This window comes from Camelus ferus, chromosome 14 (genome assembly GCF_009834535.1).
Source record: "Camelus ferus isolate YT-003-E chromosome 14, BCGSAC_Cfer_1.0, whole genome shotgun sequence".
Lineage (NCBI taxonomy): Eukaryota > Metazoa > Chordata > Mammalia > Artiodactyla > Camelidae > Camelus > Camelus ferus.
This window is the reverse complement of record NC_045709.1, coordinates 52,169,450-53,123,153: the sequence shown is the minus strand read 5'-3', so window position 1 is coordinate 53,123,153 and position 953,704 is coordinate 52,169,450. Positions and strand designations below refer to the sequence as shown.

The following is a 953,704-nucleotide window of genomic DNA, read 5'->3' as shown; positions in this document are numbered from 1 at the left end:
CGAGGTTAGTTGGTGAGAGGACATTGGGATTCATCTGATCCAACTGCCATTTCCCACCAGGAGGAGGCTCAGAGTGCAAGTGGTTTATAAGGCCAACAGCCAGCCAGAGGCATAATCAGGACTTAACCTTTTGTCTCCTTCCCCTTGCTTCATCACTTCTCTTTGATAAATAAAGTGATTGCCCCAGATACAGAGACAAACTTAATCTTTTTCTTTCCTGATTCACCTTGGTTCCTTATAAAATGAAGATGTCATGCCAATGAAAATATTTCCAATTTCCACTTCTAACTCTTATGGAAATTGATGTTGAGAGTGAGATCAAAATGTGAGGCACTTTAAGCTACTTAGCAGAAATTTGCCATATTAGGTATACTTTTATCCCTCTTAACGGGGACACTGGGGATTGAACCCAGGACCTTGTGCACGCCAAGCATGTGCTCTACCACTGAGATCTACCCTCTTCCCCATGTTAAGTGTATTTTTGAGGTAAAAAAAAAAAAAAGACAATCATGGAGGAAGGCCAAAGGGTAAATATTTACCACTCCTCCTTTTTTCAGTCACATCATGCTGATAAATTTAAATTTGTATGATGATGAATAAAAAAAATTGCTCTGATGGAACCAAGTAACAAAGGCTTGTTATCATTCCCATCACCACAGTTTGAAAGGCGTGGCAGGAGAAAGGGAACAGAGAATCTCAGATGAGACACAATACTGATATTTGGCACTCTTAGATGATTTTCCACCCAAAGATACGAAATCCCTTTACCCACACTAATTATGTCTCCCCCCACAGGTCCAGCCCTCGGCACAGACGGGAAGTTGGCAGAGGTTGACTTTGTCACCTCTGACCTTTTCTTTTCTGATGTTGCTCTCATGGTTCCTCAAAGGTGATGTGAGGACCTTGCAGTAGTATGCACGCCGTTGATTGTTAAGGAGGCAGATTCCTCAGGGCCCAGCTGGTCTGCAGAATCAGAGTAACTGGGAGTGAAGCCCAGGAATCTGCATTTTAAACTGCACCTCATTGTCCCACCATAATCTTCCCTATACTAAGCTTTGAAAACCACTGAGCTAATATGCATTCCAATCTCCCAGGGGTTTATGTTCCTCTGCCTGTCAAACCCACCCTTCTGAAGTGTAGATGACAGTTGGGATTTCATATGAATATTCATCAATGAACATTTGTTCTCTTCTCTCTTTGTTTTAAGACAGAGAAAGAATGGTCTCCTTGTGGAATATTGGGCATTTAGAATTGAGTGAGGAAGACAATTTCAAATATATTAAATCTTTAAAATATTAATTTAATTTTTAATATTTAATTAAAATTTTTTTATTTTGCAAAGAAATTTGTATTGCTAAGGAGGCTAGGTCAGGCTTGGCATTTGAAATCTGAGTCTTGGGTTTAAATCCTGATTCCATTACTTATGAATTTGGTGATTTCACCAATTTACTTGACTGTTCTCAGATTCACTTTCCTCCTTTATATAACAGAGACAGTAATGTATAAATTGAGATATTCTGAGAACTAAATGAGGTAACTGTGTTTAGAGAGTTGTATATGACAATGCCTAAGACACATTAGATGTCTCCAACATATTTAATGCCAATGTACTGAGGGCCTTATATTAATTTGTTGCAGTGGGCAGGTAAAGTGGTGGATGAAACTGACAAGGTTTCCATCTAACAAAGAGCTTAAGTCAAACAGAGAACAAAGAACTGTAAATTGTTTCAAGAGGAGGTAAGTGTTGAAACAACATTCATTCATTTGACAAGTATTGATTGAGTTTCTACTGCATGTAGATACTGTTCTGAGTTAGATGTGGTTATCCAGTGATAAATATGACAGATAGGTTTCCTCATGGAGCCTACGTGTTGGGAATAGGGGACAGAAAACAAATGAGTAGAAAAATAATCAAATGAATGACACCAAATCACTGAGATAGCATGGAGAAGCATTGAGAAGTGCTGCAAAGGGAATAAAGCCCGATGATATTAGGGAGCTATATTCATTTTCTAGGGCTGCTGTATCAAAATACCCAACCTGGGAGGCTTAACAACAACAAAAGTGCATTCTCTTACAGTTCTAGAGGAGAGATCTAAAAATCAAAATGTTGGCAGGGTTGGTTCCTTCTGGAGTCTCTGAGGGAGTACCCATTTCATGCTTCTTTTCTAGTTTCTGATGGTTGTTGGCAACCCTTGGCATTCCTTGGCTTGTAGGAAGATTACTACAATTCCTGCCTCCATCTTCCCGTTGTCTTTACTCTGTGTTGCTGTGTTTTCTCTTCTTATAAGGAAAAATACTTGCCTTTGGATTTACCACCAACCCTAACTCCAGGATGATTTCACCTTGAGATCCTTAATTATACCTGCAAAGAACTTTTCCCCAAATAATGTCACCTTCACAGTTTGCAGGGCTTAGGACTTGGACATATTTGGGGGGAGGGAGTGTATGTTCATGATTCATCCCACTATAAGAGTGATGGGTAGGGAGTAGGTAGGCTACTTTATGTGGTTGGAGAAGGTCTTTTTGAGGAGGAGAAACTGAGCTGAGACTTGGATCATGAAAAGGAGCCAGCCATTCAAAGAGTTTCAGTAAGAGGGAGTAGCATGTGTGAAGGCCCTGTGGTAGAAATGAAATTAGTAGGCTCAAGGAAAGGAAAGAAGACTACTGTGGATAGAGCAATCAGAGAAAGAGGGAGAAAAGTAAACATGTAGATGATGTCAAAGAGGTAGTGGAGGCTGGCAGCAGATCATGCAGGGTCTGGTAATCAATAATTTTGTGCTTATATTTTATTATTATTGCAGTAGGAAGGAACAGGAGATGCTCTATTGGAGATGTTGGGAGTTGGTAAGGATTTAATGGTAGAGGGTTAAATATGCAACTCTGGAGTTCAGGGGGAAATCTGGACTAGGTATATTTTGTTAGTCATCAACATGTAACTGGTGTTTTAAGACGTAGGTTAGGATGTGGTCACCTAGAGAAAGAATGACAGCAGAGGACAGAGTTTGGGGTCATTCCAATATTTGGAGTCCAGGAAGACAATCAAGCAAAAGAGACTGAAAAGGCATGGATGAGAGGAAAACCCGAATCATGTATTGTCATGGAAGCCAATAGAAGACAATGTTTGAGTGTGGAACTAGTCAAGTCTGTTGAATGCTGGAGAGAGGTTGAGCAAAATGACAAAGACACTAGGCGAAATGTACATCAGTGGTATCTTGGGAAAAAAATGGCTTCTGTGGAGTGACAGAGTTGAAAATTCAGCTGAAGTGAAATGAAGAGTGAATGGAACATGGGGTGGTGGGGGCAGGAGTTTAGGCAACTCTTTTAAGATTTTTGTTATGAACAGGTGAACATAGAATTTACTGTCCAAGCTAGGACTCTTTTGAGAGTGAAAAGGCATGCTAGGAATAAATAAAATTATGTAATTAAAAAATCAGGTTATTAAAGCATGATTTATAGACAGTAAAATTCACCCTTTACAGTGAGTGAGTATAATAATTTGATCGGTAAAATCATGTAATTTTGAAATAGTTATTTGTTAACAAATTGATTTTAGCAAGTCTGGTGGCTCTGTAAAAGTTTTTGACAATAGCCATCAAAAATCAAACTAAAATTTTCTCTAAAAGTAAAATATTGATTATATATGTAGTAAAGAAAAAAGTTTTAATTCTCACTATGTTGACTTTTCTGAACAGGAAAAACAATATAAGCAAAATAATTTTTCTTGGCATATGTTCACACGTTTGAAAGGGGTTCTTTGTTATATCTCTCCCCATTATTTTTCTAAAGAATGTATTTTTTCTAATGTGGCATTATGTGGAATTTTTTCCATAAAATTACCTGCAATCTTCTTTAGTGTTGCTTTTTATGACTTAAAGTTTGAAAATGTGACACTTTATTTACTCTTTCTTGTAAAACACAATATTTTAAATGAAGAATATCCTCTCTGTACTGGTGCTGGGATACATGGTAAGCTCAGAGCAAATTCTGTTAATTGAGGACATTCTCAATTCTGTCTCTTTTTTTTAAAAAAAATTTTTGTTGGGGGTGGGAGATAGACTGTTTAAGTATTTGAGCTAACATTTTTTTTTTTTATACACTTACTGTCTTTTCCCCTTCATTCAAATCATCTTCCTTTGAAAATATTTTTGTAAGGCAAAACTCACTAATATGCTCATCTCCATTTACGTCATTTTTGATTATTGTACAAATTTTGATGCTATAAAATCACAGACCTTCTCAATTTCTTTTCTCTTCTGTAAAAAATAAGAATTTTTTCAATAACAAAAGGAACTCTATCAAAATGTGCTCCTACAAATTAAGATATTCTAAAACACAATTATAGAATTTCAGAATCAGATCTTGTATAGTGAGCTCTTAATCATATTCAGTTCCTTTGTGCTTTTGTAGGGATCAATTTCAATACCCTCATATTTGTAACCTTCATTTCCAATCATTGCGATTTGTGAAAAGCCACAAGATTTGAAAGTTTTTTGGTGCTCCATGTATTGACTGGTTTGATTAAAGACTTCAAGCTGATTCTAAACAAAATACAACCAAAATTTAGAGAACTTGTTTACAGAAAGCACGTTAAACCATTGTAGGACATTTTGGTTGACTTACAAAGAAATAGTTCACAAAGACACTTCTAAACTCCAGCTGATGTCAGGCAGTAAAGAGAGAAAGAATTTACTGCTCTGCTGAAATAATTTTTGTATTCAGTTATATAGTAATCCAGCTACTTTTTGTAAATATAAACATATTTTTTTTCTATTGTGATCAGTGCATTATCACAACCTTTTTTATGGAGTTGGGCACTCTGAGAGCACCAGACCAATTCCTAGGGCATATCTGCTCCACAGTGTTTTCACACAGTTGAAATACTGTGTTTAATCATGATGCTGTGCTCCACCAACCCTCACTTCTGTATGATCACCACACAGACGTAAAAATTATCTTTAATATTGAACTTTAAGTGGATTTACAGTATTTCCAATAATGCCAACTGTTTCAACACTTACAGAAACTAAAAACTTTATTACCATTCATGAAATGAATTAAATAATTGAACCATTATTGGAATTAACTTAATTGATTTTTTATTTAGAATATCTAATATTACTGATATAAAACAGGCATAATTTTAATGTTTGCAAAGTTCTTCTGCTAATGAAATCAACATATTAATAGTTGTCACTTCACTTTTTGCACATATAAAAATCTTGGAATAAAACTGGGGAAAATTAAATTTACAAGAACAGTCATTGGGTCTAAATGAAAAGTCATGCCTTGTAGACTAGTATGCACATGGATCTTCTTCTGTAGCTACACATGTATTTCATCTTTGGGCATAGTTCTTTTAAACTTGCTATTAAGTTTTGCACTAGATATTGGTGTTTTTTCAACATGTGTATCTTCTGATTTTGGCCCCCATGGTGAATGTGATTGTCAACAAACATTCTGTGCAATTAACATTCTGTGTTAATGTCAACAAACTTTCTTCTCTGTTTTTTGAGAAATGGAAATTCAGAACTTAATTTTGAACATGGATTTTCATTTTTTTGAGTTCATTTCTACCAAAAGATTTTATTGAAAATATAAAAGCTTTATCAAACAAATAAACAATAAATTAACTAATTAATTAAAATAATTTAAAGCACAAAAGTAGTTTATTTGCTTTAAGGTAGGACTGCTCAACTTCTATTCTTTTATGTATTTCTCTTATATATAACTTACTATTCCTCAAATCTTCACTGACAGTATCATTTGTGCCTTGTATGTTTCTTTGTTTATGACATGGACCACAGGTCAGCAGGCTGATGTGCCTCACCTAGGTCCAGAAGGGACAAATAAGTTGTACCCAGCTGCTTGTGTCTAGCAAAAGGCATGTTGTCCCTGAAAGCAAACATGTAGTTACATGGTATCACAAAAGGGTCAGGGAAAAAGAGATGAGTTACTACTGCAGTATTTCAGATGTAACACTAGTTACAGTGAGAACTCTGCTCACTGAGCACATTACTCACACACTGTGAGCTGGGACCAAGACAGATGCTGGGGGTACAAAGCAAGAGGTCTATCACAACCATCTCAACCTATTTCAAAGTAGCTATTAGTTATATACCTCATTTTTTAAAAAGAAAAATTCCAGGAGAAGTGTTGAATCAGTTGGTGTACCAGGGCAACAGGGGTAAACCAGGTCTGTCTTGGGGAAATTGGTACATATGGTCACCTTAGCTATAATAAGAAACAGGGTAATGGAACTGTAGCAGGAGGGAGGTATAAGGTCAAAATAATGTGTTTGTTGATGGTTTTTAAGATGGAAGCGACTAGGGAATGCCTGGAATGTTGCAGCATTTGGGGTAAAAGACATCTAATGAAGACTTAGAACTTTTCTGGAAGAGACGTTCCTTGGACGAGTTTTGACAAGCCTAGTAGTTACTTGAGGAAGGTCTGAGTATGCGTCATCACAGTGGAGGGACCCGCACAATAAAAACGTGTTAAAGGAAGTGAAACTCCAAGGATAGAAGCAAATGTCTTGGGAGGATGTGTGTGGAGGAGCAGAGAAAAGGATCAAGGAAAGACTCCTGAGAAATGAGGAGGCGGGGAGGAAAAAAAAAAAAAAAAAGAATCATCTAAGCAGAATGAGAAAGGTCAAGGCTAGAAGAGCATTAACAACACAAAAAGCTTTACAAAAAATCTTTTATTTGGAGACTGCAAAGGATATTCGCTTCTCGTTCTTTTCATTCTTTTCCTCCCTTCTCTCTTCTAACTCCTCTTCGTTTTTGTTTTCATCTTCAGCTTCAGCTTCGTCTTCTTCTTTAACCTTTCCACAAAAGACTGGAGGGACATGAAGGGAGAATATTGCCCTGGTTGCAGAGGTTGACCTGATCATCTGGAAAGGAGCAACTCGTGAACCCACAGATCTTTTCAACTGTCTTAATGTTCCCATGCTTTGCTTTATCACCATATTTACAATGGATCTTTCTTCTAAAGACTTCAAAGGCTTGAAACTCATATTATCATAGGGTTATGACTCAAATGCATGCAAATTTAAATTTTAAAAGAGAATGATTAATTTAGGGGAGGGTTTGTTCACTTGGTGCTGACTTGCTGCTTTTTCCTGTGGTGAGCATGGGTTTTCTGAATCAGCTAGTGTGTCCCTCTACAGTAGATGGGTGACCCAGCACCACTCTTTGCTGAGTCAGAAGGTGCTGTGTAGGCTCACGTTTCCTTTGGACTGAGTGACTACATGAAACTCTGTCACGCTTACTTTTTATTCATGCAATGTGCCAGGTAAAAAAGCAGAAGCAAAGGTTAATTTCCAGGAAATGCCAGTAGGTCTACTCACTCAGAGGAAATGGTTTGTGATAAAGAATCATCTGGAGCTAAAGGCTTTTATTCTCCTGTTTCATGTTTAAATATTGCCTATATGGAAAAAAGCCAGTGATATTTTGAGTGTGTGTGCACTATTTTTTAAGTCGAGGTGATTCTAATATGATCAGCAGAAATCATGAATGACTAATTTGGGTTCTGCTTGTTACAAAAACATCTGTGTGATTTCTTTTTCTGATAAGTACGTTTGATTGTGGGTATTCCAGAAGATTCTGCTTTATACATTTTAATTCCCTCAGTAGATATTTATTTAGTGCTGTTGGTGTGCAAAGCTCTGCACTAGATGCTGGGGAGGGAAGTTATTGGAAGAAAAGAGGAACAAGACATCAAGATGACTGTAACAGAGGCTCAGCCCTCAAAGCACTGGAGGAGGAAGCATCACACACATACATTGCAAGGGTGGAAAGTGCCTAGTCTCTTATGTGGGCAAATGTGATAAGAAATCTCCAGTTTCCAAACTGGGACCCTAACTTTGAAATTGTGGCTGCTGGTAGCTCTGGTCTTAGCAATATCTTTTCAGATCTTTTGATTCCAAACGTCCATGCAAACATCACTCTTCATTAATCCACCCATGCTGGACTGAAACGATCCAAGTTAACTGGAACTAAGAGAAAATATGAAGAAGAGAGGGAAACCATCTCTCAACAGCTTGAGGCTATTTTATTTTTTAGGATTAGTGCTAACTTAATGTGCTTTCTATTCTGAATGTTATCTCCCTAACCTTCTTGTCCCTGTTTGCCCCTACCCATCATAAAACTTCTAGGTAGCTCTTTAAAAATAATCATTAATAGAGGGAGACATAATGAAAGAGTAGTGTTAAAGAATTTTCACCATGAAGGAAAAAGGAGGGAGGAAGAATTTTTCTAGGGGAATGCTAAATACATTTTCAAAGAATCTTAGTATCAGGAGGAAGCTGGGAGATTGAGTTGAATATTCTTCCAATAGAAAAGTCCCTCTTTCTAGTCCTTGATAGTTGCTTAAGAGGCTTCATGTGCTTCAAATGGCTTCTGGATGACTTCTTTTGAGAGTCAAAGATTAGTCAGGTGGTCTCAGTTGCAAGAGACAGAAAGCTGATTCAGTGTAACTTAAATAAGAATAGGAATCTATTGCTCTGTGTATGTGGGTAGACATAGATGAACCCAGGAATTTATAGATTTATATTAATTATCTTGTCTCCTCTTCTCTCTGTGTGGGTTCAGTATCAAGCATTCTCTTCTCAGGTTGTGGCAATGATAGCTACCAGCAGCGATAGACTTACATCATCCTTTCGACTAGGGATTGTAGTGAAAAGTCCAAACCTCTTTCTTAAAAGAACATGGAGGATAAAAAAAAAAAAAAAAGAAAAGAAAAGAAAAGAAAAGAGGACCCAGAGCCAGCTGGGGTCACAAGTCCACTCCTGAACCAGGGGGATGGATGTGCTGGCCAGTCCCTGACACTGAGGGGTGTGGTCAGTCCCACTTGAACTGTATGGACTTAAGAAGGTACAAGGTTATTTCCCAAGAACTGTTAGGTGTCTAAGCATGTATATGTTTACTACATGCCTCTAATACAACAGGTTCAAAACAGAGCTCTTTACCTCTTTCTTAAACCAGCTCGTCCATCTCTGTTTTCTTCTCAGAGAATGGTTGTGTCATCTCCAGCCTAGTTGGCCAAACTTGGGAACACCCTAGACTCTCCCTTTTCTTTAACCTCCACAACTAATCACAAGTCTTTTTGGTGGGACTTTAATATTTCTCAAATCTGCCCACTTCTATGCAATCTGATTGTACAATCTTTGTTCATCTCTGGATTTCTGTAAGCCTTGTAATGGGTCTCCCTGTCTTCAGTCTGAAGAGGTGTTCTGCAATCTAAACACATTTCTCACTGGGAAACAGAGCAATCCTTTCAAATAAAGTTTCTGATCATTTTACAGCCCAGTTTAAATTACTTCAATAGCTTTTCATTGCCCTCAGGATAAAGTGAAAAACTCTGCATGATTGAAAAGGTCCTTCACAACTTGACCATTCTATATACCAGTGCCACAGAATAAAATTTTATTTTAATTGTCGATTTTGCGTAGTAGCAATTAAAAACCTTTTTTTTAAAGCGATGGATTTATCATGAAGCTGAATACAAAATTTTAATAATTTTAAGGTCAGATAATTAGGGTGGATCTGCAGCACTCACTGATTGAGATCTGCCTCTCCTTTCTTTCTGGGCACTTGGATGAATTACCCTTTTTAAACCCTAAAGATGAACATCTAGTTCTGGCTAATGATTTGTAAGCAGATCATTTAATTGCTGGTGTGACGCCTTCTAGAGTCCTCTTTCCTTTGGACCAAGTGATTTGCAATATTTCTCATAGTGACTTCTTTAACAGCTTGGATCTTGAAAGGAAAATGACACTAAACAGATTCCTCAGTCAGCTTGTGATGAATATGAAGTGGGAGTGAGAAAAAACCTTTTCTGTTTCAGGCAAATATTGGGGATGTTTGTTACAGCAACATAATCTAGCCTATCCTGTCTGAGACAATAGATCTGTCCTCTTCAATGCTGTGGAGTTAGTTCTCTCTATTCTGCTTTTAGGAGTTCAGGTGCAGTTTGAGAAATACTGCTTTATGGCATTTAGCTTAGAGTCATTGTATACTAGTTGCTCAAATAATGTTTCTAGAAGAGAATTCATGCTATTTTGAATAGTTTAAATGTGATCTTTTCTGAAGCTAGAAGGATATGTGTGTGTGTGTGTGTGTATATATATATACATATATATAGCTTTTCTATAATGATCATAGGGAATTAATTATGACAATGATGTGTGACACATTTTATTTCTATTTATTCCTTCACAATATGGCAAGTACTATTTTGGGGAAACATATAATCATACTTCCAGCACATATCCTAATACTATTTAGTAGTCATATTCCACAGGCTTTTTCCAAGTTTATTTTATAAATACCTGAGGAATTTTTAACATATTTAAATGTGTTTCTTTCCCCATGATAGAAATGTGATGCTTCCATCTCTCTGAGAAACATACAAAAATGGCTACCAGTAGACTTGAGTATTACACACGTATAATACAATGTCTATATTTGAAGTTAATCTTTTCCTGAACAGATTTAAGAGAGATTTAAGTGAATGCTTATAAATTTGAGTCAGTGTTGGCCAGCAGTAAAAAAAAACAAGTAAGGAATGAGCAGATTTCAACATGACAATTCTTTATTGCTATAAAATTACTTTATGCCTAACCCACCCTAAAGATCATTGCAGTAAAACTATTGTACTTACAAAGAAGTAAAAGCATTTACACTGAACAACATCAAATCCTGCCATTAACAATGCTGAGATAGGCTATAACATTTCCTGGGGCTGGTCAAATTCCCTTTTGATCTGAGTGGAGATTCTCTCCTTGTTTAGGTTTGCAAATGTTTGGTCTCTGAAAGTTAAATATCCTCTGCTGATTTTGCTTGCTGGTTATTGTTTCATTCATTCATGGGGCACAAATTCGAGTTCTTAAAGACAAATCTTTCCACATCTCTAAGTATGACAAGAATTTCTAACCTGGGATAAAGTGTAAACTCTGTTAAGATATTTGTGTATTTTTTATGCTGTTTAAATAGTCACTTTTTATACATGCTTTTTGAAACAGTGGTACTGTTATAAAGATAATTTTGTATGAAGAATCAACTTTAACCTTTAAATTCAATCATTATGTACAACTGTGATTATAGATCTGTTTGGTTTTGAGTACTAGCATTTGTTTCATTTCATGACTGGAAATTTGACTCAGGAAAAAGTGTCCATTTTAATTTATTTGCAATGTTAATTGAATAGATTCAACTGCTGCTTTCTCCGAGAAGTGTTGTCTATTTTATTACCACCATACACTGCTTAAGCAGGTCAGTTTCTATGCATAGGCTCTCTTTTTCTTCTCTCTTTTCTTCCACGTGTATACACGTCTAATCCAAGTAGCAGAAATGGAAATGATTTGAACCTAGTTGTACTAGTAACAAATTATGTATGTATTATTGAGAAATGTTCATTCTGATGTCTTTTCAGGAACTTTTCAGATTTTGTCAAATGTTTAAATTCTCTATTTTTTGTGGTATAGTAAACCTCCTTTACGATAACTGTCATATCTTTTATCAAAATTACCCCCTAAAGGCCAGCATTACATGTTTTCAACTCCTCCATTTCACAGACACTAATATAAAAATTTCAAACATTTAATAAATATGTTTTTATTAAATAGATTAGACTATTTCACCTTATTCTCATAAAGCTCATGTATGTAATACCTAAGTGAATAATTTAAACATTAAACCATATGTTTATTCTATTTCAATAAAGCTGGGGGAAAATAAAATTAAACCTATATTATCATAATTTCCACAAGATCTGTATTTCCATTGATATTTGTCATCATTATTATAAAGAACCCACAGCACCATTTGTAGTGTCTAGAATTTAATCAAGTTTTTCTTTTGCAGAAAAGTGCATGAGGGTGAGTGGAAGGTGTTCACCTTGGGTTCAGGCAGTAAGAGGTTGCAATGTCTGTAGAGGACTTAAAAACAACCCAAAGCCAGCTGAATGTCAGTCTGCTTTCACTCCAACCACACATCAGCATTTCTAAACAATGTCAGTGATCAGTGACTCTTCCTCATTGGGGTATACTGCTTCAAAGCCTTCCTCACATTCAATTCTTAGGACTACAATTTTTCTCCCAACTAAATTCCTCCTTATTTTACAGTGGTCAAGTATTTCAAAATACTAACATCGTATACAAAGAAGTTTGCAGACTCAAGAGTGATCTTCAGTTTCCAAGAGTTAAGTCATCTCAAGAGACAGACAACTTTCGTCTTCATTTAATAACGACAAAGAACTTCGATTTGCTCTAGTTTGGGCTCAAAAAGCTGAAGACTGTTTGGGGGAGGCCTTTAGACAGGTAACTCAGCTCTCAAAATTTTTAAAGACTTTTCAGCATCTTCCCCAATCCCTGCCTTGATCACCTCTTCTCTCGCTGCCTTACTATAAATGTGGGCAACTCTACTTGGCAATTAAAGATAAACCAAGGTAGCTGACTAGAATTGGGAATCTGTCCACCAAGAACAATGCTTGAGTAATTAAGATATCAATACATCATTTTTATAGTTTTCATAATATGTTTGCCTAGGACATCCCCACAAATTATACACAGCATGTGGTTTTACTTCATTGAAAACATTAAGCAAACAATCATAATAATGCCCGTTTTCTCTCACAACTGTTCGATCTTTTATTATACCTTTTAACATTCTAACAACTATGTATGAGAACTTAAAGCAATGCAGGACAAGGTGATTGGAATACATTTACTCTGTATCTTTTTTTTTTTTTCAGAAAGGCAGTGTTTTATGGTAAAAAAAAATGATTGATTCTAAATCCACCATTAATTGTGGTGGTAGCTTTCAGTCATTTAATTAACCCCTTAGAACCTACATTTCTTGGTCTAAAAAGGGAGAATGATGGTAGCTAGTGTAATCCTCCTATGGGGCTGATGTGAAGAGTACGTGAAACGACTTTGAAAACTGTTAAGCATAGTTATGTCTTAGGGGCCGGCAGACAACACAAAAGTGTGAATCAAGCTTCAGTGCAATAATAAGAGCAATGGGGGATATAGTTGAGCTGGAGAGTGGCCCGTGACCAAAGCCATTCAAATGTGCTTATTTATTTTGTAAAATGTACCAGTCAAGCAAAGCAGTCCGAGTGTAACTAGCTGTGACTCTAATTCAAAAGGTTAATACAGATGTAAGGGTCATATTGATAGGGATGTACATTATGCCCATGTTCTCAAATAAAAGAAGAAGAAATTAGTCATTGAATATACTTATCTAACAGCAGAAGGGATTTAGATTAAGTATTAGGGAAAGCTTTTCAAATATTTCAAAATGATCTTATCTACATATCAGCTTGGAATTCATATATGGTCATAGAGTCCCCACATGTCTGTGTTGGCAGAAAGCCCTGTATCTTCATCTAAAGTCCTCTCCTGTCCCTCTCCTTAACTGTCTTAAGACCCCTGAGAGGGACTCTAGGTGGCCGTGGGTAAGAGAGGGTGAACAGGAGCTGCTGTCCTTGGTTTTGGCTGCTGTCCCATGTTACTGGTGACGGTTAGTCTAGTTAACAATCCATGAGATTATCACAGTTCTGGCCTCACACAAGTGTGTAAAAATAAGCAGCTCACAGACTCAAAATCAATCCTTCCAGGCAAAACAACGTACCTACCATCCCAATCCTTAAGGGTGGCCAATGACCATAGCAGAAGCTCAAGGTATCAGAATGAAGAAGAAAATCTTGGTTTTATTTATGGGCTAATCAATTTATGATAGTTTTCTGGAATTATAACCTAAAACTTAAAGCCAGTTGAGAGAAATTTCCTAAAAGGAGGTTGACTTTGGCCAATACATTTACCAGATCCTGGGGAAAGGCTGCTCTGCCCACTGGCTCCTCTGTCAGTGAGGGATGTTTGGGGCACTTTTCCTGTAAAATGTAGGGTTGCCTCCTCAGCTCCCACATTTGTTTCAGCCTCACAGTCTCCCTCAGCAGATTCCTGAACTGGAGTTGGGGCTGACGTTTCTGAAGTTTCCATTCCTGTTTTTGTTTTGTTTTGCTTTCAGAATTTCCAGCCATTGCACCAAAATGTTGAGATTTTTACGGGGCCCCACCTAAGTTCTGAACTGACTGGGAAATAAGACAACAGAGGGCAGGGAGACCACCAAAATTACCTTTATTACTGATAAAGTCTAAATCGGAGAACATAACTGTATTAGTTTTGTAAGGCTGCTGAAAGAAAGAAACACAAAGTGGGTGGCTTAAAATAACAGAAATTACTTGGCCCACATTTCTTAAGGCTGGAAGTCTGAAATCAAACTGTCAGCAGTGCCACCTGTCAAATCTGTACAGGAGAATCCTTCCTTGTCTATTCTGGTTTCTCGTGTTTACCATCAATCTTCAGCATTCCTTGGCTTGTCGATGCATTACTCCAGTCTCGGCCTCCACTGACACGTGGCTGTCACATTGCCTTCCCTGTGTCTTGACTCTTCTTACACAGATACCAGTTGTACTGGACTTGGGACCACTCTAATGATCTCAACCTGATTACATCTGTGAAGGTCATATTTCCAAGTAAGGTCATATTCACAGGTACTGAGGGTTAGGGCTTCAAAATATCTTTGGGGGCTACACAATTTAACCCGTAATAACAACTTAAGGTGAGAACCAAATGAACCAGCTACTAAACCTCAGAAATGCGCAGATGAGGCAAAACTCTCCATATCAGCTAAAACTGGGATGGAGAGCAGAGAGGAGCACTTACTCCCTGGGGTCATATATATATTATTGAATAAAAATAAGACATCCAAATCACAGTAAGGAAGCATGAAAAGCATTTACAAACAAGATTTTAAAAAATCAAACACATTTATTTTATCAGTAAATAAAAATGACCTAAAGACTCCATTGGGTGTCTAAGGCACTCAGTTAACTGAAGTACAAAATAACGATGGTCAAAGTTTACTAACAAACATAAGTAAAAAGAAAATAGGGGTAATATTTTATACAGCAAAGTCATTGATAAGATTAAATTTATATTGCTGACTAACAAAGGAGAAAGATATATGGAAAGAAATTTTACAAATGAGAGGAAAAATTGACAGAAGCACTAATTTAATTTCACAATTTCTCCAGGACCTCCTTCTTGCTCCCTACTCCCAAGTAAGGGTGTAGACAATCTGAATAATGTGCAGAAGGAGGATGAATTGATAATTATATAGTAAATAAAATAAACTATAATTCTTCTCAGGTGTTCATGGAGTATTTCCAAAAGTTGGTCATATATTTGTTTTCATATGCATACACAAAAAATCCGTGAAAAATGACCCACATTCTCTGACTGCAAGATAAGAAAACAGGAAGAAATAGTACAATTTAAAACAAAACTAAATCCTTTCCAAATATTTTAAAATTAGGAAATACTTCTCAAATCACTACTTAACTCAAATTACTATGGTCTGAGTTTAAAAAAATGAAATTAATCCATTCAAAAAAAATGAATGATGCCAAATTCCTACTCTGAAGCAAACCCATAGTCCTACATGACAAAAATGGAGGAAATTGATTAATTAAATATTCAGCTTAAGTGAGAGAGAAAGAACTATGAACAAAAACTAAAATAAATAAAATCCAAATAGTCTAAAGAAGATTGTTATTGTAACACTGAAAATAGAGCCATGAAAATAATTCCAGGCAAACATGTCTAGTTACTAAATATAATTATGAATCTAGAGCTGAGACCGTGGGATTGACAAGCAATTTTATTTACTATTCCTCTTTATTCACTACTATTTTGTATAATTCTGTTGTTTGAATTCTGAGGGTATACTCACCAAGTAAGAAGATAGATTCTGAGCAACTGAAAGAAGAATAACTAATTTGAGAAAGGGCAAATGAAAAAATAAGTAAAGTAGTAACTATGGGAAGGCCAATGCAAATTCTGGATAAGAGAATATTTAAGGCCTTATCTGTGTTAAAAAAGTATTTGCAAATGACAAACCCTGCACATAGAGAAAAAGATAGTTTAACATAAGAGCACCAAAATATACTAAAAAAAAAATTATTAACAGACCAAAAGGGAGAAGTTGACAGCAACACAATAATTGTTGGGAACATTAATACCCTAATCACATCAATAGATAAATCATTCAGACAGAAAATCAACAAGGAAACAGCAGCCTTAAATGAAGCATTAGATGAGATGGATTTATAGATTTCTACAGAACATTCCATTCCAATGCAGCATGGTATACATTCTTCTCAAGGGCACAAGGAACTTTCTAAGGATAGACTATATGTTGACACACAAAACAAGTCTCAATGAATTTAAGAATCATACCAAGCATCTCTCCCAATCACAATGGTATGGAACTAGAAATCAGCTACTAGAAGAAAGGTAGAAAAAGATCACAGATATGTGGAGACTGAACAACATGGTACTCAACATCTATTGGGTCAATGAAGAAATCAAAGATTACCTGAAGACAAGTGAAAATGAAAATATGGAATATCAAAAATAGTACTAAGAGGGAAGTTTATAGTAATACAGGCTTACCTCAAGAAACAAGAAAAATCTGAAATAAACAATCTAACTTTACACCTAAAGGAACTAGACAAAGAAGAACATATGAAGTCCAAGTCAGCAGAAGAAAGAAAACAATAAAGATCAGAATGGAAATAGATGAAATAGAGACTAAAAAGGCAATAGAAAATATCAATGAAACTAAGAGCTGGTTCTTTGAAAAGATAAACACAATAGACAAACCTTTATCTAGACTCACTAAGAAAAGAGTAGATAAAGCTCTGATAAATAAAATTAGAAACAAAAGCAGAGACATAATAATGGGTACCACAGAAATACAGAGGCTTTTAAGAGACCATTATGAACAGCTACATGCCAACAAACTGGACAATCTAGAAGAAACGGACAAATTCTTAGAATTAAACAGCCTTCCAAGGCTGAATCATGAAGAAATAGAAAATCTGAACAGACTGATCACTAGTACAAGGATTGAAATAGTTATTTAAAATCTCCCCCAAAACAAAAATCCAGGACCAGATAGTTTCACAGGTGAATTCTACCAAATATTTAGGGAAGAGTTAACACCGAGCCTTCTCAAAACTATTTCAAAAAACTGAACAGGAGAGAATACTTCCTAACTCATTTTATGAGGTTAACATCACCCCGAAACCAAAACCAGACACAGACAATTCACAAAAAGAAAATTACATACCAGTATCTCCAACGAACATAAATGCAAACATCCTCAACAAAATATTAACAAACCAAATACAAAAATACATTAAAAGACTCACATATCATGATCAAGTGGGATTTATTACAAGGATGCAAGAATGAATCAACATTCGCAAATCAGTCAACATGACACATCACATTAACAAAATGAAGGCTAACAAAACTGTATGATCACCTCAATAGTTGCAGAAAAAGCATTTGATGAGTTTCAACAACCATTTAGATAAAAACTCTCAATAAAGTGGATATAGGAGGGATGCACCTCAACATAATAAAGACCATATATGATAAACTCACAGCCAACAACTCAATGGTGAAAAGCTGAAAACTGTCCTTTCAAAATCAGGAATAAGACAAGGATGCCCACTCTCGTTACTCTTTTAATTGAAGAATAGTCAATTTACAACACTGTGTTAATTTCTAGTGTGCAGCATAGTGGTTCAGATATATATATATATATATATATATATATATATATATATATATATATATATATATATATATATATATATATATATTCCTTTCCATATTCTTTTTCATTATAGGTTATTACAAGATATTGAATACAGTTCCCTGTGCTGTACAGTAGGACCTTGTTGTTATTTGTTTTATATATAGTAGTTAGTATCCATAGATCCCAAATTCTCAATTTATCCCTCCCCACCCCCTTTCTCCCAGGTAACCATAAGTTTGTTTTCTATGTCTGTGAGTCTGTTTCTGTTTTGTAAATAAGTTCATTTGTGTCTTTTTTTTAGATTTTACATGTAAGTGATATATGGTGGTTCTTCTTTCCCTTTCTGGCTTACTTCACTTAGTACAACAATCTCCAGATAAATCCATATTGCGGCAAATGGCATTATTTTATTATTTTTTAAATGGCTGAGTAGTATTCCATTGTGTGTGTGTGTGCATGTATATGTACATGTATGTATGTATGTGTGTATGTGTATATGTATATATGCATATATATATATCACAACTTTTTTATCCATTCATCTGCTAATGGACATTTAGGTTGCTTCAGTGTCATGGCTATTATAAACACTGCTGCTGTGAACACTGGAGTGCATGTATATTTACAAATTAGAGTTTCCTCTGGATACATGCCCAGGAGTGGGATTTCTGGATCATTGAGTAAGTCTGTTTCCAGCTTTTTAAGGAATCTCCATACTCTTTTCCATAATGGCTGCACACTCTCATCACTCATTCAATGTATTAGAAGTCTTAGCTGGAGCAATTAGGAAATAAGAAGAAATAAAAGTCATCAAAATTGGAAAGGAAGAAGTAAAACTGTCACTATTTGTGGATGACATAATTTTATGTATAGAAAACCCTAAAGATGCCACCAAAAAACTTAGAAATAATGAACAAATACAGTAAAGTTGCAGAGTATAAAATCAACATAAAAATGTGTTGCATTTCTGAACACTAACAATGAACTAGCAGAAAGAGAAATTAAGAAAACAATCTTATTTACAACTGCAACAAAAAGAATGAAATAACCTAGGAATAAACTTAACCAAAGAGTTTAAACTTGTACACTGAAAACTATAAAACATTGTTGAAAGAACTTGAAAAAGACACAAACAAATGGAAAGGTATTCTGTGCTCATGGGTTGAAGAATTAACATTGCTAAAATGTCCATATTACTTAAAGAAACCTACAGATTCAATGCAATCCCTATCAAAATCCCAAGGATATTTTTCACAGAAATAAAACCAAAAATTCTAAAATTTATGTAGATAAAGACCCTGAACAGCCAAAGCAATCTTGAGAAAAAAAGAATAAACCAGGAAATATCACACACCCTGATTTCAAACTATTGCAAAGCCTTAGTAATTGAAACAGCGTGGTATTGGCAGAAAAACAGATATATAAATCAATGCAACAGAATTGAGAGCTCAGAAATAAACCCACACACATATGAATAATTAATTTACAACAAAGGAGCAAAGAACATATAATGGAGAAAGGATAGTCTCTTCAGAAAATGGTGTTGGGAAAACTGGATGGCCATATGCAAAAATATAAAACTAGACCATGAGGTATCATTGATGAGTAAATTTGTATATATTTAAAATGTACACCATGATGATTTGATATAAGTATACATTGAGAAATACTTAATAAAATTAAATTAATTAACACCTCCATCACCTCACTTTGTTAATTACCTTTTTTGTATGTTGTAAGAATGCTGAAGATGTACTCTCTTAGCAAATTTCAAGGATGTAATATGGTATTTTTAGTTATAATTATTATATTGATTAGATTAGCAACTTTAAAATATGCAGTGCAGTCTTGTTAACTATAGTCACTATGCTGTACATTAGACCCTCAGAACTTATTCGTCTTATAACTGAAAATTTAAATCCTTTAATTAACATTTTCGCACTTCTCCCAACCCCAAACTCATGACATCCACCATCATTCTATTCTCTGTTTTTGTCAGTGCAACTTTTTTGTTTTTATCATTCCATGCATAAGTGATACCATACCATATTTGTCTTTCTCTGCTTGGTTTATTTCACTTAGCATAATGCCCTCCAGGTTCATCCATGTTGTTACAAACAGCAGGATTTCTTTCTTTTTTATAGCTAAGTAATATTATTTTGTATCTATCTACATTTCTTTATCCACTCATTCATCAATGACATTTAGGTTGTTTCCATGTCTTGGCTATTGTGAATAGTGCTGCAGTGAACATGGGAGTGTAGACAGCTCTTCAAGATACTGATTTTGGTTCCTTCAGCTATATACCCGGAAGTGGACTTGCTTTATTATATGAAAGTTCTGTTTTTAATTTTTTGAGGGGTCTCCATGTTGTTTTCCATAGTGGTCTCACCAATTTATATTCCCACCAAGAGTGCACAAGTGTTCTCTCTACGTCCTCACTAACATTTGTTATCTTTTGTCGTTTTGGTAATGGCCATTCTAACAGATGCGAGGTGATATCTCATTGTGGTTTTGATTTGCATTTTATGATGAGAAATGATTTTCAACACCTTGAAAAGGTGTGCTTTAAATATTGAAAATATACTTCATTGGAATTCTAAAGTTAAAAAGACTGAAAAAACTTGAAGACAAGGGCAATGATCATTTTTAATGTTTATATTATTAGTGATTAGCACTCTGAATTTGTGCTAATAATGAATTATTGAATGAAGTTCTTGTCAGTATATATTTAACCATTTATTTTTCAAACAAAGGAATAAACTAACAAACAAAAAAGTATGGAGAAAAACCAAGTTACATTATAGAACTGGGAAGTGCTTGCATGACTGGGCAGGGGCATTAGTGATCTTTCTGGGATGAAATTTTCCATATCTTGATCTGGCTGGTGGTTACTGAGTATATATACATAAGTAAAAAATTTTAAGCTGCCTACTAAAAGTTTATACATTTTATTATAACCAAATCTAAAACCAAACTAATAAGTAAAACTGAGTGTTTGAAAAAAAATTGATTCTTTGGAATGTCTGACCAACTTTTGCTCCTTGTTTCTTTTCTCCTGTTACACAAAGAAACTTAAATTTAATTCTGTTTTGGTGTGGAATAGATATAGTACCTATGTGAAATTTGTTAGTATATTGTCTATTTTTGAATAGCCCATAAATGTTACCACTCGCAGTTTTAATGGTAGGTGAAGGATAAATATTCAAAGCCATGCTCACTTTCCCAACTTTACAAATTATTCCCTGAAATACACTTTGTGTTGAAAATAGAAAATTCATCTAATTAATTTTCTAGACAGTTTAAAAAGTTATACTTCTGTAATTCCCTTAATATTAGCTATCTTCTTGAGTCATTTGTGAACAAAGTATAAAGACCACAAACTATGGCTAGTCAAGTGATTTTGAACAGAGAGATACTTTTTTTTTTTCTCGAGGAATAGCTACTTTAGTCTCTTTCTTAAGTGTGGGTATACCTAAACTTAAATCCATTTGCCCAAAGAGATATAACAGATTCACAGTTTATTTACAGATAGCCCAGATTTTCCACCTATTTCTGGCATGTGAGGTCCAGATATCATTCAGTGGCTTTAGTGTAATCTCAGAAGCATTTTTCCCATGGTCAAGTTGGGTTTCGAAGTTCACATTTATCAAGTCTTGGAAATTGACAAGTGTTTTGGCTGCGGGATGTGTGTAACTGTCTGTGCCCCTGACTCAGCCCTTTGGTATGGTGTTTTCATTTGAACACAGGGGCCCAATTGAGTTGTACCAGCATGAAATGTCTACTGAGGTGGTTTTTTGACTATGCACCAGATCCTGCTGAAAGGTAAATTTCTTAATTTTTGAATGGATATTGTTGAGTAGGGCTCTGGGACAGGAATGGTACAAAATAATTTCTTAGAAATTAAATAACAAAGACATCTTTGAATATTTAATCAAATCTTTCCATATTTAGATCTCAGTTATTTAATAAGTATAAAAAGAAACTCTACAAGGTTATTACTTCAGACTGTAAACAAAAGTTTTGCCAGGACAGTTAAACACGTATGAATTCAATTGTGGCATGAATGTGCTACTTTGTGAGTGCAAAAGCATTTTCCTTCCAAGATATTTAACGCAGTTCATGTCTTAGGTGGTCACCCCTTAATGTTTCACTTACTCTGTCTTGCTCAAAACGCATCTACACTTTATTTCTTGCAACATGAATCCATTTGAATACCCTTACTTGCTAGTTTTTGAATTCTCCAAATACATGAACATTAATTCATCATTTTTGCTCTACAGATCCAATAGTAGGCCCAGATTATCTATCAAAACAGAAAGGATTCAAGGGGGGAGGATATAGCTCAGTGGTAGAGTGCATTTTTAGCATGCAGGATGTCCTGGGTTCAATCCCCAATACCTCAATCAAAGTAAATAAATAAATAAACCTAATTACCGCCCCCCCAATAAAAACCTAAACAAAAACAAACAAACAAAAAGACTTTATAAAAAAACCAGAAAGTATTCAAACTGTATCTTTCAAAGATACGAATGAAGATATTTTTACATGGGGAAAGTTGTTGGAATAGACCTCCAAGACTCCTTCAAACTCTTAAGATTTTAGGCCTGGGCACTCTTTAGGTGAAAATAGAAAATCAGTAATGGCAGGACCCTTTCCTGAGTATCTTCTAAACATTTCACTTCTATCATCCCTAATCCTCAAAACATGGCATTAAGATTGATACCATTATCCCTGTTTTACAAGTGAGGACACCGAGACTCAGAGAGGTTAATTTAACCAGTGAATGTTTTATCTGAAATGCAAAACCAGTTCAGTCCAATTCCAGAATTTATACTCTTTTCATTGTATTTACACTGGGTGTTGGAAGGATTCTGGGAAACCATGGTGGTGTGGAAGAACATATTGTTCCATTATGTTGTTTTTCACTTTTACAACATGGTTTATCACATGGTTAAAGCAAAAAGCAAGAACATCCTGTGTCTAAGGACGCCCTCTCTTCTCACCCAGAGGCGGCTCCCATGTGTCTCCTTTTGGCTTGTGATCCAGTGAGATTCCTGTTTGTCAGGATGGTGTTAGTCCATTTTGTGGAGTTATCTGCTTTCTGAGAAGCTGCAAGGTGAGGAAATTCCCAATGTACAATGAAATGTCTGCATGTGAGTGAGTTCCAAGGGTCCAAAGGGACCACAGTAGAGGAATCCAGGAAGCAGCATTTTGTACCTTCTCTCATGGGCGCAACCCACGTCCTCTTTGTCAACATATATCCAAATGTTTTGTTGGCCCTGTGTGTGTCTTAGTTGGGGTTGCCCTGTTTTCTCCCTCACAAGTGGGAGCAGTTGGGCTCAATAGATAACTGATCAGCACAGCGACCTTTTTTTTTTTTTTAATTGACGTGTTACAATGTAATTGTCAGTTTACAATGTAAGTGAAGACCATACTGGGCTTGAAGGCACCACAATTCCAAGGTTCTAATTCTCTCTTTCCTGACGGCAAATTAGATAACGCAGGGTTTAAACCCCTCCAACCCAAACAATCAACAAACAAGCAAACAAACAAAAACCCCAGAGACCATGGAAACAATCTACGATATCTTCGCAAAGAAAAAGATACTCATCTTTGAACAGTATGGAAAGAACACTCACAGCCTTTTGAGTCAGTTAAACCAGCCTCCACTTGAATCGATCCTTTCCATTTATCGTTTTATAATCTCAGGCAAGTCATTTAACTTCTCTGAATCTTTGTTCTTTGTTAAGTGGGGATAATAATTGTAATTTTATAAGGTTGTTGTGAGGTACAGTGAGGTCCATAAGTAAAGCACCTAACACAAGGTGTGGCTGTAAACCATCTGTGAATGCTGGCTGCTTCTTCTCTCCCTCCCTCATGGGACCACCGGTTTTTTTAGGGGAAAAAAAAAACGTTTAGAAGGTAAAAGGACTGTTTCTTCCCATTCATTTAGGGGCCTCCAATAGCCTTTGACTTTTAATAATTTTAAATTGTTTATTTTGTATGAGCTTTTAAAAAGAGTTTAGATGGCAATCTGTTGAACACAACAAAAGGATAATCTAGGCTCCACAACAAGTGTAGTGGAAAAAGAACGGAATGGAAAAACAATGTGAATGAGAAAGAGAAAAGGACAATGCTGTATACGTTATTGACAAACAGGAACACTTTCTACGCACACACTCCAGGCACCTCATTATTTTGTAAACTGTGTATTCTTCTCAAGTATGGGCTGTTTAAGTTAATAACGTGATCCAGTCATCCTGCCATGTTTTATTTATGTTTTCTTCAACAGTGACATGAATAGCCAAAATAATGCCCTGCTTATTCTGTGAACTAGAAGAGGAAAGGGAAATGTGAGTGTGTGTGTGTGTGTGTGTGTGTGTGTGTGTGTGTGTGTGTGTGTGTGTTTGTGTGAATTCTCCCCATGATTTAAGAGTCAGGGTGATTTTCACCAATCTAATCACAGGTTGTTTTTTTTTTAATTTTTTTTTAAATTGAAGTATGTAAGTGTACAATGTTGTGTCAATTTCTGGTATACAGCATAATGTTTCAGTCATACTATATGTACATATATTCATTTTCATATTATTTTTCATTATAGGTTACTACAGGCTATTGAATCTAGTTCCCTGTGTTATGCAGTAGAAATTTGCTTATCTATTTTATATATAGTGGTTAGTATCTGCAAATCTCACACTCCCTATTTATCCCCTCCCATCCCCTCTCCCCACTGGTAACCATAAGTTTCTTTTCTTTTCTTTTTTAACTTTATTCTCTCACAGATTTATTTTGCCTAGGAACTGTCACCACTGAGATATCCAAACCATAAGTTTGTTTTCTATGTCTGTGAGTCTGTTCCTGTTTTGTAAATAAGTTCATTTGTGTCTTTTTTTTTTTTTTTTAGATTCCATGTATAAGTGATATCACAGGTTTATTTTTAAAATCTCTTAATAATATTCAGAAACAAAGCCTGACACTAAGGACAGCAAATGGTAAAAACTCCGTGACCCTCTCTGTTGAAGACCAACCCTGTTCCTTGCCTGCTTCAGTCTGATTACCTCTGGGGAATGTGCTGTTCCTTGGAACGAATCAGCCCTGCACAAAGTAAGAGAGGTTGAAAAGTTTAGGACGTGGAAAATATGTGGAATTTGCTCTTGAATAATGATTTGTATTTTCCTTTTGCAATAAATATGACCAATGACCCAGATAGAAGGATGGCAATTACTTAATGAATCAAGCTTCAGAAATGTACAAACACTTCATAATAAAAATGGAAGCAATAATAGTAGGAAGCCAAGTTAAGTAAACAAGGATAATGCCCCTTGTATCGGTAGATGTACATTTACAAATTCCAAAGCTATGACTGTGAAAGGGATTATTCTAATGATACCAGTGTTCTTGGTTTCCACTGCTCTTTGAATTGGTTCTTCTGAATTTGTGAACAAGTAAGTCTCTGTGCTGACTTTCCTCACCCATTTGGGAGTCAGTTGACTGGGACGATGTGCCACATTGTAGGACTGTGATTTAGCCATCTCCATGGCTCTGACAATCATTTACCTCTATGAAAGGAGCTTTTGCCCTAGCAGACTCAGGTCTCGCAAAGTAAATCATTTCCAAATCTGTTACAAAAAAAAATCTCTTTTTTGCTCAGTTATGTATTTAAAATCTATCTGCTGTCCCTGTGAAGCTGCCCTTGACTACTGAGCATTCCCTTAATACGTAGAGTTGGGTATGTTTCCAAACTTTAGAGAAGAGGAGAAGAAATTGCTTGTATAAGGGGCTGGGGCAGGGGAGAGGGGTGACAGAGCTGTGTTTGTACAAATTCTGACCAGTGAAGAGCTGTATCTTCATGGAGTCCAACATAAATATTTTTACCTTTTAACAAAAGAGTTGGCCACTATTTACTTCAAGGTGTATGGTGCCACCAGTTTTGGTAACTTTGGGAAAGTCACAGCCTTTCTTATAAAACAAGGGACTGAATTAGATGATATGTAAGAGACATTGTGAGAGCAAAAACATTTTCAAGGTCAAGAACGTCTTTTAAAAAAAAAAACAGAGATCAATGGTAGCTTCAGTGGTGTTACCTTCCTTCCTAGTCTCTGAGTAAACTGTGGTCGGTTGGAGATTAACCTGAGTTATTTGATGGCTGTATCTACAGTTGTCGCTTTTCTCCTTGCCAACGTTTCCCAAACATTAGCACACAGAGGAATCACCTGAGAGGCTGTTAAAAAGGCAGTTGTAACTCCAGAGGCTGGTTCAGTGGGTTGAGGACAGGACCCAGGAATTTGCTCTTTTAAAGACATTCCAGGAGATACTGGTGCAGGAATCACTCAAAGTTATGGTATTCTCAAGGGAGAGATGAAATTGTCCTGGGAATTATCAGGGGTTAGGCAGCTAGTGGGGATAGAGGAGTGTCTTTAATAGCCTGTTTCTGCTTAGGGAAGCTCTGGTACTGATGTTGCCAGTGGGGAAATGTAAAGTATTCCTCACGTGGGTTGAGGATGAATCTCTGCCAAAAGCTACTGGTGCATTTCAACTAAAAGCAACAAATAAATAAAAGATCTACTGAGAAGATACTACTTGAGAAGAAAACAGTTCTAGCAGCCAAGCAGTTAGTAGAAAGTAAGGGAATTAATTGAAGAAACCTGAGGATAGGAGAGAATTTTTATCAAATTTCTAAAATGTGCCCGATGGTTTACAGACATTGCCTCCTTTAATCCTTACACTTTTGGGCAAGGAATTAGTTCTATTTTGCAAATTAAGAACCCAAGGCTGATAGACCCAGTAATTCTCAACCTAACTGCACTTGAGAATCACTTGGGGCTGGAGGAGGTGGAGTAATCTTTGAAAAATTACCTATGCCTAGTCTGCACGGCCGGAGATTCCGATGTCATTGACTGGGCATTGATACCTTTATAAGTGCCCTGGACATGCGAATGTTCAGCCAGGGGTCAGCATCGCTGATATTAGCCAAGTTTCACAGGATTGAAATGATTCCCAAATGAGCACTTACAACGTACCTCCGTTGATGTATTCTGGGAACAATTCTCTGTTCAAGCCTGAACGTCCGAGGTGAAATTATTGCGGGGAGATCTGACTTTGTTAAAATTGTACTTAGGTCACAGAAACAAAATCTTAGAGGGAACCTTTGCAGAATGTAACACATTATTTGGTTATTACTGTGATCCTGAGAAGTCATGATTAGTGTTAGGATCCTCCTTAAGGATGAGGAAACTGGGATGTGTGTTGTTTGAAAATTTCTTGTACTCTCAGAGACAAAAAGAAATAATTAGAATTAAACTCAGGATATCAGAGTCTTTGGAGTATACCAATTTCTCTGGAGTATACCACTTTTCTTACCTTAGAAGTTATCTTGGCTGGTCTTCATCTGCTAATTAACTACAGTTTTACTGTCTCAGAGAGTTGAGAATTATCTATTTCCACAGACTTTCTGAAAAAAAAAAAAAAGAAATCTTCAATATATTTATTGAGCCCATTGAAAGGTCATTTAACCTCCAGAAAATCTTAGCTTCCATGATTGTTAAATAGAAGCAGTGATGTCATATTTATATTTAGAGATGCCCTGGTGATAAATAAATATATTTTACCCGCTTTTAGAAAAAAGATTGTTTTGCAAAAGGAGGAAAACATATGTCTTTCCCTCCATGTAGAACACCAATATTAATATTAAAGTAATACCTTAATAATAATTTTAAAATAAGTAATAATTGGCCAAACAATTTTTCAATACTTTATTTAAAAATTAGGACTCTGCAGTAATTAACATCAGCATTCATTTATGTAGTATTATACAATTGTCTTTCATAAGTTTCTAGTGTCTCCTTAATGCATTTAATCTTATTGTAATTGCATCAGTTTAGGGCAAGGGTTAGTAAAGTTTTCAGGTAGGAGACAGGTGAGAGGAAGGCATTCCAGAGAGGGAACAATAAACTCAAGCAGTGGAAATAGGAGAGTGTGACTGGAAGGTCAAGTGTAGATGGATCATGAAGCTAGAGAGGTAAGAGGGGAAGTTCAAAAGGATCATCGTATGCCAGAGAAAGAATGTGGAACTTTTCCTTCTATATCTGTACTGCCCAATACAGTAGCCAGTAGCCACGTGCGGCTGTTGAGCACTGGAAATATGGTTAGGCCAACTTCAAATGCTGTAAGTATAAAATCCAAGTGAATTGTCAAGAGTCTAAAAAAAAAAAAGTAAAATCTCAAATTCACAATTTTTATATCATGATATGTTGTTATTTTTATTATACTATTATATCCTGAAAAACAGTATTTTGGATACCTTAAATTCTATACAACATATATTTAAAATTAATTTCCCTTGCTCCTTTTTTACTTTTAAAAAGAACAGGGCTACTTGAAACTTTAAAATTACATGCGTGGCTTGCATTCTATCTCTATTGGCCAGGGCTGCCCCAAATCAGTGTCAGCAAACTCTCACCTCTAGGCCAGCACCCCAATTTTGTGAGGTCAGTGAGCTAAGAAAGGTTTTTACGTTTCGAAAAAATTGCTTTGGAAGAAGAAGGAGGAGGAGGGAAGGAGAGACAAAAACTGCATGTGGCTTAGAAGCCTCAAATATTCCCTCTTTGGCTCTTTACAAAAAAAGTGTGCTGGCCTCAGTTCTAGGTTCCAGGCCCTGCATTGGCATCACCCAGAAGCTTGTTAGAAATGTAGCACCTCAAGCTCTACCCTAAACTTCCCAGATCTGAATCTGCATTTTAATAAGCTCCCCAGGTGACTCATACAGATGTTAAAATGTAAAAGGTACAAGTGTAGATACTAAAAAATCATCGAAAGTTACTGAAAGAAGAGAGTGAAGGGTTTATTCTCCTCCGTAAAACCCCTTTCTTTTACACTTAGAGTAAGTCAGATTATCTAAGTACTTTGTAATATTTTTGTGGAGAGGATGGGTTATTACTTGAATTGTAAAATATGAATCTTAAAAAACATTTTCTGGATTGATACTAAAAAATCAGGGTCATGGGTTTTGATCTAACTCAGTGACCCCCCACCCCCACCCAATTTCTTTTGGCTATGAACCACAGTAAGCAATATTTTTTACTTTGAGATCTAGTACACACATAGATATATTTAACTGAAATCAAAGTTTCACAGAACAGTATTTATCTTTATTAGAGACATGCTGCCATCTATTCTGTTCTTCTCCTCTCCTCTCCTCTTCTCTTCTCTCATTTCAATCCATTCTGTTCCATTCAGTGCTAATTCTAGGCACGATGAATACCTGTTACTGAACTAGCCTTCACATTGTGAAAAACTGTAAAATTGGGTATAATGTAGGAGACAACTGTTTTCAGGCAGTCAACTCTTAGGGAAGAAAACTTTTGAGATGTACCTCACAATGGCCCATTCTGCTTGGGGCTGATTGCCCAGGTGTGTTACTGAGAGCTGGAGTCTGAGCCGCGCCTGGTGATTCCATTGAGCTGAGGAGACAGCGATCAGAGTGTGGAAGAGCAGCAATGGCTGGAACCTCGGAGTCAGGACAACAGAAATGAGGGAGTGAGGGGGCCCCAGGAGTCCCTGCTGGGCTCACCCAGGAGTCTATGGCTGAAGTCTGGGCTATTCATCACGTGCAGGATAAGACCACCTGAAAATTACTAGAGAACGGTTGCTGTAGTGCTGAGAGCGACATGGACTAGGGTTAAGCACGCTGAGGGAAGAGGGTCTGGAGAGGTCTCAGCCCTGCCAGAGGGGAGAGATCACAGTTCTTGGAACACAGAAAAGACACACCTAGAGTAAGACCAACACTGGACCTGCTCTCACAAAGCCAACCCCCAAAGCTCCAGGGAAGACAAAGTTTGTAGGACACTGGTCTTATTAGCCTTGGTGATAAATTGCACCCTAATTTGACAAGCACAACCTTGACAGAATACAGCTGGAACTGACTAAATCAGCTATTGTACCAGAGGCGGAAAGAGGACATCAAAGTGTATATTCCATTGCTGCTGCAGTGTTTTCATAAGGCAAGGACATTATGTGTGTTTACCACATATCACTCATTCATTTGTTACTTTGTTCATTAAGTAATTTCTGAAGAGCTAGTATTGAGGTGGCACCAGGCATACGAAGATTTAAGACGATAATTCCAACTTCCGTAATGCACACAGCCAGTGGGAGAGAGAATGTTTATCTATGAAGCTATTCCAGTTGGTAAGTACTTGGACACTTTGTAATTTCCTTATATTTCTAAACAGTATTTTCAGAGTCATATTTTTTCTTAGTGTTATACATACAATAATGTGATTTTTCGCCCTTCATAATTTTAACAGTTTTACTAAGATGATAATTTAAAGAAATAGAAAATCTGTTCTACTGCTCAAATTTTATTATTTATCTATTTATTTAGTTTATGGATTTATTATTTTGATAGTATCCTAAAATAATTATGTGAGTTAGTTTCCAAAATGTCCTTGTTAAATTTTTAATTCAACATGACTATATATTAACGTACATTTGAGATTCAATTGGGATATAATTCTAACATTTATCAAAACACAGAAGTTAAGACAGTTTATGTTATTGCTATTTTTTTGATGTTGGAAATTTTTTAACAAGATTTTTTTCCATAGTGACTCAGTGTAAGGATTTACCTCGAATTCCATACAAGGATGATAATTTCCCAAAGTACGAAAGTAACTCAAAAATCAGAGATTCTTAATGGATGAGCTGCTCCTGTGACGTATACCTGCAGACTGCATGGTAAGGAAGTCCAGGTTCATTATTATTAATTGCTAAAGCTCTGCTGTACACAAAGTGTGTTGGGAGTTGTGGTCCATGGAAAAACAGCAAACACAAGCTCTGCTCTCTGATTTCTCATTATAGGATGCATGTAAAATAGACAAACATTTCTGCTGTAAGAAGAATTGGGAAACAAGTCTGAGACTTTATATCTTTCAGGCAGGCTCAGTCTAATCTTATGATCATTTGTCTTAATGTGCCTGAACTATGTGAGAGTCTATAAGCCAACTTTTGTAAGAAGGCAGAGTGTAAAACTAAGATATATGTTATATATATCCAGTTTGCTGAAAAATAATCTAAATAAAGTTCTCTTCTGTGGCTTCCTTGAATTCTTTCACATTATTATTACTTTTCTCTACACTGTGTTCTTAATATTGGTTGGAAAGATAACTTAGGATAAAATGCCAACAAGAAAGATGATTATTATTTTGAAAATTCAGCGGGGTTGGTTTCTGCTTATCTCTGTCTCGGTATATAGTGGATCTGCTTGCCACAAATGGCCATGGTTATGGAAATAACAAGATGTCCTCAGGTCCCACTACTTTGGTGCAAAAAATTCAAAGGGAATACAAAGCACCTAAATGATGACTCCCAATCCCTTTTATGGCTTTCATACTCCTGAAAAGGCTATGGATGTGTAGCATGTAAGAGAGAAGCTGATTTTACTTTGTTGAAATAATTCAAACATCTGTTCTTTCCTTTGAATAGATTTTGATTTATGTGCCTGTACAAACTTGATATCTATAGAACTGACTAGCAATGTAATATTTTGAAATCTTATTCTCTCCTTGCTTTAGGGAGCTCCAGAATCTAGGAAGTGACTAATGATATAGCATGAGATAGATTAACTCAATTCTTTCATCATCAATTTTTGTTTGTGACTACATGGTAACAACCATAAAAATAGAGACTAAGTAGAGACGAAGTGTTCATTGCTTGGAGCATTTCTACTTTCCTGTTGTATAGCAGTAAGACGCAGCTATGTTCCATACTTTAAAGAACGCGTCTGGCATGAGCATCTCGATGATTCAGCAATTTAACGTTATGCCCTAAAAGCAAAAAGAAGAAATGCAGAATATTCAGATTCTGACTTGGTATGGTGTGGATGGATGGGCTCTCCAACCAAGGAAACTGATACTTTAAACTCAATCGATCATCTTAATAAAGAACTATATAATACTGGAAGAACGTGGTTTGGCCCCGTCAGTTCTGTTTCATCTTGACAGTTTAAGTCTTAAAAGAGAAATTCTCCATTCTTTCCTCTTGCCTGCTCTCCCTTATACTCTTTCCCCTGGAAAAGGATATTGTTTATTTCCCCTCATGTTGATGACTCCAATAACCTGAATTGAAGATTTGCAGAATTTCATTCCCATTTTAGATTTATTTCTCACATTATTTTCCAAATCTAATGGTCTGTAATATCTAAAAGGAGCAGTGCTTACAAGTCATTGTTCCTTTTTCTTCCAAGTATCCACTGTTTTCTCCCGTTCTTTCTCCAATTTATCATTCTTTCCCCCATTGTTTGCTTTCTCATTCTGAGGAGACGCATACGAACTTTCTTTAGTCAGGGTATAATTTGAGTCTGATTTCATAAGCCGATTACTGTGGGACTAGATGACAGAAGAACCTCTCAAAAGAGCACACTTAATACAGGAAGTGAGGTTAATGATTCAGTAGGCGAAACTTACTTCTGACTCACATACCACTTAATAAAGTGCTGTATCACAATGGAGATTTAGTAAATGTTTGTTGACTGATTACCATACCACTGATAAATCCTGAGTATAAGGAAAATGTCATGTGGAAATCATCTATTTCAGTTCTAAAGATTAGGAAATAGAAGCAGCAAGAAATCAAATGACATGTTTGATATAATATGTGTAGGAGTTTGTAGTAGAAACATTTCTATTATTGGCTCCATTTTTGTCCCTGCATGTTTTCTCTTCACCTCTTTCTCATCTTTTATTAAAAATGTACATTATGTCACTATATATACTTATTTTTGAAAACCTGCTTAGGTAGTTTTTGGAAGAAGGCAGCACACATAAGAGGAGGTACCAAGACTTTAGATTCAGAAATGTGCCTTGGCTGTCTCATCAAATTGAGTATAGCACAAATTGGAGGCCAGGTTTCATGTAATTGATTAGAAACTACGTGGTAGTCTGTAACAACCAGTTCAGTCTGTCAAAGACACAGAATCAAATCTGCTCTTGGGCAGGGCTTTTCAATTATACTGGCAGCCTCGGAGAATTAGTCCATTCTTGAACACATAATCTCTGAATCACCTTGTTTGGTTTAGCAGTGGATCTTAAATTTTCAGAAGGTCCAGGACATTATGACAATGCACATACATAAATACCCACAATATTTTACATATAATTTCAGCAAGTTTATGAACCTCTGAATCTATTTGCTGAGTTTCTATGGCACCATGACCTTTAGAATAAAAATCTCTTGTTTAGAGAATCAGTGTGTGTATCTACTCGTTTGTTCGTGTGTACCTACTCGTTTGTTCATTTACCAGTTTTTTGGGGGGCAGAGAGGGGTGCCAAGTGGTCTAATTTTTAAATATGGTTTATGAAATCTTAGTGAAAAAAAGATTTCATTTCAAACTAGAGAGTAAGTTTTAAAAATTTTGTGACTGTCATTGCACTGATTTAATTTTCATACTAGAATTAGAGATTTTTTAAAGCTCATATTGGATGTGATTCTTAAAATTAGCCTCCTACTATCAAAGAGTCATCTACAAAAATAAGAATTAGAGCAATCTTTAAGGGGAGAAATGATCTATATCAGGAGTCAGCAAAGTAAGGCTGAAGGGCCAAAGCATTCCTGCCACCTGTTTTTATAAGTAAAATTTGTTATTGCCTATGGCTGCTTTTGCTCTCTAAGAGCAGAGCCCCTGAAAAGCTGCAACAGAGACTGTAAAAGTGGCAATGCCTAAAATGTTTATCATCTAGCCCTTTACAAAAAAGTTTACCTACACCTGTTCTGTTTCATTCTAATTAAACATTTCTCAGCCTCAGTGCTACTGACATTTGGGGCTGGAAACTCTTTCTTGTCTTGTGCGGGTCTATCATCTTTTGCATTGTGGGATGTTTAGTAGCATCCCTGTCCTCTTCTACCTGCTAGATGCCAAGAGATCTCTCCCCACCTCCCACAGTGATGACAGCCAAAAAGGCCTCCAGATGCTCCGGACGTCCTGGTTGAGAACCAGTATTACAACCAACAGAGTCTTTCTTCTTGGCTGGAGGGGAGAGGAGTCCATACCTACTCCGTGATGTCAGGTTCTTTTTCATTAGGAAGCTTTCCACTACAGCATTCTTTTTTTTTTTTTTTCTTCCTTCCAAAGAAGAGAATCCCTGCTGCTGTGTTACTAGTTCACCCCTCTAATTTCAGTTTTTAGGAGGCAGAATAGTACTGATCCCTACCTCTTGACTAAAAATATCTTCAAAAACCTTGCACTTGTTAAGAAGTCATCCCTTCCTTAATTATTAAGTGCTACCATCACTTCCAGCCCCAAAAAGTGTAATAATTTTGATTTTCTACCATAGAAAAAGTAGCAGTTGTGTAAATGCAAGATACTATCACTGTTACTGGTTTCATTATTACTTTCTCCTCTGACTTAGCTTGAGGTCAGTGTGCAGTACTAGCTCCATTAAGAAATTTAGTGAACGAGAAAGATTTGTAGAAGAATTCCAATCAGAGCACCACTCTGACAATGTGGCTCTGCTTCCCTTTTCAAACTCTTCAATTAGCTGCTTCTATTTCTCTTTGAGTTTTGCCTTAACAATATAATCAGAAGTATTTTTCTTTCACATCTTATCTTTATTTATTTAATGGCAAAGTCATATATATATATACACACACATATATATGAAATCCTGAATATTTCTTCCATCTTTTAAAACAAAACAGTGGCTTAAAAGAGAAACTAACTTCTTTAAGGATTTTCTCTTAAAAGCTGACATCTAAAAATAAAATTCTGCATTTATTTTTAGGTAGGTAAACAGGATTATAATTTTAGCCATCTAAATATTGTTGAACCCAATGATATGTGTACTTTTTGATCTAGGTAGATATTATCTTTTAATATTTCTCTTGAATAGCTATGGGTGAATTGGTTTTGTGAAAAATCTTGTAGACATCAGGTAAGAAATATTTATTTCCTCCACAGAGTCTAATCTAAGGTAGATGACATTTACACAAAGAAAATGAAGCTATTTCATCACTTCAGAATGAACTGACATGATGTATCACTGCAAATATATTTTTTTAAAAAACCCTCCACACAGATTACGAAGAAAATGTAATTTAGTGGTCAGGACTAAATTAATAATTCAGAGGAGTGAGAAGTGAGTTAAAAATAAATTCATCAACTCCTATACTATCATGATCTGTAGTTATCCTTTCTGACTTTCACCTGATGAGGTAAATATGACCCAGTGTTCTGGAGGTTTGCTCCATACATGCGACGACTGTGACATTGCCATGGATCCGAGCAAAATATTGTTTCTTTGGCACAGCTCGTGTTGTCATTACTATTATGCAATGTTAATTTCCATACAGTTTAAATTATGAAACCATCGGAGTTTGGTCAAGTTACTATAAAACAACCCAACAGATTGTTTGCCTTTGTATTAAAACTTCTTGTCAGGGGAGATACGTTCCTTTCTTATTTGGATATAAGAAAGAACGTTTAAAGTTTCAGGAAAACAAACAGTAACATAACATTTTCTCCAACACTGATGCCAAGGTGATCAAAATTCTTCATGTCATACAGGTTGGAAACATGTAATGTTTTCTTTATTTTGTCTTTAGTAATACAAGGTGGTCTCTTTTTTGTCTTTTGTTCAACAAGCAAATTTCCAAAGCCGGAAACTATTACCCTTTCATACTTAGGTTGATAGTTACGCTGACCTTTTTATACAAAGAGTAAAAAAAACAATCAATCCAAACCCACAAAACCAGTGTTTTTATTTTGTAGAAAAACAAACCTTTTTTCTTTTTTTTTTTCACAAAAGGGTCAGGGGAAAAAAAAAAAAAGAAAGAAACCATAGCAAACAAAATGTTTTGTGATTCACAATTGCATGCTATTCACAGTGGTGGTGGTTATTATCCAATTATATGCGGTTTCTCCTGTATCATCTTGTCTGTGTATTTTATGGGTGTCATTTTGTTTATTTTTGCTTTGATTATTTTAGAATTAGTACAACATATAGTATGTCTGAGTGCATCAGTTAATTTCAGGCCCGATCTTGTAAATGTCCACACCCATTTTGCATAAAAGCTTCCACAGATCAGAAGAAATCACGTGTTGATGACTTGCAAGCATATGGTTGCTTAAAGAAAGTTCTAACATTCCTGTTTATTATTTCCCTCCAGTTGCTTCATTTATATTCACTCATTCATGTAATCAAAAAATATGTGGATCCTCCAAATCTGCCTGAGGTGGTGGTTTCACATCATCTCATTTCATTCTTAGTTCAATTCTGTGGTGACTGTGTATTATTCCCATTTTATAGATTAGGAAACCAAGGCTCTGGGGATATGGATTTATCCAAGGATTACATAGCTAGTAAGTATGGTTCTATGCTCTGATCATTTTCTACAAAATATGTTTGCTTATTAATTCAGGTGGCTGTATTTGTACATTTATGTGACGAAATAAAATAGTTTAATAAATGAATTATAGTGTTCTTTAACTGAATCACTGTGAGGGAAAACTCTAGGTGAAATCATTTGTTGTCTTAGAGTAAGAGCATACATTTCTTAACTCTTAGGCGTATACTCAAGACACTGTAACACTTGCCTGAAACTGGAATAGTTAATTAATAAAAAAAATTGTTTTTTTCTATGCATCATTGTTGTAGCTTTGACTGATCTTCTGGGAGGATGTTTCAGCCTGGTCTCCAGCATTGAACTTCACTGGCTTCCTGCCCGCATCCTTTCTCCACACAACAAATGAAGAGATTAGCTCTGTATGTGGCATCTTACTTAATTTTAGATAAATTTTTTTTTTTCCTAGAGGACGTATGGAGGATTGAACCCAAGACCTCATGCATGCTAAGCACATGCTCTACCACAGAGCTATACCCGAACCCCTGCATTTCTTTAAATTTTTAAAAGCCATTTTATTTCTTTTATTGTGGTAAAATAGACCTAAAATAAAATTTACCATTTTAACCATTTTTAAGTGTGCAACCCAGTGGCATCAAGTACATTCACAGTGCAGGGAACCCCTCACCACCATCCAGTTCCAGAACTTTTTCATCATCTAGAACAGAAACTCCATACCCAGTCAGCAATAACTCCTCATTCTCTCCTCCCTGCAATATCTGGTCACCTCTCTTCTATTTTTCTAGCTTTGTGAATTTGACAATTCTAGTTACCTCAGATAAGTGCAATCATACAACATCTGTCCTTTGTGTCTGGCTTGTTTTACTTAGCATATGTTTTTAAGATTCATCCATGTTGTGGCATGTATCAGAATTCCATTACTTTTTAAAGCAGAATAAAATATCATTACATATAGATACCATATTTTGTTCATTCATTCATCTACTGATGGATATTTGGGCTATTTGCACTTTTTGGCTTTCATAACAATGCTGTTATGAATATTGGTTGTACAAGTACCTATTTGAGTCCCTGCTTTCATTTCTTTTGGGTATATACCCAGAAGTGGGATTGCTGGATCATTCTATCTTTAACTTTTTGAGGAATCACCAAAATGTTCCTACACCTGGGGCACCATTTATATTTCCACCAGCAGTGGACAAAGTTTCTAGTTTCTCTGCATCCTTGCTAGCACTTATTATTTTCTGTGCTTTTTTTTTTTTTTAAATAGTAGCCATTCTAATGAGTGTCTTTTTAAGTTTTTAATATAACATTTTCCATGGATTATAATCAAAGTGTACCCATATATTTTTAGACCAATTTTTAAAAATAATGCAATCTTTTAATTTGCATCTTTTGTTTCTGAATATAGTACTAAGGGCTTGTTGTCAGGAGAATTTTCTGAGTGGGGAGAAGTACATGTTTTGGTGTGTCAAGCCTGTCTAATATGACTCTTACTCAAATACAACCCTGAGGCCCCTGAAATTAATTTACATAGTTTATGACAATTTCATCTTTGTTTGGGTATTAGGCATAAACTCTGCACACCGTTTGAACACATTCTGGGAAACAAAAATAGCAGTATATTTTTGCAGTGTAAAATTCTGGGGTGAATCAAAGATATACAAATTGTTAACTTTTTCAGATGAATCAAATCTTCCCATTCTTCTGCTTAAAATACAAACCAGAAGGGAAGGAGGAGCAGTAGAACGCATGCTTAGAATGCACGAGGTCCTGGGTTCAATCCCCAGTACCTCCAATAAACAAACAAACAAATAAACCTAATTACCTCCTCCCTGCAAAAAACACAGCAAACAAAAAAATTGAAAAAAAAAATACAAACCAGATATAGAAGATTCTGAAAACAGTTAGCAACAGCCTTTATAGGTATGTAAAAACATAATGCAAAGAATGCCATCCAGCTTCACCTGGGGGCAGGCATGAAATCAGATAAACACTGGAGGAAGTGCTATTCTGCCTCCCCCTCTCCCAGACCTTCCTCCCATGAAATTTGTAAATAAGAAAAAGAAAACAAGTCTTTTCGAAAAATGGCCCCCCAAAACCAAACCCAATAATGATTTCTTTCTCATTACATCTAGATTTTAGGAAATTATGCTAAGAAAAATGTTCTGGGGCCTAACTACGTTGTTTCCATTGTACTATATATATACATATTTTGAGAAAATAGAATTTTTAGCGAAAAATGTTTCTGGCCTTTTACTCATCTAACTTGCACTGAAAAACATTTCTTAAAAGCATCAAAAAGTTGGAGTGAAAATACATTCTTGTTTGACTTACCTGCAAGAAGATATTAGAAGCTAAGACTTGGAGTTGGCTTGAGTTCTTAAGTGGATGGTCACATGTTAACAGGTGTTGGGCCAAGGTTGTTTGTATTAGAGAATTTATAATCTATTTATGACTCATAGAGGTTTTGAAATTTCTGAAATACTCTTTTCTCCACCTTAGCAAGAAATCTACAATAGAAACAGAACTTTAAGTTGTAAGATATATATTATTTGCTTTCTCCAATAATTGGAATTTAAATATCAAGTTATCTAGGCATTGTATATGCATATCAAGTAAGTCTAGTAGGATTTTATCATAATCACAGCTAACCCAGGGTCTGGTATATGGTAATAGTATATGTGGGAGTGAGAAACTTCTTAATTTAGGCCTAGAAATTTAGGGAGGAAAACCAGTATTTTTCAGGCTGTAATGAAAGTATAGGGCAATACCTGGGAAACTTCTGGGATTGGGGAGTGATTCTTCAGAGCCTGGGTAGAAGCTGGGGAGAGGCAGTAATAGGAGCTACTTGTGCGGTCAGGATCGGAGTTGACAGCTTCAGCAAGACTTTTCCCACATCTGTTTTTTTCTGACCCATCTCCCCTACCCAGAAATCCTCCAGTCTGATGCATAGGCTCCTCTGCGTGGCTCCTCTGTCATACTGTCCTCTTCCCTAGTCCATCACGGTACTCAGCCTATTGTCCTGCAGAGGAGAATCCTGGGAGGGCAAAGATAATGACTTGGAGTAGTGATGTCTCTCTTCCAGAACACCCATGACACGGCTTCTCAACCACCACTGCTCAGTGGCTAAAGTGGTTAATTTTGGGTAGATATGCTAAAATCCATCTTAGAATAGACCAGCCATTCTGCACCTGAGATATCAAAGATTGTGCCTGGCCATAGGCATTTCAGCACAGACCCTGAACCCAATGTGCTTACTGATTTCCTTTGGTTGGTGTAAAATATTTTTATAAAGCACATCTTGAAAGTGATGGAAGATGGCCAAGTGGAAATTTAGGGAGCCGTGGGTGAGAAGGTGTATTTTTCAAATTGCCATTTAGGGATTTACTCTGGTAATAGGATCTATTGATAGATAGAAGATCTGATTCTTGAGAATCTCTGAAAACCTCCAGGCATTTTGAGTTTTCTTCCTCTATGTGTATATATTTTATATATTTATATGTATGTTTATATTTATAATCACTCTTCACTCCCTTCTTTTGATTTCTTACTTCCTGCAGGGTCCAGACTGGGCTGGAGACAGTTTGGTCTTTAGGAGGAATTCCCCACCACAGCACGACCCCACCCTCCACCACCTCCCACACAAAGTCTTGGGGCTGGTCCTTATGGAGAGGTGTGTGTAGTGGTGATAAAGGTGGGGAAAAAGATGTTCCAGCACTAAGATTTTATCTCTAGTGTAGGAAAGAAGGAATTCTTGAATTACTGTTGCCTCTACAGCTTGTTAGATTTATTATCTCCACTTCATCATATACATTTTGCTCTTGTTGAAATTTATTTTGGAATTCTTTGCAATTCTGTACTATATCTATCAAGGTTTTTAGATGAAATGCATTTTATGTCTCATATTCTTGTATCCATGTGACTATCTCAGTGACCCTGGCCCAGGAGGCAGCTTCAGCTGAAGGATGCTGAATTGGGAAGAGCAAGTGTCAAATAACAGCCTCCCCCTCAAATGATCATCCTCCAAACTTGGTTATACTAAGAATTTTACCTCATTATAATAAAAAGTCTTTAGAGAAAAAATATCTTACTGCTTGAATAGATAGTCCCCTTTCTGGTCACCTGACTCCATACAAATTGAGGTTTCTGCTTATTAATTTTTTATGAATGTTAAATGTTTGCCAAGATCAGTGTATTCAAATTTATAAAATACGTTCATTCAGTGAAAATCTCTGTGTAAACCCATTGTCTTTTTCCTTCAATTTTCAATATTTAAAGTTTATTAGAGTTTTGATAAAAGACTTAATCATGTATTTTTCTAAATGAATAATGTATTTTTAATCTAATAAAAAGTTAGCCGAGCAAATTTACAATACTTTCATAGGACAAATACAATTTAAACAGTAACCTATTTTTTCCAGCAAAGAATAGATGTAAACTGAGCTCTAATTTTAACTATTTCCATTAGAATAGAATCATATTAATTATAATTCATTTTAGCTGAAAAGTGTAGCTGTCAACCCAGAAAAAAACAAACAAAAAACAGAAAAATTAACTGAAAGAATGAAAATAAATCTCACTCATTATCTCTATATCTCGGGCTCCATTTCCATCTGTATGACTATAGTGGAATAATGACCATTATTCTAATCTTACCCTGGTCCCTTTGGGGTGGGCTAGGAGAAAAATTAACAGTGTAAATTTTTGGTAATGTAGCAAGGTCCTACTTCAAGGAGTTCTAGGTCTGGGTCTGTAAACTGGCCTCTTAAGTCTGGGAAATATTTGAGAAACCATCACTTTATTTTTATGATTCAGATTAGACCTGGAAATTCATCTGACCTGGACATGTACAATTTAGACCATCTTGATTGCTGCTTTAACGCTACCATCCATTATGGCAATGTGCCTATCTTGCCTCTGGAGGTTGCAAGCTGCCACTTGGCCCCTGCCTCATGGGGATCCAAATATTCCCACTGTGCTTAGGTTTTCCAATTCAGTTACTGCTGTCTCCTAAGGCCTGGCCTACAGATAAGAGTGATCTTGGAGCTCTTCAAGGATGCTGGGGCTCCCCTCAGAAATTTATTTCTCACAGTTGTGATGAAAAGTACATTTTCTAGACTCTCCCATTATGTGAGAGTAGGCTTTATTAATAACACATCCACTCTAACATTCCAACCTCCCCAAACCTCTGAACCTCTTCTTCTACATTAAACCAAGGCAGATGTGGTGTTTCTAAATTGCTCACTGTGGGCCCCTTTTTGGTCTATGTTTTGGCCAACAAACCAAAGTGTTAGAACCCTTCCTGACCCCCTGGGCTGAACCATTGAATGTAGAATCTAAACTTATGGGTCCATAGCAATATATTTTGGCCCTATCCAACTGTGTGTTCCTCCCACCATTGTCCCACACCCTCAGTATCCATTCCATAACATGGTCCTCAGATTTCTGTCTATATAAATTAGAAAACTCAATTAGTTCTTTTGGAGCATGGCACACCTCACCTTTAGGAATCCACTGTGTCTTGAATCCAGATATAGGTCTAGAAGCAAAGAGGAGTGTTGAGGGGGGTTCTGAGGCGAATCAGAATTGTCTTTTTTTTTAATAACTTTATTATTTATTGAAGTGCAGTTGGTTTACAATGTTAGTTTCAGCTGTACAGCAAAGTGATTCAGTTATGCATATACATACATACATTTTTTTTCAGATTCTTTTCCATTATATGTTATTACAGAAATCAAATATAGTTCCCTGTGCTATACACAGGTCCTTGTTGTTTATCTATTTTATATTCAGTAGTGTGTATCTGCTAATCCTAAATTCCTAAATAGCAACTGCCTCAGGGGAGTTGATTAGTTTCCTCAGGCAATGCAAGGTTAACTCCCTCAGACTCCATCCCTTAGGTGAAAAGGCTGCTACCATTGAGGATAGAAAATAGTAACACCAACTGGGGGTGGGGAGGCTGCTTCCACTGGCAGAGAAGACTCATCAGAGTTGAGGGGTTCAATGGCTCCAGTTTCATCAGAGTCTAACCACACATTTCCATTCCAACTCTCAAGATCCCATTCTTTCCCAGTCAATACCCTTACTTTAGCAGTAGATACCTTGTAAGGATGGGAGTGCAACTTGTGATTCAGCCAGTCACAGGATAAGATTCTGTGTGTGATATGTCAGCAACCTTCACCCTGTGGCTACAGGAGATAAAGCTCTCTGTAGGGCACTAGAGGACACTTTGAAGTCCTTTACGCAGTCCTTGAGCTGGGAATTCAAATCCCAAAGCTCATCCTTTTCTGTCCCCACTTTGTCCAGTGACAGTAGGAGCAACCAGGCAATCTCATTTAGTTTTCCCAAAATATTTGAAAGTATCAAATACATTCACCCAGCTCCTTGCTTCTTATAAGTGATTGATGAAGAGTATTCAGTGGAGATACTTTGCCTGTATTGCCAGATCAGTCTCCCTGGACTATCGGTTCTCCCTTTACCACTAGAAGTAATTTTCATCTTTAATTCTAATCAGATTAGAGAGTCAATTCCAGAAACTCTAGAAACAATTCAGAGAATTCATCTTTCTGTTCTTCTAGGACTGCTCTTGGTACCAAAATCTGTCCTAGTCTGGGTTTTTCCAAAACCATGTGTGTATGTGTGGTTGTGTGTGTGTAGAGAGAGATTATAAGTTATGGAATCAAGCAATTACAGAGGTTGAGATGCCTCAAGATCTGCAGCTGGCAAGCTGGAGACCCAGGAGAGCCAACGGTAGAGTTCTGGTCTGAATCTGAGGGTCTGACCAGGACAGCCAAAGATGTAAGTTCCAGTCTGAGTTTCAGTCCAGAGACAGGAGAAGACAGTTTGAAAACTGTCAGGTAGAGAGAGATTCTTTCGTATTTGTGAGATAATATTTTTGTTCTATTCAGACCTTCAACCAATAGAGTGAGGGCCACCCACATTAGGGAAGGCAATCTATTTTACTCAGTCTCCTGATTCAAATGTTCATCTCATCCAAAAACACCCTCAGAGACACACCTAGAAGAACATTTGATCAAATATCTGGCAACCTGTGGCCCAGTCAGGTTGACACTGAAAAGTTTGGAATTAGCAGACATAAATGACTATATACAAAACAGATAAACAACAAGGTCCTACTGTATAGCGCAGGGAACTATATTCAATAGCCTGGAATAACCTATAATGAAAAAGAATATATATACACACACACACACATATATATATACACATGTAAATGAATCACTATGCTGCACACCAGAAAATAATGCAACATTATAAATCAACTATTCTTCAGTTTTAAAAAAAATGAACCATCACAGATGGTAAAAGCTAACGTCACGGTTAGACCGAGAGACGGAAGCTGCCAGCTGAAGCTGGCAGAGCTCAAAGATGAAAAGTACTGGGTTCTCAGTACTCAGGAGCAGCCAGGACAGCCCCGGGGGCTTCCATGAAGACTCTTATGTGAGGAAACGAAACCGGCAGCTTGTTTAAGCCATTCCTATTTTGGTTTTTGTTACAGCCTTTAAGCTAATATCACAATTATATTGTGCTTTTTTGGTTCTTAAATATAAGGGCTTTATTTGAAGGAATTCAGAGTGAAGAAAAGATATTAAATTCTTTTGGAAATGTGGTTTTTTTTTTGTTTTTTTTTTTGTATCTGTGACAGTATGAGGGCTGAGGATGTGGATAAAAAAAGAGATTTGTGGGGGAAAAGGCCTGTGAAAAAGGTCTTTATGGCCTTTGAGACAGTCTATAAGGGGCTATTTTACCAAATATAAAACAGAATGTGTTGTAGGGGCAAAATTCTGTCTGTAATTTCTAGATCTTTGTTTGTTAAACTGCTGAAAAGGTAGCTATAGGGGCCCCATGTTATGGTCCTTGAGCCAACTCTGGCTCTGCCTGGGAGTTGAAATATTAGTCCTGAGTAATCTTACCCAACAGTGTTGAGGTTTACATGTGTGTTTACTTTTTATTAGGCATGTACTGATCTGACTTGTTCAAGTTTTATTGGCATTTATAACCATGAGAAGATCACTGATTCATGACAGCAGAATTTTTGATGATTCATTTAATTCATTAATCAAAATGATTATTTCAGCAATAATTACATTAGAGAATCAGTAACTCACTTATCTTATTTAAAGATATCTGAATTACTTGATATCAAACCACTGTAACATTTATATTTATTAAAATATAATTCCCATAAAAGAGAATGCACACATCTTGGGTGTTCCAGTGAGTTCTGACAATTGTGTAAACCCACGGAACCTTTGTCTATGTCACAGACAATGGACTGGAACCAAGCAAGACGAGAGACATATTAAAGGCCTTTGCTTAAACAGGATGGTAGGGCTTATGAAAAGGGATCTGAATTAAGGATATTTCAGAGGTAACTGCATCAGGTTTTGGTAAATGGGTATCAGTGGTGAGGAAGAGAAATAACTCAAAGGTATCTCCAAGATTTCTTATTGAAACAACTGGCCCCATGGTAGTACTATTTCTTGAGATTGTAAGTACTCAGAAGGCTGAATGTGAATAGGGTGAATAGGGATGTGTTTGTGTGTGTGTGTGTGTTTTGGAGAGAAGCAGAGATGGAAACATTGACAATTTTTGACATACAGATTTTTTTTGGTACTAGCGGACATTCAAATGATGATGTCCACAAGGCACATGTCTGGAGCTCATGAGAGACATGTGTTTTTGACTGGAGATATACATTTGCTCATTGTCAGCAAATAAGTGGTTATTGAAAGATAGCAGTGGGTAAAACTGCTTACAAAGATGTAGTTCTTGAAGATAATTAGTATATTGTTTCCTAAAGTGAGTGCCATGGTAGACTAGTTCTGTTAGATACTTTGAATAAAATGACTCTGTGGTCAAATAAGTCTAGAAAATGCACCCAGTAGTACCCCTGTCTTGAAAATGCACAAGACACACTATTGGCTTAAGGACCAGGAAGTTCAGCAGTACCAACATATGTTTCGCTTTTCATAATGCTGTGTTTCCCGTACACCGCCCCTCAATTGTCACACAATAGGAAAAAGAAACCAGATCCTACCAGTCTTCTGTCTTGTGATTTCACTTTGTGGATGGTCCACATCCAACCAACTTTGCCCTAGAAACTGGAGTTCACTTCCCAATAATAGTCAGATGCAACAAGTCTTTATGCCTAGAGTTGCAATACAATTAAGTTTTTTTGTTTGTTTTTGTTTGCTGAGTGCTTAACATTGTATTTAGAACAAATTCTAGGTGCCTTAACCTACATAGACACCCTATTTTCTAAACTTGGTTTAAAATTTGATGTTGGTGCTATTGTTTGAATACAAAGATAACTACGATTTTGCTTCACTATAGTATCACAGAGGAATACAGGAAATCATTTAAATATGTTTTTGAATGTAGTTAATATCTTTTTTTCTTTCCTTTTTACCTAATGTATCTATGGCTTTGAAAAGGCTATGGCAGCAGAGTGGTTGTTAAGTCTTTCCAATGGGACAGTGAAGCCAGGCTATGGAGATTTGCAGTGCCTATGCAATCAGACAGAATCATTTTATAATTTAACAAGGGAAAGGGCATCCAGATATGATATTTTAAAATAAAATAAACTGGAATGAATACTCTTATCCACTCCATGGGTCCATCTAGTACCTTTATGCTGCTCACCTGCAAGGTCATCAGGTTTTCTCAGCTAAACATTGGGCCTATATTCCAAAATTCCTTACTGGGCTACTCTATATAGATGTCCATAGGCACCTCAAGCCTGATTTATCCAAAATAGGACTTATCTTATTTTCACTGAAAGGAGATATGGGTAAACTACAACAATTTGTATTAAAGCTACTTTTCCCCTTGAGTTCCTATGTTGTTTCATGCCATTCATTGATTTGTTCCTTCAGCAAAGATTAACTGTGTGTGAAGAGTCAGTCATTGCTTTACACCCTGGAGCAGAACAATGAAAGAGACAAACCAGGACATTTCTCCAAAGAACTCATCTTTGGATAATATTTTTCTCAGATCAGAAAGTCAGTCAAATATCATGCCACCTTGACACTTTCCACTCTTATTTTGTTTTATTTTATTTTATTTTATTTTATTTGTATTGAAATACTGTCAGTTACAATGTGTCAATTTCTGGTGTACGGCACAATGTCCCGGTCATACATGTACATACATATATTCGATTTCACTCTTGTTTCAGATTCAGTTGGTCAGCAATTCAGCTAGTCTGAAATTCCTTTGTGCCTCTGGATTCCACTCCACCAACTATAGACAGGTTGTCTTGAGTCAGATCATTATCTTTAACCTGAGCTGTTGCAGTGCTGGTTCCTCTGCCTTTATTTTCTCCTTTCTCCTGCCTCCACCTTTCTGCTAGAGTTATCTTTCCCAAACACAGATCTAATCAAGCACTTCTTTAAAATCTTTAATGATCTGCTACAGGAGACACCTAATCTTTGAATAGATTAGAAATCCTAATCTGATTTCACATACTTTCCAATCTTCTCTCTCATTTTTTTATTGAGATATAATTGACACACAGCCCTGTTTAAGTTTAAGGTGTAATGATTTGCCTTACACATATCATGAAATAGTTACCACAATAAGATTAGTGAACAGCCATCATTTATATATCTCATGTATCTACAGAATTAAAGAAACAGAAAAAAGATATTTTTTCCTTGTGATGAGAACTCTTAGAATTTAATTTTTTTAGGATTTACTTTCTTAACAATCTTCATGTATAGTGTAAAGCAATGTTAATTATATTAATCATGTTGTACATGACATCACTAGTACTTGTTTATCTTATAATTGGAAGTTTGTACCTTTTGGCTACCTTCATCCTATTCTCCCTTCCTCTCAAACCTCTATCTCTAGTAACCATAAATCTGATCTCTTTTTCTATTAGTTTGTTTGTTTGTTTCCAAAGTGTAATTGACCTACAACACTATGTTAGTTCCTGGTACACAGCAAAGTGATTCAATATTTCTATATATTTCAAGATAATAAGTCTAGTTCCCCTTTAGCTCACAGAGAAAAAATGTGGCAATGAATATATATATGTTCATGTATAAATGAAAAATTGTGCTCTACACTGGAATTTGACACAACATTGTAAAATGATTATAAATCAATAAAAAATGTCAAAAAAAGTCTAGTTACCCTTTGTCACCATGGAAAGAATTACATAATCATTGACTATATTCCCCACACTATACATTCCATACCTGTGATGTTTATTTTGTAACTGAAAGTTTGTACATCTTCATCTCCCTCACTTATTTCTCTCCTTCCACTACCCGCCTCCCCTCTGGTAACCACCTGTTTGTTCTCGGAATCTATGATTCTGTTTCTCTTTACTTACGTTTGTTTTGTTTTTAGATTCCACATATAAGTGAAATTACACAGTGTTTGTCTTTCTCTGTCTGACTTATTTTACTTAGCATACTATCCTCTAGGTCTATCCATGCTGTCGCAAGTGGCAAGATTTCATTCTTTTTATGGCTGAGTTATGTTTCATTGTACATGTGCACCACATCTTCTTTATTTATCCAGCTACTGATGAACAGTTCAGCTGCTTCCATGTCTTGGCTATTGTAAGCAATGCTGCAACGAACATAGGGGTGCACATATCTCTTCAAATGAATGTTTTCATTTCCTTTGGCCATATACCCAGGAGTGGGATTGCTGGATCATTTCGTAGTTCTACTTTTAATTTTTTGAGGAACCTCCATACTGTTTTCCATAGTGGCTGCACCAATTTACATTCCCACAGATCACACGTACTTTCTTAGTCTCGTCTCCCACTTGTTTCTACACTCCTTACACAGCTTCTCTCAGATACAATATGGGCTTGTTTTTCTCGGTCCCTATGTTAAGCTCCAATTCTCCATGTCCTTGCTTAGAATCTCTTTCATTTCCTTCATTTTCATTAAACATGCTCATAAAATTCCAACTTCTACGTATAGAAGAAATAACTTTCCCCACTGTTACTATACCTCTATTATGGCACTAATCACGCTATAAAAACTAAATGCATAGGTTTACCTCCTTTCCACCATAGATTGTGAGCTTCTCAAGGAGAAGTTGACAAACTTTCCGTAGAGGGCTTTGCAAGCCAAATGGTATCAGTGTCAACTATTCAATTCAGTCATCTTAGTGTGAAAGCATTCATAGGTAAAAATATAAAAACATGAGTGTAGTTGTGTTTCTATAAAACTTTATTTATGAGTAGAAATTTGAATTTCATATAATTTTCACATATCACAAAATATTTTTTTTCTAATTTTTTTCCCCAACCATAAAAAAATGTAAAAACTATCCCCAGTTCATGGACTATGCAGAAGTAAGCTTGGTCCATGGGCCTTAGTGTGCTAACCCTATTCTAAATAGTAAGGATATTTTGCATTTCTTTTCATGAACAAAATACCCGGCACTGGATGAATGTTTGCTAAAATGAATTCTATGGAGACAAGTGGTTTTCACTTTATGTTATCTTCCACCAGAAACTGCAGTGGTGTGATTGAGTAAAATTTTTTAAATTAACTAAAAATTAACTAGAATACGAGTTTTGAATTTCAGTCTTTGTTTAAAAAATCTTTCTGATGTGTGTTACTCCAATTTTCTGCCCTAGTAAGTACAGTTTAGTGAACATATTTAATGATTGTCTTACAGTGCCCCCAGGTCATGATTAAAGATAAAAGAGTTCTCATTGTGCAGCCAAGTAAATGTAGATATAGAAGGTATAGCTAATTGAACCTGGAATGCATATAGCCTGGGATTTACTCTAGAAATTGCCTTTTTGATGCAGAAGTTAAATCTCTGCTATGTACTTGTTTTATAGTGATCTCTTTGTTTTTTCTATAAAATGAGACACAAGAACTAAGCTAAAACAAAACTAGTTACTGAAATGTTCTTAGTAGTTTGTTTCTGATATTACTGGGGGAACTCTGAACATTGGTGTCACTGATTTCTTCTGTCTTTCTTCTTACTCCTTCACAGGAGAGAGTTAAAAGTGCAATGGTGGTTAAAGGAGAAATAGTAAAATCAAGCAAGTTTGTAACATTGACCTAAGGGTGAAAAAAAAATCACAGGTATCTACAGCATAAATACCTGGTTTTAATGGTGCAAATAAAATTCTCCTTTAAGTTAGAGTGCAGAAATGGAAACTTAAAACAGTGTACTAGAACAGTCTAGGAGTCCCTCCAGGGGAGGGGGGGCAGATGCCCAGAGCTTCGTGTTTTTTTCCACCCAAAGTTCACCTGAGCACTTTTCTTCTACTCATGGCAGAGCCTCTATCTCAGTTTTCAGCATTGTGCACTCATTTGGATCAGAAGGACTTGAGTCCCTGTCTCTTTCTATAAATTCTTAAATATATGTTAATATTAATATTTAATCCATAAAATCACCCTGAGATTTTATATCATAACACTGGATAGTGTCTCATATATGGAGCACTCAGTAGGCATGTGGCCCCTCCACCTGGCCACTTAACCATCTAATGTAGAACCAGAAATATAAAACTGGTTTTTACTTCTCACCACTTTATTGCCTATTAAGAATAAGGACCTCAAGAGAGGGTCTTGCTCAACCACTGCATTCTGCCAGAAGAGGCGTCATCTCTAGATTTACAAATACAACTAAGATGTAAAAAAGAATTAACTTGTCCAAGGTCAATCACAGCTTCCATTCTAGATGTCAATACATAAGTGCCATTTTTGAGAGGGTTGTCATTGGGAGAGGTTGATTTGGCTCATAAATCCTGAGGACATAAAAGCAGTGAGAAGAGATTTCAGACAAGGGCCAGTCTGAGCTCTGGCAGCCCTTCTCCACTCAAGACAGGATTATCGACACCAAGATGATCCCCCAGGGAGTCATGTTGGACCGGACTGGCAAAATGTAGCTTTTATCCTAAGAGCCACTGTTTGGAATCTCATAAGAACTCAATCTTTTGGGTTAAGCAGCACCTTTAACTTTTTTCTTCTTTTTTCTCTTCATTCAAGAATCACAATTGAGCATTAGTGATGTACTAATGCAGTGCAAGGGACGGGAACAAAAGCAAATAAAACTGTGTCAACTATTAAGATGTTCATAGTTTAGTGAAGGAGACAGAGAAAAATAATGACAATAATAGCTAATATTTTCCATGTGCCAGACACTGCAAAAAATTTACAGGCATTGTCTCGTATCAGACCTAAAAACTAAAAGCTATTTAAAATCCCATTTTCCATATACAAACTGAATCCTAAAGGGTAGACAATATTTTAAGGAAACTGGCCTAGATGAAGGCCATAGAATTAAGATAGGGAGAAAAGGATAAAGAATCGATCAAGATGGCTTCCTGATCCCTTACTGGTTGCTATTTAATATCATTTGCAAGTTTCTCCTTTTCTCACCAACTGTCTAGTGTTGGAACGTCCCAGGGCTCAGTCCTTATTCTTCATTTGTCTAGCCTTACGTTCTCTCTTAGTGAACTAATTTAATGCTATGGTTATAAAAACCACCCATATGCTGACAATTCCAAAATTAATTTCTCTAGCCCAACCTCTTTCTCATACTCCAAACTTATATCCCCAACTGCCGACATGAATCCTCCACCTGTGTACCTGGTAGACACCTCAAACTTAACATGTCCACAGCTGAGCTTGTCTTCCCCTAAACCTGCTCCATCTACCCTGGTTGATAACTCTATCCTTCTGGTTGTTCAGAAAAAAAAAATCTTGGAGTCATTCTTGACTCCTCTCATTCTTTTATTCCCTACATTTCAATCTGTCAAGAAATGTCACTGAAGATTAACATCACCAGTTAATAAGACACGTTGACATCACGTAGATTCTGATATGATACATAGAGAAAGAAACACATCCTGTCTATGATATTTTTGCCAAAAATGCAATCCAATTCACTGGAAAATATCTGACAAACCTATGCTGTGGGACTTTCTACAAAATAACTGATTGTTATTCATCAAAAATGTCAAGGTCATGAAACACAAGGAAATACTGAAGAACTGTGTGTCACAGATTGGAGGACACTAAAGAGACACAACTACTAAATGCAGCATGGGACTCTGGCACAGAAGAAGGACATTGGAAGAAAACTGGAGAAAGTTGATTAAACTTTATAATTTAGTTAATGGTATTGTATCATGGTTAATTTCCCGGTTTTAAACATTACACAGCAGTTAAATAAGTTGTAAACATTAGGGAAACCTGAGTGATGGTTATCTGGGGAGTCTTTTTTTTTTTTTTTGTAACATTTCTGTAAGTCTAAAAATTATTTCAAAACAAACAAATAAAAAAAAGATAATAAAAGGAAAAAGAAATCTTTTTGGACCTTCCTTCAGAATTTATCTACAATCTGGTCACTTAGCATGGCTGTTGAATCCACTTTGATAGAGGGGTGGGTGTAGCTCAAGTGGTAGAGTGCATGCTTAGCATACGCAAAGTCCTGGGTTCAATCACACAGTACCTCCTCTAAAAATAAGTAAGTAAAGCTAATTATCTCCCCACCAAAGAAAATTAAAATCAAAATTAAAATAAAAACTAAAAAAACCCAACAAACCACTCTCATTCCCAATATTATTATCTCTCACTTGGATTATTGTAATAACCTCTTAACTGGTCTTTTTGCTTCTACACTTGCTTCCTCAAAGTCAGTTTCCAATGCTGTAGGCCAGAAAAATTCTCTTAAAAATTAAAAAAAAAAAAAACAAGCTATGATTTTTCCCTATTGGACTTTGGTAAAAGCCAAAGTTCTGATATTGGTGGACAGGACCTCCTACCATCTGGCACTCAGTTTCCCCTCTGGTCTCCTCTTGCACCACCCTCCCCCCCTTTTGCCTGCTCCAGCCACACTGACCTCATAGCTGATCCCTAGGAATTCTCATTGGAGAACCTGGCACTGGCTGTTTCCTTCCCGAGGAACACTCTTCCTCCAGATGCCATTATGTTAAGGCCCCCATGCTTGTATGTCATGTCTCAGTGAGTTTACCTGCCCTGTCTGTTAAAAATTTCACTCCCCTCCCAACTTCCCACTGCTCATCTGCACTCTCACTCCCAATCCTCTTCATTCTATTCTACTTAAAAATGTTTTTCCATTGCCCTTCTCATTATCTAAGAGACTGTTTATTTATTTTCATCATCGTCATCATCATCATCACCATTGCTATTAATGGTCCAGGCTCCCAAAACGTGAATATAAACTCTAGCAAGGAAGGGATCTTTTCCTATTATGCTGGCTGATATATCCTAAGAGCCTAGAAAAATTCCTGGCACAGAATAGGCGGGCCATACATACCTGTTGATCAATAGTCTAAAAGGTGGAATAGAGAGGAATGGAAAATGACTTTGGTGGTAAAGGAAAGAGCTGGGTGTAGGGCAACTCCCTGTGTATTGATTTGCATTTTGGGAAGGAAGACTGCTCCACTAGACAATGCAGAAAGACAAATTTATAAGAAATCTGTTGACTATTCCTGTGAAAATGTCCCACAAACTGTTTAATGACTAGCTCTGTGACTCAGGGTAAAGATCTGGGGAGAGAGAAATTTGGAAACCTTCTCTTGTAACTGTAGGCATGAGAAGAACGAGAACAGGCAAGTCTCCTGCTGTTTAGAGTACATTTGTTATGTCCACATCCTCACTGGGAGAAGCCTGTGTGGCATGGAACTCCAAAAGGCTGGGGGCAGGAGGGGATGGAGTTGCTCACAAATGTGACCGAGTGCCCAGATGTGACATATTTTACCTACTTCACAATTTGACGTAAGGCTGAACCATTTATGGTTGAGTAAGGGGAAAGACTGGGGAATGCAGACAGCAGCTCCTTGTCATTTAAACTCAAGCAGAACCTGATCAATAGGCACATGAAAAAATGCTCAATATCACTAATTATCAGAGAAATGCAAATCAAAACTACAATGAGGTAGCACCTCACACCAGTCAGAATGGCCATCATTCAAAAGTCTACAAATGGCAAATGCTGGAGAAGCTGTGGAGAAATGGAACCCTCCCACACTGCTGGTGGGAATGCAGTTTCATGCAGCCACTGTGGAAAACAGTATGGAGATTCCTCAAAAGACTAGGAATAGACTTACCATAGGACCCAGGAATCCCGCTCCTGGGCACATATCCAGAAGGAACCTTACTTCAAAAACATAGCTGTACCCCAATGTTCATAGCAGCACTATTTACAATAGCCAAGACATGGAAACAACCTCAATGTCCATCGACAGATGACTGGATAAAGAAGATGTGGTATATTTATACAATGGAATACTATTCAGCCATAAAAATGACAATATAACACCATTTGCAGCAACATGGACGTCCCTGGAGAATGTCATTGTAAGTGAAGTAAGCCAGAAAGAGAAAGAAAAATACCATATGAGATCACTCATATGCAGAATCGAAAAAAACTGAACATAAATATAAAACAGAAACAGACTCATAGACATAGAATACAAACTTGTGGTTGCTAAGGGGGTTGAGGGGGTGGGATTTCAAAATTTGTAGATACTGACAGGCATGTGTAGAATAGATAAACAAGATTATACTGTATAGCATAGGGAAATATATACAAGATCTTGTGGTAGCTCACAGCGAAAAAAAATGTGACAATGAATATATGTATGTTCAAGTGTAACTGAAAAATTGTGCTCTACACTGGAATTTGACACAACAATGTAAAATGACTATTACTCAATGAAAAAAATGTTAAAAAATAATAAAATAAAGTCAAGCAGAACAAAAGGGTGATGGGGAAGAGCCCCTCATGCCCTTCCCCAAATGAATCAAATTGGTCTTCCCATAGATGCAATTTTTCTATTGTAACCAGGCTGGAGTTGGGGCAGGGTCAGGGGACAGAAAAGGGGTGTGGAGGGAGGATCACAGCCTAGCTCTTAATTTTCTAAACTCTCACAGCCAAAGGAACACTCTGTGGTGTTTCTCTCATGCCTTTCAGGCTATCACCTTGTCCTTTCTTTGGAGCGTAATTTTGTCATTAAAGCTTTCACTTGGCAAGAATCCGATTCATCAAGGAAGATAGAACTCTGTGTTTGCATGCTTCAAGGCAGAGTTAAAGTCTACTTTGGCAAGCCTCACAAGGAAAGAGAGAAAAGAAAATAAGAGCCATAAATCATCCGGAGGCCAGAATGCAGGATTAAAGATACTCGATACATTTCAGAAAGGACTTCTGCTTGCCTATGCTTACCAAACGACCCTTTCTTCTCCTATTGGCCTTTAGATACTCCCTTCATGTGAGCTACAAGTGACATAGGACTTGGGAGGCTGCTTTGGGGAAAGAGGAAACTCCATGGAGACTGACGTAAGGCTGGCCATCCATCCATAATTCTTCCAAGTGCTCATACCTAGGCCATGTCCACTTTGAGAATTTCACATCCGTGTTCATGTGATAGCTTCAGAAATAATCAGCCCTTGTAACTCAACCCCTGTTGGTAAAAAGAGGAGGATGGCACGATTCCCATCTTGTAACTCACCTGCTCCCCTTCACATGACTAATTTAAGTTGCGTATTCACAAAGTCTGGGTAAGAATCAGATTTTAAGGGAGCACAGGCTTCATGAAATTGGGTAACTTTTAAAAACCTAGGCTTTCAAGTGTGTGTTCTGTACCTTGAACTTTAGTGAACTTTTCTTCCTTTTTAGATAGGCTAAGAACAGTGCTACGCCTCATCATGAGTCACCTAGATAATTATTGCCTGTTGATTTTGTAATAAAATGCTACTGATCAAATCTATCATGTCACCCTTTACATGAGGAAGAAAAACAGTTTACATGCACCAAATTACACCTGAAGACCACAGAGAAAAATATCTGTTCTAATTTGTTTTTAAATCTAATGATACTCTCTGTCAAGAAATACAGTAAGGAAATTTCAGATAGTACAACGAACTTTACTTCTCACATGTGGAAGGCTGCCTTAACTTATTTCTGATTAGCAGTGTCTGCTTGGAAATGAGGTAATTTGAAAAAGGAATTAGCACTTTGGAGTCTCCTATAACCTATCCTGTAATACCTTGAATTTAGTTAAAGGCTTTCTTTAAAGGACTGCTTGTCAGTTTATTGTATTTGATTAGAATAAATTTACTCAGATAGAAGAAAGAAGGAAACTAGCATTTATTTAGCTGGGTTTGCCTACTGTTTCCAGTGTAATGACGCACGGGTTCAATGACTTAGTGTACTGTGTATGAATAAATAAGTAATTAGCCAATGGCAAAGTATTCTCCTTGATTTCAGGGACAAGGGGAGCTTCTCAAGTGCATTAGCTTACTGTTCCTTGGAGTTGAGGTGATATTAATAGAAGAAAGAACTTACAGACCTTCCACAGGTGGATTCTAGCCCTGGAAGAGTGCCCTCACGTCTTCCTGTGTGCTGTGGAGAACTAATCCTTGTCTAGTTGGGCATAAAAGGTCAAGGGTTGTACTTCATGTTATCTTTCTGGAACACTCAACTCGTGTGCCGATCCAGGCGCCATGGGCCATGTCCAGAGATTACTTACCCAATGGCTTCCCAGTGGAAGTCTCTCTCCCTCTAAATTGCAACTGATCACCTGGAAGTTTGATTTCAGAGTGATGTTGTGGAACATTTGCCTTAGTTTTGAGATGTTTATAGCCATAACTATTTCATATCTTTTTTTTTTAAATACAGTTTATGTGGTCAAAACAGCCTAGATCAGAAACATGTAGCAACCAGATAATCTTCACAGCCCAAGAGTAGAACTCCTGGAGTTTAGTCACCCGCTTTACTTGTACAAACCACAAAGACAAGAGCTAATCCCATTGCACAGCTGTGGCTCAGTTCATCCATGAGGGGTTTTGAGAAGCCAACCTTGGTTTCAGATACGTCTAACTAAGCCCTGTCAATCTGGAGCTGGGGAGAATGAGATGTAGTTGATGGCATTTGCTGTGGATCTATTCAGTAATCAATCAGCAGACTCCTGTTTTGAAGGTGCATTTGGTTACTTCAGGTCAAAGAGATTTGCATGTGAAATTTTTGCATCTGGAAATATAAATTGCATGCTTAGTAACTGCATGTGTGGTGAAGGAAGTTCTATTAAGGCCCTGGGGAAGAGTGGACTTACAGGCCATCACACATGCTCGCACAACAGAGAAGCAAGCACGGGGGGACTAGTTGAAAGGAATTACTATCTGAGTTTGGAGAAGGTGGGTACTCAGATTCAGAGCAATCCTTTTTAGCTTGGTACCAGGAGTCAGAGCTAAATGAGCAGAAGCAGAAATCTAGTGCTTTTATTTTTTATATAAAACACTCAAGTTTTGTGGGGCAGATTAAGCCTGAGAAATTGAAGCACGGTTGGGATAGTTCTATCTAGGAAACTGGCCAGATGAAAGATGAGTGATTGAGGTGGTTTCGGTCTAAACCATGGTGAATGCTCAGCGCCCTGGGCATCCTTTTTGGCAAAGCTCGGCTTGGCAGAGTTGTTACACCCTTCTCAGGAGAGAAGCTTGGGGCTGCAAGATTAAGGACACTGTAGGTCAAAGGTCAACTGTGTTAATGTATTTATTTGGGAAAGTGTACAAAAACCCTTATTAACCTTGGCTTTTGAAGACTGAGTTGTCAGTCCCTCACTTTCATGATCACCTTTTCATCTAAAAATGTTTTCCAGCAGTCCAGTATCAAAACAGCATCTCTGTCCCTCAGGTAGAAACACGTCGAACTGCACGGTTACCTGTAAAACTCTGTACACTGGCAGCTTCGTGGCTTAGTTACTATCATGTGAGCTCTTCTTTTGTTCCTATAAATTTACTTACTATTTCTGGAGAGAAAGTAATTTATTTTTTTTAATGGGGTGGAGGGAACATTCTCTATTATTAAAATAAAAAAAAAAATCCTCTTTAGAAATTAAGCTTTCAGCTCTCTAATCTTTTAACGGGATTGTGTGTACCACTTGAAAAAAAAAGCGCTGGGTGTCTTTTACTCTTAGGGGGGTTAGCAACAAACCATTATTGTTTGCAGACTGATTCTTCTGTGAGTAAGGAAGCTGCCTTAATGACACCTTATGCAATAACAGTCCATGATATAGTACTTACCTGGATGGAGCAACAACTGTTCTCTAAGCCAAGAAGAAGGAGGGAAAAAAAGTCAGTATCTTGTGCGTGAGAAGCTTGTAGATACCCTGAGGTGACTTCATATAATTCTAAAATAGCAGGTAGCTTCTTGCATAGCTAATCGAGGCATCAGCGCCCGGAGCAAGTGGAGGTGGCTGACAGTGTACTTTGGTTTCAGATGCATTCAGCTCTTTTTGAGTGATATGAGCTTAATTCATATTCTAGTTTCTCTACTCAACGTTTATGTGTTCTGATTTGGCAAAGAGCCTCCCCCAGAACCTGACAGCTCTGGGCTTTGATAAAGCTGCTGATCTTAACGTCTTCCTCGTATTTGTTCATTATATGCAGTGAGAAAGTTAGTGCAGCTGAATAAAGGGAAAGGTTGTGTCTGTTTTTTTTAAGCAGTTGAGTTATACTCCCACCTTCCACGTCCGTTCACTGCTTAGCAAAGGACACACAGGTGGCTCACCTGAAAAACGTGAAATACACACTGGAGTTTCAGCGGAAAGAGCTTACAGAGAAAGGAGTCATCCTGACTTTGCAAAGTGGGTTGGTCGCTTCTAGAAAGAGCAGTCCCTTCGTCAGAGTGAAGGTCACCGAGTGACATGCTTTGATCATTTTATTTGCCAGTGTCTTACGGTTTTCCTCCAAAAGTCTAACATCAGCAGATGGCTTCAGATAGTCATTATGTCCATCCAGGATCTGGGCTGCCTTTATTTTTTTTTGAGGAGGGGTGCAGGGGTAATTAGGTTGATTGATTGATTGATTTTTCAGTGGAGATACCAAGGATTGAACCCAAGACCTCGTGCGTGCTAAGCACACGTTCTACCACTGAGCTATATCCTCCATGCTGGGCTACCTTTCTGAGTCTACAAATCTCTCCAGTTTAGATTACAGACGAAACAGTTTCTCGCAGGAACCACTGCCTGCTTGCAAGGCAATCCCTGGCATGTAGCAGATCCGCCTTACAAAATGAAGGGCTCTGCATTTATTACTTCGATGCTCAGGAAGCTACAAGTGGAAACTCCACATGCAAAGAGCCCATAATTTTACTCTAATAGATATTTAACAGCTTAAATGAAATAACAAGGAATACATTCACCCAGGCGCCATTCAGGAGGATTTGGTGGGTATTTTACATTCCACTCTTTGAAAGGGGAAAAAAACTAATTTTTCAGACTTTGCTGAGATAGATGCATATTTTGGTATGCAAAGCGATAATACATAACATACCTTTAAAGTTGAACAAAGGTCTGTTTGGCCAAAGGGATTTACTGCTATCAGTCTAATGCAGATCAGTCAATCAAGTTGAATTTTTCTCTCAAATCAGTTCATTAGCGCTCACCCAGGCAGCCACTTGCTCTTTGCCTTGTTTGTTCACATGCTGCTGGATTTTCCTGAGCACAGTATCAACAAATGTGAGTGCCATAACTTGCTGCTCGATGCATGTTTCCCCTTAATCCCCAAACCCCAGCTCTCAGGGATGGTTTGTGGTCCCCGTGTTTTTTCTTTCTAGCCCCCAAAACTCTGTGGGTCTATCCTTCCCCCTTTCCAGGCTCATCCTCCTCCAAGGCACCATCCTGAATTTTCTTTTGATTCCTCTCTGGCACATCCATTCGGTAGATGATTTCTGTCATTACCCAGCTGTACTATGGGAGTAATAATGAGGTTTTTCTCTTAAATAGGCACATGCAACTAGCGTTACTTGATGTGCTTCTTAGCTAGTTTGTGCTCAGTGAGTGTCCTCTGATTTTCCTGCCTCTCTACCTCACCTTTCTACAATCAGCAAAGTTGTCTTCCTCCTCCCTGGAACCAATCAAGGTCCTGCCTTCCTCAGGAATCCCAGGTCATTGCTGGTCCCAATGATTCAAGTTCGCCTGCACTCAAAGCCATCCCCGCCATCCCTACTTCACATCCAAGGCTCCTTCTCTGCCCCCTTCCTTCCCAGCCCCATGGGCACTGGTGCCGCCTAGACCACTCCCCACCTCTGTGCCTTTGCTCTTGCCCCACCTGGAAGGTCACTTTCTTTCTTGGTCACTTGTTAAACTCCTACTAATCCCTCAAGGCCCTGTTCAGGTTCCACCTCCCCCAGGGAACTTTTCTATCTAAATATGTTTTGAAGCCTTCCCTGGTCATCTAGTTAGAATTGATTGCTCTTTTGGCCACAGTCTCATAGCACTTTGCTTGTATCTCTAGTTAGACTTGCCCAATTCTGTTTTGTAATTACATCAGTTGCTTATATCTGTCTTCTGCAGGGGATTGTAAACAACTTTAGGGCAGGAATTTAAAAAATCTCTGTATCTACGTAGTGCTTTGCTCATACTGTATGATCACTAAATGTTTTAGAATTGAATTAAAATTAGGTATTGCCTGGCTGGCCTTGAAATATCTGTAAGTGGGCTGGAGCCGCTGACCTGGGCATATTTATTACAGAACTTAGTAGGTAAGTGTGGCTCTGGTGATGTGAGAGTACAGTTAAGTGAAAGGCACAGGACACTCCAATCTCTTTGTCAGCAACACGAGGAGTCCTCACTGGTCCCAGCCCGCTTTTGGGACAGCAGATGGGAGGTAAGCTGGTGGACAAGAGTCAACTTTCACTTGGGCTCACGATGGAGAGTTTAGGGGACCGGGTTTCCTCATCTACTAAAAGGGTGGGGAGAGGGAGAGCCACTTCAGCTTGGTGCACTGTCCCAAAATGTGGCTCCTGGTGACTTGGTGGTGAGATCCGTACAGGAAGAGATGAAATTCATCCCTGGATTACAAGAGGTTGACATTCCATAGAAAGCCTGATCCAGCATCAGGAAGGACACTCTGTCATCAGATAAAAAATTTCCTCAGCCCTGCAGACGTGAAAGGTGCCCAGAGTGTCTGTGCTGAGAACGCACCTTGTCCATGGAGACCTCTTCTCTGCTTCTTTCCTGATGGCAGTGTTGCAGCTGGGATGCGTCTGCCTGGCTCAGCACTGTGGTGCTCAACTCTCTGCAGCCAGGTTTTAGGCAAAGAAATGCACTGCAAATTGATGTGTGCAACTTCTCACTTATTTCCTGGGGAGAATTCTGCCACTTAATCTCCAATTTGCCCTCTCTTCCTACTGGGGGGGATGGAAACCATTCAACTGATGATGGAAGCCATTTGTTGAAGATGAAGCATTGCATCAGCCTGGTTCAGGGAAGCCCACATGAAGGCAAGCCTCCAGCTAAGACTGGACACTTTTAGCCACAGAGTTGCATTTCTTGTAGTAGCAATCAGTTCCATAATACAGGGTTTTTACTTTCCATCTATGTAAAGCTATCAACAAACATCTGAACACTCTGTAAGGGACTTAAAACAAGAATGAATGATTCTTATTCTTTGTCTTTAAATTTATCATCAGATTGGACAGATGGTAACAAAATTGCCTGTCCAGGTATGTGATCGCATGGACCACAGAAAATACACCCTAGAGGTTGTGGGAGGAAAGAGAAATTCCTCCAGGCTGTAGTGAGCTAGAAAGTCTCATGAAGGAGGTGAGACTTGAGAAATTTCTCGAGGAGAGATCAGATTTGGAAAGTTGGAGAGGTGTAAGGAATGTGTTCCGATGGGCAAGCACAGTGCGTGTCTTGAGACTGGGGGAGCTGATGGGGAACCCACTAGTTGGGCAGGGGAAGCCATTTGCTGGTGTCAGGGGGTAGCAGCAGCTACCTTTGGAAAAGTCCTTGGGGTGTGATTGGGAAAAGCTGTGAATGCCAGATGGCCTTGGGAATTCATTTCTTCCCTGCAGCCAGTGGGGAGCTGTCTAAGGCAACCCCTTGGCACACTGGTGTTCGCACGTAGTAACCCAAGCCACTTTTGTTTATTCACAGATCTGTTGTCCTGATACCTTGTAGGAAGCTGTGAGAAATCTGGTTCGGTCTTCCAAGTACAGTTTTTCGACAAATAGCTAGTGTGTGTACCGAGGGCTGAAGGCCATTCCACAGGACAAACTGCAGAAGAAGAAAGACATGAGTGGTTGCGTCACTGGCTCAACCCTTTCCTTTTAACCCCACCTTGAAAACAAACTTCCTCTCATCTTCCTCGTGGCCCATTTTCCACACTGGTGACTTCTCACTGCACCTGTCTTTGAGTAATTACTTCTTTAAAAAAATGCAAGTAAACTTTGCTTGTTTAATCTCATTCTTCTTACCTCACTCGCTGGCATTGTATTGATTTCCCTATCCAAGAAGTCGTGTTCAGACTCAGCACCTCTGCAGTTAACCTTGTTTGTTTTTATTTATCAGCCACCTAGCAACCCAGTCGTTAAGGGAGCCCTCCTTAACAATGGGTGTCCTACACGCATTTCTACAGTATTGTGTAGATTTTTCCAGCTACCCATGAACGTTTCCTTTTGAACTGGTGGCAATTACCTCAAAACTTAAGGAAGTCAGGCTCCTGGAAAATTTACTTCTAGGTGTTTTTTCCCTTGTCTTATCACCAGGGAGTTAGATTTCTGTGGTCTTGAGAGGTGCAAAAGTTTAGACGAAGAAGAGTTTGATTGCAGCTGGCAAAATTTGAGTCACCGCTTCAACTTGGGCGGGCTAACGGTAACTTCAGCGTGTTCCCAGAACATGTGAGGGTGGAAGGCCAAGATGCTGGAACAGTAACCTGTGACCCTTTGTCCAAGAACGACCTTTTCTCAAATTATTGAATCAGATGTGGGAGAAGACGGTGTGAAAATAAGAAGTCCTCTCAGATGTTTGAATCGTGCAAGACATTATTCCTGCCAACGTGATGGAAAATGTCATATAATTCATTCTGATATTGTGGAAAGTCAGGAACGGAGACTCCTTTGGGGTCGCAGAAAAAAAATGATCACCTTGTAAATTTGGTCCATGTCAGTAGCTTCTTAAGTTATGAAATATTCTGTGGCTTTGATTTTAACAGAAATGTAGTCAACAGTCTGGTACTTTCATTTCATTTTTATTATATTCTGGCAAGTGATGTTTAAACAGGTCATGATAATTAACTACTACTGCCTCTGTTTCCCTTCTTAAGAGGGTAGGACTATAGGTTAGGGAAGGGAGCCCATTTTGGTGCTAGCATCACTAGGAAGCTTGCTGAAATCTGGATTTGGAGTGAACAGCCTGATCATGGATTTATCTCCATCCACATATGGCTTTGTTTTCTACTTTCCTACACCTCCTGGCAGTTGCTGTTTCTTCCTTTGGTTTCTATGTTTTAATCCCCCAACTATACGTTTCTTAGTTTCTATATACCATTGTTTATGTTTTTAAAATTTGTGGTTGGGGTTGGAGGAAGAATGGGGAGTGACTGTCAATGAGTCTGGGATTTCTTCGTGTAAAGATAAAAATGTTCTAAAATTGATTAGGGTGATGGCTCTGTGACTGAATACACACAAAATTGATGAACTGTATATTTTAAATATGTGAATTTCTTGAGCTCCTTTGTGAGCCAGATTCTGCTTAGGGATCAGCAGTAAATAAAATCGTTAAGTTTCCTGTCCCAAGGGATTGACATTAGTGATAAAAATAAATACTAACTAGTTTAAAAATTATTTTGCATAGTAATAAATGCTCAGAAGAATATTTAAAGAGGAAAATACTGTAGGGAGCTTAGTTTTCTTTAAGGTGGAGTCTTCAGCAGGGGTCTCTCTGAGAAGGTAACGTTTCAGGTGAACCTGAATGATGGGGAGAATCCCAGACATGTGAAGATTTGAGGCAAACGCCCTCCAGGCAAAGGAAGCATGTAGCATACAATTCCAGCGTGGCTGGAACATAGCCGGGGTCACACCATGCAGGTTCCGTAGGGCTCGGTAAAGCCCTTGATTTTTGTTGTAATTGCAATAAGCCGTCATTGGAAGGTCTTAATAGAGGTGTGCTGTAGGTACATTTCTATTTTCAAAAGACTTCAGAGACCAGTCAAGTCTGCTGCCGTGTTCTAGGTGGGAGACGATGTTTATTTCTAGTATGGTGAAAGTCGTGGAGATGTAGGAAGCGGCTGGTTTTGGAGGTATAGCCCATTGTGTGTGTGTTTAACCTTTTCCCAGCATGCGGTGTATACAACAGACAATTTGCAGAAGGAATGACCGTTTGGAGAGAGCTATTTGGGGAAGATATCTAAGCGACAACAAAAGGCCAATGATACATTGACTGCTGGTGCCATGAAATACTGACCTTTGAATTTACTGGCAGTTGCTGAGTTCATGAAGGATGCTACTGTGGATTGTAGTGCAAACTTGTAATATCAGTAGCGCTCGTACAAGGGGAATTTCTTTGTATTTCACTGTGCGTCACAATGCAACACTCAGAGAGAGGATTCCTCTGAGATTAAAGATACTGCACATTGGGGAATCAGGAGTGGTATTAATTTTAAGGTAAACTTTTATCTGTACCTTGATATCTTCCGACCATTGCCTCTACTTGTCCTGGCAATATCTGTTGCGTTATAAACACCTTTAAAAAAAAAATCAAAACTTAGAATGTAGAGTATCATTATAAGAATGTTCATTACAACAGAACAGAAATGGAAACCATGAGGTGTGGAATCTGTTTCCTACACGATCCCTCTCATCATTCAAGATACCAGGAGGCCATGGGAATTGCTGAGGATCAGTTTCCAGATTTCGATTTCTGGTTTGCTAGAAAGTAACTGCTTCACAATAAGTCTATGCTTCTTTTCTGGGAAGCAGCTGGCCTGGAGGGGAAAGAACGTGTCCTTCGAATATTAGTTTATATCCTGGTTCTGTCACTCACTGACTGCAAGAGCTGGGGCAAAACGCTTCACTTCTGGGCTTGGCGTGCTGAGCTGCGATGTGGCGGCAGTAATCCACTGCTTTAAAAAAAAAATAACTACTTTCAAGTCTTCTTTATCTGGGAGATCACTTCTCCAAAGTAACTCAAGGTATGGTCCTCTTTACTTCTTTCCCCTTTTCTTTCCTAAGGAAGTCATTGTCATGTATAATTTTATTGCTGATCAATATTGCAAAATGTTGCAATATTGCAGGAACACAGAGGGAGCAGTAAAGGCTCCCCATGGTGGTAAATTTCATGCCAGAGTCCTGGTTTCCCTGTAGGACATGCAGGGATAGTTGAAGGAGCCAAGAATTAAGTGAGCTGAGGGCTTTCTGTGATTATGCCAGAATCTCAGCCAGTGGTAAGGATATACAACCCGGGAGAAGTAAAAGTAAAAGCTGGTTATGTTATAAATACATTTGGATAAAAGCTACTGAGGATGGAAAAGGACTGACCCTCCATTCAGATGCAAGTGTTTGACTTGGTTATACTTTATTTCCTCTCCAAACTGGCACTTTATTTCCAGCCCTCAAATAAAGAAGCAACCATTTGATTTTGTAATGTAAAAACTATTATTGCCCTTAGGAAAAGGATTACTGAACTTTCTGTACCTAGTGTTTATGCCTTTAATAAGCACAGTGTTTCCAAGAGAATTGAATGCCTTTTTGTGCTGTGATGTTTTTCTACCACTGGATCTGAGTTTTGTACCTTAATGTCTGGGAAACTTGTTTTTATAAATTCACAGAAACCTGACAAACAGTAGGAATTTGTTCTCTGTCCTGTAGAGATGGGCAAATCCCTAAAGAGCTTTTTGATTTCATGCTAACCACTTTGCTGGGAGCCAGGCGCCCTTCTTTGCTAAAAAGAAGATTTATAGAGGGGAATAAGATTCATGGGAAATCTCAGACTCAGATAACTGCAGCTTCAGCAAGCAGCACCACGTTTTGGAATTTCATCCACCTACACGTGAAAACCCTTACATGCTTTAAGCTCTTTCTTTTTCTCTTTCTTTTTTGTTGATGGAGGCACTGGAGAGTGAACCCAGAACCTCATGCATGCTAAGGACACACTCTACCACTGAGCTATATCCTCCCCCACCTACACACTCTAATGTTTGATTGAGCTTTACAGTTTGTATCTACTATGGCATTTCTGGTCCAGCTGTGGTGTTATACAGGGCAATGGCATAAAAAGACCTGAACATTAAAAGCCAAAGCATGAAGAGGAGGAATTTAAGTGGGGACAGGTGAGACTAGAGAGAAAAAACAAGAGGCAGACAGCAAAGTGCTTTGTTTGCCAACCTCAAGGGTTTACACTTTATTCTTAGGAAACTTTGAGAAGATAAGGGGAAACCATGGGAGACTTGTAAGTCAGGAACTGAGATTTCCAGATATATATATGTTTTCTGGTTTTTTTTTTTTTTGTGGGGGGGCAGTAATTCATTTATTTATTTAATGGAGGCACTGAGGATTGAACCCAGGACCTCATGCATGCTAAGCATGTACTCTGACCACTCAGCTCTACCCTCCCCCCTCCCCAGTTATATATTTTAGAAAGATCTCTCTTGGGGTCCTGTGGTGGTTTGATTTGAAGGGTGAAACCTGGAGCCAGGGAGAACAGGTGGATAGTTGTGGAGAAATTCAAGTGAAGAAAGAGGAAGTCTTGAAGTAAGGCCATGATGGTGGGGATAGAGAAAATGGGACAGTTTTGGGTGAATGAATGAATGAGGCAACAATAGTAATGAAATAATGGCAACTGGAATATATGATTACTCACTCTTTTGAGGTAATTCACTCTTTCAGTTAGATAATTTTTTTAACCAAGCAATAGATTCAACTGTGTTGAAAGCAACATTTTGAGAGCTGGTGTTAGAAAGATGGTGGAGTAGGAGACACTAGATTTCATCCTACCACAAAAATCCAACAATGAGGCAGCTATCCAGAAATGAAAATAGCCCTGGGAGGGTCCTAGAGGGTCAAACTAAGAACTTACCAGCAACACAGTGGTGTGAAAAACAGAGAATGACTGCACAGAAGTGATCACTGGGGGAGCTTAGCTGAGCTATCTGGAGATGGTGGAAAACAATGGAGGGGTAATCAGTATCCGTCACACAGCAGGCACCATCTTGGACCCAGTGGCCTGCTCTGCAGAGCATCCTGGCAGCCTTTGCCACTGAGGACCTCAGCAACCCCCACAACAACCAGACTTTCCACTGCTTTCCCAGAGGAGAACTCAATATTGTTTGTTGGCAGGGACCTCAGTGAGCTGCTCCTCAAAGCACACCAGTAGCTTTTGCCATTGAAGTAACCAACAACCATCTCCCTTGCAGTTTCCCCAGAGAGAGAGAGATATTGTTAGGGGTCCTTCAGAAGGAGCTGCTGTCTTGCCATCCTGGGACCAGGGCTGCTTTTCAAAACTCACGCCCTTTGTCTCAGAGTCTGGCTCTTTGGTTGGTCTTTGTGAGCAGGCACTCCAGACCATGGCTCCAAGGCTGCTCTGCATTGGTCCATGCCTGCTGCTCCAGTTAGCCAGCACCCTAGACTCTTTCCACGAGTGCTTGTGCTCCAAACTACAGCCCTATGGTTGCTTCCTGGGTACCCACGCATTCCACACCAGTACCACCACCACTGTGGTGAGCTGAACCCAACACCAAGAAAGATCCTCTTAGCTATGACAGAGGAGAGAAAAGAAGAGAGAAATAAATCAGATGATCTCCAGCAACCTTCATGATCAAAGACCCCAACAGCCCTCACCACTGCTGCAGGTACCCACAGTCCTGGTTGTTGAGGACCCTGCAATTGCCGACAACACTAGCATCAGCTGATGGATCTGCACAGAGACTACACCACTGAGCCTTCCCCAGATCAGAAGCTGCCACAACCCACCCAGCCTACAGGTGAAAGTCTTTACCACCAAAGTCAACCCATAAAGTTGGAAAGAGGTAACTGCTCCAACAAATGTGCAGACATCAACACAAGGCTACAAGAAACATGAAAAAACAATGAAACGAGACATTATCAAAGTAACACAGTGACTCTTCAGTAACTGACTTCAAAGAAGTAGAATCTACAAATTGCTGGACAAAATTCAAAATAATTGTTTGAAGGAAGGTCAACAAGCTACAAAAGAACAGATATTTGACACCAAAAGCAAAGGCAAAAAAGCAAAAGTTACACAAGGAGACTACATCAAACTAAACAGATCCTGCACAGAAAAGCAAACCATCAAAAAAAAAAAAAAAAGAAAAAGCAATCTATGAAATGTGAGAAAATATTTGCAAATCATATGCAATAAAGGGTTAATATCCAAAACATGAACACGTGTGCAATTCAATATCAAGAAAACAAACAATCTGCTTTAAAAAAAAATGGGTAGAACAAATAACCCAATTACTAAATGAGCCAAGGACCTGAACAGACATTTTTCCACAGAGAATATATGAGTGGCCAACAGGTACATGAAGAGGTGCTCAACATCACTAATCATCAGGGAATTGCAAACTCAAAACTTCAACAGGATTATCACCTCACACTTGCTAGATAGATAGACATAGATATAGATGATTAGATATAGATATAGATGAATATTATTGTCCTAAAAAAGAAGGAAATCCTGTCATTTATCTTGACAGGTTTAGATCTTGAAGGCATTAGCTTAAATGAATACATGAGACAGAGAAAGGCAAGTACTATATGATCTCACTTACATGTAGAATCTGAAAAATAAACAAAATGGAACATATTCATAGAAAAAGAGATCAGATTTGTAGTTACCAGAGGCGAGGGGTGAGGGGTGAAGGAATTAAATGAAGGTAGTAGTAAAAGGGTATAAACTTTCAGTTATAAGATAAATAAGTGCTGGGGATGTAATGTACAACATGATGACCAAAGTTAATACTGCTGTATGGTATATTTAAAAGCTAAGAGAGTAAATCTAAGAGTCTCATCACAAGAATAAAAAGAACATTTTTTTCTTCTCCTTTTTTCTTTTCTTTTCTCTCTCTCTTTTTTTTTTTTTGGTAGTATCTACATGATGATGGATGTTAAGCAAACTTATTTTGGTAATCATCTCACAATATGAATAAAGCAAGTCATTATACTGTACACCTTAAACTTCTACAGTAGTGTATTTCAATTATTAACTCCAAAAAAGGGAAAAATCCCAGTAAAGTACTCAGGAATAAATTTAACCAAAGAAGTGAAATATCTGTACACTGAGAACTATAAGGTTTGATAAAAGAAATTGAAGAAGACTCAAATAAATGGAAAAGTATCCCTTGTTTGTGGATAAGAAGTATTAATAGTATTAAAATGTCCATACTATTCAATGTCATCTAGTTTCAATGTAATCTTATCAAAATTCCAATAGCATATTTCACAGAAATAGAAAACAATCTTAAAATTCATCTGGAGACACAAAAGACACTAAAAGACAAGAAGACTTTAATAGTCAAAGCAATTCTGAGAAAGAACAAAGCTGGAAATATCACACTTCCTGTTTTCAAACTATGCTACAAAGCTATAGTAATCAAAACAATATGGCCTTGGCATAAAAAACAGACACTAAAACCAATGGAATAGAATAGAGAGCCCAGAAATAAGCCCATGTGTATATGGTCAACTAACATTTGACTAGGGAGCCAAGAATAGTCAATGGGGAAAAGACAGTCTTTAATAAACTGAACTGGGAAAACTGGATATCTACATGCAAAAAATGAAACTCAACCTTACCTCACATCACTCACAGAAATTAACTGGAAATTGATTAAAGACTTATATGTAAGGCATGAAAAGTGAACCTCCTGGAAGAAAACAGAAAAGAGCTCCATGATATTGGTCTTGCTGACTTTTTCTTTATGACACCAAAAACAGGCAACAAAAGTAAGAATAAACTAGTGGGATTACATTAAACTGAAACACATCTGCACAACAAAGAACAAAGTAAACAAAGTGAAAAGCCAACATACAGAATGGGAGAAAATATTTGCAAACCATACATCAGGTAAAGGGTTAATACCTAAAATATGTGAGGAACTCATATAGTGCAATAGTGAAAAACCAAATAATTGGATTTAAAAATTCATAGAGGACCTAAACAGACACTTTTCCAAAAAAGACATACAGAATGGCCAACAGGTACATGAAAATATATTCAACATCAGTAATCATCTTGTAAATGCAAATCAAAACCACAATGTCACCAAACACCCATTAGAATGGCTATTATAAAAAATACAGGAGAGATATGTTGGTGAAGATAAGCAGAAAAAGGAACCCTTGTGCACTGTTGGTTGAAATGTAAATTGCAGCTACTATGGAAAACAGTGCAAAGTTTCCTTAACAAATGAAAAATAGAACTATGATATGAACTAGCATATGGGTATATACACGGAAGAAATGAAATCACTATCTTGAAGAGATATCTGTACCTCCATGTTCAGTGCAGCATTAATTACTGTAGCCAAGACATGGAAACAAACTATGTGTTCACTGATGGATGAATGGATAAAGAAAATGTTGTATACTATGGAATACTTCTCAGCCATAGAAAAGAAGGAAGTCCTGCAATTTGGGAATTCCTGACACCGTGGATGAACCTGGAAGACATTATGCTAAATGAAATAAGCCAGACATAGAAAGACAAATACTACATGGTATCACTTATAGGTGGAATCTAAGGAGAAAAATAAGTTGAAGACATAGTAACAGAAATTAGAAGAGTGATTACAATGGCTGAGGGGTGGGGGCAATGGAAAGATGTTGGTACAGTTTTTCAGTTAACTCCTGAAGATCTAATTACAGCATGGTGACTATAGTTAATAATATTGTATTGTATATTTGAAATTTGCTAAGAAAGTAGATCTTTAGCATTCTTACCACTCAAATAAAGGTACCTCTGTGAGGTGATGGATGTGTTAATTAACTTGAATAAGATAATCATTTCTCATGTATATGTATATCAGATCACCATGCTGTTTTTATACTTCAAATAAATACAATTATATTTGTCACCATGTTGTATACTTTAAATACAATAAATACCAATGTAGCTGGAAAGGAACAAAACATTTTCATGTAATGTTTATCAGGGATGTTCAATTTGGTTGTGGAGACAGTCCTAGACAGAGAAGCTTTCCACTCACCTTCAAAACACTGCTTTATCATTGTTCAGAACTGCTTTTTAGGAAATGTTTCTACTGAAATACCAAATTTTATTAAAACCAACCAAAGGAAAATGAAGAGAGATAACATATTGTATATTTATTTTACTTCTGGTCTTTGATTCTATGACTATCTATGATGATTTCTTTTAGCCTCAGTAAATTTTTTATGCTTGTGACAGAGTTCATCTCATTGGTTACTTTCACACTGGGAAACAAAGGAGATTTAAATTGAAAGATATAATAACAGTGTAGCACATTTTAAAAATTATAAAATGTATAGGATATTAAAGCAGATCTGGTATGCTTGGTGTGGAATGACTTATTAGTGGGATGTTCTCAAACTTGCGTCCTCTTTAGGAAATTCTTACTGTCCTAATTGACATCTTCTTGAGCCATTGGATCACAAATGCAGGAGACATGATCTATGAAAAATATAGGTTGTTGGAAGAAATGGGAAAATGTTGGTCAAAGGGTACAAAGTTTCAGTTGTTTGGGATGAGTAAATTCTGGAGAGCTAATGTGCAGCATGGCAGCTATAGTTAATAATACCATAACATGGACTCAAAATTTCCCAAGAGAGTTGATCATAAGTGGTCTCAGCAGACACACAGAAGAAGCAACCATGTGAGGTGATGGATATGTTAATTAGCTTGATTGTGGTAATCACTTCACAATTTACATATATCAAAGCATCACGTTGTACACCTTAAATATATACAATTTTTACTTATCTAATATACCTCAATAAAGCTAGAAAAAATTAAAAAGTACAAACATTATCAAAGGCTAGACTACTTAAAATAAATGCCTATTGTGATGCAGAAATTCCTGTGAATAAACCACAAAAATAGCAATATATTTTAAAGGGGAAAAAAAGAACATATATTGCTATACATACAGTAGGCATTAAATAAAATATCATCACCTATGCAATAAGCATGCGCTATAAGCAAATTATTGAGTTGGGGCTGTTGAGGTTGAGAGGTGGGTCCAAAAACATATAAGAAATTTGCCTTCCTTACATTGTAGTTGATGAGACAACATGTATCAATGTACATTATTTGATTGACTAGAGTTAATAGCATTACAATACAATATTATAAGACACACCAACAGGCAATATATAACTGAGAACCAAGTGAATGATGGTGACAGGAAAAGAAAGTTATGTGGGCTCAGTGGTCTAGAGTGGGTCCCATTAGAGTTTGGGTAGATGGAAAAGAAGAATAAGAATAAGAATAAGAATAAGAATAAGAATAAGAATAAGAATAAGAATGAGAAGGAGAACGAGAAGGAGAAGGAGAAGGAGAAGGAAGAAGAGAATACAGAGATAGGGACATGCCAGTTATGTTTTTGTAGAAAGAGAAAGATGGAAAACTGCAGTCTGGGAAGTAGGTTCGTGTCCAAGCTTAAATGTATCCTAGGTATTAAGGGACACTTTTGAGTCTTGGGTTTGAATCCTAGAAGTTACCTACTCACTATCTTTGGGGGAACAGGAAAACATCTTTTTAAAAATTTATTTATTTATTTATTTTTAGAGGAGGGTACTGGAGATTGAACCCAGGATGTATACTAAGCATGCACTTTACCACTTGAGCTATACCCTCCCCCATGAAAGCATCTTTCTAATCCTCCATTTCTTCATCTATAAAATATGGCTAATGATAATTATTCCTTACAGGTACGTGTGTGTGCATGTGCGTGTCCGTGTGTGTGTATTAACTGACATAATGTATAGATAAAATGCTTAGTACAATGCTATTCAGCAAGTGGCAAATTAAGGAATGTGAACTATATGTGTCCCTAGGTAACCAGGTATGGTTTTTGAAGGGGAAAATTCACAATGAAAAACTGCCATAACAAAGTATGTTAGGATAATAATGTGAAAAATGGACTGGGGAGGGGTATGACATTATAGGCAAGGACAGTGCTTAGGAAGCTATCGCATTAAATCTAGCATGAGTAATTAAAGGCCCAAATTATACTGGTGGTAATAGGGATAAAAACAGTAACAGTGGGGGGGGGTTTAGATTGAAGAGATTTTGGGCAGAAGAAAAATAAGACTTTGTGACTGATTGAATATGGGTAAGGGAGTAAAGGCAAGAGGAAATCTACACAGGTAATTCTGAATTTTTGTGATCCTCTGATTTAGGTAATGGTGATCCTATTAAGAGAGAAGTGTGAGGGGCCAGCCAGATTTCAGAGGGGTAAGGTGAGCTTTTGTTTTAGATGTATTGTTTTGCCATTAGGATGTGAAATGAAATTGCTGAGGTACAGTTAAAGAAGCTCAGTGGTCAGAGGTTATGCCTGGGAGAGCCTCATACTTAGAGAAGTAGTAAAAAAAAAAAATAAAAAAACAAAAAAGAGGAGGCTGCAAAAAAGGCAAGTAAAGAGCTAGCAGGGGGAGAAGGAGAAACCAAAAGGTGGAGTAAAAATAGACTACAGAGAGGGGCACTTGCAGTCTGGGGTGCTGGGTCTAATCTGTAGAAAGACACTACAAAGTCACCTAAGGAATGTGCCAAGCCCACTGAATTTATCAATAAGGAGGCCATTGTTAACCTTGGAACAGACTGTGTCAGAAGTGTGGTGGGTTGGAGAGAGACCACGGTGAGGCAAGACGGCAGCAGGAGGGGTTGAAGACAACAGGTAAGAAGTTTGACAATCAAAAGAAACGAATTGTAGCAGCAGGCGGGCAGTTTTCAAGATGCCTTTTGTAAGGCAGAGAAGACAGAACAATTCAGTGGGGATACCTAGCCATGCTGCAGAGTCAGGGATTAAAAGAAAAAAAAGTTCCTAGGGCAGGAAGATCATAAAATGGCAAGAAGGCAAGGAGCTGGGATATCTCTACTTCTTAGATAAGAAGGGAGGGGGAAGTGATAGATATAAAAACAGGTGTTTTGAACTGGGACTTACATTGGCCTTGGAAAAATGAAATTTGAAAATGAAATTTGAAACTGTCTCTAAATTGGGAACTGAGAAAACAGGAACCAATAAAATGAAAATGAGGGAAAATCTTCCAAGAAAAAAATCATGGTAATTCAGCCATCTTTAGAGTAGTAACAGAATAGTAAATGTCATGACCAATATCATTGGCTGAGCAAAGTTTGGACAACTAACGACTAATATGTCGTAATTCATAGAGACCTCATCATAAAATTTCTAAGTCAGGACAGGGGAGGGGTAATAGCTCAGTGGTAGAGTACATGCTTAGAATGTGTGAAGTCCTGGGTTCAATCCCCAGTAACTCCCTTAAATTTTTTTTCTAAATATACTAACAAGGGAATGGCAAATTCAAGGTCAAGTGGTACTAGGAAACAAGGTTGTTTTCAGCTATGGCTGTGCTACACTGAGAAGGCAGGAAAACTGGCATTGCTTGTGCAACTGGAACTATAAGAAACTAAGAAGAAACGAAACACAGTTGGCTACAACAGCTTAGGATGTTTTCACGTCAGTCAACAACCAGTGGGATTGCCCAGAAGGAATATTGAAACAAACAGTGGAAGGGATCCAGAGAAAAATAAACTTTTATTTTCAAGCCACCCAATTAGAAACTGACATGACAGCATATAAACAGGTAATATGTCAGCATTGTATCACCAAACATCCTACATTGACAACCCAACCAGCTGAACAAAATGTTACAGAATGGGCCAGGCCATCATGAAGGGGAAACTGCTCTTAAGCCAAAATAAATGCAATCACATGTGACATTTCAATATGATGAGGCTTCAAAAGAAGAGCAGACGCAATAACCCTTACTAATAATGAATGAGAGGAGAGAAATACCCTGGGATGAAGAAAGACAAATAAAAGAGAAGCAGAATCTAGATCAATCAAGTTTAAGAGTGTGGACTGCATTTCCGGAAACCTGTCATCTAATCAGTCTTTGTGCCTGAAGGTCCAAATCTGTAACTGGTTGTAGGATATATTTCCTCTGCCTTCAAAGGCCGTGGCTCCCTATGCAGCAGTTTTCCCATTTCTAAGGGAAAGAGCTGAGATGACGATGATGAAAACCACTGCTAGTTTTGAAATTCTATGACATTTGATGTTCAGGCACATAGTTTCATGCAAGAAATCACACAATGTTGGCTCTCAGAAAGAACCTTGCCTTAGTAACTGGAAAAATCAGAAACCTTGGATTCTAGACTCAGCTCTGTGTGACTTATAACAAGTCACTTGACTTCTCTGTTATCAAGTTCCTTATGTAAAATGACAAAGAGAAGCTAAGTGCTCACTAAGGTCTTTAATATGCCTTTAAAAATCCATGTTTTATTGATGTGAGCAGGAGGATGGCGGAGTAGAAAGACCCTGAGCTCACCATTTCTCACAAGCTCAACAAAATTACAAATATCTGCAGAACCACCATCTATGAAAAAGACTGAAACCTACTAGAAAAGATCTTTTAGAACTAAAGACATAAAGAAGGAACCACAACAAGACAGAAAAATTGGAAGTCCTTCAGGGACCCAGAGGAAGATACAACCACAGATGGAGACTTAGTCCTTAAATCCTTGGCGCATGTTGGACTGTGAAATGAATGAGATGTAGGCTTTTGTGCTAAGTGACTGAGACTCAGTGATTAGGGTTATTTTTCATACCTAATGAAGCAATGAACAAGAAAAAAAGTATGTTTCTATGATTGGAGCCGACTGACTATTGACTGCCTAATAATCAGGTTGTCTTTGTCCAATGACATTAGGTACAGAAACAACAACTGTGTGGTGGGGGACAGAGTCCTTCCACAAAGTAAAGACTTCTTTTGGGGAGATGCTTTAACACCAAAGCACACAGATGATATTAAAGCCATAGGACTGAATAAGGTGAGTTAGGGAGGGGAGGGTAGATGGTGGGGAAGCCTGAGGATTAACTCTGACTTCTTGACCTCCAAGATGGTGAGCACCTAACAAAGGAGCCTGACAGCAGCCTGTGAGGTTGCAGGAGAACCAAGAGAAAGTGGATTCTGGGAGGCCAAGGAAAGAAGACGTGTTCCCGAGGAGGCAGTGATCAATGTTGTCGAATACTGTTAATCAAAGGAATATGGGGGCTGAGACCTGACCATTGGATTTGACAGTGTGTCATTAGTGATGTTGCTAAGAGCAGCTTCACAGAGTGGAGGTGTAACCGAGCAGGGCCCTGTGAGGCCTTCCCGGGGGCAGACCCCTGCCCCGTATCCTCTGCTGTAGCTCCTCTCTGAAGCACCCAGATAATAATATCTCATGTATATTTCCTGAGTTTTTCAGATATTAAACATCACCACCAAAGGGAAGAAAATAACTACTTGATGATGGAGAGCACGTGGCCCCCAGACCTTCTGGTGCCTAGGGATTGACAATGTTGACCACCCTGTTGCCTCAACATCAGCCAATTCTCAATGAATTCTGTGATCGACTCCCGATCAATTAGAGAATTGTGCACAGATAATCATGTACCCCGCGACTCCTCTCTCCCACCTGGCCTTTAAATATGCTTTGCTGAAACCCCTCAGGGATTTCAGGGTTTTCTTGGGCATGGACCACCCTGTCCTCCTTGCTCGGCCCTGCAATGAATCTTTCTCTGCTCCAAACTCTGACGTTTCCGTTTTTTTGACCTCAGGGTGCGTCAGGCACGGGAACTTGCCTTCGGTAGCAGTGGGGATGAAGGCCTGACTAGAGTAAGTTCAAGATTGATGGTAGAGCAGAAAATAGAGCTAGGAAATCCAGAAATCCTTTCAATGAGTTTTGCAGGCAGTAAAAGAAAGCAACAACTGAAGAGAGATAGAGTCAAGAAGTTTTTGTTTTGTTGCTCAGTGGGGATGAAAATGATGCAGAAGAGCAGAAAAAACTGAAGATGCAGGAAACCTCAAAGCAATGTGATTTCAGAGGACAGTAAATGCCATGAAGAAACCACACAGGATGTGGGATCCAGAGAAACATTGGGATCTTCCTTTATAGTGGCTAAAGAAGGCCTTTCTGAGATGTTCAAGTTGAGATATGGATTTTTCTCAGTGGAGCGTGGGGCGGAGGGAGAGATTAGCAGAGGAAATAGGGAGTTCAGAAGACTCAGTTCAGCTTGGACCATTGGGGGGTGTAAGAAAGGAGGCCAGTGTGTCTGAAGAAAAGTGACATCAGAGATAAAGGAAAACTGAAGAGTAGGTAGGACCTGACCCTGTCCTTGTCTGTAGACCATGACAAATTTAGATTTTATGGCAAGTGCCAAAGGGAAGTCCCTGGAGAATTTTCATCTGGAGAATGTTTTCATATAATCATCAATAACATATTAATATCAACTTTATCATCTTGCATTCTTAAATCACTCTTTATGGTTTTTAAATGTCAAATTGCATCCATAGGGGCTCACAGAGTTCAAATCCTTTGCTTAAGATCTTAAGGCACCCAGTTCAGTGCAGACTAAGGATTCAAACCCAGTCCTACCATTTGCAAAGCCAGTGATTTTTTTCCCACCACTCCACAGCCTGCCCTTCTCACCCCTTGTCCATGCTCCTCAGACTTGAATCTGTCCCTATCACTATTGCCACCCCCAACAGACTCTCTGATTCTTGAACACATCAGGGTTGGACCCAAGCATTTCTCATGCTGTACCTCCTCAACATCAAGTCAAATGACCCACCTCCTGCTCAGCTTCTCCATTACTTCCCATGAGAACTCTTCTATGTGGTGTCTGTTGCCCTTCACGTGATGTGATTATAATAACTTGTTTGAAGCCAAGGGCCTTGTCTTATACTTTGGATTAATCTTACTATGCACAGAACAGGGAATAACATACTCCTTGGATAAATGAAGCAATGTGTTTCAAAAGTCAAAAGTTGTTTTCATTTGGAGCTGTAGAGTTTCTCCCTGATGTACCCTGACAAGGGTCAGTGAAATAATGACAGTGGACAATATTTCAGAATTTCTGGTGAAAGTAGGTTGGAATCACTGGAAGACATTGTATTCCAGTGTCAGAAGCAATGCTCTATAAGACCCTGGGAATGCTTATATTTACCCAAAAGATAAGCTTTTCAAATTGGGGGGGGGGTAATTAGGTTTATTTATTTATTTATTTTTTTAAAAACAGAGGTACTAGGGATTGAACCCAGGACCTCGTGCATGCTAAGCACATGCTCTACCACTGAGCTACACCCTCCCCCTAAGCTTTTCAAATTTGATATATTAATTGTTTGAGAAACCAGAGACTTGCCTTCTAATAATTGAAGAGATCTTATTTTTAACGGCAAACTGTTATCGGTAAGTGAAAAAGGTCAATGTTTCAAGCAGAATGGATTGAGAATTATGTCAGATATGTAGGGCTAGGTTACTGGAGACTGATACATTTGATTAAAATCAGTAAGACTTGTGATTGAAACATATAAATTTTATTTTTAAAACCTCTAATATAGTTCTTCACTTGAATCTATTACATTTTCAGGTTAATTTGCCAGACATTTGATCATTAGTTTAGGGCATAATTCAATGAGCAAAATAACCTTCTTTGGAATAGAGAAAGGACTTCCAAATTAAAGACAATATTTCAATCAACATATAGTTCATTTTTTAGATTTCTGTTTCAAATCATCTGTTTATGATTTGTTTTGGAATATGAAAAGCATTTACTACAAAATAAAATGTAATGCTAAATACCAGCTTGAGGTCTTCACTTGGCATAGGGCTGATATTCGTGGAATTACAATCTATGTGGCTCAAGAACAATATAGGATTGACCTGGAAGGCTGAAAACGTCCCATTGGCTCAAGGGGCCCCAACCCATTAAGATGCTCCCAAATAGGAGAGCTGAGAAGTTTAGGTCGCTACCATCTCCACCATAGAAATGGGCCAAAATAAATGAAACGTCCCAAATCTTTTATTTCTTTCCAATCAGCTGCAGCCCCCCAAAAAACAGTATTATTATGATGATTTTATTCACTGCAGAAAAGTTTAAGTTGAAGATTTAGTGTAAGATATGACCATCTATACCAAATCATTCAATTTCTACTCAGAGACTATTGAAAACGTACTTCAGTATGGGCAATAAACTGCGTGCAACACAAGATTCACCGGCAGTGTAATTTGTATCAACTTCTGTCAGAATAAAATCTTTCCTTTTGAGTTTAAAGGCCTGTCATCAAAAGGCAAAAGGCAAAAACTCACCCTAAAACTGAAATTGCTTTCCTTGCTAAGAGGGAAGAATCATGGGCAGTTATAACCCTTAATCTACAGAGATTGTAAAACTAAGGAACTACTTTTACTGGAAGTCGAATTGTTAGGTCATATTTTTATACCACTAAATCCTAGCAATATAAAAAATTATCTGTCAGGAAGTCTACACATGATTCAACAGCAAGTTGGGGCTTGGAAGCCAAAAGAATTGCATAGTACCCACCTGTATCAGCTTAGCTATGATTATGTAGATAAAATTATGTGTATCTTTTTCATTCAGTAACCATTTATTCAATTCAGCAGATAGTAACAGATAATCTGCCACGTACAGAGCACTGTGTTAGGCACCACCAGAGAGGTGCAGATATGTAACATGTGGTCCCTGTTCTCAAAGAGTTTATAGTCTGGTGGGAGAGATGGATTAGTACACACCTCAGTCTAGTGTAGATCTGGCTGTGACAGGTGCTATATGAAATGAGTTTAAAGAAAGTGCTATTTATTTTGCTAGGAGGCTGAAGAAAGGCTTCACAGAGGTGAATAGTGAATAGATTGTCTCAAAGCAGAGAGGAGATAAAGGGCTTTCTGAGTAAAGGAGTAACATGAAGGAGAGGATTTAGATTTGGCTGGCAGATTGAGTCCTTTAAAACATTTTTTTATTGAAGTATAGTTGATTTACAATATTGCATTAGTTCCTGGTGTACAGCAGCAAAGTGATTCTATTATATTCTTTTTCATGTTCTTTTTCACCATAGGCTGCTATAAGTCATTGAATGTAGTTCCCTGTGTTATACAGTAGGTCCCTGTTGTTTATCTATTTTGTATACAGTAGTTAGTATCTACTAATCCTAAACTCCTAATTTATCTCCCATCCCTTTTCCTTTGGTAACCATGTTTGTTTTCTATGTCTGTGAGTCTGTTTCTTTTCTGTAAATACATCTGTCTGTGTCATTTTTCTAGATTCCACATATACATGATATCATATAATATTTGTCTTTCTTTGTCTGACTTATTTCATTTAGTATGATAATCTCTAGGTCCATCCATGTTACTGCAAATGGCATTAATTCTCTTTTTTATGGCTGAGTAGTATTCCATTGTGTATATATACCACAACTTCTTTATCCAATCATCTGTGAATGGATATTTAAGTTGCTTCCTTGTTTTGGCTATTGTATATATTGCTGCTGTGAACATTGGGGCACATGTATCTAGAGTCTTGATAGAAAATGGTTAGAGATAAATCCATGTGGTGATGGGTTGGATTCTATAGCTCCTGAAGCTGAGGCTAGTCTGAAATCCAGAGAAGCCTTGATGGTATTGGAACAAGAGCATTGATAATGGGTCTTATGAATCTGCTTTGATCACGCTTTCTTGTGTGTGTGTGTGTGTGTGTCTGTGTGTGTGTGTGTGTGTGTGTGTGTAAATTTTGTCCTGGGACTTCCAGCTCATCCTTCAAAAATCAGTGCCAATAAACACGTTCAGGTGAATTCTTCCTCCACATCTCTGATGCATATGGTCCTCCCTCTTTGGTGCCTCTGTAGCATTTGGATCAAACCGAGCTTGGAGTTCTTACAGGCTGCGTCCATATGAGCAGCAGGTTGGGAGGAGGACTTCATTTGTGATCCACTGTTTGCAAGGGTAGTTTTAGGTGAAGGTGGGCAATAGGCAGCTGGAATCCCCATCTGTAGCTTAGGAAGAACATAGGGTTTAAGGTAAAGATCTGGGAAGAATTTGCATAGAAATAGCCATAGAATTAGATAAAATTTAAGGAAAAAATTATGACTCAGTTTGGTACATGTTGAGTTTCAGAAGTCTATAATATGTTCATAGTTTATTTTTTAAATTCTGTACTAGTTATAGACTTACGTCTTTTCTGAACTTACAATCTAGACATGTACGATCAAAAATAAAGTATGACATTTAGTTATAGGTTCAAAGTTTTCATTGGGGAACTTTTAAATCTGATAGTAGAAAGTATTATTAATATAAAATAAACATTTTCTAAATAATTCTAGGTGTCAATATTTTAATAAGATAATTGAATGCCTAATCAGGGCACACACTGCTTACTGAGCTGTAGGTTACAATTTATTAGCAGAAGAATTCTGCTTATGTGAAAATCAACAATTAGCTTTCAAACATAAGTCAATCCATGACTGAATAAATCCTGTTTTAAGGATAAACTCATGTGTGTATTGAAAGTAGTCATTGTTCCTCCACCCAATGCCAAATCACTAAATCAGCTCAGCAAAAGGGAAAATCTGTAAAATGATGCTCTGGAAGACATAATTGATGAGTTTATGGGAAAAAATGTGAAGCTTCAGAACTTACTTAAAGTTACAATTTCAAGGAAAAATATCGTATTTATTTTGCTGCCAACAATATTGGGGAAACTGTACAGAAAGACTTTTTCTGAAGGAAAAAAGAAGTTATGTCTTTGCTTTGTCATTTGCTATTCCAAGTGTTGATAGGTTTGGAATTAGGATGTCTTTTTCCCAGGTTGGAATCTACATCAGAGGAGAGAGGAGGAAAGTTTTGGAGGTAAAGGGATACACAAAGCAAATCCTCTGAAAGCTGAAAGGAGGATGAGAGAGAATAAAGAAAGCAATTTGAGAATAAAAAACTCTTGACAAAGTTCAAGAAGGTGGGAATAGCACCAGGAACGGAGGGAGCGAGGGGCACGCAGGAAGAGAGGTTGTAAACGGATGAGCACAGAGGCAGAAGGTTATTTAGGAAAGAAAAGTGACCACAAGCTGGTGCTAGGGAGAAAGCAGGCAACAACATGGAAGGCAGACATTATTTAGTGCCAATCCATGTTTGTGGCATGCATTAATCTTCTGGGACGATGATGAAGATGGAAAAAAAAAAAAACCCACAACAAATTAAAAGCACAGAGATAAGCAGAATTTGATTTATGGGACTGTTAGAGAGCTCTATATAGTTTTAAAAATGATAGCTCAATATTCAAGTTCTTGTCATAACATATAATGGAAAAGAATCTGAAAAGAAAAAATATATATGTATGCATATGTATAACTGAATCACTTTGCTGTAGACCTGAAACTAACATTGTATATCAACTACACTTCAATAAAAAATTAATAAAAAAGACATAATAGGTTAAAAAATAAAAGATAGACCAGGAAGAAGATTGGAGAGGCTTAAAGGAAGAGAAGGAATTGGATCAAGAGAAGAAAGGAATTAATCTGAAACAGAGAGATGGGGTTGACTGGTGGGTATGTTTGGAGATCAGAGACTCCGTTTGACTGAAGACCATCAAGCAACCTCAGAGGAAACAGAAGGAGCCTTAAAACAGAAGACCAGAAAGGGTGCTTCAAATAAGAGCACAGAATTTAAAATAAAGAGCAAATTTAGTAAAAATAAGGCAGCGGAACATGCCTCAGCACTGACTCTCAAAATTTTGCACTGTGCACACATGATTGAGAATATTCATGTGTTCCACGCTCTCAAGGGAGTACACAGCTTCTGACAAATTAACTGTAATTTCACCTAACTCCCACCCACTCAAGAAAGTCCATCAAGGTGCAAGTGAGAAAGAGTGACATTGAATCTCCTCTCATTTCTACAAATGACTCTCAAGTGTGAGCCAGAAAACAAGAGAACGGGCAGGTCCTGAGCCATGGGCTGAGGGTTATCAGGGAAATGGACAGAGGGGCTTTTGTGTCACAACCATTTCAGGTTAAGAGAAAGGGGGTGCCCTGTGGACCTTGGGATCCTGAAAACCCCGGATAAAGAAATTGTTTGAATATTTATTTTTTATTGGAGATACTAGGGATTGAACCCAGCACCTCATTCATGATAAGCATGTGCTCTACCACGGAGCTATACCCTCCCAGCCAAGTTGTTAGATTAAATGAGTCTTGAGAAGTAAACAAAACAACACAAGTGTTAAAGGGAAAAACTTTGGGTGATGGGTAAAAAGTGAGGAGGACTGAGAGGAAGGAGAAAATACGAATGTTAATGTGAGCGGACAGAGAATCTGGGCCAGGGTCCTTAGAGCAGAGGTGGGACTGCCGTCCTGGTCTTAGCAGACTTCACTGTTGGGCAGAGAGCAAGCGTTGCCTGCAGATCTGGGTTCAGGCTGAGTGATGAGGCCAAGCTGCACGGCAGCCCTTTATAAGGCAGCCTTCTTGTTCTTCTGGTGATAACAGACTAGGGGGCCAGATACCTCAGCTCTTTTCCCTTCTGTCCCCTTCCTTCAGTTTATGAAATCTTCCTGGGCAAACGTGTGTTTTTAAATCTTTAAGTACCACTCACTCAAAGGGGATTTTCCACCAGGACTTACAAAAAACACAGATTACACTGTAAAAATGCTTTTCAGTCAATAAAAGCCCTGTTTTACTGAGCAAATTTCTTTATGATGTTTAACTTTGGTTCAGGTCCCGATTCCGAGAAGTGAAATTTGGTGGCGTGAGAAGGAAAAACAACGTGGAAAGCAGAAAACCCCAAGATAGCCATTTAAAACCCCACAATCAGACCTTGTTTATGTGATACGGACTCAGAGCTTTCTCTTAAAAAATGCACGCGATTAAGAAAATACTTTGAGAACCTAATAATAGGTCCCTGAAACCTGAGAGCCACCTCTCATCTTTCTAACTCTTGGGAAAGCAGTTAATAAGAACTTATGTTTTTTAATACACTGATTCTTAGCAACAAAGTAGTTCTTTAATTAGTACAAAACTTGAATAATGCATTGCCTATGATGGAACGCGGTACATAACATTTGGTAACTTGTACCGGCAGATTCGTTTACATATGTCACCGCCGTACCTGTAATTTAGTTTAATGCCAGGTCAGTGCGCCAAGTGCATGTGTGTGTCTGTGTTTTTAAAGCTTTCCCCAACAGTTGTTTCACGAGGCTTCACAATAGTAACTAAGCAGTGTTTACATTAGGAAATGCAGTGACAGTCAGGCAGCCACAATGCTCTTCACTCACACCCAGGCACTGAGTGGCTAACTTTGGGGGGAATTATTTAATATTATCTTTAAAAAATAAGAAATACTGACTGAAGGTGTAGTTAATTCGTTGTGTATCACTTTGCCAAGAGGTGTGCTGTCTTTTAAGTGAGTTAAATCAAAATAAAAACATTGGACTTGAAATAAACACAGGAGACCCAATCACATGATGCGGAATTCACAGAAAAGACCAAAAGCAGATGATTTGAAGGATCTTTTTTGGTTTTCGGGTTTTTTTTCTAATTTCTCCCATCATGAGAGACAGGTTTCTAATCCAGGGAGTCATTTCTTGGCTGAGAAATCAAGTTTTTCCCACGTGACCAACTTGCCCCAAAGGAGGATGTCCAAAAAAGAATGCGTGCCAGGCCCTTTCTACATCAATCTCCATCAAAGCCATCTTGTCTCTGCAGGTGCTGTAGCCAGAAACATGGAATGAAAAAGGACTCCCCCCAAAATGAGGTGACCTCAACTCACAACTATGTAAAACTACTCCTCTCTCTCCTGATGAACTGTCAGTAGGAAGTGTGTCGTTTATTCCCTCACTCCACACCGGATTTAAATGGGCAGATAGCAGCCGGATTTTAAAAGTTTCTCGTCCTGACTTAAGTCCCCAAGATTTAGAGTATTTTGTTGGTCTGAATGTCTAACCAGTGCAAACCTTAGCCGTCCATATTAAAGCGGAGAATTCCTCTCTTTGGTATTCACAAGCATAACATACATAATCCTTTATCGCTGGCAAAGCTATTAGCTTTTTGGCCTTTGGCTGGTCGATGTATGCATTATCTATAGTTATTGCATGCAAGTGTTCTCAACTGACTTGCAAACCCTTTGATCAAACCAGCTAAACTTGATTTTCCAGATGATTCAAGAGACAAGGCACACATCTCTCAGCTTTACAAGTCCTGGCAAGCAATCAAGACCCCATGCTCCCCGACTCCCTTCATCGGAATCAAAGGTAAACAGGGAACCAACCAGTCCTCATTTAAATATGTAGCAGCAAGATCTTGCCTCGACATTCACAGTTGTAGCAGCAGAAGGAAAAACAACCGTCGAAGTAAGAGAAAGGTTTCCTTGGCATGGATGCCAAACTAAATAATGACACCCAAAGCAAAAACACGCTGCGCTGAAACTCGACTTCAGTCGAGTCAGCCTACTTAAAACAAAGCTTTTTTTGTGATTTCAACAGTGAACATTGTACTTTGCTCTGGCAGCCATTTGTGTTTTGAATGATCCGATTATGCATAAATCCCCGGCCAGCAGGCCTTTCAGCACCTCCACCCCGTGAGTGATTTGAAAACACGACTGAAACTTTCTATGCACCGTGCCCACCCCTTTCTTCCTCTTAACCTCTTAAAACACACACTTCGCGAGTGACAGTGTTTTGACAAACATTGTCATTGTGTGTGTTCCCTCCTGCTGTTTTATGACTGTGGAAATATCTTGCGAAGATCAAGGTCTCTACTTTCTATTTTCTAGAACCTCGGGATCGTCATCAGCCCGTCATCCACTTCTTGCTTGGTCGAGGCCACCATCCTGATGACTTCACTTCAGCAGAATTGCTTGAAGTTGCCGTCCGTGTCTGCCTTTGAAATGTGTGCAGTTCGTAGTAGAGAGGCAACAAACACAAAGCAAAGTGTTTTTCTTTTTTTCAGTTTGATCCTTTGTGTTTTCGTAGTTGAAGCAGTGATGTCAAGGTCTTGATGTGAACAGTGACCTGGATGCTTGGTTGGTGAGTGGCTGACTGGACTAGCAAGGTGGAAATGGTACACGTTTGAGACCATATGGTGGCTTGGAAGGGGTTAAAGAAGCAGAGGAACACTCTGCTGGGCCCCACTTTTCTTTGGAGGAATTCAGAACTAGCAAGGCTGGCACCGTCTGCAGAGAAAGTGCCCTTTTAGAGGCAACAGTTCTTGGTACTTCCTGAATTCAGTCCCAGAGCAATTCTCAGTTGACTTTTTATTTTTCCTTCTAAAATTAGAGAGCTGTCCTTATCATTTTGGCTAAATTCCTAAATGTGCCATCACATTCTGTGTCTCAGGATGCTTTCCTTACCTCTCTCTACAGCATCACCTGTGAGCTCCCTGTTCGCTCTTATTTGGCACAGCAGAGCAAGTTGGTTGAGGGCTGCCTCTCCCACTGGGACCAGGTAGGTGTGAGTGACAAGTATGGTGAAGCCAGAAATGACACTTTCTACCAGGGCAGGCACTCCTAGGGGGTGGCAGAAATTGGGAGGCAAATTCTCCACAGTTAGTCTCAATGCCCCATTATAGCCATAGACTGATTTCTTCAAGCCAGCTCTGGTGCAGGGTGAGTCCACAAACCATCATGGGACTTCCCTGAAAAGTCAGTCTTGCTAAGACAAACCTTTAAGAAAAAATAGATACCTATATTTAGAGATAGAAAATTCTAGTGGATCTCAGTAGCTGTTGACATTTGTTACTCTTATGTGTGTATGTGTGTGTGTGTATAAAACTGTATTTTCCTATTTTTTCCCTACCCCTCTGACAACTTGTTCTCAGTCTCCTTTGCTTTTATTCTCATTCTAGATATTTCAGCGAGATAATGTTATCTACCAGTGGAGTTTCAATTGCCTACTATAGAGGGAGGAGTCCCAAATCAAAATCTCGAGGCAAAACTACTCATCAGGGCTTCAGAGTCATGTATCCAACTAATTACTAGACAGCTGCTTTGGGATGTCCCCCATATACCTCAACCTCAGCCTGTCCCAGACTGTCATCAGGTACACAGCCCCTTTCGCCCTGTGACTTGTGATCTGCATCTCAGTAAATAGCATCATCTTTACCACATTTGTTTAAGCCATAAACCTGAGAGTCTTCTGATTCTTCCCCTTTGCTGACTTCCCACTGAATCAAACAGAATCAAACCAGGTCTCTTTGATTCTACCTCTCCCAAATCTCTCAGATCTACTGATCTCGCTCCATCTTTTCAGGCACTTGTAACACGTGCTCTGCATCGTCTGCTGCCTGGATTATTAGCTGGACTCCTTGCCCTCAACCTTGGAGACTGACCTTTCTAATCTATAACTCAGACCTGCCATTCTGCTGCCTTAAATGCATCAATGGCTCTCCCTTGCTCTTAGGATAAAAACTAAGCCTTTTAACATAGTTTCCAAGGTCTGTTCCTTCTTGGGATCTGTACACCCTATGGCCTTATCTTTTTACCCTTTACCTCTTGAATGGCACCCTTCAGATACTCTCTTTTACTTCTTGATACTCCTTCGTGCTGTTTGTTGCTTTTTGCCGGTTGTGTCTGCTCCTCCTTGTATGTGGATAATGCTACTCAGCCTTCAAGTCTTGTCTAGACGTGGCTGTTTAGAAATCCTTCTCTAATGTTTCAGCTCTGGCTTTAGCCTCTCCTGCTGCCTCTGTACACTCCTGCCCATCACACATCATAACAGTCCCTGTGTTCATGTAGGATTGTCTCATTAGGAGTTTCTATTTTTCACTCTTCCTCCACTGGAAGGGCAGTGACTTGTCAAATGTCCAATATGTAGTAGGCAGCTAATAAATATTTTAGGAAAAAAAAAGAACAAATGAATACAGCAAAACAGGGTCCACCATTCTAGCAGAGCCTGTCCTCCTGGGTGAGACAAATAATATGTCTCCTTCATTACTGAATTCGGGACAGGTAGGATCGTATTTAATTGAACAGAGGGAGGAGGGTAAGGAAATGTTAGGGCTTGCAGGATTCTTAAAGATCATCTTCTTTTATAGATGGAATAACAAAGACCCAGAGAAAGTAACTTACTTCATTATCTTGTAGGATGACTCTTGTAACTCCCACCCCAGCATCCTCTTTTCTCAGGCTTTGTAATTTTTGCTACTTTGATATGTATGAAATAGTAGCCAATTTTTTGGCTTGTTTGTTGGTTTGTTTAAATGTGCATGTCCCTGCCTGCTACTGAGTTAAACATATTTCTAATATTTATTGACCAAGTGGGCTTTCTTTTTATTCAGTTACTTATTTATATCTTTCTTCATTTTTTATTGGATCTTTTTTTCTTACACATTTTTAGGGATTCTTTTTATAGTCTTCATACGAATTTTTAGTCATTTATATGATTTGCAAATATCCAGTAAAATTGAAAATACATATCTTTGACCCAGTAATCCTATACTTAGGCATATATCCTTGAAAGAAACTCTCACACATGGCCAAGAAAACATTCAAAAGGATTCTCTTCCTGTGGTGTTGTTTGGAAAGGCACAAAATTGAAAATAAATATACGTTGAGAAGAAAAAGAGAATGAATCATTAAATTAGGATATATTCACATAATGGAAATAGAAGCTTAAGTGAACTGATTTTGCATGTTAGCAACATAGCTGATGTCAGAAAATATGTTGACCAAAAAAAAAAGCAAATAACAAATCAATGCACACAGTACTCCATATATGTAACTGTGATAATCCCACAGAACAATTCTAAATAATATTTACAAGCACATACATATAAGGTAAAAGTGAAAGACACAATGCAGACACAATTCTAGGGAAGAAAACAGAATAAAAGTAGGGTTTTCAACTGGGTCTGCGACTTTTTTCTTCTTTCAAAGAGATATGTGGAAAATATAGGTGTGTTGATTCTGAGTTGTGGGTAAATGGATGTCTGTTATACTGTTCTCTGCACTGTTTTTGTAGGTTTGTGTAGGTTTGTGTAGATTTGAATGATTTCCCAATTAAAGAAAAAAAAGTGACAAGGTATGTTAGAACCTTCTTTCAAACAGCAGGGACAGATTATGCACATTTTTGAGGCCTGGAAAAACAGGATGCGTTTGAGGAACTTATAAAAGAAGGGAAGGGTTCTAGTGATGGGGACAGATTCTAGTGAAAGGCAGATTATGAGATGCTTTGCTAGCTGGCCTCAAGTTGGGTAGAGTCATGGCCCTAGGAGCATTATCGCTCCTGGAAGGAGAAGCACATCAGTGAGAATACTGCTATTTGATTAAACCTTTTCAACCTTGCTTATATAAATAGATTACAGGAGCAGAAAAGGAACCCAAAGACCATCTGGGTCACATCCTTCATTTCAGTCACAGAACAATGAGGCCCAGAAAAGTTAACGTGTAAAGAAAAGAGAAGGCATTTCATTGAAGGATATTGGGGTACAACAGAGCCAACTGTTTAATTTATTTACACTGGCTGACTTCTTAAGGGATCTAACAATTAACTGTATGTTGCAGACAGTAGGTTTTTGAGAGAATGGGCAGAGGATAGATAAATTTTGATTAGGAGGTGTGGATAATGTTTTGACTAGTGGGACCTAACAAGGTAGGCTTTTGAGTGTCAAACAGGTGACACCAAGTGGGCATTGCCTGTGACATTGGGTGTTTAGAATGAAGAGACATAGAACATTGTAGGGGGACATTGGAGTTAAACTGCCTCACAGTTGTGCCCGAATGGGTCCTGCTTGCTGCCTGCTGAGTATCATTCTGGATTCCTCTAGGCTTTTATGACTCCAGTGAAGACTATCTCATTAGGTAGCCCAAAGCCAAGAGATAATGGTGAGTGCCTTCTGTGAAGATCTACAGAAGGTGGCCTACAGGGTCTGAGCACTGCGATTTTTCTCAGGAACTCTCTTCTGATATGGGCAGGTTGTGAGACCTGGGAAGCCTCAGGGATGTCTATCTACCAGTGAGCTCACTGTCAGGTCCAACCCCAGGGAAAGATAATGGAAGCAGCATGAGCCACTTTGTCCAAATTAGCTCATCCATCAGCTCTCCCACCATAATTGACCTCACATTCTCCCAGTTAGAGATACTGATCTATGGACACCTGAGGGGCTTGATATCTTCTTTGGTATGAACGTAAGTGGTTGATCAGAGAAGATGTCCTTCTGCAGATATCTCCAGGAGCTTTTCCCACCACATATCAATACTATGACCTATACGATGATGAATCACATTAGCTAATTGCCTTTTAAAAGGTCTAGGGAGCTCTGTCCTAAAGGGGTGAGATGCAAGACTGGCAGGTCTCAGCGTGCTGATGAGAGGCTAGACCAAATAAAAAACATCAGAGCCTTAAATTTCTCTTGGCCCGCTCTTACTCAGACATCTTCAGATTACTTTACACATTCTCAGAACTCTGCATTTTTCCTTTGCAGCACGTATCAATATTTTAATTAAATACTTATTTGAGTGCTTTGTGTTTAATGTTTGTCTTTCGAGATAGACTATAGACTCCATGAGTACAGGGACTACATCTTTCCTATTGTTTGCAAAATACAATGTGTACTTTGTAGTTTACAGTGGACATTCAACTCATGCTTGTTGAATGTATAAGTGATTGAGTGAGGGAATGAATAAGTAAATGAGTGTAAGAAAAATAAAAGTGAAGAATGAATGAATCAATGCATGGTGTCGGTAGAACAGCAGAAATATTAATGAGAAGGATAGACCTCTTTAGGCCACTATGGGTGGGGCTCTGTCCTTCAATCAATCAACTCGAGGTGAGGCAAGGAGGAATAAATGTTTTAGGGGAAGGAAGGAAAAATCCCTGGGTAAGGGAGGGTGCCAAGAACTTGTTTCTGAGAATAAAGGAAATCAATTGTCTCTGGAAGTATTCCAAAGTCCAATTTGACCTATTTCTTAATTTTTCTTGGGTTGGCCACATCAGAATGCTCTGAATGATTACTGCAATGTCACCCCATAGCCTCAAAAGACAATGATATCTCCAGGAGGACCATGAAGGTGTCTCTTTAAATATAGTTAGTCATTATGGAGTTTGTAAGTTTTGGGCCTCAGTAATCCTCAAAATCTTTACACAATGCTTTGTTGTAACTGGCATTGTCTTTTATGACTTAATTGAACTACTTGTTCATGAGGTGACTCAGGGCATAAAGGCATTGCATAAATATGAAATATTATTACCATACCATAACCATTCAATTCCAGATGACTTACCTTAAAGAACAGTGTATTCACTTCCACTTTCCCATGACATTTAAATCTTGGTTTATGAGATTCCCAGAAGAGGAAGCACAAAACAATCCAGAAGAACAGAGAATTCAGTTGTCTTAGGCAATTTAGCTGCCCTCCCTGTTTACCTTATATCTACATTTGTCAAAAATATCAAACTCTTATATGATGTAAAATATTTTATCTTTGATTCCAGGTTGAGGAATAGAGGTACAGAGTTCATGGTGATCATCACCGATCTTTACTTCAAAAACTGATGCTTCAATTCTTCTTCTGGTTCAGAATAAACTAAGAACTCCATGTTAATATTGCTCCATTTGAACATGTTACATGTACTCACAGGCTAAAGGAGCAGTTATAATCAAGTTTGGTTTTGCTGTACTATTTCTGTAATAAGAGCACACCATTAGTATTTTCAAAAATGCAACCTCCTTGGCCTCCTTTTGTTGAAATTGAATGTGTACATACAATATGAAAGTGTTCCCTTCTTTTTTTGGAATAGAAAATAATTTAATTTTTTTAATGAATAGACTTTATTTTTAAAAGCAGTTTTAAGTTTCCAGAAAAAATGAGCAAAAAGTACAGAGAGTTTCCATTACTCCCTCTTTCTTCACCCCCCCAGTTTCCCCTATTGTTAACATTTTGCATTAGCATGGTACATTTTTACAATTGATGAACCAATATTGATATATCATTCTTAACTAAAGCGCATAGTTTATATTAGGTTTCACTCTTTGTGTTATCCTATTCTATGGGTTTTGACAAATGCTAATGCCAAGTATCCAACCATTGCAGTAACACTGGGAACAGTTTTACTCCCCTAAAAACTCTTGTGCATTACCTATTCACCCCTCATTCCTTCCCTTAAACCCCTCAGTAATTGAACTTTATGAAAAGTAGAATCATACTCTTCTAGCAGCAACATAGAATTGTGCCAGAAACATGACAAAAATGAAAGGGACATGTACAAAACTTAGTTCTCATGCTAGTATGATTATTATTTTCATCTTTGTATTACTCCAAGCTCTGCTTTTGAACAATACATTGAGAAGTATGAATTTAATGAATTTCTCAGAAGGCTTATCAATTAATTCTTTTCATCTATTTTTGACTGTAGTGTTGGATATCCCTCAATGCCCCTCAAAAAGGAAAATGTCTGGAATAAGAATAGAAATGTTCTTCCTTCCTTCCCTCCCCCTTTCAATGAAGGTGAGTGGTGCTAACTTGACAACTGTGGTTCCTTTGGAGTGCAAATTACCTCTCATCCCCAAGTTGCCAAAATAATCACCTACCCCCATCAGGAACACCCTTTTCAGCATCTGCAAGACATCATAGAGAGCTTTTATTGAACACCTACATGGGCACGGTGCTGTCAGGATTGACTTGCAAGAAGGAACTATTTGACAGTCATTCTTCATACGAGCAGGAATTTCTCAGCTCCGTAGCAACTGGACTCCCTAAAGAATAGCTTGCCTAATTCATATGAACATTACCTTCTTTAGCCTTCATAGAATCCTCTCGACCATGGTCCTAATTGTTTCTCTTCTTAGTTCAAAAAGAAAACCTGTTGAATCCATTGCCATGGCTGCTCCTCTAATTAATAGAAAGACTGTGCTGAGTTTAAAAACAACTAACTCTTTTCATGTCTGAGTTACTTTTAGTAACTATTATAAATTATTACCCTCCTCCACATCAGAGGTGTCTTATGACTAAAGAACAGACAGCCCTCATGACGCTCTTTAACAATGGCTCTTATGTTTCTTTTGGTAAACTCATAATGTTAATTACACTCTGCAACCGATGGAGCACCTTCCATCAAGGACCTCAATGCACCTTACAAATGTCATGAGTCATCAAAGCCCTTCTATAATGGAGGTAAGCATCCATGGCCACAATTTTACAGTTAAAGAAGCACAGAGAAGATAAGTGTTTTTGTTTCTTAAAGTAGAATATGTTTTAGTCAAAAGATCTAGTCATCACTTACAAAGGCAGAGAAACTCAATTAATATTTATTGAATGAAACTTAATGAATATAAACAAATGAAATGGCTCATCAACATGATCTGGTGATCCTGGCAATGAACACCTGGACCATATTAATTACTTTAGTGAGTGGCAGATGAATAGATCAGAAATTATCTACTGCTTGCTAATTAATCAATGTATCAATTAATCAGTGTAGAAATCTTTTCTAGTCAACTAGCATAATGATATAGCAAATCTAGAAAATGGAAATTGCCATTTTTGTAACATGATACAGAAATACTGAAATTTAGAGCCAGAAGATTCCAGAGATTATTTTGTCAACCACATTCATATTTCAGGTGGGAAAATGGAGGTCCAGAAAGGTTAATAAGTGGCTTGCATGAAATCACCCAGCTTTTAAAGCCTTACTTTAATTTCTTTATACTTCCCCGTTTTAGAAAGGGTTTAATTTGGTTCAGTCGCTCAGCCAGTTAGTGGCATCACTAACCATAATCCAGGCTCCTGACCTGAATTGATCCATCCCCTCACTAAATTCCACTTTAAAAAACTTCCACGAGTATTTTTCTGCACCCCAACTATCATAAAACCATAGGCTGTGAAAGTCCTAAGGAGACTGCTTTTGCTGATCTTCCTGATTTAATTTGTAAGGAATCCAATTTTTCAGGAAGTTTAAGGGAACCATTCAAGATCCCACAACTAGTTACTGGCAGACATTGGCCTAGAGTCCCCATCACCTCTCCTTTCACTGCTTTGGAATCTGGAATTTTAATCTATTAATCTGGATTCCAGTATCCAAAACCACCAACGTAATTTTGTGTTGATTTTTCTGAAATCATCTTTTACTAAAGACAAATGAAAAATAAACAAGCTAATAGTAAGAATTTTAAAATGAAAATTCAAAAATGTCCAGGGCAAGTCATTGGGTCAGTAGTAATTGATCCCACCCACTTAACAGACACAACTCATGTTTCTCCTAAAAAAAGATTCTGCTCATTCATTTGATATCTTCTAAATAGTTATTTAGGGAGCATAATGATATAGCAAATCTAGCAAATGGAAATGGCCGTGTGAGTTCAGATAATTATGACTATTATTTCTCATAAGGACACTGAGTGCTGAGTTTTCTGAAATTGCTGGGTTTTCAGAAGTGCTGAATTTTCAGAAACTGAACTATCTCCATTAAGGTTTCACCATTGTGTATTTTTATTTATGATACAAATTGGCAACCGCAGGTATATGTATGTAACCCTCAGTGAGCAAGAACATCTAACTAAAACAAGACATTGATTCTTTTTTTTTAATAGACAATTTTTTTTTCAGAGCAGTTTCAGGTTTACAGCAGAATTGAGGAGAAAATACAGAGTTCCCACATAGCCCTCCCCACCCACACATATATACTCCCCTACCCCCAACATCCCTCATCAGTGTGGCATATTTGGTACTATCGATGAACCAGCATGGACACATTATTATCAATCAAATTCCGTAGTTTTCATTAGAATTCACTCTTGATGTTGTACATTCTGTGGGCTTTAACAAATCACATGTAGCCACCACTATAGTATCATACAGAATAATTTCATTGCCCTAAAAATCCCTTGTGCTCCATCCATTCATCCCTCCCACCCTCCCTCTCTCTCCCCAAAACCCTGGAAACCATGATCTTTTCATTGTTCTGTAGCTGTGCCTTTTCCAGAATGTCATTTGGTTGGAATTGTACAGTTTGTAGTCTTTTCAGTCTGACTTCTCTCATTTAGTAATATGGACAAGACATCGATTCTTAACCATCACTTATAGTTAAGAGTTTCTAGCATTAAAAAAAAAAAAGAGTTTCTAGCATTTTTATGTGTTTTAAGTTTGTATCATCCCATTCTACAACCATAATTTTTTAATTAAACAGGATTACCAAATAAAACAAGAATGCTTGAGAGAGTTTTGAAGTTGTATTTTTTTCCTCATATTTTACAGAGCCTTCCTTCCTGTAGCAGTTGGCACACAAATATACACATTGGATCATCTAGTCTACCTTTTTTAAAAAGAAAAAAATTCTAAAATGAAAGCTGTCATAGCAAATAAATCTTGCAGCATTATAACCTTTTCCATTTGTGTGGTGTTTTTAACTAAAGCTGATAGTGATTGTGGGCATTTCTTCAGAGATCACTGTGAGCTGATGAAACAGACTGTTCCCATTAATGAGACGGAAAAGGTGAGGACGCGGGGGTGGGGACAGGGTGACGAGGGGAGTGATTAAAGACTTTCCTTGAGTCTTCCGTTAATCAAGTGATCCTGCTATGTCCTCGGTTTTAATGGTAGACATTGCAGTCGTAGGGAGGTGGTTTTGGGCCCTGATTCTGATTCTGAGATTACTCACCTCTAGATTCACTTGCTGCTTTTACATCGAGTGTCCTTGACACACGTAAGCTCATCATGTGAAAATGATTCCCTGCTATTATTTGTACAGAAAATTAACCATAGAGCTCTACATTACTCTGTTTATCTCTCTGTGGTACTAGGGTCTTTGAAAGGTTGTAAGTGGAATTTGTACTGTGAGTTGAATATTAACAAGATAAGGAGAAGAAACAAGTTTCTTCTTTCCTTTGGAGCCCCAAACTGGCCGTGTGAGCAGGAATATCAGCTCAAATGGGCAGGCTTAGCTGTCCCACCTCTACACCCAGTTCTGCACTAAATACCTCAAGACAACTTAAAGAGATCACTTGAAGACAGTCTAGATTTTCTGAGAAAAACCAGCGTCCTCTGCTTTAGTTAAATACTTTGTCTTATTAGGAGAATTCTGTAATTTTAACATGCTGCTCTTCCTTTAACTTTCTTTTTGAAGTACAGTCCTTTCTTGGTATCCAGAGGAGATTGGTTCCAGGAGCCCCTACGGATACCAAAATCCGCGGATGCTTAAGTTCCTTGTATAAAAAGGTGTGGCCCAGTCGACCCTCCATATCGCCAGGTTCTGCATCTGTAGACACAAAAGCAGATTACATAGTAGCATTACCAACGACATTTAGCACAAGAAGCAAAGCATTTCAAACTCCTTAAAGAAAAACATTAATATTCTATTTTATTCCTGTATTTTGTAAGTACAAAGACTTATTTCTATAGATTTTTCCTCTGGCGGGCTCTTACCTTCCTTTCCTTGTCTAGGGTCTGAACTTCAATGTAACACAGGCAAGGAATCTACAGAAAAATATTCTAGGTGTGTATGTAAATGGCGATTAGGAAGAGAACATTGAGACAGAAACTTCGAGACAGTGAAAATGTTTCTTCGTTCTTCCCTAGAATTGATTGATAAGTAAACCCAGAGGCACAGTTTTAATTGGTGGTCATCACACTTCATGGTCTTACATCTTCCATCATCTGATAATACCAAAGCGTTTAATAGCTGTTGAAATGGAACCCTCATGACATCTTTTCAAGTTAGATAGATGACTTGAATTACTAGCTTCATTTGTTAGAGAAAGAAGTAGGAATGTTAGTGTGTATTACCTGAAGCCCCAAACATTGGAAGCCTATCTAGTTACTAAAAGCATAACTTCAAGTTCTTGCCCTAAGAATTTGAATCCCAGTCATTTTAACAAACAGGAGTTCTCAGCTATGTTCCATGCACTAAGCTGGCTGAAATTGTAGCGTAGTTGGGAAAAGAGAATTAGAGGTAAATCAAGGTTGGTTTTCAAGCCACTGATTTCTGCTTTTAAAATTGTGACTGTTTAGAATTATGTACTTTTCAATATATTGTTTTCTGTAGTTGGAAAAAAAAGTGTAGAGAGCAATGTGATGCCCAATAAAAAACTCAGATTATCGGATGGAATGAATCCCTAGTAACTAAGTTATTTCAGAATAAAATGCATATATACTTCTATACATGATAGAAATTTAAAAATTTACTTGCCAAAGCTCCTGAAGATTACTCTAAGTGCCATCCTCTCGATGACCATAACTGAATCTTTCTCGTATGCAAAGCATGGTCCCAGGTGCTGAGGGGGTCCGGAAATAAGAATCCAAGGGGCTTTCTCTGAGTAGTGTTCACCACCAGGTGCTAACAACGGAATACGTGCTTCCGTAGAGTCGTGACCTCTGTTTTACCAATAACCAGAGTCCAACATCATTTTTCTACATTATCTGATCAAATAGTTTTATACAGACTCCCACTTTCAGTAGAATCTGTAGAACTTTCCCACTGACTATTTTCAGTATATCTCTTTAGCATCCTTGTGATCGAAGCAAAGCAGTTTTACTATCCCCACTTTACAGACAACAAACTGAAGTTAAGAAGTTAATTGTTTTAGGTCAAGGAAAGTCTCCTGACTGCCCCCATTCATTTTCTTTCTGCTGACCTTCCCTTCCTGATGGACAATTTCAGATTCCTAACAAAAAGTTGAAAGGCACTTGATGATTTTTTTTTCAGTAAAACTTTCTCTAATTAAGATATTTCATTATAGTACCATGACAAAAAAAAGAAGGAAAAAAATTACACCTCATCCTGCTCACCCAGTTTCTCTTTCTAGATAATCTTTTATGCTCATGTAAAGTTTTAAAAATAAGATTGCGTCACATACACAAGTGGTTTGTGTTCAATAAACACTGAATGATTGTTGTACTAACTGCATGAAGGATTTTACCTCTTCACTGTAGCATGTATTCTCTGCCTCCCTCATTTATTTGTTACGTTTCTTGTTTTCTGAATTAAGTTTTAATTGTTTGGGGGGCAAAAATCCATATCTGATTCACTTTATTTTATTTTGTTTTTTAAATTAGAAAAAAAAAATTTTAATGGAGGTCCCTGGGGATTAAACCCAGGACCTCAAGCCTGTTAAGCACACCTAAGCACATGCTAAACACGCATGTTCTACCACTGAGCTAACCCTCCACCCCCCCACATTTATTTTTAATCTTCTCAAGCACTTAGCACTGTACGCTGAACAGAATATGTGCTCAATAAACATCGGTTGTATGAATGAGAAATTATTTCCACTGGGGAATATAAAATACAAACACATTGGTGACAGTAGATTCTCTGCTTACTGAGCTCCTGATGACTGGGCTGGGTCTCCTCCATTCCAGTAGCATAGCTGGTAACTGAAAGCCTCACTTACAGTTTCAGGTCTCGTATTTCTGGTGTCTCCCCAGGAGCTGCCCGGTTCCATATCGGTACTTCATAAATATTTGTGGGATGAAGAGGAGAAAGGGGGGGAAAGCAGCCTACACAAATGCTTAACATTTGTGGCCTGCCCTCTAAGGGCAAGCAACTACTCTAAATGCTCTACCTGGATCATGTTGTTTACTGCTGTCAACCATTCAATGAGGTGGATCCAATCAGTATCCCCATTTAACAAAATCAAAGCACAGAGAGGGTAAGTGATTTGTCCAAGCTCACACAGCTGATAAGTAGTAGAAATAGGATTCAAACTTAGTGTTCTTTATCACTGAGTCATACTGCCTCTTGGTATTGCTACATAGAATTTCAATATAGTACAGAAGGAAAGAAGGAAAGAAGGACACGAGGGTTACCAGCAAAGCATCAGTAACAGTCAACACATTATCCTGGTTAAAGCACTAGAGAAAGATCCCAAAATCCTATATCCTGACAATAAATTTTCCAGGCTCATTTAACTTCATCTAATGTCACTGGACTCACTATTCTAATCTGCTAAATGGGTATAATTATTCTAGCCCTGCCTTACTCATAGTCATCATAAATTTATATGAACACAATGTGAATTAAATGAGGTATAAAGTGCTATGACTTTCAGCTGAATATTTTGATAGCTCTTACATACACAGCACAGTATGTCTTATGCTCAACAAATCTTCCTCACATAAGAAATATAGTTAACTTTTCTACTGAATAGAGGCACCAAAATGAGCATTAGTAGACTCTGTACAGATTCTTTACAAATGCAGTTTGATAAAATATGGAAATGTTTACTATTATTACAGGTTTTGTAAAGTTTTTATAATGGAGCATGGATGGGTCTCAGTTTAGTACTTGATCCATCTGGTGTCACCCAAGGACCTCACAACATGACGGAGGGGAGGGGATTGAGGAGGGGGTGGAAATATAATCAGAGGAAAGAGCTCCACCTACTGATCTGAGCTGCCACTTCCCACCACACCCTTGGAGCTAATACATAATACTAATCACCACTACCATCACGGCGCACACTCAAACACGCAAACCTTATCGTTTATTGAGTATTTATTACTTGCCAGGCAACTGGGAGTCATTTTCATTAAGTCTGTTGCCGACCCTAGCAGTAGTAAACCACGGACCCTGAATCCAGGACACCTGGGCTCAGAGCCTGAACCAGCAATTTTCTAGGTGTGTGGCTTTGGGCAACATACTCAGTCTCCCTGGGTCTCCACTTCCCCATCTGTCAAACAGAGTTTGGAAGAGTTTCTACCTCAGTGGGTTGTTAGGGGGATTAAATAAGTCAGGGTTTGGTAAAGAACTTACAAAAATGTTTGGCGAGATAGATTTTTAAAAGGAAAAGGATGGATGAGGAGGCAGAAGTTTACACACATTTGTCGCAGACCTCTCCCAGAGGCAGAGTCAGGAGTTGCACACAGACTGTCTGAACCCCGACACCCGTGCGCTGAAGCACAAAGTTGTACAGCATCTTAATATGTGACTGTATGATGGGGACACCTTAAACAGCTAAGGACGGGTTTGTGTTCTTATTGACTGATGATGATTTGCTGTTTGAATGAAATCGAGTTTAGCCTTTTCCATCATGTCTTTTCCATTCTTAATCATTCCCCAATTCCTTAGCTTCATCTAGTTTTTGCTATAAGAATTTTCATGAAAAAGAGCAATAATTCCCCCAAAGGACAATGATCATGAAGCGCTTGTCTTTTTCTTTTCCTTGTCATTTTGAGGGCCATTCCCACGCATCTCCTTGCTGTTGCTTGCAAATTTCTCATTTCAAGGTTCTGTCTGAACCCGATTGTTGAAATCACTGTTCATATCACTGAATCCTACAGCAGTAATGATAATCTGTTCACTGTGTTGAAGCTACTCCTAAGAATGTTCATGGAGATTATAAAGAAGAGATTTGGAGCAGGGGAGAGTATAGTTCAGTGGCAGAGTGCAGTTCAGTGGTAGAGTGCTTAGCATGCATGAAGTCCTGGGTTCAATCCCCAGTACCTCCATTTAAATAAATAAATAAAAACCTAATCACCCCCCCAAAAAAAAGCTTGAAAAAAAAAGAGATTTGGTGTTTATTATATAATTGAATTAGCACCAACTGTTGAAGCAATGACTTCAGACTCACTGGAAGAGTTTGGAATTGAAGTTGAAGGGTAGGATACTGTACTTTGGGTTACTTTGGGTTGACTGAGGATTTCTAATTGAGAACGGTCAATAGGTAAAGGTAAAAGGAACTATTAGAGAAAAATTCTGAGTATCAGTAACCCCAAACTGAAGATGAATAAGAGACACAGTCAAAGGAAGGCCAGTAGCTTACAGTTTCTATTCCTCCCTAAAGCAACGTATTTGAAGATACGGTCACAATTTAATGATAGGTGAGATGGGATAAAATATTTACTTGGGGAAAACAATTGGCGATTTATGACACCACTTTAAGTATGGTTGATATCTCTCTATATTTTATACAGGATTTACAAAATTTGTCAAGCACCCAGGGGGAAACAAATAAAGTTAAAATCTTGGGAAATAGAAGAGATGAAGAAAAATTAAAGGATTGTAGGGAATTTAATCTAGGGGACAAAAGCAATTAGGGATAACTTAAGTGTTTTCAAATCTATGGAATGTTATTTATTAAAGAACCAAGTATTTGTTCTCTCTTTCAATAGAGATCAGAAATAGAAACGGACTTAAGTTGCCACAAGAAAGCTTATGTTTACACTCAAGAAAGAACATCTTGATTAGACTCTAGAACTTACTAGGGAGGGAAATTGTGGGCCTTTGCTTCAGAAAATCTTTAAGAATTGAAGAGGTAAGCCCTGAGTAATCTGATGTGGTGTTGGGTTGAAGCAGAGGCTTACCTGGAATTTCTTTAGGTCTTGTCTTGTACTTAAATGTCACGATTGCATAAATAAGAATTCATCTGCAAAGCAAGAAGAGAAGCAGACAAAACAATCAGGCATGGCGCATTTAGCAATGCAGCTGCTATTCCTGAGCGAAGATTTTGGAAATCCGTTTTGGAGCAGGGTTACAATGTCACAGCCAAAACCTCACGAATGGCCTCGGAGGGTCCTGGTCAGGCACTCATTTTTTAGCCTTACTGATCAGTCAATTCGAATAGCAAAGGGCATATTCACCACATTCCACTCGTGTATGTGTGTAAAAAATGTATGTTATAATAAATACAATATTTTAAATAAATTTGTCTGCAATGGACACAATTTAGTCAGCCTCTTTTGGGCAGTTTTCTGATGGTAGATCTCAGATTGAAATTAAAAGCTGTTGTTAGTATCTGGGGATGATGGTGAGAGTTTCCTCAAAATTTTAGAAATAAGGTAGCCCTTGTTCTATTTTACTTTGTTTTGTTTTGTTTTATTTTATTTTATTTTATTTTATTTTATTTTATTTTACTTTATTTTATTTTATTTTATTTTGTTAGTTAACTTTTGTTAACGCTAAAATTGGGCAATTCTTACACAGTGGATATGATAGCCATCTATGTATATGTGGAACGGGGATTCTGGGACTCTTCTATCAAGGGAAACTGAGGAATATCAGAAGGAGAACTAGACTGTGATTGTAACTTTCTAACTCAGAATACAGAAACGTAAAAAACTTGCCTCCAATCCCGTCTTGGAGAAAGTCTCTGTGAAGAGAACAAGACTCATCAGCTATAGAAGTTTAGAAAAGGCCAAGTCACAGAAGCCAAAATTATCAGGGGAGACTCGGCAAGATTCTCCTCTCTTGGCTGAGGGTCTCCTGCCATTGAAGCTTCGCTGAGTCCTCTTGTTCTGATCCATGCCCACCAGCAACCTTCAGAGGCTGCAGCTTCCCACGTCACGGGACTATGGGAGAAAGTGTATTGATCTGCCGACTCAATCATTCCAATTTTCCCAACAGTTAAATCTTTCATTGTAAATGACTTCTAGAACAGCCCGTGTGAACTGAATTAAGGTAAACCTACTCAGAAGAGATGGCTGGGCTGTTGGCATGCTGATATTAGTGCTCTGAATCTATGGGTTTCCTAGCCTGGTACACCCACTAACTTAAATGCAAATACATAGGGGTTTCAGCAATTTCTCTCTCTCTCTCTTATTACTTGCCTTCCTCAAGCTGAGACAAAAATATGATTAAGAAATATTTTCATCCAAGGACTATTCTTCTCCAGCTCATACAGATGAGAGCTCCCTCTCTAGTCCTAGAGGGTGGAAGTGAGGAGACTGAGTCAAGATTTGGGGGAGGGGGTTCTGAGAGGCTCTTGGGCTGTCTTGCAAGTAGGCTCCTTCTTGTGCCAGAACCGTGGTGTGATCTATGACTCACGAGTTCAGGGGGCACATTTATCAGACGCTTTGTACCTCAATCATTTTGAAATAAAACAGCCCTAGGAGTTACGTGGACATATATTAGCAGTTTCCGGCATGCTTTCCAGTGATTCAGTAGAACAGCCTTGTCTAGATGACTGGGAACGTCTGTTGCCATACATCATAAAACTGTATAGACATTCATGTGTCGGTTTCAGACAGTGATGGATTTCCTGACTCTTGCACTAGGACTCTGGTGAGCCTCACTACCACTCTACCTCCAGCCATGTCCTTATCAGATTTCATAAGCTAAACAGGCCTTGGCTGAGGAGGTTTGCCAATGGCAGTGGTCCAAGAAAAACCAGGTGCTACAGGAAATGAAATTGGTGATTCAGTCAGGTGCATTCTTCTTTATGATTCAGGCTGATCCACTAACTAATCATTGTGAGTGGGCACTCCGCTCTCAGGGGTGCATGTGAATAAGACGTAAAGGTCTTAATCACTTTTCCTGACTGACAGGCTTTCATAGAGGTCACTCTATTCAGTGCCTTCAGAATTTCAAAATGGAGTGATTGATTCTATTGTGGTAATGAAAGTTACTGCTAACACAATTTCAGGTATGCTATATACCCGACATCCTATCTTTGCTCAATATTGAAAATGTAGAGTATGTTATTAAGTAGTCAGGGCATCTTGCTTCTGAGCTAGTTTTACATTTGACAGTGAGTGTATTTATTCTTGTTTTTTTTTTTTTAACTTGAAGTATAGTTGGTTTACAATGTTGTGTTAATTTCTGGTGTACAGTGTAGTGATTTGGTTACACAAACACACACATATATATACACACACATATATATATTTATATTTCCTTTCATGTTCTTTTTTCATTATAGGCTATTACAAGGTATTGAATATAGTTCCCTGTGCAAAACAGTATTTTTCTGAGTTTGTTAAATCTTAAAACTTCAAAGCAATATATATATATGTATGTATATGTAAGATAACTTGTTTATTTCATTTATTTGTTTATGCTCTCTCTTTAGGATTCAAAAAGAACTGCTAAATAGAAGCACATAAATTAATAAATAGGACAACTGAGACAAGGAGAAAGTATGGCTAGGAAAGTAAGGCAGGGCAAGTGTGAAGACACAGATAGATATTCAAGAATCTATAGCACTTACTAAAGTTTACTATGAAATACAGTGATAACCAAAGTGTTTTTGCCGAACTCAGAGAAGAAAGCCAGCATAATGATTAAGCTCTAGCTTTCTGCTACAAGACAGATATGGGTTTGCATCTCGGCTCCACCATTTACTAGCTCTGTCATTTTGCGCACATTACTTGATGTCTGTCCTGTGAAATGGAGATAAGAATAGCATTCACCTCAAAGAATTATGAATGAGTACCAGAGAAGACGACCCATGTGAAATCATTTACATGATGCCTGGCACATAGTAAGGTTTATCACATGGTAACTATTTTTATGATAATTATTATTATTGAATTCCCACAAATTTATGATTGACTAGAAGAGATCCCAGTTGCTTTTTTTTTTTTCTTAAGAGCTTTACTGATATCCAGTAGCCTCTTAAAAATATGTATTCTTTTGAAAACTAGAGGAGGCATGAGTCCAATGGGCCTTGAAGCATATGACATCCTTTGTGTCCATTTTCTTCCCAAACAAAGAGCAGGACCCCCGAATGACACCCCTGACAGGACTTCGGGGCTGTAACTAAGTTCCTGCTTTACTTCAGACCTGCCTTGTCCTCATCACTTTCAACTTTTCAAGGGCTATACCCAAGCCTCCTAAAGGTTCTGATGATCAATACAGACATCTATTTACAATACATTAGTTAATTTCATAAACAATGTAAGTTTGTAGGGTTGTCATTTTCTGGCTCATCTTCACTCTGAGATCTACTTTTCTTGGCTCCCCTCTCATTGCCCATGGCCTGGAGAGAATGGAGTCTTCCCAGGGCTTTGGCAAAGACCTTGTATAGCCTGCAGTGATCCTCACCTAATCCCTCGGTCTGTTCTTATTGGGGAGCTGTCCCTGGTTCACTGCCACAGGCACAGCCACCTACGTACTTAGCGTGAAACTTTGATCCTGAAATGCAAGCGTCATCCTAATGAAGCTGGAGCTGCCTTGGGCAAGATTATGGCTCACTATACATCTGGGGAAATAAAAAAATCTGCTTAGGGAAGTACAACCAAGGAGGTCAGAGGCTGGTTGTGGGAAAGGAGGGAGGGGACCCCACTGTCCTTTCTAAAAATATTTCATGGCACTTGGGAAAAAAATAATAAAGTCTAGTGCTAAGTACTATTTATTTCTTCAGGACACCTACTATAAGGAAAATAAATTTCCTTCAAAAGCATCTTTTCAGGCACCCGATATTTTCCTTTCAACACTTCTTCTTACAATGTAGAAATTAAAGTTTACATATAATTCAGGTAAATTCAAAACCAGGAGAACTTTTTGTCTGAAAATAGGTCCGCCCTATTTGGGGTGACAGGCTGAGTGTTCACATTCTAGAAATGAGCTTGACAAGCACTCCTTTGCATTTTCCCAGCATCTTCTGTGAACCTTTTTCCCTAACAGATATTCAATTAAGCAGAGTAGTTGAATTGCTAAAACAACATTTCTGCACTGCCTTTATTTGTCCTAGAAAATTCTTACCTGAGTAAATTCAGATCTTACATTTCAAATTTTTCTATGGGCTCTGAGCTTGTCCTCGTCTCAAATGACTAATTTGGATTACTTCTGGTGGGCTCTGGAGTCGGTGGGGGTGAAGGTTGAAATCCCAGCTCAAGCACTAACTAGTTGTGTAACTTAAAAGCTTAAATCCTAAAGTTAGATTCTAAATTTTCTCTTCTGTAAACTGAGTATTAATAACACAGTTGTGAAGGAATAGACATCAATTGTTTAGTGCACTGCCCAGCACACACAATTTATGTAAACGACTACTGTCATTAGTTATCATTATTTCAATGTTCAATGTCTACATCAAACGTGGTTAATGCAAAGGATATAAGTGCATAATTTACAAAAGAGAAATTCAAAGGGCATATCAGCCAATGAAGAAATGTTCAAATTCACTAAACATCAGACAAATGCAAGTGAAGCACTGATAGATAACTTTGACTGTAGAATCAGAAAGACTTGAAAATGATAAACTTCTATTTGGGCAAAAGTACAGTCAAACAGGCAGGTTCTTGCAGACCTAAGAGTGAGGCTGTAATTTGGCATAACCTTTTGGGAATGTAACTTAATATGTATCAAGGGTTTGAAAAGTTTTCACACTCTTTGACCTTATCATTGGGCATGTCACTTTTGGAGATAGTGAGATTGACAAAGATTTTTATTAAAGCTTTACATATAATAAATGATAAATGTGAAAATAATGTGTGAAAATGGATGAATGAATATGCCATTCTACCAATGAAGTTTAAAAATAATATTCTGGTACACCAGAAACTAACACAACATTGTAAGTCGGCTATACTTCAATTAAAGAAAAATTTTAAAATTAATATTCTCAAAGAACACTGAAAGTTAGAAAAAGTACCCTCATGATATTACAAAACTGAACAGCTATATGATCTCATCTCATTGACATATATATTATTACATGTGTCAGAGATGTCGTTTAGATGTCTCCACATGGTTTTTAATAGATATCTCAAACTTGACTTGTCTATATCCAAATATCTTTACTCTCAGATACAAATCCCTATATCTGTTCCTCCTCTAGTCTTTGTCATCTTAAAGAAGGGAAATTCCAACCTTGTAGTTATTCAGGTCAAATATCTGGGATCTTTCCTCAACTTCTTTTTCTTTTTCTCTCACACCCACAACCAATCCAACAGTAAATCCAGTTACTTCTCCTTTCAAGCTGTCTGGAACCTGACCACTTTCTACCATCACCAGCTTCTTCCCTGTTGGATCATTGCTGAGGTCTTCCTCTCTCTCTCTCTTTTTTTATTTCAGAGATATTTATTTATTTATTAATATAGTTTTATTGAAGTATAGTCAGTTTACAATGTGTCAATTTCTGGCGTACAGCACAATGCTTCAGTCATACATGAGTATACATATATTCGTTTTCATATTCTTTTTCACCATAAGTTACTACAAGATATTGAATATAGTTCCCTGTGCTATACAGTATAAACTTGTTGTTTATCTATTTTATATATAGTAGTTAGTATTTGCAAATCTTGAACTCCCAATTTATCCCTTCCCACTCCCTTTTCCAGCAGTAACTTAAGTTTGTCTTCTATGTCTGTTTCTGTTCTGTAAATAAATCAGTGTCTTTTTTTTTTTTCAGATTCCACATATAAGTGATAATACATGGTATTTTTTTTTTCTCTTTCTGGATTACTTCATTTAGAATGACAATCTCCAGGTCCATCCATGTGGCTGCAAATGGCATTATTTCATTCCTTTTCATGGCTGAGTAGTATTTCATTGTGTAAATATACCACAACTTCTTTATCCAGTCATCTGTTGATGGACATTTAGGTTGTTTCCATGTCTTGGCTACTGTAAATAGTGCTTCTATGAACGTTGGAGTGTGTGTATCTTTTTGAATTAGAGTTCCTTCCAGATATATGCCCAGGAGTAGGACTGCTAGATCATAGAGTAAGTCTATTTTTACTTTTTAGAGCAATCTCCATACTGTTTTCCATAATGGCTGCACCAAACTATACTCCCACCAGCAGTGCAGGAGGGTTCCTGTTGAGGTCTCTTAACTGGGGTCCTTGACCAGCCCTTCCTCCCTCTGCTCTTTTCTCAACACAACAGCCAGAGTGAGCCTTCAGAATATGTCCAGTCCTGTCACTCCTCCACCTAAAACCTCCAAAATAAAAGCCAGATCTATGTATTGGCCTGTGAAGAGGCCTTCCTGATTGGTGTTTCTGCTCTCTCTCTGAATTCATTCTCTACCATTCTTCTCCAACTTTTGGTTTCAGACACACTAGCTCCTTGTGTTCTTAATATCCACCAAATAACCTCCCCTTCCACCTACTCTTACCTCCACCTGGAATCTTCTGTGTGGCTGGTGATATCACTTCTGTTAGGACTGTGCCTAAGTGCCATCTCCCCACGTGACCACTTGTGTTAAAAGACACACCAATCTCACCCCAATACTTCCTCTCCCTACCTCCTTAGACAACCTTTTCAAACAGCACTTACCCCCAAATGCTTGATTTATACTTTCCTTGTTCATAGTCTCCCTCCCCAATAGAATGACAGCCCTCTGAGAGATGGCAACTTTTTGTTTTTGCTCACTATTGGGTCTCCATTATTTAGAACATTGCATGGCTTATTTGTTGAATAAATAAACAAAGACAAATGAATGATTTATCTCTAGATGAATCTGATGCTTTTCATTTTCTTGTTTATACACTTCTGTACTTAAATTTTCAAAAACAAGGGTTTTTTTTTCTCCTTACTATCAGAAAAATCCCACTATAAATGTGATTTAAAAAAATTTAACCAGGTAGCTGCTGGTATTAAAGGGCTAACTGAGTGCATGAGTCCTCCAGTCTAGCTGTACTTTGTCTTGGATCACTCACTATGAAATCCAAATCAGTTTATTAAAGGATGAAGTTCTTTGCCTTTCCTTAAGTCTCATTTCCTGTTTTTATCATATTTTCTGCCCTTTCTAAATCTGAGTCACTATTAGGCTGGTGAGTTAACCCCTTGCCCATCCTTTCAACTTATTATTACTGTTACCATACTTCAATTATTTTGCTGTTTGTAACCTTTACATTTCTACCTTCCCCTTCCACTTTTTCAAATACAACAAATCCTCCTTTGAGGTCGGTGTGGCACATTGGAAGAACACTGACAACTATGCGGTGGCCCAGGTTCTGGACCTGGCTGAGTCATTTTATAGACACTATAGTTTTCATCTAAAGGAAAACTGTCATTAGCAGATATTATTTCTCCATATGCCAGTGAGGAAACTGAGGCTCTGGAAGCTTCAGATCTCACTAGAGAGCACACAGCTAAGAAGTGGCAGAGAGCATTATCGGACTCTGAAACCCACACTCTTTCCGCTTTTCCTAACACTCTGTGGTTGCCACTAGTTCTGAAACTTGTGAATTTACTTCTACATTCATACACTCCCTCCTTTCATAAAGGATTCAAGGAAGATGACACTACTGTCACTGTTACTAAGCCCCAGCCTTTGCCTCCATGCTGTCTAAACCCAAGATGTTGGGGTGAGGGGGACGGAAGGGACTAGAGGTGGATTGTGGGAGAAAGCTTATCCTGTCATCACAACCCATCCTCTGGCTTCAACTGCCAGGAGTACGAACTTGCAACGGAGCGTGGGAGGTCTCCACCAGGGGCAGTGTTGGTGGAGTGATTCCAGGCTTAGCTCGATGAACTTAGTTTCATAACCACTGTACTAATAGGTGGTCTTTGATCTAGAGTTTTCGTTAGTAATTTGGTGATTATTTTCTTTGCAAAATTTTCTTTTGCTTTTCTGGGGAAAATGTTAAGTATATTCTTATTCAGTCTTTCTTTGTGGAGAAAATCTCTGTTAGTTTTTAAGAAGGGAAGGGGATGCTAACTAACATCCTTGGAGTAACAGTAAATGTATTATCTTGTTCAATCTTCATAAATCCCTGTGACATAGGCCCCATCTTTTTTTTTTTTTTTATAGCAGATTAAGAAATTCGGGAGGAGGAAGGTTAAGAAATTGACATAGCAGGGTCCTAATGCAATTCTAAGGGGCTATAAAGTCCATTTTCTCCCTATCATTCTACTTTTATATATGCAAATATTAAGATATGTTGGACCAGGGTTCTGACACCTAGGGCCTTTTTGAAAAAGAAGGATACATAGGACAGTTTTAGAATTTGAGAGTGCTGAGGGCAATGGCAAGCTTCGATCAAGTGGAGAAATGCAGCCTGGCTTCCAGAGCATTGCAGGAGGTCTGAGCATTGGCACACTGTTGGTGCTTTTATCTGTAACTTTGTGATTTGAAATATGTCTCTACTTGTTCATTTGTAACATCAAGATGTTGATATTCCTCACCAAAATGAACATTACCAAGCTGCTTTGATGTATAAACATCCATGTACGAGAGTTTAAATATTGACTTGTCTGGGGCCAACATCAGGGCTTAACAAAGTGGCTTTCTCAGCCCCTTTTCTGATTTTGATCGATATAATTCTATTGCTAAACTTACACTGAGTCTGTATCTTATTAATGATATATCACTTATCTAGAATGCGATCTTCCAAGAGTTGCTTGCTCTTGGGCAGATCTGAGTTCATCTTTGATGGTATTTAAGGGTCTGTGGAAGTAAACTGGTTCCACCAGTGTCGGGAAGGCGTGAGTCATCTCAGCTCTCAGTCTCTCTGACTCTGAATGAAGAAGGGCAATGTTCACATAGAAACCGTATAATTTGTCATGTCAGGAACAGACTGATCTTGTTCTAATGCTCTTGTAGGAATCCAGATACCCTTATATAAAGAGAAGTTTTCAGAAATTAATAACATGAAGTTCAGCCTCAAGGAATGTGACTAATACATTGGAGATGAGTGATTCAAAAACAAGAAGGGGGAAATAACTTGTAGGTTTAGTGCTTAAGCAGCTTTGAATTACTTGAGACTTCTTTAAAAAATCGTAAGAACTCGTGTTTTTTATGTTTAAAACATAGGAAAATTTCTTTATTTCGTAGAGTTACAGGAAAATCAACCATTGGACAGACAAAGATTAAGAAACAAAATTTCGTCCCTGAAGGATAATGTCTTAAGTATTGTTAGCTCATAAAAACGGACAAATACTTGTAGTTATTCGCCTATTGACCTTAATGCAGGTTCTTAATCCCATGATAATTTCCCAAGATAATTTTCTAATGTCCACATTTCCCTGAGTGCTTTGTGCCACTCCAAGGCCTGTGTGTGTGTGATTAGGTCTGCAGGCTTGTAGGCACAAGTGTACATTCAAGTGCCTGCAAAGGTAACAGCCAGCTGTTCAGGGATGTCAGATGTGCTGAACGTTGGAAATAGGCAATGTTCTGTTGGACAATCTTAGCTGAATTGCAAAGTGCGTATTGGCAAAGTGGGCTTTAACACTCACAAACATAGTTTTGGAGATGGAAGAGACACATAATTAGCTAGTCAAATCCCTTATTATACGGAGGCGAGAACTGAGGGTTTTCTTGTAGCATCTACCTTTCCTTTTATAATTATACACTCAAGAGATTGTTTACCCCACCACACCGTGGGGCCCACAGAACTTTCTGCTTTGTTCTCAGCCCTTATCACCTGGTACACAGTTCCTACTAAATACCTGTTAAATGACTGAATAGATGAATGAATGAGTGAGTAAATAAGTGATAGCATGAGATTGTGCACGCGCACACCAGGGGGAGAAACCCAGGTGTTTCTTATTTTCCTTTCTATTTTATAGTCCCCGTGAGTTGTCTTTTTTGATGAGTTAATCAATTCCTTTTAATCCTCATTCCTGGAAACGCCACGTATCCTTAGCTAAACTAGGCCCCTCTCTTCCCCTATTTTCACCTCTTTCCCAAAGCCTTGCTGAGTAACTAGACAAAAAAGCGACTTCTTCCTCAACTCCACTTTGCTGGAACATGCAGCAACACGAGAGTCACTCCTCACTTCTAAGACACAATAGAGCTTTTCGTTGCTTGTATTTGCTACAAATATTTACCACCCTGAACTCCGACTTACTTAATATTAACACCGTTGTCTAGGTAGCCTTAGACCTTTGATATATCTATACTAGTCTCAGTATTTGTTTAAGATCTCAAATTACTTAAGGTTCTAAATTCGGTAAATATGGGATCCATTCCAATTCCGGGTCCCAACAAAGTTGAAAACACTAAGTCTTTTCCTCCTGGAATGCTAGAAGTTGTACTCCAGAATGTCTGTCTGTCCATCCATCTATCTGCTTATCCTCAGATCCATCTTATGGAGCAGAAGATGTTATCCCACTTCTTTTCCAGATGAGGAAGATGATAATCCAAGAAGTGGAGTGACTTTGGGGAAGGATTGGATCCAGGATTCAAACTGAGATGGGTCTGATTCTTCAGCTCAAGTTCTCCCCATGACGTTATGTACTTCCTTCTTCTCACTTTGTAATCCTGGAGGCCACTTAAAGGCATTGGGACCATGAGGGACTCACCACTGTGTGCCTGCTTACCAGCGCAGACAGCTGTGACTCCATTACCCCTTGCATGCCTGTAGATCATGGGAAGGCACAGAGAACATGAGAGAACAAGGATGCAGACAGCTGTTCTTATGCCCCATCCTCTGACCAGTTTAGAACATCACGAAATGGGGAGTGAAGAGATATGACTCTTCTTATTCTCAGAACCAAGGCCCATTAATCTCCCCTCCATATCTGTAGGAACACTTTATTTTTTCTTACTTGAGTTTTGAAAACCAAGTTTAATGGTATGGTCAGGACAATTGGTCAGTTATCTCTTAAAAGACATTTGAAAGGGGATGAGGAGGAACAAATAGGGAGTTCGAAATTTGTAGATTCTAACTACTGTATATAAAATAGATAAATAATAAGATCCTACTGTATAGAACAGGGAACTATATTCAGTACCTTGTAATGGCCTATAACAGAAAAGAATATGAAAAGGAATATATATATATATATATATATATATATATGTATAAATGTATCACTATGCATACACCAGAAATTAACACAACATTGTAAATCAACTATACTTCAGTTTAAAAAGACATTTCCATATTCTTGAGCATTGCTGCTGCTGTAACAATATTCTCACACGTCATCTTTTCACAGCAGTCATCTACTTAGTCTCCATCAGAATATTAGCTTTATTTTGAATTAGCAGACATGCAGTGAGTGTCTACTTTGTGGGATTTACTCTGAAAGTTGCCAGGAGGATATAAACATGCATACTGACACCTCTGTTCCATCCCATTCCAGTGGAGGATAAAGACGTGTTAACTCTTGCAAGCTAAACCAAGGCCAACACTATAAATTCACTTATTCGTCCATTCCATCAATGAACATGTATTAAATTCTACTGTATGGAAGACATAAAATATTGGAATAAAAGTCAGATTGATGAATAACTGTAAGGATGTGCAGTGAGAAGATTTTAAAGAGATAGAAAGTACAGAGAGGAGAACATAGAGGGCTTCTTGGAGGATGTGACGTTTGCACTGAATCTGATGACTTGGGAAGGGAATGCCTCTTAAATAGAAAAGCCTGTACAAATGTAAGGAGATGGGACGAGGTTATAGAAGGGGAATGGTGAGTAGGCCATTTTGAATGGAAGAAATTTGAAGAAAAGAAGTGAGGAATAAGGCTAGAGGGGAGGTAAACTCCTCCTGGAAGACAGGAACCATGTCTGAGAAGATTGCTCCATTAAAAGCTCAGTATATACGTGGAGTGATGCTAAAACTTCACAAGTCACAAAAGTGTTGCCAGAAAATATATTTGTTGAGGACTTGATGGTGATGGTGACGGTGATTGAGGCAATAATGATTGTGGGGATTTTGTATTCAGGGTGATGGAAGAGGAAGAGGATACTCAGTGTGAAAGGCAGCTTATTGGAAAGGGAATGGAAATCCACATTTTTTCTACACCACATTATTGATGAATAACTCATTCTTCTTAAGGAATGCAGCATCAAAGACAGTATTAGGGGAGATATAGGGGAGATCATGGAATTGATAATGCAATAGAGTTAACAGTCAGCTAACCTAATTAAACAAGGCAATGAATCTAATAAGAGTGATCGGGCCTCTTTCAAACAACAAGAAAGATCCACTTAAAGACAAGTAAAACTGGTAACAAGGAAGCAATGTAAGATATATAATTAACCTGCAGAACTTAGTATCATAGAATAGAATTTATGAATAGTATTAATTTAAGTGAAACTTAAGACTTAAAAAGCATTTGGCACTTACATGAATAAGCAATGTTATTAGTACCAAATATCCCCAGGGGTAAGTAGCATGATCATTTGTTAATTTCACTTAAGATGCTGAAATACATATTCTATTGCTTGCGTTATGAAGTTCAATGAATAAGAGAATCTTATATAGCTTTGAGTTAATTAGGAGCCACATTTATTTCTGGTATAACATCACTGAAATCAGAAGTAGAATCGACATAACAATTAATCTATGTTTTTGCTGCCAGGATTGTTGTTCTTTTTCTCAAACTTCCCATTAATATTATTTTTTGTTGGCTTTCAGTGTTCCTATGATGGCTTTTATTATTGCCCTAGGGTCATTTTTTCTTTCAAATAAAGTTGTTTTCTCTAGCAACTTTTCTTTACTCACAGACCTCCTCTTTCTTTTTCTATCCATCAACTAAATCTCACTTCCAGATGCACATTCTTCAGAAAACACACAAAAGTCCTTACTCAAGTCTGATGCATATTTATACCCTCCTTCTAATAGCTGTAATCCCATATTTCAGAGTCCTTTTTTCCTGAACCCACTTCTTGCATTTATTCATTAGTTTGAAAAACATTTTTGGAATGTCTATTTAACACACTGACAGGCAGTTTGGAATGATGGAGACAGGATGGCTTTGGAGTCTGTCTATCTGATGGATCTAGGTTGGGATCTTGGCCATGGTAGGTAACAGCCTGGTGACCTTGGACAAGTTGATTCAGCCTTCATTTGTGAAAGGGGATGGATATGCCTAGCAAGGTTCTCACGAGGATTCGAGACAACATCTCACAGTACCTGGCATACAGTGGGCACTCAAGAAGGGGTAGCCATTTGAGCCATTTTCCTTACTCTGCTGCAAATGCACTGGGCTACTTTAGTTCTGCACTACTGTGTCCTAGGTGAGAATTCAGAACAAAGTGTCTTTGAGTTCTTTTTCATTTTTGCTGCTTATTCTTGCATTCTATATATTTTACTTCTGGAATCTCATTTCATGCCTAACTAGATTCAATCTCCTCAATTCCTCCCAGTGCGCCTGCCTATTTTCCAGAATGTAATGTCCTTGCATCAGCTAATGAGGCTACATAGAAGGCTATCCCTTCATCCTCAGAGAGTTCACCTTGATGTAGACAACATTTCCTTGTCCTTTCTTCCAGATTTACAGGCTATCATAATAATAGGGAAGCAGGGACTTTATTCTACAAAATAATTTTGTTTCTGATTTACAGGAAAGAAATGATTTCATAAGGATCTTTCTTCTTATGTAAAAATGCTAACAGGCATAAATGGTATTTCTGGATCAGCAGAGAGAATTTTCATCTGTTTGCTTTGTTGCTGGCTGCAAAACAGTTCAATAGTATAAAGCTGCAACAAAACATAAAAGATACCTGCTTGTTTTCTTGTTGCTAGTTTATATCTTTAATGCTTGGCTTGGTTGTTTTAGCTTTGGGTTGTTTTTAGAAATCTCTCAAATAGATATTGCACCCAAACTTGAAAATGGAAAGAAAGGAGAGAAACATCCCCAGAACAAAAATGAGGAATAGAGAAAGAGAGAGAATGGAACAAGATGTAACTTGTCAGGAGGCTAAGAATCAATGAGTCCATAAGTTTTACTGAGAAGTCAGTTGGCAAAGCCCAGAACTATGCTAAGTTTGGCATCCAATGCCTGGTGTCAGGCGTTGAGTCCATAAACATCTGTTAACTAACTGATGGCAGCTACTGGCCCTCTCAAGTTCTCTATATAAGAGAGACTCTTTTCTCCTGTTCCCTTTATTCTCATCTCTTAAGGCAAGAACTTCTCATCTCTCTGGAAGGTAGGCACATACTGTCTACTCCTGTTACTCCTGTGCAACTCACACATGGCTCAAGGCCCAGTGCCCACGACCTAAGGGCAGGTTGGCAGCCCACCTGGGTTTTGGGGCCTGATGGGCGCACCCTGCTTGCAAATTTGGACATGCTGCTTCACAGTTCTCCCCATGAGGAATGCTAAGTCTCGATTTCTAGGAAATTTGAAAGAAATCTTCCCTTGACTAAAAAGCCAAATCCAGGCTTGCAACTAACATATAAGATAGTTGAATTCCAATGGATATCAGACTCACAGGGCATAAGGGGATGAGATGTGTTTAATGTGTTTAATGATCCTCTTTACAAAGTGTCAACCTTCAGACCTCTTTATCCTGTGGTGAAGTCACTGGGAAACCTTGAGAACCCAAGGGCTAATTTGTATCAACAACAACATCAACCCTTGGTGAGATCAAGGCTTTGGGCTCAGCAGAGATGGGAGGTGTAGGTACTTATTAAAACATACTGTTTATCTTAGATGTAAATTTTCAATTTCATTAGGCTACTTATTGAACATAATTTAAACATACATGTAGTTTAAAGTACAGTGTAGCTGTATGAGGCTTGTTGAGATACACGGCAGCTCAGTGCCCCTCTACCCTAGACCATTTCCTCAGTAGAAAAGACTTTTCAACTCACATAACTGGTTATTTTGGTATTTACCTCCACATGGCTAAAGAACCTGCTTATTTCACTACTTCTTGATTTTGAACTTATAGACATGACCTATGTATTTAGACTTTAATTTTTTAGCTTCTCACTTTGGAAAATAAGGACTTAGTCTCTTTCACACCCCATCATCCACTACAGAAGCAACCTCCTGTCCCCCATTCTCCTAATAAGGTTATAGCCTAACATTGGTTCATTCACTTCTCAGGGTTGTATTATTGTGGTTGTGAAAACATTGGCAGTGAAATTATATAGTATAATGTAATTGCTATTCCTTTTCTGCACTACTTTTTGGTTTTTACAGAATTAATAATTGCCATTAATTCAAGCCCAAACTTGTGCCTTTAGAGCATTGATTATTTTATTGGTTTCACTCTTGAAAGGTGTCTCCCCAGAATATGACTGACCTTTCTAGTATGGACAGGCATCCCAAATTTCTGGTGCTGCATTGTCATCTTGGGCTTTCTCTTCACTGTAATCCTGAGGATTTCCTTCTGTCACTCTTGTGTTGGATCCCTTCCTTCCTGGACATGAGGCCTTCTTTGTTCTTTTCATGGAGGACATCTTCTTGTAGCTTCCTGCCTAAAACAATCAATCTGGAGGAATCAGACTTTGTTTTCCCCAGATATGAGTTTCTAGTCATACAGCTCTCTGCAAAGTTTATACAAATGGGTTACTTTTTAAGATTTAGGATTTTCCAAGTACTTTTATATTACTACTGAGTTATACTCCCCTAAATAGAAACATCCATGAGAACTTTACCTGAATTTGGCCTATCATCATGCTTAAAAACTCACATTTAATAACACATAAAATCTAGTGCATATGCATGTGTATATGTATTATACATACACATGCAATATACACATAGACATAAACACACCTGACCTTTAAAAATCCAAATGACTGACTGACCCTATAGTATATTATCTTCCTGTGAAAAATGATCTCAAATTTAGTGTCTTTAAACAATACAATTTTATTATCTTATAGTTCTGGGGGTCAAATATTTGATATGGCTCTCAACGGACTAAAATCAAGGTGAAGGTATGGCTGCATTCCTTTCAGAAAGTCCTAGGGGAGGATCCGCCTTTTGCCTTTCTCAGCTTCTGGAAGCTACTCACTTTCTTTGGCTCAAGGTCCCTTTTGATCTTCAAAGCCAGCAATGGCCAATCAAGTCTTTCTCATGATGGTCTCTCCCTGGATTTGACTCTTTGCCTTCCATCTTCCACATTTAAGGACCCCTGTGATTACACTGGATAGACCCAGACAATCCAGGATGGTCTCATTTTTTTAAAGTCACCCCTGATTAGCAACTTTAACTCGATATGCAAGTTTCCTTCCCTCTTGTCATATCATATAGCACAGTCATGGTTGTGGGGATTAGGACATAGGCATTTTTGGGAGGCCAGTTCTCAGCCACAACATGCAGGAACTCTTCCTTCCCCTGAGACGTGCTCAGTTTTGGAATAAATGTGACAATCTTTAACTTTATGCACTGAAAATACCAATTTAACAGTTTAGGACAGAAAGAGAACAAGAATTCATCCAATCCACACTTCAGGGGCAATAAAATTGTCAAACAGGCAGCTGGGGCTCTGCATTTGTCCTGTTTGTCAGCTTCTTTGGCTTTGATAAACAGAGATACATTTCTGTCATTATAATTTAAATAAAGAAAACATTATTTTAAATCACTTGGTCCTAAAAAAATCTCAATATAAGTGGTTCAGTCAGTTATATAAAAATAGAAGCTTTTACATTATTCATGCTATTTCAAGTGGTTTTGCTTACAGGTTTATTTCATACAATTGATTTAAAACAAAGTCATTAGTGTAATTATCCTAGTGCTAAAAAGAATTCTAACTGCAGTATACACTACACAATTAAAATGACCACATACACACAACCATCTACCTTCCTATTGTTAGGGGTCTAAATGTCAGAATCAAATAAAGAGATGTGTTGTAAAAATATTAACACACTAATCATCATAGATTATTGCGTCAAGAGATATGCTGAAAGTTAAAATAGCAGGCATTTTCCAGGAAAATGAATATATAACATTCTGAAGGGCCATTTCTTTCATTGGTCCTTCTAATAGGCTCATGGTTTCATTTCTTTTGTTTTGCTCAAGTCAGTAATGCAAATGTTAAGCTCCCTTTCTCTATTACTGCCCCTTAAAAGTAAGTTGATACTTTGCAGCTTTTAAATGGACCTAAATGGTTTTTAGGCATTTTCATTTCTGTTTTTTACTAGCTAGGGAAACCCTAAGGGTGGGGAGCCATGCCGTCTCTGTAACTCCTCACAGCTCCTGTTCAGTCCATTATGGGTTTAGTAAGATTTTTGTTATTCACTTGGGAATCCAAGAGTTGGTCAGTAGTTGTAGAAAAGAACAGGAAATAAATATTGTTTACATGGGAAAAATGGAACAGTTCTAAACTAGGTACTTAAAGTACATTTTCAAAGCCTATTTTTATGTCGAGACTCAGTATAGTACACTAAGGGTTCTATGAAATATCTTTATACAGGGCCGTTTTATGTAAAATTAGTAATGTTGTCTCTTTGACCCCAAAGGTTAAAGAATCCATTAAAATAAGAGTTGAGCTTGGGACCATTCATTTTCTCCCACTATGCGAATTTCAAAATGCTTTGGGTACCTGATTTAGAGACAGCCAATGTAGTATGGTTTTCTGAGCTATAAATTAATGGGCAACTCGGAAAACACATGCGGGCCATCTTCCATCCCAAACTTGGTGGAGCAAATTGCAATGGATGACTCATTTCTCGTGGATCCGGCATGTTAAATCAATGAGCATGTTTGCTTGAATCTTGTCTCCTAATGAGCTGAAACAGATAGAACATTTCTCATGCATCCAGATGGGATTATTTTGGAAAGTAAACTAATGCACATGCCCACACAAAATTCCTCTGCTATCTCTGGCCTGATTCTGTTAGCTGCTCACCAAGATGATTTACCAGCAATCCTTAATATTACTGGCTTCATAGAAATTCTTCCAGAAGACAAATTTTTCTATTTTGCTTTGCTCAATTTAATAATACCATGTACAATATTTTCTAGATATTGCGAGTTTGTGTGTCTACTCATGAATGTGGAAAGATTTAAGTTTTATTCCAGTAGGTGGAATTCAATTAATATGGTTATTTGACTCAATTACTTATGTCAATAATTGCTAACACTTAAAATTATTTGGCTAAGTTTATTGTCCTTAATATGCAAAACTCACAAGTCACTAAGAAAAAATATAAACACTCTAAAAGAAAAGAGTAATTTGCTTTGGTTAGATAAATTGGAATAACTTCCAGAAGGCAATTTTTCAACATGTATCAAAAGCCTTAAAAAATATACTTCTGTGCCACCCACAATTACGCCTCTGAGATTATATCCTAAGGAATTAATTAATAATGGCCACTTATCAGATTTTATAAGAAATTTCATTGCAATGTTATTTATTAAAAACAAACAGACAAATGTGAAAAACTTGAAATAAATTGAATGTCCCAAAATAGGGAATTGGTTCATGTTAGCTCAAGGCCTCTAAAAGCCAGAGGCCAAGATAAAAGTAGTGACCCAAGAGATTTATTAGCGTAAATGCCAGTGAGGGAAAATGGAGAGGGAGGGCCATCAGACCAAAATGCAGGTCTCATCCTTGTGAAAGAGAAAGGGAAGGAAGGCAGTCTGGGTCGGTCTTAGTAGTTCAGTTGAACAGTTTTGACAAGGTTGATAGAGAGTCCACAAGCCAACGTTGCTTATCAAGGAAGTCCTGTGTTTCTCAGCAATGCCTGTGGGAAATGTGAACTTTGCTAAGATTCAGTGGTGTATTCAGAGAGTAGCAGCTGAAGCCATCAATCAATTACACTCCATGCAACAGGAGATTTGGGAGGAGCATTTTCATGGCCACCATGGTGTTAAATAAGTTTTGGCACCACCGCACATGGATTTAATCACTAAAGTGAAGCAGGTGATTAATTGTTGACAGGGAAACATGCTTATCATTTATTTTTATCTAGAACTTTAAGTGTAAATTTATAACTAAAATACTAATCTACTTTAAATTTTAATTAACTCGATGTTCTTTATCATGTATGAACAGTAATCACAGATCACTTTTATACCTTTCACAATTTGGGGAAAGAAGACATCTGAGCTATGAAAACACACAACAGAATGGTCACTGGAAAGACAACTCAGTTATTCACGTCTACCATCATTTTGGCTTTCCTAACCTGGGATGCTAAGTCATAATCACAACAGAGAGAAAGAAACTTACACAATTCAATATAGGTCATAGGTCAGTCATACATGAATATTAGATTCAGGAAACTATTCTAGTTAAAGTATTAAGATTGTAACAGAGGCTACTGGTTTAAAATATTTAAAAAGAAGATTTATTTTATTTTCTGGGAAAAAAATGATGTATGTGTAGCGGGTACAACGCTGAGCAGAGAAACAGACCTTGTCGATGGCTTGCCCCATAGGGAGGTGAGGAAAATATAGGATGTCATGAGTAATACCAGTTTACATTAGGATGAGTTTGGAGCCTTATTTCCCTGACCAAGGCCATGTGTGCAAGAGAGATCAGCCCCTCAATGGTAAGGAGATGAGGTGGAGACTAGGAAAACCCTCCCACTGAGGTGGATGTTATTCATGCCCACTGTTTTCCATGTTCCCACACATCCACCTGTGAAGTGCATCGTTCAGTGATGATTAATAATTGCTGTGATGATGACCTTTGTATACACGCCAATTTGCAATTAGCTCCTTCAGATTGAAAAATGGAATTTTAGAGCTGGAAGCAACCTTAGATGACACCATTCCCATAGTGGTCTAAGAACAAGAGTCCCATAGTCAAATATGTTTACATACTGTTAAATATGATCTGCCCCCCACCCCCAATTTATGACAGTAATTCATATATTAAAAGAAGTGAGTGATCCTGTCATAAAACACCATGTAACTTTCATACTGCATTTCTAAAATACAAATAAAGGCAGAAATCTTTCTTCACATAATACCTACTAACCCGGTGCACTCACGAAACACAGTGTGGGAAGCCAGAATCTTATCTTTTCATTTTGATGTGAGAACTTTGAGGCTGAAAAGGGTTAACTCACCTGTCCAAGGTCACACAGATGGGGACTGGGAGACCTGGTCCTGAGACAAGGCTGGCCGACTCAGCAGTGATCCGAACTCTTATCTACAGCCCACACTTTCTACTATTAAATTTGATACGGCCATTGGACCATCTATTTTAGATAATGGTAGTTAAACTAAGTAGACCTTTGGGAACTTGAACAAAAACATCCCAAACAGCTACTTCAAGAAGTATCCAAATGATTTTGACATATACTGAGAGGACAAGTGGAAAATAAGATTTATTATCTTTTTCCTTCCTCTTTGCTGCCATTCTTGGGCTGGTTTTAGATTATTGGGCTCAAGAGCCAGCTTCCTTGAAGAGGTGCTTCTGCGTAGCCACTTATTAATTGCTTCTGAAATGATTTTGAGTTACGTTTCTTTGATTGAATTCCATCGTGGAATGCTGCAGAGTGTGCTGCTTTTTCCTTTGATGCTTTTAGAGTTACTGTGGAGGAATCCATTTGGCCAAGTGGAAAAGCAGAATAAAAAGCAACCATCTTTGCAAATGTGTGCTTTGGGGGTGATTGTAGATGCCTCATCTCCTACAGGAGACTGAGCAGCTGTACCCTCAGGTGGCCCCTTCCCCTGCCTTGAAGGCTGAACTGATTTCCCAGAAGATAAGAAATAGACTGATGGAAGGGTGTGCGGGCTTGGGGTGGGGGGTGGGTCAAACCATAGGCTAACTGGCTCTCCTGGTTGTTGATATTTTTGTTAAAGTTTCCAGTGATCTTGATGTCTTATGTTGAGTAAGAGATCCAAGAATGTAGCCAGGTCGCTGGATTGAAACCAACTCTACAAATTCTGAAGCTCCGCTGGGTTTGCACCAAGAAACACAGGTGGTCTCACTGAGCCCCTTCAATCTTAGCCCAGCCCAAGAAGAGCAGCAAATACCTGGGTGTGTTTATTATTCTCTAACAAATATTTTCCCATTTATTTCATTTTTAAAACAACCAAAGACAAAGCTTATTCAGCTGTAAAAATGAATTTATGTCTTGATGCGGTTGACTTTTCTTTTGTATTTTTCTCAAAGGGAAAAGAGAAAGTGCTCGGGAAACGGCAGTTATTTACACAAGGACATCAATTAGGGAGTCCTTAAAAGAAAGTGTAACCTGACATTTTTTGCTGTTGTTGTTGGAGGTAGGGGGTAGGTAGGGGTCTCCCTGCTTACTCAATTATTTCTGGACTGTTCCACAAAGACCCTCTGAGTGTTTGTTTCCACAGAGATCTCAACAAACACTAGAGACTCCTCAAGTGGAGTGAATTCCCTGAGTGAAGTCGCTGTCCTCTGCCAAGAATCAGAGGTCATCCCAGTGGAGTGCCGTCTTCATGTTCAGCCGCTACGGAGTGTCTGGAACAGAGTGAGAACAAAAATTACCCTCGTTCAGTGCCCCCTGACTCTTTCGGGAAGAATCCCAACAAAACTGCCACTGGGAATTCAGAAAGCACATTGGGAGACTGGGAGAGGGCCAGGCTAAACAGAAGAGAATGGCCATTTAGAGACAATAAGATAAAGGAAATAAATGACTCAAAGAAGCATTTTAAGCCAATATTTACATCCATATTGCCATATTTACAGCTTAAACACTATGCCCTGAACATGCAGGAAGTAAGTTTTTATGAGTCTCTTAATGAATGTTAAGTCAATAATATCCCAAACAATGGGCCCCAGTGAACTTGCGTATGAAGGCCATGCAGTGAGTTATTCAAATGGAGTCAGAGTCCGTCGAACTCTGTAATGCACGTTTTTAGAAAGAAATTTTCAAATGAGCCATTTTTAATATGCTAGGAAGTCTTTTATACATGTTTATGATGAAAAGAAACCATGTTACAGAATTAGAACCCACGCATGACTCCAAACTGGAAACATGTATAGAGCAGATCTTACTGTCAACAGAAGCATTGGTCAAAGAGCAGGTGCCTCCAACACCATCGACATGAGAGAATAATTACACATGCAGACAAAACTAATTACAGGGCTAATTAGCAAACTAATACACGCAACTGTAACGGCCATGGCAGCTGGGCATCTGAGCAGATGGAGTGGATTTTATCAGTTGGTTGGAGCCATGTAATCAGTAACTGCTTTTTTGTTTTGTTTTGTTTTGTTTCGATTTAGTTTGGTTTTTTGGTGACATCTGACCCATACTGGCTGATTGGCAGGTCTAGATGAATGATAAATAAGACAGAAGTACTCTGCTATCATAAAACACAAGCCCAGTAAAAATACCACTGATCTCTTTGATCTTACTGGGATGCTCAGACAAGCACTTTTGAAATTTTATTTATTTTGAGGGTGGCCCATTGTCCAGTGTCCTCTGGTTGCATTTACAAGTGTAATAGGAAATGACAATCCTGCCAGTCAGTCTTAAAATGTCAAAGACCACGTAAAACAAACCTCATTCAGAGACATCCCCAACTTGGGCAGATCATGCCAGATAACCAGCATTACAGAGTAGAATTCACATTTTGAAGAAGATTCAGTCTTAGAAATTCTGACTTTCTTAAAAAAAAAATCCTTCTGATCAAAAGAAAGTTTTCTAATTGGTGGCTTACATACAAATTAGTAACAAGGTATTGCATCTACTGAGAGTCCAATAGAGCGTCACATCCAGTTTCCTAGCTGGAAAGACTCAAACCTCATGATCACACAATGTAAAGAGAAAGTTGTTGGTGGAGCTGCTAGTCCTTTCTTAAAAGGAAATAATGGAATCATTCAGGCAGATGTTACCATCGAGTTGTAGAGGTAAAACCACAGGAGATAAACATAGGGTCAAATTCTGGCTATCAGGAGCATAGGGCTTTGCAGGCTACAGATGTCCAAATCCCCCTCTCTAAGCCTCAGTTTACTCACTGGCAGAGCTGACATAGTAGCTGTCTCCTGGGGTTGTGGTAACAATTTAATATTTGTATATATGAAATTATGTAGCACATTGCCTGGCAACTTCTATTAATTGAAACTGGAAAAACTGGTTCTTACTATCAGAGATTTCTACTGATAGAAACACATGCACCCATGAAAGCAAGTGAGAGAAAGAAGCAATTCATAACGATCATCTTTATATTATTATGAAAATTGTTTTGACCTCACGGACCCCTGAAAGAGTCTCGGCTCCCCCCTCCCAGAGTTTCCCAGACCAACACTTGGATACCACTAGACTAGGCAGAGAATTTGAACCCCTTAGCCAGGGAGATTCCCTAATAGCAGTAGTAAGAAGGAGAAAGAAGAAAAAGGAAATTGAGTCGAGTCCTTCTCTGTTGAGTATTTTTACCAAAATCTCCAGGCAAAATTCTGTCAAGGTGGGCAGATGCCAAATAAGAGATGGTTGCAAAGGAAAAACAAATTGCAAACAAATTGCAAAACCAAACAAGAGATGGTTCCCAGGAAGATTAAATCAGTTGGCAGATGAGAACAGGTATCCCCCGACCTTAGGCTCCAGCTCCCCCCTTTTTTTCTTTTTAGTTTTCTCTGTCACGTTCTTAAATCCAATGCTTCTTTAAAGTCGATGCCTGTGAATATTATTAATTTACTGCTGGACTTGTGATTCTAAACACTGTAGGTGCCAGAAGTTGAATGGGAGGCAAGCTCTGGCTGGAGATGAATGAGCTGGCCAAGGTCATCTGTAGGAGGACTCGCGTGAGCAGTGCTGACGGCGGATGCTGGAGCCCAGGGGTGGGTCTCTGAGGGATAAGAGGATCGGAGGAACCCAGGCCAGGACTACACAGCAGAGTAAAGGGAAGCAGAGGTCTTTCATGTGAGTGACACACCAGAAAGAGCAGGTTAGAAGGCCTCATTCTGGGACAACAAATCTCCATTATCGGGATAAAGGTAAGCATGGATCCAACATTGTGTCGTGGCAACCAGGGCACTGTGTTTCAAGTAGGTAGAAACTTAGTTCCTCCTGATAAGAGCTGCGAATAATCTACTCATGCAGGCCTATTCTAAATGAAGTGAAAATGATTCCATGATGGAGATTCTGTGAGAATTTCACTCCAAAAGGTTTTAGGAAAATATGTGCATAAAACACCTACATTTCAATTATGAGAATTTGGAAGAAAAGTGATTTTTTTTTCAATCTCAACTATTTTAATAGGTCACAGAATGAAAACCAATGGGAAAAAACTTGGCCTGGTATGTAATTCACAGCTTCACAAATTAAAATAATCATCATAGTTTTTAATTTTTTAACATTTTTTATTGATTTATAATCATTTTACAATGTTGTGTCAAATTCCAGTGTAGAGCACAATTTTTCAGTTATACATGAACATATATATATTCATTCTCATATTTTTTCTCTGTGAGCTACCGTAAGATCTTGTATATATTTCCCTGTGCTATACAGTAGAATCTTGTTTATCTATTCTACAATTTTGAAAAAATATGGAACGCTTCACGAATTTGCGTGTCATCCTTGCACAGGGGCCATGCTAATCTTCTCTGTATCATTCCAATTTTAGTGTATGTGCTGCCAAAGCGAGCACAGTTTTTAATTTTTTAAGTACAGTTTGTACTCAATATGGTAAATCCAAATGATGTAAAAAAAGACAAACTATTGTTATCATATTATCATTCTAAGAAAAGGGTAAATTGACAACCAATAACAATAAAGTATATGAAGATACACTTATATACTCCGTTTTCATTTAAAACTATAACCATAATGTCACTTGCTCACAAATTCACTCTTCTAGTGACTTGTAGGAAGTTTTATTTCGTGGTGACCACAAAATACTAAAGTATTATTAAAGCATTCTGGGTTTTGTATGTTTTTTTTCTCTTTTACATACAGATAATAGTTGCTCCACTCCTGTTGTTCTTTAAGAGATAGTATTTTCCAAACATATGGTTTGTTGACTCTAGTTCTACAAGATGCTTGTAGGTGCTTCTCAAAACAAGTTTTATTGTCAAAGAAGTTTGGAAAACCATGAGTTCAACCAAGAAGAAGTTTCTTCATAATAGTACTTTCATGAGCCTTTGTAATGAGTTCATTAAGAAATTTCAAGAAGGTCATCCTGAAGGAAATGCTTCCAAACTTACTTGATTTGAAATACTTGACTTCATGGTGGATCTCTTAACATCTCCTACAAGTAGTACACTGCGTGAAGAGTTCAAGAAATGCTGTTTTGCACTAACGGACCCAGTGACTGGATTTGGACGTAATGTCTTCACAGGTCTATCGGACTGTAAAATTCTGAAGGAACCTCCTTCAGGATTAAGGAAAATCAAAGTGTAACATAAACATGGCAGACCCGTCACTTTAATATTCTGTTGCTTTTCAAATGAGTGTTGGCAAGAGAGTTTAAGTTAGAATAACCAATGCAGGAGAAAGTCCTGGTAGGAGTTATATTCATCCTGATCTCCCACTGCCAAGGTGAAAAAGAGCAGGTAAGAGGGAGACTTTGCCAGACACAGTTTTCAAGGAGAAACACACTGAATCCTTTTAATGCCTTCATTTTCTGTCAGGACTCAATTCTTCTCCTTTAATGACTCAGAAGTTTCATTACTGGGTGTTCTTGGCTTTCTGCATATGTCCAAAGACTAAATCAGCGACCTACTCAAAACCTGTTTCTATTTTAAATGGGCTTAACTAGAAAATAACATATATTAACTCCAAAAGGCACTACAGACAGGGGTCAGGGGAGAGGGAATTGGATGGAGGTAGTCAAAAGGTACAAACTTCCAGTTATAAGTCAGAGGTACTAGAGATGTGATGTACAACAGGATAAGTTTAACACTGCTGTGTGTTAGATATGAAAGTTGTTAAGAGAGTAAATCTTAATGGTTCTCATCACAAGGAAAAAACATTTTTTCTATTTCTTTAATTTTCGATCTATGAGATGATGGAAGTTCACTAAACTTATTGTGGTCATCACTTCATGATGTCGTAAGTCCAATCATTATGCTGTACCCCTTAAACTGATTCAGTGCTGTATGTCAATTACATCTCAATAAAACTGAAAGAAAAAAACAAAAACCAAACCAAACCAAACCACAACAATACTATAGAGAGTTTATAATTTAGTTAAATCATTGTATGTCTTTATAGAATTGCCAACCATCACACAACCCCAGTGCTTTCTGAATCTCTTCAACTACTCTGGAAGGGCCTTACTTCCTGACAGCTGTATGAGTCCATTTGGTCTAAAGTAAAAGATTCCAAGGGGTGTGGGAGAGGGGGGAAGGCTAAAGTCTGAATCGAATTAGTTCAGAAAGTTGCCTGCACAAATGAGTTAATTTCTTCTTTTGACAGTGATGTTACTTGGTTTTCTTTGTTTATATATTCCTACATCCTTGTGGGTACAATGTGTGCTTTGTTACACTGTGTCTGGCCAGTGGCTTGTATCCCTTTACGAAGGCAGAAATTGTATCCTGTACGTAATGTACCTGAGGGTGAAGAGTTGCTGGAGTCTCCTTTTGGACAGCATTCTAGCTGGCATGGCCATGGGATTTTCTCACTCTGTCTCTCCAGCTCTCCTCTGTTTAATGACAGCCTTATGTTTTATTTGTTTCCTGTGATCGAACGTGTTTATCTGAGGGCTGTTCTAGAATACATAAAAGTCATTTGCAGGTAATTATTGACCCTGGTTTTACATAGCACCTGGTGGTAAAAAGATAAATGCAGAAGCACCCGGGAATATGAAAAACTCTGACTGAAGGACCCAAGAACTTTGTCATTTTACCCCACCCTCCGTGAGTCAGTGAAATGGATTGAAATATACACCAGAAACCAGCAATTCAATTTGATGAAACTCGTCCTCAAGAGAAAAGTGTCACTACATGTTGGCAGTATATAAAATGTGATGAGCTGCCCTAATCCATTGGAACCAACATGTCCTTAATAATAGCAACATTCTTGGTAAATTAAATAGCTATTAATTTTTTTTAAACCTGTCAGGATATGCTTATGCAGTGAGGCACATGCAATCACAGGCATTTCCATTGTGTCAGATATGTAGAAAAATAGAACCCATTTGGGAATTTGTAAAATAGTGCCTGGCATCTGGGAGTCTAAAGGCATGGACCGTACATGAGCTAAAACTCTGGAGCGGCTTTCCATGTCTGAAAGAACTGAGTCCTTGGATGGTGATACACGTCTCAAGGTCATTGTGCGTTAGACCCCCAATCAAGCATCCAGCAAGGGTTCAGTGAGCACCTCTGCTGTTGTAGGCATCATATCGAGGTGCTTCTTACCCATTTTCACTTCTCTACTGTTTGTTTAACCCTCTCTATTCAGCAGCAAGATACTCTGGGTTCCTTATCTTTTTTTTTTTTTCTCTCATGTGAGGGGGTTCCTTGCCTCCAAGGAGATGAACTTCTCTGGTCTTTGTGCCTTCAAGGCTGCCCTTGCAGAGGACACTTCTCCTACAGATAAAAAAGAATGGGTTATGTTAGTGGCTGAGCTGAAAAGGAATGTATTCCTAGCATGGTGCTAAGTTACTTTTTTTTTCTTCTTATAACCACCATGGACTTCAAGAGAAATTCCCTAGAATTATGTTAGTGCACATTAACAATTCTTTTGAAAGGTTATTTAATGACCTGATGATTAGAACAGATAGAGATTGCAATATGAAGTCACCCAAGACAGACTTAAAATAGTGTGATAATACAGAGAAAATTTATGCCATGTCTTACAGATAAACCGCTGCAAAAGTCATCTTAAAGTAAGGCTTTATCTTTGATTTATCTGCTTATAACCTTGGTAATGAAGTGTCTGGATCAGACAGGATATGGCAAAGTGAGAAGCCAGGGGTGTAATCAGGGGACTTATTACCAGCAGATCTCACTTAATGGAATGTCACCAAGGTACTGCTGAAAATTACAAATTTGAAGTTTGAGACACCTGTGGTTGCTGTTTTGTTCATAATATTTGAAGCAATGACAGCAAATGAAGGATGAAAATCATAGCAGCTGTATATGTAGGCCCTGCATAAGGGCACCCGGTGGGGAAGGTAGTTGTGGGGGGCAGGAATCCAGCTGGTGCCATGCACCCAGACGTGAAGCTATATCTGCCCAGAAGGCTGCCTTTTTCTTACCTGCACGAAGGTGCGGCATGGGGTGGCTTTGGCATTAGCACACCATCCCGTGTCTTCCCCAAGCAGATATATGAAAGTTCTGTCAGACCAGTGGAAAAGGAGTCAGGCCTGACATGGCTAGGGTTTGAGAAGGGCTGCCCTACTGCTATTCTGGGGGACTAATTTTAGCCAGGGTTTTATTTTTTTCCCCAGCAAGCTGGACACACTCCAGTGATTCCAAGTCACTAGGCAAATCTGGAGGTTGAAGAAAGTGGTTGCCTCACCCACCTCCCTCTCCTGGAGAATTGTCAAGAACCAAGATTTCCCTGGAGCCAGAATCATTGCTGAGCAGAGTCCAGCCCTGCTGAGAAGCTGCGGAGGACATTTCCCCCGAAGGCCATGTCTCCTGCTTCCTGCTACCTGAATCACAGTTGTAGTTAAAAAGTCTGGCCCAATAAGATTAGAAAAATAAAGAGCCCCGCTTCAGAGCGTCTCTGTATGCAGTGTGAACATAACAGCTAGTAAGAAATTCTAGGTTTCCAACACGCCACTTCCGTGAAATCACACTGAGTCTCATTGACTTTGTGCAATGTTCCACATCTTAGTGCAATCGTCTTTTGTACGAGTGTAAGATGAGAGTGTAACAGCTCAAGACTTACCATGCTACTCTGCTCTGTATCTCCTAGCTCAAAAGGCACACACACACACACACACACACACACACACACACACACACACAAACACACCCCGCAACCACTATCAGTACCAGTGAAATTAAATGAGAGTAGCTCTCAGGAAGTAGATAAAGAGGCATACAATAGAGACTTTTTTTTTAGAGTAAATGAGGCCAGGCAAATGGATTTTAAAATTCTGTTTCTATGACTGCACTACATTTATAAGCTGAAGGCATCGATAGTTGACATTGCTCATGGAATATCAAGGGAAAATTCTGCAAAGGAAGTATCTCTTCTCTTATTACCCAAATGTAAATTATATGTGCTCTTGAAGTATGCCCTTTATTTAATTTTAATGCATTTTAAATTTTAATATGGATTGCTCTACATGAATCACCCTTTTTGTTTTCAACACCATTAGCACACAAAAATTGAGGCAGGGTTTCTATTTTCTGGCAATTCAAAGTATTTTATGAGGTGTAGCACATAATATTGTGTCTTCCACAGAGGAAGGACTCGGTATCTGTTGAAGCAATTTCAATGTGATATGTTAGCTACAATCTACCATGAGTAGGTAATAACTTCCTATATTTCCAGCTTAAAATAATTTTTCTATTGTCATTCAGTTTAAAAAACAAAACCCTTGTGTTCTCAGTAAAATCAAGGCATGGTCCTATTAAAATAAATTGTCATCTCCCTCAAAGACTTATGCAGTCAGAGAGATTCAAAGTCAATTGTTCTAAGCCAAATTATTTTCTTATCCTATAAAGACACTCTATAAGGTCTGAATTCTTTTCCATTTGGATAAATCCAGTGACTGAAGAACCTGTATTTGATGCATGGATTATTTAAGTTAGTGGACTAGGTAGAGTAGGAGACAAACATTACATTTCAAAGTATAAAACAAACCAAAAAAAAAAAAAATGCTTGGCTCATGTTTTGATTTACTTTTGACTTCGTAAAGGAAAAAAGACAAGTATATAAACAATCAAGATACAAGTTAGAATGTGAAAAATGTCAGACAAGAGCCCCGCCCCCACCCAATTGGGACAGAAGTTGAGAAAGCAAGGCTGGGGCAGGATGGAAGGCATCATGGGAAAAGTGGAGAATACAGCAGGAGCAAAGGCACAGTGGTAGGAGGGCTTACGGCAGTTGGGAGACCACAGCATGGTCTCATTTGATTAGATGAAGACACATAAAAAGGAGACGTTGGAAGATCAGGCTGAAGGATAGGTTGGAACTAGGTTAAGGAAGGTTTGAATCTTGGGTATAGGCAGAGACACCCTGTTAAATGTTGAATAACCAGATACGGGGTGGAGGGAAGGATTGTTGGATTTGTGCTATTTACTATCTTCACATGAGGCCATTGCATATGGAATTAGGAAGGGATGGTGGCAGTCAGAGCTGAGCTGTGACAAGCTGGCTCCAACACACCAGTGGCTACGTGTTAGTTGAATCTAAGAGAAGGGAAAACTTGCAAAGGAAGACTATGGAAAACAACAAACAAACACAAAAAGACCAAGACAGAACCCATAGATTGCCTGCATTTAAGGATAGTGAGGGCAATTTGGGGCCAGAGGAGGTGAGAGGAGCTAGAAGTTAGGAAAACAGGAGATCCAGATAAACAAGGCTCATAGAAGCCAAAGGAGGAGAAAGAATACCAAGAATGAAAAAAATCACTGCTGATTTTGGCAATTCAAAGAAATCCGGGGATTTTAAGAGAACAGCTTTAAAAAATCGGTAGTGCTTGAAGTCAGAATAAAAGGGATTAAGAACTGAGTCAGTGGTCTGTGGATTTATATTTATTAGCAAACACCATTGGGTCATATTCAAGCAATTCCATTATCTGAAGGGAAAACTGTATAAGGAATTAAAAGCAACATACAAATTAGTCCAAAAGAGCAAAGTTAAAAACTTCACAACCAAGATTTTGGCAAACTCTCACAACTCAGCTGGTTTGAGATGCTTCAGTGACTTTCACATTCTCCTCCATTTCTTGAATTTGTCCATTCAGAGAAAGCCTCTTGAAGGCTTATCCATGAGCAATTAGGTGTGATGTATGAGGATTCTTTTTTTTTTTTTTTTTTTTGGTCTAATCTCACACTGAAAAGAATTTTCAAAATGACTAAATCTGGAAAGTCCATTTAACTCTTACAAGACCCTTCGGCACTGCCCACAGATAACCTCCCTCGCTTTCTCCTGTTGCCCTCCCCTTTACCTACTCATCTGTCTTTTTAAAAGCCAAGAGCACAGGAACCTCAGCCTTCTACAAGAATTCTCCAAATCTAGCTTTGGGCCACAGAGTCATTCAAAGACATCAGATCCTTCTCAGGCCCTGTACCTAGAGGGTTCATAGGTTTATTTTACAAACTAAGACATTTTGGAGAGTGAAAGAGTATGTATTAGTAATTGCATTAAAAGGATATACTTACCTGAACTTTATGCCATGAGAATGCTTGCCAGGTAAAATACAGGACATCTAGTTAAATTTGAATTTTATATAGACAATGGATGATTTTTCAGTATAAGCAATTTTCAAAAATTTCACACACATGATTGTGTATCATCCTATAATAACATTTCTTCCCTTACTCCTATCTGGCCCATCCCCCATTCCCTCTCCCTACTGGTAACCACTGGTTTGTTCTCTATATCAGCACATCTGCTTCTTTTTGGTTTTATTCACTAGTTTGTTGTACTTTCTAGATTCTACATATAAGTGAAATCATACAGTATTTGTCTTTCTCTGTCTGATTTAGTTCACTTAGCATAACGCCCTCCAAGTCTAACCATGTTGCAGCCAGTGGCAGAATTTCATTCTCTTTTATGGCTGAGTAGTATTTCCTTGTATGTGTGTGTGTATGTATATGTGTGTGTGTGTGTATACACATACCATGTCTTCTTTATCCATTCATCTGCTGGTGGACACTTAGGTTAAAGAAGAATTTTCTCTTACATGTAAAAAAATAAACAGGCAGAAGTGAACATGCTTAAAACTTGGAATTTTGATGAAACCTTCTGAGCGATAATTGCATTTATAGTGGCTCAGTTATAAGATGCATGAGAGTAAGGATCATATCCAACTTGCCCACCCAGTGCTTTGTATGGTGCCCAACACTTAGAAATCACTTACTAATATGTTGAATAAATGTCCTGTGGGCACACATAGGATATATATTTACCCTGAAGTGGCATTAGAATTAAATGAAGGACACAGTTCAAGAGCAATTATCATTTCTGTTTGAGTAATGAGATCAAATGGCAAAGATCCACCATAAGATTACCATAGATTATATTATGCAATATGCATGTATGTATATTATAGAATCTGTATATATGCATATTATGTAGTGTTGTGCATGTTCCCTTCTTCTTCAGCTGGTGAATATATATGATCCGAATTGCAGTAAATTTCCACATCTCAATGCTCTGTGCTCACCTCCTGATAATCAATAGATCCTGACTTTTCCACAGGTTCCCTTCCCTAAATCTCTCTCAGAAGTCTTAAGAGTGCTGTGTATAAGTCAAGTCTCCTGCACCGCCTTGTTGGTGTCAGACACGTCTTTTGCCCTCAAAGTCCCAGGATGGGGACACATGTGGGAAACTCCAATGCTGGAGGTTGTGGCTGTCACTCCACATCTTTCTCACTGTCACTTTACTGCTTTTGGACATGGTGTCACTGCTGCCTCTCTCCTCTGGACTAATAACTCTCACACTGAGACCAGACTTTTGATGACTGGCTCCCACAGCAGAGTGGCTTAGGTTCCAGTGGCTTAATTCTTTGTTACATCACTCAGGAGCTCCAGGGATGAGAGGCACCAGGTCAGTGGTGGCCGCACACAATCCTAGACTCTCTGGCATAGGGTATGGGAGTCAATAATGTTCTGTCTACTTCCAGGGTCCCATTTTTTCCTGCCTGGAGGGGAAGGGGCATTGCTTTACACACATCAGTCTAACCCTGACCCCAAATACTGTCAGGATATTTCCCAGGGGATCTTGGGCCCCATGCAAATCCAAATCCTTAGACTTCTGCTTCTGTGGTTCTATATAATATGTGACAATTACAAGGCCTATCTGCCCAGTACACACAAGGGACATCTATTTGTCTAATGTTGCAGAGGCAGTGAGACGGGTCCTCAGCCGGCATTGGAGAAGGATGAGCAAAAATCTGTGTTAAATGTTTAACTTCTGAAAACTTCTTTTTTGTATCAGCTATTCTGCCCTTGATTTGTACTATGTAATTTTTCCTTAATTTTTTACTATGTAACTTTTTCTATTTTCAGACCTTTTCACAAAAGAACCATCCCAGGTGAGAGACCAAGGGGTTTCTTGTTCTCCAATCCAGCCAAATCAGGGATTTACTCAGGAATCAATGCAAATGCAGGCATTTTGTCTTCTGACAAATGAAATATGATTTACAGGCTCTTCAAAAACCCTAAACTATTTTTTTGGTCAACTAATCTTTGACAAAGGAGGCAAGAATAGACAATGGAATAAAGACAGGCTCTTCAGCAAATGGTGTTGGGAAAACTGGACAGCAGCATGTAAAGCAATGAAGCTAGAACACTTCCTTACACCGTACACAAAAATAAACTCAAAACGGATCAAAGACTTAAACATAAGACAGGATACAATAAACATTCTAGAAGAAAATATAGGCAAAACATTATCTGACATACATCTCAAAAATGTTCTCCTAGAACAGTCTACTCAAGCAATAGAAATAAAAGCAAGAATAAACAAATGGGACCTAATGAAACTTACAAGCTTCTGCACAGCAAAGGAAACCATAAGTAAAACAAAAAGACAACCTACGGAGTGGGAGAAAATTTTTGCAGATGAAACCGACAAAGTCTTGATCTCCAGAATATATAAGCAGCTCATATGACTTAATAAGAAACAACCAAACAACCCAGTCTAAAAATGGGCAAAAGACCTAAACAAGTAATTCTCCAAGGAAGATATAGAAATGATCAATAGGCACATGAAAAAATGCTCAACATTACTAATTATCAAAGAAATGCAAATCAAAACTACAATGAGGTATCACCTCACACCAGTCAGAATGGCCATCATTCAAAAATCCACAAATGACAAATGCTGGAGAGGCTGTGGAGAAAGGGGAGCCCTCCTACACTGCTGGTGGGAATGCAGTTTGGGGCATCCAATGTGGAAAACAGTATGGAGATTCCTCAAAAGACTAGGAATAGACTTACCATAGGACCCAGGAATCCCACTCCTGGGCATATATCCAGAAGGAACCCTACTTCAGGATGACACCTGCACCCCAATGTTCATAGCAGCACTATTTACAATAGCCAAGACATGGAAACAACCTCAATGTCCATCGACAGATGACTGGATAAAGAAGAAGTGGTATATTTATACAATGGAATACTACTCAGCCATAAAACCCGACAACATAACGCCATTTCCAGCAACATGGATGCTCCTGGAGAATGTCATTCTAAGTGAAGTAAGCCAGAAAGAGAAAGAAAAATACCATATGAGATCGCTCATATGTGGAATCTAAAAAAAAAAAAAAAACAAAAAAACACAAACAAAGCATAAATACAAAACAGAAATAGACTCATAGACATAGAATACAAACCTGTGGTTGCCAAGGGGGCGGAGGGTGGGAAGGGATAGATGGGATTTCAAAATTGTAGAATAGATAAACAAGATTATATTGTATAGCACAGGGAAACATATACAAGATCTTACGGTAGCTCACAGAGAAAAAAATGTGACAATGAATATATATATGTTCATGTATAACTGAAAGATTGTGCTCTACACTGGAATTTGATACAACATTGTAAAATGATTATAAATCAATAAAAATGTTTAAAAAATATAAACTATTTTAATGAATTATTTCTTATTTATACAACTTATTTAAAAATTTATCGTGAACATTTCATGGCTAATCAACACCAACTCAAAATGGCACCAAAATAACCCTTTTCTGCTATAATTACATAATACTCAGTTTTATGTTGTATATTTTTAGATTTTCTTGGCTCAATATATTAATGACACATATATAGGTATATAATATATATGTTTTCCTTTTTCTAAATATGGACTAAACTGAATGATTGTAATAATGTTATTAAATGCTCACCCATAATGCCAATGTTAAACAGTGATTTTCATGATACACTATGTGTATGTTTTCTGGTGAGAGAACTGTATCTAAGAAGAGATAGAGCATGGTTGCTTGTTTCTGAATGATGCTTGAAGACACAACAGATTCTTTTTCAAGACTGGATCATGAATTTCAAGTGTACCATGAGTTGAAAGCGATACCTTTGTCTTAGTGGGAAGCTTATTTTCATTTTGTAAAAGAAAAAAAGGTTTTGGCATTCTCAAGTTTTAAGGTAGCCAGACATGGTGGAAATAACACTGGTTTGGAGCCAGTAGTCCTGGGTAATCATCTCCAGCAATGACAAACTGTGAACTTGGGCACGTGACTGATCACTCTGAATTTCAATTTGCTCCTTTGTAAACTGAAAGGTTACAAGGACTAAAAGAGCTAAGGCAGGACTCACGGCCCTAAGAAAGAGAACATGTGCTTTTGACTAAATAACCAACTTTTCCTCAAATTTGTCTAATAGTGTTTATTTCCTGTAAGTATTACTCCACCCTTCCTCATTGGCTGTCAATTGTCCTATCCTCTTGTTATGCCTTCTCAGATCAGCCCGTAAACTATGTGGGGCCAGCTCAAGAACACAACTGGAAACCCGTACGCCATATGTTAAAGTATTTATGAGCTGTACATCAAGCTAACACACTGCTAAATTAAATAGATGTTGTCTTCCAACTGGATAAATCTACATTCACAATGGCCCTGAAGGCTAGTTTGACATTAGAATTCTCAGACTCTTTGGGTCATGTGTTGGGTTGAGGAAAGCTTGCCCCAGCCTTGGCCCTTGGTCTCTCAGCTTTTCCCTTTGACTCCCAGCTTCCACCCACACCAGGAGGATTCTCATTCATATTTGTATGGGTCCATCAGCTCACCCCCCACCAAGCTGCTTCCACACTCGCCAGTCACTTCTTGACCACAAGTTGGACCTACTGATGTGTGCACCAGAGGATGGATTCACTCTGTCCTCAGGAGGATAGACCAGCTGAGGGGACACAAAGGCCCTGGGGACAGGTTCAGGGCCATGAGGGCAGCCAATTCTGGGATCCCAAGTACCTAGAGCATGGTCTAGATGTGGAGGTGGGCACGGGACAGCCTCCTGGGGGGATACATACCCTAGTTCCATGAACTTGTCATTCTATGGGAAAGGGGACAGGAGAGAGCCAAGGCAGGCTCCTCAAAAGCACAGAGCCCAGGATGGAGGTCTTCTATTCAGATCTAAAGGCAGCAATTTTCCAGCTCTTATTTAAATACTTAGATACTGTATTTTCAAAAAATGAGCTCTAAGGAGTCATGTACTGTGACTCTCCAAGACTTCTAACCATGGAACACTGCATGAGTGTGTGAGTGTGTGTGTGTCTCTCTGTGTATGTGAGTGTGCCTGTGCATGTGTCTGTGCGTGTGTACACCTGTGTGTGGACCACCTCCGTAGAACAGGGTTTGGCAAAAGCTGTTCTAATCTTTAATGTCATATACTAGTTATTTCTTTTCTTTCAACTACCTCTTATATGTAGAGGATTCTGTCTTCACCTGCTTTTATTTTCTTGTTCTCTACTCTTGCTACATAGATGACTTTTTTCCATGTCTAAGATTTTCATTATTAGCGATGTTCCAAAGATTCTCAACTCTCCATCTCTCATCTCTCTCCTGAGCTCCAAACTCCTGACCTAATATCTCCACCTGGATACACAAATTCCACATGTCAAAAACCCATCCCATCATCTCCCTCTAGTCCTATCTATCCCAACCTACTCCTCTAGTGACTTCCTTCTCTCTGTAAATGTTTCACCCTCTGACATTGTTTCCCAGCTGCCCTGGCCAGAATCCCAGAGGCATCTTTAATTCTTTTCCTGATCTCACCTCCTCTCCAATTTATCTCCACATTTTGTTGATTTTGTCTCCTTGGTATTTCTCCGGACTCTCAGATATACGCATTTTCAAGGTTTGTAATCATTTCTTGCCTAGATTCTTGCAATTTCTCATTTCCCTAGTCTTTCTTTTACATTTTCAATGAGAGTATTCCTTTTTAAATGCTAGGTAGTTATAAAAACCAAGGAAGATTTTTATGTATTGATATGGAAAGACCTCCAAGATGTATTATTAAATTAAAAAAAAAGTTAAGTGAAGATCTGAGCATAGATCTTAATTTTAATGTAAGAAAGGAGGAAATAAGAATATATATTTATATTGATTTGTGTTTGCAAGCAACTGATCAAAGTGGCTATCTGTCTCATAGGAGCATTTGGGATGAATATTTCCAGATAGGGATGGATATGAGATAATTCATTGTATACCTTGTTGATAGCTTTGAATTTTGAAAATGTGAGCATACTAAATTCAAAAATTAAAATTAAAAAATTTATCAAAAATTTAAAATATATTTAAAACTATATTTTATAGTATTACATAATTATTACATGATAAAATATAAAATAAATAAGAGTGGAAAAATTAAAGAATGAAAAACTAAGAACATTATGTCAGAGCATGCCATTTCTTTACTTAAAATATTTCTTGGGTCCACTATTACCTTCAGTACCAAGTGAAAACCAGTTAAAGTGGCATCCAGATCCTTCTAGGACATGGACTTTGCCCACTTCCACAGCCACATTTCTCTCTGCACCCTAACACAGCCCCATTCTCTGGCCTATTGAACGATCTGATCATTCATGTCACATATCAGTCTTCCATGCCCATATGTTTCCACTACTTGGAATCCCATCCCACCCAACTCAGTCTGCCTGTTCAATCCAACTCAACCTTCAAGACGTGGTTCAAACACCTCCTTTGCTCCCCCTATGTTTAATCAAGTGACCCCCTTTTCACCTTCTTTATCACTCTAGGCCTTTCTTATTACACTCCCCTGTTTGCACTATATTGTCTTAAATGACTCTTGGTCTAGGTTATGCATATATTAAAGATGAAGACTATCTTATATTCACCTCTCTATCTGAGACACACAGCATAGGGCCTGACTTAGTGCTTGTTAAATTAATCTCAACGTGGAAAATGAATGAAAAATACGTGAGTAAGCGAATGAATGGAGAAGGATATTTATAATGCATTCATCTCTCCTGTAGGACCCTGCTGTGGACCAGATCAAGCACAGGAAGGAAGGATATTATTTTGCATCTGACTGTTCAGTGCACCTGACTTAAGAGTCTTGATTTAGGTTCTGCTTCTACCTTTGATTCATGTTAGTGCCAATTCCTCATACCTAAATGAGAACTATCCTTTGAAAAGTAGTCCCAACTGTTTTCTACCCTGACCTGAATAGTTTTGCTTTATATTTTCATTTCGTTTCAGCTTTCTGAGAAAGGGTCAATTTTTGTAACAATCTTTCCAAGTTTTCCCTGAAATAATTTTTGTTGAGGGAGATTACAAAACTCACATCTCAGTGCTAGGGTTCATCCTTGGAATAGGAAGACAGAATAAAGACAAAAAAATGTGAAGTTTTTTTTTATTTCCTTCATGAATAATACTCATGTGTAATGATCAAACAGAGCATTTCATACTCTACATAAAACTACCAAAAAGAAAAGGGCAGCTCATCATTCTGGGAATTGAGATTTAAATACTTCCATAGGTCATAGAACAAGTATCCTTCTAAAATTAGGAATTTCTTTTTTAAGTCTTGAGAATGTATTTTAATCACTTTTGGGATGAACTTCCTCGGAAAGACATGATTTCTCCAGATAATTCCCCAAAACTTAATTTTGATTAGCCAAATCTAATGAAAAAGAGATGAATAACTGATCATTCAGGCCAGATTCTAAGTAATTTGAATTCACAAGGAGTGGCGAGTTATTCTGGAACTCTGAGCAATGTCAGGCCCGCTCATCTGCTTCCCAAGCACCAAATCCTTGATACGGAGCTGCCCCAAGGGCTCTGTGGTGATGGTTGCTGCTCAAGTCTTGTGGTGGAAAAAGCCCCAGGGACTAAGCCCCAGGCCTCTGGCTTCCTTTTATAAGGATCTTGTTTCACTGGATACAGTTTTCTACTTTGATGTACTCTATTTATCTGGGCTCTGGGCCCATCAATACTGCAAGTTCATAAAGATTTTAATATTAAAGGGGGTTCTGTTCAGCCAACTCCACTGAGAAAATTATTCTCTTCAACCCAACTACTTGAATTCCATTGCTTGTTTTTTGCCTTTTAGGTAAAGTCTCATGCTTTGCCTCCCATTGTTTTGGGGCCAGGTGAATAAATTTGATTAAATCACAGTTTCAGAAACATTTAAAACTAAATTAGAGGACACGCACTCCGAAAGATGTCTTAGTATTAGGGTTTACAACTTGAGACTGAAGCAACCCAAAATCAAATAACTTGCCAAAGCCACTAAATAAATCTTTGTCAGTGTTACACTTTAGAAGGTTGGACATTTCTGTGCCCATTAATGTTGTGTTTAAGCTCAAACACATTTCTCTCTCTTTCTCCACACACACACAAGCACGCACACACCTCTACATTATATTGTATACAAGAAGAATATATTTTGTTATCTAGTATGAGCTGAGCTAAAAATACTAACTTTATGTTCTTAAATGTCAGAGTCCTCAGGGACATGAAACTCACAGTCTTAGTATTTAAATCTTTTTCTCAAGGGTAATTTTAATATCGATGTTGGTGTCCATGAAAGGCATCAGAAAAACAGATACAATGCCCCATTTCTTCTATTTATGCACAGAATAGCTATTAGGCTCTTGCTACCACTTACCTTTCTGGTAAAATCTAGAGCTTTTGGGGCATTTCGGTACCCTCTGTTTGGGGGATTATCTGTGTTTCCATAAAGGTGCATGTTTGGGTGGGGGGCTTTGGACTAAGAAATTAGTGCATTTTCAGTAGGATTTCTAACTAGCTCCTCCCTGGGCACAGAAGCCATGATGACTGGACAGATGACAAGCCTGTTTGTTGCATAACCTTTACCCTTTGCCAAGGAGCAACGCACCTCACTCTCTCATCCCAAATCCCTGGGCTGGTGCTGGGGTGTACCTGTCTGTGTGATTTGGTTATAGGTCCCTTCTCTGTATTTCAGCACAGTTGGATTGCAATCAGTGATTTATTAAGAATTCATCCAGTAGCTCATTATAAACCTCATCTGTAATACTGTCGTGGGCTATCACTTGAGTGGATCGATCTCGTAAGAAAACATTTATTCGGTCCTCTCTGGCAACATCTGTCAAGTTCAGGCTCCCTGTCCTTGGGTGTGATATTGCTGCTCCAGGCCAAGATAACATGGATTGGAAGAGGTGTAAATCTGACAGCCAGGACTCAAGGAAAGAAGGGAAATGAACATGCATAATAGGTTTGTTTTGAGGGAAGATAGGAATAGTCATAATGAGCCCCCAAAAGGACATCTACTTAGAAGCATATTTGAAATCTGGCATGTAAGGAGAGGTCTAGAGTTAAATATAAATTTGTTGCATTATCCAAGTGTCGATTTGTGAGGCAGTTTTAAGAACTAAATGAAAAACTTTTCATAAAACAGTGATTAGAATATAGAATCATTAATTTTCCCTTTGCATTCCATTGAATTATTTAGTTCCCCTGCTGTGGTTCGGCAGTGTTGATACCTAAATACAGAATATACATCCATTCAAACACAATAAAAGGGCATTATTGATGCCTTAGCCTAGAAATTTGCTAGTTTTATTAATACCCCAAACCTTTCTTTTCAAACTTGTACTATGTAGTGAGATTGCACTCCAAATAAAATTGCATGGAAGAGGTGTAAGATATTTAAAAGGACATGATACTGCTTCACATGACATGAAAAGCTTTGACTTACAACTGAGGACAAGAAACAATGGGGGAATTTTTTTGGCAGCAAAAAATCAAGTAATGAAGAAATCTATAGTAACCTTCCCTCAGTGGTTGCCACCATGGGCATTGGTCAACCCAAGCCCTAAGCATTCCCCTAGAATGAAGAGCAGGATTGACAGCGCTCTTTATAAGTGGAAACCTTGCAGAGAAGAGAGTCAACTTGGAATTATGAGCACCGACCAGCTTTTTGATGGGCAGCCAAAAGCCATCTTGTTGGAAATGCCCACATCTTTCCCAAACCATTTGGCTTACCTCCTGACATAATTGTATCTGAAAGAGAAATATTTAAATGGGCTGGAGGGAGGGTAATGGGAGGATTTCAATTACCAAGGTGCATACTGGATTACTTTAAATGGCATAGATGGGCCTTAAGGCAAACTCGCAATCAGGCCCAGTGGAGTTTTCCGACGCAATAAACACCCAGCCTCTCTGAAGGGAAGGTAACACCATGTGCTCTTAGGTAATGTAAAAGAAAGGTTACAAGTCAAAATGCAATTTGAGAGAAATCCATCAGGAAGTACAAATCATAATTTCAAACGTGGAATAAGGCCAAAATGATTGTGCACGCTGCAATAATGGTCAAGGGGATTTGGGTGAGTTTGAAATAATATAAATGATTTTAAAAATTCATGTCAGTATACCCTGAGAAATACGTGGAGGCACCAATAAATGGCGGTTCCAAAGTTTTAGAGCAAAATGTAATATCTCGAATATCCAGCCAATAAAAAAAAAAAAAAATCAGTCCCTTTGCCTTTAAACACTTAAATAAAATAGACTAGAGCTTAGCGCTAAATTCCTGTTTTACAGTTCTGCTCTCACATCGCCGGCTGTGTGTGAGCACAGCCTCCTTATTGGGTGCGGAGGGGTTTGGGTGGTTCCCTGGCCAGTCACAGAGCCAACTGGAGCTGCCTAGCCATGCGGTTCTCTTTCATTGACTTACTGTTGTCCTGTTCTTTACTTTTCTGGCCTCTTTGCTTTCTTCTCACACAGATTCTCTCCTAGAACACCTCCTAAATTTGTCTTCCTCCTCCTCTTCCCACCTAAAACCCTCCCTCAGTCCTTTTCCTCTATGGAAGCATCACATTCATTTCTGCCCCGCTGCCAAAGCCCAAGGGACTAGGTGAGCATCTTCCAAACTCTTCCTTATTTCCTCTTTCAAGTCACACCTTGTGTTCTACCTACTAAGCTCCTTGACTTCTTAGTCAAGTCAGTCAGGTACCACATGTGCATTTTATATATGATTTTCTGAAAAGGGGTGTTAATAAACAAGACCACTCTAAAACAGCCTCCACATGGAAAGAACAAGAATTAAAATAATGTGATGGTACAGAAATGGGCCTCTGTGTTGATGGCACTGTAAAAGAGGGCAGAAAGGGACTCTAATGAATTTTGAAATGTCACATAGCTAACATTTACTGATCGCTTACCATGTGCTGGGTACAGAATTGACTGGTTTCATTGCCCCAGTTAACTGATGAGGACACCATTAGGGATGAAGGAGCTGAAAATTGAAGTGACTCTCCCAAGACCAGCTAGAGCTGCAGCTAATGTTAAATCCAGGCCATTGGGCTCCAGAGCCATATCTTAACCTTTACACTCTACTGCCTCTGAAAAATGAAGTTGAATAAAGCAGTTGGGAAAGTAATCATTAACTCAGAAGTATTTGGGGTATAATTAGCTTCATGGTATTTTATACCATAAGTCAAAAGGCACCAAGGAAAGTGTTACTTTTTTTTTAAGCTATGGAAAAACACCAGAAACCACAATATAAAATTTATTTCAACTCTGGAGGAATGACAATTTTCTAACTAGTGAACAACACAAAATATTACAGAGGCAAAGTCACACATTTGTCCACCACTTATTACATATGATAGTATTGACTTTTAAGCTTCATAATAATTAAAAACAATAAAACTTTAGAGACCAACAGAAGAAGAAAAAGTTTTTGATAAAATATTAACAGATTGACAGAATTCATGCCTCCAATGTATAAAAAATTTTTGAAGGGGGGAGGTAATTAGGTTTATTTATTTATTTATTTATCTATTTATTTATTTTTTTTAATGGAGGTACTGGGGATTGAACTCAGGACCTCCTGCACGGTAAGCATGCGCTCTACCACTGAGCTATACCCTTCCCCCTTAATGAACCTTAATATTTATCAAAATACAAAGATCCAAATAGCTAAATTGGCAAAGATGGTTTGCACAAGAGAAGATACAAATAATAGTGAATAAATTCATACTAGCCAGGCCACATAACACAGTATTAAAAAAATATTTATTTAAATTCATTTTATTGTAAAAAGGGTATAGAAAAATTAAATATGCTACAAAGTCCAATTAAAATGATGAAGAGATTTGAAGCAATTTCAAATGAGGAATGGTGAGTGGTGAGGCTATTGGAGAAAGAAGAGTTGGGGGCCTTGGAAAGTGGCAGGAGATGATGCCCAGATCACAGGGACTGCCAGACCTTGAACTTTGAAAAAGGATCAGAAATTAGAATGCAGCTTGAAATTTTCTTAAAAGTCACTGAATCTGTATATCTGTCCTCAGTCCTATATCCTTGACACATTAGCAGTGTGTGGTATTTCATTCTGCCCACTCACTTCTCCCTTGGTTTACATGACACACACTAACCTGGCTCCTTTTTCAAATACTGGGCCCTTACCTGCATCCTTAGTTTTCTCCTGGTTTACAATATCTTATATTTTAGAGAAAATCTTCTAGAATAAATTCTTTGAAGGTACTGCAAAATTCCTTTCTCGTACCAGAAGAGATAAGCATATTTTCCCAGTCTGACATATGAAGGCAGTAACATTCCAATACTTCCAATTTAGTAAATATTTACTATCTATGGGGTATTATGCACTGGAAACGCTGCAGTGGGTGAGCTTGATAAAGACTTTGCACTTATGAACTGACATTCTAGTGGGGAGGATACAGACAATAAACTGGTTAACACATAAATATATGAGATAATTACAGCCAGTGGAAAAAACTCTGAAAAAAAATTAAACAAATTGATAAAGTAGAATATTCTAAGGGAGCAGTACTCTGGGTTAGGAAAGTCAGGAAGATCTCTCCGAAGTGCTATGGAGCCAAGACCTAGTTGAATAACAGAAAGAAGCAAGTTTGGAGGACAAAGTCCTTAAACAACACAAAGGTCAGAGTGGCTGGAGTGTAGTAACTGAACGGAGAGGGACAAGTGATGGGGTAGAAAGACATGTAGGACCAGATCACCGGGGCCTTGAACATCATGATGATATGTTTGGATTTTACCCTTAATGTGATAAAAATCCACTGGAGAATTTTAGACGCAAGTCATTATTTTGGTTAGCGATGTTATGGAAGAATGGTTGACCACATGTAGTTTTCTCCTTTTATTCCAAAGACTTTGCTGAAATAATAGTAAAGGATGAAAAAAGGAATAAATCTTTAAGAACAATGATAAAAGGAGAGGAGACAGCCGGAGCTAAAGCAGGACCACATATTTTTGGAAAATGGAAACAGATGGACAGAAGAATGGTAACTGACTTAGATAGAAGCAGGTAATTATAACCTAAAGTATGTGCAGGGAATACCAAAGAGGAGTGAGTCAATTCTTGCTGCCCAGGACCTAAAGTCATGAGGTACTAGGGAGAGCAGGGTAGGGCAAAGGTCTGGAAATAGATGGACTGGGTAAAAGTTTGTATTGGAAGCTGTTAGTCTCCAGATGCCCCTGCCCAACACTGCATCAAGATGATGTCCTCCATGGCGAAAAAAAAAAAAGGAGCATGTATTCTATGGAGAATTTGAACTTGAGTGGCAAAAGCATCAGGGGCGCATGGCAGAGTGAAGGACATGTGTGTGCAGCTTGAGGATGAAAATAGGAGATTAATCTAAAGCCTGTAAACTGAGTAGGGTAATTCCCGTCCTCTTTTATATGCCTGTTGTGTGAATGTTGGTCTATACTCCACAGGTAAGAAACTCAGGAAATTTTGCTCAGAAGAAACTGAAAAGTACTAGAGAACATATCTTCACATAATTTCCTGACTATGAAACTTATAGTGAAGTTCACCACTTGACCATCCTGGTTATGGATGAATTCTGGTTTTCAAACACTATGAAATATTAACAAGAAGATAATAAGACATTTGAGGAAAAACCTCCAATTTATCTCTCCAATAAAAAAAGGGAGATAAAAGCTAACAGAAAAGAAAGTCCTGGAAGAAACAGAGGTAAATCAAAGAACAGTATATTTTTTAAAGTCTTTAATATCATTAGGAAGATAAGATATGTATCTGAGATCAAACTATAACAAAGGAACAAAGACAAAAATTTAGACAAAATGAAAAATACAAGAAAAAAATTGGAAAATAAAGTTGACGAAATCTTCAGAAACTTAGAATCAAAAGCAAAATGATGGAAAAAAAAAAGAAAAGACAAAACTTGGGGGAATCACGGTATCTAACATTTAACTCAGAGTATTTTAGAGGCTAAGGAAAGATAGGAGAAGATATGATGAAAGAAATAACACAAGATCATTTCCTCCAATTTGAGGGTATAAATCCTTAGATTGAAAAAGTTAACAAAATTCCCAGAAGAATGAATGAAAAAGAATGAAGATTTCAAGACACACCATCATGACATATAAGAGCACCATGGTAGAGAGGCTTCTAGAAGTTTCTGGAGAAAAAAAAGCAGGTCACAAAGGAACAACAATTAACATAACATTCAACTTTTTAATACTAACAATGCCACTGACAAAAGGCAATGGAGAAATGCTTACAAAAATACCAAAGTAAAGTATTTTCTATCTAGAATCTTATACCAGCCAAATTATCATCAAGTTTGAGTATAAAATAAAATTGTTTTCAGATATATGAGTCATGCAGAGTTTTGAAAAAACTACACCCTCAAATAAAACACAAAATATATGTAAAAGGAAACTACTCTAGCTCTAGAATTAAAATATATATAAACAAATAAAATAATGAAAACTCTGACAAGTTGTTTAATAAGAAAATACTAAATAAAAATAGTAATAGGAATATTACCAAAGGAAATGGGGAATGGAGAGCTGGGTCTTCACCAACCATGAAAAGAAGTCAATAGATAGTATCCAAACAAGAAATAGCAATGATCTGCAAATGGAAAAGAATATGAAAGGAATATATGTATGTACATGTATGACTGAAACATTACGCTGTACACCAGAAATTGACACAACACTGTAAACTGACTATACGTCAATTTTAAAAGAAAAAAGGGGAAAAAAAAGAAATAGCATTTATATTATTTCAAATGTGGAAGCAAACACCAGAAGAAACAAGAAAATAAAGTATAAGAAGGGATAAGCTAAGAACTACTGATTTTCTCTGAAGTTTTTAAATACTATCACATATTTTAAGATTATGTGTATATATTACTTTGACCAAAAATAAACAGAACTTAAGGCAAAAGTTTCTTGCAGTGAGGTAGAGACTACATTGTATTAAGGCAAGACTGGAAACAGGCAGCTATTTCCATGGTCCAGGTGAGAGATGACAGTGGCTTGGATCAAAGTGTTCGTGGTGGAGAGAGAAGTGAACAGATTTAGAGTGTGTAATGGAACTGATTTAATTTACTGAAGTGTTGGTTGTGGAGCATGAGAAGAGAATCATCAAGGATGATGTCTAAGTTGGTACCTGGTGGTACCACTTGTTAAAGTAAATGAGCCTAAAGAAAAACTCTGTTAGCAAAAGCATCAATCAAGATTTCTTGACTGATGATGCCCAATATTGCTAATTATTAGAGAAATGCAGATCAAAACCACAAAGAGGTATCACCTCACACCAGTCAGAACAGCCATCATCAAAAACTCTACAAAAAATAAACGCTGGAAAGCGTTCCTGCACTATTGGTGGAAATGTAAATTGGTGCATGCACTATGGAAGACAGTATGGAGGTTCTTTAATAAACTGATTAAATAAAGTAAATAAGTAAAGTTAATAAATAAAAGTTTGGTTTTTTTAAAGAGGAAGTGGACAGCCTCTCAGATGGCAAATAAGATGAAGACAAAGAAAAATCACTGCTTTTGGAAACATGAGGAAACATGAGATTCATTATTGACTTGAGAAGGTCATTTTCTTTTATTTGAAGACAGTTAAAGATAGAATTTGGGGTGAGGAAGTGAAGACAGTCACTATAGAAAGATCTTGTGAGATTATTTACTGGGAAGGCGATCAGAAGATGCAGTGGTGGCTAGTGGGAGACATGGGATCAGAGGAGCACTTTTAAAAGATGGAGGACAATGGTGTTGGACAGATCATCTTGTGGATGTTAAGTGAAGTCCTAAGTGAGCAAAAATCCTCAATAAAAGAGTAAGTGGCCAAAGGTAGGTTAGTAATAAAAATAGGGAGAAAAAGTAGATGAGTGGTCTGATGGCATGAAGGAGTGGGGGCTTTTGATGAAAGAAGGCTAAGAAATGACTTAAAAATAGCAATATACCCTAACTCTAGGATCTGGTGTACAGAGATGCATGAGGACAAAACAGCTTTGTCCTGAGAAGGCTGCGGAGGGAGTTGTGACCTGTGGACAGACCCCTCACTTGTACTGGTCCTTCCCAAGTCAGCTATGGGTATTTTGTATTTGCTATTTTTACACAAATTGTCCCAGGTAATTTGTATTTTATTATATTATTTCTTTCCTTTCTTTAAAAGGGCTCCCCAAATTGTAGACATTTTAGGATTCAAAACCACATGGATTCACTCTTGTTTGGAGGGATAGGTGGGACAGCAGATAGTTTCAGTTAGTTTAAGAGAGTCAAGAGCGCTTAAAGGTTGACAAAACAGGGGAATTTGCCAATGATGCATTGTGAGATTCAGAGTCTACCAGAAGGACAGAGAGAATCAACATCCCAGAGGACTTACAGAGACAAAGTGGAACACAGATCATCAAGCCTTCTCCTGGAATATCTTCATGGAAGTTCCATATTAAAGTAAGGCATGCCATCTTATGAAATTTTCCCTTGGGTATAGTACTTCCCTTGGTCTACTGGTTGAACACCTTGAGACAAAAAGATAAAAATAAGCCACTGATTGCTTAATGTCTTTGTGGAGGCAAAGCAGGACGGAAAAGATCTTAATTTAAAGGGGGAAAGCAATAAATTAATCTACAGTAAAATTAATATTTTAATGCATCAAATGACACCTTTAGAAGAGTAAAAAAAATCAAAGCACAAATTGGAAGAAGACATTACTTGGAATATTATAGTACTGACCAAGGACTTGGATGGAGAATTATAAAAAGCCACAAAATTGTATGATTTTTGTTAAAGTTCATTCCAGGCTTTGCCTTATGTACAAGTTTTGTGTTATTACTATGTTTCTGCTTTATTTTACAAAAATGAGATCCTACTATATATGTTGGTTTATACCTTTTCACTCCTACTAGTTTATTACAACTAATAGATCTTAGAACCTGAAGGCACAAATAAAATCATTTAGTCAACCCATTTTTTTCAAAACTGAGATATAATTGACATATGACATTATGTTAGTTTCAGGTGTACAACATGGTATGTCTGTATTGCAAAATGATCACCACAATAAGTCTAGTTAACATCTGTCACCAAGCATAATTGCAAGTTTTATTTTTTCTTGTGATTAGAACTTTTAAGATCTATTCTCTTAGCAGATGTCAAATGTACCACACAGTCTTGTTTACTAAAGTCACCATGTTGTACATTACATCCCCAGGACATATTTATCTTGTAACTGGATGTTTGTACCTTTCGACCACCTTTACCCATCTCACCCTCCCCTACCTCTGGCTACCATCAGTCTATTCTTCATTTCTTATAGGGTCCTGGGGCAGTTAAGGGTCTTGCTTAGGGTTGCCTAACTGGGGGAGCCCTGTGTCCTGACCCTCCAGTTCTCTGCTCTTCTTCACGACAGAGCATGTCTTCCAGAGGGCCTTGCATTTATTTTTTGCTCTCACCCTAGGTTGTATCCAAATGGATGCCTGCCTCTTTTTAAAAAATATTTGTGAAAGAAGGTTTCTTAATTTCTTTCACTAGCTCATCTTTTTGGGGGTGTCCAGATTCCTGTAGGGATGAAATTTTGATGAATTATACTATCTCTTTATCCCCAGGATAAAAAAGAAAAACTCTTCAGGAGTAAAAAGCAAGAGAAACATTCACTGCTAAGAAAGGTTCAGGTTGCAAACTTCTCTTGCTTATTTATTGAGGTTAAAAGTTAAACTGGATTAGGACAATCATATTTTTCTGACACATTGACTTGCTTCTTTTGAAAACATATTTAGCTTTTTTTTCATGAATCATTTCAGTACAAGAGCCAGGAGTTACGTTCTTATGCTGAGTAGAAACACTGAAAGTCCCTTTGTGAGGGATTTAGCTAAGTACATGTATTCATTTGGCTCATTTTCCCTGCTCTGGGCTAAATTTTGAGTCAAAATTTGTGCTTGGAGCAGGAAAGGAGGCATTTAGGCTCATTTTTGTGATTTTCCATAGATAAAATTAGCACCAAATTTATGGGCCTGATAACATTGTTCTGAGCTGTGGCCAGGAAGTTTTTCTCATTATTGTCACCATTTCCTTCTCTCCCCATTCCCTCCAATTACTCTTTCTTCTGGTTCCCAAGATGTGGCTCACTTTGTGCTGGTGAGTAAGAAGAAACAGGGCTAAGTGTCAAATCAAGAGGTGCCAATCTTCAGAATAACAACAATGTGGTATTCAGAAATCTCCTTCCCAAATGGAGTGCCCTGCCCAACAAAGCTGCTTTTTGTCATAACCTATGTGACCTTTCATTTCATGTGACCCTTCTTTTTTGTAGAAGTCACAACCTCCATCTGTAGAAATTTCCATTATCATTGTCTGAAAGTTTCAGGTATGAAGCACACTTCCCATTTAGATTTTCCATAGAATATAAATATGACTCTTCAGGACAGAGAATTAAATTTCACGCCCATCTAATTGAAAAATGGCCAGAAATTACTTACCATGACATTTCCCCCTCCATAATAGGGAAGTAGGGGGAAGTGCTTTATTGTTTTTATTATTACTATAAATAATTTAGGAAATACAGACACATATATAGGAGAAAATAAAATTCTATATAATCCTACCACTGAAAGATGATTGCTGATATAATTTTGATGTATATTTTTCTTTTAAAAATTCTTTTAAAAAATTTAAAAAATGAGATTGTACCATAAACATTCTTTTTGTAACTAGCTTTTTAAAATTAAATATACATTGGCCTTTTTGTATGTCAATAAATATAAATTTACATCCTTAATGAATGAATAATATTCCATCTATAAATATACCATATTTATTTAACTAATTCAGTATTGATAACGATTGACTCTTTTCTATTTTCTGCCAAAGTGTGAATTCCAGTGACAAGTGTCTTTATATATAATACCCTGTGCTTTTCTCCAAACAATTCCTAAGAAATAATCCTGAGAAGAAGAATTCCACATCAAATGATTTGGGCATCACTAAGACCTTTAAGGCATATTATCGTATTTCTGTCTAGAAAGGTTTTGCTGATTTACATGCTCACCAACAGTGTACAAAAGTGACTTGTTTCCTTCATCTTCATCATTTAGAGACATTTTTACTCTAAAAATCCTCTCAGTCTACTAGGAGAAAGCCTTCTATTCCATTGTTACTTGACTTGAATTTCTTTGATTATCAACAAGTTTGAATATCTTTTCTTATTTGCTTTTTGAATGTCTTATAAATTTGCTTTTCAAATCTTTGCCCATTTTCCTGTGGGAAGCAATTTTTTATTTTTTGATTTGTGAGAACTCATGTATTAAGTGTAGCAAGCTTTTGTCCATCACATATTTTACACATTCTGTCTCTAGAGTTTGTTGATGGTGGGTTTGGTTTTACAGAAGATTTCATTCTTATGTTCATAATAACCCCGGCCTTTAGGTGTCATTTCACAAAGTTCTTCTAGACTAATGTTTGAAAAATAGAGAAAGAAATACACACTAGCCTCTTTATACACAGCAATGGAAAATATAAATAGATTAATGACAGAAGGGCCTCTGGATTATTAGAGGACTTCAGGATGAATATTTTTTAAGCATAGAATTTATAGAAATTTTTACTCATGGAGACTTACTTATGGCAAGTTGATGAAAGACCAAAAAATACCCCAAATCGGTAATTCACAATTATTTTGTGATGATAATTTCCTAGAACTCATTAGACTTAATCTACATTCTGGTATTTGGCCTTGACAACTATCTGTTCTTTTTATCTGTCTTTATTTCATGCCAAGATATCCATTTTTTTTTCCTGTTGAGTAATAAGTTCAGTGGAGGTAAGGCTAAGTAAATAAATAATATTGAAAAGCACAATGTTTATACCTCTATTTAAAGTGACCCAGTGACATCATAATAAAAATTAATATATTCACACTTCATAAGCTCATGTTCAAATTAACTTAGTTACTGTTTCCATAACTTAAGTTATAAAAAGTAATAGATTTGAATTTTCTCACAAAAATGTTTCTAGAATTAATTCAGAAATCTCAGCTTTTATTGGGCAAAGCATAATCCCAGTTTCTCTCTCCTTCTTGGAAATAATATAAATTTAATAGATACACTGGAAAGGAGACATGACAGGAGGGAAAAGGAAGAGCAGTCTAGACACTGGATATTTTCCATGTCACATTAACCTTTAATTCTATGCAACGAATTCACCTCCAGGGTATAGGACTTGGGGATTCAAAATGCTCAAAATGAGCTAAGTTTTAAACTTTAATAGCATTTTAGAAAAATAATTGCGTAGTATTTAGATTTTTAAAAATCACTTTGCAGCCAAGTAAAATAAATATCTCTCCTATTTCTTATCAGTTTGGGAAGGAGCTTCCAAAACGTCCAGGGAATGGCATGAACACACTTGACCTCCAAGTTCTCTGTGTTGCTCTGGTCACCAAAGACCTGGTGCAGGTTTCCATTTGCTTTGGTCCTCTCATTCCCGTAAATCTTTCTTTTTTGCTTTCTCTCTTTTGCAGTGTTATGACTCAATAATAAAATGTTAACTGGAACAATTTCCTGTGAAAACATTTCACACTCTAGGTGCCAATTTGTATAATTTACTCAGGTTGTAGGTAAAATATTCAGTACCTTTTATGGCATGGCCTCTAACCTGAGTTCTCAGGAAAATTCAAGTATAAAAATGCTTTACTTGGAATGATTGTACTTACTGTCCAAACTAGGATACTTTTAAGAGTGAAAGATTGTAGAGACTGTTACTAATGAGGCCAGAGTAACAGGAATAAACTGGAACTGTCCTGGGCAAACCAGGTCAAAGGACCAGCTTATTAGAGAAACATTATAAATATCACATGAGAATATAGTCATAACTGAATATAAAATCTTCTTGAGATTGCTTATTTAGATACACTTCTAAGAGCTCTGATATCTTAAAAAAGGAAAAGATGTATTCCATAGCAATCTCTAATCTGACTACCTTTCATTGGATTTAAGGCTTCCTTGTCCTCATTCCCAATAAGCAGAGTTTCTTTCTCTTTTCTTTTCTTCCTTCCTTCCTTCCTCCTTTCTTCCTTCCTCCTTTCTTCCTTCCTCCTTTCTTTCTTCCTTCTTTCCTTCCTTCCTTCCTTCCTTCCTTCCTTCCTTCCTTCCTTCCTTCCTTCCTTCCTTCCTTCCTTCCTTCCCTCCTTCTTGAGGATGGGGAATGGCAATCTAAAAGAAAGAAAGAAAGAAAGAAATATAGAAGAATTATAGGAGGATGCCTCCATCTGTAAAGACTTTTTTAAGTCGGTGTTTACGGTGGGTTTTTTTAGTCTGTTTGCTTGTTTTTGATGATTGTAGATGTTTATAAGCCTCTAGATAGGGACTGACTGGGCTAACACATGGTTCATATATAGTAAACATAAAAAAATAGAAATAGCTATTGGACAGCATACCTGCATATGAGTAAGCAGATAATAATCATAGTTAGTCATGCTACATATATTTTCTTTAATCCTTATAAAAACCCTGTAAGGTACTATTAACCCCATTTTACAGATGAAGAAAATGAGGTTTACTAGCTTGCTTAAGGTCACAATTTGGGATGAAACAGAACCACTTTCTGAATCCAAACTCCATGATCTCATTCTGCATGTTGTCGCTCTCTTTAAAAAGACCAGGAGACTGCCCTTGTCTTCTCTCCATCATCATCTCAAATTTCTCCGGGGTGTTTAAAGACCTACAATTACATAACATTATATATCTTTTCTAGCAAAAATAAATGTTATTTATGCCATTTATGGACTGTGTCTCCTAGACTACCTGTTACCCCCGCTTTGCCAACGTGTTGAACCAAATGGAATTATAAAAGCCTTCCACAACGGATAGTTGTGTGCTAGTGATGGGAGAGATATTATTTACTCATTCAGCTGCAAGAGTTTTAGTGTTAAAATGGACTACAAAACAATAATGTTTTCCTAAAACAGATTACAGCCCAGCCCGTTTAATCTCCCCCAATGGCAATCTGCTGTGATAGCCAGTCTATGCCACTTCTTATGTAGGTAGTATGTCTCTTGTATCCACAGTCACAGCACCCCATCTCCTTGAGCCCTACTTAAATAACAAGTAATAACAGGCCCTTGATTACCATGAAACTGTTCATAGGAACATAGTCTGATGCTGGATGAACACTGATGAGCATCACCACTCATTGATCATACATGGCACGGATACCCTCCTTAGCTAAGAAGGCTTGCCTCGCTGTGTTTGTAACCAGGAAGAAGGCTAAACCAGAGTCTCCTGAAGGAGGTGAGGTCCAGGAACACTGGGACCACTGGTCCTGAAAATTCAATCAATTATTATGCCCATTTCCATCGAGACTGACTTACAGTACACCTGCTAATAATATATTTTAGAGTCACTCTAGATGAAAGGGTATGTATTCCTGTTTGGGTACATTTGCAATCCAAATTCCTGAAGATAAAAGACTGTTAGCCTCTTTGCCAATTTCTTTATACTATCCCACGAAAGTTAGCACGCTGGATTGAAGCATCTATTAGAACAGCTTCTGTATGTATTTCTCTTCTTACTCATCCTTCTTCTCTGCCTAGGAACAGATCAACATTCTCCTGATTCTATGAAACAAAACCACCTCCCCCACCAACACAAAAAATGTTTATTTATCACTGTATATAAAAATAGATAAAAAACAAATTTCTTCTGTGTAGCACAGGGAACTATATTCAAAAATCTTGTATTAACCTTTAATGAAAAATAATATTAAAATGAATATATGTATATATATATGCATGACTGGGACATTATGCTGTACACCAGAAATTGACATATTGTAACTGACTAAACTTCAATTAAAAAAAAGAAACCCTCATATTTACTTAACAATGCCTCTCACTCAAATTCTTGCCCTATCTCTAGATTTTTTATTGTTTTGTCATACTTTTTAAAACTTTATTTAAAAGCATTTTTATGATTTATTTTTTAAATATTTGAAATAACCCCAGCCTTTCAGAAAATTGGCAAATATAATATAAAGTAGTTTTTCTCCCGGAACTACTTGAGAGTAAGTTGTGATGTCCCATCACCTCTAAATATTTATGATTTGGGAAAAAAAATCTCAATGATGTTTCTTTTCTGGATTGTCATGAGATACCACACACTGCCTGCCATCATCTTCTGTTCACCACCTTCTCCATGAAGTTAATTTTTCTTTAACTCTCATCAGGCTGGCCACTATTGCTGCCTTCCACAGGAAAGACTCCTGGGAAGAGATCCTTTTCAGACCCCTTACTATGCACAGTCTGATGTTCTCATTTTCTATTTTTGTCCTCCTTGGTTGCTTTGTAGCACCTGACCACATGTTTTACCTCTCTGTACCTCTGAAATTCTGTTCTGATAATTGATTTAAGAGTTCAGGAGGTATCCTGTGAGAATATTCCATGTGTAGACATATTTTTAATGTATCTGTGGGAGAGGATGAGCTCCGCGTCCTTCTATTCCATCATCTTGAAGCCCCTCCCCTGATTCCATTCATTTGTTTATTCATTTATTCAACAAATATTTATTGTTGAGCACCTGTTACAATCCAGGCACTATGTTAGGCATTTTGTTTCTGATATTGAATATGACAGACTGAATAATTTTCCTAAACCACAAATTGGATCATGTCACTATAAGCTCGGATACTTATAATGCCTCCTTCGAAATTAAGAACAAACTTTCTAGACCTTGATTCAACATCCTCCTATAATAATATCTGAGCCTCCCTTTCCAGCCGTGCTCTCCATTGCTGCCATACCTGACATCAGTGGTTTCTAAAGAGAGGGTCAAAGACTCCCACAGATGATTTTGACCATGGATCCAGGGATCTGCGTAAGCCTCAATATTAGACTGAATAAATAATGTGCCTATCCATCCAATCTCTATAATGTTCAACATGTGTATAGATGCCGTGGCAAATTTATTCCAAAGTGAATTTGGAATAACATGTCTTTAAGTATTATTTTCTCTGAAAGAGTACTAAAAGTAAAATAATTATCATGTTGAGTGGGGGGAGCAGCCTTTTTTTTATGTTCACAGGTAGACTTCAGTTTCCAAAAGTCTTAATTCCAGTCCACTGGGACAGTTTTTTCCCCTCACTATCCTGCCTTCAAGCCTTCACTGTCTTGTGGCTTACTTTCTTCCTTAAAAATCTTACCTAATGTTCCATTTTTATTTCAAAAGTCCCCCACTGTAAGGTGTCTTTTCCTATTGTAATCTTTCCTAGCTATCATTTCTTACAGCTGTCCTGGTCCTGTGTGTAAGGCACTATGTGTTACTTGTCTTTGTGAGCCTGAAACACTTAACATGGTGCTGGCACATCACCTGAGCAAAAAAACTTGTCAGATGGATATAAAGATCATTTCATAAATAATCAGCACCATAAATTTATAACGTAAGACTTCTGCACTAGAGTCAGTAGAAATAAGGTGATATATTTCCAGTATTGTTTGCTGTATTGAAAAAATCTTGCATGAATCCAACATTATGCTACCTTTGAGCTTTGGGAACTCTAGAATTCATCCTGCGTTTAAACCATTTTTAGCCCTTAAATCAAATGCACAAGAAGCTAAATAAGCTCATGTTTATTTTACATGCACAGAAAATGTTCTCTTACAGATGATTAATATAACTATTGATCTCCAAACAGTATTGCCTGATTAATGTATTTCTATGATGGACCAGCTTATGAATCGTGAGGCAGGGCTCAGACTTGTTACTGTGTTTTGATCAAAATCTTACTCTCATTATCTACTCTACAACTTTGATAGACTTTTAAGTTTTTATTGGAGACAAAGATCCTATCTCTTTCATCTCTGTATTCCCTACTCCTTCACATATAGTGTGTGTTCAAAGTTATCTAGTAAGTGAATACATTCGTGGAGCAGCCATAGGAGACGTTCTGTGCAGACCCAGATGTTTTGTGCAGTTAAGCAAAACAGGTCCTGCATGAAAATGACTTACTATAATGGCCCAATAGATAAGATAGGCCTTCATGTATATTTATATAAGAGAAATATATTTAATTCTATTATTATGCTTTTTTCTCCCATTTTATCAGAATTCTGTGATACATCTTGTCTCACTCTATTCCCAGGAATTATGACAAGTTTTGATCAAAGAAAGATATGTACCTTCCTTGCATAACCAGCATTCAACTTACCTAGTACTTGTAGATTTGTTACAGTTAGACAAGTGTACATGTGAGAGCAGGAAGCTATAAAGCAATCCTTGGAGACTTTCCAGAATTTTAGAATATAATTTCGGCTTACATACATCAATCAAGGGAAACTGGTAGTGGAAAGTTCAGAAATCATCTTTTCCCTTGACCTCTATCTGTGATTTTCATATATTAGTGGATGGGTTCTTATCAGTGAAGATTCAGGATATCATGTCTCTGCCAATTTAGAGACTAGTAATTGTATTTTAACTGGAAGTTATCTCAAAATTAGAAGTGATGCTGCCACAGAAAGAAAAATCTCTTCTTGTCATAGTGCTAATAGTACTGAGAAAAAAATCCTGAGTCCCAAATAAGAAAGACTTTTCTAAGGAAGGGTGTAGAAAGGCAAGGACTGATGTTCTTTACGCAGTTGTGACCCTGATTCAAAGCTGCTTGGTGAAACTCACTGAAATTATCACCCCTCCCACAGCAGAGCTAGGGACAGGATTTGGGAACTCCCAAAAGAGAGAAATGGGGCCACTGTCCAAATAACAGTCATATAAACTTGGAAACTAACACCTCATGGCAGTAGGATTAGGAAATATTCCTTAAGTTCAATTGATTCTATCAAGCTATTTTTAAAAATGTTTTTTAAAACCTCCATATAGTCTTACTGGGGTGCGGTACTCATTTCCTCCTTCCTTTATCTTGGCAGAACATCCCCGTAATTGGTTTCCCACAAGGAAATGCCAAATCCTAACATCAGACAGTTATACGGAGAGCAAATAAAAATCATTCCACGTTTTCCTTTGCAGATTAATCATTATTACCATTACCCATCATATTTGTAAAAAGGTACTCAATTGCTTAATACACTTTTAATCACTTGAATATATATTTTTAAAGATCTTAGCTTTCGTCAAAATCCAGCCAAAGGAGAGATTAAAGCTTGATGGTAAATGAAATAACCAACTGGACACACTTAAAAGGTCGCTAGGCCTTATCAGAAGTGAGGATGTTTCAAGACAGAGCTCTCTTCCTGCAGCTCCTCAAATCCAAGTATGGGCTGGGAGGCACAGGAAGGCGAGGCGGTCACAAGGTGTTCCTGGCCTGGAATCTAGAGGGTCCATTTCAGGGTTAATCATAAGAGGAGAGAGAAAGATGTCCAGAGAAGAAGGTGATCTTCCGAGACTTCAGGATTTACAATCAGGCTGAACACCTCCTCTCACACTGAGCATCAAACAAGGAGCATGTACCGTTCTCAGCCATAGATGTGAGCCATAATCAGGCTGAATTTGCCATTGTCTGTCTTCCAGGTCTTCAAATCTCTGTAAAATTGTTAGCCATCATTTAACTCTAGTCCTAGGATGTTGCTTGAATTTTTGTATTACTTTAAAAAAAAAGGATCAGTATGGAGAGTCCTTAAAAATCTAAAAATAGACTTGCTCTATGATCCAGTAATCGCACTCCTGGGCATGTATCCAGAGGAAACTCTAATTCGAAAAGATACATGCACCTCAGTGTTCAGAGTAGCACTATATACAATAGCCAAAACGTGGAAACAACCTAAATGTCCATCGACAGATGACTGGATAAAGAAATTGTGGTATATATATATAATGGGATAATACTCAATCATAAAAAAGAATGAAATAATGCTATTTGCAGCAACATGGATGGGCCTGGAGATTATCATACTAAGTGAAGTAAGCCATAAAGAGAAAGAAAAATACCATGTGATAGCACTTATATGTGAAACCTAAAAAAATGACAGAAATGAACTTACTTACAAAACAGAAATTGACTCACAGACATAGAAAATAAACTTACGGTTATCAGGGGGGAAAGGGGAGGGAACAGGGATAAATTGAGAGTTTGAGATTTGCAGATACTAACTACTGTATGTAAAATAGATAAACAAGGTCCTACTGTATAGCACAGGGAAATATATTCAGTAACTTGTAATAGCCTGTAATGAAAAAAATATCAAAAGGAATATATGTATATGTATAACTGAATCACTATGCTGTACACCAGAAATTAACCCAACATTGTACATGGGCTATACTTCAAATTTAGAAAAAAAAAAAAGCAAGAACTCATTTTTTTTTTTAACTTCTAATGTATTTTTTTTTCTTTTCTTTTTTTCCCCTCCTTTTTCAGTTTTATTAGGTAGAAAGGGACTCATTCTTTTTTCGGTTTCATCCTGAGTTGCACTCCACATCAGATCAGCTAGAATTTAATGACACCATCTCGGGTTTTCTAGTTACGTTCACAGCAAGATGAACCAAGTAAAACGTTCAGACTTGCACTTTCAGCAATATCAGTGCTCTCTCTCCACACTGGAAAAAACAGAAATACCTTCTACCAAAATGTTGCTTTCTCTTTCCTTCTCATTCTGCCTTAAAAAACACACTCTGAATACCCACACCATTTCTTCTTATTATTACTATTATCATTATGTAAGAAATAAATTGTACTCAATCACTAAGGAGATCCAGTGTTATGCTAAAGTGGTAGAATGAGTTTCTTTAGATTTTATCCTACGTTATCAAAGACCCCAAACCTGAAAGCATCAAGTTTGACAATAGTGATCTCAAAGAGTTAGCAAGTTTAAACAGATTCATCTAAGAGTCAGGGGTATTATTTATGACAAATCATCATTTATGCAAATCCAAGTAAATGTCATCTACTAACCTGTGTCAAAACAAGGTGTTCAGATTTTACTTGATTCTTTAAGCAAAGCACATTAAACTTAAATAATGCCTCCCAGGGCTGAAACATCTGTTTTCTTAAGCAGCATGTCCTCCGTGAGAAATTCCAAGTAAGTAAATAGGACGTGAGGCCATTTTATAATTTGTGCCAAGGTAAAACCAGAAAGTACCTCCTAAGTTAAGCCAATCGAAAACAGAAATATGTGACAGGTTTTTCCACTAGCAACTCTACGTTGTTAATTCAGGTAATCCCTATTTATCTAAAACCATTTGATTTAATCTGGTCTTAGAAAATGTATGTGACTGAGTTGATGCCAAAACCAATTTCATGATGTGCTCTACTCTTAATACTGGAAAAAATTTAAACAGAAAATATACTTTAAACATAGCATTATTTTTGTTTTTGGCTTATATGTTTATAGAATGTTATAGAAAAATAATATGGACTCAGAAAAGTCTAAATTTTAAGATCAGCATGTTTCATACCTAATATAATGTTGCATTGCTTTTATTTTTTTGCACTTTATTTTTTATTTATTTTATTTTCAAAAAAACTCTTTATTGAGATACAATTGACATACAAAAAGCTACACATATTTAATATATGCAATTTAATGAGTTTGGCTATAAGACTATATTGTGAAACCATCACCATGATCAAAGTTGTAAACTTATCCATCACCTATAAAAGTTCCCTCCCACTTTATTTACTTATTTATAATATGTGTGTGGGGGGGGGTAAGAGCACTTCACATGAAATGTATCTTCTCAGCAAAGTTTTAAATGTACAATACAGTGTTGTTAACTGTAGTCTCTTTGTTGTACAGCAGAGCTCTAGGACCTCTTCATCTTGGATAACTGAAGCTATGTACCCTTTGACCCACACTTCTCCATCTCCTGCTCCCTCTAGTCCCTGGAAACCAAAATCCTACTCTCTGGTTCTATGAATTTGACTATTTTAGATTATTTATAAAAGTGAGATCATTGTTCTTTTCTTTCTGTTACTAGCTTATTTTACTTAGCATAATGTCCTCCAGCTTCATCCATGTTGTTGAAAATATCAGGATATCCTTCTTGTTAAAGGTTGAATAATATTCCATTGTATATATATATATTACATTTTAAAATTTGAGATAATTTTTTTTCAATGATGAGAATTTTTAATGGTACAAACATATTGGAAAGATTAATTTAACCCTATAAATACTGCATCAACAAGATATCCTGTGCCCAGGATTTTACTTAAGGGAAAAGAAGGTCCACAGAAATGACCATAAATGTTCATAGTGGCAAAAATTGAGACAGTTGACATATAACATTATATTAGTATCAAGTGTACAGTGTAATGATTCAATATTTGTATATATTGTAAAATAATCACCACAATAAATCTAGTTAGCATTCATCACCATACATTGTTATAAATTTTTTTCTTGTGATGAAAACTTGTAAGAGTTACTCTCTTAGCAACTTTCACACATACATTACAGTATTATTAGCTATAGTCCTAATCTTTCTGTCAGAGCAGTTGTCACACTGAATATATTTCATCACTTGGAGACTCTTCCAAGTCCTCTTCCAGATGGTCATTTCTGGATGTCTATTATTCTGTGTACGTCTTGTAACATCTAACACGGTGCCTGGCATAGATGCTCACTAAAATTTTTCAGTAAACTAATGAATGAACTAATTCATGCCTTAATTAATGAAAGGCCTGGAATTGAGCCATTTTAAGATCCAATGAATAGCAAAATGGAAAACTTCAGTAGCACTATGTAGAGGTATGCATTTCCTAGATGGGAAGCTTCCTTGCTAATTATGACTCTTTCAGAAGGCCAGAGAGAAAGCAAAGTAGTAACCTATCCATCAAAACAGTAATTTTATTTGATCATCAGATTGATTCATTCGATTTAATTTTATTTTTTAAGAAAACATAACTGGTTAGAACAAGAAAGTTGCTTTTACCCATCACAATTCCAAATGCTTGATATCAGTGTTCATGTTCTGAGATGCTTTGGTAATGGTTTGTTTTTGTTGGTACAGAAAATGTGCTCTTGTATCAAAACCATAAAAGGCTGTGCGTGATGGAATCTTCAGTATCTAAAGGTACTTAAAATAAATATTTCTACCCTCAGGTTTAGCAATTTTCATAACAGATGTCTTCTATCAGAGAAAGTAGCAGATATTCTTTCCTTTAACTTGGCAGGCGCATTTGTATTTTCTATACTCCCTATTTTCTAGTAGAGAAGGGCTTTTGTTTTGTTTTGCTTCATTTTTCATGGTTTTGAGTTATATTCTAAGACACAGAGGTAGTATGATACACTGGTGAAGGATATGGACTTTCTGGGCAGGCAGCACCGAGTTCTGATCCCAGGTCACATAGTAACAGTGACTACCAATTGTGGACAGCTTACTAGATGACTAGCTTCAGGATAATTTTCTTTACATGAATGATTTCACTCAATTTTCACAATTTAGAAGATATTATTAAGAATATATTTTATGTGAGGAAACTGATGGTTAGAGCATTAAGTGGAATTTCCAAGTACACTCAGCTGGTAAATGAAAAGACAGCATTTGAATCCAGGTCTATTTAATTCCAGAATCCATATTTTAAACATTATAGTCTTAAATGTCTACTGTGACCTTGATCAACTTCCTACACATTTCTGCATCCTGTTAGGTTATTGTGGGGGGTTAGATAAATTAGCATTTGTAAAACACTCAGGACGGTGCCTGGACAAAGTTAAGTTCTCAATAAATTATAACCTAAAAATATTTATAGCTTTTGCTTTTAACAGCCAGTTATCTGTTAGACAAGTAGAAAAGAAGGAAAAATAATCATTTATATTGATACATAAACTTGTATTTCATGTATTTTCATTCCTTTCTATAATTCTAAATTTTTGTCTGATATTACTTCTCTTCAATCTGAAGAACTTTAGCTTTTCTCGTGGAATGGACTTGCTGGCAACAAATTATCTCCACTTTTGCTTTTCCAAAATTTTATTTTTTTAGCTTTATTGAGGTATAGTTGACAAATAAAACTGTAAGATATTTAAATTGTATATTGTGATAATTTGAGCATATACACTGTGAAAGGGTTCCCATCATCTAGTTAACATAGCCATCACTTGACATGCTGATCGTGTGTGTGTGTGTGTGTGTGTGTGTGTGTGTGTATGTGTGAGACCAAGTTCTACTCTCATAGCAAATTTCAAATATATAATATAATGTAATCAACTATAGTCATCATGTTTTACATTACATCCTCAGACATTACTCATTTTGTAACCTGGCAGGACCCTGTGGAGGCTTCCAGGGTCAGACCCCTCCCCCATACCCTCTGTTGTAGCTCCTCTCTGAAGCACCCAGATAATAGTATCTCATGTATATTTCCTGAGTTTTTCAGATGCTAAAAACCACCACTATAGGGAAGAAATTAACTACTTGATGGTAGAGAGCACGTGGCCCCCAGACATTCTGGCACCTAGGGATTGACAGTGTGACCGCCCTGTTACCTCAACATCAACCAATCAGAGAATTGTGCACGAGCTGATTACATTCCCTGTGGCCCTCCTCCCTTACCTGGCCTTTCAATATGCTTTGCTGAAACCCTTTGGGGAGTTTGGGTTTTTCTTGGGCATGAGCCACACTGTCGTCCTTGCTTGGCCCTGCAATGAAACTTTCTCTGCTCCAGCCTCTGACATTTCGGTGTGCTTGGCCTCATGGTGTATCAGGTGTACAAACTTGCCTTCGGTAACAATCTCATAGCTGAATGTACCCTTTTACCAACCTCTCTCTACTTCTGCCACACTCCTGGCCCTGGAAATTACTTCTCTATTCTGTTTCTAAGAGTTCGACTATTTTTTAAATTCCACATATAATTGATACCATGCAGTATTTATCTTCCTCTGTCTGGATTATTTCACTTAGCAGAATACCCTCTAGTTTCATTCATGTTGTCAAAAATGACAGGCTTTCCTTTTTTCACGTCTGAATAACATTCCATTATATCTATATCTCACATCTCACATCTTCTTTATCCATCCATCCACTGATGAACACTTAGGTTGACAGTGCTGACCACACCGTGGCACATATTTAGTACATTATTAATCCCTAGGCTTATAGAAAATAATCAGTTGTGTATATTAATGTCTTCCTTTTTCATTACAGTTTGTTTCATAAGGCTGAAGATATTTGTTTCTCTTATTGATCAAGTAATCTGTGTTTCAGTTTTAATAATTACTATTCACCTCTCTTCAAGTTTACTGATCCTTTATTCTGCATTTTTCAATCTGCTGTTAATCCCAACAATGCTTTTTAAACTCCGGATGTTATATTTTTTCATTCTAAGTGTATCATTTCTTTTTCAGAGTTTCCACATCTCTTCCAAAACTATCTGTCTATCTCTTCATCCATATCCTTGAAGATCCTTTAATATATTTATCACAGTTATTTTAAAGCTCTGACTAGCAATTTCAGCAACAGAATAATCTGTGGGTCCGGTTCTATTGATACTATTCTTGACTCCAGGTCACATTTTCCTGTGTTTAATAATTTTTAATAATTAATAATTATTTAATTTTAATGCACATTTAATAATTTAAAAGTTTATGTTGGGCATTATGCATGATGATACGTTATGGAGATTTTGTATTTTGCAGTGTCCTCTGAAAAGTATTGAGGGTCTTTTTTTAGAACACAGTTAAATTGCCAGTAGATCACCGTAATTCTGTTGATACTTGGTTTTAATTTTGAGCTTTGTTGGAGTGGATCTATTTCAGTTTTAATCTTGGTTCTGAGATATGATTCTTACTCCTAAGGTGTGGCCCTTCTGGGGTTTTAATAGAAAGTTCAAGCTGTTCACCAAATCCTGTTAACTTGGTAGGACCTTGAATGTCAAGTTCTGTCCCCTCAGAACTGGGTGGATGTTAAAATCTCTGCTCTGTTCTCTCAGCCTTCTTGCATTTGATTCCCACTGGAAATGCTGTCCTCTTGCTTCTCATTTGTGTAGTTCAGGCATTAGCTAAGAATCTGAAGGAATTTGTGGGCATATTTAAGATGGCTATTTCATTTGTTGAATTTCTTCCCTCAATTTTCAGCTGCTCTGGCAGTCCTGAACTCTGACTTTTGGCTTCTCAGCACAGAAGGACTTCTATTTTCTGATTGAGTTCTAGACCCAGTATGCCACTCGAACTGGGGATTTCCTTAAGAAGAAAATCCAGAGGGGAGATGCCAAGATGGTGGAGTAGAGAGACTCAGAGCTCACCCTGTCCCACAAATCCACCAAGAATTACATCTACAGGCCCACTGAATCTCACAGAACACCTGCTGAACTCTGACAGAGTGTCTCTTGCTTCGAAATACAGGAAGATTCCTCACAGAATCTGATAAATGACAAGTTCATACTGTATAGCACAGGGAACGATATTCAATATCTTGTAGTAACCTATGATGAAAAAGAATATAAAAATGAATATATGTATGTATATGTATGAATGAAGCATTATGCTGTACACCAGAAGTTGACACAACATTGTAAACTGACTACTTCAATAAAATATATATATATACCCCCCCAAAAAAGCCAGAAAAATATATATCTGATCCAGTTTGTTACCCTTGTTTCAAGGATCATATCACCTCCATTTTCTGCCTGCTTTGGGTTGTTCTTTAGTACCTCAAGCAGTTTTATTTTTCAGTTTGTACGGAACTTATAATTGCCAGTGGCAGGAGGACTGTTTTGACATATGCTATTCTCCCATTACCAAAAGCCAGAAGCATACATGTTTAATAAATTACATTATAACTATTAATCATCTCTTTATTTATTATTTTAATTTTTTTAATGGAGGTACTGGGGATTGAACCCAGGACCTTGTGCATGCTAAGCATGCACTCTACCACTGAGCTCTACCCTCCTCCCAGTCCTCTTTTTTTTTTTATCAATGGATGCTGTCAATGTTTTGACAAAGGGTTTTTTTGGCGTAGGACTACATCCGGCCACGGAGAGTGCTTTCTAATTATAAGCATCATCGTTAGAGAAATGGCTTAGCGCTTATTAGGAGGAAAACAAAAGAGTGGGAGGCAGCAACAGAAGAGTTTTCACAGCCCAAGCTGAGCCCTACAGCAGTGTGAACTCCTGGTAACCTGCTGTCCCTCGCACTGTGTCCACTGCAGCTGTCGGTGAAGTCCATCTTATAGCCAGATGTTGCTTCTGAAAAAGTCGTGGTAAAGTTCATAAACTCGAGCAAAGACTTTCAGTTCTGACCTGGTGTGACTGATATACTAATCATTTGGCAGAAAGAGAGATCAAAGAAAAGTAAAAGACTGATGAAATTTAGAAATGACGATATCCTACCTTGGAATGAACAAAACTCATTGACTGCAGACTATGTTCGTATGCTCCTACTCTGGAAGGGTAGAGAAAACTGTGTTACACAATGTGCTCACATAAAATGTGCAGCCCACCACCTACTCATGGCATTCTGTCTACTGTTTTAGGCTACTGTTGCCTTTCAGTGAGCTATGGAAATTCATGCTGCCTCGCAAAACTACAGCCAGAAAAAGAAAAAAAATCAACACATATTTATCTAATGCCTATCATGGAAAACCTCTGCAGAGTACCTAAAACATTGACTTTGTTCTAAACATTACAAATGCACTCAACACTTTGTGAAATATGACTAAGCAGATAAAAGTTTAAGGAGCATTACAACTTGAACTAGAACTTGAAAAGCAAGAGGAGCAACACATAGGAGAGGGGAATAGTATCCAGATAGGGGTATAAACATAACCAAAATCTGGGAAATCAAACAGCATAAGACAAGAGAGAAGGCCAGTTTAATCAGGGACGTGGATACATGGGAAGACATGATTGAATTCACAAGGTGGGGTCAGATAAGGGTAGAGAGTGTCCCAGGTTAGGGGGAGGAGTTTGATCCTGCTAATAGCACATTTTTCAAAGTCTAGAAAATAGTAAATGTAAAATATTATTCTTAAAGAGAATATAGGTAATGGGAAATATGTATTTGTTATTATAAATATATTATTTGTAATCATAATATTACACATTCAATTTTACTTGGTATTATTTCTGGAGTTTTTTTCAATACAGAAGAGAACACACAGAATAGTTAAGCAGCAGAGAAAAAAAGAGACATTCTATCCTTAATGATTCTATACTTAATTCTATACTTAACTCTAAATTACTATGATAATATTGGAGATAGTACTGGAGATATGATGAAATATGAAGGGAAAGGCCTTGTGCTCAGCATCATTTCTTGCATTTACTCTTTTTAGGAGCATATTTCCACTCTGGTGTAGCCAGATACATTGTATGCAGCCCACACTACAGGTGACATGAAAGGGACATCTATTTCGTGTACTGGATTGCACAAAGTCACCTTCTGTGAATTCATTTATTGCCAATCATTTATTGTTTAATAAATATTAATCGAGCATCTACAACATGCAGGCATTATTCTAGGCACCAGGCAAAGCACATGACGAGCTTCTTCCTCCATGAAACCCATGTTTTAGGGCTTGCTACTCAATGTGCTCCCTCTGCCTCCCAGAGGCCACAGGCTTGCTGCCTAGCCTGGTTCCTGCAGATTGATACCCAATCCAGCCTCCTCCAGTTTGAAACCCCACCTTCTCTAACTTCTCTCCTTTTGTCTTTCTTTCTTAGATTTGTATAATATTGAAGAACTTCTAGAGTAAGACCTAAGTTTTCAGAGGTCCTCCTTTTACATCCTTGCTTTCCTGAAGAACAATTCCAAGTTGATCTCAGCCTCCTAAGTTGGACCCAAGCCCAAGACCTTGTTAAGTGCTGGGAAAAAAAATCACTGGAAATTAACCTACTTTATTTTGAACAAACCAGTGAAGAACAGATTCTATTTTCAGACATAGTAAGGATTTTCTATGACATAGTGTAATGCCCCACATACTTTTCTCTCATTCCACAAACTTAGTGCTTCCTCTTTCATGTTATCTCTCTTGTTGAAATAAAGCAACAACTAGAGCTCCATGTTGCGATTTTATTATTTTATTACTCTTTCACAGGAGAAATAAATAATGATGAAATGAATCCTTCATGTTCTCTGAATTAAGTTATTTCTTGAGGCTGAATTTTTTTATGTAGATAATACTGTACAACACCAGTTCAAGATAGATCCCAAAATGACAGAACTTTGATCTTCTTGGATTCTGGTATATTAGTGCCCTACATCTGTGGAGTCAAGAGAAGCTATGAGTCAGTAGAGTCCAGTGCTGAAAGCAGAGAAAGTGACTCATGCTTTATGAACCCTGTTCTTTGCTGGCTTGATTTTTAGAAATCAGTTTTATCTTGGGCTGACTGTACTGATATCCACAATGTCAAACGTATCAATACTTGCTTATGGGCTTCCAGGCATAGTGAGAAAATGAATACATGTAGTGTTCATCGACAGGACATAATTTTTGTGATTTTTCTATTACTAGCAAGGTTATTATGCAGATGTGAAAGATAGATAAGAGTTTTACAGGTAAACAAAAGCTAAGAGTTCAGCATCACAAAACCAGCTTTACAGGAAATGTTAAAGAGACTCCTAAAAGAAGAAAAGGACCACAGTACATAAGTAGTTGCTTTTCTCTGGCTGCTTTTAAGATTCTATCTTGCCCTTCATTTTTGTCATTTTATTTGTAAAGCGTCTTGGAGTAGACCTCTCTGAGTTTATCTTGTTTGGGATGCTTTGTGCTTCCTGGATCTAGTTGTCTGTTTCCTTTCCCAGGTTAGGGAAGTTTTCATTTATCATGTCTACAAATAAATTCTCTGCCTCTTTCTCTCTCCTTCTGGGGTCTCCATAATGCAAATATTAGTATGCTTGACATTATCTCAGAGGTCTTCTAAATTATTCTCCTTTTTAAAAACTCTTTTTCCTTTTTCTGTTCTGCTTGGGTAATTTCCAACCACTTTGTCTTCCAGCTCACTGATCTGTTTCTCTGTGCCATCTAATCTACTGTTGATTCCTTCTAGTGTATTTTTTATTTCATTTATTGTATTATTTAGCTCTGTTTAGTTCTTCTTTATATTTTTTAACTTTTTGTTAAACTTCTCACTGTGTTCATCCATTCTTCTTCTGAGTTCATTGAATATCTTTATAATCGTTACCTTGAGCTCTTTATTAGATAGATTCCCTACCTCCATTTCACTTAGTTCTTCTTAGGATTTTTTCTTATTCCTTTGTTTGGAACATATCCCTCTATCTCCTCATTTTGCCTAATTCTCTGTGTTTATTTCTATGAATTAGCTAGCTCAGTTGTGTTTCCCAGTCTTGAAGAAGTGGCCTTGTACAGGAGACATCACATGGGGTTCAACAGTACATTCCCCTATTCTCCAATTTCAGATTTCAGGCTACCTCAATCCTGTTTTACTGGCTTGACTAGGCTGTAGTACATGCCATCTTGAAATGGGGATAATAATAATAATAATGATGATGATAATAATAATAATAATAATAATCCATTAGAGCAGCCTAATTTCTAAAATATTTCATAACTATCATAAGTTTGAATCCAGTGAAATTAAGGAGGAGTTAGATATATAAGTATAATGGACATATATTGGGTTATCTGACCTTCCTTCCCTGGTACTCGACTTCATCCACTCAGTCACAAGAGCAGCAGGTTTCTGACAGTCATCATTACACATTGTGAGAATGTACAATAGACTTCAGTTTTATTGGTCCAGGGGTAGGCACCTGAAATCAACTAAGCCTAACAAACTCCCTTTCTTGATAATTTTGAATGGAGTGTAAGAGAATCCAACCTCAATCTAGGCTTGTGAAAGAAGATGTCAACATTTGAGTCATGTTTTCTGCCACATAGGTAGGGGAGCAGAAAAACATTGTTTGGAAAGACAGAAGAAGTGAAAGAGAAGCAGAAAGATGGGAATAAAACTTCAGTGGGGAGTTGAGGGCCTTGGAGAGACCTCCAATGACTGTCCACTTTCTGGCATACTGTGAATGCTGATAATATTTTTTCCCAGTATTCATATAATAAATCCTTTTTTTCACTTTAGCTATGTAAGCTTGATTTATATGATTTGAACCTGAAATTCCTAACTAATACAAGAAGAAAAGTTAATTCTAAAACAAAATTTCAAATACATTTAAAGAAGTTCATTAGCTATGTCCATTTTTCTTATTCATTTCATGTACATTCCCTTTGTCTAATTAACTTGGGAATTTCATGTCCTAGACTTGCAGAGTCCTTCTTGCCTTAACATGTCCTTCCTTCTGCTTGTAATGCCTCCCCCATTCTACCTAATCATTAAAATCTGGGTCAGACCTGAGGTATTCCAGGAAGTCATCACAATCTAACACAACTTATTCTGGTTTCTTTTTAATTCCATTTCTAGCCATCTCTCCACAGTCTGGAGACCACAGTATATTATTTTGCATGTGTTTCAATGTTGTCTTAAAATTATTCTTAAATTGCTTTTTGTGCTATTTTTTTCTCTGAAGCAACAAATTATTTCACAAAAGAGATAAAATATTTTACTATTTAACTTTAAAGAACTCCAGTACTATGACTTGTATACCACAGGTGCCCAAAAGGATAGGAGAACTGTATCACATCCTAAATTAGTCATCAAAATCTCAATTTTATACTACTGGAAGCAAATATTTGAAAACTATTGACTTAAAGACATTAAGATAGTGATGACATTTGGAAAGGCCAAAATGTTAATCTTCTAAAGCTTATCTATGGTGTATTACTTCACTCATAGATTTCCATTTCTAAAAGAGAAGCAGTGCAGAGTTCTAATGCAAATTCTTTTATGCATAATATATTCGAATGACTAACCACAGCGGTCCTTGCCTCTAAGTGAAGCAAAGCAAAGTGCAGCTCTCCTAAGAGTCTAGTGTCTTGGATTAGTTTTCCCAGGTCTAACCCATCAATAGATGCAGTCAGTGATAAACTCTGTAGAAAGAGCACACATCAAAACTATGAAGAGAATGAGACATCACGAGCTCTGTAAAAGTGTTTGAAAGAAAGCGTAGGGAAAATTTTTTAGATTCTAATCATCCCCTACTGATGAGACTATTCTTTAATTTTTGTCCTAAGACATTTAAAAACTTCATCAGCAATTAGGGAATAATGTAACCTACCTATTAGAATTTTTATCTTAATCTTTTCAGAGGATCAAGAAAAGCTATCATATAAGGCTGAAATACAGGAATTTTCTCTGATGAGTCGGTTTTTGTATTGTCACATGCCCTGAAGCTACTGGGATGAGAACATTTTTGCAAATCTAAAATAAATAATTGGAGTAGGTCTGTTACTCCCAGAAAAACACAGCTTGTTTACATGAATACCTCTTCTACTTGATTCCTTTGACCTGAGAACTTGACTGAAACTCAGAAAAGCTGCCAAGTTCCAAGGCTGGGAACAGACCCAGGCCAGCATGATTTTTGTTCTCTTCCTCTAACTACCTGGAAACATTATCTCAAGTAGATAGGTATTAAAAAGTTACCATTCCATTTCTACCAATCAGTATTTGTGAACTACCACAAATTTTGAGCCTGCCTATCCACTAAGAATAGCAAGTTATTCTGCTTTAATCATCTCTTAGGTGTGAACAGATTTAACGTAAGTGATTTTTTAAATTCTTATTTTTTATTGAAATGTAGCTGACTTACAGTGTCAGTTTCAGGTGTACAGCAAAATGATTCAGTTTTATATATATGTATTATATATATATTCAGTTTTATATATATATATTCAGTTTCTTTTCCATTATGGCTCATTACAAGAAACTGAATACAGTTCCCCATGCTATACAGTAGGTCTTGTTGTTTACTTATTTTATATACAGTAATGTGTATCTGTTAATCCCAAACTCCTAATCTATCCCTTCCCCCATCTTTTCCCCCTGGTAACCACAGTAATATAACTGATTTTCTTGCTTTTTCTTCCTATGTCTCCATCTCTGCCTCCTCAAATCTAATACTCCTTGGCTTTTTAGCCTGTGTTTACCTTTGCCCCAACATATTTTGCTTTGTCAAATCTGCTTCTGCTTCAGCCAGAGTCCACTAGGTTTCCCCCTGTGGTGGCCCTGACTGGATGTCATCTCTTGTCTTCTCTCAGGTCAAAAGACCTTCAGAAGACTTGTCTGGTTAGGAAAAGCCAGCAGGGAGCAGGCAAGGGTGTCACCTAAGGAAGGACAGATGAAGACAGTGGAGGAGCAGTGCTGGGCACTGGTTCTTCTCCGGCAGGGTTACATCTCCTCCTTTGTTGCTGCCACACTGAGACCCTCAAGGCCTCTCTTCTTTTGCAGAGTCTGCTCCAGTAACGGCCACTGTATCCACTGGTGTATCACCTGTTCCTTCTTCTAGTCTTACTTCACTATGTTTGATTTCACAATCAGCAAAGTAGACACACTGGCTGTCTGACTCAGAGGGTCCTGGACTACTTTTAAAAACAGCAATTCATTACTCGTCCCACATTACAGACCTCTTCACTAACTGGACATCCATCAGAAGCCTTCCTGGGTTCTTACCTGATCAACCATAAATTAAGATTTCTCCAGGCAAGGTTTCTTGTGAGGAATCATGGAGATTTTGAGCAAAGCCCTTCCACTGCAGTCTAGCCACTCTTAGGCAATATATAGACAAATTTCTCAAAGATCTTTGCCCTTTCAAGAATAAAGAATAAAGAACAATGCCACTAAATACTCACTACTCAATTCCTTTCTCCTTTCCTCTTGGACTCTCTTTATCTTCACCTTTCTCATGAAGAAGTCCTGAAAATTTAGACATTTCTTGTGATGTACTTTTGACTTATGGTCACAGTAAGATCTGAACGTGTAAACATCAGCTCTTAAAATAACCTAAATAAGCAAAATGTAACTTTGGCTACATAAGCATCTCTTTTCTTTTTCTTCTTTGATATCTTAGATTGACCCACTTCACAACATCATTTCAGTTGAATTATTTTTCCCTCCTTGGTTTTATCGTTCCCATATTTGGTGAATGATTTGCAATTTTTTAGTATATGTTAGATTTCAAATTTTTTTAAAAATAAAATGATCTAATTTGCTCTTTTGAGAAAGTTTTGAGCTATCATGCCTGTAATAATATTTTTCCCATGTGGGTCATTGCACACTTTATAATAGGAAGAAATAACTTTCAGTTGGAGGGAGCCTTTGGAATGAAAGTTTGAGTCTTTTAGAAGTTCAGATAACCCCAAATTTTGGATGCAAACAAAATACAGAGACTTGAAAATGTTTGTGGCTCATAATAGAAATGTGCCCTTTCATCCAAAGAACTTTTCAGCATTTAAAAAATGCTGGTGAGAGCAACAAAATGGTACAGCCACTTTGGAAGACAGCTTGGCAGTTTCTTACAAAATTAAACATACTCTTATACCATCCAGCCATTGTCCTTGGTATCTACCCGAATGAATTGAAATCTTATGTACATACAAAAACCCACAAACAAACGTTGATAGCAGGTCTGTTCCTTATTGCCCAAATTTGGAAGCAACTAAGATGTCCTCTCATCTTTAGGATGACAGGAAAATTGAGCAAAAAGTACAGAGAGACCTCATTTATTCCCCATCCCATCTCTGCTTCCCAAAGTTCCTCCTACTACTGACAACTTGTGTTACTATGGTATATTTGTTACAATTGATAAGCCGATCTGGATATGTTATTCTTAACTAAAGTGCATAGTTTACATACACTTTATAGGGGACTTTATACACACACAGTCTGTGGTGTATTATTCAGCAGTAAAAAGAAATCAGTTATCCAGCCACAAGAACACATGGAGGAAACTTAAATGCATGTTACTAAGTGTAAGAAGCTAATCTGAAAAGGCTAAATACTGCCTGATTCAACTATATGAAATTCTGGAAGAGACTATAAGGCAACAGTTAGGAGTTTGCTAGGAATTCAGTGAAAGGGAAGGAGGGATGAAAAGATGGAGCACAGAGGAGTTTTAGGAAAGTGAAGTTATTGTTAAATACACCACAACGGCAGATACATGTCATCATATATTTGTCCAAACTCATAGAAGAATGAACCCTAATGTAAACTATGGGGAATAAATGCTCCCTCTCTTGACTTTCTGCTCAATTTTCCTGTAAACCTGAAACTGCTTTTAAAAAAAAAGAAATTCTATTAATTAATTTATAATTTTTCAAATTCGATGAATTTAAAACAAAACAGAACAAAAATGAGCTTGCTTCTTCTGGACTACGACAGGGGAAGGGCATCTTAAGGGCTTTCAAGGACACTTTTGGTAACTTCATGGCCGTTGAAGAAGAGAATGATGGGCAAAACAAACAGGAACCAGTAAGTGCACCTCAGGTGCCAGGCTCTTTGCTAGGTGCTTTCCAGGCAGTACCTTGTGGAGCCCTGCAAAGTAGGTGTTATATGAGGCCTAGAGGCTTAGAGAGATTAAGTAATTTGCCCAAGGCCACCATGACAGGAAATGGCAGAGACAAATTTCAAATCCAGGTCTTTCTGTCTGAAGGAATAAAGAAGGCAGGTCCCCTTTCCACTCCTAAGGGTCAGGACAGGGGTACAACGAAGGACTAAGAAGTGCTTTTCATGGTCCTGCAAAAAGCCCACCCTGCTCATAATTCTGTGGGCTCCAGAATCCGGCACTGCAACAAGGCCCATGACTGCCCTGCCCCCACCCCCATCCCAAGGGCCCCCTGCTGGGCAGAGTGCATTTAGGATTTGAGGTTCCTCCTTGAGGAAGCTGAGAGCGCCTGAGTCAGAGGGAAAACACAGTCGGGGAATACTTCTGTGGAAGGCCTGGGTAGGTGATCTGGCATTAATATTATATAATACAGAAAACGCTTGCAACATCCTTTATGATCCTCTCAGGATATTTTTATTACATTTACCGGTAACAGCCCTTGAAAGGTAACGCCTGCAGTTCCCAATTTACCCAAGTAACTGCCATATTCTTTTCCTTACTTCTGCTCTCAAGTTAAAAAAAAAAAAAAAGTTGTAGGGCTTACATATTACCTTTGCTAATTTTGAAAGAGAAGGAAGATCTTGCCAAATCAAAAGCTCCAACAGCTCACTTTAAAAGCACTTGAGAACCAGAGAAAGTTTTATGTGATTACATTAACAGCAGTGACAAATGCATGTAAAACACTTAACCACGGTCTGTGATGCAAAGAAAACCCATTTAGGTGTCATTCATCTTTTTCACATTAGTACAATAAGTACTCTCCACTTTGGCGTCCTCTTAGACAATACTTGAATTAGAATGCTGCATTTTTCCAGAAGCCAGCATCCTAACGTCTCTTTCTGGTGCCCTGTTAGAGAAATGGTTAAAACTCTGAAGCCCAAAATGAAAAACCAAATCTCTTTTTCCCTTCAGTTCCATCTCTCTAAAGAAAAAAAAAAAAAAAAAAAAAAAAAAGGTTGGAAACACTTTCTCTTTGAAGAGACATAATTTTTATTTACCAATTGGTTGTTTCTGGGACTTTTCCTCCAAAGGAAATCAAACTATGCAAAAAAAACTCTAACTCCCTGATTCCAAACTCAGAATCATGAATGGAGGAGACAGAAGGGATAGAAAAGAAATTAATGATGGGATGTGGAGAAATGAGGTTGGGGGAGGGAGGAGACAAAGGAAGAATAGACAGAAGAATGAGAAATGGTTGTTCTTTTTTTTAGAAGTTTTTTTTTTTTTAACTTAATGTTTTTTTTGGAGGGGGATTAGGTTTATTTATGTATTTATTTTTAATGGAGGTACTGGGGATTGAACCCACCACCTCATGCATGCTAAGCACACACTCTACCACTGAGCTATATACCCTACCTGCCCCTGAGAAATGGTTGTTCTGAAGCATGTTTCCTACTTCCCCTGAATCCAGCTTCCTACAGTCATGGACTTGTGCAGCATTAAAACTTCAAGAAACCTTAGCAATTGTCACCTGATTGACCATTCCTTCTCCACCACAAAACATACTCAAGTTTTACAGGTGAGAGAAGCTGTATGATGCATCAAAAATTAATTTTTTTTAATTGACAGTCAGGAGACCTATATCTAACTAACCATGACCTTGGCAGCTCACTTGACTCCTCTAAGCTTCCTTTTCCACACTAGAAATAGTCAAAGTTGGGCTTGAAAATTCCATTGTTCTTTTCAATATCTGGCTTATCTGAAAACCAGTCCTGGAGAAGTCACTTGTGCAGAGTCACACAGCTAGTTAGAGGCTGAGCCAGGCTAGATCTAAGGTCTCCGGAGGAATCATTAAGGTTTTTATAGCTTCCTTTGGGTGGAGCGGTTTGTGAGGATGTTTATTCTGTGGGCTAATGCAGGCGCCCATCTTTCTGAGCTGTCTTGTGTTTCTCCAGACCTTTTTACAATTTCATCCTGTTTTCAAATTTTCTTTGGTGGATCAAGTCAGCCTGCACATGATACCCCAGCACTAGCAGCCTGGCTCATTTTTACTGTGAAAGTGAGAAGCATGGAAAGAGCAATCTGTTTCCTAATGGGAGCAGTGAGGCAGAGGCTCACTAGAGCAAAAGGAGGAAATCAGGCAGGTAAGAGCTTCGAAAGCAGAGGGAGAGAATCAGACCCTCTGTTTCCCCAGGCGGACCTCACCCCATCCCCCGGCCTGCACAGGGGGACTCTGGGGCTCAGTGGACAGAAGGTCCAATGTTGGCTGTCTCTCCTCTCTGCCCTCCAAACACACATTTAAAGATGCCCAAAGGGATTTCTTGCAAACTTGAGTTTCTGATGTGGAAGGAAATGTTTCCAGATAAAAAAAAAAAAAAAAAAAAAAAAAAAAAAAAAAATCACAACAAGCTCCAACATCACACAAAAGAAAATACTTAAGCTTGAAACTTTGAAGAAATATTAAATAAGAGATAGAATTTTGGTTATGCCAGATATGAATGGCAGTACTATAGGAAAGAACCTCATAAAACATATCAAGCCCAGGTGAAAATAAAGCAAGCAAAAATAGAGTATCACTTGAAGGATAGCAGGCCCATAAACTCAGCTCCAAAATTAAAGCCAACACACACACACCATCTTGTACAACTGAGCCTGAAAAGGGGGAAATTAGCGATAAACCAAAAACCTTTTAAAAGTAACATAGTGAAGTAGAAAAAAAAAAAGTCAGAATAAGTACTATCTGGGAAGAAACAGCAACAAAATATGTGATTTTCCTTTTTAAAGATTCTGGACTGCAGAGAGCATCTGAGACAGTGGATGAGTCAGTATGGGTGGGTAGATTCAGCGTGTTTGACAAATAAGTTTTGCTTCTCACCAGGACATTTGGATACTACATAAATAGAAGCCTTCTTTTCATCTCCAGAAGCATAAGGAAGTGCTTTCTCAGAGTGAATATTTTCCTCAAATCACTTGGAAAAGAGAAAGAACATTTATTTCCATGTTTCTCATATCTAGCAAACTCTATTGACCTGAGGTTGAACTTGAAAACACAGTTCCAGGGCAGCCTCTCCACAAATTCCAAACTTGCCTTTCTTTACCATCGGTCCGTGGTCTTAGAAACATCGTCTCCTGCAGTACCTCCCACATTTAAGAATGCCCTTTTTGTTCCGTGGAGGGTGGGGTAGAATCCCCGCTGGTGTAAGTGCCAGTGTGAAGATGGGCTTATGCCACTAGAACGTTGGGCCAGCCCTGCAACAGTCCTCAGGTGAAAGCAGAGGGTTCCGTGCCGGCTGATCAGCCTGGGGTCCTGAGCGTTGAGTAAGACGGTTGCCTTAGCAGCTACTTGTTAAATCAAGATGTGCTCTGTCCTTGGCTGAGACTATAGCTCCTACTTTCTGGGATCCGGAGAGGACGGAGAACCCTTCTGGCACTCACGTGAGGTCCCAGGGCAGTGCGCACCGAGCGGAACCGGGCTGCTGGGTTTCGGAAAGCCATCCGTTTCCGCCCTGGGTGGAAAGCAGCAGCAGCTCCCAGGCTGCCGTGTCGCTAAGCTCTGGTTGCGAAGCCCCAAAAAAGTGTGTGTGCAGGAGGCCGGTTACCTTTCCGGAAGGTGATACCCTGCTCTCCAGTTGCTACCTGCTTCTTCCCAGCAGCATTCGGAGCCCTTCGAAATTTAAAATTCAAATATGCCATTCACATCTGGTGTTATTAGACTTGTTAATTTCAAAGGGGGGAGGGAGGGAAGATGAATATATACATGCCTTAGAGACTGAACGGACTTGTCCCCAGGAAACAGATCAGGTGCTTGCGTGTTTCGACGTATTTGTTCCTCCGCCGCTATTCTGAGTTCCTCTTTCTTCGTCTCTGACCCACAGATGGATCTAGAATACAGATCGGTATCCTTAGAAGGAAACTGAATAATGAAAGGTCATTCAATATACCGTCATTCTTTTATGTAACCTCCAAAGGAAAAGCACTCAGGACTAACAATGCTGTATGGCTCAACTTCGTAAAAGCAGAATTGTCATTGTAATCTTGGAATGGAGTGTCTTGCTTTCTACTCACCTTAGGCCCTGATGCGAATTTTTGTTTTGTTTTTGCTGTTTATAGGAAGTTCACTTTATTTTTTTAATTCTTTTTTTTTTTTTAATTGAAGAGTAGTTGATTTACAGTGTTAGTTTCAGGTATACTGTAAAGCGATTGGTGTTCATTCTTAAATGGTTGCCTTTATGTTTATTTGCCAGAGTATATAATAGGGTGAACATTCTAAGGCATTTTATTTCTTCAAAGAGCTGATGTTTAAGAAATCTCAAATATTTTTACTTATCTTAATTGCCAATATATATGTAATTGGCAAATATAATAGATTTATTGCCAATGTGTGTATAAATATATATTTGATTACCATATATATATATATATACATTTCTCTCTACAACACTAACTGTTTTCATAAAATTTAGATTTTCTCTGTTTTCTTTTAGATCAAATCTTAAATATAAGATATGATAGCATTTAATTGTTATTTACCTATTAAATATAGAGATTTCATGAATGTTGAATATTCCATGGGTTTTGGGATAAAACATGGAAATTCCATGGATTTTGTATGGCAGCCCTTTCTTGTCTGCCTGTAGAAATGTTGGGAAAAGGCTGGGACTTACACATGCATATTTCTCCTATTGGGGAATGTCTGGTTGAATAGCAAGGCAGGATTTCTCCACTTTTGGCCTGGGAGCATAAACTGAACCATGGGGAAGCCAGGATTTGAGCTGCCCTAACCAATCTAGATACCTTAACTCTGGGTTGGACCACGTACAGTAGAAATGTTCAATTTTACAACATTAGCCGTTGGTCCCTTCTAGAGGGCTTCCAAATAGTTTTCACATGATGCTACTCATAGAAAATAGGAATGTTTCTATCAAAAGCTCAAGAGTATTTGGAACATAGTTGGGGATCCTGTATGCTACAAGTGACTTACACAAGGACTCGGGCCACCTCTGACCCTGCCTGGCTGCCCAAGGACTAAGCATTCTTATATCTTGCAGCATACCAGTTGGAATCCAAACCCTAATTCAGCAACCCTGGCAAGGCAGTTTGCCAAGTAGGCAAGATTTGTCTTTTCTCCTATCTTGCTCAAGTTTATTCAATACTACAAGTATTGAACGAACTTCTAAAAGACACTGTCACTGGGCTTTTAAATGTCTGTCATATAATGATCAGAGCTGTTCAATGTATGAATGTGATAGTTACATATGTGGAATTATGCTTATCTTAAAAATATGTCAAAGAGAAAAATGGATTATTTTGCTTTTTTTTTTTAATGAAGGTGCTGGGGATTGAACCCAGGACCTCGGGCATGCTAAGCATGCACTCTACCACTGAGCTATACCCCAACCCCCATTTTGCTTCTTTACCTCCAATTACTTCATATTTTGGCTGTTCTGCATATCTCATTCAGGCTTACCACCAATCAAAAATCACCCCTTTGTTGGCCCCAGTTAAAACTTCCATTCTCCAATAATTAAAGTAACTCGGGTTAAAATGAGAATAAAGTTTAACTCCATCCATTTAAAAGAGTTTGTGACCATAAATCAATCTTTAATGATTGGAACACAGAGTGAAACAGCAGGCATTCTTAATTTTTCCTCACAAACTCTCCGGGACTCTCTTCCCTTATTTATTTTATTTCTCAGGGAGTAGAATATAGAAAACAGTTTTCCTGTGCCAGAGAATCTCATGAACTCTCCTCCCCTTCCACCCTGGAATCCATCCCTTTCTTCCCTGGTTCAGGAAGAAAAGAGTCACCAATTTATGAGAGTATGTACTGGCACAGGTAGCTGAAATCGCAAAACGCAAAGTCTGAATTGGATGAGAGGTGTTTCTTTTATGCCTCATCAGATCGTCTTCAGAAGATTACTTTGAGGCTAAAAACATCAGAATGTCTGAAAGCTCAGCTCCGTGCTCAAAAATGGAGACAGTGATCACAATGTCGTGGAGACAAGGCAGGTTGCCTCCCGCTCACAGCTGCTGCTGACTGCTGGATGGTGGCCTGGTGGGATGGTGAGGGCCGTTGTGCAGGCTTATAGGAAAGAATGGGACTCAGAATCTGAAAGAGGATCTTAAATCCTGATTTGGCCCCTTCCCAGAAGGGTGGTTTTGTTTTGATTACTGAAGATCTCTGAGTTGCCTCTGTTTCCTCATCTGAAAAAAGGGCTATGAACCCCAGCTCAAAGAGGCTGATGTGCCAGGGAAAGGAGATGTGATAGTTGCTGAGCACAGAGCATCCCATCTCTAAGGACTAGTCTGAAATTAAATGGCTGATGCTAAAAGTCATTTCTCTAAGACATTTCTTAGGCCTCCACCCTGTTGCTTGGTGTTGGATTTTGACGTAGAGGAGTTGGAGGTAACTGTTTCTTTCCACCCCAGTCTTAGGGGTAAGGAAGAGATAAAGTAGGACTTGTCTCTACATTCAGTCTGGCCCCATATTTGTAATATCAAACCAAGCATCCCCAGGAAGCCAGAAATCCCTGCAGAGCGGGTTCCACCATCCTGGACACCTGCTGTCTCAGAAGCAAAGCCTGGGAGGTTAAGAGCTCAGGCATGTCTCTTGTTCCCTCTTGTCAGGACCCAATCTCCATCCCTGCTCTGCATTAGAATTTCACATGGAACTTTAAAAAAATGCTGATAACAAAGCTCTCCCCCCAGAGATTGTGACTTAACTGGTCTGGATTAGGGCCTGAGCAATGGTAATTTTTTTAACTGCCTCAAGTTGTCCTAACCTACAGCCAGAGCTGAGAACTACTGTTCTGGTTATTGCAGATCTAAGTGACCTGGGGACATTCAAGGTCAATGTTGTAGCAGGAGGAGTCTCAGGATACTGGAGAAGCACTGCTGCCCACCCCATCCCTTTCTCAAATGCATCAATCATGGCAGCAAGGGCAAGAGAGAAGGAAGTGGGGTAAAGTTAGCTCCACCAGGAGCACGTCTGAGGCGGAATAAGCGGCACTTTATTGTCAATTTTCTGAGTAGCTATTGAACAGCAGAACACTGCAGGTTCCTTACAACATAACTCCAGAAGCCTCATTTAAGCTGATATCATTATAAACTTTTAAATCTCCTGCCTGCATTTAGTTCCTTTATTTCTGAATTAAGCAGTACTTAAAATGTAATGACTGACTTGAATTGCTCGTTCTCTAATGGGGGTTTCAGAGCTGTGCTCTTAAACCACTGCACGTGGAGAATACTTGGATCAAGTCAGAAAGAGCAACGTGAAAGCATTTAGATTATGGCAACAGAACCAAGCAGTCTTGATTTCCAGTCCTCTCTATCAATTAAACCACATAATAAAACTCAGAGAGGGCTGCTTGTCTCCTTGAAATAGTGAGATGTATGTGTCCTCCCTCTCTCCCTCTCGCTCTCTGATTTTTACCGGCGTGGATCTCTGCCTAGCTGAAATGATCACATCGTTTTCCTGCCTTATCTGATGAAACTCTTTCTCACCCAGTGAAATCCAATTTCTACCTTCATTTTTGTTTATTCGCACCCCCAGTAAACTGAGGATTCGTTCGCTAGACACCATGGCTCCCCTCTTCTCCTGCCTAGAGAACAAAGCCTCAAAATGAGTAAACAGTAATCTTAAGTATTTTAAGGCAATAGAAACAATATTTACTCTGTCCTTGTTAGAGAATCAGGAGCTACCTTAAGGACGATATAAAAACTAAAATTTAATGCAAAAATAAAGATTTCTGATTTGGATATCTGCACAAGGAGGGGGTCTGTGTAGTTACCTGATCCCAAATCAAGGGCAAAGGGCTTCTCTGTCCTTATTCTACCCCCACTCCATCCCAAAGGGATGTTAATATCAATCGTCAGGGAGAAAATCTGTAACTCATGGAGTTCTGATGTAACCAGGATGGATTTAATGAACTTCAGTCAGTTTGGCCAGGAGAGCATGAAGATAGTTGTGAAAATAAGCTTCTCCTAAATCAGAGCCTGTCTCTAATCCAAATGACAGTAGGGCTAAAGGAAAGAAATTTTCTACATCTAACTTGCAGATGGCGGCTGTCATAGGTGCCTCGGGTGACATTCCCATAGAGAAGAGCTTGTAATTAATTACCGGTTCACTCTGCCTAGTGGATTCCTTCGTTCCACAAATATATATTGAGTGCTAGGCACTTATTAGACACAGCACAATGAGTTTATTGGAGGTGTAATAACATCTCGTTAGGCAGGCGTGGTGACTCTCTTAAGTAGATCAGCTGGACCTGCTTGGCTCAGTGTACCCTGAATTTAAAAATGATCTCAGAGTCTACGGTCTGATGGCAGCCTGACAGGTTATCTACAGATTTCTTGGAAAATCATCCATTTAGTTCCCCTTTCAACCTTGTTTAGTTTTATGGAGTTGAGTGCCACAAAATTAAAATTCTTTACATTTTCTTTCTATGTAGAGTTACTTCACTGAAAAGGGTTCCCTTGGTTTTGTGCTCTCTTCTGATATTATATTTGCTAGAGGCTTACCAATATGTTGGAGTATTTAGCGATTTAAAAATTAACTGTATATACAGATTATTGTTACCTATAAATATATAAATCATATATTATTAAGTAAAAAAATGAGCAGAACAATATGTTTATTGTAATGGGGAGTGTCAGGGGACCAGAGGAGGAAGTCAGTTTTTAGTCCCACCTCTGTACCATTTACAGTTTTTACTATGATTGACTTTAATAATAATAATAAGTAACTATTTTAAATGAGTGAGAGACTCCAGACCAATACTGGACAGGTTTTGTTTGGTGCGCTGGGGTCCATTATCGGTCCAGTGGTGTCAGCCCTGTGTGCTTAGGCTTCAGTTCTCCTGAATTTGATTGTGCTTTTGATAACTGGCCGTGTGTCATCGGGGTAGATTGCCAGAACACTTAGGGGAAGTCACTTGATCAAGCTGTCCTTGGCACAATGGCCATTCTGAAAATAGACGTACGCCAGTGAAATGAGTTATACCTAAAACTGCTTCCAAACAATCAGTTAACTGAGTGCATGTTGTGTTTGAAAAACATTTATTAAAATGTGGAGCTGTTTCATGCTCAAGTGAAAATCCCTGCCTACGTAACAGTATTTCGTTTTGAAACGTCTCCCTCTGATCTGGAGTGTCCTGGGCTGGCTCTCCCTTGCCCTCATCCATTTAGGGGTTTCCAAGCACTCTGGGGACATGCCAAGGCAGCAGAGAGTCCTGTGTCTGGAAGTAAAAGAAAAGAACACATAGACAAGTTTGCTAACACAAATACACACACAGACGAATCTGGGGTAAAATATTTTCGCAAGCAAATGTGACAAAAAGTGTGTTATCCTTTTATTATAAGGTAAGTTTTATAAGTTCATTCAACACAAATGAAGATAAATGGAGGAAAACTATAAACCAACAGTGCTCAAATGAGGAAATATGATTCATTCATTCATTAACTTAATGCAATTTTGGTTGAGTCCTCAGGACAGAAGCCTCACATGTTTGTCATGAGGTCCCTAGTGAAATTAATCAGAATACAAAACCACAAGAAGAGGACCTCACCTCCTACCGTTTGGGAACCTCTAGCAATATTCCCGGTTTTGCAACCACAGAGAGCATCACTGTGACTTCAGACAAATGGACTTGTTATGAGCACTGCTGGTAACTCCCCACAGCAGAGAAGTGTTGCATACTGAGCTAACTTTGTAGTTTTCAGAGAGCTAGAGCCACTGTCACTGCCAACAACCTGAAACACCAAGTGGTACCGAACACCATTTCTCAGCCTCTGGGCCTCAGTTCCAGCATGCATGACTTCCATCACACCTCAAATTCCTACTACCCACGCCCTGCACCTCCCCTTCTGCTGGCTAGTTCCTATTCAGTAATTTAGGACAGAGATTAAGGACATAATACAGGACATAAGAGGAAGGTAGAAGCAATCAGGGCAGAGCGAGGAGATACATTCATGAACTAGTTCAGAGATTATCTGGATAGAAGCTGGCAATGCATTGGATGGGGGCGGTGGGTGAGAAAAGGTGAGGAGTCATGGATGGCGCTTTTGGTGTGGACACCTGAGGGATTGGAGTGCCAGTCACTGAAATGGGAAAATTACAGGAGGAAGAGTGTGAGGAGATGAATTCAGTTCTGAACATGCTTAGTTTGAGGGATCCCGGAGGAACCAAAACAGAGATGTTGTCAATAGTTTGGTTACATTCACCTGGAGTTAAGCGGAGAGATCTGGGCTGGAGATACATACTTAGTTGTCATCAGCATAAAGATGGGAATCAAGCCATCCGTGGGTGTGGACGAGATTGCCTAAGGTTTGTTTGTAGTGTGAGCTAAGTGGGTCCAGGCTAGAGTACTGGGTAACCCAAATTATTGAGAGATAGGAAAAGGAGGAAGAGCTAATAAAGCAGCGAGGGTGGCAGAAGGAAAACTGGGAGGATGCCTTTCTTCACACTGTTCCCTTTCCCTAGAGTGACCTCCCACTCTCCTTTGCGTGGTAAAATTCAGCTAATCCTTCAAGGCATCTCAGATGTCTCTTTGATGAAGCAAAACTTTCTTGATTCACTCTTCATTCCCTCCAGTGCCATAACAACTGCTCTCTTTTCTCTGCCTCTGTGGCACTTCAAACAAAGCAAAATTGTGACAGAGCCACCAAAGACACCTCCCACCCCACCGTTTTCTGAGCTAATACAGAGTAAGAAGATGACAGGTGATTTTGATTTATCTTTGTTTCCTAGGACAAAGCAGCACATACGAATTGGTCAGTAAGTGTTGAATTAACTTTATGTGTCTGGCATTGAAAAGTTCCTCATTCTGACAGAGATGTCGGCCCAGTGGGACCCATTATCCAGAAAAAAAAATGTAAGTTTTTAAGAACTCTTGCTTTATAATGAAATCTATTTCTAGTACAACATTGCAAGCTAGTTTGTTATTATTCATGCCACCCCTACTTCCCAAAAGGATTTGAGGTAGCTTGCAAAGAGTCACATGAATAATTACATCTTTAAAAACAGCATGAAGGCATCTCACAATGGAAAAAGATGATAACGTTACCTGATAAGTCAGACCAAGGAAAGCTGCTGCAATTGAGATGAAGATACAGTTTTGCACTCCTTTGCGGACAGGGCAATATGTTCTCTTTGTTTGAAGAGTCTGAGGATTTTTGTGGGACTCTGTGTGGGTGGAGGACAACACAAAGGCACATTACTCAGACCAGCTAAAAATTCTGCTGGGCTTAATTATATCCTTAAACTATTTATTTGCAATGTTGTATATAATATGCTAATGAGTGGCCTGTGAATTAGCATGACAAAAAAATAACTCAGTTGCAGAAAAAACTCAACAGGCCTTCTGTCCGGCAGAATTGAGGATTCTTTTTTAAGGTAGAAATGTTTTAAGCTATGTCATAGTTGTACTTTTGGAATATGTTGCTTGGGACAAATGACAAAAGACTGCTGCAACTTTAGTAACCCTTAAATGTTTTCTATTTATTAAAACAAAATACTATGGGAATATATTGTTAAAGGATGGCATACTTTTTTGCATAAGATTAGGTGGACAGCGTAGCAAGACATTGTTTGGGGAACATAGGGACTTGAAATGTTTTTGCAGTAGCTCTACAAATCTTCTGGTCAGAGATTGGGAACCACCATCTTGGTTAGTGGTTTTCCAAGCTATTATTGTAATTAGCTTGTTTGTTTAGTTGTAGTTGGCTGTTGAGGCCTTTGTTCAAAGAACTCATATTCTGGAGATCAACAAATTCCAGCTCTAGTTAAGACTGGAATTGGAGTCTACCTGATTGGAGTCCAGAAAGAAACTTATCAAAAAACCTATTATCATCCCACCAAAATTATACTAAAGGGAAAATATTAAACAGCACCAATTTTTCTGCAGGATTGTGAGTAGGCTGGCATTTCATGTTAGTTTCAGCCTATTCCTTTAAATATTCCCTAACTTTAAAATAGGCACTGTCTTTATTTTTACATCGCCAAAATTGCAAATGTCTCCTGAGAACTTTCCAGAAGTTCTAGAAGATTCTTTGGATGACATATCAGTCAAACATATGGACTTTGAGAAGAAAATGATACTCAGTAATTATTTTATAAAATCAGATGGAATTCAGATTTTTTCAAACTTCTACTGAAAGAAAGGGAACTTTGAGGTAAATTCTGTCTCTAAGTTTCTAAGTTCCACCTGCTGCTACTGCATCAGAAAATACACACTGTAATTTTCTTCTGTGACAGAACTTCCCTCTTAATATTTCTAGAATTTAAAAGAGATGATTTTGAGTCATAATTAATTCAGATCATCTTCATTTATTTTTCCTCCCAGTGGCATCATAGATTCTTTTTATTTTTTTAATTGATATAGTGTTGACATACAATATTAGTCTCTCTTGCATAGAATGGTGGTTTGACATTTATATACACTACAAATTTAGATCACCTCTATTTCTTAATGTTGGTAGAAGGCAGAGAGTTCAAGAATCTCTCTTGGTGTGTTTGAAACACACATACACACCCTCAAATCACATCTAACATCCACACATGAAAAGAATAAGATTATTCTTCTTTCACAAACCAGAACTTCCGTATCAGCCCTCAGTATCATTGTGGGACGTCTCCTATCTCGTGGATGTGACAAATCATCATTTTTGTCATATTCTGCCAGTCAGAAGGCCTGTCGAGTTTTTTCTGCAAGTGAGTTATTGTTTTTTGGTCATACTAATTCACAGGCCACTCAGCATATTACATATAACACTGCAAATAGTTTAAGTTTTGTGATTTGACATAGATCCTGGATCCTGAGTATTTGTTACTGACTCAAGCTCCTTGAGGGCAGAGACAGTTTTCTAACTGAGCCTTGTATTTCTGACAGCATTTAGTATAGTCTGAGTTTGCAAATTTTAATTCAATTAAATGTAGATCCCTATCTGAGTATGGAAAAGGATAGGTGCCTTCTTGGTTTCCTTTCCAGCCTTCCAACCCGATCCTCCCCCCTTCATCCTCAGCCCCAGCTCAACCGCCAATCATCATGAACTTCCTCTAGTACCCAGCATGCCTCTTCCCCAACTTGCCTTTGGCCTTTTGCAAATGCTATTCTCTTCTCTTGGAATATCCTTCCCCATCTTTGCTTGCCTAAGTCATACTCATTTTTTAGGTCTATGTTTTTGTGTTTCTTCTCTGGAAATTCTTTACTGCTCTTCAATTCTGATTAAGTATCCTTCAAAATGTGTTTCCCTAACATACTATGGCATCACAGCCCTCGTCAAACTATTGTAATAGAAATGTTCCCACTGGATTGTCAACATGAGGAGAGCAGGCAGGGCATGTTATTTTATTTACCTGCATATCCTCAGGACCTTAGCACAAGAACTGAGACTTAGTAGGTGCTCAATAAATACTTGGATGAATAAGCAAAGGAATGAGTAAGTGCAGTGACCAGGAATCCTCTCTCAAGAATTTTCTTCCAACTTTTCTTCAGAAATTATGGCTTCATTGTTGGCACAGTGGCATTGTTTTACCGTGTTTATTTAAAAAAAAACTGCTAAAATTGCTCATAAAGCTGGAAGTGTCATAAGGATCAGATCTCGCAGCTTTGTTCACATCATTCTGTTCTGTGTAGGTAACGATGGAACTCAGATTCCTTGCCTTCAGCTGAAGATGCCAACCTGGCCTTCCTCCTGTGGCTCCTACTTTGTCAGCTGGCATGCCACTGGATGTGGGGGTGTAGTCTCTTTATTTTCATTCATTCAACAAGTGTCGATTAAGGGTCTTGGAAAAAAGAACCCATGGACTTGGCAGCCACTTAAGAACCAGAATTCCACTGAAGCATGTCATCATCTCAGCCGTTATGAGCCAACAAGTGCCAGGCAGAGACTAGGAAAAGGGAAAACCCTTACAAACCATTTTGAGAGTGCTCTTTAAGTTATAAATATGTATTGGAAGACTCCTTTGATCGAGTCTCAATATGCACCTTTCCTCATAGTAAGGAATCATCCCCACGCTCTCTTAAAAAACAGATTAAAGCACACTTAGAGCCATCTGGAAGAAGATGCTGCTGATTAGGGTTCAGTCTCTTTAGAGAACAGCTTACACGAAATTACACTGAATAGAGTTTCAGAATCAAGCTGCTTTTCCCTTTTCCTTTTACCAGCATGTACTTTACAGAATGCAGAGTGATCTCTCTTAAGACATCTTTCTCTTTTATTTCCCAGTCTCTTTCTGACAGAAATTCCTTTCTTTGCAGAGAAATAAGGCTTTTCTTTCATTGCCTCTATTCCCTTGATGACATGAAGTATTCAATCACAACCAATTTACAGATAATGTTGTGCTCATTTCTTGTGTGTGTTTGTCAGCTTCATCACCTGTGCCAGATTGTCAAATGCATGCCCTAGATAACGTGGATACCTTAGTCAACAAGTTTCATCGTGCTTCTAAATGGAAATGTTCTGGAAATTTTCTTCTCGGCTCTTTTTTTCTTGCCTGGACCTTTTTGGTTGACTCTGAGTTGGATGTTCTTTGCCAGACCAATGCCTCTAATTCCCTAGGTCATTATAGGTAGCAGCTGGAAAAGACAAAAAAGGCGAGGACAAAGCTGACCTTCCATCAGCAGGTCAGAAAAGTGTCTGGAGGGTCTTCACGCAGCAAATCTCCACCCACTGATAGCATCAGTGGGAGTCAGCTGAGCTGATCTCTTCAGGTGGGTCCTGCTTTTCCCTACAAAGGAAAGGAAAAAGCCAAATGATGTGAAATGCTTTGGAGAGTTTAGCAGTCCAATTTTTCAGTACTATTTGGGTATAGCAGCTTGATAAATTTTACTTGCAAGTGCAGGCTGGGAATAATTTCAGTTTTGGTATGCAGAGGTCCAGGTAGAGGGGAAGAGTTTAGTGCTAGCTTTGCTGATCTCATCAATATTAGTGGCCTAAACTACTTTGCTAAAAATAAAGCAAAAGATAAGAGGTGAGGTAGCTCCAGACTATGGATTCCTGATCTCCAGATCTCTATCCATATATTTATGCAACCAGACTCTTGTTTCCTCTCCTAGTCAGTAGCAGGAGCTGTGTGAGTGGGCTTGATACCTCACCCTCCATAAGTTGACAACCGGAACAAAAGAGTAGGCCTATTTCTAGATTGTGGCACCTCTCAGTTCTATGACCAGCTAATAAGCTATGGTTGAGATAAGAATTAGAGGCAAATTTATTGGGTCCCATGGTCTCCGTGCGGGACATGTGACCACAGGTGGTGCTTGGTTTAATACTCTGCTGTTGCCTTCTTGCAATTCTTTCCTTTGGTGGGGGAGAGGAAGCAATTAGGTTCACTTATTTATTTGTCATTATTTTTTAATGGAGGTACTGGGGATTGAACCCAGGACCTTGTGCATGCTAAGCCCACACTCTACCACTGAGTTATACCCTCCCTGCTTGAAATTCTTAATAATTTTTGAAGAAGGGGGCCTCACATTTTCACTTTGCACTGGGCCCACAGAATTATATAGCAAGTGCTGTCTTCAAGACATATTGTTGAGACACAGAAGAGCAGTACAGAAAAGTGTGTGCAGCATGTGTGGAAAACAGTTCTTTCTACCTGTGCTTTAGACCATTCCCACTGCCCTCTCACCTCCACCCCAGCCCCAACCCCCAACCCCACCCCCACCCCCTTCTTTATGTATTGAGAGGCAATTTTGAGGGGTAGTTAAGAGTAAAGACTGCAGCTATCTTGCCTGGGTTTGAAACTTACCATAGGAGATTTACTTTACTTTTTGCTGCCTCAGTGTCCTCATCTGTAAAATGGGGTAAAAACAGTGCCCATCCCATAGAGTCGCTGCCAAGAGTGAGTTAGTTGATGATGGAAAGTCCTTACTGCGTAGCCTGGCCCTTAGTGATGCTAGATTATCTATTATGTTATTATGTTAGATTATGTTATTATTCAGCAGTTAGATTGTCTCTGGAAGGCGATACAAACCTACCTCATTTTATTGCACTTTGCTTCATTGAGCTTTGCAAATATTGTTTTTTCCAAATTGAAGGTTTGTGCCAACCCTGCACTGAACCAGTCTGTCATGCCCCCACCTTTTTTTTTCCAGGACCATTTGCTCATTTCTTGTCTGTTGGTCACATTTTGGTAATTCTCACAATATTTCAAACTTCTTCATTATTATTATGCTATTTGTTGTGGTGATCTGTGATCAGTCAACTTTGGTGCTATTGTTGTCATTGTTTTGAGGCATCATGAACCGTGCGCATATAAGATAGCAAGTTTAACTGATAAATGTGTGTGTTCTGACTGCTCTACTTGGCATCTGTTCTCCATCTCTTCCCCTCTCCCAGGGCCTCCCTATTCCCTGAGACACAACACTATTGAAATTAGGCCAATTAATAACCCTGCAATGGCCTCTCAAGTGTTCAAGTGAAAGGAAGTGTCACGTGTCTCTCACTTTAAATCAAAAGCTAGAAATGATTAAGCTTAATGAGGAAGGCATGTCAAAAGCTGAGACAAGCTGAAAGCCTCTCGTGCCAGTTAGCCAAGTTTTAGATGTAAAGGAAAAGTTCCTGAAGGAAATTAAAAGTGTTACTCCAGTGAGCACACGAATGATAAGAAAGCAAAACAGACTCACCGCTGATAGGGAGAAAGTTTTAGTGGTCTGGATATAAGATCAAACCAGCCACAGCATTCCCTTAAACCAAAGCCTAGTCTAGAAGAAGATCCCAACTCTCTTCAGTTCTGTGAAGGCTGAGAGAGGCGGGTGAGGAAGCTGCAGAAGAAAAGTTTGCAGCTCGCAGAAGTTGGCTCATGAGGTTTAAGAAAGAAGCCATCTCCATAACATAAACTGCAAAGTGAAGCAGCAAGTTACCCAGACAATCCAGCTGAGATAATTAATGAAAGTGGCTCCACTAAACAACACATTCTCAATGTAGATGGAACAGCTTTATATTGGAAAAGACACCATCTGGGATGTTCACGTCTAGAAAGAAGTCAATGCCTGGCTTCAAAGCTTCAGAGGACAGGTTGACTCTCTTGTTAGGGGCTAATGAGGCTGGTGACTTACAGTTGAAGTCAGTGCTTAGGTACCATTCTGAAAATCCTAGGGCCCTTAAGAATTATGCAAAATCTACCTTGCCTGTGCTCTATAAATGGAACAACAAAACCTGGATAAAAACAGAGAGAAGGATACCAAATAAATATTAAGACCAAACCCAATCAGGGCAGTTTCCAAATATAGTGACAACATTTATATCAAATAGAAAAGCTTACTATCAAATACAAAAATACACAATGTTAAACTTAAAAGTTTGGTGCAGATAGAATAATCTTTTACTGCAAAAACAAAAAGAAAAAGAAAAAAAAAAAACCTAGATGACAACACAGCTGTTTACAATATGATTTACTATTTTAAGCCCACTATGGAGACCTACTTCACAAAAAAATGATTCCTTTCAAAATTTAACTGCTTATTGCCAATGTAACCAGTCACCCAAGAGCTCTCATGGAAATATATGAGATTAATGTTTTCATACCTGCTAATACAATATCCACTCTGAAGCCTGTGGGTTAAAAATTCAGTTTGATTTTCAGGTCTTATTATTTAAGAAACACATTTTTGTAAGGCTGTATCTGCCATAGATAGTGATTCTTCTGATGGAATTGGGCAAAATGAACTGACAGTGTTCAGGAAAGGATTCACCATTCTAAATGCCATTAAGAACATTAACGATTCAAGGGAAAAGGTCAAAATACCAACATTAATAGAAGTTTGGAAGAAGTTGATCCCAACCCTCATGGATGACTTTGAGGGGCTCAGGACTTCTGTGGAGGAAGTGATTGGGTAAGTGGTGGAAATAGCAAGAGAACTAGATTTAGAAGTGGAGCCTGAAGATGTGACTGAATTTCTGCAATTTCATGAGAAAACTTTAGTGGATGAGGAGAAACTTCTTATCTAAAAGTGAAAAAAGTGGTTTATTGAAATAGAATCTACTCCTGATGAAAATGCTGTGTAGATTTTTGAAATGAAAACAAAGGATTTAGAATATGACATAAACTTAGTTGATAAAGTGGGGGCAAGATTCGAAAGGATTGTCTGCAATTCTGAAAGAAGGCCTATATGGGTAAAATGCTATCAAACAACACTGCATGCAGCAGAGAAATACTCAAGACAAGAAGAGTCAATCAATGAAGCAAACTTCATTGTTGTTTTATTTTAAGAAATTGCCACGGCCTCCTCAACCTTCAGCAACCACCACCCTGATCTGTCAGCAGCCATCAACATCAAGGTGAGAGCCTCCACCAGCAAAAAGGCCGTGACTCTCTGAAGGCTCAGATAATGGTTGGCATTTTTTAGCAATAAAGTATTTTTTAATTAATGTATATACATCATTTTTAAGACAGTGCTATTGCACACTTAATAGGTTACAGTATATATATAAACATAACTTTTATATTCACTGGGAAACCAAAACATTTGTGTGACTTACTTTATAGTGATAGTCACTTTATTGTGGTGGTCTGGAAGTGAACCCACAATATCTCTGTGGTGTGCCTACATAATAAGCTAATAAAGGTGGTTCCCTCTAGGGAAAGGGACTAGGGAACAGGAGTAGGAGCAGAAGTGGATTTTGTAAGATTCAAACTTATGCAATTTTAGGGGCCCCTTTAAGAAAAGCAATACAAATTATAAATAAAAATATGACAAACATTTATTTAGAAAGGAGACATTTTAATGCTGAAAAATCCTATAAAGTTCAGAAAAAAATAAGATATTTTTAATTGACTAACCTCTAAAACACTTTCCCCCATATTTTGGCTACATAATCTTTGCCTCATCATGAAATAATTTTTAAATTTCTATGAGACAAGGAAGATATTTCTATTTCTTATAGAAATAAAAAGTTTTTTTCAGTCTATATATTTTTAATCAGGGTTATTGAAGTATAGTTAATATGCCATAAAATTTATCATTGTGAGTGCACAGTTCAGTGATTTTTAGTAAATTTATATAGTTGTACAATGTTTTTAAAATTTCTGCCAGTCCAGAAAGTTCTCTCTTGCCTCCTTTGCACTTACTTCATTAAATTCATTCTTTATTGTTTGTTTTCAATACTGTTGTGAATGCAATTGTTTTCTTTATTTTATTTTCTGATTGTATGGTGCTAGTAATTTATACAGTTGATTTTCTGTTTGTTTATTGATCTTGTATCCTGCAACCTTGCTAAACTTACTTATTACAATGTTTTTAAAAAATATATATTTATGATTTTCTACATATAGGATTGTATTGTCTGCCAATAAACAATTTTACCTTCTTTTCTTCCAGTTTGCATGTCTTTAAATTTTAATTTCTGCATTATTGCACTAATTAGAAGCTCCTGTATAATGCTGGGTAGAAGTTTTGAGAGTGGACATTCTTACTTGTTCCTTGCCTTCGGGAGAAAGCACTCAATCTTCTACCACTAAGTATGATATTAGCGGCATGTTTTCTTGTTTTATTTTAAGTTCTATTAACAGATTGCAAAAATTCCCTTCTATTCTTTGCTTGTTAAGAACTTTTATCATAATGGGTGTTGGATCTTGTCAAGTGTTTTTACTGCATCAGTTGAGATCCTGTAAGTTTGTCTTTTCTTCTAGTCATATCATATATTATATTGATCAATTTTCTGGTGTTAAACCAACCTTGGATTCCTGGGTAAAAGTGCATAATCCTTGTTTATACATTGCTGGATTTGGTTTATTAATATTTTGTTGAAGATTTTTGCTTCTTTTTTCATGAGAGACATTGGCTATAGTTTCCATTTCATGTAGTGTTTTGTCTGGCTTTGACATTAGGATAATACTGACCTCATTCACTGAGTTACTAAGTGGTCCCTACTCTATTTCCCAAGTGAACTTGAGCAGGACTGGTATTATTTCTCTTTTTTTGGTTTTTAATTTCTTTCTTAAATATTTTGAAAAAATTCACCAGTGGTGCCTTATGGTCTTGGACTTTACTTTGAAGAAAGATGTTTAGTTACTAATTCAATTTCTCAATTTCTTATAGGTCTAGTCATATATTCTATTTTAGGGAGGGATGTATAAATCATGTGACTTACAAATAGTTTGTACTCACCGATTTCAGAACTGCTATATTTTTGTGATTTGCAAATTGAGGAATTCTAATAAATTCTATTTTGTACAATTCCTATCAAAAAGGGGGAAAAACTCTGGAGCAGGTATTGTATATACTGAATGTTTGAGTATATTCTTGACAAGAGACAACTTCTGTTTTGCCTAGACATAAGTGAGAACAGAAGCTTTTGTTTATAAGTTTACTTTTCTGCAGTGTGTAAGATTTTACTACAGACTAGCTTCTGGAGCTATGTCATACATGACTAGTTTCACTTCCACTATGCATGTACCTCCAATACTGGGTGCTGGGTACTCAGATGCACCCTCATAAAATATGAGCTCTGGTCTAGATACTGTCCTGTCATGATACCACAAAGGCTAGATAAATGGTCAGTAGGATTATTCATTGAAGTCAATTCAACATTGAAACTGCTAGTAATAATGTGACTATACACAGAAGTGATTACAAACCACATAAAAATATCCCACTAAATCCAAACTGAAAGTATCCCCAATTCAATTTTCTTTTAGCTGGAACTCTAAAATGCCTGTAGCCACTTCAATGCCAACAGAAAGAAAGCATGACAGAATGGGCCTGGGAAGAAACAATTTTCTACACCAATTATGATTAAATTATCTAACTTTTGCAAATATTATAAAAATTTTGGCTGTGTGAACATATTGTATTGCCAGGTCCTTCTTAGAGTCTTGGAAGGGGTCCGGTGCAAATAAGGGGCTCTGAAGCTCATTGTAAGTTTCAGGATGAATGGTAAACAAACCTTTGGATAAAAAGGACTGACTTCAAAAAGTAGGGGTTTCTGAGACTTCCTCTTAGCATCTTACAAGTTGTGTAACTAATCTATTGAATAAAACTTCTGAGTTTTAATTTTCTCATGCAAAATAAAATTAGCAACAGTAATTGTTGACGTTATTAACCACTTCCTGCATACTCTGCACTTAATGTGCATTATCTCAATTCTCACAACCTTTTGAAATAGGCTTTATTAAAATCCCCATTTTACAATTAAGGAAACTGGGTCACTTTCCTGAAACTTACTAATGATGACCTCATATCATTGCTCTGTGCAGGTAGTGTGAAAATAAATAATAAATGCCTTGTACACTCTGCAGCATTACACCAGTGCCATCAGAGAGAGCCCTTATAAGTGTGAGAAATTCATCAGCTCACCTGTAAGTCAGGGGGACCATTAAATAGCCAATCAGACCGAGAGCAAAGACAGGCTCTGGAGTGTCTCCAGACTACCATTACTACTCATCAGGATACAAGTCCAGCAGGTGGAATAATTGTACCCAGTACAATGCAATGGTTTTCAAACTTTACTCAACATAAGAATCATGAAGAGGGAATTGTACTTCTTGAAACAAAGATTCCTGTGATTTATCTTTAGATATTTTGATTCAATTGGCCCAGGATTTGGCTTCAGAATCTGCATTTTTTTATTAAGTATTCTGAGTGATTTTGATGTGGGTGTTCTTGGGTTACAAGATTAAGCACAGAGGAACTGGCTCTTAGAGGAAGAGCTTACTTGGTGTTATTTTTTTCTTTGTATCTTACTTCAAAAAGAGAATAAAGAAAAATTTGTTTACCACTTCCTTGCTGATGCATCTAGGACTTTGATCCCTCTGGGGAGATGATCTTGTATTGTTATATGTTGTTTGTATTTTCCTGGGAGTGAGATTTATGTTTTCTTGAGGGCAGGTTTTGATAGGAAGAGAGTGTGAGGACACCAGTCCACAGCAATTGGTGAGATCTTTCCAAGGAAAGAAAGAGCATACACCTGGGAGGACAAGGTTGCCAATGTCTTCATTTTACCTACACAGAGTAATGCCAGGCAGGGCCCGAAAGTAACTGGCTACTTTGTGGGACAGCTATGGGCAGACCACAGCAGAAATTCCACCAGCATCCAATCCAGCTAAAGGAATAGGAGGATCTGAAATTTAGGACCAATTATTAAAAGTGAAGCCTAAAAAACAGGCTGAACATCACCATCAGATGGGGGCTATATGTCACATTTCACCAAATTAGGGATATTGATGTTTTCTGTCAAATTTGTTCACAGATATGACTGCTACCAGGTATCACTGAAGCCCCTTGTCCTTTGAGATATAAATAAAATTCAATTGGAATATATTCCAGGTGAATTTAGTGAACTGGGAGCCTTCTTCCTAGCACAGAGGTCAGCAAAATTTTCCTATAAAGGGTCAGGTAGTAAATATTTTCTGCTTTGTAGGCCTGTCAATCTCTGTCACAATTACTCAACTCTACCACTGAAGCAGCCATAGACACAATGTAAGCAAGTGAGCATGGTTGTGTTCCAATAAAGCTTTGTTTATAGAAACAGGTGGCATCCAGGTTTGGCCCAAGGGCATAGTTTGCAGACACATGTAGAGGGTGGAAATGGCTTACTGCTTACCCCACCTCTAGTTCTGAGTTCCTGCTTCTGCTAAACTGGCTCAGTTGATTGGTCATTTTGTCATCCTGTGCATCTCTCCTTACTCCACAATTTGTAAAGCTAGAAATGGAGCTCAAGCAGCCTGTGTGGAAGCTTATAACACTGAGATAAATCCAGCGCCCGTGTCTAACCATGAGACATGTTTCTTGTTGGTAACTTGCTTGGCGTGCTTCAAACTGTTAAATAATTCTCAGCAGATTCACTGATTTTGACATGGAAAACAGATTGTACCATCTCATTCATCCTGGAGGAAGCAAGAATGGAACTGATGGCTTCTCAGCAAAGTCTTGGGGTAAGAGGAGACACCCAGGGCTCCATATATTACTCCGTGAACTTGTCAAGCTCGTGCAGCATATTGAGCTGGTCCGCTATCAGAATGTCTCCTCTGACTGAAAAAAGCATGGTGTGCCCCATGACAGTTGGAATTCAAGAAATGTCACATTTCCCCATTTTGCTCAATCATGTTAAAAACAACTTGAGCTTTTCATTCTTCTCATGATTTCTGAGAAGTCCAGACTCAGTGATTTTCAGTGCTCATTTCCCTTACCTTGAACTATAGAAGAACCCCAAGATTTGTGCAGGAGATTGGAGGACAGAACCTTTGCTCAAGGTCTGTGTGCTTCTGGCTGCTAGAGCCCATGTTTTAGCAGTGTGCTCCAATATGGGCAGCGGTCAGGCAGTCTCAAATTTCCCCCCCATGGGTGACTTGAGGACCTTGACCAAAGCTCCCAAGATCACTGGACTTAGTTCCCAGTTCTTCCAGTTGCAAGGGGCTGCATTTTAATGGGCTCTGATCCATGTCACTTGTGCAAACTAATCCTCTTACCCTCCACAGTAGCAAAAATCAAAACTTGGTGGCCTCCCTTATCAAATTTTAAACCTCCAAGTCTCTGAACACCTTTCTTAATTCCTTTTGATTCTTCCTGAAGAGTTTATAGTAGTAGGAAATAATAAAATTTGATTCCTCAGTGGAGTATTTTACTACATACATTTTTAAACAAATCACTCTGTTGTAAAGATTGTGCTTACTCTAGCCCACCAGTGCGTCTCAAAGTATGGGCTTCAGACGAGAAATATCAGCATATCCTGGGAAATTGCTAGGTATGCAAATTCTCAAGCCCTACCCCAAATCTACTGAAATAGAGTCCTGGGAGCCCAGTAATCTGCATTTCAACAAGCCCTCCAGGTGATTCAGATGCAGGTTAAGTTTGAGAAGCACTGTTCTAGAATAGTTATACTGTGAAAGTGATAATCTACTAGAGGAAAATTGGTCATTTAGAACTAACAGTAATCCTCAGATTAGTCCTTAGTCCTCCATCCCTTTCTTTCCATACTCTCTTGGAAAAGCATATTCTCTCAGACTTTTAATTGATGCCCTCTTGTGGCTATGAGAATTCCCATGTGTTTAACCATATCTCTGACCTGTTATTTTCTTCCTGGCTTTTTATTTCTGTTTCATTCCAGGAAAGCTCAATTATGATGTCCTGATATAATTGGAAGCTATATTCTTCATGTTGGCATCCCACACAAATTTTTCTTCCCTCTTTTCCCCTTAATCATCAATGACCCTGTGGCAGGACTGGACCTAGTGAGGGTAAGATGAATGAGTCACTGACCTCAGGTGTAAAATTTAGAGGGGTGCCCTAGAAATAAACTCACGTACTTATGGTCAAGTAATCTATGGCAAAGGAGGCAAGAATATACAATGGGGAAAAGACAGTCTTTCAATATGTGGAGTTAGGAAAACTGGACAGCTACAGGAAAATCAATGAAGTTAGAACACTCCCTCACACCATATGCAAAAATAAACAAAAAATAAACTCATGAATTAAAGACCCAAATATAAGACTGGAAACCTTAAAAGCTCCTAGGGAAAACATAGGCAGAACACTATTTGACATAAGTCATAGCAATATTTTTTTTTGGCTCTGTCTCCTAAAGCAAAGGAAATAAAAGCAAAAATTAACAAATTGGACTTTTTTGTAAAAGATTTTGCACGGCAAAGGAAACCACTGACAAAACAAAAAGACAACCTATTGAATGGGAGAAAATATTTGCAATTTTGCATATTTGATGACTGACAAGGGGTTAATATCCAACTTATATATAAGTAGCTCTTACAACTCACTATCAGAAAAACAAACAATCTGACTGAAAAATGAGCAGAAGATCTGAATAGCCATTTTTCCGAGTGGACATGCAGATGGCCAATAGGCACATAAGAAGATGATCAACATCACTAGTCATCAGGAAAATGCAGATCAAGGTCACAATGAGATATCACCTCACACCTGTCAGAATGCCTATCATCAAAAAGAACGCTAATAACAAGTATTGGAGACGCTGTGGAGAAAAGGAAACACTTGTACACTGTTGGTGGGAGTATAAATTGGTGCAGCCACTGTGGAGAACAGTATGGAAATTTCTCAAAAAACTAAAAATAGAACTACCATATGACCCAGCAGTTCCACTCCTGGGTTTATATCTGAAAAAAATAAAAACACTAATTTGAAAAGAAACATGCACCCCAATGTTTATAGCAGCATTATTTATAATTGTCAAGATATGGAAGTAACCTAAGTGTCCATCAACAGATGAATGGACAAAGAAGATGTGAGAGATACACACACACACACACACACACACACACACACACAATGGAATACTACTCAGCCATAAAAAAGAATAAAATTTTGCCATTTGCTACAACATTGGTGGACTTGTATGGTATTATGCTAAGTGAAATAAGTCAGAGAAAGACAAATACTGTTTGATATCACTTATATGTAGAATCTAAAAAAACGCAACAAGCTAGCTAATATAACAAAAAAGAAACAAACTCACAGATACAGAGAACAAACTAGTGATTACCAGTGGGGAGGGGAGAGGGTCAATACAGGTGTAGGGGAGTAGGAGGTACAAACTATTATGTATAAAATAAACTATAAGGATACATTGTACAGCACAGGGAATACAGCCAATATTTTATAACTAAAAATGGAGTATAAACTTTAAAAACTGTGAATCACTGTATTGTATACCTATAACTTCATCAACTATACTTCAATTAAAAAATTCAAGGAGGCACCAAAAATCTCAATAATCAAGATAAATATTTTAAAGAAAATATTTTTCAACATTAAAATTAATGCAAGAACAGCCATGATGAACAAAATATAAAAATTTTAAAATATAGGCATTAGGACCTTTTCATATCAAGCCATATTAGCTTGAAGCAAAAGGACTATATCAGTAATATTGATCCTGTCTTTATTTAAAATTTTGATATTTTTGTTCATTATAGATGTTTTTGCATAAATTTTTTATTTTAAAAAGTATTGCAATAAAGTATCATCTCTGTTGGTTACTGGGTTTTTTTGGTGCCCACTTTAATTTTGTGCCTCACTTGCCTCCTGAAACCTCTGAAGGCTGAGTGTCAAGGTTTCTCTCATGTAATATCCACATACAAATGCAGTTCTTTGAGAAAGCTGCCCCTTGGTTTTCTCTGTTCTCAGAGCTCTGCTGACTGCAGGAGGAACCTGTAGGCAGGAAAGAAAGCTGATTGTATGCAGTGATTAGAGAGGCACTGAAAAGTTGTCAAACTCATCCTCTCCTTTTGTTCTGGTTATTATGTCATAGTTGATATTTTGGTCCCAGAGGAAGTGAAACACATTTTGGTTCCAGATCCCAAAGGGGATACAGAGAAAAGTCTTGGGTCCCCTAGGTCTCCGTTATATTGGTTTAACAAGTGATGAGGCTTCTGGAGAGAAAGTTCCCAGGGAAGAGGAGTGTTGAAATGGAAAAGAGGAGGCTGGAGGAGGAGAAAAATCACCACTTTCCCAGGGCTGATGGCTATCAGCTTGCCACCTCTTTAACAACTGTGCACTCCATGTATACTAAACAATCTTCTACTTGCTCACAGACTGCTTTGTAATTAGTGTCTAGATGAATCAGATGGGTCTATTTATCTTCTCCAACTAGATTGCACTTTTTGATTTTAGGGATCATGTTTTTTCTCTCTCTCTCTCTTTTTTTTTTTTTTTTTTTTTTTGTATTTTTCTCCTTAAAGATGAACAAAGTAGCCATTCCAGAAGCATCATCTCTGCTACATTTGACTTCATTCATTCTTTTCTTTATTCAGTTCACAGTACACTTGAGATCAAATAGAACTGAGGTGATGTCACTGAATGAAGCAACTCAGCATAAGAAAAATTAAAAGCCTAGTTACCTTTGGTGTCTACTAATTGTGACAGTTCCACGGAGATAATCTCAACTTTTCAGGAGCTTCTAAAGCATGGAGGTAGGTGCCTCTAATGCAGACACATAAAAATAGTACATTGTAAAATAACTTAGAACATTTAGATCAATGTGTCAAAGTAAATTGACAGTAAAATCACATTCTTAAGGAAGAGCGTTTCTTTCATGTTTCCAAACCAAATGCTGCACATACCCTCAGCCAACCAAACTCAAGGGTCTTTGAAGATGAAGGCATTCTGAGCACAAATTCACCTTTCATGCAAAAATTCCAAAACCCAGCCCATAAACATGTCCTTCATAAATCACCAAATATTCTCTTCAGTTGTAATACTATAGGAATTAAATTGTCGAGTGTCTTCTTTTAAAACAATTGATTCAGTATCTTTTCAAGTCCTCAGATCTCTAAAATTTGAACCGCAGTAAGTAAACTTAGACCTTCCTTTGTGTTTAGAAGTTTACAACATAGAATTTCAAGCTCTGACCTGTTGAGAAACTTACTTTAGTAGAGTGCTATTTCATTACTATGATAACTTAGCAAGATCGAGTATTAAGAGGGATTTTCCCTAGCACTTCCAGGAGAATTTGCCATTTATGACTTGAAATCACTGTCTTACATTTTAAAAAATGGGAGATTATCTTTAGAGGAATCATTTATTTTTATACTCTTTTATATTCCAGAATGAATCTACAAGTGTATTGAAGAGAGCAGGTATCTTTTGGAACATTTCTGCACTGGTGAAATGTTGTTCCGGGGCTTTGTGACACCAAGACCGTGAATATGCCAATCCACTCTGCTTGGCCCAGGGTCTGCAACAGACAAGGAGGAAACTGCGTCAACCATGTGACAGCTTAATTTGTTTTGAGCTGATGAATGGCCATGTGAGATGCCAACAACTGATGGAAGAAAGCAATTCCCATGTCATTGTGAGTCCTAGAGGTTCACCTCGAAAGTCATGTGTACAAACATCTTCTAGAGGATAATGTCCTATTGCTCAGTTCCTTGGGACGTGGGGCACAGAGTCCTCACTGCTGTGAAGCATAGGCTTACAGACAAAGGACACGATGTCTATTTCTATGCATTATATTTACAAAAGCCTCAGCAGAGTGGTACTGGCATACCCAGCACAAGGAAGGGCTCATGGTGGTATTACACACCTAGTTTTCAAGTCTATGAAGCCCACGATCTGATGGAAGGAAGGTTCCTTCCAATTGCAGTACTGCCATCCTGGGGAATCTCTGAGTCACCCTAGGAAGAAGACAGATTCTTCAGACCCACCTTGCACAGGACTATGTAGAAGCAAGTCACAAGGCAACTTCGAGTGGTATGGAGTTCAAAGGAACTTTGTGCTTTAAAAGTTTTAAAACAATATCCAGGCATTATCGCAACAGAAACAGGAGAGAAAAATTAATGTGTGTGTGTTTGCTCAGTTCTTAGTTTATTCCTTTGAAAATCATCCTTCCAGGGTTTGCCAGCTCTTATGATATCGGCTGTGGGTGAGTCAACTCCCTTTCAGTTGGATGTAATTTGCAGCCACATTATCCTGTCTAATAGGAGCAAAAAGCAGCCAGAGAGACTTCCCGAGGAGCAGCTGGCACATGCAAATGTGAGGCTGCTCATTTTAATTTTGGTTGTCATGACATTTCCTCCATTACCTCATTGACCTGAATCACACTTCCTTATGCTGCTTTCAGCTTTACTGTACTGGAAGTTATGGACTTGTTTTCATATTTGGATAGCCCCAAGACAAGCCATGAGCAGGGCTGGAGATTATGGTCCTCACAAATGTTGGACACATGCAGAAAATGTCATTTGAATTTGGAACGTACCAAGAATATATTTGGACAAGGCTGCCAGTCAAACACTCACTGGACTTATTTCATTGTCAAAGAGCCATCCCTAGATGATATCTTCAATTTTCAAATCAAGAAAGATATGCTCGCAAGAGATAAATGTGGACGTGCACAGTATATGTGGCTATGAGAAGTAATAAAATATACAGATATTCGTCTGAAACCTACTGGACAGCCTGGACACAAATTTACATATGTTTTATCGAGCAATCAACCCTCATTTCTCCAGGTAGTTGCTTAAGAAACACTGTTCTTCATCTTCACTGCAGCTGGCATAGAAGGATTGGCAATAGCTCTCAGTTGTGTTGCAAAACATAGAGCAGAAACAGATTGGTCAAAATCTTTGCAATCACTGTAACTTGTCCTTAGGAAGACATTCAGTACGTATTCTTGCTCTTTTTTGATGATAAATATCAAAGATTTTCATATGCATTAGACAAATACATTAACCAGTCACTCACACATAAATACGAGAAACAAATGAAAATATAAGATTTGCTTCATTGCAAGAGATATGGCATGGTGTTCAGTAATAAAGAGAGACATAATCAGCCCTGATTGATAAACACATGGCCAAATAGTCATGTATAATTAGCCTTTTGGGGAAGCACTATGGCAAAAAAAATGAAATCAATGATTAGAATAATAATTATCATCTTATATTATGAATGCATATGAAAAAAAATTTAATTTCTTTCCTTATTAGTTGTTTTCCACTGTGTCTGGCTAATGAATGGAGTTTACTAAGCTAGTTACTGGTAGAAATGTCAACAAATACAAATGGAACCTCTGTTCATTTTCTTTATGCCTCACACATAAAAAAAATTCAGGCTGGTCTTTCCCAGAAGTGCAGAGGGTTCATTGTGTCTGAGATCAGATGGTCAGGTGTGCAGCCTTTGTGAATAGGCCTGTTCTGCTAATATTTACCAAAGACCACAAGTTCCTGTAGCTGGAAGATCCAGGAGTTAGCCTATTGTTTGAGCAAACTGAAGCTTTCTTTGGAAAATCTTGGCAATGGGAAGTGCATTTGTGTATTTATTTATAAAAACTGTCATACATTTTTCTCTCTGAAGAGAAATAATTCTTTAATTTCCTATTGAACTTGTTCAGTTGACAGGAAAAAAAAGTTTTATGCAGGAGTCTTATGTATAAAACATGAAACAGGAACAAACTACTAGTTCTCTATAGAAATCTTCTGAAAGAAAGATCTTTTTTGGTTTGAGTCATTTACATTGAAAACACAAAGATGGTCTTATTGAAAGCAGTGCTGTATGAAGCGGATGGCTGAAATAATTTTCATGTTTCATCTCTTTTGAGGCCAGATATTACAGTAGTAAATTGAAATAGGCACATGGTGATAATTTTAGGAATGGGTTTGCAAACCCAATTATGACAACATTTTTTCATAGCATCTCCTAGCATGATATTTTTCAAATATCAGAAAATATGAGATGACTCATCATAGAGATACACAACCTGCATTATCTGCATGACTCTTAGTAGCTCCCATGCAGCTACAAGTGGTACCAGCTTGCACTGCTCACCGCACAACAAGCCAATAAATTAAGAGACAAGTTGTTGGCACAGGGAATAGTGACTTTATTCAGAAAGCCAGCAGACCAAGAAGATGGTGGACTAATATCCCAAAGTACCATCTTACCTTGGTTAAAATTCAGGCTTCTTTTATACTTAAAGGGGAAGGGGTATGGTTGGTTGTTACAAACTTCTTAGTCCAGGAATCCTTTGTTCTTGCAGCTGTCCAGGTAGGTCTGGTTACACTGTTCCTGTAAACCTCTAAAAAGACAAGTGTTATTCTCTGTGCTGCAACTTTTTATCTCTGTATGAATGGAAAAGTGTTATACCTGTAAACGTCAGAACCTTGAGAATGGGCTGTCCTGTATATTTCAGGCTACAGGCAACACTGTTTTACCAAAGGTGCAGAGCCAGCACGACTAAGTACAGGCAACAGAGCACAAGGTTAGAGCTAAAGGAACAGATTCAGTACAGAGTCAAGTTTGTCCTCTGTTGCACCCATGTATATAACTTGCGAGACTGTCTTGGTACTTCAGCAGTGCCTTAAGGTACAGCCTCGTTCATAAGGAGATGCCATCTGAGGAGGAACCTGGCTTATCTATCCTCAATCTAGATCCTAGAAGGCTACCAAACCCCTTTATTTTTCCAGACTCTCCTGAACTTGCCTCACTGGCTGCAGCCTGGTCTCTGGTTTCTACAAATGCTCCTTTAAAGTTTTGGAACTGGATCAGGTCGGAAAGCCCAAGGTAACACCAGCAGGTCCTCTTAGCCTGACATATATTTAAGAAATTCTGAATACTGTTTACTTCTCTTGCCCCCTGTCCCCATAGTCATTTGGGGCCAGAAGAGGAACTCACTATTTTTGACCCAGGCTAAAAACACATTTTGACAGTGATCTGGAGACCTACAAATAAACATATAGCCTCTAAAGTGGACCTAAGATTTCTGAGCAGGTCTTGGCTAGCTTAAGCAGCAGTACAAGAACTCTCTGGAAACAAAAAAAAAAAAAAAAAAAAAAAACAGAACAAACATACAATACTTTGCCATCTAATTAGCTGTCCAATGGCTGATAGGGAATTTCCATGTCTTCCTCCTCTCCCTCGCACTAAACTGGTCTGGTATTAGTTTAACCATATTAGGCAAAGACATATGTGCTGTAGCCTATCTGTATAAATATATTCTTTCTGCCTGAGTAATGAAATGTTTTTATTGCACTTCTTCCATTGCTAAGCGCTGAGTGAGGTGCTGTGGGTTATACGAAGAGGAAGAAGATTCAATCCTGAGTTTCAGGTTTACAATTCAGTTGATAAAACCAAATTAATGGAAGTCAAAAAAGTGATAGATTGCTAAATTATCTGGTCCTGAATTGAGCATGATGGAAGTTCACAGAATAATGAAAAGACGTGTGAGAGTTAAGTTGCGGAGGAGGGTTTAATGAGTAACACTGAAGCTGTTTTTGGAAAGATGGTCTCGACAGGCAGAGCGGTGGAAAGACAACCTTCCAGAAAAAGACAACGGTATTTTAGCAAATGCCCCCAAATGGAATGAGCATCACAAAATTGGAGAATAGGGAGGAGACCTATTTCACTTTTATTCCATATTTATAAACACAAAAGACAAGTCAAAAATTTTCCCAGACATAATTGTCTGTCTTAATCATGTAATTTTTCTTGCAATGTAATAAGTTATTCTGGTTATAAAACCATCATCTGAGAGAGGAAGAATATTTTCCTCAGCTTTTCTGGAATGTAAGTTTAGTTGGTTTTGTTTTTTTGTTTGTTTGTTTGTTTTCTTTTTTCCCTTAAGGCCAGGAACATGGTGTGTGAAATACAACAAACTTTATTCTTAATGTAGAGTAAGATTTGGGGGGTATAATCTTAACAGAACCCAATACTTGGTAATTTATTGCATCAAGTTTTAAATTTCACAATGAAAAAGAAAATGGTTCTTATTAATTATGTCAAAATAAACTACCTTTTAAAATAATTGTGAAGTAGTTCAAATGTAGGGTATCCCATGGCGTCCTCCATACATGCACTATGTTGATATGTTAGCATGTCCTAGGTTTAGTAAAGCTATGGCTACCTTCCTATGGCCAGAAGCCAGTTCTTTTGTATAAGAACAGTGTCCAAAAAAGTAAAAAAGTCTGGCTTCCCCATGTCTTTTTCACGACAGCAGAAGTCATATGAATTGTCACTAAGGATATTACAGTGTCATAGAGTTTTAGAGTTTGAAGGCATCATGGAGGCCATTTGCCAACCCTTCCAAATCACAGTGAAGAAAATTAAGCTGCATTAGAAGTTGCATCTCATCTCTGCTTTGCTGTAGACTCTGACCATACTGGACTCTCTTCTGAACACGCCCTTATCTGTAGACACCCTGCAGCCTGTGTCTGAACACTTGGGGTGCTTCTGAGTCCTGCCAAAGTGTGGCGGGACTCCTAGGATGGGGAGCCTTCTCTGTGCCTAATGACCCTGGGTAGAGACTGGAGACCATGGCACGCCCAGGTGGTCAACAAGAGAGAGCAGCTTTACGTAAATGCATGAGTGACAGTGACTATGGTGAGTGTGAGATCAGAGGAAGGCCTGCTCTACTCTCTTTCCATGTGAAATGTAGTCCTGTGACTAAATGTTTTTAAAGATCTTAATAAATACAGATGTGGAGGAAGACTATTGTTTAAAAGTTGCAGGCTATGTTCTACCTTTACAGATAAAGGGTCAAATCTATCTAGCAAACTGGGAGAAACACCATAATGGGCAATTTTTGTTATGTTACAGATAAAGCAAAACTTTATCCTAGTTCTTAAAGGGAAACTTGATATAGTGAAATCAATTAGATTTTGATGTTCCAATCTGAGAAGTTCTCTGTCTAATGTGAATCTGGTTAATATATGTTTTAGCAGTTGCTACCTAAGGGCCAATGTTTGGTTTTATTCTGTGCTGAATTAGACTCCACTGGCATATTTATTATTGAGTGACCTTTAAGAGTGATTTCTTGTCTGAGGATTCCTCCCTGCTCCCACTCCCCAAGGAAGGTTGGAGCCATTTCAGCAAGGAATGGCTTCAAATAAGGAAATACCTTATCCTGGAGATGTCCAGAAATTCACAGGGCTTGGTGTTAATGCAACCCAGAGTGAAAGATAGATAGCTATTGAAGACTGAATAAGCCAGATTTGGAAAAAGATATTAAAATTGGATCACCATATATGGGACAGGTTGAGTCCATAGGACCAGACCACACTTCTGCAAGTGGAAGTGGAGGTTTCCCCTGTAAGCAGTAGGTGATATGTTGCCCATCACCTCTTGGAAGGGGCTGATCTTGAGGCCTCAAGTAAGAACTTGGGATTGTAGACTTTAGACTTTTAGGTTTGGGGGAGGAACTGGGGCCTTTTCTCTCTCTGAAACCTCATGGGATTCAGGTAAAGCGAACATGCTAGGAGCATCCCTGTTGAAGGGTGGCTGGCTGTCCTTCTCCAGATGTCAGCAGACTGGGAGGAAGGAGGAAAATTATCACTTAGGGACTCCCTGAAGAACACCGTCCTGGCCTTAAGACTGAGGGCTCTGAGCACATCCATGCATAACTTGTAATTTTTTCTGTATGTGGACAGACCCTTCCATTTTCCATAAACTTTCACTGAAGTCTTATTGGAAGTTACCCACCTGGTCTCTTCTTTGATAGAAAGAAAGAGCAGTTGTCCCCTTTCAGAAAGAGCTCAAAGACACTGTGAAGCTGACTAACTCATGGTAAACAAGTAGGTCGGACTCAAGCTATCATTTTCAAAACTTTAAAAGGAAATGTGACCTTATTTTATATTCATATGTATCAGAGGCTTGAGCATTGAATTACGTATCTATTTGTGTCATAAGTACAAGAGACTGCTTCCTTCTTCTTTCCTGGTGTTCGTGGTAAATCATCATGCATCAGATCATTCTCCAGAGTCTTTTGAATGGTTTCTTTAGCTAAGTAAGAGTAAAATAAATCCTGGGTAGTCTTTCCCTGAGTGAAGAGTATGATGAGAATCCTTTGTGTCCTGACCAAGACTGTCTCCTCACACCTTTCATCGCCATAGTTGGTCACTAGAGAGAAGGCTGATAAATTGCAGAAGGAAACCAGGGACTTCCGAGATAAAGAGACCCCAGCACTCTGCATGTCTTGGAATGGACTGGGATGGGTAGACCAAAGTTTGCACATCAAGATTCTTCAAAGAAAAGAGTACAGAAACAATGGGGTTTAGGGTGCTATTACCCTTGGCATATGCCAGAGGGAGGCTGTTCTAGAAAAAAAATATATATATGGCTGAGATTGGCAAGCCCTTAAGATCCAGCTGTGCTGGCATATTATTGTACTTTTAGAACAAGACTGAGCATTTGAACATGGGATGCTTTTTGGTTTAGGTATAAGGTGTCATTGTAGGATGGGCATGCTTTCATGGCATAGTGCACAGTTGATTTTGAACACTGACATGTAGTGGTAGCAAAAAGCAGAACAGTAATGGAGAATCAAATTCTTTCTCTTGTGGTCTAAGCAAGGCTTGAGCTTCTTAAACTTAAACTTAAAAGGGGTCTGAATGTGTGTGGGAAGGGAAGGCTTTCCAGGGGAAGTCTCAAGAGTGAGATGCTAGACTTCCCACTAACAAGTCATGTGTATGCTCATTGGAAAAAATAAAAGAATATGACTGCTTTGTACCCCTGTGCTAATGAATCAAGACATGCTTGTTACATTTGTAAAATTAAAGAGAAATCACAATAGTACATTGTGTAGGGTAATCCCAAATTGCAATATATAATGTGATTTCTCCCTCATGGTTATTCATTTAAATGTGAGGTCCAGGGAAACTTAGATTAGCAAAACCCTAGAAACCTCAAAGAAGATTTAGCCTCTTCTGGGAGGTCTATAAGAATAAGTCACAGCACAGAAATTCCCTTAGATGGATCGCTACAAACCAATTCCTAAATCTTCCTTTAACTGATTTCAGTGGCAGTCTGAAAAAACTTATGAACGCTGGGCAATCTGTCAACCTGTGGCTTTTCATTATATATTTGATGCAATGTTTTATTTTGTAGCATTCACATACATCTTCATAATTGACAGAGCCCTTTCACATATGTTATTTGTGCCTCATGGCCATACTAACGGGTACATAGAGTAGTGACTGCTAATTCCACTTAATACATGCAAACACTGGGGCCCAAAGAGATTAAATGATATAACCATAAATGAGTGCGGGGAGTTTAAATTTAAAGAATCAATGCTTACTAATTGCAAAGGGAAAAATAGCATCTTTAGTGTGAAGACATATGGCAGACACCACTTAAACCAAGAGATCAAGGTTAACATCGCCCATAATGAGATGTATTGATACCATGTGCCTCCTGATATTATGCACTGAGAAGGAGATGACGTCACTTCTGTAGGATTGCTGCCAAGAATACTAACCTGATTCATGAGAAAATATCAGGCACACTCAAATTGAGGGCCATTCTATCAGATTGACCAGTGCTATTCAAAAATGTCAAGATCATAGAAGACCAAGAAAGACTGAGAGCTATTCCAGATTATAGGAGACTAAGAAACTAGGACAACTATAATGCAGTTTGAGAACCTGGATCTTGGATCTGGAAAAGAACCTGAGTGGGACAATTGGTGGAGGGGTATAAAGGAATTTTGTGTACTGTTTTGGCCACTTTTTTTTTTTTTAAGTCTGAAATTATTTCAGAATCAAAAGTAGAGTAAATAAATAAATAGATCTTCTCCTATTTTTATCAAACAGCCAAACTGATTTTTATCATCAGTGAAAGTTTATGTAAACTTCAAAACTCAGCTGGTAATCTAAATAAATGGACTATTATTTTATTTTATTTTTTTACTATTCAAACCCATGGATGGTGTTCTACTGTAGAATTCTGGAAAGATATAGAGCATGGCGGTAAAAACCACAGGACTTGCATTTGGATAGACAAATCCCAGCCCTGCCAATTTTTATGTATGTGAACCTCAGTTTCCCCATCTGAAAAATGGGCATAAATAATGGTATCAAAGAATTGTGGGATTAAATGAGTCACTATATGCTAAGTCCTTACTATAGTGCTAGGTATAGGCTCCCACTTCTGAACTATGATTGATTTTGAATAAAAGAGTGAGAAACAATTGCTTCCTGGGCCAGTCAGCGCTTTGTGTCAGAATGGCTCCTTTGGTTGACATTTCACCACCGTAAATGGACATACTACTCAAAAGCTGTTTAAAGCATGCTCATTACTGAAAAAAAAAAAAAAAGGAGGCAGAGAAGGATGTCATTTACACAAGCTCCCTGGGGATATTTTGAAAATGATAAGGGAATTGCTAAAAGCTTGCCATGGAAAAGATCTCAGTTGTCACCACTGCATCAGTAGTCGGTCGGATACTGTCCCTGGAAGAGAGAGTGGAAAGTTTCAGCGCCTGTGATGGAGAGGGGGGAATAAACCACGGGGCTGCTCTGGGAGTCCAGCAAAACCTGCCCGAGTGGGCGGACAAGGCTTTAAACAACTTGGAAAGGCTCTTCAAAGAACAATTAAAAACAACCTCCCACGGTGGGAGGTGAATCTGGCTGGGAAACTCCTGCTTTCTTTCCCCAGGGTAGAATTCCCAGGCTTCTGGGTCCTGGTGGAGTGCCCTTGGCAGTGGACACTGAAGTATGTTCCCTTTTCACTTTCCTGGGGCTCAGAGTGATGGTTTTGAGTACACAGGGTGAAGAACATCTGGCTCTCCTGAAGCTGAAAGAGATTTGCAGTCAGCAGGTGGGGGTTGGAGGTTTATGAAAATAGTGGGGTGAAGTTCATTTTGTGGACAACTCTTGGCCATGGGTGTTATTTATTTCAAATCTTATACTGCTGGGCTCCTGCGGGCTTATTACAGATCAGTTCATAAACAAACACACACTAAGTTGTGTCCTGGGGATAAATGATGAGCTTTTGTGACTTTGGGGTTGTGTGTTAGAGGTAAGGGGAGAGCCACTGCTAAGGACTCGGTGTAACAAGTTGAAATTCCAAGCTACACCCCTATTTATAGGGTAAAAGACTGCAGAGAAGTCCAGGAACTATACACAGTTTTAAGGCACTGAATTCATGTCTTCAGCATTTCTAAAAAGAATCACTGTGGACTAGGGCAATAAATAATCCCCCAGAACATCCAGCTTTCCTTAAGAATGTATGAAAAGATGTAATAAATTACTTTAGAGACCTGACATGTTCTATAAAAGAACTTTAATATGCATTTAATAGGAATTTAATTTAATACATATTTCTAATAGTAATGACCCAAATCATCATTCATTCAATCATCTCACAAATATCTATTGAGTGCCTGCTATATGTCAGAAATATGTATCAGCCAGGAATCTAACTAATTTTTTATCAATATTTGATGACTTGATAGTTTCCCCTTCACAAAAAATATCTTCTACATTTTGATGTAATGAGTGTCGAGAGATATCCTTTCTAACCCAAAGTAGATCCCCGTGTGCAGTTCTGTGTGCACACACTGTTATGTTTGTGTGTTTAAAGTGGTAGAAACTCTTTGGATGTTTAAAGTGGTAGAAACTCTTTGGCTCAAAGGATGAGTAATCATAAGAGGGTTATGTCCCGCAGTCCTGTCTGAGCAGAGCCGTAAAAGGGAGGCTGTACATTCCCAAATTATACATGTAACAGAAAGATGTTTATTTCTCACTGTGAGGTCCATCTCAATGAGATCTCTGGAAGAAAAGCCATCATCAAAGAAGAAGAATCATAGTGATTCCAGGAGATCATTTAGCCTGCAAGTCCAGAGTGTCTTTTTGCAGCACAAAATGTAACGGGTAGGCAAGGATATAATTGAAAGAGAAGAATGAGGGGAAAATTATACTGAAGAGGGAGAGAATCAGACAGAAGAAGACAGAGATGAAAAATGAGAGAAAACAGGAAAGTAGACACCCATGGATGGACAGAGAGCCCCCCACCTCCCCAAAAGTGATACAATAGTGCTTGTAGCATAAGCTGCCTTCCCTGCTTCCATCTCTCACCCTCAAGAAAGGTACCTGCCCAGACAGAATGGTCAGAAGCTCTAAATAGGACACAACCCCAAGATTTGATGTCAAGGTCAGGGAACAATCACTCTCTGAAACTGACTCTAGATGAACAACCATAGTCATTGGATCACTTTGTTGTCTGTAGAAGTTGACCCAGAGTGGGAAATGGTTTGCAACTGAGGTGTTGGGATCAGCCTGTCTCTCAGTTCAACCAATGGAACTCCTCATTATATTGTGACATGTGCAGCATGAGATAGTAGTGATTTTGGCAACTGATTAAACAGTCATTGGACAGTTAAGAATTTGTTAGTGTTGATTTAGCCCAGTCCATGGGAAAGAGGCACTCTATCTGACAAAAACACTTATTCCAACCACTGCAAGGGTGAATTTGGTGCTTAGGACAAGGATTCGTCCTCTCTTTTTCTCTCTCCACATCTTGTAGACCATCTGTATTCAGTTTATTCTTGCCATTACAAATTTCTGGGCTTAACATCATTGAAGTGTTCTCTGACAACCTTCTCCCTTCCCCCTTCTAGCTTAATGCAAATGTTTATTGCTTTCACCACCTTCATTAATTTTCTTGAGTATCTAATACTACTGTTTCTGAAACAGTCTCATCCTTTGTTTTCTAGAACACCTCTCTCTGTTTCTCCCCTTCCCTCCCTGACTTTCCCATTTCCTATAGTGGATTTCATTACCCAGCCTTCCCCTTCTGTGTGACTGTTTGCTAGAGCTCTGTCCTGGGCTCTCTTCCCCCAGCACATTTTCTTTCAGAAACTCATTCTCTCCTCCATGTAACCCACTATGTGCTCAGCATGCTCGAGTGCAGACCTCTGGACTGGCTCTTCTCCATCGCTGCAGACCAAAGTAAGTAAAACTCGATGTGTCTGAAAATAAACCCCTATTTATCCTCCTCCTGTCTTTCTTAGCTTGGTGAATAGTATGTCCACCACCAAGTAACCTGGGGCCAAACTCGGGTTTCTTAGACTCACCTCCTTATCATTTCCCAAGTCTGTCTTCTCTCCACTCCGGCCTCACTCCTGTGCTTCAGTTCAGACCCTTATCATTTTATTTTGGAGAATTTTAGTACTTTTCCCAACTGATTTTTCTGCTTCTGTTCTTGCATACTGCTCATTGATTATCCACATTTCAGCCAAAGTGACTGCATTAAAATTCAAATCTAACGAAAATTACTTCTCTGATTTAACAACTGCTTGTGGCTTCTTATTGCTTAATGGCTCTCGACTTCTCTTAATGTGATGTATAAGGCCTGATACAGCCCACCCTCTGCCTGACTTCCAGCCTCTCTTCTTCCCTCTGCCACAGGCTGTGGTCCAGCCGTAGCCCAGCAAAAAGGTCATGAACTGAGCAGCTGGAGCAGAAGATCCCCTACAGGCTTTTAATATGCCTAAAAAGATAGTCTTAAATGGCTAATAGTAATTTGGCATGATATTTCCTTTGCCTCCATCATCATCCACTCTGATTTATAAATTTCGCTGAGTTTTGTCATTACTGGATGTTCTTTCCATAGGCTCCAAACTTGTCTATACTGACTGTCGAGGGCCCATGTGTTGATCTTACACCATATCTGATATTTGCTCCCACTGAGCAAAGAAGCCTTCTTCATGTTCTAACAAAAAATGGAAACATTTAGCATCACATTGCCAGGAGCTGAGGAACTCTAGCAATAGCATATGTCATTAATTGCAGGCTTTGATAATCCAAGAAGTATGGAAAATTCCCACCTCCTACTCTTTTGCAAGGTTCACAACTCTGCCAAGTTTTGTAGCTCATCAGGATATTTACAAGCTAAATGTTGAGCTGTGGAAAAAGAAATCTTCACATCTTTTGTTAGAAGCTCTGCAAAGAGCATTCAAATCAGGCAGCGTGGTGAGGGAGGTGGAACACTGGATTCCATTTCCAGCTTTTCCAGGAACAAGGGGTGTGATCCTGGACAAACTTCTAAACCTTCTAGGACTCAGTTTCCTCATTTGTTAAACAAGAGCCCTGGCTGATCTCTAAAATTCTTCCCAGCACTAAAACAAAAAAAAACAAAACAAAACAAAACAAATACTTTGCTGATTTTCCTGCGAATTCCTGCCCAACCAGCTGACGATAGAATGTTTCCTTTGTGGGGAGGAGAAATATACATAGATTTTTGTATTTTTCAAAATTTAGCAGTCCTTCTTTAGGGCCTGCAGCTCTTCATTGCCTACAAATAATGTCTGTTTTTAAATAGTTATTGAAAACGTGAGGGCACTTTTTTTTTCCTCACTAACTGACCCTGTGGATAACACCCTCTTGCAAATACCGACAGCAGTGTACAGCCTGAAGGGAATTTCTTCTGCTTGCTTAAAAAGGAAAATCAGTTTAGTCTGGGGAAGAAATATCCTAGAGCTCGTACTACCCTGCATTTAACTTGGAAAGGTGAATATTTACAAACTTATAACCAGGTTACTGGCTGACCCTGATAAGCATGAGAAGTGAAAGGAGGGAGGTTTTTCTATAGAAGTTGTTACTGTGTCATTTTAACATCCCCAATTCTTCTCCACTTCTCCTAGAAGAATACAGGGTTCACCTCTTTCCTTTTCAGAAATGTAATAGATGTATAATGATTGAACTAAAACCAAACAGAAACCACAGCCAGCATTTCAGACTTACCAAAACTGGAAATCATGACATGCTCTGGGTGACTATGTTTTCTGTCACCCAGAAATACAATCACAATACAATTTAATTATAAACTACTAATAAATATATTTCTGAAAAAAAACTCGTACATTTAGAAGTTACTACATGATACATAAATAAATATGGGGAATTGTAATGTAATTTACACAATACTTAGATGAGAAATATTTTAAAACTACATATAAGATTTGTGGGAAGAAACCAAAGCAGTAATGAAAGGAAATTATATGAGAATGAAAGTTAATGAGTTAAATGGCCAACTCAAGAAGTTAGAAAAAAAAAAAAAACACAACTGGGTAAAACTCAAAGGAAAAAAGAAAGAGAAGAAACAAAAAGAGCCGAAATTACTTAAAATACATTTAATGCCTTAGAGAAAAAGAACCAAATTAATAGCTTATTCTTTGAAAGACTATATAAAGTAGACAGATCTTTGGTGAAACTTCTCAAGAAAAAGGAGAAAGGAAATAATAAACAATGTTGGAGGTAAAAAAAAAAATGAAGCATATCTGCAGATGCAGGCCTAAGAGAAATAATAAGAAAATACTATCAATAATTTTGTGCTAATAACTACATATCTGAATGAATGGGCAATTTCTTAGAAGAAACCATAACTTACCAAAACTGACTCAAGAAAAAAAATAATACACCTGAATAGAACATCCCTCAACACACACACACACACACACACGCACCAAGCACTGTCCAGACCATTTTACTAATTCTACCAAATATTCGTGCATCAGATTATCCTAGTCACATCCAACTGTTCCAGTGGGCACTATAGGAGCGAAACCTCCTCCATACTTTGTATGGGCTCATGTAGAACTTGAGCCTTTAATCAGAAAGGATAATATGAAAAAGAAAAATTATATATTCATCTCCATTGTCCTAAGAAATGTAAACTTGCTTTTAACTAGAATATGCCAAAATTCAGAAATGCATTTATTTAAATACATTTCACTACATTAACAGATTGAAAGGATAAAAATTATATGATCTTAATACATGCAGAAAAATATGGATAAAATTTAGCAACCTGATTTTATGAATACTCTTACCAAATTAGGGATAAGATAAAGAGTGTCTTTCAAAACCCCTGTAACGAGCGTCAGATAATTTAGGAAAAATTTAAAGCGTTTGTTTCAAATATGGAGCAAGAAAATGATGCCCGCTATCACTATTTAAACTGGAAGTCTCATCCAGTACAATAAGACCAAGGAGAGAGAGAGTTTACAAAGAAGAGTAAGTCTAGCCTTATTTAGAGATGATATGATGGTCAACATAGAGACTGCAAAAGAATGTGCAGAGAATCAGAGAGGAAAAGAGAGTCCAGAGAGGTTGTGGGCTAAATGATCGTTATTCAAAAAGCAATCATTTGACTTTATATTATCCACAAACAGAAAACCGAATTTAAAAATGCAATATTGACTATAACAACACAAATACAAGATACCTGGGAATAAATCTAGTGATGGTGTATAAGACCTTGTTAGAAATAATTATAGAATGACTGAAAGATATTAAAGAAGCGCTAACTACGTGGAGAGACATACTGTCAGAGGCAGAAAGAATCAAGACTAAAAATGATGCTACTTCTCTCATTATGCAAAGCACGGCCTGTCACCTGATTCATTACATTACAAACAGCTAGTGTGCCAAACACTTACTTTGTTCTAGTTTATGTTTATATTTAGTATTAGTAAAAAGCCAAATTAAGTTGTGTCAGTTTTCAAGTAGGTACTGAAAAACTGAGGGCACTTTTTATTCCTCAGCAGCTGACCCCACTGGGAACACCATTTTATGAAAGTTCTGTGTATGATATATGGCCCGAAGATAACACGCAACAAACACTCTTTTGGCGAAATTTTCAGTGGGAGGTTTTTTTATTAGACAGGGAAGAGTCTTGGTGGCCAGTCGGATTATAAAGTTCCCTTTGTTTCTGCTCGCCCTCCCACGCGGATCTGCTGAGTCCTCTCTCCACCCCTGCTCTTATAAGAAGAGGCAGAGGCACATGTTGCGGGATAGTCACGGAAGCTGAAGATTACCCACTCCTCTCCATGGGTCTGGCTTTCTGCCTGGTGAGGAGCACAGGAGCTTCTAGCCAGGCATGGCCCACTTCAACCTCAACCCCACAAGTCTAGAGAACCCAGTCCCAACCCTTCTGCTTCCCAAATGAAGCCATGAGTCAAGGCTAAGATGGCAGCAGGGTTTCCTGGGCAGCCGGTGGAAGCTAGCTTTTCTGCTTGGCTCACAGGCAGAGCTGAGAGGCAGTCCTCTTGCTCAGGACCAAGACTTGTCCCTTTCTTAACAGGCCTGTGACTAGTGCTGTCCATGAGCTGCGACAGCAACAGATATCTGATCTCAGAATCAAACCCTGGGGGAGAGTGTTGTGAGCCTTTCATTCTGTCTCTCTCGAAGTGTCTGTCTTCTACTGTTTAACGTCTCCCCTTTCTCTTTTTCCTCTTGCTCCAGCCCTTTTTCCCCTCTCATTCTCATCTGTACATATCTTTCCTGTCATTTTCACTCTATTTCATTATTCTCTACTTTGCTTCCCCCTTACTTCTCTCTCCTTCTCATCCCCATTTTCCATCCCCTACTGCCTCTCCCTACCCCATATTCTTCAGTTTCTGTGCCTGTGCCTCCACCCATCTCCCGAGGTTCTCTTCCTCCTCAATCCCATTCCTGAGCCCTCCTAGCATACACTCTTTTAAGACTTTTCTACTTATCATCTCATGACAATACAGAGGCCACCATTCTGACAAGAAGTTCTAGCCAAGCTCCCAACACAGCAGAGGGACATTAGTAGAACAACCTCACCCAGATGAGGGTCTGTGCTCCACGAACGTCCAAACTTCCTTCTCTCTTGGCAAACGTATCTCTTTATTTTCTTTTTTGTGTAGGCTGATAATGTTTCCAATAACACTCCAGAGATTAATATTGTGAATTATCCCAATGCAGTTTTTAGAGCTGTGTTTTTTATTATTTTATAGTTAAATATTGGCTTAGTTAGGAATCCAGGAACTCTCACCAGACCTCTACCCTTAAAGTTTTTTTAATCAACAAAGCAATTACACAAATAACTGGATCCTCGTGTGTGCTTATTTTCATTGTAATTTTTTTTTAATCTGTGTCCCAAGAAGTTAAAGACCAATGATTAGCCTGTATTTCAGAGGGAAACAATGTCCTGGCTGATCGATTTAGAGAGTCATTTCATTTTGTATCCTCAGTAGTACCTAACACAGTTCTTGGTGTCTAAGAGAATCTCAGAAAATGCTGTTAAAACAAATACTGGTTTCCATTCAATCCATCCTCCTGGGAATCCTAAATACATAACAGACAGGGTCTCATATGACTATGTATTTCCACTCCTGCAACAAATAACAAAATTTGCACTTAAAAGATTAGCATGACTGAATTATTTCTTGGCATTTGAATAGTCATGTACAATCAATCGCAAGTCACTTGGTAGTTTTTACAACTGGCTAATCATCATAACTCTGTGGAAAAGAAATTTTTGCAAATCTACTGATGGACAATCCAAGGAGGAAAAATTCACATAGATCCTCACTTGGGACAGTTTTCTCCCTAGTTTAAAAAAAATACTAAAGACATAAAGGAAAATGATCAATTGATAGATCATATTACACAAACCTAGCTTTTTGAAGAAAGAATATGAACAAATAGTAGGAAAAGGGAAAAAAAATATTGAGTCAATGCCAAGTAATCTCAAGAAGCCTCTGGAGTTTCCCAGTTAACCTGACCCTCAGCTTTCTCTGTTTCCCTCTGGATAACGAAAGACATAGTGACTTAACAGCAAAGCCCAGTGCTGGATTGCCCAGTAGACACTCTTAGCACATGCTGGGAGAACCAGCAAAGCAGAACAACTATTTTTTTTAATGATATTTCAAAAAGAATTTCAAAATAGACACCCCAAGAATCAGAATTTTTTCTTTCTTTTTTTTAAAGCTTTTTTTCTTAGAAGTTTAGGGATTTTTTTTTTTAATTCTTAGTTATATAGAGCTGGAGATGGGGGAGCTGGAGTGAGTGACGTTGTAGGGCCTTGAAAAGGCCAATCCAAGCAGTAAAGCTTGGTTATTGATTCCCGTCTAAAGTTTTTACTAAAGTTTTTGTGCTTTGAGCAGACAATCTTACACCTGAGCAAAAATGGAAAGGCCAAGTATCCATAAAGAGAGTGATCAAAACTGCCAGAAATAGTGATCGGACCCATATTGAATACTACATGCAATTATTATAGCACTATTAACAATATTAAGCAGAGAGAGTGTAAGAGGGTTGGTGAACTCCAAAACCAATCCTGCTCACAGTTATGCCCAGGACCATTGCTAGCACTTAGCTCTCTCCTCCCCAACCCACCATTATGAGGTTGAAACAAGATTTGTTAGCTAGACTGATTCTGGGTTTCTCACTAGGATGGTTGGGAAGAGGACAGCCATATAAATCCCTAAAGAACAATGGGCTTAGGGGTCAGGCTGATCTCATTCTGAGTTCTGGCTCTTTTACTTACTATAAGCTAGCTCTGTAATCCTGGGCAAATTTCCTAAAGTCCCCAGACTTTATAGAGACAGTCATACTACCTCACAGAATTGTTGGGAAGATTAAAGACAGAAAACACGTAAAGACCTAGAAAATATGTGAAAGCTGACCTAGTACAGTGAATAGGTGTTCAATAAATGGTGCCTGTCACCACACAGTAATCACAGCTCGGTCACCTAGACAAGTCATTCATTTATTCATTCAACCATTATTTACTGTGCATGTACTATAGACCAAGCACAGCATACAGGTGCTGAAATGAGCGGTAGACTCTTCCTGATGTCAGGGAAAAGGTGTTAAGGAAACTGGAATTGAGGAAAAGGCATGTGATATAACAGAAGTTGCTTTCAGCCTCTTGACAGAGAGGGTAAGATATCCCTGCTACTGCAGGGCAAATAGCAAAAAATCAGAGAGTCAGTAAAGTTGATGAGCTCAACTCTGGGTATTGTTAAAACAGGTATTTCCATTTTATGCATGATTTCCTCATTTTAAACTCAGACTCTCATGGGTGAGTTAGCTCCAGTCATTCAAATGCTAACACTAAGTCCCTACCAAGGTTGCTTGGAGCTCAGCTCCAAACTAAACTGACTAATAAGGAAGAGAAAGTGAAGTAATTCCTGCCCCTTCCCTTTGGCAGAGAAAAGCCTACCAGAATTTTTCCCTCCCTCCTCTGTCTTTGGAGTGGATAGCTCGACTTCAAAGAGGACAATCTAGTTGAAGTCAAGAAATATATATCCACCCCTAATACAACCGGAAATTTGATCTGTTAGAATTTCTTTAAGGTTTACAGCCCAGTGACACAAGAAACTATAGACCGTCAGCCATTACAACCTGAGTGTGAATTTATTCCACTACTTTCTCCATAATTTCCTTAGCCAACAGCAAGGGAATGAGAGTTTTGCCAAAATGACAGCCTTTATTTCCTGTAAGGAACCTGAGAGCTCTGGATACCTTGGTACAATAAACAAAACAATAGCCCCCAAAGATCGTCCTTAACCTCAGAACCTGTGAATATGTGAACTTACATGATAAAAGTGACTTTGCAGATGTGCTTAAGTTAAAGCTCTTGAGATGGGCAGAGGAGCCTGGATTATGCAGGTGAGCCCCATCTAGTTACGTGAGTCCTTAAAAACATGGAGGACCTTTCTCAGCTGTGATCAGAGAGAAAAACACCTGACGACAGAAGCAGGGTCAGAGAGACACTGCGTTCTCAGCCTTGAAGGAGGAAGGGGGCCATGAGCCAAGGAATATCTGGGTCCTTTAGAACCTGGAAAAGGCAGACACGGATTCACGCCTAGCACTTCTGGAAGGGATGTAGCTATTATGAAACCTCGCTTTTACCTTGGTGAGACCCGTATTAGAATTTTGTTCTACAGAACTGTAAAGTCATAAACTTGTGTTAAGTCAATACACTTGTTGTAATTTGTTACAGCCGCTGGAGAAAATTAAGGCACTGGGAACAAGGAAGTGAGGACTCCAGTCAGAGAGGGAGGATGAAGAGGGTTCAAGATGGAGCAGTCGGAAGGCGGTTTGAATCAATCCCTTTCCTCCGCCCAGAGAGTACACAGAATGAGCACCACATGGCTGACTATGGACAAAAACGAAGCTAGGCCTTGAAATACAGTAAGTCATGTGCACGTGTTTGCTTACTTTAAGAGAATTTAGAGCTCCATTCTGGGGCACTTTTTCTCTAAAATCTCTCTCTTTATTGCATATCACTGTTGCTGTTTATTACCTTCTCTCTTTTTGCTTTTTAGGGGGGTCATTAGGTTTATTTATTTTTGATGGAGGTACTGGGGATTGAACCAGGACCTTGTGCATGCTAGGCAGGCGCTCTACCACTGAGCTACACCCTCCCCGCACTGTTGCTGTTTATGACCTTCCTAGAGCTCCTCATGGGGTATCACCATTTTGTTTCTTTTCTGGATTACTTAGTTTAATACTTTATTTCACATTAGAATACAAGCTCCCTTTTTCCATATTAGACAGCAAGTTTTCAGAACAAAAGGACTGTGTGCATAAATTCATTGTTGTGTCTGCGTTGCTCATTCACTGCAGAACGAATGGAGACATTTCCATCTGTCCTCAGAACCCATCACCCCCACTCCCGCCCCCCAGGCCTCTACTGTTCTCTAAGCCCAACAGTTTACCATGGAATTTTAAGGAAGATAGGCATGAACAAAGAAGGAAGTTTGTCCTTCAGTATTTCATGGTCAAGGAATTGATTTATTTACAGCAGCTAAATCATTTATTAAAGTTCATTTTGTTTTGTTCTTTTGGGTTAACCTCCGTTTTCAGATATGTGAACCATTGAGTATTAACTTTTAATATGATCACAGAACAATTCTGAGAATCAAAACACTAAAATAGTCACCATACAAGAGCAAGAAAATATCTGGTTTCATTCAGTGAATCAACATGACATTCAAAGTCCTTGAAAATTACAAGGAAATTGATCTTAAGGGGAGCCAAAGGCTAGTAGACTGGACCAGCCAAAGGTCATATATAAAAAGACTAGGTGGAGCTAGAAAAAAAGCTACGACTCATGATTTTCACTTTAGAAGTTCTGGGTTTGTTTTTTTTTTTTCTTGTTTTCCTTGAGCACCATCTTTCCCCAACAGGCCCATCTGAAAATGGGTGGGACCCAGATAAATCCTGGTTGTTTTTTCTTCCCCCACAACACGTCTCTCCCACTTCTCGAAAAAATTTGTTCATACCAATGAAATCAGGTGAAAAAATTTATGAGCCTCTGTTCTTAAAAGCATGAATCAGACAGAGTAGAGAGGTGGGCAGGCATCCTTCCTTCATCTGCTACCTTCCTCATCCAAGGTAGGGCGAGGGCTATAAAGCTCTGCATAACATTGCCCAAGAGGCCCATGTTTGGCCCTTTAAATGATGGCCAAGACAGTCAAACTCATCCACAGGAAATAAGGTTATTGCTTTTCCCTTCATCTCTTCTCATTTCCTCCCTGTCTTCTTGTTAGTGTCTCATGTTTGCCCTCAGACTGTAGTTCTGGTACCTCCTCTAATTCAGCTCTTGGCCTTTCTCTTTTCTAACATTTAGAAAACTGATTCTGGCCTCACTGCACTACTCCACCTCTTGCTTCCCAGACGGGAGTTGATATTCATCACTGGCTTCCTAGCCAAGAACCAGCCTGCTCCAAGTTTCAGTCTCATTAACTTAGCATGTGACAGGCTTTCTGTGCTAGGGACATCTCTCTATTTTATTATTTTCCGCCTCCTCTGATAATCAATGGGTGAGGTACTCATGATAGAATTCTCTTTTCTGTCCTTTAAAAAAAATGTTTTCCCCTTAGAAACATCAAGTAGAATGGTGGTTATCAGGGGTTAGCAGGAAGCAGAAAGGGAGAGTTGTTGTTTACTGGATAAAGAGTTTCAGATTTGCAAGAAGATAAAGTTTTGGAGATATGCTTCACAACAATATGAATATACTTAGAACTATGGTACTGTGGACTTCTAAATGGTTAAGATGGTAAAATTTATGTTATGTGTGTTTTTTATCACATTTTTTAAGAAAAGAAATTAAAAAAATTTTTTTTTCCTTTTGAGCTCTGCTCTTTCTGCTTTTCAGTGTTGAATTAGGTTCCAGATTTAATCAAATGACTATTCACCTGAAGTCTTTTAGAAACAGAATTTGCCAAATGGACCTATCTTTGATATTTCCCAAATCATTATTTCTTACTCTAAACTGAGCACTAGATAATTTGCTAAGCAGTGGTAGAAATTCAAACATGAATTGCACATAAGCCACCACTGCCTGAAGTTTATACACCCAAACAATGATGATAGAAGAGCTGCCATTTATTATTATGGTTACTCTGTACCAGAAACTAGACTATGCCTTTTACATACATTATCTCTTTTATTTTTTAACAACCTAATGAAATAGTTGATTTTTCTCTGATTCTGTAGTCTTCAAAAGGAGTTGATATGTGTCCACCCAGAAAGTGAAAACAGAATGAAGAACTGTTGAAAATGGAATTAATGTTTATCAATGTCTGCGTGCCAAGCAGAGTTCTGAAGAAACTTACACATGTTTTATCTCCATTTTACAGATAAGGAAATTGAGGATCAGCCAGGTTAAGAGACTTGCCAAAGCCCATTTAGCTAATAAGACAAACAGGCGGATTTGAAGCCAGTGTCTCATTGATCTCCAAAGCTGCCTGAATCTTACCACCACACTATGACCTTCCTATAAAGTGACAGTACAAGTTGGAAAGTGGTTAAGTGCACTAGGAGCATACATGGAATAAGCAGGAAACCAGAGATTTACCTTTAGCTGGAGTTGGTGAGATGAAAGAGTAACCTAAGAAGGAGGAACGACATATTTAAAGGAGCAAAACGGAGACATACAGGGTTTACATGTAGCAAACAAGCAGTAGAGTTGGCAAGACTCTTCCAGCCAAGATGTTGAGCTATAGATAAGACCAGGAAGCCACACAAAGGCTTGGGCCTCCAGGACCTGGATGTCCATCTAAGGGGTTTGGACTTCAGAATTTATGTGATGGAGAATCATTAAGATTTTTAAAGCAGAAATTATTTTTTTTAAATACAACATACAAACTTTATTTACAAAAATAACAGGTAAAGTCAAACAGGCATTTATATAGCAGAGAACCATTAAGATTTGTCAAGATTTTTCTTGCAGGGCCAAGAGCTATGTTTTTTAAGTTCATTTAGCAAAAGTGTATGGGATGAACTGGGGTAGGGTTAGGGGAATGGAAAAAAGAAAACTAGCTAAAACTTTTCTCTTCTTAATTCTATCTCTTTTTAGGTTAACATTGGCCTTGACACTGAAAACATGTCCTCAACATGTTGAAATCAAGTTTTCAATAGCGTATTTGTCTGAAACTACTTGTTTTTAAATGAATTAAACATGATTTTTAACCTTTTCCCTTAAAAGTCTGTAGGTTTAAAACATAATTTGAAGTTCATTTTCCAGGGAGGAATCCAATTTGGCTTTTGTTGTTCCTGGTCGGCCATTATATGATTTTTTTTTTTTATTGCAAGCCTTTAGAATGGCTCACAGATGTTGCTTCTAAAATAGATCCTCCTGGAACTATTTGGTTTGAGAGAATCTTTGTTGCCATGGATTAAATTAATAGGAGACCTCATGTTGAAAATTCAAGGCTGTACTCAAATATAGGAAATAGTAATATCTCAAATTTATAGAAAATAGTCATGGGAACAAGTGACATTTGGAATGCTAACCCATAGGTCCACATCATTGTACTGACAGTTGAGTTATGCTATATTCAAATTAAAGACCATCTTTCCCAAGGAGAGAGAGAGAGAGATTAACCAGGTTAATGTTTTTGTAAATTCGGAAATTCAATATTCCTTCTTGGTCAGTTGTGCTGAAGAAATAGGACAGTTAAAAGAATAGCGATGGCTTAAATTATACATATGGACACGATGAAATTTAAGACCATTCACCATAAAAAGAACTTAACAAAATATGATCAAATTTTTTTTTTTATTTTTTAAGTTTAATTTTTTTTATTGAAGTACCATCAGTTACAATGTGTCAATTTCTGGTGTACAGCACAATGTCCTAGTCATGCATATACATACATATATTTGTTTACATATAATATGATCAAATTTAAATATCAACTAAACATCAGCTGAGTCCTGCACAAACTGTCTTTGCACATAGTCAGCACCTAAAATGTATTCCTTGGTCTTCTCTTTCACTCTCCCCCTCAGTGAACTCAGCCATTGCCACTAAGCTTGAGTCCTTGTTGCCACCCACAGATGAGGGATGTGCATGTCTACATCTCCAGTTCTCACCTATCTCTCAAGATCCACATCTGTAACCTTCTATTATGCATCTCCCCATCAGGCACCTGACACTCAAGATATCCAAACCAAATTTATCGTTTTATCCATAATCCTGTTGCTCCTACTATGCCCAAAGTCAGACCTCTACATCAGCATTTTCCAAATGGTGTTCCAGAAACACTAATCCCCCAAAAGCTTAAATTAAAAAAGAGATTTATGGTCAACTTAAGTTTGGGAAAGTTTGCATGTTATATTACACTTTCTTGGAAATTCACAATGAAAATTAAAGGTGCTTATGTTTCCTGAAGTACAAAAAAAAAGTGTTATTTTGTTTATCTTAGTATTTCATTTGATGTTGGACCCCTTTTGTATACAGCTATTAACATTCTAAAAAAAACTAGTGTTTAAGAAAGATACCTTATTGTGCGGTACACCAGAAATTGACACATTGTAACTGACTGTACTTTAATTAATTAATTAATTAAAAAGATACCTTGTAAATAGCTACTGTCAATCATTTTGACTCCTCCTATCCCTTACCCTGTGCATAAAATTCATCACCTCCTTCTGTAATTACACCTAAGAGTATATCTAAAGCCGGACTGCCTGAATTTATTTCCTGACTTCATCATTTACCAGTTGTGAGATGTGCGGGCAAGTTCCTTCATCTGTCTTTGCTCAGTTACAGTGCCTGCAACATAATAACTGCTCAATAAAAGTTCACCTTTATCACTATTATTGTCATCTCTAAAACGGCTCTTAAATGTTTGCTGTTTCTTATTGCCTTTGATACTTTAATGGTTTAGATACTCATCATTTCTTTCCTGGATAATTAATAATAATAATAATAATAATAATAATAATAATAATAATAATAATAATAATAAAAAATAAGAATTTACATTTAGTTTGGTTCTTTATAAATGTACTTGACATTTTCATGTACATACCCAGCTAACCTAATACTTTATTTACTCTGTTCACAAACTTTTTACTTTGCAGTTCATTCACCACACTGACGTATAATTCTTTTTAAAACACAAATCTGATTCCATTCCTATGCTCAAGAACATTTAATGACCCTCCATTACCTAAGTAAAAAAGGGAAGTAACAGCTCCTTTTCATGGTGGACACACCCCTGACTTCACATTCCCCATCACAGAGTCTTTTGATCTAGCCACATACACCACTCCATGAGTTTAGAAGACAGAATGGGCTTTCAGACCCCTTGGTTTGGCTAGTGCTGTTTTTTGTTTTGCCTCGAATACCCTTTCTTCCTTTTTCCACTTATTAGAGATGTTATTCATTCTTTGAAGTCCACCTCAAATTTTACCTACTCCATGAAATATTTCTCATGTCTACCCAGTTAACATTCCTTCTCTTCTGACTTTTTTAATCTAAATAAACTTTAATTTTAGAATAGTTTCTAATATTCCTTCTTAATTCTACATTTTTTCCAAGAAAATATAACTTATACAGTATTATGTTCCATCTCGTACAATTAATTGCACAGAGACTATCTTCTCCATTAAATTGTGAGCTCAGTGAGAGGTGACGCCTGATTCATTCTTTTGTACTTTGCAAATCAAACACAATGCCTTGCATGTAGTAGGTATTCATATGAATATTTATTGACTAAATTTGCCTACACAGAGTGTCTTACTACTCACTAATGTACACTGCACCTTAGACAAATATTACACTTAAAAGAGTCAATTGGTTGGTAGTTCTTTCCTTGCCAGAAGTTTCAGCTCTTTGCAAAAGAATTCACAATGGGCTTCCTTTAATAGGGAAATGAGCCAATATCTTTAAATGAAAACACAATCACATGGAACTTTCATAAAACACGCCTACAACACACACCTGTATCCACCAACTATCCCAGGATTCTGACTTCTTGGGATAATACCATGTTTTTGTTGGGATCCTCTTGGAATAAATATAAAGGCCAATTAAAATATTAGCCCTATAATAATATCATATCTTCATTTTTCCAATGGAGACTTCCTGGTTGGCTCTCAGAGAGGTGATCTAATCTATAGTCTCACTCCCTAATCTAAGTTCACTTTCAGGTCAGATGTCCCCAGCTTGTTTCTGATTCAATGATCTCATCTCCTTCAAGGGAGCTACTCTTCCTTTAAAGGGTGCTATTGGAAAATCACACTGGAGACTTACCTACTCCAGAGACAAATTTTCCAGCTCTGAAGTACACTATCTCCCCTGTCCATTGTTCTCAGCACCTCCTTCCCCTCCTGTTGACTGGTCTTGGAAATACTGGCTCGAAGTAGGAGGAGTAACTCTTTAATAAATCTTCCATTTTCCTGCAAATGCATTTAATTAATGTTTCCCAAGGAAATTTTAATGCATATTTTCAAATCTTTTCTTACCCTGTGACTGCCACAGGACTCGCATGTCAGGTTTAAGTTGGAGATGTTTTTGTGGCTTGAAGAAGTTTGGGCCACTGCTGTGCATCACATTCTCTTTGTTCATCCTAATATTTACTGATACAGACCAATTATTCACAAGCTAACGCTCTGGACCTCTTAGCTATAGCTGCTTCCCATGACTTGGATATTTTGACTCCATTTTGCTGGTTAATGATCAACTATTATCTATCCCTGCTACACCTCTGCCAAGAGCTTTTTTCCAGATATTACTTTATAGTTATTATCTAATCTTTCTAAAACCATGGAGGAAGTTTTCTCATCTAACAGAGGGTAAATGATTAAGGAGAAGACAGTTAAAGAACCTGCTCAAGGTGACATGGTAATTCAGCGATGGAGTAATACTGAGTGTTCCCAGTGTTCATTTTCTAATCGTTTGTTTTCCATAGTTCAACCTGCAAACCTCCTCATATCATCTGAGTTCAGGTTTGTTTACAGTTGGCTTACATTCCTTAAAAATCGATAAATGGCTCATTGAAATGAGAAGATGTATACGGATGTATGGGATATAGTTTAAAGTGCTCTGTGGAGAGTTATATGCTGATTCTATTACTGTTACTGTTGTTCACCAACGTGGCAGGTCTGCCCATATTTTTTAAATAATTGCTTGATTACAGAAGCAGTTACAACTATAGGCTCATAAGTACAAAAAGCTATTAATACTTTCCCTGGTAATTGTATAAATTTCCAAAATAATTTTGAAGGCTACATTTTACTTTTTTTAAATTAAAAACTTATAAATATTTATTTCTAGAATATGCTTGTATTCACTTCCGTGGTACACTCCACCTTGCAGTAACATTACAATTTTTTATTGAGGAACAACTAGATGGAAGAAGTAAAAAAATGCCCACTTTTGGGGTTATTTTCACATTTCTGAAAGATATTAGTTATAGCAACACTTTGTGTATAAGTTGTAAACACATAATTAGTAACTGCTAAGTGTTTTTGCTTTTTTTTAAACAAATATAATTTTATCAGATTCAACATGCTCCTCCTTTTTAAAAGAAGTTTAAAGGGCCTAGAATCACCTTGCATTTTACAGTTCAATTCCATCTCACTCTACAAGTTTTTATGAAGTTTGAACACTGGGCTAGATACTGGAGTGTAAGTCCCACCGCAGAATGTAAGCTCCATAAACAAAAGGAGTTGGTTGTTCCTGGTGGACCCCTAGCATCTAAAAAAGTGCCTGGAATATAGTGAGTGTTCAATAAATGTTTGTTGTATAAGTAAGTAATGCTCTCGGGGGGAGGGGGGAGCGAGGGATGCAAAGTTGAATAAGATGGCTACTCTGTCTTCTAGGATATCTCGGGAGCATTTGGATGTGGTTCTACTATGGCTATTCAAGAGCAAACCAGTTTTTTAAATAACTATTCTATTCTACATTTTTTTTTCAAACCAACAACATTTTGGTGGGTGCAGTTATAAACAATGCATATGATTTTATTTCAGTTTTAAGACAAAAACCTACATGATGAAGGAAGGAAAATTTTAAGTCTTTTTAGATGCATTTCCATACCTTGTAAATCTTGTTGTTACAGAGTTTTCCATTCATCATGGCAGGCCACCCAGTATAAGCACTGAGTTTTAAGTATTAGATTTGTAAAAACAAAAAAACCTCACAGTGAGAAAATGGGCTTGAAAGTCAGCCACTGCCAAGAACGATAGGAGTTTTCTGAATTATCTCAGCTCCTCCTACATACTACAACAATAGCTAGGCCTGGCTGACCTGATTACAGTGTATGTGGTGATCCTTGCCCATCAATAACTCTGTTCCCTTCTTTGTCCTGGGTCCACAGAGAGGCTACATTCTGAGGTTTTCCTGCTGTCACATGACCGTGTGACCAATGGGATATAAATTAAAGTGCTATGTGCCACTTCCAGGCCACATTAAAATTTTTTTCATGTGTGCTCCTTCCTTCTTCCAGATATCTGGGATCAAGAGAATTCCCAAGATGACCTTGGAAGCTACCTGGAAGGACTTCCAGACTGAGTCCCAGAATGACTGCATGGAGTGTATGGTAGCTTATTTTCCAAGATGGCCACCATCAATTCCTTCCCTACCGATTTGTATGTGCCATCCTCCATCAGGAGATAGAGTCTATTCCTCCACTCCTTTGAAATCGAAGCTAACCTTATTGACTTAATTGTTCAGCAGAACGAAGGGTCATTCTGTAACTGCCATCGAGACTTCTTGGATCCTAGCCACCATATTGTTAGGAAGCCTAAGGAGCCCTGTAAAGGGGCCCCTAAAAACAAGTTTCAATTTGCCAACCATATGTGTGAATTTTCCTGGAAGTCTGTCCTGCAGCCTTAGTTGAGCTGCCCCAGCTGATACCATGTAGAATAGAGAGGAACTGCTCAGCAGAGCCTTTCCCAAATTCTAAATCCACAATAATGTAATATAATAAATACAAGTGTTATTTTAAGCTGTTAAATTTTGAGATAACTTATTATGTATCAATAGAAAACTGAAACCCTATCTTATCTCCACCTCAGCTCCACTCTGGAATGTATATGCATTAGAAATGAGCTTTTAATTTTTTTCCATCTTTGTTGAGGAGTAATTAACAAATAAAAATTATGTTATTTAGCATGCACAACATGATGATTTAATATACATATACATTGTAAAATGATTACCACAATCAAGTTAATTAACATATCCATCACCTCATATTGTTACCTTGTGTGTTTGTGTGTGTATGTGTGTGTGTGAGAGAGAACATTTAAGATTTCCTCTCTTGGCAAATTTCAACTATAGAGTTAATTAATTACAATCATCATCTTGTACATTAGACCGCCAGAACTAATCTCATAACTGGAAGTTTGTACCCTTTGACCAACATCTCCCCATCTCTCCACTCCTACCCCAAGCCCTTGGCAACCACCATTTAACTATTTGATTCTATAAGCTTGACTTTTTTAGACTCCACATATAAGTGATATCATACAGTGTTTATCTTTCTGTGCTTATTTCACTTAGCATGATGTCCTCTAGGTTCACTCATGTTGTTACAAATGGCAGGATTTCCCTCTTTTTATGACTGAGTAATATTCCATTGCATATGCATGTCACAGTTTATTCATCTGTTTGTCCACAGACACTTAGATTGGTTCCATATCTTGGCTATTATAAATAATGCTGAAATGAATACAGAAGTGCAGATATATCTTTGAGAAACTGATTTTATTTTCTTTGGATATATACTCAGAAGTGGGATTGCTGGATCATATGGTAGTACTATTTTTAATTTTTTGAGGAACCTCCATCCTGTTTTCCATAATGGCTGTACCAATTTACATTCCCACCAAGAGTGCACAAGGGTTTCCTTTACTCCATATCCTCACCAACTTGTTATCTCTTTTCTTTTTGGTAATAGCCATCCTAACAGGTGTGAGGTGATAGCTCATTGTGATTTTGATTTGCATTTCCCTGATGATTAATGATGTTAAACACCTTTTCATATGCCAATTTGTCATTTGTATACCTTCTTGCAAAAAAAAAAAAATGTTTTTCAGGCCTTTTGCCCATTTTTCAATTGGGTTATCTGATTTTGTTTGTTTGTTTTTGGCTATTGAGTTGTATAAGTTCCTTATTTATTTTGGATATTACCCCTTTTTATGCCAGTACCATACTGGTTTGATTGCTGTAGCTTTGTTAGACAGTGTGAAATCAGAAAGCATCATGCCTCTAGCTTTGTTATTCTTTCTCAAGATTACATAAGCTATTCAAGGTCTTTTCTAGCTTCTATTATTTTGAGCCTACCTGTTTAGGTTTAATTGTCATTATAGAAGGGAGAAGTATACCTTTCTCTTCAAGGACAAATATTATGAGAAAAGTAGAGACAGCAAGAAAAACGGAGTGAGAGTCAAACTGTCCTGATTCCCCCTTACTTGATGGGAGTTCCAGAGGTAAGGAAAAGCACTTAAAATACACTGAGGAAAACACTCAGGGAAGAAGGGCTTCTGCCAAGCATTCCACTTTGGATTCTTAGAGGAAATCCTCTTGGAGGCTATATTTGCAACCTTGGAGCACAACAGAGTCTGATGTGCAGGAAAAGAGCTTGCACACACACGTTAGCCTCTTGTCACAAGTGGAATATACAGAACCCAAAAATTCCCATGTGCCCTCAGAGTGGGGTTGAGTGGGGTGCAGTTATCTGAAGAGTTGAGATGGAGAACTATGGTTGGAGTTGCCCTGGGTAGGAAACTGGATAGGGAGAGGGTAACGAAATGGTCCCAAAGGCAAGAGTTAGAGAGTTGACAAGGACAAACATACCACAGAGGAGGTGAGGGGAGCCAGTTTGCGGTCAAGCCTTATCAAACTAAGAGAGCAGCCCACAAGTTATACCAGCATCAGACCTCAATATCAGACACCCCCAGACTATGTAGGGACACAGGGACTGTACCAGTTAGGCAACATCTGCCTTCAGTCCAGACACAACCTGGAGCAACTGAGAACTCGATCTCCCCTTGGCTACCAGGAGGTCACTCGAATCTACTTCCCTGTGTGTCCAAGCCACCAAGGAGAGTTCAGAAAAGAGAGTCTATGCATTTTATCTGGATGAGACTGAGAATTTTTTCTAGCAAGATTGTTTAAATTATTGAGGCAGAAAACACTTACTGAATTGGTCTGTAATATCGTATCACTACTAGCATTGTAGAGACTTTTGAAGGAAATCAGATCAGTTACAGGAAAAAGTAAAGAGAGCACATTTTATCTACACATGGAAGAGTAGTTTGAGTATATTTGTGACCCCACTGGATATTTGTCATCATTTATATTTTCAAGATAAACAAACCAAGTCATCAAAGCCAGAATTTTATCTATCACACAGCAGACACGAAACCTCTTTTTAAAGCTCAGCTCAGCTCAGTGCTTTCTCTGCGGCTGCCTGTCCTTATAGTCTACATTTACTACCTTGCTTGTACCTTAGACCCCAGATGTAAACCTTGGACTGAATTTTGGGATATGGTTAGAGAAAGAAAGAGTAAATGGTGTTTTCTGAGGGATTTACAATGCATGTGCACACACTCACAAACACACACACTTACATAACTTGGACGGTAAATATCTTCAGTGTATTTACACACACACACATAGGCAAACATAGCAGGGTACATGTGTGCATGTGTACATAGTTGTGTCATAGCACGTAAAGAATTTATTTTGCATACCTATCCCGTGGAACTATGGATACCTGGTGATTTTCTTAGTCTTTGAGTACTTGTTGTTCCTGTGCCTTATGGAAGAATGTCTGAAGAGGAATGTAGCTTGTTTGCCAAATACTCTAGTCACCTGAGGTCCACCACTTTAGGAGGAAGTGAAGGGTTCTCCATTGCCCTGCCCTTAGAGGGATATCTTTGGGGAGTATAAAAACTCACCCAAGTCAAAAGAGAGTTAGGGAATCTGTGACCTGCCTCTGGAAATCATAAATGACTATTAAATAGCTGTTAAAAGTGTGATATCTTGCAGCACCATGTAGATTTGCTTCTCTGAGTAACTTTACATGACTGTGGACAGTCTTTATAAGAATGATATGGCCCACGTGGGCTCAATGGAGTAAGGATGGCTCTTTTCACATGGAGGTGGAATTCTTACCAGGGTTCCAGCAGCTCTTGGCCATATGAAGAAGTGAGAAACAGTGGCAACCTACAGAAGATTGGCTAAAGGAAAGTGCTTTTCTCAACCATTATTCAAAGGAGCCCACACAGAGGGGAGAAGCTGCCATTGGAGCTATAAGTGGGAGCCAATGAGAGTGAGTAAGGAGAATCACAGAAAGGGGGTCATCAGAGAGGACTTCCTCCTTGTAACTCTCTCTCAGGATGAGCTTTACCTAGGAGAGAAGGAAGTCAATACACATGTCCTACCCATCATCATGTAGGGGTAAAAAGTGAATTTTCTCACAAGAAAAATGGTAGAGTTGGGACCTCAGAATCTCCAAGTCAGAGTTTATGTCAACGCAGAGACTCTGCCCACAGCTTTCTGCCTTGAGGGTGGACTCAGGGAAAGAGGTGCTACATAAAGATAAGGTGGTGAGTGATAAGTGGCTGCTCTTGTAACCTTATATTAAAATCAATGGAACTTCAGTTAACAGTCCTTTTCTTCTCCATTAGAGAACAAAATGGAAAACTGTTAAGTCTGAAGGGCTTATTTTGAACATTGTGGGCACCCATGAAAGAATTTTTTTTACAATATCAAAGCCAAAGAGCAGCAGTCTCCCCAATTTTTAAGAAGCCACAAAAGTTACAGAAAAAAAAAAAAAAGATCGACATAGAGGAGTGTTCAGTTATTCTGCTGGGTCTTACTTGATTTCTTAGGTTTAAACAGGTATGAAATTCACCTACTAGAAGTACTCTGTGCCTCTGATCTTTGTTTTTAGGTATAAGCACACCTCTTCAATTACATTGAATCTCTATTCTCTAATTTAGCCATTTTGCTATTTTTGACCAACACACATTTTAAATGTTAAGTTAGTCATGCCCCCCAGACTCATTTTTCAGATACATATTTTTCAAATGTTAATTTTAACTGTCTAAGAAGCTGACACATTCAGGCTAAGTACAGCTGTACTTTCCCTACTTTAGAGGCAATCTAACCACTTGATTAATCTCCCACAATCTTTTTTAATTTAATATCTTTTGACCCAAGAGATTCATTTTATAATGACAACTTGATTTAAGAAGAAATCTAGGAACAAGAGCAATGCCCCTTTTGGTGTACCTGGATTGCAGAGTAAGCAAAGAATCAGTATCAGAACTGGAAGATTCCTTTACTTCTATTTCAGAAGCTCTTTAGTAAAATAAACCCCTCTACTTATTTTTATGAAAAAGTAAACTGGAAACAGCAGCTCTTTGGATTATGTTGCTTGGATTTGCTGGCTGGTTGGAGTCTATGATTCTGTTGGCTCATAAGCTCAAGAGACAGCAACCTACATAGTCTACTGTCTAAGGCAAATATTCTCTAGTAAGATCCTTTTTTTAAAAAGGAAGAAAATTCAACTATGTTTCATGCAAGTTCCCTTTTACCTTTCCCTCTGGGTCAATGAGTTTCGTGTAGAAGTGCACTTGATTCAATCAAACGACTCCTATTGATTTTTTTACTTCTCAATATTCAGGGGGAAAACTGAGAGTATTACTCACCTATTCTGATTACATGTGGTAACAAGAATATAAGATATGGTTGTAAGAGAAAAAGTGACAGATTTTAGAGCTAAGTAGACAGAAAGGCACTTTTAGGATCCATTGGAAACAGAAAGAGACATCTGGCCCAGATGGTTAAGTAGATGACAAAATGGAGAAAATATTAAGACAAATGGGGAAAGGATTTAAGTTTCCCTTCATTCTGGCAAATTTAGACACTTCAGTATTTGATGAAAAGTCAACTTACATAGGCCAGAGCCACCGTGCAGTCCATGTCTTCCTGAAAGACAGGAAATGAAGATATCACAGATCTCAATCGGCAGGGAAGGGAAAAGGGCTACACCAGTGAAGAGAAGACAACTGACAGACAGGGAGTGTGGAGAAGATCTCTGGCCACTTTTAGGACTTAGTGTACTCTCCTACACTGTTGGTGGGAATGTAGTTTGGTGCAGCCATTATAGATAACAGTATGGAGATTCCTTACAAAACTAAAAATAGACTTACCATATGATCCTGGGCATATATCCAGAGGGAATTCTAATTTGAAAAGATACATGCACCCCAATGTTCATAGCAGCACTATTTACAATAGCCAAGACATGGAAACAACCTAAATATCCATTCACAGTTGACTGGATAAAGAAGTTGTGGTATATTTATACAATGGAATACTACTCAGCCATAAAAAGAATAAAATAATGCCATTTGCAGCAACATGAATGGACCTGGAGTCATCATGCTAAGTGAAGTAAGCTAGAATGAGAAAGAAAAATATCATATGATATCACTTATATGTGGAATCTAAGGGGAAAAAAAAAAGACAGAAATGAACTCATTTACAAAATAAAAACAGACTCAGAGACATAGAAAACAAACTTATGATTACCAGGGGAGAAAGGAGGTGGGAAGGGATAAATTGAGAGTGCAGATTTGTGGATACTGACTACTATATATAAAATAGATAAACAACAAGTTTCTACTGTACAGTACAGGGAACTATTATTCAATATCTTGTAGTAACCTATAGTGAAAAAGAATATGAAAAGGAACATATGTATGTATATGTATAATTGAAACATTATGCTGTACATCAGAAATTGATGCAACTTTGTAAACTGATTATACTTCAATAAAAATTAAGTTTTAAAAAGAATAACTATAAATCTGGCCATTATAAAAGTTAAAAAAAAAAGACAGTGGATGCAGTTTGGTCTTGAGAAACTGGCAGACTGAACACAAAATTAAATAAACCCTAAAGTCATGTACTTGTTTGAGAAAATTAATGAAACATCTTTGAGAGTGGTGAATACATATTGCAGAATGAGATTTTTCAGGACTCTTCCGTATCTATATGTAACCTACTCCTTTAATGAGTACATGTGCATCAAAAAGAGATAAATAACTGAGATAGTCAACAAAGCATAATTTAAAATAAATTCATTTCTTTGTTCAAAAAATTTTATTAATTTCTTACTACTTACACATTCTAAGCACTTGGGACTCAGAAAAATCTGTTCCTTTATGTAACTTATATTCTTATGGGAAAGATAGACAATAATGAAAATGCCTGACACATTCAAGTAAAAGTTTGGAGCAGAATAGATGAGAGAAAATGTAGAACTGAGGTCAAAAAAGTAACCGGGAATTCTATTATGAAAAATCTTGTAGGTCACATGTAGCAATTATTTACTTGTACGTTAAGAAGCTACCTTCAAACCTAGTGACTTAAAACAACAGTAGTAATTTACTTTGCTTACAAAACTGTAATTTAGGCAAGGATTTGTGGAAACGGCTAATCTTTGTTCTACGTGGCATCAAATGGAGCAGCTCAAAAGGGGTGGGGTCTTCAAGCATCCACTTAAATGGTGGTTTAGTCACATGCCTGGAAAGTTGGTGCTGGCTGTACTCTGGGAGCTCAGCAGAACTATGGGCCACGTGGACAATTTCTTCACTTCGTGATCTCTCTACAGGTGTCTTGGGCTTCCTCACAGAATATGGCTGGGATCCAAGTGTGAGCCTGCTAAGAGAACAAGGAGGAAACTCATGGTATGTATGTGACCCAGACTTGGAAGTCACAGAGCATCCCTTCTGATGCACACTGGGTCAAGTCAGCCTTAAAGTTCTAAGCGGAGTTAATGGGGAAGGACACAGACTCCGTTTCTTGATGGGGCGATGACAAGGCTTTACAGAAGCATGTGGCACAGAAGAGGTTGTGTGGCCATATTTAGAAAATACAATTTGTCACACCACAATAATGGCTTTGGAATTTACTCTGAGTGAAATAGGTGGCCTTGTAGTGTTCTGAGCAGATGAGTGACTTGAGTTTTCAATATATCATTCAGTCTTCTCTGTTGGAATCAGACTGTGATGGGCAATGACTGAAATAAGACCAACCGAAAAGAGGCTATTGCCCTAACAGGGTGAGGCGTGAAGGTGGCTTGGATCAGAGTTGTAGCAGTGGAGATGGTGAGAAGTGGGAAGACTTTGACTGTATTTTGAAGGTAGATCCAACAAGAGTTGCTCAGAGATAAGTAGCGGGGTGTGTGATAAAGAGAAGAGTCAAGAATGACTCCAAAGAGGACATCCACTTCCTGCCACAGATGACTACACAGAAGCTCTCCCCTCAAAGAACAGTTAAGAAGTTGAATAAAGTACAAAATACCCAAAAACATCTGTGCAAAGCCAGCACACAGCTTGCAATGCAGCCAGGACTTAAGGATCTCAGATTCCAAAGGGAAGGGAAAGGTATGAAGGTGAGCCCAACATTTATGCTACTCTTTCCTTTGAGTCATTTGCTGGTTTATAACTGGAGCATGTCTGAGAACTGAAAAGCTAAGCAGAAATATGAGGCTAGGTGGCAAGTAGGCTGAACAGAGTTGTCAGTAATCTCAAAGGGTTAGAGAGACAAAAATTGGAGTTTGAGGCTCTGACACCAGCCAAGAGTAAAGGGAACATAATCTCAGGCAGCAGAATAGTGCAAAAGGTGTTTGTTTGTTTGTTTGTTTGTTTCAAAGTGTGCTGAACATTTAGTACTGCTTTCCCTTTTAGAAAGAAGCCTTTCAAAAGGCTTAGAAGCTGAGCAGCACCATTCAATAATGGAGTTAACATTTCCAAAATTTTATTTGTCTTTATGTTTTTAAAGGAGGTGCTAGGGATTGAACCCAGGACCTTGTGCATGCTAAAAAGTTGCAAGTGCTCTACCACTGAACTATTACCCTCCCCTAAAATGTCTAAAACTGACAAGAACTCTCAAGCTACTGATTCAAGAAGCACTATCAGTTCAAACAGAAAACTGAGTCACAACACACAATACTTGCTTTTGGTGAAATTCAAAAAGCAAGAAAATATTGTAGAGGTACCCAGAGGAAAAGGAAACATTAACTCTAAGGAAGCAGGGGAGGGTCAGTCCCCAGTACCTTCATTACAAAATATAGAAATAAACCTAAAAAAGAAAGAGTGCTGAATTTCATCAAAGGTATTCTTAACATTTATTACAATAAATGTATTTTTGTCTCTATTGTCCTATGCAGTAAATTATATTAGTAGATTTCCTAATGTTAACTATCACTGCATTCCTAAAATGAATATCATTTTTTATGCCCTCATAGATTTTCTAATTTTTATTTGTGATTTTGTATCCTATAATCTTATTTCTGCTTTCAGTCTTTTGTCAGGTTCTGCTAGCCATACATAGTGACTGAACTACCGTGTCCATAGTTTTATGTGCACTATAATAGCTTCATTAACATCAAAGTAATTTATGCTAGAAAGGTTTTCCAGAAATTTGTCATATGACCTACAGGGAAGTGCAGAAAAAGGAGCAATTCTTTGACAACTTTGTTAATTTCTTTTGTGTTATTTTTTCCTTTGTTGTTTTGATTTCTCCATTTCCACTTTTAAATTTATGTATTTCCTGAAATAACTGACTATTTCATCAAGTTTTTCAAATAGATTAGCAAAGAATTGTGAATAGTGTTCTTTTATAATTTTTAATTTCTTATGAATCTATTGTTATATCATCTTTCTTACAATGCTGTATATTTGTGAGTGTTTCTATGTTTTTCTTGATTAAAATAGCCAGATTTTATGTATACTTTTCACTAATCGTATTACTTACAAATCCTGTTTATTTCTAACTTAATATTTTTTGCTTTTATATTTATGAACTCCTTTTCCTCCTTTCTTTGGATTTATTTTATTGCTACATTTCTAGCTTGGGTTGAAATTTTAATTTATTTAATTTTATTCTTCCTTGTTTATCACATAAAATATTTAAATTTCTGAAAAATATATCTTGGCTGTGCCTTATAAGCATTCATCTTCTTTACAGAAGTTTATACACAGACAAGAACAACTTCAAATGTCAGTTTTTGAGAAATGTACTTAAAAGCCCATGTAAGTGGTTGTGGATATGTAAGGAAGTATGACTCATTTGAAGAGTACTGTGAAATTTCAATTAGTTATAACCAGCTAACTGGAACCATCCAATTGGATTTGTATCTTGTTTTCTGCTTTTAAAGGCAAATTGTATGAGGGAAAAAAACCTCACAAAAGATGTAGATTAAAATTTTAAAAATTCTTCAGGGGGATTACTTGCTTCAGTGCATGACTGATTCCAAATTCCCATACTTTTTTTCAGTTCTTTATAATAATCAGTCATGTTCAGAAGGATATCCTGAGGCATTGCAACTTATCATCAGAGGTTACATTATTGTACCATAGTGGTCTTAGGAAATGTCACAAGTACATTTTCATAAGGATTCGAGTAATATTTACAAGGATTTTGATAAAAAGAACTTTATTTTTTGTTTATTTTTTAAATAAATTTTTGATTATTTCCAAAATAACTCATTCTCTGAACATTGAAATGAAACATGATTTTATCGTCATTATTACATACCAATCACAATAAAAATGCATTTACTTACTGAGCACTTACTATGTGCCAGTTAACATTTTACAACTTTTGGTGTATTATCTTGTTTAGTCTTCATAACAACATAAGGAGAAAAGCTGAATTGAGGAAATTGAAAAATAAAGCAGTTAAGTCATGCAGCCAGTTAGTGGCAAAGCCAGGACTGAAACTCAAAATATTTGCCCCTCGAGTACATGTTCTTAATTCTTTTCTACCCTACCTACCAATGAAAAAAGCGAGGCCACAAAATCATAAGAGAAATTCCCTGTGTGACTTTACCCTTGGCTGGGATGAGATGGGACAACATGACTCAGAAATATGGCAGCAAAACTGTTTTCAGAGCTACTTCACTACCCTGGGTGGCAGAGTGCCCCTCCCACCCCCAGTGCAGAGACACAATTCCTTAAAGAAGGTCTGTGACACTTTTCCTGCCACCCCAAGGAGGAATTATGTCTGTGATAGCATGAATACCTAGGCTATTTCTGGATTGTCTTTCAAGTCATGTACACGTTTTCCCATTCAGAGGAATCTGATTTAAAGGAGCCTTTGCCTCAGTCTGTTGCCACACCCAAACAAAGTATGTGGTTTTATTTGTCTGTGGCATTCAGTGTTGGAAACCAGGTGCAATGTCCCTAGCAGATCACAATGTGCTCTCAACACAGGCCACCCTCAAAGGATGCTTTCTTTCACATCCATATGTTCTTTCCAGCTTGGCATGGGATAAGAACTTGGGTTTGCTTCTGGAGCATCCTTTGTTTTTAAAAGGCTAATATCCATTTCCTCATTTTCCTTGGCAAAAAAAAAAAAAAAAAACCCAAACAAAAAACCAGCATTAATAGTAATAACACCTGGCACTAACAATGAGAACCCAGAGAAAGATTAAAAGTGGCAATTAATTAAGCTACTCTACTAGTTAGCTGCATTCAAAGGGACACTCCGAAACTCCAGTTAAAAGCACCAATCCGTACAGAATCTCAATTTTTCCATTTTCATGTACTTATCATGATTTTACCATATTTTAATAAAAATTAGACTAAAGGTGATGATCTTATTATGATTCTTATCCCAGATGACCTGTTAAGCTTTTGCCATGGCACAAGACTTTCATTTCTGGGACCAAATGTGTGTCACTTCTATCATGCTTTCTACCTTTCTGGCCAAATGTTTCTAAGTTTCTCTTAGTTCTTGTACTTGCATAGTCACGTAATGTCTTCTTTAAGAAGGAAAAATAAAGGACCTTGAATAAAACAAACAGTTGATATTGATCTAAGCTGGCTGCAAAGGAAGGTAATTAAAGGGCGGATTATTATTTCTCTGATGCAATTTTTAATCACCCCCCCACAATAAATTCTCTACCCTGATTATCCTGCTACATTTAGAGATTTGGGCCATTGTGTTCCAGGTTTCAGGCAGTGTAGTTTAATTCAATGACTTCATGAAGGTGATCAAGGCAGGTTTATTTGGTTCTTGTTTCAGTAAGCACTGTTTTAGTCATCAGCTGTTTTGTTTTGTTTTGTTTTAAAGACTCTGGACAAATAACTTCAATAAGAGAGCTTACAGAAATGCAGCTGTGTCAGCAAGAAATGAATTTCTCTTAACTGTCAGCTTAATTATGTCTCGACTTTCTACTGAAGTTCAAGTGAGTAGGGACAAAGTCTCCAAATTTAAGCCATACCTTTCATAACTTTCCTACATTCTGTGTAGTAAGATAAAATGGAGTAGTTTTAAGTTCTTGTTGAAAGGAAATTAATTTTGTCCCAGTATGACAGATATGTATAGTCCTCATTTAAGAAAAATAGAATAAAAATAAGTAGAAATTGTTTTCATTGCATGAGTTTTCTATGTATTGCCTTCTCCTCTAAATATTGAGCTACTCATAATTGTGGAATAACACTGCTAGATATCGTAATACAGCATTTTGTATTTAGTATGGTTTCACCTGTCATTCCTTCACATGAAAATCTTTTCTTCCTATTTTTATCATTAAACTATTTCATCCTAGTCTAAGTACGGAATATATCTATCAGGTTCTGGGACTTACTGTTCTTTGAATATGTTTTGCCTCCCCAATTGGGTTATAATCCCCTTGGATAAAGGGAGACATATCTTTCTTTCCTTGTATCTTTATCATCTAGCTCAGACCCTAAACCACAGATAAGCAAGAGATGTTTGTTGGTTATGATTGGGAATTTGCTTAATGACAATTATAAAAAAGAAGAGTGAGAAAATATTAATGTAATACATGTAAAATAGTATTAGAACAAAGAGACCAATACCTGTGGAACAAGTATGATATACCAGGCACTCTATACACATTAGGAGGTAGTTATATATTAACTCCACTTTTCAGTGTGGAAATAGAGACTCAGTGAGGTGAGGTCAGGAACTTGATCAGAGTCAAGCAGTATGAGAGCTGCTGAGCCAGGTCTTAGGTATGGCTGACTCCAAAGCACGGCCTCTTCCCATGGCGCCATGTTGCTTTTTATGAAAACGTTAAAACACAACCTCGCCACCAAACCAGATCTTACACTTGGTCTGCAAGAACTGAAAGGTATTTCTTGCTGCCAAGGATGGTGATTTCTTTTCCTCTTCCACTGAAGTTTAGAGGAGAAAGCAATATGTCACCATACTAGGCCAAGTTAGGTGTACAGTATAGACTGGTAAAGGATAGTTTTTTAAAACTGAGAGAAAAGAAACTTCTGATCCCCAAACCAGAGAATTTATTTGGGGCAATGACTCAGTGGGGAGAGGAAATTCCCAGCAGAGAAACTGTGGCTTTCTGAGGAAGAAAGGGTAATAGTGTAGGGAGGAACTCATTATTTTGCTATTTGGGTAAAAAAAACAAAAAGGAGGGGAGAGGAGAAAGGACATATATGAATGCACACAGAATACAATAAGAAATATTGGTTGCTCCCAACACTGGAAACCCTTTAAGATGCCCTAGTCACAGAAAGGAATCAACGTTCCTATTAGAGTGTAGAGTAATTTGCTAGGGCTGCCATGGCAAAGTGCCGTAGACTGGGTGATAGGTCAATAACAAGAGTTTATTTTCTCACCATTCTAGAGACTAGAAATCCAAGATCAAGGCATGAGCATGGTTGGTTTCTTCTGAGACCCCGCTCTTTGGCTTATGGATGTCTGTCTTCTCCACGTTTTTATATGGTCCTGCCTCTATCCTTGTCTCTGTTCACATTTCCTCTTCTTCTAAGGATACCAGTCGTATTGAATGAGGGTCCACCTTAATTACCTCATTTTAACTTACTACCTCTTTAAGATCCTATCTCCAGATATAGTCACATTTTAAGGCACTGGGGTCAGGGGGTGTTTAGAACTTCAACAAATGAATCTGGGGGGATACAATTCAGCCCATAACAGATTAAGTCAGGTTTCTTTTCATCTTTAATGACAATACAGCTGAAAAGAAGATTAAATACCACTGATTCTTAACCATGATGGAGGAGTGATATGTTAGAAACAACTGGGGGCATTTTTCCAAAGTATTCTCTATCCCCATCACCCACGTGGAGATTTTGATTATTCAGTTTTCTCCCTCTGCCCCAGTGGACAGCTACGATTATGCATTTTAAAAAGCTGACATTTATTGGATACTTGCTATCTATCAGACACTGTTAAATGCTTTATGTAAATTGTTTTATCTAAGCCTCATGAAAACTCTATGAGAAAACCCTATGAGATATTAATATTATTTTCATTTTATAGATAAGAAATCTGAAACACAGAGAGGTTAAGTAACTAGCACAAGGTATCAAAGCTAGTAACTCAAAGAGCCAGGATTCAAACCAATAATAGCTGGATTCAGATCCCCTGCTTGTAACCACCACACCTTTCATCATAGTGTATCTGAATTTTAGCAAAGCGTTTCTCATGAACACAATGATATAATGAAAACTGATTTATAAAATGTTTATAGTAGGTCCATAACTTTTAAATGATTTTTTCCCCTAAAAAACTAGCTAGTGGATTGAGTACAACATGGAAACATGGTCCCCAACTTCAGGCCACAGGGCTCTCTTTCCTTGGTCCTGCTCTGGTCTATAGACTTACAGAAGAACATAAGATTGTCAAATTAACAAATGAGATCAAACTGGGAAGGATGGGAAGTATTTGTATTTTTAAATTAGGATCTGTATTTCAGCTCTACATGGGAAACAACTGTGAGGTAATCCACAAAGTTGGTCATTTTTTTTGAGGGCTGAGTTCAGTGGAATGGGGATCACTTAGCCTGGGTGTTGGCAGAGGCATTACAAGAGAGGCCTCTTGATCTCTCGATGTTACCTTTGAGTCCTCCTGGTAGAAAGGTCATGAAGAGCATGAAGACATGAAATCAGGAGAAAGAGATATAAAGAAATGACTTAGTGAGCCTCAATGTAGGCATAGAGGGTTAAGGCCCACTTAGCATCACACTCATGAACCAAAGATCTTAATTCTAAGACTTCAGAAGCTTTGAAATTTTCCCATTTTTAAATCTCGTTTATTTCTTTGTCATGAGCAGAAAGATTCCCAAACCCTTGAAATCATAAAGGGCCTATGTGGTAAATTTGAAAAGAAAAGGTGAAGGAGAGCTGAGGATACACTTTCCTGCTCCTCAATCTCTGGGGCAAGGATGATGGGAAAATCCCAGGAAACAGAGTAACTGGTGACAGAGATCAAGTGTAGAGGGTGGGCCTACATGCAAGAAAGGAAGGTCTGTAAATTCTCCAGGGCTGGGAAGGGGCCCCAGGACATAAAAACAGAAAATCCTGAGGGAGCCTCTAATAATTGGAGTTATTCAGTAAATGGCCAGGAGCATTTTTAAGGTGATGAGTTTCCTTTGGAGTATAGGTAGAGTCATAGAGGGGATTTTTGCTGAACATAAGGAGTCGTTGTAGATTCTATCCTGAATCTGTTGATCCTATGATCTATAATTCTATTATTACTGAGACATGGAAATTAAATATAGGCAAGTTAATTATTTCAAATAGTTCCAAGCCCAGAGGATATGCCTAAAATTATACATTAATAAGTCTCCTGTATATTTGCATAACTCATTACAATAAAGTGTTTTTACAGACTTTACATCCAATATCTATATTACATCTTTTAATTATTCACTAGGCAAATCACTCTAATCCAGTTTCCAGCTACTCTACTGAATTGTTTTCAATAAGTGACCTCCTGTTTTCTCTATAAAATCAATGTTTTTTTTTCTTCCTTATTTCACTAGACTCAAACTCTTCCAATCCTGCCATCTATAATGGCACACGGTTCCAATTTTGTTCCTCTCTCTCTAACCATTCCCTCTTGATCCCCTAATGCTATTGCAGGCTCTTTTGATGACATCTGAAAAAGTTGGGGCTCCTTGGCGTTTTGTCCTGACTTCTGTTTACTTCTCAAGTTCCCAGTTCTCCTTGAACAATCACATCCAAACACATGGCCTCAACCCACGACTAGTTACCAATGTTTCCCAAATATCTCCAGCCGAGTCACTCTTCCTGACCTGCACACCAGTTTTTCCTACTGTATACTGAACATCTTCACTAGCACATCCCACAGGATTTTCAGATCTGGCATGTCTCAGATGGAATGAGTCATCCAGCCTCCTAATTTCCTCCTTGCTCCTCTCAGTGTTTCCAGGGTTGTTGGATTACAGCATTGTTTCCCAATTTCCAATTTCCAAGCCATTAACGAGATTATTTTGGATCTTTCCCTATTTCACACTCATAATCAGTCACCAAGTGCTGTTGTTTCCTCATTATCTCTTGAACCTGTTCCCTTTTGTCAACCCCCACCTCTTTGCTGTTGCCATAACACCGCTATTGACCATCTTTTGCTGGACAACTGGAATTACCTCCTGCAGCAGACTGAGTTCATCAGTTCCCACCTCCGCATCACAGCCTAAGAGATCTTCCAAAACCATAAAACTTTGGGTGCCACTGCTTTGCCACAACTGCTTGCCACTGCCTTCAGGATTCACACACTCTTCACCTCAGCATAAAGGACATCTGGCACATTTCTACATCTGTACCTGGCCACCCATCCCTCCTTCCCAGACACCACATGTGCAAGTCACATTATGCTCTGGATAGTTCCCGATCACATCATCCTCTATCACGCCTCTGTACTCATGTTATCCTCTCGGTCTTGACATTTTTTCTCGTTCTCTCTTCTACCCAACTCAGACATCACTTCCCTTCCAACATCTTCCCTAGTTTCTTCCCCATGAAAAATAAAGACTCTCTTCAGTGCTCCTGTGGCACCCTGTACAAAACTCTATATCTGTACTTATTCTGTATTTTAACAGCCCACCTGTGTATCTGTCTCCTTCAGGATGTAAGCTCCTTAAGTAGATGCCACGCATCAATTCTCTTTGTGCCCCAGCAGTGAAAACAGGGCCTGGCTTATAGTGAACTGCAGATATCCATTACATGAACAATGTGTGTTTCGTATAGAAAAAAATAGTTAGTCAAAATTTTAAAATCATGAAGAGAAATTTATAAAAATTGATTGATTTCCATAGCAGAGCAATTTGAGCATCAGTGTAATTCATGCAGACAGTTACGCCTAGATCTCCTGGGATTTGGGACCCCCGAAAGTCCTCACACTGCTCTTGCCCTCTGATCCTGCTGGGACTCCAGGAGGAAAGGAACAAATGAGGCTTTGAGGGGCTCCCTGGTCTCTAATGATCAATGCCCTTGACTGACCTCCTAGATGCCTCAACCTCCACCCTCTAACGCTTTCACAGGAGATAATGAAGAGGATAAAATAAGGCACGAGTTTTAAAATGAGATGGGAAGGACACTTGGGAGAGTCTCAAAAGAAGCAAACAGGCAGCAAAAGTTTATCTCTCTGGAGAAGCAAGGGAGCATCACAGCCCATGGCTTCCAAATGCGAGGGGAGCTTGAAACATCATAGTTGACAAAACCAAGTTGGATCCCACAATCCACCAGAAGAGACACGCTGCATGTCAACTGGCGAGGCAAGAAATTCAGAGGCAAAAGTGACTCATCTCACCTAACAGTGGGTAGTTTGTGACCTTAAAGAAAACTGCTCAGCAGGTCACCCCAGGCAGGCTGAATGCCTGTAGGAGGCAGCAACAGTGAGTTTACGCTGAGGTTGTCAGTGGCATGGTCGCTGTCAACTTTCTGTGGACAAGTAGTGTCCTAAGTCATGGCCTGTGGGCCAAAGCCAACCCATGACCAATTTTTGAACAGTCTCTGAGCTAAAATAATTTTTATGTTTTATAAATAGAGTAAAAAATAACCCATGAAGAATATGCATCAGAGAGCCCATGGCTGCAAAGCCTAAAACATTCACTATCTGATCCTTTACACAAAAACGTTCCTAAGTCTTATATCCCATTCACATCCAGAATAGTTTATGGAACCGCATGCACTGAGATCCGGTTTTTGAAAATTATGCTCTTTTTATATTATTATGGCCAACTCAGATTTCTCCACTTTGAAGGTTGAAAAGTAGACTTTACCTTGCCTCTGTGGACCACTGTTTGCAATCACCTCTAGGTTTAGCAGGGGGAAAAGCACAACACAGGAAGGGAAGGGACTGGGTTTCCAGCAATGACGTCAGGACCCGTCTTGGGTCTTAGGCAGCTCACTTAACACTGCTGCGTTCTAATTTCCTAATCTGCAAAATGGGGCTAACGCCTGCTCTACTGCCCTCACAGGTGTGAGGATACAGTGAGATAATAGATGTGGGATGCTTTGCAGAGTTGAAAGGGAGATTCAAATCAAGGTGTTATTGTAGACGATGACATCATCAACTCTTAATTATGGCTACTTCAGGGGAAGATGAAAGGTGGATAAATTTAAGTCGTTAGTTATTAGTGGAACTTTCTACTCATTTAGTCTTTTATCTCTTTCCTCATTAAATCTTTAATACAACTAACAGGTGTCAGGACTGATTGAGTTGAAAGGGTTTTTTGTCCCTTACTTTAATAAGTTCTTGTATTTGTTGATTGTGTATTATGTGCTTAGCACTTTTGGGAGGAGGGGAAATGAGTCATCAATGGCCAAAGGCATCATTAAAATTAGACAAGAAAGGAAGTAAGAAACCTAGAAAATTAAATAACAAAACAAAGCAAAACAAACAAAAAACACTTTTACTATCAAAACCTATCTCTTTAAAGCTGGTTAGAATTGTTTCCATTCAGGACCTAACTCAAGGTCAACCTGCCCAGCAGTGCTATGAACTCCAGTACAGTCTGACTTACTTTCTTCTGTCTCAGGGACAATGCCATTTTCACCAGGCCCCATTCCTTTTTCCTTATCCTGAACACAGAGAAAGACTGCGTTTTTCAATGTCTCAGGAAATTAGGTTGGGACCTGTGCCTAGTTCTGGCCAAGAAGCTTAAGTATAAGTCACATGAGTCAGTTTCAGGCCAAAAAATGAAAAAGCAGTGTGAGTTTCCCAAGTATTCTCTCTTTGCCTGCTCTGGAAAGCTCATGGAAGCGCCATGTCAAGATGGCAGAACCAGAGAATGGAAACCACCTCCATCTCTGAGCCATTCTTGGAAGGGGCCTGTCCTGGCGAGATGGAAGCCTCTCCTTTGTATGGAGAAGAAATATATATATATATATATATATATACACACACACACACACAGATATATTTTGCATTAAGCCACTGAGATTTCAAGATTTGTTTGTTCATGCATACTTACCTCGCCTATTCTAAGACATTTTCCCTCCAAGCTCAGTACATAGTCAATTTATTCTTCATTGAAATACACAATTCTATATTTTAAACAACTTTTATTATTAATAAGACTCTGCATGCTCCTACATGGTTTTTGCTGCTAATGGAATATGAAACAACAAGAAGAAATTAACTAAAGGATGTATCAACATGGAAGATCATAAAAATAAAATAATGAACAAAATAAGTATAAAATGGAATGAGATCTATCACTCAACTCCATTTATTTCTATTTAAAAACTCCATTGGTATAAATTTAACAACACTGCATTTTCAAGAACACATATTTATCTCAATAAAGAAGGAATGTGGAATGGGAGGATGTATATGAAAAAGAACTAAATATTGCTACCAATAGGAATGGAAGAGGAAAGGAAAGAGAAGAAAGGAGGAAAACAAAAGCAAATGGTGAAATTTAAAAATAACATCAAACTTGAACTGGGTTGAATAGTGCCCTTCCAAGCTCATGTCTTTCCCAGAACCTCAATATGTGAGTTTATTTGGAAATATGATCATTGCTGATGTAATTAACCAAGATGAGGTCACCCTGAAGCACGGTGGGCCCTTAATTCAATACAACTGATGTGTTTATAAGAAAAGAGGGACACAGAGAGACACAGAGGGAAGGCAATGTGAAGACATGCACAGAGATTGGAACAATGCCTCTACAGACAAGAAATGCCAAGGATTGTCCAGTCACCGCCAGAAGCCAAGAAGAGGTAGGAGGGTCTGGACCTAGACCCTTCAGAGAGAACATGGTCCTGCTGACAAACTTGAGTTTAGATTCCTGGCCTCCAGAGATGTGGGACAATTTATTTCTGTTTTTTCTTTTTGATTTATAATAATTTTACAATGTTGTGTCAAATTCTAGTGTAGAACACAATTTTTCAATTATACATGAACATATATATATTCATTGTCACATTTTTTTCTCTGTGAGCTACAATAAGATATTCTATATATTTCCCTGTGCTATACAGTATAATCTTGTTTATCTATTCTACAATTTTGAAATCCCAGTCTATCCCTTCCCACCCCCTGCCCCCTTGGCAACCACAAGTTTGTATTCTATGTCTATGAGTGTTTCTGTTTTGTATTTATGTTTTGCTTGTTTGCTTGTTTTTTATTTTAGATTCTACATATGAGCGATCTCATATGGTATTTTTCTTTCTCTTTCTGGCTTGCTTCACTTAGAATGACATTCTCCAGGAGCATCCACGTTGCTGGAAATGGCGTTATGTTGTCAGTTTTTATGGCTGAGTAGTATTCCATTGTATAAATATGCCACATCTTCTTTATCCAATCGTCTGTTGATGGACAATTAGGCTGTTTCCATGTCTTAGCTATTGTAAATAGTGCTGCTATGAACATTGGGGTGCAGGTGTCTTTTTGGAGTAGGTTTCCTTCTGGATATATGCCCAGGAGCAAGATTCCTGGGTCATATGGTAAGTCTATTCCTGGTCTTTTGAGGAATCTCCATACTGTTTTCCACAGTGGCTGCACCAAACTACATTCCCACCAGCAGTGTAGGAAGGTTCCCCTTTCTCCACAGCCTCTCCAGCATTTGTCATTTGTGGATTTTTGAATGATGGCCATTCTGACTGGTGTGAGGTGATACCTCATTGTAGTTTTGATTTGCATTTCTCTGATAATTAGTGATATTGAGCAGTTTTTCATGTGCCTATTGATCATTTGTATGTCTTCCTTGGAGAATTACTTGTTTAGGTCTTCTGCCCAATTTTGGATTCGGTTGTTTGTTTTTTTCTTATTAAGTCATATGAGCTGCTTATATATTCTGGAGATCAAGCCTTTGTCAGTTTCATTTGCAAAAATTTTTTCCCATTTCTTAGGTTGTCTTTTTGTTTCCTTTGCTGTGCAGAAGCTTGTAAGTTTCATTAGGTCCCATTTGTTTATTCTTGCTTTTATTTCTATTGCTTGAGTAGACTGTTCTAGGAGAACATTTTTGAGATGTATGTCAGATAATGTTTTGCCTGTATTTTCTTCTGGGAGGTTTATTGTATCTTGTCTTATGTTTAAGTCTTTGATTCATTTTGAGTTGATTTTTGTGTATGGTGTAAGGGAGTGTTCTAGCTTCACTGTTTTACATGCTGCTGTCCAGTTTTCCCAACACCATTTGCTGAAGAGACTGTCTTTATTCCATTGTATATTCTTGCCCCCTTTGTCGAACATTTGTTGACCAAAAGTTTGTGGGTTCATTTCTGGGCTCTCTATTCTGTTCCATTGGTCCATATGTCTGTTTTTGTACCAATACCATGCAGTCTTGATGACTGTAGCTCTATAGTATTGTCTGAAGTCTGGGAGAGTTATTCCTCCAGCCTCTTTCTTTTTCTTCAGTAATGCTTTGGCAATTCTAGGTCTTTGGTGGTTTCATATAAATTTTATTATGATTTGTTCTAGATCTGTGAAATATGTCCTGAGTAATTTGATAGGGATTGCATTAAATCTGTAGATTTCCTTGGGCAGTGTGACCATTTTAACAATATTGATTCTTCCAATCCAAGAGCATGGACTATCTTTCCATTTTTTAAAGTCTTCTTTAATTTCCTTCATCAATGGTTTATAGTTTTCTGTGTATAATTCTTTCACCTCCTTGATTAGATTTATTCCTAGGTATTACTTTGGGTGCTATTTTAAAGGGGATTGTTTCTTTATTTTCTTTTTCTGTTAATTCATCGTTAGTGTAAAGAAATGCAACTGATTTTTGAACATTAATCTTGTAACCTGCTACCTTGCTGAATTCTTCGATCAGCTCCAGTAGCTTTTGTGTGGACCTTTTAGGGTTTTCTATATATAGTAACATGTCATCGGCATATAGTGACACTTTTACCTCTTCTTTTCCAATTTGGATCCCTTTTATTTATCTCTCTTGCCTGATTGCTGTGGCTAGGACTTCCAAGACTCTCTTGTTTTAATCTACCAAATTTGTAATGCTTAGTTATGGCAGCTCTAGCAAGCTAATACAAAAACAAAATAAGGTCCTGCCTAGACCCATGACAATGGCCACGAGCTGATGGATAAGCACCAGAATTACTAGACTAAATAAAGGCTGCCATAGAATTCATTTTTATTCTGGAATTAGGGGACAATATTAACAGCCACATGAGAAGACAACATCATGCTATCTAAGAATTGTACTGCATAGAATTGTGCTTTGCCAGGGCTGTGGTTTGATTTCTGCTATCTCCATGGTTGTGTAAGAATAGCTGTCATGGACGGAGGCTCTTGGGGAATGAGTAGAAAAAAAATGTTTATAGACAAGTTTGTGTCAATCATTTCAACAAGAGGTTCTTAGGTACCCAACAATGAGCTTTATTCCTGAGAATGACTATTTTAAATTCTGATGAGGAGTGAAAACACTGGAATTGATCCCAAATCTCAGTTATCTGTGGTGCTTAGAGAAAGGTAAGTGAGCATCTCCAGTTATCCCCTGAAATCTGACTTGCTCCTCAGAAGGGTGGACAACAATTCCCCCAGAACTGATGCTCTAAGCATCTCTTCTCCTTTAAAGTTAGTAATATTTCAACTTGGGAAGCAGAGGGAGCTGTTTCATGGCTGAGGACCTGTACTTAATACAGCAGGCGCTCTCTGCCCTGCTGACAACCCCTTCCATCACCTTTCAGATGCAGGACTTAGTCAGCATTATCAGACAGTCTCAAGACATATTCTCCAAAATGCTTGTTCTCAGTTTACTTGTTACTTTTCTCAGGTTGACTGAGGGATAGTTGACAAATAAAGTGTAAGATATTTAAGGTGTACATCACAATGATTTGACACACATATAGATTATGAAAGGATTCCCCCCAGTCAAATTAATGAATACATCCATCACCCCACATATTTATCCTTTTCCTTTGATGAGAATACTTAAGTTCAACCCTCTTGGCAAATTTCAATCATACAATACAGTGTTATCAACTCTAGTCACCATGTTATACACTGGATCTTCAGATCTTATTCATCTGATAACTGAAAGTTTGAACCCTTTTACAAACCTCTCCCTATTTCCCTGACACAATGGTTCTCAATTTAGACTCATAAGATTCACTGGGTGAACATTTTTTTCTTATGTTTAGCTTTTGTTCCCTCAGGCTCATGTTATCTCCACCCCTTCCTCCCCACACCAAAACCATCCCTCTCCCCCAGAGATCTTTATTCAGGGCTGAATCGGGTCTAAACTGGGGCCAAAAAAAAGCTGCTTTTTTTTTTAAACAAAAATAAATACCTCAGGTGATTCTAAGGTTGGTTCTCTGACAATACTTTGAGAAACAGTTTTCTAGATTGTCCAGCTTTATTTTTTTATTTTAACATTTTTTATTGATTTATAATCATTTTACAATGTTGTGTCAAATTCCAGTGTAGAGCACAATTTTTCAATTATACATGAACATATATATATTCATTGTCACATTCCTTTCTCTGTGAGCTACCATAAGATCTTGTATATATTTCCCTGTGCTATACAGTATAATCTTGTTTATCTATTCTACAATTTTGAAATCCCAGTCTATCTCAGCTTTAATATGCCAACGATTCACCTGGAATCTTGCTAAAGTGCAAATTCTGATCCTCTGTAGGTCTAGGATGGGATTTGATTTCTGGCATTTCTAATAGGTTCCCAAGTGATGTGAACCCAGCTGGTTCACAGACAACACTTGAGGTGGGAATCTTATTTTTGTTTTGGAGTATAGTTGACTTACAATGTTGTGTTAGTTTCTGGTGTACAGCATAGTGGTTCAGTTATCCATGTATATATATATATATTCCTTTTTATATTCTTTTTCACCACAGGCCACTACAAGTCATTGGAACAGTTCCCTATACTATACAGTAGAACCTGTTGTTTATCTATTTTGTAAACAGTAGTTTGTATCTGCCAATCCCAAACTCCTAATTTATCCCTCTCCCTCCCTTTTCCCTTTGGTAACCATAAGTTTGTTTTCTATATCTATGAGTCTGTTTCTGTTTTGTAAATAAGTTCATTTGTGTCATTTTTTTTTAGATTCCACATATAAATGATATCATACAATATTTTTCTTTGACTTAGTTAGTATGATAATGTCTAGGTCCGTGTATGTTGCTGCAAATGGCATCATTTCATTCTTTTTATGGCTGAGTAGTATTCCACGTTATATATTTACCACATCTTCTTTATCCAGTCATCTGTAATTGGACATTTAGGCTGTTTCCATGTCTTGGCTATTGTAAATAGTGCTGCTGTGAACATTAGGGTGCATGTATTTTTCAAATTTGAGTTTTCTCCAGATACATGCTCAGGATCTGGATCATGTGGTAAGTCTATTTTTAGTTTTTTATGGATTCTCCATACTGTTTTCCACAGTGGCTGTACCAAACTACATTCTGAGGTGGGAACTTTTTAAAATCAGGTGCCTCAGTAGCGTCTCAGATGAACTCTGAATTTCTGGGAGCAGCCCCTGGTGTGACTACTTGTCTGAAGCTTCCAGATGATCCCAATACACAATTGGATACTAAGCTCCAATGCTGGGAGCCATTCGCAGATGGCAATGGTAGCTTCTAACTCATAGACTTTCTCCAGACACAGGTTAACAGTCATTGGTATTTCAAAAGAAGAGATGACTGATTTCCAAGGAGTGAAATATAAGAAAAATAAAGCCTTGGCATAACCAAAATATTTTTTATTTAACACAACCATTATTTACACTTGTTTTACTGCCTCAGAAAATGCTGGTATGACTCTCAACAATATTATTTCCAGCTAATTAAAAACTGACAGTTGTGGGTAGACCTTCTTATGTTTTTATCAACTGAGAGAGTTCATTGTACTACTTTTCTTCTTTGTGTCTGGATTTGAGCCTGATTTCTGAACCTCATATTGTAGAAGTCATATTTTACTGGTTAAGCTGCAGGATAGTGGATCTCAGCCCTCCGTATACCCCTGGGGGTTAACAATGATGAGAATGTGAAGGACACTGTGGCAATCACATGCTCAGTGCAACTATCCTCCAGTTTCCCCCAATTTCCTCCAAGTGCGTATTCATCTATGTCAGGAACTGCCTTTGGCAGCAAATATTCTGATAATTCTGCCTAAACCTGGAATCCTGGTTTCTTGTTTTCCCTTCCTTTTTGTGACCTTTTCCTCTCACCAAATTATCGATTAACAAAGAAACCATTCCTGTCATTAAATTCTGATTTCTGTATCCACCCGCTTCTGGGGCAGCTTCAGAGGGGCTTCTCCCAGGACGTTTGCTTACAGGAGCTAAACTTTTCTTCAGTTCCTGTTCGTTAAAGGGAATGATGTGTGTGGAAAGTACCTTGCATTACACTCATCCCTCTTACTGTCGACAGTAGCAGTCAATAAAGAGAAGCCTTCTTCTCAGGTGACCAGGAGTAGTATTTGGCTGGATAATCCAAACAGTTGTCTAAAACAAGGAATCGTTTTAAAATGATGTAAAGCATCAAAATGTTATATTTCAACCTAGAATATTTGTAGGCAAAACCGCTGACAATGAGCTAGAGTGCACTGGCACAGCTGTATAATTGTCTACTTTTGAGATTCCTCTCTGATATGACAGGCATTTGTTCTGATTGGTCAGTGTCAAAACCATACCAGTTATTAAAATATTTGGATATAATCCCTCCATATTCATCAATCTTTTGACATCAGATCAAAGTCATTTCTCTGAGTATAGGTCTTCTGATAGGAATTCTGATTCTTTTTTTCCCCATCAACCACACCCATAACACATCATACTAAATTTCCAGTTGCAGTTTCTTTTATGTACAGTGAGAATTAAAAATCACTTAAAATGCAGAGTGCAGATGTCTACAATCTTCAGATTCCCCTATTTTTTGGACTATCTCACCGATGCCTCATTTAACAGCAATTTTTAAATCTCACCATAGTGAGTTTTGATAAAGCATTCCATCTAGCTTTCATAGAATCAACAAGTTTCTTTTATACTCATTTTTATATTCTTTGGGTTTACATAATATCTCATTAAATTATGCAATTACAGGAGTAAGCACAACTGTGACAAAATGTTTAGGAACAAACACAATTGATTCTGGTCAACATAATTCAACTGGCTGGAGTGGAAGTTAGCAAGCATGCTAGAATTTAGCCCACTAGTTCAGTTTACCAGGGACATTGACGTTAGGTAGAAATACATGAAAATACTGGTGTCCCAGTACTTCTCGACCTGCCAAACCAGCAATTCGATATGATTCAACCAGTACATTTGATAGAGTCAGGAAAGCTGATCTGTGAGTTAAGTGCCTGTCAACTAAGGCAGCTCCTATTATAATATTAAAAGAACAGAGATGCCTTTCAACACTGTGCTTCCTCTTTTTAAATTTTTGGATTGTACTTAATAATGGTGCTTATCCTTCTGCCAAACATTTCACAAACACTTTCCTGTGACCTCAAAAGGAAAGTTCTCTCCCTTAAAAATGCTATTGTTAAATAAGTTTGGTTAACACCATATACTATATACCCATCTAGGAGATTCATAACGCTCGTATTAAAGGTTCTGAGAAGTCCCGCAGCAAGGCCTTTGTTTAACTTTGTTTACCGTAGGGGTTCACAAATTTATTCAACAAAAGTAGGCCGTTTCATGTAACATCTAATCCTGAACAGCTAATGTTTAATGAAACAAACACACTTTAGTAAACACGACCCAACCAGTGTTAAAGAAAAGTATTATTCTGATTTTGCAGTAGATTAAACAAATACCACCTTAATATCTATTTGAAACGGCACGATTTGTGCAGGTGTCCCAAAGCAGCACACAAATTTCACTTAGTGGTAATGTTCTCCCTTGTACAAATAGAGAAACAAAGGTATAAAGAAGCATTAGGTTGGTTGCCAGAATCCACACAAGATTGAGACAAACTGGAACCAAAACTCACATGCCTGAACAATGATTTCTAAGCTGTGTTTACAAACAGAACCAAATTGCAAATTGTATCCACTCACTGTTTCTAACTGGAGTAACTATTTAAGTAAAGTTCTGCCCTGGCAGTGGTGTTTTCACTTAATGAATTTTAACTGGACACACTTCTAAAAATCAAACTATATTAATTTTTAGTCCTTTTTTTCCACACATTTACCTCTTTAGGGATAGTCAACAGCTAGTCTCTTTTGTCCACAGGGTTTAGGACTCCACCTCTCACTCAGACATATGTCTTATTGAGCAGTAGATAATATTTCTTCATGTTATTTTAACATTAAATCAATGAAAAGGAAGAACTAAGGTAAAAAAAAAAAAAAAAAAAAGTATGTTCCTTGAACCAGAAATAGAAGACAAGGCTTTGGAGCTCAGGGGAAAGAGTGTCATTGACCTATATATTTGATTGCTGGTGACTTCCATCAATAATTGAGATCAGAGTCACTATAAAATCTCCAACAGCTTCAGACATTCAAGGATATACTGTCTTAGCTCAGAAGCTCATTGGAAAAACAAGCCATGAATCTATGGCTCTTTGTTGGCAAGATGCCGATTTTGAGAGAATGATTCGCCGTCATTTCTAAGGTTAAATAGATTTATGCGTTCTGAAGCTTGTCAGAATAATAGGTGTTTCCCAGCATTTTGGCATTGCATGCTACGTGACAGGGGAATCACTTTTAGAGCATACCTGCCCTGCCCCTCTGCCAGGGTGGGAGGTGGGGGACCGGTGATGGGGGACTTCAGAACTAGATTTATAGGCAGCTTTGCTCCGTATACGTTATCTTTGAGTACTCTCCCACACCACAGGGCCCCATCGCCTCTGTCACAAACAATATCTGTTATTTCAGAACGCTGCATTGCTTTACCTCAAGGCCGAGCGAGAGTTGTCAAATAGAGATGAAGAGCCTTTTGGCAAAAAAAGTGCTCTTAAAATGTTTACCTTCTCATACCTAATGGTTTTAGATCATATCTTATTAGCCTAGGAGACCATTATATAAAGTACAATTAAGATCTCCTTGACATTTTCTAGGAGTTCCAATTCAGCTTTGCTAATGGCTATAACTTCATTGCTTTTTTTTTCTTTTTTAATTTAATGCCATACCGTGTTGGAAATGCAGTTTACAATAATGTGAACTACCCAGGGTGCACTTGGCCGTAATTACACGGAATGTCAACAGCCTCTCAAGCTGGGTCCTGTGTTGATTGCTGCTTGTGACATTCTCATTTGGTCAACTTGTTGGAATTACACCTCTACCTGCAGGCCCCTTCCCTTCCAAGACTTCAAAAAGTGTTCTCCAAACTGGCAGTTTGATCTCATCCATTGAATCTAACATTCCCCAGATTATGGAAAGAAATTAGAGCCAGGTCTAAGAACAGGATAATTGTTCCCATGGCTCGTATTCCTCCCCACCCCCCATGTTGTCAGTGACTTTTGTGCAGGAAACATGTACTGAGCATCTATTCATCTATTCAGCCCTGTTTTAGGCACTAAGGGCACACAATTGAATAAGATTCTCTCCTGCTGCCACTCTTCTGTGTCGAGTTCAGACATATCTTTAGATTCACACGAGAATTTCTTCACAGAAAAGAAATCCCACGGGAGTTAAAGCTTGAGCCATAGATTTCCATGTGTACCCCCTTTCCTTTTTCCCTTGACATGTTTTCCTCTGTGGACCCATGCTCTCCAGACCTCTGGTTATCAATAAGCTTTCCGTGGTTCACAAGTTGGTGAAAAAAGAGCTAAAATGTATGTAGTTCCCATGCTGCCCTGCGCTTTTATAACCTCTTTGACATCCCGATTCCTTTAATGCCCTCCAGTAAATCTATAGGGCAGATGTTTTTATTTCCATTTCACAGACAAGGAAATTGAGGCACAGAGAGATTTATTTTTTAAGGTTCACAGAGCTTGTGAGCAGAGAATCTGAAATTTGAACCTTGATTATTTGCCATCCAAGAGCCTGATGCCGTTCTCCCATTAGGAGGGAAGTCCTGATAAAGGATCATTACGGTAGATTAAATGCAGTCCCCAGAAGCTACTTAACGCGTGTCATAAATGCAGGATGGCTGAGAATGAAGAGGGTCAGGACAGAAATGGAACAAAGACTTTGCTCTTAGTCATCCCTGCTTTGGTGAGTCGCTATCAGCTTCTTTGTAAAGAGGGATAGAGATTAAAACAAGAAGAGCCCTACAGGTGATTGCCTTAAATATGTCAACACTTAGGGTAACTGCTTAGCATGCCGTATAGTTGACCCTGTGTGAGAAGTTCATTCAGTCGAATTACCCACTTTTGTTCTATCTTCAAAGTCCTGAAATAAAGGAACTTCTCCCAAGATTATTAAAATAGAAACCTGAACAGGTAAAGTGCATACCATTTAATTGCTGCCAGGTTCTGGGGAGGGAAGTGGGCAGACTAGGAAAGCCACACCTCTCACAGAATCTGATGGAAACATTCGGGTATAGGAATATTCCATCTTACATGCAAGACTTATTATTTTGGTACTAAATTAAAAATAGGAAGCCGGGAGTGAATCTGAATTATATTACTCTCCTAGTAGACTAAGGAGAGGCTGCACCTTTGGAAATGCCTGCCAGGAGTCTTACCTGAGACATTCATCATTTTTCAGCCCATTCTGAATCTGGAAAGAAGAAATGAATAGGCAGATAGGTTAACTGCTCAGATTAACACGAGATCTCAGAAGGTGCTAAATTACATGCCGGGAAGTGTTGTTAAACCATCGATCAAAGAGATTCCCTGCTTGTTACCCAAGAAGCACCTTCATTCTCAAGGCCAGAATCACTGGGGTTAGACTTTCTCTTTACAGTATCGATCATATTTTTTACTTGCTTGACTGGTTAAAGAACAGGTTTGGTCCTGTCCCTAGATTTCCTCAGGGTTAAAATGTGAAAGAATTGTATAACACTTGCACTTACTTGAATGGGCTCCTATTTAATTCTCAATGTCTTTTAATAAAACTTATTATAGCTATTAATGTTCTTTAAAAGCTCTTTGATTACTTTTTTCTCTGACTACAAATTTATTTGAGTCTGGCTAAAATAAGTTCCAATGATACTTAATAATTCTCTTGGCCACTAAGTTAGATTTTTTTTTTCTTTTTGGTCATGCTTTAAGTATTATTATGCTGCAAGTTATTGATTATAGAACTTATGTACATTTTTATAATTGTGTTGGTTAAAAACTTAATAATGTTTTCTCAGTATATTTGAAAGAGACAAAGATATATAAAAAGATAATATATGCCTTAAAAGTCCCTTTTTTGCCATGTTTATATTAAAAAGGTTTTTTACTATGTTTTATTATACTTAATTACAGCTGGCTGAACCATGTATGCTGAACACTGAGTTTTCAAAGTTTTAGTGCAACCTCTGAAACTTTCTATAATATATATTATTATAATGCTATTAATTATATTATTAATATAATGTGGATATAGTTATAATATTGAAAATAATGAAAATGTTGAGTCTTATTACAGATGAAACAGAAAAAGCAAAGTACTGCCTTAAAGTATTCATTCAGTTGAGATAAATTAACTGAGACTATAAAGTTGTTGCCTTTTATTCTTGAGTAAATGTTAGAGTATATAGGACAAGCATAAAGTAATAAGAAAATATAATATCATAGCATCACTGAGATGTGCTCTATATATAATAGCATTCATGATGAGACGATGACAATAAAAAGGTACGTTTCTCAAAGAAACAGATCTAGAATTGTATGCCAAAATTTATACATCTGTTTTGCTTGTCAAAATTTGCTGACCTATAAAATTAAGATCTGTGCATTTTACTACACATTATTTCTCAAAAAATTATACTTTATACATGGTTTAGAAACTTATGAAGTAGTGGGTAGAATTACACTGGTGAGCATTTCAGCAAAATTTTTGAATTTTATTAAAAAATAATATACAATAAAATTGTTTTATGCAGTTGTATGAATCTTAACACATGAATAGATTCATGTAATCATGATCACAATCAGGATACAGAATAGTTCTATCACCCCTATCCCCAAAACTCTTTCATATTACCCATTTATTGTCACAGTTTCCCCACATCCTTAACCCTTGTCAATCACTGATCTAGTTTTGTCTTTCAGAGCACGTCATATAAGTGGAACCATACAGTGTGTAATCTTCTGAGACTTGCTTCTTTCACTCAGCATCATGCCTTTGAGATTCCATAACTCTACAAAGCAGGACCCTCCAGGGCCTTCATGGGACAGATCCCTCCTCTGTTCTTCTGCTGTAGCTTCTCTCTGAGGTACCCAGATAATTCTATCTCACACAGATTTCCTGAGTGTCTCAGATGCTACAAACCACCACTAAATGGAAGAAATTAACTACTTGATGATCATGAGCATGTAGCCCTTAGGCCTTCTAGCACCTAAGGATTGATCACCATCGGCCAGTAAGAGAATTGTGCCCAGCCGGTCACATACCCTGGGATGCCCCTCCCTCATCTAGTCTTTAAAAATGCTTAGCTGAAACTCTCCTGTGGGTTCGAGGTTTTTTTGTTTGTTTGTTTGTTTTTAGGCATGAGCCACTTGTCTCCTTGCTCCGTCCGACAGTAAAGTTTTCTCTGCTCCAAACTCCAACATTTCAGCTTGCTAGACCTCACTGAGTGTCAGGCACACTCGGTAACAATTCATCCAACTTGTTCCTTGTTTCTATAGTTCATTTCTTTTGCATTGCCATGTAGTATTCCATTGTGAGGATGTAAATACTTTATCTGTTGACGCCACTGAAGGACATTTGGGCTGTTTACCATTTGGGGCAATTATGAATTCAATAGCATAAATAGTTGTGAGCAGTTTTTTGTGTGACTGTAAGATTTGAAATGCCTATGGGTGGGATTGCTAGGTCATATGTATATTTAACTTTATAAGAGATTGCAAACTATTTTTCAACATGGCTGTTCCCTTTTCGTATTTCCACCAGTTCCAGTTGCTCTGCGTCCTTGCCAGTGCTTGCTATTGTCAGTATTTTTTTCTTAATTGCAGCCATTCTAATAGATAAGTAGTAGTAACTCATTGTCTTTTAATTTGTGTTTCCCTAATGGTAATGATACCGAACATTATCAAGGATTGTGAAGAGTTTGAGATGTTATGATTTTTGCAAGCTAGCCTGTCAGAGCTTCATGAATGCAGACAAAAGGCATGAGATTCCTGGGTCAGAGATAAAGGAGCCTATTTTGGTAAGGGCTGAAAACTTTTGGCTCTAAGTTTCAATTACAGCACTATGAGAATCTTTAAAATTAGAAGTATTTGCTTGTTATAAATGTTTCCAACTGGGACTCCTTCCTGGACTCCTTCCAAGTTGTTTAGGGTAGGTGGTCCCAGTGGGAAACAGACAATCCAAAGGTTCTGCTAGATGAATACTGGACCAACAGTATCTGCCTGGGTGGGAGAGTCCCTCTTCTAGGGTTTGTGGTAGCAATCAGTACAGATAACTCTGAATCACCAGGGAGGTTTCACCTGTGTTTAGTCAATTGTTCCTCTCTTTTGCCACGTGAGAGCCATTATTTCCTTCTCTCATGCTCTGGGTCCCTGCAGAGGTATCCTTTGATGCTACTAACTCCGACCACATCAGTTATGTTGTCGATGCCCTTAGAATGATCCCTCACCAGTGCCCACTGATCTTGCCCACCCTACAACTGTCTACAGTATCTGTCCTGAAGCTATTCATGTCCAGAACACCAATTTCTCTGTATGACTGGCTTTATCTTCCAGAGCCCATCTTTCAACGTCTTTCATCATCACCAATGCTGCTGGACCAGGGTTGCCACTTTGCACTCTTAACATTCCAAGCAAATTTTAGTAAATTCCTTCCCACTTGTTTTGTTTCGTTTGATTTCATGTCCTTTTATTGCCACACCATGCCTTATGGTCAAGTATTCTTTCAGAGCTAGTCAAATATCTCAGTGGCAGGCATGGGTGGTTCTCATAATTTCTTCTCCAACATCAGCCCCATGTCCCTGAGTTGTTTTCTATTATTTTGAACGAGTCTTTTCATAGGATTCCTCTTAGTCCCTCACTCAGCCTTAAAGGGCTCATCTCTGTTATCCTGCAAACTTGTCCAGATTTGCTGAGTCCTAAGTGAATACAGCATCACTGGCTATATATACATATATAGCCAAGGTTAGTTACATTTTACATTTCTTTTAGGAAGTCAGTAACATCCTTAATAGACTTGTTTCCTGTATCTTTTTAATAATATAAGCAAATATTTATTTCATACCTCCTATAAACAGGCACTGTCCTAAGTCCTCAAAGGCATCATCTCATTTAATATTCTTCATCCCCAGGTGGGAGGTGCTTTTGTTGTCCCCAATTTATTGATGAAGAAACTGATGCCCCAAAAGGTTAAAGACCTCCAGATCACAGACAAGAGTGACAGAGCTGCGTTTCCAACTTCAGCTGTCTGCCTCCCAAGCCTGCAGAGCAAAGCCCCACCCTCTCTCAGACCACTAGAAGGATCTGATTTATAGCTACACAGGAAGGCTGTAAGGAGATCCTTGAGACTGATTTAGTTTTATTTTAAATATTGTTTTAAAATTGGCATCATTGTGCCTAATTACACTTTTCTAGGCTCAGCTTAGTCATTCTCACATTGTTTCTCAACTTATGTTCTTATGCAGAACAAAACTTTGTTAAAGAAAATACTGCATAAGGAAGTTCGTATGGTAAAATTATATAAGATGTGATCTTTCCAGAGTTTTATTTCCAATCTGCCCCCATTTTTGTTTAAATATGCTAGAAAATGCTGTCTTGGCAGGAATGAACTTGCTCTTTAAAAAAAAAAAAATCAGAGGCAAATCCGGACAAATAGGAAAGCATTATTTCTCTTTAGACTACTAGTAGAAACGTCAGGTCAACCAGGAATGCCTCGCTCTGGGGCTCTGTGGGGGAAATTGTGCATCGTGGATCTTGGAGGGGACTGTTGCCCCCTTTTAAGCTGAGCCAGGACGTGGGAAGTTCCACTACCGAGGTCTGCAGATCTTCTGTCTTGCTGTTTGGCAATCTGTGTGTGTTAATCATTCACTTCAAGGATTTCTTAAAGAGTATTTATTCCCAAAATAGAGATGTGGAAGTCAGCCTTTACCACTGGCAATAATTCCATCTCCTGTAACTTTCCCATAGGAGTAAATCTGATCAATGTCACTGTTGTTGAAATTATATGAGTGAACCAACTATAGAGTGGAATTTCCCCCCAGCACCCTCCCTCTTGTTTTCGTGTACTTTGTAACCTGAGGAGAAGTTTCCATGAGGAAGCAAAGTCTGTGTTGAGGTTACTGAGTGATATATGGAAGATCTCAAACACAGAAGCTGCCTTTAGACTTTAAATAAGAATAAAACTCTGTTGTGCCCATGGTTGACCTGTGTAAGTAGAATGCTAAATGTTTTCCTTTGCAGAGGCATTGGCAAGGCTCATTTCCTCACGTGAGGGATCTTACAAGATGCCCACTGTTCTCCATTCTAACGTCCCCATGGTGATAGGACTACCTGAATAACACTGCCCATGAGGGATTTTCATCCCTTGGCAATGACGCTCATTCATGATTGTGTGAGCAGCACTCTTTGCTTCACTTAGGAAAAGGTTTCCTACTACATTGATGCCTGCCTATATCTCAGCTAAATATAAACATAAAATGGAGAAATGAGTTAATTAACTATCTAATTATTCTGGTTAATATTTAGATTATTTGAAGCAAAAGTGAGTTTTTATTTTTTTCTAGAGGATTTCCTCAAAGCCATGTAACTTTCCATATGTAGTTATGCCAGAGACTAAAGATGTTGAAGTTTTCCCCCCTCATTTCTTATTTTTTCTCTTTCCCATTTCAATTTTATTATGGAAATGAGTATAATCACATGAAAATTTCTGGGCCACACCATTTATTTATTTTTTAAGTGATGCTTACTTTAATTTATTTCAAATGGCGGTCCTGGGGATTGAACTCAGGACCTCGTGCATGCTAAGCATGTTCTCTACCACTGAGCTGTACCCTCCCCCTGAACCACATCATTTAATAGAATTGAATCAAGAAGAAAAATATTTCACTTGGAAGCATGTGACACTTGACAGATGATGTCTACGTTTATTTACTTTCTAAGAGAAGGACTTGAAACCTAAGTTGAGATCTAATTTTGAGGGTCTTGCTCTGGGTACTGGTGCTTCACCTCTGAAGTCAACATGGTTCCAAAGCGAGGAGAGATTTATGATCATCAGCACAGTCCACTTCCACAGAAATCAGGAACAGCTCCTGGATCACCACATCCATCACATTTCCCTCCTCCTTATGTATGAGGTGACATTGCATAGAGGGGACTCAGGAGAGCTCCAGTGTGGGATGTTGGATCCCTTGTTTATCTGGAATAGGTCCTGTGTCCTGGGTTCCATCCTCCACACAGAAGAATAAAATTTGGCTAAATAAATAGATAAAGGCTAAAACCTCCATCCAAAGAAAAAATCATTAATTATTTGTTAATTCAATTTGTTAGATTTTTGCCTTTTGGCATTTTTGTTCTCAGATGAGCAGTTATGTCATTAGATGGAGTCTATTGTTCTCACTGGGAGGTCTCCGTTCTGTGGACACAGGACGTATTGTACTAGCTAATAGTGATGATGCCCAGGGTGCCTGGCCCCAGTGCCCATGCTTTACCTGTAATCACGCATCTCCTCCATACAAACACCCCCCAAAGTCAAAGTAAGTTCCATTATCCTCATTTATAGCAGAGGAGTTTGAATCGCAGAGTAGTGTGGTGAGTACTCATTAAATTTGGTCAGTGGGGAAACTGGAACAGAAGGGAAATGGAAGTAACATGCATCAAGTTCCTGGTGTATGGTAGGCATATTACACTCACTGAAACTAAATGAATACCTTGAGGAAGGAATTTCAACCCTTTTTTAGCAGGAAGACTGAAGTTCAGAGAAATCGAATCATTTTCTGAATATCCTTAGCTGGAAGATGAAAGTAATGAGATAAATCCAGGACTCTTTAGGATCTGCCTATTCAAGACAAACAAGGGATCCAGTGAGCAGCTCCCCAATGCCCTGTGTACAATTTTACTTATACATAAGGAGGAGGAAAAAGTCCCTGGGGTGATGGAGGTAGAGATGCAGGCGTTGTTCCTGACTTCTATGGAAGTAGACTTCATTCATGATCATAAATTTCTCCTCTGCTTGGAACCAAGTTGTTTGTAGAGATAAAACTTAGATGGAATTTGTATTTGTTCCTAGGACTTCTGTAACAACATACTATCAACTGAGGTGGAGTGCTGAAACAACAGAAACTTACTGCTCACAGTTCTGGAGGCTGGAAGTCCACAATCAAGGTGTCTGCAGGGCTGGTTCCTTCTGAGGCTGCGGAGGAAACATCTCATCAGGGCCTCGCCCCTTGGCTTGCAGATTGTCTGTCTTCTCTCCATGTCTCTTCAAATTGCCTTTCCTCTATGCATGTCTCCCTCTGTGTCCAAAATGCCCCTTTTCATAAGGACATAAGTCACACTGGTTTAGGGTCCACCCTAATAACCTCATTTTAACTTGACTACCTCTGTAAAGACTCTTTCTCTGAATAAAGTCACATTCTGAGATACTGGGAGTTGACACCAACATATCTTTTTTTTTTTTTTTTTTTTTTTCTGGAGAAGAAACATAATTCAACCTGTAACAGAAGTTAATCTCAGAGACACAGGAAATAAGATACAGTTGGCCTGTCGTGGGGCCTAGGATGGTGTGTCTCACTTAGCATTTAATCCTGATACTCAGGTTTGGCCGAGAACTAACCACTGACTAAAAAAGGGAAAATAAGAGAAACACAGAGAGTGCCTGGCTCCAGGCACCAGAACAATACTGAACACCAGCCCCGGATGAGGGGTGCATGAGACGCCAGGAAGGAAAAGGACGTCTTGCTCGGCTTTCCTCCCCTCATGCTTCCACCCCCATTGCCACAGTGGTTGGCATACTTCCACACCCTGAAGCAGTGCTGGGGTGGGCTTCTGTAAAGGGGGGCTTCTGCTGCTGAAGCGGGAAGATCTGAATTAGTTTTGCTCCTGTACGTTCTTCAGATCCCACCTGTAACCACCGATTTCCACACTGCTGTGTTTATCTTTGGAAAAGCGATAAGCTGCGTGCCCACCTCCCTTGGAATCTTTGCCTCTCCACTTTGCCTCATTGGCCTGTGCGATCAACATAATTTTGATCTTCATCTGATCTATTGATGAGGCAGAATCCATCAGTATAGAGATTTTCAGGTGCAGGTTTATCTGAAAATATTTTCGATGGTCAAGGACTGTGTTCTCTGTAATAAGACTCTGAAGGTTTACAAGAAAAAGATAAGAAATATCTCTGAGGCCAAATTGGCGGTAAATATCATGTTATCTCTGTTGATAACACATTGGTGGCTTATTATAGGGTGTGTGCTATAATGGTGACTGGGTGAGTGAGGAACTGAGAGAAAACTGGAAAATGCCTAAAATGAGTGAAAGGTTATTTTTTTTTTTAGCATACATGCGTGCCCACATGTGCATGAGAGAGAGCAGGAGACTGAGGTAAGAGGAACCCTTCACAAGTATTTTTGACACACCCATGGCCTGCTCCTAGAATGCACAAAGGTATAATTAAGTCAACAAAATCTCCTGAGAGTCTTCAACCCAGGAAAATCTTTGTATTTTTACTCCAGGACCTGAGGAGCCATAGTTAGTTGTTAAAGATCGAGGAATTTCCTCTGAGCGGGGAACTCAGCTGTGGATTCGTAAATCCCCCAAAGTCTGACTTCCCTTTCTTACCCAACAGTCACTTTCTCAGATGTGGTGTCCTATCTGGAGAGCCATCTCCCCCTGGTGATGGACGGAAAGAATAACCTTATCTTTCCTACAAGATTCACTCGTGACTCTGATTGGTGAGGTTTGACCCTCGTATGTTCCAGTGGAAAAGCATGTCATAGCACAACCCAATAACTTCAACATTCACATGAGAGACACACACTAAGTCACAATCTCAGCGTCCTTTTTTATTCATTCTTCATGTTGTGGCTGGTATGAGTTGTGCCCCTCAGGTCTCGTTTTTTGAACCTTGGGATATAAGGCCTGCTAAATGCCTTAGGAGAGAGAAAAATATGCTCAGATCTGGATGGGAAGGGCTCATTGACCAGGTGCTGAAACCCACAGGACTCAATCAACCAGGTGTTAGAATCTGTTATTGCTGTCATTCTCCCATCTCCTGACCATCCACAGCTCTCGGTGATGACCAGACAATGGAGCCCAATTAACTCCTGTTTCCTAAGATCCAGCCCCAACTCTTCTCTCTTCAGGCCTTCCCACTTTTACTTTTATTTTATTGAAGAATAGTTGGTTTACAATGTTGTGCTAATTTCTGGTGTACAGCATAGTGATTCAGTTACACACATATATATTCCTCTTCCTGTTCTTTTTATTCCTAGGCCATTACACGGTATTGAATATAGTTCCCTGTGCTATACAGTAGAAACTTGTTGTTTATCTATTTTATTATAGTAGTTAATATCTACAAATCTCAAACTCCCAATTTATCCGTCCACCACTCACATTAACCATGTTTGTTTTCTATGTCTGTGAGTCTGTTTGTTTAATAAATAAGCTCATTTGTGTCATTTTTAAATATTCCACATATAAGTGATATCATATAATTTTCTTTCTCTTTCTGGCTTACTTCATTTGGTATGACAATTTCCAGGTCCATCCATGTTGCTGTAAATGACATTATTTTATTCTTTTCATGGGTGAGTAGTAGTTCATTGTGTGTGTGTGTGTGTGCGCACGTGTGCGTGTGTGTGTGTGTGCATGGTGTATGTGTATATGTGTATATACCACAACTTCTTTATTCAATCATCTGTTAATGGACATTTAGGTTGCTTCTCTGTCTTAGGCCTTTCTACTTTAAAAGCCATTCATTTTCATGTATAAGTTTTCAGAATTGCATGAGAGAATGCAAGATGCAGGTTTTATTCTTTCATTTGTTTTAGTGTGATTTTAAATTAAGTATTTATCTTTTTTTATACAATGCATATCAACACATATTTCTCCTCCCTGGAAAATGGTTCCTATAACTGTACAGGATTTTTATGGCTTTCTAATAATTTAATTATCCTCTGTCTTTAAATGTTTGAAAACACTATTGGAGTATGAATTGATTCTGAAAAGGGTACGTTGTCTCAACTTTTTTATCAACGGGGTAAAAGTATTTTGCTCTATTTACCCAATTCTCCAAATTTCAAAAGCTTTTTTTAATCTAATCTAATTGACTCCAGACTCTCTGATAAGGCATAAGGGTATGAGAAAACCATGAAATAGATGGGGAAAAAGTAAGGTAATAAGAAATAATGACATATAACTGGTAATACGCTAAATTGTGGTTCATGGGGGGTTTTATGATGTGTTTCTATGTCTATATGTTTATCCATCTTGTCTCCTTATACACATTTTGGGGAGGTTAGGGACTGTGATTTATTATGCATTAAAGAAACGATCCCATTGTTGGTGCAAAGAATGCACATGCATTTTCTTGTGTATATTTTATCCAGCCAATAGAAAAGAACTTGGTTTTGAAGGGAATGATATTATTTACAAAGAAACCATATATTAGATTTTCCTAAAGGGTATTTTTGATAACAAGCACCACTCCAGGTCTGGGCACACAGCCCTGAAGATGCATAAAAAGAAAGTCAGCCTTGGCATAAGTTATGATGAGCTGTAAATATTGAACAAAAGCAAAACTTCCAAGTAGTAACTGTTCAACGATATACAAAATGCAGGAAAAGCTTTGCTAACTCCCCAGAAAAAAAAAAGTAAGGATTTAGGAACAGAAATAATGTACTCTTTTGAATCAAACTTCTATAGAGATGGGGTATGGAAAATTCAGAATATTTATACAACAAAGGCACAGATTTCTTCATATTTTGGGTCAAACGACGCTCTTTATTATAGCCAGGGAATCTTGTCACTTGAAGGATAAACTCAAGGGTTAAAGAAATTGTAACAACTTCAGATTTTTAGTAATTGTGAAACCTAATAAAGTCTAAATCAATGCCAGATGAAAAGTGAGAATAAATCAACATTTGTATCTGTTTATATTGTGGTGGCACTCCACACTATGAGGACATCCAAAAAATAGCAGCGTTAGGACCTGAAGGTTGCAGATGTTGGTGTGATACCCATCTCCCTTTTTCTCTGTACAGTGTTCCTAAATTGGGTAACAACCATGTGGCTCAGTGAACTATGGAAATACTATGGAACTATGGAAAGCCTGGTATTGCTTGCTTTTTAGCATTGTCTTTAATGGTACATAGCAGCAAAGCACTTCGACGCCATATGAAGCTATAAGAGAGAAATTTGGAGCAAGACAAAGAAGAAAAGATCTGTGTCCAGGAACTCCAGCACCAGAAAAGCTTGAAACTGTTTATAAAATAAATAAGTCATGGTTTGTTTGTTTGTTTGTTTTTTAATTGAGTCTGAACTCTGCTTGTGAACACTTCTTGGAGTAGTCCATTAAGACTGTGGAGGTTCCAGGGAAGACCACCAGCAAACTCCAGTGTCAATGCCCAATGCTTGCTGTCCCTAGCAGGTCCTCAGTAACGAGATCCCGCCCTACATGAAGCTGTGTGTGTATACATCTGTAATTGAGCTTCCAAGTCTGAGCTCACACCCACTAAAAATCAGAAGTGTGTCAGATGCCAAAGGCAGAAGACTTGTGTTTGAAATTTGGCCTGTACACAAGGAAACCATGGACCACAGTGACCAGATATTCAAGAAGATATTGACAAACCAACTGTAGTGATTGTTTTAATGATTCTGGAGTTTTTAAAAAATTAATTCCTACCTAAGTGCACTAAGAACTCCCTTCAGGTGGCACTCTTCATTTATAAGCCACAGGAGACCCCAAGAAGAGTAAGAAGTTGGAAGGGAAATGGTGTGTTTCTTGAGGAATGTAGTATGCAGGGAGGAGAAGGCATCCACTTGCTACACACAGCATTAATTAGGACTTCATTAAAATACTCTGTTCACTTTAAGGTCTCAAGAATGAGATGTAACTTGGAAGACTATGTAGTCAATTTAAAAAAAAAAAAGAAAATCTGAGTTAATAAAAACTTGCTTTATAGCTCTCATCTACCATGGAAGCCTGAAGAAGAACAGTGGATATAAATTATTTTGATGTTACTCTGTTCACTGAAGGATAATTAAGTCAATGTGGTTTTAAAAATAATGCAAAAAAAGGAAAGGGTAAGCCTTAGAATATACTTGATTAATAGTTGTGAAATTTTGGGCTTTTAATTAAGAATCTTATTGTTTGGAGGCTATTTAAGAAACAGCTACTCAGCCAACTTTATGGATGGTTTTTATATACTTGTAATTTAAGGGAGGTTGTGGATAAGATGACCTCTTGAGTTATTTCCAACCCATATGACAAGTGAGGTTTAAATTTATAACAAAACACTGTAGGAAATATAAACATATGCAAATGTTCAGCTGGCCCTAGTAACCTCATTAATATAAAGCAAAATTTTGCCATAATATTGCTGATTTATTTTAATAGGACCACTCCTGGAAGATGCATTACTGAAGAAGGTTAAAATGGACCACTTTGCATGCACAATTTAGTCTATGGTCAAGGGAAAAATCCAACCACAGTCAGTCTCAACTGATTTGGATGTTGATGTTAATATTTGAGTGGGTATGCTGTGAATGTGTATTTGAAAATAAGAAGGTTTGCCAAAAGAATGAGAGGATGACTGAACATCCTTTGGATTTTAATAACAACATGGAGACTGAAAAAATTCTGAACTGCCATAGTGTCTTCTTCTCAAGACTCATCTACTTGGGCCAAATGTTACAACGTCATTCATTCATTCATTTATCCATTCAATAAGCATTTATTGATGCTTACTGTGAACCCAGCATTATTTGCAGTCCTGGGGCTTCAATGGTGAACAAACCAGGCAAAAATCCCTATGTTGGACTTGTGGCTCAAATGGGAGCTTAAATACTTGTGAGAGAAGATAGCCAATAGATAAGTAAACTGGTAACATTATTTGAGTGTTTCATGGATTCAATGGAGGAAATCAACAAGGTGATTTGATAGAGAGCAATTGGGTGAGGCTGAGGGAGGTGGAGCTAGATAGTGTGGCCACAGATGGTCTGGACTAGAAACCAGGAAGCCTGGATTTTCACCCAACTTCTGCCACCAGCCCACTGATTGGCCTAAGATAAAAGACAACTGTGGATTGAGCAGTTTGGTTAGACTAATTTCAGAAGCTGTTTAACAGACTATGGTAGACAGACTAGCCCCCTCAAAAATTCCACCCCTCCCCCATCTTTAGGGCCTTCTGGAACCTGTGATTATATTGAGTTACATGGCAAAAGGGACTTTACAGATGTGATTAAGGTTAAGGACTTTAAGAGGGGACATTATCCTAGATTACCAGGGTGGACACAATCTGATCCCATGAGTCCTTAGAAGTACAGAATAACTCCTTCTGGTTACAGAAGAGGAAAGCAGAAGAGAAATATAGCAGAGAGATGCCACAAAAAGGGCCGCTGGAGAGATTTAAAGAGTGAGGAAGTCCACCTGCTCCTGCTGGAGGGGTCCTCATGGAGAGCAGGAGAAGAGATTCAGGGAGCCTCGAGGAGTCAAGACCAGACCCCGGCTGACAGCCAGCAAGGAAATAGGGGCCTTCGTGCTCCAGCCTCAAGGAGCTGAATTTAACCCACAACCTGAAGGAGCCTCAAAGCAGATTCATCCTCGAATCTTTCAGAAGGTAATGGAATCCAGTCTTACAAGACTCTAAGCAGGGGACCCTCTGGGATGCACTTTGAGATAATAATGGGCGTCGTTTTAAGCTGCTAAATGTGTGGTCATTTGTTGTGACAATAAGAAACCAACACACAGCCACTGAGCCAAAACATGGGAGAAATCCTCCCTGTCTTCCACCCCTCACACTCTCCCAGCCCCATCTCCGAACAATCAGTAATTACTCTGTTTTACCTCCCAAATATGTATTGATCCATCTTCTCATCTTCACAAAATTCAGCATCATCTCTCAGCTGAACTGTTCCCAAACTGGCCCCTCTGCCTCTGTCTTATTTTCTCTTGACCCTCAGTCTGTCTTCCATATTGCAGCCAAGAATTTACTTTAAAAACTGTGACCATGACATTTCTTTTCACAAAATCTATCAATATTTCTACTAAGCCAGCAGATTCAAGTTCAGGCTCCTTGGAAGGCAAAGACATCCGTGGCATGGCTCTTCCTTACTCCCTCCAGCCTCTTACCCCTACTCTTTGCCTTAGTCTTTAAGCTCTCATTGACAGAGAAGTGTGATTTCCCTTCGGTATCACCCTGAGACCCCAGGACACAGGGTATCTGTTCTGAGACCTCTGGCCTTTAGGGGGCTGGTTCTGATGCTCCCTGCTCCTCCTCACAGCTGAGCTGTCCATGTGACTAAGGGGAGGAACTCCCTTGGAGTTGGTTCTTCTTCCTTGGGGACCATGCTACTGATGTCTGGTGTCCGAAATTCCCTGGACAAATAGCCCAAAGCCTTTCCAGCACCTACATGGGTCTCTCCCTTGAGTTTATGCTTTGAAGACAAGAGCATGACTTTGGGCAGGTCTGAGGTGGGCTGACCAAAGGGCAAATGCAGCATTATTGCTAAAGAAAGGGAGGTTGGCAATGGAGCCAGGAATGAGAAACAAAGGAAGGGTGGACCATGGGCTAAGTTCTGGCTCTCTTCTTGGTATCATATTTCTAGCTTGGAATTCCAATATTCCAATTTACAACCCAGCCTTCTAGGATGTTATGAAGGTATAGTTTCAAGGCAGAAGGATGAAACTCATTTTATGTAGCAGTGTGTTTGCTTGATTTGTAACTTCTAAATAATTAGATGTAAGGTATGCAGCCACCATTTGCCCTCTTGCCCTGATCCCAGCAAATGTCAAGGGTGTTTTTTTTCTCCCCACACACCACATCCTCAAGTTGTTTCCTCCTGTGTTCCAGGCTCTTCTTACTGCCTGGAAAGACCTGCCTACCATTCTTCACCTGGCTGACTTGCACACACGGTTCAGGATTCAGGTCAGTGGTTGCCTCCTCCAGGAAACCTCCTGGAATGACTCTCCAGTGCCCCTTCCCAGTCACTGTGGGCAAATGTAAAGTTATTAATTAAGCCTCTCCTACACTGTAAGATGAAGAACACAGTCTACATTTTATTCATTTTGTTGTCTCACTGCCATGGTGTCTGGCACATTGCTTTAATTAAAGTTTATAGAACCGAAAAGTGAAAGCAAATGGCTCATTCATAATAGATCCAACAAGCATTTATTAAGGAAAAAATAGCACAAAAGGAAGAAGAAAATGGGGGGGAGGGGGAGGCACATGCAAATTCCTTGTTCCGAGCCACATAATTGTAATATCTGACATTTTTTGAACACTATTTGCCAGAAATGCCACTAAATATTTTACGTTTAATTCTTGCAACTCTACAAGTTAGGAACAATCAATATCTTCATTTTATAAATGAAGAAACTAAGGCAGAGAGAGGTTTGCTTAAAGACCCAAAGCCAGTAGGTGATGGAGCCAGGAGGGGCTTGGAAGCCTGAGCTATGAGCTTCAGAGCGGCTGTTTCTTGACCCCACCCACCCACACACCCAATAGAGCTGGACCCACACTGCCTTTTTGAAAAAGATGAGAAACCACTGGTAACCCTCAAGGGCACCTGTAAATGTCAGCTGAAAGTTAATTGCACGCACTTCAGGAATAAACATGGGAACAGCTGAAATGTGTAAATAACAATAACACTGCAAAGTCAGGACAGTTTAGATGAAATAGGAAAATGATAATGTACTCTGCTCAGAGGGAGCTGGGGGCGTTTCCCAAAGGAAGCTGGGAGGTCTTGTCAAGAGGCCCTCATTGCAGCAGTTTCTGGAAGCTTCCTCAGACAGGATGTAAGAAGGGAATATATGGGGGCTGAGTTGGTGCTCAAATCCAAAATGAAATACCAACACAAGTTTTACATTAAAATGTTTTAAGACATAAATTATTCTTCACAAGAGTTTTTCATTTAAAAGAGGAGTTGCCACGTTTTCTAAAATGTTATTTAAGGCCATTTTACATGTCAACTAATTGAATTAAATTATTTTCTAAGTTGAAATCAGAAAAGCAACTCTTTTGCCATTTGGGGAAATCTACACTTATGCCAAATAAGCAGTAATATTTATAGCAGGTGAAAAATTCACCCACAAGCTCTTTTGTTACAGGAAATTTCTCTCTTTTGTTGTAACTGAACTTAATGTTAATTTCTATGTCCCATTTGGTCAAATGGTTGGAAATTGGATCTCAGTCTATAGGGTGTGGTCTCCTGCCCCGAACTTCATCTACCCTTTGCTTCCCCAGGATTAGGCCTGAATTTAGGGTGACTTACAGGGCGTTGAGGCATGGGAAGGACCAGAGTTGGGGACATACATCAGCATTTGTGAGGCATCTTGGTCTCAATCTTGTCTCCAGTCACCAACTACCCTTGTAGGTCACTGCTGCGTCCCTCTTCATTCACAACCTCAGACCACTCTGGCTCTCCCACTCCCGTGGCATGTCCATCCCTCTTGGGTGCATAGGATCATTCTACCAGGTTCTATGACCAGGAGTAGGATGGAGAAGTCAGTGAGGCTGTCTAGGGCTGGTCTGCCCAACACTGCTTCTGCACCCCAGCCATGAAACCCAGAGCTTCTGGAAACTCGCTCCCCCTCCAATGGTGAGGACTCAGATCCTCTTTGCTCTTGAACCTTCCAACTGCATCCAGGGTTTCCATGGTGCCCTCTTTCCCTAGGCATTTGGCTAAAGAAAAGCAGGTCACATGGCCCCTCCCCAGAAACCAACCGCATCTAACCTCTTGGCATCTGCCTTTTGAATGTCTCCTTCCTCATCCCAAATAATCTTTATCCAGCCTGGGGCAGGGAATCTTGCTCCTCACATCATTATGCGCTGTTCCAAATCTTTTGTCTCATTCCAGGAGCTAGGCTTATGAAACACCAAAACCAGGAATAGACTTTTTTTGATGGTAATTTCTTCTCCCCATGGACTCTGGATACAAGAAATTTCCAACTTCCCTAGGCTAAAGGAACACCCATAGCATGGGGAAGGGGGCAGGAATGTCATAAAACTTACAAAACATTATGCTCCTTCCATAGGTCAGAGAAAAGCACCAGACAGGAAATCAGGAGGTTAGGAGGTCGCCCGTGTGATCACAGGAGCATCATTTCCTCCCTGAGACTTGCCTTCCTCATCTGTGTGATGAGAGGTAAGAGAAGACAATTCCCCATATTCTCTTTTGACTCTAGAAATGCTACTTTAACTGATTCTTTTTTTTTTTTTTTTTAAGTTTTTATCCAGTTCCGTGCCTGTACTCATGGTGAGTAACAAAGGGCACCATGATTTCCACACCACTCCCACCCATTTGCAGCTTGGAGAAGTAGGATCCCTTGTAACCAGGTTTAGGATTATTTAATTGAGGCTAATATTTAATTTCCATAGCTAAAAAATTTGCATAATGGATTTGTCTGCTGTAACTTTAAAGTTAAACTCTCTAAAATTTGCAGACTTAAAATATATGGAAGCTCACCTCTCTTTTTTAATGCATCCTAGTTAGTAGTGTTACCCAACAAAAGTTGGTGTGCCCGACACACAATAAGGCCAAACAAACCGAAAAGTCAGAGTTTGGAGCAGAGAAAGATTTATTGCAGGGCCAAGCAAGGAAGACAGGTGGTTCATGCTCGAAAAACCCAGTAGTTTTGGGGGAAATGTTTTTATAGGCAAAATTTGGGGTGAGGACAGCAGGGCATGTGAGTTTCTTCTGATTGGCTGATGGTGAGGTAACAGGGTGGTGATCTAGGAACCTTGTGCTTAGCCTGAAGTCACCATCCTCCACCTGGGTGGGAGGCCTTAGTTCCTGCAGAAGATCAAAGACATTGTTACCTATATTCCTTCAGGAGGAACCAGGACCCTGCCCCAAGGCTGTGCTGCTGTTTCTTGACTATTCTTCCCTTGCCTCTCCATCCCCTCCCTTCCCTGATTAGCAACTGTTTGACTCTGCCCTTAGGAACTCAGGGAAGGTCAAGGAGGTGGAATGAAGCCTATGCCTTACTAACAAGAAATAGGGGACACAGAAAGGACTTGTACCAGGGAGTCCCCACAGGGTCCTGCTGTTTCAGTAGCAATATTTCTTATTTACTTTCTATGAACTTTTTCATTTCTTTATTATTAGAACTGGGAGAAAAATTGACAAGGTCAATGAGTCCCTCCCTGACTGAGAGGTGTTTTATAAAAGAATGAGGATTATATTTTTATGAGCATTTGAAAAGTGACTTGTTTTTAGAAGTTGTGGACTGTTTTAAATAAAATTTCCAATTTTAAAAATAGATGACTTAAAATGACTTAGAGTAACCCATCTGGCACGGTCAGATGACAATGTATTCCAAACTTCAGAGACAAAAACTCCCACCAAGCATATAATGAAAGAATAATGGCTGGCTACTAGGCCACCAAGAGAAGCAGGGATGAAGTTGTATTATGAATACCACACCATGCTTCAGATCAGAGCAGCAGGAGATCTCTTTAGTTGCCAGCTAGCTTGTTAGTATTTCACTCCGATAGCATAGCTGGTATGTGACATACACTGTAAATGCCATAAAACACCAACACCGTGTTTTTAGTTTTCAGACCGTATGAAAGGAAAATTCAAGTAAAATCTAATTTTAGCTTTGATGCCAATTCCTCCTGTGACGTGGAGGAAGTCCTTCACCTCCATCTGCATTAAGAGTTTAAGAAAGTGATTTCTAAGAGCAATGCCAGTCTTAAAATGATTTGATTCTGTACTTTTTCCCTAGCTCTAAAATAGGAAGCATAATATTTGTATAGAGTTGTATGTCGCAGAGTTGACAGGAGAATTCGTTTTTGTTTTTTGGTTTTTTTACTCGGTCGTGAATGTAATTTTGCTGAGCTGACCCAACTCTACGTTCAGACAGAGTGAAGCACCTTCCCAGGAGATGGGTCACGGGATGCCTGATGTTGAGGTCAGATTTTTCCTTGGAAACTATCTTGGGACCTTTTCTCATGCAAGAGTGAAATCGTTTAGTGTTGTCCACATAAACTCCCGTGAGTGCCAAAAACTATGATGATTTTCAGTTGGGCAGAGTTGATACTTATCAGTCATTTCTGGAAATACTTAGAAAATGGTATCCATTGTTTCTTGAGATTTAGTTTCTCCCTCATCAACCTCAAAAGAACCTAGAAAATGGAGGAAAGGAGTTAAGTTGCGGTGGGAGGTAGGAAAGGAGGGGAAGGGAGAATATGTAAGAGGAGAAGGAACGGAGTCCGATGTTGCTTCCTCAGTCCTTCACCGCTGCTGGAGGAAGTGGAACCTGGGATAATCAGGAGTGGGGTGGGGGTCTGAGCCCTGCCTGGTCGGAGTTTCGTGGCAGAGAGAGTGACCCAGAGGTGTGAGCAGCTGACCCAGTACTGGTGCGTGGGCCTGGGGAGACCTTGTCTCCTCTACTGGCTGGAAGAAGTCTGAGGCTAAATGACCCCTGCGTCCACCATGATTGATGCTGAAGAAGAGGCAAAGAGGGCAGCACATGTACCACGCTCAGAGGCAGCAGCTGATGGCGTTCCCAGGGAGAAGTGTGCTTGTGGCACTGGTTGCCACGGGCTTCCTCTGAGAGCTCTCCTCTGGGACTTGCCTTTTCAACACCCTCCAGGGTGGTCTCCTCCAGGGGCCCGCCCATGGCAGGGAAAGTGTAGAGAACTACCATTGACTGACAGCCTACCATGCAAGGCATGTGGCTACTCACTTCACAGATCTGAGTCCAGTTGAGTCTCCCCAGGTTATCTATGGGTCGGTGGCTTTATATCCTCGTTTTTACTTATGAGGACATTGAGGTTCAGAGATGTTAATTAACTTGTCTAAGGTCACCAGCTGGTACGAAATACAGCCATTCAGCTTTCTCTGTTTTTATTTTTTCTATCAGGTGTTGTCTCTTAAAATGGTGAGAGGGAGAAAAGAGGATGGGAAGTACAAAATATTATTTTTAGGAAACTTCCTCAAGCTAAATAGGAAACCCTTGAGTAAGATTAGACCTCTCCAGTTATTTGGTTATTGCTCCTTTTTTTTTTTTTAAAGTCTATTATGTCTGATATAAGTATTGCTACTCTAGCTTTCTTTTGGTTTCTATTTGCATAGAATACTTTTTCCATCCCCTCACTTTCAGTCTGTATGTGTCTCAACTCTGAAGTGGCTCTTTTGTAAACAGCACGTATATGGGTCTTGTTTTGTATCCATTCAGCCAGTCTATGTTTTTTGGTTGGAGCACTTGATTTGTTTTCATTTAAGGTAAATTATTAATACGTATGTTCTTACTGCCATTTTGTTAATTGTTTTGAATTTGTATTTGCAGGTCTTTCCCCCCCCCCCCCTTTCTTCCTTTTTTCCCCTTTCTTCCTTTGTTCCCTTCTCATGTGATTTGATGACTATCTTTAGTGTTATGTATGGATTCCTCTTTCTTTATTTGAGTGTGTCTCTATTATAAATATTTGGTTTGTGGTTACCATGAAGTTTTGGTATAGAAGTCTCTCTCTATATATACATGATTGTTTTAAGTTGCTGATCTCTTAATTTCAAATGCATTTTAAATATCCTACATTCATACTCTCCTCCCCTCACCATTACTGGTTTTGATATCATATTTTACAGTGAATTGTTTTGTGTGTCATTTAATTGCTTATTGTGGATACAGATGATTTTTACTACTTTTGTCTTTTAACGTCCCTATTAATTTGTGCATGGCTGATTTCCTACCTTTACTGTCTGTTTGCCTTCACTGGTGAGCGTTTCCATTTCATACATTTCTTGCAGCTAGTTGTGGCCTTTTCTGTTCCACCTAGAGACATGTTCCTTTAGCGTTTGTTGTAAAGCTGTTTTGGTGGTGATGAATTCTTTTAGCTTTTGCTTATCTATAAAACTTTTTTGATTTCTCTGTCTGAATGAGAGTCTTGCCAGGTAGAGTATATTCTTGGTTGTAGGTTTTTTCCTTTCATCACTTTAAATATATCATGCCACGCCCTTCTGACCTGTAGAGTTTCTGCTGAAAAATCAGCTGATAATCTTATGAGAGTTCCCTTGTATGTTATTCAGCTGATAACCTTATGGGAGTTCCCTTGTATGTTATTTGTTGTTTTGCTCTTGTTGCTTTTAATATTTTCTCTTTATCTTTAATTTTTGCCAACTTGATTACTATGTGCCTTGGTGTGCTCCTCTTTGGGTTAATCCTGTATGGCACTCTCTGTGCTTCCTGGACTTGGGTGACTGTTTCCTTTCTGAAGTTAGGGAAGTTTTCAGCTGTTATGTCTTCAAGTATTTTTTAGGTCCTTTTTCTCTCTTCTCCCTATGGGACTCCTATGATGCAAACATTAGTGTACTTCATGTTGTCCCAGAGGTCTCTTAAACTATATCCACATTTCTTTTCATTTTTTTTTTTCCTTTTTATGTTCTGTGGGAGTGATTTCCATTCCAGTGTCTTTTAGCTCACTGATTCATTCTTCTGCTTCATTTAGTCTACTCTTGGTTCCTTCTTTTTTATTATTCATTTTGGTTATTGCATTCTTCAACTCTGGTTGTCCTTTGTATCTTCTAACTCTTGGTTAAAAAATTCTAACTTCTCACTCTCTGCATCTATTCTCCTCCCAAGTTCTCTAATCATCTTCACAATCATTACTCTGAACTCTTTCTGGGGTAGATTGCCTATCTAGCTCCTCATCACTTATTTCTTCTTCTGGTAGTTTATCTTGTGTCTTTGCCTGAAGCATATTCCTCTGCTGCCTCATTTTGTCTAAATTTTTATTTGTATTTTTATGTAGATTAGTTACATTTCTCAACTTTGGAGAGGTGGCCCCCTGTAGGAGATGTCCTCTGTGTCCCAGAAGTACAGTCCCCTCTCATCACTGAAGGGCCAGGGTCTTCCTGGTCCCAGGGTAAGAGTCTGGCCTGTATTTGTGAGCTCTTTACACAGGATGTGGGATTACTGTTTTCTTACTTCTGGTGTCTGCCTTGGTGGATGGAGTTGGGTGCTGGCCCTTTAGTGGGCCAAGCCATATCTAGGGGCACGTCTAGAGGCAGCTGTGGGCTCCAGAAGTCTTTATACAGCCCACCTGCTGCTAAGCGGGGCTGTGCTCCCACCCTGTTTGTTTTTGGCCTGAGGCATCCCAGCAGTTTAAGCATAAAGGCTGTTGGGTGGGGCCAGGTCTTGGTGCTAATGACCCAAGCAAGATGTCAGCCTCCAGGAAAGTTCATGGAGATGAATACTCCCCGAATGTCTGCCACCAGCTTTATTTATGTCCCCAGGATGAGCCACAGCTTCCTCCTCACCTCCCCAAGAAACATTCCAAAATCAGCAGGCATGTCTGGCCCAGGTTCCTATGAAATCACTATCTCTGCCCTTGGTCCCAGTGCACATAAGGGTCTATGTGCGTTCTGTAAGAGAGTAAGTCTGTTTCCCCTGGGCTGGTGGGGCTTCCTGTGGTTAATCTGTGCTGGCCTTAAAGCCAAAAGCTCTGGGGGCTCCTCCCCCCAATGCCAGACCCCCAGGCTAGGGAACCTGACATGGGGCTCAAAACTCTCACTCCTGTAGTAATAAAATTATTCTCCAGCTTATGGGTCACCCGCCCTGGGGGTATGGGACCTGAGTATACTGCAAGTGTGCCCCTCCTACCATCCCACTGTGGTTTTTCTCTTTATGTCTCCAGTTAAAGGTTGTTTCAGTAAGTTCCAGTCTTTTTCATCAATGGCCTTTCAGCAGTCAGTTCTGGTTTTGTCGTGTTTATGAGAGGAGGCGAGCTCAGGATCCTACTTACTACTCCACATCTTGAAAAGATCTCCTCTGTCCCAGCACATATTTTGGGAGCTCTGCACAGGGAAGGGCAGTGCTTCCCTGGACTTGGAGGGGTGGGGGCTCCTGTACTCACTCCACGTCAGCAGCACCCAGACCTGCAGCTTTGTCAGAGGTTCTCGTGGGGAGCAGGAGGTCTCTGGGTACTGAACCCTAGGGGGACACTTTTCTTGCATGGATTTTTCCACCAGTTTGCCACATGTGGCCAGACATGTCTGAAATCAATAACGTATACCGCATAGGTTCAGACTGGAACACACCTGCACACACAGACACAGACACTTCATATATAAGTGGTCCAAGATTGGTGGAAAGCTTTAAGGAAAATCAAGGTTGTATACACTGTAAGGTAGTAATGAGTGTACTTTCTCATCATATAATTGTATGTATTTGTTATTAACACTGAGGGAGTTGCCAAGATTTAGGAGGATGAGGAACTTCTTTTAGGATAGGACAAATAAAATAACAAAAAAAATGTTCAAAGGATACATACTTTTGCCCCTCTTATAGGTATTTTTTTCTACAGGAGGCATGAAGCGCATTGTTTCCATGAAAATGGGATACTCATATCCTCTGGATACCGTTATTAAGTGTTACGGACAAGATGTTCTGGAATACCCAAATACCCAGTTGGCCCAGCCAGCCTTGGCTGCAGGTGCCCTGATATTAATGGAACAATGGCAAACAAAGCAATAAAAGGTAGAGTATTTGTCACTGATGTGCTGAGTCTTGGGTTCTGAACTCCAACTCTGACTTCTAATGAGCTGGACAGGACCACATGGGAGCCTCCTTTTTTCTTAAACTAATAAAACATAAACATTATTTAAGTAAAAGAAGTCAGACACAAAAGGCCACATATGTATGATTCCATTTATATGAAATGCCCAGAATAGGCAAGTCCATTGGAAGATAAAGTAGACTGGTGATTACCAGGGTCTGAAGGAGGAGAAGTTGGGAGGTGACTGCTAGTGGGCAAGAGGTTTCTTTCTTTTTTTTTTAATTTTTAAATTTTATTTTGGGGGTGAGGTAATTAGATTTATTTATTTATTTATATTAATGGAGGTACTGGGGATTGAACCCAGGACCTCGTGCATGCTAAGCACACACTCTACCCCTGAGCCATAGCCTCCCTCAAAGAGGTTTCTTATTGGGGTGATGGAAATGTTCTGGAATTAGATAGTGATGATGGCTCTTCAGCAGAGTAAATATACTAAAAACCACTGCATTGTACACTTTAAAAATGTGCATCTTATGTTATGTGAATTATATCTGACTAAAACTTAAAAAATAAAGTCTGGGTTTAAAGGAGGCCACAAAGGTGACACCCATTCCAAAGCCAAAACTCAGCTCTACCCCTATAATGGAAGGAAAGGTTAGAATCACATCCTTCTGCCAGTGACAGGGAAAACTGAAATCAGAAAGAAAATAAACAGCAACAACAAAAAGAAAGAAGAATTAAAAAAAAAAGAGTACGTTTACTTCTAGTGCTCTCAAACATGTTGGTCTGAGCCATGCAGGAGCAGAAGTCTGGCTACCAAACTGGACTAAGAGAAAACATGAAAGGAGAGAGAGCCAGAACCAAAGTGAGATCACACATCCTGCATCTTCCCGGGAGTGAGCAGCCTGGTCCTTAGCAGAAAGAAACAGAAGGTGGCTGTGTGGATGTGTTCAGCAAGACCTGTCCCTTAGAAGGTATGTGCCACTCCGTGCCTTGGGAGCAGACAGACCCAAATCAAAATTGCTCCTCCTTGGGGGAGGACTGGAGGAAGAAGAGGAAAGATCACTTTCTTTCCCGAGAGTCAAAACACATGTTGCTAACTGCAGGTGAAATAAATCAAGACCACCTACAGTAAAAATGAAAGGTAAAGAAATTAGGACAAAAATAACACTCACCTCGACATTTCCTGTTAATCCTTTAATCCTTCTTTGTCCTCGAGCAGCTGCCACACCCCTTCCATAAAGCCATGCCTCTACCTGCTGTGTTGGCAAGTGCACTCTGTTCTAATCTCGTCCCCTCCCTCACCCACTATTCCTTCCCCTCCAAGGCCCCTGGTTAGCCCTTGTATTAATCCATGGTCACTCCCCTCCCACCATAACCATGCCCCGTTCACTCAGCCTAGTGGTGCCCCTCTTGACCATCACATCCCTTCCCTAGTCTCTGTCACACCCCTGCAGCCAGCACCATCCCCTTCTCTCTGCCACCCTACACCTCATCAATGCCACATCCCTGCTAGCTGCCATGGCCATGCATATATGGTAGGGGTGCTCCATCTCAGGTCAGCCCCTACTATAAAGGGCCACACCTCGAGTTTCTCAGAAACCCTGTAGGGAACAGGGCCTCCAGGTCTCCTGAGAAACCCACTCAGGCCAAACAGCATAGGTCCAGAGGCATTTGTAGAGTGAGTTGAGGCTTGTGGACCGTGGACCCATGATCCTTGCCTAAAAAATGACTTTCTTCAGGTTTCTCCCGGCTCCAAATACCACCACTTGATCAGCGACTTCTTCAGTCAGTGAGGACAATGGTGGATGGGTTGTGGACTGTGTCTTATCCACGGATTTTTTCATATCCATAAAAACTGTGCCTTCCAGCTAGGTTTCATGTCCCCTAACCCAACCTGTGGCCTGTGTTCCTTTCAGCTCTGTAGTGGACCTTAAATGCTAGGCAGATGCAAGGGGTAAGCACACTCTACTCCCTGAGACTCCTCCAGACTAGGCACCTAGTCTGTTGCTGTCAAAGGCCTGTCAAGACAATGCCACACTTGAAACTGATCCTCCAGTTACAGCTGAGCTCTGAGATTACTCAGCTATCTTCACTCCTTCCATTTTCAACTCTGGTTTTACAAGAAAACTGTGAAGAGCTTTCTTCCCAGCTCAGATATATCTGGACGATACTTAGAAATAACCAAGAAAGTGAAAGACTTTGTTGTCATTCAGAAGGTGAAAACTGTATAGGTGAACCTTACAGATGAAAACTGTGAAGCATTGATGAAAGAAACTTAAAAAGACACAAAAATGTAAAGCTATCCCATATTCATGGGTTGGAAGGATGATTACATTTAAAATGTTCATGATCCCCAAATGCTCTACAGATTGCATGCAATTCCTATCAAATACTTAATGGCATTTTTTTTTTTTACAGAAATAGAAAAAAAAATTCCAAAATTCATATGGAACCACAGAAAACCCTAAATAGCAAAGCAATTTTGAGCAAAAGGAACAAAGCTGGAGACATCACACTTCCTGATTTCAAAATATATTACAAAGCTACTGGTAATCAAAACAATGGTATTGGTATAAAAACAGACATATAGACCAGTGGACCAGAATAGAGAGCCTGGGAATGAACCCACTTATAATGGTTAATTTATCTTTGGCAAAAATGCCAAGAATACAATAAAGAATAGTCTCTTTGATAATAGGTGTTGGAAAAACAAGATGTTCACATGCAAAAGAGTAAAATTGGATCCTTATAGCATACAAAAAATTAACTTGGAATGGATTGAAGACATAAATGTAAGACTTAAGTGTGAAATTCCTAGAAGAAAACAGGGGAAAAGTTTTTGACATCGGCTTTGGCAATAATTCTTGAATATGACACCATATGCACAGGCAACAAAAGCAAAAATAGACAAATAGGATTACATTAAACTGGAGCGCTTCTGCACAGCAAAGAACACAATCAACAAACTGAAAAGACAACCTACAGGATGGGAGAAATATTTGCAAACCATATATATGCTAAGGGGTTAATAGCCAAAAATATAAGGAATTCCTACTAGTCAATAGGAAAAAAACCAAAGTAAGCCAATTAAAAAATGGGCCAAGGCCCTCAAAAGACATACAAATGGCCAACAAGTATATGAAAAGGTGCTTGATATCACTAATCATTAGGAAAATGAAAATCAAAACCACAATGAGATATTACTTCAACATCTGTTAGGATGACTATTATTTTAAAAAAAGAGATAAGAAATGTTGGTGAAGATGTGGAGAAAAGGGAACCCTTGTACACTATTGGTGGGAATGTAAACTGGTACAAACACTATGGAAAGCAGTATGAAAATTCCTCAAAAAATTAAAAATTGAATTACTGTATGACCCAGCAATCCCAAGTCTAGGTACATATCCAAAGGGACTGAAGTCAGGATCTCAAAGAGATATCTGCATTTTCATGTTCACTGCATTAACCATAATAACCAAGACATGGAAGCAATATAAATATCTGTCTATTGATGAGTGGATATTTACATACAATGTAATATTATTCAGCCTTTAAAAAGAAGGAAACTTTGCCATCTGTGACAACATGGATGAACCTGGAAGAAATTATGGTGAGTAAAGTAAGCCAGACACAGAAGAACAAATACTACATGATCCCACACACTTGAGGAATCTAAAATGGTCAAACTCATAGAAGCAGAAAGTAAAATGTTTGTTACTTGGGACAGGAGGGAGAGGGAAATGAGGAGGTATAGGTCAGAGGATACAGGTTTTCAGTTGTGCAAAATTAATAAATCCTAGAGATTTACTCCATAGCATAGTGACTGTAGTTAAAAATATTGTATACTTTAAAATTTTGCTGAGAGTAGATACTATGTTAAGTGTTATTAGACAGATGGATAGATAGATAGATAGTTAGATAGATAGATAGATAGATAGGGTGGGAGGAAACATTTGGAGATAATGGATATGTTCATGGCGGTGAACACTGTGGTGATGGGTTCATGACTGCATACTTCTCTCCAAAGTGATCAAGCCATATACATGAAATATGTTCAGCTTTTCATATGTCAGTCATAGCTCAATAAAATGGTTTAAAGAAAAACAAAAAACTTCACCAAGGATCCAGAATAACTGTCATTGAGAAGGGTATCTTCTCAAAATTCTATAGTAACATAAGTTTGACTCTTGCCCCTAAACTCCTTCTCTCATTTCTTTTCCTTTGGTTTCATGAGAGACATGGAACACAAAAGTGAGTAGGATGAGAAAACTGTTGCTTTGGATATGATGAATGGAAGTATTATTACGTTTAACATTGTACTCCTGGAATGTTTTGCTTTTTAGAAAAAATATTATTAAACAGCTAACAAAGAAGCCAAAAGGCAAAATATGAACTTGACTCATGTTTAATCATATAATATCTACATACAATTCAAGTTTTTAATGGCATTACAACCTCACTCCCTGATATTCTGTGTACCCTCAACTTCAAAACACAATACTCTCATGCTTTCTTTGGGTTTCAGAAACCATGACTCTACTGCATTTTAGGACTATACCTTTTTCTTTTTTGCTCTCTTATATGAGTCATATAGCCAAAAGAGTTTATAGTCTTATATAAATGGCCAATAGGCACATGAAAAAATGCTCAGTATTGCTAATTATCAGAGAAATGCAAATCAAAACCATAATGAGGTATCACCTCACACTGGTCAGAATGGCCATCATTAAAAAGTCCATGAACGATAAATGCTGGAGAGGCTGTGGAGAAAAGGGAAGCCTCCTACACTGCTGGTGAAAGTGTAGTTTGGTGCAGCCATTATGGAAAATAGTATGGAGATTCCTCAAAAAACTAAAAATAGACTTACCATATGATCCAGCAGTCCCACTCCTGGCATATATCTGGAGGAAACTCTAATTCGAAAAGATACATGCACCCCAATGTTCATAGAAGCACTATTTACAATAGCCAAGACATGGAAGCAACCTAAATGTCCATCAACAGATGACTGGATAAAAAAGTTGTATATTTATACAATGGAATACTACTCAGCAATAGAAAAGAATAAAATAATGCCATTTGCAGCAACATGGATGGACCTAGAGATCATCATTCTAAGTGAAGTAAGCCAGAAAGAGAAAAATACCATATGATGTCACTCATATATGGAATCTGAAAAAAAGACAAAAAGAGGACACTAATGAACTCATATACAAAAGAGAAACAGACTTGCAGATATAGTAAACAATCTTATGGTTACTGGGGAAAAGATGGTAGAAAGGGATAATTTTGGGAGTTTGAGATTTGCAAATGTTAGCCACCATATACAAAAATAGATTTAAAAAATTTTGTAATAGCACAGGGACCTATAATCAATATCTTGTAATAACCTTTAATGAAAAAGAATATGAAAATGAATATATGTACACATATGCATGACTGGGACATTGTGCTGTACACCAGAAATTGAACCATTGTAACTGACTATATACTTCAATTAAAAACACACAAGACACACAAACACAGACACACACTGGATATTGCTGGGCATAGAAGTACCCAGTGTAAAAAGTAAGAATTCAGATTTACACAAATGTAAGGCAATAAAACCTGCTTGTGGAGTTGGCATAATAAATGCCATGTTTCTTGCAAGAAAAAAAAAAAAGAGTAGACCTATAGGTATATATTTATTTAAATATTAGTACAAACTTTTTTTTTTAAATTGAAAATTAAGAAGGGTATGGTCAGGGGTTGACAGGTAGAAAAGGATTTGGTAATCACAGATCTCCTTGACCCAATTAATGGGAATATTTTGGGGTAGGAAACATAGGAAGCCATTTCTCTAGTACTTATAGTGTACAGTCCTTTACACAATAAATTCTCAATCAGTCTTCACTGAATATGAAGAAGAGAAAGGAGGAGAAGGGGAGAGGAGGGGAAAGAGGTGAAGATGGAGGATAAAAAGAAGTGTTTCTTTGATGAAGAAACACGTTGTGAGGTCTGTCACAAGTGTAGCTAAAGTTCCAAATATTGAAAGCAAATTGTTTTTAAAAAATAAATCAGAGAGGATTCAAGAGGATCATTATTGTAATGTTGCTTCCAATCATTTGCTTTGTTAAGCCTGGAGACGAGTGGGAACTGAATTGGATACAACCTTGGGAGAGTATGATTAAGGTGAGCTTCCTCCATCACGTGCATGAGGGCAGAACAAGGCTGAGAATTCTGTCTTAGATTATCTTCTCTATCATTTCTCTCACTCAGGCATTTGACAGGACTATGCAGATGACAACTGGAAGTTACAGTCTCTAAAAAGTACTTCATATAGAGGCTAGATCCACATGCTCTGGAAACTAGATCAAAAAAGTTAATATTCTACCTTCAAGCCCAGAAGCTAGATTAGCACTTACTTAGCATACAAGTTATCTATTGAAACCCTCCAAACTCAGTGGCTTAAAACAACACAATTTTTCTTTTCTTTTTTTTTTTTAACTTCAGTGTTGGAGAGTCGAGTCTGGGAATGGCTTAGCTGGGTCCTTGCTCAGGGTCTCCTCAGGCTGAATGAAATCAAGGTGTCAGTCAGGTCTCTGTTCTTACCTGAGGCTCAGGGTCCTCTTCTAAGCTCACTGGTTATTACTGGCAGATTTCAGTTCCTTGTGGCTCTAGGACTGATGCATCCAGCAACTAGAGCCGTCCACAGTTCCCCACCACGTGGCTCTCTCCATATCATGCCAGTTTGCTCTTCCAGACCAACAAGAGAATCTCTCTGATTTCTTTTAAGGGTTCACCTGGCAAAGCCAAGCCCAGTATAATCTCCTTAATTTAAAGTCAACTGATTAGGGAGTTTAATTTTATCTACAAAATTCCTTCACACCAGTACCTAGATAATTGTTTGGCTGAACAACTGGAATAATACGTGCATACTTAGAGTCAGGAGTCTTGGGGGCTATCTTCAAATTCTGCTTTCAACACTTGAAATGGAAAACATTTCCCTATTTAAATATATATTATAACTAGTGTTGCTGCTGAGATGCTTAAAGATCCAAGAATTGCCTTCCACAATTTTCATTTTAGGGAAAAAATTACCTTCACAGAACTAGTGCAAAGAATAGTGGCCTCTTTTGGCTACTTAGATATACTTCAAATTGAAGGAATTAAAAAAAAAAAAGATTTTCTGTGACAATTAAGCTGTGGGAAATTATGTGGGAAAATAAGACTAGTTAGTTGCAAGAAATGTAGCTCTTGAAAGAGACTCCACAAGAAGAGGTCAAGGTACCACTAATTAAGAAAAGATTGTGTTGAATAGCCAGTCACCTGGATTAAATTAAGTCCATTTCCTTGGATACAAGGCGCCTGGACTCTGACAACCAGTCCGTTCTAGAATCCCTCTGTGTCTTTTTAGTAACCCACAGAAAATTTGGTATTCAATACTTTGAGTCCATAAATCCATTAAAAAAAATAGGAATGCACATTACTTTCTGGGAGGTCTGCTTGTTCTAATGAATAAAGAATAAAATAATTATCTCACACAATGCTGCAGGTGTAGAATGTAAGAGCAACTTCAATAACTGTATGTGCAACTGATAATAGGTCTCCAGTGAAAGAACTTTTTTAGATCTCCATTTTCTCATAGTTTCTTTCCTTGTAAAAAAGCTAATGCCAAAATTAGTTCAACTGCTCTTTTTGGGAGCCTTCAAAAACTGCAGTCACATTATTGGTTCTTTTGTTTAATACATTCTATCCATATGCTGCTGGCTGGCTTATTCAGAGAGCTCAAACCTTTGTGTATGCCTTAGGGGAAAGATGTGTGGCCTCAGTTTTGAATCAGGAAGTGCAGATTCTCAACTTTACTCTGCCTCTGACTTATGTTCAATTGATTTGGTTCAATTTTTAAATGCCAAATAAAGTGGCAAATATCAATAGTGTTCCAAAAATAAATTTATTTTTGCCTGTAAATAATTGTGAAGTCCTTGTATTAGGAACTAGGAAGTCTAGTTGAACAGCATTATTCAAAGATACATCTGTGTCTGATGTTATGAGCCACATGCAGAAATAAATTTCTCTGTAAATGACTATCCTGTCCATAGTTTACAAAATGCTAACTGCTCAAGTAAAAAAAGAGAAAACCAAACCAAGTCAAAAACAAACAAAAAACAAACAAACAAAAACAAACCCACTTTGGTTTTGGACTTGAAAAAAATTAGGAACAGAAGTTAATTCTAAAAATAAATTTAATTCTAAAAGAAATCCGCTTTTATTGGATTAACCAAGAAGTAAATTGAAAAACAATGAAAATTATTTAAAATACTTTTTAGTTCTAGAAATACAGTTACAAAATGCCTTACACCTCCTCTCCACCCTGCAGCAGATGATTTACCTTACTTCATTGAGAAAATAGACCATCCGAGACACAATCCCTTCAAACTCACTTCCTAAACCTTCACTGCACACTTACCTGCAGGTGCTTCATGTATGGCAGTTGGAAGAAGAATGGATGGATGAGTGCAGATCCCTATTCTTGACCCCTTTACTTTTGTCAAATAGAAGAGATCCTCTCCTCTTGCTTAACAAAGCCTTCTGAACCCAGTCCCTGACATCTGCTTTGACTCCATCCTCCAAAACAGTTGTGGATCCTCCCTCATCAGAGACCTGCCTGGCTGCATCAGTCAATCCTTCTCTTGTATACCTTCCATCTTTCCTGGCTCTTTCTGTTACCAAGTCCAAGCTTGTACTGTTCCCTGTACGACAGACCAATAAGTCAAGAGATGAGGTGTTGGAGCAAAAAATAGTGACTTTATTTGGAAAGCCAACAGACCAAGAAGACAGTAGACTAGTGTCCCAAAGAACCATCTTACCTGAGATAGAATTCAGGCTTCTTTTACTAAAAGGAGAGGGAGTGTGGCTGGTTGTTGCGAACTTCTTGGTGCAGGTATTTTTTTGTTCTTGCCACTGTCCACGTAGGTCTGGTCATTATGTTCCTGTACACCTGCAACAAGAGGTGTTATTCTCTGTTCTGCAACTTTTTATCTCCAGATGAATGGAAAAGTGTTATACTTCTAAAGGTCAGAGCCTTGAGAATGGGCTATCATGTATATTTCCAGCTATAAACAACATTCTTTTACAAAAGGTGCAGAGCCAGGATGACTAAGCATAGGAAACAGAGCACAGGGGTTAGAGCTAAAGGAATAGGTCCCACGTGGAGCCAGTTCTGTTCTTTGTTACAATTCCATCTTTCCATTAACAAGTAAACATGCTTTAGCTTCTTTTTCCTCTTGATGTGTGTGTCTCTGTACACACAGATACTCATTATTACATTTACAAACACATATGTCACAATTTATTTAGACATTCCCTTGTTGATAGCCATTTAGTTTATTACCAAATTTTTGCTTTTATAAACATGTCTCTGACTCCTTGCACACCAGTTTGACCATTTCTCTGGGGCAATGTTCCTGAAGGATCCTATACCATATCTATTAAGACAAAATCTCCAAGATTGCTTTTTAAAAGCTTGGTAGGTAATTCTAAAGAGCAGCTTTTGGTTAAGAACTGTAGCTCTAGAATGAGAAGCAGAAAATCTGGGTAAGAAGTTATGCACACTTTACACTTTATCGCCTACCACACAGTTACTCTCCCATGTAATTGTACCTATTTTCTATCCTATTATTATGGCAAGATTTTTTTTGTTTGCTTCCTACCATGAGGTATTGTCAGACTTCTTCATTTTTCCCAATCCAAGTGTGAAACTGTGTTTCAAATTATTTTTGTTTTCATTTACCCCAATTACTAGCAAGTTGGATCATCCTTTCTTGTGTATTTTTCCATCCTGGTTCATTCTTTTGTAAATTACTTGTTCATATTTCTTGTCTATTTTTCTGTTGGTGTTTTGTCTTTTTCTTATTGATTTATAGGTGAGGCTCAAAATACAATCTATGTAATAATGTTTTTTCTGTATGTACAAAGCATCTTCTCCAAGTATGTTACTAGTCTTTTACATTTGTGGGTTCTTCAGTGATACTGCCTCAGTTCAGTTTCCAGCTCTCTAGCTTCTGTTATCCATTTTTATAACTAGAATTGACTATTCTTAGACTTTTCCTCTTTCATATGGATTTCACCGTCCTTTTTTTATTCATAGCACTTTCTTCAGAATTAAAGTCCAGAAAGGAGTGTTATATATTCTAATCCTGGCTGACAAGGGCATGGATCTTTTCAGCTTTGGAAGTGGAAGATGGGCTCTATTCCTCACCAGGACTTTTGAAATCAGGAGCTCCCCAAACAGCAAGGGGAGTTCAGATTCTGGGCAGCCAAAAGGGTGAAAAAATGCACTGTAGCTTCTGAAATCTTACTAATAGGCAGTAGCACACTGGTAAATGTTTAACTGGCATTTCAGGAGGAAGAAGCATTGATCTGTAGCATTTGTCAATTCCAGGGATGAAAGTATCCCACTGTATCAAATTTCAAGCTGTCAGTGTGATACTTCTTAACACAGAGTTGGGAAGCAATGAACTCAATTCTCTCTCAAGAGCTGACATGTGCTGGTTCCTGGACACCACTGCAGTAAGTACTGATCGTTGTAAGTGTGATTTCTCCTTTACAATAACAAGGAAAAAGTTCCATGATCCTCTTTAGTTACAGTCACAGCTGTTCGTCATGGAAACACTGTCTACATCTACTAACTCCACCGCCTCAAATCATTCATTCCTCATCTCTACTCAAGTCCATCCCCTCCAATATATCTTATCTAGTTAGGCTGTGGCAGCTCAATTCCCTGAACACTTTCCCTTACTTTTGGAGTATTCTCTACCATGAATTTTTGTGTCCACTGTGAACATTAGCGTCTGCACCACACCACATTCTTCTCTGGTCTCTCTGATTCTCAAACTTATCTTCATCAGTCTCATTTATAAACAACCTTTTTTTTTGTCCTCCCCTTGAATGCCAGGATTCCTCCATGGCTCTATCTTGGCCTCTTCTCATACGCTACACCACCATCTATAAAATAGAGACTCCTGATTCTATATTTTCAGCCCTGTCCTTTCTGTTGAGGTCCAGACCTACACAAGTAGTTCAAATGCCTTTGGACAATTTTATCAGGACGTCTGCTTGGCACTTCAAATGATATGCTTAAAACTTAACCTTTCAACTTCCACCCATCTTACTCCTTGCCCCACCCTCCTCCCTCTTCCACCATCCGAAGCCAAAACCTTCTCCTCCTTATATGTTCCTTGTCAAAACCAGAAACATATGAGTGATATTCAAATCCTCTCTTTCTCTAACTCACATCAAATGATCATCTAGTCTCATAGATTCTTCCACTTGCAATACCATGGCCTAAGATGAACCGCCATTAACTCTTGATGAATGCATTAACTTCCTCATTGGCTTTCTTGCACTGGTACAAGTTATCTCTCCCAAAACTTAGTGTTCTTGTTCAAAGGTACATCTGAAATTGCAACCTTTCTACTTAAAATCTTTCAATGATTCCTGAAAGTCCTCAGAAAAAAATATACTTTAAGACGACACTTATGGTCTGTGTGAATAATAGTGACTGACCCCTCAATATCCATCCCCAAGTCTACCCTCCTACTAGGCAGCAAAGTAGTTTTAGGAAATGACATGTGCTTTGGAGGCAGATCCTACTTAGTCTAGCCAATCATGATGGTCCCATCCCCCTCACAAATAATTGATTTTGGAACCTAGGGCTGAGATAAGTGATGCTGGACATTCTACTGGTGACATTTATTGATGAAGCTGTGGATATGGTGACTAAGTTGATCCAATCTAAGGCTGAAGTGAGGAAGTTTTATTCCACAAATAGGAGACATTTCTCTCGTCTCAATATGTTGAGGTAGACAAAAAAAAAAAAAAAAAAAAAAGAATTTTACTCTTGGCTGCTATCTTAATAGGCTGACACTGATGTTGTGGAAGGCAAAGCAAAATGATGGAAGAAATGAACCAACTATGAATGTGCCATGACTTATTTCTTTTAAGCTGATTTGAAATCATCCTAAACACTATAAGGCTCTTCATGACCTAGTCCCTAGTTACCTTCCCAGCCTCACCTCTTCTGTATTCTTACACTCAGAAAGTGTCATCTGAGGACCAGTAGCATTGGTATAACCAGAACTTCAATGGAAGCAATCTAAATGTCCATCAACAGATAACTGGCAAAAGAAGTTGTGTTATTTGTATATATAAGTTATACACACACACAGAGACACACACACACAATGGAATACTACTCAGCCATAAAAAAGAATGAAATAATGCCATTTGTAGCAACATGGATGGACTGGAGATCATCATACTAAGTCAAGTAAGCCAGAAAGAGAAAAAAAAATACCATATGATATCACTTATATGTGGAATCTAAAAACAAACAAATAAAAAATGGACACAAATGAACTTACTTACAAAACAGAGACAAATCACAAAGAAAACAAACTTATGGTTACTGAGAGGTCAGGAGTGGTAGGGAGGGATCAATTGAGAGTTTGGGATTTGCAGATATTAACTACTATATATAAAATAGATAAACAACAAGGTCCTACTGTATAGCACAGGGAACTATATTCAATACCTTGTAATGGCCTATAATGAAAAAAATATGAAAAGGAATATATACATATATATGTATAACTGAATCACCATGCTGTACACCGGAAATTAACATCATATTATAAATTGACTATACTTCAATAACAACAACAACAACAACAAAAGAAATATAGAACTTCAGGTCTTACCCTAGACCTACTGAGTCAGAATCTGCACTTTAATAAGATCCCTAGGTGACCACATGCACATTAGCGTTCGAGAAGAACCACTCTTGACCAGTGGTTATTAGAGCGTGGCTCCTAAACCAGCACCATCAGGATCAATATCCCCTGGGAATCTATCAGCAATACTAATGCTCAGGCCACTGGACCTACTGAATCAGAAACTCTGGGGTTGGTATTCCCAGCAACCTGTGCTTTAATGGCTCTGTCGCTTCTCCTCCAATACCATGCACAGGATTTGTATTTTTAGATTATGCTGATACCATCTGTCTCTAGACCATTCTTTGAGAATTACTGGTCTATACTACTGTTTCCTAAACTTGATTGCACATTGAAATTACTTCACAACTTACTGATGTCTCCATGACGGAATTCCCGGAGAATTCTGACATACAGAGTACAACCTGGGCTTTGGGGAGTTTTCAAAGCTCCCCAGGTAACTCTAATTTCCAGCAAAATTGAGACCACGGATCTACACTCTAATCATACTGAACTACTTCTGCTGTTTCTCACACAAACCACAAAACTTTCCACCTCTTTTTCTGAACCAAATCACTTGCTCCCCCTGCCCTTTCCATTCTTTACCTAACTGACTCAGGTAATGCCTTTTGCAGCTCAGTGTAGGTACCATTTGTTGTCAGAATGGCCAAATTTGGATAAAGTGCCCCGGCCATATACTTATGTGGCAGCCAGAGCAATTCTCACACTGCATTCCACTTCGTCTCTTCCAACCTGTCTTCCTCATGGAATTAACAGTCTTTTTGAGTGGGGCAAAGTCCACCACACTGTTTCAGTCCCCTGTCTAAAGAGACCTCACACAAAAATGGGTGCTCAAAAAATATTTGTTGAATAATACACATGAAGGCAGAAATTGTGTCTTCTGCTTCCTTGGTGATGGTCATGGCTCCTCAAAAATAATTACTGAATTTTTTATAATTACTTCTTAAAAGAACTCTTTCAATTTAAAAGCCTCAAAATAAAACTGGAAAATGCTATAGATGTAGGAAAATTAGGGGGAAATAAAACTGGGGAAACTTGGTTAACACATTGATTTACTGCTGAATGAGGACCTTCCCCCCCCCCCCCACTGGGGCTGGGTGGGGATGTGGATTCTGACAAAGACTGGATTACCATGATGACCATATATAACATCGATGTGATTAAGAGCAGGGTTGGGGGTAGAACATTCCAGCTTGGCTACTTAATCATCGTGTGTCTCTGGGCAGCTGCTTGACTTCTTTAAGCCTTATGGTCCTTACTTCCAAGAGGGGTAGTGTTTGCCTCACAGGGATGTAGAAGGCTTAAATGAGACATTTTTAAGGCATGCAGCATAATACCTGGGACATAATAAGTCTTCCGTGAGTGGGAGCAAAGAGGTAAGAGGGTATTTCTAAATTCCATTTAGACTTGTGGGTAGAGTTGGGTGCCATCTTTGCTGACCAAATTATTTTTAAAATATAAGCTTGGATTCCTCAGACTCTGCATTTTATATTTAACTCCTAATTATCCGGGGGCAAAAACAGAAAGACACTGCTTCTATACCTACTCCGTCCCTGCCATCCTCGCCCACCCATGCTCTTATTATGGTCTTATTATGCTCTTATTCATTTCACTGCTTTCTCCAGAACAGCAGCTGCATCACGAAATAATGAAAACTCCCAAAAGATGGCCAGAAGGAACAGAGGGATGGGAGGGTTCATTTGTGGATGATTGGCCCACAAGCAACAGATTATCGATTCTAATTGAAAGTCCCAGAGATGCAGACCTCCACAGCAGATGCAGGCGAAAAGGAATCACACCATTTCCCCAGAGGTGGAATAAAGGTATAGCTCACAGCTATAAAATACAGCCTTCTGGGTGCTGAATGCTGAACCAGGGCACATGAAGACAAGAAATGTGTATTTATAGGTATCAATAAAGTGAAAGCATATAGCTGGATGGACAGACTTGGGCTAGTCAAGGACAGCTCATTCCTGCAAATACCTTGTTACTCATTGAACGTAAATGATCTACTTCTGCATTTTATCATGTGTACACAGTGATATTTTGCAATGGCTGCTTCCAGGTTTATGTGTATTTTTAATCTGGGAAAGTCCAGGGCTTATTCACTCTTATGGTGAATAAAAGGTCACTGGTAAAAATCAGGAACAAATCTACAACGAGAGGGCTGGCAGGTTTGGCAAGTGTGTATATACCAACTTATTTCAATATTTTCTTAAAAATTCATTGTCTCGAAACAAGATGTGGCTTCTCCTATTGCAAAAGAAAAAAAAAATCAGACATTTCCATTAGGTAAGCAACAACAGCAATAAAAACAGTACCCCAAGTGGTGCCCCTTGCTTTCAATGGAGCCCCAGAGAGGTCCCTTTGTGTGGATGTGGTGGGTAAAGGGAGGAAGTGGAGTGAGTGGAACATAAGCAGAACCCCAAACTTTGGATATCATATTTCATTTAAACGATCTAGCATCCCATGAAGTTGTTACGAGGCATTATCCTCATCTTACAAATAAAAAGCCTGGAGATAGCAAGCCTGGTTTATCTGCCTAAGACTCAAACAGCTAATAAGCAACAAGGTTGGCCACCAAGCCTGGGCTGAACAGCCTAGTCCAATCCTGAGCTTTCCTCAATAATATGATTTTTTTGTTTGTCTGTTTCTTCACACACATACAAAAGATGTTGGGGGCATGTGTGTGTTTCCTTGAGTCGTTACATAACTCAACACCTGTAATAGAAGAGCTCATTAGCATAGAGTGGTTTAAACATGAGCTTGAATTCTAGGGCTGTCCCCTGGTCATATGACCTTGGACAAATTTGTTAAACTTTGTGAACATCAGCTGCCTTAGCTGCAAAATGCAATACTACTAGGAGCAAGATTGTTGAGCAGATAAAAATAACAATCATGCAAAATCCTAACTAAGCACAGTGCTGGGCATGCGATAAATGTCCCACCAACAGTAACTGCTGTTTGTAAGTACATTTTGTGCTCAAGGCTTTCAGTAAGGTGCTTATAGTGGGCACAAAGTTGAAAGAGACCATTGTCTTCAAGGAAATTTTACAGAAAACAGAGGAAACATGCCTTTTTTTTTTTTTTCAATATACAGAGAACAGACATTTAGGGGTATTGGATTTTGAATGCTGAATAAATGTGTGTTTGACATACCCAAAAACATTTTCTCCAGCTCTACAGCATGAACATTTATCCCACTGAATTTCAGCCTATTAATATTGTCACACTGAACATTCTGTTCAAGGATGGAAAAAAATTATGCTTCCCAAATGACAGACACAGTGTGGTTTAGGAAGCTAAAAAGGACGCTGAGTGAATTTATTCATAAGTTCACAAATGTGACTTTACTTTTCATATGTAAGAATATATATATATGCCATATAGATATGTAACCTGGAATCTGTTTTGTGATGCAACATTTCTAATGCAAATATTCCTGGCAAGGCAGTAGCAAATTAAAAAAAAATAGATTTTATTAATCCTTCTGCTGCCTTGACCATTTCTCAGCCATTCCCCTGAGGGACATTCATTTCTCCTAGAAAAAAGAACAGAAGTTTACAGGAAAGAAAAAAAAAAAAGACTCCACAATTTTCCTAACCTATCCTTTTGCATTTCTAGTCTTCCATTTGTTCTTTTGTTTTTTAAAAAAAATGGCACGTGATAGCACTTTGCAATCAAAGAGCAGCCTAAGTAGTGAAAATCATCAAAATAGGCTTGATTTGCCCAGAACGCTCAAATAAGAGATACACCTTCAGTGAAGTAATTTGTAGAAAACTGTTTTTCTAAACATTTTCCATCTGCGTAGTAGATGGAATAATCCACCTGGGTGCTAGTGTGCATGGACTCTAGTGCCTGAAAGTGTTTTTTTTGTTTGTTTGTTTGTTTTTTTGACAAATCCTACTCAACAGGGAATACGCAGGCAAGTGACATGTCCTTTACTTCTTACACAGAATTTCCCTGAACAAAACCATAAACCAGGAAAAGACGATTTTCCAGGGCTCTTGTCTCTCCTTTGCAAACTTTCACACCCTTCTCTCTTTACCCCTTACCACTTCTGTAACTCCCAACCACCACAAGCAACCATGACCGCCATGAAAAGAACACAATCACAGGAGGGCAATGTTTGTATGAACTTCATTCTTCCTCTTAATCTAAACCTCCCTTCCAAATACATCAACAGACTCGTTCATACTAAGGTGTGACTGTTGATAAGGCTACCACTTTTGCTCTTCCAGGCTTATTTAGTAAGTGATAAGAAGCCTTAGGCAAATAAATGAAGTCTAATGGGTAATTTCAAACACCAAGTGCACAAATAAAGAGTATATTTACTGAGGAGGTGGGCTAGAAGGGGTATTTTTAGCTGACCAGAAAGTAAAGTAGCTACTAGTCTGTATGCCTAAGTAGTTGTGATCTCTTTTGTTTCAACATCTAAAGCCCACACTCACCAAATAAAATAGTACCTTTATTTTGGACCTACAAATTGTCATTCTAAGAGAAGTAAGCCAGAAAGAGAAAGAGAAATACCATATGATAGCACTCATATGTGCAATCTAAAAAGAAAAAAGAAAAAAAAGACACTAATGAACTTGTCTACAAAACAGAAACAGACTCGCAGATGTAGTAAACAATCTTATAGTTACTGGGGGAAAAGGGGTAGGAAGGGATAAATTTGGGAGTTTGAAATTTGCAATTGTTAGCAACTATATATAAAAATAGATTTTTAATAAGTTTCTTCTGTATAGCATAGGGAACTATATTCAATGTCTTGTAATAACCTTTAATGAAAAAGAACATGAAAACGAATATGTGTATGTCTATGCATGACTGGGACACTGTGCTGTACACCAGAAATCAACACATTGTAACTGACTGTACTTCAATAAAAAAAATAAGTAAAAATAAATAAATTTTAAAAAATAACGCCTTTGCCTTCCTGGAGGGCACAGGGAGATGACTGCCAACTCTGCATAAAGTCATGAGAATGATACAGAGATCTTTGCTGCAGATCTGACTGAGAACATGGGCAGTCTCAGGGCAGGGTATTCTGAGGGAGTGAGAGGGGCTGAGCCACTGTGTGCTCACTCTTCTATTTAAGCTCACAAAACAAATTACTTCTTTGGGAAGGCCACACAGAGTGGGTGGAGAATGGCTGGATTTCATCTTCCTGAACCTTCCCTTCTGTGGAGTAAAGTGGAAATCTCTTCCCTTTTGGTACTTGAGGAGGCAGGAATGACAAGAAAACCCTTCCAGAAGGCTGACTTTAGGGCAGGCTCCGCATGGTGCCTTGTGTATATATGATCCTGTGCAGACCTCACAACACCCTGAAAGGCTGTGTTTTCACCCTCCTGTGTTAAGATGTGTCTCCTCAAGCAAGGAACCTGTAGGCATCACTCTGCCAGTAAACTGAATAACCAGTATCTGAAAACATTCCCATCCGGCCTTAAAGCAAATGCTAACATTTTAAATATCTTCAAACTTTTGTAACAAAAACTCAGGCCACAGCTTTACCAGTATGTTTTATCTAAAGTTTCTTTCTTTAACCTTGGTCCTCAAAACACTCACAGTTACAACCTTCTACCTCGCTCCTCTGGCACAAATGGAGATGACTCCATTTCCAATTTTGGTAGGAAGGCTTTTTTTCCCTCATCCTGGAATCAAAAATGCCATCATCACACCATTTATCAACAGCTGACTGAGGCCAATCTCAATTCTTTCCCTTTATATGAAACACGTCGTATTTGTGAACGGATGCCAGCAGCCAATGGCGTACAGGAACCTCTCACTGATAGTGCATTCAAAAGAAGGAAGACCATAAGAAATATGACGGGAGGGTCCTTTAGTTGATGAGGAAGTAAAGAGATGCCAAACACCAGTGCCTATAGGAAGCTTTATGGAGCAGTTAACCTTGAGACTTCACTGTATATAAAGATTAAACTGCCACTTCTGGTTAGCAGATTTATAGAGCTTTACAAATACCTTGGTTTCACTGTTTGCGCTTTTATCTGCTTCTGGATTTTATTACTGCTTTCTGTCCAGGGATAGTCTTTATATACACAGAATAAGAGATTAAGCCGTGAAGAGAAGTCAGAATGCTTCCTTTTTTCATCTTTGATGCCTAAAAGGTCTTAATAGAGAGATACACCTTCCACCAGTTGCAGAGCCATAGAAAATGCCACCCACCTCCCCTGCATGGGTGACAAGTTTTTCACAAATCACAGTCTCCAGAAATAAAGGCAAAGCAAATGTTCCATTAGTAGTTCTCCAGGCTGTGGTGGGAAGTAACTAGCTCATGAGTCACTGTTCGCTGCAAATGCACAGAATCTAATGAAATACTTTATATGATATGGCCATACTGGTAAATAAATATATCATAGTTACATATCATTTAAAAAGGGGGCTATTGTTTTGGTTTTACGAGCATAAAGACAGCCGCACCAGTGCAGAAGATGAATTTTTGAAAAAGGAAATGTGAAGTTTCTTAGGCTCCATCTGGGCTGGTTGAATGATTCTAATATTACAGAATCTTTCACAAAAGACAGGAAATGACAATGTTAGAATAAAAAACATTAATATTGGAAGAAGAAAGAAAAAAGCAATTAACAGTGTGAAGAGGTGGCCCGTTTCCACCTGCCCTGGCCACAAGGAAGTATTGTGTAAGCTCGTACCTTCATGCTCCTGAGCTGTCTCCTGTCACAGGAGCAAGCTACTAGGCCACCTGGACTCGAGGGAAATCAGCATTTCTAACTAGAACGTTAAGTTCCTCAGCTACAATTCTACCGACTCAGCCAGAGCATTCTAGTCAACGTATTTTTTTTTCACTTGAAGAAAATAATTTATTTTCTGATTGCAGTGGGTTTTGTATACCAGCTGTCATTCCAAGTCTCAAAATTCTTTATTATATAATATGTTTTAAACACTCAACCATAATCAAAGGAGCAAATGAAAGCTGTTTCTAAATAGAGACTCATATGTGCGGTATGGTATCAATGTAGGGCTTTCTGAATGTGGACTGTCTTAAAAAATTTCTCTGGAAAGATGCAAAAGTATTAATGACACGGAATTAAGACTTTTAAAAAAATTATCATAAGAGTTTTCGGATTGAAATCCTGCAAAGGTAATCAGATGCTAATGGGCGTGGAAAAGGCAGAGAGTCTGAGCAGAAAATTCCAGGTAAATCAGGACCTTATCATTTTAGTACTTTTTGAAGTTTTCACAATATTCTCTCCCTATCAAGTGCTTTGATAAGTTGATTAAAGTATATTTTCTAATTTTTTGAAAAAAGGAATTTCCTGCTTTACCACAAGCATATATAGATGTATATATACATCATACTATATCATAAACATATATATATGCCAGTGAAAGATTATGAAATACAATTTGATAAGCCTCCACTGATATTAATTTTGACATGTGAATAAATTTTAAATTATCAGTTATTTTATTATGTTCTTTCTTTAAGAAAACCTAATATATTTGTGTGTGTGTAAGTGTGTGTGTGTGTGTGTGTAAGGGAGTACATTTAAAATATGACCTAATTTTCAAAAAATTACCAAAACATTCACTTTTGGGAATAAAAATATTACTCACTCCCTACTACTTAAATAATAAAAGCCAGAGTCCAGAATTTAGCCTCTATGGCCCTCAGAGATCTAGTTCAAAAGTACCCTTTCAATTTTATTGCTTCTATTCTCCTCATTAAAATCTTGTCTATAAATGGGATCATTTATGTAGCCATCAACTATTTACCACTTTCTAGGCTTTGGAATTCGAAGATCAATAGGTAAAATTTCTACTTTCAAACAGCTCATAGTCTAGCAAAGAAGAATATACGTAATCAGCTAATTACAGCATTAAAAGTGCAATATTTGATGTGTGTTAAAGGCACAAAAGGAAATGCCAGTCATTTCCTGGAAGGAGAGAGATTAGATTTAGGGAAAATTACATAGAGCAAGTAATAAAAAAAATTAGGATTCACCAAACTGACACACAGAAAATGGTGTTCTAGGCTAGGGAAGCATGTACACAGGCACACAAGTGTGAGACAGGGATGTAGGTCTGTTCAACGACAGATATTTGACTATTGCTGGAACACAGATGCAAAGGTTCACCACCTCACAAATGCCATTTATCCACTAAATCCTTCTCTCATGGCTCATTCTGCCATTTCTGCAGATTAGAATGCATAATATTGAAGGAGGAGGCCAAGATGGCAGAGTAGAAGGACGCCCGTAGCGCACCCTCTCCCACAAATACACCAAGACACATCCACAGACCCACTCAGCCAACCAGAGCACCTGGAACTCCGACATGACATTGTCCTCTTCAAAAGATAGAGATGCCAAAAATCTGGTAGTAGAAAAGGAAAAAAGAAAGAAAAGGCAAAGCAGAGCGGGACAGGTCCCGTGGGGAGGGAGCGGCAAAGGAGGACTGGCGCTCGTTCGCTGGGTCTCCCCTCTCCAACTGAGAGGCCAGCTGGACGGAGAGGGAGCCTCCGAGGCTCGGATCTGTACAGAGCAGCCCTTGACCGACAGAACTAAGTTACAGGGGCACAGAGGGTCCCCGCGACACCCAGCCCAAAATGCGGGCCGGCAGCTGGGGGCAGGGCCAGGCTGCCCGAGCCGGGCAGGGGACGGGGACTGGGACGGCTGCACTGAGGCAGCCCCTGGGGGACTGCAGGGAGCTGCGCGCCGTGGCTGTGGGTGCACAGGGCAGAACAACCTGGGCCCTCCATAAAACAACAGGGCTGATGTGCCCTGGGGGGAAGGGTGCATACCCCCATCTCTGAAAACCCGCGGAAAGTTTTTGGGTGAAGAGAGGCGGGGATCAGGCACAGCCACCATATCTTCCAGCGCTGAGCACCCAGGCGGGGGCGGGGGTGAAACCTGCATCCACACCTAAGGGCTTAGCAGCCTCAAGGGCCAGACGGAGACTTGTCTACAGCCCGAGGCAGATAGGATCCTTCCATCCTGGTCCCTCAGAGAACTTGCTCCCAAGACAAACAAGGAGCTGGGTTTTGGCCCGGAGCAGGGACAGGGCTGTTCCTCGGTCTTCCCTGAGCCCGCCTGAGGAGCACCGACCAGAGGCGGAGGGCACAGCGGCACAGAGTAGCGGAGCAACCCGCGCCGGGAGAGGGTGGGCGGCCCCCAGCCTTTCGGGCAGGAATGCAGCCCCTGACCGTGGTGCTGGAAGAGGGCACGACCTGCCCTCCTACCTGGCCAGTCTGCAACATCTGACTGCGGCATCGGGAGGGGCAGTGACCCGCCCGCCCACAGCAAAGGAGAGCTGCACCTGACCCAGTGTTGGGAGGAGGCGCGATTTGCTTGCCGACAGGCACTGGGAGCAGCACAGAAGAGGGCGCCAACAGAGGGCCTCTGGAAGCAGCAAGCTGGGCTTCCAAAACAGGACGAAGACAAAAAGACTTCACATTAAAAGCACACAGACTCCAGGAGAACACCGACTCCCCCTTTTTTCTTTTTCTTTTTCTTTTTTTAAATCTGTTTTTACCTGTTCTATTTTCTATTACCCTTTTAATTTTTACTTCTTAAACAATTATATATACCCCCAGTTGTAATCCCTTTTAAATTTTTAAAAAATATTTTTATTATTATGATTTTAAAAAGTCCACATCACTTCATTTTTATTTCTCTTGGTTTTGATGTCCTGTTATTGATTACACACAGGGTTCAAATACATCTTTTCCTCTTTTCTCCTTTTTCAAAGGTTTTTAAAGGACATCTCAACTCGATTGCTATTCTGCTTAAACCTGCTTTTCTATTATTCATTATACACTGTTTTCAAACCTTTTTTTCTCCCTTCTTTTAAAATTCTCTCTCTCTCTCTTTTTTTTCCCCTAAGTTTTAATACTACATAGGCATTCAATAGAAAAACTCCTTAAGGACCACAATAGATAACTGATACTCCATAAACCACAGTGCCAGAGAGGTATGAGCAAGATGAAGAAGCAGAGAAACCATTCCCAATTAAAAGAACAAGAGAAATCCCCTGAAAGAACAATCAATGAAATAGACATCGATAGCCTACTAGATCAAGATTTCAAAAAAGGAGTGATCAAAGTACTGAAGGAACTTAAAGAGATAGTGTTTAGAGATATAAAATATGTCAAAACTGAAATGGAAGCTATAAAGAAGAGCCAAGTAGAATTGGTGAACTCATTGGCTGAGATGAGGAATGATCTAAAGGCTGTGCAAAGTCGACTAGATAATGCAGAGGAATGAATTAGTGACCTAGAAGACAGGACAATAGAAAGCACCCAATCAGAACAGCTACAAGATAAACAAATAAAAACAAATGAAAATAGCATAAGGGACCTATGGGATAATATAAAGCATGCCAATCTTCGCATAATAGGGGTCCCAGAAGGGGAAGAAAGATCAAAGGGGATTGAAAAGGTTTTTGAAGAAATCATGACTGAAAATTTTCCAAACTTAAAGAAGGAATCAGATATCCAAGTACAGGAAGTTCAAAGGGTCCCAAACAGGAAGAACCCAAATAGACCCACACCAAGACATATCATTATTAAGATGGCCAGAGTCATGGATAGAGAAATGATCCTAAAGGCAGCAAGAGAAAAGCAAAGAGTGAGTTACAAGGGAACCCCCATAAGGCTCTCAGCAGATTTCTCTACACAAACACTACAGGCCAGAAGGGAATGGCAAGATATATTCAAAGTCCTGAATGAAAAAAAGATGCAGCCTAGGATACTTTATCCAGCAAGGCTATCCTTTAGGATAGAAAGAGAGATAAAGAATTTCACTGACAAGAAAAAGCTACAAGAGTTTAGCAACACTAAACCCATGCTAAAATAAATATTGAAAGGTCTACTCTAAATAGAAAAGCAGCAGGATGCTACAGAAATGAGAAACTCACAATTGGAAAGGTGATAACTCATGAATTACAAATAAAATAAACACGAAATTGTAAAAGAAGACATACAAATCATTGAAAGTGGGAGAGGGTGGCAGGAAAATATAGAATTTTTCTTTCTTTCTTTTTTAAATTTTTTGTTCTCAGAAGTATGGGCTTGAGATCATGTTACTATCAGTTTAATAAAAACAGTTACAGTAATGGGCTAATAGACTTACAAAAAAGGGTAACCACAAGCCAAAAACTTACAAGGGAGTCACAAAAATTAAATAAAATCCATGATAATACAAAGGAAAATTACCAAACCACAAAAGGAAGAAGAAAGGAACAAAGAGGAAATAACAAATCAACTGCAAAGAGAAGTTCAAAATGGCAATAAACACACATCTATCATTAATTACTGTAAATGTTAATGGACTAAATGCTCCAGTCAAAAGACACAGAGTGGCAGAATGGATAATAAAGCAAGAACCTTCAATATGCTGCATACAAGAGACCCACTTTAGGGAGAAGGACACATATAGATTGAGAGTGAAAGGATGGAAAAGGATATTCCATGTGAATGGAAAAGCCAAAAAAGCAGGTGTTGCAGTACTGATTTCAGACAAAATAGACTTTAAAACAAAGGCCATAAAGAAAGATAAAGAAGGACAGTTTATAATGATTAAAGGAGTGATACAAGATGAGGATATTATACTCATTAATATATATGCACCCAATATAGGACCACCTAAGTACATACAAGAATTACTAGCAGAGATAAAGGGGGATATTGATGGGAATACAATCATAGTTGGAGATTTTAACACCGCATTAACATCACTAGACAGATCTTCCAGACAGAAAATAAATAAGGCAACAGAGAAATTAAATAATACAATAGAAAAATTAGACTTGGTGGATATTTTCAGAGCATTACACCCTCAAAAAGTAGGATATAAATTCTTTCCAAGTGCACATGGAACACTTTCCAGGACTGATCATGTACTTGGGCACAAAAGAAACCTCAACAATTTTAAGAAGATAGAAATTATCTCAAGCATCTTTACTGACCACAATGCCATGAAAGTAGAAATCAACAACAGAGAAACAAAGGAGAAAAAAAGGAAAGCATGGAGATTAAACAATATGTTAATAGAAAACCAATGGGTCAATGAGGAAATCAAAGCTGAAATTAAAAAATACCTTGAGACAAATGAAAATGAAAGCACAACCACACAAAATTTATGGGACATAGCAAAGGCAGTGCTAAGAGGGAAGTTTATAGCAATACAGGCCTTCCTCAAAAAAGAAGAACAATCTCAAATAAACAATTTAACCCACCAGCTGAGAGAACTAGAAAAAGAAGAACAAAACCCCCCAAAAGGCAGCAGAAGGAAGGAAATTATAAAGATTAGGGAGGAAATAAAATAGAGATTAAAAAAACCATTGAAAAAAATCAATCAAATCAAAAGCTGGTTTTTTGAAAAAGTAAATAAAATCGACAAACTTCTGGCCAAACTCACAAAGAAGGAAAAAGAGAGAGCACAAATTAGCAAAATAAGAAAGGAAAATGGAGAAATTACAACAAATAAAATAGAAATACAGAATATCATATGAGAATATTATGAAAAACTATATGGAACCAAACTGGATAACCTAAAGGAGATGGACAAGTTTCTGGAAACATACTGTCCACCAAGACTGAATCAAGAAGAAACTGACCACTTGAACAATCCGATCACTAGAAATGAAATCGAAATAGCAATAAAAAACCTCCCTACAAATAAAAGTCCAGGATTGGATGGCTTCACTGGGGAATTCTACCAAACATACAAAGAAGAACTCATACCAGTCCTTCTCAATCTCTTCCAGAAGACTGAAAAGGAGGGAATACTCCCAAACTCATTCTATGAAGCCACCATCACCCTGATACCAAAACCAGGCAAAGACACTACCAAAAAAGAGAATTATAGGCCAATATCACTGATGAACATAGATGCCAAAATCCTCACCAAAATATTAGCAAATAGAATCCAACAACACATAAAAAAGATTATACATCATGACCAAGTGGGGTTCATCCCAGGGACACAAGGCTGGTTCAACATACGCAAATCAATCAATGTAATACATCACATCAACAAGAGAAAGGACAAAAACCACATGATCATCTCAACAGATGCAGAAAAAGCATGTGATAAAATTCAACACCCATTTATGATAAAAACTCTCGCCAAAGTGGGTATAGAGGGAACATATCTCAACATAATAAAAGCTATATATGACAAACCTACAGCCAGCATAGTACTCAATGGTGAAAAACTCAAAAGCTTCCCACTAAAATCTGGGACAAAACAAGGATGCCCACTATCACCACTCCTATTCAACATAGTCTTGGAAATCCTAGCCACAGCAATCAGGCAAGAGAGAGAAATAAAAGGGATCCAAATTGGAAAAGAAGAGGTAAAAGTGTCACTATATGCCGATGACATGTTACTATATATAGAAAACCCTAAAAGGTCCACACAAAAACTACTAGAGCTGATTGAAGAATTCAGCAAGGTATCAGGTTATAAGATTAATGTTCAAAAATCAGTTGCATTTCTTTACACTAAAGATGAATCAACAGAAAAAGAAAGTAAAGAAACAATCCCCTTTAAAATAGCACCCAAAGTAATAAAATATCTGGGAATAAATCTAACCAAGGAGGTGAAAGAATTATACACAGAAAACTATAAACCATTGATGAAGGAAATTAAAGAAGACTTTAAAAAATGGAAAGATATTCCATGCTCTTGGATTGGAAGAATCAATATTGTTAAAATGGTCACACTGCCCAAGGCAATCTACAGATTTAATGCAATCCCTATCAAATTACTCAGGACATATTTCACAGATCTAGAACAAATCATAATAAAATTTATATGGAACCACCAAAGACCTAGAATTGCCAAAGCATTACTGAAGAGAAAGAAAGAGGCTGGAGGAATAACTCTCCCAGACTGCAGACAATACTACAGAGCTACAGTCATCAAGACAGCATGGTATTGGTACAAAAACAGACATATAGAACAATGGAACAGAATAGAGAGCCCAGAAATGAACCCACAAAGTTTTGGTCAACTAATCTTTGACAAAGGAGGCAAGAATAGACAATGGAATGAAGACAGTCTCTTCAGCAAATGGTGTTGGGAAAACTGGACAGCAGCATGTAAAACAATGAAGTTAGAACACTCCCTTACACCATACACAAAAATCAACTCAAAAAGGATCAAAGACTTAAACATAAGACAAGATACAATAAACCTCCTAGAGGAAAATAAAGGCAAAACATTATCTGACATACATCTCAAAAATGTTCTCCTAGAAGTCTACTCAAACAATAGAAATAAAAGCAAGAATAAACAAATGGGACCTAATGAAACTTACAAGCTTCTGCACAGCAAAGGAAACCGTAAGTAAAACAAAAAGACAACCTACGGAATGGGAGAAAATTTTTTGCAAGTGAAACTGACAAAGGCTTGATCTCCAGAATATATAAGTAGCTCATATGACTCAATAAGAAAAAAATAAACAACCAAATCCAAAAATGGGCAGAAGACCTAAACAAGCAATTCTCCAAGGAAGACGTACAAATGATCAATAGGCACATGAAAAAATGCTCAATATCACTAATTATCAGAGAAATGCAAATCAAAACTACAGTGAGGTATCACCTCACACCAGTCAGAATGGCCATCATTCAAAAATCCACAAATGACAAATGCTGGAGAGGCTGTGGAGAAAAGGGAGCCCTCCTACACTGCTGGTGGGAATGCAGTTTGGGGCATCCAATGTGGAAAACAGTATGGAGATTCCTCAAAAGACTAGGAATAGACTTACCATATGACCCAGGAATCCCACTCCTGGGCATATATCCAGAAGGATCCCTACTCCAAAAAGACACCTGCACCCCAATGTTCATAGCAGCATTATTTACAATAGCCAAGACATGGAAACAGCCTAATTGTCCATCAACAGATGACTGGATAAAGAAGATGTGGCATATTTATACAATGGAATACTACTCAGCCATAAAAACTGACAACATAACTCCATTTGCAGCAACGTGGATGTTCCTGGAGAATGTCATTCTAAGTGAAGTAAGCCAGAAAGAGAAAGAAAAATACCATATGAGATCGCTCATATGTGGAATCTAAAATAAAAAACAAACAAACAAAACATAAATACAAAACAGAAACACTCATAGACATAGAATACAAACTTGTGGTTGCCAAGGGGGCAGGGGGTGGGAAGGGATAGACTGGGATTCCAAAATGTAGAATAGATAAACAATATTATACTGTATAGCACAGGGAAAAATATACAAGATCTTATTGTAGCTCACAGAGAAAAAAATGTGACAATGAATATATATATGTTCATGTATAACTGAAAAATTGTGCTCTACACTGGAATTTGACACATTGTAAAATGATTATAAATCAATAAAAAATGTTGAAAAAAATAAAAATAAAAAACAAATCATTTTGTTTGTGAAGACTAAAAAATCCCATTAAAATAAATATACAGATTTAAAAAAAAAAAAGAATGGATAATACTGTCTGCTTATAGGATCCTAATGACTTTGACATGACTTTGGGCCAGAGTTGTCCACCTTGGTAGTACTGAGAGTTTGGACAGAATTCTTTGTTATGGGGGAGTGTACTGAGCATCGTAGGCTGTTCAGCAGCATTCTGGGATTCTACCCACTAGTTGCCAGTAGCATCTCTCCTGCCAGTTGTGACAATCAGAAGTATCTCCAGTCATTGCCAAATGTCACATGGGGGGAAAAATTGTCCCAGTTGAGAATCACTGTCTTAGATCTATGTGTCCACATAATCACTTTAATACTGATAAGGCTTATAACCCTATTAGATAGGAATGATTATAAGGAAAAAATTCTTCACATCTTAAGAGTTTTTAGAATTATAAACAACCTAACTTTATAGCTAAAGAAATTAGAAAAAGAACAAACAAAACCCGAAGTTTGTATAAGGAAAGAAATCATAAAGATCAGAGGAGAAATAAATAAAATAGAGCCTAAAAAACAATAGAGAAGATCAATGAAATTAAGAGCATGTTCTTTGAAAAAATAAACAAAATTGATAAACCTTTAGCCAAACTCATCAAGAAAAAGAGGGCCCAAATCAATAAAATCAGAAATGAAAAAGAAGTTACAACCAACACCACAGGAACATAAAGGATCAAATGAGATTGCTATGAACAACCATATGCCAATAAAATTGACAATCTAGAAGAAATGTACAAATTCCTAGAAATGTACACTCTCCCAAAACTGAACCAGGAAGAAGTAGAAAATATGAGCAAACCAATTAATATTAATTAAATTGAACCAGTAATTAAAAACTCTCCTCTGCCAAAAATGTCCAGGACCAGGTGATTCAAGAATTTAAAGAAGAGTTAACACCTATCTTTCTCATACTATTCTAAAAAATTGCAGAGGAAGGACTGCTTCTGAACTCATTCTGTAAGGCCAGCATCACTCTGATACCAAAACCAGACAAAGATCACACACACACACACACACACATTACAAGCCAATATTACTGATGAACACAGATGCAAAAAGTCTCAACAAAATATCAGCAAACTGAACCTAACAATACACTAAAAGGATCACATACCACAATCAAGTGGATTTATTCCAGGGATACAAGGATGGTTCAACACCTGCACATCAATCAATGTGCTGCACCATATTAACAAATTAAAGAATAAAAATCATATGATTATCTCAATAGATGCAGGAAAAAAAGATTTTAACAAAATTCAACATCCATTTATGAAAAAACTCTCAACAAAGTGGTATAGAGGGAACATACCTCAACATAATAAAGGCCAATTATGACAAAGTTACAGCCACAGCATACTCAAGGGTGAAAAATTAAATGCATTCTCTCTAATATTAGGAACAAGACAAGGATGCCCCATCTCACCACTTTTATTCAACAGAGTATTGTTGGAAGTCCTAGTCACAGCAATCAGACAAGAAAAAGAGATACAAGAATCCAAATGGGAAAGGAAAAAGTGAAACTGTCACTGTTTGCAGACGACATGATACTATATACAGAAAGACACCATCAAAACACCATTAGAGCTAATAAGTGAATTCAGTAAAGTTGCAGGATACAAAATTAATATACAGGAATTTGTTGTATTTCTATACACTAACAATGAGCTACCAGAAAGAGAAATTTAGAAAACAATCCCCTTTACAATTGCATCAAAAGAATAAAATGCCTAGGAGTAAATGTAACCAAGGAGATAAAAGGCCTGAATGTGAAAAAGACACCGAGGAAAGAATTGTAGAGGCTTGGCGAGCCCAGAATCTGATGGGATGGGCTGGCAGCTTAGAGACTCAGGGAAGTATTGCAGTTCGAGTCCAAAGGCGTCTGCCAGCAGAATTCCTTCTTTCTCAGGGACAGTGAGTCTCTGTTTTGTTAAGGCCCTCAGCTGATTGAAAGAGGCCCATCCACATTATGGAGGGTAATCTGCTTTACTCAAAGTCCACTTATTTAAATGTTAATCTCATCCAAAAAACACCTCACAGAAACATTCTGAATAACGTTAGACCAAATATCTGGGCACCACGGCCCAACCAAGCTGACACATAAAATTAACCACCACAATGGAAACATTGCTCAGTGTGAGAAATTAGTGCACCTGGATGTGCCACAGGAGATGTTGGGTAGGGAAAAAGGAGAGACCAGTCAGCTAGAGGCTTTCAAACTTTTTTTACACTGTGCCTTGTTATACACATGCCCTTGTGTACATAAATGAAACAAAACCGACCCTTTATCTCCTCTGCTTTTTCTTCTCTTCCCTTTTCTTCCGTTCCATTCCACTCCATTCTGTCCTGTCCTATACCATCCCATTCCATTCCATTCTTTATTTAATTCTTGAAAATATTCATCTTGAGCCACTAAATGGATTTCACTGCCACTAATGAATCACAAAACTTCAGTCTGCAAACAATGAGTGTACAATTCACATGCATGTGTGTGCACATGCACGCACATATGTGTAGTAAACCAAAGAAGCGGCTGACAGGTCAGAAAACAGAGATAGCACGTTTCAGAACTTGAAATGATCCACAATCCAAGAGAACGAGGCCACAGTGATAATGCAAGCAGCCTTGTCTCCCGGACCCCCAGTGCTGCACGTGCCCTCCAAGTTCACAGAAATCCTGGCGAGGGCTTTGGTCTTTCCCTGGGCATGGACTTAGGGATCTGAGCAACTGCATACAATATGGCTAGCTCTCAGGGGACATGGAGGCCCTGCTGATTGCCTGCATCACAGAAGCTATTCTCTCTACATTTAAACTTTCACAGCACTGCAGCCAGTTCTGGTGATGCTCATCCATTTATATTTTTTAACTACAGAAACCGTGTATTTATCTACTCCAATAGGCTGTAACCTCATTTCAGTCAGGGATTATGTCTGAGGTACAATTTTTATATCCCATATGGATTAGTGTAATACCTACAAAGAGTAATAAATCAAATGTGTGCTCTTCCTTATTTTATGCATGTAAAACTGTTTACTAGTAACCATGGTAACATTGACTTGTTGTGAGTGGTTGAATAAATAAACTTCGTGAAATCTCCTAGCTATTCCCCTATGTTTTAGACCTATCAAATATAATTTAAGTTCTTACCTAAGATACATAATATTGTTTTATATATATATTACAAAAGAATCAACATCAATGGCCAGGTGACTGTGTGGATTCATGCTGAACCTATTACAAAGCAGTGGCTCCAAGTTAGCAATGAAAGGTGAAGCAGGGTCCACACATTGCTTAGCTGAGCAATGGAATGTACTGGTCACACTGGTGTAAGCTTTAAGGATTCTGAGGCTGATGAGTCATACTAACCCTTCATGACCACATCTATCTTGTGCATTGGTCTACGGTCAAGCGGAAGAGCTGGGAGGAGTCCAGGGCACAGCAAGACCACCCTTGAGATGTTTGAACTGACCTGAACCTTTGGTACATTCTAAAAGCTCCAAGGGACCTGGACATCGAAGTTGCTCATAGCACAGATGTGCAGCGCCCTGCAATCTTCTCCAAGGTAATAGATTACGGTATACATGTGTACGCGGTAGCTATAATAAAAGGGGGCATCGTTTCGGCTAGACACATTTTTAAGCAATTCTGCGGCATTCTCGAGCAAACCTGTTTTTAGCACACCTGCTCAAGTCTGATGTTGCTGGTGTCATCATGGCCTTATAAATCTGAGTCATACACACACGTGCATGTGAATTTAATGCAGTGAAACTATAAAAGACAAAGATCATGTAAAAGTTGTCCCTGTACAAGAAAATGGAATTTATTTCAGAAATAGACAATCATTCAAGGGTGGGGGCTGTGTAGGCGTTCACTGGTGAATTTAGACTAAACAGGGAAGTGATGTAAATTGTACTTACTACACTGCTAGGAGAGAAATGTATTAAACCCAGAGAGCACTTGGACAACGCACAAGGAACTAACTGTGTTGAAGGGACTCATGCACTTTGGTGGGAAGACAATGCACTACATGGTATGAAAGCCATCAGTGGCCATTTGGGACTGAAATAATTTTTTAGGGAGTGTGATTTTGTTCTAGCACTGAAATAGTTTTCTTTTTTTGATAAAGCCCTAAGGTGATCTAATCTTAATCATGTTGCTGTTTCTGTATTTTTAACTAGTTCATGTTGTTGCTTTGTAGTCATTGACTGGGAGAAAAGGGGAAACAATGAAACCATCAATGTTTAGATCACAAATCTCACCTATGGCCAATCATCTAGAGTAAAGGTGAGAGTTGAGGGAGTTCGGGGATTATCGAGCACCCATATAATTTCACCCACTGTGGAAGTATCCAGGAATGACTTGGTGGAAGACACACTGACAAATAAATTACCTTGAGAGTAGATGAGTATCAGGTGATCTATTCCATGAGCTTTGCCTCACTGGTCTATGCTTACAGCAAAGTCTCCCGGCATGGACTGAAAAACAAACAAGAACACAGCTAGAGTGGGATTAACAGTTTATGTGGCCTAGAGAAAACTTTCAGAAAATCAGGCCAAAGACATAAGCTAAAGTCCAACTTACCATTTTGTTACAAAGTTGTATCCCCAAATGAAGTAACGATGAACGAGGTTCAGCATTACAAGTTACTACCACGCTGCAGTAGAGTGTAGGACAAGATAGATGATTCTAATGTACTGGCTTCTGCCTGAATGGAATATTTCTAACATGGCACAACTAAGGTCTTCACAGAGTGTTTAGTAAAAAATGTCGTATGTGCTGCCTCCATTTTCAAAGAAACTTACATTCCTTTAGTGAGTGATTTCTTCTGGAAAACTGACCTTGTGATCACCACAGAAGTTCCAGGGAAGCTCGCACTGGGAGAGGGAACCACCCCCCTGGGACCCCATCAGAGGGCTCAAAGCCACCGAGTTTGGGAAAGTCAAAGAAACAGTGCATGGAGCCTCCCAACCTACGTGGAAGGAGCGCCTGGACAGGAGTGAGGTGTAATGTGTGGCCCTCTTGATCACAGTGATTTCACACAACTCAGTGTTCATTTATGAATGGATTTGAATCAGTTATAAAGTGACAAATCAATTTCAGTCTCTGATTTTTATGAGTTATTAAACTCCAGTATGGTTTGGCAAGTATGAAATGAAGAACAGTATTTATTGGATTTAGCTCTACTAATTTGCACATACATAATCAAATGTATTTGTTAAATATTTCTGTGATGTTCATGGCTACTTATTCCCTCTCCTGCCTCGACCCCTGCTTTCCATCTTCCATTCCTTCTCCATCCTCTTAACTCATAAGCCTTTAGTGGCTAAAGACACCAATCCTGGGAAAGTTGCCTAAACTCAGTGCCTTATGTTTTCACCTGTGAAATTAGAATAATAACAGAACCTAACTCAGGATTTTTGTAATGAATAAAGGGAACAAAATAATACTTAAAACATTGCCTGGCATCCAGGAAGCACGCTAATATTTTAATTATCATCTATCATCCATCACCATTCTATATAATTGTTCATAGTATTTATGACGATTCTCATTGTAGGATGGATTTTTCTAGAAGGTTTTCAATTGAAGGAGACTAAGAAGAAGATATTTAAAAAGATTTTTCAAGTGCTTTTCTAGTAATTATTTAAAAAATACTCTACTCACTAATGGTCTTATTATCAACAGCCTTATAATCCAGTTTTTTTAAAAATTTACAGAAATAAACTCACCTTGGCATGGATCATTCTACACTTAAATGATACACCAAGTCTGAAAAAAATGATAATTCATTCAACTATAGAGATTCAATCTTAGGCTCTGAAAAAAATTTTTTTCATATCACTTCATATTCTTGGACCACTTTTTCATTTTACATTCATTAAAATATTATTAGGTTACTTGACTGTAGGTCTGTGGGTTCATTTCTGGTCTCCTTATTCAGTTCCATTGGTCCAGGTTGTCTGTTTTTATGCCAGTACCATGATGTTTTGATTACTGTAGCTCTGGAATATTGTCTGAAGTCTGGGAGGGTTATTCCTCCAGCTTTATTCTTTTTCTTCAGTATTGCTTTGGCAATTCTGGGTCTTTTGTGATTCCATATAAATTTTAGGATTATCTGCCCTCCTACACTGTTGGTGGGAATGTATTTTGGTGCAGCCATTATGGAAAATAGTATGGCAATTCCTTACAAAACTAAAAATAGACTTACCATATGATCCAGCAATCCCATTCCTGGGCATATATCCAGAGGGAACTCTAATTTGAAAAGACACATGCACCCCAATATTCACAGCAGCACTATTTACAACAGCCAAGACATGGAAGCAACCTAAATGTCCATCAACAGATGACTGGATAAAGAAATTGTGGTATATTTATACAATAGAATACTACTCAGCAATAAAAAAGAATAAAATAATGCCATTTTCAGCAACATGGATGGACCTGGAGATCATCATTCTAAGTGAAGTAAGACAGAAAGAGAAAGAAGAATACCACATGATATCACTCATATGTAGAATCCTAAAAAGAAAAAAAAAAAGAAAAGAATAAAGAGGACAATAATGAACTCATCTACAAAACAGAAAGACTCACAGACATAGTAAATAATTTTATGGTTACTGGGGGGAAAGGGGGTGGGGAGGGATAAATTTGGGAGTTTGAGATTTGCAAAGGTTAACCACTATATATAAAAATAGATAAAAAAACAAATTTCCTCTATATAGCACAGGGAACTACATTCAATATCTTATAATAACCTTTAATGAAAAAGAATATGAAAATGAATAAATGTTTTATATATATGCATGACTGGGACATTACGCTATACACATTGTAACTGATTAAATTTCAATAAAAAATATATTACTAGGAATCCCTCTTTAGGCCCTGGCTGTTATGAAATAAAAATCCTGTTCATTTTTTAGTATAGAGTCTATCTTGTTTCTGTGTTTTAAATTACTATACACAAATGGTAAAACTTTTCATAACAAAGGTTTAATTAGGATGGTTAATAACTATGATTTCCAAAGTGTCTGAATCAGCCTTAGTAATAATTAGGGAGTTTCGTTCCATACAAAATGCTTTATTTAACCTTCATGCCTTCATTCAGATAATTATACAAATGCATACAGTTAAAGGTTTAAACTCTATTTCGGTTCACAGCTCAATTCATAGGAAAGTTGAATACAGAAAAGCAATGCACCAACAGAATATGTCTGAGACACCATTAAAAACGATAACACTTGTTCATTTAAATCTCTGAGAATAGACTGGAATAATCATCCTCTGAGAGAATCTCATTAGGAGGGTCTCCCTTTACATTATCATAGGGCGAAAAAAAAATCACCATTTTACAGTAAAAGGAAAAAAGCTCTGAGTATATTTACAATACATACACTATACATAAATACAAGAACAACACTTACATAATATTAATAAACTTATAACAGGGGTTGCCTAAACACTACAGAGTATATAAATGCAGAGGAAACTATTGGGGAATTAGATCTTTAGATAAGCTGGAGAAATAAATTCATTTGCAATTAAAACTCTGAACAGAAAACCAAAGGAAGATTTAAGAAATTAACACATTTGCTTGCCAGCATCATTGGGGGCGGGGGGGGGGGGGCGGTTATCCTTTAGTGTGTAGGACCTCCTCGGGGCGTTCTAACTCTCTGGGGTCAGAGACCCAGCAGCCTCCTGTAAAATTACATCTGTAAAGTGAATCAGCCGCAGCACATCTCTTCAATTTGCTGTTCAGAGGCTTCAAGCCTAGAATAACTGTTTTGTAAATGAAAGGATGTTTTTGTATTTTTACATAGCTCTTGTAACCCAATCACCATGTGTAATGAGCTAAGTGGTCAAGGAAAAGGAAAAAGATGCCTGCTTGATTTGGCCAAAGACGATGTTTTTCTTCATTCCCACATATTTTTTTTCAAATATGACCAAGAGAGTTATTCAAAAATATATGACGTTTGACTTGACCCCCACACACCGAGAGCAACGTCTAGACTACTGCTAATTATAACTAAGTCATTTTAAGTGGCAGGTGGGTATCTTAAACGTGGTCTGTTCTCATCATTTTACAACACAGAGAGTTCTGAGTACATTCTTCTACGGACAAACATGAATTTGCTGGCTTCTCCAATGAGCATGGTATGGTACACGTAATTGCGTTATGAAGCAGGATGACATAATACAGAAGACGATGTTTTCAAGCTGGTTTTGTAAGTGGTTCTCTCACATCCACGGGGAGCTGGTTTGTCATGTGATGCAACGTGTCCCACACAGACATGAACAAAACAATACAGCCACCATTCCGTGGGGGTGGAAGGGACGTGATTTTTAAAAATGAATTTTTAAACACAACAAACTGTGGACAGACAAGCTGATAGGAAAGAGCCTTGAATATATAGGCACCAGTGCCCCAGTTCAATACCACTCAATGTAATAAAGTCCAAGGAACAAAATATATACTGTAGTCTGTATGTAATTACAAAAGTCTGCTATGGGAAAACTAGAAACACAAGGAGAGCAGAAGCATTCTCTATAATGTTTTACGCTATATTTTTGGAGCATGAAATTCGCCAAAAGGGAAGATGTCAGTATGGTCCTAAAACATCTTATTTTTTGAGTACTTGAGCACTTTGACTAGAATTTGACCCCAATTCTACCCTTGTATTCACCCTCATTTCTCAACAAAAATGAATCTCTGTGAAAGTCACGGTAAGCCTGCTTTGGAAAAAGCAGGATATAATAATTCACACAAAGAGTCATTGGTTCTTGCTTTGCACAAAGGGCAGACTCTGTTGTCCTAAACATTTTAAACTTCTGGAGCTGAAATCCAGAAAGAAAAAGTCCTGATGCGGCAGTTTCCACTATTCATCTCTTTTCAATTCACTTAAGGTTGCGGTTTTGCTGTTGAGAAATTAATGCCTGTGAAACCCAATTAACTGAGGAGAGAGCCCCTTTCCGCGGTGGGCTGTGCACCCAGAACACTTGCTCTCAGCGTCGAAGGGAATTTGTTTATACAGGTTTTATCTCTTGCCTCAGCCAAGTAACAGGGAGAAAGATCATAATTCAGGAGACTCATTTTCAGAAAAAGAAACCCCATGTGAAATGACATTCTCTTAATGTTTTCAAAGTCCATTAGTACTTGCATGAATCAATACTGTCAGGGACCTTGTTCTGCACAGAAAAGGGGGGGGAGGGCCATTTCTCTGATGTTGGACAGCTTCCTACGTAAAATTCAATTAAACGCACAGCAATACTATAAACAAACTATTTAAAAGACTATTTAAAACATTCCAAGGTGGCACTGGTAGGCGAGAAATCTGAAAAGGAATTTTCCGTTCTCTCTTCCTGCGCATCACCGAAATGTTTGTGATCGCCATCCCCTTAACAATAGCCAAGAGCGGGCTCTGTTACGAACCACTAGCTCCACAGAGGTGAACATTTCACATGCAACTTAAACATAGTCTAGAAAATCTACACAGGTGGAGAGGCTTTTGGTATTCCTCCAAATAAATACACGGAGTTGCGAAAACCTGCTCTGCCTAAAATGCTCTGAAGTAGAGAAGAGTTTTAATGACTTACAATCTCCAGGTCAAATATTTGGAAGGCAAATGGCAAATTCAGGGAGACACCTGGTTGTTGTTGTTTATTTATAATCACCGTTCATGTGTGATCTTCCAGAAGAGGACTGAGTTCAAATATTACATACCACTGTCAAATCATGCACTGTATCATGTCCCTGCATCTTATTTGGAAAATATGATGACTACACATCCATAGTAAAACTGCTTAAGAGTTAGATATGGAAAGTTGGCTGCTGGGAACACAAACACAGTATGATGTGCTGGAAGGAATCCAGGCTTTAGAGCCAGACAGGGGTAAGTCCACGTCGCCACTCTGCCATTCACTATTTCTGTGTTTGCAGACAACTCAGCCACTGTCTCCGTGCCTCAGTTTCCCACCCATAAAATCTAGAACTGTTATACAGATTAGAGGTCATACGTCTAAAAATCACCTGATTAGTGCTTGGCACACGGGAAGAGTTTACTTAAAAGAACAGTTACTCTTTTCATGGCTTGCTGAATCTTCGAGCTTTCAAGTCCTTTTAGTACTTTCAGACAACTTGCAGAAAACAGCTCAGGTAGAAGACATGAGTGAGGTTAAGGGACCCAGCAGCTTCCCTTTGACATGTTAACTGGTTATTTTAGACCCTATCCTGGTACATTTCCTTCTTTTCCTTTTTTCCGAATCATGGAGGAGGGAACAGGAGATGGTTTCCCCAGGCCTGTGGTCTGGCTCTGGAGAACACTGTCCGTCGTGGTAGTCTTCACTGTCTAAAGCCTGAGTGTCTAATCACAGTTATACTTTTAAACTTGCTCTTTCCAAGTATTTGGCTCCGAAAAGAGTGTAATTTTACTGATAGACCTCAATAGCTTGTTTGGGTGGATTTGTGCTGAGATGGTGGGGCTGGAGAATTTCCAGGGCTCTTATCTATTCGTATCATCTCCTTGTACATTTCTATTCATGACTCTACTTTCAGCAGTAAAATAATGACAGAAAAGTATGGTGAAGTTCTGAATGTAAATCGGTTCATTTCCAGGACTAACTGCAAACCTGGATCAAAGGCTAGGCTCACTAAGGCTCACTCATCCTTCAGCAGACTTTTTGGGGAGAAGTGATTGTGTTGTATTCACTCCAAAGTGGTTCTCTGATGAGAACAGGAAGTATTAGGGAAAAAAGGAAAGGAAGAAATGTAAAGATGGATTTGTGCATTTGATATTAGTGGAGAAAATAAAGGAAAACTAACAAATAAATATCTCTAGTGCTTCGCTCTAAACAAACTGGCTTCTGTTAACTGAGCAAATCTTTTTGAGCCACACACAGTGCTTCCTAAGTTTGGGGCAAATCACAGTGAAGTTTTCAGCTCAAAATTATAACTGCCATGTGCCAGAGAGTATGTTGAAGATAATCATAAAGTTCAGATTTACATTCTTACATTCTGTAAGAAAGATGAAGTGAAGAAATGCTCACATAAACAAGATCAGGCATATTTAAAACACACCAAATAATTTCTGAGGGTGTGTGTGAACAGATTCAATTTACGATGTGCATAGATTTACTCTGAGTGTGAATGTTTCCCAAATGTGGAGGAAAAACCCAGTCTGATGAAGAATTATTGCTATGTGAAAAGTATAGGAATATCTCATTGGTCATAATGATTACTGACAGGCACTTTTAGCTTTTAATTCATTTCTGAAAGTGGGCATTAGCGTATTCCTATCGCCAGCAGAGATTCATTTCACGTGTGGCCGTATTCGTGGCACTTCGCCTTGTCAACACGCAGCTACCGCTAAAAGGATTCCCTCTGGGATTCAACAAGCGTCAACACCTGTAGAGTTGTTTTCTGATCGAGAACTGCTTCATTAAGGAGGAAGATAACTGAGAAAAGAGAACAATTGCTAGATGCTTCTTTTTAGCACAAGTAAGATCCTGGCAGCTGTTTCTCTCTCTTCAGGCAAAGACAAGTCTGAGTTTGGAATCAGCTGCCTGCAACTTAAAATGACTTTGTTGTGTTCTCAACCATTCCAGCTAAATTGAAACAAGGGGCCATTCCATTTTGTCAGATAGCACAAGGGCTCCTCTCTGACAAAGCGGAACAGAGTTCCCATAGCAATATCGCTAAATGGGTATAAGATATACAAGGCATGTCTGAACAAGTTTTTTTTTTTTTTATTTTATTGTGATGAAAACTAGAAGCTCTTTTTCCCAACATATTTCATCAAACTATTTACAACCTCTGTAAAATTTGTGAGTTTGAAAATACTTTTTCCGCTATCACACGTTACGAATACAGTAAAATATCTTCATTCTATTTTTTTTAAAGATGCAGTATCCTCCTATTTCATTTTCTTATGAAAATCTGATTTTCCATTGCAGTTGCACAGTATTTAACATATTTAAAGTACCAATGGACATGAGTTGCTAAACAGACATTATTCTATAATGAAACTGTGAAAATATAGCATTTTAACTTTTTATGTACACTTCTTAACTATAAAATGCAGGCAAAGTCATATATAGCATTATAAGCTGATTCCCTAATAAGGTAAATAACTTACATTTCTAGACAGCATGAGTTATTACAAATTCATTCTTTTAAAAAAGTTCTTTGTTGATATTTACTAGCCCACTGGCTGCTGCATGTACAGGTGTGTATACAGGTGTGCATGTGTCGGGGGTGGCGGCGGGGGGAAGTGCCGGCACAGGTAAGTGGAAGGCAGTGTGGGGAAAAGCAGAAATGTGATATGGAAGACATGACTTAGCAAACCCCTCTCCTAAGCAAAACAAAATCAAATTGAGATGTTTTAATGAGATGCACTACCTTAGAAAAATGGAAGGAAGAGATCTGATCAATGAAGTTGTAGAATACATTTACCCCTAAATTTACAGGCATTGATTAGTAAGGAGCAAAATCGGAGACTGGATTATGGACTATGAGCGTTAAGGCTTCCTGGGCCAATTACGATTCGTAAGAGTTATCTCACGTTCAGCGCCTTACACAAAGTCCACAGCTCAATGTATCAGGAATGCTGGTGTTCTTAACACTGCTTAAAGTCTGTCCATCCTTACTATAAATGCTAAGACACCTTTATAACATCATGGCTACATTTCTAAGCAGTCGTAACAATATAACAAAGGCGTATTAATACACTTGAAGGCCTCACCTCACTGGATTTATTCAATTGCAGCTTTGGTAAGTATAATAAATAAAGTACAGAATAAGGAATACTGCATCTTTATCCATTTACATGTTATCAATCTAATGAACTGATTTCAAAGTGCAGAATTATATTTATGTTTAAAACACAAGTAGCAATCTGAAGTTAAAACAACTGTATAAAGATGAACACAATCTTTGTCTAAGCTATTCCCAATTTGAACCATAATGAGAATGGTTTGTTTAATCATCTAGAACTGGCATTTGTAAACACTGTAGCATTTTGCAAGTTTCTTTCCCCCTGACATTCCTCTTCCTGTTTCCCACTTAAAACTTTAAAGTGAATAAAAAGTGCTCTTTAAAAAAAAAATGTGGTTTATGTTATTGTTATTCAATTGCCTTTGAAAACAAATGTCTTATAGTGTTTTATAAAAGTAATGCCAGGTAATAGTATGATCTTTATGGTAAAGCCATTAGGAATTCCAGTCTAAATGCCTTAATAGAACTTAAGACAAGCTATCAAGCAGGATTCTCAGAGTCCACACACAACTGACAGGATGGGCTGTGGGTGGACGGGGAAGCACGAACCTTTTCTCAAACAACCTACCATCGGAATGAGGAGGGGATCTACTAACACCTCAAAGTCTGAACCTTATTAACTTTTCAAATAACATTAACTGCCTTGAAATCAATCTATACAGTTAAGTCAACTGTAGCTTCTCAAGCCATTACAGCTACCTGTGTCCGAGTTCCCAAACATGCACACACACCCAGGTTCACATTTAAAACCAAAGAACGCTTCTAGTTTGGAAACAACTGAGAAGCCCTTTGGATTCTACTCCTTTTCTGTTGTCCACCATTTACTGTGCTTTGAAAAAGAGGTTAGGATGGACAGAAGATGAAATGGAGGAGGCTTTTCCATGCCTGAAGATATACTTACTTAAAAATATAATCCCTTCTCTACCAAACCACTTTCCCTTCCACGAGGGAACACTTGTAGAAAATTCACCAAGGAGAATTTGCTATGTCCCAAGACAAGCTCCAGCTGAGTTTCAGTCCTGGGGCTAGATCAGCAACTAATCCCCTCCCTGTGCTTGGATCCCTCCTTAGAAGTACTGGTGTGTCAAAAGGGGGGAAATGACACACTGCTGACAGGTTTCATCTGTAAACTTACTGTCTTAGTTGGGTTTCCACTTTTGGGGGTAAGCAGAAAATCTTACTTCCCTGAATCTTTCTTATGTTATTGGAGAGAAGCAGCTCATTTCATTCTGTGCTAATTTTAAATCGAGCTGTCACTCAGGAAGCTCCCACTGCCTGTCAGCTCTATGAATTCTAAAAACCGTTTCTCCCTGGAACGCTCTCAGGATCTCTCAGCAGAGAAAAGGACTGGCCCTTCTTAGGAGAGCAAGCAGAATTAAATCAAGTCTGTCCTTCACCTGAGTGATTCACCTACTACCTGCCAACTTGGTTCCAGGGCTAGCACAGAGGATTTCAGAGCTGTGTTCGCCATGCTCTTGTGTTCGCTACTCTCTGTGTTCTTTGCCACTAACCAGTAACCAACACTGGCATTTCTATTCAAAACGGTCACAGGCAATGAGAAGTAGGAGTTGCATATAGTATAGATAAAAAATGTTCCAGTAGGTAAGAAAAAGCCCAGTGCTTGGTGGGTAGTACATTGTGTTGCTAAAGAAGCTATTTATCCATAGAATTTCAGCCCTTGTTGGAGGGAAATTGCATCATGAATTTTTACGACCTGGCAGAAAAAGTAGAGCACACCTTTTTGAAGACAGAATTTGACCTGAAAATCATTATGCTGTTGCTTGAACATTAAAAAAAAAAAATTCTTTCAATGCCACCCAACATAAATCGTCCTTATTTCAATGTTTATAGCTTTTGCTTCATCAGAATAAGATCAACTGAATCAGAAGATAATCCTGGAAAGGATAATTCTGCAGCCAGAAATTATTTCAGAATGTTCAAACCTTTCAAAATGAGCTAGTTATATTGTGAGGTTGATTTGTGCAATTCCCCAAATCAAGTGTTTGTAATTAAACTATATTGCAAAGGTCTATGCTGGCAACTTCTTATACCTAAGCTATAAAAAATCTTAACAACAACAATAACAAAAAACCTCACCAAGCCCCTTAGCCACAGAAAGCTGAAAAAACCCAGCTTTTAGTGGGGGAAAAAAAAATAATTTTTCTGAAAGAATGCTCACTGGTGATGTATTGCTTTGTTTACTGTAGACTTTGCTAGTTGCAAAAAAGGCTTATAATTTTAGGGGGTTGACGGGACTGTAACTGCCTCTCACCCTCAGCACAGGATGAGTAGGTTCAATGTCCCTGCAAATATCACTGCAGAACCACTAGGTCTTAATACAGCTTAGAAAGTGAAATCTGTAGAGAAGAACCTATTGGAGAGTCACGTATCCTTGGCTCTCCAAGGAGGAGAACTAGCACCATGTCAGGCTTTCCTTGGGGAGCATTCCCTTCCCACTGACTCGGGCCCAAGGAGAACTGACCCATTCACCTAAGAGTTAATTCCCTGCCTTGCCTCCGTGGCCTTTCTGGTCACCAAATAACCGTTTTCAAACAAGAAAAAGGGGAGTGTAATCTTTAATTGTGGTTCTCAACCAAGCAGGACAACAAACAGCAGAAAGATTACCTCAGTGCTGTAAATGTAACCAAGACATCTAAAATGCTGGGGTGTTTTTTTACAATCCCTTTAGTAAGTATGAAAATTGGTAATGTGAGTCCTCAGTGAAGTTATTGTAGGAAAAGTCCTTTTATTCGTTATTGCTTTTCTCCTCAAGAGGTGCATTATTTCCATCTCTGCTTTGTCTGATTTTTTCATGTTCACTGACTTTGCCTGGGCAGTCCCACCTCTTACCTTGGTGCCAGTGTGTCTAAGGAAGCTTTTTTTCCCCCCCGATTCCTTGTAATCAAATACTAGGGGCAGGAAGAGATGATGCCCAGCTGACAGAACACTGCAATTTGAAGTGGGGCAGTAGTTTTTTTTAACACAGGCTCTTCCTATTCAACCACAGAACAGCTCTGTGCCCATCCACGCCAGGGCAGACAGCGGGACGAGACTCCAACTGAAATGTCGCAGCCCCTCTGCTCGGACAGATGAACAAAACAGAATCAAAACAAAACAAAAACAATCAACAACAAACAAATGAAAGATTCAATGTTGGTTTTCTCCAGGGCATGGCATAATGACAAGTCGCGGGTGGTATCTGGTTGCTGCCATCACTATTGGAAAGGGCTGCCTGAGCACTCCTTTCTTTTCAGGTAATGGAACCTCTCCAACAGCTGCTGCTTTTCTACTTTCATGCTGCTTGCTGGTAACAGATTGGACGTGTGTTCTATCTCACTCAGTAACTAAAACTTTTGTAAAAAGGGGTTAAGGGGTGGGATGATGGGAGAATAATCCAAATTTAAAAGGTCTTGCTCTAGCCATCAATGTGTGGTAGACGACCTTGAAAGTATCAATAACAAAATGTCTGACAGCTCAGAAAATGTACAAACTACAAACATCTTTAAATGGCAGAGGACACCGCACGGAAAACAATGCCTGTCTCTTCAGCATGGGTGTCACCGATCTCCCAGGCCAGCGTGAAGTCATTTCTTGGGGAGTCATGATGGGGGTTACCTTCAGGTCGAAAGGAGAAGTGTTACTACTCCTTTTTCTTGCTCTGGTTTCAGACATCGTGGGATGGTGATGCCCTTTTGTGTTAACACTGTGAAGGGGATTCAGCCCTGCTGAATTGGGTGCCGCTAAGAGATCCAGCTCTTACGTTCAGCTGGACAGGTAGCCTTCCTCACACCAGCATGTGCCTCCGGCGGTGCAGTGCCAAGTGATCTGACCGGGAAAAGCTGCGATCACAGTCCGCGCACTTGAATGGCTTCACTCCCGTGTGTTTGCGGTAATGCCTTGTCAGTTCATCCGAACGAGCGAACTTCCAGGTACAGCCTTCCCAGGTACACTTGTAGGGTTTCTCTCCTGGAAGAAACAAAGGGACGCATGCTTTGGCACTCCATCATTTCTCCAGAATAACCAAGCCAGCATTATATTGGGGGAAATTGTTGTTTCCAGTGCATTTTCCTTTGTCAGGAAACGGAATCCTCCCACCAGTGGGTGTTGGGTCAGACAGAAGGGGGTTTCAGTCTTGTCTCTCTGGCTGTGACATGGGGCAAGTTAGTTACCAGTTGCATCCTCAGTTATGGGTAAGTTACTTTGCAATAAAATATCAGAAGGCAAAGACTGATTGCTATGGGATACAATCACCACTGGTAGACTGAAGAGGCATATTAGAGAGCTCTACCTAGGTTGATTGGGCTAGAGGACTGAAACTCACTAAGAATTATAAAGGGTAATTAGCTACGTTTTGTTTCAATACTCCTCCCCAAACTGCATCACTTAGATGTTTAAAGGCTATTTTAGGGCACAATGTCCATTGACCAGTCACACAAAATTTCATTAAAAAGTAAAGCACTCCACCATCCCCAGAAATTAGGTATTCAGTACTTACTATTCATGACCATCTACTGTTTGCTTGTCAACTGGGAAAGAATCCTAGATATCTTGATAGTGGGATGTTTAAATATCTTCTTCAGTGACTTAAGAATTAGGGCGAGCCCTGAGGAATCATCAAGTTGGTCCCAGGATTGAAGCTCACAGTAAAAAGTAGTCTGAAGCAGTAGGTAATCTGACCAGGTCCCTCAGTCAACTTGTAAGGACAGTAAAATATGCAAAAGCTTTGCTGGGAAAAGATAAGCCATCCATTGTCCAAATGAGCTCCCAGGGGGAGTGAGACAATAGCTGACCCAGGTGTGCTTTTTCCTGGCTCTCATTCAGAATGGGAGTCCTGTCCCCATGCAACCCCACAAGAACTGATCTCTTCTCTGCCCCTCCCATCCAACAATCAACAACACGCTGCCTGGCCACACATGGTGCCTGGCCTGAAAGGGCCTAAGACAGGGAAGGGAGTTATCTGCTGATCCCAACATATAGAGTTGCAAAGTGAGTATTGTTAACCCTACACTATAGATGAGAAAACTGAGGCTCAGTGTAGTAAAGTAACTTGCTGGAAGCCAGTAAATAGATGCTTGTTTCCAAATCTAGCGCTTTCCACTATGCTCCAGTGGAATGGATAGTTCTTTCCCCATCTAAACCCTGCCACACCCTTGGACAACACTGATTTAACTTTCTTAGATACTTTCAAGGTATTCAATTCCTACTTCACAATACATCATACAGATTTTGTTTAGATGCCTTCCCCCTACCAGTTTGTGAATATGCAGAGATCAAGGATCATGCCTCTACCATTTCGGTATCCTCAGAGCTTAGCATAGGTGCCAAACAGTGCTTGAATAAATTAACAGAACTGCAACACACACAGACATGCTCACATGGAGGCATGTACACAGGAAACTACTAAGCCTTGTAAATGAGATGTCCGAGTCATGCCTACGTGGGAAAACCAGATGGAACCAGACCCAACAGTTTTCATCCAACCGTTAAATAAATGTTGACCATATGGGTCCTTTTAGGATCAAGTGGTCCTTTCAGAAGTGAGTGAATAGCAACAGACCAGTTAAATCTAGAAATACTGAAGCCCCACTTGTGGCCACAGAAAGCTCCAGGTTACTCTGAAAGGGCTCCTGTCAGGTAAGAGCCTACTGACCGGATTAACCCAAAACCTCAACTTCCGACCCATTCTGGATGTCCTATGGAGACAAAACTCTGCATTTATAGGTGTCTATTGATCAGAATTTAATAGAAGAATTTTAAAAAATCATCAAAACCCCTAACTTAAAAAGACTGACAGTCTAATAACCAGTATTTCCATGGTGACTGTTAAAATGCTTTTATTTCCATGTCATCATTATGGTCTTTTTTTTTTTTTTTTGAAATTTACATCATGAGCATGGGTTCTAACAAGATGAGCTTGTTATAAATCATACCTTCAAAAACACATAAATCATATCTTCAAAAACACATCCATCTTTAGGGGCCCTGAGCTCAGCTAGCTGACTCTTTGTCACCAATGGGCACCTCCTAACTGTCTGCTATGTTGCTATGGAACCAGCTACAGAGAATACAGGCCTAAGAAGGAACAAAGGAAAGACTTTTTCTTTAATTGAAGTACAGTCAGTTTACAATGTTGTGTTAGTTTCTGGTGTACAGCATAGATATTCAGTTTTATATATAATCCTTTTCATATTCTTTTTCATTATAGGCTACTACAAGATATTGAATACAGTTTCCTGTGCTGTACAGTAGGACGTTGTTGTTTATCTATTTTATATATAGTAGTTTGTATCTGCAAATCCCAAACTCCTAATTTATCGCTCCACTCTCCCCTTTCCCCCCTGGTAACCAGAAGTTTGTTCTCTATGTCTGTGAGTCTGTGTCTATTTTGTATATAAGTTCATTTGTGTCATTTTTTTTCCTTAGAAAAATGCATACTTTTCTTTTCAATATCCAAAAACACTTTTTGGAGACTATTCCTTGCCCCTGTTTCTTCATTAATAAAATCAGAGTTTGGGTATTCTCTCCCCATACTTAAGAGGAAAAAAACCCCAAATCCTCATCTCTTCATAATTAAAGGCTGAACTATGGGGGTGGTGGGGGAGGAGATAGCTGCTCTGGGCAGCCAGAGAACAGGTTTTTGCCCCTTGCTTAGGAGGGACCCAGCTTTCTGTTATATCCACCTAGTGCCTAGCATTTCATTAAAAAAATCAATAAATGCTCTCTTTGGACTAGTCAAGTTTTATAAGTGGATACAAGAAAAATTCTAGCAGCTACTACATTGTATTAAAACTGTGTATTATTAATAGCAGCACTATTTACAACAGCGAGGACATGGAAGCAGCCTCAATGTCCACTGACAGATGACTGGGTAAAGAAAATGTGGTATATATATACACAATGGAATACTACTCAGCCATAAAAGGGAATGAAATTCTGTCATTTGCAGCAACATGGATGGACCTAGAGATTATCATACTAAGTGAAGGTTGTCAGTCAGAGAAAGATAAACATCATATGCTATCACTTCTTTGCGGAATCTAAAATTTAAAGATACAAATGAACTTATTTATAAAACAGAAAGAGACTCGCAGACATAGAAAACAAACTCACAGTTACCAAAGGGGAAAGGCGGGGGGATAAATTAGAAGTTTGGGATTAGCAGATACTAACTACTATACACAAAATAGATGAACAACAAGGATGTATTGTGTAACACAGGGAACTATATTTACTATCTTGTAATAACCTACAATCAGAAGGGAAGAATATGAAAAAGAATATATATGTATACATACAACTGAATCACTACGCTGTATGCCAGAAACTAACACAACTTTGTAAATCAACTACAATTCAATAAATAAATAAATAAACTGTACATCATATTTTATGCTTGTGCTTTGAAGCAATTTAAAGGGTACAATCTTATAAACAAATTAAGACAACAAACTAACTTCATGATGTGAGCGAAAACAAATTAGGGTGATAAATAAGTTTGTAAGATATACTGTAATATGTATAAATGGGCTGTGGAAGGACATAATGAACAGACAGAATCCTTCCTCCAACCTCCCTTCTTTCCTTTAAATCCTGCTAGATAATAGAAAGCTCACTTGAATGTTAAAAAAGTCAGTGGTGGGGAAAGAATGGAGGGTGAATTTGCCATGAACGTTTTAACATGGAAAGAGATGGCTTGGACAATAAAAGGAGTCAAGCATCTCCCCAGGTCTGTGCTGCTACCGTGCACAGCTGCTCGGCATCAGGCTGAATGACAGTGACAGCAAACACGACTTCCAGTCATTTCTTCAGGAATACTGCCTTGTCCTTAAAATCATTTGAATTAGAATCCTGCAAATGTGTTATTCAAACTGTTTCCTCTAGAAATAAGCTAAAAATAAAAATAGCATCAGAAACTAACACAATACTGTAAATCAATCGTATGTCAATAAAAAAATGGAAAAAAAAAGAACTCTGGGTTTTCAAAAAAAATTAGCATGTCCACTTTTTTTTTTTTTGTCTAACCCACAAATACACTTAAAATCCACAGTAGCAAAATCTTTGAAAATGTATTTAAAATTCTTTCAAAATGAGAAGAGGTTTTGACTTCACCATTAGATCACCTTTGATTTTTGGTTCTTACATTAATCCTATGAAAGTAATAAATGATAGGAAGTGGTGCAGTATATGTCTTTACCAGTAAGTTTTAGTAAATGATTTTTCTTTTTTTAAGTTGAGACATCAAGTTGCTGATGTATAAGAAAAACCAAAGGTCTCCAGCTGGATAACTGGCAGCTTAACACTACGCTACACCTTGGGGTGCAGTTACTAACTTCTAGGCTTTCAATTCTGCAGCGAAGGTCTCTATGTCCCACGACAAATCTGTAAGTCATCTTCCACCTTTTGTACTTAAAAAAAAAGAGAGAATCTGACCATTTTCCAGCACAATCTGCCCTCCCTTAGCTCTTTATAAAACCTGAGCTAAATTATGAAAACCACTGAAAATGGAAAGTATTAATTGAAACTAATAGAAAGATCTATTTTTTAAAGTGAAATAGTCCTGCAAAGATCAAAAAGAGAACATACCAAAAGAGATAGTTTGTTCATTTTTGTTCTAAAACACTCATTTAAACTGCACATTTAGGTTTCATAATTTTATATGCTACTGGAGTGTGTGTGTGTACGTGTATGTATGCATTTATAAGCATTATTTAAATAGTATTCTAATTAACTATCCTGTGAAAATGAAAACTCTCATTAGGGTTTTTTCTCTTGAAACAGTCAACAAACTGATTTATTATGAGAACTGCTGTCTCTTTCAATTTTGGTTAAAGAAAAGGATTAAGAGTCACTAAATGCACTTTCATGACATTTACCCAGCAGAAGGCATAATAAAGTCTAAAGAAAACACCAGGTATTGAATGGATTCCCACAATCCATGAAACAAAAATAACTTTTTCGGGTACCTCCCATTTCACCATCTGAAACGCTGAAAGGTAAATGTGTCTGGAGACAAAAGACAGGTGCCCTTTCATATGAAAATGACGTGTGAGCAACACCGTAAGAGGAATGTGCAGTTTGCAAAAGCTCCAGTCAAACAAAACGCTCATGTTCTCACATCAGCTTCTATTATTTTCTCAAGCAACTGAAAAAAAATACCTTTTGCAACAGGAAACATAGGCATTTTCTTCAGTTCAGAAGTGCATTTCTGAAACTTGTCCCTGTTTTAACTTTTATAAAGTCATGGGGTCCCAGACACTGACAAATGAGCTTCATTGCACTCAAGGCTCAACATATTTGCAGTGACAATCTGTTTTACTTGAGGAATGGTATTTGCATATGAGGGAGAGAAAAAAAAAAAAAAAGAATCAAGATTCCTATCTTGTCTTCTGGTTTCTGCTACGTTAGTTCATAAAAGTTCACAGCATTTTAGATCTGGAAGGAAATTAGATACTTTTAAAATGAGGAAGCAGAAACCGAGAGCCAAGATTACAATGTCCCCGATTTGTGCACAGGTAGACGAGGCTGCCTTCCTTCTTGCTGGTGTTTAGGGGATACAAGACAGCACAGGCTTTGAAATCAGGTGGAATGCACAATCAAATGAGGCTCAGTCACCAATGTGCGCGACTGGATCTCAGACTAGAGAGTGAAGCTTTCTGAAACTCTGTTTTCCTGTCTGTAAAATGGGAATGCTATTCCTAATGTTGTGAAACTTAGAAACACGTGCCACATGCTTGGCACACGACAGGTGCTCAATGAAGGCTTTTGAATTTTATAGCTATGAAATTCAAGACTTTTCTGTTTTTGCTAAGAAACATAAATAATATAAAGGTAAAAACCAATCCTGTTTTGTCATTTGTAAGGAAGGAATTAAGATTTGCAGGTAAAAGGGGTGGGTATAGCTCAGTGGTAGAGTGCATACTTAGCATACATGAGGTCCTGGGTTCAATCCCCAGTGCCTCCATTAAAGGTAATAAGATAAAATTAAAAATTTAATCAAAGATTTGCAGGCAAATGGATGCCAGTCCTCACACTGATTTCCCCTAATATTTTAAGTATAAAACTCCTTTATAGGTCATGGAGAGCAATCTGGTCCGTAATTTGTTTGATCCATTTGGTCTTGGCAATTCCATCCAACAAGTGCTCAATTTTGTTAGCAATCCATCCCATCAAACTGTCTGGACTGAATTAATTGACTCTTCTTCATTATGTTTCAACAAGGCCAAGTGGTTCTTTTCTTTCTTTCTCATGCAATTCCACACTGGATTTCTCTGATAAAAATAGTATTTGCCACAGCATATAACACTTTCCATATACCACACTTGGCTTGAAGAGCTTTGTGGACCTGAACTTATTTAACTTGGACAACTTCCCGATGAAGTAGTTGCAGTCAGCAACCCCACTTCACCCAGAGTGAGTTAGTGTGAGGTGGAGGTGGGACTTGAACCCAAGGGGTCAGACACCAAAGTTCATGGTCTTAACCACTACCCTAAAATGCCCCTCAACACCTTAAATCACTGCTTTAATTAACCAGGACAGTTGGTCAGAACTGGCCCAGAAGACTGAGAATATGAATTAGTACTTATAGGACAGACAACGTTAACCCAGAGGCTAGCCCGTCTCATCTAGAACTCAAATATAAATGAAGTAAAAAACATCCTGTAACAAAAATGTACTTCAGAGAGAGCAAAAAGTTCAAGGTCTGAGGACAATAGTTTATTTGGCCGTTCTGAGTTTATGTTCCCATGGAGTGACAATATTGATCTCCCCGTTTCTGAATCCCTTCTCAGTTTCTTTTCCAGACATCTCCCTTTACCTGTTACATAAACGTTTACTGAGAATTTGGCTTTGACTTCTCACTTGCGTAGGTTCTCCTTGGTTCCAACGGCTTCCACCACAACTTACAAGGGAAAGATTCCCCAGTGTCTACACCTCACTCTCCCAAGCACCATGCAGGGTACACAACGTTTCCAGTTGGCAGCCTGAAAGCAGCCTCAACGTGACCAAAACACTATTCAGCATCCATCACTCAGACAAGACGTGTCCCTCCTGTTTTGCTATCTGGGAACAAAAGACAACCCCACCTATTCAGGTATCAAGTCATAAATCTCTCTGGTTGGAGATATTTCTTGGACTCTTTCCTATGTGTTATTCTCTACCTGCCTCAACCTGATGCTTCCATCTGCCAGTTCCCCCTGCTCTTTAGGGTCTTACCACCTTTCACCAATACCAACTTCCAGTGGTCTGTTTCCCTGTCTGATGACCCACCCGCTCCAGTTTATTGCCTGCACTGCATAGAAGAAACACTTCCTGAAACCATCTAATCATGCCACTCCGCAGTGCCCCGAGCACACCTGTATTAACCCTCATCACACCCCATCTCACTGTGACAGCAGATTTTCCTGCCTGTCCAGCTCACTCAGCAGTGTGGTCCCAAGGATGGCTTACCACTGTGCTCTGGGGTAGTAAGTGCCTGTTGGTCAAATGAATGAACCACTTGAATTCAAATGGCTTGTATTCTTTTAAAAATATAACACAGAAGGGTGAATATAGGAGTAACCCATTTTGTGAAACAGAGTCTACTGCCTGCATTTTATTCATTCCACAATATTTTCAATGCAATTAATTAGAGCATATATTTTTGAAAGGGAGAATATATATTTTGAAATATATATTTTGGATTAGAATGTATATTTTGAAATATATACTTTGAATTAGGATATATATTTTACATGGGAGGTTTTTTACAGCTAGTATCATCTATAGGTCTAGTCTGCAAATAAATATCTCATTTTAAACCTTTAAAATTAGTAACATGACATGGGATTGAGCCTTTTTCCCCCTCAAATGAGCATTAGTTATTTTAATCTTAAAAACTATATATTTACATTATAATTCTATTTTTAGTTACAAAAAATTGATTACAATGTCTTAAGCCTTATAAACAGACATTTTAATGTATCCTTTAGTTGTGGCTCTATTTTCCACAAAAAAACAGTTCCTCATTATCTTTAATGGTTCCATTAAAACCACATATTTTACACTAGTAGTAGTTAATTTTGCCACTCAGGATAAGATGACCAACATGCATAATCTAGTTATTCGGCAGAACACGAGAGTCCAAGGGCTGGGAATATTATTGCCCCACTCCTCCTTACAACACAGTTTTGATGGCTGAATGAATAAAATAAACACAAAAGCAAAGGAAGGAAAATGAAGAGCATGGTCATAGAATCCCATGACCTTTTTAACCTCCCACTGTCACTGATGTTCTGTGTGCCAATACAATTAAGAAACAAACTCACTTAGTAACCTGTTCATTCAACTGAGGTGATAATTGGTAGGCTGCTTTAGAAGGATTTACTTTTTTAAATATATGAAAAAGATGAATTGACTTTTTACATAAATAAGGTAACACTTCAAAACCCAACTGAATCAAACATGTACAGCCCCGGTATCTACATTCAGATAGTTGTGAACCATGGGTTCAATGTATTTCTGAAAAGCACTCTCTAGGTTAAAATAATTCCTGCTCCAGCATGAAAACAGGTGTAACACTTTCAGAGCAGTACATTATTGATCCAGCTTTTTCAGCTTCCCTTTTAGAGGGGGCACTTGCGTGCTTGTTCCCGTGGGCAGGTGATGGTCAGCACATCGCTGCAGTTGGGACCAATTACCCCTGCTGTGCTGCAGCAGCAGCTTGTATCAAGCTCACTCGTGGCTTCCTGATCACGCTTACCTGCTAGATACCTGCAGATGTGGCCGTCTCCCCTGACCACATTTAGAACTCCTTGATGTTTTCGTCTTTCTTTTTCTTTCGTTTTTAATGGCGGCACTGGGGACTGAATCTAGGACCTTGTGCATGCTAAGCATGTGCTCTATCACCGAGCTATACCATACTCCCTCAACATCCCCTCGCCCCACCCCCAACTTCATTTATGGCGGAAAGCACTCAAGAGCTGCCCTGTTAATTTAATTATTAATGCTTCTGGTCCTTGGTCCTTGTCTTCTCACTGGCTTTCTAACAAAGCAAAATTTTAGCAGACTAGAATGATCAGTTCACGTCAATGAAAAACCTTAAAAATAGACGACGTAACATCCTTTGCTATCTTATGACTTCTAAGTAGCTTAATGCCCTACTCTGAACAGATAGGTACTGCTGGCTAGACATACTAGGAGGATGGCCCAAGTCGGGGGAGACTGGCAGGTTATTAGCATACTTGGCCATGACCGGGTGTAGTGACACCAGCACGGGTTCTAGAGAAACCAGAGGCTGCATCTCAGCTCCACTCCTTGTCCACTACATGACGGTGGACAAGTGCTCTAATCTTCCGAGGGATTTACAGATGCGATCAAAATATGTTAATCGCTAGCAGAGCAGAGAGCACTCTGCCTGGGACCTGGCAGGTCCTCAGGAAAGACCAGTTCTCTCTCACCACTGGTCTCCACGTTTGTTCACAGCATCCCTTACTCCTGGCCACACACGCTGGACGTCTTCAAAGGCTCCTTCTGACCCTGCCTTCGTGTCTAACCAGGTGCCATGCCCTCTTGTTTCTACTGCTCCACTGTTTCCCCCCTGCCTTCCTTTCTGACCACTGAACTCCCACGGCAGGGAACCGTCCAGGTGCTCCAGGGTCACAGAGGACAGTACTCTGCCTGGGGAAGGAGGGTGGTCAAAGAGATTGCCAAGGCCATGCTGAGGCATTTTTGAAAAATAAATAGGAGTTTACCAACTAAAGAAGGAAGAAAGAAGGCCCCTAGGCAGGCCATTTCAGATAGAAGGAAGAGCATACAAATGACCTGCTCCATATAGCTAGGTGCCTCTGGAGACTGGTTCATCGGTATGGCTGGGGGTTGGGGGAAATTGGGATAGGTTCAGCAAATGAGGTTTAGCAGATGGATAGGAGTCAGATGAGAAGGGCCTTGGACGGCCAGCTTAGAAAGGAGCCCCTAAATTCCCTGGTCATAATAGACAGCTCCCATGGTGTTCATTTTGTCTGCTTGTATCTTTATGACATGGCTTTGTCCACTTGACCTTTGTTATGACCATTCAAAGAGTCTTATCTGGTATCAGTTAAGGACAAGTTCATTGAAAATGGCAGCTTTGCCTCTTTGGGCCTTTTTCAAGAAAAATCTCCAGTGCCTCAGACATGGAAAATACTAAATGCGTGTCTTGGTGAATTTCTCTATGAATAGGACCTTTCAAATGGAAGATGATCTTTTACTAAATATTATAAATATATTCCTTAAAGACTGTTTATACTATCATTTTTTAAATGACAAAAAGGGCTTATTAAATGCTAGCTTTACTCCAACATTTTCTGCATTGTATAAATTTTAAATTAGTTGAATCTGAGATAAAGAGATTATTATAATTACAGCTGGCTGTAATGAGTATACTAAATTATCCAAACTTTTTTTTGCCTTAAACCTACTGCTCACAAAAGCAACATACATCCCTATCCATATCTACATATAACACAATTTCAATTCAACAAATAATGATTGGGTCCTTACAATGTGTTAGTCACTGTGTTTACTGAGGATATATATATATATTAAAAAAAAAAGATGCCTCCTGTAGTAATTATGCAACAACCTGCTATATTTATGTTCAAAGCTAAAAAAAAAAAGAAAGTCTGAGGTTCACACAGTTAAGTAACTTGTTTAAGTTCACCAACCAGATAGGGGCCAAAAGCAGATTCAAACTTTGGTGTCCTGACTTCAAATTTAATTCTATTTCCATTGCAGTTCCCTATTTCTCTGCAGTTACCAATATGATGCATATTTCTGAGCTGTTTGGCCACGATCTACAAACAACTTACTGGGAGAGGATTTTTACCTGAAAAACATCAGTTTGTTCTTAAGTGATTTATTATCTTAGCATCACTAAGCCCTATGCTTTATCTAACAACGAATCTAGACAGAGGGTCTGACATGGAGCTTTATATGGGATGAGTTATTTAATTAATGAAGACAGATGTGAAATTATAAAGCTATACCTGAAGGTAAGATCTAGCAACCACAAGACTTGTGAACAAAAGGCCACCAAGATGCACAGCTTCACACAGCTCATGATTTTCTTTCTTGGAGTAGCAGCAAATCATTTCAGAATCTCATTCAATAAAATAAGGTGTCAAATTATAAGTAAGAAATATAGGAATAGCAGTGAGAAATTAAAAAGGGAAAAGACATGGAATCTGCAGGCATTTTGGATCCGTGTGTGTGTGTGTGTATGTGTAGTCCGAAATGCAGTCATTATCTTATATCAATAATAGCAAATGATATTAGTTACAAAGACTTCATTCCTCAAAAGAAGGTCTAAATGCATCATTTCCTTCATTTGTAAAGGTAGCGAAGACACATTTGAGAGAGTTTTAAATCAAAATTGGTTAATATTTGTAAAGCATCCTTATGAGTTAACTTCCTTGATGTGTAAAATTCAGATATGAATTATTTTTTCTAAAGCTAGATAGATAAGAAATGTGACTGCTTTATGTTTACTAATTGTTAAAACTTAGATGTGTAGTTTTCATGTGAATTCAAATGAATATTAGACAAGATTGGCTAAATAAGCTTCAGAGATTTATCAGAGAGCAGGATATCAAGTTGAAATCTTCAAATTCAGATTCATTTGAAACTGAATATTTTTCTGTTAAAAATCAGTTTAAAAAATCTGGTTTCAAATTTTTATCTTGCCTTTTCCTTGTTCATCATTAAATTATAATATTCTGCAGAACACTGATAATCACATCATGTCTAACGTACCACTAGAGGGTTCTGGCTGACTTTCTTAGACCCTCTTAGACCAGACCCAACATCTGGTTGTAGAGCACCATCTAGTGGCTGTAAGAAACATTGGTGCCTGAGAGTTGTTTTAGAAAATGACGGCATATATTTTTGGAAAATAATGAGAATTCTCAACAGCAATACTAAATTCATAGAACTATTTTCTTCTAAAATTTACATTTAGCTCAATTAATAAGCAATAAAATTCTTAAAATGAGGGAAATTCATCGTACATTGTAGTTATGTATAGCACAGATTTAAGTGACTATTAATTCCAATACATATTCACTTAATTTCAATGAATATTCATTTAAACTCACTGTACACTGCTTCCTGCAGAGGAGACACACAATTTAGACCAGTGAATAGGAATAACGTTACCTGCTGACAGTAGCATGAATGTGATTGCCAAGATACATGTTTTTTCTTCTACTGAACGTGCCTTAAATGATTTACCACAGGCAGGTGTTAGTCAGGCATTTGAAAACATTTGTTCAAATCTTTGTTATCTAAACCACACATTCATGAAAATATACTTAATTATTTTCAAAGTGCAAAAGGTACTCTTCAGCATTCCTTTTTTAAATCTAAATTCCTTGTTAATGTGTAGAAAATCTCCTCTTTCACACTTCTCCGCATATGTTTAACTTATTGTATGGATAAGTCCTAAACAGATGACTGATCATGTACTAATAAAGCACAAAGGAACAAGTGTTAAAGGTAGAATTAACGTGACTTTTCAAAGAAAGTGTCTCAGTGCCCCTTGCTCCCCTCCCATCACATGTGCTGTTCTCATAAGTCATCTGCTATAATCCCAAACTTCACATTCATTATTATGGTTTGTACTGGGTTTTACTTACTCAATATGCCTGGAGCAAAGGTAAGGCTAAGAAGATACTTATTAAAAGCAAAGCAAGCCAACCTGAATCCCTACCAAACTAGTGTTGATTTCATTGTGAACATAAAGTCATGAAATCTTGCACATAATTATGCCTCAGAAACCAGTATGGGCTCACTTTGAACCAGAGGCAGCAAATCAAATTTCACCCTTTCTTTTGAAAAACACTGTTATTTGACTGACAGTTTAGGAGACTGGGCCTTGCACAGAGAAAGGATTTCTCTGCTAAGTGGATGGATGGATTTGGTATATCTGGTTTTGGAGCAGGAATTTCACAGGACTTTTTGATGTAGCTGTGAGATCAAGAAATGTGGACTGGAGGTAGGACCATGAGGTGGGTTCGTAGCTGGAAGTTAATGAATTAAGACCCACGAGGATGGACATCTCCAGGGTCACATCTCAGGGCTTCTTCCTTGAACCTGTTCTACTCAGTACCTGGAAAAATGGAGAAGCTTGAAGGAGAGAGCTAAAAAACTGAAAGGGAGCGGGGCAGGGAGAGGTCCTGCAGTCATTTCAGTCTATTAGACTAATGGGGCCAAGCCAATCAAATGGATAATATTATAATTACTTCCCAGACTTGAAAGGGTATATTCAGCCCTCGCAGTAATGATTCTGTCTTGTATCTCCCAGAAGAGATCATCCAATCTGCGGCAAAACACCTCAGTGAGAGGAAATTCACTGTTCCCAAGGGAGCCATCATGTGACGGACAAGTTCAAGAGCAAATACAACATTGCACAGTTAGGTTTTTTCAAAAAAAAAACCCATTATAGGTAAAGGGGATGGAAAGATCTCGCTCCAAGCAGTTTTTGACTTAGATGACCTCACAGATTCAATCGCTAAAAGACTTAACATTATCTCTGCATCTATTAAGAGACGTCCATTAACAAGAGCTCTTCCCTCAATTTGTGGTGTGAAAACTTAAAAAGACGCAGCAATACGTGGGAGTATACCTAGAAAGACATGGCAGAGAGAACTGAAGCTGTCTGATTTGGAGAAATGGAGATGCTGGTGGCTCGTGGCCGTGTTGCAAGGAGCACCAGGGCCAGGGAGCGAAAATTACTGTATGATGATTGGGGCTCTTCCATTCAACCAGACAGCCCCTGAGAGTCAGACAGCGCCACAGGAGAAAATCCAACACCGTGAGATGAGGCTGTGCCTTCAGAAATTCCACCCAACTTGTCTTGCAGAAGAAAAAGCTCTCAGTCACACGCAGTGTTTAAGGAGAGGTGGGAAAATGAGTGCTGTAGGAAATTATACTTGACCACGAGCCACACTTGTACCAAGGAGATCATGACACCTGCAGCCCCTAGGTGTTATCAGGATCAAATGAAAGAGAAGATATCTTAAATTCACAGGAAACGGCATGGTAGGGACTTGTCTGTGACAGATGACACCCAAGGGATTCCTCTAATTAGAAAACTCTGTGACTTATAAGGTCCACTTGGATTCTAGGAGTCTATGATTTCATCTTATTAATAAGCCAAGCTAATGAATTCTGCTTCAGCATAAAAGGTTTCTATTGCTTTGAATTATAACGCCTACATCACATGTCCCCCACTTTCATGATATATATTAAAACCTATTAGATGCAATCTTATAATGCCATGACGTTAAATCCTTTAATAGTACCTAATTAAACCTTTCCCCCTCTTTCACTGTTCATCACTTGGATAAATGAAGCAGAGGTGTCTGTGAAAATGAGGCTAATAAGAATTTCCGAAAGTTCAAGGAAAATAGGGCTAACTCAAAATATATGATTCACTGAAGAAAGGTCATTCTTTTTTTCTTTTTTTTTTTTTTACCAGAAATGCTCCCATAAAAAGTCAGTAATATGGCCTGATCATCCTTGCTACTAAGATTTGTGTTCACTATCTACTGACAGGATGAAACATGCTTATTCAACTTTCATGTCTTTTATATTCATCCTTTGCCTTAATAAGGAAATTGATTCAAAAACAGAGCCTAGGAAACCGATGAAAAACTTTCCTGGGGAGGCTCAGAACCAATAGAAAGGGAAGAAATTTGGGACTAAGTGGAAATGGGAGAAAGACTGGGAGCAGAGAGGAAAGATGGAAGATGCAGTTTGCACACCATGTTGAATTACTCTGAGAAATAGTAAAAAAAAAAATACCGTGTTGGATGAGCAAAAGCGAACTCCAGACTCTATGATGCTTGTCTGACTTCGGGCAAGCATCCTGCACCATAATTTCATCACACACAAGATGCCCCACCTCAACGTCTGGAGTTGTGAAAGTCTCTGTAAAGCAGCTTTCAAATAATCTGTAACAAGGCTAAATCAACAGCAAAGAATGCCGACTTAAATGACTTTGCTACCTCGCTGGGAAACAGTTTATGCAGTGTAGTTATTTTAATGTATTCAAGATGGGAGTCCTATTTATACAGCCCCACAGGAGTCTGAGATTTGAACCTCCCAGTTTGAGGCGGGTGCTGGCGGCTGTCTCCTGTTGAGGGCAGTCACTGGACTGGGCTGGTTGGATGCAAGACACGTTGCTACCAGGAATGTGTGTGACTGGATTTCTCTCTTCCCTCTGCTTCTTTGGAGGTTCCCACATTCCAGCCACCAGTCACTTTTCCTAGAAAAGGTCCTGTAACTGGGGGGTTCTCTTTCCACCTTTGATCTCTTCCCAGAGCCTCCCACTGGTGGTACCCAACAGGGTCCAGAAGCCAAGGAAGCCAGGGAATGCCAGGTGGGGGACACACAAGGTAGTAGATGGATCGGGTGAGTAGGGAGCTAAGTGAAGAGTTGCCAGACTCTTTCCTGGGTGGGTGGATGGGTGGGTGAACAGGTGAGTGGATAGGTAGGTGGGTGGGTGGATGGGTGGATGGGTAGATGGGGGGTGGTGAAAAAGTCAGTGAATCACTTGTCTCAATTTCCTCCTCTGTGAACTGTGATGACTAAAAATCCTCTCCATATACAAAACAATACCAGTGAAAATCAGGAGTGAGGTAGAAATATTAAACTCCCTGCAGTGCTATGTGTATGTCAATCTCATTTTATATTTTGGTTTATTTGGGGGACAAGATCGAGAAGAAAAATATATGATCTTAGTGGTGATAAAAAAAAGCTAACTTTAAGGGACCGATTCTGTTCAAGCTTGTTTGATGTGCACTTAGACATTTAAAAACCTGACAAACTAGACAATGATGATGTTCCAGTGCTGCTCATGGAAAAGACTACACAACTGTGTTCACACCATTATCATAAAAGTCCTTAAGACACAGAAGACAGACTTCTCTGATTGCTGAACTTCACTGAGATGCAGGCCTTTTTCAACTGAAAGAGGGAATGCACTTCATTCATAACTAAACTCAAAACTAAACTAAACTGATCAGGAACTGAACTCAAGAGGCACGTTTGATGGGTGAGCACAAAACATTTCAGCACTCTCATGGCTCCAAGGTGAGCAAAAGCGAACTTCAGACTCTATGATGCTTGTCTGACTTCGGGCAAGCATCCTGTACCATGACTTCATCACATACAACAAAATGCCCCACCGCAACTGTTTCTGCTTCCAGCAGGTGGCCTTTTCTGGACCCTCACCGACTGTCAGGTGAGAAGCCCCGCAGAGCTGTACCTGTATGCGTCCTTCGATGAGCCTTCAGGTGAGAACTTTTTGTGTACACTTTGTTGCATCCCTCAAAATCACATCTGTGGATCCGCCGTTTTCTGGAGTCGGGGGATTCAGATCGTCTCTGGCGTCTTGTGCTCTCAATACTAAATGGTGAAATTGAACTGGAAAAAGAAAAAGTAGATGGAATTGGTGAGAAACACAGCCCTCTACTGTGGTTCTGGTGGCATGAGATCTGAGCCTCAGACTTGGTAGCCTCATACAGACACAAGGCCCCAGGTCCACATTTCCCGCTGTCACTTTCTGGGACACATTTGAATTCTTAATCTCGAAGACAGGCAGCTTGACCTATTTTTGAGGAAACACTCCTAGGGAGAATAAGACATGCTTAAAACAACAACAACATGACAAAAACAAAAAACTAAATGAGAGCACTTTTTGTTGCTTTCACGTTGGACAATGGTAAGTAGATCTCTATCATCCAAAGAGACAATCTGGTGGCGTTAAAATTATCCCTCAAAGTTTTGAACTTCTGAATACACTTAAAGAGAACATTTTAGAAAGACCTGTTACAGATAGATGACAACACGAATGCATTTAATAAGTAACATGAGGGTCTGAACTGCATGTGACAACATAGAAAATCGTACAATGTACATTTCAAAACAAGCGAGGTCAGGCTGAAAGAAATGACATCAGTACATCAATAATATGACTCATGACAAGCTATTTCTGTTCCATAAAATGCACCTGACATTTAATTTTTCCAGTTGGTGGTTTTTCACGCTGAGGAATAAAGTGCATTGTATTTAAAGATTAGCTGTTCCACATTATGACAAAAAAGTTTTAACTGTGAAATTTGGCCCTGACTTGTACATTGTTTAATCTTAATGCCACAGCAGAAAAACAGGATTAGTTTGTAATGTCAGGTAACTGATTAACATGTACTTCTTCAAATCTTAACCTCTTTTGATTGAGATAGAAATGAAGAACATGACTCATCTTTTTTAGTTATTCATGAAGTTCTTTACAATTACAGTAAAATATAATCAAAAGCAATCACTCAAATTTCTACTGTAAAAAACGACCGCTGTTAGTATTTTGACATATTTTCCTCCAGCTTTTCCATGTTTTGATGCTTTTTAAAATTACTTTTTTACATTTTTTTTGGGGGGTGGTAGTTAGGTTTATTTACTTCTTAATTTTTAATGGAGGTACTGGGGATTGAACCCAGGACCCTGTGAATGCTAGGCATGCACTCTACCACTGAGCTATATACTCCCCCTAAAATTACTTTTGATTAATAAATCACTCATTAAAAAAACTGACCACCACAGATAAAGATGAAACCCGTCCCACCTTGTCTTCCACCATTATCTTGATCTCGTCTCCTCCTCCCAGGGAAAAGCTCTATCACCAGTTTTCTTTAAAGTCTTACAATTCTTTTAAATTATGCTCGCCTGTGTGTATCTGCATTCCTGGAAACTCATTCTATTGCTCTGTGATTTTTAAGAGACATATACATAATAAGCTGTTCACACCATCCCCCAACTTGTTCTACACTTGACTTTTGTTCACTCAAAATTAAGGATCTGAGATCTGGCCATGTTGATACAAACACGGTAGTTTATTTATCTGAAGTGCCATATACCACAATTCATTGATTCTAAGATGAATTTTTTCACATTCCAATGTCTCTAAAATCAGGATGCTTCTGACATTTGATGGCTTGTCATGGTTCAATTGACATAAGTTTTTTGTTTCTTAGTGGTACATAAAATAATGGTGTATTTACAATAAGTGGTGTTTTAGCATAGATCAGGAGTTGGTAAACTTTTTCTGTAAAGGCCTAGATGGTGAATATTTACTTTGACTGAGAGTCAGATGGCCTATGTTATAACAAATCAACCCTGTAATTGCAGCATGAAAGTAGCTATAGATGAACACATAAACAAATGAGTATGACTATATTCCAACAAAACTTTATTTACAAAACAAACAGTGGGATGTATTTGATCCATGGGCTGTTGTTGGTGGATACTTGACTCAGACGAGATATGGGAATATTCTCATGAATATTCATCCCAGAGTTTTAAAATCCATTTCTTACGTGATGGACATATAGATTGTTTTTAAGATTTCACTATAACATTACTCCAGTGAATTTTTTTGAATGTCTCCTTCCACATACATGCCTTTTAAGTTTCCATGTATCTTTACACTTGTACAAATAACAGAGTCAGTAGCCAAAGGTCTAGATGTTTAGATAAGCTCAAATATAAATGATGTTTAACTACTTGTGTCAAACACTTTTATGCAAGATCTCTCTTAGTTGAACGAAAGACCATATGGGATGGCTGAACGACTTTTTCAGCCTTCTTATCACTCAGTGCGGATTTGTGGTTTCCCACATACCTGACTCAGATGCAGGGATTGGAGCCTATTGTGAAAAGAATCAAAATAGTGTGACTGGCCTGCCCCGTGGAAGAACAGCTTTAGAAAGAGCACTCCTGATGAGGCATGTTCTGGCTTAGGGTATGATTCTTGTGAACAAGTGAGCCTGTACGTGTGATGACAGAGCAATGCTAATTCCTTTCCTGACTATCTAGTCATGAAAATCAACATAGATCTTTTCACTGGGGACCTCAGAAATAGATACTTTCACGTTGTGATCTGCTTGACACCTTTTAAATTGAGAAAATGACATGGTATTGCTTTCCTTCAAATTATAACTTTATAATAAGAGCACTATGTTTTGTACAATCCTTTCTACACATTAATAGGTAGAAGTCTGAGTGTAACATGCAAAATCACACACACACACACACACATATTGTTTTGTCTGTAGTTGATTTTAGTTACTTATCCTGTCATGTATTCACATATACTGAGAAAAGTGAAAAATACATCTGAAATCAAACCCCATTAACTACTAAGCAGGTCTTTAAGGGACCATTGAAGTAATGATGCTATACAGGCCATCAACCACTGAACTACACAGCAGGCAGGGAAGGCAGAGCAAAGGCTACAGAATGGCATGAAATTTCTTCACTCGGATTTCTGAATTTACATCAAAGTCAAGACCTGTTAGGTAGATGGCCTTAATGTTCTACAAAACTTCATATCCTGGTTTTCCTAATTTTAAAGTGAAACGTTTTAGGACGTTATGAATAACAACCACCTAAATGTATGTGTAGTAGTAGTAGTAGTAGTAGTAGTAGTAGTAGTAGTAGTAATAATAATCATAATAATCATAATAATTTTTAAAGGTATGTTCAATGATAGCTGGACCCAGCAAAGCTAGCTTTAAAATGACATTCAATGAGTAAAATTTCTCTCTGGTTTCCCCTTTTTAAATGGCAGAGACTTCCTCAGAAGATGTCAAAGTACCTTAGGTTAGGCTGTACCTCTCAGAACTAGTATTTGATCTCTTTGTGCAAAGGCAGGAAGGTAAGTAGAGCTGAAGTTAAAAAGAGTCAAAAATGCAGAAGAGCTTAAAGAACACAGGAAGAGGTGAGGATAACCCAGCTCCATGGCGGGGCTGCTATGTATGGGAGCCCACAGCATATGGCCCTACAGTTGGTGAGTACTGGAGGTGGAAGACAGCCACGGGTTGGGGGTTTGGCCACACCAAGTCCGTGGCAGGAAATCTGACAGTCCAGGTGCTGGTAACAAGTACTTTTGTGTCTCTGGAGCCCAGAACTTGTGGGCGTTCAAGAAACATTTGCTAAACAGAATGAATGAATAGATGGATGGATGAATGGATGAGTGTATTAAGTCAGGTATTCCTAATTTTAGTTTAATATTATTGACTCATTAATTCATCCGTAATTGGTTAATTAATTGTTACTAGGGTTCTCTGATTGTAAGTCTTCTGATAATGGTCACTTGGGTCCTCAGTCTTACACTCATTTCCGTTACTTTCATGTTTTAAATGCTGTAACATACAAAGTGGCTACTGAATATCAGGGCTCCCGGGTAACCACACGTACATAAGTGTCTTGGTTCTCTGCTCTAAATTCAAGAAAAGGGCATTCTAAAACAAGGCTTAAAATTAAACTAGATGGTGGTGAATGAAATAAAAATCTTCCCTTTGATCCTTGGTGAGCATCTAGGTAAGCAGGAAAGGGTGAAGGAATGATTCGAACTCTTGGCAATACCGTCCTGTCCTGTCTCACTCTGGGGCTCACAAGCATGGTGTTTGGTAACAGAACAGCTCTAATTACACGTTGGGTGTTTCTATTCCGCCCTTTCTATGCCTTCTGAGCAATAAGCTCTTTGTTTTGAAGGCACTTAAGGTATCTTCAAATGCACGCAAACTGACTTCTGTACTTCAAAGAATGGAAATGCGCAAGTGACTGCTGCAGACGCCAGCATCGGATTCTTCCAATAATCCTTAGTAATGAGCTTGGTATGATGAAAATGGTAGCGCAAAACAGTTGCTAGTGTGTTCCCTGACACTGTACTAAACACATCTGTGCAGTTCAAAAGAACAATTAACTAAAGGCCCACTCCCTTCCCCGGAAGGTAAGATCATTTAGAGAAATGAGTGAACACCTGAGGGGGCCTCACGGGCACTGCGTTGTAATGATTAGATGCAGAGAGAACAAATGAGTGAATCATGGCTTCCGTTGCACAACAGTCCCACTTGGAATGGCAAGTTAAATTAGAATTAAACCCAGAGAGGCTCGAAAAGTCACATCCAGGAACAGCTCTATTTAAAAAGAAGGCACTCCATGGCTGCTATGAAAGAAATTAAGGTTAACTGTAATCAGCAGGTAATAAAAGACCACTTGTCACTTGTGACCTTAGTGTGATGAGACGCCCTTCACTGAAATTGGAGTTTCTATAGGAATCCTTTTTTTTTTTTTTTTAAAGCCAGGATGTTCTTTTAAGGCTGGGAAGAGGACACCCACATATCCTAAATTTTAAAACAAGAGCAGAAAACAGAGGAATAGAAGGTGTGTTAGCCAATTTACACAATCTCAACACAACTTCAAGGAGCAAGGTGGAGGGTAACAACGACAGGTGACATTTACAGAATGCTAAAGGCACTGCTCTATATGCTTTAAGTTTCAAAGCAACTCTCTGAGGTCAATATTATTCGTATTCCTAGTTTACAGATGAGGAAACTGAGGCAAAGAGAGGTGAAGACCAAGGCCGAAACAAAGTGGGTGGCCATACCATGATCTGAACCCAAGTGGTTGACTTCAGAACCCAGTCTTAATTATTATGCTGTATTGACTCAGATATATGGGAACATAAACCAGCATGTAATAAAATATGAAAAAGCAACAAAATACTCTGTATCATTTAAAGTTTCCCTCTAACCCTATGACAGAAAACACCACCACATAAATGTAGTCTTAAACGTAGCCATTCTTAAATGATAACGCATATACTTTTAAGAATTTTAAGGTAAACTGTTTTGTAAATACTGCCAGTAGAGGTACTCAGTGTAATGACTTACTATTAATCTCCCTAAGAAAATACTTTCTCAAGGTTGCCATAAAATATATATTTGTTTTAATGGAAATGTTTTCAGGAGGCTGAGTTTGGCAGTGATCTGCAATTATGTCTTCCTTGACCATCAAGGCCACAGAACTTGTTCCCTCCCTGCCATTTTAGTTTATCTACAATTTTACCAAAAACATTTAGAGTTGGCTGCACGACAGAATTACCCAAATGCAAGGGGGGACATTCAGTTTTAAAAGTGTATTTTGTACTGTTTTCCAAAGTTTATTTTAAAATTACTTCCAATAGGACATTAAATATCACCTACTGGAATTCTGAATTAGCTTCTGCCACAGAATAGACAGAAGTTAGAACAACTTCCTCATTAGGAAATCAAACACCACACCGGGAATGAAATATCGAGGCCACAAGCCAAGAAAAGAGTTGATGAGAATTTCAGTCAGTCAGCAGTTACATAAGTCTGAGTAATCGAGATTCTACTCACGTGGACAAGCCAGACATTTGTAGGTTTTTGCAGGCTTTTTCTTAACCAGCAGATGGCTCTCAGAAGCAGGCATCTTTGTATTTACCTTCCATACTGTAACAGACTCTATCTAGCTTCTATCAAACCATGTCAATGCCTTTTCTATGATATTATTAAGTGGGGAAAAGGTGTTATGTAGACATATTCACCATCCAGTCCCCAGAAGCTACATTCCAAATTAGCACAGATCCATTGATCTGAACTTCCCCTTTCATTCCTACCCATAGTTTCCTACAGAAAATTACTTTTGAGCAGATTGAAACTGTAAGATAAGAAAGTTGCCAATCTTTCCAGAAGCTGTGACTAAAACATTATACCACTTCACGTTCAAATTTGGGTTCAATAAAAATTAAAAATAAAGTCATTTTCACCAAATGTATAAGTTAAAAGCAATACATTTGCTGAAATATGTCAAAAAGCTCAAACTTGGCATATATTCAACTAGGAATTTGACACTTTTATCACGCAAGCAGATATGTCCAAAATATATTCCTAATTATAGCTTTATTTTAATAAATTAAATCTTCTACTAATTAAAAAATAAGGAGTTTATGAATGAATCTTTTTTTAGTTGGGTCTGTGGATAGATTCATAGTATATCATGATTTTCCTCAAAAATGACAGCTGCTACCAAGTATTTTTCATCACTATCCAGGACCATTAAAATACTTAAAACTGGTGCAGGCTCATCTTTCTGCTTTTTTTTTTTTTTTTTTTTTTGATTCATCAAATTTTAGCAAGTAATAGCAGAGTCTGTTTAAGTAAAAGGTAAAATGGATTAACAGAAAAAAATGAATCATTAATGACATTTGCTGTGATTGGTTATATTATTAAACTTTTATGATGAATTTAGATTACAGGTTGAGAGGATTGTTTGCTAACAAGGAAAATCCATTTTGAAAATACAGTATCTCCTTAAAATAGTTTCTTTTGGGGGAACATTGTATGTAATATAAAGACTTTTCTCCATAAAGTCAATTCATATTGCAGGATGGAACAGAAACACTGAAACAACTGTGGATTCCTGGATTACACTGGACAGGGAACAGAAGACACAAAACTTGTTGAAATATTCAGAACGTGTCCACAGAATTTCTTCAGAAAACAATGGGGTTTACATTATGTTCATGCCAGGAGTTGTAGCTTGATGGATCATTGAAACCTCAAAACAAAACAAAACAAAACAAAAAAACTTTCTAGGTCTGGACAGATTAATTATTTTAAATCAGAATGCCTTTAAGGCAGGTGCTGTCCTCCCCAGACTGGCACGAGCCCTACCACCCGTGTTGCCTTAGGGCAGCACTACATATTTATCTTACTGGGGTATCCCTTGAATCCATCTGATTTTGAGACTCTCCAGAATCACGCTAAGTTAGAAAGTGCTAAGTTAGAAAAATAAGTTCTCCTTATTTCATTAAAGATAAACTTAAAACTATTCAAGAATGAAGATATGGTCATATGTATGTCTCTGTAGAATGCAGCATTATCAAAAGGTGTTGAGAAGAGTGACAAGAGAGGAAGGAGCTTGGGGAACACAGTTCACCCCATGAGGACCTTCCCAAGTACATACAGTGGAGTCTCACCACAGCCCTGCTCTAGGGCAGAATTTGAAATGAAGATTAATTTTTCCGTGTCACAAAGATCTTCTTATAGACAGATTCACTGGTAAGGTAGTCACATGGATGTACCCCAAGCAAGTCCAGTATATAATAAGACTCTGTCTTAACTACTGAAACATATGTAAAATGTTTCAAATACACAGTTCTAATGAGATACTATAATGCAACCATCAATAAACTTTTTAAGTGACCATCAACACAAGCCTCCATCTATTTTATGCTCATCATTAACCAGGTCTATGTTACACTAGAGATTTGTTTTATTAAAGAGCACTGAAATTATATCAGTTAACTATCTGGCAGTTGCGCTTACATAAATTTTTGAAACAGGTTTTAATTGCACATACAGGGATACATAAATAATAAGACCAAGTAGAACTCATTAATAATGTCTTACTTGAGTTTTTTTTGGCCAAAAGGGCTATCTGGTGTTACAAATAGGCATTTCTCCTATCATAAAACATGTGTGTTATTTGAATTTTGGAGAAAAATATCTCATCTAATGGAAGGACTATTTTATCTTTTTTTTTAACTAAAAACTCAATTCAATCTTCAAATACTCAGCCAAATTAATATTGGAAAAGTCAGAAGGTATATTAAAGTGATCCAAATTCATATTTGAAAGACATTTAGAAGATAAGGAAACCAAGGCTCAGAAAGTTAATTAAACTAATCTACGCCAAGCCCACACAGCTAAACAGTAGCAGAGTTGGAACCAGACATGTAGTTTCTTGACCCAAGCTAGGACTTTTTCACTCGCCAATGAAGTTGTAGAAAGACCTGTGTTATAATTTTTGCTTAGTATAAAGGAAAATCTGCTTGGCAACATTGATACTCTTTTTTTTTTTTTCTTTTTTCATCAGATAGAACTAATATACCCACCTAATTTACTTCTTTGCTTTGGCTGCTAGGAAAGTCAACCACAATAGCCTAGGATTTGGCATGTTTATTTTCCAGTCTAACTGTACGGCTCCCAACTCCAAAGTATATAGTTTTAATTTTATATAATAATTCTTCAATGTATGTCTCATCAATTTCTTTCTGAACTAGGGTGAAGTGCTAATAATAAATATGGAGAACAAAACAAAAACAAAGAAGCGAAACATGCTGATCTTATCTTAAAAATGGAGAAAAAGATGTGAAATTTGAATCTGTATTTTAATATGCAAACTTCTAAAGGTTTGTGATCAATATGCTCATATTATTACCTTTAAGGAAAAAAGAAAACAAGAATTTTTTTTTGCTGTGGTTTCTACAGAAAAACACTGACTCTAATCTAAAAATCTACATATGAATGATAACTCATAAATTATTAGCTATGGTGTCTTAGACATTTAATCTTTTTGATTTTCACATTCTCATATTTCAAATGTGGAGTTGTCAGGAAGACTAGCCTAGAGTAATGTAAACCAAACTCAGTGTCCAAAAAATCTCCAACACTTCTTAACCTTGGGGGTTCCTTCTTCCTTTTTTGGTTAATAATTTTATTAAGACATAATTCACACACCATAAAATCACCCTAACCAGTGTACAATTCAGTGGCATTCATTACATTCACAATGTTGTACAACCATCACCACTAGCTTGCTTTAAAATATTTTCATCATCCCAAAAGGAAACTCCATACTCAGTAACAGTCATTCTCCCTTCTTCCACTCCCACCCCCAGCTCCTGGCAACTATTAATCTAACTTTCTGTCTTTATGGATTTGGCTATTCTGGATATTTAATAGAAACAGAATTGTACAAATGTGGCTTTTTGTGTCTGGCTTCATTCACTTAAACAAAGTCTTCAAAGTTTATCCATGTTGTAGCATGCATCAATACTTCATTCCTTTTTTTTCCTTTCAATTTGAGATGTAACTGACATACAGCACTGTGTAAATTTAAGGTATATACTATAATCATTTGATTTGCATACATCATGAAATATTGATACTTCTTCCCTTTTAATAGCAGAATAATATTCCATTGTATAGATACATCATATTTTGTTTATTCATTAGCTGAAGGACATTTGAGTTGCTTCCACTTTTTGACTCTTATGAATAATGCTGCTATAAACATCTGTACAAGTTTGTGTGTAGACATGTTTTATATTCTCTTGGGTATATACCTAGTGGTGGACTTACTAGATTATATGGTAATTCTATCTAATATTTTTAGGAATTTTCAAACTGTTTTTCAAAGTGGCTACACCACTTTATAATTTCACTGGCATTGTAAACAAAGTTGTAACTTCTTTTGAGGATTAACTTCTTTTGATCTTTACCAACGCATTATGTCTGTCTTTTTCATTTTAGCCATCAATGCATGTAAAGTGGTACCTCATTGTGGTTTTGATTTGTAATTTCCCTAGTGACTAATGAAGTTGAGAAGCTTTTCATACGCTATAGAAAAGCCACTTATATATCTTCTTTGGAGAAATGTCTATTCAAACACTTCATTTATAAATTGTGTTGTCTTTTTACTGTCAAGTTGTAAAATTTTCATATAGTCTGGACACAACATGAATATACAATTTGCCACTCCCAATGTGTGTTTTCATCTTCTTGACTGTGTCCTTAAAGCACAAAAGTTTTCTTTTTTTTATGTCCCAGCAATATTTGTTAAAAAGATTATTCTTTCTTCATTGAATCGTCTTAGAATCCTTGAGAAAATCAATTGATCATAAATGTAAGGGTTTATTTCTAGACTCTCATTTCTATTCCACTGATCTATAAATGCACACTGTCTTGACTTTGTATCTTTGAGGAGAATTTTGAAGTTAAGAAATGTTCATCCTTCATAGTTATTGTTTTTTCAAGATTACTTCCATATGAATTTTAGGTTCGGTTTATCAATTTCTGGAAAAGAAAATTCAGTTGGGATTTGGATAGAGATTACACTGAATTTATTTATCATTTTGTGGAATGCTACCATTTTAAACAACATTAAGTCTTTCGATCTATAAACACGGAGTATCTTTCCCTTTGAGAGTTCTTAAATCTTTTATAAATAATGCTTTATGAAAGTTTTCAGTGTTCAAATCTTGTACTTTCTTGGTTAAATTTATTCCTAGGTATTTTCTTCTTTTTCATGTTGTTTTAATGGAATTATTTTCTCAATTTCATTTTCAGATAGTTCATCGTTAGTGGATACAAATACAGTTGATTTTCATATACTGATACTATATCCAGCAACCATGCTGAACTTGCTTATCAGTTCTAAGAGGTTTTTGAAGGGATTCATTTGTGTTTTCTGTATACAAGATCATGTCAATTGCAAACAGATAATTTCACTTCTTCCTTTCCAATCTGGATTTCTTTTCATTTCTTTTTCTTAACTGCCCTGGCTAGAATTTGACTGAAAGTGGTGAGTATGAACATCCTCATTTTGTTCCTGATTTTAGAAAAAGTATTCAGTCACCCATCAAGTATATTAGATGTGGGTTTTTCATAGATGTTCTCTATCAGTTTGAAGAAATTCTTCTCTATTCCTAGTTTGCTGAGTGCTTTTATCATGAAAAATGCTGATTTTTTTCAGGTGCCTTTTCTGCATCTATTGAGATAATCATGTGGTCTTGTCTTTTAGTCTATTAATATAATGTATTTAATTGACAGATTTTCATGCGTCAAACCAGCCTCATTACTGGGTTAAATCCCATTTGTCATGGTATATACTCTTTCTGGAGGTTGCTAGATTCAATTTGCTTGTATTTTGTTGAGGGCTTTTGCATCTATATTCATAAGGGATATTGTTGTATAGTTTTCTTTCGATGTCTTTGTCTGGTTTTTGGTATCAGGGTACTAATGGTCTCATAGAAGCATTCTGAGCTCCTTCTTGACCTTGGGTTCCATGATACCATGTTTATGTCAAGAACCATTCCTTACTACGTTCCTATTTGCTGATACTTACATTTTCTTTCCAACCTCAATTTTGCTCTTAGCCTGCTTTTATTGAGCTGATGTTTCTGACATTTCTATGCTCCTGGCCTAGAAGTTCTCACCTAGGACTTCTCATATAGCATTACACTCTTGGTGCTATACTGTCCACCAAATGCATAGCCCTGGCCCATCTTTATTCACCTAAGAAGAGTTTGATAAAATGTTTGCAAGCTTTAAAGCATCATGTAAATATGACCACCTTCCTAATTTCACTCTTTTCCATTTTTGGTAAAACACTGTCCATTATTCTCAGAGTATTGTTAGATATTACTGTAGTCTCTCAATGTGTACCGTACTGTTTACAGTAAACTTACTGTGTACTATGAAATATTGCAGGGGGCGTAACAGTGGCTTTTTTATCTTCATACATAAGCTTAGAAGATCATCAAAAAAATTACACAGAGAGTGGCAGGGTAGCTATTATTATTGGCAGTCTTATAGATGAGAAAATAGACATTCAGAATGGTTAAGTGTCTGGGAAATGATAGACTTAAGACCTCCAGGCTACACTTTTTCCTACATCCTATCATTCCCATAGTAAGAGGGAAAATCTGTCATATATCAAGGTGACAACACTAAGTCTCTTGTACCTTATTTATTGACGATTAAATACCATTTGCACTGTTGGTATATTTTTACTTGGCTTTTTCCTGCTGAGAAAATCAGTAAGATGAGAGTTTAAATTAGTAGCAGTTAGGTATACAGATATTTTTCATCTCAACACTACTTATTCAATCAAATAAAACAACAAACATTTTCTGTGAGTTCACCACAGGAAGTCAGGTGGCATACAAAGGTATCCTTAAGAGAGTTTATGATCTGGTGAGGTGTAGCATTTGGATATTTACCTACCTTAAGTAGGTGATAAAAGACTCAAATATTTGCCAATCACATGACATACAGAAGTCTACTCATCACCTCCAAAATTTCTGAGAGGTTGATATTCTTAGCGCTACCTTGGCATTTACCATTAATCCTGATGTAAACATGTAAAAATCAGCACCTTCTTCAATCTTCACATCAAGAACAACCACATACGCTCATCTGAGTTCAGGAGCCCTTTTTACTACAGATTCTGGAGCTCTGGCTCCCTCTTCCTAGTGTGCCTGTACTTAGAAAATGCTTTTGGCTACCTCTGTGCTGCCCACTGGTCCCATCCAGCCTCAGGCAACTGTTCATCTTGTTGGCATTCTCCCTTCTTTATCTTTTCTCTGCTTTCTTTTCATCTTTATTCAGGAGAAAAACAAACAACTCCTTCCCTTGGCACATGCAGGGCAGATTTCCCTCCTAAAAGCCCTGGGGCTAAGGTTCTATCCAAGTCCTTGGCTGGGAAGTGGGAGTGGGGTTCAGCTGACAGTCGCCCTCCCAGCATTCCTAATGGCACATTTTCTACACCAAGAGAGTTTTTGCTGGAGGAACTTGGTGCCAGCTGTTAAGATAATAAAAATTTATCTAACTTATTATGTATGCAAATCATAATTATAAAAGCCGTAAAAATGGTACGTCATAAAGGGAGGAATAATAAAGTGCTGGGAGTAAAGGGACAGTTTGTCTAATTCTGTCTGAGAAGATCAGGGCAAGCTTAATGTAGGACACCAACAGGTGGGCCTTAAAAGACTGTGAGCTGTAAAGAGAAAGCAGAAGAGACGAGAACAGGATAATCAGGGCCGGGTACCACGGACTTTGAGTGTTCCCTTATAGTGAACCGTATTTTGTAGGTCCTGGAACTGTCAGGAATTTAAAAAAAAATAGTTTTAGGAGGAAAAGTCTGCCTTCTAAAAATAGAATTCATTGGTGAGGAACTGATGAAAGCCATGGCCTTTATCAGTTAGAGAGCTATTTATTGCCATCACCTAAGCAGTGGATTCTACCTGAACCAAAGCAATGTCTTTAAATCTGAATCAGAGGGGACCAATTCCAAGGCATTTGAGAAGCAGACCTGTCAGTTGCAGTAACTGACTGGATGATGGCAGATAAGGAAGAGGAGAGAATGATCCCAGCAGCTCAGCCTAGGTGATCAGGATAATAGTAATGTCCTTAACCATCCCAGCATCCACAGGAAGAGTGGCAAGAAAGGAAATGCTGATGGTTAAAATTCATCTACATATAGACAATAAATTTATGTTCAAAAGACAGCAGAATGGCACTTTCATTTGTCAGACAAACAATAATTTAAAAGGGTGGTAGAAACTAGGTAATAAAGAAGTATTTTTCAGGGATAACCTGGATGCACTTTATAAAAGAAAGCTCATAAAATAAATTTAATGGTAATGGAATTTCATTAAGGGCTGTCCAGCCTGTAATTCTAAAGGCCAGGTACTTTGTAGAGAAAATTAGACCAAGAATGCAGTTTTTGTTTATTCAGTCAATTAACATTCATTGAATTTGTTTAGGGATATTACTAAGTTTATAGTTGGCAGTTTAGACACTTGATGACGTAGGCAATTGCTTTTCTGATTGGTTTTAATTATAGGAGTTTGTTTTTCGGGATCTCAAACAGACCCACTTAAATGGAGGGGACAAGGGATGAAAGGAGCATGTTTGGAAGCACTTACTATCGCCTTCGGCAGCATGCTGAGTGTTTTACATACTAGAATACCTTGAAATATCGGAGGAACTGAAAGATGTCAGTTCAGGACCACCACGGTAAGAATCCTGCCAATGAAGATGAATTTTTAGCTGCATCTGAGAAAAATGTATTAGCTTCTCTAAACTTTGGATTTCTTTCCTAGAAAAAAAAATACCTACCTTGTAGGGTTATAAGAAGAATTAGGGTTATGAAAATAAAAGGCCTTATATAAGCAGGTGGATAACCAGGAAATGTTTCAAGTTAGTGTTATTTCACTTTGTGCTAACCTCAATTATTAACACCATTTTACAGATGAGGAATCTGGGGTTCAATCAAGTTAAGTAACTTGTCCAGGAGCATAGATAATATTAGGAGGTGGGTGCTGCCTTTTTAAAATTCTTTTTGTTTTTTGTAATTGCTTTCACAGTCACCTACAACAGTGCCTGGCAGAGGATGTGCTTCATAGAAATTTGCTGCTATGAATGAAAAGCATCTCACATCTAGGTCCCTTCCCTTCTCTTAACCTCTGAATGTTGGCGGGTCGCTGAGCTCAGTTCTCTGGCCACTTCTCTTCTCTCTTTCAACTTTTCCCCTGGGCGATCAGTTTACTTCCATGCTTCATAGAGTGCACTACACACACCATATTTTCGCATGTCACTCATCCATTTTTATTTGACAAGTCCTCTTCCCTGAGCTCCAGACTCATACGTCTCCTTGACCTTCCACACGTGGGTCAATGAGACATGTCTAATGTATCATGCTGAAAGTTGAATACACGGTATTTTCCTGCAGACTCGCTCCCTCCCCCGTGTTCTCTATCTCAGGAAACGACTACCAGTCTCCTAATGGCTCTAGAACACAAATAGGAGTCTTTTGTGATTATCCTCTTCCACTTACAAACTGTCAACAGGACCTACTGGCTCAGCTTTCAAAACGGACCCTGAAGTTAGGTATTTCTCACTGTCTCCACAGACATACATCTCTTCTCTGGTCTGCCACAGCCTCTAAGTGGAATCCCTGCTTCCATACATACCCTTTCCTGCCATAGCCTTTTTGTTTTTTTACTATGGTAAATATACATAGCATAAAATCGACACCTTTGACCATTTTTAAGTGTCCAGTTCAGTGGCCTTAAGTACATTCACACTGTTGTACAACCATCACCGCTATCCATTTCCTGAACTTTTTCATCACCCTAAACAGAGACTTGGCTCCCACTATATAATAATAACTCACTCTCCTCTTCCTTCAGACCTAAACAAGCAATTCTCCAAGGAAGACATACAAATGATCAACAGGCACATGAAAAAATGCTCAAGATCACTAATTATCAGAGAAATGCAAATCAAAACTACAATGAGGTATCACCTCACACCAGTCAGAATGGCCATCATTCAAAAATCCACAAATGACAAATGCTGGAGAGGCTGTGGGGAAAGGGGAACCCTCCTACACTGCTGGTGGGAATGCAGTTTGGGGCAGTCACTGTGGAAAACAGTATGGAGATTCCTCAAAAGACTAGGAATAGACTTACCATATGACCCAGGAATCTTGCTCCTGGGCATATATCCAGAAGGAACCCTACTTCAGGATGACACCTGCACCCCAATGTTCATAGCAGCACTATTTACAATAGCCAAGACATGGAAACAGCCTAAATGTCCATCAACAGGTGAATGGATAAAGAAGATGTGGTATATTTGTACAATGGAATACTACTCAGCCATAAAAACCGACAACATAATGCCATTTGCAGCAACATGGATGCTCCTGGAGAATGTCATTCTAAGTGAAGTAAGCCAGAAAGAGAAAGAAAAATACCATATGAGATCGCTCATATGTGGAATCTAAAACAAACAAACAAACAATGAATCAAACAAACAAAGCATAAATACAAAACAGAAACAGACTCATAGAGATAGAATACAAACTTGTAGTTGCTAAGAGGCTGGAGGGTGGGAAGGGATAGACGGGATTTCAAAATTGTAGACTAGATAAACAAGATTATACTGTATAGCACAGGGAGATATACACAAAATCTTATGGTAGCTCACAGAGAAAAAAATGTGACAATGAATATATATATGTTCATGTACAACTGAAAAATTGTGTTGAACACTGGAATTTGACACAACATTGTAAAATGATTATAAATCAATAAAAAATGTTTACAGAAATAGTAAAATAAAATAAAATAAAAAAATAATAATAACTCACTCTCCTCTTCCTTCAGCCCCTGGTAAATTCTATACTTTCTTATCTCTATGAATTTGACTAAACTAGGTATCTCATATACATGGAATCATACAATATTTGTCCTTTTGTGTCTGGCTTATTTCACTTGGCATAGTGTTTTCAAGATTCATTTACTTTGTAGCATGGATCAGCATTTCATTAGTTTTTAAGGCCAAATAAATTCCTCTTGTATGTAGATACCACAGTTTGTTTATCCTTTTGTCCACTGATGGGCATTTGGGTTATTTCCATATCCTGGCTATCATGAATGCACTGTTGTGAACACTGGTGTACAGATATCTCTGTCTTCAACATGTTGGGTATATACCCAGAAATGGAGTTGCTGGACCCTAGGGGAATTAATTCTATGTCTGACTTCTGAGGAACTGCCAGTGTTTTCCACAGCAGCTGCATCATTTTATATTCTATGAGCAATACACAATAGTTTCAATTTCTCAACATCCTTACTAACACTTGATACTTAAAAAAAATAACAACCATCCTCATGGCTGTGACGTGGTCACCGTAGTCTTCTTAATAGAAGAAATAACATCCTATCAAAATGTCAGTGGTTTCCCATTCCTCTCAGAACAAAGCCCAAGGTCTTTACCTTCAACTACAAGGCCCTGTGGGAACTCAGACCTCATCACTCCTTCCCTAGCTCACCTGCCTCAGAGCCACAGGGGCCTTCCACCTGGGCCTGGAACACATCAAACTCACTTCAACTCAGAGCCTTCGCTCTTGAAATTCCATTGTCTAGAACTACTCACCATACGGCTTCTGGCCTCACTTAAATCATGTCTCTAATCAAATGTCACTTCTTCAGAGAGGGCACACATAGCCTCTCCCAACCGACTACACCCTCACCCTCTCACTCTCTATTGCTTTATTTGTCTTCATGTTTATCATGCCTAACATTATATAGTATGTTTATTTGCACGTTATCCAGCTCTCTCAGCAGAGATGTGGGTGGGGGCTTCTTTCCGTATTTTTATAAAAGATTTTTCTAAATTGAAGTATAGCTGCTGTACAATAAGTTACAGGTGTAAATACAGTGATTTACTAAGTATAAAATAAATTCATAAATCCATTTATAATTATAAAATAGTAGCAATATTCCGACTATATGTAACACACACACACACACACACACATACACATCCCTGTAGCTTAGTTTATACCTAATAGCCTGTATCTCTTACTCTGCTGACCCCTATCTGGCCCCTCTCCCCATTGGTAACCACTAGTTTTTTTCTCCATATCTATTTCTTTTTTGTTACATTCACCAGTTTGTTGTATTTTTTAGATTTTTCTTATTCACTTTTTTAATCTGAAGTACCTAGAACAGTGCCATACAAATTGCAGGCACGCATTACTGAATGAATGCATGGCGATACATTCACAGAGGTTTAATAGTTTGGTATATTTAAGATAAAAAAAATCTTAATCTACTTGTTTTGCTCTTTTCATTGGGAATGGCTGAATATATTTGGAAATTTAAAACATGTATGTCTTTTCCTCTTTTGGTGGGGAACGGGGTGAGATTTCACTTTATTGATCAGTTAAGAAAAGAAGCTATCTATTGATACATATTTTGAATAATAGCAATAATATGGTTAAGCATTTACTACTTGTGCCCGGAGCTGTGCTAGGTGCCTGATACATATCACTACTGACTTTCAAAAGTCTACAGGGTAGCTGCACTTTACAGAGAAGAAAATTAAGGCCCAGGAAAGGTAAACGGCCCAAGATCACAAAGCAAGGAAGTGGCAGGCAAGGAATCTCAACCAGGCACCATCCGGCTGCAAAGCTTCCTGCTTATTCCACCACGCCGCTCTGCAAGACGTTGTCCTCAGCGATCTGGGGGGTCACAGAGTCCCCCACAACCTCTGCTTTAAGGCACATGCTGCTTGGGAGTAGAATGACAAGGTGCATACCTATACACAAAACGTAAAAGACCTCAGACAATAGAAGGGACAACAAATCGGTGTTCCAATGACTGTTCCTGGTCCTTAGAGGAATTCAGAGGAGGGAGCCACCCCTGGGGGTGGTGGTGGTTAGGACACCATCTTAGGGAAAGTGGGATTTGAGCAGGACCCTGACTTCGAGTGGGAATTAGATAAGGAAGGTGTAGGGTGAGGTGGAGAGGGTCACACTCCGGACTGGATGAGTCACCTGAGCGCTGCCCAGGGGTAAAAAGGGATGAGGGGTAACTGGTCAAAACTGGGTAAAGCAGTCCACTAGAAATTCAGAGGCTGCCTTTGGAGGAGTAGAAAAGGAGGAAGAATGTTAGCTTATATTTATTGGGCGCTTAAGTGATGCCAAGCACTGTGCTATGGACAGACTATCTGTTTAGTTTTTAGAACAACTCCATGAGATTAACACTACTATCCCCATTTAACAGATGGGAAAACTGAGACTAAAGGCAGGGTAGGGATGCACAGTAGAAGATAAGGATGCATAGGCTGGCGTGGTAAAGATCTTGAATGCTGCAACAAATTACTTGTCTTTGTTCTGCATGCACTGAGTTTTTCGGGTCCCCCTGCTGAAGTTTTACCCCCATCATAATAACCACCAGCGGTGCTACTGATGTGTGGCCTCAAAATCCTATAACCTCCTCTCTTTCCAAAGCTATCCTGAACATCACACATCAAGACAAGTCTACAAGAGCCCTTCTAACTGTATTTTCTTAGGTGCCCCTGACATGCCCCCTGCCTCCTCCATTCAGGGACCTCCTATTCAGCCATCAAAACCTACATGATGTAATTCATTTATCAGGAAAATGGATATGTAGTTTGAGAACTGTTTCATAGTCTAATGACATTAACTAAGGATACTGTCTCCAGAAATCCCAGAGTTTCTGTGAATTACAAACTATTCCTTCTAACTCAGGGAGTTAATTATCAATATAATAAATGTTAATTATCAATATAATAAATATTTGATTCTTCCAGCTGCCAATATAAACTACAGTACTGTAAGACTATCTGTCTGACTCCAAGAGTCAGTATAATGATTCATACACTAGAAAATTCACCATTTTAAGATTTCTCCCATTATTTCAGAGTTTCCACATGTTTACAGAGTACCAGGTGATGCAAGTGCCTATATGTTAAAGATCACATTGTCAAGCAGGAACTCTGTATATCCTGAAGCATCAGGGGTGCTTATGTTATAGGTAAGGTGCAAATCTCCGTGTGATGTGTATTATGACTTTCAAAAAACGATACAGGGGCTGGTTATCAGCTGGGTTGCTGCCATGAAGGATTAACGGGGCATGTTATGATCCACTGTTCAGACATGTTTAATATCATTGCTGGGTTCATTCAAAGAGAAGGTAAAGCAGAAAAAGGAAGTGTTGATGTTTATTACGAAAGAAGAGTAACCAAAACAGAAGGACTTCCCAATGGAAAATTACATACTAATCTAATAAATACACCCCAACATGTGTCATTTAGAGTTTCCAGCTTTCATTTTTCAGAAAAATTTTAGAGTAATAAGTGAAACGTTTTTTGTTTGATTTTTTTAAGTTCTCTTCATTACATACTAACTCTGAAAATTAAATTGACGCTCTAACAAAAAGGTTACGTATCACTGACTTCTAAGAATTCTTCCCCTATTTTCCAAACAATGCACTGTATTTCTATTTCTTTTGTCCACTATGCCTGAGGACAACTTCTGAGACCCTTCAAAAAGTTGCTATGCCTATAAAACTAATATGTATTTGGTGTATTACTGGCAATGAGATTACAGGATTAAGTATGAGCTACCGGAAAACATTTGTGAATCAGATACAAAGTTCATACTAATTACCAGCTTAATTTTCCTCATTTATCAGGTAATAAAAATATATTTTGATGTAAAATAGTAAGGTTTTGACTTTGTCTAATTTTGTGCATGAGTAATGCGCATTGGTGGAAATATCTGAAACTCTCATTTAGCTTTATTTGAAACCTTTTTTTTTTTTTTGCAGCAAGATTAGTGAAAGAATATGTACACTAACGTACACGATCCGTGAGAACTACTTAAGCATCTTCTTTGGAGAAATTTCTGTGTGAGTTTCTCAGAAGATGATGAAGTCGGCCAAATGCCTCTTGGTGTTAATTTGTGACTGGAAACCAATGATACTGAAATATCTGACGATTGCATTTTGGAAGATGGAACAAAGAGCTCTATCGAGTCAAGACTAATTTTCTGAAACCCACTTCATTCAGCATACATTTTTAAACGCTTACTCTATATTGTTTTTTTTTTTTATGTCTTTTTTGTGGAAAATAGACAAGTAGTAAAAGACACTGTCTCTGATCTTCAGAACTTAAAATATGGGTAAGTCAGTGTGAATTACGCTTATGAAACAGCAACAACAAAAATAATACAAAGACCGAACACGAGCCACTACGGAGTGATTCAGACAGCGCCTCTGAGTGCCGAGGGATGGGACAACGGTGTATGGTTACCCTAAAAGGGCCACGTGGCTGAAAAGTTGTGAAAGGCAAGGACCATGATAAACACAGCCATGATTTTCATGCAGCTTTCATTTATAATAGTTATAATTTTTTAACTCTGATCTGCTGACCATCTGTTGCAGCAGGAGGTTTTTGTGGTTAAGCGCTTGGGGCTGTACGCAGCCAGATCACTGGCCTCATTCATCTAACTGTACAGCTCTGGACAAGTAACTGAAGGCCTCAATGCCCCATCTTCTTTTCCCCAAGAAGGGACAAATAACCATACTTGTCTCATAGGGCAGCGGAAAGGAGTCAATGATTTAATACAAGGAAAGCGTTTCCTACGGTGCCTGCTACTGGGTTCGCCTCAGTCTTATTTCCCTGTGTTCCCCAATTTTGGGCTGGGAATGCAGTTAGTGCTGCTGTTTGCCTAGAAGAAAACTGCAAAAGTGCTCAAACAAAAAACGCAGTAAGAAAAATGCATGTCGATACAGTCAAGCATACTGTATTATAAACTTCAAAGTTGCTAAGAGACTAGATCTTAATTTTCTCGCCACAAAACAGAAAAGATAATTATGGGATGTGATGGAGGTTTTAGCGCTAAAGTGGTAATCACACTGTAATATGCAAATGTATCAAACTAACACATAATATATGTCAATTATATCTCAATTAAAAAAAAACAAAATGCATGTCATCTAGCTCATGATGTAGAAATGAAAGCATAAAGCCAATAAGAAAGTAAGGAATTTTATACCTCTAAAAAAGTTCAAAGATCTTGGGGGCAAAGTTTGGGAGAATGAGTATACCATTTATGTCTCTTTTCATTATTGTTTCTGATATTCTCCAGAGATTCTTTTGCACCCCATTCATGGACTATTAATAATTTCTGAATTATTCTTTCATTTACATAATGATAAATAATCAGGAAACCCATTAAACTAGCTTTGAGAATGATAAAAGCACTTGTCAATTTCACTGGGGTTAGCATATTCTTAGATAATTGTATTTTTTAAACAGGCTGTCTAATTTTCAAATCCAAATAATACTTTTTTTTTTATAGCAGAAACAGATTACCTTTTGAGGTGTGATAATTAAAGTCTGACAAGAGGCACAGGAATAGACACCCAGCTTTTTGTCCAGAGCTGATGTGGTGGGCTGCCAGGACACAGCCCTTGCAGAATTATTCAGTTCTGTGGGCCTTGTCGTTGAGAACCGGTCACCAGCTTGCATACTCTCAAAGTAACAAGAAGCCTGCCCAGAAATAGTCACAGGAGAAGAGACTGAATCACAGTTGAGAGTTGCATGGTAAACCTGCTTTAAGTCTCATCACAGAAGATGATTTAGATCATGCCATGTTGGGGGAGGATGGGTGTAGCTCAGCGGTAGAGTGTATGCTTAGCATGTACAAAGTCCTGGGTTTGATCCCCAGTACCTCCATTTACAAAATAAAAGAAGAAAAGAAAAAAAAAAAAAGAAAAAGAACTAGCCATGTCATGCGTCCTTTATTTTATTAACTGTTCCTGATTTATTGTTTCAAGGCAACAAGACTTCCTCTGCCAAATGTTCTTTTATCTCAAGAAGCAGGAATCAGGGAAAGCATTCTCCACACACCCTCTACGAGTCCCAAGGGGAAAGTGTTTTGTGCTCTGACATATGTCTAAGTGCGAGCCTATCCGTGTGGGGCAGACTTTAGGGAAGATGAGGAGCTACAGCAGAGCAGTCTGCTCTGACAGACAGCACAACTCATGTATGAAAAGCCCCCCAAGTGCTAATGCGATTTACACATCCATCAGACAGGCTGAAAAACTCCAGAAGCAAAGGCAAAAAACACAAGGCATGAAATGGGACCCAGTCTTCTCAAAGCGCTAACAGCATTTTTACATGTCCCATTTTTTAAAAAATTGATAATACCTTCTTCCATTCCTATAGCATCTTTCCTCTAAGAACTTAAACTTCCTCCAAAAATGTTTTATTCATTTTAAAAGTTCCAATTCCTCCCGACAGTGTTTCCATGGAACAGAAACTTTCCTGCGTCTTATCGGAGAGAAAAACCGAAGCTCAGTTAGAGGAACACAGGAGGAGGACAAAAGCTCCGGGTGAGACACAGAAAACAAGCTGATGTTCCATGGGGAGAAGGATAAATTGGAAGTCCAGGATTTGCAAATACTAACTACTATATATAAAATAAGACAACAAGGTCCTACTGTACAACACAGGGAACTATACTCAATACCTCGTAATAGCCTATAATGAAAAAAGAACATGAAAAGGAATATATATATATATAAAACTGAATCACTATGCTGTACACCAGAAATTAACACAACATTGTAAATTGACTATATGTCAATTAAAAAAAAAAAGAACCCTCAGGCATTCTGGGCAGTGGCTCCAGGATGCCTCCCACGTAGGAGGGAGCCTGTGAGGGTTGGTCCTTGATGCCAGGAGTGGATTACATCAACAATGCTCCTAAGGCCCACACAAGCATTAGGTTGGTCAGACAGAGCTGTGGTTTCAAAGCCTTAAATTCTGGTTTCCTTGTGGGACCAGAATCTTGCCTTCAGATTTATGAAGAGTAACAGCAAAGACTTTCACTGCGATCCCCTAGGTCACGTTTCTTCTTAAGATTCTTAGGCCAACAACGCATTCTTTTCTTAACTCCGTGACCATTGTCTTAAACCACATGCCATGGAATCTTCAGAGCTTCAGGGTCACTCTTTTGAATAATTTTAATTTCAAGTACATAAGGCTAATACAATAAGACTAAAACTCTCACCTCTGACCTTCCAAGTATAAATTTCAACAGCTCCATTGCTCTCAGTCGTGGACTTTAAAACAATAAATTAGAAATCTAAACTTATAGAAAGCAAGTTTGTATGAACAAAATGCCACTCCCCTCTCTCTCAATATTTCATGTAAGGTTTACTTTGAAAGTCTTTAAAAAAAAAAATAAGGTTCAGTCGCTTTGAAAAAAATCTCAACATGTCATTGTGAGAGTTGTTGCTGACTGAGTATTTCACAAACATTTCCTGAGCGCCTACTATGTGTGAGCACATCTCTTGAGCTGTCGGGGATCAGCAGTGAGTGGGGCTGTGACAATCCCCTGCTGTCACCTGCTGCACATCTACCATAGGCCACCAAAGGACGAGAGACTTTCCATCTCTGCAGCCACGCATGCTGACCTTTTAAAATAGGTTGGAAAGCCTACTGACATGGTGAGTTTTGAGCCCAACACGCTGAGGGTTCTCTCGTTTTGTGACTGCTGAGCAGAGCCAACAGGGTCAATTTAATAAAACGCTGGGTATTTAGAGATACAAGCGAAGCAAAAAAAAAAAAAATGACAGAAGCAAATGGCAGTACTTATTATTTCAGATTCTTGCTATGGTCATTAGACTCAGGGAGGACTTCTGAATATTTAAGGTATTCTGTGGAACATGCACAATTTTTGACGTGGAAAAGCAGAACATTTTAAGAACTGAACCAAATCTCTGAAATTACTTGCTAGCTTTACCCCCGTCAAACCTGAGCTCAAAAGACAGCGTATATGGATTTCAGTCTCTACTCAGAGCATCACAAATAGGAATTTTCCTGTTGCTGAACTTTTGGGTATTCAAATCGTAAAAGCTTACAATAGCTAACGTTTATAGAGCAAATTAATGTTTGCCAGATGCTTTGATAAATCTCTTACACATATCATTTTTCTGAGTTCTTCCAATCCTCTAAGGCAGTAACATTTTCACCCCCATTTTACAGATGAGTAAAATACAGCTTAAGGAGATGACATAACCTTAAAGGGGTCAAACAGTAGAATGTTAGTGACATCAACCCTCTCAGTGCTGAGGATATGAAATGACACTTGAATGTTTTCAAGTGGGAGCTCAAGTATTACAATCTGGTATCTCCTTTAAAAAAAAAACTTCAGTTAGAAGGGACAACAATTAACCATCCCTGGGAGGGACTGCAATGGCCCAGCCTCCCACTGCTCAATGGAGGGAATGTCCCTCAGTTCCTCCCCATTACCCTCTTACTAAGTCGGGGGAAGCCAGAGTTCAGTTCTGCTCTCTTGAGCATAAAGAGAAGAGTTTGCCTTGAGTCCCATCCCTCCCCTGGCCTCTCCGTCTCCTACGTAAGAAAATCCTGCATCTTTCCATTACTTTCTCCACTTACAAGAAAGGTTGCCGGAAGGAAGCAGGAAGCAGCATGTTACTTTTCAGATGGACCGAGGACATCAGTCTTATTTGATAGCAGATTCTGCTTCCTTCAGCAGCAGCTGCCCTCCAGTTCCAAAATCTGAACTTAGAATACGAACATACTTGGATGAAGCACATTCATCTACGAATGACATATGTATTTCAGGTGCTGAGCGCGGTTACTGCTACTCATCCTTACAGAATGGGGGCAGAAGGGGTTTAATCTCATTTCCCTCAGGATCGACTTCTTTTGTAGAGACTCTTAATTCTGTTGTCTGACCAGTGTTATGTTCCTTAAAACAGACCTCTGTTTTAGGATCTAGAAATCACCAGGGAATTTAGCTTTGCCTGAAGACTTATTCTATGATTATTTAACCAGTTGAATAAATTTAGACATTAAGAGGGGTGGGGGAGTACCAGAAGGAATGTTTTCTCATTCCATGAAAGTTACATGGGAACTTCTTTTATTTTATTTTAGTTTAGTTTTTTGTAGGAGGGAGGTACCTAGGTTTTTTTTTTGTTTTGTTTTGTTTTTTGTTTTTTTTTTAAATGGAGGTACTGAGGATTGAATCCAGGACCTCGTGCATGCTAAGCATGCATTCTACCACTGAGCTATACCCTCCCCCGACATGGGAACTTCTTTTGAAAGGGCTTCTTAAAAAATACCAAGAGATACTTTGTGCACAGCGTTATATACATAGGCTTATGTGCATTTGTTTAGAAAAGGAAGATCCAAGAAATACATCTTAAAAATCGTTTTGGTAACAGCCTGCTTCAGAACCATGAATAATTTCAGAATAATCACCTTAGTTTTAAAGTCTCACTGTGTTAATGAGAAAAGCCATGGCTGTGGTTTCCAAGAAAGTTGTGGTGTCCAAAAAGAGCAAAATCACACGGCCATAAAGTGCATTGAGAGTTCTTATAATTCACTAGTTCCCTGAGGCAGGATTGTATTTCAAGTATTCCAGAGGGAAAACTAATCTATACCTTGAGAAAGGTTTTGAAAAGCAGTTTCCAGAACGTCAGTGACCTCTCGTGTTTATCTGGAAACTCTTCCTTCCCATTTCTACAAATATTTTTCCATACTTCAAACAAAACCAAATGCCAAGATCTATAGCATCTTTGTACTGAAAATAAAAGAGCTGGCATGTCTGCTCTGAAATGCTCCTTCCACAAATAAGAATTCAAGCTGATTCTGGGCAGGACCGGTTAGGAGATCCAGTGCTAAATTTAGACTGAGAAGCTCTCCATGTGCCAGCTGTGTCGTGCAGTGGCTTTGTTCCAGATAACCAATCACTGAGTCTCTCTTTTGGACCCTTCATTTCATCACTGACAAAATGGGGTCAATCATAACCTCGTGTTACTAGGTTGGTTGTCAGTTTCCCATGAGAGAATGAACGAGACAGGATTTAAAAGGGTAAGTGTAGACCCCTTCCAGGAGGGATCTTCTTGAGACAGGTCTTTATCAAACTCTTTTTGGCAAATCCATGGGAGGAGTGGAGACCAGGTGATGGGGGTCTTTGTGGCCGACAACCTGCAGTCTAGGTCAGCTACACCGGAGCTGACCTAGTACGGATGGGGTGGTGGGGGGGTGGTGGCAGCAACTGGAGCCACCCCAGAGCAGGGAGCACAGGAAGACATGCTGCTGTGCGCCAGGGCTGCAGGAGCAGGTAGGAGGCACCGAAGAGCAATGCAAGGAACAAAAGTAGAGCAGCACGTGCTGCCTAAGGCCAGCATGACAACAGGATGCTTGGCACGTGCAACATCTGCATCAGGATATTAAGAAAGAAAACTACAGGGAGAGATGGATACAGATACAGGGAGAGATGGATATAGATACAGGGAGACACACGCACACGCACACGCACACACACACACACACACACACACGCACACAGGTGAATGTGTGTGTGTGTGTGTCCCTCTATTTTATTAGAGTTCATTATCTCCTGAGTGTAGACAGTTGGGTTTACCTTCAGTGAAGGCTAGTGTCTCAGAAATAAAGAAAGCTGATATTTTTGCATCCTGGTGTTAAATCCTGAGATGACAGTCGCATCTCAAGGCACCGAGCCTTTGAGCTTAGCCAGCTACATCCTCTGGACCGGAGCCTGCTAATTTAATCAGCCAGTTTGATGAGTGCTTGAAAGTATAGCTATTATTTATCAACTAGAATAACCATCTCACTCATTTAGTAGTTATGAGAAGTTGTGGTTCATGCACGTGTGTTCGTTTTTAAAATCTGCCGCATTCCCCTAAACCTTCTGTAGGATGGAGTTATTTTCGGACATGTGCTCTCAAACCCTTGGGGACATAAGAGAATGCATACTGCAGGTATTCATTTAAAGGATTTGCTCCACGTAGGAAAGAGGTGGCCCTGCTCTTCCCTGGTTGTGACTAAAATCACGAAGGTGTGAAGGTGTGCACTGCGAGTGGGGCTCAGTCAAGAGCCAGGGAGCAGGTTTTGGTTTTCCTCTTCCGTGACTCAGTCATGTGACACTGCGGTCAACTGGAACGAGGGCTGAAGACATGTGCTACCCGATCTACTTCTAATCATGCATATTGATACACGTTAACTGTAATTATTACTAATCCCAACGCGCATCTAACAAAGGCCACGTTATGCCCAGATTGTGACATATTTTGTGAAAGTATCACAATTAAGAATGACTGTATTTCACATTCTAATTTGAAGTACCGAGTGCAAAAAGAAAAAGGAAGTGCTCCCTTGTCAACACTGGTCATTGTGCTGCACATCTGCAGTTTCCAGAACCAGAGGCCTCTGAGTCTGCAGATAAGCACCAACTTGCAAAAGCAAACGCTGTTGCAGACAACGCCGAGCATTAACAGCAATGATTCTGACTTTACTTACTGCTGTTTTCAAGAAATGAAAGCACGCAAGTCAAGGCCATGCCACTATGCAACTGAATCAGTAACAGAAGAAAAACATTAGTGGTCACGAGACAAAGGATGCATCATTCTTACATCTCAAGGATGGTAATGTCCTACTAAGTAGGTAATACATGCTGTCTACACCAGGCAAAATTCTATTACTGAATATCTGACAACTTCAAAATCTAAACCCAGAGAGAACTCAGCATTCTAATAACAGTCCAATGTCAACACAGTGGAGTAGCATCAGGTAGGTTAAGAACCACAGATAAGAACCACAAACAAAAATACTCCATTACCACAACTAGGAGTGTGTATACGTGTATGTGGGCAAACAATGATGGAACTGTATTGGCTCAGTGATTTTTCTGCTTACAAACAAGCTAAATCACACTAGGAGAAGCATTAGAAGGGGCAGAGGCAATGGAGACAGACACTTCTTAAAAAAAGTTTTAAATGAAATGAAAAAACATAAATAACTTCTACTCATGAATTCCATTATCTTGAACAACTAATGGCTAACGTCCAGGGCCAACACAATGATGCAACATCTAAATATGTTGAACTGGTGAGGCATAGAAAGCTCTACCTGTGACAAAGAGATGACGTGATTTTTATAAAAGACCATCAACACACTGTAGCAACATAACTTTCCTGACTCATCCTTGAGAGTTTGAACTCTCCCCCAGACAGAAGTTCCTTGAGGGTACCTTTAGAGACTCAGGATTCCCACAGTGCGTGGCACCTAGCAGGTGCTCAAGATGTCAGACTTCCAATGAGCAGATTATTTTCATTAAGCAAATCTTGGAAAAACTCTTAAAATATTCCAGAAAATATTTTAGAAGGGTTAGAACACTTCATATTACAGCCATGCCCCGTCTCTTTTTTTCTTCCTTCTTCAAATATTTCTATGTTGCCTTCTATGTATGGGCCAGGCCTTCTGCAAGGTACTGGAGACTTAAGAGTCTAAAAGAGAGACGCGTGCGCGCACGCGCGCATACACACACACAAACACACACACACACACACACACACACACACACACACACTCAAGGGCTATGACAGAAAGACTTGGTGGGGACCCAGGGGAGGAAGTGGTCAATCCCTTCTGCAAAAGGGTGGGGACTTAAAATTGTGGAGAAGGCTGTTATCATTAAGAAAGATTGTGGATAGAGAGATGGAACTTTGGAGAATAGGAACATTGAAAAGGTAGGTAAAGGGAGAGGAGTGAACAGGAGGGATGTAGTAGAAATATCAAGGTCAACTTAAAATATCATACTGGGGAATTCAGTTAACCTAGGTCTCCATTTTGTTATCTGTGAAAGGCTCAAATACTTCCAGACATTAATGAGATAAGGAATGTTAGCTATATATTAGCAATGCCCCTACATAAATTGGCATTGCATCCCCTTAAAACAGGAATAGTCAACATTTATTGAGTTTACTAAACATTGTCCTTAGAGTTTTCTATGTATTAGTGCATTTAATCCTCACAATAACCACAGCACAGGTGTTAGCAACAAGCCCCACCATATAGATTAGGAAACCGAGGCACAGAGATACTAAATCATTTGCCTAAGGTTACAGAGTTAATGCGTGGTAACTGAAACAGGAAAGTAAGGAGACGGATTCTTTGATCCTCACTCTGTTCTGCCTCCCTTCATTTTAAAGATTCAGATAATCACATCTTCTAAGACACCTCACAGGATCGTTATGAAGAATAAATGGAATGATAAGCATGAAACTGCATAAAACTATTAAAAAAAAAAGGCTTAAGAACAAAACATCATGGAAAGGTGATTCTGACAATGTACACTAACCATTTCCTGAGGAAAGCAGACCTCACTGCTTCCCTTCATAGAGGAGCGTTAAAAATGAGGAGTTTGTGGAGACTCACTTTGGAGACCTACCTCTACCACCCGAGGATGAATTATTCACCAGCAATATAACCAGGCAGGCCTGGCAGCAAATTATAGATTTCAGGGCCTATTTCTAATTCCACACCAGGTTCCCTTTGTCATGAGGCAGCGTGCGGCAGAGTCAGACACGGATGACGTTTAGATGACTGTCTTGGAGGGGCAGATCACCGGGGGCTGGCATTCGGATAACAGTGATAACTAACACACGGTCTTGCTCTGTCGATAGCTTTCACCTGAACCAACACATTTAAATTTTAACCTGCTGAGCTTCAGGAGGGGGATGTTTCTGTTGCATTGTTACCCCAGAGGAAAGTGGTGGTGAGGAGTCTGATGACTGGCTTAAGGCCAGCCAGCCAATAAAAGCATCAGGCAGGATTTGCACTAGCATCCCCTGACCCTAGAGCCCGTGCCTGTTCCACTGAGCTGTTTGGATTTGCATTTTTATATTTATTCACCCCAGGTCAGTCTTCAAGGCCTTAAAAATTCCTGGAGAAGAGCAATCTACATTCAGTACTTCAGAGGCTGCATCTCCCTCTGTGGCCAATTATGCCACTAGCGTTGCTCTGATGGACATTTCTTGGAGAGTAAATGATGCTCCCCTGTGAGCTTTAGGAAGCCCTTTCTGGCGTGTGCGCTGGGACCAGGGCCCAAAGCTGCTACACCCCTGGGGAGGTCCAGCCCCTCAGCTCTTGGGAAGATAAACGACTTAACTCTTTATATCAACATGGATTTGATACTTTGCACAGTGCCACTTAAAATTCAGGACCTGCTGAGTGAACTGATTGATTGAAAAGAAAGATATTTATTTTTTGTTCAGCGGACAATGTCCTATGTCTTAAATTCTGTCAAACCACAGGGCCAGCATTTAAAGTTCGTTTCAAATACTATTTCCAGAGTTGTGATGTTTGTGGGTGTCCGTATCTTTGAAGGCGTGGCAATAAAAATCAGGAGGTTGGTTTTCAAATCCATCAATATACACAAGAAACAAAAAAACCTATGGAATTAAGAACACCCAAGGGACAAAGCCCATCCAGGAGGTGACCCTTTTTTATTGGACTCATTACAAGGAAATGGAAAAGGGCAAGCTTTTATTAATCAAGCTCTTTTCACTCAGCCATGAAGAACTACTAGGTGGGAAGAAAGCTAAGAGACAGGGTGTTAATGTAAGCCTGATAATTAAATTCAGAATCAAGTAGATCAGAGGGCAGGGTGTAAATGTTAAAGTCAGGTGGAGGTAAGAATTGAAATCCTAATCCTTTATAATACTACATAGTTTGTGGAAACAAAAAAAGAGAAATGGAAAGCTATCAAATAGATGTATTTTGAAAGCACCAAAAAAGGAGGTTACATTTAAGAAAAAAGTGAACAGTGACAAAAAATACCACTGAGGCATTCTGTAGCATTCTGCCTTCCACAGTAATAAGGTGCTTTCCTACAAAATCTCCTCCATGTATTTTCACATCATCCCTGTGAAAAAATAGGCAAGCGCAGGCATGAGGGACTCGTTCTTGCCCCAGATCAGATAAGAGAGTGACAGAAGAGGCCCCAATCTCTGAAATCCAGGTCAATATTCTGCTATTATCCTTCAAACGTTTTGTCGAATATAGTAATTATAATCACAGAAAGGGTAGAGATGATGTAACCAATGTTTGAAGACGTTTCTAAGATGAAAAAATTCTTGTTGCCTCCTGAATCTGAGTATTTCTACTTTTCTTAAAATAAGGAATGGGAAACAACCATGAAAACGTGGACAGGAAGCCACCAAAGTCAGGGGATTGTGGTTCTGATCCTAGCTCAAATTCGCTGTGCGAACTTGGACAAAATTCTTTAGACTCCCTGGGCTTCAGTTTTCCTACAAATAAAATATGGATGTTGGGATTAATCATTTTATTGATCGGTATGTCCTGAGCCTGCTGGACCAGGTGCTGTGCAGGAGGCCAGGAAATCATGGTCCTGACAATGGAGTGTTTGCCATCTGGGGATGAAAAGATGGGAAGACCATCACACACAGGCAAACAATCGTGATGACAGTACATGGTGATGAGGATGATAACATGGGTCATATAGTGGCATCGGATCAGAGAAGAAGAGGCTCATGGGATTAGGGACTGTAGGGAAGACTTTGCACAGAAGAGAATCCTTAAGCTGAGTTTCCTTGCTAATCAAGGTGTTTTGGAAAACATACGTTCAGTGTGGCTGGAATGTAGGGTCCATGGAGGATGGGAACATTTAGGGAAAGTGAGGTGGAAAAGGAGGAAAAGAATCTTGCAAAGGGTCTCATAAGTTGCACTAAGGGCTTTGGACATCTAAACGATGGGACGGCAGAGCCGTAAAGAGAGGAGCAATCCCATTTACGTTTTACAAACATTGCTGCAGGCATGGGGAAGGCTGGATCTGGGGTGGGGGAGAGTGGAAAGAATCTGAGACCAAAAAGAGACCAGTTAGGAGCTTAGGTTAGTATTTCAGGCAAGAGATGATGAAGGCATGTGGGATGAAGAAGAGCCAACACTGCCAAAAAATACTTAGGAGGAGGAACGCTAGGCTGGGTGATGAAATGGATGTTGGTTTTGACAGAGTTGGAGTTACTACGATGCTTCTGCCTTGTGTGACTGTGTGGGTGCGGAACAGAAAGAAAGAAAAGTGGGCTTGGAGGATCTGAACAAATAGATTCTTTTCAATTCTGAAGTCTTTACATGGAAGGGAGAGGTCAGGGCACTTGGTGTTTTGCGAAAAGATGCCTTCATGTATTAAGATCTACTTATTTAGTTGGGTGTCTCACCAACTAGCCCTAGGTTGGACCGATACCGGGGCAGGCGGCATCATTTTATGATGGACTGTGGAGAGCACGCTGAGGTGGGGCAAAGAAAGTGACGGAAACTCACAATTGTCAGTTTGTGCCCTGAGGACAGGTGTGGGCTGCCTTAGGTGCACAGATACAGTTTCTGTCTGATTTACCCCTGGGTATCTGTGACTCCACACTGTGCATCACAGCCGCCAGCTGATGTTTCGAAAAATTGTAATCTTCAGCTTTTCTTCATCTCAAAAACTTTTCTGTCCCTCCTCATCAAACACAGACACATCCACACCCTTGTCAGGTGTCATTTATATACTGGTGATGCCCACACTTGTATCTACAGACCTGCCCTCTCCTCTAAGCTCCCAGCCACAACCACAGGTGCTCAGACAAAAAACTAGGTATCATCCTTGACTCCTCTCTTTTCTCCATTTCCTTCCATAAGCCAATGCTGTTGACACTGCCTTCAACATCCATCCCAATTTCCTCCACTCCTCTCTCCAGTGGTACCACTCTTGTCCGAGCCACCATCCCCTTCCTCCTCATCCACTGCCCCAGCATCCTCATTTAGCCCTCTGCTTCCGCTCTCATAATCCTTTCTCCAGAGTAGCCAGGATGAGCCTTGAAAATATACACATAGACATCTGGTCCTTTCATTCTCCTCCCACGGTCCGGTTACACCTAGACCACAGGCTGTGCCACCTTCTGTCCCGGCCACCCTCTCTGAACTTACCGTGTTCCACCCACGCCTCACTCACTTTTTTATGTTCCTTGAATTCTCCAAATGTGTTCCCACCCCGGGGCCTTTGTGTGAGTCGTTTCAAGCACCTGGACAGTTTCCTCCAGATGCTCACACAGCTGGCTCCTTCTCACTCATCTCCCAGCTGGCGCGTCCCCTGCTTTCCAGAGGTTTTCTCCAACCAAACCCCTTGGATGGTTCCAGTCACCTCCAATCATATCCTGGTTATACTTTCCTCAGAGCACGTGTCACCCCCAGACATGTGCTAGCTTTTTATCTTACTCGACTGCACGGTAAGCTCTGTGAGAGTGGGAGCCCGTCTGTCTTACCTAACACAGTATCCACAGAGTGCAGAAAAGCAGCCAGATCATTGCAGGAGCCATAATTTCACTGAATAAGGAACAAACAAATGAACACAAAAAATTCTAGAAAGTGATGATGATGCTATGATGCTATGAGTTTAAAAAAAAAAAAAACCAACACTTCTGGCAATTTTAAAAGTGATCAGGTTTGCAAGTGACATGGAATGTAAACACTTACATTGCCACTTAAAATTAAATACAAGTGAAGAAAAAGAACAAAAATGGTAAGCAGGTAAAAGCCCACAAGGCAGGTAGGCAGGGAAGAGATTCAGCTAATGCAACCTAGGAAAGCAGTAGGCTTTAAAATAAACAAGGAACACGGGCACATTCTGATCGCTACCCTCATTTTCTAAAAGGTATGCTGATCCCTTCTGGTATTTTTTGAAGCTTCCCCCGCCAACCCCCTGAAAACCATCGTCAGTAACATTCAATCAAGTCTCCCATTCATTCAGGAGAGGAGAGAGGGGCCGACGCATGAACTCACACAAATATTCCCTCTGGATTTTCTCACCTTTCCAGGACAATATGCTTTGTTTTAGTGCTCCAGGAGGCACCCTCCACAAAGACTACGGTGGGAAGAGTGCCCCCTGGGGTTGTGCAATATGGCAGTCCTGAAAAGTGAGAACCGCCAGCCAAATGTGGCAGGACATTTCTGGCTGTCTAGACCTCTTTATGAGGGAGGATTTTCCCTTTAAAATGTCCCAATAAGACTAAAAAAAAAAGCTAGTGCTGTGTACAGCCAGTTCCTAATAACCAAAATGAAAATGGGCTAAATCACACATTATTCTTGAGCCTGGTATGGCACTGGTTTTAAAGCTATCAGGCATAACTCAGGGGAGTCTCGGGATCCCTTCCTCTTAATGGTATTCCCAGGACCCTCTGCTCTCATCCCATAGGTCTCCCTCCTACCGGTGCTTTCTCAAGAGACAGGAGAGCATCAGCCAGCCACACAATGCAATGAGAAGATAGCCTTCGAGGAGCTCCTGAGGCAAGAATTGAAATACATGGTGTGGATTATGGAAAAGACATTCTCTCTTGGCCAAGCTTATAATGACTCCTCCAAATAATTGAGACTGCATTGTACAGGAGGACTTCCAACGACTTCACAGGTGTTTTTATGATCAATGACAAGGCCACTGTCCACAAAATTAGAAAATCCCCGCTAGGGTCAGCACAATCTCGTAGGAAATACTGGCACACCACCAGTGCGGAAGGGGACAGACTGAGTCTAGTCCCACCTAGAGGCAGAGACTGAGTCAACTGGTGCCATTTCCGTTTTTTTTTTTTAAATAATTAATTTTTAAAAGTTGAAATCTAATCATTTTATTTTTTTAATAATTTTTTTTGGGGGGGAGGTATTTGGTTTATTTGTTTATTTTTAGAGGCGGTACTAGGGATTGAACCCAGGCCCTTGTGCATGCTAAGCATGCGCTCTATCACTTGAGCTATACCTCCCCCCAGGTATAGTCAGTTTACAAGTTGTGTCAATTTCTGGTGTACGGTATAATGTCTCAGTCATACATATACTTACATATATTCCTTTTTATATTCTTTTTTATTGTAAGTTACTGCAAGATATTGAATGTACTTCCCTGTGCTATACAGTATGAACTTGCCGTTTATCTATTTTATATACAGTAGTTAGTGTCTGCAAATCTCGAACGATACTACAGCAATGCCTCCTCTCAAGATCACGCCTGAGCGTTCACGGCACACTCTCCATTTCCATCTATCAACTTGTACCTCTAGGTGGCAGCAACTTCCTTCTGTTCTCCACACCCTTGCCTTTGGTCTTTTGTTTCCTACCTCCAGTATAATTCCATCCTTCCTTCTCTTTCTCAGATAAACACTTTATAGCCTGTAAAGTTTGGGGAAGATTATTGTAAACCATTTTCACTGTAAAAAAAATCAGTCCATTCCCTCGGTTAAGACAGAGGGTTCTTCAAAGAGTACAAAATAATTCAGGTCTAAAGTGAAAAATAATAGAAAGCTATTTTCTTTCTTTCTCCAGACCTATGAACTCTAAGGAAAGCAATGTTTCTTTTTCCTTGCAGTCCTCTAAGGAAAAAAGGCAATGAGTAGAGGAATTGAAAAATAGGTGGAATCGGAGAGATTTCTATTTTACAATAACATTAATTTAATCCTATGGGGAATTAAATCATTGCTTTCTAAAGGGTATAACCCCATATGCCCATGTATGAAGGTGTTCCAAGTATACATTATAGGATGGAAGAGAAGATTCAATGGTCACACAGAATTGGTAACATACAGAGTTACCCTTCTGTTTATTTGACCTTCAGAGAAACTGAAGAAAACTGGCTTCCTCTGTAACCTAAAAAGCTATCATTTCTGCTTGGAATATAATCTGTACCCCTTCCTGGAACATGAATTTACCTCACGTATCAAACCACAGTCCTACCCACATACACTCACCTGCTCAGGATTCTAAATTGTTACAGTTAAGAACGACCCAAGATACTGTATAGCACAGGGAACAATATTCAGTATCTTGCAATAAACCATAGTGGAAAATAATATGAAAAAATATATATGTATAACTGAATCCCTTTGCTGTACACCAGAAATACAACATTGTAAATCAACTGTACTTCAATATAAATACATATATATATGTGTGTGTGTATATATATATATATATACACACACACAAAAGAGAAGGACCCAAGAGAGTTGAAGTATAGTCTTATTTGAGGCTATAGTAACTGCTAGAATTGTCAAAAAAAAAAAAAAAATCACCCAGTCAGTAGTACCTAGGTCTTATGAAGTACTTTCTTTCAAGGTGACACTATGACAAGTATTAACCTCTTTTGCACTCTTCCTAAGACCGAATTTAAATATTTTGGGTCAGACACCATTCATTCATTCATTCATTCATTCAATAGAAGTATAAGCACTGATTTTGTTTCAGTGACAAATCTATACCAGAACCCAAGCTTGTAGAATCAAGCTTTATTTATTTCATAGGAGGTTCCTCTACTTTATTAATCTTTTCACAATAACTAAGTATGTTTGGCTTTAAAGGCTGCATTTTAAAATATGTGATTCGAAGTAGGATTTCTGGGAAAATGGATGGTTTAAATGGATTAGGATCAAAAACTCTAAGCTTCAATAAGAAGGAAGTTTATGTTGATGAAAGATTCTTCTTATGTTTTGGACATTCCAGGGTAAGACCCGGGAGAAGCCACTGAGTTTAGTTACTAATCGTAGGAGTGCCTTCATCTTCCAAAGTGTAAGAAAAGATTGCCTCCATGGACTAAGTTCATTAACTACCTTTAATGGCAGCTTCTAGTTCACTGGGTAACAGAGCAAGTGGACGGTGCTGGTTTATGAAGCATCGTCTTTCCCATCACTGTTTGGTACCAGCACCTCCTCTTCCTTTGGGAAACTCCTCATGATGCATGGTTTCAATGGGACTGTTAACCTAGGCACCCTCCCCAACTCGGCAAAGGGCTGGGCACCGGCGCCAGGCTGGCTGATCACACTCTGGTTTCCTCTACTGTCATCGAGGAGCTGGAGCTGACTCCCTCTAGCTCTGCACCTGCTTATTCAATCCTGCCCCCTGGACCTGGGGTGCTGTCCTGCTCCCTGGGTTTCCTGATGCCCAGCTCCTCTGTTTTTCCTTTGACTTTGTAACCTACCTTGTACATCCTTCAACAAAATTACCTTTTGCTTAAGTTAGACAGACTCAGTTGGTTTCCATTACTTGCAACAAAAGAACCTCATGTGATAAAGGAGACTGAAGTGAATGAAAATTTAGACAGAGGTAATGGTTACAGACAGAGGGTTCCAGCAGGGTCCTCAGTTCTCCAGCTACTTATTAGCTGAGGGCTTATGTGGAGCAGCTGTGACCAAAACCTGTGTGCTGTCGGGGTAATTACGTCACACACTAGCTACAATTCTTTTAAAACTGATGAAAAGAAATACATTACTTATGAGGATACTGATCCTTCCTTAGGTAATCTAGCTCCATGCTAAGAAACGTAATACATAGCCAATGCGAAGGAAATGAATGTGAAAACTTTATGAAAACCTAGTCAGCTGAGAAAAATTATAGTAAGATGAGGAGGTATTTAATGTTAAAATTATTCACTGTCCATGTGCTATATTGAGAAATCTCCATGGCCAGAAAGGTAACACTGCCAATAAGACTGATGGATGAAAATCAAAACAAAACTGCTGGTACCCAAGCCTTCCCAGAGGGAAATCCCCTTAAGATTTACAATTCTGAGCGGTATTTCCAGCACATTCAAGAATACATAAGGGTTTCTGATGAGGTCCTAATATTAAGTCATTATTCTTTCAAATATATATTTAGAAGACAGTTTTGGTTAGCTAATTCTTTAGCCTAAATATATTCACTGTGAAGGACAGTGGCTTGTCTAGATGCTTATAAAATAAGATCTTTCCTCATTTTAATTTGATATGTTAATTATAACATAACTTGTACCGGTGCTAGTATAGATATGTATTTTTCAATATTAGGACAGGTTTTTTTCTGCATTATTCATTAATGACTCCCCACAGCCCTTTATTCTGCCTGTTTCATTATAACACAACCATTATTTTCAAGTTCTACATGTGAACAAGTTGAACAGGGAGAGGGCTGTGATGGAGGGAAATGCACGCTGCACAACTTAAAACTATAAAGAGCTGGAGTTCAAGGTGCTTTCCCAGAGTGAATCATGAGTCCTGATTGTGTGAATGTTAAATAGCCTTTATGTTGTATAAAACCAAGCTAAGAAACAACAATTACGTGAAAAATACTAATCCCAGAATGACAAACAAGTCATTTTGTTATGTTTCTTCTGCTTTCATTGGACTTCATTTGCTCTTCTCTTTCTGGTTTCCTAAGGTAGAAAATTGAGATTATTGATTTGAGATCGTTCCTCTTTTTTAATACACGCATATAAGGCTATAAATTTCCTTCTAAGCACTACTACTGATGCATCTGACAAATCCTGGTAAGCTGTGTTTTCATTTATAGTTGACCTTAAAAAATACGGATTTGTACTATGTGCATCCATTTATATGTGGATTTTTTTCAATAGGAACGCACTACATTACTACACCACCTGCTGTTGGCTGAATCTGTGAACAGAGGACCGTGGATACAGGGGCTGACTGTACACAGACTTTCAACTGTGTGGGGTCAGCGATCCTAACTCTGCTTCTTCAAGGGTCAACTGTACTTAAAAGTATTTTTAAATTTCTCTTGCAATTTCTTCTTTGACTCATGTATTATTTACAAGTGTGTTGTTCAGCCTTCATGTATTTTTCGATTTTTTCAGACAAATCCTTTTAAATACTGAACTAAAATTAGTTAATACATTTTATTCCACGACAGTACCACACCTAGCCACAGGGCTGAGGAGATGCCAGTAATAACAGGGAGTCCACCAACATGCCCAAGGAGACAGTAATATGGTTCTGGGCAGCAGGTTGGTAAAAACAAATTACTGATGGACTTTTAATAGAAAAATGTCTCATAAGTGGTGACCTTTTAGCTCAGCATGATCTTATAGCCTTAATTCTCCCATAATTAGAAAATAATTGTAGAAAATAATCTTTAATTTTTCCCCCAAATCATCTTCATAAGGGACGGAAGCAACACCAGACAGAGGAATCAGCTGATGTTAAAAGCAATGTGAAACACTTTTATCATGAGGTTTCTTGCTGCAATTCTGGGTAATAAGAGAATTTAAGAAAATTAAACCAAAGGTCGTGAAGAAGGTTAAACTGAAAGATGGCACGCAAGTTTAAAGTATACAGAACTGTCTCCAAGCTAAATTTGAGGAGGTGGTAGAAGTGAAGAAAGAATTTAAGAGCTGGATTATAACCAAAGCAGAGAGATGAATTTGGAGGGATTTTAAATGCAGCAACACTGAGGAGGTCCTTCTTTTCATTGCAATTCAGTAGACAGACAACCTGCAAACTGTTCATGATTCTATGAACTGTAGCCCTCTTTCTGAATGTGTTATCAAACCTTGGAGAGAACACACTTCCAAATGAAATCTAAAGGCAACCTGCTGTTACTTATTTGCCAACACTTATGAATTGGAGAAGAAAAAAAAAAGTCCAGGCAGGCATTCTGGGAACTGGAATTTTCACATATTAAAGTTCAGACAGAGTATCATAATTTTTGCCCTGTAAGTCAAGAAGCAGTGAAAGGCTCTGGTAATTAAAATAACATAGTCAATATTATCTATAAATAATGAGCGTGCAAGGATCTGCAAGCTGATGAGTAAACATTTTGGCAGGGAGTAACTGCCACATACTGGAATGGAAAGCAATGTCTTTATCAGGCCTTTCCTATTTCTTCTTTCTCTTCCTCCACCACATCCATCTCATGGGAATCTCCCAGACAAAAGCCTTCTGCTTAGCGTGTAATGAATTAAACATCCATCTTATTTAATCTGCAGCATTTCCCTTGCTCTGCCCACAGGTAATGAACTGCCACGAGGCAGAAAGACGACTGGCCGGGAGGGCAGAGCCCTGGGTGCAGAGACCCTCCCTGCCTCGAGAGAAGCCCCTGACCACGGCAGGTAGACAGATGACAGCTGCCTTAATGTTCAAAATGGCCCTGATCTGCTTTCAGAGATCCAGAAAACTCCAAGCATGAACTGGTGTCTTATTTTACATCTCACATCATCACAGGCCTGTTTCCGATTGCTCACCAATTTTCCAAGAGCAATTACTTTTTTATATCACTTGGTAATTTACTCTTCTTTGAATATATCACATATGCATCTTTGCTCAGTTTTGTGTGACCTGCTGGCCCACATCTGACATGCAACACATTTTGGTCTTCGGAGCTCCATTCCTACCTTTGTAAGGTGAGGGGTGGAACTGGACTTGATGATGCTTCCAGCTCCTTTCCAGCCCTGTAATGGACCACAATTGCACTTGGAAATGTTCTCTGCCTCCTTAAAGGGCTAGTTCTACATCAACTTTCTGAAAGGTTTCCAGTATCAACAGCTCTACTGCCTTCCTCTATTAAGGCTGAAAGTTTAAACATGAAGGAACATTCTTGATTAATGACAAAAATCCATACTCATTATATCCTTCAAAAGGATGCTATGAGGTCATGCGGAACATTTGTGACTGTATGCATATAAATGTTTAAGTTCATTGGAGCACTGCACATCCAACAATAAAACATCAAAGTGTGAAAAGGCTCTTACCACCCTGCAAAGAATTTGTGACACAGGACTGTTTGCTTCCAAATGTGAAATAGGATTCACACCCAGGATGTGTCATAATTTGCATGGATACTCCTATTAAAACTGGAGTTTCTTCTGTACACAGTGACAGAACATCTCAGGCATGTTGGTCAGAAATGAATCATAATTTAGACTGGTGGTGGCAGCAACCAGTTAGTTAGAGAAAATTAATCCCATTTTACTGATGACAATTCCTATTAACAATGCCTAATCTTCTCCATCTTCACATATGGAGTCCATAGTGTCTATTACATGACACACACATATCTGTGTCACACAGTAGCCCTGGATGGATGTTTTAGGTACACAGCACAACCAGCATTACCACCATCATCACACAACTATATGCACCCAAGTCCTTGAAAACTTTGGGACTAGAGAAGGATGGAGGGGAAAATGGAGAAAAAAGAATAGAAAGCTAAAAATGAGCTTATGTATACATGTATGTTCTTAATTCGCACACTGTTCTGGAAATTTGGGGAGCTTTAAATCAACTTCAATGTTCAGTTCAGAGATATTCCCCACCAGGGAGATATCCCCTCCCTACCCTGTTCCAATCTACACATCTACACCAAATACAATCTACACATCTACACCAAATACAATCTACAAGTCTACACCAAATACAATCTACACATCTACACCAAATACAAGTTACAGATTTCTGGAATAGCTTTGAGAAGACAAGAGCCGAAAGATGACTTGGAAACAGCCACTCTCTGTGGGTTTGATATCAGAATATAACAGCTTCAAGCAAAAAGATCTATGAAGAAAAAAAGCCTACTTGCATATTCAAATCTCTCATAAGGTTTGCCCCATTTCCCTCCATGTGCCCCAATGGTAGCAAGATATTTTTTCCTGGCATTATCATAGGCAAGAAAAAACAGAATATGCTCTTCTCAAGGTTTTTAATCACCACTGGACAAAGGAAGGTATGAAAGAGGAGAGCTGGGACACATGACATGGAGGATGAAATTCACATCCTGAGCCTCAAAGGCTTCCTCAATCCTCAAATCAACAAATATTCCTAGAGTGGGAGGCCAGTGAGGGGAGAGCCACTGTGACAGACAGGGTTTACGTCTGGCCTGGGTGGCTAACTCTGATTAATAGAATATTAAATGAGTTGTACAATGATCTCATGTTCTTTATTGGGGTGCTAATAAATTCTGCAAGAAGTTCTCAATGCCACCCTTTAGTCCCTGGGAGTGAGCAGTTACAGCTGACCTGCCTCATCTGTCATTGGACTTCTTACATCCTGGTGCTTTCAGCTCCTTCCTGGTTATATACATTTTTTAAACCACATTTTCTTTCCATTCCAGCAGGTTTGTTTGTCTTGAACAGACATTCTTTTCCCCACATTTCTTCAGCTCCAGAGGCAACGCTGCCACAGGAATGAGGCCAGAAGAGACCGCCTCTCATATTAACATTACACAAAGAAAAACACTACTTAAAATGTTAAGCCGTCTTTACTCAATGGTAAACGTTGGTTTGATAACTCAACCACAGCCATCGACATTTACAATCTCCCAACTGTCATGCGTTTCCTAGGCATAACTTAGAAGTTCAAGCTTTTTCACCTTTTAAAAGTTTAATTGTTTATTTGACGAACAATCTTTTTTAACTGATTGGAGCGTTTGCTAACTTCACAGCATCAGCCAACATCACTTGCATGTAGCGTTTGCAGATCTAACTTAAGCCAGAACCAAGTCAGTGTTCAACTTGGCATCTAGTTCTATACATTATCCCAAACTTCTTTTTTTGAGGGGAGAACAATGATCACTTTCCTTTCATCTCCATGGCTAGTGTAAGTATTTAAGCCTCCAGGATTTTCAGAGCCAATATTTCACAAAGAAATAGCAAGTGTTTATCACTTAACTAGCTATAGACGCTGGGTGATTTCATTGGGCTTCTTCCTAGCTGGTGATTTATTTCCATGTACCAGCTTCACAGAACTTACCTGAGAAAAACTCAAGACAGTATAGGTAATAGGATTTTTAACTAACTCATGGCCAAATAAAACACACGTATTAAACCCATGTATGCTCCTACTAGAGTTAACTGAGAAATGTTTCCAGGTCTTTGTATATGTGTTTCAATCTACAAAGGAATAGCTTTGTCGACTGTCTGCTTTTCCTATTAATTCTGGGTCTTTACTTTAAACCCTTCTTCTTGGGGGGTGGGTTTTCTGACAGTCCCTTCTTTTATACTTGCCCCCTTCCCTACCACCCACTCCCAAACTAGTCTTAAGTACAGTTGATACCATTTTCCTCTAAACATTATCCTATGACCACATCTCTTAGAGCAATATCCACATTTTACAACATATTCCATATTATTTGTATAGTATCATATAATACAGCCTATTATATATGTCTAATATCACATCCACACCCCACTGTCCTAGAAGACACTGAGCCCCATAAGGACAGAAACCACGTGTTGTTACTTATCTTTCTAATCCAGTGCTTTTCACAGTGCCTGGGAATGTAAATAAATGTTACTGAATAAATAGAAGTTGAGTTTTCTCAAGGATAGTAGTAAAAATCCTTTTTTGTTTTTCTTGGATTACTTCTCTGAAGATAAAAGTGGTTTAAACTTACTAACCAAATGGCATGCTATGAATTACGTAGGAACAGGTTATCAAGACTCAAAATACTCCAAAAAGGAAAAGTGAAGGAAAGAAAATGCGTTATGTACTCAGTGTTCCACATTTAGATGCTGAGAAATGAGCTGTGGAAATCGGATCGCATACCTGACAATGTTGTACTTTATCCATTAGCTGATGCTGCTCACTTGAGTATCTTGTATTGTCTACATGTAATGAAGTTTCCTCAGTACCACGTGCCTTGGACTGAGACAGAATATCAACTCTGTGCAGTCAAAAAAGGACCTAATTTCCCCCTTTCCTTTTATGTAATGGCCAAGAGTATTATTTACCCCTCAGCTTTCCAGGTTTGACAGGAAACAATGCGCTTTAGTGACTGTGAGAGACCAGGAGGGATGCCCCAGCTTTTAGACAGTATGTAAGCAAACGGCTGTTTCCCCTTTGCTCTGTTTCCCTCTCTGTGTGAAAAAGAAAAGCGTAATATTTAACAACATCACCAAGCTATTGTGAGGATTAATTAGATTTAATGGGGGAAGGGAGACAAGCTGATGAGGCATTATTCAAATTCAAAGAATCATTATTTTGTGTCTAAAAATAATCCTGATTTAGGAATAAAGTTAATTTGGAAGCTCAATCTTTGGTAATCATCTTCCACACTTAAAAAAAAAAGCCATAGTTTTTAATCAAAATCCCATTCTAAGCACAATTCAATGAAGGAAGAATGCAGACCTGCAAATTTCCATTCACCTTTGAAGACCGTACACAGTTCAATTCTTCTTTTCTTTTCTTCTTCTTTCCCTCCCTCCTTTTTTTTTTTTTGGAGCTACACTATATATAGAAAGGTTAATGTTGTGAAATGGAGTGTTATAAACAAATATGGATTTAAAATCTACATTGATTTCTTTTCTTTGTTTCATATGAAACATTTGTGAAACACTTTACATTCCCTCTTTAAAAACTGAGTAATCAATGTTCTGCAGTAGAAATAACTCTTCTGGTCATTTCTGGTGCCAACTAAAAATTGGCACTTGCCATCTGCCTCTACAAGGATTAAATCATTAGCCACTGCAGCCACTGACCTTTAATGCACCCTGAAAGGAGTCCAGGGTGGAGATCAGGAATGAAGTGCTCTGGGCTCTGGGGAAAACTGGTAGAACAGGCCTTCAGATGGTTAGATATTTTCAGAAGACTGTATAAGCCCCAATTCTTGTATCTCATCATATCCAGAAAAGCACTAAAATCATTATTGGAGTCATATGCCCTTTGTGACTAGCAGCAACCTTCTGCAAAAATGTGTGCTTGATTGCATGTATCCCCTTTCATCAAAATCACTCAGACACTGACCTTCCTCCCTACCTCCTCGGAGCAGTTCCCCAGAGCTATCTGAAATGCTGTCTCCCAGCTATAGTCCTCACTCTGCCCCAAATAAAACTTAACTCACAATTCCACATTGTGCATTTTTTTTTCAGTTGACACTAGTAAGTTCCATCTCTATTTTTGTTCTCAGGAACTAGTCAGTGAAAGATCTTTGTATCCCTCAAACTAAAAAAAAAAAAAAAAAACCTTGGATATTTGAGGCTAAAGTCAGGAAAAAGTCATCTAAATAGTAATCATCAAAATTAATAGAATAGATTAATTTACTATGAAAATCTTCATGAGAAGTGTAAGTTGGTACTTGAGAAAAATCTGAATTGTTGCTTAAATCTCACTAAAAAACTAAGTCTTCAAAAAAATGAGAAATATTCTTTAAAAATGTAACAGTTGATAATTCTGGGAAATATGCCATATCTGTTAGGAAAAAAAAATGTTACAGTTTTTGGTGAGTGAAGACTTTTGGCTGGAGAGGAACTGTTCGTGTTTATTTAGAACTTTCCAAAGGAAAGGGAGATGATGTAGGTCAGTCAGTAGAAATGTAGTCTCTATAGAGAAGCAGGAATAATTCTCTTTTACACAGCCCTATTACAATTTCCCACAAGACTTACAAATTCTCGTAAGTTAGACGGTACACTTACCAAGCAAACTTCTGATTATTCATTCGATTTCCCCGGACCCTTGACACTGGGGACGGATGTACCCTGCAGGTAGATGAGAGTAATCCAGTCATTAAAAAAAAAGCATTTTCCTGATTACAAATGAACAAATACAAAAGGATCTGGCTTATAAATGACCTCTTTTAGATCTACTTAACGTAAAACACCCCAGAACTTGAACATCTCTTAATAAACGGATGCAGTTAAATTCCTATGCTGGCAGACCTGCAGTCTCTCTTTCCTCCTGAACCACTTTTAACATAACTAGCGTGTGTCACAATGTTCACTGTGACGACCCCCCTGGAGTAGGACCACCAGTTTTAATAAACTGACTCATTCATTCAGTCCAATAAAAAGTTACTGCCTTGCTGGGTTTAAGACTGCGTAAAAGTAATGTAGGGCTGGTGCTGGCCCTCGATGAGCCTTTCCTGGAAACTGCTCCCACAAGGAGGACACAGAGTGGCTAAGTACACGCTTGCTCAGTCAACTTCCAGATTCTGAACCCTAAGAAGCAAGGTCACGAAGGGGACCAGGGTCCCCTTAACATGCTACTTTGGCATAAGGATTATTTTGATCTGAAGGCCACCGAGAAAGAAGGAGCTCTCTACTTTTCCCTTACATGCCTAAAAGCAGGGCATACATTTCCCTCTTGCAAAGGAAATTTTCATGTGCTGATGCGTCCGTCCCCCCCACCCCCTCCAGGAAGAGGAGTACAATGTACAACTCTCACCATCGGAGGTAGAGGTGGTACTGAGATGAGTCGGCATAAACAGTCCTCATTACCATCAGTTTCCTCCATACGTTTCGTAATCACCTTCCCAAAATTTACCTTCCCAGAAGTGCAGACCCCCTTTTCTTATTTCTAGTGACTTCTCCACAATTTATTACCCTTTGTTAAAATGGTCCATAAGCTCCAAATTCTAACCACCCCTTGAGTTACTCATCCCTGAGTATTCCTGCATGCATGCATGCGTGTTTCATGTGTAAATCAACCTTCCCCCCCACCTTGCTAATCCAGCTATTGTCAATTTAATTTGCAGGCCCTCAGACACTAAACCTAAGAGGATAGAGGAAAAAATGCTTTTTCCCTCCTCTACAATAACTTCATCCAAATGTCCAGGCACAGAATCTGTGGGAATGGGGGCGGAAGGACAGATGAATAGTTATTTCCAGGGGAAAGGCCTTCTGGATGTGATGCTTTCCCGTCAAGCTTTAAGAAAGACAAAGTCAATTCAAAACTTTAGCTACATAATAGGGAAAAGATAGTAACGACCATATTGTTTTATAAGTTTCCAGGGTCGGAGTCACCCACTGGAAATAGCTGAGATTTCTACGAACCGCTAATATCCTCCAATCAGGAGCGAGCTGCTGGACCTCTGGCTCCTTGTGGGTCACTTCCTGGCAACACCACACGCTCTGCTCCCTCTCCTTGTGGCCAACTTCCTGTTTTGTTCTTCCTGTACTAGGGGCTGTGAGGCCTAGGCAATCTTCAAGCTTGTGTTATCTTTACTCTTTATGTCTCAGACACTGTTCTAATTTACAAGACAGGAGAGAAAACAGGGATTTTAAATTGTTCTTGAAATCCAGTTATAACCAAAAACCCAAGGTTCACTAGAACAGTCTCAGCCCTCCATAGCTGTCCAGAGAGTAAAAATCATTTCAAAGCAGATGATACAGGTCTAGCCCCTCGGAAGGGCCAACTGCAGTCTTTCTGCACATCCAGAGCCAGACTGCACTTTGCTCTCGGAGGGCTTATTTCTTCCAACATCCCTTATTAACATTCTTTTCCTCACAGCTCTTCTCAAAGGCTGCTGCAGCTGAGCTGCTCGGCACAGATTTTCTGCTCCACATGGGGGAGGGGATGTTAATTATACAGAAAGATGGAGAGAGGCCAGACAGCCCCTCTGGTGAACTGTCTCATTCAAGCACGGCCCACTTCCTGCTGTTTTGCAGCTACAAGGATCACCTGTTGGTCTTGGCACCCGGCCAAACTGGGGCCTAGCGGAAATGACAGACTCAGCTAGAAATGAAAGCCGGCTCATATTCCACCACCCCAAACTGGGGAGAGAGAGAGAAAAAAATACGCCATAAAAATGCGTAAGAATTTATATACAAGGTAGCAAGATTCAATTTTTTTCTTCTCTTCTTTCTTCTTTCTGTATGTCTGCTTGAAATACAATCATCAAAATGGAACTGTGAGCCAAAAAGATGTCTCCGGAGTTCAGGGCCCCTGACCTAAGGGAAAATACAGGAAATCCTCCTGAACTTCCCTACAACCCCCTCCCCCCCGGGTGTCAGAATCCTACAGCCTAAAAAAATTTTTAAGGAGTAATAGCTCAAACACTTATAGTTCTTTAACTCACTCTGCATCCTTTAAATGTTCACTTCTTTTATTGTTTTCTCCTTAGCCCTACTTCTAGCCATCATTTTAATTCCACCAAATGAAGTCTGATGACACAGGAGTATTTTCTTATTGACATTTCTCATTGCATATACCAGTGGAAGAAATGGGTCCATTTAACCTATAATTATTATATTCTCTAGGTATTTCTATCTTTTACCAAAATTTCACTGATCCATAGATCAAATACTAAAAAATAATTTCTGTAATGGTTTAACAGTCTTCAAAGAACTCCTGATTGTGTGTATGTGACCAAATAATTATAAGGCTGCTTAAATTGAAACAAGAAAGCTTTTTCCCCTTCCCAAAGTGAGTAAATTGATAACCTGGAACTTACTTCATCTGATAATGTAGACCCATAAAGGTCTGCATTTCAGCTACCCCTGCAAATGTTATTTCTTCAAAAGGAGATGCAGTGTTTCCATCAGCTCCATGTTTAAATGGTGACACTTTTTACCATCGCCTACCTTCTTTCCACATGGAGCAGCCAGGCAGGTAGCAAAGTCAAAACCCCAGTAGGAGAAACCACTGTCTAATCTGCATGTCATGCATTATTCATGACCTCCTGATTCCTGCACCTGCATCTAGGCAGGAAGCTTGCAGGGAATGTTCATTATTCTTCTCTTAGCCTCACACGGGCTCCATTACTGCTAAGCCACTTTGTTCTGTAACTAAAGGTTTCAGGCCTTAGTACTAACCGCTGGATGCTAAAAGAAAAAAAAAATCATCATGCTGAAGAAAAAGGGCAATCTCGGTTGTTTCGTAACATGAACTGAATCCTCCAATGTGCGCTTCTGAGACTGAGTTTATGTCAGATGGAAATGCTCGCGTTTGGTGATTTACATTACATAGAAAAAAGGAAGCTATAACATTAAGGCCATGCACACCAACTGTCCTATTCATATACACTTACTCATCTGAGGCAGACAGCATGCTTAAAATTTTACCCAACACAGCATTTAATTTAGCTTTCCTGCTAAGCACGTGAGAACTTTTTAGGTACCTTAATACAAAAATGACTCTTCCTTCTTTGGGTATAAACACTAAGGGACCTGACCCTCAAATCTCGTATTTTAATGACTAATATTTATAACCAAGAGAATAGATCACTTTGTTTTTCGATGTTTTCTGGAACCCGCCTGAATGGTTGGTGCCTGGAGGCGAGATGTGATACCCAACACAAATTACTGATCACCGATGGACTGCTGGGAAGGGCATCTCCCTACCTTTTCATTCTCCCACCACTGAAAAGTTGTGACAACTTAAATCCAATCTGATAGCCCGCAGTGGAGTCAGGACGAAGTGGTGAGGAGGACCAACGGTGTCACTGCCTGGGACTGAACTCGAGCACCATCATTTCCCGACAGTGTCATCTTAGGGCAAGTTACTTAACCCGTCTGGGCTTCCGTTTTCTCATCTGCACAAGGGAGGCAATAATAGCGGCCACCTCCTAGGTCTGTGACCTTTAAATGAGTTAATAGTTTAAAGTGTTTAGAACAGTGCTTGGTACCCAGGAAGCAGTTAATACATGCTAGCTTTATCATCAGAAGTGCCGACTGGATTGGAAAGAACAAGAAGATGGAACTGGCATATCCAGCTAATTCCTGAGGACTGAGATAACCAGTGTTACCTACAGAGCCTCCATTCTTAATTACTGTGCTAATATGACTTCTCTAAAGGCCATGAAATGGCAAAGAAAAATAAACACTTATAGAGGAACATGAACCAAATACTGTGGTTTCTGAGGTATGGCTTCCTCTCTGGCAAATCATTTTTTCTGTTCTTTATTAGAAGACCTATCTTCTGTTTACTAAATTGGATAGTATTTTATTTATGTCCCATTCAAGAACAAGTCACTAATTACAGCAATGCCAAGTCATTCCCATTTATTAAGCCCTTTCTAGGTGCCAGACACCATGCTAAGGACTTTAGCCACATTGTCTTATTTTCCCCTCAAAACATTAGTATTTTCTCTTTGAGAAAATAGGTTTAGAAGAGTTAGGTAATTAGCCAGAGTGACACAGTGAACAGCAAAATCAGAACCTGGACACAGGTACGTCTGACCCGTCTTCCTCCAGATTATCATCCAGTACTTATGAACTCGTATGTTTTCTTTCCCTCCATACCACCCCATAGGATGCGATCAACTGAATTACCACCAAGGACTTTAATGAGGGACCGAGCATTTATTTAAGCCCAGCTGAATATCCTATGGTACAAGCAGATGCAAAGTGAATGTATCAGTGCTCCTGGCCTAAAATTGGCACCGAGCTAAAGATTAAGCCTTCAGGGACTCACAAGAACTAGGGTCACAGTAATGTACTTTGTTCTCCCTTTAACTCTTTATGAAAATTCCTTGCTACTAGTGTTGCTATTTAAATACCTAATATACAACACATGTAAGTTTTAGATGGTAAATTGAATCTGCTTTCTCACTTCCCATCTTTTCTAGCACCCAGTCCTATCCAGTTTGGGTCCACATCTGCCTGATGAAACCATCTCTGTCATGGTCATCAATGGTCTCCATGTTTTCAAATCTAATGGTTAAGGCTCAGCCCTTATCTTCTCCAGTCCTCCGCGTAACTGATCACTCCACCCTTGAAAAGCTTTCTCTACTCAGCATTGGTGATATTTTCCCAGCTTTCCCTCCTCCTCTCCTTTTCTCCTTTGCTGAGGTTCCTCTTCTTATTCTTCTAGACTCTAAATGTTGGCTTGGTCTAGGGGTCACTTTCCCAGGACCTTCCTCTCCCCTCTTTCAACTCACTCCCTAGCTGAAGGAGTCTCCAAAGTAACTCCCCTCACACCCTTGAAGACATCATCCCACCTGTAGACCGTAGGTACCATCCAGATAATAACGACCCCCGGATTTCTATCCCCACCCTATCCCCGTATCAACACCAGACTCAGTTTTCCAATCCTAACCAACCTTTCCTTTAAAAAAAAAAAAAAGGGAGGGGGCATTCCTTTCTATGTCTTCCTAGTCTCTGAAAAATCAGATTAAATTATTATTTCAAAGACCAATAAAATATTTATTATAGGAAATTACTCATCTAGTAGATTGGAGATTTTCATTATCAAGATCATGAGAAATTATGATATATACATATTTTCTCTTCTTAAATCCATTTTTCCTACTATATAACCAAATGATAAGCCCATACTTTCATCCATAAATTATTCCTATTCTTTGTCAAAATATACACTTTAACAACTCAGTTTGCTACATTTGTGGAAGAAAAGATTAATCCAAAAATAACTCCACAATTATTCTTAAATATCAGAATTTTCCTATGTAGAATCACATGAAAGATAATTTTAAAGTAACTCTTGGTATTCCTGTCTTCTTATACACGGTTGTACTGAATACAAGTTCTCACGATTATTCAGATTAGTTTGGATGTTTTTATTGTAATATATATATATACACACACCACACTTGACCAAATAAAAAGAAAAGTGTGACTCCAATATTTAAACTAAGTGGGCCCTTTCTGTTCTCAGTTTTCATCAAGTCAGTGATTTGATGACCATTAGAAATGCCATTTTTTTTTTAAGGTTTTTTCCCCCCTCATTATTCTTAATTCTCTCTCTATGCAGAGTCACTGATGTTATTTTTAGAAGAGTAGGCTGAATTTAAACATCAAATAGAATGTGATCATCTCTTCACTGTTAACTTTAACAGTCTAAATTTTGTTAAACATAGTGTTTTGAAGGGGAAAGCATGTATTTCTGCCATATTCAACAGAATGAGAAATTCTAAAAGGAGAACATTTGGTTTGTACAATGTTAATTGGATCATATTAGATCATGCCAGCTTCATCCCAGCATCCCCAAGTGCTTTCTCCGTGGAAATGACACTGATGATTCTCTTCCCTCCCTTGTCACCTGGTTAGGTAATGCTCAACTCTAAGAAGCCATCCCCAACCTATTGGTCTAAATCAACTTGCTCCAAGTTCTCACAGCACGGGGCGCTTAGCACATATTAACTAAAGATGCCATTTGTTTGTTTGGGGTGGGAAGGGATAGACTGGGAGTTCAAGATTTGCAGATACTAACTAATATATGTAGAATAGATAAACAACAAGTTCATACTGCACAGCACAGGGAACTATATTCAATATCTTACAGTAACTTATGGTGAAAAAGAATATGAAAACGAACACACATATGTTCATGTATGACAAGCATTGTGCTGTACACCAGAAATCGACACATTGTAAACTGACTATACTTCAATAACAATAATAAAAAAAAGATATTGTATGTTTAGTTTCTTTTGTCTGTCTCTCCAAGAAGACAGTATGCTCCAAGGGGACAAGGGAGCTTCTCTTTTCACTCACTGTCACAACTCCCTTACCTGTCACCAAGTGGGTGCCCAATGGATAACTGTTGTAGGGTTAGCCCCATTTCCCTACTAGACCTGAGCTTCTAGTATGGATAGCAATGGCTAAGTCTGTCTAAGTCACCACTGCATCCTCAGAACTTATGACAATATACAGTACACAGGAGGCATATAATAAACATTTGTTAGGCAATGAGATATCAAAAAAGGATAAAATATTTTCAATTTAGAAATCTGAGCTATTTTACTAAACACCTCCAGAGCACCTAGAGCTTCAATAATTAACATTCACTAAATCCAACAAACTTTATGCAACAGTGACTATTCTTGAAGTCTTGCATTTGGAATAAGACAGGATCTCTGCCCTTAGGCAGTTTGAGTCTAGTTGAGATAAACAGGTAGCAACTACCATAAAATGGTAAGAAAATTAAAAGGGATTTCAATTTTTACTGGAATAAAGAGGAGGTTAGAATTAATTCAAGCTGTAAAATTACACAAAAGGTTACAAAGAAAAGACCTTGACGCTGGGACATGAGGGAAAAGTAAACTTTTCATAAACAGATGCATGGATGGACCTGGAGACCATCATACTAAGTGAAGTAAGCAAGAAAGAGAAAGAAAAATACTATGTATCACTTATATGTGGAATCTAACAAAATGACACAAATGAACTTATTTACATAACAGAAACAGACTCAGAGACATAGGAAACAAACTATGGTTACCAGCAGGAAAGAAGAGTAGGGAGGGATACACATTGGGAGTTTGGGATTTGTGGATACTAACTACTATATATAAAAGAGCTAAACAACAAGGTCCTCCTGTATAGCACAGGAAACTGTATTCAATATCTTGCAACAGCCTATAATGAAAAAGAATATGAAAAGGAATATATATATATATATATATATGTGTGTGTGTGTGTGTGTGTGTATGTATGTATGTGTGTGTATATACATATATATATATAAATATATATGTAAATAAATGAATCACTATGTTGTATACCAGAAATTAACACATTATAAACTGACTATACTTCAATAAAATAAAAGAATGCTGCTGTGAGTATATATATATAAAAAGAAGTGAATGATGGTTGGAAGATACTCCAGGAAGAGAAGTTAAGTTAGTCATCTAACCATGAAAGTGAACTGAAGGTGTAGGGTGGACAAGAAGGTATGCTCGGAGAAGAAAGTCTCTTAGAAAAATTAGGGAGAGATGAGCTAGAACGTTAAGGCAGGGGTAGAACATGGACCAGTAAGTCCATGTCTGACTAAGGAGTTAGTAAATGGGGCAGTCGGCTGTGGAGCAGCAGCAGTCTTTCCTCTATTGGTCAGAGCCATGTATACACAATGTGTATCTTTAAGCAGTATTTATTGCATACCTATCATTTATTCATTCATTCAAGTATTACTTAGCATCTATTATGCCAGACACTGTTCTAGGCTCTCAACACTGTGAACTGTGTTAGTGGAGAGGATAGTACACCTATTAACGCGTGGTTCCTGATGTCAGGAAGCCTACAGCATGACGTGAGTTTGGACAAATGACTGGTCACCATGGTGCAGTGTGATAACTGGCCAGGGGAGCAGAGAAAAAGGGCATCTGAATTACACTTTGGAGCAGACACAGACATTTCCTTTGGATTATAAATAAGGTGAGTTTAAAGGAAACGTTTCTCAGATATGGAAGAGGAAAGGAGCATCCAAAGATAAGAAGAGGCACTGAAGGGCAGAAATAGCCAAAGCAAAACTACAAACTGTTCAGGGTGTAAAGGGCTGGCAGGCCTGGAGGGGCAGGAGATCACATAATGGCCGGAAACACTGGAGACTCCCCACCCATGGGTGGGGAGCTGGAGTTACGTGACTCAATTTCAGTTCATGTGATCTCATGACCAAGATTAAGAGACATGAACTTCTCCACCCTTCCCTCAATGCCAGAAAAGCCCAAAATAATCCGTTTCTCCTTCAGTGTTGCCTTGGGCATTAAATGGCACCAACATCAAATGTGTCAAACATCCCAGACGCCCAGGAATCATCCTTGACTGAACTTCCCTCCCTACATCCAACCCATTTTCAGGCCCATCCGCCACGTCATCGCCATCCTATCCGCTTTTCATTTCCACAGTCACCAATCTATTTAAACCCACTCTCCTCTCTTACCAGCACTACTCCCAAAACCTCCTCCCCCAATCCATTTTTTGCACTAGAGCCACAGTCATCTTTTAAAAAGGCAAACCTATTTTTCTCTTGCTGTTATCCTTTTAGTGGCTTTTCATTGCTCTTGAAATAGACCCAAATCTCAACGTGGCCTAAATGCCTATGATCTGGCTTCTGCCTACCTCTCCAGCTTCACTCTCCAACAATATCTCCCTACCCCCTGCTTTCTGTGATCCCACCACCCTGGCCTCCTTTCAGTTTCAGTGCTTTTGCTTACATTGTTCCTTTTCTACAGAAGCCCCAAGAGGCCCTCCACCACCTTCATCTAGTTAACTCTTACTCACTCTCAGCTCTCAGCTCAAAGATCACTTCCCTTTCTCTGACTCACCAAACTGGACCATGTCCGTATTAGAGACTCTGATTATTCTCTGCATTTGTCCTTCTGATCAGCTTGCAGTTACATATAGATATAATTATTCAATAAGAAGCAGAAACGATTTTCCTTTGCTCTCCACTATATGCCGAGTATTGGACCCTACATCTGGTGCAATTAAATACTTCTCTATAAATAAAAGATGATGAGAACTCGTACTAGTAGCCTTTTTATTTTTCCTGAGATTTGTTCTTGCAGTAATATAGAAAGATAAATAAGCAAGTATATATAATAACTTTGTACATATATTTAATTTAATGTGCATTTATTTTTATAGTTAATATTTATTTAATGTTATATTTATATTATATATATTTTTTAGGGTTTATTTTGGGGGGGGTAATTAGGTTTGTTTATTTTTAGAGGCAGTACTGGGGATTGAACCCAGGACCTCGTGCGTGCTAAGCACTGCACTATACCACTTCAGTGATATCCTAACCCTCACATTATATATTTTAAAGTTTTAGGACTTCTTTCATTTCTTTCAGCAAAGTTTTATAGTTTTTGGTATGCAGGTTTTAATATTTTTTTTTAATTTCAGAGTTATTTATTTTTTTAGTTGTATAGTCAGGTCTACAATGTTGTGTCAATTTCTGGTGCACAGCATGTTTCAGTCATATATATACATATATATTCCTTTTCATATTCTTTTTCATTATAGGTTACTATAGGATATTGAATATAGTTCTCTGTGCTGTACAGTATGAACTTGTTGTTTATCTATTTTACATATAGTAATTAGTATCTGCAGATCTTGAACTCCCAATTTATCCCTTCTCATATTTTAAAGGTAAAATACAAGGTGGAAGAAAATGTGAGTGAACACTGATGTGGCCAGGATGTTGTCCCCTTTGGCCCCACAGAAGGTAGGTTCTTTGGACCCTGCATCAGCCCTGCCCAGCACAGTCTGAGCACATGACCCCTCCAGGGCCAAGATGCTGAGACACATGCATCTATCACTTTCTCATCACTGGAGAAATTCATGGAAAATTAGCAGACATCATGGAGAGACCGGTGAAATTCAAATGAAGTCTATAGTTTAATTAATAGCACCGAACCAATGATAATTTCTTGGTTTGGACAACTGTACTATGATTCTGTAAGATGTAAACTGTAGAGAAGTTGACTGAAAGGGATCTGTGAACTCTCTAGTGTTTTTGCCACTTTTAAATCTCCAAAGTATTTCAAAATAAAACACTTTTAAAGTGCTATTCCTTTGCTGGGATAAAAATGTAAGCAACAGAGATCTTCTAGGAACTACTTTTTTCTCTGTTTTATTTCATGCTTTTCAAGTTAGTTATTATCTATAACATTCATTTTATAAGTTCATAACTATAGAGTATATCTCTGTGTGTATATTCCCTCTGGCACATTTGTTCTTTTTTTTTTTTAAAGTAATTAAACTCATCAATCAACAATTCTACTGCTTTCACCCATCACGGTTTTCATGCACTGGGAACAGAATTACTAATAACAGGTATGCTCTGAAATAGAAGGAAGTATAGAAGAAAAAAAGATGAAGACACTTTAAAAGGTTAATAAAAATAATGCTATAGTGAATTGCAGGGGGGTGCAATTTAGATCATGTCTACAGACCTACAACCTTACTGTGAAACTGACATTTATCTAGGTAACACAGATTCCACATTCCTGCTCTGACCTGAGCTACCCTGATAATTGCTTCAATTTTTCACTGCGTTTTGCATGTATATAAGTCTGACATATTGTTTTCCAGCATTCAGTATATGGTGCATTAAGGTTCCTGTGTTTTACTATATGAACTGAAACACTTCAGACTCATTCGTTACTATGGATGGAGCTGGACGAATTTCATGATGACAGACATCCTGATTGGTAGTTATTCTATTAGTCACACTGCTAATGCCTTTTATTTGGTGCGCTCTGTCGAGAAAGAGTAGTAAGTAGTTGAAGAATTACTTCAAACGCTTTTACAGCCTCTGGCTGCATTAATTTTGAGATGCCTCATTTAGGCTAGAAAAAAGAGGCAATGTTAAAGTATGTAATACGGGCATTTTGTCACCCCAAATTGGATCTATTACAATTCAGCGTTCTCTCAAGAAGGTGTTATAGCTCACTAGGCTGCACCATTCTTCTTTGAGTAGGACGAAATTTTACATCATTTGGTTCACAGGCACAATGAAAACGGCATAAAGAGACCCTAAAGATGAGAAGCCATCTCGAAGGAGAAAACGTAGTTTACATTTCACTTTCAATAAAATTTTAAACGCTAGGAAACCTTCAATCTGATGATTAAATGTAACTGTTATCTCTACTTTAAATAATGCATTTAAAAGGAATGGATTTATGTGTTTGCATGTGTGAGTATAAACCCTGATTTGTCTTTAAGTGGACATCAAATAAATCAAAAGGAATGATACCCAAGAGAAGGACTCAACTCAGGACTGACTCAGAGAGCAGTGTGATCTGTAGATAGCTGTAGAGGTGGTCCTTCCACTGCCAAAAGTGACAGCCAAGAAGCTTGGAAGACTTTAAAGCAAAGAAGCCAGGAAATGACTTACTAGCTTATGCTGAGACACTTTATTTCAGAACTCGGCATGAGTGCCAGACACATCAATCAGTGCCCAGAGGGCTACAGGTGTTTGTGGAGACCGGCAAGGAATATACGAAGCATCACACCCACTTACCAACAGGACTGGACAAAGAGCAATGCACCCACCGTATCAGCACTTTGAAAATGCACCAGGCCCTCCACAAATGAACAACATGATTTTTCTCCCTAGAAAGTACAAAGCTGCTGGAAGATTTCATTTCACAGGAGAAAGGGTATCACGTAAGAATTCACCTGCCAGCGGTGTGCAGAACGACTGGACATGCAGATGACTAATACTGAGGTAATCCTGACAATACTGCAACAGTTCAGATATAAAGGGACAAAAGTCAAACCCCAAGAGGTCCCGAGGGAACAGGGAGAAAAGAACTGGTCAGAGAACAAGAAGCAGCTGCATAACCTGCGGACGTTGGACAGGGGAAGGGGAAGAGGAAGAGAAAGCTTGAGTTGTGGAGACTAGAAACACAGTGGGAAATGGGATTTTAGTTTGAGGCTGCGGGAGGGCAGACTTACAGGCATGGATCTGACTTTCAGAAACACAGAGGGGAAAGCTGCAGCTGAAGAAGTGGGCGAGATGTTTAAAGACACACAACAAAGGCAGAGGAGTATGAAGTGTCGACTCCTGTATCAGTGAGATACCTGATGGCTGAGTGATATATCTCAGGGCGGAAGGGAAAGGAAGAATAAGGGCTTAGAAGGAAAAGTCAGTGAGATACGAAGAAAATATTAAGAAATCAGATGAGAAGGAAACACAAATACTGTTAAATCTTCTGAAAGAAACAAGAGTGGGAACTGGGAAAGGACCATTACATGGTCAACCAGTAACCGTACAAAGAATCATTTTTTTTGTAAAGCTGTAGAAGGGATGAGTCTCTAGTGTGTTCAGACTTCAAAATGGGGATAAAGGAAGGTTGGAAAATAGCTTCTATCTGAGAAGTTTCCCATGAAAGAAGAGAAAGAGCTGGAAAGCCAGTTGGGACAAAAAAAAAAGTCAATTGGTTTTTCATTTTCTCTAAAGAAAAGGGAAGTTACATTCCATATGACAGGAGAAAGGCATCACGGAAGAGCCTGAAATGGTTGAGAAGGAAAAAATATAGGAACCAATCCTAGAAAAGTCAAGTGAGTGAGCACAACACTGTGCCCTGACACGCAGCAGCTACGTACACACAAATACTTTCTTAAAGGTGAGGGCTTACTGTGAACCTTGTACATGTTAAGAGTTTTACTGGAGAGTCTCACTCATCCACATGGCAGCCCAGGAGGTAGGCATCATTTGAAAGTCAGCTTGAGAGCTGCGATGCACCTAGCCCAGGGCCACACACCAGGGCTGAAACTCACGTCCAGGCTTCATAGACGCCACGTCACACTTGTGAACAACGTCCCACCGGCTTCTTTTGTGAGCAAAGAAGTAACTATTTTATACAAAATTCTAAGTAGAGAACAGCTAGAATAGTAGAATCTATTGCAAAATTCAATTGCTTATAGTTTTGTGTTTACCAAACAATGTTGCTTGCAATTGAGAATTTAAGTGGTCATGAAGCAGTCTGAACTCTTGAAATGACCATCTAATATCAAAATCTTGCTTATAATATATATATGAGCCCACATACACATGGTATAAGAAAAGATACCTAGTTGGTCTTTGCTCCAGGTGCTTGGCAGAGTGCTCTTAAAACCCTTGCAACTTTCTAAGTAACAGCAGTGGTTTTTTGTTATTCATAACAAGCCCCTTTGGGCTACATCTGAGTTTATAACAATAAGGTGACTCAGGGTCACACTCCCAGTTAGGTTTAGCAGGACGAGCTGGTCACCAAAAACTCAGCAAGTGATTAGAGGGTTAGAAGCTTCAGACTTACTCCCCTGGAGGGGAGAGGGGCTGGAGACTGAGTTCAATCACCCACGGCCAAAGATTTCAGCAATTACGCTTACATAATGAAACCTCCCTAAAAACTCCTAAATGATGATATTCAGAAAGTGACCAGGGCTGTAGGGAGGGTGGTGTGCCTGGATTGGGCATGGCAGTTCCCCACTCCTCCCCCCACACCCTGCCCTTTGCACCTCTTTCTTTTCACTGTTCCTGACTTGCATCCATTATAAAAAAAAAACTGCTAATCCTAAGTAAAGCACTTTTCTAAGTTCTGTGAATCCTTCTAACGAATTATTGAACTTGACAGGGGATCTGGGGAAATCTCAAATTTGTAGCTGACCAGGCAGAAGTGCAGGCAACCTGGGGACCCAGGATGTGGCTGGCATCTAAAGTGGGGCAGTCCTGAGCCTTTGACCTTTGGGTCTTTGCTAACTCTAGGCAATTGGTGTTAGAATTGAACTGAATTGTTGGACACCCTGTTGGTGTCAGAGAATTGGAGAACTGGTTGTTGTTTGGAAAACAACAAGTATACACACACACACACACATATATGTAAATCACACAATTTTATACTGAGCTTTCATAAGATTTAAATTTCCCATGTGGTCTGGCCAAACATGAGAATAAGGCACATAACACTACTGTCAAAAAGTGAAACTATGATTTTTGAAGTCTGTGAGTTAAACTGTCTTTTAAAACTTCTGCAAAAAAACCTGGGGACTATTTTCCCCTAATTTTGTTATTAGACAATGTGGAACGATGAATGGCCAGAAAATAAAATTAAACTGTATTTAACTCTGCCAACCATGATACTCTCTTTTAAATAATCAAGACAAACTGAATTTACAAAACACAATTAGAGTGGTTTGCTTAAGTTTGTAGTCTCTGATTAAATACAGGTGTTATGCAAAATAGGCTGGGTCTGGAAACTGTTTGCAAATGCATTCTTATTATTTAGCATTATTTTTGCTTTGAATAAAAGAAAGCGAGAGTCATCATGAAGTCTTTGGGAAATCTACAGAAATAAGACGAATCAACCTAGAAAAAACAGAATAAAAATTCCATATGTGTGCTAAACAACATTATCCCAAGTATGGCCTTAAAAACTGCGTATTACCAAACAGCAAAATAGAAATATCATGATTAAAAAAATTAATAAAATTGAAATAGAACCAACTGATGTTTTCACTCCTGCATCCCTGCCCTGGAGATTTGAGAAAGAAAGCGATATGATTCAGCTAATTGTACAAGGGATAAAATGACAATTCAATATTTGAAAATAGTATTAATGAACGGTAACAATTTCTTAGTTACTATTGTTTGCTCGACCTTGTGCTAGACATTGGGGACGTACAAATGCATAACATATTGCTCCTGCCCTGAAAAACTTTCCAGGCTAAAGAGTTCCAATATCACAGAAATTTCATGATCAGGGCTACATAGTGCATGGTTATTAAGGGTACAGACTCTGCACCAGGCTGCCTGGGTTCAACCACTGCGAGGGTCTACCGCTTACTGGCTGAACGGTCTATGGAAAGATACCTAATCTTTCTCCCAGTTTTCCCATCTTCACAGTGAGGGTACTTCCATCCTCTCGTTCAGAACAATGCTTGGAGTGGTTGACAAGTCTTAGCTATCATGACGGTCCTGACCTCCCCTAGGAGAATCCCATGCAGCCGTGGTGCCTGCTCAGGGCCGCGTCTCACTTTCCTCTGAAGGAAGGGAAATGACTAATCAGAGGACTCCGTATCTCTCAGTGTCAGGTACAGGTTAAACGCTAAGAGACAACAATAAAGGCTATCTCAAAACAGCCAGCTCGCAACGTGTACGTAACTAGGGAAATTCAGCATGAAGAGATGTAAAAGCTGAATTTTTGAATAAAAAGTCACTGGACTATTGCAACATGCTGTTAAATAGCAAGACAAATACAAATCACGATAGCTGTAGTAGCCTGCATTCTGATAGAACCCCAGAGTAATCAGTGTTTTGGAAATTAAATGTTAAACCAACTGCACCAATTATCTGCTTATTAGGAAGTATGGCCCAGTGGCTGCGAGGTGACTTGAGTTTCTTTTCAGTGTTGAGTTTATCCATATTCAAATTTGGTGTTGATTGCGTATCAGATGAGTGGCTGGCCTGAGAGTCAAGAAAGTTTACCATACTGGTGTCAGGGGCTCTAATTTGTCAAGTCATTGCCTAATTGTGGCTGTGTTTACGAAAGCACCATCAATCTGGGCAGGGCAAAAAAGGACAGTTGGACTAATTTATTGCATTCTGTACCCTGAGCCGAGCCGAGGAGCTGAGTCCTTGAGAGTCTCTTCCACTCACATACGTATCATTATGCCAAACACACGCTTACTTCCCTGGTTTGACTCACTCACACCATGGGAAGCAAATCATGGACAGACCAAATTATGGCTTCGTTTTTTAGGTAACAGCATTACCAACATAAGGGTTCAAGGGCTTTAAAAATAGACTATTTCTATGTTGCCAAGTGAATTACTGCAGAATGCCGGCACAGTCTCACGAGAGCCTACACACGCCATTTTCCCCTCTACTTTGACCATGAATTAATTCACAAGTACAAAATTTGGAAATATATTTGCACAGTATTAAATTCAAATTATGCCACCTGTTCTTCCTATTTGCTTTGATAAGAATCTTAATATCTTTGTGAACTTTAATGCACTTTGCTTTGTAAACAATATCTAGGTCTGATGTAGACACATCCTTAGTATCAGCTATCATATATGAAATTTCTTCATGTATATGCATGCTAATTCCATGCCCTTCCATGTAACAAGCTCACAGAACAGTGCAGAATTTACTGGGAAGTCCCAACAGCATTTTTAAAAATGACATCAACATTTTTTATTTCTGACAAGAAAGTCTTGGTTTAACTTCTGTTTACAGACATACCTCGGACATTATTACAGGTTGGGTTCCAGATCATTGCAATAAAGTGAATATTGCAATAAAGCAAGTCACGCAAATTTTTGGTTTCCTAGTCAGTGCACATAAAAAGTTACATTCATACTATACTGTAGTCTATTAAGTGTGCAATAGCATTATTTCTAAAAAAGGAAAAAAAAAAACAGTGTACATACCTTAATTAAAAAATACTTTATTGGGGGTGAGGAACCTGGGAAAAAATAATCTCAAAGCTTGAGAGGCTGTCACCTGACATGTGGGTCCTATCCGTACCCGCCCACAGATACTGAAGTCTCCTTGCTGAGTAAGGTGCTCTTCTCTAATTCTTCCCCTTTTTAACTTACTCTTATTATGTAAATTTGTTGTCTGTTCCTTAACTATTTGCTTTTATAATGCTTTACCCCTTGTAAAATGATCACCATATTAAATTTGGTGAATGCAGATGATTTTCCTTCTCTATGGGACACATAAATAACTTATTTCAATCTTGGGTTTCAAAGCAACTGATCTAGAAGTTACAACAGGGAATGTGAACAGGTAGTTCTAGCTCAACCCAACCCTGTCATCCTTTTATGAAGGTCTTCTTGTTCCTTTCTTCATATTCTTTTTGTCATTCAGCAACTCAAGGAAGAGGCAAAATGATGGTCTACAGAAAATAACAAATATAAACACATTTCAAATGCATTTGAAAGCAGATTTGTTTGAGGAGCAAACCTTCAGTGCAGTCAGTACTCCAGGGTGGCCCTCAGTGACCGCTAAGAACAAATCTATGAAGGACAGTTCTGCACGGGGCACGGAGAAACCATTTTTCCACTCTTGTATCAAACGCACATCATGGTCCCTCTGTCCACATTGCTGATTTCTAGTTATTTTTAAAAAACTTTGTTCCTCCCATAACATTGCTGTTTTCTCTTTTTGCGTTTTTTTCAGAACATTTCAACTTTATATTAACTTGCAAACTAAGTAAACAGCTGGGCAGATGGAAATTCTCTGCAATTAATTTTCTTATGAAGTGTGAAACTTACACCTACACATTCTGCAAATTATGACATGAATAAAAGTCAGAGTCTAGTGAAAGCTGACTAGTTTTCCTGCCTTGAGCCCTCTACCTGTCGTCGCAGCAAACTGCTGAGTTCTTCTAAAGAAAATTTCACTCTCTGTGTACATTACAAAATAGTTTATTGCTATTTCTGAAAGCTATTAAGACTCCTTTTTTCCCCTGAATTGTAACAGTTTGAGTCATTAATAAAACTCAAAATTAGTGAGAAAGACGTTTCATTTTACTCTGGTGTGTTAAGAGTATAAGACTCCTGAGAACACAAAATGCTTTCATAAACTGCACCCTATAAACGAAAAGATTCGCATGCCTTTGTTTTTCTACAAATATTTTCTCTTTAAGTGTGGCTATGATGGGAAGTGCCTTAGCGTGCACAGAACAGCTCCACACTGCTGTCTCACCCGATCCCCACAAAAGCCTAGGGCAGGAACAGAGAAAACACTATTACCTGCATTCTGAAAACGAGGCCCCTATGGGTTTCTGGGACTTGCTGGGTGTCACTGTGGTGCTAGTCAAACAGAAATGAGCACCAATTCTAAACGTTTCTTCTTCTACCATCCCAACAGAATCCAGAGCCAGAGAGCATTTTGGAGATTCCCCTGGTCCATGCCCACCTCACCCCTAATGGTGAGGTTGTCACCATACTACTTGCCCAGGGTCACAGAGTGAGATTCTGGCCACACAGGGAATAAGAACTCCCACATTCTTCCCGAATGTAATGGAAAGGAAGGTTTCAGAGTCAGACGGGGCTAGATTTGGACCCTGGTTCCAAAATCTACTCCCTGTGGTTCCGTGCAAGTTACCTACATTTGACTTTTGGTTTTTTCATCCCTAAGCAAGAATAATAAGTGAGTTGTGGAGATGAAAAGATGAGATGGGGTGTGCCTGGCTCGTAATCACTGCTCAGAACACATTTTCTTCTAACTCACTGTTTACATAGTGGTACCTTGCTTTCACACTGTATTTCATAAACTAAACACACTTCAGCCATCTACAGTTGCTTACAAAAAGAGGCCTGTAAATGTCTTTGTTTCTGACTTTTAGAGGTAATCCTTATGCTTCTTTTAATTAATTGTTCAATCTTTATTATATATAGTCCTTTTCATTAAAATTCTAGATCAAACAGTAAACTTACTATTCATTTTATAATTTAAGGTTTTAAAACATAAGTCAAAACTTTTATCTGTCTACTTCAGCCAATACATTTCTTATACATCTATTTTTGTAATATCTTTTTTTTTTCAGTTATATTGTTTTGTGATTAGAATGGCAGTCAGTCCTTCCAGTGATCAAGGATTTTGTGAAGTGACTCATGCTGACACTATTTTGCAGCAATCAAAGCCAAGACTTTGAGTGACACTCAAAACCAACTAATAGAGATACACAGAATTTTATGTTGCACCCTATCTGGTGCACACAGTACTGGGCATGGTCCTGGGGTCAAATACTGCTTAGAAAGCATCCTTAGAGAATTTTCAGGGGATGCCACAGTGCATTTAGGACCAATGCTACAAAGAAGCTGCAAGAACTCTCCATTTAATCCTGATGTTTTCTTCTTCATGGTCCAGCAGGAGAGGAAGGAGTGGGTCTCCTGATCTCCAATTTGCAGATGTTGACTGCTGAGACTGGGCAACCCGCAAACAGTGCCAGCAGAGCACAGAGGAGGAACTGAAATTCAGGACCAAGAACTCATAGCCCTGGGCTTCCACTCAGTCATATCCTTCTATCAAAGTCTCTCCTGTTATTCCAGGAAATAAAAGTAACCTACTGAGTGAACAGAACATTTTTCTGTTGATCTTGAAATTTTTGATGAAAAGGGGTTCGGAACTATCCCTTGGAAAACACATTCTGCCTTTCAAATTCACTAGAAGTAAATTATTTAAAAACTCTTTTGCATTTCCCTCAAGATCTCTAAAACAGCTTCTGAAAACTTCTTCTGCTTCCTTCAAGTTACCTGAAAATTAAATGGACTCAAAGTATGATCATTTGAGTGAGTAGGTATGTGCAAGCTACACTTCTTATAAAAGCAGAGTAGAAATTTTTACCAGATTTAGTAATGCAAGTGTATATTCATGTGTCTACTTCAATGTAGTGAAAGCCACAAATAATTATTACATTATTACCTAATGATGCAGTTGAAAGAGTAGTTTTCTGTAAGTAATGCTGTAGCAGAATTTCAATGCAATTTGTCATACTTTCTTATTGAGTTTTTGGTTTTTTTTTTTCCTGCCACATTACCTGTTTGTCATTCCAAACAAGCTGTCAGGTCCAAAAAAAAAAAAAAAAATCACTGTCTTCTTTAGGGAAGTACTCTGTGGCTATTCTGCTGGAATAAAGCCTTAATACAGAAGTGACCTGTAGGTATATACAGATGACACCAGCATCCTGCCTATATTTACACAGGACCCCATGCTTTGCGTATCTAAGTATTAGTAGTTCCCCAGCTTTATCGAATTGTTCTTGCATTATTTTTCCTGTACCTTGATATGTTTGCCTGGTTGTTAACTTTCCAATTCTACTACACATTTATATAAATTATAGCAAAATTTCTTTTGAAATGGAAAAGGTAATAAGTAAAGAAGTACAGTATGCAGTCCTGTTGTCAGGTCAAATGTCACAGCTGTTGTTCTTGGATTATGGTCCTTGTGGACCAAAGAACACAATCATCAAGACAGGAATCTAGTTCACTGGCATCATGCTGGAGTAGTCTCAAAAATTATTCCCCACAGCATAGAAAACAAACTGTGGTTATCAGAGGGGAAAGAGTGCAAGAGAAAGAGATTAGGAGTTTGGGATTAATAAATATATATTACTACATATAAAATAGATTAAAAACGAGGACCTACTGTGTAGCACAGGGAACTATATTCAGTTTCTTGTAATGAGCTGTAATGGAAGATAATCTGAAAAAAAATGCTTATATTTGTATGTATATGTATAACTGAATTGCTTTGCTGTACACCTGAAACTAACACTGTAAATCAACTCTACTTCAATAAAAAATAACTATAAAAAAATTTAAATGCATACAAATACTATAAAAAGACAGAAACTATCAAAAATAATCAATAAGAATTCAGTACATTGAAAAAAATTATTCCTCCAATATGCTCTCTTGGTTGGTAGAACACACTAAAAATGGCAAGCCACTGACCTAAATCAGTTGTTTTTAACTGCTTTTCCTCCAAAGTTCATAGATATGTAATTCCCACATTTATATATATAGTCATACAGACACAAGAAGAAAGATGCGATAAACCCAGATTTTGAAAGTCACTCGCGAAGGCTATGGGACAGACAGCAGGTTATGACATTTCCAGACACGTAACTGCAACTCCATACCTTCAATTGATTACAACATAACAGTGAGTCCTAAGTCACCAATTTGTATCCACATCTTAGGTGAAAACTGCTAGTTCTACAAGAAGTTGTTTTACAACGAAATTGAACACAGAGTCTCAAAACATAAAAGAAATAAAAGCATTATGTAGCTATAATAATTTTATAAATGGAAATTCTTAATTATTATGACATGAATATGAAAGGAATAATAATGTATTTTGATAAGTACTAAAATATGAGGGTTTTTCTAAGACCAAAGGTAGCATCCAAATTATCTTGTATTTTGTTTCAATTAGGGAGTGTAACAGACTCTGGAACCAGTGAAATTAATAGTTAAAAATGGTCACACTGTTTAACAGGCCATTTTGCCATCTCAGAATCCTTGTATTAGAGTAATTTAGACTTTCACTGGGTGGAGAAGGACTCAAATAATTTAAATCACTATTGATAGAAGGATGTAAGAAACCTATTCTATATTTTGATCTACATGGAGGTCACACCAGTGTGTTCATCACTGGGCTGTACACTTAAGATCCATATAATTAACAAGGTACATGTCATCTTAAGAATAAAACAATGACCCTGAAGCCTGAAAAACAGTCATGGAAATTTTTGTTTCAAAGTTAATAAAAATGTCTCAAGAACGTGTATATTGTTTATCATTATTATTAGAGTTAGAAAATAAGAATCAAAATTTCTAATATATTTCTAATAAACTTCTAGTATAGTTCTAATATATTTCTAATAAATTTCTGGTATATTTCTAATATGTTTCTAATAAATTTCTAATCTATGACCTCGGCCACACATGCTATAATGATTCACTTGATACATGTGACCACTAGGCCACGGTGAGGGCACGTGTTGAACACATGTGCCTGACTCTGTCTGATGTTTAACTGAGTCTGGCACATGTGTGCTTTAGTAATGTACTCAGCTGTGCAATTTTATGTGAGTGGACATCTGTAGACATGAATTTGAAAAGAATTTGTGCAAAGTGACAACCTTTATAACCAGCGGTATGTAATAAAAAGTCCTAACAGGAAGCAGCAGCAACTAATATTTATTGAGGTTTTACTGCATTACAAGCACTGGGCCAAGTTCTTGCATGCACCACCTCAAGAAATGCATTTGCAGGATTTTTAAACAAAAAAATAGAGTTGGCAGGAGATCTGTGTTGTAATCTGCCCCTAAAATAAGATAATATGGTAGTACAAATTAATGCAATTATAGACTCCAAGTTTGTAAAATGTTGATAGGCAACTCTCCTATGCGTGATTGTGTTATAATCACAATTTTAAAAATCATTGAAATTCATTAAATTAAACTTTAACCATTTAAAATCGAGGATTCTATAGGTACCATCTTGAAAAACATTATCAAAGGAACTTTTTTGACACTAGCCACTTATCTTCTCATTCTAAGAGTTATGTAGGCCTTCTGTGAACCCACAATAGCAGTGAATAAGCTTGGAGACATGATCAGAATACATTTCCTGGATTAGGACTCCTTTCCTAAACAACTGTTGTCTTCAGGATTAATATTTTTCATATGTAAAATGAGTTCTTGATATTTTTTATTGTATCTCTTATAAATCACCTATTATCAGTAAACTAAATCTTAAGTTTTATTTCTAAAATTCTAAATTCCAAACTCTGACTTAATTAAATTCAAGTAATTGATTATTAAAGAACAAATATATAAATGTGAATCAAATTGTGCTCAACCACGTGCTCTTCGACTTAAGGTGAAGCTCTTATTCCAGACATAGTCATCATGCATAATAACCGTAGAGCAGAAACATAAACTTGGAACCACATGATTAAATGGCAGAAGATCCTGGATGGTTACAGAGGTTCTATTTACCCAGGAGGGCTCAGGTCTTTCAAGTACGTTAATAAATCACTGACTCAGTACATAGGAGACCTGAACAGGACTTGACAGATAATTTAGTCCAAACCCTTTGTTTTCTGGTTAGAAAAAAAGAAAGGTCCACAGAGGTTAGGTGACATATTCTAAATTGACTGCTTGACGGTGGAGCTAAACCAGCTTCTCCAGTCACCTTTAAAAATGAGATTCTTTGCAACATATTGGAATAGCCTTCTAAAAAGTTGCAGGTACATAGTTATACACATCTATGAATATATTTCGGTAAAGAAAACATATGCATCTATGTGAAGTCCTTATTCTATATATATCGCAATTCAAACACAGTTCAAGCCTGCTTGCTTTCTGATAATGTTCAATTTATTTAAACCTAACTTTGAAAACATCCTCAAGTTCCCCTTTTTCTGATGAAACAATTTCAAAAACTTTAACTCTTCCAACTTGTCAGTGTTATCATTCTGACCTTTGCACCATCATCAATTCCCCATACTTTTCTTTAAATGATGTGAGTAGAGTGCAAGGATCCTGACGGAATCCTTAGATTAACCTGTCCTATACAGGGTTTATCTTTTTAATTAGCTCACAAAATTAAAAAACTATGAGATTAGCAAATTTTTTCGATTGCTTACAACCCTGTGCTCTGCACTGCCTACCATGCACCTTTGGCCTTTCTGCCTTCCACCGAGAGCCAAGTTAGTACTGCCCTGATCTGTTTCTCTTAACTGGTTTCATAATCAACAAAGAATGGGCTTTACAAACACTGGACTTGCTATAAAGGAGATATGGATGCTTTTTTCTCTCTGAATTTGGGAAGGCATTTGAAACAACCTTGAATCCTTTTTTTCCCCTGTGATAAAGATGGGTTTGCCTGACCCATGCAGACCTTCCACAATGACTAGTGATTTCCTAGCAAGTACAGTCAATGCTTAAGAAACGCGAGCTTCCATGAAAGATAACAAAGTATTGCAATGTGCGAAAAACTTAAGCTCACCGGAAATTTTCTCTGAGTACAAATATCCTAGATAACATAGTGGACAGAAAATGAAGTTGCTCTTGGCACATTAGAGAGGACATTCTCTACTGGTCTCCTCCACACAGCCGAGCATAGTGTCTTACACGCAGCAGATGTTTGGTGAGCGCCGAATGAGTGAAGTGTAAGAATGAAGTATTTCCTTCTGATGTCTGTCGTGTCATTATGTGGAACAATGCAGTCACTCAAATGATCTGGCAAGAGTATCTGGATGAATCAGTAATGCTGGTTTGCAATTCTGACTTTATAATTTTAGTTACACAATCTGAAGAGGCAACCACAGTTCCTGAGCATGTTACAAGCACAGAAATCTAGAGAGTACTTAAGAGACTCTATCTCTAAACAGTAAGAAATGAGGAGGTTAGAGAGTTATAAAATATTAGGGAGCCAGCAAATGGAGGAGCTAATACTAAAGAAAAGCTTCTTATTTTCTCATCGGAATGAACCCAGACCCAACCTACATTTTGGGTTTAAAGTTTACAAATACTTATTCCTGTTTGAAGCTGAGAGAGCAAATGGGAAGGAGAATTTCTAAGTTCAAGTGGATGAGAAGACAAAGATGAACCTAGAATGAAAATGCGGAGGAGGAGACACAAATAGCTCTGCACATATTGGGCCTTTAATCAGTGTATTTGGAATAGCTAAAAATTCACAATTGCTACCTATGTTGATTTATCCAGATAATTATCAGATAATTAAGTTTATTTTATATAGTCAGAAAAGAAACATGTTGTAATTAAAGGTTTTTTTTCCCCCAAACACAATTATTTGAATAACAGTCCCAAGCTTTCTTTTCACTCTGGGTCACTCTTTAGTCTATACAAATGAACATCCCTTTTCTGGCTATCAGCTGATTTTTCTCATATTCCTCTCAATCACGTGTCTACATTTGCTTCTTCAAATCTTAGGTTCCTACCCCTTCAGCACTCATGATTCCTTCCTATTAACCCGCTGCACCCAGGCTTATATGGCCTTTTCACAACTCAACTAGTTCTGTACTGTCTCAAGTCCATTTTGTGCTAAATTGATCAGACTTCTCATTTTTCACTCTCCTGAAACCTCAGAGGGACAGGACCTGGTTGCAAATCACTCTTCCCTATTTTCTTGATGCTTCTCTTAGCCCCTCTGAGCTTTTGATTAACTTTCCCTCCTTCTTCTGTATCCTCACTGTGGGTCTTCCTCTAAAACTGGATCCTTGACATCCTGTTCCTTACATGGAAGAATTGAGTAGATCTTATTTTAAAGATTAAGCAATCAGTAGAATGCCTTGAAAAAAAGATTATGAATACCAAAGGTAGATGGGGATGTGGAGACACTGGAACCCTTGGATGCTGGTGAGAATGTAAAAGGATACAAACACTTTGGAAAACTGTTAAGTAGTTTCTCATAAAGATAGACATACATCTTCCCTTGATCCAGCAATTCCCCACCTAGGTAGATACCCAAGAGACATGAAAACATATGTCCACAGAAGAGGTGCACAGAATGTTCATACAGCCTTCAATATAACAGCCCCCAACTGGAAACAACCCAAATGTTCATCAATGAGTGAAACAATAAAGTATATTACATCCACATAATGGAATACTATTTCACAATGTAACAACATGCAAGAATCTAAAAGCATCATGTTGAGTGAAAGGAGACTGAAACAAAAGAGTATGTAGTATATGATTTCATAAATGATGGTCTAGAACTAATCCACGGTGACAGCAGGAAGTAGCTGGTTAGGGGTTAGGAAGTGACTTACGGGGGTGGTGGTGCAGCGGTTGAAGGCAACTTACTTTTTGGGTGATGGAAAGGTTCTATATCTTGATTTGGGTTACAGGTGTACAAGTACAGTCGCCCCTCCCGCCCATCGGTGGGTTCCATATCTGTGGACTCATCAACCCAACTGTGGATTCCAAATACTCAAAATAAAATTCCAGTAAGTTCCAAAAAGCAAAATTTAAGTCTGCCTGGAGTTGGTAACTATTTATATAATATTTACACTGTATTTACAGCTATTTGCATAATATTTACACTGTATTTACAGCTATTTGCATAATATTTACATAGCATTTAGTATTATAAGTAACCCAGAGATTTAAAGTAAGCATATGGGAGGATGCTATATAGCTTATATGCAAATACTAAGCCATTTTATATAAGGGACTTGAGTATTCTGGATTTTGGTATCCTTGGGAGTCATGGAAACAATCCCCATGGATACCAACGAATGACTGTATATACAATTGTTAAAAACCCTTTGAACTGTATTCTTAAAATAAGGATGTTTTATTGTATGTAAATAGCTCATATAAGTCTCAATAATCTTTCTTACGCCAATGACTTCCTTTCTGTGCTTCCAGTCTTCTCTAATCAGCTCCAGTGCCAGATCCAATGCTGAAGGAAGGCTCCATTTTTAAGTTCACCATTATATCAAACACCTCCACCCACTCCTCTCAATTACATTCCTCAGTTCAAAGGCATGGCCATTCCTTCTGCCTTTATCTTATCCTTTAGAGTATAGTTATCACCAAAAGTATCAATTACTCCTTTTAAAGATAAATCGTCCTAAGTCCTTTCCCTTCAAGGCAGAATGTGGGAAAGAGCACTTCTAACATGTAGAGGAAAATTATGTCTGATTGTGTGTCGTGAGTATCACTCCTCATCAGTTCTGTGATGCCTCTGAAATCCCTTAACTGAGTCTTACTGTCCTCATGTGTAAAATGAGATAATTCACTCACTGTTATATTAAGGAACACTGTGAGATACGTCATAAAAATAATCTGATACTTAAAAGCGCTACATTTTTAATACTACACTTAGGGTTACTGTTACTCAAAAGACAACACTGGAGCCCTGGCCCAGGCCCAGAGGTGCTCGTGTCCGAAGTGCTTCAGTAACTTACGAAATATTCTTCCTGATTTTTTTGGGCATGTGACCAATTTGTTACTCATTTTCATGACTAATAATTTATCATGCAATCCCTTTTAAAATATTAGGGTGATCTTGATCTATTAAAGATATACTATGGCAAGATTTATGAAACTTCATAATTGTTTTCAAAGTAGCTGTCAATCTGGAAGCTTGGGTAAAAATGTAGGAGTAAAAAGCCAATTATATTTAAAAATATATATATATTTAAACAAACAGGTTGATTTCAGTATGTAAAGAGATCACATGCTTTTAATTCAACAACTCTTTTTTTGTTTGTTTTCTTGACAATTTCTAATTTTGCTGGATATTCTCACATTCTAAAACCTTTACTGGTCTGCTGACTTTACTTGAATAATAAGCCACATAAAAAAACTGTAGTGAAAAGTTAGTATTTTAACCCCACAGTGTAACCTACCCAATACAAGTTAACAAGGTATTTTAATCTACTGATTTTAAGACAGTCATTTATATTTTTTTTCCTGATCGATTTCCTTGTTTGCATTTTACTATCATATAACAGGAAAACTTTCTCTAAATGTGCAGTTTAAGATGAGTTCTATATTTGCATTAGAAAACGGAAACCACAAGAATCAATTCCATATTTTCTCTGACTTGTAATAGTGATTAGACACACAGAACAAATTGGACGATGGATGTAGAAATGAAGACCAAAACACTTTTTGCTGAAAGGTCATGAAATTTTAGCTCAAGGATTTTATTTTCAATTATCTGTATAGTAGCTTCAATTTTATGTTTTATGTTTTGTCACTATCATATCCCATAGCTATCTCCTTCCAGAAATTACGGGAAAAGGCACAATGGCTGATGTTATCTTTTTGTCATTTTGTGTAACATAAGAGGTTAATCCATGTTAATTTGAGTTAGAGATAGAACATAACTACATTTCACAGATTCTGCTTATCCAGCTAGAATCAGCCTCTCGCGAAGCGCTACATTTTACTAACAACACTATTATACCTAGCAAAATAAAACATTTCTGAGACTATAAACCTTGGAGGTAAGAGTTTACACTACAAAATCCAGATATCAAGACTCAATAAATGTACTTGTTATTCTTGATTTAAAAAAATACATCACTAAGTAGATACAGAAAAAAGAATTTGTGAGATCTATCAGAGCCATCCTGAAATTTCATGAGAACATGACAAAAATTGACTAAAACTTAGAAAATGAGATTTCAAAAATAGGTAAATTAATTTCAATTGCTTATATAAACAACAGTAGTTCTTTCTGAAAATACTAGTACATGAGTCAACCCTCTCCTCAAGCTTCCCATCTCCATGGGAGGAATAGATTTCCCCATCCCATGGATGCTGGGCATGGTCATGTGACTTGATGTTGGCAGATGAGTGGATGTGAGCAAAGCCTTAAAATCTGTTTGTACACTAGGGCTTGCCCTCTTTGCTCTAACCACTGCTGTGAGATATGCATGCCATGGATTGTCCCGTGGATAAAATGAGTGAACACAGCTACTCCAATAACCTAGAGACCTGTTCCAAATGACCAGCTGATGCACAGAAGAGAAGCAAATGTTGTATGGTGGTGTGCCACGGAGGTTCCAAGTGACTGGCTACACCACTTTCTAATGGTAATACAAGACTAATTTTTTTTAAAAAATGCCTTGATATTGAATTTGGGGAGGTGACACATTTTTCTTAAGTAATAAATTAAACTTTAAGTTTGGTGGCAGACATTGTTAGTTAACTGAATCAGTCCTGTCCATTTTTTTCTTTTTCTTAGCCATGTTCCAATAACTGGGAACATATAAACCAGTTTTGGGCAGTGAGATGTAAGCAGAAGTCACATGGTGGGTTTCCTGGGAAAGCTTTTTACAAGTGACACAGCTGGCTGGCATGTTCTGCTGGTGTGTTTGGTTTGTACTCCTTCCTTTCTGACTATTATAAGGACAGGATAGCGGGAGATGCGTCACACTTCATATAACCTGAGGACAAACCTTAGGACACTCCATCAATCTGTCCTGGACTTCTTATTATATTAGAAAAGTAATTCCACGTTTAAGCTCTCTAATAAGATTTATTGTTATTTGCAACCAAAAGTAACATTAACCAATATTTGAAAGGATATGTAGATAGGCAGGTAAATAGATAGAATTTTCCTCAAATTATCAAAAAAGATACAAAGTTGTACCTAGAAACGTTATTCGACTCAGTCTAATATTAAAAATTAAGTTGATAAAATGATCATTTTAGCTAAGAATATATAATTACTTTAAAATTAAGTCAAAGCTTCAGTTTTCATATATTAGATTTGCTTCCCCATAATTAGAGGTGAAATAATACTAATGATATATCAGATAATTCTGAAACTACACTTTGATAGAATTAATTTTATTTTATAGTTTAAAGTTTAGAATCCTTTCCCCCCCCCGTGACTTTTTCAGAGAATTAATCAGAAATAAGTTTAGAAATTTGCTGGCATTTTTACTACACAAACTGCACACAGTTTGGGATTTAATTTTTAGGATAAGCCGTGATGCCTGATGTACTAGATTTCAACTGGGTGGCGACTCTCAACTTTGGAATTAGTGGAAACAGGTGGCACAGTTATCATGGGAAAATGTCAACCTGGTAAGATTCACTCCGATCAAAGGCATCTTTTTCTACACAGCAGCAGGTTCTCCATGAAAACGTATCCTTCAATTTTTGACGTTCATGTGATGCATGTAAGTAATTGTATTCAATGAGACTCAAGTATGGACGAGTGCCATAAAGTGAAGGAAAATTATGGTATAATGGCTATAACTCATGAAGAGTAATAAGAAGAGAGAGTGTCTAGAGCATTTGGACTGAAAATAGAAGAGATTATATCCTGGTGAATTGAGTTAATTTCAAATATATTACAGGATGGTTTTCTATCATGCGTACTCTCTCTGACTATATTAATAAATGAAAGAGTGATGAATAGTTCTGGGAACTCGTAGCCAAACATTAATATTTCAACATTATCATCGAGTATCTATGTCAACACACATCAAAAATGCATGAGAAAGGACTACCTATACTCACTAGTTACACCCATTAAGAATAGATACATGACAAACATAAATGGTGTACACAAATAAAACATACAGCAAGAAAAGAGTTACACAAAGATCTCACATGAAGTACGTCAAACAACTGAAAGCAAGTTAACTCTAGCAGTCAGTCTGGAGTATATTGTATGACCACATGAAATACCACCATATTTTAAATTATGAGTCATCTTAGTAATTACTAGTACTGAAATTTTTGGTGGGGGGAGATAATTAGGTTTACTTATTTATTTATTCTTAGAAGAGGTACTGGGGATTGAACCCAGGACCTCGTGCATGCTAAGCATGTGTTCTACCGCTTGAGCTATACCCTCCCCACCTAAAACTTTTTAAAACATAAAAGTAGCAAAAATAAGCAGTCACTCTCAAATAAAAGTGGCTCATCCATTCTATCTGTAACTTCGGAATCCTCTACTTAATAAAATTAACAACACAAAGTTTGGCTTTAAAAAGTTTAGGTATCTATTTTTAAATTGTCACTGAGAAGTAATAAATCATTATTAGAATGAGGAATGGCATTTTAAAAAAACAAATCAAGTTAACAATCATTTCCAAGTGGTTAGAAACAATAAAAAATTATGTTTACATCTGTAGTATATCAAAAGAAGATGTTCAGGTGGAGGCGGAGGTTAACAATGCAAACTCATTGGTTAGCATTATGCATAGTGTATAAAATGCCTACCATAGAGATGAGACATAAATAACTCTCAAAGCAGCTTTCATATATGGTGCCTTTCATTTTATTTTACCTCTTAATGATCATAAAGACACATGCATAAAAAATTCTGAGGACAAGCTCTCACTTGGAACTACAGTTGTATCATTTTTAGGGAAAAAGTACTAATGGAGCTTAGAAGATTCAGTAATAATATATTAAAAACTTTCTAGGATAATAGAAATCTTGACTCATCTGGGGATACAAAATTAGATTTCAAGAACCCAGGCCAAAAAGAAGTAAGTACAAAGTAACTAAATGTTTTGAAATAAAAAAACCCTCTTTTGCCTTTATTTTTTGTCTTCTGAATTTTGTTTTGGTTAAATAATTGCAGATTCCCTTAGGAAAAAAAGGCTTTTATCACAGCATAGAGGAAGAAGTATGAGAGTGGATAAAGAGACTCAGTCCTGGCTCCTATTTCCCAGGGAGGTGACACTAGAATGATGAGCTGGCATCCACGGAGCTCAGTTTCTTCTATAAAATTAAGGAATTCTAGTTAATGTTCTCTAGTTGGTTAGAGAGTTTATTTATTCATTCCAGAATATTCCCACCTGAGAATCTCTGCACTTGCTATTCCCTCTGCCTGGAGTGCTGTTCCTTTAGATACCCTTCTGACTTGACCTCATATTTCTTTAGGTCTCTCCAAACATATAATCTGATCAGAGAGTTCTTGAAATGCCTTTTATGAAACAGTAAACACTGTCTACACCATCTCCACCCCGCCCAGCACCCATATCCCGGCTTCCCTTACCTCCATGGCACTTACCTTCTTCAGAGGTATTATGTGTTTACTGTCTGTCTCCTCCCACCCGCTCCACTAGAATATAAGCACCATGAAATTGGTGATTTTGTCTTCACCAGTGCTGTTCTAGTGTTTAAAAAGTACCTGGCCAGGGACTCTGCTGGCAGCCTGGGAGATACATAGAGGACTCAGACATCTTAACTGCCCTCTGAGCAGCTCGACATATTGGAGAGTCTCATATGTACAGGCAGGGAAGTGTCTATACATTTACACATATATGTGCATGCACATATGCACATATATAAAGATCTTTATATGTATCTTTATACTACAAGCTCCGATATCTAACCATGGAAGTTATGAACATCTAGGCAGCACTGTTCATATCCACATTGCTGTCAGTGGCACACTTTGGGACATACAGTGTTCAACCCACACAACCATACCCAGCTTCCTTGAGACTGCTGTCTGTAAAACACAAAGTTGATGATGCCATTCCCATTTAAAACCTACTGATGTTTCCCACTGTCTACAGAATAAATTCATTCTTCTTAATCAGGTCCCTACCCACCTCTCCAAGGAGCTTCCTCTCCCAGGTCTCCGCCACACTCACTTCCACACCCGACACTAGGAACTTACACACCGCTACCACATGTCAACACTCTCCCCTATTCCCGACTGTGCTACGTGTCCCCACCCCCATCACTGCAGCCCTTCACGCTTTTATCCCATTGTGCTTTAATTCGCCTCATATATTTTGAATCCATGCTCCTTGTGGTCAGGTACCATGAATCATTCAACCTGTATCCCCAGCATGTAAGACAGGGTTGAATAAACGAATTAATTATTCACCGAATGACTACATGACTTAATTTTCTAATTCACAAAACAGTTCAAATATCAAATGAGTCTCAAAAACTCATCACACTTTTCTTAATTTTAAGAGGGACAAACACTGTCCTATCAAAGCAGATAAAAGTGACTGTATATGGGTATACAGTCTTCATCTTGCTATTTAATACCCAGGGACTGAGTTATTCAGTGATCATTACTTTTTATTTTTATTTATTTATTTATTTTTAATCTTGCAAGAATGTTGGGCTGATGAAGGCTAAGTACACACTTTAGGTTTTATCTATGTTAATTCCTAGAAAATCAGTAGCTTTTCTGACCTTCTTTAGGAGAAGAGCAATGTAAAAGTGTTTATCTCTCTAGCCAGAGAGCAAACGTCTCTCAGATTTACCCATCAGCAGTAGCCAGCATCAGCCATGGTGTCTATTATTAGTCTATTAGAGAGCTAGACTTCCAACCACAGGTCTGAATGAAAGCTATTTCTTTGGTAACACATGAAGTAGGAATGCGAAGGCATTCCAAACACATTAGGCTTATAAAATGAAAAAAAAACCAAAACCCAAAAAACCCAGCCTCTTTTAATGAAGCAAGAATCTGGGAAAAGATTTCAGAAGAAAAACTGAAATTATAGGACATTCTGAGCTCTCTGGCTTCTTCTCTGGGCACAGTCAGGTGGGTTTCATTTTAATTGGCAGTCAAGGGAAGAGGCATGTGTGTTGATCTAAATACTCTCAAGTCTTCCAGGCAAGGGGTGCAAAAGAAGATGACACAGTGCCATGTCAACCCCTGGACAAACTCTGCCTTTTATAGATTAACAGAAAGCAATTCTAAAAAGGATGTTTATTTTGTGGGTTTGGCAAGGTTAGTGCCTATGTTATTACTAAAACACTTTCTTAAAATAATAGCAACAGTGAAGTTTATATAAAGAACACTCTAAGATATTTATATATTTTTTGCATATCAATATAATGTTGTATGTGATCTAAAGAAGCAGAATACTTTTTTGGGGGGGAGGTAATTAGGATTATTTATTTATTTCTTAGTGGAGGTACTGGGGACTGAATCCAGGACCTCTTGCATGCTAGACATGCACTCTACCACTGAGCTGTACTGTTCTCCTCGGAATAACTTTTAAAAAAAAATTTCTGAGATGGTATTTGGTAGAATTATTTCCCCCTAAATCAGATTATATTTAAAGTAACAATGAGTAGTAAAGAGGAGGAAAATCTGATATTATTTCATAAAAGTTATATCCTTATTGAGATTCAAGGCTCAAAAAACTTTGCTAATTTTAGATAGTTATGGTTTAGAGATTTTAAAGCCACAATATAAAAACAGAAGCTGCCTTCATAAAGGAATATGCGTTTAGAGTCAGACAAACTTTGATTTCAATATAAGCCTTGAAAATTACCAGCTGGAGGACCTCTGGGGATAGAGTAAACATATCTGGGCTTCTGTTCCTTTATTTGTGCATAAAAATGGGAAAATAGGGCAAATTAAATGAAAACTACATGAGTTTTCAAAGAATCTGCCAAAAAGTAGGCAGTTACAATTCTTTTGTGTTCTCTTTCTTCCGTATCTTCTCTACTGTAATTTAAAAGACATTAACATGGTCATACACACGGAGAGTCGGAAACAAGGATTGAGAATCTTTAAATAAGGAAAAATTTTAAAAAATCCCCCAAACCCCAAATCCTCCAAGATTTCTCACCCTTCTTTGATCATTACATGCAGTTTTCTAAAATAAGAATCATGGTGTCTGAAGCAGCAAGAGAATCTGAAGGAAGCAACTGAATACCCAACTTGCTACCGTATCTGTTCCTTCAAAGAGCATCTAAGTGAAAACCTAATAAAGATATAACTCTTCATTTCCAGAATTTACAAACTGTTTTCCTTTAAGAAGAAGGGCACTTCACATGAGGAATATAATAAAAACAGGAGGAGGAAAGCGGTGTTTTAATTAACTTAAATGTAACTGACAAGGAACAATTTAAAAAGCACATCCTTTTAACAGGTGCAAATATCAGGGATGCTGGTCAAAGCAAGAAGTTACTAATGCTACTAATTTAGTTGATTTTTCTTTCCCTCTGAGAGTTATAATCAAGATCAGAGAGGGCAGAGTACTCAGATACGGTGTAAGTTAAACAAGCACTTGCATTCACCAATTCTGCAAGAACTGAACACTGAGAAAAACAGGTCCAACTCCTTCACATCATCATTTGCTTTCCCCACCTCGTACTCTACTCTTCCATGCTTCACTCTTACCCAAAGTATCATAGCTCATACATATCTAGAGATCTGTATTCTTTCAGTTTAAGGCTTGTTCCTGGTTGAACAGACATCCCTCTAAGCAGAGCCCTCTTTCAGATATTCTTATTCATTTACACTTTAGTTTGAAGGAAGTTGATTATTCTGCTTGCATCAACAAATGAGGAGGATGAATGCTTGGAATTAGAGGAAAAGAAGAAAAAGGGGTACAGAAATTAGAGGCTCTGGGTAAGAGAGCCAAATTTTACCTATTGAAAAAATATCATTGTTTTGCCTACGGTTAGAGTTAATTACAATAATCTGCTCTAATCATGTGCCTGTACCTCTCTTTTTCCAAACACTTATTTCATAATTATGTTTGTCAAGTAGTTAAGGGTAATGACCCTATTTTAGCGTCAGAGGAGAGGAAAAAAAAACCCAGACCAAAGCAAAACAGATGTTCTATGAATTGCTGGAAGTCGGCTTTGTCAGAATTACTGAATACATGGTTTCTGACTCGGACAGTATCTCTACAATTGAAATACAAAAAGGGTAGAGCTTGTCTGTGGGCCTCTCTGTGGCCAATTCTTCCCATTTATCTGAATTCACTGATGCTGAGCTGATAAATAGGAAGCAAGTGAATCAATGACAATGGCTGAAATGATGGGTTCACGCATAGTTCAGGAGCCTCACTACAAAAATCTATTCAGATCGAGGTGAACTCCAGTTGCTGCTCTTTTCAAAGAGCATCTAAGTGAAAATGTAATAAAGATATGACTCTTCATTTCCAGAATTCACAATTGTTTTGTGAAGCAGTGTTCTTTTTTTAAAGACAGGGATAGCTGAATATATTTGGGGGGGTTACAATTTTGGCTAACAACTTCTGCATTTCAAATCAAAGGGAAATTTCTTGAACCAAAGATTTAGTAAAAGTGTACTTTAAAAATTGGTAAAATGCATAATACCAAACATTTAGAAAAAACACTTACTAGCATATTAAGGTTTATGCTACATAAATATACTAAAGATGTCAATAAGGTAAGCCACCTAATTAAAAACTCAAACTACGATGATGATTGCATGAGCCTAAATGGGAAAGGAGACAAAGAAGAGATTCGGGTTGGAGATATTTACCTTGTGGGTTAGCATCTTGTTCTAAGGGCTGGCCTAGGACCAGGCAGTTTCATCCCTTGGTTTCCCCTGCTTTCCCCTTGTCTCATCTTTCCCTTTCTCTTCCTTGATACTGCACTGGTGGCCAGTGGGGTAAGACGCACACCTATGAATCCTTCTTAAACCATGGCTTTAATTGGAGAGACACATGTGTATTGCTTGCCCAGAGCTTTTAAAATGTGCTACCTCTTTTGTACATACATATAAGCTCTTGATTCCATCACCTCTCTACCTGGAGACATCCTTCTCACTCTCACTCTTAGCAAAGTTCTGCAATGCCAGAAATAGACCCACAGACGTCTTTTGAAATTCTCTCATCTTGCCTGTGCCAAGATGTTGTTCTATCCTTTTATTATTTAATGCATTGTTTTATTGAACACGGCATACTGGTATTTTTGTTTGTTTGACAGCTTTGGAGTTCACAGAAGGCATCATGATCCAAAGTCAAAAAGAGAAAGAGGAAAGAAAAATTAATAGTGAAACAGAGACATGCATTAAAAAATCAAAGAGAAGTGAACAGGAGAGCAGAAAGACATGTTCACTGAGAGTTAATTTGGGGTAAATCTAAGCACAGATTTTCTTTTTTTAAATTCTTTAACATGGATTATATATTTATTTGTCCCAGAATAAAATTTTCCTCAATAGTTTGTAAGTTTTGAAATAGACCTGTATTTCAGAGGTCTCTGCAGAACACTCTGTTCGCTTCATCTAACAGCATCTTAGCACTTCTCAGTGTTTACACACACAAACTCCATCCTGAGTGATGGTTAATTAACTATTGATGGGTCCTGGCATACTAGGGCTTCCCAAGTGACAGCTCAGTATTCTTTACTAATCGTTTAATGAAAACACTCACATGAATAATGAATCTGGCATTTCCCTAGATACACACGCAACTTTTGTAACAGTCATAAAGGCAGGAATACGCATGGTTAGAACAAAACATCGTGGTTTGCAAATGTTTTCACAATGCCAACCGGAGAGCTTATGTTGAAAATAAAGCTCCGGTCTTGAGGTTGCTATTAAGTTTCACATTAAAATATAATATGATATTATCAGCATGTAATATTAAAAGCACAAAAATGGTTATATTTAAGAAGTTAAGACCATTATTTGCTATAGAAACTCGAAATGGAATAAGCATAATTTAGATGTTAGTCATCACAGTGCCAAACTTTAAAGTTTGAATTAAAAGAAGCACATATCTATAACACATGCACCCATGAATTATATATGTATTATAATGATGCAGGAAAACAATGTGATTAGAATGTCTACGAAACTTATGATTTACCTCAGAATCAAACCTTGTCATCATTTAGCCTCATTTTACAGGTAAGAACATGGAATCTTTGATCTTAAGATTCAGCTCTCACGAAACCACAAGGGCTAGGCTGACCACTGGACCGGCGATGTGGCACGCCTGCCCTTAAACAGGGTTTCAGCCAACCCTCTGACTCAGAGCCAAGCCTGCCGTGGGTTAATGTTGGCCTTGGAGAATCTAAGTTACTACAACCAGTTATTTGAACAAATGGGAGAGAAAAGTGTTTTTAGAAATGTTACAGTGGAAGAAAATGATTGGTAACAGACATTACAGGCACTCTTAGAAAAAGATATGTTTCAAGAGCTAGAAGTCCTAACCTTTGTCTTGTTGCCACTTATTATTATGACTTTGGACAAGTCACTGGACTTCTCTGACCCTCGGTGTCTTCATTTGTAAACTCAGCATAATGACACTTGCAATACTTGTATTTTCTGGTTGTCATGGACTTATCCTCCACACTTACTATTACTGTTACTACAATCACTAATAATAATACTAATTTCACCATTTCTTGAGCTTTCCATGTGTCAAAACTTTGCAATTCACTTTTTATGCTTTGTAACTTCATCACGCTCTCATAATGGTCCTGTAAGGTAAGTATTCTTTCTTACTACAAATGAAGAAACATCTCAGAGTGGTTATTTAACTTGCCAGAAGTCACACAGCTATTAAGAGCTTGAATGTGAATTTAAATCCAAATCTTTGATTGCAAATTTCAGTAGATTCACTATACCCTATTTCCTCTATTATATCACATATATTTGTGTATATACACACACATATGTAATGTAAATATATTATACATATTACCTACATAACATAGATTATTATTCATTTTACAAACACACACACACACACACGCATTAAATTCTAAAATGCCCTAGTTATTTTTTTAAATTTCAAGACGAAATGCATGAAACAGAGTAGACATTTAGTCAATATTTGGGAAAAAATAATTAATATATGGGAGGTAACTAAGATCATTTAAATGTTAATTAACTTGTGTGTCGGCAGTAACTGTGGCTTAATTTAAATCCTCCTCTTCTTTAAGATTATATTATTAAAAATTATGCTAGAGAAAAAATATACATGGACTAGTCATAAGTTCAATTCTAGACACAAAACTGACAATGATGAAAAAGCTGCTCTTTTCAATAAACAAGGGCTAAAATCTAACCCTGAGTCACAGTTAAAGGAGAGGAAAAGATCCCTTTAAAAATTACATATGATTTGAATTTTTCAAAGGGGTAACATATTATCTTCCAAATTTAAAATTTCAAAAAAAGCTACTCTGTACTCTCCTATCAACACAAGACAATAATGCTTGTCACACTTTATTTCTCTTGACTGTTCTATATGATTAATGATAATGATGATAATTGGATAGTGACATTTAAAAAAGAACAATTTTTTTTTCAGAGTAAAGGAGAAGAGGCGGGAAGTATTAACAAAGAAATCTCATTTCTGTTCAAAACACAAATTTTCAATGATGCAAAAACACTCCACGTTTCCCCTAATCTCCTCCCAAAGAACACAAGGCCGACCTGGAAGATGCTGACACGTGCGCCCGACCAGAGCTAGAATGACATGTCTGGGGAACAGGAGATGCTACTGTTTCCATCATCCATTGAACACCTTGGCAATTCTTATTTCATCCTGAGAATGTGATACTTACTCTTGTACTGCTCTGGCTATGGAAAGGGCCGTAGATCCAGTTTCATTAACGCTATCTAAGGTCACATTTGGCAGGTCATCATCATCACTGTCACTTTTACTCTGTCTGGGAGATAGGCCTCGGGGGTCCATTTGTGCTGGGGAAAAAAGGCATATATAATGAATTACAATTAGTGTGCAGAAAGTTAACCTTGTCCTGGACCAACATCAAGCATGGAATGTCTCTTCGGTGTATGTCACACACATGGAATTCTCCAGTGATCCCGAGAGTTAGTGAAAGCGATGGATTGTGTGTACTGAGCGCTCACTAGCTCTTTTCCCTCATCCGTCTGATTTACAAAACCTCTATCAGCTCTCGGTAGTTTCAGGGGATGATGACAGAACAGAACCTGTACAGCCCATAAATACTACTACCAACTTCTGAGGGGTCAGAAGCTGATTAGGTAGCTCGTGAGTTCCTGATCAACCCTCTGGCCTCTTCACTTCTGCTTCTGCTGCCAGAGTTCTGGTCATTTTGCTGCACGTTAGCACTTTCCCCGGAAGGCGGAGCAGGAGGGAGAGACGGCTGTAGTTGCTTATAGCGCTCATCGTAAGCTGAAAGAAGAACAAGGTTTACAAGACTCACATAAATGTTTAGGTACTTTTCATACTTCGGTGAGTCCTGGTCTCCCATTCTCTGCTGCTCTAAGTGGATCTGAGTGCAGGAAAATGACAGAAGTAGCAGCATTCTAAATGTATTCATAGGCACTGGAAAGCGCCCTTCGTCTCCATCCTGATCTCATTTTCCAAAAAGGCATCTCTAGAAAAGATTCTCCTCCCACTGCAAACTTGCCAAAGTGAAAAAAGCCCTATGTTCTGATCTCTGTTGATTGAGACCATCTGATTCTTTCAAATGAGAGAATTACCATCAACACTGAACATATTAATGCAAATTAAAAAAAATAGATTTCACTTCCACCTCATTCTTCTCAAGACCAGCTTTAGCATCCACTGCCTGGAATTTCCATCAGCCCTCACCTCAAGCACCAAATACGCATACCTTCTAAGTTAAATGTGCAGCACTAGCTACATAATTGCATTGTTAAAATTCACGACTTCAACCCTCGGCCAGCTCGAACCAGAGTCCTGCTCTTCAAACCTGTCCATGTTAAGATTTCTAAAACCACCACTAGTTGCAAAGAAAAGCAAAGTGCACTTAAAATCACGGTTACAGTGACATTTGGGTATATTTCCAATTTCATTTTTTTCCCTCAAATCTTTTTTTTTTTTTTTGTTAGTGTTTATCATGTGTTTGGTTTATCATGTGTTAGATTTCCACAGGGAAATCGTGGTATTTTCCCATTGTTTTTACCCACAAAAGGCAATTTCTTATGATTCTACCTAATATTTATAACATGAGTAGAAAAACTATATACATAGAGAGTTTTGACATGCTTCTAACTTAACCTTGGCTAGGAAGGAACTTTTATGTGCTAGTGTACCTGACATACATCCTGCCTGTAAGTATAAACACACCAAAATGTACTCTGAATAAAGGAAGTGCTTGGTAAATGTTGCTTAAGTGAAAGAGAATATAATTAAAGTAATCTAAAGCAGTGGTCCTTTAGTGAGGGCAAATCTGACCCCCAAGAGACATCTGGCAATGTCTAGAGACAAACTAATTTGTCACAACTTGAGGGGAGGAAGATGCTTCTGCCAAGGATGCTGCTAGATATCCCACGATACACAGGACAGTCACTCCCCCATGGCAAAGAATTAACCAGTCTAAAATGTCCATAGCACCAGGTTGAGAAATTCTAATCTAGAGATTTATGAGTTTTAACACAAAGTTGTTATATCTGATGACTTCCAATTGCATGACTATGTTCTAGGTTCAAAGTTACTAGCAAAGAAATTAAATTACATGTTGGATTATCCATATTTGCTGGTTCTATCCTCAAATAAAACAACTCACTGTCACATGACTCAGCACTCACAACTTCCACAAATACAACACTTGCTTCCTCAAATGCCAGGAATTATGCTGTGACGCTCATTAAGAGTGCTTGGATGTTGTCTTTGTACCACATGGTAAGACTGTTTCTTTTCCATCTGATCTCCAGAGAAGATTCCCTAAGAGGTGGATGTTGGAGAAACTCTGTAAAGTAACCAGTTCTAGAACCATCCAATAACAAGAGAGCTACTTAAGCACTCTGTCATTCCAAAGGCACTGAAAAGCATCAGATCATTTAAAATTTATTTTGGCTGCAAGCAACAGAAACTGGCTCAGGCTAACTTATAGTAAATGAATGTACTGGAAAAATAATGAATAGCTCACAGAGTGGAAGGCAAAGATGGACAATCAGCACTCAAGTAACCCAGGACACAGGGATGATACAGGCATCTCACCCCAGAATTCACAGATAGTTTCCTTTAGGGCAATCCCATTACAGAATGATTCCTTTAAGAGTCGTTCATAACTACTCAAATTCAGCCAAGAAAATGACCTATCTAGGCTTCCAAATCACGTAGTGTGTGGTGTTACACCTGTAAACATCTACAATCTAACATATAAAGTTCTTAAAACATCACGCACTGAGACTCCTTTGCCAAGACACCAAATTAACAAACAGCCAAAGAAAAAAGAATGTTCTGGTGGTCCCATTTTAATCAAGACAACCACAGCGCTCATAGGTAAGTAACACAACTCAAGGAAGAGACAGGCAGTTAACCAATAAGCAATGTGGCTCTGAAAGATAAAGTCAGGCTGATGAAAGATGCCAGATAACTGGTGTGAGGGCTGATCATCCGAATTCTGTTATGTTTACATCTTAATGAAAGTTTAAAATATGTTAAATATGCCATCTTTTTTGATGTACTTTTCAGGAACATTATAATTGAGGATTTCTTTCCAATATTTTCAATAAATATTATGAAATACATCTGCTACCACCATGCTGGAAAACTCTTCTTACCCATACCTTCAGCCAAGTCGAGGAAGTAATTAGAAAAGCTTTTTAAAATTTGCATTGCTGATTAGGTCAGATGATTAGCTTATCTGCATACTTGCATAATTCCACTCTATTTTTATTAAATGTAGGGTAGGGACATCTACCCTAGTTAACCTCCGTCAGTCTTTCAGTTTCTTGGCTCCTTTAGGAAACTCCAATTCTTTGGGGTTCCCATTCGGAGAAAAAGGAGTTAAATGGGCACCAGAACCAAAAACATCCCTACTTCTCCAAGCAAGAGAGCAGGATATGATTTGTAAGCATCGAATAAGAATTTACATCTGAGAGTTTGTTCCTATTAAGTGAAAAAGGGATGACAGTTTTGGGTACTCCAATTCATTGCTGATGGAAGTGTCATTCTTGAGTTGAGGCACTTGGGGACACCATGTGAGCTTCACTCCATGTGAAAATCCTGGGAAGATTAAGGGCAGAAACCCCAAACCTGCGGTTGAACCTATTTATTCTGACTTTCAAACACCCGCCTATGGTCACCAGAAACTATAAAGGTCACCTCAAGGAGTTGTCTCCCTGTATTCATGCTCTTGTGTGGCTGCTTCCCACAGCGGCTCTGGACTTGGCTAGACGACTTGCTGTCATTTGTGGCGTACTGGACACATTCCAATCACCAGATGACCATGGTCATAGAAGTGACTAGCGTGAGAACTGCCCAGGTAAATCCATTACATATTTTTAAAACTTTTTTTTTCCTACTTTTTTTGGAGGGAGGAAGTAATTACATTTATTTTTTCATGGAGGTGCTGGGGATTGAACCCAGGACCTCGTGCATGCTAAGCACATCCTCTACCACTGAGTTATACCCTCCCCTCATTCTATATTTTTGACTCTCAGAACTAAGAGCAAATATAATAGTTGCTATTTCAATATACTAAATTTGGGGGTGTTTTGTTACAAAGCTATACGAAATCAATGTACCATGTTCCTCTCCCAGCTCCTTCCAGTGATTTCCTGGCAATGATGTGGACGAACTTCTGCTACAGTTACAGTCAGCCTATCACGTGCTCTCTTCTCCTCCCAAGAGGTAATTTGGCCTTAAATGACATAAATTTAAGTGGGCTCTTAATATAATACTGGAAGACAAATACCATACATTATTTTACATTATTCGCTTCTTTTTTGTTGTTTTTTAATTGAGTGGGTTTACAATGTTGTGTTAATTTCTGGTGTACAGCAGAGTGATTCAGTTATATACATATATTTTTTTCATGTTCTTTTTCATTATAAGCTATTACAAGGTACTGAATATAGTTCCCTGTGCTATACAGTAGGACCTTGTTCATCTATTTTATATATAGTAGTTACATATGGTAGTATCTGCAAATCTCGAACTCCCAATTTATCTCTCCACCCTTCCCCTCCCCCTTGTAACCACAAGTTTGTTTTCTATGTCTGTGCGTCTGCTGTTTTGTAAATAAGTTCATTTTACTTCTTAATCCCAAATATGCAAAATGTATTTAGAGGTATTTTGTCTTTAGAAGCATTGTCTTTGATCCTCGGCCATGCTTCAGGCAAGCTTCTACAGGAAGGGGCCATCAGCTGGAATTACTGTTCCAGTGAACAAAGCTTTTCTCCCCAAGTTCACAGTTCACAGGAGGCTCTTATGCATAGACCTCCAGGTATGCAGTTACCCAAAACTGTGTTTCCTATGTCTGCCTCTTCAGAACTCAACTGAAGACAGTTCAACATTGCTCCTCCCCCTCCTCGCCTGCCCCCCGCCCCATACCAGTGGACTGACAGACAGAGCGGCATCAGTGCCCCTCACCTCAACTTGGGTGTTCTTCTAACTTCCTTAGAAATGAACTGGCCAGTTCAGCTACTCTTCAAGGAAAGGAAGTTTTCCCATAAGTCACCATATTTAATGTGTACAATACAGCCATCTTTGAACATACATGGAAACTTACAGGCTAACATTTCCTATTCAGAAGGAATGATTCTATCCCCTTGACCTCGGCCCATCAGGGCTGGAGGGGCAAAGGGTGTGCAGATGGAAGGGGTGTGAGGCAGCTGGGTGGGGGCGGGTGCCCTGCTATCAGCCTCCCTCTTCCTCTGTCGGTGGCTGACAGGCTGCCTGCCACCTGCAGGTGCCCTCATTGCCCGCTCTGCCAAGGCTGAATGGTGCCCCAGTTAGAGAAACCACGGTTTCCAGGAGGGCTGCTGCTTTCTACTAGAAATAAGGGCAGCTGAGGATCGGGGGGTGGGGATAGAAAGTGAAAGTGTGGGGGAAGAATTCCTAGCATCACAGAGTGGAAGTCCTCCTCCAGCACCTTCTGTGTAGGAACAGCTCCCAAAAGGACAGTCGCGGTGTTCCTTTAGAATAAAAACATGGCTCTGGCTTCACACAACATGGGTGTGACTTCTGGCCCTGCCACTTGTCACCTGCAGCCATCCAGTCTTGGGCAATTGACTTCCCACCACTAAATCCCAGTTTCTTCTCCTGCCATTGCCTCTGTGAGGAGTAAACGAGACAATATATGCAAAGCATTTAGGACCCCGTCTGGCACTTGGCAGTCAACCATCATTCTGTCTTACCCTGGCAGTAAGTTTAGTACCACTTCAACCGTCCCTTATATAATACTATTTGTAAATCCCTCATCTTCTCCCAGACTTATTCAAATTAGGCCGTTTTCTTTTTAATTGTTCCTAAACCGAAAATACTACCACAGAATATGTAGTATAATATATAAATCCTCTACTTCTCTAAATCCAAACAATCCCCGACTTACGAGTGTTTAACTTATGATTTTTCAACTTGACAATGGAGCAAAAGCGATACGCATTCATCAGAAACTATACTTCGGATTTTGAACTTTGATCTTTTCCCGGGCTAGCAATGTGCCCTAGCACACTCTTGTGGCGCCGTGCAGGGCAGCCAGCCCCCGGTCAGCCCCACGATCACGGCTGTGAACAACCCACACACTTAAAACCACTCTGGTTTTCACTTTCAGTACAGCATCCAATACATTACATGAGCTATTCAACGCTTTATTAGAAAGTTGGCTTTGTGTGCAATGATTCTGACCAAAAGCAGGGATGTAAATGCTCTGAGCACGTTTAAGATAGGCTAGGCGAAGCTATGATGTTCAGGAGGTAAGGTGTATTAAATGCATTTCTGACTTAAGGTCTCTTCAACTTACGGTGGGTTTTCTGGGATGTAGCCCCATCATATGTCAAGGAGGATCTGTATTCAGTCCACAGATATTCACTGGGCACCTATGAGGTACGAAGCACTCTTCTAGGTGCTGGGGAGGGAGTAGAGAATAAGGTACATAAAAAATCCTGCTTTCACACTGGGGGGAGACAGATAACAAAAAGAAAATAAATAAGAAAACCACATCCTCTGAATCTCTGTCAGATAAATAAAGCACAGAAGGGAAGGAGGGAGTTGCTGAAACGTAGGTAGACCATTTTAGAGAGGGTGGCCCGGAAGTCCTCATGGAAAGGATGACGTCTGAGTCAGGACCTGCAGGAGATGAGGGAGGCTTGCAGATGTGGCTTATTGTTTTGAGTGGGTGAAGGTGGGACATTCCAGGCAGAGTAAACAGTAGGTACAAAGGCTGTGAGGTGGGAGGTTTTACGTGTCTGAGCACCTGCAAGGAGACGACTGCTGAAGCTGAGCAAGGGAAAGCCCAGTGATTGAGGCCAGACAGATGAGGTGTGCAGGGAGGCCCTGACAGCCAATGTAAGGATTTTCAGTTTTGTTCTGGGTGGGAAAGGAAGCCACTAGACAGGATTAAGCAAAAGAATGGCATGATCCGAATTATGTCATTTGACAAGGATCACCCTGGCTATAAGAGCACAGGGGAAGATCTGGATGGAGATACATGCATGAGAATCGTCAGTGACATTAATATTAATAGTCCCTAAAAACTGCATGAGCTTTCTTCTCTTTGGTCACCTCATGCGGGCTGCACATAGAGTGGCCAACTGAAACTCAGGACTTTATTATCTGAAGGGCAATAAAGCATGCTCTTCGTACTATATTTTGACCTCATTTGGTTTCAGAGTATTAGTTGCTCAAATATATATTTGATTCTTCTGGCATATCAAGATATGTGATGAGAGAAGAATTCATAATGAAGCCTGATTCAAAGGATGGTGGACTCCAAGATTAGAACCAGCTTCCACTATGCTCGATTTCTTACTTCCTTTACTTTGGTTACTGCCAATGAGACTGCCTCTACACGGTACCAATGGTGATTGTCTCTATAAACCCCAATGAAGATTTAAAAAATCCCATCAATTATGTAAATCTGGGGCATTGGTTCAGTGTAGATACAATATGCAATTAATTCATTTTTTCCCCCCAATTCCTATCTAAACACTTGACAGTGTAATGGCTTCTGCTCCCATTATATGAAGAAATAACCTCACATGTTCTTATAATCCCCTAGTGCAAGGTCCCCTTCTCAGTTACAATGCCACTGGACCTCTCAGCAGCTCTTAAGACTGTTGGTTTTCTCTCTTCATTGTCATTTCCGGCGTTTTCTTAAATCTCTCTCCTCCTTTGATTTCAGAGATGGGCACACTAAGGCTTGTAGGCCTAGTCACCTGCTTTTGTAAATTAAGTTTTATTCCACCATTCTCATTATTTTGTTTCTGGCTATTTTAGGGTTACAATGGCAGAGCCAAGTACTTGTCCCAGAAACCATATGGCTTGCCATAAAATACCATCTGGTCTTTTATTTATTTTTTTTTAATTAAAAAATTTTTTAATTGAAGTATAGTTGATTTTTTAAACTTTGTGCTTGTTTGGAGGGGAGGCAGTTAGGTTTGCTTACTTATTTATTTCTTATTGGAGGCACTGGGGCTTGAACCCAGGACTTCATGCATGCTAAGCACTGCATTCTACCACTGAGCTATACCCTCCCCCACCAATCTGGTCTTTTAGAGAAAGCATTTGCTGACTCCGTTGTAGACCGTTGAGTTCTCTTGGGTCTTTCTCCCTCTTACCTTCTTCACCTCGTCTCTCTGCATACACCTGAATGGTTGTTTCTCCTCCAGAATCCACTCCCTAACCGCTCCCTTCTGTCTCTCTTTATTGGTGAGCTTCTCAGTAATTCTACGCTATTCCACAATCTCTACAACTTCAATGACTGGTCTCAGAAGGGATGAATGCCAAATCCATGCTCCCAGCTCTAAACTTTGCCCTCAACTCCAGCTTATTTATATTTATATTTCCAGCACCCTACTCCACAAGTCATTTCAAACTCCAGTCCTATTTTTCTTTCAAGTCTCAATTTAACAGACTCATTGTTCTCCTGGTCACCCAGGTTCAAAGCTCTCATCATTTCACGTGTCCCCATCATTAAACCAGCTGCTAACTGCTACTGCTTTTACCCTACAATTTTTCTGGAGCCCCTTCCCTTCCTTTCATACTGCTTCTCAACAAACTTCCTCAAAGTACTGCTACATACACTTGTTTCATACAATATTTCTCTAGGGATTAAATGAATGCAAGACTTACATCAAACCATTCCTTACCTGAAAGCCTTTTTTTCCCACCACCCAACAAATGAGGTTCAGCTGCCCTCCCTAAGCTCTACAGTTTATTTTTCCTTCAGAACTCAATGAGTCTTCTCTCCAAAGCCCCTTAACCCAGCTACACACGGCTGTTCCCTTCCGCCCACAATTCAGTCAACAAAAATCTACACCCTTCCTACAGAATGGTGCCTTCTTAATGAACCTTCCTTTCATTTTCCAACAAAAATGTAAAACTTCCTTTCTAAAAAATACACATATTTTGTATTTATATATTTTTATGGCACTTTCACACTTTACATTTTGAATTATACTTAAGCATGTATTTATTTTATGTCCCTTCTTCATTCTGTCTGCTCCTTGAAAAGGGAAGACCATGTTGATTACATTCCCATGCACACGATAAAAAGCAGTATTTACTGAAGACAATGGTAATAAATGCAGAGCTCTATTTAAAATGATCACAGTAGTTCCCAGTTGGCAAAAGATTCTGAAATATAATGATAAAAGTATCTATTTCATATTTTATTTTAAAAATTACATCCTGGGTTATTTCTAATACTAACATTTGTAGGGGAAAAGTCACAATCATTAAATTTCTATTACTCTGGGAAGTCTTGGATAATGACTTATTTTGGTTGGAGTAGGCCAAGGGATAACGTGGGAATGAAAATGTTCATAATTTTATTCACTTTTTAGCTAAATTACATTTGCCAGGCTTTTCTTTCCTTTCAGGAAAATATTTTAAATACTTCAACATACTTATCATTTCTATAAGTTACCGCTTGGAAACTGTACTGTAATGAAGGAATGAAGGAATTCGATTATTTAAAATATAGCTTAAAATTAATGTTTGTTGAGATGACCAAAAAAGCAATCAGGGTTTCATTTTTCTAAAGAATCATGACTAAAACGATTTTCCTTATTTATAAAAAGAAAAACAACACAGATTTACAATTGTCCTGTGTTCACTGGAAGCATGCCTTAGCGCACCAAAGACTTGTGATTAAAAAGAGTTCATAAACTTTTCCATTAATAAGTGGGATTTTACACTACGCTTACACTAACCCTATTAACTCTCCAGAGTCAGCCAAGAGCCCTGAACCTCAGGGGTCTTCTAGGATATCACTACTCCACTGTTCCCACTATGTTTCCATTTTGTCGATTCACTGCAATTGCTCAGAACCCAAGCTTAACCAGCTCCAACTGATTTATTCAAAACTGAATCCACCTTAGGCAGAGATGATTTAAAAGACTTAATAATAAAGTGAATTTCTGGTGAGTACATATGGTGAATAGTGAGATCATCAAAGTCATTTTCATCTGTAAGGCACAGATATTTCTAGAAGATGATTTTAGGCATTAATCTATGGCCTTTCAATTTTCTTATTTCACTTAGTTGGTTATTCTGCTCTATCTGTGTCTTCTGTTTTGTAGACTGGGTAGAGTTGAACCATGAAAGAAATAGATCGAGATCTTCTGCAATGATTTTAAGTACCACTGAATCGTGATCTTCGACTTAAATAGAAGGTGCTTAGAAATATTTAAGAAAAGGCAGACAATCTACCTTGGACTTAATAATTCTGTTCCTATATTGGCTGCACTATGTATAGCTAGTTGGCATGTAAATGACTTACTACAGAATGGTTCTTGGCTAGTTTCAAAGTAAAAAGGCTTAAAAATGTTGGCACATAAAACTAATCACGCACCATGGCACGTTTAGAATCAATGGTACTGTTGTCTTCACCCCTCTTTGCTCCCTGTGTCTCATTTTACAATACATTTAAACCTGCTAGATTAAAAGTCATAAAATGTAATAGTGGTTTAATGCATTCTCTCAGACGTACAGCAGGCCTTCGGAATTCTGGAGGATATGTTCCCAAGACTATTAAAGATCCTCGCGTTTGTGAGTGATTGACGTGTGCCGCTGGACCTCTCTACAGCTCTCAGGACTGCGCGTTATCCCTCTTCACTTTCACTTCCTAGCCTCTTCTTAAAACTCCCCTCCCTCGGCTTAGGGTATGGCTACACCTGTCCTTGCATCCTGTAATACATTTCCATTCAGAGTTATACACCTCCTGTGCACACTCTTACATCACATTAAAAAAATTTTTTATTAAAGTTTTCTTTCCCATTTAACTGGCAATTTACACCCCCTCCCCCATATGCCTCTTCCCCCAACAACTTACTAGCTTATTGTGTGGGTCACAGGCTGAGAGCAGAGCACCACTGAGATGGGTCCTGTCATTCGGAGGTTCACTCCTGCACTGACTCCCCCATTCACGTGACTTGTTAGAAAAAGTTTCACACAATATAAGGACTACATAATGGACTTCTGGGAACACTTATGAAAAGCCGAAATCTTAGATGTTACATCCATCAATGCCAATTACACAGAGTGTAATTTTTCTTTATGAGGGCAAGTGTCCGTACTAAGTCTTCTCCTTGCAGTGAACTGCTTGGCATCGTCCTAATTTGCAGTGAAAAGCTATTCAAAAATGACCTGTAAATATCTTTGGACGAAAAAGCAAGTATTGATACATTTTTCCCTTTGTTTCAATCTAGGTTGAAGGCTGTGTTTGCTCACATCCTCATTTTATGCAAACTGCAAAGAGAAGTATTTGCTCTGTAAAACCGGATGAAAGGTGTTTTCCATATCAATTCTTTGCTTGGTATGCTTTTCTAAGAAAAGACAATTCTATCAGTTCCCATCAATCCTTGGGGGTTTGTCTGTTTTTAAAGAGATTTTTTTTGATGCTCTGCTAAAAGTCCCCCTTGGGGATGATAAATTACCGAGCCTTCTGAGAGTGCCAGTGAGATCCCTACCATCTAGAAATGGAACCATGATTTCCTTTGGCTTCAGGTACAGTCACTACTTTGGGACTCATTTGCACAGACCCCCTTCTGAGCCCAGGGACTCCAGCCTCGAGCAAGGTCAGGGAAGGAGTCCACACAGACCCTAGCCCTGGCTCCAGAAATGACTCCAAGAACAAGGTCAAAGTTGTACTTCTGCCTAGAGACAGGCCAGGTGCAACAAGCACCTTGAGAACACTAGTATGACACACGCTGCACTGGGAGAGGGCACGGAAGGCATGCACTTAGCTTTCTGGCTCTCTTCACTTTCACCTGACTTTACACCTACTTCTTTATGAAAGCCCACCTTGGTTCTGTGAGGAGAAGGAGGTCAAGGCTACAGTGGAGGATGAGGACTTGGACTCTCCTAGACAAATGGAAGACAGTGTAGTGCTTGAGGTCAGTATGTTTAGGTGTTGAACAAACACAAATGTTGGATTGCATTTTCTTTGAATATAGTAATAAAGTAAAACAGATTTTTTACTGGTAAGGCCAGTGATATTTATTAGTGTTCTAACAGCATGCATTCTGAATGTCATCGACCCTGATTTCCTTAACCAGAGCTGCCAAGTCGCCCCTTTAGCACTAAGCATTGGCTGTCCCTGAGGCCAAGCCCAGATGGCTCGTTATAATCCACGCAAGTTCATGTGCTAGTAATCGAGATCTTCCTGTGTGTCCACCACGTCTACGTTATCAATTAAACAAGATATCAAGGACCAACACAGCTATTCAGTACTCATCCCTCTCGCTCCTCCAGTCACTCCAGACCCTGAACACTGTTTCCATCCATCGTCTCTCACATCCAACCATCTTCGACGTAAAGATAAAATACGAAGAGCCCCTTCACATAGGACCCAGTATTTGTTCTCATACACTTGCTTATAAAATTAAGTTAAATTATTTACAGCTTTTCCTTTATGTCATTTTTATTTAAGAAATTCCACACACCTATATAATGATCACCTATCTATCCTCCCAAAAGACTGAAAAAAAAAACTTTAACATTTACAGTATTTCTTTCAGATCATTAAAAAAAAGTAAAATACCACAGAAAGAGTTGACTATTTTTTCGCGTTTGTCTCCCTTTTCCACTGTGTCCTGGTGTACCTAAGTTTTAATGCTTTAACTCTCTGTGTATCAATGAATAGTAACAAATGCAGTTCTGCCCTTTAAAAACTGTATATAATGATGTCATGTTCTACAATTTATTTTCACTTAACATTACATTTGAGATTTTATTTATATTCTTATCACTTAAAATTCTTCTAAAGTCTAAAGTCATATATCTATTCTCCCAAACACCAGAAGAAACCAGCACACTCCAACTACCCAGTGAACATTCCCACCTTGTCCGTGTTCTTTTTCTTTATAGTTCAATATTTTGGTACATATTTTACTGTCAAGAGTTAATTAAAATTGATTTCTTTGTGCAGATTATATATCTATATTTTAAAACCAGTTCTAAGCTCACTTACCCTTTCGGGTTTTCTTCTTTCAAAAATACACCCTTTAGTTCTTCAGCAGATTTGTGTGGGCGGTAAATTCTTAATCTATGCTTGAAAGTTTCTTTATTTTACTGGCAGTTGAACTGACTTTTGTTGAGAGCAGGATTCTAGGATCCCTCACTCGGGCCTTTGAAAAGACTACATTCTGCTTTCTGACATCTGTTGTTGTTGATGGTTTCTGTCTTTCTTTAATTCCTTTGTAGAAAACCTTTGGAGAGTTTCTTTATGACTCATGCTTGATGATTTCACCGCTATGTGTCTAGATGTGGGTTTATTTTTACTGATTTGTCTATGTTCTAAGATTTCTGACGTCCCTTAATTTTCCAAATTTCCCAGACATTCCTCTGAATATTGCTTCTCCGAATATCGAAGTCTATCTATTCTTATTTTATAGAAGTCCTTTAAGATAAATGCTGGAACACTTCAGTTCATGCTCTTAACATTTCCTGTTTCTGTTAATTTTTCTACTTTGCCTTGTTTTCTTAGTACAATTATCAGTACAATCTTTCAATTCATCTATTCTCCCATCGAATTTGCTCAACATGTTTCAGTTGTGAAAGCAAAACCTGGGAATTATCCTAGATTTATTTTTTTCCTTCATCCTGGACATCCATTTGGGAACTGAGTTCTGCCCATCAGATTTCTATTCATACTGCCTCTGCACTGGCCTTTAGGAATTTTTACCTGGCTTCCTTAAACAGCCTCCTAACGGTTCTCCTTTCCTTTATGTTCACTATGTTCAGTCCTTCATCCACAGATTTGAGTATTACCATGTTACTCCCATCTACTTATGAGCTTTCTGTGTATCCCTGTGGCATTCAGTAAACACAGACTCCATAGCTTGGCACACAAGGCCTATGATGACCAGATCCATGGACACTCCTGGAGCCTCATTTCCACTTCTTATGAACACCCTCATTTGAACCAGACCAACCTATCTATCTGTATTATCCACCTTCCCACCAGGATGCACTTTGCTCTTTCGTATTTCCAGGACATTGCATCTTTTTTTTTTTTTTTAACTGCCTTTCCTTCCTCATCAATGTGGATAATGTTAGTAACACTCCCATCTGAGGAAAACCCCTCTCCTGAAGTCACAACCACCCCTTCCAACCACTGAGCTTTGTGCTCCTCTGTGACCTACCTCTGTGGGTCTGTGCTCACCTGTACTACAGCACTCTTCTCAACACAGTCTCCTGCCTCCTTTACCACGTGACTATGAGCTTCTTGTGGGCACTGCCTGGGCATTGACCATGTGGCTGAATCATAACTGTGCATTAATCTAATGAAAAAGTGAATGGAAAGGAATACACTGGACAATTCCTGGGTAAGACAAAAGGTTAAAAAAAAAAGGGCTTGAATACTAAAAAATAATTTTTTTTAATCTGGTGGTTCAAGTTTTATTAAGTTTTGGTAAAAGAATAAGAAAGCAAAAAAGGAAATGAATGGTTATTATAATCATCATATTCATTTAATAACAAATATGAAGACTTTTTCCCTATTTAAATGGTACAACGTAGGGAATAATATTCAAGAAGTTTATATAATGAGTCAACTAATTTCATTTAGTTTATCAAGTGCAACAGTTCCTAGGTGGTATCATTTTAAAATATGAATATACATACATGCATGTCTCATGAATCTGCATTTATATATACAGGAATAAATAAGGTGCAGTACCGAGCTCTTCTCTGGGCAGCCTCTAATACGCCCAGATGTGAGATGGCCACTGCATCCTGTACTTCACAAATAAGCAAGGCTCCCTAAGTAAAGCACCCACCGGCAATATTAGTAACAATACAGCTGCTATTCCTTGTATTATCTCTGGAATGAGGTATGGGGTAAATAGCGTTAACAAGTCGAATCTGAGTCTGTGATGCATTACTCCTACTGTTACCAGGAATAGTTCTATTCTCAATGTTAATCATAATTAAAAACAGAGTGCAACACTGAACAATGGCTATAAACCATTCAGTGGCTTATTTGGACTTGCAGACTGGAAATGTAACCGTTCACTTACAGCACATCATGCAAAATCGTACAGTTAAAACTAGTTTCAGTTACAGTCGGAAAGGGGTCGACTTTTTAAAGGTGAGGGGCTTATTATGGTGATTAACATAAAAAAGGATCACAATTGGCCAAGGAAGGAGAGAAATCGGTCGGTTAATAAGTTGCCCCACTTGCAAGGTGGATGGATGATGAGATAAGAAAACACGTGATTGGATGTTGCAGCACCTTGATTACTGTAGATCATACCAATGGCACAACGATGCCACGAAGTGGGCTCTCAGCTGTTAGTGCCCACTTGTTAGATGAGAAACGGTTCATGCTCCATGATAACCATGACATTAAGAATATGTTGGAAAATAACTACCACATATCATGATGCCAGTCAGTTTGGGAAGACATACAAGATACTCTACTCTTTGATAAACTTCCTAAAATAGTAACAGAACTACAAACACACAGAAAAATACTGTATGAGACTCTGAAGAGAAACTGACACAAAAACTGGAAAATGTTAGCTCTTACTATGAAGCAGTTCTCTACAACCAAACACACTTTAATGGAATTTATTTCCCAATTCTTGAAGAAGGCATTTCTGAACATCTGCTATATAAGCTAGGATAATTCTAAAACTGTAATGTTATAATGATTATTAGCTATTGGCTAATGCTCAGAATTTTATTGAACTCATTAATCTAAGAAAAATAAATATAATTATAATGGTAATAATAAACGCTGGCTGTATTTTTATTTTGTGGTTTCTCCCCTTGTGTTTTTCAGAAAATAACTACTGCCAGAAAGAGGTAAGACAGAACAGGCAAGTCTGTGTTGTATACGCCTGTCTCACCAACTCCCTGCTCAAGAGAGCTCCAGGCAGGGACCAGATATGTCTAAAAATGACACAGATGTCGATCTCTGAAACTCAGTGAACCACGCTTTGACAAAATTTCCCCATACCTAGGGAATGTTAACCTACAGCTTGAGGCTGTTGTTTTTAATGCTGCAAGATGCTGGAGAAATGGAAACGCATAATATGGTACCATAACGCCAGTATTTAGCAACATGGAATTACCTCGTGCTGTTCATTTATATACTTGGTTTTATAGATAGATAGATTTCATATATAAATTTCAAACCTTGGCCAAAATAAAATGATTTGAAAATACATTGTGTCTATTTTGAGGGAATAGGCGACTTGGGCTATTTAATGCTGACAAATTCTCTAGATAACTAGGGCATACATTTTTAAGCATCGAGCCCAAGTATGGCAAAGGATTAAAAAGTTTTGATTTTATCCAGGGCTCTCCCATTAATAAGCTGTGACCTTACAAAGAATAGAGGAAGTTCCAGGAGCCTCAGTTTTCTTATCTGTAATAGACAGGCAATAATATTTATACACTGGTTATACTGTAAGACTTAAAGATGATGTATATAGAACACAAAGAACATATAAGCATTCAATAAAGGTTAATTACGTAAATGATTTTTAATAAATATATTTATAAGATTTATTACATACTTGGTCTCCTACTTCAAATAGACTGCCCATAATTTAGCCTTTCCTTCATTCCTAATGGTCATTATTTCAAAAGCAATTATTACACTGTAATAAAGTATTATCTCCAAGGACTAAAGAGCTGTGTAAGCCTATTTACTCCAATCCCGAAAGACCTTGCTGTGATTTTTCAAGTTCTTATTTTAATAATAATTTGACACCTTCTTTGTGAGCTGCCACTTTCTTGCCCTTAGTGTACCTACAGATAAAAGGAGTTTCCTAATTTGAGCAGGGGGGTTGGCAGATGGTAATCTTAGGTTGGGGGGGGGGCTCGAGCACCTGTAGGTTGGTAATACAAAATCAGGAGATCTCTTTTCTTTTAACTAAGGAAAATTATAGACGGTGATATGCAACACAAATTTTTTTGGCTAGTGGGAATACGTAAAAAATCTACTGAGGTTAACATTTTAGGGGACTCCAGTTATAAAAATAAAAATTGAGAGCTATTCCTCTCCTCTGTTTTTCTTTTGCCATTTTTCTTCACTATTTCCTCTCTATGCACAGCAGGAAAATCATATTCACAAGAAGGTAAGAAGTGTATCTAAACTAAGAGTTAAAAGGCTTTCTGTTTTCAGGTCCCCTCCTGTAAGTAATTCATAGTAGACAACCATGCACGCAATACATGTTTTACATCCTATGCCGTGTGCGGGTGTGAGTGCCTTGATAGCCCATGATTCAGTAAAGCTACCCTGTCCTTCATTCTCTGTGCACCCTTCATTCTCTGCTCTCACTGTTCACTCTTTCCTCATCTGGAACACGTCTTCCTAGTCTGAGGAGCAAAGCTTTAGGCTTCTTTAACTTCCACCTCAAATGCTACCTACTCTCCCTGCATTATAACATATGACTTCCTCCAGAGTCTAATTTGCGCTCTTTGGGGATTTACAACCTCAGTCTCCGGAAGGCTCCCTCTGTTTTAAAGGGCTCTGTGTTTACAGAGGACTGATTTAAAACACCCACTCCTGACAAAGGCCATGCCAGAGATGATTAGGGAGCCCTTGGATTTAGCACAGAGACAAAAATGCAATCACGGAATTGACAATTTCTTCTAAACGCAGAAGATACGAAACAATTCAGACAAAGCTGTTTTAGACTGGTGCTTAGGTTTGCTTAATATACCTTTAAGATTAGACTTTGGTGGAAGGAAAGGAAATCTGTGTTTTATGGCTGCAACAAACGGGCCCACCACGGTAAAAATGTCATTTATTCTTTCTCACCAAGAGATGTTCACTACACAGTGAAAATGAAAGTAGCATTTTCCTTCTACTTAAGGTTTGTTAGATGAAATTTATGTTTTTAAAATGCACTGCAAACACCAAAAACTGATTGTACCGTTATCAGCTTTTAAATCAAAACAGCTTCCTATCTGGTAAGGACAGGAGAACAGGTCGATTTATTTCATAAAACTTTATGTACAAAGAGACAGTGTCTATGAACTTAATGGAGAGAATATAGAGTCTGGAGAGGTAATTTTTATTACAATTTATAGTGGGATTATCCATACTCCACAGTTTTCAGATTTTATTGAGATTTTATGGAACCATGATGCTGACGCAGTTAACTGCAGTGGGATGGGAGACATAATTTGTTTCACCCTGACTGGGAAATGATATTGGCATTACTATTATATAAGAAACCTCACAGACTCTTATTAATTGCCTGGATCCAATCAAAGCCATTATTTACCCTAGTTTCACAGCTAAAGTATTTTACCTGAGCGTCAGAGAATAAATAAGAACTGGCTGTAATTTTCATACAGCAATATCTTTTCATTAAGATGGTTTGGAAGCTGTAAGAAAATTTCTCACCCACAGGGGTTCAACTCCAGAAACTATTAAAACCTAAATCACATCAAGCATCTATTATGTACCACCAAATATTATTCTTCAATAGTTAAGTACTATGAAATAAAACAAACTCAGGAAACAGCAGAAACAATATACTGAAAAACACCGGGGAGTTACAGATGGCACACTGACATTCAAGAGTGACGGCTTTGGAAATGATGTTCATGCATTCTACACATTGATCATTGTGTGCCAGACACTGGACAAGGCAGTAAGGCCATGATATAGATATCACTGTAATAGAATTTTATATCATATATATAATATATTTGAGCCTAATATAAGGAGCCAAGAAAATACACTTCATATATATCTATGTATATGTTTATATATGACATAACCTGCCTTAAAATTTGTTTTGTGCCTTTCCAGCAAAGAAGGCATTTGTACCAGGTCTTTTGTCAGAGAAACAAAGGACCGCCCAGGAAAAGGAAACTACATGGATAAAGGGAGAGTTGTCATCATGCAAAGCCATGGAAATGGCATCTGGGACACGGGACATCTTTAGTGGGATGGCTGCAGACTCGGAGGAGAGGTAGTAGGAGCCAGATTACGAGGATGCAAGGACCCTGCTGGTTTTCATTTTATGTTGTTGCTTCTTCTACTTCCCTCTACAAGGGCAACTTCCTTTCATGGTGAGGATTTAGGACTGGAGACCAGCAGTGGCCGTAGCATTCTATCTGCACATCTCTTACAAAACACTGCGCCTGCCTTCATTCATTCATTTGTTCATTTATCTCTTCATTCAGTCAACATTTAATGAACATTTACCAGTGTCAGGCACAATGCAATGTGCTGAGAAAACATTAGCTAATGAGGCCTGGATGGGTTTGGGGAGATGCCAGCCTATTTTATCGTAGGAGTGAGGATTTATAATCATATATGCTGCCTTATATAAGCAACTAGAGTTTTTGTCAACAGAGGAGTTTACGTTCACTGTAGGTCACCCAAGTCCTGCTAGGTCCTTCCCTCACCACCTAACTGAGAAGCCCATATACCATGGAAATATCTTTCTAATTCTACTCTATTTCGACTGAGCTTTTCCGAATTCCTAAGCTATTGAGAAGGCAGTTCTCAGATGAATTCTTTGAAGGCTACTGCCAGTTATTGGTTTTACCAAATTCTCCTATTTTCTGTCCTCTGATATTCTTGCTGTCCCAAGACATAACTCTATTTCTCTTCCATTTTTTCCCTCTGTGACCTTCCATAACACTTGTTCATAGTTCACAAGTTGGCATATATATGCCTCCATTTACCCAACAAACATAATCCATGGTACAAAAACAAAACAAAACTAAGCACAGATATACAGAAAGTAGTATTTTGTTTCTACTAAACAGAATTCACATATAAATGTGCAGGATGGGAAATGGGAAAAGTGTATAGAGGTGATGCTTCTTCTTTCTGGTCCAGGTTAAATGCAGTCTGTTTTGTTTTTGTTTTTGTTTTTGTTTTTGTTTTTGTTTTTGTTTTTGTTTTGCTTTGTTTTGTTTTGTTGTTTTAAATATTTCATGTTCTGGAGCCCTAAAAACAAAGTAGGTAAGTTAGGTTTCAAATTCATGGTCCCATTTTACTTTAAAAGGGCATATGCACTGCACTCCCTGACAATCCTAAACTAGCTGGGCAAATACAGAGCAATTAGAGAATAAATTAGTAACTAGACTATATGTAAAAGTTCCTCCCACTCTTTCAGTTCACACTATTTTAAAATTCAGCCACTAGATGGCAGTACAAGGGCTGTCATGTTCAACATAGGGTGTTTAGTTCTATAATACATCCCTTCTAGATTTGGTTGGATATAGAAGAGAAAGAAGAATCAATATTCAAGAAAAGGTAGAATGGTGACAGGAGGAAGGAGATACAGAAGGATGCCTGGGAGAAGAAAGAAGACAGAAAATGGAGGAACGAGAAGGCAGAGAAAAGAAGGTGGAATCAAAAACAGGTACTTTGAGAGGGAGATGAAGAAAGGAGGAAGATGGAGAAAGGAAAAGGAAAGAATCTGCGTTAAAGGTGAGATAATTCCACATAGTCTCTGGGAAGGAATCACAGTAATAAATATATATTTCAATATGACAATCCGCCTGCACATAGACACGCACAGTACTGCATTTGCATGCATAGGTTACTAAACAAAAGTTTAATGATGTAATAAGACTTACTAGCGTGATGCTCTCATATATTTTTTAATCTAATCCATCCTATTTAATTTCTTTAAAATGCTAGTTATGAGCTAATAAACTGATTTCAAGATTCACCAACAGGAAAATGACTCACAGTGTGAACAGTATCGTTTTAGTGTATTGTAAACCACAGCTAGCTTTTAAGAGAAGTTATCTTAAAAAATTGCCATCATGACATTCCTGGCCATATAATTGGTCCATAAAACATTTGTTGAATAAATGAACTAATAAACAGAAGAAAAAAGATGGTGAAGCCGCCTGGCCATGAAAAACACAGACAACTGGCCAATGATCAACGTAGCATTTCCCCCACAGAAAGTGGCTGCAGGAAAGACAGAGTGTGTGATTATTACTCTGTAAATTGGTAGCTCCTCTTTTATTTATTAGATAGAAAGACAAATATCAATTTGTTCTTTTCCAAAGAACACAAAGTGGAAGCACAGTTAATCAAATTCTCCATTACCAATGGAAAACAGGCAGAGAGAAGGAGCTGAGAAAATAGTAACATAGCTTGGAATAGAAAAAGAATTATTGTTAACGGAGCACAAAAAAAACAGGGAACAGAAAACCAGAGCCAGAGGGTTGTAAATAATTAAAAAGCCAATTTAAAACAGCGCTGGCAATGATTCTAAGACCGAGTTTCCCTCTTGGATCTTATATTCTTCCTTCTTTCATTTGATCCTTCTAGGTCTTAAGAGTCACTGGGTAAAATGCCTATTTGCAAAAAAAAAAAATCTCTATCAATATTGATATACTAGATATAGGTACGTATCTCTCTCTATATATAGATACATTCATCCAATAACCAAAGGGTTCTTGCAATGACTGTATACATCAAATTTCATCAAAATAATTCTATAAATATCTGCAATCTAATATGTAAAATAAGAATTTTCTTGCAGCACAACAGCCAGCATTTGTACTATTTGAAATTAGAGGCTTTAAATTTAGGTAGAACATTATTTCAGGAGAGAAAAAATTTGTTCTTAAAAAGGGAAACTACGGAGGAAGGAGAGATATTTCAAAACCCAATATGTTAACGTTCAATGTGCTAAATATTACCAGAGAAAACTTTTCAGGTGCAGTAAAAAATGAACGTAGAGACTAGATTAAATACTATATTAGTAATATATCACATTAAGCATGTATCTATTTAAAGATACATTAGACCATTTTATTACAGGAGGAACTTGTCCTAACAAATAATAATTGTGTGGCTAGGTGTCACTTTATAGCAGAATGAACACAAAGTCCATTTGGTTAACCTCTTGCTTTCACTACTTTACCTACTGAATGGATTTGTCTTTGGTCTATATCTTTACTTCCTTATGTAACATCTATCTCTGAACGAAGTTATCATCTTTCTTTCAATGCACATCCCCTCTGCTGTCCAAACTTTTGCTTTTCTTTTTTGCTTGGTACTTTTATTTACTACTTAACTACATGGGAGAAAAGGCAAACTCACTCCTTGACATTTTACAGTCTACAAGGAGCTTACCTAAACTTTTCTTTTTTCTAATTTTCCTAGAACAATACATGTAATTTCCATCTCCTCTCTCGAGCTAGTTATTATACTTTAGAACGAACCCAGTCCATGCCAGATGAACCAGAGGGACTCACAGACTGCAGGTATTTCAGATAAACAAGAGCGTACACCAAACAATTTTTGGTGGAATCTTTTCAACTTTCTGTGCATTCCCCAAAGTGAAAAAATACAGATGAGTTTCTAGTCCTTGTTGAAAATCAGGTAAAAACAAGTAACAAATGACCAACGGAACGGAACCATCTAACATATTTTGAACTCCTATTTTAAATTCAGTTTTTCATAAATATTGGCTGACTACCCTTCCCACTATTTCACAAGTTCCTGTCTTTGTTTTATAATGATAGTTGTGAAACACTCAAGTCCTATCAAAGTCTAAATTCAAGAATAATAAGCCAAAAGTCTGCCACAGTCAGGTCCTGCTTCCCAACAAGCAACATTAAAAAGCTAATTAATAACAAAAGATTGAGTAGCTAGGTGGTTTGTCAATAAATACCAAATTCAGATTTAAAATAGGAACCTGTATCTAGTACTTATCACACTTAAGCATAAGGAGAAGAATAAATGTACCAAAGGAAACTATGGTAGGTAGTTCAGTCACTCAAGAAGCCAAGACAGCTGTGCACATGAGCACAGGTCAGCTGCCCCGACTATTCTGGTCGTACAGACAGATGACACCAGGATCCCACCGACTGGTGAACTTAAAAGAGGACCATCATGTGTAAGGTAGACAGAAGAGGTGAGTCTGTGACAAAATGAACCGGGACCTGAAAGAAAACATCACGAACATCACCAAGTGGGGAAGCCAACAGCAGAAGAAACTTGGAGACCCCAGGAGATCTGGGATGAGAGTTTCATGGAAGCCAAGCTCCAGCAGCATTCAGTGGTCAGGAGGGACAGTCATAACCTCCAGCCAGCTTTGCAGCAACCACCGTGATGACCATACTTCCTCTCACAAATATAAATGGCACGGGACTAAAAATACACTGTGGCTTCTTCCTGGGGGTGGCTGAGCAAAGCAACAGCCTGTGGGAAGAAATGGGGTGTATTTCAGAATTTGTCCACAGCCATGTCCCTTTGAAATTCCTGAATGAGTGCTCTGGGAATTAGGTATAATTTTGGAGGACTCTTCATGTCATCTAAATATAACAGGAAAACAACACTCTTTTAAGGAGATGACCAAAGACACTGCATGCCCAAATGGGCTTGCTGGTTTCTTAACAGCAGTAACCACATGCTCTAGTCAGATATGTCAGGGGGAGGGGAAGTACTTTAAACTCAAGGATCTAATTGCATAAATGTTTTAAGTCAGGAGTAATGCACTAACGTTAGTAAGTTATTTTTCGAGTAGGACACCATTACAATAAAAAGTCTTGATGCGATAAATAGGTTTTGTAAAATTTTGGCAGATGGGTTACTGGGATGAAAGAGACCATGGCTGCACAGGAAACCAGAGGTCAGCTCTTCCCTCTGGGCGGTTGCTTTTATTACAGTAACGTGGACATTTGGTGAGTTTGGGTGGCTAAGAAGACAACACGGGGAAAGGGGGAGAAAAAAGACCAACAGACCATCTACACAAAATAATAAGAACAGGTTAGTGGTCAGGGAAAAAAAGTGGGCAACAGTGAAATACTCAGCTGCCTGCACCAGGATTGTCAGTTCTGACTGTTCCAAAGCCACCGGTCAATCACACCCTTGCTCAGGCCTCATTCCTGAGCATCAAGGTGAGACTGGTTCCAGCTACAAGGAGGAAGGACCAGCTCAGGAATGGGCGGGAGAAAATGAGTTGTTGTTTTTTTTCTTTAAGCTCTTTAGTTGGATTTTCACTGACTGATTATGTAACAGAGTAGAGCCCCAGGGGGCCTTCCTGGGACCGACCCCTCCCCCATATCCTCCCCTTTAACTCCTCTCTGAAGTACCTGATGCACATTTCCTGAGCTGTCTTATAGATGTCAAAACCCCCACCAAAAGAAATTAACTACTAGTGATCATGAGCATGTAGCCCCCAGACCTACCACTGTCTAAGGATTGGTAATGTTAAGCCCTGTGACGTCACCCGATTACGTCACCATCAACCAATCAGAATTGTGCACGAGCTGATCACATACCCTGGGACTCCTCTCCCTCATCTTGCCTTTAAAAATGCTTAGCTGAAACCCATTGGGGAGGTTCGGGCGTTTGGAGCATTAGCTGTCTGGGACTCCTTGTCTGGCATCTTAAAACAAATGCTGCACTTTCCTTCATCACAACCCAGTGTCAGTAAACTGGCTTTAACGTGTGCAGGCGAAGAGACCCAAGTTTTGGTTCAGTAAAAGTTTTGGTTAAGTATTTTGCATTTCTAAAATGCAGTATCTTATTAATATTCAAATGTAAAAAAAAGTCTTTAAACAACAAATTATTTGGGATTTATCTTTTGTTCTAAACCACTCTGTACATTCCAGTATGTATTATGAATGAGAAGTATTTGATTTTAAATATTCATGTTAATGCTGGTATCATTTTTATAATTCTCAATGGAACCCAAGTTTTACTAAACTTTTTTGTTTGTGTTTCATTGTCAATCCTAGATCCTTATCTGCTGCTTTTTTTTTGCATTTTCTTTCATTTTCCATTACGTACCTTTTTTTCCTTAAACTTGTCAGTCTAAAAGCTGACTTTAGAATACAGGCTAATTATACTACAAGATGCAGGTTACTTCCACAAAATATAAGCAACTAACATGCAATTAAGAATTTTGTTTCTATAATTCTTCCCTCTCCGGAATTACCCATTTTCAACTGTCTACTGCATTATTCTTGGCAGAATAATATGCTGTACTCTCCCCTCTTAAAATGTCTCCCTTTGAGAGCTTACGTGCCTCTCCATCTATCATTCCATTTTTCTACAACTGTTCCAGCAAGACGACTCCAAAGAGCTACCCAGACTTTCAATCTCCCCTGCCTCCCCTCCCCTCTGAACATGAACTCACCTCGGTCAGTCCTGTGTCCCCACCACGCCACTGACACACTGTCAGTATCACCAGTGAACTCGGCCCTCTCCAAACACTGAATTCTGTCCTTATTTTATTTGGCCCCTTAGCAGTTTCTGGTATAACTGACAACTCCTTCCTTGAAACACTCTTGTCACTTACAGCCTAACACTTTTTCTCATACCTTAACAGCAGATCAAAAGGAAGGAAGGAAAAGCGAATCCTAAACACATTCTTCCATGAAGGTGATCACAAACCAAGAACAACTTTGCATGTAATTTGTTATGACCTTCTATGCTTTCTGCTGCTAAGTATCTGTAAAACCCAATGAAAGTCTCCTGGGAAATCTACCAAAAACTTCCCCAGGCTGAACTGAAATTCCTTTATCAGGTCAAATAATCCCTTTAGGGTCTTGTTTATAAATAACATGTTTCAGGTTACGAGCCAGAGTCCACTGGCTCTTCCCTCTATGTGGTGAGCCGTCTACATCTCACTACCACCCCTTCGGGGGGCTGGTGTCGAGCTGTCTTCCTCAGGAGACCCACTCGGACAGCATCCCTCTGATAATGCTGGCCTAAGATGTGTCTGTTTACTGTCCCTTCCAGAACATCATGCAGATTTCTGCATATCATATATTACATTCAGGGTCCAACTGAGCTCCACTGGTGCCCTGGGCTAGCCAACAACCTGTCATTCCTTTAGACCAGATCCTGGAAATACCTGGATGGCTGAAGTTCTCTCCTCAATAGAACACTTTTCCACATTCCTCAGTTGTTAATCAAGCACACCCATGTGGAAGTTCCGCTTTACTCCATCCCAAATTGTAACCACCCCATTCAGAACAGCATAGCAAAAACAGTGTTTCCAACCACATACAACACCCTCCATGAAAATACCTTCGTCAAATACAGCTTCCTCTATGTGCGATTATAATTAAACTCTCTCTCCTAGGCACATCCATGGCTGGTCTATGTTTTAATCTGACTCTGTCCATGATTATCAGTTAATTGTAGACTTTTTCTGGTGGATCTCTCAGGAGACTATAAGCACTCAGGTAGAAGAGCATCTGTTTTGCTCAGCCCTGTATCCCTGGTGCCAGTAAGATGCCTAATACCTAATAGATGCTCAATAAATCCTTGAATGGACAGCGGGCTCAATTCACATGACCCGTTGTTTTAGACGTGGATGTGTACATTCAGTCCCTTGTGTAATGTGACGTAAGATCATCTACTTCTCTACCAGGGACCAGATATGCTACACCAACTTTATAAGTGCTCAGCCAGTACAATTGTCTACATTCATGTGAATTAGTTTTGTATCTTTACTATTAGCATTTTGAAAAATCCTCCTCTCCTATGATATTTCCTTTCGCTCATCCATACCAGCAATACAAGTCCCATGTGAGAATGGAAACAGGGGCTCCCTTTATCACTCAGCCATCTCCCTGCTGGCCCCGTGCCCAGCTGCACATGTGCGAAATAAAGACATGAGGAATTACTGAAATGCCCTTTTCTTTATTCATCCTGGGAGGTAGGCAGGCCGCCTCCACTAGACACTTTTATCATCATCTAATTAATCAGTTAAATAAAAAAAAACTTACAAAATGCTCTAGCAATATTTGTAGAATATGGTGATTATAAAAACTTAATATAAACCAATAAAAATAGAAAGTATGGGATTTTTCTGGACAATTTCTCATATTAAACTCTCATCCCTTATAATTTGTTGTAATAACAACCTCTACCAACTTCTGGGAAGCAGTTTTTCACTTTTGAATTCAGGAAGTCTTTTTCCCTCCAACTTCCTGTTTTCACAAGAAAGAGAAAAAATTCTGACCCTTATTGCTTCAGGTGTTTTTTGGGGGGAAATAATAATAATAAATAATTGCAAACATTTATTGATAGCCAGTCAGTGCAAGACACTTACACATAAGCTTACTTAATCTTCCCAATCATCTTCAAGGATAGATCATGTCTTTATTCTCATTTTACCACCAAAAAAAATGAAGATTAGTGAATTTAAATGACTTTCCCAAGTTCAAAGCTGCAAATGAGGGAACTGGGATTATAACTCATACATCCTTGATCCCAAATCTCATGGTGCTAACGTCCACCTCGCAGTCCAGTGTGCTTATGATTATACAAATGTTCAATCTTTATACGAGAAAACTACTGAATAAAAAACACTACATGTAACTGACAAATATACTCATGTAGAAAACAAATTACAGCATGAGTCTTAACCCAGTTTTTCTGCAAAGATAACTTTTCCAGAATACTAAATTTTGGCAGTTTACTTTATATATTATACACTTGAAATAAAAATAATCTCTCCCACTAAATGATAATGGCAAATAAAAGAGGTACCTCTTTTGTTTCCTTCTGTAGTACATCAAAATTGTTATATACATAAAAAAAAAGGCCATGAGTAATGTTAAAATCCTTATCAATCTACTTCCTCATAAAGCAGTATTTACCATAAGTGGTATCACACAAAGATTGGAGTCTATGGTGTACACATACACACATATATAAAATAATGTAATATGCAAGGTTATATTTTTTTCTACTTGTTAATTCTTGGTTCTTAACGAATTTTCAAGTACATCTATAAATTATAAAAGAAAGTAAATAACTAATGTGGCCTTCGGTTTATGTTATTATTATTCAAATTGATTAGCTTAGGTGGATCAGAAGTATTAATAATATCAAAGAAGGTTCAACTCAAGTAAAATCTATGAAAAGACCCCCTTCTTCCTCTTTTTCTTCTACCTATTCACAAAGACGGTGGTGGGATGAGGTCCTGCCTTTGCAAAGAATGTCTGGATCTCAAGCTTGCAGTCTAAACCTGTGACTGCTGTAAATCATGAGATTTTTCACTTGGTAAAACTGGGAAGGTGAAATTTGTCACATATGATGAATAAATTCACTGCAGATAAAACAGTAACTTGCAAAAGATGAATGCACAATTTTGTAGTGTTTGTTTGCAAAAATTTCTCCAAGTTCAAGACCAAGCGTAATCCCTATGCATTGAGTCCTACCTTAAACCAGAACCAAACAATGTTTACTAGTGGTTTATAAGGCAGCAGTATTTTATGTATTCATCGATCACATTTTAATTACGAGCCTCAGTAGTAATATGGTATCAAAGCAAAAAGTAATACAACCTAAGTCTTAATCCATCATCATCTCTAAGTCTGAAGACAAAATACACACATAGGAGTTGATGATTATAGGCATTTTACACTTCTATAGAAGGGTGGCTTATTTTTTAGATTCATGGAAAGGGAAAAAAAAAAACCAACAGCATGATGTTATTACAATTTCTTCTAGTAAAAAAAATGGAAAAAAAGTAAGAACCTAGAAAAATAACTTCATGATCAGCTGTCTATCACATATAATTAACTTGGTATTATTACATACAGCCATGAAACAAAGTATCTTTCTGCCTTCTAACCCCTAGAAGGAAATATTAATACTGTATTTGGAATTATTTCCATCATACAGAGACTTCCTATTCTTCAAAATAATAACTTAAGACTTACACGAAAATAGGAAATCAAGCGACATAATACTTGCAGCCAAACACCTAACTTTAGAATTATTTTAATGGTAACATAACTTACAAGTTACTCAAAAGTGGATGATCCGATTCTGAGCACTGGAATTTCAGGGAATTTTGTACTGTAGCCAGACAAATAAGTTCCAGTCAGAACAACTGAAAGAAGAAACACCCTAATACACTTTTCAAAAAATTTCATAATGGCTAATCTCTATGAGGGACTGACACATTTACAATTCACAGGCAGTTACGTTGACTATAAATTGTCCTTCCTATTTGAGCATTTGAAAGTAAACATTATTTTGCAAATGTTGGTATTTGATTCTGACATTAAGTGACCTGACGTAACCATACATACTACCCAACACTGATGCATATATCTATATAAATAAATATGAGGTTGGTTTCTACTAAACTATGCTCTACTCAGCAGTGGATCAGCTGGTTCCTCTGTGTTCTGCACAGAACTTCCTTGGATGTAGTGTATTTGCAAAATGAACGCATAGTTACTTCTAGCGCTGAAGTAAAACACATCAAGCTCACTTGCGTCTCTTACCTTTGCCATGGCTTCTCCCATCCTCCAAAAGCGGTACTACGATAGTGTTGTTCACATTTCCAGGTGACCGCACGGCTGTGTAGACAACAGGCACTGACTGTACCACCACAGGGATGCGGTGAACATGACTCAGTTTGTTAGACTGTAAATTCATGGGACTTGACGGCGGTACGGGATGGATAATGTGCAAAAACTGCTGGCCTCCCACCCCAGATGCAGAGGCAACAAGGGGTCCTGGAGTTAATACTGTTGACGAAGATGATGCTGAAGATACTGATGTTATGACGGTAGGGGATGAGGCTGGACGACTAGAAGACGATGAAGAGGTTGAAGTTGAAGAAGGCGAGGAGGCAGACGCTGTCATGGAAACTGGGGAGGATGAAACGGCTGTGGGGGATGTCCTGGCTTTGTTGATTGACAAGTCCACTGGCTCAGTTTGTGTCTGGAAGTGATCTACAGATAACGAGTCCTCCGGGGGCTCCCCTTTCACATTGTTTAGCAACAGGGGAACAGCTTCCATATCGGGGTAGTTGTGGACGTTTGGAGACTGTGGGGAGAAAAATGGAACATATTTATCGCTGTAATCACACGTTTTAATAGATGATGTACGACTTGAACGTTGATTACATTTTCTCTTCTTGCCATGGAACATTAATTCACTCTCCAAATATCTGAAGGATTGCTCTCTGACAGTCGTCACAATGAAAGCTGAGAGTATGAAAGTACAACAGAATAAGACGATTGGGAGAGACAGACATAATTGTTATCCAGGGATATAAGTGCTCTATGGAGGAGAAAAGAGGCCACGGGAACCTAAAAATGGTATGCAACTGTACACAAAATGTTCTGAACCCTGGGAAACTCACTGTGACATTTCAACTTTCCTATCTGCTGCAAGAGCCACTGTACCACTCTCATTCTGAGCATTTCAACAGCACAGAGTTCTCTGACTTCCCACATCCGATTACTAAATTATTCAATACAAACCGCTTCTAACAACTGGATTATAACTTAGCTCCTTAGCGATGACAAATTTTTTTCTCAAAATAATACACAGAAATACTACAACAGACATTTTTAGGAAATAATAATTTTTGGAAACACTTACTCTGGAAATTTTAAATTGCTTAATCTTGTGTTGTTTAAGACAATGATAATAATTTTGTCCCAAGTTTGCTTTCATTTTTTTCAAGTTTTACTGAACAAAATTTAATAATTGCAAAAAAAAATAATAAAGAATCTAAGATTCCACCCAGACTAATGGGCTCAGCATGTTATTACTGGCCATGAATATAATTTATTTTTACACTCATTCCCTTATAAATTCGAGAAATATTTATTAAATCCCTATTTCCAAGGCCTAAAATTGCCCCTAAATTCTATTAGCATGCGTTAGTCTAGCCTTAACAGAGAGAACTAGACTACAGTAGATTATTTTTGGTTATGTCTGATTTGACTAGGCTAACACAGACATTTTTCTATTATATGAAGACCAAAAACTCTTTCAGCTTCATTATGGTATGAGAACAACAATGCCTAAAATTATATTAAATTGGTTCATTTCATTCTTCGTTAAATAAAAGATTTCAGTTTGCTATTCTCTCCTAAAACTTAAGCATCCACTTAAAGGAACAAAACATTCTTCTTCAAACGTGTCTTTATAGAATACAAATTATAGCTCCATTCAGAAAATACAATAGTGCAAGGGCATTTTATTTAGTACCAATGAGAAAAGAAAGAAAATAAGCAAACAATGGGACTGGATCAACTAAACAGGAAAATGGGTTGATGTTTTACTTTTTTTTTTTTTTTTTGCTTCTAAGCTAACGTGGTTACTTACCCACAAAAAGATAAGAATTAGAAAATATTAAAATAAACCATCCAAAATATCTACTGCCTAAAATTCTAAATAACAAGATTTCATTTCACCTGCTGAAACTGAGAAATAAGATTTTAAGTATCTTCTCAGATATCAAGAAACCGGGTGAAAAAACACCATAAACAGTGCAACTTTTATAAAAAGCTATTAGCATTATCTACTCTTCTAACTGGAACAGTATGTCAGTTTGTACCCAGTGTTATTGTTTACTTTCTTTGTAAAACAATGTAAGATGTTTCTTATTAGTATGTTTTACCCATACAGAAATTCCTTGTTGAGGCTGCTTTCGTAAAATATCCCAACTGGTTTGTCCTTAAACTAATAAAATGTCATTAAGCACTTATTATCAAACACTGCTTGACTTCAAATACAGTCTTGATTGATTTCTCTCTTTTTACTGAATTAGAGATATCTGAAATTCAAATTTTGGAAATAGTGACCATTTCCACTACCAGTTTTTCTCCTCCTAAGGTTCCTACATAGGTTTACAAACCATAGACTGAGGTATAATTCATTACGGTAGAAAACATTTCATAAACAAGAGTCCTTTAGCTGCCTATGACAATATAAGAGGTGGTAAATACGGAGCTTATTTGTAAATAGGTGGCTTCAGAGGCATCAAGTGTCACTGAGCTTTGCAAACGACAGACTTTGCTAGATTATAAACAAGAGTCCTTAACTTTGTAGCTATCTGTTTAATCCCTCATCAAGGAAAATATTTACTCCTTAAGTTGTTTTACAACAATAGAGGAAGAATGTGCCTCCTGTAATTCTGTTGTCTCTGCCAGAAAGCTATGAAGACCTAATAGTAGGAAGCCTCTAGCTGCTTTCAAATACTTGGGAACTACATAGCTTTTGTAGGAGCTCAAACCAAAACACAGAACATGCTCACAATATTAGGAAGGTTAGACCAAACCTCCGGACGAAAGATGTGTTATTTGGGAAGGTAACACACATTATGCATGAGTTTGTAAGTGTAAACAACACAGAGGCTCATTCTGGTTCCTATTTCATATGTCATAGTTGAAATGCAACCAGCATGTCCAAAAACAATCCCTTATCAGCACAAAGAGGACTTATCATACCATTCACCTGTTTCCAGTGTTGACATATCTTCATAGCTCATACCAATTGCTTCCACTGTGATAATGTGGCAGGTAAACCATTCATAATGCCCGCTTCCAGCCGCACATACATACATGCAAAACCAGCAATACTACATTAAATATGTTTCCCAAACAGATGTGGTCCACTCTTGCTCCTCCCTTTTAGGAAAGAGAAAAGACCTGAATGGCTTGATCCTGAAATCATCAGTAGGAATTCACTTCATGACTTTTAGAAAGTGGAAAACTGACATGTGTTGGTTCCGAGGTACGAAGCTTGAGGGGGCAATGAGAGCAGAGCCGAGAGCTGGAAGGAGAGCTGGAGAAACCAGGGGGAAGCACCAAATGAGAACTCAGAGCAGTTAGAAGTTAAGTAAAAGGACTACACAGATTTGAGAAGGTGAGAAAAGATATGGCTGTGTTACTAGAAGAAGCCTCTCAGAGGCAGGGACACTGAAAAGACCAGACATCATAAAGACAAGTTCTAAGCCGAGTGAGGGAACTTCTGTAAAAGACAACACAGGAAGGATGTCCTGCTAAAGATTCACCCTTGGTTACTAACGACTCAATTCTTGATTCAGCACTGATGGACGACTCATAGCAGCGTCAACTAAGCGTGGCTGCGGCGGTTTAAGTAAAAGCTGATCAAGACTTTTGCCTGGAATTGGTGACTTGAGCTGAATTTTTGCTATTGATGATCCTGGTGTGGAAAAGATGATCATTTACTATATTCAATATTATCAAAAGAAACAATTCCTTCTAAAAATGTGAAGACTGAAGGGCATGCTGCATTTCTGCAAAGAGAATGAGGTAATTAATTTCATTTTCCAAGGATAATAAGCTATCCCTTGGAGGGGTCTACAATAAAGTCAATTTTTTAGCCTTTCGTACCTTTAGAAATAAATACATAAATACACACAAAAGTCTGACAAGGTAAATAAATGTAACAGTATAATAAAAAAAAGTGTGTGGAAACCTAAAGATAAATATAAATAGGATTATAGCATTACATTATGGTTTCGTCAAAAGTCTGAAAGCCAGTTTTATTCAAAATAATCTACTCAATAAAACATGATGCACAATATTCTAATGAACATATTCCTTTCAGGGATCTGGGGATTATGTGCGAGCTGTTCTAAGCAGATCATCGTTTTCCTGGTTTACAAACATTTTAAAATGTTACTTCAGCTTTGGGCATTTTATTGAATGAATGTAAAAATGTATCTAAAACCTCCTATGTATTAGTTCCCAGAATACTAGATAAGTTTCCTACAGTCAGCCATTACCATCAGCTGAATCTTATTACAGTCTCTGAGTGAATAAAAGTATTTTTAATGCTGGTCATGTATTTTGATGATCTGGTAACCTTAAAAACAGGAGAAAAATATCTGGACATCACCTCATCTTTGGAAAGCCTTCCAGAGATTCTTCTGTGCAGTCCTGGCTAAGGATCACTTGGGTGATATTCTGCTAAATATTATCTAAGATTTAGATGCTAACTGTTGGTCCTTAATGACACCAGGGATTTTTAGAGAGGTGGCACTTGCACAGAGACATACATGCATACACAGACACATACACAAAGGATGTGCACAACTGTCTGTCTATCCATCCATCTATCCATTTATCTATTCATCTGAGAGCCAGGGAGCCAGCCAGCCAGCCAGCATTCAAATAGATTATGTTTACCTTTATAACTTTTTGAGAAATAATTTCACAGCAGTTTTTAGAAAAGACTGTAAAGTGTCTTGCCTAACAGGACACAGCTCATGCTTCACTGTTTAAAGAATCTGCTTTATAGCCTGTTAGGTGGTTATTAAAGAAAGACAATTTGATTTGGACACAAAAGACCTGAATTCATGACCTACCCTGTTACTTATTAGCTGTACAATCTTGGTATCATCATTAAGGTTCTCTAGGTCTTAGTTTATCTACTGATAAAGGAGGAAAATTAATTCTAAACTCACACAACTGTTGTAAAGATCAAATTAAGGGCATTAAGTGCTTTTAATATTGAGAAAGGTGGATCAGAGGCAAATGAAGTTTCCCTTTTAGAACTGAAAATTCCAAACAGAACCCAATCTATTACTATAGCTCTCAAAAGTGACTTGACTTACTGAACTCAGCATAAGACATAAGATACATTTCATGTCTATGAGGAAAAAGAAAAAAATACACATATATTCTGATGCAGGATCACACAAAGATAGCCACCATAGAGGTGCAATGTCTGCTAAACAACCAGATACACGTTACAAAAGTAGCTGAACATGTCGAAGTATTGTGAGCATTTTCAGGGTCCATGTAAGATTTTTAAACAAACACATTCTCTCTTAAAATATAGAAGACAGTCATTTGACGATGTTTCATTTTTTTTTTCTTTCTTTTTAAGCTTAATTAGATTGGCCCACAGGATGATCATGTAACAGTTGATGGAACACATTTTAATTGACTGGTCTCATTTCTTAATTCCATAATATAAATATCTGCTACCAATCCAGAGTTCAGTTTGTATCCCTTATGACAATAATACATATTAAAATAATTGTTTTGGGATACTGGCCATTTTATCATTTCAGTCTTATCATGAGATGAAACAGCAGAGGAGTATTTGTTTCTTATTTCTCAGTAGAAAATTAGTTTATGTACATTTCACTGACTTGGTGAGTAATTGAATATACACTTTTTATGGGAGGTGCTTAAAGAAACTTACTATGCACTTAATGTAAAAAAAGGAATAAATTAAATCCATGACTCCATGTCCTGTATCATTGAGCTTTTAAGTTAGACTCCATGTTTTTTTTAATGCGAGGATACTTTAATTAAAGAGCTGGATTCCTCTTCTTAGATAAAATACACATTAGGTACATGTCTTAGTTTTTTCCTCATTAGTAAAATTTTAAAAACTATGAGCACTATGCTTAAAGCAAGCAACCTGCTCTACTCTGGCCATTTTTGCTCTAAGTGTGAAAGTCACTGAACGTCAATTTGTGAAAAAGCATGCTTTTTACTTTCCTCCCCCCTGTTTTATTTTACTAAAAAGGAAAGCCTGTTTTTCAAGATTTGTCTTGCATATGTCCTGATGGTCATCCTTCACCTTGCTTTTCAAGCCCAGTGATTTTTCTTTATTCTACATGTTCAAGGGCAAACCTTTAAATGCAATTGCTTTTAAAGTGGGAATTTATAAAACTGACCAAGAAAAAATTAAAGCAAAGTATACTAAACAAAGGAGAGACAAACTGTATTTTTTTCTAAAAACACAGATGAGAGAATAAAAGGAAATAAGTAGAAATATCTGCAATAACACTCTGGAACTTAGTTTCAAAAGTACTGAATGGGTTATCTACTTACTGCATTTAAGGGGAAGATATTTGAATGAATATTTAATTCAACTGCTTCATCTCAATTCCTCAAAAGTGAGTTCAAGAAATGGTTGACTCACGAAAACTCAGGACATATGCATAACATAATGGATTCTTTATGCTTCTACATTTATGCTTGTATGCTTTCATATTCAAATTGAAAATGCTAGCCTTTTTAAAGGACTCAATCTACACATTTATATTTACCCTAAAGTTTTCTTTATTTCCTAGTTATTACATTTTTCCATGACCTATGTATTTCCCAGGACTTTCAGGAGTCTTATTTACCCAAAGCAATCAGAATTTCTGTTAACAGTTGACTGCACATCTGAAACTCTGGTTTGGCATATACATGCTGTCACATGTGTGAGGGGAGGAGGATTCTCCTACAGGGTATAGAGGACGGAGCAATTCTATTGTGCATTTTTAAAATTAATAGCAGGCATTCCTAAGCCATGGAAAGATACAAACATGCTTGGACACAAACAGAATGTGTTACATATAAATACAAAAATACTTAGCAAATTAATAATATTTTGTTCTTTCCTACAACGTAACCAGTGAATACTCAGATACATTCGTTAGATGAGAGTATTTGTGCTCCGGATATTAAACCACTTAAATCCTATTTACCTGGTTCAAATGAGATAAAGAAATAGTGTCACTGTAATACATGTCAAAAAGTGAAGTTTAAGAAGTTAGTTCTGTTCCTATTTTCTTACAATGACTGTCAAACTGAAAGTCACGAAAGCACGCAAATATGTCTTAAAAATAAATTTTATGATTCCAACTATATGACATTTTGGAAAAGGCAAAATTATAGAGACAGTAAAAAGATCAGTGGTTGCCAGGGGCTTGGGGGAAGAGAGGGGAGGGATGAAAGAGAGAAGCACGGGGGATTTGGAGGGCACTGAAACTCTTCTGTGTGTTCCTGCAATGGTGTTTACACGTCACTATGCATTTATCAAAACCCACAGAAGTGGACAAAACAAAGAGTGCACCTTAATGTAAACTGTGGGCCACACTTAACAATCCTGTGTCAAAATACACTAAATCATTAAATCTAACAAATATATCACAGTAATGCAAGGTTTCAATAACAGGGAAATGAAGGAGTGAGAGTAGGGTGGGTATACGGAGTTCTTAGGTACACTCTGCCGAATTCCTCTGTAAGTATAAATCTGTACTGAAAAGGTAAAGTCCACTAACTATTTTAAATCAAACTGAATTCAGTATTAAAGCTATTGGGATCCAATTTTATCTGTTACTTTGTTTACAATTCTTTGCAAAATTAATAATCCAAAACTATTATCATGTCACTTACAAATAAAAAGGAGGTAACTGTCACAGGCTTCCCTTCTCTACATTGTGATTAATTTTTCTGTTCTTTTGGTTTTAAATTTGTATTATTATTTGGCGACTGATTTAAGATATTGAAGTTTTACTATACTTGTGAGAGAAACATGTCTTCTAGACTTTTAGTATAAAAAGTTCATTTGAATCTTCCCCCAAGGCCACGGACTCAACTCCAGTGCCCAAGGCAAATATTCTGTGCTAGTTACATATTTTAAAACATGCAATAATGTTTACCATTCTCAAACAGATTACTCTTCTCTGCTACCAGATGGACCCTGCTTTTGATTTCACAAAATATTCACCATAAAGAGTTATTTTTATAATGGTATTTCCTAGTACTGGAATACATCAAATTTTAGGAACTAGAAAATGATCTCAGAGAGGCTGAGATACCCAAACAATATAATGCAAAGCCCTAACACATTACAAACATATAAAGCCATAAGGCAATCTTTTTATGTAAAAGGAGGTATATTTGCAAAACGTAGGTTTTACTTTTTGGAAATTCAAAGCAAGCAAGTAGTCAAGTAAAGCATATAGATGTTTCTCTTCTCATAGAAAATGCCTTTACAGAGAGATCAATGGCCAAGCACGAACACGACTAAGGGCAAAGTTGAGAGAAATCCAGCTACTACAATGGGAAAGTGGCAGAAGAAGAAAAGCAATAGTGTTTGTTTTTATTTTTTTAATTCTTATTTTTCATTGACGTGTAGTGACTTACAGTGTTAGTTTCAGGTGTACAGCAAAGCGATTCACTTACATACAGATATACATACATACATACATATATACATATTTTCAGTTTCTTTTCCATCACAAGCAGAGAATTTAATTTCAATGCAGCTCACTGCTAATCAGTACAAGGCCGTCATGCAAACCAACTATTCCAGTCTTGTCTCTTGGCTTCCTTATAAAAGGGGTACAGAAGCTCGCGGGTCTTTTTGAGGATCTGAGAGGGTGAAACTGTCTAAAGCTTTTTAAACATGGTCCCCCTTTAAGCTGCACCTCCACAAGGCACACACAGGCGTAAGTAATGAACATCTTTATTAATATGGTAAAATCCAACTAAGAGTAGAAAAATGAGCACTGCTTTGGATAGCTGTCTGGTAGGCACCAACTCACTTCCCCAATATACCCAGCGCACAACAAATCTAAAGGCATGAAGCAAATTATCGGTGACCCACACTATGTGATGTCTCGTTCATGTTTATTTCCTATTGGTTTTCACATTAAGCTTTAGAATAACCACAACTAGAAAAGTCATTCCTAACTTAGGAATAGCATCCTGCATTTTGCACTCTGGTCACACTGCATGTGATCTAAGTTCCACAGAAATGAGAAAAGATGGGGGAATAAAATGGAAAAACCAACAGCCTAATGAGATTTGCAAGTAACACATTAGAAATGTAAGTGAGAAAATCAGTTCACCATCAATATTTCATTTCTTCTCTTCCTTTTCTTGTAAACCCAACACTTAAAAATGAAAAAAAAATACGATGTTTTCTTTTTGAACAATGATGCATTGTCTCTGATAAAAGTAGTGTAATAAAGTACACATCTTGTAAGTAGAACACTAAGTGAGAGGCAATGAGGTTTCGTAAAAAGAGTATTTGAGTTTTGGTTGAGATTCTATCTTATACAAGCAGCTCTCTTACACATCGTCTCTCTTCAATGTCTTGTTGAAAATGACTTTGATTATGCTTCTGCACAGTCACATGTCTGTTATCACTTCCGGCTTTACCAGCTTCCACCTGACCTGAAGAGATACCACTCCTTTATGCCTCCAAACACTCTGAGGTTTGTGTGTCTTTTCTCTAGCCAAGCTGTAAGCCCACTTAAGACACCCAGCTTACTGAGTTCTTTTGTAGCCCAGCCCCTGCTGGAATCCCTGGTATAAGCCCCACTTGCTCTCTAAAGCTCATGATAACTGTAAAATTGCATAAACCTATGAAGTTAACCCACATCTGAAACTTAACAAACAGTAAATACATTTATTAACTTAATTATAACATGTAAAAATTAGCATTGTAAGTTTTCATCTGCTCATTCATTCATTTACAAAGAATGTAACTGATTGGCTGCCGTTTTATTCATTCCTTTCACTACAGAACAATTTCACCTATGTATCTGACGTTCTTTCTTACAACAAAGAAGCAGTTCTCAGCCAGGGTGCTTCTGCCTGCAGGGGTCACAGCACCCGATGTCTGAAGACATTTCTGGTTGTCACAACTGAGGGCAAGGGTGACAGGACATCTCTATGTCAAAGATGAAAGATTAAGAGGACTGAGGTTGAGAAACCACACACTAAGCTGCCACTCTTCTTCCATCCTTTGTCCTCTACCGTCTTTTTTTTTTTTTAATTTAGATTCCTTTGTTTTCCTCTCATTCTCCCCTCCTCAATTTCATCCCCATGTATTAATCACATAAGTCCACCTACACAGTCCAACATCAGTATGTGCTTCTTCGTGGGCAAGTGGGTAACAGTTTACGTGATCACATGAATGTTAGTTAGCACATATACTTCTTATGACTTTCTACCATATAGTACACTTAACAATTATGGGAGGGGTACATGTGTGTGTGTTTTGTGAGAAAATGCACAAAAATTAACTTGAGGAGTTTATGAACTATACAGATATATGTATATGAGTGTGTGTTCATATTTTTTTTTATAAGTATTTACTGTTTACCACTCATATTTGTGTTTAAGTGCATGAACAGAAGAATGTAGAAATATTTGCTTTTTGTAAAGGTCATGGGGGTCTGGGGTTGGGTCAGAGAGCTTAAGTCAACAAGTATAGTTGATGATCCGAGCTCCATTTAGCATCTGCCTTTCCAGTGATGCTCTTGGGTATCAGCCAAAGAATGGGTCCTGCCGGTTCTATCTAGACCTATGCCTGACTCACCTTCACCATACATGAAGGTGTAATGGCATGTATCTGACACTTACAGACATGGGCACATGCACTGTGATAAATTCATTTACTCCTCAAATATCCCAATATAGGAAACTATAATCATACTTTACAGATAGAAAAGAGACTTGGAAAGGCTAAGAAATGTGCCAGTGGCTCTGCAGTGGTAAGTGGCAATGTCAAGACACAATTTTGAGTGATCTCTGACAACAAAACCCAGGGCGCCAACAGCACAGTAATGCAGCACTGCCCTCCAAGACAGATTCTATAATGTATGCTTACAGAGGATCAGGAAAGACTGAAATAGCTGTCATCACTCCCATAAAACATTTTCCTTTTATTTCAAGCAAGATGACTGTTTAATAAAGAAGAGGCCAACAATAGGTACATGAAAAAATGCTCAACATCGCTAATTATCAGAAAAATGCAAATCAAAACTACACTGAGGTTATCACCTCACACCAGTCAGAATGGCTATCATTAAAAAGTCCACAAACAATAAATGCTGGAGAAGGTGTGGAGAAAAGGGAACCCTCCTACACTATTGGTGGGAATGTAGTTTGGTGCAGCCGTTATGGAAAACACTATGGAGATTCCTTAAAAAACTAAAAATCGACTTACCCTATGATCCAGAAATCCCACTTCTGGTCATATATTTGAAGGGAACTTGAATTTGAAAAGATACATGCATCCCAATGTTCATAGCAGTACTATATACAATAGCCAAGACATGGAAACAACCTAAATGTCCATTGACAAATGACTGAATAAAGAAGCTGTTCATTCTCTCAGTCTCTCTCTCATATATATATATGTGTGTATGTGTAGATGATGGAATACTACTCAGTCATTAAAAAGAATAAAAATGCCATTTGCAGCAAAATGGATGGAACTGGAGATCATCATTCTAAGTGAAGTAAGTCAGACAGAGAAAGAAAAATACCATATGATATCACAGTTGGAATCTTAGAAAAAAAGACACATGAATTTATTCACAAAATAGAAGCAGACACACAGACATAGAAAACAAACTTACGGTAACAGGGGAGAGGGGGTGGGAATGGATAAATTGGGAGTTTAAGATTTGCAGATACAAACTACTACATATAAAATAGATACACAACAAGTTTAAACTGTATAGCACAGGGAACTATATTCAATACCCTGAAGTAACCTATAATGAAAAAGAGTATGAAAGGAATATATATATATATATATATATATATATATATATATATATACACATACATATACATATATATACATACATACATATATGACTGAACCATTATGCTGTATACTAGAAATTGACACATTGTCAACTGACTATACTTTAAGAAAAAAAAAAGGGGGGGGAGGACCAAAAAGGTAAGTAAAAGCTTTCATAGACTTCACTAACATACACTAACAGAATTGTTTTTCCTTTACTAGTTCCCTTATATCTCTAAGAAAACAACAATGGCACATTATTCAATTATGTATTATTAGGGGAGGGTGTAGCTCAAGTGGTAGAGCGCATGCTTAGCATGCATGAAATCCTGGATTCAATCCCCAGTACCCGCCTCTAAAAATAAAAAAATAAACCTTATTACCTCCCCCACTAAGTTTTTTTTAAATTATGTATTATTGAATAAATAAGAAAAAGAAAAAGAATCAGGCACATTACTCACTTCTTTGATTCAAATAATAAATAGAACTTTAATTCCCATGAGATAAAGTTCTTTTGTGTTTTTGGCTTTAAATGATTCCTAGGATGAAATCTCAAACTCATTATTAAAAAAATAAGCAAACTCACATTTACATAGTCCATTTTAACCTTAGTATCAGTACTTCCAGTTGCAGTAAAATAGCCAATGTTCAATTATCTACAGACTTGCAAGGGATCGCAGTATAAGTAATCCCAAATGACAGATAATCCAAAAAAGCTTTTATGTTGGGTTTTAAATTCATTATATGATTCCAGCAGATTTACCGCCATAATTATATTCTTTTACTTAGCCTCATATTAAAATTCATTTGTATTTCTTGAGCACAAGCCAAATGACAGCAGAACGGAGGACCCCAGATACATGCTAGATGACAAAAGAATGTTGATTTGCTATTAGCATTTTTCCCCGAAGATAATTGACATGAAGATAATCAAGAGTTGGTTGTGCAATTGCATTTCGTATTTATTAAAGGTCTTATATGATTAATTAAAAAGGATACATTACAACACTACAGCAGAGGTGTGAAGGGCATGGGCTGTGAACACGAACAGACTTAGGTTTGTGCCCTGGTTCTGCCCCAGTTCTGTGACCACAAACAAGTTGCTTATCTTCTAAACTTCAGTTCCTCACTTATGAAATGGTGCTAATGTTACTACCTACATCTGAAAGGAGTTCTAAAGATTAAATGATTGAATGTACACTGCCTGACACAAAGTACTCAAAGTTAATCGTGGTTGTATTTTTTGTTTTGTAGCTATTACTTTATCTAGTTTACTCTAGTGCTAAAATTAGAGATTTCTATAACTGACAAGTTTGTATTAGTTTAGCTTTTATAAAATGACACTTCCTTGATTATTCAATAAATTATATAAGCATGATGTAGGGTCAAATGTTAAAATTTGTTCATAATCTTCTACAGCAGAAGACAGTCAGACGTATTTATGATACAGCTATCAAAATCAACTGGAAAATACCAGACATGCACAATTTCCTGTTTTAAACTCCTAGGACCATACATGTTCAGAATTTGCAACTTTGAGGATTTGAAGAAGGTAAGAGCACACCAACAAGAGGGTTGGGAGTGGAACTGCGTTTTCAGATATTAATATTTCTCCAGTAAAGTAAATGAGCATTACATGGAGTGTTAGAAATAGAGACTAGAAGTTGCTTTCACAACTTCTAAATTCTAAATGAGTTCATTTTTAATGTTAAATTTTCAGAACTTTTTAACAGACAAAAGATTGTGGAAGTGGATTAAATAAAATGATACCAATAACATCAATTCTACACTTTTTCATTAAAGCTGTGGTACATATCAAAGAATTACAGAGTAAGATAATTGAGCAATGAAAAATTCCTTCTCTTGATTTGCATAAAATGGTCCTGGATAATTTCTTGTCAACGCAACTCTAAACAGTAATTCAAGCTTAAATGATTACTCCGTAATTTTATGAAAGATATAGCAGATACCCTCATTTGCAGAAAGATAATATGTTGATGAGATTATCCGTTTCCCCTTCTATTTCAATTAGGAATTGAATTTTTTCATAGCTATACTTTACTGGTTAGCTGAATTAAATTACTAGATTTGAGTTTTGATAAGCTGTTACATTTTTTGATGCTTGTCCTGGTCAGTAGAAGAGATAAAACATAAGCAATATCATAAGAAAAGGATCTAGAGTCATAGGGGAAAACACTGATTTACATTTTATCTTCCCACAAATACACACAAATTATACCGGATTGTAAATAATTCCTGAAGATAGAGTGGAAAGATACATTTTGACGTTTATTTGTAAAAGATTGAGGGAAAGCATTTATACCATTCACTGACCCATGAACACTCTTATCATGAGTAAAGGAACACATTATTGACTGTAAGTCTAATCAGAAGGATTTTAAATTAAAAAAGAGTTCAGAGATGAGTCTGACTGGCAAGGCAGCACTTGCTGAAAATTATGTTCAACAGGAACATCAATCCACATAAAGTTCATATTCAGGCTGTGCTAAATTTTCTGGAATACCTAACATGTGAATTTCACAGAGGAGTGATGGAATAAATGTACCATAATAGTGTTACATAAAGAAAGACCGTAAGAATAAAGGTTAAGAAGATGTAAGGTTGGCAATTCTGAATAGGTTGGTTGAGAGCAGTAGTTTTCCATTCAATCTAAAATTAAGGAGTAATTAGGAATGAACAGGTTTAAAAGCTTCAATTATCCAATAATATGTAAATGGAGAATCTCGGTAGAAAATATATGAAAAAATACATATATATCATTACATAATAATTTAAAAAAAAAACAGGATGAAGGAGAAAAAGAAATCTATAAATAAAGCAAACGTTAAGGTCAACTTGACAGATGAATTTGAAACAGGACTTTGCGTTTCTTGTTAGGATACAATGTAAAACATGAGTAGCTCCATAGATCACATTATCTCAAAAGAGGGTTGCATGCATTTTCCATTGTTTCAAAACATCTATTGAATGGCAAAACTTTTTCATGAGGAGCTTCATGGTGATGAAGTGATGAGACAGAAAATAATCTAAAAAAAAATCTAGATAATTCATAGCAGTAAAATGTGGGAAAAGAAAGAGCTAAATTTCATTTCAGCTAAGGCAGAGTAGTTTGTATAAGATCAACCAGCTTGCTAGAGCAATAAAAGAAAATTCAATAAACTTCAGAAAGTGAAATTTTAAGACACTAGGGAGCAACTAAAGCAACCAAGATTTGAAGGTCTAAGATCCAAATACACAATGAGAAGAGCTCTCATTCTAAGTATTTTTCTTTCCCTTTTGAGGCATAATCACATGTTTGATATTCACTTAAATATTATGAAATAGCCTAGGAGGCTATTCGAAAGACTATTTAAGGCTATCCTAAAACTAAAGAAAGAGAAATATACAATAAAAACAAACTTATCAGTGATTCAGAATTTTTAGAGTAATCAAGCAGGGACTTTCAAATAACAGTGGTAACATACTTAAGATAACAGATTAAAGAGAAAATCTTACTCCAAAATTGGAATCTACACACGGGCACACATACAAAGAAGCCAAATATAAATTCCTGTTTCTTGATCTGGGTGTTAGTTACATGTCTGTGTTACTTTGCAAAAATTTCACAAACAGCATACTTATAATTCGTGAGCTTTTCTGTATGTATGCTACATATCAAATTTTAAAAAAGAAACTTAAAAAAAAAATGAAAGAGCCAAGCCGTTGATTAGATCTTATTGCAGGTCAACATTAATCCATAAAACATTGTATTTGAAATGTCTGAAAAATATAGTTATCTGGATATACTATTATTCAGAATATTTTTCTGCACCTGTCCATCAAAAACAATTATAAGAAAAAGAGAAATGCCTTGCTTAAATCAAGCCCAACTATATTGATGGTATTTTCCCAGGGTCAAAAATATGAAAAATGCATTTGATGAGATTTCCTAGCAAATCCATTTACATTTACATGGATATTAAAATTCCTTCTAAACACTAACCTAGACTGCATTTAACAGTACAATGTCAATCCTAACAAATATGGCAATACATCTTACCAGGGTTTAATTTTACATTTTGAAAATAATACAAGAAATATCTGTCCAATCCTCTGTCCAATTTCTCCCTCATTTCTCAAAAGTTTACCACAATTAACTTACAATTATATAGGTAAGATTTACCAGTATACATGTATGTAATATGTTCAGCACTTAACATGGTTCCTGGCACCTTGTTCTTATGGGTCCTCATTAATAGTTATTAAGTGAAGGAATGGACTCCATGACAAACCAGATGGTCTCTTAACAATTTACCTTTCATTGACGACTTCAATTTCCCCTGAAGGAAGCTGGTCCTTTCTAAAAGTTAGAGTATTCTTTGATGAAATAAGTTGTGAACATTTCTCTTTCCCCAGTCCCTGGCTAACTTATCTTTTATAACTGAAATTAAAAAGCTCCTAGTAGAGCCACACTGACTGTTTTGGATATCTTTCTCATTTCTGCTTCATTTATATGATGCATAGTTTAGATGATTCATAGAACATCTCATTTATTTCAAACCAAAGTAACTTTGCTGCTTGCAGCACTCTAAAAATTCAGCTTTCCTAAGTTCACCCCTCCACGACTATGTCCAGCATTTCTTAACACTTACAAACTTCAATATAAGTTTCCTTTCTCCCCACGCTGCCATCATTTTGACCTCACCAAGCGGTTCTCTCCTCTTATTCAGAACCTAATCAGAGCATCATCAATTCTACCTCACTCCTTCCTTTTCCATCTTTCAAAAATAAATAAATAAATCACTGTAGCAAGTCAAGAGATTTACCAGATGCCCTAAGGCTACACTCCAATATTTTACTTACATGACTTAAACAATTTACACATTATATCATGGATTTTACAATAACATTGAAAAACACATGTCAACACAAATTTGGATCCATTCTATCATCTTCACTTTTCAAATATTTCCCATTTTAAAGGCCACAGCTTGCTTTTTATTTTGGTATTGAAAAAAGATATTCTTTAAAGTACTTAAAGGTAACTAACTGCTAGAGGGATGTGTGTGTGTGTGTGTGTGTGTGTGTGTGTGTGTGTGTGTGTGTGTAGATTAGTGGTTGTAAACACATTTTTAAAGTGACACTATCCTCATGCCTATACAATCATTCAGCTTTATATGAGTAACTCCAGAACATTTGCCTTCAGAGCTCTGAGGACGTTTAAGTAGAGGAAAACAGAAGGTTAAAGTGAAATTTGTGTAAAGGGATGACCACTGTTAACAATCTAAAATTAGCTACAATGAAGATTTCCCTCTAAACCTTGCCACCTCTTTTGTCCTTCAAATGCACTTTTTTCCCTATACCAACCAGAGTCTTCACTTCTCCAGAATTCTTTTCACTCTCTTGTTGACAACCTTTTCTTTTTTCCTGATCACTTTCATCCTGAAGGTAGTTTCTTCAGGGGATCAGGGAAAAATTATATTCAGCATTTTACACAATACATAAACGAGTATGAAACAGGATATTGTACTAGACATTGTGGCTTACCATCCATTGCTTCTGCTTACTTTTATCTCCCTGAAACACAGGGGCTGGAACATCAAACTGTCTTTATCAAGGCTGTAGATCCTGCCAGTGAAATGTTCTCATGCAAGTACAGGAGTGAGCTGGAGGTCATCTCCCTGCTGGTGTGGCTGCCAGCAACAACATTCAGTGTCAGAGGGTTGAGTAACCGGTGTGAGAGGCGGTTGTGCCCACAGCAGCAAAGGCAAAAGCAGCAGCTTCCCAGTCTCTGCTTTGCAGCTATGACGGTGTGCCTGAACTCAATGGCAGAAGGCAAACCCAACTGCAATCCCTCCTTCTCATCAATGGATTACATAAACATCTAATCCTCTATGTTAAAGTCCTCTCTGCTTGAAATTCCAATCGATTCCTAGAGTGTTAATGTTTCCTGTGTTACACTCCAACTGACAGAATTGTTAGGAGGCTGAAAAAAAGATATTAATATAGATAAGACATATAAAAGGGGGTATAAAACGTGGTTATCTAACACCAAGCATATGCCTTCTAGATTATTTAACACAGTGTAAATGATAATTTGGATAACCTTTGATAGTCCCACATCCACTTTTCATATCCCTCCACTCTCCCTGTCTCAAATTGCAAGTAGTTTCCTCACACTATGGGAAATTCTGGGTCCTTCACACATTGCTACCTTTGAACAGAGGTACACAATTCTCTCCCAACCACTTTTCCTCCACTTTCAACTTTTCTCAACTTCTAGACTTTCCCCTCTTCCAGGAAGCTTTGTCTGATGCTCACTCTAGGCCAATAAGGAGCTTTCTTCTGGAATCCCATAATCCATTGTGTCTATCCAATTTTCCCTCTTACCATGCTGTTTTAAAATTACCTGTCCATGTATGTGTCTCTCTTAGAAGACTGTAAGGTCCCTGCAGTGCAGGACTACATTCAATAACTCTTTGCCAAATGAATAAATGAGAGAATGAGTCTATATTTTCCATTGCTCCCTCTGCCCGAAAAGGCTAACTGTATCAGTTACAAAATACATCCCCCATTTGGTACACTGAAAGTTTACATTTTTGTAGGGCTCATTTTTTAAAGGGAATAAGGAAGAAAGAAATCCATGAAACTGACTGCCTTAGGGTTTGAGTCCAAGCAAGAGTCCCCAGAGAAACTTTTGATTCTCCTTATAAGCTATTTCCCTAAGCATGGAAGACTCTGTAGTTAGGCCTTGCACCCTATAAAACAGAAAGTGATTCTAACCTGTCCTATTTGTGGTGAATGATGTAATTTTTGCTGGATTTTCATTTATGTCTGGCCATTTACCCTGTAAATGCTTTTCAAAAATTAAGCTACACAACTTATGTCAGCACCACCTACCTTCACTCTGTGTAAGCTAATTTCATTGCCAAATTTTTCACTTAGGTCCTTAAATCCCACTCAATATGAATGACATATATAAACACAAAAATAGGAATAGAAACTCAAACTATGAGTTTCTTTCAGTATTACGACCTCAAGTGTTTGCAGACAGTCAGCTGATAGGTGACCATGACTCCTCAGTGTCTTACCTGAGGACAGGTGTAAGGTGGGTGGGGGGAGTCATGCTAGAACTGGGGGTGGGGAGATAATGAGACGGACACTGCCAGGAACCTGGGCCACTGTCCAAGATAGAACAGGGGATGAGGGTCAGACTCCAAGTGTTAGAAGGAAGGGGAGCAAATCTGGGAGCACCTAGGAAGCCACTGGCCATTACTGGATCTTGCTTGAGCTCCTGATTCATACAGAGTTTGGTTCTTTATGGCCAGAATCCTTTTTGACTGACCAATCTTTGTTCTACCTGATATTAAATAGTTTTAACATCTCATCTGGCTGATACACCCTCATAAGTGGTTATAGGAGAGGTAAATAGAATGAAAAAAAGAGGGAAGTTAAGTATCGTCTGATAAATTTCTGAAGTGCTGAGGAAAACAAAGTCAAGCTTTTAAGAGTGTTCTCGAGGCTCAGCTGTGGGACCAAAATAATCAGAGGCAGGAGAAATGACTGAAACTTCATGAGAGAAGAGACTCATTTCCTTCACTGCTATGTCCCCAATACCTGGAACATTTGCTGAATAAATGACTGAAATGAAGCTGGTGCTGTTACAAGCTTTTCTTTATCCCATGTCCTTATTTCTCCCTTGGTTCTCTCCTTTAATCACCGAATTGACCACTGCACCTACCATGTTTTCATGGTTTTAAGCCTAAAGCAAGACTTCCATTACCTCAAACGTGGGTTCTTGTGTGCATACGTAATAACAAATGTAAGCTGAATCACATTAAAATCAAACGTGAAAAACTAATCACATAATTTTACCATAGAACATTATAATGAATTCGGCAATGGATCTAAATGAGTGATTTTATTAGCCTTGGTCATTTGGTAATAGCCTGTTAAAACAACCTAATCAATGATCAATTTGACCTCTTTTGCTCTCATTTCTGTTTCCCTATTAAGTAAGAACTTCAATAAACAGTCAGAGAAATCACTTTAGTAGATTTAACCTCTAAAAATAAACAAAAGGGAGAATAGCCTAAACATGAAATGAGCCAAGAGACTCATCTGTCAGATACTGAGAGGAGAGGCTTCCTGACAAAGCCCTATTAAATGCGGTCTGAGATTTCTAGTATTTTATCATTAGCCTAATTTTAAATAGATGACAATGTTCAAAACGCTGTTTGTCAAACTTTCTTTTGCTTCACTTCTGATGTGACTGTTGTGTTTTCACTGTTTAGAAACAACATGCATCGTACACACAATGCAGCTTAAAAATCAACTCACATGGTAAGGCTTGGAACAAAATTATATTACAGAATCAAAGCACTGGGAAATTTGTTATTAAAATCTTACTTTATTCTTCTTTCTCTATGACCATTTTTGTTTTTGTATATTTTCCTGAAAACTATACAAAACTTTGCTCAGCCTAAACTCTTCAGTGAACTGTTATTAAAAAGCTAACACGTGAACTTGAATGTGTTCTATTTCTGCTCTGAGTGAAAAATCCATGAAACGGAAAGATTTAATACACTGTTCTCAGAGGAAAGAAAATATAGGGTTATGAAATATCAGTAATATGTGTTAATATGTTTCCAAATATCTAAAAATAATTTACAGTGATGTGTTCAAAAGCTCTACTACAGCATTTAAATTAAGAAGGCACTCAGAATTTATAATGTGAATAGTAAACATATGGCACCGCTCAGAAGGCGGCATTGAAGCAAATAATTCATTAAAAATGCAAATGAACACAAGTGAACTTGGTGAGAGGAAGCAAATCAGGGAAGCAAGGGCCACCTTGGCAGGGGAAAAGGCAAGGTTGAGACTGTTCACGGGGAGAAATCTGATGGGGGTCAAGTGCAGCCGAGGGAGCTGGGGACTCCTTATTACAGAAGTAGCAGCTCTCAATTTTTATTACTGAGCTTTGCTCACACTGTGATGACTTCAGATAAGGTATTTATGAATTGTCTGAATATCTGACCTTGGGACTTTTTTATGGACACCAGATATATTGCCTTTTATGGGAGAAAATAGGCAGTTCTATAAAGGTAAATCATTCCGATAATCGAAAGAGAGAAGAGGGGAGACATCCCCTATGAAACATTTCATGCCTGTTCAATAAGTTTAAGCAATTATGCACTACAGTAAATTAGAACAGATTATAAATCAATTAGTCAACCTTACCAGAAGCCATATAGTCACACAAAATAAGTGACATGATGCCCTTTCTATGATAAAATTCAGTTATTTAGGAAAACATAACTGCAGCAATGCCCGTCTATTCTGAATTACAATACACCCAATAATGAACTTGTATTTTCTTTAGCACGGGGCACTGACTTTACCCCAAAGTGAAGTCACTACTTACAGAAGCTTGGGAAGCAGACAAGGACATCCTATTAATACCACTCACCACCTTGGCAATGGCCTCCCATTACCAGTTTCAGTCACTGGAACTAAGAAACATGGGACAAGTGACTACCATAACTTAATAATTTTATTATTTTCTTTAGTATTATGTGTTAGTTCTTAAGTTTTCAGTGATAGCTTTCTTTTAAGTAAGATCTTACAAAAATTAACCTATAGATTAGATATTAACCAAAGAGACATTTTAAGAACCATAGCTCTTTGTCTTTGTCATGTTGCAAATATCTACAGTGATTGCTAAATACCAGATTCTAATTAAGAATTTCAATCATGAGATAAAATAACAACATGATTAAGAACAGTTTGAGTATTGTTTACTACTCTGTTTCAACGACATTGGTCATCACTGTTTCAACACCGGTCATCACCATTTTACATATATCATCTTTCAAAGAATATTTATTAGAAGAGAACATGGTAATAATTATTGCCAAATTAGAAAGATCACTCACTATTAAGAAGAAATATACCAGCAGATTTACTTTGGTAACAAAAGAATACAATTAATATAGGTAAGCATAACAAATAAATATTAAATTTATACAAAGCATAAGAAAATGAACATCCATGATTAGCTTTTTGTCCAATATATGCCTTCATTACCTTTTAAGATTATGAATACCAGTTTGACAGCATCCTACAAATTTTGACATGCAGTATTTTTGTTATCATACAATTCTAATTATTTTTAAAATTTCCATTATGATTTCTTGTCTGACTCGAGTTATTTATAAAGATGTTAAATTTTAATTTTTTTACATTATTGACTTTCAATTATATGCAGTGGTCAGAAAATGTGGGCTGTGTGATAGTTTTCATATATTTGATGAGGCTTGCTTTTATGTCATATTTTGGGGTACATTTTTACAATTTTGAAAATTTTGTAAGAATGCTTATTTTCTAAATTACTGATGCAAGGTTCTATATATGTCTACCCTATTTACTTTATGAGTTATGTTGCATAATTCATCATTATCATTATTAGTTTTTCTGATCGACATATAAATTAAGAAAAGTATACTAAAATCTCCCTCTATTTGAGAATTTTCAATTTTTTATGTTTAAATCAATTTTGTTTTGTATATTTTCATGCTACTTTTTTTTTTAGTTGCTTACAAGTTTATAATTGTTACATCATCCTGATAAACTATGTTGTGAAACTCTATCCTACCTAACTACATTTTCTGTACTAAAGTCCGAGTGGTCTAAAATAAAAGGGATAGATTTCTGTGGTAAACTTATCATTCCTTTACTTTTAACCTTTATATGTTTCTATGTTTAGGTATGTCTCTTGTAAACCACATAAATTATACTCTTAAAATCAAACTAAACTAACAATCTCCATCTTTTGACTTTAGTGCTTAGTCCATTGTATTAGTTTTCTATTGCTGAATAACAAATTACTGTGAACTCAGTGGCTTAAAACAACACAAATTTATTATCTCACAGTTTCTGTGGGTCAAGAACCTAGCAGACTTTAGCTGAGTGCTCTGCACAGGATCTCACAGGCTAAAATCAAGACTTTACCTGATCAAATCCTCAAATGGAGATTGGATTAGCATACACTCCATGGTGGGCAGGCAGGAGATCTTGGGGGCCACCCAGAATTCAGCTTATCGTATTTGTTCATATTTATTATGGTTAGTGGTATTTGGTATTATTTTCATCACCGTACTTTTTGCTTTCCATTTGTTTTGCCTTATTAATAATCATTTTTGATATTAAAAATATACAGAGAGCCAGAAAGAAAAAGAAAAACATCATATGATATCACTCTTATGTGGAATCTAAAAAAAAAAGAAGACACAAATGAACTTATTTACAAAACAAAAACTGACTCACAGACATAGAAAATAACCAACTTATGGTTACCAGGGTGGTAAGGGGTTGGGGAGTGGAGGGATAAATTGGCAGTTCAGGATTTGCAGATACTGACTACTCTATATGAAATAGATAAAGAGTAAGTTTCTTCTGTATAGCACAGGGAACTATATCCAATATCTTGCAGTAATCTATAATGAAAATTATATATGTATGTATATGTATGACTGAGCATTATGCTGTACACCAGAAATTGACACAATAGTGTAAACTGACTATATTTCAATAAAATATATGTATCTTTATGTATGTATATGTGTATATATGTATGTGTATATGTATATACATATTAAAAAAAAAGAGATGCCTATACTTTTTTGTCTGCTTCCTATCTTAACACATTTTTTTCCCATGCTACTAGTTTTAGAAGTTATATTGTACCTCTGCTCTTTTAGTAGTTACTCCTGAATTTTTACCAAGCATAATTAACGATGTACAAATCACGTAAGGAAGGACCTTAGGAAACAAATTCCCAATTTCCTCTCTAAACTTAAATGTTATTGTAATCCAACATTTCAGTTCTGTCATTTAAAAATTCTATAAATTAAGTATTAGTAGTAGTATCTCAAGAAGAAAATGTATGTGCAAGTTTATGAAATGTCTGCCAATTTCTTTGGTTGTCATTCCTTTTTACATTTCAGATCATCCTTTTGGGGTCATTCTATTTCTTCCTCAAGTATTAATATGTCAGAATCTTTTAGCTGAATACTTGAGAACGTCCTTTCCTTTAGGTTCCTGGTTTTTGTTCACTCAAAAATGTCCTGACTTTTGCTCGTTATTTTTGGAAGATATTTCACAGAATTACAGTGAGTGATGACACAACTTTATGTTGACATGTTCTCTCAGCATTTTGAGAATATTACCCCACTGGCTTCTAGCTGCCATTGTGGATATAGAGAAGCTGGCTGTCTCCACTGGTATTTTCTTTGTAAGTGGTAACATTTTTTCTTGCTATTTTTTGAACTTGTCTTTTTTTCAGTTTTAATAGTGTAGTTTATCCATTGAGTCAATTTTTTGTTGTTTATCCATTGAGTCAGTATTTTCTATTTTTAAAAATTCCACTTGGTTCTTGATCTCAGTCAGCCTTAGCTCTAATACTGACATTGTTCTCAAGGTCATTCCACTGTATGGCCTCATGATGTCTTAGAGAGAGGTGGGGGGAGGAAGGGAGGGAGGGAGGGAGGGAGGGAGATAGAGATAGAGAGAGAGAGAGAGAGAGAGAGAGAGAGAGAGAGAGAGAGAGAGAGAGGAGAGTGTGTGTGTGTGTGTGTTTGTGAGGTATCGTGTTGACTGAGGAGGGAACAACTGGGAGTGATGGAAGACCTGAAAATCTCCCTTTTTTGTTTTCTTCCCTAATTGTTTTGTAGGATGATGACCTTTCAGAGTACTTGGCCCTCCATACTGATGGAAGTAGCCTTGTCTATAAAGAACGATTCATCAAATCATCCCCACTAACCATGGTTTTTTGTTTTTTTAAGTTGTTTCCATCATTGCTCTTGGGGGTTTTTTTATTACTACAACTTGTACCATTATAAGTAATACAATTCTCTATAATGCTAAGTCATATCCCAATTTTTGAAGAAAGTGCATACCAATTATAAAACCCAGCTGATCCAGCCTACTAAGTGTCACCTGCCGGATAGAGGCAGACAGGCCATCACAGCAACACTTGCACAAAACATTGAAATGACCAGAGCACTTTTCTTTAGGCATGACTGTGTAATTTAGGCAATAAAACTGGAAAAAAATGAATTACTTCATATTCAGTGATATGTTGCTGACATACTCTCCCCCAAACATTTCCCCATCATGGTTCGTTGTTGGATATGTGTATAGAGATACAAGGTTAAAAAAGAAAAAGTCTGCTAAGCTCTCAAACAGGAATGACTACGAATACTCCTGTGTTTATTCACATCTCCTTGAACTTCATCTAGATACTCTCACATATTACCCTGTGCCCTAGAAACAGTCAGGGAGCTCCAGATAGAACATTTAACAGCTCACTCAATATGAAATAGTTGTTTGATGTATCCTTTCCTGGATCTGGAGTATATTTCCTTCAAACATGTTTATCTAGTTAATAAATCACTATTACATGTAATTTAGTTGCTACTTTTCTTAGTATTTTAGCCGTCATAAAGAACTTCATGGTAAAATGGTAATAACTCTACTAGCATTTTCTCTTGACCTTCCAATCTGAAAAGTTTCTAATGGATATCACTCATGAATCTTAGATTCTTTATGGATTACAAGAGTTACCCTGACTTTTTACCTGGTTTTGGAAAAGCATAGACTCAAAGTAAATTTAATTAAATTACATAGTCTACAACCTCCATTCACAATGGAAAATTACATTCTATATGAATAATGACATAAAATTATATAGAAGCTAATAAAAAGGAAAAATCTTTTTTTCATTTTCCTATAGAGGCCAAAGAGACATAAAATTTAACCTCAGAAATTTGATGTTTCTTACATAAAAACAGACTTTTTCATTTGGACATGCTATGGGAGTGGTTCTAAGCAGGCAAAATTTAAAAAGGAATAAAGAACAATAAAAAGGCGAAGAAGGTGCAAACTTCTATTAATTTATTTTAACCTAATTCTGGCCTGGAAGTATCCAAAATTTGTTCTGTGCTATATACTTCTTGTAATTCCTCAGCCAAGGTCCTCAACTATTTGGCAGTCCAACTTCCACAGTGACATCGGATTTAAGTTTGGAAAAGAGATTTTTCTACGGAGAAAGAGTAAGGGAAGATAAGTGTCCAGAGTGTGATGGACGAAGCTTTCACAGAAGGCTTGTATTCAGTGAGACTGGATCTGAAACCTGGATAAAATGAGGGGTACCCTGATGAAGAGTGCTCCAGAGGGGCTAGGAGTGCCATGGGCAGGGAGGGTGCTGAGTACACTTGAGAGAGTTCAAGGAGACCGGTGGGGAGGGGGGAGCAGGAAACACTGGAGAAAATGAGTTCAGAAAGGCGAGTAAGGAGTCAGGTCATGTAGGCTCCTTCAGGAGATGGTGAGTTCTTAGTTTTTGAGAAGGAAAGCCTTTGACTAGAGGTGTGATGTGGTCTGATTTACATTTCAAAGAATCATTTTGGCTGTGATGGGGATAACAGACTCTTCAGAAGGCCAAGGACTTTTCATAGTATGCAAGAAAAATCCAAACAACTGAGAATGTCAATTCAGATACTCTAGAACAGAGGACAGATCTATATTCTCTGGGTTTTCATCATGATGTTCTGGACTACTTGATGTTCAGCAAGTACTGCATCGCCTTTCATATGTTTTTATTTCTGCTGATGCTATTTCTCGTGAACAAAATATCATTTCTTTTTTTCACTGCTTGGCAAAATTATACTTAATCCTCAAGGGCAAGCTCCAATGTTATTGCTTCAGAAAGCCCATCTCTATGACCCTTGGATGTTCAATGTTTTTTCTGCTACTCTTCTACTGTGACACTCAACGTGACAGGAACTTGAGAAAAAAAAAGGAAATAGAACAAAAGATATGAAGGTAATGAAACATTGCAAGCAATTACTATGTATAACTACACTAATAAATGTTAGAGTCTCTAGAAGAGAAAGCAAATATCAGATACTAACACAGAAAGTAAAACCACAACTAAAACCACAGGAAAAAAATGTTTTAAAGAGGAAGGATATTAAATTTTCCATAATTCTATCAATACCATGCCATTCAGCTCAATCCTATGAAGATATTAACAAAAGTAACAAGACAATTACTCAAAGCAGTAGAGGGTTGTGGCACTAATCCAACCTCTTTTACACCAGGAGTCTGGCAAGCTAAAGCCTTAAAGGGGCCAAATCCAGCGTGACCATTTTGGGAAATTGTAAGCATGGAACACTGCCACACCCACTCATTTACATACTGTCTGTGGAGCCATTGCATCAGACCATATGGTCCATATGGTTTGCACAGTCTGAAATATTTACAATTTGGCTCTTTATAGAAAAAGTTAGCTGACCCCTGCTCTCTCCCATTTCACCAGATGTGCCTCAATACTTGGCGTCCTACTCAAATAAATCCTGTTTCTTAGGTTCTCAGTGACTATTGGTGTTAATTCTTCTGCCTGGAGCAGGGTTCTCCACCCTCCTCTGCCTGGCTAAGTCTGTTTCTCCTTTAAGAAGAAACAGACTCTCTCTAACAGAATGCTCCTCACCATGTGAGGAGTGAACAGAGTCCTCGTCTCAGGTCCCCATTGACTCATGCACACCTGGAACTTCACACACAGCTCTCTTGATTTTAATTATTTATATCTGTGCCACTCCAAATTAAATACCAGATTGCTGAGAATAGGAAATGTTCTGTAGACATTGCATTTCTTCTCCAAGTGAACAAATATTAAACTTTTTGATTTATATAGTTGGCATTAGACCCAGACTAAGAGAGAATTAAATGAGTCAGAAAGAAATTCAAATTGACTTCACTGCCTCATCCAACAAGTCAGCATGGTAAATTGGTCACATGCCATAAGCTCAGAAAAAACGTTTATAAAGGATTATTCCTATAAAATATATCTGGAGGGTCTTTGGTCCTTATGAGGAATTGCTTCCAACTTGTATTAAAGGTTTCTGTCATCTTCAGCTGTGCCCAAATGACTCTAGCCATGACTCACCCATTCCCTTCCTAATTTGCTGCTTCAAAACTACTTTTAGAGCTGGAAAACAAAACAAATGTGTGGTAAAACTGGTGTCTAAAATTAGAATGAATAAGTTTTTCAGGATCTATGGGATTTTTTTTCCACAGGTGCATGAAGAGGGCTGCTCTTCCAAAGATAATTTTTCTAAATTCCAGATTCTTGGCTGTGCTCTAAATGGGTGTTTTGCTTGAATCAGAAACGTAGTACAATTACCTGAACTATTTTATTATGGAATGGAAAATCACACCTTGACCTACTTAAAGGAAAAAAATCTATAGAGACCCACTGCTTTTAAAAAGAATAGACGATGTTATTAGTAAACAGATGTTATAGCATTATTATGTTAAAAATAAAGCATGTACCCAATTTTAAGCAAGCCTGACACCTAAGAATGTTAATGTTTAAAATAGATTAGAACTCTTTCATGTACCTATTTACAGTCATTAATTCCTAACCATGCTCTCTAGAGATCACAAAACAGAAATCACACTTCACAAGGCATTGACAAGCAAAATTAAACAGAAATTAAGGGGATGCAATTTTGGAAATGGAAGCTAAAGTAGAGGCAACAATTCCATTTTTATAACTCAGATTTATAAATCATTATTTACAAAGTCATAGATTTCATTTTGATGTCTGTATTTTGGCACCAACATAAGAGTCATTGTTTTTCTTTAATAGAAGATAAAAAATACTTAAACATTTTTTTCTTTAAATTTTCCTAAAGGCTTAAAGTGGTAGAATAACTGCTTTCATCTATTTAGCTAGGAACTTTTTTCTTATATTTAATATGAGCAGTAAAAAAAAATTTTCAGCCAAATAATTCATACACACAAAGCAATTAGAATCTAGTCAAAGTCCTCCTAATTTATACATCTAAAGAAATAAAATATTTAATACAAAAATGGGATAATATAGATTTAATTATAGTTTAGCAAGGTCAAGAGAATTTCATTTTCTATCTTTTGCATAGAACTACTATTCCACATGAAAAGTTTTTCAAACAGAATTTTGCTGTCATATAAAATTTCCTCCTCTGTAGACACTGGAAGGGCTCCTCCCCACCCCACACATACCATGGTGCTTTTCCTTTATGATTTTTTTAAAAAGCAAACTATATTATTTACCTATGTTGTTTATAGGTAGAGCTAAACAGAATCCAGTGCATACACAGCCTAATTCATACTGACGAACTTAAAACAAGTCTCCATATGGGCTTTCCCATTCCCATTCATTAGTAACATCAGAAATCTGCGCCTTGACCCAGCACAAGGTTATGAATTTTCTCCTTCCATTTTTTACTTATAGTGCTAATGGAGGGATGGAATTAAGTCTTAACCCGAGCAACACGGCAGTGTGTTGTCTGTATGACATTAAGAAAATTCATTATAAAATAAACTCAGGTCACCAGGTCGTTTTCATCAGTACAGCTCGAAGTAAACAGCTTGATCAATGCATTGTCTAAAAAGTGAATAAAAATGAAAAACTAAGGGCATTTGGGATGTTATGTTGGCTCACTTAATCTTGCCTTCACTACGTTTGAAAAGACAAAGTGAAGGTGTGTTAACACTTGATTCCGACAGCAGTGGCTTCGCTCTCCGTGTCTATTACGTGGTCAGCCTTTCTCATTTCTGCCGCCTGCACATCCATCATGGGCATCAGAAATACTGACCGCTGCAGATAAACCCTGAAGTTTAAAAACTCCTGTTCTTTAACATTTAAAGGAGCAACCCTTTTTGGAGTTTTCAGACCTCTATTTTTTTCCCAGTTTAATTGAAATACACTTGACATGTAACATTCTATCAGTTTTAGGTGTACAATGTAATGATTATATATATATATTGCAGAAAGATTACCACAGTAAGGTTGGTTAACATAAATCACCTCACAGCTACAATTTTTTTTCTTGTGGTAAGAACATTTAAGATCTATTCTCTTAGCAACTTTCAAATATACAATACAGTATTGTTAACCACAGTCACCATGCTGTATATTACATCCCCATAACTTATAAGAAGTCTGTAACTTTTTGATCTCCTTCACCCAATACACACACACACACACACACACACACACACACAACCTCTGGCAACCACCAATCTGTTCTATTTATGAGTTTGGTTTTTTAGATTCCATATATAAGTGAGATCAGAGAGCATTTGTCCTTCTCTGCCTGACTTATTTCACTTACCATGATGCCCCCACGCTCCACCCATGTCACTGCAGGATTCCCTTCTTTTTTATTTCAACAATCTTCATACATATATATATATATATACACACACACATACACACAACATTTTATCAGAACTATATCTTCCAAAGTCATTTTCATTGCAGTCGTTTTTTACTTTCATCCAAATTATGGTTGCACAGAATATACTGACATATGGAATATACTAAAACAGAGAAACAAATTTGTGCTTAGATTTTAATTTATTATACCAAATGTATGTGGATTTAAATAATTCTGAATTTCAAAACAAGTAAATGAATTTAATGAGTAAACATGAAGATATCTTTTAAATCACTAATAAATAAAACCTCAGTTTTGAAAGTGCAGTCTGTTTCTGTTTTATAAATAAGTTCATTCGTCTTTTTTTTTTTTTTGGATACCACATATAAATGATATCATATGGTATTTTTCTTTCTCTTTCTGGCTTACTTCACTTAGAATAACAATCTCCAGGTCCATCCATGTTGCTGCAAATGGCACGATTTCATTATTTTTTATGGCTGAGTAGTATTCACAGACACAGAAAACAAACTTATGGTTACCAGGGGAGGAACGGGGTGGGAAGGAATAAATTGGGAGTTTGAGATTTGCAGATACTAACTACTATAAATAAACTAGATAAACAACAAACTTCAAAGTGTATAGCACAGGGAACTATATTCAATATCTTGTAGTAACCTACGGTGAAAAGAATATGAAAATGAATATATGTATGTGCATGTATGATTGAAGCATTATGCTGTAAACTGTAAATTGATACAACCTTGTAAACTGAAAACACTTCAATAAATAAATACACACACACACACACACACACACACAAAGAAAGTACAGTCTGTATCAAGGGCAAAACTTTATTTTATAAACTTTGAATTTTTGTTTTACTGATAAAGGAAATTTATGTAATCATATTACATCAGCCCATATTTTATTGCTAAGAGGTGACTTAAAATTTATAGTACTTCAACCATGAGCGTCAATGCTAAAACCCAAAATAAACGCTTCCAAAGGTTTAATATGTTGTCTTATAATCATTTCAAAACAACTGCAAATATTTCGAACCAGAAGCAGTACACACTAATATACATAACAGAGTTCATTATTTACATACTGTAAAGCAAACCACAGAAGAAGGTAAGTATCAAGATTACATATAGACTGGTTTAAGGAGTTACCTCATGCTCAGGCAAACAGTATTTATGGCAGGAATCACATTCACAATTCATTTTTCTTTTTATTGAATGGTTACATTGGTGTCTTTGCAAACTGTCTTCTGTGAGATGAAAATAATCATCCCTGAATATGAAATTTATTAGCCCAGTCATTGTCAGGATGTCCGCTAAACTAAGAATACCTTCTCTGGAAACACACACACAAACAAAAAACAACCTTCTCTAAATAATTACTGTGGCTAGTAACATTATATTGCGTCCTCATTTTTACACATTCTGAAGTTTGTTGTTAGCTATCAAATAAAAATGATGCCCAATTACATATCTTTTCTATTAATAAGCAACTTTAAAGAGAACAACAGTAAATTCACTATAAGTTACTTGCAGGGGAAAAAAATGAGTGCCTCTATCAAAGTCTCAGACATTCCTCTTTGTTGAAAAAGATGAAGCATCAATTCTTATTGAATGAGTCTCAGTTATACGTGGCATGGTACTCGGCAAGACAGGTTAATTTCAACATCCTTGCCGAACTGGTACCTCACGTTACATACACAGGATGACATTCAGTTGGGAAGACTACAAGGTAGCGTAGTTATGGATTTTTCTTGTATTGTACACTGGGGAGATGTGACAGACAAGGACACCATAAGATTAAGCACAAAAGAAAAGTGAATAGGGAACACCACCAGTCGGAAACTAACTCAGCAGCAGTACCATAGTAGTTAATTCAACCCAACCCGTATCTACCCAGCATCTAACGATCTGCAAAGCTTTGGGCAGGACACTCCAGGGTAAAACAAGCATACACCCTTTTTATCTCAAGAAGCTTGTAAAAATTAGGCATGTAAGTAGCAAATTCAATTGTAAGGTACAGTGTGACAAAAGGTAGGACATTTGCCTCTAATTGACAGTTGATAAAATAATTAACTCATATTTTAACGGTTAATTTTTGTCAGAAAATTTACAATTTGGGCATATGACATATGACAATGTGTGAGATACATCACATTCCTGTTCCACAGTGAGTGGCTACTCTACTATAAAGGACAAACTGATAAAATGGAGTGACAGCCAATTCATATAAACACAGGTGATTAGAGAAAGCATGAGCCTTTCCGGGGCACCTTCCTCAAATTTAACATAGCTGGAAGAAACAAAGCCTGCTTTGGACACTATGTTAACATTTAATTCCCTACTTGGTTTTCAGAGATCTAGAGAATAGGTCCTTAGTTTACCTACCTGTCAATCTCATTTCTCAGAGTAAGATGGAACACTCTTCTCATCCGGATAACAAGGATGTGAACAGCACCTATCTCCTAAAGTTGTTCTGAGGACCCAGTGTGTTGGTATGTCTAAAACACAACTGTACCAATATTTTTCTCTTCCCTCAGCTGAAGGGCATGTCAATACTTCTTTGTGGATCTGAGTTTTATGTATATTTAGACTCGCATTAAATACTGTCCACTGAATCAAATTTTCCCAGACAAGACAAGCCCTTGCAATCACTTCCTCCAGTGTCCTTGACCTCCCATAGGTGTCACTGCACAAAACAGTTTAACACTTACAGGCAATTAAAAAAAAGGCTTGTGATAATCACTTTCACTGTCTCCTGAACCAGAGGGGTGTAGCTCTATGGCCTTTCTCCACTTGCTGTCTTCTGGACCACTCCAGTCGTGCTTCCATCCTCACTGCTCCACGGGGCAGTAACCCCTCAAGACCAGGTACACTGGATCCAGTGCCTTCAAAGATTCTGCTCTAGACTTTCTCTGTCCACACCCCTCCCCATGGGGGGAGGAGGCTGTCAGGCCAAGAGAGGATATGCCCACTCAGAGCTACACTTGCCTTCTGCAGTGACACTGCCCAACAGAGCATTCTGCGCTGATGGAAATGCTAGGTATCTGCAGTGCCCAGTATGGTGGCCACAAGCCCCAGGGGCTTTTATACATATGATACACGATACCTGTGTCTGAGGAGGTGTTTTGATTTACTTTGAATTAATGTACGTTTAAGCTTAAAAAGCCACATGGAACTGGTAGCCACAAAATCAGCGACTGAGGATTCTCTTAATAAGACCACCAGTGACCTTGCTGCCAGTCCATTAGTTACATCTTTATTTTCATCTTCTTTGATATTTCAGTAACGTTCAACACTGCTGAACAATCACTTCTTCATGAAGTACCTGCTTCTTTTGACCCCTGGGGCACACTTTCCTGGCTGGCTGCCTGTATCCCTCGCAGTCTTCATAGTCTCTTTTGCTGTCTCTGGCTCCATTTACTGTGCTCAAATTTTCAGTACTGAAATTCCTCAGGGCACAGTCTTATACCTTCTACTCTGTTTACAATCTTTTAGGTAATCTCTTATTGTCCAACATGTCAATCACTATGAAACCTCCATCCCCAAATACAGATTCTCATACCCAATGATGTTTCTGAAATCTTCACTTAGCATCTAAATGTAACAAATCCAGAACAACACTCAGTTTCTCTCTTCTGCAAAAATCCATTTCTTATTTGCCTTCCCCAAGTCATCAGATAGCATCCACATCTCCCTAGCAGCTCAAGACAAAACTAAGGGGTTATCCTTGATTCCTCTCTCCTTTATCAGCCAATCCATAGGTGAGAACTTTTAAGTAAACCTCCAAATACATCACAAACTGGTTTACGCCACTTCATCTCCAGTACCACAAACCTACTCCAAGGCACCACCACCTGGTCTTGACTATTACGGAAGTCTGAAAACCTCTCTTCACGCATCCACACTTGCTCTTATTATCACCCATCCCTGCTACTCTTCACCCAATGAAGCAGCTGTACTTTCAAACAGGTGGTAATGGAGGGTTCAGTGATAGTGGTCACCTGAATCAAGACTTGAAATAAGAGAAGTAAGCTCTGCAGATACCTAGAAAAAGAGAAGTACAGAAAGGGGGACAAGCAAGAGCGTTAAGCTATGAATGGAAAACAGGTTTTATTCTAAGGGAAATGGAGCGATGCGGAAAGGTTTCACTTGAGAAGAGAAATCTGCTATGTGCAGAATGGGCTGAAGCGGATGAGGACGGAATTAGAGAATCCTGTTAGGAGGCTATTAGGGTAGATTGGGTGAACAGTTAGGGAGGCAGAGATGAATTCAAATAAAAGGCATCTCTAAAAGTTATGAATTGGATATGGAGGACAAAGCAATGAAGGGTATCAAGGATAACTCCTATGGTTTGGGCTTCAGAAACCCGAAGAAAATTGGTGTTACCTACTGAGATAAGGAAGGTGTACTATGGAACCAACTATTTAGATGAATGCTGGTGGTGGAAGTTCTACAGCGACATCACATAGGTGGGTTCCAAAAAGGGACAAAGGCCATCAGGCGCCAATCTAAGAAAGTGCTACAAGATGAAACTCTTGGAAATTTTAGCCTCCAGGCACCATTTGCCCACAATAAGCCCACTGACAGTTTGGATACCAGAGGTTTTCCATGCTTACTAGATAGTTAAGTGGAGACACCAAACAGTTTTATCCATAAGCATGGAACACACAGAATTTTCATGTTCTCTCCAGTTACCTTCCAGGACATCCTTTAATTCTGCATGAAATTTCTGCAGAGTGACAAAAAAATCTGTGATACTTCAGCAATAACCAAATAGCAAAATTAACTAGTAGCAGCATGGCACACAGGAAGGGCTCTTTTTTTTTAAAAAAAAAAAAAGGGCAGTAGTCATCTCACAAAACAGGAAAACAAATCTACTGGATATTTCAAAACACCAAAATGTTTAAAAAAAAATCAAAGTATGATTTTTGTTAGTGCATAGAGTCCAATCAAAATCACTCACTCACTAGCTCTAATCACACACATTCACACAGTTAATCATCATCAGAAACAACAAATATCTTCAAAAATAAAAACTGGTGGCATACGTGCTGAGTTAGTAAAACTGTCCAATTTTAATCTATATAGTCTAATCTAGATATATTGCTAAAGCTATCCATAAAAACTATGATGTAAAAAATAAAGACAGCAAAGCTAATAAAAGGTACCATTTTTAAATAACATTCATTTTGTTCAAATTGTTTTCTTTACCAAAAATCTATTCCTATCCATCTATTCATCCAAACAACCTTTAAAATCTTTGTAAGCGCCAAATAAACATTTATCTGGAGTTGGCCGAATTTCATTCCCATGAATGAAAAAAAAAGGAATTCTGAAAAAGCTTTCTCAGGCAAACCAAAACAAAGGATTGCATGACAGGAAGTGACTGAATATATGGGAATGTGATGGTCATTTCTAAATTTGCTTTATTTATAAGGGAAACAGTGGTTATTGATCATTACATTTAAGTATCTGATGAAAAAATCTTATATAATTTTTAGATGAAAATAATTTAGATTAAAATGACTCTACCTCTTTTAATATTTTTATTTTAAAAGTTTTGTTAAACCATTAAGGCTGTCTTTTATTATGCAGGCTTTTGGTAGAGATATTAGACCTTGCTCAGAGCACTGAAGACAAATCTCAGCATGCATAATTCTACCCTTCATTATTTCATGAAAACTTTTATCAGGAGAAGAATAGATTTTCTTCATCTTTCATCTGTGCTGGTTAGAAAGAGAAAGTTATTATGCTTCAATTTTTTAAAAACAATATGGTAAGTAATTGTCCAAAAAGAGGAGAATGGAAAAGAGATAAGCACAAATCTTATTAAAATTGTCAAGAGAGAAACAACCATTCTACAGAAAATAAATGCTTTCATGCTTTATAAACCTTTCTTACATGAATAAAATGTCATTTGAAAAGTAGGAAATCTCATCAGATTTTAGGGGACTTGGTTGGCTCAAAATTTGATTCTTTGCTACTGTCTATCATGTTTTGTATTCTTCCTTTATCTTCAAAGAGCTCACCAATGAAGGCTCCACTGCACTGAGAAGAGTCACTGAAACAATGTGGTCAACAGGTAAAAAACCACCACAAATTCTAGAATTGCATTCCTATATATCTCCTGCAGGACAGTAACCGCACTGATCATGTAAGTTAATGATAATTCTAAACCCAGACTTATTTACTTAGAATTGCCAGAGTGTTTTCATATCGTGAGTCTTCTTTCATTCTAGTGTCTGCTGAAATCCAAATGTATGCACCTCTCCCCTACTTTTTGAAGGGAGTTGGAGGGTTGAGTAGAAGCGCAGAATGCCACAAGACAGGCAGAAGCTACATTTATGTATTAAATATATTTGCATATAAATGTGCACGCACATGTAGGTATGTGTGTATTTATGTGTGTGTGTACACACATACATGTATTCGAGTCAAATTTTCATTTTATCTAAGTATATCCTTGACAGTGGTTTACGGCATTATGAGTCTAAAGTCTAAATTACACTAAGAAGCAGTGATAGGGGAAGGGATAAATTAGGAGTTTGGGATTACCAGATTCACACTTACCATATATAAAACACATAAACAGCAAGGACCTACTGTATAGAATAGGGAACTATATTCAAAATCTTGTAATAACCTATAATGGAAAAGAATTTTTAAAAAATCTTTAAAAAAGAATTTTAAAAAAGAATATATATATGTAATATATGAATCATTTTGCTGTACATCTGAAACTAACACAACACTGTAAATCAACTGTATTTCAATTAAGAAAAAAGAGCAGTGATAATACTGTCTTTGAACACCCGGGTAGGAACACAGACAGTATTATAGCTCTTAACATCTGCAATGTGGGAATTATTAAGTTCACTACACACATAGAGAAACTGGGAATCTGAGAGGTTAACTCTAATTTCCTACCATATAAATTTAGAATGCAGGCAATCACTCTTTGTTTTTCTCAATGACCAACTAGTATAATTTTTTTCTTTATGTTTGAAATATATTAAAATATTATTGTATATGTTTAAGGAGTACAGCATAGTGATTTGACCTACATACATTATGAAATGATGACCACAGTAAGTTTAGTGAACATCCATCATCTCATATACATACCAAATAAAAGAAAAAAATATTTTCCTTGTGATGGGAACTCAAGATTTTCCCTCTTAACTTTTACATATAACATACAGCGGTGTTAAATACATTAATCATGTTCTACATTACATATCGAGTAGTTAAATTTATCTTATAACTGAAAGTTTGTATCTTTTGACTACCTTCATCCAATTCCCTCTCCCCTGACCCCTGCCACAATATGATCCCTTTTCCTATGAGCTTGTTTGTTTGTTTGTTTGAAGTATAACTGATCTATGACCCTATGTTAGTTTCTGGTGCACAACACAGTGATTCAGTATTTCTATACATTCAAAATATTCATCACAGTAAGTCTAGTTGCCACGTGTCACCATGCAAAGATATTACATAATTATTGACTATATTCCCCACACTCCATATTTCATACACATGACTCGTTTATTTTGTAACAGAAGTGATTACCTCTTAATTTCCCTCATCTATTTCTCTCATTCCCTTACCCCCATCTTCTCTAGCAACCACCTGTACGTTATCTGTATCTATGAATCTGTTTTCTGTTTTTTTCCTATTTGTTCATTTGTTTCGCTTTTTACACTCCAACTATATGTAAAATCATATGGTATTTGTCTTTGTCTATCTGACTTAGCATAATACCCCTAGATACATCCATGTTGTCACAAATGGCAAGATTTCATTCTTTTTTATGGCTAACATTCTTACACACACACACACACATACACACACACCACCTCTTCTTTATCTATTCACCTATCAGTGGGGCACTTAAAGGTTGCTTCCATCTGTTGGCCACTGGGAATAATGCTGCAATGAACACAGGGGTGCAAGTATCTTTTTAAATTAGTGTTTTTGTTTTCTTCGAAAAAATACCCACAAGTGGAATTGCTGGATTGTATGGTAGTTCTATTTTTAATTTTTTGAGGAACCTCCATACTGTTTCCATAGTGGCTGAACAAATTTACATTCCCTTTGGGCTAAAATTCAAAAAATTATCACCAAAAATTGCCTCTTTCTACCTAGAAGAAATGTACTAATTCCTAAAAACATACAATCTTCCAAGACTGAATCAGGAAGAAATAAAAAATCAGAACAGATTGATCACTAGTAACAAAATTTAATCAGTAATCAAAAAACTACCAGCAAACAAAAATCCAGAACCAGACAGCTTCACAAGTAAATTCTACTAAACATTTAAAAGAAGAATTAATATTTATCCTTCTCAAACTATTCCAAAAAAATTGAAGAGGAAAAAAATGCTTCCAAACTCATTCTACAAGGCCTTTAACAGGCCTGATGACAAAACCAGACAAGGACACTACAAGAAAAGAAAATTATAGGCCAATATCCCTGATGAACATAGATGTAAAAATCTTCAATAAAACATTAGTAAATCAAATTCAAAAACACATAAAAATCATCATACACCATGATCAAATGGCATTTATTTAGATGCAGGGATATCCACTAATCAATCAATATGAAACAGCACATTAACAAATGGACAAATAAAAGTCATATAATCATCTCAGTAGATGCAGAAAAAAACTTTTGACAAAATTCAACATCCACTTATGATAAAAACTCTCAACAATCACAGCCAACATCATTCTCAATGGTGAAAAGCTGAAAAGCATTTCCTCTAAGACTAGGAATAAGCCGAGGAGGCCCAGTCTTAACCACTCCTATTCAACACAGTACTGGAAGTCCTCGCCACAGTCATCAGACAAGAAAAAGAAAGAAAAGGAATCCAAATTGGAAAGGAAGAAGTGGAACGGTCACTATTTGCAGATGACATGATACTATATGTAAAAACACCAAGTACTATGATTTTAAATGCTTGATTGCTAAAGCGTATCTATAGAAAACATGACGACAGATGTGTGGTTTAAATCTAAAAATCAAGGAATTTACTCATTTTTCCTAGGTATCTCCCATATATAAATAAAGTATATATGTTAATAAACTTGACTTTCTCTTGTTAAAAAATAAATACATACATGCATTTAGAAGTCAAGTTTTGAAAGGCCATTTTTCATCCAAGAGAATCCACGAGTATCACCAAGTTTCTGAAGCATTTTCATATATGTAAATGTATAAGCAAGGATCATATAAAATAAAGGGTTAACCCAGTAAAAAAATTTAAAGTTGAGTAACAATTTCTTAAAATATTTAAGCAAAATATCACTGTTCTACTTTTGTTTAGAATATTGTAAAATAAAAGGAGCTAAATAAAATCACTTTCTCAAATGATAGGTTGTGAGAATATCTTCCTAGTACGAGATAGATTTTGTATTTTTTTCAAATAAAAAAGTACAGACTTCATTCAAACAGTGAATTTCTGGGCCTAATTTTTATGAGATTTCCTCTAAATAATGGTTTATGAGACTAAATTACGAATATTCTTAAGATAAAATTTATCAGACATACATTGACCTCAAATACACCTGAGGCAGAGAACACACAAGGACGTTGTCTTTAAACATACCCATAGTAAGGCAGTGCCTAGAGTTGTAGTTTAGTTTTTGTGTGTATATATATTTTATCGAAGTATAGTCAGTTTACAATGTTGTGTCAGTTTCTGGTGTACAGCATAATGCTTCAGTCAACCATGAATGTACGTATTTTCAGGGGTTTTTTGTATGTATTGTAGTTTCTCATCAGATAAATAATGATAAATTTCCTAGGACTCATTCCCACCCACTACACTGTATTCTTTATCTTCTGCCTCAGGTAAGTGTCAAGTGTCATGAATTTTACAACCTTTACTTTGGGCTGTAATTCAAAAAATTATCACCTTAAGTGCTTTTTTCTACAGAACAAGGAATGAGAGGTTAACATTATAAATGTGTTTGCTTAAACTTTCTGACCAGAAACCCCAAATACTATTACCATAAAAACAACAAAAATAAACTCATTTGATGTCAGGATATTCCCATAAAGGAAAATAAACCTTTTTATTCCATTAAGTGTTATTTTTCTAAACAACTGCTTTACATACTTTTATGTGGAGTTGATTTTGTATAATTTTAAACAATGATGACTAAAGGGGAACATAAATTTCTAGTGAAAGCTTTAAAAAATTAACAGACACATACTTCAGTAGATTTTAACCATGTGCAATCCAATGGTCTATCCTAAATAAGGAATTTAAAAGAAAATATTTATTTTACACTTTTAAAGACAATGCAAATGTTAGATGGGAACAAAAGAAAAAAACACTTTTTTTTTTTTAAGAGGTACTTAAAATTCTTGTAAACATCTCAGAGAATCTGAATTCCAACTTTTTAGCTCAAGCCTCAAAATATGGAATGCATTTTCCTAATCTATCCCAATACTTCTTTTCATATAAATAAGGGAAAAAACTGAAAGGACAACAACAACAACAACAAAAAAACAGAAGTATTTACAATAGAAAGCTGAAAGTAAAAATTATTGTGCTTAGGGCATTCTACATTTTTTAGGAGATACACACGTGCAATTATATTTTCAGGGGTGTGGGTAAGTTAGAAAAGACCACAGAATAAACTTTGGTCAAAATTTTACATTTTTATATTAAAAATCCAATGTTATTTAAAATATATTTTCATATCTTTCAAAAATGTAGATTGCCTCTCACACTGTTGCTGTATAAGGATAAAAAAAATCCCACTTGTCTAGAATGACCTAGAGTGAGAACCATCTCCTCTCCCCTGAACAGCTGAATACATTACAAGGGAGACAAATAAAGGTCACTCCTTCAATAATATTTTTAATATTAATACATTCAGTAACTGAATTACTTCTGCCTTAAAAATGAAACTGAAAAATTAAGTCAAAGTCCAGAAATACAGGTTTCAAGGACCATGGGGAATAACGAGTTCCGGACCAGTACACACTTTAAAAACAGTTATAATCAAAGCTGGTTTGGGGGTCGGGGGGTGGAATTTCTAAGATAATTATGCATTTCCTTCCCTTCTTAACCAAAATGGAGATATTCCAGTCTCTTCTGGGTAGGGCCTACAACAATTTGTGTCTTCTGAAGACGTAGCTGTTGTTGTATAGATGTTGGCAAATTCTATGGTTTTCTTCTAACTTTTATTTCTAAAGAAGTTTCTGTTGATAACCTTGCATTTTTGGATCATTTCTCTTTCTTATTAGTAAGGCAGAGCAACTGTGTACAAACTCATAAGCAATGTAATATGATTACCTTCTAACAAAAAGTTAAAATATTGAATTATTGACTTAAACAACTGACCCAAAAGACAAAGTAATATATTCCCAAGTAGTCGATCTGTGAGAACACGGCTTCCTCACTGCTGCCACGTGTGGTTGTTTCGTCAACTGCATTCATTCACAATGTTATTTCTGTGTTACTATAAGAAGAAACTCTGTGGCAAGAATTTTTCTTATGGCCCAATTTGTTATTTTAATGGTATTACCTTATAAATCCAAAGATGTGGGATTTGGCTTTTTACAAAGGCCTTATTTTCAACCTAAAAATTCTTCTTCATCATTAGAAATTTCTTCTGAACTGTTTCATAATCTAAACATTACTCTGGAAAAACCTATGAAAACAACTGGACAACTAATGGATGGCAAAGAAAATAAACTATTAAGAAACAGTGATCTCACTTCTTCAGGATGATCTCTAACTCCGTACAGCTATGGAATAATATTCCTGCCCTCAGGTAATAAAAAACTTTTAGTGAAGATTTTAAAAGATGCCAGAATCATATATCCACATATCAATTCAGGTGTGTTTGAAAGCTGCAAAAATTTCATGGCTCCTGAGGTTTTCATCTACTGTCACAGATAAGATGCTTATATAAAATAGGAACATTATGAAACTATGGACAAAAGAAAAAGTCAAACTCTTCTTTTCTGTTTGAATGTGCTTATCTACAAGGGTAGAAACCATTGCCCCAAATTCAGTGCCCACCAAGAAGGAATCTGACCATTAAACTAGGCTACGCTAGAGTACTATGCAGCTATTAAAATGAATGGCACAGAGCTGTGTATTGCTAGGGAGAGATGTCTAAGTTACTCTCTTTAGTTTAAAAAAAAAGAAGTTGCAAAACAGTATACCTTGCCAATGCAGTTTTCATATTCTGTGTGGCAGCTACAAAGCACCATTTTTACCTTGGCTACATTAGTAGGGATGGAGATGAGTGGGATAAAGCTACTAATTTTTGCTACAACCTTCTGTGAATGTTTTTTAATCACAAGAATATATCGCTTTTGTTAAAATAAGAATAATTAAAATCAACCACTTTTGCTGAATATAAATGTTTTCAGATAATATACTGTGTTCAGAAGGAGAGCTCTGGAAGAAAAAGCGAAAAACAAAACAAAACAAAAAAACACCTCTGGTCATTTTTTGTTTTGCTGACTGACTGCTTATTAGCCCCAAACCTGATGCCCTAACATCTTATTTTTGAAAAGGCACTCTTCAAAAAAATCCATGACCCACTCCTCTGCATTACTCTTCCAATTAGCACTGGGTCAGAGAGAGGGGCACTTTCCATCTCTTTTCTAATGACTAAATAAACACAATCCATGTGATCTAATTTAATTATGTGAATGGTACAGATCTTTTCATTAGCTTTAGTTGACTGATTATCTGAAAATAATTTGATCATTTTTCCTTAGCCTCATTGTTTCAGAATGCATTCAATCAACAGTATTGAGTGTTTTACTGGGTGCCAGATATCTTTCTATATAGATTTTTATGAAGGAAGAAAGAAAGGAAGAGAGGGAGAGAGGGAAGGAAAAACAGTGTGCTTCTCTAAATTAGGGCCCAGCCAAGAAATGAGTGCCATGCTGGTTATTCAGACAGAGGACATTTAATTCAGGTGATAATAGAGCTGAGAAGCCAAAGGGGGAATAGTGAAGTAATCCAGATTAGCAACAACAAAAACTCAAAAAGCCCTTCGCATCCCTAGGACTGGAGAGATGAAGGATGGAGAGGATGTCATAAGAATCTAGGCTGGTTCCAAACAAAGGGAGCCAGATCCGCAGTGAGGGCTGCCTGAGGAGCTGGGTCCAAGGGACACAGACTCTGCTGAAAAATGCCACCCTAGGAAGAGAGCTACAATCCTGGTTTTCTCCATTCCTTTAACCTTCACAGCTGTCTGCCAGTGCTTCCCACTGGCTGAACTTCTTGATAAGCCAGTGGGCAGAGGAACTTGGGAGGCACAGTTTGCAAAAGAATGGATAATGCAATGAGACCCTGAGATGTCAGTAGTGATTAACTAGCACTTAAAGTTCTCAAAGTCTCTAAAACTGTTTTCACTTTCCAGATGTCTACAAGCCACAGACATTCATACACACCACACACCAGTGCACACACGTGCTATATAAAACACGCGCTGGGCCACAGTGGTGATGAAATGATGCCTTATGATGAGGATGCAGAGAGGACAGCCTTTAGAGCCTAAGGGGATGGAAGAGACTCTCTTAACTCCCCAATCTCACTGCCTTTTTAAATTCTTTTACAATTTATCTCTAGGTAGTTCATAACAGGTTGCCGCCACGAACGCCATTATATTTTTAATTTAGTTACTAATGAACCATAGATACACCATTTACTCAGCACCCTCCCTTTACTAAACTCAAGGTATTTAATTCCAATTTAACCACCTTCTTCTCCAATTTGAGGTGTTCAATCACATTCTCTCAAAATAGTATTTTTGTCTGAGTTCATCCAGTGGCTTACTCTTTTTATTTGTGTTCCATAGACACATTGAGTAAATTCTCTAAAACAAAATAATGATGATGATTGTGTTAGCAGGTTGTTTCTTTTCTGATTTCACCGGAAACTCTCTTGGTTTTTTCCATTAAATATATTGTTGACTACTGGTTAGAAGAAATACCTATTCCAACATTAAATAAGTTCTATTCTTTAGTATTTTTGTAAGGAATGGTTGTTGAATTCTATCAAATGTCAGAATTTATTAAGAGGATTACAGAGTAATAGTTCTTATTTAACAATGGATTTGCTTTTTATTCACTCTTCTATCTCCTTTTCCTCTTAATCCTCCTATATTTCTTGGCTTATATCCAAAACGCCTTGGCATTATAATAAAGCCAGCCAACAAAAGTCTGTCTTTCTTTGTGGTTATTTCCCTGTTCATGAACTTCATAATCACAGTCGGAGCTACATCTGTGGTTCAACATTTCTTCACTAGGTTTATCATTGTCGAATAATGAGAAGGTACTTTTCTGCCAAATCCTTGATTTTATTCAGTTTCTAGAGTCTAGATAGCTGAGCTAACTTAAAGCCTAACTTCTGTGTCATGAAGAAATTTGTTTTTATAGATCCTAGAACTGCTAAAGAACTGAGAACCCTTTTGCTCTCATTATACAGTGAAAATAAGAAAAAAAAAAAAACAATCACCCAAAAACCCAGAGAGTTAAGTCATTTTTTCCAGTGGTATGCAGAAATGTCTAGTAGTCCCAGGCTAAGATCTCAGCCTGCCAACCAGGTAATATTTTTCACATACCACAATTTTCCTCCTGTCCATTTGATTCAGGTAATGGAAATTTTCCCATATGAAATTGTATTTAAGACCTGAAACATTAGAAAAGGAAATGAGGTGATTTGATCTATGCCAGCCAACCTAGTATCTTCATAGTGGGTGGTTAGTAATGCTGACTTGGAAAAGAGAAGTGACAGAGTGAATTACAAGCCATGTGTCAAAGAGCAGATGGCAGTACCCAGGGTGAGGAGGGGTGTGGGGGGCCCACCAAGGAGTAATGAATGATGGGGAATGATAAAGGACTGACCTAACTGGAAGGGAGGGAATGGACAATAAGGTAGATCGGAAGTGTGATCATAATGAACAGGTTAAAGAGAAACTACCATAGGATTCTACAGATGGGAAGAAAACAACACGGCTACAACAGATGAGCTTTTGAGGAATCATGTCCCAAGCACACTTCACATTCAGAAGAAGCTGATATCAAAATTATCTGCTGCAAGGCAAGACATGCTACCTCCTTCTGTTCATTATAATTCAGATAGTAAGCTACATTGAACAAAGAGCTCCTAATGAAATGATTTGAAATCTTTGGACAAAAAAGTTTCTGATGACATCAAACTCATACTAAAAAGTATGCTTTTTCAAAAGCCATGCAAACGTGAGGGAAGGGAATGAATACTTTCTGAATGTCCACTATGTGCCAAGCAGTATGCTGACGGTGACTGCTGAAGTCTGCTACAGGGCCTGGGAGTCTCCAAGTCTTTGACCGAGACTTTACAACAATTAACAGTGTGGTATGTTCGGCTCCACCTACGAAGGAGCAGCTAATATCAAAATCATCAGAGGAGCATAAACTAGATCTGAGTTTTCACCCCCACCTAGCACTTCTTCCTTGAAGCATTTGAATGCATAATAAAAATTTCTTTCAATGTAGGCTTTCTTCTCTAGAATCTGCAATTCTCTTCACATTTTGTTCTCTACCCTAAAACTTAAAAATTCTTTTTGTTCATGGAGATTCATTAAATCCATATGTATGGGCTCTACATGATAGACTTGGGTTTTCTCCTGCTGCAATACAATGGCTAACGGTTGGTCTCCTCTAAGGGAATGACAGACCGGAATATTTGTAATATTGAAGACTTTCACTTTATTATTTCTGTGTTTTATCATGTTAAAAATTCTTAGCTGGTAATACAAAAAAAATTCTTTCCCAGGGCAAAAGCTTTTGTCATATTTTATATTTAGTCTCAACAAGCAACCGGCCTGCAAAACTCATGGTTGCTTTTAGGTCTACCATGTGACATGGTAACCACATTTATGTACACTCACACTTATGCTCTAAATTTGTTTCCCATGGCAAAAATCACCTTAAAATTTCTGACATAGTGGAAGGAGGGAATATAAAATTTATAGCATATTGGAAATATTTAATACATCATTTTTATGGGAGGAAAAAACTGCCTCAAATGAAAAAGTTGAGTTTGCTAACCCAAGCACTGCAACACATTGCTACAGCAGAGTCTGCTTATTCTTATTTTTAATGAGCTAACAGCTTGGGTAATAAATTGAGCTTTCCAAACACAATCTACCTTTGCATGCCAAACACCTCATGATAATTCAAATGCCTATTTGATATCTCCACATTTATGACCTTTGGGCACATTAGACCTTGTTCATATATAAAACTCAATCCACCATCTTCTTCATCTTAATCAGGTCTTCCTGCCTCCAGGGCCCCTATCCCAGTTTAGGCCAATATCAAACCACCTAGCATCCCAGGGCAGACGTTTGTGCCTCATTCTTGACTCTCTCTTCTTTCTTCAACCCTTATGTGCCATGGGTCTTCAAATGCTGATGTCTTCACATCCCCAACTGCTAATTTGTCTCTTTCTCTTCACACCAGCTACCCCTACTCTATTTTGGGCCACCATCCATCATATCCCACATGAATTATTGCAATAGCAGTTAGCTCATCTCCCTGCATTCCTCATGCCCACTTCAATCTGCTGAACCCAATATACCAGTGATTAAAATGCAAATCTCATGATGTCATGCCCCTACTTAAAATGTTTTAGTAGTCCTCCAACTCTCTTAGGGTAACTTCCAAATTCCTCTCACAATCTGGTTTCTGTGTATTTCTCTCCAATTAGCCTCTATTTGCCCTATAAGCTTCAAATGTTCTAGACCTTCAGGACTTCAAGTTTCCATGTTCTTTCTTCATTCTGGGCCCTTGTAGAGACAGTTATCCCCAAGCAGTCAGGGAACACTCTGCTCCCTTGCTCCTGCAACCTGTCTAACTCCTACATATCCTTTGGTCATTTACTTAGATTTCACTTCCTCCAGGAGAGGTAATGTAACCTCCAAAATCAGGGTTAAGCAGCCCTTCTTAATTCAAACTTTGTATGAAAGCAATTCTCTTCCTCTTACAATAAATCTTTCTCCCCTTTTGTATGATCTCTGCCTGACACACAAGAAACTCCTAAAAAAAAATGTTCAAAGAGTAAATTTATCTGATCTACAAGTTAATAATTTTCAAATACAAAGGGTAGCAATACATATTGTATTTTCCTCTCTACTCTCTTTCTTTCTTTCTTAAAGAAAACCTTATTACAGGATACTTGCAGGCTCTTTTCCGTTGTACTCAGTTTGCTCACTAACCAGAAGCTGAAGACAATGAGATAAACCACTTAGTATTTAAAGACAGTCATAAATATCGAGCACCAGACAGTTCCCTTGGGACTTCACAAATGTTGCTATTCATGAGTATCATCCAAGTGACTGGCCCACTTCTGAAGTCCTTAAGAAAGAGACTAGGGAGGAAAAGGCAAGAGTGGAGTCATGTGTCCTCTTCCTGTCGGGGTAGGGGGAGGAGGGGGATTAGGTAGTTATTCAAACTAAAGGTAAATGGGATGAACAGCAACCAAGTCTATCAAAAATATGACAATACTTACAAGAAGGAGAAATTGTATCTCTCAAACCTTGGCTGGACATGCACTTATGAAAAATGCTTACTGATTATCTTTCTACTTATCCAAAAGTGGGAAAAAATAATTAGAGTCTAACAGGTAGTGAAGGGTGGAGATATGAACACAGAGACTACACCCTCATCTTTTGGCATTGCAATATGTGGCAGTCCCATGAATGTAGGGATATTGCAGAAGGAAGCTGGGCTTGTACTGTAAAAGAATTATGCAGCCACGCAAAACAACTGCAGCAGAAGACAGCCATGAGATGTGCTTCTGATGGCAACAGTTGAGGGAGGTGCAGTGAAAAGGTTCATGCTAGCATCAGATGTCCCACATTAGGGAACTATATAATGGAGCTGCCCAGAGGCCAGGGAGCTGGAGGTGTGAACCACTGCAGACAGAAAGGAAACATGGCTGCCCTGCTTTGGATGGGCCTCTGAGAGGTGAAATAATAGGAAACACCATCTATATGGAGAACACTGCATCACTGAGGCCACTAACAGTAAAGAAGTAGACCAAGAAAGCTCAAACTGTAGTGCCGCTCACTACTGCCTTCTCTCCCCTCCCACCTCCCAGTCCCACCTATGAGAAGGAGGGGAGGAAAATGACCCAGAAACCAATATGGTCCTCCTCCCCTCTCCCTGAGACACATTCCAAGGTGAGGAATAAGGAGATGAAGTAGGCAAAACATTATCTGACATAAATCTCAGCAATGTTCTCCTAGACAATAGAAATGAAAGAAAAATAAACAAATGGGACCTAATTCACCTTATAAGCTTTTGCACAGCAAAGGAAACCACAAGCAAAACAAAAAAGAAAAACTATGGAATGGGAGAAAATATTTGCAAGAGATGAGACTGACAAGGGCTTAATTTCCAGAATATATAAACAGCTCATACAACTTAATAAGGAAAAAACAAACAACCCAATCCAGAAATGGAAGAAGACCTAAACAAGCAATGCTCCAATGAAGACATACAAATGGCCAAAGGGCACATGAAAAAATGCTCAGTATCGCTAATTATCAGAGAAATGCAAATCAAAACTACAATGAGGTATCACTCACACCAGTCAGAATGGCCAACACTAAAAAGTCCACAAACGATAAATGCTGGAGAGGGTGTGGAGGAAAGTGAATCCAACTGCACTCTTGTTGGGAATGGAAATTGGTGCAGCCACTATTGAAAACAGTATGGAGATTCCTTAAAAAAGTAAAAACAGACTTACTATATGATCCAGCAATCCTATTCCTGGGCATATCCAAAGGGAACCTTAATTCAAAAAGGTACATGCACCCCAATGTTCATAGCAGCACTATTTACAATAGTCAAGACATGGAAACAACCTAAATGTCTGCTGACAGATAACTAGATAAAGAAGTTGTGGTATACTTATAAAATGGAATACTATTCAGCCATAAAAAATAATAAAATAATGCCATTTGCAGCAACATGGATGGACCTGGAGACTGTCACTCTAGTGAAGTAAGCCAGAGAGAGAAAGAAAAATACCATATGGTATCACTTGCGGAACCAAAAAAAAAAAAAAAAAAAAAAAAAGGACAAACAAATTTATTTACAAAACAGAAACAGACTCACAGACATAGAAAACAAACTTACTGTTACTAAGGATTACTAAGGAGGGAAGGAGGATGGGAAAGGATAAACTTGGAGTTCAAGATTTGCAGATACTAACTAATATACACAAAATAGATAAACAACAAAGTGCATATTGTATAGCACAGGGAACTATATTCAATATCTTGCAGTAACTTATGGTGAAAATATGAAAACATACGTATGCTCATGTATGACTGAAGTATTATATTGTACACCAGAAACTGACACATTGTAAACTGACTATACTTCAATAAAAAGTATATATATATATTATATATATATACAAAAAGATGAAGTATAAAAAAAAAAAAAAACACAACTTACTTCCCTCCCCTGAGCCATCTACAAAAGAGGAGAGCTTACAGTTAGATATAAGATTGAAGCATGAAATTGGACTGAAAGCTTTTTTTCTCTAAATGACCAAAAGTCACTAATAAGTTATAGAGAACATTCAAGATGAGACGCCAATTAAGGAATACAAATGGGAAACCTAACAGATTCAGGAAAATTATAAAATAATTTTATGTTTATACTTTACCAAATTCATATTGTTAAATAAACTGATGAGAGATCTAGTCATCTAAGGAGTTAACACATACATGGAATGTAAAACCATCCAAGTGAGACAACAATTTGCCAGAGTAGAATAGGCACCTAATTAGACCACGTATTCAAGATAAAAGTTATTTAAGCTATTCTATAAATATTCAATAGACAAATCATTTTGTTTCCAACCACTTCTATTTTCAGTAAGTTTTATTAACTGCTAGCCACTATACCTATCTAAACAGGTGTCTATAAAATATGAGAACATATTGTAAGCATTTTAATACATTTTTTCAATATAGTACATTATAGAATGATTTAAACATCAGTGAAATTCATTCAGGGTTTTACATCTTAAGGAGATGATTACACAGTTTCCAAATAAAGTCTTAAGCAACTGCATTATTACCCATGAAAAATCTCAGTAAGTACAGAGACTAATGACTCTGAAACTGTAGTTGAACACTATAGTTTTTACCTTCTAGAAAACCAAGCATACATACCAAGAAATTGATTTTTGCAACACCACAACTGAAATCTCATTTTGAAAAAAATAAAGTGAAAAATTCAACTGTGCTGCCAAAATTAGTCAAATTTCTACATGTTTTTCCTTTCGTAAAAACATTGTATTGGCTTACTAGATGTATTGCTTGTGACTATAAATGCAGGCATACAAAACACTTCACACACATCCTAATCGGAGTGAGATTTTTGTTGGCCCATCTGCTGTAAACTCTATGCCAAGAATCAAGAAAAATCTTGGAAGTTCTGAATCCTAGTCGTAAAAACAGAAGACAAATTCTGAATCATAGAGTGTTAGCCTTGGAAAAACACTCCAGTGACAACTTGATTAATTCAATGGCCATTTTAACTGAAGTAAAAGAAACAACAGACTTCTCTAAACAGTATAACTGCATACATGCTAAAATCATTTAACACAGACCCATCACTGTTAGTTGTGCTTTTGTGTTGCTGTTTATGTTGTCTTTTCAAAAATTTCATTCACATTCAGCAAGCATCCTATAATTAGCTATGGCTTCACCTACAGAGACAAACAGTACAATCATCTCAGGTTCTTAAATATTCCTTTGAAATTTATTTCAAAGCTGTGCTAAACAAGTCAGTCAGAAACCTTTAGCTGAGTGGTCCACCCACATTCAACCACCTTTCTCTGTGTAATGATAATTGCAGTCCGTACAACAGGCAGCCTCCATCAAACAGCATCTGAGGACAGATTTCTGTAGGGGTCTTTCTGTTGCCATAGAAATGTCTTCAGGCCACCCTGTCCTCAGCATGAAACGTTACCTTCATATTAACCTGCTATTAGGGGTGTGTGTGTGTGTGTGTGTGTGTGTGTGTGTTGGGGGCATATATTAGCCCAAATTACAGAATAATTTAACTTGTCCTGATGGTTATAAATAAGACGTGGTCCTCAGTTCTAAAACATTCCCCAAAACAGAGAACACAAATCTTCTCAGTGACGGCAGCCCCCGATTAATAGGTTTGTGCTCCCCAGGTTCAACTGAAAACTTCCATAACATAGCAAAGCAATGAAGATCAGCAAAGAATTGTCCATATCCCTTTTCTTCATCCTAAGCTCTGGAGTCATGGCTTCCTAAAAAAAAGGTAGCAGCAGCTGCTGCGAACTGGGGAAATAAATTTCATCACGTCAACCCAAACATGAAAAAAATTTTTTTTAAGAATCATTAATTCAGGGTGGGGAGGCTGGAATACTATTTTCTAAGTTATTTTAAAGGCTGTTTTTTAAAAGAATCAAATGAACCTCCCTGAAGTATATTAATGGGTAAAAATATACAAGTTCATTTTATATATCTGCAAATATTTTTAGTGGAAATTTGTAGTTTAGCATTTGGGACCAGAGGTTCAAGACAGAACTTAGTCTCCTACAGTGCTTGTATTTTAAAGGGCTTATTTTTAAGGCCACTTAAACACAAAATCTTCACTAAGTGTGAGGATAATTGAAAAAGTAAAATTATAAAAATCTAATTACTTGAACTTTTATTATCCCCAAATGCTTATGGTATGTCAGGGAGCAGGGAAGGAGGGAATGAATGGAGAAGGGGGTTGGAAGGGTAAGATGTTCGGGAACAGCAGAGAGGGGTACAGATATTTTTACTGCTCAATTATTTTGAGGGAGGTATTCTATTTCTTTATCACTTTGCCTACATAATCTTGATTTGTGGGCGAATTGTTAATTCAAGAATTCCTGGTATCAGATTAGGGGCCATTGACATTCGTTCTCTTAATTATTTCTAACATATAATGGGAGAAGGTGGAAGTCTCTTTCTATCTTTATAGAAGTGATACCAAAGCTCAGGAAGATTAAATGATTTGCCCAAGTTCACAGACGTGCTCACAGGGCTGCCAGGAAGTGAAAATAACTCGACAGTCGGGGTGCGTTCCAGACCTCATTATAGTATTACTTTCGGTGTTACTTTATTTAGCGTAACAGCTACACATCACACACTAAAATGTTCCTTACACCAACAAGGAGGAAACTTCCTCAGCACACAGTAATGATTCACTGTTAAATCAAGAATATTAGATTCCTTCCTTCTATCATTCTCTTCTCAAAGATAATTCCTAATTGTGTAAGTACTAAAGATCGAATCCATCAATAGCCCTTTGACACCTGCAACGAGATGATGATATAACTAAGATGAGTGAAAGTCTTGCACAAGGAGAAATCTAAAAATAATTGCTGTCCAGCAATATGAGCCTGAGTTTGATCTATTTTTTTTAAATGCCATTTCTTTTGGAGAATCGTGAAGGCACCCATCTGTACAGTCTTCATTAGTTTCTCCTAATAGGATACAGCTGCTTTATTCAGACCACTTCCTCTGCAGGTGCCACTAAAAATTTTTCTTTATCATTTTTTTAACAAAACAGTCTGGCCCACAAATCAAGACGTTACACTTTTTCATCTGTGCTAACAAGAGTTTTTACGTAACGTGATCTAAAAGAAAATATCATCTCACTTGGCCTACATTTAATTGATAGCTTAATTTTTTAAAGCAATTCCATTTTTTTAAATAAAGATGCTGTATGTGTATGGCATCTGTGTGTGCCAGAACACGCTGAGACAGTGATGAAGTAATCTTCACATCAAGAGAAGGGCAATAAACACTGAAATTAACCACAGAGTCTAAAGTCTTATTAATTATGGAATTCCACAAATACACAATAAGCCTGTTAAGTAGAGAAGTACAAGGAAAATAAAAGGGAATGATAAATTTGACATGATATCTTAAAATATACTAAAAGAAAAGTATTGGGCCATCTTTCTAAGCTATTCATATTACCAGAAAGAATTACAAAGTCTGTCTCTAAAGCCAAATTCAAGAATAAGACTTAAGTAATTTTTTCTGAAAGTTTCCCTATCCATATATCAAATCATACAATTTTCAAATAGGTAGCTCAACTGAATTTTAACAAATGGGTATATGGAAAAGTTAATGCACCAGAAGTTTCAAATTGTTCCCTTGCTCTTGGGCTCAATCTGTAACAAAGCCAAGCTAAAAATATACAGGTGAATATAACAAAGTGGTCCACATCGAGAAGGACCATAGTCAAATACATTTTAATGACTATTACAACATTGGGAATCAAACCCTTAAAGCAAACCTCTGGATAGCAGTTGTAGGCAAAGACAAGGGAACAAATGCATACTCAATAGACCAGAAATAAGCAATCAAAATCATCTCAAACATAGACTTCAGGAAAAAAAAAAAAAACCAGGTTCAAAGTTTCTACATGTTAATTACAGCTATTAAGTGTCATTAACAAAACCTACTACCCTACAGTTCCTCCTAATACTAATGTAACTTACAAATTTGCTTCCTGGGATGTATAGGCTGACTTATGTAACAATCATTTTCCCCAAATCTCCGAAGTTCTCTGTTTCCTAGGATCATTCAATACACAGCAAACACAATTTTCATTAGAGAACAGAATAATGCTCTATTTACCAATTTCAGCAAAATATGGGAAGGTACTTTCTTATGTTTAATTTTTTTTTCACTACAAACTCAATTTATTTGGTTTTAGCTCATTGTGAAATCTGGGTCCAAACAAGCCAAAGGACAAAATGCCAGAAATCCTAGCTATGCCTAAGAAATTCTGTCACTTCATTTCAGTGCTGATCTTAAAAATTAATGTAACCATATTCTGTATCATTTTACTATAGGACTATCACATAATTTCAGTGTCTGTGTTTGTACTTGTGTTTACTACTGTACCAGCAACACACTAAGGTACAACCTTAACATCCAGGCCTAATTCTGTGGAAAAGGAATGAAGGTAGACTTGGCAGTGATGTTTGTAGCCCAAGCACAGGCCAAATGACAGCACTGGGAGCCACAGTGATGGTTACCTGGTAGCTCAAATTGAGAAACGCAGCAAGAATACACAGAACTCAGTAGACCAGGAATGTCAGATTCAAGACACCAGTGCTTTAGCACTCAGAAGCTATTCATGTTGACAGCGATTTACACTCAGCAAAGAAATCATCATCCATCACGGATGTGATATTAACTTGAATTCTTATAGATTTCTGAAATGTTGATTACATTTAACTTGCATGCCTGTTTTGTTTGTATGGCTACCTGAGACATATTACACAAGTGTTTTAAGTTTGTTTTTAACATATATTTATTCAATGCACTATTATAAGCAAAAAAAAAGAATATACAATTTTAGAGGTGTTGAAGGTTTTTTTCCCTTTTAAGAAAGAATCCATCTGTGACTCATTTAACCTGCAGCTTACCATTACTCTTGTTACTCGGTCACCTCTGACTTTCAAATTATTGTTTTACTTTTGCAAGTTAAAAAAAAAAAAAGGCTTTCAGTCGTTTCTGCCTTGCTGAAATCTGAAGCAGCAATAACCCTTTTTTAATTTTCATCAGGCTCTGTTGAAATGTTACCATCACGGTTCCATTACTAAATTAGTACCCTGGGTAAGCAACAGTACAATAGCTTTAAAAATACACAATTTGGAGTAAAACCAGCATGTCTGTGCCCAAGTCCAAGGATTAGTTCCTATACTCTCACCATTGTTAATTTATGTTAACAAGAAAATTCCAATTCCAGAGATTTAACTCCCAATTAATGCAGTAGCTGAACTTACATTGTACTGTTCCTTTTTATTATATCTTTGTAATACATACATAAAAGCAGGGGACACCCTCAAATACTGCACTGAAGGTGATCCTTCTATTTTTAACTCTGGACATTTAATAAGACAAAGCTGTGTGGCTGCGTAAAACATTTTTCTTCAAATTAAACATCAAAAAATTTAATGTTCAAAGGATGGGTTCTCCTAACAAAATTTTCATTTCAATATGCCGTCATCCCCCAAACTTAATTAACTTACCTAAAATCAAGCATCTCTTTTCCCCTGACAATTATTTCATCTCAACTTCCTCGCTTTTCTTAATTTCTGTGTTCTAGGCATAAAATCCAGAATGAAAGTCACTGTTTGAATTGATCTTTTCTTTCACCTTCATACCATACAGATCATTCACCTGGATTTTGATTAAAAATGGGTACTGATTGTGTCTTCATCACCACGTTATCTCATTAACTCAAGTCATCTTCTTACAACACAATTATGGTAACCAAACTCTTAGCTGTTGTCACCAACTCCAGGTTTTCAGTTCCCAAGTGCTCCAAAAAGAAAAGAATAAAATAGATTTTCATGACAAGCACTGTCATATTCATAGTTTTGTTTATCCTAGTTGGGAAACTTTGTACAGCCTGAGTCTTTCAATTCATGGGTCTTACCAGTTCTAAAAATTCTCAACCAATGTGTTTTCAAGTGTGACCTCTGTTCCATCCCTTCTAGTCCCCCCACTGCGGGAGGTCTGAGAGTGTGTATATTCAACTTTGCCTTCTGGATAATTCTTACATCTATTTTTCCAATTCACCAATTCTCTCTTTAGCTATCACTTTTCTCCTTCTTAAACCTCTCTACTTCAATTTTTTTTTTTTTAATTTCAAAAATGTTTTCCATTCTTAGCGATTCCTTTTGATTCTTTTCTAGACCTTCCTGGTCATTCCCAATAGCCTTTCGTTACCAGCTCACTTTCATAGTTCATCTTTTATTTCTTTAATTATGTATACACAGCCATTCTATTTTATTTATTTGATAATTCCAATATCTAAGCTCCTTAAGTATCTAAATGTTCAGTGTTATTGCTTCGGCTGACTCTCATTCAAAATGGTTTAGCTCCTCATGAAGTTGGTGATCAATGACTGTGATGAACTTAGCCGATGTTAAAAATCCTGCAAACCTATTATTAAGAATGACTGAGAGACCTCTGCCTGCTTCTGCTGAGAGTCAGGGTGCAACTGACCCCATCTCAAATGTCTTAATTTAATGCAAGTACCTCTGGTGGAGAACCTCTCTCCTTATTGCTTACCCAAGTCTTGATGTGCATTTAGCAGTCTTTCTATACACTTGCCTCAGAGCAATCACCATTCCAGTTCTCTGCTCTGATATTGGCTCATTTGTTCTATTTAGGTTAAGGAGATGGCAGGAGGCATATACTCTAGAGATTTTCTACTACTTAATCTCTACCAATGCACCCAAAATTGTATTTATCAAGGATGTTGTTGGTTGGAAATGATTTATCTATCACTGGAAATAAAATCTGTATTTTTTTCTTAAACAGTTACATCCCCTGTTAGTTCTTGCTCTGAAATGGTTGATGACTTTTAACTCATGGAAACACTTTTAGTCTTCCCTGCTTGTTGTTCAATGAAATGCTCACGTCTGACATTTACCTATAGTTTTTCTAGGAGCTTCCTTCCATACTAATTGAATCTCCTCATGATTCCACAAGTGCCTTATGCTCAGTTCATATTCTGCCACCAGTCACACAGCATCCTCCTGTCTGAACCACCCTATCCTCTTTGCTCTACTGATCTAAAATCCGCCCAGTTGCAAAGCACAAAGCACTTGAAAGAAAGATCTCATTTTTCAAACCTTCTACTTGTTACTAAGCTCTTGCTTCCTCATATATATCAATCCTTACTTCCTATAACTTCTGAATTTTGTACTAACACTACCTTCTGAACTAGACATGAAGACACATACATCACCTATGATAAACTTTCAAGAATCTGAAAATCTACTGAAAGTCTCCTCATATGTCTGTTTTTCTCTGGGCTATGTATCTCTTTGTTACCTCAGCTGTGTTTATACAGGATGGTTTTCAAATTTCTCACCATTCTGACCATTTGCATCTAAGGAGATTCCACTTTCTCAAAGTAAAGCATGCTGCTCTAACAGGATATATGTAGCATTTCCAGCACAAAGTCAAAGAAATTTTTAGAGTTGTGACATCTTGCTAGCCATTCACCACCCATCGACATGTAAGAAAACAACCACTATGTCCTAGACATGACTTACTGCTGTTTAAAGAACATTCTTTACATAGTGACGTTTAACTGCCTATGAAACTTCTTGGTGTTACGTTCATTCCATCCACATTTTTCCATCTTACCTAAATAACTTCAAGGAAGTTTCCTTTACAATTTTCTTAAATGGCTTGCTGAAATCAAAAAGTCTTTGGTTTTTCTATTCCAAGAGTCTTTCCCATTAGGTTATTTTATATATCATCACCCTATACTTACACAGTTCTTTCTAATTTATAAATTTTTAAATTGAGAATGTCCCAACTTAATTTCCTTGGATGCTTCCAATGGCTCAGCAATGGGAAGAGAATAGCAATTATTAGTCCTGTTATAAAAGGGTAATCAGGAGCTCCCAAAGGTTATAGCAACTTAGGTGTATGGCTGGTACTAAGTTTCCAAGCTTTTGATTCTTCATCTGTACTAGGTCTCTTCTACCCTGCCCAACTTTTGAGCATGCTTTGCTTTTAGGAAATATCCATGTTCACTCCACACTAACATACACAATCTATTTAACATTCTCAAAAAAAAAAAAAATAGCGAGGGATTGACAACAACTATAACATTCCTCTAGCTTTTGAATTTATGCATTTACTCTATATTTAAAGGTTGAACATTTCATAGAACTAAAAGCAATTTAATTCTGCTTTTTTGGTCGTCATGTGAGAAACAAATGCCCAAATATATAGGACAAAATTTTGTAATCAAAACATGGATGTAATATTATCTAATAAACTAAAGCTACTTGTATTAAGGCAACTTGAATCCTAGCCATAAAACTTTTGGCTAATGAGAATAGTGAATTATATAGTAAAAAATTCAAAATCATGATTCTTAGGGAAAAAAAATCTACATATTCATATAATAATTCTAAGACACAACAGGCTAAAGCATGGTGGTACATGAATGAATGAGAAATGTTTAAAAATCTCTTGGTTTATTAAAATGAAAAAAGTTACATTAGGAAGCCATTTTAGCTTTTATTCATAAGGTCAATATAAGATGATATAAAATAATGGCCCCATCTAGTATTATAAATTCAGTGACACTGTAGAATAATCTTTGAAGATGCAATTGAAGGCCTCAGTGTTGCCCATGCACCCAGCAGATTAACAGCCAAACACATCCCTACAGTTAGCAACAGAGAAATACAGAAAAGGGGTTTTTAAGTTCACAGAAAAGAAATGTTCCTGAAAAAGTGCACAAATTTCTATAAAGTAAGAGGATATTTATTAACTTCTTCTAAGTAAATAATTAGTTTTTTTTAAATGAACCTAGAATATAATAAATACATCAGTATCTACAGAAACAAGAAAAACATTCAGATGAGAAACAGTACTAACATAAGACCAAAACTTGCACTCCCCGTGTTCTGAACCTTAGAAATGTACACTGTCTTTGAGCTGTCATTCTATGACTTTCTATCTCAAAGCAAACATGACCTTTTAAATAAAACTGTTTCGTAGGCCAGAGGCTCAGTGTTTCCATTCCTTTTATGATTCTATAAGGTACAATGATTTAGGATCGGGTGTGTCGGGCTTTTGTGGGGGTTTGTTTTTTTGTTTGTTTGCCCCACAGAAGACTCTAAGCTCTGCTAACCACTTACTGCTCCGTCACAGTGACTCCCAGAAGGTAGGTTCTAAATTTGCTTCTCAGAAAAATGCTACCAATTGTTTACTTAACAAGGGCTGCCAGAGCTGTTTTAATGTTTAGCATTCTCTTCCAAGTTCATTATGCAGAAGTTTGCTCATTTTCCCTCCATATGCTGTTAAAAGAAAATCACCACAGTTAATCAGCCCACAAGTGTAGGTTCCCACTGAGAGCCCTTCTTTTAGGCAGCCCCCAGGAGAAATTACAAACCTGACACTCCTTTTGTGAATACTGCTTTGGGTTGAATTGTGCCCTCCAAAATGGTATGTTGAAGTCCTAACCTCCGGTGCCTCAGATGTGACCTTACTTGGAAATAAGATTGTTCCAGATGTAATTAGTTAAGATGAAGTCACATTGGACTAGGGTGGGCCCTGAGTCCAGTAATAAGGACAGATATCCTTAAAAGAAGAGACACAGAGACAGAAATACAAAAACAGAAAGAGATTCGGGTAATGCATCTAATGGCCAAGGAACACCAAGGACTGGTAGCAATCACCAAAAGCTAAGAGAAGAAAGGATTCTCCCGCACAGATTTCAGAAGGAACACTTCATTTTGGACTCCTAGCTTCCAGGGGTGTGAGAGAATATACGTCTGTTGTTTTAAGACAAAGTCGGTGGTGATCTGTTCAGGCAGCCCTAGGAAACTAACATATATACCACATTTCTTTCTTCTTTGGGGGGGGGCGGGGCGGGGAGTTAATTATGTTTATTTGTTTATTTTTAGAGGAGGTACTGGGGATTGAACCCAGGACTTCCTGCATGCTAAGCATGCACCCTACCACTTGAGCTATATACTCTCCCCCTCACATTTCTTTCTTAATTCAATCTTTTCTCTGTTCTTCAGGGTGTTACAGCCCTCCTACATTGTCAGTCTCCTCATCTTGGCCTCACTCACAGCACAGAGCCTTGTGCTTCCTCCTCAAACTTGTAATGTTCTTTCCCCTCTTGACTAACCTTCCCTGCACTTCGTCACGTCATTAACGTAGCCTTCAAAACTCATCTTGTCAGTTACCTTTTCCACAGAACTTTTCCTGATCGCCTCCCAGGGTGGGTTTTATGCTGAACATCTGTCTCTCCCCAGTTGTAGGCACAGCCTACAACTCTGTGACCCACCGGTCTTCCCCAGGAGACTGTAGGCTCTGAAATCACAGTTGACTGCTTCTCACTTTTGTACCCTCAGGACCAAAGTTAGTATTAGGCTCAGAGTCTGCAGCGTTGGTGAACGACTCCTATCTCGCATTACCATGTGCTTTCCTCTCTTCATACTGCCTCCCCTCTTCTCTCCCCTTCATGCTCACATAATTCTCAATGTAGAATTTATACAGGTAATTTTAGGGCTTCCTTCCTTTGAGAAAATCCTTAGGTGTAATTCTAGGGGGGAAAAAAAAACCCAGCCAATGAAGCATGTGAGAGCCCAGCTACAGGAAGCTGGGCTAGTCCTCAGGTTTGCCATGGTTTTAAACATCACCTGGTAAGTCATGGTCCACATTTCATTCAGCCTGACTGTCTGTCCCATTGATCAGCAGACAGACCAGCAGAAACAGTATGTGTGAGCCTATGTACAAATTTGAGAACCTCCTTCCTTCCATCCATATAGTGACCACGAGAGAATTCTCACCCCTCTGTGACTTCCACAGAGAACGCTGCTCCACCCAACAGAGCAAAACAGAAAGAACTGGATGGCTCGGCAAATAAAGGCAAACAGTGGTGTTGGCAATGACCAAAAGAGCAGATCCGAACTTAGCACAAGGGGGAAAAAAAGGTTTTCTTATCTTTAAAATAAAAAAGAAATGTTAAATTTCACTTATTTATTTACATTTAAAAAGTACTTTTGTGTATCAGTTAATATTACCTTTGTATACTTTCATGTGTTACTGTTTTAACTGCAGCACTTTAAAAATGGTACAATGTAACCAGTCTATGCTGAACTTCACGGTCATTCAAACTTACAATTGCATTTGAAACAGCTTTATAAACATTTTTCTTCTTGAAAAGAAAAAAGTCAGTAAAAAAAAAAAAAGTCAAGTGCAGTCAAGTGCTTTTATAAGAAGCCATTTGCACTGCATGTCTATGAATTAAAATAACCTACTGCTCATCTTTGCTGGTCCCTGGCCAGCCTGGCCCTGGTCTTTAAGCTGAATGCCTTGTTCCTGCCAACATCAACGAATGGCCCATGGACTCGATATTCCCAGTCTATACCCCAAACCACTTTACTTTGACCACCTTTAAATCCCATTTTTGACTTATTTCTGATATCTGCTCCTGATCCCTTGAATTTCCCATTCAAGGCCCTTCTCCTTCTCAGCTGGCTGGGACGATTTTCTGAGGTCCACCGATACAAACCCCTCTGGCTTTGTCAGCATGTATATACTGAGGGCAAGTGCATTCTCTTATATAACCATAATCTCATCACCAAAATCAGTAATTGCATCTAATCCACAGTCCACGTTCAAATTGAATGAATGCACTCTTTCAATGTTGTCAGAACATTTATGTATTATTCTCCTACTCACAAACATACCTTTTTTCTAGGTTTAGATCTCCAAGTCAATATATTAAATGTTCACTATCCCATCATTTTGCCAAAATTTTCCAAGCCTTCCCTTGGTTGCCAAAACTCATTCTCTTGATGTCTTCAAGAAGAGCTCACTGGATGCTGAAATCCTTGAGTTCTTGCACATTTAGAACAGGTTTTCTACAGCTTTACACTTGATGAAGAACTTGGCTGGGTATAAAATTATTGGGGTCATACTTCCTTTGAATTTCTTGAATTGTCCTTTCTTTTGTATGTTCCTCTGGAGATGTCTGATGCCATCCTAATCAGTGCATCACCATCATCATCATCATCATCATCATCATCATCATCATCATCATCATCATCTGTAGGCCAGCAGTCAACAAACACTTTCTGTGAGGAGCTAAGTAGTAAATTATTTTAGGCATTGTGTGTGACCTATGTTCTCTGTCACATTTCTGTTTTGCTACCCATTAAAAATATGTATAGAAACAGTTCTTAGCTTGAATTCTACACAAAGATCAACCATTAAATGTAGTTTGCCAACCCCTGCTATAGATCACAAAATTATTTTCTTTAAAGTTCATGACTTTTACTAGAAAATAGGAGTTGATTATTCTTTGTCAGTTTTCCTAGGTACTTGGAAATCTCTTCCAATATGTACCTTCAGATCCTCTTTTAATACTAGAAAAGTTTTTTTTTTTGGATGGTAGTTTCAAATATTATTTCTGTTTCACTGGTTAGTTTTTCTTCTCCAGGGATTCCAATTATCCATCAGCTAGATCTTCTCTGCCTTCTATTTCAACAACTTTCTGAGACCAGTTTTACCTTTATTTTCTTTTCATTCTCTTGGTTATCTCCCTTTGTCTTTAATGTTCCTTATCAAGTTTTCCTATTCAAATCCTCTCCCACCCCTGAGCACATTGTCATTTAGTCTTTACTGCATATGATTTTACCCATTTTTACATTTATTTCCTAAATTCAATTAAACTGTATTTTGCTTCTTCCTGTTTGGGGTCCATTTATGCTCTTAAATTTAAAGTTTTGACTTATGGGGTCTTCCCTCCTCTGTAGTCCTAAATAACTCTTTAAGAATATTTAATTCAGTTTGTAGTTTGTGTTCCAGTTTTCTCCTACTTTATGGTTGGCGGTATGAGAGGAATTTTCACCAACTCAAAGATTTTGGGTCTCATTTTGTTTTCTTATTAGAATAGTTCTGAAGACTGCTTACAATTTCATTTCATGAATGAGGGTGGCGGGTTGGAGTGGTTAACACAATTTTTAGATTAACAGTGCCCTCTTCGGTTAGTGTAGCAAAAATGTACTTTAATTTGTACAAATTGTAAAACTGTACATTGTAAATGTACAAACATTTTTTTAATGACTGGTTTGTTGGTGTGATGGACCTGTGTGCTTTCCATTTACTTGTTTGTGTTTCTATGCCTTTCAGGATCCTAAATTCCCCTCTGTTTCTTTCATGCTTTCACTGGAGAGTTACCACAAGGAAATTTCCCATTTAATCTCTACATAAGTTTCCTTTTGATGCTATAACCAATTACCAGGAATTTAATGGCTTAAAACAACATCAATTTATACTGTCTTATAGTTTTGGAAACTAGAAGTCTAAAGTAAGCCATATGTAGCTAAAACCCAGGTATTGGCAGAGCTAGTTCCTTCTAGAGAGGCTCCAGGTGAGAACTCATTCTTAGTCTTCCAGTTTCTGGTGGCTGCTCGTGTTCCTGGGCTTGTGGCTGCATCCTTCCCGTCTCTGTTCCCATCCTGGTTCCATGTTCTCACATTGCCTTCCCTTCTGTGGTCAAATCCCATCCTGCTTCCCTCTAATAAATGTATATATGATTTCACTTAGCACCCCCCCACCAGATAATGCAGGAGAATCTCCCCCATCTCAACATCCTTAATGGGATCAGATCTACAAAGTTCCTTTTTCAGAAAACAAGGCAAAATTCAAAGGGTCCAAGGATTCCGCCATGGACATCTCGTGGGGTCATTACTCAGCCTCCCACTTCCTCTCCCCAGATGTGCTGCCTCCCCAAGGCTGCTCACATGCACTACGCACATTTTAAATCCTTCCGCTGTAGTCAGTGCTCTGAGCTACTCAGGCCTCTTCTTCAGTCTTTTTGAATTTAGGATTGATTTTTCTCTCTTAAGGGCTAATTTTAGCTCAATTACATCTACACTTCTCTGCATAATTTTTCCAAAAACCCACAAAGGCTTGAGAAGAGAAATAAGAAGTGTTTTTTTCTACAAATTGGTGTTTACCTTCCTACTACAGATCATTTGAAGTTTGTAGTGTTCTGTCTTCCTACTGACCTAAAATAAAGTATGGAGTTTTACGGTTTTATCTGTTCTTGCTGATCTGCATAGATTTTTAGATGATGTTTGGAGTGATTTGGCTGCTGCAATTAAGAAGTATAAATCCTGTGTGAAACAAGCTAATAAACAGTATTCCAATTTGGCAAAGATCTGTCACTTACACAAAAAAGGCTTTTAAAAGTTAATAATTTAACATAATGGCTAAAATTTTCTATAGTTACTCATGTAAATAACAACTATTTAGACTACAGACTTACTGAATTCCAGAACTGGCACAGACCACAAGGACCAGAGCTGTCAAACATCTAGTAAACACTTCTGCTTACCCACGGCAGCAGAACCACAACAGATGATCTCCTCGGAAAGAATCTCCCTTTCAACCAGAAAATCTTAAAAAAATCAAGAATGAAGTGAATGTCGTTATGTTCAATGTCGCACTTTTGGTATAATACTTTACTGTCAATGTAAATAAACATTGTCAAAGTCACTGTCTCCTATCCTCTGCCTATAAAATAGCAATCATAATATTTAAAAAAAGAACCATTTAGGAAGCGTTGGGATGAAACAGCCAGAATGTGCAAGTTCCTCTGTAAATGAAGGCTTAAGTGCTGTCACGGAACTTTGATGTATGGGGTAAAGAGGCAGAAGCGTTAGTGGCAGATTGTGGTCATAAAAATTCATATGTTAATATTTAACAAAAATGGAGATGAGGAAGCAGGATGTCTGCACCTTGCTATCAGTACTCCAGCCCGTGAGTACGACTGGCTTTGAGATCTTATGATGATATAATTGTTCTCATTTGTTAGCATCATCTGCTCCCAATTAGCAGGTAAAAAATACAATGTCAAAGCAAGAAAATGTTATAAACAAGGATTTTGAAGGTAGGGACACGTACACCGGTATTCCCTGGGCCATTATTGTACCCAACTATGTCAAACAATGGTCATGTCTTTAAATGAAACTCTGTAACTAACTGCAGTACAAACTGGAGTAAGCATCACCAAAAAAAATATACCATCCGAGGTCCAGCATGGGTTACATACCGAGTGTCTGATTGGCCGTGCCTTGGGAAACATTCCATTTTCTTAGCGCCCACTTTATATGCCAGAAAAAAAATGATTTTTTAATAGGTGCTATTAAAACAGTCAACACACAGCATTCATACTGGGAGGCAGACACTTGTGCTAATAAATTTCAACATCATTCCTGGTGCTGTTCCCTCTGCTGGGAATGATCCCTCTCAAGCCTACAATAACCTTTTCAAGGTCTGTATCAGTTGTCACCACTTTGGCACTTGTCCAGATCTTCTAGATATAATCACTTCATGCTCAATAATCTCTTAATGGTTTTTAAAACCCGTATTTTTGTACTTGCCCATGCTGTTTGTCACCTGCATACAGGTGACATACATGGCAACGTCAAGGTATATTTAGGAGCCTGGCTGCGGTTCACACCAGGCACCACAGTGGACCCTGCTACCTACCTGCAGTTACCACAATGACTGACGTCATCTTTCTTGAGAGTCAGATTCTTTAAGAGGAGGATAATATCATCTAATCCTCCAGGTTTGCCCGAAGAATTAAATGAAATAATGTATGTAAAGTTCTAAGTCCAGCAAATAATGAACACACAGTAGCTAATATTAGTCTTCCTGCAGCAATCTCCTTCTGCTTTCTGAGTGTCAACTCTCTTCACATCAGAGAGTAATGTATTAAGTCCTTCAACACCTGGGACAATGCCTTGCACACAGTCAGAAGGCACTTTGAAAATGAAATTAAATGAAAAATGTTAATCGAACATTTGTTGAGCTTTTCCACTGTGAAGGCACAGCAAGAAATGAAAAAGACATCTTTCCTGATCTTTATTTAAGTCTTTAAGGGCTGAGTCTAGTTAAAAAGCTGAGTCGAGTAAAAGAGCAGTTAATCTTTAAGTGCTTAGTCTAGTTAAAAATACACACGTACATATACATTTTACTCAGAAGACTGTGAGTGAAAAGGACCAAGCAGGCAGTCAGAAGTGAGTGCTGACTTGCTCAACAAACACAACTGTGAGCTAAACTGAAAGCTTATTTTTCCTTCCTTCATTTTCCCAAATAGACTTCCCTCTGCAATTCTTACTTCTCACTCCTACTCAAATCTTTGTTTCCATGGCAATATGTTTCTACCTTGAAATTCCTTCACTGGAATGTCTACATTCAGTCTACAACTATTTCTACTGCTCTCTTTGAACTGGCTTCTAGAAAAACTCAGTTCTCCCCTCTGTGATGTGGATGAACTACAGAAATGTCTGCCAACCCCAGGCACCTTTCTCCATCTCATCCTCTTATGCTATACAAGAGTTCTTACATAGGACTATAGTAATACTTTTAGTACTTGATACATTTTAATATTTGACAGCAAAAGAAACAAACACAGACGTTGTGATGTGAACTACACAGAATTCAAGCTTGTTCAGATTCAAGCCCTTTACCCAATACGAAGAGAACATTTAGAGAGCTACTTAACAATCAAAACCAGAAAAAAAGAAAGACTGCCAGTAAAAGAATTATTCCACAAGGACTGGTTTCCCACCACCTGATCCTGAGTTTGGCTAGACACTGGATTTCTCCTGCCAGAACCGCAGAACTGTTCAGGGAACCCTAATTTACTACTGCGCTTTTCCACTGATGTGCTCTAAACACAACTCCTATTAGGCTCTTTAATGTTGCTTGATTTATCCTTAATTCGTCTGTTTTGAGTCGTGTTGCCAAGGTCCTGAAGATCTGAACACACTATTACTTCAGAATAGATGGTTGATTTGACTCTTCTGAAAACCAGTGAGTCTCTGGAGAGCAGCCTGCCAAATGCCACACGCGAAATGGGTGAGCTTCAGTCAAACTGTGGGTAGTAACTCACAGAGCAGGTCTTCCAAGAGCCATGGAAGTCTCTGTAACTACCCCAGGAGCACAGCCCAGGGGGAAGGAGGCCCCCAGACTGCAAAGTATCACTTTAAAACCCCTCAAAATTGATAGAAGACTCACAGAATCAGTTCTGGTGTTCCTTCAATAATTGCAATGCAGAGAGCTCCTAACTAAAGTCTGGCCACTGAAGAATTCCATGACAATTTCTAGAATGGTTATCCACAAATGGGATCAATATCCCAGAAAACTGGCTGACCACCATGACAGAATTTTGATGACTATAACAAGACCTGTCACTGACTACATCATGAGTCAAGAGGCAATGTGGATTTTCTGTTAACCCTACCTATCTTGATACAGGGGAAAAAGCTGTCTTTCTCTAAATCCTAAATCTAGACCGGAGTAGCTAGAAAACTAAATGAACTTAATTTAAAAAAAAAAAAAAAAAAAGCCTAGACTGCATCAACATTTAAAATTCCCTTAACAAATTAAAATTGGCTACAGTACTTTGCAGTTTGTCCTAATGGGTCAAATGATCCTGCTTATTTTATTGTTGCATTTTACCAATCTTCACTCCCTAACGACATCATTAACATAATACCCCCCATGCTGTCATGAATTAATCCTCAGCATCCCATTTGAATGCATCCAGAATTCTAGGGATTGTAATCAATACACCATGAAAAGCGAAATAACTCCCCAAAGACTTGCAACGTTGAAAAGCAAATGTTTTCATTCCTCATGTGAGGCATGCAGGGTTGCCCTCCAACAGACTTTGACGTATTCTTAGATTCTCAGCCTTTATCTGAGAGACATCCAAGCTGACTGCTACAATGATGCTTTATCTCTTCCAAATCTTTCTCCCTTAAATTTCCTCAGTATAGGGCAAGGAAGGAAGTCCAGTGGGAGGCAGCAGTCACCCCAGATTCCACTGAGGGATTTCACTGTCCGGACATACCCTCTCTCCTTTCAGGGGTTCCGCTGTTGGTGACCCTCAGCTTCAAATTCAGAAAAACGTAAAGTAGTCTGACAAGCCTATTCCAAAGCATACAATACTACCAATACTGTGAGGAGTATCTGGTGTTTGCACCCTCAAATTCATTTATATATACAATAACTCTATGTATAAATTATAGTTATACACATATACAAATATATACACACATTTGCATTTTTGTGCACATATAAATTTATGTGTATAAAATATAACCTATATTTACATTGTATACCTATATACATATATGAATATATGTAGGGTGTGTGTGTGTATGTGTGAACAACTAGCATTTACTTTTTCTAAATTTATTTATTTTTAGAGGAGTTATTGGGGATTGAACCCAGGGCCTTGTACATGCCAAGCGCACACTCTACCCCTTGAGCTATATCCTCCCCACTGCACATTTACTTTCAAACACAAATTGTAAGCTATATAGAGGTTAGTGACCACATGGGCCAGACATAGCAATGTGCCCTTTAAGGAAATTCCAGTCCAATATTCAACAAACAATTTAGATGTTTAGTTAAGTCTCTCAACAAAAAATTAAGTTAAAATGTGACTATAATACACAAACTTCTGAAATGCCCTTTTCTCCATTTTCAGTATCTGAAACGCTTGGCAGATCCATCCCTCCTAGCTCACCGAACTTTGTAATTCTCTATCCCAACTTGCCAAAGCTGGGCTTTTTCGGTTCAATCTCCTTACCCCGATCCCCGCATACTCTTTCAAAATGAATCATTCTCAGCAACAGTTATCTTTCCTCTCCTGCATAAATGAGAGCATGCTGGTCTTCCTGCTTTTCCTTTTCTACCCCTCCACACCCTCAAAAGTCCTCTCTCTCTCTTTACCCCGATTTTATATAACAAAGGCCCACAACAAAAAAGAAGCTGGCAAAAATGAGAGGCAGCTAATACTCAGACATTATGTTTCCCTGTCTTACATGTCTATCAGAGACTACATTTAAGATAGTATTTTTTCATTTTCTGAGTATAACTGAAAGAATATTCCTAAATTTTGATGCCAGATGGACACTTACACGTTGTGAGAGTTAATTTCCTCAACTGAAAATGTTGTTTTAAGAATCAAACGTAACAAATTACTACATATAAAATAGCTAAACAATAAGGTCCTACTGTACAGCACAAGGAATTACATTCAATAGCTTGTAATAATCTATAATAAAAAATATATATAGTATAACTGAATCACAATGCTGTACATCAGAAACTAACACAACACTGTAAATCAACCATACTTCAATTAAAAAAAAAAGAATCAAATGTAACCATATACATTAAAAGACCACAACAAATATCTGTTAATAAATTGCCCTGTCAATTCAACAGTATCTCTTAAGATAAACTCAAGTTTTTTTTTTTTTAGCTTTATTAATGTTAAAATAACGTAAGTATTTTAAAAGTACCTCCTTTAAGGACTAAATAACACACATATGACTGAAACATCATGCTGTATACCAGGAACTGACAGAACACTGTAAACTGACTATACACTTCAATAAAAAAATAAATAAAACACATACTGAAAACAACGTGGTAAGCTCTCTGGATACCATGTCTTTCAAAAGTTATTTCATTTGGCCTCTCTACCCTCCTCTCAAGTAGAAGGAAGTATCCTCTTCATTTGATAAGGATCAAAAGAAATATTAAAACTCTATTATCATACCCAGAAGTTACAAAGGAAAAAAGGAGCTTTGGAATCTGTGGACTTTCTATTACGTGATTGCAGGACCAATAAATGGCATGTATTTTTAATCATACAAAGTCTTTCTTTCAGAGGAAATCATATGCTTTGAGCAGTGCAAAGAATCTGATTTCTACTATTAAATGAAGTTGGTTTTTTTGGTATCTAATTTCCATTTAACTGAGTGAGTTTATTATTTAGTATCAACTGAATTGCTTCCCGTTTATTTTGACATTACCTCCAAGGAGTGAAATCTTCATCCTCTATAATACCAAAAATTATTTGACTCTTTTTAAAAAAATTTTTATTGAAGCATAGTTGATTTACAATGTTAGTTTCAGGTGTACAGCAAAGCGATTCAGTTATACATACACATACATATATATTTTTTCTTTTCAGATTATTTTCCAATTACATGTTACTATAAGGAATTGAATAGCGTTCCCTGTGCTATACAGTAGGTCTTTGTTGTTTAACTCTTTTATATACAGTGATGTGTGTCTCCATTGTACATACAGGGTCAGAGTAGTGTTTGCCTCACTGCCTCGCTCCCTCAGTGGTCTCTGTTGGAAATCCTACATCCTTCTGGTGTCATAAACAGACCAGTCAAGTATTTTAAGTACATTACAGGACTGAAGTTGAGCTCAACAACGCCACATCTACAGAAAAGACCAGCAAAATCAAGAAGCTAGCCTATTGTGTAGAAGCTTTGAGATATCTGATTAACAAAAGCTTTGCCATGTTTTTCCTCAACGATTCGAATTTTCCTAAAAACTCCAGATAACAGTAGTACTGCTCTCACCTTGAGATGATTTCAGCCAGACTTAGTAATACCAGTGACAGAAACGATAAATGACTGTTGCCGTTTTCCAACTAGAGAAATAGCTCACAAGTCACCCCACATCTCCCAATAGTGTTCACACGTTAGGGCTGTTCTACTACAGTTAAACAAAAAGCCACTTGCCAGGTATTAAAAGAAAAAGTAAAACAGAAAACTAAGCTATTATTATTTCTTTTGGAAAACTTAAAACTATTTTCTCAGTGGTTCAGGGAGAAGCATATCTTTCTAGAACTATGTTATTTAAATAAATGTCATTATTCTCCTCACCCTTAGGCTAAGGTGTTCTAGACTTCTCTCTTTCTCTTTCTCACACACACCATATTTATGAGACAGTACTTTTCCATCTTAAAAAAACAAAACGTCAACTAAAAGAACAGACTGGGGTATTTGTGTTGATTCTTTTTTAAAAAATATTTTTTATTTTTTATGCAATTTTTAAAGATTACACTCTATTTACATTTATTACAAATTGGCTACATTCCCCATGTTGCACAATAAATAGATCCTTGAGCGCATCTTATACTCAACAGTGTGTACTTCCCACTCCCCCACCCCTATATGCTCCACCACCACTACTGGTAACCACTAGTTTGTCCTCTCTATCAGTGACTCTGATTCTGACACTCAGCTTTCACATATACTCATTTCCAATTGCTAAGGAGTGACAAAGGCAGATAAACTGCACTTCCCAAGGGAAATTAGAGACTGGATTTTGGAAATTGGGAGAGGGAAAGTGAAAGAAGAGAATAGTGTGACATGGGTCTTTTAAGATTTTATAAAATTTGTTCATTTATTTTGTTTTGTTTGGGGTTGGGAGATGTGAGTCATCTCTTCTTCCAGCCAAGAGAAAGGCAGATTCTTTGGACCACCATGTCAGAGATGACAGAGTCAGGATTCTGTGCACCAATACCTTCACACCATGTCCCAGTGAGACACAAGAGAAGGGGTCAGGGCACAACCATTAAAAGAATGACACAGCAATTGATGATAGGACATAAACTGGTTAGAACCAACTCAGCCCAAGATGGAGGAAGATTCGACTTCCAGTAGAACTTGAGGCTCATTATAGGCTCACTGTAATATATCAGCATGGTAAATGACACAACTTTAGGCACCATGACAGTTTCCAGGCTGACTGTAAAAGGCCAAAAAGTGAGGGAGTCCAATTACTGTAAATCCTGTCCCTTCCCCCAAAACAACTGAATAAGCCTCCCCTTCGTTAGTATGTGAAATTACCCAGTCCCTAAAAACTAACCACCCCATACCCTGGGGCCGCCTCTCTTGCCTTCTGAGATGGCCTGCACTCTGTCTACGGAGTGTGTATCTCCCTGAATAAATCTACTTTCACTCTACTATGGCTTGCTCTTGAATTCTTTCCTGCGCGAGACAAGAACCTATTCTCGGGTGACACCAGGAACATAAACACAGGATCTCAGATTTCTAGCCAGGCTCAATAAATTAAAACGAAATAAACATTTGTTGAGAACCTACTTTAAGCACTGTCATAGATGTGCCAGACTTTAGCTCACCCCAAAGCCCTCTGTTCAAACTCAAAAAAAAAAAAAAAATTAGAAAAAGACACCTATTCAGATGAGTAATTAGAAAAAAATTACCCTAGAAAAACCACATGCTGGGGCTCCTGATTGGCTGGGAGAGCAGAGAGAGACCTAACCACACGGCTCCACAGCAGGGCGGCTCTATGGGGAGCTCCTGGCCCCCGCAGCCCCCTGCCAGGCTTTCAGAGGTGCTTTCAGAATCCGACATCACAGTCACTCCAACAGCAAGTCTCACTCTGTACAAAAGAGGTGGAATCTTCGGGGACATCATTGAAATACCAATTTCCATGCCTCCTCTTCTAAGTTATGGCACTTACAACATCAATATTTTAAACAGTTCAAGTATTTTTTAACTTCTAAATGAGTCATTCACTATCTTCGAAGAGAAGATGTAAAATAAAATGTCAACGACTAAAATGTGAACCACTTCTTCAAAGACAGAGTTAAGTACATTTCTCACAATTCGATGGTAATGGGCATAGAACTAGAAAATACAATGCAATAACCTGATGGTGAGAATTCATGGGGCTGCACAGGAATTGAAAGGCTGCTGGAGAGAGCGGGCCCAGAACTATCAGTGTCACACTCACTGTACTTCTTAAGCAACGTCCTCACACCCCTGAGTTTTCAAGGAATCATTTGTGCAATTCAGATTTTACATGCATCCACTAATCACATATCAGGTATTAAAAACTCCTGAGATGTCTCCAGAATGCAGCACCCACTGGCTCCTCTAACAAGCCCAGGGCATCAGCCAGTCAGACTTTCCCAGAGGGTCAGAGCATCATCGAGGTCCAGGACGGAGGGCCGTTCTGTAATTTAGATGGTAGCACCTAAGAAGCCCTGGTCACGAGGAGCCTAATGAATCCAGCTTTCCAAGCCCTGGGATTGACAGAGCCTCCCACTAATTTGACTTGGCTCACAATCTGACATCAGTGTCATGGACTCTGCATCCTCTGGCCATCAAACCATACTACACCCAAGTACAAACTCAATTTCTCACTTTTCCAGGGTGAATGGTGACCACAATACTTCTCCTATTCCACCTTCTCGTTGAACTGGTACAAGCATCAAGATGTAAAGCACAGGAAATGGCTCTGAAGGATGAAAAGGACATTCACCCGACATAAAGTGGCACTCAGGCACAGCATGACCAGCTCGCTGAACAACAAAGCACATCAGTACATAACAAAGTGTAATATCCTGAAACTTGCTGTATATCCACATGACTTCGTATTTTCAGTCCTCTCCCAGGTGTATCTGTTCAATGCCCTTCCCCTAGTTTTTTAAAAATATTTTATTACTTACTTATTATTATATTATTTAATCACTTTTTATTTTGGGAGGGGGGAGGTAATTAGGATTATTTATTTTTAGAAGAGGTACTGGGGATTGAACCCAGGACCTAATGCATGCTAAGCATGTGCTCTACCACTTGAGCTATACCCTCCCCCACCTCATTTTTTTTTTTAATGAATGAATACATAAATATCTGGGAACCAAAGGTATTGTAGAAGGATAGCTTATTTTGCAAAACTAATCAGACTAAATCACTTCTTACTCATGAAAGACATAATAAATGGTTCAGTTTTAAGCACATGTGGTTTTTCTGCTTGAATTACCCAAGTAATTGTAGCTATGCAGAATCAGGCTAAATTCACTGCACATCTACAGCACTGTACGATTTCAGGAAAGTGGAGTGTCTCTAGAATCACACTCACACCACTTTAAGACTCTAAATGAGCACACGACAGAGCAGCACTCCAGGTCCATAAAAATAATGGGCCCAAAGCAATCCCATGGATGATTCCCAAAGTGTTACACGGAATTATAATGAAATCATATTGGTTAAATGAAATGGCATAAAGAATCTGAAAGGGTGTGAAGCATGAAACTCAAATGTCTAACCACTTAACTATAACACAGCTTTTATGTGAACAAATATCGATAATTCCAATTTTATCTAAATGAATTGCGGAGCAGATGAACGGACTTGAAAATTCAGTACCACAGCAAAAGTGGGGAATAAAACAAATGAGAAGGTGAGGAAGGAGAGGAGAGGAAACCAATACATCTGCAAAGAGTGGGAGAGTCCCAGAGAGAATGGATCATCCCCAAAACTCAGCATTACACCAGCATCCTTCCTTCATTTTACATGTAACAGAGTCTGCTGACCAAACAAAAGGATGGATTAGACCCTTTGCTCTGAAAACTCTGCTCTCAGAGGGCAGCTTAAACGAAGATACATTCCCACCCATGTGTCTTCATACTATCTCACCTACCCAAGAATGTTCGTTCACCTTCTCTATACATCCTCTCTAATCCTCCCATCGGGACTCAGTTCCATTTTCCATCTGTATCATCAGGCCAGCACTTCCTGGTACCAACACTAACCTACACCACCTTAGGTCCATGATGACTTCTGGGGAGCTTGTCCGTCCACAGCTCTACTGCAAATCCTAAATTGTCTACATATTAGCAATTGAAATATGCAGGCAGTTAAACCCTTTAGCTAAAGGCTAAGTGTTAGAAGCCCTGGGTTATCCTCTCCCAATTGCCACTGAGCATCTCTGGGCTTTAGGCAAATGACTGCATTATTATGTTCCCAATTTTTCATGTGAAAAATTGTGATCACAATACTGTGTTCCATCATTTCACTAAATTTATGCAAACATTAAATATAACAAACAATAAAGTACTCAGAATTATGCAAGGGCTACATACAGAGGCAAAGGAGTACTGTTACCACCATTTTTCTTCAGACAGCAAACTTTGAAGGCAGGGAAGGCACATTTCCAACACCAAGGAAGTGCAAGGCTAGATTAACCAAATCAGATTCATGCAACTAATCAATAGGCAACATTATTTCAATAAGTACTTTTCATGAAACATGATAATAAAGTAGTGAGAATGATTTCCCAAGACCTGCAAAAATCAATGATTTTCCGTGAATGTTTCACCTAAGATATTGCTAGCATTTGTCAAACAGCAGTTTAGGATCACAGAAAAGCATCATTTTTTTTTTTTTGAGTTCAAATGTAGCTGGGTCTAACACTGAGAAGTTGTGTGACCTTGGAGAAGTTACATAACTATCATTAATTACAACTGTCCTCATTGGTAAGGGGCGGATGATCACTGTGGGACCACCAGGAATGCGAGAGCATGATATAAATGACCAGCCCACATAGATGTCAATAAATGGCAACCTCCTCAACTATTCTTTTTGGAAAATTTAATATTAGTATCATCTTCCAAATAAACCACAGGGCTCCTTCAAGTCAGGCTATTGTCTACCTTGATCCCTAACAACCAGCGCCGTAAGTGATTGTTCTGAGACTAAATTAGCAGATGAATGTGCTTGAACTCAAACTGAGAGTTAATATGCCTGATGCAATTTGAGCTCAATTAAGTACCAAATTGGGTGGGTAGTGACTACAGATAGATTCAATAAAAGTGCAGGGAAGAGACAGATCAATGGGGATGCTTCATGGAAGAGAGAATTTTGTCCTGGGACTTGGAGGATAACCATGACCTAAACAAATTACAGGATCAGAGAGGGTATTACCTTAAAACAACAGGCAGCAGCAAACAGATACAATGAACATTAACATCTTGATCTTCCCAGAAACGTAACTAGGTAGGTACTATCATCATCCCCGTTTTACAGATGAAGAAAATAAGGCAGAAATGAAGTAGCTAAACAAGGTTAAAGAAAAAAAAGTGTTAAGAGACAGGACACAAATACAGCCAGCCTAGCTCTAGAGCCCACACACTTAACCACAGAGAGTCACTGAGGCAAGTCCTGATAAATTTTAGCAGGACAGTGAGTAGATCTCACTCTGACAAGTGTAAGTGGGGAGAAATACAGTTTTTAAAGTATCAGTTCAGAAAAAAACCTCTTGTCCCTCCCACACTGTTGGTGGGAATGTAAATTGGTGCAGCCACTATGGAAGATATTATAGAGGTTCCTTAAAAAACTAAAAACAAAGTTACCATAAGATCCAGCAATCCCACTCCTGGGCATATATCCACATAAAACTATAATGTGAAAAGACACATGCACCCCAATGCTCACAGCAGCACTATTTACAATAGCCAAGACATGGAAACAACATAAATGTCCATCAACAGATGATTGGATAAGAAAGATCTGGGATATGTATACAGTGGAATAATACTCAGCCCATAAAAAGAATGAAATAATGCCATTTGTAGCAACATGGATGGACTTAGAGATTACCATATTGAGTGAAGTAAGTCAGACAGAGAAAGACAAATATCATAAGACATCACTTATATGTGGACTCTAAAAAAAAAAATAAGACGCAAATTCTATTTTCAAACCAAAAACAGACTCATGGACATAGAAAACAAACTATGGTTACCAAAGGGGAAAGGGTCGGGAAGGACAAATTAGGGGTTGGGGATTAACAGACACGTATTACTATATATAAAACAGATAAACAACAAGGACCTACTGTATACAGGGAACTATATTCAATAGCAATATAATAACCTATAGTGGAAAAAAATAGGAAAAAGAATCTATATATGTGTAACTGAATCACTGTGCTCTACACCAGAAACTAACACAACACTGTAAATCAACAGAGAATGCTATTCAATTTCTTGTAATAATATACAATGGAAAAGAACCCGTAGAGAAAAAACGCATATGTATGTATATGCAGAACTGAATCACTTTGCTGTACACCTGAAACTAGCATTGTAAATTAACTAAAAAAATTTTTTTAAATTAAAAAAAAAATCTCTTGGTAGGTCAGAAAAAGGGTTTAAATACTACACAGCCAGGAACAATATGGGTGGAGAAAAGCCAAACCACATCTGGGCCTCTTCTAGTGAAAATACCACTACTGCTGTCTTCTAGCATTTGATGCCACAAAGTCTGCCAGAACCTCCCTCAAAGAGCCAGACATTCCTGCCACTATACTTCCCCAAAGAGCAGCAGTCCATGGGCAGGCAGCCTCGCATTGCCCCCTTCTGTATCCTCTAGTGGATGGGGCAGCTCACTGGCAACAAGTCCCAGCTGCAAGACAGTCTAGGAACTGCAGGGGCTTTTGGTTTTGTTTCTGTTATTTTTAAAGAATCTACCTTAAGGGAACTGGAATCACAATATGGGAAGCGAACAAAAAGTCAAGAAGATAAACAAGAGATGTCAGGTCATCACAGAGGGCCTCTCTACACTCTGAAAACAGGAAGGCTGAGAATTTCTTGTGAATAATGTCCGCCGCATAAAGTGGGGTCAGATCATGTAGGTGCAACATCACTTCATTTGGAAACAATTTACTCTTTCCTAACAAAGGTCATAGGTCTCTTATAACAGGAATTTTGTAAGGCATCTAGATGATAATTCATGTAATTCAAAAACTAGTAATATCAATTACTTGATCACTTTTCCCCCCAAAGATTTTGGAATGTTACAGCATTTCTTATAAGAAAATATACATCATTTTCCTATAAGAAAAAGCAAAGATACTCATTTAGGAAATGGGCCACATTATGTATATTATGTACTATTTTTGCCTCTTATAGGTCTCCTTTACTTTTATAGAAGAATCATTTTCCAAGCCAATGGTGATTTTGAATGGTAGCAAAATAACTTTATCTTTGTGGAAATAGAAGTTTGAAATAAAATACTTCATAAGTATTCACTAGAAAAGAGTTAGTTTAGTTATGCTTTACAAAATAGAAAGTTATTTTTAGACCATTACTCCTTTAACTGTTATGGCCATATACATTCCTTAGGAATATTTCAAATGCTTTTTATATTAACAATTGTTTTTAGTTCTTTATGTTTAAGGAAAGTTAACTGCATATGATGAGATACAGTATTTCTGAGTAAAGTTCAAGAATACAGCACGAAAGCACTTAAATGTCAATTATGGATAAATGCATGTATTAATAACACAATATCAACATATATTATTTCTAGCGTGTAAATATAAATTGACAGTACCATTTTTTAGTCAATAATGGAGTCTTGTGAAACAGCGAAACTTTGGAGCATCATTAATGTTAAAATTTTCCAAAATCTATGTGAATAAATCAGTATGTATTTTAATGTAAATACAACTGCTCTACATAATGAAATTAAGGAGAAATTCAGGCTAACAATAACAATTCCAAGAGCTGTTGTTTTTATTGAATATTTAATACGTAGTGTACTATGCTAAGCATTACGTATATAATTGCATTTATTCTAGCTGAATTCTATATGCCTTACTATACCTGAATTTAAATATAAGAAAATGTTTCACATCCTTCTCAGAAGCATTTCTGTAGTTCAAAAGCACTGCACGGAAATGTGACTATAACCTAAGGACAATAACCCCAAGAGGATAAAAGCAAAATCTTCACTTACATGTATTTATGGAATGTCAATGTGGAAATCAGAAGCCACTGTAGCAAATAAAATTTGGTGGGAGGGAGATCAGAGCAAATTGAGAGCATATAGTCATGCAAGATGAATGGAAAGAGATTACTGTCTCTGTATCTATTTATGACTTGAGAAAACAATCGGCATTAAGGGTTTGTCCATATTATTGATATTTATTTACCATATTAATAAAGGTGATGCGTGTGAAAGTCACATTCCTTTGCAAAACAGTTGGTGGTAAGAAACTGAAGAAATTTTCAGCAAGATGTGCAAGTTTTCACTGAGTACAGTATGAACTGGGGGAAAAAATATAATTTTGTACATGAGAAGCTCATACGTACAGGCCTGAAGATAATGTTCAGACTGTCGGGTTCCTAAAATGTTAACAGTGGACACTACATTGTTCATAGAAAATACTTCACCTGAAATACTTTGCCTCTTTATTTTTTATTTTTTGGAAATACTATATACTATACACTATAATGATGACCCGTCTGTAAGTGGTGTGAATACTAATCTTTATCTAACATTTATAACTTTTAGACGTATTCTACCACCTTGTTATAACTGACTTAGCTAAGGGAGGCTGGAGGCTTTAAATCCACAGTTGGATTCACTTCTTTCAAGTTGAAAATTAAAAAGTATATAACTGAGTTTTTTTTTTTAAAAAAAAAGAAGTTAAGAAGAGTACACTCTTTAGCTTAATTTTGAAGAACAATAAGATTGTCTTAATTAGTAGACATAGGCTTTAAGACTGAATAATCTTAATCATCATCTTCTTGGCTTTATTGAAAACCATAAAATCAGTGTTGACAAGAACATAACAGTGAAACTGAAGTTTGAAAACTGGAAACAAAATGATCACAGGGACTATGAGTCATCTGAATATCACAGGTCATTTATGATTGACAAGAAATACATTATTCTTTATTACAAAAATCTTCTGACAATATGACCTTAACAAGAAAAAGGACTGACCAGCAAAATCAGGGACAGATTCATTTTTCCATAGGCCACAGACACAACCATTCAGCAAGACATTAACCTGATCAAACTTGCCACCAGGTCGAATGTGCCTTGATAACAAAGTACACATTTTCCTCAGTGATGACTCTGACATAATTTATAAAGCAATGGAGGAAAAAAAAGCAACTGTTGATATCTTTATGCTGTTACATATTTATGAAATTCTGGGTTCCCTGAATACTATGAGAGAGTGTTTTCTAGAGGGTGAATCTAATATGTACTGTCAGCTCTGCTCAATTTGCTGATTTCTGAAATGGACACATAGTGAAATACAATTTTGCCAATGTGATGAACAGGAAATATTTTTTGTACATTTTCACTTTCTACTAAATAGCTGAAAACATCTTTTTATATTAGAACAAACATCTATTATGTAGCAAAATATTTTTTGATCTATGCATTTAAGATAAAAGAGGGATTCCAAGAGTTCATACTTATTGCAGGCCATTGTGTGCAATGGCCACTGCACCTCTGTTGATAAATTTGCATTTACTAGAGTAATGAACTAAAACTTTTCATAAGATCTGCTAAAATTTTTATTAAACATAAATATTGTAGCAGAAATTATTTGATATCCCAGATCGTTTGCAAGGTGATGACTAGCTATAAAAGTATCAAAATCAAGCAAAAAAGACAGCTTGTAATAGTGAAAAAGATTCTGATTCAGAAAACGTGGACTCCAGTTACATCCCTGTTACTGGTGGTGCAATTTTGGAAGCATGATATCACTACAATTTTATTTACTAATACTAATAGGGATAATATCACATCTACTAAACAGTTCACTATGGTAAAAATAGAAGAAAAAAAAAGCAATCTGCACAGTTATGTCCAGTTAATAAAATGACTCCCTTATCATTATGAAACGTTCTATTTTTATATCTGGTTCCCCTTTTTCCTAAGTCTATTTTGTTTAATGTTAACACAGGCACCGCACTTTTATTTTTGTTGTTATTATCTGGTGCAGACAATAACGTCTTTTTCTATCCTTTCACTTTTCGTTTAAAAGAACGTTGATTATAGAATTATTAATTTCCTAGAAGAAAATATTCTAAACTATTAACAGCTTTTATTCCAAGGTAATGTGATCATGCCTTTTATTTTCTTCTTGGTAGGTTTTTAACATATATAAATTTTCCAATGATAAAAATGTTATCAGACACAAGAATTGTTTCTGATCTGGATGATGGACAGGACTGGGATGACTTAACACAGAGCTGACCCTTGAACAACATGAGTCCTCTGAGACGTGAATTTTTTCCAACAGTAAATCCTACAGTGATATAAGATCCACCTTGGTTGAATCCATGGATGCAGAACACAGATATGAAGAACATTGAATATTTATATATTAAATGTTACATAATATACTGCACTTAAATATTTAACTGCGTGGAGAGTTGGCACTCCTAACCCCTGCTCTATTCCTCAACTGCAACCTCACTTTTCATATAAAACTTTACTTCCAGAGTCAGAAGCAGGGTGTTGTCAAAGCCAACACACATTTAAGAAGTGGCCCTTGTGTAAAAATAGGGTCATTTACCTCACACATAATTACCTCTATAACACGCAGGTTTTTTAAAAAGTCACTTCCCATTTGAACCACCTAGAGCAATTTTTGCCAAAGTTCTTCAAGCATTCGGTTTAGTAATTGACACTAGCTCTCTTGTACAGTTTTAAGTCATGATCTTCCTAGGATTTAAATTTTTTTAAATTATAGTAGTGAACAAATACTATAGAATTTACCCTTGGAATCATCTTGTGTGTGTGTGTAATTCAGTAGTGTTAACTGTATTCACCCTGTGGCATAACAGATCTCTAGAACGTTTTCATCTTACAAAACTGAAACTCTCTATCCATCAAACTACTCCCCATGTCCCCCTCCATCTTTTCACATTTAACTATCTGTATCTTTAGATTTAAAGGGAGTTTCCTATAGATAGCATATAGTTGGGTCTTGCTTTTACTTCCAATCTGTCACTCTATCTTTTAAATGGAGTACTTACTAAACTCTGCATTTCACATAACTATCAACAGATTGTGTTTAAATATACTATCTTGCTATTTGTCTTCTATTTATCCTACCTGTTCTTTGTTCAGTTTTTCTCTTTTCCTGCCTTCTTTTAAGTAAAATGAATACATTAAAAAAATATATCCAATTCATCTCTATCATTGGTTTATTAGCTATATCTGGTCGTTTTCTTTTGTGTGGTATGGGGTTGCTTTAGGATTTACAATATACACCTTTAACTCAACACAGACTACCTTCAAATGGTACCACACCACTTCACACATAAAACAGAATCCTTCCCTCCATCCTCCCGTCTCTATGCTATTGTTATTTTTCGTTTTCATCCAATATATGTTATAAACTCCATAATGCACTGTTACTATGTTTGCTTTAAGCAATTTTCTTTTAAAAAGATTTTAAAAACCTTTTCTATTTGCCCAGATATCTACAACATTTTGAGTGGTCCTCATTTCCTAGGGTTGATCCAAATTTCTGTCTAGTGTCCTTTTACTGCTACCTAAGGAAGTTCTTTCTTCTGTCCTGAATGGTCGCTGGTAAGAAGTCTGATTTTTACTCCACTGTATGTCAGGTATATTTCCCCCTTCTCCCCTGGCAGTGGTTAAGACTACACTCCATTACCTGTTTCCAGCAATTTGAGTACTGTATGCTTTGGTGTGGTTTCTTCTGCTTGGATTTGTGGGTTTATAGGTTATTTATCACATTTGGATAACAGCCAGCCATTCTTTGCTCAGCTATTTTCACAAATTTTTTTCTGGTCCTCCCTTCCTCCTGAGAGTCCAATTGTACATATATTAGACAACTTGGGATTGTTCCACAGGTCACTGAGGCTCTGTTCCGTTTTCTAGTTTTTTTTTTTTTTCCTATCTGATCGATCTGATTACTGTTGATCAAATGACAGACATTGTGACTTACACATTATTGAAGGCTAGATCTTCTTGTCTTCCTTGAGACTGCTGGGTTCTGCTCATGCACAATTAAGTAATCAGCAGATCAGTTTGATCCTTTCAAGGTTTCCATCTCCAGTCTGTCATGACAAGGTCCAGATCAGACTATCCTGGGACTCATTCAGCCCTATTACTAAGCAATGGCCCTTCTGAGAGACCTCGATCAAATGCCCCATGTATGAAGAGGTCCCGCCATTCTGGTTTTTGTGAACTTTACGTGAGCTCCAAGAACTGTTCCACCTCTTACCATCTTTGTTCGTTCCTTGCCTTCCTCTTCATCCAGGCAGATCATTACTTAGCCAAACTGTAACGGGATCACTTTGAAGACCCCCAGAGCTCTCTCTTTGTCCAACTCCTTCCTCTCTGTTATCATTCTCAAAAAATTAGTTGCCTCGACCTCTCCAAATTCCAATCCCTGCCTGCTTAGCTCAGTGCCAATGCTCTGGGTTCTCCCTCCCTGTTTTGCCTCTAGACAGAAGCAATAGTAGAATCACCTCCTTTTTTGTCCTGCTCCCAAGAATCACAGTCCTAAGCTGCCTGTTGTCCAATAAGTGAAAAACATTTCAGATATTTTACCTGTTTTTCCAGTGTTTATCATGGGAGGTCGATACCCATACCAGTTAATCTCACAGTCAGGGGCAAAGTCCTCCAAAGGCTAAATGAGATACTTTTATGAGGCACTATATAAATTATGAATCAGTAGGTAAATATTAGCACAAGAAAACACACTGAGATATAGAGAAATACAGATCTCACGCTCCCAATTTTTTCCCTTATTCTACCACAAAGATTAGTACACGAAGGAGAACACCACCATTCGTACGCTGAAATATTCTGGAAAGCTTAATTTCCCCCAAATCAAAATTCCCAAATTACTCAGAGCATGAAATTTCTTTAAAAAAAAAGAAAAAGAAAAACGTTCCTTTTTACAAAGCACTGACCCTATACGAATGCAAGTAACTCTAGGAAAGAATAGCATTTTCCATTCTCTTCAATTAATGAGACTGCAGTTAGAACCAGTCATCTGTTGGTACCATGAGCCATCACTGCACAGAGGGTCGGGGTGTCAGGACTGCGGGTGAAGGGAGAGAAGCTGAAGGAAAAAATGTACTGCTGGGAAAGAGGGAGGGCAGAATTATCACCCTCACAGCTTTGCCCAGGGCAGGCCCCGAGGGAAGGGATTTGTCTGCTGCTATATTTCCCCTGGGTACTATCTGTAATTACCATCACAGCTCATTGATTTTCAATTCTTTCTATTAATACATTTATTGGCCATTCTGACATTATTAAAATCAGTCCCACTCTGCCTCTTCAGTGGAGGATATCTCGTTCCTAACATAGGAGTTTTTTCCTGCTTTAAAAAAAAAAGAAAGAAAAGAAAAAGGTCTTCTCATATTAGCAACAACATAGCTTCTGCATATGTTTCTTCTTTGAAGCCAGGTAGTGACATGCAAAGATCTGACTACAGATCAAAAGATCTTCAAATAGCGGGTCATCGGAGAATATTAAATGATAAGCAAATTCATGTCTAAGATAATTCCACCAATTTACTAGCTATGCTCGCTCCTGTTCCACAGTAGGGGAGGGAATAATGAGGCTCTGTTAAAGGGTAATGCAAGTGGCATTTTTATAATGCCTCCTCTTCTCTTATGATAAAGTCATTAAAGTAACACCGTCTTACTAAGCTTTTACACACAGATGTATTTTAAAGCTCTTATGTTAAATTAAACACGGTGGTTTACTGAGGAAAAGAAGAGTTAGGTTTTGTTGGTGCGCTTTTTTTCTCTAAAGCCACTGAATTTTAATCTAACTGCCTGCCTCCAGTAAGCCCTCCACAGCACCCATCTAGGTCCAGCTACAATACGTGCACCTGTCTATTTCTTTAGTAAGCCTAAGGATTAGGGTCTTTTCCAAAATGGCACCTGTCTCAAAATGCTCTCAATTCTACACTGTGACACTGGCTCCCACTTCCAACAAAGAGCCTCTGAATTTCACATCACTATTTGCTGAACCCTGACTAACCAGAAGCTCCCTGTGATGGGAGGATGAGAAATAACATGAAGCATGAGCTCTGCTCCTAAGGAAGTTACAAGGTAATGGTCTTAACGGTCGTAATGGTGCTCCTTGGTTCTCTTTGACAGAGAAAAGCCTTTGACACCTTGTTATGAATGTCCTGCAGAACGGTTTGCAAAAGCTACTGCGAGCTGCCTCTATGGACAAGACCGTATTCCCTTTTGTCCTATCTCTTAAAATGAAGACAGATGCTCCTAGCGATCTCTGGTCTGACCAGGGCGGATAATTCCACTAGTAAACCCTGGAGGATTACAAGTGAACCACACTTACCCGCTGTCATACCTGTCCCCTTCCCAGCCACACAGCTGTGCTGAAGCAATGTTAGGCTCTCTCCCCCAGGATAACATGAAGGGGTCTCTTACCACCTAATTACCGGCTGCTTGGAGCACTTACAATGGGCAGAACACCCAATCTCCTTCTCTTTCTCAGCCATATTATTGCCACTACTGTCTACCTACAAGCTCACGCCTCTACAAGACGAGGGGGAGGAGGAGCAACCAAGGGCTTCAACACCCCTTTGGTTGGTGGATGGATTCGGGTCCACTCCTTCCCTGCCACAGGCTCTGCAGCCTTAGATCATAAACAGAGAGGGTGATGGACAGAGTGAGGAATGTTTCTTTCCCGTCTCCCTCGGATGCTTACGCACCCCTGTATTTTTAATATCTTTATTTAAAGAGATTTTTTAGCCATTTTACTTTAAAGAATTTCGAACATTTACAAAATTAGGCAGAAGAATGAAAGCCTCCTTGTACCCATCATCCAGCTTCAATAATGATGGAGTCATGACCAATCCTATTTCATTCATCTCTATCCCCTTCCATCCTGCCCGCCCATTTTATTCTGCAGCAAATCCCAGACACTAAAGCATTTCACCTGTAAACAGACCAACAAGTACCTTCAAAGTAAATAAACTCAGAACTCCTTTTTAAAAAAATGATGGCCAAATACCATTATCACACCAAATGATTGTATCATTTTTGTGTTGAAAGAATAATTGATTTCTGGCTTCATCCTCTTTTTCTACATGATAAATTCTAATCAGAATTTGAAACATTTCTCCAGGTACACTTAAATAAAAGCTGAAATATAAAAAATTAAGGTTCTGATTTGAGATTGACCTTAAATTCTCTTTTAGAATTATAAATTAATGTGGATGTTGAAATCTCCACTAAATACCTATGAGAACTGCAGCCATGGAAACGGAAGCAAAGGGGCCATTATTATTCCTGTTTTTCTTCAAAAGGAGAATTTTATTGAGCATCCACCACATGTGGGCAGGCTCCTGTGAGGATGGCTGGTTCACTTCTCTTCCCGGATGAGGGGGAACAGGTGGATGGAGAGCAAATGGGTCCCACGTAGCCGGCACCTGGCTGAGGCAGTATCTGAACTCAGGTGTGTCTCACGTTAAAGTCAGTGCACTTCTGCTTCCACACACAGGTAGCTTTATCGTAGTTCGACTATGAGACCTGTACCTGGAAATGCTTTCTCTCGCTCCTTGCCTGGCACCTGAATCAAAGTGTGTCAGACTGAATTTGGAAGACCTTGTTGCCAGCATGCCCACCGCACAGATGAAGACCTAGAGGCCTGGAGGTGGGCAGCCGCTCCCCGATGCCATTCCAGCTGGTACGCTGCAGGGCCAGGAACAAAAATCACGCTTTCCGTCTCCGGTGGTGCCTGTGCTCTGCGTACTGTCTCTGGGTGGAATGGCTCCAGTATTCCTCTTCCAACTTTAGCCCTGTACTCAGTGACACATTCAAACATCCAAAGGCTGACAGCATCTGGGAAGCTCTTGTCACAGCAGGACACAAGAACCAGAGGTCACAAAGTCACCCCAACACTCCTTGCTGTGCCCCCAAAGTGCATCACAAGCACACGTGTCCTGGCCATGGACCACGTAGCAGCAAGTGCTGTGTTATCAACAAGCCTAAAGACAACTGAAGTCACGTTTCAGGAGCCGGAGCCTGCGGTGATAACCGACTAGAATACCACAACACAAAGGGTTCCAAACAAAAGGAAGCACCCAGAGGTGGTCTCAATTAGCCACCCTTATCTCTCCGGTTCTCAAGGCCACAAGATGAAGATGGTCACCAATGGGAACGTGTTATGACCAGTATTTCCAATTTTTCCTTTTATGTTCATGACAACCCTATGAGATAGACAAAGCAGGTTTCTAACTAGCTATTGACTGATTTCGTATTTTGCACCACACCCTTTATAACACCTGGACAGGCTGAATAAAGCAAGTATCTACCAAGCACTTACATGTGCCAGAACTCCAAGAAAAATACAAGAAATAGCTCTTGGCCTCCAAGAGCTTACGATCTGATGAGATGGAACCACACATACACATCATAAAGCTTTTAACAGAATGAGGCAAGACAGCCATAACTTTGAGGAGAAGCAAGCAAGCCACGTGGCTAAACTCGGGCTGTTCCACAGTCTTTCTTTAAGCTCTGAGATGTTCTCTTCAGGTCTTGAATTCCTTGGAGGGGTTGAGGACACGGAGAGACCAGCTGACCGTTGAAGACCTAAGGGACTATTTATAGCAAGAGAGACAGCACCAACAGATGCTCCATGGCGCACTGAGACAGGAGGTCCATGGGAAGTCGCAGGTCTTACAAACAACGAGGTCCTACTGTATAGCATAGGGAGCTACAGTCATCAACTTATAACAACTTATCATGAATAAGAATATGAAAAAGAATGTTTGCATGTATATATAGGTAACTGAATCACTATGCTGCACACCAGAAACTAACACAACATTGTAAATCAACCACACTTCAATTTAAAAAAAAGAAAAAAGTCAAATAGTAGATCTTTACAATGCTGCCCGTAGCCTGAAAAGCAGACTCACTTTTCCTCCCTTTAACACTGATGAAAGAGTCTCAAAACTAGGTGTCCAGAGTACGACAGAATGTAACCAGCGCACCAGCTTCGGCTTTCCCATTCACTGCTGTGATGCACAGGTCCATTTCTATAATTTTTTCTTCGCTGTAACTAACATCTCATCTTTTCTCAAAAGCCCATAATCACATGTCATTAGTTTAACTTCTCCAGTAATATTTACATTTTCTTATGAAGAATCAAACTTTAACCAGCCTTTAATACTAAATGAGGAAAAGAGTTCTGTAAGACTGAAATCAAGAAATCTCCAGAAATCTAGCACTCATCTGAAAAACAGTTCTAAGAGGCTGAAATGATACAGCACCGTCACCCATCCCATTCACCCCAATGAAAAACTCTGGCAAAGGAACCAAAAATGAAGTTCACTAAAATTCTAGATTTCATCTCTTTAAAGAAGAGTTGATTTAAAGTATTACAAACAACTAAATGCAAATAATTGGATTCCATCAATAAAGTCGTAATACATTTCATCAAATGCTGTGGTCTGCATGTCTCATAGCTTTACTATAAAAGAGAATGAAATTGTATCTGTCACATACTTAAGCACATACAAAATTAAGAAGAAGAATAAATCAAGTTTCTCTTCCTCTCCAACATACTCAACCTAAATTAGGCTTAAAATACCGACTTCAGCTCCACTGACAAGGAGGAAAACTGATTTTAACGAACACACATTAAATAAAACCTACGAACCCACAATTTTTCCCGTCCCTTTCTTAGGACAGAAACATATTTGCTATAAATAATGGGACATGAGTTTCTTATTCACACTGTAAAACCCCTGGGAATATTGGCTTTTGTTCTTTGTGCACCTAAATCTTTCATGCAAACCTTACCTTAAATCTGAAAAATGATAGTGATGGGGAGAGAAGTATCTAGATGTCACTGAAGATTTCCAGGCCTGGGGACAGCAAGGCGCTATCCTGGCTTCGACTAGTAGCCCAGGTAGTATTTTCTGCCTGGTTTTCTGTACTTTTTTGTCTTCCTCCAATATGTAAGACTTGAACAGATTTACTGCTCTTCAAGTTGAAGAAAATATTGTGAAATAAAAGCAACAGTGTGAAATATACCGTTCTCACTTTTCCATCAGCACTGGGAAAGGCTATCTTCTCTAAATGCGACGTTATGGTCTGTACATTTTGCTAAACTAAACTTAAACACAGGGTGTGTAGAAATTTATTTTATCAAGCTGATGCTCATGCATTCAGATTAAGAAAACAGAACTCTGAGGAAATAAAACACATCCTTCTCTGGTTAGGTTAAACACTAAAGGTTAAAAAAAGAGAGACTTAGTTTGGAGGATACAGAGTTTATGTGTGTCAGGCTAGAAAATCTAGGTGAACACATGACTTTTTCTGAAGGTTTGCCTACAATGAACAAGTCATGCCATATGGTCTTTTCTTTCATGATGTTCGTTCTACTGCTTAAGGTTGGGGTTGGATCTCTGTGAGTCAGTCATTACATCATGTAGGGAACTAGAGAGCTGTGTTTTTGGTCGACATACTCCACAAAGTTCATTTCAGAGCTACCACGGTCTACACTGAACATAAAGATGAAATGATATCCCCTACATGAGGGGGGTCCGTTTTCAGACGCTAGCTTATACCAAAGAGAAGTGTATTACGAGATGCCATACACCCTACCACACGATGCTCCAGAACAGGGAAGTTACTAGAGAAACCCTCTAAATGCTACTACCATCGACATCCTTGCCCTCAGATGTCCTCATTATGAAATCCTTTTAGTACATCAGTATCCTAACCTCTGGAATAGGTCCCAGAAGAATTCACAAATACTGATTTTTGTTAACAGTGAGATTTTATTCACATTTAAAATATCTTTTGATTGCTCAATTACAAAACATTGCTAATGTTTTGTTTTGAATTTTTTTTTTGACTAAGGGATACACTGATTAAGATTCAGATTAAAAATTTATTTAATTGATGTCTTTTTTTGGGGTCACGTGCACTGCCTCAGTCATGGTGCTTTAACAAGATAGGTAGGCAGGGCTTTCTCCCTTAAATGCAAAAGGTGGCAGGCCAATGCTGCCAGCAATCACATTGTACTGATGACAGTTTTAACTAGTGAAGCTATAAGTTAACAATTATAAAATTACCTATGTTCTCTTTAAAAAAAAAAAAATCCAGCTGTGCTCTTTAAGTCTTTATACTTTCAGTCGCCATAAATTAATTTGTCAATGCTGTGCTCTTAAGTCTTTATACTTTCAGTCGCCATAAATTAATTTGTCAATTTGGCTATGTTATTGTTCAACAAGCTTGCTTTTGCTCTTATGTGCTTTTCAAACTCACTTTTTTTTTTTTTTTCAAACTTCATTAACTGTGAAAAAGGGTAAATACAAATGTCAAAAAAGAAATCCAGCAAACAAACAGTAACAGTCCCATACCTGAACTCCGTAATTTCCTAACTTAGAACCGACCTATCTTGACATTGAGGTTATATAGTCCCATCTTATTTTGTGATACTTCCTCTTTGCTTTTGGATTTTTAATAGCGTTCCAATAGCGTTTAACTTTTGATTTGGTAACACCTTCATTTAAATACAGCCACATGATTCTTCTAAGGTCACTATGCCTTCCTAACTTCAGGAAGCTATCTTTCCTAAGTTAGTAATATTTGAGGTTGCAAATGGGTGAGAATCAACCTTGGTCTCCCATGATTTTGACACAAGAGAGAAAAGCTTGAGCAAGTGAAAAATCAGAAGGGTTCCGCAAACCTCAGGACCCTCTGGAAATGTCCGCCACTATCTTAGAGAGAAGGGGGTGGGGGGTCATCGGACACTTGTGCTTACCCCTTGTTCAGATTCCAAAAGCTCTGTTTTGACTCTGACTGCCGGCATCCCATCAAGCATTAACATTCTGTTCTCAAAGGTGTTGATATTCTGAGAATAAAAAAGAAGAGAGGGGAATTCAGCCAGGAAGCATCCAAAAGAGGACATCTGGTAGAGTTTTCCTTCACTGTAGTACATTTAGTGCTGCTAACCTAATTTTTTAACAATGAGGTATAATTAAGTGAGAGTAGCAGCATTATCCCGCCATTCCGAACTTTCATTTGAAATAATGACCAAGAACCTGAATTAATCAGCCTGATTCTCTGACCTCTGGGTTGGAGGTCAGACGGGAATAAACTGGAGTAAGGAAACCTTACATTAATTTATATGGGGCTGGAATAATTCATCAGACTTCTGCAATAGTGGAAGGAAATACAAGGCAAGTTTCTTTCTTCCTTAGTGCTGGAGGTCGTACTGCATACAGAAATCCGTAAAGGAGGAAATTTATACACTCTCATATTACTGTTGAAGTCTAAGTAATTTTAAAAACAAGATAATTTAATACTAGACAGTGAATTATGGTATCAGAGCAAATCTGATCAAATGGAAATTTCTACCTCTTAACCTCAGATATCTCCTTTAGAAGCAGCTAACAGAAGTTTTGGATTAAGAATGCATCTTAAGTTAAAGTTATAACCAAATAAATGACAATTTGTTTTCTGTTCTGGTATATGTTTGGCTCCATGTACCACCTCTTGAAAGGAAAATCTTATTTCTATCCTGGCTCAATAGAATTTCAAACAACATTTATAAACAGATTAAATCAAGGTTATTTTCGACTAATTCCCACTGCTGTGGGGATTTTCTGAAGTCAATAAACCAGTGAGGGACTCGGAAAGCCACACATCAGTGCTTGCTTCAGGCCAAAATCAGGCTCGCGTTTTAAAACATGCCAAAGATGCCAAGGTACCCTCGAACACAGACTAAACCAATCAAGTAAAATGACCAAATTTGACTGGGCTTTTAGAATGGCTTCTTCACTCAATACTAGAATATAACCACATGACCCTAAACTGGTCTTATTAAAAGAAAAAGAGATATGTTTCTAAATATTTGGCCTACACTGTGACAAAGGTTAATAGCATTTCTAAACCTTCAGGCTTTGGACTTTATCATAGAGTTGTTTTTCTCCCTAACAGACAGTTAAATAAAAACAACTCCCACTTCAACACATCATAAATTAAATGTTTTTATTACCAAATAGTGCCAACAGGGTGCAGTGTAGTGAAGCTCTAATTATTTCTCCTATTTGTTTTGACTCTCCTTTTTAAGAAAAATACTCTAAAGACATAAAATTGAATAGGGCCTCTTATCACAAATATTTGCTCAGAGAAATCAACAGCAAGAAGAAAAGGCAAATTTACGCTCTAACTGAGCTAATTGATGAGCATTTAAAAATTCCATCCTACCTAGTCTGTTAGGTAATAATAAAAAAATTACTGTCATGTTCCCCTCTTCGAAATGTACAATATTATTAAAACTGGCAGAATACATTTTTTTTAAATGTTTGCTTTTGACTTGTCCATATTTGTTAGGGATTTTGCATCCCAATAGCTTAGAACAGAAGGCACTATAGTATTACTGGTGAGCTCAGTGCATTTGTTCCAAGCTTAAAATCCTTTCACGGAGGCTGGTGAGTTGTTTACACATCAGGCAGAGATCTCAAATCCCAATGTGTTACTTACTTCACTGCTTGGAAGCGGCCAGCGTGGCTTGCCACCTCCCAGCCCCAGGAAAGCCTTCCTGCGCTGGCAGCCCTCAACTGCCCAGTCTTCCACAACAGCTAGGAATCCACCCTAACAAAGCATCCCCGGGGCTGTGTGGCTGGTAGACAATGAAGGACGAGCTGATATTGCTTCTTACCCAGAGGAGGTCTTGCCCAGAGGAAAAGGAAAGGAGATGCCTTGCAAAGGAGGGGAAAAGACAAAGAGCGATTCTGGAAAAGCAGGTTTAATGAACTGTTAGAATCTGATTAGAGGCTAATGTCCCTTTTAGTGCTTTGTACCAATTTACAGCTGATACTCTTTAACCATTTTCCTCACTGGCTGTGATAAATTCATTTGTTTAAAAAAAAAAAAATGCAAGCTAACCAGAGTCTTTGAAGTTAAAAACAGATAAATCATGAAAACCTGACTGGGTTCATATGCCATTTAGTACATTTAAATATCACTGTTTCTCATTATAATTTTTGTTGTTGCTATACTTGAATAATTCTACATGTGTCAAAGATAGGATTACATTTTAGTTTCATATAAAAAAAGACATTTTCCATCTTTTTTAAGAAGATTAAGGGAAATTAAATTTCCCTTGAAAATAGTTCTCTTTCCATGATTTTCCAGGATCAGACACAGCAGAATCACAATAAACACTATAAATAACAATGTTCAAAGCTAAGGAACCAATCCTTAATTATTAAACTGTTGCAACTAGTGCAGATTCAATCTGTACATAGGCCTGGAGGTTCTACTATACGCATATGGAGCATATTACCTCTGCATTCATGATTCTAACCCTGTTCGGCATAAGCAGAAGCACTGAGCATTATACCACATTCCAGACCATCCAAGAAGGTGTACAGTTTTTATAGAGTGCATGGTAATTGTACAGCATAGAGGATATAGACCTTGGAACAAAATATCAATAGATTAATCTCTCCAAACTAAAATCAGATACGATCTCAACTGACTGCAGACTTTAAATATGTAATAAACTCTAATAATTTGAAACTGCTGTCAAACATCTTGCGGTGATCTTAATCAAAACACATTTTCTGTGGAATCCGATAGCTCAGTGGATTCCCAAGGGGTAAATAAAAGTACATAGTCATCAATTTTAGTAATGTGCTCTTCACTTACGTTGTAACAAACGTTTTGATCTGATACAACACTATAAAATTTATGTGTATGCTTTTACATTCATACACACATGTGTGCACACACCTATGTTACTTATTTCATATGAGTAAATTTTATCAATTAAAGCCAAAGTTATCATCAGATTTATTAGCTGGCTGTTGACTGATGACACATGCACTGAATGAGAGTGGTACGCGGCATATTCCTATTTGCCAAATAAGATTTGGCAACACAGTGGTGCAGCTGACCGTAGCTCTCCCAGTCAAAAGCAGTATAAACACACCCGTCATTGATCCAAACATCTCACAATACTTTGAATAGAATAAGCAGGAAAGAAAAGGACTGATGCACAATGATCGTATCGTATCTCATAAAACATAGAACAGGGGCGACTTTCCAGGTCAACTACTACAATCTGCCCTCCGACATCCAGAATGCAGGTCTTTTCCTCTCCCTCCTCCAGACTGTGGGTCATCCAGTTTGCACAGCTGGAGTAATAAAGAACCAGCTAGTCAATATTCAATAGACCTAATTTTTAAAGGTTTCCCCCTCATAAACCAAAAAGTATCTACTGGTATTTGTTTTGATTTCTTGAATACAGGACACACTCACTGAAATACGTTTCCATCTTGAATCTTCTTGTTTGGCTACAGGGAATGAGAACTATGAATCCCCTGCTCCCACCAACCATACCCGTGTTATATTAAACAGTGATGTCCCTTAGGACACGTGAGTAGCAATTCAGGATTCACTGCACCAAGCTGGTTAAGGTACTTTCAGAAAAGAATCTCAAAGGTGAATAATGTGAGCATGCCAACTAGTTAAAACTATCATCTTTTGAGTATTTTCTCATATAGAAAAAGGGTTAGGGTTAGAATCTGATTATAAGGCTTTTGTTAGAAAGACACTTAGAGAAGTCACCGTCTCCCCTTTCTTGACTCACTTCTACCATAATAACAACAATAAAAACCAACAACAATAAAATTTTTCCCAAGCCTTCACCACAGATATGCCAGTCCAACCAATTAATAGGTCATTTCTTCAGAGAAAATATAACTATTTTATCCCAACCCCCCCAAACTTGTGCTGAAATACAAGAGAATGAGTGAATTCCTACTCTCTATAAGGAAGGCCCAACACACCTAAGAGATTAGAATTATGCCCAGCCAACAGTTTCCATTATCTATTGCTGTGCAACGAATCACATGGTAGCATAAAACAACAGCCATTTTATTATTATCTTGGTACCAAACGTAAAAATAGCACCTAATATTTGCATATTTACTATGGACTAAACCCTGTGCTAAGAGGTATGTATTCATTTTAGTCTTTATAGCAACCCAAGAGGTCAATGCTTTATTATCTGAAAATGAGGCATCTGAGACACAAGGAGGTTAAACTCTCCAAGGTCACACGACTAGTAAGTGGTACAGCTCAGTTTCAAACCAAGCGAGCCTCAGCCCAAGCTAAGCTCCTAACCACTACACTCCCTCTCTCCCCTCCTCTCCCTCCCTCTTCCTCTGTGCACTCCCTAAATCAAAATGAGAAAAAAAAATATGAGCACCTTATTGAAGGCTCCAACAGAGAAGCTCTGGAACCACAGTCAACAGTTCCTCTCAGGGCTGAACTGATGGGGTCACTGAGCTGAATGTGCAACTTCCGGTCGCTGGTGAGTATCAACATTGCAGGGAATGAGAGGTCAAATAAGCCCCTGGTTTTCAAAGCTATTTCACATTTTTTTTCCTTTAAATCCATCTTGCAACATTTTTTCTTGGCTTGATAAGATTACACACTCCTATCCTAGAAATATATCATGATTGATTTAGCAAGTCAGTCCCATCCTGATTTCAACATCCAGAAAAATCTATGGTAATTTCATCTACTACCCAGTGTTTTGAAAATATTCATAACCTTGGTGGCTCATTCAGTATTTTCACAATAGTTTCATGTACTTGGATAGGACAGGAACTTTATCTTCTACCGTTTATACTCAAGAACATCACAATTAATTTATAATTGCTTAGATTCAGTGTAAAGGCATATTTTTCTTAGCTCACAGACCCTCACACTGATAAGTTAGTTTGAGTGCATATGCACAATTAAGTGACCTCAGATGGTACAAAATACACATCAGTTCAAACACAGACTTTGCCATTCTAGCCCAGACTTTCATCTTTCATTGCTTTGCAGCACAGGAGTGGATATCTCATTAACGACTGTTATTTTATTGAACGATCTAAGAGCCAAAACATAGACCTACTGGGACTCTCAACTTAAATGCCTTTCAGTGGTTTCAATGATCCATGTATTTATTATTCTGAAATATCTGTCATCAGCCTCAAAAATAAAACCCTTCCGTAATCACCTCACACTGAAACATGGACTCACGTCTCTCATCAGAACTGGTCAGTCTGTATATGCAATGCAGCAACTCACTTTTTCCTGACAGGAAGAATCATTATGTTTTCTATGTTGGTAAAGTGCCAAATTACCACAGTGGAGAGTTTACACTAAAACTTTTAGAAATGTCCTCTGAACTTCTAAATAAACACTTTCCACTCCAGATTAATACAATTAATTGTAATAAAAAATTATTTGTCATTCATATTCTCAAGAGCTGCACATATTTGGGGTCATGAGTTGGCCAAACCTCTCCATACACGTGCAGGGAGGGTCTGCTATAGCAGAGTCATCTCAACGTATCCGCACCACATCTGAGACCCACAAGGTACCATAAGAGATAACAGGGGCAAAGCCAGGGACTGGAGAATAGAAATGAGGTAAAAAATCAGGAAAATATCACAGCAAGAGATGTGCCAACTCATCACCAACCAAACCCTAGAGAGGGAGGGCAAAACTTCAGTTTAGCAGGGCAGGAAGTAAAATTCTGGGGAGAGAGCAAATGTGTAGGAACAGGTATCAGGTATCAGGACGGGCTAACAAGTGGTCTTGATGTCACGTAAAGATAAGGGAATTATTCAGCCATAAAAAAGAAGGAACTCTTGCCGTCTGCAACAATGTGGATGGACCTTGAGGGCATTATGCTAAGTGAAGTAAATCAGACAACGACAAATACCATATGATCTTGCTTGTATGTGGGATCTTTAAAACACACACACACACACACACACACACACACACACAAAATACAAAAAAAAAAAAAAAAGAGTTCATAGATACAGAGAACAGACTGCCTACTGCCAGAGGTGGGGTGTGGGTGTCCATGTGCGTAGTGGTGAAGGTAGTCAAAAGATACAAATTTCCAGTTACAAAGTAAGTCACAGGAATGTAATGTACAGCATGGTGACTCTATAATACTATATGTCGATTTTATCTCTTAAAAATAAGGATGAAGAAAGAAAAGAGGGAAGTGAATTCAGTTCTGAAAAAGGAAATGAGAAACAAGATTCTCTCCAGAAAACAGGGTTAGTGGAAACTAATTCTGCATGCTTGGCCACAGCAGAGGCCACAACCAGGGGACAGATGCAGACAAGAATCAGAGAGCTACCAAGTGCCCGAGCCCAGGCCTCCTGCCCTGGACACAAGCTTGGACAGACACCATGAGTCTGGGCAGAAAGGCCAGCGCAGTAGACAGGGCCCACACCTGGACAACTACACTTGTAACACAACCACGATTTGACCACAGGGTCTCATAATTAAAAAGTAATAATATAACAACTATAACAGCAAGTATAGTAATTATATATCTAAAGCCACATATATATAAACAACTATAATTACAGTAACTCCCACTTACTGAGCACTTACATACACATGAACATACATTCGTGTGTTCTACCTTTATTATATCATTCATTTATTCATTTATTGATTCATTCAGAAAAATACTTACTGAGTACCAGGCACTGTCTAGATATTTAGGAAACAGTAGTGAACAGAAGAGAGAAAGTTTTACAGAGTTTCATTCTCATTATTTAGTCCCCCAACAACTTCTTTTCACTATGTCTATCTTTGATAAGAAAATTCAGGTTCAGAGAGATTAAGTAATCTGCCCAAGGTTATAAAACTGGGAGACAGTCTAACTCTGGGCTAACAGCTATTTTCCAATGCTACTGGGAGAGAGATTCTCAACTACTGGGGCCTCTGACCTTGGCTGCAAAGCTGGATGAGCCCAGCAGTGTCCAAGCCACTCTGCTCAGGGTTCTTCAGGCTCCTGTTACATCAAAAGGCTGGGAACCAGGGCTGCCGGGGGAGAAGCAAGGCAAAGACACACTGAAAGTAGGTCACGTGAAGGTCAGCCTGAAGTCCTGACCCTGTCCTATAGCAGGCACCTCTAGCCACTGTCCAACGTGCCTCTAACCAATTACTCAACTCCATTTTCTACCACACTGTTCAGGCTACATTTCAACCATGTCAAAAATACTCTCTCATCTGGGCCTCTGTATATTCTATTCCATCTTTGTGTTCCTCACTACCTGGCGAATTCTTTATCTATTACCCTAGAATGTCAGTTCCAGGAGGACCATGACTTTGTCTTTTTGTTCCCAGCAGTATCCCTATCCCCAGACTTATAGCTGAGTCTAACACATAGTGTGGGCTCAGTATATGTTAGGTTAATGAAAAGAGTAAATATAAATAAATCTAAGGTCAATTCATTCTCCAGGTCCACCTGACCCAGGTGATGATAACTGATTGCTGACAAACAGATGGGAGGTGAGCATAAGCAAAATCATAGGACAATGAAATACCCCTTTTTTGTGAAGAATAATAAAGGATTTCATGTGGCTGGATCATAGAGTTTACTGGAGAAGAAACAAGATGAGACCAGATAGGTAATTTGGGGTTAGGTGGCAAAAGGTCTTATACGTTATGGCAATTCATTTATTCATTTAAAAATATGCCTTTAATGCCTGCAATCGCTAGTTGCTAGGGGCCCAAGTGAACAAGTGGGAACAGCTCCCTGTCTCAAGAGAACCCGAGGTACATGGGGAGAAGTGTGTGTGGGCATCACATAACATGTGATGGGGCATCGTGAAGCAAAACATAATGTGTTGAAGCTTTGTGCTTTGCGTTTACGAAGACGGCACTAGACACACTTTGGAAGATGGCTTATAAACACTTAGGATTTGATGCAGAAGGAATAACAACCAGTTCATAGGCAGTAACTCGGTGGGGGGGGGGTGGTGAGGGATTGACCAAGGCACTGACAGTGGGAACAAAGAGGAGGAAAATTATTTGAGAGACAGTTCATAGGAAGAATGAATAGCTTCTGATGACTGACCAAGAAGGAGGAAGTACGAATGGGGTAAAAGCTGGGAGGAGTATTCAAGATGGCATTGATTTTTCTACATCGTACAGGAAGGTTGAGGCAGGAAGCCCAGGAGGAAAAACACATCACATCACATTTCTTTAGTATCTAGTAAAGGACCTACTGCACTCTGGGAAACATGAATATTCAGGGATACTGTTTAATTTCAATACATTTCTGCCTACTCGGGATCTGTTACACATAGGAGATTTCTCTCAAGTGGAGTATGTTCAAATCTTTTAACAGATACTAATAAATTCAAATTTATTCAAACTTGGAAACACGGGTTTGGCTGAAATAAGGAAAAAACTATATAAAGAAGTCATTTTAGGGGGCAGGGACAAATTAGGAGTTTTGGATTAAGCAGATACAAACTACTACATGTAAAATAAACAACAAGGCCCTATGATATGCACAGGGAACTATATTCAATACTTTGTAATAACCTATAACGAAAAAGGATAAGTGTGTGTATGACTGAATCACTATGCTGTACATCAGAAACTAACACAACACTGTAAATCAATCATACTTTTTAAAAAAAGATGTCATCTTAATAGCTACATATTTAAGAATTAACACTGTCTTTATTAACATTTTCCCAAGGATTTATTGTTTTACAGACTGCTACGGTTATCAAAACTTAAAAATTTAAGACATGTAACTTTAAAAAAAAAAACTTAAAAAAACAGATCTTCACCAAAGTATGCGTTAAGAGTACTACACATTAACATATCCATCGGCCATTTCCCTTTAGGAAAAGTCATTTGGATAGTAATTTAAAAACATCCAGAATACTGAATGGAATATGTAATAGAATAACATCACTGGTCGTCTGAGCCTGAAGACAATGAAAATTACTATCAAAAATTAAGTCATTTATTTTCTGTAGGAAACAAGGAAATGGCTATTGACCTACATTTCCACCTTCCCTGATCTGCAGTGACGTCAAGTGGCTCCTTATCAAACCCAAAATGGATTATCTTGTTAAAACATGAGTTTTTGAGTGTTTGTCTCCTGTACAGCCTGAATAAATTGTACTGAAGAGTTGGGAATAAGCAAAAGAGTTTTGAGGAGAAATACAAATCCAACTTAATTTTATTCTTAAATCAGAACTATTCCAACGATAATAAAAAGAAAAGATTAACCTCGAGGTTCTTCTCAGTGGACAGAAAAATACGTAAACTGCTAAACAGGTAAACTAGTCTTTATATTCACCCCCAGAATCTATATGGACTCCCTTCTAGTCTATATTTTAAACATTTATTAAGATTTTGTGCCAAATGTAAAATATCACATTCCTTGAAAATCCTAAGCATGATACTAGTTTTTAATGTTATGTTTCAAAAAAGTAAAGCTAGAAAAAATGACCTTCACAGTTTATGTCATCCAAGAAACGACTGTCAAAGCATGTAAAAGCAGCATGTGGTGTCTGTCATATTATTAAAAAGCATAATAAAAGTAATTGCTTTTAACAGATTATATGAAAAATATGAAGGTATAATCATTTGCACTGCCTGGACAATCCTGTAAGACACATCACTAAAATGGCCATGCCTTTCCTGTTTTTCCCCCAGCACTATAGGTCCTGGGAATGCAGTGGAGAAAGACATTACTTGACTATAAATACAATAAAGACATTAGTTGGCTGCCAAATGGTCAAATGCATAGGCTCAATCCAAAATGTAATCTGTGAGCTTTCAAGAATATCCACTTCCAACTGTGATTTTTCCAGATTCCTCAAATGATGTCTTTAGTTGTAATAATTAAATTTTATGTATAATCCAAATCTTATACTAATTTGACATTTTTATTGTCAATGCCATTACATATCTACTTTCATTTTATCCACCACCATCTCCAAGAATTCTGATTACCTTCTTTCACCTTTTCAAAAGCATTCTATCTTTCAAGTCTACACTTTTTTTCTTTACACTTTCGTGATTCTATAGAAATGTAAGTTAGAATAGAATACTGCCCAGAACATGGGCCCAATGAACAGATTCCCTGGGTTAACCCTTCTCAGTTTTCTTATCTGTAAAATGCAGAAATTTTCTACTTCACAGAATTATTTTAAGGATTCAATGAGATCATGTGTATAAGATGCTTTAGCACAACATATTTTATATTAATAGTTATTATTAAATAATTTTAATCAGTAGTAGTAATAGTAATACTATTTCACCCATCCTACCCAAACTTACTTTTAAGAATGGATGCCTTCATCTGATTTTTGACTCTTCACAGAACCCTCTCAGTTTTATGTGTTACATTGCTCTATATGAACTATTATACTAGAACGGAAATGGTAGCTTTGATAAAAATACTAATGATAGCAATTGATAGAAGACTGAGCTACACAATTAATATACATTTCTCACAATGAATGGCAACATGGAACTATTTTATCTGTTTAAACCTATGAGGATGAACACCAGTAACAGATACACAGCTCACCTCTCCATGGGTGTTTCAATGAAGACATTTAATATGCTCTGACTCCCAGGCATAACCATGAAGTGGTTGCTAGCCCTTCCTGGCAATCAAATGTTATTTGATGCAGTGCTAAAAGCCTTTTCTTGTAGTTTCCGTTCACACAATTACCCAGAAAAACACTGTTTTAAAGAAAGATAGTTGCTTCTACAACACAGCCTCTGCAGGAGAAGACACCTACAGAGTGCCCTGTAACTTGAGTTGTGGAAAACTTGCAAAATTATTTGAGGAAACCAGAAGAACTACCTAGGAGATAAAATAAATCCAAGTGGCTAAAATGTTTAAATCTGCCCGTATTCAGGACAATAGAAAGCCAGTGATAATAACACCTCCATGCCATTATCCACATCTTTGTCATCTTGAATGCCTTTCCCCATCTCTGTTTCCTCATTGTATCAACCATACTTATGCCATCTTAGAATTTCTGTTAGGTATGTGTGAGGATAAATTAAGTCCAGGGCTATTTTTCCCATAAAACAGAACTTCTAAAATTCTAAAATGTAATACAATGAAAATCAGAAAAGAAACAAAATTCATTCAATGGAAATCAGAAGTACATTTTTATTAGGAAATTCTATAACTGCATAGCATTTACTCGGGCCTTGTTACTTCCTCCAGCCTCTTAATAAAATTGTCCTGTAAAAACAGAAACAGTATAATCTTGAACCTGTATAACTTATTGTATCCAGGAAGTTTCTATTACCTTTTTCTGCTACTTGATAGTGAACACCTCTAAATTAAATGCTGCTCAGAGATAGGAAACATTTGTTAGGGAAGTCCATCATAACTCAGATATTCTTTTAGGCCGAGGTTTTTCAACATCTGCACCACAGACATTCAGAGCAGACAGTTCTGTGTTGGGTACGCCGTCCTGTGCACTCAGAGATCTGAGCACCACCTCTGCCTCCTACCACTAGACCCCAGAACACTCTCTCACCCCCTTCGTTGTGACAATCAAAAATGCCCTCAGAAATGGTCAAATGTCAAGAGGGTAGGGGAGGGTGTCCCATTTAAGCAGCACTATTTTATAATTACTGATATTACTAACACAGTAGAAAAGAATCTTAATTTTATGTTGAATTGTATTGCCCAATAGTATAAATACAATCTCAATATTGTCATACTAAGTGAAGCCAGAAAGAGAAAGAAAAATATCATATGTATCACTTACATGTGGAATCTAAAAAAAAAAAAAAGACACAAATGAACAAATTAACACAAAGAAAGAAGGAAGGAAGGAAAGAAGGACGGAAGGAAGGAAGGAAGGAAGGAAGGAAGGAAGGAAGGAAGGAAGGGAGAGATTCACAAACACAGAAAACAAACTTACGGTTACCAGGGGGAAAGGGCAAGGAGGAGGGATAAATTGGGAGTTCGGGATTTGGAGATTCTAACCCGATAAACAACAAGGCCGTACTGCAAAGCACAAGGAACTATATTCAGTGACTTGTAGTGGTCTATAATGGAAAAGAATATGAAAAGGGATATATATATACACACACACACAAAACTGAATCACTATGCTGTACACCAGAGATTAACACAACATTGTAAACCGACTATACTTCAATTTTTTAAAAAGGGAGTTAGCACCCCTTTTAGTTTTCCAAATAAACCTTGTGATCTATGTGTTTATATTTGTGTGTGTGTGTGTGTACATGGAAGAGAGGTGGATGCTTGGGTGAGAAGAAGGGAAATAAAAGAAACAAAATGGAGGGAAAAAAGAAAATAATACCTGGTTATAAATGATAGTTACAGCTTACTTTAAAATACACCTGCTGGGAAATTAGAGACGTTTTACAAAGTGGCTTTATTATTTTGTTTGAATTCCTTCTCCTGTTTCTGTATATCCAAATTTTCCCCCTAAACAAGTGCAAAGCTTCCAGAAAGGAACCACAAGAACTGGCTCGTTATTTCCAGCTGTGAGAACTGAAGGACACCTGTAAGGATTTCGGTGTTAATATAACAACTCAAGGGAGATCTCTGGCCTCATTCCTAGACATGGCCAGTGAGGATCACCAAATTAGCCTCAAAACTCCTCAGAGTAAGAAATTGTATTTACCCAAATGTATACGGTAACTTAACTTTCAATAAGAAACTAGAATATAAGAGTTTTCATTCTTGGCTCTACATCTAATTTGCTGGATGATGAATATGTCACTTTTCTTCACAGAAACTGGGACTGAACCCTCTATCAAGAACAAAGTATTTCAGGGAGGAGAGGGTACATCTCAGTGGTAGAGTGCATGCTTAGCATGGGTTCAATCTCCAGTACCTCCATTAAAATAAATAAATACATACATGCATACATATACATACACCTAATCCCCCCCTCAAAAAAAGTGAAAAAAAAAAGAATGTAAAACAAAGAGCAGACTATTTCACAATATGAAATGAAATACAAATCTGTCTATATTTTCTTAATTTTGTTAGGAATGTTCTCTTTTAAGTAACAGAATCCAATACATCCTTGTGGTAATAGAACATTCTTGGGGAACCCCAGGAGTTAGTTCCATCTAGTTGTACTGGACCAAAAGAACAAATTTAAATCACCACAGGTTATGTAAATTAAACTACAACAATATCCTTGCTAAAGAGGAGGAGGAAGGGTGTCCTCTTGTAAAAAATTAGAAGATGTAAGAGGTAGGAGGTCTCTAGAGCATCTCACTGCCAATTCAGATTCACAGAAAAATTTTTTTTAAAAAGATTTCTTTTTAGCAGATGGGAGAACATGCCGGAAAGGCAAACCCACAAATTCACTTCCACTGGGATACACACAGTCTACACCTAGGGTGCCCAGGTAGCCAGTAGTTACATTCAGCCACTGACAGCTGAAATGTGACTAGTCCAAATTTTGGAGGTGCTTTATACATAAAATACACACTGGATTTTGAAGACTAGGTGTGAAAAGAGAATACAGAACATTCTCACTAGTTTTTCATTGACTAAATGGTGAAATGATATTTTGGTTATATTGAGTGAAACAATATATTATTAAAGTTACTTTTTTAAAAAAAAAAAAAGTTAATATGTCTATTAGAAAATTTAGAACTACACGTAGGGATTTCCTTCCATGCCTGTTGGATAAAGCTCTCTACATCATCACTTCAGTAGACCTCAACCAGTACTGAGACCATGACCTTCCCGCTGGCATCCACCTAGTCCTTTTGGGACTTGGGGTGGGAGTGAGATGGGTAGGAAAGTGAGATGTTTTGAATGTCACAAGATTGGAGGAGTGCCCCAGGCCTTTAATGCCCAAGGATGCTAAAAGTCCTCAGTGCAGGAGTCACCTCAAGAACATTTCCATCCGGAGCGTAGAAGGAGAGGTGTACTGTGCCAAGTCAGGCAGGAAGTTCGCCGGCCAAATCCAGGAGAAGTTCATCATCTCGGACTGGAGATACGTCCTGTGTGGATCGTACAGGTGAGCGCTGGGCCTCCCCTTCTGTCCAGGCTCTGTGGAGGCCAAGGCTGAGCAGGGTGCCAACCAGCCCCAGCTGCTCAGGCCCACGTGCCCACCAGCAGCTCCCCAGGGGCTCCTCCTGTTCCCAGAGCTGGGGCTTTATCACATGCAGGAGGCTGGAGGCAGGACCATTCTGGGCAATAGGGGGAAATGTGGGCCCTTCCTGGACAGAGAGAGAGTTCCAGGTGCCTCGGTTTCCCTTCAGATTGTGATAGGACAGAAAAGCCCGTTTCCCTCGTCAGACCTCTCAGTGTGATTATAAACCCAGGCAATTGGGAAAAAAAAAAAAAAAAGCCCCATAAAATGAAAAATTAACCTATCTACAGTCTCAGTTGTGTCTCCACTGAAAAAGAGGCCGGTGATATAATCGTCCAGCTGAATGACAGCAACTAACTGCTGGGACCCAATCTTGTATTTCCAGCCCTGACCTGTTTCTCTTAAGACCAAGAACTATATTCCAACTGATCGGTCAACATCACCAACTGGACATTCCATGGGCATGCCATGACTTTCAGATCTAAACCAAATTCGGTATCTCTGACCTCCATACACTGCCCCTGACCCCCGGAAGGAAGGAAGGAAGGAAGGAAGGACAGTAGAAAATCTTACTCTGCTTGATGAATTGTCCCTCAAGGAATGACGTCATCATTGACCCTGTTACTCAGGGAAACCTCTCCCTTGCTTGCTCACATGAACTGTGTTATCAGAATCCTCGGCCATCACAGCCAACCTTTCCTCTCATTTCCTGTTCGTCTTTGTCTCGTAAGTGATAGCCTTGCTACCCTGTTCTACTCCGCTGGCTGTCAGAGACCCCTTGGGACAGAGGGGAAATACTCCCTCAACTAGGTCAAAGGCTTAAACAACTTAAATTTAACCTTCCCAGAGGGAAAAACCTCCCTGATCTTTGATGCCAGATAAAATTTAAGGAAGGAAGCCTTAGAGAATTTGACTACATCTTAAGCAAAAAGAGTCAAATAAGGGAAAAATAATAAATTAAGTCTATTAGTACAAAAGGACTAAAAGTAACTTAAAAAGAAGTTTAAGTATTATATATGGTTACATATTACAATATGGTTACATATTCTATATGTGGCTATATATAATGCATGTATATGATTATGTACTACATATGTACAATATATACTATATAACATATTTACATATTCTATCATTAGCATGTATGGTTATTTAGATTCAATATAAAGAGATTTATTTTAGGAGCATTATTTTTAACACAATATCAGATAAATGCTATCTTTAAAACCAAAAATATCTGTTAGGTTTTAAAAGGACAAAGTATGGTAAAGTTTATCTTGCTCATTAAGTACATGGCTTATTCCAAAAGATCAGCCCATTATGAACCACCTTTTGAATGTATAAAATTACAGGAACAATAGCCTCAAATACTGCAAAATTCAGTTTTTTTCTTTCAACATTAATCTGAAAGCCTACTCAGCTGAAAAAAAGCTGGAGACACACAAGTGGATAAGACACATCAAGGCCTCCAAGCTTCCTGGTAAAAACAATGAAGTTAAAAGCAAATGCTACCCTAAGAAAATGACTGAACAAGCGCCTACTTAAGCGTGTATAACAGAGTCCCGCTTACAGTATTAAAAGAACCAAAAGGAATCAATCTGTTGCCAAACGATAGGGAATTGGTTGACTGGATTATGGGACAACATACAAACCACCAAATAATATTTATTAAGTTTATGATATGTAGCTTTTTGTCTGAAAGTAGACGTATGATCACAAGTAAGTGAAAAGAGACGACAGAAGAATATGTTCCCATACCTTTAAAAACAATGCTTACAACTGAAAGAGAGAGAGAGAAAGAGAGGGGAGAAAAGAGAGGAAGGTGGGGCGGTGCCGAGAGAGGAAGAGAGAGAGCTAAAAGGATATACATTCAAAATTGGACCTGAGAAGATGTGGACTGATGTTTTTCACATTTGTTTGACAAATTTTCTCACTTTTTATAAATTTCGTATATTATCTGTGTAATTAAAAGAAATAACTGGGTGTTCAAATTGTGAGGTAAAAAAAGAACCAAACAGGTTAAAAGGAAAACAGGTGAGAGAAATCAGTTTTTATCCAGATTAACTGTCTTAAGTATAAAAAGGTCACGACACTTCTTTAACAAGGAAAGTACACCCACACCCACACCCACAAAGAGTTGCATGTATATTCATGTTACAGATAAAATTAAACTACTACAGATCTGTAAAATTTGTAAGTGGAATTGAAAGGGACTTACTAAGTTACATTTGTAATTGATTCATTGAATCCTGTCACATAGCTTCAAGTGGGCTATCAACTGATATTTGCGAATATTTTCATTATGCACAGATCTATGATATAATGTTATCTAATTTGCAAGTGCTATAATCTTTTTTAATGTCTAGTCAATTCCACAACAAGAGAAAAATGGACATATTATACCATTATCTTCTGCTCAAAATTTAGCATCCTGTAAAAGGAAGCCATGGGCTGGATACTTTTGTTTTTTCCCTCTATACACAGCAGTCAGTTTTAAAACACTTTATTCTTAACGGGAAAATCAATCTTTTCTGTTCTTGTCCGAGAAAGCATTGGCCAAAAAGATTGCTACTTGTCAGATTTTTAAACAAACTACTCGATCGTATGATAACCACACACTGCTGTGCTCTCTGCGTTGTGCAGATCTCCCACTTCCCTGGGCCTTTTCTCTTTGAGGCCACATTCTCTGATTACATAACAATACTGGAATTGTTATTTGAGAAAATTCCTAGAGAGTTATGAGGGAGGAAAAGAAGTAGGTTCTCAACAATGCATTTTTGGAAGTACTAAAAATATCCCTGGGGCCTTTCAGTTTCCGGTCCACCACGTAAGAAGCCTTAAAGCCATCAATCCATCATAACGAGTAAAAAGCTGAATAAACAAAAATCACAGCTTTTGTTAGATCCACCAGAGAAGTGAGGTCATAAGACAATTTGCTGTTCGAAAAATCTGCAGAGAAAGACGAGAACGCAGAGAACCACAACTCGCCAGAACAAAAACCTCGCTGGGAACCCCAGTGCTAGGGTTGAGAAAGGTGAGCTGTAATTGAAGAACTACTGGAGGCTCAGGATGGACAAAACTGAGTCAAAAAACTCCAGCTACAGGGTGTCCCCACACTTTTTGAGTTTTATTCTCAAGGAGCGCGAATTATTGGAGAAAAATCCTCTGATACTTCCATCAGAGGGAGGATTTCCATTTGAAAGATATCAGAGCAGTAAATTCCTCTTAACAAGATCTAGTGAATTACACAGCTGAGAGGCACAGGCTCACCAAAAGACTAATCAGATGTGATCACAGGATGAAAGAACACTTCTTCTCCCTTACATCTTACTATTATGTTACTAAGAGCCTATTTACTGTAGTTCATTTTATCCAGCATCGCATGTTTACCGTTCAACAAAATATTACAGGGCATACTAAGAGGCAAAAAAACACAGTTGGAAGAGACTAAACAAACATCAGAACCAGAGTCAGATGTGGCAGGTATGTTGAAATAACCAGACTAGGAATTTCTTAAACTATGATTAATGTGCTAAGAACTTTAATTTTAAAAGTAAACAATATGCAAGAACAGATGGATAATATAAGTAGAGAAAATGAAATTCTAAGAAAGATCCAAAAAGAAACACAAGTGATCAAAAACGTAACAGAAATGAGGGATGCCTTTTATGAGCAGATAAAGGAAGGAGGAATCAGAAATATTTTGTTATTTTATGATGCTTGCACTATCCATGAAACAGAATAATGTTATTTGTGGACTTGAATTAGTCATAAACATATACTGCAAATTCTAGGGCAACTACTAAAAAAGTAAAAAAAAAGAAACATAACAATATATAAGAAAGGAGAGAAAATAAAATTATACAAAACCATAAATGGTGGAAAAAGCGTGGAAGACAAAAACAGGGACAAAGAACAATGACAATAAATAGAAAATAGTAACAAACATGGTGGATATCACTCCAACTATATTGGCAAAACAGCAGACAAACAGATAAATGGAACAGAACAGAGAGCCCAGAAATATACCCACATACAGTTACCTGATCTTTGACAAAGGAGCAAAGACAATACAATGGAGAGGAGCAAAGACAGTTTTTTTAACAAACAGTACTGGAAAACCGGATATCCACATGCAAAAATTAATAATAAATCTAGATCCAGACCTTATACCTTTCACAAAAAGTAACTCAAAAATCAATCATAGACCTAAATTTAAAACCCACTACAAAACCCCTAGAAGATAAGATAGGAGAAAACCTAGATGACCTTGGGTATGGAGATAACTTTACAGCTGTAATACCAAAGGCACAACCCATTAAAGAAATAATTCATAAACTAAACTTCATTTAGTTTCATTCAAGAGAATGGGAAGCCACAGACTGGGACAAAGTACTTGCAGAAAACACATCTGATGTAAGACTATTAGCCAAAATGTACAAAGAATTCTTAAAACTCAACAATAAGAAAACATATAACCTGATTAAAAAATGTGTCAAAGACCTTAACCGATACCTCACCAAAGAAGATATACATATGGCAAATAAGCATATAAAAAGACGTTCAATATCATATACCACTAGAGAACTGCAAATTGAAACAACGAGATACCAGTACACACCTATTAGAATGGCCAAAACCCAAAATACTGACAAAATCAAAAGCTGACAAGAATGTGGAGCAACAGGAATTCTCATACATTACTGGTTGGAAGGCAAACTGGTACAGCCACTTTGGAAGACAGCTGGAGGGTGTTTAACAAAACAAAACATACTTTTACTGTAGTGCCCACAGTCATGCTCCTTAGAATTTATCCAAATGATTTGAAAATTTGTGTCCATACAAAAACCTACACATGGATGTTTATTGTAGTGTTATTCATAATTGCCAAAACTTGATGATTGAAAGATGTCCTTCAGCAGATAAATGAATACACGAATGTGTATATCCAAACAATGGAATATTAAAAATTACTAAAAAAAGAAATGAGCTACCAAGCCATGAAAAGACATGGAAGAAACTTAAATACATGTCACTGAGTTAAAGAGAGTTATCTAAAAATGTTCTATACTGCATTGACTCCAACTATATGATATTGCAGAAAACATAAAACTACAGAGACAGCAAAAAGATGAGTGGTTGCTAGGAGTTAAGGGGGAGTTAGGGATGAACAGGTAGAACATAAAGGATTTTTAGGGCAGTAAAACTATTTTATATCATACTACAATGGTGAGTACCTGACATTATTACACATCTGTCTAAATCCACAGAATTCATAGCACGAAAATCAAACTTTAATGTAAACTGGACTTTGGGTTATGATGATGTGCCAGTGCAGCTTCTTCATCTACTGTCACAAACACACCCTGTGGTGCAGGTGTGCACAGCTGGGAAGGCTGTGCATGAGTGGGTGGTAGGGGTATGGAGGAACTCTATACTTTCTGCTCAGTTTTGCTGTGAATCTAAAACTGTTCTATGAACAAAGTTTTATTAATTAAAAAAATTATCTGCTGTAAGTTTAGTCACTAATTCTATTTTAATTAAAAAAAAAGAATATATTCCTTAGAGTGGTCTCAAAACAGCAGATAAAAAATAAATGGGCAATTCAATAATGCATTTCTTATTTTACTCAGAGGACATCGGCAATGATAGACATATATAAAAGAATAATGATTCCTAAAGGTGATCACTACTGCGAAGTCTATAAAACTATCAAAAGTAGCAAGGTGCTATCATAAGAGTTGTGAAGAAATAATCCAGTCTCTCACACTATTTTGTATCAGTTAAGCATACTTTTAACAGGAATTCAAATGTTATTCTATTACTTTATGTTAATTATAAACACATTTTGACAAGGCCAATAGAAGGACTGGTTAATAATCTGAAATACAGGGCAATGTGAGCAAATACATCATTCTGCATTTAATCATTTTTCCCCGTGTACCTATTATATGTAAGAGTAAAATACAATTAAATAATGCAATAAAACAGTCATTTTTATTTCAGAAGATATAAGGATATAAATATATGCATGTATACATGTAAGTGTTTGTACATGTTATAGCTGTTAAGTATATGACAAATGATTAGTTTTTAAATAAGAACCCATGTACAACTTGGATGCTAAAATCTGGCTCCCTGATCTCTAATTTGAAAAGATACATGCACGCCAATGTTCACAGCAGCATTATATATAATAGCCAAGACATGGAAGCAACCTAAATGTCCATGGATGGATGACTGGATAAAGAAGTTGTGGTATATTTATACAATGGAATACTACTCAGCCATAAAACAAGAATAAAATAATGTCATTTGCAGCAACATGGATGGACCTAGAGATCGTCATTCTAAGACAGAAAGAGAAAGAAAAATACCATTACGATATCACTCATATGTGAAATCAAAAAAAAAGAAGAAGAAAGAAAAAAAAAAGACACTATGAACCCATCTACAAAACAAACAGACTTGCAGCCATAGTAAACAATCTTATGGTTACTGGGGAAAGAGGGTGGGAAGGGATAAATTTGGGAGTTTAAGATTTGTAAATGAGCTACTACATATAAAAACAGATGTAAAAACAAAAAACAAGTTTCTTCTATATAGCACAGGGAACTATACTCAGTATCTTGTAATATAACCTTTAATGAAAAAGAATATGAAAGCTATGATGTATGTATATGCATGACTGGGACATTGTGCTGTACCCAGAAATTGACACATTGTAACTGACTGTACTTCAATTAAAAAAAAAAAATCTAGTTCCCTGGTTGGTAAGTGCACACATCCAGGAACACTGGCAAAATGATTCCAGCCCTCAATGAGAGATGGGAGGAAAACACACACTCTGTGATTAAGATGGGAACCTAGTTAGTAACAGAGTCTGAGGTTCAATTTATGGTCCTATTTTTATAATTTATTACCAATGAAGACAACAAATAGGGAAAACTAACATGAAAGAGCTGATAGATTCTTCCTGAAGTATTGTTACAAATGCCTAGTGTCTAATTTTCTATCACTCAGAATCTTCCATTCAAAACTTAGACAATGAGAAGGTGATTTCTGCTACAGTGTAACTTTCAAGAGGAAACCTAGGCATTCAGCACTTGCTCACACGTACGTACATTACAGCCAAGGATGCAGGGATACAGAGTGTGCAAGACAAGACAAACACATTAAGAGACAGGTCCCAGCAACAGAAAGCTCCTCAATGGCTCTTCACAATGACTGATTACCTCTGCATCTCCCATTGTTTGTGGGACAATTCACAGAACACAGGACTGCAAAAACCAAGCCTAGCTAGGTCTTTTTTTCCAGGGCATAGGGCACTGAAGATACCTGAACTATCCCTTGAATATAGTTCCCTGTGCTGTACAGAAGAAACTTTTTTTTTTATCTATTTTCATATATAGCAGCAACTTCTAGTTCTACTCTAGTTCTAGTGCAGAGACAAAGCTTTTTGGATCTCTCAATTCTCCCCAAATGATATCAGACTAATCTACAGGAGGCTGAGTAACGACGCTCAGACACATTTATGCTGATCTGAACCTAGAGTATATTCCAAGGGATCCAAAAGCCAAAACAGGTCATTCAAGCAGTGCTTCCCAAGTGCTGTACATTATGGAACATATAGAACAGTTCCCATGGCTCCACGGCACAGCGGTCAAGGGATGGATACCTGTAACCCATCTGTGGAGCACCAGTATCACCTGATACCATACTAGCCGAAAGCCTCTGCCTTAGGATCAAATATCCTCAGCATGGCTAGGTTAACAGACAAAACAAGAATAAAAACCAGTGCTATGAGACTCACTGATATAGAGAGCAAACTAGTGGTTGCCAGCAGGGGGAAGGGAGGGGGAGGGACACCACAGAGGTAAGGGACTAAGAGGTACAAACTATTAGGTATAAAATAAGCTATAAGGATATACTGTACAACATGCAGAATATATCCTATAATTTATAGTAACTAAAAACGGAGTATATAATCTTTAAAAATTGTGACTCACAATACTATACACCCGTAACATATATAATATTGTACAGCAACTGTATTTCAGTAAAAGAAAATTTCTTTAATTTTTACAAAAGCAGTGCTACGAATCACAGCACCATCAACATCTTTTCACTTCAATGGATAAATGCTGACACCATTAAAAATACATTTTCCTAAGACAAAAAGATTCTTATATATTTCAGATGAAAGACTTTATAGGGGAAAATATTTTAATAAAGTTTCCATAAGAAATACTGTATTTTAAAAGCATAATTTATTTTTGATGGCCCATTTCTTCATTCTTCCACAAAATGTAAAAAATTTTATTAGCCTGATTTTTCTCACATATACAGGGCCTTCCAGCTGCTAATTACCTCTGCTTCAGTCTTATACAGAGAGAGACAGATCAGGTTTGCAGATGGGGACGGGATAGGTGGGTCACCCATTCAGATACCCAGCACTCGTATCTACATGGCTGTGTATGACCCCAACTGCCCACAGTCCACAAAGGAACGTTATAGAACCTGATTCAATGTTTGGGGCAGGAAATACAGAGACCGTTCACACACACAACTGCACATTGCTCACAAAAATCTTGTTCTCTTTTTCCCACTCATCTTTCCTTTTCAAAAGAAAATAAATATATTAAAATCTCCCACTCTAACCAAAAGACACGAGGTGACAGGAATTTCAGTAAAGGAAAAGAATGATGGTTCATAAGCCCCTATTACAGCCTGCTCTTCAAGCTACAAAATGACCATCTCATGCCAGTGAGCTATCTTTCCCAAGATCTTGGGATGGAGCTGCAATGTGAATTAATTAAGAGCAGGCCACTCTCATGATCCAGTGGGTGGGGCTGTAAACTGTAGGGCAATCTGGCAGAAAATATGAAAAGCCATAAAATGCACATGCCTTTTGCTCTAACAATTCCAACTCTTGGAATTTATCCTAAGGTAATCATTAGAGTTGTGCAAAAGAATATTTATCTGCTGTTTGTAATTACTAAATCTTGGAAGCAACCGAAATGTCCAAAAATAGGAGTGTGGTTAAATAAATTTTCAGAGCTGTAAAGGAAAATACCATAAAGGGTCATTTCAAAAGATGCTGAAATATGCACACTGACATACAAAGGTTTGTACTCTCTATTCTTAAGTATCAAAACCAAAATACAAATAGCATAGAGGAGTTATTAGCTCACTCTTAAGTGTAGTGAAAATTATGGTAGTTTTTCTAGTCTTGACTCTGACTTCTTTTTATGGTTTCTGCTATTTCTCTGATGAGTACATAATGAGTACGTATTGTTTTGATAAAGACAAACTTAAAGGGGAAAAAAAAGAACAGTAAAAGTGTTTTGCTTGTTTGTTTTTAATACGCCAGAGAAAAGAAACTAACTGAAAGAGGAAGGATTAGGAACGGGCTTTAGGAAGAACTTTTGAGTGGGATTGTAAGGCTATGAAATGTATAGTCAACTGAGGTCATGGAATCTCTTTCCCTTGGGGATTTATAAGAAAAGGGTAGCCAACTTTCATTTGAGGACAGCCTGAATGCGGTCCTAACCTCTGTGGCCTCTTGCAGCTCCACATGCAAAAGGATTGAGCCAAAATATAATTTTCCCTCAGTGACACACAAAGCAGTCAATTCCCTAACGCTGCCCTTGATCCTCCACAATCCTTTACCCTGTTCAAGGGAAAGCCACCCCTAAGGTCTAAGCCATAGCACTGAAAGCCAATGATGTTGAATTTGTATGTCCAGAGATCTGCCAGCACTTTGCTCAGGAAATACAGCAGAATGTTAGTTAACATTCTGCAGTGCACAAATCACTTCTGACTTTTCCACATTAATTTAATTCTAATCTCGGCCACTTAAATACACCAAACTGGGACAAAGAAAATGATAGCGCCTATTTAAAATCTCATGCATGTTTATCTCTAAGTTTTCTAGACAAAAATATTATAAATAACGACCAAAATAAATGCCAGGATATGGTTCATGACAAATACAAATGATCACCTTGAGAAGTTCCTTTGCTTTAGAAAGGCCACTAATTTTGCTTTCTGATAACTTCCTACGAATACAAATGTAACATTTCCCAAGCTCATAATTAAATGCATTTTTGACTTGGGAATCAGTTTCCCAGCCTAGTGAAAGCGGCAGACAGTGGAGAGGATGACCCAAGAATGACCAGTGAAAACAGGTTTATGCTAGTCACCAAAACTGAGAAAACGAGTCAGAATCAGCTCAGAGAGCCACAGAAATGCCAAGATGAAAAGATTCAGCCAAGACTGGAACACACAGTCACATAACACAACTCAAGTCTGGTGGTGTTCAAGGACAGAAGAACGAGGTAAACAATGTGTGAACGAGAGTTTAAGGACCAGTTTCTAAGACAAAGTCAAGTGGAGAAGGGGAGGTACTTTCTCCGAGGCTCTCATGCCTTCTGTCTAGGATGAGACTTAAACGATCAGATCTGTAAACAAGGCGTCGAACATTGATCCCGCCTTCCTCTAAATATTTGAAGGCTTCAGTTGTAAATAAGGGCATGCAATCTTTTAGGTATATTATTCTCTGCACCAAACATTTAAGTCTCGCCATTTAATGAAAGAGTGAGCGGATGGATACAAGAGAGAGCTCTCCCTTCATCGGTAAGCCTCACTTACACAGCATTCTTAGAATCCTGTATTCTGGAGAGTTTTGCTTTCTGGACAGGTGACGGTTTATTTCTTCCAACTTCAAATTTAAAAGAACAAATATTAGCAATTTGGGATGCAAATACTCATATATTTTACACAGAAAGTAAGGGACATGACATTTTCTTGATGACTCAGAGCAGTAATTATGAACCTCAAAGACTATGCCCATGCTGCATAAACAGGTAACTTCAGGATCCACTGACATGTGTCTACACTAAATGACCTTAAACTGTAGTGCTTCCTGAGTTCTTGTATCTGCATTTTATAGTTTGTCAGGCTTTTACTTTTCAATATTGTCATTTTTTTAAATAGATGATCCTTCTACCCTATGATGCAATACAAAGAACACTGGACGGAGAGTCAAGAGGATTTGGGTTACAATTCTAGGTCAATGACCGTGCATATGTCACTTAACATCTTTGGACCTAAGTATGATGAGGAAATGTAACTAGGTAAACTTTTAGGGTCCTTTTCTTTGCTAAAATGCTTAGTGCACATTTGCTGCTTCTCATCTGTTGTAAATTCTTTTTTAAATAAGCCAGCTAAATGTGCATGGAAAGTAATACAGATACGTAAGTATGCAATATACTTTCATATAAACAAGCTGAATATACCCTGTAACATCTAGTTGGCTTCTCAGAGACCTTCCTATATAATTCCCAGTAGTCAGTAGGGTTTCCTATAGCTCTGGTTTCTGGATAAGTTCAGACTTTGTTAGTGATGTCAGTATTTCTGTATGTTTCTATTTTACCTAATATTCTCAATGCGAATATTTCATCAATTGATATGGCTCAGGTCACCCAAGAGCAGAACCTGTATACATCCCACCACCTATGCCTGTCGGTAAATTGGCTGCAAAATGGGTACTCAATTTTGAGACTTTCTTTTCCTTATGCAAGGGAAGGGAATTTATTCACCTTTTATTTTTCTGGAGTCCCTAGGGCATGATTTCTATCACACCTTTCAGTACCACCATCAGGAGCCTGAAAACCCCACACCTCAGTCTATCTCTTTCCCTTTCTACACATTCGTCCATTAGAAATCCAAGTCATGCTTACCGCCATAATTCCATCTCTTGACAGGTGAACCATCTTTAGCTCGCACGTCTCTCCTGAGTTCTACATTCCTATTCCCTGTACCTCTACTCGGATTGCTCGTAAGTTAAAAAGTATCCAAGGAAGTTTATAAAGCCTCCTTCTCTCCCTCCTTTATCTCCTTACCTCATACTTTCTTTCTCGTATCTCATACTCTAAAAAAACGACTTTCTTTCCCATTATTCTCTAATCATGCTTATGATATCAACTGTGTATATCAATATGCACAAAATGAGAAGCCTAGGAGTCCACTTTGATTCTTCTGACTTCATGATCAGTTACAAAGTTGTACTGACACCACCTCTGAAAGACCTGCTTAGGATTTCAGATTTTATCTAATCAACACTTTACAAATCCTGAGTGCTTAGTCATCATCAACAAAGCAGTGTTGCCAGTTGATCTCCTGATGCTGGTGGTACAAGCAAAAGTTCCAGAGTCCTTCAACTGAGATCTATTTGATGCAATTTTGTATAATACTGGGCCAACCCATCTTCCACTGGCCACGCCTTATTTCCTGCGCAGCAGTGAGAGAACACAGAAGATGGACTCTGATGATGAGGATTTAAACCCAAAGTATCAACATTTCCACCTGTGTGACTGATTTCTTATCTGTAAAATGGATATAACAGCACCTACCTTACAGGCTTTTTTCTGATTGATCACATGAGTACACACATGACAATGCACGTTATAAACCATAGAGCACAACAAAAGTATTTTTTTTTACCACAGTATATCTTTGTACAACACTGACATATTAGATCTCAGTTGGACTAAATGTCTCGACTACTTTGGATCCAACATGATGGAACAAGTTGCTCTAAGAGCTCTGATTCCCTCGGATTAATGTCACAGCGGATCTGAGTGGGCTTCCTCGAGCCACTTTGGATAGGTGGAGAAAGCACATTAGTATCTATATGCTTTCCAGGTTGATAAGATCAACTTCTGCCAGTTCGAACATAAGCCAACTGGCTATACAGAAGAGCATTCTAACACAACCAGCTCCCCACAGACACACCCACTTCCACTCCCTGAGAGGTACCAGACTGTTGGACAACTTGGCCGCTGGCCTATAAAAATGTGGAAAAACTGTAAAAACATTAGCCAGTAAAGCACATACTGGCAGCTGAATCAAATATTTAGGCTCTGAGATGTACCCAAATAAATCGTTGGTGTGTTTTAACAAATGCTTTATTTGGAAAACATTTCCCAGTACAGATGCTGTCAAAAGTACCCATTTTTAGTGGGTTCAGTCAAGGGATGCAAGTACCAGAAGGGCAGGGAATGTTTTTTAAACAAAACTGCATAAACTGCAAAAAAAATTTTTTAATGTCAACTGTGGGAAGACATCCTTGAAAAACAAGAGTTCTTAGCGGTTTTCAAAGTTAAATTTATACCAATTGCAAATGGTAAAAATTTATAAACGTTAATACCACAAAATGAGAAAGTTATCAGAACTTGGCAAGGGATTAAAAAACTGGGCTATTTTTTAAAATGTGTAATATACTGATAAAAACAGGTGCAAAAGAAAAAATTAAAACATCAAACAGGAAGTCAAGAAGTTAAGCATTAAAAGTTAAACCCTTCACTTTCTGGATCTTTTAATAAACAATCAGTTGCAAACACTTTTAAGGGCTTTTATACAGAAGTTAATAACTTTGTGGGGGGAGGGGAGATATAATGCAATCCAAATACATGAACTTTCTTAACAAAATAAACTTTGGGACCAAAAGCCAGACAGAGCGTCTGATAAGCTGTCAGCCTCTATGAAGGCACAATAATACACTGTAAGAGACAGGAGAACTCTTGACCCCTGTTCTTAGGCAATGCTATAATGCATATGTAATTTACCAGGGCTACATCACCCTTTTCCAGTTTAGTTCCACCTGCACAATGACATGCTCCAAGACAGTAGAAGCTGCTAAACTGTAAACTATGAAGTTGATCCCTTTAAGGCCCCAGATGAAGAAATGCACTTTGAATAGTTCTCCTAAGGCTCAAAACAAAGAAACGCCTCCTTAATTAACAATGGCTAGACAAGTTTCATCACTACCAATTTTCTAGATTTTGTGTATAGCTACTGATGACAATGAAAATACTACGTTTGCGGTGGCAGTATGGGCTATGAATAAATATAGCTAATAGATCTTTTCCTACCTGAATGGATAGGGGAGTTAAAAGTTTTTGTTTGTTTGTTTGCTTGTCTGTTTCCCACTCACAAATTAACTGGCAGCACAACTACATTGGCTAAATCAATCCTATTTTTGGTGCCATGCAATCAATAAATGTTTATTAAATCAAATCAAATCATACAGAATACTTTCAGGAAAAGAATGATGCCAAAGTTATGATGCTGAACAAAACCTTAAAATTTTAGAATGCTTCACTCTGAGGAAAAGAAGAAAAAAAGTTTAACAATAAAAAAAAGAGAACAAGTTAAATATGCACGAGTATGTAAAATCTCAGCAATGTGTTAAATATAACATAATTACTGCAGGAGAATTTATGGCTGATCTAATACTGTGAGTTCTGATTGATCAGGATAAAGAAACACTGACAATAAATGAAACTTTCCCCTTTATCCTAATATATCTTCATTGCAAATGTGCCTTTCAAGAATTATGGACAGTCTTTAAAATAGTCTTCAAAGTTTGAGTCCCTACAATTAATCCAATTAATAACATAATCAATACAATTGACTAATAATTATTTATAACAGCATGGTGGCTCCTCAGTCACAAACTAGCCAACCTTTATGACATACGACAAATGATTTCTTTATGGGTCATCTCAATATAAGGGAATATAACAGCAACTGCATTTAAACATAAATATGACAAACTGGATGTGAAGGTTGATTTCCGTTTTCTTCCTTTTTTTTTTTTTTTGGTTAACTTTATAAATTTCAGTTTATTTTTCTCACCTTTTGTGTCTCAGATGGAATTCACAGTAATCACAGCTACTGTGGAGCAACTTCAAACATAAATGAAACAAATAACCAGCAGATCAATACGGGGTGACAGACTCCTGGCTAAAATCTTGCCCTAGTGTGACCCACCACTGCCCTCCTGCTCTCTAAAGACTTAATGAATCAGCAGGAGCACGCAGAAGACTGTCTGTGTTTTGCCTGTGTGAGAACTGGATTTATATCAGTACCAAAAGAAGGATCACTCCCCTTGCATGAGATAAATACACTGAAGGAAAGAGTCTGTGTCTACAAGGTGCTGGACACAATGATTTAACGTAGCTTATGGATCTATTTTATAAATACGTCATCATTTGAAGTTGAAACACCAAGAACGACAGAAAACTGGGATGCCTAATGAGAGAGTAATTTAAAATGAGGCACACATTAGAGCAAGTTGTTTCTATGCTGGCAACAGGAAGTGGTGCAATCGCAATCTACAAAAGGGAGAATGATAAAGTCCTTCTAGCATTTCTGAAGATGTTTTGCTCTAGAAAATGTATAAAATGACCTTGTTGTTTAACACTGAAGATTTTCCTACTGGCTCCAAAATCTTAAGTACTCATGATAATTACCCTGTGGAGAAATTTTCAGTTCTTAATAAATAATAATCTATGTAACAGGGCTCCTATGTGTAAAGAAAGAAGCCACAGGATGAAACAAAACACCGCAAGCTCCCCGAGGACTAGCTTCATGCCACCTAGCTGAATGGTGCAGGAATAGTTTGCACGCCTCTGTAAGGAAGTTTTGTACCCGACTGCTCCTTTGAAAGGGCATCACTGTCCATGCATGGCCAAAATGTGGACAGAAGGCACAGAACATTTCGACACAGCTGGCACAGCTAAGCCCTTCCTCCTCCACTTCCCTGGAATAAGGCCACTCTACTTCTCACCTGGAACTACAGCACGATGGAAGAGACAAGAACTAATTTTCAAAATGTAGCCACCCAGGGCAAAGAGATAGGTCCCAACCACAGAATGAAGAAAGGGAAGAAAGATTCACCAACACTATATCCCAGCAGACAGACTATCCGCTCACATGACAGATACTGAAGCCAAACAGGAAACAGGCAAACATATCACAGGATAAAGGAAGTAAAGAAGGAAAGAATGGAAGAGGAAAGGAAGGAAACAAGCATGCAAAGGAGGGGAAGAAGTACTCATTCCTAAAGAAAACACAACCTGAAAACAAAAGGCTTCCTATTACATCAGCATTTCCAAAAATGATTATCAATGAACAGGGGCTGAAAGATGAAATGATAAAATAACAGAAATTTTAAAAGATGTTGCAGACCCATCAAAACATACTAAGGATCAAAAAAAAAAAAAAAAACAACCAACAATTCGGTACTAAAAAATTAAATAAAAACCACAAGGGAATGAGGAGACGTGGCTAGAAATGAGAAGATATGGCTAAAAATTGAATTATTGATGTTTTTTTAAAAAGGCTTAATTTAATTGCAGTGAATAGAGAGGAGAAAGACAAATACATTTTTTTAATGGAGGAAGGGTAAGAGATATGAACTGAAAACTGTTGGTTCTATAGAAAACAACCCACAAACTGGCTGGAAAAATATTTCAAGTAACAACAGTATGAATTTTCTGTAACATCAAGGAAGAACAGACTAAAATAGCAGTTCAAAACTGATACAGAATGATACCAAAGAAGTTATATCCTTGAGTCACTAAACTTCAAGATAATGAAAAAAAAAAAATTCTGCAGGTATTCAGGCAGAAAAGAGCAAATAAATCACTTACGTGGTGAGGGGGTGAGGAGATCAGACCAGCCTCACTGTTCTGGGAGGGACATTCAGAGTCAGAGGACAAAGAAGCAATGTCTACAGATTTGTAAGTAGGGTCTCAGAATTTTTACAACAAAGTAAAATATCCTTTTAATATAAAGGAAACAGACATTAAATCATGCAAGAAAGCAAGGAATACAGCACCCGTAAGTCCTGCATAAAATAAGCTTCTCAATAACAGAACCCAGCCATTCAAATCATTAACACAGACACTCTGGCAAAAGGGCTACTTCGGGACTAAAGTTTTACAGAAACTTGGAGGAAAGTATGATCCAATTATTTTATTAAATTAATCTGACCTTAAGAGTCTAAAGGCAGCTGTTTAATGTGCTCGAATATAAAATATCGTAGGGAACACACGGTGTTATATTTTCTTAAAACTATATGACAATGAAATCTAGCTGACCCAGAAATAAATGAAAAGAAACAACTCACAATGAAAAAGTCTTGAAGAAGAAGGATGAAAATCAAACTGATTTAACTGATGGACATCAAACTGATTTAAATCTTCTACTGCTTAAATAGTTGATAAACTTTAAAGAACACAATATAGGTGTCCTACTTTTCCAGGGAACCAAGCAGAGTTCTACAGAGTCAGCAAAATTTGCTAATTGCTCAATTAATTCAGTAAAAGGAAACTTTGACACTTAAGAATTTAATTTTCAGTTGTAACATTATCATTGTATGATCATTAAAAAAGTAATCTTCCATTAATAAAACAGGGGTTTTCATCTAAAGATCTGAAATTCCAATCAACTACATATCTAGTATGTAATACAAAAGTAACCTCCTAAACCCCCACCCAAAAAAAAAAAAAAAGAAGTCCATTTATCTTAATAAAATGTAGATAGAAAGCTTGGAAAGACAAAAGTTTATCCCATTTATTCACCCCCAATTTTTTGCCAGTATTGGAGACTTACCAATTGTGAACACAGTATGCACAGTATGTCTAAAACTACCTTTCGTCATTTCAACCACTTTTGTTCCCTTGTAAACACTAGAATTTAGTAATTAATGCATTTTTACTTATATAACATAACACATGAAATCAGATGAATGAAATTCAGTTCAATCACATTTCCTTAAATACAGTCTAAATATTTCCTATAAAAAATGAAACAGATTTTCAAAAATCATCTCAAAAGAGTTTCAATTAATCACATCAAGGGGAAATAACATGAAGAATTACAAACACCTACAAACTGTTAACTGCAACCTGGTGGTTAATAAAATAAATAGAAGAGATGTTTTTACAAGGTATGATAATAATGCATTAGATATTTTATAAAATGGCCCCAACTGACCTTTCTGTTCTGTCCCAAACTAAATTACTCATTGGTCTCTAAAGCTAGGCTCTTCTTTTCTCTCTCTCTGTTTGTATTACTCCTGCTGCCTGAATCATTCTCTTTCACGATTGTTTAATAGTTAACCATCATTCTTCAATTACCATCTCGCTTGAAGACTTCCCTGTTCTCTTAACGGTTAGAGACTACTCCTTCCTTTAAAATCCCATCGACAGTTTATATCTTCTCACTGCATTTCAACATATTATTGCATTACAGCCTTTTGTACCTGTTTTATATAAATTCCCTCCATGTTTGACCCTCTGACTTTCCCCTGTTCTTTCCATAAACATTACCTGGCTGATCCCATGTACTCTGACAGCTTCAAGTGCCATCGAGCTGTCACTGACTAGCCCAGAACTCCCTCCTGTGCAACAGGCTCAAATATACCCACTGGAAAATCCCTCTGGATTTTTCTAGGGAAATCCCTATCTCGCAAGTTTAAACGGTCTCGTTACGTTTTGCAAACCTGATCCTCCCAGTAGCACCATCCACCCAGTGGCCCAAACCCCATCTTGATACCACTTCTGACTTCTTTCTTTTCTTCAAAACCACATACACTGAATAACTAAATCTTCATCACTTGATCTCCTATAATATTCTCCAAATCCATCCATTTTTTCTCCATCTCCATAGCCAGCCTAGAACCAGTTCAAGACAGGCTCATCACCAACTCTTTATCTGGTGGTCCACCTTTATTTCCCAGCTCAGTTCTTTTTATATACATTCAAGACACCATTAAAATGCAAATTCGGTCAATTTCTTTCCTAATCCTTTTCATATGTTCCGCACTGTTTTCATGATAAATACTACATTTTTAAGTTCTAAGGTGCTATAATTTGACTCCTCCTTCCCTCAAACAGTTATTATTTCTCATAGTCTCCACTCTCAAACTCTACTGATTTTTTTTTTTTTTAAACAGTTCCTCAACTTTTTCAGAATCTCCTTCTTGCCCATGGTCTTTCTCCATACTTCCTAACCCTTCTCTGGTGTGTGCCTGACCATCTTTAGGTCTCTTTTAGCCTAAGCTTCTTTTTCATTTGAAAATCTTCATGATACTTACTGGACCTGATCTAGGTGGGGGTCCCTGCCACATGCCGTCACAGAGCCAAACACTTCTCTCACTGAAGCTCCTCCCACACTGCGGTGATAAACGACTCTGTGCTTGTCTGCATTTACTACAAAACTCAGTGCAGGCACAAAATGCACTCACCATAGTCACTGTTGGGAGCCCAGGAAAACTGGCATGGTGCCTGGCACATATGGAGTCATCAAAAAAAAAAAATTAAGGAATTAATAAAGAAGACTAGACAGAAAGGCTCTTCCCTAGCATACCCATACATGGGCCGATTTTTATCCTCTCTAAAGCAGCAAGTTTGCAAGTTGTTCGACAGAGACTCAATATATTTTTGAAAAATAAATGGAACATGGACAAAAATGAACTTTGGAGCACGCTCCTCTAGAGTATTACACTTGACAAATGATAATTTCAAGGAATGAGTTGCTCAAGGTAGAAACTGAAACTTCCTCACTCATTACATTCTCTTTCACATCACCCCTGACATCCATCACCAGTGTCCGTCAATTCTCTTTCCCTCCATCTCAGGTATTAACACTCCAAGCCAAGCCACCACCATCTCATGCTGCCCTACAATAGCCTGACTGCAGGTTTTAGAAACTTTTAATCTATTTTCCATACAGAAGCCCACACCATTTTCTCAAAACTCTTGACCATATGAACCTCCTGCCTGCAATCTTTCAAAAATGCTGACTGCATTTAAAGTGAAATGGAATAATGTTCTCACAATGCTGGAAAAAAAAATAACTAAGTAGCTGGAGTATGTAAATTCAGACAAAAGTGGCTTACGGGCAAAATGCATTATGAAAGAAAAGGAAAATCACTGAGTAATGAGACGCAGGGTTTATTTCCTAAGAGTATTAAAAAATTCTAAATGAGTATGCACCTAATAGCACAGTTCAAAAAATATACAGCCAAAGTTTACAGAAATAATGAGAAACTAAGGGCCATGATCAGAAATGGAGATTTAAACCAACTCTTTCAGTCACAGATAAATTAGCCAAGCAAAAATCAATAAAGCTACAAAGATTCTGAGCAAAATAATTCAAAAGCTTTCTATACTGGACAAATGCAAAATGATATATATACATAACAATAAGAGAACTTGCATTCTTTCCAAACACATACAAAGCATTTACAAAACTTGTCCTTGAACTAAGTCATATAGTAACACCATAAATAATTAGCATCAGACAGACAACATGCTATAAATACCACACACTGAAGCTGATGCTTGGTAATTTAGAAACAACTAAAAATACGTTTGGAAATTAAAATTTCGACAGACGGTCCCCAACTTACAATGGTTCAACTTAAAAAAGTTTTCAACTTTACGATGGTGTGAAATCAACATACATTCAGTAGAAACCGTCCTTCAAATTTTGAATTGTTTTAATTTTTATTGAAGTATAGTTGATTTACAATGCCGTGTTAGTTTCAGGAATACAGCAAGCTGATTCAGTTACATATCATATATACACACACACACACACACAAATGTATTATTTTTCAGATTGGTTAGTGATACCCAGCACCCTCATGATGCTGGGCAGTGGCAGCCATCACAGCTTCCAGTCAACCACACAACCACAGGAGTAAACAACCAATACACTTACAACCTTTCTGTACCCAGATCACCATTCTTTATTTCACTTTCAGTAACGGTATTCAATAAATTACATGGGGGAGGGGGGTGATACAGCTTAACAGCAGAGCACATGCTTATTAGCACGCATAAAGTCCTGGGTTCAATCCCCAGTACCGCCATTAAAATAAATAAATAAACCTAATTACCTCCCCCCAAAACAAAACTAAATAAATAAATAAATAAATAACATTTTTAAAGTAAGTAAGTAAATTACACGAGACATTCAACATTTTATTATAAAATACACTTTGTGTTAGATGATTTTACTCAACTGTAGGCTAAAGTTAAGTGTTCTGAGAATGTTAAAGGTAGACTAGGTTAGCTATGATGTTTGGTAAGTTAGGTATATTAAATGCATTTTCGGCTTAGGATATTTCCAACTTAAAACGGGTTCATTCAGAACGTAACCTCATATGAGTCAAGGAAGGTCTGTAAATAACTCAAGACTCTCAGAAAAAATTATAGCGGAATATAGAAAATAAAATAGGTCTAAATGATATAGAAAAAGCTTCATACCCAAACTCATGGAATACAGTTAATGCTGTGTTTAGAGAGAAATTATATACTGAAATCCTTAAGAGTATAAAAAAGTTAAAAATTAATTAGTTCAGTAACTAAATTTATAAAAGAATATGGGAATAAACTCAAAAGAAAAATAAAGAAATAAAAACTAAAAGTACACATAAAGCAAAAACACAATAGAAAGAGACAACAAAATAAAAAGGAGCTAAATGCCTTAATACAATATTGTTGGGCTATCACAAATACTTAGTAAAGGAAAATACCTTCTTAACATTTGTTATTATATTTAACCATAGCACAAGCAGTAAATTCAGAACATTTTTGCCACATCATCAACATAGCTGTATAGAGTAACTGTTTAGGAAAATCCTGGTCTTGCCATTTTCCACAAAGCTAGCTCCTCTAAACCAGACCTTTTCCCTCAACCACTACTTACTGGAAAAGTCAACCTTAATAAATTTTCAGTGTTTCAAGTTTTGTGTGACCCATGTGCCAATTTTTCAGGATCTCATCTTTCTTTCTCTTCCATCACACATGGTCATGCCCTTTACCACTTTTTTCAAAGAATAATAAAAGGAAGAGAGAGATAGTACTCATTCCCTCTTTCTTTCATCTTCATGCATACTCTATCCATCCGTTTAATCAAACAATTCATTATAAAGGTTAACTATCAGGTACCTTTTGCTTTAAAATCAAAACCAGGCAGAAGTTCAACCTACCTGTTTAAATTGGGTTTTAAAATCTGTGAACCGCAAGTAACCATGTTTCCATCACGCCTTCCTTTCTCCCAAACTTTCCAGTCTCTAATGGGCCATGTAATGTTGAGCAAGTAGCTTCATTTTTATTAATTTTTTTCCTCCTATTTACATTAATCTATTTGAATGAGAGAATTCTTATAGTACCATCCAGCTCCAAATTTCTACATTTCTAAGATATATGTCTGAAATTTTCAGCATTACTGGGGAAGTATTTGGAAAGAAGCTGCTCTTGAGGCCAACAATAACATCATCTCTTTGAAGTGGAGACCTTGCATCCTGAACTACTTAACAAGACTAAGCCAACATAAAAAGAATGACAATCCGCTAACCCACTGGTCCCAGCTAGTCTCCCCTCTCACCTGGCCAACGTATTTCAATGTGGAAACAGCAACTGACATTATCAGCAACTTCCGCTCGGGTTCTGGCAGTATCTCAGTTCCACAGTTAGAGGCAAAGTAGGATTGAGATTCAATTTTTCACTCAAAAGCACTAGAGACTTCTCCACTATAATTAAATTCTTGCATTATAACAACATATATTGTTTCTGGCAGAACAAAAAAATAAGAGCTGTTGCATAATTGATTAGAACTGGGGAAAAGGAGTCGTCAATTCACACTCTTAGTTGCAACACAGACACTTAGCCTTTTTTCCTTTGCCTCCCCTTGATTATTTGCACCAAGCTGGCCAGCAGCAGGCTGGGGAACTGCCAAACTGCATGCCCGCTCCACCTCTGAATATCTGATATCTCAATTTTCTTCAAACTCTATGAGGAGAGCTGAGAGGTGAGGTGGGGAGGCAATAATAACCTAGTTAGACAAGGAAGCATTTCAGATGTATTTATGTCCTAGCGTGGAACCAGAAGAAATTGTAAGTGGAAGTCATTTAATTGCTTAAAAAGATAAATTTTGCTTACTATCCTCTACCTGTAATCACTCCACCTCTCTTCCTCCCACACAGATAGCTTCACAAGTGCCACCTCTACAATTATTTCTCTTTTGGGGCCTTTCTAAACAGCACTTTGAGAAATGATGTACAAGTAAATGTTACAAAACAAAGATTAAATGTATGTGGTTCTGTTAACTGCTGGGCAACCTCAGGCAAGTCCCTCAGTATTTCAGGGACTGATACAGGTTGTCACAGATGGAAATAACAAATCTGGCCAGTGGCCAGACTCCCACCTATTTCCACCTTTTTCGAATGCGTATATTGGGGAAGTGAGAGGGGTTTAGAAGCATAAATAAAACATTCTACAGATAATACTTTGTCTTTCCTATCGATAGTTTGACAACATTAATTTCCAGGAAAAGTAGTCACCACTGGAAAGAATTGAGTCTACTAAGGGGATAACCAGGTAAAAGTGTCTTAATTCATGTCGTCCAGGTGTTTAAGTAATAAGAATTATATTAGCAATTCAGCTTAAAAGTAATGGAGTAGTGGGAAGGGATAAATTAGGAGTTCGAGATTTGCAGATACGAACTACTACATATAAAATAGATAAAGAGTTTATACAGTAAAGCACAGGGAACTATATTCAATATCTTGTAGTAACCTATGGTCAAAAAGAATATAAAAACAAATATATGTATGTTCCTATATGACTGAAGTATTGTGCTGTACACCAGAAATTGACACAACACTGTGTCAAATATATATACATATAAAAGTAATAAAGTAATGAAATTTTAAAAATGAATTAAAACCCAGAAAAATCTAGCAAGTATGTATCCATAAAGTAGAATCAACCTTTCACACACACATAAACATACAAATGTATAAATATAAACAGGTATATTCTACCAGTATCTAATCTTTTTTTTTTTTAAGCAACCTAATTGTTCTTACTCATCATCTGATGAGAGTATTACTTCCGATTTTACTCTAAATCATAAATTGGAGTCAAGTCCTTTCTGAGGTTACAAATGGAATTCTGGGAACAGAAGCCAGATTTTCAAAAGCTTTTCTTCTCCCTCCCCCGGAATCCAGTAAAGGGCTAATACCTTCTCCCCGTTCGCCTTCACCCACCTCACCAAACGCTCCCCTTTATCTTCGTTCCAGGAAGCCCCCCTGTACCGATTTCCTAGTCCTGCACCACGACTCAGTTGACCTCCAGGAAACCTCCCCAACAGATGAGAGTTGACATGTGAGATAAAAAGCCACTTCATCTTCCATTCCAGCCAGTGGCTGAGGGACCACCTTTCTTGGTGCCCATGTGTTCCCACTTCAGAAGGGCCACTGGTGCTGCGCTTCATCCACAAACAACCCCCCTGTTCTTTCCTCCAGTATTAGAGCCTCCGAGTTCCTGAGCCCGGCCTGAATTAACACATGCTTCCTTGTCAGCTGCTCTCCAGCAACTGCATCCTCCAGTTACAGCCTGTCCACCTCACCTCCAACCTACTGCTGGTATCATTCGTGCTTACTCAGAGTATAATCTCTTGATCTCATTCTTGCTCAGGCTCTTACTCTAAACTTTACTGCCTTGGTAAGTCCCTAATGTCAAGATAAGCCACCTATTTCCACCATGTGTAACAGGAGAACCTTCCGTCTTCTCATGCTGTGTTTTATCTGCCTTGTGCTCCCAATCGCAGCTCCCTGTGGCCACACGGCCCTGGCCTGAGCCTAACTGTTCTATGACATTATAGACGCGGACAGTCAAGATCCAGGAAGCAGAGTGATCTCAGCTACTGCTGACTCCAGTAACGAGTCAAGCACCACTTAAGACCACAAATGATCCTGCTGTTTCTCAAGAGATGAGCAGAGCTCAAAAACAGTGAATCCAGGCAGCTGGTATTCCAGAGCAGGTGAGCTGTCTCCATGTGGGACATCATCTCCACAAGCCCGGGTTGCAGGGACAGTGCTTCAGGTCCTCAGGCAGGAATGGAAGGATCAAGGAAAGAGGGCAGGAATCGGAAAAGGTATAATAACCTCCAACACACAGATGGACGGAAGGGGAAGGAGACCTCTGCATGAAAATGGAAAGAACAGACCACGTGGGGCTCAGAGGTGGAGATGAACTGTCGCCAGCTTGGCTGAGCTCCATCCGCATTCCCCAGCACTGTCTTCCCTGCAGGGTTCCACAGCTCCTGGGTTATGAGGACATCTTGGTGAGATTCAGGAGACAAGCAGGAGCAGTCACATTCTCATCACACTCAAAGATCAAGGCAGGGCCCAGATGCAGTTGCAGCTCACACCCACTGTCACTGCCGTGCACCAGGCTGGCCTAGGGACAGAGTCGACCCAAGGTTTCCACCAGCTTATCTGATTCTCCAGCCCTGCTATGTGTGACTCAGTGAAGGGTGCCTGCTTCTCCTGCAGTTCACGGCATCCCCGAGGTTGGAGGCTGGTGAGCAGTGAGAAACCTGTGTGGACTCAGCCCACCATCACGGTTTCTGGTTTGTCCCCACTCTCCAGCATTTCTGTCACCTCCTTCCAGACTGCCTGCCCTGCTGATTTCAGGCCTAGCCTGAAAATACAGAGGCAACAACCACATCCACCTCGCTTAAGTAGCTCCTCCAGTCTGATGAGGTCAAATCCTGAAAATCAATCCCATATTCTCTAGCATTCCCATGGTTCTGTTTCTCTGATCAAACCCAAATTCTGAAACACAAGTTGGTACCAGATCAAGTTCCAGGAAAACAAAGCATGTTGAATGTGAATAACCAATTGACTCTTAAATTGGAATATGTGTGAGTCTTACTTCCATTAAGCTGTAAGCTATACTACCGAAGGGCTGAATTATGTATAAGATAAAGACTCACACTCATTGTTGAGTCAATAATTATTCATGATTTTATTAAAAACAGAAGTCTCTTTAGAGAAAAGTAAATTAATTCTCAGCTAACATCAGCTGGGGAGAGGGGAAGTTTTTTTTTGATGCACAGATGTTGATAATAACAAAATTAACCAAATACATATTATATTTCAACAATCCTTTTAATAATCAATTGCTGTGTTGCTTTAATACTATAACATTCTCATTAAGTCAAAATTGTTTAACTAAAATGATGTTTAAAAGATGCTCATATCTTTTTTATGATCACTCCTGAAAATTTCTGGTAAAACACATTATATAAACTACTTTGGCAATGTACTCTAAAGAGGATGACATAAAGCTGAGCTGAAAATCCACTATAATCAAAGGGCCAGAGAATGAAACAGGAAGAGAGATAAAGGGAGAGAGGCAGGCAGAGGGGAAGGGAAAGAGAAAATTATTTGGACACTTAAATGAGCCTCAATAGATTCTGGCTGAAATATTTAATGGTATCACTTAATATCACATCTACTCTTAACTCCAAAAGGCAATTCTGCAGGGCACTTTGTATTTACTAAGAATTTTTGTTTTTAACAAAATACTGTAACTTTTACCCCTATTTCTTCCAGTTAATGGGACACCAATCGAGGCCCAGGTCAAAGGTCACCCCACATGTGAAGCCATCAATGGGCCACACCAGCTTCCCAGCTTTCATTAAATACACTGTAGCAATAATCACATCCAATTGTAGTAACTTAATGCCTGTCCCTGAGATGATGAAGCCTTAAGAGCAGGGTCTAAATATAATCCGTCTGTGTAGCCCTGTGTCTGACAAATGATAGATTTTAAATCTATGATTACTAGATTTAATCACACTACAGGATAGGTGTGATGGTTAATTTTAGTGTCCACGTGACTAGGCCACATTAAATATTATTTCTTTTTTTATTTTAGAGTTAAGTATTTTATTGCCCTAAAGAACACATAACATAAAATCTGCCAGCTTAACCATTTTAAAGGGCACAGTACAGTGGGGTTAAATACGTGCACGCCATTGTGCAACAGGTCCCCAGTCAACATTTTTGGGCGTGTCTGTGACATGTTTCTAGATGAGACTGACATTGGGATCAGTGGCCTCAGTGAAGCAGACAGCCTCCCATTGCGAGCAGGCAGCATCCAGCCAATCTGTTGAGGGCTACGAAGAGAACAAAAAGTAGAGGAAGGGAGGATTCAGTCCCTTCCTGCCCACTAAAGCTGGGACACTGGCCTTCTCATGCCCTTGGACTTGGACTCACACCACTATCTTCCCTGGGTCTCAGGCCTTTGGACTTGGACTGGTATTACACCACTGGATTTCCCAGGTGTCCAACTTGCAGACAGCAGAACATGGGACTTATCAGTCTGCATAATCACATGAGCCAATGTTTTACAATAAATCACATATATCATATAGGAGATTATATATATGTATGCATATATATATGCTATTGGTTCTGTTTCTCTGGACAACCCTGACTAATATGAGCTGTCAGCATTCTGTGAGTGAAACAGCATGTGTCCCAATTACTGCAGCATATCCAGTGCCTTCAAGGATTTTATATCCTCCAAGAGAAAAGCCAGATGTATCTGTTTCTTATCAACACAGAGCAACAATTTGGAAGTCCTCAGTCATACCCTGAAACCAGAAGTGGGTGTGCTAAGTAGGAGGCCGGGTACCCCAGGTTAGTGGGGCCATCCCAGCAGACCTTCAGTCAAAGGAAACAATATAGATACAATAATTAGGCTGAAGAGCAAATTTTCCTAAAGCCAAACTGACACAATTAATATGATTTAAAATAATAAAAACAGCTATTTTAATGAGTGCTTAGTAACTACCAGACAATACGCAAGTGCTTGAGCATCTTCTCATTTCACCACCACAATGACTTTATGGAGTAGGCATTCCCATCATCCTCGTCGTCATCCACACATCTCAGGTGTGACAACAAGCTACAGGGGCAGGCGATGCCCTGTCAGAGCCAGGACTGAAAGCCAGGAGGCCAGAGAGCAGAGCCGAGCTCTTAAACACAACAGCAAGTTCAGCAGTCACCACGGGTCCCTTAAATGTACCTAAAATATGACCTATCAAAAATGGTGAAGTGAAGGCATTTTTATACTCTTCCTCTAAAACTCACGGAAAACTCTGAAAGAGAACTGAGAAAAAGAGAGAGAAAAACTCCATCTTAAGTGAAAATTCAAACAGTCAGAAGCTCAGACTGCCCATCAAAGCAAACTCGTCAAAGCCTGTGACAGCTGGGAGGCCACTGGGAGCTGACACACACCCTCTCAGACCTTGGGCAGTTTCCGAAAAGTAAAAATCACAGTGATGGAAGGACAATCCAGCAAAAGCAGAGAAAGTGGTGCCAAGAGAGCAAACACACAGAAGCAGCATTTTAGAGTCCAGCTCCACTGGCAAGAGGTCCCTGGAAGGAGACAGGAGTCTTTGTCTTAAGAGGCTTTGCTGTGCAAGGGAAACAGAGGGAGGACTCTGGAAATACCACCTTTATTTCAAGTATTTGAAATCATAAACTCAGGACAAAGATTTAGACTCACCTAGCTCCTGCCCAAAACTGCTGGTGAAAGCAGCGAATATCAAAAGCAAGAGAGAAACAGAAGCAAAAAGCCAGTGAAGAATAAACATCCCAGGGGGAATGACCCCAAGGAAACAGATGAAGGATTTTGATAAATAACACCTCACAGGCTCAAAAACAGTAATAATAATATGAACAAAAAAGTCTTTTAAAAAAAAATAATCCTCAAAGAAGTACAGGGTTCAAATGATAAAATATAAGGTAAATGAAGTAGATGAAAACAAGTGGACAGAGGTTTATAACACTACAGAGATGAAAAGCCCCTTCAGCAACTAAAAGATAATACAGAACATGACTGAAAATATACCAAGAAAAAAATGGTGAATGAGAAAGCACAGTAAGTGAAATAAAAACATTAACGGTGAAGACCACACATGCGGAAAATCAAGGAGAAACATTATACCTATTTTCAGGGTTACTAAATAAGAAACAAATAGAAAGGATACTTTAAATAGAATATTTACATGTCAAGACATAAAAACAGACTCTGCTTCTCAAAGTTGATTAGCAGGATCCAAGAAAAAACTGATACAGAAGGATAAAAACAAAGAAGCAAGACTGATGAAGTTAGTGGACTTCTCGCTTACTAAAAACAGTCCATGGATATCTGGACAAAAAACGAAACAAGAACAAGTGGGAAGAGTAGTTGGCTTGAGCCTGCACAGTGACACCAATGCCGATGGCAGCAAATCAATGTTTCCATATTTCTGAGAAAAATAAGAATTAAGACTAAATAGCTTTGATCATCACAATTAATCAGAAAATAATCATTACTAATCTAAATTTGAAGACAGTAAAACAAGAAGAGGGAAAAGAGAGAAAGAAATGTCATTATTTACCCATCTTTCACAGCAAAAAGTCCAAACATGTGTTTCAAGTCAAATTCATTTTCAAAAACAGAATTACCAGAACTCAAAGTTTGGTTTTGTTTTTCTCTTAACTCTCAAAAAACAGCATCACTTTGGTGAAAGGACATTAACCTGAAAATAATAAATTCCTTTGGCTTGAATTCAGTTTCTGTTTCTTCCATTACAATGGAAGCAAACTAAGAAAAAATAAATAAATAACTTTTTATCAGAAATACACAGTATAAATATGATCCTATTTTTGTAAAACTGTCTCTATTTCCTTGTATGTATGCATACAGAGATGCTGTAAATAATGTTCACCAAAGGTTAACAGGTGTGAGGGAGGGAGGTGATGGGGCTTTGCATGCTTTAATGTTTTTAAAATAAGCAATGCATCATCTTTTCAAATAACAAAGTCATTATTCTCCCACAACAGTGGCACAGTCTGTCTCAAATCCCTATATATCACTTTGTTCTCGCATCCCAGGAATGAGAAATTAGACACCCAAGGGTGAAGCGACTTGATGGAAGAATGCGCTGATTCAGGGTGATATTTCAATAAATATGCAATGTACCTACTAGTTTGTATCATTATCAAGTCTACTGATTTGGCTCAATAAAAGGAAGAACTTTTAATATAACTATATATGCCTGGAAATAGGACAAAAGGCCATATACATTAGAAAATTCCAAAGAAAACTCAACACAGTGCTAAAGTAACCAACCAGCTCTTATGTAAGGCAGCCACAGACCCTGCACATCACAGAGTCGATGACCTTTGTGGGCAACTTCCAATTCTGAAAATACTTGATTTTGTCATGTGATGTCACACAACAAAGTCATGGACCTCTGATGCTACAGAAATAATAGTACCAAGTGCCACCCACACCTGTGCCAACTCCATAGCTTTGAAATGTATTCACAAATATGCCCTATTTTCTTTCACCCCTTGAAATAGCTAGGACAGGTGTAATTCCACCTTACAGTTGAGGAAATTAAAGTTCAGAAAGAAGGCACTGGTCCGAGATCACACAGACAGAGAATGGCAGAGCCAAGCCTTGAATTTTTTTGTTCCACGTTTACTGTCTAGGCAGCTACTCTACACAAACGTACAGTGGTCCAGCGCTGACAACAGACTCCACTTACATCAACTGGGGCTTTTGAAGTAACTATGCCTGTTCAGCTCAACATGGAAGACAGGCTGGATTGTCTCTATTACAATCTTTCTATCTTGTGGGAAGAAAGAGCCTTGAAACTTAATGGAAAACAAAGATCAAGTCACCACAAGATATATGCCTATCGCTATGAAACAAACTCTATTCTTCGTAGGGAATTAAAGCTCTCTCAAAAAGGCTTGCTCTGGTCCTCCTGCTTTCCAAATACAAAAAGTAAAACTCACCCATGGCTAACACTGGATGGTCCAGGCAGCTGTTCATCAGAGTCACAGAACAAACGTTTGAACGTGCACTCTGAGAAGCTGGACTAATGTATATGCATGTGTATGTTTTGGACACCTGCTCTAAGCCAGCTGCTGAGAGCACTTGGTAAACATACTGAAACGGCTGGAAAACAAATGGAGCAAAGCCAGGTTTGCGGAGCCATGTCCGCAAACATTCGCAAGGAGAGCAACTGCTGAAATGCATTAAAGAGCATGTAGACCAGATTTTACACCAATATATGTGAATAGAAAATAATGGATAACTGGGATCTTTGTAGAATTTATTTCATGTTTTCTCATGGCAGATGGTAAAGGGACAAATTCAAGTGGAATGCAATTGAGTAAAAGAAATTAAAAACTGAGTAAAAGGAAGAACAGGGCAACTATATATACTCATATGTATTTTAATATAAATATATATTTATATATAACATATATATTTATACTTATATATTTCTGATTGATTGATTGATTGATTGACTGAGGAGATGAAGACAGCTCCTGGAAGTACGACTCTTGATATGGCCGCAAAAGAAACGTTACATACAAGAGCTAGTTAGGTTGTTTAAATATTAGAACCTAAGCAGAACAGCACAGCATGATATTCTGTGGCTCTTGGCAAGATGTGATCACCACTGGCAAACTGCAAATGTACAAAATAGTTTTAAGAGCCATATTCAAATCATTTTTCAATTATGTAGACAGTGGCATCCAGGGCTAACATTTTTAAAACACCATCTTAAAACTGACCTTGTGAATATATGCGACATACAGAAAAGGTAAGTTTCCAAACTGCGATTTTCTCTCTGTATCAGAATTTACTAAAACTAACAGCACCTGATTCAAGCAGGCTTTAAAACAAGCATCAGTGTGTTCTTTGTTCTAAGGCATCTATTACTAAAATTACGAATCAAAAATTATCAAAAAACAGTGATAAGAAAGATATAAATAATTCACTGGGACAAATACATTCAGTGAAACACTCACTGTTCCTTCCTCTATAAAGATTTCTGAACTCCTGAGTTGTCAGATGTGAAGGCATGATCATTTAGAATGAGTCACACACATTATAGTTCATCAAGGTAATAATTTCAGTTTATCCTCAGGATAAGCGGTAACACAATGATTCTCTTTGCCATCATCCTCAGTTGCTGTAAAATTAGCTACAGAACACTGACCCTGTCAAAATGTATAAACTTACAAAGCTAACACTGATCCATTCAAACATAAAAATTTAATAACAATTGAACAAAAACATCAATACAGTATCAACATCCTACATAAGGAAAGGGATAAATATATCTTTCAAGAAGATCAGTGACAGCTTCCATGTTTACACAGGGATGAGCCAGGAAAATTTGAATTTGCTACATCTCCCCCATTTGTCTTGAGTATATAAAACTGCTTAACTTTACATTATAAGTGAAATCATCAATGGCTTGCTAGAGCTAGCTCATCCCCAGCTCACGAGAGCCAACTGTTAAATTTTAAGGAATCTTGTAAGCTCTTTGTTAAATTACTGAAACCAGCCATAGTAAGAATTGACAAATACTACGCATCAGGCCTCCCTCCACATCCCAGAGCCAGTTTACTAGCACACCACTAATCCACATACAGTAAGTACACAGTACAATTAATTCTCATAAAGTAGGTAATACTGTGATCATGAAAAAGAACATTATAATACACCCCCAAAAAATCTCCCTTATATCATCTCTGAATCAATACTCCCTCTACAGGTCTGAAAATTTTCTAGATACAAATACAACAAAGGAGAAATTGCAGCAAGGAAGGCTTTTTCCCCCTAGGATTCCACATACAAATGAGATCATCCAGTATATGTCTTTGTCTTTATTTCACTTAATATAACGCATTCAAGGTTCATCCATGTTGTCACAAATGGTAGGATTTCCTCATTTTAATGACTGAATAATATTCCACTGTAAATAATGTTGCAATGAACATGGGGATAAAATACCTTTGCAAGTTAGTGTTTTTGTTACCTTTGGATATACTCCTAGAAGTAGAACTGCTGGATCATATGGTAGTTCCATCTTTAATTCTTTGAGGATCTTCCAGAATGTTTTCCACAGTGGCTGTACCAATTTACAACCCCAACAACCAGTGCACAAGGATTCCCTTTTCTCTACATCCATACCCACATTATATTATCTCTTGTCTTTTTAATTATGGCCATTCTAAACAAGTGTGAGGTGATATGTCACTGTAGTTTTAATTTGTATTTTCCTGACAACAAATGATGTTGAGCATCTTTTTATGCACCTGGCCCTTCATGTATCTTCTCTGGAGAAATGTCTCTTCAGACTTTTGACCATTATTTAATTTGGTTATTTGGAGTTTTTGCTAATGAGTAGTAGGAGTTTCTTATATTTTTGGATATTAACCCCTTATCAGATATTATGGTTTACAAATACTTGTTTTCCATTCTGTAGACTCTTTTCACTTTGTTGATGGTTCCTTTTGCTGTGAAGAAGCTTCTTTGTTTGATGTAGTCTGACTTGTTTACTTTCAATTTTTGTTGCTTGTACTTTTTTAGGTGTCATATCCAAAAAATCATCACCAAGACCTTTGTCAAGGAACTTTGCTCCTATGTCTTCCTCTAAAAGTTTCATGGCTTCAGGTCTTACAATTTTGTCTTTAATCCATTTTGAGTTAATTTTTTGAATAGTGTCCCCTAAGATATGGATCCAATTTCATTCTTTCACACATGAATATCCAATTATCCCAGTACCATTTACTGAAGAGACTGTGTTTACTCCATTGAGTATTCTTGGCTCCCTTGTCAAATATTAGTTGACCATATATGTGTGGGTTTACTTCTGGGCTCTTGATTTTGTTACACTGGTCTATTTGTCTTTTTTTCTACCAGTACTACACTGTTTTGAAGACTACAGCTTTATAGTATAGCTTGAAATCAGAAAGTTTGATGTGATACCTCCTGCTTTGTCTTTCTCAGATTCCACTGAAGTCTTCTGAGGCTCCATATAAATTTTAGAAATGTTTTTTCCACTTCTGTAAAATATGTAATTGGAATCTTGATACAGATTGCAATGAATCTATAGATAGCTTTCAGTAATATTAACATTTTAACAATATTAATTCTTCCAATCCATGAACATGGGGTGCCTTTCCATTTATTTGTGTCTTCTTTAATTTCTTTCATCAATGCCTTACAGTATGCAGCAAAGAGACCTTTTACCTCCTTAGTTAAATGTATTCCTAAGTACTTTATTGTGTTTGATGCTGTTGTAAATGGGATCAGTTTATTTCTTTTTCAGAAATTTTGTTGTTAGTGTATATAAACACTACTGATTTTTGTATGTTGATTTTGTATCTTGCAAGTTTACTGAATTCATTGATCTATCAATGTTTTGGTTGAGTCTTTAGGATTTTCCATATATAAAATCATAACATCTTCAAAGAGAGAAAATTTTATACCTCCCTTTCCAATTCTATACCTTTAATTTCTTTTTCTTACCTGATTGCTGTAGGTAAGACTTCTAGTACTATGTTTAACACAAGCGGTGAGAGTGGGCGCTCTTATCCTGTTCCTGATCATAAAGGAAAAGTTTCGTCCTTTCACCACTGAGTATGATGTTAGTTGTGGGCTTGTCATAAGATTTTTTATCACGGATGGATGTTGAACCAGAAGAAGGCCAATTTTAAATGAAAGATACAATGTGGAAAATCACCTGGAAGCAACCAACCTGACATACATTTATTTGAAGGTAGCAGGAGCGATGGGGGAAGGAAAATATGAAATTGCATGTGTTGTGCAGCTATACGGAGTTATGAGACACACGTCTCTGTACCAGAGTTTATGAAATAGAGATGGCTTAACATACTGTAGATTTTTTTTTAGTATTAACCTATGATTTTTATATTATAATCAATATACAGTACAAGTTCAAATAGACGCCACAAAGTGACAGCCAGCATTTGATTACTGTTAAAGTTCATGGGATTCTTTTTACCCTCTAATTTGTACCGGTACTGTCTGTGAGAAATCAAAGTTAAAAGCCTTTCATAATTATCCCACTCCCCTGACAGAAGCCAAGACCGCAGGTGCAAAGAGGATGGCATCTGACAGCAATCATACAGCATACGGAACTGGGAATAGGATTATGCTTGCAGTAGAAACTGATATTTATGAAACAAAATCAGGCCTTTTTTTTGGTCTCAGTGATCAATTGTATCAAGTGGTTCTCCATTTTATAATATCCATCTGAAAGTTGATTCTTAAAATCCCAGCTTCAGTTCTAGAAACTGATGACAGCTAGACTTGCATAAGAAGGGTTGCCTCCTCATAATTTTTTTATACTGAAGGATTTAAACACAAAAATTACACTTTATAGATAGATGAGGGTGTCTAGGTACTGACCTCTGTCTCATAGTCAGACAAGGAAATATTCTAATGCAAAAAATTGCCCAAAAGTAATATTCAAAATAGGACGGCCACTGCAATTATACAACTTGACCAACCAACCTTTATTGTTTTCCTCTTCATATGGATATTCATTCATCCATTTGTTTCTAGAGTCACATTGATCCTGCAAGAAAAGCACACAAAAAATGAGAACCAAAATATATAAACAGCTCATACAACTCAACATCAAAAAAACAAAACAAAAACAAATATCCCAATTAAAAAATGGGCAGAAGACTTGAACAGGTATTTTTCCCAAGAGGATACACAGATGACCAACAGGCACATGAAAAGATGTTCAGCACTGCTAATCATCAGGGAAATACAAATCAAAACCACAATGAAATATCACCTCACACCTGTCAGAATGGCTAGCATCAAAAAGAACGCAAATAACAAATGTCGGTGAGGACATGGAGTAAAGGAACCCTCATACCCTGTTAGTGGGAATGTAAATTGGTGCAGCCATTATGGAAAACAGCATGGAGGTCCCTCAAAAAGCTAGAAGTAGAACCAGCATATGACCTAGCAATTCTACTCCTAAGTACATACCCAAAAAAAAAAAAAAGATATGCACACCCCAATGTTCATAGCAGCATTATTTGCGAGAACCAAGATATGGAAGCAGCCTAACTGCCATCAACAGGTGAGTGGATAAAGAAAATGTGGTATATACACAATGGAACACTACTACTACTTAGCCATAAAGAATGAAATTTTGCCATTTGCAACAACATAGGTGAACTTGGAGGGTATTATGATAAGTGAAATAAATCAGCAGAGAAATATAAATACCATAGATTACCTATATATGGAATCTAATAATAAAACAAACTCATGAATATAACAAAAAAGAAGCAGACTCATAGTTATAGAGAACAAACTAATGGCTACCGGGGGGGAGAGAGAAGGGGGAGGGGCAATCTCAGGGGTCACGGATTTAGAGCTACAATCTATTAGGTATAAAATTAGCTACAAGGATATACTGTACAACATGGGGAATATAGCCCAATAACTATAAATGGAGTATAATCTTTAAAAATTGCAAATCTCTACATTGTAGACTTGTAACATATAATATTGTACAGTAGCTATAATACATCAATTAAAAAATGAAAAAAAAAATTCTGTATGTTGGTAACATCCTTCCATTGGAGGAATCTCTTGATTAGTAGAGTCATATAATAAGAATAGCAGCTGGAGAATAGTCTTTCTTCAGTTGTTTGCTCTTTGCTTCCTAATTAGCAGCCATGTAAAGGGTAAAATGGAGAAATTAAGGAAGAGAGGCAGAAACTCCGGCTATGACACTGACAGATCCTGGGCACAAGACATCAAAATGCAAATAAAGATTAAGGGAGGAAGGGACAGAAAGGGAAGGGATGAAACAGAGAGAGAAGGCTTGGAGAAAATGGTTTTAAAGTAAATTTAATATATGAAAGTCACAAATACTCCGGCTGGAGCACTTGGCTCTGTTACTCTTAGCAACTAAGAGATTTTTAAAGTAACGCTGTTTTCCAGAGGAAATGATCTTTTTTTTTTTTCCCGCCTCTTAATAGTTGATACCGATTAACATGAATACGTTTTGGTGGCTCCATGTTGGCCAATACTAAAGTAATTTTTCAAAATGAATCTGATTAAAGAGATGTCACTTCTTAAAAATTAAACCAACATGAAGTAAATATTTATGTGGTTTCTGAAAGCTTCCAAATCCCCAGGACCATTTGGAGCTCACCAAAGGGAATTAAATATTGCTGGATTGGAGAGTTCTGAACACAATAGACCATTTGCCCCATTTGGGTATATCTTGAAAGTCTTCCTATTTACTCTCTCTTGGCATTATGTAACTTGCTTCATAATTTCCATTTCATGAGACAAATATTCTTTGGCATTCAGTGAAGCTAGCTTATTAAGCACAGTCGACTTTTTTTTTTTTCATTTGGAATCACTCTCAAGAGGGGACACGCCCAGAGTTCTTAGCAGCACCCATTCTGTGCCAATGTCTACGCAGGCAGCATCCAGGCAGGTTTCCTTTGCACGTTTCCATACATTTGAACAGAAAAAGGGTTCACTCACTTATACAGCCTTAAATGAAATGTACCAGAATTCACACATTCCACGATCTTGGCCTGTAAGAGGAACTAACCCTTAATTTTATCCCAGTTTAAATCAATCAATTGATGACTCATCTGCTTCCCTCCTTCCAACTCTCCCTCAATAACTGTATTTTAAAATAGATGTGTCTTATGTCTCAAAACACATCCCCTAATATATTTTACAGCTTTCACCACCTCACAAGCAATAGAACATAAATGCAATATTTTAACATTACAGTGGCAAACTGGAAATATTCTCTTGAAATTCAGATCCTTCTATTTTACATTATGAAACCCAAATAGAGTACCCTTTGAAAGAATTAAAAAGTCATCTAAAACACCATGTTCCTGTCAAACACGTCTTGTCCTTTCTAGTCTTCAAAATGTATCTCAATCAATCCGTTCCAACTTCTTAGCAGAATGTACCAGGTACTTGAAAACTGGCTTCAATCTTACATTCTAGTTCTGTAATTTTTTTCACACTTTAATAAACCATGAGCATTTTGAAATAATATTCAACTTATTAATGCCTAACTCAAAATTCATAATAGTCCACTGTAGGGATACATTTACCCCCTCATTTTCATCTACGAGTTTATGATTTTTTTTTTTTTACCATGACCAATAACACTTACACCTCCACCTACATAAATCTTGTAAACACCAGGACCTCCACTAGACTGGAGGGTAACTTTGTGCAGTTAGAAAGGATGTCCTCTCTGGGAAGACACAGACAGACTCTCATCAGGAGGTGGGGCCCAACCAGGGAAGCCAAGTGTAGATTTTTACCCCTCAGCCGTCAGCCAGGGCTAAGCTGCCCCAGTCTGCACCTTTAATCACTGCCTTAGAATACAGTTATAGAAGTATAATTACTGGACCAAATTATTAACTTTTTTCGGTCTTTCCAAATATATTAACCAAATTGCTTTTTATATAGACTATACCAGTTTATATTCTCACCAGGAGAAGTAGCACATACTAACCTAGTTCACTTCCATCTTTATTTCCCAGTACACAGCACATGCCTAGCAAACTTTAAGAGATCAATAAAGGTTTTATCAAATGCGTAAGTGAAGCTAATAATGAGAAATAAAAGAAAAACAAACTCCCCTTTATATCAATTGTGTGGATATTTTTTACCCAAGTAACTAGGGCCTTAATTAATTTGTACTTTCTAGATATAATTACACGACAGACTACAATAAACATTAAATTGTGTAAACTATACATAACATAGTATCATACATTCTTCTAGCATTTGGGAATTTACCAAGTACCCTAAGGATATTATTTATTCTGAAAGCAGTTCTCTGAGTTGAGCATATGAACTATTTTTAGATCCATTTGATAATGATGATCAGAGGTTAATTTCATATGCAAGGTAACAAGTTAATGTCCTTATAAAAACCCCTGAGTTAGTCCCAAATGTTAGTGCACGATTTATCTTTGTAAACACCTACAATTTAAATGTATATTTCAGTATGACTTAAATCTGGGGACAGCTGGGTACAATGCTAATTTCTGTCTTCCATTCAAGTTCCTCAAAGAGAACTCAAGATCCTCTTTCTCCCTGTAAAGCCCACCCAACACCCTATACTTTAAGCAGCAAAAATGACAGAAAATGAAGACAGTTTAGGGTTAAGAACATCTGTGTCTAGTTTCACCTCTGTCATCTACTGGCTGTGTGACCTGAAACAACTCAGTCCACCTCTCTGAAGCCCAACTTCCTTCTCCACAGAAGGATAATACCTGTTTCACCTACCCTTCCACCTACCCCAACTGAAGCAATGTCTATCCAACAATCTGCACTATCATACACATAAGAATAGCTAAGAATTATCACTCTTTAATTAATGGCCAAGATACCAAATTGAGGATTTCCCCAAATTGAGACCACAAGATAGAACAAACTGATGAAGCTCCAATTTTATTCATGTTAAGGCACCTTTGGGTTATTCCACAATCTCCGTCAAAACCAAAATATGACATAAAATAGGAAAAGGGTACATTTCTGGTAACAGTTATTATCTCATCAATTCCTAATTAAAAGATAACTCTGCCAAACAGGTTTGTGAAAGTATCCAGTAAATCTTCCCTAAGTACAGAAGTTACAAAGGCCACTGTCCTCATCAAAAAATTCATCACACGTGGTTTTTGTTCTCACTTTTCTGGTTCCCCAAATTATTCTTAATTGGCAGGTGAAGAAAAGCAAAGGTCATTTATTTCAATATGAAAAACATGAAAAATAACAAAAGGCAAAAACATTATATTTTAGAAAGAATTTTAGATTTACTTTTTAACAAAAACATTGCTGCCTGAAACCAATGGTAAATACAGGTTTATTTTTCTTTTCGTGGAGAGTATGGAGAAATTCTAGTTACACATGTCTCTCTTCAGTAGCTGTAAACAACAGAGAATGACTGTCTAAAATTCTTCACTTTCTAACTCTTGTTTTCTTCCCTGAAATCTCTACACATGGTCAACCAGCTTCCATCAGAATTCAAAGAGAGCACCGTGCATAACAGAAATTACCCTGGCCAGAAGGAAAGTGGATGCTACCCACCTTAATGAGTAAGGAGTTACTTTGGAATAATTACCTCCGTGTACAAGCATTATGTTGCCCTGTAGTAACAGGTTGCTGGGTGTGTGGGTGTGTGTGTGTGGGGGGGGGGGTGTTTGTGTGTGTGTGTGTGTGTTTTCTAGGGGGAGGGGATGTTACTTAGGTTTTTTAAAATTTAGTTAGTTAGTTAGTTAATGGAGGTACTGGGGATTGAACCCAGGACCCTGTACATGCTAAGCACACGCCCTACGACTTAGCTATACCCTCCCCAGAGGTTGCTGGCTCTTCATCTCATTTTAAATGGTCTATTATGTTCTCAGTCTTTACAGGTTAGTGTTTAATACATTCCAAATACTTCAGGACCCATAAGTACACTTGCTGCTGGTTCCCCTGAGAATGCCTTCATGTATCTTTAAACAGAGACAGAGAAACCCGTTTTTAAAGGGGTTTATAGACATCTGACTAGCTAGGGTATTCTACTCTCTGTCTAAAGGTAACTCAGTTGACTCTGTTTCAAGTAACGGAATCCTGGTGCTGGAATAGCGATCCCGAACCTGGAATTCTGTCTTCTAGATTCAGCTTTACAAATCACGACTTCATTAATTGTGAGCTTGTGTTTTAAGTGCTGATTTAAAAAAAAAAAAAAAGTCAAGTAATAAAGGTGTACACACATATCCAATTCAGTTACCATAACTTTTTCTTAAATTTTTTTTTAACTTTTAACGTGGGAGGGGAGATAATTAGGTTTATTTATTTATCTTTAATGGAGGTACTAGGGATTGAACCCAGGACCAGGACCTTGTGCATGCTAGGCACGTGCTCTTCCACTGAGCTACACCCTCCTCCCAGTTACCATACCTTTTAAAGCTGATGAGGGAACTCACAGGCAGGTCCGTACATTTCAGTCTGAGCTATTATATAACAAATCCACACTGGCGTTATGCAGTATCAAGGTTTCTGATATGTAAGTTGCCTTTTTTCATGTAAAGTTATTTCTGTCTCATTGTCGTGGTGAGTTATCTTGGGAACTAAAAATATTTGAAGGTTAATCTAAATATTTCTGGAGATGAATGCAAATCTAAGTGCTACATATTCAGAGCTATTTTGACTAAAAATGAAAAGAGACACTAAAAGACACAAAGCAGGAATCTTGTTGCTAGGTGACAGGTGACACCTGCCGTATCTCCTATGAACCTGTACAGCATGAGCCATCTCACTGCTGAGAAAAGACACACGGACCTCTATAACACACACATCATTCTCTGTAGAGAAGCAAACTAATGTTCATATATTTTTTAATAAAAGCCACAGGGAGTCAGCAAATCACATCTATAAGAATATCAGGTGTTAGAGATGCCTCTCACAATAAACAGGATAGTTCTTTATTTCCCATTTTGAGTACGTATTATTCTATAATCTAAGTAACATCTATATATGAAATAATTATAATTTTCATGAGTCATTAATAAAGATTAAAGACCGATAATACCTCTTTGTATAATATCCCACTTAGGAATTTCCAAACTCAATAGAAATCACTTCAACTAAGGTAGGTAGAGTCCATAGAGAAAGCATTATCCTTGTGATAAGTAACCCAATTTCTATTAAATATATTAATACAAGATCATCATAGCAAAGATCTGATGAATTAAAAAGGAAAAGGACAAAGAAGTTTCACTGTAGATTATTTCCTGTAATTTTATAATTACACACCTACTTTCCAGCATTACCTCCCTGCCTTGAGATAAAAACCAGCCACAAAGTTCCACCCCGATCCTTTGACTCATCAGGCCATCCAGATGATGCTACGGAAAGGCCAAGGACTCTTCTGTGCCAAGGATTCCAGGATCTCACATGAATGAATGGCATGCATCACCACACAGGAGAAAGGCTGTGCAGTCACAGAAAAGATCCAGGCACGAATGCCGGACAGAATGAACATCAGCTTTAACGCTTGGGGTTAACGTGACTTGAGGCAGGTTGCTTAACTTTTATGCACCCCCTTTTCCTAATTTATTAAACTGTTAACATAAAACCTTTTAGAGGGGAGAGGAGAACACTGACAAGGAGAATGTATGCAACGTCTATACCACACTACATGGCACATATGAGTTCTTCAGCAAATGTCAGCCTCACCCCCACTCCCTGCATGGATACTCAAGCGCCCAAACTCCTGTTTCCACTTAAACTTTGCCGAGAACTAGCAATAAGCAATGATCAACTCAAGTTCAAGTTACACCTTCTTGATAACACCTTCAACCACAATTGTGTGTTTCTTACAGGAAGGTCCTGGGAATGCAAAGACAACAGAATCTCTACTCTACAGCTGCACAGTACGGTGTCTGTAATTCATCCGTTAAGAGAGTTCAATGATGTAACAGGCTATCAGAAACAGGAGAAAGGGAATTCAAGGTCATTAATAACTCCTATCCCACAGTAATCCCCTTGGAATTCTGTTAGTTGCATGAAAAGTCTCCATTTATAAAGTTGTTTTTCCTTATTTTTAGCTTTATGTTTCTCTGAAATTATGCTGTCCCCCAGGAACTCTGCACTATTTAGAAAAGCAGACAAGAGTCCAGAAAGAGCAAACTTTTAAAAATTAAGGTCCCACTTGGCGGAAGGTATGACCTGAAGCTTGCACAATCACTTTAAGAACAGAGTTCACTGAATAAACAGCCCATTTTCAGAGGGAGGAGGCAGAGCAAAAGCACGCTGACATGTAAATTACTCTTTCAGTCTGTTTCCAGCTTCCATTACACCTCATCATTCTATGCAGACAGAGAACAAATAAATCTTTAAAAGAAAGTAAGCATAGCAAATGAATTAAGCATTTCTTTTCCATATATTGTGCTCTATACAATGGTTTGAAAAGTAATTTATGCCATGCTCATATTCAAGTGTAATTGCCATTTTACCCGGACTGCGTAGTCAAAAATCTGATTTGTGTTGCAAAGGACTGACAAGATGATTAAATCTTGTCTTCATATGTCTAATTTATGTGATTTAGACTGCAACACAAATACGAGCACGTGCAATTTGCACTTGCGTGTAAAGCTACTGCATGTAACACTACGTTCTGCCAAAAGTAACTTGGCCACACACAAGTTTGCATTCCCATATGGGGACGCTGACATCCTTCCCCAACCCGCTCTCTCAGAATGTGTTTTAAACCATCATGCTAAAGATGTTACAAATCTCTGGGGGTTTTTTTGTTTTGTTTTGTTTTTTTAAACAGGCTGGTGGGACAAAGGGAGTGACAGAGTACCCAGCTACACATTGATCTCCATTCACGTCCTAGTACTTTCTGTAAATATAACGTACTTGTGTGATTTATACATTGAAAAGCAAACTTCAAGTTTTGAAAACATATGAAAATAAAATCATGATAAACACACATTTGGTACCACTTAAAAATGCATCATTCACACAGCCTAAGAATTTCTCCACTATTTCACTTCAACAGGTGTTGCCTGAACAGAGCTGGGTGTGCATATTACAGGATAATTATAAATTTTATACACTAAAGAATGATAACATAATCAAGACAAAGAAGTTGCCTCATTCAGTATGCAATATACATATCTGGCTTTCCTATTAATTATTGCCTTCTATGTTTAGCTTGCCAGTGCTAAGCAAGATAAATCCCATTCAAATGCATAGTAAACAGTTTGCTTAGGGAGTAAATTTGTTTTCTAGTCCATCACAACAATAGCTGATTAAAATATGTTGCTCTTATCCAGTTTTGAATTAATTCATGTGAAATAAGACAAATATTTATTAAATCGTGGGGAAACCATTTCATCAAATTGTAAAACCTGAGTAGAAAAACAAATGGCACACACTTAATTACAGTTGATATTTCAATGAAATTTGCAATCTCAAAATATTTAACAAAAATTAGAAAATATCAGACTTGAGGTATTTTTAGGATACTTTTATGTTCAATCTTCTTCACACATCTGAGTCCAAACACGTTTTAACAGAGGCAGACTTTAAAATATAATTTGAAAGATGGATCAAAGAACTAAATAGATTTGTTTTACTGACATTTTGACATAATGATACAGAAACAAGAGGATTTATGTGATATTTTTAATGAACATCTTACCGAGTTGCCAAGGGCCTTACTGAAAAGTAGTTTTGACCGGCTGAACTCATTAATCTACCATGCACATTCAGACACCATAATCACTGCCCTATGGTGTTCATAATCTGGTCCACAACAGAAAGCCAGCTGTCATAGCAAATACATCATCAATTAGTATTTCTCAATGATGAGCAAATCAGTAGACTGTCAAATGTACTGCATAAACTTATGCTTCTCTCATAACTAAATAATACCAAAAAATCAAAATACTATTTGTTGAGAATGATAAATGATATATTAGGTTGATTCTTTTTAATAAGAATCAAAAAGACCACTTGAAAAACTGAAAAAGACTGAAATTGGAGGTTAACCCCAATATAATCCAAGCAATTGCTACCAGGTCTTGATTAAGGTCCACTGATTTATAATAGTGACTTTTATTACATGGTACATATATTCCATTATTAATTCATCTATGAATCACCTATATGCCAGGAATTGAAGACTTTGCAAATTATATGTCACAGTGCCTGATTTAAAGAAGCTCACAGAGAACAAAGGTGAGACAAATATAAATAAAGTAAAACAATTTTAATAACAGATACCATCGATTGGATGTTTACCATGTTTAACACAAACTGGATGTTATTACATATATTAGTTAATAAATTCCTGTACAAAGCAGAGCTATCCAATGCCCGAGAGTTAATATTCCCATTTTACAATGAAAGTAACTGTAATTAAAGTCCATAATCTCTAACTTACATCAAGTTGAAATCTTTACTAATATCATAGAAGCTCTGGTAAAAGAATAAAGTATAGTAGGAAGCTGAGGGAACCTACACAGGCTTCAAAGAGAGAAGAAACAAAGCTGAGTCTTGAAAAGTGGGGAACAAAGACATTTCTGGGAAAGGGGATGTATCAGGAATTAGTACATTTAAATCTGAGTCTGATAACGCTCATACATATTTGTACAGACACATAAAATTTACTAAGAACAGGTGTGTACACCCACGTATATGAATGAGCGTCCTGGGCACTGGCCAGGACCTACCTACATCAGCCAACCCACGCAATCTAATGAGGGGCTCTGATACAGAAAAGAAGTCTGTGATGTGGAGAGAAGGTCCATTTCAAATACACGATAAAAGGAATCCTGAAAGTATAAGTTCTAGTATCTTAGGTGCACATTTGTCTTACGGTGTAAAGAGATTTATATTATGTATGCTAAATCAAGAACATTAAAATCTGACTTAAAGAAGATAATTCTATGAAAAATGCATGACTTTAAAAGCCAGTTCTCATGAACTGTGTTATGTTCCAGGATTGAGGGTATATCTGACATTTCTGACTCCCATAGATCAAATGCTTCAAAATATTTATTATTCAAATATGAAGCAACGAAAATATGCCCATAGATTGTAGGTATGTGTGTACTTACACGCATGCGCACACACACACATAGCCAAGGCGCTGGTGAAAAACTCTCATTAGAAAGAAATCCTTGAAGCATATGTAACTTACAAGAGTAAGTTCATCTTTTAAAAAATACTCCAGAAAATTTAAATGATTTTGAAAAACAGTAGTATAGCAGCCAAGGAGTAGCAAAAGTATTTTGAAAAATAATCTCAAAACAAAAATTGGCCCATTGGAGGCTTAAAAACCTATTTGAAGATAAAGATGCAACTAATATGTTAAAATCATAATTAGTCCTATAGATAAATAATATACGGATTAACCTCTTATAATTTCTAAGAAATGTTTACAAGTGAAGTAGCTTTATCAAATAATCCTCGGGAGTAAGCAGTAAAGTGCTCACGGGTATTTCCCCAATATGCATGGGGAGTGTATTTTCACATTTTAATTTAAATACAGTATCATTCAAAATACACCTGATTTTAAAAGGATAGTCCTTTAGATTTTCTAACTTCATTCCCAAAAGGATGGCTAAATACAATCAGAGAGATACAGGGAGGGGAAGCTGCTGACTAAAGAAATGAATTCAAATTGTTCTCTGAGTAGAATGATGTCAATTCCCAGTAGAAGGAAGAGGAGTAACTGGTTGGGCTGTAGCATCAGCAAATACAGACTCACACATGCTAGGAACGGTCCTAACTACACTACTTGTATATTCCTCAAACCTTGTGAGGTAGGTGGTAGCATTACTCTCATTTTACAGATGTGGAAACAGAAGTTAAGTAACTTCCCTAATAAGTAACAGAACCAGGATTTTAAAATCAACATTTGGGCTCATCTTCATAATGTTAAGTACTATTCTATGATGATTCTTATAATTAATTTTGGTATAATTTCTGTATGCCATGGCATCTTTGTTTACGGAAAATAGATGAGCAAGTCAACTGCAACAAGACAGTTTAGGTATTTCCCTATCAAACAGATTAAAGTGAGTATTTCTGAAATAAAGGCATAATCTCAGACACTTCTCCAATAAAAGAAAAACACATCCCAAATCTGAAGTCATTTGAAACATTGCCCAATCCCCTAATTAGAAACTAACACTTTCATTAGCTCATTTTTAAGTTTTCAGAGATTTTTTTTAAGATTTTAGAATTTTCATACAATCTTCTCCATAAAACTCAAGATCAATAAATCTAATGAAAATCTTTTCTTCCCTTTCCTCACCAGTGATATCTAACCATGTGCACAGGTACAAAAGAAATTTAACTTTTCACATCAGAAATCCACTGCATTCTTATAAAATATAAAATAAGTCAATTATGAAAATATATTTCAAAGAAGTATTTCTGATCTGTGCTTGAGTCTGTTACCCCAAATGTCTATTAAAATCCATAATTTCAAAAGTAATTTATCCTAATTTTGACAAATGTTTCCCTTAGCTCAGTGTTTAAATGCAACTAAATTATATTAGATTCTTTTCTGAAAGTACTAACATGATCATAATAGTAAATAGTTGCAATAAATTAATCAAATGATAGAGTGTATTCTTGTAAATAATGCTAAGCAGAAATAATTCATGCTTTCAAATAGTTAACTGTTTAAAAGGCCACTAAAATATGTACAATATAAAGAGACCATAAAGTTCCTAATCATATGTACTCATTAATTCTCTCATTTGTATAATAAATATCCCTCCCTGCCAATGGGGATACAAAGATGAAAAAGACCTCATATATCGTATATATCTTAAGATTTAAAGAAGACTGGAGGCGGCGAGCTACTATTTGGGAAACTACTGCTGAAAAGGCATTGGTAAATCTGGGAACAGGAGATACCACGGGTTGTGGTTTGATACATACTTCACCTCTGCAGAAAGCCATGGTGTGGAGGAGGAAAACCATCGCATTTCAGTTCATGAGAACCAAGTAGATGACAATTCACTAGTAATCAACAGCAGGGCTATGAAGTTGCTCATGAATCTGTTGTACAACTTAAATTTGACAAGCGCATCCAACCAGCATCTAAATGAACCACAAGTGGCACACAAGGGCAAGCCATACACTATTGGGAGATGTTTCTGTACACCAACCTTTGTCCAAAATATATTCAGGTCCTTCATCGTGAAGGTTGCTGGTTGCTAACTTCCATAATGACCTTTATTTTATTTTTGCTCCCAAACTTCATGTGGTTCAGACTTCAGGTTCTTAAAATGCTCTATGACATACAGGTCTACTCCAGCTACCCTTCTTAAAGGTTTGGCTCAGAGTCTTTAACCTTCCTTCACCATATCTGGGTTCTCATTCTGTTCTCTTCTCTGGCATATGTGTCTTCTTTCCCACCTTAAAAATAGTCAGATAATCTCTGTCTCAACACCAGCATTCAGCTACCTCTATCTACTACTACACGTAGTGACATGTAACTACAGGAGCAATTTCTAGCCTTCCACAGACACATGATCACAACTCATTAACTCTACTTTTCTCCACTTCCCCCCAACCTTCAAATGGTCTCTTTGATGACTGGTGTCTATTTAGTGTTACCGACAACCTGAACCTGGAAAGAAAATTCTCCTCCCCTGTTTCAATGAGGTCTCTACATTCTTATCTCCATTCTATTACCATTGGATGTCTTTTAAACAGTCTACATGCCTACAAAGGGGTCTCCTCCAAAATTCCTTAAACTAAGATGTGCTTTCTCTCTCTGTTTGATCTCTTAGGAGATTCACCTACCAGATTTGATTATCACCCCCACAAACGAACATCCCTAAGCCTAAAGTCCCACCTAATTCTTGCTCTACTTTTTTCCCCACACAGACATTATAGAATGATGTCCAGGGTATGCATGAGTCACACCAAAGTTAGCTGTCACCCATGAATCAATCAATTATCAAGAGTAGGCTACATGAGCCACTCTTGGTCACAGGAGGGCAAGCAACTTGAGATACATCTAGTGCTCCAACTCTCTTGAATGATCTTTTATACCTAGCATCAGTTCTTAATGCAAGCCAATCATACAGTGCACTTTGTTTGGCGTTTCTATTGCTCCTAGCAATATGCAGAATTCTTGTAGCTGACCACTGAACATTATTTTGTGAGATTCGTATCAAATTAGATGGAGTAAACCATACTATAATATACAGCAATACTACCATTAACTACTATGTGCCTGTAGGTAAGCTAGCTAACCTATCTGGGCTGCGGCTTCCTTATCTATGAAATTAAGGAGCTGAAACATCTTCAAGCTTTCTTTCACATAGAGTTGTGGATGCTACAATTCCTGTATTTTAAAAACGCACAAGTCTGCAAGGCTTATGCTATGAGCTGAAATAAATGAATACTGGTTAACAGAGCTTGAGTTCTACCTCTGAATCGGTGAATTCAGTGAAATTTATTGCAACTTCTCATTCCCAGTGGCTCCTAGTCTGCTTTGGGCAGGAATATAATGGATGACCAAGAGGTCACTGGTAACTCAGCAGGTAACTCATCTCTGCACTATATGGTACTCTGAAGATACATTCTTAGGAGAGAAAGTGGGGACCATGGCGTGGGATATTTGCACTATTTCCAAAGCTTGAGCCTACAGACACACCCGCAGCTGAATGACCCTCTGGGGGTAGCCTTGGGCAATTCTGAAGGTGAGCAGGGAGAATTTCTCTCCTAAGCGCAGCTCCGTAAAGCACTGCACTGTAACCGTGTTCACCTGTGACTATAAGTTACATCCCGCCTTGGGGTTTTACTGCGGCCACTTGGAATGCGCAGAAATGGATCTGTCACTTTGCTTCTGTGTAATTTAAGGGCATATATTACTTCCAGTAGTATCTCAGCAGCAGAAATTTAATCCATAAGTCAGGCAGATGCCAGGCAGTGTGTCAGGTACCGTACACCACGATCTTAGGCAACCCTCACCATGAAGAAGGGATGTCAACCTCCACTTGACAGGTGACGAAACAGTTTAATGGCTATTAAGCTGCACAACAGGACTTGGAACACACTTCTGTCAGACCCCAAAGCCCACACGCTTTCCCTCACACCGCAGTGCCTCTCACTGGAAGTTTCTGAGGCGCGAGCTTGCTGCAAGTGCCACGCTGGGACAAATTCACACGGTTACACACGGGGCCAGGTTTCAGGAGAGCCACCACGCACTGGACTGGTACAAACCATCGCTACGGCACTCACTTTGTGGATTCAAGAAGCCACGGAAGAGCCGGGTTTTCTGAAGCATTTCTGACCAGGAGCCACTGATGGCCCGAGTCTTGGCTATTGCTATGTCTGGGCACCACTTCTCCACATACGTTCTGTGCACTGAATGGGGTCTAAACTTAGTAAAGTATATCAGAGTTCTTGCCAACACACTTTGTTTGTAAGGTAAGTTTTTTCAGAAGCATTACCAAGAACACGCCCACATACACCACAGAAGTGCCAGGAGCCTCAGAAGTTCCTGGGAAGTTAAGCCTCCCCATTTTTATAAGACTGTGAACAGCAACTGCAGAGTCCATTGGAAGCAATTATGCTTCTTTATATCACTTCATTCTCCTCATAATGCTGGATGACATTTAGCATCCTATAGGCCTGAATGCAAAACTCAGCTGTTCTATTTCCAAGTTGCACGGCCACCACCTAGTCACAGTGTCTCCAAAATTCAGCTTTGCAACATCTACAAAAAAAGGCTTTCAGTATGTTTGCTGTGTCTAGAGAATCTAAGAATTGCAACTGGCAGAAGGCACATGATAAAAATCGCAGTTATTATTAAACTATTATTGTTCTCATTTATAAGTAGTACTTTGGTTTTGAAACACAGAACAAAGCAACACTACCAGGCCACAGAATCTGTTGGAGCCAGAAGGAGATCAGAAAAAAAAAGCCACGTGAACCTCTCTGGGCATCCTCTATGCTAATTTAAGAAAAGAGAAATAGTTATAAAAGATAAACCAGATTTTCTGAAAACATACATTAATACGTCATACTCTTCTTTTACAGAGAACGAAGCAACAGGAGGAGATGGGTTTACAATTTTTCATAGTAATATGATCCAAATAAGCTAAAACCCATAGAAGTAAAGATCATTCTGAAAATCCACCATCCAGAATTCCTGTTTATGAAGATTATTTGGCTCTATTTTTTAAAACTTCATCACTTAATATTGTATCTATTCCAGAATTAGTCAGACTTTGATTTTCAGTAACTTCTACAGCCTCTCTTTTATTGTCTCTTTAATGTCACCCTTAATTATCAGGAAATCCACACCCGTGATCTCTTTTACTATGAACCTGAATCACTCATTCACTGAATCAACAAGTACTCAAACTTCCTCCCCTTTTCAATTGAATCCCTGGTCTAGTTAGAAATAAAGGAGGACACTAGGTTTCAGAAAGCACAGATTTCAGATTTTTTCTTTTTAATTATCATGAAAGTACAAACTGGAACAGCATAAAATCTCTACTCACAGTACTAAAGAAACTAAAAGCCATGAACTCCTCGTGGCTCCTCCAATAGCCACCAGTCATATGTGCTGAGCACCTGAAATGCAGTGGATCCAAATCAAGTTACCCTGCAAGTGTGAAATACACACCAGATTTTCAAGACCTTTTACCAAAAACCATAATTTTAAATGTTTCATCTATTATTTGGTATTATGTGTTGAAATGGCAATATTCTGGATATACTAGATTAAATAAAATATATTATCAAAATTAATTTCACCTATTTCTTTTTACGTCCTAACAGGGCAAGGAGGAACTCTAAAATTATCTAAGCAGCTTGCATTATGTTTGTATTGCACAGCGCTGGGCAACGTCCTACACTTCAAAGCCTTGTACAAAACACTGGGAATTTTCCTGGCCTCTAATTGTATTTTATAGAGACCTTAATGACTTGTCTACCACTCAATTCCCCAAAGATATGTTTTCTTGTTTAATCTAGCATTTAACGTATCTGGATGTAAATGTATCACAACATGTACTGTTAATTGAGCACAAGTCTTCAGCCCCTCGGAGAGCTATAACTGTGTAGAATGTATTTGATGCTTGCTGTTACCTGATTTTTCTCTCACCAGATTATCAATCTTCAGATCTTTGGAAACTCTGCAAAGTGATCTCAAAAGTATTGCATGGATCTTCCAAAAGCACAGTCATTCATACACAGCCGTGCCTGAACTCAAGTGTCAAGGGCTTTCCATAATCCTCATAGACTATTAAAGCTAAAATACCCCCGGAGGACCAGAAATATAACCCAACATCCACTTTATGTCCTGAAGCAAAGCTGTATTTAAATTGATAAAATAAAGTGTAACATATTCTGCATCACACATCCACTCCACTGCTGATGGGAAGTGCACTGGACACTATATACATCATCAAACTGAACACAGCCAAGTCTAGATGACATTACAGCATCATTTGGAAACTCAGGCCAAATAAGCCTCCTAAATTTCTAAATGTCAAACCTACTGACAACATTTTCATCCATTCTGTGCCATACTGTTGCTCTTTACATGTTTCTCCATAGGCGTTCTTCTGAGGAAACAAAATTGATTAACAGACTTTATCATTTGCATAATGTGTAAAAGCGGTGAAAGAATTCACTGTACCTTTAAGGAATTTTCCAGCACTTTTATGGACAAGCAGCAGCACCTAAAAAATAATCACATTATAACTCTTTTATCAACCCTCATTTTTCTCATGGAGTTACATGTAAAGGCACGCTATCAATCATCTGATTTCTACCAAATATCCCCGCCCTGTGTGGTGACTTTATAAATGAGCAAGCTGAGAGTCTCCACCCATCACTCTCAGGCAACGTGAGCAAGACTGTTCTCAACAGATATTGGTTCATTAATGATAAAACTTTTGACTTCAGAGAACCAATCTACTTGGTAAAGAGAGCACATGGATTTATTTCCTCTGATTCTGCAGAAGGCCTTTAAAAGTTGACCATTCTCCACAGGTTGGGATAAACACAAGAGAGGCCCTCAAGTGAAAAAATTCCCTGAACCCACAGCCTTAGGGCATCCTGAGGGTGGGTGCCAATTCACACATGAACTTACCAAAAGGCTAATAACTCAGTGCTTCCCAACCTTTTTACATCATCTTCAATTGTCCAAGGAAATCAGGACCTCACCACACCTGGACCCAACACCCAAAACACCAGCTGGGAAGCTCTGGGCTAATTTATTGAGGCAACTACAAATCTCATGCTAATAGGAGCCAGGAGGTTGAAAGAATGTAGCCACGCAAAATAAAGCTGAAGTGGGGAGGGAGAAGGGAGGTCCTCTCTGCAGAGTTCCGCTGCTACTCAACTTCCCACAATGGTTCCCCTGCAACTGTATTCAAATGAAATGAAGCCTCTATACCCATTTATGAAATCTCCTAATTTTTAAAACATGGCTAGATGGCTTCGCTGACAAAAGACAAACAAAACAAAAACACAATCCAAACATCAGCCAGTTCATGATATGCACTGTGCTATTCTGACCTTCAGACTCAAAGTATCTAGACGGCCAAGGAAATTACAAACTGGAGAGACTGTAGATTTGTCTGGGCCTTTGCAGAGATGTGCCAGGAAGAACATAAATGCACATAATAAAACATGGTATTTCTAATAGAAGCATCAATTTCATTTTTGGATTTTTTTTGAGAAAATATATTAAAACAAACAGTATATTACGAACACAGTTCAAAAATCATATGATTTAACCTACTGGATAGCACAGGGAACTATATTCAATATCTTGTAATAACCTATAATAGAAAAGAATCTGAAAAAGAATATATATATATATGTATGTATAACTGAATCACTTTGCTGTACACTGGAATCATCATAAATCAACTATGCTTCAATTAAAAATAAATTTTTTAATTATATAATATTAAGAAACACATGATTTTAAGTAAAACAAGAGAGTCAGAATAAATTCACTGCTTGCAGCAGGTTACTTTCAACCACACACCTGGAACGATTTTCCTTTTCTGAGGAAAAGTCTGAAGAGTAAGCCACCGGGCAACAAGAGGGTAATAAGAACCCCTTAAACGGGCTCTGAACAAAATATGATTTTTTTAATCAGCTCTGGGACACTTAGATCGCTAATTCAAATATCATTCACATTGTCAAAATGTTCTAGAAGGCTCCTGGAACAATGCATTTCAGCAGTTCAGGCTTGCCAGCCCCATGGATAGAGGGCACCCCACTAACACAAACGTATCTGCCCATTCTACTGTCATAAACAGTCTTCTTCCTGTGTTCTGCATTTGTTTACCGGTAATCAATAAAACATTAAAATTGCTATTTGGAATACAAAACACTCTAGTTCTTGCAAATGGTAAAGTTATATTGGGTATAGTTTAGGGTACTAAGGCTGTGACTCACAGAATAAAACTCATTATCACTACTCAAATATTGAACAAGAATAGTTTGCATTCAAAGATAAAGTTGCCACAGGGGACTACTGATAGAGGAAATATGGCTGGAGAGATTCGGGATGCACATTAAAATTTACATACTGAAAGGAAAAAATGCACTTAACAGGTATATTTAATATTCCGAAAGCATCAACTAGAATTGTTAAAGTTATATTTGCTGACATTTCAATTATAACCTTCTATTTTCAGTGCCTTCGGTTCAATCCCCAAATTTTCTGCAGGCCCAAAAGTAATATACTTTACCAGGTCTCAGCCTGCAAATTTTTTTTCTTAGTGTTCAGTACCCTGAAACTTTCAGGAAAAGGACCAAAGGCAAATTTGATTATTTTTCCTCACAGGACCACCAAATTTTGAAATGAATATAGCAGGGATTTAAGATAATGTTTTGCCAAGAGAAGCAAACAGTTTAGGAATCTGCCATGGTTACATAAGTAATAAATGGTAGAGTCAGGAATCAAACCCAAAGACTTCCACTCCACTCATTATCATAAATGCACAGAACTATTTCTATATACAATAATTTATATACAGGTATTAATATAGTATATAATATACACGTAGTATATTATACACCTGTAATTTTAAAACAATGCTAGAAAATGTTTATTCTTATAGTCTATTCCAGTTACGACATACAGACCCCTATCTAACTTGTTGCTACTATAACCGTCAATGCAATTATAATTTGTATGTGTAATTCTCTGGGCAGTTTCTGAAGTCCCCCATAGGCTTATTTCCAGTGGGCACAGAGGCTTTCTAGGGCTTACTGAAGTTATTTAACCTTTACGGGACCCTGCTTTCTCAAATACAAAACAAGAATAACAGCCGTGCCCATGTCACGGAACAGCTATGGGAACTCAATGAACAATGCAAGGACAGCACTTAGCACAGTGCCCAGCACAGGAAGCTCTCAGTAAATTTTAGGTATTATCACTGTTGTTGTTAATAATTTTCTCCACCCTTCTGTCCTTGCAACTCACACAGGGTTTGGAAGATGAGAGGTGCTAGCAGATAATAATTACATGAATTAATGAGTACTTAAACACCCCCTGACCTCCATGCAAACACACCCCTCCTCTCCAAAGGCACTGCCATCTCTCCAAAGGGATTTTGTTCTTCCTACCTAAAACTATTCCCCATCCTAATTTTCATCTGGCTAACTTCTATTTTTCATCGAAGTTTTAGCTCCCTTTCTTCTCTTACGGGAAGTCTTTCCGTAAAATCTCGGAGCCTACTATGTGCTCTGCTTTTTCACTGGGCTTTCTCCTTGTCCTTACTTATCTAAGGACTTAACCTCAAGTCTTCTTGATGTCTTTTGACTTGTCTTAATCGCCCACTAGACTGCAAAAGCAGACATACCTTTTTATCATTGTGAATATAAGAGATATTCAATAAACTTTTGTTAAATGAATGAACAAATACATATTTATACCTGAGTAACTTTTCCACGATTCTCACCCTCCCCACCCAATGCCATAGTGGATTTAAGACACGGTTCAATTTTAGAAATGAACAAAAAAGAAAAAGACAGATAAGCTAGTTTTTTTTTAAATAGACCAAAAAATCTTCGGACAAGTTTCCCCCTTAAAGATGGCTAAGTGGCCATTAACATATGAAAGGTTTGCATCCCCCTTTAATCATTAGGGAAGTGTAAATTAAAGCCACCACTAAGATATCAACACACAGCCATCAGCATGGCAAAAAGAGAATGAGAAAATATAGAGAACAGTGAGATACGGGGCATCTGGAACTTTCATATACTGTTAATGAAAGTCTAAATTAGTGTAGTCACTCAGGAAAACTGTTTGGCAATATCTACTAAAATGAAAATAGATTCCTGAAGACTCAGTAGTTCTACCTCTAGCAATATGCCATGCAGAAACGTGTACACACACATGCCAAAAGGCACTCACAAGAATATTCACAGCAGTGCATTCCTAACAGCTGAAAACTGGAAACAATCAGGATGTCCATCAACAGTAAAATCTATAAATAAATCTGTGGAAGCTTTTTGATAAATTCTTATAATAGAATATTATACAGCAATGAAAATGAACAATAGGGATGAATCTAAAAAACAATGATGAAACAAATACTGTATGATGTCACCTATATGTGGAATCTTAAAAAAATACAACACTAGTGAATACAACAATAAAAAAAGAAACAGATACAAAGAACAAACGAGTAATTAAAAGTGGGGAGAGGGAAAGGGGAGGGGCAATATGGAGAGGGGAGCAAAAGCTATGAACTATTAGGCATAAAATAAGCTACAAGGATATACTGTACAACACAGGGACTATAGCCAATATTTTATAGTAACTATAAGTGGAATATTAGCTTTAAATGATCAATCACTGTATTGTACACTGGTAATGTCATAACTTTGTACAGCAACTATACTTCAATAAAAACAATTTATTTTTTTAAAAAACCATAATGTTGCACAAAAGAATCCAGAAAGAGCATGTGTACATATATAGCATGAGGGACAGACAGTCGTCTGCAGTAACAGAGGTGAGAGAGTAGCTGACTGCTGTGAGTGGCTGCTGATCATGTTTTATAACTTGATCTGGGTGGTCGCTGAGTATTTATGTTCACTTTGTGGGAGTTCATCCATTTGTATCCTTGTAATATGTGCACTTTTCTGCATGTGAACTCTACTTCGACATAAAGGTGAACTAAAACTAAATGAATAAATAAATGCTCTCAACAGAAAAAAATAAAAGCCAACACAGATGATTCACACAACTCCAGGAAGTCTGAAACCCTCTGAAACTGACCAGTCACTTGACTCTATTTGAGATCTCATCTTGATCTTATTTCTAACTCTTCTCTTTATTGGGAAACGCTATTTTCATCTATTTGCTAAATATAGGCTGTGTACACACAGGTTTAACATTGCCATAAAAAGCGATGGAACGGCAGAAACGGGGTCATTATCTTTTTATTACAAATGGGAGAAAAAGAAGGAAAGAGGTTTTCCTGAGATAGGCTGGCGACTGTCAAAAGAGATGGAAGTGATACAGACATACTACATGTATTGATATTAGTACTTACACTTATCTCTCCAACAGTCTGAGTGGAGAGTAACTGGCAAAGGGCAGCAAAAGACGGAAAAGCAAAGGCCCTGGAATGTCAACCACTGTCCACCCTCAGAGCTGAAGCAATAGCGGGTAAGACATCATCAGGGCAGACAGTCCCCGAGCGGCAGCCAACGGGCCCGGCTGACTCTGCTACAGACAGGGAGGGAGCACGGGCTCTGGATTATTCAGAGGTGCCTCCCAGCTCCACGCTACCTTCCAGAGCACCAGCTATAGGAAAAGGTGAGAAATTACAGTTGGAACAACCAAAGCCATGAGAAAAGCTCTGAAGTCCTTATATCATTGCTTTTACAACCTTTTTTTAAAAGCCTTGAACAAAAAGCATAAAAGCAACATCCCCAAGAGGGGAAAAACTTCAATAGCATTTTAGCAACTTTAAATTAATGATTATGTTGCTGCACAATGAAGTCATCTCAAACCCTCCCTCACTAGAAATTTTCCAGGATCTCTAATTCTCTTCTCCCCTCCCTCCAGTTACCCTGCTTTCTTAGGCATAACACACAGACACACACACACACACACACACACACACACACACACACACACAGCTACTTCTCTCCTGCAAATGTGACTTCAAATGCAGAAATGCTCTAGGAAGGAGTGCACCACTGCTGAAAAGGTATTCAAAATAAATTCACACATATAATTTCAACAAGGCAAACTCATCTCTGGGTCACCGGTTAAAACATTCACAAATGTAGTTTTTACCAGACATTTCTGTTTCACTAAAAATGATGTTTATCTCCACAACATGAAAATGTTTATGCAACATCTTAGTCTTGTCATAGATGATTCAGCAAGACCTACTTGTTTGGAAAACCACATCATGTTTTTTCTTTTTTACTGATGAAAACAAACAACAAATGTCAGGCATGCTTTATTGACCTAATAGAAATTACCCATAGTGTATATATTTTCATTCTCATACTGTTAACTCTCCGTATGAAGACTTTCAACCAAAAGAGATTTTTTGGCTCTAAAAGTATTGAATTTAATTCCATTTTGATGTAACTCTCTGGATAACAAACATATTCGTCATAAATCAGTACAATTATTGTAGAACTATCACAGGGAGAAAGCAGTTTCCATTTACACTGTTCATGTTTGAAAATCAGATTTTGCTGTCAAGACACTTAGTCACAGTAAGTCTTTTTAACTTCAGAAGTTCCTTGCAATCAAAGATCTATATGTTTAAATTCAAGTAGGAAAACAGATCAATTTCACTTTGCATCCCTTCTTATCATTAGACTGAGAAATAAAATGCCTTCTTCTCCGGGAAATTTTTCTTGTGGAAAACGCTTCCAATTTTAATAGTTAAGAAAAAATCTATTCTTTTAACTATTTCCTCAACGAAAGCAAAATAAATTGTCCACACTGCAGGCCACACTGGAACCCCTCTGGGGTTTTCTTTCAGTGTCCTCTGTAACAGTGACATAAACTCCATCTACGGTCCCCAGTCTCCATGCCCATCTGCTCCCATCGCTCAGTGTCCTGGCCTGCACATTAAGCGTAAGTGTCAGGCAGTCATAAAATCTCAACAATTCTGAACTCTTTGGGGATCAAACATAAAATGACATTCTGTTGAGTGGGAAATCCCAGGGTCTGTGGCCATGCCTTAAAGGGGTTTGACATGCTGGAGAAGAAAAATGCAGCCTGCATTTAAAACGAGGTCATTCTTACAGAGAATTTGGTTATAAAGGACACATTACAAGTCTATTTATATTTGCTAAAATATCTTTGCATGCATAAAAAAAAAACTTCAGGAAGCAATTTCAGAAATTGTTTAACAGTTCTTTTGTTTTGCAAATTGCACAGGACTCATGGACTAAAGCAACCTCAGCATAGTCCAGGTAATGCAGAAAAAGCAAGCTGGTCCATGCCAGGGATGGATTCAAGCATGCTCTACTCTTATTCACCTGTCACGGCTCTGCTGAAGAAAGAATATGGGTTCCCTCATCACTACAGGACAAATCCTACAAAGATGGCAGCAGCCTAATATATCCCACTCAAGGTCTCAGCAAGGGCAGGACACTTGAAAAAGGCAGAGTCAGAATGCACTCTAATTTTTAAGGAAGTCGGTGTTACAGCCCAAAACAGGATAAATGAAAAGTCTAAGACACATGTTTTCTGAGATTTAAAATCAGGCAGAAATTGACAAGGGGAAGGAGATCAGACAAGTGTTTAGACTTTTCCATCAAAATATGGAACAGGAAGGAGATGTGAACACTGGGCACTTTCCTCCCAATTACGAAGAAAGATGACTGACAATTCTCATGGTTTTTCATTACCATCAAGATCAGAACCCTTCCGAGTCTGCTACTACATAGCTGTGTCAAGCAAACCCTACTCTGGAGAAAAAGTGGTTTCGGGTAAAAGCTATGCAGAGGAAAAGGAGGCATGGAAAGAAAGATGCATTCTGAATTCAACTCAAAAAGAACAGTTGGTATCATGAATAAAATCAGTGTGATTTGTCACTAATAAGTTCATAAAATTGCTACTCACATCTGAAATGATCAGGCATTTGACTTGATAGCCTGCTCAAACACTTTTCTTATCAAGAATAAAATAGACAACTTAATATAATAAATCCTATCAATTCTACTTCAGTTTAAGGCAATAAGGGTCCTGGATGTTGACAGTGGATGATAATCCCACGTCTCTAAGAAAAACCCGTAACAGAAGAAGATACAAACAGGACTGTGATGTCCCTGACATAGCGATACAGGAGATTCTGTAAAATAACTGCCTGATGGGAGCAGGGAGGGAGAAAGGAAGGGAAGGAGGGAAGAAGAGAAGGAAAGGATGGAGGGAGGAAGGAAGGAAAATACAACAGAAACTACATTAACTGTGATGTAAGATCCAGAGAGGACTGGAGCCGGCTAGTACCGGTGTGGGAGAGCTGACTTTGTACATCTCTACATAACCCTGTAACTAGACTTTTGTAGCTAGAAATCCATCGTGGTCAGCGTATTTCTATCAAGGAAATCAGCAAATGCAACAAATCACAGCTTTTACTCAGAAAGCCATTTACCAGTACACCCCTGATTAGATCCAAATTAAAAATGCTCAGTGACAGTCTCCTACCAATAAAATAGAAGTAAGTTAAATGCAATAATGCAAGAGTGTTTAGTAGGTACACGAGAACCTCAGATAGCTATGACTACTATTATTTTCAAGAAGCAGTCATCAAGCATACATCAGAGAGAGAGCAGCCTCAAAGAATTTCACCAATATTGAGGTCTCCTTAATGGTAGCATTAGCCTGGACCACAGGTTTCAAATGACTGAACACTGAGATCAGTAGTGGAGCTTAGAAACAAATAAACAAAAAGGAACATACTTATGGTCCCCAGGAAGCTAGCAAAACACCTGAGCGTGACAAGGAAACCGGCACAAAATGAAAAATAAACACAGCGGCATTCTTTCCAAGCCTTCTACAGGAAATGGACGCACATTAAATCTGTTATTTTCATGTCTTCCTAGGTATTTTAACCTATCATCTCTGTGTAAGAAATGGCAACAGCGAAATACTAGAAACAAGCCACTAGGAAGCATCGGAGGTGTATTAACAACCAGCTCTCAGTCCCGAGCACTGTGGGTACAACCCTCTTGTCAAGTCTACATAGTAGAAGGTAGATCACAAGACCAGAAGGAACACACTCTCATGAAACCATCACACAATACAATGGCAACATTCACTGCAGACAGAATTTCAGAGAAAAAGAATGTAATCTACTGTATGTACACATTTTCATGTCACAGAAGAAAATTATTCCCAAGTATTAGTACGTATGTCCACATACACACACACATCAAGTCCCCTTTCTCCAGACTCAAAGGACATTCCTCACTCTTATACTTAAAGGACCACCAGTTACAACAGTACCTCTTTGCCTCCTCTCTTCTGCCAGATGACATTTTTCCTATTCTGTTCTTTCCCACTGGAGAATCTGCTCATCTCCTACACTTTTTCAACTCTATGTTCATCCTCATCTCCTTAATGTGGGCCCAAGACAGGTTTTCAAATAGCAGAAAAGGCAATGGTAGAGAGAAAAAACACACCAATCCCCTTCCCAACCAAGATGCAGCCACCAGTGACTGCTCCAATCCTCCCAAGACACCCAACGTGCACACAACTCACTGGCCTCCATTTTCAAAGATGTCTGGAAAGCCTTGTATTGTGAGAATGGAAGAAATCAGATAATAAATTTGTTTGTCTTGCTGAAAGAAATCTTAACCTAAATCTGTCCGCTGCATAAAAAAAAAATCATCATCATAATCCCCAGAAGTTTAAGATGATAAATATCCTTGCTATTCACTAGAATATAAAGACCTTGAGACCAGTGTTTCTCAACTTGGGCTGCACATCAGAACTCATTAGGCGCTTTTAAAACTCCCTCTGAGCCATCTGAATCCCTTACCAATGACCAGAGAATCTCTGGGCTGGGTGCTCAGGCATCCGTAGGTGTTCAAAGCCACCCTGATGATTCCAGGGTGCAGCCAGTGCTAAGAACCACTGCTCTAGACTGCATGCTCCTTGTCCCTCACTCCACACCAATGATTCTCACCTCATGCCGCATGTTCCCAGACCATCCTGGGAAGCTGAAACATACAGATGCCGGGGCCCAACCCTAAACCGACTAAATTAGAATCTCTGAGGCATGGAAATGTATTCCGACAAGATACAAAACTAAAGCTGCAGTTGAAAGGTAATGCCCTTCCAACGAGAGATCTCAGCTTTGATTTTGGAATTCCTTGAACTATGTGACTTTCTTAATTTATATTCTACTTTTGTACCATTTCTAGTAGCATTAACCCTTTGGGAACTTTAATATTATTTAAAAGTTGCCTCAAAAACAGATTTGCAGTAGAGAAACTTGGAGACGGTCCTTTTCAGCTTATTGGCAGGTGTATGGGTTTCCTAGGGCTGCTGTGACAGAGTACCACAAACCAGGTGGCTTCTAACAATAGATGCTTATTTCCTCTCAGTTCTGAAGGCTACAGGTCCAAAACCAAAACGTGAGAAGCTTCAGTCGTTACACAGTCTCCCCCTCCCTGCCCACCCCCACCATGTGTCTGTGTCTCTTCCAAGGACACCAATCATACTGGACTAAGAGCCCACCCCACGCCAGTATGACCTCCTCTTAATTAATTACATTTGCAACAACTCTATTTCATATAAGGGCACATTCAGAGGTTCCAAGGACATGAATTTTAAGGGGACACCACTGAACTCAGTACAGCAAGAAAGAGGGAGGTAGAAACAGCAAGTCTGGTCAGAAGCATCAGATGTTGATTGCAAATAGTTGATCAGCCAAGTTTCTGGGGACTTCAAAGAAAATAAAGCGGTATATGAAACAGAGCTAGAGTTAAGAGTGTCCCTAAAAGATATCCTGGTAAGGGACCCCAAACCCTAACCGTTTACCACCACCAGTGTAACGGAACCCCTTCCATCCTCCAGCCCCCGAAATACCAAGTTGCCTATGACTTCTAACTTCCAGATTCGTATTTCTGCTGTCAAGAGTTATAGCAGTGCCCCTAAAAATTCATATGAGAATTCAAACCCCCAGTAGATACCCTGTCATATAGTGAGTATGATAATGGCATAGCACATTCAAAGCAGACCAGATATTATAGAATAACTATGTTTTGTAGAATTAACCACCTCTAATAAGCACATACCCAGTGATGTTTCAGGGAAAATACTTTCTGCACTCCAACTTTGCACTCTAAAAAATACCCAGCAAAATAATAAATCTTCCATGATTTAACACTTTGGTTATCCATTAAATGGCTTATGTATGTAATTGTCCTCACTAGCGATAGCACAGAAGTTGCGATTCCAGAAACCAATGAAAGTAAAGAGTATATGGGTCATTCTCTCATGCCCAAAAACTTCTCTGTGATACACTAAGAGTCCCTATGAATTAGCAGCCATCAAGTGGACTGCAGCCAAGAGACAGAAAGGAAGCGAGGACACACATGAATACATGTGCTGCAAAACCTTTTTGACCAAAAGCATGATGCCACAGATACAAATTAGTTTAGTTCTCTGATATATTTCATCTTCTTTAACTTTCAATATCCTATAAAATAACTGGCAATATAAACAAGTTAGTACTGTTCATTTAAACATTATTTTAAGGGAAATGGGCAGAATCATTTAGTTCAGCCAAATTTTGGTTTTATACATGAAGGAAGGAAAAAAAACAAAACCTCTTTAAAACATAGGAAATTAGGAGAAAGTCCAAGCAATCAAATTTATTTGATTTATCAATTATTTCGCTTTCAATAAACTTCAAATGTTTGAAACTCCTGACGCTTTGCGAACTTTAATAATAACTCACTGTTTTCCTAACCACATTAAGTTCTAAACATAAATAAGGCAAAAGAAATCTCCCTTTATAATGTAGCTCAGGGAGAAAAAAAAAATCTCTTCTATTTACTAGGCTGACATTTACTTTGATCTCTTACAGACCCTTTCAGGTAACAATTTATATATAATAGAGCAAGCACACTCCTTTGGGAATTTAAAATACCTTAGCAGTCATGAACAAATGCAAATGAAATGAAAACAAAAGGGGGCTGTGTCTCCACTGCTTGCCTTGCCTTAACTTTGTCTGACAGCAGTGTTTTAAAAGTACAAGCAAGGAAATAAATCCTTCAGTTTAGCTGTGATACTTGAAAAAGAGCTTAAAGCAGGTTAATGACATAAGATTAAACCATACTTCTAAAAAAAAAAAAAAAATTCAAAGGTGGCAAAAGGAAGTGCCTTTATGCAAATGTCATTCCTTCCTGACTACTTCTATTTTCCAAGAAGAGAAAGATCTGTTGCTAATCCACTCAGATGAAGTGTCCAAATACATTTGATGCCATATTTACTGCTGTAATTTCAAAGTCAATTTGAAGGTTCTTAATTGTGTTACTAATTTGGTTATGAACATTAGTAAATAACACATAGTGGCCATTTCATTTTTTTTTCATAGTTTTATAAACTCGATGAATAGTCTAAGTAGATGCAAAGGTTCTGGTACTTCATTGCCATAGGTCTATCTAGCCCATAATAATTTACTATATTGAACATGAAAGGTACAAAAGGGAATTCAGAGTGATACAAGTTTATGCTCTGCCTTTTTATAAATAGTCACTATCATAAATACAAAATAATGTAGATTATATCATCAATCAATTAAGCAAAATGAAATGGATCAGACTGATCTGATGAGATAACCAAATGACTGCAGACACAGCTTACAGACCAAGCAGATATATCAGGCAGCTAACTTGATTACTGTCATGTATAATCACTTCTCTAGAGTCCCTATGATAGAAAGAAAATATTATTTGGAGAATGCAATGGTTACTTCCTTAAATAATTTAGATTTGCTAAGATTTTCCCAGCACAACAGCTGAATTTTAGGTACCCTTACTCAGAGCTTGACTTCATTAATAAACACAGCTCAGGCCAACTGAAACACACCCATAATTATCAATTTCTTATCTTTATTGTGAAATTATTGTAAATAATTGCACATGGATTGCAAATATATCCCATGAAAAAAAAATATCTTTTTAAGACTTTGAGAAAAAAAAAAAAAAAGATCTCTACAGTAGAGGAAAAACGGGTTTAAAATAACTTGGCAAGAGTTCAGCTACCGAAATATATGTGTGAAAAACGAAGAAAGGTGGAAGAGGAAAGAAAATCAGTTATTTTAATTCCCCCCTAAAATGTAAAAGATTTGCAAATCAACTTCTTTTTTAGCTTTATGCTTCTGTAATAAAACTTTATATAATTCCCCTTGATGCTTGAATTACACAGTGAATAAAAATCACCTTGACTTGTACACTTAAAAATGGCTGAAAGGTCAGTTTTAAGTCATATATATTTGCCACAATTAAAAAATAAAAATAAAGCAGTATTTACAAGTCCTTCTTTTCATTAAATAGGGAAGGAATGGTTTTCATCTTTGTAACTTACATTTGCATGCACATATTTCCAAGTTAGATACAGGTACGTGAAAATACATGGGTTTAACTCTACTTTTGCTTTTTGAGGACAAGAATCAGGTTCTATTTATCTTCCAATTTCCATTATTTAGAATAGTACTTTGCACAGTGTGAAAAGCTATAGCTTTGTCAAATTAACACTTTTTTTAAATAGATAAAAAGGTAAATTTTATGTTATGTATGTTTTACTACCATTAAAAAAATCACTTTATTTGGAATCAAATATCAATATCATTCACTTTGATTTCAATTTGGATGAATCTGAACATTAAGTCTCATCTTCTATCATTTCTATTCTGGGATACGGTGACACCAATTTTTAAATTTTCTAACCACTCTGATCTTGGATGCATAGGAAGGCCAAAAGGTATGGGAAAGGAGGGACCCATTTTGCACCAAGCTGATCAGCTCACTGAAATCATGTGCCCTGTGAAACTTTTCAGGTCCTTTTCTGTGTGAATCGCCACCTAGAAATGTCAGGGGCCTGCCTTGGGTTTCTGACAGGAAACAGGTGCCCCTGAAGGGCAAATTCACACGGAGGGGGAGCTGCAGGGCTGAGGCTGCAGTGAAGGCAGGGCATTTGAAAAAGCCAGAAAGTCAGGCAGTGTGTTTCTTAAAAATAAAGAATCAGAGAAGAAAAAGGAAAAAGGGAAAGAGATGCAGGATTAGTTTGGTCAAAAATACAGTTACACTGCGTCTCAATAAATCGAAAGGACAGCCTATCTTACGGCTTCCAGAGGAATCTGTGAAGAAACTTGAAAGCAATGAAAACTCAATCTATTCCCTTCCAGGTCTTTCTCCCTAATCTCCTTCTTCTAATTTTCTTTCTTCTTTTTTTCTCTTTAGTTCTCACCCTTCCTCTTCTTTTTTTTTTTTTTTTTTTTTCCTTTTCTTTTCCCTGTCTAATTATACATCTCAAGGAATTTCCCACATCCCTTTAGGTCTATGCTGCGCCTTGGTGAGGGGCTGGGCGCACTGTGATTAAATACTACGATCTGTCCTACAACTAGGTAAAAAGAGAGCAAGTTAAGGAGAAAGACTGTAATTGGCCTTACTAGTAAAACTCAAGATAAAGATCCCCAAAGACTATTTTTAAATGCCCATAAAACCAAAACAGTGGTTTCCAATTCTACATTTGGTGACTGGGGCTTTCAGATAGAAAGAGTTTAAAGCAAATGTTACATTAAGTCAGATTAGCAATTGAATCTATAAGCCAGAAATACATTTCTAATTTTTTTTAACTTCAAAGACTTTTCCTATAAGCAGTTTCAACTGTGGGCATACAAATTCATCATACAAAAAGACAACAAGTTGCATTAGAGTTTTTTTTAATTAAGTTCTAACAATATATACTTTATTATAACTGTATGACCAGAAATTATTACTTTATTATAACTTGTAATCCAGAAATTACAAGACATAACCATCTACTTTAATCAGAAACTAAGTCTATGTCAACAAGGTCATTTTTGTCCCTTGTAAAGAAACAAGACTAAGAAACTGTGAATGATCACTTAGCATCAATTAAATTAGCCAATTTAAAGCTAATATCCATTATATCCATTGTTAGAAAATGGTAGAACCACCTTGCTCATAAATTACCTCTGGCAATACCAACTACCAGAACCTCTGAAAGGTACGCATGCTTTAAGAGTCAAAATAATTGATAATCTGTGGCCCAGTCATAATATTCCTGAATTAATCCTACCAAAAAAAAAAAGGAAGGAAGAAATGAAAAACTCTAAGTATAAAAGACTCATTGGAACACCATCTGTAACCTAAAAACGGTTCCAGTTCTTTTCCAGTTCATCACAAGGAAATAGCCAATTTAATTATGGTAAAACAATGAATGGCCTATTATGCTGCCATTATAAGCTACATTTAGGAAATATGGGGGAAAGAGCAATATTAAGTAAAAATGAACTGCATATGAAGAATTAGTAAAATACATGAAAACATCTGTTAGAGAAATGTGGTGGCTTGAGTAAGGGTTTTTTCCCCAACCTTAATTAGCATTACTGACATAACTTTATGTTTTTCTTTTTCTAAGAAACTAGATACACTTCATATGTTTGTAAGTATATTTCCTAATGTTTTTTAAGACACCCATAAATAAATTTCAAATAGCAATATTTATTGAAAAGACTGTGAAGATTAATAAGGTCACTCCTAGAATTTGTCTTAATAGATAAATAATACAATAAACACGGCTTGTAAGTGGAAAAATGCTTCAAGATTCAAAATATTCTATTACTCTTCATGTTAACACGATTTTCAAAAAGCATTTTGCTAGGTGCTACAGAGAATCACGTTTAAATGAAGGTAAGAGAATCATATCACTGTGGGAAAGCTTATACTCTAAGAGATAAAACGAGCCTTTTCAATTTTGTTAAAAAGGACATAAGACCAATTACAACATTCCAGAGTAATAATCAACAATGATGTATGACGTAGAAAAAAGTTGTCAATAATCACTATTATTAATAATTACCATTCATTGAGGATTAATTTCCAGACACCTTGCCAGGCATTTTACATAGTTACCATTTCACACTCAGTACATTACCAACTAGATAGTTTAAGCAACTGCATTTCACAGATGAGGAAACTGAACCTCAAGTAGGAAACCTAACTTCCCCAAGGTCACATGGAGGACATCCCATCAATAATAAAAGGCTGAACTAGGGCTTGAACCGAGTTCTTCTGACCCTTAATTGCATGCTTTCTCCAAAGACTTTAAAAGAGAAAAAAAAAAAAAAGTATCAACCATATGAAACCAGCACTTTTACTTGTATTTCTTTATATAACCCCACCAGATTTGCTTTTCCTCAGTTGTTCTTCTTGAAATAAGAGAACTGGTCAACTATAAAACAAGGGAACTTCACCATGGTTAGTTATCTACTTTATTTTCAACATGTTTCCTATTAAATGTTTCCAACTAAATAAAAATTTTATCTTTAAAATTATAAAATTAATAGAGGTGGGTTTCCTGATCATATTATGCTTTAGGTCAGACTTAGTTAGCTATACCAGGAATCATTTGCCAGAATATACTGGATTAGACAGGTTTTAAATTTCTCTTTGGTGTCTAAGTCACTCATGATTTCTAAGTACTTAGGAAGATCTGTGAATGGGTTTAGGCACCTAGGGCATCTGGTATCACTCTTACAACTTGTCCCCATATATTTCCCTAAGCGTGTCTTATTCTCAACACCAGGTAAGTCTCAGCCTCTAGAAAGAGCCTTGCATTCTAATATTTACAGAACCTTCCAATCATCTCCTGAGCAGTTAACTCCCTTCCTGAACAACATGTTCAGTTCCCTCTGAGCTAAGTTCTGTAGCTTCATCTCCTAAAGGCACTGCTTTATCAGATCTTACCTCTAGATCATGGTTCAGTGCAGACCAGGGCCAAGTGAAAGGCAGGGAGAAGAAAAGTGTGAAAAGGAAAGAGAGCTGTCGAGGCAGGAAGTACCTGATCCACCCACAGATGGGTCAAAGTTACTGGAAATTCTGCATTTTCTTAAGAGTAGATGTGAACTGCCTTCATTAAATTACACAGCAGATCTTTTTATACTGCATTTCAGACATTTTTAGTCATCACTTGTCTTGAATTACCCAAGTACACTGAGGGCACACATAAAAGTCAGGATGCCCTGGGAGATGTGGACATCTCGGAGAATGATGTAGAGCCAGGGCTGGGAAGTCAGGGAGCGGGAGGGCATGCTCGGCTTTAACCTGTGTGATAGAGGGCTTACTGGAGAACAGGACACAAAAGAGAAGATGACCAACAACAGAGTCCACTGAAGACAGAAGGGCCACCTCTGGGAGAAAGCACAAGGAGTCCGAAAAGCAACCCCTGGCAAAGAGCTGGGGAGGTGTGCACAAGGCTCTGCCCAGCCCTGTATGACATCCTCCTGTGTTATTGCCTCTTTTCCTCTACCTGATTCAGACTTGGTGTCTTTACTCGTGTCAGTCTCTTGTCCAGGGAAGTACTGATTCCTTGTATCAGCACAGAGATATCTTACCTGACTTTAAGATGTGCCTTAACAAAATTTTAAAATAACTACATGAGGAAGGGACAAAAAGTCCAAACAGCTCCACTGTTTCAGTACAAAATCTAGCCATCACTTGTTTAACACCCACGCCCTCCCTAACTCTGGTCCACTTCCAATCAATATAAAAAGAAAATAATCATAATCTACAGATAATAGCCAAGTTACTTACCATCACGCCTTAGAAGCTTATGGCAGGCCATAAAGAATACATGTATATGCCAACCACAAAAGTAGCATTCTGCCAGAGCCCACACCTCTTTTATTTAAGGGTAACATTTACACTAACAGGTGCTGAAGGCTTTGCAAGGTTTATGTCATTAAAATCACAAGTTTGGAACTTGTGGTTAGGTACTCTTGCTCTACCCCTTTACAGACGAGGAAACTGTAACTTGAAGGTAAACATCACACTGATGGAAGCAAGTAAATAAAGCAGGAGTCCACTTCAGTCTCTCCAACTCGAAACTGAATTTTGAACTGCTGAATTATACTGTAAGTTGTTACAATCTACTTTCCACCCTTTTTAATATCTTATAGGCATCACATTTAATAAGAAGGAGAAAGAGGAGGAGGTGGAGGAAAAGAGGAAGAATTGAGTACCAATATGTACAAGGTATCATACTGTATCCTGGAACTGCAAACATTACGTAACCAGCCCAAGCCTTGATGGGTTCACAGACTGTAGCAATTCGCCATTCCTTCTACATGGAAACCTGCCTTGGTCCACGAATTCCCATCTTTACGCTCTTTCAAAATTCTTGCTCACTTTCTCCAGAATGCCTTCCTTAACTAATTCTCCTTCTTCGTTCAATCAGTCTGGCAATGCTATTGTATATGATATTATATTTGACTTGAAGTCAATTCCTGCAGTTTGTTTTGTTTGAATGGCTTGGTACATTAAATTTACATTCAACGAATATAGAGATGGTGTTTTCTACTTTGTTCTAAACAACCAGCTGCACCTACAACACACTGTATATGGAGTATCAAGGAGAGTATACAACATAGTTCGATGGGGGGGAAATCTCAAGTGCAAAGAACTGGATTAATCTTTATTCTGGGTTTATGGAAAACTATCACTATAGGTCATTTTATTTAACATAGAGGATGTGTACGTTACTGGTAACAATCTAGCTTTTGTCTGAGGCACATAAGCATTTGTTAATTTATTAATAAATATATCAATTTGGTTTAAATGATTACTAACAAAGAAACTGATCTTTTATCAAATTTAATACTATATGTGTACATCCTTAATATGCTACCTGTCAAGTACTAGAAAGAGTACAGTATAAAACAATAAAATAAAAGTTAATATCCACAGAATATAAATATGATATACTTACTATTTGATATATTAGTTTTACAGTCATACCAAAAGATCAAGAGACATTTTGTTACTTGACAAAGTTAACCAAAATATTTATGAAGTCACTGACAAAAAAACAATATTCAATTGCCAGATTAAGAGATTTAAAGGTGTTCTTCCATGTTGCAATAAAAGGTTAAATGTTTTTCAAAAAGCATTTCAAAGATTAAATTACTTAACTAGTAATTTAGTATTCTACATGATCCTTTCCCAGTAAGTACAAATCTTCTAAAAACCACGCATTGCTTTTTAAATTTTCCTTCAGTTATAAATATATGTTTCAACAGATAAAACAGACGATGCAACAAACTCAAGTCTTCATCTTCCTCTTTCTAGTCATTATTTTAGGCAAATAGTTAGAAATAAGTCCATCTGAGGATTATCATAGAAGAAATCTCTTTATCGAGGTGGAAGTCAAACTAAATGATGTCCAGAGCCCCATCCAACCAGTTTAATTAAGAACTCCACTTACAAGAGCTCCAATTGGACCAATCAGCTGCAATATTTCTCACATAAATTCCTTGAAATACTGTTAATGTATTATAAAAGCACAGTTTGAAAATTCAAAATAAAACCCTATGGTGTATAATAGGAACTTCCAAATCTGTTTAGGCATGGATTTTTTTGAGTAAAAGTAGATTTATTTAGAGATCTGTATACTCCATAGACAGAGCGTGGGCGATCTCTTGATTAAAGGACTTTCTTTAATGTATGTATCAAATTGAAGGGAAACTTTTGGAAAACTATTATAATTAAGCCTTGTAGATGGCCCTGAATTTCTTTTTTTAAAATCAGTTAACTTTCTCCATAAATGCTTTACAATGGAAACTCTCTATAATCTGGCCTCACCCTACTTTACTTCCCATCTCCTGCCAACCACTACTGAACTAAGCACCTGTCCCCATCCCCTCACTCTGGCTTGGACCACTTGCTCAGGCTACCTGCCACCCTCAGCTCCTACCCAAGGTCCAGTGTCAACCCAATGCTTACTTCCTCCATGTCCCCTTCCTATTACACAGGAGTATTATTTCACATGATCCATCTTATACAAGCAGATCTGTATAGTATATTATATACAAGCATATACTTATATACAATCCTAACCTCGTGACTCAGTTTTATTTCTATATTTTCATCGGTGGTTTACAATTTACCATCTGATAATGCACTATTTTAAATCTGGATTACCTGTTTCTGGCATTTTGTTTCCATGACTAGATTGCTAATTCCGCATCTTACTTCCTTATTGCTGGAAATTCTTGGTATTCGGCAAATATTTTATGGCTTGTTGATAAAAATAAAATTACCTTTATATGGGCTTTTTTCTTTTTTGATTTTCAAAAAAAATACTTAATTTTTTTCAATTTGTTTAATAAATCTGCTGAAATGTTCAATTGGTTTTATTCTTGAAAACTCAATTTTGTTCTTTCTACAGTAACAAGTACCACAGAACACATCACGTTAATTTCCTAGTACGCAATGACCCATGGGTGTAATGAAAAATCCCCACCATATATGCCAACCATTCATATATTTTTCTTCACCTCTTCCTCTTAAAGTAAAAGTTGACACACACTGTATACAAATTAGAACTAGTGCACCTGACCTTCAAAAAAATCGATAAAGTGCTACTTATTATATAATATAAACCTTAAAAAAATAGAAATAGCTTTGCTTTTTTCTGTTTGGAAAAGTACAATGTGTATATTCTAAAACCCTCAGACAATGTCGATAAGTATCAATAGGAAAACTTAAATCACTTGAATACTAGTAATACGTAGTAAGCACTGTCATCGTATTTCATATACACAAATACATACACAAAAGTGTAAATTCCTGAAGCTGCTCATTAAATTCCTGGCTCAATTCCTACTGCTGTGACCTTGAGCTACTTAGTGTCCTGATGCTTGTTTGTTAATCTGTAAATTGGGGTCAGTAATATTTAGTAGGGGAAAAGTTGTGAAATTAAGTGAGACAATCCATGTAAAGCCTTTAGCAAAGAATCTACCATCCAACACATTTTCAACATTACTGTAAGTCCTTGACATAAATGCTACTTTGTAATCTGCTTCCTTCAGTTGATTATACTTCACAGATTTTTCTATCAATAAATCCAAAAATACGTTTCTAACAGCAGCCCAGCATTCCTCCTACCAATGTATCAGACTTACTTAACCCTCCCTCTATTGGACATTTTGACTGCCTCCTAATTTTTAATGGTAACAACACTCCAGTGACCATGACTGTAGCCAGATATTTGCACATATTCATAATTACATTTCTGGAATAAATTCTGAGAAGTAAAATTTCTGGTCCAAAAGGGTATTCACATTTTAAATGTTGATACATATTTCCACAGAAAAGTATAAATTCACACGTGTTTCACCAGGGCACATCCATGTGAATGTACCATATTCTGCCCCACACTTGGTACGGTCATCTTTGTAATCTTACCCAATCTGACAGCAGAAAAAAAAATGGTTCAAATTTGAACTTTCTGGACTGTCAGTGAGATTAAACATCAATCCGTCAGTGCACTGGTCATGTGTATGTCTTCTTTTGTGAAATCCCTGATCAAATCTTTTCCTATCTTTATACCAGGGCAGCTGCCTTATTTTGGTTAAGAGGTTTCTTCCTTAAAAATAGGAATTTTCAATTCCATATGTATTGTAAGTAGTTTTTTTTTCCCCGTTTCTAGTTTGTCATTTAAATGTATCAAATTTTTATTATCAAGATGTGTTTAATTTTTTAGTGAAGTCTATTGATCTATATCTAATTTCTGGATTCCGTGTCATCCTTAAGAAATTTCTCCTCCGCACAGATTTATAAAAATATTCACCTAAGTCTTACTGTAGTACCTATTATACATTAGTCTGATTCAGTTTTATGAAGCCAAGTCTTAGGAAGATGTATTTGAAATTTCTGAGTATCATTTCTAAAAATACCTCAGGCTGGACAAAGCATAATGCTGTATTAAGGATGATACAGAAGTGGTTTTATCAAAGCTTCCAGAGCAGAATATTACGGAAAGGCAAATCATATACAATGGCTTCATATTTTTAGCAATTAATTTTTATCTCAATCCATATACCTCGGTCCTGCTTTCCAGGCCTGTTTATCCCACAGCTTACTTCTCATCTGTACCCAAATTACTTCCTGGGGGAAAACGGCCTCACAGGTTCCTGTCAAAAAGAGCTCAGATTTTTCCCCTTTATTCTACAGCAGATCTCAGTGGGAAGTGATATGTTTACTTTTATTAATTTGATGACTTGAAATGGCAGAGAGGATAGGATTTCTGCTCCCCACTGCAGGAGCTGACATAGAAACAGGTCCTCAAGGGAGGCAGGGAAGTTCTTCATGAAGCTTTTTATGTTGTTTGTTTGCATTTGTTTGTTTTTCTAAGAAAAATATCAAGTCAGATGGAAGCCAAACCAAAAGCTGGTCCACAGTCCTTCTTTGGAAATAATCCATCTTTCCCTCAACACATTTTCAGATGAGCTGAAGAAGATCATAATCATCCTAAGAATTCATTCCTGATGGGTTGAAAGGGGAATACACATTTCATCCTAAAATGATCTGCAGAACTGTGTTATTTCAGTACCGTTTCATGCTCAAATACAGGGAAATGTCAGCATCCTTTCCAATGTTCTGCAGTTTTACAGTGTACACAGAAGAAATCAAAAACATTTAACTTATAAAACTGGTAATCAAAGAATAATTCGGTGTAGGATTCTGCAGTTTATAGAGCTTTTTTAACAAACATTATTCTATTTACTAGTCACAACTTTAGGGTGGGATGGGGATTTTATGGTCTGGGAAGGAACTCAATGTAAATGAACAAATCTAGGAAGTGTAAGGACTTGAACCCGGGACGCCTATCCACTCCCACCCCAGGGCACACAGATCAGCCACCCCAGCACACAGCCACATCCCACTCCCTCTCCCTGCATCCTCCCTTCTTCAAAGCCCAGCATTCACCCACTCCTTGCGACTCATGTCAAAATGCATGTTGTCTAAAGTCTTCACAGACTGCACCCAGACCACTTCCGTTGGGTTAACAATGTATTTATTCTCTCAGTATTTCAACAGTCCATGGTCTTACTATTTTTGCATTCCTGGTAAATCTCTTTTTCTCCCACTTGTAGATAAACCCTCGGAAGAGACTGTTACTTCCTCAAAGATAAAGGCTTTTTGAACTTCCCACAGTGCCTAATGTAAGAGTTAAAACTTTATGGCTAACAAACTGGAACAGTGAAGTTATAGTCCAAAAAACGAAAAACAAGCCATTTTTAAAAGCTCTGCCTGACACTAACCCCGACTTGCTGTCCCTACGCCCACCTGCAGGTGCCCAGACCCGACTGCAGTGCACATGCAAACATCATTACACGCCCAGCAGGGACACAGTGTTCCCAAGACAGGCGGAAGGTTTTTCAACCTGAGAAGGTGGCAATGGTTTCAAGACCCCAAGGTCTGGGGAGTGTCGCGTGGAGGCTTTTCTTTACAAAACAGGTTTTTCACAGTGGCTTCTGGCCCAGCAAGTGCTCAAAGGGGGGGGGGGGGGGGGAGGGGAGGCAGGGAAGGAAGAAAAGCACAAAGTCAGCAGAGGAAGGTCCATTCACGCCCAATGATGAGATTCTCAAGCCACCTCCAACACCTTGCCTTCCAGAAAACAAAATGTCAAAGAATAAGCAGGTGAGGGAAGGGGGGAGAGACCCTGCCTTCCCTTCCAAACCCAGCCAAGTCTCCTGTTGAGGAATTTACAGCCCCAGCATCAACTCTGCCATGCTGTCTACCTATGTCTTTATGATATGAGAGTAAAAGGTGTTCACTTTCAAAACTCCAAGCTCCTTCCTCAAGGGAAATCTTCCACAGGCATCTGCTTTTTCCCCTCCACACCAAAAGTCTCCTAGGTACGTTTCTAAACATGGGTGCTTATATCTGTGACCCAGCCAGCTATATGCACCCCAAGGGATGGATTCCCTTTCAACACATGAAGTCACACATTTAGACACGCTAAGCCTGCTGCAAGCATCCATCTTTACAGCCTCAATCACGCACAAGGCAACTCTAGCCTCGCCAATTAAAACCCCCAGGACACACCAATTTGCTGTACATGAGGCTGCATCAATTTTTCTCTCTTAAGATCACTCCCTGAGATTTAATTGTCAATATCTAACTCATTAACACCGTGGCTCCCCATTTTTAGCATTCTACTTATGTTTTGCAACCTCATGCGTTTTCTGGATAATGAATATATCATGTGATCTCTAAGTTCCAGCGAATGAGAGTGGACTCCCCTTATGATAATGTTGACCATTCCTAACTCCGGGGAAGCCAACTTAAAGATAATGTTTCTTTAAAATAGGAAATGTGTAAGCTGGTCAAGGGTGAGAGATGATCTACAGACTGGGGAACAGTCACGAACACTACCACTGCTGCTCTGTTTTCTTGAACAGAAACATAATTCTTTTCCACGCCATAGTTAATGCATAAGCCAATGCGAAGACCAGAGTCAGCACTATTAGAAGCCTGTTGTGTGCTGCGGGGAGAGGGGTGAGCAATGGAAGGGTAGCACAAGGAAGCCTTTTGACTGTGATAGCAATTAAATACATCTACACATGTGACAAGGCTGCACACAAGCACACAGTAATAAGTGCACATAAAACTAGCAAAATGTGAATAAACTGCAGATTGGACCAATGACTTGGTTTTGATACTGCACTGCAGTTTCATAAAATGTTACCACTGGGGCCAAATGGGTAAAGGGATACTAGATCTCCCTGTATTTGGGCAGTGCGGTTTGGTTGAGAGAATTCCTGTGAACCAATAATAATTTAAAAATAAATTTTTCTCCAAGCAATTCTCCAAGGAAGACATACAAATGATCAATAGGCACATGAAAAAATGCTCAATATCACTAATTATCAGAGAAATGCAAATCAAAACTACAATGAGGTATCACCTCACACCAGTCAGAATGGCCATCATTCAAAAATCCACAAATGACAAATGCTGGAGAGGCTGTGGAGAAAGGAGAACCCTCCTACACTGCTGGTGGGAATGCAGTTTGGTGCAGCCACTATGGAAAACAGTGTGCAGATTCCTCAAAAGACTAGGAATAGACTTACCATATGACCCAGGAATCCCACTCCTGGGCTTGTATCCAGAAGGAAATCTACTTCAGGATGACACCTGCACCCCAATGTTCATAGCAGCACTATTTACAATAGCCAAGATATGGAAACAGCCTAAATGTCCATCAACAGATGACTGGATAAAGAAGAGGTGGTATATTTGTACAATGGAATACTACTCAGCCATAAAAACCAACAACATAACACCATTTGCAGAAACACGGATGCTCCTGGAGAATGTCATTCTAAGTGAAGTAAGCCAGAAAGAGAAAGAAAAATACCATATGAGATCGTTCATATGTGGAATCTAAAAAAAAAAAAAAAAAAACAGAAACAGATACGGAATCATAGACATAGAATACAAACTTGTGGTTGCCAAGGAGGCAGAGGGTGGGAAGGGATAGATGGGATTTCAAAATTGTGGAATAGATAAGCAAGATTATACTGTATAGCACAGGGAAATATACACAAGATCTTGTGGTAGCTCACAGAGAAAAAAATGTGACAATGAATATATATATGTCCATGAATAACTGAAAAATTGTGCTTTACACTGGAATTTGACACAACATTGTAAAATGACTATAAATCAATAAAAAATGTTAAAAAATAAACAAATAAAAATAAATTTTTCAAAAGAAACCTGGTCAGTTGCAAAAACTGTTTGCTATACATACATATACACATTTAGTTGTATTCATTCAATCAACATTTGTTAAGCACATACATTCATTAAGTACATGGCACTCCACGTGGAGAAGTCACCTAACTATGTGTAGTTCATCCATGTCATAGTCAAGCTTTACATGAAAGCAAATATATTTGCCAATCACCACTCCACTCACAAAATAAATGTTATGTATGACCAGAATACAATGGTCATATTAACCTAAGGTCCACATCATTAGAAATCTCAACCCTGGAGAGAAGTTTTTGCTAAAGGTATTTCTAAATTAAGAGCAAAGAAATGTTCAGTTAAAATAAGTTAACTAACATGATATTGTCAATTAACTATACCTCAATTTAAAAAAAAAAAAAGAATCTGACTGCTTTCATAAGAAAAGGGGTTGTGTTTGACTTCAAAACCTCAATGCTTCTTTTAAATTGCTTTTTGAGATATGTCTTTGAAAATGCTATTAAAATTATTCAAGTTAAATTTACTGCTTAGTTTAAAACATGTAAAACTGAAGGCTAATAATCTCCTGAGGGGGGAAAGTGATTAATATTATTAAAATTTAAACATCTATAGCAAAAAAAGAATATTAACCTCGAATAGAGGTTACTATTTTTCAAAATACAGCTATGGATTCACTTCACATATGTAATGTGCTTTCCTGGAAAAGTTTTGTAAAAGCGAACAATTTCATTTTAAATCAACATGATGTGTTATTTTTAATCAATATGATCTTTTATTTAAGATCTTTTATTTCTTCCTGATTCTGATCAATTTTCAATTAACAATATGTCAATATCTTAATTTAACTTTTCAATCTCTCTGCCAAGTTGACCGAATCAGATCTTTGGGTTCCCTCGTACTTCTAACATTCTATCTAGAAAATGCTACACAAGAAAACATTCCGTAAAAAATTTAAAATAAAAAAAAAAAATGCCATCATTATGTTTTGGCCTTATTAAAGATTTACTACAAAAATATTACTCTTGGAAATAGGAGAAAATAAAAAGTAAAGGACCAACATTAGCTTTCAAAAACATAATGCAATTACGAGAAAGATGGTAATTCTACAGATATCTGTAGCCTCAGGTTGAACAATCAATCTTTGGACCCAAGAGGGCAGAAGCAAAGACAGCAATGCTGATAACACAAAACTGTTCATTTACACCCAATACCACCTGTGATGCCCCAAAACTTTCACGCATGATCTATCGTTCAAAAAACCAACATAAAACAATACCTTACAGTCAATGTATAAAGTACACAGCAGACTTGTTCAAAAACCAAACTCATGAGAACAAATCCTCTCATCACAAGGGAACAAATTTTTCTCATCTCTTTTTCTGTGTGCTGTTTCTTTTTATTGTATCTGTATGAGCTGATGCTACATAAACTTACAGCAATAATCATTTCACAATATATGCAAGTCAAACCATTATGCTGTATACCTTAAAATTATAAAGTGATGTATATAAATATATATCTCAATAAAACCAGGGGAAAAAGGAGATGCAGGCAAAATTAACAAGACTTACTATTTTATAGAATTTTTACTGTTTCTCTGTTAAATAAGATATATTTTACCCAAAAAGAATTATCAAGTGACATTAAACAGATCTCAATAAATGATTAAAGATACCAAGTTAAGAGACTGAAAGTATTTTTTATTTTGAAGATGTCATTTCTCTCCAAAAAAAAGTCACATCAATTCAGAGCAATCCCAATAAAAATCCAAAAAGGGTTATTAATTTCTGTTTGTTTTCTGGAACCTTATAAGCTAATCAAAAATATGATCATAATTATAAAGAGCCAATAAAAACCAAGACACTCTTACAAAGAGGGGAAAAAAGCTCTCATGAATGTCAAAAATTGAGCATAGTGTTAAACAGATATTCTATTGAAAGAATTCAACTACAGGTATCATATACTGAAATATACAAATGGTAAATTGGACATATGGGGTCCTTAATTTACACTTTCCCTAATAAACAGTCATTGGAATATCGTGTCTGAAAACTTAATCTGCCAGAGGCTATGGGAACAACTCATCACTGCTTCACTTATATTTTTTCTGAGTCTACCATGTACCAGGCGTGGTGCCAAGTGCTAGAAACTCAACAGTGACCCAGAGCAGACAGGATCCAGGCCATCACAGAGAGCATCCACCAGGAAGCAAGGGACGCCCCAAGCCGCCTGTGCAGGAAATACAGGACTGTGCGATGCAGACCACCCACCGCTCCTGCCCCAAGTGGCTGCTCTGAACATCTGCAGTCCTGGATGGGGACACAGGATTCCAGAGACCTCGGGAGTCTCCATCTAGCCAAGAGCAGTTTCAGGAATGAAGTGGGCTCCCAGCACTAAAAACTCAGTGCCAACATCAGTATACTGACAACTCCTCTCCCTTATTTTCCAACCACTTAAGATTGAATAAGAGGCTGTTAGAATACCGCATTTAGACACACTGAATGTACTACGTAACCAAGCTGTTGTTATTAATAGCACTTTCTTCACAACTCCTTTAAGGAGCTGTCCCTTCTCCTTAACCACACATCCTTTAAATATTAAGTCATACGACCCCAGTTTTCAACAGCTGAGGGGGTCAGAACATGAGCATCACAATAACCCTTGCCTCAGCAAAGAAGGCTAGAATGCAAACCAGCTCTCCTGATGTCCATCCACCGTTCTCCAAAGTCTCCCTGACTTAAAAAAGCCTGACATCATCCTTCACCCCACTTCCTCCAGCCAGACCTTTCCCGTAAGTCCCAAGTCCTAGGGGTCCTGAGAATGACTCTCAAATTGCTCCCTCCTTTTCCATGCTCACTGCCACAACAATAGTCCAGAGTGGCATTAAGTTCACATAACCCCGAACCACATCATGAAAATTATTCCCCACCACGTACACACCTGACCCAACAACCACACTCGACTCTCGTGTATACCATCCCTCCCGAGCACCTCTGCCCACTGGCTCATTTCTCCTCAAATATCTCCCACAGGAATCCCATCTTCATAACCTAGCTCGAAAGCCACTTCCTCAAAGAAGTCATGTCCTAATCCTCTACCGTCTCCGAAACATCCCCCTACCAATATCTTGTACCACTCACATGCCTTGCGATGGAGTTATTCACCTGAGCGCTTCCTATCGAAGTATTTTACATAAGGATAAGGCTTGCTTTGTCCTATCCAGTTCAAGGATGTGTCCTGTGAACACTGTGCCTCAGATGGGACACTGTACACAGGAGATGATCAATAAGTATGTATCAAGTGGAACTGACCTTGAGCAACCATGTTAAAATACTGACATTCTCAAATGCAAGCACCATGTACATGGGGCTAAAATTTCAATGCATGGGCAGACAAGAACTGTAGTAGCTCAAGTGATAGATTAGAGGAAACTGTTATTTTCTAAAACTCGTTCTCAAAGTCACAAACATCCACAGCTCAATTTCAGGAAAAAAGGATCCAAAGTCAAAGATATGACAATAAAATTTCCCCGGATCGCTGAATTACACACACGTACTCCTCAAAGGAGTGGGGAGACGTCAGGGTAGGACAGTACAGTTTTTATAGCAGTCCTTTGAGTCAGAATGCCTTGGTCCAAACTTGCGTTGTTATCGTGTGAATGCAGTGAAAATATATAAATTATCTGTACCATAATTTCATCACCTGCAAAATAAAGATTATGACATAGTACCTCCTTCATATAAAACATGTGTATGCCAAATCAGTGCTATGTAAGTGTTTGCTATTATTATTTTCTATAATGTATGTGATTTATTCATAACTTAAATATTTAGAATGAGGTTATCTCCTGGCTAATTCTTCATAGATAAGGTCTGAAGTGCAATGAACAGCATGAGGGCCCAATCCTGAAAATGGATCTGACTGGGAGCATCTCCCCCAGCCAGGCAACAGTCCACTTTTTTACTGTAACAATGATATCAAAAGGTCAGAGGGTCCCACAGACTGCTAAAAAGAAGCAAACCCAGAATAGGATGTCTGTTTTGATCCAGCAATACTGAACAAGTGGGAGTTAGGGCCATAGGCATCCTGGTTACAGCCTGAGTTTGAACTGACTGAAAGACTTTAATGGATTGCTGAGTCTTAACATCAATTAGGTAAGACCTGATAAGTATGTCCAAAAGGGTAATAAAATAATTCCAAAGGCCCTCATAAATATGTAACATTAAATATTTGCAATGTGTCATTCAATCTAACAGATAAGATCTATGCTTCAGAGAACAGGAACTCATAAAGCATTAAATGAATATGAGCAAAGCATTAACTGAGGCACAAATTAAAACCTGAGACAGCACAATGATCTCTATGGGCAGGAAGACTTTCTAGTGCCTAAATATCCCAGGGGACACAGCAAAGAAGGAAGAAATAAAGTAAGAATCAGAGGTTCAAGAAAGCAGCACAGACTAATCAGGATTTTTCTCAAGACTGTCCAAATACAAGGGGAAAAAAAAAAAAAGAAAAGAAAGGTACAAATAAGATTCCATGCATGATAAGCAACGTCTGACTAATTGACTGAAAAACCCCTCCACAAGGTTAAACAGAGATTCCCTTCGTGAAATACTACTTTTTCATTAAGTCTGTAAACTTGAAAGATTGGATGAAATAGGGGTCTAGCACAGCTCAAGCTTTTCTAATTAGTCCACTAATGGCCAGAAAGAAAATAAAATTAAGATCCCCATCCTTTGACAAATTAAACTATTTCAAACATCAAAAATTAATGTACTCAGATGCTTCAAAGAATAGAATATGTTTGGTGATGACTAAATAAGGGTGTGGGGAAGGAGGACAAGGACAAGATAATTCACAGTAGGCTGATGAGAACACGGGAGCAACGAAACAGACAACAGAACTCATTCCGACACCTCTGCAGACATCCCTGCAAACACACGGCAGGAAATTAATGTGTGCGTGTGCGTGTGCGTGTGTGTGTGTGTGTATGCACTCTCTGCTTTCACAAAGGGTTCAGTGTTTCTTCGTATTTTACTAAAATATAGTAAATCCAGGTTATACAATTGTCTTGCTCCTTGACCACTGACAATCAGTAAAAGCTACTAATCTTTCATTTCTAAAGAGCACTGATTAATTGATCAAAAGTAGTATGTACTGTGCAAAGACATAGCGGGTTTCAATTTTCCTCTCAGGAAGAGTTCCTGGAGCAAGGTTTGCATTTCTCTCTTCAAGGTAGTATTTATGGTTTCAATAAAGACAAAAATGTAAAAATTGGGCTATGGATTGTGTTATAATACACGAGTCAAGTACTCACAGCAATTGCTGTTTGGGTTGAAAGAAGAGAGAACATTACATCCATTAAACACTCCTCAAGGGCTCCATGTGTACCAGTAATCTTGTTAGGAATTTTGCATCTAGTCTTATTGTCACCAATAATATACAATACTCTTTAGCTGATCATATTTCATTTTATGTGTTTTTGGCCAACTGCAAAAAAAAAAAAAAATGATGTGGTCAATCAATGAATAAGACCCCCAGTCAGAATATTAATAAAAACCCTTACACTTTGCCTTTAGATAAATGACTCAGGAGAGGGCCCAGGAAAATAAACCACCTCACAAAAATACCAGCGAGAGAAAAACCTATCGGTCCGCAAACTGCAGAGGAATGGAAGAGAGGCTACCCAGAAACGCAGCCTCCTGTTTCGCAAGCTGACGCAATTGCTTCTACCGTCTTCCATTAACACCAGCTTTATTTGCAATCTCCAATTCTACATCTGTAAAATGGGATAATAAGAATGCCCTGGGAGCAACAAGACATACTATGTACCCAGATCTTGGTTTCTAATACCATCCCCCGCCCAGTAACAGGAACCAGGTCTCCCCGGAAAATTGGCTGATTCTAGGACTAACACAAGAGATAAACAAGATGAGTATGTAGCATCTTATAGTGACAGAAAGGAGAGAAGGGGAGCGGAGGGGAGGGAAGAGAAGGGAAGGGCAGGGCAAAAATCACACAAAAACATAACAAAGGGGTTTGTCAAAAGGATACAAAGACCAACTAAAAGAGTTCCCAACGGCCAAGGCTAGAACAGTCTGAGGAACAAAATAAAGTAGCATTACATTACAGTCCAAAGTATAAAAGAACTAGCCGTGAGTCTATACTAATATAAATGTGTAGATAGATAAAAATAGACAGTAGATAAATAAGGGAAAGAGACAAATCTCATGCACTAAAGAAGTCAAAATAATTCCTATGTATACTTCGTCCTCCAAGATGTGGAGCACAAAGGCCCCCTCCTCAAGCGCAGGGAACACGAAGTAACCTTCCAAGGAGTAGCAGTAAGGGATGCGGGAAAGAGGGTCACGTCACAGAGGGAAAGCTAGCAAACCCGACCTCAGCCAGGCCATCAGGGTCAGCGTCAACAGTGACAAATCACCTGGATAGTGTCTACGACTGACCTGACGTGACAGCAATGGCCCTTTAGCTCCACGGTCCTTCTCTGAAAAACCTGTAACCCCAGACTAATCATGAGGAGGACATCCAACAAACACAAACTGAGAGACATTCTACAAAATATTTGGCTGGTAGGCCTCAAACTGCCAAGGTCATCAATGACAATGAACATTTGAGAAACTCCGCCACAGCCAAGAGAAGCCAAAGAGACATTACCATGAAAGGCAGTGTGGAGGGGCGGGATGGAATCCTGGAACAGGAAAAGGACAGGGGGTAAAAACTGAAGAGGCTGGAATCAAGTACGTACTTTTCCAGGAATGTACCCATATTGGTTCACTAGTGGTAATAAATACACCACACTAATGTAAGATCCTAGGAATAGGGGGAACTGGGTGCGGGGTGTATGAACTCTGTCCTATCCTCACAGTTTTTCTGTAAAGCTAAAGGTTTTAAAAAATAATTTTTGAAAATGCCTGACTCACCTTCTCCACAAGGCAAATTCTTTTTTTAAAAGTTTATGGAAGGGGCGTTATTGCTCAATGGATATAAAGTTACAGGAACACAAAATGAGCAAGTTCTACAGATCTGCTGGACAATACAGCACCTACAAAAATAGTGTCGTGCACTTAAAACTATGTTAAGGGAGTACGTCTCATTTTAAGTGTTCTTACCATTTAAAAAGAAACGCAAAGGGACACAAACTCTTGGGAGGGGATGGCTATGTTCATTACCTTGATTATGGTGATGCGTGCATACACCAACAGGCGTTCAAACTCATCAAATTATATACATTAAATATGTGCAGTTTTTTTGTATGTTGTACCTCAATAAAGCTATTTTAAAAGTTTACAGAAATACTTTGTTTGTTCACAGGCTCCAACAACCATATTTTTTAAATGTGTTTTTTAAATGATACCTCTCCATTTGTTTTGCAAAAGAGACAGCATATTCCATTTCACTTTGAGGAGCTCTTAGAGATTTGTTTTTCCACCTGATTTAAAAAAAAACACTGGGATCAACCATGAGGCTGGGTGGGGCCTTGAGAGATGCTCACAGGAGAAAAAGAAGAGTTACTTGTAAAGATTACAAATTAGAAATGAATCATATAAGGCTGTTTGTTGGGTGGGAAGGGATAGAATGGGATTTCAAAACTGTAGAATAGATAAACAAGATTATACTGTATAGCACAGGGAAATATACACAAAATCTTATGGTAGCTCACAGAGAAAAAAATGTGACAATGAGTGTGTATATGTCCATGTATGACTGAAAAATTGTGCTGAACACTGGAATTTGACACAACATTGTAAAATGATTATAAATCAATAAAAAGTGTTTAAAAAAAACTTTAAATATGTAATCATGTACATTAAGTTGCCAAATACCCATAAAAACTATTAGCTCATTAAACTGTGCACAGTCATTTAAATGAAAAAAACAAAAGGCTGTCTGTTTCTTAACTACAATTGACAGTCTGCTCAGATACATTATAACCACTCTAATAAGGAATGTTTAATTATTACTAGTAGAAATGATCTCTACTTAGAAAACATTATTATGATTTTTTTTACCGCACATATTTTCATCTGATCATCTTACTACCACACTATATATAGGCAAAGAATATTTTGTACTTATGTACTACACCATTACAGGTATTAATTTTATTTTTTATCTATTTATTGTCATAGATTTGTCTAATAAATAAAATGAATAAAGTTACTCATTTTAACACTCATTGCTTTCTTTGGAAAGAACTACTGAAAAACAGAAAAAACAAGAAATTAACACATGTATTATTTTTTACATCATAGTAATATGAAGCTTAATTATATATAACGCAACTTGACATACACTTATCTTCCCAGCATCTTCTTGGAACCAGCCCTCCTTCAACACAGAGAAATTCGGCTTAGTCCGTGTGTTTGGGTACCTGGTCTAACTGATCTGAGCATTCTCCCCCAGTCACCTTTGATTGGTTTAGGGAACAGGTGACAGGGACAACTGTTAAGTTATCAGAAAAAGTGCTTGCTCTTCCTCTGAGAATATAAAATGTCTTTATGATAGAGGCAAGCAGCAGTCAGGCTGGGGCCACATTTTAACAGTGTGAGATTAAAGCAAGCAGAAGCCACAAACCTGACAAGTGAATAGCAAAAGAGTTCTAATGACACAATTTAAACTGCTGCGCGGAGCAGGACTTTAAAACAGCTTCATTTCTTAGATGAACCCATTCCCATAAGCCAATAAACTATATACCTGCTTTTAATCAAGCAAGTTTGAGTTGGTGTAGCAGTTAAGATTGGGTTTTGCTGCAAATGTCAGCAAACCCAGGACAGCAGCTTAGACGTGACTGCAGTTTCTCTCCCTAGCACTCAGAATGCAAGTCAGGAGTCAGAATGGAAGCTCTGCTCTCCGGAGTCTTAGAGAACCGCACACGTTTCAGCTCACAGCACCACCATTTCTAGGGTCTGATACCCTCTCACTGGTACAATATGATAGCCAGACCTCCTGCCATTGCATCCACATGCCACACGACAGAAACAGAAAGGAGGAGAATGTGGGGGAAAGGGAATGCACTAGGTGACTTCATAGGTGGGTTTGTAGCAGCCACTTACATCTCACTGTCTGGAACTCACTCGGCCACATCCAGAGGCTAGAAAATGCCAGTCATCTTTATTCTGGACAGCCAGGCACACAAGTCAAAACTCTATTGCTATAGAAGAAGGGAAAAAGTTCGCCTATTGTGGGAATATCAGCCCCTGCCAATCAGATTTCTGTAATTTCCAGCCAAGACAACATATATAAATCATATGCTACAGAACAGGTGTTCTTTCAATGACTGTAATGTAGAAGAGAAGAGAGAAAATTTAAGGCATTAAATCATTGTAGTACTTATGTTTGGGGAATTCCATACAACAATGACACACAGTTAAGAATCTAGAAATAACAACATCTAATTTCACAATTTAGAAAATTAAAATTTTGAGAATAGAGCTTTATCATGTGGCCCAAAGTGGTTAACATAAGGATATAATAATTCAACAAGGAATTCAAACTATAATATATAAGGAAATTCTATGAAGTAAAAGACAAGAAACTCAATAGAAAAATGTGGTATAAACATATGGATAAATGACTGACAGAAAGGGAAATTCAAATGGCCAACAAGAATATGACTTTTGGATAAAGAAAAAGCAGATTGATCATACACATTGACTTTCAGTCTCTCCACAATTCAAATAAAATGAGAGGTAATAGATTTTTCTTTTGGCACAGAATGTGAAATGAGTCAATAACAGCAGAAAAAAAAATTTGGAAAGTCAAGAAAGCAGATGGAAGAAAGGTAAATGATTTAGCAGACCCTAGAAAGCTCAACGAGGCTAAGCCAGTGGTGAGGGAAACTGAGAAGCACTCTGACTTACCCAACCAAACATTCCAGAATCTGGGAAGCTGTCAGCTCCATTTGACTCTTGAAATGTGAGTAAAATTTAGCTAAAACAAGGGGAATTGGTTGATAATCCCTCTAAGAATTAGAGCTGCAGATGTCCTGCATTACTGAACACAGATGACTGCTCTCCCGAACCCTAGAAGACCAGTGATTTACTCTCTGGACAGAGGAAAACATGGGGCCTCCACTGAGAGGCCAGGACACTGTGTGGGTGAGGGAATCACGCAGCGAACAGGGTGAGGGGGGAGAAGAGTGTTGAGATGTCCAGTTCTCCTCCCATTCAGGTAGCAAACTGCTGCCTGGCCTATACCTGTAGGCAGCAGTCCGAAACGTCTTTCGTGAGAACCTAGTAAGCCCTAGAATCAAGCCTAAACACATTTCTTGCCATGAGGGGCTCAACACACAGTGGTCCAAGCCAGATGATGCTGCTCTGAAGCCCACATTCCAGCAGAGAGCTTACAGGAAGCTGTTTAGCGTTCCAATCAGAGATTAGAGAGATGATGAATGCATTCATAAAACAAGAAGAGGATGTCATTAAAAAAGTGTTACTGCAAGAACAAGTGTTTTTAGAAATTAAAAATACAACAATGAAAAAAATGAAGTAAAAAGATGGAAAGATGATGATGACCCAATCTTTCTGAAAACAGAACAAAAGGCAAAATAAGAAGAAAATTGGAATTGAAGCCCAGGATGTTCAACACGGGAAGATAAGCGTGAAAGAGAGAACAGAGAAAACAGAGATGAGGAAGCATCAACCAAACATGACCCTCCGGCTCCCCAAACTCATTCCCTGAACTGAACAGATAATGAAAATCAATTCTGAGGTAGTGCTCTTTGCAACAAACAGTATTCCTAAATACTTTTTTTTTTTTTGAGTCTTACATACTTATTTAAACATTCATTTTTAAGTACACACAAAATGTGCTGTTTCACAGCTGCACAGCCATGAAATATATGGAGAATGGATGCAAAGAATCCATGGCAGATACATGGAGGTGGTGCTAATGGGTGGGGGTAGGGAACACAAGGAAAGGGGGGGCCCTGACAGAGCTTGCTCTCTGAACTCAATAAATGAGTCAATTTGGGTAACAAGAGATTTCTGTATTTGAAAAAGAATTTCCCTAAAACAAGGATTTAAGTTGACTGAGGGGCAGAACTAGCTGAGTACCCTGCAAAATTTGATGAAATCGGATCAAACCAAGGCATATCCTAGAGCAGCCGAGAAAACCTGCACCAAGAAGACATTTCCACAAGATTCCAGAGGGAGAGAAACAGCAAAGGGGACGGGGGAGGAAAGGCCATCGACAAAAGTCCTGGGAATCCTAACAGCATCCAAATGCAAGCTGGAGTGGAGGAATGCCTTCAAAATCCACCCCCCTAAAAAAAAAATCACATCCAAGCCGCAATTCCAGACCCAACTACACCATCAACCAAATACAAAAGTAAAGATGCCAGATGTCAAATATTTACCTTTCCTACAAAGTCCTGCCTCAGAAAGGAGGCGATGCAGAGCAAAGAAGGAGGTAAAAAGAGGAGGAGGAGGAGGAGATAAGGGGGTGGAGGGCTCAAGGGAGAGGGCAGACCTGGTAGGTTGGGTCCCCAGGACCAGAGCTGTGCACAAGGCAGAGCAGCACCAAAGGCCCCAAGAAGGACCTGACAGAACAGCTCAGGAATCTGAATGCACAGAAGGGAGACTCAGACAACTCAGGGACTGGAGCAGTGATAAGAATGATAAGCAGAGAAAAGAAACAAACAAAATTAGACAATTAAAATGTACAACAGGGGGCTGGGAGGTAGAGTTCAGTGGTAGAGCATGTGCTTAGCATGCATGAGGTCCTGGGTTCAATCCCCAATGCCTCCTCTGTTAAGCGGGGAAAAAATAAAATTAAAAATAAATTATTTTTTTAATTACAAGAAAGGAAAAGTAAACATTGTACACAGTACAGCTGTGAGTAGCATCTCCAAAGGTGTCAACACTTAATGTTGATTGAACCAAAGCTGACACAACTATATGGGAGAGACAGCAAAGCTGTGTGTTTGGTGGGGGTCACGGAGTAGAAAAGGGCTAACTGCCTGTACTGCACACTGGAAGTCCAAAGATAAGGACGAACACTAGAGGAAACAAAAAGAAAGAAAAAGCAATGTGTATGAATTATTTAGAGATACAAAGTTTAAAACTCAAAAGCGCCTGTACAACAGTTGAGAGGAGTTCCTCACTGGATGGAAAAAAACAAAGAATTGCTGCTGCTGCTTAACAAGCTGTGTTGGTCAATTTGACTGTATAAAACGATGTGTGCTGGGGGGAGGGTGTAGCTCAGTGGGAAAGTGCATGCTTAGTTAGCATGCACAAGGTCCTGGGTTCAGTCCCCAGTACCTCGATTAAATAAATAAACAAAAATAAAAAATAAATTAAAAATTTCAAAAAAATGAAATGATGCATGAAAAATCTTGATGAAAACTAAAAAACAGAATGAAGACTCCCAAGAGAAGTAGGGGGGCATTCCATGTAGAGTGACGGACACTGAGGAGACCTAATGTGTGTCAGGGGCCACGTGGAGTCACAGGAGCCAAGACTAAAAACTCACGGAAGACCAACCACAAGGTGGTGGTCGGGCTGGATGCGGGGGCACAATTCACACAAGAGGAGTTTGCTTTATACCACAGGTGACGTGAAGCCATTAGGAGATTCTGAGCAGAGGACCCACGTGACAATTGTAGGAGGATGAACCTGGCAGTGCTGAGCAAGGGGGATAGGGGTCACAGGCAGACATTCCAGTCAGAAGGATTCTTCAACAGTTCAAGTAAGAGTTAACAAGGGTGTGAATTTCCATAAAGGCAAAGGACGATATAATGAGGGAAGGAGAGTGGGAGAAAGGCTTAAACTCACTAGAAATCAAGGAAATACACATCAAAATAACAACCTATTATTTTATACATATCAGACTGGTGCAAAAACAGAAAGGAGGATAATACCAAGTTTTTGCAGTGATTTATTTGGGAAAAGGGAAAAAATTTATTTGAAGTATAGTCAGTTTACAATGTGTCAATTTCTGGTGTACAGAATAATGTTTCAGCCATGCATATATGTACATATATTTGTTTTCATATTCTTTTCGATTTTCATTATAGGTTGCTACAAGATACTGAATATAGTTCCCTGTGCTATATGGAAGAAATTTGTTGTTTATCTATTTTATATCTAGTAGTTTATATTACAAATCTTGAACTCCCAATTTATCCCTTCCCACCCCCTTCCCTCTCAGTAACCATAAGTTTGTTTACCATGTCTGAGTCTGTTTCTGTTTTGTAGATAAGTTCACTTAGTGACTTCTTTTTTGTTTTTTTAGATTCCACATATGAGTGGTATCATGATATTTTTATTTCTCTTTCTGGCTTAACTTTACCTAGGATGATGATCTCCAGGTGCATCCATGTTACTGCAAACAGCATTATTTTATTCTTTTTATGGCTGAGTAGTATTCCACTGTAAAAATATACCACAGTTTCTTTATCCAGTCATCTGTTGATGGACAGTTAGGTTGTTTCCATGTCTTGGCTATTGTACATGGTGCTGCTGTGAACATTGGGGTGCATATATCTTTTCGAACTAGAGTTCCCTCTGGATATATGCCCAGGAGTGGGATCGCTGGATCATACGGTAAGCCTATTATTAATTTTGGGAAAAGGGAAATTTTTACACACAGCTGGTGGATGTTTAAATTAGTACAGCCATTATGAAAAAATAAATAAAAATATGGCAATAACTTGAGACATTAAGTATGTTTAAGCTCTATACGATCAGTCTTCATAAGGACATGTGTTTGGAAAGGTTTAAGGCAACACGATACTAGTGGGAGTTGAAGGCATTTGAGGTACACACTAGGGAATGGAAAACTAAGACATGGTAGGTAAATGTTATGGAATACAATAGAAGCAAGAACAAACAGCAAATTAGATAAAACTTAAAAATACATTGTTGGGTGAGAACTGTAAGAAAAAGAAATAAGTTTTATAGCACAGAATCACTTGTGAAAATTAACCACATATGCATACAAACATCACTGACAACTCTACAAGGACTCCTGAACATCCAGGGACAAACTTCAGGCATGTTGGAATGCGTGTGTGGCTGGTAGTGAGGAGCAGGGTGTGACAAAGAGAAGAGGAAGCAAGAGGGGACTGAAGGTAAAGGAAGAAAACGAGTGAAGCAAAAGAGGAGGCTTCCAGGTACCAGTAAGGGAGGTGGAGCATGAACTGAGGATATGATGAACTCAACTGTCTGCATCAGAGGATCAAAAACACCCTCACCACTCAGCATTAAACCCCACTCCCAAAGAGAAAGAGACAGAGAACTGGGATGAAGGAGAAAGAAATACAGTGCTGTCAAGTTTTTAAAAAGGAAAAAAAAAAAAAAGATTTTGAATCAGAAGACATAGATTCCAAGTCTGGTTCCCAACAGATGTATGACCTAAAACGATTATGTATTTTACCTTCTATGTCTCATTTTCCTTATGTATTTAAAAAAAGATACCGTAATTTCTTCTCAGAGTAACTGTGAGGATTAAACTATAACATCTTCTATAAATGTCACGTTGCTTTTAAGCCCAGAAACTGGAAAACAGTCTACATTTAAAGTGGTCCTTATTTGGCATCACAAATGTGGTCCATGAGGAGTGGGTATAGCTCAGTGGTAGAACGCGTCCTGGGTTCAATCCCCAGTACCTCCATTAAACACACACACACACACGTGATCCACACCGTGCAGGTCTCTCTAGGACAGAGTGCCACAAAGCAGCAAGCCCATGGTGCCCACCTGCTGCCCACTAGATAATTCTGGGAATTACATTTTTGAGTCAATTATTGTTAAGATTTTTTTTTTAAGTTTTCTACTAGTCCCACTCTTGCGAAGACTACTTCTACTGAAAATAAGTTTCCTGACACTCCATGGGAAGGAAACAAAAACAGGTCCATTTGTCAAAGCTGAGAAGCAAGTTAATAGCCAAGGAAGTAGATTATCGACCCTGCCCAACATCACACCCACGGTCTTAGCGTGGATCTCATCACAGAGAAGTAAAAATGGGAGAATCCCTTCCCCAAAGCAAGTTTCTATTCCAGTTTCCTAAATATTAAAGTCAATGCCACTTAGACATCACGGTCCCTGAGTAAACAATCAAGGACAATGGAAAGGAATCCCCTCTACATAATATCACCTCTCCGGGAGTCTGTCTTTTTCTCCCATTGCCAGAGCTGAGAGAGGAAGGTGGAGGGCAACCCGCTTTCTCTCCCTTGCATAAAATCTGCTCATTTCTGCCTCGCAAACTTCCAAAATCCTCCACTCCTCGGCTGTTAGGCCTTTCCTCAAAATCTCTGCCTATCAGTCTTAGTTTCCCTCAAGAACTGCTGGAGCCTCCTGGCTGCCCCACACTCTACCTCCACCCACAGCCTTACCAGCAATCATTAAAAAAGCACATGCACATTAGCTTACACCTAGTGCGGAGAAAGCCACTGTATCAGGAAACTCTAGTATCTAGACTTTTTTTGACTATTTATTTACAAAGAGCATCTTCAGATACTTGCTATCATAACTGAAAATACCTAAAATAATTAAGGATGGATTATGCATCAAAGTACATTTAACTTATTATCTAAGCTAATTCTATTAAATATAATAGCTATATAGAAAAAAATTTCATTTGCCATTTGTGGTGAAAAACTGACTGTATTCGAAACATAATTTATACTTAATACATATTCCTTGTAAAAGATAGAACTTCACTTTCCATAAAACTGTAAGAATCACGACAGCAAGTAGCACCACCAACCACTATCGATAGTACTAATACCCCTAGTACTAATAATATAAGACTAAACATACTACTAACAATATAATAAACAACAGTAAGGATTATCATGTGTCGGGCACTATACAAAGTCCTTTCCACGTATTAATTCATTTAATGCTCTCTGCAACTCTCTGAAGTAGGGCTAACATCCCTATTTCATAGAGAAGGAAGCTGAAGTAGAGAGAAGGCAAAGACTGCCCACAGTCACAAGCTCAGAAAGCAGTGGAACAGGATGTCAAACACAAGCAGTCAGAGGCTGGAGCTGTCACCACTCAACACACTGCCCCCACCGGCTTCATAACAGCCAAAGGACGCTTTATGAAAAGGTGGAGGTTCCCCACCTGGGTCCCGGACCTCACACACAGTAGACATTCAGTAGGTGTAGAAAGAGTGGTTATAAACTTAAATTATTGCATAAACCTCTTTGGACAAGAAATGTGTTAACAATATTGTTTAAAATTCGATGAGTACACTGTTGAGAAGGAAGATGTGGTGGAGGAAAAGTAGAAAATCTTTCGGCATGTTTGCATTTTGGTCACAATGAGAGGTAAAGTGGGACCTAGAGACTCATATTCATTGAAAAACTGGTGAACAAACTCACTTGGTGGGACTAGTGATTACAGAATATTGCTATAAACATTTAAAGGTAGATTTACTGGTTACAAGTAAGAAAAGTAATTTGTTATAATTTTTTATATAAAATCCCAATCCCAGTAAACTTTTCCATGTAATCCATCATTTAAAATATGATTAAGGTATGTTAGATTTGAAAATGATCCAGAACATCTTCAATGGGTATTTCAGATGACTCACGGTATGAAAATTCTTAAAACCAAAGAGGATTAAAAAACAAAACAAAGTCCACCCCTCACTCCAAAAACTAACCACCACCAGGCTAGTCAAAACAGCTAGGGCAATTCATAAAGAGAAGTCAAAGCAACTAATTCAGAGTGATTGTTTAAACTTCCAGACACTCTGGCCAGGAATAATTTATACATGACACAGAATTTTTTTTTTTTTTTTAAGTTAAGGGCCCTGTTGTCAGGAGCTGGAGTTTTTTTTTTTCCATCAGCAACTAATACCACCGAGAATGCACTTCCTGAGGTCTGCGTCAGCTCCCCTGCAGGGGGCCAAGTCCAAGACCTGCCACTGATGGGAGAAGCAACCAAGGAAGCACGGCGAAGGGGACACTTGGCTTTAAGATGACAGAACACAAGGGAACTCTGGGACTGGCCAAGCTCACATGACTCATTTTACAAATGAGAAAAGAACTCATGACTCACCCAGGAGCACGCAGCTAATGAGAGACAACTTCAAGATCAGAGCCCAGGGCCCTTCTCAGGGCTGTGCTGCCTCCCTGGTCATGTAATGTTTCAGTGTTCTGAACATACCAGACTGCCAGTGTATTTTACTGACGACATCAATTTAGGGGCTTTTAGATAAACTCTGGACAGCATACTTTTCATCCTTGATAGGAACAGATTCTGTTTCTCAAACAGCTTGTTCCTTATTTCCCAAAGTAAAAACAAAAGGTTTATGTCCATGATCTTATTAAGAAAAATGACTCCAGAGCTTAAACATCTTGAACACACAGCCATCCTAATTAAAAATTAGTGAGCAAAGATTTGATGTTTAAAAAATAATAAAAATCTCATTATTATACCATACTTTGTATTTACACATGACATTTATACCAAAGCATCATGACATCCCTATTAAAAAAATGTGGGGAATAATTGTAAGTATTAATATCTTATGGGCAGGAAAATTTATACAAAGAGAAATTAAATTTCTTGCTCAAAAGGATCTAGCAGGATGGATAACAGTGAATAAAACCTCTCAAGCCCAGGAAACCAGCCACTGACAACATTACTAAATATTTTTAAAGCACCAGAAAAACCACACTAAGAGAAACGACCAAAGGAAAGTTAACTTGAAATTTGGGTAAGTCAAACTCTGCCCTTTACTCTCTCACCAAAATGCCTAGTCGTCTTAGCATGAAGTTGGAAACTGAGACTTCTATTTCTCCAGTCCATGCCATTCACTTCACTGCCTTTGAAAAGCAAAATCCTGCTACAAAATCCTATTTTGGAAGGAAAAATAAATGATGCTTGTGCTGACGGACCACAGTAACAGATCCATGCAAGGCATTTACTTTGCCATCAAAGTATCTGAGAATACTTGTAAACTGTGTTCTCTTAGTTCTTTACAAGACTTGCCCAGTAGGTACGGTCTCTTATGTTACTGTACACATATGATGCTCATCTCCAGAGTACGAAAACAAATTGTAGGTGCAACCGAGATCCTTTAACCTACTTCCCTTGGTGATATTACAGGCCCTTTCTCCTGTGGGCTGGTCTTAACTTCTCTGCAGGCAGAGCTCACTGCAGCTCAGTACAGGACACAGTCAAGATGTATCCACAGGAGGGTTTTCATTTAACACAGGAGGGTATGGATAAGCAATGGTGATAGAAGAAAAACAACAGCATCAATTTACCCCAAACACAGTTGTCTCAGGTAGCAGGCAGCCAGGAAGCAACAGCTATAAGCACCTAGCCCAGGGCTAGGATAGATGGCGGCACTGGAGGGCCCAGGGATGACTTCAAGGTCCAGTTGGCAGAGCAGCATGAATAAGGATAGTATAAACAACTCTGAGAGCAACAGTGGACGGTATAGATGGGCAAGGAAGGCAGGCAGAGGACACAGGGACAGGAAGCATCAAGTGTGAGTGGGACCACCACTTGAAGGGCTATTCCCAACCCAGCTCGGGGAAGATGGGCACGCTTGGGACCACGGATAAGATGATGGGTGGGCTTGGGATCTCATATACAGACAAATACAACACCTGCCAGAGGAGTGGAAAGGAAGGGGAAAGGGTCAAGCGGTTCCCACCTGGAGAAGATGTTTCTAATAGGATTTAAGAGGTGTGAGAAGTATGGGGAAGGAAGGAAGGCGGAGAGATGGAGGGAGAAAAAGAGAAAAGAATGGAACCCAAGCTAGGATTTGAAGTGAAAGCCATGGACCATACTGAGGGCACGCACCAGCGCATCAGTTATGCAACATACATGTAACCCAAATTTCACTGACTGTCACTTCATTCTGAAGCATCTGTTAGGGGGTTTTTTCCTGTATGTTTGTTGGTAGTGTTTTAAGGCCTGCTTTTATAGCTCACTTGTCATTCTACTTACAGTAAAGATTAATAACACTGCATATGGTGTGTGATGAATAAGAAATCCAAATTATATGGCACTAGGTGTAAAATTATGCAGTATATCCCTCTGAGTGCATAAGAATCCTATTTAACATGAAGAGCCTCCTCCACAGAGAAAAGAAGGGAAACTTATTCGTGTATTTGCCATGCTCTGGTCTGCAAACAGGCTCAGAAAAGTAATCTGGGAAAATGAAAACTGGGTTACCGACAATACTGTCAAACTAAAAAAAATGTTCTTTCAGAGTTACAGTAAACTTCAACTCCTCCAAAATGTACTCAACCAAAAAGCCAAGATTACCATAATTTGTTTTGGCTTTAATTCTACATGTGAAAGAGGAGTGGAAAAACATTTAAAAGCCATGTCTGCCTTCTTTGCAAGGGAAGGGGGGTGAAATTCAACTCAGTGGGGGAAAAAAATCTGCATATGCCCCCCCCCATTGTGAGGCCTTGGAGAGAAAGGGGAAAGTGAAGATTTGGGGTTAGAAAATATTCATGGTTCTTGAGATCAGCAAAAGGAGGTCCAGAACTGGGCAGCCGGGCCAGAGGAAGAGGCCATGCTCTGCATTGACTTAAGAGCTCAGAATTCTTTTTTTCAGTTGTTGGGAGCCATTAGGGGAAGAAAGAGGAGGAGGGTCATGGACCATGATGGGCTGCCCAGGCACAAGCTGCTGGATCCTGACAAGGGAATTTTTAAAATACGGTCCAGTATTCAATTTCAAGCTTTTTGTTTGTTTGTTTCTGAATGACTAACTTTTCAGTTTCCCTCATCTTCATGAAGCTAACTCTACAAGGTCTTTTGTTTGTTTTTTTCAACTTTTTTTGCAGGGGGTAGTAATCAGGTTTATTGTTTTTGTTTTTGTTTTTTTTAACAGAGGTACTGGGTATTGAACCCAGGACCTCGTGCTTGCTAAGCATGTGCTCTACTACTGAGCCACACCCTTCCCCATACACAGCATTTTAATAAAAAGGAAAAAGTAAGGGCAAGGGTTTGAGTGCCTGTCTGGGGAGGTACAAAGTGCAGCAGGACAGCTGGAGATGGCCAAGACAGAAGCAGGGCCATGGGGCCAGCTCTCCGCAGGTTCGGTGAGGGAGCTCTGACCTCTTCCCGTTACTTCCGCAAAGGGTCCAGCTAAATTCACCGGACTTTCAAAGAACAGGTTACAGCAGGTTTTGTGCTCTGAGAAGGCAGATTTAAAGCAACTGAAATGGTGGCCCTACTATGATGCCTTGTAAAGCAAGAGGACTCCGTTACTAAAAATGGATCTGTCTACCAAGGAAAAAGATAATTTTCAAGATATCTATCAATGAGTCACCTCCATCTCTTAAACTAGAGTTAACAAACTATTTTCCCTGCCAGCTAGTCATGGACACAGCAGGGAGGTGAGTTAAATCACTGGCCACAAAGTGCAACTTAATTCAACAGCTTTAAAAGAGAATATATTATCTCCTTTACAATGTGGTATAAAAATTCAAAACTCAAGTATCATTAGAGATGGCAACTTTTTTTTAAGACAAATTCTTTTTTTTTTTTTTGAGGGAGGAAGTAATTAGGTTTATTTATCTATTTTGAACCTCGTGCATGCTAAGCATGCATTCTAGAGCTTGAGCTATACCCTCCTCCCAAAAATTGAGACAGCAATTTTTGAAAAGTTATTTTTGTTACACGTGAGACAGATGAGAAAAATGAGGGAATGGTAACATACAAAGGAGAAATGCAGATGAAGGGTGAAAAGGAGGGAAGCCAAGAATGCACAGTGAGGAGGTGCAGCAGATGGAGAGAGAGACGGAGACATGGGCAGAGAGAAAAACGCAAAGTGAAACAGACCTAATTCAACCACTTTTTATGCAATTTTTGGTAAATTTCTCAGAGCCTCAGTTTTCTCATCTATGAAACAGGTACAAAGTAATAGATCTCATAACTTTATCATCATCATTTAAATAATCTATGCAGTATGTATGTATATGTACAACTGAACTGCTTTGCTGTACACCTGAAACTACCATTGTAAATCGACTATGCGTCAATAAAAAATAAGAAATATATTTTTTTAAAAAAGAATAAAGGAATTAGGAGCTTTCAAAATCGACAATAAGAAATAAATAAAATAATCTAGGCAAAAGTAACATATAAAAATGCGTACCAAAGATACTAACTCCTAAAAATAAATTAGATAAACAACAAGGACCTACTATATAGTACAGGGAACTATATTCAATATCCTTTAATAACTTATGATAAAGAATATGAAAAAGAATATATAAGTATAACTGAATCACTATGCTGTACACCAGAAATTAACACAACACTGTAAATCAACTATACTTCAATAATTTTTTTTTAAATGGACATCCATATGCAGCCAAGTGTAAGAAGGAAAAAAAGAATACATCTTAATATAGAAAATGACCATGAATGAAACCTGCTGCTGTGAACTTGGGGTTGTCTCTAATATCTACTCTGAAATGTTCACTGACCTCTATGCATAGGTTTTAACTTCCTGAACTTTATTCCCGGTAGAGCATTCATTTCAGGCTCCCAGAAGGAAAACTATTTGCCAGTACACATGGGGTGAGGGCAGTGGGCCAAATGCAGACCTTGTTCCCCTGTGTGGTCCAATACTCAGATGCAGATGAAAATGATCTTTCCAGTGAAGGCCTTGAGGTATTGTGGAACAAAATAACACTAGTCATCACTCGAACAGGCCATATTTATTTTGTCCTTTCTACATATTAACGCATTTCAGAGCTATTCTTTAAACATGTCACAGCAATCCTTTTACGTATGTTCTTTTATTAGGTTTACCTTACAAATGAGGAAACTGAGACCCCAAATATGTTAAGTCACTTGCCCAAGGTCCCACAGCAACAAGGGGGAAGTTAAATTTCAAGACTGGATTTTAAAAACTATACCCAGTATCTTGATTGTCAAGCTCCTTCCAAATATCAGAGAAAGACTAAATTATATCCAGGAAAGCTTTAATATAAGCACATGGCAGTTTTTCTTTATTCCCCTCTAAAACAGCTAGTCTAGTATTGAACCTAAAGTCTCAATTAGATTCATTTATCTTACTTCCATGATACTTCTTAGATTATGAGATTTCAGGTAGGAAAGACACTTTTGGGTCTTAGAGTCTTTATCCATAATTAAAAATACTCCAAACGATGGCCCCCAATTCTATCGAATAATAGAAAATTACTCTGCAACCCCTCCCCCACCTTCCCAGAAATCCTAAGACAACTGTGATCTTTTTCTTGTTGAAATAGGGTGAAAATCTCTGAATCCGTGTCTTTTGGAATAGTCTGAAAGAAGCACTCACCTCAATAAAGGTTTTGTTAACTTGGAATTCGCAAAGTACTGCCAAAATCAAGTTCACGCACTGTCATCCCAACTTGCATGAGAGCTTTGCTAAACTGTGAATTAACCAGGACTGAATAAGAAATATAAGGGCTGTGCCTTTTTATTAAATATATTAAGAAGTAAGTAAGAGCTTTGTAAGCTTCAGAAATATATAAACACCGATACCAAATGCTTCGGGTTTTTTTTTTTTCTTGCACCAGGGCTTGCTATTCAGAATGAAAGTGGCCCCAGAATCTTCCTCAGTTGGCTGAGACTGTGGTTACCCGACTTCTAATAAACAAGGCAGCTTCCTGTCTCTGACGTCCCGTTGCTCAACAGGGTTGAATCATGGTTGCTTCCAGTCATGACCCCGGAGTGCACTCATGCTAAAGAGTGTCTGCTTCGATTCACTCCTATTGTAGGAAACTACTTATCCGAAGGATACCTCTTGCTTTTTGAATTTAAGACACTTGCATCAGTGAAGCTGAAAAGGAGTTGATCTCTTACACTCCAACTTAGTATCTCACTATCTCCAAACTGATCTCCATTTGGTGGATGTAGCTGGACTTCTTCTAAGTCTCGGAAGGGATGAAACTCTGTGTATACTTTCAGATCATTTCGGAAGTGGTTAAAGCAGCTTCCGGTAGATGATTCTCTAATCAAATATTCATTTATGCTTTTCTGAAGGATCTTGAGCGACAGAGCTCACAAGACAGAGTTTGTAATCAGAAGATTAAAACTCAGTTCAGGTTACACACACACAAATTTTTCTTTTTTTTTTTTTTTTTTTTTTAACAAGTGATAGATCTTTTTCTTAAGGGTTTAAGAAATACAATTCACCAGTATTTCTCCCACAGTGGGTCTGTTCTGAGGTAATTTACTGTCCAACACGGTATTCAATTTGTCTTCAATATGCTGATAAATTATACATGATCTATGCCCCACTTCCTTTACTTTGCTCACAATCTCCTTTAGGACTGTGTCAGCAAAAAGGGCAGGCTTTGCATTTCTGACCTTTTTGAGTTAAAAAAAAAAAAAGGAAAAAGACTCCATCTTGCTCTATAAACAAAAGATTTCATCTCCCGCTTTCCACCATCACCATTCTTCCTTACCCATGGCAACCTATTCTGGCAGAGGTCCTGGCATCTGGATACTGAGACATCCCTCCAGATTACCTGTAAAGGCTAGAACCGCTCCCCAGCCTCCTCCTGCCAGGGCCCTTACCCTAACCTGCAAGCTTCCCGGAGGTGTCAGAGTCCCCACCGGTGTGAAATGGTGATGCTGTCAGTCAGCAGGGAAATTTTCAGCTTCTGAAAAACCTCTCTCTTGGAGCTTCCTCTGTGCAGCACCTCCAGCTGCCCGGGAGTATAGTGTCAGTGTATGAAAATAGCTCTGGCCTGATGACTTCACTAGTTCTCACAAACAGGCCAGCTGGCACAGCTCTCTTGCAGTCTGCTCCTGAGGGGAAGGCAGTCTTTCTTTCCCCACCACCCTCTAATAAGAATATTTAGTTTCATTCTGACTCTGGAAGAAGTCTCCATCCTGAGCTTAGATTTGGCACAAACCTACTGCAGACATTTCAAAATGCGGTCAGGAGGCCTGAACTCGAAGAGCTGACCTGCAGCTGCATCGAAACATCCAGAATCTGGATTAGGATTTTTTATGCTGAATTTTATGGATCATCAGAACTGCTTGGTACATCCACCTTATGTAACATGTCCATATTTCATTCATTTAAGGGGCAAATATCTTCCCAAAGGATATCTGTGATAACGGATAATCACTCACATTTTTTAAAGTCCTAATTCTCATGTTTACTCATTTTCCATAAGTAAGAAGGCTGACAAGGTATCAAAGTAAGAATTAATTACCACTACACCTAATCAGCCTAAGCTGACTAAGGCCTCTAAAGGCATTTTTCTGCCATCACAGCAAGTCTTAGAGATTAATGCCCAAATGGATTTTGAAATTAAAAAAAAAAAAAGGAATGTAAATTGGTGCAGTCACTATGGAGAATAGTACGGAGGTTTCTTAAAAAATAGCACTATGGAGAATAGCACGGAGGTTTCTTAAAAAATAGACTTACCACATGATCCAGCAATCCCACTCCTGGGCATATATTCAGAGAAAAGTCTAATTTGAAAAGACACATGCACCCCAATGTTCATAGCAGCATTATTTATAATAGCCAAGACATGGGAGCAACCTAAATGTCCATCAACAGATGGGTGGTTAATGAAAATGTGGTGTATATATATATATAATGGAATACTACTCAGCCATAAAAAGGAATGAAATAATGTCACTGGCAGCAACATGGATGGACCTAGAGATCATCATACTAAGAGTGAAGTAAGTCAGTCAGAGAAAGACAAATATCATACGGTATCACTTACATGTGGAATGTTAAAAAAAAAAAAAAAGATGACACAAATGAACATATTCACAAAACAGAAAGACACTCACAGACATACAAAACAAACTTATGGTTACCAGGAGGAAAAGGGGAGGGTGGAGGGATAAATGTGAGTTTGGGACTGGCTGATACAAACTACTATGTACAGAATAGATAAACAACAAGTTTATCAATGAACTACTGTACAGCACAGAAGACTATATTCAATGGCTTGCAGAAACCTGTATTGAAAAAGTATAATGAAAAAGAATATGTATATATATGTGTATAACTGAATCACTATGTTGTACACCAGAAACTAAGACATTATAAGTCAACTATACTCCAAGAAAAAATGAATTACTTCTAAAAAAAAAATAGCAGCTATAATTAGCACACACGGAAAAATTTTTTAAAAAGGACAAGGCATTTCATGCAATGAAAGAGGTGTTCTTTTGCAGGGCGGGTATAGCGCAAGTGATAGAGCTCATGCTCAGCATACACAAGGCTGTGGCTTCAATCCCCAGCACCTCCTCTAAAAATAAGTAAGTAAACCTAACTACCACCCCTCCTCTCACCAAAAAAAGAAAAAAGAAAAAGGTGTTCTTTTGTATGAGATTACCAAATTTTCTTTTAATGTTTAGAATTTTCCCTTACTGAGTTTTTCACTTCCCTTTACAGTTACCATGCAAGTAAGAGAATATTCTATGAGAAAAGTAGGACCTTCTGAAGTTCCAGTACCATTACTCAATGCTATGTCCACGCTGCACCTTGATTCCAAAAAAGAGCATTTAGATTAACTGCTTCAGTGCCCTATGGACACAAGATTTATGCCCAGAGAAAAGGCTCCCATATGATTCTATGGACACAGAGCTAATGAAATAATTTGGCTCACTGGTTTAGGATGGTTCCTCTAAAAGGGGTGCAATACTTGTTCCCAAAAGGGAGAAAAGCACTAACATTCTACTCCCATCACCCCTCAGTTTCTCTATCTGACACAGTTACGAACAGCACCTAAATAGCACAGCCATTTTGTAACCATGATGGCAGGAAACCACCTCTTTCCACCAGCTCCAACCAAAGCATCACAAAGGCATTTTAGAAAACACACGGGCACCTAAATGACAGTGAATTATTAGAATGTATTTTATCACATGATAACTTGTTCATTCCATTAACATATATGCTCAGTATGTAGCCTGTGGCAAGTACTGTGTATGTACTGCCTACAAAGATGAACACTGCCTTCAAGGATTTCACTCACTCAAGTCATTTTAGTTAGGTATTGTATAGCCATGTAGCATTGCCAAGATCAGACACATTGCTTCAATGCTTATGTTAATGCAAGGATTTAGAAATTGTTTTTGATAGTACATCTAAGGAGGTGTTAGTTTCCCTTAGTTATAAAACCAGGGTCCTGGCACGGAGGGTATAGCTCAGTGGTAGAGCATAGGTTTAGTACACACAAGGACCTCGGTTCAATCCCCAGTACCTCCATTAAAAAGGGGGGGGGGCGGCATTTGGGTCACAGTTCAGAAAAATAACCATGAAATTAGTTATCTTGTCTCTCTCCCACATCTGCTAATAAACAAAGGAACAACCGATTCTGAATGCAGAAACTCAGTTATAAATGCCATTACAGATAAAATAACTAACGCAGCGATGGAATAAGCTAAGTAGTTTCTGAGAGTGCCTGCACTAACCAAATTTCAGAATCCTAGATCTAGCAAAAACCTCATTTACTAATGGTGCCTAAAAAGGTTGTGTGACTTACACAAAAGTCACGTAGGTGTTACCATTTTGGAATCAACGTTTTATTTATTCTGTGTTTTTCCAAAGTATACTACTCTGATTCCCTCTAACACACACACACTTACCGTATACTACTATGCATTTGAATCACATATAAACATACATACGCACACATAGAGATCATGCCTGCCTGTCCCTGATTCATACACACACACACACACACACACACACTAGTCCTCTGTGTGGGAGTCACGTTATACTACTGTGCTTGATTCATACACACACATACACACGTGTATATACGTTGCACTATTCGACTTGATTCTTACACGTTATACTACTCTGATTTATATACATGCATACACACATACACGTGTGCATCAATCACACTGCTGTTTGATTCGTACATACAACTTACATATGTATCACCCTACTTTGTGTCAGACACACTCACACCTTATACTACTATGTAGGTGATACACATTCACATACTTACATAACAGCACATATATACACACACACTAAAATTTAAAATAGTAAATCATGTTCATATTCAAAATACATAATTTTCAAAGTGATACATTCAAATGTGAAACAGACACTCATGTAACTATTTCAAAGTTATTATCATTTATATTATGTAGTAATTTGTCAGGACCCTCAGTTACCTCCATAGGAGTCCCTAAGGATTTGAAAGGAAGAGACAGATCTAGGTATATATTATGACATGGAAATTCCATGAGCCCATACATATCCTTTTGCATAAAGACTTTTGCTTCTTGGCTCGAGGATGAGGATACTAGCATTGTGTGGGGTTGCACTGTTTTCCATCTTATGGGGTAAGGGAATGAATATGTAGAGCAACCAGGAACAGACAACAGTATGATATGCACCTGCTTCAGGACAAATTCCCAGGTTCTAAGGCATAAAGCAGTGTTAGGAGTGATGTGCAAAGTCCATGAGCAACATGGCTTAGGACTCCAGCTACAGAGTGTGACCTGAAGGGACATTCTTCCTTCTGTTCAAGGGCTGACAACACAGAGAGCTCTGAATGATGTCTCTAGATACACAGAACTGAGATTCTTTCTTACAGGAGTTATAATCAGCAGAGAGGAGGCCCTTTCAGTGGTTTCTGGGGAAGAGAATGTGAGGAAGCAAGAGACTGAAATGGAGAAGACTCTTCATGGTAACCAGTGGATGGAATAACTCATCATTACATGCAAGATGTCTCAGGGGACCCAGACATAAAAGGATTAGGGGAGACTTTCAAGGAGGCTGGAAGTCCTGCAGGAGCAGGTAGGGGCATCAACAGAAAGTGTGAGCTGCTGGATGATATGGTCCATCCAGATCCACAGTCTAGTGAGGCCAGTGGACGCAGAGGTGATACTGAGAAGATGAGACTATGAAGAGGAAATCGGATGCCTTGTGTGTGGGGGTTTCAGACTGTACTCTGTTATTCTCCAAAAGTCTACTGAAGCAGATGGTGAATACTTTAAACACTTTCTTTCTTAAGCTACTTGGCTCTAACAGTCTAGTATGGTTTTCTTTATCCATAAATAATTTCCCTTTATTATGAAATAGAGCCATTTCCAACTGAAATATACATTATATTGAAAGAGCCTCTATAGTCAAACTATGAGGTACTGCTTTTAGGATCCGAAAACACCAAGACTACTAGAAATGCACTGTGAGTACACACCTTTGGGTGTTAGGCAGGAGAGTTTCACCTAACATTGAAAAATAGAAGAGAGGTGCCCACTGGGAAAGAGTCCTGCCCAGACAGCCCACTCCAGCCTTGGAAGTCAGCCACCATAACAGGTCACTAGCCAACTCTTAAACATGGGGCATTATTCCTAAAAAGGAAACACACAGCTTTAAGAAAATAAACCCAGGTTCTTTGAAGACCATTTTAAAGATCTTATCCATAGCCCAAGATAAACATCTGCCAAGGTTCAAAATGATTAGGCCCTGGGAAGAAGCTTAGGGGACAGGGTCAGGGTCAGAGGGGACATACATAGCTAACTGCTTTTCAAACACCAGAATGAGAGCCCTATCAAGGAATAAAGGGAACCCTCAAAGATTAGCGGGTCAAGGACAAACTAATAATCAGCCCTGCCAAGAAAGAACTTGAGTAACCTTACAAAGTCCTCCAGAGACAATTAAAAAAAAAAATGTTGCTTAAAAAGATAAAGCCTCTGGAAGTGAAGTGAGATTTTCTGCAAAGCATGTACTTAAGATGAGAGAGAAAGAGAGAAACTGAATAACTAGTTCCTTGGTCTTTATTAGGAAAAGTATTAAGAATATTTGCAAATACCAACTTATCTTTTGAAACGGATAGGTGGCAAGGCCTAAATCAAACATTGATTCAATTTAAAAGAGAGTCTAAACCTAATTATTAAGCAAGATGTAACAAACATCCAATTGGCACTATCACACAGTTAAAGACTCTAGGTGGAATTTATAAAATGTTGGCTCACATGTAAAATTCTCATCACAACCAGCCACTAAAAAGAAGGATGCAGCTGCTAACCAGGATGCCAAAGCACAATTTTCAAAATGAAGGCCTTTCGAGAGGTAAAGAAAACAACACGCTGAGGGACAAAAACAAACAAATTCACAGCAGAATATCGCTGCACATTCATCATACTTGATAGCAATTAACAGACTGGAACAAAGGGAAGATCAGTTCTTAATATTACATTTTGCTACATCTATCAAAACTCATCAAATTGTACATCTGAAATATATATAGTTTACTGTACAGGGACCACACCACAATAAAGGAGTTTAAAAAATTACATTTTGCTATGGTTAAAGAAGGGGACAAATGACAGAGAAACAGACGTACATACATGAGGATTTCCAGGAGACGGGTGCTCAAAGTGGTCTTATTTAACATTTTTATGAATGATGTGGAGGAGAAAGTGCACAGGAAAGCAGGCACATTTCTATTAAGTTCTTTCAGTTACCAGAACGCCAAATAACAGAGGAACCATCTTTTTAGCATCAGTCTGACAAACATGGTAGAATGCTTTTAACCAACTTCCACTTAACCAACTGTCCAGACTGACCAATGATCTCCACCCTCTTTGTAAATCATGCTGACTGATGCACCTGAAATGTTCCCAACCAGCAGCGCCTTCTGGAGCAGAGCAAGAACCTCTTGCCACCACCAGCAGAGCCCTATCTGTAGGAAAAACAGTTTTGATCCTAAACCTGTTTATGCAGTTGCACTTTACTACAATAATGTGATTTTTATTCAATTATATATTACTTAAAGAAGTGACACTGGAGTACAGAAAGGAACTCAATAATTGTTTCTATGAAAAATAGGTTGAATGCTTTGAAGATTTTCAAAGATTAGTCCATAATAGAGTAGTATTTTTTTTTAAATCACCATTGAATAAGGCGTGGACATCATAACTGTACAATGCGAAAAGTAAATCATAAATATTTTCAAAAGGGTTTCTAAGGTTTTTAATTTCACTTTAAAGTAACAAGTCAGAAATAACAGATGATCCACTACTGGTTTTGGAAAGAAAGATAACACTGAATTCCCATCTGTGGATTCATACTGGACGAAAAAATCTTGGCCTTGTATCAAAGGTTTGCCCAAAAATGTATACTTACTAGTTTTATGTCTGAATAAAACATCTAAGATATGTGTACATCATTTTTCTATTTCTCTATTTTAAGGCCATTTTTGACTAACTGACCAACTACTGATTCTTACTTCTTCTGTTGAGAAAGCCCCACTGTACTTATCAGTATGCCTACTATGTGCCAGGCAGTATAAGCTGGACTGTGAATACAAAGAAGAAGGCGGCTGTAGTCTTCCAATAAGTCAAAATTCATGGAGTAGATGGATGTGCTAACAAACATTGTAAAGAAACACGAAATGTCCAAAAGAAATGCAGTCCACTTAGTCTGGAGAGCAGGAGGGTGAGTCAATAGTGTCAGTGAGACTGTAGTTGAGGAGGGAAAAGCAGCCTGACTTGGTGACTCATGAGAGATGTAAGAGGTGAGTCAAGGATGACTCCCATATTTGGAGATCTAGCACCTGGTAGTCAAAAATTCACCTAAATCTTTAGGTCAAAGGAACACCTAAAGAACAAAGTTGTGGACGTGATGAGGTGGAAATGCTGCTACCTATCCAGTTGGCTAGAAATAAATGGGCACATCAAGGGAGGGTGAATATGAAAAGTGGGAAGAAAGATGAAACTCTTCCAAATGCCACCTTTAGTGACAAGAAAGAAAGGATAAACCCCTACAGGAGACTAAGAAGTACTAGTCAGAAAGGAAGGAGCAGGAGCATAGGAATGAGATGGGAGCCAACAGAAAGAAATTCAAGAAGCAGGAGATCAACCTTGACCACTGCAAAAGCAAGATCAGACAAGATCACTTACTACACCACTGGACTGAGCAGTTATGAGACCAACCACAAGGAAGTCTGAGCTTGGTGGCAGGTAGTACATAAGCTCCAGGGCCTTGAGTTGGAGTGTGGATTGGAAGATCAAAAAGTGGAAATGAGCTCTTTTAAGAAATCTTCCTTCCTTCAACTGAAGGGGAAGAGAAAGGGAAGGTACTTCTAGAGAACGGAACGACATAAAGTAAGAAGTTGGTTTTGTTTGTTGTTGTTGTTGTTGTTGTTGTTGTTTTATATAAAGATGATAGAACCTTGTAGAGTTTCATAAACTGAGGAGGAGGTGAAAATGATCCCGGGAGACACGGTGAGGGCACCGACCTCAGAGAAGCCAGGAAGGAAGCAGATTCTAAGAGAACCAATGTCAGGACAACCCCAATCCAAAGGAACTCACTGGCCTCAGAGTGGGAAGGAAGGAACCAGGAGAGAACAAGGTTGTGATGAGTCCACAAAGTAGTTGAGTGAGAAGCTGAGAAAGTTCCTGACACCAATACAAGCATCAGTCTGTGAGGGTGAGAGTGGCACTGTTGGGGTAAAAGGAATGAGAAAAGAGAAAATTTAAACTCCCTCTATGGGCAGTGCAGCAGCCCTCCTGAGACACTGTAAGTGCGTGGGTAACATTCCCCAGATAACTCATTTCACGAAGAGAAAAAATAAATCAGTTTCTATGTTTATAGAATCATGGGTGGCAAGTTACGAATAAACTTAGGAAATACGCCCAAAGTCACAAGGAACAACTCACAGAAGATATCTCTGTAGTACACTTTTAACTCACATAAAAATGTTAACAAAATTTAAACATTACCCAAAAAGAACTAAAAATAAAACACACAACACTACCCTGACAGTTGTGATGCTCTTCTTGGTATTAATCACCAGATCCTACTAAATAATGCATGCGAAAGATGGTATCTACTTACAATTTAATGACCATGAGACTGTGGGAGGGCTATATAAAAATAACATGGTGTTTTGGTCTAGAAACAGAAGCCAAATAATCTACAGAATCGGAACGGACATGGATTTCATAACACAATTTACCCATCTAGTCCCGGCAGCTAAGTACGCTCAGGTGTATCTCATTAAAACCTGAGCGAAATACAAATAAGGTATCAGAAAGGAACAATCAATCACTAGCTTATAAGGCAGGTTAGTCAACCTACATAAAATAATTCCTGAGTCTGTGAGACTAAATTGTTTAAGTTAAAAAAAAAATAATGGAGGGAAAACTTACATGGATTCAACAGAAACAAGCAGTAGATTAAAGAAGTCAAGATGTTAGTGGACTATTTTAAGGGGCAACCACATCATGGCGCTGCCAGAGAGGCAAGACTCTCCTTAACTGGCTACAAGTTTGATCCTACAAAAAAAAAAAAAAAAAAAAGTTTTACCTGGAAACACAAATTTAGCTAGAAATAAAACAGATGAAAGCAGATCTATGCAACTTACCTTCTCCCCAAAATTATAGTCCACTTGTATTATTACTTAACTGCCTGAATGCTACCATGCATTACTTTTGTACCTGTGAGTCCTTACAGAGTGTCTGGTACATGGTAGATGCTCACCCAAATCAAAAAGTAATGAACGCATGGATTATGATTAAAAATAATGAAAGCATCCATCCAATCATAAATCATGTTACTAAAAAAATAATAATGAAAGCATGATTTTTTAAATACATGAATAAATTCTTGTGAACTCCTGACCTCTACCATTTCAAAGATCTTTAGAGAAAAAATATAAATTATGTAAAAAGTTACTTCCCTTACCTATCTAAAAGAAAAAGAAATAACATGTAAAAATAGCACACAATCACTACAACATAACTACAGTTTTTGAAACTTTCTCTTTCTTAAATTAACCAGCATTACTAACAATTATCTAGCTGATATGACCATGTACTTAACTGATTATTTCTTATTTTCCTGATTGTTTTTTGCTTACACATTCTGACCAGATGATTTTAAAATACGAGATTTTCTCAAGGAGTCAATTACCATGGCCTGGGGGTGAAGGAGAGGCATTACAGGAAGTCACGTTGACCTCTGCACTTCCGTAAACCTTTCTAAGACTTTTTTGAGGAATAGGAAGTTCCAAACCCTGTTCAACGTTGCTTAAGGAAATGTTTCGTGCAGGCTGTTTTTAGAGAAAACAGTCAATAACTATGCTTGTTCCTCTGAATTCAGCTGCACCAGCTGCTTACTCAACGACACTGAAATTAGGGAGCTTTGTTCTAATGGTGGGCACACAGAAGCTCCTCTGGAATACATGTAGCTCCCAAACAAACAGAAGTCTTTAAAAGGCACATGCCAATCCACACCTGTCCAGAGTATAAATTATTTGCAAAATAAAATAAGTAAGTCAAATGACCCAAAGTAAGAAGTATAAGAATTGAGTGGGTAATGCATTGTGAAGGAAAAAAAAAAAAAATCAACAACTAAGCTTTAATTATTTCATGTGTAAAGTAAAAGCAGAATGTATTTCTCAAAACAGTTTCCTAAAAACATGAGACATGCTATGACTCTAGAAATTATTCTCTATGGCACACATAAACCCAACAGTACCAACAGGAGCATCAAAGACTCAACCCACAGGAATGTCTTCTTAAAGCCTGTGGTCTTTCTTTCTTCCCCCATTTTATATTTCCATCGGGGACACCACAGCAGGATACAAAAGCCAACAATACACACCCATTCACTCTTATTCAGAAGGTATTTTCTATAGGCTGAAAGGCTGGAAAAGCTAGAAATACCCAAGTTAAAAAAAAAAAAAAAGTACTGATTGAAAAGCCAAACAAACCACTGTCCCTTCTGCTGCTGTTTCCTCACTCTTAAATGTGTGTGTAATTGCATATGTCTGCTCGCATGTGCTCACATGCAAGCACATGGACATTTTGCTACTTAGTTCAAAGCACTCTTTTCTTCCGTAAGTCAACTCTAAAATATCCAAGCAACTGTAGCGAAGCACAAGAGAGATGATCAACCCAGCAAGAATTTATCAAATGCTACAGAAACACACCATGCCTCCTCCTTCCCTGCTCCTAGAGAAGAAAATGTACCATGGGGCTGAATGGAAGGCTGGCTTCTAAGACCTGCAGGGCAGGCTTACAAGTCCTGGCGGGACAGCCTTCTCTTATTCACAGCCGGCCAGTGGTCCTCAACTCCATCATCTGACTTGACAATGAGCTTACCCAAAACTCAGTGACTAGGTGTTTGTGACATCTGGAGAAGTGATCCCTAAAGGACTAGTCCTAACCAACTTCATCCTGATGGCTTAAGCCTGGCTAGGTTTGGGGTGTCCCTGAGCAGACAAATGAGGAAATGACAAACGATGCTTGGAATGTTCCTGGATATCAAAAAGGCGTAATTTCTACAAAGGATCTGAGGCAATGCACAGCAGCACGCCAAGAGGGCTAGCTGTGATTCTATTCAACTCAACAAATATTTATTATGCATCTTTGGCCAACTCAAATGTAAGAAGGATTCCAAATTGTATTTATATCCTCAGGGTATAAAACAGCGCTGGAACGGACAGTAGGCACTTCATAAATGTCGAAGGAAGGAAGGAAAGAGAGGAAAGGAAGGAACTTCTACAAAGCAGGCATTTGCTAAGTTCCAAGGATGCTTTTGAAGACAAACAATCTGGCAAATGAGCTTCAGAGGTGCTGGCTGGTGATTTAATCAGGGCTCCCTCCCCTACTTTCTAATCCAGCTGTGATTTAATCAGGTCTTTTTGAGGCTTCAGACAGATAAACAAAAGGTAAACTCTTTGAATAAATTTTTTGACAGCAAGAATCTAAAACAGGTTTTAAATCCTGGCTACACATGAGAATCATGGAGGAAACTTAAAATTTGCTGCTACTGGCACCTGGGTCCCCTGCCAGATTAAATTATCAATTAAATTACAACCTCTGAGGATCAGTTCAGGGTGCTAGCATTTTTAAATACACATGGGATTCTAATCTGCACCCAATGTTGAGAAGCACTGCTCAGCAAATAATGCTGCATAACATTTTCTGCCTGGGATCCACTGCAAACTTGATAAGCTAAAACAGAAACCTAACCATGCATACATTTATAGCTCCTACAATAATATATGAAAGTCATGTGTTTAAACAAACATCATTCATTTCACCTTCCCAGCCAAAAACTTACATAAACAGGAATACAGAAACACAAAGTCATTGATATAGCCAAAAAAAAATTTTTAAGGGGGGGGGCTGTATATAAAGTTTTTCAGGTCAGCACATTGGCACACAATATCTAAACAGCTGAGAAATAATTACAATATAATTTAAATGTTTTCAAAGATACAATTTGGACATTAACTTGAAGATTATTTTGTTAAAATTACCTATACTTTTTAAAAAAGCAGCTCTATTCGTAACAGCCAAAAACTGAGAACAGCCCGGATGTCCCCTGAACATTTCTACTTTTAAAAGTAGGTTTTCTAGGTTCTAAAATTGACTGTTTATCATTTCACAACCCTGTGAACATGCTAAAAACCACTGAATTGTATACTTTAAATAGGTGAATTGTATTGTATGTGATTGTATCTCAATAAAGCTGTTATACATATAAAAGAAATTTTTAAGTAGATTTATTTTCTTAGTTATATTAGAAATTGAGTTTTTTTCACAATTGTATATGGACCATGGGTATTTCACAAAATATTAGTATAAGTTATTTTTTACTGTGAATTTCTTTTTCATATTCTCCTAAAATCAAGGGTGCATTCCATACTGAAAGAATTTTGGCTTCCAACAGCTTTTTAAACTCACAGCCTGGAGCAAAACTTTTAAACTATAAAAATTAACATTAAAATACTGAAATTAATGCTATCAGAATTGGGGAGTAGGGAATAAAGTGTGATTAAGTTATCAGTGAATCACTAAGTGTGGTGGGGTGCAAATGACATGGCCCGAGTCAGAAGTCCCAAATCCTAGCTCTGACCCTTCATTTTTGAGATGAGTGTTCATGGACAAATTACTCAAAATTGCTATAAAAATTATAAATCAGAAATTCCTTATAAAAACAAGCTACAGCAGTATTTAAGAAACCATTTGAAAACTATTTGGTGCTTGAAAGAACAGTGTTGAAATTATTTTGGCTTTCTTACAGAAAGAGAGAGGACAGAGTTCAGAGAGAGAGACGATTTTTCTCCAAGAATCTCTCAAATTTTGTTCTCCACCCACTTTTCCCTGCAGCATCACTTCAACTGCTTCAGTTTTTCCTTGTCTCCCTATCTTCTCCTCCATCACAGACAGACATATGCCTTTTAAGAAGTGACTGAACTATAAATTAAGTCCTTTACTCTGGAGAATAAGTGCAGCTGATGAAACAAAGTCGGGGCCAGCTCCCTTCATCTGCTCTTTGGACCCAGGACAACACTGTGTGTTTTTATAACAGTGCAATTATATACTGCAAGTGGGTTTTGTGTGTTAGTTTGTTTTGCGGTCTTTCTGACAAGAGTCCAGCCAGCTAGGAGAAAGGGAAAGAGCTGGAAGCAGCATCACTGAGGGTCAGAGAAGTCCTGATAACTAGAAGACTGTCACAGCCATTCTTATCAGGAAGGGCCCAGATTTACAGTAGAGGAGTAAATCCAAACTTCCATGCATAGAAGTGTAACTTCTTACAGGGGTTAGTCGTCTCTGTTAGAAATTCCATCACAGTGAAGCTCCACAAATTAACTGATCCCATTCAAAAAAATAGTTACACACTTTTCTCCAAAGCACGTAATTGATACCCCCAAAAGATAAAAACCATATTATTAAAAATGTTCTTCATTTAGAAATAGAAGACACAAGCATATATGGAAATGTCTCTACAAACTTTTTCAAGTATTACTAAAAGCTGTCATAAGGCATAATTATAAATGGTCATAAATTTAATACTATTATGTAATTGAATCTTCAACTCTTTTGTAAGGATTAATTATTTCTTATACTAAATTTCCCTCATCATGTGATATGGATATATATACATAGCTACACATGTGTGAGCTGCTCAACTGTAATTAATGACACACTTTTATTCTCTATTATTGTGTGGAAAACATTCTGACATAAAATAAATGAAGCATAATCATTCAGAGTAATGATTTGAATGTACTGATTAATGATACCAAATAGGTTTCCTGTTCTTTAGCTAAATTAAAACATTTACCGGGAATCATAAGGAGATCCCTAAATGAATGTTTTCCAGGTAATCATTTTCCTTTATGAAAAACACCTACCTTACTATCTCTGAAGACAGGTTCCCATCAACTGTAAAATGTACCATTATTTTATTTGCAAGAAACAAAAACTGGGGCAAATAAACTAGTACACAATGCTAAGTTGTCTTCAGAGATGTTAAAACGTGTGTGAGGGGGATCTGGGGCAGGGGGCAGGAGGGAATGTGCAGATATAAGGCATCCTATCCCCAGAGCATTCAGTAAATGTTAATTAAACATTTTTTAAATGCTGCAAAAAAAATATTTTCAAGTATTTTTATTTGAAATAAGCCAGTCACAAAAAAAAGTGTATGATTTCACTTGTGTGATACAAAAATGCTGTATGATTTCATTTATCTGAGACACCTAAAATAGTCAAATTCATAAACAGAAAGTAGAATGGTAGTTGCCCGGGGTTGGGAGGAGGAAGGAACAGAGAATTATTATTTAAGGGCACAAAATTTTAGTCTTGCAAGATAAAAAAAAAGCTCTAAAGATGGTAGTGTTAACTGCACGAAATCTGAATGTCCTTAATGCCACTGAACTGCATGATGAAAAACAGTTAAGATGAATGATCACAGTGAAAAAAATGTGACAATGAATACATGTATGTTCATGTATAAATGAAAAACTGTGCTCTACACTGGAAATTGACACATTGTAAAATGACTATAACTCAATAAAAAATGTTAAAAAAATAGTTAAGATGGTAAATTTTATGGTATGTGCATTTTATGACAATTAGAAATGATAGTAAAAAATATCTCCCCAAGGAAAAAAGAAGTATGTAAAACAAAATCCCAAAACTATGCAAATCTTAAGCTAGAAAGTACCGAAATTCAATCTCACCAATTAGCTAACTGGATAAGGTAACTTTTCCTTAGAAATTTCTATTTTTGGAGACACACTGAGTCGTCTCTTGATGGACAAGAGAGAAAGTTCTATATACTCCTGCTGATTATTGAAGCTGACAGTGCTGTAGCCTCTGACACAAAGATCTGCTGAGATAGTGGTTTACGCACTAGATCTACCGCCAGAATCACCAGGGGACTTTAAAAGATTTTCTGACCCCTCCCACTCATCGGGATAGCTACTATCCAAAACAACAAAAACAAAAACAAAATTAAGTTTTGGCAAGGATGTGAAGAAACTGAAACCCTGCACTGTTAGCAGGAATATAAAATGCGTAAAACTGTGCAACTGATATGGAAAATAGTACAACATTAACCAAAAAATTTTTAAAAAGACCTACCATGTGATCCAGCAATTCTACTTCTGGGTATATCTCCAGAAGAATTGAAAACAGGGTCTCGAAGACCCATGATCATGGCAGCACTATTCACAGCAGCCAAGAAGTCAAAGCAACCCAATGTTCAGTGACAGATAAACAGATACACAAAATGTTGTATATACATACAATGGAATATTATTCAGCCTTAAAAAGGAAGGAAATCCCACCACATGCTACAGTAACCTTGAGGATATTATGCTAAGTGAAATAAGCCAAAGACAAAAAGACAAACACTGTTATTTCACTTACGTGAATAATCTAAAATAGGCAAACTCATAGAAACAGAAAATAGATCGCTGGCTACCAAGGGCTGAGAAAAGGAAGAAATGTGGAGTTGTTTAATGGAAATAGTTTCAGTTTTCCACGATAAAGTTCTGGATATCTGTTGCACAATGTGAATATACACTACTGAACTATATGTCCAAAAATGGTTAGATAGTTTAAGAAAAGCAATCAATCAGTAGATTTCTTGATCACCATTGCAAACCTACTGACTGAGGAATTTCAGAGACTGAGTTAGAATACTGGTATTTATAAAAAGTTCCCCAGGTGAGGGGCCTAGAACCAGCAGACAGAGGTCTATCAATCATATCAACTTCCTAACTTAAAGTAACTCAAACACAATGGCAGCCATGTTTGACACTCCACTTTGTTTTTAACAACTGTCTATAGGCGTATGTAAAATAGTTTCTATAATGGAAATTGATCAGCTTGACAATATCACTAAAAATGGGTGGATTTTAATACTGAAACTGATGAAGGCAGAGACAAAGGAAGCCCCTTCAAGTCCCACTACAATAGTCCCTCTTCCCAACACTGAACTGATACCATTGTGTGGAGCCCAGATCCACTGACAGCAGCATCCGCTTTACACTTTTGTTCTAGAAAGAGCTCCAAGTCTTCCACTGGGTCTGTAGAGTCCAGAGAACCTCTGGTACTTAACTACCATCTTGGGCCAAGCCTGGTCCAGACAGTTCTAGAAAACTGGAAAAGCAATTATACAACAAAGCAGTAAAAGAGGCAGACAGAATAGATCTCACAGCCTAGCTCTGCCACTTAACTGCTAGAGAATCTTGAGAAAGACACTGAATCTGGATTATTTCATGGAGGAATAACAGGAGTAATAACCACGGATTTATCATGGAGATTCACTGAGATAACACACTTAAAACAGCATAGTGAGTAGTGCAAAGTAGGTATGCAGTAACAAGAAGATGACATTATCACAACTGAGGCCTTTCATCTACCTCCTTTTTCATTAAAAAATTACTTTAAGTATCACTTTAAATGAGCAGATTTCAGTACTAATCATTCTTTATGAATGCACTGATTTTCGTCTCTACTTCTAAATTACAACCTTAAGGACCGTGTTTAATGTTATGTGGTTTCTATGTTCCCTGGCGCTCATCACATGGTATTAAGCAACCAGTAGATATTTATTCACTCAACAGCTAATAATTTCGATTTGTCATGTGGGAGGCACCATTCTAGGCATAGCACAGACTGATCTCTACCCCTGAGTTTACAATCCATGCTCAATAAAACCTAGCCCATTTGACTAAATTATTCATTGGAACAGCAGAAACACATATATATCATTACATATAGACATGGAAAGCCTCCTTCCATGGATTTATAATAATCTGTTCCCCTATTCCACTCCTATCAGATGTCACCTTGTTCATTAAAACTGCCAATTTAACTGTATATACTACAGAATCTCATGTTCCAGCAATCTCAATCACTGGGATCTTTCTAAAAATGAAAAATATCTATTACATGTCTCAGAGCTTGTAAAAGAGCCAACCAGAATTTTTAACCATAATTAAAAGTATTATATGGCAAAACTGATACAAGAAGAAATTCACAAAAACTTATATATGATGCTATAAAATATTTCAATATGTCCACAGATTCATCTTTCTAATTCAAAAATCACCTTTTCTCATGTAAAATTTCTCCCAGTTAGGAAAAAAGTGTAAGTGAACTAAAAAGGAAATGTCTTAAGGAAATCATACTGTATTATAAGCAGCTAAGAAAAGAGGTTATATGCTATTAAACTAAAAAATCTGTCAGTAAAGAAAAAGCACAATTTTCTCCATTCATTCAGCACCATACTTTCTTCCCCTCCAACCCCACCTTGACCCCCCAAAGCCTGAGACACCAACTGTGAGCTTAGACTTCTCCTCCTTTAAGGACCAGATACAAGATGTTTTTAGTGAGGATGAACGTGCACATATTTTTGTACAAGATGAGTATCTAGTTTGCTATTTCTGGCAAAGGACAGAGAATGTCCAAGGTTGTCAGTACAACTTTTATCTCCTGTGATTTAACTGGACCTTTAGCAAGCACAAAAATATTTCAAAGGAAGGAAAGGATTTTTTTTTTTCCATGACTAAATAAAGCAAGCCAGGGAGTATTTTCTGAGGCAGGGGGACACCGACAGACCTTCAGCTAAGAGTTAGGTGGGTAAAAAACATGGACAGAGGAACATTAGAAAATAAAATAATTCATATTTTTGCATTAAGTAAAGCAAAATAAGACAAGTATAGGCAAAGGAAAAAAATACTCAACAAAAGTCTTAACAGCATAAAGCTAAGACATTAAGTAACAGTGACTAAGATGAGAAGTTTAACTTTAGGTGTCTGACAATTTTGAAATGGTTTGGACGATGTACACTACACTTAATCTTAGCCAAAAGGCTGAGAAGCGACTGGACAATGAACACTAAAGTATACAGTGGACTCTGGGATATTCTGGCTTTAAAGGAGTGTACCTCATAGAACAGGCCTCATTCCTAAATCAATTATTAGCTGCTTATAAAAAGTTATGGTAACTTAAACAGTCCAACTGATTTCACGTCAACAACCATTTCTTGAACCCATTTGTCATGTATCAAACTCAGGAAGTGCTCTAGAATAGAGAGATACGTAAATCCAAGTCCGAGATGTGTTTTAAGTAACTCAGACCATCGTTTATTTTCAAAAGATTTTTGCAGTTCACAATGAAATAAGTATTAGGTTCAACCTTATTAACTTGATACATTTTGTAGCTCAAAAATAGTTGAATAATGGTAATTTCATATGGTTCAGCCTGATACATGATACCTATCGTTGAAAACGAAGGAAATTACTGCGAAATAGAAGTCTAGTGGGGAGTGAGGCATAGCTCAGGGTAGAGTGCGTGCTTGGCCTGCACAAGGTCCTGGGTACAATCTCAAGTACTTAAGTACTTCCATTAAAAATTTTTTTTTAATTCTTAAAAAAAAAAAAAAAGAAGTCTAGGCAAAATGTCTCTAAGACTACAGAAGTTAAAATGAAAAAAAAATCATTCACTTTTGACTTTGGAAAACAGGACAGCTTCTCGGAGCAGATGGCGTATGAACTAGGAGTCAGGTTTTGAGAGCTGGAATAGTTAGAAGAGAGAATAGAGTCAGGAGGCAGTAGCAGATGGGAATTTTAGACTGAGGAAAAGCAAGAACATAAGCACAGGATCATCAAGTGTAACAGAACCATTCAAATGGCAAAATCGTGTGTTTTAACGGCACAGAACAAGTATGTAAGGTTCATTACTAAATCATTAAAATCCAATTCACTTGATGAATCTGATGTTACTAACATCTCCTAATCCAATAAAAATCTAGGATTATTAAACAAGGATCAAGGTTTCCTGACAAACAATAAAAGGAAAATGAAGTAAGAGCGTCAAATCAACCACTCCCTATAAAAGCACCACAAACATTCTCAAGTTCATAGACGTCTCAGTGTAACACACTAAAAGCTCCTTGCTCTGCTTCAGGTGCATCAAAACCGTACATCAGACGACACTGCTCCGTTCAGTGATGAGCAATAGCTTTCCCCTTGACTACTGTCCTCATGGATGCCCCTGACCCTGCTTCAGACATCAGGGTTTCAGAAAGGCCGCACTGGGTTTAAAGGCCAAGTTCTTCCCACCACTCCACCTACAAGTCACTTCAAGTAACCATTATAAATTTACCATGGTCCTGGCGAAATCTAATAATCACTGGAACGTATTGAGTGCTTTGTGGGAATGCTGGCTTCTGCATGGTTATGAGGATGGTAATGAAATCTAATCTACTGCTCCATTACACATATTATTCTTAGCCACAATAACAGTGTTCCGTTTAAGCTTTAGGACTGTATTGAAATAGATGGCTTAGGAAACAATAAAGCCGAAAAGAATAACTGTAGGTGTATTCCAAATTTAGAGTGAGTAGGAAACATCAGGGGAATTTTATCTACCCCATCAAACAATCAAACACTCTGAGCCAGCCACACAAAGAGGCCAAGAAAACAGGGGATGGGAACTTTTTTCCTCTTATTAGAGAGTCAGAGAGCGAATAAAAATATTAATTAAAAGACACATAAAAAGACTTTTAATTATACTTTGGCAGGAAGCTTTTTAAAGAGAAACATTTCATGCTATGCTAGTTATCATGCATAAGCACTGGACCCGAGGGGTACACTGCACATCACCACTAGTTAATGGAGCAAGAGGAAGAATGGAGTTAAGGACCCAGTAAAGGAAGAATGAGACACACATGCAGAGGAAGACGCAAAAACCAAGGAAGAAATAAAAGAGAAAAGCACCCACAATCAAACCTATATGAAAACAGAACAGCATTCTAATTTCTCCATCTCTCCATTTTTAGTGATGACTAATAGATGTCTGTTTCACTTTCATGAGCATATGCAAAAATGCAGATGCCTCATTACTTGCCCCGAGGGGCATGTGAAATTCTGCTAAGGGATGAATATAAAACCCACAGAGCAGAGGTTCTTTCTCAATTAAAGCCCATGACAATGTTAGTGCCTCCCACAAGAAGGATGGAACTAGTATTTTTGGAAAAATGAGATATTCCTATTAAAACTGTTGGAGAATATCAAGATGCTATAAATTAGTTGTTGCTTATACACTTGAGCCTGGATAAAATAATACCTGACAGAAGTTCTAGGAAGCGATCTTCATTTGGGAAATGTAACCACGTTTCAACAATCACATCTCCACTCAGTTTCACGTTTAGACAATCAGATTGCGACTGTTTCCGTAATAAGATCCTTCTACAATTTTAGGACAATTTTTGTTTTTTTTTCTGGACTGATATTTGGGTTTGGTTGTGGTTTTTAATGTGGAAGAGTTGTAGGAGATGAATGAGAACGTGTTTCCAGAATTCAATGTAAATTCAAACTTGGTCGTGAAGCGTCCCACCACAGCTTATGACTAGGTCTGTCCCCTGTTCAGTACAAACTTGTTCCCCTTCCCACGTTACTGTCTGTGGGGACTACAACACCTGAGTCCTGGGAGTCTTTAAAGCATTCACGCAGCCGGCTTCCCAGATGCTAAAATGGTCCAGGACCCTGTCACTGATCCTCAGCGGAGAAGGCGGCAGTAAAGGCAAGAAGAAGGGTTGGCGCAACTTCAAGACATGGAGCAGCAGGTGTGGCAGGAGCCTCGGAGCCAGGACAGGACAACTGGCCCCTGCAACCAGCTCTCTCTTATTACCAAGGCCCGACTGCCTGCGAACCACGGAGTAACGTAGTGAAGCTTCCACCAAAAACCCACATTGAACAAAGAGAGCAAGAGTTGGCAAACTTTTCCTGTTAAGGGCCAGAGAGTAAGTGTTTTCAGCTTTGTGGGCAGAGTCCAAAGCAGCCACAGACAATACTTAAACAAACAGGGTGGCTGTGTGGCGATGCCACTTTTCTTATACGAACAAGCTAGGGGTCTGCACTGACTTCATGACTCTCCAAAGTGATTTTTCTGGTAATACTCTCACAGCCTTGTTTTGAGAGGATGATGAGTTCGAGCACCTACTGTACCATTTGGGCACAACGATAATGGTAACAAGCATCCGTGCCTGCCCCTGCCCCACCCAGCATTTCTTGAGCACCTGCTGTAGACCAGCCTCTGCACTAATTACCTTCCACAGGCTTCACCAGATCCTCCCATCCCCAGAAGTAACTACTGTTATCATCCCTACTGCCGGATACAAATGTCCCAGCAGCCTTCAATGGTGGAGCGACTCAATCCAAGATGGCTGTGACTCCAATCTTTAGCTGCTGTCTATGGGCCAGTGGGCTTCTGACTTTAGAGGCTGTCACAATCAACGGGAAGCTGGTAAAAAGGCCAATTCCTGGGCCTAACCTTCAAAGGTACTGATTCAGTCAGGTGGGGTTAGGCCCAGGACCCTGAACTTTACCACACACTTCCGTAAGCCTGATGCAAATGGTCAGTGGAGCAGACACTTAGAGGTACTCCAACCCTATGCACTCTCGAAGCAGAAAGCTGAGGGTCTGTGCTGGGATAGGGACTGGCAGTGCCAGCTAAACCATAATTTAGGGGAATGATTCTCCTCAGTGAGGAAAAGCCACCGCAGATTTTAGGCTAAATTGTACTTTCCAGCCTGTTTTCTATTTTTTATGGATCAAAAATTCTGAAAACTATACTGACCTTTTAACATGTTATATACAAATAAAAGTGGTTTAAATTTTAAAACCCAGTTTTTGCTATAAACAGAATTGTAAGCTAAAGAAATTACTGATATTTTCAGCCCAGATACAGGCTGAGGACCACTTGCTAGCATTTTTGTTTTGAAGACATAGTAAACCAACTATACGTCTCATCTGCATCTTCCAAAACATATACTATCTAGAACATTTCCACTGAGGAAGCTGGAGAAGCACTATGACACTGTTTGGAGATAACCGTACTTGGAGTTAATTCTGACAACACAATTTGTTGACGAGGGAGGAGACAGCCTGGCCCGAGACGCGAGTTCACATCCAAAGCAGCAGGTGTATGAATTCTGCAGCCCCCAGCACAGAAACTCGGTCACCGGCAAGCGCTCGTGTTGGGAATGTTTACATAGGTCCTCTGTAGAAAGTTACGTAGGTCACAGACAAGACAGCAGAACGGCTTCAAAAATAAAAAAAAAAAAAAATTTGGCAGGATTTCGCCACCTCAGCTGAAAGCCTCAGGTTCTCTCTATAAAGAGTCTAGAATCTTCTGCATATGCAATCTCATGAGAGGAGAGTTGGGGGGAGCCACACGGTATGGAGCAGGGGCTCAACATCTATGCAACCATATCTGGGCTCCAAGTACAGACCAAGATATGTGCTGAGCGCTGGGGCTAAAACACTGATTAAAGCGTACCCCTGTTCTCAGGAAGCTTATAATCTGACAGAAGTCAGGTTCCTAACCCCACTGTGTGCCAGTGTCTAGTCATGTCTTTAAGTTCCTGAGCCCCAGGGGGGGGTTTATTTGTAAGTTAGAGATAAGTTCTTCAGCTGTTGGCATGAAATGAGACTCTGTCAAGTGTCAGGTACTCAAATATAATTAACTGGTGTTTCTCAGTGCATTGTGCAGAGGAAGCCAGAACTGGGCTATCCAGGAAGTCCCACCAAATGCAGAAATAGTTAATGAGCAGGAAAGAAGGAGCTGCCAGTTACTGCACCCAGGTGCATTCTCAACCAGGTGAGCACTCAGGAGGGCAAGATCTGGGGTAGTTTAACCAATATGTTCTTGGTCTTAGAAACTTCATAGCGATGAGTGATTGGAGGAGGGAGTAGTATCCTACAGACTGGGGACAAAGTACGGTCCTGCTTTCTCTCTCTCAATATCATGGAATCCTAAGAGATAGGAATCCACTAAAAAAAAAAAAAAAGAAAAAAAAGAACTCCATGAAACATGGTTCCAGTCAGGCCCAAGCAACTCTTACTACTCAGTATATCTTTCCACTCAGAAATTCCACTAAGGATAAATTCCGTCCTTCACAGGAATTTAATCTACCATAGAAACTACTGTGCTGGTGACAGTGCTGACTGCTGCTTTCTCTCTACTCTAGCACACCCAGGACAAAAAAAAAAAAAAAAGAGTAGGGCCACCCAGAAATGAGAGTATGGTCATTAGATGGTACTTTTATGGACATAATTTGATTCATTAAAAAGAGCACATGGCAGGGATTCTGAACATCTAGCTTACTACCTTTCTAATGCCCCTATATGGATCTGCAACCTGAAGGTCTTTCAATGACTAAATTTGTTTGTCTGACAAGTTCAGGTCATAATATTAAATCTACCATGTTTTACAAGGCTTTGATGATGGCCAGAAAGGATGACAGATTAAAAAAGCACTCTAAAGAGTTAAAATCACTTACAAGGAATTATGATTAAAGAAGCAAACTTGTATACCTATGAAGATGTTCCAAGAAAACAGGCTTTAATATTTTGGATTGTATTGTAAACAATTATACTGCATTCCAAGCTCTTAAGAAATAAGAAAACCTGTGCAATAAATTATTCTGCTACCTGTAGTGGAACTGTGCAATTATCACTTGTAAAATGCTCATGTTCTAATCATACAAAAAAGTAATAAAACCCTAGATACAAATACAAGCTTACTCCAGAAAATTCATTTCACCTTATTCATACTGTAATATATTCATTGCTTTCAAGGTAAAGGATGGGGTAAATGAGTCCTATAAACACACACACATACACACACAGAGCCAAGAAATATTTCCACCAAATAAATAAAATGTAGAGAGAAAACACAACAGGTTCATGAATACAACAGATCTGTCCTTCCACTATAAAAACAGGTATTACTATGATCCCTTTCCAATCCTAAGAAAATAACTACCTTCAAAATGTGACAGACACTAATTCATATGCCATTTTATTTAATATGTGCACTTAAATAAGCCCATAGAGAAATATTAGTCATCAATAACATGTTAAAAATTGCAGTTAATCTAAAATTAGGCATTTAAAAATTATTTCCTAAGACATCATGAGAACACTGTAGACTGTTACATTTTATGAATATAAATACAAAATCAACAAAATACCAGTGAACCAAATCTAGCAACATATACAAAGAATTATATATCATGACAAGTGGTATGCAAGGTTGGTTTAACATATGAAATCAATTAACTATATCAATACACTAAAAAAAAAAAAAACACATGATCATGTCAATAAATGTAGTAAACATACTTGACAAAATCCAACCCCATTTCATGATAAAAACACTCAGCAAAGAATAGAACTTCTTCAACATGATAAAGAGCAGCTACAAAATACACACACACCACACACACACACACACAAATCACATCATACTTAATGGTGAAACACTAGAAGCCTTCCTCTGAATCAGAAAGAAGACAACAATGTCTGCTCTCGCCACTTCTCTTCAACATTATACAGAAAAAGTTCTAGCCGGAGTAATAAGGCAAGAAAAATAAATAAAACCATTTAGATTGGAAAGGAAGCTCCTAAGGAATTTAAAAACTAGAGCTAATAAATGAGCTCAGCAAGGTTGCAAGATTCAAAATCAATATACAAAAATCTATTGTGTTTCCATAAACTTGCACAAATAACCCAAAAATGAAATTAAGAAAACAAGTCAAACCCCTATAGTTAGTAATACTGAAATGCATATTTGAAAGTTGCTGAGACTAAACCTTCCAAATCCTTATCACAAGAACAAAAAATTTTTATAACTACATATAGTGATGGATGTTAACCAGACTTACTGTGGTGATCATTTCACAATACATACAAATATTGAATCATTATGTTATAAATTTGAAACTAATATAATGTTATATGTCAATTATAGCTCAACTTAAAAAGAAAACAATTCTATTTTACAGTTGCAACAAAATAAAATACTTAAGAGTAAATTTAACAAAAGTACAAAAACCTGTACTCTGAAAATTATAAAATACTATTGAAAGAAGTTAAAAATGATCTGAATGAATGAGAAAACATCCATCATGGTGAATTACAGCATCTTCATCACAAATGGCATCCGAGAAAGAAGCTTCCTCATCTGAGGGAGCTGCCAGGAGCCAATTTCTTTTCATTCTACAAGGGAAAAACCAGATACCTTCCTTCTCACTCCTGCACATTTGAGGAGCCAGACTGACGTTAAAGCTGACACAGAAAGAACGAAACTAGATACATCCTTGATGATACTGTTGAGATGTTAAACCAGACTAAACCTGAAGACCTACCTGCCTCTGGACTTTCTATCATCAGGCAACCAAAGTCTCTTTTATTATTAAAGGCAGTTTGAGTTCCTTTCCTTTACTCATAATCAAACCTAGTGGATAAGTGGAGCAGAAATATAATCCCGGAGGCAAGGTTGAAGTAGCTATTTTTGAAGAAAGGCAAACTATGTTTCCCACTAGTGTACTGAATCATGTCTCAAAGCTTCACTCAGAACTTTATGCTGGAAACTTTTTCCAGCTCAAAGATCCTACCTGAGCTCCAGTTTCAGAATTCTAACAATGTGAGTACATGTTCACTTAAATGACCTACTATCAGCTCATACATGATACGACCACTACTGAGCTCAGAGTCTAATCCCAGATCAGCTCTCCTGCAATGCCCCCATGTGAACAGCATCTCTGATCACCCAACCCTGAAACTTAAGAATCCTCTTTCCTCTTTCCCTCTCTCCTTCTATGTTTGTATTCTCAAAAGTCAAAACACCCTTCATGAAATGCTCTTAATTCTACCTATTTCTTACATTCCAAAATTTCCTTATTTTAGGCTAGACCAGAATTTTGACCCTCTACCAAGTCAACTCTAGCTCCTTGCCATTAAACCCAATTGGCATGCTGCTCACATTAAGCTTTTCAACATTAATATTTTCATCACATTGCTGCCTTCCTCGAAAAGTTCTACTCGATCCCAAGCTGACTGCAAAGCAGTGCTCCATAGTCTACCACCACCCTGAGTTAAGCACCTGCTAAAGATTAAACTGCATAGTGGCAGTAGTGGCAGTGGCTATTTCCTTTGCTCTGCTGAGATACAAAAGTCACCACAACATCTTTAGGAACTAAATGATCTTTTGGGGACAGATTGGGGGCAGTAAACCCAAAACTTGGGAAAGAAAGGTCACTTCTAGGTAATACACCTTGTATCCTACTTTTTCTTTAAGAAAACATTCAGTTATTTGCCTCACTTTTCCCATGCTCCTGCTCTTCCCTTATAAAAACAGGTCTTTCCTCTTCTCTCCACAACCTACAGAAAGAAATCACATCCAGTGTCCCTTAGTTTTTACTATTATTTCCCAATTATTAATCAATAATGTATTTGATGTGGACATGTAACACAAATATAAAAACTCTCTCACTTACCATGGAGACCCCATTGTTCCTTTTTTTAGGCATCTTTGCTGACAATGTCAAAATAACATGACATGAACAATAAAGAAATTAAAGAGGTCACAGATTTAAAAAGCTGGAATTCCATTTAATGAACAAGAACTTTGTAAACTATAACTAACCATAATATAATTATCATTTGCTTGTAAATAATTTAGAATTAAACTAATTATTTTTTAAAGAACATTCCAGCTGTAAAGTTGTAACTCTAAGGTTTTCCAAAATATATCATTATATGCAAAACATATACAGTCAAGAAATGACTAAATGTTATATATAACGAGAGGGACTATAATCAATACATTATACCTCAGGCCAATTTCTCTAGATAAGTTAAATAAAGAAAAATACAAACTAATGTAAAGGAGCATTTCTTTGGTTTAAGTAGCAATTCACTATTTAAACCACTCTGATTTCAACATAAGTTAACAACTAAAAACATATCAAATTCATTTCTTCCTCAGAGGACTAGTTTTCCCAAATATTTCAGAGTATACTAGTTTTCCCAAATATTTCAGAGTATTAGTGAAAAATATTTTTTTTTAAAAAGCTAGGTAATAGTCCATATTCAAGTTACACAAACATGTATATAAAAATTTAAATCAGCAGATTTCATTGATTCTGATGCATATAATTCTATATATGTAGGTACATCTTTTATATATATATATATACTATATAAATATTTGTCATACATACACAAATACATGCACACACAGAAGAAAAAGTTGAAAAATCTTGTTTATTTAAATCATCTATACTTTATCCTTTGACAGCTGAGAAAGCTAAGGGCAGTGGTCGTATTATTAATAACTATAAAATATATGTATTCAGGAAACTATAGCTCCTGGCTTTAAAAAGCATATGCACATGCCTTTGTGGAAGTGAAGAAATGATCCGAGCACAAGAGGCCTCCCTAGTGTTTCAGACTTTCCCGAACAGATATACACACATATATTCATTTTCATATCCTTTTCCATAAAGGTTATTACAAGATATTGAAATATAGTTCCCTATGCTATACAGAAGACATTTGTTTTTTTTAATCTATTTTTGTATATAGCAGCTAATATTTGCATATCTCAAACTCCCAAATTTATCCCTTCCCATCCCTTCCCCCCCCGCCCCTTAACCATAAGATTGTTTACTATGTCTGCAAACTCATCTACAAAACAGATGTGCATTTCTAAAGGGAAAGGACTGGGCCAGGAATCCCCAGAACAGAGCGTAGGGCTGGCACAGAGGAGAGACTCAATAAATGTTTTTCCCCCACATCCAGAAAAGCTTTCAGATCTATCTTGTCCTATTGATTTGGCTACATTTTTAAAGCATTTTTCAAGCTACCTATTTTCAGCATAAGCACCTCATGGAAGTAATATATTCTACAATTATTCTGCTCACTGTTTGCAGTATTATTGCCTGTCGTTGGTTTTACACTTAAATATCTTTCAGATTTCATAGGAAAGCTCAGTTCTATTACAGATTTCTGAGATTTGACCAATACAGTCTGCTTTTTATAGACTCTCATCATATACTCTCCAGTCTGAAAAGTTCACATTTTTAAAATCCCCAGGTAGAACAAAAATCAGTTCATTTCCCCTTCTTCAGATCCATATCTTTCTTGAGATGTGATTGAAAACCCCACATGGGATTTCAGATTAGAAATGTCAGGGGTTATGACAATAAAACTGTACTCAGTCAAACTTCAATTACCTAGAATCCTCAAGGAATAAGTCTTCCAAGATGGTTGAATTTTTGTTACCATGAACATTCTCAGTGCCATTATTTTTTATTGTAATTTTTAAAGGACATGTTTATAAGCTGTATTACCTATTTCCAATTCCTTACAAAGAATGTACTGAAAACTTAAAACTATTCTTAGTGACTTGGGGTTACCATTTTGACGACTATCTGATTCCAGATTGCACTGGGTGTGGTGGGTTGTCTTCAGAACAGTACTGTAATACCATGAAGGACACACAGTTCCATACACACACAAACACACCCTCACATCTTTTTTCATAAAACCCTCTAATGACGGTAGTGGGATTTCCCCACCCAGATCCCCACCATCTTTCATCACGTCATGAGTGAGCTCTTCTGAAGAGGCTCAACTTTTACACACACATCCTGAGCAATTCCTTTCAGTTACGTTAATCTGCTGACAAGTTCTCAGAGGCTGCTTCTGGAGGTTTTCTTCTTTTCCTTTTAGTTATAAAACTCAGCAGCTTTTCACCTGAATTGATGACACAAAAAAGTACTGAGTCCCACCAACTCCAAAAGTTTGCCATAAGACGACCACACAAGTTCATCATTCTAATTAAACTCTAAGCTGCATCTTAAATCATGTTTACCTGCCTTGGTACCCACTGTCCCTAGCACAGTGCTTAGAAAATCAAAGAGTGACTAACTAGCCTATACTCAGCTACAGGAAAAAAGATCCCCACTTCTCCAACAAAGATACTACCAGGCACCAAAGATTACAATCCTAAGGAACCACAATCCAGATTTCACAGAATCACCGACTGTGCAAGATGTACTCCACATAAAATGTGGGCATTAAAGATTCAATTACTTAACTTGATCACCTCGGAAAAACTATTTTAAAGGCAGAAACAATGTCCTAGGAATGCCTTCAAGCTTTTTCAAATCATTATTTGTCAGTCATATTTCTGTTTCCTAGGAAATTTAGCGGGTTACACCCACCACAAAAAAACACTACTGTGTCCTTGACTTTCATGCTTGGCTCACCCATGTAGTGACTGCTTATTAGAAGAAAAAAATTACCTTCCAGGATCAACGAAATCACAATGAAAGTAGGAGGGAGCCAGAGTATCACCTTCTCAGCCTGCCTCTTCTCCTGGGTGTGATGGGAGAATCAACAGAAGAAAAGTCTGCCCAGAGAGCTCCAGAAGCTGGAAAGCAGTTTACGATCTAGTTCAGTAAGTGCCCAACACAGTTGGTGGCATTTAGCTTAATTCACTATGTGAAAGACAAAACAGAAAGTGTTAAAAACTTGGATTATTACAACCATCGGGTCAGACACTTCTGAGTTCAAATTCCAAATCTCTCTCGTTGGGTACTTTTACTTCACTTCTCTGAACCACAGTTTCTAACTCTTAAAAAAGGAAAAATACCTAGCTCATATGGTGGTAATACAAATTCAGTTAACAATGAATACAAAATGCCAAGTTCAGAAACAGTTTTGTCCCTAAAGAGTCCCGAAGATTTATAGTCAAAGATGGCAAAACAGTTTCTCAAAGACTTTATGACTACTACAAAATACGAGTGTGGTTCTTTTTTGGTTTGATTTTTTTTTTTAATTTCTCAGAGAGTTTACAGGGAGATAGGGCATTTTCAGAAAGTACAATGGAGTATCACTTCTACAAACACCTGCCAACAAACATCAACTCTGAAGACTATGGTTAGTGTGTATTTTACATCTTTGCTGGGTCCACAGTACGTAAGCTTGCTCTGACTTTTTTCTTTAATCAACAACCAAATGCAGGAGGAAAACTGAGGCATAAATCACAAGATGGATGAGTTTTAAATGTGACTGCAGAGCTTCTTTAAACAGTTTCACATTTCTAAAAGCCATTATTAAATCACAGTAATGTGTAAGGCATCTCAACCCCGGCCCAAGGATCCAAACACTACATATGCTGCTGAGATTTGCTGCTTAACAAGATTCAGACACCACATCCCAACATTTTTAACACATTTTTAAAGTATTTTCCCAAACATTTAACCACACAGCATACTTTAAAATGTTATACATATATTCATGTGCTTTGATGATTTAAATGCCTGCAATTGCAAAGCAACTTTTTTCTAAAGCATCAACTTAGTATTTTTCCATACTATAAGCCCCAACTCTACAAAATGTTCCTCCAAATACTTTTTTGAAATACCCCTTTTGACTTGTCTACTGACCCACCACACATCTTCAGAATCCAATTTTCTATTATCTTCCCTTGAAAATACATTAAAATCAAAAAAAAAAGGAAAAGAAAAAGAAACTAAGAAATAGAAACAGCCAGCTAAACTAATTTTCATAGGCCACATTTAGCCTCTACTATCAAACGATATTTAAACACTTGCAGCTATAAATTTCCCTCTATATCATTCACATCCTAATATCCCAGAAATTCTGATCACAGGAATGTAACCATTTCAGCCATAATAACAAAGGCAATTCAGCTTTTCAGTTTATCATTCACAGCTAAAACTGAACTCACTGCTCCGAATCTGGAAATTACACATTGATGAGAGAACACTGCGACTATTTTAAATTAAGTGCTAAAAATGGTCCAGGTAATTACTAACCATTGGTATTGCTTACGGCCTGGCAAAAGCTTGGTGTTAAGAACTGTTAGGCTAATCAAATAATAATAATTATAATTATTATATAATTATTTATATAAGTATATAATTATAATTCAGTTTATATTATCTACATATTTATATAAAAATAAATATTAAATTATAATTATGAAATTTATTATGATTCTTATCACCACTACCATCACCACCAAATCCAAAAGCACTAAAACCTCAGGCATAGATATTGACTTAAGAGTCATGAAAGCTAAATTTTTTTTTGTTTTGAGAGCTAAATTTCTATCTGGGTCCTGACTCTACTGCATTCAAGCTCTATAACCTTGTGCAAGTCACTCTCCCTTTATCTACAGAAGACAAATGATTTTTAAAGCTCCTTTAAGCTCCCATTACTCTTTAGGCCTAATGCCCTGGAGAGCTGTATACTGAATAATGAATGGCCACATCAAACTTCATACATGGGTTTTGCCACAAGGCAGGAATGCCTAGTTCCCCGATATTTAGTCAATACCACGGGAAAGAGCCACTATATAAATCAGACCTTAGTAACCTTTGTTTCCGAATTTCTATATAAGAAGTCTCCATCACAGGCCGAACAATTTTTTGGAAATATTTTGCTAGGGAGTTCATGTAGCACAATGTTATATAGCACATATTATGTTCAAAATGTAAAAAGGTTTCTATTTAAGCAAACAGTAAACAAGTTCACATGGAATACTTCAACATTTTCAAATCCTTAAAATAGCAATATGTTACATGTCATAAGCCTTGCTTTATAATGCAAATAAGTGAAGTTTCATTAACGTGTTTACTTTCTAAGGTTAAGACTTTTTAATGACTCATTTTTTTGCTGTTGGACTTATATTCCTAATTATTATTCTATAAATAGGTTTAGAGAAATCTTTGTCCTACGTCCAGCCCCATAAGCATTTAAACCCTTCATCATATAAATCTCATTCTGCTCAGAAACATGACCTCTGTACCAAGTAGAAAATGAATCAGGAAAACAGCCTTTCCGCTGATCCTCTGACCAAGAGAGGATGACTACGTGGGGCCATCAAACAAAAATGCTGGTCTTCTACTCTGATTCTGCAACTCTCCAAGTCTTTCCTGTAGCTTACCCACTTAGATTCACACTACAAGTACCAAGTAATTCATTCAGTAAACTGTGGAGGAGAAAGAAGACACTAATACAGGGTACTAGAGAAGCACTTTCCATGTACCTCCCATAACATTCGTTCTTCCCTTTTTGTAAAATTCATCACATTGAGTCCGGCTGTTTCACCCACTAGTCATGGTTCCATATGGGTGGAAGATGTGTCTCTGTCTATTTCTATAGTACACCTAGCATGATGCCTCCCTCACAGATGGTAAGCTCTCATCGGGGGAAAAAAACAAGTGTTAATTTAAACTGAAAATTTTTAAAAGAACACATTCTAACAACAGTGCTAAAGACGCTAAAATGGTACAAAGTCAACCATAAGATACGACTGTATTGTTTGTCCAGCAGCAGCCAAGAACACGGAGAGCTGCAGGGTGGGAGATGGAGGGGGGGAGGAAGGCACAGGCAGGTAAGCACGTCTGTGGGTACCCAGCACCTGGGAAGCCGAGGGCAGTGGGGTGGATGGTAAGGGGACAGCACACAGTGAGACAGTGGATAGGGAAAATAGGTCAAATGACTGAGCATATAAGGACATACGCCGAGGCTATCACGGGCCCAGCTTCTCACTGCTGGAGCAGGTATTTACAGACATAGCAAGGGTGGGGATGCTAGAAAGACATGTTGGATTAGAACTGGGAGTATAGCTATAAACTCAGATTTTAAAATTATATACATATACAGAGTTATAGGTAAAGTGTTTCACAGGTGTGTGTGTGTGATGCATGCATCCATGGACATGTTTCCCACTGTCTGCTGAGAGGGCCCAGATCTTTGTTTCTGAACACCATCCTCCACTAAGAGGAACCAGGGGGACCTGAAGAGATCGGCTTACTGCAAAGATAAGGCAAGGAAAGTGCAAGATGAGCCTGGACCAGGTCACAGGATAAGGAAGTGCTCCAAGATTGATGAGGATGTGTCAAAAGACACATGAGCTGCTTTGAAAGGGTTCCCATTTGCCAAATCTGAGACAATATGAGCATCAAAATAAAAAAGGGTAGTAATGAAATGTAAACCTTGAATAGCCTAGGAACCTGTGATACATGAAAAAAATAAACTGAGGAAGAAAGGAAAGCTCTTCCATAAAGCAGATTACCAGCAGAAGGAATGACAGAAAACGAAAACCACCATTTGGCAACGATCACTGTGTTGGCTGATTCGGGCAGAGACGTCAATGGAGAATAAGGCTGGTGGATGCAGCTTTATTGAGGGAAAGCTTTATTTATTTATTCCTGGTGGAATCTCAGACTATCTCCCCTGCGAGCACTAATCGATTACAGAGGGGGAAGTGGTGCCTTTAAGGAAGGGAAATCTGGCAGACACTAAGATGATCAAAACTAATATCATCAATGGCACAAGATCTTCTCACAGAATGTACGTCTGTACTCTCTATGTGAGAGACAAGGAATGACTGAGGAAAGATTCCCGATTCAAAGGATGTGAAGAGGTATCTCCACTGACTGCAATGTACATTCTTGGATAGGTTTCTGACTAGCAGGGAAAAGAGCCAGGCAATGGGACAGCTGGTGACATCAGAATGAGGTCTGTGGATTGGACAGCTGGCTGAATCATATCCCTGACCTGGGACTCACTGTACGGTGTTTATGTACAAGTGTTCTTTCTTGAGCAAGCAGACAGATTTAGGGATCACAGGACATCATGTCTAAAGTTTACTCTCATGTGTTTTAGAAAACCGGAGACAATGGGAGTGAGAGGTACACATACCATGGAGGAACCGTGGTGAAGTGGTAGTAACTACGCTGCTGGTGCCAACTGTTATAAATTTGAAATTATTTCTAAGTAAGTAATTTTCAAAATTATTATTTCTAAAAAATTCCATCAGAAAACAAATTCTAGGATATTGTATAATTTCATCCCAGCTATTGAAAAAACTTTCAGTTAAAATTTTTAAGATTACTAAATAGGAGTGTCCTTTCTGCTGGTCAGTTAAGGCTTTCTTCATGGTGTCAAAATAATGATTTGATCCAAAAAATCTGTATGTGCAAAGATGTTCATCCAGGCACTAAGAAATGCCATCAATGGTACAGCGTGGAAAATACCCATTTGGAGGAACTCTAGATCTAAAATAGCAGAGTGTAGCAGGACAGCCGTACACTGGCTCCTAGTGGTCACTGACATCTCCTTGTGGCCCAAGTACAGCCCCCAGAGAATTCTGAAGAACAAAATCTAATCTTCAATTATTCAGTTATTTGGCTAAGTTACGATGCGCTATTTGTATCTGATTTTATAAATCTTTTTGTGGGAAAAACATAAATAATCCCAATTAAGGAAATGCTTCATTTTTCTTAAAATGATCTGAAATGAAAAAGATAACTTCAAAATTACTATGACTATGTATTGATTTGCCATAATTCAATTCTGCCTAATTTCAAAAGGTTTAATCTACTAAGATACTATCCATAAAGTACAATGATTACACAAATATTTCATCAACACGAGACCTACTTTACATAGCATCACAGTCCACATAATGATTTAGAGACAAATAACGTCAGTTCTGTTAGAGGTAGATGAAGTTATTAGTTAAAATGTGACACTGTAATAGATCCTAAAATGTTAACTGAATACAATAAAGGTGAGAACAATTTTCCCAGTGGAATAATTACCGTTCTAAAGCTGGGTTCTAATATATATTTTATACTGTTATTAAAATACACACACACACATACATCATGCAAAAATAAGAGAAGCATATACAGACGAAGGAAATTTCCCAGAAGAGGTGTTTTTTGGGGGCTTGTGAGTCATCACAGATGAACATATTTTTAGTATATTATTTCAATAATTTGTACATTTTGTTTCCAGACAGCTCTGAGTACTGTGTCATTATATGCCTCCATGAAAAGGTAAAGATCGTCAGCGAATGATTAAACTCATGCTCTGTTAGCTAACAATTATTCAACCGTAGCTTTTTAGACTGACATTTCTGCACATTCACATAAATTGAAATTCATAAAGATGAGTAAGATACCAAAATTTCCTGACTTGCACGTCCTCTGAATCATTAAAGATTAAATGCTTGGTATCATATGGTTTCAGTGAATCCACGCACCCAGTGTTTTGAAAGACCAGGACTCCTCTTGGTTGGTCACGTAAGATATGGTTTTCACTCCAGCTCCCCTGTGTTTCTCTCAGCTTCCTGATTTCTGTGCATGGCAGCACCATTTCCCAGCCTCACAGAGTGAAAATATAATACAGCTAGAGCTGGTATATGATTTCAGGAGTCAAGATGTTCCATCAAGAAAATATTTTCCCGGTTTAGTATGTAAGTTCACAAATATATACAATATTACTAATTAAATCTATTAGTTTTAAGAAGCACTGGACTGGCAATATGAAATGGAACAGCGATAAGAAACCATGGTGACTGTGAGATAAAACATGGAATGGAGAGGCTTTCATATTTCAGGTTCTTTGGGGGCTGGAGGGATAACTAGGTTTATTTACTTATTTTTTAGAGGAGGTACTGGGGATTGAACCCAGGACCTCGTGTATGCTAAGCATGCGCTCTATCACTTGAGCTATCCCCTCTCCCTAGGCTCTCATTTTAAACTCAATGAGTAAACATCACTAAAGTAGGCTAGGTCCCCCTTTATGCTCTGTAGAGGCGCCCCAGTAGCTCTGCATACTCTTCCTCTATAGCTCTTTACCCACTTTTATTAGTTTAATTAACTTCTGAAATTATTTGTTGTCTTCTACTTAAGATCATCAGCTGCACACGTCACAGCAGGTTGGGTCACCATGACATTTGGTACAACCCCAGGGCCAAGTACAGAGTAAGTCAATGACTGTTTCAGTGCTAGTAAGAGAGATCTGTTCTTTTACTGCGTATGTACAAGGTTTAGTGGATGACTGTATTTATAAATCTCTTAAGAAAGCTGAGGACAAAACTATGCAAGTTCTGATGGTCTATAAGAAAGGTCAAGAGATAAGTGTCAAAGGAAATAGTGACTTATTTAGCCATTTTAGAATTCTGAAAAGACAAGTATTTTCCAGAAACGCAACTACATGAGTTTTATATCCCCAAAACAGAATTGGGTTTTGTCTCTAAGTATCTCTAACTTTATCACAGGCTCTTCATTTAAAATTTTTTCAAATGTCAATTTAATCATTGAAGGGAAAATGGGAAGCAAAACTAAGAACAATCAAATCACATGGATATTATACTTGAAATAGTTAAATTAGAAGCATCATACAGTACATAGAATAATTTGACATTATTGTAGGTTTATCCACAAAGAAAAAAAAATTACTGAGAAGGCAAGCAAGGGGAAGAGAAGGTAGAAAAGAGAGGGAAGGGGTCTTTGGTAAAAGAGTAAATTCATAAATTCATCGGGAATGGAACGCACGGGCTGAATTCTTGGCTTCTGTCACCAGTGTCCAAGTGGAGGAGACATCATTTACTTGGCTTCCAACCTGCATGTGTTAACAGAAACAGAGCTTCTGAAGAAGGATCTTTGCCACAAAAGGATGAAGTGCTTGTTCAAACAAGGCAATATTTAAGCACTGAAAATTAAAGGACAAAAACTAATACACACTGTGTCTAATGGTCTCTAAAGGAGAAGAGGAAGAAGGCTTTCGTAAAGAGAAAGGTGGGAACTGACTTTCATGTGACACATAAGGAAAAAGTGTGTAGGGGGGGAAACAGAAGAGACTCGAGCCCGGACACTGATGCTCTCAGTATCACCTCTTATTATAATAAAATTAAGGGAGTTATGAGAGAGCAATTTCTTGTCAGCTTTAAAAAGAAATGGTGTAATTGAATTTTACACACTTGATTGAGCCCTACTCTATATGGCTTGTACCAGTTACTGGGAATTCAAGGCTATCTATAAAGCATTGTCCCTGTCCTCAAGGCACTCATAGTCAATTATATTTCATAATCACATTTGGTACTTACCAGCCATTAAAGGCTCCATCTGTGCTTTACCTGTAGACAGGAAATGCCTGTAGACCCTGAAACAGTTATCTATTGTAACTGATATTTGAGACCGTTTTGATAATAAAGGTATTTCAACAGCTCTCTGTACTAATTTTTTTAATTGGACATCTCAGACATTAAAATTGAGTTCAAATACTTAACATAAAATTTTGAGATCATTATCTGAAAAGTTCATTTATTACTTTAAATATTGGTGAAATCATGATTATACTTCACTACAAGAGGAAATTAATGGTTTCTAACATAATAAAACTGACTAATTTAGTGTACTTTATAACTGAATTCCCATTTCTTCTACCCAAAACTAAATTTTAAGGCATAAATTAATTTTTTTAATTATCACATGCTCAAAAATTTTTCCAAACGTTCATCTTATTGATAAGAAATCGTGACATTTTCTGGAGGAATAAAAAACACCTACTTACAAAACTGCTGATAGAAATTCTGTATTTTTCACTGGGTTATCAAGATCATAAATTAAATTATATTCAACAAAATGTAACTACCCAGCAAACAATGACTGTGTTATGCTAAACAGATGATTATTAGACATTTGCTCCAAGCCAAGTCTTGTTAGGTATTTTTCTCTGTCTGTAAAGACAGTAAGATGTGTAGCAACTCAAATTTATCTTCCACTGACCACAAAATACAGCCAAGCCAAACAATTCAAGAAAGTCTTTCTTATTCTTCCTCTGTATTATGATAGTCAGGTTTTGGCAAGAGAGTTAGTTCCAATTCAAAACAGCTCAAAGGGAAAAAGAATAAAGCCACCTCTATAGAACGTATGTGTATTCAGGATTTAACGTCTGAGAGCAAATATTCTGGGTAGGATCCCTGTGCCATTTTTCTTCAAACGTTCCAATAAAAATTTGCAATGACAGTATAACTAAACTAAAATAAAGACATAAGCTGAATTTCAAGATAACCGTATCTCTACAGAAATAAGAGTGAAAAGAAATGTTAACTCCTCACTTTTTAGATCATGTTACATTTTACTTGTTTTAGTATGAGGTCTCTAGGTATATTACATTTTATGCATATTACATATATATATTAATTTAAAGAATAAAAAGCAACTTAGAGAAATAAACCACATATCAGAAACAAGAAATCAAGGAAAACTAAGCCATTAAGACTTGCCCTGTACTTGAAGGATGATGCACCTGAGCCTGGTCAGAGCATGAGCTGATGAAGGAGGAAAGAGAGGGAACCAAAGTGAAGAGGCCCACATATGGCATTATTCATCTAAGAAACTAAATGCATTATAGATACCTAATACTCTACAGAGATTAAAGAAAAAAAGGCTCTTTCTAAATTTTTTTAAACTATGTCCCTTATCCCCTTGAAAAATAGATACACACACACATTTATATTCTCTGTAATAGGAATAATAGTAATTTATCCATGTCTAGGTCATGCTGGCTTCCTTAGAATCTCTTTGGGTCAAATTTTTCACTAAATTCCTACTAATTCCAATTGCTCTACAACTCTGAGAAATTCTAAATAATGTTCATTTACATATTATGTGTCTTCAAGAAGCTAAGTAGAACCCTTCAAGAGCAAAAGACAAGTTAGCATTTTTACATCAGATTTTATACTGAGTAAAATACACTCTTTCTAAATATACGTAGAAATTCTAAGTTAATCTTATACCCCATGACAAAGAATTGTAAATAAATGCCAAAATGCAGAAATTGTAAATCAGACTTACTAACTGAAAATTAACTGAATGTAAAATCCAATCACTTTGAAATAGACAATTAGAAAATGCAACAGAAAACAGAAAAAAAAATGTACTAACTTTGAAGCTTTTTTTAAATGATAAAAGCCAGGAGAGACTTCCTATAAGAACACACAGAATAAAGAAGCAGTAATAACAAAAACATTTTTGGGGAAAAAAAATGGAAGAAGATTTGAGTGATATTAAAATGCTAAAATATGCTAATTAAAACAATGTGAGACTAAGGAATGGGGTGGTAAGCTGCAACCAATGATTGTAAAATTCAACCAATGATTGTAAAATTCAAATTTTTCGAGAAATATTGGAAACCTAGATCTTTTTTTTTTAAGTGAAATCTCTCTGGTTACTGTTGGCTTAAATCTTTGAAAACATTGTATACTTCCAAAGAAAGCATTGCTGTGGGCTAAATCAGCCACAGTGGACCTCGGCCCTATACACACCCAGCACTTCCTGCCTCACCCAGAGCTCAAGCTGCTTCCTGTGTCTGGACTGCCCTTTCCTCTCCCTCCACCCATTCAAAGCAACCCACCCATCAAGGTGTGGCTCACAGGCCATCCCTCTACAGAGCATTCTTAGAACCTCTAGAAGGAATTACCATTACTTTCCCTCTACTACAGTTCTTACTACAGTTTTAACCTTCGAAGTTAGTCAATGTGTTCTCTCTCTCTTCCTCTAGACTGTAGAACAGTGTCCAATAATAGTATCTACAACTATCTGTTGACCACATCTACGCCAAGCACCATGATGAAGCTTTGCACATAGCTTCTGTAATCCTCTCAACAAATGCAAAATAAACATTATCCCCATCTTACAGATGATGTAGTGGGCTTATCAAATAACAAGACAGGCCCTGCAAGAAACAGGATTCTAATTCTTTTTGTCACCAACTGTATCACAGTTGTTCTGAACTTAACTGACTTGAGATTCCTCTCTGAAAAAGTAGTGGAGTGAGAGACATGGATATAGGAAGAAGGAGCCTGAGGTTGGGACTCGGTGGTGCTAATGGGGGTGGGGCTCGTAATCTAGAAACAGGACATGAGCACCACATGATGCACAAGGTACTAAGTACTGTACTTCTGTATTTGAGGTTGGTTTCTATAATATCATTTGTATCCAAAATTACCTTTTGCCCCAGAAAATTTTATTGATTCACTTAAACTCTTTGTATTCAGTCAGGGGGAAGAAAAGAACAAGTGAGAACTTGGCTATAGTCTGAAAGAAAGTTTGAATTTTAAGACAGCTTCACCCTAAATAACACAGCTTTGCTGAAGTGTCTTTAAAAGTACAATATAGTATCTCGCATAGAGAAACATCTGTGCCAATGAAAAGGAAATGGCTATCAGTTACTAAACAGATATGTAGTCTTTTTTTTTTTTTACTTCGATAGATGTATACACCAATGAAACCACCACCACAATCAAGATAGTTAACAAGAAATGTAGTCTGTTAGAGTGGTATTATTAGAGAAATTGTCAAGATTGTATGGTTCCTCTTTCTTTTTGGATCTTTGAAACATCTATTTTTTAAGTTCCATTTATTTTTTTTTAAGGTAAAGACATTAAATAAAACTTAAGCATTTATCTGGCCATTTCTTTACTTGTTCAATCTTTGAGGTTAAAAACGTATAAAGTTCAAAATCATAGCTTGGCTCAGATTTTCAGCTGTTCATATTTAATATCTGTTCTTTACAGCAAAAATACTTGACTCTCCTTCCAGAAGAAAAAGGGACCTCTAATTTAAGATACTATTATATCACAGAACAAGAGTCAGCAGACCAAATAGAGCCCATGACCTGTTTGTGTAAGGCCTACTCTCCAAAAATAGCTTTTACATTTTCAAATGGGTTGTAAATATGTGTGTGCATTTGGGGAAAAAAAATTTATATATATACATACATACCCATGTACACATACATACACACACACACACACACACACACCCTCCAGAAACCTCATGTGGCCAGCGAAGTCTAAAATATTTACTGTCTGGCCTTTTATGCAAAAGTTTACACAGAGCTTGAAGAGTTCTTTATAACTGGCTTCACGACTCGTAGGTCACTGACCTCAAACTACTCCCTAAGCTGCCAGGGGGACTGAGCCAGAAGGGTAAGTGACGAAGCATGGGTGGAGGGTGATTTTTAAGCATCTTTTCCACGTCCACAGAGACAGAGTCTGAGATATGGCAGCTACCAGAGTCTGAGATATGGCAGCTGCAAGTCAACGATGTCACTTCAAGAAATAGCTCTACTCCCACTACTTGAAAATACTGAGCTTTCAGATGGGCTGCTCATCTGCCAGATGGGGGTTACAGGAGCAGGACATGCTGTTTCATACATGTTTTCCCCCATCCCTTTTCTTCCAGGCACACTCCTAACTCTTCATTCAAACCCAGATTAAAAGTTCGGCCCTCAATGAATCCTCCAAACTCTCCAAATTATCAACAAGGTTAGCTGTTCAATGCTTTCAGGACACTCTGTACGAACTTTCACTACACAACTTATTGTAATATTTTAGTATGGTTTTGCTTACATTTCAAAACACGTTGACATCCTGGTGGCAAGGACCTTGTCTTGCTAAATTCTGCACCCCTAGCATTTAGCAGAATGCCTTCCCCATGGCGGGGGCAGGGGGATTCCTTTCCTGAGGCTGCCCTGACAAACTACCGCAAATTTGGTGGCTGACAACAGAAATCCCTCTTTCCCAGCTTTCGAGGCCAGGAGTCCCAAATCAAGGTGCTGACAAGGCCACACTACCCAGAAGGCTCTAAAAGGGAATCTCTTCCTTGCCCCTTCGAGCTTCGAGTGGCTGCTGGCACTACATGGTGTTTCTTGGCTTGCGGCCACATCACTTCAATCTCTGCCTCTGTCTTCATACTGCCTTCTTCTCCACTGACTCTCGTAAGGACACTTCTCACTGGATTTCAGGCTCACGCAGGTAACCCAGGATGACCTCATCTCAACGTCCTCAAGCACATCTGCAAAGACTTCTTCCAAATAAGGTAACATTCATGTGTTCGAGAGATTAAGAAATGGACGTATCTTTTAGAGAGCCACCCTTTAACCCACTGCAGTGAGCATTCACTAAATATGTGTTCATTTCTCTTGCCTTAGAGACAAATGAAATAAACAACCTCTAGGTAAAACCCAATAAGAGGGAAAGTGGAAAAAGAGAAATCTTTACTCTGTTCCCTTCTTTGCCACTGTTCTTTTCAAAAGCAAACACTGAGGCACAGCCAGATGCCCACGTAGCATTTTCTTGCTGATCCCCTAAGAATTACTATACGCAATACCAACAACATGTCTTTGGAGACCACCTCTTTATTCTGAGGGAAGAAAACCCAATTATAGATCCTTTCGCAGAAACCAACACACTTGTTCACATGGTAATCTTACAAAAACCTTCTCTGGGTGAGATTTTGATCTCTTTAAATTATTTACAGACGGACATGAATGTGTAACTTTACTTGATTGGTTGAAAGTCAAACTACTAAAAATTCACTTATAGGAAACTTAACAAGAGTGAAAGCCTGATTTTTCAAGAATTTAGGCTTTGGCATTTGCAGCAATATGGATGGACCTGAAGATTGTCATTCTAAGTGAAGTGGGCCGGAAAGAGAAAGAAAAATGCCATATGACATCATTTAGATGAGGAATCTAAATAATAATAATAATAATAATAATAATAATAATAATAATAATAATAATAATAATAATAATGGCACAAACGAACTACTCATTGTTTGTAACTTATATGATTGACTTCTTGAACATGTGTACACACATCTGATGGTCCTTTATGACTGGATTACCGTATTCTGTGATTCTTATTTTGTAGTTGGCTTTATTCCTTTGATAACTATGTAAGTTTAAAAAGCGAAAGCTCTAATCTGTTCTTAGAAACAATGATCAGTACACATACGTAAACTAAAAAAGATGTGCAGTAAACTGTATATATATTTACATGCAATATAATGTGTATGTGCAGAACTATAATTCTACATAATAAAACTGAAAAAGGAAAAAAAAGTCTTGCTTTGCAATTATGAAACTCCCAAGAGTTTCAGAGTGATTTGTTTCAGCTTGCTAGCACTGTTCATTGATAATAGTGAGATTGATGGCCTGCACCTGGCCTCAGGGAGACTCCTGGAGGATTCTACAGCTGGTGCCGGTTATATAACAGAATATGCCTTTGTGACCTGCAGAGTGTAAGAAACACTGATAAAACTCCATTTTGCGCTCCCAGGTTCTGAGATGTCCATGTCAGTGGCTCCTGATCCAAGACAGAACGCATGTCCTGGTGTGGCCTTAGGGAGGGATGACAAAGCTCACTGCTGGCCTCTCTGGAACCCTTGCAGCCTTTGATTATAAAGAATACTTTAATGCTGTTGCTATTGGTATTCTTTTTCTGCAATAAACTGTAGATTTAATTAAAAAAAGAAAAGAATTTAGGCTTTGGATCTGTTATGGACAGAATGTTTGTACCTACCCAAAATGTTTATGTTGAAAGCCTAACTCCCAAGGTGACTGTATTCGGAGATTTGGCCTACGAGGAGGTGATAAAGGTTAAATGAAGTCATAAGCTAGGGCTCTAATCCAATGGGGCTGGTGCCCTTAAAAGAGACAGCAGAGCACCCTCTCTCTGTCCTGTGAGGACACAGCGAGAAGACGACTATCTGCAAGCCAAGAAGAAAGCCCTCACCCTGGACCAACACTGGTGTGAGACTTCCAGTCTCCAAAACTGTCCGAAAATACATTTATGTTGCTTAAGATACCAAGTCTGCAGTATTTTGCTAAGGCAGTCCGAGCAAGCTAAGGCAGGATCCAAACCCAATTCCGTGCACATTATAAATACTCGATGAGAATTAGTTGATTTCCATGACTGTGATTGTTCCCAGCACACAGTTTATGATTTCACAGCAAGACTTTTCAGAAAATATTTAAACTATATGGAGATCAGAGCCTGTTATGATTTTCAAGTTAAGGTGAGAAACTGGGATAACAATTCCAAAACTTCTTGAAACTCTTATTAGGGCCGAAATAATTCTTCTGTCCAAAGTTTGCATTATTAACTGAAGAGACCTATGAACTACTCTTAAAATAGAAATCTGTAGCAAATTATGAAACAGTGCTAGCAGTACAATGTGTCTGTAGACTCATATCCTCAGAATAAAATATTCCTAGTACCCCACCATATCAGGGTGCCAAGATAATGAAAACTCACAAGAGAGAGAACGTAAGAAAAACGGCAGTCACCTTGAAGTAAGACGTAGTGGAAAATCCATTTCCTTAGCTTTATCACAGCAATGATATAATGATATATTTACCAATGGCATCACACCTTAGAGGGGGCCCTTCACATTGTAGACATCAGAGATTTGTATATCTGTTACTAAAATGATCTGGTTACACTGGAATTTGACACAACATTGTAAAATGATTATAAATCAATAAAAATGTTTTAGAAAAATGATCTGGTGATTGCAGTATATTACAAAAAATTTTCATCCAACAGAGTTGTCTTAAGGAAATAATGCATTTTCTTCCTCACATATCAGTAGTTTATGAGCTAATGGTGGCTATAAACATGAAACTGGGGTTGGAATACTGACCATTAGTCAAACAGCATAGTGCAGCATATCTTCCAAATTGATGGGGTCATGCAGGAATTAAAGGAAATAAAAGTTAATTTGATTAAATTCACAAAAGTATGAAGAAAAACACGACTAAGATCATGATTAAGAAAAACACATGGAAGTTATGTTATAAATATGACTATTAAAAAGCTAAGATAAAAATGGATTAAAAGAAAAAATAAAATGCTAAAAAAAACTATATTATAAAACAAATTTAAAACAAATTAAAAAGGAAAAGTTAATGACAGAGTAAGTCAATTGGTATACAAAAATCAGATACATTAAAAGTCCCCTAAAAAAAAAAATAGGAATGGCAATATTAATATTAGTCTAGGATGAATTTAATTTTAAAGGCATTCAATACTAAAAGAAGGATTTTTTTTTTAATCATGAAGTTATATATGTCAAACAATATACAGGTAAATATACAAGCAAAGCTACCAAAAATTTAATGAAGACATAAAATTGTAAAACTTTTAAAATAAAACATAAGAGAAAAGCTTCATGATAATGGATTTGCCACTAATTTCTTTGATACAGCACCGGAAGTACAAGCTATAAAAGAAAAAAAAAAAAAAAGACAAACTGGACTAAAGCAGAATTGAGAGCTTCTATGCATCAAAGGACACCCAACAGAGTAAAAAGGCAACCCACAGAATAGGAAAAAAATACTTGCAAATCATATATCTGATAAGAGGTTAGTATACAGAATATACAAAGAATTCCTACAATTCAACAACAAAAATCCAACTAAAAATGGGCAAAGGACTTTAATAGACATTTTGCCAAAGATAATACAAATGGGCCTGCAAGCACATGAAAAGATGCTCAGCATCACTAATCAGTATGGAAATGGCAAATCAAAACCACACAAAGATGCCACTTTAAACCCATGAGAATGGCCATAATAAAAAAAATCCTGAAAATAACAAGTATTAGTCAGGATGTAGAGAAATTGGAACCTTCGTGCATTGCTGATGAAAATGCAAAATGGTGTAGCTGCTGTGGCAAACAGTATAGCAAGTCCTCAAAATATTAAACACAGAATTATTACAACATACACCAACTGCACTTCCAGTTATATACCCAGAAGTATACAAAAGCAGGGACTCAAAAGACATTTGAACAGCCACGTTCATGTGGTATACATAAAATTTAATATTATTCAATCTAAAAAAATAAAGAAATCTTGACACATGCTACAATACAGATGAACTTTGAGGACATCATGCTAATTGAAATGAGTCGGACACAAAAAGACTAATATATGACTACTTGTATGAGGTATCTAAAATAGTCAAACTCAAAAGAACCAGAAAGCAGGATGATGCTTGCCAGGGGCTATGGGAGAGGGAATTGGAGAGTAGTTTGATGGGTACAGAGTTTCAGTTTTGAAAGATGAAAAGTTCTACAGATCTGTCGCACAACAATGTGAATGTACATAACACTACTATACTGTATACTTAAAAATTAACCATCTTAACCATTTTTATATTATGTATATTGTTTAACAATATAAAATAACAAATTTTAAAAATTTAATGAAAATGTAAGAATATGATTAGAATGTAACACTCAATGTCACTTTTTGATTTAATCAAATGTAACAGAATAAATAAGTTAGAACATAAAATAACTTAAAACAAATCAATAAACTCAATTTAGCAGATGAAAAAATAGATTACCACATTCCTCAACAGAGAAGATACCTTTATTTGGATCTCCAGAGAATATTTATAAAAGTAAATCATATACTTATATATAAAGAAAATATAGCAATTCAAAAATGAGAATGTTTTACAAGTCACAATCTCTGAATATAAATCAAAATTTAGATATAAATACAAAACTGGAGGCCTAAAAATAATAATCAGAAATTTTAAAATACTTTCCTAGAAATCCTTGACTCAAATTAAAAATAAAAGTACAAACTATCAAGAAACAATGAAAAAGAGAGTAATTCCTCCATAAGAATATATAGAATATAGCAAAGGATATATTCAGAGCAATGTTTCTAGCTTCAATGCCTTCATAGTAAAAGATTTTTTTAAAAAAGAACAAAGCGAAAAAAAAAAAGGGCAGAGAACTGAGAAAATATAAGCAAAAAATGATAAAACAAGGAAAAAACAGTACAAATTATTAAAAATCCAAAAGAATTTTTATAAAAAAAAAATAATAAAATAGCAAAGCAGCTTGTGGAACATTTTAGGGAAGAATAGTTTTAAAAGAAAGAAAGAGAGAATATTAGGATAAAAAAAGTTTTCTATGTGTTACAGCAGAAATGTAATAGTGTATCACAGAATACTACCTGTTACCCTGAGGTGACAAATTTAAAAGCCTATAAAACAAATGGGTACATACAGAAATCCAGAAATCAGAGATCCAGGAAAAAGACTGTTGGTTGCCAGAGACTGGGTCTTGGGGAGGAGGCAAACTGAATGAAGGTGGTCAAAAAGCACAAATTTTCAGTTATAAAATAAGTCCTGAGGATGTAATGTATAGCATAGTGACTACAGTTAATAGCAATGTATCATATATTTGAATGTTGCTGAAAATCAATCTTAAAGTTTTCCTCCCAAGAAGAAAACAATTGTAATTATTTGTGGTGATAGATATAAACTAAATTTACTGTGGTAATCATTTCACTATATATATATAATACATATATATTTCACTTTATATATATATACATATATATATAAAATACAATGATGTGTATATCATAATATATGTCAATTATATTTCATTTAAAAAAAAATTTTTAAAGCAAATGGACAATTTCCTAGCCAAAACTTGATCCAAAAAGAAGTTAAAAACTTTAGTGGACAAGTACACAAAAGAAATTGTGAAAAATTACATATCTACAACTGGAAAAATAAAACAAAACAGAACTATGATCCAATGGTTCATACCTGAGGACTAGCCTGTAGGTGACAGTTCCAATTATAGCTCATGGAAAGATGTGAATATTTTCTAAGTTAATTTATGCACCCACTAAAATATTATACAAAAATCTGATTCAGCACCAAGAAAAATATTACAGACCAATCCCACTTGGAATACAGATGTATATATTCTAAATATCATTCCAATGTATCAAACAGAATCAAGCAAAGTTATACAAAAATAAATTTTTAAAAAGGGTTTGCTCCCTAATGCAAGGATAGTTCAATACTAGCAAATCCTCCAGTGCTCTGTAATAGTCAACTAAAGGAGAAAAAAAAAATATTTCCACCAATCCTCTTTTATTTATACATGTGATTCAACATGTATTACCAAAGAAAAAGAAAAGGAAAAGAATAAAATCTAAGCACATTTAAGCTAAGCAGGTAGAGAAAGAAAATGCTTATATAAGACAAATACCCAACAAATTCATGTTTTTTGAGACCAAAAAGGTTAAGTCATAAGGCAAACAAGTGAGCCAAGTTCCAGTTCATGGAACTGCCCCTTCTCAGAGAAACAGAAATTGCCTTTGGCCATGATAATGGAAAAAGAGTGAACAGTCAGTCATAAAAACTGGTAAGAAACACAAAGCAGAAGGGTGGTTGCCAGGGTCCCAGGGGAGGGTGTAATGGAGAGTCGCTGTTCAGTGGGTACTGTTTCAGTTTTCCAAGATGAAAAAGTCCAAGATACGTAACAATGATGTGAACATAGTTGACATTACTGAACTGTGGGTTTAAAAGTAGTTGAGATCATACATTTTATGTTAAGTATTTTTTACTGTAATTAAAATTTTTGTTTTAATTTTTAAGCAATTAAAAAATGGCTAAAATTGTAATAAATTCTTAAAAGCTGAATGTGGGCTAAGGAAGTCACTTAGCATCACAGGAAGCCGCAGATGAAAGGACAACCCACAGCCACTCACTTTTCTTCTACGCAGTCCTCCTTCAGGTGCTAAGATAAAAGACTGGGAAAAAAAACAGGACATCTAAGAAAGCCACCCTGGAAGTGCTGGCATGAAGGTAGGGATCAGCTACCACTGGGGCACAAGCATAAGAACTGGCCTCATTCCAGACTCTAATATCAAATGAAGCAAAGCCATCTGCCACAGGGAGTAGGACAGTAAACACTCCTACTCCCTCCAGGCAAAGGTGGACTGTTGCTAGAGGAGGAAGGGAAGATATCTGCCACTGGGAGAGAGAGACCCTCTGCCTATCCCTCTTCCCAGGTTCAGAGAATAGCAGCCACTTGGTGAGAGATAGAAATCATGAACACAACTGACCCTACATTGAACACTAGGTAAAATTCCTCTGCTCCTGGGGTAAGGCAAAAAAAACTCACTCAGGTCCAGAAGTCTCTGGTGATGCAAGTAAGAGTTCAGCCACTGACAGAAAGATAGGAAACTCACTAGCACAAAAGCCTGCCACTAACACAAGGCAGTTTGGCTGCCACAAGATAAAAGGACAGACATGCTGACAAAGTCCAAACACAGGCTCAATCATCCAGACCAGCCTAAAATTGCAGCTGATGTAGGGAAACTGAGACCCCCACACGCTCATTCATCCACAACTTCATCCAGACTACTGTTGAGATAGAGGCAAAAAGCACAGAGAGGGGACCCTGTGTCACTGGAGTTCAGGGTTGGCTGAAAGTTGAGGGTATAGGAGGAACACTAAGAAGAAAAACTGTAGCTTTCCAGTTCTCAGAGAAGTCTCCAGGTAAAAGCAATGCATTCCTGGAGGAACTTGAAGTCTCTGGTGATGTGACAGTTCACCAGCAACAACAAAACAGTAACTTAGCACATCTACTGAGCAAACTGACTTGTTTCCCCTCTCCACAGACACTAACACTTTACAGAACAAGAGACACATCCATGTCTTAGCATAACAATTATTTACCTCACTCCGTACTATTCTTTTGTATAATATCATGAAGCCAATCAACAATTACAAGACACCAAAAAAAAAGCAAGAAAATATACCCACTGTCAAGGGATAAAGCTATCAATATAATCAGACCCTAAGATAGCAGAGATGTTAAAACCATCAAACAGATACTTTGTGATTAAAATGTAAAAAATAAAAAAAATTCAGAAAAAGATAGACAACATGAATAAACAAAAATTCAGCAAAGAGGTGGAAAATGTTTTCAAGTCCTATGAAAATACTAGACAAATTTTAAATCAAAGATGATGAATGCTTTCACTGAGCTTACAAGAGATTAGACACATCAGGAAGACTTAGTAAATTTGAAGGTGGAGCAACAGAAATTATTCTGACTGAAAATCTGAAGCGGGGGTTGGGGGTGCAGTGCAGAGGAGCCAAAACCTATGAAACAATATTAGATTAATGTACTTGCCAAAGTAGTCCAGGAAAAGAGACAGAAAGGAGGCAGAAGATATATTCAAAAAGACAATAGATGAAAACATGAAAATTAGGAAGGACGATAAACTACAGATCAAGGAAGCTTAGAGAACCCCAAGCAGGACAATTACAATAACACATTTTGGCACTCCACAGTCAAAGTTAAAGAAAAATCCAAAGTTTAAAAAAAAAAATCCTCCACTTGTAAATTGAAAGCATTTAGAGTAAACTACTGTAGGGGAAAAAAAAAATCTTGAAAGCAGCCAAAGAAGAGAAACATTACTTATTGAAGAACAAAGATCAGAATAACAAAAGTCATCTTCAGAAACTATTGTAGGCTAGAGGATAATAGAGCAATAGCTTTAAGTAACAGAGAGAAAACTGTCAGCCTAGATTAAAAACCCAGATAAAATACTGCAGAAACAAAGGCAAACAGACTTTTTCAGACAAGCAAGAGCTGAGAAAAGTCACTGCCAGCACACTTGTACTGTAAGATATACTAAAGAAATTTTTTTAGACAAAAGTAACATGACACTAAATAGACACTTAGAACAAAGAAATAAAGAATCCTAGAAGTAGAAAAAAATCAGTAAATACAAATACAAAGGCATATTTGACTCTTTGAAGCAAAAATAGTAACTAGGAAATACCTGGTTTATAATATGTATAAGTAAAGTATATTAAGAAAATAGCATAAACAATGGAAGAGGAAAAAAATGACAGTATATCCTTGTAAGATTCTGACATCATATGCAAAGTGTGAGAGGTTAATGATGTACATTGTAAACCCTAGAGTAACCACGAAAAGTATAAAATGAAGAGACATAATCAATAAGCCAGTAGTGGAGATGAAATAGAGTATTAACAATAACAAGCCCAAAGAAGGCAAGAATCAGGAAAATAAGAACAAAGAACAGGTAAGATATATAGAAAACAAACAGCAAGGTAGTAGACAGAAATTCAATCACATCAAAATATTTCATGAAAATGATCAAATGATTCCAAATAAAATCTGGAGACAGTAAAATTGTATCAAAAACAGTAACATGCAATTATATGTTGCCTACATAGGATATTACATGAGGATGAAGGGGTCAATTCACGGAGAAAACAGTAACAAGCCTAAATGTGTTTGCACCTAATAACAGAGCTTCAAAATACATAAAGCAAAAGCTGACAGGACTGAAAAGAGAATTAAGACGAATTCTCAAATGAATTTAAATACTTAAATGCCCCCTCTCAGAAACCTTCACAACAAGGAGACAAAAAATATCAGTGAATAATATAGAAGACTTGAAGAGCATTAACCAACTTGTCCAACTGACATTTGTAGCAAATAGACCTAATAGGCATTTATAGATTGCGCCACTCAACAATGGCAGAATATGCTGTTTCCAACTGTACATGCGGCCTTCACCAATACGGACCATATTCTGAACCATAAAACAAATCTCAGCAAATTTTTTAAGTATCAAAATCAAACATACTCTGAAACCCAAGGGATTAAGCTAGAAACCAGTATCAGAAAGATATCTCAAAATCTGCCAATACTTAAGTATTAAACAACATAATTCTACATAATCCAAGGTCAAAGAAGAAATCACAATGGAAATTAGAAAATATTTTGAACTGAATAAAAATATAAAACAGTGTTCAGAGTAAAATTTATAATATTATATACTTACATAAGAAAAAAAGTCCCAAACCAATATTGTAAGCTTCTATCTTAAGAAACTAGAAAAAGAAAAAGTTAAACCAATAACAAGTAGAAAGAAGGAAATAATAAAGATCAAGAATCAATGAATTAGAAAAAAGTAAAATATTACGAGGAAAAAAATCAATGAAACCAAAAGTTGGTTCTTTCAAAACATCAGTAAAATTGATAAACCTCTAGCCAAACTGACCAAGACAAAAAGAAAATAGTCACCAAATCACCCACATCAAGAATGAAGTGTTATCAGTGCAGATCCTACAAGGTAATTTGATTAAGGTAGTATGAACAACTTTATGCCAATAAATTCTATAACTTAGATAAAAAGCCAAATTCCTTCAAAATCACAAACTAAGAAGACTCATTCAAAAATTAATTTGTAATCTGAATAGCCCTACATGCATTAAGTAAATTGAATTTACAGTTTTAAACCTTCCTAGAAAGAAAAAAGCCTCTAAACCTACATGAATTCTCTGGTGAATTCTTCTACACTTCTAAGGGAGAAATAATACCAATTCCACACACAGTATCCCTTAAAAAAGAAGAGGACAGAACACTTTCCAAGTTATTTTAGAAGGTTAGGAATACCCTGAGAGAAAAATCAAGACAAGACATTAAAAGAATAAAAGCTATTTTTTTTAATTCTTAACAAAATATTAGAAAAATCAAATACAGCTATACATAAGACAAGGCATCAAGACCAAGTAAGGCTTATACAAAGAGTAAGGAATGTTTAGCACAACATCCAAAAATAAAGTAGTGCAATTAATTCACTATATCAACAAACTAAAACAAGAAATTATATTATTCCAATAGATACAGCCAAACACCTATGAAGTACTTACAATTAAATTTAATTAACAAGAAAACAATAATTATAGAATATTAAAATCTATTTGATATAAAAATAAGATATAAGCAAATAGAAAGACATTCATATTTTTGAACCGGGATGATATAATGCACTAGAAATAACATTAAAATGTTAATTGCCCCCAGATTATATATAATTTAGTGCAATTCCAATTAAAATTATAACAGGGTTTTTGTGTAACTTCTGCCCAGGGGTGGTGGAACAATGGATAAAACAGTCCTTAGATATGAACCTCAGTCTGAGAATATCTAAGCAAATCACTTAAAAAAAAATCTGGTACTATCTTAAGATACATGAGAACAACTGTGGATTTTATACTTAACTGGGAAAAAGATACATTATCTTAAAAATAGTGCTGATACAATGGACTGGATATGCATCTGAAAGTAAGTAAAAGTGGACTCCCTCTCCTCTCTTACACCATATACAACTAAAAACTCCAAATAGACTAAGCAGAAGCTCAAAGTGGAAAGAAAAATTCAACCTACGTATACGCGATCAATAGAGAAAGTCTTTAAAAAAAAAAACTAAAAACAAAAACAAACAAAAAGAGACCAGAGAAAACCAAATGATTGATTATATTAAAATTTAAAATGTTATATATCAAAATGTTTCTTAGACGAGACAAAAAACAAGTTTTTGAAAAAATTATTTGCAATGCAGATATCAGACAAATGGTTAATAGCTATAATATATAAAGAATTCCCACAAAAGGATAATAACCAAATAAAAAAATGAACAAAGGGCAACTCTTAAAAGAATAATTTGCCTACAAACAGAGAAAAAGATGTTCCAGGTAACTAGCAATCAGGAAATAATAATTAAAGTAACAATGAAAAAAATAAGTAAGTAAAGTAACAATGAGATACCACTACACAACTATCAGACTAGAAAAGGGTCAACTATTGCTGATGCAGTTCCAGAGAAACGGTATTTGCCTGCATTGCTGGTAAAAATGGTGAACTGTCATAGCCTTTTTCAAAGCAATGTGGCAACAGTTTGAATCAGTAATCCCACCCTGGGAATCCATCTCATAGGTCTGTCATATAAAGATATTTATCACAATACTGGCGTTAGTGACAAAAACTGGAAACTAAGTATTGCCCACCAGTAAGTTAATGATTAAACAGAATATGAAAGAACCATACCCTGGAATATTACATCATTGTTTGGTGTTTTGTTTTGTTTTTTAATGGATTAAGAGTTGTTGCAGGTAAGTGGAAGGGTTTCCTGTAGGCAATACTGAAGGAAAAAAGAAAAAGAGTCTCCAAAAAATAATTCCATTTTTGTAAGCAGTGATCAAAAACCTCAAGCGTATATGTGTTTATAACACTTAAGGATATGGAGAAAAATATGAAAGGACACGTAATAGTTCTGATAACATGGGTTATGGGGGAATATAACGCTATCGTTGGCTAGAGGAGGACAGAAGCTAACTAAAAAGAGAGAACGGAGATCATCATAAAATGAAGTTTAAAGTCTCCACACACATGTACCTACTTTTATTGGAGAGATATTTGTAAACACTCCCCAAGAAGTGAGTTTCTGCAAAACAAAGCTTATTTCCAACAGATCTTAAGTTGAGTTCCTTTGAAAAACTAAGTCATAAAAGCAACAACCAATTCACATTTAAATACTATAAATATCTAGCTTTGAGCTGGCTGTAAACATTAGATAATACCTTTAAAAGCAACACACATATTTTATGTACAACAAATGTGCGATCTACATTTTTTGAAAGAGACAAAATTTAGAAAAGCACGTGTTTAAATGAAAAAGGTTTTCCAATTAGATGAAAAGTACTTCAAAGAGAGTAAAACAAATCTAAAAACATCTAGGGTATTATTTTTAGGTACTAAAGATCTACATGAAGATGGTAAGCCAAAGGAGAATTCACTAGCACGGCCCCTCCTCTGGGCCTAGCTATGGTGCTTTTTCCCCAATCTGCCTACATATTAGGACAAAGCAATGTTGTATGCATCTTTGTATTCTCAGCACCTAGTATAAACCCTGGCATGTGGTAAGTGATAAACCATCCCCCCAATTTTCTTCAAATAGTACAGATGCCTCCAATTTCAGTCTCTTCCAGGATTAATTGGGTTGATCTCTCTGAGCTGTTATTTATGGGGTTTTCCATGCCCCTTTAAAGTATGTTTGTTAGGAGGTAAGAATTCACCCAATACTCACAGAACAGCTCATCTAATCTAGACACTAGACAGTGGCACTTTTTTGTGCGATGTGGTCTTTCAAAATATTGGCTTAGTAAGACAATGAAAGTTAGGAAGACAGCAGTGGAATGAAATGGGGGAAAAAATTATTTTACTGGTGTTGGAAACCAAGGTTCTAGTTTTGACTCACCTACCTTCTAGTCCTCTTATCTTAACTGTATCCAATCTACCTTACAGGGCTGTCTGGATGAAACTAAAACCACTCTGTAAACTACCAAGCACTAAGTGATTTTTTCACCACTCCATACTTAAGTATTCTAAACTGTCTTAATCACAAAGCTATTTATACATAAAACACACAGCTGCTGCAGCCTTGAGCCTTGGTATAGTCCCAATATACTCAATAGAAAGCTCAAGGCACAATAAAAATTCCATCGATGCTCTTTATAGACTCATTAAGAGTTCATTTGTTTCTTGTTATATAATCTCTCAAAATGAAATATTTTGTGTTTAAGTGTCCTGTATTTATACCTACAGCAGAAAAGCTAATGCACTTTCCGAAGGTGTCACCCTAACCATTCAACCACTTTAATGTAAAGTTCCCTTCTGCATATCCCTTCAAGCAACACATCTGATAAATTACAACCGACGCTGACCTATAAAACTGATCAATTTGCAAGTTTTTCCCTCCATTGTTCTTAATGTAAAAAAAAAAAAATCTTATCTCTATATGTTAAGGCTTTTGGCCAAGGCTAAAATTCCCTTCACTTACAAATAAAATATCATATATCAAACCTCTTTAGCAGTATCTTTAAAATTTCATCAGATACTACCTTAATATAAAGCGCATTTTTAAAATTTTATTACTCAACCGACATTGTTATTTTTGTTTATCCAAATAAAGCTTCTACTGCCCAAGTACATCCCAGGATCTATTTTTGGAAAAGAAAATTTTCTGGTGATAGAGCAAATGACAGAAGTTTGCCAAAACACCATAAAGCCATCAGCTCTAAAAGATAACACAAAGGAGGTGTGAAATCACCACAGTTGCCCAAATATCTGTTTTTAATTTGCTTTCTTCTGCTTGCAGGTTTGCTTTTTCTTTCCTATAAAAAGTAAAACTTTTTCCATGAGGGATTTTTGCCACATGTCCAGTAAAACCCTCAAATCTCTGACTTCCCAGATAGAAGCAATTTTTCTCCTATGCATTCTATTTAAGTAACTTATAGCACTTGATCTGTTTATCACAAATTACTCTGAATTATAATTTTCCACCTAAGTCTTACCTCCCTTACTTGATTTTCAGCTCAAAGTCCTACCCATTTTCACATACAATTCCAGATACACAGCAGGAGCTAAGTAAGCCTAAGTCAAATGAGTAAGCAAGGCATTTTTAATACAGATAATATGTTTTTATTACTTTTATTATGCCTCTAACTTTCGTAGCTTTATCAAGTAGAATGCGGACTAGCCAGGCTTCAGGGGTCTACTGTTAACATTATGGAACATCCTGTAGCAGTTGCCTCCTAAAATAATTTTTTGGATTAAGTCTCTCAATTTGTTTTAGTACATACAGCAGCAAACACAGAATTGGCTTCTGTATTGAAGTAAATATTCTAGTAAATGTATTCCAGTAAATATATATCAATATAATCTACAAATGAAATAAAAGAGCCTCTAAAGACAATATTTATTTGTGTAATACTCCCTTTTTTTTTTTTTTTTTGCTCTGCTCTACAACAAGACTAACTAGAATATTATATTTAATGCTGAAGGGAGGTGAGAGGACTACAGAGGAAAGCTCAAAGGTTTTCTGGTCTTCAAATCTCTGCTTTAATGCCAACTGCCTATTGACTATGATGACTTACTTAGTGAAAATCAGTTTCCACGTTTACAAAACAGAAACCCTAATATCATACACATATACTCAATGAATACTTAAGAAAAAGAATCTCATATTTTTAATATATAATGCACTCCTGAAAATTCATACAAAATTCAACTGTGTGTAAGTCAAGGGACCAGACTCACATATTCTAAAGGACACCCATTCTCAGGGACAAAAGAAGTAATACCAGATCTGTAATTACATACAATCTATTAAGTCGTGTCATTAAAAATAGATAGAGGAAAAAAAATAGATGGAGAGCATTTTGTATTTTCTGTAATCTTATTTTTTTTTATAAATTTATCAGTTTACCTCCATTAAGCACTTTGAATAAAGAATGACCAATTTTCAGCACACCTAATGATTTGTCTCAACTGTGTAATAAACCCTGTTTGTCAAAACAGAAGCAGAGCTTTCATTCTCCCCTTTTTCTACTTAGTTTGTTAAAGAAAGGCAAAAAGCTGTAAAATTTTCAAATAATTTTTGAAATTATAAAAAATGGCAAAGTCATGTGGGGGTGTGCGGGCTGTTACTTGGCAGACAGCACCATCTCACAAGAGCTAATAAAAAAAAAATGCATTCATGAACTGATGTTCCTAAGTCAAAATCCAGTACTTAAAGGTACTTTAGGGGTCTCCACACATAGTATTCAAAGTATGAATTATCTGAAAGTCATCTATACCTGCCTGTTTCCTAAGGAGTACATATTAAACTAAATAAGCTAACCCATGAAAAGCACAGTGCCTAATATCTGTATTATAGTAGCTGAACAATAAAAAGTAGTTTTATTTTGTTTTATTGTTACTATTCATTCTAATGGCTTCTTTTAAGAGAGACATCAATATACTGGAAGAGGCTAAATTTGTTTTCTTCCAGTTTCATTGAGATATAATTGATAAACAGCACTACGTAAGTTTAAAGTATATAGCGTAAAGATTTGACTTACATAAATCATGAAATGATGACCACAATAACTTTAGCAAACATCATTTCATAGATACAGAAATATACGATGATTCTTAACAACTTTCATATGTAACATACAGCAGTGTTAATTATATTTATCGGGTTTTACATTACACCTCTAGTATTTATTTATCTTATAACTGCAAATTTGTACCTCTGAGCACTAAATACATACTACTGGATGCTTTGCCAGCATTACGACATTTTTAATCCTCAAAAACATCCTGCAATGTTGACGTTATGTGTTCGTGTTTTTGTTTTTATTTATCAATGAGTAAACTAAGACTTGGAGAACCAACTTACCCAGTTACCTAAAAACTGGGGAGTTTAAGGTTTCCAATCCAGCACTATTTAACTCCACTACAAGGCTTCAGTTTGCAAGGAGAAAAAAAAAAAATTCAGAAAATGTAGTGACTTGTGGAATGGCTAGTAGAGTTGAATATATTTACTAGAAATGAAAAGACTTAGGTAGGAAATGACCATGATATTGGCATTTTGCTACTGAAAAGACAGTCATATGGACTGCAGTCAATAATTTGTTCTTTCAGTAAGTATTTTAGCACCATATGATCAGTCACTATGTTAGGGACTGTGTTACAAGCCAGGAAAGTAACTACGAAGATTCACTTCCTGCTCTCAAGGGGCTTATTATTGGGAGGGGACAAAGCAAATCAACAAGCAATTATACAGAATGAATATGACGCGCTGTGGGTCCACGCAGTCCAGACTGGAACCTAGTGCATTCTTAAAGCAGGGGGTGATTAAGAGTCCACAGAAAGTGATGATTACAGCGAGAGTTGTAGCATGAGCAAGAGGTAGGCCAGTCACACGTGTGACACAGAGCTATACTGATCAATTAGTTTGAGTTTGTTTCTTTGTTCTTGGACGAATTGAGTGTGCAGTTTGCGATAAAAAATTGCATCTGTTTCTTAACTGGAGAAAATGTAGCTGGGGAGAAATTATGTAAATATTATTCTTAATTTTCTCAAAAATATGTGTTTAAAATATTGTACATGGCAGAGAAATATGTGCATATAAATTAAACACATGCAACAAATTTTCAAATACCCATTTAAGATCTCCATCATCTACTGACATCCAACATCTTTCTTTATTGTGCACGTGTTGTGCCACAACAATCTTCGAGTCTAACCAAGAGACTAAAGCCACAAGTCAGACATAGCTTAATCAACAGTACCTTGGCTTAACTAGGGATTTGAAGTTCTTTAAGTTTTTCTAAATTATAGTACAACAGCACAAATTTAATGATTCCATTAAAAAAAAAATTAAGGGCCCTTTTTAATGACCAGTTGATAGACGTTTCAGTTGACTCACTGGAGAAGTAGCCTGGAAGTTTATAATCTCTAAATAATCCCTGTTGATTTTAATTTTCTATTTTCTGTAAATGATCATGGAAACTGAATTTTCATGCATTTTTCTTTTGAAAAGCTCAAATAACTTCACCTGCATTATATAAATGTTAATAGTAACTTTTATAGCAGCTACATAGAAACTTTAAGAGTGACTTTCTCAAGGTCATAGAGCAAATCTCTGGTGAGACAGGAATGGAATTCATGACCTTTGACTGCCAGAAGTTTTCTACCCACACTCGGAAATTCCTTCTCCATAAGTGTAATTTATATGCTCACTTTGAGAGGCTGGAAAGTTCATCCCTTTCAGCACAGGGGGTGGAGGGTGGGGGGAGGGAGTGGTTTTCCTGTCAAATAGTTGCCTCCCCAGTATTTTATAGTTTTACAAAGGGATTTTTACCTACATTATCTCATCTTACCCTCACCACAGCCCTGTAAACTGCTTATTATTTTTCCCATTTTACAGACTCGGAGGGGTTGAGAAATTTAACCAAGGTCACCCAGAGTTAGTAAGCAAGAGAGCTTGACTCAAACTGCAATATCTCTGCCACGTAAATCAGTCCTCATTTCAGGATGTATAATCTTAGCAGACACCGGACTATGAAATGAAACGTTTTTTTTCTTTCTTTCTTTCTTTTTTTTAAGTTATTTACTTCATTTTTTACAATCATTTATCTTGGTTGTTATTTAGGTTTGTGGGTTTGTTTTCTTTGAGGCAGGGTTGTTTTCATGTTTTGTTATAAGTTTGCCTGTTAAACTAAAGTGAGAATTGTACTACTAAACACAGAATTTGAAAAAACAAACTTTGTGTTTCCCCTTTTTTATGCAAGTGGGAAGGGGGCTTTCTACTACAATTCGTGGTCATAAATGTATATCGTGCATGTATGGGGTACATGTAACTGGAGAATATAAAAGCTCACATTTTAAGTATAAATACTATGTCTATATATATGTACTTATCTAAAAATAGCAAATATATATATATATATATATATATATATATATATATATATAGTATATACATACACATCGTAACAGCAATTATTGTGAAAAGCCATACATACTGTGAAGCATGGTGCATATAGCACCTGAAACACAATTCCTGACGTGGAGGCCAATAAGCTGTAATAGTAGCGGCTTTTATCGCCTCTGATGGGGGTGGGAAAACTATCCCAAAGCCCTGTAATTTTTTTTCCCCTCATCCTCCACACAGCAATACAGCAGCAAGGGCTTTCTGCTACTCCATCTGCACCTAAAAAAGCAATACTGTTTGGGCCGGTCCAATTTTTGTGCTTCTAATAACTATTCAAAAATATATACTATAAAATTAGCAACAAAAAAGTATGACTTTGACGTGAAGAAAAAAAAAACAAAACAGAAAGACCATCCCAGAGCAAGAATTCTTTAAGTGAATATCCTGTAATCTACTGCCAGACCAAAACAGATTTTTACAGAGCAACAGGAGTACTCAAGTAGCCACTTTTATGACAATAAACACCCAAAACCGAAAAATCCTTTTGTAACATAATTACTGAGAATATATAGAGAAAGTAACCATTTAATCCACAGCATGTGTTCCCTACCGCAAGAACTCCAAAGCTGACATCAGATGGGGTGTGGCTGCTCTAGGCCCTGACAATGAATTCTGGCTGGCTGAAGTCTGATAGTTCTCTGGAAGGGCTTAGGATCTAGAAACCAAGCTGGTCTCACAGAGCCTAAGGCTGTTGACCTTCTGGGCACAGGGCAAGGCCCAGCTGTTTATGTGCATTTTGATTTTGGGAGCCCTGGTTGTGGTGGATGAGTTAAGGCTGTGGTTATAGGGTGTTGCCAGTGATTTAATTTTAATATTTTTACCCTTACATTTTGTACATACTTAAGACCGAAAGTCGTGCATAATTTGTAGGCTGAAAAATAAACATGAATTTTAAAACGGGAAATAAACGAACACTGGGCAAAAATACAGATATTTCCACTCCAGTACCATATGGTATTTTCAAAATGGAAATGATAAAGGTAAGCAACTGCAATCTACTTTAGTAATTATTTACAAAAATGAAAGTTGTTCTCTAAAAGAAAAAGATAACCGCAATGTCAATTCTGAACAAAACTGGGGTTTTAGCTCTTGTTCGTTAATTAACATGGAAGTACAAGGAAACTTAATTTATCCAAAAAAAAAAAGAGAGTAACTTTTCAAATGAGTTTGTGCCATTTCCAGTTTTGTAGACTACAAACTATTTTGTATTAATACACAGACCATCTACAGCTAGATTTATGAAGTTGACACTAAGAGGATTAAATCTCATGATACCAAGAAAAAAAACCATTTGACACCCCTAAGATAATGTGGGTAGTCTCATGTTAATTCGAAGAAATATGAAATCCCACACTTTCCATTTTGTACAATGGTGAAAATAAATGTTCAAGACATTTATATGCTCATATATTGTATGTTTATAACATATGTTTATATATTATAATATATGTTTATATGTTACTAGTTAACAATATCATCTCGCTGGACATACTCAGTACCCTAGATTAACCAACACTGGCTGGAGTTCAAAATGCCCTCACATAGGCCTAGAAGACTAAGCATGTCTGTCATCTTTGCAGAGATAGAAAAAACACACCTACATTTAACACCAAATTATTTCATTAAGTTGTTAACAGCCTGCTTCATGATGTAACATCTAAAACTCACTCTGAACCTACTGAAGTTCGTGTTTACCTTTCACGGGAGGCCGGTAAGTAGTCCCTGAGGAACATATATTTTTTAAATGACCAGAACACTAACCCTATTACGAGCCTGATGGGTGCTCTTCAGCTCAAGCATCCTGATTTGTTTTTCCCTTGGCCTGGGGAGAGAGCACGCGCCAGTGTTTGCGGTGCCTCCCTTTCTGCACACACATAGGCTGCAGCTGTAGTAAACAACCACCAGCCAAGACTTGCTAAGGTCAAGGTCTCAAATGTGATACTAGGACCAGTTTTCTCCCAAATGACATTCAGTTGAGGAAAAAAGTTTCTGGAGGAAAAAAGAAATATTAAGGGCCCATTAGCACAACAATTTTCATTCAGTAAATAGTAATTCAAAGCTTTCCAAAATAAAGTTTAGCTAACAGAAGGTTCTTTCAAATATGCATTACTAGGTAATAGATAAATAAATGAAACACTTCAAAAAACAGAAACCCCTCAAGGACTGTATTACAGTTTTAGCTCATAAATTATTAAAACTGTATGTGAAAACATCCCAACTTTTACCAACTGAAGTATATTTTGTAATAGTTACGAATTAGAAGGTAAAATAATAAACCTGTTTCATAAGCATATTACAAATTTTTGCCAATTCTTGCATGCTCAAAACGCTCTCTTCTCCACCTCAAAGGAGCTTAATAGACTCAAGCTAGTCTCCAGACTGACCAGGCTGCAGCGATAAAGATATAACTTATGCAACCGAATGTTTGTCCTTCAACATCCTATTTTCTACTAAGCTTCTAAAGTTAAACATTTTCTAGCCTAAAAGTATACCCCTTTATCATAACCAATTTCTATGTGGTTTTTTAAAAAATGTAAACGACGTGTGAATGAGGTCTGCAAATAGTACAACCAGGCTTTCTTTTTTTTTTTTTTTTTTTTTTAGGTGAGGGGGTCACTGTTTTTATTAAAAGCCAATTCCAAAGAGTATTTCTTAGAAGGTGGAATACACCCACCCTTCAAAGTGACCACTCCTATCCCTATCACAAGCTGCTGCCTGTAAAAAGCCACTACATTTATTTCAAAGCATTTACTTATCTAAACAACTCTATCCTCCAGTAAGAAAAGGGCATGGAGGCGTCTAGGTGGATTTGCAGAATGACGTGTACTTGATTGGCAGATGTCTACCGAAGCCACTAGAAGCACATGCACTAAATGTAAATAGAGCTGCTCCTCTCCCTGGTGTCACAGGGAAACTGAGGGGATATTAATGCTGATTTAAAATAAAATATCCGAGTGATCGGCCGAGAATTCTATTAGCTAGTGGAATTGCTTAAAACAATCCACATAGAACGATACTTAAACCATCTGTACAGTTAAATTAGAGCTGACAATATTAACCACACAAACTGTTTATCCAGATTACACATTCCGTTGTACTAATACTCTTTAACTCAACACAGTCAGCTTTTATCAGCTGAATTAAGGCTATTACTATTAAAGTATGCAAAACTCAAAGCGCAGGGTGAAGGGGGTTGGGAAGCTGCAGGGCATAAAACAAAGGAATTGGTACTTTTTCCAAGTATTTGCCTCAAATGCACTTCGAAACAGAACTGTTGAGTGCACCCCACCCTTTTCCCCAAAGATAAAAGTTTTCAAAGTTCTAATAGGCAGTTCTCCACCCAACAAAAGCAGGATTGATTCTCCCTGTGGGGGAGCATCTAACACGAACACCAACTAATGTCGCGGAGGTCAAGTCCGAGTCCTCGGAACGAGCTTCTAAGGCAAGAAGTGGCTCCCAGGCCGGCTCCGCGGGCTTCCCGGCCCGGCTGGCCCTGCAAAGTTGCCCCTTGTCAACTCCGGCCAGGTCCCCCGTAATTGAAAATAACAGCCACGGGCCAGCCCCTGGCTACTTCCCTGGACCCGGCACTGTAGCGAGTGACAGTTACACATCATTACGACCAGAGACAATAATGAATGTAGCACCAGGACCACTATTCATGCCAGCAGTGTCATCTCCGCCTTAACCCCTTCCCCTCCACTCTCTCCAGTGCACACCCACAGCCCACACGGCCCCGGTGCGGCAATTCTTCACCCAACTCGCTCTATTCCTGGGGGCAAACTACTTCGACAACCGCCCCCCGCCCCAATTCAGCCCTGATGATTTATTTCTCATCCTTGGCAACTGTCAGGCAAACACTGCAATCAACAATTCCACTAGGGGTAGAAAAACATTTGCCTAATTCACGTTACTTGGTAAGTTCTTTTAAAAAAAAATTGGGGTGGGGGGGAAAGAAACCTCCTTCTTTCGTCTCCACGAATCCAACCGGCGCTACTTGCTTTGCGATAGCATCGCCCTCCCTCGGCCCCCTCCCGCTTCCCAACACTTTCCCCCTTTAAGAACACAGACCAACCAAAATGATTTAACTTGAGCAGATGACAGAAGGAAAATAAAACATGTTAAGAGAATACGGTCTGATTTGGGATGGCAAAAAAAAAAAAAAAAAAGAGGAGGGGGTTGTTTATTTTGATAAGAAACGGAATCGGCACAGACCTGAACAGAAGCTGCAGAGCAGGAGAAATTGTTTTCTTTCCCTCACACAGAGTCCCCCTCTCTCTCCCTTTCTCTCGCTCTCACACGCGCGCGCGCACACACTCACTCTCGCGCACACACACACACATACACACGGCGTCACCCGCGCACACTCACACTCGCACACGCACAGGCAGAGCCTCTCAGCTGCTCTCTGCAGTTCTCAGGAAATGAATGGGGGGCAACCCAGGGAACTGTTGTACTTGCAAATGACTTACCCGGATCACATGATGCGCTAAATGTAGGGTGGGCCGGTGGGTGGAGGCTGCCGAGACGCGAGCCCGGGTCTAGCGTGGGGAGCCTCGCCAGGCCCGCATCGAATTACCCCGGGGCCCAGCCGAGGGGGTTGCAAGACGCCGCTTCTCCTCCCTTGCAGCCCGCAGCTCAGGAAACCGGAGAGGCGTGGGGGGTGGGGTGGGGGGGTGAAAACACCGAACCCCCAAACAAAAGAGCTCTGGGTCCTCCTCCCCAGAAACAAAGCCCCGCCGCTGCGGGCGAGCCCCGGGGTGGGGCCGAGGGCGGGGGCGGCGGCGGGGAGGGGCTCGCTCAGCAGGCGCTAAGTCGCTTTATTGCCATAAAATGGGGCCCCCGAGCCGCTCCGCCCGAGGATTAGGAGGCGGGCTCTGAGTGTGATGGTTGAAATCCCCTGTGGGAAACTAACCCCTCCCCGCTCGCAGAGGTAGAAGGCAACACCCACTGCCCGGCCCTCGCCTCGCCGCCCGGGCCGCCAGCTGGGGGGTGGGTCCGCGGAGCCTCCACCCCGCCCCACCCCGCCCCACCCCTGCCCCCGCCCCACCCGCTCCGGCATCGGCTTCGGTTGCGCTTCCAGATCACCTGCACCACCTTGCTGCGGCACCCAAAATAACCTACACATGGCCAACGCCGCTTGGGGAGCCGCAGGGCGAGGGGGGTCCGTGGGGCCACGCGGCAGGAGGAACCCCCGATTTCAACTCCCCGGGAGAGGACTCGTGCGGAGCCGCGAGAAAGTCCCCTCTTTTGTGACACAGCGCGCTAGGCAGCCTTAAGAAGAGAATTCGGAGACAAATAAAGCGCGGAGCCCGCTCACCACCCCCAGCCCCCTCACCACCCCCAGCCCCCTCCTCTCCTCTTCCCTCCCCTCCCCTCCCGCCCGGGTGGAAGCGCGCTGGGAGGGGGCCGGGGGCCCGAGCGGTCCCCGCGGCTCACCCACCAGCTAACTTGGAAAGGTGTGGGCGGAGCCGGCCCCGGCGGCTGGGCAAGGCTGCAGGGCCAGCGCGCTGCCGCTCGCGGGGACCGCCCCCGGGCGCCGGGCAACAATGGGGTCCCAGCCGGGGCAACCCGGGCGGGCGGTGCCCTGGGCGCGGGGGTGCGCGCGAGGGTGGGGCCCGCGGAGGGCTGGGCGGGGAACGCGGAGGAATCATTGTTTGGATTCTGGAGCGACGCACGTTGCGGGCGAGGTGGGGGCGTCCTCCCTCCCTGCGCTTCACCTTGGCGGGATGAATGGGGGCGAAGCGGAGCCGAGCGCCTTGCTCCGGAGCCTCAGGAGAAGGGGCGCCCGCCCGCGCTCGTCATTTAGGCAGGGAGCGAACTTGCGGGAGGGTCAGGAAGCGAGAGCTGCAGACCCCGGCCAAGGAGCGCCGGGAGTGGAGTCCAGCCCCCACCGCCCCGGCCCTGTGCCCCAGGAGGGAGCCCCCAGAAGCGGGCGGCCGGGAGCCGAGTCCGGGACGCCCTCCCCGGCAGCCCTACCCGCCCCGCCTCCGCGGCCGGGGGAGTGGATCGGCGAGATTCTGGGGCGGGAGGGAGAGGAGGCAGCCAGCGCGGCCCAGCGTTCCCGCGGCGGCTCGGAGGGCGCGGGGTCAGCGCGGCGAGGGAGGGTCGGCGGGGGCGGGGAGGCGACCGGGCGGAAGCGGGCGGGCGCACGGGGCGGGAGCGGGCGCGGCGGGCGGCGGTACGATCGCGTGCGCCACTTTCTTGCAAACCTAGGTGAGCACGCTGTGGCGTCCAGGCCGCCAGACACCCCGGCCCGGCGCCCCTGAGCCCGCCCCGGTGGGAAACCGCCCCGGCCGTGGGAAGGCCGCGAAGGGGAAGTTTACACCAAGGGGAGAAAGATTTGCAAATGTGGCACAGAGTGGAGTGGGAAGAGAACCGAAGCAGAGGCCGAGAAACAGGAAATGAGAGCGAAGGGACGAGTTCTAGCCAGGAAAAGCCATGTTCTACATTTTGTGTGGTTATTTTCCAAACACTTCGAAAGGCCCGGTGTGCCTTTTTAATGAAAACAAAGGCAGCGCACTGCTTGGTGTGTTCTCCGCCTCCTGGCACATTCTGTGTGCGAGGAGGGTGGGAAAGGAGGTCCAGCCGAGAGGGTGACTCCACAGCCCACTTCTAGTCCTGACAGGAGAAATCTAAGGGCCTGCGTCTGAGAAGTAAAACAAAATTGAGAGTTCTGTCCTGGTCTTAGGGTTTCGAAGAACAAATAAGTGTGGAAGTGGCCGAAATTGTGCACCACTCCTTAAGCGCAGTATCCTTAGGCTAGGAAAGCTGCGGGAGCTGGAAGGCGATGGAAGCCCACCTCTGAAGACTTGGGTGCTGCAGAAACCGGGAAGGAAAATGCAACCTAGGAGCTGAAGGGTCCTCCTTGGGATGGAGTCTCTGTTCCGAGGAAGGCAGTCCCGGACCCCATTCCCTGGTCTGATCCTGGGCACCGAGTAAACAGCCCTTCACATTCCTCTGTACCTGGATAGAAACAACTTGAAAGGACCAGTTCGAAAAACGGTAGAACATCAATAAATGCACAGTATTTAAATGGAAAACTTGCCTCTCCTAGCAATACTGTAAAATTTTCCTCTAGGTGGGGCAGGGAGTGAAGGAAGTGAGTTTCACTCTAAGAGTGGAAGGATGCTAGAATAAGTTATGCCATCGTCGCAGCTCTTTCTCAGAGAGAGCTGAATGGCCTACTGACCATAAATATATTCTAGAGCAAGTGCTTCTGCACGTGGAAAAGCATTCCAAACTGCCCTTCCTTATGGCTCCAGCCATGAGCATGTTAATAGAATGATGGATAGAAAATAAAGTACATGAATCCCTTCCAGAGGGATAAGGAAATTAGAGGTAGTCAAGGTTAATATCTAAAACCTGTATAGTGTGGTTACAAGGAGTGTATCAAGTATTAGAAAAAATACCATCAGTTTTTTTTTTTGAATTGTTAACACGAAAAAATAGGAATGTTCAATTCAGGCAACTCCCCAGGTATACAGAGGAAAATGTTTAAGAGGGAGAATAACTTCATTGTGTGAGCTGGGGATGAGTGTGGAAGAGCAACAACACAGAGAGTAAAGAAGCAGGGTATTATTGGGAGTTAGGATACTGGAGACAATTAGATGTGAGTGTGTACCCGGTGTACAGGCGTACACTTCCAATTCAATTCGTATAATTCTCTCTGTATAGAACTTAGATTAAAACCAGCTAAGGTGTGAACAGCGGGGAGAAAGTAGGGGAAAAGTACACATACCTTGGCAAAAATATGTGTAAATCTTTATGCTTAGTCCTTTCTCTTCTACTTCCCTAGGTTGGAAAAAATCAGAAAATGTGAAGAGGGCAAAATTATTTCACCAAGAATGTATAATTCTGTTCACATAAAAGAATCTGTTGAAATTACAGAATCGTAAAATTTCAGTGTTGAAAGTATCTGTCAAGTCCAAATCTATATGATACTTAGTTCTGTTTAAAACGAAGATGATTTGGGTCAGAAATAATGACCTCTTTCCCTAACTTTATATACTTCATTTATTTAATCTTTATTATGGCAGATACCAAAAGAATGAATTAAAGAAGATGAAGACTGATATTCTGGGTGTCTTCTACATGATACACGCATTGGATTTCTTTTACCTAACATACTAACCAGAAAACACACACACACACATACATATGCACCTCCCAAAGCAGATAACATATCGAATTCAATGTAAATATACAGCAAAGTTTACAAATAGAGATTTTAACTTGTTAATGTAAATGTTACCCAGAAACTTTTTGCCAAATCTTATACTTTACCAGTATATTTTTTGAAAAGTTAGTGTCAGCGATAGGAAATCTTTTACAGTATTAAGAGTGTTACCTATCCCATACCTTGATTTCTCTAAGGTAAAGACTCTCTTCAATATCTATGTACGTGTAAAGTTCTTAAACCTTTGGATTAGCGATGCCAAAGATTGCGTGGATGATTTAACACTTACATAATTCTAGGCAGAGGTTGGGGTGGGGGAATGGAGTCCATTTTCAGAAGTAAAAGCTGTGTTGAAAGATTAGAACTGGCTGAAAGTGAAAATAAAAGTGATTCCTAGAGCTTTAACGAAATTAAAAAATATAATCCTTTTTTTTTTCCCTAGGGCCAGAGGTAAATATGTGCTCTTGGGTTTTCAATGCTTGTTTTTTTCTTGTGTCATATTTTGGCAGTAACATGCAACAGAGGGAAATTTCCCGTTTTAAGTATGAGAAAGGCACGTAAAGGCCTTACTACAAATGCAAACAGCGGTGATACTGTGTGACTGCATGGTGAACAACATGTTTTGATTTGAATGAGGGGCTGTTTAGAAACAAAAGATGGCATTTCATAACTTTGTTTTGTTGTAATCAATACAGCTTTTGATCCTCCTAGCTTAAATATCTTCATCACATCCTCAGATGTGTCTCTTCTTTTCCAGGTTCCTGCACTGTCACTTTCATTCAGGTCTCCTCCGGCCTCTACCACCACATCCCCTCCTCATCCCCCTGCTCTGAACTTCTGGCCCCTTTTTCTCTCAAATCCATCCTACCTCTCCTACAGCTAATTATAGCATACCTATATTTAAAAACCCAAAGTGGCAGAAATGAGTTACAATACCATGACATTTAAGGGCCCCACTTAGATTTTCATATCTCATACCTCCCCTCCTAGCCCACCCATGTGGACAACTCCTCACCCTGCCCCATCCATCCTGGATGCCCTCACTCTAAACAGTCCGCCTTTTTTTCCTCCTGTAGAATCTTCCCAAAATGATGCCATGAAACCCCACACACATATGGATCTCTCATTCTCTTTCCAAAAATCACCTTTCTCATCTTGGAGCTTCTTTCAGTATCATGGAAAGAGTGCCTTGAGCACTGACCAACTGGTTTTTTTCATCCTTTTTCTGATTCTGATTCTCAATGTTTCTACCTATTTAAATAACGTTGCCCTCACATTGAAGGATTCACATTTATTGCATGCTTACTTGGCCCAATGTGAGATATATTAGCCCTAGCAGGCATCCAGCAAATGTTCCTTCCCTCACTTATTCTTACGGTACTTACACCTTTCTGCTTTAATTAAATACTGTTGGCCACCCTATCACAGGTAACGCTTTGAGAACAAGAGCTGCCCCTTAACCATTTATTTAGCCTTACTTTCAACCATCACATTGTTTCGCACATAGTAGGTGATTAATGAGTGCTAGTTAAATCAATTATTAAACTTAGAAAGACATCATTAAAATACAATATAGCAGAAAACCCCAGTTTCCACTTGTGTATATTGAGAATAAAAAAATTCTGGCCTATGTTGATAAATACCTTTTAAGCATTAATTCTGGCAACATTCCGCAAGCAACTTTCTTCTAATTTAGAAGATTTCACCTAAAGGAATATGTTCGATTTGAAGCATTTTTACCTAATTTCACTGCCCCTATCATTTTTAATCATTAAAAAATTACCCCATCAATTATACTGCTTTGTGGTTTTATTAGAATTAGATAGGATTATACTGTATTGAATAAAAATTCAATTCTTCAATCTCAGAAAATTCACAGCAAATTTGTTTTTAAAAATGGCACTTCTTAGGTTGCAAACATTGTAATAAATAGAGATAACCCACAGTTTTAAAAATAAATTGAAGCATATCAGATTCGAACTATAGCTATCCCTACCTTTTTTAATTTTACAAATGAAAATTGTACCCCCATAGAAACAATTTAACTCAACTGAAGCAGGGCTCGTTTACAGAATACCGCTTTAATTTCATGCTGAATGCAAGGGACTGGCCTCAGTATTATGAGCACAGGAAGATGAGCTTAGACAAAACTAATGAAAGACAATAACACGAGGTACAATTAAAACACTCTGGATGAACCCTCTGGATCTGTCTGAAGAGAAGCACTGAAGAGAAGGTCACACTTCAAAGATGCCTTAAAAGATGGAGAGGATATTTTTATCTCTTAATAACATGAAGTTTGTCATGTATATGAAACAGAATATATTGTATACCTATTTCCTATCCCTGGCTTAAGAAATAGATTGTTTCCAGTATTCGCTAACCCATCTGCTTTGCATCCCTCTCCTGTCCCTACAGGGGTAACTACTTTTGTTACAATTTTTTATTATTAATATTTTTTATCTTGACATAAAGGCTTCATATTGTTATTTTTGCTAATAGTGAACTGCTGTTATTTATTCAAGTGACTGTTCTCACCACATTCAAATTCTTCCAAATGTTTGCAGTTGTACTTACATTATAGTGAACATCTTAGCTTCTTTTTTTTAAAAAGATATCTTTTAGATAGTTTCCCCTAGTTTCAGCAGTGTAACTGAAACAAAGATTATGGATTTGTTTTCACTCTTCTAGAAACATATTGCTGGATTATTTTTCAAAAGTATTTTACAAGTTTACCATGAGTGGTATTTTCTCTGTGTTCTTGCTAAGGTTGGTGTTTTGAAATTTAAAAAAACAACAACTTTAAATTGGTAAGCAAGAATGGCTTGAATTTTCATTGTTTGATTAGCAGAGATTGAACTCTACTCTAGGAATATATATGTGACATTGCTGAGTAGGGTGCTTGGGCTGAGTCAAAGTGCTGTTGCCACAGCCTGGCTAAGAGGATGGGAGTCTGGCTACAATAGGATACGGACGTTGGAACAGCTGTGAAAGACATTACAAACTCAGATGTTAAAATTCAACAATTTGTTAGGTACTGGGGGAAGGGGTACAAAGGAAAGAAAATAGGAAACTTTGTCTCAGATTTCAAGTCCTGGTCATAAGAGAAAAGAAGGACCTTAAAAGTTTGGAATTCATACTTGTTTTTACTTTTGATAAATATGGAAGTCATCTGAATTAGATATTTCATTCTACCATATTGGAAGCTAAAATGACAATGTTAGATAGTTGATAGAGAAGAACAGAGAGAAAGAAGGAGTTAAAACCTAGCCAGAAATTTGGGAATAAAATAACATGAAATAGAATAAGGGGCGAGAGCGGGAGGGAGGAAGAAAAGGAGGGAAAAATATCAGTGTACTGATTAGTATAGCTTTGCTTTTATCTGCCAACAACAGAAAACCCATCTAATGTCTGCCTAAGATATATACCCTTCCCCCCACTCCCTTGGCAATGAAACTAGAAGTCCAAGGGTAGACAGCCACCGTTCAAGGCTGTGCAGCTGCTCTCTGGTGCTCAAGGGTCCCCAAGGGTCCCCAAGTTCATTTTCTTTTCCTCCTCCCCTTCTTAAAACGTAATATTTTTTCCCCTCTATAGTAGGAAGAGAGAGAAAGGCTAAAGGTAAAAGCCAAATCTATTCCTTTTAGAAATCCCTCCTGAAGCCTCACTCATATCATCTGTTTCTATCTCACTGGCCAAAATTGGGTCACATGATTAATCAGAGGAAAATGGACCTGGAGAACATCTTAGATGGAATCTGGGACAGCCAACTGATAGTATCTGTCTTTTTACTATATAATTTTGCACAATGTTTTAGTCTTAAATTGCAGACCATTGTATTACTGAGGCTCTCTATTGAATTCTTGCTGGCTGACAGCTAAAAAAGAAAAACATACTGTAGGCTTACAAGTTATTGACACAGTCATTGTAAGGACATCAATTCATAAGTGACAAAAAAAAAGATCTCATGATATTTCTTAACATGTACTGTTCTCCACAATGTGATTAAAAAAAAATCATTCAAGCACACAAACCATAACGTAGTTGATTTCAGATTAATCCATGTGTGATTTACCAAAGGCAAAATGTGAACCCCAGCTTAGCTTCACCCAGTAGCATCGTCTGGTTATAACTCATTTTTCTGCTCTACCAATTTACATGTCTTGGAGAAATGAACATAAATTTTAAAAAATTGGATAAGCAAGACACAATTAGAAAGGTAAATGTAAACTGTGTTTGGATTTCAGACTCAAATACTAGTGAGTTGGCAGCCTAAGAGCTTGCACCTGTAAATCAAAAAGTCCCAAACTCATTAAGGAGTTTCATCACTCGATTGAGTGACACCTTGCTTAATTTTTTTTGGATTCAGTTTTCCTCCCTGTACAACTATGATGGCACCTTCTTCACAAAGATGTGGCTAACTCATGAGGTCTTAAATATCTTCTCCTAACAAGACTGTAATCTCGAGAAGACTTGGCAAGAATTGTGTCATCATGTCTCAGTTATCCCACCAGTGCCTCGGCACCCAACACACAAGTCCTCAAAACTTTTTAATGGAAAAATGAAAGTAACTTCCAAATTGCCTAGCACGTTGTAGGTGCCCTATAATTATTTATTTTCCTTTTGTACTAGCCAGAACCATTAGCTTCTTTAATACAAATAACTTCTTGTTTGCTTGCTATTAAAATAACCTAAATATAGTCACCTACTAGAATAATAAAGCTGTTTGTCAAGAAAAATAATCCAAAGGAATATGTACGATTTCCAGATGTTTAGCTCTCTAAAATGTTTGGACCCAGTTAATTCAATTAGTAAAGACTGGTATTTTCTTAGATTTGGATTTAGATCTGTTTTAACAGACCCGTCTTCCAAGGTAGTCACATAGAAAGTTAGAATAATTTAAACTGTCTCTGTGACTTAAAACAACTTTATTCTTAAAAAAGACTCTTGAAGAACTTTCCTCTCCTTCCTTCCTTCTCCCTCTCCTCCTCCTTCTCACCCTCTCCCTACCCCCACCTTCCTCCTTCTTGTCTCTCTTTAAGACAGGGACAAACTGTGGATAATTTATCCATGAAGACTTAAGTCTCCCAGTTCTTTATGTTTATCCAGGTTACAAATTAGCCTTTTGAATGTTTTATGCAAAATTCAAATACCATTCCATTCTTAATTCCAGATAAAAACAGCTGTGGCCAATAAAGGAAAGTCTGCAGAACAAACAAAAAACCTTCCTCACAACAATCCTAAGTGTCACACCCTCTTTTTCCACCTACATTTAACCCTCTGCTATAGCTAAACACAGCTCAAAGCATTTTTGTATATAATTCATTCAATCTTCGCAAGAATTCTATGAATCTCCACTATTGTTTTCACCTCCCTTGGGCAAGCATCTCCAACTCTGGCAACTATGTTTCAAGCCCTGGGAGCACTCCTAATCCTCCTTTCCTTTTACCTTCTCTATACAGCACTTATCACCATCTAATATACAACATTTTTGCTTTGTTTTTATTGCTTACTGTCTACCTGCCCCTCCGCAGGTCTCCTCCTCTACAGTGGAAATTACACAAGAGCAGAGGATTTCTCTCCCATGTCCACTGTAGCAACCATCGTGTTAGAAAAGTGCCTGGCATGTAGTAGGCCCTCAAAAAGTGTTTGGGGATGAACACAAGTCCCACTGCATACGTGAGGACTCTGAGGCATCTGATACTTTAGTATCACTTTATCTTCAAAACTATAAACATAAGGACATTGTACAATTTGTCATTAATTGTTACAATATACATCCTTTCCATATATCTTGTTGTCATAAAAGAGCCGGCTGTTGAATGTGGGTGTCAGGAACTCAACTGGTTATTATAAGATCTTGAGAAGAGAGATAGTTTCTCTGAAAACTGAGGATAATACCAAGCAAAGAAAATTGAATACATGGCCATTAGCTGCTGCTACTATATCTGCAAATTTGTATATTATTTGTGTTTAAATGAACTACCGATTGGTTTTTGAATTAATGTACAATGTCATGCTTTCATATTTCTTTCACAACAATCACTGCATATTTGCAGTACCTAAGGAATTCTTTAGTCTCAGGAACTGAGCAGTGTGACAGGGGAATAAATGAACACTGCTGGACACTGTATTTTAAGTCACAGAGAGAGAAAAATTAGACGGAATCATAATATTTTCATCCTCACGTTATGCCTGGTACTTTGATGTCCAAGTATTAAGATGATACGTGCTACAGAAAGGGTAAGTAAATACAACAGAGGAAACCTAGTTAGTTATTTTAGAGCTGTTGTATTGAAATACTGTCTTGTTTACAGTTTTCAACTGCACAAATCCTCATCAATTATTAAATATTTTTTTCATTGAATTAAGCAGGGTGACTGTATTTTCTCAGCAAAAACATCGCATAAAACATAAGGCTTATCCTTAACACATAAAAATATTTTTCTATGAATGAAATTCTATAGCTTTCTTACACTAACCCCCTTGCCCCCCTACACACACTAAGCAGAGTGTATACATTCTATTTATTACGGAAAAAGAGAAATAATTTAAATTCCATTCTTTATTTCTTTGAAGCTGGAAGCAGTTCTTTCCTATGGCAATGACCAAAATAAACAAAAAACTTCACAGAATTTAACCACTGTTTATCAGTCATCGTGTTTGGTACTGTCCTGGCAGACTCCAGAGGTTACAGTGAAGACAAGTGTAGACAAAAGTCAGGGAGAGGATGTGATTGTCACATCTTACAGTGCAAAATACTATGTGGTTCTTCAATGAAACACTCAGTTATGTTTTCACTGGGATGATTATATTAATATATTATTTATTTGTTTATCAAAATTACTCATTAAAAAAGTTTGGTCGAGTATCGTTCTGTAATGATACAATGTGCTATTAGCAGGCCTCTTTGTTTCCTTGAGTTGTGTTCATTGTTTATATGGCTTCTTGCCTGGTAGAACTGAATCCACATGCATGAGTTCCCTGGGCAGCCGCCTAGACAAGAAACATATGGCTGGGTCTGCTGCGAAAATCTAGCCACACACTATCCGTAATTCTATCTCTTTTTGTGCGTGTGTTTTGAGTTGTGTCCATTCGTGCACATCTATATTTGGGATCTGTATCTCTTACAATCATGTGCTAATAAAAATATTTATATAATTTAACCCCAACAATACTTACCAATATCACTTTTATTTAGTAACATGTAATCAAGCAGCAAAGAAATATTTTGCCATTTTATCTAGAAGCAACCAAGTTAGAAAGGAGACATGCAGTTCTCCATGGATTCAGCAATAAAAACCTAGACTTCAGGTTTTGAGCTCCTACATCTGAGCCTGGTCTTGGATCAGGTTCCAAGGTTAATAGCAAACATATTCAAACACATTTTAAACCGATATGCAAATGTAGTGTATTACTTATTCTTAGCACCAAAAAGGCTAAGAATTATCTTTTTACCACAAGCAAGCAAACTTAATTCTTTGAAATTTCAAATCTGAAGGAAGGTTTTATTTTTCACTGGAACAATTTTTTTTTTTAAGTGCTGTAATTATCTTGTAATTTTGTCAAAGTAGAAATCTTTGAAAATTGGTAGGTCCAGGTCTTAAAGTGAGCCTAAAGCAGGTACTTAAAGGGTACTGATATCTAGCAAAGCCCATCTAAGTTAAAGTGGGAAAAGGTTTAAATGGGTGGAGACCTTTGAATAAAAAAGAACATTAATCGAGCATCTTAACCAGAGAGTTACAAATATGTCAGAAACAGACTTTCCTGCTGCTCTGTGAGTGAACCATAGTGCCACGTTGTTGACCTTCACCAAGTCAGTTAACCCTTCATAACCTTTATTTTCCCATCAGGAGCAATACCTGCTTGTAAAGGAAATACTAGACCACAAATCTAAAATAATATTCTTTTATTACTATTATTATCCCCAACAGAAAAGCCATTCCTTTCTGCAATAATGCAGTACAAATTCAATAAACCTCTGATGTAGGCTCTTGTCAAAATACTGGCAAGAAAACAGATTAGGAAGACTGGTGAGGAGCCACGGGTTGGCTTCATACTTTTAAGAACCAAATCAATCTGGTATATGTTTTCTTTTAAAAACATTCTTAATTTAATTTCCTTTGCCACAGTGTTAATACAGAACTAATGCTGCTTTACAATTTCATAGGACTTTTAATTTAGAAAAGTGCTCCATGTCAGTGATTCCTTGTTACAATATACGTGTGAAAAATCAATGTGCTAAGTGTTTGATGTGTTTTTTCCAATGTTTTTGATGTGTCTTAACCAATGAGGTAGGTGATCTTGTCTTCTCTATTTTGCAAACAAGAAAACTGAGATCCATGGATGTTAACTTGTCTCCAGGGTGACACCGCTAGAAGGAACTGGAAATAAGATTTGTCCCCTGGTTGACAGACCTCAGATGAATACTGTGAATCACTGTGTGTTCTGTATCTGTAGCCACAATTGGTGGAGGAGACTTGTTAGTGAACATTTAGATGCTTAAGTGCTGACTATGTGCAAAGATTGCCCAGCCTGTGCATGTCAGGTGTGAGTTCCTGGATCCCAGAAGACTGTTCTTGCCATTACACTGAATTGTCCCTCTGTTAGGATTCATAAATAAGGGGCTGCAGGAGAAGATTAATGAGCTCTTCCCTAATTGTTTTCCTAGAGTCTCTTAAGTTTGTATCTAGTTCAGATGTTGCCCCCGGTAGATTACGTAGTAGCGACTATGAGTGCCTCTCCTGGGGAACAGATGAACAGCCCTGGGGATGCTGTAGTTGTGGTATTGACTTTCCAAACTGGAGTCTGTGGAACATTGTTCTGGAGGATGCTAATAGGTAATGCTTCACAAAGAGTTCTGCGCTCTCAAACATTTGGGAAAATTATACAGTGTTAAACCTCTTTCTTTGAAGAGGATGCTGGTAATTGACATTCTGACTTGAAGACAGACGTATGCAAGAACTGCCCCAAATATTTAATCTCCTGGTTTTCAAACACATTTTTTTAATGCTCTGGGAATATTTTCCAAGGAACCTGAGTTCCGAAATGCTCCTCTGGGTGTAAGTTCTGCCTAGGACATTTCCTGGTGCATTGCCTTTTTATCCATCCTATCTCACCTCTTCCAACACTTTTCTTCCATCCTCACTCTCCACTGATAGCCTTGCTTCCTATTTCCCTGAGAAAACAGAAGTCCTCAGGAGTGAATTTCCATACAGATGCTTTCACTCTCCAGCTATCCATCTTCTTATAGCCCCGCCTTCCCTCCTGATACCATAGAGAAAACATTGGTGTTCCAATCTAAAGCCAACTCCTCCACCTTTAGCATTAAATTCTTTATCTTCTCACCTACTCATGTATACATTGCTCTGTAACTGTTTCCTTACTTTTGCATCACCAATTTTTCCTTCTCCACTGAACCATTTTCTTTGGCACACAATATCCTGTAATTTACCAAATCTTAGAAAATAAATGTAAAACCATTCTCCTGACCACACAGTCTCCTCCAGCTCCCCATTTCTCTATTCTTCATTATAACAAAAGCCTGCCAAGAAGTACTCTATTTTTTTTTAATACTCAATCTCTCTTCTCCTATTCGCTCTTGAAAATAATAAGACTTGCATCCCTACCACTCACTAAAATTGCATTTGTTAAGGTCAACACAAATTCAATGTAGTATTTCATTCTGGTGGTAAATGCTTAGTCTTCATCATCTTGACCCACCAGGAACATTTGGCACAGATAGATCAAGAAGATGATGTTTAACACAAATACTAACTGATAGTAAAAGAGATAATATAACACCGTCTCTTTGAAACATTTTCTTCCCTTGCCTTCCAGAATACCACAGTATCTCATTCTTTTCTTTTCCCCCCTGATTTTTCCAGTGTTGGTGTGACCACATTCACTGTTGGATGTCTTAACTTACCTCTGCCCACTCCCTTAGTGATCTCATCCAGTCTTGATGGCTTTAAATGCCACCTATGCACTAATAATTCTCTAATATATATCTCCAGTTGCCCTTAACTCCAGATTTATATATTATACTCTCCACTCTAGCTACCTTTGTTTGATGGACACCTAAAATTAACTCATCTAAAACTGAACTCCAGAACTTCCCTGTCCCCACCTTAACCCTAACTCTATTCCTTGTAGTCTTCTTCATCCCAGTGAGCAGCAATGACTTCTCTTCCCCCATTGTTAGGGTAAAAACCTAGTAACTTTCTTGACTCATTCTCTTAGAGTTCACTTATGATCAGCCAGCAAGTCCCATTAATTCTTCTTTAAAATTATATCCAGAAACTGGTACTCTTTCACCACCTCTATTGTTACTAGCCTTCACCCCTCACCTGGACTATCCCTGCTTCCATCCTCCTTCTATGCAGACACTTCTCAGGACACTATCTGGAGGGAACCTCTTAAAACATAAGTCACATCTCATCACTCCTTGCCTCAACAGCTCTACAGCGGTGTTCCCTCTCATTCTACATAAGCAAAGTCCTCACACAGACCTCCAAAGCGGTTACGTTCCCGAGCACAGCAGACCACCATGCCCCAGGGCGAGGCACCGCTGCTCCCTCGGCCTGGTGTGCTCTGCCCTTGGATCCCTACCTGCTGTGTGTTCTCACCTTCAGGCGTCTGCTCGCCCAGTCGAGGAGACCTTCTCAGACAAATGGACACTTCTTCCCCACCCTATCCCATCACCCTTCCCTTTTTATTTCTCCCCCTATATCAACATCAAAGGCAAATAAAATGTATTTGTTTATTTTTTATTTTCCCTCTCGTCCCCACTAGGTTGTAATTTCAGGGAGGACAGATATTCTTGTCTGTTTTGTTCACTAATGTATTCACGTTGCCTAGAAGATTGCCTGGGATATAGCTGGCACTCGGTAACTATCTATCGAATTCATCACTGAATGAGCGAATGAATACCTCTCCAATACATGTTGAAGGAATTCTTCCCACCCAAATACCACCATACATGAAAAGGTAACACTCATCCATGGGGCATGAGTATTTTAAATCAGAAGGCTTTGTTTCTATGAATTAAAAGGCAAAATTTCTATTATCACTGTTCATCAGTTATAATATAATAAAATAGTAGTACTCCATCCCTGATTACTAATTTTAGGGTTTATAATAGATGGTGAACATTTTTTTAATAATTATTAAAGAATAATTATAAGAATATAAACTTATTTAGGTGATTACAAGTGTGGATAGAGCATTGGCTTTAGAGAGAAGACTGAAGATTAATAGTTCTGCACAATAGGTCTTGAGAGCAGGAAAAAATGGTATTTAGGGGCATTTTCATATCATCATCTACATTTAAGATTGTAATTCCAAATAGATAAAGATAAAATGTGATTAGGCATCTACAGTACAAGCCCCAAACTAAGAAGAATTCCTAAATCTAAGAAAAAGTCAAAGGAAACAGTAAGAAATTCTGACCAGGAAATGACTAAAGTTTATCAATACATGAGACAGGAAGTAGACTTGACAGAAGGAACCTACCTCCAGTGTGATTTGGAGTTGCTGCAGTCACAACTCGAAGAATTAAGATAGCTCTTTATACACTGATCAAAGTAACCAGCCAAAAATGTTAGGAATAGAGAAATCTGTAATTAATTTGCAGTGTTCAAAATGCATGTTGAAAAGAAAAAGATGAAGTGAACAAATACAATGTGAGAAGTGGTGACCCTCCTAAGAATAAGATGTAATTCATAGAGGCAGTGTTTCATTTTTAGCAGTTTTTTCCAAGAAAGACGGTGGCCTGACTTTGGAATATAAATAGATGCCCTGGTACAGTCCTTTAATGGAGAGAAAAGCAGGTCACTGGGCTCCTACAATGTGGTGAAAAGACCACCCAACACATTTACTCTGACCCCAGATTGACCAAGCCATTAAAAAAAATTTTTTTTTGATTTCTCAATATAGGCTGGTTGGCAGGAATATTAAGCTAAGTTTCTCATTATTAATTATTCAAATGTCATGCTAGCACAAACAATTCATGTGTGACTTGGGGGCCAGATGAGCTTGTTTTCCTTTCCAGGCAAAATTACGAACTAGATCAAAATTTCTAGAACACTCTCTTCTTAAACATTAGTCTTTACCTTCAGACTTTTGCTCCACCATGCTCCCATAATTCTATTACCTCCCTAAGAACCAAAGATTTTATTTGCCAGTACTCTTTTGCCATCTGATAAACTAACAGGACATTTTAAAAGATGTTTGCTTCCATAATGGTTTCTTCAGACCTAAAAGTTGATAGAACCATAGCATAAAGTTCAGATAACAATAGAAAGATGTAATAATACAATAATAATTAGTACCTATCATTTAGTAAATGTTTGCTGTATACCTGTCACTCTTATCATATGCGTTGGATTTAATTTTCACGTGGTCACAAAATCTGGGTGTTAAAGAGGCAAATGCTTATCTTTCCCCCATTATAGCTGAAACTACTTCAGAATTCCCAGTCTCTCCGATGGTGGAAATTTTTGTGTTGCCACCTCAAGTTTACTCACTAATTTACTGAATTCAATGTGGTCAATTTAAAGTTTCAAAACAGTCAATTCGTGTTTCTCCCTCATTCTATTTGAAGACAGATGCTGAACTAAGACCTGAGTCAGAAAGAGGCTGAGGGAGACACTGGGAAAGATACTGTCCTAATCTAGGGGTAAGTCATCTGATCCTGGTGTTATCCTCTGTGCCAGTTTGGTCCAGCAAGCTATAGCTGGTCCTGCCTGGACTTGAGCATCCGGTACATCCACTGTTGATCTATACCCCTCCAATGGCCTCCAGTTGTCAGATCCTGCTTTCTCTATCTTCTTCGTTCCAGGCATGAGGTTTCCTTCGGTCCACCTGTTCTCTCCATGCAAGCCGCAGGTGGCTTTCTCTACACCACTCTCAGGTCCGGAACTTCAAAAGCCCAAGAGCCAAGAGACCTTATTCAACCACTTTTAGTTAACAGCATTTGGTTTGATGTTGGATTTAAATGTTCCCTAGAAAATTTTCAGTGCTGTGGGCTTCACTTGGGGAGGTCAAGCTATTGCTTCTTTGTTCTTGGATCCCCCTGAACTGACTGCCCACCATCTTGGGTTTCTAGACATGACTGACCCTCATGTATTTACCCTCTTGCTTGCCTCCTCTGGATTTTTAAAACTTCAATTACCAAACTTAAAATGAAACAGTGACTTTTTAGTTCTAAATTGGATCTGGCCCCCCTTCTAAAGCAACGAATACTATTTATTCAATAAATAGAGTCTTGAGACTATTAAGAGCTTAAGAATGACTACAAACATAAATTGCATTAATTAAATTTTCAAAAATATTATCTTCTTTCTTTTATCCTTCAGTAAATATTTGCATCTCTAGAGAGGGAGATATTTTGCCAAAAGTATCAAAGCTAAATCCCTGTTCAAATTTTGCTTATCCATAATCTACTCGGCAGAGTCTCTGAGATATGTGTGGAGTTACACGTGGATCACGGGTGAAGTTGTCACTTGTTTCCACTGTAGGATCATCACTGCTTTCCAAAGAATTTCTCTTTGTTCACTTTCCCCGTCTAGGTATTCTGCACAGCAGAAAGGGCTACCAGGATGCTGGGATAACTAAGGTGTCTTTGCTTAGGGTCATAGGAATTAATGTACAGGACCCCTAGTCTGCATCTCCTGGGATGTCCACTGGTTCTCAGGAGTAGCAACTCTCCCATCACTGGGCCCAGGCAATTTGGCTAAAGGGATGATAGATACTGACCAATCAATCCTTGACTCCTGTAATATCATGGTGTCTCCACTCTCCAGGGTCTCAAGGACCCCCTACTCCACCCCCGTTTATTTAGCTTCCACATCACTAGCTATGTTCTCCTCACAGCTTGAACAGGGGATCTTGTATCATCTTCCAAAGTCAAACTTTTCAAATCTCTGCCATCACCACATTTATGGCCTAGGCTGGTGCCCCTAGAATCAGCCATCCCTCTCTTGGAGGTTTATTTCTTTGGCACTTCAGAGTCACAGTTAGCAGCACAGTTTGGGGCTCCCAACCTTGGCTTTTTGCATGCAGTTCTCTCACAGTGTCATGGTTCTGACTTGCTCCAGTTCTTGCCTAAGGTTTGAATTAGTTCATGGTACAAGTATGCCTTGTATGAATGTTCCTTGGAATTTCAGGCAAGCCCCCACATGTAGCAGATTTAAACTTTTACAGTCACTAACACGGGGTGCAAAGTTCTAAAAGTGTTCACTTCTCTACAAGTGAAATTAATTCAGCTCTACAGCTCTCCTTTTGAAGGTCGCAGGAAGATAATCTGAGCAATTCAAGATGATTCAGTCATTTACAACTTATGTGTGGCCAGATCAGGTTAAATATTCAGTCAGTTGAATATTCCCTTCCCCTCCTTCCTTCTTTCCTGGGACGATCTGCACTGGCAGAAATGCTGTGGTTTTCGCACCATCCAGGAATTGGGGAGCAGTTTTGGTCCAAGTGATATCTTCTGAACTTGCTGGCCTCCAGATGTAGCTCACCTGAGTGATCTTCGCTGTAGTGCCCTGGGATCTGTTCCTGGTACCCGTGGTTCCTCCTTGGCCTCTAGTCTCAGAATCTGGCTTCTCTCTTGGATGTGCCACTTCGATGCCCATGGGAACTTTTTGCAGAGATGATGTCCTCAGCCCCTCTTTCCCTCTCTCCAGGTGCTATGTTGGAGATTTTGTCCAAAACACGCCTTCCCAAGTTATATCTTGGGAAGCCAAGCCAAAGTCCTTCTGCTCTGAGAACCTCCCCCAAACATAGAATTTCTGCAGCTATGCCTGCTCATAATTCAGATTTTAAATTGGGACAGAGAATGATCTAGTCATGTTTCCTCCAAATCAGTTCACTCCAGCCACCTGATTTTTCCCTTTGGGATGAAGGAACCCACCCTGTAATCATCACGTGGGTTTTGGGCAGTACTATTTATGGTATAAAATCTATGCTCTGCATGAACCAAGCTTGGATCTTTGGAACCCACAAATCCTTTCTGTCTCATCAAGTCCAGTCCTTGCAAACCAAAAGTACTTTAAAATATTTGACACAAAAATGGTTGTATAAATCAGCTTTTTGCCCCTTCTCCTGGGAAAAAAGGCAAAAGCCTAAGGAGTTAAACATGGACCTTGCAAGCTTAATTTTTCTTGACACATATAATCCACTCAGATCTCCTGGCTTCAAAATCATGTAAGAATGATCCAAATCTACAGGAGGAGGTGGAGAGAAGCAGCCCAGAAAATTCCAGAGCTCAGATGAAGCCACCTCCTGAAGATAAGGGCACTCCCTAAAGTGCAAACACTACTTCACTTATTTACAAGAAAGGGTCAGGAACTGGGGAGAGCAGGGCTGTAGCAGAGGCCCTCTGGATCTGTTTGGTTCAGATAAGCAGAAGAGATAGGGCTAAATAGAGTCACACAGATGAGCCACAAGTTCGGAAGTTAGCCTACCCCTGTGTTAGAATGGGAGGAGAAATGTTCCTGCTGGGAAGACACCCCAGGGTAGCCTTCCAGACTTCACAACCTCCGGCAAAACCCCCGGTGCTACAGCCTCATGAAAAGATATTCTGAGAAAGAAAAAGATGTACAAAAGCAGCACATTCTCCCAGCAGATAGAGAGCAGGCATCAAACTGTCAACATTTTGAATATTTATACAATATTCCTAGAGGGAAGTGTGAACCGAAGATTAAATATCCAGCCAAACTATCCTTCGAAGATAAAGCCTGAAGTCTGTCCAGGCTGTTTTGAATGTGCAGGATCACAGGGAACACTGTCCTAGTTAACCCTTCTTGATGAAACTCCTGGAGATGACTTTGGAAACGCTGGCTGATGCAATGGTAGGGAGCATTGAGTCTGTTTTAACTGTAGACATAGATTAAACCACACATGAGGGAGTGTGGTGACTGAACAGACATCTGTGTTATACGCCCTAACAATTTACAAAGGATTTAACTAATGAAAATTTGGAAAGGAAAAGGGAACAGGGCAGTTAGAGTAAGTTTGCTGATTGCTTCATCTACAATTGTTGAGTCAAGAGATCTCAAGTCGACACATCAAGTAATAGAAATATTAGCGTATGTAACTGTACTATTATACATTAAAAAACATAATGGAGACAGAGAGGGGAGAGGAAATAGGAAACATGCTAATTTTATCATTGCTCATAAGAGAAAGTTAATAGGTACTGTCTAAAGAAATGAAAAACCAAAGATACTATTTTGTTACAATTATAAAGGTTCTGCTAGTGTGAGAAAACAAAATTTCTAAATAATAGAAGAACTATACACACACATAGACACAGAGAATGTAGACCATAGAGTTAAAGGCTTCAATAAATAGCCTATAAAACTGAAAACATAATACTATGTTTAGTCTCTCTCCTTCCATTTGATTGCAAGCTTCAGGAAACACAGAAGTGATGATAGGTGGAAAGAAAGGTAGAGAGAGAGAGAGAGACTGATAAATAGCTAGAGATAGCCAACTCCTTCACTCACATTTCTGGTACCCAGAATGGTGCATCTATCTATCAATCTATCTATCTATCTCTCTATCTGTCTATCACCTCCATATTTCTAGCTCTTATTATGCCTGGAGTAGAAGACACTCAATAAATATTAACTGAATAAATGACAGAAGTAAGATATCTCTCATTAATAGACAGAAATAGGTTTCACTCTCTGTGAAAGAAGAAAGATTTCAGAGCAATCTCAAAGAAAACCCAAAGCTATGCTCCACATATGACATACCTAAAACATTCTAATTTAAAAGGATTGTTAATAAAAAGTTGGGCAATCTTTCCACAAACAAAGTTTAAAGAAAGCAAGAGTCATGCTCTTAGTATCAGATACGGAGTTTCAGGCCAATGAGCCTTAAATACAACTAAGGTTTATAATTCACAGTGAAGATATAGGTATGGATATTTGTGCTTCGCCCAAGACAAAAGCAAAATAGTAATAAGGCAGAAACTTCAAAAATTACAAAAGAAACAGGCAGAAACAGACTAGCAGTACAAGTCCTTAATTCACCTTTCTCACAGATCAAAATTAAGTGTCTAAAAGACTTGAATATTATAATTAGTAGGAAAGATGATATATACATAGAGATGTATATATCAAATGTTGGATCTTGAAAATAGCAAATACTCATTCAAGTGCTCAACTCTTACTCACAAAAATTGATCGCGTTCACAAAACTGATCACCTATTATGCTACACAGAAAACCTTAATGAATTTTGAAAAGTAGAAAGTAATACATTCTCTGATTCTAATGCAGTGAAATCAGAAACTCCTATCAAAATCTAAAAAAAGATTGCATTTATTTTTCAATAACTTAAAAAATAGTTTTATTGTTTTGTTTTACTTATTTTGGAGCACTAAAAATGACAGCATACAGTAAGAACTTTTCTGGGACTTGTTCTTTGTTTTTACCCAATATCATGGTTCCAATCATCTACTCCTGTGTTATAGATCACTCCAAAACACAGTGGCTTAAAACAGCTACCATCGTTTATAGTTGATGGACATAAGTGGACTTCTCATGGTATTTCTGGAATCAGGAGTTCGAGAGAAGCAGGGTCTCTCATGTGTTTGGAGGCAAATGATTTCCAGAGCTGGAATCACCTCTGAGACATCTTCACTCACATTCCTGCTGCCTGGGCTGGTTAAGACTCGAGCTTCTGGGCACTGGAGCAAGCCCAGCTTCTCAGGCTGTCTCTGTCTCTACGTGTTCTTTCCATGGCGTCTCTCCAGCTGGTGGCTGTAGGATCCCCGGCTCCTTACAAGGCAGCTCAAGGCTATAAAGGCAGAAACCATACTTCCTTTCATGACCAGCCCTCAGAGGTCACATAGATTCTGTCCCATATGAGTCGAGGCGGTTACAAAGACCCAGTCAAATTCAAAGGGAGGAAACAGAGATGCCACGTCTTGTTGTGAGAGGTTGTGCGGAGGGCAGAGAATGTTCTGGGACAACATTTGGGACCAGAAATACTATTGTGGCCATTTTGGGAAACTACCATTTGCCTCAATTATCTTTCAAAGATTTAGCCATAATATTGCATGCAGTTGTAGTCCGTTTTCATCATTCTCTGAAAATACTTCATTTTATTAATCTGTCCTTCTGCTCATGGACATTTGGATTGTCTTCAGTTTTTTGCTCTTGTGAACATCTTTGTTCCAGGCATTCTTTATAAAGTCTCCTGATACATGTGTACAAGTTATTCCTCTTGGGAATATACCTAGGAGCGGGATTGCCATCATAGGGCACCAGCTATTCACCTCTGTGGCATGATATTAAAACATCTTCCACAGGAATTGAATCAATCAATTTAGAATTAGCCATCAGCCATACATTAGCTCCAGTGTTTCTGCATCCTTTCCACCCTATACCTCCCCCTTTACAGTGTGTCTGTATCATAAGAATGTATTGCCTGTTTTACAAAGTATATTTTAAAACTTCAGAATTTTTGTTTGTATCTCTCTCTGCTACATTCTCAGTGTCTAGAAGAATTTCTGGAAAAAAAAATACATGTTGACTGAATGAATGAAGTATCGTGTCCTGGGACAAGTAATTGAACTTGGTTTATTTGGAGATTGGTTTGGCAGTTTGAGGTTCAACTATTCTTTTTTTAAAATTAATTTTATTTTAAGAGTAATACTTGCAAGGTGAGGACAGAAAAAAAATGCATGAAAGGAATTTTTTAAATGGTACTTTGGTTTTCAAGTTTTGTGTCTCTTCTAAAGATTTCAATAATTTAAGAATTTAAAGACAAAAGTGTGACTGCTGATTCCAGCATATTTTTCTCACTATTTTCTTCTATGTTCCCTTTTTCCTGTGGCTAGATGCCTCTGCTTTCCTCATCTAGGTTGGGAGGTGGAAGGACTCTAGTATTGAAAAAACTTAAAAGAAAGGTACATTGGGTAATATTTCAAAGGATTTTGCCACTACTATCTTATATTGTCCAGCAGCAACCCTTGTGGTAAGGAGGGAATAATTTTATGGGTAAAGCACGCGACGCCCAGTGTAGTTAAGTGACTTGCCCAGGGTTACATAACAAGCAAGTGACAGTCAGGGCTTGAAACTACCTCAGTCTGATTCTAAAGACAGTGTACTTTCCTTTTCCTTTCCTCAAAATACAGATAGCTAGTTAAGTTTTTTCCCCAGTCTTTAAAAAAAAAAACTATTTATTTTATAGTAGAAAATTCAAAGAATACAGAAAAATAGAAATAAAAATGTTTGAAATGATGTGAAGATCCACTTTGGGATTTGACAGGGAGTGTTCAGTATTTTGGTTAATACCTTTCTGTATATATGTGGAGTAGGTATGTTAGTGTAAACTTTTCATAAATGGAATCATATATATTGTTTTTTGACTTTCTCCATTTAACAATAAATCACAGGGGATTTCTCTATCAATGAATAAATCATACACTTTTAATGACTGCCTGGTGACCTATGATGTGTATACAAGACAATGTACTCATCAGTTGGTATTTGGTTTATCCATCAAAATTTGCAAATGTATAAAATACTGTAATAAATACTCTTATACATATATCTTTTCCCCCCAGTTATCTTTTTATGACGGATTTCTAAAATGGAACTTGCATATGATCAAACTGGTTTATCTGATTTTACAGCCAAGAGAAGAGCCCCGTACAAGGGCTGAAGGCATCTGTAAGGTCACATTATTCTACTGATCAGGAGCTGATTACAAAGAGAAACAATTGTTATATTTTTAAAAACATACTTTCCTCTAGCCATGATTTAACTTCTGCAGGGGAAGGGATGGAAGTTGATTGTGCTCTCTGAGATAGCGCAGCAGCCCCTTGACACACAGGACACAAATCCTAGGACAAGCAAATGAGGAGCTCAGAGTGGTCCTGGAGACAGTGACCTAATGGCCATATTTTCCTGATCCTGTAGGCTTCCTGCGGATCCATAACAAAATCCTGAACTGTACCCCAGAATGTCATTAATCTTCATCATGCTCCTAAAATACTGGACGGAGAAGGTCAACAGCTGGGACCGGCCAACTGCTTGGATCAGAGGAAAGTGTTAAGCATGGGAATTGAGTGATGTGGGATTCTGCTTGTCTTGGAGTCTTGGTTGATCGTGACCAGGGAAGAGTCTGCAACCATTCCGTTGTCTCAGATGGTACTCAACATAGACTTAAAACCAACCCTACTCCCTGCACTGGCTACACCCGGCTTTGAGTTTCCTGGGCCTCTCCCCTCCTCATTCTTGTGTTCATGACTGGGTGCATTGCTGCTGCTTCTGCTGCACTTTGTTGGTTTGTTCTTATTCAAATTTAAAATGTTACAACATTTAAAATCATGTTTTTTAAAGATGGTAATAGTGACATTGACGGAGCTCAGTGGAGCACAGATAGTGCAGGGCATGACAGAGAGATGAGAGGGTGAGGGAGAGAAAGTTCAGGACCTCAGGGGAGGGCTCTGTGGGTGGTCTGGGAGGTCCATGGGAGGGCAGCGACCTGCAAAGGCTGGAGGGTCTGGAGTATGAGTGAAGACACATGTGTGGCTGCAGGATGTCGGGCTGGATTCCTTCCCAGCCACCCTGTGGGGGATTTGCAAGGGAGGGCGGAAGAAGGAGGTGGTCTGGGAGTGACTCTGAGTTCTTGGAGTGGTCTACCAGTAGGATAAAGAAGCAGGGGGACCTTGTATTGTTGCAGATGTGAGCAATGTACGTTCCAGGATTAGGTAAGTGGAAGGCCACTGGAATCCCTCACTCAGACTCCTGCTTTTTTGTTAGAGTCTGCTTTTCCTAAACTTCTGAACTTGGATTACAAAGCTGTAGGCAGGTTTCTTGAGAAAAGAGTTCAAAACAAGTGAGTCCCAGAGAAAAATAAATCTTGCGGCAATCATGGGAAAGGGAAACACGGAAAGAGGCAGTTGGTTGTAAAGAGAGATGATTAGATTATTAGAATAAAAAGAAGATCTGAAGTGGATATCGAGTGTTGAGTGGGGAAAAGGAAGGATGTTGAATATGAGGACAAAGCTTGAAGTTATTCGTTTCAATAAGTTCTTTAAGGTCAGGGCTCTTGCCTGACACATAGGCAGTTTGCAATGAACGTTCACTGAGTGAATAAATGGAAATCTACTATTAGAGAAAAATCAGATTTGTAAAGTGTTATTCACCAACCTAGATTATAATTCACCAAGATTCTGTAAAATTTTCACCATCAAAAGAGCTATTAGAGATGATTGTTTGATTACCAGCATGAACACCTACTACTGTGCTAGTCAGAGGAATTGGGAAATGAGCTATCCTGGTTCTCAACGTCTAAATATGAGCAAACAGACATGAGTTTCCTATGCCTCAGGAATTTTGAGGCAGACCTGAGACCAGAAGCCAGATATCCTGAAACTTAGTTCTTTACACATTCCCAGTTGGCCATGTTCCTTCTAGGAACTAAGTCCGCTGCAGACCACGTTGTCTACATGTGTGCTTGAGACCTGTGTGGCAAATACAAAGGACTGCAGATTCCAAAAACGGTGCACCTTTTGGTCTGACTGGAATAACAACAGCTCGCACAAATGAGTAAGTGTAGACTTTTGGGAAGAGTATTTTCTTCCAACAATGTAATGTCACTCAAAGAAGAGTCACATGAGAGTGTCACAGGTAAGATAATAGTACCTTCCTACATTCCCACCCGGGAAACCCGAATCCAAATATGTTCTGAAAATCAAGGAGGAAGGAATGGATATAATACTGCTGAAAATTCTGACACCAAGTGCAATTTTAGTCACAGAAACTTTTGCACAATAATAAAGAACACTGAAACTTGAGAGCTGGATAAGGTACATATTCCATTATTACTTTAGTGCACTCTGGAGCAACTGAGAAATTTTGATCTGCATGGCCGCTGTGACTCCAAGGTGGAGAAGTTGCTGGATGCCTTAAGTTCACTCCTTTCTTTTACTCTCATTCAGTAATCACAAGCTATCCTCTAATTTTGATTTTATTTCTCAAGGACACATTTCTGTTGAGAAGATATTACTCCAACTCATCGAAGTGAACATTATGATCCCCCTGTAGTAATGCTTTTCAGTGTAAATGAATAAATTGGCATTTTGGCTTATCAATGCTTTGCAGTTTGGTTCATGTGAATTAGCTCAGCAGAGAGAATTTAAAAATCCAATGACAGAACTTAAAAATGTAAGGAACATAGTGCTTTCTCTAGTGTCGGATCATAGTATGATGGCATGTTTCCCCATACTCTTTGCATGTATATTTTTCTTCCAGACACTGAAAGTGAAATTCTGGACCCATCCACTCCTCACTGATACACTAACAACCAGTGGAACTCAGTCTAAAGGAGCAGCTGGTAGATCTCTCACACCCATCTTATTTATACCACCTTGTAACTAAATTCTCCCTAAATATACACAGGTGGGATATATTTTTGCTTATTCTTTGTTGCAGAGAGAACTAGGAAACCTGTCTAAAGCTATGTTTCTGCTTTGGATGGAAGGTCTCAGCCTAATCAGTGTGCATATCCAGGCATTTCCAGAAGGCAGAGAATATAGAATAAACAAAACATCTTTACATACATGTCAAATGAGCCCGAGGGAGATGAAAAATGATGAGGGGACACTTACGGTTCGGGCTCCTTCCCTGCAGCCCCACCTTCAGAAATCAGGTGACTGGGTTCACTCCCTAGTCTTAGAAGCATATGGACCGGAAAGGGAAGAAACTTAGGAAGGTGGGGAGATGGAGACGCAGAGACACGCTGGACGAGGTCAGTGGGGAGGAATAATTCTGAGTAGTTGACTCAAGAGAACTTTTGACCCAGAATGTTGAATTTGAGTCAGGTTTTGGTCTGCTCTAATTAGCTTACAGTGCAAGTACACACATCTCGCTGTGGAAATATTTAAAGTCCTGATAAGCAGGAGGACAGAAGAGCTGCTTCCTCCCCTCTTCACCAAGGCATCCCCTAGAGCAGAGCAGAGGAGCAGCCAAGATGGAACCAGAGGTGGCATAATAAGTGGGAGCCAAGTCATTCACGTGGCAGACGTCTGTAGGGTGGAGTGAAGGCGTCAGTTTGGGACATCCCAGAGTGTTCTGGATGCATCCTGGTGGGGCTTCCTCAAACTGGGCTAACAGGATTTGGGAAAGGTGGTGAAACTAGAGTTTGTACAAATTTGTTAGTCTGTGCTGATCCCTATTTTAAAACTTGCTGTTATAGCCTGTTGTGGGCTGTGGAGTATTCCCACAAATTCATGTCCACTCAAACCTCAGAATGTGATCTTATTTGGAAATACAGTCTTAGCAGATGGATTTAAAGCTTTAAGATGAAATCACCCTGTTTTTAGGATGGGCCCTACATCCAAAAAAAAAAAATGGATATCTTTATAAGAGAAAGGAGAGGCAGATTTAGACACACAGAGAGATACAGGAGATGAAGGCCATGTGAAGATGGAGGAAGAGATTGGAGTGACGCAGCTACAGTCTGAGGAATGCCAAGGATTGCCAGGAGCCACCAGAACAGGGAAGAGGTACGTGGGACAGACTCTCCTGCAGAAACTCCAGAAGGAACCAACCCTGCCGACACCTTCACTTCAGACTTCTGGCCTCCAGACTGTAAGAGAAGAAATTTCTACTGTTTTAAGCCACCAGATTTGTAGCAATTTGTTACAGCCTCCCTAGGAGACTAACTCGTAACTCATGTTCCTCAATTTTAGATCCAGACAAGGGTGGCCCGTGGGAAAACGGACTGCATCCTTATTTGTTTAGCAATTGAATAGAGATTAATTTTCATTCCTCCTCAACTCTTCCTCCTTCAAGCATTCCACATCCGAAAGGACTCACAGATAAAGTGTTAAGGAAAGGTCATAGATATTCAAAAATACTCTTTTCATTCCCTGATTAAGCTAGAGACAAGATATTAAATGACTCTACTTTTAACCAATGCATTTTCCTATCATTTTGGAAACTTCTTTTATAAGAAAATATTTTTACTATCATGCAGAATTCATTTTAATAAAGTACACAAATTCCAAGGTGGAGTGAACACGGGAAAGTGGCAGCAACAGACGTGACTTCTCTTTTCAAAAGAGATTGTTTTCTACTACAGCATCGCAAACCAATACAACTGTGATCACAACAGAGTTAGAACCATTGGACCTTTCTTGTAATGGATGGAACTTATGTGTTCAAGTCCACTGTTAAGCCACAAAATAATATTCTCTTTCTCCCTGATGTCTGTTCAATGTCCTCCTCCTCATCAAACACAGTGGATGAATGACACTACAAAAGAACCCACTAGTTTGGCAACACAGGTTGGTCAACACTGAAGAGACCTTGACCAATGTCTCCCTTATCTTTAACCTTTAACCCAGGTTCTTTGAGACCTAGCACTGACCTCTTCAGGTTTGGTTTTTAAATTAAGGCAGATGCTTAATTTTGGGGGTTCCCTGTGTCTTCCTCCAATTAGGCCATTCCTAACAATCTGGAAGCTTGCCCATTTTCTTGTGTGTGTGTGAAATATCACAGCTCTGAAATAGTAGGATATAATGCAGTTTTTTTGTTCTTCTCTTTTCTTTCTCTTCCTCATTACTCTTTGGATTCCTCTTGGTCCTCCTCACCCTGCTTATCAGCATTTGCATGGTCTTTATTTTCCAGTCCCAGCAGAGGAATTGCGGGTCAGCAGTGATATTGGCTAGATTGCCAGGCCCAGGTCCTCTTGACCATTACTGCTCCACTAATGTAGGAACATGGCAGGATATATTGAATAAAATAATAATTATGAAGTTAGAGTGTGTATTTAAAAAAGCATGTGTAAAAGAAGGGCTTAAAAATGAAAATAGATTATACCAAGGAAAATAGGCAAAAATCAATCAAAAGAACCAAGGACAAGAAATGAGTTACCCAAGTCCTACGAGTTGACGTTCAGAAGAGAAAGTGGATGAGTGGATGAGTGACTTGAAACTAAGATTTGGTGGAAGGATGGAGATAAGAGTGAAAGGAAGTAAGTAAAGTAAGAATGAGTAAATTAGAAGAAGTGAGAAGGGAAAGTCAAGGTCATCAGAATAGAGGAGCCATCAAATATCAAAAAATAAGAAAGAAAAGTGAAAAAAAAAAGAAGAAATATCAGTGTAATGTACAAGAAAAAGGACAAGCAAAAATAAGGGAAGAATTGAAGATAACAAAGAGGTACATTTCAGGAGAGGTCACATCTGGCCATGGCTTTCTTGTGAACAGATTTCAATAATTATGACAGTGAGTCTACGTCTCCTTTGGAAGTCAGTGTGATGGAACAGAAAAGCTTTGGCCTGAAAGGATTACAGTCTCTTCCTGCTTGCTGCTGTCTAGTTGAATGATCACAGGTAGATCTCTTAACTCCTTTACTTTGTTCCCAAGGTAAAATAAAAGCATATCTATGGTCTTTTTGCTCTCTAAGACTTCGCATGTTCTTAAATAAATTTTAGTTACAATGATTAATCAGGAGTCAACATGGGAATGTTATTTTTATCTGTATTTATTCATATACTCAGGTTTTTTACTGCAATTTATTCATTTTAATTTTCTCGTATCTCCTTTTTTATATCCCCAGTAGAAGGTGATAACACATGAAAATATGTAGAACAACTTGTCATGCTTAAGTTCTGTGGATTTATGACAACAAGAGAATGTGCTAAATTATTTTTAAATATGTTAGTTTGACATGGTTCATTTAAATAATTTCTTAAACTACTGGGGGGAAGAATGTGTTCTTTTAAAGCCTAAAAGACACAGTGACAGTTACAAGTTGATTGCCCAGTCCAGATATGATTGAGAGACTGAATGCTTTCCAGTTCAAGTAACAGAAAATTCAGCTAAATAGCAGCTTACACAAGTAACACATCTGGTAGTTGGCAACTCAGCTATTAAATGGGATCAACCAGGAGCCTGACTCTATCCTTCAACTTTGTCTACTTGTTGCCTCATGGTTGCAAGATAGCTGCCACACCGCCAGGCATTATGTTTTTACATCAGTATCACAAAGCAGGAAGAGATAAACTCCTAGCAAATGCCAGGTTTCCCTTGATGTTTCATTGATCAGAACTCATTCACATGCCACTTTGGGACCAAATCCATTAACAGAAGGGAATGAGATTATTATTAATGACCTAGACCAATCATGACCTTTCCCCTGGGGCTAAGTCAGGATCCCACCATGCCTGAAATTGGAAGATCTCTGCTCACTGCAAAATCGTGTTCCTCTTAGCAGGTTGGAAAGGCATAATGACCATTGGGTGGGCAATGAAAAGACAGACTTGTGAAAACTAAGAGACCTATATAGGAAAAATCTAAAAATGGTATTTAATTGGTGGTTGGTAGTTGAGGATGTATCAATTAGGTAGAATTTTGAACTAATGTACAAACACTTTCTTTTTAACAATTAAAAGTTCACTCCTGTTAGAAAACAGTACAGTATCTAGCCTCTTTGTGTCACTTTTTTACATAATTTCCCCTCAACATTTATTTACATTATTTATTTTATCTGTAATCCTATTTCTGCACTGATCTTGCCTCCATTTTTCTTTGTCTACTGACTACCTTAAGCTTTATTTCGTTCTTTAGTCTCTGACTCACCATCTACTTTATTCTAATATTAAATACGCAGGACTGCACACCGGATGCTTATAACAGTTCATCCAGATTCCTCCATGCCCTCTTTAACCTTTTCCAGACATGCATTCAAACAGCTGGCTCTTCTCCCACCGAAGCCAGGTTATCTCACTGATTTATATCGCACCTGGCTTCCCTGCCCAACATGCATTTTGGTTCTCTCCACTGTTTCTTTTCCTAGATATTTGCAGCTGATATTGTGCCTTTGTAATTATGCAGAAGCAAGCGAAGGCAAACAAAGCCATATATTTTTTCCCACCAAACTAGAACTATGTATTGATCCTTCTCTCTGCTCACCTTGAATGCTTTCATTCTAATAAATTCCCATCTCTTCTTCCACATTCACATACTCTGATCCTGGAGCTTGTTAAATCTTTTCTCTATTCTGTGCCTCTTCATCTGGCTGGCTACCACATAGAGGTGCTCAAGCAAAGAATGCATTAGAGCATAACCAAATTGGCTTCCTTGCCCACAGCATGTCCTGTGGGGAGAGGCAAGCCTTGGAACATCTGGTATACCTCACTTCTTTGCTCACAGAGGCCAGAAGGGAGAGGACAGAAGGCTAGAGGTTTAGTATAGGAACACTGGAACCAGTATAGGGTCAAGTGAAAATAGCTCCTTTTCCCAGAGTCTGTTTCTAACTGGAGTTAAGGAAATAAATAAAATAAACTGAAACCACCCAGATCCAAAATAATATTTCTTTATGTACTTTCGCCCTTCTCCAGATCATAAAAATCAACAGAAAACAAAAAAACCCCCCACAAGATTGGTAGGATTCAATGTGAAATGAAAAGTTGCAAAAATTTGAGGTGTATGACATATCAACCAAGTCAATTTGGTAATGAAAATGAATTTCTCATTTCTCTAAAAGGAACTAGTATTAAGGAAGTAATTAACATATGCCAGGTACTGTGATTTTATCCTTAATCTCATATTTAACTTAGTTCTCCATTGAATTTACTTCCCCATTGCACTTCATTGTTCCTGACATCCACATAATACAATCATAACAGATCTTCTCTTTGTTATCATCAAAACATTAATCCCTCATTAGAAGGGAACAAACACAAGATATTTGTTCATTTACTTAATAAAATTTATATAGCTTGTAAAAGTATTCACTAAAGAATTCAAGATACAAAGGATGCATTTAATGAATCATCTCTTAATGTTATCAGGAGCATGTTATAAAAATATGAAGTTAAAACAAAAGAATGCTTAGAAAAATTAGCTAAGCATCCTTAAATGAGTCAAAACCAGTCATTCAAAAAAGGAAAACTACTAGAACTAAAATGTTCCCAAAATTGGTTGGAATGGTTATATCAAAAATGAAATGCATATTTCATTTCATATACAAATAGGTGACTTTATCATTGGATGAGCTGGCCTTAAGCCAAAGAGTTTTAGGTGTATTTACCTGATAACATAGCAAGGCTTTGAAATGGTAGTTGTTGAAATTTCTTGCATCTGGAGTCACCTCTGCGGTAAGTGGTGTCTCTGAGACACTGAGTGCCCCTTCATGTGAGTCACTCTCCTCAAAGGTGGTCCAATACGAACAGCTTTAGCCAGGGGATGACAGTTTCAGCTGCTCTGCAGCCTGTTCCCGCCCTCTGACCTGGGACTGGACTCCAGCTCCGTATCTTATCTTGCTCCCTGTATTACAACTTTTTTTTTGGCACCGTTGGGTTTGGCTCTCAGTATTTGCTTGTGTATACCTAGCCTTGACTCTGAGTTTTAACTCCTGCCCAGTCCTCATGCCAACCTGAGTACAACAACTTGTGAAATAGTGCCACTGGTGATATTTGACACAGAGACCATGTGCCTCACGGTGAAAAGATCAAAGCTCTCCCCAAGTCTGACTGAGAGCTGGCTGAAAAGCCGGGCTGTATCCGCAAACACAGTGACCACAGCTGGTACACTTTTTCAAGGCCATGGCTGGCCATTTAGAACGCGGCGTACTATTAGGAATGGTAGTAACTAGTGACAAAGTCTCAGCACATTAGGAGGCTGCTGAAAAATGTTTGCGGCTGGATTTCACATAAGTCACCTTTAAACAATTTACCACCCTGAAGACGCTGGCTATTTTGGCAATTCTAACCTAGAAGATCCCTAGAAAATAATCCAATGCCTCTTCGATGAATCAAATAAGAAAAGACTTTGTGCACTACTGGTTGAGGTTCCTGTTATATGAAAATATTAAGGATTAAAGTTCATAGTCCTATTAACAAAAACAAAAAAATAGGGGGTGGTGGGATAGAGCTCAGTGGTAGCGCACATGCTTTGCATGCACGAGGTCCTGGGTTCAATCCCCGGTATTTCTATTAAAGAAAAAAGAATCGTAATCCTGGAGTTTGTAGCTATGTTACATTTACTGACTGAGTACAGAGCACAAACCAACTCTGCTTTCAGACAGAAACTCTTCTCACTGATTTAGTCACCTTTTGGTAGCTTCATGGAAGGAGTCCTAGAAGATGTTATGGTTTATTTTTGAAGAAGTAGGCTTATGTTTGGGGACCCTTTTTTTTTTTTAAACCGATGTTATATACCAATTCAAACTATGGATCAAAGTATTACTAGGAAAATTATATTGCTTGAAGAAAGATTTTAATAGAACATGACTGTGACTTTGAATAATATTGTAACATTTTAATATGCAATTTATAATTTTTTTTGTGGCTGCAAGAGTTCTGTTCAGGTAACATAATAATAATAATCACCATTACTATGTACCTACTATATGTCTGACCCTCTGAAGGTGCTTCACAGATATTACCTTATTCAGTCTTTATTCCTATTTTATAGGTGAGGACGTTGAGTCAGAAAAATATTAGTTTGCCTGAGCTCCCATAGCCAATAAGAAGCAGAAGCAGGATTCAAGTTCAGAGATGTCTTAATCTCTCTGCAAAATGGAGAAAATAACTTACACACAGAAATATTGTGGGGATTAAATGAAACTATGTATAAGGAAGTATTCTGTGAGCTTTTAAACTGATACACAGCTGTTAGGTGTTGTTAATATCGCTGTCAGGCTCTGTTCTAGACCATACCCTTTGCCCTCGGACAACTTCTTAAAGAACTAAAGTATGCTCCAGTTTACACACTGCATCCTCAGACTGCATCCTGGGTGAGTGAGGTGAAAGAAGAATGATGAGCTGACAAGAAGACACCCCTGGACCAGTGAGTTGTGATCAAGAAACTAAGAAGGATGCTTTGAATGGCGTTGAGGAGGAAGAGACACAGTGGCCATGAAGACTGTCAGGGGGTTAACAAAAATCACTGGGGAGAAGGCTTCTTGCTTCAACTTTTGTTCACTAATCAGTTTTACAGAAAAGCAGCTGTGTTACACTGCCCCAGGGGTCAACAGCTGCACATTTTTCACTGCACCTTTATGAGAGTCAAATTGTTTAAAAGCAAAGAAAAATTGGAGATTTTTTTTTTCCTAGAAAGCAAATGTCAGACCCATTGGTGGAGTCCTTTCCATTCATGCCTATATGCCACATAATTTTCTCCCATTTACGTTTACAGTGATAGACACTGCAAACCACAATCATTGATAGCTATAATCGTGAACTCTCAGATCTCTTCTAAAAGTGATATTATGCCCTGGATCTGCTCTGGAAGGGAGGAAGACAGGAGAACATAGAGTACATTATAGAAATGCTTTTCACTAAAAAAGAAGTAAGATATTAAAACTCTGCTCTTTGCTTTGAACCTCAGTCTCTGGAAATATGTTTAATCAATATTTATGTATTAATTAGTGTTAAATAATAGTTTGCAATTTATAAAGGTTTTTATAGATACTTAATGCACTGAACAACCCTGGGAGGTAGGCAATGTTATCCTTCTATGGTTTCAATTTCTTTGAGAGGGCAGTGCCAGGAAAATGCTCTCTGTCCTCGCAGGAACTGATATTCACTTTCCTTAATGAAAACCAAATATACATAACCTTATTTTCCCTTCATGCCCTGGCTTCTAGGAACCTCCGATTCGAATGTGATGAATATTTATGACTATTATATCAACCTTTAGAGTGAGACCACTTTCTCCCTTTCCTTTGTTCTCCCTTTCCATTTCTGTTTCATCAGCCTCAGGTGATTACTGCACATATAATTTTTCATAATCTGCTTCAAATGTTCTAACAGAGGATCCAAATGAGAAAATAAGGGTGTAAATAAAAGAATAACTCAGCTATTACTGTCTTTTTTTGAAAACTGAGATACTGGGGATTGAACCCAGGACCTGACGCGTGCTAAGCATGCACTCTACCACTGAGCTATTTCCCTCCCCTGGATATTACTGTCTTAATTTCAGAGATAGGTGAAGCTACCTGAGCAAAGTTAGAAAGCTCATAAGCGGCAGAACTGGGGCTTCATCCCAGGTCTCCTGATTCCAAATTCCATATTGTTTCCAGCATGAGCCACCCCTTGAGAATAAAGGTAAGCTAAGCTTACCAAATAATGGCCCCTACTCAAAGAGTCAAACTAATACATTTTCTGCACAAGGTTCTGCAAATCCATGTTGTTGCCTCCACTGTCTTCTTGAGGACCTTTAACTCCCAGGAAATTAGGAAAAGCAAAGGAACACTGCTCTTGGCATCCCCAACGTCTTACACATTCAGTTAGGAGACTGTTCATGGTAAAAAAAAAGGGGGTGGGGTGGGGTTGTGGACCATCAGTGCGGCTGCTATGAGGGTCCCCCCATCTCATCCCAAATAGGAGGACAAACTGCTTCTCTCCAAACGATCCACACATCTTTGCCTATTGAGAAATCACAGCAGCTGCCGCCTGTTCTCCCTGCAGCTCAGCGTGAATTTTTCTCTTTGTTAGAAAAAAGATATAAAAAGTCAATGCATTATTTATAGTAGTTATTTTCATCATTACATATTCACAATAATTGAAAGGTGGAAGTAGAGTATAATATAATAGAATGGGAAGAAAACGATCTGCAGTAACTTTAGAAACATTCATAGGAAATGTTCAGCTGCTAAAAAAAAACCCAACACAAACGCTGGATCTTAAAATACCAAGCAAGCCACCCACATCTGCAAAGCTTTATTTCTGCTATTTACTGGTCCAAAGCAGTTGGTGTAAAATAGAACCTGAAGGGGAATTCTCAATTCCTTCCACGTTGCTGGGCTTGTAATAAAGTTTTCTTTTTACTTTCAGAGTGAGCATAACTTCTGATGCTTAGCCCTACATCCTGACAGGTCCAAGACAATGTTCTAACATGACTTCAATTCATTTCATAACCAAGCACTAGACCATTGACCTTGTCAACTGGATATCAAATATATGTTCTCAGTTGCAAGGAGAACTGGTTGAGAAAATGTAGATGGACCAACCCAACTTTATCCCCCTCATGAAACACACACACACACACACACACACACACACACTTTACTGACACGTGCTCCCAGTACTAGCATCATCTACGAAGGCTACATACACTTATCACACATAAACCGTGTATTTTCTATGACAGGGCACTAAACTTTAAATCCTCCATGTATGATATGAGATGTTTGGACTAGACAACACAGAACGATCTTTATTAGTTAGGAGGCTTTCAGGTAAAAGTCACAGAAAAACAAAAACAGTAACAAAATGTATTAAATACTAATAAAAATGTAACAATAGTTTGAGTAGTAAGAAGTCTGTAGCCTCCTATTGGGTGGCTCCAAAGCCAGTTAGTTTAGTGGCTTAATGATACTGGGATTGCAGCTGAGGTTCTTTCCATCTTTTTGGCTCTTTTATGCTCCTGTAGCCTTAGCCTCATCCAGCTCTTCGTGGTGACACAGTGTTGGCAGAGTTCCAGGTATTGTACGCACGCATAACAAGGCCAAATGGAAAAAGAGATTCCTTTTTTCCACCTGAGTCTCCTTTTATTAGTAATGAAATCTTTTTCTAAAGCCATCTAGCAAATTTCCCCTAATGTTTCACTGGCCAGGACTGCATCTCATGTCATCCCCTACACTACAGGCAAAGGGAATGAGATGACCATGGTAGATGAGATGACTCATGGAAGTCAAGAAGAGATGGAATACCTGAATAAAATTTTAGTTTTGTTAAAACGCAGGAAACAAGGGAACTGATGTTGGGCTAGCAATAAAAAAGTTCTCCTCAGGTCCACCTGGCCCAATCAGCATCCAAATATATACCCTCCATCCCACTCACACTTGTTAAAAAGCACTCACATTTACATAAAATATACCCACCACCTTCCTGACGGGAGACAATCTCAGATCTCATCAGTCAACACACCCAGTTCTAAGTCTGGGACTTCTGGGCTTGGATTCTCTATCATAGTCTGTGCACATATGGCTAAGAACAAACGATCATCACAGCACACCTAATATAAAGTAGGATAAATTCTCCCCTCAGTCCCCACTCCCCCAAAACAAACTCCAATCCTGAAAAGGAAACCATATAATTAACTGACAACAGTCACTAGCTCACAGCACTTAAATTCTGTTGGATGAGAGGAGCAGGGCTTCTTATCCCCGCCGTAGAGAGAGGTCTTGGTCACCCAATTGCACTGTCCCAGTGCTACATTTGGACTGGTCTTTCTTTCCTCTGTTGGGGCAGAGATGGTTAGCTGCTCTCCAATACTTGCTTCTTCTTTGTTGGACACACAGCTAGGACACCTTTTCCAGCCTTTCTTGCACTTAGTTGTAGTCCACATAGACTGCATTCTGCCCCACAGAATGTTAGTAGAAGTGCCATGTATCCCTCCCTCCCAGGCAGGGCTCATAAAACCACCAGCATGTGTGCTTACATGTGTGTTTTTCCCCCCTCCTTCCAGCTCACTAAAGTGGAGATACTTCATAAATGTAAAAGATGGCGTCAAATCTGGCTGAACCTCTTTCAGCCTGAATCCCCTAAATTACTGCCTAGGTAAAGGCTGTGCCACCTACGTCTTCAGTTGCTCAATCCTGTTGTATGAATAAGAAATGAAATTTCCACTGTGTTTGGAACATTGAAATATTGGATCCATGTGTTATGTCAGTCACCCTACCCGCACTAATATAATTCTCCTTAATGGCAAAACTGGAGATGAACTTCAGGGAAAATGTTCTCACCGGGGCTGCACAGCTTCAGTGTTCTGCATCCTGTTGGTGGGAGTTTAGGAGCTCGGGGACTCGCCGTAGAGACCTGGCCATCACAGGTCACTGTTTATTAACCTTGGGCTTTCTTTGGTAATACAATTCCTGTAAGAACTCAGTAGGCTTCAGGTGCTTCCAGTCAACTCCATGGGCTAATAACACAGCCAACGATCTTTTCTAGAAATAGACTGTGAGCCTGAGAATTCCTGACTCCACGCCAGGGACTTCTACATGATGCCAGTTCTCCTAGACCTCAGATTAATGACTTCTGCCCTGAGGCAATTTGAAACAATAACCTTGGGTGGGAAGGCAATACTGATAATCCAATCTTGGCCATCTGGGTTTTTCTCTTCATCAGGCAGAAATAACTTTATAAAAATAGTTTAAGGCGGGTCTGGAAGATTAAACTTGTCTTTTGGCTCAAATGTATCTGCTGTGGCTAAGTCTCCTGCCGCCTTCTCTAAGATGGTCCATCCTCAGTCTTAATTTGTCTCTTTCCCATGGAACTTCACTGAAAGGCATCCATTGGTCTTCCTACCATTTCCCCTAATACCAAAATCTCCCTGGGCTCACAACGTGTGTTCAAGAGCAACAGACAGTTTAACCTATTGCTTCACAACCTCACAAAGAGTCACTAATTTGCCAGTCAGGTTCCTCACTACCACTTACCCTAGTTCTTCATTTTAGGTTGTTGCTTTCAGCAGCCCACCAAAAAAATCTGTATTTTGTGGGAGGGGGTGAGCTCTGCATCCTTCTATTCCACCGTCTTGAAGCCCCTCTAGCAACTCCACTTCTGTATCAAACACCTGTATCAGTAGAGTTTATAGCTCTCAGAATGAATAAACCCAATCTATCTTTTTTATTTAAGGAGAACTTGAATTTACCAAAAGGATGTTGGGTAGGAATCACATGGGAATGAGAAAACAGGAGGGGAGGATGTGTCAGGAACAACAGCATGAATCCCATGCAGAACTGGCTGGGTGAGGACAACTCCCACAACCACTGAGTGTGACAACCTGCAGCGCACACTGCTGACACCACCAGCACGGAGCGCCGGGTGCTGTCACCACCACTGTTACTAATACTGCTCTGGGAGACTGGTCTTGCTGCTCTGCTGTAAGAAACACTGTTTTGCTATTCCACATTCTGGATCCTAGGGGAAAGCCCTGAAAGTTGCATCTCATCTAAGCCTCATGCATGCTCCTGACCTGCAAGGGAGGCAGGAAAACTGAGGAGCTGGCATGAGTTTCTACCTCTAACTCATAAAATGGGAACTCCCCCAAGTAGAGAAGTGGCTCAGGTACAAAGCAGCCGGCAAGAATGACAAGTATTTCCTACAGTCCTTTTAAGCAATATGAAAATGTGCTCTCAAAGCTTCCATTTTCTAACTTGCAATTTATAAGAATTCATTCAGCAAATTCTTTTTTGTGCTTCCCAGGTGCCACACACCACGATGAGCGGATCTTTTTCTGCTCTTTTTATGTCTTTGAGAGCAAGGATCTCCTTTTCCTGGATTTCACCTCCACTTGATGCTGCCAGGGGTATCCCCAAGAGGAAACCCAATCCGGGCCACAGCATATTCCTTCACAAGCTTAAGACATTTCTCTCACTGGAAGATTTCTACCAGGAGGTAAGTATATAGATGCTGTGGAATTTGAGTTCTAAACCAACTGGGTTGGAATTGCTTTAGAGACAGCACAACAATTTCTCAATAATGTGCACAAACCCAGAGCAGAGGTCATGGAAGGCTTACACTACCTGCCCTAGGAAGCATCTGAAGCTCAGCCTGAACCAGCCCTCAAAATACTTGTCCCCCTCGTTTCCTTAAAATCTCGATGCTGGCTGTTTCACTGTGCCTCACACCCAACATCCTTGTCAAAAAATGAAATCCCTTGGGCCATCTATTCTCTTTGTATTTTTTATACTGGTGGTTTTCTGTGTCTCCCTTCCCCTGGCCAGCCCCCTGACTATTGAACTCTCTCACAATGTTTTACTTTTTCAAGAAATCCCACTTCATGATCAAGAAAAATTCTGTCATTTTAATCATCTTCACAGAAGACTCATTATACCTTCTATTTTTTTTTTTTTTGGTGGGGTGCTAATTAGGTTTATTTCTTTCTTTGTTTTTAGAGGAGTTACAGGGATTGAACCCAGGACCTCATGCATGCTAAGCATACCACTTGAGCTATACTCTCCCCACCTCATTACACCTTCTTGATTGGGTTTAAACCTGGTTTTCTCCCAAGAATACAATTTCCCTTAGCCCTTTCAGCTTTTCAGCATTAGGCTTTGGTGCATATGTATGAGTGATTGGAGGGGGAGGGAACCCCCAGGACAGCTCTAAAGCACTGTTCTCCCATCGTTGTGTAAATACCCCTTGTCCTGTGAGGGTTAAACCATTCAGCTTGAGTACCTTCTGGCTTCCTCATAGAGGACCTCCTACAAATACCTAGAATCCTTCATCTGACTTCCGTTCTTCATCCACACCCTTTGTCCAGCCATCATTCTAGATGACTTGTCTGTCCATGTGGACAAGCCCAGTGTTCTAACCTCATGGTGCCTTGTCCTCCTCACCTCAATGTCTGGCGATTTCATTCCACTCTATACCCATGACTGCTGAGGGGATGTTCTCATCCCCAGGGAATGCTTCAGCACTGACACCTTCAACTCACATTTCCCATTTTCTTTTTTCCCCTTTTTTTTTTTAAAAAAATGGAGGTACTAGGGATTGAACCCAGGACCTCATGCATGCTAAGCTTGTGCTCTACCACTGAGCTATACCCACCCCCCTGGGATTTCCCATTTTCTAATCACCATCTCCTCTTCTACTATTTCCCCCTATTATATCCACTAAACAAATTCTTTGACTGCATTCAGACATTCAGGTGCTTAATCTCTTGATTTTCCTCCCAGTTTTGTCAGTCTCTGGGAGTTCATTTCCTTTCATATCTAATCTAAACTCAGGGGCCTGTAACTTACTCTCTTATCTTACCTTCCATTCTCTTGCCTCATTATACTTACACCTTTTCCTTCCTCCAAACTTTCCAGGGGAACTCCTGCTTTATATCAGTCTCTCTACCTTGTCAGCAACTCCACAGAGGTCCATACATCAGGTACTTAATAAATATTGAATTAATTAGTTGTACTTCCTGCATTAGATGTTATCATTGCCTCCAACCATCGCAGAGCCAAACATTTTAGCTGCCTTTAGGTTACCGGGAATCTGTTACAATCACTTTCCTACTACAGCCAACTCTAAAGAATCTTCCTTGATCTAATAGTGCTTTAATACCAATGATCAATACCTAATTTATTTGAAGCAAATTAATTGCACTTATCACTAATGCTTTTCAACATTTTTAGTATCTTTCCGGTTCTTAGATGTGGAACGAAGTTACTAAGCATGAAAATGGATTCTCCACGTCATCAGGGGCTGCAGAGATCACAGTATGGAAGCTGAATCTTGAACTCTGGATAGAAAGTCTTCTAGGAGGGAAAGTGAACAAGAAATTTCAGGCAAAAGTGATGTGCAAACTCAGAAGGTGTGAAAGCATACGTGTTTGAGAAAGGGCTGAAGAAAGCAAGCCTCATTTTCTAAGTGCCTATTCTCGCCGGCCTTGTGTTAAGGTGCTTTAAATACATTACCTAGCAAGCAGCTCAGTGAACTTGAAAATAGGGAACCTGGGAGGAAAAGGAGATGGAAGGTGGTAAGATGAGGTTGGAGAGTTAGCATATTGCAGGGTTCTGAAAGAGCTTATGGGAAATTCAAAGTCTTCAGTTTTACCTATAGGTTGTGGGACATTGTTTTAGGATTGTAAGCAGGAGATGACGTGATGGTATCTACATTTTTGGAGGATCACTGATGACTGTAAGTAGGAAGAATCCAAAATGTTTAATGACATGAGCCACATCTACTTCACGATTTTTTTTTCCAGCATCCTCTACTGCACTTGACATTTAAGGAAGAGTTGCTGCAGACAGAAATGAATGAATGAGACTCAAAGGAGAGAGAATAATCATGAGGCCTCTGCAACAGTTCAGGTGGGAAAAGTTTGATCTAAAGCCATGATGGTGCAGGTGGAGAAGAACAGCCAGAAAGACTTGGGGGAGACTGGATTTACGATTTAAGAGGGAGAGAAAAACTCAAAATAATGAAAAGATTTGATGCCAGGCAATTCACTTTGGTTTTGTGGTAATAATTCCTATCCCCAGAGGATTTTAGATCATCAAATGTTAATGAACTAATGTATGCAATACATTATATTAATGAATGGAATGCACTCGGGGATTGTGTTTGACTGCGATCAACAGAAACCTCTCAAATCTAGGTTTAAACACATGAAGGCTTTTCTTTTCTAACATAAGAAAGTTAGAGTCAGGTTCCAGGACTGATACAGCGTTCTGTGATGTCACCAGGCTGTCAGTTGCTTCTGGCTTTCAGCTCTGCCATTTTTCTTAATATATGTTCTATAGGCTGAATGGTTGTGTCCCCAGAATTCACATGTTGAAACCTAAACCCCAAGGTGATATCAGGAGGAGGGGCCTTTGGGAGGTGGTCAGGACATGAGGGCAGAGCCCTCCAGAGTGGGATTAGTGCCCTTAGAAAGAGGCCAGAGAGAGCTTCCTCCCCTCTTCCACCAGGACAATGACAAACTGGCAGTCTGCACCCTGGAAGAGGGCTCTCAGCAGAAGCCAAGCACATTGGCACCCTGGTCTTGGACTTCCCGTCTCCAGAACTGTGAGCAACACGTTTCTGCTGTTTATAAGCCACCCGGTCTATGGTACTTCATTACAGTAGCCTGAACAGGTTAAGATAGGATGGCTTTCACGTGTTGGCCAACAACCAGTGTTGGGTCCATATTCCGTGAAGGTCAAGAGGAAGGATCAAAGGGCAAAGGATGTGCCCTGGAGAATTCTGCCCCTATGTTGGGGGGAGGGGCCCCAAAAGCTCCACCCAGTGGGCTGCTGCATCATCGCATCATCCCCTGGTGCCAGTATGGCTGGAAAAAAGTCGTGTTTTCATTACGCACATTGCAAGCCAGAAAAACGTCAGTGTTCTCTTAAAAGAAAAAAGTGCTAAACAAACATGAGCGGGCAACTATTCGCTGTGTCTGCCACAGTGTCTACAAAGAGGAGGGGTACTGAGCAGGGGCCTAGAGCTATGCTCTTACCACTGCCTCACACTGTCTCCCCACTAAGGGCAGAACTAGGGAAGCCCTTTGGGGCCACCCACCCGTCCAAAGGCCATGCATGAGCTTGAAGGGTCCAGGATCCTCCTGAGATTATATGTGAAAATCTGTGAGGGTAGGGAACACTTTTCCGGGAAGATGTTCTCAACTTTCACAGGCTCCTCAAAGGAAGTGGCACCTAGAAAGGATCTGCCTGAATAGTGCCCAGTGCACGAGGAAGTGATGCCACTGGATAAGCAGGCTGAGTATTATACCTTGATTGTTTTGACCAGCTCTGTCTTAGAAAGATTAGAGGTTTTCCTTGTGCTTCTTTGGGGGTACTCACAAGAACAGAAGGTTTAAGTTGATGTTACATTTTAGAAAATTGAATGAGGATGTCATAGGAGAAAGATAATCTGATATAAGGGTTTCTTTAATTTATGAACAGAGGCTGGTTTATCTCCTTAGTTCCTGAAGACACAATTTTCCTAGAAGTAACCTATATGTGTATATATGCATAAATGCATATATTTCTATATGTACTCCAATCTATAAGCTGGAACTGAGCCCAGGACATCGCCTTTGTCAGGGGGAGCTCTTCTGTTTGATCCTCCCTAGTCCTGGTGTCTTCCTGCAATACCTCGTTTCACTGATAACCCAGTGGATGTACTGGTATCTCATCTTTGCCCCATCCCCAGTTTTACTAACATAATCTTTTACTCCTTAGTTAGCCAGTTTCTTTTCTTTTTTTTTTTTTAAGCCAGTTTCATTTTACTCTAAAAAATATAACCTCTGCCTTATTCTTTAAAAATTAGATTATAGATACTATCTACAGTCAGTTGCTGGTCAAGAAGCATTTATTAAATGTCTACTGTGCTCCGCATGCTATAAACTTCTCTGGTTGTTTGAACCTCCCTTCCTCTGGGCACAGCCCAAACCAAGGCTACCAGCCCAGACTATCAGACCTAACCCTCAGGTCTCTCCTGCCAAAGACTTTGGATTCCATGACCCACAAGCCTTGGGTTATGAGGAAGAGAGAGCCAAGACAGCCTCATGTGTGTAGTGGGAGCCCATTTGGACAGGCACCATTACAGCTGCAGAGGCTGAGAGATATGCCTATTAGCAGAGATGAATAAAATCATAAGGTGACTCATGTATACATTCAACTTGATTGGTTGTAGCCGTCCTGCAGGAGAAATGGTTGCATCTCTGAAAATAGTACTGTGTCAAGAGAGGTGCTCTTACTTATATATAACTGCCCTTTTTGAGCACCAATGTCGCATCTTACCCATCCTCCTTTTAGTGTGAAGCAAAATGATTTAAACGAATGAAGCCACACAATTTTGCCTGGAGATGTACTGAAAAATTAGGCTATATGTCAGGGGAAAGATTTTTACCCTATTCGGTCAGTAATTTAACTTCTCCCTGACCTCCATTTAAAGACATATTGATGCCACGGTTCTTCTGCCAGCTAGTTAAATTCTAGTTTTTCAGGGGCTTATGAAATTGAGGTTGCTTTATCAAGATCAACACTGGAGAACAGTGTATTCCACGTGGTTGGAAAACCGACAGCCTTAACCTTCTTGTTTGTTTCAGCGAGGGCACGGAGTTTTTAACTCATAATCACTTCAAGATGTCCTAAGAAACAGGACTGCAGGTATACAACTTCTCTTTTCCAAACAGTCTCCCAAATCAGCATTGGGTAATGATGAATGATTGCATAATTAACCTGTACTTAAAAGCAAGAGAAAGTTTCTTACCCATGCTAGAAAAAAATGGCTTACAGGGGAGCCATTCTATTAAAGTTCAGAGCATCAGAGAGTATCATAGTTGTAACAAATTGGGAAGAAAATAATAAAGATAGCTTTACAAATCATTGGCATGGCTCTTTAAGACTTTCTGGTACATTCCTTGGCTACTATAAGAGTTTTGATTAACTGGGTTGTGGAATTACCATGCAATGTATAGATTTCTCCACAGAAAATAATTCTAACCTACAAATCAAACCTGAACTAATAGTCAGTGGTTGGTGTTCTCAATTGGGCCAAAAGCCTTAACAAACTGCAAAGAATATGTCAAAAGACAGATTGTGTTGGTTTGCTGAATTTAGGGAAATGCTTGGTCTGACAGTTAATCAATTGAAATACTTGGCAATTGAAAGATTGTGTTACTAATTCTCTTCACAATTTATCTTTCTTTCCTCATCTCTTCTAAATAAAGCCCCAGAAATTACTGCCTTTGCCAATGAAGTGACCCATTTAGCATGTAACTTTTCTGAAACAAAGGATGGCTAACTGGCAAAACTCTTAAGAAGGCTGGATCCTGGTTTCTGAAAATCATCATCAGTTTTTGTTTTATAAGTTTCTTCCCAATCATCACATAGGAAAATTAAAATACACATGAGGTACACAACTCTGATAATTTAAAATAAATTAAGACATCTAGATGGATGTAGAGAAATCTTTGGAGAAGAACACTTTAGATTTTGTCTCATTTCATCAAGGATGGATGTTGTCACATCCAGGGATCAACAGACTTGGGTCACTGTTCTGCCTCATCTCTAGGAATGATTAATTATAAATTATAAGCATAAAATTATAAATAGATTGTAAATATAAAATTATAGATTATAAATATAAATTTATAAATAGATTGTAAATATAAAATTATAAAATATAACTATTATTCAGAAACTGTGCTTCCTGAGCTTACTGCTTTTTTTCACCAACAAAGAAGTATCTGAAGATAAATAAGTGATATTCACAACATAAAAGATAAAACATAAAGCCCATTTAATTTTGTAAGTTCTCTGCCCAGATTCAAAAGATGATCTACTTATCTGACTTGTTCATGTCCTGTGATTATATTAGAACAGTAGGTCCTGAAAAATATCTTAACAATGCATCCGTCACTAAAGAACAAAAATGTAGAGGATAATGACAAAAATGAAAATAAAGGGAAGAGGGGACTTAAGATTGAAAATGAGACGTAAGAAAAAGCAACCAGATGCATGAGGGCTTTGTTTGGGTCTCGATTTGATTTGACTCCACACACTGTGTAAATGTGTCTTTGAGATAATCTGGGAGTCATGAATGTGAACTAGCTATCAGATGATATTAAGAAACTACTACTGATTCTATTAGATTTGATAATGGCATGCCATATACATATATATGGCATTATAACATTATATATATATATATATGCCTTATCATATCGGTTGGAAATGAATAGTTAATAATTTACAGTGGAAATGGCATAATGTCTGCAATTTGCTTTAAGATAGTTTTAAAAACACCAAAAAAAGGTGGAGGTGGAAGGGTAAAAATAAAAACAAACTGACAAATGTCATATTTGTTCAAGCTGAGTGGTAAGGACAAAGATGCTTTTTCATACTGTCCTTCTGCTTCTGTGAGTTTGAAATTTTTCCACAATAAAAATTATGACCTCAGTGCATTGCCTTAGAAATGAGCAAATACACAAGCTGGAAACTTCCTTTTCTTGTCTTAGTTGTTTAGTTTGAGCATTCTTAACAAGGGAGCTCTTTTAGAGCTCCACACAGAAAGCTAGAGTCACCTTTGTCCACAGGTGGTTTTATTTCCTCTCTCCACGGTTAGCAGAGAATTAGAGGACAGGCTAATTGCCACATTGTCACGCCAGGTTTGAATCAGGTCAAGCAGCCCACTGAGGCCACGTGTATCATGGGCTGCCCCAGGCTACAGTCCTCCCAGGCGGAGGGGCCAGGCTTTATGTCACTTTCTGTTACCTCGGTGAGGATGTGAGGGGAGGAATGCTTTTCTGTTGCCTTTCTGGAGCAGGAGAAGGGGAGGGGGGAGGAATGCCTGTGATTGGGAGCCCCTCCCCATCTTTACCAGCTACTGCCAGAAGCCAGCAGCCCCCTCTAACTGCGATGGACAGGTCACCCAAGGAGGAAGAGCCATCCCACCTTTGCTGCCAGGGCAGGACGCTCAGGGAAAGAAATGTTCTCGGCATTCTGGCAAAGGAACAGGTGATACATTTCCTTAGAGAAACCACGATTTTCGCATCCACAAACATTAATAGACGTTACATGGAGAAGCATGAAGAATGTGCACATGGCAGATAAGTTTGAGAACTGCTTGTTTATAAATACGTTTAAGCATTTCTCTTTCCACATAATGTAATATGTGTGTAATACTTTAATACATATGACAAGCCTCCTGAGAAGCATGTGAGGGGTGGGCACTGAATGCAGGCATTCCCAAACTCTTTTGACCACTCATTCTTTTTTGCAGGAACATCACATGAGACTAGGATTTCTGGGAACACACTAGAAAATACTGCCCTTGACAAACCATTTTCAACTCAAGCTTCAAGTGTACAACAGGCTCTTAACTTCAGTCTTTCTCTTTGTGCTTACTATAGCCATACTAAAGTTCTTTTCTACACTGATTTATTGAATAGCACTGATTTATTGAGTGCCTACTATGTGCCTATTCTCTGCTGGGTGCTGGACGCACAAAGATGAGTAAGACAAATGGTTGCTGCCTTCAGAAAGTTCATACTGTAACAGAGGAACCAGATACAATGTAAGTGATCAAGTTAAGTGTCCACAAGCCATATGAACATGGCACTTGGCAATGATGGCATACAAGAGGGTGACAATTTGTCCCAAGGGCAGGGACACATCCTCTGAACAAGCTATAGCTACTACTCATTGACTGACCATCTGATATCCATTCCTCACCTCTCAACAGTACCCTTATTTCTGCTCAGAAAATCCTGTGTTTCCTGGGAAGCTGACTCTACCAGTGCTAATGTAGTCAGTCCCTTCCCTCGCTCTGAACAAGGACAGGTTCAGGAGCAGCGAATGGCCTGAGCCAGTCCAGTTAGGATGAATCTCAGGAATTACGCTTGGGATCTCATGGCTCTGAGATTTTACTTTGTGCTCTACTGCAGCCACTTCTGCCACTTTGAGAAAACCCAGCCGAGAATAAAGAGGGATAGAGAGGAGGGCAGAGCTCAGAGAATCACAGGGAAATGAGTCGAAGACCTTTGGATCAAGTGCATTAAAGCCTACCCTACCTCTCTACTCTTGTGCTCCTTGAGTACAAATTTCCTTTATTGCTCAAGCCAACTTGTCTTAAGTTTCTGTTTCTTGCACTTGAAACATCCTAAGTGATACAGAATCCTGTGCCTATGTCTCTGCCTAGTCATTCTCTCTGACTGAAATAGCCACCTTTCCACTGCCCTTGGTCCTGCTCAAGTTTACCATCATCCTGCTTCCTTCCTGGATCCGTGGACTTCCAAGTGCTCTCTCCCTCCTTTACTGCTCATTTGCACGATGTTCATTTAGCACTTAAGTACTTCTGTGTTGACACACACGTGCGTGCACACACACTCTCTCATGTATATGTCTTGTCTCCTTAATTGAACTATAAACTTTTTGAAAATAGAGATTTTAACTTTTTATGTTACATTGAATAAAGTACTCTATAAATATTTGTTGAATAAATATTAAATTTTCACCTTATACTATCCCATTGCTAGCATTTCTTAGCACAATGCTTAACATATAGCAGAATCATAATAAGCCACATTTTTCTTCTCAGCTGTCACACCATCTTGTCAGCTCCCTTGATTCCTCCAAAGTAGGAGTGATCACTCCCGTTCTGTGCACCCTTAGTATCATCATAGCTATTATGTTGTTGCTTTTGTTTATTTCTGAAGCTCTTCCCTTGCTAGATTGTGGAGACAGAGATCATATTTTTCCATCTTAGTTTCTCCAACACTGTATCAGGTACATATAGTAGATATTTAATAGATCTTGTTAAATATAAATAAGAGTAAATTAGTTTATTTCTAGTTCTTATACTGATATTTAAATTATCTATATAATTCCAACTGATAAAAAAATTCTTTCATTTTGTTCAAACGTATCACAGAAGTATATTATGCTAAGTGGTAAAATGGGCTTAGAAAGGACACTTTCTTTTGCTCATTCAAAGACAAAGTGCATTAGTTCAAGAATACTCTTATAAGAAAAGCTTCTATGTCAAAGTTGACTACTTCAATAATAATTATTTCTTATAGGGATGACAAACTTCTATGAAAGCACAGAAATGGGTGTGGTTAACTCACTATGGTAAACCAGGAGAGGCTTTAGTTTTCCCAAACTATAAAAGAAATGAATATAATATTCCCACTTGACTACCTTCCAAAGATGCTGCAATATTTAACACTGTTATTTATGGAACATGGTAATATGCATTGAGAAAGAACTGTGTAAGCAACGTTCTTGCAAACAGTGTTTTGATGAAAATTTCCTCCAGCAAATATTTTCTCCATTATAAAATGTTCAAAAGTATGCAGAGATAAACTGTAATTACTGGAGACTTTGTAATTAGCATGCAAGCGTAGTGCAATCCACAGTAGGCGAAGGGTTGCATTCACAGAAGGCTGCATCCATTCCCTGGAGCTGACACACAGTACTCAGTAGCACAATAACCAACAGAATTCTGCTGACCGATAGGACTAACTAGAAACAGAAATATTTTTATTGGTTCTGGTCCTAAACAACAGTTAACTTTGCAATTAGTTTTCATGTAGAAAAACTGCAAAAAACTTAGTCTAAAAGTATAAAGTAATTTTTTACTTTTCTAAATATATTTAAAATTGGACTTTTTACTGTTCAAGTAGAAAGTGGGTGCAAATTTTACACAATGATTTGTTATAAACACTTCACCATCATAAAAAGGTGTGTCTGAGGTGCCTCTTTAATCAGGCACTAGAGAGGCAGATAAATACGGCCTTACCCATAGAGGAACTTATCGACTCTTTAATGTTTATCTTTACAATTCCAGTCTAGGGCAAGCAAGATGGAGTCAAGTTTCCCAAGAGATTCTCTATGTGTGCCAATATTTTTTTAAGCTACATCAAGAAGCAAACTATGTATAACAAAATAAATAAATATTTGTTCCTGTTCAGCCAATTATATACTAAGAAATTCCTTATTGAGATCCTTCTCTCTCACCCCGCAATGTTCCTCAATAGTCTCAGAATTTATGCAATAGACTTAAATCAGAGGCGGGGTGGGGGGCGCTCAGAAGCAACAAATGAGACCAAGGATGGAGGGAGGCTGGCAAATACAGTAACCAGTTCATCAGTAAACAGATCAGTCTCTCAACAATATTTATTTCTGACTTGATCAACTTCATTTGGCAGGTTATCATGCATTGTGAGTCACTGGACAGGCTCAGTTTAGGGCCAAAGAAGTTTGGGCTGTTGCACAGAACAGTGGGAAGAAGCCACGTCAAGTGACATAGGTTGGAATGGTGCTGACGCTGGCCAGACTAATGATTTGGACTCGTAAGACCTCTTTACTGTGCTGTAGGTCACCTGGAGTTCCATAATCAGAAAGGTGATGGATTAAGATTGCTGCTATGACTAATGATTAATGAAGGACTTTAAGGTACTGAGGTTTTTATACACACTCATTGATACTGTATCCTTTAAGTTTGCAATCATTTAGCATCACCAGACTCTTCCAGGAAAAGAACACAACAAATAGCTCAGAAACACAATCCTAATGATCATTTTTGCAAAACAATGCTTTAAGATTTGTACACAGTTTCTTCTGTTGGCATATGTTCATTTTTATCTTTGGCAATTGTTAAGTATTTCACTTTAAACTTAGTAGGTTCAGTTTTTCTTACTTAATCATCTTTCCCTTCCCAGATGTTTATACGAGGCCATGAAGACCTAACCAAAGCCCCATTTTTAGATGTGATAGAATGAATAGGTAAGTCCTGGGTCAGAGTCCTCCCCAAAAGACCAAGCAGTATCCCTGGATCCTGAGACAGCTTGAGGGAGAGTGGCTGGACATTCTCAGAAGGGTGATGATGGAGGGTGCATTTGATGGAGACCAAAAGCATCCTGAGCTTCAGAGACATATCATCTGTGTGATGTTGGAGCTAAGGGTATGGCTGTATCGCCTCCCATGGTGGTGTGAAGGGCAGAGGAGTTATCTTTTTTGCTTTCCTCCAATCCACCTATTTTCCTCCTTGATTTTTAAAAAAAGTGTCTGGTTGTTTATTTAAACCACATTTTACCTAAATTAAAAAAAATAGTTAAGTCATATAGTGCTTACTATGAGCCAACCATGGTCTAAGTGTTTTTTCCATATATTAATTCATTTAATATACTGATTCTACAAGGTATGTACTTTCCCATTTTACAGATGAGGAAACCAAGGCACAGAGAGATGAAAGAAGTTGCTCAAGGACATAGCCAGTAGGTGAAAAAGTTGAGATTTGAACCCAGAGTTTAGCTAACTGATCTTGTGCTCTTAATTCTGCTTTTTACTCTTTCATTGTGTAAGTCTATTAAATGAGATACCACACCAAAAATATAAAACATAGGACCTGCACATAGAAGATGCTCAACAGATTTTAGTTCCCCTTATGTAAAAATGTTGATGTATATGTTTACTTCTGGGGAGGACAGTGTCCATCATTGCTCAGATATCAAGATTGTAGGCTCAGCATTTGGTCAGCTTGGATAAAATCCTTCTATCTCTTACTAGCTGTGGCCATGAGGAAACTCTATAAGCTCTGTGTGCCTCCGTGTCCTCATTTGTAAAATGTGATAACAAAAGTAGTGATCTCAGAGGGTTGCTCTGAGGTTGAATGAGATATCATGTCAAATTCTTGCACAACTTTAGGTACATAGTAACCACTCATGAAATTCTGTTGTCATTAGGGGAGCCTATATGGAGTGATTTAATACCCAGCATTCCACTGGGAACATAGCAGACAGTGAGTAAATATTTAATGAATGACTGAATGGACGTATGACTTAATTAATTTGTCCAAGTTTGATGTGCCCCAGGGATGACTGGGGGCCAGAGACGTTGAATAATATTCTCCTGCTCCCTGAAGGATGTCAGGGTGACTCAGCAGACCTGCATTCTGGCAATGACAGTGACACACTAAGCTGCTTGGACACTCTCTGACTTTGACATGATCCCAACTCTGACACATTTCGTGGTTTTAGACACTGACAAACCCAAGTCAGGTCAGTCCCAAGGTGCTGAGAGTTGCTGCAGACTGGGGCGTAGCCAGAAGAAAATTCAGTTATTTAACATTGCTCCCGAAATTCGATACATGTGACTTTCTAATGAGCTTACTAAATAATAATTACTTCTTTAGAACAAAGTCTATATAACAAACATAATGTTTACACTGCTGTCCCTTTGAGGTATCATAAGATCTGGGAGTATCTTTGGAATAACAGAAATAAGAAGAAAAAAAACAGTTTAGTATAGTTTTGGTGTTTTGTGTACTTAATTCTTAATTAGTGCATTACTAAGTATTTTAATTAGTGTATTCTATTCATGCTGTCATTTATTCATCTAACAAATACTTATTAGCTGCCTACTAGGAGTTGAGGACATACTAGTGAACAAAACAGATCAAAATTATATCAACCAGGCTGTACAAAAGAAAATTCGCAGCAGAATTACATTACTTTAATGTAATAATACTTTTCTGAAAATACCATGAAGTTGATAAATTCAATAATGACATATTTTATGGCTCTAAATTCCATAATCTTTACTAAATTGTAAATATAATTGAAACGTTTTTTTTTTTTTAAATATATACCTATGAAATTGTGGGTCAGTTATTATGCCTGGCAAAACATGATGGTAAAATCTGGGGAAGAAAGTTAGCAAGCGTCAGTAACTCCCAACTAGCATTTTGAATATTATTTTCCATGAACTGTTAATAGATATTCACTTAAGAGCAAAAAGTGACTTTACTGCATAAATAACTTTGGAATTGCATCTGTGCTTCATGAATACCCAAGCAAGAAGGTGAATACTCAGGGTTTCCCAAACCTATTTGATCACAGAACCCTCTTCCTAGTAGATCCTTTTATTGGACAATTGTTCTACTGAACAGACTATGGAAAAAAAATATTTGCAAAGCCTCCTCTGTAATTTAGTTTCAGAGCATACAGGAATTATAGACACTGGTAGACTCACAAGAAAAAAAAAATCGAGGAACAAATTTTTCACCTTGTTTTGTAAGATGAACAACAGAACAATAAAAATGCACCCTAGATCAATAGCTTTCCTTCCTAAACAATGTCTATATTTGGCACATATTCTTTGTCACAGCAGTGAGGCGGCAGAGAAACCTCCCTCTTTGTACTGATGGCAACGACAAACCCGCACCTTCCTCACTCCATGGACCTGACCTTGGATGTGGAACCGCTCCCACGCAACACCCCCGCCCCCGCCCACGCAACACCCCCCCACCCCCCAAACATCCTCCACGTTAGTCATCCTCCCTCTCTAGACTTTGTTCACACAGAAGACTATTGGAACAAAACGTTGTTTTCGTTTTTGTTTTGGAATAGGTATATCTTTATGTGGTTCAAAATCCAAGAAGTATAAAAGACCAAAAAATCTCTCTTCCACTTCAGTTCCCCAAACACTCAGCACAATTAATATTGCTAATTTCTGAGGTATCCTTCCAGCAGTATTTTATTTGTACACAAGCAACATATGCACGTATATTTTCTCTGCCCATTAATGTGTAGTATAATACTTTCACACCTTTTTTTCCCCCTAACAATTTATATCAGAAATTATTTTTGACCAGGCCTTGAAGAGTTTCCACATTCTTTTTTGTTTACTGTGTGCAAAATATTCCATTAAATACATGTGCCATAAGTTATTTAACCAGTGCACTAATGCATAACATCATTATTTCCAATATTTTGCTGTTACAAATAATGTTGCGAAGGGTAACCTTGTCACATTCATCAATTTCACATCCTTGAGAGTATTGGCTGTATGCATTATGGAAGCATTTCTGAGTCAAAAGTACATGTATCAGTAATTTCATAAATATTATAAAACTACCTTCCACAGGAGTTGTACCAATATGCACTCCTACCAATATTTAAAAGTGTTTCTTTCGCCTGCCCCATGGCAGTAGTGTACCAAACTTTTTAATCTTTGCAAATCTAATAGGTGAAACAGATATCTCAGTATAGTTTAAATTTGGAATTTATCCCTTGAAGAAGCAATCTTTTTTTTAATTAAAAAACTTATAGAAATCATTCAAGAATAAATCGCATTTCTCTTGCTTTCTTGTACAGCTTATATTCAAGTTAAGCCTTCTAATGTTTCTTTGATTCGTAGCTGTCGTCATTACGGACCTGAATTCTGCACTTTAATGAAGTGACATGTTAAAGGTAGTGATGATTAGAGGCTTTTTGCCAGGAGTGGGGCTGGGTTCTGAATACTGTGCTTTTATTGTTTGCCTGGCTACTTAATTTCTTTCAGCTGTTGCTTTTGGGGTGTGTGAATATCCTCTTGGCTTCTAATCTATTTCCTTAGTTAACATTTTATCATCTGATGAGGGGAATGAAAGAGGTTCCTAGTCTTCAAAATACTAATTTATAATAGCTACCATTTATTAAGTATCTTTTGTGTTTCAGGTAGACGCTTGTACTTATTAATCTGATGAAATCTTCATTGAGACCTTTTATGGTAGGTCTTTCTTTCCTCCAGAAGAAAGTGTATGAGTTTTGTGACAACTGTTTTCCTCACCATTCAGAAACTCTTTTCTCCACTTGTATTTGGATTCCCAGATGTGTTCTTGGGGTCTTGGGTTGCTCTGCCCGTGACCCCTGGAAGCCTGGGGCACTTCTGCACTTTACAGTCAATATGCTTTTGAAGCCAGAAGCCAGGAGCATCTTAATGTGAACCAAATAACTAAAAAGTCAGGTCAGCAATCATTTTAGCAATAAATGTCTGCTTCATTATATTGTCAACTTGCTCTCTAATGAATTCCCTTTACAAAGGATTTTATGTGAAGCATGTGACAAACAGTATATTCTGTTTTTGAATTAGTAACAAGAGTCAAAGAGCTTGGCATCTGGGCATTCAGGCGGCTGATTTACCATTTCCTCTCGGCCCAAACCACCTCTGAATTTCCTTTATTGTTGCTTTATCGCAAGATGGAATTTTCCTTCTTCTGGTCCACTCTTAATGCCACAGAATAGAAATACCCAAAGCTCTGAAAACCTTTGTATTTTGTCGGGTTAAATTCATTTTCTCTCCACTTGTGTTTAACAACCTAGCACCCCTGCACTCTGGTGCAATCCTGGAAGGGGCTCATTTCCGTTCTCGATTCTCAGTCTGCAGATGCCCACCTCATGGAAAGCCAAATTCCGCTCAGGTTGAGGAGAGTCACATGTTTCTGCATCTGGAATTCAGAAGGTCTCTTGCTCCAAGGAAATAAGTGGTCTTAAAGTTTTCCTGGGATTGCTGGCCCTGAGGAAATTGTCATGGCAGGGGCTGCATAGCTCCAGTCCACGGATTTGTTCAGAAGTCAGGCTAGGAGGTGGGGAGCCCCTGACTCTCACAAGGTCCAGGTCATCCCTTCACATCCTTGAGACAGAACTTCTCTGAGTGTCAGACTGGCCAACTCAGGGGCAGATATTTGGTAGATATAAGTTGTAAATTATTACCTTCCCTTCACCCACCTCAGTAATTATTTTTACCTTGATCAATTCCACTTGAAAAACAGAAATGATTTACGCTTCCTCTTTTGAATTTTTATGACCACAATTTTTGAAAGAAATTGTAAAGGACTGCCATGTTCTCCTTTCGATTCGAGTCACCTCTGTTGACTGGACGTCATGGATTTTTGGTTCATTGTCCATTTAAAACCTCCACAGACCCACTCAAACTTATGATAACTAAGCCTTGTAAACAAAAGGCAAGTAGACTGATGAGCCTTTGAGGAGTCTGTCCTTCACCAGAGAGCAGAGGAACAAGCCAAGAGGAGTGCCTTGAATATTGACTTCATTTTAATCCTTTCTCTTTAAAAAAGGAAAATAGTAGCAAATTACAAATACTGGACCCACAATAATAGCAAACCAAGTAATCTGTTCATTAGTATTCCCTCTCCTCCCCAACTGCTGCTTGTAACTGGTTGTTCTGGTTCAATTCCTTTTACAAACTACATTATGTATTTAAAAAAACTGCAGTATGTTAAACTCTTAGGAATTTAACTAGTTTAAACTAGTCTAGGACACCCGATCCTCCCTTTCCAGTATTAATACAGCCCTTAGTTCTACTTTTGAGAAATCACCTTTTGGACACCCAGAAACATCCATTGGATCTGTTGAAAAGATATTATGAATTTGTAAGGTGTTGAAGCTCTGTAATAGGATTTATGAATGTTTATTATGTTTTGGATTCACACAGCATGAGATTTGATTACAAGGTAATGAAATGGGTTTTTGTATCTGTCATGAGATAGGTTTCACTATATTTCTGTAGTTTTGATACACTTATAAAATGGGACCAAGTTGCCAATTCAATGGCAAAGGTATTATCTGCATTTGGAAGACTTTCATTAAAAAAGATGTAATGTCAAGATTATTCTAATGCCATGGACACTTCGGGCAGCTAGTGAAATCTATGGCCTCCTCCATATAATTTTTAAAATTCTTAAAATACAAAGAAAACCAATTATATTGACATAGAGTTTATTCTTATTTCCCACAATTTGCTGTCTTTTCTCTTTCTTTTTTTGGGGGGGGGCAGGGGAGTGGTAATTAGATTTATTTGTTTATTTATTTTTAGGGGAAGTACTGGGAATTGAACCCAGGACCTCATGTATGCTAAACATGCTCTCTACCACTTGAGCTATACCCTCCCCTGCTGTCACCTCTCAAATTTTTTGTTACTGCAGACCCACACACAACAGAGATAGGCTTCTAGGTTAGAATCAGATTAAAAACTCTTTTAAGGAAACTTTCTTCTTAAAGGCTAGTAAAAATGTGGAAGATGCTAGGATTTTAAGCCTAGCCATCGCCTCTAAGCCCAGCTACTTCCTCCCCTGCCCCACTTACCCTCATGATTCCCATGCTCTCCCTTTTTCCTGGTCCCTTCTGCCTGAAGGAATATCCTGGGGATGGCTGATGAAGTCTTATTAAATAATTTAAAAGGCCACTTGTATTTGTTATGGAAATGCATGTTTGTATTCTTTAGCTTGGTTTCTTTGACTCTGGTTCTAGTCTTCTGGGGACAGTGAGTTTCATAGAGTGGGACGGTGATCTTTTGTTCTGCTGAACATTTTAGTGGGTCTGGATATATATGTTTGTTGTAAGGGAATGACTTCATTTCTCTTTTCTCCTGGAGGGAACATAATTTGGAGAACTGAGGGCAATCTTGGAAGGAAGGAGAAAAGAAGGGAAGACGGAAAAAGAGAAAAGAAGAACAGATGTGAGAAAGGTGTGTAACTCCTTGTGCCCACAGATCTCCCATGAAGTCATTTTTTTTTAATTAAAAACATTTTTAAAGAAAGGGGTAGTGAAAACAGGTGAAGGAGGTGATTTTTATGTGCAAAGCAGAGCACGCGTGCATTCAGGAACCAGGACAGAGTGAATGGAGTAGAATTTTATGGATGGTTTTGCCAACTGAAATCAATGGAGATGATACCAAGTAGATGTCATCCTCCACGGGCCAAAAGGGGTCTGGATGACACCCAAGTTTCAGATCTGAAGATATTCAAAGAGAGGGAAAGACAGACAAACAAAAAGAAACTCCGATGTTTTCAGTTTAAGGTAGCTGTCACTCCCAGATGATATTTCCCCCCTACATTATTGAAAAATAGTCTGGTTCCTTTATTTCTCTTTCATAGACAAGTTAGATCTATAAAAGCCTCTCAACTGATGATTATCTGCTTGCCTCAACTCTCTAAAGCATCCCCCTCAGGACTGCCTTCTTTTGCAGTTCGTTGTTGACTCTGTAGGCGAATTAGCTGGCAGATGGGGCAAAGAGGCTGTTGCAAGGAGTGGATTTCTGCAGCTGGCCCTTTGGCCACTTATGAATTGTGTGATCTTAACTCTTCCAAGCTCCAGTTTCTTTATTGGCAACAATATCTCATAAGACTATATTTTAAAATGTTGAAAATCTGTATCACCCAGATTAAATAAATTTTTTCTTTACAAAAACCAGTACCTAATGTAGCTAGTTTTAGTCCAGAAGGAAGTTATTAAAGATGGTTTATGGAATCATTGGAAGGGCCCAGAAAATCAGACACTGTGGCCTACCAGCCAAGAAAAATATTGAATTCACACCGTTGCTGGGCAAGGACCCTGCAGTCCAGGCTGCGAGTCTGAGCACAGGATACTCACTGCTATGAACCCCGTCCCTCTAGTCTCTGTGCCGCACCACGTGTGCCAGGGCAGGTGAGGTACATGCTGTCTCTTCCCACCTTGCTCTCTTCCAAACTCAGTCTTGTCTGGAGGAGCCTGATTGATCTAACCTAGGCTCCATGCCTGAGGTTGGGAAACTCAGCTCTGGTTTTCACCCTGGGATGCAAGACTCACAAAGAGGGTAATTCTGTAAGTTTAAGGAGGGTTGTTTGTTTGTTATGGCTGGTAGACACAAAACATGACAAACTTACTATGTGGCGAGAAAGTATGGTGCCTGGAACATAATGAAAGCTCAAAAAATGTATTTACTATTGTTACCACAAGGTATTATAAACAGAAAATGAGACAAATCAGGTTATTCTTGACGTGTATGTATATATGCTTTCGTTAGCTTTTTCATACTTTTTTTTATAATTGAAGTATAGTTGATTTACAGTGTTGTGTTAGTTTCTGATATACAACTTAGTGATTCAGTTATACACATATATATTCTTTTTCATTATAGGTTCTTTTATGATATTATAAGATACAGTAAGACCTTGTTGTTGATTTTATGTATAGTAGTTTGTATCTGCCTAATTCCAAACTCCTAATTTATCCTTCCCTGCAACCTTCCGCTTTGGTTTTCTATGTCTCTGAGTTTGTTTTCTACTTCTGTGAGTCTGTTTCTGTTTTGTAGATAAGTTCATTTGTATCATTTTTTGGATTCCACATAACTCTTTCATACTTTTAAAGCATACATCAGGCATAAAGTATGTTAAAGAGCACACATGCAACCATCTCCACATTGCAAGACAGCACACTGAGTGTGTTCGATGTCTTGCATTTTTCCCTCAATCTTCACTTTCTATTCTCCTTCATTCTACTCTGGAGACTGGGACTCTGATCAACAGTAGCAGCTTCCTTAGCCTCCGACTTCTGGTTAAGTTTTCCAATGGGGAGCATCAGCAGGAGATCAGAGGAAGGATGGGGAGAAAAGACAGGATACTTATTTCCCAGGCTGTTTTCTTGCAGGTGCAGGGATCACACTGAGTTGGTTGCATCCTTCAATCTAAAGTCACATAATATTCACAATATTGTCAATGAGAGGCGACAGTAAGTAGTGGGAAAGAAGAATAATCTCCATGTCATTTAAAATGTTACTTGTATTTATAACAGAAATGTATGTTTGTGTTCTTTAGCTTGGTTTCTCCATTTTTTGCTGGAGTCTTCAGAGGATGATGAGTTATTAACTTTCTCCATCGAAGTTTCTCCATCTTGGGTTCTGTTCCACTGGCTTCTTTAACTTAAGGATGGTAACAGTATCCATGGTAACCAGTCCTGCACTGTCTTTTGTAGTTTCCTACATTCAGACCACATCTTTGAAAGTAATCCCTTAATTAAATTCTCTCCAAATATATAATTTAATTATGTCATCTCCTTCCTACCTGGACTCTGGCTAACACCCTGAGAATGCATTGTTGAAAGAGCCTATAGATATATACATAGAGAGAGAGCAACATTTGTTTAGAATTTTTTAAAAATTGTGTTTCCTACATCTTTCTTTTTAATGATTTAGTTTAATTTTTAAATGTGCACACATGGTGTTTTCAATAGGAGTTTGGGGAAGGTGAGCTTTCACTTCTAATAATTAATTTGGTGAAGATTCATTTGGTTTCTTTGCTAGTCCGGGTCCTGAGCAAAAATTTCAACTAGTACAATGAATGTGACCTGTGCTCATGTCTAAGTCTCAAAGAGATAAGATCTCAGAGAACCAGAATTTATTTTTTAAAACACTTTCAAGTATATAATAGCTATTGAAATAGAAATAATGACTAGAATTATTTATGTGGTCATAATAAATAATTGATAACAGGAAGAAAAAAAATGTACAAACACTGTCTGGATTGTCTAGTTTCTTTTGATGGTTATTTTGAATTCTATAAAGTAAGTTTGCAGGCACCTTTACAGAATTGGAATTTTTGAAATATAAGAATGTCCACAAGAAACCATCCAATTTACTTTGGGCAATTCAATCTTCCTGAGAGTAAAGCAGAAGTTAATTTGTATGTGAAGTTAAAATCCCAAGAGTACATAAGGATCCCTCAGTTAAAGACTGAGTCTTTTGCCAGTTGTTCACACACAGGCGCACACACACACACACACACAATGAAAAACTCTTACAATTTTATTTTATATTAGCGCTATTATTTTTGGTTTCACACGTATAAGGACATGGATCATGAAAACTCTTCTCATCTCGTTGTGAGATAAGGATATGGTAGAGGAATATATAAATGTTTGTATCCAAAGTATTGTTTTAAGCAATTATCAAGCAACTATTATGTAATAATGATGAAGAGTTTTAAAATCCTCCATAATTACTCCAATTTGTATCACCCAGATGCCAGTGTAATAGGCAACTTATGAAATATTTTCATACCCTGTTTTTTTGTTGTTTTTTTTTTTTTTTTTTTTGCCTCTGAAGCTCCCCACCCATTTTGTCAATGGTAGTTGTCCTTTCAGAAGGAGGGCGGGTTCCCGCTGGAACAAAGAGGGCATTGATCAGCTTTGAGTTCCAAAGCCAACTTAAAAAACAAATTCCAGCAAGAGAGTCGAGCTTTTTAGAGAGTGAAAAGAGTTTTCCAAAATGCCAAAAAGCAAAAGAGAAAGAGAGAGAAAACAAGAGAGAAAGAACAAGCAAAAGGACAAAATCCCTCCTGTTCATGTATGAAAAGCAAAGATGGAGAATTTTGTCTATAAACCCCAAGCAGAGGGAAAGCAAGGGGGCAAAATGGAAAGGCTTCTGGTTAGAGAGGCAGACACCGACAGGGACTAAGACCAGGAAAGAACGCGCCCTCTCCCACCCTTGAGGCTAAAACCCTGGGGCATGGCCAGGTAAGTACAGCTGGGTGTGGTGTCTGAAGGCTGTTAGAAAAAACAAAAAAGAGGAACTGTAAAATTCCAGGGTAGTGGGACCTGCTCCCCTCTGGGCACTGCCTAGAAAGACTAAAGACCACCTTAGACAAGTTCTGTGTCCAACATAGCACATTCTGGACCTACTCAATGTGTGGTCCTGAGAAAGTGCTGGTCTGCAATCCACCTTGAGATCAGTTCTGAAATGGGGAGTCAGCATTTAGAAACTTTCATAGCCACTTGACAGACTGGTGTTATGGACTGAATGTTTGTGTTCCCCAAATTCATATGTTGAAGCCCCATCCCCCAATGTGATGATATTAGGAGATTAGGAAGTGGGGCCTTTGGGAAGTAAGTAGAGGGGGATGAGGTCATGAGGGTGGAAGGCTCATAGATGGAGTTAGTGCCCCTGGAAGAGTCAGAAGGGCTTGTGTTGTGTGCCTCTTTCCACACACTTGATTCTCAGGTGCCATGGAAGAAATCTAGAAGTAAGTGTGCTTGGCCAGGAGGGGACATGGAGAGTCCCTGGATGGAGAATCTGTGAGCCAGCTGTGGGAACAAGAGCAGTGGCTCCACTGCACATGCTGCAGGGTAGATGGCTTAAACCAGAACCGGAGGAAGGACTTGGCTGATACTCAGATGGGCCCACAGTGCTGGGAGAACCAAGGTGTTCTCATGGAACCAGTATGAGAACAACTTATGATTCCGCCAGACCCAGCCATCAGTACTGTGGGACCATAGGGCATCCCAGGACCAGCAGACATTACCGTAGAGGTCAATGAAGACCCACAAGTCATCCTTTCTGGGGATCTCTGGGGATCTCTGGGGATGGTCCCAAGATGCCTTCTACCCCAGTAACTTATGGCCCTGAAAGTCTCCCACATCTTCAGGAACCATCTTAGGCAGAAGGGTGGAGAACAGAAGGAATGAGGATTTACTCCAAAGCCACAGCCCAGAGAGATTATGTACTGTCATTCAACAATCATGTTTCCTCCCATTACCCAGCAGTGTGAAAGCTTGGGAGCAGAATTAAATTAGATATAGAAAACAAAGAAACTACATATCTTTCACACCTGACTGGTAGTGAATAAATTATTGACCCTGCCATATACCCAATGAATCGTGACAATAGAAACCATGCCTGGCATATAGTACACTCTTAATAAAGGCTTGCTGAAATATTAAAGGGAACTCTCAAGAATGTCACATTTAAAAAAATGGACACATAAGCAGAATTAGGATGTGGTCGGACCCGCAGTGCTACTCTCCACTTGGTGGCTCAAGCACTTTAGTTCCACTGCCCAGCTTTTAGATGAAATAAATGAATTATGTAGGAGAGTCATGCTGATTGACAATAAAGTCCTGAGCAAGTGGTTAGATGGGAAGTTTTCAAAATTGTGGGAATCTCCTTGGGAAAGGGGAATCTAATTTTATCCATTTTTAAAGAATCACTGAGCTTCTCAAAAGGATGGGATCCAGTCGGTAGGGGTGTGGGAGTGACTTGCCTCTTAACTCCACACAGCAACTTCATTTTAGCAATCCCAAGCCCTCTCTAGAGCATCATCTGTGATTTTGGGACATTTACTAGGTGATGATCACTAGTCATTCTTTTAATAAATATTAAAGCATCCTAGTAACTGTGCCAAGTGCTGGGAATTTCAAGATGTTTAAAGATAATTTACAGATTTAAAGAGGTTCTTCCCATCCTTAAGGAGATTACATTCCAGTGGGAGAAACACAAGTGTCAAGGAAGACCCAACAATGGAACTGGTGGCATTAGCAAGAACAGAAGAAGGGAAACATCTTTTACTGGGTCTACTGGGTGAACGGTTCCCCAAGAAGGCAGTGATCTGGGCTGAGGCTTGCTTGTAATTCAGAGTGCACCAAGGGTGGCTGGTAGAGTCAGGCTGGCCAGGGAACTGAAGTGAGAAGAGGAAAATAGCTATGTCTAGGTTTACCAAGGCAACAGAGTTGATACACTCAAGGGACTTGAGAAGGTTCTGTGACTGGAGCCAAGAGAGTCTGTGGGGAAGTGTGAACTGTAGAAAGGGGAAAAGTCTACAGGATCATACTGAATGTCGTAGACAGGTTTGAAGGCAGAATAATTCGACTGGATTTTTTTTTTTAGGAACATTATTCTAGAAGTTACATGGTGGGCAGAGTGGGAAAAGACTGAAAACAAAAGAACATAAGACTAACTGACATAAAACCTGGTGAGAATTGAGAGCTTGGATCTTTGGTTTGCCCAAATCAGCCTTGCTCAGATCTTCATGAGAAAAAGGGGATGTCTTCATATGCCAATTGAACGCAGAAACTGTCAAGACTGGCTAATCACACGTCTGTGACACGAGTTCAGTCTCCCAGAGTTCCTGATTCTCTCTGTGATTACACCCTTTTCCATTCCATTCTTTCCATTTTCTTCATGACAATTCCTAGAAGGTGTTCCGCATATTAGTCTTCTCCCTACCAAGATGATCTTTACTGAACTGTCTTTTAATTTGATTTCCTCATAGTTCAGATCCCAAGCCATGGATAAATGAGATTTAGGCTTCATTCTGTGGCACTGGACATGCCATTTCTACCTGGGTGCTGCTATTTTATCTAGTGCAGATACACTCCCGAGATCTGTTTGTTTTTTTTTTTTAACAGCAATCTCCTTTCAGTATCTGTGAATCCTGGTCAGGAGAGTAGTTTTCATTACCAGGTGGTTTCTCTTAGTATACTCTTATTTAATGATCAAGAAAAGGGTGTGTCTTTCAGCCCAAATAGGGAACCGAGTTTGGAGCAGTTGAGTACCCACAAGGAGAGAGTAGGGTTCAAACATTCCTATCTTCTGCATCATTTGTAAATCTTTTTTCACACTGACCATTGGTGGTCTGGCTCTTCATTGTTACTGGTTGGGTCACAGAGGATCCCATAAACCTTCGAAATCACAGAAGGCTGCTCAGGGTAGAGGTCTAGCTGGAGAGAGTTGACTTAAGAGTCATTGCATATGGATTGCAGATCCCAACCTATTGTTTGGAAGGGATTGTCCTCAAGGTCCTCAATCTCCCACAACCCTGCAACCAAATTTGCATTTCCTCTAAAGGTCTGTTGCCTGCAAGCTTCCTCCAGCCTTCTGTCTGTGTTAGTCACATCTTTCTAGTTGCAAGGTACCACCAGCTCTGCATGTACCTGCAGAGGTGAAACCATTTGCCTCTGCTCTCCCTTCTTCCCCTTCCTTTCTCATCCCAAGCTTGGAATGAATTTGGCTGGATCATCTCAGACTATGTTTTGCACTCCTTGGTTTAGCAAACGTAAAATTCGTGTCTGCATATTCTCATGAAGCTCTTCCCCGTCCTCCGGAGACAAATCCTATAATTTCTTTTCAATAGTATTTTTTTCCCCATGCTCTGATTTTGCACATTACTGGATCTAATGCTGTGCCTGAATCCCTGTGACTGGCCTGCACCTCATTCCACTCCTGTGGGAGGCAGATGAATGCAGAGATATCATTCAAAGGGACCCAGGAGTCAGGAAATCCAGACTGTGCTGGCTCACTCTCAGATGATTCCAATTGCTAGGATGACAGTCTTTGCCAAGCAGGGCATTAATTTTAACCACAGAAACCTGGCAAGTCAGACAATTCGGCTTGACATTGCAATTCAGCAGTGGGAACTATTAGTTTTGGATCTGATTTTAAGTGGTCTCAGAATACCGGTTACAAATAGAAAGGGTTTCCTGAAGCCAAGTCATATGGTGGCCCTGTGTTTCCTTATCTGCTTTCAACCAGGCAACCTGGGACCAGAGCATGTGCTTCCCCACTGCAACTGTCTAATTGTAGGAGAGGCAGTCATCCAGCTCTGGTGTTCTTGAATTTCATTTTTTCTTTTTTTTCTTTCATTTTTGCTTTATTTCTTTACCCCCAAACCAGAGCATGTACATTGTCGGGGAAAAAAGTACAAGTAATCTGAAAGATCTTAAAGCCTCCTGTATTTCCATCATCCCAAAGTAACCACTTTTAACAACCTGGTGCCTATCTTTCTAGAAAGGGCAGCACAAGGAGAAAGATACAGAGGGAGAATTTCGCTTGCATTTCTATTTCCTTGGAATTGCTCCAAAGCAAAAGCACCAAGCCTTGTTTTGTCCAGGACAGTAGCCACTTTATCTTTGCTGCACATGGATGCCTTGCTCCTCCATTCTGAAAGGGGTTGTCTCATCTTCTACAACCCTACAGATATATCTGCACCCCCTCTAAGGACTATGACTTGAGGCTACTCCTGACTCTTCTGTTTGTGTTAGTCTCTTCTGTTTGTGTTAGTCGCTTCTGTCTGGTTGCAACGCATGGAGACTATTTCCTTAATAAAAGAGACTGATTTTCTTAAAACTGAAATAAGTGTTCATTGACGTGTACTTCTGTGCCAGATCTGTAATCGTCAATCTGTCTACGATTCAACACTTCCAAGGACCAATTTCTTCCTCTGTTTTTCAGACATAGAATTCTTGGCTTCACTCAGCATATCTGCTCTGCCCTCCTCTTTCTATGGACGGGTCAATCCCTCCCAGATTCCACATACACATTATGGCAGGAACTAATCTGCCATGCTGATGACTTTTTTGAACAGAGTGTTCTGAGTTAAGTGACCTCATTCATCACTGGCTAGACTCTTGGCACAGGTGTGTCTGCTCTGGTCCATTTATTGGCAGCCCTTGTTCAAAAAACAGACTAATGCTCTCTCATAAAAGAGGCAAGGTGGGGAAAGTCTGTGTGGGTGTGGCAGGCAGCATGACTAGCGTGCTGAGTGATGATGTTGCCAACAAAAGAAGTGATAGAAGTTAGGAAGGGGTTTCACTGAAAGCTATTTAGGAGGCGGAACTTAAAATATAGAACTTAGTGACTGATTATTAAGTGCTAGATTTCTGGTTTACATGGATAGGTTAATGGGGTTCTACTAACAGACAAGGAATATAAAAGAAGTAGTTTTGGCAATTATTTTTAGATATACTTATTTTGAAGAAGGCATGGCAGTTTCTGGGAGAGGATATATCTTTGCAAATACTATTGCATATATAGAGCTGAGGGTAAGATCTGGCTGGAAACAATTGACTTGGGAGTCATTGTACATGGATTGTAGATTTCAGTCTATTGCTTGAGAACCTCTGCTCTCTCCACCCCAGAATAAGACCAGTGCAAAATGATGGTGTCAAAATAAGTTATGGAAGTAACCTAAGTGTCCATCAACAGATGAATGGGTAAAGAAGATGTGGTATGTATATATAATGGAATACTACTCAGCCATTAAAAAAACCCTGAAATTTTGCCATTTGCAGCAACCTGGATGGATGTGGAGGACATTATGCTAAGTGATATAAGTCAGACAGAGAAAGACAAATACTGAATGATATCACTTTATGTGGAATCTAAAAAATACAACAAACTAGTGAATATAGCAAAAAAGAAGCAGACTCACAGATATAGACAATAAACTAGTGGTTACCAGTGGGGAGAGTGATGGGGGAAGCAGCAATACAGGGGTAGGGGAGTAAGAGGTACAAACTATTAGGTGTAAGTTATAAGGATATATTGTACAACACAGGGAATATAGCCAATATTTATAATAACTATAAATGGAGTATAACCTTTAAAAATTGTGAATCACTATATTGTACACTTGTATCTTACATAAAATTGTATAGCAACTATACTTCAATAAAAAAAGAGAAGTACTTAGCCATTGTTAGACTCAAATAAATCTTCTGATTCATTAGGATTCATTGAGATTTTATAATATGCTGTTTTAAATAATACTGCAATAACATTGAAAAAAAGATGGTGGCAAAATGCATTTTGGATGGAAACTTCTTTTTAGAGATATTTTACCTCATCAGATTTATAACAGCACTGACAGTAAAAATCAAGCATCAATTCCCCAACAAAATTTTTTTTAATAAGACTATTATGATTCACTGTGATTCCTGATAGAATCTAAGACCACTTGGTTATTAGGATAAAGCAATTAAAGGTCATGCGGATAAATTGCAGCTGCCATTGAGATGTATAACGGTGAAAAACAGATGCTATGATTCTATGTAATGTGAAAATCTGTATTCAACTTGGTGGAGTATAAGCAGGAAGTGACTCGTCTTGGCAAAGAAGATTTAAAACGCCCTTCTCCTGCCCACAGGACACAGGAATTAATTATGGCAGCGAAACACAGCTGCCAAGGAGAAGGCAGACCCAGCACTCAGGTTACAGGGACAGAGAGCTACAGTATCACCCAGCCATTCCCACTGAACAATACAAGAGGTAGTTGGCAATTTTAAAACAGCTTTATCAATATTCAGTCCCCAAAGTCTCTACTTCGAACAGTGCATAGGGGGAGCCTCAGAAGAAGCAAGGTTTGAATGATTGCATGCAGAAAGACCTTCCAAAGCAGACATGGTGACAACGTGGACATCACTGTTTCTTAAAAGCTTAAGGGAGAAACTCTGGAAGAGCACGGACATATTATAGAAAGTAAATGATATTTTGTAGTGGTTCTCTCCCCTTCCACTGGTGCTACCATCATCACTGCTGTAAAATGGGCTTTGAAGTGATGCCACTCTGGTTTTACATCCTGGTTTTATTATTTACTGTATGCATGACTTCGGGCAAGTTTTAAAACTTTATCTGGAGAATAGGGGTGTTGCTTGGCATTGTTGTAAAAACTGAGATAATGTATGCAATTCTATGCAATGGAACATAGAAAGTATTGAAATGTTAGCTATTATTATTTTAAAAACCCTTTGTGAGTCAATACAAGAATACCTGTAAGAATTCTTCTAGGTTCCTTTCTAAACTCATTCTTCTCAACTCATTTCCCCTTAAGTTTGGAAGTCGCCAACCACAAGATCCTTCCTACTAAAATCACTTAGATTTTCAGGAATCTCACCCTACCATTGGAGGTGAATTCACTGTAGTTTTGAGGAGTAAACTGAATGACTTTCATCTTCCTTTAAATCTTAAGCAATTTTCAGATTTAATAACATGTTGAAGATTCTACTTTGTGTACAAGTCTGGCTATTACTTGGATGGTTCAGAAACCCAGGTTTCTGTGTGGCATCTGGAGGGACTTCAGGAATTTGTGGTTGGGCGGATGACTGTACCACAACTGCTGCATGTTTGGGATGTTTGGGCTACTTTGGGCTGTGTAGCATCTTGCTAGCAATTTCAAGCTTGTTACTGCTTTTGCAAACTTCAGGGGGTCTCTCCAGCCCTTTGACTGGTGGGCTTTTTACAAAGCCAGAGCCAGTCTAAAATAAATAACTAGGCATATGGCGATGACAGAAAATGACCATAGAGTTACTTCCCACTTACCTTTTATTGTTATATTTAGAACGTGAACTTCCCTTGACCTTGAAAGAGCTACACTCAATTTTTTTGGTCCTTGGTTATATTTTGCTGTGTAAATATTCTAAAAATTATTTCCCTAGTGGTCATCTACACTAGCCAGAGGGTAAATGCCTGAGGGACACAGACTCACAGTAAATCCGCTTCTACATGGAAAGAGAAATCACTAAATATGGTATGTCAAATAAAACCAGCTTAATGAATTCATAATTAAAACAACCGGCAGATTTTTACTGCGTCAGAAAATGTCAGATGAAGTTCTTTGTGACCAAATCTGGGGTGAAATGAAAAGTAACTCATTCTTCCAAGACAACTGGAATCATTACTTCTGAGATTTACTAGGCTTTTGTGGAAGCAAACATGTAGATTGAGGTTTGCGAGAAGTCTAGCCAGGCATGTGGGCACTGAGGTGTGAGACCTTCTTCCTACCCAAGTGTACAGAGTAAGGAAAAAAATATTTAAAAAATGATGTTGACTGGCTCTGACTCAGCAAGCACATTCTCAGACCCATGCAAAGACAAAAAGCTTTCATAATCAAGTATGATTATTTTGCCTACATGGACAAAGAGAATGGCCTTGGTTCTCTCTATATATCATTTATAGCAAAAATGAACAAAATTGAAACAGGTCTGGATACTGAAACTCATTGGTTTCAGAGACAGTGAGGACATGCTTAGCTGAGTTTGATGTTTATACCAAGGATGAAGGGCCAGGGCCAGTTGTAAAAGGATGAGTTTTTCCTTCAGATTGTAGCTGATTTTAAGATTATAGTTGTAGGAAAGAGCCATCAAATACAAACTCTGTCCCCAGAAGTTAACAGCCTCCAAATGTGGTAGACCAGGCCTCCAGCTGTCTCATAGGTACTGTCTGATGCTGGGATAACACAAGATACAGGTTTATCCATAGCACTTCTGAATTAAATAGTCATCTAAAGAGATCATTTTCTCTCTCTTTTTCTTTTCTTTCTATTTCTATTACCTTACGATCCATTCCATGCACCAGAATTTCAATTTTATACCATGGTACCCAACCATAATCCAATCTAAGAACCCAGTTGTTCAGAGAGAATGTCTCACCTGTTTTCATGACCCATTATAGGCCACTTCCTATTTTAGGATACATTTAAAAATTTGCAATAGGTGCTTTACACAACATATTTTATAACACTAACTATGATAATTATATTTTAAGTGTTTTTAGGAGGAGTGTTGGCTTTGTACTACACTGGTTATCTTAGTTATAAAAACACTGACTTGACTTAGATGGTATGGACTTCCAAATATTTAAAAATATTATCAAACAATTGACTTATTCAGTTTCAAACAATTACCTCAGGCTCTCATTCCCCACGTTCCAAGCAACCACGTTTGAGTGGCCCATTTGTCTCTGGTGACGCTGGTATTTTCCTTCTCTATTTTTCCCTTCTCTTTGTGTTTCCATTCATCCACAGGAAATTGGGTAATCTATACAAATTATCTCTTCCCTCATTCACTGATCCAAGGGATATGAGCTCCATTGCTAATTTTCTAACAAGGAAAATATAAAATGTTGATTCTAGTATGAGAATGAGTGAGCCTGCGGTAAGCAGTGGTGGTTTAAGCTATACTTTGTTTTTCTTGTGACACAGCAAGCTCCCTATGCATAGGATTATGAAAAACAAAACAAAGTGTAATACAGCACATTGGTCATTCATTTAACCCTGTGCATTAGAACAAAACCCAGAACAGTTAAGAATCTAAAGCCAGTCTTCAAGAGTTTCTAAACATTTGGCATCTACCTCTTTGCCGATAATAATAATGCTGACACTTCTGTTCTGTTTTGCAAACCTTATATAAGTCATACATAACACACACTATGGGCCTGGGAAGTACAATAGTCCTCATTCCTTAGGACTGGTCACCCAGGAAGTGCTAGAAAAGATTTCTATCCATCCTCAAATCAAGTGATAACCTGTTCACTATTCAAACCACTAGGGCATATATGCTTATCTAACTGTTCCTTTCTTATCTTATAAGGATCTTTTAATTCAAGGTAAATCATTTTACCATCTAAGACTATGGTAAAAAGTAGAAAATATAATTCCTGCCCTACAAGTGATAAAGTGAATTATAAGTATTTTTGTGAGAGGTATTTTACAGATCATGACTCCTTGTTGTGTTAAGACATTCTTTTTTCCAGTTTCATTGAGATATAGTTGACACATAAAATTAAATTAGTTTAAGGTATACAGCATGATTTGGTATATGTATATAGTATAAAATGATTACCACAATGTTTAGTTAACATTCATTACCTCTTATAGTTACAATTTTTTTCTTATGATGAGAAGTTTCAAGATTTTCTCTCTTAGCAGCTTTCCAACATACACTACAGTTTTGTTAACTACAGTCACCACGCTATACATTACATCCCCAGAACCTATTTGTCTCTTAACTGAAAATTTGTACTTTTTGAGCTTTCACCTATTTTTGCCACCCCTGACCCCTGAATTAGACATTTTTTAAAGCTTAATCCCAATGAACCAAAAACCCAGGGTAAAAAATTTATAGAATAAAGAAAAAGAAAACAATGCAGTTATTGGTTAAGTTCAAAGAAGTTAGTTCTCTTTTGACATTATGAATGTCCACATTCAAGACCCTCAATGGTTAGGTCAACAAGTAAGAGACCTTGGAAGTATATATATATATATTCACAATAATAATGTGACCCTACAAGTTTCAGTTATTAGATTCAAATACATTAAATCTGTCCAAAGTATATTTTTGAAATCTCAATAGAGAAATGACTCTCAAACCTTGTAACATAATCTTGCAAACACAGACAATTCAAGGTGTTGCAGCATGGTGCTTCAAAGATCTGAACTCTGGGTGGCCAGTCTGTCACCAATCACATGTAGTTAGCAAAGAAAGAAAAATAAAGTACAACAAAATCAAATGCATATTTGAAAAAACAGATGCATATTTTGTCCGAGAAATTTTCTAATGTTAACATTTTTGGTAGTGATATTATGACAGTAAAGAGATTGTTTATCATTTTGTTGAAAGGCAGAGTCCCTAAATTCCACATGTAGTCTTTCAAACTTCTACTTTCCTATCAAAATGAGTTGTCAGAAAAATCTTTTTTTTTTTCATAATTCTCAGTGTAACGGAAAAGGCCTGTTGGAATCCAGGGAAAGGGTCACATAAAAGAGTGTATGAAACACTTCCTTGAGAGAGAGAGAGGGGCAGAGTTTTATTTTGCCTCAGGGAGGAGAATTGTGGGCAAACTCTAGCTGTGTTATCTTTGCAGTGGCCTAAGTGCTGGGGAAGAAAGAAAGATGAGAAATTTCCCAAGTATTTCATGAAAATGCACTAAATGCTGATAAGAGATCCTATCTCAATTCAATTAAACACAACCTTGAGTGACACAACAGTGCACCAGGCTTCAAGTAGAAAAAGAGTCTCAACACTTAAGGAACTTACAATCTTATCACACAGACAAACATATTAAAAATGTGTTCCACAGCCAAGGATAATGACATGAGCACCATTTGTATTCAATAGATATTGGATTCTGTTCTTCACAATGGTCAACTTACTCTCAGTGTGGTGAGAGCCGCTTAATTTCCTTCCTGTGATATCTGAATTTCCTAGGCTAACTCTCAGGGCCAAACATTCTGTCCTCTTTATTTTTTTTTCCCAATTAAAAAGCTGTCATTTTAATTGGAAAATATTTAATATCTGCTATCGGCTTCTGAGCACTAGATTGATTTTTAGCCTTTTCTGACTTCTATTGAATACCCTATATATTGGCTAATGCATAAAATGTTCAATGAACTTCTATAAAAGAAAAGAAATTTTTCATAAAGGAATGAAGGAAAGAGAGACCATCTGAATATCTTACACATGCACACTGCCACTGCAGTAAATGTACCACTTAAAAATTTGAGACCTGAGTTAAAAATCCCAGCTCTTCCTCTTAGTACCTGTGTGATTTTGTCAAGTTACTTAGCCTGAAAGGATCTTAGTTTCTTCAGTTGCAAAATGGCAAATATAAGAATGCATATTTAATGACACTCTGTATAGATTAGATTTACTAATGCAAATAAAGTGCCCAGTATAACTTCTTGCACAGAAGTGCTCAGTAATTATTAACTACTGTATTATTATTTGCCACCTGCTTATATTTAAAAAGATTTGAGGCAGCTAACAGTAAAAAAAATAGATATGATAAAACCAAGGGAAAAAGATAAGAATTAGGCTACAGTGATGATACAATTTTTTCCCAATTCTTCGATTAAATAAGTGAAACTGATTTGTAGCTCTTAGAAAAACAATGTCCCCAACTCGGTAGTATTTTATAGAAGAAGGTAGGTTTTTGCTGCATAGCTAAGAACTGTGTTAAGATTTCTATTTTGCAAAATTACTTGAGGTGACAATATTCTAAAATCGAGAATGAAAAAAACCACAAAATACCAGTGCAACAAGTTTGGAAAGACGGCCTCCCCGTGCTTAATTAATAGCTAACAAATATGAAGACTGGTTTACTTAAGGGCTTCCCTTCACCCAACTGCTTACCACCAAAACCTGTTCAAAGATTATGAGATCTTCTGTATTTTAAAATCTATTTTAGGAGACTGGCCCATGAACCTCAAGGTTAGCTATGCTACAAAATAATATCAACTATTTCTTGGTTAAAGCGTTTTTAACCATGAGGCCATGTTATTTTCCCATCTTGGTCTCTCCCAAGGTCATAAAATCTGGATGGACAGATACCCTCCATGCAAGTCAAAATCCAACCATTTCCTGAGCATTTTCTAATGCAGGAAATGGTAGCTACAGCTTCAGTGCCTCCCTTTCAGTTCCCCATTCTTTCTGGTTTATACTCTAGTCACCACACGAGACATGGGACCTGGTGATCCTGTTGGTTTTTTGAGGTCTCATCACAAATTGTTATTTTGTGGTATCCAGACCCGAGATCCAGTGTTCCCTTGGGATCCCACTTATGGTACCTCCTACGTTAACTCCCAGTCCTGGCCTTCTGCCTGCTCACAGGCATATGTAACTTATTTTGATTTGGTGTTTGCATGGCTCTCTACACACAGAACAGGCAAGGCTGGGAGGAGAAAGGTCACACCTACTACATGGTCCTGGAGCCTACACAAGGGCTGAATTTGTGTTGGGGTTTGTGAGCTCCCAACACAACCAAGGGATGATGGCAGCCTTCCCTCTGATTTGTTATGGTGTTCCTTAGCCTATGAATGTCTTTGCTGCGCTCTGGGTTTTTTGGAAAACTTGGGCTAGTCCTTGTCTGAAACATGATTTAACCTATAACATTGCCAGGTGCTGTGTCTGAGATGCTTAATGACATTTCGGAACTTCTGCATTTAGCTCTGGGCCTGGGTAATTCTCTTAGTCCACTGTTTGGGTTGTTATCCAATCCCCAAATTTTCCACAGGTTTCGACTTATCCTGACTTGTGCTTCAGTTCCAAAATATGAAAGTAGCCAACCATCACTTCTGCTGGAAGGAACTAGGGAAGTGATTTCAGGAAGCTTTCATACTGAGAGATTGCTTCTATTAGGGTTATAGTTAGATGGGATATTGAATTTGGTGAGAAGGCATCCCAAGTAGAAGAACCACTTGAGAAGAGGCAGATAAATATTTTTTTTTAAAGTTTTTTTTATTTTTGAAGGAAGTCAAGTAAGAACAGTTTGCCTATGGGCTTCAATTTGGATTACGAAGTTAAAAAATTTCGCAGGAAACTTTGAATGCGAAAATAAAGAATGTGACAGTATATTATTCATTCAAGGGGGATTCATTGAAAATTCTTAAGAGGCAAACATTTAAGTGCCCAAGCATTTCATTGGTGCTAGAGAACAAAGAATAATAAGACTGATATGTGATATTTGCTCTCAGGGAGCTAACATTCCAGTAGGGGAGGCAGATACACAAAGAAGTGATTTTTTATATTCAGCTGAAGCTCTTTTATCTAATGCAATTTGGTCTAGAAGTTGGCTTATTCACCAAATAAAAATCTGGTTGTAGGATAGAATTTCAAAATGCCTTTTAATATTTTAATTTAGAACGTAAAAGTTATACATTTCTTTACTGATCTTTTGATATGTCAGGCCTTTTCTTTGCATTATCTTTCTTACATAAACCATATACACAAAGCAAGGTATGTGGTTTAATGTTTGTATTTTTTTAAAGTAGAGTGAAAACCTAGAGAAATTGCAAAGTAATAAGTGCAGATCCTTCTGGAGTTATATTAGTTTTGCAAACTAGTATTTGAGTTTTCTTGCCAATACTTAATTCAACAGTATTATTTTTCAGCAACTCAACATTATCCAGTCTTTAAAAAGTATTCACATATGTTTTCACAGAAACAACTCTCTTTTCATATAGTATTCCATTAATTCCAACATAAAATTTAATTATGTAATTAAAATAGCAAAGACAACTGGTTTGGGAGACATGTTACCAACTTTTTTGTAAACATACAACTGGCAGGAATAGAAGTTTGTGGTTATACTGGAGAACAGCTGAAAGCCGGGAGATTTTAGCTTGCTTTGGACATCAGCCATTTTATCTACCAAAGGGAATGCACACTATTAATCATTTAGTTTAGGTATATTAATTGGAATTTCATTGAGAAAATTCCTTAGTACTAAAACCAAGGTATGCACAAGATGTTATGGGCACACAGTCTAAGAACAATTGAGTATTTATTAGGTTAAAAAGGGCTCAAGACACTATCAATAGTTACACCAGAGCAACGGGCTTAAGGCAACCAGGACCATTCCAGAAACCAGAATGTATGTTCACCCTAATTAAAATCCTCTGCAGTAAGAAGTCCTAATCAACCTTGATAGGAAGAAGAGTTTCAAACATAAATACGATTGATTGACAATGAATTCCATTCAGCACTTTTATCTCTGAAGTAGTTTTCTATGGAAATTTATGGTTTTGTATTAGTCATCTAGCTAGCAATCAGAGTATCTGAAAAAATATCTTGACAATGATTTTATTTACTGCATATATTTCTTCCATATTCCCTAGAGGAAAATATTCAGGAAATATCCAGGGATTTCTAAAAGAAAACCCCCAGTCATAAATTTCTGGGAACTTATTTATTTTTCTTCTTGGTTATCAGAATATTAATGTCAGAATATAGACTTTTGGTAAGAAAAAATTGCCCTACAAACACCATTGGTCATATAACTGTTATAAAAATGGAAAATGCCTTTCATAAAATAAAGATGACTGAAAAATTATTAGTTGCTAACACAAAGGGCCAGTACATGTTACAAAATAAACGTGGGGATTGTGGTAATATCTGGTTTCTCCTTACAATGTATCCATAAGCTTAATATCCTTTCCAGTGGAAAAACCAATACTTAGACTTCTGACATGACTTGTTTAGAATTTTACCTAGTACATCACTTAACAATGATGTGCTGGAATGTATAACCCCAACTCTTCCATATATTCAGGATAAACAATCCAACAAGTTGCTCAAATTCCTTCCATGATTTGAGTTATAAATTGACAGTGATATATTCAGATTGGAATGAAGCTGTAGGCTTATATGGCAGGCTCCATATGAGATAAGCCTCCAAAAAATGTTACCAGGCTTTTCCCTGCTGCAAAGTTAAGGGATAAAACTGCAGGCCTGAAAAGGCTGAGATCAGAATCCCTGAACTGTTGCTGCTTCTCACCATAATGAAAAAAACTAGAATTCCTTTTTGAGGCAATGGAGAGGGGTTAGGTCAGCCTCTATTTCTTGAGGTCATTTGTTATGAGAATGAATATGGAAAAAGGAGGAAATTCTTTTAAGCAGAGAAAGTGGGAGAAAGCAGTAAGGCAAATGTAAAGGGAGCACTAAGATGGGAGTTTCTTGCTTAATGCAGTTTTGTTTTGATTTGACTTACTCTAACCTGGGAAATGCAGCATATTCTAATGCTGGGAATATCAAAGGTAGATATTTCAAACAGGAGAAGATATGAGTCCTTCTCTGTAGGTGGAAGTGATACTAACTGCCCCACCTCTAAGTCCACATGGTTTGAGTTGTTTTTTGCATTTTCTATGGTCTGGCACATCCACGCAGCATCTCTCAACCAGGAGACTCAGGTGAAGACTTGAAAGCCTGGCTCCTTGGCTGACAGATAATGTACCAGAGTCATTTTGTTCTGTGTGCAGAGCTAACTGACCAACACAGGAAACAGAAGTTCAGGGTAGGTTTCATGACCACTGTGGCCTGTCCAAACAAGAGAGCAAGTCTAGAACTAAAACATGGCACTATGAGCAGCATAAATGTAATTGTTACAGTAAAGGTCTCAAAAAATAGGAGATACTTCCTGAAAAGCTTTGGTTTCTCTTTTTTTGAAATGAAAGCGATGGTAGTAAGGAAAGCAAATAAAACAAAATGTGAAAAATTTTCCTCCCATTTCACACCCCAGGAATGATAACTATATATGTATATCCTTCTCAACTTTTCTGGATATGTCAACTTATAACCAATAGAGATTTATAATTTTTAACCTATATTGGATCATATGAAACATGCATCTCCATAGCATGCTTTTTTTCTTTTCTTTCTGCTTATTGTAGAATATTGAGATTGCATTCCCACGTGAGTACACAAAGATGTCTATAGTCTTGCTACAAATTATGAACACATCATATTTTATTTCAATAATTCCCTCTTAATGTACAGTTCACTTGTTTCCAAATTTTGACAAAATAAGGAAACCTGTAGCAATGTATATACATCTAGTAAATTTTTCTTTTAACGTTTGGCCTATTATTTCCTTAAGATAAATTCCTAGGATTGGTGAACTATGTGTGAGTATGTTTTATGTTAAAAATTTTTTTTAAATTTCTTTAATGTGTGTCTGTTAACTTTCTCTCTGAAGCTGTCTTTATTTCAACTTATTCTTGAATGATATTTCTGCTGTGGATAGAATTCAGATTAGTCCTTTGAAGGAAATATTCCACAGTCTTCTGAGTAAGATTGTTATTGTTGGGAATCAGTTCTTGGTCTAACTGCTGTTCTTTGAAGGTAATCTATCTATTTTCGTTGGCTGCTTTTAAGAATTTTTTGTCTTTGGTTTTCCATGGTTACGCTCAAATGTGTGCAAGTGTGGATTTCTTTTCTTTTTTAACTTGATTCGTAAATCTAAAATGTTTCATCAGTTCTGTAAATTTCCTGATCATTATCTCTTAAAATATTGCATTTACCTCAACTCACTCCTCTTCTGGAACCTTCTCACCATAACTTTTATATCTTTTTCTTCTGTATTTTACAACTTTTTGTCTCTTGGTGCATTGTTCTGTAATTGCTTTTGATGAAACTTCCAGGCTAGCAAGTCTTTCTTTAATTATCTCTCAGCTGCTGGTAAACCATACTTTGTTGTTAATTTTGATGATAGTGTAGAAAAATGACTTTGAGTGCTCTTCTTGGTTCTCTAAATTCTCACATTCTAGATTTGTCTAGAAAGCAAGTAATTATCCTGTTATCTACCCAATGCTATATTAAGAAGATTCTTCAAAATATTTTATCTCAGTTTTTCAGTTTTTTTCTGATTTATATAATCTGCTATCACTGAAAGCTTATACAACTACATTTAGTCATTTAAAAAAGTTATAATTTTTGTTTTTAATGTTTCCTTTTTTTTTTACTTACTTGGTCTATGTATTTTTTTCTTTTTAGTTTTCCTCTACCTTTTGGGTCATTTGGAAACTGTAGCCTGTATTTAGTCCTTAATGCTACTTCTATAACATTAACTAACTTACTTCAAGCCAATTTCCTTGGTATATAAACTTTACAGGGCATTATTAATTCTCTAACATAAAAATAAAAGAATTAGCACGATTGTGCTTCCTTACACATTCCTAGTCCTCTATTTCTTTTCTTATATTATTTTTAGTTCTCATGGTTTGTAGCATCTACATTCTATATTGTAGGAGGATGTCAGGTCTCGTTTATGTGACTTGGGTGTATATTTAAATGGAGTCAATATTAGATTTGAAAAGAGGCAGTTTTGTTTTCAGCTTTAGTGAGGTACACTTGATAAATAAAATTGTTAGATATTTAAAGTGTAAACTGTGATGAATTTATACACACACACACACACACATTGTTAAAGGATTTCCCCATTTAGCTAATTAATACATCCATACCTCACACATTTTATTATTTTTTCTTAGTGAGAACATTTAAGTTCTACCTTCTTAGCAGATTTCAAGTGTAGAGTACAGCATTATCAACTATAGTCACCATGTTATACATTAGATCCTCAAACTCAATCCTCTTACAACTGAAAGTTTGTATTCATTTACCAACCTCTCCCTATTTTCGGCATTCCTCAGCCCTGGCAGCCATTTTTCTACCCTCTGTTTCTAAGAGTTCAATTTTTTTTTTTTTAAGAGTCCACATATAAATGATACCATGAAGTATTTATTTTTTTCTCTCTGGGTTATTTCACTTGGCCTAATGCCTTCAAGGTCCATCCACATTATTGCAAATGGCAGGATTTCCTTCATTCTCATGGCTGAATAATATTCATATATATCACATCTTCTTTATCCAGTCATCTGTTGATAGACACTTAGGTTGTTTACATATCTTGGCTATTGTAAATAATGTTGCAATGAGCTTGAGACTGCAGGTATCTCTTCAATATTCTATTTTCACTTCCTTTGGATATACACTCAGAAATGGAATTGCTGGATCATATGGTAGTTTTATTTCTAATTTTCTGAGGACCCTCCATACTGTTTTCCATAGTGGCTGCACCAATTTACATTCCCACCAACAGTGCAGGAGAGTTCCCTTTTCTTCACACCCTCTCCAGCACCTATTATCGCTTATGTTTTGATGATGGCCATTCCATTCTAACAGGCATGAGGTGATATTTCATTGTGGTCTTGATTTGCAGATCCGTGCTGATTAGTGATGCTGAGTGCTCAAAACAGGCAGTCTTACCAGCTGATACTATTAAGTCAGGGGAGCATGATCTTGGGAAACTGGCAGCTTCAATTTGGGTTTGTCTACTCGGTCTGAGGGCCCCATCACTCCTTCACTTTGGGCTCTCACATTTCAGGATGGGCAGGTCACACAGGTCGGAGGCCAACAAGTTGTACTGTTCAGCCCCATCACTCACAGATCCTTTATTTTGTGATTTATCTCTGTTCAACCAATTCTGCCTGCTGATCCCTTTCTCCTCTTTACCTTCCCACACTGAAGGCTATTTCTCCAGTGTTAGAATTAGTGGGGTGAGAGGAGAGATCATAACTATGCGTGTCTACATAGGTGTTTCACATGTATGTCTACCTGGGTATTATCCTCTTATGACTCTCACCATTTGGAAGTAGATTTTGACCCTCACACTCTCCCCTCCTAACTCATGATCCCAATTTTTGTAATTACAAAAAAAAAAAAAGTTGGTTTGCCCCTTGGGGCACTGTAATTTTCTTTTAGATAAATTTACACTTTAATCAAGATTTGGTGGGCAGTGAGTTAACTTTTGGCATTTTCTTTGGGTTTGGATAAAATTTCTCTGCATTTTCAGGTTTAAAAAAATAGTTTATGGTTTTGACTTTCAGATGTTCTGGTAATTATCATGGGAAAGAGCAGAGTAAATATCTGACTCCCAGTATCTTTTCCAAAAAGTACACAAATTTATCTCTGGAATCTTTATTCTTATGTATTTCTAGTCAGTAGGGTCTTCACCACCACAAGGCTTTTTTTATTGGACTTCGTGTTATATATTGATACCTGTAGGGCAAATCTGTCCCCATTCTTCTACCTTTTCAAAATAGCTTAGTTAGGTGCCAGCACCTCTCCTAAAAGAACTTTATAATTCTGAAACAGTCGAATGGGAATTTTGATTATAACTGCATTAACTTTTCAGATAAACAGGGAGATATCTGACATTCACTCAAACAGAAAATTTGATAGTCTAAATAAAATAATAGTGTGTAAAGTTTGCCCAAGAGGTAAAATATATTTGTAACTAACTCAAAGGAAAATCTCTTAGTTCATGACAACCGTGATCATGTTGATCTTGGTCCTTAAAATATCCCCAGCACATAGCACAGTGCCTGGCACAGACTGGGAACGCAACTGTGTAGAATGAATCAACAATTGAATTTAATAAAAGTGAATTCTTTTTTTAGCAATAGTATTCTTGGTCTATAAAACTTAGAAAAGGAACTGCTAACCCTAGTTGATTTAACAAACCAAAAAAGTACTTGGAAGCAAATAATCCAAGAAATGAAGGATACAAGCACATAATCCCCCACCCTTTCCTTTCTGTAAACATCTGGATCTTTTTTTTTTTTTTGTGGTGCTTTGCAAAATTTAAAATGGCTTAATTTAGTTGGCTAGGATGTTCTTGGTGGAAAAGGGGGAGGAAGAGTAACTTATTTTATGAGGGAACAAAAGTATTGTAAATAGCTCAGTTCCCTTAAATTAGGGTTTAAATAAGACACAATTGGGTTCTTGCATTATAGAGCATGACTTCGTGTGGAGCTGATGAAACCATAGCTTGCTGCAAATATCTAGGAGTTGTGGGTAGAACTACCAAAATCTACTGAGAACCCTAACCTGATTCTTTAGGCTCTTGTGACAGGGGATGTATCCCAGCAGAGTTAACAGACTTTCATATTCATTTAATCTGGAGTCTGCTGGGAACTCCTCTCTAGATTTTTCCAAATGAGGGTTGAGGGACATTTTGTTACATTCAGGGCTAAAGATCTTGCCACTGAACTGTCTTTAGAATCCAGTATGGCTGTCTCAGGTATATGACCTGAATGGACTAGGAACAGAAGATGGACTTCCCTATGGTCCAAAAAGCACATTTCCCACCACTTTTATGTTGGGCAGTCAATGCTGAGCTGTCCCAATATCACGACATCCCAAACTCAATCAGTCTGTCAATTTTCTCTGCTTTCCTTTCAGCTTTAGAGTTTTGCCTCTGTGTTTTGAACCACACTGCAGTGGATCCAGCTGAGTGTGACTGTTTGGTGGGCCTCCACAACCACGTGATTTTGACCAGCAGTCACCAATTCCCTATTATGCACACCTGCCCATGTCTCTTGGATTAACTTTCCTATGTTTACTATCTGTAGAGTAAGGGACACCATTCATTTCCCAGAAGAGGACTTTATGAAAATAAAGAACTGAAATGTTAGCTGCCCCACTAATCTACTGTCCAATTGTGTATCTCCCCCAAGAAGGAAAATTTTCCCCAGTAACTTTGATCTTTCATCCTAGAGAGGGAATCCATCATAGGTGTTGTATCATGTTCCTATAAATACTCTCATCCTTCCTCATACAACTCCCAATAATTCAGAATGTATGTGCACTGATGATAAATAAGACAATGTAATCAACATTTCCAGTGACTATAGGCAGCAACATAAAAGAGATTTGACCATTTATTCATCCAGAAATGAGTCTATTACATGCCTGGGTTACCTACTAGGAATAAAGGAATGAAGAATACGTATCTGCTTCCTAGATTTTAGAATCCCTGATCCCAGGATTTGACACCCAGGCTAGTGAGATCTATCAAATCCAGGATCTTCTAACTTCCCACATGGGAAAAATCAACACACTGCTAAGCCAACCAACCAACCTATCCTACCACACAATATGATTCACTGATGCTAAATAATGGAGATAAAAAAAGAGGAAATATTCTTCCCTCCATTTCCAGGGTACTTGAGCTCTTCCCAAGTTTCATTACATGTAGGACCCATAGTGCTTTTCAGCACACAGCTGCTTGGAACTGACTTCTAAATCTCCATTAGGTAACTGGGGACACAGTGCATGAAAGGGTATACTAGAGTGGGAGCACTTTGCTGTTTTGTCATAATGGCATTTTTCTTCTAACTATCATATAATCAATTCTTAGTAATTAGTACAATGCATAAATATTATAAAGAACATGTTGAATTTAAGATGAATTTTGTTGTAATTTTACGAAGATGTCAGCTTAACTTCATCAGGAGAACCATTTCAAGAATTGGCAGGTATTCGGAATCTGCATTAGCACATACTTAAGTTAATGGGAAGAGAGAAGTGCATAAAACAGGAAAGGCAGAACAGTTTCATGTTGTCTCCAACTTTATCCTTTATTTGAACAAAACACCCAGAAAAACTGGGGCTTTTAGTCAGCTGAAAGCATTCTTACTCTTAAATGGTCTTCTCCTTGATTGCATACGAATTAGAGAATATCAATGACATACAGAACAGAATTAAGCAGAAACTAAAACATAACACTGCAATCCTATTCAGAAATAGAAATAGTTTAACTGTGGCATCTTCAGGGAGAATTTAAATGTCATCATGGATTATATATGTATTCTTCTCTCTCTAAACCTGATCCCTTGATATCCTCATCCTATTCCAAAGTTTCAATTACCACTTCTACAAAGAAGATACGCAGCACTGGAAGGAGTATCCCTAATTTGTCCTCCACAAGCTGAGTCTTGATTTCACCCTGCCTTAAAGGTGTTAGTTGATTCTTTGCTATCAAAGCTATGTTGTTAACAAGGATATAGTTATGTTTTCTTCAAAACATTCCTTGCAGATGAATCTCTAAATCTCCATTAGATTTACTTCCTACCTCTTCTCCATGAAGTATTATGTGTAGTCCTGGTATACACTGTAATTATTACCAGTGGGGAATTATTTTTTCATACTTTATTCAATAATGATAGTGATAATCAGTCATTCATTCAACAAACGTTTATTGAACACATTCCATTTATCAGGCTAATTTGAGACATGGAGATAGAAAGGCAATGATATTCAGTCCATACTCAAGAATTTTGTTGTCTGTTGGAAGAGCTCTGACATATAAACAGGTAAAGTTACAATAAAATAGGAATAAAGGTAGAAACAATGTATTCTATGGACATAGAGAGAAACTCATTTTTGTCAGGCTGGGTTAGGGAAGAATAACTAAGTTTTGATATGGTTCTTAAGGATGGAAAGATGGTCCAGGCTTAGAAGATACAAAGGGGACATTTGAGACAGACCAAATAGTATGTGCAATGACCATGGTAGGATAAGCTTCTATTGTGACAATTCCCCAAAGATGGTGATACACTGAACATGACTGGAGCTTGGAGTATGTGGAATAGCTGTTGGAAAGTTGTACTGTGGTCATATTTAAAGTGTCCTTTCATGCCATAATCAGGAGCTTGAGTTTTGTTTTCAGGCATTTGTAAATATCTGGAATTTTAAGCAGGTAAATAATGAGAATGGATTTTTTAAAAGGAAGATACAAAAAAAAAAAAAAGAAAAGGAAGATACCTTTGGGAGTTGTATGGAGTATAGTCTTGAGGAGGAGACTGCAATCAGATCAGACGGAAAACCAATATAATAATTCAGATGACAGTTGATGGAGATTGGAAGCAAGGAAAAGCAGTAGCTTGGGAGGGAAAGGAGGGAAAAATCTCAAGAGAGGTTTTGAGCGAGAATTGGCAGGACTTGCTAATAGTTTGGATAGAATTTCAGAGTGAAAAAGAAATAGTAGATATGTTCGGAATCTTTGGCTGGGGAGACTGAGTGATTAATGAAAGACAGCAACAGAAGTAGATTCACAGAGAAGATGACTTTGATCTTGGATGTGTCCATTTAACAAGTTTGTGGAACATCCATGTGGACATGTCCATTCAGCAATGAGAAATGAGTCTGTACTGGGCAAAAAGACTAGGGATGAAGTCTTATGAAATCACTAGCAATTGATCATGCTAAAAGCCAGGGGCTTCAATTAAAACAACAAAAAAGATCAACCCATATCTCTTCAACTAGACTGAAGAAGGGGCCCTAATTTTCATTCCTGGATATTCTGTGTCTGATAATGTAACAGAAGAACAAACCCGACTCCATATTGAATCTATTCCTTTAGCTCTAACCTTTGTGTTTTGTTGCCTGTGCTTAGTCATACTGGCTCTGCACCTTTGCAAAAAAAAATATTGCCTATAGCCTGAAACACATGGGATAGTTTGTTCTCAAGGCTCTGACTTTTAAATGTATAACACTTTTCATTCATACGGAGAATAACGTTTGTCTTGTGAGGGGTTTACAGGAACATTGTGATCAGATCTACATGGACAGCAATAAGAACAAGAATTCTGGCACCAAGAAGTTTGCAACAATCAACCACACCCCTTCCCCTTTTTGTATAAAAGAAGCCTGAATTGTAATTTGGGTCAGATGGTTCTTTGGGACATTGGTCCACTGTCTTCTCAGTCTGCCTGCTGTCCAGATGAAGTCACTATTCCTTGCCCCAACAACTCATCTCTTGATTTACCGGCTTGTTGTGTGGTGAGCAGTATGAGCTTGGATTTGATAACAATACCATACCTGATCCAGAGAAGACTCGCTTTTCTCCCGGGCAGGAGGGATTGGGAGGCAATAATATGCATTTGTTTGTTTCCCAATGTACTCACAATCCCAGTGGAATCATCTCCTAACAAATCTTGCCTTCAGCCTTCCCCACTCCAAGGCTTTCTGCATGTTGCTGTCAGACTATTTGCCCTAATTAAGTGCTGGTCTAGTCATGTCTTACCACCCTTTTGCTCAAAACTCTTTAGAGCCACTTCTTACTGCATATAGTATATCCTTTTCAATGGTACTTTTTCCTGAAGTCTTTTCTTTCCTTTGGCTTCTTCATAGCATCAATTGTCTTTCCTCACAGCTGGCTCTTTTCACCTCCTAAATGGCACTTTGGTTCCTTCTTCTTGGAATACCCTTTCCATCTGTTCATAACTTTCACAATCCTTTTAAATTCAAGAAGGCTCAAATATCAAAATCTATACTCCTGTAGAGTGTTGTATCTCTATCATAGCACTAACCTATATTACGCCTTGAATTAGTGTTTGTGGTTTATCTTGTGTAAACTATCTGAGAAAAAAGCTACCTGGTTCATTTTTGTATTACTCCAGATTGAACCATGCTTCCTCTTACAGAGTGATTGAATAGTAATAGTAGACATTGTCTATAGCCCCTCACATTTTTGTCTTTTTAACATTGTAAAGTCACATGTGATAACTCATTTTCACTTGGTATATTATGATTCTCTGATCAAACTTTTTCCATCTTCAGTCAAAGTGACTTCCTGCTTAAAGTTTTTCCCGCCTTTATCTCCATCCACAGCCAAGGCTAACAATAGTTAAGAACTCCAGTGGTTATAGAATCAACTCCCCATAACCTTAGCCTTCTCATTCTAGAGTGGAAAGTATCAAGAGAAAGAGTATAACCCATGAAAATTTATAGTTTATTCTGATAATAAAATATAGTTTCACATTTAGGAAAATAACTCTTAGAAGTTTCCATTTTCTCCAGGAAAAAGGAACAAATAAGAAAACTATAGCCCAACCAAGTAAGTTTTAGGCTGACATATCAAAATAATAGAGAATCTAATCTTTCAAAAATGTGTTCAATTTTTTGGTTTTTCCTCCCTGGTAGAAGGAAATCTAGTCAATTTTCATGGACCTTAGACAGAATCAAAGATCAGCCTGTTGAAGTTAATCAGTCACTTGAAATGCTTTTTTTCATGTGTTTGGAAGAAAGAAAAGGAGACAGATTGCTGTGGAAGTATAAGATGTTATTTCTGCAAAAATACTTGTATCTCTACCAATTTTAAATGTCAGTTTTCTTCTCCCTAAGTTTATTTTACCTGTCTACTTGGATGAAATTCATAACTACCCATGTCTAAGGAATATTATCGTCCTCTGTTCCATTTTGCTGTAGAGCATTTTGTCATATTTTGTGCACTGTATGTTGGAAATTCTGAAACCATATTATATGGCAGAAACAATTCAAGACTTACCTTGAAAAAGAATCACTAATTGGACTGGAATGAAAATAATATGTTTTGAAAAAGCAAACCAGTGGAATCTGGACAGACTATGTTCTAAAATAATGGGTTACATTTCTTTAATCCTTGAAATAGTACTTAGCTATTATTTTCCCATAAAGTATTATATATAGATAAGATTTTAGAATAAGATGAGATTTTGGAGGTCATCTAGAACAATTGGTCACTTCATGGATAAGGAAAGATTAAGCTTTTCAATGTTAAGTCCCCTTTCCAAAGTCACACAGAAATTAGTAGCGGAGTTTAAATGAGAATTTAACTTGTCTGTTTCTAGATGTATGTCTCTTTTTCGTCATATATGGTGTCTATATGTCTGAATCTAACACTAAGGTATATATTATAATGGTCTGATTTGACTCAAATGGAAAGAACAGAACAGAGTATCCGAAATCAAAACTGTTCCCCCAACCCTCCTACACTGCTGGTGGGAATGCAGTTTGGTGCAGCCACTATGGAAAACAGTGTGGAGATTCCTCAAAAGACTAGGAATAGACTTACCATATGACCCAGGAATCTCACTCCTGGGCTTGTATCCAGAAGGAAATCTACTTCAGGATGACACCTGCACCCCAATGTTCATAGCAGCACTATTTACAATAGCCAAAACATGGAAACAGCCTAAATGTCCATCAACAGGTGACTGGATAAAGAAGAGGTGGTATATTTATACAATGGAATACTACTCAGCCATAAAAACCGACAACATAATGCCATTTGCAGCAACATGGATGCTCCTGGAGAATGTCATTCTAAGTGAAGTAAGCCAGAAAGAGAAAGAAAAATACCATATGAGATCGCTCATATGTGGAATCTAAAAAACAAAAACAAAAACAAACAAACAAACAAAAACAAAGCATAAATAAAGGACAGAAATAGACTCACAGACAGAGAATACAGACTTGTGGTTACCAGGGGGGCGGAGGGTGGGAAGGGATAGACTGGGATTTCAAAATTGTAGAATAGACTACACTGTATAGCACAGAGAAATATACACAAAATGTTATGATAACTCACAGAGAAAAAAATGTGACAATGAGTGTGTATATGTCCATGAATGACTGAAAAATTGTGCTGAACACTGGAATTTGACACAACATTGTAAAATGATTATAAATCAATTAAAAATGTTAAAAAAAAACTGTTCCCCCAAATCCAACACTTGATAACTAACACAATAGTTTATTTGTGTCTTAGTTTATTTATGCCCATTAGTTCATTTTTGTCAATGTAAGCATTATAGTTTTTGTGCTTTATCAATTTTTATGGTCCTTTTAATTGTCCTGACAGAAAAATGAAGAAAACCAAACACTGGTGTTCCACACTGAGTGAATGATTTTAATACCGTTTAAATCTCCATCATTAAGTATTAAGAATCCTCAGTACATGCAGCCACTTAAAGTTAAATACAGAAACTAACACACTTTAAATCAACTCTACTTCAATAAAATTAATTAGAAAATAAAGTTAAATATAATGAATCCTTATGATCTGAGATTTACATGCTAAAAATACGTAATAATGCATAGCATCTTAAAAAATAAAACAAATAAGGAGAGAAATAAGCCCCTTTAGGGTTGCCGGCTGGGATGGTGCTACGTACTGAGCAAAAATAAAGTTGCCATATTCCTGGATTCCTAAATTCTTGGAGCCTATCATCAAAGTTGCATTATCTTTGTGTGAAATTATAACAGGGGTTTGCCTTCAGGAACAAAGACTCTGAGCCAACAAAAAAGTATATAAGACGCAATATGTCCCTCAGCAATCTCAAGAATACATTCCTGAAGAGTGAAATCCTGGCCAGAAAATGTCCTCTGAGTCTGGACTCATTATTCATGGATTTGAATATTCAGGGTTCCCAGGTCCAACCTGTGCTTGGCAATAATTCTGTATTTTCCTGAGCCTCGTGGTATGCACAGCTGCTTATAAAAGTAAGGAAGTCCCAGTGAAGGTGATGCATAGTAACAGCATTTTTTATTCCTTGTCAGACGTAAAAAGGGTGAGAATTTGGAAGATTAAGAGCCTGTGACGAGAGTCTTAATTAAAGAAAATTATTCACTCCTACTAACACTTGGGAAGTTGTCTAAAATAATAACTTCTTCTTTTAGATTCCAGACTTAAAAGGTAACTCGTATTTAGTTTTTTCTTGGGTCCCTGAGAGCAGCCTGGGAGTCACGAACAACCAGTCGCTGAATCTGAGGAGGTTGCAGGGTTGGGTTCGGAAGGCTGAAAACCACAGCTGACCCCAATTCAGTTTTATTTCTTTTTTTCTAATTGAAGTCTAGTTGATTTACAACGTTGTGTTAGTTTCTGGCATAGAGCACAGTGATTTAGTCATACACACACACACACACACACACACACACACACACACACATGCACGAACACACACAATCTTTCCATTATAGGCTCTTACAAGATACTGAATATAGTTCCCTGTGCTGTACAGTAGGACTTTGTTGTTTACTTATTTTATATATAGAAGTGTGTATCTGCTAATCCCAAACTTCTAAGATATCCCTCTCACCCTTCTCCCTTTGGTAACCATAAGTTTGATTTCTATGTCTGTGAGTATGTTTCTGTTTTATAGATAAGTTCATTTGTGTCATTTTTTTTTTTTAGATTCTATGTATAAGTGATATCATAAATCCAAGGTGCAATCTCCACCTTAGCTGAATTCTCACCGCTTCCACTGCTGCCACCCTTGTCCAAGCCACTGTCAGTTTTTGCCCCAAACGATGCAGTGGTCTCTAAACCAGGTATCTCTGCTCCCACCTTTTATCTCCCTATCATGCAGTCTCAACTTAGCAGCCAGAGTGATCCTTATAAACCAAGGTCAGGTCACTTTACTAGTACTTCAGGGCAGGGGCCATGTCACTTTATCTGGGACTCTCTAGTGTTTGGAATTTAGTAGACATTCAATAAATATCTTGCTAAGCATTAAAAACTAAGAGAAAGAAGAGGAGGAAGAAATAATGCCAACTACTTGCCACATCTTCTCTTAACCTCTTGTATATCTGCCTTATTTTGTTCTTAACTTCACATCAATTTATTTGATAAACAAAACCATCATCCAGAGAGGTAGAACAAATGTGTAAAATGAGGCCCAGAGGGGTTAAGGGATGTTAACGGTCACAATGACAGTGAGGTTTGATGCTTGGGCTTGAATTAAACCTTCTCCCTTCAAATAGCATGCTCTTTCTGTTATGCTATATTTCACATAAAAGTTTGGGGATCTCCAGGCTTCTCTATCCCAAATTGTAATTCTGCAACACACGTCATCTTTAGCAATATCTCCTGTAAAGGCCAAAATTTGAAATTATGGGAAACCATAAGGTGGACATGGAAGCTTTGCAGCCAGTTCAAACCCTCCTAACAAAGAGCCCCTTTTCTGTGTACAGTCTTCAGAGTACACATCACTCAATATAAAACCTCAGAAACAGAAATTCTTATTGTAGGCTTGCAGATAGTCTCAACCAAAATTTCAAATCTTCAAATGAAAATAGCCTATTGTCTATGAAATCTGATTTCATTATTGCTTTTCATTATTACATTAGGTCTGTATACTCTGGAGAAAAATTGGCAGAAGGCATCTAACTTATTAAATATTCAAAAGAAATTTAATGTTTTGTCTGAATTGACAATAGAAAGTATTGAAGTCAAAATCCTAGAAGCTGTGTTCACTAGATGCATTCATAGTGTTAACAAGATCTGGGAGTAACATAAACTAATCTACTTCACCTCGCAAGTAATCGTCTTCCTTCAGACACATGCTAACATTGGCAGCGGTTGTGAGGCAGTATGGGAAGGAGGAGGGAGTCAGAGTTCATTTCATTATGAACTTCCTGGACAACTGTGGTTATTAAGCCACAGAAACACCAATGACAATAGCAACAATAAAACTCTATCTTTCCAAAGTGTACAGAAGATTAAGATGATATTGAAATACATTTCTGAACAGGTTTACTTTCTCCAAATTGATTAATTGTGGTCAGGTAGACTTTTATGATTCTCTGTAACTGACTGTCATAGACCCACATGGCAGTTTCAGTTTCTGCCACATAAAATTGGCCTTCATAGTTTGTTTTCCCATGTAAGTTTGTCCCATGTCTTGAACTTAACTGTGATAAACAAAATTCTTGTTTCTGTCATGTCTTCATACTCATTCAGTTCTCAAATCTCTACATAATTCTATGACTCTAGAAGATGCACAGTAAAACCTTTTGAGAAACTTACATTCCAAGTAGAGTGTCCTGTCCAGATTTGAGGGTTTCTACCCTCTGAAAGTTGCACATGACCTTAGCCAAAAGGCAGAGAAGCAATCTAACCTCTGAAAGTCGAACCTATGTAAACAGAAGTATTTTTACACAATGTTTCAAAAACCTTTCTTTTAAGTGATAGGCATCCACTGTCTAACATAAGAACTTTGCATTTGTGCCACTTCCAGGGAGGGTGACAACAATTGCAATAGAATCACATTTTCTCTCTCCAGGGGCAGACCTAAATGACAGAATACACAGTCTCACCAAGGTCATTGTGAAAGACAATGGGGCTTCTCTGCTTAGCGTTAAGGAGCTTTGATTCCCCGGTTCTTGACTGGATCACTGTGAATCTGGCTTCTAGACGAGGGATTGCTCATTAAACAAAACGAATGAACAAATCATAGGCTCACATTTTGGTTAAACTACTCCCTTGGCATTCATATGAATACTTGATTACGTGAATAGCTACAACATCAGTGGGGTAAGTTGCACAAGACTCTGCAACCTGTTCAGGGCTTCTCTGATCTTTCTGATCCCATGGCCAGGCAGCCCTGACGTGCTCCATTCACTCCATCTATACCCTGGAAAGTATTTCTGCCATGGGTAACAGGCCCTGCAGAGGCCTGTTTCACACATCCACAGTCAGAAGAACATAAGAGTGCCTTGAAGAGAGTATTTTGTAAGCAGTGAAAAAAAGCATTATTGTTACTGGTTTTTCTGGAAGCACATTTGCCCAGGCAGATTTAGCAGCTGTAATAATTAAGTGCAATACCTTTGTTTCTAATGACGCATTGTAGTTTGAAAAAGCATGATAATATTCAATTAAAAATGACTTTAAAAAGTTTACAGAGATCCATTAGTTGGCTAAAATTCTGTTTGAAGACTAATGAATAGAACAGTTCAGATTTTAGCATTGGAAAGATTTGGGTTCATATCTGAACTATACAAATTACAAAAGTTGTGTGAATCTAAGCAAGTGGCTTTAGTTTTTCCTGAATTTTATTTTCATCATCTTTAAAGCATGTTAGAAGAACAACTATTCTATATTTAAGTGAGATTTTGTTGGCAAATCACACGAAACACTGCAGGTCACACTATAATGTCCCATAACTGATATTGTCTGATCCTTAATGTATAGGCTATATTAAAAAGCTGTCCAAATTTCCAAAACTAACAGAATCATGCCAGAAATGGAAAAGATTATTGGAAGAAAGAAGTCATTATGTAGAAAAAGTCATGTATGTTTGGCCATACATACATTTTAAAGCCATTCAGTAGATTTAGTTACTTAAGGTTGTAGGTTTTGCCACTCTTATTCAGAATTCTGAAAAATGCTTCAGAGAGATCTTTTTCAAAATCTCTTTTCAAAGCTCAAGACCATTGTATATATGTATATATCATATATATACATATGCACATATATATCTCTCATATTTTGGATTTTAACTGCAATATCTTTCTCTTTTATTTAGAACCTGTGAAAAGGTTTGCACTTATGGCATGTAATGTTGTAGACAGGTAGTTCTCAAGTTTTTCTTCTAAGTATTACAGTGTGTGCATATGTGTGTGTATTTAAATATACCTATATACATTTTAAAAATGGTCAAGTGTGACATAACATGGTTCAGATGCAAGAAACCAAAATGGATTCAATGACCATTTCTTTCCTGGTTTTCAAGGTGACAGTTACTGGGGTTGTTTACTAAACTCATGAAGGCAGATACATCTCAGAGTTTTGAGGGCCACAGAGGATATTTTAATCCCGTTGATTAAAGCCGAACTCAAGCTTTCATTTTTCTTGTTTTGATACTTGGTATAAATCACCAAGGCATTACAGTGATGTTACAAAGCACATGCAGCTATTTGCAGTAAGTGCTGGTAAGGAAAATCAGAATACTGCTTATATTAAGTACTGTTTATATTAAATGAGATAACATGTAAAGAGTTTATTTCAGTTTTTCTGCACAGCAAGTATTCAATAAATGTTATAGTTGTTACAGGTTGCTTTTTTCTCTACGTTCATTCAAAAAGCTTAGTAGTTATGATTTAGACTTATTACCTGAAGTGATATAGTATCTCAGTTGCCACAATTATAAAAGACAGAGGAGAAATAAAGAGGGAAACATTGAGAAAACGTATTTGACTCATGTGCATCCATTAGAATGGACTCTGCTCCCTCTCTCTATGTACTTGTGAAGTAGTACAAGTGAGATAAGATTTTTATCTATTAATAATAACTTGTTCCTATTTCTATTTGCTTTTTATAATTAATAAAGTTATCATTTTATGGGAAGTATTTCTCTCCTTTGGATCAGGAAAGTTTACATCCATGAAAGTCGAGAAAAAATCAGGCAAAGTTATCTTCATTCTCTTAAATATTGTATCCTGACATTTTGTTTTACATACAAATGTCTTAATAGCATATATGAAATAGAGGGTCGGCAGTGAAATTTGGATATCCACACATCCACTCTGATTCTCAGCCACTGAACCTCTGAAGTAGGAATCTCTAAAGTAGGAATATTAAAACTCTTTTGCCTACTTCTCAGAATGTCACTGGAGAATTAAAGTAGAAAATTTAAAACTGCACATTTGCATGATCATGACTCAATTTTCCCTCAAACAGAAAATGTTTGTTAATGACATTATTAGCTAGAGAAAATATTTATCAATTGAACAGTTAGATTTCATAGAAGGTACAGTTAGTCTTGTAAGATACTTGTAAGAGCTTAAGTGTCCTTGCATTTTCTTTGATATATATGTGTGTCTATGAGATGTAACTAAGTTTCTTTATGAGTTTTAATTCTTTGATGTACTCATCCAATAAACTGTCCCTAACATGTGCCTGGCCTAGGGCAGGATGCTGGTGATTCAGGGGAAAAGAAGGTATGGCCTTGTTCTCTAGGAGCTCACAGTGGTAAGTGGAAATGAACATGCAGAAACTTATGGCAGCGAGGTGGGGCCACCAGGACCACGTGTACACTGAACACAGAGATGGCGGCTCCGAAGCAGCCGCAGGGGGTGGCGGTGAGAAGGCATTCTTTAAAGAGGTGTCTTTTAGCCCAGGTTTTGAAATATAATTAAGGGCTCCACAGGTGGAACAAGGTCCAAGGTGAAACGGGCATCCTCACCAACGGGAACAGAAAGTACATGCGTTGCCAAACAGGCTGGAACTGGTGTGCCACGTGCCGTGTGATCTGTCTCGTTGTTTCAAATTTGTATATGTCGGAGTTGGAAAACCTGAAGTGCTTTCACTACTATAGTGTCTGAAACATCTTCTCCAGGGTGTTTACCAAGTGAATCATGATTGCAGTTCCTGTCATGGTTGAATTTCTTGTTTTTAACCCCAAACCCCTAGAGTAAAAAGTGTCACTGAAAATCCCATGGGTCAACCCTTCAGTGATGGTTAAGGATTCTACCTTTCACTTGGACCCTTGCCCGAAGTCTCCGCCCCAGTCCTTGACTCATACACCATGTTACCACCAGAGGCATTGTTGTAGCTTAGAGCTCTCATTTCTAAAAGCCAGGTGATCCTGTCATTGCTTTAAAACATTCAGGGGCTCCCAATTACCTACAAGATTAAGTCTTCCTGTGGGAGACCATGTTCTTCAACCAGCTGGCCCTAAGAATTCTTCCCAACATTTTCCCAAACTCATTTATTTCTACTCTCAACTGAGCCCTCTAAGCTTACACCATCATGATTGACTCACTGTTCCCTCACATTCTGGACCTATGTCTAACTCTTGGCTTTGTGCATGACACAGCACAAAATGTTTAGGTGAAGGTAACTTGCTACAGTTGGAGCCCTGGGTGGGAGGAGAGCAGGGAGAGACCACAAGGCTGTTGAGATAATGGGTGTGGACTAAATGAGCTGCAAATGCTCTACTGAGAAGCCTTGATTCTACTCTTCATTCACAGTATTTCTCAAACATTTTGTCTATCCCAAAGCACTCCAAAGAGGAAAGAAGAATATTCTGCCCTCCAACATAGTTTTGGGTAGATAGCCTAAAGTGGGCCATTAAAGCGAAAAATTTATTTGAAGTCTCCTTTCATATTTTTGCTTTCTACTGTGTATTCTACTTGCTTCAATACTAAAAAAGATGTTCAAAATTTCTTGTCATTGAGTAAAATTGAATTTCTAAGCTGTTATCCTGGGGTGTTCAATCCCCTGGCACACTGCCAGGACTCCTAGGAATGTATATTCTAGATTGAGAAGCACACCTGGGGATGGGAACCAATGATGGAAGTGAAGAAGGTGGTGGCAGCAACTAACTTGTGGTTAAATGCTTTAAACTCAGAAAAAGAGTGAATTGGTATCACTGGAATATGGAAAGGTCACTCTGATTGTGGCTCACAAGATGTATAGGAGGCATAAGGATGCAACAGGAAGAATGGATTCTTCTGGGTACCAGGTGGATGGAATTCAGACTACTGAAGACAATTCTCAGTTTTTGGTTTTGGTACTTGAGTAGACAGCATTATAATTTATTAGGACAGACACAAAAATAAAAGAAGATTTTTCTATTTCCCACATAAAAGTTTAAGGTGAATTTGGGACATACAGGTGGAGCCATAAAGTAGAACGCTATACATTAGGTTTGGAGACCAGGAGATATGTTTGTCCATTTATATCTATCTGTCTGTCTGTCTATCTATCTATCTATCTATCTATCTACCTATCATCTGCCATTTATCTTTTATCTATTTACATTTGAGAATCATAAGTCTATAAGTGGAAATCCAAGCCATGAGAATTGATGAAATGGATTAATATAGGGTCAGAAGGAGAAAGTGTTGCATGGAAGAAAAAAGAAAAAAAAAAAAAAAAAAAAAAAAAAAGAGGGCCCTAAAGAAAGCAGAGCTAGTAAAGGAGAAGAAAGATCTATGAAGAAATGTTAACATTGTAGACAAATTTAGAGAAGTCCTAACATATTTTCTCATTTGACAAAGTAAGAAGTGAAGGCTTAAAAATAGCAAAGGATTGCCCTAGGAATGCTGTTTTATTTCTTGTTCGTGGTTGGGCTTTCTTACCATGCTTTAATGGTCTTGCTTTATCAATAAAATATGTAGTGTTTTGTGAATCTCCCATCCACCACACCACATAGCAGTGTTTCACAAAGAGCTGTCACTCAATACTGTGTTTTAAAGAAAGAAATAAAATAATAAACTACCTCTTGGAAATAAGAGTGGACAACAACTGTATTTTGGGCAGATCAAATCAAAATGTAAGACTAATAGTGGAATTTTAAATAATTGCAGTAACTGGTTATTAAAATATTGGTGGAAAAATAAATTAACCATGTAGGACTCATTGCAAAGAGAATTTTCAGTAACTTTTCCCCAGACACTTCAGTGTAGAGGGGTTATTTTTGGCACTTGTTCACCTCCCTTTGGATCTTCTTTCCTTGCTCCTAGAGTTCTCTTTCTCAAATCCTCTTCCATGTCAGTGCCCCAATCCTCCTGCTTTGGCACCACACCCAGGCCTGTCTTCTCCAAATGCCCACAATCCAACATGGCCCTAGAACCCTAGTCAGATCAGGAGAAACAGTCAACAATTTCAGATCTGCTTGTTGTAAGTGGATGCATCCTGCTTGAAATGGATGACAACTGTGTACTTTTCCAGGAGGGCCACCTGGTACCCAGGTTTGGTCACAGTCCACTTGGGAGTTCCAGGATGGAGCAGAAATCGCACAGCCTTATACTCAGAGTGTCAGCATGTGGGTGGCTCCCCTGGACGAGAGCCCATTTTCTACACCACTTTTTATGTCTTCTAGAAAAGGGAAGCAGAAGCCTTTAGAATGCTGCCCAGGCTTATTCTTTAGTTGTAAAAAGCAGTGGGCTTGATTCTTCACAATTGTTCTCTAAGTAATGATTAGGTTGAATCAGGAGGCATTTGCCTTTTTTAAAATACAGGGGAACCACTCTCCTGGCTTCTAAGAAAACTGAAAGTGGCCGCCTGCCAGAGATTTGTGCAGCTTCCTGGCTTGGTGGGTGGAAAAAACAGCACAGACTGACGGGAGGGAAACACCGACTCTCCCTCCTTCCAACACGTGCCCCTGATGCCTCCCCCGAAATGCTGGACAGATGGTGAAGTTCACCTTGGTGGCATTTTCTTCAGAAATTGGAGTCTGGGTGTGGGAAGCCTCCAACGAGAGGTGGGGGGTCTCAGCTGAGGTGTGCACACCTGCATTCAGAAGTCACAGAGCCGTGGCTGAGATTTGCATGTGTGTGTGTCCAGAAGGAGAAAGCACTTCCTACACTCGCTAATGACAGTCAGTCGTTCACAGTGTTCAAAAGATGAGGGAGGGTCAAGGGAGTTAATTACTTAGGGTAAAAAAAAAATATCTAAATGCCCTGAAGAATTAACTGGTATTCTGTAATTAATTTGAGAAAAGACTCTTTTAGTTGAAAAATATGATCTTAATATAGACATCAGTAGCTTGAGTTCCATCCATAGTTACTGCACTCTGTGAAAATGACCTTATTGTACTAATAATGAGTTTGGAGGCAGTAAGCTACATTCTTTTGGCCGGATTTCAAAGACAATAAATTGAGAGTGCAGAAAATACAAAGCAGAGACAACAATATCTTTGATATCTTGCTTATTACACTGAAGTAAAATGGATCTCACAAATGTGCTTGGTGATAAAGATGGCTTAGATTGCTTTGAATTGAAAAGACCATACGGTATAAAAGAGTTTCCTTGTTACAGATTTTCTGGGGCACAGGGATGACATGGATTAAATACGAGCATTCACTGTGATGATAACTCTTTGAAAAAAAACATCAGAGACACATGGGCAATTTGGAGTGCTCTTTGCTACCATTAACTGAATTTTTGTCTGTGATCAGTTTTCTGGCATGTATCAAGATGTACCATCCTGTGTGTAGGTGAAGAAGAGAGATGAAATACTGTAAGCGCCCTACCTGGTTTTTCTCATCTCCCCAGGTCGACCTGAGTTGTACTCTTTCTTTGCTTGTTCTGGAACCCCCCACTGATGTGTGGAGGCTGCAGAAAGGAATTCCCCAAGAATCTGCAAATTTGGGGTATACAATAGGACTCGGAGAATTTAGCAATGAATGAAAACTCAGTTACATCAAGTGACCATAGAGAGAATGGTTTTTAGGTCTGTGAGACTTAACAGTAACCAGATTGAATGAATGAATGTTATTACGGAAAGATAATTTCATTATTACAAAAGGAGCGTCACAGAGGCCAATACTGACAAGTGTTCGTTCAAACACTATGCCAGGGAGGGGGAGTGGTGGCCAACTGATGCCGAACTCCCAGTCCCATGGGCAAGGCTATTAGTATTATGGCACGGGATGCCCTGGGCCACCTTAAACTAATGACAACATATACTCAATTCAGGTGATTTCTCTTCTTATGATTATAAGCTCACCAGTCAAACTTCTGCTTATGATTTGTCTTCCTCTGTGGTGATGGAGGAATCGCAGTTACACCAGTTTCAATACTGGGGACTTTGTGATAGGCATATTTGTAGTTGGATTCTGGTTTTCTACATCTGCTTGCAAGTTTGATTACTGTGAGTTTACACCGAGAGCTTGTATTTACTTTTAGTGCCCTGAACACCTTGGGTTCCTGAGGCTGAGAGTCTGAGGATGAACACGCTGTTACTATGGGGAGACTGGGAGAACCAGCCAGTTCTATTCTGAAGACACTTGTGTACAACACTGCTGGCCAGGATAAAGACTATTCACACTTCTCTAATAGCCATTTTAGTTTCTCTTTTTACTAATTCAATGAAGGCGGGGACCTTGGTTCTAAAAGTAAGGTTTATACGTTACTGGAAAGAACAAAGAAAGCTTAAAGAAAGTAGGAGAAATAGACCTTATTGATTAATACAATTTCAGCCAATGATTAATAATCTATGTAGAAGCTAGGCTTCATCTGGAGAAGCACTTGGGAAGTCACAGAACTTATTCAGGTTTATGTCCTGGCCGGTCATTTAAACACATGTTGCAACAATCATAAAAGTGGCCACCATTAAGGGCTGCCCTGAAGTTTTTGTCTCACAAAAGACCAGTCCTCCTAGTTGTGTGTTTCTCTCCAGCCATAAGCAGCTGGGAGGGAGCAGACACAGAAGAGGTGGAGCTTTGGGTTTAATCAGGCTTGGGGTTTTTGTCAAGTGAGCATGCAAAGGGAAAAACCCTTTGGGGGTATGCGCCAAGGGGCATTCATGAGGATTGACAATGGATTTTAAGCTGGGGAAGGGGGGAAGGAAGAGGTGTAGGGGAGAGGGGAAAAAGTGGTGGGATCAATGGACTGTCAGTTTCAGGGAGGGTGGAGAATTGCTGGAGTAGTGGTACCAGAGGATGAATTTGAAAGATGGGAAATGGTGGTAGGAAAGTGAGTTGTTTGAGAAAATCCAGGCAAATGTGGGTCCAAAACAAAACCACTCCCTGAAACTTGCTGTATGATGATGCAAGTTATTTAGCTTCTCTCTGTTTCAGGCTCTTATTGACTTATTTTATTTCTAAAGTGGGGATGATTATATTAAAAAGCTACAAAGATTAGGTGATATAATGGATGTAAATAACCTAGCATAGTGAATAGCAAATATTTGATTACTTAAGTAAATGTCAGCTCTTGCATTTTGACTACACAGTAAGTGCTTTGAAAGGAGAAGCATCTCTCTCTCTCTCTCTCTCTCACACACACACACGCATACACACAAAACCCCACCCCTGCATAATACAGTTGACAATACTGTATCGTATATTTGAAAGTTGCTGAGAGTAGACCTTTAAAATTCTCATCACAAAAAGAGAAAAAAAGTTTTGTAACTACATGAGATGACGGATGTGAACTAGAGTTATTGTGATCATTTCACAATACATAGAAATATCACATAATTATGTGGCACACCTGAAACTAATATAATGATACAGCTCAACTACAGCCCAATGAAATAAACAAATAAGCGTGTGCATCCAAGGAGAAAGCCATGCTTTGAGGGGGAGCACTGACTAGCTCAGGGTCAAACTGGCCTGTCAAGGCATGAGTAAGAGGAGGACAAGGAGTTATAGAAACGCAGAGCTCCGTTCTTGGAAAAAGGAGCATGTCTGTTTTCTTTGTGCTTTAGGTAGTAAGAAATTTTGATGACAGAAATGTCAAACTATTCCAGAGAGATTTTAAAATCATGCCCAGAAATGTCTGTGGGGTCACAAGCGGATGGGATGCAGGCAAGAACCAGCAAGTCAAAAGGAGGAAAGTTCCCAGAAGGGAACCGAGGAGGATTCAGAAGGGGAGGGAAGTGGAAGAGGAGGGGTGTGGAAAAAGAAAAGAGTGAGAACCAGAAGAGACCACCGAGGGAAGTGCTGAAGAACGCGTTAGAGAAGAGGTGGGGCTAAAGCAGGCCACAGCTGGCTTCCCGGTGAAGGAGCTGAAGCCCTTTCCTGGGAGCAGGGACGCTGGCGGTGAAGTTACTGTGCGGTGTCTGTCAGGCACTCAGTGTGCCAAACTTGCCAGGGACTGATGGTCTTATTATAACAAACTTCAAAAACCATCAAGACTGCAATAAAAATGAATCAGGCATTGTGTAGTTTTATGTTTTTCTTCTAACCATGTTGTACATTAGTCACCAGCAGAAAAAGCAGAGCAAAGATAGATGTGCCAAAAGTGGTAGAGAAAATATGTCAACATTCAAAGGATAATTGATCCAAAGTGTTGCTGCCTGTCTTAACACTACAAATGAAAGTCAGTCCCAGTCTTAACCAGTTCTTCTCAAGAGCACCCAGGACCTCCATCCCCTGGATACAACCACATCTGCTTCCTGATCTGACCCTGCCCTTGGCCCAAGTTTAATGGACACTTCTTCTTCATAGACCTGAATGTGGCATTTGATATGCCTGGATAAATCACTGAGGTATCCAAGTGCGTACTAAACTGAGGTCTTCCTTGCAGTCTTCATCTGTGACTTTCTAATTTTTGCTTCTGGTACTATGGGTTTTTACTTTCCAGATCTTTATTGTGACTGAGCCCCTGCGTCAAACCACAGTCTGGTTGGCTAAGTTCCCAAGGCACTGCGTCTCCCTTCCCACTTCCTTCTTGGGGATTAAAATTCTTCTATCCTCTCCCATGTTCCTACTCTCCCCTGCCAGGTGAGAAAGACCTAACTCCTAAACTGGCTGGTGGGTGTTCACAGTCAGGGTCCTGACTCCCCACCATGAGGAAGATACTCTCCAGAGAAACCCCACACTGCAAACCTGAACTGGAGGGCTAGGTACTAGCATTCTTCCTGGTCCAGAGGATTCTGCTGACCTCCAGGCTTGATGACTTAAGGCAGCTGTGGACAGTTTCCAGACCCCACTTGCAAGCGGGCAGGGGCACAGCCTCTAATTCTGCTAGGCTGAGCCAGGCTTTGGTGCCCAGTTGGGGGTGGCTGACAACACACATGGCAGGTGATCACCGGGGGAGGTACAGGTGGGGCTGGGAGAAGTTGAAATTGACAGCTGTGGTTCTGGTTCACAGGCAGGCATCCCTTACTTCAAGGGCCGTGCAAACCACACCATTAGGTGCTGAGTTTTGTGTGTGATTATTTCCCCTTTCTTATCCCTTATTTATTCATAAATCATATGGAAAAGTAACATCACTAAGGCTATTTTCCAGAGGCTTACAGATATTAACCCAAATCTTCTTTACTCCTGGATGATTCTTGTGGTTAGGGTCCCCCTTCAAAGAATCCCTTAAATAGGGCCCCCAGCAGAGTCAGCTGACATCACTTGCTCCTGAGATGGGAGGACATGGGCTACTGCTCACACCTGCCAGACCTGCTGCAGAAACGCCGACAACCCCTCATCCCAGGCTTTGTTGCAGACACACCTCCTTTCCCTACTGTTCTTAGACTCAGCCAAGACACGACCATCACAGTAAAAGACTGACTGTGTCACTACTACCACCTGCCTCTGCAACCTTGAGCGTATCACAGCGCATAGATTCCATGCACTTCATTTGGAAAATGAGGAGGGAGAGTTCAGCTGTTCAGATTAATGAAACTAGAGCTGCCGTGATTCTAGGAGATTTAACTATTACTTCCTACAGCCATTGGATTCCGTGGTTCTAAATCAAACTAAATAACTAACCATGATTACATAGGGTAAATTCTTCCTTTCTCACCATCTTCATGAAATCAGAAATATTTAAGTACAAGTATCAGCTCTGTTCTCTCTCTCACTCCTTCTCCCCTTCCCTTCCTTCCCTCTCCTTCTCCCTTCCTTTTATCCTCCTGCCCTTCTTCTTTCCTTCATTTCTAACTTTGAAATAAATAATTAGAAATTTGAGTTATCTCCTTGCTGGGACAGATCCTTCCAGCATAGCATTAGAAATCTCTAACCTTAATTATTCCTATTCATAATTTTCATTTTTAAAGCTCTTTGTATATAAATACTGTATGATATCACTTATATGTGTTATCTAAAAATACAATAAACTAGTGAATACAACAAAAAAGGACCCACAGATAGCACAAACTAGTGGTGACCACTGGGGAGAAGGAAGGGGGGAGGGGAAGTACAGAGTAGGGGACTAAGAGGTACAAACTATTAGGTATAAAAGAAGCTACAAGGCTATATTGCACAGCACAGCAAATATAGCTAATATTTTATAATAACTATCAATGGAGTTTAACCTTTTAAAATTGTGAATCACTACGCTGTACACCCATAACATATAATATTATACATCAAGTATACTTTGATTAAAAAAGCATCTTGGGAGCTATCTCTCATCTAACTAGGGAAATATTTATGTTTGTAGAGTGTGATTAGAGATCAAAGTTTGTGATTAGACATCTTTTCTAAATAACATTAATCTAAAAACAACATTTAAAAAGTGTAGTCTGACATTACCTGCATGGAATCACTGAAGATGTTTGCTAAAAGTGCAGGAATCTGTGTGTGGGCTGAGAATCAGTATTACAAAGACTACTCCCTCAACCCCCATCATTCTTAAGTACATTATATTTCCGGAACCCTACAGATGAAGAATTTGTAAACCACAAATGCATCACACAGTGTAAAGGACAATTTTGAAGTAGTAGTTAAGTGGTCCTGAGGTATAAACATATGTCTGGAAGTCATTTTAAATCCCTCGTAGATATCAAAACTATGAGTAAATAAAAATAAAAATGAGTAGATGTAAATAAGTGACTGTGTAAAAAAAAACTTTAAGTAGCTACAGATCAGTTTATGTATTTTTCTTCTGAATAGGAATGGAATGCTTTATCCTATCCACTCTTCAACAAGATTAAATCTCTTTCCCAGTAAAACTTGCCATCCTGTTAGAGCCCAAAGAGCTATCTGTCTTCTAGAATAATGCCTTTTTGGATTTACCAGTGTCTCTTGATGTTGCATAGAACATTAATTTTTGAACTATCCACTGACCATAGAAAGAGACTGCCATGTTTGTAAAAGTCTAGGATACATACATTAGGGAAATAGTACAAATAACAGATTCACTCTTTAAGCTTTACAGCTTATTATAGGTTATGATTAGCCTTGTACTAATAAACTTTGTACCTTTTTAAAATAAGCGTTTCTGAAGCTTATTTGACCAAAGAGCCTTTTTCAAAAGCATAGCATTTATCAACACTTCTCTCTCTCCCTTGCTTTTATATATATGTATATATTTTAGGAAAAGGCAAAAGATTTATTTGATCTGAGAGAAACCAGAGTATTGTTTATATATTTTATATTTGCTAATTAATCATTTGAAGCCTTGAACTATCTCTTACATTAATTATTACTCATCCTTTTATGCATTTGTAACTAAAGTATCTCCACTCAGTATATGTATACGTCACGGAGGATTGTGTGTTTAGTGCACTTTATTGATTGAATGATCCTGTTCACACCTGTTAGTAGGACAATTGCTAAGTGTGAACATAGTTTTTTTGCTGTGAGTGGACTTTCCTGGGGCCACTTAGGATGAGGCAGGATCTGAGATGGAGAATAAAAGTTGAGATGTCAGGACTTTAGGTAAATAGAGAGAGAATTCCATTCACTCTGGGTCTTCTATCTTTTACAGCTTTTAAATGATGATTATGATTTTGATGATGATGATGATGATAATAATAATAATAATTGCCATGTATTGTTCACTGAAGCTCAGCAGTGTGTTAAATACTTAGTCCTTCTGATTCCAAAACCAACCTAATGAAGAAGGCATTATTAATGCTATCATCCAAAGGATAATAGATATTTACTCATTTAAATACATGCAGGTGTGTAGCCAAACTGGGATGTGAATTCATCTCTCTCTGACCTTAAAGCCTATGATCACAATCACGGTTCATTGTCTGCTGAATCTAGGAGTCTTTTAGGGTGCTTCCAAGGGAGTAAAGTTGAAAGGTGGCCTCTTTCAGATGCAGTGAGACTAAGAGCTAGCAGGGAGGCAACTCCCCAGGATGAAGATAAACACGCACACATGCTAAGGCACACGACTTTGTGCCATAGTGTGTGTGTGTGTGTTTATTTCTCTTTTGTTATCCCTTAGCTGCTAATAAACCAAATTTAAATTCATAGGCTTTACTTTAGTTATGCTATGAGTAATTAAAGAAAAGATAAGATGGCCATAATTGGGCCCTCGAGTTAAAGGGGGAACAGTTTTTCACTCAGAAGGACACCAACTAGACTGTTAGCCAGCGAAGGAGACCATCAAGTGAGAAGATTGGTACCTGGGAAAGCTGGCTGCTTTCGCCTCTAGCAAGATGCTCTTTCTAATGTCTAGAACTTATTTTTAGAAATTTAGCATTTTTAAACACATCTTCTTTAATAATTATCCAGTGAACTACTTTAAGGAAGGAACACTTTTTATTACCCCTTCTAAGGACCCATAATGCTTAGCGGGCAACTCGTTCCAAGCAGACGCTCAACAAACACAGGTTAATAAGACAGAATGAGCCTTTCTCCATGTTGATAAGGGAGGGTGTTCGGGCACAAAGGAAAAACACTTCACTCAGGGCACTGAATGTTTTAGAGTGTAATTTTGAGATAGATAATGAGATATCATGTCATTATTTTTGAAGTCTATTCATTTGCTTAAGGTATATTGACTAGTTGAATTTTCAGTTGCTTATCAGTTATTTGGCATTTAGCCTTTTATGTGGTATCATTTAGCAGCAGGCTACTAATCAGAATTTCACTTAGCTTCCAACTGCATGATGTAGTGAGACCCCAAATGGATATAATTTCAGGAAGGTGTTTTATCAAATTATTTTTGACCCGAGAAGAACATCCACGAGCAGTTATTTGTAGCTTCTATTACATTGAATGGCTTCTACTTAATTAAAATTGTGTCTCTAGTGTAGAAATTATTTTCTAAGAAATACTTTCTTGCTAACTAAGCCCGGTAAACATACAGGAAAACTAACTCTACCCAGTGATTGCTGCCACATCATGAGGAGAATCATATATTTCCATTAATTTCAGACTTAGGTTCCAATCTAATGTCCTCACCTACTGAGAAGATACCAAGTTCTTGTCAAGAAGTCAAGAATGAACAGCTTCAAGTTTAAGGTACACTTGACTCAAAAACCATAAAATGCAAACACGTGACTTAAATAAAGATGCCTGAACTCCAGTCCCAGCTCTGCCACTGCCTTGCTTCGTGGGTCTGGGTCCCGTGCATTACACATCAAGAGGCTGAAACTTGCCCTTCTCATCTTTTTGCGAAGATGAAAAGTTGAGGACCAAAGTGGATCTGCATGAGGCTGTATCATTTCAGCCAGGTCAGTGCAGTAAAACAATTGGAATTGAAATAATCAGCAGGGGCCACTCAACCCAACAGGTAAATCCCAGTGTGGGATCATGAGGCCTTTAGCCTCCCAGAGAATTAGCAAGGAAAGAGCCGGCACTTCTGCTTATTGGAGGAGGGAGCGGGAGGGAAGATTCTGAGTGGCGCTTCTCTCCAAGATTTTCGTAACTGTTGCCATACTGATCTGGAAATTGTCCGTATTTGCAGAGAGACTTACTATCATTCACCAGTTTCATTTTCTAAAATCTTATACTTTATTTTTTCAGTGGAGTTACTAGGGATTGAACCCAGGACCTCATGCATGCTAAGTATGTGCTCTACTGCTGAGCTATACGCGCCTCCCCAACCAGTTTCACTTTCACTCACACTTTAAATTTTATATTACAGGTGAAAGAGGCAGAATGAGAAAGTTGGTGTCAGCGTCACTGGAGACATGTTTTTATATGTTAATTGCTGATTCACCTTCACTTTTTTGGTTGTAGTTGTTATTTCATGATACTTTCTCTATTCAAGCAACTAATCCATGAGGCCCCGAAAAACAGAAAAAAAGAGTGAAATTTTTGGCTTTGGGGATCTTCAAAAGTTAAGCTCAAAACATAAGGCAAAATTTTAAAGCAGTTTTAATCAGCCAGGGTTAGTTTTCCCAATTAGAGAGTCTAGACTAGGGGAGGCATTCGGCCCCGGGGGAGTTCAGAGCATTAGGGCTTGGCTTGTTCCCTGGAAACCCTTCTGCCTGGGGCCTGGGACCTGGAAGAGGCTGGAAACCTGAGACAGAGCAGAGCCTGGTGCCACCTTTCCCGAGGAGGGCCTGGGAAAGCAGCATGCCTCAGGAGCCCAAGAAATGTCACGAGGGGTGTCCAGGAAGGTGGACCAGCTCCCCAAGGCCCCCTACTCTCTAGCATGACCTGAGAAGAAGCTGACCACTTTCCTATGATGTCAAGAGTGGCGCCGGGGTGCACAGCGAGGGGGCAGGCCTCAGCTAGCCTGATGTGAGTGTGGGACAGACCCAGCACGAAACCGGTGGACTGATAACCAAGATCCAAAGCTCATCTGCCCCTGAGTTCCAGTGATGCTCCGGTCCTTTGTCAGACCCCACCCCGCACCCCACCCCTAGGAACTTAGGTGCAACCCTGGCAGAAGATCATCATTGCATGGAAATTAAGTTTCATCACCTGGGGGACTGTGAGCTGGGTATGGAAATCAATTTTGGTTATAGATTAATAAAAACGATGCACTTACACATCCGATTTTGTGGCCCCAAATTAGTCTCCACAGGGCGACTGTATTAACATCCGAGCAACACTGGGCACGTTTGTTGCTTTTTTTCTAGATGTGTTTAGCTCGATCCCATCTCAGTCCCGTCTCCCCCTTTCTGATTTTCATTTCTGAATTCTGGTAAGTGGTGTTTTGATCAGTCACTAACAGCTACTCTTGGTATAAGTTGGACCGTCTGGTTTGTATTAAATAACAAAGGTCACTTAGATACATACCTTATCACCACCTGAGGGTACTGAACTGCTTCCTTTACACATTAACTTCTATTATCTTTCAACCCAGGGGAAAAAATACCATGTGGCAAAAGGACAAGTTTTAGAACTTAATGAATCGTAATTTTTGTGTCTAAAGTCTGTTGTTTTAATAGCACTGAGAGCAACCACCTTCAAACAGTTTGTCTCATCTGTTACCAGATATATGCCAAAACAAGAGTTTCTTAATATTTTTGAAGGTCCCCTCCAACCGGCAGACAGTTGTGGGGTTGGGAGTACTGGACAGAGAGAAAGAGAAACTAGACCTTATTCAAAGGCCTCAACTCACCGACCACGTGACTTGGCTGGAGTCATTTCTCTTCCCTGCACCTCAGTTGCCTTACCTGTAAAAGGAGTCTTCAAACTAAGTGCCTAGTAGGTTCTTATTAATGCAGAGGTGTCCTGGTTCCACGCATGCTCGTTCTCTGTGAGATGGTAGCCAAAACAACCTGAAATCAGTAACCTGGATGCAATTAGGTAAAGCAATAAACATGATAGTTTTATAAGTTTGTGTAAATGAAGGATCACGTCTCTTTATCACTGTCAGCACTGGTGATTCGTAGCTCTACATCTATTGGATAGAGTGTGATTTAGAAGATCTATCTTTGTTACTTGAAGAAAATGGACTTGGCTGTACATTACGAGGATAGGCAACTGATTCATAGCGACTGTCTCTTTATCTCCACGTACAAACACTCCTCCTTCTTCCTCAATTCCCTCAGGAACTAACTGCTCACTTTGGGTTCCCCCAGAAGTGGGCCGTGAGATGAGGAAGTGACACGAGCAGTTTCTTTGGAGTTGATCTCAGGAGGACTTATAGGAGAGTGGGGAACAAACACAGAGAAGAGAAAAAGGCTGAGAGAAGGTACTTGGTGTTCCATCCTGCTGGGATGTCTGGAAGGCTGAGTTGTCCCCCTCTCCTGGGGCAAGAGAACTGAGGTACTAACGCTCTACATTTCTATTCTATCCTGCCCTGTGTTAACTCCCCAAAACTCTGACCTGAGCCTTGGATAGGTCAGACATGCTCCTGTGTCCAGACAAAGCCCTAGGGCAGAGAGTCTCAGTTGCCTGCAGTAGGTAGCAGGTGGTGTGGGTGGAGACAGGTGTGATGCCAGAGGGATTTGGGCAGGGTACCAACAGCATCTGCCGCACTAATCCAGACAAGAAGACTTGCGTTGTTCCAAGGATTTCCCTTCTAGCCTCTCATTCTTCTTACTCTCATTCGTTCATTTTCTATTTATCTTCTAGAACATATTTCCTCAGATACTGAAGTTTCTGTTGACTCTCCTCATCTCTGTGCAACCTCATTTCAGGATACTCAGCCAATTTCTTCTCTGATCAAGCCCATCCACACATATAATTTTGCCTTTCATTCTTTGCTAAGCTGTTCCTTCTACTTGGAACATGTTTGTTAACCATCTATATGAATCCATGTCCTTCCTAGCACATAGAATTTTTTAAAACTTTTATTTATTTTTTAAGCTTTTTGTTGTTGTTTGGGGGAAGGTAATGACACGGAATTTTTTTTCTCCCTCCTAATTCTTTTTCTTTTTTAATAGACTTTGTTCTTTTAGAGCAGTTTCAGGCTCACAACAGAACTGAGCAGAAAATACAGAGTTCCCACATAACCCTCCCCACTCACACATACATACTCCTCTATCCTCAACATTCTTCATCAGTGTGGCATATTTGGTACAGTCGATGAACCAACATGGGCACATTATTATCAACCAAAGTCCATAGTTTACATTAGGGTTCACTCTTGATGTTGTACTTTTGTGGGTTTTGACAAATGCATAATGACATGTAGTCACCACTATAATATCATACAGAATAATTTCATTGCTCTAAAAATCCCTTGTGCTCCATCTATTCCTTCTTTCCTCCCTCCCTTTCCCACCCCTGGAAACCACGATCTTTTTATTGTTTCTGTAGCTGTGTCTTTTTCAGAATGCCATTCGGTTGGTATCATAGAGTTTGTAGCCTTTTCAGACTGGCTTCTTTCATTTAGTAATATGTCTTTAAAATTTTTTCTATGTCTTTCATGGCTTGATAGATCATTTCCTTTTTACTGCACATATATTTTTAAATTTACATATATGTAAGGTTCATTGTTTCTAAACACAGAATTTTTTATAGAGAACATAGCTAATGATTAAAAAAGTTGTTTTCAGATTCAGTTACAGACCGTCTCATGGCTTTTCTCTTTCCAAAGTCCTTTCCTACGCTAAATCCTTTAGCCGATACCCACTCAGGCTTTGTATTCCACTCCTTCCCCTTCATCTATCCAGTGTTATTAATCTTTTTAGTGTAAACATCATTAACTCAAGGAAACCCTTTCTGAGCCCGGTCATTAGGTTAGATTTCCATGTTGCCTACTCCAAGATCATTCAATGCTTATCCTTTGCAATGCTCATACTTGTAATTTCTGTCCACCATCAGCCTTCCAGGATACACTTCAAAGGCCATGAGGCCAGGTACCATGATTTTACGGCACTCCTAGAATCTGGCCCAGTGACTGGCACACAGTAGGCATTGACTAAAATTTGCTGAATCATTGTATGAATAAACTATGCCATTTTGGGCTGATGAACATTGTGAGGAAGAACTGATTTTACTTCTTCTGAGCCTTTTTTTCATGAGTTTATAAATCTTTTAAAAGTGGAGATTGTTCCTCTTGTATCCCCTCTGGAGTGCTATATGCAATTGACTTCATACAGTAGGAGCTTCGAAATGTTTGTAAATAAATTAACACAATGACTCCAAGGTCACTGCATGCTTTGGTAAGAGATAACTTGGACCACCAGAGGCATGCTGCTCTCTCCAGGTGAAATGCATCAACAATTCAACCAGAGTAAATTAATTGCAGGAGAGGGAGTAAGTAGTAAAATCGGGTTTCAAATAGAAAAACAATGAAGAAATATATCCTGTGATTAGGAAGGATAATGAAGTTACTGAAAATAGACACTAATTCTAAATGTGTAGGGAATGCTTGGAAAGATAAAAATATTGGAATATGTGTGCCAGTTGGTCTTAATAAGACACACTGAGAAGAACAAATTAGTTTAAAGAGTAAATGCAAGCACAAGATTTGTAGTCATTAATTCTGAAACAAAAAATGATGGGTGCAAAGCAAACTAAATTTATAAAATGCAAAACGAGTTAAGCAGTTTAGATCAATAGGCATTAAAATAGCAGTGACACTTTTGGAAAGACCTAGTGTTTAACAGAATAACATCAATAATCATTACACAAAGAAAATTACTCTGAAATGTGTTGTGTTTTCCTGGTAAAAACACACGATTAGAGAATAGACAGAACAGAAGGATATTTTTATCATCACATCTATGTATTTTATCTGTTTATGGACTCAATTTCCTTAATATATAAATGCAGATATTTTCTAAACAGAGACTAAAATTAAAAAAAAAATCTCAAAATAAAAAGTACTCTACCTTCAGAATTCGATAGAGTGTGACAGATTTCATTTGCCCCTACTAGTAAAACAAGATTAGGTAGAATCCTGCTAGCTTTTTCTGAATGTTATCTGAAAAATAAAAGAGATAATAATGGAAGTGACAAAGGGACAAAATATGTAAGAAGCTATATACAGTCTCCATCTTCAAGTTACATTTAACGACTATTAACAAATATATATATATATATTTATATAAATATATAAATACTTCATTTTAATATATAAATATATATTTGTTAATATACAGTCCTTTACTGTTATTTTAAAATAATGTATATATTCTGGGCAATCAAGAGCATTGACTGGTATGGAACTTGTTTCCAGGAGTAGATTATTGCATCAGACCTCTGAAAAAAGAAAATCTGGGATTTTCACCTGATATAATTGAGCTAAAATGAGTGAAAGTGCAGTATGTGTCAGTGATAGAAAGGTGATAGATTGTGGTGAGCGGAGGTGAAACAGCTCATATTCCTGCAATCACTTGGAATCACGTGAACATTGAAGATAAGGCTTTGGGTATCAGCTTGTTGTTGTTGCATAACAGCATGAAGGAATTCAGGTAGGGATGGGAGTGGCTGCTTTTAATCACAATGGGTACCTTTGAAAAAAGAGAATGACAAGATTAAATATGAAATTCTCAAGACACCAACTTAAGCCCAGGAAACTCTATTGATGATGTTGGTAGAATCTTTTGACTCTTACAGCTGCAGAGCTGAGGGACCCAAAAAACAAAGGAAAAGATTGGCCATGAATTGTCAAGTTAATACATGATTTAATATGCACTCTCTACAGGTTTCTTCTGGGAAATTAAAGTATTAAATGAGACAGAGTGAGACCCAGAATATTGAAATAAGAATTATGGGAGGATCTGAAGGACTTGGAACGTCCACAAACTCCCAGTTCTTTCAGCTTCCCTTGCTAGTGGATGCATCCAAAGTAGCTCATGTAGATTCTTTTCTTTGTCTTAATGGGCTAGTCATTCCTTGCTTGAGTCAGTTCTTTCCAGGTCCTAAGTCTCTTTCCCCTCATCTTTATCTCAAATTGATAACTAGAGTTGGATTTCAGAACACTCAGTTATGTTGTTTACCTTAGTGATAGATTTATACAAGAAAATAAATATGTTTACCAATTTCTATTATAACATACATAGGGGGAAATATGTGGGATTAAAATTCCAAACCTGCTAATCAAAGTGTGAAAAATATAGTTTTATAGTAAACTGATTTTTTTTTTAAACATCAGTGCAATTATCTGAATTCATTGAGAAGTCAAGATAGTTTTACTTCTTGGGTAGGTTGACTGACAGAAAGCTATACTGAATGGTGATCATGCTAAAGAAGGTTAAGATGCCATAAATGATTTTCCATGCTATATAGAAAGGAAACAACAGACTAGACTTGTAATATGACTCTTACCTACTTCCTGTCCCTAAGTAGGCACAGAAAACCCTTTTCTTATTAACCCTTGATAAATATTTTAAGAAAGAACCACTAGCGTCTTTAAAAACGTGACTGTGATTTATCTTGTAGGTCAGTGGGTATTATTGGGAGGCACTAATATTGAAACGGTCTGCCTGATTACAATGGAGATAGGAAGATTCTACGGCAGAAAAGGGCAGGTGCAGAGCCACGTTATGCATTTAACCTCCAGAGACTAGATGGTTGTGCTTTCTCTAATAGAAACACATGGGTATTTCATATTGGTTTATTGATCATTAAGTCTACAGAAATGTACGAGCAACTCACAAAGTTCCTAACAAATTTGCATTAAAAAATCCATGTCTGTTAATAGAGCTTACCAAAAGGGAGATAGTCCTTATCTCTATTTCTAGACCTCTATTCTCTGGTGTACATATACTCTGAGGAAAAGAATATAAGTAGACCTTTCACCTGTTTTTGAATAATGGGTCCAAAATAACACATTCCTGGCAAAGAAGAATAGTACTGTGGTTCAGTGGTCAGAGTGGAAACTTTTGGTGGTCAGGTGCTAAGTGGAGTCTCGACCCAAGTCCATCACACAGTAGGTACAATGGGATATGAAGACCCACCCCCTTCATTCCCCCTTCATTTCCTGAGTGTTTTCTGGGAAAAGACATCCTAGACAACTACCCAGATACTGACATTTGCTTCTTAACTCAGAATAAGAGTTATTATGAGGGGAAGGACCAAGGATGAAAGTCCTAGACCTCACCTTCCTCACTAAAAGAGCAAACCAAGAGCAATAACACATTCCAGCGGAACCCACCAACAACTAGAAAGATGGGGAGTGGTCATTTCTATCACAGCTCCATTTAACTCTCCAATTAGGCTGATGGGGAAGACAGATGGGTCTTGGAGAATGAGAGCGGATTATCGTAAGCCTAATTAGGGGATGCCTCCAAGTGCAGCTGCTGTTCCAGATGTTGTCTCCTTACTGACTCAAATCAATACAGCCCCTGGCAATCAGTCCAGGCTGCAGAGCAGTCAGCTCTACCAGGCGGCCCATATGATCCAGCAGATCCAGTGAAGCTTGAACAGTTTGTAGCAGATCGGGGTTCTTTATGGAGCCCCGATAGTAAATTCACACGTAAGACCTCTAATATTGTTTTTGTAATACAAGCTGTGACCTTTCCAGCAAGAAACTCTCCTTATTTTGAGGAACAACCCTTCAGTTGTTACTGAGCCTCAGTCAAGCTTCAGGGTCTGATTTTGTGAACTGAGCTTCCCATTATGAACTGGTCATTAGCTTATCCATCAAATCATAAAATGAGGCACGCCAACCCAGTAGTACTCCATCAAGTGGATTGCACATCCAGGGATACACATATGGATATATAGGAATTGACCCAAGCCAATCTTGAATGCATAAGTTAAACAGTACATTAAGGATGTGCACCCTCCCCACGTGTGTCTTCCTGTTGCAGGGCTGCTCTCTCTCAGTACCATAGGAATGGCCTCATGGAGGGGTTCCCATGACTACTTAGGAGCTTGAGAAGCCAAATAAACATATACATTTCTTCCTGATTTCCTGGGACCAGTATTAGGTTGGACCTAATGCTGTTACTGCACCATTCATTTCCGCAGTGTTCCTAAAGAGAAAAACACCCTTGTCTTATTGCCTGGAGGAAGTCATGGATTAAGTTCAACAATAACACGAGCCAATAGGTAGTGGTGACTGATGTGAGCAGGTGGTCAGAAACTTGGAAGTAACAAGACTATTTTAGTAGAGGTATGCAGATAAATCTTTCGGGATGGATCCAGATGGGAAAATATTAGTATACCAGATAAATGTTTATCAAAAGCCTCTAATGGGTCAGGATAGGAAGATGATCCGCTCTCTGAATGCCAATCAGCTTCTTCACTCCTTCTCCTAAGTGCTGACTTAGTAGTCTCTTCAATGAGGTAGCAATGGTTATAGTGATGGAATTTATTATAGTGGGGTGGATGTTGCCCCTCACAAATATATCTCTGTCCTAACCCCTGGAACCTGTGAATATGACTTCTCTAAAAAAGAAAGTGTCTTTGCAGATGTAATTAAGAATCTTGAGATGAGATTAACCTGAATTATCTGAATGGGTCCTAAATCCAATGACATGTCCTTCCAAGAGAGAAGAGAGAAGACACAGACACAGAGAAGGCTTTGTGACTATAGAGGCACACGGTGGGGGGGACAGTTATCCAGTCACAAGCCAGGGAACACCTGCAGCCAGTGGGAGGTGAAAGAGGCAAGGAAGGAGCCTCTCCTAGAGACTTCAGAAGGTATAGGCCTCACTGACACCTTGATTTCTGACTTCTGACCTCTGAACTGTGAGAGATGAAGTTTTGTTTTATAAACCATCAAGTTTGTGGTAACTTCTTACGGCAGTTAGAGGAATGAACATGCTGAGAATTAGGACTTCTCCACATTAGGCTTATTTTATGGTCATGTGCCGAGGACTCAATTTTCCAGTAGGATTTGTTCACCCTGAGCAAAGGGGTTAGGACCTGGGTGAGAGTTCTGGTAGGCTGAAAACTTTGGACAATTTCCAAAAAACATTCAGGATATGGATTTGCTTTTCCTTCCTATTAGAATTCTGGAGGCACCATTGATCGTGGACTTAACACATGCCTTTTACTGCATCAGAAGATTTTGTTCAATATTCCTCTGATCACACAAAAGATTTCATGAGTAAAATCAGGCAATGTGCTGCTGCTCATGGGGTTATTGGTTTTCTCATGTAGCCTTCATCCTAAAGCAGCTCACTTGTAGAATAGCTGCATGGTCTGTGGACAGCTCCTTTTTGGTCCCAGCCAGGAGCTCTCCCACATGAAACGGGAGTGCCTGTTCAGGAGAGCAATATAAGGACCCATTTATCTCAAAGACAGACTATATGAGTCCAGGGAAGAGGGGATGCCAGCATGCCTGGTGTTACTCAAGATGACTCTTCATAATGTTCTCCAGAAAACGGTGCTAACTTCCAACACTTCTGGCTTTAAGGGATGAACGAATCCACAAGGCATTGTAATAAGGATTCTTTTGAGTTGGAAGCTGAGACAGCCACTGGCCTTTCAGGTTCTTGACTATGAGTTGAATACATTGAAAAGAGGGATTTTTTAAAATTGAAGTATAGTCAGTTTACAATGTTGTGTTAATTTCTGGTGTATATCATAGTGATTCAGCTACACACATGCGTGCGTGCGCACACACACATCCATCCATTCCTTTCCATACTCTTTTTCACCATAGGCCATTACAAGATATTGAATGTAGTTCCCTGTTCTATACAGTAGGTCCTTGTTGTTTACCTATTTTCTTTCTTTTCCTTTTTTAAAATTGAAATATAGTCAGTTTACAATATTGTGTCAATTTCCCATGTACAGCATAATGTTTCAGTCATACATATATATATATTCCTTTTCACATTCTTTTTCATTATAGGTTACTACAAGATACTGAATATAGTTCTCTGTGCTATGCAGTATAAAATTGCTTATTTATTTTATATATAGTAGTTAGTGTCTGCAAATCCTGAGAAAAGAGGGATTATGGTGCTGTCTGGGGTGGTTAATCCTGACACTAAGGGAAGAATGGAGTTGCTACAATGGAGGCAGAAAAGAATATGGACAGAATCACCTAAGCGAAGAGTAGGGGTGGAGATCTTTGTGTAGCCATTTCTAGAAGTTAAAAAGAAAAAATTAAAGGTGACTTTAATCTTATACAGTAGGATCATCCAGGACTCAGAACTCTTAGGAATAATGGTTTGAAGTATCCCGGGGCAAAGTTACTTCAAAGTTACTCCCTCAGCTCTTGTGCTGGCTGCTGGCAAAGAGAACATTCAGTAAGTACCAGAGGAGGAATATTCGTCATTGTGATTCTGCATAAACAGGGACTATAGTCTCTTTCATATGATCTTACTTGCTTGCGCTCAATCTCTTCATATATATATATATATATCAATCATTATACATTATGCATTATGTGTACATTATATATATTACAGATTTACATACTTAACTAATGTTATCTTTTGTTTCCTGATCATTTGCACCCACTATTATGTATAGGACATATTTAATCAAGAGGCTGAATAATATTTCTAGGGCATATTTCTGCAGGATGGAGGCAAAACTAGAGAAGGAAGAGATACTTCCCAAAGATCTAAGACATGTAGTTGGATTTGCACCTAATAGGACTTCGGATGGTCAGCATGTTGTACGAGTAGAAAAGTGTATTTTAATTATACAAGAGACAGTATTATATTTTATAGAAGCAGATTTTGGGGAGAAGAAGGGTATGTATGTATTTTAATTAGTGAAAGAGGTGGCGTGTAGGGATGTTTGTCATATTTTTGCTGCCCAAGGTCTCAAGTTCCTAAGTTAGGGGAATCCTCCATTATTTGAAGATTCAAAATAAGGATTACATATGTCCACCTTAGAAGCCCACATGAGCTAGGATGTGTGCACACAACCTACACTTGTAGAGTGAAAGGCTCATGTCGAGGAGTTTTGAAACTAGAAGTGATGCAAAGGAGCTAGACAGTATTTGTTCATTCTGAGGGTGTCATCAGTGCTGTTGGTCTAGCAGGCAGGGTGCTGGTTGTGGCAATGACAATGGAGCGTTCCAGGGAAGTCTGTGGAGGTGGCAATTGTGTCCTGAGACAGCCATTCCAGTGGAGAGGTCTTGACTGTGATTCTGGTTCCTGCTGATTTCTTGAAGAAAATTTCCTGATTTTCTTCAGTGTCGTGTAACATAGAAGTTGGCTGGGCTTTGTCCTGGTTACTAGTAGGGAATCTCTAAACCCTTGGAATTTCCTGAGTGATGTAGTGTCTTTGTTGCTCATGTGGTCTGAAGGGCTTCAAACAGCACTTGATAGTTCACGCTAACAAGGAGTGGATGGAAGCCCCCTGATGCTGACGCTACTGAGACAGATCAGGTTCCTATACCAGAAAGACCAACCGTGTGACTAAAGGTGTGGTGCTCTGAGCTTCGTGCTATCCATCTGACCTCCACAGAGGTGAGGCAACTGGAGATTTAGCTCTATCACATGGCCAGGGATTCACCTAATCATAACTATGGAATGAAACCTCCAAAAAAAAAACCCCACAAAAAACAAAAAACCCTGGAACTCAAAAGTCTAGTAATCTTCCCTGGTTGGTAATCATACACCTATGTGCTAGGAGCTTGAAACATCCTGAGGGTATGAGAGCTTTGTGTTTGGGATCTTCCCACATCCCACATACATCTGTTCATTTGCCTGGTCCTGATTTGTATCCCTTAAAACAAAATTGTATTTGTAAGTGTGTAACACTTGCTTTAGTTCTCTGAGTCATTCCCAGTAAATGATCCAACCTGACGGAAAAATGGGAACCTCTGAATTTGTAGCCAGTTGGTGAATGATTCAAGGAATATTGTCAGGTTGAGTTCAGGCAATTTGAGGAGCAAAATCTTCCTGAAGCCAGGAGATGGATCTGATTTGTCGACAGAAAAACCTTGATATGCCAGGTACCTGGACTTCTGAGCAAGATAAACCAGGTGTCGCCAAGGAATAAAAGTAAAAGTGAATTTTAAAAAGAATAGACTAGCTGTAAAGGTAAGGACATAGGGAAGGATGATAATATTGCTTTAAAATAAAGGAAGCAATCTGAGTCAAATGAGTCTGGGAAACCACAAATGCAATGTTCTTTTCCCTTCTGGAAGGGTGTGCTCTATAGTGTAATTTCAAATAGTGCTCATTTTAGTTATTTCTTTCCTGCCTGGAAAAAATCTAAAGATAGAAATAATCACTAGGTAGTCATTACAGAATTCCTTATTTTGTGGCATAAAGCTATGATGCAACTGGAGAAATGATGTCAGATTTTGTTTGTTTGAAAAATGGGAATATTTGAAGCATATTAAATATGAACACATGATTCTTTAAGTTATAAATAATACAGTAATATCCCCTCTACTTTCCATATAAGCAATTTATATTCTTTTCTCCTTAGGCTCATCTTTTCCTTGGTAAATGTATCTGTACTGCTTAAAAATGGTTAGAATTGACTTAATGTTAATCTATTCCTATAATGGTTTTGATATCCAGCTTTTTTCTTGAGTGTGTACAAATCTTTTTTCATATTTGTGAAATGTTCCCTTTATATCAGATCTTTCCAATCGTTATGTCCAATTCTGTTACATTCTAATAGAATTGTGTCTGATATTTGTTATAATCTTAGTGATCAGCACTCAGAAAAATACTATAATAACAATAATAAACTTAAATAAGTTACGTGAACTAGAAAACTTACCCCCACTGTAACTGAAAATTAGTCTTGGACTATCTCTGGCCTTTCAGAGAGTTGATAAATTGATTTCAGACTGATAGTTCTCTGGGAAGAGCCAAGATCAGCCAAAGGATTTCAAATATTACTGAGACTATGTAATGCACAGCAGCTGGTGGGTTGAAGACAGTGCCCCACCCTGACTCTTACTGAGAAACCTATTTCATTTGGATAATAAGGAGTAATTCTAAGCGTTATTTTAATGAGATAAGGTGACTCTAAGATGAACCCATACCACACAACACCCAATAGACTGATCAAACATTGAAGTATAATTAAAAATAGAAGACTGAACATGAATTTACATATCAAACCTGCTTCTTGTAGGCATGCACCAAAAATCATCTTAATTTGACAAAAATCTCTTTTGTGATAAAGTCCTCTGGGAAATATGATTATACTGCCTCCTTCTCTACCCAATACCAATGTTTACAAATCTTTGTGTAAGGAAATACTTTCTTATATTTAACCTAAACCCCTGTGGGAAGCTTAAGCCCACTACTTCCTCTTCTAGCTTCAGTGAAGACGCAATACCGCTGCTACTTTCAGATGGTCCTTAAAGAGAAAAACCCCAAAGACCTGAAGCTCATTTACATATAATCAGCTCAGATATCGCTTTTCTCTGTCCTTATCAACAACAAGAAAAAACTACATTGCCTCCTCTGACATTCCTTTTCCCCTCTAAGTTTGCACATTACTATTTTATTTTATCTTTGTAGTTAAATCTTTACACCTGTCCCTAATTATTTCCTTATGAGCAATTTCCAGAAGTGAAAGTCCTGGGTCAAAAGACAAGCACATTTTACATATTTTTAAACATATTTTTAAATTCAAATTGCCAACTTGCTCTGGAGATAGATTATGTATTTACACATCTACTGGATATGAAGAAAACAAAAATCTCTTCTAATGCTCTCAAACTGTCATTTTTATCTTTAACATTTTGGTGTCATGTTATTTTAATTTTTGCTTATTTTCTTTATTTTTTCATGTATGTTGGTAATTCATTTTTATGTGTGTGTAAGAATTTTCTTTTTCATTCCTTTGGCCATTTCTACATTGGCATTTCTCTCATATGAGACAGATTTTTTATAGGACAGAAATTAATCTTTACATGGCACATATTACCAGTATTTTTCTTCAACTTGTTAGTTGCTATTCTATTTGTCACATTTGGAATAAGCAGATGTTTTTAATTTTTATGTAAGTAAAATTGATTAATCAGTAATTGGTGAGTCTTGCTAAGGAGCCTATGCACACCCCCCAAGATTTTGTAAATATTTACATATATTTTCTTTCTTAGAACTTTTATAATTTCAGAGAAATAAAGCAAAAATCATGGGAGAAGGGCCTTTGAGCAAAGATCTGAAGGAGATAAAGAGGGAGACATGTGCCTCTTTTGGGGAGAAGCGTTCCAGGCAAAGAGAACCACGAATGCAGGAACCTTGTAACCAGAACCTTTCTGTGTTGTTTGAGGAGCAGCAAAAATGCCAGGATGTTTGAAGGAGGGGAAAAATAAGAAAAGTCAGGGAGAAAATGTGGGCCACGTGGCACTGGGCCCTCCATCACAGTGTTGGGTGGTTAAATCATAACAGGAGGTGGGAAGTCCCACGGTACTCTTTAATTTAAGTGCTAGTAGAGAGCACAGTCTAAAGGGAATATATTTGTGCTTAGGTTCTTGGCTAGGACCCTGGATGGAAGAAATGTCAACTAACATCCTGAAATGAACTCTTCACATTGGTAGAGTGTGGTCTAACTTTTAGTGGGTAAGAAAAATATATGTAATTTTTCTGCACAATAATTCAGTACCTCTCACAATAGCTTGAAGTAACTAGAGATTTTGTTGACATTTTCCTTAGTCGTAATTGCTCTTTGAGGAATATAATCAAAGTGCTGAACAAGCACAGAGATGGGAACATCAGGTCTGTCACCAGTGAACAAAAGGGTGGGTGACATTACAGTCTGAGAGTTGAGCTGGAACAAAAACACACAGCACACGGAAGCACGTCAGAGGCCTGCTTCATAGTGGGCTCAATAGAGTGAGAGTGCAGAGCTCATAATGGGCATTGTCGAGTGTTGTTAAGCTTGTTTGGTCTGAGATTTTAAGGACCCTTAATTTCCATGTTAAGAAGCTTGAAGTAATTCTCATGGGCAAAGAGAATCTAAGGCTTGGGCAAATATATGGAAACAAACGAGAGTCTCTGAAAGGAGTGATGTATAAGACGTTATCTTAATCCCAGAACACTGAAAGTGTTGTATGTCACTGATGTGGACAATGGAACAAGGAATGGATTTTAGCAGTAGTGTTTCTTGCTACCATTCTCTGTGGGATGACCCTAGGATTGGAAATTAGGCATGCAAATCTTGTTTTTAAAATTTATCCTGCATTAGTAATTTAGTTAATGGTGTTACCATTTAATTTCGTACTGCAGGACATAGACATAATGACCAATCCTCACAGAGCTGCAAGTCATTCTCATGTTTCCTTTACAGATGAGGAGACAGGTACTCAGACTAGTTAAGAAAGGTGTCCAAGTTTGCAGAACCATGACTGCAACCTGGTATGGTCTAATGTTCTTTCTGGGTAGGGAGACTGATGTACAGCTTTCTCCCTGCTCCCTTCAACATTGAAATCCCTGAAACAATTGGAAACAGTGTTAACTCTGTTCCTTAGATTGCTAGTAAAGGTGTGGTTAGGGAAGTGAGCTTGCATCATTACCTGAGTTACTCTATAGTACCATATAAAAAAAAAAACCCACACTGTAAGTTTACAAGTCTGTACAGATCATATCCCATGGTAGTGAAAACTACACTGCTCTGAGTGTAGTGGGAGAGACTAATAAAAGAGACATGGTGAGGAGCTGGCTCTTCGGTCAGAACACGATCTCTGGCTGTATTCCTTAGATTTCTGCAAGTTGATGGTAGAAAGTGCCCTTAGTGGATGGGGTCAGACCTAACAATCTGAAAATCATAGAAAATTCTGTCTTGTGAACACTACTACCATACTTTTCCCTGATCGACATTTTTGTTTCTGCCCTGTTTTATTGTTTTATTTTTTCCTCATTGGAATTTCTTTCCTAATTTTTTTTTTTTATTGAAGTGTAGTTGATTTACAATATTAGTTTCAGGTGCAGGGCAAAGTGACTCAGTCACACATACACATACACACATATAAATATTTTCAGATTCTTTCCCATTATGTTATTACAAGAAGTCAAATATAGTTTCCTGTGCTATACAGTAGATCCTTGTTGTTTATCTCTTTCATATATAGTAACGTGTGTCTGTTACCCAACCCCTAATTTTTTCCTCCCCACCCTTTCCCCTTTGGTAACCGTTGTTTTCTATGTCTGTGAGTCTGTTTTTGGTTTGTAAATAGAATTAGTATCATTTTTTTTTTTTTAGATTCTACATATAAGTGATACATGATATTTGCCTTTCTCTGTCTGATTCCCTAACCAACTTTTGAAAAAAAAATCTAGCTGTGTACAGAAATCACACTCACACTTTCTGGCCAAATACTGTCCCATAAAAACTAAGCAAAGGGGGGAAAATAAATTCAAGAACGTATTAACTTTCTCTGAAGCCACAATCAGAGAGTCTCTCTGTAATCCATTGCTAATTGGTCATTGTGCGTCTCCTAGACGTCTACCTCCCACCTTCCTGTGTGTCTGTACTTTGCTGTATTTTATTTTTCTGCCCAGTTTTCCTTTCTTTAAAGCTTTTCCTCTTAAAGGATGATTTTTACAACTTTCTTCTCTATTTTTCACCAAGTTTTATCTGGAGAAGCCCACACCCAGTTTCTCACCACACTTCATGAGTAGTTCAGGCAGAAATGTCACTTGCCCTCCATGCTGGGATACTGAAGTAGTTTTTCAGTGACTGTCATCAGAGGAAAAGGTGAAAAGTTATTCTGGTCCCTTTTCCTCTCAAAATCTTGAAGCAAGAAGAATTAAGTTATGTGGAATGTGAAAGTATTTTGGAATAACACATAGAGATTAAAGGCATTTAAAATTTGGATATAAATATAGTTATTGGTTAAAAAATCAGTTTTCGTCTTGAATAAATAGGAATAAAGTAAGTACTGGGTTACAAATTTCATTGTAAAATACGTTAAATTGCTTTTAACTATACAAAAACTGTAAATATATTCACAAAATTAGCTAGAATCTAAGTTTAGAAGCAGATGAGCATTTTCTTCAGTGAAGGTAACAGAGTAAGGCTGTAAAAAGGAATAGTGTCAAAATATGGACAAACTCAATGGCTCACATAAATCAATTTTTGATCTATGTGCTTGGATACAAGACATTCTCCATTCTGGAAGATGGTTGCAATCTTCTTGGTAGGTCTGGAAAATATTTTTTCCTGAATAATAATTCAGTATCTCTCACAACTGTTGGAAATAAATGAAAACTTCGTTGATATTTTCTTCAGGCAGATGTAAAATTGTTTCTGTGGAGCATTGCTAGCTTCCGCAACTGAGAGATTTCCTTGGAAATTCTTGTCACCGAGGGCTCCCTTCTGCCATCACAAACAATGTCCTTTCCATGCACCTTCAGAAGTGCAGCTCAGCCACTGAACACCTGGGACCATCTCAAAGTTCAGCCCAGTCAACCTTAGTAAGTCAATTACTTGAGGAGGTTGGCGGAAGGTGGGGGTGGGACTTGCTATTTGACCCCAGCCCTGGCGAGTATGACTCAGTTTCTAATGGCAACAAGCTCAATGCTTCTCTGTGGGGTAGCTTCATAATTAAACGTTAAAATAAAAGTGCTTCTCTATAAAGGAGCACATGCTCCTCTCCAAACCCTAATTTAACATTCGTCCTCAGAGCTCACAGCTTAGTAGAAAATTCAGCCTTAAGATTCTGTGCACTTAAGCGGGTAATATGTGGTTAAGATGCTGCCTTGATGGCAAGACTTTGAAATCCAGTGCTTTTGTTTGCAGCATGTATGGTTTATGAATTTGGGCAATCGGATCTCGGTATTCCCTCCATGTTAACACTACCCACTATCGTGAATGTTTTCTGTGGAGTCATCCTTCAAGAATGGGGACTGAGAGAGGGACGCATCCTGAGGGTCTGAGGTTCCCTAGGGCTACAGGGTGACAGTGTTAAAGTCTTTGCACCTCAGTGTGATGGAGGCGCCTCTCCTGAGAGGCAGTGGTGATACAAATTCAAATCTCTGTGTGACTGCACGACAGCATGTGCAGAAAAGGAAATATGGGAATAATTTCATGGAGGAGGAGAAAAAGTGAACTGGAGACTAGAAATGAATCAAAGAACCCAAAATGAGTAGAAAAGGGTAAGGACACAGGGATGAGTCCTAGAGTTGGGGATCTTCCTTGTGGTTTGAGTTCTGTTCCTAAATGCTGTGTGACTCAGAGCAAGGCACTTAATTTCTCTGGGCCTGTTTCTCCCCTGGGTGTGTTTTGACTGTATGAATCATGCAGTATTTTATAATTTTAACATCCTAGTATTGTATTATCTCTACACTCATATTTTGACCTTTAATACATTCGTAGAGTTTATCACAGCAAAACACAAGTGTGTCTTGATTCTTGATGATATATTATGATGATTTAGCAAGAATATTAGTTAAAAAGTGGCCCCAAAGACTTAAAAACTAATAGAATTAACAGATACAAACTACTATGTACTGAAAAGATAAACAACAAGGTCCTACTTTATAGCGCAGGAAAGTATATTCAATAACTTATAATAACCTATAATGAAAAAGAATATGAAAAAGAATGTATATACATATATTTATGTATAACTGACTCACCATGATGTACAGCAGAAACTAACACAACATTGTAAATCAACCATACTTCAATTAAAAAAAAAAAAAACTAACAATATGCACCATAGGTCCCAACCTACCCTACTGAAGAATCCAGAGGAAATACAGACTCCAACCTGCAGAAAAATCCTACCTGTGTAAATTATCTAAGCCAGCTAGAAACTGTCTTCCCAAAATTCAAGACTATATTGTTTCAATACTTACTATCTATTTCCAATAGTTATTTCATGGATGGTCTAACATTAACAAGATGTTTTCTTTGATTAATAAAACGACTAGGAAGATATTATTGGCACCATCCAAAACTTCATGAAATCCTCATCACTATTACCTGCTGAGCTATAATTTGGAAAAGAGCAAAACACGTAAAAATGCAAATAAGTCCAATGGAATAACCTGTATTATTTTGCACGAATACATTAGAAAAATAGATTCTTCCAGGCAAGGCATAAACTAAAGATTCACACTACATTTCCATGCAGACACTCCTTCACAGGTGTTTGGAGCTTTTATTAATTAATAAGAGGGCATATGTTAACGAGCAGATTGAACATTAGGCTAGAAGTCAGGGGAATTTGGATTTTATTTTGGGTTCTTCCATTTGTTTTACTCCATGACTTTATTCACTCTCAAACTCTGTGCCTCTGTTTCCATATCTGTAAACATGGGGATAATGGCAGTCACCTGATTAATGTGAGATTAAATTACAAACTTTAAAAGAGATAAAAAACTATGTGTTTCTAGTAAAAATACATGATTATTGCTATTTCAATGAGACTGAGGCTTTTGGCAAAAAAATAATCTTTAAAAGTCTTGTGAGTTTCTCAGAGCCCTTAGACATTTTCAGGTATGCCTATGATCTTGTCACGAATGGACTCACCCTTTATGTTCTCAGGTCATCCAACTGACCTATCTATGCCTTTTAGTTCCACAATGAGGCTGAATGTCAGGTTAAAAAAAAATCAGGGGTTGGCAAATCCTTAAAATAGACTCAGAAAGAGAAAGCCTTAGAAGAGGATGTGAGAGTGTTGTTCCAAATGTGACCTTCAGACACAGTGGAATAAGCCCCCTTTCTTAGAGAACAAATAAAGCCGTGTGATGCTTCTTGGAGAGCACAGAACTCCCAGGACAGTGAGTGAACTTGCCCACTCTGCCAAGGGGATCCCTTTGTCAGCCTGCAGAACTCCATCCTCACCTTGAAGGTGATGGGACCACAGCCCAGTCTTCCTTTTCCATTTATGGGCTAGGAGACTGGGAGGCCAAGGCTCTGCTCCTTCTGGCTGCGCTCAAGTTGCTTGTAAGTCATCCTTCTCCAACAGAGACACAGAGCGATCCTATGTCTCTAAGCCTGGTAGCAATGATGGCTTTGGCGACCAGGGCTGAGCCTTTCAGAGGGAATACGATTAAAGGGAAGACAAGGGAAAGGGGTCTTTGCCCTACTTTCCTGTTCTCAGCCCTAAGATATACTGTGAAGCCCATGAGAATTATGGGTTTCACAGTATATTTAGAATATGTTATAGAATTATCCACCATCCAACATCTGTATTTGAAAGTGTAAATATGTTTGTTTTTATCCATTATGAATATGACCTTTTAGGTAAGCACGAACTCCCTGAAATATGAAGTACTATATTCACTCCTTCCCTTGTCATGGTTATGAGATCAGAGGTTTATGGAAGTTCCTCTCAACTCATCAATTTTCTCCTATATGGAGGAGGACAAGTTACTACACACATCAATCTTCATGGGGTTCATGGTTAAGAACTTCTTGTGGGCATGTGAAATCCACTTAGGACCCCTTTAATACTTTTATAAGATCAAACGTGTGTCGCCAGCCCTACCTGATACTTTTCACACCATGAAGAATTGGGCTTCTTGTTAATTGCCTCTGCAGTCTCAAAGCTCTTTACAGAATCTTCCCTAAGTGATATTAATAGTAATGGTGGTCCTTTATTAATAATGCATAATAACAATAGCTCTCATTAAAACAACACCAGTTAAGTGATTAGAGAATGGTTAGAGTTGTGGTTAGAAAATGGGCCTGTAGACGTCAATACTGCTACAGTCATTTATTTTTCCCCTCATAAAACAAAGTCAACATAATGACTGACTAACATCGTAATGAAATTCCGCTACAATTGCATGACTGCAGACTGGCGTTTTTATTTGTGGGAGAGTTCCTGGGTGGTACTGTGTGAGGGGACATCCCAGGGAGAAAGAACAGAAAACAAAGGGTTGTTGGTTTTCTTTCATTCTTCCCAGGCTGGGATTACCATCGGGGCAGCAGTGCTAGCAGGGGGCTGGTTCCATTTCCTGATTCTGTTACATAATGCCATGTGAATAAATGACAACATCCTTGAGCCTCAGTTTCTCTCTTCTGTGAGACGGGAGGGATTAGATCTATTTGGCAGCAATTTCATTTAGTTTGCAAGTCCAGCTGCATCTAAGGATGCTTTCTTCGTCAAGTTCTCCAAAAGAATTATAAACACTCCCTGGTAATTCTCAGCCAAGCCCTGAGGCAGAAGTACTTCTTTCATGAGTTCATACTTCTGCTCCCATTTCAGATGCCCAGAGTGCTTACGTCATTTTTGTAGGCACATTTAAGCTTAGCTCCTCCCAGACCACTACCTTAGCTCCTACTTTCCACCTTCCAGGTAACTGAAGATAAACATGATTAACAAATTCATCATAAAATATTGAGTGTTGATAACAGGATCGTGTTATCTCTTCCATTCCCTCTCTCCCTCTCCTTCCCTTCCTTCTAAGTGGGTAGGTCACACCAAAATGAATGTGGGGTGATACACACAGTGAAAAGTAGAGACATGCTAAAACTATAAACTTATTAAAACAAGGTAGGAAGCCATTATTGAATAACATATAATGAAGGGAGGAGAAATTATACAAGAAAATCTAAGCTTGGGAAATGGCTGAAATTCATGATGAAATTTACTATTGAGCTTCCAGGCAGACAAGACAAAAAGGGAAAAAGCAAAAAAAAGTATTCAAGGGAGATAAATGTTCCCTACTCTTAATTCTTAGAAAAAAGTGATCATACGCATATTCCTAGGTGCCTAATTTAAAAGGTGGATAATATCCTCTTTGCAGTTTTGTTTTGTTTTTTTTAAAGTAGATAGTCTTCATGTGGCTTTGTTAAAAAATATTAACCACTGGTAAAAGACAAGCTGACATCTTTCACATGGAGACTCCTGGGGGCATTTGCATTTTTACAGTGAACTCTGATCTTAACCCTGAGATTACTCACAAAATCAACATCTCTGGTGTTAGGACATGGAAGCTGATTTTGCACTTGATCTTAGCCAAAAGGTTGAGAAGCAACGAAAGCTGATTTTGTAAATGAGAATCTCTAGCGTAATAATCATTTTCTGCCCTTGCTTTGGCTTGGCGTGTGTTATTTCCCCCATTGTATTGGATTTAGCTTACAGCCATGTCTGGTTTTCTGGAGTAGGGGCTCAGAAATGGAGGCAGAGCCTCGGAGAGAATGGTCCAGAAATCATTTAAGCCAAGTCGTGGTTATTGCTTTAACTTCCTTTGGAAGGAGAATGCCTTGGAATTATTTAACATCTAACCTCTCAAAAATATTTTGAAATAAGCTTCATTAATCATTCCTCGGCTGTTTCCTAGGCCCTGTCCCAAAGGTCTGGTAAGCTTTAAATCCCTAGTGACACCTGCTGGGCAGACCTCAGCTCGCTGCTGCAGGCTCCAGCCGCCTACCTCTTCTTTAATATGCGAAGCTGCAGGCCACGAGGTAAGGGGCCGGCTGCCGTCTCCCCTGATGCAGCCAGTCTGCTCATTTCTTCTGCAGGTGACCTCTGCCAGGACAGCACTGCATTCAGTCTCCCCAGTACTCTCTCGGGGTTGACTTTCAACCTATCCAGCCCCCAGGAAACAAACAGGGATCTAAGTTACAGAGAGAGAGGGAGCCGGATAGAGAAGCGATCCAAGTGTCCGCCCCCACTCCCAGTCCCAAGTTACTATACGCTGCTTCTTTGTCTGAAAACTCTGAGGTGAAAGATGCTACTTCAGCCGTATGTTTTGTTCCAGCACAAACCAAATTATGCTGTACTTGCTTATATCTGAACATATTGGTTTATCTTACATAGAGTTTAATTGATGCAAACTTGAACTTCAGTATGTTAGATTTTTCCGAGAAAACACCATCCCTGTGATTTAGATTGCTGTATTTTTTTTTCTTTGAACAAAGCAAAGAGGAGCAAGGCAATTATACCTCTGGTCTGTTTCTTTCTTTCTTATTCACCAACCATTACAAAAATAGTGTTTAACCTCTTGTCGGATTACCTCCTGTGTCCTTTACTGTCCAATTGCAAAATTCCTTTCAGAGCCAACACCTGCATCCTTGGACAGATCAACTAGTGTGCAAAGTCCGTGCGAGCTGATCAAGCGCGGCTTTGTTTGCGCTTGTTCACTGCGCATCCAGCACTGCGTAAGTGGTTTTGCATATTAACTAAGTGCACAGTAACCTTCCTTTCCCTCCTCAGAGCTCCACCCCCTCCCACCCGGCCTCCTCGGGAAATCAACACTGTTACTCACCGAGGAAGCTGCCAAGAGGTTGCCATGGCAACAGTTCTGCTTTCAGCAGCTACTTTTCTGGTTTGAAGGTAGGGTCGGGAGCAGGGGGAGAAAAAAAAAAAAAAACCTGAGGGGAACTAGGCAGCTTTCTGATCAGAGTTCAGATAAAGAGGGTCACAGTCATTTGTGGGCACTGCCTAAAATAACCCGGTGGGTTTGCCAGTTACAGCAAAAGAAGTAAACAAACTAAACAGGTAAGTACAGTGGAAGAGCAATCATCGAATTATTTAAGCAGATGCATTTCCAACTGATACCAGTTCATCTCATCTAGGATGCTACGTTTCATTTTCATCCAAAGCCAAACAAAGACGATGAGTTTTATGAGATTATAAACGGAAAAGGAGTGGGGGAACAGACCCAGAACGGGAATGTAACATCTGAAAGTCATTTTCTAAAACTTCATTCAGCCCGGGAACAATGCCGCATTCAGGCAGAATGAGCCGAGGACGACGCGTGGTGTGCCAGGTCGAGTTGGCGACCTCTGAGCTCCTGTCTTGGAGTGGTTTGCCAAGGCAGGCCACGAAACTGTCTCCTTTCAAAGGCAGGGCTGGGAGTAGTTAGGGAAAGGTGCAGAAAGTCACAAAATGGAAAGCTGGGCACACAGGTTTGGTGGATTTCAGCGATATACAGAAAGCTGGGCTTGGAAAGCACTCCAGACACCTGGTTCCTGGGATTTCAGCCACACCCCATGAAAGAGTCACTAGTTCTCAGTGGTTCCTGGCAGAAAGCTGGCAGGGTCTGGGCAGGGCCAGTTCGTGAGCGTGGCAGTGACTTAGTCTGTACCCCATCCTTCCTGTCTTGGTTCTGCCCATCGCCCAGTACACAAGTACTCCTACCTGCCAGCCCTCGTCCCTGTGGGCCTCCACGGTTCCCTTCTCTTGCCTTACTTATTCAGCAGTGATGAAATTGTAGTGCTCTCACCTTCCTCACACAAGCCACTACTTCCTGAATCTGTATAGTTTTGTTTAGAACCCAGTAACAGCTACAAGACCCAGATAAATTAAAAGGAATTGTAAGTTAGAGAGACAAAACAAAGAGTCCAGATGGAATTGCAGCATGTTAGTGTCATCTGGTGACACTGTCATTAATGTTTGATGACAAGATTATTACTATTGATAGGGGAGTAGCAAGGGGAGATCTTAGTGCTTGCTTATGGAAGCACTAAGATCTCAGAGGTTAACACTTCTTTAAAGACATGAAGCATGTGTGGAGCAAAGAGCATGTAATGTTCTTGGCATGTAATGATGTGTTTCTGACCTGAAGTACATCCATTGTGGCCTAATGCTTGGTCCGGATATTTGTGTCTCCTCTCCACTCCCAGATTCATATACTAAAATCCTAACCCCCAAAGATGATAGTATTATTGGGTAGCCGTTGAGATGTGCTTAAGTTGTGAGGGTGGGGCCCTGAATAGTATTAGTGCCCTAATGAAAAAGATCCCCGAGCTCCCGAGCCCCTTCCACCATGTGAAGACACAAGGAAGAGATAAGGAGAAATCTGCAACTGGAGAAACCCCTCCCCTCACCCTGATCTCAGACTTCCAAAAGTGAGAAATACATTTCTGTTGTTTATAAGCCACCCAATCTGTGGCAGTTTGCTTTAGAAGCCCAAACAGACTAAGATACCCCAAACTATAGTGGAGATTGTAGGTTGATGGTCAACTTTCTGGAGACTTTTGTCACTTGCATTTTTTAAATTTGTCTTTGTCAAGGAGAGGCATTTCAAGGTAGGAAGGAAAAAGCGAAAAGCGGAGGGGAGCAAATAGAAATATCAGAAACAAGAAATTAGTAAAGCCAATGTACTGTAAAGCAGGATTCAAAATTTTACATGGTACGTATCCTGCACGATCTTCATAGATGACAAGAGTTTGAAGATGTAAAAGAAATAAGGACAAAGACCCAAAGCCTCTTACTTGAGCAAAGTTGTGCAAAGTACTAGAAGCCAATCTAGACGGGTGCTAGACATAGGGATGGCTCCCTCCATCGGAGCTCTCCTAAGTTAAAGCAAAGTCCTTAGAGTTAAAAAGAGTGAGCTCTCCGTGTATCACTGATGTAGCTGGAGGCCCTATGTTACATAACAGTAACAGGATGGAAAATGACAGTTCCTCACAGACTACAGTACGTGTGATTAAATTATCTCATCAGCTGTATACTCCTGAGTATTTCCACCATGCCAGAAAACCATCCGTTCATCTGACCTGTCTGCTACACAGCACAGGCTGGAGGTATTAGTATTCAAAGAAACCCCTCCCTCGAATGGCTGATTGGAGGATTACCAAGTTTAGTCTCTGCAGCAATTGAGTCCAGGAATGAGACACAGAGAAATATGAAGTGGGGAAGGAATAAAAGCAAAGAGAAAATTCAGAAATTTGTTTTCACTCCACAACGGCTTCTGTGCCATTCCTTTTCACTGACCTGATCTAATTCAAGCAGCTCTTAGCCCTGTGAAACACGGCCACAGCTGAATTTGTTTTTATTTTGCCTGCTCAAAGGCAATGTAAAGTGAATTTGAGAGCACATCACCTTCAGGGAAAAGACTGCAGCGTCTTACTCACCACCTTCCCCCTCCCCTCTGCGTGAAAAGGTTAATTTGAATAAGGCTGCTGCTTCCACAAATAGAACAGGAACCAGCACACAGAGCAACTGCCAATGAGAATGTTTTTCAGTGATGTCATACTTATACCTGCTCCTTATTATTTGCTGAGTTGTGACAATGTGTTCCTTGATTCTCACATTTTATTGGTTAAGAGCCCTGTCATTCTGATCGCTTCTGGAGAGTTTTAGACACTGCAGTTTCTCTACAAGCCCAGAATTTTTTTTCAGCTCTGCACTTCAACAAACTATTGAAGAATACAGAGTATTTTAAACACTGTTGTCCTGAAAACAAATAAAAACGTTTTATAATTTATTCCTGATTTACACGGCCTCTGCTGTTAGGTCCATTTGCAGTGTAAAAGCACCGTTAAAAATAGTCTGCTTTTTGCTGGAAAAAAAACCCAATTGAACAGAACTTTTATTGAAGTGTTCATGGAAAGATCATGCTAAGCTGAATGTTGTCACCACTGATCTAATGGAAAACAAAATTATTTATCTTACAATAACTTATCACGCCACGGAGCAGAGCTTCCTAAAAAGAACTAGCTCTGAAACTTACCAGTTTATAGGAGAGAAGGTATTGGAGGAAGGGAGACCTACCTGGTTTATTTCTGTCCTAAGTGGGCTTTTTTTTTTCTTTTAAATCAGGTAGGTTTTTGTGTAATTAAAATGTGTGTCTCAGGTCACTTAGATTCTAGGGCTTTTCTGAGGAAATGCCTGTGAACAGGTTCAAAAACCACACTACCTTGTAGTGAAGTGTAGTGAAGTAAGAGAAACTGTGTATGAACTAGGAATTATTCAACTAAGTTTCAAAGATTCTGGTCAACAGGAGTTAGAAGTGTGGTTAGGAGGCCAGAAATAAATGTTGTTGCTCAAAAAGTCTCGTAATCTATGAATGGGCAAAGTCAGGTCCTCAGAGACTTAGAAGACAAAGTCAAGCTGTCCATGGCTAGTTGTTAAAGCAGAATGTCTATAACGAAGGTCAATTCATCACACAGAAAGGGCAGTGTATTAAATGTACCAGCAAGATGGGCAGGTCATGAAAGGAACAGGCAGATTTTAATGGGCAGAGAGGGACTGAGTTCTGAGAACAAGAGTCCTTGTGTGGGAGAATGAGACAGGGAAGGATGGATATGTTTGGAACAGAACCTCCGTGAGTGGATATATGTATTGTGAGGTTCATTTAGAAAAGCAGGTGCACAAATTAGCAATGATGATATAAATTAGGAAGAAGTAGAAACTACCAAATATTTTGAGCATCTGTCTCTCAAATTCAGTACCTAACTATCAAATATTTTTGAAATGAAAATGTCTTCACAGCTGTGTATCATGGCTTATTGTCGACTGAGTCTCATGAGAAGTTAGCTAGATGTTATAAAAATTTGATTACCTTGTACCTTAAATAAATGTTTGTACAAAATTATTGTGGGCTTTGATGATTCAGTGAGAATCTCACTGTATTAACAGCATGAAAAATATTACTAAAAATAAAATTCAATTGTGATAAAGACTAGAGAATATAAGTCTACCTTTTCATTAAAGTTAGAAGGATTTACAGCTATGTCAATTTTACTTGAATTTCACAGTATTTCCACAAACAAGCTGTATGTAAATTTGGATTCCAGAGATCCGTCTGTCATAACAGCATTGTGGAAAATGTAACGGCCTCTGGTGTCAGACAAACCTGGGTTAGAGTCCTAGGTGCAACACTTAATTGCTTTCTGACCTTGATCATGTTGATTAATCTCTCTAAGTCTCATTCTTCTTGAAGGACAATGATGATACCCATATGTAGGATTATTGTGTGGATTACAATGAGTAATGTACATGCCTGTCTGAGTAAATGAAAGATTTTTTTGTTTTGTTTTGACTTTATTTGACCTTCAAGGTCCTTCAAGGACCTATAAGGTCTGGCATCTGGCTAACCATTTCCTCTCACTCTTCCTTTGCTCCAGCCATGCTGACCTTCTGGCCACTTCCCAAATGTGCCGAATGTGCTCACTTTGCCTGGAACTCTTCTCCTCCCAAGTCTAACCTCTTTACTTTATTCAGGTCTCAGTTCAAATATCAACTCCCTGGAGAAATCTGACAACACTCGGTCTAAAACATCCCGATTGCTCTCTTTCCCCTTATACCATATTATGCCTTTTCATTGTCACTTATCACTACTAGATATTACTTTATGGTTGTATTTCCCATTTGTTCATTATCTGTTTTGCTCACCTGGATGTGAGGTCCATGTGAGCTGTGGCTTTGGTCACCTCTGTGCCCCAGAGCCTTGAATGGGGCCTGATGGTAGCACATTCTCAGAAAAGTTTGTTAATGAACAAGGATGATGATGATGATGAAAACATCCATGGAAACCTAAGCTCTTCAGGATACTGCCGTTATAAGGATATGGATGCACAACCAGAAAGGAAGCATCACGGTGGCCGCATGCCAATGTTTAAAATGTATACAAACTTGTCTTACTGAGCCAAGAGGAAATATTTAAATTTGCTCATCACATCCAAAGGATCAAATTATAAGACAAGACGAAGATAGCGTCCCATTATTCCTTACACAAAGACTGCCAATACTCATCAGGGTAGATGGAATGAGGGGAATCTGGTACAAATCACTGGGTCAATATTCTAGAAGAGATTCTGGGGCAAATCTTGGGTGAAGAATTTTAGCTGGTGTACCCTTTCTGGGTTCTAGCTTTTTTTTTTTTTTTTTTTTTTTTTTTGCTTCCAGGCTTTACCAAACCTATTTATTGTTGGGTACAATCTAGAGATTTTGGATCCATCACAATGGGAAAGCAGAAAAATAAATGCAGGATGGCATTCAAGGCCTTCTCAACGTCACACACACACACACACACACACACACACATTAATATACATACTATTGAATGAATGGATTGAAAGTTCAGAAAATATTTTAAGATCTTTCTGTTCTGTCCCCTTTCAGTCAGTCACAACGATTAAATAGACCCTCATCTGGATTTCTATTTTCTTGGTAACTGAAGGACACTGCGAGACAGCATAGAGCTTGTGTAAGCATTATCCCTGCTGACACTCCAAATGAGCAGATCAAATGCCACCTAATCATTCAGTTACAACTTGGATTTGGCAGACTTTTATAGTATGATGAATTCAAAGGAGCATCTGCCTTGTACATCTTGGCTATGTCAGCACCTGTGGCTGCTGCTGCTTCTAGAAACTTCTTAACGTAATAAAAGTAATATCAGAGAATATCATTGCTAACCAGAAAGCCTTTGAAAGATTATAAATTTATGGTCAAAATTCAGGGTTCAGAGCCTATTTTAAAAGAGAATTGCTTCTCTTCTCTGTCACCTTCCTCCTCTATTTCCCTCATTGTTGGTCTCTTAGATTCGTGCTTCTTTTACATGATGATTTTGTTAAAATGCAGATTGTTTCAAAATGTCCTGAGCAGGGTGTGAAATTTGGCATTTCCAACAAACTTCTAGGTGAAGCAATGTGCTGGTCTGTATACCACACTTTGGGTAGAATGGGTTTGGATGACATAAGACCTTGTTAAAATGCAGATTGTTTCAAAATATCTTGAGTAGGACATGAAATCTGGCATTTCCAACAAACTTCTACATGAAGTGATGTACTGGTCTGTGGGCCACACTTTAAGTAGAACATGTTTGCTGGCGCTCTTCCAAATTAACATAACTTTAAAAAAATAAAGTAGTTCGCTATTCTCCCTCGCATACAACCTATCATATCTGGGTTCAGAGACTTTATTCCGAGGTATATTCACATCCAATTGGTACCCAAGCCTTTTGGAGCCCCTCTAACAATTGCTTCCCTCCTCTTCATCTGCCCAGGGGCTGGCTCGCTGAAGCCGTTCTCATCTTTCCCCTGCAAAGCTGCAGTAACCTCTACCTTATCTCCTGACCCCAGCCTTCTCTCCCTCCAATCCATCACCTTACATTCTGCCACCATGTTTTCCTTTCAAAAAACATTTTTTTTTTGATGAAGTCACTTCCTTGATTAAAGACCCCTGCTGGTTCCCCTTGCTTAAAATAAAAGTTGGTGTGGTCTCTGTCATTCAACAAACCTGGGCTGAAATTTGTGTTTCTTCAGTTTCTTTCTAGGTAACTTTGGGCAGCTTGCTTAACTTCTGAGAGCTCCACTTTCCTCATCCGCACGATGGAGATACTACTACTTATCTTAGGGTGTTGTCTAACAATTTAGATGCAAAATTGTAGGTGAAGCATCTGGTATGATGCCAGCCATAGTAGGTGTTCAGTAACTTAATTACCAGTTTTTTTTTCCCTTTTATCCAATTTTGGCTTTTTTTTAACCCCCTTATTGGACACTCTTGAACCTCTTCCTTCTCGTCCTCCCTCAATTCCCTACAAGCCACTCACATGCACTCTCTAGCCCCGCTGAACCTCTCATTTCCTGATACATTTCCCAAAAGACCCACCCTATTGGTCTCCACCTGGCAAATCCCCTGCGTCCCTCAGAGCCCAGCCCCTCTGCTTTCATCCCTAAGAAGAAGGAGCCTGCATACTCGGGGGAACTTGCCACTCTTCTTTTCTCACAGCACTGTGATCATACCCCTCCCATGATGCACTTGCTGTGATGTGCTGCTACAATTTGGGCCTCAGCTGTTGCCTGGACTCAATGGTGACCTCTCAGTGGCCAGGACTTTCTCTTATTTCCTGATCTCAGTGACTTAAGCATTTACTTAATGAAGGAAAGGAATCAATGTGGTATGTAGTTTAAGGAAATATTCCAAATATTCCAATATATTCCAGAAACTATACAGAAAAAATAATTCTAAAAGTTCTCTTAGACCAAGATCGTTTACAGTAAAAATCCCCATTTTCTAGCATATTTTACCATGTTTCGCTATTTTCCAGACCTGCTTTTAAATGCTTTGCATACACTGTCTCATCAGATTCTCTTGACTATCTCTTGTTGTAGGTGCAGCAATATCCATTTCACAAGATAGAGAAACCGATGTTCAGAAAAGTTAAATATTCTCTTATGGTTACTCAGTTTATAATTGTTAGAGTAGATATTTGAACCTACGCCTTTCTGACTCCACAATTTCTCTTCTACACAGTACTACCTCATGTAATCTGCTGTCATAACCTAGTTTCAGCCTCTTCTTAAATATAGATTAAAAGCATGGGTAGAGATCTTTCCTAGAGAAGAATTTGTGAAGTGGATTAAGGCACTCTATCTGAGAGTCACATATTTAAGTGGTTTGGAGATAGTAATTATGAGGTAGATAAAACATAACTCAGGACTGTAAAATTCTAAAACCTAGACACCTTGTAAATCCTTTCCTTTTCACTTATTATTTGTTTTGAAGAAGCCATTAAGCAGTCTTGTTCCCGAGGGAAAACCATTTTAATGATGCCTTTTTGACTTTCAAAGATACTTTTCATTTTCCCCACACAGTCGTTTCATAGGCAGTCCTCACACAGATAATTTTCTTCACTAAATCATGTAGGAGAGCTCACTCCTGCAGTCTCTAAGAAATCAAGCTAAAACCAAGGCAAGCCATGAAAACTGCTGTGTGTTATCTGGTCCTGGGAACTGCTATTCGTAACAGACCCTCTAGGTATTTTCAGCAGAGGAAATCTTGTCTATGAGAGCCTGCTTACAGGGATACTCATATAGTTAATTGCATCTGCAATTAATGACAAATTTGTAGCTTGAAGAGCAACTGTGATCCCAAATATATTTGAAGCCTCTTGGCAAAGCAACTATAAACTGTTAGGAAAGTTCTCAGTGGGGGCTCTAGGAATACACAGTGGAAGTTACTTATCTATTTATTTATTTATTTTTTTTAACATTTTCTATTGATTTATAATCATTTTACAATGTTGTGTCAAATTCCAGTGTAGAGCACAATTTTTCAATTATACATGAACATATATATATATATTCATTGTCACATTCCTTTCTCTGTGAGCTACCAAAAGATCTTGTATATATTTCCCTGTGCTATACAGTATAATCTTGTTTATCTATTCTACAATTATTTGTTTGTTTATCTCACGGAATATTGATTTCTTGGAAACCTCTTAACCTAGACATACCTGGCATTCTTTTGAATTGATAGGGTTTCTGAATCTGGTGCATGTATACAGATCTAGAATAAGCCAGAATATTTGGAAACAGGAAATTGATACTTAGGAATACATTAATGCCTCGTGTATTCCCTGGAACATTTGTTCCAAAGGGTATTAAGAGATGTCAGGTGAGAAAATAAAGTGTTCTAAGGTCAAAGTCACAGAGAAACACTGAGTTTGAAAAAAGCCAACAGGTTTCTTTGCTACTGGACTTTCCAGAATCTTTATGTCAATGTGTATTATGACTCTCCTGGGATAGTGTAGTTGCTGTCTTTTTTATTTATTTTGTTCAGGGAGTATCTCAAGAATACTGATCTGCAGAGTAGGCACTGTGCAGCTCTGAGCAAGTGTTTTTTCCCCTTGGGTTTTCAGTATATTTTGTCTGGCTGTGGGCTAACACGCCCTACTCACGTGTGTCATCATTGTAGCAACTACGTGCAGACTTGATGTCCAGAGAGTAGTAAGAAAGAAAGCCTATGTAAAAATACTAAGAGGCCAAGATGAAGAACACTTTGGTATGACCCATGATACAGAGTGATTTCAGTAATGATAAAAATTGAAAATTTAAGAATCAAGTGAATCCTCTATAGTGTCATAAACACATTTTAAGTTGAGTGAATTCATTTGAATAAGCCTGAAATTTTATGTTTTCTCCACAGTATTGCTAAGAACACTGTCAATTTTCAGCTGATGTCAAAATACCACAGGTAATAGGAATGAATTGATGAAAATGGGAGAATTTAAATTTTATATACTCAAACATCATCTGTGATCCTTCGGAAGTCTGGTTTCAAGGTCTCGATGTCACTTTCTCTTTTTATTCTAAATTTGGCTATCTGGAAATCATGGCCCGTAAGTACCTATACAGTGTGGTTAAGAGGAACGAAATTAAGTATATCCTACAATGGCAGTAGCAGAGTCAATGTACAAGATCCTAAACCCAAAGTTAATATGAAGTCCTGGTTTCATTTTATTATTGATAAACATAGACTCTTTCATTACAGATACTTGAGAGTTGACTGTTAAAGTAGTCTTGGCAGTTTTATTTTTTTTTTTCTAAGAAATTTGCCTGGAAACCATTGCAAGTAATAAAGTGTGTGACCAAGAGAAGATAAGGACATGGCGTTTGGATGTGGATATAGATGTAGACTGTAAACTGGCTAAGTGTTATCCACTATTTCCATGTTTGGTGGGGAAATTTATCTTCATTAAAGATGCCTCTGGAAATTAACAACTCGGTTCCTCAGTTGGACTAGCCATGTTTCAAATGCTCTAGCCATGAGTGCCTAATGGTTAGTGTTGAACAGTGAAGCTACAGAACACTACCATCATTGAAGAAAGTTCTATTGAACAACAATGTTTATATACAGATTCAGACCCATTTAGGAGTTAGGACTAGGGAAAAAAGAAGAGAGGCTTAAATGGCAGGATTTTATAGGCAAGTGGTACTTTGTGAAGTTATAGAAGATGGAAGAGAATAATGTCCCAAGTTCTTTTAAAGTTTAAAGCTCTAAAAAGAGTTTTATACCAAGTTCATAGATACAGAGAATAGATTAATGGTAGCCAGAAGTGGGAATTGAAGGGTGGGAGAAATGGGTGGAGGGGGTCAAAAGGTACAAACCTCCAGTTATAAAATGAATAAGTCATGGGGATGTCATGTACAGCAAGGTGACTATAGTTAATAATACTGTATTGCATGTTTGAAAGTTGCTAAGAGAGTACATCTTAAAAATTCTCAACACAAGAAAAACAATTTTTTTTGTAATTATGTATTGTGACCAATGTTAACTAGACTTGTTGGGATCATTTCACAATATATACAAGTATCAAATCATTATGTTGTGCATGTGAAATTAATATAATATTATATGTTAATTACACCTCAATTAAAAAATTTTTAAAAATTAAAATATTTAGAGGAAAGTTAATAGAACTGAAGAATTCTTTATGCTGAAGAATAAAAAAGCAAAAAGGAAAAAGCAGAAACACAGGAAAAAATTAGGTTAACTTCAAGCTCTTTATTTAACATATTTCTCCTTCTCAACTTACTACTATGAAGGAAGGGTACAAGCCATTCTTTACGTGACTCATCAAAATCAGAGACTCTTGCTCAAAAACTTCATGAGAATTCAGTTCCATGAGAACTCTCAGCCCAATGTATTTGCCCAAAGATTACAGCTGAAGGAACCCGAAGAGCGGAGTTCCCAGCAGGCAAAGACAAGGCGATGTAGTGGGTAAGGGGTGGACCATGGTAGAAAGAAATTAGAAAAATTAATTGAGAGAAAATGGTTTCATAGTTCCTAGTTTCTAGGGCTTCAGAGACATGGACAGGAACGGGGGAAATGTTAGCAATGAAAAGGAGGTGGAAGAGAGCTTTCTCCGCCGGTGCCAAATGAAACACAGATTGAAACCAATTAAGGAAATTATTTAGTGAGAATTCACTGGAAAGACCAGAAAGCACTACGATTTTCGTTTTTAAGCAAGGAAAGAGGAGAAAAGGCAGTATGTACAATAGTGAAGGAACAGAAGAGGATTATTCTAGACAAAAATATGTCACTAACATCAATGCATAATTTTAAATATGAAAAAAACCTCTGGGTTTATATTTTAATGTTAAACATGTTTAATTACAATGTCACTGATTTAAGGAACAAAGATAAGTATGACTTTGCTGCACAGACACAAAAATAAAGACATCTTAGAAATACGAAATTATCTCAGGCTTTAAAAATTGGAAGTTCAAAAATAAAATAAAATAAAATAAAAATTGGAAGTTCACTCATTTTTCATTCATTTATTCAACAAATATTTGCCAAGTCCCTTCTCTGTCATTGTTGTAGACACCAAGGAACAAAGCCAAGTTCATGCCCTAACAGAGCTTGCCTTCCAGTGGGGGACAATGGATCATAAACAAATCAACAAATACAATGTCCAAAAGGAAAAAAAAGACGGCCACAGAGGAGCAAGGATACTGGAAGTAGAAGAACTGATAGCGGAAGCTGCTATTTTACATAAAGTGGTCAGGGTAAGTCTCATGGAAAAGATGGCACTTGAGCAGAGATCTGAAGGAAATGCAGGAGCTAGCATGTAGCCATCTGGATGAACACTGTTCCAGGCACAGGAATTTGTTTATGCAAAGTCCTGAGGCTGACCTACATTTGGAATGTCCAATTAACAACAAGTTTAGTGTGGCTGGAAGTGAGTGAATGAGAAGGAAAGAGGAGAAGTTGAGGTTAGACAAACAGGAGGAGCAGAGAAGAGAAGAAAATAAAGAACTGTGCAAGGGCACTGGGCTTTCTCAGAAAGGCGGGAAGCCACTGAAATGTTCTGAACAGGAAAGTAACAGGATCTGACATGCTTTTCTAGAGATTTTCGTTCACTGCACCCCATATATGCTTTTTGCAATACCTTTTTATCTGCTTGCCTTATAAATTGGGGTAGATACATACAATTCTATCATTTATTAGGGTGTCAGTCCTTTTCTACCATATTTTGGGCAAAATAATTAATGCTAGAACTTCCACTGTATTCTAAGTAGCATCAACTTGTCTTAGGTTACCAAGTATCAGCAAAAGCTAATGAATTTAAAGTTCTTTATAGCTCCTAATTCTTCCCCCTCTTTTAAAGAATCTCTAAGTTTTAAGTGCTAGGAAGATATATTTTGAAAGGAAATCCCAACAGTATGTGTATGCCAGGGGAAGACTTCAAAGCAGAGTGAATAGAACTTAGAAATTTTCGGGTGTTCCTATTTTCTACTTTAATTTTTTTTTTTTTTTTAATTTAAGGGCTCAAGTGATTTTGGGCCAAGTTGGGGCAAGGGCAGTCGCTGTGGCCCTAAGCTTCCAGCTCTGTTTTTTTCAGCTCCAACAATTCCGAGGAGGTGAAAAAAGGACAAGATAAGAAACAGGAAGAGAGGCTGCTAGAAGGTCAGAAAGATGTGGAGAAATGCTAGAAAGTTCTCTCTTCTCCCTTTCCCAGACTGGGAAGGATAAAGCAGACTTCCTACATGTAAAAAGTCTCTCTAGTGGAAAAAATGATTATATCAGAAGAAACCATGTTCAGTTCCATAAGAAGGCCTAGTTGGGCATCTTTTTAAAGTGAAAACAATTTTAATTGATAGAGAAAATTACACAAAGAAATATTTTTAAACATTTCTTTCAGGAGGAGAGGGAAATTTTGAAGAGGAGGGCAATGAAGATAAACAAATGATATCATTCTTGATAATAAAGAAATGTTTATTTATTCAGATAGTCTCTTGTATTTCCTGACTAGTAAATGTTTCTCTGTTTAGAGATTGTTTTTGACTGCTGCAAAATCAAATGTAGTCATCATTTAATTCATAATGGCATAAATAAGAGAGCGGTTCTCAAAGATGACCTCTAGGGTTTGAAAGTCAAAAGGACTATGTAGAACCAAGAATCAAGAACAGAGATATAAAATTAGTATTCAAGGGGGAGGGCAGGGGTGGCCACATAGATTTGTTTTTTCATTTCTCTGTAAGACTGTCCCTAGGCTGGTTTCATTTCATTGAGAAAGGCGGCTCTCATATTGCCTCTACTTTCTGAGTAAATCACTGCAAGTTTGAGGGATGCACAATGTCAAACCTCAGCTCAGAAGTCATGTAATGTAATTTTAAACATAAAATTCATCTTTGTAGTTGGAGATTCATTTCTTTTTTGCCATTTCATAACAATACTGAAGAAATATTAACCAAAAAGATTTTAATCTACACAAGAAAGAAAAGCAGTTTCCAGAATTAGCTGTGGAAACTGGTTTTAGGAAGGTGAACAGTTTTGTCTGAGTTTTGGGATGGGACTGAGAAAACCAAGCAGGCTTCAAGCCTTCATGGGCTCTCCCTGTTCTTGCCCAAGCACTTGCTCTTCTAGGACTGACACTGACAAACAGGGAACTTCCTGGGATGTCCCTTGGCTAAAGATAATGATTAAACAAATGCTTTCCTGGTGAGAAAATTTCCCTCACATTCTGATGTGTTGAAGAGTCACAATTACATTTCTAGGTGTCTAGCTTCTTAAACCATGTTCTGAAAGTCAGCTACCTCTGCTGTGTGTTAAAAAAAAAAAAACTTTTGAACTTGCGTGTCTTTTATTTGTTTTGGACTTCTACAATGAGGAACAGCACATCAAGAACAGTATTTCAATATAGCTCCTAACTGACTATCTTAGCCATAACAGATCCCTGATTACTTCTGCAGCTAACAATGCAAACTCAGAAAAATCCCTAAATGGAGATTCCAGTCCTCCAAGACACCAGCACCACACACTGTACAATGAAGGCCACCCAAAACAAATCAGGGCCGTAATTTCCATGATGACTGTCCCCAACACAGAATTTTGTTATTGTTTCCTTCACATCACTAGAATTCTTCCCATGTGCGGTCATGTCTCTAGATACCAGCACGTGGAGATTAAATGAGAGTTTAAATGAACTTTTACATGCCTCTATATTTTCTCCTTGGATTTCATTATTTTTAGAGGCGAGTGATGAAAGGTCACTCCCTGCAAGATTTAGCCAGCTAAATGTGCAGCATAAAAACCTGAAGCCCCGCAGTCAGACACGTGAAGAGCAAATGGGAAAAAGGGAAAATGTTCCATTGGGGCTGCAGATTTTCAGGGTGTGCTGGAGTGATGTCATTTGTTTTTACAAAACCCAGTTTAAATTTGCTCCTGTCTTTCAAGAACTGCAGCAGAATGCATCTGTGGAGACTTCCTGCATCCCATATTTCAGGACGTTAGAGTGTTTGCTGCATCAAAATCCAACCAATCACAGTGTGTAGTCTTACCCTCCCCAGTTTTCATTTGTTCCCCTACCTGAAGCAAGTGTGTGCTGCCTGGGTTAGATCACAGCTCAGCACCCTGCAGCCGCGTTAGAACCGCAGAGGCATCCCTCTCTGCCTTGAATGATTTAAAGGAGAACAGTGCCAAAATAAAAACTTCCTTCTGGTCACCTATACGCATTCATTTCAGTGGCAAACAACCTCCAAGAAAAGATCTGTTTGTGAAGTATGTTTTGGTTTCATTTCGTCTAAGTGAAATCTTAGCCTTTTGTTTTTGCAGCCCCTGCTTAAGTACTGGAACCATCACAGGAGGTAAGGAAACAAATCCTGGGCTAGTGGACTCTCCGTGGCAGAAGCAAGACCTTCAAATTCAATACTAACAATGATCTTTTTACAAAGCATACCTCATTTGTGTTTATATATGTACATGATGATTGGAAAATAAGCAATGAAGTACATACAGCATTTTACAGTGATAGAGGGAGATGACAGTATGAAGTTCATTTACAAAAATTATGGTTAAGATACGGAATGAAAAAGGCATGTGCTGGTTACTGAGTGTATGACTTTTCCTTCCTTCCTCCCCTCCATCTATAAATACTACCTACTGACAACACCAGGATCAGCGTGGGTTCATTTGTTTTGAGTAGCAGAAACAGAACCCTGGCTCCTTTAAACTGAAAAGACATTTATAGGAAGGCTATGAGGAAACTCACAGAATGAAAAGATACGAACTAGACAACACCATGCAGTGGTCCTCGGGGACCCTGCAGCAGGAACCGCGTGGGGGGACTGTCAGTTTGCTGCTGCGAGATCACGTGCTCTCCAAGCTCCACCCGCCTCTTCTCTCACCTCCTCTTTCTGCTCAAGGGGCAAAGTTCCAGGAAAGAGTGTCCCATTGGCTCACTGATCACCCTCCCTTGGCTTGGAGAAAACACAGTGCCCTTAATTCACAGAAAGGGACAAGAGAAATTCTCCCAAAGGAGGTGGGGATGCTGTTTCTGAAAGAGGAGAAATGGATGCTGTTTGCTTCTCTTTATTTCCGTGACCACTGCCCTGGGTCTGGGCCTCAGAATATCTTGCCTGGCTTAGTGGTCCTCCTCCTTTAACTCATATTTTAAATCTCTCAATGGTTCCTCATTTGTAAGTGACAAGCCAGGGAACATCTGAACATGCACAGAAATGAGACAGATAATTGTATCAGGTCAAGGGGCATGAACTGGAACCATCTTTGGCAAACTGGGATGTACAGTTACCCGTCTTTTATCACAACCTTCTCCTTTTCTACGCCTGATGGAAACCTACTCTATTCTTTAAGATTTAACAATTCAAAAAAAACTGAAAGCTCATGAAGGATAGAAAAGGTGCCTTCTCTTTTGTGGACTCAGCATCTAATTTCTTGGCACGTGGAAGGTGCCCCGTGCACCTTCGCTGGAGTTATAATTGAGCATAACTATTAAACTTTTTATCCTTCCTCCTCACATATGCTCCCACACTTAAATTTTCTATGCATTTAGGCAGTGCACTAGCTCCCAATATTCACGTCAGGGAGGTGTAGCTAACTGCTTCCCCCTTGCTTATCATCTTTCTTTCCTTCTGACCATGGTACCAATGAACAAATAGGTCCATTGAACAGATGGGTAAGGTAAAAAACTAAACAGGCCTAGACCATTTCTATGTATGGAAGATGCTATTACTTAATGAAAGAATGCTTTTGGGGTGAAATGGAAAGTAAAAGATTTTAAAACATAGTTCTTAAAATCAAATGGCACCGACTTTATTATATATAGTGGTTTAGTGGGTTTTCGCAACTGAACTTACTTTCTGAGTTACCAGACTTTGTGAACTTACAAATCCTCTAGGTTATCTTTGGAACAGATAGAACCTTTTGATCCCAGGAATGGTGGAATCAGACTGAAACCTTCTGATCTTATGAGCACAAAGAGACCTACCCTGGACTGTCTTTTCCAAGAGTCCACTCTGTCCTCAGAATGAAACCCAAGTTCATGTTATTGCTTCTTGTCTGTGCTCAGATCATATCTTAAGGTCCTTCCTGAAGCAATATCTCCCTAATGAGACAGATTTTAAAATTCTTGAGTTTTTCTGCATCGTTGCATCTCAGAGTGAGGATCAAAGAGGTCTCCTACATAAAGCAGAACCCCAGGCGGATTCCTCCCAGGCCTCTCCAAAGGCCCACTTGACAGCTAATGAGCCTGCTTTCCTCCACACAGATGCCCTTTCTGCTTCCAGTGGGGTGCTGGGAGAATTGGGAGCCCAAGTCTAATAAGCTAAGCCTGCCACACCGAAGCTCTGTGATAAAGACCTTGGCTTTCAGCATAGACCAAGGCCCCAAAGCCAGAGAAATTCTGTATCAGAAGCCAGGTCCTCTCCTGTCCTCATTGTTCTCCGCCTTATCCATTCTGTTTCTCTTTCTTGGAAATGTGTTCTCTTTCCATTGGTCATTCTAAAGAAACTCTTACTCATTCACGCAATTCTACAGGAGGATGTTGTACCCCTTCTTGTCACTATATTGGCTCCCTGATCAGTACGGATGGTGCAGAGAACAAAGCCTGGGATGCTACTGAAGTACGGAGTTTAATCTGTTAAGTCCCAAGGGTCAGTAACAAGTACTGCACCAGAGCAATAATATATAGAGAATTGCAGTTAAAACAGGAAAATGAGTCATTTAACATTATGCTGATTAAAACATTTTTTAACTTAAATATTAGGTTTACTTTATAATACCAAATATTTGGGATTGCCGTTATTGAGAGAAAAATGAGTCAACTGTGGAACAAAAGAGAGATGGAGAATTTCAGGTGAGGGGTGAGCATCTCTTAACCATTTAGGAAGTATGGCAGAGAGATGACTGAGTTCTTTGGAAGTAGGGTGAATGAAAATGCAGTGAAAAGTGATGTGTAATTGATAAACTCAGCTGAGGGTAGAGCAGAGTAGCTTGCAGGCTACAAAGTTGAGAAGTTTTTAACAAGTGAAACGTGCACCAGCACCCATCAATCAAATTCTACAAAACAAGAAAAAACATTGTTTCCTGTTAGAACTTCTATAACACTTAACATTTTCTGCCATTTCTCCTTTCTGAGGATCATTCTTCTCCACACTTTTATTTCAGATGCTCATCTGAGAGTCTATGTCTATATGATCAGAGTTAAGGTGAAAGGTGACTAATTATCTGGATAATTCAATGTGTCTAGTAACACATTATTAAACTCTTCCCCTCCCTGTAGCCCCCTCCTCCTGGCTCACTCCCCGCCCCCTTTATTTTTCCTCAGTAAGCACTCTTGAATTTTTTTTTTAATCTTGAATTATCTGGATGTTTTCTGTAATTCACGTTTCTTGAATTTACATAGCTTGACTGATATTAATGAGAATTCTTTTAAAATCACATCTGCAGAGGGTACCATGGAGATAACAGAAAGTACTTCATTTTCATTGGTTGTGCTGGTTACCTAGCTAGATTTTGAAATACTTCAAAATTTAAAATGGTGCTTATATATAAAACTTATATATAAAACTATCTGCACAGTCATGTTTTGGAACTGGCTTATTTATTTACATTTAACTTTTCTCCATTTAACTTCATATAACTATTAGGCTATTACAGATCACTGAATCTTCAGTTTTTTCTTTTAAAATTACTTTTAACTTAATAAAACATTGAGAAAAAATAGTGTGCTGTCTCTCTCTCTTTTCTCTCTCTTCTCTCTCTCTCTCTCTCTCTGTCTCCCAGGTTTAAACTTTGTAAGGGCAGGACCTGTATATTCTAGTTATGATAAACACTGGAACTTTATTCCTGGCTTACAGTGCAGTGGGGCTCACTTAATAATACAAGTCAAATTCAGGGTGAATCCTTAAAAAGAAATCTTTTCCATCTCCCTGAGAACATCTTTCTAGTAAAATGTGTCTGTTAAATGACTAGGACTCTCTTAACAAATAACACATAACTCTGTTTGTTGCTGTTTTCCTGAGGTGATGATAAATTGCTGAGGAGTAAAAGCTTTCATACTAATAACAGAGGAAAATTGACTCTAAGATCTCATCATTTTGTTTACCAGCTGTCTTTACAATTCTATAATAACCCTAGCCCACATTAAAAAAATTTTGTTCAGAGATAGTAAAATAGACAAGAAAGAAATGATCTCTGCTGAAATTAGTTTAAGCAGGGGAACAGGCTGGAAAGAAAGATTTGATCCAGAAACTTACCTATATCTCAGGCATGGTATCCGGTGACCACACACTCGGTGCTGAAACACAACTCAGGAGCATTACATCATCATGACAAACTTTCATTGGCTGCAGAAACCCTTAGGATAAGGCAGGCTTTTAAGGTGCTGAGTGAAAACCCTTGTTGGCTCTTTATCAGGCTTTTGCCAAAACATTGAAAGACAGACTTTCCCTACATTAATCCTATCATGACTGAACTTACAAAACATCATTAACCATTTCTTAGGCATGTTGGCTCCACTTTACTCACTAGTTTTATCTTTAACTCTAACCTGTTGGGAGATTTCTTTTTTTCTTTTAAAAATTGAAAAAAAATTGTTTTCATTTAGCTTGTTTTTCTTGAAAGGTGCTTATTTCCCCTGTTACTCTTCAGGCTATATTTCCTATTTTTAAGCTATGTTTGACTCAATAAATCCATTTTCCTCTCTATTACTTATTCTGATTTTGTTCTCTCCAGGCGAAAAGGACCAACAGATTCAAGACAGCATAATTGATTTATTTATTTTGAGCATAGTACTTGAACTGGAGCACAAAGCCCTTACTTCCTCATTCATTTTCATCATTAGTGTTTTTTTCTGTTGAACTCTATGAGTTATTTGTGAGTTGCTTATTACCATGGTGATTTACAAACCAAAACTGTGTGCGTAATTTGAGGGTGTGAGGAGCTTTCAGGGTCTGAGCGAAAGTGAGAAGGTGATGGTTAGAGTTCCCGCACCACCCCTGTATCCGTCTCTACGGCCTGAGACAGAAACTTCCCATGTAAGGCAAAGTGATGTTATAGCATCACAATTTTCAATTAGGTTGGTCATTCAGGAAATGGCAATAGTATCACATTTCTAATGAGTGTTAATCTCTCTGTCTGTTACCTTCTTTGTTTCAGTCTGTCAGTTTGTCCATCTGTGTCTCTCTAGCTCTTTCTCTTAAATTTAGGACTATAGAGAAGGATCGGGATGATGACAGGTGTGACTGAATCAGTGTCTTTTCAAAAATCTCCTGCCTGCTCTCCTATGGACTTGACTCTCTGGTCTCTTAAAGGCGAGTAATCCACACATGAACAAATACCCTATAAAATTCTGAAAGGGAGGAATCAGGAAATCCACATCTAGTGAAAGCCTGCTCAGCTGTGATTGTCCTCCTTGTCTTCTCAGGCGCCTGTCCTTAGCCACGTGCCCTGGAGGGAGCCAGTCTGGCTGCTGAGAATATGCTCTCCACAGAGATCCTTTTATTATTTCTTCCCAGACTCTGGTCTGGGTAGACTAACTAATGATCATGTTTCTATTATGTAGAGTAAAATCAAGGATTCAAGACCCTAGGTTAGAGTTTTGAGAGACTTAGGTGCATTTTTAACAGCGATCAGAAAGGAGAAAGAGGGCGAGGAAAGAGAACCCTTTCTTATATGGTCTCTGCTAAGAGGAGGGAAGGGACTTAGCAGCCAAGGGCTGTCTGTGCTGTAGCAAGGATCTACTAGGTAAGATGAGTCATGTTCCCTGCCCTCAAGATGTTTCATATGGGGGTGGGGGGATCAGCACTAATCCATTGTTTCTACTAAAATCTGATAAAAATACATTGGGTGTGTGTATATATGTATACACACATACATACACACACACACACACACACACATATATATATACACACACACACATACATAAACACACACAGGTGAGCATTTAATGAGCCTGGAATGTTCCAGAAAAGGGAGCATTTGAGCTGATTTTTGAGAAATAAAAGTTAGCTAGCTGAAGAGAGTAAAGAATTCCATTAAAAGAAAATAGAATAGAAAGGACAGGAAAGGAGGGATGAATAGCATGGTTTGTTTGAGGAACGGCATGTAGTTTTACATTTATGAAAGGAAAGAGCAGTGTGAATGACAAGGCTAGATCAATAGATATGATCAGGTCATGAAGGGCTCTGTGAGCTAAGCCAAGGGATCTGGACTTTAACTCGAATGCCACCATAGGTCATTGAGAAACTAAAATCAGATTTGTAACTAAGCTCTATTAGTCTAGTGATAGCATAGTATGGATGGGAATGGACTGGAACCAGGGATACCAGTTAGCTGGTGTTTCAGTTAGAGTCTTGGCAAGAAACAGGTGGCAATTTCAAAGGGCTTAACGGCAGAGAGATTACTGAGGGACAGGGGTGTGGGCAGGGTTAAGGGAATTAACAAAGGATAGTGAAGCACCCAGGGGACCACAATGGTAGAAGCTGTTACTGCCCTATTCCTATTACCAGAAACTGAACCCAATGCGAAGCCTCAGGGAAGGAAAGCGGGGAGTTGCAGTAGGTAGCGATTAGCTTCTCAGGGCATAGCGGAGAGTAGAAAAATGGAGAGAAACTATCTCGAGGTGGGAGGATGATGGGAAATAAAATTACCCAGCATGGCTGGCTAGCATAGTAGTCCAGATGGATACCACTGAGACCTGAACTCAGGTAGTGGAGCTGGGGAAAAGTGAATAGATATGAGAAATTTTAGGGAGATACTTAACAGTACTTAACAGACTGTCAGGTGTGTATGTGTGTGTGTGAGAGAGAGAGAAAGAGAGAGAGAGCACAAAGGGCAAATGGAAACTTCTAGGTAGGATAATTTGTGGATTGCTGTCTAGTCCTGACAAATGGCTGAATAGTTGTTTGTTCACTGATGAAAAGACTCCATGGATATGTGCTAGCTTCAGTCTAGAAAAAGTTGCATTTGAATGCTCCTGGAACATCTAGAAAGAAATGACAATTATATCTGTGTCTAGAGGTCGGAAGAGAAGTCAAGGATCAAAAGATGGGGCCGGGGAGATATGAGTATATGCATCATCCCTGAGGCCATGGACATGCATGAGATCATCCAGTGAGAGAGTGACTATAATAAAGTGAAAAGAAGGAAGTGGACTGTGAGCCTGGGTATACTGAAATTTCAGGGGCAGCTGGAGTAGAGGGGCCCAGAAAGGAAAACAGAGAAAGAAATGTTCTGACAGGAAAAAAATAAAATGAGAGAAGAGTAGTGTTACAAAATATGGGGAAGAGAAGAGTTTCCAGAAGGACTGGTCTAGAGGATAATTCTGGAGAGAAATCAAGTGAGGTAAGGATCACACAAATACCCATGGATCCTTATGGAGATCATTAGTAGTGCCAGAAAGAATAGGCTTAGTACAGGGGTTCAGAAACTGCCCATGAGCCAAATCTGGCCTATGTGTGTGTGTGTATTTGTGTGTGTGTGTGTGTGTCTGTGTGTGTGTGTGTGTGTGGCTATTAAGCTAAAAATATTTTTGTATTTTTAAATGGTTGGGAAAAAATCAAAAGTACAATAATATTTTGCTATCCATGACCATTATATTCAATTCAGATTTCAGTGTCCATAAACAGCTTTGTTGGAATAAAGCTAGTATCACTTGTTTTTGTATTGTCTATGTCTGTTTTCACGCCCTAATGACAAAGCTGAGGAGTTGCAGCACAAACCATATGGTTGGCCCACATAAAATATTTACTATCTGGGCCTTACAGAAAAAGTTTGCTGACCCCAGGTTAGTAGAATGGTGGTGCTGAGGCCAGGTTGCAGTGGAAGGGGTCGTGAATATGTGATGAGGAACTGAAGAGGTCAGATGCGAAAGTCTGCCAAAGCTGGCTCTGAAGGAGAGGAAAGAATTAGGGTGGTTGCTGGGAGTAGCTGCAGATTTCAGGTTTTTGTTGTTGTTGTTTGTTTTTGCTTTATTAATGGGAAATAAAAAATTCTTGTTTGGGACAGGATAAGATCAAGATATTTTAAAAGTTTGCAGGAAAGGAGAGAGAGGGAATGACTGAGAAAAATACCCTCTAGGATGCAAGAATTATTGGAGACATTTGCCTCTTCAGAGATAACTGGGAAGACACGTCCTGAAACCCTGGATTTTCTCAGTGAAGGAGGTGGCAGCCATTTGCTGAAGCCTGAAGAGGGTGAAACCACTTAGGGAGTTTGAAGAAGGAAGTTTGAAATTGATGAAAACGGGAAAGTAAATTGAATAGGAATGTAGGCAGCATGAATCTGCAGTGATACCAAATTAGACTTGCTTGATTTTCTTCAGCAGTGTTGGTTGGAATAGGTGTTACACTGGAAAATTATAAGTTATATCAATTAAAGTTTGGGGTCTTGTAAGGCAGGCACAACACGGGTAAAACAAGTTGGGTAGTTGGGTAATCAGGAAAGGATGATGGTAAGACGTTTTTAGAGAAGATAGGTCTTAGGTTCATCCCTTATTTTCTGCTAGCATGTGTTGTGAATTGACAGCTGGTGAATGCACACGCTTCCTACTGATTGGACCTATCTTATGAACAGCTCTAGAGAGATTAACCTGAGACAAAAATCAACATTTGGGGATTGGAGTTCTCAGTGAGCTTAGAGAGAAGAGTACCGGGGCTAAAAAGTGGTAAGCTGGAAGGATAGGTTGTTGTGGTGAAAGAACAGTTTGTACTTTATGGCTTTAAAGGTCATGCCAAGTGTATTAGCCAGGGCTGCCATCACAAAATACTACCGACTGGGTGGCTTAAACAACAGAAATGATTTCTCACAGTTCTGGAGGCTGGAAGTCCAAGATCTAGGTGTTGTCTAAGATCCAGGTGTTGGTTTCTCCCAAGCCCTGCCTGTCTCCTTGGTTTGTAGATGTCACCTTCTCTCTCTGTCCTCCCATGGCCTTTCCTTTGTGGGCTGGCATTTTTGGTGTTTCTTCCTCTTATTCTGAAGACACCAGCCCCATTGAATTAGGACTCCACTCTTATGACCTCATTTAACCTTAATTAACCCCCAAACAGTCACACTGGGGGTAAAAGCTTCAACATATGAATTTTGAAGGGACACAATTCAGTCCATAATACCTAGGTGGGGTGTGGGTCGCTGAAATGAAGAGACAGTGGGGAGCATCAGAATGGAGGCAACCCAAGAACTCTTCCTCTCGAAATGATGCAACCCCACATTTTCTGATGGAACTTTTTGAATCATCATGTTCCAGTGGGGTTTTTTTGTTTTTTTTTTTACTGAATTTACAAAATGAGGCTAGGAGAAAAAAGCATAACTACCAGTAGTAGTATATCTATCATACTTATCTATAAAACATGCAAGATATTTATGTATAAAACTTGGAGATAAGCTGAACATTTCACATAAAACAAACCATTCTACATTTATAGGTCAAGTTCAAGAGTATTTCTTTCTATATATGTATCTGTTTGTATCTATCTATCTATCTATCTATCCACCACAGTCACATATTTATATTTTTTGTCTCTGAAGAAATGTGTTTGAAGATGAATATAGGTGATATGGAAAATCATATGACATAGTCTAGAATGAAAATCCCACAGAAATTCACATAGGATAGTCTGGTTTTTTTCACAAGGAATTATGAAATTTGAAATCATTTTATACGTAATAATTTAATTCTGTAAATAGCTGGCAGTACCTGCTTAACTTGGGCTTTTACATATTTGCAGTGCACCTACTTTTATAGCTGGTAAATGCCAGAAAAAAACCTAGTCAGGTATTACTCATTAGTGTCATTTCTCTGAAGAGGAAATGGAGGCTCAAGAACAATATATAATTAGCAAAAGATTAGCCAAACACTGGCAAAAAAAAAGCATTTAGCTGCCATTTCCCCCTATCTTTTACTTTAGCAGATATTCAATTATTTCCTCTCTAAGTGAATGAAGTTGTTTTAAAGTTGACTTATGAGACACATCTTCCCTAAGAGGTGCAAAACGGTCATTTTAAAGTACAGAGGTTACAGAACTATCTAGTTAACTAACTTTTTAGTCTGCAACTCAGAAACGGGGCAAGGAATGGTACCCAAATCCCTGGCTCCTGGTCGTAGACCTTGGGCATGTCCCTTCACTGCCCAGGGCTTGGTTTGCTCCTCTGAAAGATGAAGGATTCTGTGCCCATAACCTTTGCTTTCTGAGAATTCTAGGGATGTACTGGGAACCTATCCTGATCCAGTTATAATTTTTGAATCCCAGAAGATATTACCATGACTACTGCCAGAAACAATAAATTCTGAAGACTGCTTTTGCATACAAGGGTGCCTGAATATGTCAAAAAGTATTGTGAAAAGTCTTAAAATAAGATTAATTGTATTTGACTTAATTCATACATATCATAGATGAGAAAGCAATGGAATGTGTTGATTAAACAAATATAACCATTGCCAAAATTCAAATGTGATTAGAAATCATTGGGATAAATTATTACCAGTAGACCAAAATAATCAATTTTTTAAAAGTGAGGAGAAATCAAGGTTATAGAGGCATTAATTGTGTAAAAATAGAAGGAATCATTAAGTTATACAAAATAAAAAGAGGTCTGAAGTTTAATAAATGCCAAAGGAGCTTTGAAAAAGTAAATAAAATGTAAGATCCACCACTAGATCATATCTCAAAGGTAGAGTGATGTTATATAAAAGGAAGTTCCTCCAAAAATTCTTGAATTAGATTCTAGAAATATAACACAGAAAAATCCTAAAACACTCACAAGACATTAGTAACCAGCATTTATTGGCTCCAACTGTAACAGATATTGAGCAGTTTAAAGATAATTTCTGTGGCATACCATTTATGGCAATTTCTAAGTATAAACTTTCTTATTAGGCCAAGAATGTACATGCTTTAATGGCCCTGAGAGAGACTGGAGAAAAGAATCAAACAGAAAGGGCAATATCAACTCAAGGAGATGTCTGGATTACCAAAGTTCTATTTACTACAAAAACAAAACGAGGTAGATTTTTAAACTGATGACAGCGAATTAGGAGCTCTATATAATGTCATTTAAAATTCTGAATCTTGGACTAAAGTAAAGAAGCAAAATTAGAAAAGTTAATTTATTAAAAATCCAACTTAAATTTTTTTACCATTGCTGCAAATTTTTTTTTTTTATTGAAGGAGGAAAATGATTTTTTCAACATCATGAATATAATTTTTTCCCAGATAGTGAGTATGCCAATCTGACTTTCCATTTTGTCTTCTGAATGAAAGTTCCTCGCTAGTAGAGAACAGTGATGCCAGCTGTTCAGGCACCTCCGTTGCTTTCTGACGCATGTATGCAGGTATGAATGTGGGAGTGCTTTTCTGTCTTTTCCACTATTCTTTATCACCCTGGACCTATAGCAAACATGGTTTTTGAAAAATAAAAAAAAATTATTATTACATTTTACCAGATTAGCTAAAACTTAATCTTAGAAGGCTCCTGGTGCTTTGGAATGTACTGGGAAGGTACTTGGGGGAAAAAGGAGGTTACTTATTAAATTCAAGGAAGCTTGGATCTTGAGACCCTTTGCAGTTAATTCCCAAACAGCATCTTCTGCAATTTCTCCAGCAATCTCCCCTCACCTTGGAATCAGATGCAAGATTTTTAATCTTTCTAGGATCACATAATATGAATACCATATTAGGTAGTCTTCAAAATTACTCAAGATGTTTCAGACTGTAAAACACTGTAACTGAAATTTGGTCTGCGAGTCTGACTTGGGATTCATGCTCTGTAGAGGAGGTCTTAATGATTCTTAATTTTAGGATGAATACTTCAAAGCAGGCATTCTTTATGGACTAAACCCACAGTACTCTCCGAAAGATTTGCCTCCCTAACTGTGCCCTACAATGTATAGTTGTAACTTTCAGACGCTGTTAAGTACATATGTATTTTATTTTCAGTTATAAGACCCAACATGCATGAGAGAAGGAGGCATCCTCTAAGGTTTGAGTTTCAGTAGCAGCAGGGATGCACATAGAATTGAGATTTGTTCTTACCTAGGGATTATCTCTCACTGGTGACTAATGGACACTTTTTGTCATAGAGAAATCAAGGTATTACTTATATGGTTGTGGTCTGTTTATCTACTGCAGGTATATTCAGGGAGTTCATTTCTAATGTTCACTTCTTCTGTCAGGAAGGAATTTCTGTCATTTATCTGAGAATGCAGTACTTTCCTTGCCCACAGCACATCAACCAAACACCACCTTCTCTCTCACACATCATCCATCAAACAACAGTCATCATGGAAAGAGAGAGAGGAGGGGAGAAAAAAGAAACCTCCTACGTAACTGATGATCTGCTCAGACAAAGCTCATGCAGCACTTGACAGGCTTATTAGAAGGCACTAATATGAACACAGGCAGGAAGGGCAATGCTAACAATATTTTTCCCTATTGATAACTACAAATAATCTATAATTTAAAACTATGTACTAATAGAATATGGCTCATCATATTAATTGAACATAATAAATGCAGCTCTTGCTATACATATTATGAATAAAGACATTGAAGAAATGCTTGACCTGGAAGAAAAAAAATGGCATATACATGATCACTCAGAATTTACCAACAGGCATGTTAGCTTGTTTTCCTAACAACTCACTTATTTATTTATACCCAAACACCAATGAACAAAGTAGTTCAACATGGTGGCTAATTAGATGAAGTACAGATTAGACTTATGACATTAAGAAGTCTCTACAATTATGACTTTATAATTACTGACTATAGGAAGTGCGTGGAGCCCCAGGGGAGCCAAAACAATAAACTAGAAAGAGTTTGTTTTCCTGATAGAAGTATATCCTGTGGTTCCCTTTTTGGTAACTGCAGTTAGACACTGGCTGCAACAGTCAACTGGTCATATTTGATTTTATTATATTAAGACAAATGTTATATTTGATTCAGTATTCTATGTATGTATATATGTGTGGCAATACAGATAATAGACTTGTATCAATAATGCCTATTGTATCTGGTATAACTTTAAACCATGGTGCAAAGCTATGGCTTCTCCCTGCTAATTTAGTTCCACAAGACTGACTAAGGTTCTGTAGTAGTTGCTTCGATGTTGGTGATTGTAGAATGATGCATTTGACTTCCTACAAAGAGTACATCTATTTGGAATGTATTTAGTATGGGATTTCAAGCAGTTAAAGATGATGAAGAGGAAGACTGTATGTCAAGTTATAAAAGATAATTTAATTGTCATAATAATTTAAATTACTATAATTTAATTAACAAACATAATTTAATTATTATAAAATTTAGTGATATCATACACATATGATATTTGCTTAGTAGGGTCAGAGTTATTTGAAAGCAAGGCATTTGTATGGAAAAAATCTTCGTCTGATCCATAATTTATTAACTTGTGTTTTACCTGGTTTAGCATACCTCAAGGAAAAGAAGAAAATGAACATCTATTGAATACCTCCTATGACCTAGCTATTATACTGGGTGCTGTACATACTTTAGTGCACTTAATGCTCTCTTTGACGCTGGTAGGTAAAGAGGAAATGCAACTTGATCATGGTCAAGGAGACAGGTTTACTCAGGTCTGTTTTACTAAGGCTGCACAGTAATGCTTCTGCACTTAAATACACTGAAAGCCACTTTAAAGACCATTAAGTTGGTTAAAAGCTATAAGAAAAATGATTGCTTCTCTTTTTATTGCCTATTTTTGAATATTTTCAGTAGTAATGATTAGAAGCTGAATACAGCTAAATGGCTGAACGTATATAATTTGCTTCTTCTTACAGAGCATGTTTCATCTCATGACTTCCCAAACTAATTACGATACTAGATTTATCTATTAATTTCCAAAAGAAAGTAAACACAGTTATGGGGAGAGTACATAAATACCAACTTGCTTGGTCCTAAAGGAGCTGGTCCCCAATATACAAAGCATTTCATAGTCACTGCCAATTCAGGAGCCAGGAATTCTTCAAGCACTGACTCTCGTTTCTAAGCTCTCTAGCAGATCCCCTAGACAACTCAGGGTCTTCTTGTCTCCTAGGTTCACTAGGAACCTGTATTGCTTTTTTCTAATGTTTCCAATCACCTCTTTTCATTTTCATAAGCTCACAATTAACTCATTAAAGCCACAACTCTAGATTTATTGTGTTTGCTAATGAGTGTCTTTATTTTACCTGTCACTATCGATTGATTCATTGAGTGATTAACTTAACACACAACTATTGAGTGTTGACCATATGTAAGGCTCTAATCTAGATGTCCTAGGATAAATAAAGATGACTGAATTGAGGTTTGACTTCGAGAAGGTTAGTTACTAGCTTATGGGCAAGATAAGCATAGGAAGAACAAACTATAATTCATATCAGAATTAGATTAAGCTACATGCTCTGGGAGGAACGAGTGATTTAACTTTTCCTTCAGGGAGCAAATCATAACATTTTTTGGCTCAAAACCTTCAAGGGGTTCCCCACTCTCCTTGGCCTTAAACAATCTGTATCCAACATTCATTTATTCAATGATGATTCAATTTTAAGCATTCCAACCTTATCTAATCATTGGCATTCAGTGTTCAATTGTACCCTTAATATATTCATCATAATCTTGTTAGAACTACCTCCTCCAGAAAGTGTTCCTTGACCAGACGTAACTACAATGCTTTCTTTCTCTTGGCAATTTGTGCAATTTAGTATAATTGTTTAATACATTGGATTAATTAATGCTATTTTTCGAGTATGTAAGTGCAATTTATTCCTCCATCACGCTTCAAATCTCCTAGAAGGAGATCAAGTCCATGTTTCTTTGAGTTCTCTATAGTATCTTATGTTACATATGATAAGGGTCCAATAAATATTTGTTGATTGATCTAGCTCAGAGATCAGAAAGCATGTTTGGTTCACTGTTTTCACTTTTGTTCAGAGGTTCCCTATAGAAGTAATTTCTGAGGTTGATGACATTGCTGAAGTTAACATGCAGTAATATTATCTATTAGAAAGATTGGAATATGTATTTTTTTCTAATTTGGCTGTAGTATATTTTTAAGGTCAAATTTTCACCATTGAGATAATATAGTCGTTGAAAATAAGAAAGGAGATCCAATTTATCATCAACTTATCATAAGACACCTAACCAGCATGTAAACATAACTTGGCTAGTAATGGAACCTGAACAAAAAATTTATTCAGTGCAGTACAATATACATACTAATTTTGGCACAAATCACAAGAATATAGCTTAAATGAATAACCACCACACAGATCAAGAAATAGCATATTCCCAGTACTTCAAAAGTTCTCTCCTACTTCCTTTTTTGTCATACAGTTTTTCAAAACATTTTTTTTCAATTTGCATTCCCTACGGTAGTATGCAGAATTTCCAGTTCTTCCATATCAACAGTATCACTTAGTTTTGTCAACCTTCTTAATTTTGGCTATTCTAAATTTGACTTAATTTGGGACGTGCAGTGTTATCTCATGTTTTATTTTGCATTTCCTGATGACTAATGAGAAAAGCATGTTTTCTTATGTTTATTGGCAATGTGTATATCCTCTTTTATGAAGTGTCTTAGACTTTTGCTCATTTTTCTGTTGAGGAGTTCTTTATATGTTTGGCATAAGTGTCACTTGTTTATTAGCATTTCAAATGCTATTTTTCTCCCAATCTGTAGCTAACCTCTTAAAATCTCTTAAAGTTTTTTTTTGATAAACAGAATTTCTTAGTTTCAATTTATGATTAATGATTTCTTTTATGTTCTGTTTAGGAAATCTTTGCCTATCACAAATCCTTGAAGATAGTCTCTTGCATAATTTTGTAGAAGCTTTACTGTTTCACCCTGAACATTTAGATCAATAATCCATCTGGATTTGACTTCTGCATGTGGTATTAGTTAGGAGTCAACATTCAGTTGATTCCATCTGACTATTCCAATTATCTCAGGATCATTTACTGAAAAGTCCATCCTTTCCCAGTACTGTGTTTTGCAGTACCATTTTTGTTATGTCAAGTGTCCTTACGTGTCTGGGTTTGTTTCTGGACTTTCTCTTTTGTTCTATTTCTGAAGTTTCTCTTCTGAACCGTCACTATTCTTGTACCAATATTACACTGTCTTAATTAGCATAGCTTTATTATAAAACCTTTTAAGTCCTCCACCTTTGTTCTTCTTTAAGATTATCTCAGTTATTTTTGGTTATTTATTTAAGCTTCTACATTTCCATAAAATAGAATCTGAGAAATTTTTTGGAGGGGGTTGCAATGACTTTTTTAGATCAATTTGGAGAGAATTGAGTGTTTCCAAATTATGAAATTTTATTTAGATCTTGTTTAGTTTCTCCTAAAAATGATAGATAGTCTTTATGTAGAGATTGCGCTAGTTTTGAAAATTACATTACTGGATGTTTTATGTTTCATGTTGCTATTGTAAATGTGATTTCTTAAATTTTTTTTTACATATTTGTTGCTGTTATATAAACAGAAAGTTGCTTTCAAACATAATATTGGCCTTATATTTAGTGATCTTGCTAGATGCAATTATTAATTTCAAGGGAATGACAGTGATTAGGAGTCAGGCTAATGACAAGGGCAAAATACATACCAGGATGGAGTTTTCTGAGGGCTCTAGGGGTAGAAAACATGGCTATTCAATATGAAACATGAAGGTAAAGACCAGAAGTAAGAAATAGGTCAGCAGTCTTAGGCAGTCTCTTAAAAAAGAAAGGAGATTGGATGACTGGATCAAAGCCTTAATGTAAGCACAATTTGGGTTTGGATAAATTTAATTTCATAAACTAAGACCTGATTAATCTATTTGGGAAAGGTTGGAGATGGAAAACTTTCACAGAGTTAGAACATGGGAGATGGGCTTTCTTGGAAGTATTACTAAATAATGGCCAGGTAAAAGGTTTTATTCCAGTTGTCTTGAATCAAATCTGCATCTCATGTGATATAATCTTACCTTCTGTATTAGCCTATGTCTTTGACAACATTGTATACCTGATAATTTAATTACAGTGATAGGACTAATAAAAGCCACCATTTATTCATGTTTTCTCTCATGTCAGATACTTTGAATGAATTGTCATATACATTATATCCATTACTTTAGTAAGCTCAAAAATCCTTCAATGCTCCAATAAAATCAAAATGGCTTAAAGACTTAAACATAAGATAAGACACTATAAACTTTCTTGAAGAAAACATTGGCAAAACATTCTCTGACATAAATCTTAGCAATGTTTTCCTAGGGTAGTCTACCCAGGCGATAGAAATAAAAGCAAAAATAAACAAATGGGAACTAATCAAACTTATAAGTTTTTGCATAGCAAGGAAAACTGTAAACAAAACAAAAAGATAACCTACAGAATGGGAAAAAAATTGCAAATGATGTAACTGACAAGGGCTTAATCTCCAGAATATATAAACACCTCATACAACTTAATAGCAACAACAATAAAAAAAAAATCCAATCCAAAAATGAGCAGAAGAACTAAACTAGCAATTCTCCAAAGAAAACATACAAATGGCCAATAGGCACATGAAAAAATACTCAATATCGCTAATTATCAGAGAATGAAAATAAAAACTACAATGAAGTACCACCTCACCCCAGTCAGAATGGCCATCGTTCAAAAGCCCACAAACGATAAATGCTGGAGAGGATGTGGAGAAAAGGGAACCATCCAACACTATTGGTGGGAGTGTAGTTTTATGTAGCCATTATGGAAGACAGTATGGGGAGTCCTTAAAAAACTAAAAATAGGCTTACCATATGATCCAGCAATTCCACTCCTGGGCATATATCTGGAGGGAACTCTAGTTCAAAAAAATACCTGCACCCCAATGTTCATAGGAGCACTATTTACAACTAGCCAAGACATGGAAACAATCTAAATGTCCATCAACAGATGACTAGATAAAGAAATTGTGGTATATTTATACAATGGAATACTGCTCAGCCATAAAAAAGAATAAAATAATGTCATTTGCTACAACATGGATGTACCTGGAGATTGTCATTCTAAGGGAAGTAAACCAGAAAGAGAAAGAAAAATACCATATGATATCACTTATATGTGGAACCTAAAAAAAAAAAGACACAAATGAACTTGTTTATAAAATAGAAACAGCCTCATAGACGTAGAAAACAAACTTATGGTTGCCAGGGTGTGGGAAGAAATAAATTGGGAGTTCGAGATTTGCAGATACTAGCTATTATATATAAAATAGATAAACAAGTTTCTTTTGTATAGCACAGGAAACTATATTCAATATCTTGTGGTAGCCTGTAATGAAAAAGAATATGAAAACAAATATATGTATGTATATGTATGACTGAAACATGCTGTATACCAGAAACTGACACATCATTGTAAACTGACTATACTTCAAAAAAAAAAAAATCCTCAGGGTAGATATAATTACTTTAAGCTTATAAAGACAATATATTTGTTGGAGATCTTTAGTTCCAAGAAAGAGAAACTTTTTTTAAAAAAGTTTAAGCAAAAGAATAAACCACCTGTGAGATTGCAGCTGGGCTTTGCAGACAGCTGTATAGAATTAGATCTCAAAGGCCATCAGGACACTATCATTCCTTCTCTGTGGATTTAATTTCTCTCTCTCTCTCTCCTGTTTCTTCCTAGCTCTCTCTATATGCTGGGAAACATTACTATTGGCTTGAGTTTTACATCTTTCAGCATCAACTATTGTTCTCTTGATCCCAACTCAAAAAAGTCCCCAGGAAGAGATTTATTAGCTCAGCTTTGGCCAGGTGCCCACAGGTAACCTATTGCAGGGTTATACAATATTATATCAAACTATATGAAAGTGCACTATTTGCTTTAAAATGGCGTTTTCATCATTTAATCTAATAATTATAGCTAATAGTAATAATAACATAGCTGAGTGCTTACTATGTGCCAAGCATTGTTCTAAGCATTTTGCACATATTTACTCATTTACATTTACAACAATCTTAAACGTTAGATGCTATAATCATCTTCATATTCTAGATGAGGAACTAAAGCACATGGATTTTAACTACCTCACCCAGGATCACATAATAAGTGTAAGAACCAGGATTTTAAACCAAGCATTCTGGTTATAGAGTCTACTACATAACATGGTAGTAACTGAAGGCATTTTATAGAATTGGGGAAAGAAATGACCTTGAAGTAGTAGGTCAAAATTTATGTTATATATGCCATCCACTGCTGTCTACTGTACTAATATCTTGGCAAGGAAACTGAGGCCCAGAGAGGAGGGTAAGGAAATCATATAAGACCACACAGCTAATAAATGGCAGGACTGATACTGGAACTTGAGTCTGTCTGGGTCCATTACTTCATGCTACTTATTAAACACTGGTATTGGAGAATAATAATCAGATTCATATTATATTACAGTAAGTACACTATGCATCAGCTTCTTGTGTGTAGAGCATTCTTCTGGGCACTAAGATATAAGGAATTATAAGACTTAGTTTTTGTTTTCTATTTGAGAATAAAAATATTCTATGCATTTTGAATATAATCTTTGTTAAGTTGAATGAGTCCTATTAAGAAAAATGCAATGGATGTTACTTGTTAAGTAGACAAATGCCACCTGTGTGTCTCCCTCAGAAATGTTTGTATGGGTGTGGGCGTCTTTTTGTAGACTCTTCTTTGTGGATGCTGACATGAAATTGGGGATCTGAGATACTTTTGCACTGTTAAAAACTGATGAGGGCTACTTCAATTTCTCAGATTTGCATTTCCTGCTCTGAGAGTCGCTGGGGAACTAAGGGTGACCAGGGGAGCTGAACCTTCCCCATGGATCCACTGTTGTATCCTAAAGTAAGTAACAATGAAACTGTTCTTTTGCACCTATGTAAATAGGGGGAAAGTGGTATGTATGTAAAGTTTTATTGTGCAATATCAAAATAAAACCAGACCATAAAACAAATCTGACATGTGTCTCTTATATGCCCTACTCTGACTCCTAACTTCTTAGGTTGTAAGTGCTTTGTGGGATGAGACTATGGTAATTATCTCTGTTTTTCTGCAGTTTTACTGTGATGTATCTAGATGTGGATATCTTTTCATTTACCTTGAGGGTGATTTCTTAGCTTTCTTGACTCTGTGAATTGAAGTTTCTCCTTAGTTCTGGAGATTAAGTATATCTTTCAGTAGTAAGTTTATTTTATTCTCTGACCTATTCTTCTGCTCACTATATCTTTTATATCTCTCTACTCTGTATTTTTATCATCTCTTTATCAATCTGTATACACTCTGGATAATTATTTCTTATCTGTTTTCCAGTTCATTAATTCTCTCTTCAGCTATGTCTAACCTTATGTGAAATATTTACACTCAGTTCTCAGTTTCAGTTTTTGGGGCCTGAAATTGAGGCCTTGTTTATCAAAGTTCCAGATTTGGGGCCCTAGGCTTTGCCAGCTCCAATCGTCTGCAAAAGTGCAGTTCTGTTATGATGATCTTTCCCCTCCAAATTAACAAATGACCTGAGGTTAAAGAAACATTTGAGTGTTCAGCTTATCTTTCTGTTTCTCAATTTCTTAGGTTTTGACCAGAAAGTTCTTCACTATCCTCTTAGTTTTTTTTTTTGTTGCTGTTGTTGTTCTGAAGAAATTTTAAAAATATTTTATTCAGAATTTTTAGCTTCCTCCGGGAGAGAGATGATACTAATTATTGAGTTCTTCCCTACTGAAAGTGGAGGTCTTAACATTTGTCTTTGATTAGTTCATTTTTAGTTGAGTAGTTGCATGAATGAATGAATAAATGAATGAATAAAATGAGTTGATGTTTAGAACAGAAGATGACAATATTCTCCTGCTAACTGTGGCCACTGAAGGTCTCAGCAGTAATGTCGTGATGTGTCATTTTGCTTCAGGGAAACTGCTGATTTTACTCTGTGAGTTGTTGCATTGCCAAGTGATACAGCTCCTTAGAGGTGGCTTTGGTGCTGCTTTCACATACCTTGTGAGAACTGTGATAAAATAGGGCTAGGCAGATAAAGGCTTTATTTCTGTGAGCTTCCATGGTCTCATGTCCAGAGGACTATGGTGAAAGCTACTCTGGACTTTAAAGATCAGGTTTGTTAGGTAGATAAGGAAAGATTTATAGGGGTGGAGTGCTATTTAACTTCTCTGTTGAAATAGTGGCTCTCTGTCAGCTGGTTTGTATTTGAATTTTTTATTCTGGGAAATTTAGGGGTCCACCTTACCACTATAATTACCTTTTCTTGCAACCAACTGTGTTAGAAGTAGATGTTCTGCAATGAGTTACTACTCCTTCTATGAGTAACAGTGGAAAACATGCAAACAGAAGTTACTGCATGCCAGAACTTGTTCTAAAATCTTTACATTTATTTAATGGTTTTATCTTCACAGGCACACGTAAGGAAGTGAGGAAAGGATAACTGGTAAAATTGCACAGCTGGAGAGTAATAGAGAGTAAGAGACCTCAGATAATCGTGGTCTAGAGTTCAAGCTCTACCTGCTATATTATAATAATATAATAATAGCAACAATAAACACCATTCAGACACTTAGGAACACAATCACTTATCTGGGAGAAATGAAGATTACTCCTCTCTACTAGATCTCCAGGCTTAAAGGTGGAAGATAATACTAAAGGAAGGAGGAATTTGAAAGAAAAAATAAAGAGAAATGCCTTGGAAGTGAATTGTTAGACAAGCAATGAGATGATTTTTTCCAAGAGCATAAAGCAAGTGTCCCAGCTGTGTTTTAAGTCTGTATTTTCACTAGAGTTTGGTCCTATGTCTACATAAGAACAATGTCAAATAAAAGCTCTAGAATCACTCATTTTTACAAGGTGACTACTGTGTGTAAGCACTTCTGCTGGAGCTGTGATTTACACACCTTTCAATCACAGATAAATACAGAGCAGCTCTCAAAGTAGCCAAGAACTTTCACTCCACATGGCTCCCTGCCAAAACACACTCACCCTCCCTGCTCTGTCTGCTGTCCACATTGCTGCCCACCCATAGAGAATATGAGGGCTTCGTGGCCTTTTGGTTCTCCTAGTGGAAAATTTCTACAGACTAAGCAGAGAGAACATTAGCACAAAGCGGACGACTTACAAATGGACACCACTCCATGCCAAAGGCCCTCGGGATTATAAAAAGAAGCAGACCCCCATGGTGTGAATCTGCTAGCTTCACACTATAAATGGAAATTGTTTTTAAAACCTAAAGGGATTGTGATGTCTGAGCATCAGTACTGTTTGTCTTTATCCTTGATGCAAAAATGGTAAAAGGAAATGATTTCAAACCAGCCAAGGAATGATTAAAAAAAGCTCGAAACAGCATCAAAGAGCACCACAGAAAATAAACACCATAATCTGATTGCCGAGAATGGAAAATCCACTGAAATTTTTGTAAGAATATGTGTGTCTCTGCATGTGTATTCTTTGATATAATTAAGGAAGAGTCCATTTATAATATGATGAAAGACAATATTTTTCTCTTATTTAATGTGAAGGATTATGACTGTGTCTGTCTTTTTAAAAGATCATCTAAAAATGTTCAATATTGTTTTTATTCTTTTTTTAAGCTGGGTTCAGGGAAGTTTTATATTGTAATGATCTGAATCTGTTATGATTAAGATATAAAAGACCCAAAATTACTCCAAAGTGACTGATTATAAACATGACATGTAACTCCACTTATCTTCTTAGGCAGAAGAGATCTTCAAGTGTTCCTTGACGTCTTGAAGGAGCTAGAAAAACACATAGTCTGTGATATTTTATTACTGTTCTTACTTAAAATTATGTAATTTGAAGCTAAAATGATTTTTTTCCTTAAAACTGTCACTTAAATGGGAGTTACATTCAATTAGGTTAATGAAATACAACATCCATAAAACATGATACAGCTTTAGGAGATAATACTTGAGTGTAATTTTTGTCATTTATTACAATGTGTAGGACAAATATGGTGTTAACCTCATTTTAGGCGACTTATTTAGATAACCTGAATGCAGATTGGGTCTTTACATTTTCTTTTCTATTTTTTGTTAAACATGTAAGTAAATTTGATACACTCTTGTGTCAATTGAGTTAGACTGTGCTTATGCTGTGGTAACAGAAAATCCTGAGATCTTACTGGCTTTTAGTCACAAAGATTTATTTCTTATGCACATGACTTGACAGTCAGGACTTGACTGAAGACCCTGGTTCATGTGTCTTCACTCCGGGATCCAGGCTGATGGGGCAGACCCTATTTTGAAGTTTGTTGTCTGCCAATGCAGGTGGGAAGAAATTGTAGTGAATTCTACACTAATTCTTAAAGCTTCCAACTGGAGGGGACATATATCACTCTCACAACAGGTCACATGGGGAGAAAGCAAGATCCATCCTACCATGCGCTCTGAAGGAAAACCAGATATATTTGGTGAATTGCACTAGTGATGATCCTAATCTGCGGTTCCTCGAAATAGTAAAAACTCATTAAACAAAACCAGTATGTAAATCAGCACATCAGGGAAAGCTATCCAGGTGAGCAGACAGGGCATCATCCAAAGTCTTCTCAGCTCCTTTTTGCAGCAAATCTCCTTGTGAGTTAGAGTTACTACACTCACTGTCTTCAATTGATCCCTTCTCCTCTCAGCAATCCACTCTAATCCTATTATTTTCTTTTTATATTCACTCTACCAGAACTACAAGTTCCTCTTTTTTTTACCTCTGTGAATATGGTTCCACTTTAGAACTCCCTTCACCACCCCACCAATATATCCACTGATTTACATGGAGACTGAGGATCTGTCTGGAAACTATTCCACATCACCGTTGATCTCTGATGTTTGGACATATGCAATTTTGTCTAATGGGTCGGGGTGAACCTAGTGGAAATGCTCTTGTAGGGAGAAACAAATGGATGCCTCTAAGAGTAAAATGAAGATGACATTAAGTGGAGTAAGTGAGGCTGAACAACAAAACCTGAGTGCTGGAGAGAAGAGATGTTTTGAATACTAGTGCAAGGCAGCTGATTGGGAAGTTCATTCCAGTCCAGTCACCAAGATGCATCACTCATCCTGAGGGAAAGTGGTGTGTGCGTGCATGCATGGATATGTGTGTGTGTGTGTGTGTGTGTGTGTGTGTGTGTGTAAATAAAGGTCTGCAAGGTGTGACGGCTGAAGCACTACGTTGTGAAAGTCTTGCAGTGGCACAGCAGTTGGGCTCCAGTTCCCTGACATTGGGTTTCTCTGTCACCTGGGTGGCAACACTGGAAATGGGAGAAGAGTTTTAGACTTGGAGTAGCCTTCTGGGAGTTCTCAAGCTTGGGATGTCAGAGTCCTGGTTCAGCTAGTGATTGTGGGGAGGGATGAAGCAGCATTTCTATCCACTGACAATTCGAGGTTTAAGAAATATATTTCAAGGAGACCCCAAGTGAGAACAATGGATGAGTAATGAAGAGTAACAAAGCGTGGATCTCTGGGGTGGAGCAGTGCACTGTCTTTGGGATCAGCAGAGTTACAGCTCTTCTGATAGTGGTAGCCATCGGGATTCAACATGGTCACCACTTCCTTAAGAGCCTGGGGGTCTTTCATCACCCACCCCAAGGCCTCATCTTTTTGTGATCAGCCCCTCAGCACCCAGGTACCATACTGTCTCAGAGATTCTTAACTTTGGCATAGGTTCTTGCCACTTGTAAAACCACAGTTACTCTCCTACCTTACCCACGTCCTCGTCTCGGGAAAGCTCTCTCTCCTTTCCTTTGGAATCATTCCCCATGTACCCAATTTGCACTTAAATACATCAGCTTTATTTTCATTCAGGATAACTTTTTAGTATCCATGGGAGAAACTTCAATGACCTAAACACGTTGATCGCCACATCACCCAAATCTGGGTGACAGTTGTGTTTCCTCAGGGGCACCCAATCCACAGTGGGCAATCAAAGTGTCAAATTCTGTTCTGCCCATTTGGGGGAATGTGTGCATGTACCCATACATTGGGTAGTAAGGATGGAAATCATCTCCAAATGGAGCCAATATTATTATATGCAGTTTGATAATGGGTGATATAGATAGTGGTAACTGCTGAAGTATTAAAAAAAAAATTGGGTGTTAGACTTTAGAATAAACTAAGGTTTTGTGCTAAACTTACTAAAGCACACTGGATTGAAAAGTCTTTGTAGCAGTTCTCACAAAGAAAATCATCCCAGGTATATTTTAAAAAACAGTATGAAAGACATCTTTTACTTTACTTGATACAATGGCCTAAATTCTTCTTCCCTCTCTTCCTCTCCTTTCTGGTCCCTTTCCTTCACTTTCTTTTCCTTCTCTTCCTTTCTTCTCTGTACCTTCCTTCTTTTCTTTCTTTCTTTTTTCTAAACTTCTGAACTTGGAATTCCAGGAGATAAACTTTTTTGGACTTTTTGAAAAAATGAACTTGTTCAATGGATTAAAATTTCCCTTAGTTCTTGGGTGATTTTACTTTTTCCTTTAAATGCTTCTGTTTTATTCCTTCTTAGTCTTTGTTGATCTTCAACTTTGAGAATTTACATATGTTCTCTTACATTTTCAGTTGTTTTTCACTTGCTAGAAAAAGTGCCCTTTTAGTTTAAAAAATGGTGCATTTGTAAAATCATATTTAGGGGCTGCAGAATGTATTTTAATAAATATTTCATGTAAAAGGTTCTGTTTAAAATAGGAATAAATGTGCAAAAGTGACAACAGACTCTTCCACTTTTTGGCAAAGACTATCCTTTTACAGCAAGGAAAGAGCTTTCACTTTTAGGGCATGTAAGATACTGGTCTATTGTGTCTGAGGATCATTGTGTCCACTGGAGTATGTTGTTGAGAATCTTAAATAGTCCCATCTCTCTAGCTTATTCTGTGTTTAGACTCATTTAGACACCATTAAAGAATAAATGTGTTTCTTCTTTTAGGACAAAGGCAATCAGCCTGATCTGATGCTTGACTTTTACAAGACCATGACATCAGGTAGAGCAAAAACAACTGTAATTAAAGTCATAGCTTTCAGTACATGGGTCCTTGTGATTCTTTGATTAGGTCCACCCAAAGACAAACATATTTTGGGCATTGTTTGAAATATACACCATAGAACAAAATTAAATAGATGCAATTTTCACTGAGTCATAAACTCTCAATTTAGCAAACTCCATGGAAAGCTGGCTACTCACGAAAGACCACATGAAAGTTAAGTCTTTGCACTTTTGATCCTTAACACGAGGGTCCAGTTTATGAAAATAGGTCAACCTGTGGATTAATTCATTTATTTCTTCTACAAATATTAAGCTGCTATATTAGTTTTGTATTGCTGCTATAACAAATTCCCACACACAGAGGCTTAAAACAACACATATGTGATTTTACAGTTCAGTAAGTCAGAATTTCAACATGGGTCACACTAAGCTAAAATCAAGATGTCAGCAAGACTGCGTTCCTTTCTGGAAACTCTAGGGGAGAACCTATTTCCTTGCTTTTTCTAGTTTCTTGAGGCCACTGCATTATTTGGCTTTTGACCCCTTCCTTCCTTCAGAGTCAAAGCCAGAAATGTTGCCTCTCCCTTAAACCCTTCTTTTGTCTTCACACCTGTCCTTCTGATTAAATCCTGGAAAGGCTTTTCACTTTTAAGATTCATGTGATTAGACTGGGTCCACCTGGATAATCTAGAATGGTCTCCCCATCTCAAGGGCCATACACTTAATCACATCTGCAAAGTCCCTTTTACCATGTAAGACAACGTATTACCTGGTGAAATATCCATGAAGATTGCATAGCAATCGTTTAGGTAACATACCCATCAATGGGCAGGGTTAAATTGAGCAGGGTAAATAAAGACCATGGTTGAGCAGCAGGCATACCTGGGTTCCAACTCTGGGTCTATTAATTAACTGATAAAAATTTAGGACTACTTAATCTTGTTGATCCCCAATTTCTTTGACTGTAAAATGGAGGATAATGATACCCATTGAATGAGACTGTTATTAGGGATTAAGTGAAATTGCATATGCAAAACTCATGGTACTTAGGGATAGAGAGAGTGCTCAAGAAATAACATTTTTCTTCTCTAAAGATGGTGTATCTTTATATGAAATTTGGAAACATAACTCCAAGATCAAACAACAGAGCTGTTTTCAGTTGGTATTACTTAGAGACATAAAGAAAATCTTCCTAACTTGAGTTTATCTTTTATCACATTTTCTGAAACTTCAGAACTAGAAATATATTCTTTTGGCTTATGTGATCTGCTTTCCAAGTGTGCTGATTAAATATATAGTTATTATCAAGAAGGATTAAAAAATGAAGCTGTTATAAGTAATCACCACTGTAATGTGAATTTGTATGTCAAAGGAGAATGATTGGAAAAAAATTAGAGGTAATTTTTTGCTGTTGTTTTGAGTGAAACAAAAAAAATGATAATAAATTTCTGTGGTAGTACAACTCCCAGGGAGGACAGACCTGATTGAGGTGCCAAAGCTGGCAGCACTTGGACTTTTCTTTTGTGGAGAGGGAGAAAGTGAAACAGGAAAAATCAGAGGGATTTGAGTTCACATTTCCCTGCTTCACTACATGTCTAAGGATGGCCCTGCTGGTTTGATTCACTAAACATCATCTGTAACAGAAAAGAACTAACCTGACTCCATATTTGATCTATTCCTTTAGCTCTAATGCTTGTGCTCTGTTGCCTATGCTTAGTCATTCTGCCTTTGCACCTTTTGTAAAAGAAAGAATGTTGTCTATAGCCTGAAATATACTTGCTAGCCCATTCTCAAGGCTCTGACCTTGAAAAAGTATAATACTTTTCAATTCATGTAGAGATAAAAAGGTGCAGAACACAAAATAACAATTGTCTTGTTGGAGGTTTATAGGAACACCATGACCAGAACTACATGGACCGCCGCAAGAATAAAGGATTCCTGCACCAAGAAGTTTGTAACAACCAGCTATACTTCCTCTCCTTTTAGTATAAAAGAAGCCTGAATTCTAACTCAGGAAGGTGGTTCTTTGGGACACTAGTCCACCATCTTCTTAGTCTGCTGGCTTTTGAAGAAAGTTGCTATTTCTTGCCCCAACCCCTCATCTCCTGATTTATTGGCCTGTTGCGCAGTGAGCAGTACCAGCTTGGACTCAGTAACACATCTATTTGGGGGACATCAAAGTATGCTGTGAGATCATTTAAAATATATTACAATTTTGGGCACAAACTCATACTTCCATTCAAGAATAATACTTCTGCTGAATGAACATTGAGCTTGAAAATATCATGCATATGGGGTTTAGAGCCAGACAGATTTCTGAAATCATTTCTTCAGGGGAAAGGAAACTATGCCAGACTGAGGCAGTGATTTCTCTTTCTGTGAGAATGGAAGCTGAGTGAACAGAGGAACAGAACCAACATGGCTGGGTCCCAGGGAGAAGGGGGCAATAGGAGTCAGGCAATACCACAAGGGTCCATTATGCAAGACCAACATGGAGATGTGATTAAGACCTGGATCTTAGTTCTAAGGATGGGACAGGCAGATTGCTTGCATCATGACAAAAGATAAAGTTAAACCAGACATTAGAGTTTCACTTCGATTAGGGAAGAGAAGGACTGAGATCATGTTTGATAGTGGTTCCTATATTATCAGAAGATAAACCTTTCACAAGGGAAGATGGTGAGCAAGGATAACACAAAAGACTACTGGTTACATTAAGAATGTGGGCAAATGAATGAGACTACATTAACGAGTGAAGTTTTGGAAACTTTCCATTAGGGGTTGGGATACAGGCCATGACAGATGTTGAAGGATAAGTGCTAATTTAAAGTCCTGTGGAGAGGAATTTTCTTGGGGAAGAGGTAGTATGAAGGAAAGCTAAGTGTGGGGGCTCTTGGTTAATGCCCCAGGGCTCCAGAGCTCTTAGCTCCTCAGCTATAATATGGACATAAAAAATACCTACATAATAGGTTTATGATGAAGTTAAAATTAGGTAATGCCTGCAAATCATGTGGTACAGTGACAGACACATCGTGAGTACTCCATATATTTTAGGTTTTATCATTTATCTTAATGATTCAGAGCCACAGAGCTATTTATCTACTTCTTCAGGGGCTGAGACCTACAATTGCTGATTGTTGGTATTCAGATCTTCCAGAATCCGAGGGGAGTATGGAAGGGAGCTTACAATCCCTTCTTTCCCCTATTGACTTTCTCCTATCAGGGTTTAAAATTTAAGTTTGAGTATGATCAGTTCAGTTGGATAGTATTTTCTTCCAAATATTATCATAGAGGGGCATTTTCTTTCTTCTTCCTTTAGTAAATTAACATTATAATGCCAATAAACCCTCTCATCAAGTACTTAAGGGGTGCATACATATTGGGTAAGAGTGATGTTCAGGGGAAATGTGGTAAACAAAAGTTAACATACTACAAAGGAGTTTGCAGTTGAGAAATAATCTGTCTAGGAAATAATAACCTCTAAAGGCTCTCAACACCTACTACAGATATGTTAATGAATATTGTCATGATAGTCAACTTATTTTCTTCCTAAGATTATCATGGAGTAAATTTTAATACCAAATTTTCATAAAGTAGCATACTGTTTCTATCAAGAATGACAAATTCCATATCACACTCATTCACATATTTGTCACTGTATATAATCACTATTAAAATCATAGGCTGGAGGGGAAAAAGAAAAGATATGAATGGCAAATCATACAGAGAAATCAAATTGGTTCAGCACATAAAAATATTTCATTTTCAAATGCTTTGCGATAAATGAAATAGATTGAGTAATGCTATTTTCGAGCTGTCCCTTACTCAGCATTTATGATGAACTCTCTTGAAATGAGAAAGAACATTCAGTCTTCACTGAAGTGTTCCGGATACTTCTTAAAGAGATGAGTCCTTTCAGTGACTTTTTAAGAAATAAGTACCAAGGAAATCTATGTCAGGACCATTATTATGATTAGGTAAATCTCAAATCTTGAGGAGTTTAAATTAAATTCTTGATTTTTTCAAATGTGCTGAGAGGCTGTAGGCTATTAGTAAATTTCTCTTTGGGAGAAGTTTAGCAGTTTTCACATTTAAATACATATAGTTCATGCTAAGAAACTCAATCTGGCGTTTCTAGTCCCATGTAGTTATTTGACCCCACTAAATCCATTACTAAAGGAATCCATATTTATTGAGCACTGGCTACATAAACAGTTCTGTGGCAGGTGCTATGAAGTTTAAGACACAGATCAATTATAAATTACAATCCCTGTCCTATGGGCACTGTTAATCAAGTTGGGAGAACAAACACAGAAGAGTATAGATAATAAAATTTTGCATGGAGAAGGTCCAACTGTAAGAGCAATGGGGTTAAGAAATGAAGAGGCCACTGTGATTCCCACTACTCCAGGAAGACCTCTTGCAGGAGGTTGCACTTGAGCTGAAAAAGAAGTGTTGGTTTTGAATGAGGGGTAGTGGCATTCTGGACCTGAGAGAGGCAACCAGGGTGTGAATGCGGTACCAATGAAGAAGAGTGACAAGAGTGGAAGACACAATGGAAAACACTTTGCAGTTGTAAGACTGGACCAGAACATGGAGGACCTAGATGGGCAAGTTGAACAGCAGTAAGAAGCAAGGTGCTTTCCAAGACTCAATCTGTCCTAGCGCATGTGGTCGTTTAAAATATACCTTAATTTCTGTAAAACTTAACTTGGGTACTGCCAAATGAAGATGATGAACTAAATTTTCTTTTACCTTGTTATTATATAAGTAAGCCATGGGAATTACTTATTTTTGACTCTTCTCCTTGCACTAAAATATATACAGATAAAGTGATATGATGTTTATTTGCTTCAAAATAATCTGACTGCGGGAGAGGGAAGTAGGTGAGGACAGAGATGGAACAAAATTGACCATAAATTGGGAACTGTTGATGCTGAATGCTGGGCACATGGACTTTGTTATATATATTTTTTGTGTCTGAACTTCTCCATAGTAAAAGAATTTTCAAAATATCCTCCTACTTTATCTGTATAATGTATCATCTTGGTGAAATTGGTGTCTACCTCTTATTTCCTGCTAATCTTCTTAACACTTAGCACTTTAATATATTCCACTTAATTTTCTTGTTACTTTCTGTCTCATCCCACCCTGCCCTGCCCCCTACATATAGTTCCACAAAGGCAGAGATTGTTATCTTTTCTCTGTCCTTCCTTCCCTCTACTGTGTCTCTCTGTTGCCTAAATAGTTGCCAGCACTCTGTAAATATCTGCTGAATGAATGAATGGATGAGGCAATATATTTGTGCCAGAAAAATGTCTACTCATAATAGATGCTAAAGTAAAAGTAACTTATTCTTCCCTCTTTTACAAAACAGAACATTGAAGTAATCATTTCAATTAATGTTGAAAATAATTCTCATAAATTAGGTCTCTAAACTAGAACCCCCTCAATTCAATAATGTAACATTAAATACTGTTGCAGATATTATATTTTTAACTTATTAACTTACATTTTCAACGCACATTTACTGAGTGTGTATCATATTCCAGGCACTGAGCTAGGCATCTCTATGTGAAGAGGAATAAAATGCACCGCTACCTTCTAGGAGTTTCCAGCCTAGTGGCAAGGTGGACATAAAAAAAGATCAATACATCCTAGTCAATGTAATCAGAGAAATATGCAGGGGAGGGGGCACACAACCTATTTTGAAGGGCCCAGAAAGACCTTCTCAAAGAGATACAACTGAACTGTGTGTTAAAAAGGAGTAGCTTGGGGAATGTAGGATGCAAAGACAAGCCACAGGGAAGCTTGCTTGAGCAAAGAACTAAGTGAGAAACAGCACAATATATATACTTGTGTGTGTGTGTGTGTGTGTGTGTGTGTGTGTGTGTGTGTGGAGTGGGGAGTATTGGGATTAGATTTAGTACTGATAGTTTTTTAAGTGCCTGGATGCCTATTATCTCTCCCTTGCCCTTTCTTTGTGGCTAATGGAAGGGTACAGTAATATACAGGTACTGCGTTTCATGTATACTCATAAACAGTGCCTTGGCTCTTTCTTATACCTGAAAGTACTCTTTCTGTGAGATCAGGACTCCTTAGAGTATATAACCACTACATAAGAAGACAATATTTTACAGTTATAATTATCACTTAGGACATGAAGAAATGGCTTAGGGAGGTTCAATATTTAGGTTGGAAAAAAATAATAACTTGCTGTGTCAGGGGGAAAAAAAAAGACCTCTGCTTGGTTCTTCCAAAAACTTGTGTTATAAAGGAGACAATTTGTTCAACATGACATTTTGCATATGGAGAAAGAACTTTGCTTGTACTCTCTATAATAAGCCAAATGGGACTTGTAAAAACTAGAACATAATAGTTTGGTAAATCACAATTAGGTACAATTTGGAAAATTAAGAATTTGAAAATTAAAAGCCATGAATATTCAAAAAGAGAATTTCTTACACTTTTATATAAAAAGAAGAGTGTTAACATTTTATTTTCTTCAGAAAAGTAATCTTGTATTGGTCAAAAAGGAAAATCGTGATACTTATGTAATGAGTTTGTGCAAGGATCACATTAGAGGGAGCCTACTAAGCTCAAGAGAGCAATACTGAAAAACACCAGCCTCTGATTATTCATCACAACAACATTATAAGACAAACATAGGAAAATCTACATTAATTCTATTTTATAAGTGAGCAAATATATGCATTTTAAAGGAGATTCACACTTGCATTCCAAGTTTGATGCAATAATCTAGGTTATCAGAAACTTGTGATTTGAAGTTGATTTGTTAGCTTAATGAGAAACTCTGGTAAACCATTCTACTATTACTTCAGGTTTCTATTTGTTCCCCATAATCTGTTTCTCCCTTTATCGTGGGCTCATAGTTATACAGTGAACATCTAGATTTCATTGCTTCCTTGCAGCTATGTGGACCTTGTGACTACGTTTGGGCCAATGAGATATGAGCAGAAGTTATTGCTCTGGACTTTAATTCTTTCCTCCTTCCTGTTTTCTGGAAAATAAACATGTCCTTGGCCTTATTTTGCCCAAGGAGACAAGGATAATACCTTAGGGATGACATAACTGGAAGATAGAAGGAACCTGGGTCCATGAATGACTTTGTGGAGCTGAGGTGCCCCACCAGTTTGTACTGGCCAATCTCTTGTGTCAGAAATAAATTTCTGCTTAAGTTATTGTGTTACTGGCTTCTTTGCTGCATCTTCTTGGCTTTTATCCTAATTAGTATAATTATTAAATATATTTCTTTGTGACTGATTATTAGGTCTAGAAAATTGATCAAGTCAGAAAACTAAGAGCAAGTTATTGAAGTCAATATATCTAAAAGTACACTGAATTAATAATATATGGAAATAACTAATGTCCTCCTTAGTTGTTTGTAGTTAATTCATCAGTAACTTTCAAAACAAATATTCGAACATATTCTGTGGCTAGATTTTATTCATAGGAAAGTAAGTTTCCTTTTAATATCATTTTAACAATATTTTCTTGATCTCAAGGGACATATGCCCTCGGACAGAGAAAAGACAATAAATTAGTAAATTAAAAATGTGCAATAAAATTTCTGATTTGGGGAGACACACTTGAAGGTGATTCCTATTTATTTCTGTGCTTTTATAATCTCCTCCCCTTGAGGAGGGCAGGATTGTGTTAAACTATCAAATATGGCAAAGATGATAGGATGTCACTTTTATAATTCTGTCACACTGTGTTAGATTCCATTTCAGCAGACTGTAGAGAGAGACTGTCCCACAGGCCTTGAAGAAGCAAATGCTGTAAGCTGTCTGTGGAGAGGATCTTGTGGGTGGGAACTGTAGTGACCCCTAGGACTTAAGTGTGGCTTTTATTGACAGCTAGTAAGAAGTAGGTCCTCAGTCACAGAGCAGCATGGAGATGAATTTGGCCAAAAACTAGGATAAGCTTAGATGTGAATTATTCCCCAATCAAGCCTCCAAATGAGAACACATCAGGTCAACACCCTGATTGTAGCCTTGTGAGACTCTGAGCTAAGCTAAGCCTGCACTCCTGGTCCACAGAAACTATGAGACAATAAATGTGTGTTGTTTTAAGTCACTATGTTTGTTGTAATTTTTTACACAGCAGTATAAAACTAACACACTGATAGTAATATGTTTTATATATTAAAAAATTCACCTTAATCCACAATATTACATAACTAATTCAATTAAGGATCTCTATGGATGAAATTCTCATTTACTACTCTCAAATTATTTTCCTAAAGCTTGAGGATATGAAATGATAGACTCATTCACTAAAATGATTAAATTACATAACAACAATGATAGCAAAACAGCTCATCTTATGTTACATTTCCATTTGGATAGCCACTTCTAATAAATGGAATTTCTTTCTAATCTGCTCTTTTTAATTTTTTAAAAATAGCCACCTGTACAACAAAATTATGTGACCTGTTTTTGCTTGTTTTTTTAAAATAAGCTATTATAATTTGACTCAGCAAACTGTAATAATGAGGAAAGAGAGAAAAATTAAACATTTACAGTCCATGGGAATTCTGTTCTAACAATTTTTAGAAATTACTTGTATTTTTTGTACTTAGAAATTATGTAAAAAAGCCATTTTTCTTAAGAAGGTGTAAACACAAAATATTTATAATTAGATACAATTAGAATTACTTTGAAAATACTTCATTAAATTAACAACTTATGGTTTGGATGTTTTAGAATATTACTAATTTATTAATATTAAGAAAAAATTTTGTTTCACTTGGTAAAAATCAAAACTCATTTTTCTCTAAGGGAATATCTATATAGCAGCAAAAAATGCAAATGGAAATACACATGGGTGCAAATTTCTTAACAAGGTGGTTTACTTATAAGGAGAATTTTATTTCTTCTTTTCTCAAGCTTTATTTCCATCATCAGAAATTCTGATTCAACAGGTCTGGGCAAAAACAGGGTTTCATAAAAATGGGGATGGAGGGAAGAGGAATGACTATGCATCTAAGTTTTTATTACAGCTCCCTGAAGATTCTGATATACTCCCACATTTGTGATTCACTCATTTATCAAATCTCAGCTTAGTAGGTCTGATGTGAAAGGTAGTGGTTTCTGGTGATGTTGTAATCACATCATGAGGATCAACTACCTGTCACTGTTTTTTAAATACAATTTCCTGCTTCAAGTTTTAAGAACTTTTAATATTTGAGATAAATTATATCCCTGATTAGTAGATCTTTTCCTCCATCAGTAAATTCAAATTTCTAGAAAACTGCAGAAGTAAGAGAATGGGAAAGAAGGATTACACACACACAGACGTGTTTGTGTGTGTGTGTGTGTTTACACAAGCATAGATGGTTGGGTAGATGATAACAGGAGGAAAAATAGTTACATGCTGTAACTGAAATATCCCAGCCTCGCTGTCTAACTTGTACGCAATCTTCAAGGCTCAGTTTAGTTATCACCTTCCCTGTGAAGTATCTCTCATTCCTCAGGCAAAACCAGGCTCCACTTTATCTCTGCTCTCATGGTCCTGTAAGTAACTCTCCTACATGTATCATGACATTTTATAGCTGTCTTTCACCCCTGGGAGGGACTTCACCCTGTCTGCCTGTGGCAGCCGGAGTCCTTGGCACAGCATCTAGTGTGGAGTTAGTTCTCAACACACGAAGGAAAACTGGACTTGAAAAGTGCCGGAAAATGGTACAAGTAGGAAAATATGTGTGTAAGGAAGAAAGAACATACTAGATAATGTTACTCTTTTTTTAAAATTGACGTATATGTTGATTTATAATGTTGTGTTAGTTTCTGCTGTCCAGCAAAGTGACTTGGTTATATATATATGTATCTTTGTCAGATTCTTTTCCATTAAAGGTTATTACAAGACACTGAATATAGTTCCCCATGCTATATAGTATGTTCCTGACTGTTGATCTATTTTGTATATAGTAGTGTGTATCTGTTAACCCCAAGCTCCTAATTTTGATAATTTTTTTGAACTTATTTGTTTAGAGTTTGTTGCCTGAGGCTTCTTTTTCATCCCATTCATTTTCCCCATTCCTTTACTTCTCATCCTATCAAGTTGATGTTTAAGGTTTTAAAACTAATGACATGTTTATTAAGAGTTTTCTTCAGGCTGACAGAATTGTTTAAAGTATAATCACAATTGTAATTTTCCAGTTTAGTTCTTCACTCACTAGTAAAAGTAGATGTGATCACTACCCCAGTGTGAACATGGATATACAAAAGAATGAATTATTTTAAGTCAGGGAAGGACGTGGGGCACAAGGGGTCTCAGCTGTGAGGGAGCTGGAGTGGCAGGGGGACAAGGACAGTCCTACTGCCACTTCCTCCATAAAGTCCTTACCATCACCAAAACTGGAGTGCTGGCTTATCACACCTTGTTTCCTTCCATTTGTGGCTTGCCTTATTCTGTTGTGACGTGGGAGGACACAGGAGTGCCTGGTCCTCAGGCCAGAGAGATTTTTGGGGGAATTCATTGGACTTCAGATATTAGTCCTGCAGGGCAATCAGGCAGTCTGGACTCAGTGCTGAAGGGAAACAAAAGTTTCACAATTAAACTCAGATGTTATTCATATGAATACAGCAAAAGAGTGGGAGATGGGAGGTACATATCAGGAGCCAGGCAAGGGTGGTGGTATTGCTTTCCCAGGAGATTTACTCAACACGGAAGAGCGCTTTGTTGGACATTTAGGTACAGGAGAAAGGGAATTTTCAGAGCTAGGCAGGGTGTTTAGACCCCATGCATACTATGCAGACTTGAAGGGTGGTTTCCTGACTTCAAAGAATAATAATGGGTGATGATGATGATTTGCATGAATTTAGAATGCACCAATCTTCTCCTCCCACCCATGCCCACTTCGCTATTTTGAGACTGAATTCTGAGTAGGGAAAGCAGGCAGACCACAAAATTAAAATTAAGGCAAAACTGACTCCTGGTGGTATTATTTGGGGCCCACGTGCACAAGAAGTTCTCCTTCCTGGTGTGTATATCCAGGCTCTGTTAGGTTTTAGAGGGCTCTCAGGGGCAACATGAAGTGACACATGTGGCCTTGCTCCTGCTCAGCTCCAACCTCATCTCCGAACACTCCCTCTTCTTGCTCATCCAACTGCAGCCTCAAACAGGCTGAATGTGTTTCATCAAGGCCTTTGCATGTACAACAACCCTTGCCTGGAAAGCTCTTCCTTGCAAAGGTCTACATGATTTATTCCTTAGTTCATGACTCTGCTCACATTTCACCTTACTAGAGGAGACTTCACTCTCCTTCCTCTCAATCTGTTTGGTTTCTCCATAATCCTTGTTAAGAACCATTATACTATACATTTCTTTGTTAATTTCCTATTTCCCGACACCAGAATGCAAACTCTGTGAGGGCAAGGGTTTGCCCGCTGCTGTGTTCTCAGGGCCTCGGACTGTACTTGCACATAGTAGGTGATCAATAAATACTAGGTGACTATGTACCTGACCATTAAAATGTAGATGCAGGATGCAAATGATTATCAAGACCCACCAAATGGTGGGGCCAAGGTGTCCGCCATCTTGTGAGCAGTTAGGATTATCTCATAATGGGCCTGAGTCTGCTTTGTGGGGCTGTGAATGGGCACATTCATGAGTAGCCATCATAGGCAAATGCAGAAGAAACAAGGCAAGGAGTGACATGCTGCATCATTGCTGGTGGTACTCAAGCTGGTTTGATCATTATCTTGCTAGATAATAAGCTCCTTGGAGATGCTTATGTCATACTTAAGTATCCTCAGTAGCAACTAGCCCAAGGCTGTACATACATGTTCAATAACATTTATTGAATGAATGCATGATTTGATATTAAAATTACAAAGCTCCATAGTTGAGAATTATTTAAAGTAAGAATATCTGTAAAACAACTTCCTTAAAATTACAATTTGGGTTCAGATTTATTATGAAATGAACTATTATCGTACCATTTCAGAAATGAGAAAGTCTTAGTGTTAACCTGAATTGTAAACCAACATAATATTCAATCAGTTCAATGGAAGGATCTGACTATCCTGGGACTGTGAGGATTAAATGTTTCACCACATGGGATACATTTATACAATTGGACACATAGTGAGCTCTCAGTGATGAGAAGCAATTATTATTAGTAGTAGTAGTGGTGTGCTGTGCTGTAGTGTGTGTGTGTGTGTGTTGTCTTACACTGGGAGCAAATCTCTACAGCAGGAATCATGTAACATATATTTCTACATAAGGAAGAGGCTCAATACAAATGTATCAGAATAAATGATTGAATCATTTTATTTAAAGAAGTTTTCTATCTACAGAACCTTTGGAATGGTGCTGTTATGACTATTTGCAGTGAGGGATGGAGAAGGGAGGAGAAGCATACCTTTGTGGTGAGGAATGTGGGCTTTAGAATTTAACAGCACTGGGCTTCAGTCTCACTAACTACATTTTCATGGAAAAATGACTTAATCTAAGACTCGGCTTCTTTCTCTGTAAAATATATAACAATAACATACCCCTCCGGATTGTCTTACTGAGAAAATACAGTGCAACAATACACAGAACATGGACTTTATTCAGCCAATTATAATACTTATTATAATTACTCATGAATCCATAGTTGTGTCTTACAAGAAGGAAAGAAATTTAACAACCTTAACAGATAACAAAACTCTTCCCTCCTCCCATGTTTTATGGAGTTAAGAATATTGCCAATAAAGTAAGTAAAGTCAGTAAGTATTTCTTCATTCATTTGGAAATGTATCATGGTCTGTTTTGGGACCACTCCTGAGTTTTTGTCTGGTATTGTTATGAAGAATTTCACTCGCCTGGCTTGCAGTCCACAAGCTAGGTTGGGTGTCTGTGGGGAGACTGTGTCTCTGATTGTGTTAGAGTCCCTTCTGTGTCAGTGACTGTTGCTAATATTAAGCATCCTGCTGCTGCAAAGTGTGACTGAGTGAACTTCAGGTAGCAGGTTCGAAATCTGGTTCTCAGTCTCCCTTTTCCCACAAAGTAAACCCACAGACAGGTCCCTAAGCCCTCTGTGAAGCCACTTCCTTGTGTAAAATGATCACAATAATTTGAGTGCTCTCAAAGACGTGTTGTGAGATGAAAATGGGTGTATGTATGTAAAAGTGCTTTGTAAGCTGTTAAGCATTGCATAATTATAAGGTAATACATGGCGAATAAATCAACAATGATTTATTGATCGATGCCAGAGTGACTAAATTCATCATTGCCTAAGGCATTTAGCAAGTTATATGTGTGTAGTATTTTCACAATCCCAAGTGCCTGAAGTAGAATGCATTTAAAAATGATTAACTTGGGAAAACGATCTCAAAGATACCTTGTGTTCTCTTACGTTCAGTCTCACACTTAAGATTTCATTTTTTGCTTATTCATCATCTTTGGAATTTCGGCTTATTTTGTGTCACCTTTAAGGAAAAATAACTAGTGTGTAATTTAGCTGTATCAACTTGAGGATTGTGAGGACATATTTACTACTAAGATGGTTGAGACATACCAAAAAAAAAAATGCATTTTGTTCCTTTATCAAGAACAAAAAATAGTCAAGATCTACAATGGCAAATATGGTGGCACTTTTGCTATAATCATTTCAAAGGTGCTAGATTGTTGTCACAGATTGAGTCCCAAGCAGTAGAGGAATCAGATGTAATTAGATATTTTGTAACCCACAGCTTTTAAAAATTGTCATGTAGACAGTAAAATTGATCATTTTTCTCTTGCGTCTAAATCCATTACTAATGTAATGACCAAACCCTTTGCTCTAACAAAATGAGAATCAAGACAATGTTGATTTAGTAAGTATAGGAGTAACTATGCCGACGCATTTTTAAGGCCTGCCTATTTTTTGTATCCTTTGCCTTACATTCGTAATTCCTACTATAATTCTCTATCTTTAGTGAGAAGCAATATAAACTGAGAACAAGATTTCATAAAACAGTACATGAGTGCAGCGTCTCATACTACTGAAATGAGAAAAAACAATTCTGAAAAATAAGACCCACAACAGTATCAACTTTCTTAGATATGAAACTTAAAATATCAAAGTATATAACAAGCAAAAAGAAATGTGCTTTTTTTTTTTTTTGTATGAACAATTTCAAACACACACAGAAGAAGGAAATACAAAGAATCTCAATATAGCCGTTACCCAGATTCCAAAATTATCAAGATTTCCCCATTTGGGCTTCCTCTCTCTCATCTCCTTCCCTCTTTCCTTCCTTCCCTTCCTTCCTTCCTTCCTTTCTTGACATCATGGATGAATTTTAAAGCAAATCCCAGGTTATCATGCCATTTCACACCCACATACTTCAGTATGCATCTCTACGAAACGTGAACCTTTTCCTACATACATAACCAGCAATGCCACTGTCACATATAATTGACCTGAAAAATATTTCTTGGTATTACTTAGTAATCAATCATACACAATTCCTCAAAAAATGTCTTGTGCATTTGATTAGTTTGAATCAGAATCCAAACAATGTTTAAAAATCACATTTGGTTGTTTAAGCTCCTCACGTATCTCAGTCCCTTCATCCCTCCCCCTATTTTTTCCCCATGCAATTGACTTATTACTGAAACTGGATTTATTATCATCTTGCAAAATTTTTCACATTTTGGATTTGTCTGTCTGCTTTCTCTTGCTGTCATTTAATTTGCTCCTCTGTCTTCCATAATCTCTATGAATGGTGGTCAGCTCCAGAAACTTGGATAGATTTAGGTACACAACTTTTTTGGCTGGAGTACTTAATTGGGGAAGCTGTGGGCTATGTGTTACATCATATCAGGAGGAACCACATTTCTGGTTTTCTGTTTCAGTAGGATAGCCAGAACTCTCCTTTGGAAAGTTCCAATCAATGTTTCATATAATGGTTTCATCCACTGATGATTGTTGCTTGAATCAATTATTTCATGAAGGGTTGCAAGATGTAGTTGCTATTAATATCATTCTACTATATATTTTAGCTGTGATTCATCTCAAAAAATAACTTTCTCACATCATTTAGGGCTATTTGGTTACACTGAAATACAGTTTGTACAGAAAAAGCAAAATAAATAACTATTTCTTTGTCTTCTAATCACTGGTTTTCTGAGTAGTAACCAGTGCTGCCAAATCCACTGTTAGTCTAGCTTTTCCCTTCATTTTCATTGACACAACCTTGGTTCTGATCCTCATTGCTCTTCAGTTGCACCAGTGTCGTAACTTCAACACTAGTTTCTTTCTCTAAATTGTTCTTTCTCCTGCCATTGGTCTTTTACTACCAAAGTGGTGCTTCTGAAACCTGCAATGGATTTGAATGGCCCTCAGAAGAAAGGCCACGGTCATTTAGTAGGACATTTGAAACTCTGATTGCCCATTAACCTACCTTGCTACTTGCAACAGTCACCACACTTCACAAACATAAGGAAGCTCAACAAACACTCCCTGTGTTTTCCTTCAAGTTGCTTTCATGATTCCCTCAGATAACAGTGCTATTCTCCCTACTGTTTCCTCCCAAAATCCTGACACTTCAAGACCCAGCTCCTAGGTCACCTCTCCAAGCAAAGCCCTGTTTGGGCCAGTCTCCTACTATTTCTTAACATGAAGTGATCATTTTCTCCTCTGAACTGCCATGGCACTTTTAAGAACCTTGATTTTGACCACTATTGCTATAACTGTCCTTCCTGCACTTGACTGCACACGTCAGTCTTGCTCAAGAAATCCTACACTCTTAAGAAGTTCCCTGGTGTAATCTTCATATCCCTGAACCATCACCTATATACAGTGATGTGCAGAATATAATTATGGAATTATTTGCACATGATCCCTAGTGACTTGTTGCCTTTGGATCATAAACATACAGTTAGCATAATAAAAAAGAGTTAAATTTTGATAATTGTGACCAAACATTTTAATAACATGTATTGAGTACTTCAGAATCAGGCGATGTTGCCCAATGTTTTATAGACCTCCCCTTCCTTATTATCATAAGTACTCTATGAGGTAGGTTCTGCTATTATCTCCATTTATCAAAGAGGAAACTAAGATTTAGAGAAATGACAAACTGTCAACATCATAAAGCAGTAAAAGAAAGAACGAAGATTTATATCCTGCTATTTCTGAAAAATCGCCTATGCTTTCAACATCACCTTAAATGCCTGGATCTTCCAAGATTACTGAAAGGAAGAACGGGTGTGAGGTGTGAGCTCAGAAAGTTGTCACATGATGATAAATTGATATAAACTCCATAAATTCAAAACAAAATTGTGTGCTTTTGCAGTCTTACTAAGTCTTAGTAAGTTTCAGGGACTAATGTGCCCTGAAACAGGCGCATTAAAGGTAAGTCTAGGAATACAACAAATGGTAAAGAAGTAAAATTTGGGAAAAAAAGATTATTCATAAAGAAATAATCTGCATTTATTAGGGATGAAAATCACTTTTAAAATTTAGATTTTCTAAGATACTGACAATATACTACTTAAAGAAGATGACGTAGTTGTTCCAAGAGAGATACTATATAAACTTTGAATTTTGATGCAGTTATTCACTAATATATTAATGAATATTTCTTCTGTGCTAGGTGCTGTGAGAAGATTCCAAGTTGTGTACGTTGTCTACATACTGCTCATCATCTAACAGAGGGGATAAGAAATATGCCTGGTAGTGGACAAAAGCTACCCATAACCCACCACTGCTACAGCAGGGTTCCTGTTCCAGCCATCATTTCTGCGGGAATTCTGTGAAAGAAGAGGAAACTCCCCATGCTCTTAGATGTATAATAAATGGATTTTTGCTGAAGGAAACAGATGATAGAAAAGTTAAAAAAAATAGGGACAATTTTCCTATGATCAGATTTAGATACTAAGTAATTACTTTTAAGGACTTGAAAAAAAATCCCTTTCATGCATTTCAGACTCAGTTAGTTAAATAATCAGCATGTCCAGTCTGATTGGAATTGTATAAGAAAGTCACGTATTTTTAAAACATCTCCACTATTCCAAGAATATTACAAAAGATGAGGTCTGTCGATTGAAGAGCTTCCTATTTCCTGCAAAATAAACACCTTAACTTGATCTGGTTGGCAAGCACTCTATGAGGTAGGATGGATACTACCTCATGTTTAGTGAAAGGAACGTGCAGTCCTGCTGGACTGAGAACAGTCTGAGTTCTGCCTTCCCCTCCACTGAGAACTAGTGAGTCTTGAGATTTTGCACAAGTCACTCAATCTCTGTCACTTAAATTGAGTGGCTGGGTGATTTCTAAAGTCTCAGTGAAATTATGTGAGTTCGTATCAACTCATTTAAGTACTTGCTACTAATGGAGATGGTACTGGAGCATTCTCTAATTAGTGCAAGTCTATATAATGCTTTATCACTGTGTGGTTGCAATGGGGCTCTTTTAGTCCTTGTTTCCTCTCTCAGAAATGAGAAGGACACAAGGACTGTCAAGTAACTCCATATCTTTAAGGGAAGGGACAGGTCACACATGTAGCAGATGCCAGGGGGTAAACCTTTTCTGCCACTACTGGTGTCAACTACCATTAAAGAAAAAAATATTCCATGATACTTGTTACAGATGCTAAGGCGGATTTTATTCAAGACCATCAAGATAGGTATAGGGACCACAGCAATGGAACTAGACAAAGACAGAGACAGAGGGAGAGAAAATGAGAATTCCCTAGGAAAGGCTGTCAGGAACTTTAAGAGAACCATGTGGAGGGCTTGATTCACATATGTGCCCCAGAAGTGGGGGAGCGCCGGTTCACTTCTGCCAAGAGACTGTAGACGGGGGTGTCCCTGTCTGGTGGCAAAGAGAAAAATATGCTCTGGGAGAATGTTCACATCTACCAAAGGAAGAAAGAGTGAGTTCTTCTGTGGGTTCCCTGGCTGCATGGGAGCACTCAAGCACATTGCCTGGAGGATCAGACGGACCTCCAAAAGAAACGCTGTTGGTGGATCACCGGATGTCCCCACTGGCAGGGGAAGGGGAGCCTAAAGTGAGGTGAGGAGTGGGACGATCTACCCCAGAGAGATGGTGCAGGGTTAAGCTACCTTTTCTCTCCTAAAAAATACCCCTCTCCATGAAAGCAAGAGGTGATTGTACAGTAGCCCCTCTATGGAAGGAATCAATGGCTAATTATAATTGCATCCTTGCCCTAAGAGTGTGTTGCCTTCCCAAAGACCCTCTCCTGCTCAGTTTGATACTGGTTGGTGTGGGTCAGGGAGCTGGAGTTAGGAGAGCTGGGACAAGAGTTCCTGAGCTGCAAGGAAAAAGCTTTTAGTTGAATTTTTAACATTATGCTTATTTTATTGAACTGCTCATTTTCCCAAGCTGCAAGGAGATTTTTCTAGTGACTGAGAGGGTCTTGAAAAGCTTTGGAACCTGCTGGAGATTTCAACTGGGAAGGAAAAAAAAAAAACAACCCCAAATTCATATAGAGGGTTTAGAGGGGCCATCAGAAAAGATAAAGTTGCTTCATGATCATAAATCCTGTACATTTAACAAAAAGGTTTCACACCAATCACACACTTATTTATTATAAATTACCCCCAAAGCATTAGAATGACAATGTAATAATGCATGAAAATGGGGGTTTAGACTGGGACACACAGACCATTTCTTTCAGAGACTGACTATAACAGAGCCTAAGCACTGTTTTTCTTTCTCCTTCCCTCCCCCATCCTGTCCTGTCCTCCATCTCCTCATTCATTTCAGTCATTCTCAGCACTTGAGGACATTTTTAGTTTCGTGTTGGTTATTTCAGATTCAGTCCCACAGTGGAGCTGTAAAGAGATAAATATATCTGAAAGCCAGAAATATTACAAACTACCCGAGACGAATCATCAGATTGCCTTGTCATGTTGCTCTCAGTTGGAAAGAAGTGTCTTAAAGCTAGAGAGAGTTATTCTTTATATGCAATTCTCTTCTAGGGGCAGACTTTGATGTTAGGTCTATGGTGATGCTGTTTTGTGGGAAAGGATCTTTATCTTGTATATCACCTTTAAAGTAGAGTGGAGTCAGAATGAGCAAGTTGAAGAAAAGTAAATGTAAAAGGTTTCCTTTTCAGTAATGTTAAGTAGGCAATGACAGTGAATAATACCAGTGTATTTTCTTATGAGTTTTGCACATTTTAAAGTATTATAACAAGCACTTAATTGCCAAAATATGTAAAACCTTGATGTTTAAATATTATTATGGTTATAATTCAACTGGAATCTTAAGGTGTTCCTCAGACTTATCTACTTCTGTATCTCTTCATCTTTTCTCACTCCCTTCATCTTTTTACAGTCATAGGAAGAGGTGTTTATCCTTGTGATCAAGGTCATTCCCCCTCCCCCACCCTCATCTTCAGGTCTCCTCCCCGACCTTTGCTCCTTGACTGATCTGTTCTACACTCATTCTGTCTTCAACGGCTTCTTCTGCTCAGCCTGTAAACTGTGCTTAAATCTCCTTCAAATCCTAGTATTAGAACAAAAACCTTCATTGACTTTGCATATCTGTTTAGCTACTATCCAATTATTCTTGTGTTTTCAGTCACTTCCTAGTCAAATTCAATGGACAATTTCATGTTTTTATTGTACTTGTGATGATGCTGCTGACTGTGCCTGACTTACAGTGGTCTGACTTAGGATTTTTCGACTTTTGAATTTTGATCTTTTTCCAGGCTAGCAATATGCAGTGCAATACTCTTTTGTGCTGCTGGGCAGAGTAGCTCCCAGTCAGCCCCATGATCACGAGGGTAAACTGTGGATACATTTACAACCATTCTGCCCCCTGGCAGCCATTCTGTTTTTCACTTGCAGGACAGTATTCAGTAAATTACATAAGATATTCAACACTTTATTATAAAGTAGGCTCTGTGTTAAGTGATTTTGCCCAAATGTAGGCTACAGTAAGTGTTCTGAGCACGTTTAAGGTGGGCTAGGCTAAGCTATGATGTTCAGTACATTAGGTGTATTAAATGCATTTTTGACTTATGATGTTTCAGCTTATGATGGGTTTGTCTTGACATAACCCCATGGTAAGTCAAGAAAGATCTGTACAGTCCTGGCTGGGTGGCCAGTACAACTTTCTATTAAGGAAGGGGAAACAGATTTTCAATGGAGAGTCAGCTATTTGACCACAGGATTGTTGCCACTACCTATTTTTTGAAACTCTCTACTTTTAGATAGTTTTACAGTCATTTTTCCTGCCTCTCCTTCCTCTTCTCTGACAAGTTTTTTCAATTTCCTCTATGATATTTGCTTTTTATTCTCTCTTCTCACTCTCCACTGTGTGCCAGAGCTCTCTACTGTTTCTACTCCATACTGCCCTCTTTACGTGAACTCTTATACATTCAACTAAAATCTATATACTGAATGTTTAAAAATTTGTATCTCTAGGCAATCTCTCCTTAAAACTGAAATTATGTATTAAATTACTTCTAGACACTGGAAGACCAATAGTCTACTTGAATTTGCTATGTCTGAAACTACACTTATTTTCTTCCCTCACTTGAATCCTCAAACGGAATCCTGCTCCTCCATTAGCCAGTTAATAACATTACCATATACCTAGGCAACCAATAGAGATACCTGGGAGTCATCCTAAAGTACCATTCTCTCCCTTCCTGCTTTCCTTCTCCACCCCACTAAAAATTAACTTCTGTTAATGTGATGTTGTCAGGGCCATTTAGCCTATCATCCCCCCTTGCCTGACCACCACCACAATGGTGGAAATCAAGGTAGCCAATCAGAGCACTCCCATTAAACCAGATCAATGACCAGTTCTCAAGGCTCAGGGACGGTTGAGAGATGGTTATGGGATTGGGAGTTGTCCCTGAAACTGTTGCTAGGACTAACAGGTAGATAGAATTTATTATGTTGGAATTGCTGAACTGTAAGGATGTGATCTGGATTCTTGGTGGTCATCTCTCTGGCCTTGTGGGTGGAATGTCTCTATAGAATAAAGTCAATACACAGAGGGAGAAAGGATTGAGATGCAGAAAAAGACAAACCTCTTCCAAACTTTCTTGATCCCTTATGCAGTGTTGCCCAATAGCAAATTTACTCCTGAATTCTCAATTACTCAGACTAATATGGCCCCCAGTGAATAAATTATTTTGAATTGTAGATCTCTCATTTTCAACCTAAGGGGACAGATTCTTAGAAATGAGGCTATTTAGACATAAGTAACAAACACTGACTAATCTTACCAGATTACTTTTCAAAATATTGTATAAATTCATGTTTTTATTAATTTGTATTTTTATCAGCAGTTCATTAGAAATAATAATAGGATAAAAATAGAAAATAATAGAAATAATAGCATTAGCAATAAATAGTTGATTATTATTATATGCCAGTCATTAATCTAGACTTGTATTTGCCAGGAAGTTAATTGTACATATATACATTTCCTTTCTATCCACACAACATACTGAAATGGACATCAACAAAACAGGTGCAGAGTCTTAAATATATATAATAGATCTAACAAATTATAATTTATTGTGTATGCTTCTGCTTTTCTTCAAATTAAAAAAAAAGCCTGCTTAGCTATTATAGGCTAAAGAAAAGAAACAGTATAAAACAAACATAACCTAGTATTTTAAGTTAAGGTAATGTTATTTGTCATAGTAAATAAATCTCTGTGGCTTAATACTGCAAAGATTGTATTTATTATTCTAACTGGAGCATTTAGCAGGAGAGCTTCTAGCAAATATACTGGGACAAGAGGTATAAACTGAGACAATTCTGGGCTTGGTGGGACATAGAGTCACTTTAATTCATATAATAGATTCAATTTCTTACTTAAAGAGGTGCTTATGCAGTGGTGGAAATTTTAAGTTCAGCCTACACAATTATTTGTGAGTCTAGGCTCAGAGAGACAATTTTATCTTCAACTTATGGCTTCTAAGGGTACACTGGGTGTTACCATCCAGGAGGATTTATGGATCTTGCCTGGAAATGAGGCAATTGTGTTCACCCACATCCCATTGGCAAGAACTCAGACATTTGGCCACATCTAAATACAATGGTGGCTTCAAACTGTAGTCCAGTTAAGTACCCAGGAAGAAAGGAGAAATGGTTCAGCAACAGCCAGCCAGTACATTTCCCCAGCTAAAAATAGAGTATTTAAAATAATATTTATATGATTATAGAAATATGTTAAAAATTTTGGACCAAGAGAAATAAAACTACAGATTGATATCACATTTTATCTCTTGAACATTCTGGTAGTCTTTTATTTCTAAAGTACTAAAAGAGACTCAATTAAAATATGTCAGACAAACTTTATCTCTTATTAGATTCCACCCTTCAAAAATTCCATTGAGCGTTATTTTTATCAGAACTCGTGTGCTTAATCTTACTTTATTTAGACAGCCTTATGTCATATCAAGAACATAGTCTTCAGGGTCAGGAAAACCTAAGTCACAATACTGAGATCTTGAACAAGCTACGTAAGCTTTCGAAGCCTCAGTTTCCTGTCACATAAAATGGAAGAAAATGCCTATCTTGCAGGGTGGTTGTAAGAATTAATTAAGATGAAGGTTTAATGTGCCAAGTTTAATACAGACCCATACAGATATTTAGCAATGTTGAGCCCCTTCTCTTGGAATACTTCACGTCTGTCAGTACTTAACCTCATTAATGGCTATTCCAGACAACTGTTGACTTACTCTAATTAACAAAGCACTTCAACTGGAAATAAATAATTTAAAATCCTGGAGTACAGAAATTGTAGTTGCTAAAGCATTGGCGAAAGTTACTCTTCTTCAAATAAAAGAAAAAAATTTAATTTAATGCAACAAATCTGAGTTCTCCACACATTCCTAATTTTGTGTAGATGACACCACACAATGAATTCACTGTTCAAAAGGTTTCAGAGATGTTGAGAGAGTACAGGAAAGCAGACACCAGTCTTCATGGTGAAGGTTGGCAGAATATACCCAAAATACACCACGTTGGCATAAGGAGCTGAAGGCAATTATGAAGAAGCAGATAAAAACAAACAAAACCTCTCTGTGCTCCCCCATTTGCCTAAAAGCAGGACATAAATTTACAAAGGTGTCCTACCTCCCACCTCTACCAGAAAGGACACAAGTTAATCACCGAAGACAATGTTTATCAGCCTGGAGACTTAACTAACTAGCCTTTATCTACCATGAATTTCCACAAATTTGCCTCCCCACAATTTGCCGCCCCTAGAGACTCAAGGTCCTTTTTCTTTGTCTTGTCACTTCTCTAAAAATTTATTGTTCCTTTGCTAAGATGCAATATAAACCCAAGCTCTAGCCACCTCTTTGAGTTACTCATCCCTGAATTTTTCCCATGTATGTATGAGATATCCTTGTTAATAAACCTCTGATTGTTTTTCTCTTATTAATGGCTTTTGTCACAAAGCCCCAGCTGAGAATCTGAGATGGATAGAGGAAAAAATTTTTCCTTCCCTATATGAGAAAGCTAAATCTAATTTTTCATCAGAGGAATGAAGAGCGTTTTGTTGAAGATTGCAATAGAGAATCATGTAGAAATAGAAGATGAACTCTTAGAAACTGATAATGTCCCATTGGAAGATTGCATTATCTCCTGCTATACCAATCAGTGCTTGTCCTAATCTAGTTCATTCTTCAGGAGGCTAAGTGGAATATAATCCGTGTAGTCTTCATGCCTAAATAGGCTCTTTGCTACTAACTTTATTCTGGAGTTTTGATGATATGTACAACCCACTTGAATTTTAAGCTGCCTTTTTACCAATATCACAAAAGGAGTTGAAAACCTAACAGAATTTAAAGCCAGCTACTAAAATCAAGGCAGGCTGTCACAAAGTTTAAATTTTTTTTTTCCCTGAAAATTAGGAACATGTTGGTTTTCTAAAATCTTGGATGGGTTGACATAAGTGCATGTCTAAGCAATTTTTAAAAACAGAGTCATCACTTAAATCTTGACTTTAAAGGAAATCAAGAGCCCACTGCTTAAAAACTACAAGTGGTTTTCAAGACCTAACATCTCCACTTAGAGGATTTAAAACAATAGGAAAGAAATAATTTCACCCTAGCTTCTTAATAATTTTAAGGAAGAAAAGAATCCACTTGGAGATAAGAGAATATAGACAATTCTGTGAAAGTGTCTTGGTTCAAAGTCCCTTTTTCCTGTGTCTTCCAGTTTCAATCACCGGCACTATCACCTCAGATGTGCCCTCTTTAGCTGCCAGCCCCATTTTCTCCCTTTTTTAAATGACCTTTATTCCCCTATGTTTGTAACATTTTTCATCTTCATTGCATCTCAGGGTTTGAGATTCAAACTATATATTCTGATAAATGAATCTGGGCCCAAGTGTTAATGAGTGAGGTCTAGAAAACTGATTTTAGGTCATCCATGCATTTTAGCTGAAGCTTTTAGATGAATTTACTTCATGCTTGTTTTCCAAAACATAAACGGCTGGCATTTTCGGCTTGCACAAAATGCTACTAAAATTATACTCCCTGGTCGCTGCATGCCTTCTACACCACAGGGTGGATTGTGGCTGTTATCAACTGTGTGTTCCTTCGTGGTAAAAGAAAAGGTTAAACCAATTGATTAATCTAGTGATTCTATATTAATATTTTTGGGAGGAATATCTGTAGAAGAAATTGCAGTATGGAGCCATGCACCTACAGGGATATCTAACACATTTTTAGTTTTTGTTAAATTAAAAATGATGCATAAATTATAGCAAAGTTATGACTGACTGACCAAGGTTTAACAGCAAACTTTCATTTTCTGCATCAAGTATTTGCTGAATATACATCTAGGAATTTAAATATGGCCTTCTCTGGAGACGAGCAGTTCTCAGGAACAGACTAAGAGATTTGCCTGTGGGCCTTCATAGAGTTCACTTCAAGGTCTCCTTTCACTAGGACAGATGACTTGGCAGGACAGATGAACTGCAGAAAATTTGCCTTTTCCAATTTCACACTTTCCTTTCCTCAGTCTTCATTGCTAATATAGATCTAATTTCCCCTCCTTTCTCATGTCATTTTTGTAACTTGACACAGGGCGTCTCTCATATTCTGCTCAGATCAAGAGCAGAGCTAGGCAGATCAAGGCAGAATAAACCATAGCTAAATACTTATGCCAGCTTTTCAAATTTACAGCCTGCATGGAACACTCAAAGCAGTCATAGGAAAAATCATTTTTGTTTCTTACTTACATTATTTTAATTTGGTCTAACAAACCAAGAGTCAAATGTTATCAAACCTGTTCTATGGTTCATAATTTTCTAAAATAAAGTTGAAATTGATACCAGAAGAAAAGACGATGGAAATTCAATGTTCTCAAAATGGAAGATAAAAATAATCTTTTATTCTTATCAAGCAAAAAATTCCTTTTGAGGAGAACAACATGGTGTGGGCAGATTTCACGGCCAGATGGGTGGCCTTATGTAGACAAAACAGTGGAACATCTGACTAAATTTTGCACTTTGGTTTTACGTAGACACAACAAATACAGAAGATGGCTGATTCTGCAATGAATTCTTCATCTTTTCCAGATTCATATGGTCAGCCCGCTTGTGAAAATTTAAGGGACTGTATTTTAAAATGACAATATACAAATATGATATACTCAAATAGTAGAATCATAAATAAAAGATTGAAAGTTCATGTTTTCAAATATCTCTGTGTGTGCTATCATATATGAGACTCAAAATTATTAAAGGCTCAACAGTATTCAAGTTTGATATTTACAATAAATTGAGCTCTCCGCAATTATGTTGATGTAATCCATATATATTGATACATATACAGTTAACTAATTGTATGAGTGGCTTAAAATTTTCTCTAGGTAGTCTACAACCCAGAATTTTTTTTAACACTATTGATTTGAGTCTTATCATTCCAGTAAAATCAGTACTAGTTTTTCCATTCACTCTGTGTGTGTTTGTGTGTGTGTGTGTATGTTTGTGTTTTAAGCATTGACCAAGGGTAGCAGCAGAAAGAGATGGCTAATAGGCTCTTCCCCTTTGAAAAATCATAAGTTGTAGGAGTTTTATTACAACCAATTTTAGACATTCCGTAATTTCTTTTGTCCTGGAGAGAAGGTGAAAGCTTATCATCTTTTGAGTTGGTTACAAAAGAACTTTCCTGATATTCCTCCTTAACCAAAATGTTCTCATTCTCTTGCTTTGCAGGCCCCTTGGCTCTTGTTTTCTGAGATAAATCACTCTCTTTCCTCCCAAAGCAAAATGAAAGGGGCAATTATACCCTTGGTGATTCTTAATTGTCCCAATTAACTAAGTCAGTTTCTGGAGTCTGAGCTGAAAATGAAGCTTAGAATGTGCCTTCAGTAATGGAATTTGTTAAGTCAACTTGAGCCTTTTTTTTTTTCCCAGGAAAAGTCAGCTATTTGAATATTGAATTGCAGTTACTCTATTGGTATCCTCAATTTAGGTTAGAATGAAAGTAATGCGCTCTCTCCCTATTCCCTTAGCTAAATTAAAGGGAACAGCAACAACAAAAATCCAATACTGAATATTCCTTAAACAGATTTTATTTTAAGTGCTAAGTTTTCATTTCTTTAACATATGTTCCCCTTACATCAAATCAACATTTAATTTTTTTCTTATATTCATGCCAATTTGTTTGCTAGTGAGTATTAATATATCAAATAAATTTTATTAAGTGCTAATATAAAAAGTGCTGCTGGTCCAATAGAGAAATTAAAATCTAGGTTATGTAACTTGGATGTGTTCTTGTCTTACATATGGAAATACTGGAAAGATTCATTCATTAGTGATCCTGATAGTTGGAGGAATGAAGTTAAAAATGTTTTAGACAAACTTAAAAATTATCACTAGGGTAATTAAAACATATTTGTTTCAAATTACTGGATCAGAAGAAAGCAAATACAATACTCATTCATCTAAATAAAAAAAGGAGTGACATCATCGAGATGGTGATATAGGGCATTCCTGACTTCAATTCCAGTCACAAGAGGACCAACTGTCCCTAGATGAGACATCACTGGTAAAGTCGCAGAACACAGAGGTGAAACTGAAGCATACCTCTGGACCACAGAGACCAAGAAGGTCTTCATTAAAAGGATAAGAGGAATGTCTACACTCTAACCACACTGCCCCTCCTCCAGGGTGGCACAGTGACACACTGCGAGGGCCCCTCAGGGCCTATGGCTTCTCCAGTGAGAAAAAGAGAGCTCAAGGTTGACATCCAGCTACCCTAGCTTGGTGGGATGCTATGCAGGAGGCCAGCTCAGGTCCCACTTCACAGGGAGCATCCAGCAGAGAGCCTGACCAGTGGCTTCATCTGTCTGCAGAGCTGAGCAGGTGGCACTGTCTGGCCAGGGCACTTGGTGGGCACAGCTGCCTGATCTGAGTCCCCAGCAGAGACTCACTGGCCTTGCAGCCTGCTCTACTGCTCTGCCAGGGCAGGGAAACAAATTTGAATCCACATCTGCTGCGGAATAAAGCTCCCAGCCCCATCTGAACAGGAAGCCTAAATAGAGCATCTGAGAAGCTCTGTAGCCTATCCTATAGCACCACTTATAAGAGCATCTGAGCAGAGAGCCCAGCCAATGGCTCTGTCCATTTGCAGATCTAAGCCAGTGGCCTTGTCAAGCTACAGAACTTGGTGGAAGGATCTGGCTGATTTATATCCCTAACCACAAGTCATGCTGGCCTTGGAGCCTATTCTGCTGCCCTTCCCGGGCAAGGAAGCAGGTTCATGGCTCTGCCTACTGCTGAATATAAGCTGCATTCCTTCCTGACCATGAAGTTTAGCCAGAGAACCTGGGAAGCTGTGAAGTCTACTCTGCAGCCCTGCTTGCAGTGCCACCTGAGCAGAGAGTCCAGCCATCAGCTCTGCCCATGAATAGAGCCAAGCTGGTAGCCCTGTCTGGCCAGAGATCTCAGTGGACAGTTCTGCCTGATTCAGCCAACAAGCCATAATAGACATGTAGCTTGCCTGGGCTGGGAAGCAAATTTGAAGCCTGCCTACAGCTCAGTATAGCCTAGAAGATGGTACATTTTCTAGGATAAATCAAATGTTAGACCACAAAACAGGTCTTAACAAATTTAAGAAGACTGAAATAAAACCAAGTATTTTTTCTGACCATAATGGTATGAAATTAGAAATCAGTAGTGGGAGAAAACATGAAAAATTCACAAATTCATGAAAATTAAACAACACAACCTTGAACAATCAACGGATCAAAGAAGAAATCAAAAGGGAAATTAAAAAAATCTTGAGACAAACAAAAATGGAACCACAACATACCAAAACTTATGGGGAGTGGCAAAAGCAGTTCTAAGAGAGATGTTTTCAGTATTAAAAACATGTATTGAGAAAAAAAGAAATATCTCAAATAAACAACCTAACTTTATACTTCAAGGAACTAGAAAAAAAAAAAAAAAACTAAGCCCAAAGTTAGCAGAAAAAAAGGAAAACAATAAAGATCAGAGTGGAGAAAAATGAAATAGAGAACAGAAAAACAATAGAAAAGATTAAAAAAAAAAACAAACCCAAGGTTATGATCCTTGAAAAGAAAAACCAAATTTACAAACGTTTAGCTATACTAACCAAGAAAAGAATAGAGAGGACCCAAATAAATAAAGTTATAAAGGAATGGGGAGACATTACAGCTCATACTATAGAAATACAAAGGATCATAAGAGACTACTGTGAACAACTATATGTTAACAACTTGGACAATCTAGAAAAATAAATTCCTAAAAACATGCAACCCAGCAAGACTGAATTATAAAGAAATAGAAAATCTGAGCAGACCAATAACAAGTAATGAGATTGACTCAATAGTCAAAAGCCTCCCAACAAACAAAAGTCCAAGACCAGATAGTTTCACTGATGAATTTTACCAGGCATTTAAAGGAGAATTAATGATAGTTCTTCTCAAACTTTTCCAAATAATTGAAGAGGTGGGAACACTTTCAAACTCATTTTATCAGGAAAGCATTATCCTGATACCAAAGTCAGATAAGAACACCACAAGAAAAAAAATTTCAGAATTATAACCCTGTTGAATATAAATACAAAAATTCTCAACAAAATACTAACAAACTGAATTCGTTAGCACATTAAAAGATCATAAACCATGATCAAGTGGGATTCATCCCTGGGATGCAAGAATAATTCAACATAAACAGGTCAATCAATGTGACCCATCACATTAATAGAATAAAAGAAAAAAAATCATATGATCATCTCAATAGATGTGGAAAAAGCATTCAACAAAATTGAATATCCATTCATGATAAAAACTCTCAACAAAATGGGTATTGAAGAAATGTAATAACATAATAAAGTCCATATAAGACAAGCCCACAGCTAACATCATACTCACTGGTGAAAGTGTGAAAGCTTTTCCTCTAAGATCAGGAGCAAGACGAGGTGTCTATGCTTGGTCCTACTCAACATAGTAGTGGAAGTCATAGCTAGAGCACTCAGGCAAGAAAAAAAAAAAATAAAAGGCATACAAATCAGAAAGGAAGAAGTAAAACTGTCACTATTTTCAGGTGACATGATATTATATGTAGAAAACCCTAAAGACTCCACCAGAAAACTTTTAGAACCAGTAAATAAATTTAGTAAAGTTGCAGGATACTAAATCAATATAAAAAAATTGGTTGAATGTCTATACATTAACAACTAATTACTTAAAATGAAATAAAGAAAACAATACACTTGCAAAAGCATAAAAGAAAAAATAAATTAGAATATATTTAACTAAGGAGATAAAAGATATGTACACTGTAACTGTAAGATATTGATGAATTAAATTGAAGAATACAGAAGTAAATGGAAAGATACCTCATTGTTAGGAGCTGGAAGAACTAATACCGTTAAAATGTCTATAATATCCAAAGCACTCTACAGATTCAATGCAACCCACATCAAGATCCCAATGGCATTTATCACAGAAATGGAAAACATAATCCTAATACTTGTCTGGAACCACAAAAGACCCTAAATAGCCAAAGTAATCTTGAGAAAGAAGAACAAAGCTGGAAGCTCACATTTCCTGATTTCAAACTGTATTATAAAGCTATAGTCATCAAAACAGTATAGTACTGACTTAAAAGCAGACCAGTGGAACAAAATCAAGAGCCCAGAAATAAACCTTCTTATACACCTTCAGCTAATATTTGACAAGGGAGCCAAGAATGATCAGTGGATAAAAGACAGTCTCTTCAATACATGGTGCTGGGAAAATTGGATATTCACATGCAAAAGAATGAAACTAGACCCTTATATTACACCACTCACAAAAATTAACTTGATATAGATTAAAATGTAAATGTAAAACCCAAAACCTTAAAATTCTGATAAGAAAATATAGAGAAAATGCTCCTTTACATTGGTATTGGCAATTATTTTTTGGATATGACACTTAAAGCACATGGGGAAAAAAAGCAAAAATAAACAAGTAGGATTGCATTAATTGAATGAGCTTCTGCACAGAAAAAAAAAACAAGAAGAAGAAGAAGAAAGAAAGAAAGGAAGGAAGAAAGAAAGGAAGGAAAGAAAGAAAAGAAAGAAAGAAGGAAAGAAGGAAAGAAAAAGAAAAAGAAAAGCAACCTACAGAATAAGAGAAAATATTTTCAGATGATGTATCTCATAAGGGGTTAACATTCAAAATATATAAGGGACTGTTACTTTAATATAATAGCTTTATAGACGCATAATTCACACACCATAAAATTCACTCATTTAAAGTGTACATGCCATTGGTTTTTAGTGTATTCACACAGTTGTTCGGCCATCACCACCTCAACTTTATAACATTTTCATCACTCCCAAAGAAACTCTGTACCCATTATCAATCATTTATCATTTCCCTCCCCTACCCAGAGCCCTAGATAGCCACTAATCTATGTGATCTTTGATAACTAACTTCTTGCACTTAGCATAGTATTTTCAAAGTTCATCTATGCATGGACCATTTTTATGGCTGAATAATATTCTACTGTACAGATATACCACATTTTATTTATCCCTTCATCAGTTGATGGACATTTAGGTTGTTTCCACTTTTGGGCTATTATAAATGATATTGCCATAGCATTTGTATACAAATTGGCTATTATAAATGATATTGCCATAGCATTTGTATACAAATTTTGTGTGGACATATGTTTTCATTTCTCTTGAATACATGGCTGGAACTGGAATTGCTGGGTCATTTGGTGACTTTATGTTCAACCTTTTGAGGAACTTCCAAGTGTTTTTCCAAAGTGGCTGCACCACTACATTTTACACTCTCACCAGCAGTGTTGTGAGGGTTCCAGTTCTCCACATTCACCAACCTGTTATTATCCATCATTTTTTATTATAGCCATCCTAGAAGTCCTTTCTTATATGAAGTGTAGAGCACTCTAGCTACTCCTTTGCATTTTACTTTTCTCATTTAACAACATATCCTGGAAAACCTCCAAATCATTATAGAAGAATCTCCTTTATTCTTTTATATATATTCTTTATAAAATACTTTTATAGAGTATTCATTATGTAAATGTATGATAATTTAGTCACCCACTCTCCTACATATGGATTATTTGATTTATTTCCAATATTTTACAAATACAGTTGATCCTTGAATAGCATGGGTTTGAACTGCAAAAGGTTCATTTCTATGTGGAAATTTTTTGATAAGCAGTACAGTACTCCATGATCTGAGGTTGGATGAATCTGTCGATGCAGAACCTTACGTATGGAGGGCCAACTGTAAAGTTGTGCAGATTTTTAACTGCACAGGGGTTCCACAGCCTTGTCAACAGAATGTGTTATCTTGTTTTTTAACTTCTGCCAATGTGATATATGAAAAATGACACCTTAGTACTGTTTCTATTTCCATTTCTCTAATTTGAGATTGAATATTTTACAAATTTGAGCTTCATTTTCAAATCTTTTTAGTTAGTTTGCTGTTCATCCCTTAATTATCTTTTAAAGAGGTTAATAAATGACAAAAATGTCTTTCCTATTTATTCACATACTTACCATTTCTAGCACTTGTCTTTCCTTTCTATGGATCCAAGTTCCATATGGTAGCATTTTCTTTCAGTTTAAAGAACTGTCCTTAACAGGTCCCTTAGCATAGGTCTACTGGCAATACATTTTCTCAGCTTCTGTTTTTCTAAAAAGTTTTCTCTTTGCCTTCATTTTTTGACAGGTATTTTTGCTAGATATAGAAATCTAGGTTGTCAGTTATTTCTTCCAGTACTCTATGTTGTCCTGTTGTCTTCTGGCTTACCCCTTCTCTGACAAGAAGTCTGCAGTCATTCCCATCTTGTTCTCCTGCCTGCCTTCAGATAGTTGTGTATGATCCCTGAGCACTTAGGGAAGATCTCTGGGAAAGAGTCTTCAGGTAGGTGCAGTCTTCTATTGTGTCTGTACCACCTTCAAGTTTGTATCTGTCATGTTTGCCCACACTTTGCAATTAAATCCTTATTAATGGTTTGGCTGGTTACCTTATCATCCTGCTATTTTTCTAGGGATGAGAGTAGACTCAGGTCTTTTCTTCCACATGAAAAGTTTGTTACTTTCTGGAATTTTGTTCATTTAGTTCCCTTTGTGTACTCAATTTTGTGATGAGTTAAAAAAAACAACAACAACAAAGAAAGAGACTATAATTTTGTAGCTTTGCTAGCTTGTTGGTGTGGAAGCAACAATATCTTGGTCTTATGATCTGGATCTAATGGAGTAGAAGTTCATGACTTCCAATGAGAATGTTTGTAGTTACTCAGTTTATGTCACTTGTACATACAGTCAATGACACTTCACAGCACTCATTAAGGCCTTCTATTAAGATATAATCTCCTTTTATTTTACTATAGGAAATGTGAGTTTTAGCAAAAAGATGTAAAATGTAATTGTTAAACCTAGAAATAATTCAGTCTATAGTCTCCTGGTAGTAACCAAAGAGTGACTGACTTTTGCTTTCAAAGCTTAGTATTGTTAAAGGGATTTGAATGATATCATAGTTAAAGCTACTACATTAAATATTAATAAAATATTTGTAGATCACCATTCTCTATAACCTCCAATAAACTGAAGTTTTATTTTTCTTTTGAATTTCTGTTGAGCTGACACTCTTCTTGCATAGGCATCTCGCAGGGCTCAAATGGAGGTCTCTATTGGAAAGTGGAATTTGGGGGAATGGGTACAGATTTCCGGTTTGCCTCACTTTTCTTCTCTGTATTATATGTCAAATGAGATTTCATCAGTTTCACTACTAAGATCATGTCACAGCCATGAAAGTTTTAATGGTTAAGAAAAGTTTAGACCATACTTTCAACTTGCATTAGGTAATGTATTTATCTACATTATGTTATTACATTGGATTCAAGATGCAATCATTTGCACCAATGGGTTAGATATTTCATTTCTAGGAGTGCAAAACATCTCTAATGCTTCTTTTGTTTTCTGAAAAAATAGCAATGCCAGAGGATTATGTTACTTTTCGTTCAAATAAATGTCAGATATTAGGAAGTGCAATGAAATGCCTTTACATTTAATTGCATCACAGCTGATTTTGGAATAAGCTAGAATTTTTTATTGTTTCAAAAAAATATCACTGTGCTATAAAATCATATTCTTTCTATTATTCTCCCCAGGGTGGATATTCTAAATTTATTAGTTCTTATTTAGGGATCAATAATTCAATAGTAAAAGGCTATTCATAGCTAGCTTAGAAAAGTGTCTGAGTATACTGCTCTCCTGGTGTTTACAAACCATGTTGAGTATTTTTACGTTTGGGTAGTATTTGTAGGAGGTGAGTGCCTTTTACCCAAGGCACACTTTACCCGTGTTTATTTTCTATCATGCTTGAAATGAAATGGAACAAAATGCACAGGGGAGAAAGTTGCTTTTTTTCTCTCCCTTTCCCCCAGGCCTACCATTGCCCATAGAAAAAGAGTAGTCATCAACCACCAAAACTTTGGCCTTTGCAGAAGGTCCTGGTGTGGATGACAGAGGTAGGATGAGATGTGCAGAGTGAGAAACTATCTTCTCTCTCTCCTCCTTTACTAAACCCTCCCCTCAGGTGAAGGGTTTTATATGAGTTGTTTATCATCATTTATATTACAGAATTACTATATGGCAGGGCAGTGTAAGAAAGAGAAGGTACAGGGTTGAACCAGCAAAAAAAAAAAAAAGTCCTGTGGCTTGAGTGTGCTGAAGCTTTATTCTGCCTGGACCAGGTGAGAAGGGAGACGTAGTCTGTGTGACTTTCATTTTCCATCACCTGTTGAGTGGCTCTAGAAGTGTGCTAAACTCTCCCTCACTGACAGCTACCTAGAGTGGAAGATAAAAAATGCTTTCAGTTTGCTTAGTGCTTTATCATTTATCTTATTATCTTTATAATTTCCTCTTAATAAATGTATAAAGTAAGCAGAACCCCAGCTGTTAATTCGACTTTACCTATGAGGTAACTGAGCTGAGAGGGTAACTGAGCTGAGAGGGTAACTGACCAAGTCCACACAGTGTGCAAATGGCAGAAGCAGACATGAAACCAAGGTTGCAGACTTCAAATTCTTCTATTGCTAGATAGTTCTGCCGTTCCTCCTTTGCAACCAGCAATTTACTTACCTGGATCACTGTAGGTTTGAACTTCTAGGGGAGCCCAGTACTGAAATGACATCTATATATCCTGCCCTAGTATTTTTTTGACTAAATCCATGAGCAAAATTGCTAAAAGCGGATAGCTTTAAGTAAAGGAGAAAACTATACTGGATGGATTGAGAAGAAATGCAAAGAAGAATTAAAGGAGAAATGAATTTCCAAGTACATTAAATTTTTATACTGGTATCTTTTTCTCTGGTTTCTTTTAGGGTCTCCACTCTGTTTTGCAATTTAACTATCACTTTCTGTTTTGTGTATCCTGAAGTCAAAACTGTTCAATAGCCACACATTTATTTAACTTGTTGTTTGTTCATTCACTTATTCAGCATTTATTGAATCCCAACTATAATCATTGTACTTGGCCTAGGAATTGAAAAAATAATTAAAAAGCATTTCCTGCTTTCAAGGAGCATGTAGCATAGTGAGCAAGACAGAAAATTTAGCAGAGACCATGGTCTTTCTGTTGATTACAAAATAATGATCCCAAGCAATAATTTCTCCCTCTCCCTGCGACCATCATTTTCCACTGCTACTCTACTCAAGAAAATGGAATTCTTGAATAAATGATCTTTTAGAAAATGATCCTTTAGGTTTTATTATTCTGAATGGGCTTCGCAAATGCACAGGGTTCTATTTACCTATTTTATAAACTCAGAATGGGCATGGCTTTCAGTCAGAGAACTCCAAATACTGTCTCTCCTCTTTAGGAAAGATTCCATATCCATCTCTGTGGAACCATTGTCTAGTATTATTTTGTAGAACAATGCATTTTGTGGAAGCTCTCAAAGTATGGTTCATGGAAGCCTGGGGGTCCCTAGGACCCACTGAGAAGGAAATCAAAACTATTTTCATAATTAAAGGAAAACAGTTCTCTGTTCACAAGACTTCTGACACCAACTATGGGTTTTTTCCACATTAATGACCAATTCTATGACTCCCTAGACATCATCTGGGTGTCCAATGATTCAGTTCAATTCCTCCACTAGCTACCTGGAGTTAGTGTGAGACCCCATAAGTTAAGAGCTCACAAGACTGCCCCCACTTCGGATACAATCACAAGACTAAGGCAACCCCCACTTCCAACTGACCAACTACAAACTGAGGTCCCTTGGTTCTCTCCTCAGATTTGATAATTTTCTAGAGGAGCTCACAGAGCTCAAGAACAGTTTACTTACTATTACCAGTTTATTATAAAGGATTCAAGTCAGAAACAGCCAAATGAAAGAGATGCATAGGGCAAGGTTTGGGGAAGGCACACGGAGCTCCCATCCCCTCTCTGGGTGGGCCACCCTCCCAGCACCTCAGTGTGTTCACCAATCCAGATGCTTTTTGAACTCTTTTGTTTAGAATTTTTCTGGAGGCATGATTGATTAAATAATTGGTCATTAGTGTTTAACTCAACCTCCAGTCCTTTTCCCGTTCCTGAAGGGAATTTAATTTTTATTAAGGTTTATATTATAAGATAATGTATTTGTAGTCTCTTTTAGCATATGAAAAACTGACATCTTAAAAAAACCACTTAAAACAGACCAAAATATCATGGTAAGTAGTCAGGAAAAAAAAAGTTTGATTATGGTGTCATCTTTAAAAAATGAAACTGTATGCAGTCAGTTATGTATGCCATTTTAGTATGACCAAGAGAATCAAGGTTTGATTTTGATTAGTATAATTTTTCAGACAAAATAATATGAAAACAGATTATCTTCATTTCATCTTTATATGTTGTACCCATGAAGAGAGTCATTTGTCTTGAAGATCAATTGTTCTAAACGTCTCTTTCAACCCTTTATTCTGATGACTAAAAAAATGATTGAAAGAGACTTTGAGTGGAGTGAATGCTTCGTACTTGGCATTTACAGGCATTGAATGCATGGAAGAGAAACAAGAAAAGGAACTCAGATCTGTTCAATGAGCCCAAGGGTAAAGGTCCTCAGGAGGTCAGAGGGAAACAGGTTTTCTGGAGGCAGTGGAACTAAGGAGACCAGCTATGAGTCTCAAGGATCACAGGCAGAAGGGAAGAACAAGAAGACGGTAAAGTGACTGAGATAAAAACCGAAGTAAAACAGCTCAAGGCTTTTTGAGATCTGGCTCCTGGCAGTGTAATTAGCGAATGGCTTCCTCTGAAGTCAAGAGGAAGAGAGGATGGTATGGAAATCTCTCCAGGGACTGAGTGGATGGTGAAGAATTGTGCTATAGATGCCAGGGACAGAGGCAAATTCTCTAATGAGTGTTTTCCAATATCAAGTTCAACTGGTACTGACAATATTCTATTTTTTTGACACACGTCTAGAGTTTTATTTAATCTATCTTGTCACTTGATGAGGCAAGTTGCCTTTGTGCCTTCACATTGTAGTCGATGTAGTGTCTCTACTTATGTAACTGAGCAGGACCCTACAGGCTCTTCCCAGGGCAGACCCCTCCCCTACATCCTCTGCTGTAGCTCCTCTCTGAAGTACCTAAATAGTAGTACCTGATGCATGTTTCCTGAGTTGTTTTACAGATGCTAAAACCTCCACCAAATGGAAGAAATAAACTACTTGATGACCATGAGTACGTGGCCCTGGGCCTACTGGCTCCTAAGGATCAACAGATGTTAACCCCTGTGATACCACCCTGTTACCTCACCATCACCAATCAGAGAATTGTGCCCAAGCTGATCACATACCCTTCCCTCACCTTGCCTTTAAACATGCTTTGCTGAAACCCATCAGGGAGTTCACTGGACTCCTTGCTCGGCGCCCTGCAATAAACGCTGCACTTTCCCCACAACCCGATGTCAGTAGATTGGCTTTACTGTGCGTTGGTGAGTGAATGCAAGTTTGGTTCAAAAACATTTATAAGACATTAAAAGGTATAACTCACTCTAAATTCATGAAAAGAAACCCCAATATACAATTAAAGATTTTTAATATTAGCCTTTGGCTGAATCCCTTTGTTTAATGTTTTTTGGAAGTCAAAAAGAATGCTTCACTGTCCACGTTGGCAGCAGAGAAAGCTAGGGCTCACTTAACCTATATCTGTAGGTTTTTAGAGGGTATTCCTGACAACTGCTCCAGTTGGGGTCTTTGAATTTAAATGGGAACCAAGACTCAGAACCAATTTTGATGGAACATTGGAAAGAGTCTAGAAAATAGGCCATTGGTTAAGCTAAATCTGGCCCAGATACTTTAAAATCTTAGGGGCATATTTAGAAGATCATAATTTTGAACTAAAAACATCTTTATGCTGTTTTTCCATAAGCCAATTCATAGTGAACTTTGTTATTTTTTTCTGAAATATCTTAAAAATAATACGTCTTCCTTAAGGAAAAGTTTATGTGATGCCTATGTTTTGACTTTATGGAACACACAACTAGTGTTTAACAAAGACTTTTTCTCAGGTACTTACCATTTTGGAATCACTGTATTGGATGTTATCTTTAATTTATTTCCAATATGCTCCATTTTAAAACTTCCACTATTAAATATTTTGGTGTTATTTCCAATGTCACTTATTGTCTCCTGTAATAAATCTGATAACAAATCTCGATTTTTGAGGTGTTACATTTCATATTCATGTGTCCACACAGAATTTAGTATGAGTACTGTGTATACTCAATGAACATTTTTTATCCTTAGTTCTTCCAAGAATAGACTAATTGCAAGAATATTTTGGTGAATAATTTAATCTACAGAAAACATGGGTCTAAAGATTTATCAGATGGGCAAAAAAAAAATTAATAAATTTGGACTGATTACCAGTGCATTAAAATAGTGAAAAATCAAGAGTGGGAAATATAACCACACTTTGTTTTTTGTTTTTACTAAATTTTATATCAAGGGAGTGAAAATGCAATAGCTCACAGTGCCATTACAACAGTGTGGGTGTATTCTCAGCATTTAAGAACTACTATGTGAAATCTATCATGTGGGATGTTATTTCTAGAATTGGATTTTGGGAGATATTTTGAAAAATAAACAAATATCAGGGTCCTCATTTGATCACATGGAGAGCAGTAAACAGAAGTTCTATTTTTCCCCCAGGAAAATTATTAAACAGGAATTGTTCCTCCAGATCTCCTGAAATAAGACATCCAACTAAGGAACTTGCTAACTCATCATGAAACTGAAAGAGGAGAGTTAAGCGCAGAGTTAAACATTACCTGATATTGTTAGAAAGGCTTCTAGGCATTCATTTCAAAGCAGATAGTGTAAACTATGACAATCACTAACAGCACAATTGCAGGTTTAATTCTTTCAATATTTTGCAGTGATTAGATTCTGCCTAAGTACAAAATGTTGTGCACAAAATTTTTGACTAAACAGTGTTAGGTTATACAAATGAATGGGTTATTCTTTATTCTGTTTAACGCTATAAAGACGACAGATATTTTACTGATGTGTAGATTACCTTATTCGTTATTACTCTGTGTATTATGTTTATGATGTTAAAAATGAATCAAGATGGTTAGCTTCCTAGGTACCCACTCAAAATTATGCTCATTTAAACTATACATTATAAAGGAAGTTTTGAACGTTTTGACAATTCCTAGGAGAGTCCCCTCTCTAGTTAAGGTACAAGTAATTTATATCCTAATGTGAGTCAAATCATTTGGGGGAAATCTTTCCTGAAAGTGTAACTTGACCGTGAGTACTGCTTTGAAGACCTTAATTAGAGATGTAGGCCTGCATTATTTAAACCTTTCCTCTAGATACCTGTATGCAAATCTATTTTTCAGGTGTTCAAAAGAATTAAGAAAAATTCTTGCAAAAGCCAAATTTAAAAACTTTGGAAAATATTCATAACTGAGTACAAATCTGCAAAAATTCACCTTGCTTTTTAGCCTCATTTATGAGCTTCTTACTCAGCATTTGATGGCAAACTTGGGAGGTGTTGGTTTTAGTGGAGCAAGTCTTTGGTCTATGCTGAGCATCTCTTCCTGTTTTTAACCCAGCCCTCAAGAAAAGACTTTCAAACATCACCGGTCTGCTTTCTTATGCTTGCCAGTTAAAAACATCATCAAACAGGCTAAATAAAAAACAAGATTTCCAAGAAATATTCCTTAAACAGAACAGCCGATCTCACTGATAGATAAAAAATGGTAGCCCATGTGGAGCTGGCTGGTGCTCTCTGAAGCTGCTCTGAAGTCCATAAAACCCCCACTTCTGGGCTCACCACGTGCCTGCAGCCGACTGGCACCCTTAGCCCTCCCTCTGCACTTCAGGACTCTCCGTGTACTTGCATTTCTGCGAGATAAAAACATCTTCCCTTGATGTGTGTCTACCCTAGCCAAACTAACCGCCCTGGGAAATGGCTAGTCTCACAATACCCTGCCAGACGGGCCTCATACCTTGCCCTCATCAGAGTTGTAAACCTCATTATTCAGAGTAGCCCCTGACAAGTCTTATGACCAGTTAGGTACCTGTGCACAAACTGACCATGCAGCTCCCTACCCCTTCCCCTCAAAAAAAGACCCTAGTCATTCACCCCAGTGCTCACAAAGGTACTTCTCATCTGCGTGGCCTACTGTTGCCTGTAGCAGCATATCTATTTACCTTTCCTCTGTTCTTTAACTTCTCTTTGTCTTTGGTAAATTCTTTTACCAACTGCACACCAGCCCGTCGTGTCCCCCAACAGACAAGCTTTTCTCTAGACTTTATTTGACCAATTTTTCCAGATGTATCATTCAGAACTCTCAGTTGTAAAGTTCTTGAAGCATCTTTTTAGCTGCTAATATTTTATATTTTTTGACATTTCTCAATCTGTAATTAGTGAACAAACCATGTATACACAATTCCTTTAAAATAAATATAGCACAAGGGGGATTTTTAGAAAATTCAGGGATTTTCAAATAATTGAGGGCTTTGAAAAGTTTGACTTTGGAAGTCAAACCTTGGACTCAGTTTGTAGTGAGGGAACTATATGCTTTTTAGTAAAGAGACAAAAAATATAAAGCAAGAGAATCCTTGTTATATAAAGAGGACACAAGTCAGTCCAAAAAAGTGATTTCTTTCCTGAATTGAGTAACTCAGTATTAGTAAGAGATAGCTTTCTGCCCACCCTTATGACCCTCACACATGCATCCTGATTTTTAGCCTTAGTAGTGAACCCTATTATAAATAACTTCTTTTATGTATGTGTGAAATGAGTCAGGTCTGAAATGGACTCCAAGCTCTGGGTCCTTGCCTCTCTTCTATGGAATTACTGGGGGACTAAAGACAATTGTGCCACAAGGGAAGAATATAAAGGCCAATTTATTAACATGTGTCTGCATATATCTTGTTATTATTTGCAAGTCTTAATGCTAACCAGTCACTTCAAGTTTTATAGGATGTAATCTGGTACATGTAAATAAAACTCAGGGTTCTTGAAACAAAATCATAAAAGTAGCATATTGCAATCAAAGAGCAGATGTTTTGTGGTGTCAAGCTGAATATTTATGGTTTTGCCTTAAGCCTATCACTGAAACTGACTATTTATCACAAATCATTTGACTATCCAAAGGGGCAATTTCATTAGAAAGATATTTGAAACTTTGCTTTTCAAACAAACTAATAAAAAAAAATCTCCTATTTTTATTCTTAAGAAAGGAAAGAGACCCAATACAAGACTGAACTAGAAAAATTCTATGAATATATTCAACCATTTCTGATTAGTAGTGACTAGTGACCCTTGACAACTAGCTCAGGCATCTCTCTTTTAAAATAGATTGTGCTAAGTATGCCAATTTACCTGAAAGTTGAAAAAATTACTCTCAATTTGGTTCTTGCTAATTTAAATTCTCAATCAAAGTAAGTTTGATGATTAGATTTGATATATAAAATATGTCTAACGAACATCTTATTTGTCAGTTGGTCCTAGAAGTGTTTTCAGTTTACTCTGGTTCTTTATAGAAAGGCTCGGAATTTACTTTCTGTAGACACACACACCACTTTTGCTTTATATTTTAAGTGAGGTGGAAGGGATACTATTATTCGCCATCTTTCTCTTATGTTCAGACATAGAGGCTCGTAATTGAGGAGAACCCTAAATAAGGATCACTTAGTCTAAATGCTTAAGTGGAACATGAGTTTTCTTTTCAACATCCCTCAGATGCTGTTATTCTGTCTCTAATGGAATATTCCAGGGACATGTTAGTCTGATCCATCTTTAGAGAGTTGCATTATTCACAAGTTCACTCAGTTAGGAGATTTTCTAGTGCCTACTATATGACACACATAGTCCTGAGAATGGAAATACCACATTGAACCAAATGCAATCAGTGTCCATGTGGAATGTATAGACTGATTTTTTTATATTAACAAAAGGTCAAATCCTACCTCCCTCTGCATCTATATTTTGTTACCAATTTTCATCATATCTACTTTTGGCTCCTTATCACCTGCATACTTAACCAGGGCTTCTTTTGTTTACTGATCTATGAACTGATAATCTTTACATCAAATCTGATTTAAATAGTTTTGGAAGTGAAAATTTCAAAATATAGCTTGGTATAGGTTATCCAGAAAACATTTCAGCAAAAACATGCACGATTCTGAATCATTAAAACATGTGCACTGGAAGTTTTACCATTTTCCTTCCTCTGGTTCACGTTCCTAAGCTTGCTTCATTAAAGCTCAGTGAGTAAAACTGATTGACAAGTAAAGCAATGTAAATGCAAATGCCTCAATCCACAATAGGGCAGCCCCTTTAGAAGGGAATTGATGGCTCTGTAAATACAATACTAACTAAGTACTTATTCATGTATTAAGAATCACCGACAAAAACAACATTATTTTGTCCTTGGAAATGCTTTGTTGTTGCTTTACAGATAGTCACCAAAATTATTTTTTAAAAAAGATATAAAATAGACAATAATTTTCTGCAGGTTATATGTGAGAAAGAATTCAGTATATAATCTCATGCACCAGAAGACCAATTATTCTTTGAACTGAAACTTCCACCACCAATAATGGAATGCCAGCCATATTTTCTTAATTGGCTCATGAATATGTTAAAGAGACTAGAGTTATGATCCTTTGCATATTTATTAATCCCATGTTTTCTTATTTATCCAGAAAGATGAACTTTGACAAAGAAAGCACTTGTATTGACTTGACTTATTGTTTCATTTACAAAAAACATATTTTATGTCTCAATTTACTATCTTCTCAGTATATACAGACTAATTAATGATTTTTATCATTCCAAAAAATGGTAGATGGGTTTATTTCCAGTCTTGATCTTTATTTTATATTAATGCAAAAAATCTTCTTTTCAATATTTCTCAATGTTACTTCCACCTTGTCAAGTAGATGCAGATGTAGTAACTGTCATTATACAGAATATTCTCTGTCATCATTGTTTTTACCATAAATGAAAACATCCGTTTTATTAGCATAATCCTCTATCAACACTCTGGTGCTAAATATGTTCTAGCTGATAAATACGGGCAAAAAGGATCATCCGAATAGGAGGAGGAGACTGTTGTCTGGAATCTATTTCTGTTACAAAGACTATTTTTTTGGTTTCAGATGGGGCAGAAGCAGAATAAGTACGGTAGCACTTGTCATCCTGGAACAGAAGGACAGGCCTAAATCAGGAGGACAATTCAGTTAACGATGAAAGAAAAAGCTTTAGAAAGGGGAGAAAAGTTCCAATGCACGACCAGATCTATGTGAGGAATTGAGTCAACCAAAGACTTCTCTGCTTTGTGTTTAATCTTCACTGGCAAGCACAGTTGCCATGCCCAGCTTTCAGAATTAAAGGACTGTTTCCTGCAGTGTAGTCCTACCCAGGCTGAATCAATGGGAAACTGACCTGTTCACATAGTAGGATCAAATTTTTGCCTACTACTAAGTGAGATATGGAAATTGTCTCTCACTGTTGTGTCCCCATACAGTGCTTCTCAATCTTTGTTCCAGTCATGGGCATTCTTAAAAATCAGGTAAAAGATAAGAACCCTCTTAGAAAAGGGCACACATGTAGACATGAATTTTTGCAAACAATTGGAATGGGTTCACATCCTTTCTGACACCCAGTTATGATTCTCCCTTGGGCTTCAAATTTCAGGTTAAGGATCTCTTACACTAGAGAAGAGGGAAATAGTTTTTATCAGTAGTCCAACTGTCAGATGATGATGATAATAATAATAATAATAATAATAACTGTCTTACAATAATAATAACAACAACAACAACAACAACAATAATAATAATAATAACTGTCTTACAATAACCCCGTTAGTTACTTAGTTTTACTGTCCTCCTTTTTAAATGAGCTGGTAAGTATCGGTGACTTGCCGATGGTTAAGCAACCCATAACAGAGGACCTCAGAATACAAATAGCCTGTTCATAGGTATTTATTGCTACATTCTCCCACTCTCCTCTTTCTGTTTTCCACCCTGTGTAGCTAATATTCTAAACTGTGTTCAGTATAGATGCCAGGCTCTCAGCTCCCTAGGGTATTGTTAGTTTCCCCTTGTCCTTACCCACGCCAACTATTACCCATCTTCTTCCCACTGTAAATTTGTTCTCTGCTTCATGGCTGGCCTTCTGTCTCTATTTTCATCAGCTGCCCAGAATCTGACTCTTCTTATATAGAACCTTCATATCCTCCCATACCCTTCCCCTACCAATAACCCCTCCAGGTTTAGTTCCACATCTGTTCCTAAGCCAATACTAACTGAGGCAGGAAGTAGACCTTGGTTGTAGTGAGTCTTGGAATTAAATTACTCTAACAAGAGCCAATGATCTAACTTCCAACAGCTGGGCCCCCAACTATTCATGTTGGCAGCCAATCAGATAAGGAAACCAATGTGTCTTGGGTATGCCTTTGTGTGCCTCTGTCGTTTCTACTTCATGGTATTCCTACTGATAGTATGTGAGGACTTTTACCATCTTGCAAATTAAATAAAAGAGACTATCCCTTGAGTGTTAAAATATTAAATAATAGACCAGAGCAAAGTCAAGTTACTGGAAAAGCAAAGATAATTCTCATGCTAACAGGACTTTATTGTAATGTGGTTGTCCATATAAATTTATTTAAATAAAGACTGTCTCTTTCAAAATAAGGATTGGCCGGTCGTAGAAATACAGAAAACAAAGAGTTACAGAAGATAAAATTTTGGCAATATTAATGCAAGAATAGTCAAGGGAATGTTTGCCTCTAAATACCCACTTTGAAACTCAAATGCTTCCTTCTCAAGAAAAACATCCCTTATGAAAAGAGATGCAAGGGACCACAGGCAATGAATACCTTATGTTCTGGATCCATTCACAATACCCATTCACAACACAATATTTTTATGGTAAAGTAAACGTGTTTTATGTTATCTTAGCCTAATGTCATTAAATAGTTTATATATCAAATCACCCCTGCCCTGATCCTACGCTTACTTAGTTACCATCTAATTATGAGTTGATTTTCCATTTAGTTTTTTCTGCAGGCAAACATTAATTGCTTATATAGATGATGAATAGCACTGGTGTCTACGACAGTGATTTTTCAAGATGACTTAATAAAGTGGTCTTTGAATATTATTTGATTTCTCTTAAAGCCAGGCTGCAGCTGAACACTTGCTAAGGCAAGTAGTCTGCGCAGTGTGGCAGTTAGGTTTCTCATTGAGTATTTGCAAGTCAGGATTTATGTGTCTTCCAGAGTCTTCAGCGCATTTGAGTTACGATCTTTCAGTCTCTCATGGCCTGTTTTTCTGATCACTGTTAAGAAGGGGAGATGGCCAGTTTACTGCAGAAGGTAGATCCCTGAAGTGACCACCTAACTGAGGCAGTTCCTAGGGAGGTCTCCCCCAGCACCAGGTAGCCTTCCCTTTATGGTATCACAGCCAATTTCATATTTCTGAATAGATTCTTTACAGCATATACTATAAGATAGGATTGTGCTTCTCTTTGCTCTGAACTCGGGTCAGTCTAACTCTTTGGCTTATTATGTCTCCAGTCCCTTGCTTTGTCACGAACTCGAGCCATTTGGATGGTATCCAGATACCTAGAAACAAAGATTTGGCTTGACTGTGAATTGATAATAAATCAGCAGAGTGCCTGGCTCATGAACTGTGCTATAGCTTGTCCCTGTCCCATGGATGCCTGGCTGAGGGCCTTTAATATAGAAAAAAAAAAACACCTGCAAATGATGCCTCCTGGCCACCTAATGGTTAATGACCATCTGGATCTGCCCCACTGGTGCCCAATATTCCTAGAAAGCTGAGTAGGCAGATTGACCTGGTTTATGCCTAAAGTTTCCATATCTTTTGAAAAAGTGTCCTTGAACTGTCCTTACCAAAGCCAGAACCTAAGGGCATATTAGTTTTCCCAACACTTTCTTATGCTTGGTTCCAGTTTTCTTTCCCTTTTTAACAGTCATATTGTAGAGGGTATTAAATGCCAGTCTGAGAAATGGTATATACTTAAGTCATGTCATGTCAGCAGGGGACACTGTGCCCTCCACAGATTCACACGCCAAAAAATGCAGAATGAATTGAATAGGGAGGACATTTTTAGATAGCTTCTGGATAGTCTAAAACAGGGATCTGACTCCTGCTTGTTTTTGTAAGTAACGTTTAACAGAATGCAACCATACTCATTTGCTTATATATTTTCTATGCTCTACCCCAGAAGAGTTGAGTGGTTGTGACAGAGACCAGGTAGCATGTAAAGCCTAAAATATTTATTATCTGGCCCTTTACAGAGAAAGTTTGCAGACCCCTTGTCTACAATGATGATTATGGAGACCTAGACTGATTAGAGGGTTAGCAGTAAGACTGAAAGAAGTAGTTATGAGGGACATTAAAGAATTTTTACTACAAATTTCTGAAAAATGCCCAAGAGGTTTTCATGTTCAAGTCTACTTGAGATATTACATTCAATTTTTGGGTAGTTTTGCCAGTGTGAGCTACAGGCACACCACCCATTCCCCTCTATCTGCCTCCTCTGCTGCTCCACAATAAAAAGGAAAAAAAAAAAAAAGAGAAAAAGGAAAGGAAGATTTTATTTTGATATTTTGTCAGAAAATAACTTATTACCTTTGAAACAATGCCAATTTTCACCTGGAACTCTGTGATTTGGAGCATAAACAAGGTCACCAATAAACTCAATCACAGGTAAAATGGAGTAATTCCAAACAGTGGAGGCAGAAGAAATGTAGTTTGTGTTTGCTGAAGCACAGCTTCAAACAACGTGGAAAAACTGTAGACTTCTGAGAGATAAGTGTTGGACATGTCTGGATTCTCTAGAGCAACCAAAGAAAGTGTTCTAGAAAGATGAACAGATGAGTAAGCAGGTAGATAGATAGAAGAAAGAAGAAAGAAAGAAGAAAGAAAGAGAAAGAAAGAAAGAAAGAAAGAAAGAAGAAAGAAAGAAGAAAGAAAGAAGAAGAAAGAAAGAAAAGAAAAGAAGGAAGGAAGGAAAGAAAGAAAGAAAGAAAGAAAGAAAGAAAGAAGAAAAGAAAAGAAGGAAGGAAAGAAAGAAAAGAAAGAAGAGAAGGAAGGAAAGAAAAGAAAAGAAGGAAGGAAGGAAAGGAAGGAAAGAAAGAAAGAAAGAAAGAAAGAAAGAAAGAAAGAAAGAAAGAAAGAAAGAAAGAAAGAAAGAAAAAGGAAGAAAGAATGAAAGAAAAAGAAAGAATTCTATTATGTTATCAGAAGTTCTTTTCTGTGCAATACAATCTTACCCTTTTTTGCTGTGTGACCTTTTCCCTATTAATTCGTTAATACGCAACGTCTCAAGGGAGGGATTACATTGAATATAGAGGACAAAATGTCAATACCTTGGCTTTTGAGTTCCAAAATACACTCTTGAGACTCATAGCAGAAACATAGTCTTGAAAGCCAGGGCTTTTGACCTGTAAGGGTCAGAATATTCTATTTCTAAAAGGCTAAGCCAGAAGACATCCAGTTGCTTCTGTAACTAATAGTTTGGAAAGATATTAGGAACCTATTCCTGGACATTATGTAACAATTGTCTGAACTAGGGGAGGGAGGATGCAACTTTACTTTAGAAACTTGTGTTGAGAAGATGTCACTCCCCTAACATAACCTAGAACTGAGCTGCTAGTGGGTAGAGTGCTCCAGAACCTCCAGTTACACTTGGGGCAGGGAGGTGTGGGATACTGAAGGTACCTCTGTCTCATGTTCCTGAGAGTGACTGGGGACTTGGTAAGACTTGTAGAGAAGCCCTGTGTCCTGCATGACCCCTAAGATGTTGAGAAGCAAAGGCTGCAGAAGTTTCCCAGGCAGATGGATTTCAGGCAGCTCCACAGTGTTTTAGGAGAGGATCTAGTTGTTTTCAATATCCCTCAAACAGGGATGTGAATGTACCTGAAAGCTGGAGAACCAACAGATTTTGTTGTTGGAAAGGAGATGTAGAAGGCATGGCCTAGGGAAAGGAGAATAGATGGCATATAGGATATCCCATTAAAGGTCAACAAAAAATAAATGTAAACAAACAAATGTAATGCCAACAGATGATATGGGAGAGGACCTGTATCCCCCCAGTGTGGTACTGTGAGCTAGACCAAAAATTGGATACAATTCTAGAGATAAAGGAGAGGGGGAAAACCTAATTGACTGAAAAATTCTAATTTGTCTGAGAAAATACTTCATTGACTCCCAAAACTCTGGTGAGAATGAGTTTACACTGAATTGAATAAGGTAAGGTTTTTGCCAGTAGACAAAATGATTACCTGCAGATAAGAAATACTACTTTAGGAGAATGTAGTAGAGATTTTGTACTAGGAATATTTGTACTCACTATTTACATATCAAGAGAATTTTCAAAATTGTTTACCTTTAGGTATAGGATTATGACCACTTTCTTTTTGGGGGGCATATTTTGCATTGTGCTAAAATTTTTATAATGGATATATATTGTTTTAAGAAATATGAACATTGATATGTTCCAGAAGTATTGGGTTGGCTTTAAAGTTTTTTAAAAAAGTGTACAGAAATTGTACAAAGAGAATTTTGGTCACGTCTGTATGCACAGACCATGACTCTCAATAGCAGTTATATTCTGGAAAAGTAACAGTGTCTCATTCTTTGAGTGAACACATGTGAAGGTGCCTCTTTCAATCAAGCCAGATAATGAGGATAACCTGTGTGTGCACATACAGCCCAGCAACCTAGGGGAGGAAAGGTGATATAACAAAAGGGTGTTTCTTGTTTCTACTATTTATTTGGTCATCCAAGTTGATTAACGAGAGAGAGAAAGATGTTGGCGGGAGTGACAAAATCACAGTGAGCTTGATGTGGTCACAGAGGACACCTTGACCATTGGACACATTGCTCTTATGAATCATTGCACTACTTGTCTTTTTAGTGTCACAAAACAAAACCTTGTTTTAACATTTGCAGAAGACTCATCCCTTTAATATTTTCATTAAAAAATGAGAAGAACCTTGAAACTGACCTAGTGTTTCTTTTTATGGCTCAATGGGGAACTGTTTTTCCAATAAATATAAAATGCCTTTATCAATATTAATTTTCTAAGTTGATGATGATGTGAAAAATTTACTTTTACAATGAGTAAAACTATTTTGGAAACATAATTTTTTTTGACGTAGGGGCTGTAGTGAAACTATTTGTATAGAATATCTGGCAACACATTTAGACTGCTCTTTACTAACGGTTAATTTTGCTATTTTTAAGTTGATTTGAAAATACAGGTATTAGAATAATTCAGTGACAAATAATGACACGTAACCTGTGCTTTATGCTAATTTGTTAAAAATTAAAATTGTGTGTATGTGTGTATTTGTGTGTGGGAGCAGGGAGGGGACTAGGTAATTCATTGGCATATATTTGCAAATGTCCTGGGAAGTGGAGAGGTTTATTTCTATTGAATAATAGGAGACCCAAGAAATACATAAATCAGTTATCATAAAACAAAATGAAAAGAAGCTGGCATTGAGATGTTTTTCTTTCTTCTACTCAGGTGCATATTTCAGGTATAATTATTACCCAAAGGGGTGACATTACATGGCTGATTTAGGTTAGCCAAGCAAAAAGAATTTTATACTTCCAAGTTCAATAGGAATAGGCAATGACAATTTATGACTTCACTGCCAAAGAAACAAAGAGCTTTAGGAAGAAGATTAAATGTAATGACAGTTTAAAATCTTTCAGTATTACTAATAAAATTGTCAAAATTGAAAACTAAGACTGTATATAAGGGAAGTTGCATAAACTTTAGAAATAAAATGCATAAAACTGGAGTTGGTAATTTATTTCTACCTTAAATTCATTGCTTCTATTTTATTAATCAAACTTGGTTTGGATTTTTTTTTCTCTTCTTTTTCCCTATATCTGTAGACTTTTTATCTGATTAGCTACAGGTTGAAGCTTCCTGACAGGTGTATGTTTACAAACACCAGTGACACCCTATTAGATAAACTCTTTGGAAATGCAATGATTATCAATAGTGTTTATTGAACAGTTCTGTGCCTAACATTTTGCTATGTGATATACAATGAGAGTTTTTATATTTTCAATGATTAATCACTTGATCTTTAAAATAGCTCTGTAACAGCTGGGTGTTACTTCTGCTTGACAGATAGGAAACTGGGGCCCAGAGTTATATACCTAGTTGATGTTAGAGCCAGGGCAAGGGATTATATTTTCTTCCAGGGAGAAAATACATTGAAGGGAGAGATTGATGCTTAAAGCTGAAGAACAAATTATAAAACCATGTCCATGCAAAGTCTTGAGGTGGAAGAGTAAAATTATTTTGGGTGTCTTTCAGTCAATTATCACTAAAATAGACTCCCAGATATTCTTATTTCATCAAAATGGTGGATGAGTGCAAAACTTTACCAGGTTTGTTTCTGAGAAATTGAAAGATTCTAGACTTGAAGATCTTCTCCATTTGTCATCTTTAAACATGTAGGCAGATTTCACTCCTGCTTAAAAAACACAATCTTGGCCTTGAAAAAAAATAATGTATTATATAATAATGTATATAAATTCAAGTACTATTTCAAGGGCATCTACCTGCTCATTCATCAAGTATTTATTAAGAACCTATAGACCAGAAATTTTGTTAGAATCTTGGGCTAGAGTACAACTCAATAGAAAACACTTTGCCTTCACAGTATTTAAAAGTGGGGAAGATTAATATTATACAAATAAGTTACCAAAGTAATATATAGACAGTATAACTTTAGTTGAAGACAATTAAAGAGTATGATGATTCAGGCAGTTGACTTAGATCCAGGGTCGTAAAGGCTCCCCTAAGAAAGTGACATTGAATTTAAAACCTGAAGGAAAGCTAAGAATGAGGCTAAGTGGGGAAAAGAATTCCCAGATAGAGCAGGGGATAAAGGCAGCATCATGTTGCTGACAAATGTGACTCTTTTTCCTTGGGAAAATATTGAAGAATTTCAAACAGGCAGTTAACAAAGTTAAAATAGCCTTTTTTAGTTACTTTAACTGCTGGAAGGAAAATAGACTGAAGGAAAATAAAAGAAGATGCAGGGGGTCTCAGTCAGAGATTATGGTGAATTGGACTAGGGCTGTGGAGAGATAGAGACATCAAGCTATTTGTGGTATATCTATCAGAAAGAAAGAAAGAAAGGAAGAAAGAAAGGAAGAAAGAAAGGAAGGAAGGAAGGAAGGAAGAAGAAAGAAAGAAAGAAAGAAAGAAAGAAAGAAAGAAAGAAAGAAAGAAAGAAAGAAAGAAAGAAAGAGAAAGAAAGAAAGAGAAAGAAAAAAGAAAAAAAGAGAGCACTACAGAGTCAAATACTGATTATTATCATTTGATTAAGCTTATAAATTTTTTCTTAACATGCAGCAACATTTTAAAATAAAATCTATAGTCTGAAATATTAATGGGATATTATTGTTCCTATAACTTTGTGGCTCTGATGACAAATGTATGGAAATAAGTGGAAAAGAAAATGCTGAATGCATGAACTTTTTGAAAAATTTGGGTGTCTGGTGTAGTATTATAAGGAAGTATGTCCCATAGTCAAATATACTTGAGTTAAAAGAAAAGACACAGGGGAGAGGGAGAAGATGGCAGAGTAGAAGGACACTCGCAGGTCACCCTCTCCCACAAATACACCAAGACCCACATCTACAGACCCACTCAGCCAACCAGAGCACCTGCGGAACTCCGACAGAACATCGCCCTCTTCAAAAGATAAAGACGCCGAAAATCTGGTAGGAGAAAAGGAAAAAAGAAAGAACAAAAGGCAAAGCAGCGCGGGACGAGTCCTGCGGGGAGGGAGCGGCAAAGGAGGACTGCCGCTCGCTCGCTGGGTCTCCCCTCTCCAACTGCGAGGCCAGCGGGATGGAGGGGGAGCCTCCGAGGCTTGGATCTGTACAGAGCAGCCCTTGACTAACAGAACTAAGTTAAACGGGCACAGAGGGTCCCCCCGACACTCAGCCTGAGACGCAGGCCGGCAGCTGTGGGCAGGGCCAGGCTGCCCTAGCCAGGTGGAGGACGGGGTGGCTGCACGGAGGCAGCCCCGGGGGACCGCAGTGGGCTGCACGCCGTGGCTGTGGGTGCACAGGGCAGAACAACCTGGGCCCTCCATAAAACAGCAAGGTTGATGTGCTCTGGGGGAAGGGTACACACCCCCATCTCTGAAAACCCGCGGAAAGTTTTCGGGGGAAGAGAGGCGGGGCGCAGGCACAGCCGCCATATCCCCCGGCGCTGAGCACCCAGGCGGGGGCGGGGGCGAAACCTGCATCCGCACGGAAGGGCTTAGCAGCCTCAAAGGCCAGACTGAGACTGGCCTGCAGCCCGGGGCAGATAGGATCCTTCCATCCTGGTCCCTCAGAGAACTTGCTCCGCCAAGACAACCAAGGAGCTAGGTTCTGGCCCGGAGCAGGGACAAGGCTGTCCCTTGGTCTTACCCGAGCCCACCCGCGGAGCGCCGACCAGGGCGGCGCGCCGACCGGCGGAGCGCGCAGCCGCACAGAGCAGCGGAGCTACCGGTGGCGCAGGTAGAGCGAGAGCGGCCCCACGCCTTTCGGGCAGGAACACAGCCCCTGACCGAGGTGCTGGGAGAGGGCACGACCTGCCCTCCTACCCGGCAAGTCTGCAACATCTGACTGCGGCATCCGGAGGGGCAGCGACCTGCCCACCCACAGCAGAGGAGAGCTGCCCCTGACCCAGTGTTAGGAGGAGGCGCGATCTGCTTGCTGACAGGTGCTGGGAGCAGCACAGAAGAGGGCGCCAATGGAGGGCCTCTGAAAACAGCAAGCTGAGCTTCCAAAACAGGACGAAGACAGAAAGACTTCACATTAAAAGCACACAGACTCCAGGAGAACACGGACAACCCCCCCCCCTTTTTTTTTAAATCTATTTTTGCCTGTTCTATTTTCTACTACTCTCTTAATTTTTACTTCTTAACTCATTTCTATTTCTCTTGGGTTTTGATGTCCTGTTACTGATTAGACACAGGTTTCAAATACATCTATTCATCCCCCCCCCCTTTTTTTGTAAAGGTTTTAAAAGGACGTCTTAACCCGATTAATACTCTGCTTCAACTCGCTCTTCTATTATTCATTATACACTGTTTTCAAACCCTCTTTCTCCCTCTTATTTTTTTCTTTTTTTCCTAAGTTTTATTCCTAAATAGGTATTAGATAGATAAAATCCTTAAGGACCAAAATAAACAACTGATACTTCATAAACCACAGTGCCAGAGAGGTATGAGCAAGATGAAGAAGCAGAAAAACCTTTCCCAATTAAAAGAACAAGAGAAATCCCTTGAAAGAAAGATAAACGAAATAGACGTCGATAGCCTACTAGATCAAGATTTCAAAAAAGGAGTGATCAAATTGCTGACGGAATTAAAAGAGATAGTGTTTAGAGATATAAAATATGTCAAAAATGAAATTGAAGCTATAAAGAAGAGCCAAGTAGAATGGGTAAACTCATTGACAGAGATGAGGAATGATCTAATAGCTGTGCAAAGCCAAATAGATAATGCAGAGGAACGAATTAGTGATCTAGAAGACAGGGCAATAGAAAGCACCCATTCAGAAGAACTACAAGATAAGCAAATAAAAAATAATGAAAATAGCATAAGGGACCTATGGGATAACATAAAGCGTCCCAATCTTCGCATAATAGGGGTCCCAGAAGGAGAAGAAAGATCAAAGGGGATTGAAAAGGTTTTTGAAGAAATCATGACTGAAAACTTCCCAAACTTAAAGGAATCAGATATCCAAGTACAGGAAGCTCAGAGGGTCCCAAACGGGAAGAACCCAAATAGACCCACACCAAGACATATCATAATCAAGATGGCCAGAGTCAAGGATAAAGAAAGGATTCTAAAGGCAGCAAAAGAGAAGCAAAGAGTAAGTTACAAGGGAACACCCATAAGGCTCTCAGCTGATTTCTCTACACAAACACTACAGGCCAGAAGGGAGTGGCAAGAAATATTCAAAGCCCTGAATGAAAAAAAGATGCAGCCTAGGATCCTTTATCCAGCAAGGCTATCCTTTAGGATAGAAGGAGAAATAAAGAGTTTCACAGACAAAAAAAAGCTGCAGGAGTTTAGCAACACTAAACCCATGCTAAAAGAAATATTGAAAGGGCTATTCTAAATAGAAAAGCAGCAGGATGCTACAGAAATGAGAAACTCACAACTGGAAAGGTGATAACTCATGAATTACAAATAAAGTAAACATGAAATTATAAAAGAAGACATACAAATCACTGAGAGTGGGAGAGGGAGGCAGGGAAATATAGAATATCTTTTTCTTTCTTTTTTAAATTTTTTGCTCTCAGTAGGATGGGTTTGAGATCATGTTACTATCAGTTTAATAAAAACAGTTATAGTAATGGGTTAATAGATTTACAAAAAAGGGTAACCACAAGCCAAAAATTTACAAAGGAGTCACAAAAATTAAATAAAATCCATGAAAATACAAAGGAAAATTACCAAACCACAAAAGGAAGAAGAAAGGAACAAAGAGGATATACCAATTCAACTGCAAAGATAAGTTCAAAATGGCAATAAACACACATCTATCATTAATTACTGTAAATGTTAATGGACTAAATGCTCCAGTCAAAAGACACAGAGTGGCAGACTGGATAATAAAGCAAGAACCTTCAATATGCTACATACAAGAGACCCACTTTAGGGAGAAGGACACATATAGATTGAGAGTGAAAGGATGGAAAAAGATATTCCATGCAAATAGAAAAGCCAAAAAAGCAGGTGTTGCAGTACTGATTTCAGACAAAATAGACTTTAAAACAAAGGCCATAAAGAAAGATAAAGAAGGACATTTTATAATGATTAAAGGAGTGATACAAGATGAGGATATTATACTCGTTAATATATATGCACCCAATATAGGAGCACTAAGTACATACAAGAATTACTAACAGAGATAAAGGGGGATATTGATGGGAATACAATCATAGTTGGAGATTTTAACACTGCATTAACATCACTAGACAGATCTTCCAGACAGAAAATAAACAAGGCAACAGAGAAATTAAATACTACAATAGAAAAACTAGATTTGGTGGATATTTTCAGAACATTACACCCCCCAAAAATAGGATATACATTCTTTTCAAGTGCACATGGAACATTTTCCAGGATCGAATGTACTCGGGCACAAAAGAAACCTCAACAATTTTAAGAAGATAGAAATTATCTCAAGCATCTTTACTGACCACAATGCCATGAAACTGGAAATCAACAGCAGAGAAACAAAGGAGAAAAAAAAGGAAAGCATGGAGATTAAACAATATCTTATTGAAAAAACAATGGATCAATGAGGAAATCAAAGCTGAAATTAAAAAATACCTTGAGACAAATGAGAATGAAAGCACAACCACTCAAAACCTATGGGACACAGCAAAGGCAGTGCTAAAAGGGAAGTTTATAGCGATACAGGCCTTCCTCAAAAAAGAAGAACAATCTCAAATAAACAATTTAACCCACTACCTGAATGAATTAGAAAAAGAAGAACAAAAAGCCCCAAAAAGCAGCAGAAGGAAGGAAATAATAAAGATCAGAGGGGAATTAAATACAATAGAGATTAACAAGACCATAGAAAAAATCAACCAAACCAAAAGCTGGTTTTTTGAAAAAGTAAATAAAATTGACAAACCTCTGGCCAAACTCACAAAGAAGAAAAAAGAGAGAGCACAAATTAGCAAAATAAGAAAGGAAAATGGAGAAATTACAACAAACAAAATAGAAATACAGACTATCATATGAGAATATTATGAAAAACTATATGGAACCAAACTGGATAACCTAGAGGAGATGGACAAGTTTCTGGAAACATACTGTCCACCAAAACTGAATCAAGAAGAATCTGAACACTTGAACAATCCGATCACTAGAAAGGAAATAGAAATAGCAATTAAAAACCTCCCTACAAATAAAAGTCCAGGACCGGACGGCTTCACCAGGGAATTCTACCAAACATACAAAGAAGAACTCATACCAGTCCTTCTCAAACTCTTCCAGACGATTGAAAAGGAGGGAATACTCCCAAACTCATTCTATGAAGCCACCATCACCCTGATACCAAAACCAGGCAAAGACACTACAAAAAAAGTGAATTATAGGCCAATATCACTGATGAACATAGACGCCAAAATCCTCACCAAAATTTTAGCAAATAGAATCCAACAACACATAAGAAAGATTATACATCATGACCAAGTGGGGTTCATCCCAGGGACACAAGGCTGGTCCAACATACGCAAATCAATCAGTGTAATACATCACATCAACAAGAGAAAGGACAAAAACCACATGATCATCTCAATCGATGCAGAAAAAGCATTTGATAAAATTCAACACCCATTTATGATAAAAACTCTCATCAAAGTGGGTATAGAGGGAACATATCTCAACATAATAAAAGCTATATATGACAAACCTACAGCCAGCATAGTACTCAATGGTGAAAAACTCAAAAGCTTCCCACTAAAATCTGGGACAAGACAAGGATGCCCACTATCACCACTCCTATTCAACATAGTCCTGGAAGTCCTAGCCACAGCAGTCAGGCAAGAGAAAGAAATAAAAGGGATCCAAATTGGAAAAGAAGAGGTAAAAGTGTCATTATATGCTGATGACATGTTACTATGTATAGAAAACCCTAAAAGGTCCACACGAAAGCTACTAGAGCTGATTAAAGAATTCAGCAAGGTAGCAGGTTACAAAATTAACGTTCAAAAATCAGTTGCATTTCTTTACACTAACGATAAATCAACAGAAGAAGAAAGTAAAGAAACAATCCCCTTTAAAATAGCACCCAAGGTAATAAAATATCTGGGAATAAATCTAACCAAGGAGGTGAAAGAATTATACACAGAAAACTATAAACCATTGATGAAGGAAATTAAAGAAGACTTTAAAAAATGGAAAGATATGCCATGCTCTTGGATTGGAAGAATCAATATTGTTAAAATGGTCACACTGCCCAAGGCAATCTACAGATTTAATGCAATCCCTATCCAATTACCCAGGACATATTTCACAGAACTAGAACAAATCATAATAAAATTTATATGGAACCATCAAAGACCTAGAATTGCCAAAGCATTACTGAAGAGAAAGAAAGAGGCTGGAGGAATAACTCTCCCAGACTTCAGACAATACTATAGAGCTACAGTCATCAAGACAGCATGGTATTGGTACCAAAACAGACATATAGACCAATGGAACAGAATAGAGAGCCCAGAAATGAACCCACAAACTTTTGGTCAACTCATCTTCGACAAAGGAGGCAAGAATATACAATGGAATAAAGACAGTCTCTTCAGCAAATGGTGTTGGGAAAACTGGACAGCAGCATGTAAAACAATGAAGCTAGAACACTCCGTTACACCATATACAAAAGTCAATTCAATATGGATTAAAGACTTAAACATAAGACAAGATACAATAAACCTCCTAGAGGAAAACATAGGCAAAACATTATCCGACATACATCTCAAAAATTTTCTCCTAGAAGAAATAAAAGCAAGAATAAACAAATGGGACCTAATGAAACTTACAAGCTTCTGCACAGCAAAGGAAACCAGAAGTAAAACAAGAAGAAAACCTACAGAATGGGAGAAAATTTTTGCAAGTGAAACCGACAAAGGCTTGATCTCCAGAATATATAAGCAGCTCATACGACTCAATAAGAAAAAAATAAACAACCCAATCCAAAAATGGGCAGAAGACCTAAACAAGCAATTCTCCAAGGAAGACATACAAATGATCAAAAAGCACATGAAAAAATGCTCAATATCACTAATTATCAGAGAAATGCAAATCAAAACTATAATGAGGTATCACCTCACACCAGTCAGAATGGCCGTCATTCAAAAATCCACAAATGACAAATGCTGGAGAGGCTGTGGGGAAAGGGGAACCCTCCTACACTGCTGGTGGGAATGCAGTTTGGTGCAGCCACTATGGAAAACAGTGTGGAGATTCCTCAAAAGAATAGGAATAGACTTACCATATGACCCAGGAATCTCACTCCTGGGCTTGTATCCAGAAGGAAATCTACTTCAGGATGACACCTGCACCCCAATGTTCATAGCAGCACTATTTACAATAGCCAAAACATGGAAACAGCCTAAATGTCCATCAACAGGTGACTGGATAAAGAAGAGGTGGTATATTTATACAATGGAATACTACTCAGCCATAAAACCCGACAACATAATGCCATTTGCAGCAACATGGATGCTCCTGGAGAATGTCATTCTAAGTGAAGTAAGCCAGAAAGAGAAAGAAAAATACCATATGAGATCGCTCATATGTGGAATCTAAAAAACAAAAACAAAAACAAACAAAGAAAAACAAAGCATAAATACAGGACAGAAATAGACTCACAGACAGAGAATACAGACTTGTGGTTACTGGGGGGTGGAGGGTGGGAAGGGATAGCCTGGGATTTCAAAATTGTAGAATAGATAAACAAGATTACACTGTATAGCACAGGGAAATATACATAAAATGTTGTGATAACTCACAGAGAAAAAAATGTGACAATGAGTATGTATATGTCCATGAATGACTGAAAAATTGTGCTGAACACTGGAATTTGACACATTGTAAAATGATTATAAATGAATAAAAAATGTTAAAAAAAAAAAAGAAAAGACACAAATGAACTTATTTACAAAACAGAGACAGACTCACAGACATAGAAAACAAACTCATGATTACCAGAGGGGAAAGAGAGATAAATTAGGAGTTTGAAATTTGCAGATACTAACTACTATATACAAGACAGATAAACAATAAGGTCCTACTGTATAGCACAGGAAACTATATTCAGTATCTTGTAATGGCCTATAATGAAAAGGAATATATGTATATATGTGTGTGTGTATATATGTATATGTGTGTGAATATATATATATATAAATGAATCACTATGCTGTACGCCAGAAATTAACACAACATTGTAAATCGACTATCAAAAAAAGTCCCAGACTTGCTGAATTTTGAGGTCTCACTACAATTAAGCACCTAAAAAACAACAGTGTAAGTCCTATTTTGCCAGTGTTCAGGAAGTCCAGTCTTTTACCAGTTTTATTCCCCAGGGAAAACTGACATGCTTCCCAAATCTGTCCTGCTGGCCATCTGTCACTTAGCGACCAAAGGTCTCTAGACCGCAGCATGGCTCTCGTGCCTTTCACCACTTGTGGTCTGGAGACTGGATTCTCTCAACAGGCTCTCACTCCTTTCCCATCTACCCCCCACAGATTAGGCTCCCTGGTCTCTGGTTCCCCATGGTGATAAGTGAGTCCATAATCCTTAAGAAGATTTTTTCTGAAGGTCTGGGGATAACAGAAGAGATTTGCAATTCAGAGAGAACAAAGCAGGAAACTATAAATAGCTCTTCTCAGTCCACAACTGGGGCTCCACCAGCAGGAACTACCCTTTCTCCCCAGCCTGTGGTCTGCAGCCTGGGAACCTACCAGTACTTCTTGCATCCAGAGTGGCTCTCCTCAGTTATTACTCCCCAGTGGGAGGTCCACCCCCTCCCCTCCCCCACCACCAGAGAGAAATGCATGTTTCTCAGCGAAAAGCGTTGGCAGGTGTACAACTCCATCCCTGGCAAAGGCTATCTCAGTGCTATTTTGCAGAGGGCTTTAGCCTCTTGACTTGGGTCTCACCATTGCAGGGTGAGAGTTGTGCTTTATATTTGCTAAGGCAGAGAGATCATAAAGTGATTATCCCTTAAACGAAACCATAATTTCCCTCAAGCTTGGACTCAATCTTTATAGAGAAATAGACACCTGATTGTGTCAAAATGTTTGGGTCCATATTAGATTCCTAGGGCTGCCAAAACAAAATACCACAAACTGGATGGCTTAAACCACAAGAGGTTATTGCTCACAATTCTGGAGACAATAAATACAAATTCTAAAAGTCTGTGATCGAGGTGTCAGTGGGGTTGTCTCTTTTGAGGGTTGTGAGGAAGAATCTGTTCCATGCTCTACCCTCGCTTCTTTGACTTCCCTTGGCTTGTGATAGCATCACCTCAATCTCTGCCTTCATCATTACATGGTGTTCTTCCTGGGTGTCCTCACTTCCCCTTCCTTCTCTGCATCCAAATTTTCCCTGTTTATGAGGATACTAGTCATGGTAGTAGGGGCATCTAATCACTCAGTCTACTCTGGGATGGGCTTATCATAGTTTAACCAATTGCATCTACAACCATCCTTTTTTCAAACATGGTCACACTCTGACATACCAGGGGTTAGGACTTCAAAATACAATTTGGGGGGACACAGTTCAACCTATAAAACAAGTTCTTATGTCAATTGGAGCATGCCGGTGAGGAGATATTGCGAATCATGTCACTATATACAATGATTTGGTGAACAAGTCATTGGGAAGCAAGTCTTAAGTGTCTTG

The 953,704-nt window shown here is 38.0% G+C and overlaps 1 protein-coding gene, 8 long non-coding RNA genes, 1 other non-coding gene and 1 pseudogene across 23 annotated transcripts; 6 read left to right on the top strand and 5 right to left on the bottom strand.

The window, feature by feature from the left end:
• Positions 1 to 14,203: 14,203 nt before the first annotated feature.
• On the bottom strand, positions 14,204 to 38,446 carry LOC116668718. Of its 2 annotated transcripts, none has more exons than XR_004325955.1 (5): positions 38,370 to 38,446; positions 31,445 to 31,501; positions 29,050 to 29,137; positions 27,039 to 27,129; positions 14,204 to 14,517 (listed from the first exon to the last, which is right to left on the bottom strand). It is a non-coding gene; the product is annotated as an uncharacterized LOC116668718 (long non-coding RNA). The 2 variants fall into 2 exon arrangements; XR_004325954.1 differs by lacking the exon at positions 14,204 to 14,517 and adding an exon at positions 22,355 to 22,787.
• Positions 38,447 to 63,637: 25,191 nt separating this feature from the next.
• Positions 63,638 to 94,169, top strand: LOC116668717. Its single transcript, XR_004325953.1, has 6 exons — positions 63,638 to 63,991; positions 84,014 to 84,109; positions 84,631 to 84,883; positions 85,219 to 85,300; positions 91,208 to 91,965; positions 94,045 to 94,169. It is a non-coding gene; the product is annotated as an uncharacterized LOC116668717 (long non-coding RNA).
• Positions 94,170 to 124,502: 30,333 nt separating this feature from the next.
• On the bottom strand, positions 124,503 to 124,609 carry LOC116668756. Its single transcript, XR_004325995.1, has one exon. It is a non-coding gene; the product is annotated as a U6 spliceosomal RNA (small nuclear RNA).
• Positions 124,610 to 142,892: 18,283 nt separating this feature from the next.
• On the bottom strand, positions 142,893 to 159,303 carry LOC116668503. Of its 2 annotated transcripts, XR_004325604.1 has the most exons (4): positions 159,179 to 159,303; positions 147,681 to 147,816; positions 145,827 to 145,913; positions 142,893 to 143,266 (listed from the first exon to the last, which is right to left on the bottom strand). It is a non-coding gene; the product is annotated as an uncharacterized LOC116668503 (long non-coding RNA). The 2 variants fall into 2 exon arrangements; XR_004325605.1 differs by lacking the exon at positions 145,827 to 145,913.
• A 26,324-nt stretch (positions 159,304 to 185,627) lies between these two features.
• On the top strand, positions 185,628 to 199,951 carry LOC116668473 (annotated as a pseudogene).
• A 117,128-nt stretch (positions 199,952 to 317,079) lies between these two features.
• On the bottom strand, positions 317,080 to 834,674 carry KLF12 (Kruppel like factor 12). Of its 9 annotated transcripts, XM_032496874.1 has the most exons (11): positions 724,605 to 725,475; positions 689,778 to 689,905; positions 669,518 to 669,643; positions 612,280 to 612,322; positions 595,596 to 595,659; positions 546,381 to 546,470; positions 456,438 to 456,984; positions 427,384 to 427,519; positions 388,604 to 388,666; positions 343,065 to 343,222; positions 325,766 to 326,749 (listed from the first exon to the last, which is right to left on the bottom strand). In XM_032496874.1, exons 5-11 carry the CDS (start codon positions 595,626 to 595,628, stop codon positions 326,568 to 326,570), a joined length of 1,209 nt encoding a protein of 402 aa, XP_032352765.1. In that variant the 5' UTR covers positions 595,629 to 595,659; positions 612,280 to 612,322; positions 669,518 to 669,643; positions 689,778 to 689,905; positions 724,605 to 725,475; the 3' UTR covers positions 325,766 to 326,567. The 9 variants fall into 9 exon arrangements, with proteins under 9 accessions (XP_032352770.1, XP_032352765.1, XP_032352766.1 ...); XM_032496875.1 differs by lacking the exon at positions 669,518 to 669,643; XM_032496878.1 differs by lacking the exons at positions 612,280 to 612,322; positions 669,518 to 669,643; positions 689,778 to 689,905; positions 724,605 to 725,475 and adding exons at positions 831,503 to 831,583; positions 834,614 to 834,674.
• Positions 341,905 to 358,475, top strand: LOC116668712. Of its 4 annotated transcripts, none has more exons than XR_004325947.1 (5): positions 341,905 to 342,889; positions 343,006 to 343,092; positions 351,726 to 351,854; positions 357,074 to 357,246; positions 358,422 to 358,475. It is a non-coding gene; the product is annotated as an uncharacterized LOC116668712 (long non-coding RNA). The 4 variants fall into 4 exon arrangements; XR_004325946.1 differs by lacking the exon at positions 358,422 to 358,475 and adding an exon at positions 357,597 to 358,298; XR_004325945.1 differs by lacking the exons at positions 351,726 to 351,854; positions 357,074 to 357,246; positions 358,422 to 358,475 and adding an exon at positions 350,047 to 351,527.
• On the top strand, positions 510,776 to 518,000 carry LOC116668713. Its single transcript, XR_004325949.1, has 3 exons — positions 510,776 to 511,728; positions 515,223 to 515,228; positions 517,991 to 518,000. It is a non-coding gene; the product is annotated as an uncharacterized LOC116668713 (long non-coding RNA).
• LOC116668716 lies at positions 573,912 to 587,381 on the bottom strand. Its single transcript, XR_004325952.1, has 3 exons — positions 587,372 to 587,381; positions 583,380 to 583,385; positions 573,912 to 574,063 (listed from the first exon to the last, which is right to left on the bottom strand). It is a non-coding gene; the product is annotated as an uncharacterized LOC116668716 (long non-coding RNA).
• Positions 575,937 to 594,915, top strand: LOC116668715. The gene is made up of 3 exons (XR_004325951.1): positions 575,937 to 577,381; positions 589,437 to 589,444; positions 594,906 to 594,915. It is a non-coding gene; the product is annotated as an uncharacterized LOC116668715 (long non-coding RNA).
• LOC116668714 lies at positions 667,688 to 690,042 on the top strand. The gene is made up of 4 exons (XR_004325950.1): positions 667,688 to 667,813; positions 672,199 to 672,203; positions 679,484 to 679,490; positions 690,033 to 690,042. It is a non-coding gene; the product is annotated as an uncharacterized LOC116668714 (long non-coding RNA).
• Positions 834,675 to 953,704: the final 119,030 nt, after the last annotated feature.

Coding starts and splice junctions, on each gene's coding strand:
- KLF12 (XM_032496878.1), bottom strand. CDS start 595,628: ATGAATATCCATATGAAGAGGAAAACAATAAAG. Junction 343,223..388,603: donor AATAATCAGAAGTTTGCTTG/GTAAGTGTACCG, acceptor TTCTTTTTCCAG/TTCAATTTCACCATTTAGTA. Junction 326,750..343,064: donor TCATCGAAGGACGCATACAG/GTACAGCTCTGC, acceptor TGTTTCTTCCAG/GAGAGAAACCCTACAAGTGT.